Source organism: Eumetopias jubatus, unplaced genomic scaffold (genome assembly GCF_037043125.1).
Source record: "Eumetopias jubatus isolate StellerSeaLion01/CBP00866 unplaced genomic scaffold, mEumJub1_p1.0 scaffold_5, whole genome shotgun sequence".
Taxonomy (NCBI): Eukaryota; Metazoa; Chordata; class Mammalia; order Carnivora; family Otariidae; genus Eumetopias; species Eumetopias jubatus.
The window spans coordinates 95296667-96300907 of record NW_028274811.1 but is presented as its reverse complement, the minus strand read 5'-3'; the positions used below and the strand labels follow the sequence as shown (position 1 = coordinate 96300907).

Here is a 1004241-nt window from a genome sequence, read left to right as displayed (position 1 = left end):
TCCTCTCCACCGGTCTCCAGGCCTGGGGGCGGTTTTTCTCTTGCGGGCACCATCACTCTTTTGCTCATCGGATTTAAAACCACTGCCCAGCTGGAGCTGTTGCAGACAATGGGGAATCAGCCTTTAACTATAATTTTTCATCCCAAAGCTATCTGTAGCCATGGTGCACATTTCTGGGATCAATCCCACAGAGAAAAGCAGATGTAAGTGGGGAAATTAGGGGTAGACCTGGGGTTTGAATCTTCCATCCTCTCCCTAGTTGTAGTCTGTCTGGTGAACCAGGACAAGAGAGCTGGTAAAGGGCACCTGGGTGGCTCAGTCGGTTAAGCATCTGCCTTCAGCTCAGGTCATGATCTCAGGGTCCTGGGATCGAGCCCCACGATGGGCTCCCTGCTCAGTGGGGAGTCTGCTTCTCCCTGTGCCTCTGCCACTCCCCCTGCTTGTGCCTCTCTCTGTGTGTGTCTCAAATAAATAAAATCTTTTTTTTAAAGAGAGCTAATAAAAAGGTGAAAGTCATGCAGTAGGATTTTTTCACTCAGTCACACCTTCATCCGTGGTCAGCTCTCCCAGCAAGGCTCAGCCCCTCACAAACCCACAGCATCAGCTTTTGTGAAGCAGAGCTCCTAACACCCTCCTTGTGTGTGGGAAAGGCTGTGTGGAGCAAATCCTCCTACCTGAGCAGTATGTCTCAGTGTTGCTTCAGCTGATAGAGCATTTGCAGGTGGCCTTCTGTCCGCCATAGCATTGAATTCTAAATAGTTCACTGGCACACCAGCAATACATCCTGTCGTTTGCCTCGCGAGAAATTGAAGAATAGATAAAGAAATTTCACTCGGAATCATGCACACGTGTTCTCCAGAATCTTCAGGAAACACAGTTTCAGCAATGTGGAAAGGTCTCTCAGATAACAAATGGCCAGAGCTAGGACACAAATGCTATCGCCTCCAAGGTGTTTTCTGTGTTTCAGCTCTGGTTTCTGTTTCATGGCACTGTGGTCACATGTGGGCCCTACTCAAAGGGAATTTGAGGGGCGCCTGGGTGGCTCCTTTGGTTGGGTGTCTGCCTTCAGCTTGGGTCATGATCCTGGAGTGCCGCATGGAGAACCGCGTCGGGCTCCCTGCTCAGCGGGGAGTCGGCTTCGCCCTCCCCCTCTGCCATCCCCCCTGCTCCTTCTCTCTCTCTCTTGCTCACTCTAGCTCTCTCAAGTAAATAAATAAAATCTAAAAAGAAACGGGAGGGGGATGATTTGAACATTTGGTTTTGAAGAGTGAGGTCATGAAATCCTGTGGCTTCTCTGCAGAGGGTAAGAGAAAGGTGGCATGACTAGGACACTAGCCTGAGGAAAGACCGACCGGCTCTGACCCATTCACAAAACCAGGGGTTGCCTTTGACCGCAAAGCCTTTTGCCATGTACACGTTGGCGATCTTTGTGCTTCCCGCCTCCAAGAAAGCTAATAAGATTTGTCCAGTTAACTGTCTCCCTGCTAATCAGACTCCAGCCACCTTAACCTTTCTTTTCTGTATCCTGTGTTTACAGTTCTGGTCCCTTCTGCCCAGTCCACTCTTCCTTCATGTCTTCACCCTGTCTTCATACAGCTCTCGGATTATCAGTATTCGGATCCCAGTTCAAGCCTCGCCCATCAGGAGACCTCTCCCCCTGACCCTGGGCCACCCTATCCAACTTACCCTCCCACATGTCCCTCTCTGACACAAGGACCCACTTTGCTCAGAACACTGTTCCTCTGCAGTCATCTTACTACATCCCCTCCTCTGTCTCTTCCCTCTAAAATGGAAGATCGTAAAGTAGGGACCTTGTTTGCCATGCTTTCTGTCGAGTCTGAGGCAGAGTGGGTCCTTGATAAATATTTGTGGAACAAATAAATGAGATCAAATGTCTTCCCCAGAGCTATGTTCACTCCCTTCTTCGTCATTCCTGACCAGGGTAAAGGAAGATTCTGGGTGGAACAAGAGTACTGAAGGCTGAGGCGCCTGGGTGGCTCAGTTGGTTAAGCAACTGCCTTCGGCTCGGGTCATGATCCCAGGGTCCTGGGAGCGAGCCCCACGTCGGGCTCCCTGCTCAGCGGAGAGTCTGATTCTCCCTCTCCCTCTGCCTGCCGCTCTGCCTACTTGTGCTCTCTCTCTGTGTCAAATAAATAAAATCTCTAAAAAAAAAAAAAAAGTACTGAAGGCTATTCTTTGGGGTGTAGGGTTGTGGACCCCCCTCTGATCCAGCTCAGTGCATACCCCACCAAATATGCACAGGCCACCCTACAGAGTAAAGAAGCAGAAGTGATTGGGATGGCTAACACCCATAAACAACGTTTACATTCTTTGAGGGAAAAGTCAGGTTATTTACCCTGAAATCATTCCTCTCCTGTAACAATTAGTCATGTTACGTTAATAGCTAATACTTCGATACCAGACAAAATCCAAAGGGTACACAAGAGTCTCAGTAGCACATCCTTCCACTCACTGTAGGCCTAGGCACTGTTCTAAACGTTTACTTATTTTTAACTCATCCTCATTACAACCCCATGAGGTAGGTACTATCATGATCATTCCAATTTTACCATTGAGGACTCGGCTCAGAGGAGTTACTTGCCCAACATCATACAGATGGTAAGTGGTAGAACTGGTATTGAACATGGTGTGCGCTCTCAAGATACCTCACTACAGTCACCAGGGACCCTTACATGTATATCCTTTTTTCCACCTCAAAATGCCTACCAAATGTACCGTCCTGTACCTTGCCATTTCTCAATAAGGTATCTGTAAACAACTTCATTCTTTTTTTTTTTTTAAGATTTTATTTATTTATTTGAGCGAGAGAAAGAGAACAGGAGCAGCAGGAGGGGCAGAGGGAGAAGCAGACGCCCTGCTGAGCAGGGAGCTGGATGTGGGGCTCGATTCTGGGACTCCAGGATCATGACCTGAGCCCCCCAGGCACCCCCAAACAACTTCATTCTTTTTAGCAACAATGTAGTATTCCACTGAACGGTGTACCATAAATTAATTGGGGGACAATGATGATGTTGTAGCCAATCTCTTGCTTTTACAGTGTCTAATTGGTCTTTGTACATCCATTCTTTCACACACATGTGAGCATATCTGTAGATTAAGTACCGCCTACAGTTTTGAAATGCACGATCAGAGCTCCACATGAAACTGTAAATTGCCTCTCAGACATTTCTTCTCGGCATGTTTGCTACCTTCACTAAGTGGCATGAAGATCCGTGACGATAATACACGTTAGGTACTGAACACATAGATGTAAGTTGTTAATGAACGGTAGGGAAGTTGTTATGTTCTATCAAGGGAGTATATTCTAGTTATATTTTAGATGCTTCTGGGAGTAAGTACATTAATTTTTTAAAAGATTTTATTTATTCATTTGAGAGAGAGCACGAGCAGAGAGAGAGGGAGAAGCAGACTCCCCGCTGAGCAGGGACCCTGACATGGGGCTCAATGCCAGGACCCTGGGATCATGACCCGAGCTGAAGGCAGACGCTTAACTGACTGAGCCACCCAGGTACGCTTTTTTTTCTTTAAAGCTTTTTCTTTTTTTTTTTTTTAAGATCCTATTTGGGAATAAGTAAATTTAAAAGTTTGTCCTACACCATTTTTTTTTTTTTTTTTAGATTTTATTTATTTATTTGAGAGATAGAGAACACGAGAGGGAAGAGGGTCAGAGGGAGAAGCAGACTCCCTGCTGGGCAGGGAGCCCGATGTGGGACTCGATCCTGGGACTCCAGGATCATGACCTGAGCCGAAGGCAGTCGCTTAACCAACTGAGCCACCCAGGCGCCCTGTCCTACACCATTAGTAAGACTTCTCCCAGGGCACTTGGGACTAAATAAATTTATTTAGGAGACAATGGTAAGTCATAAGTTTACAAGCAAAATATATGCGAAGCCAATCAGACATAAGCTTGACAGTTCTTTTTACCACTTACATTTACCTATTAGATTGTTTTGGTTTTGGCTGTCTGCTCATGAGGATGTTGGAGACATAAGGGCAGGCATCATTTGTGTCTTGTTCGCTGTTTAAATCCCCAGGGCCAGAGCAGCCCCTGACAGATGGCACACCCTCAAACAATTGTTTGGTGAATAAATTAGGCTAAGACCAAAGTTCTAATTCTAGTCCTACTAAGTAACATAAACCTGGGTGGATATTTCCCAGTGGTTTTTGACCCTCTCAGGAGGCTGTCTTGATAAAAATGACTTAATGCAGTGTTTCCCAAAGGGAAGCATCAAATAAAATGATAGATGGTACCTAGCTGAATTTTTTAAAATAATTTTAACATGCATATCAAACCCATGAATTCAAAGATATTACGACTTCGGATGAGGGTAAGTATTTAAGTTAAAGTGAATCAGTACAGGGGCGCCTGGGTGGCTCAGTCGGTTGGGTGGCTGCCTTCCACTCAGGTCATGATCCCAGGGTCCTGGGATTGAGCTCCGAGTTGTTGGGCTCCCTGCTCAGCAGGGAATCTGCTTCTCCCTCTCCCTCTGCCCCTCCCCTGTGCTTGTGCTCTCTCTCTCTCTCAAATAAATAAATAAAATCTTAAAAAAAATAGTGAATCAATTTAAAGAAAAAGATCACATAATTAATATAGTGGCACAAAGAAATGGCAAAAAATACTGATGCTGAAAACACATTTGGGAAAGACTGAGTTAATGTATCTGGAATAGGTCTAAAGGGTCACCTCGCACGATCTCCCATTTCACAGATAAGGAAAGCAGGCCCGGAAGCCGTGGCTTACCAGCAATAAACTGAGCTCTTGGTAACTCTGCCCATTTTAAAAAGCTTGTGTCTGCTTTAATTTGTGTTATTAAAACAATGGTGCCCCACCCAATATAAGATCACCATAAGGAAATATGCTTTTTTCTAATACATCGGCCTCATCCAGAAATTCTAAACCCTTCCCGCATCCATTCTGTTAAGAATTACTGATCTAGTAGGGGAAGAATGAAGGGGAGTTAAGTCGGAGGGGGAGACGAACCATGAGAGACTATGGACTCTGAGAAACAAACTGAGGGTTCTAGAGGGAGGGGGGTGGGGGGGCTGGGTTAGCCTGGTGATGGGTATTAAAGAGGGCACGTTCTGCGTGGAGCACTGGGTGTTATGCACAGACAATGAATCATGGAACAGTACATCAAGAACTAATGATGTAATGTATGGTGATTAACATAACAATAAAAAATTTAAAAAAAAAAGAATTACTGATCTAGTTAAACATGCAAGAGGCAGCCAAAAGCAGCCACACGGCTGCAATATCCCCTCCTCCTCATTCAAGGCCCGACATCCGTGTTCGTGCCGGCCCCCACGTCTGGGCCATCTCCCATTACTGACAGGAGAGAGAGAACACAGATGACTGACTGTTCTAGTTCTGTCACAGGGCTCCAGAAATGGTGACAGGAACCCTGCCACCACCACCCCCAGAACCCATCCCTCTTCCCCTCCAAGTACAGACCCAGAAGGCTAGAGGGAACATTGACCCCTGAGTTCTATCCTTCAGCTTGGCCTTGGGGGTAAGGTGCCACCTGCCTCTCTCCACCAGCAATGCTCTTTCCACTGGAATGTACTTCCTCATCCCATACCCAGCCCAAATTTCACCTCTAGAAACCCTTCCTCCTTATCACCTATCACCCAGGCCAACCCGCAACACCGTCAACAACCCACACGCATCTTCCTTTTCTTAAAGATGTGAGAGGCACCAGGGTGGCTCAGTTGGTTGGGCAGCCGACTCTTCATTTCAGCTCAGGTCATGATCTCAGGGTCCTGGGATCAAGCCCCGTGTCATGCTCCGTGCTCAGCAGGGAGTCTGCTTGAGATTCTTTCTCTCTCCCCCTGCCCCTCCCCCCACTCGCTCTCTCTCCCTCTAAAATAAGTAAATAAATAAATCTTTTTTAAAAAATATTTTTTTGATGTGAGTTCTCTCCCAATATACTAGATTGTCAGCTCCTTGTGAGTACAGACTGTAATTCATCTGTGTCCCCAGTGCCCAGTTCTGAGCCATAGGGGCTGGTGATGTAAGGAGACAGGAAGATATCTCTCAAAGCTCAGAGTGTCTCTCCGTGGGGTTAGTACAGGAAGCTTTTATTCAGTGTATTAGGGGTCGGGGGCACCTAGGTGCATAAGCACCCTAGTTCAATTGCACATGCCTAGCATGACAACACACTAGTACATACATTGTATGTCCAAGAAATGGCAGAACACTCTGCGCATAGGTGGAGATCTTAGCATTATAATGAACTAAAGTAACTTCAGGTCAGCTCAGGGAAGCTTCTGTGCAGGTCCTCAGCTCCGATCCAGCTCAAACTGGCTCACGTAAGGGGCTATCAGGATAGTGAAACAGGGCATCTCCCTGGCTGGAACTGTTGGTTCTGCCAAACAGAACACATTCCTTCCTGCTTTGTCCCTTTCCTCCCTTCTGCTGATAGTCCTCAGCCCTCTTATTTGAGTAGTTTCCCGTAGCATCCCAGTTAACAGTGACTGTTGAACAAGTAAGTGGGTGAAGGAAGGAAGCAACATGGTGGGGGGCAGGATGGGGGGATGTCTGGGGCTGAGGTGTGCCCACCTCTGCCCTTTAACCCTCCGAGTCCCAAGGGTGCTTTTCCAAGCTGGAGGAGGTTATGGGGAAACTGCCACTGTCCAAGCCTCCCAAACTTACTCTGTCTTCCTCCTACGTGCGTGTAAAAGTTGGTGTTGAGTAAGGAAAGGGTTAAGGTACAGGCAGGGAGAGATAGGAGGCCCCTGACCCCCCTGACTAGGATCGCTCGCAGGGGCTAGAAATCCCAAATGTGGAGAAACGCTAAGGTGTACAAAACCAGAGATGAGGGGACAAACCAGACCACCTGGCCCTGGATGTCAGGGAGTATTTTTTTTTTTTTTTTGGCAGCTACATTGTAATCACAGAAAATGACCAGACCTCAAAGAAGTAAGCCATTAAGGATGTTAGGTAATCCACACTCAAACCAAGACGGCCCAAGAAGCTCAAGGCCACAAGCTTCCTGGTCAGTTCTCAATACAAGACTGCCAGCAAAAGCCCTCAGTGGCCACCCATTCAGGACCCCTCTCCCTCTAGAGAGCTTTTATCTTTCCTTTCTGCGCTCACCTTCACTTACTAAACTTTCATGTCGCTTCACCCTTTTGTGTCCGTGAGATTCATTCTGACTCGTGAGACAAGAACGCTGTGATCCTGTGAACAGTGTGACACTGGCCCAGACACAGGACGGCTCAGCGGGGAGGAGAGGCAGGGACTGTCTCTCCAATCGCAGGGAGGGGACACGGAGGCTGTCAGATGGGTTGGGGAGGGACGGGCCTCCTACTAGGTCAGGGCCTCGCCTCCGTCCCATCCCCTGTCTGTAGAAGTCACTCTGTGTGCCCGAGTTTTCATGACCACCAGGGTAAAAAAGGAGGACTGCTCTCACCTAGAGCCTCAGGATGGGAGCTTGGTGCCCACTTTTCTTTAACTTAGAATTTGTTTTCTATTATTATATAAGTAAGGAATACACATGGTAAAAAAAAAAAACAAAAACTCGGTACCACAGGACATAAGATATAAAAGTCACCCTCTGGAATCTACAATTAATACTAGCTAATCTAGTAGTTTCTACTTTAAATAATTGACCTCGTTAAGCAAAATGCAACCACCTAAATCTGAGGATCTAATTGGCTTATTACGTGATTCATGAATCCATGGCATCCCATCTAGCAAGTACCAGGTACTCTGAGGAGTTGTACAAGATGGAAGGTTTTTGTGGGAAGGAGGGTGGGGCAAGAAATTACGGACAAAAGAAAAGCGTTGTTTCAGGCAGGATCACCTTTCCCTTGGGGAAGGCAGGGAGTCTTACGGTGTCGATTATCTCCTACTCCTTTGGGGGAGAGAGGCTCATGTGGCAGATTACCTCATTGATGCTGGCCAAAAAATTCCTGACCTACCCGTTAAGACTACATTTCTGCGGGAGGTTGAAACTGCAACCAGGTTAGGTATTAAGTCTAGACTTGGTGACTTGGCTTACGTGATACCATTTAGGGTCTGTGGTTTTCTTTTTTTCCCCCCTTTTGATTAGACTCTCAGCCTGAGAGATGCGCTCAAAATTTAAGGCATTAGCACTACTGTCTGCTACCACCCTGAAGTTCTTGCCATTTCTCTTCTCCCTTTGTGTGGTATCCACTGGTCACGACATTTTTTGCTTAACCCTGTGATACTCTCAGATCACAACTGCAGGCTTATAATCCAAATCAGTCATTCCCGTTGCTTCTCCAATGCTCCAGTCCCAGGGATATTGAGCCCCGCCTCCGGCTCTGCGCTGGCTGGGCGTGGAGCCTGCTTAAGTTCCTCTCCAACCTTCCTATCCCAAGTGCATGCACTCTCTCTCTTTAAAAGGAAAGCTTTTGAGAGACTATAAAGCACCAGGAAGATTATAAGAAGCATAGTTCCTAACATTTGGAGTGTACTTTGGAACCATGGTCCCCAAGACCCAAACCAATCAAAGACCCCATTGCAGGAGTCAGCCTTGTAAGCCAAGTGGCATGCTCAGTGATCTTGAGTAACTGAGTTTCAGCTTCCCCAGAAGTGTTAACCCAGATACAGCAAGTGGTGGTTAAGTACAGCACAGACATCTCCTTGCTCAGCTAAAAGGTAACCAAGAGCTATCCTATCAAAAACAACTCTGGCCAGGGCGCCTGGGTGGCTCAGATGGTTAAGCATCTGCCTTCGGCTCAGGTCATGATCCCAGGGTCCTGGGATCGAGTCCCGCATCGGGCTCCCTCCCTGCTCAGCGGGAGCCTGCTTCTCCCTCTGCCTCTGTCTCTCATGAATAAATAAATAAAATCTTTAAAACAACAACAACAACAACTCTGGCCAGAGAGGCCAAGAATCTTTGTCGGGCAGCTACTGCTTTATTAGCAGATTCTGCAGTGGTTTCAAGAATTGAGTTTTGAGGGCGCCTGGGTGGCTCAGTCGGTTAAGCGACTGCCTTTGGCTCAGGTCATGATCCTGGAGTCCCGGGATCAAGTCCCACATCGGGCTCCCTGCTCGGCAGGGAGTCTGCTTCTCCCTCTGACCCTCTTCCCTCTCGTGCTCTCTATCTCTCATTCTCTCTCTCAAATAAATAAATAAAATCTTTAAAAGAAAAAAAAGAACTGAGTTTTGAATGAAAGCCTCATTTTCTTTATCCCTAACCGGGGAAATAGGGACCTGCCAAAAGGAGTGAATCCTGACTCCCGAAAGCCTCCTGCCAGGTCCTTTCTAACTCCACAGTGTAAATTCAGGGGGGCCGACCAATGAGCTCTCTTCCTTTGCTTGTGAAAAATTAGGGGCAGTTAGATTTTCTTCTAGCCTGCAATGAAAGGTTGTTCTAAATTCCAGGTTATCCACCCTCCGCCCCCGCCCCCGCCCTTAGCAATGTCCTGGGAAATACAGATGAGAGCGTTATTTTCCTAAGAGAATGTTGAGTAAAGGAAAGGAAAAGGAGAAGGGGTTCATGGTCACTTAGTATGAACTGGATGTGGTCTATCTCCTTGTCAGCTACTTCTCTTTCTCGTCAAGTTGATGCGGAGGTCTCCAGTAATGTCAGTGGTCCAGAGCACTTGGTAAGGTACCTTCCAACGGCTCCAGGACCATCTTCCTCTTATACATTTCCAGAATATCTAGCCACCAGGCTTAGGACTGGGACTGCAGCTGGGGCACAGGGGTGCAAGAGCACCTGGCTCTAGGGGCCCCAAACAGAACATATCCAGCCACTTGCCGCTGACAAAATCTAAAGGCAAGAGACAAAGTAGTGGTGAAACAAGAAAGGAATTTATTTCAGTGTGGCCACCACAGGAAGACGGTGGGCTAGTGTTCAAAGGCTGTCTCCAAAGTGCTGACAATACTTCCAGGTTTATATAAAAAATAGAACAGGGGCACCTGGGTGGCTCAGTCGTTATGCGTCTGCCTTCAGCTCAGGTCATGGGCCCAGGGTCTTGGGATCGAGCCCCGCATCGGGCTTCTCGCTTGGTGGGAAGCCTGCTTCTCCCTCTCCCACTCCCCCTGCTTGTGTTCCCTCTCTTGCTGTCTCTCTCTGTCAAATAAAATCTTTAAAAAAAAAAAAAAAAACAAAGGTTGGTGGGTGTGTGCAGGTGGGCAGTGAAGGTCAAGTCCATCACAGGCAGAGTCTTGCTGGCTCAGGGCAGTCCTTATTGCTTGAGGGGTAGTTTTGGTTCCCATCCCAGGATGCTTTGCCTGTAGGGTCTTTTGCCTGAGTTAACAAGCTGGAGGGGCGCCTGGGTGGCTCAGTCGTTAAGCGTCTGCCTTCGGCTCAGGTTATGAGGGATCTAGCCCCGCATCAGGTGCTCTGCTCAGCAGGGAGCCTGCTTCTCCCTCTCCCACTCCCCCTGCTTGTGTTCCCTCTCTTGCTGTCAAATAAATAAATAAAATCTATGACAGAAAAAAACAAGTAAGCTGGAAAGAACGTAATCAATTAGAAATTTTGAGGTCAAAAGTAATTGCACTACTGGGTATTTACCCCAAAGATACAAATGTAGTGATCCGAAGGGGCACCTGCACCCCAATATTTATAGCAGCAATATCCACAATAGCCAAACTATGGAAAGAGCCCAGTTGTCCATCGACAGATGACAATGTGGTATATATATATATATATACTATGGAATATTACTCAGCCATCAAAAAAATGAAATCTTGCCATTTGCAACAACATGGATGGAACTAAAGGGTATTATGCTAAGCGAAATGAGTCAATCTGAGAAAGACAATTATCATATGATTGCACTGATATGTGGAATATAATAAATAAAACAGGATCATAAGGGAGGGGACAAAAAAATTAAACAAGACAAAATCAGAGAGGGAGACAAACCATAAGAGACTCTCAATTATTGGCAATAAACTGAGGGGTACTGGAGGGGAGGAGGGTAGAGGGATGGGGTAACGGGGTGATGGACATTGGGGAGGGCATGATGTAATCAGCACTGGGTAGTCTATAAGACTGATGAATCACAGGGGTGCCTGGGTGGCTCAGTCGTTAAGCGTCTGCCTTCGGCGCAGGTCATGATCCCAGGGTTCTGGAATCGAGCCCCACATCAGGCTCTCTGCTCTGCAGGAAACCTGCCTCTCCCTCTCCCACACTCCCCCTGCTTGTGTTCCCTCTCTCGCTGTCTCTCTCTCTGTCAAATAAATAAAATCTTAAAAAAAAAAAAGACTGATGAATCACAGACCTCTGAAACCTATAATATATGTTAATTAATTGAAGTTAAATTTTTAAAAATTAGTTTTTCGTAAGTGGAAAAAAAAAGTGTGATGTCAAAGTGGAGATAAGGTCCTCTCTCATGACCAACAGGATCCTTTGAATTGGGATCCAAGAAGTCTTCTTAAATCTGTTGATGATAGGCTTTGAGCGTAAGACATTAGAGACTCCATAGATGGTCATACTAGCATGAGATAACAAGAGATCAGCAGAAGGTTGTATGCCAACAGACACTGGTCTGCCATGCAGCATGAGTTTATGTTTCCAGAATGGGGAACTTCAAACAGTCGGCAAGACCAACGGCAATACCTTGAGTCAGGAAAGTCCAGTAGCTTTGGCAAGTTCAGAAGTTTTAAGTTTGAGGATCCCATTGTCAGTGAGTCCTCTTGCTCAACCATGGACCACAATAGTTATTCCATATCGCACTTTCTTGAGGCCTTGACAATGACTGCAACATTCCAATCACCAGAGCAGAAAAGCCCTGATAGCAATGGAATGCCCCGAAGACCACATCCTGCCCATGGTCACAGGCTGAACACAGACGGACCCCCACCCATGATCACGTGCTCCCCACCCGCTCTCTTGCATTTACCCCCTAAGCATCTTCCTATAAAACTGTAGGTATCCATCTTGTCAAGAGAGAGGTCGGTTCTTAAGGCTTGAACTTGCTACCTCCCCCGGCTGCCAGCACCCGAAATAAATTTCTCCCTTTCTCTTTTATAAACCCTTGTCTCCTGAGTTATTGGCTTCTCTTGCAATGAGTTTATCTGAGCTTGTTCAGCAACAGTGTTGGCAAACCCAGCCAGGAGCTGTGCTCTTGATTGTCCAGCCCCCTCGGGGTTCCCTGTTCATTTCCTGAGTCAGTGGCTGTGATGGTTTCGTATACCACTAGTTCTCCCAACCTTGCCCGATGATGGAAGATGATAAAACAGTGTTAATTCCAAGATGTTTGCAAGATTTTCATTAAGGCTCGTATGATTAGTCCAGTAAAGTGGGTGCCTCGGTCACTGGAGATTACAGAGGGTTTACCCCAAGTGGGAAACACATTCTCTCACAGTTTCTTTGCCACTGTAAAGGTTCCAGCCCATTCTGAAAACATCCATGCAAGAACATACTGATAGCCCATACTAAGTGACAGCTGAATGAAGTCCAGCTGCAGATGTTCAAAGGGTCCAGAGGGAGGAGGTCTGAGGCCCCTGGGAATAAAAATAGTTTCTCCAGGATTATGGGCCTGACAGATCAGACATTGCGGGTTCTCTGTTTTTGCGGTTTTATAGAAGTCTCCCTGCCAAGGTCTATTTATAATTCAAGTCATCTTAAGTGTACTGTGGTGGGTAAAGGAATGCAAACACTGAAAAATGGGGTTTGTCAGGTAGCAGGGAAGAACCATCCTGGATTCCCTAGGGCCCCAACTGTTTAATATACAGCCACTGTTTATCCATCTTAATTTCTCTGATTCAGGAGCAGACTGTTGCCACGGTACAAGGACCTCAGGTGGCAAAAGTCTGTTTTTGTCTTTTTTTAATTTTTATTTTTTAAAGAAGCCTTTCTCTTTTTCTTTTTTAATTTTTTTTTTAAGATTTTATTTATTTATTTGACAGAGAGACACAGCAAGAGAGGAAGCCAAGCAGGGAGAATGGGAGAGGGAGAAGCAGACTTCTCGCTGAGCAGGGAGCCTGATGCGGGACTTGATCCCAGGACACTGGGATCGTGACCTGAGCCGAAGGCAGACACTTAATGACTGAGCCACCCAGGCACCCTGTTTTTGTTTTTTTTTTTTAAGATTTTATTTTTATTTATTTGTCAGAGAAGGAGAGAGAGAGAGAGAGAGAGAGAGAGTACAAGCAGGGGGAGCGGCAGAGGCAGAGGGAGAAGCAGGTTCCCGGCCGAGCAAGCAACCCGATGTGGGACTCAATCCCAGGACCCTGGCTGGGATCATGACCTGAGCCAAAGGCAGCCGCTTAACCGACTGAGCCACCCAGGTACCCTGCAAAAGTCCGTTTTTTAAATTACTGCCATAAAATAGATACGATAATACAAAACTTACCAGTTATAAACTGAATTTAAGCTTGTTTACTGGCAGATGGAATAGATTAAGTTTACCTGTCTAGATGGCTAAAATTTTGTGAAGTATTTGTGTAAAAGACACTTAAAGGTTTGTATTTGTCCCTGACAGGTCAACTTCTAAATGACCTCCTCCTCACCCCCCTCTCCCGCTTTTCTTTTGTTTTGATAGGATTTACCGCCCCCCTGAAGTTTGCATATCCAAGAGATGGTTTAGATAAAAAGTTCTGGAAAAGACTCTGGGTACCCTATTTACATCTCAAAAGCATGGGTGGGGGTTGGGGAAAAAGCAAGCTCCTCCTAGCACTTTTGTTCACTTAAGGCCAGAGTTTTTACAATACTTAGAAGTCTTTTGAGATAAATAGGGGAAATTTGGGGATTAGTAAAAAGGAGTGGTAAGCTTGGAATTGTTTCTGGAACCACACCTCTGGTCCTGCAAAAACTAAACTTGTAAAATAAGGACAGCTGTTTGTAATTCCTCAAAGAATTGGGTTGCCACCCAAATGATATCAAGGACTGACACCCCCACTCACCTCAATTATGATGCTTTCCTTTCTCTCTGGGTACATTTAGCTTAGGCCTGAATGCCTAAGGAAATTCCTAGCAGGCTCCGGAATCACCTTCCAATCTGGCAAGATTTCTGATCAGAGTCATAAAGTTCTTCCAAATATCTTGTCAGGATTCAGCCAGGACAAACAGTAAATATTTCTGGCAGTATTAAATGACTTCATGGACCCAAGAGGTGTCCTCAAAGAGGGTGCAAGAGATACTTCTTCACAAGATCTAGAGTCACTCCCAAATATAGCCAGAGAAAGGACCTACAACCTACATGTCCCAGGCAGGCAGAAAGCCAAGTCAAGTCCTTAGGATGTGAAATGAGATAAGCAAGAAGGCAATAGCTATCCCTGAGCGAGAAAGGATCAATAACCAATTAGTTTGGATTTGAAAAGGAAGGGACAACATGAAATTTTATTTTCCTCTCTCTCTCTTTCTCTACTGGGCTCAGGAGGTAATCTATTTACAAAAACTTTTGAGGATCCTCCCTGGATTTAAGAAATTCTTTTGGCCGTGACCAAGGAGTGAAAGAAAGATACCTGAAAAGGATTGTATGTTGCCTCAGGTCGTCTTACTTCAAAAGGTAACCGTTTTAATAAGTCTCTTCCAAGTAGAAAGGCAATTCAGACAGAGGATTACTAGAATGAGCACTCAGGTAAAGGAAGGTAAAGGGGGAGGAAGAGGAGTTATGTCAGTCTTATACATCAGTCTCACAGTCTTCGGTTGTAGGTAACTTTCCTCTCCTTAACTCTTCATTCCTTTTGCAAGGAATCTCTCAATAAAACTATTTTGGAGATCTGGAGCTTTCTGGAGGCTTCTGTATGCAATTAGTTCCCATTGTGTTTAGTTTGGGAACTCTTGCTTTCAAGTGCACAGATGATCTTATTTAATTGGACCATTCCCCATAATGGCCATTATAATTCTGGGTTGATTTTAGTAAGATTTTGTCATCTCACTAGATATTTGCAACTTCTGTAACTATAGTTCTTAGAAAAGAAGGTTTGGAGGTGCTGGGTGTGTCAGTTGGTTAAGTGTCTGCCTTTGGCTCAGGTCATGATCTCAGGATCCTGGGATAAAGCCCCTTGCTGGGCTTCCTGCGCAGCAGGGGGTTTGCTTCTCCATCTTTCCCTCTTCCTCCCCATGCTTGTGCTCAAACTCTCTCTCAAATAACATCTTTAAAAAAAAAGAAGAAAAGGTATGCCAGAACTTGGCAGGCTCACTTTCCTGGATTTGAAGAACCCCACTTCTTTTAGCTAGGCCTTTTGTTTGCCCAGAGCCACACTCATCATCGGAGGAGTATGGAAAGAACCACATGTGCAGGCCCAAAGAATGGACTGAGGAATGATTCCAAACAAATGGAGAACTTCCACCAGCGATTTCCAACTTGGAATCTGGGAATCTGGAGATGAAACCAAAGGGCTGGGGTTTCTTTTTTAGCTCTTGGCCAAGACACCATTTAGCTCTAGCCTTTGTTAGACAAGACAAGGCACACAAACTCTACACCTTATCAGCAGCCGAGAGATGTTACTGCATCCTGGCCACAGAAAGATGCTGTAGGCACTGTCACCAATTCCCAAGGAAGCTTGCATTGCGGAAAGCCTCGTGTATCAGTTTGCTAGGGCTGCCATAACAAAGTGGCACAGACTGGGAGCTACACAGAAATTTATTTTCTTATAGTTCTGGAGGCTGGAAGACTGAGATGGATGTGTCGACAAGCAAGGTTGGTTATTTCTGAGCCCTTTCTCCTTAGCTTGTAAATGGCATTACTCTTCCTGTGTCTTCACCTGGTGTGTAGGGTATGTGTGTCCTAATCTCCTTTTATAAGGACATGGATCGGATTGGATTAGGCCCCACCTTCATGACCTTATTTTAACTTAATTACCTCTTTAAAAAAAAAGATTCTTATTATTTATTTGACAGAGAGAGCCAGAGAGCACAAGTTGGGGGATGGGGAGGGGGGCGGGGGGGGCAGCAGAGGGAGAGGGAGAAGCAGGCTCCCCGCTGAGCAGGGAGCCCAGCGCGGGGCTCCCAGGACCCTGAGATCATGACCTGAGCCGAAGGCAGACGCTTAACCACTAAGCCACCCAGGTGCCCCTAACTTAATTACCTCTTTAAGGACCCTCTGTCCAAACACAGTTGTCAGCTAGCCCTCTTGCTCAACTACAGACCCCCAACAGTTAAAACCAGAAATAGACTAGACTGCTTAACTCATGCTCTAAAACCCATCGTGCTTATTTCTCATCGCACTTTCTTGAGGCATTGACCAAGATGTTTTACAACGACTGGAACATTCCAACCGCCAGGCAGAAAAGCCCTGATAGCAACGGAATGCCTAAAAGACCACATTCCATCCCTTTCCCTGACCAGGATCAGGCACTGAACACATGCCAACCCCACCCATGATCATGTGCTTCCTACCTGCTCTCTTGCATATACCCCCTCGGAACCCCTCCCTACCAGACTCTAGGTGTCCATCTTGCAGGTGGAGAGGTTGGTTGTCAAGCTTGAGCCTGCCACCACTTCCGGCTGCTGGCACCCAAATAAATTTCTCCCTTTCTCTTTTCCAAACCCTCATCTCTTGAGTTACTGGCTTCTCTTGCAATGAGTTTATCTGAGTTTTGTTTGGCAACAAGTTGGCCCAACCAGGAACTGAACGGGCTTTGATTTGTCCAGCTCCCTTGAGAGTCTCTAGGACAGAGGAATTTGCCAAGGCAGCACACCAGGGCCTCCCCCTTTTTGTTTACCGAGTTAGTGGCTATGATAGATCAATAGGTAACTAACTGTAGAGGCCACTTTTAGACAACAGGCTTGAGCAATGGAAACTTGATCAAGGCAAAAGCCCCCACAGTGACCACCTGGCTGAATACAGGCAGGCCCATCAGGCCAACCCACCTCAAAATATCCATAGGCCCTAACAGAGCAATGGGCTATTTACAACCAGGAACAGTTACCAAAACAGGGAAAATTCCATATATCCCCATACCTCCTCATCTCCCCCCTTTAAAAACAACCCCTACCCACTGACTCTGCTTTGTTGTAGACAGTCTCTTCTTTGCTGTCTGGCCTGCAGCTCCCGTGCAGTATGTTCAATAAACTTCTATCTCCTTTGTTCTGCCTTTGGTGAATCCTTTCTCTGCCTGCACCACCAGTCCCTACCCAATCGTTGCCCCACATTTGGGGGCCCCCATCTGATGGGGAGAGACACCACAGTAATGCAGTCACATTTTGAAGTACTACGGGTTAGGACTTTGACATGAATTTGGGGGGAATACAATTAATCCCAAAGCACCTCTTTGGGAAAACAAAAAATTATCTTCCACTACCCCATCCAAACCCTCTAATGGCTCCCATTGTGCTTAGAATAAAATTAAAAACCTCTGCTCTGCTTTATAAATTCCTATATGCTTCACTTTTGCCAATTTCCCCGCTTGGGTCATATCCAATCCCCCTCTTTTCTATTTTCAAATAAATTTAGCTCCTGCCTCGGGTCATTTGCTTTGGATACCTCTCTGCTTAGAACCCTCCTATTCATTCAGTTAGGAAGCAGTTTTTGAGCAATGTCCTGTGACCAGCACCACTCCAGGTAAAGGGTCTTCCAAACTGGGCTAGAAGCGCCTTGAGGTATAGGAAGACATTCCTAGAGGTATGTGGATCTGGATACATTAGGGAAATCCATCCGCAGATAATGAATTTTTGTATCCTCTTTCCTAAAATTGATTTGCCTGCAAATGCAGTTATCCAACTTTCTTTTTACACTCCTCCATTCACAAGAAAAGGCATAACACCTCTCCCATTGGCCTCGGTGTAAAATAACAGGAGCTGAACAAGATACACTCCAAGAATGAATTTCTCCTGAAGGCAAATCCTTGAGCACCAAGCAAAAGATCCTTTGTAAAAAGATGGCCCTTACTTCCTGCTTTATCTTGAAGGTGGAGATGTGTCCATTGATTTGTCCATCCACCAACTCATCCCTCCTTCTCTACATCTCTTTTTCTCTTAGAATTTAGAAATAAGAAGGTGTCATATACATATATTCACTTTTACTTGGCTTAAAATATAAAAATAAAGGTAAACTTTTAAGTTAAAAAATAAGTAAATATGATTTGAATTATTTGACAAAGAGACCTGGCTTTGCCAATTAATTAATGTGGTAGCATTCCAGATAGGCTAAATATGCAGTTCTACAGGTTTTTGTTTGTTTGTTGCAGCTCTACAGTTGTGATGAAAATACACTGAGAGCACTTAACAAGAAACATCGAGCCAGGGACACCTGGGTGGCTCAGTCAGTTAAGCGTCTGCCTATGGCTCAGGTCATGATCCCAGGGTCCTGGGATCAAGTTCCACATCGGGCTCCTTGCTCAGCGTGGAGCCTGCTTCTTCCTCTGCCTGCTACTCCCCCTGCTTGTGTTCTCTCTCTCTCTGTCTCTCTGACAAATAAATAAAATCTTAAAAAAAAGAAACATCAAGCCAGAAAATAGGCCATTGCCACTATTTAAAATTGTGGCAGGAGTGCCTGGCTGGCTTAGTCGGTAGAGCATACGACTCTCGATCTCAGGATTGTGAGTTTGAGCCCCATGTTGGGTGTAAAGGTTACTTAAAAAATAAAATCTTAGGGGCGCCTGGGTGGCTCAGTCAGTTAAGCATCTGCCTTCGGCTCGGGTCATGATCCCAGGGTCCTGGGGTCAAGCTTCACGTCATTGGGTTCCCTGTTCAGCGGGGAGCCTGCTTCTTCCTCTCCCTCTGCCTGCCACTCTGCCTGCTTGTGCCCTCTTTCTCTGTCAAATAAATAAATAAATAAAATCTTAAAAGAAATGGGGTGCCTGGGTGGCTCAGTTGTTAAATGTCTGCCTTCAGCTCAGGTCATGATCCCAGGGTCCTGGGATTGAGCCCCGCATCGGGCTCCCTGCTCCGCAGGAAGCCTGCTTCTCTCTCTCCCACTCCCCCTGCTTGTGTTCCTGTTCTTGCTGTGTCTCTGTCAAATAAATAAATAAATAATCCTTAAAAATAATAATAATAAAATCTTAAAAAAATAAAAAGTTGTGACAAGAGTTTTGCGGTGTCAACTTCAAAAAAATCTTTGTTGGACTATAAATTTTTTGAATTCTTTTATAAGACACAGAAGCAAAAAAGTTTAGAGACTGCTGCTCTAAGTACTGGGGCCATAGGGAAGTGTGAAAAAAGACCATTCATGTCCCTGTCCTCTCAGAATTTAAATCCCAGGGTAGCTGTTTAAAATTTTAACTCAGATGAGAGTTCTTCCCTGACTCAAATCACTCTACCACATTATTTTTGTTAAGAAGAAAACCATAGGGCCCAAACGGCGTCACTTAGGACAAATCACCAAACCCGGCTTAACACCTAACCTAATTGCACTTTCAGCCTCTCCCAGAAATGCAGTCTTAATTGGGCAGTTAGAAATTTTCTGGTCAGGGATGCCTAGCTGGCTCTGCCAGTGGAACTGGTGACTCTTGATCTCAGGATTGTGAGTTCAGGCCCCACATTGGATGTAGGGATTACTTAAAAATAAAATCTTTTTTTTTAAAACAAAGATTTTATTTATTCATGAGAGACAGAGAGAGAGAGAGAGGCCGAGGGAGAAGCACGCTCCCATGGAGCAGAGAGCCTGATGCGGAACTCGATCCCAGGATCATGACCGCAGCCGAAGGCAGACGCTTAACCATCTGAGCCACCCAGGCGCCCTTAAAAATAAAATTTTGTCTGATCAGAACCAATAAGGTAATCAATCTGTCACTTGGGCCCTCTCTGTCCCCCGAAAGGCAGATGATGTAATCCACCTAAGATCCTTTTGTCTCCAAAGAAAGGCGGCCACACCGTAAATAATCCTTTTTTGTTTATGACTTCTTCGTCTTATCTTTAAAACCTTTCTTTTTTGTAGCCCTCTGGATCTTCCCTCCAACTGCAAGGTGGGATGCTGCCTCATTCACGAATTAAAGCCATTTAGATCTTCAGATTTACTTGATTTTTGTCTTTTAACACTTTCCTGGCAATTAAAACTACCTGAGAGTATTTGCTTTTTTTGTGTAGCATATCTCTTGGGGACCTTGTCTGTCTCATTTCCAGCTTGTGTTCTAGTGCCTAGAATAGCGTCCGCCATGTTAATGCGCACAATAAATGCCTGTTGAACAAATGAATGGATTTTGTTAATTATGTGACCATTTCACAAAAGGGCAAACTGAAGCCCTTGAGAGACAGAGGCCTTAAGTAAACGTCTTTGTCCAAGTTAGTCCAAGTACAGAGCAGCTGTTGTCCAATTCCCCTCAATTTCTCTGCCCCTGCCCCACCATTAAAGTCCAAAGGCAGCAGCCGACATTTCCCGGGGGTGCGGTTCTCCCCGCAGTGTCGCCGGGATCCCGCCAGGTGGCAGCAGAGGTGGCGGCACACAGTCGACAAGAGCGGGCGGTGCGAGAAGGAGGATTTCCGCTTCCGGGAGGGGCTGGTCGTTTCCGCTTCCGGACACTTGAAATGTTAGTTGCTGACGGGAGGATGGAAGGTCTGGTGGCTCAGTGCTCCGCAAGGCTGTTGCAGCAGGTAGGACCACATGGGACCCGTGAAGAGGCTGGGAGGGGAAGGGCTAGGATCTGCCCCGCTCCACGAGCAGCATCGGGACACCCCCCCAGGCGCGGGCAGCCTTGTCCCAAGATCCGGGTCTGTGCTACCTCGGAAGCGAACACCGTCCCAGGGATGGCCCTGCGGAGTGGGAGAGGAAAAACCCATCCTAACAAGGCCCATGTGACAATGATCTTCAGCCTTCCAAACCAGCATCCCCGGCGTAGAGGTCCTTGTCCTCTCCTAGAGCCCCCAAACCAGCGTCTTGGCGGCGCTGCAGCTTGGCGTGTCCAGTGCAGGCTTTCCCCACTGTGCCCCTCCCTCCCCGCACACACGTGCTCTCTCAGGATGCGGGGGGGTCAGGCAGAGAGGGAAGTGGGATAAGAGCGGGGGGCCTTGGGTCCTGGTTCGCAGCTCAGCCGTTCTCTCCATTGATACTGAGCAAGAGGAATCTAAAAAAACCCACACAGTGGTTCATTTGCCCTCCACTGTCAGTATTCCTGGGGGAAGAACAGTCACAGCTTATAAAAGTGAAAGTGGGACACTTCCATTACCTTTATGCTCAGGTGGGGAGGGGTAATAAAGTGATTCAAGTACTTACATCAAGGGAACTGCTGTGTACCAAATCAGCAATCACAGAATACAAGTTGGTCAAGTAAAATGGCAAGTTCTTTCTTGCTTTGAGCCATATATTCTTTGTCAATGTGGGAGTGTTAAGTACCTTACCATTGGATTGTGATAAAGAACTATAGAGATGATTTCTGGAGAATGTTTAGCTCTGTGCGTGGAACATAATATATGCTCATTTATGGCAACCTGTTCATGCTGTAGCTACCTCCTGGTAAACATTCTCAAATTTCAGGTGAGGAATCTCCCCTTTAGTAATTCTCTTAAGCTGGAAGCTTTATTGTCTTCTGAATTGGCATGTTTTTAGTTTTAGGTATTAGAGAAAAAACTTGGTTTAGGACCTGAGACAATGGAAACTAAGGGAAAAATTGGAAAGTCATTTTGTCTAAAAAAGGGCAAAAGGCACTTGAAGTATATTAAATGTGGCAAAAGGCATTTCCTTTTTAAAAGAGTCCCAAGTCCTAAGATGTGGTAGTTAAGTCAGGTTGGTCACTCTTGAACTTAACTGATGCTCTCATTAAATCAGAGTGGTTTACTAAGACCAAAGAAACAGGAAAAAAGCTTATCCCATTATGTGCTTGACACCCCTGTTCCTCTCCTCCAACATACACACTTAATTCTTTCACACAAAAGGATAATATGCTGGGGCGCCTGGGTGGCTCAGTTGGTTAAGCATCTACCTTTAGCTCAGGTCATGATTCCAGGGTCCTGGGATCCAGGTCCATATAGGGCTCCTTGCTTAATGGGGAGTCTGCTTCTCCTGCCTGCCCTCCCCGTTTGTGCTCTCTCTCTCTGACAAATGAACGAATAAAACCTTTTACAAAAAAGCAAAAACAAAAGGATAATATGCTGATGTAATCAGCCTCGAGGGAAAATCACAGCTTATCAAAGGGAAGTCCCTTCAATCCCATCACCTCTGCCATGCCCCGTTGGAGAGGAAAAGAATAAGTTTGTGGTACAGTTTATCACATTAGGGAAGTCGAAAATCATAAGTGGACTGGACTGAACAAAGTGCCTTTTCCTTAGGAAAAAGAGATTAAGTCTCTGACTGCTGAAATTGATCGGTTAAAAAACTGCAGCTCTTTAGAAGCTTCTCCAAATTTGGAGCAGTTGCGAGAAGAAAATTTAAAATTAAAGTATCGACTGAATATCCTTCGAAAGGTAAGTACTGCAGATTGTTTTTCATTCTGTAATTTGAATTATTGTATCTTTTAAAAAACTTTTGTTATCAAAGATTCAGAAAGTATACCCTGAGGAATATGGAGACCTGAGGAAAGATACCCTATCTTTTCCCCTGCCTTAGACTAGTTAGGACTAAGTTGTTGGTGCAAGTAATGGAGAAGTTAGTGTAGCTTTGTCCTTCCAGGGCCCCTTGAAATGTTTGATCGTACTAAATATTTGACCAGCTTGAAGTAAAAAATAAGGTTGAGACGTTTCTTTATAATAGTTTATGCCAGTCCCTTTTTAAAAAAAAATGTTTTTTTGAATTTTAAATAATTTCCTCTATCAAAAGAAAATATTAGAATATACCCACAGTCCTTCTCTGCCCTAAGCTGGTTATTTTACAATTTTATATTTCATAGTGTCATATTTCAGTTTTTTCCACTTAATATTTCAGAACTTTTTTTTTCCACGAAGCTTGTGCTGTATTTGTTATTTAATAACCTTATAATCTAACAGTGTTTATCAGTTTTGTCAAAAACTGAGCTTGTTTTAGTGGAGGTTTTAATTTCTTGGCCTGCCTTTCAAGTCTGCGGATGACACATCCTGGAGGATGACCTCACCCCGATAATTGTTCTCCAGTATGTGGGTACTACAGCCAGGCTGTACTGGCATTATATTCTTTTTTCCAAAGCTGACTCCATTTATTTATCTTAGACTCTGCCCACCCCACTCCCATGAAGTCTTTTTAATCACCTACTTGGGATCTATTTTGCTTGAAATAACTTTTTCTTTGAGTCTTCTAAAATAACATTTCTTTTCCTTGGAGTCTTCCTCCAAATACCTCACTTTTCTGATTACCTCATTTATTCTGCACTTATTTATCTTCATTTCTGTATTTATTTTAATTCAGAAGTATTATTAGATGTCTGTGTGGTAGAGGGTATGAGGAAAAACACACAAAAGAAGAACAGTTTATTATCATTTTTTTTTTTAAGATTTTAAGTAATCTCTACACCCAGCGTAGGGCTCGAACTTACAACCCTAAGATCAAGAGTCCCATGGTCTACCGACTGAGCCAGTTAGGCACCCCAAAGTACAGTGTATTCTAATACACGTTTCCATAATGCATATTAGTTCTAATGTGTAAATGACAGAATGCTGTCAGTGTAATGGGGGGGCCCATTGGTTCTTTGACAAATACTTTGCCCTACTGAGAAACAGTAGCTAAACACAAGGTACTCAAACAACAGAAAACAACAAGTCATAGATGAACAAAATACTGTGTGGGAACCCATTCATTCACCCTAACTTCTTTTCCCTGGTCACTTTGGTCACATGCTCTGACTGAGAACCACTTACTGGATGGTTGTCCTAATATGTTTCTCAGCATTTCCCAGATATGAGAGCATTGCGCAATGTATGTTACCTTTTGGTGTGTTACCTTCTCAGGACATTTGAAGGTTTCTCAAAATATTTGGGAATATTTCGTATGGGATAATTTAATATTTTGTTGACATTTTCATTCTTTTCTCAGAGTCTTCAAGCAGAAAGAACCAGACCAACTAAAACTATGATTAACATCAATAGCCAACTGCAAGATGTCTTTGGTTGTGCCATTAAGGCTGCATATCCAGATTTGGAAAATCCTCCTCTGGTAGTGACACCAAGTCAGCAGCCCAAGTTTGGGGACTATCAGTGTAATAGTGCTATGGGTATCTCTCAGGTGATTGTATTATTATAAAGCACTCTTGGTGATTTGCTTTTCTTAAGCATTAATCATCATCGTTACTTCTTACATAAATAGTAGCAAATTGTATTCTCAATGAAAAGAACATTTTCCACAGTTCTGAAAAACTTGAGAAAAGAGGAAGTATGTTTTTAATTTTAAAACACAAGTTTGAATATTCAAATTTTATATGTATATTTTACATGTATTTTCAGTATTTAAGGGTGGTAGTTGATACTCTTGGTACTTCCCTCCTGTTATGTCCAGGATTGCTGTGTGCTATTGATGAGTATTGGAAGGTGAGAGATTACAAGTTAGCCATTTACCAGCCAGTGTCCCCATTACATATGTGATGCAGCTGTGGTATCTCTGAGGTGGGCTTATGTATTTCATTTTCAGTTAGAGGGATCCCCCCCTTTTTTTTAATAGCCATTTTGAGTTAGTTTTTTTAATTTATTTTTTATTTTTTAAATTTATATATAAGGTGAGCAAGCATGAGCAGGGGGGAGGGGTGGAGGGAGAAGCAGACTCCCCTGCTGAGTAGGGAGCCCGATGAGGGGCTCGATCCCAGGATCCTGGGATCATAACCTGAGCAGAAGATAGACGCTTAATGGCTGAGCCACCCAGGTGCCCACATTTTTTAATTTTTATTTAATTACTCAAGAGAGGGAGCGGGGAAGGGAAGAGCAGAGGGAGAGGGACAAGCAGACTCCATGATCAGTGAGCAGGGAGCCCGATGCTCAACCAACTGAGCTACCCAGTTGCCCCAGAATTCCCCAGTTTAAATTGTATAATTTGTGGTTAAGGTTATAAAGGTACTATTTTTATTACGCAACCCTGAATATTGCACACTTTCATGATTGGAAAATCCCAAATGTGAATGTCCTGGAAACCAGCATCATAACTAAAGATTTAATTTAATTAATTTATTTTTTTAAGATTTTATTTTTTCATTTGAGAGAGAGAGAGAGGCAGAGGGAGAAGGAGAAGCAGACTCCTTGCTGAGCTGGGAGCCTGACGTGGGTTTCGATCCCAGGACCTGGAGATCATGACCTGAGCTGAAGGCAGATACTTAACCATCTGAGCCACCCAGTCGCCCCATAACTAAAGATTTTAAATCTTTATAAAAGTTAATAGATAATGTGTGGCAGCACATTTTGAAATGGAGATCATGTGGCTTGGGCACTTTTGTATTCCTCTTGGCACTGTTGGTGCTTGATGCTTTAATTTGTCCATCTACAAGATCATTGGACTTCTTTGCTTCTGCCTGTTGATGGGTCTTAATGTCACATGCATCTCATGCTTTATCAGTTGTGTATTTCTGAGTAACTTGCTGAACTCTGTTGTGTAATGAATCATTTTACATTGTGTTATAGATCTTCAAAACCAAGGAACAGAAAGTTAATCCAAGAGAAATTGCCGAAAACATTACCAAACACCTCCCAGACAATGAATGTGTTGAAAAAGTTGAAATCGCCGGCCCTGGTATGACAGTGTTACCCTTCTTAAGTAGTTGTATTGATGTTGGGTCCTTTTTGAAATAAAAGGAACCATATAACATACAAATGTAGGTTTAAACTGGTATACTGAACAAGGTGGTGAAACACCTTGGATTGAGAGTTAGGAAACTGAGGTTTTAGTCTAGACTGAGGTACCTGATCTTGGATGAGTTATTTCACCTCCCTGTGACTCAGTTTTTCATTAGCAAAAAGGAGATGGATAATGGCAGATAAATCTGTGATAAAAGGTCCACCAACAAATCATATACTGAGAGTGAAGGGGGGCCCAGGATTAAGTAGGAAGCTTCAAGAGAGTGGTAATGTTTGAAATAGATACTGGAAGAGGGAGTTAACTAGAGGGCCTCAGGTGGTGTTGGAGTCTTTTAAGTTTTGCCAGAGCCTTATCAGCATTCTAGAGCCAGCATAATTGAAATTGAGAAAGTCTTTGGAAGTGAGCAATCAGAATTCTAAGATAGGAAGCTATCTGATTTTTTTTCTCTCTTACTGTTCATTAGGTTTTATTAATGTCCACTTAAGAAAGGACTTTGTATCACAACAGTTGACCAATCTCCTGGTGAATGGTGTTAAACTGCCTGCCCTTGGAGAGAATAAAAAGGTATATGCACAATTTGCAATGATATATTAACACCTTACAGCTGTATGACAAGGGCTGGGAGGGAACTGGCAGTCACTTTTTATATTGAGATGTAATCATTAATATTCAGGGTTATGAACATAACTGAAATAGCCTTTTGCCTGGATTTTGCAACGTGGTTTTTCTTTTCACTTTATTCCACAAGACATTTGAAGTAGCCAGCTGATATTTATGAGGTTTGGCTGAAATAGAGGATAGATTATTTGTATAAACAAATTTGATCCAATTAATCATGGACAAGTAGATCCACCAGAAATCTAACAGAGTTGAATTACAACCTAAGCTGTTATTTAAGTCTGAGTTTATTTTTAAATGTTATTAATGAATGTTAGCAGAATAAAATGTCTGTATCCCTTTAAAAAATTGTTTTAATTGAAGGTATTGACATACCATGCAAATTTAAAATTTAAGATGTACACGGTGTTACTTCGTAGATTTATATATTGTAACATAATTGCCTTTGTACCTATACTTATCACTTTAAATAATTAAAGTATACTGTCTAAAAAAACTTTTTTTTTTCCCCTCTTTCTATCTCAGGTTGTAGTTGACTTCTCCTCTCCCAACATAGCTAAGGAAATGCATGTAGGCCATCTCAGATCAACTATCATAGGAGAGAGCATGTGCCGCCTCTTTGAATTTGCAGGATATGATGTGCTAAGGTATATGTGCTCTTCCCTTTAGAAATTTCTATAGAAAATAGGAAATGTTGCTTGAGAAAGAGTCTTTGAATCAGTGATTGATAAGTATGGTTCTGCTTCTAATCACCCAGTGGGCTTTTTAAATAAATTATGTCCTGGGCTTCTCTAAACTGGGATCATGCTAATTGTAAAGGCGTATTGAGATACCTTTTAGACTGGGGATGGAGCCAAGGAAAAACTCCCCCATTCATTCCACAAGTATTTCTTCAGTACTTCCTGTATCCATGGAGTTATATTTTACTAGGGGGAAGGGTAGGCAAGAAAGATTATGCTGGGCCTGTAGGCCATGGTAGGAAATTGGGATTTTATTCTTAAGTGTGATGGGAAGCTATTGGAGAATTTTAATTAGGAGGAGCAATGTAATCTAATTAAGGATTAGTCTGGCATCCGGGAAGAAACTAGGCAAAGAAGGCAGAACTGTAAGTTAGAAGACTATTGTAATAATCTAGTTAAGAGATGATCTGGTGGTTTGAGATTAGTTAAAAACAGTAAGGGGTGTAAAGTGGTTGGATTGACACATTTTGAAGAATTTTGTCCACTGACATTGGTTCTCAAATCACACTAAGATAATTGGTTGAAAAGTTAAATTTCCATAAAATTGTAATGATTGACGTTGGCTCACCTGTCTTAGACATTGGCCTAAATCACACTAAGATAATTGGATGAAAAGTTAAATTTTCATAAAGTAATGATCAACATCGGTTCACCTGTCTGTCTCAGTTAACTACACAATAAACAAATCATAGTCCATTGATAGGAACTTCATTGACCACAAATCCTGGAGGCTGGTTATGTGCAGACTCTGTCAGTGGGTATACATTTTAAATATTTTTTTTTGTAAAGATTTTGTTTGTTTATTTGAGAGAGAGTGAATGAGAGAGAGAGACCACAAGTTGGGGGAGGGCCAGAGAAAGAAGCAGAGTGCTGGCTGACATCGGACTCAGTCCCAGGACTCTGGGATTATGACCTGAGCTGAAGGTAGACGCTTAATTGACTGAGCCACCTGCGTGCCCCAGTGGGTAAACATTTCTAAATGTACAGACATTGTCCTTGCCTCTCCTGGAGCTTGCAGACCAGTTGGAGACAACTGAGTAAACAAGATGTTACTAAATGTGATGTCTGTGTTTGTCATTTTTAAATGATTGTCTTCTGATTGGCGTTAGATTAAACCATGTAGGAGACTGGGGGACCCAGTTTGGCATGCTCATCGCTCACCTGCAAGATAAATTTCCAGATTACCTAACAGTTTCACCTCCTATTGGGGATCTTCAGGCCTTTTACAAGGTTAGATACCATTTATTGTTACAATATTTGTGTGTTTACCATTCGTAATAATTATTAGTTTTCTTTAGGGAGTTCGAAATGGTATTTGAAGCTACTGGGGTTAAAACAACTCTCTGCCCCTGAACACAGCATCTTTGCATTTTTTTTTTTTTAAAGATTTTATTTACTCATTTTAGACACAGATAGAGAGCATGAGCAGGGGAGAAGCAGAGGGAGAGAGAGAAGCAGGCTCCCTGCTGAGCCAGGAGCCCAATGTGGGGCTCGATCCCAGGACCCTGGGATCATGACCTGAGCCGAAGGCAGACGTTTAACCATCTGAGCCACCCAGGCGCCCCATCATCTTTGCATTTTTAATTGGTGTATGTTAAAAGTTGAACTCTACCATATTACCCATTATTAAGTGAATTTAGAAGTTTGTTGATCAAAAGACATTTTAGTATTTAAAAATTTTTTTGATCTCAATTTTATATAAGTTGACAATGTTATAGTATATGTAAGAATAGTTTTTAAAAGACAAATGTACTGTAAACCATAATTTTAAACTAATCACTGGTCAACTTTCACTTGTGACATCCATATACAAATCCTTATTACATCATTTGTGATGATAATATAATTGTGTTTAACATTTCATTATCAACTTTCATGTTACTATATGGTTTGGCTGCACATTGTTTTGTTGGGTTGATGTACTGAAGTTTATATTAATCCCTATTGGGTTATTTTCCTCCCTGCATTTTTGGAATGCTTTTATCCATTCAGTAAACAACTTTGAGACAACTTGTACATATAATTTAAAATTATTTCCTTTTTTTTAAAGATTTTATTTTATTTTTTAAAGATTTTATTTATTTGAGAGAGAGCACATGAGGGGGGGAGGGTCAGAGGGAGAAGCAGACTTCCTGCTGAGCACGGAGCCCAATGTGGGACTCGATCCTGGGACTCCAGGATCATGACCTGAGCCGAAGGCAGTCGCTTAACCAACTGAGCCACCCAGGCACCCAAAGATTTTATTTATTTATTTGAGAGAGAGAGAATGAGAGATAGCACGAAAGGGAAGAGGGTGAGAGGGAGAAGCAGACTCCCTGCCGAGCAGGGAGCCCGATGTGGGACTGGATCCCGGGACTCCAGGATCATGACCTGAGCCGAAGGCAGTCGCTTAGCCAACTGAGCCACCCAGGCGCCCCATAAAATTATTTCCTTTTTTTCCCCCTCAAATTTTTTGTTATGTTAATCACCATACATTACATCATTAGTTTTTGATGTAGTGTTCCATGATTCATTGTTTGTGCATAACACCCAGTGCTCCACGCAGAATGTGCCCTCCCTAATACCCATCACCAGGCCGACCCATCCCCCCACACCCCTCCCCTCTAGAACCCTCAGTTTGTTTTTCAGAGTCCATAGTCTCTCATGGTTCATCTCCCCCCCTGGTTTACTCCCCTTCATTCTTCCCCTCCTGCTATCTTCTTCCTTTTTTTTTCCTTAACATATATTGCATTATTTGTTTCAGAGACAACTTTCCAAGAATAGGATTACAGCATTAAAAAGTAAACATTTGTGTGGTTTTTTCTTGTTGTTACTGTTTTTTGGGGTTTGTCTTGGTAAGTATTTTCTAATGAAAAAATTGAAAACAGTATGTTACTGATGTGAGACTGGTCAATTATATAACTAATGTTATAAAACACAGTAAAAGAAAAACTGTATATTCCAGTTTTTGTTAAAACACATGGGTATGTATTTGCAAAGAAATGTCTAGAATTAATGCAGCAAAACGTTATCCCTGGTTAGGTTGGGGTAGAATTAACAATATATATTTTTTTCCTTTTTTGCAGTAAGCATGTGTTACTTTCAGAATAGATAGAAACAATGAAAGCAATATTATTTTTAAGTACAAAAAATGAGTTATTCATCCAGGACCATATCCAGAATAGAAGATGAAGCACAGAAAATTCAGCTCTACCTGTTATTCTTTATTACTCTTAAATCATTGGGGTGAAGAAGGTTTTTGTGAATGGAAAAGTGAAGGTAGCACTGTGATGAGAATTCGGTATTCTCAAGAAAAATGATTTCAAAAGAAGTAATAGCATTCTTTGGCACATTCATTTTAACTATTTTTGACTGTTGAGATAGAGCACCTGTTCTGTTTTTTGTACTGGTGGTGTAAATTTTCACTTTCCTCACCTTTTTTGTTTGTTTGTGTGTTTGCTTTTTGTTTTAGAAATAAAAGGCTGGCTTTTTACAAACATTACTTTTTTTTTTCCTCTTAAAAATAGGAATCCAAGAAGAGATTTGATACTGAGGAGGAATTTAAGAAGCGGGCATACCAGTGTGTAGTTTTGCTCCAAAGTAAAAATCCAGATATTACAAAAGCTTGGAAACTTATCTGTGATGTTTCCCGCCAAGGTGAGTTTTTGGGCTTCGTTGATTCATTCATCCAAGAAATATCATTGCGTGTAGTTTCCTTGGGTCTTTACTCAAACTGACCTTTAATGACATGTTAAACTTTAAAAGACTGGCAAGTAGATTTTTTTTTAATATTTTCTGACACTGAAACAACTATTAAGAAAGTTTATTAAGATAATCAAGAGCAAATTTTAACTTTCTTAGAAACCAAAAAAAATTAATTAGGAAAAAAATTCAATTCCAAGAACATTTTTTTTTTATTAGGAAAGAAAAGAGGGAAAATCCTATTCATAGTAGCAACCAAAGCTATAAAACACATTGGAATAAATTTATTTAGAAATGTGTCAGACCAAAGTGAAGAGAAATAAATAACAGGATATAAGACAATTTCAGTTTTCAAACATAATTTTAAAGGTCAGTTTGAAGAATAAATGGGTAAGAATAGCCAATAAATTTTTGGAAAAGAAGGCTAACAATGGCTATTTTGCACTACTAGTTTGTTAAAATGTTTTATAATGCTACCATAGGTAGTATTGCATGACTGATGCATGACTAGGCAGGTAAATGATACAATTTAGAAAAAATTATAAGAAAATTTTTAATTTGATCTCAAATAAGAAAGTCCTGTTCATTTTTTCTTTTCATTTACATTTTTTAAGGATAACATTTCTAAAGTTACACAAGAAGCACCTGCTGCTTGTAGAAAACAGATGTGGACAGGGAAAAAGAAAAAAAATACAGTCTCACTATTAATATTTTGACGGGTGTCTTACATTTTCAAAATGGCAGTATGTATATAATGTTCTTTATCATATTTTTAAGTGGGGAGCTTATTTAATAAATAAAATGTTGCAGGTTTTTTTTATGATTTTATTCATTTATTTGACAGCACAAGCAGGGGGAGCTGCAGAGGGAGGGGGAGAAGCAGGCTCCCCTCTGAGCAGGAAGCCCGATGTGGGGCTCCATCCCAGGACTCTGGGATCGTGACCTGAGCCGAAGGCAGACGCTTAACCGTCTGAGCCACCTAGGCGCCACTAAAATGTTGCAGTTAAATAATAAATTTCTCTTAATGTAAGATGTATGTCTCCTATTTGTTTAAATTCTTAAAAAATTTTTTAAATTTGGTGACTTTTTTCCCTAGAGTTTAATAAAATCTATGACGCATTGGACATCTCTTTAATAGAGAGAGGGGAATCCTTCTATCAAGACAGGATGAATGGCATTGTAAAGGAATTTGAAGATAAAGGTAGGCATTCTAAATTTTTTTTTAAGTTTTTCATTTTGGGAATTTTCAGACATAGGCAAAAGTGGAGAGAATATTACAATCTTTTTTAATCATTAGGGTTTTTTTTTCAGTCTGTACGTTTAATATACATCTTAAAAATTATGTAAATCCATAGGGTCCCTCCCCACTCCCTGCTTTTTCTTTCGTTATTGAAGAAACTGGGCCATTTGTCTTAGAGAATTTCCCACATGGTATTATTTAACATTTCCTCATATCTGTATCTTCTGAAGAGGCTTGATTTAAATTATGGTTTGTGTTTTCTTTCTTTGTCTTTTGTTTATTTGCAATCAGTCCAACAATGTCTGATTCTCTTTCTTTGTGTTAAGGTGGGTTAGTAGGTTCAGGTGTCAGGCTGATCTAGCCACACATTTTCCTATTAGACCTTCCCCTATTGTTTTTAGCAGCTGTTGATGATCATGACTTTGATCCATTATCATTAAAGGTTGGAAAATGATAGTGTTTTGTTGTTCCTTCTTTATTACATCTTGAATTCTCCTGTGCCAAACATTACCACAAAATTTTGGGTTACCCTGAAGTACAGTTCACAAAAGACAAGCAGTATAAATTCATCAATTTCAGGATAGTAAGTTAGTTTCTTAGCGTCTTCAGATTCAGCTGAGTTGTTTTTAGCATTATTAAAAAGATCCATTCATCACCAAATATTTTATATTTTTTAATCATTTACCTTTTATTACACTTCTTAATTTTTTAAAAGATTTTATTTACTTATTTGAGAGAGAGCATGAGAGGGGGTAGATTCAGAGGGAGCAGCAGACTCCCTGCTGAGCAGGGAGGCCGATGCGGAACTCAACGTGGGACTCCGGGATCGTGACCTGAGCCAAAGGCAGTCACTTAACCGACTGAGCCACTCAGGCGCCCCACACTTTTTATTTCTCACTGTCCCATTTTTGGCTAAAGGTGGCCTCCTCAAACTGGATGTCTTGTTTTTTCTTTTTCTTGACCTCTATAGTCTTTGATAGTTTACTTTCAGGTACACAACATTCTAAGATTATTTTGTATGTTTCCTGCCTCAGATCTAGAATCAGCTAACCTGTCTCCCCCAAGAAAGCCTGGTTCCTTGAATGGGAATTGGTATTTATTAATCACAGTCTGTGGCCTAGGGATTATACTTTTAAGGTAATAAAATTTTAGGGACTTTTTTAATGATGAGAAGGAAGCACAGAGAAATTAGTTACTTGCCAAGGTCATAAAGCTAATAACAAGTCTGAGAATCAAACCTAGGCAGTCTAGCCTCAGCTTTTTTTTTTTTTTGGTAGTTAACACAGTACAGTATTGGTTTCTGGAGTACAGTTCAGTGATTGATCACTTACATACAACACCCAGTGCTCATCATTAAGTGCCCTCCTCAATACCCATCACCTGTCTAGCCCATTCACCCCCTACCTACCTCCATCAATCCTCTGTTTTCTATTGTTAAGAGTCTCTTATGGCTTGTTTCCCTCTCCTTTTTTTCTTGCCCCTTCCCATATGTTCGTTTGTTTTGTTTCTTAAATTCCACATATGAGCGAGATCATATGGTATTTGTCTTTCTCTGACTTATTTCACTTAGCATAATATCCTCTAGTTCCATCCGCGTCATTGCAAATGACAAGATTTCATTCTTTTTGATGGCTGAGGAATATCCCATTCTATTTATATGCCACATCATTATCCATTCATCACTCGATGGACATTTAGGCTCTCCATAGTTTGGCTATTGTTGATAATGCTGCTGTAAGCATCTGGCTGCATGTTTCCCTTGGAATCTGTATTTTTTTATTCTTTGGGTTAAGACCTAGTAATGCAATTGCTGGATCGCAGGATCGTTCTATTCTTAACATTTTGAGGACCCTCCGTACTGCTCTCCGGTGTGGTTGTACTCGTTTACATTCCTGCCAGCAGTGCAAGAGGGTTCCCCTTTCTTCACATTCAGGACTTGTTTTTAACTACCATTTTATACTGCCTTTGCCTTACCAGGCCTCAGATTCCTAAACTGTAAGAAACCAGTACTAAGTATATTTGCTGCATAGCAGACTTAATGAAATTTCGTACGTAGTAGCAATCAAGTGATAGCTTTGTTATTGTCATGTTCTTTCTTGTCCCTTATTGCATCAAAGAGTTTTGCCTTTTTCAACAGGAATATAAGAACATGATTTTATGTTTTCTTTCCACTAGTTATTCCAAATGCTAAACCCTACCATGTTTGTTTCCTGGATCCTGGTACAGTTTTCACTTCCTTTCAGTACAGTTCAGGAGGCAGTGATATTTCCCCAGAGGAAGTATATGGTTCTAACTTGAAAACAGAGCATGGATTTCCGTTTTCTGTGTCTTTGAGTAGGTGGGCTCCAGTAAGGTTTTTTTTTTTTAATGTTTTATTTATTTATTCATGAGAATCCGAGAGAGAGAGGCAGAGGCAGAGGGAGAAGCAGGCTCCCCGCCTAGCAGGGAGCCCAATGCGGGACTCAATCCCAGGACCCTGGGATCATGACCTGAGCTGAAGGCAGACGCTTAACCATCTGAACCACCCAGGCGCCCTCCAGTAAGGTGTTTAAGATTTTATTTTTATTTATGAGAGAGAGGGAGAGTGCGGGGGGAGGACCAGAGGGAGAGGGACAAGCAGACTCCGTGCTGAGCGCAGAACCTAATGCAGGGCTCAATGCTAGGACCCAGAGACCATAACCTGAGCTGAAACCAAGAGTCAGATAACTGACTGAGACACCCAGGCACCCTGTGAGGTGTTTTTTTGGTTTTTTTTGTGAGGTGTTTTATAAATAGTTTGGGAGCCAAGTGTAGTGTGAATCCAGAAAACTGCCAGGCTAGTTCACCTATGCCCTGAGAACATCATGGGTACCCAGACAGTAGCCATTTTCCAAGACTCATAGTAGGTCATAGTGCCATAGAGCGGGGGGAAAAATGTAATTTCTTGAGCTCTCTAGTAAATATAATAACTCATCTTTTATATTCCTTCAGGGTTTTTTTTTTAAAGATTTTATTTATTTATTTGAGAGAGAGAGAGAGAGCACGAGAGGGGGGAGGGTCAGAGGGAGAAGCAGACTCCCTGCTGAGCAGGGAGCCCAATGCAGGACTCGATCCCGGGACTCCAGGATCATGACCCGAGCCGAAGGCAGTCGCTTAACCAACTGAGCCACCCAGGCGCCCTCCTTCAGGATTCTTTTAACATTATTAATAAAGATTTCTTTCCTAGGATTTGTGCAAGTGGATGACGGCAGAAAGATTGTGTTTGTCCCAGGATGTTCTATACCATTAACCATAGTAAAATCAGATGGAGGTTATACCTATGATACATCTGACCTGGCTGCTCTTAAGCAAAGACTATTTGAGGAAAAAGCAGATATGATTATCTATGTGGTGGACAGTGGACAAGTGAGTTTGTAGATTTGTTTGTGTTCTTAAATTATCTGTTTGGAGCTGAGACAGTATGGTGGGGTTTGTGGCATTTGGCACTGGAAGACTATAAGTCTTCCCAAAGACTAAAATTCAAAACTGCAGTGTAACATAGGAAAAACGGTTTGGATTTGGTCACACTCCCCAGCTTTTCAGATTATTTCCATAAACATCAGTGACCCTTCCTATTTGAAAGGGTGGTTGTGGACCTAAAATTTCACTGAGATTATTACACATGAAGCTACCCTTAATTCAGCCACTTTAAAAACTTTCGGACATAGAAAGTAAAACAGTTCTGCTCTTACCGTTTCATATATTGGGTATAAAGAAGAGTTTTTATAATTATGCTTGCCTTCTAAGATTTGTGAGTAAAGTTTACAAATCTTTATTCCTAAGCACAGAGTTTTAAGTCACAAAACAAAAAAGTTTGTTACTAGAAAGCTTAGCAAGTAACTTGCTATTTGTTTCTTTGTAGTCTGTGCACTTCCAGACCGTATTTGGTGCTGCTCAAATGGCTGGTTGGTATGACCCTAAAGTAACTCGAGTGTCTCATGCTGGATTTGGTGTGGTGCTGGGGGAAGACAAGTAAGTCTGGAAAGTCTTGAGTGTTAATAACGTACCTGACCCCCAGATTTCTTTGGAAGAGGCTACATTTCATTTGATACCATATTAGAATTAAAATGCTCAATTTTCTTTAGTCTGTATATGTGGTAATGGTGAATCCAACTGAGGCTTTTTGTACCTGTATCTTATCACTGCTAGAGAATGTGGCCTTTTAGAGATTTGGACAAAGGTGAATGAAATAGACTTAACAGATTTATAAAGAGTAAATTGTAAAGTCTGGCATAGTACCTTCTCAGATTTCAAACAGAATACTTAACAGTGTATTTCAAACATTTTGTAAATGTCTTTTTTTTCCTTCACAATTGAACACCTGGTCAACAGATACACATTTATTGAGATTCCAATTGAGTTTTTAAAATTCACAGCTTTTATTTTTATGTTTATCTCAAAAATACTAAGTTTGAGACATACATGTTTGTTTTTTAAACATTTTTATTTATTTGAGAGAGAGAAAGAATGGTGGGGAGGGGCAGAGGGAGAGAAGCAGACTCCCTGCTGAGCAGGAAGCCCGATGCAGGGCTTGATCCCAGGACCCTGAGATCATGACCTGAGCCAAAGATAGATGTCTAGCTTAACTGACTGAGCCATCCAGGTGCCGAGACCTACATGTTAATATATTTCCAATTTTTCTATTTTCCAGTCATTTCCCCACATTCTGTTCAGTGTTTACAAAATAAAAGGTAAATACAAGCAAATATATATATAGACAGTGTTCATCAATTCAAAGGCACAAAATTTTTAGTATCTTGCATTTAATAGTGTCTTAGGATCACTTAACCATTTAATTATCATATCTCTTAAAATCTGTGGCATTTTAGATTTAGTGATACAGCCCAAATATCACACAAAGGTGGTAATGGTTTTAAAAACCACATGAAGTTGCTCAGGATGCTTGGTTAGCTATTGTTACAGAAGCCTTAATTAAGCATTGTAAAAGGCTATGTGTGTCAAGGTATTATTTTAGATACAGATTATATGGAGATCACAGACTTGTTGGAATCAACATCAAACTTCTATATATAATGTAGAACTCTTCTCTAGAGCTGCACTTTTTGGAATCAAGACACTAGGTCCTTATTTGGTGTCCATGGTTGTCCTAAGAAAGTGCTTGAAAACTAACCAATGAGTTGAGTATTGCCAATATTTTCTTAGTTTCTAAACTGTTCATTTTTTGGACTGATGTTTAGATGATGATTCTTACAGTTGGGTGAAATTATCAAATTTACTTTTATATCTACATTTATCACCAATATTCTTATCTTGGCATTGAACTTGTTGATCATGTAATGCTAAGGGATTTTTTCCCCTTGATTACTTGTTGTTTCATATTTCTGCATTCAGCATCATGTAATTATGGCATCGTAGGCCACTAAAGAAAAATAATTTTAATAGTTAACCAGTGGCAGCTTACCGTATTTTAAAGTATATACATTAAAATGCTCAGATTCTGCTGTTTCTCAGTCAAATTTTCTTTTTTTATTTATTTATTTTTAAAGATTTATCTATTAGAGCACACAAGTGGGGGGAGGGGCAGAGGGAGAGGGAGAGAATCTCAAGCAGACTCCCTGCTGAGTGTGGAATCTGACATAGAGCTCAATCCCATAACCCTGAGATCATGACCTGAGCTAAAATCAAGAATCAGACACTTAACTGAGCCACCCAGGTGCCCTGAAATTTTCTGTTTTAAAGTTTTTTAATAGTAAATAGTTTATCCTTTAGTCATCTTCCTCTTCTTCCTTGGACCCCTATTTATTGAGCACCTGTGCATGGCATTGGCTGGGTGCTCCAGTGTATACACAAAGATAATAGAACATGACCTTTTCCTTGAAGGAGCCTGTCTTATGAGCAGTTTCCTGGGGGAGCCTGTTAAACTATACATGCCAGGCCCCACCAAGGGAGTTATTGACATATTAGGTGCTAAAGTAGTATTAGGTATTTTTTAGAAAAACTTCTGATATTCAGATACGGATCTTCATATCAGAACCATTGGTCTGAGGAATAAGCCAACACCAAAAAAATGCACAAAAATTCAAGGCAGGTGCAGATAAGGACTAACAGAAAAGACCAGTTATTATAGAGACAACATTAGGGGAAGGCCTCCCTTACCATTTTGTCTAGCTTTATGATGGGTAACATTTTATCAGGCAGAAGATTTGAAGGTTGCTGAACACTACTACTTAGGGGATGTCATAAGAAAAGCCACAGAAGTATTTAATGTATTCAGAGCATGGGTAATAAAGGAGTTTTAATTCTGTGATAAATGGCAAGATTCTTTCTAAGGTAACTCTGAAAACACAACGTTAATAGGAAGTATTTTGATTATTTTGGTGGGCTTTGTGTTGGATAGAAAAGCATGCTTCATTTGTACCATTATTGCTTTGAAAATTCTTTTAAGATTTTATTAAGATTTTATCTTTAAGTAATTTCTGTACCCAGTGTGGGGCTTGAACTTACAACCCTGAGATCAAGAGTCATACATTCTACTGACTGAGCCAGCGAGGCACCCCAAAGAATTTTTTTATAATATTTATTTATTTGAGAGAGAGAATGAGATAGAGCATGAGAGGGGGGAGGGTCAGAGAGAGAGAAGCCGACGGAGCCTGATGTGGGACTCGATCCTGGGACTCCAGGATCGTGACCTGAGCCGAAGGCAGTTGCTTAACCAACCGAGCCACCCAGGCACCCACCCCAAAGAATTTTTAATGTTAAAAAAAAAAAATTTAAACTCAGTGTTGTGCAAACTTCTGTTTAATAGGTAAAATCCAATTTTTAAAAAGTAATCTCTATGCCCACCATAGGGCTTGAAGTCATGACCCCGAGATCAAGAATCTCATGCTCAGGGCGCCTGGGTGGCTCAGTGGGTTAAGCCTCTGCCTTCAGCTCGGGTCCATGATTCCTTGCTCAGCAGGGAGCCTGCTTCTCTCTCTCTCTCTGCTGCTCCTCCTGCTTGTGCTCTCTCTCCCCTGTCAAATAAATAAAATCTTAAAAAATAAGAAAGAACTCTTTAAATAAAAAGGAAAAAAGAGTCACATGCTCTACCAATTGAGCCAGCCAGGTGCCCCAGTAGAATCCAATTTTTGTGAAATGCCTTTTTTTTTTTTTTTTTAAGATTTTATCTATTTGAGATAGAGAGATGGCTAGAGAGGGAGCAGGAACAGGGAGGAGGGAGAAGCAGGCTCCCCGCAGAGCTGGGAGCCCGTTGCAGGACTTGATCCCAGGACCCTGGCGTCATGACCTGAGCTGAAGGCAGACGCTTAACTGACTGAGCCACCTAGGCGCCCCTGTGAATTGCTTTTAATGGTAATGTTGCCCAGGATAGTGCTCCTCAGTGCTTTTGTCCCATCCTCAGAGATGGATTTCAGTGGGTCTGAATGGAGCCCTGGCAGCCTGCTTTTCTTAAGCTCTTCAGCTGATTTCTGTTGTGCATCCAGAGTTGGTTACCCTCAGCAGGTGGGATTATTATCTAGAGAAATGCAAATGAGATTCCAGTTAGGAATTTGCTTAGTTCCCAAACTGTTCTAGGAGCAAACATGTATTTTATTTTTCTAAGAAGCCAGAATAAGCCAAACTTTGTGTTCATGAAAACAAATTAACAAATGTCTTTGTTTTCCTTTTAGGGAGTGTATTATAGGTCCACATGAAGAGAATGCTTTTAGGAGCCTAAAGCATAGAAAGCTTTCAGTTGAGGACTATAGATGAAAGATAATTAAGAGTACCACTCTTTCTTTTGGCATCTTCCCTTCTTGCCAACTGGAATAAAGCAGTGTCAAACCTTCATTTTCAAAGATGTTCTAAGAGAGAAGTTCTGCTTCAAAATCTACTTAATTGAGGGGCGCCTAGATGGCTCAGTCGTTAAGCGTCTGCCTTCAGTTCAGATCATGATCCCAGGGTCCTGGGATCGAGCCCCACGTCGGGCTCCCTGCTCGGCACACCCCCTGCTTGTGTTTCCTCTCTTGCTATCTCTCTGTCAAAAAATAATAAAAATCTTTAAAAAAATCTACTTAATTGAGACTCAAATTTTTTTAGGAAGAAGTTTAAAACACGTTCAGGTGAAACAGTGCGCCTCATAGACCTTCTGGAAGAAGGACTAAAACGATCCATGGACAAATTGAAGGAAAAAGAAAGAGACAAGGTAATCCTAAGCCTTGTTTGCAGATTGTCATGTAACGTATGTTGTGTTGTGATTTTTTCATTTTTGTTTTTATTTTTTTAAGATTATTTGAGAGGAGAGCATGAGAGGGGGGAGGGGCAGGGGGAGAAGTAGACTCCCTGCCGAGCAGGGAGCCCGATGTGGGACTCGATCCTGGAACTCCAGGATCCTGACCTGAGCTGAAGGCAGTTGCTTAACCAACTGAGCCACCCAGGTGCCCTGCATTTTTGTTTTTATCAAGAGAACTGGGGAGCATTATGAGGAGCAAATCCACTTAGGACGAGGTTCTATTACTCAGATTTTATTGCACAGTAAGTTTGTTTCCTTACTGAGCATTTAGTTTGGAAAATACAGTTCCTGGCTATTAAAAAGGCTATGTTTCTTCCTGTGTTAATAGTGGCATAGTATCTCTGCTGCTTGTTGGCATTCTCCTGTCACTACTTTGAACCAATGATTCAAAGCTATTTCAGATTAAGAGGTTAGACTCTCCAGCCTACGGTAGGATCTACATCTGCTGAGTTCCTTTTTTGGGGAGCACTTGGGAGAGTAGTAGTCATAGCAGTCAGCACCTACCACCCAAGGCCATTTGTCAGCTGTCAGAGTAGGCAACAACATAAAGGGCTTTCATAGCACCCTTAAAAAGGACTGTGGTTAGATTTGTGTGGAATTTGAGTAATTAAAGCAAAATAAAGAAAACTTGACAAGAAAGGAGTAAAAGACACAAGAAAAACATTTTTTAAGATAGGAAGGTCAAGAATTGAGATTCAAACAATAGTGATGTTTTGGAATGAGCGTAACTACTATAAACAGTATAATTACTGAAAGAGACATAGAGTAGGATGAAATATAGACATGAAAGAGCCAAACACAAAAGAAGGTCCTTTGAGGGAGGGAAAGCCCTTTCATTTGGTTCGGATAGATCACTGACAATCCAGAGAGCATGAAGGCAGGCCATGAGACTACATTGTTCCCACCTGCTCCCTTTCCATTGCCAACAAAATGAAATGTAAAATAGCTTTTCTCTCTGCTTCTGCTAGGTGGTTGCCAAGTCTCCACAGCTGGTATCTCCAAAGTAGTTTTTCCTTTTAGTTCTGGCTTAGGCACATCTAGCACAATCAGATGAAAGGTGGAAAATTTGGTCATCTAACCAATTTGTTTACTCTGCATGATGATAAAAACTGCTTTGGCTCTTTTATTTGGCCAATTTGCATACAGTAAAATGTGAAACATGATGATCTCTTACACATATGTATGCCTGGTAACTCCAGCCATCACCCCAGAAAATTTCCTGTCACCATGGGTCACTTTCATTTATTCTAGGACTTCATAAAATATGGTGTTGTTTTCTAGGTGTATCAGTAGTTCATTTCTTTTTATTGCTAAAGAATAGTGTTCTTTTGGGGCGCCTGGGTGGCTCAGTCGTTATGAGTCTGCCTTCAGCTCTGGTCATAATCCCAGGGTCCTGGGATCGAGCCCCGCATCGGGCTCCCTGCTCAGTGGGAAGCCTGCTTCTCCCTCTCCCACTCCCCCTGCTTGTGTTCCCTCTCTCGCTGTGTCTCTCTCTGTCAAATAAATAAAATCTTAAAAAAAGGAATAGTGTTCTGTTGTATGAATATACCAGATTTTGTTCATTCATTCTGTTGATGGGCATTAGGGTTGTTTCCATTCGTTGGTTGTTATGAATAAAATGTTAATTTCAATACTGTTAAAGCCCTTTTATTGGATACATGCACTTTTACTTTGGGATATATATCTAGGAATATCATTGCTGGGTTTAGGGCTAGAGTTGGCTTATGCTTAACTTCATTAAAAATTGCCAAGGAGAGTATTGTAACCATTATGCACTCCCATCATGAATGATGATTGCTCCAGTTGCCCCGATCTACCAACACTGGATTTGTCAGTCTTCTGGTGAAGGCAGTGGCATCTTACTGTGATTAAAATTTGCATTTCTTGGGGCATCTAGGTGGCTCAGTTAAGCCTCTGACTCTTGAGTTTGGCTCAGGTCATGATCTCAGGATCGTTGAGATCGGGCTCTGAGCAGAGCTTGGAGCCTGCTTAAGATTCTCCCTCTGCCCCCACCCCCCACCCCCCATGCACACATGCATGCTTGCTCTTTTGCTCCCTCTCAAAAACAAAATTCTGTCTCCCTGGTGAGTCATGTTGATTGCCTTTTTAAATGCTTATTGGCCATTTATATATCTTTTATGAAGGGTCTTTTCAAGTCTTTTAACCATTATTTGTTGCAAACCATCAATATTCATTTACATTTATATATTTACCCTTTCCTATGCACTTCATTCCTTCCTGAAGTGTTTTTGCTTCCATCAGGGATTATTTTCCTTCAGTCTGAAGATCTCCTTTTAGTATTTTTTTTGTAGTGCGGGTCTGCTGGTGATAAATTCTGTTGACATTTGTTTGTCTGAAAACATCTTTGTATTGCCTTTAGTTTTGAACTGTATTTTTAGCGGGCATAGGATTCTGGCCCGGCAGCTGTTCTTTGAGTATTTTATTTTATTTTATTTTAAAGATTTTATTTATTTATTTGACAGAGACACAGCGAGAGGGAACACAAGCAGGGGGAGTGGGAGAGGGAGAAGCAGGCTTCCCACGGAGCAGGGAACCCGATGTGGGGCTCCATCCCAGGACCCTGGGATCATGACCTGAGCCGAAGATAGATGCTTAATAACTGAGCCACCTAAGCACCCCTGTTCTTTGAGCATTTTAAAGGTGGTATTCCATTGTCTTCCAGCTTCTATAGTTTCTTGGAATATCAGTTGTCTCATTGTTGCTCCTTTAAAGATAATGTGACTTTTGGGTGCCTGGGTGGCTCAGTTGGTTAAGCGACTGCCTTCGGCTCAGGTCATGATCCTAGAGTCCTGGGATCGAGTCGCACATCGGGCTCCCTGCTTAGCAGAGAGTCTGCTTCTCCCTCTGGCCCTCCCCACTCTTGTGCTCTCTCTCTCTCTCTCTCTCTCATTCTCTCTCAAATAAATAAAATCTTTTAAAAAAAAGATAATGTGACTTAGACTACTTTTACTATTTTTCTTAGACTTTGTTTTAGTACTTTGACTAAGAAAGGCCGAAGTGTGGTTTGAGGGTTTTTGCGGGTGGGGGGGTGGTGGGGGTGTACTCATCCTGTTTGGGAAGTAGCTGAGCTTCCTTAATCTGTAGGTTGTATTCTTTCATCAGTTTAGGAAAATTCTCAGCCATAGCTCTTAAATTATTGCATCTTTGCCCTATTCTGTTCTTTTCAAAATTCGGAGTACTGTGTTAGAATTTTTGACTGTGTATCCTACATGTCTCTCACACTCTGCTTTTTTTTTTTAAGATTTTTTTTGAGAGGGGCGCCTGGGTGGCTCAGTCGATTAACTGTCTGTCTTCGGCTCAGGTCATGATCCTGGAGTCCTGGGATCGAGCCCTGCATCGGATTCCCCAGGCTTCCCCCTCTGCCCTTCACCCTGCTTATGCTCTCTCTCGCTCGCTCACTCTCAAATAAATAAAATCTTTATTAAAAAAAAAATTTTTTTATTTGAGAGAGAGAGCCAGGAGCAGGGAGGAATGAGAAGCAGACTCCCCGCTGAGGAGGGAGCCTAATGGCAGGGCTTGATCCCAGGTGGCTTGAGCCGAAGGCAGACGCTTAACCAACTGAGCCACCCAGGCGCCCCTCTGCTTTTTTTTTTTCCATATTTTTTTCCTCCCTCTGCTTCCTTTTGAGTATTTTCTACAGTTCTGCCCCTTTCCTCCAATTTTTTTTTAAGATTTTATTTATTCATTTGAGAGAGCACAAGTGGGGGGGGAGGAGCCCAGGGAAAAGGAAGACTCCCCACTGAGCAGGTAGCCAGATGCAGGGCTCAATGCTGGGGCTCAATCCCAGGACTCCAGGATCATGATCTGAGCTGAACGAAGGCAGATGCTTAACTGACTGAGCCACCCAGGCCCCCCTCTAATTTTTCAAACACCTTAATTATAGTTTTCTTTGAGCTTTTCATTTTGAAATAATTTTAGACATACAAAACATTACAAAATAGTACAAGGAATTACTGTTGTAGCTTCCCCAAATATCAATATCTTGTGTATGCATAGTATAATTACAGAATTAGCATATTAAAATTAATGTAGGACTAGTAACTAGTCCACAGATCTTATTCAGGTTTTACCATTTGTCTCATGAATATTCCTTTTCTAGTCCAGGACCTAAGCCAGGATTACCTGTTGATGTTAGTTGTCATGTCTCCTTAATGTTTCTAAATCTGGGTTGTTCCCTGCTCTTTGACTTGTGATCTTGACACTTTTGAAGGGTACTGGTCAGCTTTTTGTAGACTGTCTCTCAGCTGGACTTGCTGTTTCCTCATGATTAATTCAAGTTATGCAACCTTGTCAAGACATGAGTTCTAGAATCCTTCATTTCAGGAGGCACATGATGTTGATAAGTGTAACGATTGTTCATTAATTTTGATCACTTTGTTAAGGTGATACAGTTTTCTCCAGTGTAAAATTAATATTTTCCCCCTTTGTAATTAGTATTTTTCAATATCTTTATTTAAAGCAATTCCAGATTTAAAGTTGCTTTTGTTATTTTTGTTTCTCTTTTCTTTTTCATCTTCCTCCCATCCAGCCCCCTCTTGATTTTCAGTTACATCTATTGGCTTTATTAGGCTGGGTTGTTGTTTTTTGTTTGTTTTAACTGGATGCTGGGTGTTGTGAATGCAAAATTATAAAAGTTCTGTATAATGTCATCTTCCTCCAACAATCTTTTTAAGTTTCTATTTATTTATTTGACAGAGAGAGACACAGCGAGAGAGGGAACACAAGCAGGGGGAGTGGGAGAGGGAGAAGCAGGCTTCCTGCGGAGCAGGGAGCCCGATGCGGGGCTTCATCCCAGGACTCTGGGATCCCAGATGCTTAACGACTGAGCCACCCAGGCGCCCCTCCAACAATCATTTAAATCTTCCTCTGGCAGATAGCATACCAGCTGATTATCTTAATTCTGTCAGTCTTAGTCTTAGGCTTTGTTAGGGCTGAATGAAGCATTTCAGTTTTACTCTTAGGGTGAGGTTCTTATTGGTGAAATATGGCCCTTCGAGTTTCACCAGGGTATTCACTAGTGCCCTTCCCCCTTGCTCCTGCTGGGATGCCCTAGCCTCACACAGCTGCTGAAATCTGCTCAGTTCAGCCACCCACTTGCTCTTTCCAGCTGGATTTTTGGGGAATCCTGCCTTGTTAATGCCAGCCACTGGGTGATTTTAAAGAAATGCGTTCACAGAGTTTTTCACTCCTCTTTGGTTCCCTCTTGGTGATTTTTGTCTATTTTGGCAGCCCCAAACTCAACTCTGTCTTCTTACCCCAGTAAGAACACTTCTTTCTGCTTGGCTTTTGTTCCCTATTTGTCCACCACATAGTGATTTGGACAGTGTCCTAGGGGTAAAGGTCAGGTAAATGTGGAACTCAGTCAACTTCTGTGTTTCCCTTCTCCCAAAGATTATATATAGCCCCTCAAACTTTGCTTGTGTTAATGTTCTCTGGTGACTTCATATAGTTGTTTCATATGATTTACCCAACTTTTAAATAGCTGCTTTTGGTAGAAGGGTTGGTATATGTTGGTATATTACAGGCTACTCCATGTCCAGAACAGAACCTTAATCACTTGTGGCCTGATAGTGCTTCAGAATACATGGCCAAATATTAACAAAACAATGCATGAGTTCTTTCTCCTACTCCTGACACCGTGTTTTGTTTTTTAAATTCCAATGTAATTAATATAGAGTGTTATTAGTTTCAGGTGTATAGTGTAGTGATTGAACAATTCTGTACATACTCGGTGCTCATCAAGATTAAGTGTAGACTTAATTCCCTTCACCTATTTCACCCATCCCTCCCATCCACCTCCCTTCTGGTAACCACCAGTTTGTTTTCTGTTTTTTTTAATCTGTTCATTTGTTTTGTTTCTTAAGTCCCACATGAGCAAATTCATATGGTATCTGTCTTTCTCTAATGGTGCTTTCTATTTCATATCTACTGAATATTTTGTGGGGAAAGTACAAGCTGACACTTCATATTTTACAGATCATGGTTCTCATAGAAACACTTTTTGTTATGCAGAGCTGATGAGTTCTATTTCATTATTCTTTTATTTGTAGATTAGCCCATGTTCCCTCAGTGTTGATATTTATTAAAATTAACTGATAAAGGAAAATCATTAGATGCTTCTGATTCCTATCTTGAGCCTGAGACACCAGGACAAAGGCAGTGGTCAGTAAACTGTGAAGTATTTTTTTTTTTTCTCCAAAAGGTCTTAACCGCAGCAGAATTAAAGGCTGCTCAGACATCTGTTGCTTATGGTTGTATCAAATATGCTGATCTTTGTCATAACCGGTTGAATGACTACATCTTCTCCTTTGACAAAATGCTGGATGACAGAGGAAACACGGCTGCTTACTTGTTGTATGCCTTCACTAGAATCAGGTAATTGTAGTGGTGTTTTATTTTCAGTCAGTTGATAGGATTTCCAGTTTATATCAGTCATTTCTTACTATGTTATCTCTTAAGTGGAGAAGAATGTGCCTAACCATAGAAAATGATGAATGATGGCTATTGTCTGATTTCTTAGGTCTATTGCACGTCTGGCCAATATTGATGAAGAGATGCTCCAGAAAGCTGCTCAAGAGACCAAGATCATTTTGGACCATGAGAAGGAATGGAAACTAGGCCGGTGCATTTTACGGTTTCCTGAGATTCTCCAGAAGATTTTAGATGACTTATTTCTCCACACTCTCTGTGATTATATCTACGAGCTGGCAACTACTTTCACAGAATTCTATGATAGCTGCTATTGTGTGGAGAAAGATCGACAAACTGGTCAGTGTCTCTTTCAGTGGTCATATTGGGGGGTAGGGCACCAGCAAGGCATTTATTTGAATTGGGTGTAGATGGTTTTCAACTTGTTTTGTTACTGGAACACCTCCCTCCCCCTTTTCCCCCAAACAGTTATGTACTGGTCCATATCATATATAATAGACAAAACTCAGCTAGATCTCATAAAAGCATAAATGGAATTCTCATTCCCAAGGTCGTTTCCCCACCCTCGGGCACATGGCATGGAGCCATAGAAAAACAACTGGAAGAGGACTAGGGGTAGGACATGCCAACAAAAGCAGGGTTCCAGAATGAGTCTTTGGGGGTTCTTGGTAATGGAAACTGCCCTTGGGAGAAAACTGGTATCTTTTCTTACCTAGGCTTTAAGGTTACATAGTTACTGAAGTAGACTGAAGTAATTGGTTATAGGGCAAGTGGGTGTTTTTGAGGGTCATCCTTCAGAACTGAAACTTTATTAGAAAAAATAATCTCACCATTATCCTGGAATTAAAGTTTATAGTTATTTCAAACCATGACACCTAAGATAAAACTCTTGAAGAGTTTAAAAAGAAAGATAAATCATTACAGAACTTGTTTCACCTTATCAGTTAGAAACAGATTTCTTGAACAGAAACACCTTTCTTTCTTGGATTATCTTTATTTTGTAATGTGGAGGTAATTCTAGTTAAAGCTCTAAAACATGATGGGGTAGGCTGTTCATCTTTCAGTAAAATACGGAAGTAAAAAAAGATTCTTCAGTAATGATTTTTAAAAAACAAATCAATCTTTTTTTATTTTCTCAGGACAAGTGTTGAAGGTAAACATGTGGCGTATGCTGCTTTGTGAAGCAGTAGCTGCTGTTATGGCCAAGGCGTTTGATATCCTGGGAATAAAACCTGTTCAAAGAATGTAATCCTTCTTAGGTTTGAACACTGTGTTTTTACCAAAAATAGCCATTTAACACTATCTGCTTTTTTACAATCATGTGGATACAAAAATAAGTAAAGGAAATTTGTCAGCTATCTACGTAACGTGTTTTTTTTCCCCCCTAACAACCGGGTCTCTGAAAAGAAAAACATTATTTTCCCAAAATTACTCAGTGGGGTCATGGAGTAAGAAGGTTTGTTGTGTACTTTAGTGAGAGTGTTTATTGGGTTGGCTGAATGTGTTTTCATTCATTTTAACTTGATAGGGAGTCCCATTTATTGAGCTCTGCTATAGACCCCAGAAACTTCACATGCCTTCATTGTCCCATACAGTCCTCATTCCATTCTTTTGTAACACTTACCCTGTTTGGCAGGTAACAAAACTGAGGGTTCACAGAAGTAAGGATCTTGCCCTGGATTGCTCACAAAGAAAACCAAGATTCATATCTATGTGTGTCTGACTCCTCAGTTTGACCTCTTTCTTTTTTAGCAAAAGGTGATTTGGGGAATATAACAAACCTGGATTCAGGGGAAGGTCAAGAAAATTAACAGACTGGAACTTTTTCAGAAGCTGCAGGTTAACTCTTCACATCTCATTGGTCATGTGCCAATTTTGTTGCAAGGGAAGCTGGAAAAACTTGAATAAGCAAAGAACAGAATTGTCATGATTAGCTTACATCAGTCAAGATTCATCTCCTAGGCATGTTGAATTATTTCACTCCAAGAAATTGGAGTCATAGAAAGACAAGGTGGAGATTTCTGGTGACAGTGAAGGTAGTCACGGAAGTGGGGGTGGTGATTGTTGGATCAGTAGTTAATGTAATTTGCCAACACAATGATTAGATTAGAATTCATGTAAAGACATAATACTTGGGAAAACAAGTGCTTAATGAACATGAACTGTGTTCTACCATGCTGTTTCCAAGGGTCTCCAAGCCCAAAGGAACTTAAGAGATGATCTTTTTTTTTTTTTTTAAGATTTTATTTATTTGACAGAGAGCGAGAGCAGGAACACAAGTAGGGGTAGTGGGTGAGGGAGAAGCAGGCTCCTCATGGAGCAGGGAGCCCGATGCGGGACTCGATCCCAGGACCCTGGGATCATGACCTGAGCCAAAGGCAGATGCTTAATAACTGAGCCACCCAGGCGCCCTAAGAGATGATCTTAATGAATTTAACAATAGCTACAATTTACAAACAAATGGGTATGTAAAAGGTTGAAGTGTTCACACTAGATCATTACTCTCTAGCAAACATAGAATCTAAACAATTTCCTTTTGCCTGGTAACTGCAAAGAGAGTACTATTGAGTCCATTGGTCAGGAGATCCAGGAGTTTTATGGGTAAAAAACAGGATTCAGTGAGGTATAGGAGGACCTAATGAAGGACTGGAGTGTGTATGTTACATTAACCAAATGTCATGATTAGTTCATATACTGACAAGTCAGTCTTCTTCCTGAGAAAATGACTTTGTGGTTATTTCATCTTAAAACATTGTCTTATCAGAAATTATAAATATCATTAGGTAATAGATAATACCAGAAACTTTTCCTTAGGAAATAGTAGGGCTCTAGGGCTCTGATTAGCTTATTTTTTAAGATTTTATTTATTTATTCATAAGAGAAAGAGGCAGAGGGAGAAGCAGGCTCCCCAAGGAGCAGGGAGCCCGACGTAGGACTCGATCCCAGGACCCCAGGATCATGGCCTGAGCCGAAGGTAGACACTCAACCATCTGAGCCACCCAGGCACCCTGATCAGCCTATTTTTAAGGTGCTACTCTTTGGGAGGAAATGGAAAACTGTCAGGAAACAAAGCTAGAATTCCCAGTGGGGGTACAAGATTGTGGAGGGGGAAAGTGAATACTGGCAGCCCAGACCTCTGGATGAAGGAAGGTTTGAAGCAGCCCTGTGTCAGAGCATTGGGTTGAGAGTCATGGGATATAGAACTATTTCAACCAACAGTTCTGTGTGACCTTTTTTGGTTTTCTGTCTCCTATAAAAGTGAAGGGGAGGGGAGGGGCCAAACCAGAACCTTTCTAATGTTCCCGCATTTCAACCCTGACATCTGATGGTCTGACATGCATGTGACCAGAGCTCCAGAAAACCATGTTGTCATGTTCTCTATAACCATCTTTAGTAATTGGCTGGCTGCTAGATTCTAATTGTCTTTTTGTCATTGAGTTCTCTTTTAATCCCATTATTGTTGGAAAACACGTTTCTTTTCTAAAATGCATTGTTTCAATTCTTTGAAATTTGTTGAGACCTGTTTATAACCCAGGAGTTGTTCAGTTCTTAAAAATGTTCCACATATACTTGAATATGATGTCTGCGGTTTATTGAATACACTGTCCTATATAGTTCTTTAAATCTTTTATATCCAGACTTCTGCAAAAATGGATTAAGGAACTTCAGAAGTCTGCATTCCATAAAAGGAATGAAAAGCTGGCAAAAATTGTCACAGTCAACTTCTGTAGAACTGGAAACTAACTAAAAGCTTACAGACCAGGGCAACATAATCAAGAAGAAACACCTACTCTTGGTAAGAACAGACAGCTTTGTGGCATTTTAACTTAACCCTGGTCTCATCCCCCTACCCCTAGCTTAGCAGTGGCTATCTTGAAGATAACAGCCACATTCCCTGTGAGTGTACCAGTACCACAGTGAGTATAATGGAACTAATTTACAAAAAAATTGTGCTTGTTTCTTTTGAACTGTCTGGTGGCTTCTTCGAGTACAATTTCAAAGGGTTTGCCTTTGAACTAACTCAGAACTCTCTGGTACTGAGATAGTTACCTAGAGGGCATTTGTCAGAAACACAGGCAAATGTATTAGTTGCTGCTGACGGGGGCAATGGATAACAGTTGGAGGGAAAAAACAGAATAACCGAAGATCTAGGGAGGAGGCTGGGGAATGAGATGCTTTGGTGAATAAGGACTTAGAAAAGCTCTGACATATTACTGGATATCTAGAAAGCCATGCTCATATCGAGGGCTTGCACCTACTCAGCAAAAACTTCAAAAGGTTCACCTCCAGCTGATTTAAGACTCTGCAAGCAAGAAGTCAATACTAAGGCAGAGCTGTGAACTTCCTGGTTGAGTGTTGAAGGTTGTACCGGCATGCACAGAGCAATTGAGTTAACAATGACAGCAAACATCACTAACAAACCCGGGGGTGGGGGGGGATAGTACCTGATTTATAAAGTTGACACATTAAAATATTCAAAATGTCCAGTATTCAACAACAAAAACATTACAGGGGCATGTAAAGAAACAAAATATGGCCCATACCTAAGGAAAGAATAGAAATTGTCCCCCAAGAAACCCTGACATTGGACATGCAGGACAATGACTTAATCAGCTATTTGAAAAATATTTGAGGAGCTAAAGGAAACCATAAGAAATCGTACCAAATACAGAATAGGAATGAAGAGAGAGAAATAAAAAGTCAAATAGAATTGAGGAGCTGAAAAGCATAACTGGAATGAAAGATTCACTGGGGGGCCTAACAGCAGATTTGAACAGATAGAAGGAAGAATCAGTGAACTTGAAGATAAACCAACTGAAATTATCCAGTCTAAGTAACAAAAAAAAAATTTTAAATAATGAACAGAACCTAAGAGATGTGTAGGACACCATTAAAAGACCAGCATGTGTGTAATGGGAGTCCCAGATGAAAGAAAGAGGCAGAAAGTATTTGAAGAAATAATAGCTAAAAACTTCCTAAAAAATTTTTTTAAGATTTTATTTGTGAGAGAGAGCACAAGCAGGGGGAGCAGCGGGCAGAGGGAGAAGCAGGCTTCCCACTGAGCAGAGAGCCCAACGTGGGACTCGATCTCAGGACCCCGGGATCACGACCTGAACCAAAGGCAGATGCTTAACCAACTGAGCCACCCAGGCATCCCTAAACTTCCTAAATTTGATGAAAACACAAATCTACACATCCAAGAAGCTCAATGAACTCTAAGTAGGATAAACTCAGATCCAATCTTAGACACATGATCAAACTTTGAAAGACAAAGAGAATCTTGAAAACAAGAGAAGCTACTCATCATGTGCAAGTGATTCTCAGGATAACAGCTAAGACACCATGGGGACCAGAAGACAATGGAATGATATATTCAAGGAGGTGAAAGAAAAAAAACCTGTTAACTATGACTTCAATGCCTGGAAAAACTACTTGAGAAATGAAGATATACAGTGGAATATTATTTAGCCATTAAAAGTGAAATCTTGCCATTTACAACAACATGGAACTAGAGAGTATAATGTTAAGCAAAATAAGTCTAAGAAAGACAAATACCATATGATTTCACTCAATGGGCATTTGAGAAACAAAACATACAAAGGAGAGGGGAAAAAAGACAAACCAAGAAAGAGAACTGTAGAGAACAAACTGATGGTTACCAGAGGGGAGGTAGGTGGGGGGATGGGTTAAATAGGTGATAGGGTTAAGGAGTGCACTTGTCCTGATGAGCACTGGGTGGTGTATGGAATTGTTGAATCACTACATTGTACACCTGAAACATACTATGTTAACTATACTGGAATTAAAATTTCTGCAAATAAATAGCGCCCCCCCACGAAGACAAAACACATTCTCAATGAGCAGAAAGTGAGTTTGTCACAAGTAGACCTTCCCTACAAGAAATGCTAAACACTAAAATGTAAGGACACTAGATAGGTATTGCAAATCCACACAAAGAAATAATGCCAGTAAAAGTAACTATAATAGGGGTAAAAGGCAGTATTAATGTATTTTTTTGCCTGTAACTTTTTTCCTAATTTAAGACAGCTGCCTAAAACAATAACTGTAAATCTGTGTTTATGGGCACACAATAAATAAAGATGTAATTTGTGACAAAAGCAACAAAATGAGGAGCAGACATAGCAAAGATTTTGTATGCTATTGATATTAAATTGTTACATTAATTCAATCATAAAGAATGAAATCTTGGCCATTTGCAACAACCAGGATGTACCTCAGGGGCATTATGCTAAGTGAAATGAGTCAGAGAAAGACAAATACCATATGATCTCCCTTACATGTGGTATAAAAAAAATAAAACAAAAAAACTCATACAGAGAACAGATTAGTGATTGCCAGACAGGGTGAAGGGTGGGAGAAATGGGTGAAGGGAAGTCAAAAGTTAAATAGAAAATAAATATGGTGCATTACTTAACAACACCAGCAAATAGCTTACTATTATCTAGTAATTTGTGACCAAAAACAAAGAAAATTCAAGAAAAACAAACTCAAATTGGATGTAAACTGTATACGTACTGAAACCTAACAGTGGCAACAAAAGCCATACGTCAAATTCTGAAGGTTATATACAATTTATACCTAGATGAAGTACTCCATAATTCAGCAAGTATTACCTATAACCCTAAATATGACAATTTAGAAGGTGGGGAAAAAACCTATTCCCATTAAAAATGTTTTTAATCTTTTAACGGCAGATTCACAAATACGAATCCATGAATAAGGAGGACTGTATCTTGCTGGTGTCGTGGTTTTCTGTCATTTTGTTATGTCCCTCTGGACTATATTACCTTCAGTGAACCTGTGCAGCCCTAAAATTCCTAAACACACACACACTGCTTATAAAAAGGGAATTGGGAATGCTGCTGGGTCACCAGCTCATAGTTTCTGCCCCATGGAGCAAACATTCCTTTTATGGTGGTTAGGCCCCCTTATCCTAATGTGTTATTTTCCAATCACTGTTGTAATAAATTACCACTAACTGGGTGGCTTGAAATCATAGAAATTTATTCTTTCATAATTATGGAGAACAGAAGTCCAAAATCAGTATCACTGGGACAAAAATCAAGGTATTGTCAGGGCCACACTTCCTCCAGAAGCTCTGGGGGGGAAATTCATTCTTTGCCTCTTCCAGCTTCTGGTGGCTTCCAGCTTTTCTTGACTTGTGGCCACATCATTCCAGTCTCTGCCTCTGTCACTTCACCTTTCCTTCTGTTAGTGAAAACTCCCGTTGCCTTTCTCTTATGAAGTAACGTGACTGCCTTTAGAGCCTACCCAGATAATTCAGGGCAATCTCCCCATCTCAAGATCCTTAATTATATGTGCAGAGATCCTTTGTCCATACATGGTAACATTTACAGGTTCCAGGGATTAGGACTTGATATGTTTTAGGGACATTTTTCAGCCTACCACACCTAATTTTGTCTATCTGTGGGCTCTGTGGGCAAGAAACCTATACTCAGTCCCATCAAACTTCCAAGCTTGCTCCCTGACAGTTCACAATCCAGCTGAGCCTGGGAAGGATGCATCCATTTCTGAGGCAGGGTAACACACTTTAGAGGCCAGAGCAGGGACCAGGAGCCAAGAAACTGGTCTATTTTCAGCTCTACTGTGTGCATCGGACAATGGGCCCAAGCTCACAAAGCCTTGATTTTCTTATTTCTGAAATGGGTGCAGTGTTATCTGCTCTTCTTCACCAGGAGATCCCAGAGCTCCTGCAAATGGACTTGTTAATTGCAATCCCCTCCTTAGTGAAAGGCAGTAAGGGAAGTGATTTTGCCTCACATAACTGCTTTGAATGATTCTACTCAAGCATGGCAAACAAACATCAACAGGACACATACCCCACCCATACCAGGTTCCCAGCTGTGCCCCAGGAAAACACTATCTCATACATTAAGGAGCTTCCAGCTGAAATGGGGGCAGCGTGCCATGAGTAAAGGGTACCAGAAAGCCCCAGAGTGGGAAACCTCAGTTATATCTCAAATATTCACATCTGCTTGTTACATTTATAAGGAATGTTTTCAAACTTCTGTAAATGCTTTCAAGAACCAGATTAGATATGAATAAATAGATTAGTGAATTATTTGAAAAGGTCTAAGTCTACGGTCATGAGGTTTAGGGTGTGGCTGAAGGACTTCCTCCCAACCCACTTTCTTCAAAATGGATCAAAACAAGAATGCTTCACTTTAGAAAGGAGTAAAAAGCCTCCAGCATGGTGGTATGAGGCAGGACAGAGCAGAAGGGGGTTGCAGGAAGGGGTTGCATCTTTGGAGACTAGAGGCTTGAAGAGAGATATATAGGACACCGTCTATACAGTTAACCGGGTAGGGAGCAAACAGTAACCAGAGACAAATATTTCCATAATTTTCAGAAAATTTGAGTTGTTTCTACTTTGGCAAGGAAAGGAGGTTTGGGACCTAACGAAGTCCATCCAGGATTGTTCCCTGGATTCTGTAAGGGAAAGGGAAGGACAGGCCCCATCCTCAGGTAATTCTTAACTGAACATAGAGTTTAGATGCACAGTAGGGACCTCAGAGGACTGAGAGGCTACGATGCCACAAAAGATGCCAGGCTGGGCCTCCTGTGTTGGTGTGTGACACAGGAGGAGTCCAGAAATCCCATGTAAGTATCTTTTGCAGACTGGTGTAGAGGGAGTAGAGCCTGTGCTAGACCACCCTTTGGGAGACCCCTGCTTTGTTAGGATCACACCTTTGCCACCTTCCTTAGGTAAGAAGGAATGGTGACAATGATGCAATCTTCCTTCAATCCCAGTTGGCTCTTTCAACACTGTTTCACCCTCCCCAGTAAGCACTAGATGTAATTATGAAACTGATTTTAATAAAATTAATTCTTTAAGGAAAATAAATTGTGTCTGACAAAACCCATAGAATGTATAACACCAAGAGTAAGCCCTGATATAAACTATGGACTTTGGTTGATAATGAGGTATCAATGTAGGTTCACTGATAGGAATAATGTACTACTCTGCCACACTATGTTGATCGTGGGGGAGCCTGTGCATGTGTAGGGTTAGAATTATATGGGAATTACGTATTTTGTACTCAAATTTGCTGTGAACCTAAAACTGCTCTAAAAAACAGTCTATTTAAATAAAAGGGTGGGGTGTCTATGTAAGGGCTCTCTGCTAACTTTGACCTTCTTGAGCTTCTAGACCAACATACTTTCCTTGCTTTGTCTTATATAAAGAATTTGCCAAATATCAAGGGCAAATTCAGTAGAAAGTTTGAGTCAACTATTCAAGAAGCTCCTAATTTTAAAAAGTGTTTTTTTTTTCAAAATAAATATTGGCTTATGGTTAGAAAAGCAGGGTCTGCGCATTGTATGATGAAAAGAAAAGAAGAACATAAGTTACCAATAATCCTATTACATTTATAAACAGTGTTTTGTTCTTTGTTGTGTGCAAACATATGCATGTGTTTACATTTATAATGGAAAAGAGTCATATTTTAACCAGTCTTTTTTTAGTTAATATGTCATCGGCATTGTTCCATGGCTTTGCATATTCTCCTAAAACATCAATATTAGGTGAATTTTATTCCATTTTATGGATATACTACAATTTATATTAGTTATTTATTGTTGAGCACAGAGCTTATTTCTTTTTTTTTTAAGATTTTATTTATTTATTTGACAGAGAGAGACATAGTGAGAGCAGGAACACAAGCAGGGGGAGTGGGAGAGGGAGAAGCAGGCTTCCCGCGGAACAGGGAGCCTGATGTGGGACTCGATCCCAGGACCCTGGGACCATGAACTGAGCGGAAGGCAGACGCTTAACGACTGAGCCACCCAGGCGCCCCCTGCAGTGAAGATTCTTGAAGCTAAATTTTTGCACATATCCATGCTCATCTTCTAATAAATAGCAAAGAAGTGGAATTGTTGAGTCAAAGGGTACACTCATATTACAGGATTCAGCACACATTACCAAATGACTCCCGGAGAGAGGGTGCCATGTCACAGTCTCAGCAAAAATGCATGAGAACTCTATGTCCTTGTACCCTCATCAATACTGGACATTGAATTCAACAGGTTTGGTAAGGCAAGGTTAGTACTGGAAAAATTAATCAGCCTAAAATTGTACCCTAATTCTGTGTAAAATACAAGAGAAGTACATGTCCTTGCCCTGAAGAAATTCACAGAATACAGGCTGGATTTTTACACAGTTCAAACACTTACTTCCCTGTTGTTTGGCTCTGGAAGAGTTACTTAATCTCTCTTCACCTTAACCTTGCCTACCAACTCTGAGGATGGTGAGTTTATGGACTGAATTGTGTTCCCTCCCCCCCCAACCCTTTCATATGTTGAAGCCTAACCCTCAAAGTGATTGTACTTGGAGATATGGGCCTTTAAGGAGGTAATTAAGGTTAAATGAGGTCATAAGAATGGGGCCCTACTTTGACAGGACTGGTGTCCTTATAAGAAGAGGAAGAGACACCAGAGATATCTCTCCTCCCCCCTTACACAGGCACAGAAGAAAGGCCTTAGGAAGACACAGTAAGAAGGCAGCCACCTATAAGCCAAGGATAGAGTTCTCACCAGAAACCCACCCTTCTGGCATCTCGATCTCAGACTTTTCAGTCTGTAGAATGGTGAGAGAAGAAATTTCTATTTTTTAAGCCACACAGTCCGTGGTACTTTGTTATGGCAGTTCAAGTAGACTAATACAGCAGGGATGTGGCCAGGTAGCACTGCAGTTAAGGGTGGAATGTGTAAGGTTGGATATGGTTTTAACCCCTTGCTCTACCAGTTAGCAGCTGTCTGACTCTGGACATGTTAATTTCTTTGTGTGTCTAGTTGAAAAAGATAAATGAGTGTGTGTGTGTGTGTATACGTGTGTGTGTTCTTTTTTTTTTAAGATTTTATTTATTTGAGAGAGAGAATGAGAGATAGAGAGCACGAGAGGGAAGAGGGTCAGAGGGAGAAGCAGACTCCCTGCTGAGCAGGAAGCCCGATGTGGGACTCGATCCCAGGACCCCGGGACTCCAGGATCATGACCTGAGCCGAAGGCAGTCACTTAACCAACTGAGCCACCCAGGCGCCCCGTGTGTGTGTTCTTAATTTAGTCTTTTTAACCAGACAGAATTACAGAGTTATATATCATCTATATAATAGCTAACAGACATATATATAGTTAATATATGCACAGTGTTCAAAAATTATAATCACTGCCATGCTGCTACTATTACCAGTAATAATAATTGAGATAGCTCTGGGCAGATACTCATCAAATGTTAGTTACCACTTATAAGTTATATACCTTGGCTGTTCAGTGGAAGTAATAATACCTTCTCCCCAAAGTTCCTGTGAGGATTATAGGAGATGAAACAGCTCAGTACCAGGAACACCGATGGAACTTTTCTTCCCTTAGGAATGTTTTAAAAATTGATGTCAGAAAAATAATGTTTAAGGGCGTGTGTGGCTGGCTCGGACAGAAGAGTGTGCGACTCTCGATCTCAGGGTCATGGGTTCGAGCCCCATGTTGGGTGTAGAGATTACTTAAAAATAAGTAAATAAACATTTTTAAAAAAAGCATTTAGAGAAATAGTGTACAATGCCTGACAAATTAGCAACCCAAAGAGTTTCTTCTCTGAGGAACTCTAAGATAAGGGCTGAATCAGTGAGACTTGGTCAACTTAAGTCTTTATCCTTGTCAAGAGTCTTTCCCGTTTCTCTTGGAAAAATGATCCTTTCAATTCCTTTAGGTTGATATTCAGCTGTCTGTCACTGGGTTTCCCTGACTGAATACAAAAATCATAAGAAGCCTGAGGCACCAATTGAGGAGACTGAAATAAGAATAGGGATTGGATAGGAAAGGAAGAAATTCTTTCTTCTTATGATTTTGCTTAGTAAATACCTATTTGCTTAAGAGATTTCAAGCAGAGTTAAACAAAGATGTGTCAATATCTAGCAGCAAAAGAACTCTGCCAACATCATAAGCTCCTCTGTAACTGCTCTGGCTTAATAGCTTTGGTAAGAACTACTCATTTGAACACTTATTGTAAGACTCTATAATCCTTTTAACAACCTCATTATTCCATTGAAGACACAGCTAACAATTCAATGAGCCAGGACTGGGACCCATGTCCGTTTGCCTTGAAGTGTATGTTTTTCTTTCTTCACTTTCTCTTTTTCTCCTCTTTCCTCTACTACTTTTCAGAGTCCTTCCTTTTCCTTGTAGTCTATCCAAATTTCAGGCCTACCTTTGCACCTGTACCAGGGGTATGGCCTATCCCTGTGGCTTCCAGATCATCTGTTCCCAGGACCTCGCATTTGGTGGACTAAGAGGGACTTTACTGGGCACAGAGCCCTCAGTGGCATACCAAGATGCACAGGGGCCTGGGAGCTGAGGACTCGCAGAGGAATCTGAGTCTCGGAGTCACTGAAGACAATGCAGATATTTCAGTGAAAATGTCTCAGTCTTTCCAGGATAAAGAAAGAATATATTGAAGGTGCTGGTTTTAAAAATAGCATGTTTGGAGAACTTGAATATTTTTGGCCAAAACAATTTCATGTTGTGACCAAGGGAAATGAATAAAAGTTCAGTTACAGTACTATGTGGAGGTAGAATCATTGCATCGCAACAGACTTGTGTTTTCTGAGGTTTTTTTTTTTTTAAGATTTTATTCATTTCTTTTAGAGAGAGAGAGAGAGGGACAGGAGCACAGAGGGAGAGTGAGAGGGAGAAGCAGACTCCCCCCTGAGCAGGGAGCCCGATGTGGGGCTCGATCCCAGGATCCCGAGATCATGACCTGAGCCAAAGGCAGACGCTTAACCAACTGAACCACCCAGGCTCCCCTAAATGTGTTGTTTTAATTTTTATGGCTATATTTGTGGTTTCCCTACTGGCTATGAACTTCTTAGAAAGCAGAACAAACTAATGGTACAAATGGGGTCATAGAGAAATTCTTAAAATATTGGGGCAAATGATGAGTCATCTGGCAGCCTTGATTTTTTTTCTCCAAGAACAATTAATTCTTACAGAGAATTTAAACTAAGGCATGATGTAATCTTATGTAATTTTTTGTTATTTTTTCCTGCCAGTCTTTGACTTTCCTTGTTAGCCAGTATCAGCTCAAGTGGCCAGCATTAACTGTCTTAGGAAATTAGTTAAATAATATTCAGTTGGGTTATAGAAGTTTTATCAAAGTTAGAGAAAGTACATAGGGTCGGTTGAGGTAAAAAAATTTTTATTTTTTGTTGTTTGGTGTTTTGCATTTCCAATTGGCCAACGGTTTCATGACATAGGTATAAACAATGCTTGTAAAAGGTAAAATGTAATGAACTGATGAAAGCCCAGTTAGACCCACTGTATTTTTTTTAAAAGATGTTTATTTATTTATTTGACAGAGACACAGTGAGAGAGGGAACACAAGCAGGGGGAGTGGTGGGGGAGAAGCGGGCTTCTCGTGGAGCAGGGAGCCCAATGTGGGGCTCGATCCCAGGACCCTGGGATCATGACCTGAGCTGAAGGCGTCTGCTTAACAACTGAGCCACCCAGAAGCCCCTAAACCCACTGTATTTTTGTGGGGATTTTAGGTAATTTGTTTGTAGGGATTTGTAGATTATAGGATTTGTAGTATGGATAAGCCAGCCACCTTCTGAATCTCAATTTCCTAGTCTGTAAAAAAAAGGAATTACTGATGATTTCTAAGGTTTCTTCTAGAAAGAAGATCTTTGGAAAAGTAGCTTATTTATTTATTTTTTTTAAAGATTTTTATTTATTTATTTATTTGAGACAGAATGAGAGAGAGAGAGCACATGAGAGGGGGGAGGGTCAGAGGGAGAAGCAGACTCTCCACCAAGCAGGGAGCCCGATGCGGGACTCGATCCAGGGACTCCTGGATCATGACCCGAGCCAAAGGCAGTCGCCCAACCAACTGAGCCACCCAGGCACCCGAAAAGTAGCTTATTTATAGACTGAATTGTGTCTCCCCAAAATTCATATGTTGAAGCCCTCAATGTCTGTATTTGGAATAAGAAGTAAATTAGGTCAATTGATGAAGAGACACCAGAGAGTTCACTCTCTCTCTTTCTCCCCATCAGGTGAGGGCACAGTAAGAAGGCAACCTTATACAGGCCAGAAAGAGAGAGCTTTCACCCGAAACCAACCATGCTGGCATTCTAAGCTTGGACTTCCAGCTTCCAGAGCTGTGAGAAAATAAATTTTCGTTTCTCTGGAGAACCCTGACTAATACACCCTTCAGAGCTTCCTAAGCATTAACAGAGTCCCAGTCACTAAATTTGCAGAGAGCAATAGAGGGAGAGTCTGAGCCACACTAAATATAAAGTGCCACACCCAGCAAGGGAATAGCCAAATATTAATGGAATCCCAATTAAGGAACTTGAGTTATTCTCTAAGGCACAGAGACTAGGAAAGGAGAGACATTTTCTCTTTTTTCTACTTTATTTAACAAGCTCTATTAGATACGTGGTTCGGATTTGATTATGACTCTGGGTTTTAGTCCTGTGTTAGTAAAAATGTACTATATTTTGCCTTGATTAGTAAATTTAAATATATGCACATTGAACAGTAAATTTCATTTGTGATGTTTGTCTTGGGTACACTGATCAAGGTGTGCCATCCTGGCATTATGCAAGGATGAGAGAGAGATTACAAGGAAATTATTTATACAGTAGTAGAGACTGGTGAGTTCAAAATCTGCAGAGCCAGTGTTGCAGTTTAAGTCTGTAGCCAGACAGGCTGCTATAGAACCAGGAAGTCAATGTGCCAGTTCAAAGGCTGTCAGGCAGGAGAATTCTTACTCTTAGAAAGATCAGCCCTTTGTTCTATTTAGGCCTCCAACGGATTGAATAAGGCCCGTCCACATTATCAGGGGCAGATTGTTTTATGTAGTCTACTTGGTTCAATGTTAATTTCATCCCAAAACACACTCACAGACACACCAGGATAAGTTTGGCCAAACAACCACGCACTCCATGGTCCAGTCAAGTTGATCCATAAAATTAACAATTACAGGGTCTGATCTGGGGGAAATCCAAACCAAGGCACCAAGGGTAGTTCATCATTTTGGAGAACACTCCTCAATTTGTAATGAGAGCAGAAATGTTTTTTAAAGATTTTATTTATTTATTTGACAGAGAGAGACAGAGCGAGAGAGGGAACACAAGCAGGGGGAGTGGGAGAGGAAGAAGCAGGCTTCCTGCTGAGCAGGGAGCCCGATTCCTGGCTCAATCCCAGGACCCTGAGATCATGACCTGAACCGAAGGCAGATGCTTAATGACTGAGCCACCCAGGTGCCCCGAGAGCAGAAATTTCTAAGGAGAATGTTTTATAACAATCATCCACCTCAGGAATTGTACATTGCACTTTTTAACTGCTTGTCCACATTCCAACACATAAGCTTATGGCCCCTATTAAGGAGGCATTTTGGCCCTCTGAGAAAACCACAACTGGTGTTGCTGTCTGTGAATTTGAAACAGGAAGAGTTCTGGTCCAGGATGAAATAAAAGCTTTGGCGGGTGCACATTCAGTACACCCTGCCTGACATTTGCCCTGCTCTTCAGGTACATTTTGTCTTTCTCTGGAGCAGGCACTTTGTTCCACTAATAAGGAGGTTCACAGGTTGCTTATATCACTTACAGACACCACCTTCCCCCGCTCGTGAGCGGGTCTCAAGCCAGTCACAGTAGCTAAAACGTTCCATTTGGTGTCGCTGTCCAAGGTGCTGACTGAATGCCCAAGCCTCCAGTTATAACCGTTTTTCCGTCCTTTTGTGCTGCCCAGTTGTTTTGTTTTGTTTTGTTTTGTTTTGTTTTAATGCTCAAAAGATGCTGCAGACTGAAAGAGCAGGGTTTTTGAAACATAGACTAGAATTCAGGAATAAACATGAGATTTTGGCTCCTCCTGAGGTGTGTTACAGGATTTAGGGCTCGAGCCCATGTGTCCCCATTTACACTGAAGAATCAACAATTTCTTGCTGTTACATATTCCCAGAACAAATTCTGGGATTTAGCACACTTGATGGAAGAAAGCAGAGCTAAGTAGAGAACAACCAGGGCTGCACCTTGTAGAGTATTAACCAAAAAAGTGAGGCACGGGGGTGCCTGGGTGGCTCAGTCAGTTAAGCATCTACCTTTGGCTCCGGTCATGATCCTGGGGTCCTGGAATTGAACCCTGTGTCAGGATCCCTGCTCATCAGGGAGTCTGCTTCTCCTTGTCCCTCTGCCCATCCCCTCCCCGCTTGTGCACTTGCTCGCACGCTCTCTCAAACAAACAAACAATTTTTTTTTTTTTAAGGGAGGCACTATACTTTGGCAGTCTCTGGCTTGGAATTTTCCTTTTTCTGACTTCCTACATCCAGTTCATCAGAAAGCACTATGACTTCTATCTTCTAAATATTTCCCTTGGATTGGTTGGTCTACGTCATCTCACCTCTGCCACTTCTCTGACAATGATCATTATCACTACCATCGTCACCACTCCTGTTCTAGCAGTTCTAATTATCAACATTGGTGGGACTCCTCTGTGGCTGAGTGAGTTAAGCGTCTGCCTTCGGCTCAGGACATGATCCCAGGGTCCTGGGATCGAGTCCCACATCAGGCTCCCTGCTCAGTGGGGAGTCCGCTTCTCCCTCTGCCTGCCGTTCCCCCTGCTGTGCTCTCTCTCTGACAAATAAGTAAATAAAATCCAAAAAACAAAACAAAACTAATTACCATCGTTGGTAATCACAGGGATCATCCCTTTAGGATAACATTTTCAAAGCAGAATAAGTCAAAGTATAGGTATATTGTTTAAGTGTTTTGTCAGAATATGTGTACTGGGGCACCTGGGTGGCTCAGTTGTTAAGCGTCTGCCTTCGGCTCAGGTCATGGTCCCAGGGTCCTGGGATCGAGCCCTGCATTGGGCTCCCTGCTCCACGGGAAGCCTGCTTCTCCCTCTCCTACTCCCCCTGCTTGTGTTCCCTCTCTCGCTCTGTCTCTCTCTGTCAAATAAATAAATGCAATCTTTTAAAAAAAGGAATATGTGTACCAATTTGCATTCTCATCAACATTGTATAAGGGTGCAAGAGCCACTCTTGCACGAGTGGCAAAAGTTCTAAGAGGCAATACATTTACTTAAACAAAAATTGGTGCATTTTATTGTGTGTGAACTATATCTCAACAAAAAGACCAAAAGAAATACATTTGTTTAAAAAAAAACTAACACAGTAATTATCATGCGCCATGGCTGGGATAAGTGTAGCGCTTTAAAACAAACTTCTGAGGTAGGTTCTGTTTTACAGATGGGTTGTTGAGACTCAGTTCAAAAAACTTGCCCAAGTTGAAACAAGAATTTCAGAGAGGGTCAGGAAACTTCCTAAGACCACACAGCGAACAAGTGGCACAGCAAGGACTAAAACCTTTGCTCTCATCCTCATCTGCAGCGGAGACGCTTCCTTCTCTGCGCCCCAGGAGAAGTGCAAAGGGTCCCTAAGAAAGCAGGAGGTGAGGAAGGGGAAGAGTTAAAAGGAAGCAGGTTGCGTCCGCTCGCGGGTTAGAAGGGGGGCTTCCGGGGCTGCAGGGTCCCGAAGCGGGTGTGATGTAATCACGCAGGTCTCTGCGTCAAAGGGCGGCTCCAGGGCTGCCGGCACTGCTGTAAAGCTGTTCCCGACCGCCGCACACCTTGTCCCGGTCTCCTGCTGTGGCTGACCAGGCCAGCAGCATCCGCCGTCGCCATTGTTCCACGCCAGGACTGCCATCCAGAACCACCTGTGACTCCTGACAACTCCAAGGCACTGGTACCCCCTGACAGCCACCACCAGTTATCTGCGACACCTTTACAATCACCGCTAACCACCCACCCGGGTGCCCAGGGCGCGCCATGAAGTCTGCCTCAAGCTCGCGCGGGGGTGGGTCGGGTGGCCGTGGGGGTGGCAGCTGGGGCGGCAGCTGGGGCGGGGGGCGGGGGGGCGGAGGCAAGGGAGGAGGAGGCGATGGCGGCCCTGGGGGCAAGGGCGGCTTTGGGGCGCGGGCGCGTGGCTTCGGCGGTAGCCGGGGCCGGGGGCGCGGAGGGGGCGACAGTAGGGACCGTGGTGGCAGCGGGCAGCGGCGCGGTGGTGTGGGCAAAAACAAAAACCGCCGCAGGAAGGGCGCCAATGCTGTGTCGGTGGAGCCACACAGGCATGAGGGTGTCTTCATCTACCGTGGAGCGGAAGACGCGCTGGTAACGCTGAATATGGTGCCGGGCCACTCGGTGTATGGCGAGCGGCGGGTCACTGTGACTGAGGGCGGAGTGAAACAAGAGTACCGCACCTGGAACCCCTTCCGCTCCAAGCTGGCAGCGGCCATCCTGGGCGGGGTCGACCAGATCCACATCAAGCCCAAGTCCAAAGTGCTGTACCTGGGCGCTGCCTCAGGGACCACTGTCTCTCATGTCTCCGACATCATCGGCCCGGACGGCCTGGTCTACGCTGTTGAATTCTCCCACCGCGCTGGCCGTGATCTGGTTAACGTGGCCAAGAAGCGAACCAACATCATCCCGGTTCTCGAAGATGCCCGGCACCCACTCAAGTACCGCATGCTTATAGGGATGGTGGATGTGATCTTTGCCGATGTGGCCCAGCCTGACCAGTCCCGGATAGTGGCTCTGAATGCCCACACCTTCCTGCGCAACGGGGGCCACTTTCTCATTTCCATCAAGGCCAACTGCATCGACTCCACTGCATCTGCTGAGGCGGTGTTTGCTTCCGAGGTGAGGAAGTTGCAGCAGGAGAACTTAAAGCCTCAAGAGCAACTGACCCTGGAGCCCTATGAGAGGGACCACGCTGTGGTCGTGGGGGTCTACCGGCCCCTTCCCAAGAGCGGCAGCAAGTAGCACCCAGCAAGGGCTGTCGTCCCTGGGCTCTCCCCAAGACTGTGCTGTGTTCAGTATAACTGTGTTTGTGTTTTCTTTGTGTGTTGTTTTTCTTTTGTCTATTAAATGGCATAAAGAAACAGTACCCAGGTGTATCAGTGAGGCCAGACAGTTTTCCTGCAATAACAGTCAATCCCTCAATCTCCAAATCTTCAAATCCCTAAAAAAGCTAAAACAGCTGGTGATAGGAACCCATCAAGGAACAGCATGGGAGTTGCGCTTACTCTAATGACTTAGGGCCCTAATGTCCCAGGGCTCCTCCTCACACAAGCTTTCTCATCACAGGAGCAGGGGGAAGAGAGCTCGCGCATTGCTAATGAGCCTAGAAAGTCCCCCTTGGAACTGAGGGAGCACTTGGGTTACATTGGCTAAGTCACATGACCGAGCCTGACTCCAGGGAGTGGCACTGGGTATTGATGGACAATAGCGTAGTGTAACACCCCTGATCTGTCTGACTCTAAGCCCGAGTTCTGGTATTTAATACTTTATTCTTCACCTAAGCCCTTTTGCATCCCCTAGTACTTACTCACCACACCCGCTGGGATGGCTTTGTTAACCATTTCCCTTTTACATGCAAAGCAACAGGGCTTCTGAAGGTGAACTGGTTGCCCAAGTATGCATAACCAGTTAGGAGATGGAATTTAAATCCCAATCTTTTGGGCTCTAAATCCACAGCTATTTCCTCTACACCAGTGGAATCATACCTCTCCCCTACATGGCCCACACTGGACAGACTGCAAGTCCCCACATGTGGACACTCACAAAACAGAGTTCTGTGGTTTCATTGTGTTCTTTCTTTCACCTCCCTTAGATTTCAAAATAACAAAATAAGGCAGGGGGGTAGGATGCGGGTCTACTTTGCAACGTGTCCCCATTGCCAGGCATAACATACCCAAGATGGTATCACCAAGTGAGAAACAACCAGAAAAATGACTTCAGAAAGTATCTGTTTCTGGGCGCCTGGGTGGCTCAGTTGGTTGAGCGACTGCCTTCGGCTCAGGTCATGATCCTGGAGTCCCTGGATCGAGTCCCGTATCGGGCTCCCTGCTCGGCGGGGAGTCTGCTTCTCCCTCTGACCCTCCCCCCCCCATGTGCTTTCTCTCTCTCTCATTCTCTCTCTCTCAAAAATAAATAAATAAATAAATCTTAAAAAAAAAAAAAGAAAGTATCTGTTTCTGAACGGCATTTCCTGCAGACCCTGAGTTGTGGGACTCATTACATTCAATCCTGACTCTCTAAACCAGCCCAAAGGGAGTGGGAGAGTAAGCAATCCCAGGAGCTGAGAATGTTCCAAAACCAGGCCTTTAAGGAGACATTTATTCATTCACTCACACATTAAAAAAAAAAAAAATCCCCATTGCCAAGGTCATTGATATTGAGCCTGAGGATGATTGTTCCCTAATGCATTATTTGGAGAATTGTTCTGCCTTCCTAAAGATGTGCTGGGGCAGAGACTGCAGTTAGTCTGCATTTTCTGAGAGGATATTTCCTGAACAAAATACGATAAATCAGATTTTTTAAAAGGCATCCATCCCTCCACGCCTCCCCTCATTCCCCACCACAGCACACAAACGCTATATGCAAGGTGAGAACTACCGTTCAGGTTTGTTGGCCAGACGGACTCAGGAAGAATAGGGTGAATGGAATAAATGCCTATAAAAATCCAAACCAGTCATTTCCAAAAAGAATGTGAAATCTTCATTACAGTCCTGCAAAGCAAGGTTCATTATTTCCATTTAACAGATGAGAAAACTGCAGTTCAGAAAGATGATATAACTTGCTTATGATCCTCCAGTAGGGCTCACAGCTGGAGATCAAACCCATAGGAATCTGACTTCAAAATCTGTGGCCCTTTCATGGTGATCTATACTGGCTCCTTTGCTTTGAAAACCCTCTCTTCAATCCTAGGCTTATTAACTTGATGCTGGGATGAATCCCTGAGGCTGGGGATGAACTCCCAGGAAATTTCCAGAATGTGACAGGATCCAGCCCTTCTCAGAGTCAGCTCAGCCTCAAAAAGGAGCACTTGGTTCTTTACAGGGAAAACTCAGTCTCTTTCCTTGGCATGAGAACTCCCACATATGCCCGCAGGGACAATTTATAGTCCATGTCTGAAGCTGCTTGAAGTGGGAACGTTAATGGAGAAATGACACAAAACAACCTCTTAAAGAATATCTCTGAGTAGTAGATGGGTTCCTGGGCCAATGGAAGAACACGGTAAGTACCAAAAGAAATATGGGAATAAGACTGAGGGGATAAAGGAAGGAAGCTGGAACCTGATTGGAGAATAAAGGCAGGAAAAGGGTGGGACTGTATCTCCAGTGGGCAGCGAGGCCCAGGAAGTGAGCAGTAGTGACACGGGGCACCTGACATGCTCAGAGCCAAGAATGCTTGGGTTCCTAGAAGGTATTACATTGTGATTTCTAGGTGTCTCAGGTTGCTTGGGCCATCATCACAAAACACCACAGTCTGGGTTGCTTAAGCAATAGATATTTTCTCACAGTTTTGGTGGCTGGAAGGAAGTCCCAGGTCAAGGTGCCAGCAGGATTGGTTTCTGGTGAAGCCTCTCTCCTTTGCTTGTTGATGGCTGTCTTCTCCCTGGGTCCTTGCATGGCCTTTTCTCTTTGTGTTTGGTGGGGAGCGGAGGTGATAGGGAGAGCTAGCTTTGGTATCTCTTCCTCTTCGTATAGGACATCAGTCCTATCAAATTAGGGCCTCACCTTTATGACCTCATTTAACTTTAATTACCTCTTAAAGGCCCCATCTCTAAATACAGTCACACTGAGGGTTAGGGCTTCAACACTCGACTTTGGGGGAAACAGATTCAACCCATAACACTAGGGTGGGACAGGAATCTTCAGCTAAAATGCCTATCTTACTGGCTTGTGAGAACTGACTGAGGAAACCAACGTGCAATGTGAAATACCTCTACCGAGCTCTGTGTACTGTTTCTCCCTCCCATCTTTCCTCTCATTGTCAATATAAGATCACAAGGCAGCTGAGAATTCAGGAGTAGCATAAAGGCCTGGGGTTACACTGGAGTTGGGGGAAACTTAGCAGGGCTTTCAAAGGGGCCTGATGTTCAAGCTGAAAGATGGATGGAAGTTGCTGCTGAGTTTCAGAGAATCAGCAGCCTGACAAGAGCCACAGAGGAGCCTGACCCAAGCATCAGTGTGTGACCAGCTGTAGGCACCTCTGCAGCAGGTGCGAGGAGGTAAGAGGCTGATACTCAAAAATCAGGAGTGGTGAACTCTGCCAGAGCAAGTCAGCAGAAGCGGGGGTGGGGAGGGGCGGCGGATAACACACAGATCCAATCTCACCTACCCTCACCATCACTGTAATGTCTGTTAGCCTCCTCCTGCCCAGATGCCTCCAAGGATGCAGGGAGAAGACCCAAGAGAATGGACCTTTATCCAAAAGGGACTGGTTTAAACTGGAAGAAACTAACTTCCTTTAAATTGGCAGTCTCCTTCCTAGCTGCAATCCTGCTAAGAAGCGAGATGCTCATCTGAGCTGCGGTGAGTATGTTTGGGTTCTGCGTCACTCATTTTTCAAGCACTTATGAGGTCTCAGGCTGGGAGCTAAGCACCGTTTGATATTTTTTTTTAAAGATTTTATTTATTTATTTATTTATTTGACACAGAGAGAGAGCACAAGCAGGGGGAGCAGCAGACAGAGGGAGAGGGAGAAGCAGACTCCCCACTGTGCAAGGAGCCCGATGCGATCGAACAGGGAGCAGGATCCCAGGGTCCTGGGATCATGACCTGAGCCAAAGGCAGACGCCTAACCAACTGAGCCACTCAGGTGACATTTTAAAAAATATTATTTTAAATTTAATAATGAGAACAAACATACCAGAAAAATACTAAAACGTAATGGAGTGCTATAAAATGAACACTGGTGTTGGAGCTACTTCTAACATTTGTGTAGTCTGGAGCAAGAGAACGCATGCAAGCCCCTAGCCTGTAGCCTGCCCCTTCCCTTCCCACCCCTGGTCTGCCTACACCCTGAAAGGCCTCATGCACATGACTGTAGAATTCCAGCCTTCAAGTCCAAGGTCTGTCTCCACGCCCTTTAATAAATAGCCTCCTTTAAGGCACCCCATGGGGCTAGAGTGGCAAACTGGAAGTGTGGTCCCCTGTCAGGAGGACTGGATTGGAGAATACAAAAGAAGCAGACCCAGGCGGCTCAGGCTGGTTTCTGGTGCGTGACCCATGAACTAGAAGATGGGGACATGGGCTCTTGGGGGGGATGGCACTTGTTCCTTATGGCCTCCTTGCCCTGGGGGGCAAGGTGCAGACAGAGGAAAGCCAGGGCAAAGTCCTGTAAAGTCAGGGCCCAGGGCAGGGCTCCTGATTGCTTATGTCTTAGAGTGGCCCCTTCGCCTCTCCACCCACCCAAGTGTCGACATTCCTTCTTAAGGAGGCAAATACAACTCTTCAAAGCAGTCTTCCAGGCCTTTGGACTCACAGGAAATCTCTCTTCCAAAAGCTCTTGATTCACATTCCAATTGAGATAACATTTACTAGGCTTCCAGACACCTTGCTTAACTTAACCACCCCCTGGGAGGCAAGTGTTATCACCCCCACACCATAGATAAGGAAACGGAGGCCCCGGAAAGTGATGTGAATCACCCAGTGTGGCTCAGTTAGAAAGTGGGAGAACAGGGGCACGTGGGTGGCTCAGTCAGTTGAGCGTCCCACTCTCGGTTTCAGCTCCGGTAGCGATCTCATGGGTCGTGAGATGGAGGCCACATGGGGCTCCGCGCTTGGTGGGGGGGGTCTGCTTGAGCATTCTCTCCCTCTTCTCCCCTCCACCTTCAAATAAATCTTTAAAAAAAATAGAAAGTGGAAGAGCAGGATTGTGTTGCTTCTTTAAGTTAATGAAATGAAAATCAGATGCTCTAGGGAAAGACGTGGCTTCAGTGTGTTTCATCCATCCCGCAGGTGGTTCTAATGTGCCCCCAGGGCTGACAGCCACTATTTACAGTCTCATACCACTCTTGTCATTGATCGGGAAAGGCAGATTTAGTACAGTATTTTGGATAACTGGAAGAAAATAGCTGAGCTTTTCTTTGGTGCCTGTGGCTACTTGGGGCCTCTGTGACAGCCCAGGGTACTCCCCAAGATTCCAAAGAGGAGGAGAGGTGAAGTCTGTGCATGAAAACAAAGTTATTAATGTTTCTGGGCATTTGGCCCCTGAGAGCTGCATGCAGATCATGTATGTCAGGAGTTCAGCTGAGCTGGGAGAGCACTGAGTTGCCAGGTGTCAGAGTTAAGTCTTTAATTACTGCCACGGAATAAGCAAAAGGCTAGAACTAGAGAAAGTGCCGACTCCCCCTGTTTCATTTCCCCCAGTGCAATGGCCCTGATTGAAGGTCAGGGGGCTGAGAGCTACTGGGGTGTGGGGGTCATCTTGCTGTTTCCAGCACCTGGAACAAAAGGCTTCAGCAGTTTTATGGACCCTGAGGTGGGCAATGGGGGGATGAGCAGGAAGGCCAGGAGTGGAGACGTTTCGAGTTCTGAGTCAGAGAGGGGAAGAGCATTTTTGTCTTCCTCTGTTGCCTCCAACAGGTGGCAGAGCTGCCCGCAGGAGACCTCTAAGGCCTCAGATAAGAAGACCTAGAAAGGGAGGAGACCGTAGAAATGTGAATTTACCTGTGGGGGGCCCTGAGTCCTTCTGAGACTGCAGGGTGCAGGCTGTGCTCCAAGTCCGGCATGGGGAGGCACCTTCTCCCTTCCCCCGCACCAGGTCTGCCAAGTGGAGCCTTTTCGATCACCTCTGATCAGACATGAGAGACCGCACACTGATATTTAATCAGTAGCCAGATTCTGCCACATTTATCTCCTCATCCAGACTCTAAGAGTTCTCAATACATAAGTTGTTTTGAATGGGCTTTTCTGTCTCTTGAGCAAAAACATTTATAGATTTCCTCCCAAAATGTTGCCTTTTTTCTCATGCTTGCCATTTCCATTCCCTGGTGGCCATCCAGCATCCCATCCAATATGGCTCCATGCCCACTGTCCATTAGACACTTCACCTACTGCTTCCAGCCAAGCCTCTTCCTGGAGGACTTGTGCCTGAAAACATCACCCAGGAATTCTGGGGCTCCTCTGATTCATAGCCAGTCAGAAACACAGGTAACAACCCGGGCTTGTTGTTGGCGTCTAAGTTGGGAGGGTGAGCATCTTGTGGGACTGAGCCCTCACTCAGCCTGTGGGATCTGAAGCTCTCTCCAGGTGGAGCATGTCAGAATTGAGTTGCATTGTAGGACAGCCAGCTGGTGTTAGAGAATTGGTGGTGTGATGGAGAACAGGCCCCGTTTTCACATGGTGCAGTGGGGCACAGAACCAACACAGGAAGTGATTAGGTCATGAGGGCAGAGCCCTGTCGAATGGGATTAGTGCCTTATAAGAGAAATGCCCAAAAGATCTCCTCCCCTTCCGCCATGTGAGGGCATAGCAAAAAGCTGCCATTCTGCAAGCTGGAAGAGGACCTGCACCAGCGCCCAACCGTGTTGGCGCCCTGATCTCAGACTTCCAGCCTCCAGCACTGGGAGAAATAGGAATCTACCCTGTCTCTGTCATTTTGTTAAGTTGCCTGAGGGACTAAAACAGCATGGCATTCAAAGCCCTCCAAAGGCCAACTTCTGACTACTTCTTCAATCTTGTTTCACATCACTCTGTTTCAGTAATTCAGAATTGCTGTCTCCTCTTGTGTTTCAGACGCGTGGGCCTTGCTCATGATTATTTCTTCCTACAGTACTTTCTTCTCCACATCACCTGTTTGACTTACTCCTTCCCCATGCTTTCAGACTTAGCTCAGACATGTCCTATAGATGGTTTTCCCTGCCTCCTGTTTTGTTCATCCATCCCTCCTGTGCTTAGGTGAGAATAAATGCCTCTCCTCCCTATTCCTCTTGTTCTGCCTCTCATTTGGTTAGGGAATTTAAATCTTATTAAAGTTGTTTACGGTAAAAAAGAAAAAAAATCTGGCTACATCCAGTAGCCATTGTGTGTGGCAGAGTGTTCCATGTCTGCCACACAGGATGGCTTCCAGAAACGCTGGACAAGAAGAGCTGAGGAAGAAACCGGAAGTTGTTTTTATGGAGAACCATGTCTTTCTTTTTTTTTTTTAAGATTTTATTTATTTATTTGAGAGAGAGAATGAGATAGAGAGAGAGAGCATGAGAGGGGGGAGGGTCAGAGGGAGAAGCAGACTCCCCGCTGAGCAGGGAGCCCGATGCAGGACTCGATCCCGGGACTCCAGGATCATGACCTGAGCCGAAGGCAGTTGCTTAACCAACTGAGCCACCCAGGCGCCCGAGAACCATGTCTTTCTAATCTCCTCCTGTGATTCTAATATTCTCTCATCCAAACATCCTTCCTTCCCACTTATTTGTCCACCTCACTGCCTTTAGGAATGGTAGATCCAGCAATCATTCAACCCCCAAGGGCCCCCAACACTCTGATCCACCATCTTTTTACCACTCCTTCAACTCTCTGCTTCCTGTCCCCAGGTTCTTCCTTCCTTACCTGGCTAAGATCTTCTGGTCCGTTATAGTTATTTCCTGGCTGAATTCCTTGTCCAATTCTTTTCTGAACCCACCTGTTTCTTGGAGCACATAATCAAATGGAAATAAAGCTGCCAGTATATGCTACTAACACTCTTTTTCAACTTCTCCTAAGGTCCCAAGTTCACTGGCACATTACCTACCTTCCACGTTATTAGGTGACTAAAGCTTCACTTCCTCATAACATGAATCACCACCCTTCCATCCTCACCTAGCTGCCAGCCCTTAATCCAATGCCACGTATTTTAGGTTTTTGGTATTCAGTGGCATCCATTTCTCATCCAACTTCTGTATCAGTTGGGATAGGTATATCAGATGGATTATGCTGTGAGCCAAGCCTCAAAGTCTGTGCCTAAATGAACAGTTTATTTTCTCCCTCACACTGCAGCACCTTCATTATTTGGTGGGTGAGTGAGGAGATAGGGCCACTGTTAATTTTAGTCACTTAGTGTCTGCCCTGTTAGCTTGATCTCTATCTTGAATAATGCTGGTTGTTACACTAGAGGGAAAAGGTGGCTCTGGAAGGTCTCAAACAGGTGATTAAGTGATTTAGCTGAGAAGTAGTGCGCATCATTTCCAATCACAATTCACTCACTAGTTGGCCAGAACCAGTCATATGAACCGAACCACAAGGAAGCCAGGAAGTGCAATCCTACTGTGTGTCTGAGAGGCGGAATACTGAAAATTTCTTCTGAACAACATTAATGATGACCACAGGAAGGTAGAATTATTAACCCCCTCCTGCATGTGGTGAGGCACATGGAGTTAAGAAATTTGCCTGATATCGTGTGCCTGTAAGTCAGAGCAGGATTGATTGATCGATTGATTTAAAGATTTTATTTATTTGCCACAGAGAGAGAGAGACAGCTAGAGAGGGAACACAAGCAGGGGGAACGGGAGAGGGAGAAACAGGCTCCTGGCCGAGCATGGAGCCCTACGTGGGGCTCGATCCCAGGACCCTGGGATCATGACCTGAGCTGAAGGCAGATGCTTAACGACTGAGCCACCCAGGCGCCCTGAGAGCAGGATTTAAATCTATGCTCCAGAATAGTTGCTTTTAACCACTTTTAACCACTGCTCTACACTTTCTCTCAAGCCATCAGCAAATATGTAGCTTCTGTTATTATCGTGTAATTTAATTGTGATGTGCTCAGAGAATGTAGTCTTATTTTTTTGAAATTTATCTGTGGTCTTGTACATGATCAGTTTTTGTAACGAATATGTACTCTCCTGTTGGCTGATAATTCAATGGTGTGACCTTTAGGTCAAGCTTGACTGCAGTGTTCAAACTTATATTTTGCTGACTTTTTGTTTACCTGAACTGTCAATAATTGAAGTGTTGAAATAATCCCCCTGTGATGGCAGTTTCATGACTTAACATTTCATCAATTTTAGCTTTATTTTTATGGATATTTTATTACTTGCATTTATATTTTAAATTATTATGTCTTATTTTAACTTCTTATGGTCCTATAATGGCCCTATTCCTAATGATGGCCTTTGTCTTCACGTTTATTTTCTTGCCTTAATATAACTACATAGGCTTTCTGTTAATGTTTGCCTGATCGTTTTTTTATTTATTTATCTCAAAATTGAAGTATAGTTGACATACAATATTATATTAATTTCAGGTGTGCAGCGTAGTGACTATCTATATAACAAAATGCTCACTATGATAAGTGTAGTTACTATTTGTCACCATACAAATTTATTACAATATTATTGACTGTATTCCCTCTGCCATACTTTACATTACTATGACATTTATTTTATAACTGGAATTTTATACTTCTTTTTTAAAAAATATTTATTTGAGAGAGAGTGAGAGGGTGAGAGAGAGAGAGAGAACACAATCACATACAGAGGGAGGGGGAGAAGCAGGCTTCCTGCCGAGCAAGGAGTCTGATGCAGGGCTGGATCCCAGGACCCTGGGATCATGACCTGAGCTGAAGGCAGATGCTTAACTGACCTAGTCACCCAGGTGCCCTGGAATTTTATACTTCTAAGTCCTCTTTTATTTTGCCCACTTTCCCATTCATCTCCCCTCTGACAACTACCAGTTTGTTCTCTGTATTTATGAGTCTATTTCTGTTTTGTTCGGTCATTTGTTTTGATTTTTAGATTCCACATATAAGTGAAACCATTCGGCATTTGTCTTTGAGTTATTTCACTTAGCATAATACTGTCTAGGTCCATCCATGTCATTGCAAATGGCAAGATTTCATTCTTTTTGATGGCTAAATAATACTCCATTGTGTGTGTGCATGCACAGACCACATCTTCTTCATCCATCAATCGATGGACACTTGGGCTGCTTCCATATCTTGGCCATTGTAAATAACACTGCTAAAAACACAGGGGTGCATATATCCCTTTGAATTAGTGTTCTTGTATTCTTTGGGTAAATACCCAGTAGTGAGATTGCTGGATCATAAAGTAATTCTATTTTTTAACTTTTTGAGGAACCTCCATACTCTTTTCCACAGTGGCTGCGCCAGTTTGCATTCCCGTCAATAGTGCACAAAGTTTCCTTTTTCTCCACATCCTCACCAATATCTGTTGTTTCTTCTGTTGTTGATTTTAGCCGTTCTGAGAGGTGTGAGGTAGTATCTCATTATAGTTTTGATTTGCATTTCCCTGATGATGGAGAGATGTTGAGCATCTTTTCATGTGTCTGTTAGCCATCTCTGTCTTTGGAGAAATGTCTGTTCATGTCTTCTGCCCATTTTTACATTGGATTATTTGCTTTTTGGTGTTGAGTTGTGTAAGATATTTATATATTTTGGATACTAACCCTTTATCAGTTATGTCATTTGCAAATATCTTCTCCAATTCAGTAGGTTGCCTTTTTTTTTTTTAAAGATTTATTTATTTTTAGAGAGAGAGACAGAAAGCTGGAGGAGGGGCAGAGAGAGAGGGAATGGGAGAGAAGCAGACTCCCTGCTAAGAGCAGAGCCTGACATGGGGCTGATCCTACAACCCTGAGATCATGACTGAGCCAGTATCAAGAGCTGGAGGCTCAACCAACTGAGCCACCTAGGCACCCCTCAGTAGGCTGCCTTTTAGTTTTGTTGATTGCTTCCTTCATTGTACAGAAGCTTTTTATTTTGATGTAGTCCCAATAGTTCATTTTTGCTTTTGTTTCCCTCAACTCAGGAGACCTACCTAGAAAGATTTTGCTATGGCTGATGTCAAAGAGGTTACTGCCTATGTTCTCTTCTACGATTTTTATGGTTTCAGGTATCACATTTAGTTCTTTAATCTATTTTGAATTTATTTTTGTGTATGGTGTAAGAAAGTGGTTCAGTTACATTCGTTTGCAAGTTGCCGTCCAGATTTCCCAACACCATTTGTTGAAGATACATTCTTTTTCCCATTGGATATTCTTTCCTGTTTTGTCAAAGATTCATTGACCATATAATTGTAGGTTTATTTCTGGATTTTCTATTCTGTTCCATTGATCTATGTGTCTGTTTTTGTGCCAGTACCATACTGCTTTAATTACTACAGCTTTGTAATTAGCTTGAAGTCTGGAATTGTGATGCCTCCAGCTTTGCTTTTCTTTTTCAAGATGGCTTTGGCTATTAGTTAGGGGTCTTTTGTGGCTCCATACAAATTTTAGTATTGTTCTAGTTCTGTGAAAAATGCTGGTGGTATTTTGATAGAGATCACATTAAATGTGTAGATTGTTTTGGGTAGTATAGACTTTTTAAAAAAGATTTTATTTATTTATTTGACAGAGAGAGACACAGTGAAAGAGGGAACACAAACAAGGGGAGTGGGAGAGGGAGAAGCAGGCTTCCTGTGGAGCAGGGAGCCCAATGCGGGGCTCGATCCCAGGACCCTGGGATCATGACCTGAGCCGTAGGCAGACGCTTAATGACTGAGCCACCCAGGCGCCCCCTTCCTTACCAATTTGGATGCCTTTTATTTCTTTTTGTTGTCTGATTGCTGTGGTTAGGACTTCCAGTTCTATGTTGAATAAAAGTGGTACAAGTGTGCATCCTTTTCTTGTTTCTGATCTTAGAGGAAAAGATTTCAGTTTTTCATCGTTGAATATGGCATTATCTGCGGGCTTGTCATTTATGGCCTTTATTATGTTGAGGTGTATTCCTTCTATACCCACTTTATTGAGAGTTTTTATCATGAATGGAAGTTGAATTTTGTCAAATGCTTTTCGTGTCTATTGAGATGACTCTATGATTTTCATCTTTCATTTTGTTAATGTGGTATATCATGATTGATTTGTGGATATTGAACCATTTTTGCATCCCTGGAATAAATCCCACCTGCTCGTGATGAGCAGGAGGCACTTTTAGATGTTTATAGGCAATAGCCCTTAGCCACTGCAGTTGGATGTAGTAGGGCCATTTGACAAAATGGGTGAGGTCCCTTTTGGGTTGGATGTCCTGATTGATGCCAAAATTCTTGGGCCTTTTCTCAAACAGGGGATTGGCCACAGTCTTGGCCTCCTGCTTCTCCACAACAGCTGGAGCTGGGGACGTCTCCCCTAAGGCTTCTTTCCTTTCAGCATCTTGGATGGCTGGAGGAGAGAGCTTAAAGTAAGTATTGATAGGTATTTATTTGTTACCATTTTGTTAATTGGTTTCTGGTTGTTCTTGTAATTCTCTGTTCCTTTCTTCTTTTGCTCTCTTCCCTTGTGATTTGTTGACTTTCTCTGGTGTTATGCTGGGATTTATTTTTATTTTTTGTGCTTCTGTTTTAGGTTTTTGTTTTGTGGTTACAATGAGGTTCATATATAACATCCCAAGTGTATGGGACTACTTACACAGTAGTCTGTTTAAGTTGATAATCACTTTGGTTTTTGTTTTTTTTTTTTTTAGATTTTATTTATTTATTTGAGAGAGAGAGCACACAAGCACAAGCAGGGGGAACAGCAGGCAGAGGGAGAGGGAGAAGCAGGCTTGCTGCTGAGCAAGGAGCCTGATGTGGGGCTGTATTTTCTATCTCTTTGTTGAAGTTCTCACTGAGTTTTACTCTTCTCCTAAATTCACTGACCATTTTTATGACCATTACTTTGAGTTGCTTATCAGGTAGATTGTTTATCTTCATTGTTTAGTTCTTTTTATGAGGTTTTGTCTTGTTGTTTCACTTGGGACATATTCCTCTGTTTCCTCATTTTGTCTGGTTCTCTGTTTTTCTATGTATTAGTAGATCAACTTCCTCTCCTGGTCTTGAAGGTAGTGGTATTCTGTGTGCCCAGAAGCACATTTCCCTCTAGTTACCAGAACCAGATGCTCCTGTGGATGTATCCTGTTTGTGGGCTTTGTGCACACTCCTGTTATGACTGGGAGGTGACTATTGTGGGGCTGTTGGTAGGTGGGCCTGGCCCCCAGCACTGCTGGCTGAGGGGCCTGACAGCAACAATTATGTGCCGGCTGGTGGACAGGGCTGCCTCCCTTCCTACCCAGGGCAGGCATTGTTTGGAGGGGTGCTGGTCCCAGTAGAGGCTGTCTATTGGTGAAGCAGAGCAGGAACTGCTTTGGAGGGACATCTGTCTGGATTAGTGGATTGAGTATGGTAGGTCCACAGGGGGATACCAGGAACTGCTTTGGAGGGACATCTGTCTGGATTAGTGGATTGAGTATGGTAGGTCCATTAGTGGATTGAGTATGGTAGGTCCACAGGGGATGAATGGTGCTAGCAATGTAGTTGGAGAGTGTCAGAACTTTGCCTGCCAACATTGGGCCAGCTAGGCTGAAAAAGGTCAAGAAAAATGGTGCCCAGCAGCACTTCTGTTCCCAGAGAAAGTTCTTACAAATCTCTGCCCCTCTGGCATGCACCCTAAAATTAGTCAATAGATCTATATGTATGGCCCAGGTGCTTTTCAAACTGCTCTCTTGTAGATCTCAGAGTGAGTGAGATTGTGCATGGGCCCTTTAAGAGCAGAGTTTTAGTAACCTATAGCCCTCTGGCTCTCCCGGAGTTAAACCGCACTGATACTCAAAGCCCCTGGAGTTAAGCCCTACCAAGTTTCAAAGCCAGCTCTTTCCAGGGCAGATCTCCAGGCAGGAGAAACCCAGTTTGGGTCTTGAATCCCTCACTCCTGAGGAAGAGCCTTGGTGCCTGTGGTAGTCCTTATGTTTGGGGGTTGCTGCTAGCCATTTTTCCAACTTTTTTTTTCTTTTTCTTTTCTTTCTTTCTTTCTTTTTTTTTTTTTTTTTTTGCTGAGTCTTGGGGTTAGTGAGACTCAATATGAACCGTCCAGGAGATGAACCTGTTTCCAGAGCACTTTGGGATACCTGGACATCAGCTCAGCCCTGTTGGTTTTCTTTTCTTTTTTTTTTTTTTTTTAATGATTTCATTTTTAAGTAATCTCTACACCCAATGTGGGGCTCGAATTTAACAATCCCAAGATCAAGAGTCACATGTTCTACGGAGTGTGCCAGGCAGGTGCCCCCCCACCTTTTAATTATTATTTTTTTCTGTTAGCTTTCTAAGCCAGATGTTCTGGGGGCTTGTCTCTCTGGTACAGATCCTAGGGGCTGGGGTACCTGATGTGGGGCCCCAGATTGGGTACCTCTTGCCCTGGAGATCTGCCCTGTGAAGAATGCTCATCGATATGCTTTTTCACTTCTAGAGAAGTATCTATCTGGTGAGATCCTTCCTTAATGTATTGCACTGGGTATTGGGTTGTTTTTGCTTTATTTTTGTAAAATGGTTACTCTGTAAAATGGTTATTCTGCCTCTCCCACCTTTTACTTTAGTTAACATTCTATATTATAAAAGCATATAGATGTTTTTCTCCTTTTAAACCCAGACTACCCCTGTAATTGGCAAATTCAGTACACTTATATTTATTGTGTTTATGAAGATACTTTTTCTTTGGTTTTTCTTTTGTACTCTAGTTGTTCTGATTTTTCTATATTGATTGTTCTATCTTTCTTGGATGGTCTAACCTAATTCTTTTTAATTTGAATAACATTCTGTTCCTATATGCTACTTGCCCAACAGGGAGAGGGTTAAAAAAAAAAAAAAAGAAAAAGTAAAACAACACTGAATGGGTTGAGAAAAGCTAGAGTTGAATTTCAGTCCTGTTAATAACCTGCTGTGTGACCTGGGACAGTACAATTGACTTCTCTGAGCTTTATAACTCCCTGTAAAATCCTGGGTTTGAATCAGCAGTCTGTGAGATTCTAACTCATGGATTCTCTATGCCCAAACTTGGCTGGTAACTGGCTACTGGTGTGTGAGAGATACTAGGTCATCTATAATTTGAAGTTTACTCTTAGATGAAGAGTATTTATTTATTTTATTTAAATTTAAATTTTATTTTAATATAAATATTTATATTTATTTTAACTTTTTGCCCAGTTTCATTGAGGTAAGACTCTTGAATTCAAGAGAGCCTTCCTTTCTTTACAGCATTGGGAAGATTTCAGACTAAAGTAGCATTATGGAAAGGAACCCAAGAAAAAACCAGAATGTTAGTAATACAGTTTTCTTACATGTCTAGAATTGGTTGAACCATAAATTTCATAATCAGAATAAGGAGGAAAAAAAAAAGGATCAGGAGAAAGAACTGGGTGCGTTGACACAAATGTGAACAGTTATTCTGTGTCTTTTTTTTTTTTAAGATTTTATTTATTTATTTGAGAGAGAGAGAGAATGAGAGATAGAAAGCACGAGAGGGAAGAGGGTCAGAGGGAGAAGCAGACTCCCTGCCGAGCAGGGAGCCCGATGCGGGACTCGATCCCGGGACTCCAGGATCATGACCCGAGCCGAAGGCAGTCGCTTAACCAACTGAGCCACCCAGGCGCCCATTCTGTGTCTTTTTAAAAAAGGCTTTATTGGGGTATAATCTATGTACAATAAACCACAAATTTAAAATAAACAATATGATGAGCTTTGACGTAGGTACACACCTGTGGAACCATCATCACAATGACAATAATGAACATATCCATCACTCCCACAGTTTTCCTCCTGATGCTTTGTAATTGCTATCTCCCTCCAATCCCAGGACTCACACAATCACAAAACAAGTCTTTTTGACACATGATGCTGACACAACTAGATACCCATATGCTTAAGACCCCCAAAGACACACCCCTTCAACCCTTACCTCATGGATCCATAGATCTAAATATAAAAACTCACAAAATGCCTAGAATAAACCAGCAGAAAATATTCAAGACGTTGGGTAGGCCAAGATTTCTTAGGACCTAGGAGTGGGAACCATAAAGGAAAAAAAATGAGAAATGGATCAACAAAATAAAGAACTCTACTTTTCAAAATAATCTAAGAAAATAAAAAGACAAGCCACAAACTTGGAGAAAATATCCAAGCATATATCCAACAAAGTGCTTCTAACTGGACTAAAGAACTCTTGTGGGTGCCTGGGTGGCTCAGTTGGTTAAGCAACTGCCTTCGGCTCGGGTCATGAACCTGGAGTCCCAGGATCTAGTCCCACATCGGGCTCCCTGCTGAGCAGGGAGTCTGCTTCTCCCTCTGACCCTCCCCCATCATGTGCTCTCTCTCAAATAAATAAATAAAATCTTAAAAAAAAAAAAAAGAACTTGTAACTCAGTAAGACAATTAAGAAAGGGTAAGATTTGGTCAGTCTTTACAAAAACATAAAGACCAGTGAGCTTCAGAAAAGATGCTCATTGTTATCAGTAATTAAGGATGTGCAAATTAAAATCATAGTAGATACCAGGACATACAGAAGAATGGCGAAAATTAAAAAACCAACACTTAGTATTGACAAAGATGCAGAGTAAGTGGAACTCTCATATTGCTAGTGGGAATATAAAAATGGAAATTTTGGAAAATTTTCCAGTTTCTTATAGAAATAAACATAGTTACACAAGCAATTCCACTCCTATTTAACCCAAAGAAAAAATATGTCCATCCAAAGGCTTGTACATAACTGTACAAGTGAATGGAGAAATTGTGGTATATCCATCCAATGAAATATTACTCAGCAGTAAAAAGGAATGAACTACTGATACAACATACATTAATTTCAAAAAACATGCTGAGGAAAGCAGTCAGATATGAGTACATATTATAGGTAAATCTGTAGACAGAAAGCAGATCACAACCCTAGAAAGCCTGAAGTAGGAAGGGATGGGGTATTAGGAGGTGAAAAAAAGGGTTAATATCATATGAGCCCACTTATCCGAAAACTCTAGAAAAGATAAATTGAATCTCCTATCATAGAGCATGTATCAGTTGCCATGGGATGAGGATGGGAAGGGACTAAGATGGGATGCCAAGGGAACTGCTTGGAATGATGGAAGTATCTTGAGAGTGGTAGTCACGTGAGTGCATAAATTTATCAAGCTTACTTAAATATACAATTAACTACTGTACTAGAACTATACTTCAATAAGTGGATTTTATTTATTTTTTAAAGATTTTATTTATTTGACAGAGAGAGACAGCGAGAGAGGGAACACAAGCAGGGGGAGTGGGAGAGGGAGAAGCAGGCCTCCCGCCGAGCAGGGAGCCCGATGCGGGGCTTGATCCCAGGACCCTGGGGATCATGACCTGAGCCGAAGGCAGATGCTTAATGACTGAGCCACCACCCAGGTGCCCCAGTAAGTGGATTTTATTTTATTTTTTATTTTATTTTTTTTTAAGATTTTATTTATTTGAGAGAGAGAGAATGAGAGATAGAGAGCAGGAGAGGGAAGAGGGTCAGGAGGAGAAGCAGACTCCCTGCTGAGCAGGGAGCCCGATGTGGTACTTGATCCTGGGACTCCAGGATCATGACCTGAGCCAAAGGCAGTTGCTTAACCAACTGAGCCACCCAGGCGCCCCCAATAAGTGGATTTTAAAAAAACAGGTCTCAGGGGCACTCAGTGGTTCAGTTGGTTAAGTGTCTGACTCTTGATCTCATATCAGGTCTTGATCTCCTGGTCATGAGTTCAAGCCCTGCATTGGGTTCTATGCTGGGCATGGAGCCTACTTTAAAAAAAAAAAAAAGTCCCAAACCAAAACCAAAAATAAACAAAAGCCAATATAGTAGTTACAAATGTACTGAAATCACTTTTTGAAGTATTAGTTGTCCTGAAAACCTGAAGAAATGTTCTGGAAATCTGAAAACGTAAGGTATCGGGATTTTTAAATTTCAACTCTTAGGATATTTAAAAACAACAGAAACAAAACAAGTCAAATCCTACATTATATTCACTTAATTTTTTTCAAGTTGAGAGCCTTGAGTTTTCTGAATGATGTAGTTAACATTTCTTCCCCCCCCCTCCGCCGCAAGAAATCAGGGGTAGCTGACTCCAAACTCTTGCTAGAGAAAAATGAGCAAATTGGGCTCTTCACTCCAAAAGAACATGCCATCACGGTTTCCATAATCTTTATTACTATTTCCAGAATAAAAAGACCAGTTTTTTATGTAGAAGAGGTAGAGCCCCAGAGATGAGTTAGGTTTTCCAAGTTTTAGAGAAGAGTCTAAAGCAGAACTTTTTAAAAAAACCCTCAAGGATGGGGCGCCTGAGTGGCTCAGTCGTTAAGCATCTGCCTTTGGCTCAGGTCATGATCCTGGGGTCCTGGGATCGAGCCCCGCATCGGGCTCCCTGCTCAGCAGGGAGCCTGCTTCTCCCTCTGCCACTCCCCATACTTGTGTTCCTGCTCTCTCGCCGTGTCTCTGTCCAAAAAAAAAGAAAAAAAAAATCTTAAAACAGAAAAACCCCTCAGGGGCTCCTGGGTAGCTCAATCATTAAGCATCTGCCTTCAGCTTAGGTCATAATCCCAGGGTGCTGGGATCAAGCCCCACATTGGGGTTCTTGCTCAGGGGGAAGCCTGCTTCTCCCTCTCACACTCCCCCTGCTTGTGTCCCCTGTCAAATAAAATCTTAAAAATACCCCAAAAAACCTCAAAACCCAGGAGCGTAGGAATATCTTAACATAGAAATAAACAAAGCTTTTATAATAGGAAGTATCTGGCTGGCTGGGTCGGTAGAATGTGATTCTTGGTCTTGGTCTTGGGTTTGTGAGCTTGAGCCCCATGTTGGGTGTAGGGGTTACTTAAAAATAGTTTGAAAATCTTAAAAAAAAAATAGGAAGTGATCAACACTTTGGATGCAGAAACATTGCTCAATACACAATACCCTTGAGGAACATGTCAACAAAAAAGCATCTTGCTTTCAAAATGTGTAAGCTCTGTGTATAGAATCCAATATGAACTCTTTCCCGAATAAGTGAATTTTGAATGAAGCACTTACTTATGTGTGTAGCCTTGAACTACTTTTGCTCTTCAGTGGCTTATTTCCAATTGCTTGTGGTACTTCTATCCTTGGAGCTAAACTACACCTCAAATCTGTATTTCCACACCAAACTCATCTTCCCCCCCTAGTCACCATCTCACACTTTTTTCATCCTAGTTTCTATTTACTGGATTTTTCTCTTTTAAAGGTTTAATTATTTCAGAGAGAGAGAGAAGGGCGGGGAGGGACAGGGAGAGAGAATCTCAAATAGACTCAGTGCTCAATGAGGAGCCCAATGCAGGGATTGATCTTACAACCCTGAGCTGAAACCAAGAGTCTGACACTTAACCACTTAAATGACTGCACCACCCAGGCATCCCAGCGGACTTTTTTTCCCCCTTAAACGGAAAGGCTATGTACTTCCCGGAGTCATATTGGTAGTCTTCATGTTGTCAACCATTCCTATATGCCTGGAATCAACAATCATTCAATTTGAAAATAGAGACAAACTTTCCAAATTAATTCCTTACATATTAAGATCATCTTTTCCTTTTTCTTTAAACAAAGCTAACAGTCATTGTCTATTAAAAATAAGTAAATGAAGTTTTGGTATAGAGGAAATATGTATGAAGTAACACGTCCAAAGTACCACAAAGTTCTGGCATCTCCTGTGGAGCATATCCAAGAGTTTGGAAAAACCCCTCTGTTGACATTGATTCCTGGTGTAGGGTAACATGGCCTCATTTTGAGAAAAAGTTAAGTTTAAACATTTTAATAAAGTCCTACCAGAATATGCTTTCTAGTGATGGGAAGAGGAAGGTGGGGAAAAACTAATTCTATCTTATAGAGGCAGACTAGATAAGGACACTTTCTCTACAATGAATTCACTCAGCAAGTATTTATTTACTGAATGCCTTCTCTGTGCCAACTACTGGGGATAGAGGTAAGACTGTGCCATGTCCTTGCTCTCAGAGTTTACATTCTATTATAGGTAATTTCAATTACAACTTTAATCAGAGTGAAAATGTGGGAGTACAATATATAAAATGAAATAATAAAAAGATACACATATTAAACAACTTAGAGAATTTATTTGGAAAGTAGGAAATAAAAAGAATGATTTTAACATTTGTTTAGAATATGAATAAAACTAGAAAAAGTTAAACTACAGGAAAGAAGGCAGAGAGTACCGAAGGTGGCTTAATGGCCATCCAATATAAACAAGCAAAACCTAAGTTTCTTTCATGCAAATAAGCATTAAGAAGAGCACAGGAATGTTTATAGAACAGGCCACAACAAGTGTTTTAAAAATTTACATAAGAAAATACATAAATCAAAAAATAAACTGGACAATTTACAAGAAATGTTTTATAGGTTACAATAGGCTATAAGTTAATTATGAATAAAATTTGTAGTACATCATACATTTTTACATCACAGATTCAGTGTTAAAAGAATTCCAACATGACAAAGCTTAGACGTGACAAGAACAATGCAATAGATAGAATAAGGCAACAAACCGAAATGGCTCGGATAAGTAAAATTAAAACATACAAACATCTAGATATGATTTGGTCAATAACTGGGCAGATTAAGACAAATGCCATTCAACTTCAGTCAAAAATTCAGTCTCAATGTAGTTCAAATAAAAAGGGAAAGCATACAATATATAAAAATACAATAAAACCATCTTAATAGGACTTACATCCTAATTCCATTAATTATATACGGGACAAAGAGACTTAAGATATTGATGTTAGGTGTATAAAGTTACCTTTTGTTTCTAAACATTGCAAACTAAAAAGGGCATCTCAGAAAAAAATTATAAATTTAAAAATGGCTTAGTATCTGCAATTACTGGTTACGCCAGGTATGATGTCCATGATTCAGAGATACAACGTATAGCTAAAATAATTTCAAACTATTTGCATTACTTATGTATACTTTACAAATTAATGTAAAAGCTCCAATGTTTTCTTTGAAAGCTACTGAAACTGTAAGCAATGCAATGAATGCAAGATGTTAATAGCAAAAAAGTCAGCAATATCTTAGAAATTCAGTTGCATATTAACTTCATTTACTCCTTTGAAAAATATATTCCTCATTAGTTCTTTTAAACACAAAATTAGTGGCAGCTGCAGCAAAATGACTGAAAATTTAAAAGAAAAATAATCTCTTAACAACTCCAAGAGCCAGACTATAAAGATTTCTAAATTTTTTTTCTTACGGAAAAAAAATTATTTCCCCTCACACACATCATTCGGCACAACTATTTAGTACTTGGAAGTCCCAGTATCAACTCACTGCTATATTTATTTTAAATAATAAGCTGGGAATGTCAGAACCATGTACAGTCTGATTATTCTCAGACAATTTTAAGGATAAAAGCATTCTGGGTCTTCGTATTTGATGTAAATGGCTAGAACACATGATATTTCAACTCACTTGGAGGTAATTAAAATTGTTTTACAAATTTCGCTATAAAATGTGTTTGACAAAAGCAGTAAGTAATTCCTAGAGGGGGTTTATCCCGCATCTGTTCCTACTCATAATGACCAGAAAGAAACAGCTTAAAGAAAAGGGCCACTAAAAATCCCAAATATATCTAATATTCAAACATTCATGAATCTAGCGGGAGGTTTCTTTTTGTACAATGGAAAAGCTGTAATAATGTCCACATAATTTAAAGTTAACACAATAAAAATTCCAGATACTCCCACAGATTAAAGTGTGCAACAATGCGTGCACACATACACCCACTTTAATAATATATATAAAACCCCTCATAATACTTTATCTACTAGACTATTACAGACAAGAACATAATCTTATGAGAGAGTAACTAATACCACTCTACTGGCTTGGTGAGAATCCAGAATCTAGTGCCTCTAACAACATATACAAATCAAATTAACTCCAAAACAGGACACAACATAACTGAACAAATCATTTCAGTCTTTCCAAATGCTGCCATGAATGGAGCAACTAACTTTTTTTCAGGATCCTGATGATAACTGAGTTTTTTCCCATTGTAACAAATCAATTCCCTCATTTTACAATGAAATAACATTCAAAGAATTTAGACCAGTGGCTGGCACTATTTCTAATATAATATCAAGTTACGATCCCACATCCACTGAATACACAAGCGTAACAAAGCAATAGAGACTGTTTTGAGAAGACTTTTAAGTGGCAATTACTCAGAATTTTAGATATGGTCAAAAAGCTGGGGTGATTTACTTTTTATACCACCATCATTTTTATTAGGCTATTAAAAATACCTTAAAGGAAGAAAAAAATTACTTTTGGTCTTAATTACTAGGCTCAGTAGAAAATATAAGACCACTACTGTCTCAAATATGGAAAACAGACAGTAATACAGATAAAGCGCATTATTTTCTGAGGTTATCTGATGACAAAGTTAGCTGAATTCCTTCAGTATTAGAATAAAACCCACATTTAATAAACTCATTAGGAAAATAGGACATCAGTGACATTTCCTGGCAAATCATCTTAAATAAGGTCAGAGTATTACAAAAAGGCAATATATTTCTAATATTTTGCTTATATATACCACAAAACAGTGAGTTAAATGCAAAATAATGCACACTCATTTTTTCTGGTTATTATCCTTTAAACGGTTTTTACATGGCTTTAAATAAGAAAGGATTTCTGAACTATATTTTCTCAAATGCAAGACTAAAAAGCGTAAAGTGCTCAACAAAAAAAAAATATACACTATACAAATATGAACATTTTTGCATATAACAAGCAGAGTGGTTATAAAGGGTATCTGGAAACTACTGCCTTGCTAAGCTTTCCACCCAAGAATGCAACCTTAGAAATCAAGGCAAGAGTTCCATAGGACATGAGGAAAACCTTTCCCTTTAGCTGCATCATTTTTCTTATAGAAATGGGACTTTCAGGAACTGGTACCTACAATACAGTAATCACATCTGCATGCAAAGGTAAACTCAGGAATCTTTACAGAGTCTATTTGGCCAAGAATCTGAACCTCTTGAAAGACTGTCAATGGCCATGTATATTACTGGCAATGGCACTGACTTAACCCAAATGAAGAGCCCACCTATTTAGAGTCGCTGAGCAAGGAAGGCCCCCGTTGACAGGCAAGCAAGTCTAATACTATGTCTTTGGAGAAACAGGGTATAGAACTGAAGGCCATTACTTCTAAACATCTCTAGTTAAAAGGCAATCTTTTTTGTGTTCTTCATCAAGCCCCAAAACAACCTGACAGTGCTCTTTGTATTTGAAAATATTTTACCAGTTTTTAAGAATGGAAATTAAATTCAAAAGTCATAAAGAACTTGTGTGTACAGAACTCAAGAATTAAAAGGGTCTCTTTTTAGTCCTTTAAAATTGTCTTCTCAAAGTTTAATTACATAAGGTTGGGGGGATTTAAGTCACTGGAATCATCAAATTTGCTTCAGTGAAGGAAACTGACATTTTGGAGATCGTTGAGGCCAGTCAGGATGGGTCTTGGGCAACTTACCAGAATCACTAGAAAAATGATAATACAGTATGATGAAATGGCAGGATCCAATTTAAGATGTTTTTGGATTGGTCAGAAATACAGCTAGTCTGTAAAATATACTAACCCAAATGAGCTACTTTCTTAACCTCCTTCTGTATTTAAAAAAAAAAAAAGTTCCCATATTTTTTTCCATAAAAAAGTATTTCCCATATCCTCTCTCAAACATTCTTTAAAAAGCCTTTATTCATAAAGTTTTAATGGATACATGATAGTGTTATTTTTTTAAGAGCTAGTTTTGGAACTGCACTGTTTAGTACAGAAGCCACTATCCAAATGTGGCTTGAGAACTTGGAATGTGGTTAGCCTACACTGAAGTGTGCCCTAAGTATAAATATATACTGGTTTTAAAGACAAAGTTAAAAAATAATACATTATCTCCTAAATAACATTTTATAGTGATTATATGTTGAAATGGTGACATACCAGGTATACTGGGTTAAATAGAAATGATTTTCACTGGTTTCTTTTTACTTTTTAAATATGCCTACTAGAAAATGTAAAATTATGTATGGCTTACACTTCATGTTCTTAAATTGTACAGTCTAATAGAAATAGAGCTTTGAGGCATTATGCTGATCGGGCTAAGAGCTAAACCTATTTACCACTGTATGCTTATAAAGAATTTTGTAAGATTGTAATAAAAAACTAGAATCTTGGCAGTCTTTATCACAACTTTGTGTTCATGCTTATTGCTCCAGTAATTCTTGATTATACATGAGAATAGCCAAGAGCAACAGTGGTGAAATGGTTGTTTACTGTATATGCATTTTTTTTTGTATTTGGTAACTTCAGTTTCAAAGGACAAAAAGTATGAATCACAGTCCCAAATTAACCAAAACACTGATCAAATTAATTTACATGGACTCTGACCATTCCATTTCTTTCTTAAAGACAGCCCCAGATCTATAGCTAATAGTTTGCCATAAACTTGAAATTATCATTTAAGAACTTTTTGTACAGATGTCCAAATCACAAAATTTCTAAAATAAATTGGACACGTGGCTTTTTGTAGTGACAGAAATATCTTGCCATAACAATGGAAACATAAAGAAACATTTAGTCATTGTAGGTTTTCAAAGTGACTTACTGACTCAAAGTTCCAAATATTCTAAATTCTAAAAAATTACCTTACATGCTTTTCCCTCTGAATATTCACTCCTATTTTTCGTATGTTCATGTCTTTAAGATTAAGTAAAACTGAATTTTAAATATTTGAGCACAAAACTTGAGAACTGTAAGGAGAAATGTCTTTATCAAGCATCCCTACTGCAAATTGTTCCTTATGGAGCAAAATTATGTTCCGTAAAAACATATTAATACTTCTTTCTTCCTATAATGTAAACAGTTTTTAAGCTCTTCAAAGTATATCTACATTTACTGGTAATTTAAGGAAGTGAATATTTTCCCCTAGTCTATTTCTTAAACCAATTAATTAACAGGCTTGAACAACTTTGCTGAACTACTGGACCTCCAAAAATGTTACTGCCAAAATAAGTATCTGAAAAAATAACATTATAAAAAATGACTTCAAAATAGAGAACAAATTCCAAGGGAAAAGGATTTACAAATTTGGAACTATAATGTCTTTATTACCAGAATGTACAAAATACTGATCCTTTTCTAAATTCTGCAATACTGCCTCAGACCCCTACAGTTTCAAAACTCATCTTTTAGATTTCCATGACATCTCTTTAGAATAAATGTGATTTTGTTGCTGTTCATAATAGATTAGTCTCTAGCTTTGAAGCTGCAGACCTAATTAAACAAATGACTATATTCAGGCCGGAGATAAACGTGGTATAGAAAGAGCACAGGTCTCTATCAATGCACACAAACCATATTCTATTAGTGTAGTCCTGGGACCTCATTAAATGGATTTTCAAGTAAGTAATTAAGTCTCTATAAAATACAAAACATTTTTTTAAATATAATGATTAACATAAAATACAGAAAGTGCAATTATCACCAATTATGTGATTTTCTAGGATTCATCTTAAAAATTCAGGCTAGTATTTAACAATAGTATTTCAATTATGGCATTTGAAAAAGCTTGTAATTCTGGGAAAAAAATCACATAAACATGCTTTTTTGGTGGGAGAAATGTTGAAAAAACTATAATCACGAATAATTCATATTGCCTTAACATTTATAAAATCACGTCAAAACGATCATCTTTGATAGCCATTTCAGTAAGTTTGATACAGGGTATGTTACTGCCCACTTAACTAGTAACCAAGACACACAGAACGCACTTGCAACAAATATCCAGATCCAATTATCTTCAGGAGCTAAACATTTCAGAGACTTTAAGATTTGTGTTTGAGCATACAGTACTGCAATAGTTGGCTACATAAAATAAATAGAAAATCTTCTGAGAGGAAGCTCAATAATCAGAGGCTGTATTGCATTTTAAGGATTTAACACTGGATATATACAGAAGGGAAAGCATTTCAATTGGAAATACTTCACATGTTACCGAGCTCCCTCTTTTAATATGGCAACTTTTAGCAGCTTACCACTGTGACATTTAAAAATCAACAGGAATAGTGCTACTCTGTTATCCTTTGGTTCCCAGTGACAATAATGCAGTAATAATGCCTCTGGTTTTCAGTTCCTCATGGATGACATTTATTAGCAGAGAAAAACCTGATGCTTTTTAGCTGAAATTTGGCAGCCCAAGAAGTGCACCAACTGCTCCAAAGTATCCCTGTATAATTTTAAAACAATTATTAATGCAGTTCAACTTCTAAATTAGCAAACAACATTAACAACTATTAGGAACAGATACTTGTGTATAATCTATTTAAGAACTTTTATTCAGAAACCTACCAATTTGTGTTGTCAGCTAATATTTGAAAAATATGAAACACATTTATTTTTTTAAAGATTTTATTTGAGAGAGAATGAGAGAAAGAGAGAGAGAGAAAGAGAGAGAATGAGGGGGGAGGGTCAGAGGGAGAAGCAGACTCCCCGTCGAGCAGGGAGCCTGACGGGGACTCGATCCCGGGACTCCAGGATCATGACCTGAGCCGAAGGCAGTCGCTTAACCAACTGAGCCACCCAGGTGCTCTGAAATACGCATTTTTTAAAGTGCGGCTTGTAGACACTGAAAAGCTTCTAGGGCTATTACTACAATTCTGAGCCCCTCTCCTCTTTCCTCAATACAAGTCCTTTTGTTCCACCTGCCACTCTCCCCGCACACAGCACACCATGTGGAGCCTGCATAGCAGCATAGCACAGTGAGAGCAGTGACAGTGAAACATCAACACAAGAGAATACTCTGAATCTGTGTTATTAAATTATTAATACGTCCATTTGACTAGAAACAAAACAATTCAAGGTAAATTTACTTAATCCAAAACATTATATGAACTGATAATTTCACATCAGAGTAACTGGATGTAGTGAATGAACAGGAAAAAAATCTTGACGAATCTCCAAAATTTTAACAGTGGTCCCTGTGGAGGTGGGGGGTGAGGCTGTGGTGGGAGGATTTAAGAGTTTTCATTGCTAAATTATTTATTTTTGTGCTGTTCACATTTAATATTATCTCAGGGGAGAAAAAAAGGAAAAACAAAAGAACACAATTTAAGTACACAAGCAGCCCCAATATTTAAGGAGCTCACAAGACCTAATATCCCTCTCTCTCTTGGTCAGAGGAAGTGGGAAACTCCATCTTAATGGGGTGCCTACCAGGTTATAGTAACAGCTATCCCCCAGCTCAACTGAAATGGCGGACTCAATTTACTATTCAGGTAAACCATAGTTTTATACTTAAGAGTACATAGTAAGAAGCAATGTATGAAACCTGTATATAAAAGCATGCTATTAAAATTTGCAAAGCATTACTTTCCTATCATACCTCATGCTCTAGAAACAATGCTTTCAGTTGACCTTTTGACCAATAATCCAGTGCATATGCCAAAAGTTTCATTGAGAGAGTATTGACACGTAAAAAGTTCCCAACAAAGACAACTCGGTTTATTTTCTAAAAGAAAAGAACAAAGAAAATGAGTTGAAGTAAGAATTATCACGAAGAATTTATAATACAGTAGGGTTTAGAAAATCTCTACTTAAAAATGTAAAACTACTACCCTATTTTTTAGTGTCTATTACATTCCTAGTACATATATCCCTACAATCCTGAATATTTAAAATTTAGTTCAGGATATGACACTACACATTTGTCAAAACCCAAAGAAGGTACACCAAGAGTGAGCCCAAATTTAACTATGGGCTTTAGGTGATAGTGATGTGTCACTCCAAGTTCAGTGACTAACAATGTACCAATCTGGTTCTGGATGTTGACAGTGGGGGAAGCTGTGTAGTTGTGGGGTTCAAGGGTATATATGGGAACTCTGTATTTTCTATTCAATTTTGCTGTGAACCTAAAACTTTACTCTCTAAAAAATATAGTCTATTTTTAAAAAAAAAGTTCTGGAAAAACTTTAGTGAATGATTTTAGATGCGACTTGTTTTTGAAAATGGCCAGTAAATAATCTATTAAAAGAGTAATTTGGAGAAACAGTATTAAAATTAAAGGAGACAAACCAAGGAGAGTATTTTAAATGGGTTTAGGATTAAAACACTGTGAACTTGAGGCTTCCAGCATCTCTGGCCCCAGCCTACCCTATCAAGTCACTCTCCGCTAAGATTCTACTCACTAATTTGGTTCCATAGATACCTTGAAGGAAGTCTTATTCAGTCTCCAGAAAACCTTTCTACTCTCATACTGAACTTCTGAGTATACATTTGTGCACACTGAGTTTGGGTACTGTAAACTATGGCCTTAATTACTGTTAAGTCAAGTGACCAGTGAAAATCTAGATCTACAGGGCTAAGAAAAAAGGTCCCAGATTATTGTCAGCCCCCCAGTGTGAAGTATTCCCTAAACCTGAGTTAAAACATGTTAGTGGCTCTCTCAACCAACTTACTACGCTGTTCAGAAACTTAGAATTCTGGATTTAAACAGAATAATTCAAATAATTAATTTGGGTCTTTTCACAGTTGTTCTCTGCTGGAGCTTCTCTTTCCCCAAATATCCGCATGCTGATTATCTCACCTCCTTTCAATATTTATCCAAGGGTTACATTTTCAATAAAGTCGTGCTTGCTTCAGCAGCACATATACATTTTCAATAGTCTTCTTTCAACAATCCAATTACTTAACAATTTTTTACTCAATTCTCACCTTGATTTTCTTTTTTAAAAAATGGCATTTATCACCAAATACATACTAAAAATTTATTAAATCACTAGAATGGATGAAGTTGCATGAAGTCAGGGATCTTTGTTTTTTTTTTTTTTGCTAATGTATCCCAATGCCTAAAACAATGGCTGGCGCATGGTACTCTGCAAATACTTCATGAATAAATGAATTAACAAATGAAGGATTCCCTCAAAAAGAAATTCCCACCTCATTCAAAGTATTTGATATTTACAAAAATTAAGTGGGAAATACATCTATTACATGAAGGGAGAATTGTATATATAATCTCCTTCAAATAAAAATAACCCAACAATGAGAGTAAATATAGGAGTACATGCTTTTTGTAAGTATACATCATTCAAAGTTCAGGTGAAGAACAAGTCTCAATGCCTTCATAGCCCTGTACAATGCTGCTTGATCCATATGCAACAAGGCAGCACTGTAAAGAAGCCGAAGGCAGTAAGAAAACTTCTAAGCACCTCACTAATCAAATGCAACATTAACAGCAAAAAATACCCCTTTCAATAATTAGTTACTTCAAAAACATCCTATGTTTGGAAAAGAATCTTCTATCTTCAAGAAATTTAGGTTGTGTATTTCTGAAAAAGTTTCTAGATAAATTTGAAATGTAAGTATCTCTTTGTTCTATTTCCAACTTGAATTATCTGCTACTTTCCTTAAAGGTAACATAACAATTAGGTAAACATGGCATATACAGCTAATGAGCCTTGGGATTTAAGGGAGGAGATCTCAATCCTACCGGTCTCTAAGGAACACAAAAAAGCCCTGCTACATGTACATAAAGCTCCAATCCACATTTTTCAAATAGTTAATTTTTTTTACCTCATTAACAGCACACATTCGTGCCACAGAACCAATGTTATTGGTGATAGTAACTAAAGTAGCTCTTGCTAGATCTTCTTTACTAACAGATTCTCGTTTCTCCTTATAAATCATATTCCCAAAACTGCAGAGAAATGAAAAATAAAATTCTGTTGATAATAAGCAACACTTCATACATTTTTGGAATTTATCCTACAGATAAATTTACACGAGTACAAAATAAGGTATGTAGTAGCAAGGTTACTGACTGACCCGTTGAACTATACATAGCAAAATACCGGAAACCACCATCAAACTCTGATAAATCCACACAATAAAATACCAAGAGGCTGTTAATAAGGGAGGGAGGTTAAGAGGGGGGAAGGTAAAAGAAGAGAAGGGGGAGAGAAGAAGGGGGGAGAAAGAGAGAAAGAAAGGGAGGGAGGGAGGGAGGCCAGCACACAGACTAGGATAGATTGCCTACTGAAGAGTACATATAGTAGTATGCTGTATAATAGTATATTAATGTTACCTTCTGAAAGTTACCTTCTGTATAAGGGGGGGGTAAGGATATGTATTTATATTTGCATGAAGAAATACTGAAAGGATATTCAAGAATTAATAAAAATGGTTTCCTATGGGGTACACCAGGGGAGACTTCCCAACGTATATCTTTATATACATTAAGAATAGCAAAAGCGTGGGGCGCCTGGGTGGCTCAGTTGTTAAGTGTCTGCCTTCAGCTCAGGTCATGATCCCAGGGTCCTGGGATTGAGCCCCGCATCGGGCTCCCTGCTCAGTGGGAAGCCTGCTTCTCCCTCTGTCACTCCCCCTGCTTGTGTTCCCTCTCTCGCTGTACCTCTCTCTGTCAAATAAACAAAATCTTAAAAAAAGAAAAAAAAAAAAAGAATAGCAAAAGCGAGAGAGATCACAGGAGGAGAGGGAGAAGCAGATTCACCGGTGATGGGAGAGCCCAATGAGGAGCTTGATCCCAAGACCCTGAGATCATGATCTGAGTTGAAGGCAGATGCTTAACTGACTGAGACACCCAGGTGCCCCCTTAATGTGTATCTTATTTTTAAACTACATGCATGTTCAAAACTTGGAACCTAAAGTGGGTAACAGTAAGCCCCCTAACAACTTCCTGATATGTTGCTTTCTAAAAACTAAATAAGCAACTTTAATTATAATATAAATATTAAACTTACCTAGATGCTACAGCCCAACCTGGCAGACCAAATCTTTCATAATCTCCTCCGTAAATATCACGGACCAGCTTGTCAGCTTGGGTGCTGTCACCCTTGGATGCCATTTCAAGAGCCTCTTCAAAACTTTCACAGCCAGTCAATAAACAGCATAAACCCAGAAAGGTACCCCCTCCAAGGCTAAAAAAAAATGAAGAAAGAAAACTGGGTAAGTTACATTTACACACTATTCTTTCTCCAGAGTAAAAAGATGGAATATCCATGTAATTAATAAACACAAAGAAAGAACACATTGCTAATGCCAAGTGCTGAAATATCAACATAAGAAAAATGCCAAACTAAACTTGTCAGATGAAAGAATAAACCAAAGGGGGAAAAATCAGTTGGTGATAGCAGCATGAAGGCAGGAAGAGATGTTTAATATCTTCTAATATCTTTACCCAATTCCTTACATTTTTAATTGCTAAAAATAAATGCTTTTACATGGGGGGGAAGCAGTTAAGTGTTAAAAATTAGTACCATATGAATTAAAAAGAGAAAGCTTGCAACTCCAAATGGTTTCCAGGAAATGATTTAGTGAAAGGCCTATTTACTTGGTCTGACAAGGCTGAATCAATTCAATGTGACACGTTAGCATTTAAAATGACCCAGAAATGAATATGGTGAGAAAATTTATGTCAGCCTGGTCAGTATGTTAATGATAAAAATTTACTTGGTTCTATTATTTTTTTGGATATACTGATAAAATGAAATCATGCCTAATCCCTAAAATCAAAACCTTTGCTCCCCAGTCTCACCTAAAATTTCTAACAGACTCCATGTATCCCGGAATTTAGTTAACAGACTGAATTTCTTTTAGAATGAAATAGGTAATATTTCCCTGTAAGTCTTTGGCATAGAGTCACAATGGAGGTAGATTTTTAGCCACCAAAGAGATAAAATACTAATTAAATTTAAGTATCACTTAGAGGTGCCTGGCCAGCTGAGTCTGTAGAGCACGTGACTCTTGATCTCAGGGTCTTGAATCTGAGCCCCACATGGGGGTGGAGTTTACTTGCAACAAAAAATTTTAAGTACTACTTTAGTAATAAGAATATTACTTTAAAATGGAAATGAGTTCTTTTTCATAAACCCCCAAATCTTTCTTCCTCAAATAATTAGGAGCTTCTATCCTTAAAAGCAGATGAAGTTAAGGATCGGAATCGTAAGAACAATTTTTAAAAATTTCATTTCACAATATTTCAGGCATCACAGAAAATCTTATGGGATATTTAGATCAATGTTATCCCATAATGAACTCATGTTAAATTCATCTTATAAGAATTATTACAGGGGCACCTGGGTGGCTCAGTTGGCTGAGCATCTGATTCTTGATTTTGGCTCAGGTAATGATCTCAGGCTCATGAGATTAAGCCCTGCATGGGGTTCCGTGCTCAACTGAGAGTCTGAGATTCTCTCTCTCCCTCTGACCCTCCCCCCCAAATAAATAAAATAAATCTTAAAGAAAAAGATTACAATGTTGCCCAATACGACACTTAAAATGTGAATCTAATCCAACCAGCATGCAAGCTGACCAGCGGCAAACTTCAGGCTTAAACAGATCTATACAACAGTGGAAAAACAAGGAGAGGAATGCTTTGGAAAATAAAAGTTATGGGACACAATGAATCATGAACACTACCAAAAAACTAATGATGTACTATATGGTACTAACATAATTAAAAAAAAGAAGTTACTGCAATCAGTCCAGATAAAAATTCCCTTTTACAATTATGGAAATTTTGATGCCAATTGATGTTAAGCAAATATAAATATTTATTTTAGTTTGAGTCTTTATACACATACCTTATAAAACAGTATCATTTGCAACACTTTAACTTATACTTGCACATCTAAATTTTTTTGCTACTGCACAAATGCATGTTAGAGGCTAGCATTAAGATGATTTCACAACTTCTGTGTATAAAACAACATGAACGCTGCAATAGGAACAGAAAGGTCACTACCTTGTCCCGGTTACTCGTTTATAGTTGTCTTTGGAATGGACTGCTAAAATACTGACTCCTGAACCAATGTTCACTATCAGCAGTGGATAGGGATCATCCAGGTTAAAAGGCATCTTTTGGCATCGCTCAGGTTCTGAGGCATTAGCAAAATAATAGCACTCTGCTTGTCCATTGAAACTGACAGAATCTATATACAGCAAGCCCTTTACAAGGCAGTCAAGTTCATCCAGTTTGTGCAGGTGGAGGTTTCCAATCTATAAAAAACACCACAGAAGTTTTATAAAGTGAACAAGGGACAGTATTCAAAATATTTGACTCAACTGCACTGTATAATTTTCATGAGCTTTCTAAAACTTCAAAATCATCTATGACCCATACATTTTCACTTTTGTTTCGTGTCAGAATCTTAGTCCGTATTACCTCTGGATGCATTCTGAAAATTTTTAGGGATATTTCAGTTTTCACAAAGATGGAGTGGAGGAGAGAACTAAACTAACATTTAGTGGGCAGGGACTTGGGATGCCGGGTATCTGCAATGGGTACAGCAGTTGTGCAAAAACAAAGTTATTATCCCATTCCTGTCTTATCTTTGAGCCTTCTGACATTTTTTTAGGGAGCAGTAAGAAAATTTGTAAGGGCGCCTGGGTGGCTCAGTTGGTTAAGTGTCTGCCTTCAGCTCAGGTCATGATCCCAGGGTCCTGGGATCCAGTCCCACATTGGGCTTCCCGCTCAGTGGGGAGCCTGCTTCTCCCTCTGCCCGTTCCCCTGCTTGTGCTCTGTCTCAAATAAATAAATAAATAAAAATTTCTTTGTAATTATCTGAGCCTATGGAAGCACGAAGTATTCTTTATATGGCTTTTATATATGCTAAATTTGCTAGGAATGCAACCACCATATAAACTGAGGAAATATTGAACTTTTTTATTGTTTAGAGTTTTCCCAAGTTTTATTTAGCATCTTAAGAATGTTATGTCATGAACAGCAACACCATTTATGGTACAAGATTCTCCAATAAAACATACCGTATCAATCTACTAGCATTTGGGCCTTTAAAATTCATGGTGAATTTATGTTGAAGTGCCAGCATCTAATTCTGTCATTATGCCCTCTCATGTGATCATACCAGAGAATCCACCAATATATAAATACTTTCATTTCTCTATATTATAGTTTGGGTACTAGTCTGAAATTATTAAATTCATTTTAGGTTAGTAAAGAATGTCTTTATAAACTATTTGTAAAAAAGATCTCAGCTTAGAGATCACTTCCTCTGGGAACCTTTTATTCTCCCGAACTTGTTAGGTAATACTACTCTGGGTTTCCGTGGCACTGCTTTTCATATCAATACTTGAGGCACTGTACTTATAACTCACTTATCTGTGTGGTCTAGAATACTGCACTCTTTCAAGGCTAAGACTGTGTCTTATTCCCAGCTGAGTTCTGTGTCTAGCATAATACCTGACACATATTAAGCTCAAATATTAAGCTTAATGATTTGAGCATCAACATAAAGTTATTACAGAACTTCATCACTAGAAAATATTGATACTTCTGGGTCGCCTGGGTGGCTCAGTCAGTTAAGCGTTGGCCTTGAGCTAGGGTCATGATCCCAGGGTCCTGGGATTGAGCCCCATGGGGCTCCTGCTCAGTGGGGAGTCTGCTTCACCCTCTGCCCCCTCCCCCAGTTCATGCTCTCTAATATATGAATAAAAAAATCTTAAAAAAGAAAATATTGATACTTCAATGGTGAGGTGAAAGCTGGCTTCAAGGATACTGCTTCCGGTAAGAATTCTGGCAAACAATATCACATGCTCAAGCAAACTAGTCTCAAATCTATGAAATTTATGTTCAAATTACTCAACAAATTGAATACAAATCAGTATTATCTATCAAAAGAAAAAAATTAGTAACAATTCAGACTTTTACACTATCCCAAAGTTTAAGGGGCTCACTTATGTGAGCTATAAGCGATAACTTATCTTCTATTAACAGACTTTTCTTATATGAATTTAAGAAATTAAATGGTTCACATGCATATTTTCAAAGAAAACAAATTTCAGTACTTCCAAATGCCAACTTTCTAATCTTATTCTACAGGAAAGGACCAGAAGCTTGGCAAACCCCCACTAGCACTTAAATCAGCGTTTACTAAATAGTCCTCTTGCTATATCCAAATGACCCCCTTTAAGATAGGAACATGGTAAAGTTGGTGGATAAAACCAGAAAAAAGGGGGGGGCGCCTGGGTGGCTCAGGTCGTGATCCCAGAGTCCTGGGATCGAGTCCCACATCGGGCTCCCTCCTTGGCGGGGAGGCCTGCTTCTCCCTCTTCCACTCCCCCTGCTTGTGTTCCTGCTCTAGCTGTCTCTAATAAATAAATAAATCTAAACAAAAACAAAAACAAAAACCCAGAAAAAAGGGCTAAGGTGACTCTCATTCAGATGTCTACTTAATCAAAAGACGCAGGCTTCAGCTGTTTTTTTTTGGGGGGGGGCAAGGAAAGAGATGGCCCTGGGAGAGAGGACTGTCTGAATAATACATAAAAGCAATGCAAACATAGGACAGTAACAGCGAAAATAATTCAAACGCCACTTATATTTAGCTTTGTATACTGCCAAATTCATTGAAATCCCCTTTTATTGTAGCTTTAGAGCAGTCCCTAAACTTAGCAGGTTTTACCAAATATTATGTACAATAAGCTCAAATCTGGGCAAATTTTTTACACAGCCTATAAAAGGTATTTAAGTGCCCCAAATGAAAAGCTGATCATGAATACATACTTCCTCCATATCCAGCATGTGGAACTAATCTAGGAAGCAGCCTCGTATTTTAAAAATTAAAGAGGGAGTGCCTGGGTAGCTCAGTGGGTCGAGTGTCTGACTCTTGGTTTTGGCTCAGGCCACGATCTCAACGTTCTGAGATTGAGCTCCATAACCGGCTCTGTGCTCAGTGCGGAGCCTGCTAGTCCCTCTCTCCCTCTGCTCCTTGCCACCACCGCTGCCCCCCACCCCCGCCGCCTCCTGCTCCCACACACTCTCTCATAAATAAATCTTTAAAAAAAAGAGAGAGAATAGGTATCAATTTTTGGTTTTGAGTAAGATACCTACTGTGCGAAAATCTTCTTCAAACTTGTAAGCACCACCTCCTGTAGCACATAGCACCGTGTGTAATGTTGAGAAGTTTTTATCTCTTCCCATTTGAATAAAAGTAGGCAGGTCGTGGGTTGGAAATCTGATAAAGTGCAAGTTCCCTCTTCGCCCAAAAAGTGTTAAATCCTTCAGTTCAAGGTGTACATCCCGAATACCAGTGGATCCATATGCTACATTAGAAGTCAAATATTTCCGGATACTTTTTAAGCTCTCAACTTCTTCTTGTTCTTCCTCTGCTGTGATATCAATAGGTTCAAAATATGAGAGCTTTACTAGAGTCCCCCCAATGTCCATGCCAAACCATGGGAAAGCTGTGGATAAAAAAAAAAATACATATATATCAACTTCAGAAATTCAAATTAGGAGCTAATTAGCCACAAACTTCATATACCCTGCATCACGCAGTCAGTATTTTTGGGGTAAGATGCTTCTTTGTGCAACTCAACTTTTTCCCTTCAAAGTATTACTTTATACATTTTCTAAAAACCTGTAACATAGGATGCTTACAGCTGGCCCAGGGCCTTTTAATTCCTGGTCAGGTAGATATTCCTTTTCATTTATTAAATACTTGTCATATGCCCCAGGGGATCAGGAAAAATTTGGACCAATTCTGTTTTAATAAATAGGTCATCACCTATGGCTTGATAATGTTTCTAATAAGATTTTAACGCAATAAAATTGGCCTATAATTACTTCAAGTAACCTAAGGGAAAAAGTACCTCCTTAAAAAGAAATCTTATTCTTTGCTCATCAAACAACGTATCTCTTTGGTACATCTGGTTAATAAAATTAGCTGTTAATGTTGAAGATAAAGTCTACTTGGGCACATTTGGGCAGGCAGTTGTATCATTTGGGTTTGGGACTTGGTGCTCTCTAACTGGACTTATATGACTTTGGAAAGGCCATTAACTTCTCTGAATCTTAGTTTATTTAACATCTGTTTCTATTCTCTGGGATCTTAAAATGATAGAGACTGAAGAATAATTTAATACTTAAGAGATACACATTACAGAATGCTACAGAATGCTTCAGAATAAATTGTATTTAACAGTTTATATGTAAGTTGTCAACGAAAACTAGTTCCCTCCAAAATCTGTTTCTTAAATATTATTTTATTTGATATATTTGACTATTAGAAACCAGGTACATACAATTCAACAAGAAAGGATTCTATACATTTCTCCATTTCAGAATTTACGTTTACTGAAATTAGTAAGTAATATTAAATGAGGAAGGAGTAATTCTCATTATCTTCTCCGAGAAATAGTTCACTTGTCTTTTTTTTTTTTTTTAGCTCACCTGTTTTTGTATTTGAAACCCAAGTTCCAGATACAGATCTACACTAAAGACAGTGTTAAAAAAGAAACTTCTTAAAAAAAAAAAAAAAGTGAAATGACTTAAGACCATAACCTGGGGGGCAGTAAGACCCCAAACAGGCACAACACTTTTGTGTCACCTATAGATTTTTATAAGTAACTAAAATGTAAAAGAAACAAGACTAAATTTTCTCAATTTTTAAATCCCTAGTAGCAAGCCCCAATACTAAGTTACAGAGGGGAAATTCATAGCAACTGTTTGCTTGGACAACACACCGAAAGAAAAAACAATATGGAGTAGCTCTACTGATCCAATAAATTAGAGATAACTTCAGAATTTCCCCAATCTGTTAAACAGGTATGTAATTAGGACACTTTTCAATGGACATTAGATAAAACATAGGAATGCTTCTGATATTATATAACTAAAATGATTTTTAAGGGGCGCCTGGATGGCTCAGTCAAGCGTCTGCCTTTGGCTCAGGTCATGATCTCAGGATTCTGGGATCAAGTTGGCATAGCATTGAGCTCCTTGCTCAGCCGGGAGGCTGCTTCTCCCTTGCTTGCTCTGCCTGCCGCTCCCCGTCCTTGTGCCCTCTCTCTCTGATAAATAAATAAATAAAATCTTAAAAAAAAAAAAGGCTTTTGTTGATATATTTGCATCAAACCAAACTTGTCCTATCTGAAAAAGAAAACTCCACACAGAAAGTAAAAAGAATTTGTAAACAAAACTATGTTTTATTATTACAGTATATCAAATCCCTCATTTATTTTAAATTACATTAATTACTAAAGAATATTTTAAGATATGTATGACATGTAACAAATAACAACCACCACCAGGGGTGCCTGGGTGGCTCAGTCAGTTAACTGACTTTTGGTTTCAGCTTAGGTTGTGCGCTTAAGCCCCTCACTGGACTCTGCGCTCCATGGGGAATCCGCTTGAAGATTCTCACAAATAAATAAATCTTAAAAAAAAAGAAAAAAGAAAAAGAACCACCAAACAACCACAAACTCATGAAACAATTATTACCATTCAATTTTAAATCTTTGTGTGACCCACTTTTGTACACTGGACGAGAGAAACAGAAGGTTCTATGAAAAAACTGCAGATTAAATTGGAAAATTGTATGATTTCTTTAATGGTTATTGCCTACAGAGGTAGGTTTTTAAAATTAAGAATGCAAAAAGCCCAAGACTCATCTCACATCTAGCCTATGAGATACATCTGTTCTTTTACTGCTACTTGTTCTTAAGGGAAGGGTAACTAGAGATGCTATATTGTAAATGATGAATTTCTCAGTAATCATGTGCAAATGAGAACATTACATGTCCTTTCCATTTCTTAGTAAATCTCAATTATGACAGTTTTCTTAAAATCAGGAAGGTAGGGACTGAAAGAACTCAGCCTTGCCAGTGACTCAAGAGAAAAAAAGCCGGTAACAGCCACCTTTGGCATAGTGAGCCTTTTAACTCAGCAAGAGTTCTGGATTTCCTTTCCTTATGCTGGAGGGGGGAGAAAAAAAAAAATCACATTAGAAAAGTATGGGGGCCTCTGCCGCGGAAGTCATGGAGGAGCAGCAGCCTCTCTGTGTTACCCTATGACCCTGGGCCTCAACACAGGCCACAAGGTCACTTAGAACGTAGGCAAGCTGAGGCAGAGCTGCCGCCAGGGGCGCCTCACCAAGCACACGAAGTTTGTGTGGGATATGATCCCAGAGGTGTACCACTTCCCCACACGAGCAGCGTGCACAAGGTCTCCAAGGACAAGTGCGCCCTCAAATTCATCAAGAAAAGGGTGGGGACACACATCCATGCCGAGAGGAAATGAGCAACGTCCTGGCAGCCAGGGGAAAAAGCAGCAGCCAAGAAGGACTGAACCCCCTACCCTCTGTATGTAATAAAGCCTCTTTGGAACTTGAAAAAAGAAAAAAATAATTTTTTTTAAATTTTATTTTTAGGTAATCTCTACACCCAACGTGGGGCTCGAACTCACAACCCTGAGATCAAGAATCCCATGCTCTACCGACTGAGCCAGCAAGGTGCGTCCCACAGAAAACACAAATTCTTAATTATGATCCACTCCTATCATTTAGTAAGTGGTCTGATTACTGATCTTTACATTTTCCAGCACATTATAAAAAAAAAATACGTTATTTTGTCACTGACTATAACAGGAGGGGGAAAGGGACATGGAGCTCTAACTTTATTTGCAATTCTAAGTATGAGGCAAATAAATATAAGCTTATTAAGTACAACCACAGGTCCACTAATAGCTCGTGAGTTAAGAAAAATGTTTCCTAAAAAATCAGGCAAGTATCTATTCCTGTAGCTTTGTTGCTTCTGGCCAAGAGACAGGTTAAAAGTCGGTCACCAGTGCATGAGCAGGCTACTTACTGCATGTAACCTCAACATTTTTTATTCTTTGATAATAAAACTCTCCTCTGCCAAGGTGAAAATAATGAACCAAAACACATTTAAAAAATAAAACGCACATTCCATAACTACAAATGAGTACTTTGATGATGGGAGAAGGCAGTGCGTCTTTCCTAGAATCTCTTCGGCCTTCAAAAAAATAACTCCTATTCTGTTTCTCAGCTGAGCCTAACAGAGCTGTCATTAGCTCCCCATCAGTAACAAAAATATCCAGAACTAGCATAAGCATAAAGTGTTACCAAGAATTATCTTTCTTACCAGGTAGATTGTGTATGAAGAAACCGGCCAAGTCCAACCCCCTTGATCTAGCAGAAGATATCTTGCCACAGGGCAAACTGTTGATTTCTAACAAAAGGTGTTCTAAGAGTTTGGCGTCTTGCTAGGTGTTGTAAAGGGGTGGGGGGGGGAAACATTAAAGAACTGTTTAATTGCCATCGGCTCCATGCAGATTTCAGCCCAAAGGGAATCTATGCCGAATTAGGATTTAATTGTTCTTTAGCAGAAAGAGGGACCAAATGTTGAAAATGTTTAAAACATTAGTGGATTATTTTAAGAAACAAAATTCTAAAATGGGCATGTGCACTGGTAAATTCCAGGTATGCTTCAAGTTCTTGGATAAAAGAAGACATTCATTTTGCTCTTCCCAATAATCATTCCAAATAAAAATGTTGGTGTTTTGAAATAGACTAGGAAAATAACCACCTTCACACCTTTAGTATCATAATTCCTTAGAAGAGTGTTAAGTAAATATTTTTTTCCCTTTGGTATATTCACTGTACCTAAAGGAGTATTAGAAACTATCATATTCAATTGTACCTTATTATCTATTGGTAGGGATTTTTTTTTTTAAAGTAGGCTCCACACCCAGCATGGAGCCCAACATGGGGCTTGAACTCACAATCCTGAGATCGAGACCTGAGCTGAGATCAAGAGTCAGATGTTTAACCAACTGAGCCACCCAGGCACCCATGGAAGGGATAATTCTTAAGTAATGATTCAATTTACAAACAGGCCAATCCAATTATATAGAAGCAAACTATACACGTGTCATATACTTCTCTCTTTTTTTAAAGATTTTATTTGAGAGAGTGAGAATGAGAGAGAGAGAGAGAGAGAGCGCGCGCGCGCGCACATGAGAGGGGGGAGGGTCAGAGGGAGAAGCAGACTCCCCGCTGAGCAGGGAGCCCGATGCGGGGTCGATCCCAGGACTCCAGGATCATGACCTGAGCCAAAGGCAGTTGCTTAACCAACTGAGCCACCCAGGCGCCCTACTTCTCTCTGCTCTTGACAAAAACTTCAGGTAACAGCTTGGGTTAGCAGAGACTCAAAAACCTTTATCTTATCAAATTAAAAATAAAAAATGTATCTTTTACTATCATTTTGTTAATTAGGCTACATGCCACAAAGGTAAGCAAAACAAAGGTTGAGGGGTGCCTGGGTGGCTCAGTCGGTTAAGCGTCTGCCTTTGGCTCAGGTCATGATCCCAGGTCCTGGGATCGACCCCACATCGGGCTCTGAACTCAGCGGGGAGCCTGCTTCTCCCTCTCCCTCTGCCTGCCTGCCTACCTGTGATCTCTGTCAAATAAACAAATAATCAAAACAAAAACAAAGGTTGAACATACCTTAAAACATCCTGTCAGTCGAGGTACAAACGAACCCATGATTGTCTGTCTTTTTAATCTAATATTTAAGCAGTGTGAATTATTTAAGTTAAAGCAAACAAACACTGCCATTTTTCAGGTTTCCATATTTTCACTAGCAAAAATTTTTCATTAGGTTAATGTTTGACTTCATCCTTTCTTTGCAGTTGAGTTAACACATACTTCAAATTCTAACCTTTTACTCATACAATCCAGCAAATGAAACTAATTCCTTTTCTTATTTTCTGGTTAAATACACGCATTTGACTTATAATCTTCTAATGTATTAGTGATGTATCTAAAAGCAATGTTTTCTAATACTCAGGTGTGCCAAATCTAACAAATCAAATCACTACCATGGCAAAAAGAAAATACCGTTAAGAGTCTGCATGAGCTTGTCACAGTTAAACTTATTTTACTAAATGGAAGTTCTAAGACAAGCAGGGAAAATGTATGTTAAGGGAAGATGTCCCAAGTGTTTTACATTACTGCATCTGTTCAAGATTAGTTTAATTTAGCAAATATAAAAAAATTAGAAATGGTTCTATAGTACTGTCACTTAAGCCTTCACATCACTGTTTTACAGACTCCTTTAACAAGAACTCTTTGGTTACAAGAAATCATCATTAAAGTATTTTTTTCTTCAGCAGGCAGATAAAACCACCAGATCAGAAAGGTTTCTCTAAGCATTTCAACTAAACTATACCCCTATGGATGCAGAAAAGAGAACCCTGCACTACGAGTCAGTCGACTTAGGGGAACCTCATTAGCACAGAGATGGTTGGTACAATCTTGGAAAAGTTACTCTGGGGCTAAATAAATTCAATTTCCTCATCTGTAAAATTAAGACCAAATTATCTCACATTTAAATAGCCATTAGTCGTTTTCAGAGTGCTTTGGTATGTTGCCTTTCGGGTGAGGTTAAGAGAACCCTGACGGGCCAGAAAGGAAGGTGTCAATGCTCCCTTTTATAGATTTCTTAGAACTCTAAGATCACGAGACACTAAAAACTGTTAAATACCAATACAATTCTAAGATAAGCACGCTTCCCCACATTCCTAGTTTCCCTGGGAGAATGTACTTACAAAGTATGAAAATCATGAATGATTAAACTATTTATAGGAGTAAAAGGTTTTTAAAAGGCTAAAAATAAAAAGGAAATGAAAGTTGATCTGGTCTCTTAAAACATGTAAAGAATGTTTTATTAAAAAGTACGTACATATGTAGTCGTAGAAAAATCTCTAATAGGAGCATTCACCAAAATATTAAAAGCGGTTAGCTCTGATTAGCAGGAATACCCATGATTTTATCTTTTTTTTTTTTTTAAGCAAACACGACCTGGTTGTTATTCTAAACAAAAACAAGCCAAGGCAATTACCCACTGGTAAGTTACAGGCGTGTTTAATTGTAACAGCAGTGATAACTCCCAGGAACACACCGGTATTTCAAGGTCACAAGCGGGAAGCACAGAAATTGGTGGAAAAAAAAGAAAAAAGGGGGGGAAAAAAGGGTGGCAAATGCCCCCACGCAAACGACACCCTTTTCAACCCGACTTCAGAGGAAGCTGGGGGAGTGGACTGGTAGCTCTAGTCTTGCCTAGCAAAAACCGAATCAAAAATTCCTCCAAGCGCGTCCCAGATCTCGAGGAGGAAGTGGGAGGAAAGGGCCAGGGGGCGGCAGGCGTTCGTCACGCGCGCACAAGAGGATGGAGAGGGAGCCTCCATCCCGATACTGAAATGGTCCTTGCGCCCCCATGCCGTGCTAGGCGCCGGCGAGGAGCGACAGGCCAGGAACGAGGCCGCTCCGCTAAGGCGCTTCCACACGCGGCGCCCAAAGGGCTCTCCCAACCCGACGGGCTCAAGCCCCCATCTTACAGGGTTTCTTGGCATCCTTGATCTTCATGGCGTCTGCGGAAGGAACCAGGGGCAGCTGCGGGTCCGGACCACGCAAGGTAGTGGCTGCGACTCCGGAGGTGCCTGGGCCGCGCGGGAAGGCCCAGCCGGTTCCTCCCCTCAGGCCGGGCGGGGCGGGCCTAGGGCGGGGCGGCGGCGCCTGAGGCGAGGCCCGGCCCAGGGGGCGGCCTCCCCACCCCCGCGAGGGTGTGCCGGGACCGAGCGAGCTGGGGAAGGCCGCCGGCCTCGCCGCTCCGGGGCCGCCCCCCGCAGCCGCTCCAAACAAAAGGCCCCGGTCCCCCGAGCCGACGCCGCCGCCGCCGCACTGAGAAATAGCCCGCCCAGGCCGAGAGCCCACGTGACGCGAGCTCCGCCTCTCTCCGCTCGCCGCCGGCTGCTGGGGATTGTAGTCCTCCGGGTCCTGACGCCCCGATCTTTGGCTTCAGCTGTAGGGCCGGACTACAAAGCCCAGGATGCGTCGCGGTCCCTCCTTTGAGGCCCCTCCGCTTCCGGAGATCGCCTCAGCGTGGTCCCAGAGAGAAGGGGGAAGGGCCTTAATCACGCCAGCTACGAGGCGACCAATGGTGGCTGAGGTGGGCGGGCTGTGGAAGTCGGGCTCAGGCCTCACCCGGCCGCTGAAAGATAAGGGGAAGGGTACTCTCTGCAGGCACTGTTGTGGCTGTTCTGTAAGTCGCGGACTTTCCCCGGAGGGAGAAAACCTGGTCATTGTACCATGGAAAGCGCTAAATGAAGGGCTGTAGACCCGTTGTTTAGGCAGACCATTGAGTGCATTTGTAAATTCAAGTCATTCACATCGGGACCCCCTGGCTTAATAGAGACATCCCGAGTGTTGTTGGGTTTGGAATTATAGAAATAATGGCAGTAAAAATAATAACTAACATTTAATTGAATGCTTACCATGTCCTAGGCACTCTGCTAAGCACATTTTGTGGAATTACTTAGTTCAGTTAAGCAACCTTGTAAACTGCCTTACAATCATTATCGGTAACTCATTTTGAAGATGGGGTGGAATCTGAGAAGTTAAGTAACTTGCGGGACACGTGCTCTTTGCCACAGTTCCGTGGTCCCCTCAGGGGCCGTGCAGCCCAGCTCCGTCCTTACAAAGGGGAAAATTTCCAGAGAAGAAAATTAGATGCTCCAGTTCTCACAGCAAAGCCAGAGACCCCTTTCCCTATGCCTCCTAGATTCTGAGTTTTCTAGCTGGAACAGGAAGGAAGGCATTGAGGATCTTCTCCTGGCCTCCCCTCCACCCCTCCACATCTGTCCCCCAGTAAGTTGACCAGGAATTCAGTAACTTTGGCCACCGTTCGGATGGTTTGAGAGTTGGCCACGGACGATTGAGCCTTACTGTCCCTCCCTTGTGAAGGATGAGACAAGGATTGCGAATATAGACAGGAAGGCACACAAACTACCAGGGAGCATGTCCTGGGAGCTGGCACTATGCAAGGTGCTTTCCTTACTTTTAAAATGTTAATTTAGATTTAATCCTCACAACCACCCTTTGAAATATAATGATTAAGAACTCCAAATTTGAATTTACATCTTGGTCCTATAACTTGGCAATACATTTGCGCAAATTACTTCGTCTCTCTGATTCTATCTAAATGATGATGTCTACATTCCATGGCATTGGGATGGGGATTACAAGAAAGAAGGGATATAAAGTGATTAACTCATTGCCTGTCATATGGGTAATGATCAGTAAGTGATGACCATGTCTGTTATTGCTATTGTTACCCTCATTGTAAATATGAAGAATGGTTATCTATGCTGTTTGGCTAAGGTAATTATTTAGGACTGGACCTCAGGTCTAATTGGTACTTTGAGTTATCTTATTTTTTGTTACTTTGACCCCAGGTTCCACATTTGTTGTTTAGAAATAAGTTTTTATTTATATTTTTTATAGAAATATTCTTTTGAGTTCTCAGATATGTAACCAGATAACTCTGAACCATGACTGGTAGACTTAACCTTCTTTTCCTCTTTTTTTCCCTCTTGCCATTCTATCCCATACAGAACTGTAGATGTTCTCAAATGGTCCTGTTTGCCCATAGTTTTATTGGATGAAAGTCATGATTTCTGATCGGACATGGCTTCAAAGAGTGTTCAGCATCTAATATGGATTCACCTGCTGTTTTTGTAAGTATCGTGTACACACTCTGTTCTCCACCAGCATATATCTTTTGGTTACTTCCTGCCTCTTTCTGATAGCATCAACTTGGAAATCAAAGGGGAAGTGATATGTGTGTCTTGTGATAGGCTGACCATGGACTGAGAGGAAGGAGAGCTAGAAATGAGAAGTCATAAGAATTTGTGTGAGTTTTGGACACAGGCACTTGCTAGTTTCTGTGGCCACAGAAATGACTTAGCTTAATTTAGCTTAAGAGTTAGGCTTACACTGGTGAGGTTATGTGCCAGAAAAACACTAAATTTTTTTTAAAGATTTTATTTATTTATTTGAGAGAAACAGAATGAGAGAGAGAGCACATGAGAGGGGGGAGCGTCAGAGGGAGAAGCCGACTCGGCGCTGAGCAGGGAGCCCGATGTGGGACTTGATCCTGGGACTCCGGGATCATGACCCTAGCCGAAGGCAGTCACTTAACCAACTGAGCCACCCAGGCGCCCCTGGAATTTTGAATAATGAGAATTCTAGTCTTAGATCAGCCACAGAATTTCTGCGTGATCCTGAGAAAGTCCTTTCTTCTCTCTGGGTTTCAGATTACCCATCTTTAAAATGAAACAATTGAGGTTTCTTCCCTTTCTGATTTTTGAGGTTCACTAAAATGTCTCTTTTTCAGGAACATTATGAGATGTATTCAACTGTGCTTTCCTTTAGGTTTTTCCCAGTGTTATTGAAACTGATAGGTTATCCTGCTTCAGTTTTTGACCAGAAAGTTTCTTCTGTAGCCCCTGTTGGCTGTCTGCCCAATCCCTCCCTCCAGTACTGTCTGGGTAACTGCATTTTTCTCTCCTCTCTAGCATGTCCTAAAAACCCCTCCCAGCAGAACCAGTGTGGGAGCTGGGGAAAAATATCTGAAGGGGCCAAGAGACTGTCTTCCTGTCTCAATATTTATAGTTTACAATAAATTCATCCTGTCTTGCAAAGGAATAGAGGAGAACTGCCACATCCTCATTTTGCTTTTACCAAGTGGGTATCCATGGAGGCAGGTGGTATATTGTACCTAATGATGATTATGAGGTCTCCTGGCATGAAGTAAAGACACACACACACACACACACACACACACACACACACACACACACACACACACCCTAGCTTCAAAGCGCAAACCAAGCTTGTGACAATGGATTCTGTCTCTAATTAGATGGTTGAAAATATGTTCCAATCAGTCCTTGGATCCACAAATGCAAACCAGCATCTCACTGTGGGAGAGCATCATTTGTATGAGCATCATCAGCATCACCATCATAATAGTGGAAGCACAATTGTGTCCAGAAATGTTAATTGAGCTATAACTATGTTCTGGGCACTGGAATACATGCTAGGAGGAGAGAGGGGTGAAAAAGAGAGAAATAATAATCAAGTCAACATATCAGCAAACAAGAATAGGCTGTGATAAGTGATGTGAAAGAAGTAATCAGGTTGATGTGCTAGGGCAGAGAAGGAAGGCTCTATTTTAGTTTGGATAGTCAGAGAAGGCCTCTCTGAGAAGATAGTATAGGAGCTAGAATCCTTGCAAATTGCTGGGGAAGACAGAGGTGTGACTGGCACTGGAGGTATATTTGGCTTTAGGAACAGAGCAAAGCATGGGCAGTTGAGAATAAAGTGTGTCAAAGTAAAGGAAGTGAAGTTGGAGAAGTGGGCACGCTGGGCCTTGAGGACCCCCGGAAAACTTTAAGCAGGGCATTGACATGGTCTATGATTTTAGAAAGCCACTCTGGCTGCTCTGTGGAGATTGGGTGGACTGGAGAGGTGCCATGACTTGGAAATGGAAAGGCTAGTCACCCCAAGCTTCTCCCTCACCCTCCTGGCCCCCATGCAAGCAGGGGAGGCTCCAGGAGCACTCTGGGAACTGTGTGGGAACTTGAATCAGTGTGGTGGCAGCAGAGATGGAGAGAAGTGCTGGGATGAGAACTTCATTTAACAACGGCTTACTGAGCTCCTACAGTGTGGCAGGCACTGTTCTAGGTATTTGGGGTGTGGTGAAGAAGAAGACAAAGTCCCACTCTCCTGGAGTTTACATTTCAAGGGGGGACATAGAGAGTAAACAAGTAGACAGCATCCACACACTTGCCCAACACAGAAAGCTGGGAGTCATCCTGGACTCCTCTCGCCCTGTCCTAGCCCACATCTGACCAGTCACTAAGTCCTCTTGCTGCTGTCCTTCTGTCTCTTCCTTCCTGTCCAACCTCACTGCTTTCATCCAAGCACCAGCCTCCACATCTCCCATGTATACTCTTAAAGTCCCTTCCTGCCTCTTGACTGGCTTTTTCCCATCTACCCTCCTTACTGATACCAGAGAGAGTTTTTTCAAAAGCAAACTGGACAGTATCATTTCCAGGGTTTAGAACCATGTCTCTCCCCTCATGTCATCTTCGGGATAAAATCCCAGCCCCTTAGCCTAGGATTGAAGACCCATTATGACTGGGTGGTCTAAACTTCTTTAGCTGCATCCCTTGCATCCATGCACCCTCATTATATGCTGTGATAAGACAAAAACTGCTTATAGCAAATGGAGTACATGCTATTGCCTGATGCTTTTATCCCTTTTGCATTTGTAACGCTCTCTTCTTGACTTCCCATTGAACACCTGTTCATACTTTAAAGCCCAACCCAGAAATCCCCTCCTCTGGAAAGACTTCCTTTCCTCCATGCTACTTCTGGTCTCTGCACAAGCTTCTCTTTGCCTCTCTTTGCATAGTAATATAGTGATCCTTCACTTGCCTGTCTTCTTCAATATCAGATGAATTCTTTGAATGCTAGGATTGTGACATACTCTGCTTGGTATCCCCAAGCTTAGCATGGGGTCTGACACAGAACGGTGGCTCACAAATAAATAAATTGGATGGTTTGGGTCCAAGTCCTTCAAATATAACCTGGAAACTCTGAGCCTTCTAGAAACTTCCAACAACCAGTAATTATTGACAACAAAGGCAGCTTAGTAGGAGTGAATCATTGTACTTTATGGGGTTAATATTGAAGAGAGTATGGTCTGGGAGCCATCACAGGCTTCCTAACATTGTGTGTAATCAGGGGCACCTCTTATTACAGCTAGGCCTCTTGCTGGGCCTGAGATTCCTACAGGAGTGTGTTTATCAAGGCCTTGAACAGGTTGGAGTAGAGTTCCGTGGTAAAAGCTAGGCATCAAATTAGGCAGGATTAGGTTTTGATCTTTCATTGGTTGTGCAACTTTGGAGTGGTAATTTATCTATGTCTTGGCCTCCTCATCTGTAGAAGGAGGATAAAAAAGGCTCCCACGTGGGCGCCTGGGTGGCTCAGATGGTTGAGCATCTGCCTTCGGCTCGGGTCATGATCCCGAGGTCCTGGGATCGAGTCCCACATCGGGCTCCCTGCTCCTTGGGAGCCTGCTTCTCCCTCTGCTTCTCTCTCTCTCTCTCTCTCTCTTCCCCCCCTCTGTCTCTCATGAATAAATAAATAAAATCTTTAAAAAAAAAAAAAGGCTCCCACGCCATTCATCCTTTGTAAAAATAAATGACTGCCTGCATCTAAAGTGCTCAACAAAGTAGCTGACATATGGGAGCAAAAGGGTGGCCTTGTTGGTGACTATTAGAAAGACAAAGCATTCTTGCTGATATTTGAGCCTCAGTGTAAAGGTCCCTTTTTCCCTTGCTAGTGCACGCAAGCTGACTAGATTAGGGTGTCTGTTTGACTTTCTTGTAAAACTTGAATACTTTGTTCATAAGCTTTCATCATGAGACTATTGGTGTCACATTTAGTCTGACTTCCTCACTCAGCTCAGAAAGCTCCCAGAGGGCAAAGACTCTGTTCTTTAACTCTCAACTCTTCTTCTTCTTTTTTTTCTTTATGAAGAATTTATTTATTTGAGAGAGAGAAAGAGAGAATGAGCAGGGGGAGAGGGAGAAGCAGACTCCCCGCTGAGTGTGGAGCCTGATGTGGGGCTCGATCCCAGGACCCTGAAATCATGACTTGAGTCAAAACCAAGAGTCGGATGCTTAACCAACTATACCACCCAGGTGCCCCTATTCCTCAATTCTTAACAAAGTTCCTGGCCCATAGAAAGCTCTCACTGACTATTGAATGAGTGAAGAAGCCTTTCCTACTGGCATGCTATGTTGACATGGGGTGTTTGTGTGTGTGTGTGTGTGTGTGTGCGTGTGCGTGTGTGTGTGTGTGTAGGGGGGCTGTTTGGTGGGATTAGAAGTAAAAGCACTGGTAGAAAGTCCATGGTAATGGCGAATGGTTAGGGACCTCTGCACCAATGAGACAAGAGACTAAGAGCACATGAGGACAGGCCCCTGCAGCATAGGATTTTTGAGGCTATCACTGCCTTAGGCTGTGAGGCCCGTGTGTAGGATAAGAATAGTTTGCACAGTTCTACTTTGTAAATCAGGGCTTTGACAGAGCTTAGCCAATTACCCAGTAAGAATAGCTAGTTTTCTGGAGCTTAGAGCCTTTTGAAAATTCCAAAACTGGGAAATAATCCAAAAAAAAATTTTTTTTTACTTATTTTGAAAAGCAGGATTAAAAAAACCCTACCCACCTTTTCAATATTCTCTTTATCTACAATATAAATTATCAGACACTTCCTGTGCACAAACCCACAGATGAGAGGAAGGAAGGAGCCAGGAATAAACCAAGTGCTTCACATGAAGTCATCAAATGAGGGCTAAGGAAGAGTAAAGAGTATAGTGTGGTGGCCCGACTAGAGGAATGCTAGGCAAAGTGTGGCACACAGGTGGGTGCTGACCCCAGACTGTCATTAGTTCCCAGTGGGATATGGAACTTGCAGCAGAATGTGTATCAACTGCTTCACTGAGCACACTGTTTTTAGTTCAGCTGATAGTCTTTCCATAGTGAGATGTACTCCATGAAGGTAGCCCTTCTTTATTTTACATTTTGGCCCTATCTGTCACTGCCTTAGGCTTGGACCAGTAACAAATAGTTTACTGACCAGCTACTTTAGCAATATAGGTCTAGAGGATGGACTTTGAAATCAGTCAGACTTGATTGTACTACTTAAGCTTTGGATTCCAAATCTGGAAAATGGCAATTCATTCTTACCCACCAATGTTTTGAGCACATACTATATTTTAAGTACTGTTCTATGAGTTGAGGATATTGCAGTGACCTTGGCTGTTAGGATTCTTGCTTTCAAGGGGCCTACTGACAAAGAAGTGAGATAATTACAGTTTACAATACATGTTGTTAAGAAAGTCAACTAATGGGGCACCTGGGTGGCTCAGTCCTTTAAGCGTCTATCTTCAGTTCAGGTCATGATCTTAGGGTCCTGGGATGGAGCCCCGCGTGGGGCTCCCTGCTCAGCGGGGATTCTGCTTCTTCCTCTCCCTCTTCCCCTACTCCCTGCTTGTGCTCTCTCTCTCTCTCTTTTTTTAAAAGATTTTATTTATTTATTTGACAGAGAGAGAGAGAGGGAACACAAGCAGGGGGAGTGAGAGGGGGAGAAGCAGGCTTCCTGCTGAGCAGGGAGCCCGATGCGGGGCTCCATCCCAGGACCCCGGGATCATGACCTGAGCCGAAGGCAGACGCTTAATGACTGAGCCACCCAGGCGCCCCTGCTTGTGCTCTCTTGCTCTCTCTTTCTCAAATAAATAAATAAAATCTTAAAAAAAAAAGAATAAAAAAAGTCAACTAATTTTGATGTGTAAGTAGCTGATTGATTAGGGAATGGTTGACTTAAGAAGTTTACTAAGCAACCAGTTAGGCAAAAAACTCGAGGATGAGGTTCCAGGCAGAGGGAAGAGCTTGTACCAAGACTCTGAGGCATTTTGGGGAAACAAGGTGACCAGTGTGTCTGGAGTGGAGTGAAGGAGGGAGGTAGAGGGTGGGGAGATGAGGTCAGAGAGGATCCAGTTCATGCAGGCCTAGTAGAACACAGAGAAAGGGTTTGGATTCCAATCTTTTTTTTTTTTTAAGATTTTATTTATTTGACAGAGAGAGACACAGCGAGAGCAGGAACACAAGCAGGGGGAGTGGGAGAGGGAGAAGCAGGCTTCCCACTGAGCAGGGAGCCCGATGCGGGACTCGATCCTAGGACACTGGGATCCTGACCTGAGCTGAAGGCAGACGCTTAACAACTGAGCCACCCAGGTGCCCCTGGATTCCAATCTTAAAGCAATGGAAAACCCTTGGAGGGTTTTAAACCAGGTCATAAAATTTCTTGGAAACCATGCTAAAGAGTTTGGATTCACTCCAGAGAACAGCAGAGACCAATCAAGGCAGGGGAATGTCAGGATTAGTACCAGGTTTTAGAAAGTTTACTTTGGCTGTGGTAAAGGTAACAGCTTAGATGGGGCTCAGGCAGAGACCAGCTAGGGAAAGACATTCTGTTGTGGAATGAGTGAATAAGTATAAGAGTGATTGAGTTAACATCATTAACTAGACCACAAGCTTCCTTATGTTGTGAGCCTCACCAACTCTTGCTTTGGATGTTTTACAACACAAACATTAGGTCTTTGTGAAAGTCAATGTTTAATTCATATCCAGCCAGTTGAATTGACTAGCTAACAGAAAGTCAACCTAGCTTCTCCATCTCCTCTGCAGAAGCTGAGTCATTGCGCCAGAGCACTGATCTTACCATGATGTAGATGTCTGTCTCCTTTACCTTGTTCACTTCTTTTTTTTTTTTAAAGATTTTATTTATTTACTTGACAGAGAGAGAGACAGCGAGAGCAGGAACACAAGCAAGGGGAGAGGGAGAGGGAGAAACAGGCTTCCCGTGGAACAGGGAGCCCGATTTGGGGCTCAATCCCAGGACCCTGGGATCATGACCTGAGCCAGACGCTTAATGACTGAGCCACCCAGGCGCCCCTACCTTGTTCACTTCTTACCTGTTTACACTGACACCCAATGATGCTCAAGGCCACAGGTGAGTCAGTTTCCAGCAGCAAGTGAACTGGAGCAATTAACATCTGGAACCAAATAAATGCCTAAGCTCTGTTTGGAATGTCTGCTTCTAGAGTCATCCAGCCACAGAGTCTGTTGCACAAGGTAAACTGGCACTTGGCCTGCTTAATAGAATTGTCAGTGCTTCTACATGAGAGAAGACCTATTCATTACCAGAGGCTTTGCTAGCCAGCATTGGCTCAATCAATATCAAGTAACAAGGATGAGTAATGTTTATTGAGCAGCTACTGTGTACCAGGCGCTGGGCTAAGGATTTACATTTTTTTCTCTCATTTTAAACCTCACAACAATCTTATACAATAGGCATTCTTAACTAACTCCATTTTATTTATTTATTTAATTTTACATGTGTGAGGGTTTTTTTTTTTAAGATCTTATTTTTAAGTAATCTCTACACCCAACATGGGGCTTGAACTTACAACCCTGAGATCAAGAGTCACATGCTCTACCAACTGAGCCAGCCAGGCACCTCTTAAACACCATTTTAAAGAGAAAGAGATTGAGAATCAGAGAGACTGAGTAACTTATCTAATGTCATATAAGTAATAGGATGCTGACCAGGATTTATACCTAGTTCTCTTTGATTCCAAAACCTTGTGTCATTTTAATAGTAATTTTTAATTTATTTTATTTTTTATTTATTTATGTATTTATTTATTTATTAAGTTTTTTTTAAAATTTATTTATTTGACAGAAGGATAGAGAGCACAAGTAGGCAGAGCGGCAGGCAGAGGGAAAGGGAGAAGCAGGCTCTCCGTTGAGCAGGAAGCCCGATGCGGGGCTCCATCCCAGGACCCTGGGATCATAACCTGAGCTGAAGGCAGCTGCTTAACTGACTGAGCCACCCAGGCGCCCCTAATTTATTTTATATGTTAGTGACTCTTTATAATTATTAAGGTCATATATGCATATTGTCATAACTCAGGCAATTTAAGATTATATAAAGTAATTATGGGAACTGTTCTGGTTATCTATTGCTGTGTAAAAAATCACTCCAATGCTTAGTGACTTTAAAAAAAATGGCAATGATTTAGGGGATGCTGCGGGCCACGGCTGCTGAGTAGCACATGGCCCCAGGGGCGAGGTGTGAGGTGGTTGTGGGGACGTGGGGCTGGCCTGGAGGCCATGGGGAGAAGGCAGGCTGGGGCTGGAGTCCGGGGCTGGCAGCACTTGAGCTTGGAGCCGGGGCCCCGGGCCACGCACTACCAGCTTGTCTACGCTTGCAAAATCTGTTGGACACGGTCCTCCAAGCACATCTCCAAGCTGGCCTATCACCAGGGTGTGGTCATTGTGACATGCCCCAGCTGCCAGAAGCACTACATCGTCATAGACAACCTGGGCTGGTTCTTGGACCTGGATAGGAAGAGGAATATTAAAGAAATCCTGGTGGTCAGAGGGGAGAAGTTGTGCTGAGTGGCTGGTGACGGGGCAGTAGAGCTGGTTTTAGAGGCTGCAGGGAACCCCAAATCCACCACTGTTCCAGAAGGGGGTGAGGACTAGGATCCCACTCATCCTGGCAAGATGGAGCCCAGCTGACCCTACCTTTTGCCTTTGAGAAGATGCTTTGGCCCCAGGCCCTTCTAGACTTGCCTGTTTTCTGTCAATAAACAGATAATATTTGGAAAAGGAAAGCAATAATTTAATTCTCTCTCATGGTTCTGGGGCCTGCCTGGGTTCATCTAGTCCTATCTCACTCATTGTCTCCTATGTGGTTATAGTTGGATATTGGTTGGGGCTAGAATCTTAAAGTTTTCTTATTCCTATGCTGACTATAGACTGGGACCTTAGTGGGGCTGTCTACTGGAACACAATCCCTTGGCCTCTCCCTGTGGCCTGGGCTTTCCTCATAGCATGGTGGGTGGGATCCAAAAGTGAGAATCCCAAGATTCTCAAGAATCCCAAGAGGAAATAGAAGCTGCTCATTTCTTAAGGCCTGGGCCAGAAACTGACATAGTACCACTTCTGCTGTTTTCTATTGATCAAGCAGTTGCAGAGCCAAGGTTGAAGGGAAGGAGACAGATCCCACTCTTACATAGTAGGAATGTCAAAAAATTGGGAGGTCAGATTTTAAAACTGCCATAGTCTGCATCTGACCACAAATTATGTTCTTCCTTCACTCAAAATGCAGTTGTCCTATCCAAAGACTCTCCCAAACATCTTGTGCCATCAGGGACAGACATGAAGTCCAGGACCTTGTCTTCTATATTACTTCTAGGTGTAGATGAGGTGCCTTGAGTATGGATCTTTAGTTAAAGCTCTTCAAGAATGATACTTCCTGATCTGAGTATCTGTGAACAAAAAGACAGATTATTGGGACGCCCAGGTGGCTCAGTTGGTTAAGCATCTGACTCTTGATTTCAGCTCAGGTCATGATCTCAGGGTTGTGAGATTGAGTCTGGCATCTGGCCCCGCCCTGGGTGTGGAGCCTGCTTAAGATTCTCTCTCTCCCTCTCCCTCAGTCCCTCCCCCCGGTCCTTAAAAATATATATTTATGTATATAGATATATAGATATATAATATAAACAAAATAAAAAAACAGGCTGTCTTCTACACCCAACATACAATGGTGGGATAGGCATCGGAAAACTGCAATATAGTTTCCTTGCTTAGGACCCAATTCTATTCATTTATTCTCTCTACAGCTCTGCCTCCTGAGCTCTTGGTTCTACCTTCTGGATTTAGTCTTCCTTTTCCATGAAATGTAAACTGTGTTTGCCCTGAATGGTTTCTGAGGTTTCTGAGCCTGCTTCCTGCTCATAGAAGTTCTGGAATCCAAAGCCCTTTCTTTCACCTTGCACTATTTCCTTCTCTTTTAGTTCAAGCTGATTCTAAAAAATGTTGAGTTTTTAAATGATTCTTCCTGGAGTTCCTTCTGTTGGGGAAAAAGCCATGACCACAAATCTCTTTGGCTCACGTAAGTACTTTCTACTTTGGGTACTTCTTCAGGGACATCCTGTTTAAGACAGACAAGCCCAGTCTGAAGTTTGTTAGGAGGATTGTCTGTTTGAAAGGGTTAATGAAGTAGTGAGCAGGACCCCTTTGCTGAAGGTCATTTCAATTTGAGAATAGTTTGCCCTCTGGAGAGGCTGGGCATGAGAAGTCATTTTATTTTCAAACCCAGAAAACCCTGACACTTTTTTTTTTTTTTTAAGATTTTATTTATTTATTTGACAGAGAGAGACACAGCGAGAGAGGGAACACAAGCAGGGGGAGCAGGAAAGGGAGAAGCAGGCTTCCCGCGGAGCAAGGAGCCCGACATGGGGCTCGATCCCAGGACCCTAGGATCACGACCTGAGCCGAAGGCAGACGCTTAAAGACTGAGCCACCCAGGCGCCCAACCCTGACACTTTTACATACCCTCTAAATTTTGCTCTAAAACCAAAAAATTTCTTTTTTTAGCTGTTCTCTCTCCTTTGCGTTTTATTTTAGGCAGGTTGGCCAGGTCATCATATTATGGAACATTTCCTTTTCCACATTACAGCAGACAACAGTGTCACCGAACCTTCCACCACCCACAGAGGTCCCCTTTCCTCCAGCTTCCAGTGGCATTTTCCTCTCCTTTAAGTCATCATCAAGACCCTTTAGACTTTCACTATCATGCTCTTCGAGGCCCTTCTAGCTTTTGCCTGCTGGTCAAACACAAGGATAATTATAATATTGTGATTTATAGTAAGAAATATATATTTGGTCTTGGGACTTTGGAATTGGGAGCAGAATTATAATTTGACACACGTGTAAATTTTTGTTACAGCAGCAACCCACTTTCCATACCAAAATCTGTTTCTGGTTCCTGCTGTGTAATAAATCAACCAAAACATAATTGCTAAAAACAACAATCATTTCTATGGCTCATGGTCCTCAGGCTTGATGGGGCTCATTTAGCCAGTTCTCACGCAGGGTGTCTCATGAAGTTGCAATTGTCTGGCTGGGGCCAGAGTCATCTTGAAGGTTAGCCCAGGCTATACCGATCTCAACCCTCCTCGGAGAATGTATAATAACTGGGATATGGATAGACTAAGCTAGTTAACTAAGGAGAGCCAAGCTGAGAGGCCATGGGGACTTTCAGAGTCAAAATGTTGCTGAGGCTGGTATATTGGGTCATATGTAAGATGGTTAAACAAAGCAAGTCATCTGTTGGAAAAGAAAACCAAGATGTAAAGATGACAGAGAGCACTGGGCACTCTGATTCCTGGTGGCTTTCCAAGCCCATAAGTCCTGGCTGTGCTTTGTTTCCATTATACCTCTGCATTCTTAACATAAACTTCCATTTTTGCTGTGTTGGCCTAGGGAGATTTCTGTTTCTGACATGCAACGTATTGACCTGACCAGACCCCTGGAGGGTTGTTGTGAGGATCTCAAGGAGAGGTGGGAAGAAATGAGTATGTACTTCAAGGAGTGGTGGGAAGAAATGAGTATGTACTTCAGGGCCATTGATTGAGATATTCATGTTATTACCCATTATTAATGCAAGGAAGTCTCCAATTGTACTTTCTTTAAGTACCAAATTCTGCTAGGAACTGGATATGTGGAGGTAAACAAGGTTGGCAAGGTCCCTGTCCTCATGGAGCTCACAGTCTAGTGAGAATCACCCAGAGCCAAGTTCAAATTCCTCCTGTGTCAGGTACTAGCTGGATGAAGTCCCCGCTTTTCACTTGGGAAATGGGCAGCACTTTGTGGACCTGGTGTGAGGATTAAATGACATCTGTATATTTGCATGGAGATGTGGAGACCATATGGCACATGAAAGGCCCTTAAATATTTGGGTTTATTTTTCCTTGTGTTGTTTTCTTAAACTGGGGGCTGGATAATACTTTGTTGTAGAAGGCTGCCCTCTGATCTGCAAGATGTTGAGCAGCATCCCTGGCCTCTACCCACAAGATGGTGATAGCACTCCTTCTGACCCCAAGTTGTGATAACCAAAAATGTTTCCACATATTGCCAGATGGGCCAAGGGGTAGAGATTGGGTGGGCAAAATGGCTCCCTGTTGCAAACCATTACATCAGATAAAAGGCAGACATTTATGCCTAAAGCTACAGACTCTAACATCCACCTCTGAGTTTGACTTCCCAATCTGCCCAACTCCTCTTCACGGTTTTGTCTTGTTTTTTTGTTTCTTTGTTTTTGCTTCCAAAACTAAATGGCATCAGGAGGAAAGTAGATACTAATGCCAATTTTGTAGTACTAACACTGAAGAAAGGAAAATCTACATAGCCCCCTCCCTCCTTCCTTTTTTGAGGCCAAGCCCAGTTTTGCCTGTTTAATTACCTCCAGTGATTTCAACATTAACCAGGTCTGTTGATCCACCCTGGCATGAGAAATGACAGAGTTGGCCAGATCTGATAGTGCAGAGAAATTGGAGCCTTTCCCTAGCACTGTTTACACAGGCCTCATCTGGGGTTGAGGGTCATAGCTTTGGTGGCTTATAGCTGGAACACACTTGTCATTACCTGAGGGAGAGGAAAAGGGTTCTGTTTTGAGTGGTAAGCACAGAATTTCACAGTAGGGGGGGCATGAGCCTAGCAGTCTGATTTGTATAGAAACTAAATTTGCATGGCAAGAATATGAATTATCCATAGATTCTGTTTAAAAGAACTATACAAGTATCTTAGTTTTCTAAAAGGCCTTTATTTACACTCTACATAAGTTTGGGGAAGAAGTCAGTTCATTTTAAATATTATAGTGCTATGATAACAGTTTTGTTTGGGGTGGGGTTTTCTTTTGGCACGGTTCTGTTAGAGCCTATGGGGTAAGACTGGCGTGGCTCTCTGACTCTCTGTCTTGCCACTTTCTCTCTTGTTCATTTACTCGCTTTCTGCTGTTTCTGAACACCAAGTTCCCTTAAGGCCTTTGTACTTGATGTTTCCTTTTCTTAGAACTTGCCCTGTCTTAGCTGGTGTGGGCTGCCATAATAAAATGACAGGCTGGGTGGCTTAAACAACAGAAACTTATTTCTCACAGTGTTGGAGGCGAGGAAGTTCAAAGTCAAGGTAGTTTCATTCTGAAGCCTCCTCTCTTGGCTCACTGGTGGCCTCCATCTCTGTGTGCTCACACGGTCTTTCTTATGTGCATGTGCACAGACAGGTGAGAAGAGGACACTAAGGACACTGTTGGATCAGAGCCCCAACCTTATGACTTCATGCAACCTTAATTTCTTCCTTAGTGGCCCCGTCTCCAAACACAGCCACACTGAGGGTTAGGGCTTTACTGTATGAATTTGAAGGGAGGGAAGACACAAACATTCAGTCCATAACACTCCCTATTAGGTCTAAATTGGTTTAGTTCTTGGCTATCTACAGCACATCTTCCCTCCCCTTTTTTTCTGTCACTCACTGTCCTTTTCTGCTTTGTTTTTCTTCCTGCACTTAATACAACCTAAAATTATTTTACATTAAACGAGTGGTGTTTATTTTCTGTTCCTAAGTCTTAGATGAGTTAATGATTAAATGAGCTTGCTTAAATAAATTATTCATTCCACAAATTTTTATTTTGTGCCTACAATGTGCAAGGCACTGGACTCCATTCTAGGGTTGCAGTGATGAAGAAAAGTATGCATATTCCCTGCCCTCATATTGCTTACAGTGTTGTAGGAGCATTTATTGAATACTTACTAGGTACTAGGTATGGTGCTGAGAATTTAACTTAGATTATCTCATTTGATCTTTATAAAAATCCTATGATGTAGGTCCTATTGTTTCATTAATTTTATGAAAGGGACCATTAGGCCCCACATGGATAAGCTACTTTTTCAAAGTCATTCAACTAGTTGGAGCTGGGTCCTACAGTCTGGGGCCATAGCTGATGCTCTTGACCACTATCCTAAACTGCATATGGAAGGCACAGTAGAGTACAGAGCACATTTGAGGGGATGAACAAAATCACGTATGGCTGTAACCTCAATATCAAAAAGTATTCAATACTCATTATTCCCATTAACCAGCAGTTATATATCCAAAACAAGTTTGGGTATAAAAACCTACATGCACAAGATTGATATTCTGAGGCATTATTAAGAATGTTATATAAAAAAAATCACTGCCCATGGGATTCCTTTTCTTTAGAGTGTGTGATAGAAAACCCAGTGGGGCCTTTGGAGGCAGGCAGGGGGATTTGGGAGCAGACTTGGATTCATATCTTTGCTCTGTCACTTACTGCCCTTGGAACCTTGAGCAGGTTCTGAGACTCAGTTTTCTTAGCTGTGAAATGGGGATTATAATATCCACTTCATAAAGTGTTAAAATATCCCTGCAAATAGAGGATACTTAATGAATGGTAGTTGGCTTTTACTATATTATTTTCACAGTGCATTTAAACTATAATTTGAGGGGCGCCTGGGTAGCTCAGTCAGTTAAGTATCTGTTTTGGCTCAGGTCATGATCCCGGGGTGCTGGGATGGAGCCCCACGTTGGGCTCCCTGCTCAGTGGGGAGTCTGCTTCTTGCTCTGCCCCTCCCCCTGCTCATGCTTTCTCTCTTTCTCTCTCAAATAAATAAATAAAATCTTTTAAAAAAATAAACCATAATTTGATTTTTAAACAATTAACCTGTACAGAATCATGTGTGTTACATAAAGTGAGGCTAACCTGGAAGACTTGAGTTGTGTAACCTGATCACTTGGAAGCAGCTATTTCTCCATCAGTTTCCCTGAATGCCTCAAGATAATTTCATCAGTCCTAGATTCCCTTTCCCCTGGAAGGAGTATCTTTGGGACTGGCAGTCTTCTGAGGTTCTGGGAGGTCAAAGGAATCCAGGTCCCTTGGCATGTGTCTTTCTCTCTGTCTCTAGATTCAACAGGAAAAAGTCTGGGTCAGTGTTAGTGGGTTGGATAAGGAAGAAGCGAGAGGAGGAAAAAGAAAAAAAATCGAACATGGGTCCAAGTTATACCCAGTTCCCAATGGAGCCCCAGAAACTATCTCTTTCCCTTGGGCAGGACAGAAAGAATTAGAATCTTGCCATCACTGGCTTGTCAGACCACGTGATATCCTGCTTTTGGCTGTGGGTGTTTAGAAGGCTGTGGGTTGTGCCTGCTGAATATTCATTCTCACTTCTTATAAAAATAACTTGACTGTTTTTTCTTTGGGAAACTAATCTTCTCCCACTCTTAGTCCCTGTTCCAGGTCCAGGTAAGTCTGTAGCCAGGCCTACCAATTAGTGTGTTCCATTCCTCTTTCCATAGTGATTGGTTCCAGGATGGCAGTATAATCCAAAGCTGGGCCACTGAGGCTCAATTTCTATGCTTTTATTGGCCTTCTTTCCCCTCAGGCATGCTAAAATCTCGGCATGTAATCCTGCTTCTTCTGCCTCAACCCTCTGGAGAGAGTTTAGCTCAGAGTGGAGGCAATGAGGCAAGAGACCTCACAATATCATTCCAGTTCCTCTATCTTATCAGGCTTCCATTTTCAGTGACTTGAACGAATAAACCCCGTTCCTCCATTTTTTCTTTTTTTAAATCAAGTTGATTTTGGTTTTTGACACTTGGAGTCAAGAGAGTCCAAGAGAGTAATACATCTGACTTTGTGGAACTGGAATGAGCAGACGAGGCAGCCAAGATGTGAGGGGGCATGGGAAACCATGTCCTATAGAAATCACAGGGAGACCAGCAGTGTTCACCTCTGTCTGAGGGGCTGCTGCTGGTTGGGGCTGTTGTTTATCTTACCTTTGTGCTCTTGGGAGTAGAACTAGACCAAAGACAGGTGGTTAAGAAAGAACAGATGGTAAGTATGTCATTTCCAATAGTGATTACTGAAGAAAATAGATGGAAATTTCTAGTGGGGGAGTGAGTGCCCCATCACTAGAGCTGTCTGATTCCAGGAAGCTGGACTGACCCTGCTGGGAATGTTAAGCATGGCTGGTGGAGGGGAGACATATTTAGACTGACTTTGAGCCCCATTTCTATTTTGGGAGTTTCTGGTTAGATGCAAATTGTTTGAATATATTATTTAGCTTGGAACATGTATAAATAAGCCAATATTTCACTAACAAGATGTGCTCTTGTGAGGACTGTGTCTTGCTTACCTCTCTAGCTTAGGGCAGATAGAGGGCAGGTAACTTGGTGATGAAAATCAAATGCCCTGCAGTCTAATCCTGAGTCTGTCACTTGTTTGATGAGTGACCTTGGGCAAGCGACTCCATACCAGTAAGGTTGTGTCCTATCTGTAACATGAGGATCCTATTATACCTACTGCTTAGGGTTGGCCTGTGGGTTGGCCATAAGGCATTGTAAGCACTTGTCTGACAGCTGTTATTACTAATTGCTCAGACCCTGCCTGTGGAGTGAATGGACAAAGGTGCTGGGAGAACCCCAGAGAAAACCCTGCCAACTGGTTTTAGAGAGGAACTCAGGGTGAATTTGGGAGGAAGAAAAGGTGTGACAGTCAAGGAGGGCTCAGTTCTGCTCTTGTTGATGGGACACAATGCCTGAATTCTAGTTTCTTCTTTCCTGGATAAATTGGCATATGTCTTATGTCAGGTTCTCTAGAAGCTGAGTGGGAGGAGGATAGAGACACTGTTCACATGATTTATGAGGGACAGTGCTCTCAGGAGACAGAGAGTGAGCAGGACTGGCCACAGAAATTTTTGGGTCCAGAGCAAAATGAAAATGGGGAGCCCCATTTTCAGAAGAACAGGGAAAAAGTGTTATTAAAGATACTAACATATAAAACCTTTTTCTTTCTTCTACCATTTTTCTTTCAACTTGCCATGGTATTTTTTATTTGCTATTTAGTATGGTTCTAAGTAAAGGAAAAATAAAAATTTAAATTATTAGCATGAATTTTACCATTTATCTTCACTTTGTGCAATGCCAATTTTAATTGCAAATATCACCAAAATTATATTAATTTGTATTTTTGTGGTTCATCCCCAGAAGGTGCCTCTAGCTAGTCAGAAGACACAAACACAAGCCAGACCCAGGAAGGTTGGAAGGGAGGGTGTGCAAGGCAGAAAGATACACCAGCACCTGACATGCTGCGTCCTGGCTGAGGAATTTGAGCCAGGAATGTCCCCTTCCCATAGGTCACCCATTCTGACCCACAGTGGAAGGAGACCCTAAGCTTATTTCAGCCTCTGTCCCTTCACTGGGGGTAGGTGAGAGGCTTGTTCTTGCCACAATGCTTGCCAAATGTGCCGTGGCATTGCTGGCCAGAGGCAGGGACAGCCACCACCTTGCCCAGCCCTACCTTTCCTTGTGTCTGCACTCAGGCCCTTGCTGGGGGCAGAGGGCTGCTGCTGTCACGGGAGAGGGCAGGGAGGGAGAGGTGGGGCAGAAGGAAGGGTGTTGGGGGTAGAGGAGGTGGGAAGGTGCTGGGAGGTGGCACTGTCTGTGAGCCAAGGCTCCAAGTCCCTGGTCATCCTTATTAATTTCATAGGACATCCCCTACAAAACATATTTAAAGATAAACTTTTTAAGAATTTCAAGATGGCAGGTGCAGAGCAGTAAACTCCAAGCAAGGTGAGCGTTGGACCCTATGTGACCGCCTTGGTCTTAGGCTTGAGAATATCTCTGACCTCATTCTTTGGCTCATCAATTCTTGATCTCTTTTCATTGTGTATATTAAGCAGTACCCTAGTTGGATGTCCTAATTTGCTCCCAAGATTACTATGTTCAATGAGCCATCTATCTAGATCCCTGAAGGTCAGGGCCCCTGGCCACCATTCCACCCTTGTTGCCCTTTATGGTAATTGCACCCATCTTGTTTCTCATAGTTGAGTGCTTCTGTTGGTCTTTGCTATTCTGGAATTTTATTATCCGGTTTTTTTCTAGGGAGCCCAGTTCTGTTACAGCAATTCCTATAGGAGACAGCCACTATGGAGCTTCGTGAGGAACTGTTGCCAGCCTTACCAATACTTTTTTTTTTTAAGATTTTATTTATTTATTTGAGAGAGCGAGCAAGTGCGAGCTGGGGGAAAGGCAGAGGGAGAGGGAGAAGCAGGCTCCCTGCTGATCCAAGAACATGAAATCCCAGGACCCTGAGATTATGACCTGAGCTGGAGGCAGATACTTAACCGACTGTGCCACTCAGGTGCCCCTCACCAATACTTTCTTATCTCCCTGGTCAAGGGAGAGTCCTCCAGGCCGTCTCAAGGAACATGGTCGGCTGGTGGGTTTTCCTGTCTTATATGATAGGCCCATTCTAGCATGCCTACTACTCTGAGCCTGCAAAACCTTCCCTCCAGTTTGCAATGGCAGTTTTCTGACATCTCTGCATTGTTGTTTGGCTCATTGCTTTTTCCAGTCTTTCAAGAGCCTCCCTTCAGCTTATCGGAAACGTCCCCTGGGGTCATCCTGTGACACTGGAGAGAGGGCCCCTCTTTATCAACAAACTCTACATTATCCAGCTAATATCTCACCTTCCTTGATCCATCACCCTTGGAATCCTCCACAGACATTCTACCCTCCCCCAGTTGGGGCTTGTGCATGTTGGCCGGGTCTGATATATAATCCCTTTCTTTCCTCAGTAGGCCTAGCCCTTTCTGAGTTGGTCCATGCTAAGGTTTTACCCTGATGATCAGTCTGATGGCCAGGAGTGGAGGTGGGGCAAGTCTCTAGAAGGGCAAACATTGTTTTATAAAGCACCTGACTCATTTTTCAGCAAGGTAGAGTGGAGGTGAGGGCTTATCTTCCAGCAAGGGAACAGGGACACTTTGGTGGGCCCAGAGGGTTCAGGTGTATCTGGGTTTATCTCTTCAGATAGCCCCTCCCAAGAATCTGCATCCCCTCTTTCCCTGTCAGGGCCTTGTCTTTGTTGTAAAAGGATGTTCCTAGCAGAGAACTGGGCACCTGCTGCAACAGGCATTTGGTTTCCTAGGACACTTTCCGGTATCAACTGTTTTGGGTTGGTTTCCCTAGAAGCAGAACCTGAGATAGGGTTCATTGTTTAAATGATTTTTTTGAGGGTGCAAAAATAGGAGGGGAATGAAGAAGCAAGACAAGGTGGCAAAAAGCTAAGCAAGAATGTGGTGTCAACAGGAGTCTAGTTGTAGCCTGATTTCCCTGGGGCACTCTGGAGCCCTCATGGGATCAGAGAGTTGTCCCCAGCCTGGCAACCTGCCTTTCACATCCTCCCCTACCCATCAGTCATTGGCCTCCCCAATCAAGGAGCACACTCTGCTGTTCTCTCCTCCTTCTCAGAAACCTGTCTCAGCGGAAAGCAGATCCTTAGACTCAGGGGAGTGAAGATCGAAGAAGTTCTCTGGCCTTTGGCCCAGTTTTTCTCGAAAATGATTTCAGGATTGAAGACATTTTAATTCATTGTAGTGCATGTCACTGATGCTGTCTCTACTGGGATGGCTTTTGGCCCGGGGACAATGAGGAGGCCTGGCAAAATGTGGCGTGCAGCTAGGTTTGCTTTCTGGGATCCCAAAGCTGGACAGTTACAGACACCACATAGATCATGTTGGAAAGGACTTTGTCTTTGTTTCCCTTTGGTTTTGGGATGTTCACTACATGTTTACTAATTACCGACCGAGTTGGAGAATCAATATGAAACCTGAAGAACGTAGAGTATAAGAATTGATTTTCTGAGGGGCCTGGGCGGCTCAGTCAGTTAAGCATCTGCCTTCGGCTCAGGTCATGATCCCAGGGTCCTGGGATGGAGCCCTGTGTCCGGCTCCCTGCTCAGTGGGGAACCTGCTTCTCCCTCTACCTCTGCCGCTCCCCTGCTTGTGCTTTCTCTTTCTAATAAGTGAATAAAATCTTACAAAAAAAAAAAAAGAATCGATTTTCTGTTTTTCAACCAAATATTTTAAGTGGGCATGAGAGGCAGGGATGACAATGAAGGAGGAGGGTGTGATGGTTCAGAGACTGGTCCCCGGATTCACATGGACCTGAGCTGGAATCCCAGCAGTGACTTGTCATAGCAGCATGACCTTGAGCATGTGGCTTCAGTTCTCTGAGTCTTACTCAGACTCATCCCCTCTTGGGGATGACACCCGTTTTTACTTCATAGAGCTGATAAAAGGCTTAAATGGGATCCTGCATGAAATAGATTGAGCACTGGGCATCTAGCGACTGCCTAGTGAACACCAACTATTATTTTTTTTTTTAAAGATTTTATTCATTTGTCAGAGAGAGAGAGAGAGAGAGAGCACAAGCAGGGGCAGCGGCAGGCAGAGAGAGAAGCAGGCTCCCCGCTGAGCAAGGAGCCGGATGCAGGACTGGATCCCAGGACCATGGGATCATGACCTGAGCCGAAGGTAGACGCTTAACGACTGAGCCACCCAGGTGCCCCGAATACCAACTATTATTTATAGCAGAGTGTTATCTGAACCTTTTTGGGCAGTGCATATTCTGGAGGCAGCATGATAATGTGGAAGAAGTCAGGTCTTTGAAATCTGAAAGAATTCACTTCCATTTCTGACTCTGCCACTGCTTAGCTCTGTGACTGTGGGCAATTTACTTTCCCTCTCTGATCTGCCGAGAAGGAGGAAAAGAACAGCATTGCAGAGTTTTGGTGGAGAAAGCATCCAGCCCAGATTATGGCTCACTCAGAACTTACTCAGTTCTCTTTCTTCTTCTCATTTTACAACAACAGAATGTTTAGCTCATGCCTTTATTTCCTCACATGTGACTTGGGGCCAAAGTTGGCAATTAGATTTTTTAAAGTTTCTCAAGGTAGGGCACAGAATGGGTGAGACCATTAATTAAACTCTGGCTTTGGAAGACAAAATACTATTGCATTCCAAAAGGAAACTAACTATTAATTGGAACAGAAATATTCAGGCTCAAATAAGCAAAGACAACAAGCTCTGAGATGCCATTTTAACAGCAGGAGATGTAACCGATCTTTAGAAGTGTCTGCTTGCCTTAACCCTTAATTAGGATGATGGTGGAAGGGAGCAGGATGATGGCAGTGGTATTCATTGGGTCCTTATTCTTTCCTAGGTGTGGTACTAAGCACTTGACATGTCATATTTCTTTCAATCTTTTTAATAACCTTATGAGGGAATACTGTTATCCCCATTTTACAGATAAGGAAAGTTGAGTCTCAGAGGAGGAAACTTCCAAGGTCATTGGCTGGTAAGAGGCACACTAGTATTAGAATCAAAGTCTGAGGGGTGCCTGGGTGGCGGATTGGGTAAGTGTCCAACTTTTGGTTTTGGCCGAGGTCATGATCTCAGGGTCATGAGATCAAGCCCCATGACAGGCTCCACACTCAGCGAGGAGTCTGCTTGGGATTCTCTCTCTCTCCCTCTCCCTCTGCCCCTCCTGCTTGTGCTCTCCCCCTCTCTCTCTCTCTGCCCCTCTCTCTCCAAATAAATAAATAAATCTTAAAAAAAAAATCAAAGTCTGAGTATGGAGTCCCAGGTGTAGAGCCATACACCAGTATATCACATGGACTTCCCACAGGCCAGCACTCTGAGGAAATGCTCTGTGAGTGCTTCTCTGAGAAACACAGAATCCCTTACCACTTTTATAAAAAGGGGTTTTCCTAGCAGCTAAAATTCTCCTCTAAGGGGAATAAGTTTAAAACAATCTTTCATATTGCTCATAAGGTTTATTTAGAGAAATGCTTATTTCCTATGGTTAATAAACTAGACATGAAATTATATTTACAATTGTAAAATCTCAGTGGTGAGAAGAAAAAAGTCACTTCGAAAAAAGAAAATGCTAATAGTGTTACCTCTGGTTATTTGGAAGGGTTACTTCTTTACATTATTTTAACTTCTTTTTCTTCTTCCAAAATTTCCATTATCTTTACTTATTATGTTGGTGATCAGAAGCAACAAGATTAAGGATAATTGGGAAAAATGATCTTGTGTGTTGTTAGTGATCAGAGATCTATGATTGCATAGAAAATAAACACTTGTAGAACCCAGATCGGGGGGCCAGAATCCATCAGAAACTTCTTTTGTTTGTTAACACAGCCTAAATTCATGAATAAGTGTGCCTTTGGAACAACATATTAGCCCCATAGTTTCAGATCCAGTGAATTAGTCTAATAGGTGCATCTTGAGAGCAGCGTGACTTCCAGCTGTGAATATCCAGGGCCGGGACACCAAGATGGGAGACTGATGTGCAGGACAGTCTGTGAGAATGTTTTTATGTAGATGAGATGCCTGGGAGAATGGCAGACCACTTCTCGCTTGCATTCTTTATGGCCCCAGATATTCTCACATAAGAGATCTTAAAAAAAAAAAAAAAAAAGCAGCTCTGTTAGCTTTTATTGAAAATTTTGAGCTCAAATACTATCATTAAAAAAACAAAACAAAACAGGGCACCTGTGTGGCTTAGTCATTAAGTGTCTGCCTTCGGCTCAGGCCATGATCCCAGAGTCCTGGGATGGAGTACCACATGAGGCTCCCTGCTTGGCAGGAAGCCTGTTTCTCCCTCTCCCACTTCCCCTGCTTGTGTTCCTGCTCTCGCTATCTCTCTCTCTGTCAAATAAATAAATAAAAATCTTTAAAAAAAAAATAACAACAACAAAAAAACAGTAAATCGGACATTTTCAATGTGCCAAACACTGCTCTAAATACTAGGATATAGCAGTGAATAGGGTGAGGCTTCAGTTCTTTTTTCTTTCTTTTTTTTTTTTTAAGATTTTATTTTTAAGTAATCTCTGTACCCAATGTGGGACTCAGAAAACCCCAAGATCAAGAGTTGCATGCTCCACTGGCTGAGCCAGCCAGGCAGCCCCAGTTTCAGTTCTCATAAAGCTTCCGTTCTAGTTCTACATCATTTTTAAAAGTCAATAGAGTTTGTATTATTCTGTATAAATATTGTTCTTTGTTCAGCGAAAAATTATGCTATGATACTTTGTTTTTTTGTTTTTTTCTGTACAACTGCCGTTTTTTTCTGATTGGTGAGGTGCTTCAGTATATATCATTTGCTTAGTTTCTAAGGTATTTATTGCTTTTTATTCCCGTTGCTGCTAAAATCTGTCAAATGCCTATCAATAATATTTCTAAATGTTCAAAGACATCAGGTAATCAATTCCATGCTTTGTTTTCCCCGACTCCCCAACCAGAGACCTCTCTCCTGCTTCCCTATATCTTCCCTCTCTAATCTGGACAGCTGTTACTTGGCCACACTTGTGGGTTGGACCCCCCGTTTCCTGGCTCCTGAGTCTTCCCTTGTGTTATTGTGCTGCTTGTATATTCTTCACTACCTCTGTAGAAAGATCGCTTGGGAGATTTTGCATAGCTGAGTATGTCACTGGGCTTTCCTCATACTTGGTTCATGGTTTGTCTTTGTGTAAAGGTCTCGATTGAAAATAATTTTCCGGGGGGTGGGGGGATGGTTTAGCCTGGTGATAGGTATTAAAGAGGGCACATTCTGCGTAGAGCACTGGGTGTTATGCACAAACAATGAATCATGGAACACTACATCAAAAACTAATGATGTAATGTATGGTGATTAACATAACAATAAAAAATTTAAAGAAAAAATAAATATATATTGAATGCTTAGCATAAAAAAAATAACTTTCCATCAGAATTTTGAAGCCTGTTGAAAAATCTGATGCAATTATGACTTTCTTTGCTATATATGTGAATATTGTTTTTTTCCCCCCTCTGGGTTCTTTTAGGATTTTCTCTTTATCCCAGCAGAGTGATATTTCTCAATGATAGATTAAATTTATTTTGCTGGGTGCTTGGTGAAATTTTTCAATGTAAAAACTTGTGTCCCTCAATTTTGGGAAATTTAATTTCCAGCAAAAGTTCTGTTGACTGACTTTCTACTTAACTACCTTGCTAGATTAACCCACACCCTCCCTTTTGTCTGAAAAATATATTGACAATTGCTCACAGCATTCTAAGTGCCCATGGATAGGAATACCCATAGCTTTTATTTCTATTAATTGAGTTGTATGCTTATCAATATCAGTCAGTTGCATTTGTTCCCAAGCTTATCCCAGTTGCACCTGTTATTGGAATTATACAAATTAGTTAAAAATTGTATCTACCAATGAATTTGAGTGTGAAAAGAGAATTGTTTCCATTGAAACCAAATTGAAAACTTTGGGGGAAAAGTGGATAAAGTCAGTTTGCTTATGGGAAAATACAAACTAGAATAATTCAGCACTCAGATTGCTTTGAAAGTGGCTTTCAGTTCTTGGTCTCTAAAGAAATTGAAATTGAACGTTTTAAACAATGCATTCTAGGAAATGCATTGGAAAGGGCTTAAAGAGCCAGTTAGCAGACCGATTCTCAAAGAAAAAGCTTTGGCCTGAATGAAAAATTGGTGAATGAGTGCATATTTATGTTTAAAGCAAAAATAAAATGGCTAAATACTAACCTTAAAGTGCAGAAACCTGGCAGTTGCCACTTAACCAAATGATAAAGTTGACATCACCAGTACTGGATCAAACCATATCTCTTGATGGGATGCACTGAGAAGGGTACCATGTCACTGCAGTGCTATTTCTGCCAAAAATGTAAAATGTCAATTTACTCATAAGGAAACATGAGATAAACCCAACTTGGGGGGGGGGCGGGTTACAAAATAATTGGCCTGAACAATTCAAACACGTCAAAGTCAAAAAAAACAACAAAAGGTTGAGTAAAGGTGACCAAAGAGACATAGCAAATAGATTGGTTCTGGATTGGGTCCCAGACTGGCAAAACTCAAATATCTCTTAAAGATGTTTTTAGGACAACTGATAAAATTTGAAAATGGACCGTGGATTACATAATAGTATCTTATCAATGTCAAATTTCCTGATTTTGATAATTGTACATGATTGTGTGAGAGAATGTCCTTGTTAGAAAATACACTCTGAGATATTTAGGGATAAGGGGGCATGATGTCTCCAACATTCTTTTTTTTTTTTTAAAGATTTTATTTATTTATTTGACAGAGAAATAGAGAGAGCACAAGTAGGCAGAGTGGCAGGCAGAAGCAGAGGGAGAAGCAGACTTCCCGCTGAGCAGGGAGCCTGGCACCGGACTCGATCCCAGGACCCTGGGATCATGTCCTGAGCCGAAGGCAGATGCTTAACCGACTGAGCCACCCAAGCACCCCTCCAGCATACTTTAAAATAGTTCAGAAAAAGTGACGTGAAAAAAATACAGAGGGAATTATGAAGACAAATGGGGCTAAATATAAAAATTGCTAAATCTGGGTATTGTATTCCTCATGCAAATTTTCTATAAGATTGCAATGATATAAAAATGCATACAATAAAAATGTAGATTTATTTTTATAATCTAATTATTTTGATAATCAAATTTCCTTTTAATTGGTCAACCCTGGAGCTTCCAGGGCAAGAGTAGAGAGAACGGTGCCACCAGGTTGGTGTTTCAGGATCATGGGTTGAGTGTGGAAGAGCAGAAAGCAGTGAGGCTGGAGAGAGGCAGGAGCCAGATGCTGAAGATGCTATTCCCAACTTAATGGACCTGAACTTTGGGAAGCTGCTGAAAGCTTGTTAAGGAAAGAGGAGTTCTGTGAACCCATTTATATTTTAGAATGGTCACTCTAGCAGCTGGTGTGCAGTGTAAATAGGAGGGGGATGGGGAAGATGCAGGACTGAGGCTACTGGAGTCATTTAAAAGGGGAGTAACTGGATCTTGCACCACATTTGTAGCAGTGAGGATGGACAGAAGTGAAGGAATTCAAGACCACTATAGACACTAGAAGTGGAATCATCAGATGGGGGAACCCACTGAGGAGTGACAGTGAGGGCATGGGAACAGTACAAGTTGTCTCAAGTTACCTTCTTAGGTGACTGAGTAGGTGGTGTATACCATTAACCTGGCAGGAACTTCAGTGCAAGAAACGGAGTAGGGGTGGAGTGAGAGGGTAGGGCAAGATGATGAGTTAAATTAGATCATGATGAATTTAAGCCCCAGTGGGAATCAGTTGGATGGACATACAGTTCTTGGCAATCACCACTCCCTCAATTCATAGACACAAAACACATGTATCTTAGAACTGATCAAGTACCAAAGTCCTGCTGGACTGCTTTCCAGTTTAGCTGTTCTGATATTCTCTCCCATCAGCAGTGCAAAAGGATTGCTTGGTGTTTTCCCATATCTCTGCCAACACTTAGTATTTCCTGACTTTTTCATTTGTGCTAATCCAATGACAGTTTGCAATTCATTTTTTACCAGTAAGTTTAGGCTTTTTCTTTTCTTCTCTTTTTTTTGCTGGTTAGCCACTCAAGATTCCTCCTCTGTAAATTCCAGTGTATATCATCTGCTCATTTTTCTATTTTTTTTAAAGATTTTATTTATTTGAGAGAGAGAATGAGAGAGAGAGAGAGAGAGCAGGAGAGGGGGGAAGGTCAGAGGGAGAAGCACACTCCCCGCTGAGCAGAGAGCCTGATGCGGGACTCGATCCTGGGACTCCAGGATCATGACCTGAGCCGAAGGCAGTCACTTAATGAACTGAGCCACCCAGGCACCCTCATCTCCTCATTTTTCTATTGGGTTTCCTCTTCTTTTCTTGTTGATTTTGAAGGAGTTTTTGAGTGTTGTCGATATTGATCTCTTACCATCTTTAAATATTGCAACTATCTTTTCCCAGTTTGTCATCTGTATTTTATCTATGAAATGTGTAATTTTGGTCTAGTCAAATGTAATATTTTCCTCTGTGTGATGTCTGCTTTTAGAGTTTTAACATGTCCTTCCTCACAGGTCACACAGATAGGAGTTTCTATTAACTTTATAATTTTACCTTTATATTTATACCTTTAATTTTTCTGTGATTCACCCTTGCATATGGTCTGAAGTAGAGATCCAACTTTATTTTTCATCATGGTAAACTAGCTATCCCAACATAATCTCCAAGAAAATCCACCCATGTCCATTTATTATTACCTAACAAATTGCCATGTATACCTAGGTCTATTTCTGAGTGCTCAATTCTGATCCATTGGTTAATTGCTCCTTAATATCAATGCACTGGATTTGTTATTGTGGTTTAAAATATGCCTTAATGTCTAATAACATGGGTACTCTTTCTTGGCTCCTTTTTTTTTTTTTCCAAAATTTACTTAGCTGTTTGTAGACATAAATTCTACCAGTCACTTATAAGAAATACATTTGATAAATCTTTCAAAAATAATATCTAATAGTCTGCCTTTTGAGTAGTGAGTTAACTTTTGTTGAAACTAAGGTTCATATAATATATGAATTTATTTTTATTGTATTTTATGTTTACTAAACTTTATATTTTATTCCTTTTTTCTCTTTCTGCCTTCCTTTAAATTGAATTTTGTTCTGTTGGCTTGAAATATACGTGCTCTATTTTTAAGGAATTAAGACAAATATTTGTAGTTATCTTCCCTAATAATTTCTTAAATGTATTACTATTACTATTTTTCTTCTGAACAAGACAAACATATTAGCATGCTTTTACTTCCCTTATTTTTTCTCTTTTGTCCCTGCTGATCCCCTTCCACACCCTCTTACTTATGGTGATGTTGTCTAGAATTTTTGTTTTGAATTGTTAGGGATTGTTATGGTTAATTTTATGTGTCAACTTACCCAGACCACAGTACCCAGATATTTGGTCAAAAGCCAGTCTAAATGTTTCTGTGAAGGCATTTTTTTTAGATAAGATTAGCATTTAGGGCGCCTGGGTGGCTCAGTTGGTTGGGCGACTGCCTTCGGCTCGGGTCATGATCCTGGAGTCCCGGGATCGAGTCCCACATCGGGCTTCCTGCTCGGCGGGGAGTCTGCTTCTCCCTCTGACCCTCTTCCCTCTCGTGCTTTCTATCTCTCATTCTCTCTCTCTCTCAAATAAATAAATAAAAATAAAAAAAATCTTTAAAAAAATAGATAAGATTAGCATTTAAATAATAGGCTTGGGGCACCAGGGTGGCTCAGTTGGTTGAGTGGTTGAGCATCTGACCCTTGATCTCAGTTCAGGTCTTGGTCTTGGGATTGTGAGTTCAAGCTCCACATTGGGCATGGAGCCTACTTAAATAAACAAACAAACAAACAAACAAATAGGCTTTGAGTAAAGCAGATTATACTACATAATGTGGGTGTGCCTCATCCAATCAGTTGAAGGCCTTAGGAGAAAAAAACGTCAGAGGTCCTCTGAGGGAGAGGGAATTCGGCCTCCAGACTGCCTTCTAAAACATCAGCTCCTTCCTCAGCCTCCAGCATGCTGGTCTTTCCTGCAGAGTTTGGACTTGGCAACCCCAACTTCAATTGCATGAGCCAATTTCTTAAAAAAAAAAAAAACAAAACTCTCTACCTCTTTCACTCTCTGTCTATGCACATCCTTGTGTTCTATTTTTCACAGAACCCTGACTAAGCTAGGGATATACTTAGATCTTTTTCCTCAGCTGTTCTAGAGAATGGTGTAACCCTGATTCTAGAATTGAGATTTAGGATTCATTCTCTTAAGTATGACTGGCTGAGTTTGAATCCTGCCTCAGTCACTTAACTGCATGATGTTTTAAATTAATTGGGGCTACTGGGTGGCTCAGATGGTTAAGCGTCTGCCTTTGGCTCAGGTCATGATCCTGGAGTCTCGAGATCGAGTCCCGCATCGGGCTCCCTGCTCAGCGAGGAGCCTGCTTCTCCCTCTAACCCTCTCCCTTCTCATGTACTCTGTCTCTCTCTCTCTCATTCTCACTCTTTCAAAAAAAAAAATAAATAAATCTTTAAAAAAAATAAATGAAAATTTTAACTGATGTTATATGCATATAGAAATGCAAACATATAGTAATGTACAGCTCAATGAATTTTCAGAAGATGAACACACCAATGTAACTAGCAAAATAAAAAAAACAAAATGTTACTAACACTCAAAATTTCCCTTATGCCTATCACTACTCACACTGTCGCTAAGGTAAATCACAATTCTGACTTCTAAAAGAGTAAACATTTTTTTATTGCTGTGTATTGTTTTGTCAGTTTTTGCATTTTATATACAAGGAATCATCAGTATGTATTCTTTTGTATCTAGTGCTCAACCTTTTTTTGGTATGCTTAATTTAGGTGGTTGTGTGTCATTGTAGTTTTTTCCCCCCAATAAAAATTTATTTTTTAAAATTTAAATTCAATTAATTAACATATAATGTATTATTAGTTTCAGAGGTACCGGTCTGTGATTCATCAGTCTTTTTTTTTTCCCCAAAGACTTTATTTATTTATTTGACAGGGACACAGCAAGAGAGGGAACAACAAGCAGGGGGAGGGGGAGAGGGAGAAGCAGGCTTTCCACAGAGTAGGGAACCCGATGCCAGGCTTGATACCAGGACCGTGGGATCACGACCCAAGTAGAAGGCAGATGCTTAACAACTGAGCCACCCAGGTGCCCCCATCAGTCTTATGTGATACCCAGTGCTCATTACATCACATGCCCTCCTTAATGTCTATCACCCAGTTACCCCCTCCCTCCACCCCCCCTCCACTCCCGTCCAGCAACCCTCAGTTTGTTTCCTATGATTGAGAGTCTCTTATGGTATGTCTCCCTCTCTGATTTTGTCTTATTTAATTTTTTCCTCTCTTCCCCTATGATCCTCTGTTTTATTTCTTGAATTCCACATATGAGTGAGATCATAGGATAATTGTCTTTCTCTGACTTATTTTGCTTAGCATAATACCCTCTAGTTCCATCCACGTCGTTGCAAATGGCAAGATTTCATTTTTTGATGGCTGCATAATATTCCATTTATATATATACGACATCTTTATCCATTCATTTGTTGATGGACATAGATTTGCTCTTTCCATAGTTTGGCTATTGTGGACTTTGCTGCTATAAACATTGGGGTGTATGTGCCCCTTCAGATTACTCCATCTGTATCTTTGGGATAAAATACCTAGTAGTATAATTGCTGGGCTGTAGGGTAACTCTATTTTCAACTTTTTGAGGAACCTCCATGCTGTTTTCCAGAGTGGCTGCACTAGTTTGCATTCCCACCAACAGTGTAGGAGGTTCCCCTTTCTCCATATCCTTTCCAACATCTGTCGTTTCCTGACTTGTTAATTTTAGCCATTCTGACTGGTGTGAGGTGGTATCTCATTGTGGTTTTGATTTGTATTTCCTTGATGCCAAGTGATGTTGAGTATTTTTTCATGTGTCTGTTGGCCATTTGGATGTCTTCTTTCGAGAAATGTCTCTTCATATCTTCTGCCCATTTCTTGATTGGGTTTTTTGTTCTTTGGGTGTTGAGTTAGATAAATTCTTTATAGATCTTGGATACTAGCCTTTTATCTGATAAGACATTTGCAAATGTCTTCTTGCATTCTGTCTGTTGTCTTTTGGTTTTGTTGACTGTTTCCTTTGTTGTGCAGAAGCTTTTTATCTTGAAGTCCCAATAGTTCATTTTTGCTTTTGTTTTTCTTGTCTTTGCAGACTTATAGGCAGAAGTTGCTGCGGCCAAAGTGAAAGAGGATGCTGCCTATGTTCTTCTCTAGGATTTCTATGGATTCATGTCTCACGTTTAGGTCTTTCATCCATTTTGAGTCTATTTTTGTGTATGGTGTAAGGAAATGGTCCAGTTTAATTCTTCTGCATGTGGTTGTGCAATTTTCCCAACACCATTTGTTGAAGCGACAGTCTTTTTTCCATTGGATGTTCTTTTCTGCTTTGTCGAAGATTAGTTGACCATAGAGTTGAGGGTTCTTTATTCTGTTCCGTTGATCTATGTGTCTGTTTTTGTGCCAGTACCGTATTGTCTTGATGATTATAGCTTTGTCATACAGCTTGAGGTCCAGGATTGTGATACCATTAGCTTTGGTTTTCTTTTTCAAGATTGCTTTGGCTATTTGGGGTCTTTTCTGGTTCCATACAAATTTTAGGATCGTTTTTTCCAGCTCCATGAAAAAAGTTGATGGTATTTTGATAGGGATTGCATTGAATGTATAGATTGCTTTAGTTGTCATAGACAATTTACAATATTTGTTCTTCTAATCCATGAGCATGGAATGTTTTACCATTTCTTTGTGTCTTTCTCAATTTCTTTCATGAATGTTCTATAGTTTCTTGAGTACAGATCCTTTGCCTCTTTGGTTAGGTTTATTCCTAGGTATCTTATGGTTTTTGGTGCAATTGTAAATGGGATCGGTTCCTTGATTTCTCTTTCCTCTGCCTCACTACTAGTGTATAGAAATACAACTGATTTGTTTTTGTTTTTGTTTTTTTAAGATTTTATTTATTCATTTGAGAGAGAAAGGGAGAGTATGAGTTGGAGGGCACAGGCAGAGGGAGAGGGATAATAGACTCCCCACTGAGCAGGGAGCCCTATTTGGGGGTCAATCCCAGGACTCTGGGATCATGACCTGAGCTGAAGGCAGATGTTTAACTGACTGAGCCACCCGTGCACCCCAAAATGCAACTGATTTCTGTGCATTGATTTTATATCCTGCCACTTTACAGAATTCCTGTATGAGTTCTAGCAATTTTGGGGTGGAGTCTTTTGGGTTTCCCACATAGAGGATCATGTGAGTGTGGACTTTATTTTTTTAAAGATTTTATTTATTTTTATTTGACACAGAGACAGAGATAGTGAGAGAGAGAGCATAAGCAGGGGGAGTGGCAGGCAGGCAGAAGGAGAGGGAGAAGCAGGCTTCCCGCGGAGTAGGGAGCCCGATGCGGGGCTCGATCCCAGGACCGTGGGATCATGACCTGAGCCGAAGGCAGCCGCTTAACGACTGAGCCACCCAGGCGCCCCGTGAGTGTGGACTTTCTTGATAACCATGTGAACTTGGGCTAGTTATTTAAGTTTGCACATCTGTGAAATATGGCTGATAATGGCACCTGCTTCAGAGGGTTGTTGTGGGGCATAGTATCAGTTAATCATCATTATTGTTTTTATGTTATTATGACAGGGTGTGGGCAGGAATCAGTGGGGAGCCAAGGCTGGTGGTTGGTGTTGTGGATTTGAATGTCACATCCCTATGGGAGTGAATAGAGTAAGGAATGAAGGTGGTGTAGGGAGTGGTCTTGGCATTTAAGGATTAGTGGACAAAGAAAGAAAAGGAGATGGAGAGGGATGGTGTATCCTAGGAAAAGGTAGGGCCACAGAGGCCAGGAGAAAGTTGAGTCTCAAGAGAAGGAAGGGGGGGGCGCCTGGGTGGCTCAGTTGTTTAAGCGACTGCCTTTGGCTCAGGTCATGATCCTGGAGTCCCGGGATCGAGTCCCATGTCGGGCTCCCTGCTCGGCAGGGAGTCTGCTTCTCCCTCTGACCCTCTTCCCTCTCGTGCTATCTCTCATTCTCTCTCTCTCAAATAAATAAAATCTTTAAAAAAAAAAAAAAGAGAAGGAAGGGGGTCATCCTCAGAACCATAGGCTCTGGAGAAACCATCTTTTTTTTTTTTTGGTCAATTGGATTTTGTACTTAGATGCTCCCTGGTGAACTTAGATCAGTTTCAGTGGAGAGGAGGGGACAGAAGCCAGATTATAGCCAGTTGAGAAATAAGTAGGAAGTGAAGAAGTAGAGACAAGTATGGACCTTTCTCCCAAAATGTTTGGCTGTGAAAAGGAGAGAGATTAAGGCAATGGCTGGAGGAAGTGTCCAGTCAGAAGAAACACAAGTGCGTTTGTTTCTTATGAGGAAAGAGCCAGTTATATCTTTCTCATCTCTTCCTCCTTCCTTCTTCCCTTTTCCTTCACCCCTTCCTTCCTACCTTCTTCTAGTTCTCTAAACCTAACTTTGTATCCTGGAAATGAAGCAGGTGACTTAGGAAGCTCTAGGAGAGAGAGAGAGAGAGAGAGAGAGATTGAAGCTACTTGAGGAGGGTGGGATAAGCCATGAAGGGCACTTGCACTGAGGAGGTAGAGCAATGGGGGTCCCAAGTCCAGGTGGGCCTTGCATCCTTGCCCAGTGTTGCAGGAGGGGAGGAGTAGTATCAGTGGGTATCAATGTAGGGTAGGTTTGCAACAGGGGGGAATGGGGCAGGGGAGGAAAGTAATCAGGGTTTCTTCCATTGTATTTAGTTGGCTTATTAAGAGCATCAGTAGGCTTGAAATGGGCATCTTCATCTTTCCCAGAGATGGGTAATATTCTCTTCTCACAGAGCTCTGCCCAAGACTGGGATAAAGTGAGGTGGTATATGAAGGGCGCTGTGAACTGAGAGCCATGAATTGATGGCAGGGGAAAGACATTCACTGAAAATATGTAATTTTGCCTGGTTATTTGCTCAGATGATGCCAGGACTCAGTGACACAGGATCAGATCTAGTGATGACCCCAGGGGGGACCCAGGCACAGGGATCATGGCCTGACACTTCCTTTTTGGAATGATTTTATTGTAAGTATTAGGGGACTATTATGAAGTTCCCCTGATTGCTTAGAAATGAGGGAGTCAGATGGCCTCCCACAGTCTCATACTGAAATGATCAAATCAAAGTGCAACTGGAGGGGGGCTGAGTATATCCTAGCCTCAAAACTTCACCTATACACAGGCCAAATGTCTCCACAGGTTGACACATGACAGGTATTTTGGGCTTAGATGATATTTGTGGAGATACTGCCTCAACCACTAGACTCCATTTTCAACTACTTGTTGTAATTGTATGTGTATGGAAAATGCATGTGTGTTTGGATGCATGTGTGCAGATATGCACATGTGTTTGGGGGTCTGGAATTCATTCACTAAATTCAGAAGTGCAAAAAAGAAAGGTAGATGAGGGGTGTACAACATGCTTGATTTTTTTAAAAAGATTTATTTATTTGAGAGAGAGAGAGAGAGAGAGAGAGAGAGAGAGTGTGTGTGTGTGTGTGTGTGTGTGTGCGCGTGCGCACGCACGCGCGCGCACGCACCCTTGAGCAAGTGGGGGGAGGGGCAGAGGGAGAGAGGCTGAGCATGGTGCTCACAACCTGAGCCAAAATTAAGAGTCAGACACTTAACTGACTAAGCCTCCCAGGTGCCCCAGCTTTCTTGATTTTCTAATATTATGCTTATCTTGTTCAAAAATACCCATAAAGCTGAGAACAAAAGGTGTTAATAACCTCTAATTTTTAAGGGGGGAGCTAGACCAGCTATGCAGAACTTGCTAAATGGGGATCAAAAATTCTGGTCCCATTGATGCTTTGGGAGTATAAAGAGGCATGTGGATGATGGAGAGAGATTGATCAAAAGCAGGGTTCCTTGCCCACGTGTACCTGAAGTGAAGGGTGGGGGCTCCCTGAGAACCACTGAAAGACAGTGACAAGTATGCCTGGAGTTTAGAGGGCCATCTGGAAAAGATACCTATTCCTTCCTAAAACTGAAGGCAAGAAGTTGGCTAGAGCCTGCCTAAGGAGTCAAGGCTACCACGGGAGTGGCATGGGCTTCCACCAAGGCAGCTGGCAAAGAAACCCAAAGGATACTGTCTAGGACAGAGACGGTAGCGATGGGGTTGGTTGGTGTGTGTGTGTGTGTGTGCGTGTGCGTGGATATGAATGTGCATACACATGCATGCCCGTGTGTGAACTGGAAGTTTATTCTCTGTGGGCACAGCAACAAGGGCTGTTGGGAGATACTCATTATACTGAGTTTCTCCTTCGGAGAGCTCCAGCTTACGTGGCCTCAACACTTCCAACTAAAATCATCTTCTGCCTCCAGAATTCTCTGGAGGTGACTAGAAGGAAACATGTGCCTCAGAGCCAAGGCATTTCAGCAGCTTCTCCATACCTTGTGATACTCATGTAGAAATAGAGGCACATTGTTGGGCCAGTCTGGGCCTGGTAGCCAGGGACATGGCCCTTCCTGACCTCCACTATCCTCGAACCTCCAGACATCCTGCTGTTCATCACCAGTTTTCTGGCCTGTTATCCCCGGCCAGAGAGATGATGTAACAGAGCCATTGCCAGTGCTGCCCAGTGCTGGATTACAAGCCCTGTTAGATCAGCTACTGGCAGAACTGCCTGCCCAGCTGAAACAAGGATTAAAGATTGGGAAAAGTCATAGTTGACCACACTTGAGACATAGAGTGTGAAATCTCAGTACCATGCAGAGAGCAGACTGCTTTGTGGAGGTTTCTCCACCCTCACTGGAAACTTTCACAGAGCCCAGGGGCACTGGTATGTGTGATGACTCAGGCTCCCCTTCTGTCGCCAGCATCTCAAGTCAAGATGGGACCCACTCACATTATTAGGCCTTTGGTTCGAAAAGGATTGCACCTTCTGTCAGCCTACACGATTCTAAGCCTGGCTTTATCACTTAACAGCTGCGTGACCCTGTGTGTGTGTGTGTGTCACTTCCCCTCTGAGCCTCACTTTCTTCATCCTTGGAGATGATCAGGTCTATTCTAAAGGGTTATTGTAGGAATGAAATGAGATAACACACATAAAGTGACTTGCACGGTGTCTGGAAAAAAACAGGACACACAAACTGCTTTCTTTCCTCGTCAGCTTTACCTAGAACCTGGCTCCTAATAGTACGTGTGGGGTGAGCACAGCTTGCTGGAAAGAGGGAGGACATCCTCTGTCCTACGCCCTTGTGTGCTTGCTGTGATGGTGGGTGGTGGGGAGAATGGGCCTGCTCCTCTGAGCCAGCCTCTCCCAGGCGGATGCCACTCACTGCCTGCAGAATGGGGCATCAGTTCTGCAGGCACTGGGGGCCAGGTGTGATGCAGGGTGAGAGGTCTGTGCAGAGTGCAGACAAAAACTCACAACGTGAAAGAAAGACCCAGCTCAAGACCCTCTCCTCTGGCACCCATCCTCAGACCTACTGGGCCCTCACCTGGCCTCCCACTTCCAGTCTCACACCTGGAGCCTATCTTCCATGCTGTCCCAGAGGGCGCTTTTTGAAACGACAGCCCGTTCGCATCCCTCCTCTTCTGGAAACCCTCAGTGGCTCCTTAGTGCTTAAAGCTGTGCTTTTCAAATAATGGACTATGACCTTTAGTGGGTTATGAAATCAGTTTAGTGAATTGCAATCAGCATTTAAAAAACTGAATAGATTAAATGTCAGCCTCAGTCACATGTAAGTATTGTTTTGCAAAACACTTATTTCAGATTATTTTAAATGTAAGCATGTAATTTTGTATTGAGGTTTTGTGGGTTCACAACTCTGTTGGGAGCTTCCTGAGTGTAATCTGAACTGCCCCCCCCCCCCCCCACTTGAAGGGCAGGTTGCTCCAGGTTGGTAGGTGGCAGTTTTAATAAGCAAAGGGAACTTACATACAAGGCTTGTCTTGGGCAGCTGCAAGATGAATGGACTCCCGAAACCATCCCTCAAATCTTAAAAGCTTATAAAGAGGACTTAACTAGGCTCAGTCACGTTTACCGTGCAGGTGTTCTTAACACCACATCACCATCTCAAGGCTATGTCCTTGGAGCAGCCTCTGGGAGTGGGAAAGGCAAGCGGAACCCACATTCCCAGGACAGGGGAGGGGGTGAGAAGTCCTCCAAGTGCCCAGGTCATGCTTATAGGTCAACTGGCGGTTACATCTTTTTAATGACATTTCCCAACAGGTATAACATATTCAGTAAAGTGCCCAAGTATTAAGTGTGCAGCTTGATGGGTTTTTTATACGTGTACACTGTCATTTAGCTACCACCTAGACCAAGACATGAAACATATCTGGTACCCCGGAAGGCTCGCTCATGCCCCTTCCCAGTCAAAACTGTCCCACCCTGCCTGCAAGATAATTACTATTCTGATTGCTCTAATCATCAATTAGGGGTGGTTTTTTTGGCCTGTTCTTGAACTAAATAGGGTTTTGGGTATTGGCTTCTTTAACTCAACATTTGTGACATTTCATGTAGCTGTAGTTAGTCTGTTTTCATTATTGTATTCTATTGTGTGACTGCACCACAATTTCCTTATCCACTTCTGTTGATGGACATTTGAGTTGTTTCCACTTTTTGGCTATTATGAACAAAGCTCCTGTGAATATTCTTACATATGTCTTTTCATTTCTACTAATTTCTTTTGGCCATACTAATAGGAGTAAAATCTCTGGGTCACGGGGTAGATGTATGATAACTATTAAAACTACCAGTTTTCCAGAGTAGTTACATTTGAGATTTATATGTGCATATGTTCACATACATGTATGATGTATGTATATATATACCTATGGTCTAGGTTGTCACATAAAATGATTTTATTATTGTGGGTCTTGGTTAAAAACAAAACAAAACAAAAACCCACACACAAGGAAAGCTACTCATTAGAAGAGAAAGTCAAATTCTTTAGCATGGCTCACAAAGCAGGGCATGGCATGCTTCTGTCTCTACTATCTCAACTCCCACCAGCTCTCCCAGTGTCTTCTCTTGGCTTGCGTGAAAAATCTTTTTCCTCTCTTTTGTTTGTGGACTTCTACTTTTCCCTGAATATTCATTTCAAATGAATAGCTTTTCCAAGAAGTCTTCCCTGATCACCCCTTTCTCCTCTCCCTTTTTGCCCCTTTATAACCCATGCATCCCTCTATCATCATGCTTAGTGTCTTGTATTCTGTCTCCTATACCAAATTGTTTCCTTATGTACAAGGTCCTTGAGGGAAAACTGTGACCCACCTTTAGCATCTACGGTGAACATTTGTTCTTTACCTTCCCACTTCCATCATCCCCACTTTTAGTAACAGTCCCTAGGATTAATCTAGGGAGCTACCTTTCCTGCACTGTCCGTCCAGGTAGCTCAGGTGTGGTCCCATTCACCTGATATCATAGAGGTGCTCATGATCACAGTCTGGGTGCCTCAGCATATCAGTATCCTTGGCCATGGAGCTTGGTTGCCTAGCTAGTTGGAAAGGGCTTTGAGAGGCCTGGACCCCACTGTCTATATCTTTTCCATTCCCTGTCCACCCTGTGGCCTATAGCTCATTATCTGCTAGGCATTGTGGTAAGTGCTTTAGATTTACAATTGCATTTAGTTTTCACAACAGCTCTCGGAGCTGAAGGTACTATTATCATCCCATTTACATATGAGAACTCTGGGTCAGATAGGTGAGATAGCACATAGCTAGTGTACTGCCAGAGCTGGGCCTTAGACTAAAGACTGCCTTTGTATCAATGATAAAACATTAAACTTTAACTCTCTTAAGAGCAGATGCTTAAAGAAAATAATTTTCATGTGTGAGTAGGTTTTTCACAGGTGTTGCAGAGGTGGTCCCCCTTTCTCTAAGCATTTTAAAGATGTCACACCATTGTCTTCTAGCCTCCATTGTTTCTGAAAAGTAGTAATCTGTAATTATATTTGTTCTTCTGTTTATGTCATGTGTCTTTTTTTTTTCCTTCTGGATATATTAAAGATTTTCTCTTTGTCTTTAGTTACTAGTAACTTGATTATGATGTGCTTAGGCATGGTTTTGCGTGGGGGTATGTGTGTATTTGTCACGTTTGGGGTTTTCTGAATTTCTTGAATCTGTAGATTGCAATTTTTCCTATTGAATTGGCAAAATTTTCAGCCATTATTTCTTCATATATTTGCTTTCTGCCTAGTTTTCTCTTTCCTTTTCTTCTGGGATTCCTATGACACAAATGTCAGATTACCTAATGTTTCCCATTGAGGCTTTGTTCATGTTTGAAAAACATTTCTTCCTCTGTGGTTCCGTTTGGATAATTTCTGACGTATCTTTACTTTCACTTCTATTTTTAGAGTATGCAGTATGCTGTTATCTTAGGGAATTTTTTTATTTCAAATATTGTACTTTTGGTTTTTGAGTTGACATTTGGCTTACTTTTCAGAATTTTCTTATCTATCTTGAAATTCACCAGCTCTCCAGCTATTACATTCATCTTTTCCTAAAAAATATTTTAAACATGTCTATTATGTTTAATTTCAAGATCCTTGTCTGCTAATTCCAATATCTGATTCACCTTCTGGGTTCTTTATATGCCAGGTAATTTTTATTGTGTGCTTATTGTATGTAATCTACTCCAGAGTCTCTTGATTCTGTTATCTTTCTCTGAAAAGTATTGGGTTTTATCCCAGTGGCTGGTGCATTTGCTGACAGATCACCTTTACCCCATGGAAGTGCAGTTTCAGCCTTTATTAGAGTTGTCTCTTCCAGTTCTATCCTAGTCCTGGGGTGTAGACCTTAGTCCCGGGATGTGGTCCTTACTCCTAACATGGTTCTGAAAGAGTGACAGTGGAAATGTCACCGTGTTTACTAAGCTTCTCTAACGCGGTAGAACTTGATCGCTCAGCTTTTTAATCTTCCTGCATTTGCTTTCCTCTGGGTAATTTAGTCTTACCCTGTATATGAACTGTGAGCAGTCAGCCAAGTATTGAGGAGAATTGGCACACAGATTTTAAAAGGAAGCCTCTTTCGTGCTTGTATCATTTGCTGGATTTCATTCCTCAATTTCCAGTCACTCCAGATTCGTCCATTGCCTGAAATTTTTTTAGATACTCATTTTTGTATAAACGCCTGTGTCTTTTTTCAGGTTACCTCCTCCATGAGGGTTTCCTATAGGGAACAGAGAACCTTGAAGAAGTGAACATGGGGGATGGTGGGTGCAAACGCGGGGGCACATTTGATGAAGGATAATTGGAAGGCAGGCAGTCAGGGACAAGCGCGACCCCCCCCACCCCACCCTGAAACTCCCCTTAAAAGGACTTTACACCACCCTGAAAGGAGGCCTCCACCCTTTCCCATGTGATAGATAGGTGACAAAAACCTGATTGGATGACAGGCTTACGGTGGGTTAATCGGATTAAAATGACCTATTAACAAGCCCATAAACACCCCTAAACTTAGAAACTCCTGTGGCAACCCTCTCATGTCCACTCCTTCCTCATGAGCTTTGTACTATCACTTTACGTAATTTTTCAATAAACCGTGCTTTGCTACCCACCACTCTGTCTGGTCTACCTCTTCATTCTTCGAAGCAGCATGACCAAGAACCATGGGTACAGACAGAAAAAAATCCTCTAACACATTGACACACTTCTGTTTATGTACCGCATTTACAGTGCTCTTGAGACTCTTCTGTTGGAGTATCTATTTCACTTTTTCCACCTGAAAGTCCCCTCATCTCAACTGTAGTCAAAAGATTGATGTCCTTCTAAGGCACCCAATTAAATGTAACAAGGTAATGTACGGGAGGAAGGAAGTACCTATGTTTTAGTCAGATTGGATTTGAATCCCACCTCAGAGACTGCATATAGGTTTGGGGAATTCCAGAGTAGAGGAGACCTGTGTCCACTTTTGCAAGCAGAACCTAGGAATGGGGTGTATCCCAACAGATATTACATATGCCATAACATGGCGTGAAAGGAGTAGAAAGAGCTGCTGGATACGACTGAATCAGCCTTGAAGAGTTCCCAAAGCCCTGTGCGGTGGGGGAGCAATTAAATGACTTTTCTGTGTGTCTCAGAGTAGCAAGCAAGTGGGTGAACAGACTTAGCTCCACCTCATTTCTTCTCTTTTTTTTAAGATTTTATTTATTTATTTGACAGAGAGTACAAGCAGGGGGAGCGGCAGGCAGAGGGAGAAGCAGGGTCCCGCTGAGCAAGGAGCCTGATGCGGGTCTTGATGCCAGGACCCTGGTGATGAGGGAATAGAATATATATCCCCCGCCCTGGGATATATGTGACATTCCTCAAGCACTCCTGGCTGCCCTAAAGGAAAAACAAATAGTTAATGTGTAGAGACCACAATCCTGCAAGACCTGAGCCTCCCTCAGTTTACTTACAAAAGCCTTAGCAATAGCTTCCAGAAGGGAATGTAAATACAATTAAATGTCTTTGTAACCTGCAGCCCATCGACAGATACTTGAAGTGGGCAGAGTGAAATGTTCCTCCAGGAAGTTCCCATCTATCTTAATGTTAATGCCTTACTAGAGGGGTAAACAACCTTAACTTGACAATGGCAAGGCCTCTGGTGTCCTGTGAGTCTTCTTTAGCATATGAAAGTTCTTTAGAGGGTGCCTGGGTGGCTCAGTTGGTTAAGCGACTGTCTTTGCCTCAGGTCATGAAGTCCTGGGATCGAGTCCCACATCAGGCTCCCTGCTCAGCAGAGAGTCTGCTTCTCCCTCTGACCCTCTTCCCTCTCGTGCTCTCTCTCATTCTCTCTCTCAAATAAATAAATAAAATTAAAAAAAAAAAAAAGAAAGTTTTTTGGAGACCTCCCTTTTTCCTTACCTCCCCCAACCCCATTGTATATAATCAACCACCCCTCACAACCCTGATGCAGCAGCACTTTCTGCCCCAGTGTCTTGTCCTCGTGCTTTAATAAACCACCAGTTTGCACCAAAGACGTCTCAAGAATTCTTTCTTGGTTGTCGGCTCCAGACTCCACCCCACTGAACCTCACTTATATTCCAAAACCACATCACTGGGATCATGCCCTAAGCCAAAGGCGGATGCTTAACCAACCAATTGAGCTACCCAGGTGCTCTTCCACCTCATTTCTTATCATGGCATGGCCCCAGCATGGCATAGGGGCACCAGGTGTTCCCAGACATTCTTGGAGAAGAGCAAAGTGGTATAGAGAACCTGCAAACTTAGAGAAGACCTGCCAGATTGATAGAGCAAAAGTAGACAGGACAGATGTCCAGAGGTCCAGAGTATGGGCACGTTTTGGCAGCTCCCAGGAATACATGGAAACAGCAAGGGGCAGAAACCTTCAGAGATTACCTTGAGATACCTAGAACTCAGGTGAGAGCCCAGAGAAACGGAGTGGCAGATACTGAACTGAGATTAAGATTTTGCCTAGTGCTACAAGATGGGGGCTCAAAACAGGAATTCGGTTTAGAACAGGCAGTGTACATTTTAAGCACTTTGAGTAGGTAAGCAGAGAGTCCTAACTTAAACTTCTTTTCCCCACTGTACGTCAGTGGGTACATTCCACTTTTTTTTTTTTTTTTTAAGATTTTTCATTTTAAGCTCCTGAAATAGGGCCTCGCCTCTCTCTCAGAGCCCATGATTGAGTTGATGCACTGAAGAGGCAGAACTTTGTAGCTTTAGGGGGTGGACCAGCTGGCTCAGTTTCTCAACTGAAGTTCCTAGGGAAACTGGCTGCAGGCACTCAGCCAGCCGCTCTGCGCTGGAAGGGGAGGGGTTAGCTTACACTTGGTCTGGGCTGTTCTGGAGGCTGGCTGTTCTCAGCTGTAGGGCTTCCTTCCTCATCCTCCTCCCACCCTCGTTCCCTTCCATTTTGAATGTTTTTGTTATTTGAGAGAGAGAGAAAAAGAGAACATGAGCGGGGGTAGGGGGTGGGGGGAAGAGCAGAGGGAGAGAGACAAGCAAACCCCCGTGGAGCCCAATGCGGGGCTTGATCCCATGACCCTGAGATTATGACTTGAGCCGAAACCAAAAGTCTGATGCGTAACCGACTGAGCCACTGAGGCACCCCGAATGTTTTTTAAATTGAGGTGAAATTCACAGAACAGAGAAGTAACCACTTGGAAGTAAACAACTCAGTGTCCTTTTTCACACTGTTGTACCATAACGTCTCTCCACTTCCAAAATATTTTCATCATTCTCAAAAGGGACTCCCCAACTTAGTCACTCCCAAAAGACCCTGGCCACCACCAATCTGCTTCCTTTCTCTGTGGATTTACCTATTCCACACATTCCATACAAATGAAATCGCACAATTTGTGACCTTTTGTGTCTGGCTTCTTTCCTCATCCATCTTGTACCTTTCAGTCCTATCTCTTCTCCCTGAAGCTTTGGGGCCCACCCAAGAAATCCCCCAGGCATTTCCAAACTCCATTTTCCAGGACTTACGCCAGAGAAAGCAAAGGTCAGAGGATGGGACTTGGGGGTAGGGGAAAATTAAATTAGGTTAGAAAAAAATGCCAACAATTTCTGATCAGGTCCCGGTCGCCGAATTTGGTTTAGAGGCCAATTATCTCGGGGCACTGGGGTTTAAGTACAGTGGCTGCGGCTTCTGAGCCATGCCACGGGTGAGACAGGCTTGCCCTGGCCTCCTGACTTGAAACAGATGCTCAGTGCCCTTGAAGGAAAAGTTGGGTTTTGGAAAAAATGCAGCCCTACTGAGAGTGGTGCAGCTAGAGTTTCATAAAGCTGTTGTTTATCATCAGACAGAAAACCAGGGGGAGGGTGCCTGTGTGGCTCAATTGGTTGGGCGACTGCCTTCGGCTCGGGTCATGATCCTGGCGTCCTGGAATCGAGTCTCACGTTGGGCTCCCTGCTCGGTGGGGAGTCTGCTTCTCCCTCTGACCCTCTCCCCTCTCATGCTCTCTCTCTCTCAAATAAATAAATAAATCTTTAAAAAAAAAAAAGAAAACCAGGGGGAAACAGCAAAAGGGTCAAGTTGCCCCTTCCATCCCCAGTGGCCACACCTGGCCCTAAGAACTGGGGATGCTACGGAGAAGCACATCATAAACTTGTGGCCCAGGGCCGCCACTTCTCTAATATTATGGCAGAGTTTTGAAACTCTTAAGTGGAGGAAATTGTAGGGGGAGGAAATCGGAGGTGATGGCTTCTCTGTGTCTGGTAAAGGAGCGGGCTTGTGACACATTGCTGGCCCTGCGGTTTTTCTCTCTGGCTTCAGTGGTTTTTCTGTGGAGTGAAATGCCTCCCTGTCTTTCCTGGGAGGGGGAAATAGGGGTTGAAATTATAGAACATGTTTTGAGCAGACTCCCTCTGGTTGTCTTTATTAAGGATGGGCTTATTTATCTTGACCTATGAAGGCCTGTGCACTGATGAAAATCCCAGTGTCCATGCTTCTCCTCCCTCCAACATTGGCTATACATGTCAAGCCGTATAACCTTGGGATAGTCATTTCCTTTATAAAACTTTAGCTTTCTCAGCTCTAAGTGAAGAAATTAGATTGTATAGTGGGTTGAATAGTGTCTCCCCCAAAGTTCATGTCCACCCAGAACCTCACAATGTGACTTTATTTGGGGTTGGAGGCTTCGCAGATGTTAACTAAGGCAAGGATTGAGATGAGATCCTACTGGATTAGGATGGGCCCTAAATCCAAAGGAGAATGCCTTTACAATGTAGTTGGAGCACAGGGGTGGAAAAACACCTGGCTCCAGGGGTCCCAAACAGACCAGGCTCAGCCACTTGCCACTAACAAAATCCAAAGGAGAGAGATGAGTGGTAGCCAAACAAGAATTTATTTTAGTGAGGCCCAACCGGAAAGACAGTGAACTAATGGCTCAAAGACTGTCTCCAAAGTGCTGAAATGCTTCTAGGTTTACATAAGGAGAATGTGGGACAAAGGTTGGTGGGTACATGTGGGTGGGCAGTAAAGGGCAGGTCAGTCACTATCATGGGGTCAATCACTGGCAGGATCTTGCTGGCTCAGGGCAGTCCTTATTGCATGATGGGGTAGTTTTGGTTCCTAGTTCCTGTCACAATATGCTTTGCCTGCAGGGTCTTTTGCCTGACTTAAGAGATAAGCTGCAAAGAACTTAATCAGAAAGTTTGAGGTCAAGGGTGCCTGGGTGGCTCAGATGGTTGAGCGAACCCTGCTGTTCGGCTCGGGTCATGATCCCAGTATCCTGGGATCGAGTCCCGCATCGGGCTCCCTGTTGGGAGCCTGCTTCTCCCTCTGCTTCCTCTCTCTCTCTCTCTCCCTCTCTCTCTCCCAATGTCTCTCATGAATAAATAAATAAAATCTTTAAAAAAAAAAAGTTTGAGGTCAAAATGGAGGGGTCTTTCAATAGGAGACCGAAAAGGGAACACAGACACACAGGGAAGAAGAGGAGGTAGGCAGAGATTGGAGGGATATGTCTACAAACCAAGAAATGCCAAAGGTTGTGGGCAAACAGCAGAAGTTAGGGGAGAGGCAGGGAGCTTCTCTCAGCCTCCAATAGGAATCAGTTTTGCGGACACTTTTATTTCGCACTTCTGGCCTCTTGAACTGTGGAGAGAATAGAATTCTCTGTTTTAAGCCAGTTTGAGGTGCTTTGTTATGATAGCACTAGGAAATTGATACAGATTAGATACTATTTCTAGGATTAATCCATATCTTCATGGTGCTTGTAGTTTTTACAAAGTGTATTCACATAATTTATTTCTCGTGGTAAATTCTTGCCAGGTGTGATACTGTGGTTTATAATAAGAATTATATATTTAATCTTCCTTCTAGTTCGTAGCACAGAGCTCCTAAAACCTTTGAAATTCTCTGTGATGAGGGCCATAAAGGTGTCTTTTGTTATGTTAATGGGGTGACTTTTGAAAAGCAGAAGGATGGGGGCTGGTTGCCGGTTGAATCAACCAAGTGATTAGAAGGTTGGAACTTTCAGACAAATCACCTGACCCTCCAGGGAGGGGAGAGGGGCTGGAGATTGAGTTCAATCACCAACGGCCAATGACTTAATCAATCACACCTATGTAATGAGGCCACTGTAAAATACCCAAAAGGCCTGGGTTTGGAGAGCTTCTGGGTTGATGAATGCATGATGTGGAGAGAGCCGTGTACTCGGAGGGAGCCTGGGAGCTCTGTCCTTTCTCCACACCTTGCCCTCAACATCTCTTTCATCCGGTTGTTCCTGAGTTACATCCTTATATAGTAAACCGGTAATCTAGTAAGTAAGAGGTATTTGAGTTCTGTGAGACACTCTAGCACATTTATTGAACCCAAGGAGGGAGTCGTTAGAACCTGCAGTCTGCAGCCTGTTGCTAACAACCTGGACTTAAAGAGTAGCTTCTGAAATGTGTTTGTGTGGGGGGGGTGGGGTGGGGGGTTGACAGTCTTTAAAGACTGAACCCTTAACTCGTGGAATCTGATGCTGTATCAGGGTCGTGTCAAAACTGAGTTAAAGTGTAAGACATCCAGCTGGTGCCTGAGAATTTTTGGTGGTATGTGGGGGATAACACCTTGCCCCCGGCCTCATTGGAAATTGGGTTAATGCAGAATCTTTTAACCAGGTAACATTTCTGGGCTTCAGGTAGATTTTACCAACCCATTCCTTTTTTTTGCAGTTGCTCAGAGAGACGACTTATTTACTGAAGTGACGTAGCAAGTCAGGGGCAGCCCTCGGCCTCCAGTTTGTATGCTTTCTCTAGTGCAGTGGTTCCCATGAACTGAAAAGGGTGTTTTTGTTTTTGTTTTTTTTTAGGATCTTATTTATTTGAGAGAGTGAATGAGTGAGAGAGGGGAGGGTCAGAGGGAGAAGCAGACTCCCTGCTGAGCAGGGAGCCCGATGTGGGACTCGATCCCGGGACTCCAGGATCATGACCTGAGCCAAAGGCAGTTGCCCAACCAACTGAGCCACCCAGGCGTCCCCGAGCTGAAAAGTTCTGATCCACGAGGATGTATGGAAAAGGACTCTCCTAGGCATAAGGTGAAGGCTCTTTGGAGGAAGGGCCAGCCCCCCCAGCTGCACCTGGGTAACCGTGGCTGAGGCCTGCTAGTGAGACTCTGGTCTCAGTTTCTAGGGACTCATAGCCTCCTATCTTTAGAAACACTTCCTGCACTCCCGCCCCCCACCCATGGTAAATAGAGATCATTGTTCTTGAGGCCAAAGGTGGGATAGCATGGTGGAGTGAAAAAGCATAGCAGGCCTAGGTTTGAATCCCAGCTCTGCAGTTTACTAGCTGTGGAATCCCTGGGTAATGACCTCACTTCTCCAAGATTCAGGTTCTTCAGCTATAATATGGAGATAACAATCCCAACCATGCAGAATCTTTGTGAGGAGTGGGGATAAATGTGTAAAACCTCTGGCCCACAGCCACCACTCTATAAAAGCTGTTCCCATTATTTCCCCCTAATAGTTGCATTGGCTTGACTCCAATGCTTACACAAGGTCTGGTTTCAGTCTTGGACTAATTAGCTCGGCAGCTTTTCTTAATCCCATGAGCTCCGGTATCTTGCACAAGACCCCCTGTATGTGGGAAGGCATCCAACAAGAGACATTTACCAAGGGCTTGTGCAAAGTATGGTGCAATAGTGGAAAGGACACGGGCGTTGTTTTCCATCAAACCTGGTTCAAATCACCCCTCTCCCATTTCCTACCTGTGCGATTCCAGTCTTTCTCACTCACTGGTGAAGTGGGGAGAACAGAACCTGAAAGCAGCATTGCTTTGGTCTTAACACAAACCGGATTTGTGATAAAGAGCATGTGCGTCACGAATGTCGGTTTTGTCACCTCATTCTGTGAATCCAACCTTCTCTCTTGTGACTAGGCAATCATCCACTTCTCCAAATACTGCTCTGACGTCCTATTAGCCACCGTCAAAAGGAGATGGAAGATGAGGTCATTTTCAAAACAAGGTCACTGGCGAAGTGGTCAGCCTGAGAATCTGTCCTCAGCTCATTCTGTTTTATTCTAGGACTCCTTGAAGGGGTTCATGGCTATTGTCACCCCCACCTCCACTCCAATGTAGGGAAAGATGCATTTTTATTTTATTTTTTTTAAGTAGTTTCCACACTCAGCATGGAGCCCATTGTGCAGCTTGAACCTATCACCTGAGACCAAGACCTGAGCTGAAATCAAGAGTTGGACGCCCAACCAACTAAGCTACCCAGGGGCCCCTAGGCTGCATTTTTTAAATTTAAATTTTAATGCCACACGAAAATAGCATCTTGAATCCAATGATGAAACTTCTAGACATTCAAAAATGTTAATAAGAAACTTTGTGTTAGGGGCAGCTGGGTGGCTCAGTCGGTTAAGCGTCTGCCTTCGGCTCAGGTCATGATCCCAGAGTCTTGGGATGGAGCCCCGCATCAGGCTTCCTGCTCAGTGGGGAACCTGCTTCTCCCTCTCCCTCCATAGCTCCCCCTGCTTGTGCTTTGGAGCATGCTCTCTCTGTCAAATGGAGAGAGAAAATCTTTAAAAAAAAAAGAAAGGGAAGGAAAGAAACTTCATGTTATTTTTTAGCTGCCAAATGTTGGCCTCTGTCATATATTTACAGATACTTGGTGAGCCGGAATCCACTTTGTAAATTCCTAGTCTTAGCTTATCATACCCATATTGTGTCAAAGTTGTTTTTATTGAGATAATTGACATAACATTACCTAAGTTTCAGATGTGTAACATAGTGATTTGGTATTTGTACATTGTGAGACGATCACCATGATAAGTCTAGTTAACCTCCATCACCATACATGGTTAACACACTTATAATTTTTAAGATTAAGCAACTTGCACATATCCAGTACAGTATTATTTTCAACTTCAGATCTACAATGCAGTCCTGTAGTTACCATGCTGTGCATTACATTCCCAGGACTGACTGACATAACGAAATTTGTAACTTTTGACCATCTTCTCCCTTTTCACCCACCCCCCACCTCTGCAGCCTAAAAATGTATCTTTTCCTACATTGGAGGAGGGTGGTGGTGACAGAAGAGCTGCGAATCCTTGCTCTGAACCACCAGTCTGTTCTCTAGTTCAATTTATATCTTTAGATTCTACATGTATGATCATATGTTATTTGTCTTTTCTGTCTTATTTTTAGTTAGCCTAATGCCCACAAGGTGTATCTAGGTTGTTGCAAGTGGTGAGATTGCCTTATTTTTTATGGCTAAATAATATTACATTATGTGTATACATATATACACACTATATATACATAAATATACACAGTAGAATATTAGATTTATAAATTTAATAGCTAATTATATATATTAATGATCATTTCTCTTTCACATATTCTTTATCCATTCATCCATCAGTGGACACTTAGGTTATTTCCATGTCTCGGCTATAATATGTAATGCTGCAGTGAACATGGGGTAGTGCATATATCTCTTTGATATAGTGTTCTCATTTCCTTTTGATACATACCTGGAAGCAGAATTGCTGGGTCATAGGATAGTTTAATTTTTTGAGGAATCTCCATTCTGTTTTCCATAATGGTTGCACCAATTTACATTCCCACCAATGGTGCACAAGGGTCTCTTTTTTTTTTCCCCACATCTTTACCAACACTTGTTATTTCTTGCCTTTTTTTATAGCCATCCTGACTGGTGTGAGGTGATACCTTGTGGTTTTAATCTGCATTTCCCTGATGATTAGTGATGTTGAGCATCTTTTTATGAACCTGTTGGCCATCTGTATGTTGTCTTTGGAAAAATGCTTATTCAAATTCTCTGCCCATTTTTTAATTGTTTTATTGCTACTAAGTTGTCATATGAGTCTTTTTTTTTTTTAAGATTTTATTTATTTATTTGATAGAGACAGAACGAGAGAGGGAACACAAGCAGTGGGAGTGGGAGAGGGGGAAGCAGGCTTCCCGCTGAGCAGGAAGCCCAATGTGGGACTCAATCCCAGGACGCCAGGATCATGACCTGAGCTGAAGGCAGATGCTTAACGACTGAGCCACCCAGGCGTCCCTGTCATATGAGTTCTTTATATATTTTGGATAATAAACCCTATATATATGATTTGCAAATATTTTCTCTCAGTAGTTTGCCTTTTCAGAAAACTTTGATCATGATTTCCTTTGCTGTGCAGAAGCATTTTAGTTTGATGTAGTCTCACTGTTTTTTTTGTTTGTTGTTTTTGTTTTTTCTTTGGTTGCTTTTGACTTTGGTGTCAAATCCAAAATATGATTGTCAAAACCAACATCAAGGCATTTATCACCTGTTTCCTTCTAGTTTTATGGTTTCAGGTCTTACATTTAAGTCTTTAATCCATTTTGAGATAAGTTTTGTGTATGGTACAGGATAGCAACCTAGTTTCATGCTTTTGCATGTGGTTGTCCAGTTTTCCCAACACCATTTATTAAAAGAGATTGTACTTTCCCCATCATATACTTTTAGTTCCTTTTCCTAAAATAACCATATATGCATGCATTTATTTCTGGGTTCTCAATTCTTTTCCATTGATCTGTGTCTGTTTTTATGCCAATACCATAGTTCTGATTACTATAACTTCATAATATAGTTTGAAATCAATAAGTATGATGCATCCAGCTTATTCTTCTTAAGATTGCTTTGGCTATTTGGGGTCTTTTGTGGTTTATGCAAATTTCAGGATTGTTCTATTTCTCTGAGAAATGCCATTGGAATTTGGATAGAGATTGCATTGAATGTGTAGATTGCTTTGGGCAGTATGGACATTTTAAGAATATTCTTTTTTTTTTTTTTAAAGATTTATTTATTTGAGAGAGCGAGAAGGAGAGAGAGAGAGAGTACATGAGACGGGGGGAGGGTCAGAGGGAGAAGCAGGCTCCTCGCTGAGCAGGGAGCCCGATGTGGGACTCGATCCCGGGACTCCGGGACCATGACCTGAGCCGAAGGCAGTCGCTTAACCAACTGAGCCACCCAGGCGCCCTCTTTTTTTTTTTTTTTAAAGATTTTATTTATTTATTTGACAGAGAGAGACACAGCGAGAGAGGGAACACAAGCAGGGGGAGTGGGAGAGGGAGAAGCAGGCTTCCCGCGGAGCAGGGAGCCCGATGTGGGGCTCGATCCCAGGACCCTGGGATCATGACCTGAGCCGAAGGCAGACACTTAACAACTGAGCCACCCAGGCGCCCCAAGAATATTCTTTTTGTTTTTTAAAGATTTTATTTATTTATTTGAGAGAGAGAGAATGAGTGATAGCATGAGAGGGAAGAGGGTCAGAGGGAGAAGCAGACTCCCCGCCGAGCAGGGAGCCCGATGTGGGACTCGATCCCGGGACTCCAGGATCATGACCTGAGCCGAAGGCAGTTGCTTAACCAACTGAGCCACCCAGACGCCCCCCAAGAATATTCTTTTAAGAATTTCTTCCAGGGGCGCCTGGGTGGCTCAGTTGGTTAAGGGTCCAATTCTTGATTTCCTCTTGGGTCATGTCCTCAAGGTAATGAGATCCAGCCCCATGTCAGGTTCTGAGCTTGGAGTGGAATCTGCTTGAATTCTTTCTCCCTTTCCCTCTGCGCCTCCTCTGGCTGCTTGTGTGCTCATGTGCACACTCTCTCTCTCTCTCTGTCTCTCCCTCTCTCAAGCAATCAATAAAATCTTTATTTTTTAAATAAAATCTTTAAAAAAATATTCTTCCAACTCATAAGTGGGAATACTTTCCATTCACTGGGGTCTTCAGTTTCTTTAATAGGGGTCTTAGAGTTTGCAGTGTATAGGTCTTTCACTTCCTTAGTTAAATTTATTCCTAGGTATTCTTTCTGATGGAATTGTAAATAAGATTATCTTCTTAATTTCTCTGATAGCTCATTTTCAGTGTATACAAACAAGATTTTTATATGTTCATTTTGTATCCTGCAACTTTACTGAATTCATTGATCTAATTTTTTTTTTTTTTTTGTGGAGTCTTAGGGTTTTCTACATGTAATATGTCATCTGCAAATAGTTACAGTTTTACTTCTCTTTTCCAATTTGGAGGCCTTTTTTTGTTGTTGTTGCTTAATTGCTCTAGCTAAGATTTCCGATACTATGCTGAAATAAAATTGAGAGTAAGCATCTTTGTTTTGTTCCGATCTTGAGGAAAAGCTTTCAGCTTTTCAGCATTGAGTATGATGTTAGTTGTAGGTATGTTGTATGTGGCCTTTATTATGTTGAAGTATGTTACCTTTGTACCCACTTTATTGGGAGTTTTTATCACAAATGGATGTTAAATGTTGTCAAATGCTTTTTCTGCATCTATTGAGATAGGATTTTTATCCTTCATTTAGTTAATATGGAAGGTCGCATCAATTGATAAAGTTGAACCATTCATGCATCTTTGGAATAAATCCCGCTTGATTATGGTGATCCTATTTTTTTTTTTTTAAAGGTTTTTATTTATTTGTCAGAGAGAGAGAGAGAGCACAAGCAGGGGGAGTGGCAGGCAGAGGGAGAAGCAGGCTCTCTGCTGAGCAGGGAGCCCGAGGCGGGGTTTGATCCCAGGACCCTGGGATCATGACCTGAGCCGAAGGCAGACTCTTAACCCAGGTGTCCTTTTTTTTTTAATTGAGATATGATTAATATAGAGCATTGTGTAACTTGACAGCATATAGCACAATGATTCGACTTAGATATATTATGAAATGATCATCACAGAAGGTTTAGTTAACATCATTATCATAAAAATGAAAAAAAATCCTTGTTATGAGAACTCTTAGGGTTTATTCTCTTTTGTAAATACCATACAGCAGTGTTAACTATAATTATCATGCTGTACATTATGTCGCTAATACTGATTTATCTTAGAATGGAGTTTGTACCTTTGTATCCAGTCCTCCCTCCCCCTACCTCCTGCCTCTGGTAAGCACAAATATAATCTTTTTCTGTGAGTTTGGCTTTTGTTTTCAGTATGAAACAGTGTTCATTCACTTAAAATGACAATGAAAGATACCAAAGACAAATACATCAGGTCAAATAGCTGTAAGCCAATTTAGCTTTGTAGAATATTGAGTTTTTTTTTTTAAGGTCAATCAAAGATCTGCTAAACATAGGTAATCTGTCAAAACACAGAATTCTTGTTTTGTAGGCAGTTAATTTTAAAGATAAAAGTATTTACAATGTCTTATTAAGAGCAGATCAATAGTTTAAGAAAACTTAAAATTTTTAAATTCTAGTTTAGTTAATATACAGTGTTTCAGGTGTACAATATAGTGATTCAACAATTCCATCTATTATTCAGCGCTCATTGTGATAAGGGTGCTCTTAATCCCCTTCACCTAGTTCACCCATCCCCTTCCCCACCCCCACCTCCCTTCTGGTAATCATCTTTTCTCTATAGTTAAGAGTCTGGATTTTTTTTTTTTTTTTTTTTGTCTTTTCCCCCTTTGTTTCTTAAATTCCACATGTGAGTGAAATCATGGTATTTGTCTTCCTCTGACTGGCTTATTTCCTTTAGCATTATACTCTCTAGGTCCATCCATGTTGTTGCAAATGGCAGGATTTCATTCTTTTTTTTATGGCTGAATAATACTCTATTGCATATGTATAGCACATCTTCTTTATCCATTCATCTGTCTGTGGATACTTGGGCTGCTTCCATATCTTGGCTATTGTAGGTAATGCTGCAGTAAATATAGGGGTGTATGTATCCCTTCAAATTGGTGTTTTCAAATTCTTTGGGTAAATATCCAATAGTGCAATACGGGAATTCTATTTTAAATTAATTATTTTTTAAAAAATTTAAAAAAATATTTATTTATTTGACAGACAGACAGAGAGGGAACACAAAAATATTTATTTATTTGACAGACAGACAGAGAGGGAACACAAGTGGCAGAGGGAGAAGCAGGCTTCCTGCTGAGCAGGGAGCCCATGCGGGGCTCAATCCCAGGACCCTGGAATCATGACCTGAGCTGAGGGCAGATGCTTAACGACTGGACCACCCAGGCACCCCTCTATTTTTAATTTTTTGAGGAACGTCTGTACTGTCTTCTATGGTTTGCATTCCCACCAGTAGTATACAAGGGTTCCTTTTTCTACACATCATCGCCAACACTTGTTTCTTGTGTTTTTGGTTTTAGCCATTCTGACAGGTGTAAGATGGTATCGCATTGTGATTTTGATTAGCATTTTCCTGATGATGAGTGATGTTGAATATCTTTTCATGTGCCTGTTGGCCATCTATATGTTTTTGGAGAAATGTCTATTCATGTTTTCTGCCCATTTTTTGTTTTTTGGGTGTTGAGTTTTGTAAGTTCTTTATATATTTTGGATACTAACCCTTAATTGGGTATGTCATTAGCAATTAGCTCCTCTCATTCAGTAGGTTGTCTTTTGGTTTTGTTGATTGATTCCTTTTCTGTGCAGAAGCCTTTTATTTTGATATAGTCCCAATATTGTATTTTTGCTTTTGTTTCCTTGCCTCAGGAGACCTATCTAGAAAGATGTTGCTATGGCTGATGTCAGAGAAATTACTGCCTGTGCTCTTAGGATTTTTATGGTTTCAGGTCTCACGTTAGGTCTTTAATCTATTTTGAGTTTTTGTCTATGGTGTAACAAAGTAGTTCACGTTCATTCTTTTGTGTGTAGCTGTTCAGTTTTCCCAACATCATTTTTTTAAAAAGATTTTATTTATTTATTTGACAGAGAGCGAGATTACAAGTAGGCAGTGCGGCAGGTAGAGGGAGAGGGAGAAGCAGGTTCCCTGCTGGGCAGAGAGACTGATGCGGACTCGATCCTGGGACCCGGGGATCATGACCTGAGCCAAAGGCAGCTGCTTAACCAACTGAGCCACCCAGGTGCCCCGCCAACAGCATTTGTTGTAGAGACATTTTCCCATTGGATATTCTTTCCTGCTTTGTCGAAGATAATTGACCATATAATTGTGGGTTTATTTCTGGTCTTTCTATTCTGTTCCATTGATCTGTATGTCTATTTTGGTGCCAGTACCATCTGTTTTGATTACTACAGCTATGTAATATAACTTGAAATCTGGAATTATGATACTTCCAGCTTCGTTTTTTTTTTTTCAAGATTGTTGTGGCTGTTTGGGATCTTTTGTGGTTCCATACAAATTTTAGGATTTGTTCTAGTTCTGTGAAAAATACTGGTGGTATTTTGATAGGGATTATATTAAATGTATAGATTGTTTTGGGTAGTATGGACATTTTAGCAATATTCTTCCAATCCATGAGCGTGGAATGTCTTTCCATTTCTTTATGTCATCTTCAATTTCTTTCACCAGTGTTTTTTTTTTTTTTAAAGATTTTATTTATTTATTTGACAGAGAGAGACACAGACCAGAGAGGGAACACAAGCAGGGGGAGTAGAAGAGGGATCTGCTTCCTGCAGAGCAGGGAGCCTGATGCAGGGCTTGATCCCAGGACTCTGGGATCATGACCTGAGCCTAAGGCAGATGCTTAACGACCGAGCCACCCAGGCGCCCCTCACCAGTGTTTTATAATTTACATAGTACATGTCTTTCACTTACTTGGTTAAGTTTATTCCTAGGTATTGTATTATTTTTGATGGAATTTAAGTGGATTTTTTTTCTTAGTTTCTCTTTCTGCTGCTTCATTATTAGTGTATAGAAGAAATGCCCCAGATTTCTGTACATTGATTTTGTATCCTGTGGCTTTACTGAATTCAGTAATCCTTTCTAGCAGTTTTTTTGGTGGGAGTCTTTTGGATTTTCTATATATAGTCTCATGTCATCTGCAAAGAGTGAACAATTTACTTCTTCCTGATTTGGATGTCTTTTATTTCTTTTTGTTGTACTATTCCTGTGGCTCAGATTTTGAGTACTATTTTGAGTAAAAGTGTTGAGAGTGGACATCCTTGTCTTATTCCTGACAGGGAAATAGCCCTCAGTTTTCCCCATTGAGTATGCTGTTATCTGTGGGTTTTTCATATATGTCCTTTATTATGTTGAGGTATGTTCCCTCTAAACCCACTTTGCGGATTTTTCTCATGAATGGATTTTGTATTTCATCAAATGCTTTATCTGCATCTTTTGAAATGGTCATATGGTGTTTATCCTTTCTTTATTGGTATGATGTATCATGTTGATTTGTGAATACTGAACCACCTTTGCATCCTGGGAATAAATCCCACTTGATTGTGGTGAATGATTTCTTTTTAATATATTGTTGGAGTCCATTTGCTAACATTTTGTTGAGGATTTTCGCAACTCTGTTCATCAGATATATTGGCCTGTAGTTCCCTCTTTCTCTCTCTCTCTTTTTTTTTTTTTTTTTTTTGGTGGTATCTTTATCTGGTTTTGTTATCCGGGTAATGCTGGCCGCACAGAATGAATTTGGAAGTTTTCCTTCTATTTTTTTGGAAAGTTTGAGAAGAATAGGTATTAACTCTTGTTTTAAGTGTTTGGTAGAGGGGTGCCTGGGTGGCTCAGTCATTAAGTGTCTGCCTTCGGCTCAGGTCGTGGTCCCAGGGTCCTGGGATCAAGCCCCAAATAGGGCTCCCTGCTCTGCATGCAGGAAGCCTACTTCTCCCTCTCCTACTCCCCCTGCTTGTGTTCCCTCTCTAGCTGTCTTTCTCTGTCAAATAAATAAATAGAATCTTAAAAAAAAAAATGTTTGGTAGAAGTTACATGTGAAACCATCTGGTCCTGGACTTTTTTTTGGTGGTGGGGGGGGAGTGTTTTATTACTGACTCAATTTCTTTGTTGGCTATCAGTCTGTTCAAATTTTCTATTTCTTCCTGTTTCAGTTTTGGTACATTATGTATTTCTAGGAATTTATCCATTTCTTCTAGGTGTCCAGTTAGTTGCCATATAATTTTTTATAGTATTCTTGGAATCCTTTGTATTTCTATGATGACAGCTGTTATTTCTCCTCCTGCATTTGTGATTTTATTTAGGTCTTGTTCTGATGAATCAGGGTAGAGGCTCATAAGTTTTGTTTATCTTTTCACAGAACCAGCCCCTGGTTTCATTGATCTGTGCTTTGTTTTATTTATTTATTTTTTTAAGATTTTATTCATTTAGAGAGAGACACAGTGAGAGAAGGAACACAAGCAGGGGGAGTGGGAGAGGGAGAGAGAGAAGCAGAAGCAGAAGCAGGCTTCCCGTAGAGCAGGGAGCCCGATGTGGGGCTCGATTCCAGAACTCTGTGATCATGACCTGAGCCCAAGGCAGACGCTTAACGACTGAGCCACCCAGGCACCCCGTGTTTTAGTTTCTATATCCTTTATTTCTGCTCTGATGTTTATTATTATCCTTCCTTCTGCTGGTTTTGGGATTTATTTATTTAAACTTTTGTTTATTTGACAGAGAGAGAGAGAGCAAACGAGAGCTGTGCAAAGAAGCAGGGGGAGCGGCAGGAAGAGGGAGAAACGGGCTCCCTGCTGAGCAAGGAGCCCGATGCGGGACTCCATTCATGACCTGAGCTGAAGGCAGACGCTTAACCCACGGAGCCACCCAGGCGTCCCTGGCTTTGGGATTTATTTGTTCTCTTTCTAGCTCCTTTAGGTGTACTGTTAGATTATTTATCTGAAATCTTGAGGTTGGCTTGTATTGCTTATAAACTTCCCTCTTAGAACCACTTTTGCTGCATTCCAAAGATTTTGGACCATTGTGTTTTTATTTTTGTCTCCATATATTTTTTGATTTCTTTTTTATTTCCTGGTTGACTTATTCATTGTTTAGTACCATGTTGTTTAACCTCCATGTATTTGTGCTCTTTCCAGATTTTTTTTTCCTGTGATTTATCTCTGGCCTTATTGTATTGTGGTCAGAAAAGATGCATTGTATGATTTTTATTATTATTTTTTTGAATTTGTTGAGACCTGTTTTGTGGCTTACTATGTGATCTATTCTGGAGAGAGTTTGTATGAACTTAAAGAATGTGTATTCTGTTGTTTTAGTGTGGAATGTTCTGAATATATCTATTAAATCCACCAGGTCCAATGTGTCATTGAAAGCTACATTTTCCTTGTGGATTTCTGTTTAGGTGATTCGTGCATTGATGTCAGCTGGGTGTGAAAGTCCTCTACTATTATTGTATTACTATCAAATACTTTTATGTTTGTTATTAACTGCTTTATGTATTTGGGTGGGTCCCATGCTGGGTCCATAAATATTTACAATTATTATTTCTTGTTGGATTGTCCTCTTAATTATTATATAGTGTCCTTCTTTGTCTCATGTTACATTCTTTGTTTTAAAGTCTATTTTGTGTGATATAAGTATTGTTACCCTGGCGCTCTCTTCACATCCATTTGCATTGTAAATGTTTCTCCATCCCCTCACTTTGAATCTGCACATGTCTTTACGTCTGAAATGAGTCTCTTGTAGGCAGCATTTGGATGGGTCTGGGTTTTTTTTTTTTTTTTTTTTTAATCCCTTCTGTCACCCTGTGTCTTTTGATTGGAGCATTTACTCTATTTACATTCAAAGTAATTCTTGAGGCCACAGCAACTTCTTTCAAGACATGTCTCCACAGGCAAAGGAAACAAAACCAAAAATGAACTTTTGGGACTTCATCAAGTTAAAAAGCTCCTGCACAGCAAAGGAAACAGTTAACAAAACTAAGAGGCCATCCATCTTGCAAATGGCAAGATTTCTTTTCCTTTTTTCCTTTTTTTTTTGACCGCTGAGTAGTATCCGTGTGTGTGTGTGTGTGTGTGTATGTGTGTGTGTGTGTGTGTGTGTGTGTACACCACATCTTCTTTATCCATTCATCCATTGAAGGACATCGTGGCTCCTTCCACGTTTGGTTATTGTGGACATTGCTGCTATAAACATTGGGGTGCATGTGCCCCTTCTTTTCACTGCATTGGGGTAAATACCTAGTAGTGCAATTGCTGGGTCATAGGGTAGCTCTATTTTCAACTTTTTGAGGAACCTCCATACTGTTTTCCAGAGTGGCTGTACCAGCTTGCATTCCCACCAACAGTGTAAGAGGTACACCGTTCTCTGCATCCTCGCCAACATCTTTCATTTCCTGAGTGGTTAATTTTAGCCATTCTGACTGATCTCATTGTGATTTTGATTTGTGTTTCCCTGATGCCAAGTGAGGAGCATATTTTCATGTGTCTGTTGGCCATTTGGATGTCTTCTTCGAAGAAATGTCTGTTCATGTCTTCTGCCCATTTCTTGACGTACTTGTTTTTTGGGTGTTGAGTTAGATAAGTTCTTTATAGATCTTGGGATACTAGCCTGTATCTGATAAGACATTTGCAGATATCTTCTCACATTCCTTAGGTTGCCTTTTAGTTTTATTGACTGTTTCCATTAAGGTGCAAAAGCTTTTTATCTCGATGAAGTCCCAGTAGTTCATTTTGCTTCTGTTTTTCTTGCCTTTAGGCAGAAGTTCCTGCAGCCAAAGTGAAAGAGCTTGCTGCCCTCGGTCTTCTCTAGGATTTTGATGGATTCATGTCTCAAGTTTAGGTCTTTCATCCATTTTGAGTCTATTTTTGTGTATAGTGTAAGAAATCGGTCCATTTTCATTCTTCTACATATAGCTGTCCAATTTTCCCAACACCATTTGTTGAAGTGACTGTCTTTTTTCCATTGGATGTTCTTTCTTGCTCTGTCGGAGATTAGTTGACCATAGAGTTGAAGGTCCATTTCTGGGTTGTTCATTCTGTTCCATTGATCTGTGTGTCTGTTTTTATGCCAGTACTGTATTGTCTTGATGATTATAGCTTTGTCATAGAGTTTGAAGTCCAGGATTGTGATGCCACTAGCTTTGGTTTTCTTTTTCAAGATTGCTTTGGCTATTTGGGGTCTTTTCTGGTTCCATACAAATTTTAGGATCATTTTTTCCAGCTCTGTGAAAAAATTGATGGTATTTTGGTCGGAATTGCATTGAATCTATAGATTGCTCTGGGTGTAGCATAGACATCTTAACAATATTTGTTCTTCTAATCCACGAGCATGGAATGGTTTTCCATTTCTTTGTGTTTTCCTCAATTTCTTTCATAAGTGTTCTATAGTTTTCAGAGTACAGATCCTTTACCTCTTTGGTTAGGTTTATTCCTAGGTTTTTGGTGCAGTTGTAAATGGGATCGATTCCTTGAGTTCTCTTTCTTCTGCCTCATTGTTAGTGTATAGAAATGCAACTGACTTCTGTGCACCGAGGGTCTGTTTCTTTCCTTTCTCTGTGCCAGTTGCTCCCTCCCTCCAGTGGACAGACTTGAGAGTCCATTTAGCACCGTAATGTGTCCCCACCCTTCCTACCCTCTTCAGTGTGGCCTCTTTTCTGCATTTAGCCATGGAGTTCTCCCAGTTTTCAGGTCATTTACCCTGATGTGTTATCCAGTTGTATTTGTGGGACATGAGGTGAGCTTAGGACATTTTAACAATTTTCTTCCAAATTCATGAGCACAAAGAATTCTTTCCATTTACTTATGTTGTCTTTGATTTGTCATTAATGTCTTGTAGTTCTCAGAGTAGAGATCTTTCACCTCTTTGGTTAGGTTTGTACCAAAGTATTTTATTGTTGATGCTATTATAAATGGGATAATTTTCTTTATTTCTTTTTCATGTAATTCATTGTTAATGTATAGAAATACTATGGCAACACTGGTTGAGCATCCGGCTCTTGGTTTTGGCTCAGTTCATGATCTCTTGGGTTGTGAAATCGAGCCCAGGCTTGGGCTCCATGCTCAGTGGGGAGTCTTCTTGAGATCCTGCCCCTCTGTCCCTTCCCCCACTCGTGTGCATGTGCTCTCTCTCTCTTTCTCTCTCTATATAAATCCTAAAAAATGCTATTGTTTTCCGTGTTAGTTTTGTAATCCTGTAACTTTACTGAATTTTTTTTATTAGATCTAACCTTTTTTTTTGGTGGAGTTTTAAAGATTTTCTATGCATAAAATCATGTCATCTGCAAATAGAGACAATTCTAGTTTTTCCTTTCCAGTTCTGACCTGAGCCGAAGGCAGACGCTTAATCATCTCAGCCATCCAGGCGCCCTGGGATATTTTAAATTATTGATTCAGTCTCCTTACCAGAAATTGGTCTGTTCAGTGTTTTAGTTTTTTTGTTTTTTTAAATCATGATTCAAAAATTTTTTTTAAGATTTATTTATTTGACAGAGAGAGAGAGAGAGAGAGAGAGCTAGAGAGGGAACACAAGCAAGGGAGTGGGAGAGGGAGAAGCAGGCTCCTGGCTGAGCAGGGAGCCTGATGCGGGGCTTGATCCCAGGACCCTGGGATCATGACCTGAGCCGAAGGCAGACGCTTAACGACCAAGCCACCCAGGCACCCCAATCCTGATTCAGTTTTGGTCCATGTTTTTAAGAATTTTTTTATTCTAGCTTTTCCAGTTTGTTGGCGTATATTATTATTCACAGTAGTCTCTTATGATCAGTTGTAATGTCTTCTTTTTCATTTTGAATTTTGTTGGTTTGGGTCCTCCCCGCCCCCCCCCCTTTTTTTTGGTTAGTCTATCTAAAGTTTTCCCAATTTGTTTCAAAAAACCTATCCTTAGTTTGATTTAATTTTTTCTATTGCCTTCCTCTTTATTTCACTTATTTCTGCTATAATCTTTATTACTTCCTTCCAACTGTTGGGTTCATTTTATTTTTGTTCTGGTTCCTTAGGGCAGAGTTAGGTTGCCCATTTGAGGTCTTTCTTTTTTCTTAATGTAGATGTTTATTCCTATGGGCTTCCCTCTTAGATTTGCTTTTGCTGCATCCCATACATTTTGGTGTAGTGTTTCCATTTTTGTTTATCTCAAGATACTTTTATTTCCTCCCTTTTATTTTCCTCCCTTTTTTAGTTTCCATGTATTTGTGATTTCTTTTTTTTCTAGTTTCCTTCTTGTTATTGATTTGTAGTTTCATACGAAGGTAGTCAGAGAAGATTCTTGGTATGATTTCGGACTTCTTGAATTTGTTTTGCGGCCTAACACATAGTCCTAGAAAATGTTCTGTGTGTGTGAGAGTAATGGGTACTCTGTAACGGGTATTCTGTTGTTTTTGATAGAATATTCGGTATGTGGCTGTTAGGTTCATTGAGTCTATGATGTTCAAATCCACTGTTTCTATTGGATGATCTATTCATAATTGGGAGACGGGTGTACAATACTATTACTGTGCTCCTGTTCGTTTCTCCTTTTAGCTGTGTTAGCTCTTGCTTTATACGTTTGGGTGCTCTGATGTTGGGTATGTAAATATTTACAATTGTTCTACCATCTTGGTGTATTGAGCCTTTTATCATTATATAATGACCTTCATTGTCTCTTTTTTTACCCTTTTTTGGTTTAATGTCTATTTTGTCCATTACAAGTATAGCTGTCCCTGTTTTGTTGTTGTTGTTGTTGTTACTGTTTGAAATATCTTTTTAAGTGCCTTCACTCTCAATATATGTGTGTCTAAAAGGCTAAAATAAGTCTTTTGTAGGTAGCATACCATTGTATCTTTTTAAAAAATCCATTCAGCCATTCTGTGACTTTTGGAGAATTTAAACCATTTGTATTTAAAGTAATTATTGAGAGGTATGAAATTACTGTTACCATTTTATTTTCTGGCTGGCTTGTAGATCCATTGTGACTTTTATCCCCCCTGCTGTATTGTTTCTGCTTTTGATGTCTTGTGTTATCAGTATACTTTGACTTTATCATGTTCTTTTGAGTAATTACCATAGGTTTTTCCACTGTGGTTACCATTAGGCTTACATAAAATATCTTAAAATTGTAAAACCTTATTTTAAACTGCTAACAATTTACCTTCAATAGAATTCCAAGACTACATTTTTATTTATCCTCTCACATTTTAGGTTTGATGTTGGAATTTACATATTTTTTATATTGTGTAACCAATAAAGGTTAAGGTAGATATGGATGTTTAACTTTTCAACTAGACTTGTAAGTTATGCACCACCAGTATTATATTACAGAATCTAACTCTGAATATATATTTACCTTTACTAGTGAATTTTACACTCCATTCTTAGGGTTTAAGCTTTTACTTCTAGTCAGAGAACTCCTCTTAGCACTTCTTGTAAAGCAGGTCTCATTGTCCTAAATTCCCTCAGCTTTTGTTTGTTTGGGAAAGTCTTTTTCTCTCCTTTATCTCTGAAGGACAGCTTTGCTTGGTATAGAATTCTTGGTTCAGAATTATTTTCTTTCAATATTTTCAGTATATCATTCCATTCTTTCCTGGCCTGAAACATTTTTGTTGAGAAATCTGCTGATATGGCGTTCCCTTTTATCTAATTTCTCTTTTCTCTTTTCTCTTGCTGCTTTTAAAATTTTCTTTGTCTTTAACTTTTTACTGATTTTGATCAATTATAATCTTGGGGGGTTGCCTGGGTGGCTCATTCGTTAAACGTCTGCCTTTGGCGCAGGTCATGATCCCAGGGTTCTCGGGTCGAGCCCAGCATTGAGCTCCCTGCTCTGTGGGGAGTCTACTTCTCCCTCCCCCACTCCCCCTAATTGTGTTCCCTTTCTCACTGTGTCTCTCTCTGTCAAATAAATAAAATCTTTAAAAAAAGAAATTGGGGCGGCTGGGTGGCTCAGTTGGTTAAGTGACTGCTTTCGGCTCAGGTCATGATCCTGGAGTCCCGGGATCGAGTCCTGCATCGGGCTCCCTGCTCAGCAAGGAGCCTGCTTCTCCCTCTAGCCCTCCCCCCCTCATGTACTCTCTCTCTCTCTTTCCCGCTCTCTCAAATAAATAAATAAATCTTAAAAAAAAAGTTTTTAAAAAAATAATCTTGGTTTAGCCCTAATTGGATTCAACCTATTTGGGATGTTTTGGGGCCTCATGGAACTGGATGTCCATCTCTCCCGTCAGGTTTGAGCAATTTTCAGTCATTATCGCTTTAAATATACATTCTGTCCTTTCTTTCTCTTCTGGAATTCTCATAATATGGATATTATTTATTTTGATTGTGTCCCATAAGACCCATAGGCTTTCATCACTTTTTTTCATTCTTTTTTTAAAAGATTTTATTTATTTGATATTTATTTGAGAGAGAGAGAGAGAGGGAGCAAGAGCGAGAGTGTGCGTGTGTGAGCACGAGCAGGGGGAGCGGCAGGCAGAGGGAGAAGCAGGCTCCCCGAGGAGCAGGGAGCCTGATGTGGGACTCGATCCCAGGACCCTGGGATCATGACCTGAGCTGAGGCAGCCGCTTAACCGACTGAGCCACCCAGGCGCCCTCTTTTTTCTTTTTTTACTCCACTGACTGGATAATTTCAAATGTCCTGTCTTCTAAATCAAGGATTCTTCTGTGTGGTCAAGTGTGCTTTTGAAGCTTTCTATTGAATTATTAATTTTAGTCTTTGTATTTTTCAGCTTTAGGATTTGTCTTTGGTTCTTTTATTTTTTATTTCTTGAACTACTCATTTTATTCACATGCAGTTTTTGTTATTTCATTTGTTTGTGTTTTTGTAGTTTACTAGACTTTCAGTAGACTTAAAAGAAATAATTTGAATTTTTTAAAAGATTTATTTTAGGGGGGAGAGAGAGAATGCATGAGTGGGAGGGGCAGAGGGAGAGGGAGAGAGAATCTCAAGCAGACTCCACGCTGAATGTGGAGCCCAATGTGGGGCTTGATCCCACGACCCTGAGATCCTGACCTGAGCTGAAACCAAGAGTCAGATGCTTACTTGACTGTCCCCCCAGGTGCCCCAAACTATTTTGAATTATTATTTGTTGATTCATATATCTTTTTTTTTTAAGATTTTATTTATTTATTTGACAGAGAGAGACAATGAGAATACAAACAGGGGGGGTGGGAGAGAGAGAAGCAGGCTTCCCGCCGAGCAGGGAGCCCGATGCAGGGCTCGATCCCAGGAGCCTGGGATCATGACCCGAGCCGAAGGCAGATGCTTAACGACTGAGCCACCCAGGCGCCCGATTCATATATCTCTATTCCTTTAGTGTCAGTGATTGGAGCATTATTGTTTTCCTTTGGTGGCTTCATGTTTACCAGAGTTTTCTATGACCTTTGTTTGATATATTGGTATGTGCACATTTGAGTAAGTGGTCTCCTCATCAAGATTTGCTTTGGCAGAGACATTTCTTCACCATTCTGATCTGTTTGGGTTTCTGGGTGTGTCTGACTGTAATGTCTTTGGATAGGTGAGGCTTTCAGTCATGGTCTGTTTTTGGACAAGGCCACTGCCCAAGCTCAAAGGTTGGGGTGTGTGTGTTCTTGGCTGAGAACTGTTGGCTAGTACTGCTGGCTGTTTCCCTGCCTAAGTGAGGCTAGAGGATGTTATCTGGGTTCTCCACTCAGGCTGACTAGGTGGTTGGGATTGGGTAATATACTCAGCAGTGGGTGGGGCTATGAATTAGCTCTGCATCGCTCGGGAAGTAAGATGGGTCTGAGGGCCAGCATAGTTTGTTTTTTGGGGATCCAAATCAGACAAGACTGCACTGAATTTGCTGACCAGGCAGGCAGAGCCCCTGGTTTTGCTCAGCAGACAGCAAAGTCCATGTTGTGTGCTTAAGGCCTCTGTAAAGAGTGCTGTTTGACGGGCTGTGTAGCTTCCTGTGTAGTCTGCTTAGGTTCTCTGTTTAGGTGGGTTGAAGGCTGTATTCAGCAAATGGCCGAGCTACAGATTAGTTTCCCTGCCCAGGTAAGCAAGAAAACTAGTTCTAAGGCTGGAAAGACTCTTTGTGGTCTTGACTCTAGACATGCAGCACCCTAATTTCCCTGGCCTAGTGGGGCCCCTGGCTTTGCTCTGGAGACCATGAGCCCTGCCTGCTGGACTCTCTGCTTTAGCGTTGCTGGGCTACATAGCTTTGCCTGTGTTCTGGCCAGGGTTTCTGTTTGGGTGGGTCTGGAAGCTTCATTCATTTGTGGACAGGGCTATGATTAGCTCTTCACAGGATGGGAGGGCCAGATCCAAGCAGTTTTCAAGAATTTCCAAGTATGAGGCTTTGTGGTTGGGAGGGATCAGGAGCTATACTCAAATAGTGGGCAAGGTTATGAATTAGCTCGTCTATCGGATCCGAGCAGAGTAGCTGGCTTCAAGGCCAGTGAGGCTCTTCCTGCTTGAGCAGGGCCAGGAGCTACACTTAGTAGGGGTGAGGATAAGACTTCACTCCTCTGCCTGCAGGGGCTGTGGGTGTGGTGGAATGGTGGGGTCAGCATACAGGCTTCATGGCTCTTGATTTAAGGTGCCAAATCAGGCAGACTTGTGCTCCTGTTTTGGCTTTGCAGTGTGGAGCCCTGGTCAGACTTTTCTCCTGTTTTGGCTCTGCAGATCAGCAGAGGTGCTGGTTGGGACATCTGTTTGGGTACTGTAGGAAATTGGTCCGCCAAGACTTGAGTGCTGCTTGTTGCAAGCCCCTTCCCCTTTCTTCTTCACAGTTAGATTACCAGTGCTTGCAAATTCTCTTGAAATCCTTGTGGTATGAGACCAGAGTGGGGGTTCCCAAGAAGGAGCCCACAGTGCTGGGGAGGCTAGATCTTCGTGCTCGGTTCTCTTTTCCTACTAGAGGAACTGTAGGCTCTGGGGAGACCTCTTGATGTGTGTTTCAGTGGTCTGGGGAAGGGACAGTGCAGTCAGCATGTAACCACTTTTCTTACTCTTCTAATGTTGTCCATCTTGGTCTCAGGTACAGGAGGACGCTTTAGCCTCACCCCCACTTTCTAGGTGGGGTCTCATCCATGAATTGTTGTTAGTTTTCCTTGTGATGAGGAGCAAAGGCAGGAATGGCCTGTCTCCATGTTGGTGATGTCACTCTTGTACGATCCTTTTTTTTGTTTGTTTTTTGTTTAAAGGTTTTGTCAGAGAGAGCGAGCGAGTGAGAGAGCGCACAAGCTGGGGGAGCAGTAGGCAGAGGGAGAAGCAGGCTCCTTGCTGAGCAAGGAGCTGGATGCAGGATTCAATCCCAGGACCCTGGGATCATGACCTGAGCCGAAGGCAGACGCTTAACTGACTGAGCCACCCAGGCCTCCCTTGTATGATCCTTCTAATGTATTTTTGAATTTGGTTTGCTAATATCTTGTTGAGGAATTTTGTATTTTCATCTGAGATATTGATGCATAATTTTCTTGCATTCTTGTCTGGTTTCAGTATCAGGGTAATGCTGGCCTTGTAAAATGAGTTTGGAAGTGTTCCATCCTCTTCTATTTTTTGGAAGAGTTTGAGGAAGATTGCTGCTACTTTTAAGTGTTTGGTAGAATTTACCAGTGAAATTATTTTGGCCTGGACCTTTGTCTGTTGGGAGGTTTTTGATTACTGATTCAGTCTCTTTACTAGTAGTTCATGGTCTGTTCAAATTTTCTATTCTTCATACAGTCCTTGTAGGTTGTATGTTCTAGGAATTGAACCGTTTCTTTTAGGTTGTTCAATTTGTTGGCTTATAATTGTTTGTAATAGCCTCTTATAAACCTTTGTATTTCTGTGGTATCAGTTGTAATGTCCCCTCTTTCATTTCTCGTTTTGAGTCCATGCTCTTTCTTTTAGTGAGCCTATTTTGTTTATCTTTTCAAAAAACCGGCTCTTAGTTTAATTGATACATTACATTGGTTTTTTGTTTGTTTGTATATCATTTATTTCTGCTCTGGTCTTTATTTTTTTCTACTAATGTCGGGTTTGATTTTTTTTTTTCTTAGTTCCTTCCGGTGTAAAGTTTATTTGACATCTTTCTTTCTTTCTTTTTTTTTTTTTTTTTTAAGATTTTTATTTATTTATCAGAGAGAGAGAGACAGAGGCAGGCAGAGGGAGAAGCGGGCTCCCTGCTCAGCAAGGAGCCCAATGCGGGACTCAATCCCAGGACCCCGGGATCATGACCTGAGCCGAAGGCAGACGCCCAACCGACTGAGCCACCCAGGCATCCCTTGACATCTTTCTTATTAATGTAGGCATTTATTGCTGTGAACTTCCCTCTTAGAACTGCTTTCACTGTATCTTTGAGTCTTGGCATGTTATATTTCCAATTTCATATGTTTGAAGGTATTTTTTTGATTTCTCTGAATTCTAATGTGGTCTGTTGGTTGTTCAGTAGCATGTTTAGTTTCCACTTTTGGGAATTTTCTAATTTTCTTCTTGTAATTGATTTCTAGTTTCATAGCATACGATTTCAGTCTTTTGAAATTTATTAAGACTTGTTTTGTGGCCTAACCTGTAACCTGTTCTGAAGAATGTTTCATGTGTTTTTTTTTTAAATTTTTTTTTATTCATTTATTTGACAGCAAGAGTGAGAGAGGGAACACAAGCAGGGGGAGTGGGAGAGGGCAAAGCAGGCTCCCCGCTGAGCAGGGAGCCCGATGCAGGGCTTGATCCCAGGACCCTGGGATCATGACCTGAGCTGAAGGCAGACGCTTAACCGCTGAGCCACCCAGGCGCCCCTGTTTCATGTGTTCTTTAGTAGAATGTCTATTCTGTTGCTTTTGGATGGAATATTCTGTATATGTCTGTTAAGTCCATTTGGTCTAATGTGTCATTTAAGGCCAATGTTTTCTGATTGATTTTTCTCTCTGGATGATCTATCCATTAATGAAAGTGAGGTATTAAAGTCCCCAGTCATTAATGTATTGCTGACTTTTTCTCCCTCCAGGTCTGTTAATATTTGCTTTATATGTTTAGATGCTCTGGTGTTTTGTGTAGAAATATTTACAAATGTTATATCTTCTTGTTTGATATACCCCCTTTTCATTATATAATGATCTTTTGTCTCTTATTAGCCTTTGTCTTAAAGTTTAATTTGTCTAATATAAGTATAGCTACTCTAGCTTTCTTTTTGTTTTCGTTAGCTTGGAATATCTTTTTCTATTCCTGCACTGTGTGTGTGTGTTCTTACATCTGTAGTGAGTTTCTTGTGGACACTGTATAGATGGGATTTTTTTTTTTTAATTCATTCCGCCATTCTGTCTTTTGGTCAGAGAATTTAATCCATTTATATGTAAAGTAATTATTGATACCTGCTGGTATTTTTTTAATTGTTTTCTGGCTTTCTTTTTCTCTTGCTCTCTTCCTTTGTGATTTGATGATTTTCTGTAGTGTTATGCTTAGATTCCTTTATCTTTTTTTCTGTCTACTGTAGGTTTTTGCTCTGAGGTTTACATAAAATGATTTATAGTTTAAGTTAAAAATAACAAGTTTGGGGGCCCCTGGGTGGCTCAGTCAGTTAAGTGTCTGCCTTTGGCTCAAGTCATGATCCCAGGGTCCCTTCTCGGTGGGGAGTCTGCTTCTCCCTCTGACCCTCCCCTCTCTCATGCTCTCTCTCAAATAAATAAAATCTTAAAAAAAATTAAAAAATAAAATGTTTGAATACATTCTAAAGCTATAATATTTACTCCCTGCTGCCCCCATGTTTTATGGCTTTGATGTCACAGTTTACATTTTTTTTAAAAATATTTTATTTATTTGTTTGACAGAGACAGCTAGAGAGGGAATACAAGCAGGGGGAGTGAGAGAGGGAGAAGCAGGCTTCCCACTGAGCAGGGAGCCCGATGAGGGGCTCAATCCCAGGACCCTGGGATCATGACCTGAGCCGAAGGCAGACGCTTAACAACTGAGCCACCCAGGCACCCCGCTGCTTAAGCCTTTTTTTTTTTTTTAAAGATTTTATTTATTTATTTGAGAGAGAGAGAATGAGAGATAGAGAGCATGAGAGGGAAGAGGGTCAGAGGGACAAGCAGACTCCCCGCTGAGCAGGGAGCCCAGGATCATGACCTGAGCCAAAGGCAGTCGCTTAACCAACTGAGCCACCCAGGCGCCCTGCTTAAGCCTTTTGACCTATACTTTATTCACTCACCTTTGACATTCTACAGACACATCCACAGTCCTCCTGTCTTGATTTGATAACTTTCTCACTGTTCTTTCTGCTGGGCCCTACCTGAGGGATAGAGTTCCAGGAAATAGAAACAACATTTTTATTAATCCTATTACTTATTTTTCTGCCAGTAGCAGGTCCAAAGATGAATGCCCCCTGCTCCACCATATTTTATATGTGTCACCTAAGCATAGTAAGTGCATAATCCATTGTTCTGCACCCATTTGCCATGACTGGGTAGTAAGGGCAGAGTAGCAAAGGAAGGATGATGGTGGCACCTCATTGTCATTAATGTCTTGGTCCATTTCCCATCAATAATTGTGTTCTAAATACACGTATAGACTGCCACCCTGCCATGTATTCTCACCAAGGGAGCCAGCTCCCCTGAGGAGGCCATTATTTGTTACCTATTGAGCACTTTCACCCCCTTCTTCCTTTGTAAATGATTCCATTCAGGTCTTATAGGAAGGATCTGATTAGTCCCAGATAGGATTTCTCAATCTTAAGACTACTGATCCCTTGGCGGGATAGTTCTTTGTTGTGGAGGCTGTCCTGTGCATTGTTGGGTGTTTAGCAGTGTCCCTGGCCTCCTACTAGATGCCAGGAGCTCCCCCTGCCCTAGTCATACAATCAGAAGTGTCTTTAGACATTGCCAAATGCCTCCTTTGGTGGCAAAGTCTCTCCCAGTTGAGGAGCTCTGCAACTGACGAAAAAGGGAATTTGACAGGGATCAACAGAACTATAGGTCCCAAACCTGGGAGGAGGGGCTACTTGGTCTAAGCTTGGAAAGTGGAGACTGTTGGTTCCTGGCCAGCAGCTTCTCCTGGCAGGGATGCCCAGGCAGCCTGGTATAGGATGTGTCAGCACAAAATCTATTCCCTCTTCCATTTCAGATTCTTTCATGCTCACAGCTTTGAAGCTAATATTAAGGGCATCTTGATGGAGACTCAGTGCCCCCGGCCTATGTGGCCCTGTCTTGCTCAGGAAATACCAGGGGGAGAAGGAATGACAGGCTGGGCCCTTTTCCAACACTTGGTGCATCTACTGCCCACCATTATCTTGCTCCCAGTGGTGCTCTTCATTGAGATATAGGGCTATCTGCTAGGGAAGCAAAAAAATGACCTTCAGTCATATGGTGGTGGCCTCCAGACCTATGGCATTCTTCATTTAGAAAGGCCATGAGCTCCTAAGGATGCCTTAGGGGCTGGGAAGCTGAGGGGTGAGTTCTGTCCTCACCCTCGCTGTAAGCCCACTCATCGTGCTCGCTTGCCCATGTCATCCCTTCTGGACTTCTAAGATGCTTGGGCTCTCTACCTCTCTCAGATGCCACCTGCGTGGGGCAGTTATCTAGTGAGTGCTGTGGGGTCAGGCTTCCTCCTTCCCATTTCTTGGTACTTCACTGCCCCCGTGTCCCAGTTCTTCAGAGAAACTTTCCTTGACTTCACCATGGAAAGTACCCACCAGCTATTCGGTCATGTCATCTCTCTTTTTTTTTTTTTTTTTAATTGACTCAAAAGTTAAGTTCCAGGAGAACAAGGACTTTGTCTTGATCATCTTTGTGTTGTCCTCAATGCCTAGACCAGGACCTGGCACATAGTAAATGTTCAATAAATGCTTGGGAAGGAATGAATAAAAGATGGGGTTTAATTAACCAGGACCAATCTTCCTCCACATCTTACTAAGTGTTCTCTACCGCGAGTGGCTTCTTCCCCCATGATCCCTGGCACCCAGTCTGTGACCATACAAGTCACACACCCTGCAGACCTCAAGCCTTGTGTTGGGCCTTCTCTCCTATGTCTCTCGGGAACTCTGGATCCTTTTTGTCCCTCTCACTTCACGTTTCAAGAAACCAATTGTTTTCACTGACTCCACACCAGACTTGTCCAAACCCCATGAATGGAGTAATCTTTGCCCCAGGGAGTGAAAGTCAGGAATAAAAATAAAACACACACCAGGGAGTAGGGCTGAGTTTATGGTATTCACAAGAACATCTGATAGCTCTCCTGTGACTCATCCATTTATTTTAATGATATCAGATAATGACAGTGTGTTGAATCAAAAAATGCACATTATTTATCCCATAATGGTGAAGTGGCACTGTAACACTGTTTTAAAAACCATCTTAGAAGTTTTTTCTTAGAACCTTTTGTTGAGTTAGAGAAATAAGCTTTGCCAAATGCCCAATTCTGTCTTTCTTGTTCTGGCTAGCTGGCATCTTGCACCCACTTTCCCCAGGCGTTTCCTTTGGCACGGTCTGATCCTGACTAGAACATAAGGGTAAGTGCCACCAAACCAGGCACTGCCCCAGCTTCCCAGCCGTCCAACTGCCCTGTGGGGGAAGGGGGGAGGATACTTTTCTGGCCACCTAGAAGGTATCAATGGGGTCTGTCTCAACTTTCACTCTTCCTGGATGCTCACAGTGGAGTAGCAGGAAGAAAGATGGCCTGGGTAGACTTCTGGGTCTGTTCCTGCCTCTGGTGTTAATTTGTTGGATGACCTTGGTCTCTGGTTAGATACTCCCTTTCTCTGATTCTCAGGTTTATCCCTCACCAGGGATTCTCTCAGGTTCCTTCAGCTCTGATACCTGAGGCCCTGTGAGTTTTGAGGGGCAGGTCCACTAAAGCTAGGGGCTTCTCCTCCCAGCAAAGGCGACAGGTGGCTGCTCGACCATAGGGTTCAATCTGATGGTAGCTTTGTACCTGGTGGAAGGCGAGGTTAGCTCCATCCCCCTCCTGGCTGCTCCTGGGTTCCGAAAGGTCATTCTGGGGGATTTCCCCTCTTTCTCTGGCCCTAGGAAATCTCCCTCTCTTTCCTTGCCCCTCTTTTCCTTGTCCTGTCCTCCTTCTGAAGCGTCAGACTCAGCTTTCCTTCTGAAATTGAAAAGGCGAAGCCATCTTCTACACGGGCCTGTTGGTACATCAGTGACGGCAACAGCAATAGTAGTAACAGCTGACATCGAAGGTTGTTAGCTTACACTTTACAAAGAGCTTTTAAATACATCATCTCATCGGCCATTTTAGGGTCCCTTGGTTGAGTCAAAGGGATTCTCCCTTCCCCTGAATCCTGCTCAGAGGGAACCGAGCCCAAGCCCCCTTTCACATATGCCGGTCCCCACACACAAACACGGACCCATACTTTGAAGCATGCAAGTTACCTGACTGAACTCTTCCTGCCCTGGGGGACTTTGTTTCTAGAATTTGGCTGTTGAAATAAGAGCGTTTTAATCTGCGTTTGTTAGAGAAACTTCCTTTTGGGGAGAATTTTCTCGATCTTGCATTAGGCATTTCATAAAGTCAGGGCTTCCACAATTGAGGGGAAGGCTCAAAATCACCCTGAAGCCACATTAAGGACCTGGTCCTTCTGGCTGTGCCGGCTGACTGCAGCTGGGTCCGGGAGTGGGTGCGGGGCGTGGTTGGCAGAGGCAGGCCTTGGATTCTGTGGGGGAGGCCAAAGGAAAGCTGGTAGCCTGGCAAGTCTTCCCCGAGGTCCGTGACCCTGGTTGCGCGGCTCTCAAGCTGGTAGGCCGAGTGGGCTTCACGTTATGTGGAGTGGCTAGCTGGGAGTGTTGGCAGTAGAATAAGCCTAGGGTTTATCTACGTGGGTGAGGTGGGCTGACGGCACGAGGGATGGGACAGATCTCAGGAAGACTCCTTTCAGGAGAGAACTTTGGAGCTACCACAAAGACTTTTGGGACCTATCTGGACATTGGCATTGTTTAGCTACAACAAACTCAAGTGAACAACTGGGAAGCCCCCAGAGCCATTTTGGGTGGCAGAGTACACTCTCCTCTTCCAAGCCTGTCTCATCTTTGCCACCAATTCTCTTCCTAAATCAGAGCTTGTCTTGCTATTCCCCTACTTAAAAACCCTGCAGGGTCCCTGTGTTCTAGCCTGCTGTACATGGCTCTTACTGGTTGAACCCTTGCCTTCATGTCTACCCCCTTGATTCTACTCCCCAATGTGCATCCCACACTCCTGCCACCCTGGACCTCTGACTGTTCCCCATACTGGGTCTTTTCCCTGTTTCACTGCTTTTTAACAGGCCATTCCCTGGAAAGTTCAACTCCCTTTCTTACCCCTGCCCCGGCAAACTCCTATTCATCCCTGAAGACCCAGGAGTGGAGATTTCCTAGTCTGGACAGTGACTTCTCTTGTTTATACTGCCATGAGGGAACTCCTATAATAAAGCTGTTGTCCCATGATTGTTTTTGCCCTGGACTGTAGGATCCTCAAAGGCAGATGTTTCCTTCCCATGAGGAGTAACTTCCGGAGTTAGGCAAACTGGGCCCAAGTCCTGGCTCTGTAATTTATTAGGCATCTGTTCTTGTGCAAGTTCCTTAACTCCTCTGTGCCTCAACTTTCTCAACTGTAAAATGTGTTACTAATGTCTTTACTACAGGGTGGTTTTGAGAATTAAATATGTGTGTGTGTGTATATATATATATATAAATTAGAATGGTATCTGATGTATAATGTAATAAGTACTAAGTGAATCTATCTGTTAATATTAGAAACACATCCACCATACATACACTAAGTACCTGGAATATAATGTATATTAGTACACACATTTTTAAGTAAATTCTTCCATTTTATTTCTCCCTCCTTTTCCCTCCTTCCTTCTCTTCGTCCCGCTCTTCCTTATGTTCTTCCTTCCCTATCCCTTCTTTCCCTTCCTCCTTTCCTCCTTTTTTCCCCTTGCCTTGTGCTCTTCCATCTTCCTTTTCTGCCTCCTTCTTGATTCTTGGAATCTTTAGCCCACTGTTGGTCCTCACAGAACCACTAGGCTCCTCTGGGGAACCTCCATGCTGGAAGGTCCTCTGAGCCCCACATTTTCCTGCCTGACACTTCCACAGGGGAGGCTCCCAGGGGAAAGGAGGGATGAGTGAGAGACGAGGAGTTGGTGTGAGCAGCTGAGCCCCTGAGCCATCGGTACTAGGCTGAGGGGAGCTGAGAGCCAGGGGCAAGTCTCCCTCATATCACATTCCCTGATATGTAACTCTGTCTAGAAGCTGTCTGGATCCTGGGGGACAGAACAAGACTTGAACACAAGCAGGAAAATCAGTAAAGACATCTACTTTCTTCCGATGAATAACCTGAATCTCTTGTGTTTCCGCTCTTTAGAAAAGGCATCTAGAGCTTTGCGTCTGGCTCTTCTACTTAGAGATGTGGCTTAAGGCAAGATACAGAGTTTGGGCGCCTGGGTGGCTCAGTTGGTTGAGCGACTGCCTTTGGCTCAGGTCATGATCCTGGAGTCCCGGGATCAAGTCCCACATCGGGCTCCCTGCTCAGCAGGGAGTCTGCTTCTCCCTCTGACCCTCTTCCCTCTCGTGCTCTCTCTCATTCTCTCTCTCTCAAATAAATAAATAAAATCTTAAAAAAAAAAAAAGATACAGAGTTTGAGAGAGGCGTGTTTCCTTGTCTGTGAAATGGGGCCATCTGGCTTTACCCTTCTTATGGGAGCAGGGATTGCACGGAGCAGGGATTACACGGATAAAATCAGGTACAGTACAGATATGCGTTGGAAAGTGTTGCAGATGAGCAAGGCGTTGTGATGACCACTTATGAGGGTGGCCTGGAGGATCGGGTGGCAGAGGCTTGTTTGTCCTATAGCAAGATCCTCCCAGAATTTTCCAGGGTTGGACTTCTACCAGGGCTATGGGCAGGCTGGGTTCCTGGCCTTGCTCATCCCTGCAGCCCTGGCTGCCTGCTCTCCTATACCGCATTCCAGTGTGAAATAGGCTGGAGGAAAGAGGATGGGTCAGAACTTTCAGAGGAAGTGCCAGCGGTGGGGGCCTGAGGAGGCAGCCTTGACCCTTCTTCCCTTGACTCACCTGGAGAGGGGCAGAAAAAGAGGTGTTTTAAAATGTGGCAAAGCAGGCTCAGATGAAGCCTGTGGCAGAGTTTCGAACAGCCCTGTAGTGGCAGGCAGGGCCAGCCAGGAGGGAGAAGAGGGGTCTGCAGTAGGTTCAGAGGTTCAGACCCTGCTGGCAGCCTAGGGCAGGCGACGGTGGCGACTGTGAGGCGGAGGCGGCCAGGGTGCAGCGGCTTTTCCTGGAAGGACAGGCTTCAGCAACCAGGACTTAAAAGCTGGGTGCTTTTAGGGAAGAAAAAAAGAGTCATTAAAAATAAGAAGAAACAAAGAAAAATCTTTTCCTTCTCTTCCTCTTATCATTCATTTTCCTGAGCTCAGTAAGCAGGTCTTGGTTTCTGCTGACACGATACTGTTTCATCAACATAAAAACTTCCTTCTTCCTCTTCGGACAGGCTATCACGTCTTTATTCTTATCCTTTTGTTTTAAAACACTTTTATTAGTCTTTTTTCTTAAAATTTTTAACAGCTGTTTATAAAAACGCGACAAATACACAAGACTTGGTAAAAATAACTCACTATATGGTACATATACTCAGACGGTGTGATATATTTATATAATAAAAGATGAAAATAGTCACTTTCCATAATAAAAATAAGTTCTATTTTTTGTTTATTTTACAATATACTTAATATTCTCTTCTTCTGCTTCCTCTCCAGCTTCTACTTCTTCACCTCGAATCTCGAGGGGGTCCCACATGGCTGTCCCAGTCCCACGAAGCTGGAGTCTGAGAGGTGGGGGGCAGGCGGGCCGACGGCCTTAGGAACACTGGAGGCAGCCACACTCTAGGTGTCTTTCCACCTCTTCCACGAACGAGGAGCCGTCGGTGCACTGGAAGACGTATTTCCGCCGCTTGCTGCGGGTGGGCTGGCAGCACTGGGGCCCACAGCCCCCACGACATTCCATGATGGGCACTCTGGAGGCCGTGGCACATGAGGCATAACCTTTCTGGCGGCGGATCACCTCTCGGACTACCTCCCCCCGGCACGGGTTCTCTGCAGAGGGCGGAAGAGGTAAGGTCAGGGCATGGGTGGTACAGATGATCGGCCAGGGTCCGTTCCTGGGCAGGCTGTTGGGATACATTTGTGTGGTGTGAAGACCCTTTGTACTTCTTTCATGCGTCTCTCCATCTGCCCGCCCACTAACCCATCCAGCTGTCCCACAAATACGGAGTGCCTTTTCTGGGCCACCCTCGCTGCTAGATTTATAACTAAGTCCTGAGCGTTGCATGGTGACAAAAGCGGGCCCCGTCCTTTCCTTCAAGGAACTCAAACAGCACACTAGATGTGGCCAAGTACTAGGCTGTGGGCTAAATCCTGTCCCCAAATCTTGATTGTGCCACCTATACTTAGAAACCAAATTAAATGTCACCATTAAAAACCCCAGGTGATAAATACTGGGATTCCTGGCTTTGCTGAAAACCAGGAAGTGTCCAGTTTGGCCCAGTCCCCACTGGTATAGAGTTGAGATACTAATTCTATAATCCCCAAAGTGAATGTGTGTGTAAGGATAAACGGAGGTCGGAGCTACACAGAACAGAACAGGGCCAGGCGCCTGATGCAGCCCAGGGGGTGTGTCTCTGGGACATGCTGCCTGAGAGGAGAGCTGAATGAGGAATTAATGAACCCTGATAGCTGCTTGAATCTTCCACTCCCGCCATACTGTCCCTGTGACATTGGGAAGAAGGGAGCAAGGCCCTGAGGAGAATGACGAACTTAGATCCCCAGCCCTGCAGCCTGAAGGAAGACATTGGCCATCCTTGAGCCGGTTTCCTTGTCTGGAAAATGGTGACCCATTTCCCTGTTCTTCCTACTGCTTCACAGGGTTACGAGCCTCAGAGGAGACTGAATGAGAAAGGGCTGTATGCATTTTAATGAATTATGGTAAGCATGATGTACTTTCTTTAGATTATGAGATTGTACACACAGGTACTCACTATCTATCTTGTAACAATGTGGGGCGGGGGACGAGAGCCAATGTGGCAACATGGTCATTGGGCAATCTGGTGAAGGGAATGTGAGTGCTCTTTATCTTCTGACCAGTTTTCTGTTAAATCTCAAATTATTTCAAAATATGTTACTTAATAAAAATTTTTAAAACCTGGTCAGTTTGGATTGAGAACAGTATTTCAACGACGTATAAATGTGAAAGTCCTTTAGAGACCAACAGGGTGGTCTGCCTAGGAATCTGGGTGCAGGGAGGAAGACTTCTCCGTTTCCACGCAGGGGAAAAAAAACCTCCAAGGGGAGGTAGATTTGAATTTTGATATAGTTCAGTTTTTATCTTCCTGTATTTGAGCCTATTTCAAAATGAACACACTACATGGGTCAAGGTCATGGAGGGGAGGAGGGGGGAGGAAGGAGGGCCTTGATGCGCTGTGGTGCGGGGCTAATTAGTTACATAGCAGTGCACAACTGCTTCAGAGAGGGAGGGTGTTGCCCCCATTTTCAAGGTGAAGGGACTGAAGCTTAGAAAGCGACGTCACAAGATCCTGCAGCCCACCTCTGCCCCCGTGGCCCTCTCCGGCCCCCTCCCCTGTGCACAGTGGACCCACCTTGCTCGCAGTGCTCCCCACTGAAGCCGGGCTGGCACAGGCAGTAGGGCTCCCCTCGATCTGAGAAATGGCACTGCCCCTGGTGACACTTGAAGGCAGAGCAGGCGCTGGAGTCATTCTTGCGGTCACACGTGGCCCCGCCGTAGCCTTCTGCACACTTGCACACATACGAGGTCCCGGTTGCTACACATTTCCCATGGTTGCAGCTGTTGGCAGAGGACAGGATGAGAAGGGGGAGGGCAGAGAGCGTGCCGCGGAGGCTTTCTCTGTGCACTGCAGCCGGGGCCCAGGCTCAGAGCAGGGCACCCAGAGCTGTGGAACCTTAGGTCTTCTCCATCCCACGGTCTGCCCCCTGCTAGCCCAGGGGCCCAGCATCAGCTTCCAACCTGCTGGAGGCTCGGATCACCCAAAGTCAGCTGCTAGCTGGGGCCACGAGGCTGGCTGGCTTGCCATTTTACAGGCATTAGAAGTCACCTATCCAAGTGGCAGGTCCCTGCTCTGAAGCAGCGAAGCATTCTCTAAACGTTTTTCTCTAGCTCTGGCATCTGAATTGATAACAATGTCACTATCACCGTCACCACCCGCGGCAGTGCCAGGCATTGGGCTAAGTGCTTTACACCGGACATCATTCTTAGCCTTCTACAATCCCCCTCTCCTCTGCTGCTTCAATGCCGCAGGTAGTCTTAGGCACATCTCTGAGATGGAGAAACGGATGCTGAAATTCACCGTCCTTCTGCTTGACCGAGACAGGTATTCTCAGCAAGGTGCTCACACACAGTGTCTCTAAGGGGGAGCTGCTGTTGACTGGGTGAGCTCCTGCCCGCTTGAGCAGTCACACTGACACAGGTTCTGGGTATGGTCTGACTACACTCCCTCCAGCTTTCCTCAGTGCGGCTTCTCGGGTGGGGATGGGCTAGAGGCAGGGATTGAGTGCATGCGGGGAGCCTGGGCTCGCAGGACACTGACCTGTGGCCCAGACAGGGGTCCCGGGCCTCCTGGTCGCACAGCGGGCCGGTCCAGCCTGGGTGGCACTCACACATCACGCTGTCCTTCTCCACGGAGTGGCACAGGCCGTGCTTGCACACGGTGCAGGACTTGCAGCCCGGTGACACTCCCAGGGACTGTGGCGGGAGGGCCTTGAAGTCTTGCAGCTCGTTGTTGATGCGCACCTCGTGGATGCAGCCATGGAAGCCACCCAGGGGCCGGTCCGTGCCCTGGCGCAGGGCCGAGAGGCCCGTGGAGGTGGGGATGCCTGGGGGAGGGGTGCCAGGACAGCCGCCTGAAGACCCTTCCCTGCCCACCAGCCCAGACCTCTCCTCAGAGCGCCAAGGAGGTCTCCATGTGCTCACAGTTAAGTGCTCCCAGCTCTGGGGCTCTGCTGTTCAGGTAGAGGGAAGGGACTAAAACCTGGGACTTTGTCCACACAAGGGCTCCTATCCTTTACCTTGCACTTTGACTTTTTAAAAAAATGTGAATTTGTTGCCAACATTTTAAATATAGAAAACTTTCCACAAAAACCCTTATTTTAAGCTTCTCTAGAAAACAAGAGAAGATCTGGCTTAGCCACAGGGCCACAGTGGCTGGACAGAGGAGGACCACCCCCTCTAGGCAGGGAACAGAGAGTGTATCCCATTCCTCTGCTGTCCCCACCAGGCCTCCCCTGCCCCTTGTCACAGCCCTGCAGAGCACAGGGTGGGAGAGCTAGAGTTTGGGAGAGAACAGGTGTGGGGGAGCAGCCTTGATCTGTGGAACTTTGGGGATCTTCAGTGGGGGAGAAACTGTGTCCCTTCTGGGACTGCCTTTTTTTTTTTTTTTAAAGATTTTATTTGAGAGAGATGAGAGAGAGAGGGAGAGCACATGAGAGGGGGGAGGGTCAGAGGGAGAAGCAGATTCCCTGCTGACCAGGGAGCCCGATGCGGGACTCAATCCCAGGACTCCAGGATCATGACCTGAGCTGGAAGGCAGTAGCTTAACCAGCTGAGCCACCCAGGCGCCCCCTGGGACTGTTCTTGACTGAAGGCTTTCCCTGGGCCCTTGGCACCTGGACCAGCTGTTAACAATGCAGATTCCTGGGCCTTCCAGAGGGGGCACTCCTTGGCAGGGAGGTTTTGGGAATCTCTTTGTTGAACAAGCTGCTCTGGTGACGTTTGTTTGTTTGTTTTGCACATAACTCTTTGAGTACAGGCCCTGGGCTGCATTTCAGGCCCAGGCTCTGCCAGCCAGGTGGCTACTTCCTTTTTGGCCTTCAACTCAAACACGTACTACATGTGTCACCTGAGCCTCACAGTGTCTGACATGGTGGCAGAGCAGAGGGAATGTGACCTGAAGTCTGCAGATGGTGGGGCCTGGACTTGACCTCCGTCTCCTCCCTCCCCATTCCATCTTCACCTCTTCCCACCATTCCCACCATCTTCATCTCCTGAACCACTTGTACTTCCCCAGAAGGAGCCTGTCTTCTCTCCTTTCTCCTCCTCCTTCTCATGATCTGACTGTTTACCCTTTAGGGATCAGCTTGGTTGTCACTTCCTCCAGGAAGCCTTCCCTGATAGGCTTTGGCAGTGGATGCTGAGATCAGGGGAACCCCAACCAGTAGGCCGGGGTGGGTGCCCAAACACAGAGGGTGGGTGGGAGGTGGAGGTGGAGGAGGTGGAAATGGGAGGGGAGAAGGGCCTTACCTCCGAGGTAGAGGGGACTATTGATGCCTACTGCCGGCTGCTTCTGGAGCTTTCCCAGGCTCTTGGGGGCTCCTTTATCCACCACCAGGTTCAGGGTCTGGTTTAGCATCACCAGCTCCACGCTGTGAAACTGCCCATCATTCACTGTCTCCACACTGGGCAGGAGAGAAGGGGCGAGAATGAGAGGGTTTGCTGGGTGCCTCCCACAGCCAGGCACTGGGCCATGAACTTGGCCAGCATTACTTGCATTTTGTTTTATTTTTCATTTGGAGATTACTTCAAATTTAAGTAAGTTGCAAAAGTAGAAACAGTACAGAGAGTACTTGTTATACCCATAGATTCTCCTATCAGCCCCATTTGCTTCATCATTTATTTTGTCTCTGTATCCATCTATGTCCACACACATGCATACACAAATGTGTATATATGTATATACACGTACTTGGTTTTTCTGAATTCTTTAGAAGTTACATACCTTACCCTTATCCCCAGATGCCTCAGTGTGCATTTCTTTCCTAAGGACAGGGATAATCTCCTACATAAGTACACTGCAATTTTCAACTTTGGAACATTGGTACCACACTTGTATCTAATCAGGCTGAATTTTAATTTTTCAGTGGATCCAAAAATATCTTTATAGCATTTGTCCCCTTCCAGTACAAGATCCAGCCTAGGGCCAGGTTGTGCATTCGGTTATATTATTCGCATTTCTTTCTAGAATTTTACAGAGTTAAAGCAAATGCCTTCCTCAGACCGCCTTCTAAATTTTTACTCTACGGCGTGCCACTAGGACCATTATTAACATGTTTTTCTTCAGTTGCTCCATTTCCTCTTGAACATCAGTAAGAATATAAGCTAGCATTGTTCTAAAGATTACTGTCCATGTCTGAAAAACAAACTGAGGGTTCTAGAGGGGAGGAGGGTGGGGGGATGGGTTAGCCTGGTGATGGGTATTAAAGAGGGCACGTTCTGCGTGGAGCACTGGGTGTTGTGCACAAACAATGAATCATGGAACACTACATCCAAAACTAATGATGTAATGTATGGTGATTAACATAACAATAAAATTAAATTAAAAAAATACTGTCCATGAAAAGAATATTTCAGGGTTATTTATATTTTTCCTAGTACATAAGGAAAAAAAAGGATTTCAAAGTGTCAATAGTTTGTCCCATCTAAATTCATCTCCTGTACCTCCAGCAGTATGCTTACCATATGTGGATTACTAATACCATACAACACTGCTTTGCATGTTAACAGCATTATAGAAATGAGGAAGCGGGCACCTGGGGGGCTCAGTTGGTTAAGGTCATGATCCCAGGGTCCTGGGATCGAGTCCCACGTTGGGCTCCTTGCTCAGCACAGAGTCTGCTTCTCCCTCTCCCCCCACCCCGCCCCCACTGGTACTGTCTCTCTCTCTCAAATAAACAAATAAATAAATAAAATCTTAAAAAAAGACGAGGAAACAGAAGCTCAGGGAGGTCAGCTAATGCTCCTAAGTCTCCACAACTAATGAGTCCTAGAGCAGGATTGTACACTGAGGTACGTCTAGCTTCAAAGCCCACATGTATGCCCCTTTCCCATGTTGCCTCCCTCAGTCCCAGCAGGCCCTCAGCGGGGGCTGATGAGGCACAAGAGCCGGGCATCGTGCTGAATGGCTCTCTCCTATTACCGGACCCTCACCATCATTCTATAAAGTGGTGTCAGATACCCCATTTCACAGATAAGATGACTGACGCCCAGAGAGGTGAAAGGATTTGTCTGAGGTCACCCAGCTAGTATGTTACAGAGATAGAATGCCTAGGCAAAACTCTGGACTCCCAAAGTTCTGCTATTTCCACAATTCGATCCTCGGCTGGGGCTGGGAGGGAGCAGTGAGTGCAGGTAATAGGCATTTGGAAGTATGGTACTCCTCTCTGAAAAGGGCCCTCTGAGGAGGCGGCTGAACTCTGCCTTATCCATTCAAATGTGGGTGGTGAATACGGAGGCTCCGTGTCCACCTGAGACCTCCCTGACGAATCCCCTAGTAAACTGGCTCCAACAAGAGGATCCCGTGCCAGATACCTGGCAGGCAGGAGCAGCCTCAGTGACTGAAGTGAATTTCAGCAAAGAGGTGAGGAAAATACTTGGGGGAAGAGAGGCTAAACTGGGGTGGAGCAGAGAAAGCATAGTCTGTCCTCGCCCCTTGGCGGGACCGTGACCACTCAGAAACAGAACCCATCTGGTCTCAGTCTATAAAAGGGGGAGAACAACTTGACTGAATTACTGTGATGACTGAATCAGAGGAGGTACTTGAAAGTGCTTTGTAGACTGTAAACTACTGGGAAAATGTGAGCCATTATCAGTAGTGTTGGAGTATTAACAACCATAAGAACCTACCATTGCCTGCAAACCTAGTGACTCCTGCTCTGGGAGAAAGTGGTGGTCGAGGGGGACATGCAGGAGCTCAGGACCCTCCCAAACCCATCATGAACTTTCTCTTCTCTCCCATTCATCCATCCTCCATCCACCACCTACCTTTCCAATCCTCCATTTCCCATCCATCCATCCACCCACCGACCCACCCACTGAATGTCTGCTATGAACCGCATTGTCCTAGGTGCTAGGAATCGGTGGCAAATAGGATACTCACGAAGCTCACATTTCCTTAGCCTTTCCTCTAAACCAAACGACCAACATATTAGTGTAAGGTCAGGTCAAGAAATAGGGCAGTGGGAGGTGGAGTGGTAGCTTAGGAGTCCACTGGAGGATCTCATTTGTGATGGGGAGCCAAGAAGTCACACGAAGGTAGAGCTGTTCTATTTCAGTAGCTTCTGACTAGTGAGCTGAGGATAAGGCAGAGACCTGTGTTCCCACAGACAAGTCGATGGTGGGTGGGGGAATGAGGGCTGGTGTGCAGAGACTACAAGCTTCTGACTTGGAGTCCTAACACCGTTTTTAAACATACATGCAAGAACATGCAGCTGTATCCCCAAACCATTTGGTAAACTGATGCTGTCCTGAATGAGCTCCCCATCCCCTGAGCCGTGTACCTAACGCTGGGCAGCCACCTGTCAGGGAGTCGTAGAGAGGCTGAGGCTCTGGGTGGGTGGTCTTGGCATTCCCTTCCAACATTAAAATTCAGGGAGTCTGAGGCAGCTGCTTTTCCATTATAAACACACACAGACACAGCAAACAAACACCACTAACCCCTTCCTGGCCACGGGCTCCAAGCCCATTGCTGCTTTTCTTCCTGTGCTCCCTGTGCTGGCCCAGGCCCTGGTATACCTCCACTGTGGGCCCCAGCCTGGAGACAGTGGTTTGGTAGGAGCTGCAGGAGCAGAGTGGATGTGAGCACACCTCCCTGCCCCCCATTAAGTGCTAGGCTCCCCAGTGCCCCAGCCGCTTGGGTCTGTGGAGGGTCTCCTCTGATTCCCACAAGGGAGAGTCCTAGGCAGGCCCCTTCCTCCAGCTATGCTCTTCTGCTAGTTCATGCTCAGGAGTGGAGAGATCTGGTCTCACATGGGTCTTACAACTGAGGGACATGGGCAAGTCCCATCACTCCGTAAACCTGAGTTTCCACTTAACACACTACAGCGATGGTGCGGATGTCGACCTTGCCATGTTCTGATGGACAACACATGGTCCCTGAAACCTAGCAAGCGCTCAAAGGTGGAATGATGATCTCCTCCACCCTGACCCTGGGCTTGCAGGAGCTGGGTGTGGCAGGAGGGACCGAGCCGGGGGGCAGGTTCGTGGACCCTGGAAGAGCTCTTCTACTGACTCTCAACCTTCCAGCTGCCCAGGGCTTTGGGTCCCTGTCTGCTTCCACTGGCTCATAACCATCTCAGGAAGGCACTCATGAGCCCCATTTTGCAGGGAGGGAATCTAAATAACTTGACCAAGGACACATTGCTAGGAAGTGGTGGAATTGAGGTTCAAAGTCAGGACTGGCTCCAAATCCAAACCTCCCATAACCTGTGCCAGTAGGTGCTCATGGGTTAATAGGGTCCTGAAAGTGATGCCTAAAGCCAGTGGTTTTCAGACTGTAGGTCCCTGGAGGTTTGGGGTAGGTAGTGCTGCAGTCCCTGATTTTTCACCATTATCTCACAAATCAGGATGGCTCCGTTTCTTCTTACTTTTTTTTTCCTTTTAAAATCTTGACTTTGAAGTAAATAATGGGAAAAATGGCTCTACTGCTCAAGAAAAAAAGATTGGGGTAAAAAACAAAAACAAAAACAAAACCCAAACTATCTGCTAACTCTAAAAGAAAGTATCCTACTGTGGTTCCAAGCCCCATAATTAGTCTCCTGGAGAGAGATGTAGGGATTACAGGGGAGACAACTGGGCTCTGAGAGCCAGCCAGCCTGCCTGCCTGCCTGCCTTCCTTCCTTCTTTTTTTTTTTTTTTTTAAGTAGGCTCCTTGCCCAGGTGGAGCCCAACACAGGGCTTGAACTCACAACCCTGAGATCAAGACCTGAGCTGAGATCAGAGTCAGACCCTTAACCGACTGGGCCACCCAGATGCCCCTCTCTTCTGCTTTTAATATCAACAGTGGGCATGTGTTGAGTGCTTTACAGGGTTCGGCACTGTGCTACTCTGTGCTAGGCACTTGACCTGCCTTCTCTCATTTAACCCTAACAACCCCCACATGGGAGGTACAATTTTTTTCTCCATTTTAGAGATAAGAGGCCTAAGGCTCAGGAACTTAAGGTGTCCAGCTCACAGTCTTAAAGTGGAAGTGGTGCAGGCAAGACTGAAACCCAAGCTCTGAAGCCACAGGACTCTACTCCACTGTGGGATGAACAGTCATTCCTCCAGGTACTGGGCATGTTCACCTGGATGCCGAGGTGTGGCCACTAGGTGGCGATAGAGCCTCACAGGACCAAATAGTCCCTTGGATTTCAGTTAAGCGGTAGCCTGACACCTCAAGACCACACTGCAGCAACACCCGCCCCCCACCCCGCCCCCAACTCCTGGACCCTGGCTGCATGGTCCCACTCTCTCTTGCCCTGGCCTTCATGCCTCAGCATGGTGGGAAAGTGGGTTCTGGTGGGAGCTTGACCTGGGTTTGAATCTCAGCTCTGCCACTTTACTGGCTTCTGTGCTTTGGGGCCAAAGACTTCATCTGAGCATCATGTTTCTCATCCCTAAAATAGGAGTGATGACGCTTGCCTGGGGCTTGTGGTGAGGGGCAAGCGAGACAAAGACCTTGGCAGTGGATGAGATTGTGGTAATTTAGACTCAGGGAGCATGCAGTGTGGGCTAGATAGAGCTCTCTTGTGGCCCACATTTAAACACTGAGCTATTTCACATAGAAACCCCGAGTTTCTAGCTTCTCTTGATGATCTGCATTCTCACATGGCAGGATCTGCTGGAGCTGAGGTCAACAGTCCCTTCGGACAAAGCCTATGCTCTCCAGGCTACCACTCTCCACTTGCCCCAAGTCTGTTACCTCACTTGGCCTCTTGGCCTCGCCATAATGCCTGAAGTCCCTCTGACAAGTCTTGGAACTCAGGAATAGTGCAGCTTGTTCCCATGCTGGGGCAGGTAGAGGCTGAGAGAGGCTTTTCTGGGTGTTTGCCCTAGGGCCTGGAGTAGGACCTTGAAGCACCAGCACCCCCACTTGTGACTGCAGGGGCAGATGAAAAATATCAGGCACCCCATAAAGGTGGCCTAAGAGTCCAGCTGCCGCAGGCCTGTAAATCCCTGCTGGGGTGCTGACTGCTCATTCTCACTCGGGGGCGCTGTCCGGGGACCCTCAGTGGGCAGAATTTTGCAAGCTGCCACCTCCCCTGAGTAAATCAGCTTTGGTTTGACACCCTGGCCCTGAGGCTGAGGAGGCCTTCCTAGATGGCCAAAGGTCACCACAGCGACTCTGTGCCCTCCATTAACCCCAGTCCCGCACAGCATGGCTTCTGTGCATACTGATGGGGTCTCCCCCTGTCCAGGGCCTTCTCACTTCACTACCTGTGGAAATGCTTGTCAGCCCTGGCCCCAGCCTCAGCTCAAATGTTACCTCTTCCTCCAGGGAGCCTTTCCTGATCGTCAGAGCAGAAATGTCTGCTTCTTCGATGTCCCATAGCATGTACCAGTGTCTTCTGGGAGACCTATTTTATTCTGCCCGTGTGACTATTGCTTGTTTATACACCTGCCTTCTCCCCTGGACTGTGTTTTGTTTAACTCTGTGTCCCCCATCCGTCGCCCAGGACCCGGCCCGCACAAGGCACCTGGGAGATGTTTACTGAGTGAGTGGAAGAGCACACTGCTGGGGCACAGCGGGTGCTGCCACTGAGAAGTCTAGAAACAAGCCCATTTTAAATGCAGGATTTCTGGAGCCTTGGGCCCTTTAGGACTGTGGGCTGCAGGACACTAAGGGTCTGTCACTGGGCTTGGCATGCGGCCCTAGGCATGGGCATCCTTTACTGGGTTCGTCCCATGGGTAAGAGAAAGCCTGGGGTCTCCCCAGGGCTCCGCGCTAACCCTCAGCCCCCTGGCTCCCTGACAAGGGCTGGAGGAGAGAGCAATTCCCTAGGTTCCCATTTCATTCCTCACATCCCAAGGCAGGTGTCAGCAAAGGGTTCCAGCATTCTCACTGACATCACCCCTTTACCGAACCACTCCCCAGTAGCTAACATCAGTGCGGGCTCCCAGCTCTGGACAGAGCCCAGCCTCTCTCGAAGCCTGGCTGTCACCTTCTGTCTTCGACATGCCCACGTCAAAGCTCAGTTTGCCAAGCATTTTCTTACCCCCCAGCCCTCAACAACACCCCCCTGAAATGCATCCTGCGATTATGCACAGTGCACAGGGGAGGAAAATAACGTTTCCAGAGTGCATGAAAGAGCGCACTACTGGGACACCACCAGTCCTGCCACCGAGAAGACTGTTTGGAAACAAATCCATTTTAAATACGGGATTTCAGGTGTGTCTGACACCACAGGCCCATGACCATGACCAGTGCTCCAGAAACACAGATGTTGGGACTCCAGGGAACTCTGAGGCCCCTGAGGTGAGCTCCTTCTCCTGGTGTCCATGGTACCCAACTGTCCTAACCTGGCTGGTGTTCCCTCCACCCACCATCTGCTGTGCACCTCTGTTCTGGTCCACCCTTTTGTATTGTCCCTTAGGTTTGTCATTGCTGTTCTCCCAGCCCGCGTGCCCACCTGTTCTCCCTGCTCATGTAAACTCCACCCTCTCTTCAAAACCCATCACAAATGGCTTTCTCAGGCTTGGGCATTCTGTGTAAGCTGGCACTTCTCAGACTTGGGCATCGAATCACCTGGAGGCTCCTTAAAACAGATGGCTGGGCCCTACCCCAGAGCTTCTGTCGGTAGGCCTGGGGTGAGGTCTGAAGAAGTGCATGTGTGACAAGTTCCTGACTGGGGCTGTTGCTCTGGGACCCCACTTTAAGAACCACTGGTTTAAACCGATGGTTTTCAGCTGGGCTTGTTGGAGTTGTTTTGGGGGCCTTCATGAGAGTAAGTGTGAGGGAAGAAACTTTGCTCCCTCTCAGCCCTGTGGGACAGTTTTGCTTCTGTGTATTTAGTATTTTGATTTCAGTATAAAGTTGTGATTGACTAAATGACTTAGTTCCTGGGAAAAAAAGTCTGAAAACTGCTACCCTTCACCAATCCCGGTCAAATGTGCTTCTGCTTCCGGAGGGGACGGCGGGCCTCTGGATGTGGGTCTCTCTCGTGGATGTGCTTCCCCCCGCCCAAGAAATGGCTTTCCTGCCACAGGCAGGTTTATGTGATTTGAGGTGTAACACAAATATTTCTCATTTTAATGGTGATTTTTATAATTATTACAAAAATATAACTAACATACTTTATTAGTTTAGTATTTATTTTACTGAGGGGTAGAAGAAAAAATCTAGCATATCTGTGATTTCACCGATGATATTACTTAAGATGAAGCTACATGTAAAGATTGCACAGATTTAAAAGCTGATGTAAGGTAGCCCGCTATGTAACAGTACGGCTGACATACCATATTTTTACAGTTTTACATAAAAATCAGGGTGACTGTTGGAAAGACTGAAGTTTAGGGGAAAACCATCCTTCAGGACAGTTTGAAAGTCACTTAAGGAATAGCCCTGCTCCCTCGGGCTCTGGGATTTTTTCCCCTTGAGTTGCATGCTAATCTCCCCCTGTTTTCTCTCTTAAACTAATAAAAGATTAGGATGACATTTTGAAAAGGGCACCTCATTAAGCGGCCTCACCCCCACTGGCGCCCGCGCTCCTGCACAGTAGCCAGCTGGCCATTTATCTTACGGTAACGAGCTCCTGCCTCTTCCTCCAGCACGGCCCCCGGCTCCCCCACCCCCAACCGCAGCTCTGAGCGACGGACAGTGTGTGAGTGTGGAGGGGGCAGGGAGAAGAGGCTTCGGAGCGGCCCCGGGCATCCCATCTGGGCGCGGAGGGCAGGCAGGCAGGAGGGGCTGGGCTCGTACCTGTACACCGTGGTCGGTGGGGAGCTCAGACTGTCATAGACGAGCCTCACGTGGCCCTGGTACAGCTCCAGCGCCAGGGGGTCGTTGTCCCCCTTGTAGAGAAGGATGCCATTGTCCTTGTCCGTGGCCACCTGGAGAGAGGCAGGTGGGTTAGGGCTCCCCTGAGGCCCAGCCTCCCCAACCCCACCTCCCCACAGAGACCTCTTGCAGGTGGCATCTTCTGGATGAACCCCAGATCTGAACCCATGTCCCTGTTTCCTCCTCTGTCTAGTCTGGGAATTTCCAGGAGGGCATATACTTATGCTCCAGCAAATGCTGATCGAGCAGTTCAATTCAGTAAATATTTACTGAGGACCCACTATGTGCTACTTTGTTTATGTATATAAATATTAGATTATTACATATAACATGTATATTATTTTATTGTGTGGGGGGGTGGGTGGGGCCAGGAGCCTTGAGTTCTAATCGCCTCTCCCACCAGCATACAATGTGACCCCACCCAAATCCTTGCCCCTCCCAGGGCCTCAGTCTCTCTGTATATGATAATAATTATGAACAAAATGCTAACAATGACCATTGCATTCAGTGTTTACTATGAACTAGGCACTATGTTAAGAGTCATCTGGGGAATTTTTAAAAACACCTGTGTCTAGGCTTTACCCCAAACCAACTCCAGATGAACCTCTGGGGGGTGGGGCCCCGGCAAAGATAATTTTAGGAGTTCTCCAGGTGATTCTCATGTGGTGCCAAGGCCGAGAGCCCCTGGTTTCAGAAGTTGCCACCCAGAGGGCACCGTACTTCAGGGATGGGATCCTCTGACTAGGCTGTCAGCGCCCACCACCCAGCACAGGCGTAGCCTGAAGGCCTGGAAATGGGGCAGACGGTCTGATGGGACCTCTGGATGTGTGCGGCACATATGCTGCTCTGGTTAGCTGGGACCCAACATTCGGGTGCCTGGGTTGGTGGGACACAGAGAGGAAGGCATTTGGATTACCCAGAGATGCATTTTGGAATAAATGTGCTCAGGTCCACAGGTAAGGAACCTGAAAGAAGTTAGTTAGAAAAGAATTTGGTTCATACTGAATGGTTTTTCATTCCCTGAAAAATGCCCTGCCTGTTTGTGCCTCTGGGCCTTTGTACATGCTGATCTCTCAGGCTAGACGACATCCCCTCACCCTTCTATACTTCTCCAGGCAAACTCCTACTCATCCTTCAGATCTCAGTTTAGTTATCACTGCCTCCGGGGAGCCTTCCTTCTTCTTCCCAGCAGGTGAGGAGCTCTGTCCCACCCATGTGCTCCCACAACACCCAGGGTTGGCACTGGCCCTCTGCTTGTCATCTTGCCCTAGACAAGGGGCGCTGTCTGTTTTGTCCACCATCGAATCCCCAGGGCCAGCACAGTTTCTGACATAAAACATCTGAGTATTTTCTAGGTAAATGAACAGGAGTGGGGGCTGCCATCTGCAGTGAGAGCCAGTCAGGAGTTGGCAGAACAGCGGCTGTTCTCAGAACAGTCGGAGCTTGGGGGCATGTTGGAGTGAGGCGCACCTGCAGGGAGATGTTGGCCTGGGGCCGGACCTTGGCAGAGGCTAGTTCCACGTAGGAGTCTTTGCCCACAAAGTTGACGGTGATGAGCTTCTCGCACCTTGGGCCGGCGAAGCCAGGGGGGCAGCGACAGGTCGGCTCCTGCTGCACCACGATGCACTGGGCCCCATTCTGACACTCATACTGGTCACAGGGACTGGTCTGAAGCAGGACCATGGGTGGGGGCTGCTCACAGAGGAGCCCGCTGGGAGGAGGGGAGAGAAGATGGGGGAGGGGTGAGAGGAAGGAGGACAGTGAGAGGAGACAGTCATAGTTACTTGGGCCGAAGAGCCACTAGCAGAGAGAGGGAAGAAAGATGGGCACTGGGATTTGTTCCAGCCCTCCCACCACTGGGGGCAAGGCCTTTTCCTTCTCTAAGCCCCCACTTCCCCATTTTTACAATAATGGGGTTGGATGAGTGCTGGTCCCCACATTTCAGTGCCATCAGAATCATGTGGGATAAATTTGTTGAAAGCACAGATTTTCATCCATCCACAGATGAATGGACAAACAAAATGTGGCATAGACATACAATGGAATATTATTCAGCCTTAAAAAATGACATTCTGACACCTGTTACAAGGTGGATGAACCTTGAGGACCTTATGCTAAGTGAACTAAAGCAGTCACAAAAATGCAAATACTGTATGGTTCCACTTATATGAGGTACTTAAGAGTGGTCAAGTTTATGGGGTCAGAAAGTAGAACGGTGGTTACCAGGGACCGTAGGGAGGGGGAATGGGAAGTTAGTGTTTAATGGGTACAGAGTTTCAGTTTTGCAAGATTAAAAAAGTTCTGGAGATGGATGGTGGTGTTGGCTGTACTTAATGCTATAGAGACGTACACTTAACATGGTTAGATGGTAAATTTTACATTATATATATCTTACCACAATTTAAAAACATTAAAAGAAAGTGCAGATTCCTAGCCCCTCTCCCCCCAACCCCATTCTAATTGAGTAGCTCTGGGGTGGGACTCAGGAATGTATATTTTCATAAGCCTCATGTAGACGGTCTCAGGCTTTGGAAAAACTGGGCTTCTTCATGATTCCTTCTCAAGAGTCTGTGACCAAGGGTCATTTGCATAGTTGGGTTTATGCCATGCAGTGAGTACTAATGTACACGGAACTGTCCCCAATCCGACCCCCACCCCCCACATTCAGTCTGGTCCCCGCCTCCCCTCCAGCGCCCCCTGCACCTTTCCCTTCCAGTCAGTGTGGGCGCTAGGGCTGGAACCCAGCCTCTCCTTCCACATAACCCACAGACCTCTCCTGACCACTTGGCCAGTGCCTCCCATTTCCTCTTTCTCTTCCGGCTTCACTGATTCCAGTGATTAACCCCAAGCTCTCCCGTTTACCTCCATTTTTCTACCATTCGGGCACAATAATGTTTTTGTTCCCCAGCCTAAAAAGAAGATCCCTGCCAGGGTGGCCATGTGGCTACCCTCACCTTGTAAGCTGAGCTCCAAGACGGTAGCATCTTCCGTTGGAAGGAATCATGCCCAAGCTTGACATCATGTGAGCTGGATCCTAAGTCCAACTCCCGCCCAGTTGCCCTGCATGGCTCTTCTCTCCGTCTATCACATGGGCTTCACAACATCTGCTCTCGGACACGGAAGGGCTGACCTTCCAAGGAAGCCGCGGAGGCCAGGGGCTGGCGCTGCCTAGGAGTGGGTGTCTCCCCTGCCTGCTTTAGCCCGCTGGTCCCCCAGCCTGCAGGCCCCATCCTGAGGGGCCCCTCCACCATACCTGAAGCCCTGGGGGCAGACGCACGTGTAGCCGTTGACCGCATCCACGCACTGGGCCCCGTGGCGGCAGCTGTGGGCCACGCAATCGTCGTTGTCCACCTCACAGAGCTTCCCGCCATAGCCGGGGAGACATTCGCACCTGGAACGCAGCGGAGCAAGGCTGTTCTGTGGGCCAGGCTGGCTTCCAGGGGGCCTGTCTTCTCTGTGCACCCACAGTCCTAAGTCCCTCTCACTTCTCGAGGGCTCCCTGGAGCCTGGCCCACGGTCGGCTTCACCAGCCATCCGTGGGCTCTGGGTCCCCCCGCAGGTTGATGTCTGCTTGCATCATGTGGGGGCTCCTGTATTGGGAGCCAGCAGCAGCCCTCAGTGAGAAGGGTGGGCACTGCAACCCCCCACCACCTGCTGGCTCAGGTGCACCCAGGTGCACCCACAGCCCAGCAAGAAAGAGACATGAAAGCACTGCATTACTCACAGGGGCGGAGGCACACACAGGCACACACGAACACCCACACTTCCTGGCACTTCTGCTGGCCACAGGCCTGGAGCCCGTGTACCCCTTTGGGCCCGGCAGCTGAATTCTACTGGGCAGGATATAGACAATAACCACAGCCTACCCAGGTCAGAGGAGGAAGGTGGGACAGGTGGCCATGGCGGAGAGGGAAGCCAGACCTCTGAATACAATGGGATGGAGGAGCCTGGCCCGAGAAGCATCAGGACAAAGGGATGGTCCTCCCTGCGCCCTCTCCTTGCTCCTCCCCCTGTAGGAGTAGACAGAGTAGAATCACAAGTGGACCCTGGCATTGTTGGGGTTGTGGGCAGAGCATGGTGTGTGCTGTGGATTCATGGCTAGCTAAGACGCTTGGGGCATGGGGGGCCGCCAGAGGAGGACAAGTTCTAGAATCTGAGGATCCACTGAGCCTGCATTCAGAAACTGAAATCGGCTAAGATCTGACCTGTTCACCTTTACTTATTTGAAGGGTAAATTTGAAGTGTGTGATCTACTGCTGCCCCAGAAAGTGCAAACTTTCATGTCATAGCCCACACACTCCACCCCAGTTTTTAAAGAGACCGATTGGGCAAGCCTCTTGTGGGGGCATATGCTCAGTATACCCTGTTAGTGTTAAGGCTGGCTCCTGGAGGCATTTGTCTTTGTGTCTCCTGAATTCTAAGAAGTACCTGCAGAGCAACTCAAGCCGCATGAGCCTCTCTGAGGCAACAGTCGCCACTCAGTCCTTGCAGGGTAAGATCCAGCCTGTTAGGCATGGAGTCAAGATGGCGGAAGAGGTCTCCATGAGGGGATGCCATGCTCCCTTGCAGACAGCATGCAGATCTGGAGGTGAATGTGCTCCCGTCCTTCTTCCTGACAACGCTACAGCCCTCTCCACAGACCTGTGCTTCTCCAACAAAGCCCCCTGGGGATCCTGTTAAAGTGCCGCTTCTGAGCAGGGAGTCTGGGTGGCGCCTGGGAATCCGCACTCCCCACAAGCTCCCCTGGGATGCGGCTGCCGCTGGGTCCTGCACCTCGCTTCCCTTAGCAAGGATCTAGCCACAATTTCTTCGTCTGCTGAAGAGAAGCATCTGGGGGTATCACCTGCATTTCCTAATGTTCTCAAATGTTTTCCCCTTGCCTTTCTTCTAAAGTGTAAGGCTTAGATGGTTTTGTGGTGTATAGGACTTTGATTCTGAACAAGGGGGCATAACCAAGTGACATCCTTGGTCCCAGGACATCAGGAGTCTCCGGATTTAGCTAATAAATCAGTCAAGCCTGGATTGACTTGCAGCCCCAGCTGTTTCTGCGTGTGAGTGCACGGGTGGCTTGCTTCACCTCACGGCACCTCAGCCCCCGCCTAGCAAGCGGATAGTTGTTTTTACAGCCTAAGACTGTGGAGTGTGACGGGAGATAGGCCACTGTGCCTGACGGACAGTAAGTCCTCGGCGCGCGGTAATCATCGTGATCTGTGTTTCTGTCATTATGACTCCCAGTGTTCATGGGCAGTCTGCTTCATTATTTTCTGGGTTTTGGTACATTATGATTTCAGTGTTTTAAATCACAGATAGTTATATAGTTTTATCTGTTCTGTTGAATCCTCGTTAGAACATCATACAAGGAAATCTTCAAGGATAAGCATCTTCAAACTTGGGCAAAGTTTGCATTGGCTGCACGTCTCTTGCAGCCTGCCTTGGGATATGGGTGAGGGGAGGGGAGGGGAGGGGAGGGGAGAGGAAGGAAGGGAGGGGAGGGGAGGGGAGGGGGGTTACGATTAGGAGATGTTGCCCTGGCAGAAGGAGTTTTTGATTTAAATGCATTTTAATAAAATTCACATTATTGAGCTGGCCCGTAGACCTCTTCAAGATGCTAGGATACACTGTGCATAACTATATCATCTCAAGATTTTGAAAGCTAGACTGGTTTCCTTCTATATTCCATATTCTTCTATTCTGTATTCTATATTCCCCTAGAACTCAAGGGGCCTTGGCTACAGTAGAGTGAGGTTTCTAGGGACAAGTACCAGAGGATCATGATCTCTGGCCCTACTTATGTCTCTGGTCCCAAGTCCCGAGCACCCCAACTCCAGACCTATACCCTGGATGGACCAATTCGGACCAGTTCTCATGCCCACTGTGCTCTGTCAAGCCAGCATCCTCTGAGCTCGAGGAATGCCACTGACCTGCTTTCCAGCTATGGATCTTCTACTATCCTTCACAGCTCAGATGCCGTTGCCCCTCATAGGCACCCCCAGAGCACTCTGCTTGTCGGTCCAGCCTGCTCTGCTTTGGGTTCAAGTCTGTTTTATGCATCTCTGCCTCCCCTTGGCCTCTTCCTTCAGTTAAAGAGCAGCCCTGAGTTGAAGCCAAATCAAATCCAGGAGTAGGAAAAGTGGGGCTGGGGGGTTGGGAGGCATCCCTCACCCCTACTTACACTCCAGCAGCTCAACTACCTAAGAGCCCATGTGGCACCTCTCAGAGGGGAGCAGAGGTAGATTTGAATGAGGGTACGGGCATGGAAGGACTGAAGCTTCCTTTGCTGTCAGCAAAACCAGAGGCCCTAACAGGCCTCTAGCATTTTCCCTGGTGATGCTGTAGGTGATGCTCTCAAGCTCTAGGCTTGAGATGTCAAAACAGGAAAGGAAAACACCGGATAAGACATGCTCATGTCACTCTCTCACCTTTACTTATTCTAGACCCTTCTCCTGCGGGTGGCCGCCCCCCCCCCCCAGCTCATTCAAATCCTACCCATCTCAGCTCACCTCCTAAAGTGTGTGGGGACTTCCCTTTGCTTTAGCAGGTTCTTCTCTCCCCTCAGCTCCCCAGCAACACTCAGAGCCAGAATCGAGGGCCCCAGAAATGCCTTCTTTCTACGCATTTGTTTTGTGTCAAATTTTCCTCCCTCAGGTCCATGGCAAGGGCCTCAAGAGGGAGGGAATCAGAAACCTCTTGCAATACCCACAGCACTTACCACAGCGAGAATCTGAGGACTGAAGTTTCAGCTCACTGAGGGACAACAACTAGAACCCGTAATTCTTAGATTCTAGGATCATTAAGATTTCTCTAGTTCTTAGGTCTTGGAGATTTATGAATCAAAGAGTCCACAGTTCCTAAGTCCCTAAGATTCTGCAATTTTATGATGTCATTAGCCTCAGGATTTCTATTTTTTTTAAAGAATTTTATTTATTTATTTGAGAGAGAGAGAATGAGAGATAGAGAGCACGAGAGGGAAGAGGGTCAGAGGGAGAAGCAGACTCCCTGCTGAGCAGGGAGCCCGATGTGGGACTCGATCCCGGGACTCCAGGATCATGGCCTGAGCCGAAGGCAGTCGCTCAACCAACTGAGCCACCCAGGCGCCCAGCCTCAGGATTTCTAAAATCCTGGGTTTCCATGAAGTGCTAAGCTTTGCAGCATAGCATCATAGTCTCAAAAACCCTCCCCCGAGTCTGGGAACTCTCTGCCTTATTATAGCGGGACAGACTCAGATTGATGACAGATCTAGAGCCATCTAGACCCAGAGCATGAGCTTTGTGCTCCAGAGGCTGGAGATGCTACTGGATGAAAGCCTGGTCAGGATTCTTTTTAAAGACTTGTCAGCATAGGCATATGGAGCTCCAGACCCATATCCCCCATCTTTAGGGGTGACTCTGTAGAGTCACCTCAGATACCTTTGCTGAAGGCTCATCTGGGTGCCCGCAGCTGCTCTGGTCTTTGCATGCTCCCCCAGATTCTCTGGTGCTAGAGGCTCCCATGCCCCCCTTCAGTGTTGGACAGAGCCTGTTGGGGACAAGGGGAGACAACTGTGTGTGCAAGGCAGCTTTGGGAGAGTGTTTAGGGGAGACTATTCTTGGCCCTAGGGTTCTGGGATGTCCCTACTGATGTCAGACAACCCCAGACTCAAGGATCTCAGGGTTTTCTCCAGAAGAGGCAACGGTACATGTTTTCATGAAGGAGGGGTGGGGGAGGAAGTAGGGACAGAGCCCAGGAGTGATTTCCCAGGGGTGTCATTTGATTCTCAGGCTCTGGAACTGGTGCTTTCTCCTGAGGCAGACTCTCCTTCCACCCTTAGAATTGCTCCTGTGCTCCCTGAGCTCCTGTGGGCTCTGCTGCTCACCAAGGAGACAGCTCCACCAGTGGCCGTGGCTGCTGAACCCAGTCAGTACTCCCTCTCCCCTCCCTGGCCCCCCAACATACACAGGTGCATAAGCTGGCAAACTCGCTGGAGCCACAGAGGGCAGAACAGCTGTGAAGGATGCACACAAGGAAGGTGACCAAATACCCTTCAGACTCAGTTTCTTCAGTGGGATTGTTCTACTATACTAGCTCTGGAAAGGAAAGCTATGCTGGGGTTGGAGGGGGTGGGGTGGGGAGACAAGGAAGGAGGGGGAGTAGGAGGGGAAGGAGAGGTGAAAGGGGAAAAGGGGTGTCTTTATCTCCATCCATCTGTCTGTCTATAGACACACAGAGAGAAAGAGGCAGACTTACAAAGAAAGAGAACCACCACAAGGAGACAGAGACAGAGGCACGTGCATAGGGAAACAAAGTGAGACTGAAAGAATTAGACCATGGCCAGTCAGAGACAGAGAAGCACATGGTAATGAGCAAGCAACAGGCAGAGAGAGATCGGGAGAGGGAGAGAATGGAGAGGGCCCCACTGGAGGCAGAGACCTCAGGACCCTATGCTGCTGGGGACACAAAGCTGAGCCTCACCTGAATCCTTTGTCCAGGGAGATGCACTTGGCCTCATGCTGACAGAGGTTCATCCCAGGCAGGCAGTGGTCAATCACCTCGTCGCACAGCTCACCTGTGGGGGTGGGTAGAAAGGTCAGGCGCCCGGGAGACCCTGGCTAGAAGGTCAGATCCATCGCGCCCTGCCATCCAGGAGGTTATGGACCTCAGGCATCCTGCACTCGCTCTCTCGACGTGTCCTTTCTCCTGTACCTCTGCCTCGGTCTCCCTAGCAGCGACACTGGGAAGACTCTAGCATTTCCCCGATGCACTGTCCTAGCACCATCCTTTGGTTGTTTCACTTGATTGGTCAGGGGCTGCTGCAGCTGAAACCATAGGACGCTAGCCCCTGACCTTGGGCTATGCTTGTTTTTTTTTTTTTTTTTCATTCCACATCCTTGTGTGGTAGACACCATGACAGGTACTAGGGACACAACAGTGACCCGGTCTTGTCCTCCCCATGGCCTAGGGGGGCAGATCTACAAATCAGTAGGTGATTGTAACACAGAGAAGGAAGTGTGACCACAGAGGTAAACTCCGTGGAAACCCAGAGACTTCCTGGAAGAGTAGACATGGCTTAGCATAGTCCACCTGCTGTAGATAAGTAAGCCCCCTGGATTTTCTCAGAGAAGAAACTATGAAAGGAATTTTGGAGTTTAAGTCTCTGGATACACTCCCTTTGAAATTCATCGTGCCAAGGAATGCCTAATGGGTCATAAATACCCAGGGATGGCACTTGCATAATAAGCTCCCAAGGCTCACACCGTCTGAGATGTATTCTGGGAATGTGGAGCTGAGTGAGACAGGACATCAGGGGGGAGGGCAGTGGCAGAAGCACCCCTGAGCTTTGGGTTCCCTTAAATTCCACGTGGTCAAGCCAGGTGGAGAGTGATCTAAGAGAGGAAAACTTCACCCATGGAATTTCTCTCAGAGGTGGGGGTGGGAACACAGACAGAGAAGGCTGCTGGGACAGGGCAGAGGAAGGTCCTGAGGGTGGCTGGGGAGGAAACGGATGACATACACAGCCCCAGAGTCTGTTCTGTGCTGTGAAGGGGCAAGCTGACCCCTACCCTATCCTCATTTTGCCGGCCACTCAAGACCACAGAGGGCACTGTGTTCTTTATAAGCCGTTTCCTCTTCCTCACTTCCTGGAGAGACCCAGAGAGGCAGACAAGCTTCTGTGTGGGACTAGCATTTTCTGGGACAGAGAAAACCATGACATCCCAACCGCAGGCAGAGATGCACTTCAGTTAACTGCAGACACAGGCCATGCTATTCAACTGGGGCAGGAAGCCACCTCAGTGTCTCCTCAGCCCCCGTTCCACTGCCCATTTGCCTACCATAAATTCAGTTCACGCCCTTACTTTGTCCCAAAGCCTATTTTGAGTCCTTTTGCCTTCTTTTTTTAACTGCTGGGATTTTTACTGTCCCTCTTCTGGTACTGAGCAGATTTTTCTGGACCAACGATTTAACCCTATATGATGACTCCTCTCATCTAGGTAGACCAGATGCCCCTTGAGAGCATACTTTTAGACTTTCTGATAGACTTTTTGGTATCCCTAGTAGCTAATTCAGTGGTCTGTATACAGTAGATGCATAATAAGTCCTGCCTCTTGCTAACTTAACTCTTGGCTACAACTCCTCTCTGGGAAGGTGGAAAATGTAGAGGAGTAGACCATCAGACCATCCCTGTGTTTTGCTCTAGCATAAAGCCTTCCCTGGGACTCCGGGAGGCTGAGGACTAGCAGGTGGTTTTCTCATTGGGCCTTGGCATACTCTACCACAGTCCCAAGAGTGTGCTTGGGGAATACCTGGCTAACGGGCCAGAGGTCTGCATAAGGCACAGGGTCCTGAGGGGCAATGGGGGCTATTTGGCTTCCTTCTCTACAGGCCTCAGGACTGCCTCTAATCATCGTCTGTGTATTCCCATCTCCTACCTCATTCCTGATGTCAAGTCAGGTGCCAATAGGGTAGAGCATAGCAGTCCCTGGGGTGCCTGGTCCTTGTTTTCATCCTTGCCTTAGGTTGCTATCTCCTAGAATGTGTTTCTTGCAACACACAATGTCTGCATCGGGAAGGAGTTCTGGGGTAGGGTAGGAGGGAAGTTCTGACTTCAAATAAATTTGGGACTTTCTGGGTTAAACAAAGGTAAATAGCATTCTTTCAAGCAAGAACTGTCAGAACCTCTAACAGGCTGCTTTGTATCACATGGAAGGGAGCTATTATTACATACAGCGCTGCTCCAACTTTGTGTTCCTGGAGGCTTTTCCTCAAAGAACTCATGGAATTTACGGAACCCCTTCTGGGGTATGCCACTTCGGGTTGGCCCTGTGCCCATACCACTGGGTGGCATTTTGCTTCATCATCTAGTCTACTTAACTATTCTCATCAGGGGCTGTTAATATAGGAAATAACGGTGCTGCATTTTGGGGGTGGGTAGGTAGGATGATTATCCTGAGGAACAACCTGTGGGGAGCCTTCCTTGATTCTCTGGCTGGGTTAGGTTCTTCCTCTGTGATCCCATGACCCCCTGGGGCTTACAGGTGTTATATTCTCTTTCTACTGAATACTGTCCCTCTCTACTTGACGATGAGCTTCTTAGGAGAGGGAACTTTGTCTTGGTCATTTTTGTATCCTCAGCAACTAGCAGAGTGTCGAGAAAGTGCAAGTTTCCAGAGAAAGCAGACTAGACCTGAACAAAGCGGAAATGTAATGCAAACACCTCTCGCTGGCCTCAACCACCACTGGGTCTCCGGGGTTCCCAAAGGAGGGGATGGCCATCAGCTAGTGGAGCAGACAGCTGCGAGTGCCCTGGGAACCTGTTTCAAAGCAGGGAGGAGCTGGTGATGTGCAGGGGGGAATAGGAGGGGCTGACAAGCAGAGAGGGCCTCTGGGAAGCCCCTCCTGGCACAGCACCGGGTTTTGGGGATTCACGTCTCTGTCTACAGGGGGAGAGGGCGGGGGCCCTGAAAGAAGCTAAGAAAAGAGTAATCTTTAGCGCGTACCTGGCCCGCCACCGTGCACAGGTGCCAGGGGACCTTACCCGTGTAGTTAGGAGGGCAGATGCACACGTAGTTGTTGATCCCATCCACACAGGTGGCATTGTTCTCACAGTCATTGTCCTCGCAGTCATCGGGATTGATCTCACAGCGCTGGCCCTCAAAGCCCAGAGGGCAGGAGCAGCTTTGGGGAGACCGTGTAGGGTGGGGACGAGGGGAGCCAGGGGTCAGGGAGTGGGGTGGGGTTGGAGTGGTAGAAAAGAAGGTTGGGGGGCATGTAATTAGTCCGGTTTCTCTCTGGATGGAGGTCTGAGGCAGCACTATGTACACGTGAAGCCTTGGGGGCCAGTGCAGGAAGACCCTTAGGGGCCCGAGAGGTCATTTCATCTAGCCCGCTGTCTCCGGGCAATACTCCATCTCCCCTGGCCCTGGATGGCTGCCTGCCCCCGCACCGTTCCCCCCAGCTGGAAGTGGTTTCCTGGAGAGAGCTTAAATGCCTCCAGCTGTCTTCCTTTGGCTCTTCTGTGGGTAGTGGTTTATAGACAAAGAGACAAACAGCGTAACAAACATCCCCCTTTGAGTGACTTTCTACTCAAGGGCAGGCTTTCTACCTTGAGCCCAAATAGGACATGGTGGCCAAGATCAGGATCTGCAGCCGAGTATGGGGAATGAATTCTGGGTCTGCTACTCCCTGGCTATTAGACCTTAGGCAAATTAATTAAATTCTGTGTCTCAGTTTCCACATCTAGTGACTGGGGGAGTCCTACTTCCCCCCCGTGGTGGTTGTGGGGAGTAAGAAGATGATACAAGTAAAAGGCTCAGGGGCACTTGGGTGGCTCAGTCGTTAAGCATCTGCCTTCGGCTCTGGTAGTGATCCCAGGGTCCTGGGATCGAGCCCCGCATCGGGCTCCCTGCTCCACGGGAGGCCTGCTTCTCCCTCTCCCACTCCCCCTGCTTGTGTTCCCTCTCTCGCTGTGTCTCTCTCTGTCAAATAAATAAATAAATAAAATCTTCATAAAAAAAAAAAACAAGTAAAAGGCTCAGGAGGGGATCTACCACATAGAAAATGCTCAGACCATGTTAGCTGGCTTCAGTTCTGGATACTTCCATACCTGGCCTCCTTACTCCTTCTCAGGGATGCCATTGTCCCCTGCATGTACTCCTACTTCTGAGACCCCTCCAGCTTCTGGGGGATAAGTGGATGCGGCAGGAGGATGCCAGCGCGGAGGCTCTCTGGTGAACTTGGCTTAAAACACTGGATCGCATGATGCAGTCCCTTAACTTGTCTCTGGAGTGCTACATCTCTTGGATGAAAACCTCAAACCTCTGGCTGTCCTCAGCCCAACCTGCAAACTAAGCCTGGACAGAGAAGCTGAGCAGATGAGAAGGGGCATGGGTGGGAGGCGAGTATCTGATTAAATGAGCTGCAGGGAGTTACTCCCTCTGCAGCCCAGCCCCTCTGTCAGGAATCTACACCCCATTCATGAACGTCTGTTCCAGCTTCAGACCCAGGATTCCAGGCCTTTCTCTGTTTTAGAGACTGCTCCGATTTGGGAGCAGAAACTGCTTAGAAAACTAAACTGATAGGAAGTGGATTTCTAGAATCCTACTTAACCTCCTTTCCTCTACAACCTGAAATTTGTGTCACATTTTCTACAGAAGGCCAGAGGGGGTTCTTCAGTCTGAGCTCTTGAGGTGGAGCAAAATGATGCATTCCTTTTTTCCGTGAGGGACTCTGGGCATTTGTGAAAAGCCATTTCCTCAGAGCCGGATGGAGAGTAGGTTTTCAAAGGTCTGAAACCATAGTGTTGCCTATTTTCCTGAAATGAGTTACCCTGGCTGTCCCCAGAGCTGTAGAATTGCATGACAGTGGGAGACGGATGGCTGGTGAGGGAACGGGTTGCTCGTGCAGCGGACAGAAGGTGGGAAGGAGACTAAAGTCCCCTCTGCCCAAACTGGAAACCTTGGCAGGGGGTTGTCAAGGAGACTCCAAGAGCACCCAGTTAGCTGTGGGGTTGTAGGACGGGTCCCATCTCCCGTCTTGGTCTCCTGCCTGGCCAGCTCTGCTAGTCTTTGCTCTTTTTATGAGCAGATAATGCATCAAGACTGGAGAAGCATCTGAGGAAGAGGCGCGTGATACTTCTAGAATTCTGACGTGCAAGAGGTGTTATGGGTTGAACTGCATCCCCTCAAAAAGATATGTTAACCCCCAGCACCTCAGAAGGTGACCTTATTTGGAAATAGGGTCATTGCAGATGTAACTTAAGATGCAGTTATACTGGGGGAGGGTGGGCCCCTGGTCCAATATGACTGCCGTCCTTACAAAAACACAGGCAGGAGGAGACAGACACAGCGTGAATGCCACTTGATGATGAAGACAGAGACCGCAGTGGGGCGGCTGCAAGCCAAGGGAGGCCCCAAATCGCCAGGCACCAGCAGAAGCTAGGATGGGGCAAGGAAGGATCCTTGCCCTTCCCCTACAGGTTTCAGGGTGGGCATGGCCCTGCTGACACCTTGAGTTTGGACTTCTGGCTTCTAGGAATGTGAGAATACATTTGTGTTGCTCCGAGCCACCCCTGTGTGGTACTCTGTTACAGCAGTCCTAGCAAACAGACACAGGACGGCAAAAGGGAGCAGAGCTTCCCTGACAGGTGTCCCTCACTTTGCCAACCTTTGGTTGGTACTCACCTAGTGAGGGAGAGTGTTGCTGCTCCTTGGGAGGTCCACACAAACTATGCTATCCCCAGTATGTGGGCCTCATTGCCTTAATACTCCACTCCATTTCGCTAATGCTGTAGGTCTGGGCCCTTTTCCTTGAACATGAAATTCTAGAAATATTTCTAGTTTATTTGAATCCCCTCAGCAACTGAGGGTGAAAACAGGATCCTTCTGCTCACCTGCAGCTCCAGAGATGGAGAGAGATACCCACAAAGAGGGGGGAGGGGTGCAATGCATAGGGAACCAGAGAGGGGAGAGACAGTCGCCTGCAGGGGGCACTCCTCCCTCTTGCAGACCTCCATCCCTTGGCTGGAAGGGCAGAGCCAGGCTCGGACCCTGGAGATGTGTTTCCTGGCTGGGGCCACATCGCCACCTCCGTGAGATTTCTGTGTGGTTTCTCCTCGCCCCTGCTCCCAGTGAGAAGGTCGGAGTGGGTGGTTTGGCCGACTTCAGGCAGGAAAACAAAACTTGCCTTGAATTTCACTTTTCACTGGCTTGGCAGGTAGACACAGGGATAGGCTGGGTTCCCCGGGGAGGGTAACTGGGAGCCCAGCACCTGATTTCTTTCGCAGACCACACAGCCTCAGTGCCTCCAATAGTTGTTTGCAATCTGAGCTCTAACACATCCACACACAGCTTGGCACCGGGCACCCCTCCTCTCCTGCCTGACCCGCTCCCTCACTAGGGGTGCTAAAGGAACCACTTCCCATTGGTCTGCTTTTGCCAGGGCCAGGGGCTGGGAAAACTGGGCATCTGAAAGCAGCTGAGAAGGGTGGGAAGTAGGAAGGGGGTCTGGGGTTTGGCAGAGGCCGTGAAAGCCCGCTTTTAGAACAGGGATGGGAAAAACATAAGTGGTTTCTATCCTCTTTTCTTCCTGAGCTCTTCAGGAGGAACGAGGTTGGGTGGGAAGACCTAGGAATGAGCATCAGGAGAGGTGACCCAGAGCAAATCCACCTCTGTGTCTCAGTTTCCTCGTCTGTTAAATGGGGCTAGCCCCAACCTGTAGTGGGTAGGGTCACTGTGAGCGTTTAAATGAGATACTACACGACTAGCTCGTGCCTGGCTCATAATGAACATGTAGTCACCTGTTATCACTGTTTTTATCACATAGAAGAGCGGTGGAATTGCCATGCTGGTGGGGCTCTGAGTCGTCAGGCCATCCTTCTCTGACTCTGCCAGCAGCTGTGGCCTCCCTTGGTGCCCTCCTGGCTCTGGAGACAGACTCCCCGAATCCCCTGTACCAACGCTTACTAACCGCGTCACCGCAGGCAAAGGATTGCTCCTGTGGGTGCCCAACCTTCTTATTTGTATTGTAGGGATCACAGTAGCTCCCTCATAGGGTGGAAGAGCCTTGAGATCATCCACACGATGGGCTTGGCACAGTGTGGCCACACAGTAGGCCCTCAGTGAGCAGCTATGCTTCTTCAGCCTGCCCCAGGGGTCTGCCCAGAAAGCCCTCTGGGGGTGGGGAGCGGAAAGGCCCACAGGTGAGCTGTTACCTGAACCCATCCTTGTGGCTCTCGCTCAGGTGGCAGGTGCCTCCGTGCTGACAGGGGTTCTGGATGCAGGTGTTGATGGGCACGGTGCAGTCTTTGCCCTGAGGAGCAGAAGAGGGAGAAGCGCCGGGTTAGGGAGGCTGTCAACGGCAGCCTGGACCAGGACGCCCCTTGGAGCCCCCAGCATCCTCCAGGATGAGGCCGGGCAGATGGCCACAAGGAGGCCCCGGGACCAGTCTGCTGTGTGGCTTGGAGGAAGCCAAAGGGGGCTCTGGAAGCAAGTGAGAACTCAGGAGTTTGGGCCGCAGCTTCACTAGTTCCCAGAATTCACATCCTTTTCTCTATCCTGAACTGCAGGGCAAGAGCACGGGCTTTGAATACAGGAAAACCTGGTTTCACAGTCCAGCTTCATCTCTTTCTGGTTGGCTGACCATGACCTTGTATAAGCCTTTTAACCTCTCGCAGCCTACCTCTCAGAGCTGTTGGAGAATTAAATGCAGCCTTTCATATAAGGAAGTACCTAAAGTATATGACACATCTAGCACACAGTAGGCACTCTATACATGTTCGCCGATGACTGTATTCTTAGCCACACGGAGGCTTCCATGTAATCCACAACTTGAGACTACGGCTGAGGTGTGGAGAGCAGACCTTGCCCCTATAAAGTGACAACCCCCCAGACACCCATCTTTGATTGGTATGGAAGTGGGCCTGGGCGTTGGTATTGAAAGTTCTGATTCTAATCGCCAGGCCACACTGAGGACTCTGCGACAGACAGTTGTGGGTGGAGGGGCGCTCCTCTGGAGCAGGGCCCTTGGAAGGGGACGTTTGAGCTGAGGAGGAGCCAACTGTGCGGTAGGTGGGGAGGACTGTGCCAGGCAGAAGGACAGTGAGGGTGAAGGCACTGAGGAGGGAGGCCAAGGCGGACACTGTGGACCTTAAGACCCCGCGTCCTAGGGAGCAGCCCAATGCTTGGCCCTCTGGCTCCGGCTTCTCCCCTGGGACTGATGCCCCAGTGCTGCATCTAAGTCTTGACAAGCAGTCCCCTGGAGGACCTGCGGGGTCTGTGGAGGCATCCGCGGCATTTGTTTCTGGGTTGTGGGCTTGGGGTGGGCACTGTGCCCGGTGGGGGCGATCACGGGAGCCCTCCCACCGCCACGCCACCTGCTCACCATCTGCCTGAGAAAAATCCCCTTCCCACCTCTGCTGCTGCCAGTGCCTGTGACGGAGTGGGGCTGGGCTCCCCGGCCCCAAGGTCACTGCCAAGTGGGCCTCCGACCCTCCTCCTGTCTCCAGCCCTGAAGCCACAGGTGCAGTCCCCAGCAGCCGGGAGGCACGGCCACGTGCTCCTGGCCCTCACTCACCGCTAAGGGCCAGGCCGGGGTTTCTTGAGGGGGAGAAGGAGAACGCAGTTTCGGGTGGGATCTGGGCTTATCCTAAACCAGAGCGACGCGGGATCCCTTTCGGAGAGTCATTGTGTGCAGTGGAAACTGCAATACTCATTCTCAATTTATTGAGCGCATTTCCCATTCCAGGCCTCACACTAAGGGTTTCGTATTCACGATCACATGTAACGTTCACAACAAGCCTGTGAGATCGGTATGATTGTTACTACTGCCATTTTCAGATCGCAAAGGCAGACTGGGAGAGTGAGCTAACATGTCCCAGACTGCCCTGCAGCAAGTGGGGTGGGGCGGCATCTGCAGCCGGACACCCAGTCAGTGGGAAGCCAGCGCCAGGGACCTCTCTGATAATAACCTCCCCTATGGAATGAACGATTAGGAATCACACATGCATATAACAAGCACCTGGCATGCGATGGTAGCTCCAGAAGTAAGAGCTCTTCAGATGGGGATGACGTCAGGAGTCTGAGGCAGGGCTGGAGGGGGGTGATCCAAAGACTTTTTCAGGCCTTTGGTTGGTATGGAATTGTTCAGGAGTGTGAGTGTGTGTTAGACGGATGAGCAGCACAAGAGAACCTGGATCAAGGTCAAGGCAGGGCCTTCCTTGCCCCTGCCTGGGCCAGCCTCTCTGCTCTGGGGAACTCTCAAGTATCAGGGACTCCAGGTGGGATCTTCCCTTGGGGGTGGGATGGGTGTGATGTGGAGTTGGTGATGGTTCCTCCAGTCCCTTACGCTGAGCTCAGAAATCTAGGAGGCCGACCCTAGCTCTTGATGATGTGCTAATTGGGCCTGGAGGTGGGGATTTCGGTCACTTACATGTCCTTGAGAAATAATCACCATTGTCAATGCGTGGCTAATTAGCTCAGTTCAACTCTCTTCAGCCTCACTTTGCTCAGATCTACTAGATTTATGATGCTCCTTGGTCTCCCACCGCTGTGTGTGTGTGTGTGTGAGAGAGAGAGAGAGAGAGAGAAAGAGAGAGAGAGAGAAAGAGAGCGAGAGAGAATAGACATCATGGCTGGGGCTTCTGGCTTCTTTTAAAGGAGTTTGGGAATAGCTGTCCCCATTGGAAACCTCTTTCTGAGATGGGGTCAGGAGGGCGGCTCCAGGACCTCGCTACTCAAACTATGGTCCTTGGGCTAGTAGCACTGGCATTCCCTGAGATCTTGTTCAAAATGCACAAACTTGGGCCTGACCTCAGATCTAATGGGTCAGAACCTGCATTTAATAAGATCTCTAGGCGGAGTACGCATTACAGTGTGAGGAGCGCTGTGTTTGGGACATTGAACAGAGGCACAGGAAGCTAAACGGCTGAAACAGAATGAGCCCAAACATACATTTTATTTCCTCCAGTGTTAGAATAGCTGTAAACCAGTTCTCTCTGTGAAGTGTCTACTGAATCCTGGCTCTGAGGCAGGCCAAGTGCATACATGACCCCATCAATCCTTGTAGGAGCTCTGCCTCCCATGTGCAGGTGGGGGAGGGGATGTGAGGCTCAGATGGAACTAGTTACTCGTGGGGGGCTGAGTGGATAGACTTTCCTGCAAGGGAGAGGTGGGCTCTGGGTTTAGCTCACGTGCTTCCTAGGTGTGGGAGCTTGGGTAAGTTATTTGATCCTTTTGAACCTCAGTTTCTACAACTACCAAAAGAGGATAACAAAACTTACTTCAGAGGATAAAAGAGAGTATGATGTGCTTAAATTGCTTCACAAAGGCCTGCATTATAGATGAACAGTAGCTGTTACTAAACATTACGCAGTGGGGGGCCATGCTTTTTTGGGTAATATTGCAGCTTCCCATGTTTACTTAGATAGTTCAATGGAAAAATTGAGCATGGTTTTGTGGGTATCTGCTGATTGTTGTCAACTTAGCAACTCACCCAGGACTACTACTTCAGTCACTGCTCGGGTGGGCTCCGACCCCAGAAGAAGGGAGAGCAGGGGGAACAAACACAGGGCAGGGGGTGGGATGCAACCCATAGTGAAGAGACCCCTTTGGTTCTACCTGCTGCATTTTGAGGTCAAGGAACCAGAGGTGGGAAGGAGCGTAGGAGCTGTTCCAGGTCACACAGTCAGGTAGGTAGGGACAAGCTCCGGGGGTCCTACTTGGTGTTCCTTCCACCAGCACACCCTACTTTTCCCTGTTCTGGAGACTCTGACAGGTCCCAAATGGCCAGGGACTTATGGTGCTTGACAGTGGGCCATGAATGCAGTGGTCAAGAGCATGGGTTCTGGAATCAGTTGGTTCTGAGCCCTGATTCCCAACTGTCTCACCTACTTTCCCAGTTTCCTAAACTGGAAAATGGACCTCCTAGGCCTTTGAGGAGGGGTATGCAAGATAATGCCTGTACCTTGTTTAGTATGCTGTCAGTATGCAGTAGGCACTCACTAAATGCTGGCTGCTCGGATTCCTGGTGTTGTGATAGTCCTCACCATCATCACCATCATGTACCGTCCCACCACTAGCCTCCTCCCCCATGTACCCCAGATCTATGTGAGCCCCGCGGGTTCCTAAAGGTCCAAATCTCTGCTCAGATTCTTCCACAAGACATTCAGACTCTTACAAGTGAAGTCCAAACAAGTGGCATTACCCTGTAAGAGCCCTGTGGTTGCCCTCTTTGCTCTGAGACACACGGCCAGGCCAGTTTCACAAGTGTAGCAGGAAGTGTGGCAGGAAGCAGCCGGGCCTTCAAACCCAGCTCCAGTACTTTCAGACTCAGGCTGATTTGATAGAGAAGGGAGCGAGACTCAGACTGTGAAGTGGTCTTATCTTTCAAAGAGGGACGATACCGTCCACCTCAAAGGCGATTATAAAACTTAGAGGAGGGAATAAATACAAACGTCCAGCTGGGTGTCTGGCACACAGTCAGTGCATAACAAGCTAACTACACAGGTATGGAGCTGGGCATGTCATAAATGTACATGTCCCCTTTCTAGGAGAGCAACCGATGGTCTCTGACCATTCAGTGTCACGGACCGAGAACCCGGGTGAAACCAGCCAGTAAGGGGGAAGTAAAAGGCATCAACGTGCCGGCTTACTGAATGCACACTGAAGGACTCTTCTAGGTGCACTGCTGATGTTACTGTCCCTGTGATGGTCACCTGTGAGATGGGCCCTGGGTTGTCAATGGAAGGCGGAGGTGAGGCCACTGGCTGTCACCACACAGCAAAGCTGGAGTTCACACTTGCCCTCTGTGTAATTCCACAGCCTGTTTTCTCCACTGAATTAATACAAGGGAGTGTGAGGCCCGAGGCCCGAGTATGTCATCTTAATTTCTCTACTTCCCTGCAATGTCTGCACATATGCACTCATGGGGCAAGCCTAGCTGGCTGGCTGCCTGGCTACCAAGAGACTCCTCTGGCTCTCCTTGGCCAGGCCCATAGGTGGCACTCTGACACTGTCTGCTGGAGGCACAGCTAGTGTGGAAAAGCCACCAGGGCGCCCTGTTCCCCAGAGCCGAGTCTGCCCCTCAAGCTGGTCACTATACATACAAATGCTCCAGGGGACAGGAGACCCAGCGATGACAGCTCCCTCCCAGTCCGCCACACACTAGGCATGGGTGTTAGATGGGCTTTGGGGTGGTCTTGGAACTCCTGGCTTGCCCACTCCATTTGGATGGGCGCCCCGGGGAGGTGGGAAGCTGAGAAGGTCCTGGGGAAGGGGATTCAGCCACAGCTTTGCTGACCCCAGTGAGACACAGTGAGGGGCTCGGCTATCCAGGGGAAAAACCAGGAACTTTGGAATCATATAGCACTAGGTCCTGTCCCAACCCTACTGCTTATGAGCTTTGGGACATTGAGTCAAGCCCTTTCACCAACCGAGGTGCAGTTTCCACATCTGTAGGTGGGAAATAATGAGCCTTCCTCATAGGGCATGTCTAAAAAGAAAAGGTGGCTAAAATGCTAAGCAGACTGCTGGCCATGTAGTCCACACTCTATATAGATGTTAGTAGGGAGGCAGGATAACATGATCTAGATAGTGCTGGGTGAGAAGAAAGGAGGAAAAGTTGTTCTGGAATTAGCCTGGATTTCTGGGAAGGACGCCCGGGGGAAATGGCATCTCCATCCCCTTAGGGGCTGACCCGAGCCTTTCAACAGTGTGCTGGCTTGGCAGCCCCCAGGTCTTTCAATTCGCCATCCCCGTATCCTTCTCGAACTGGAGCCGGCGCTTCCAGCCCTGGCCAGCCTAAGCTGGGGAGGTGGAGGGGAGGGTCTGGAAATGCTCTTGAAGGGAAGCCAGGATAGTGAGTTCCACGGACGCCTCTGCTTGGAAGCATGTGAACTCTCTGAGACTTAACTTCCCCATGTTTAGCAAGGACCATACAAATATTACATTTCCTCCTTATCTCTGAGTGTCACCGTGGAGACTGTAGGGGTTCTCTGTGTTTTGCACGACTGGGAAGCAGTAGAATAGGAGTGTTACTGGCAAAGACCTCTCTGGAGTGACCTGCGAAATGGAGTTCTCCAGGCCGCCCTTGGAGAAGGGAGGGTCAGCAGGGCACAGGGCCCCTCCTGGGGCCATGAATGGTGGGGACAAGGCATCCTGTCTTACCTTGTAGCCATAGGGGCAGGTGCAGCGGTAGAGCTCCACGGGATCCTGGCTGCAAGTCCCGTTGTTCTTGCACGGGCTGGAGAGGCAGGCGTTGCACTTGGCCACAAGGTTGATGTCCACTGGCCCTGGGCAGCAAAACCAGATTGTTGGTAGCAGGTCGTGGTCACTGCTTCTTCCCTTCCCCTCCGCTCTGGCCCCATCCTCAGCCAGCCGCCAGCTCCTCTCCATCTCCACACACACAGGGCAGTTGGCCCTCCCCAGCCAGCACCATCCAGTCTAGCTAGAGTCCCATTAATGCAGTCGTTGTCCAGTGAGGGAAAAAAAATCACAGTGGGACATCATTCAGAAGCACTTCTGCAGTCAAATCAATTACTACAATTAGCCTGATCCGATTTTGGAGCTAATCTACAAACAAGGCATCATAATTAGAAGCCCCTTGTGTATCTTTTTATGTTCTGGGAGCTCTGGGCCCAGGCTCCATTTGGACCTCCCATTCCTCTGCCCCCAAACACCCCTCCCCATGGAATAGTTCAGGCTAGGCTAAGGAGGGCATGGTGCCTGGGCCAAAGGAAGTCCTCCTCGTGGAACACTTGAATTGGCAGGAGGAAGGAAGACGTGATGCCGAAAGACACAGCAATGAGGTCAGTGATGGATGGCAAACTGTGCTCAGGCACACGTTGCATCTATGACAGTTGCAACTGTGTCCTGTTCTCGTCAGCTGTAAAGGCTGGAGGGGTGGACGTCATGGTCCCTGCACAGAGCTTTAGAGATTGGGTTGAGATTAACCCCCGGGGGAGTCTGGCCATTTGTGGGTAGGGGGAACAGAAAGAACGGCCTGATTGAGAGTCTCTACTAGCTGGCTCAACCCCCAGCTTCACATTAGAAAAGGGACACTATCTGTCCTGGATTGCCAGGATTCCCAGGATGCAGAACTTCCAGTGCAAAAACCAGGAAGGTCCCAGCCAAACCGGGATGAATTGGTCACCTCATGGTAGAACTAGCCAAGGTGCTTTTTAAATAACCCTAGCACACCCAGGCTGTACCCCACACCGATTTAATCTAAAACCTAGAGTGTGGGGCCCAGGCACCAGTAAAAAGCTCCTCAAGTGATTCCAAAATTACAGCTAAGATTGAGAACCACTGCTTTAGAGTGAGCTGGGCCTCTTTAGCATCAATCAAGGCAGATGTTTTGGAAGCAGGAGGAGGAAAATGAAAAATTAGCTTAAAACCAGTGGAATGTTTTCCTGCTTTAAGCAAAACTGTGAGACACATGAAGTTTATAGGGTAATCAAACTATATATGTAAATCAAACTCAAAGCTCTAAGAGATGAGCAAAGGACATTAACAGACAAATACATAATACAAATTGAAAGTACACTTTTGAAAAAAAAAATCAGTTCCCCCAATAATCAAAGAAAAGACAATAGGAGATACAATTTTTTTAAGCCTTTCCAATTAGTGATGAGATGATATGAGATAAAATAATGCAAAAGTCTGATGAAAAATGCACTCAAAGGGTGCTATTTGGGGCATAAAGTGGTTTACAACCCTTTTTGGAAACCAGTTGGCAATATGTGTGAAGACCTTAAAGATGATCACATACTTTGGCTCAGGAGTTTCTGTTCTTTGAATCTTATCTGAGGATATAATTTAATTTTTTTTAGAGTAGGGAGAAAGGGGGGGGGCAAAGGGAGAGGGAAAGAATCCCAAACAGACTCTGTGTGGAGTGCAGATCCCGATGCAGGGCTCGATCTCACGACCCTGAGCTGAAATCAAGAGTTGGACACTGAACCCACTGAGCCACCCAGGTGCCCCTAAGGATATAATTTTAAATAGAGAAAGAACTTTTATGCATCAGTGGTAGAACACAATTGGAAATACCCAGTGAATACTAAAGGTTCAGAACCAGGAACTGGTTAAAGAAGTTATGGCCAAATATGATAGCCTGGTGGGCAAGAGTGTACTCTGGAATCAGAAAGACCTGGGAGCCTCCTAAGAGAAGTCTTGAGAAGTCACTTAACCTTGGTAAGCCTCAGCTTTCTTGTTTTTTAAAAAATAAGGGTAATACTGAAGTCTGCTGAGAGTGTCAGGGAATTAAATTAATACTTGGAAAGTGAGAATTAAATGAAATAACACACAAAAAAGTGCTTAACACCATGCCCAGCACAGAAGAACGCAGTAGCAGTTTGTTTATCATAATGATGTAGTCGATTAAAATCTCATGTACAAAAAGCTGGCTGTAGTAAAAATGGGGAAATGCGTATGCTTTAAGAATGTTGGGTAAAGGGGGCGCCTGGGTGGCTCAGTCGTTAAGCATCTGCCTTCGGCTCAGGTCATGATCCCAGGCTCCTGGGATAGAGCCCCGCATTGGGCTCCCTGCTCGGCAGGAAGCCTGCTTCTCCCCCTCCCACTCCCCCTGCTTGTGTTCCCTCTCTCACTGTGTCTCTCTCTGTCAAATAAATAAATAAAATCTTAAAAAAAAAAAAAAAAGAACGTTGGGTAAAGAAACACAGGCCAAAGATTTTTCTCTATGCAAAACTACGTAGAGAAAGAAGTCAGGGAGGAACACATTAGAGATGCCATCAGAGGGACTTTGAGGAGAGAAGACAAAGCATCTGAGTCTCTCCGTGTGGCCCACAGAAGAGACGGGGCAATGGTTGCAAACGTCACATCTGTTGAGATGCCCAGCTCCGACGGGCTGTCAGAGACAGAGCAGACCCCTGGAGGTGCAGGGCAGGGTCAGCAGGTACCTTTGCACTGGAATCGGTGGGTGGGGGTGGTGAGCAGGAGTCTGTCGGCCATGGGCTCGGGGCTACTGCAGCGGGCGATGCCAGGCTCCTTGTAACCTGCCTTCACCCACTCCGACAGCCAGCGCAGACTGCAGTCACAGTGGAGTGGATTGGTTCCCAGCGCCCTAGAAGGCAGAGCAGGAAGTCAGGGCCCCCTGCTCAGCTTGGCCCAGAGGCTCCATGGAAAAATAGAATCTTCAGACTCTGGCTAGATTAGGGGTGTCTGACTGGAGGCCCAATGGAGAAGTAGTTTCCACTGGGCTAGTTTCCACCAGACTCCAAATAGTACTTCCAATCCCTCCAGATGTTTCTACCCCACCTAAGGCCCTCCTACCGCCAAGGTTTTGCTCGCACCTACCCTGCTAAGATTCAGTCCTCAACTCAACCCCAATCCTAGCCCTTCCAGGATGCTTCGGAACCCTTGGCCATCTGACTATCTGGCTCCGTTGCCCTACTGAAGGGTCCACTGAAGGATGTACTCTGCAGAGAAGGTGTTGATACATGGCAACCTAGGGAGAAGCTTCCAACCATGGAAAGGGCTCAGAGCATGACACCCCTAGATATGCTGTGTTGGCATCTTGATGATTTTGAGCTACAGGTACTTGAAAAATGGCAGATGCAGAAGGGGCTCTCTGACCTCCCTCTGTCTACCTAAAAGCAAGTCATAAAGTTTCCCGTGAGAAAGATGCCTTCCCTGAACCAAAATGAGAAGATTCTTATCACTAGAGACTGGGAGTTAATGCCAAAATGGACCCGTACAAACAAATCTGATGTTCCAACAATCCCTCCGCATATTTCCTAGCCACTGCCCCACAACGGACTGCCCCAGCCCAAGGCCCTTTGTCTTGTCCCATCCCCACAATTTCTCATTCCTTGTTTAAAAAGGTATATACGTTTTTAGGCCCAATGGCTTCTTCAGGTCTTCATTTTCCATTTGAAGACTCCCATGTACACATAAAAATACCCAATACATTTGTATGCTTTTCTCCGGTTGCTCTGTCTTATGTCCGTCTAATTCTTAGACCAGCGACAGGACCTAAGCGGGTAGAAGCTGACTACACCAGTCAGCTTAAAAATGCACAGGACGGGGGATGGCACAGGCTGGTACAGACCTCTGCACAGGGGTGTCCAGACAGAAAATACAAGAACTCTGGCTTATTTTAAAAATCATATCCTTTAGCATTTCTATTTCTTGAATATTTTATAAGGTGCATACATAATGTATCAGTATCACAGTATATGCATGCAATATGAAAACAATTAAATACGCAAAGAGTTGGTACACAGACTCAAAAATGGTCACTGGCAGAGGTATGTAACAGCTAATATGTATAAACCTCGGCTTCCCCTGCGTAAAATGGGGAGGGAATACCTCATGCAGAGTGGTAGCGAATATGTGCTTCAGAGTCAAGGGGAACCTGGATTTTCACCAAGGTTCTGCAGCTTACTTGCTGTGCAGCCCTTGGACAAAGTCTTTAGTTCTTCTCAATTTAAGTTTCACTGTGTATAATAAGGGGATAAAAATGCTTTATTGCTGTAAGAAGTAAATGAGATAATTCATCTAAAGTGTTTATCACATAGTAAGAGTTTTATGTCAGTTCTTATTAAACATTTACATTGTTTACATAATTGATGATGCCTCTGAAGGCATCTGAAGCAGAGAACACATGAGGTGCACCATGTGGGTACGTTTTTATAGAACGTGTTCTATGCGTACAGAAAGAACATACACTGAAATGGGAACAGGGATGGCATGATCCCTGGCACAATCACGATATTGAGTGGATCCACACCAAGGAGAACTATGGCTACTTACAGATGGGAAAGAGATGTCAGGTCGCTGAAGGAGCCTTCGGGAACGCTGGAAATGTCATTGCCGTGGAGGGTCCTGAAAGTGGAAGCACAGGGCGGAGGTTAACCTCCAGTTACGGTTCTGAGCTCAGCACACTCTTGGGGTCCCAGGCTGGCCCCAACGCCCCTCATTTGTGCTCAGAGCCCCACTGCTCCTAGCAGGAGGTGCCTCCTCCTCCGAGGCAGGTGCCTGCCTATTTCCATGCCCAGCTCAGCAGCGCGGATGTTGGGAGTAGAGGGTTTGGGAAAGAAGAGGATGGAGTTCTGAATCTGACAGGCCCGGGAGAGAATGAGAAACCAGTCCTTTTTAGCTGTGGAACACTGGGTACGTTAACTTCGCTCTTCTGAGCCTCTGTTTTTGCACCTGAAACATGGAGAGGGATGGCTGGAGGCGCTGGAGAGATACCGTGAACAACTGTGGCCGAGACTAAGTTTTAGAGCCCGGCTGCTTGCCTTCAAATCCTGACTCTGCCACTTACCAGCTGTGTGACTCTGGCCAAAGCTATTTACCTCTCTGTGCCTCGGTTTCCTATTGTAAAGTGGGAATGAAAGTAAACAGATTTGTCACAGAAGGTGGTTGTGGGTGCATTAATCCATAAAAAGTCAAGCATTTTCTGTGTGCTAAATGACCACCCATTATTCAGAGTTGTGAAAGGGTCTTGAAGAATGGCTGGTAGAGATCAATAAAGTAGTTCCCTTCATATTCACCTAGAGATTTTGAGCAGATTGAGAAATGTTTTTAATCCCAGCTCAGGTGATAGAGAGAGGGGGGCGCTCAGGTCCTGGGGCGATTCCATGGAGCCGGACACTCATCTGCATGGGGAAGGGTTTGGTGTCAGCCATGACGTATTTTTATCTGGTGCTCGCGTGCCTCCGGGTGTGTTTTCTGACAGCCTGTCCAAGGGGCCAGGCGACCTGCTTGGTATTAATCATACCTCTCTCCACCTTGTGGTGTAGGAGCTGGGAGCCATTCTTACTTGCGGAGTGGTGGCACATACCACACTTTTAATCAATGCCTGCAGAATAGGTCCATGAGAAAAACCAAATGCACACGGCTCCGGTGCTCAAGTAACAACACTAGTAAATCCACAATTCATGGATTATACCCTCCTTTGAAGGACTAATCATCAACCGCATACAAAAAGTCCCCACACCGATGACTCACTTCGGGTCTGGCCTGTGAAATGCGCAGACACTCAGAGGCTCCGTTAATGACTGCTGCGCGCGGTCCCCTGTGCTGTGACGGAGCCGGAGCCAAACAAAGGGTGATGAGAGTTGACTGGGGAAGTGTAAACAGGATCATAACTAATGAATATGCCCTTTTGTTTTTCTTTTAGCTGATGTTAGCCTGCCCTGGGTTTTGAGCTGAAATAAAGAGAGGAGCTTACTTACACTTAATACAGAACAGAGGCGTCTGACTGAGCGCTAGAGCTAACACACCGGCAGATTTCCAAGATCCATTCTCAGGGGCTCCGATTCCGTGGGTCTGGGGTGGGGGGGCGAGAGAGGCTGCATTTCTAACCAGCTCCCAGGTGATGCTCATGCTCTTGGTCCTCCGAGCCACATTGCGCTGCCCTAGGTTGTCACCTTCATCACCTCAAGCTCCTTCCCTTTCCCTCTCCCCGGGACAGCAGGAAGAAGCTAACCAGTTGTCCAAAGACTGTTGGAAGTAGCTTCTCACCTCCCGGGATAAGAAGGGGCTAGAAGCACTTCCTAACACTTATCAGTATCATTTAGTTTCGAACGCATGTGGTTATTTATGAATCACACCGGCTCCTGCCTGCTATTAGCTTGAATGACTTCATGGCTGCTTGCTGTTCGGCAAATGTGCCCAGCCCTGTTGTTAATCATTTCCGAATGAGGCCTGGGCCCCTGGAGAGGCACGAAGCCCTAATTTAAAAAACACCAAACGACCCAAAGGCAGCTTTCGCGCTGCAACTCCTGCAAGTCACACTCCCATTTATTATGAGCTGAGCTGCTGAGGTCTCCATAAACTGCAGAGTAACGGGGCTGTAATTTACTGGGACAGCGCTAAAGAAATCTGCCTACACCGCAGGTTCTTGCTCCCGGTTTGGCCCCCCAAAGAAAGACTCTTGCCTGTCCAGCCACCATCCTCAGGGTTGCCAGGGAAGTGGGACAAGTGTTTCTTCCCGGGAAGCACGATCCACCACCCCACCCCCTGCTTTTCCTCCCCTTTCCCTGACACCTCCTGGGGGCTGCAACTCTGAACTCAGAATGACTCTTCTTCAAGTGCCCAGACTCCTTTTTCCCTGCTGGCTCTTCGGAGGGGTTATGGTAAACTTGGGCATTTTGGGGTGCGGATGAGGGCATCACTTGGAGTAACACAAAAGCAGAACAATCTCGTGTCAGTTCTGGGTTGCCTGAACCTCGGGTCTCTAGACCCCCAGGTGCTCCTGGTATGTGTACGTGATACAGGTGCTCATGGTTCATGTCAAAGATGGCAGGGACGACCGTCATCCCGTATGTGGATGGGGGTGGGTGGGTGAATTCTCTTCTGAGCAGGCTGGGTCACTCTCAGGTGACCTGGGGGTTAAGGCCTGGATCAGACTGCCTGGGTGTGAGTCCCTATTCTGATCATCGCTGGCTGTGTGATTATCTGATTCAACGGACTTAATCTTTCTGTGCTTCTGTTTATCTCTAAAATGGAGGAATTCTTAGGATCCACTTGTAGTAGATATCTTTTTAGGGGCGTGGGTTGATTGGCATCAATCTCTTTTCGGTAACACTTCCTCCCTTTTCCATGGAGGAGTCACCCTTCTCCACCTCTTAGTCCAGCTGGTTTGGCCTCATGGGCAGAACTATGGCCCAGGTCAGCATCAGCCCAGAGTCACTGAGAGTGGTTTGAGGCTGAGTATGTGACCTAAGTGGACCAATGTGAGACACTTCTGGGGCTTTCTCTGGAACTATTAGGACATTAGGAGACCGTTTCACTCTGAGGAGCAGAAAGAAGCACATTTCTGACAGTACCATCGGAGCACCTGCATCCAGCTCTAGAACGTAACACCTACTACTGCCTTTTTCAGTTACCTGCACTGATAAATTCTCTTCCTGCTTACGGTGGTTTGAACTGATCTTCTCCTCCTTTAGCCAGGAAGGGATCTAACATACTGTTTCCTAAGCTAGTTGCAAAGATTGAAAGATACAATGCAAGCGGTTCAGATGGCGCAGGACTCGGTGCAGGGCCTGCCCGTGAGGCTGCAGTTATGGCTCCCATCGTCATGACTCCTTCCCCTCGAGGCTCCGGGATGTGTTTTGGGGTCAGTCCTCTCAAAACGTTCCCCTCCCACAGAGGAAGCCTGAAGCTATGCAGCCTATACGGTGCAAAGGCAGTAACGAGTCCCGTGACAGATTCCCAGGCAGGAGAAGAGACACACAGGATTTTGGCAGAGTGACCCTGGGCCCATCACCTTCTGGCCTGTGTCTCCTTCCACTACACTCTTTAGTTCTCATCAGAGGACTCGCTGGGCCGTGTCCCTCCAGTCCTCAAGGGAAGTCTGAAATGGGTGGCAAGGAAGAGAGAGAACCTCTGGCTGGGAAGGATGGACTGTGGTGGAAAGAGCACTGGGCTGGGAGCTGGGGCCCGGGTTCGCGCCCCGCTTCTGCTCCTGCCTTGTGGCTCGTCTGCAGCACTGCTTCCTGCTCTTGTGCCCAGAAGTCACACTCCCCCACATCTGTCGCTCCTCGGGGGTCCCCACGCACACGCCCTTCTTTCCGGGACTGTCTAGGGAATTTATGTTCTCCCTGCCTAGAATGTTCTCCACTCCCCTCACACGTAGGTAACTCCCACTGGCTTCTCAGACTCAGCCCTGGGAGTAGGGATTCAGAGAGCAAATGGTCTCGGGTTCAAATCCTAACTTTATTCTCTACTGGTTGTGTCGTTTTGGCAAAGTGACTCAACCTTGCTGAGCGTCTGTTTCCTGGTCTGGGGGATGGGGATGATAGTGGTACATTCTTCAGAGGGGTGGTATGAACAGTGGATACGATAATTAACTAAAGCACGTAGCCCAGTGTGTAGTACACAGACGAGGTTTGATAACTGCCAGTGGCGATTACGATTTTCCTCTCAAAAAGCCTTTTCAATGGATGGCCAAAACTGGGTCACGTGCCTCTCCCGTGTATTCCTGTGGCTCTCTCCCAGGTACCGCCATGTGTGGCAGGAGCTCATCTACTTGTCTGTTTCCTCTTCTAGACCGTGAGCTGAGGACAGGAACTGTGTTTCGTTATTTTCCTCTCTGGTGTTTAGCACAGCATTTAATACATAGTAGGTTATTTAGAAAAGGATGAATAAATAAATGTGGGCAAGTCACTAAGCCTTTCTGAATCTGTCTCCTTTATAAATGAGAGGTTTGGATAAGATAATTTATTTTTTTTATTTTTTTATTTTTTTTTATTTTTTTTTAAAGATTTATTTATTTATTTTGAGAAACTGAGAATGAGAGAGAGAGAGAGAGAGAGAGAGAGAGAGAGAGCGAGCGAGCACATGAGAGGGGGGAGGGTCAGAGGGAGAAGCAGACTCCCTGCCAAGCAGGGAGCCCGATGCGGGAACTCGATCCCGGGACTCCAGGATCATGACCTGAGCCAAAGGCAGTCGCTTAACCGACTGAGCCACCCAGGCACCCAATTTATTCTTTTTAAAGATTTTATTTATTTGAGGAGGGGGGAGAGAGAGAGAAAGTGAGCAGGGGGAAGGGCAGAGGGACAAGCAGACTCCCTGCTAGACTCCCTGCTGAGTGGGAGCCCGATGTGAGGCTCGATCCCAGGACCCTGAAATCATGACCCGAGCTTAAGTTGGACACTTAACCAACTGAGCCTCAGAATAATTTCTGAGACTCACTTCCCATTTCTAAAATTCAAAATTAGTTTTATTTTTTGGTAACACCAAAGGGCCACACCAGGACCAGGGTTTGGAGGTCATAAGGAATCACCTTTTGGCTCACCAGAATTGTCAAATGTTCAGTAGCCAGTCAAAAATGGAGTGGGGTTGGGGCACCTGGGTGGTTCAGTTGGTTAAGCATCTGCCTTGGGCTCAGGTCATGATCTCAGGGTCCTGGGATCGAGCCCTGAGTTGGGCTCCATGCTCTTTGGGGGAGCATGCTTCTCCCACTCCCTCTGTCTCTCCCCTGGCTCATGCTCTCTCACTCTCTCTCTCAAATAAATAAAGACAATCTTAAAAAAAAATGCAATGGGGTTGGCGCGCCTGGGTGGCACAGTCAGTTAAGCGTCTGACTCTTGATTTCGGCTCAGGTCATGATCTCAGGGTCTTGAGATCAAGCCCCGCATTGGGCTCTGCGCTGGGTGTGGAGTCTGCTTAAGATTCTCTCTTTCCCTGTGCCCCTCCCCCTGCTCTAAATAATAATAAATAAATAAATTAATTAATTTAATGGAGTGGGGTTATCTGGGAAGGGAGCAAGCTCCTGGTCTCTAAAGGTAATCAAGCAAAGGGCAATGGAGCCCTTTGCAGAGACGCTATAGGGAGGACCCATGCAATTGGTAGAGCAGGGATGAACAGCCCCGTGTGCATAAATAGCAAGCACCATCTTCCTCCAGGGACAAGGGGCTAAAAATACTGAGGATGATGAATGATAATCCCACTCCCTCCCTCATGAGCACACACTGAAACAGCCCTCCCAGAGCTAACTGATTCCAGGTGGCCCTCCTGCAGCTGGGGAGTGACAGTTGGGACCACACACACACACACACACACACACAAGGCATGTGGCTCAGTGTGGGGCAAAGATCAGGGAACATGCAGATCCCTGAAGAAGAACTAGAATGTCCATGAGAATGTTCTCTTTTAGTTATTTTTAGATTAGGAGCAAACTAGGAAAAGCAAATTTTCACCCCGTGTTTTGTACTCAGGGTTCCCTGACAACTCTGCTGTCTCAGGAATGTATTCATATCCACACACACACACACACACACACACACACACACACACACACACACTCACTCACTCTTAAATTGTCAGGTCTTTCTAGAATACTTTGTGGACTTCGTCTTGGCTAAACCCGATGCTTATTCTTTCCCCCACCCCAAACTGCCAGCAGCCACGGATCTGTTGTCATGTCTGAAATTCTCATCAAAGTAAGGAAAACTTTTGGAAATGAGAAAAGAAGACACAAATGCTCAAATGCAATTGTAGGTATTACAGCTCCTGACTTCACAAAAACCTACCTTTCCCCCCTAACCGTCTAAATTGTGAATATCCTACTATATTCATTCATCTTTAACTCTGCCTTCTTTTATGACAGGAACAACTTCACATTAGCAGTTAGCGATCAATGATTTTTTTTTTCATTTGTCTACGTTCCCTCAAAGTCCTTCTTTAGAGTTATAAATGTATGCAAGTTATAATTGTGACATTTATACCAATTAGGTTTACTTTTCCACATAAGGCTATGTGGTAAACACTTCCCCACACTGCTACCTCGTTTTCATCTTTACCTCTTTTAATAATTGCCCTTCATTGACTGCCTGTGTTATGCTTTTCCTTAAACATTTCCCCACTGTGGCGCTTGTAGGTACTATTTAAAATGTAGGTTAAAAATAACAGAGCAACCAAGATCCTAATGCAGAGAACCTTTCCCTCATATTGGATTATTCTTTAGCATAAATTCCTAGCTGTGCAATTACTGGGGAAAAGGATACAAATATCATAAAAGAAACGTCATCCATAAACATTTTTATTTTTCCTGAATTGGCCTTTATGCGGAAAATGGTTGCTCCCCACTGAGGTGGATGGTTGCAACGAGGGCCTCTAAGACCACTTATTATCTATGAGATCCCATGATTCTAAAACGATGATGCCATAAGCCTACTAATTCTTAATTCAAGATGCAAGCCGAAGCATGTGGTATGTTGCTATGCGTTCCCAATGAATGAATGAGAGCAGTCTGCAGTGGGACGGACGAGGTGCCTGGGGAGCAGGAAACCCCGATGATGTTCTTGCTGCCACCCTGGGAGACCAGACAAATGGACAGGCAAGCATTCTCAGTCTCCCTCCCTTTCCTTTGCTGGGTTGCCCCACCGGAACCACTCAAATTATAAACGTAGGCACATGGGTCCCATGAAAATTGGCAGGCCCCAGCTCCTGGCAGCAAACCCATGCGGAGAACTGGAAGACCAGGATGCGAGACAATCGGTTGGGATTGAGGGGGGATGGTGGGAAGTGGGAGGGGGCAGCAGGACCAGCCCTGGCCCCAGCCAATGAGAGGAGCCCGTCTCCCGCTGCGTTCAACTGGAAACAGGGAAATGGTTCTGCTGATGTTTCCATTCTCATACTCCCCCGAGAAGGTGGATAATAAATAAGGGACAATAACAGATTGCACACTGTCAGCGCGGGCACTTCTTTGCCCCGAGAGAATTGATTTTTAATAAGAGCACAGATGACATGTGGCGGGAGTTGTTGCTGACACCAGTGTTTTGTGGGCTTCAATAAATCACATCAACCTGGAGGCTCTGGAATGGACGGGCTCATTGGGTGCTGTTTGCTGATTGCTACTGGGTCCTGAGAAGGGTCCCAGGGCTCTGAGTCAGGAGGCTGGATGCTGCAGCCTTCTGACTGCTGGATTTGGGGCCAGTTACAACCTGGACCTTGGTTTTCCCATCTTTACAATGGGCACAATCCCCTCAATCTCATAGCGCTGTTGCAAAGGGTTATAGAGGGCAGTGGCCATGAAAAGTGGCATTTCTGTCCTCATGGGAATATCATTCAAAGGATCCTCCTTTGCCAACAAAATATGCAAGATGACAAGGCACAAAGATCAAGTGATAGATAATAGGGCCTAGGGATGGGGGTGGCCCAGAGAGGTGCCATTCCTGCTCTTGTAAGGTAATAACAAATGCCGGTAGTAGCAAGTGAATATTTATAAAGTGTTTGCCATGGGCCAGAGCTATGCTAAAGGCTGTCTGTACATCATCTCATTTAATCATCATAAAACCCTGTGAGGTAATTACCACCTGGATTTTACGGAAGACACACGGCTAGGGAGGGGCAGAGCCACGCTTGGAAAGTAGGTAGACTCATAGACTCTGTGGCCATCTTGTCCTTGCTAGGAACTCACCTGCCTCAGTGGGCTGCCCTCTACCCTGAGTAGGACAGGGCGAGGCAGGTGTCATATGGTGACAAGGTGGGGGGCAGGTATGGAGGCTGCAGAACCCCGTCTAAAGGGGCAGGTCTGCTCAGCTTTGCAAGAATATAGACGGGAGCCCTGGAATGGCCACATCTCTCCATTTTTTTTTTTTTTTAAGATTTTATTTATTTATTTGACAGAGAGAGAGAGAGACAGCGAGAGCAGGAACACAAGCAGGGGGAGAGGGAGAGGGAGAAGCAGGCTTCCCGCCGAGCTGGGAGCCCGAGGCGGGACTCGATCCCAGGACCCTGGGATCATGACCCGAGCCGAAGGCAGACGCTTAATGACTGAGCCCCCCAGGCGCCCCATCTCTCCATTTTCTAAGATTAGAAATTAGGATTTGTATGAGAAGCCTCCTGATGTTTAACTGTTAGCAACTTATCAAAACTTTGTTGTTTTGAAAAGATACTCTGTGAGCCAACTGACTCTACAGTGGCTAACTCATAGCTGTCTGTGAGCTGAACCAGGCGTCTGGGCTTCTAGTTTGTGACCTCTGATACACCCTGCAGAGGTTCACAGCGTTCACGCTGCCCCTCTAAAGCCAGAGGGACCAATAGCGGAGTGGTCCTCAGCACTGTGGCCACAAACCACACATTTGTGCTCTACTAGGGCGCAGAATACAACTGCCTATGCTAATCCTCACTAGGGAGGTGCTAGTGACCTCACTGTGCACAAGAAGCAGCAGGAGCTCAAGAGTGGCTTGTGATTTGTGCTGGCCCGCGGGAGCACCAGGCTGGGGAGGTATGGGGGTGGATAGGAGCACTCAGCACTGCATGCTGGACTTGGTTAAGCACAAGAGGGCTTCGGGGCTCTGGGGCACTCACAGCACTCGGAGAGACCGCAGCCCGTCGAAGGCGTGGACAGGGATGCACCGCAGCTGGTTGTAGCTCAGGATCCTGTGGAAGAAGACACAGGTGCGCTCTTGGCCATTCCTAGTCTCAGCTACTTACGGCCGTACTGTCCACTCTGCGGACCAGTCAAAGCAAATGGTTTCTTTATCTTCCTAATTTTAAGATATTGACAAAAAAACCCATCCCAACAATAAAGGGAAGAGAAACACCTTCCACCGCTCCAGAAAGTTCACTGGCTTTGTTTCCCCAGCTTCCTCTCGTGTTCCACGGCAGGCTGGCCTCCTAACCAGCTTTGCCATCACCTCTCTCTATTGTCAAATGGTCAGTGCTCACAGTGTGCCAAGCTGATGGGAAATAAATGGATCTGAGCAAAATATAATTGTGTAGGGAAACCCTCCACTGGGAAAGAAAATTCACAAATCACAGAAGGTATTCCAAAGAGGGCCTTCTTCAGAAGTAATTAGGTGTTAGTTCCTCTCTAACTGCCCAGACAGTAGAGTTCTGCCCTACTTTATTTGCCTTCTGATGATTAAGGTCTGCTCTACGTGGGGGCAGCCATAGCCCCGAGGATCACTAGAGCAGAGAACATAGGCCTGAAGGGGCAGGGAGAGAGGGTGGCCACATGCCACTGACAGCCAGACCCATGTTACACGCAGCACCCCACTGTACTCACAGGGTGGAGAGGTGAGACATGTTACTGAAGGTGTAGTTGGTCAGCACGCCAATGCTGTTGTTGCTCAGGTCACTAGGAAAAGTAAAATAGAAGGGCATACTTTACTGTTAGTTGCATCTGTAGGGGGTCATTCCCAACTTTCACACACTCGTGTATGCCTGCTGTCTGTCCGTCCGTCCATCCATCCATCCACTCACCTATCCACCCATTCATCCAATATTTTCATTCAAGATTTATTCAATCCCTCATTCAAGCGTTTGTTGTTCATCCATCCAACCATTCACCTAGTCAACCATTCAGTTACAAGTCTATCCTTCCATCTCATCCTCCCGGCAACACAGAACACATGAGATCTCTCCTTATTCTAGCGTCATTTCCCCCAGGTCAATCCTTTCTTCCACTGTTCCTCTTTCACTTCTGGCATTCATTTGTCCCATCTGATGAGAATCTCTCTTAGGAGGAATGACGTTGGTGGGGGTGTAGTGCTCTGCCAAATACAACCTCCAGCTTCTCTTCAGGGACAACTATCCCAAGCACTGGTGTTCAATAGTAGCTGCACATTAGAATCCCCTGGAGAGTGTTTATACCCTCCAAGGCCTGGGTCCCATGTCCAGATATTCTGGTTTATAAATCAGATATTCTGATTTAATTGCTTGAGGATGGTTTGGAGCATCAGTATTAAACAAACAAATTAATCAGCTGAGGGTGAGAACCATTGCTCTAGAGCAGTGGTTCTCGACTCAGGGCACATTTGCTTCCCCAGTGACATGTGGTAATGTCGGGAGACATTTTTGGTTGTCACTACTTGGGGAGGGACGCTACTGGCGTCTCATGGGTAGAGGCCCTGAGATGCTGCTGAACATCCCACAGTGTCCAGCACAGCCCCACAACCCAGAATGACCTGGCCCCAAATGCACACAGGGCTGAGGTGGAGAAATCTCACCTAGAGGCTGGTTTGGGGGATAGGTAGGAAGCCAGGCTGAATGAGGTGACAGGTGGCTTTCTTCCACCCTTCTTCAGTAGCCCCACTTTCCCAAGGGCAACAGTGATTCATTCTGAAAGAACTCTCCTTCTCCCCCTGTGGACTGGCTCCCTGCTCCCTGAGCAGCCAGGGTGATCTTCCAATGACCAGTCGCCCAAGGAATTATTTTGTACCCTTATGGTTCCCCTCCTGGCAAGGCAGTGAGGCTGTCAGGGGCAAAGCTCATGGACCATCTGGCTTCCTGGGCCCCACCCATGCCCCGCAGCCCTGCTCCTCATTTGGGAGTTTTTCCTGGATCTTGGCCGACTTGGAGCCGGTAGGAGCTACCACCTGAAGGAACCTCAATTTGAACCATCTACTTGGAACATTTTCTAGCCAACTAGAGGAGGAAGAAGAAATGCTCATTTAAGCTTCTGGCAAACCTCAGTGTGGCCACAGCTTACAAGAAACTGGAGACTGGGGAGTCTCAGGGTTTAATTGGGGCCCCAGAAAGTCAGAGGCTCCCCCACCTGTCCCTAAGCCAAGAAGTAAGGTGATGTGGATGGTCAGTGATGACAGGCTCTGGGTATTTCTGTGTGTAGTTCTCACTGGTAGGGCCTGGCACATCAGAATGGCTCACGCCTCCCAGCTGCCTCTCTGCTCCACCCTGGGAGAAAGCGCAGGAACACCATGGAGCCCACAGACCGTCCTCCCTTACCCTCCACATAGTTTCCTGAGCTCCCCCAGGAGAGAACATTACAAGCCCCCCACCCCCGCCCCCCGCCCTGCCCGGCTCCTTACATAAGTGTCAGGTGTCGGAGGGCGGACAGCTCCCTGGGCACGGCTGTTAAGTGGTTTCCTTCCAGGTACCTGAAACAGAAGTGCAGAGTGACGCCTGGTCAAGAGACACTGCATACGTGGTCATTTCTCAGAGACCTCTCCTCCAACTTTCTGGGCTAGGTAGGGCCTCTGTTTTGCTCTCTCAAAGCTCCTTTTCTCCCCTGCCCCCACCTCAAAGCACATACTACATTTGTCATTTAATATTGATTTGTGTGATTATTCAACGAATGACGCTTTTCCCCACTGGACCACTATCCTCCATGATGGCAGGGCTGTGCCTGAAACTGTCCAGTGTTGGACCCCCCAGAGTGTGTACAGAGCTGTCACACAGTAGGTGTCCCGTAAACATTTCCTGAATACATAAAGCACTCACTCTGTGCTCAGCCCTCACAGTACTCTCACATGGCAAGGATTCACACCTGAGGAAACAATTTCAGAGATGTTCAAACACTTGCCCAAGGTCATACAGCGAGTGGGTGTCTGAGCTAGGATTCGAACCCAGGTCCCTCTGACTACAGTCTTACCACAGTTCCTATGGCCTCTACTTAGCTACTGGAGGGCACAGGAGAGCTGAGCCACGATTCCTGTTAAGAACCCTAATTCAGGCTTGCGTATGTCCGATGTGCACCGGAAGCTGAGGAAAAAGGGCATGTTCCTGGAGCACTGTGCTGTGGTTCCCAGCAGGATGACTGCCTGTGGGTGGGGGGATGTACCAACAAATGGAGACTCCTGCTGGACAGGCAAAGGTTGAGCCTAGACCTGACTGGACTTCAAGGTCCTGCACTGACCTGCTCACCTAGGATGAGGCCACCTCCTCCAACACTCGAGTGTGCTTGAGGACAAGAGAAGGAAGTCTTGTTTTGATCATGAATTACAAAAGTGACGACTGCCCTCAAGAGGTGACATGGGCCAATTCATTCACTGCCATCCTTGCTGTAAACTCCTTCCCCCTGGGCTTCCTGTTGCTCTTGGGACAAAATGACAAAACCTTGAAGATGGCTTACAATGCCTGCTCTGGTCTCCTGGGCGAATCTCCCTTGACATAAGGCCCCTAGAGCTTCCTCTCGGAATGGTGTTGATGCCCACAGGTGCAGAGCCTGCCTTAAGCTCCAAGAGGGCAGACCCTCCATCTTTATCTGTAGCCCAGTGCTTCTCAAACTTTAACATAAGTCCACATCACCTGGGATCTTGCTAAAAGGCAGATTCTAATCTGGTAGGTCTGTGTTGGGTTGGAGAGTCTGCATTTCTAACAGGCTGTTGGGTGAGGGTGGGAAGTGCTGGTCTGCAGGCTGCGTTTAGAGTCCCAAGGTACTGGGACACCACCTGGCATCCAGCAGACCCACCACCGAATGGTTGAATGGGATGACATGGGTTAAAACAGGATAGGAGTGAGTTTGTCAATGACCAAATCAGGCTTAGCTTTAAGGACAAGTTGGAATGGGTGTTTCCTTAAATTAGGGCCAAGTGACTTTATTTCCAGGGCTGGCCTCTGGGAATCCTCATGGCTCAGAGCACTGGGCAGGACCCCATATGGTCTGAGGTTGTCATGGCATGTTGGATTGCTGTCCCTTTGGTCCAGAATCTTTTGTGGCCTACCTATTATGTGTCAAGAGCTATGCTACCCGAGAGGGGTAGATACAAAGATGAACCGGAGTCCCTTTCTGCCTTCAGGGAGCTTGATCATCTGGCCTAAAATTCAGCCACATACACTTAGAGCATGCCCTCAGGCAGAGGAGCTAAGAGAAATGTATTCACTGATGCATTCATTTGTTCAGGCAGAAATGTTTACTGGGCAACTGCAGTGTGCCAGGTAGTGTATATCCTGGTGAAGACAGGCGTGATGCCTACCTGCTGGCATTTAAAAATCTAATGTGAAGAGGAAGGGGGAGGGAGAGGGGAGGAGGAGAAGTTGGCGGGGGGAGAGAGAGAGAGGACATACACAGAAAGCGACATAAATTACAAACTGTGATGCGTGCTCTGAAGGAAAGGAACAAAGTTCTGGGATGGAGTCACAGCTGGGGCGGGGATGCTTGGGGTGGCAGGAGCAGGGGGGGAGGGACAGTCGGGCAAGAGTGAGACCTGTGGAGGGCCCTGAGCCTGGGTGTTGTTGAGGCAGAGAAAGAAGGCCGGGGAGGCCGGTCTGGTGGGCTAAGGGAGATGGGCAGATCACCCTGAAGCCTTGGAGGTGGGTTTATTCCAAGTGCAGTGAGTGACCACAGATGGGTGCAGGGGGCTGGTGTCGCAGGAGAACTTACCCTGCGTTCACCCTTCTGCTCTGCCCTGAAGGACCGGTGGCAGGGCATTCACATTTTGTGTGGACACTGGCCCTGTGGCTCAACAGTGGTGGCAAGGAGCAGGCGTGTGAAGAGCTTCCAGCCTTCTCTGCTGGGCAGGGAGGTTCTGTGCGCCTGGCGGGATTCTGGGGTCATGCTGGGCCACCTGCCCTCAGGGAGTGTTTTGGGGACAGTGTGGCATGGAGGGAGGGAGGGAGGGAGGGAGCTGGATGAATGAGCAGGGCTGGTGCGGAGGCACCGGGCCAGGGAGCGTCTCTGCTGGAGGGAGGCTAATTAACCACGAGGGAGCCACTTGAAGGGGTCTAGCCTCGGGCTGGCAGAGACGGCTCACCCTCTTCCATGCTGCTCATTCTCTCACTCTCGTTTGTTTACTACAACTACTTAGCAAACTTGAGGCATCTAAGATGAAACCCAGAATAAGATACCACAACCCCAAGTCTCCCTGCTGGGATGTTTACAGAAGGGCCCATGACAAGCACATCTGAAGCAAGTTACTTAACCTCACAGACAAGGAGACATAGTGACAAGGAAAATAACAACACAGAAACAACAGGTGCATAGTCTAGTACTATGGGATCCAGAGACTCTGGTCTGTTATCCAATCCTCTCGAGAGGATCTTGCTGGCTGTTTGGTCCATTTTGTTGACAAGAACACTGAGGCTCAGTGAGGGAGGAGTGAGTCCAGGAGCCAGGATCTAAACTCAGGTCTGCTGGGCTGCAAGGCCCAAGAAGTCAACCCCATGCTATTTCAGCTCTCCACCTACAGCTCCTTATTTTCGCCTTTGGCCATCTCTGTCCTGAGAGGATTCACTCTACCACAGAACTTACTCTCTCACCTCCCCTAGAACAGAAGCTGCATGCAGTAGGGATCTGGGCCACTTCTGTTTCCTGTTGCATCCCCAGAGCACAGTATAGGGCGTAGCGCACAGACGGACCTCAAATATTTGCTGAATGAATGAATGAACGAATGAAGAGAAGGGCTGTTTATAGGGCCCTGGATTAAAGAAATAAAACAAAACCAAACAGTGGTTTCAAAGAATGCCCTGTGCCTTGCCCATGTCCATCCCTAAGGCAGGCCATACTCTACAGATGATTGTAGATGATACAGATTTGCTGAACAGTTGAATGAACACATAAAATGACCACTGGAATTCAGGGAGGCCGACAGCATGCTCATCTGACACAGGGAGCTTCCGGGGGTGGGGGTGGGGCTGGAGGATGGGCAACGTGACACAGATGCTTCTGGAACCTCTGGGCCTGCCGTGACAGTTCCCCAGGTTCCAACCTGGCTTTGATCGGTGCTCTGCCGATGCTGACTGGACTGGCCTTGCTCCCTGCTTAAAATCCTTCCTTGGCTTCCACTGCTTGCTAGAGAAGGACTACCTGAATCCTGCCCAAATCCTTCCAAGCTGTCTGTAGCCCATCCTAGATCAGTCAGGGTTCTCTAGAGAAACAGACCAATTGGAGAGAGAGACATGCATGCACACATATAAATACATATATACAGAGGAAGAGAGAATTTGTTTTTTAAAATTTTTTAAAAAGATTTGAGAGAAAGAGAGAGAGAGGGAGCACACATGCATGCAGAGAGGGGCAGAGGGAGAGCATTCTCAAGCAGACTCCCCGCTGAATGTGGATACTGACATGGGGCTCAATCCCAGGACCCTGAGATCATGACTGGAGCCGAAACCGAGAGCTGGCTGCCCAACCGACTGAGCCACCCAGGCGCCCCAAGAGAGAATTTACTTTAAGGAAGGGACAGCAGATTGGAAACTCAAGTAGGACTTCTGTTAAGATCTTAAGGCAGAATTCCCCACTTCTACAGAAAACTCTAGTTTTTTTGTTTTTAAGGCCTTCTACTGATTATATGAGGCCTACATCCTCATTATTCTGAGTAATCTCCTTTACTTAACTGCATCCACAAAATACCTTCTGGGCAACACGTGGGCACCACAGCCCGGTCAAGTTGACCCATGAGATTCACCGTCCCAGGCCCTGCCTGCCTTTCCTGTTTACCCCACAGCAAACCTTCCCTTGGCCTCAGCCCCGCCCCCTGAATGCTCCATGCTCCTTTTGGGGGGCAGGTCTGGGAGCACGTGTGTCCCCCCTCCCTCCTCGCTAGTTCACTCCAACGGCTGCTCAGAGCTCAGCTGGAACACTGCCTCCCCAACATCATCCCCCACACCCACTGCGGACATGACAGGCTACTCAGTCCAAGCTCTCGGTGCAATTTCTTCCCAGGATCTCACCCCCCATGACGTCCACGTGTGAGTCTGTGATTAGTGGGGTGGAGCCGTGGCTGCTTCCTGCAGCATCCCAGGATGCTGGCTGGCAGCAGATGCTCAGGAAACGCCATCCGTGTGATGCAAACCCCAGTAGTCCCCAGGGAGAGCTGCGTGCAGCCTGGCAGGGCTGAGGGGGGCCTGTGTGGGAGCCGCTCTAAGGGCACTGTGTCCCTGGCAACCTGGTGTTGTGGCACAGAAGATGCGGAATCAAAAGGCTTCACTTCACAAATACAGAGGTGGCTGTGTGGGAAAGCTCTCTTTGTGCAAAGCCCTTCATGAAGACTCTGAACTCCAAAATTCCCTGTAGCCTGCAGCCCCGGACCCAGAGGGATGCTTTCAGGAGAGGGCATTCGTGTCCTGCCATCCTCAGAAGGATCAGAGCTTCTCCAGCGGGTAAACCTTTGTGTTGATCGGCATTTAAATGCTCTGTTTTAGCCCCAGCTCGCAGGAGGACCCGGCTGCCTCACATGAAAATCCACAAAGAGCTCTGTTGAAGGGATAACCCCCACTTCTGTTGGGAGCTTTGTGGCGCAGATAAGTGCCACATGCAGAGCTCTCGGACCCGCTGAATGGAGAAGGAGAAGGGCAGTTGCCTTCAGGAGCCCCCACTCATGGCCAGGGTTTCCAGCAGGGGCCTAGGATGATGTGGCTCTCGCTCAGGAGTCAGGCAGCCCAGGCTCACATCCTGGCTCCACGAGCTAATAGCTGTGTGACCTTGGGCAACTTACTTCACCTCTCTGAGCTTGCATTTCACTTGCAAAAGGGGGCTTATCATGATCACCATCTGGAAGTGATTATGAGGATTAAATGAGTCTCTGTGAAAGCCCCTGGAGCAGTGCTCAGCACAGTGGTTTTCAGTGTGTTTTGAATACACACACACACACACACACACACACACACTCACTCACTCTCTCTCCATCCAATAATACACATGAATATTGGAAAACAGATAATGATCCCCTTGCTGTCTATTCTCTATTCTTCTTCCAGAATAATATTTCTAAAATAAGAATCGCATCATGTCACTTTCCTGTTTAAAATTCTTCCTTGGCTCCCGCATTTCTCCTGGGATAAGGAGTCAGCCCTCACCATGGCCTACAGGAACTGCAGATCCTTCTTGAGTTTTCAGTACACACCAGTCTCTTTTCCATTCTATTTGCTCCATTACTGGTCTTCTGGTCTTCTAACTTTAAGATCTTTCCACATTTGGGTCTTCACAAAACATTTTCTTTCTTTCTACTGCTTTGCACGTCCTGCCCCCGCCCCCTTTTCCTGGGAAACACTATTCTCTGTCCTATCTGAAATGCCTGATTTCCTGATTAGCCTTCTTACATCCTAAGTTTCTGACATCAGGGGTCTTATCTGTCACATTTGCTGCTGTGTTCCCAGCTCCTGGGACATTATCTGGCACGATGAACTCAGTGAACACCTGAATGCGTGAGGAGGGCTTCTCTCCGCTTGTGGCCTGTGCTCCGGCCTCCCTCAGTCCCTCCCACAGATGGCCGTCACTGCCCGATAGCCTCGAAGTGTCCTTTACTGAAGCCATCTGCCGAGGGCTTCTCTGGGCCAAGGCCTGTGCCAGGACTCCTAAGTGCTGCTCTGCTCAGAGCCAGCTGCCCTCCAGCTGGCTGCAGGCAATTTCTGTCCCTTCCCCGGGCCAGAGAAAAGCAAGAATATAGTCAGCGCTAGGCACTTGCGCTCTAAAGTGCTCTGGGGAACCTGCCGAGCAGGGGTGGGGTGGGGAGGTGCCAATATGCAAAGAAAGCAGCAGCTGGTATTGCCAGACAGGGCACGGCTGTCAGGACGGGCCCAGCCGGAACCAGTGACAGGTCCCTCTAGCATCATGGCAGGGGCGCCAGGTTTGCCTTGTCCCCGCTGAAATGCAGGTGGCAGGTACCAAGGAGACGCGTGACGGTCTCCTGCAAATCAACGAGCCAGGCCACTGGGCAGAGCACACGGGGGACCCAGGCCTCTGCCAAAGGGAGTATTGAGTGGCTAAAGGATGGAGCTTGGGGTCAGACAGCCCTGGGCTCGAGTTGATGTTCTGCTGCTTCTTGGCAGTGTGATCTCAAGAAATTCTTCAACCTTCCCGAGCCCTCAGTTACCTTCTCTGCAAAATGGGAGTAACAGTACCTGCCTTGTAGGATTCCTGGGAAGATTAAGTCAGATCATGTATGGAAATCATCGACCACAGCGCCTGGCACATGGTACATGCTCGGATTGCTGGCTGTGGTGGATCGCAGCCGCCCAGACACATCTTCCCTTGGTTTCCTAAAGCCTGGGGTGGGCAGAACTGCCTGTGCTCCTCCCTGTCCCAGAGCACATCCTGTCCCTGCCACTCCTCTGTGCTTGTCACTTCCTACGTTGCTCTGCCCCTTCTCTAGCATGCACCTCTGTCGCCCTAGATTTGAGCTGCTTGCTGTACCCCAGACCCCATCTTCAGGCCCCCTCGAGTAAACCAGTGCCAGGCCAGGTCCTACCCCCTCCTTCATGCAGGGCATTCTTCTCATTAGCTCCTGCTGTACTCAGTCTCACAGAGCTTTGTCTCAGCCTGTGCCCTGGTGGTTAAGCCCCAAACCCTTTCAAGCCTCCTATCAGTGCTGTGGATGTGTGCATCCATGTGTCCACATGGATGGATGTACACGGTACCGTGTGTACCGTGAGCCTGCGTCCCAGGATGTCCACAGACTCCACACCCCAGCAGAAATCCCCTCTTCCAACAGTGGTGCCTGGGGGAGATATGTCATCCTTCCCTTTTCCTCTCCTCGGGATGTCAGTGGTGGGACAACAAATCCATGCTCACAGTCCTCACACGGAAATTAGTTTCAAAATTTCCTGGATATTAAGGAGTGGACTGCAGGAGATGCTGGGGGGGGGGGCGCATTGTTTGCTGGCACTAGATTCTCATTCTCCTCTCTAGCCCTCAGGAAGATGTGGATTTACAGAGTTTGCTTCTAGAATCAGGAAGGTCTGATGTTAATAAAAATCCCCTTAAATGCAAGCAAAGAGAGTTTTTAGGTCTCACTTCTTCCGGAATGGCAAGCCTGAGTCTACGAGGCTCATGGCCCAGCAAAAACAGAACTTTTCTGAAGCTGATGAGGGCCTACCTTTGCAGACTGAATTTGTGTCACCTACCTTGGGGGCTGATATGTCTGCTTCTGCCCTGCTGTCAGTAAGCTTTTGTAGGCTTGCTTCTAAATCAGGACCCTGGTGTTGACTTCTACCAGGGGTCCGGATTGTTTGCCTGCTAGTGTGTAATTACCTGAGTGGTTCTTAAAGTGTGGTCCACGGGCCACTGGGGCTCCTCTAGACTTTTTCAGGGCTTTGTGAGACTGGAACTACTTCTTTGATAACATTAAAACATTGTTTTCCATTTATACTGTGTGAGGAAAATTGCTGGCACCTCAGTATGAATCAAGGCTGTGACACCACATGATAACAGTGGTCACTATATTCTTCCCCTTTAAGTACATGCAGGTAAAAAAAAAAAAGCCAGTTGCACTTCAGAATGCCCTCCGTGAAGCAGTGAAAAATTATTAATTGCATTAAACATCAACCCTTGAACACACATCTTTTTAATATTCTGCGTGGCAAAACAGGAAACACGCATAAAGCATTTTGGCTTTGGTTTTCCAGAGAAAAAGCTCTGGTGTCACTGAGTTACAAGCTGAACTAGCCGTTTTTTAAAATTTTCTTCCATAAAACACCATTTCTGCTTAAAAGAATGACTAGCAAACAGGTTATTCTGGGATGGGTATTTAGTAGACAATGTCTCAAAAGTTAAAAAAAAAAAAAAGCCTGTCACTTCCAGGAAAACAACTACTAGTACTTACTGGCAGTGATAAAATTCAAGCTTGCTTCCAAGTGAAAATTAAAAGTTTAGAAAACTTGTAACTACTACACTGAGCAGTATCCCTTCACTGGGAGACTCTTCTGAGGGGATCTGTGGTGATGTTACTGGCTAGGACATTTTTGATACTGTGTAATGCAAGGTGCCAACTTCAGGAAGATCTGCATAACTCAGTGAACCAGTCAGTATCTTCCCAATGACCAGTGCACACTGTTACAAGATCCTTCATGCGGGAAAGCTCCATTCAAGAACATAGAAAGTCCATTGATGTGGTTTTGGGTTCCACACAACAACTGGCCTTTAAGAAACTTCCACCATGTGATTTTGGTGTATCATCAAAGAAGAATATCCACAATTATTTGGGAGGGCTATTAAAATTCTCCTCCCTTTTCCAACTATATGTCTATGTGAAGCCAGATTTTCTTCTTGTACTTGACCTAAAACGTCATACCACGACAGAGGGAATACCGAAGTGGTCATGAAAATCCAGTTGCCTTCTACCACATTTGTAAAAATGTCACTCTTCTCAATTAAATTTCTTTTGGTTTGTTTTTCATAGAAGTTTGCTGTTTATATAAACATGTAATGAGTAAATTATTTCTAAATGGATTAATAAACATTTAAAAAAATTTCTCAGTAGTACTTTCCAATATGGTAAATATCAATAGCTATAACCACATAAACAAAAGCAGAGTCCTCATTGCTTTTGAAAAACCTAAAGGGGTCTTGAGACCCCAAATTTAAGTACTTCTGGGGTAGGGGCAAGAGCATGGGATCTGGGGTCAGACCAAGCTGCCTTCTGATTCTGATTGGCTGCTTTACTGGAGATGAGGTTTGGGGAGCGGCTCTTAGTTCTCAGCACTGAGAGAGAGCCAGGGGGACTGCATGCCTACCTCAGTGACTGCTTGAACCAGCAAGGGTGAGAGCCGCAAAAGTCCCAGGTGGCCCTCACTCAAGAAGAGAGCAGGCGGGGGTGGGGTGGAGGGTGGGGGTGGGGGTGGGTTGCAGAGGGCTGACAGAGGAAAACACTTCCCGCCTGTACTATACCGCTGTGCTCGCTCGTGCCTGCAGGAGGCTCCCTCACCCTCCCTTTGGAGAAATGCTATGTTACTTTGTTGTTGCTTTTTTTCCCTTCTCAGTAAATTAAACTTAATTTTGTTTTGTACATTGGCAGCTCTGCCCGAGACCACTAATGATGCCTGTGGGAGCTGGAAAGCCAGCCCTGGATCCAAACACTGATTCTGGTCCTTGAACCTGAGGCCTCCAAACTACTGCTTTCTGGGCCGGTTGACTTTCACTTTCTCTGGCATCAATTTCCCTGCTCCCCCCTTACCCGGACCCCTCCCCTGATACTCCTCCTCCACTCCCTCCGGGAGAAGGTCTGGGCTCAGGGCTGCCATCCTGGGTGTGCTTTGGAAACCAGTCTGGCCGCGGGGGGGTGCCATCATTTCCAAAGCGGGAAATCGGGTCTCCCCAAGCTCTGGCATTTACTTTATCATTACAGCCACTTATCTTTGTTATTTCAATCTCTATTTCATGAGCTTTGGGGAAAAGCATCCACAGGCCTGTTTTCATGGCATTTTCTTCTCTTTCGCATGTGTCACTTGGCACTCAGTTGGTCCAGGAAGGAGGCGAGTACCTGGGTTATTTCTGCAGCCCCCAGCCCACACCACCGGGGGAGGGAAGGGCCTGGGGCTGGGGGCGCCACATGGCAGTGCTCATGCAGACCTCCAGCAGGACAGTCAAAGCCCAGACGCAGGGCTGTCGTGGGCCTTTTAGTGACTACCAAGTCCGTCTGTCAGTCGGTCCTTCCTTCCTTCCTTCCTTCCTTCCTTCCTTCCTTCCTTCCTTCCTTCCTTCCTTCCTCCCGCCCGCCCGCCCACCCTCCCTTCCTTCCTTCCTTTCCTGGCATGGGCGGCCCGATTCCAGCCTCCTTGAGTGTCGGGGAGATGCTGGGAGCCACAACACACACCCCGGCACTGACCGGCTATTCTAAGTCAGTGTCCTACTCAGGTCCCCCCACCCCCACCCCAAAGCACTGGCAGAGCCAGTCCCACTCGGAGGAACAGTCCCTGCTGGTGTCTCAGTCAATTCCGTCACTTGTGTCCGAGGGCAGGGTGCATGCTAAGCTGACCCAGAGGAAGGGGCGTTCCCGGGGCCCGGGGACACAGTGCAAGCTTGCAATGTGGCTGGGGAGTGGCATGCGAGTGCGTCTTCCCGCGCTGGCACTCTGGGTCCCAGTCACACCGCACCCGGCTCTGCCCGACCCGCAGTAGCTGCTGCCCCTCCTGCCTCCCCCGCCCTGGGTCTGCTCCTCACCCTTCCAGCTTCATCTCCACAGAGAAGCTTTCTCTGATCTCCACACCAAGGGGAGCCTCTCTGCTCTACGGTGTCACAGCAACCTTGCCCTCTCTTCTGTGGCACTGCCATAGTTGTCACCTTGCACATGCTGCTGAGACGGTGGAGCATACATCTCCCTTCCCAGTGACCGGGGGCCCCACACGGGTGGGGGTCTCCCCAGTGCGAGCAGAGGAACCCGACACACCAGGCGCACAACAGACAGGTGCTGAGTGAGTGGGGGACCGAGTGGAAGCAGGAACATGGTGTGTGCGGGCTGTGCTTCAGGCCGTTCCAGGGACGACTCCCTGCCCATGGACTGGCTGAGCTTTCCAGGGGGCGGGAAGACAGTTTCCTCCACAGCATGAAGAGTGCCTCAGGAAGGGAATGAGACCTCTTTTGTTAAGTGGGAGCCTCTGGGGCAGGAGCAGCCCTGAGGAGTTGGTGTGGGGAGCTCGGCCGCGGAGTCAGATGGCTCCTGGGTGGAGCACAAGCAGGACTCAGGACTAAGATTTCACCTGTAACATGGGTAGCTGTAAGGGGGAGCAGGTTGGCAGAAGTGCTCCGGAAGCCACAGTGCCTGCTGGGCATCGTTTTTACAACGATCTGGGCTGTTTCTGGTGTCAGACTGAGAGACTGCTAGGGAATCTGGAAGGTGGAGTACAGAGCAGGGGGCTTGAGGGGGGGGAAGGATCTAGAAAACAAGGTGGTAACCCTCCCGCTTGTATTCCGGAGGGCCAGGCAGTCGTCACCGGCCAGGCAGAGGCACTGGGGAGGAGTGCTTCCTGTCCCCGTGCCGAAGCTGCTGCCCGACCCCTTGGCTGAGGCTCTGCTGCCACGGTGCCGGGGTCCACTCAAGGAAGGGCGCCCCAGGCAGTCATGCTGGGGACACTGGAGATAAAGCATGGCGGATGCTGGCGGAGGTGGGGTTAGAGGGTGGGAGTACTTACAGTTCGGTCACGTCCTTGGGAATGCCTTTGGGGAGGGCGTGCAGCCCCCTGTTGCTGCACCGGACCACTGTCTCCACGCAGGTGCACTGCTCCGGGCAGTGTGGGCCCACCTGGCAGCTACTCTCGTCATTGCCTGTGGAGGGTCCCAAAGTGAGCATGGGGGGACACTAGCTTCTCTGGGGGCGCGGGGGGTGGCAGGGCAGGTGAGCAAGGCTGGGTGCCAGGGTCTAAGCCGTCTTCAGGAAAGGGAAGCCCTCCACTCTGAGCCCGAACCAGAAATGAGCCTGCGGGTCTCCTCCATGGGTAAAGGGGAAAGAATGTGTGTCTGGATCGGGGAAAAGGGCCACCCCTCTGCTACCATGTTCAACATAAATTGAAGACTTTAAAAACTTGATTAACCAGAGTATTAGATAGGGGAGATGACTGTGAACTGAGTCCAGAATAAGCCAAACTGACAGAAGGAGTGCTCCAGAGTAGGCGGAGAGCCCTGTCTACTCCCTTTCTCCTACCTTTCTCCACTCCTTCCACCAACACAATCCGTCTGGGGTGGTAAATGTGTCCCCAGCCCATTATACCGTAACCTCAGTTAATCTACAAATCAGTTAATTTGTCTTTAGATAAGCTATAGCTGACCAAGTAAAAAATGTGCTGGCTGAATTTATGTAAATATGTCCTTTGGAATCCTGACACTCAAAGCCTTGGACCTCCAGGTATTAAAAACCCCCCAGCCAGTGACAGAAATTTCCCAGGAGCTCATCTTGAAGTCTGTTTCTCAGGATACACTGAGCCTCATGACACAGATAGGAAAACTGAGGGCCAGGGCTCTCATGCACAGTTATGTAGGTTGCGTACTGCACAAGGGTGCCTCACCATCTAATGGGCACCTATCTCACTGTGGATGATAGATTAGGACATTTAGTACAACAGTATTCTCATAGACAGCCATAAAGTGTCTTGTTTAAAAAATCAGTATATTATGACACATTTCTGATAGAAGTAAAATGTGTTTAGGAAGAGGCCCCTTTTCTTAATTTGCATAAGGGAGCCATATGGTTAGCGGCAGACCTACAGAGCCCTTCAGAGCCACAGCTGCACGCCAGAGGGCAGAGTAGTGTCAGATCTCAGGGGGTCCTGATCATGAGTTACCTGCTGCCCCTCTCCTCTCTTGTATCTTTCTTGCCTTCCCAGGTACTGCCCCTCTGCCCCGCCCCCAGCCTCCTCACCTTCACAGGTAAAGTCCTGGATGGCCACATCCTGGATGGGGATCTCTTTGAGGAAGAATGGCTTTTGGCACCGGGGGTTCCCGCTCACGATCCGCCTCTTCCTCAACCACTTGCCGAGCCAGGCCAGGTGGCAGTTGCAGTTGAAGGGGTTGGACAGGAGGTTTCTGGGAGGAAAGAAGGGCCCTCTCTGAGTGGTTAGCACCTACCCCTCTACTGTGGAAGCTGGCCTTGGGACCCAGGGCTGCAACCCTGGGGCCCGGCTCCCCAGGGAGGGTTCCGGGGGAGGGGAGAGGAGGTCCGGGAAAGGAAATGCAGACTCTCTTCTAGAACCCAAAGGCAGTCTTTGTGAGGGTCTCATTCCGGACCTCTGCGGACGGATGGGACCTTGGTCTCCTGCTGCGTCCTCCCTTCTCCGCTGAGCTCCAGCCGTGGACTGTCTTCAATCCCTCAACACTATTTTCTTACACTTAGTGCCTCCACCGGCGCTGGTGCCCAGCCTGGCATGACTCTACTGTCTGCCTGGCCGCCTCCTCCTCCTTCAGTCCTGGCTTAGACGGCCCCCCCCCCCCCCACAGGGAAACTAGAAGCTGCATCTGTCCCAGTCTTCTCCCTCATTCGCCCACGTGGCCTGCACAGCACCCATACTGGCTGTGCACTGTGTGCCTCCCTCCTTAGACTCTCGGCTCCCCCAGGGTGGGCATCAGACCTGTCTGTCCTGTGTCTCTGGGGTCCTGCACGGCATCAGCACCGCCAGTGTGTGTGTGTGTGTGTGTGTGTGTGTGTGTGTGTATCTGGGGAATGCAATGACTGGGTTGGTGGAGGGATGGGGGGAGAGCAGCTGTGGGTCTGCATGTTGCCTAGAGGACTGGAACCAGGCTCAGCACTTCATAAGCCCGAGGACGGAGGGGACATTATTCTCATCTCACACAGGAGGAAAGTAAAGCTTAAGGAGGATACACAAGAGGCCAGGCAGCCCTGAGTTGCTGTGGTATGATAGGACAAATTAAGAGCTTGGGAGTCAGACATCCCAGGTTTGAATCCTGACGCTGATGTTCAGCAGCTGTGCCAAGTCAGGCGAGTTTCTTCTCGCGTCAAAGCTGGTTCCCCTAATGAGTTGTGACTCTGCCTCTCTGGGCATCTTGTATGTCTCTGGATTCTCAGTGTGGAGACACACGGGAGGGGCAGAAAGTGAGCTAAAGTAAACCAACCTGCTGGTGCTAGTTCCTGGCCCCCAGCCCCCCGCCGTGCTGCCACTCATTCATTCCATTCATGCCTTGATTCACCGGGTATATAATGGGCCCTTACTTAGTGCCAGGCACTGACACAGGCATCGTGGACACAGTGGTACACAGAAGAGCTGCACATCCCTGTCCTTCTGGAACTTCCATTCCAGCTGATGGGAGGCAGACAGCATGGAATCAACAACCCAAACGTCGGTTGTATGGTCTATCAGGAAACGGTCTGTGCTAGGGAAATGGGCAGGAGAGCTGGGCTGAGGAGCTGGGGGGATGGCACGGGGGCAGAGCGGGGTGAGGCAACCCACACTTGAGCAAAGAATGGAAGCAGGGGAGGGAGGCCGGGAAAGGCTGTTGCAGGTAGTGGGAGTGGGTCTAGGGTGTGGGGGGCAGTGAGGAGGCTGGGGGGGTGCTGGCCTGGAGGTAGGTTAGGAGGGACCGGATGGTGTGGGCCCTTTAGGACATCTATAATTTGGCTTTTAGTCCCTTGGAGGTGGGTATATGGGAACAATAGGCAGCAACAGGAGATGCAACCAAAAGCCTTTCTCTTCTGTCTTTCAGAGAGTCATTAGGGAAGGAAAGAGAGAGAAGAATGGACCAGCAACTAAGGGTAACGGAGCCACGTGGAAATACTACACACAACCAGAAAGGCTAACGTGTGTTGAGTACTTTCTATATTTCAGGCCCTTCCTGGGCATTTTACAAATATTAACGGATTCAATTTTCATAACAATCCTATGAGATGGATTATACAGAAGGAACAATTCAAACACAGAGAGATGAAGTAACTTTTCTAAGGTCACACAGCTAATAAGAGGTAAAGCCAGGATTGGAACCCAGGAAATTTGCTCTAGAGCCCATCACTTTACTATTCTAAAGCCTCCTTTACCAATACCGTGAATTATCTGGGCAGGAGCACTCATTTAGGTGTCCAGAAGGCTAGATTCTAATTCTGGTTCTGATACACATTTAAGCGGCCAGTGACATCATTTAAAACCCACTGTCAGATCATGTCACTGGCCTGCTTAAAACCTTCAGTGGCTTTGGATGAAGACCAAAATAGTCCATGGCAGGCCTGTCGCCTGGCCCTGGCCTGGCCTCCCTTCTGCCTTGCTTTATACCTCATCCTCCCTTACTCTGTGCTAAGACCATGTTGGACTGTGCTCAGTCTCATGCATCTGCTCTGCGATAACCCACCACAGGGCCTTTGCCCATGTTCTTTTCTTTTTTTTAAAAGATTTTATTTATTTATTTGAGAGAGAGAAAATGAGAGATAGAGAGCACGAGAAGGAAGAGGGTCAGAGGGAGAAGCAGACTCCCTGCTGAGCAGGGAGCCCGATGTGGGACTCGATCCCGGGACTCCAGGATCATGACCTGAGCCAAAGGCAGTTGCTTAACCAACTGAGCCACCCAGGCGCCCTGCACATGTTCTTCTGATAGAAGGAAATGCACTTCCCACTTTCTTGAACAAGCTAACTCCCACTCACCTTCCAGAACCCAGCTCCAGTGTTCTTTGACAAAGCCTGTGTTGGGTTTTCATATCACCGTGGACCTCCCTTCTGTGGTAATTCACTATGCTGTGAGCTCCAGAAAGGAGGGACCATGTCTGTGAATTCTTAGCACCTCGATGGTGCCTGGCACATGGAGGGAGCCCAGCAAGTGGTTATTAAGTTGACAGATGGGTAGGTGACCGTGGCCAAACATGGTAGTGAGATGCCAGGGGAGAGGTGTGCAGGAGAGGAGCCCAGAGTCAGTGTGCAGTGGTCCAGGAAGACTTACATGGTAGACAGGGAAACAAGTGTGGTGAAGGCTCCAGGGGTGATGGTGGTGATCCGATTGTCATAGAGGGACAGCAGCCTCACTGAACTCAGGCCAGCAAACGTGTCATTGCTCACACAGTTGATCAGGTTACTCCTCAGCATCCTGCAAGGAGAGGGGTAGGGATGAGGGGGTGCACAGGCATTATCTTCTCTCCACCACGAAGCCACAGGGTGTGTGTGTGTGCGTGTGTGTGCGTGTGTGTGATGCTTTTGCCAACTCCAGGCCAGACCAGTCATGTTGCTGAGGTTTGTTCTGTGATAGGGTGTGGGTCCCCACCGTGGCTACCTGTGAATGTGTGCGTACATTCTTGTCTGTGCATGCTTCATGTAAATATGGGTGTCATGAGTGTCTGTGTGTACACATGTATGTTGTATGGTGGTCAGTGTCTGCATGTGTATTTCTGGGAGGAGAAAGGAGAATCAAGATGTGGCTGTAGGCCATCAGCTTGTGTGTGTGTGTGCTTGTGTGTACATGCTTGTTCGTATATGTGCTTATCTGCATGCTGCCTGTGTGTCATTTTTATGTATATGTGTCTATATCTAAGTGGGTAAGTGTGTGTGTGCCTCTCTCAGCGCATTTTCAGCATGACTTTATCTACTTGTACACCTTAGGGCAAGTATCTTTCAGGGTGTGTGTGCTGGGGGTGCTGAGAATGCTAAGCTGTTTCCCCTCGAGGGCTGGGAAATGTCTAGTGCCTCTCTGGCTCCAGGAAGGAAGGGACTCAACTTGTCAGGACAGGGCCCAGGGGCTGCCTGCCAGCCTTCGTAATCCCCCTCCGATGCCCCCGCCCTCCTGTCTCCTTGCAGGCCTTGGCCCAGGACCCAGGCACTCACAGGGTCTTGAGGCTGCTGAGGCCCCGGAACATGCGTCCATGCAGCGTTTCCAGCTGGTTCCCGGTGAGCATCAGCTCCTGCACACTGGCCGCTCCGTCGAAGGCACCCTCTCTCACCTCCTTGATCTTATTGTTACTCAGGTTTCTAGAAGGAAGGGACAGAGTGGCTCAGGATGCAGGGCGGGAATCACAAGCCCTCAGTCAGGGAGGACCCTCAGGTGCCCCTGGACCAAGGACGGGATGGTGGGGGCCCCCTGATGCTTGGTCTTCAGCACCCGTGGCTGTGGAGCAAGGACCCTAGTCCTGCACGGTTGGGGCTACCCTGTGAAACAGGACGCATGCAGCCTGAAGTCTTTTCAGGGTGATCCTTTTTTCTAAGCCCCAGGTATGAGCACATTTAAAATGGCGATTCTCAAACTGATTTTTCTCCCTTCATCAGAAACTCTCGCCTAGCAGTGCTTCTCACGTGGAAGGCCAGAAAAAAATATAAAATGTGCCCTCTGTGGGGGTGGGATGTTTGTAGAGCTTCTAGCTCTACAGTTGAGATCCTTGATATAAATGGACACTTTCTAGTTACTACTTTCTGAGCACTTATCATGCATTAGGTTCCATGTGAGAGGTGTGGCTCACAGAATCACATCAAATCCTTGAAACAACACCTATCAGAAGAGTATTACATGTATTATCATTGTCTCATTTTATGGATGAGGTGACTGAGGTTCAGAGAGTTTAAGTAACTTGCCCAGAATCATACAGCTGATAGAACTGGGATTGAGGCCAGGCTTTCTGGTGCATCAAAAGTCCTCCATGAGCTGCCTCTTTCCTAAGTGAATGTTCCTTTGGTGCTGTGGACACTCACACCCTTCTGTTACTGTTTTGCAAAATTCAGGGCTTGGGATATTGTATGTTCCAACGGCTTGGTCCTACCAAGGCTTGGAGCCACCCTTTCCAATTCTGCTCGAGCTCCGAGAAGGCCTTTCCCTCTGATGCCTGATCACCACAGGCCAGGCCTCTCAAGAGCTCCTGCAGGGCCACCGGGGCTGCGAGTCCCCCAGGGCGCTCCTTGGCAGGGAGCCTCCGTGGACCACCCAGTCAGGCCTGAAATGCATCCCAGACAGGATGGATGGAGTGGAGAGTGATGGTGTTTACACAAACTGGGGGAAAAAATCCAGTCTCCGGGGCAAAGAGCCTGTCTGTGCCTTGCACAGGGAATGGTGTTCTGCGAACGGCAAAATCTGCAGGTGTAGGTGGAGCCTGCTAACCCTCTAAGCACACTGAGGACGTTAGGACCCACAGTTGAGTCCCTGGTGCTTTTGCTTCTCTCATGCACCCGTGCGCAGCTCTAGGCTGACCCATGGCAACCCCAGGAGGTGAAGCTTCCCTGGGCAACTGCCTCAGAGCTAGCGATGGAACTGGGCACCCATGGGCTGGACGCCACTTTGTTGCCTCCTTCCCAGGTAGGGCCTGGGCCTGCAGGGCAGGGCAGTGCCCACGCCTGTGTGCAGGTGCGGAGGAGACAGCTGGGGCCTTGTCGGCACCCTCAGTGCTCCTGTCATGGCCCTGCTCTCCTGCCCCTTCTGTCCTGCCAAGGAAACAGGAGAAATACTCCTCAGCATTCTCCCCCCAAAGGTCTGAGAGAGTTGGGAGACTCTCTCTGGATTTCTGCCCCCCTCCCCGCCCCACCCTTGTTGGCTCTCCTTAAACTCAGCCGGTTTTTGTTTGTTGTTTGTTTGTTTTTGGGTTTTTGTTTTTAATAAATCCTGGTAGTCCTGGTCTGGGATAACCCAGGAATGAAGGTAATGCACAGGGGAGACTGCAAATTACCCCCAAATTAGACATGGGAGGAGAGATAAAGGCTCTCTCAGTAGCTATAACTCATAGGAATGCTGGAGGAGCAGGATTTTGCTCCAGAGAGTTAGGCTCTGTGGGGAATTAAAGTACACAGGACGGGCAATGAAGATGAGTTAAAGCAGCCATGAAGGGGGAGGGCTCCCATTTCCCGACATCTGTTTCTTTAAATGAGCAAAATTAACATCACATTACTGTAAGGTTTGTGAATTGGATTTCCTCAGGCTGGGAGAATGGAAAACATAAGGAGAGAAAAAAAGGAGGGGACAGAAGTTTCCAGAAGACCAGGCTGTGGTTGTCTCTCCATTCATCAAAGCGCTGCTCAAAACTACAGGCAGCTTGGGGCAAGCACTCCACACACAAAACGAGAGCATCAGGCTTTTGTAGGAACTCTGTCTTACTCTCAGAGTGCGATCTTCCTGAAGACGCCCCAGATCCCAGGGACCCCAAATGTGAAGCCAGGACCACTCAGCAGGCCTTGGTCCATTTTTGTCTCTACAGACGCACCCGAAGGAATATGGCTTCATCCTGGCTTTGGCTCTGATGAGGATGGGATCTTACACAAGGGCCCAGCTGTGGAAACTCCCATGCAGCCTGGAGTGGGGGTGGGGGTGGGGGGCGGGGGAGGGCAGTTCAGAGGGGCAGCACCAGGAGAAACCCAGTGTGTGTCCCCGCTGCCTCTGCTGGCTGCCGGCTGTCCCAAGAAACAACGAGGCCCTGCAGGCTGGGGATTTGTCTGGCTTCCCCTGGAAACCTGGTCTGAGGGGGCAAACCCAGGCTTCTTCTAGCCCATGGCTTGTAAGACCGCCCAAGCACCCTGGCAACAGGGAGGCATCTGTGATCCTGTTTAAAGCCCAGTCTCAGATGAAAATGTAGTGGGGAGAGAGCTAAGTGGATTTTGTTCTAGAAACTAAGGATACTGGGTCATCACGGAGCAAGCACTCTGGCACGCTGTCAGGTCAGGGAGGTCCTGTCTACCCTTTTTATGAACCTCTCCCTCCCTGAGGTGGAAATTCTATTTCCAGCTTGGCTTGCAAGCTCAAATGTCCACAGGGTCCAGGCTGGTGACTTAAGGCAGGAAGCAGGTCCAAAGGGATAGCACAGTCCACAAGCCCAGTGACCAGAAAAGCACATGCCCGATTTAGGGGGAGAGCTGCTTCTCACTTCAACTCAACTGCAGCCGTTTGGCCCCGTTTTGCCAGATCTGATTTTCCAAAAGATGCCAGAAATTTGGATCTTTTTTTTCCATGAACACTCCTGATTTTTAGAAGTGGGCAACTAATTCTTACTAAAAACACAACTATGGTCAACAAATTTGCCCGTGTGTAACCTGATTTTGGCTAGAGGGCTGCCAGGTTTCAGCCTGTGGCTGAGATTCTCCTTCAGCGTAGGAACTGACCTAAAAGTCTGCCTGAGAGATGCCATGACCACAGTCTGAATGTGACGTCATTTGAAGAGTTGCCTGGAGTTACCACGGTACCAATAATCCTTTTGGGGAATGGCTTATACATTTTTTTTTGGGGGGGGGGAAGGCATCCCTTAGTACATGTGATACTCTTGGAGATCTCATTATTCCCACAGGACAGGTAAAGGCACAGTAGAGTTTCAACACCTGGCTTTATGCTCCCCCCTCTCGGCCCCCTGTGCCCGGTCAGGGTAAAGTCAAGAGCATAACCTTAGGGCCCTGACTTCCCAGTCCTTGCGGAAGCTTAGCAGACTTGGACACAGGCACAGCTGGCTTTAACCTGACCCTGATCCCGTTGGCCCACTACTTCTGTGGGGATGTTGGGACGGTGATGGGTCCCAGTAGACCCTTTACTTAACAAAAAGAGCTGCCATCGAGTTATTTTAAATAAGTGGTTGCAGCTGGTGGCCTTTGGGACCAGATCTGTTCCTTCGGCATTTGCTCGGTTGGCTAGTACTACGAGTATGAATTTGTGCACACACATGTAATTACTGCCTTCAGATAGGGCACGCATTCCCCAACTGATCTGCACTGTTACCCCTCCTGGCTCTGCTGCTTGATTTTTAAACTTGGATAAGTTACTTCACTTTCTGTGTTTCAGCTTCCTTATTTGTAAAATGTAACAATCTCAAAGCTTTTTGGTTTTTCTTGGTGAGATTTACATGAATTAATGTCAGTACAGTCTGGCACAGAGTGAAGTGTCTAGTAACCGTTAGTGGCTAGCTGCTATTAGGATTATTACTATTATTAATTATTGCCATGCACCAAGTTCCTTTCCACATCTGTGCTACTCTCTGGATCTTGAAAATATCTGAACTTGCAACTCCTGTTTTAAGTATATAGCTAGCGACCCTGGTCCTCAACCCAGATGTGCTCTTCCGTCTTCCTGCTACTTTCCATCCCGGGCCCATGTTCAGTGGCGTGTCTTTCACTGACCTCTTCATACTTTTTTTTTTTTTATGGGATTTTATTTTATTTTATTTTTTAAAGATTTTTATTTATTTTGACACAGAGAGAGACACAGCGAGAGAGGGAACACAAGCAGGGGGAGTGGCAGAGGGAGAAGCAGGCTTCCCGCCGAGCAGGGAGCCCGATGCGGGGCTCGATCCCAGGACCCTGGGATCATGACCAGAGCCGAAGGCAGACGCTCAACGACTGAGCCACCCAGGCGCCCCTCTTCACACTTATTTCTGATCCTCATCATAACTTATAAGGAAAGTAGATTTCCTTCTACCATGCGAATAATGTAACTAGGGCTCAGCAAGGCTAAGGACAATCCTAGGGTGACACAGCAGGAGGGGGACAGAGCTGAACTGAGAACAAACGCAGGTCTGTTCTTCGCTGTGCTTGGATTTCTGGCTGCTACAGGGAAGGTTTGGCAGCTGGGACCCTCATTCCAGCACAGCAAACACTGGGACAAACCCAGTGACCTTTGACCCTTTTAGCAAGAACTGGCTTTGTGTTTTGTCACAGTCCCCACCACTCTCTTGTGGCTTGGATGCTGAGGCTGGGAGTCGGTGGTCACTTACCATTGTGTTTGTGTGCTTGTTTTTCTTGGTGCACAGAAACGGTTCTCTATTCTCCCTTCCCTGTTGCAAGGGAGAAGATGAGAGAGGGACTCAAAGCGTGTGAGCTTCACCTCACACGGGAGGGTAATGTCTCTCTATGGAAGCAAAGATTACTTCTTCCTGTTTACTATGCAGATATGTACTTGGCCAGCCTTACTCATTTAAGTACCTGCCTTCTCTCCATACACATGGAAGTTGCTGTTTTGAGGTTTAAAACAGTATGCGTTTCTCAGGTTTGAATTAAACAGGACGTTTCCTTGCAGGTGATGGGTGATGTCTGTGCTTGGTTTCCGAAGCCTGACCACACAGACAGCCATAGTCCTCTCCAGGACCCACGTGTGTCCCTCTCTCCTCTGTGCCTTCAGAGTGCTCTCTCCTGCCCTCAGTTACAGAGCAGTCACTGAGGATGTGGGCAAGGTGGTGGCTGTGGTCAGGGAGGGAGGGAGGTGCAGCCCAGGGCAGGGGAAGGTCTGTCTTCTTCTTGTCTGCAGGGAACTGATGGGTGGAAGAGTGGAGAACGTGACAAAAAATGAAGGTTTACAGTCAGTTCTCATTATTCACGGTAGTTACAGTCTACAAAGTCATGGGGAAAACTGAATTAGGGAATGCTGAACCACAGCTCCCAGGGGAAACACAAGGTTAGGTTCCTGTGAGCCTCTGGTCACAACACTGTCATCAGCTGATCAGTACATAACCTTGTCTGATGTGTGTTTCTGTTTAAAGACATCTTATTTAATGTATGTGGTGGATTTACTTACATGGCACTCACAGCCTATAGCACCATTACTCGAGTCTGATCAAAGCCATGTAACGTACGTATTTTCTCCACGAGGCGCATCGTAGCTTTCTTGTGCTTTGGAAGGCTAGACAGCCCAGCAGCACTATGTAGCGGGGCCATTTAAAAGGCAAAATCACCAACAAAATGCATAAACATGCAAAAAGATGTGGCACCAAATATACTGTGACAAGGACACTTGTTTACAGTCCGAGAGCTGAAACAAAGAACCAGAGCACAGCCTTTCGGATGTCAGCTGAGTACAGGCACGCAGGACAACTCAAAAATTTTCAAGAAATTTTCTGCTGTTTTGTCCATGTCTACAAATGAGCATGAAAGCACCGTGAGTATTGATTTTGAGATTACAAATAAGTTTCAGCGAGTAAGTGAATTAGCAAACATGGGATTTGTGAATAAGGAGGCTTGACTATATTTCCTCTGAGCCCAACTCTGGGGCCAGGAGGTGTGGAGTCTGGGATGGGCGCAGGGAGAGGGGCCGAGGAGAAGGGCATCAGAGGGTAGAGAGCCCCTGTCTGTGCCGGTACCTCTGTGAGGGCCCTGGGAAGGGAAGATGAGCGGAAGCAAGCCTAACTGCACACTGGTGTGATTACGGCTGAACCCCAGTCTGAGTACCAGCTCCGACACTGATCAGCTGTGTGGTCTCAGAGAAGCCTTGCCAGCTTCCTCACCCACATGAAGAGGAATATGAGGCCACCACCAGGCAGGTGTACAAGGACTACATGAGCTGATGTGCACGAGGCAGGGAATGTGGCCTCTGGCCCAGGACAAACGCTCCCTTAGCTCAGCCACATTATTCTTGTTTGGCCCAAACTTGGAGGCAGGGAGGGGGTATGAGGACAGGCAGCCCTGGCACTGGAGAAGCCAATGTGAGCATGTGGGCCCTTTGCCTAAGGTCAGGCTCTGGTCAGACCCAGGGACACCTAGACTGAAGCCCAGTGTGCAAGACATCTAGCGTTTCTGCTCCAATGTGCCTCACCGACGCAGAAGCCTGTAGAGGCCATCTAAGAACAGAACTTTTAATTGTCACCTCGTAAAAAGTCCTGAGTGACATACATGTACCCTAGACTCCCGTGTCCCATTGCTGGTCCTTACCTCAGTTCCTCTTGCCACCCCTTGGGGTAGACGCTGGGTGTGGAGGATCAGGAGGAGCAGAGGGCACCTGGAGTGAGGATTAGGGATGGTGCCAAATGCATGCTCTGCACCATACTTAGCAATTTAAAAGCAGTGAAGTTTTGGGGCGCCTGGGTGGCTTAGTCGGTTAAGCATCTGCCTTCATCACTCAGGTCAGGATCTCAGGGTCCTGGGGCTGAGCCCCGAATCGGGCTCCCTGCTCAGCAGGGAGTCTGCTTCTCCCTCTCCCTCCGCCCCTCCCCCCTCCCACCGCTCATGCTCACTCTTGCTCTCTCTCAAATGAATAAAATCTTTATTAAAAAAAAAAAAAAAAAACAACCCAAAACAGTGAAGTTTCATTTTGGTCTGTCTCTGCATGGCTGTGCCTTACTGTCCTGCTTCAAAGATACATGCCGTAGTGGGGGCAAGAGGAGGCTGGGAGGGTCTGGGCCAGAGGGTGAGGGAGCCCCCGGTACCCTGGCCTTCTGCTCTAGTCTGCAGCACGGACCCTGGCCAGGCCTGCAGGCTGCTGCCAAGTGCCCGGGGGGCTGACTTACATTTTCCGCAGGTTGGGCAACTTCTTGAAGATACCAGTGGCCTCGAGAACAGATAGCTCATTGTCGTTCAGTCGCCTATATGGGAAACAAGAGGTAGGGTGGTGGGTTAGCCGGGGATGGGGGCGCCTCCTCCTCCGCCCTCCATGGAATCCTCCCCAGCTCCCCCACAGCTTGAACTGAGTTGCCACCTGGCCCTCACATTCAGCCAAGTTCAGTGGAGCCAGGGAAAACTCAGGGAAGGCACGAGGGCCCAGAGGGCTGTGCCTGGCCATGTGTTACTGTGATGTGTAAGTCAAAGAGAACACTAGCACGAACGCCACTAAGACCACCATTGTTCATGCGGAGCTCACTCCTTGCATGAGTCAAGATGAATTCCGTGCTTGCATTCTCTTGCTTCATCTTCTTAAACCCCTACGAGGTACATGCCATCCCCTCCATTTTACAGCTAGAAATCGGACCCTGAGGTCTGAGAAGCAACTTGCCCAACGAGAGGAAAGTCAAGATGACCAGAGTCACACGTAGGTCTGTCCATCCCGCACATGTCACGCCCTCACCCCTACCATGCTGTAGCTCTCTAGCTCTTCCATTTCCAGACAAACCAGTGTACCCTTTCATTAGCATGTATAACTGGAGGCTCAGATATAGCTCATCATTCCAGTGTTTTCTCGACTTTGACAACCATTTACTAACCATCTTTCTGTTATGTAGTAAGCTTCATAAGGAGCTGGAAGGACTGTCTGCTTTGTGCATTGTGGAAGCTGGTGGGCCTAGCACCGTGCCTGGCTCACAGTGGGTGTTCAAAAATATTTGTTGAATGAACTAGTGGTTTTTATTTTTGAGGAAGCTGTTCCTGATGGTGGTGGGTGGGTGGGTGGGGTGCCTGGGTGTCTATCCTCTGCTGAGGATGCAGAGAATGGCCAAGGAGTATCCATGTGACTGAGCCGGGACGGGGGCTGCCTCCCAGAGACCCTGCTCTGGCTGGCTCAGGGTGACGGGGTGCTAGGGGCCGTGTAGGGAGTTCCAGCCCAGGTAGTACTTACAGATCAGTGACGTATTCAGGGAGGTGGCTTGGGATGCGGGCCAGCTTCTGGTTGGAGCAGTCCACGATGGTACCCTCGCAGCGGCACTTCTCGGGGCATACAAGGTCCATGAAGCACTCACTGCTGAACCTGCTGCGGTAATCCTCTGAGCCTGGGTGGGGCCAAAGAGGGCAGTCAGGATCACCGGGGCTCCCAGCCTGGGCTGAGGTTGTGGGTAGTGGGATGGGGAGACATGTGAGGGGGGGTTTCCCAGGGACAGACACAGCGTTGCTTTCATTTGTGGCCACCTTGCTGGTGCCCTCCCCACCCCAGCCTCCCACTTTCCATTTGGTCTTTATCATTCATCATTTGAGTCCTCTGGGAAACCAGGCTCAAGCTCTGTGGGCTCTTAAGCTTTTGTGGGTCATGGACCTTTCCGAGAAGCTGATGCAAAGTTGTGTTCTCCTCAGAGAAACGCTCATAGGTGCATGTGTACGGAATTTGGGCTACAATTTGGGGTGAAGAGTACTTAGTCCATGATGCCCATCATCTGTGGACCCTCTGAATATTCATGAAAATCCCAATGAAGAGATTTCGATGGCGTTTTGATGCGGGCTGTGTCAGGGTGGGGAGGAAGTCAGGGAAGGGGGTTAAAACTCAGTTCTCTTCAAGCAGGTAACGAAACAACAAAGGAGACCCAGCATATGGTGGTCAATGACCACTGACTCCAGGCCTCAGCATCGGGAAGACAATAATGAGGGTTGGGGACCTGGGAAATTGGAGCCCAGGCCCTAAAGCCTTGGGAATTTGGCTCAGGGTTGCCTGATGGTCCTCTTTAAAACCAATAATAGCGATAAATTAACATTTAAAAACTGTCAAGACAAGCACAACCCTTGTGAAGATCCAAGTGATTTGCCCCGTCTTTGAGAATAAGCTCCATTTAACTATGGTGAAAGGCCAGTTCTGATGAGCTAAAAGTGGTTGGAACTAAGATTTATTTTTTTGACATCGAGTCTCTCCTGAGGTCACACAGTAACAGCAAGAGTTTCAAAAAGTAACATCTCAGGAGAGGCCCTGGGTGCTGCTTTACTGATTAGAAATGATCCCTTGGCACCCGGGCAAACCTTGTGAGAACAGCAATCCCAGTGGCGGTCACTGGGGAAGCCCTGGTTCTCCCCAGCTAGTTGACAGGGGTCAACATTTCACTAGCGCTGTGCTAGGTGTGAAACACAGGCTCGGTCCACGTTTGTCCAGTGCGTAAGCAGGGTGCTGCTAGCACATCAGCTGTCCCGTATGTGAGTGTTCCTGAAGCGTTTCAGAGAACGTGACCATCCCAGGGTTGCTTAACGGCTTGAGGCAGACCTTGGTGGTCTGATCCGCTACAGGGCCAGTGTGGAGCACTACCAGTATAGAAGCGTCAGCAGTCGTGGGTTTGTGCAGGCCCTGGCACTTACTAGCCTCAGTCCTTCCACATGGACAAATGGGGGTCTAGGACTTGCCCCGTCTCATGGGGATGGTTGTGCAAATGCAAGGAGAGCAAAGCAGTGGAGAGGCTCTGGGGAAGGGAAAAGAACCATATGGATATTTGTGATCCTACTACTGTCATTTTCCAGAACCTAGTAGAACATCTGGCATATCAGAGGCCACTGAAACATCCGTGTAGCTAGTGATAATAGCTGACTTTTACGGAGCATGGACCACAAGCCAGGCACTATTCTTCAAACTTCAGATGGGGGAAGCCCATTTAATCCTTGCAACTCTCTGAGATTATCATGACTCCATTTTATAGATGAGAAGACTGAGGTCATCGGATCAGTTGGTACACGACAGAGGGATGAACCCAGGCAGGCGGATGCCAGGGCCCATGTGACTAATACTATGCTTTTCTGCAGATGTGTATTTTGACAAAACATTTATGCCAGTCTTTGTAGGACTGATCATAGAGTCCAGCTTGGCGGAGGTAGACTGAATGGCGCTTTCCTGCAGGGGCTATGGGAGGCAGGAAGCAGCTATCTTCTACGCTTGTGGTTTCTTACCCCTCACCTTATCAACCTACGCTAATCCTTGATTGCGGATGAACTTGGTGGTCTCTGATTCTGAAGGGAGACCTTCTCCTGAAGACAGGGGATCAGAGGCCTGGACCTGTCTCCTTTCCCTCTCTGCTCCCTCCCCGCCTCCCTCCTTCATCCCACCTTCCACCCCCAGGCTTGTGTGAGCAAAATCTGTGCACGTGTCCCCGCAGTTATTTGGGCTGCTTCCTAATCCAATGCATTATGCAAATCTCTTGCCCTTGGCTTGCCAGGATCCGTCCCACTGAATAACTCTGACCTGGGCCATCTTCCTCCAGACACATCGGCATGCTGAGTCCTGGGTGAATTTCATTTTGCAAACCCTGCTAAATGACAATCCTCTCTTGTCCCCTGCCAGTGGTTCTCCATGCTGATGGCGTGAAGGGATGCTTCGTACACGCGCATATATTTTTCCTTCAGAAGGCGTCTACGGTGGAATCCTTGCAAAGTGGAGGAACCCCGAGCACTGATCAAATGCCTTTGAAAGACAGGAGGGAGCACGGTTTGCTCTTCAACACAATGAGCCTGAAGATGTACACCGGCTGGGCTGTGGCCGGGGACTGCCACCGATTAAATGCGTTTTCGTTTTAATCAAGGTGAGAGCGTCTGTAGTTAGCAGGAATCGCTCTCTGTAGTATAGTTAGATTATAACTGGTGGACCTCTGCGATGGAACCGCTGACCCATTTTAATGAAATGATTTTGCAATTAGATTCGATGGACTAATATGTCCTTTCCAGCATTCCCCCCTGCTGTTCTTGTTATTGCCCTGGTTTGTAACAACGAGGGGGTCAGAGTGTGATATTTTATAGGAGTGGGAGCCAGAAATGTTAATAACGGTATTTGCCCAGAACCCAAAGGTTTCCTTCCCCAGTCAGAGCCAGCCTGAAATGCCACCCCCAGCACTTCATATTTCATTACCGAAACTACCCAGGGTTTCTCGGAGCCATTTGTTATGCCTAATGCTCATAACTACCCAAAAGTATTTTTAACTTTTCCAGAGCTTTAAAAGTCCATTTCAATCTCAATGCATATTTGTCACTGCCAGAAATACTTAGTAGGAGGGGAGTAACTGAATAGGCCGCTACTTCGTCTGTTTGGGGTGAGTTCAGACAGCAGAGATCTCAGAGGACTTGAAGAAGAGCCATAAAACAAAACGACGGCTGAAGCGGGTCATGGGAGAGCTGATGTCATCTGGCGTCTTGCCTGCTCCTGCCCCTGTAAGCCCTCCTCCCTTTTTGCAGGCAGCTCAGAACAACGACACTTGGTACATGATCACAGAGAAGCTTTAATAGACTGGGGGGTGGAAATCCACAGCAATACGATTTTATTACGAATCCTTGCCCTGTGGCCACTTCCCAGGAGAGACTGTCTTTGACATTTGGATGGTCATGGGATTGGGGCAGGTAGGGAGCCACAGCTCCCATTTTTTGGATGGCCTTGGCTGCAGAGGCCAGTACCGGGCCCAGGATGGCTCCTGTCATTAGCTGTCCGGATTTGCGTCATTCTTTAGGCAACCCGTTTGTTGAATGAAAGTCATAGATTCATTGTTATCTGATGACCATGGCCCTGCCAACACATGTGTCCAGAACTCTCCTCTTCTACCTCCAGTATCCCTAACATGGGTGGGATGGAAGGAGAAAAGGAGCAGAAAGAGGTACTGGGGGTGCGGGGGAGTTCATCAGCTTGAAGAGAGAGTCACGTGGACAAGCAAAGGGTCATAAGTAATGAATGGAATCAAGAGAGCATTGCTAGGCACACAGTCATCCGCTCATAGGCAAAGGCTGGGGGATTAGACACCAGTGGCTGGAAAATGTCAACTGTTTTACCAGGAGTTTGGTGATCAGTTGGGCAGACCAGCTGTCCTTGTAAGCTGTCCCCATCAGAGTCTATTATGAATGCAGCCATCTGCCTGAAAGCAGAGGGAAAGGCCCAAGGCCTGTGGCTGGGCACTGCCCGGTCATAAGCCTGCTGCTGCAGAACCGGGGAGGTGCCCAGGAAAGTGCCATCGTGGACCCACTCCAGAGGCCCGGCCCCCCTGTTCAGGACAAGGAATTGCTCCAGGCTCGAGGATTTGTTCTGTACCAAACAGATCTTGGTCTGTCCATGCTGGAGGGAGGAGCCATTTAAACTGTGCTGCTTGCTCACTTGCTTACTCAAGTTTTTCTCTATCAACAGAAGCAAGCTTGAAAGGGTGTGGTAAAATTTTTTTCCCACTCCCTGTCAATTCAAGTCAATCCTGTCATTCTTCCCCATTTTATAATTCAAGGCAATGGATTTATCCATAGCTGGGAAGGCTGAGTGTTACAGCTAGAGACAGCAGCCATCTGACCCTGGGCAAGTTAGTTAACCTCTCTGACTTGATGTGCTTATCTGTGAAATGGGCCTTATAAGGTTGTTATAAAAATTCAAGAAGGTAATGATGGAAACAGTTCGATGCCTGACCTATAGTAAGCACTCAGTATATGGTGAAAGCATCCAGAGAGGCAGACGACTCTTTGTTACTCAGCAACGGCTGGGCCCTGGCTCTGAGGGGTGACCTGAGGGAGAGGAGACAGTGAGAGTCACACATCACCGTGGGAGGCCAGAGTCGGCTCCCAGGCCTAAGCCAGGGTTTGGTTCCCACCCTGGCTCTCTCTTATCTGGGACGAAACACACAGACTCCATGGCATGAACCAAAAACAATCTTCTAGTTACACTGGGCCTAGGGATTTACCAAGAAACAAACAGAATGGGAGGTGCCAAGATCCCTCTCTTTATTATCAGAGACAGTTGATTTCTGCACAGCCCTTATGTGGCATTGAACGAGCACCATGTGAGGAGTCCAGCACCTAGGCCACCGTGTTAACTGTTCTTGGAAGGTGAAGGACACAGACTGGACTTTAGGCTGCACGGGGGGGAGGGGTGGACCAGGGCCAATGTACTCATGAGGAGTGGGGGTCGGGTTCAGAAGGAGCCACAGGTTAAATCCAAAGTCTCAGACTCATGCCACTTTCACCCATTCTCATGCCCACATCCATCCCCAATGCTTCCGGTAAAGATGGCGGGTAAGGAGTGGATCACAAGCAGTATGACCTTTGGGTTAGCTACCACTTGGGAAAACGACCTTGCGCTGGGACCCTGCCATGAAACCATGGGGCATATTTCATCGGTGTACCTGTTCTCTCTGAATAGAAGGAAAACAGTGGTTTCTGAGCTATGACCTAGCTCCTTTACCCCTCGGCTGGCATCCGGTGTAGATTTGGGGGATGACGACTCCATCTGGGGTAGGAGATGTGGATATAGATCTTAGCGTGTCCCCCGTGTGCTTCTCCATACCCATTTCAGCTCATATCTGCTACCTGGAGGTGGAGGTGCTCTGGGAATCCTTCAAGACTCCCTCCCCCCCGCAACCCCCGCCCCCAGCCCTTTGTGAGGCTAGACCGGGACAGGTGGGTCTGGCAGGTGCTGGGCTGCGGTGCTCCAGAGCAGAGAAGAGGTGTCCAGCGGTGGTGGCGGTGGCGGGCCATGCTGCAGGAGAGCGCGGTGCTTTCCGCGGTGCTTGACAGAACCATGTTCCGTTTCCATCGTTCCACCACATGGTTAGATCAAGCACAAAGGAAAGCCCCGCGGCGACTGGTCAGAGTCAAGGTCAGGAAGCAGCGTCAGAGAGAGGACAGGAGCGCTCAGAGGAAGCAGCGTGGAGAAGCGGAAGCCGGAGCAGGCCCCCACTGAGCGTGATTAGTACCAGGAGCAGGGTTCCACAGGAACACTTCTGAAGACAGGAGCCCCACCGCCCTTGCAGCCCATTCCCAGGGGAGATACATGGGAAGGGGAGAAGAACAGGTGGGAGACTGTTAGATACCCCTACGCAGAAGTATCAGGGCGCAATGGAGCCCTCCCAAGGGAATTATGACCGCAGATGTCTCTGGTCATCTCACAGGCCTGCACTGATCTCTAAATCCCACTCAATCATACCATCAATCTGCCAAGACATCAGTCTTAGCAGAAGCATCTTCCACATGCTCTGCAACCTGTCTGTCCCCATAGCAGAATGGATCCGCAGCAGTCTGATCTCCCAGCCTCTTAAATGAAGAGACAAGCCACAACTTCCAGTGGGCTAACAAAGCTGCAATGCTCTTCTTTAGGAAAAGCGCCTTTGCTATTCCACACCTCAGGAGTCTCCCCAGTACCCTTCCAGGTGCCCAGAAACCCTCTGGCTGACAGACATTCATCCAGGATGATTCGAAGTATCATGGAGGGGGAGTATGGCATCAAAAGAAAATACGTGACCTTAGCCAGGGAGAGAGATGGGGAAGCCGATGGGGCCCCGGGTTTGGGACTGGGAAACCTACAATCACAACGGTCTGTGAACACCGACTTTCACAGAGGAGCTGACCGATTCCCATCACGATGAGTGGCCTCTTTCAGACTAAGAGAAGGAAGGAAAGGGGGAAGACACCGGATTCTAGGGTCCTTCCTGATTTCCAGATTTCCTCCACGGTTGTGAATCATGGCAGTGGGTAGAGGGACCAACAACCAACTCTTTCTGGGTACTGTGGGCCTAAGTGAGGGCGCCTAGTCCCTAGATCCCTATCTGCAATAGATCCGGGCAGTTTTTGCGAACTTCCTCCCAAGCCACTAGGAGGAGATATGTACATCTTGACGAGGTCAGAGTCAGGGCCAGGGGACTGGGCACCTCCCTACTCTTGCCCTCTGATAGGAGGGACCGAGTCGCTGTTCCTCTACAGTGTGTTTTTGGGACAAGATGGTCACAGCATCTCGCCAGTGCATACAAAGGTTGTCTGCAATGGTTGACCAGTTAGTCAAGGTTACGTCATAGTCCCAGATCTGACCTCTTTCAAAGCCCTCCCATCTGACCGGCTAGAGGTGCTCACTGCAATCTGGTCTCAACCCTGCTTCGACCCCCAGACATGCAGGGCTCTATAACACTGTGGTTTGGGGATTTCACATTCCAGTTTGATCAGAGCAGGGAAAAAATCCATCCCTTTCATGCCCCTGCTCCCAAGCCTTGAAACCTTCTCTTTGATTTTCCTCAACAAAAATAAATGGAGGGACAAGGGAGAAAATTTTCACAGTACGTCGGAAGTCCAGGGTTTCAGATCTCGTCTTGAAAATACTACTCTCTAACCTCAGACAACACTTCTCTGCTGGGTAGGCCTCGATTTCATCATCTCTAGCAGGGACTGGGCGATGTCTGAGGTCTCTAAGCCTCTGATGCCCTGAGCAGTGTCTTGCGGTTTGCCATCCTTGTGCATACCGTGTCACCACCTTCTGTACTTTTCCCCGTGAATTTCTTCTTGCCGACAGATCTCTACACGCCAAGGGAGGGGGTGTGATGGAAGACAGGCAGCATCTTCCAACTGCCAAGTGCTCCCTTGGGGATGCGCCTGGAGTCCCAGGCAGCCAGACGGTGCCTTTTCAGGGGGACTTAATCTGATGGTCAGATGACGCCGGCTGGCAGCGTTCACCTCTAACCTGACACTGCTGCCCAGGGCGGCGGATGCAGCTGATAGAGGTAGACACAGGGCAGCTGGCAGCCAGATGCCCTGCCTATGGAGGGGCTCTATGTGTTGCAGGAGCAGCCCTCAGATTGGCTTCTAATTACATCAGCTGTCTTTGCAATGGGGGTGCTTTTAGGGGAAAGTAAAACACGGAGTTATTATCTGTCAACTCCAGTATGTGTCACCCGCCCCTCCTTCTTCTGGAGCTTCCTGGAAACACAGAGCTTTAGACCTATGGCTTCTGTATCCCCTAAAGCCAAGACAGGTCTGGGCCCCAGTGTCTGTCAAAGCCAAGGCCTTTGATGCTCACCAGTAGCTCTCTCTACCTCTCTTCTCTGCAGCTACATGAAGTAATAGCACATAGAATGCTCGATGTCAGGCATCAGCTCTGACGTCCTCTACCTTTATAGGAATAATCTGCTTAGTATTGATTAAAAAAAAATCTTTTAGACAGGGTCAGTCCAAGAACCCTGAACTTCTGTTTCTTTTTACAATTTCCAACCACTCCTACCCTCCATAGGAAAAGCAGCCAGGATCCCACCCATGCACAAGTGGGGAGGTAGGGGCAGAGCAAGAGAATGAGAGGTTACTGTGTCCTAGGTCAGCTTACTATTTTTTTTTCTCTACTTAGTTCTGCCTGCACCCCCACCCTGCCACCCCTAGTCCCAGCCTACAGTCGTTCCTAGGCACTGGTCCAGATTCGGTCCCTGGAAGATGCCGGTCCTCGGACCCTGGGCTGATTCCACTCCTGCTCTGCCCCCAGGGTCTTGGCGTCAATCTGGAGCCTTGAGATCACGATGGAAGACCAAGGGGTTGGGGTCAGTAGGTGGCACCCCCTCCTCCTCTGTGTCTTACTGCCCCTCTTCTGGGGCACAACTCCTTGACAGAGCTAATGACCTCAGCCCTGGACAGACTTGGAGAGGAACAGAGAGGGCAGAGGGAGTAAGAGGTGCGTGTTATCAGAAAGGCCCCGGGCGGGATGGTTGTGCTTCAGGTGACACCTCCGGGCTGGGAGAAGGTTTTCCTCCCTGAGATGCTGCCGGCCCCAAGAAGGAACTTAAGGAAAGAGTTGCAGGGAGTGGGGGGTGGGCCATGAGACTGCATGCGAAAGAGAGTCACCCAAGCAGTGGGACTGCCTTCCCAAATGTTCCTTCTCTCCTACATGCTGTGCGGAGTCGAGGAGTGAACCAGACTTGGGGCCTGGTCTTGCCTCTACCATTTGCTTGCTGTGACCATGGGGGTGCCCTTTTACCTCTAGGCCCCTGGCTCCCTCAGCTGCAGAATGGGAACCCCTCCTGCTGAGCTCAGAGGACTAGTGGAAGAACCAAATCAAACTGGAGGCACTCAGCACAGAGTTCATCACTGGCCAGAAACTGCTCTTGTAATTGACATTGTTATTCTGCGGAAGGTAAGTTGGGAGCAATGCCTCATTTTGCCACCGAGTACCTGTGATGTCTCCAAGCTCTCTTGAGGTATTAGTTTCTATGGAAAAAGCAAATAGCTAACGTTTACCCCTCTGGAGACATGGACTAAAGGATCTGACTTAGAGGCCAAGAACAACATGAAAGAGGCAGAAGTCTGTCTGCTGGTCTTCTCCTGGCGACCAGGGCCCACGCTGTCATTCTCCCTGGGAGAACTCGCTTACATAAGACGCTCTTGGGCAGGGGAGAAGAAGGGTTCTCGCTGACACACAGATTGTGAGGGTTGGTGCCAACCCATCTCAGCACGTCATACTATCCATCTCTCACCATTGCGAGCACAATGCAGTGTGGTGATTTTTTTCCAGCAGCAACTGACACAGATGATCGCCATTTTAAACTGCCTGCTCATCTAGCTATTGGGTCAAGGACGGCTATTTCTCTTTCCAGGATGAACCGAGAACTCCCCTGCTGCCATTCACCCCTGGTCTCTTTCCCGGATGCAATAGGGAGGAAGGTTTCCAGAGAGAGCTTGGAAACTGGAGGGCAAGGCTTTGCTTTCCTACTGAGCACAGCTCTTTGCTGTTCTCTCCATAAGCAGAATGCATCAGTCTGGGGTGGAGGAGTCGGCTAGTGAGAATGTCTGAAATCTGTAACAAACTCTGGTCTAAGGGCTGTACCAAAGGCCATCTTAGAGGGAATGGGAGGCCCCCAACATTACATGCTGCCTGCAGCCTGGCCTGGGCGATATTTATTTCCCTATCTGCCACTTGGGGGGCACACTTTGGGAACTAAAAGAAAATAAATCGTGGCCTCTAAAAGGCACGTGGGTAAAGGCTGTACCTCCCCTAGCTTCCACCTAGCCCTGGAGATAGGCTGCCACCTGGGTTTTGTCTCTCCTGAAATTGTGCACCCCCCACCATGCTTTTATTGTGCGCGTGTGTGTTTTATTTTAAATCCATAAGGTAATTGGTTTTCTGCAGGACTAACTGAATTTCCCCAATTTAATTTGCAGAGATGCTCCCGAGGAGCCATTACAGTGCTTGCTGTCCTCTAGATTGGATTACCGGCCTCTCTGGGGCTGCTGTGCTCTGAGTCGGGAGGTGGGGCCCAGTCCCGTAACCTGATTACCTGAGCAGCGGAACTTCTTGCTCTTGATCTGGCCGATGCGCTTGTTGGCCAGCCGGCGTGGGCTGCTGCAGCGGGCCCCGCTCGTCTCGATGGGGTTGTCCTGCAGGTAGTCGGCCAGCCACTTCAAGTGGCAGTCACACACAAATGGGTTTTGAGCTAAGTGGCTGCGAGAAGGAGGAGAATTGATCAGGAGTGACCTGTGGTGCCACGCTGCACCACCACCTTGCCTGGAGCTTGGGTCCCTCCTCCTCAGGCAGGGTGCAGGGGTGGGGGGAGGGTGGAGCTGAGGTCAGAGAAGGTCACAGCTGCAGCTGGCAGCCGGCGGGGGATGGGGGGGCCGTCTCCCTGCTCTCCTGACTTGGGGCAGGACCCACCATTGATCTCGACCCTGACCCACACCGGTTCTGATGGGCCAAGCAAGCGGCAGGCTCAGGGTCTGTGCTTACAGCAGCCCAGACTTGATTTCTCCAAGCCTGGTAATGCCAGGCACGTAAGCAGCAGGCGTGCCAACTGGCCACGGTGGGTGTCCCATATACAGCAGTGGGCATTGCTGCTCTCCTCTTTGTCACCAGGCCAGCACCGTGGGTCTGGCTTCCCCTGGCTCACGGGAAAACTCTTCACAGCGCCAACATGGGGGTGCTCAGCACGCGGTCGTTGTTCAACATACAGCGGCTCTTCCTAACTCTTTATCGGCACCCGCCTCTGGCTACAGGGGCAGTTAAGTGCCAGGTGACTTAGAAGGCGTCCAGAAGCCCCAGTTTCATGGTCGGGCCTGGGCTGGGTGGAGATCTGTTCTCAGGTGTCATGTATCTAATGGAGTTACTTATGAACATCTGCAGTGCTCGGGAGTGAGGAAATGCTCCCTGAAGACGGGAGGTGAAAAATTCTGAGTGCCCGTATCAGAGGTTTTTGGTTTTGCAGGCTGGTGGGGATGTGGGTGGGCAGGACTGGGTTATCAGCAGAGACGGAGCCAGCTCAGACTACCCTGGCAACAGTGGTTAACAGAGCAGGTGAGCTGCAACTCCGCCTGTTCAAATACTAGCCGGGCAACCTTGAGTAAGTTACTTAACCTCTCTGTGCCCTGGTTTCCTCACAGAGAAATGAGGGCTCATAACAGCACCTACCTCACAGGATTGCTGTGAGGCCTAAAGGTCTGAATATAGGGAAAGTCCTCAGCGAGGTGTGGAGCAGCGCAGGAGGCGTTCAATAGAGGTGAGCTAGAACTACCGTTATTAGTCCGTCCTCACTGCAGGCTCTAGACCTCCTCCTGGATGTGCTCACTTTGCCTTCCTTTGGGGTGTTCTCTGTGTCTGGGTGTTTGGGGTCACTTGCTGTCTGGGCACGTGCTGCCACTTGAGGGGGCGTACTCACAGGGTCTGGATGGCCTGCAGAGGGGCAAAGAGTCCCTTGCTGATGGTCTGCAGCTTGTTGTCATACAGGGAGAGCAGGTTGAGGTTCTGCAGGTCCTGAAACGTGTTCACTCGCAGGCAGTTGATCTTGTTGGCATTGAGGAGGCTGCAAGCAGGAGAGAGGCCAGTGACTCACTAATCCTGCTAGTGCCCTGAGGAGCAAGGGCTACGCCTGCAGGGGACAGGCTGCAGAGCCCCGCGCTCTTCTTGCAGCCATGGCTCCTGCTGCTGAGGGTGTGCGTGTGTGTGTGGCTCTTGCGTCCCTGTGGCCTCTGAAACTCTACACATGTCTGGGCACTTGTACGCCCAGGTAGCATGGGCCCTGTGCCACAGGCTGAGATCACCTGGAGCCCTCCCTGTGCCCGTGCCCTCCGGGGAAGCCTGGAAATGCACCACCATGCTTTACTTTCTGCTTCAGAATGCAGAACTTCCCGGAATTGCAAAAAAATCATTGGGCACAATTGTGCTAATGCTTGTGTTGATTGACTAAGGGCAATTTTGACTCCGAAAACTCCTTAGAGTTCTTTTGAACCACGGGTCCCATTAGGTTACAGGCCATGCGATCTCCCAGAAAATTCACCCATGGGTAAGCACGTGTGCACCCACAGGTGTGTTCTCTGACGTGCACGCGTGCGCGCACACACACGCACGCGTGCACGTGCATGGATGGAACCTCATGTGACCTGACCTCTCCCCCTTTCCCTCTCACCCATGTATCCCCACTCACGACACTTCTGTTCCTCAGACACCCCCATAAGTGTTTTGGCCCAGGTCCTTTGAGCACGTTCTTTACCCCCTTTCACCAGGTGGTTCCTTCCCCTCCTCTGTCACCTCTTCAGAAAGGCCTGCCTCGATCCCCTCATCTACACCAAGGCCCCCAGGCCCCCCACTACTGTCTCCCATAGCCCCGGTTTCTTGTCTTCGTAGCACTTCTCTCAATTTGTGATTCCAGAATGTTCGTTGCTGTTCATCATTTGCCTCCCACCTATGATGACCGTAAGCTCTGATGGTATAAATTACGTCTCTTTTATTCCCTTTCTTCTTAGTGCTCAGCACGAGCATTTACTAAGGAATATACCCAGCCCCATACACAGCTCCAGAGGACCACACTCCTGTGAGGTGGCACCCATCTGCCCTGGTTTTAGATCCTCAGACCCCTCCCTCCACTAAAAAAAAAACAAAAAACAAAACAAAACAAAAACAACCAAAAACCAAAAAACCCCAGCACCAAAGGAAGTTGCGTTTCCAGGAAAACTCTGGTCCAGCACAGGGGATGCCAGGAGGGTTATAGGAGAGTTCTCCAGAATGGGGCTGGCAAGTCAAGCAAATCTGAGTCCTAAGAATTTCCTTTATGATGCTAGACCGACAGGTTGTGCCCTCTTAACTAGTGTAAAATCAGTTCTTTTTAATTAAAGGGGGGGGTGGGGAGAACTAAACTAACCAGTAAAAATGTTAACTTTTTTAAAATTCCTATTTTCAAGGCTGGCTCAGAGCTTCTCCCGCGGGGGGATGGCCCAGGAGACTCGTCATGGGCTGGCTTGCCTCTGGAGGCTCTGACGCCAGGGTCCGGGGGGACTCGAGTTGGTGCCGGTGAGGCTGCCCCCAGGGGCTCTGTCATCTGTGCCACCTCTCCCTTGCTGCAGCCTGTGTGTAGTCAGGCAGCTGTGGCAGTGACAAGTGGAAGAAGTGCCTGTTTAATCTGGCTAATAATGGGCAGGGTCCCAAGGGTTCACACAGATGTCCTCCTGGAGGAAAGCTCCCATTGCTAGAATACTTGGCTTGTTTTCCAAAGTGCTTTCCTGGCACTCCCATCGTTCCCACAGTAACCTGCGCAGATGGGCAGGGCCAGCTTCCCACGTTTAGGTGAGAAAACGGAGGCTGAGAGTGTGGTGGCTTGGTCAAGGTCACACGTGTTTCCAGGAAGCATGCTGGAGGTAGTCACAAGAATTGAGGTCTCTGGAGGGTGCACTTTCTTCTTTATGAATGCCTTATACACCCCGCCCATCTGTCTATCCCCTCTGTGGCATTCCCCAAAGAGTTTCCTGGGCTTTGTCTATTACATTTTAGTCAAGGTCACTCTCCAAGGAGGACACTGTGGAGAAAAGCTGAAAGGACCCAGCGGGACCAAGCACCCACAGGGCGGGAATGGACCCGTCACATATGTGTGTTTGGTTTGCTTGTTTACAAAGAAAAATAAAGTACATGGCGAATGATTTGTTCCAAACCCTGATCTCCAGGGCCTTCTAAGGGCAGCACTTTGCTAGGAAACATTGAACAATTCAGGAAAGAGACCAAGTCAGAGGTCTGATGGCCTGAGAATAGAATCCTCCCTACAAGATATTGCAACATCCCAAATGCAAATCTATTCACCCTCCCAGGGTTATAAATCAGGAAATCTCTGTCTCGCTCATACACACACCAGATTTCTATTTCTTCTTGAAAAAAAAAATTCAGAAGTTCTAGCAATGCTGCATCGACTGGAGGCGGCTACGGAGTGGGTGTCCCCTTTAGATAGGACCTATGCTCCCTTTTGCCACAGTCCTATTTAATCACGCATCTCTCCTGAGTGCGCACTCATTTTTGAGACCCTAGTGCAGATTAACAAGGCCAGTTGCCGCTCTGGAGAACGCTGGACACTGGGCAAAGAGGAGGCCCACAGGGAGAGAGCCGTGGTGACTCTGACCTGCCTTGAAAGGGCATCTGAACTGCCTGCTACTCTGGCAGCCCTCCTCACTCACGGAAACTACTGAGGCTTCTGGTTCTGATCCAGATGCTGTCTTGTCCCGTACCGCTTCTAGATGTCTTAGCATGGGATGTTATCGCAAAACAAGCCAGGCTGGCGGAATTACTAGGCAGAGACAACATGAGGCGCGACGGAAACGCAGAAGGGCATAGTCTCCTGGTCGCTTATTCTCTCCCAGGATGCTTGGCCCCCTAAGGCAAGACATGTAGGTGCAGGGAGAGATAAAATTAAGCTGCTTATCCAGATTCAGACGCCGAGGACAGCCTCGCTGATCCCTAGCACCAGCAAGATCTAACAGCCTGTCCTGTCCTCTCGCCTTTGGGAGGAAGGTTGGCGGCTACTCAACCCCATCTGCCTTTCACGGAAGGACCTCCGAGCTGCTGGTACATGGACAAGAGTTGGAGGGGAATTAAAAAAACATACTGTGATAGAGCAAACAGAGAGGAAGCAGCTATTTAGAATGGGGTTCAGCACTTCCCTAAGAAGTCCTGAAGACAGGCCTCCTCCGTATTTCACTTGAGGGATTGATTCTCCCTCTTTCTCTTTCAAAGCTGCCCCACCTGCCCTGCCCCATGTCAACTTCCCCCTCTGAGGAGCAGCCGTGTGGCTGCTGTGTGAAGTGATACTAATAATGCAGTGTCATCTCCAGAGACCACAGCTCTGGGCGGCCCCGGGCCCAGCATTTTCTGAACCACTTTCCATGCAGCATTTTATTTCACCGGCAGAGCGGCGCTAAGATTGTCCTCATTTTGCCGGTGAGGAGACTGAGGGTCAGAGTGGTGACGGATTTGACCAAGGTCCTCCAGTGATAAGTGAAGGGCCAGCCTGACTTCAGACCTCAACTCTTTCCAACACATAAAATCCGTACTCTCTTTTCGGTGCCCAATGGGGGGCGTTCCTCGTCTCTGGGAGTGGCTATTTCTGCTAGCTTTGAAGTGCACCTGGGCATGGAATGCACCTGGTGGACAGAGGTCTGGTTGGGCCTGGAAGACTGCTTGCCTCTTGGTTGTGTAGAGGTATCGGGAATCCTGCCAACTCTAAGCAAGGACACGGCACCAAGCTGTGAGAGATTGGGATGCTCACCAAACTGCCATTGGCACAAAGTGGAAGGTTCTTCACTGAGGGGCTCACACAGGTACAAAGCAGGGTTTCCACCTTCAGTGATCATTGACCACATGCTGATTTGGGAGCTGGTATGCATGGCTCCCCTGAATTCTCACTCCACCCTGGGCAGATCAGGGGACAGTGATGAAGCAGGGACAACAGCATCCTTCATGCAAAATGAGATGCTCCAGCTTGTCTCATTCAAGAGGCTGCCCAGTATTCAAACTCATATCTTTGACATCCTAACTACATCCCAGCTTGGTCTGCTGGATCCAGGAACTCAAGGGCTGGGGGCATACTGTGCTCATAAATATTTCCCCAAAAGCATATCCAACCATCTTTTGGGGCCACCTCCTCCCAGGCCTACCTGCTCCCAGACCCACCTCCCAAATGCCTCAGAAGTCTTACAAGCAAAAGAAAAGAGGGGCTGAGATGGTCAGGCCAGATGAACAGCAGGGCCACATGACCTAACAGGTAACAAGCATGATGTATGGCCAGGTCCCCACCAAGCCCCTTACAAACACTAACTCATTAATCTCCCCACAGCCCTGCAGGATGAGTGCCATCTCCGTATGACAGACGACACCACTGGGACAGAGAAGGCTTAAGTACCAGTGACCAGACTTGCACAGATGGTAGGTTGAGAAGTGGGTCTAAGCTATCTAAGCCCAAAGATTTTGCTCCCACCTATGATGCCACCCTGATGCCCACTAAGGGACCTGGGGAGTCACCTGATGCTTATGGGAGGAGGTAGCAGTGTGTTCTCTGTAGCCACTCCCACAAACTTAGCGATGATTCTACAATAAAACAAAACAAAAAGAGCCATCCTCCCTTCAGAGGAGATTAAGGAGAGTGGCGCATCCGGGAGTGGGAGTGCATGGACATCACCTTCTAAATTTGTTTCCGAGTGTGAGCCCTACGAGGCACTCTGCCACCGCCCTTCTCGGAGCACGTTTGGCTTCCACATATGTTCCGTGTCAAGAGGTATTAGCACTCAGCCCACTGACCAACCAACATGACGATGCTGCTAAAAGATAATCCTTTCCAGAGCTGTTGCCTTCAGAAAAGGCAAGGCAGGAAACATGCCACCGAGAACCACAGAGCTGGAGTGCACGCGTGTGTGCGTGCGTGCGTGTGTGTGTTGGGGGTGTGTGTGTGTGTGAAATACCCTGAGTCTGCACTCAGGAGGGCCCTCGTGACTCGAGTCCTTCTGCTAGGGTACCCGGCCTGGCCTCATCATAGAAGTCCCAGCTGCTCTCAACGCAGGGGGCAGCCGGCAGCTTCATCCCTTCCAGGTCCGGGTAACCCAAGGAGAAGAACCATGGGAGGGAGATGAGGTCCGCCCTGATCGCTGAAGAGGACCCACCACACCCAGTTCTCCTAAAGAGGTCAGTGGGACAGAAGGCCGCTGAGACCCCATTTTTAGCTACTGTCCTTGCCCACATCTCCTCAGTGAAGAGTCCCATGGAGCTCACAGGCCTTTGCTGCAAGGTTTGGAAAACACAAACATCTGGAGTCGGGTTTAATGATAAATTGCATTAAAATCACCTTGGCAACTCTGGCAGTTCACGTGTTGATTCAGTGGCCCAGAGCTCACATTCTGGGTGGTATTTATAGTCCTCACACCTGCCCACGGGTCTCTGGAAGACAGCAGTTACGTTACCCCTCCTATCTCGGTGGTGTTTGTCGGGAAATGCCACAAGCATGTTCCAGACTCCACAGTACAAGGTTTTCTCAGAAAACTGGTGCCAAGAAAGAGTACAGTGACCCCCTTCCTGGAAATAAGCGAAGCCCTTGCAGGAAAGACCACGGGACAGGAAGATGGCCCAGGCTCCTGCCACGGGGGTGGGGGGAGGGGGGCTTTGTGGAGCCTCCTTTTCCCAACGCAAGGCTGGGGAGTCAGTTTCTGTTTCGTAAACACTCAGATGCAGATACACGGGAGGAGAAGGATGGTACCAACAACTTTCTATGGCTCCTCCTTCCAAGAGTTCTCTCCCTGAAAGTATTAACCACCATTACACAGTGGCATAAACTATTAGGGAGGACACCAATTTAGGGAGATATTTTGGACCCCTGATTAAGCTGTAGGGTATAGTCAAACCTCCCTCATTAATCTCTTCCTCTTTTTTTTTTTAATTTCTCTAGAATTAACCTTCTATCATCCTGAATTTCTTTATCCACTAATTGTAATAAGGACTACTATCTCGCCTTAGAACAAATATAATGCTCTCACCCTTACCATATGATGTGGGGGGGATTTACTTTGACCTTCAGGAGTCTACTGCAGCCAGACCTGAAGAGGAGCCTGGTGGTGCCTGGTGGACTCTAACCCTGCCCAGTCTTGCTCTGGGCCATGTCAGGTTAAACGCTTATGTGAAGAAGCAGAAGGAGCACCGCCCCCCCCCCCCCCGCCCCCACCACCAGGCCCAACTAAGGACAACGGGGACTTCCCTTTTCTCCTGATAATGGCTGCATTCCTGGTCACCAGCTGTGGGTTGTCCTGGTGATTCCTGATGCAAGGGAAGCTGCAATGTAGCAATGCCATCAGGTGGCCTGAGAAACAGGACCTCCTTGGAGTCCACAGATACAGGAGGACTGTAGGAACAGGGTGCAAGCAGAGGGAAGCGGAGACTCTGACGGACCAGACAGGAAAGCCATCACCTGCTCTCAGGAGGTCAAAGGCCTCACCTAGTGGGACCGGGCTTGCTCCTCTCCCTTAACAGCTACGAGGGTGGTCATTTACCTCTTGCCTCCTGCTTGTTAATCTGTCCCTTAAGAGGGGTGAGTCATTCACTCAATGACCAAGCACGGGATAACCCCAGACTTTAAGTCTCCCTGAAGGCCTTCCTTGGGAAGCCCCAGGCACACAAGAAAGGGAGGAAGTCCTCTCTCAAGAGTGCATCACAAAGCAGGTTTGCTTCTGCTGCGGGGGAGAGTTCTCAATCATCTCGCCTCGACGCAGTCTTTAAAGACAAGCAGCTCCTTCATGCCCTCTCACAGGGGTTAGCGGGATGCCAAGGAACCAGAGGAAGTCCCAGGGAGACGGCAGCCCGTGACTGATACTGAGGCATAGCCAAAGGAACTGGAGATAGTTCAGCAGCACCTCCTCCTCGGCATGAGCCGGTGAGGAATGTTCCATGGACCTCCAAACTAGCTCTGCAGATCTGCCTGGGACCAGGGCGAAGCAGAAGTCTCTGGCATGGACTCCAGAATTAGACTGCCACTTCCATGCTGAGTGACAGTGGCCATGCTACTTAACCCTTCAGTGCCTCAGTCTCCTCATCTGTAAAATGGGCCTTTCAACAATACCTTCCTCTTAGCATCCTTGTAAGGATTAGAGAAGCATATGAGCATATCAGATTGCTTTAGCATGGGCTCTGGAGCATATTAAGTAGTCAGTAAATGTTAGCGGCTACTATTAGCAGCAGTAATATTACTTGTGAAACAGCTGCTGAGGGAAAGTGAGCTACAGGAGTGAAGTTTTGCTTACTGCCCTATAATTGGCATGTTGCTTGGCAAACTCCAAGATTCTCAAAGGGTCTTGTCTGCCTTCCAAGAAAATCAAACAACAAGTGCCTGGGTTGTCTTAACTTATTCCAGCCCAAAGACAGTCTGGTTTGGTTTAAGACCTCCTGGGGCCGGCTTAACATCGATCACAGCCAGCATTTACAAGCAAGCTTCTGCCTCAAATGACCGCCCGCCCCACTCAGGTGACTTTCCTGGGCATGCCGTGCAATCAGTGAGCACAAAAATGAAAGCTTTTTCTTTCCTGGGGGAGCTGAAACAGCACAACTTGCAGCTGCCCATCCGAAGAGAAAGTGATGGTTCTAGAGACATGCTGATGGCTTTTCTTGCTTTGGGAGAGGTTGACCTCTGAGCTAAACAGGAGGGATCTAGGGGCACTTGGCTGGCTGATGTCCCAGGAACCCAGGAGCCTGGGCGGGCAGGGGAATGGACAGGAACAGGAGCACCCTAAGCACTGACTCGAAGTTTCTGGTGAGGAGGGGGACGGGTGGAGCACGGGAGAAGAGAACAGGTCACCTCTCTGGTCGTCCAGCTGCACCCATCCCTGGAGCTGGGAGCATGTGCACAGTGGCATATCCTGTCCTAACCGTGGATTCTGAGATGTCTTCATGTGGGATATTTCAGTTCTCAGTGGTTTAGGAGGATGTCTCTAAACATATTTCTGGTCCAAATGGGCACTGGACTTGCTCCCCAGCAGTCTATTTCAAGGAGCGAAGCTGACAGACCACCACACGCTCCCCAAAGATAAATAAGGGCTGTTACTAATAACCAACGAATGTGTGTTTACACACTGAGTGTCTGCAGGAACTGAACCTGTTTGGGATTAATTAGAGGGAGACATACTAGTTATTTTGAAACATTTGAAGACTTTGGAGAATAGCCTTTTCTGAGTTTACCAGAAGCCATTACTGAGGTTTAGTATAAGAAAGAACTTTCTAACCTTCTCAGTACACAGTGATGACTTACTGCAAACACCCTCAGTAAGAATAGATCGAATTTGTCATAGAGGGCATGGGAGGGGTTTCTGCACCAACCGGGTAGGAGACTGTGCTTGGAGCCCCGAAGTTCCTTTAACCTCTCAGATTCTGGGACTTAAACTAAAGGAGGTGACTCTTTCGAGGCTCACACCCAGAGGACTGGGCGTCGGGTTTAGGGGGTCCCTCCCAGGACTGTTGAAGCTTTTTCCACGTAGACCCATTTGTGGCAGCCTCTGAGAAACTCTGAAGCCTGAGATATTCTACTTCTAGTGTTGGCCATCTGCTGGAACAAACCTATCAAGAAAATGACCCAGGAGGATGACCCAGGGACTGGGCAAATTTGGTGGGATGGCTGAAAAATGTGGAGAAATGGGACACGGGAGGGCAGGCAGGACAACTCAATGTACCCACTTCGCTACGGGCAGCTTCATGACAAGAAAGGAAATAGCCACGCTCACTTCACGTGGCAGAGATAGCTTGGCTTTGCGCCGCACCAGTAATTGAAGAAACGGAGAGAGAAAAATAAACACAAACCTCTTGCAAAAAGCCTTTAAGTCAAAGGAGAGGAAATTACCCAGACTACCAGGGTATTCTAATCAGAGCTTTCTTATCAGAGTGTCTCCAGTCTAACAAGGAGTAATCCAATCTACAGTGGGCTGGACGCTAAATTAGATCTAATCAGGACATGCTTTTCCAACTGCTCAGCAGCAGGTCAAAGCCCAATGCTGGGCTGTGGTTGCTGCTGCCTTCTGGAAAGTGAGCCTGCCTAAGTTGTGTCAACTCTTGGTCCCGTGTGAGGAGGGATGCTTTGTCTTTATTCCCAGCAACTCCATTCCATCTGCTAAAATTTTTTCATGAGGTTGAACTAGAGCTGCCTTCCCTGCCCGTGCAAAGTCCTGTGAGTTCTATTAATATCGTCACTGCTGTCAGCCTGGGAGACATGTCCTTTTTTTAAAAAACATGCACACCGCCCCCCCCCAACCCCGCCCGCTGAACCCATGCATGTATGGATCTTTGCAACATGCCATGCCCTGTGCTAGGCACTTTGATGCATGCTAGATTTCTCCTTAATGTATGCAAGGGCATTTTCCCGTCCACACCAGACACGCAGATTGTAAAGGGATATTGACCCCAGCCCAGTGGAACACAACACCCCCAAATCTACCTCAAGGCCCATGCTGTTGTTACGCTTCCTTCCAGGGATTAATAGCTACAGTGGGTTGCCTTCTGGTGGTGGTTATAACTTACAGTTTCTTTGCTACAAGCAAAGAACACCGTCTGTGAAACACCCAGCTCCCTGCAGAGCCCTGGTGTGTCATTGTAACAAACAGCCTGAAGGGCTCACCTGAGGGCTGGGACCCTTGAAACCAATATGGCTACACAGAGACTCTCAGAGTGAGACAGACCTAGAGACAAAGCTGAGGGGAGACACAGAGAAAAAGACACGGAATCTTCTTTCTCTTGCTTTCAGCTTCACTGAAACAAACCTGACTACTGCTTGTGGATGGACATGCTGCCTGGAAAGCCGCTGGGCATGACACACCTGACCGCACTGTCCTAGGTGCATGCCTGAGGCTTACAGGACACGGGAAGGGTAGGGGAATAGAGATGTGGAAAGGGAAGGGCTGACGAAGAGTCTCACTTGCTCTTCCTTGCAGAATCCTTGGGCATCACCCTGAGAAAGCATTGCCCACCTTCCTCTCTGTTCTTGCACCTGGCCTCCCTCCCAGACGGAGACCCAGCTTGGCTCCCTGGTCTGCAAACTCCTACTGCAGCTTTGCTTAACTGCACATGGGGAGGAGGGGGGGGGGTGGCCCTTTCTCACCGCCTGGGACTTGGAGATAGTTTTACAAAGACACACGGACACACTTGTTCACTCATCTGCACTCCAGATGCACACCTCTACTGAAAGGGCTGAACGCCTTCTCCAGTCAGCTCTTCTCCAGTCTCCACACAGGCTTCGCTGTGTGACGGAGGACAAGTCATTTTCCTCTCTGAGACCTGGTCTTCACTGCTCCCAGGATACTCAAGATCAACTCCTCATACTCACAGGAATTGTGATGGTCACCGAGCGGGCAAGGATGTGTACGCACACACGGATACTCCCGTTCCCAGAGCACAGGCACATAGATGCCACGGCTACCTAATCGCAAACCAGAGATAACTCACCCCCATCATAAAATCTTAAAACACAATGTTCTTCTCCTTGCATCTCCATATCAGAGTTCAATTATCCTCTTCAAACATTTAAGCTCAAATGACCAGAATGAAATAAATGCAAATAAATAATCCCAGAGCTTAAAATTCGAGGCAACAAATCTTCCTTTAAATTAAATAAACACATCCCCCCTCAGCCACATCTTACCCAGATAGAGTCACACTGGTGACTGATTATGTGCTTCTGTATAATTATTTCACCAACCCACCCCCACCCTTCTTCAAGGTCACATGCCTGCCAGCAGCTCTGTTTCAGCTTTCTCGCAGCCTGGTGTGCCAATGTTTGAGTTTCCTACATTCCCAACACATTCCTGCAAGGTGCTTCCCCTTGTAGGATTCAACTCAGGCTTAATTCCTAGCCCCCAGATCTACGGTCAGTGACTCATGCCCAGGCCGGGCTCCTGAGCTGTAGCGTTTAGATTTGTTCACATTGACCTTGGCCTCCCTCTGCCAACTCCCTGGCTTTCTTTCCACCAAAAAGAGGTGATGGAGGTGTGGGGTAGACAGCTCAGAATTTTTTTTTTTTCCTTTTGGTGTGTGTAAAATCAAAAGAACTGTACAGAGCGTGGCTCAAAGTTTGCAGGGCAGAACCTACAAAGAGTCCCCGAGACATACACAGTGACAAGGGGCCTACTCACAGCAGCTGTAGGGACACCAGCCCATCAAATAGTCCCTTGGCAAGCTCGGTGATCTTGTTCCCATAGAGCACCCTGCGAAAGAGCAGAGAAGAGAGTGGTCACTGTGGAGGCCAGGCCCCTGGAACCCACTCGCGTAGAGGCTGTCGCCTCGGCCAACTTCAGTGCATGGGTGGGTGGGGTTTCTCAGACCATCTCCTTCCCTGGCTGGCCCCACCCCTCCTCCTTACCAGTGGGACAGCAGGTGAGTGCCACCAGGGGCTGGAGAGGCAGGCTGTGTGGGAGTCAAGGAGGAATGGGCTCCAACCTGTTTCACTCCTGGGCAGCCCAGTTCAATAAATAATCCACAACAGGGAGCAGCAGTCCCTTTGTAGTGTCTCCCTGAGCGGCTAATATGACTCACACCTCGGCAATAAATAAGATGTGTAGGAAGATGGCCGGCCCTGTGTCTTCTTGTCTTCAATGGGTATTGATCAGGCTGAGCCCAGCCTATAGAACGTTTCCTGTTAATATCCCATTGCATCCTAGCAATTCCTGAGCTGAGTTCTTTAATCGTCCATTCAGACAGGGCTTTGGCTATCTGGGGTCCTATCCAGATGGCACAGGGACTGCTGAGCCAAGGACTGGCTCTCAGGAAACACTGGAGAGCAAGGAACTGTGACCTCGGAGTGATGGCGCCTGCACTCCAGCGCCTTCTTGACCCTCCCGGAACCAAGAAACTCTGAACTCTTTTATGCCTTTCTCTTTCAGACCTAAAGGGTCCCTCACACCATGTCTCCTATTCATGGGCTGGCCTTTGGAAATTTGGGTGGGAGCTTGGGGGAAGAATTCTATGGTCGGCCCCTCCAGCCCAGCACCCGGGGGGTCCGGTTGGCCCCCACCATAGGCGCCGAGGACCCTGCTGGCCTCCCGTGCTTTCATCCGTGGCACAGAATGCTTCTCTTGGGTCCAGCCTCCTCTGACATGGAAGAAACTGAGCTAAGGAGGCCTTCTTTTTTCTTTTTTTTTTTTCCTTTCAATTCCCTCTTGGGCCCTGAACTACACTGCACGAATGCAATATTCAATCCCCACTCAGACTGCAAATCCAGGCTGTTACACGTCTTTGAGGAGACAAAATATTAGGATGAGGCAATAGTAAATGGGAGAGATAAACCAAACCCCCTATTTTCCAGATGCCACCAGGAAAAAGAGTGTCTCATTCAGCTGGTGGGTGTGTTTCATTAATATTTCAACAAATTAATGAGTAAATAAAAGTCAGCATGATGGCTCAGGCTCACATTTGTAATTCATATTAATGTTGCTCCGCTCACTGGGCCAAACGCCATAGTGTCACTGTCTGCTCGTCTCGGCTGATGTCAGAGTTTTTGGTGAAGCAGCAGCTGGTGGGGTGGTGGGACCAGGGACTTGGGCAGCGGGTCCTCATATGACCCATCATACCTCCGTATGGGACAGCTCTAACCTACTGGGTCAAAACCACTCTCCAGCAGCCTGAAGAGGGCTGTGGGTCTACCTTGGAGCAATCTGGGCGTAGACCCACCTGGCTTTGCCCTCAAATCTTTCCTTGACTGCCTTCTTCCCACCTTTCAGGTCTTGAGTTCACACAGCTCTTCCCTGGGAAGCTTCTCCTTGAATATTTTAATGTTTTTCACCGCTTGTCACCCTGTTTTTATTTCATCACTTCATGATGTCATGTTCTATTACTTATGTATTCATTTATTTAAACATTTTTCTGTGCCTCTACCTCTCAGCTCCCTTGAATGTCGGCCCCATGTGTGCGGTGACATTATGTGGCTTGCTCATGGCTGGGTCCCTAGAGCTGAGAGCTGACAGGGTCTAGCACAGTATTTGTCGAAAGAATAAATGAGTGAGTAAGGGCAAGGCTTTCCTGCCTTTCCGCGTGGCCACTTCTGAGTTTGGGTTGGGTATGTTTGTGTCCCAAGCTCCGTGAGGCCAAGGGTCTTGGTCCATCCAGTTCACTGCCACATTCTCTGTGCCTAGTAGGTGGCACTGAATGGATGAATGCATAAATTAGAGGTGAGGGGGCGCTTCCCTTATGGCCCCAGCGTATTTCACAACTGGCCAGGGGGATGCCAATGCCATGTCTGGCAACCAGATTTTGGAATTTTTTTTTTTCTTTCCCTGCAGGACCAGAAGCATCTCACAGTCCTCAGACTGTGCCCAAGTCCCAGCAGATACAGGAAATGGGACAGTGGGGATGGGAACAGGACCCTGGCAGCGCACAGCCGCTCCTCTGCTCCACTGTGATCTTCAGGACAGTAAGCAGGCCCTAATCTCACATACGATCCTGTCTTTGATAACCCAGCCAGATGTTCTATTCGATAAATGAAACTAATTTACTCTGTAAGCAGCAGGCAACAGCTGAGTCAAGAGGCTTCCCTGTCCTCAGCCCCCTCCCAGTGGGATGGGGCCAGGTGGGGGAAAATGTGTATCTTGTTACCCACCCACTCATAAATTAAGCAAACAGGTTACAGAGAGAAGCAAAGCACAGACAGCTTGCTCACCCCTACTCAGTGGGCGGGTCATCAAGTGACATAAATGATATCAGCTGATGATACCTCTCGAGTCTTAGTGTATATTTTCCCCATTATTTGGAGTGGAGAGGCAGCATCACGTGGGGTTGAGAGCATGGGTTCTGGAGTCGCACTGCTTGGGTTCAAATCCTGCCTTCCCCGTTGTGGACTTGGGATAATTATACTTATTTACGGCAAGCTTTATTTTTGTGCAATTACTGTGTGCCAGATACTGTTTCAGGTGCCAGAGATTCAGCCAGGATCAAAACAGATAAAAACTCCTGTCTGTGCGGCGCTTAGATCACCCCGATTCCTTCTACTGTAAAAGACAGATGAGGATAAGAGTCTGTATTTTAGGTTGTTCTGAGGATTAAACCTGCAAGACTCCTGGCACATCCTAAGTGCTTTATAGGTACTGCCAATTATTTTAATCATGGTCGCCACTGAAGGTGCGTTAGGCAGGAAAGATAGAGCTCTCCCCATTCTGTCTGGGGAGGGGGGAAATAGACAGTAGACTCAAGTGGCATCCTCTGGGCCACGTGGTGAGTCACTGACAGAATCAGGACAAAGCTCCATGCCTTCCTGCCCCTGTGGGTCTCTGAGTCCCTGGTGGGTGAGGCTGTGGTTCCACCCCCAGCAGGCTGCCCCAGGGTAGTGAAATCCAAGAAAAGAAGGTCTTACAGGAGGGGGTGGATGCTTATTCAAGAAAAGCCTGAAAATCAGGGGAGGAAAATTAGCTTCTCCCTTGACAAGGTCACAGAGATGGGCGAAATGGGCACATTGGTAATAAACATATGTTACCATTCCGTCCCTCCAGCTCCCTAGAGAGCACTGCTGAGGCACGCGGGTGGGAGGGGAAATGTGGGTAGAGCAGAAGATGCATTTGAATTAGAAGCCAATAACTGGGAAGGCTGCCAGGCACTTAATCAATAAAAATAATGCATTTGGGTTGTAGAAATATTCCCCAAGATCAATTTCCCCTGAAGAAATATTTGTTTCTTTTACCAGGTTGCCAAAAGTGTGTAAGGGAACATAAAGCCTTGATAAACACCTCCTGAAAAATATGGACACATCCCTCCTCCATTGCCAACCCCCCCCCCCCGGCCCCACGCGACTCTGCTCCCCACTTACAGTGATGTGAGTGATTTCAGACCCTGGAAGGCATCTGGAGCAATGTCCGATATCTGATTCTTGCTGATGTCTCTAAAAAACATTGATGGGAGAGCCTGAGAACACAGCTCCAAGGTGTGATATGGTCATTCCTAGGTGTGAATCGAGCACTTCAGATATTTAAAGCGGTGAGAATTAATCAGTTTATTTATTCACAGTACAAGAGAAAGGGCTTAAAGACCATTCAGTTCAACTGTCTCTTGATGAAATATACTACATTTGTTTCACTCTTCTTGGCTTTCAAAGAATGCTCACCCACAGCATCTTGACTTTGACATATGGCTTTGCACATGTGAGCCCTCCCTTTATAGGGAAGGCTGCACCCAGGCACACTGGGGCCTTGTTGCGTTACCTAGCAATTATAGCATAAACGAAGCAGAAGCCGGCCTCACCCAAACACAGGCCAGGGTTCGGGCATGCATTATCTTCTTGTCACATGCCTCAGCCAATGCTGATTTTCTTCCCCATGTTGTCCTGAGTCATTTCACCTCCCCAGTGACCTTTCCTTCCTGACCTGAAAAGAGGTTTTGAGCAGTGACTAAAGTGTCTGTCTGGTTCGGTGCATCCTCCAGGTCATGTGATGCAAGCACCTCATGAGATTCTCATGGGATGGCTCTGAGATGTGGATTTGTCACTGGCAGTGTTCCTCAGATGGGCGTGAGCCCGGGGTGGGGGGTGATGCCCAGGGCTGGGGGGTCCCGTGGAGGAGCGGGAGGCTACGTGACAGAAGGCAGCCACCCTGGCTGTGCCGGTGCAGAGGAATCTTCCTGACCTGGCTCCTCCTCAGGGCCCAGAGGCTGCCCCTTTCCCGCATCCCAGTGACAGAATTCTGAGCATCCAGCCTCTAGTTCTTGCTAATGGCACTTCACTGAGGCGGAAGACTTTCTCTGAGTCCTTAGCTCGAGGGGCGGCCTCTGGGCTCCTGTCATTGGAAGGTGAGCTGCCCCAGTTTCCAGAGACAGCGCACCTCTCCAGTTCTTTTCCTTTAACAGAAGACATCAATGGGTCTTTGCTTTTGTGTAGGAGAGAGTGAGCTGGGGTCTTGGGGGGTCAACAAGGAGGAGCCGAGGGACTATGGAGAAGAAAGCACATCTAAGCTGATTCTTAAGCAACTGCCTCCGGTGAGGCCAAACCCCCAGCCCCCAGCCTCTGAAGCACGCTCCCCGGGTCTGTTTCTCCGCTCCTTCTGATAGCTTTCAAAGGGCTGCGTGGCTACCTTTCCTAGGCTTCTGCTCCCTCCATCCCTGGTTCCAAAGCCAGGAAGTTGAAAGGTATTTCACAGGTTAAGGCTTCTTAGGCACAGCTGTCGAGCTTATCCCTTTAGCTGGCAAGATCGCCTCTCACAAATCCACAGACTGTGCTCACAAACTCGTCAGTTTACGCCAGGCTTTTCTCCGGCGCTCCACTCCTGTATGAGGGTCTTACCGAGCAAATGCCCTGGATTACCCTAATCTTGCTCGCCCTCCGCCTGCCTGCCTCGGTAGGCATGTCAGGCCAGCACGCTGGCTCTGTGCTCAGATCAGGCTGCTGGGCGAGCCTGGGTTTTTGTTTTGTTTTGTTTTCGGGGTTCTATTTTGCTTTCCTGATCATGGGATGTCTCTTCAAGCTACTTAGATCTCTAGCGTGCAGGAAGAAGTTCTGGAACTCAGAGGTAGCAGGGGGAGCCCTCTGCTTTAGCCTCGTCAGGGCAAAGTGGTGGTCAGGCCACAGCTAGACTTTCAGACGCACTCTTCCGTGTAGCACGGGAGGGCTATCTTGTGGTCTTGGAGATGATGGGGAGCAGAAGTGGACAAGTGATAGTTTAGCTGGGAATTGCCCCTGGGGGTCACTTCATCTTAGTTCTTAATTCTGCAGGAAGCAAATGGCAGCCTGAAAAGGTGAAGGACCTAGAGCCACAAGTGACTTGCCACAGCTATGTATTTGGCATCTCAGGTTTCCCCTCACTTCACAATGACGGATGCACAAGGCAGCGGCGCTGCACAGAAGGCAGGCTGGGGAAGGCATCTCCCGCTCCCTGACCTCCATGCCTGACTCCTCCCGATCCACAGCAGGTGGCCCTGAGCTGACTCCAGGTTCTGGGTCACTCTTGCTCAGCGGTTCTCAAACATCACTAGGGTGTTTACTAAAGCACATCCCCCGGGGAGTCTGCTTTCACGAGCAGGGGCAGGGGGCTAGAAACCTGTATGTATAGCCCATCTCCAGTGATTCCTGTGCATGTGGTGCCGGGGCCATCCTTTAGGCCACAGTGTTTTCCCATCAGGTCGGGCTTAGACATACCCCAGTGCCCCAGGGCTTAGAAACTGGATGGCCGAGAGGCAGTGGACTTTCCAGACGGTTCAGAGCCAAGGTGGCAGATACCTGTGGAATCCTACTCTACCTAAGACCGGAAGCGGAAGCAGAAGAACATGCCTTTCTGGCCAAGTCGCACAGCTGTGGCCCCCATTTGCCTGTGCCGCCAGTTAACCAGCCCTGTAAGACCAGGGCCTTCTCTCTAGTGCCTATTGCGCTCCTCATAAATGGCTTCTCTACCTTGATACAGTTTTTACCTGGAAGTATTTTTTATACTAAGCTGGCCACGAGAAATAGGGACAAAGTCATTCATTCCGGGAGAATCCTTTGTTGTTGCTGTTGTTGTTATCAGAGATAAGAGGAGGGTGTAGTTCCTGCATAGTTGAGGGGAAACTTCTTTCTGTTAGAGAGACTAGTCACATACACCTAGGAGGAATTCACACTTAGGGTTTTAAAATGCATTCTCACCAGGGGCCCTACTTCTCCCAAGCCATCATACTTCAGTCTTCGTTTGTGAAGTTCTGTTAATCGGAAAAATTTTTAAGTGATCTCTCTTCCCTACCATCATCTCCTTGGGGAAAAAAAGGGCATCATAATAAATATCAGTAGCATCAGAGGTGATCAAAAATTAAATTCCCCTCGCAGGTCATGATGGAGAAGGTCTTATGAATTTTGAATTGCACAGATCATGGCAACTCCAATGGGATGAAGAAAGGACAGTAAAACATAGCCAAGCTCTAAATTACCTGGACTTCACAAAAAATTAGAGCAGTAACTTAAATCATGCAAGAGATATAGGTTGGGGCAGTGACTGAACTTGTCATTTTTCACTGAAATTACTATCTGGCTGCATAATCAAGCTAGGCTTTAAAAATGAATTGGGGGGGTATGGAGTGAGCTGGGGAAGCAGGGAGACCAGGAGATTAATGGCCCAAGGTTTTAAATATTAAGGCCTATATTTATACAGCTCCTCCAGCAAGGATGCTGCCAAGGGGAGAGAAAAAAGTACGTGCTGAGGACTGGGCTCATTATGTTGGTTTCTACTTCTGGAATTGTACCAGGAGAAGATCTTGTTTGGTTTGGATTTCCAGGAAGATGGGAAGTTGCCTTCACAAGATCCGAGGGTAAAGCCTACCAATGCCGCTGTTTCTTGGGGATGTTTATTTTTAACATAAAAGGAGTCAGCAGACACATAACCTCTTTAATGGAGGCCCTCCTACTCAAGGGAAACCGATGAATCAGCCTTCAGCAGAAGGGCGCAAGATCAAGTCGGTACATATTTCTACCTGCTTTCTCTTCCTCTGTGGGGGCCAGAGAGGGTAAGTAACTGGGATCAGAACAGCATTTTGATTACTGGACTATGATAAATGATTTCTCAGTCCAGAAAAGGGAAAGGTGTCTCCTTCCCCGATTCTTAATATCTATGCTGGCAGTGGCTGGGCCATTTCTGAATCCTACTAGCCTCCCTTGCGAGTGCCCTGGTCTGAGTGACTCACAGAGCGGGGCTCAGGGCAGTCGTGGCTTGAGGAAGGGTGGTGATGATGTTGCCCCCATGGCGGGGATAAAGGGCCATGATGCATGATGCTGTCAGTGGTGCCGTGATAGGGAAGGAACAGCAGTGTTGGTGTCCCCCCAGGTATTGATGGGATACAGTGGTGGCAGTGATCCTGAATGCAGGGGTAATGGGGATGGTGGGGATAATCACAGGCAAGACATATGTGGTTGGAGGATAAGGAAGGGCCCAAGGCTTCTTATCTCACTGAGAAAGAACAGAAAGTCCTCACCATGGTCTAAAGGACCCACAGAATCTGGCGCTATGTACCTACCTCTTCCAACACAATCCCCACCACTCTTTCCCTCACCCTCCCGTCCTCCTTGCTACTCTGCAAACCATCTGCGGATGCTCCCCAGGGCTCTTCACTTGCTCTCTCCTGAGAGCTCCTTATTCCCACCCTTCATTTGGGTCACCTGCACAGAGAGGCTCCGGTGGGCCCTTCCTTTGTTTTACTTTCTAGTACTTACCAATTTCTGGTATTTGTTTCTTTGCTGTGTTCTCCCACTCAAGTATGTAAGCTCCACGGGAGCAGACTTTGTTTTAGTGCACACTCTGTCCACAGACCCTGCAGTTCCTGCACGTGGTAGACGCTCACTCTTTGTTAGATGTGTGTGTGCATGGCTGCAGGCATGTTGGCTAGGGTGCTGTGGACTGATACAAGGCCACTGTCCCAGCTTCATTGACACTCCTATTTCAGGTCCACATCATGAAAGCGAGGACAGTCAAAATGGTGGTATAGGTTTTTTTAGCCAACTCAGCTCTACCTCTGACTCAGATAATTTCACTTTGCTCTAGTTGGAGAGACCCCTAGCTCTGAGGTGTCTAAATCCATATACCTCACCACCTGAAAGCAACACTCCTGACCCACACCTCCCAATCTTAGAGAGCATTCCAGGTCCAACACTAAACTCTCCAGGAAGGATGCAAGGCAGGCAGTCATCTGGGCAGGTTGCCCACGACACAGGACACCCATTACCCCCCTGCATGAAAACATTGGCCTCATCCCTTCCCTGGGGAAACTCACATTCGCTTCAGTTTCTTGTACTGGGTGAAGGCTCCGGCAGGGATGGATTTGATGGAGTTCTGTTCCAGGCGTCTGGGAAACAGAGCAGAGAAGAGTCAGTTAACCATCCACCTGTCAAGAGGTGGTGGCTGAGGGCCTCGAAGACAGGATGGTCCCTCTCATCACATGGTACCCACTATTGGTTACAGGACACCGGGCAAACACTGTGTGAAAGCTAGAGACCCATGTTCTAGTGGATGGAGCACCCATCCCAGGATCTAATGGCCGTTGGAAAAATGAGAGCAGATGACATCTCCTTGAGGATTCTGGCTCTTGCTTATTATAAGCCGTCTTTGAAGGCAGAGAGGTCTTCTTCAAAAAATCTGTAGCACCAGAGTGCTGAAAAAGTCAAAGGGATAAAGAGAAGAAGAAGAGATGGCCTCTGGGCCAGCAATACCTGCCTACCAGAGGAGCATGTCACCTTTCAGTAAACACTCAACCCCTCCCTGCCACAGGGGTACCGAACAGGCAGGAATAACAATGGCTGACTTCATTTCCGGTTTTTTTTTTTTTTATTAAGGTATAGCTGACTTATTATTTCAGGAGTACAACATACAATAAACAACAACATTTGATAGTTGTTTCTGGGTTTTTCAATGGGCTTCTAAAGTACTGGAGAAACGGCCTTCAAGTCTTTAGGCTTCCAGCCTGACACCCATCAAACTGGCTTCCTGACACCCCGAGGGCCCTAGAGGCCCCAGTCGAACCATTCCCCGGGGGCTGCTGCTAGAATCCCTGGCTTTACCACTGCATGGACTTCCCTGAAGTGCTTCCTCTCCAGCCTTCCTGGGACTGCGGAATGACCAGAAGTGCTACAGGCCCAGGGCCCAGAACTTCCTTGAAGAGAAGGGGCCATGGGGAGTGAGCAAGCATCTCAATGCTTTATTCTCACGCCTCTCAGATGACTTCCTGTCAAGAACAGGTGTGGAGGGCCACAGGCCTGAGTGGGAGGTAGAGCCCTCTGTTAGAGGTGATGAGTGAATGCCCTGGCCTTGGCCAAGGACTCAGCCTCTCCTTCTCGCCCATCTCCCTTTTCTCCAGGGCATGGATATTTTCATCACCTCCTCATTTGACATGGATGTTCCCCAAACCCTCAGCTGGGAAGACACAGAAAAAGGCGTGTGAAGGGAGGGATCGAGGGAGCAGAAGGGACAGACGGGCAGAAGCAGCTCCCTTGGAGGCTACATCTAGTGGATGCATTTCTGGCGGGGATGGGCCCATTCATCTTGAAGAGTAATCCCCGCTGCAGAGTCGGGGAGACAGTCATATTAATTTGTGCCTCTGCAATCTCATCTTCATGGGGGGAAGAGAGTATTTGTTACTGGAACCGCTAATGGAGCAGTTTGCCAGCAATTTTCCCATTTCAAACAACATCTCAGCTGCTAATGTGGAATGGTTTGTCAGGCCTACCCATAACACAGACAAATCACTCTCCAGGCCAAAGGGAGGGTGGGGGGTGGGTGGAGAAAAAGAGGAAGGGCGGGTGGGAGGAGAGAGAGAGCATTAGGACAGATCATTCTTGGAGGCTGGATGGAGAGTCTACAAAGGAGACCGACTGCCACGGTCTATTAAGAAAGCCTTTGTGGGCTGCCGGAGGGGGTGGGGAGCATGCTCTGTGGGCACACGGGCACGGGCTGGCTGGCTGGGGGCCGGGCTGGCTCATGGGAAGGCACAAGAGCAAGCCACCAGGTCTCAGAGTCTGTGAGCTACTGGATCCAGCCACCCACGGAGGCAGCGGACTCGGGGCAGGCTGCCTTGACTGAGATGTTCCAAGGACATTCTTGTTTTCCAGCTGAGCAGAGTTCAGTAGGGATTTCTCAGCCAAGGCAGCGGCCCTATGGGTCTCTGGGGCTGCCAGTCAGGTGGAAAATGCTCTCCAGGAATCCTGTGATTCACCTGACACTTTGGCAAGGGATTGTGGCTGGATGATGCCTCTGGGGAGAGCCACTGTCGGTAACGATGGCAACGCCCTCAGTTTTTGCAAGAGGATCCACCGCTCCCAGCTGCAGGCCAAGAGCCCATGCAAGTCAGGTCAGCACTGCGTGGGAGGTCAGCCGGCTGTGTGTGCAATTCATAATCAATTAACCTCTGCTGTAGTGACGGGTGTAAGAGCCAAGGGAGGAATGAACCAATGAGCAATACATGGTACCTGTCCCCAAGGAGTTTAATAATCTGGGGACAGCAACAGCCCAAGATGGTCCATCACAGAACCAAATTCTATGGCTCACATAACAAACAGGAAGAGCTATCACTTATGAGGCCAAGTTGATTTATGTCTGTTATCTCTTTTAATCATTACATTTATGAAGCAAACTGTGTTGGCCTCATTTTGTGGATGCTGAAAATAAAACCTAGAGGGGCCAAATAGCCTCTCCAGAGTGACAGAGCAAGTAAGTGGCAGAACTGATATCTGTTTGTACCCATTGGACATACTGCCTCTCTTTCTGAAAACAGAGAAAGTGAGGCCTAGAGACTAAAGTGACTTCCCCAAAGTCACAGAAAGGTTCGGGAGGTTAAGACCCCAGGCAGCCTCTGCAGAAGTCGGTATTTTGTAAAAAGGCTGAAGGAGTTGAGGGAGACGCAGTAGAGATGCGAATGTATATAAATATGCAAATAGAGTGCAAAGGTGTGGTTTTGAACAAAGAACTCCAATCTCTGCAGGGACGGCTCTGTGCATCCTGTACTCATCAGACTTGCACACTCTAGGGATGGTATTTGTCTCTGCAGCCTCTCTGCTGCTTATGCTGCTGTGGGTCCTGGCTGGACACCGGACCCCTTACGGAGTGCCAAGGTCATGGCAAGTGCCACGATGTGGGTTAACCTTGCCCCAAGGGGCATCAGAGTTTATCTGGGGGGTGTGGTTGTGAATAGTCATTGTTCTTCAAATGCAAAGTAAAGGTGAGGGTAGGGATAATGACAATAGTAAGAGCTAATAGCTATCAGGCGCTTGTAAGTCGGGCATTAGGCTAAGAGTTTTACCTGGTTTATCTTAATATTTACACCTCTCTGAGGCAAATCCTATTCATTATTACCATCCCCACTTGAAACGTGAGAAAATGGAGGCTCAGAGATGCTAAGTCACTTGTCCAGATTCACATAGCCAGGAAGAGCCACAGCTGGGATGAAACTCAAGTTCGTCCCATTCAAAAATCTGAACTCTCTGTCACCGAGCTTTGCCAAATCCCATTTGGAGCGGAGGCATCTCCATTTTTAGTCATTGCCAGCTCATCCTCAGGGAAACGGCCCCATCGTCAAGGGATTAAGCCCACAGCGCGTGTGCACATGCGGAGTTTCTCTGCAGCAGATAGTCCCCGGTGGGTTTCATACAGCCTGAAACAAGCATGCAAAGATCCATATTCCCAGTGACAAAAATTTGGTGTGAAGGATGAGAAGAAGCAGTAGCATCAGCAAAAACTGTCACATTTAGAGAGGTGTCTGAAGCCAACAGCTGTTTTAGGTCTCTCTTAAATGGCACACGGGTCTTTGTCTGGCAAACATTCTTCAGGCTGCAAACTGATTTAATAGAACTAGCATAAAAACAAACATACAAATCAAACATCTGAACATCTTCCGGCACCAGTAAACACAATGGGAACATCTGATGGGGATTTCAGCCATTTGCGCTCTGTATTGATTTGCCCTAGTTTCTCGGTGCTTCCTTAATGATCTGTCATTTGCAAACATGCGACTGAACACAATATATTTCTAGCAGTGCATAAGTCAACATGATGCTAGAGAGACTGGCAGGGGCACGGCAGCGCAAGGGCATGGCTATGAGTCACCTGATAGAGCGGTTCTGGAGCTGGGTTCGAGTGTTGGTGGCAGTAATGGCTGAGGTGGCAAGAAGGACAAACATCTACCATTTACTGAGGGCCGTTTATATGTTAGACACTGGGCTCCTTGCCCGTTGGCTTTTATTCCTTCAACAATCCTACAAAGCAAGTATTATTATTAGTATAATAACAACAGAGATGAGGGCTGCAGGCATAGGTGACACGAGTCATTTGTAACCTGCTCTGCACAATACCTGGCATTTGCCAACAGAAAACAGAGGAGCAGGCACGGAGCCAGATTCGCTCTTCTGATTATATGCATGTGCCCAGATGCCTCTCCCAGAGAATTTTTTTTTTTTTAATCATCTCAGGAAAAAAGTAAAAGAAAAATAGTATGGGAACTTGAGACTAAACCATTCTATCATGTTGCACATGTGACCCCGTGCATAGGTTTTTCTTTTTAGGTTCCATTCAGTGTCTTCCAAACATTGTGCTAATTTTCTGCACAGTTGTGCTACTTAATCTTCATAGAAAATCTCTAGTAGGTCTGATGAGCCCCATTTTGCAAAGGGGGGAGCGGACTGAAGCAGGAGATGTTAAGAAAGGTGCCCTAGGTAAGAGGCAAAACTCGGAATTCAACCCTGGACTACTTATCTCAAGGCTCGGTTCTTAATTACTCTGCGCTGCATCGGCTTCCCTTTTATTCCACGGCCCTGGCCCACCCCATCTCCCCTCCTTCCATGTGACAGTCCCTCAGAAACCTGGTGCTCTCAGAACATTGAAGAATCCTGGATGGTGATGGCTTCCAGAACCCTCCAGCCCTTTTGTTCTGTTGTGTGTTTTTTTCTTTTCCTTTCCCATTCTCTCTTTTTAAAATCCCCTGGTGACCAGTGTCATGGGAGAATATGTGCTTTTGTTAAGCAGATAAGCCACTATTTATCTCCTCACCCCAGACAAACAATGGGATTGAGGTGAAATGATGGCTACCTTTCCCCCAGATGCTTTCACTTATGACTCGACAGGAAGCCCATCCACAGCCTTTCTCCATCAACTAAATTGAGCTGCTAGGGCAGAGGGCATGAGACGCACTGGATGGCGCTGTGTGTGTTTGGGGGGGGGGGGCGCAGAGCAAACTGGAAGATGGGACAGAGATTAAGATGAAGCTCTGGCTACAGATGGTCCTCTTGAGCCTTGAGGACTCTGGAGGGAAGACAGAAGACCACAGAAGAGAAGAAGGTGTGAGCCTCAGGCTCTTCCCAGAATCTATCCCTGGTAGAGGCTGGAGCTGGTTCAGAGAAACGACAGAGAGCAGCAAGAACGGTGCCGTTGGTGGGAGCTCAGTTTCGAGGAAAATCTGCAGGGAGCTGTCTCACTGTGGGTTCTCTGGAAGAAAGCTATTTTTAGAGGAATTGGCTCTGCTATGCGGGGAGACCAGCACACAGTCCTCTGAGCTGATTTGGCTTTGCAAAAAAATTCTAAAAGAGTTTGCCAGATTGCTTTGCATGAGAGATAGCCCTTCCTCCCCCCAAATGTTGGGGAGTGCAGAACCCCTCCCGAGGTGTTAGAGAATCACTACCGGCTGAGGATTGCACACAGGGCCTGGAGAGCCTGATAGGGTGCCAAGCATCCCTAAAGAGAGAGGGGAAATCTGCAATGTATGGGTGCCATGGACACAAGGCAGAACTCCTGACAGTAAAAAGTCACAGATGTCTGTGGGATGATAAATCAGACACTTCCTATTCATCCTGGGGTGAGTACTGCAGTTTCAACTCTCTACTCTCTATCTCATCTTTCAACCTCCCCCATCTGCTGGTCTTCTCTCCCTGCTACGAGGATGCGTTTCAGCTGTTTTCAAGACTTCAGGGCCAACACACGGGTCCCCAGGCAAGGGCTTTGTTACCTTGAAGAATGAGCAGGTTTCTTCCTCGAAGGTCTCTCGTACATGTCACCTCTCCCCATCCCCTCCTAACCATAGAATCTTGTCTCATCTGCTTTAATGTCTCAGTTTCATTTCATCACAGAAGGAGAAATCCTGAGCAATCTGTCTGGTGGGCCGTGGGTGCTCAGCAAGCAGGGGCAGTCTTATTTCCACGTCTGCATACATTTGCATGAAGATGAGCTACTGCCAGGCTCCATTCCTAATGCAAGGGGCTAGCCTGATTCTTGAACCTCTTCTCTCATCCATAACCCTCAAGAACCTGACCTAGCGTTGTGGAAGGTTCGTGTATGCGGGTAGCTCCAGCTCCCATGATATGGTCCAACCCTTCTCACTGAGCCTAATAAAAGTGGAAGTGGTAGTAGTTAAATAAGAAGTGGTAGGAGCACTAGTACTAGCGGTGGTAAAATATCAACAGTCCTGGCTGACAGAGTCTATCCTATGTGTCAGACACAACGCTAAGCGTTTGACAGCACACATTCATTTTGCTTTCGCAAGACCTGCTTTCGCAAGACCTGTTAAGAAGGTACCACTGGCCTCCGCATGTTTCGGTTGAGGAAAACAAGACTCAGAAAAGTTATTTACCAAGAGCTAAAAGGCAGGGCCAGAGCTAGTATGTGGATCTAGCTCCCTGAATTCAAGGTCTACACTCTTAAGAATCTGGTTGCTGTTTGTGGCTGTTTGTTTTTAGAAGCACTCCAGCTAGGTTTGTCATTCCCAGACTTTTAGATTTCACAGGCTAGGTGGTTCCAGACCTTTTATTTTGCCAATTTAGGTGCCCTGTGTGCATGTGTTATATAATACATGTTTATAGAGAGACATACATTTATAATTACATAACCATTACACATGTAATTAAACATACATTTATCACATACATGTGCATGCACACACAAGCATATATATTCTGCCTTCAGCAACCATCATTTCATAAGATAGCGGGCATTTTTAAAAACAACAATAACAGAATAAGGGAGCCCAGGAATTTAAAATAAATTTGAAATTAAAGGAGAGCCTTTTAAATTGAATAGTTTTGCTCAACAGAAAAACATCACATTGTTCTTGTTTTTCTCACTTTACCTCACATCAGGAAAAAGATATCAGTAATCCGACAGCCTTTCAGAAATCACTACTCTAGTTTGTTAATATCCCTTTATTTTATTATTTTTTAAGATTTTATTTATTCATTTGAGACACAGAGATACAGAGAGAGCGAGAGAGAGAGAGAGAGAGAGCATGAGCAGGGAGAGAGAGAAGCAGGCTCCTCGCTGAGCCAGGAGCCCGATGTGGGGCTCAATCCCAGGACCCTGGGATCATGACCTGAGCGGAAGGCAGACGCTTAACCATCTGAGCCACCCAGGCGCCCTGTTAATATCCCTTTAAAAACTTGATGTCCAGGTATGAGCCCAACAGTCCAGGTATGGCTTGGTCTGCATGGGTCTCACCTCTGATGTGGACATCTGCAATTTCTCTCTCCCAGACACTTGAGCTGTGTGCCTGTGAGGCCCCAGTTGGAGGTATAAAGATGTGGAGCAGAGGAGGGTGGATCAGGGGTTGGCGGGGGGCAAGTTACAGCCTGACTATTATACTGGCCTCTTTCATCAGGCTGTGGTTTGAGGAAAGATCTATGGCTGCCAAAGAGGGAAGATAAACCTGGCAGATGGAGGGAGAAAGGAACGAAGTGAGGCAGAGAAAGAAAGCAAAGATATTTGGGAATCTGAAATGAGATGGATATGGGAAAGAATTCTGTCTTGAACATCTGACTTGGGAGGGCCAGAGTCCTACCCTGGCATGGATGGAGAGGGAAGGTGGGCAGCTTTTATGACAAGGAGCAAAGCATTAACTGGGTGAAGAGAGAGATGGGGCTGGGAAGTGAGGTGGGGAGATCATGGGTGGGGAGAGGGAGAGAAGGGGGGAAATGAATCAGGGGAGGAAGATAAAGACAAGGGGAAAGAGTACGGAATGGGGAAAAGAGTAAGGCCAGGAACGAAAGGAATTCGGAGAAGAGGAGAAGGGGATGAGCAGGAGCGGCACAGGGTCTAAGTGAGCTCCTTCCATGGAAGGGATCTCCGAAGCGAGAGCAATACACCATGAGGAGCGAAGGGAAACAGCAAAATGTGAAGGGAATTAATTGTTGATTCTTGCCAAAAGGAAGACTGAAGGTTGAGCAAAGGCCACAGAAGGTGTGAGTGTCAGGCCAAAAGGACGCTTTACTGACTCGTTCCTGCCTACAGGAAGAGGTGCAGGCATGAGCTGTGTCTCCTAGGGCTAGGGGAAGGGAGTTTTAAAGGGAATTAGGGAAAAGCTGGTAAAACCAATGAAAAAAGAAGAAACTGACTCTCCACTGTGGTAAATCATGTTTCTTCTCATCTCAATCAGGATGAAAGAAGAGTCTTTAAAATGTCCCTCTGGTCTGGCTCCTCATTGCCTCTCTGATCGCATCCTCTAACACTCTCCCTTAGGTTACTTCACTCCAGCGACCCTGGCCTTCTGGTATAGCGGGCAGACTCCCACCTCTGGGCCTTTGCATGTGCTGTGCCCTCTACCTGCAACACTCTTCCTCCACATTAGCCACATGTTTTGTCCCCCCTAGTTACTTTGAATCTTTTCCTTGTTTTATTTTTCTCCACAGAAGCCATTGCCTTCCATCCTATCATATAATTTGTTTTGCTTTGTTTATTGTTTATTACCTCCTCCCTCCCCCGACTAGAATGCAAGCATCATAAAGGCAGAAATTTTATCTCTCTTATTCACTGATGCTCCTCAAGCACAGAACTATGATTGGAACATAGCGGGCTAACAACAGACGTTTGTTGAGTGGATGTGTGAATGGCTCAAAGAGTTAATGGGCCATCTATCGGAATAGAAGGGCGTGCACAGGAGGAGGAAGGTGGGGAGAAGAGCAACAGAGAGCCTAGGGGAATGTGTGTCTTATTTGGAGGATTTTATCTGATGATATTTGGAGTAGGAGGGTTCTATCTCACCATGTTTTTAATAAAGCCACCTAAAAGGGAAGGTAGAACATGAAAACACTTGTGGTCATTTAAAGAGTGATCTTGAGGTCGGTGTTGACTGACCCCCTACTCAATCCAGAATGAGAAACTGGCCATTGTCTAATGCGCGGGGGAAGAGTAGACAAGTTTGAGCTATACGGTCAACCGACTTTTAGTGGAACTTTGAACATCCGTGCACACACGTGGACACGCACAATCTTGTCTGTGTACCTACAGACCAAGTCCAGAGGACAAGAATCTGATTTGAAATGATGAACAGTTCAGTCTCTCGCTCAGATAATGGCAGCTATGAAATGAGTTTGTCACTCATGTATTTCCTGCCCACACTACCACTGCTGCACAGAGCACTTACCCACGTGCCAAGGACTATATACAGCCAAGGGCTGACGTGCAGTATTTCATTCTGTTTTCACAGTCACCCATGGACAATACTATAATCATCACATTGTTATAGATGAGAGAACTAGAGATGAAAGAGAGCAATTATTTTGCTCAAAGTCACACAGCTAGTAGATGGTAGAGCTAGAACATCACCCCAGGGCGACTCCAGGGAAGGGCCTGGCAAACACTGTAAAGGGCCAGAGAGCACCTGTATCAGGCTTGGTGGGCCGTAAGTCACAACTCCTCAAGCCCGCCTTACGAGGACAGCCATAGACAATACATACACAATAGGTGTGGGTGTGTTCCAATAAAACTTTATTTACGGAAATAAGTGGTAGGCAGATTTGGACCACCAGGCCTAGTTTGCTGACTGTGCTCTGGAAGCTACCACGCCTGGGAGAGCCTGGAAGGATGGCAAAGAGATTCCTGAGTGTTTTCATAGTTAGCTCTAACACACCGGGGGATGGGTTGAGACAGAGAGGTGAACTAGCCAGGGACAGAGGGTGGCAGATGGGGCACTTACATTTCGACGATGCCCTCTGGCAAGTTGGCAGGGATCTCAGTCAAGCCCTTCCCTCGACAATCCACGATGTTATTGCTGCAAGTGCAGGCCGAGGGGCAGGAGAGGGAGTTGGCATTGCAGGATGGAGGTTCGGAGTGGGGGCCTGTGGGGCAGGAACACAGCGGTCAATCATGGCAGCGTCAGAAGTCACCTGGCCTTCTGTGCCCCTTTGCCACTTCCCAGCATCACCGCCTAGAAAGCTACCTGAAACATTTTCACCAGCTGACATGTCCCCTCATCTGGGAGACACAGCTGCCACTGGCTAAATATTGAGCCAAGAGGAGAAATTCTGACCTTGACCTGTTTCTGGATTGTTCCACCTGCTCTGTCATCCCATCCTCCTCGTCTTTCAGAGAAAGGGCTCCTCGCGGAGTCAATCCCATGTGAAAATATGCCACTGGAATGCACAACGCGTACACGGGGACTACATTCTCAGCCCAATGTTTGAATGAACACCCACATTTTTTGGCTTTTATCCGGGGATTGGATGCTGAGTATAGACACATTTTCATTCTTTACTCTAGAGGCTAGAACTCACTCCTAAAACCAAGTGGGAGGAAAAAAGGCGTCAGAATTTCATTATTTGGGGCATTGATGTTGTCCAAGTGTCATGAGCAGTGACATCATCCAAGGCATTTTCAAATAGCTTGTACGTCCAGAGAACATGCAAATAAAAGCTACTTCATTAGAAAAAAAGGCAAATAAGTTACCACATATTTTGGAGTCAGCTTTTAATTTTGAGGTGAGAACCGGTGTGAATTTAAAGCAAAGTAGTGAAAAACCCAGGTAAATGGCATCTAAGGAGCTTATTTAGAAAGTCAAACATAGAGAAATACATATATTAGCAAACTAAGAATTCAAAGGGTCACAAGAAGTAAATTCAAGGGGCGCCTGAGTGGCTCAGTCGTTAAGTGTCTGCCTTTGGCTCAGGTCATGATCCCGGGTCCTGGGATCAAGTCCCGCATCGGGCTCCCTGCTCTGAGGGAAATCTGCTTCTCCCTCTCCCACTCCCCCTGCTTGTGTTCCCTCTCTCGCTGTGTCTCTCTCTGTCAAATAAATAAATAAAATCTTTAAAAAAAAAAAGAAGTAAATTCAAATGTTTTCAAGACATAAAAGTCTTCATACTATCACGACTTCTTCAAAGTGAGGTAAGAATCTCAAACCTGTTGTGAGTTTTCCAAATATGGACATTGTGGCCCAAAACCTCCTCGGGACCTTATCCCATGCCTGCTAGATCTAGTTCGCAGGGATTATGTCAATGTCTTTCCAGACCCCCACCCCCAGAGCAGAGGGCCACGGGCTAAGACCAAGCTCACACCAACTCTGCAGATCTGCTTGCTGCTCGGACGTGGGAATTCTGGATGGGAGCCCTTGGGTAGACATTAAACATGAAACACAAAAATGTCTGCAGGAAAAAACCAATTTTGGTTTGGCCTCTGTTCACTGGAGAAGCTGAGTCTGGGAAGCCAGAGAGGGTCCAGCTACAGTGGTTGTATCAGATGAGGAGGGGGCCTGCAGCAAATGCCTGTTTGGACACTGAGACTCAAAGCGGAAGTTTCCCTCTCCACACTCGACAGTCCCCGTGCCTGGGGCAGGTCCTTCTGCAAAGGCTCAAAGGGATGCCAGTGGCTTGATCTGGAACATTTACCTTGCTGGAAAGTGCTAACCCAGTGATCAAAGATTCTTATTTCCCTTGGCCTCACCTCCTCTCCCTCTCTCTCTCTCTCTGCCCCGCCCCCACACACACATCAAATATTTAAAAATATCCTCCTAGCTGGGACATTTGAGAAAATATTCTTGTTTAGGGCACAAGGACTTCAAACTCTCCAGTGTTGCACCAGCATATCTCATGGAGACCATGAAAAATGCCAGAGAGATGATGACTTACACCAAAGTCCCCAACTGGAACCTTCTCTGAGAGAAGGGATACCCACTTTGTTCCAAACTGGGAAAGTTTTCCATTTCTGAGGAAATGGCAATCCCAGCCTACGAATCAGCCTATGAAAGCCGCAGATCAGGAATGAGAGTCCTGCGGCTGTGGAGTCCCATTGCCTCAATTTGAATCCTGGTTCTGTTATTTCATCCTTATAGCCCCATGCCTCAGTTTTCCCCATCTGTGAAATGGGGGACGATGACAATACTTATTTCATAGCATGGTTTTGTTGTGAAGGCAAAGGAAGTGAATGCATGCCAAGTATTTAGAAGAATGCATGGCGCAAAGTCAGAGCTTAGAAATGTTAGTTGTTGTTATCACTACTATTAACGAGTCTGGCTCTGCCACTAATACTCCTCTGAGCTATTTTGCTACCATCTCAGTGAATAAGGAGTTTGGACTGCATCACTTCTGAAGTCCTTTCTGGATGGAAAGGTTCATGACTCCTGGTCTTCAGAGGAAGGGAGGCAGAAGGAGTAAGACACCCAACTGTCTGTCCTCCGCTCCACCTTGCTGCAGGCGGTCAAGAGGATCTACTGTGGGAAGAGCTCCCCACCCCCCCACCCCCGCCCCCGACACGCAAGAGAGGCTGGGAGTGGCAGGGCTTCAGATATCAGGGCTTTTGAAGTGCAGATCATGCTCCCCAGAGAAAAATGCCAGGCCTGGCCCTTCACATCCGGGGGCAAAGGGCACCTAACAAAGTCAGGGCGAATTGTCACACCCTGGGCACCTTCCTGGAGTTTGGGCAATGTCAGGGGCTACATGGAAGGCTGAAGCCTTGCTCCTGTATTTCCATCCACTAAGACAGAGGGTATCCGACTGCTGTCCTTTAAATCTGTCAAAATATTACTCAGTTGGGGTGTGCCAGAAAGGGAAGTGGGGGAGAAAAACATTACAGTCAAGGGCTCATGTGGGCAGTAAGAAGTTCTGCAATGGAGTTTTTCCCAAAATGCCCCTTTTGACATCTATGCTGAAATTAAATCAGTTTAAACCAGACCCAAGTTGTAGTCTTGAATCCCTCTGGGGTTGAGCTGGGTCTTTCAGAGGGTGGCTCTCGGTCTGTAAGCAGCATGTGCTACATTTCAAGGGATGTTATCTAGATAAAAAAAGCCTTTGAGAAAGATTCCGTAACCAGGTCACTAACAACACCTTTAATTACGCAGAGAGAAACAAAGGTAATTATAGCCTCTGTCAGCATCCTGGGCTGGCGGCTCCCCAGCCAGGCATTCACACATGGTGAGGGTGTTATCCTCTTGCTGAAACAAAACACTTCAGGTTTAAGATGCAGTTGAAAGATGGGTTCATTTTCCCTGGAAACGTTCCCCTCCGATCAATGCCCGATGGACTGAGCCCACTTCCCTTTGAGCCTGTGAGTGCTGTGATGGCAGAAGTCCCTCTCCTTGGCTTTTTGTCTTTGGACAGACTGTGACTAGCATGTAAATTCTACAAGGGCAGTGACCTGTTCTGTCTTATGTCCTGTTACATCCCCAGTGCCGAAAATAGGGCTGAAACACAAAACATGAACACAGTAAATATATCTTGGGTGAGTGAAAGGATGAATACATGAATGAAATTGTTCTAGAAGCCTGGCAGAGTGGGGGCTGAATGTGACCAAGCTATGGGGGGGAGGGGCAATCCTTCTAGAAGGGCCCTGAGGGGAGCCCCCCTGAGTTCTGAGGGCCCTGGGCTCTGGTTGATAGGATCAGCCATAGTGTGGAGGGACGGTGTGGCTACTGGGCGGATGGGACTTTCATGCCTGAAGCTCAGGTCTTTCTGCCAACAGCTCAATGCCAGCAAAGGCCATCCACCCAGTCCCCTGGGGCTCTCTCTGAGCCTCGCTCACCTGCACAGGTAAGGGTGACCTAGGCACTCCGCTTAGCTCTGTCAGCAAATCCCTCCCTCCCAGCCTTTCCTGTCCACGTATATTGAGAGTGATGGGGGTGGTGCAGGTGACAGTGGATTTCCAAGGGGGACAGAGGGAGGAAACACCCACCTTTCTACCCAGGAAATTCTAGGAGTACTGTACAAGCTTGAGAAGCAGGGAGGAATGGGAACAGAGTGTTTTGATCGGGGTGGAAAGAGTCTCCACCCATCTTTGAAGGGAGGAGACGATCTGGGCCCTGTGTCTGCCTACGGGCATGTGTGTGCTCCTGTTGTAGGAACATGTGCCCATGGGGCCCATGAATGTTCACTATCCCCAAGCAAGCCTGCCTGCCGCTACCACCTCCTCCTCTTCTTGGCAAAGAAAGCAGCTTCAGTCAGAGTGTAGTGATTCACTAGCACACAGAACCCCTGTAATCCCTGTTCGGAGAGGTGTCGTGATGAACTTGGAGTGCATGGGGACTCGCTCTTTGTTTTTAAATGGGTGCCCAAGCTATCCGCCCTGGGAATTCTTTCAGCGGGACGAAAATGTTGCTGCCCTGAGGTGAAAGGAAGTTATCATCCAAAACAGGGAGACGGGGATGTGGGCCAAGTACTTGTCTGCCCTCGGGGCCTGTCTCCCCTTTTTGAATCACTACTTCAGCTCAAGAATTTCTATTTGGAACCAGAGCCACCTCTGTGCCACACAAGGGAGCAGAGATGTCCCACCTTGTGGTTCTCCTGACTCCTCGGACTGTGGCCTGATGTCTTGAGGGAGGGCAGGGCAGAACGTGGGGCAACCAAGGTGCTGGCCCTTCCCTGATCCTCCCTGGGCATCAGGGTGCTGATTTCCAGCCAGAGCAGTGGCCCGCAATGAGCACGAGGGCAGGAATGCGTCCCCAGCTAGCCCTGTCATGGGGAAGTGCCTGTGATGGCTGGCACAGACAGAGATCACGTCATTCTTTCTCTGCTGACTGCACCACACCCCCTCCAGTCTGAGAGAGGAGGAGGAGGGATGACTGGGGAGACTGGCTCCTGCCCGGCTCCCTCCTCAACTTTTTTCTTCTATTCGGCATCATGCCAAAAGTGGACAGTCCTAACTCGTGTGCCCAAATGAATGGGGCAAAGGTCATCAAACTTCAGACCTAAAAAGGGTCATGGAGATGGTGAGAAAACCATCCCTTGGAGGGAGAGTACTTGCCCAGGGACACAGTGGTGGCCAAACTGAGAATGATGTCATTCTCATAACAGCAGCTAACGCTTATGGAATATTTCCTATGTGCCCAATACTGCATCAAGTGCTTTGCATGCATAATCTCACTTGGTTCTCACAAAACCCTGTGACGTAGGTTCTATTATTATTATTATTTCCATTATACCGATGAGGAAAGGGAAGAATAGGGAGGTCAAGCAAAGGGTTCAAGATCACGGAGCTAGTGAACAACAAAGTTCTAAAATTTGGTCCAGCGCTCTTTGTACCATCTCCTCTACCAAAAAGACACCCCAAATGCCTCTCTTTATTGCTGTGACATTGAAAACCACCAGGGCCTGGGAATCTGAGGAGGCTCAGGGGCCAAGGCACAGACTGTATAAGCTACGCTGGAGATGGGGGGACACTCTTGTTAGAGCTGTGTTTATTTCTTTCCGTCTTTAAAGGGACTTCCACCCAGCAGAGTACACAGAATTGAAAAATCCAATGGTCTTATGAGAATGTGGAAATAAATTAATTCCAGCATTCAAATTAAGCATCCCTGTTGGCCTCTGGCCTTTCAAAAGCCAACAACAGACTGCCATGACAATGGGGCTTGAGCAATTATGATGAGAATATAAATGAACGTGATTTAAATACCAGAGGCATGATAATTTTAGGAATGGCTAAATAAACCTAATAATCTCATTCTTGCAATGTCCAATTATGGTGTTTTAATTAAAACCTCCTAAGGAGATGGGCGGCTAGTCATGGCTTACCTTAATTATCTTTATACTCAGTAACTAGTCCCAAATTAAAAAAAAAAAAAGAACAAGAAGGGGAAAGTTTCTTGTTTCCAGGGAGATATGCCTATTTCATTTTTAATAATAAATGAGGAAGGGTTTCTTGAGAGGCTTTTAGGAGCAACTATTGTTCTAGGCATTGGGGCACCTGAAAAATGTCTGACATGAGCCCTTCATACTAGAAGACAAGATTGATCTTCAGGAAAGAGTATCTCACGCTAAAAGGCTATGGGCAGGTAGGTATGAAATAGGTGGACAAACCAATGAATACAAAGATGTTTAAAGGAAAGAGATAATTGACTCAAGAGGTCAAATATTTAAATAATACCCTTGAATTACAAATTATTGACTAATAGAAACTTTTTCAGATTAAGGCACCAGAAAATTGATGCATGGAAGGTAAATCCTAGAGCTTAAACCCCAACATAAACCCTTTACGTAAGGATGGGGAAAAGAAACAAAACTTGCAACTCATATGAGTCGAGTAACGGCCATAATAGAACCTTTGCCCTGGTCTGTTACCATGAGCTCAATTAAGTCCCAGTCCGGTTCAGGCAACAAGCGGCAGGGACCACAGACTCTTCTAGTCCGAGGGCCCTGACCCTCCTCTTAAAAACAAGAAAGGTTCACAGAGGAATCCTCACAGCAGTAGCTGAAGGAAACCAAGCATTCCAGTTGTATACCGTAAAAAAACGTTAATAAAAAATAAAATATAGTCTCCCACCCTTCAAAAAATTCCCTGGTGTCTCCTTAGAGGAAGAAAATAAATACCTTCGATTGAAAGGGTAAGTTGACAGAGGAGAGGAACTTTGTCAAAGTACGCCGCTAGCAAATTTCTGGGTTAGCTGGAGTGATCAGGCGCCCACAGCCAGGGCTTCTGGGGAGAAGAGGCCTGGCTCCAGTCAGCTGGATTTAATTCACAGGGAGATAGCAGAGACCTGAACAGGCAGGGCCCTCCCAGGCTGAGTGAGATAAAGCTCTTTCCTGTCTCTGGAGTCATTTGTTTAGTGAATTTTTTGATATGGTTTAAGGGCCCAGGGAGGTTTTCTGATGCTTCCCTGCCAGGGGCCACTGGTGATGAAGCTACACGCAGGGACGGCTTAATTGATACCCCATGTCTTTTTTTCTCCTGAGCAGATGACCTCTATCTTTACAGATATGTTCTTATTCCTGCCTTTCTCGACGGAAGTCCTCCTCTGGTGAGTTACTGGCGGAAGAGCTTGAACAAGGAACACTGATGGTTTTGCAGTTTACAACCAATGGGATCAGATTCATACCAAACTGCCTCACGCAGATGCCTTGTGGGTTCTGCCATGGGTGGAGCCTGTACCCTGCATGGTAGGGTGCTGGGGGGGTGGGGTGGGAAATGGTCAGTGCGTTAAAAGAGCCCTCCTCGTTGACTTCCTGAGAGTGCACACGCAGAGTCTTGCTCCACACTGCTTCCTGTGGCATCCCTTTAACACAGCCTCACGAACTGCCTTTAACAGTTATTAAAGAGGTCGAACCTTCTGGAGGGGGTGCTCCTCCTGCACCCCACTAAGATGGTGGTGCTTCCTTCATCAGGGATATTCAATTCAGACAACCATTATATCTGACTTAGACTTTTGCAGAAGGCAAGTCCCTGCAGTGTTCTGTTTTTAACCCATGAAAGCCTGGACAGCATCAAAGAATCCCTTCTGCAGAGGGGTTCCCATATGCCACTCTCTTAAATTTCTACTACTTGGTGTGTGGGCGCAGATTAATAGCACATTCATGTCCGGAGTCTGTGGGCCAGATTCCTATGTCCTCAGAAAACACCTGGCTTCATATTACAAAGCATGAGGGATCACCGCAAGCCCTGGGCTTAATTGATTTAAACAGGGGAGGTGAGAGGGATGCTCCTCTCCTGTTTAACTGATAACCCGCCTGCTAGATCTAGCCTTTTCAAAGCAGGGAGATTTGGGGCACGAGCACGTCCAAGACCTAGGAGGGTCAGCCTCACTCCCTGGGGTTTGGATCCTGACTGGGACTGGGTAAGCAAGTTGCTGCTCCTTTGACGGGAAGGTGCTTTCCTGACGAAGTGGTATGTGTGTTCGCGCAGAGCATTAAGCCTGGCACCCACCTATAATGATGTGTTTTAACATTCTCTCTAATTAGTTTTTCTCACTAGCTCTTGGATGACTCCTGCACTCTATAATTATTTCTTTCACTGGCACTTATGCCGATATTGTACTCTTTGCCTAATAATTACTGTAATTATAGTCAGTATATGTGTGTTGGGTGCCTGTGTGATAAACGGTTTTATTATATGTGTTTGACGGGAAGTGATTTCTAAGTGGGCGTCTATATGAAATTATTAAGGTACTGCTCTGAGACATGTTAAAATGTTTTTGGATAATAAATAACTTGATGAAGTAGTAACATGACAAGAGAGGGGGCAGGGAGTGAGATGAAGTTGAATTAAAAAAAAAAAATCTTCCATATTGCCAATGCTGCCTAAGAGCAGAAGAGGGCTGGTTTGCCCTGATGGCTGGGTTGGGGCCCTGCAGCACACGTGCGGGCTCAGGCTGCCTTCAATTCTGCAAACAGCAATGGTCAAGAAATGTGAGGCGTGCATCCCTCCCCACCCACCCCAGGGCTGAGCTCCCTATCCTTCCTCCTTCCAGCAGGCCGACCCCCTAAGATCAGCCTTGAGAGGCCACTGGGCCCCTGTTCTGGGACTGGGTTCCTGGAAATCAGGGATGCTTCTGTGAGAAACTCCACAACTGAAAACTTTCTGTTTTTGAGGAAATTCAGGGATTAGCTCTACTTTGCCACCAGAAGGAGGGAGTTGGTGGGAGTAGAGGGTGTCAATGAAAAGTAAAAACAAATAAGCACACTTGGAACTGAGGACTCGGTTTAAAAGCCACTACATCCTCTGGGAGAATCTTCTCGGGTCCCTCAGCCACTCCCATCCCTGGAGGTCTGCGTTGCCTTCCGTTCTGTGCACAGTTCTGTTTTCTGTTACTACATGGACAATCTGTGCTTCTATTACACTTTAATTACCCACAGATCAAACTCTTATGTTTGCTCAGCACATTTTGTGGGCCCACTAAACTATAATAATTAAGCTCCACTTATTAGCTCTTATCAAGTGCTGTGTATTATGCTAAGTGCTTTCTATGCATTATTTCATTTAAACCTCCCACCCATCCCTAGGGTTATGTACTATGATTTTTCCGTTTTGCAGACATGTGGTAACTTGCCAAAGTCACACACTGCTAAGGGGCACAGTGAGGGTTTCCAGCCAAGCAGGCTGACCCCACCACCTCCATTAACTTGTCTCTCAACTTCTATGAGCAATTAGACAATAGGCATGTGTGTAGGAAGTGCTAAACAATGTACTTAACACACGTTAAGTTTCTTAGCATCAATGGATGATGAAGCTTAACAGAAAGGGATTCATTACTTCCTTGAGCAGTTTCCTTTGCTAGATGACAAGAGCTTCTTTCTCAGAAACCCTTCGGGGCACCCCAGAGTCCAAGTGACTATGGAGTGCTGGGGAACGTAGGAGATTCCATGCCCAGCTCTGGGCTGAGTGATGTCGGGGAGGGTTCGGCGGTGGGTGAGTCACAGTACAGACGAGAGAGGGGCCGGGCAGGCTCACCTGGGCATACGTACTCCTTCTTCTGCACATCCGCCACGTTGAAGCCCCTCAGGTGCACAGGAGCCATGCAGAGTGTGAACTGGCCAATAGTCCGCCGCTGTCGTAGCCAATCTGACAGCCAGGCCAGGTGGCAGTCACAGTACAGGTGGTTGGAGTGCAGGCGCCTGGGAGAGCGAGGGACAGAGGTAAGATGCTGTCATAGCATGGAGTGAACAGAGCAGGCCAAACCTCTGTGCCCCTTTGCCCAACGTGATAATCCTCAGGAGCCCAGGGAAGCATTTCCCTCTGTATTCGTGAGTTACCACGGGAGCCTCAGCCCTTTTATTGCCAAACCACAAACGACTGTTATCTTCACATGCAGGGCACATTCGACGGATGCCTCCGGCGTTCTGAGCAAGTCCCCATTTCTTAATAGTAATGCCACTCTTTTTTTTTTCCCCACTCAAGAAAGCCTCAGCATGTAGGAGGAGGAGAGTGACATCATTAAAGCGATGGTTCGGACGTGAGTCAAACTTCCAAAGAGGTGACTTGGTTGCAAATTTCAGTACTATAGTAAACGTGGGCTCCAGATGGCTTGAAACAGCTCCTCAATCTCAATGCCTCAGTCTACAGTGGCACTGTGGCCAAGACCTGCCATTGCCTTCACTCTTTCTCCTTCATTTCCTCCCTACAGTGAATGAACCCCTACAGGGAATGCAGGGGAGCTTGTATGCACTAGCCCAGGGAGCAGGGCATGCGGGGAAGGTTCCCTTTTGAAGGATGCATCTTTTCTCCACCCACCCCCCTTTAAATAAGGAGCTGCCCGTTCCAGACTCCTGGAGCTCACGGCAATGTCTCCACAGCCCTTCTCTTCTTCCCACGTTAAATTCCACCAGGTGTATTTACTATTTTGGTTCAGGTGCCCCTGGAAAGACCCCTAACCAGTTCCGGGACTCTTCGGCCTTTCCCCTCCAGTAGCTGTGATTCCAGATCAGTTTCTTGCCTCTGAGTGATTAAGAGTTGCTAGAGGGATCTGCATGTTCTACTTCTGAAAGGACTCCCATCTGGTTAAATGACTAGAATTTACTTTCCATTAATTGAGGGGCAAACTAAGGATACTTTCCATTAATGGGGGGCGGGGGGGCAACCTAAGGATATCTAGGGGCTTCTACAGGTTCTTCCCCAAGGTTTCTTTATCAGGGGCTTCCACATTCCCCACAACCCTAGCTCATTGGAAGTGGTGGTTGATAAGTTGTAGTCACATCAGCTTATCACAGACTTGGGTTTCTGATGCAAATTTCAAATGCCCAATCGTGGACATGCTAATCAGTCAGCGGTATCTTGGGACTTTCAAGGACTTGGTGTCAAGTTGGTTAATGTGGAGTGGGGGCCTGAAGCAGTGGCTTGGGCTACCTCCATGCCTGAAAGGGAGAGCGTTGAAGGGCTCCTGACCACACTCCACTGAGTATAAAGTCAGCATTGCTCAGCATCGGCCACGAGCAGCTAACTTGAGGGGCGTGCCGGCAGAGCCTTCCTGCCATGGCGTGGGTGCAAAGCTTGGGCAGGCCAGGGCCACTGGGGGCCTCGATAGCCTCAGGGGGTCCCAGATCCAATCATATCTGACCAACTAAATGAGCCCACACCCATGTAGGAGGTAATTTTTTTTCTGCTAAAAAAAGTTTGAGATTTTTATGATTTTGTTTCCAAATGATTAATTTTGATGTTGTGATGTTCTTTTGGATTTCAGAGTCAATACTTTAAAGTTGAACACATTTTCATAGGCTCCTAGGCCCAAGATACTGTGCCTGTAATGGGCCCCAAGCAATTCTCCCCTTTGAGTTTCAAAGCTCAGACTCGTATGCTGCTTCCTCTTCATCTGGCACTTCAGAAAGAGGTGCTGCAGGCAGGAAAGCGTAGGGGGGCACGCTCCTAGATTAGAGGAAGGACGTGAAGGAGATGAGGGAATTCCTTTTCTATCCTGGGCCTTCTTGGGAAATTTCAGCATGAGTGAAAATGATCTGTTTCCTGACCTATCAGTGAGCTGGAGAGAAAGAGACAGACAGACAGACAGGAGGAAGAGAGAAGGTGGAGGGAGAGAAAGAGAGGAAGGGGAGGGAGGGAGAGAGAGAGAGAAGGATGGGGTGTTGGTTCTGTGGCCAGGAATAGACCCCTGGGTGTAAAGGCTGCCTAGGAAAATGGCGACAGTGACAAGCGACAGTCTTTGTGACAAGGTGCAGAGGCAGGTTGCAGTGGCAACACAGGCTGAGGTGCTGGGGTACTTCTGTGTGCCAGGAGGGTCAGAGCCTTCTAATGAGAGTCTGGCTTCGATGAGGAAAGGTGGCTGCCTTCTCTGGCAGTGACGTATGGAAGCTGAGTAAACAGGGATTCCTATGAAGCGCTGAGCATGTGCCCACAAGGTAGATCAATGTCGACAAATTCCCATCCGTTCCAATCAGGGGTCAGAGATCAGTGGAATGACAAAAGTGAGGTTTAGGTAAGTCAGATCCTTATTAAGTGGATTAATTTCTGGGAGAATGAAACTGTTGGAGGTTTTCCTTTTGGAAGATTACATTAGGTTGGTTCTTTCTCAATCTCTGCCAGCCAGCCCCAAGCTACCTTTCTTCCTTACCTTCCTATGGATGGTTCCTAACCTTTTGTCTGCCTTTGTGGGGGATTTCTCTCCTTCCAAGTGGGACCATGGGAAAGAGGTGACCAAAACTGACTTGGAAGCCACCTGAAGGCTCTTGTCAAAAGCCCAGGGCAGTGGATGGGCTCAGATCCTCCTACCCGCGCCCCCCCTCCCTTGGAATTTTAGCCACCAGAAGTGCTGGCAGAGTTGAGCTGGGCAGACTCTTCCAAGCACCAGCCTTTCATATCATGTTTGGGAGATCAAACTGAGCAGTATCGTCCCAAATACTAATAATGAAAGGAAAATAATCACATTGATCAGAAAATGTGAGCCTGGGCACTGCCAGGAGTATTCCTAATCTCTGTGAGTGAGAAGAAAAATTACTATTATTATTTTTTATGTTAGTCCCCATACCATATATCATTAGTTTTTGATGTAGTGTTCCATGATTCATTGTTTGTGTATAGGTGTTTCTATGCAAAGAAAAATTATTTTATTTACTTTTCATAATTTTGGTGAATTGGGATGGCAATGATCTGGGTGAAGGTGGCCTCCAGTGGCCCTTCAGCCATGCGGCTGCTCTGATTTCCCCTTCCTCGGCTCTTCTGCTTTTGTTTCTGCTGAATGGAAGGAGCTCAGGCTCTGATGTCAAATTGCGCAAATCTGACTTTGGCTCTGTGCTTTTCTGACTCTGACTTTGGGCAGTGATTTAACTCGGGGCCTCAGTGTTATGATCTATAAAATGGGGACTATTAATGGAGCCCCCTTCCCAGGGCTGTTGTGGGGACTGAAACGATTCTTGAGAAGTGCTTAGCACAAGGCCCTGCACACTATTAGCCATCAAAGTAATATCTCTGCTTATTACTGTCGCAAGGAGAATAGCCCCACGCTTCTGTCTCCTCCCAACCCACAGCCCTCCCTGTACAAGGGTACCGCTTCTTACTTAGACACCAAGGCATCAAGGTGCCTAGGTGGTTCCTGCATGTATTTCCGCAATCTTTCGCTGATGTAAACACCATATTCCATGTTGGCAAAACCACCTTCACAGAAGATAAGGTGAATGAATACAAATGCCAATTTGTAGAAGGTGCCTTTTAGCCACAGGCGCTAAATTAAATTTCCAGCAAATCCTTTTAGAGAGGGTCAGTGTTCATTTTCTATAAAATGTGGCTTTCTGAATTAAATATAAAAGCTTTCCTTTAGAAATCCCATTTATGACTTCCTTCCTCTCTCCTCTTCCCCCCTTCCCCACCACCCGTCTCCCCCACCCCCACTTTAATTACAGCGAAGGGGGATTAGTCAGTGCAAGTCTCTGGGGAGTTCTGTACAGAGCCGTCTCTGAAATTAAGCTAAAGAGAAAGTGGCAGCAGGACGGAGCAAAGAGAACAGACAAGATTGACTGATTGATCCGAGCTCATCGGCTGAGTGTTCGGGACCACAGGGAAGGATGACAACGGAAACGAGAAGAAACTCTTCCACCCTCCCTTCTCACCCGAGGCAGCCAAACAAGGCACCTGAGAGCCAGACCCCGCTCTCCCCCGGGGCCCCATCCCATGGACCCAGCCCAGCTTCTGTTATTGCAGCTCCTAGATGGAGAACAGCAAGAGGGGAAGCCGGAATCACAGAGCGGCAGCCACAGGAACTGGACTGCGGGTTTCTGCAGGTGAGGGTCATTTTTCTTCTATTCAACCAGCCCGTCTGGGGAGATGCAGGCCCTGCCCTAGGAGGCTCGCTTTCAGCTTTCCTGGCCAGAAGCCCTGGGCATGCTTCTCTGCAGCTCATTTGTGGCTTGCCGTGGGCTTTGAAGAGGTCTTTGAAGACCCCATGGTTTCTTCTTAAAACTCCATTACTGCACCATCCCATTTCAAAGGGGGAAGGCAAAGGATAGATTTTCTTGGTGGAAAATCATGCTATCACATGAGGGATCGAAGGGAGAAATGGGGAGCAACGATGAACCCTGGACTCAGATTCTTCTTCATAGTAACTAGTATTTGTTGAGTGCACCCCACGACAGTACTGTTAGCCTACCTCAGTCTCACAGCTGTGAGACAAGCATTTATGAATTCACTGTCCTTGCAGGGCAGACAGATGAAGAAACTTGCCCAGAGTAAGTGGCAGTCAGAGCTAGCCTTTACACTCAGGTCGGCTCAGGGAGCTCCATGCTGTTTCCTTATACAGTGCCTCACTGCTCTTTGCTTCATTCCTTGCCCCCAAGGTAAGGTCACTTTCTCACTCATGCAGGGGTTCTCAAACGTTATGAGCATCAGAATCCCCCTGGGAGGCTTGTTACAACCCGAAGGCTGGCACCACCCCCAAAGATTTGGATTCTGTGGGTCTAATCTCATTCCATGATGCTGATGCTGCTGGTCCAGGGACCCAACTTTGAGAACCACTGCTCTAAGGCCTTTTAAATCTCTGTGGATTCCATGTTGCTCAGGGTCCACTGATTAGCTGGTTGCTTGGAACTTGCAGTCCAGATTTCTGGATAGAGTGATGATAATAGTAACAGTATCATTTGTCATCTGCTCTGTGCTAGGCCCTCCACGTATCTCGTCTCATCCAGTCGTCCCCAGCACCCCCATTTACAGAGGAGGGAACAGAGGTCCCAGAGCTAACAAAGGGCACAGCAGGCATTCCGTCCCTTTGCCTTGGCCCTACGTGTGTTTAGCTGAAAGCTCTTGGGGACTGGCTCTCCACTTCTACTGTAATGCAAAACCAATGAAGTTCCACCAACACAAGAAAACCATCCCTATGAACCCCTTTGGGAAGCCCAACAGAGTCCATTTGCAGAGAAACTTACAAAAGGCTTTCTGGTTGAGAGGAGAGGGGAACTCCCCAGGTAATAAAGGCACTGGGACTGCTCTTGGTATGGGGTGTTGCGGGGAGATTTGCTTTCTGAGTACACAGAAAAGGAAGGCTGGAGCCTACCCCAGAATTAAAGGTCAAGAACAAGTTCCTGCATTTTATCAGAATATCATCAAGGGAGCAGGGGACTGTGTTGGGTGTGGGCCGGGAAGATGGAGAGAAGGCGGGACTAAGGCTCCCACTCCGCCACGGGACACAGAGAGGAAAACATGACCATGGCACCATGATAGAACTGCCAGTGGCAGGTGACATCAGCTCAGGAAATAGTGAGTCATTATGTCTCAGCTGTCCATGCTCCGTGACAATGTACCACTAATAAACTTTTCCATCAAGGTGGAACACACAAAGACGAATTCCCCCATCCCAGGCTAAAGAGAAATGAGTCTGTCCGCTGTGGAATGGGGGTTGAGAACCGTGGATGGCCCTGTGAAGCTTCTCCCCATATGTGGCTCACCAGCACCTCAGTCAGTGGTGGAAGGAGGCAGGGTTTGCTCTAGGACCCACGTGCAGAGCCAGCACAACAGGTTTCACAAGCAGGTCAGAGCGTGGCACACGGGCCTGAGCGTGGCAGAGAGCAGGTGGGGCAGAAGCAGGGACCTTTACTCACAGAGTTCGAATCTTCGGCATGTGGTTGAAGCTCGTGACCAGGATACGGCTAATGTTGTTGTTGTTGAGGGTGCTGCGAAGGTAGAGGGAAAAGGGAAATGGTTAACAAGGAAGTAGCATGGGGGGGTGGGGCAGCACCAAGATGTTTCTGGAAGGAGGGGAGGGATAGGTGTGACTGCCAAAAGGATCATAAATCAATAGCTATGGGGCAGCTGGAGACAAGGGGGCAGATCTCCAGATGGTAGGAGAATCCCTGATTCCTTTTCTTCAGGCAGCTCTTTCATCCCCTCTGCTGCCTTCTCAGTACTCATGGACCCACCTGCAGTAATGATATCACTTCCTGGAGTCCTACTTTGTGCTGGGCGCCTCATTATGACATCTCTAATTCTCACAACTACCACAGTGTCAGTTATATATTACCGTCCTCATTTTTTGAGAGAAGAAAACAGATACGGGTCATTTTGGTTAGTAACACACGTCCCTGCTAGGTAGGCATTATCCTCGTGCTACAGATGGGGAAGTGGAGCTCCGGAGAGGGGACAGAATTCTCCCAGGGACCCCTAGCTGCTGAGCTTGGGAGACAGGATTTGAATCTAGCACTATCTTGTTCCAATTTCCCTGCTCTGCCCATTGCCCATACTGCCTAACACAGGGTGCTACATGGACAATTTATTCTGGAAGTATGTTCTCTCTAGCTCACCCCCTCTTACCCTCCCATGGGCCCCCACTGGCCAAGGAAGAAGCCTTTCTTTGGAAGCCTTCACTGGTTAAGCAGACTTCTTTTGTCCTTGGCTCTTGGTAAACACATTACCTTTCTCTTAAAATGCCCTCCAACATTTTCTATCCTGTGCATTACTACAGCCCCATGACCTGGTCCATATATGATTCAAACTGAGTCTTATATACCCTATTTGTTTGATCTTGGGCAAATTATCAGCATCTCTCAACCACAGGTTCTTCATTGGCAGGAGGCGGCAGGTAATGGTACCTACCTCACAGGCTGGTAAAAGGCTTAGCGTGCAGTATATACTCAGTAACGGAGCCTACCATGTTACTGACACTGGTGGAGTCCTCTCCTGGTCATTCCTGTTTCCCCCAACCCCAACTCCATAAAAGTGGAAATCCAGCTTCATCCAGCACAGTGGCCCCCATACCCACTGCACCCAAGGGGCCTGCACAGATTCTCCACAACAGGAGGAGTCCAGTGCCTACACCTCTCCCTTGCCCTAGGCTATCCCTGCAATTCCCCAGGGCCTACTTAGCATTTGTTTGGCTAATAAGCCCAGAAGGAAATCTGTTTACCTAAAGACATAGAACCTAATAACTTGTCCCTCCCTCCTTCCATATTTACCACCCGTCCAACCATTTTAGGCACAGGGGATGGTAAAGAGGAATGCGCAGACCATATCTGTGTGGACTGCTTCTGCCTCCTCCGTACTTTACCAATGTTCCCGTGCAGACACTTGGCATTTTATGAAGTTGAAGCCACGTAGCTGTTCTGTGTCATATGGCTTATCTTTTCTAAGAAGTGTGTGTTAACCCATCCTATCTCCCCACACCCAGGTAGCCTTCAGAATATCTCATCCGACAAGGCTGAAGAATCTGCCCCTTCACTTCCTTGGCACGAAGCTTCCTGGGTGTGGGGACTATGCACCCCCAGTCGTCCATCGGATGAGGAATGCCTCTGGGGCCAAAACGATGCCTTCGTTTCCCTATCTGTCCCAGAGTTCTAGGCTCCACACTTTGGGGATACCTTGCTAGGGTCATTGCCTCACTACCAGACAACAATCTGACCATCTTCCTCTCTCAAAGGCAAAGAGCAAGAAGCCTTTGCAGAGAAGAGGCTTCCTTCCAAGCATGCCTGGCCAGTCACATCAGGTTGAGTTCACAGCCAGCCCTAATTGAGCTGAATACACAGTGCAGTTATATGCAGGGCTCGGCCATAACTGCATCCGGCAGGAGTCCGGCAGCAATGACTTATTCATGTATTACTACACTGATATTTAAATGTGAGCTGTAATGAGGGCTTTGAAACATTTACGATAATAGCAATTATTCCAGAACCAAAATGACTAAACATGGTATTCAGACTTTCCTGATTTGCTGTGTAGGGCTGGCCAGCCCAGGGATGACAGAGGGCTGGTGACCTCTTGGATGCCAATCTCCATGGCAGCTACAGGTTTTGTTTCCCTGATAAACCCTGATTTATTTGCGTTCCAGTCTCAGTGGCTTGTGCCCATGCATGGAGTACGGTGCTCTATCTGGTGCTTGCACCCCTCAGTAGTCGGCTTTCAGTGGAGGTGGTGGTGTCATAACCCCCCCACGGTGGAGCAGCGCTGGGGAGCATGTGCCTAGAAGGCAGAGACCGGGTTCAGATTCTGGCTCTGCCGCTTATAGCCCATGCAACCGTGAGTAAATTATTTTAATCTCTTTAGGTTTCCTCCCTTCAACATGGAGATCATATTGGCACCAATCTCAGAGCTTTAGTGGCGATTTAATACGATGATACGAATAACTGCCACATTAGCTGAGAGCTTACTGTGTGCCAGGCAGGCACTGGGGCTGAGGGTTCTACTTGTACCATCTCATTTAATTGCTGCAAACACCCTATGACACAGGCACTTTTGTGATCACCTCCATTTCATGGAAGAAGCAAGCCCGACTCCAGGAATGACACCCGGATTGGTTGTCTCCTGCTACGATAACAGATTACTAAAAATTTTGTGGCTTCAAGCAACACACAGTCTGGAGGTCAGAAGTCTAACGTGGGTTCATGGGACCGTGTCTCTTCTGGCGGCATCAGGAGAATGTTTCATTGTCCTTTGCTGCTGGAGCCTGTGGTCCCTTCCTGCAGTACTCCGACCTCCCGCTTCTGTGGTCACATCTCCCACTGTTCACTGTGACCCACCTCCCTGTAATGAGGGGCCTCATGAGGACATTTAGAGCCTAAATCCAGGATAACCTGCCCATCTCAGGATCTTTATCTTGGTCACATCTACCAAGTCCCTTTTGTCATAAAAGGTAATATTCCTAAGTTCCTGGGATGAGGATGTGGACATTGTTTTTTGGAGAGAGGGGCCTTATCCAATCAACCACCATGCCCTGAAACAAAGCACACTTGTGAGCACACAGCCTGGCTCGCATGCAACACGCAGGAGGACTTAGCTGTTATTTTAGCTTGTGTTTCTTTAGTCTTTTATGGTTTACAACATGCTTTCGCATTCACCTCATCTGATATTTGTAGAACTCTGAGGTGGGGATTCTTACCCCCATCTTACAGACGAGCGCTATGAGGCTATGACGCCCAGGGTAGCTCATGAGCTCCTGGAGGATTCAGGAATCACCGTTCTTTCTTTACACCACAGTTTCTACCAGCTTACCCACTGCCTCCTGTTTTCAGGGCCAGTTTGTTACCCCAGCATGGATGTTCTCTGTCATGTCCACCCTGGCACCCAAAGCTAGAAAGAACTGCACAAGTGTCTCTTGTTCTATAAACTTCCTTGAAAATTAACCAACAGGAAAATAAACGGTTGGGTCTGACGATGACCCGCCACTGGATGGCTGGTCCAGACTAAGCCGTGGGGAACTCATCAGCTTGTTTTATTTACCTCCTGGAGGGGTTCTGCCAGTTCCACAATCTAGCTTCAACCTCACTGCTCTGCTCCTCTGGAGATACTTTGAGAAAATACACTTTACCCCAAGTCACCCAGGCTGGAGGTTTTTCCCCAAATAAATACTCCCAATTCAACATTTTCCATCAGGTATCAAGATCAAGCTCAGGGTCAAATTAATTCTATAAGACTTCAGAACTATTCTGCCCCCCCCCACACACACACTTTTGCACCATTAGAAGCAACCACATGGGCATTTCAGTATAAAACAGAAATAAAGCCATCCCCCCTCCATGAGATTTAAAGACAGTCTGCCTACCTCCCATTTCTCTTTTGTAAAACTCTTAACCTGTTATACTGTATTTATATGGAGACAAAGGGTGACCTATATACTGTGCAATCACTCTTCTGTTTTGTCATAATCAGAACATAAATGTTTAATGAAAAAGGATCATTTTCCATATTAAAATGATCCATGTGGATAATGCTACTTCTACCAATGGATCCCATTCTCTCTCAATTGTGAGCACTAGAAGGAGGGCATTAACCTTTTTTCCCCAGGGCACTGAGGGATTAGTGGACTTATTGCTACTAGGGAGCACAGATAGAACCTTGGTACCCTGAAAAAATGTGCTTGTGTTCCTCAGCTAAATACCGTGCTACTATGGCAAGACCAGGGCTCCCTGGTACTGAAGAACGCACGGGGAAGCTGTGCACATATGGGTCCATTCCAGGGGACGACAGACTACTGCCCACAAGTCAAATCCCATCCAGTACAGCCTGTTTTTGTAAATAAGGTCATACCCACCCGTTTATGTATTGTCCATGGCCCCTGCTTCTCGGTTACAACAGCTGAGTAGACATGACAGAGACCACAGGGCCAGCCTAGCCTAAAATAGTGACATCTGCCTTTTTATAGAAAATGTTTGCCGATCCTGCTTGCTCTAGAACTGGGAAGCTTCAGTCTTGCCTTTGTCAGTAATGATCTGTGATGTGCTGGGCAAGCAGATGAGGGGATTAGGTCAGAAGCTCTCAAAACACGGGTAGGAAAGCCCAAGTAGCCACTGGTAGGGCTGGGACTCAAAAGCAAGGGGTCTAACTCTAGAATCCACACTGCTGGCCCGCATCACAGGCCCACTTGGAAGATGGGCCCCACTGCTTCCAGAACCTACAATGCTGTGATGAGATCAGAGCCAAGGAGAAGGCCCTGTTCAAGGGACAGGGCAGGTGAGTCCACCCTGTGTTGGGTGTGGAATGAACTTGGGTAGTGGTTCTCTAAGTGTGGTCCCCAGACCTGCATCATCACTTGGGAACTTGCTAGACATGTGTATCTTCAAGGCCCCACCCAGACTTACTGAATCAGAAGCTCTGGGCGGGGGGTGGGGTGGGGTGGGGGTGGTGTCCCATCCTTGTGTGTTTTAACGGACCCTCCATAGTATTCTCATGCGAACTCAAGTTTGAAAACCACTGAGCTAGAGAAAAAGCTGAGAGTAGAGCCTTTACCTAAGTGTAGAGGACAGTATATAGGCTACCTTCTTCCTGACTCTGGGACCGAAAGCATCTTCTGTGGAGGACATGGGGTTTTCCTACTTAGAAAGAGGCCCAGGCTCTGAAATAGTACACAGCCCTCAATGAAGATAGCTGTAATCACCCTTGGAAAGCTCCAGCTTGGCATCTGCCCCTGGCTCCCCGCTGTTCTCTGCTGAGTGCTGAAGTGTGGCTCTTCCTCACATCCCTCAAGATAGCCATCTTCAGTCTGGAGGAGCTAAGTCCAGCTGCAGCCACGCCACCCTGGCAACCTTAATAAGGCTGACATTTCCCTCTGTCTCCTCCGATTAGGCCATCGCTTTATCACTCTGTGCTTTCTTGGCTCTGGGTGTAATCTGCGTGTTGTGTGTCCATAACACTATGTAATTGGCTCTAATGCAGCAGTATTATCTGTGAGCATGTATCACATAATTGCAAAACCAGGCATCCACAGTAAGTACCACTGCAGACTCCCAGCGTGCTGGCCTTCCTGGGAGACCCCTCGAGGCGCACCCCCTTTTCCCCTCCACACAGGTGGGAATCCAGACTCCGTGGGTCAGATAAACCCTCTTGGAAGATGGGCCTGTTCATCCCTTGTCTCAAGGCAGGTCGATCGTTCCTTAAGTCTTGGTAAATAAGGTGGTTCCCTCCTTAACAATCCCCAGGGAGGAGACTCCTTAGTGAGTCATCGTCAGCCATGCAGTGAAATGTCTTTTTCGAGTGAGCTTGGAGGTGCCCTGACTTGTACTTACAAATACCTGTGCCCCCTGGCCAGCCCTCTAAGCCCTGAAGGTGGAACCCCCCAACAGGGCCTGTATTGAATTCCCAGGGGCAGACACACACCAAAGTAGGTGGCAGCATTTTATGGAGCGCGGCTGAGTGCAAATACTGTGGCCGGACCCTGAAGAAAGGATGGAAACTGCTGGCCTGGGGAATGAGAAGCACAGGGGGATTCTGGCAGCGTGTGGGCCTCAAAGGGAGGGGTGGAGGGCTCACTGCTGCGTCTCCCTCTTGCTGGCTCGGGCAGGGAGAGAGGAATGAGACTGAGGATGCTTTAGGTGCCTGCTCTCTTCTCTGGCCTATCTGTCAAAGCAAGGCTGCCTTGTCTTGGATCTTGCTTGGTGGCTACTGACTGACAGTCACCATGGCCCCAAGAATCAAGGCCTATTGCTGATGACCAGGCCCTTCCACCTGCTCCTAGGTCCTGGGAATGTGAATGCTGTTGGCTGGCTCAGTCCATTATAATGTGTGTAAGTGTTCTCTTTGTGGACTTGGCTGCAGAAGACCACACACCGAATGCCCACTGAGGTTAAGGGAGGCATCCCCAAGCCTTTCCCCCAGCCCAGAATCTCTCCCCAATTCAATGACTCAGTCATTTCTGGAGGAAGCTCTCCTGAACGTTTCCCTCCTATCACCCAGCGGCACATCGTTCTGCTTTGGCTGGAGGCTCTAAGAAACTCCAGAAATCGGGAAGAATGTACGATGATGCATCCTTTGAGAAAATGTAAACTGAATGTTATAGGTTCTGCCATGAACTCTCTGCCTTCTAATCAATGAGACTAGTAAAGAATATTGCTTTGAGGTGAGCTTGCCAAGATCTTCCAGGAAAGATGTCAGTAAGAGCAATAATAACACTGATACTAATTATTAAGTATTTGCTATGTGCTGGCACCGGGCTGAGCACTTTTCACACATTATCTCATTTAATTCTCCCAACAATCCTGAGGTAGGCCTTTCCATTTTGGAGCCTCGAAATATCTGCTCTGATCACAGCTATAAAGTTGCAGAGACAGTCTTCAAATATAGGGAAGTGGGATACCAGGGCCTGTATTTTTTGCCATTCCACAAAACTGCCTCTTACAGGACTGTCTGACAGATGCTGGCTGTCCCATTTCCATGTCTTTTCCAAGGCTGAGACGAGTCCTAGAGGCCAGTGGGGCTCTCAGCCCTCATGGACTTCCATGTGGCGGGGACTGTGGTGTTTGCCTCACTTCCAAGGCTGCTCAAAGGCAGCGGCATGACCTGACCCTTCTCTTGTCTGCAGAACACAGAGCTCAGCACAGAGCGCGAGGGCAGTGGGAGAGGCCACAGGAGAGCGGGCAATTCGGAAGGTTTGGCTAAAGGGGGCTAAGTGTTGCCAGAAACCACATTGGATCAGTTGGTTGGAATTTTAAAGCATACCCCACAGAATCTGCTTCTTAAGTAAAGCTCATCTTTGGGCTGTTTGGAGCAGGTAGTGAGTCTCTGAGGGCAGATGGGACAGGAGGAATGAGAGGGACAGAGGGAGAGAGGAGAAAGGATGGTGGGAAGCCACCTCTCGCACATTACCTCCTTTCCGGGACTATCCTGGGTGCCGCCTATTACTGATTTCCTTGATCTCCCTGCGGACCGTTTAAATTAAAGCTCATAACCATTGTGTGGGCATATAATGAAACCAACTGATGCTGCACTGATTAGTCCATTACTCTCAACTGTTAGAAAACATAATGATCTCACAAGGGGCCTTATTCACTGACGTATAGCAAGCGAGCTCTCATTTGACACCTCAAATTAGCAGCCAAAGCAATAACAGCTGGGGTTTTTGTCTCAATATTTGTACCCGACTCTAAAGTGATTTGGCACCGGGTGAGCGTTATTTTTAAACACAGCGCTCTCACCGCCAAGTAACATTTTAAATGGTCTCCAGGTGTCATGTAAAACCTACAGAAATAAATAAAAACAATCAGCTGCCAATTTGAGTCTTTGATGATACGGATTCCTTAACAAAAGGGCTCATCTTTGGTTCTCCTTTCATTATATATTCATATTGTGACAGCCAGAAACTCATCTCCTTCTACCCAGCAGAACCTCGGTGTTAAAATGGGGGGGGGGGGGGAGATGACTCCAAAATAAATGTAAAAAGTGGAAGATCAAAAAGAGAAAGATGAAACTTCAAATCCTGCCATTGCTCAGTCAGATGCCCTGTAGTGGAGGTATTCCTGAGGCTCCAGTGTTTTAGGTCCCTTGATTCTGAAGAACTCCTTACTCATTTTTTGAGATCGTCACAGACACTGCCTGGTGGTGATTTAGAATGATTCAACTGCCTCCCAATGACCAATTTAATTGTAAAATGTACCTTCAACGACAACATGAATGAGTGGCCTCTCCCGATTCTGTTTCGTCATCCATAGGCTGGGAACCTGGACCATCAATCTTGTCTACTACATTATTTAGAAATCAGGAAGTTGCCAGTGTGCCAAGATGTCTGCAGTGGGCTGAGGATGGAAGAATGACCTCCAACTTACATAACTGAACAGGTGAGTGTGCAGTCAAGGCGGTGGTCGGGGGTGGGGGGGGCGGGGGGCAATGGACGATTTCCCCCTCAGCTGCACTTCAGCCCTTAAGAGAGGAAGAAGGGAGAAGTTTTTCAATGCCCACTAACGTGTACACTATGAGAGAACAGAGGACATGCCAGTTTTGCGCCCTGTGGTATAGGCAGGGTCTTGCCCAGTGTTTGGCACATAGAACAACTCAATAAATATTTACTGCGTGGATGGATGAGTTTCAAAATGTGAAGGGTCATGCTTTTGGCATCTTTTCATAAAAATAAATTTCCACTCTGAACGGCTGCCTGGGCTGATCCAGGAGTACAAACTCAGTTGCCTGCAGGAGCCAGGTTTTACATCTGAGCAAGTGGGTTGTGTGGGGTCTGCAGTAAACCCAGCTCTGCCACCCGGGATCATCATTTCTCGTTTCAAAGGCTTGTTGCTATGCTGGAATGTGGGTGCACCTGCTGCTGGCTGTTCCCTTTTTTTTTTTTTTAAGAGAAAGCCTGACATCTAGAATTTTTACGTGAAGTCTCCTGGTTTTTTAGTATTGGTGATTAAATCATCTTAAGGAACAAAAGTTACAAATGAAAAATAACTTGGATTTGGCTTTGCAGATACCAGTTTTTAGTCTCTGAACCAAAAAGATCAATTTAACAATTTGAATCATCTATATCACATATGTATCACATATATATCAAATATGTATCTCAACACATATCACATATATAACACACTTTGAGATATGTATATATAAAAATTGAGATATGTATATATATATAAATTGAGATATATATATATGTGTGTATGTGTGTGTGTATGTATAAAATCCAAGTATGTTAATGGTGAAACGTAGTTGACACCTTCCTTCTATACTGCAACTCCGGGAGGGCAGCCACCAGGAATCTACCATTCAAATGAACTATCTTAAATGACAGAAAATTATTCAAGTTCTCCCCCCCACCCTCCCCAACTATCATTACCTGCAGACAAAGAGTTTTGAGAAACTTTCTGTTTATAAGGGTAAGGCTGGGTCCCAACAGGTAGGCGTGCTCTTCCCAGCTTTCCACACACTGTGAATCAGTCCTGTGGCTAAACCTGTAAGTTATTTCTTATGTACGGTTCGGAACTCAGCCACACGGTGCATGAGGCTCTGTTTCTGGGCTGAGATGCTGACAAGGTCCGGGTCTACCCTCTGATCTTTGCCAGGGAGGGACTCTCTCAGGGAGCTAGACACAGTTCACTTGGGCTGCTTGGGCTCAAAGAGAGCTCTCTTCCTCGTCTGGCCTCTGGTCACCACTGGTAGCCAGGATTCATGATGTAGAATTCAATCTCTTCCCAGACTGCCTTCCTAACAGACAGCAACGTGTTGGCTACTGAGGTGGTCATCTCCCAAGCCATGGCTGCAGAACTAGAAGGCCCTAGAAAGGGAGGGTGTTGGTCCCCATACTGAACATATGCTGTTCTCTCTGGAATAATGCTCGATTCAGAGATGATGGGATGGGCAGGGCATAGAGGCTGGCTTCCCTATTCTTTGTTCCCCTTCTGCTAATACAGGGGAAAGGTAGACGGCAATACAGAGCACCGGATAAAGAGTCCATGGACCTGTTTTCTGGCTTGGTTCTTCTGTGAAATTCTTCTATGGCTATGTGTGAGTCACTCAACCTTCTGGGGGAATTCCTTTCTCTTCAAACGAAGTGGTGGGACTAGTTGACCTCCAGGGTCTTTCCAGGCTACAGTTCCACTCTCCGATTCACATTGGGCTGGTGCTGGCTCTAAAATGGCAATTCTGGAATGGGAATCGTTTTCCAGACAGCAGTGGAAGGGGTGGTGGATGTCTAGATTTGTATAAAGATAGGACATCTGACCAGACTCTGAAAATCACAACTAACCCCCACTGCATTTGAAAAGTTTTGCAGGGTTAGCTCATTTTGTTTTTCTCTTTATGAAAATAAAGCTTCAGCTTCTGTGGGGTTAATGGGCTTGCCTCCCTAACCAGCTGTTGCATCTCTAGCTTATATATGGAGAAGGGACAGGTCCAGACATGGGAGAGATTTTCCTACCCAGTTGACTTTGTGGAATTGATTTGCAAGGCTGAAAGAAGTGAATAATTGGGATCAGGAAACTAATTCTCGCAGAGACAGGGTTTCACGCAGATGGGAGACAGTTTTAATAATCATACTCCTGGGTTTTAATAAAAATGGGTCTTTCGCAGGTACAAGATCCAAATGGTTAAATTCAGAAAGCGAAAGGGCAGAGTGGAGGGTGAGGGGAGTGGCAGATACCTCAAAGTATTTAACTTCGGAAGATACACTGTTTAAATGTGCCTCTTAATGAAGGTGAACCGGCCCCCAGTGGTTTGGAACAAAGCAAGCAGGAAAACAGGCCTGGAGGGAGCTGTGGAGATTTGCAGAGGGCCATTCCTGTTCAAATGGGGTACTCGCCACTCAGCTCTAAGCCTGCGATGTCCAATAAGGTAGCCACGAGCGAAAGGTGGTGATTTCAATTTAGATCAATTAAAATTAAATACAAGTTCAGTTCCTCGGTTGTATGAGCCACACTTCAAGTGCTCAAGAGTCACATCGTGGTTAGTGCCTATCACATTGGAAGCACAGATAAGAAGCATTTCCTGCATCACACAAAGTCCGACGAGACAGCGCCGCTCTAGACAATCAGAGCCACACGTGTGCCCAGGATTGCCACAGCTTCCAGATATTCCGGGGAAGTTGAAATTATATACTTTTAAGTAAAATTACCTGAGTTTTAAACATTGGCAACTAATTCTAATTTTTTTTAAACACTGTAAAGACTAAAACAATTAAAAAAAATCAAACTCCATATCCGAAGTTTTCAATGAACTATGGGCCAATAGTTGGGGTCCTCTGATTTAGTTGTAAGTCAAATGGGAATGGGCACTCTAGAGCTTCTATGAGTCCAAATACGACGTTGGAGAAACAGAATCAGATTCCCTCCATCCTTCCTCCTCACCATCCCTTGCTTCTAAGCACCTTCACAGAAAGGAAATGGAAGCTGAGAAAGGTAGAGATGATGCTCTGATTCTCCCCAGCACTGCATCTCCATGTCTTCCCCATGCCATCCTCCCCTCCGGAGAGCCAACTAGCAAGAAGGGGTCAATTTCCTGCTTGAGTTCCGAGGACCTTGACTTTCAGGACACATTTCTGCAGAGTAATGGACTCTTGGCCACAGGTGAGCTGAGCCAGCCAATATTCTGCATCCTGGATGGAAGTGGAGGTTGAGCAAGGGGCGGGTTCCACTCTTCAAGGAGTCATGGCCCCCTGGCCTGGAGACCCTTGAGAGCCATGAGATGAGAGCTGAACAAGAGCAAGATACTCCCTGAATGTGCTCACATACTGGTCACTGAAGCCATTGCTGGCTGCTGGAAGATAGAGAAAAGATAGAGGCTGACCATCGGCATAGGAATGCATTTGCAAATCGGTGTAGAAGCTCCATTTTGGGAGTGAACTGACCGCTATGTGCATTTGGTAGCTCTGTGCTGTTTCCCCACTGGCCTCCTCATCTTGCCCCCAAGAGGAAATTCTCTGGAATCTTTTTTTCAAAGATTCAGTTATTTTTCCAGTTTGTTTTAGGTGGGACAAAGCAAACCTAGTTTGTCAAGCCAGAATTTCAGCCCAGAGACCTGGTGGCTGGAGTCCGTGGCCCCTTTGAACAGTAAGACTTCCATTACCTGATTCCACCTAAGTGCTGCTCACAGGAGAAGTTGATAATGGGAGTCCTACCGATTCACAGAGATTCTGTGCTCAAGAATAGTTCAACGACCTTCACCATATCCCCTGAAGTCAGGAATGTACACCAATGTTATTTTCAATTCAGAGACTAAACAGGACTTTAGTTAACAAGAAAGTGCCATCAAATGGAAACTATTAGAATACCCTCCCCTACCCCAATTCTAGCTACTTGAACTGTTAAGGTACTGCTTATTTAAATGGAAAAAATTATCCTTTATTTCAAAGGAAATTTCACTTTTTCCTTAAGCTGACGTTCTCAAAACCAAGCTAGCCATTTTAAGAACATGGCTATGACTGAGCCTTGTGCCTGGGTGACTATGAAGGAGGGGCATGTGTTGTGTGGCCCATGTGAGCATTTATAGAAAACCTAGTTCCTAGGATCCTGGGGGCTGAATGGAAGTTACTGGTGCCTTCCACAAAGTGCAGTTTTAATTCTGATTGCGTGAACAAATCACAATTTGTAGCACAGTACCAAAAAAAAATCATATTCTGGAAATATTTTAAGACTTTCATTAGGCAGTGACAGTTCTATATTCAAAGCTATGTCGTGACTAAATACCCTGATTCCAAATTCTGTTGAAACAAATGTTTTCAGCTCCCAGAGAAACTCAGGTGAAACACCTTGTAAATAAACGAAAATGAGTCTTGTCTGTTAGGAAACACCACTTTTCACAATGGCTCTAATTTTGTTCATAGATAATAAAAAAAAATATATCGCCATTTAGCTGGAGGAATAAAAAAAACAAAGGTAACCTGAGAAATGCACTGTTTCAGTAAAATACTACATCATTATTTAAAATAATTTTGGGACAATCACAACCTTAAGTTCTGTTCAGGATGGAAATGTAACAGAGAATATGGAAACTGGGTGGAGTAGGCTTCCATTCAGTTAGTTAATTTCAACGGAATTTGGTTCCATGTACTTTATTTATTTTTTAAAGAGAGTTTATTTAGTTGAGAGAGAGTGAGTCTGAGCGGTGGGGAGGGGCAGAGGGAGAGGGACAAGCAGCCTGCTTGCTGAGCGGAGAGACTGACCTGGGGCTTGATCCCAAGATTGTGAGATCATGACCGGAGCCGAAGGCAGACGCTTAACTCATTGAGCCACCCAGGCACCCCAGTTCCATGTACTTTAAATGACTACCTACTTTGTTTCAAGTTTGTGTGAGGTTCTGGTAATAAGGCAGTGAAACAGTACAGGCAAGTCCTTCAACTTTAGTTGCGGCGAGTGTCCTGGTTGGGTGTCTTCTATTTGCTAGACCTACACCTATGGTACCTCCTTTAACCCACATACTAGCCTAAGGGGTTGGTAGGTATTATTGCTTCTATTTTTCAATGAGGAAACAAGCCCCAGACCACCCAGTTTGGTGAAGCTGGACCGGCAGCCAGTCCTATGGGAGGACTCTAACACCCTCAAGGTCAACCTTGGCCTTATACCTCCAGGTTTGGTGTGGTTCTGTGGAATTGGATGTAATGCTGATTAAGCTGAGGTCATAAGTTTAGATCTGAGCGCCCTGTGGGTCAACTTTTCAAAAAGAAAAACTATTATTCCTGAATCATTGTGGGCATTTACAATAGCCTGTAATCTTATTAATGCATATAATTATTTCTTTGGTAGGTACGCTCCAGAATGCATTTTTTAATTTTAATTTTAATTTTTTGCAGCAGAGCAGTGAAGGGAAGGGCCTCAAATACCAGGCAGAGCTGGATTTGCTACTTGAAGGGCAGGCCCAGGGACTTGCCAGGGGCACTCTGGGCAAGTCATTAGCTTCTCTGAGCCTCAGTTTCCTCATTAGAAAAATGAGATTAAGAGGTTCTACTTTGTAAGGTTGTGGTGAGGATTTACATAAAATGCTGGATTCTAGTATCTTGTCATAGTCCCTGGAAGATAGCAGACACTAAGAAATGGAGGCTGTAACAGTAATTATAATATCTATAGTGATTATATTAATAATTATTATAATATCATTGTATTTTATGTTGTTAATTACTATTTGTATCTAATTCCACATTCGGAGAAAGCTCAGTTGAAGTGGAGGATAGACCTCCACTTGTATCAAGCTCTGGGTTTTCTGTACTGGGCCGACAAGCTCTATGAAAGTCCTTACACCCAAAGCCCAGCACCCTTCAACCAGGACAACAACCCCATGCTAGAGGAGTGAGCACACCCTGATCTGGGTGTCAGGACTATTGTTAATTTCCTGTCACTGCCTTCTTCTTACACCAGGAAAGGACTTTCTTCTCCATTTTTCAGTGTCTACAAGTGGGGCTTGGCATCAGGCCATGTTGTACCTGCCTGGATGTGGCTGAATATCTACCCTAAAAGTCTGGTCAATTCCCACCCACCACTGCTTTAACTCTTGGATCGCTGTTCTCTAAATGTGAGCTAAGAAGGAGCTCAGTACATGGGATGATGAAGGGGTCCAGGGAACAAGAAACTGGGTGGGGGGTGTTTATCTCATTTCTCATCAATTGCATAGACCCAATGACAAGTGCTTTAAAATAAAAAGGGAATTTGGAGGCTAGTTCAACTCTTGAGAAGAACTTTCCAGAAGATGGGGCACAAGAGATTCCTGCTTGCTTCTGTGGTGTCCTCGCTCAGCTTGGGAGTCCTGGACTCCATGTCACTTGGTTCTGCTTATATATGTCCCTTCAACAATTCTGGTAAGCTCTGGCCTCTAGAGTTTGATCCACCAGAGAACCTGCTCCTCTAAGGCTTTACTGTCTCTGGTACCTGGCACCATGCTGGCACACAGTGTTTCCTTGCTTCTTGGATGGATGACAGCGGGGGCCACCTGGGCTGGCAGGTAGCTGAAATGAATGGAGGTCAGTGGGAAAGTAGAGTCTACTCATCCCTTCTGAGGAGGGAATGTGCTCTTTAGCCACAGCTGACGGTCACAATGCAGAAATGCGGCCCAGGGTTGCCATTGCTTCTGGTGTACCAGAAACCCAAAGCTGGGCATCTGTACTTTTAAGAAAAATTTTATAATTTTAAAATATGAGATTCTAATTTCAATTAAAAAATACTCGACAGGATTGAAAAAAACTCATCTGTGGGTGCAACATAGTCTGTGGTCTATCTAGTTTCCAATGTCTGATTTCAAGAGAGCAGAAAGCAGGATCATTCCTTGATTCTGTCATGTATTCAAGTTTGCCCTCCTCCCCAAATCTCCTAAATAAAACAATTAATAATGGCTTTGAAAGGACAACTGTGCTTGGGATCCCTAATCCTACCAAGCGTTCCCCCCCCCGGACAGCCTAGTTGCATGAAGGTGTCCAATGTGGGCAAAGAACATGGGATCAGGGGTCTGCGGACCCAGCTTCTAGTCCCCTTGCTGCCACCAACCTGCTGTTTCCCTTGGCAAATCTCTTAGCCAGAGCCTGGATAAGGGTGAGGGACGTGGGGTACCCGGGTGCAAAATGTTATTTGGCTTGGGCTTCACTCTTACCTGTTCTCAATCTCTCTGTGCCTTATCTCAAAGTAGGAGGTCATCCCGGAAACTAAGGTCCTTACAGGTCCAGCCGATAATAATGTCACTGAATTTCCAAAATTGGCAAGTGACATAAATGGAGGTAGACCTTCAAAACAACACATGCTGGTTATCTGCAGATGTGTTGGACCTGCATGCAATTTAGCTGGTACCAGTGATTTATCAAGGGCAGGCTCCTCACTGGGATATGTGAGCATTTTCAGGCTATGCTCCTGACATCTTTCGTTGGGCATTTTTGGCAGCATTATCTACTGAACTTCTGATTTGCTACATGTTGTCAGGAGACAGTGTCTGAAAATCTATTTTCCTCTCCCACAGTACTACTGAAAAAAAACCTTATTTTATTAGTTAGGTTTTCTCATTTTTGTTTCATTTGTCCACACTCTTTTTTTTTTTCATTAAACATATTTCTGACCCAGAACAGCATGTTGGGCAGGGAGGTGCCTGGTATAACTGGCAAAATGCCTGGCTGTCCTCAACCTCACTGGCCAGGAAACCAGCTCGGAGCACCGCGACGAATGATTCCTGACCACACAGGGTCAGAATTGCAGTCTTGGCATATTCGACTGCAGTATAAGCCCCACTTGGAGGAAACCGAGTATACTGAATCACCAAATGTATAGAACAGGTGGAAATGAAAGGCCAGTGATTTGGGCAACAGAAGGCCGTCTGAGTCATAGCAACTCTCAGTTAAGAACCTTAAGGCCATACAGAAAGCTGGGGCTGGATCGTGGGAAGGTCTGAAGAACGAAGCCCCCAAACCACTGAGTGACAAAGTCAACTGGTGATGTCCAGAAGCGAGAATTAAATCGTCTCTGGGACTAAAAATGTAACTCAATGAAAAAGCAGGACTATTTTCTTTCCCCGGCAAGTCTGATTTACCTTCAACTTTGCGGGGACCCACTAACTGGGTAAAGGAAATGACAATTTCAGAAGCATGTGGGAGGCTCCAACATGATCCTGGGCAGGACTGTGAATCACCACTAGCTTGCCTAGCCCAGCTCTCGGGGGCCGGTTCACACCACTCTGTGGCACACGTTGGCCATGCTTCCAGGGAGCCAACGCCACGAGAGCCTTGGCAATTACAGATCGGGAAAGCAGCTTGGTAGAATGGTTAATCACACAGGCTCTGCTGCTTACTAGTTAAGCAGCTACTTGGCTTCTTTGAGATGGGTCTTGTGCAGAAGGAGGGCTGTGAGAATGCAGAGGGAGAAGTTATGTAGGAGCACCATTTTCACTGTTAGGCAGTGACTATGAAGAGGCTACAAAGGCTGTATCCTCTGCGCCATGATTCTTCCCCTATGGTGGCACTGGGGCCTTGAGAAGTTTTACCCGCACTATGCTTTTTTTCTTAGTCCCTTTTCTGGTTACCTGGGAAGGGGAGGAGGGTGGTGCCTCTTTTCCTTTGTTCACCATATTCTGTGCTAGACATACCCCACTGGGTAGGAGCCAAAAATGAGGATGAAGTGAGCAGATGTCATAGCCTTTTCCAGCCCGGTACCCATTCCTCTCTCTTTACCCCTTCCTGGTTCTCGCAGGCTCCCCTCCTCAATTCCCATTGTGTGTCCTGTGGGACCAACCTCAGCCTGGATGGGAACAAGTCTTACAGCAGTTCCAGCCACAGAAAAAAATGGAACAACAGGGGGCTCCCATGTGAAATATTTCCACTAGTAGTTGACGCCCACAAACTTTCCTTAAGTTAATTTTGAGAGAACCTTCCATTGGGGGTAATTGTGAGTCTTTCCTTGTTTTTTATCTCATCTGCCTAATGTCAGAGAGAAAACACACCTGTAATACTCTATTTTGTCTTCTTAAGACTTTTAAAGCTTTAGATACTCAAAGATGACCTTTCTGGGGATAGTGTGTTTTGAACCTCTCTCTCTCAGGAACTTAAGTTAATATATAATGCCTTCACTTAGTTCTTATTTATTATTTCGTTGTCAAGATTCTTTACGGTGCCTAAGTTGTGATTACAGAGAATTGTGATAAAATGTCAATGTGCAGATGAGATTTGGGAGGTCTGGGGGTGGGGAGGGGAGATTCTTTAAATGGAGATGTCAGCTCCAGCCAATTTCAGAATGGCTCACCATTAAGATAGATGGTTCCAAAGCCGTGTGCCTCTGCTGGAAATTAAAAACCATGGAATAAATGATTATGATTAATTTTAAGTACTTAGCCATGTGAAGCCAAATGAGAGTGTCTTTAAAACAAAGCTATTGATCTGGCTTTGCTTGGAATTGAGAAGATAAACTAATCAGATCCTGTGGTCTCTTCGTAATAATAGGGAATGAGAACTACTTTCTTCCCCTACCCACCACCATAGGCTTTTAAGCTTCAAGTTTCAGAAACTTGGTATGCTATATAACATACCAACATTTTAAAATTAGCAAACACTGGGGTAGAGAAGAGCAGTCCAGTTCTGTCCCGACAGGGGTTTGATGGGGATGAGGGCATGATGGGGAGAAAGTTAGGGGAATGGAAGGGACAGAAGCCAGCTCTTCTTAAAGTTGAGGGAACAGACTCAGAGAGGTTGCATTGCTTGGCCAAAGTCCCACTGTGCCCAGGTGTGTCTGACTGTTCAGCCCCATCCCCTCCCTCAGACAGCCTTCCTGGTGAGGCGAGGCACCACCACTCCTAGTACAGAGAGCTAACATGCGGGCTGTCTGGTTGTCACAGCTGTTTTGTGGCAGCTGGTGATTTCCATTTCCTGGTCTCTTCCCAAGGAATTTTCTCATCCTCCTGAAGAAAAGGGTGACATGCTCCCAGCAGCCCTTCTCCAGAAAGGCTTTTTTGCAGGCCGGGAAAATTGCGCCTACCCTTCTCAGCCCCAGTCTCCTGATCAGGGAAGTCCTAGGTCACTAAATTGGGCTGGTATCCTCTCCCTAGCAGACGTGCATTTGTTGACGGTTCTGGGGTCAGAGGCTGGGTGAAGAGCCACCATCCATCTTAGGACTGACAGCCTGACCTCCCTGGCTGTGGGTCCTGTCGCTTCTGTCCTGGGAATTCGCGGCTTTTATCAGATTTCCGGCACCTTGCAGCATCAGCATCCCCTTTTATTTCCCGTGATTCCTCTTGGAATCACCTTCCTCTCATACAACGTGGAGAGGCTTTCTCCAACCCGTGCCCACTGGCTGCAGGGCCAGGTGAAAAGGAAGGTGGGAGGAGGACCTTCCTTCATGTAGAAAGGGACATTTTTATATATTCATTCATTCATTGCTGCAACATTTATTCATTCCTTTGGAAGTCAGAGGTATGTAACCTGGTGACTAGGTAGGTTTTTTTTTTTATTTTTGAATTTTTTTTTTTTTATTTTCAGGGGTATGCTCAACAAATACTACCCTATCATTCACTGGGTAGAACTGTACCATCAGAATTATTTTTAGAATCAAGCAATTACAGAATTTGGAAAGGGGAAGCCAGCCCCAAGGTATAGTAACAAACCCTTCATTTTCCAAATGGGAAAACTGAGACTCTAAGTGCGGAAGGGACTTGCCCAAGGTCACACAGTCAATTAGGGGCTAAGTCGGGACTGAACCACACATCTCCTGACACAAGTTCTACTAGGCTTTATTGCTTTCCTTTCTCGGTTTCACCAAATCAGGGACAGCTGGAAGTGTCGCTTTGGGTGACATTCAATCAAAATGTTTTCTTACACAATTCAACTTTAGTTTGAATGACGCCAAGATGATTCCTAGCTGAATTCCACCCCCCAATCCACACCTGGAAAACTGGAAATCAGGTTAGACCCCTGGGAAAATCCAGAACACAGAAAAGCAGATCCACAAGGTATAAGGGGTGGGATTCCACCTCCTCTCGTCTCTCCCCCACCCTGCCACTTTAAGGTTACTGCTTAAAGTTTGCATTTAAACCCGAGGTGAGATCCCAGGAGCAATGGCAATGACTAGACTTTACTAGGCTGTTTGGCAGTGCACCCCCTCCCCCCCGCCCTGTGCAAGGTCCCTTTGTGATTCTGGGTGATATCAACTGACCCCTTGGTGCTATCCCCTCTCTCATCTCCCAGACCCGTAACCTGTCTCTTCCCATGCCCACACTCAAACAGACTCTCCCTGAGCGCTCTGCCCAGCACTGGGGGGCTATTCCAGCCCATCTGTTCCACCCAGCAACAAATACCACGGGAGCACCGGGGGAGAAAGGACTCAATTGAGACTTAATTAGCAGGAACCCCAGTTTGTGGGAGGTGAGAAATCACACTTTGCTGCCTGCAAACACTTTGGCCAAGGTGAGCCAGAGGGATCTCCCGGTTCCCAATTTTAATAGCACTGCAGCAGAAGACACAGAAATGCAATCCACACGGACCCCCCTGCACACACACTCCCCTTTCTCTCCTCCTCACACGGACACACACACACATGCACACAAGGCAGCGGTCGCAAAATCAACTCACAGGATCTCCAAATCGCGCAGCGCTCGGAAGGCTCCATCTTCAATGCAGCTGATGTGGTTGTTGTCCAGTTGCCTGTGGAAAAGCAAGGGGAGGGCATGAAGGCTGAGTGGGGGCAGCGCCGAGGAGCCGGGCGGCCCGGGCCACCCAAGCGCCTGTCCCTCCACCCCTGGCAGGCTCTGCTCGTCCCCGCCAGGAGCTCGCGCAGAGCCAGCCTGTCTGCCACGCTGCTCCGTCCCTGCTCTCTGTCTGGGAGAGCTACACAGACGAGCGCACCAAAGGCTGTCAGGTCTCAGTAAATATTAATTGCGCATTTTTTTTTTTTTTTTTTTTTTAGGCAGAAGGGAGTAATTTCATTACATTAGGGCATCCAATCCATTACGAGCTCTTACCGTCATGTCACTGAAACAATTTCATTAAGCTAAAGGCCTGTAAATCATTGGAGGTCACTGCTCTGCCCTCCGCGACCTCCCAGAATGCTTTTTTCCCTCTCTCCCTCTCCCTTGTCTCCCTTTACTGGAAGTTGCAGTCTTCTGCTCTGACACAGTGCTAAATCTCAAGGCTTTATCTGCCCAAGAGCAGCGAGGGTGCATGGGGAATATACCAATTCCAAATTAGACTCAACTAATCTAATTTTATAGTCTTTTTATTATTCTAAGCACCAAATGTCTGTGGTGGTTTGATGCCTCCGTGCTTTGTTATGGGGCCCATCTGGTAGGTCATTCTATCAAAGCATTTTCTGACTAACTACAGAGCCCCTCAAACTGCACCAACCACCATCAACATTAAAGAAATCCATTGATGGAAGCGTTCCTGATGGGGGAAGAAAAGGAATATTGTTATTGCCTTAAAGATGTACCACTTAAATTTAAATTGGGGAGAATTAAATGCACCTATTTCAGGACTCCTTTTTTATTTCCCTTTCCATCTTATGAGCATGAAAATAATGTCTTTTAAAAGGATGCCTTGACTAATATACATTCTAGTTGGGGATTGAGGTATTTTAGTTGAAGGATAATAAATATATACCATTATTCCTAAATCAAAATAGGTCTGATGTGTAAGTCACGACCACACTCCAACTCAAATCTCACATTATGTATCAGTCATTTGATTTCTAAAATAAAAGATGGTATACAGAAAATGTTTATTAGCACCAGATTGTCTATTGTATTTTGTGTGCAGAACACACCACGGTCTTTGGGGCAAATGGCCGAAAGAAGTATGGTTGTACTGAAAAACTCCCTTACTGACTTTTTTTTTTTTCTTTTGTCTCAGAAAAAAATCAGCCCCTCTCAGGTGAAGGGATTTTCTGATGCTGGAATTTTCATGTGACTTGTACTAATCTATCCCAACAACTCTGTGCAAAAGATGTGTCGATGATATGTTCGGTAACCCTCATGGAGGGTTTTATATTCTGCTGCAGGAAGGCAGAATTAAAATTAAAATCATCGAGAAACCAGATAGAAGATTTCTGTAAACGCAGATGAGTGAGACACGTACAATTAGACTGATGTCGTGTGTCACAACCTATGGGCTCTGCCACGATATTACGGGGAAATGAATCATCTCAATAAATGTTCCTGATACAAGATTTAGACATTTAGGGTTTTAAAAAAGTGGCAAATGGGTATCTCAAGAAGCAGAAGGACTCTTTAGGTCGACAACTTCTACATCTAGCGTTCAGAGTTCTTGCTGATGCCCACTCTGGTGAAATCTCCGCGTTCTCGCTACCCGGAATACTTCTGGAGTCTTTCTTAACATGAGTTTGCTGAACGTCCTTTCCCAAGATTTCCTGTAAGTACTGGGGCCGCTGATTCCCCGCAAAGGTTCTATTAAGGCAGCCTAGTCCTCCTGTCCAGTTTCTAGATTTATCATCAGTTTAAGGGCCGATGAATCAACAACCCCTGCCCCACACCAAGGCCACCAAACCTTACCAAGCAGAAATGCAGTGGAGTTGGCTTTTGGCTCCAAGAAATTGTTCAATAAATATGCTGAATTCGGCAAAAATGGCCCCATCCACCTAAGTAGAAAAGTATCTAAATCATCAGATTGAGAAGGGGGGTAGTGTGTAGCGATGGCAGTTTGTGGTGCATCTGCTTTTGGGCAGACATTTCAGAGAAGTCCTTGCTATTAGAATATTATTTATTTGCTGGATTTTGTGAGATGCTTTCTGTTCCTTTTCTTTTTAAGCACGAGAAACCAAACAGGACACTCTAAATGTACAGAACGTTATATGGAAAGAATGCAGTTTGCAGGGGAGAAGAGAAATTCACAGAACGGTAAGAATGAAGTGGTAGAAGAGATTAAAAGGGTGGGGGAAAGGAGATGTGCAAAAGGTGAAAAACCAAGTCCACTGTTCAACGTTCCATCGGAGTCCTGCCTGGGGATACTGGAGCAGTGGGACAGAGTCTTAGGGAGGGACGTGGTCACTATAAGGCTAAAAGCAGGGAGGTCTCCTACATGATCAGTTCCGTGATGTTTAAACAGGCTCACTGGGCGGCACAAGCTGACACCTACTTGTTTATTAGTCATGGGGAACACTGAGCTGTAATAGAAGCATCTCTGTGGGTGTATTTTTATAGACTCTTTTAGAATGTATGAAATGTATCAAAATTTCAAATAATTATGCAGAAGTGTGCTATACATTTATTATACCCCAGATTGTCTCCTTTTACTCTACCCACAGATAAACAGTACCCCAGCCTTTGTCGTCAGCATTTCCCATGCGCATTGTTCATCAGGGAAGTCTTCGGGGGGTACGGGCCTAGGAGGATCGTGTCAAGCAAATGAAAACCTGAGAATTACTTCACTGCCCAGCTATTAATATCTTTATGGCACTGGGCATCAGAGTGTTCGTAAAAGGTCATTAATTGTCTGCAATCAATCCTGATATTTCATGCAAATAAGCCAGGCCCCTAAAGCAAAGTAAATACATACTTGCCTCACACAAGGTTTCTTTTTCTTTCAAAATTACAGCTCAGATACACAAAAGTTAGTCCCCAGGCACGGGGTGGGGGATGTGAAATACATGCCAGCCCAGCATTCCTTTGCAGGTGTTAGGAGTGGAGCACTACTAAACACACAGAGAACCTTCTGGAGCTAAGGCCAAAGCCTCTGACTTAGCAGTTTGCTTCTGGGGGCTGATGGAGGCCGCTGAACTGTGTTCTAAGCTCTCGAGTCAAAGGTCCATTTTGCAGCTTTGAAAAGGACTCTTTCAAAGACCCTCTCAAAAACAAATCAAAAAGCCTATTGCTCACTCCACACTCCATTACTCAGGAGGCATGTATGTGCAAAAGGAACTTTGGATATGGGAGCACAAAGAACTCAGCAGTCTTAGAATGCCTGATCTTTCTAGTTGTCCATGGCAGTGAGAGGTGTATTTCACACTGCTACTGAGTCCATTTTTACCACACAAATGACCTGCCCTGGTGCCTCGCACTGTGCCAGGGACTTCCTAGCTGGCCACGCATGGTTACAGAGCGAGTCCTACTGAAGCGCTGGCAGCGCTGGGTTCAAATTACCCAGCAGAATGCTCTGCCTTGAGCTATGCCATGAACTATGCTGTCCCGGCCGTGGCCCTGTGTGATGGAGCATTCCCTGTCTGACTACATGGGGAGCTTTCTGCCACACAGACCTCCACTGGGGGAGTATTTGGAGAGGATGTCTAGAATAACGTGAGATTTCTGTGGTGAAGATGAGGGGCGGGAAGGCAGTGAATGGAAGGAAGTTTGGCTGGTTTTTGGAGGCAACTTTCACTGTCATCAACTTTATACAGAAAACTCAATTTGATTTACACTCTCCTGCCTGTGACTAAGCCTGGAAGCCCCAAAACATTCATGATATTAAATTAACTGCTCTAATTTCCCTGGGCAGCTCAGATTTCACCAAACAACGTGCGCTAAAATGATACCAGAGTCTATTTAGAAAGGACTCCTCCGACAAGAACTAAATGCAGACTCCCTGAGAGGAGCTCCCTGACTACTGTATTTTTATACTCTGAGAATATAAACAAGTCAGAAAGGAAAGCCAGCGTGAGTGAGGACTTAAAATAATCTTCACCAAAAGCAGACAGGGAGATAGTGCTTTTGTAAGAATTCCCATCCGTAAGCATGATATTATCGCAATTCATCTCCTTCAATCACAATTTCAAATTTCGTAATTGAAGCAGGAAATACTTTTGCAGTTCAGAAACTTAAAGAAGCATATCTAAACCCTTTTCAAAGAGCTAAAAAAACCTGATTACAATATTAAGAGCGACCCACCTATTTCCTAACCACCGCCCCCCCCCCCACAACAACAACAAAGGAAGAAAGAAAATGTCATGATTTCCACCATGCTTTTGAGTCCCCATGAGGAGAAAATACCTGAAAGATAGAAATCTCTAGAAACAGGTTCCTGGAAGAAAAGCAGAATTCCCAAGTAGTCATCTAGATGCAGGGTCTACATACCGAGGCACATCCACCCAGATGTGTATTTCTCATGCAGATGTTCTGGGGGACCCCAGCATCTCCGCCCTTGGTTGGTGAAACTTAGCCTAAGGGCACTGTCGCTCCAGGCCCCAAATCCAGCCCAGCATGGGCTCCAACGCCGCTAGAGGTACTGTAGTCCTCATGCTAAGTGGGAGAAGGAGCTAAGGCTCAGCACTCTTTGGAATTAAACAGTTTGCTAATTTCTGAGCAAAACTATCTACACAAAATGCGCACAATAAAGAGAAGGACTTCTGCATGAAATCCACAAGAGAAGCCCTAGCAGAAATTCAAGGCAAGCCTATGGTCTTGGAATCCAACAATAAATTAACCCGTAAGAGCAACTGAGGGTTAGTAGATGTTCACACATTAGGCACCTAGGGTACAGAATGAAGTATAAGACATCCTTTGAAATTTTTTGGAAGAAGCTAGCACCTGTGGTTTTTACATTTCAATTATCTTAAGAGGTATACGAGAGGGGTGCCTGGGTGGCTTAAGCGTCTGCCTTCGGCTCAGGTCAAGATCCCAGGGTCCTGGGATCGAGCCCCACATTGCGCTCCCTGCTCCGCTGGAAGCTGAAATAGATTCTCCCTCTCCCACTCCCCCTGCTTGTGTTCACTCTCGCTGTGTCTCTCTGTCAAATAAATAAATAAAATCTTAAAAAAAAAGAGGTATATGAGAATTCTAAAAACTAAAGTAATTTAACTTTGTTTTTGATGAAATATGTATGTCCCTATATATACACACTCGAAGTGTACTCCTTTTTCCATACCGAGGAGAAAGAGAATGTTGAAACCATTAAAAAAAAAAAAGAAAAGAAAAACTTGGGAATCCCTGCTTTTTTAAAACAAGCCCAAAAACAAAACATGAAGTAGCCCAGACATGCTGTTTCTTTTCTTCCCATTATTAAATTGTCCTTTAAGCAGATAACAGGGAATCTAGTAGCGCTTCTGAAGTTTGTTTTTTTTTATGACAGTTTAACAGTCTAAAAACTCATTATTGAAGAACAAATTATAGAAGTATTTGTCTGCTCCTGGCTGGCGTCTTCAAAAAAAAAAAAAAAAAAAAAAGCTCAAGGTTATTTGAACTGGCAAAGGGGAAAAAAAATATGTTCAAAAGAAATGCATACACTCCATATAATTGAGTACTGGCCACCCTTTGTAGGCAAATCAAACACTTGATCTAAGCCACAGTCTGCTAATGAATTGTCACTACTCCTCATCATTAAGGAGCTACTGTAATTCCACATTAAAACGACATCTCAAATGAACAAAAAGAGGTGAATCTATTATTTTGCACATTTGGTACACTTGTCCACCAGACCCAAGAATACATGCACATTGATATGTTTACCGATCCATGAATTATTTATGTATCCACAAAGATTCCTGTCTATAGAACTGACAACTTTATGCCTATTTTTCCTACATAATTACATGTAATATCTCCCTATTGTATGCATGTAAATGCAAATGAATATTATAAAATAGTTACAGTGATTGCTGACCTCTGAAATTTTATGTGCCCGTATCTAGTCCTATTTGCAGATATATTTAGACAATTAAATGATTGTTAGTATTCCAGAGACTTCAACCAACCCAACCTACTTTGTAAAGGACAGAATCCTAGGTTAATTAAGCTCTCTGATCAGAACACCCCGCTCAGAACTTAGTTAAAAATTGAAGCATGAATCTATTTCAGCAAGCATCCTTATGCATACTTTGCCACATGGCTAGCATAATACCTTTTATCAAGTATGTATCATATTGCTGTTCAACATATGCAACTTCTCAGCAGGAGCATAACTGCATCCACTCCAGTAGATGCTCCTGAAACCAAGCTCTACAATAATGCAAACACAGATGATGGATTAGCACCAAAGAGGCGCGCCAGACCTTGGAGAATAAAGGGGTGTTTTACACATCACTGGGAAATATCAATAACTACACTTCTGTGTTTACATAGTTTCCGGTTTGTTGGGGATTTGGCAAATGAAAAATGCAGGGGGGGAAATCCCTGCAAACCAATTTAGCATGAAGGATAGTTGCTAGGAAGAAGCTGAGCTCTCATTTAATTTGGAGGAGTATCAATTTGAAACTAATTTCTAGCATTTCCAGATAAATAAAACAACAAAAAAACACCAACCAACCAAACAAAAAGCAAATCAAATGAATACATTTTCTATTCACCGATGAGAGAGTTTTGAGTTTTGTTCGTTTCACAGCAACTTTTAGAACAGGGGACCAAGGACAATAGGTTTTTTTTTTTTTTTTTTTTTTTTTTACAGATTTTATTTATTTTTTTGACAGAGAGAGACAGCGAGAGAGGGAACACAAGCAGGGGGAGTGGGAGAGGGAGAAGCAGGCTTCCTGCCAAGCAGGGAGTCCGATGCAGAGCTCGATCCCAGGACCCTGGAATCATGACCTGAGCCGAAGGCAGACGCTTAACTGACTGAGCCACCCAGGCGCCCCAGGACATTAGGTTCTTGTTGCAGAATGTGCTCTCATGTTTTGAGGCTTGTCTCAAATCCATCCTTTCTTGTGTCAACCTAATATTAGGGACCAAAGGGCTTCATACCTAGGACGTCCAACTTGCCAGGGTTTGTCTGGAACGTTCCCATTTTAGCACTGAAACTTCTGTGACCCATCCTGGCGAACTCATCAGTCTTGGCAAACTGCAGGGGCTGGCTATTACCCCATTATACCCCTGGGGCTGACTCTCCTGGAAACAGATTTATTCTCTGCACATCATTTCTTCACCAGTGTTCCTAAACCGTAAAATGTGTGTTGATTCGCAAGCTCAGCCTTCAGTTATATCAGCTCTAAGAGGCTCCTCACTGTGTCTCCTGTAAAATGGGCTGTCTTTCTACAAACACACCTACAGCCGGGCTGGGGGGGAGCCCTGAAAGTTGCTGAGATGTCCTAACGTGCATTCTCAACTTTCCTCATTGTGAATTAAAATGTCTTTGTAAGAAGCACCCGGCATTTTACGTGTTTTACTGGCCTTCTTACTGAGGTCATGAATACTCAGAGGCCAAACAAATAAAAGACTGTCTCTATAGTGATTGGGGCAGGTTTGTGGTTTCCCTAGTTGCACTCTTGAGTGATAACCATCTGGGGTTCCTCCCCGGGGGAGGGGAGAGGGAGTGAGAAACCAGAAGATGAAATCTGCTTTTGTTAACGGGCCTGAAAGTTATCTTCCACATCTGTATTTTTTATTTGTTTTTAGGTCAATCAGCATACACTGTTGAGAGTTTTAAAATTTTTTCACTCCCCCTCCCCCCAAGGGTTTCAGAAATTTTCCCGTTGGACTCTAGAGAAACTATTCCAGCCACATGAATATGAGCAACAAGCCTCAGGCAGAGAAGAGTATTTCTTCCCGGACGGAGACGGCTGTAGGCATCAGAGCCCAGGCGGGTTGCTGGATGTAAGCAGCTCCACTCTGCGTTGGTCAGGGATCTCTCCCTGACCGTCCATCGAGGCCGCATCAAGGGAGGACAGGGATGGCCTCCTAAGACCTCGAAAGATCTTTGTCTCCCTTTAAGAGAGTCACATGGTTCTCTCATGGAGAAATTTAAGACCTTCTGAATTTACTCAAATTTCCAACCCATACTAAGTAACCTTTTGGAGGCTTTCAACATTGGCTACCCATTTTTTATAAAACAGAAGACTAGGGCTCCTGTAAATTTCTAGCTGATAAATGAAGTGACTCATATCTGTCTCAGTGTGCCCGGAAGGCAGGACCTCCACCCCAGTGGACCCTGAAGGCAGAACACACAGCCTAAGATTATTCTCTAATCTTAAGGTTTTGGGTTTGCTCGGGACCTGCCTGTCACTCCTTTCCTCTTTGCTATTTCTCCCTTTTGGAATGGGAATGTCGGTCCTATGCCTGTCCCACCACTGCATTTTGGAAGGACATTTTTGATTTCACAGGTTCATAGCTAGAGAGCAATTTGGCTCAGGATGAGTCATACCTGCAGCCTTAATTAGGTAGTTAATTAATTAAAAGATTTATTTATTTTGAGAGAGAGAGAGAGACTGCACACAGGGGGAGGGGCAGAGGGAGTGAATCTTCAAGCAGACTCCCTGCTGAGCATGGAGCCTGACACGCAGCTCAATCTCAGGACCCATGAGATCATAGCCTGAGCTGAAACCAAGAGTCCCGAGGCTTAACGGACTGAGCCACTCAGGGGCCCCTCTTCAAGCTCAATTTGGATGAGACTTTGGACTTTAGATTTTTAGGTTGATGCTGGAATGAGTTTGAGTCTATTGAGATGGAATGAAACATATTTTGCATATGAGAAGTATATGAAATTTGGGGGGGCCAGGGGCAGAACACTATAGACTGAATGTGTCCCCCTACCCCCAATTCATATGTTGAAACCTCTCCTCTAAGGTGATTGTATTAGAAAGTGGGGCCTTTGGGGAGGTGATTAGGTGGTGAAAGCTGAGCCCTCCTAGTGTCCTTATAAAAGGGAATCCAAAGAGGGATTCCTCACCCCCTCCACCAGGTGATGTTACAGCACAAAGAAAGCTGACCCTCTAGGAAGCAGGCCCTAGCTGACACAGAATCGCTGGCCCCCTGGTCTTGGACATCCCAGGCTCCAGTCTGCGAGAAACAACTTTCTGCTGTTTATAAACCACCCAGTTTATGGATAGCATCCATGCCCCCAAGTCTGTTTCTTCATTTGTAAAATGGAATAACATTTAACCCAAAAGGAAGTTTTGAGTATGAAAGTAATGAAATGTATGCGCTCTGAAAATGTATTTGTGGCATTTTCTTTCCTTTGAAGTAAGTAATAGTAAACACAGGAATTCATCTTCTATAATCTCTAAAGTCTCCTTCTGATCTGAAGTTACGTGGCCTGAGGTCAATTTCTTATGAGATTCTTAAGAAAGAGTTCCTGTTCATCTTACTCAGATCCTTCTGTGCTTTGAGCCTATCCCTTTACCCCCTCTTCTTCCGTCCCAGGCCGAAGAATCTATTATTTGAGATATTCAATATATTTTTTTCTGGACTGAGGGCAGTAGTTCAGATTACATGCTTTTTGTACTTCTCCAGCTGATAGGAGATTGAAATAGGAGAAGCCATCAAAAACCATGACGAAAAACACAAATTTTTCTCTTACTGGGAGAATGAGGTCAATATGGGCCCATATTTATAGTTCCCATAGGTGAGAAGCTTTAGAGAGAGTGACTACAAAATTGAACCCCATTCCTTGGTGACCTTTTTCAATTTATAACCAACCAAGTTATGTGTAGAGCACCTTAAATAGTCAATTGCCACACTATTGTCTATGGTGTGTAATTCCCCTCTTTTTGTTGTTGTTGTTGTTTTAAGATTTTATTTTTAAGCAATCTCTACACCCAATGTGGGGCTTGAACTCACAACCCCGAGATCAAGAGTTGCATGTTCCACCGACTGAGCCAGCCGGGTGCCCTAGTGGTGTATAATTTCTTAATCTTAACATTCCTTAATCGGGACACAAGCCTTTAATGACTCCCCGTGGCCTACACTACAAATGATCACAACAGCACAGTCACCATTTATTAGGCATCAGGTACTGAGCTGGGCATCTTCAATGTCTTATCCCAGTTGGGTCTCAAAACACCACGATTCCTGTTTTCCAGAAAAAGCAAGCGAGACCTGGAGAGTTCAGTCTCTAAGCTTGACCTTGAACCCAGTTCTGTCCCTGCTCATAATGACAACAGGTGGTGCTGCTTCTCTGTAGACAGCCTGGAAGCCTCAGCATGGCACTGCCCCACCAGCTCTGCAGTACGTGAGTGTACCAAACGCTTGCATGGTTCCTCATCACGCGGGTCCTTCCCGCCTTCTCTGCTTGGGGAATTCCTTCTTGTCCATCAGGGCCCGCCTCAGAAGCCACATCCTCCAGCAAACCTTCCTGTGCAAACTCAGCAAAATGAACTGCTCTCTCCAAACGCTCCTGACCCTTTGGTCATCCTTCCATTAGAGCACTTACATCACAGCAGTAGGGCTAATTGTAAACACATGAGGAAACCAAGGTTCAGAGACGTTCCGTAACATCTTCAAGGGAACTCAGCTCATACATCAGAGAGTCAGGATCAAACCTGTCTTCCTGATCCGGAAGCTTCAGGGCTTACCCTCCGTTGCTACCTTCCCTCTCTCTGATTTCCAAAGTGCAAAGAGAGGGACCCTATGTTAGGACCGTGTGGACTTAATTCCGTTATATTCAGTTGGGAAGAGGAGAAAAGTCAAGGTTTGGTCTTTGCAGTGGTCACCGGAACCCAGTTGCTTTCACTGGCCTGCAAGCTTTTTGACCCTGAGGATGGTAGGTGAGGTGTCCTCTCGCTGTCCCCTGTGTGTCTCTTAATGAGATTCCCTGGAAGTCCCGGGCCATTTAACTTTTAGGATGACTGGGGGAAGCAGGCACCTACTCCTTAAGGAGATGCTACAATTTCCAGCTGACTACTGGGACCTGGCAGGTGGCCTCTGACCAGCCTGGGACAGCTTAGTGCTTTCTTGAGCAAGGCTGAGGCACATTCAAGGAAATGGCTCTCTGTGCTCTGGGTAACTGGCAAACAGCACAGATTTTCATCAATCTTTTCCAGGCACGGCCTCCCCCATTGGCGACACAGGCATGTCTTCTAAAGTTGTACAACCTGAAACAACTGGGCAGTGCTAACCAGGTCATGTACTGGGATGTGCAGGGGCAGTGGCCATTAGTGAGGTGTCACTCAAAGGTGTATTTGTGGCAGCAGAAGCCAATTAAAATATGTCTCATAAGCTCACTGTAAGGGAATATCAAGGTCCCTGTAATTCATTGCTGAAAAAAGGGGCATCAAAACTCAGCAACATGGGCAATGCTGATAACTACATTCAATCCAGCTAACGCACAGAACTGAAATCCTCTAGGAAAAGGCCGGCTTCTCTTTCATTACCACTATTCTTAATAAAGAATGAAGAAGGCCTAGACTCATCGGCAATGGGAAAGCAGGGGCAGGATCTGTCTGGTTCACAACTGCACCTGCCCCATAGTGTCTCGCACACAGGAAGTGCTTGGTCCACACCCCTGGGGGGGTCGCAACAAGCTATCCCTTTATACCTGCGAGGATGGCTACAGTCAAAAAGATGGAAAGTGATGTGGAGAAACAGGGACCCTCCCACAGTGCTGGTGGGAGCGTAACATGGTGCAGCTGTTCTGGAAAAGAGTTTGGTGGTCCCTCAAAAGTTAATCATAGAGTTGCCTGATGGCCCAGCAATTCCACTTCTAGGGATATACCCCAAAGAATTGAAAACAGGTGTTCAAACAAAAACTTGTACACAAATGTTCATAGCAGTATTCTTTGCAATAGCTAACAGGTAGAAACAGCCCAAGTGTTCATCAGCAGATGAATGGGTCGACAAACTGTGATAGATTCATATGATAGAATATTATGCAGTCATAAAAAAGGAATGAGATCCTGACACGAGCTACAACATGGGCGAACCATGAAAACATTGTACTAAGTGAAAGGGCCAGACGTACATGATTCTGTTATGTGAAATGTTCAGAACAGGTAATCTACAGAAACAGAAAACAGATTAGCACTTGCCAGGGACTGGTGATATGGGGGGTATGGGGAGTAACCGCTTAATGGATATGGGGTTTCCTTTTGGGGGGACGAAAATGGTTTAGATAAAACTTATGATTGCACAACATCATGAATGCACAAAATGCCACTGAATTGTGTATACTTTAAAATGATGAATTCTGTTATGTGAATTCCAGCTCCCCCCCCACCCAAAAGAGGGGCTTGCTTTTTCTGTGGCAGGGAGGAGTCTTACGAGAACATCACACCGTTTTCCTGTGGCATCATCACAAATGCAAGGAAGCCCAGGGCCAGATCTTATACAAGGCACCATCAGGCAGCAAAGCCAATTCCAACTGACGTGAAAAGAAATATCTTGGCACCTGAAGAACAAAGAGAATGAAGGAGAGGAAAATGGGGGAGGGGGGAGTTAATCCACCTACTTTTGGGGATTATTTGTAGCAAATTTACAAATTCTCCTAGTTGGCTTTGGGGATGCTAGCAGTCACTTGGTACTCAGCAAAAAAGAAAACCAGTTTAAGTAAAGAGAATGAGGCTGGTAAACTTGATGGAAGTGGGGAAGAGGGGGTGTAAATCATCGGCTCACTTCCCAAGTCAAATGTACAGTGTTGTGGGATTAGCTACTATGTTGTATTTTCCACACCACTGCTCCCTCTTCCCCATCGGAAGCCAGCACAGATAATTTAGCAGATTGTATGGCGTTTCCTTCTTGCCTTTCCTCAGATGGGTTCTTTGGCTCCCCTGCTGAGAAGACTAGCAAGAAGGCCAGGCTCTTCCCCTCGGCTTCGAGAGAGAAGCGTCTCTGACCAGAAACTCTTCCCTGCCTGGGTCTCTGGGAGCCCCCTGGGCAAGGCTCCTGGGGAAAGCCATGCGGGTGAAGGCTGGGTCGAGTGCTTAGTTTTTTCCCCTACTCTTCCGTCTTCAAATTCTCAGGATTCTGGGGTGGCCACAAGGTCTCACGGAGCTGAACGAATCCAAACAAGTTGGAATGGGAGGAAGAGGCCAGAAAAACAAAGGACAGAAAGTGCTGGAAGCCACAGGGGCCCCATTGAGACAGTTCCCACCTGGGTGCAAGGTGAGGGCCAGTTCTACTGACGAGCTTCCAGGTCCCGAGGGAAGGTTTCCGGCTTTCCACTGAGGCTACTGCTACTTAGTCGGTCATGTCAAGCCTGAAACCAGCTTCTAATTCCTCCCCCGATTCCAGGAAAGGGAAATGAGAACATGGCTTATGCTTCGGAACTGAGAATAAGCAGCACCATGCTGGGGGAGAAAGGAAAAAGAATGATTTTCCTTTTCTCATTTGCCAGCAGTAGAGTTTCATCTAAGATAGTGTGGTTTAGTGGAAAAAAATGAAGTTTGCTTGGGAATCAAATGACAAAGTTCTTTGACCTTGCTGGGTCATGGCCTAACTTCTCTGGTCTAAAATTTCCCTATCAGTAAAACAAACCTGTGAGAAAGAAGATTTCTGTGCATCCCTCCAGAGCTGATATTCAGAGGCTGCGGAATTTTAATCCAGCCCCTGAAGTCCTCACATGAGAATTTTCTCATTTTGTGGTTACAGGTACTATTGGAGGAGTCAGACTTTATTTCTAATGCAGTATGTTGAGAATGCAAATATGAGTTTCCTCCTGCCTGGAATGTTTAGGATGGGGACGCTGGAGGTCTGAACAGGTTAGGAAAAACGGAAAAACAAAAAAACAAAAAAACAAGAATGAATGAAATGTGGTATCAACTTCTGCCAAAATGCTCCACAGAAACCCACTGCGCTCAGCAGCCCGCAACAGTGACTAATGCGTAGAGATTGACGTAGCGTTTCTTAGGTAAGATAAGACCAGCTCTCTCAAGCTTTTGGATGTTTATGGGGTTGGAAATAAGAAGTCAGGCTGCTGTGGTTCCTTCTACCTCATCTCCTTGAAATGTCTCCTCTTCCTGGTCAGAAATGGCATCTTTCTCCATCCCATCAGTCACAGAGATGACTTTTGAAAATCATTCAATAATTTTTACAGTGATCCCAGAAAGCTAAGGCTAGCATCCCCCATCAAACGGGGGGACAGACAAAATGAGAGTATAGATGTGGGAACACAGTCTCTGGAGGCAGAAGAGGAGAAGGCCATCCCAATGATACCCTCGAGTTGAGTGTTTCACCAAGAAGTCTCTAGGAGGTACCATGCCAGGCAGAGAAAGCCTTGTAGGACTTTGCCGAATTTGCTCCTAAAGTACATGAGAAATGGGACCCCTCTCCCCTCCAGAAACGATCTTTGGACGCACACTGCTCTTCCTGGCAAGTTTACCCTATTTTTACATCCCAGCTAAAGGCTAGTTTTCTCACAACCCTTGGTTTGGGAAAAGTTAGGCCCCTTTGAAGCTGGACCTGAAAGGGAAAATGCTCATTTCCAGCTCAAAAGGGCTGTTTCTCCAACTCCACCTAGATAGGGTCCTGGCTTTTGTCCACAAAATGCCCTGAAGCAGCCTCCCTTACTTATAGGGCGTCCAGCAGCCTTCGTGGTTCCCTCAGCCATTGCTGGCCTTCTGCAGCTTGTGCCTGATGGATACAAATACATAAGTTTGTGTCTTCATATACTTCCTCGAGCTCTCAAATTCTGTTTTTTCCCTTAAAAAATTCCTTTTCAAATTCACCACCCAAGATTCTAATGTTCCATGCTAGGGTCCTCACTCACTCTTTGGGCACTCACACTCTGGGACTAACCTTATATTTACAACACATTTACAACCCAATACACTCCGGTACCCTTGCCCCTGGCCAGCCTGGGTGCAGGGGGTTCGCATGTGAAATGTGGAAGGGGGTGACCAATGCCTCAGGTCTTCTCTGAACAGAGGGTGGGGTGAACAGTCCTGCCCCAGCGAGCGATGCCATCTCACAGGACTTCAAAACGGAAAGGTCAGAACCCATCCGATCAGAGGAGAGGGTTGGATAGTCAGAGCTAACATTTCCTTTGTCTGTGATAGATAGCCACTTTGGAACTATTTCCCGTCCTGATTTTTCCTTTGGTCAGCACCACAGTGGAAGCGAAGGGTGGAGGGATGGGGTCTGTTTCGGTCACGATGTTCTATATGAACCCCTCCAAGAAGAGTGCAGCACCAGAATTGTGTCTGTACAAAAGGTTTGCATTAACTGTAATGAAGCAAATGACAAAATCAATAAAGCGGGAATCGCGTGGCTATCATAAAGATGATGTAAATCCAGGGTTCACGATGGTTATGAAGCTATTTAGAATTGTAATTAAAACCAGCACCATTTTTTTCAAGATAAAAGCCCCTTTGACAACCATAAATGCAAGCTACAGGAAATTTTCAACAAATATATTCAAAATTAATGTATGGCACAAAGATGGCATAAATTAACTGAGGATAATCCATAAGCCCAGCTTCAGAATCTAAGGGCACTGAGTAAAGAGATTTCGATTTTGCGTTTGGTTTTCAAGCAGTGTGGTTTTCAATTTTAATCAAGTTAAAGCTTGACAGAGCACTTAGAGACTCTGAATGAATGGCATATTTCTGACAACTACTTTTCAATGAGACTGAAAATGCTGTCTCTGTATTTGCCCAACTGGAGATCTGACGGCATTTGCTATTTTATGCATCCCACATATTTCAGAAAAGAATCGGTGTGTGTGTAGGAGAAGATGACCTTTTTGTTTTATTCGCAAGTGGGAACAGGAGGACGCAGGGGAGGAAGGGGGGGTGGGACAGCCAAGTCCTTCAGTCCTAATGAGCTCTCTGCCATGGACTTATTTTCTGAGCCCTGATTGCAAACCGTAACACTGCGATTTCTTGGGAAATATCCACCTGCCTACCGTTCCATTCACCTAACTTCAGAGCATCACTGTTTGTTTCTAGGTCATTAACAGTATCACTTACTATAGTCCTCTGCCCTGTTGAAGGAGATTCCAGCCCTCTGGGGGATAACTGTAGAGTCGCAGAATTTCAGTGTTGGAATCAATATTAGCGACCATCCGGTCCAAGTCCATCATTTTTAACAGAAGAGGAAAGAGGGGATCAGAGAGGGGAATAATACTTAAAATCCTAAGATAACACTTGGCAGGATAGTCAGGGCTTGATCACAAGCCCCTTAGGTCACACTACTTGGGAAGGGAAGAGTGACGTACGATACAGCAATAAAAAAAAAAAATAAGTCGGTGAATTATGATTAAATTGTATTGTCAAGTCTGAATGCCGCTAGAATCCAGGGATGCTTGATCCTTTCAATCCAAGGCCCTTTCAATCCAGGGCTTGGAGTGTGGTGAGGAGGTGGGGGGGCTAAAAAGGAATTGAGTCCAGGGATTTAGGGGTATATCCATTATATTTTTCATTTTCTGTATTTTATGATTGCTTGACATCCTGGGCGGGGTGGGGGGTGGGGGTCTTGCTGACTGAGGAAAGACTGCCTCTCCCAGGGCTAGTTAATTCCCGGAGATAGTAAACAACTTGTCAGGAAGCCTGTCTTTCCTATGCAAACCACCTGATCCTATGTCCATACCTGCAACCACACCTTTCTCTCTCTCACCCACACCAGGCCAATCCCCCCTTCTAAATCACTCAGGGCCAAACAGCAGAGCACTAGGGACAGCCCCCATACCCCAAGGCCCACTGGAATGATTCAAACTAGCCAATCCCCAGCTGTTTACCCTGCCCTGTCTTGCCTTTCCTAGGCAAACCTCAATAAAGGCTGTGGTCTATGGTCTATGCTTTCCCTTTGCTTCTGCCTCCTGACTCTGGTGCTTCCCTATGTGGCCCTCCCCACATGGCATGGTGTGCCTCTCGTTTCTAGGATGCCTCTGGGTAACAATGACCATATTTTTCCAATGGCATGGACCTCCCTGTGTAATCACTCAGTCATCTTCATAAACCAAGACCCAGGCACAGGTCAGAGGGACCCAGGTTTTGGTCACAATTCCTGCCCGCTGTCTGAATGATTCTGGACAAGTTAAATCGCCACCTCTTAAAAAAAAGGAGAGGTGTGCACTGTATTTTCAAGTCCTTTCTGGCTGGGTTAAGTCTAGGACTCTAAGTAGAACAACCTGAATTGCAGGTCCTCAAGTCAAACCGGTGGAGGCTGGCTGCAGGGGAGGAATCGCTTGCTAGGCAAACCACTTATTATAAAAGCACGGCTCATACTTGTCTCAGTAGTAAAATGGGCAAAGAAAGGAATTCATTTTAGGAAATCTAAATGCATTAAGGAGCTGATTCCAGAAAAGGCATTTGGATTAATAGTCTCCTGAGAAGGCGCGTCTTCTGTGATGAACAATCTGGCAGAGAAAATTTGCACATTCACAACTCAATTACACTGGTTGACGGCAGGTTCCCCAAACTGCACATGGGCCATCTTAATTGCTAGGAAGGTGCAAATGCTATGAAGCAATTTCACAACAGACCCAAAAGGAAGTTGTGTGCCAGTCCTCACTTTAAAGTGGCCTGAGACATATGAAGAGGACCCAGAAAGGCTTGATGTAAGCCACTCAACCTCCGAGACATGCAATAAGGAAGCCCCTCAAAATTCAAAGCAGAAATCCCTCGCTTGGGGGGCCCTTGGGATTTTTGTGCCTTGGGCAGAAAAGAGCCCCTTTTAAACAGCAGCTTGTCATTGGCAGTGAGAGTATCACTTAATGGTCTAGTAGAGACTGGCCGCCTTTTTGGAGAACACAATGAGGCCCTTTTTAAGGCAGAGTTCAAGTTTAGAATCTTGGCTACGTGGTACGTATATTTTCCCTGTAGCTGGAAAACATACCGAAGGCTGATTTGGGACCAAAGGAATCCCTTGGGCTATTTAAAATAAGGCATGGGCAGTAAAAGGCAGATAAAAGGGAATAGGGGCAGGGATAATCTGCTTAAGGAAATGTTTCAACCCCAGTGAAATGTCTTAAAGCATGAGCCACAGAAGACTCTGGAAACTGGTGAATCGTTAATTGAGGTTTTACCTGGCGGTGTCCTCTTACTCTATGGTTCTGGGTTGAATCTCCATTGCTCAGCCATCTCCTCTTCCCCATTCATTTCTCTCTTGTCTATAACTCCTAAAGATCACCTAAGTTGGGTTTTGTCTTTTTCATTGTGTGGTTTAGATAACAGCATAGGCTGGGAAGGACGAAGGAGGAAAATGCTGTGCAGGAGACCCCCCAGGCCATGAAGCCAGAAGTTTTCACAAACCCAAATTAAATGCAGTCTGTTCACAACACCACACAGTTTGATTTGCCTGACAGCTGAATAATGACTCAATATTTTTATCTTCCCAATGAATCGATGCACTGGTTTCTTTCTGTGACCACTTAGAGCCAGAAGCACACTTTGAACTTGGGTGTGGAGTCTTTTTTTGGAAAGAATCAAGCAAACATTTGCGGGTTTGTGAGCTGAATATGCTTAAGTAGACAAAAGCGATATTCAGCCAGTGATCTAATTGACATTTTACTTGGGCAAGAGAACTGGGGCCAGCCCAATGGCAGGCAAATTCATTTTCCAAAGGTCATGGGGTTGGCTGCTGGTGATTCGTTGTTGAAAGATATCTCAGGGCTGGTCAAGGCCACAATCAGAGATGCCTATGGAATACAAATAATTCCCCTCATTCAAAACTGGCAGGCAGAACTGTGGGTCAATGTAGTTGTACTTATGCAAATGGGAATGATCATAGTTTCCAGTTACGGAGGGTCAACTGTGACAGAGACAGGTGGGCATGGGGCATGGCTGGCTCAGAGTCTTGTGAGTTCTTGCTCCGAAAAGCACTCTCTGTTATCTATGTTATACCAGGGAATCAAATGAAACAGGAGAGCTCCCGTTCTTTGGGCTGAGATCAGATGGATTTAACCCACAATTTTTTTAATATGTAAATATATGCACATTATGAAGAAAAGTTCAAGGAGCATCAAAAACTCTAGAGTGAAATGCAATACCCCTCCTGCCCCAGTCCTCCAGTTTTGCAACTTAGCTTCCCCAGCAGTAACTATTAGAGTTTCCCAGAAATATGTCCACCAATACCTCACATATATAAAAGCATATGAGAACAAATACAAGCATACTATTTTAAAGGCACAAATGGTAAAAAACAACAACAACGAAACCCCCACCAAAACTGTACCAACCTTCCTGCACCTCGTTTTCTCATTCATCAGCTCTGGATGCTGTTCTGTATCACAGACAACGATTAGACTCATTGTTCGTTAACTACTCTCTAGAAGTCCAGTGAATGACATACCATGACTCCCACAACGAGTGGCCTACCGATGGGATTTTAGGTGGCTCCCAAGACATCTTTGCTACAAATGAGCTTACCTATACATGCCTTTTGGGAACTTGTATAAATTTATGTAGAAAACAGATACATCAAAGATACATGGCTGGATTGAGCGGTATGCGTATTTTCATGTTTGATAGCGGTTGCCAGATTCCCTGTTAAGGGGGTTATACTGGTGACCCTCCGTCAGTGTAAAATACTGCTCCACATCCTTGCCAGTTCAGTGCCCCATGGATTCTTAGCAAGCACTCAAGAAAAGAAGCTCTCTAATCACATCCAAATCTCATGGGGAGCAGTTGGACACACTACCCTGGAATCAAGACAGCCATAGCCAAAATATAGTAAAGTCTTCTTTCCCAACTTACATCAGCTTTCGGAAACGGTGGGATATGGGATATATCCTGCTCTAGTATTTGTTCTGATTGCTGTTAAGTAATGTATGTTCACTGAAGAAATATCGGGAAAGACACAAAATAAAACATAAAATAAAATAAACTCATTCTGAAGTATTTACCCAAGAGAAATGAAAATGTAAGTGAAACTTCATAGCAGTTTTATTCATAATAACCACAACCTGGAAACAACCCAAATGCCCATCAACAGGAGAGTGGATAAACATAGTGTAGTCGATCCACACCGCGGAGTACTATTCAGCAACCAAAAAGAACAGATTACCATTGACGATACAACAAAAGATGAATTTCAAAATATTATACTAAGTAAGAGAAGCTAGTTACACAAGACAACACTTTGTATGAGTCTGTTTATATGAACTAGTTCCTCAGGCAAAATGGTAGTCCCTGAAAGCCAGCTGGTGGCTGCTGGGGGTCAAGGCATGGGTAAAGGGGAGTGGGGGCTGACTGTATACAGATACAAAGCACATTTTTGGGTGGTGGTTACAGGCCAATATCCTTGTCAAAATGCATTGAACTGTATAGTTAAAATGGATGCATTTTACTGTAGGTTAATTATACTTCAATAAAACTGATTTAAAAATTAAAATCACCTGGGAGGTGGGGGATGGGTTAGTCTGGTGATGGGTATTAAAGAGGGCACATTCTGCGTGGAGCACTGGGTGTTATGCACAAACAATGAATCATGGAACACTACATCAAAAACTAATGATGTAATGTATGGTGATTAACATAACAATAAAAAATTTAAAAAAAAATTAAAATCACCTGAATTCCTACCCTTTATAGTTAACCACTATTAGCATTTTGGTTTATATCCTCCAGACTTTATTTCCCGTGTAAACATACACAACCATATTCACACTTTTAAATGTACCTTTCATTGTAGTTTTAAAAGATAAACGAGAACATATGGTTTGGTAATCTGATTTTTAAAGACATCTTAATGACATATTGGCTAGATTCTTTAATAGTTTAATCTCTTATCTCAAACTGTTTTCTTGTTCCTAACAGAAACAGTAGTGGGCTTCACCTGCCCGCCCACCCCAACATAGGTAAAAAAAATTCATACTCGTGGAGTAACAGAGTTTGAGGAAGCATGATGAGTTTTGACATCTCTTTTTTTAGATGCCTTTTTCCTTCTCCCTATAAGATATGTGGATTACACTGGCCTCGGGCAGATGGCAAGCAACCCTCTTGCCACCCAGCTAGGGTCATGGTTCCCCTGTGTAGCAGAGTTGGCATAAACTTAAAGCGGGACCAGGCTCATTCCCCAGCTTAAAAGGCCAGAAACCTCCAAAGAAAACCAGAGGTCTTCCCCTCTACACTGTTTGGGGGAGACAAAGGCCTCAACGTAACTGAAAGGGAGGCTCTATTCTCTGGTTTCGCTCCAGATGAGGCCCTTCCACGTTCTCCGATCCACTGTCGGACATGGGACCTCCTCCACTGACAGCATTCCAAGGGGTTGTTGGACAAATCAAGAGCCACAAAGGCCAGAGCATTAGACACAAAAGAGTCAGTGTGAGCCACGACCACAGCCTCTCATCCCCAAAGGCACACAGGGAAAGCCCAACACAGACGATGGACTCTTGCCTCACAAGCCGAGGCCCCGTCCCCCTACCCCTCATCCTCCAGGCCTCCTCCCTCTCATTTCAAGTCTGGATTGATTTTCCACTATTGTTTTAAGAACAGTTAACAGTTTGGGTCAGATTGATGTAGGTTCGAATTTCAGCTCTGCTGTGTGATCTCTGCAAACTACCAACCTTGCTGAGTCCAAACTTCATCTTGAAAAGAGGGACAATGCCACCTACCTCACGGGGTTGTTATAACAACTCAATGAGATGAGAACTCACGTTTGAAGCGCTCGCTAGGGATCAGTTCTAACTACTTTACAAATATTCTCTGATTTAGGTACTATCTTTAGTCTCCATGAGAAAAAAAAAAACACAACAACAGCAAGCTCAGCAAAGTTGGCAACTTGCTCAAGATCAGTGAGGAGGGTTGGGACTCGGACCCAGATTTCTCTCACTTCAATGCCAACTCCTTACCCAGCAGGCAAGTCATTGTCAAACGTCATAGAATCAAGCCTGAGTGGGCTAACATGCAGATTCCCGGGGCCCGGCCAGAAATCAAGATTCATTTAGTCATCAACAGGGCGCAGAAATTTGCATTCTTACTAAGGTCCAGATCTGGAAGCAGGGCATCATCAAGCCACATTTTGGAAACATTACACATGGCTATAATGAAGAAATGCACTCATTACTTCACAATTATTACTTTAAAAACCCAATGGAGAGAAATTATAGGGGGGGCCAGGGAGAGAGGACGGAAGGGGACTACAGGACTCCACTGGCAAGCTCTGAAAGGCCAGGCAATCAGTGATGGTGTCGAGATGGTGCTGGGGCCAGTGGAGGCACAGAGATGGATCTGCCTGTACTGAGCAAACAGTCCAGCCAAATAAATAACCCCGAGTCAAGCTAAAGAATGTGTCAGGCCCTCGGGGGTTGGCGGCCTTGGGATGCTTCAGGGAAGATGACCACTGGGGTGTAATTTCGAAAAAAGCATGGCGAAGTCACTCACTTCAGGGATGGACCAAGGCCATACTCTGAGGCAGCGGGACCCAGTTCCTGGCAGGGTATTTGGCCTCAAAACACTACAGGATGCGGTCAGAAGGGAAGTTCAAGTCCAGGGTCAGTGCTCTGCTTAGGACAGCCAGCAGTGATCTGCGTGACGTGGTTACGGGAGTACTGTTCTTAAAGTCATCCTCTCCAGCCATCCCGACTGCCACCTTTTAGAGTCACTCTTTCAGGGCCTTTGGAAACTGGTGGATTTTAACTGGTTTAAGGAATTAGGGCACTACAGCCTGCCTCACAAGCCGAGGATTAGCAAGGATCAAGTTACTGACACATGGGGCTTTGGGACAAACCACCAGAACCTTCCATTCACTTCCACTCCGGCAGCAGGTGCTCCCCAGGGAGTGGGAGGCACCATCTAAGTCAGACCCCTGTGGCTGAATTTGACCCACAGATGGTGTTATTTAGCCTGCACAGTGAGGATACTCAGTGCTTAAAAGAGCTTTTGCGTTAGGTGCCAGCATCTCGAAATCAGATGATTTTACAGAGAAATCTCAATAGCTTGCTTCTTTCAGGAAAGTGAAAAAAAAAAACAGTTGTTAAAGGTGAGGCTATATACACCTGCTGGAGCCGACTCACGGCAATGTTTAGATGGAACCATCGTTCTCTAGCTAGCCAGAGTGTCTACTACTTCCTATTACTGCCTCAGTAGTATCAGGCCCTGTCCGATCGTCATTTGTCCACTTATGGTATGTGAGCTTACAATCCCCTATTGAAGGACTTGTCTTCAAGATGCTGGAACAGAGAGAATGCCCAAGACAACCAAACCGAGTCCCCAAACCCTCCCTCTCCTCCAACCCTTCACGCCAATAGGCCGACTGTGGGGTTCTCTCTCCTCGCGTCAGTGAAGGGGAAGGAGGAAGAATGTGGGGGGATGGGGTACAGAAAATTAATATTTATTGAGCATCTACTCTGTGCCAAGCTCTATCTTCAGGTCTTTCCACTTGTCATCTCATTTAACTTTAACATGAAAACTTATGGCTTGGTTAAAGGCTAATAATCATCTTCATTTTTTTTAAAGGTAACGACGGCTCAGGGAAGAGAAGCAGTGTGCCTAAGTAGCAAAGTGACCATTGCAGACTGGGGACCGCTCTAGGGAAGAAGTACGTTGGTAACTCTTCCTTTGAGATGACTCTCCACAACAATAGGGTTCTTGAGAAGCCTGTAGGACCAGGGAAGCCGGACTGCTGGGGACAGGAGAGCATACTGTTTCTAAGAGAGAAGCTGCAACTCAGCCTCAGGCTACTGTTTGCTATGCAGGCTTGAGCGTCCAGTGTTACCATGTCTGAGTTTTCCAGCAAAGCTGGATATCCAGATTTCTCAGGCAAGATTTACTGATCTTTGAAACCCCACAACAAAGAAGAAATAAAACCTGTCTGGAGGTGGGATTTTGTCCATTGGTGTTGGTTTTCATTAAATGCTTTTCTAAGTATAGGCAGCATTGCATAGAGGTTACAGGTGCTAGATTTAAACTCTCTGGGTTCAAGTCCCAGCTCTGCCACTTATTAGCATATGACCCTGGGATTTATCATTCACTCCTCCGTGTCTCAGTTTTATCATCTGTAAACTGGCAATAACAATCACAAGGTTGTCATGGGGATTAAGTGAGAGGATAGGTAGAAATTAGTAAGATTAGTTAAGGGCTCTATAAGAACTTATTACTTACTAAGAAGAATGAGTGTCTGTTTTGAAGCTACTACTCTTCTTGAAGCAGCCTCTGTTTATTCTGTGAGGGAGTGGGGGAGGAGACAGGAGCATTTCAGGTTAAATTATGGGCTTTAGAGAGACACATACCCCATCCTTGAGCCCAAGAAATGGTGTTGCTTCTAAGAGCAGAAAAAGAAGCGCAACTTCCCGAATGAAATGCTAATTAGTTATAAAATCTCAGAACTGCTGCTAGGCCATGTGCTGTGTAAACCAAATCTTATCTACTGGGTACTTATTTGTCCAGCTAGGTTTTCCTGGCAGACACAGTACCTGAGAACGGATCATTGGCATTTAGAAGTAATTTAGCTTTGGGAACGTGTGCCTGGAGCCTGGTTACAGAGAGAGCTTTAAAGGAGAGTGTTAACAATGGCAAATAAGGGCTGTCTGTCGTTCTAAATGGACACATTGTGACACACTGTCCATTTAGAGAGTTGAGCACGTGGCCGGCACAGAAGTGCTGCACTCACTGTGCATACGGATTTGTCAGTGCTGTTACAAGACGCTCCGAAACACAAGGTCCTATAACACACCCATACCCGTCATGAGCAGTGTTGGGGCTGACATCTCAGGCGCTGGAAACCACCATCTCAGCCCCGGCATGGAGGACTTATTTATTCATCTGGCAAATATTTCTTGAGTGCTGTGGCTGACCAAGTCTTCCCTCCCCGAAGTCCTTAAAGAACCCTCTCTTTCCTGAAGCAGCCATTTCCCTGAGACGCAAACCAGTCGATCTGGTGAGGCAACCAGGAAGGGAAACTGTGCAGGAAAGCTGGTTGAACTCAGACATGCTGCAGAAATCTGTAACCAGTCCCAAGGACGTCCCAAAGATTTTGGATGTCTTCAGCCCCATTCCAGAAAATGTCTCCCAGTCAACATCCAACTTTCTCTTTGTCTTTCCCTTCTCTCTGAAGGTAAGCCCAGCCCAGACCCTCAACCCGGGTAACCAATATATAAGGTGTTAGTCTGATCTTCTTCTCTGCTGGTCCCCTACCAGATCCTGGCTCTTTGATTCTGCTGCCGAGTTTTCTCTCAATGACACAAGCTAGCTCCTCCCTGATGGATGACGTTCTCAAAGAATCATCACCCTTTACAGTTTGAACCTACCTGAAAGATTGTGTAGTCCAGTTTTTTTAAAATAGGACTCTAGGTTATTCAAAATCTCATGTTGAACATCAATGTCTAAAAGAGAGAACTTAAAACTTTATCATTAAAAGTAACTTTTTAGTTGTAGGCTCTTGAAGCACTAGAGCTTCTCAGAATACACACTGAAATCCACTGATCACAACATGTCAATTCCTTATTTGAACAGAGAGGAAGCACACACCAAGAGGTTAAGTGGCAGCCGGAGGGCAGTATTGGTATTGGTTTCCTATTGCTGTCATAACAAATTATCACAGACTTAGAGGCTTAAAATATGAATATATTTTCTCAGCATTTGGAGGTCAGAAGTTCTAGATCAGTTTCACTTGAGCTCACATCAAAGTGCAAGCAGGGCCATGTTCCTTCTGGAGGCTCTAGGGGAGAATTTGTTTCCTCGCCTTCTCCAGGTAAGTTCTGTCCTCATTTGCTGCATCACATGGTCTTTCTCCCTCTCTGCTTCCAGCACTTGTCCTCTTTCTTATAAAGACCCTTCTGATTATATTAGGTGCACTTAAATAATTCAGGATAGTCTATCCATCTCAGGATCCTTCATTTAATCACATCTGCAAAGTCCCGTTTGCCATCCATGTAGGGTACATTGTAATATAGTCCGGGGCTTAGACTGTGACTGTCCCTGGGGGGCCATTATTCAGCCCATCACAGGTAGGCAGCAGTTAATAGGAGAGCTGTGACGGAGCCCACAACTCCTGGGCTCTTTTGGTACTTTCGGTGTCTTGATGGGGACAGGGAGACGGATCAGAGTGGGGAAGATACACTTCTTTTTCTCTGAGCTGTTTTGTACCTTGCCTATTACAATCCATAAACCAGAACACGGCAGCCCCACTGGAAGAAAGAAGACAAGGTGTGATGAAGTTAAGTAATTTTAAGAGTCTGAAGCGGAACACTGTAAATATAACCTTTTTCTCTGGGCATGTATTTTGTCTTGGAAGGGATGATAGTCCATGAGATGTGATAGTCTGATTCAAATAGATTCTCAGGGATGAGATAAAGGAGCAATAATTATTATTCATCTTCATAACAACACCACTACGAGGGTAGTATTTCCACTTACCATATGGGGAAACTGAGGCCAGGAACGTGACCTATTTTGCTGCATATTACATAGGTGGTAAGAGCCAGGGTTCATGTGACTCCATGCAGGCTGACCTGGGAACCTGAGATTGCAACCATTATTTAAACACCCTCAGAGTTTATGCAGAGTCTGTACACAACACCAGGCCTGGGCAGGTGCTTTGAATTACAGGTCTTCTCTGAAGGAGCTGTGTCAGGAAGAAATTCTAATGCTCACACCTCAGGCTATGGCTGAGAAAGTTGGGACTGCTCCTGGCTTTCCTTCTGCTGTGCTCTATGGCACTTCAACTTGCAGGGTGTCACTCACCCTCTCTCGAAGCAAAAAGACGACATGGGTTGTTCGAGTCTGAACAATGGAATTTTTTTTTTTTAAGATTTTATCTATTTATTTGACGGAGAGAGAGGGAGACACAGCGAGAGAGGGAACACAAGCAGAGAGTGGGAGAGGGAGAAGCAGGCTTCCCGCTGAGCAGGGAGCCCGATGCGGGGCTCGATCCCAGGACCTCGGGATCATGACCTGAGCCAGAGGCAGACGCTTAACGACTGTGCCACCCAGGTGCCCCTGAACAATGGAATATTTATTAATTAATTACAATAAATAAGCTATTGTGAAGGTCTGTGAAACACGAAGGGATTTCCCTCTCCATCTAAAAGCTCACACTTCAGGGCTTAGGAGAATGGAGGGAGGGATGAATGGGGGAGCACGGGGAATTTTTAGGGCAGTGAAACTATTCTGCGTGTTACTACAAAGGTGGATACGTGTCATTATGCATTTGCCACAACCCACAGAAGGTACAACAGCAGGAGCAAACCCTACCAGAAACTAGAGATCTTAGTTAAATGTGTTAGTATTGGCTTAGCAATTGTAACAAACGCACCACAGTAGTGCAAGATTTAATGGGAGAAACTATGTGTGTGGGCAGAGGGTATATGGGACTATGTACCTTCTGCTTAATTCTTCTGTAAACCTAAAACTGCTCTTGAAAAAATGAAGTCTATTAATTAAAAAAAGAACTCACACTTTAAGTCACTCCTGCTCGTCTTCTCAGAAATTCTTTCCCACATGGTGACCATCACAGCTTATTCTTGCCTAGGGACTTGGCTGGCGCTGGGTGCCAGAAATGCTTTCCCAACATTCCCCACTGATCTGTACTTGCTGCTTCCTACAAGACATCATTCATGCTCACCAAATCTCAGAGCTCTCCCTAGCTAGCCACTCAGAAAAGCACTGACACATCCTGGGATCCTGCCTCAGCCTTGCCACTGACCAGCTCTGTTGCTTTGGGAGAGTTCCTGTATTTCTTTGAGCTTCAACTTCCTCATCCATATCTAGAGGCTAATAAACTTTTCCCTAATGATCTGGCAGGGCTGTTGTGGTAATTAAACGAGATAATACCTATGGGGCGCCTGGGTGGCTCAGTTGTTGAGCATCTGCCTTTGGCTCAGGTCATGGTCCCAGGGTCCTGGGATTGAGTTCCCCATTGGGCTCCCTGCTCAGTGAGGGGTCTGCTTCTCCCTCTGCCCCTCCCCCCATTCGTGTGCGTGCACGCGCTCTCTCTCAAATAAATAAAAATTTTTAAAAAAAGATAATACCTATGAAGGCTTTGGGCAAACCATAAAGCATTATTATTCACACATGTAAGGCACATACTTTCCTGTTTAACTCCTCACTAGCATTTTCCCCATTTTATAGATTAGGGGACTGAGGATCAGAAAGGTTAAGTAACTTGCCCTAAGCCACACAGGTCATAATCGCAAAGCTGGAATTAAAAAAAAAAAAATCAAGTCTGACTCCAAAACTCATACTTTACATTTACACTCTTCAAAACTATACTACGTTGTCTCCAATGAGACAAAGAATCAGAAGATCAATAGTTACTAGAGTCTCAAAGTGTAATCCCCACTGTAACACTCATCTTTCCTCCTCTGAAGGAGGAGGAAATTTTAAAGATTTTATTTATTTGACAGAGAGAGAGAGAAAGAGAGAGAGAGAGAGCACAAGCAGGGGGAGAAGCAGACTCTCCACTGAGCAGGGAGCCCAATGTGGGACTTGATCCCGGGACCCTGGGATCATGACCCGAGGCGAAGGCATACACTTAACCTACTGAGTCACCCAGGTGCCCCTCATTTCTTTTCAGAGCTAAAAATCTCCAGGCAAAAAGCTCAGCCCAGTGGTGAATTTCTCAAGACCACTAAGCCCCACTCTGAGGAGCCCAGAATCACTGTGCCTTCTTGCCAGGGTGCAGAAAAGATGGAATTCTATTTTACATGCTTGTTTAAACCCCTCATTTTCTGTGGATTTAATGCTCACAGGGGTCAAATATCTGTGATGAGTTAAAAAAGCATTTTGTCCACAAATAAAAATATCCCAAATAGTAAATTTCGGTGCTGGACTCAGAATAGTGGTCTCCATTATCCTGAAAAAACATGAGGGATTCTCTGGGTTGGTTCTTGTGGCTTTCCTTTAATTTTTCTTTGTTCCCAGATGTAATCGTGCTCTTTCATTCAGGGTTTTAGTGATTCTCTAAGCGCTGGAGTCTTTTTGTTCTGAAAGTCATCGACTTATTAATTTTCGTTGTTTGAGCACCTATCATATGTGCCAGGCATAGACCCACTCTTGCAAACAAGCAGACAGTGAACAAGACAGACTCGACCTCTCCATCTACACAGCTTCAGGCCCTTGGAGGAGAAAGACAACTGAGCAGATGGTTATAACTTAGAGTGAGCATAAGAAATATCCAAAGCCCAATAGAGGACCCCTAACACAGACTACAAAACTCCGTGATCTGGCCAGGAAGGGATTCCATTTGTCACTTACACGGCTGCAATTCTAGGCACAACGTCTGGGATGGGGCACTTACCACTACCACCTCCTCGCCTTTGGATAACACAGTAACGTATCTTTTCCAGACTAATGGGGTCTAATTCACTGGTGTCTTCTACTATTTTTCTCATTTCAGTGGATTTACTTTAATAAATCAACTGCTGTTTATGGAGCACTTGCATTGTTGGCCATGGGGCAGATAAAGAAGACGCTCTAGGGATATATTTATCATATTATATATGCTCTGTGTGAATCTGTTTGCCTCCCTCTGCAGATGAAATTTCTCAAGAACAGGGACTATGTCTTACTCACCTCTTTCCAGGACCGGCTTGGGGTCTGGTAAGGGTAGGGGCTCAATCACAATGTATGGAAGGAAGAATGGAAAGACAGCAGAAAGAAGGGAGGAAGGGAGGGAGGGGAGGAGGAAAAGGCAGGCAGGGAGGCGGGTTGACACGATCCCTCTTTCAGGATCGCTTACTTGGGTAGCACTTAGCAGACGGGGGTCCAGTCCGACTTCCTGCAGCAGCACTTCTGAACCTGACATAGCCAGAGCCACAAATGCAGAGGGACGAAAGACTGGAAACTCTGCCGCCCCTCGGGCAGGTGATCGAGTAGCGTCTGCTTGCCTCCTGGGAGATTTCCCGAACCCCCTTCCAAGAGGCAGCTCGGCTTTCCTCATGAGAGGCAGGCACCACTCTTGGGTCCGAGTCGGCAGAGATGCCTGGTGTTGAAAGCTGACTCTGCCTCTGGCCTGCGAGGCCCTGGTGACGGGCGCTCGGTTCACCCGCCCAGTCCACCCCCACAGGTGTCTGCAGTTTGCCGCTGCCTCTTTAGGTCCATTGAGCCTGCCCCTTTGGGGCCCTGTCATCTCTCAACAACTGCACAAGTACCCCCATCGGCCACCTGGACTTGAGTCTCCCCTCGGCCAGCCATCCTCCCCACTGTCACTGGCATGGCCTTTCTTAAATGAACATCTGATCACACCACGCCCCTATTAAAGCCCTTCAGTGGATCTCGAGGTGACATTCAAAGTCCTCCCTCCCCGCCGGCCCCAACTCCCCGCCTCACCAAGCTCATCTGTCTTCAGCGCCTCTCTTGCTTGCTGTGTTCCAACCATCAACTCTTCCAAGCATCGACTCTTTCACATACCTCTGTGCCTTTGCATGGGTGGGTGATTTTTCACATGCTATTCCTTCTGCCTGGAAAGCCCTTCCCCTAGACGAACTCCTACTCATCCTTCAAGACCCTCATGTCACTTCTTGAGTGAAGCCAGAACCAGGCATGTCTGGGGTCTTTCCTGCCCCTTGGTCCTTACCTCCAACCGAGTCTTGGTACATGGCCTGTACCTGCTCATTTACTAGTCTGTCCTCTCATTAGACTGAGGTCTCTGAGTACAAGGACGGTATCTTGTTATTTCTATGTTTTTCATATTCAACATTTTAATGATCGTACATGATTTCCTATACATAACAGGTCAACTGCAAATACTCAAGGAATGGATGAACAAACATTCATTTGATGCATTTTTAGTTGGCCTATACTCTCTGCCATGAACCATCTGGGTACTGGGGATTCCACAGTGACAGAGGCAGGCAGGGGCCTTGAGTACCCATGTCCATTCTGTGTGACAGATGGAGACAGGGTGACAAATAAATGAACAAGATAATTTCAGAGGGCAATAAGTGCTCTGAAGAGATATAACTGGGTAGTGGGATAGAGAGGAGGGACAGTGGGGCCTGGGGGAGCTGCTTTGGATGGGTCAGGGAAGGCCACCCTGAGGAGGTGAGGTTGGAGCTGAGAAGGGATCTGAAGGAGTTGACCATGCCGAAGTGTGAGGGCTTAGCATCCCATGCAAAGGGAGTGGTGAGTGCAAAGTCCCACAGGCAGGAAGAAGCTTGGGGTGTTTCGACAGATGAGATGGAGCATGGGAAGCACGATGTGGGTGAGGGAGGGCCCAGCCATATAGCGTCTTGCAGGGCATGACCAGGAGCGTGAACTCTGTTCCAGGCACAATGACAGAATGAATGGCTGCCAAGATTAGCAGACACGGATGCTCCCAACGAATGGGTGCTTCGTGTCCCTCCGCACACCTCCCTCACCCTCACATAAGATTGCTGGCTGCTCACGGAGCGGGCGGAGACAGCCCTCATTAATCTCAGGAAGCGGGAGGGCAGACTCGGGCAGTGCGGCAACACAGAGTAACTAGAGAACACAAAGGCCGCCTGCCCAGCTTTGTTTTGAAACCGTCAATTCCAAATTCCGCTAGCTGGCAGAGACAGGGGTTATTGATTTTCCCTTCTGGAATGCATGTCCTACAGAGTCCTCGCAAACAGAAACTGAAAAACAGAGGAAAACACAAGTGCTGAGAAAGATAGGGCAAGGGGACTTAAAAAAAAAAATCCATACTGGATTTTGTCTTTTTCTTCTTATGCTTTGGTGGATTGTGGCTTGTCATCTCTGTTTTTTCCCAATTCACTTCTTTTTCCCTATCTCTGTGCCTTCCTGATTCCCTCCCTCTCTCCTCCCCGCTACCCTCTGGTCCAGTACCTGGTGCGCCGTTTGCATACAGCAGGCAGTTGATGCTGCGGTGCTGAATGTTGCTTTCTCTAGCGGTCAGTCTCTCTGCGCGTTCTTTCTCCGGATCAGTTTGTCCAGCTCACAGCTACCGCCTTCTTAGTTACTTCTCCTTTCTTCCTGTTGCTAGCATGGCTGAGTGGAGAGGAATCTGGGTACACAGAAGTGTCTAAAACGTGGTTGGGTGTGTTACTAAGGATAGGTATGTGGGGAGGCCTAGGCCTAACTGTGTCTGCTGACTTTTACCAAATTAAACACACTGATCGAAACTTAACTTTATCATCTGGAAAATGGGTGTATCATAGTCTCTTCTTTCTTGAAGGGGAATGTCAGGACAAGCAAAGAAAAATCCACGTCAAAACTACAAAATTATAAAAAAAAAATAGTCCTTGACCGTCTCCTCCTAATGAAATATATGGTATTGTGGAGAGGCCCAACTGTTGTCATTTCATAGCCTGGTACTCCAATAATTTATCTTCTACTCCTATTTTATCTAAGAAATAAAACAGTGTTATATTCTCTGAACTCACACAAGGTGGTAGAGAAGGCTGGGGTGAGGGGGAATGGGAGGTGGTTCTCGAACAAACTGATGAGTGGGATGTACATTCCCGAGATTTAAAATTTGTAACAAGAGAGACAATCTGCATGCAGGTAATTGAGGTCTGGTAGGAGGGGTGTTTCCTTAACAGGTTTTAAACAAACTTAATTTCTGCAAAGCATCTTCTATTTTACATGTACTGACACATATTTAAATGTATAACTTCAATTATCACCTCGACGCAGATGCTTCCCCTCCTTGAACTTGCCCTCAGTCAGCTCCTATTTCTCCAGTTATCCGCATGATATTTTCTCTGAAGTCTGTAAGATTATTTCCTCTACCTTCCTCTTATTTAAACCATGGAAGCCGAGGCTCCTAGACACAGCCGTGGCCCAGAGACCAAAGTCATTTACCCAGCAGTAACAAGAGGATGGGATGTCAGACTCAGCACTTTCCAAACACACAGAAGATGCTCCATCCATGATGCCTGTGGAAGACTTTACATCACTTCACACCCAACTTATGATCATCAAGTCTGGCTCTTTTCCTCCTGACCTTTCAGTCTTTGTGGAGTGGAAGCTCTAAGAAGGCAAAACTCACAGATCTACAGATCTTACTTTCTATGGCTTCCCCCAGAGCTGGCATTTAGTAGGTTCAAAGCCATTTTGATGGCTGCAAGGATGAAAGACTATGGAAATTTGCCATCATTCCTTGTATCATCTGAGCTTGGAAACTCATCATTTTCTAGCCCCACCGCCCCCCACCCGCTGGCCACTAATACCTCATTGATTGCCAATTTCTGTTGACTTGGCCCCTAGTGGTATCTTTGGATTCTCCTTCACTTCTGATTGCTCTCTTTCCCAAGTGTGAGCCCTGACCCTTTACACTGGACTCAGCCTCATCTCCTGTCCCCTGCCTTTCCTTTTTCCTCCTCCTCCTGCCCTAGGCTCCTCTTCCACAATAAATGATTTCATCGTGATTTTTCCCATGTTGCAAGCCATCTACATTCTCAATACCTACCTCTAAAGTCCATACACCTTGCAGGCAAGGCTCACCGCCACCTGGCCTCCACCTCTCTTCCTAATGTTATCACCTGTTGTTCTGCCTCATAATCCCCCACCCCCATGAGATGGCTCTGCCTGTGTCCCTTGAAACACACCTTATACATGTTTGCCTCTATATTTGCACACACTAGTTGCCTCATTTACTTTGGGAATTCCAATCACCATTCAGGCCCCAGGTAAAGTCTTTACAGTTATAGCAACAACAAAGGAATACAGCAGTAACAGTAGCTAGAACTTTCTAAATACCTTCCCTGTACCAAGCATAGTACTAAGTTATCCATACTCATTATTTTATCAACCTTCACAAAAAGCCTAGGAGGTTAAGTACATTTTTTTTTTTTTTAAGATTTTATTTATTTGACAGAGACACAGCGAGAGAGGGAACACAAGCAGGAGCAGTGGGAGGGGGAGAAGCAGACTTCCCGCAGAGCAGGGAGCCAGCCGATGTGGGGCTCGATCCCAGAACCCTGGGATCATGACCTGAGCCGAAGGCAGGCACTTAATGACTGAGCCACCCAGGTTCCCCGGTTAAGTACAATTCTTATCCTCATCTTACAGTGGAGGAAATCTAGGCTCAGAAGTGTCCAGTAAGGTGCCTAAGGTCACAGACTCCGTGTGCACAACAGCTGAAAATCAGACCTAGATCCATCAGGTGGCCAAAGCCGTGTTTCTAACCTTTTAGGCTATGCTCCCTGAAGCCATTTTTCTTCTCTGAACTCTGATAGCCTTTTAAAGCATGGCCACTCATTTGCCAATTTTCATGTGGATTGTTTTTTGTTTTTAAAGATTTTATTTATTTATTTGACAGAGAGAGACACAGTGAGAGAGGGAACACAAGCAGGGGGAGAGGGAGAGGGAGAAGCAGGCTTCCGGCGGAGCAGGGAGCCCGACTCGGGGCTCAATCCCACGACCCTGGGATCATGACCCGAGCCGAAGGCAGATGCTTAACGACTGAGCCACCCAGGCACCCCTTCACGTGGATTGTTAAATCACTAAACATTCTCCTGTACGCATGTGTTTCTTGTCCCTAGTTTTACTGTAAGCCAGCAGAGAATGCGAATAATACCTCTGGGCCTCATAGGTTCTGCCCAACAAACGCATGCTGAAGGAACTGATTCAAAGTGTAAAGTAATCAACCCCCCCTTAAGTTCTGTTGGCTAATTCGTCCTTTGAGCAGAGGGTTTACTTCCCTCTCCTCTCGCCCCAGGACCACATGCTGACACTGGGTATGAAAAACAAAAGAGAAGATCCTCCCTGAGTTCAGGCCTTTGAGTCACACCTATTTGCAAGACCTGGAGGAGGAAGGCCTGACAGTTATTCCTGAGTGACTCAGGAGTCTGTGCTTGCAGAATCTTGAATCTTTGAGCTCCGGAGGCCTTTGTGAAGTTAGAGGTATTACAGGAAAACAACCCCCACCCCAATTCAGCAACTACTGTGGACCACTGTGAGATTTAATCACTTTCTTGAGAACCAAAACTGCAGTTGGTAATTACACAGCCCTGCTTATACATCACAGCAGTGTTTTGTTGTTGTTGTTAACTGGCCCATTTAAAATTAGAGCCATGAGATAGGACAGATAAACCACTTTATATATGTAAAATGTTAATCTGGGGATCAGCCAGATTAAGAAACTGGTTGACCTTGAGTTAGTCACTGCCCTTCTCTGGTCCTCAATTTTCTCACTATTGACCGGTGTGGGGGTTTTAGAGGATCTCTTAAGTACCCCCCTTGCCTTGCCTTTCTGGGATGCTAATTAACACAGCCTCTTAGTTTTGGCTTATACGCACAATCTTGAGTCACATTCTCCATGGCTTTGTCTGCTTCAGCCTGCCCTCTCCTGCTTCTGAGCTAACACACCCAGACGAAGCAGTGGGCAGCTTCCTGTGTGGGATCCCCTTGCAAAGTCCTCTCTGCCCTAGGCTCCCTTCGCTCAAGATGCCTCTGCCCTCTTGTGTGCTTTGCATGTTAAACAGCAAAAGCTTCCCGCTAAGTTCTCAGCACCAGGGGAAGCAGACAGCCTGTATCTGGAAGCCATCATCAGCTTCCCAGGACAGTCCTTATAAGGAAAACCAATAGCTAAAGTAATTTTAAAGAAACCTCCTTCAAGACTTCTCAGGTTGAGCGTGAGCCTGTGGAGGAGGCCAGTGGACAGAAATGCCTGCCCAGGCAAACCAGACTCTCTTCTGTGCCCTTCTCCCAACACACGCTCTGAATACATGGACACAGTGGCAGGGGAGAGAATTCAGAAGGCACAGTCCTTGTGAAAGTAAGGGCCCAGGAGTCACTGCTAAACAGCAAATAGTGGAGGCCAGGTTAACAACGACAAAGGTTATTTGGCAAGTTAAGAAACATAGTGATGGACTACTTCTGCATTGATCATATCAATGGGCAGAGGAATCTGCATGGGATAAAATTACACAGAACCACACGGGCAGGCACACACACACACACAAATGAGGGTGTGTAATTATCTGAAATCTGAAGAATAACATCCGTGGATTGCACCCATGGCAGTTTTGATACTGTACTAATTATGTAACATGTTACCACTGGGAGGAAACTAGGGCACATGGATGTACCTACTATTTTTGAAACTTCCTGTGTATCAATAATTACTTCAAAATAAAACTAAACACACCTCCAAAACCAAGCAGTGGGTGGATGTGGCTACGTCCCTCTGCAATTCTGGAATGACCAGTGGCCAGGCCCTCTCACAAGATCCTATTAATAACAGTGACGCCTTCGCCATCATGATCATCACCCCCATCATCAAGGCTCCCATTTATTGAACACTTACTACGTACGAGGCACGCGTCCTCATTTCCGTCAACACCCCACCAGTCCATCATGCCCGTTTTATAGAAAATAACGACCCTGGGAGTAGCTGAGTCAAGCCCCAGGCCACAGAGCTACTGTGGGGCCAGGCTGTGGCCCAGGTCTGGGACTCTAAATGCTCCCACTTGGGGCCAAAACACCAGACAGCAACAGGACTCCATGGAGCTGTCATGGCTTCCGACGTGTGCTCCCTGGAAACCACTCAGGCACACCCCTCACTCTGTCTCAAAGGCGCCTGCACCGAGGCAGCAAACAGCATGGCGATACCACCTTCTGGGCCCATCTCTCACCCCTGTTCTGGCCAGAAAGCCACATCTGCAGAGAAGCCAAAAAGAAGAAACGACAACAACAACGACACTTACAAGTTCTTCACGTTGGCGATGCCACGGAACGCCTTCCTCGGGATCCCCAGGACCTGGTTTTCGCTCAGATCTCTAAACAGGAAGAGAAGAGGCACACGCATTAAGGACCAAGGCCCGGCTTTATCTGCATCTCATTATGACAACAAAACCCCTCGCAGGCTGCGTCTGCGGTCAGGAGTGTTGGAGGGACTCTTCAGTCTCAGGCCCCAGGCTGCTACAAGCCTTTACATTGTTCCTCCAGTGATGGCCTTTGCTGGAATGGTTACCAGGCGGGAGCAGCTCGCCTCCAGGGCGGGCTCTGTGGGTGGTCTCGCACCTCCAGGCCACGAGCCAAGACGCTGGGTTATTTGTTGTGCACACCGCACCCAATTCTCTGTTTTGCCATCTCCCAGAGAGACCCCTTGCCCCCCTCCCCGCTTGCCGTCCCTCCCCCACTGCAGGGTCAACAGCACTCAGTCTCCCACTCTCAGGGACTTGCGCCTTTGTCATCTGGGATTGGAAGGGAGCCTAGCCATCCTGATTTTCTGATGGGGGGTGCCCATCTCCGTTTATTCCAGAGCCCCAGACACCCCCGGGGGCCTCCTGGATCGGGCTCAGTGACAGGCATGATAACTTCAAATTGCATCTCTACAAACCCGCCCAAAATGGGGGTCCCACTGGCACCTCATCTAGCATTAAGCAGTGCTAACGTGTTGTTTTGAGGAAGAAAGGTAAGGGACAAAGTGTCAGGTGCTGAAGCCGGCTCAAACCCAGGTCTTGTGCTAGGTCCTCTTTAACAATCCCCAAAGCCTCAGTTTCCTTTCCTAAGACCCATGTGTTTTGTTTGTTTGTTTGTTTGTTTGTTTCCTTCCCATCCCCCCACTCAAACCAAACACATGCACTTGTTTACATTCATACCTCAAGCTTGCTTGGAATCTCAGTGAGTAATCAATCACACCTGCGTGTGTCTACACACACACAATCAATTGTATGTATATACATCTATAGATAGATATATATCTCAATTATTGTGAAAATAACACAAAAACCATTAGATATTAAGGTAAAAAATTACCTACCCAGACCATAACCACTGTTACAAATTAGGAACAATATGTATAAATTTCACCAATATGATCTCATAGTATATAGTCACTCATAAACCCTTTTTTCCACTTATTATATTGAGAACATCTGTTCATGTCATTAACAGTACATGTATGGCAATAGTTTTAATCACTGTATATCATCCAATTGTATACAGGGCTATAGGATCCTGCACTGTGGGGTATTTGTCATTTAAGGAAACACCAGGATGAGGTTTCCTCCCTACGCATTTAAATTGTTGAGCTGCTTCCTTGGTATAAAGTCCTATAAGGAGAACATGCTGGGTCATGGGGTAAACGTCCTTAACTGCCAAGTTGTCCCAGAGGCAGACTGTACTAATGGATACTCTCCCACACTGATTTTCCACAGGAACCTAATCAAAGGCTAAAGAGGACTCCAAATATATTTGCGAAGAGAGGTCAGACAATCATCCTCCACGAAAACTTAGGCTGTCTAAATTAACCTTGTGTGAAGGAGCAGGAGGAAAAACAGAAAGCAGAAGAGAGGCGTCCCTTTCCTGTTCTCACCTGCGGAGACGAGTTAGCCACACTCCGAGCAGCTGGTTGGAACTTTAGACCCTTGGGGATTGTCTGGGGCCACGGTTAAGCCCCAAGGCAAGGCTCGGAGTTGGGGTAGGGTGTAGACACGATGACCGGTGGCTTCTGGGGCTGAATAACATGGTGTTCCCCATCTCAAATCCAGTTTCCTCTGTCTGCAATGGGTGTAAATAAATTTAGATGTACAAGGAGCCCCGTAGCAGGCTCCCCCGGCTGGGCCTGATTCAATGAGCAGGGCTCCAGCCTGGAGTCGGGGCACTGAACAAAGCCCACGGTGACAGTAGAAGTCAGGCAGGGTCACCAAGGTCACTCCTCTGCTCTCCATCAGACTGCAGGAGAAGAGGGAGCAGGTCCTGTCATCTGACTAATGCAATTTCCACCAGGCATCTGGGCTGTACCCAAGGCTCCAGCCACCACAATGGGCCTAGTCTTTTCTGCTAAGCAAAGGCTGATCTCCAGGACAGCAAGCCCCTACCCACTACCTTCCCAGGCTTGGCTGCTATCTTTGGCCACTCTGGGAAACAGGTCAGGTCACACTTCTGGCCAACGGCTGGTGATCAGAATCAGGGGCAAGGGAGCAAACAGGAGAGAGGTTTGGACGAGTCAGCTATAACCATGCCTGGGAGCCAGGAGAAGGGGCACGTCCTCTAGTAGTGTGTTAACCCTTGGAGTTTAAGGTACCTCAAACATACTGAAGAAATAACCATCGTATGACAGTTCTGGCTTGTAATATGGTGGGATGAGAGGAGAGTAGCATTTTAGCAGAAAAATCCGGCCCAGCTGCTGGGAAACGTCTCACAGAAGCAATCACACGGGAAAAACCCCGCAATGGCACGGGGCAGCCACTTGGGTTTCTGGTCACTATTTTGTTGCTGGAAGTAGACCCAGTCTTGCTCCTAGTTGAAGGGACCCAGTTTAAAGCACAGCTTTCTTTCCGCCTCCCTGCCATGGCTTTGCTTCTGCCGCAACTGAGCAAAACAGTGGATTGTAGGGAATTTATCTGTTCCCCATGACAATCCGCTTGTAAATTTTATTAATTTTATTTTCCATTGAGACTCTGTTCTCCAGCTAACAATACCACTGCCATCCATCTGCAGGATTGTATATTGATTTCATAAATACCTCCAGTGGGCTGACAAACTGACAGCTTTAATGGTGTTACTGATGGGGCGTGGAGGAGGGTTCAGGGCTGGGTGCTTCATTTTCGGTAACTGTCCCTTCACAATTATCTCGAGGCCTTTGTGAAGGCTCCTAATAGCGTGTTTATCTCAGCGTGATGCCAGAGCATGGAGCTAGTGCTAAGCACTACCCTTGAGAGAGACAAGAGCCACCATTTTCAGCTGACATTTAAATAAAAATAACAAAATCTAGCCGTAGTGCCCAAGAGCCTAGTTTCGGCCAGTTGCTTGCTGGGGTTTTAGTGCCTTGCCCCTCCCGAGGGAAAATGCTCAGAAGGAACCAGGGAAAGGACAAGGCTGGAGCATGGGAGAGGACAAGGGGCATGCTGAGATTTTCTGGGGGACGTAAAGGAAGATGGCTGCTGGGAAACGCTTTCTTGGTTGGGAAGTAGGGCTACGGATTGGGATGCCTTTTTAAATAATTAGGACTCTGAAAGAAAGGAGAACTGCATTAGCTAAAGTGCATTTTCCTGCTTCCGGAAAATGATTAACTGACGGATTATTCCATCCAAAAACACAAGACCAAAGAGGACTTATTAAGGAGACAGTAAGTCAAATAGGAGTTGGCAAGAACCAATATATCCCCCTTCCAGCCAGCACCCCCCCTTTTTAATTTACTAAAATGCTTTGGACACAGATTAACTTTCTTCACAAATTTATTATTGCTTCATCTACCTTGAAATGGGAACTGCAGACACTTTGATAAATGGATTGAAAGGTTGTCTAGTTCCAGTGGAGCTTTGAAATGCTTCTTGGGGCTCTCCCTGCAATGTCAGGCATGCTTTGTTCTCAGCACAACAGTGAATGACAGTCCCCACCTTCACCCCCACCCCTGCCCACCCCATGTTTACCAGGGAAGATGGCAAGGCAAGAAGCAGGAAAACAGTCTCTTTTTTGCTCTCGTAGGGGCAATGCCCTTGTCTCGGGTCATATTCATGCTCCCAGGAAGTCTGGTCTGTGTTAAATGGCAGTTTGTGGGGGGAATTTGCTCCTAGTTGTCAATCTTCAACTATTCCAAAGGTACAAGATGCGGCTTGGAAGCTCCCCCAACCTTGGGGAATTCGTGTTTCTGAGGTGGGGCGAGCCAGTTAGCTGTATGATCATGCAAACTACTGAAATGCTCTATGCCTCAGTTTCCCCATCTTTACAATGGGTGCTTGACTGACCTCGGTTAATCACGGGAATGAAAGGAGTTGATATATGAGTGCCTTGCACAGCACCTGGAACCCTGCAGGCATTCACTGGATGGCTGCATTTATTTCTTGTATTTTCTGCCCATTTAGTCCTGCATTTTACATTGCTGAAAATACCCTTTATGACCCTCTTCAGGACATATGTCTACAGCTGTGCAAAGAATAGAACACATAAATGTTGCTAATATTCTTTCTGTAAAATCTCAGGGAGGGGTCAAAATTTCCCTCCTCTATCATCTAAATGGGAGTATCCATATTTGATTCTAGGGTCTTTTGAATTCAGGAGAAAAGGTCTGTCTCAAATTGGGCTCTCAAAGAAGCTGACACTCAGCCAAGTGATGTATTCATAAAGTGCTCCTGGGAGAGACCAGTAAGGGATGCAGGAAGCAGAATCAAGAAGGGAAATAAAGGTCAGTTAGGAAAAGTCCTAGCCTTAGCCCCATAGCCTGGGAGCTCCTGTTTCTAACCAAGGGATCTGGGCCTTTAGAGCCCTGCATCAGACAGTCTTTGGTTAGAGACCACCCAAGAAAAACACAAATTGCCCGGCTCTGCCTGTTCTCCAAAAGGCTGAACAAGGTGCTCCAACAACTCAAGGACAGATTGCTGAAGAGGCTCCCGGTCATGATCTTTATCCTCAAAGTCTGAAGCAGGAGATGGAAGCCAGTGTCAGTAAAGAGACCCAAGGAAGCCAACCCAAAGCATTCATAAAAAGGCTTCAAGGAAAATTCTCCTGATTCAGGAAGTTCTCAGAAGATTAAAAAAAAATTACTCATGAAAGAAGACATATCCAGTGACCAAAGGAAATTGGAACAACCCAGTCGGATACCTTCTTTGTCTACCTCCCTGGACCACTGGCACTGAGACCAATCAGGTACCTTTTTAGTAACAGAAAAAAAAAAAAAAACCCACAAAACTATCACCTCTTGATAAGCCAAGAAGGGATGATCTAAAAGCATTTCTAGGGGCGCCTGGGTGGCTCAGTTAAGTATGTGCCTTCAGCTCATGTCATGATCTCAGGGTCCTGGGATCAAGCCCCACATCAGGCTCTCTGCTCAGCGGGGAGTCTGCTTCTTCCTCTCCATCTGTGCTTTCTCTCTCTCTCTCTCAAATAAATAAAATCTTAACAAAAAAAAAGCATTTCTGGGCGCCTGGGTGGCTCAGTCGGTGGGCGTCTGCCTTCAGCTCAGGTCACGATACTGGGGTCCTGGGATCGAGTCCCGCATTGGGCTCCCTGTTCTTCAGGGAGCCTGCTTCTCCCTCTCCCACTCCCCTTGCTTGTGTTCCCGCTCTTGCTGTCAAATAAATAAAATCTTTAAAAAAAAATTACTTTTCCAGTCACTGCCTAGTAGGAGGAAACCTGCCCATTGGTGCAGTAGGTATCAATCAAAACTCATTTAGGGATTTAAAAAATTTCTGATGGATAATAAATGAATCTAAAAATTCTTGTACTCTCACTGCTGCCATGTTATACAAAGCTGAACCCTGCTCCCCTTAACCCCAACTCCTAATGTATAGTAACTGTGACATTATCACTCCGCTCCAGGAGCCCAAGAGAAAGATGGTCTTGCTTACCTTAGTTTATACAGTGGGAGGGACATGCAGGAAAAATTATTCCCTGGGGATTTTACAATGTGGACTTCGGGGAGGATTTATCTGAGCAGGTAAATCTCTTCTGCAGGCAATTTACCTTAATAAGCAAGATTATATGTTTGCAGTTGGGTCACTGTTAAAACCAAGTGAGCCCCAAGCATATGTCCCAGCTAAGAAGCCCTGGTACCTCTAGCTGGGTGCCTTTGGCATCCTTTGTCCAAGGGAGATTATATTGGAATAACTGAATCACTTCCTGAAAGAACTGCCATATATGTCAGAGACCCAGAGAATCAAAGTATCAATGCGGGACAAACAAAACAAAACAAAACATAACAACAACAACAGAAAAACCAACCCAATTATTTTCCACTGCTCCCGTTGGCTTCTGAATATTTCATTGCACCAATTCACATGCTTGCTCCCCTGATGCTAAACATTTACTGAATGAAAGAGATCAGGAAAAGCTCCTTTCATTCTGCCTCCCCTGGCAAGCTCATTAGAAAAGTCTTAGGCATACCACTCAAATGTTTAATACTGGCAGATTAAGTGTCAGCTCAGATTCTTCACGCAACAAAAAATAAGTTTAGCACCTACTATGTGCTATTCTGTGTCACATGCTGAGACACAAAGGGAACAGAACTGAGTTCCTGACCTCCTGGAGCTTGCATTCTCTTTGACCCACGATATAAACAAGCAGAACGCTTTCCACATTTAATTGCAAAATAAACATCTACAGGTCCCCAGAAGTAAGAGCTGCAGTTTCACGGTTTTTTCCTTTTCAACAAGAAGAAACTCTGTACCTGAAGTCACATTGTAGACTGTTCCTAACCAGCAAGGAAAATAATTCACAGCTTTGTTTCACTTGAGGCTCAGTATCTTTTTTGTTTTTAGGGGCGGGGGGGGGGGGCGCGGGGAAGGGAAAGATGCCGATCTGAATCACTGGGACTTGCAGTCTTGTTTCATCAAGTACTTTGGTTTTGTCTTTCAAAGTGGACAGTCTGATAAAAATCAGGCCCTTTTGAAGATGTTATTAAGAGTTGGCGTGGTACGGGACAACTGTTCTTGCTGCAGGGCTCATGGTCTACCTCCTCAGAATTTACCCATGATGCCTCAAAAAAATACAGATCCTTGGCTTCTAAAATAATTTAGATAGGATAATGGTATTGTGGGCTATGTTTCCCTTCATTTAGGTCTTTATCTTTGAGAGATACATACTGAAGTAATTAAGGATTAAATGATGATGTCTGGGTTTTATTTCAAAATGATGTAGAAGAGGAGGGGAGTGGGTGGAAGTGGAGAAGGAGTTAAGATCGGCCATGAATGGGTACTTGTTGGCACTGAGGGCTAGGTGCAAGGGAGGTTCATTTATAATTTGTGCTTGACTTTTACATATGTGTGAAATTTTCCAGGATAAAAAAAAAAGTAATGCAGATGTCCGGGACCTGTCCCAGACCTGAGTCAGAAACCCTGGGGATGGGCTCTGGAGTATGAACTTTGAACAAATCTGAAAGCATGGGGAGGATGATTTGTGCATGCGATTAGGTGCTGAGTTCCCACCCCAGCTGTGCTACTTCATGGGCTGTGTGTCTGTAAGAACATCAATTCAGTTCTGAGCCTCAACTGGTGCTTCTGCGAAATCAGGACAAGGATTGAGAGTAATGAAAAAATCAAGTGCTTTCTATACGCTAAAGCAAGCTCTAAATGCAAATCACTATCTTTGTTTTATTAGCATGAAGCTAACAAATACAGCATCCTACTACCTTAAGTGTCTAGGGAAAATTTGGGGTCCAACATGCAAAGGCCTCCCGTGTCTCAGGTGTGAGCCTGCTGGTGTTGGACAAAATGCTTATGGGATAGATAGTGTCACAGAAGGCCGCCGGGACAGAGTGACAATATCTAATCCATACCTGACAAAGCCCCCCAGGGGCCCAGTTTGGAGGCCGACCTGGAAGGGGTAAGAGTCCATGGATGGTTACACCCTTCCCTGGGATCCCAGCCATTCAGCAAGAGGAAGCCAAGCACTTTGCCCCTGAACACTTCTAAACCTACAGGGGAGCCTCTGGTGACTGGGATTAGAGCATTCCGGGTGGGGCCTCACAGACAAGTGTTTTCCCAGGTTTCTAGGAGGACTGCCTTGAGGGGAAAAAACACTGGAGGAGCCAGGCCCTGAGGCAGATCTCGAGCTGTGACCATTCAAGAGCAGGTGAAGGCCTGGTATCTGAGCACCACAGAGTTAAGGATCCCTTAGATGGAGAGACTGAGGGCTGCAAGTAAGGTTAGTGTTACTGGTTTGCTCTATGATTAGTCACTAACATACACACCTTCTGTCTCCTTATGGGCAGATGTTCTAGAAATCACAAATTCAAATGCATTAGGATCACACAGGTTAAAGAAAATGAGCAAAGCAGGCTGACTGTGGACACAAAAGTAGGGAGCGGTGAGCTGGGGGACACAGGGCCCGTCTCAATGAATTCCCCCAATTAAGAACAAAAAACCTCCATGCTGGTCAACAGGACACTTCAGCCTTGGGCTGAAGGGTACAGAGGCCAACACCCCTCCAGAGGGGATCTGCTAATTCTAGGACAGCCTTGTCCCATAGAAATATAACATGAGACACCCATGCAATTTAATTTGTTCCATTAGCTGCATTAAAAACAATAAAAAGAAATAGCTGAAATGAATCTTAACAAAGTATTTTACTTAACCCAATATATCCAAAATATTTTAACATGTAATCAATATAAAAATATATTAATGAGATACTTTATATTCTTTTTTATACCAAGTCTTCAGAATCTGGTATGTATTTTACATACATCTCAAGTCAGACCCGCCACATTTCAAGTGCTCAGTAACCACACATGGCTAGCGCCTGTCATATTGGACAGTGCACTTCTAGAAGAAGGCTAGGAGCTTGACGCCATAGTTCTGTGCCCACTCATTGTCAAAAGAGGGAAAAGAGTATTAGTTAGATATTGGAACCAATCTAAAGGAGCCCAAAATGGGACTCTTCAAAGGCCGGGGGTGGGGAGTTGGGGGGTGGGTAAACAGTAGGAAATATGAAAGGGAGCCATTCAAGATAGAAACTTTTGGATTTAAGGAAGCAAGCCAGGGCTTGAAATACCCTAGTCATTCAGCCATTCCTCCTACGAGCAGAGAACCTCCTTCCAGCCAAAGGATTTAATTTGTGTCTTTCTGAATGAACTTTCCAGGGCTGGCAGGGTTAACCAATGCTTCCAGTCCAAACAGAAGCTTTCCTCATTGAATTATCACATGAAACGCCGACTAAGGCTCTTTGTGTTCATGAAACAGCATTATAATTGACTGATCATCTCTAGCAAATGGTACAGAGGCTGAGCTTCTCAACAACTAATTCCTAGAATTATCACAATTTAGCCACAAGGTAGTTCCATTAGACGGGATTGGGGAGCTCTTGTTATCAATCCAATTGTGCTTTCTGTTCTGGTCCAGACTTCTCTGCTTCACTAAGTGGCCTAAGAAACATCACCAGGATTCCCACTACCAGCATCTGACTCGAGTCTGTGCGTCTACTGTCATGTACCCTTCAGGGGGTGTAACTGAGATTATGGTGTTCTTACATTGTGGGCAGAAATCTGATGCTGAAAATCATCTGATCCTAAGGATCTAATTATGTGCCTGAGATAGTCCTTTGCCAATTTTAGCCCCAATGAAATGTTTTGGTGTGATTGTGTGTGTGTGGGGGGGTATCCACCCAGTTCAAAAGGATGGGGACCAGGGTTTTCTTTTTTTCCTTTGTTTAAAACTATGTGTCTGCCCAATACGGTTGGGGAAAGGAAGCCCATTTCTGTGCAGTCCATTCTCGTTCCAGGCTGACACACTGTTCCTACCCTCTCCTTTCCCTCCGTCCCTCTCCCTTGGCAGCCCTCTGAGGTTTTCATCCCTAATTTGATTGTCGTAGCTGACACTGTCAATCCGAAATCCAGTAGCACATCTAACGCTGGCTGGACAAGAGGAATGCATGAGGAGTAGAGGGGGAGGCAAATTCATCTTGAGAATAGCTTTATGTAAATCGATCCTCTGGCGAAAGCTGGAGCCAAGCATTTGCTGATTAATTGGAGAAGCGCCCTTGTTCCCGTGTCTTCTTTAGAGAGATGGCCCAAATTGAGTCCTCTCTTCTTCACAAAGACATTCCCATGCCAAAAAGCTTTTGCAATTAGGAGATGAAACCTTGCGAGCAGGGAGGTGGAGGTAGCAGGGGTTGGAGGGAGTGTTTATGGAATTGTTCTGAAATGAAGTACGTGCATTTGGGCTGCTTCATGATTTATTGCTGACCTGGGAACCTTCATTTGCCTCCCAAATGGTGGCCTGATAGCCTAGGTTCTGAGGCAGAATATCTCATAGGTGAAGATCCGCTTGTACAATTAGCAAAAAATCAAGGGGGTAGAAAGTGTACCTTCTAACGTTTTTCTGGTAGATTCCAAATTTGTATTTTCAGTGACCACTTGGGCCCATTTCTACTGGCATCAGGAAGGACAGAGTGTCTGTGATTGACACAATCCCTTTTCTCTTCTTACCCTCTGAAAAAGAAAGCTCCAGCAGAATGCCAGATCATCCATCAAAGTGGTCCTTTAACCCAGGGTGCTGTTAAATCTGACCTTACCCAAAAGCTCAAGGCAAATTAAGGACTTAGGCACATGTAGAAGTGAGTTTGGATCTAGAGTGATCGCTTGTTTGCTAATCCTTGCGCTGACTGAAGGTCAAGCTTATATGGAAACATGGTCATTTCCATAGGTTCCTTCATTAAATTATTAGTTTCACGTGGTTAGAAACTTATGCTGAGCACAAGCCCTGACACACTGCTTAAAAAATATTTGTTGAATGGATTAAAAATAAGCGAAAATGATTTCATGTCATTGCCTGCGTTCATGGATGATCGAGGATAAATCTCAAGCTATGGAGATTTTCCCCCCAAGTCCAGTTTGTCCCTTTGAAGAGCTCTGCCCCTGTTCCCCCACCCTTCTATCTCTGCCTCGCTGGTGCAGTACGGTGACTGAGAACTAATGTCACTAGAACAGGCTTGTGTTCTAAGGAGCTACTGATAAAGTCTCTAACTGAGAAGGGTTTAGTGAGCTACACTGAAGCGTGGAAATAAGCAGGTACCTGGGAAGGGAGCCTAAGCAAATAATTTGGTTTTTTGGAATAGAGTTTAAACCTGGTCTGAGAGGACACAAAAATTTTGGAAAATGAATTCGGTCCAGAAAAGGGCTGTGTGCTGACAAAGACACAGCTCCAAGAACATCCCCCCGGCCTCTCCTCATTTCTAAATTCTGGCACCCACTGGGACTAGAGTAATAGAGATAATCAAACTCCGGGGACAGAAGGAGACACTTTTAGCATCAAGCTATATAAGGAGATATCAGAAGGGGATGATTGGCAGTGAGAAAGTTTTGATTATCGTTGTGATAATTTGCTCTGTGATCACTCGCCTTTGTGCCAAAGTGTCTAAGAGATGTGGAAACCCGCACGGAGCCTGAGGATTAAGAAGTCCAACTGGGGAAGGTGGGAAGTAGAGAGGCAGGCCGATGGGCTGAGGCGCTGTCATTTAGGAGTAGGTGAAGCCATTTCCTGATTTCTATCCCCGTAATGTTCAACGTTCAACTTGGTCATGAAGAAAGGATCCTTTCAATACTTCTCTGGGTACCCTGTGTGCGCCTGACCCTAGAGTAACGTTTTATGGACTGAGCGACTCCTCCTTCCTCCCCTGGAGGATATTCCACTGGGCGTTCTCCTCTGCCGTCTGTTCATTCTCACCGAAGAATCACGAGCACCTAGGGGCACGGGGCGGGGGGGGGGGGGGGGCGGTGCGTGGGGAGGGTTACACCTCGGGCTTCGGCTGCCCAGAGGCTGGAGTCTGGAACGCAGCATGCAGCTCAAGGAAATGGGGCTTGTATATGCCTGTTCTTTCTTGTAACTCTTCAGAACCCCATTAAATAAGTGAAACCTCAGGGATGAAGGTGAGATGCTATCCTGGGGCCATCCGCTGATAAAATCAACGAGGCCTCAGAAAGGCTCAAAATTATCTTCTACCCAAGCAGGAAAGCAATTCAGCAAGAACTCAGCACCCTGAGCTGCAAGGCCAGCTTCTTGAAGCCCAGTGTTGGATGAAGCATATAGCAACTAAAGCCATTAAGCTATGTTAATACCGTAGCACGACATTTCTCCCCATGACCCCCTGTACTATTTATTGTTCCATTCAAAACAATTACAGCTACTGCTAATAACTCACACCTGTGGATGTCCTGGTATCGACTCGGGCGGAACAGATGCTGTTCTCTTGCTTATTTATGTAAAAATGGATGCACTTCAATAGGCTGACACCAAGTTTGAAGTTAACACTGAGGTTTAATCCCAGACCTGCTTCTGGCCATTTAGCTTGAAAGACAGGCGACGAGGGGTGTGCGCTGGGAGAACGCAGTGAACTGCAGAGAGGCAAGGAAGCAGTGATGAATGTGGGGCTGCTTCAACGGGTCTGATGCCCAATACAACAAACTCCCCTGTCCAGGGCAAAGAAGGTAGGACCTCCACGGCAGGAGGTGGGGGCAGAGAGGAGGGATGGAGGGGTGACTCCTTCTGAAACGCCTCCCTTGCCTCTCTGTCCATTAACTACAGCCTGAGCCATACTCTGCCTGGTAATTCAACTCCCTTCCTTTCATAACTGACCCCAGAGGTCCTGCCTATGGTCAGGATTCCAGGAGACAGTGAGGCACACCATTGGAAGCATGGCTCAGGAGCCCAGAGAACCTTGGTGTGAATTCAGATTTGGCCTCTTGCTAGCTATGTGGCTTTGTATGAGTAGATCACCCTGTCTGAGCCTCAGTTTCCTCATCTGTAAAACAGGGACAATGAAAATACTCACATCAGGGAATTATTATCAAATGGCTAATCAACTTAGAGCTGTAGGTTACCTGGCTGATAATAAGCACTTAATAAATACCCGTTATTATGAGTGCTGTATCTGTGCAAGTCTGCATTCAAACACTGAGTAGATGACAAGAAAATCCCCACACATTCCTTGTCCTAGAGAATATTACATCGGAGCTCAAACTGTAAAGCAGCAACTCCCAAATTTAATACCAAAGAGAGCGATACTTGGATTCTACTCAGCTTGCTGTGCCTCAAAGCTTCCCTGGGTCCTGCAGGGAGACCTGACCTCATGGATTCTCCCAGGCTCGCCCTGGGATGGCTGGTCAAGATGGATGGTCACAGAGTTAAAGCCCCACAGCTCTCTGTACATCCCCTCGGAAGCTGGCTGGAGCCTGCGGATTCCACAGCCACTGCTGTGCGGAGAAGTCAGCAGGGGGTGCAGCGAAGAGGACGGATGAGGAGGAGGGCTAGAGGCAGCTGGTGGGACCACTGGTAGGAGAGCTGGAGGATCCAGTCGGGCAGGGTTTGGGGGGGAGGGGCCTCAACCCTAATGCGGGCTCTGGGCTGAGGGCAGGATGGTGACCAGCTGCCTCCGCACAGACTCAGGACAAGTCAAAATAGCCCTCCACTTTTCGAAGGAAGCTGGGGAACGTGAGCTTGCTGGGGGTCCAGAGCCACGCAGGAAACAGCCACAAGAGGAGAGGCTGAGATCACTCAAAATGGGAAGGTGAGTTGAATTTGCTACTAAAGCAAATTCCCTGGCTGTCCTTCCTACCCTGTTAGAACTGTCTTGTGGCTTACATTTCAAAGCAAGGTCATCATTAATAAGGTAACTATAGTGCACCCATGGAGTTAGGTGCTATGGGTCAAAGCGAAGAAAATGAGAAGACAGAGTCTGTGGGAGAGGACAAAAGGGGACAGCAAGTATGACATCACCTCTTAGGAAATGAAAGTCACCTCTGCAGACAGACCCAGCTGTTCAAGGCAAGATATACTTACTGGGCCTCTGTCCTCTCTCATGTCCCCAGACCCACCCTGAAGGCTGCTCCAGGAGGGAGGGGAAGGAATCAGAAAGTCAGCCTCTGAGTGTGGAAGGGCTGAGTCTGGGGTCTTCCTTAAGGTCAGCCGTGGATGGGTGGGAGAACCCAGGCAGAGAGGGACAGAGATACATAGAGAAATAGATGAGACTGAAAGATAAGAGATGGAGATAGAGAACAACAGAGAAAGGGGGGAAAGACAGGCAGCGACACAAAAACAAAGAGGAAGGGAGGCCGACAGTGAGACAGAACGGAGAAAACAAAAGGAAAAACAGAAGAGAGAAACACACATGCGCAGAAACAGTGATTTTCCCCGAAGAGATCATGAAAGGCAGAGATGCACAGAGAAAGAGAGAAGCACAGATGTGAGACAAGGGACACGGGGTGGAGACCGGTGCAAACACCCAGAAAGAGCCAGGCTGGGAGAATGCGGGGCGGAGGTCAGCAAGAGGCAAGGGATCAGGTGGACGTTCTGCAAACTCCTCTCCACAGATCCTCAGCGTCTGGGCTTTCTCAGGTAAGGGGACCAAGAAAGGGAGGGGACCCAAGGTCTCTCTTACATCGGACACGGGAGGCCGCGCTGGAGAGAAGGAAGTGTCGTCCTCACTGCCTGGACCCTGCACTGAACTCAGGCCTCCGCTCCCGCCGGAGCCTTGTCCACAGAGAGCAGCGCCCCCCCCCCCCCCCCCCGCCCCAAGGAGGAGAAGGTGCTAGGACCTAGGGGAAGGTCCCTTGGGCCTTCACCCAAGCTCCCATCTCTAAGGAATGGCTCCAGTCCCTGCCTCCCTCAGCTCCAGAAGGCAGGTACAAGAGGTTTTGGCAGAGGAAACTTGTGGAGGTTTCAAACTTTTCCTATTATGGAGTTTTTAAAAGCTCCATAAAATTTCAAGGCACATACTTAATGTTCAAATGGCAGAATATATCGATCCCTGCCCATCCTCTAGTATCTTAAGTTTACCCAGAGGACCATTTTATTTAATTAACTTGGTGCTTTATTAATATAAATATTCTCCTATTGATCCTAAGAGGGCCTGACAGGCTCTCAGGCTGGGGATACATCACCGTCCCTCTGAGCAGCGCCACTTAGAGGAGTAGCTGGTTCAGAATCAAGAGAGTGGCTGGAAGTGGTCCCCTGGGATGTCAGGCACTGATGAATCTATAGCAGTATTTATGGAGGGAGACTCTTTTTTTTTTTTTTTTTAAGTTCCAGCTCCTCGATTCTTTTAAAGCAGAAAGCATATGGAAATGAGATATGAAAATGGTCTTGGCTTACATGTATCAATTAAGCATGTCAATACTTTAATTAAATCACTCGACCTAATGAGATTTATACCAATGAATATGTTTTATAGTTATAATAGCTTTTCTGGCCACTGTTCAAAACGTCAAATAAATTGTAAAAGGAGGATTAAAAAAAGACATAATTGACGTTCTGAACTGAGGCCAGTTTTTTTTTTCCCCTTCCTTTCTTTCCCCTTTATTCATGAGATTTTGGACAATATGTATAAAGTAATGGACCCTAAAATGGATTGGTTTTTTTTAAGAGTCTTTTTCATTTTTCAATTCTAATCCTTCTTATCAACTTTTCTAAGCCTCAGCTCACTGAACCTGCGAACGCCCTCACTTTCTTCTGGTCCTTTGGAGCTTGCTTTTTCAGTCATCTGCAGCTGGAACTCCCCGGCACACCCACAGAGAGGGTGCATGCTCTCCGCCCTGACAAAGAGAACCCCAAAGAGGGCAAAGGTTAAAGGCATCATGACTGAGAAGGCCGTTACCAGAACATCAAAATATCTGGGTAAACCTATTCTAAACCTCTTATGTAAAAGCCAGGCTAAAAGCCTATCTTCGCTAACTAAATAATGTGGCAAAGGAGGTCAAGATTCTCGCTGCTCTCTTCTTAAGCTCTTTTGGTCTCAGCTTTTCTAATCAGTTTATTTCTGTATGTAACTGTAGTCCTGTAGTCTCTGTCCCTAAAGATAGAAAACGAAGAGAAGGCCTTCTAGACAAGTACAAACGTACACAAAATGTGAAGGTGAGCCAGTTAAGCGATAGGGAACATCTGTCATGCTGTAGTGGGGTCCTCCCAGTACGTCCCAGGCAGAATGAGCAAAGCTGGGAGTACTACGATGTAGGTTTGGAGTTACTATCTGAAACTGGGATTGCAAGAAAGAAAAGAAATAGAAATGATTCTGGGGGCACTGATCTGAAATACACAAGTCCTGAAACCTCAGCCAGGCCACTGGGTTGAACGCTGCCCTAAATAAAGCAGAATGACAAGAAGCAGGAAGTGGGTGTCCCTCAAATATTTGTGCTCTCTGGTTCCCCTGAGGCTCTGGCGTATGGGGGCTGTATCCGCGCCCCCCCCCCCATTCACAGCCGACCCCCTGCCAGTTCCTGGGGAAGGGTGGCACCAAACAGAGGCTCCAGAGAGAAGCAAGAACAAGCTAGTCCCCCCAGTTCGCTTTCCTTTGCTGACATGATCTGGCCAACATTAGGGAAAAGGACCAAACACCCCAACCATCATCGGATATCATTCAGAATGAAGCATCGTGGCACAGAATCTGTGATCTGCAACAACTTTTAGAGCTAGAAAATTGAACCTTCTGGGTTTACAGATGGCAAACTGAAGCCCCAAGAAAGGACCTGCCCAACATCATACAGCCTGGGGCCAGAATGCAGGACCCTGATTCTGTGGAGAAGACTTCTGCCCTCCACATGTATTGTTTCTGTTTTATGTAAAAAGGGTGGGATGTCAGGGAGGTCTGGGTGCAGTAGTTATCATTTCCCTGGTTGCTGGGGAGCACCTGGCTGATCTGGCTAACTGGGCAGGTACACTCTTTCCTCTGTTATTTCTTGGCAACATGTGAACAGCCCTCCTGATGCTCTGCCTGCATTTAAAATGGGTAGTCTTTCTAGATTCATGCACCCATCAAACGTTTACTGAGCATCTACTACATGTAGTCACAGGGGATAGGTGATGGCCAGGATCTTTGTTCATGGAATTTATAGAATTATAGGGAAGATAAACATAAGCAAACAACTGTACAGATGAGCATTTATAATTCAGGTAGATGCCTGCATGATAGGAACATGTATAATAGGAGAGCTCAGCCCATGCCAGGCAGCCGGGGGAAGAGTGAGGCTCGAATGGATGAGTAGGAATCATACTAGGGAAACGGTGGGGTTGGTGCACTGGTTCTCAAAGTGCAGTCTCTGGACCAGCAGCATTAGTATCAGCTGGAAACCTATTAGAAATGCAGATTCTCAGATGCAACCTTAGACAGTCTAAATTGAAATCTCTGGGGGTATGAAAAATCCACTTGGGTGTTTCTTTCCCTGAGGAAATAAATGTTATTTTTTGGTACAAATTTAAGAATGGACACAAAAGTAGAGAGAATAGTATAATAAACATCAACCTGAGCAAGTATCAATATTGTGCTAATTTCATTTCATCCAGCCCCACTCCTTCCTTTCACATACACACTTTTTTTTTTTTTTCTTTCTGGAGTAGTTTAAAAGCAAATCTCAGACATCATCTCATTTTATACACACACATATATATGTGTGTGTGTGTATATATTCCAGTATGCCATTATAATCAATAAAGACTTAAAATTTAACCATTGGGCATTATTACACCTAATAAAATGAACAGTAAGTCTGTAGTCAAGTTTTAAACACTGCCTCTGGGCCACCTGAGTTTTAAAGAAGGCTTCGGGTGATGCTGACATCACCAGAACCACTGGTGTAGAGTGTGCCCGGGTGGCGGATGGCGGGGACAGTGTGGTTTGAGGAGCAGACCAAGGTTGAGAGTGGCCAGAATGGGGCGAGGGGAGAGTGTGGCCGAGCGGAAGCTGGTGGGGGAAGAGAGGAGGTGATGGCGGACGGGATCAGGTCTGGACATGATCTCAGGACAAGAAGAGCCACTGGAGGTACTAAGCAGGGGAAGGGAAGTTCTTTACTGAATGTTGATGAGACTCTTGAAACAAAACCAGCAGACCAACAGGAATAGGTCTTCCTTATGATCTTTTATTAAAAAATAACTGATATTTTAATGCATTCACATTTACATGTGGATTTTCATATAAAAAGCCACAGAGGGTCACTGTGTCACCCTAAACCTCCTCCTCATTCAGCTCCGCAGTGAGGAACAAGCCCTAGTCTGCACACTCTGAAGCGGGGTGGGGGTGGGGGGATGGCAGCAGATGGGCGGGGAAAGAACTCAAAAGCAGCTGGGTTCCCTGGGGGTGTGAACCTGGTGCCCCAGAAACCCGGAGTTCTGGCTTCAGCAGGTTTACCCTGCTAGGGCCTTACTTGTTTTTGCATTTTCTGATGGGTTATAAACCTATCTCACCTCAGCACTTCACTGGGGCGGGGGGCGGGAGGGGGGGCGGCGTCTGGATCCTGTTCTCTAGACCAGAGGGGCTGAGGCTTCTCCCCATAATCCCAATGTCACAGAAAGCTAGGGTGGCACCCTCGGATCCCTTGCTCTTTGTTCTAGCCGCCCAGGCAAAAAGGCGGCCCTTGGCGGGGGGGCATGGAATGAATGACTTGCGGGTCCCAGAGCACTTGGGTCATCCCTGCTGTGCTGTGAGGGCTGGAGCACAGTACCCTCTGGCTGGTCCTCCTTAAGGTCCCCACCCACCCCCTCCCCTTTCCACCTCTTGTCATTGCCCCTGACCCCCACCTCTACTATCTATCCCTCCCTACTCCCTGTAAATGTCAGAGAGTCACTGTGGTGCCCTCCAGCATGTTTTAAACTAGTTCAGTGGGTTTTAGACCGCTATTTACATGCAGAATTATTTTGTCCAGTGGGTGTTTCCAATAGAATCCTGATGTACAAAACAGATCACACTGGAGCTTCTCTCGCCAAGGTGGTGAGGTGACAGGGGAACCAGGCTTTGTCACGCCCCAGTAACCTAGGGTGCTTTGACAGATTTTGAGCACTACCAACTGCTTCCGAGGAAGCTGAGGCACAAAGGTCAATGTTTTGTCTGAGCACTCAGCAGAGAAGGCTAAAACCTCATGCCTGCTGTACCTGCTTCCAGCACTCTGTCCCTCTCGTGCCATTTCCAGAAGCTTACGAACGTTCAGAGTCAGGGAGAGCATACTCCATGAAGACTCACAGTTTGACCTCATCTGAACTTGTTTATAGTTAACAGACTTGGGGACCACACATTCTAGATAAGAAAAAAACACATTTCACTTCCCCCCAGGCCTTGTCCTGCTAGACTTACCTGGGGTAGGAGACTAGCTGAAAAGTAGAATGGTGAGGGGAAAAACTCCAAATAGCCTGATGCTCCATTCCTGCTAATCAGTCTCTGTGTATTCACAGCAGTGAATCAGAGCTCCCCTCAGAGAGGAAACTATGAAACTTTACTGACTCTTATTTCCCCTGTGGGGCTAATCCAGAAAACTTTACTTTAGAAATAATAATAGTGATAAAAATACCTTGCACATGCTTAACTAGCCCTTATCATGTTGCTGGGATTCTTCTAAGCATTTTGGCATAGGTTTCAAATTTCTCTTTCCTAACAGGAGAACATAGGAAAAACTCCCAGACATCACAGCAAAATGCTAATTCCAGCTTTGGGGGCAGGCATAATGGCAGGAGGGTGAATTGCTATGGAGATAATACATGCTGATGGACACATGTGCATAATTAGAGGCGCCCATAACGAAACGGGTCATATCACTGGTCTCCGGGGGAGGGCAGTTCCTCTGTGCCATAACGTTGGCAGCACAAAGGTGCCCTGGGCTGGCACAGAAGTTCTATATAATCCTGGGGTTCCTCAGTGTTACAATCTCACAACCTTCTTTAAAGAGAGATTTCCAAACTCTGCCCTCCAACAGGGATGTGGCCATAAAGCACCACGAGATACTAGGAGTTCTAGCTTAAGTCTGCACTTACATGCAGAGAGACCAACACTTGATGAGGACCTACTATGTGTCCACTTCCACTTTAAAAACAATGCTGAGGTGGGCCCCTGGGTGGTTTAGTTGGTTACGCGACTGCCTTCGGCTCAGGTCATGATCCCGGGGTCCTAGGATCGAGCCCCGCATCGGGCTCCCCTTGCTCTGCAGGGAGCCTGCTTCTCCCTCTCCCTCTGCCTGCCACTCCCCCTGCTTCTGTGTGCTTGCTCTGTGAAAGAAAGAAGAAAAAAGAAAGAAGAGAAAGAAGAGAAAGAAGAGAAAGAAGAGAAAGAAGAGAAAGAAGAGAAAGAAGAGAAAGAAGAGAAAGAAGAGAAAGAAAGAAAGAAAGAAAGAAAGAAAGAAAGAAAGAAAGAAAGAAAGAAAGAAAGAAAGAAAGACATGGATCAGAATTTATTAAAAAAAAAAAAAAACAACGCTGGGGCAATTACCACTGTTGTAATTTTACACGTAAGGAGACCATAGGGCAAATACTACCATAGTACAATACTACTCCAGAGCCATGTCCTGCCTTTGCAAAACCCCAATGGTTACTTGGAGGAGCTCGGTTCATCACATAGATCCTGTACCCCCACTTCTCCTTGATATCACCCAGTTAGAGTGGAGGACAGACTTCAGTACCCATGCACACAGAGATGAGTCTAGACTTTTGACTTGGAAAGAAGATGGTATTTTCCTGGTTTAATATTGTCAAATATTCAGGAGTTAAATACTATTTTATTTCAACATCTTTCATTTATTGGGGTCACACTAAAGCTTTAGCATTAATGAGGGGATGGGGCTATGACAGAATTTGAAGAGGCAGTCTCTTTTGAGAAGAGTTTAATGGACAGTCCACATCATGTAGATAAACTCGTGCATGGAAGCTGGTTTCTGAGTAAGTTCTGGATTCTGGGTTGAGGTTTGAGTATTAGGCAGCAAAGCATTAAGAGGGGATGAGAAGTAAAGAAATACAAGGTCCTGTGAGGACTCAGTGGGCGTGCTGGAAACAGCAAGCCTGGAACCCTAATTATTTATCAGCAAGTCCTAAATTCTGCCCCACATCGCTCAGAGTCTGCAGAAATGAGGTTAGCAATGTCTTTTCTCGTAAGGAAAATATCACATTCCCCTCCCCACCTCCCCTCTATATTTTAATGTTCAAGAAAGAAAATAATGAAAAAAATATCTTAACACACTATACCATGCTATTACACTTAAAAATACAGAAAGGATTAAAACTGCCAGACCACATTAAAACTAACGACTGGTTTGGTGCGACCCCCCTTGTTGCCTTGGCGTTGTCCATTGTCTGCAGAAATAAAGAAACAGCACAGGCAATTTATTGGGAGTTATTCTCAAATGAATTGCATTTGCTGAGAAGAGCACATTTAGCATTTGGTGATTCATATGTGGGAAACATTATTGCTCTGGAAAAGAGTTTTAGAATAAGTGAGATTTAGAGCTCACGGGGATAAAAAACCCCTGGAGGGTTTAAGTTTAATTAAAAAAAAAGCATGCATTTGTATCTGTGCATGAGTATGGGTTTGGATGCAAGTGCATCAGAAAAGTTCTGCTTAGATCCCAAATGGTGCTCTCTCTAGTGAGGAGTGGGATTGGGAGATAAGGGTTAAGGAGAATAATCTCTATCTTTTTCAATAAAAAATAAAATAGAGGAGAAGAAAAATATATGACCCAAACCATATACTTTATACTTTTTGATATTTCTGTACTGTAATTTTTATAAGTAAAGCATTCATAGGCTATTTGTGTGTACTTGAAAGTTAAAAGGAAAGTGAGTGATTATACTTTCAGAGGCCCCTCTTACTGTCCCTGGGAACAAGGGAGGGATTTTTTTTTTTTTTTATACTTTCTCACCAAGTATTTTAAACCTCTGTGCTCCAAGCGGCTGAAGCCAGGCCTTCTGCTCCACCGAGCCCCGTGTCCTCGCAGAACTACGGTGTGAGGATGCAGCCTGGTGCTGGGATCTCACACTGAAAGGGGGAAATCATTGGAACACAACTGCCCACTGTCCTTTTCCTCATCTCTGTTGCTGGTTTATCTAGGTGCAAATTTATCTGCAGCTTCCCACTTAGAAGACCTGTTCTTCTTTCCTACAAACCTGTAACCCGGCACGCACAGTATTCTTCCTTTGAATCACTCTTCTCTTGGATAGGTAACAGAAAAGATATCCTGACTATTTTGTTAATCAGAAGGCCAGTTACGCAGCAATGTTCAAGTATGATCACGTATATGGCAAAGGCTGGGAAGACAGTGTGCAAAAATATTAAGTACCATCGATTGTGAGTTCTGGGTTGCAACAAAATGAGTGACCTTCCTTCCTACCTATCTACCTTCCTTCCTTCCAATTGGTCATGTCCAATTTTTCTCTACTGCTTTCAATGATGGTATTATATGTAAAATAAAGAAACTTACTATTTCCTTAGAGTAACATGCAAAAACATTTTTGAAAATATAGGAAGGTAGAAGCAATTACCTATAATACTTCTACTCAACCACGGAAAACATTTCTTTTTTTTTTTTTTTTGAAGATTTTATTTATTTATTTGACAGAGAGAGACACAGCGAGAGCAGGAACACAAGCAGGGGGAGTGGGAGAGGGAGAAGCAGGCTTCCCGTCGAGCAGGGAGCCCGATGAGGGGCCCGATCCCAGGACCCTGGGATCAAGACCTGAGCAGAAGACAGACACTTAACGACTGAGGCACCCAGGCGCCCCAAACATTTTCTTTCTTTCAGTCTCCTATAGATACATTTGTGTGTACACATATGCTTGTAAATAAATATATAAATAAATATACATATTTTTAGAGTGAGAGAGAGAGGGAGAAAGGTTTGGCTTTAGGCTTTTATTTCTTCACTTAATATCACAACTTGGGTGGCCATATGCAAGGGTGGGAGCAAAACTTTTCATTGTATGCCTTTTGAATCTTTCGAATTTTGAACCATTTGAATTGCCTATTTTGAAGTAGATTAAAATATAATTTCTTATTGTAGTAAGCATTTCCTGTGCTATTGCATTTATATGTTCATCTTTTTGAGTGGCTGTGTTATATTCCTTGCAAACATGCTGGAAGAGATAGATGGTGACCAGGTCAGTCACATCGGTGACAGTCAAGTCACCTCTTCCCCCCAACCTTCTCACCCTTGCCCAAACTCTTCCCCTAATCTGCCTGAGTAGTATGCAGCCCACGGCTGGCCTGCAGAGGACTAAGGGCAGGTTTCCAGCAGAGCTGATGTCACTCTATGGGAATGAATCATGATGTCAAGCAGCATGAGTGGTGGAGAGGGCAGGAGATTGTGAAGAGTCTGAATTAATAGCATCTCCAATTCCCAGACTTTTCATGGACCACACTGCTAAGCCAGGAAGGGACACAGTGCTATGGATGGATTGTTCCTAAGGTGGCTCCAGAGACTTCTTCCTCTTAGGACAAGTATAACCCTTCCTTTTAGAACACATATAATCAGGGTAACAAACTGCACAAGGAAACAAAGGATCTGCACTTAAAAAAAAAAAAGTAATCGTGAAGACCAGCAAACATGGCTTATTACAGATTTTCCTTGGCCTGAAATAACATAAAAAAGCAGACCGGATAATAAAGTTCACTGCAATTCTTCCAAACCTGATTACCTTATTTCATAAAGAACGATAAAGGTATTCAAGCTCTATTTCAACTAAAAATGCTTCCCATGTAAAACCTATGGAGGAGCTGCAATCATTTCTTACTTATACAGAGGCACACACTCCACGAACCCTGTTTAAGAGGCTCCCTGGCGACGCTTGTAACATCCACCTAACCCTGACCTTGACTTGCAGCTCCCTTACAGATAGGGAGGTGATGTGGAAATCACATCCGGGTACCCGCCCAGTGCTTGCATTTTCTCCCAACATGGCTCAAGGGCTTTTCTATGCAAACTCAGACACACAGATGTCTGTCCTCCAGTCACAATCCATCCTGCCCATGTGTAGATGTGAATAAGCAGCACCTAAGACAGCAAGGGATAATCCCCGAGCTGTTTTCCCACAGAGGACCAATATTTAGGGCACAGTTTTAGTTCTTGTGGAGTCCTCCTTTGTCTACAGATGGTGCAAATTGGTGTTTGATTTGGCTTATAAACTCTTAAAAAAAAACTGAGCCAACATTTTAAAAATGGGAAATTTATATAAACAACGGAATTTGTGGCTACTCTTGAAAACGCCAAGTATTCATCGATTTAGGCTCTCTCTTCCGTGGCATAAGGCTCGGCGGTAGCTGCCCTCTGTGGTAGATGCAGGCAATTTTTATCTTGAGGTCAGTTTTGTCCACAGAAATCCCTGTTGCCTCCTAACATTAGGTCCCTGTGTCCACTGCCATTTGTCATTGGGCTTGCATTGTTGTTTTTCTCATCATAGAAAAATAATTTTATTATGCCTGCCTGCTTCACTCAATTACTTCACTTGAAGGCATTTGAGTTGTAATCCCTGGCCTGGAGTTCTGAGAATACGGCCTGAAGATGTATTTAGGCATTACAGAAAGAGACACAAAAAACAAAGCAATGCCTTCCTCTGCACTGTGGCAGTCCCCCTAACTCAGCTCCTCCTTGCATCAAAAACGGGTTTTTGGTCTGAGCACGTTCTAAGGCATTGTAGCTCACGGTCCACTGAGCCAAGACTCTGGACCTGTCTACCTAGACTTGGCCATACTCTCCGGTTGTCTCCCAAAAGAAGCCCCGCCTCCCCCCTTTGCGCTATGTGCTTTAAATCCATCAACTTAATTTGTTACAAATGTGCGGCATTCCCTTTCTTGTTAAACATGGACAGATAGGTACATGATTTCAAAGCTGAGAGAAGCACATAATCAAATGATTTTGTGCAGAACCAGACCATCTGGGATGAAGACAAGCTTCTTAAAATAATTGTTTTCTCCCCTTGATAGTGGATCACAGAATATTTAGCTCTTTGACTGATCTGGTCTAGCTACACAGATGAAGTCTGTTTACTTACATAGTAATGAAACTAAAGATTCAAAATCAACTTCAAGACTAAAACATTTAAATGAGCAGAATTTTCATTACATTAGCTTGCTCCAATTGTTTCAAGAAATTTTTTTATCCACAAAGACACACACACACATTTATATAATCACCTATGCACATCTGTATGTTTGCCTACATACATACATATTTGGCCACGCATCAGTGACGGTTTAAACCATCCCATGACACTTGCAAAGTCAGATGGTAATAACAAGTGGGTCTGTACACTTGATCACAATGACCTCTGCAAATAGGACCTCTTACAAAACACGGTTTATGCTTTGTCTTCGCTGGAGCCTTTCCTAGGAGACTGTGAGGGAAGTCACAGCCCCCATCCGTCTACTGTAAAGAAAACACCAATGAAAATCCTAGACTCTGGGAAACAGAGAGTATAGCCTAATGTTTTGCACCAGGTACAAAAGCAAAAAAAGGGTGGCTTTAAAATCAAACAGCTTCTCCATTGGTTTGATGAAAGCCAGCCTTTCTCTGCCCTAACTCCCATCTCAGGCTGCTTTCCCAAGACAAATAGTGCATGGTAATTAAATGTCAAATGATTAAAAACACTTGTGAGGGAATAATTATTATGTATGTAGCAGATCTACGTATTAGACTGCAGCACGTAGGTTTTGAATAATTTATGGGGTATCTGACCTGTAGTAGCTGTCCTGTTATGGTCCCCCTTTTCTGTACAATCTCCAAATGCTGTTATAACTAGTGCACGTGGGAGAATAGCCGCCTTGTGGGTTTAAACTTATTTTCTCTCACTTACCATTAGCTCCCAATGAGTATGCTTTTAATGAAGAGTCTGATTAAAAATGGGGTTTTGCAAAATGTAAATTAAATGCATGGCTTAGGAAATTCTTGAAGCATTCTCACCTCACCTAAGTCCTGTTAGCATAATGAAAACATGTACGTGCACTCCGGCAATAAGAAGTGGCCATCGTTTAACGGTCCTCTGATTACCTTTCTAAATAACTCCAGCCTGATTTCAGGATAAGGGAGATCTCCGTTAGGTGGCACATTTGTCATCAGAATTACAGCGGGCAAAGCGGCAGTTTAGAGCGTTAGCAGATTCAGATTCACGTCTGGGCCGCAGTGCTTTTTGGAGAAACCTTTTCTTCATTGCATCTTAGCTCCTCTTGCCTCACTTAGACGGTCTTTGGAGTTGCTATAGTAACGTTTGGAAACCTCCGGGAACCTAGCCTGTGTAAATGAGCGCTGGCTGTGCCAGATCACCCTCAGCTTTCTGAACTGACCTGCACTTGTATGTCACTCCCCTTCACCAAGTGCTTAGGATACCCCAGGGTTTTTCACTTTCTCCCCATTTAACCAACAGGAAAACCGGGGATCTGAGAGGTCAGGGAAGCCACCCACTGCACAGCCAGGAAGTAAAGTAGGAATTAGAGCCAGACCCTTTGGCTTGGAGCCATCTTTACCACGTGTTCGCTATATGTCCCCTCTCGTGGGTCCCTCGCTTCTCCTCCATGTCCACATGCCCAGGCAGGAATTGGGGTGTGCGTCCCACATGGACTGACCACTGAATGTGCATCAGACCCTTCTATCCCTCTCACGACTCTAGGATAGAGTTTACACACCTTACAGATGAGGGAACTGGGATGTACATACTTGCCGATGGCTCCTCGACAAGTGGCCAAGTTGGGCTGCAGACCCATTTCCCACCAAACCAAAGCCCTTGAACTTTCTGCACGTCTCCCCTAACACGCAGTCATCCTCAGCTCCGTTGCTCTTGTCACATCTCCTCTGACCCCAGACTTCCCTCCCCACTCTCTGTGCCTATCCAGCCTGGATGCATCTATTACTATGCATTTGGCTTTGGGATTTTACCCGAGCCTGCTGGTCTCCTGATAAGAGATTCTCTTCTGTATCCTGAAGCACCCATAGTCCAGAAGCCAGGATGAGCATTTAATTCCAGACTGGCTGTTCTTGTTTGAATCATTTTAGGTCTATCGGTCTTTTCTCCCTAATTTGACAGCAAGCTCCTTACCACTTGCCAGTACCTTCCCTGCTGCACCTTGCTCTGTAGATGGTTGCCGCTGGTTTGAGAAACACGATTGCCCTTCTGACCAGAAGACCAGATTTAAGCAACTGTACCCATTAATTTTCCCCCAACCCAGCTGCTTTATTTGAATGCTCAAACTTGTTTATAAATTTAATATTTAAAAAATTAATACATGTCCATAAAAAATCCATAGGGATATTAAAATAGAAAGTAAAACCATTATTTTTTCCCTCAGTCTGACCTCTAGTCTCTACGTCTAAAGATTTTAATATTTTGTGTATCTTTCTTGAAAATGTTTATATATATATTGGCATTTATATATATTATTTAAAATAAGCATAAATAACATACACACTATTCTACATTTTTCTTTTTTAACTTAATGGTACCTTTTAAACCTCACTGTACATCATCCATATCTGCACATGCAGCTCTTGCTCTTTTAAATGACCACGTCCTATTCCTGCATATATGGATGTGCCATAAACTATTAACTGGTCCCCTGATGAAGGCTGCTTCCAGCTCTGTGAGGACAGTGAACTTCAAGGCACATATGTCTTGGAAAATTTTGTGAATGTATCTGTTAGGAAAATTCCTAGCAGTGCAATTGCTGGGTCTTAAAGCGTCTATGCACTTAAAATTTTGATAAATATTGCCCAAGGGGTCTCCAAAGGGGTTGTACTAATCCTATTTGAGTAGTTCACATAGACTCTGTAGGTCATGGTCCCCAAGGAGGGCCCCGAAGTAGGGCTAATGCTGTGGGCAGCGTCAGGGTTTGGGAAAGATTTAATCACAGTCAGAGAGAAGCACAGTGGCAGTAGTACTAAGCTGTTATTTGCATGCAGAAAATGCAGAGCACACACCAAATGGGCGCCTGCTGTGTTGTTACTAAGACTTTCTGGGAACAGCCTCCTGGTTCAAAGGATGAGCACAGTGGTCCTCCTGGGAGGGAGAAATCCTAGCTTCTAGTCCCAACTCTGCCCCTCACGGGGCTGTTTCACCCTCAGCCAGGCCCCTCTCTCTGTTCTTTAATTTCTTTATTCCTGACATGAGGTGGACTCAGGGTCACGCACTGAAATACAGGGAGGAGGCAGAGAACCTAACTCTGGCTGGATGCAGACGGCCTCCAACAGGGGAGCAGACATCCTGTGTAAGGACCGAGCCAAACTCTCCTCCAGAGGACTCTGGGGCGGTGGGTGGTGAACATGTCAGCCTACTGTTGCTCGAGCCCCCAGGTTCCCATGGGAATCCAGAAATACGGATTTTTATGCAAAATTTCTCGATTTCTTTTTCTAGATTTTTAAATGCTGGGAACTAAAAGTTCAAAATTCTACTTGATATTTAATATACAAAAATCCATAAGTTCACAGTAATACTCAAAGAGAAAGTAAAAAAAAAAAAATCCTTTATCACCACTCTACAGCTCTTTATTCTGAAAACTGGTTAGTTACAGAGAAGGAATCAAGCATTTATCTGGTCTTTCCTATAGGAACTGTGTTTCAGGGCAACCAACTGGTCTAGATTTCTGAGCTTTTCTTTACATAGAAATTGTAATTAATAGATCTAAATAGAATGGTAGAAAAAAATCATTTTGCCACTTAACCTCCAATGAAATAATTAATTTGGGCAACAGTCATCAATGAATGTTAAATCATTAAGTTAAAGACTGATTCAGGGTGCTAAATACTTGGTCATAGATTATTGCTGGTTATGAGGGTGGAAAAACACCTTTTTAAAAAAGATTTATTTATTTGAGAGAGAGAGAGAGTGTGAGCAAGGGAGCAGGGAGAGGGGCAGAGGGAGAGAGAGAGAGAGGGACAGAGGGAGAATCCTCAGATTCCCCGCTGAGCACAGAGTCCAAGCAGGGCTTTATTGCAGAACCCGAGATCATGACCTGAGCCGAAATCAAGTGTCAGACGCTTAACCAACTGAGCCACCGAGGTGCCCCCAAAAACACCTTTAAAGAGAGGGATCAGATAGTAACCACCTGAATTCATTGATTAATCTTAGCATGAGAGCAAGAAGACAAAGGTTAGGTGCATCCTGATGTGGTACTCTGAAATACAGTGTCACTCATGGAGGCTTCTTGTGGAAGAAAAACTTAAACCTGAATCTGAGCCAGCCTAATTAACCAGCTGTTATAAATACAGGTATAGAGGCACAAGTTAAACTGTAGCTTAGAGGAACCATCAGAAAAATCCAGAAAGTGGGACATACCTCAGGACCTGGTTTCTTCAATAAGGGCAAGAGAAAAACAGAGGAAGGAACTCTTCCAGATTAAAAGCAGAGGGTAATGTTTTTCACCAGTGCCATTCAAGAGAAATAGAATACGAGTCACAAATGCCAGCTCCTACAGAATCTCAAATTTTCTAGTAGCCTCATTAAAAAAGTAAAAAGAAACACATTAAACATATTTAATATATTTTATTATATCCGTGATATCCAAAATATTATAATCTCAAGATACAATTGATATAAGATTAATGAGCTATTTTACATTTGTTTTTGGTACTGTCCTTGAAGTCTGGGGTGCATTTTACACTTAGAGCACATCTTAATTTCGACTAGCCACATTTCAAGGCCTTGTAGCCACATGCGGCCAGAGGCTATTGCTAAAAGAGCAGTAACAACTAAATGCAACGTTTACACGGTGTTTGGTTTGTAATGTGAAAAACCAGTTGTTAAAAAAATATTTTTAGAAAAATGGGGGACTTGTAATACGGACTGGATATCGGATGATACTAAGGAATTACTCATTTTTTTTTAAACGGTGATAGCGGTGTTGTAGTTTTGGAAGAACATATTTTTACTTTTTAATGAGGCATACTGAAATATTTAGGGATAAAGTGTCACAATGTCTATAATTTACTTTAAAATACTTTGGCAAAATGACACCAGCAACACCACCAATAGCAGAATATTCACAACTGTTATCTTTGTTTCAGATGGAAAATTTCAGCCGGCTAGCTGCATATCTGCATTTGAATTCCACTGCTCTGGGAAAGGAGAAGCATGTACAGCAAACAATAAACTCACTCTAAGAGGACTTTTCTCCTCTCCCCTGGAAGGCAGGCCCAAGAGAATCTGCAGCCAGGGGAGGCTGTCCCCCGAGAGACCTGCTCGGCAGAGCAGAGCCTGGCTGACGTAGCCGGACCCAGTGAAGTCAGATCCCAGCTGAATGCAGAGCCAGAGGAGGGGGGTTCCTCCAGGCATCAAGCCCATCACTTACCGGACTCCAGGCAGGACGCGTCCAGCACTGTCCTTCATTAGCGCTAATGGAATTTCAAGGTCAATGACCAGTCATAAACATCAGCCCTAAATTAAGTGTATCTGAGGCTCCTTGCCCAGAGGATTTTTTTTTTTCTTAAAAGCCAAGTTGCTTGGGAGATAGGGGAGTGTCAAAAATACAGTTAACCTTTCAAGATGAAAACATTATCAATTCTATTGATTTAGATCATAACTCACTTCCACTTAACTCATCAAAAAGGATTACCAATTTTAGAAATAATGTATTTCTCAGTCTTAGGGACTTTTTCTTACCTCCCCATCCCCCTCCCCCTCTCTCTTTCTCCAGGCAACTTTTCTCTCAAGTCTCCCAGGGACACCTCATACAGGAGATTGACTGGGGTCTGGCTAGATTGCTGACAACACCAAAATGCTGTACACCTCGCCCGTGGTGCTTTGTATTATTGATAGTGTCTTCTCTGCCTGTCATTTCTCCCCCTCTCCTTCCAAACATCTGGGAATAGCCCTGCGATCCTTGTCATACAACATGACTAATATGTTCAGCTTCAGAGGTCCAAAGAAGACAGAAATAAATGAAGGGATCGCTAAATAGGAGTTTTTCTATCCCTCCAGTGGGATGATGTGTAACTAGGAACAACGGCCCCAAGCATCATTGCATAATCATCATCAGGTTGAGGGCCTGAAAGACTCTAAAAACAATCTGGAATCAACACCTATCTAAGGTCAAGTGGATAGTGAGCTTAGGTTCCAGGGCCAGAGTCAACAGCAACTTCTAGCTAAGTCCTAGTGTTAATCACACCTTGAGATTTACAAACCAGATTTTAGCAGCTCCAAACCCCGTCCTGCTCAGCTCTGTCTGGGGGTTGTGCCTTGGCTCTCTACATCAGCTCGCTTCCTCCCCTACTTCCAAATCTGTGTGTGGCACTGCAGGAAGGGAAAGAACTGGTCCCCTGACAAAAATCACAGTCAAGTTCCCTATTTGTTTTTTATTGATACTCCATGCTGAAGAATTCCAACCAGAACTCCAAACAAGGCACCTCTTGCTGCAGACATTAACGACAGTTTTTTTACAAAATTCTGTCTGTATTGAAGAAAGATGGACATAGCCCTTCCACCGTGCCCCCTGTGGCTCCTTGCCAGCCTTCTCACTAAATCCCAGGGTCTGTTGTAATGTCTCCTGCTTCCCATCAAAAAGAGAAAAATCTGGTGTTGCTTTTATGTCCGTATTATCTCTAGAAGCATACATACCCTCCAATATGGAAGGTTTTGGTGTTTGAATATCTAATTCCTCTTTAGAGAAGCCAAGAAAACCTGTGTGGTGTTATTGTGTAATTCTTTTCTCCCCAGGCTGAAAGGGTTAGCTTTATCACGCTAATACAATCTTCTCTCCCAAGACAGACTAACTGACTTTAAACAATCTGTGAATAAATAGCTCAGCCTTCCCCCAAGTCTCTTTCCATTCATTTCAGCTGAGGAATGAGGGAATATGGATTATCATTTTGATTACAAATATATTTCTATCTAGAGGAAGATCTACAAAGGGCTAAAGTCACCTCTATAAATTTAAACAGTCTCCAGTTAGCCCTGAAGAGTTAACCCACCCTTTTTTTTAAACATCCTGGTCCTTCAAAGATGTTATATTAGATAGATGTCACATTGATATAATAAACAGCAATGCTAAATCTACTGAATTAAAGGAAAAGAGAACCACATGCTGAGATTTTCAGATGAAATCAGGTAATGACAGGGAAGAAAAATGAAGCCGCATTTAAAAACGGCTTGAGAGTCCAAAATTCAAGGTGTGGAGAGACTCATAGCAGGAGAAATCTCAACTGTGCACTGCATTCATCTTACATATATATGCATTTCTGCCTGGTGTTCCGACTTGGATAAAAGAAAAAGAAAATGAGATTTAGAGGGTCCCTGGGGCTAGTAATACTTGGGTAAAGGAAGTTCGTATATCAGTTGTCATTGAGGCCCCAGCCACGTTGTCAACGGCTGCACTAAGGTGAGGGTTTTTAGAAGATATTTTATAAGAGGTTTGTGAACCCGATTTGTGTTTCCAACAACTTCCTTGCACTTGCCATTAATTATAGTCAGGTGGAAGAATCCAGCTTTCAGCAGTTTGGATCCACGGACAGACGTGTGTGGCTCGGTTACGGCCAGCCCAAGCAACGATGCGATGCAGCCGTGCAGCATCGGGGCCTGGATGGGGGATTGTTCTTCCTAAAGTGCTTTAGAAAAGATGACGTCACAGCCTCATTGATGCATTCAAGGTGATACAGGGATGGCAAAGCTCTACTTTTTGTCCAGCTCAAAGAACCCTGGCTTTAATTTGTGCCCATTTCTTCTTAAAAATGTTCTGCCCCAGCCATTCCACTTCTAGAGATTTATCCCATAAATATCCTCAGAGTCACGTACAGAGATAGACACAGAAGGATCTTTACTACAACACGGTCTTAGAGATGCTAGAAACAGCTTAAATCTCTATCGATGGTTGCCCGGTTAATGTTAAACTACATTCTAGCGCATCTAGACAAGAGAATACTAAGAAGTTTATTCAAAGAGAATTATGTTCAGACATGGAAACATTGCCACGGTATGTTGTTAAGTGAAATAGTAAACTTCAAACTAATATGTAGTCTGATTCCATTTGATTAGGCATAGAAACTTTCTGGAAAGATACCCAAGCTTTTAATAATGGCTATGTCTGTAGAGAGGGACTTTTAGATTGTAATATTAGGTAGTACTTGATTTTTATAAAAATAATAATGTTCTGTTTTTTACACTTTAAAAGTCCCTTATTTAATAAAGATAAACTGAATCACATGCTAGGCTTTTCTTTTCCAGATTAAGTACCACCGAGTGCTTTAATTTTTCAACAATACATATTTTAGACACATATTGTTTAAAGTCACTTCCTCATTGATAAAAAGTGGGAACATAAAAGCCAAGAACTGTTTTCCATGCCCTGTTTTGGGGATCTACACTCAATTTGATATTACTTAATATGCTTTCTTCTATTCAAGGATTTCGCTTTGAGAAGTCAATGTCCATAGTCAGTAGTACACACTCAGCGATCTAGAACGGATAAAATCAAACAGGGGCTTTGGCTTTTCCTACATGGAAATGACAGTCATTTCTTTCTAGCAGGAATCTATGGAACCCAGTTTCTGGAACAGCAAACTCTGTAACAATGGCCTTGATTCTGGAAGAAATGACTTTGGGCTGTCTGGTCCCATTTGGACAGAATTCTAGAAGACAATAAAAGGCTACAGAGGAAGGAAGTCAGCCCAGCCTTCAGGGAAGATCAGCATGCTGATTGGATTCATGTGGCTGTATTTTGGGAGTCTGAAGATTTCAGCAAGCTGGAGCCCGTGGCCCTTCACACAGCCCCCACGTAGGGAGATCCTGCATCTCCGAACCTCCCCTGTCCAGGACGCTCTGCATCCTGAGCCAGCACAACAGCTCATACACTCAGCGGATTCTGTGGAGAGCAAGCACAACAACTCAACTAGAGGCTAGGACGATCATCTCAGAATGAATTATTCACCAGTGAGACAACTGCAGCTGCAGGCAGGAATACAGATGCCCGCCCCCCCCCCTCCCCCCGCCGTGGGGCTACATCTCACCCACTTCCTTATTCAGGTTTAGTGCAATTTCCAGTCCTGGTGAATGCAGTGTGCGGGCAGTCAGGGGCTTTCCACGTTGCTTCCCAAACCGCTGCCTTCTTTATCTTCCAGGGCAAGCTTACTTCTGTGAGTGTGGGGGGAAGTCTCTTCTCTTAAAACCTTTTTTTTTTTTTTTTTAGTCAGTTTCTCAGTCTCTTTCTTCCTGGCTTAAACTTTCTCTCCGAAGTTTTTTTTTTTTTTTTTTTAAATAGGAGTCACAGACACCATCCATTCAGTCTTCCATGCTGCACTCACTGATAAACTAGGCACATGGCATCGCATCAATACCCACGAGGAATCGCTCACTCATTCATTTATAGTTTATGGAATCACTGCAATCTCCTCACATGACCCCTTGCGATGCTCCGCCAGTGGGGGAATAGTTAGCATGATGACTGAAGGCAGAGGCTCTGGAGCTGGATGGCTGGAGTTTAATCCCAGGTCTCAGATTTAAAGTCCTCATCTCTTCCCTCCAAATCTGTGTATTTAGACATCATCTGTCACAAGACATGTAGAAGGGAAAATGATGGAGAACCTCAAAGAGGTTATTTCCCTGCACATGATTATGCACAGAAAACAGCTTTCCTTTTTCTTCTCTTCTCAGTCTTGAAAGCGCTCGCAATTTCACACTCCTCAGGTTCCCAAACACCCTATTTCCTCCATTGCCTCCACCCAGAGGTACATACTGGGGCTCATCTATTCACCTCACGTGCAAGATGAAGAGGGCAATTTTATGTAGTAAAGATATATGGGACAAGCCAACCTCAAGTTCACATCCGTTAAAGCATTTCTCTGTTGGCAACATTTTTACAAGCCTCTCACAGCTATATGCTTAATTAAAATAAAAGGGTGATATACATCATTGCACCAAGTCCTTGCTGATGTAGAGGAAGGGAGGGGGGAAAATGAGTGCATTAGTTTTCCTTTATTAAAAGAGTTATTTCAGCATGACATCTCAAATAAAGACTAGCCATTAGCAAAATTAAAAATTAGGTGAAGTTGATTTTGGGAAATGCACACCATTAGTGCCCTCATCCTGCCTCTGGCTGCATCTTCCCCTCTTCCAGCTCCAAGCTGCTGCCCCGCCCTGCGTTCTTGATCTGCAAGTCCCCCAAACTGATTATCATAATAATGGAATGACAAGCAGAGGGACAAGAGTTTATACACTCTGCTTGATATTTACACTAAGAAAAAAAAAAAGGTCAACCTTTACTGAGCACATACTATGTGCCAGACAGTATTCTAAGTACTTTACCCATAAATGCTTAATTATTTAAACCACTCTTGGCGGGGGTGGGGGGGGGTTGCCTGGGTGCCTCAGCTGGTTGAATATCTGACTTGGTTTCAGCTCAGGTCATGATCTCAGGGTTGTGAGATCAAGCCCTGTGTTGGACCCCGTGCTGGGCATTAAGAGCCTGCTTAAGATTCTCTCCCTCCCTCTCCTCCCTTTCCCCCTACTCTCTCCCTTTCTAATAAAAGTAAAAAAAAAATAAAAAAAATAAACCACTCTTAGGGAGTGTGGGAGAAGGAACGCAATATTAACTGAACACCTGCAACATTCTAAATGCATTCTGTAAGTTAATACTCATAGCACTATGTTACTACTCCTATTAATAAAATGAACCCCATTTTACAGATGAGCAAACTGAGGTTTTGAGAAGTAATTGGCCCCATCCTATAGTGTAACTGTGTCAAGGAGCAAGTTTCAAAGGGAGGCCTTTGTCTTTGCAAACAAGATCAATCCTACAGACATAGTAAGTACAGAGTGGGAACCAATATGAAGAAAAATCTACAGAGGTGGGAATGTGTATGGTGCATTTGAGAAGGGATTGATCAAGACCAAGAGGTTCTGAAAGGGGAGAGAGAGACCAAGGTCATAGACAGGGGGTGGCTGTAACTGCAGATGGTAGAGCTGAGTGGACAGATCACGTATTTAATTAGGAAAAAGCAGGACTCGTAGGAAAAAAAGGAGTCAAGGATGATTCCAGCCTGGAGTCTTGATGATTGGGACACAGAGAGAGGGCCCATGAACAGACAAAAAAGGCCTGGATTGAAAATGTTTTGGGGAAAGGGTTTAACAAATCATTAGATGGAAGAAAAAAGGAAGGGTAAACAAGCTGATGCCCAGGACATTCTATAGGCCAGAGGCCTGGGTATGGGTCTTGATATTTCCCTCTCCTTAATTCTTGTACCCATCCCATCACCAGGTTCTAACATTTACATTTCCAAGTATATGTGCAATCCACTCTTCTATGTCCACTGGCAACGTTCTCCCTGAGCCACCACCACCTCTTCCTGGGCCGTTCCAAACCCTCCACTCCCCGTAATCAGCTCTCCACCCTGGAGTCAGAGGGCTCTTTTACAAACATAAACATGACTGGGTAACTGCCTTATATCTTTTAAAGCCTTCTCAGTGTCCTTAGACTAGACCAGGCATCAGCAAACTATGGCCTATGGGCCAAATGCAGCCTGCTGCCTGAAATAAAGTTTATTGGAACTCAGCCTCTTGTTCATCGATGTATTTATTGTCTGGGGCTGCTTCCATGCCACAACAGCAGAGTTGAATAGTTATGACAGAGACTGCCGGGCCCCTTGCAGAAAATGTTGGGCAACTGCTGGACAAGGAGTCCTTAAAATAGCTCTCGAGACCCCACCTGATTGGACCCCCATCTCCTTCTCCAGTCTCTCTTCATGCCTCTGATCCCCTTGCTCTTGGCACTTCAGTCATTCTGGCCAACTTCCCGCTGCTCACAGGGGCCACAGAAATGGGATTCAGTGGCCATGGACTGGCATGGCCTGTAGAGCATCCTAACTCCACATGTTTCTGGGAGACAGACCTTTTGGATGGAAGACACTCCTAGCTCCAGTCTTTGGCTTCCCTTCCTGGGTTCTGCTTCTTTCTTTCCTGTAGACAGGGGTCTAGTATCCTCCATCTCTCTCTCTCCTTCCTCCTTAAGTCCCCCTTTTAGTACAGGAGCCCAAATCAACCACTGTACCTCATTTCAACTCAAGCCAGTGCAATGAATATAAGAACATTTGAGTTTTGAGTCTTTCTGCTAAATGAAAGTCTTTTCCCTTAAAAAAACAAAAAACAAAAAACAAACCTTCCAGAGTTCCGTAAGCAGGTGGGAGGACTTGAGAGAGCAGGAGGGAAAAGGTAGAGAAATCCCTTCTTCATACCCCTGAGATTCCATCATAGAGGAAAGCAGTGGTCTCTTCCACCAAGGAGAAGAGTCCCAATTTTAGTCAGAGTCAACCGGTATCGATTGAACATCTTCCAGGAGTCAGAGTGCTAGGAATCTTTATATTTTGTGCTGTCTTCCTACACCATGTAAATGAGCCTAGGATCCATTACAGGTTAACAGGAGCTCCTCCAGAGAATTTAAGCAAAAATACCAACAATTTTGTAAACATCTATCAATTTTGTAGCAAATGAGATGAAATGCTTACTAACTTGTTGGATGGGCTCCAGGGTATGCCTCTGGGAGTAGCTCCCAGGAACAATACCACAGAACTGGCCAGCCAAGGGAGCTGCTACAATGCATGAGCTGGGGAAGCAGGAAGCAATTGCCCCAACTGCTGGTTCCAGAATCAGACCATCTAACTGCCACGTGGGGTTTTTAAAAGCGATATATCCAGAGCAGTTGGCTCCATAGACACACCAAGTCTGCAAGAGCCAGACCAGCAAGAGGGATCCCTGGCAAGCCTCCTCTCTTCCCAACGAACTCAGTTCTGGATTCCCCAGTCTTGTAGAAGTGTATCAGATGGCAGATATTCAATCACCACCAGAGCTTCAGGGGAGTCTGGGGACTGCCATGTTTAGCTTTCTCATCTCTGCATTATAGGCAAGTACACAAGGAGGATGTTGGAGTGAACATGGAATGAGGCAATATATAGTCTGTATCTTGTAAAAATAAAAGGGGAGGGGTGCCGTTTCCCTGATTTTATAGAAGGAGAAACCAAATTTCTGAGGATGATGTGCTCAGTTTCAAAGCCAAGTCCAGGTTTGTCAACTCTAAACCGCATTGCTTGTTCTAATACAAAGAAAGAGAATGTTATTTGTTATATTTAAAGGCAGCAACCAAGTGAGTCTTGGTCTTCTTACTGTCCTAAATGACACATTTCAGAGCTCAGCTAGCTGCTGGAAAACCGATTAGAAGTCAGCTGACAAGGGTCAGCTGTGAACCCAGATGGGTAGAATCTGGGATCTCTATCAGCTTCTCCAGCAACTCACCATTCAGAAAATGATTTGCACAGGCTGTGTTCCATCCACCAGGTCACTCAATGACAATAGTGCTTTTCTCCGGGGGCAGTAACTCAGAAATCAGGAGCATCATAAAATGACAACCTGTGGCTCCCCAAACACGGGAAGGCTAAGTCTATCCACCCACCCAACTCAGCGTATGAGGTCCTGAGGAGAAGCTCATCTCTCTAGGAGAGAACATAGATCTCCGATTTGGGGATGCAGTTTTCAGGAGTAGACACGAGTCGTTATTCAGTTGGTCATTACCACCTCATCATTTCAACACTGGGTCATCACAGCGCCCAACCCTGGGAGCCCTGCTTTGTGCTTCTACCCTCCAATTCATCTTTCCTACTGCCAGACGTGTATTTACAATCCAATCTATGTTAATGCCCTGCTCAAGAACCCCTTAGCCTGTCATTGCTATGTCATAAAGTCCACTTAACAACAAAAAATGCCAATTAAAAAAACAGACAAAGGACTTGAATAGACTTTTCTCCAAAAAAAGACATACTAATGGCTGACAGGCACATGAAAAGATGCTCAGCATCACTAATCAATGGGGAAATGAAAGGCAAAACCACAATGAGATACCACACTTATAGGCTTTAGGATGACTACTATTTTTAAAAAGGATTAAGTCCTAATAATACATTTTAGAGAGAATGTAGAGAAACTGGAACACTTGTGCACTGTTGGTGGGAATGTAAAATGATGTAGCTGCTGTGGGAAATGGTATGACAATTCCTCAAAAAGTTAAAAATGGAATTATCATATGATCTAAAAATTGTACTTCTGGGTATATACCTGAAAGAACTGACATCAGGGTCATGATGACATGTTTGTACACCCAAGGTCACAGCAGCATTATTCACAATAGGCAAGGGGTGAAAGGAACCTGAGTGTTCACTGACTGATGAATGGATAAACAAAATGTGGTACATACATAAAATGGACTGTTATTTGGCCCTAAAAAGGAACAAACTTCTGACACATGCTACAACATCAATGAACCCTGAGGCTATTCTGCTAAGTGAAATAAGCCAGTCACACACAAAACCCCCCCAATACTGTATAATTCCGCTTACGTGAAGTACCCAGAGTAGTGGAATCCAGAGAGGCAGAAATCAGAGTGGTGGTTGCCGGGGTCTAAGGGTGATGGCAGCATGTTACCTAACAGGTATAGAGTTTCAGTTTTGCAAGATGAAAAGAGTTCTGGAAATGGCTTGCACAGCAGTGTAAATGTCCTCAACACTACTGAACTACATATTTAAAAATGGCTAAGATGGCAATTTTGTTATGTGCATTATGCCACAATTTAAAGCCCTTAAAGAGAGATATAAAGTCCAAGGTGCCGTTGTGGCATTCCATGCCTTAGACCACAATCTTTTCTAGCTTTACGCCCTTGCCTCTTCCTATAGTTAACTATACCGGCCATTCCTAAAGCTTGTACGCCCTTTCACATCTCTGGCCTTTGCTCTAACTGTCCCCTGGGCCCGGTGTCCATTTCCCCAAATGTGTGCATGGTAGCTCCCCTATCCCTACTCATTCTTGACTTCTGAGTTTAGAATCAAATCCAAACTCTACTCTGGCCCATGAGGCCCTTTGAGACTCTGCCAATGGACCACTTGCCCTCTTGTTCCCTGATCTGCAGTCACACTGGCCTTCTTTCTGTTCCTAGAACACCCTAAAGTTCTTTCTGGCCTCAAAGCCGGAGCTTGCATCTTCTCTACTTGGAACACTCTCGTGCCACCCTTCCAATGGCTGGTGGCTTCTAATCATTTGTGCTTCAGCTTTACCTTTGAGAGAGGCCTTCCCTGACTGCTCCTGCACAGAAGGGACCCATCCTTATTCCGTAGCTCATTTCCTTTCTGGCACTTATCAAACTTGCATTTGCCTGGCGTATTTCCTTGACTGTTAGGATGGAGTCTATCTTGCCTGCAAGCGTGTAAGCTCTCTGGCCATGGGGACACTGTTCAGTGCAGTATTGTTCACCTACCATTAACTGGAGGACTGAGCACGTTCGGCACGCAGTGAGATGTCAGTCTTGTCTGAAAGCCCTTCTCGTTTGCCGAGTGGAATGGGTCCCTCCTTTATCTGGTTTGCTTTGCGCTTTCTTCCACTGCTAGCACATCACCAATCACATCGTGTTCTAGTTAGCGTGGATGCGGCTATTTCTTATACTAGATGGCGAGCTTCAAGCCGGGGATGATACGTTATTAGCTGTGACATTACCAGCAGCCTGTAGAGTACGTGGCAAGTTACAGGTACTCGAGAAAGATGTGTTTAATATAGCATTTCCCGAACTTGTGTCATTTTTTTTTCCACCTTCAAGATTTTTGTCATGTTTACTTACACTTCCTTTTAAACTGGCTCACATTTAAACAATTATTTAAAGAGGAAAAACTGTAATATCGGTAAAATCAAGAATTTAATGGGTGAGTGGTAGTTTTCTCTATTACACATTAGCAATACATTTTTAAAAGCTTTCCCATGTACCCCTAAATTGTGTTGACTAACATTCTTTGAGAAACACGTGTGTAAAGACTGGGCCCCTTGCTTCCCTGCCACTCTGGTGTCCCCCCAGATGTCTGGATTTGGGGCCATGCCCAGGAAAAGACGGGCAAGAGGCCGCTGTGTATGTCACATCTGCCGTCCACTGATCCTCCCTCTGTTTGGAAACCTGGCTCGGGGGCCACTTCTTGCCCCTCTGTGGCTGCTCGAGTCTTTTACAAGGAGGAAATGCCAAACAGAATTTTAAAATCTCTAGCGTGTGACATTACATTCTCCTTTAGAGGATTTATTTATTTATTTATTTTAACATTTAAACAGCCAGGAGTGAATCTAAGTAATATTTTAGGTACTACTTTACTTAAAATAGAACTTTTAGAGACAAAACACTTTCACACTTGTTCCCCCACATTCTCTTCATACTATCTTTGGAAGGGAAATGGGCAATATTTTATACAGAGAGAGTAACCCTGGCTAAGGTCATCAAAATACCTCTGCCCAAAGTCCCTGGGCTGGTCACACATGCCTTCGACTCTTAGCACGACTCTTTCCATCGGGTTATAGGTTGTTGACCTGGACCCAATAATAAATAATAAATTATTCATTAAAAATACTGAGTAATAATAATGATAATACAATAGCTACTATTTGGTGAGTGCTTATTATTGCCAGGCGTTGTTCTAAGAACTTATTCAATCTTCACAACAACCCAGTGAGTTCGGGACTCTTATTGTGTCCACTTTGTAGATATGGAAACCAAAGCTAACAGAGGTGAGGTTATCTGCTCAAGATTATACCAGCAAGTGATTCCCAACCCCACCCAATGTCCCACAATCATAGTAAGCTTTGTAACTGTTGCTGTTATAATGGCAATAGCTAACATTCACTGAGGGCTTACTATGTGCCCAACACTGTGTTAAACATTTTATGAGATTTAAATCATTTAATCATCACAGCAAGCCTGGAGCAGTGCTATCAGGGCCTTCACTTTACAAATGGGGAAACTGAGGCACGGAGCGGTTAACCCACCTACCCGAAGCTGTGTGGGCAAGCAGAGAGTGGAAGAGGCAGGACCAAAGGCAGGCCTGCTCTGGAGCCAGGGTGGGTGTAGCTCAGAGAGGAGCTGAGGGAGGGGTCTGACCGACAGGAAGTAAGACTTCCTGGGGTTCCAGCTCCCTCAGCTATCTGGAGGGATAGCAGTATCTCCTGACTGGCAGATTATTTAGCTGAAGCCTACCAGAGGAGTTTTGTGCACGCAGACAAACAAAGCCTGACTCCCTGGGGGAGGGAAATGCCCAGAGAGCCGGTCTGATGGCTCACAGGGGCGCCTGGGCGGGAGAATAGCGACCACTGGGAAGTGGCTGAGGGGGGCGGGTAGGTGGAGGCCTCCTCACCCTCAGGCTCTGGCCTGCTTTATTCCATAGGGTTCCCTCCATGAGGACTCTCGCCACCTTTGGGCCTGGAACCTACACATAAGGCAGGGGGGCTAGGAGGAGACATGGTGAGTCCAGGCACCGGCAGCATGAGTCACCCTCAGGAGACAGAAACGAGGTCCCAGTCAGTGTGAGGCAGGGCAAAGCCACCCAGCCCCAACTCTGGGCAGAAGTGAAAGCACGGATTCCTGGGCACACCCCTGGATGCAACAGCACCCGCGGGGGTGACGACTGGGGATTTGTGTGTTCACTCTCAGCTTCGAGAACCCTAAAGATGGCTCCCGAGTGGGGAGGACCAGCCATTGTACGCAGGGCCACCTGTGTGGAGATGACACCCTTTCAGTCTTCCCCACACAGGCCTGCCGGGGAGAAAGGCCTATATTTAGGCAAACAATAAAACAGGCAGGCATGCCTGGAGGCCACAGGGTTTATCCTTTGGGGCTCTGAGGTTGGGCAGTGTGGTCTCCAATATGTGCTCTGCTACTCCTTGCCAGGCGACTTTTGGACCTCCCACAGCCTCCACTTCCAGGCTCCTCCCCGGCTCAGCTCTTGTCTAGAAACAGGACCCTGGGGAGGGATCCACAGGCGACACCTGCAGCTTAGGTCATATAAATAGCAGAGCAACGGTTCTGGAAATTCTCACACCAGGAGTTTCCCCTGCAGGCCTGATCCATCCAGTACAGAGCTTCTTGTCCCGTTTCACGCTGCCAGGGGCCATGGTCAGTAACTTGTGTGCTTTTGGGCCCGTGGAAAACCTAACAGCCTATTTCTGAGGATAAATGCCGCAGAGCCGCTGCCTCCCTCTGCAAATACGGTGTCCTGCCCCGACCGCTGACAGCCAGCCCAGGCTCACGGCCCTCCATGCCCCTGTCCCAGAAAGCCCGGGAGTCCCTCGCAGGTAGTCTTAGTATCATCCACGATTTGGCAGGAAGGAAACCTGGGCCCAGAACAAACTCCCCAGGCAAGTCAGAGCAGTAGTCCCCAGAAAGGCGCCCCCGAAAGAGAAAGACCACATTTCATTTCACCTCATAGGTTATGTGTATGGAGTTTAGACTGCCCGTTACCTGGTAATTGCTGTTCAGGAGAAAAAAGAAAATCGGATGGCATCGAAATAGCAAACGATTGACTGATGGACGGACTCATTCATCCACCCCACAGATATTACCGTACATCTGTTATGTGCCGAACATTGCATTAGGAGCTGAGGATACAGGGATGAGCAAAATAAAGACATGGTCCCCGGCATCACTGAGCCTGAGGCTGAAGTGAGAGAGAGACCTTGACCTCATCTGCCTCTCCACAAGAACCCAAGTCCTACGCTGAAGAGTTTTGGTAGCAGTTCTCTGGGAAGGAAAGACATCGTGTGTCTGAGTGCACGTAATAAGGGACAGGAGCTGGGCTGGGTGAGACGGGGTGGCACTGGGTGGCCAAGGCTTCAGCGGCCCTGCCTCTGCATTGCACTGAGTGTCGGTGAACAAAGCAGTGATCTGTGGCCAGAAGGTTCCGTGGCACGAGTGTCTGTCCGCACGCGCTTCTGCACAGGGAGAATAGCCAGAACATGCTGGCGTGAGAGGATTGCTGGAGGTTCCCCTCTCAAAGCCTGCCTTAACAGCTTCCTGGGGATGTTTTCACCACGTACCCAGGCCCTGGAGTCAGACTTTAAAAGGGTCCTTGACACTTCTACTCTGAGTCACAGACCTGCGGGGGGGTGGGCAGAATCCGACCTTTTTAGGGACTCTGCCTGTTGGCTGGCCTGTGGCCATCACAGTGTTCCCAGTGGGACGGTGGGGATTTCAAATATGGTGGAATTGGGACTCCACTCTCTCAGAGAGAACCACAGGTGACAGAGAGAGGGGATGCTGCCTGCTTCACGGGAGCCTGGCTGCCATATGCCTGCAGCTCCCTGGTAGGTGGCAGGACCTGTCGGGACCATTTCTCCCAATTCAGCCCCACATCCCAACTCCCTACTCTACTCCTGACACTTTTCTTTTTCGTAGAAGGTGCCCTAAGTTTTCAAGTTATTCTTCTGGATTAGATATGAAGGGCAGGAAGGGCATGAGGGAAAAAAAAATATATACATCTGGGTTTCTTCTCTATAAGTCCTCTCTCTTCCTGGGCCCCTATCTTACAAGGAGGCAGAAAGAACAGTAGTTCCTGCCCGCCCCCCCCCCCCCTTTTGGCAAAATTTTCCTCCTGTTTGCAGACAAAGCCCTGGTGCATTCATCTCAATCAATCAAAATGTGGCCCAGGGACACCCTGTGGGACATCACAAGTCAGTCACCAATGAACCTGGACGGAAACAGAGCTGGGGTCAGATCCCAGCCCCTCCACATCCCAGCTGTGTGACGGGCCAGTTCGTACCCTCAGTCTGTTTCCATATCTGTAAAATGGGGAAGCATGCCTCCTGTTCGTAAGTGAGGTCATGCACTTCTAAACCAGCCCCACATACATAAAAACTTTGGCAGCATGGACCATGATTTGAGTAGCGCCCCCTAGAGTTGAACTAACTCTGTGCAACACGCATAACCTCCTGAGGTAGCGCCCCGTAGCAAGAACTCAGGCAATAGCATCTATTGTCAAAAGATCCTAGCCTTTGGAAGCTGACACTATAACTGAGTCTTCTGCATGAGTATTACCACCAAGCATACCAGCGAAGTGGGAAGATTGCCAGCTTATAGAGACGACAACACTATCAATGGATACAGAGAATGTCACAGGGTAGGAGAGAAAAAGACCATAAGCAAGGACTCCAAGATATGCAAGGGGTGTTAACACAACAGCTGGGCTGAAGTGGAAGATACTTAATAATCACTAGCACATTAGAAAGGACTTTGCAGTCTGCCAAGTGTTTCTGACCAGCATCTCTGCTAAGTCTTAAAATTGGTAGAGGAGGCAAAAATTGGGGTTCCCTTTTTCAGGATGAGGACACTGAAGCTCTAAGGAGTGGTGTCCCTTTCCCTAGCGAGCACCATTAGTAAGTGATGGAGGCAGGACTTGGGTTCAGGACCTCTGGCTCCAAAACAGAGATGTGGGTAAAGGCTCAGAGAGAAAACGGATGAGGATCCTCTGGGGCCAGACCCAGGCCAACAAAGGCCCCAACAGGAGAGTTTGGATTTTATGGAGTAAGGAATGGGGAGGGAAGGAAGGTCTTTCAGCAGAAGAGGGACATGAGAACAGAGATGTTTTAAGAAGATGAACCTGGCTGGGATGAGCTAAGTGGCATATGAAATAGTGAGAGACAAGGAGGAAGTCATCATCTATTCAACCCATATTTACTGAGCCTGGTGCTGAGAAGGTGCCGCCCACTCCATCTTCCCCCTTTCTAACCGGGAGCTTGCATACTGCTCTACCAGGCAGCAGGGGCTCTGGATCTGACAAACATGAAACCTGCAAGTACTCTGAGGGCACCATGGGCTCGACTTGCCTCCCAGAAGCCCACCAGGACTTCAGCTCAGTCATCCTCTAAAGAGATCCATTTGCCAAGGTGGGCAAAACCCCTGGCAGATGGCACAGTGATCATCACTCACCAGGAGCTCCCAAAGGAGTAATTAACCTATCGGAAGCTCCTGCTTAAGGAAAAAGCCTCAAGAGCTGACAGACTATTGATTTCAAGCCACCCAAGCCTGCTCTCCCTTCCTGCTTGTTGGGATTCAACTTAAATAGCCAGTCTCTAGATGATCCACTTCCAGATTCACGGTTTTCTTTGAACAGAGCAAAATCACAGGAAAGAAGGAGCTCATTCGCTCACTCATTCATTCAACTAGTAATTACTGAACGTATTGTGGGAAGAAACAGAGGTCAGTATGACACTGTCTGCCTTTGGCAGAGGTCAGGCTGATGGGAGGAGTCAGGCTGATACTACGTTGTGATAACAAGAAAGGCATAAGGCTCCGGAAGCCACACAGGATGAGGGGGAGGCTTCCTGCTGGAACTGACATTCAAGTTCAGTCCTGAAAGAGGGCAGCCTTTGAGACAGGGGAAGAGTGGTTTGGGGGGGATGGGCAGAGAGCCAGTGCGAAGGTAGAGGCAAGAAAGCCTGTTTTGGGAACTAAAACAATAATAAATCACTATTCTTGCACCCTTATTGTGGGCCAGACACTATGCTAAATGCTTTATGTACATTTTCTCATAGATCTTTAAATACAAAACAACAAGAATAACCCTATAAAGTAGGCATTGCCCTCATTTTGCAGATGAAAAGCTAACTTAGAGAGGGTAGCTAATTTGTCCAACATCACCTGTTAAAATATAATAAAGTCAGGATTCAGTTGCAGGTCATCTTCATCCTGAAATCAGAGCCGCCTTGCTGTGCATCCAGGGCCTTTCTGGCCACACCTCCTCCAGGAAGCCTTTCCTGACTTCATCAGTCTACAAAGACAGTTGTTCCTTCTCTGGCTATCACTGGATCCCCTCATCTCCACAACCAGAGAGTACCTTCCCCAAGGCAGGGGGAGTGCAGCCTCCACTCTGCTGTTTTGGTGTGTTTGTTTGTCCCTTTGTTCTAATTCTCCCACAGCACCTTCAGAAGTATTTGATGATTGGCCATTCTTTTGCCCCTGTGCCATACTGATAAAATGATCTTCTTAAATGGAAAAGCCTGTTAGGTCTACACATGTCTCTAACTTCTGGCCAAAAGGGAAGTCTGAGTGCATTTCAGCTTTCACGGTGTTTTCATAAATACAGATGTATAGGGTTACGATGAATACCAAGGAAAGAGCTTCAGCACAAATCACGATGTTCTGTTCTGAGCTCCCAGGGCCCTGGAGAAAGTCCGAGAAATCCTGTTACAGCACTCACAGACCCTGTGGTGTGGTTTCTTTGAGAAGCAGCCTTTGTATTTGTGTCTGATTTTTGTTTAAAGAATATTATTTCCAAGATGGCAAACATTAAGGAAGAAAGTCTGTTTATATTTGGCAACTAAAAAAAAGTATCAGACTGAACACAAATTTCAAACAATGAAATGAACCTGGCCTAGCAAATGAAGGCTCTGGAATCCCCTAGTTATAATTAGTTTTCCCTACACAATTAGGGATGCTTAGCCTAGGGAGGACCACATGGATGTGAAGTTAGTGAAACGGAACAAAGAGATTCTAACAAAAGCTGCCCCTTGGCACTAAGGTATTTGGATCCTATTACTTGTGGATGGGAAATCAACAATCATTAGGCCAAAACCAAAGAGGGGACCAGCTCCTTCACATGCCTCTCCTGGCCCACAGCTTTTCCACTCAAAGCAAGTGGTCAGAGACTCCCAAGCCACAGTCTCCACTCTGAAAGAATAAATGTCCCCATAAGGGAGGAAATTAACTCAATGAGCAGCTCAGATCATGCTAGAATAACAAGCATACAGCTTTCCATGTCACTTGACTTCCTTTAATGCCCTGTTCCCAGGCTGGGTGATATGTGGACACTGATCCTCATTGGATGCAAGGTGGTGGTCAGCAAAAGGAGGGGGCTTTGGAATCATTAGGTCATATAGTCAGTCAACATATATTTATTGAGCACCTACTAGGTGCTTGTTCTGTGCTAGGAACTGGGGCTATAAGTGGTGAAGATTTAAATATAATCCCTATTCTCCTGGAGCATCCCCTTTGGAGGTGGTACCTAGAAATTAAACAATTAACTAATAAGTAACTCTTTAATTATAACTGGGCTTAGTGCTGTGGAAGCGAGTTTATCATACACAGAGGTATGGGTTTGTGTGTATATATATATAATGTATGTATATAACATAGATATAATGTGTGTGTGTGTGTGTATACGTATATATATATAGGCAAGGATGCAGTCAGAGAAGCCTTCCTGGAGGAAGGGTAACCTGAGCTGTGGTTTGAAGGAGGAGTAGGACTAAACCAGGTGGAGTTGGATGCGGCCTTGGGGTAGGAAGGAGTCCAGCACACTGGAGGGACAGGGAGAAGGCCAGTGTGTCTGGAACACAGGGGCCGGGGGAGTGAGTGTGGTGATGACACTGGGTGAAATCCTGCAGGGTCCCTATAGGTCATGTGGGAGGATTTTCATTTCTACCCTAAGAGAATGGTAAAAACCATTAAAGGGTTTTAAGCAGGTCAGTGAGGGGATCCAATGTGCATTTTGGAAGGGACATCCATTTCATGGAGAATGAGTTGGATGGGGAGAAACGTGCATAAGGAGAGACCATTTAGGAGACAGGAGTCCCCACAGTGGCTGTCTGGCCTTGGGTGGTAGCAGTGGGAAAAGGTGAAGTGGATCGATTACATGTTTCAGAGGTAAAATGAACTAGACTGATGAGGTGGAGCCTGGATAGCTGGATGGGAGGTTCTGGCGTTCTCTGAGCCTGGGACACTGGAAGCCACTGGAAGCCACTGGAGTTGGGGAAGAAGATCACGACATGGGTGAGGACCCTGGACTGGCCACTCCATAGCTGTGGGACCCCTAGGTGAGTCATGTGGCCTCTATACACCTTAGTTCTCTTTTCTGATTAATAGTGGTCAACAGCAACCTTGTCTTTTTTTCAAGAAGTTGAATAAAGTGTGGTGTCTAACACAGTGCCCAGTATATAAAAGACTAATAAATGATAGTAGTTATAATCATTAGTATTTTTTCCCAGTGCAAGCTATCAGATCCACACTAAAGCTCCTGGAACACCTTAGCTGGAACTTCTGACTTCCAGAAGGCAAGAACACAATATGGTCATCATCCTAGGGGGTGCATTCCACACGGTAGACACTGTACATCTGTATAGTTATTACGTTTTCCTCCCCAGAATATTGCTGTAAAATCCTGTTCTAACAAACCAATACATCATAACAATTTTCTGACACATAGGAGTAAACTACTTGGAGGAGGGGTGAACCTCTTCTAATTCTTACAGTTTGCTGCAGTCCAGTCCATATTAGAGAACATGAAGTATATTGTGGCTTAACACTAGACAAAAAAGCACCCAAAAAATCCTGTTGGCATTTAACTATTAGTATGGATGGATTTTAGCACCTAACTTTTATAGAGAATGATTAGTTCTAATCCAAGATATTAACGTGTGGGAGAAAGGGACATTTAAACAGCAAATAGGTGAGAGATGCATATAAGTGCTAAGCATATTGCCTAGGACCTAGTGACAAATACATGGTGGCATGACTGTGCCGCTGCTACTGAAGATATTGCCGTTCTAGAACAAACCTCAACATCTGAGCATTAAACTTTATAAGAACCCTTTCAGGTCACTCATTAAGTATCTTAAATGCCAGGGCTTTAAATTTGATGACTTAATAAATTTAACTTTTAGTCCCCTCTATCCTGGTTTATCCTCTTTTTTACATAATAATTGTGGCAGAGACCAAGCTGCCTCCATTGGGAAGACAGAATACTTGTTCAAAATGGAACATGATACACCTTCAGATCTCTTGCAGGCCAATGACATGAAAAAAGGTCCTTGCTGGGTATAGGAAACCCTGCAGACAACACAGGGACAAATAGCCAGGGGGAGGCATGCAAAGAACCAGAAATACAGAATAAAGGGGAAGCCAAGACAGACAAAGCAGCAGCAAGCCAGATTGAGGCACCTGGGCATAAAAGAGTTCCGAGCGGTGGCAGGTGAAGGCTGGGGCTGATGAGTGGGGACCTTCAGGTGCTACTGCTGTGTGTGGGCACATTTTGCCATGGGAGCCCAATGTCACCTGTCCCCTGATTTACTATGTTAAAATAGGCAAGAGGCAAGAGCACGGATATGTACCTGGCTCGGAATTCCAGCTAGAACTGCCGTCTGATGAATATAGTATATCCTAGGAATATACACTTGATCTTAGCCAAAAGGCCGAGAAGTGATGTATATCCTAGGAATATAATAAAACTTACAGATTTGCATACTTCCAAAATTTGGAGTTTTTGCTAATTCAAAAAGGCTTGAGATGATCCGTGGATATTCTATGGAGGAAGGCTTGGCTAAACAATTTACAGATGCAGACAAGACAGAGGGAGACTTATGTTGGCAGAAAAACCCAACATTCAAAGCACACCGGATAGTTTTAAGTGTTCTCTTTTAAGTAAGTTGCCTTAAGCAGCTCTACTCTATTTTGTGTTAGGATATATATAACCTATTTTTTAAAAATTTAGTGAGATGGATCTCTTCTCGTAGGTGTTCTATAATCAAGAGTTTTTATGGAGGCACATTACCTACTTTTATGTAAGGCACTCTGGTACAGAAAACGGAAAGTAACACTTAAGACCATGTTTTAATGCTATTAGTATTACTGCACCTATATTAATCATAATAACAGCTACCATTTTATTAAGCACTTTCCATGGTTGGCACCCTGTTAGAGAGGTTTTGTACATTACTTAATTTAATCCTGTTATCCTATTTTTTGCAAAGGAGCAAACTGAGTTTAGGGGCTAAGTTAAACAGCCATGGTTACCCAGGTAGTAAGTAGTGGAGATGGGGTATACACTGGATTGGACTAACTCTGGGGCCCATGTTCTCACAGCAGATGGTAATACAGTGGGGGAGGATAAAAGCTAAATAAAACTGTCATGCAATAAATGATAAGTGTCAAATGAGATGCGGGTGATAAATGCTAACAGAGGGTAATGGCCCTTGGTAAGTGCCATCGGCTGGTTTGGTAATAACAGGTTTGTTCTGTTCTAGTCTTCATCTTGAAAAAGTATCCTGTTGCCCAGGGCTTAAGAACAAGAAGACTTAAATGATGGAATGTTTCTGGATGGTGCTTCTACAGGTTTGTCATCTTGAATGCCAGATGTCACCAGTCCTGCATGTAGAGTGGTAATTCCAGAGAAAGTGATTTCCCACTGCTGTAAATCAACAGTTAAGAAGGACCACATCCTTGAATATATTTACAACTCTTTATATTCAAACAACATCACTGATAGCAAAGAAGGAAAAAAAAAAAACTAGAATCTGCCAGACACATAAAGTTATATTTTTATCATCTATGTTTAAAAAAAAAAAAAGGAAGCAACTGGAGTCTTCAGATTTTTACAGCCTGGTCTATTTTGCAAACACCAACCATCATATTAAGGGTATCAACAAGACGAGGGTGATTTAGTTCCAACTTGGAGATGTGAAATAAACTAGGAGGCAGGTTGCATTAAATCAATCCTGAAATGAATCAAATCTGGGCTTTTTAGGACAGTTTTATTTGCTAATAAGCCTAATAAATTGAAAGCTGCCAGCGTTGTCATGAGACATGTACCTTGAAAAGTATAAATGATGTGAAAATGCAGGTTTTGCAGCAAACAGACCAGGCAAAGGATGGGATTGTGAAGAAGGAGCATATATGCTGTTTCGGTGGAGCTCCGGCTGGTCCTTCCTTATCTCCAGATGGAACCACTCAGGATCCCCTAGGGACTGTTGTCATTCCTGAGTGAGTTATAGGAGCAAGGCAAACACAAGACTCTCCTCTAGAAAGCAAACAAGCCCACAGGGCTCGGACAATTAAAACCTAGTCAATTTTAACTTTTGGAAATCTTTGAAAGATGATAATCTTGTTTTGGCCTGTAGCTGGCCTGCTTATTTCTCATTATTTTGGTTTGAGGCCTTTTGAATCACCAGGAATTCATCTACAATCTAATTTTCTTCCATTTTTTCCTGCCCACCACCCCCCCCCATTTAGGATTGATGCCTGTCTCATCTCCCATCTCTACCCAGTTTTCTAATGAATTCTAATCAGTCAGTGACTGAAATCAAAGACATTGGGCTCATTCATTTCTTGATAGGAGAACAGAGTCGGAGCAGAGTTCAAAATGTGGCTCCACATACTACCCAGGTTAGGTCATTTCAGCCTTCCCAGCCTTGCTCTTCTTAGCTGTCTAATAGGAGTAAGAAGTGCTAGTCCATTGGGTTGCTCTTATCATTACACTGAATAATCTTTACAAAGTGCTTACATGTCTGGCACATAATAAGTGCTCAATAAACCATAGCTGATATTATTTCTACAATGTACCCAAGTGCTGATGAACAGTGGAGGATGCAGTTCTTCTTAGTGTAAATTTGGGGTTTGAGGCTTGTTCCTAAGTGGAGAAATTGAAATCCAGTCTCCGATTTGCCTCTTTCAGGTAAAGGAGTGAGGATTTTCAAATTTTAACCTTCTCACCTGTCCAGAAACAGGGATTATAGAAATGCAATAGAATTTGGCATCGGATAAATCAAAATTAAAGTGCCAGGTCTACCAGAGTGCGTTACAGAACCCTTCTGAACATAACTTTCGTCATCTGTACAAAGGTAATAATAAAAATATCTACCTTGTGTTTGTCAGGGTCAAATAAGATTATTCATATGAAAAGAGCCTACAAACTGCTAAGCTTTGGACCTATTGGTCAAGGCTTCTTTTAGCATCTAGCACTGAGCCTGGTACAGAGCAAGCAGTCAACGAAGTTTTCCCTGCAGTCACCATATCTCTATCATTTTCAGTGTAAGTAGTTGGTGTGTGTGTGTATGTGTGTGTGTGTTTTACGGGTGGAGAAGGGAGCGGGGCTAGTCTCCAGAGGCTCCACATGACTCAGACCTGGCCCAATGCGAATAGTATGTGTCCTGGCAGCAGTGATTGGCTCAGTGATGCACCCATGACCAAGCCAGACCCAATCAGAATAAGTTCCAGAACTTTTACAGGAACTATTGGGGAAAGAAAACAAAACAAAAAATGCTTCTTTTTCTGCCAAACTCCACACCGAAGAGATAAGCGTGGAAATGCTGGGAGCCATCACATGGAAAAAAAGTCCCAATGACATTAGTGAACTACCAGGTCCAGCCTTGTCTGAAGCCCTTAAATCCTAAGTTTTATGAGCCAATAAGTTTCTTTCTTTCTTTTTTTTTTTTTTTTTAAGAGTCATTTTGAATTTGGGTTCTATTATTTGCAAATGAGAATCCTGGCCATACTTCAACAGTCTATATTGGTTTTGCTTATTTGCTTGTTTTTTAACCTTGGTCTCTAGGCTAGATGTGCTTAGAGAGTAAACATTTGTACAACATACCATATCTATGTGTATTTCCTTTTGGGGAGGAGGGGGTACAGAGAACTGGTCTGAAGCAATCTAGATTTCTGCTTATGCACAAACTTTCTTTTCTGGCACACTAACTTCTGCCCTAATTTTTACTATAATTGTATTCTGAATATATTTACTACCTAATGTAAAGGCTTTTGATCCCTTCACATTCTCCTTGACCTTCCCTGGGTGTCTCCAATTGCTGATCATGAAATGAAGCCCTAAAGATTGTATCAGACATAAAGGGACTGACTGGCCAGTTGGCTGGTGTCTCTCAAGGCCTCTGGAGTTTTGTGGGGTCATTAAAGTCCTGGATTGGGATGGTAAATAGATGCCACCCTGCTAGCCAACTCCTGACTTTGGAGATGTGTTGGAAGAACAAGCCCCGGCTAAGTAAAGTGTGTGATAATCCACTGGCGGTGTCCACAGTGGGCTTAGGAGGAGGAAGGGCAACAACTGCTAATTCTGAACAAAGGCTGGGGTCTCCTATTTACCTACTTAGAGTTTTAAATCTCATCAGTTCACCCAGAGGGTTTTGCGGCCCTCAAAAACTGAGTGAATTATAAGAGATTGGCTGGTAATTTACATCTTTCCACTAACCCTAACATTCATGTATCAAATCTCAGGGTCTTCAGAAGGGGCTTGGGCATTTATTCTAGGATGATGAAGTGATGACCAATTTCCCTAAAGGAGGACAGACTCTAGAAGAAGTGTTTGGGGTGACCCCCAAAAAACAGTGCCATGCTGATCTCAACCAACTTGGCTAATCCAAATATTCAACTGCCATGAGCTGAACACATACTTTTGTGTTTAAAATACGTATATAACATGTATTTGTAGAATGCTAGGTTAGCAACAGCAGATTGGAGTAGTAACCTTAGTTCTGGACTATCTTGCTGGGTGGCCACAGGTTAACCTCTCAGAGCCTCAGTTTCATTATCTGTAAAATCATTATAATAATGCCTATTTATCCCAAAGCATTGCTGTGTGGGTCAAATGAGAAATGTGCAAGTGCTCTGTACCACTCTGAAGCATTATGCAAATGCAAGGTATCATCCGTGCATGCACTCTCCATGTGCATATATACACATAGCTTATGAATAATATATAAGCTCCGTGGGGCTCAGACCCATTTTGATCAATAATCTCACCTCCATGCTCACATAGAACATTAGCGACAAACATCTTGGGTTAGTGCTTTGACAATAACTATAATGGCATTGAAGAAGAGTGTTGAAAAAAGGAAAACAAACAGGAAACTGCCGACCGTCTTTGCTTTAAGCCACAAACTCTATCTGAACAAAACTCCTTGGCAAATCCCTAAACAGTAATTCAATAAACAAAGCCATTCACTCGGTTTTACCCCCAAAGTCCTTGGTGGCCCAGCAGCATGCATTCTGAAGGTTCACTTTGTTATGCACAGTCCCCATCCCAGGACTAATCTTTTTATAATGAACTTAATCCAGTTAGAACTCCCTAGAATGGCCACATGTCAAAGTAATTGGATAAGAGCCTGAGATTTTATAATTATTCCTACTCTGCAAGCAGAGCTGGTTTAAGTCTGCCCACCCCTCCTATCACCGACAACTCTTCCCAGTGATAAAGCGGATGCCAAGGGGGAAAGAGTTGTCTGAGCTCTGCCTTGGGGGGCAATGGTGTTAGCAGGAGAGAAGTGGGAGAGAGAGGGAAAGCCAAGAGGGGCAGAGAGTCGGCTTCGGGTGGTAGACTGTCTCTCCTTAATAGGCTGCTCCTTGCAGTAAAGAAACGCAGACCTCGAAAGGCCTAGGTGTCTCTGCACCACGGGGAAGAACGATTAACCCAGTTGAGAAAATGGTTTTGAACAATTTTGTAGCTGCTCGGGCACGGCTTCCCTCCTCATTTTCCAATTTACCTTCCCCACTGAAGCATGCCATACTTGTCTCTGTTCTCTCCATTACCCTTCAGACACAAAGACACAAATCTCCTTTTGGGACACGAGGCCCAAAATGCTCTGAAAGAGGAACCACAGGTTGAGTCAGTGATTGTGAAATGAGGATGTTGAAAGTGTTCCCTAAAAACAGAAAATTCAAACGCACAAAAGGGTGTCCTCTATCTCCCAGTTTGTTCTTTGTCTACGGATAGAAGTTGTTAGCAAGTCTGGACTCGCCATTCTCCAAGAGCTTTCGTATGTGCAAATGATGGTCCTTTCATATCAAATGGGTCTCTCACTTGTATCCCTAATTTACCTGGAGTTTTGAGTGGTGGTCTCAATCAGCCCATTTCAATACTTAGAGAGGTCTGTATCTCCAAAGATCGAATTGATGCTGAGGAAACAGGAGGGTCAGAACCCCAGTTGGGAAGACCTGTGCTACTAGAGGGAAGGAGGGGGAAGGGGGAAAGAAATGGCCCTCTCCAGCTCAGGTCCTCAACACTGAAGCTTAACTTGTGCAAAGGGAATGGGACCCTGGTGACACTGGCAACTTACATAAATGGAGACCACAGCAGTAAAACTAGCCCATGCCACCCAAAGCCACACCATGCAGATTCGTATTAGGGCATTGTTTCAGTACTTTACAGTGTGAAAACTCATTCCCAGGAAGAAAATCAGCATTTCAGGGCCTAGAGAGAGAGAGAGAGAGAGAGAGAGAGAGAGAGAGAGAGAGAGAGAGAGAGAGAGGGAAGGGGCTCTGTTTCCCGACTGGACTGCATTATTAGGACTGGGGAGAGGCGGACACATTCTGGCCTGGCCTCACCTCAGAGGGTCAATGCCTCTTCTTGTCATCACTATGGGAGACCCTGCCTGGAGCTTTCTGTACAGCCTTTAACTGTTAATATGTCCTAAGTCTGTTTCCAGTTATTCCAAATACATCAACACTGAGATAGAAAAAAGGTCCTTTGACTGCTTCAGGGGTAAACTTGGGTGCTTTCTCTCAACACATTGATCAAAACACATGCATATGTGGCTCTGTGAAGCGGCTGCCAGGGTTTTAGGGCAACTCAAAACCAAGTAAAGAAAAAAGAGGGCACTTGCTCTATGAGGCCTGAGCCACATCTCTTGGTTTGTTCTACTCCCGGAGCTAGTGCTAATGTTCATGACTGCGTCAGGCACAAGACTGTCCTCCCAGGCCGGCTAAGGCCTCAGAAGGTTCTTTGTGAACTTTCTCTTGCCCCTGCTGAGCAGCTGTACTATCTGCAGAGGCGCTGTGTGCAGTATTCCCGTCTACTTCTCACAATGATGCTGCAACGGAGTCCAGGCCCATTTAATGCCCGTGATGAAACAGAGGCTCTGAGATAGGAAACAATTTCCCCCCATTCACTGGCCTGTTGATAGTGAGGATGGGATCTGGACTCACGTCCCTGCTCTCAAGCCCCACCCACACTGGCCCGGAACCCGTTCTCACAGCTTCTGACTTGGTGACCGAGGGCCTGGGAGCCTTGGTGGGGCTGGGGCGCAGCTGACCCCACTTCTCTCAGCCATCGGGGCCTCTCTGTACTGAAGAATCTATCCATCCCCCCCAGGATCCGCGGAGCCAGAGAGCCTTGGAGTCTCCCACTGTTGCTATCACGGGCAGCACCGTTCAGCTGGGGGTATGGGGGACACTGAACCCCAATCTCCCAAAAGCCTGCAAATAGGCCTGGCCCTGCCTTTTCCGACTGGGCCTTCCCAGCCCCAAGGGGCAGCCACTGCCAGGGAGGGTTTTCCATGGTCCCAGAAGTGCTCCCCAGTGTTGCTTACACAGCACAACAGTGACATCCAGGGGAGAGGCTGGGTGATGGCAGGGACTGCCCGTCCACAGGTTTCAGGCTGACTTCCAGGCACACAGACTCTGAATCATCAGAGGCTGGTCATCTCCTCAGTCATTGAACCCCCTGAAGCTTGCCGGGGTCCTATACCGACTGCATGGGCTCCCCTTAGCCTGCCTCGCCCCCACACTCCCCCAGCCTTTGGCTCAGTTACCCCAGCATTTAGGGAAGGTGGCTCTTGCTTGACCTAATTGAATACACAGCAGCTTTCCTCACTCCCTAAACACATTTCCATTCATGAAATCTTGTTAGCACCACCTGATGATAGAGCAGCTGTTTCTAGAACTAAAAATGAACTCAGCCCTTCCCTCAAAGAGAAAGGTTTCACAAGCAAACGGAAAATGTGATGGGTGTCATATTATTACTATTATGTCTCTCACTACCATCCTATTCATATTCATTGGGCTGTTGCCCTTGTTTTGATCCGCATTATGAGGAGGAAAGGTTGTCTATGGCTGCAAAGAACATATACTGCACATAGAATTAGACTCTAAACACACACACACACACACACACACTCATACACACACAGAAATATGCAAGCATCTCAACATGTAAACAGACACCAGGGGCAAGAGAAGCTAAAAGGCTTAAAGAAATGCAACAAGAAAGAAAACAGATCCTTGCCTCTGCCAGGACCCTTTTCTGGGGGAGCCTTTGGGCGGGTGTCTGCCCATCACCTGTCCATGGCCTGTGTGGGTGCTGTCTCGGCAGCCTGCACTCCAGGATGCTCCTTGGATCCCTCAGGAGCCGCGGGAGAGCTGCTGCCTGCAGCCTCCGCAGCAGGACTTCGCTCCCACAGGCCCCTGCTCGCTACTTATATTGGCCAGGAGGTGGCAGGGCAGAGATGCTGTGCAGGACTGAAGCCCAAAAGGATGGCAAAAAAGGAAAACCAGATTGGGATGCCCTGATCATCCCTGATCATCCGTGCCCTGCATCTCTGCCCACTGTCTGTCCAGGCTGAGCAAAACTTCAGGGCTGCCAGCATAGCCATGGGGGGCCAGTTCCTCTGCCCAGTTTGTGGGGTTTGGTGAAATTCTTCTTGAAGCATGTGCCCTATATCCAGGGCTTGAGGGATGGTGAGGACCCAAGGCCTGAGCAATAGATAAGGAGCCTGAAAGGCAGTTTGCATTGTCTTGGAAGTAAAGTAGGAGAGGCAGTGCCCTGGGAGCTGCTGCCCATGGAAGGGTGGTGAGGGCCACATTCCTCCCTTTGTCTCCTCCCTAGACGGTGTGCCTGAACATTATGCCTGTCTTGTCCAGAGCCTTACACAGTGCCTGGCACACTGAAGGTGCTCCACCACTATTTGACTTGCAGTCACGAGCACAGGAGGCAATGGGTTGCTCAGGGGAGCTGTTTTCTGGGCCTAGAGGAGAGAGAGAGTGGGAAGGGGCTCAGTTTGGAGTAGGCAGGATTTAGGTACAAATCACATTCAGATCTATATCTGTGGGAACTGCAGATGGACACCCGGTCCATCTTCTTCTCTGCTTCTGAGAGAAGTGATCATGAGGGCTGGGAATACTTTGCAGGTTTAGGTGGTAAAGTCTCCCCTGAGATTTTTCAGAAAAGGAGATTCTAGTAGAAAAGTTAGATGGATTTGCTGCAAGATACAGAGCTGAGATTTTCCTTTTTTGCCCCCATTAGCAGATGCTTTCTTCCTGCCTGTTCTTGCTCTAGAAACAAAATCTAAGGAGAGCCTAATATATAAAACATGCATGTGAAGGGAGTCTGGTTGAACACGGACAAGGCCAGAACCCTGCTCTTTGGACCAGCCCCTGGTTGTCATTCTGTTCCCAGGGCAGCCTCAAAGGCATCTTTGTGAAAACCCCAGGGCTCTGCTAAAGTGGGTTGGGAGACCACTGGTAGGGACAGATTATCAAGGCCCCCAGAATTTGGTCCTGGCTGGTCATCTGGTGGGCCATGTTTGGGTTCATCTTCCTGAGCTCTCAAAGGAGGTATGGGGACTAGATTAGCAGCTCCCACACCTGGCTGTTCTTCGGACTCCTTGGTGGGGTTTGTTAACACAGAGGCCTACCCCCCATGCCACATCCCTGAGATCAGCACTTCCTGGGGCAAGAGCTGAGCATCTGTATTTTTCATAAGCATTTCTGGAGAGTCTGATGATTGGGACTGGAAGCCCCTGGATAGCAAGCTGACCTGTGAGAGTCTTTTCACCTGCGGGAGTTCCAAGGCTCTGCAGCCTTGCTTTGAACCCGCAACAAACCGGACTGGGCTTGGAAAATCCAAGCTTCCTTCCCAATAATGTGTCCCCAGAGCACAGGCCACAGCAAATCTAGGCAGTCATGGGGATCATTCAGCATCTGCAAACATTTTAAGAGAGATGTCACCATGAGAAAGCATCGGGCCATCAGTGGAGGCTCCTATCTGTAGTACGTCCCCCACATGTGGCTCCATGAAACCCTGGTCCTTGAAACACATCACAGGGATGTTCTTGCTCTTGTTACATTCAGCCCATCCTCCAGGGAAGGCTTCCTTTGAGAACCCTCCAAAAGTAAGTGCCGTGACTATACACACACAAGTCCAAAAATAGCTGGCTGGATTGGGTTAAAAAATAAAACCAAAAACCAACAACAAAGTGCCCACAGTAGAGGGGAATCTTTGCTGGAGGGACAAACAGAAGTCAGTGTGTAAGGCAAAGGCATAGCTAGTTAAAATGGCCCTTGAAAAGCCCTTAAATCACCCATAAAATACCACATAGGACGGCTTGGAGTACACAGCTCTGCACAGTAATATGTAATTGTTGAAAACTTCTTTAAAGGGCCAGATGGTCAATATCTTAGGCTTTGTTGGTCATACAGTTTCTGTCACAACTATACAACAGTTTTGCTGTTGTAGCAAAAAAAGCAGCCAAAGACATAAATAAGTGAGTGTGGCTGTGTTCCAATAAAACTTTATTTACAAAAATAGGCAGTGGGCCAGACTTGGCCCTCTATTCCATTTCCCAGGCCATGCTTTGTCACCTTTAGTTATAGAAAACGACGGAAGGAAGGACCTATTTTACAAAAACTAGGTCTTAGAATAAAATAACACATGGAAACCCAGATCTCCACAAAGGAATGAAGAACACTGAAAAAGTTCCTTCCTGTATCATGAAGAGCTTCCCATTCACACATACGTATACTCTAGGCTGTTCATCCAAGCTCAGTCTACAGTGTAGTCTCTACAACCAACAATTCCCTTTTAAACAACCCTCTGGAATTAGGGGTAGGCCTACATGGGTGGTCGGACCTATGGAAGACTGACTGGCTGTCAAGAGTTTAACTAAACTATTGTATTATATTGCTGCCTCAGCATCCAGCTTGTAAGCTAAGTGGCTTGCAGGGCCCTTGAACCGATACTAGCCCCTTTGTCAAGTGCATGCCATTTATGACAGCCTACATAGTAACAGGTGTAAGTTTCTGATAGGACTTCCCCAACGCTGCTGCTAATGGACAGACCCCTCTGCCTCCCAACTCCTTCCCCTGTGCACCCCTGAGATAAGACCACCATAGAGCTTACCAAAACCTCCCATTTTTGGTTTGAATTGACCAATCCAGCCTTAGCCTGGGAACCCCAAAAGCACTCTACCCACAGATCCTAACAAAGGCATGTGCCTTGTGCCCCAAGTCCTGCTGCTTGCTCTCTGCCCACACCCTGCCCTGACCTCCCCATGTGGCCACTCAAGGCATGCTGTATACTTCCTCCAGAACTATGAGTAATAAACTCTATTTCACTTTCAAAAAAAAAAAAGTTAGGTCTCAAAACACTACCACAAGAGGATGTGGGGTGGGCAATGAGTAACAGATTCATGTTTTCTATCTCGGCGTCTCCCTGGGCATACATTGACCAGGATGGCAGGTGAAACTGCCCAAAATTTAAACGATTTATCTGCCTCTTACTGCTCAGCACAGAGTTGAATTCCGTAAGTTGACTATTACCCTTTACAGCCCAATATGTAAATATAAAAAACACTAAGCCTGTTTATCTTTTTCCTAATTTCATTGATTTATGCTGCATCCTATAGGTTGAGACTGTGGCATATCTAAACCATGGTGGGGCAGGAAGGCAAAATATTAGAAAAGTTTGGTTTTATCCCTTTAACTCAGGAGATGGCCATCACCAAGAGAAAAAAATCAGCGCTAGAATAGAGGATTAGGTAGGGACAGCTGTTGGTGTGGAAGGGGAGAGCCCCGGGTTTTCCAAAAGTCAAGATTCAGCAAGAGACTTTTTTTTTTTAAATAATGGTCAAAGTATAAAAGTATACCTTACAGACACCTGGCCTAGTGTCCCAGGTAGAGTGACTTAATGCCCACACTGGTCAAAGGAATGGATTACTAGCTATAAACAATGCTTACTGTTAAGAAAAAGATCACTCCAGGCATTTGGAAGGAATCTGATAGCAAAATCCAAGAAATGCGGTCCTTGTTTACTCCTTATAGAAGGAAGCCTTCTTTATAGTAAAGGTTCCTGCTGACCAACAGGCTGACCCCTGACCTGGTCTGATGGGTCACTCATTCTGTTGACCCCTACAGAACCATCTCTTGGAGAGACACCTCTGCTAAGGAAAGATGAAGAGGCAGGGGTAAACAGACCTATGATGAAGAGCTGAGGTGCACACGGCTTTTATGGATGTGGGAAATCTACCCCAGCGCCCTGAGAAACCCAGCTGGAAGATCACAGTATCTCTCCCTCATCCCAGCCTTCCTCCTTCAACTCGGGGAGATCCACCTTGCCCCACTGCTCAAACTGGTCTTGAATTTCCTGGTGTTTCTTGGAGGTGGAGGCAGCTCTGAAGAGTTGGGAAATAGATTTAATGAGAAATATTCCCCCAAATTTCCCAAGTGCTATGGGTTATAAATGAGGCCATGAATCACGGGGCTGCCTGCAATATTTTATAAGTGGTGTTGGAAAACCGCCTCTAATAAACTTGGGGGGAAGATGGATCACCTTTCTGCAAAAGCAAAAAGGGATGGTGGAGGCATAAATATATGCAAAGACCAGATTTGGATCCATCTCTGGTTAAGGAGCAAGGCCCCCTTTCCCCCTCCTTCTGGCATTGCCAGCCCTCCAGCTGTAAGGGCTTTTTTCCCGGAGCTTGGCGCACGTTTACATTTCAGGCTGACTGTTGGCACCAAGAGCACATCTGGGACTACTTCCCTCACGTGGCTGCAGGCTCCCCTGGCTCCCCCAGCCCCCGAAGTTCTTGCGAACATTCCCCTGCAGTCTCGGGGTCTGAGGGTAACTCTGTGGGGAGCAGGAGGAAGACAGGGGAGGAGGGAGGAGGAGGAGGAGGGAGAGGAAGGAGAGGAGAGGAGAAAGAGGGGGAGAAAAAGGGGAGGAAGGAGCGCGAGAGGGGAGATGGGGGTGGAAATGCCAAAAACAGGAAAGAATGGAAGAGTAGAACAAAAAAGGAGGCCAAAAGGAAAACGGAAAGATTATGAAGAAGGAAGACAAAGAAGGGGAAAGGATAGTAAGAAAGGAAAAAGGAGAGAGGGTCAAGAGAGCAGGGAGGCCAATCCACCGGAGAACGCTAGTCCTTCCCTAACAAGCTGATCCCATTGGAGGATTCTTTGCTCTGAAAGCTCCTCCACAGAGATTTAGGAATCATGCACAGGGAGGTTTCTCCTCCCACCACCTGGGGTGTGAGCAGATCGGTACAACTTCATTCAACCATCTAGCATGCCGCTCGGAGGATTCACAGCAATTACAAGTGCTTAGAGGGGCTGCTCCTGCGAAGGGCCCAAGAGCGTCTGAGCAACTGTTACCATCCCTGCTACTCTCCAATGAGTCCACACTTTAGTGTGAAAGGGAAGAAAAAAAGATGATCTTTTCTTCCTGGGCCCGTGTCGACACGCAACAGGCCAGAAACAACCTCAGCTGGTTCTCATCTATAAAACGAAGGGTTGCGGCAATTAAATGAGAGAATTAGTGCGAAGCACTAGGCAAGTCTCCAGGCACATGCAAGCACTTCACAGCCTGTTTCCGCGGACTCAGGGCACAGTGCCTGCACAGAGATGTTCACTCTAGCCTCGTGGAAGGGATATAGGTGCTGAATGCATATTTACTTCCACGGTCTCTTCTGGGCTCCATAATTGACTCTCAGCCCAGGGAACTGGGGCAACAGAATCAAACATTTACTGTGCACAAAGAGCCCTCAGACATAAATATTTATTTGCCCTTCAAAATGTTTTTCCTGCCACCAGCGCCTGAGAACTGAAGAACGGCTGTATTTAAGCATCCGAGTAGACGGCTTCTAGAATGCAGCCATAATGGGCCCCCAGATAGGTTTTTCTTGTGGAGCTGGGAGCTGAGAAAATTTGACTTCGAAGGTGTCATTTCTGCTCTGGGCAAACAGGTGTCACTCCAGAGCCTAGCAATTCACTGAAAATTGTCTTATTCTAGGTGATCAAGGGCAGGAAGGAAGGAGGCAGTGGTAATGGTAGGAGGCTTTGGGGAAGGCCTCTCCGAAGGCAGTAGCTTTGGGTGGGTGATTCAGCCTCTCGGGCCCTACCTGCTCCTTGATCAGCCGGGAAGCCTTGTCCCAGCTTTGCCAGGTGTGATAATGGACACAAAGTGAGAGAAGTGTGTCTCGCACAGACAAGGCTCTCTGTAAATGTTGTAATTGGTTAGTAGAAATGCTGGCCATTTGGGTTGGGGGCCGGGGAGGGAAAATGCCCCCAAAGAGTAGAAGAAGCTCCATTACAGTAAAGGCATTAGTTTCAAAGATCTTACAGTTTTAAGCTGCTTGACACTTAGAGAAAGAAGTAGGTTCCCACAGATAATTATTCTATTGGTTAATTGACATAGTACTACTAGGTGGGCTTCTTTCCCTCCATTTTATAGATGAGAAAAAAAAAATTCAAGGTTTGCAGGTAGGATGGGACCTTTCCAAGGTCATTTGAAGCCAAGGCCCTCTATCTCCAAAGCTTAGGAACTCAAGAGTTGAAACACACAGCAGTGAGGACCAGGCGGGTAAGGCCGAAGAGCGAAGAGGCGGGAAGGAAAGCGGTTGTTTGGTAAGATGGAGGGTAAACCACTGCGGTGAAGGAATGTGGCCCAGGGTGGCCAGGTCTTCTGATTTTCAAGCAAAACAAAAACTGTGGATTTTTAATGGTGACAAAAAGAAGACAAAAGCACCTGTGATGAGGGAGAAGGCTCACTGAGGACAAAGCACAAATGGATAGCCCGCAACCTCCCCCCCCCACCCAGGTGGGATCTGTGTGACATTCCTCCAGGAAACTTCCAACTATCTTAATGTTAATACTTTGCTAGATGGAAAAACAACCTTAGCTTGACAATAGCAAGGCCTCCAGTATCCTGAGAGTCTTCTTTAGCATATGAAAGTCCTTTTGGACACCTCCCTTTTTCCTTACGTCCCCCAACTCCCAAGGATGTAATCAGCCACCCCTCACAACCCTGGGGCAGCGGCTCTTTCCGCCCTCGGTCCTGTCGCCTGGGCTTTCATAAAACCACCATCTTGCACCAAAGACGTCTCAAGAATTCTTTCTTGGTTGTGGGCTCCGGATCTCACCCCACCAAACCTCACTTATATTCCCAAACTATATCACCCACACCGGTGTGTCAGATCTGACTCAAAGTCCAAAGTCCTCCGTGTTCAGGCCTCCATCCCCACCCCCTCCCAAAGATGTCAGAATATCTCTGGGTGTTCTAGAGGGGGGCCTGTTCCTTGGCCAAGCTCCTATGGCCACCTAGTGGCACTCCTGGCTTTCCCTGGGGTGGGGGCTGGGGAGCAGCTCGCCAGGTGTTTCCTATTTAATTTTGATGTGCAGGTTTTAACAAGAGCAATTTAGAAGTTTGACATTGTCAGTGGTGGTCTGAATGGCTTCTCCGGCTAATACAAAGGCTGCCAGAACCCATTAGCAAATCACTTGGGTAGTGTGGCGTTTTGAAAAGAAAATTATTTTTCTATTTTTGCGGGTTAGACAGCAGTGCTCCCTGGAGGCTCCCCCAAGAGGGACTCTGTGTGGCTGCTTTCTCAGAGTTGCGAATACTAATAACGGTCAGGACTAAACTCCTTCTTGCTCTCCCTCCCGCACCTCCCCCTTCTAGCCAACGGATTCCAGCCTGTTCATTAGTTCAGGCTGCAGGTCTAGTGAGCTCCTGCTCTGGGTCAGGCTGTTTGAAGAGCAAGAGATGGGAAGGCGGGAGCTCAAACTCCATGGTTCTGACTACACCCGGGGAGACACGCTCCAGTATCGGCCACGTGGCCAGGTGACCTGGCGCGTGCAAAGAAAGGGAAGGCTTGGGAGACATGTCACCTTCGGGCCCACTTCCAAACCTCTGGGCACATGCTGGAAGGTTCAGGGTAAGAGCGGGGATTTTAAGGACTCCGTGGTGCGGTGAGGGAGGGGGACGAGACCCAAACCAGTACCAGCAGGGAAGAGAGCCCTAATAATGAGTGTAAGTTTTGTTTTGTGACATGTGATGGAACCTTCCCTCCAACCCCCTCTACCCCATCACCCCACCCACCCCAACAAATTCTGCAGGACCATCTCCATACTAAGATTGCCGGTTTGGGGACGTGATCCCCACTGAGTTTGGCCTTACCTTGCTCAAGAAACAAGAGCAGCAAACAAAACATTTGGGTTTATTTATATCCATGCCAGCAAAATAGCAGGGGCAACGATCTGCTGCTCTAGTTCAACACAAACTCTGGACCCACAGCAGGCACGAGGGAAACTTATTTTGTAATTTAAAGGGGAGGACCCCACGCAAATGGTGTAACACTAGAAATCAAACAATATGCTTTCCTAGAGATTCCTCGCCACCTCATTTCAGATGTAAAGGTTGGTCATCATGCACTCCACAATACCCACTATTCGAAGTCACCTCGGAACAAGACTCTTAAGAAACAAGCCACGATACTCCAAAGGACATAAAAAGACCCTAATGGCCTTATGAGAAATCAGAGTATAAGAAAGTGAAGATGTTCTCTGTGAGATAAGGACAACTTGGAGAAACTGGTCTATGTTTATGTAGGCAATAGTAAGACGGATGCCAAGACATTTGAAGAAACATTAAGGTTCACTAAAAAACGTCAAATTACCTTTCACCTGCAGTTAGAAGTTTAAGTCAGCTGAACCACGAAGAAACAGAGGAGGCGCGTCTTTGAGGTAGCTGGGTGTTGAAAATATTGCTGATACCTACAAGGCTAAAGGCTTACTTTGACTTCATCCCAGGTCTGTATATTCTCTTCGGTGCAAGGCAGATATCTGTGGTAATTTCGCCGCCTTTTAAAGCGCACTGCTGATGGCACTGGCCGCCGGCCTTGTGGCTGAGCGTCTTACTGACCTGGCGGCTCCGAGCCGCCCCAAGGCACGCACACCTGGGATACTTGGTAGAAGCAGATTCTGATTCAGGACGTCTGGACTGGAGGCTGGGCTCCTCTGCAGTTCTTAAAAGCTCCCAGGTGATGCCAATGCTACTGGTCCGGTCCCACTTTGAGTGGCCAGGGCCTAGCAGCGGTTGACCGACCTGACTGAGCCTCAGAATCCCTGGGCAACTGGTGTAGTCGTACCCGTTTCTGGGCCCCACCTCACAGGCGCTGAGTACCTGGTCCTGAGGTGTGTATTTTTTTTTATTTGATAAATGGTAATTTCCTTCCTTCCTTCCTTCCTTCATTTTATTTATTTATTTGAGAGAGAGCGCACAGCAGGGGGAGCGGGAGAGGGAGAAGCAGCCTCTCCGCTGAGCAGGGAGCCCGATGTGGGACTGGATCCCAGGACCCTGGGATCATGAACTGAGCCGAAGGCAGACGCTGAACCGCTGAACCGACTGAGCCACCCAGGCGCCCCCTGAGGTGTGTATTTTTAACAAGCTTCTCAGGTGATTCTCTTGCACCCTCTACTGTGTACCAGTGGAAGTGGGGAGGGACCAAGGTGCCACGGATTCTAGTTCTGGTTCTGCTACTTATTCACTGTGTGACCTTATACAACTCCTTTAACCACTCTGAATCTCAAGTTCTTCAAAGCAAACACTGGGGTGGGGGTTTGATAGAAACTGCCCAGTTTGGTTACCTAAACATTGTTAATTCCTTTCTATTTTTAGTAAAAATACTAAACCGTCTTTTTCTCTCCCTCCCCCTGCCCCTGCTCCCCCAACTGCCTTTCTAAAACTTTTTTGAGGGGCTGTTGAGAATTGGTGCCTTCAGTCCTGTCACCCAGACAACTCCAGTACATTGTGTGGATGGAGTATTCTGATCATTGAAGCATCCTAATTAACCACATACAATCACTCTAAGCCATTGATTTGTATTTCAAGATATGAGGATATAATTTACCAAGCACAATGAGTTTTCTAAAACTCTCACTGTTGATTCAGAAAACCCAGTAGTGATAGGGCTCTGAGGGGCCTCACTATGCATGGGTATCTTATCCAACCGGAAGAATGAGTAGTTCACAGCTCAAGGGAACTCTGCACGGCACTTCATATTTTCTTTTTTTTTAATTAAGTTTTTATCTTAATTCAAGCATAGTTAACACAGTGTAATATTAGTTTCAGGTGTATGATATAGTGATTCAACACTTCCACACATTACCTGGTGCTCATCATGACAAGTGCACTCCTTAGTCCCCATCACCTATTTCCCCCATACCCCCTACCAACCTCCCCTCTGGTAACCATCAGTTTGTTCTATAGAGTTAAGAGTCTCTTTCTTTCTTTCTTTCTTTCTTTCAAGATTTATTTATTTGAGGAAGAGAGAGTGTGCAAGTGAGGGAGGGATAGAGGGAGAGGAGAGAATCCCAAGCAGACTCCCCACTGAGTGCAGAGTGCTATGCAGGGCTTGATCTTATGATCATGATCTGAGCTGAAATCAAGAGTCAGATGATGCTTAACCGACTAAGCCACCCAGGCACCCTGAGAGTCTGTTTCTTGATTTGTCTCTCTCTCTTAATTTTTTCCCTTTGCTTGTTTGTTTTGTTTCTTAAATTCCACATGAGTGAAATCATATCTATCTTTCTCTGACTTTTTTTGCTTAGCATTACACTCTCTAGCTCCATCTATGTCATTGCAAATGGCAAGATTTCATTCTTTTTTATGGCTGAGTAATATTCCATTATATATATGTGTGTGTATGTATATATATCACTTCTTTATCCTTTCATCAATCAATGGACATTTGGGCTGCTTCCATATCTTGACTATTGTAAATAATGCTACTATAAAAATTGGGGTGCATGTGTCCCTTCGAATTAGTGTTCTTGTATTCTTTGGGTAGATACTCAGTAGTGCGATGGCTGGATCATAGGGTAGTTCTATTTTTAGCTTTTTGAGGACCCTCAATAGTTTTCCACAGTGGCGGTATCAGTTTGCATTCCCACCAACTGTGCAAGAAGGTTCCCCTTTCTCTGCATCCTCACTAACATCTGTTTCTCGTGTTGTTGATTGTAGCCATTCTGACAGGTGTGAGGTGATACCTCATTGTGGTTTTGATTTGCATTTCCCTGATGATAATTGATGATGAGCATCTTCTCACATGTCTGTTGGCCATCTGTATGTCTTCTTTGGAGAAATATCTGTTTATATCTTCTGCCCATTTTTAAATTGGATTATTTGTGTTTTGGGTATTGAGCTTCATGTATTTTGGATATTAACCCACTATTGGACATGTCATTTGCAAATACCTTCTTTCATTCCATAGGTTGTCTTTTAGTTTTGTTGATTGTTTCCTTCTCTGGGCAGAAGCTTTTTATTTTGATGAAGTCCCAATAGTGTATTTTTGCTTTTGTTTCCCTGGTCTCGGGAGAAATATCTGGAAAGAAGTTGTTACAGCCCTGGAATTTTGTATTTTCAAGATACATTCATGTTCAGCTGCCATTTTATTGTAGGAGAGTTTATTATATGCTAGGAACTGTCCTTAGGATTTTACATGCTTTCTCTCTTTTAGTCCTTACAATCCCCCTGTGGGACCAGCAGGCATTATCATCCCCATGTTACGGAGAAGGAAATTGAGGCCCCCAGGTGCTCAGTGTAAACCACCGATTGAGTGGAAAGCTGGGATTTAAGACCAGAATTCTCTGTCCACACAGTTGGTGACTATAACCACCACGTACGCTCCCGCCTTTCTCATCTAACCCATGACAATTCCTTGACATAGACTGGGAAGATTTTTACCTTGCAAAAGAGAGAAGGAGGGGCTGGAGTGGAGGGGGGGGTTAAAGGGTTGCCTGCAGGGGGCATCTGGAGTGAGAGAGAGAGAGAGAGAGAGAGAGAGAGAGAGAGAGAGAGTGTGTGTGTGTGTGTGTGTGTGTGTGTGTGTGTGTGTGTGTGTTGCCAGGAGAGACGCAGTGGTGTACTGACATTGTCTCTTCCATATTCTCCAAGCCCACTCCAAGTTAACACCTCAGATTCTCCTTCCTGCCTGTGGCCTGGATTGAAGTTCCACCACCAGCAGTACCTCTTTTGGCTTACACCAGGCCAACAATAATGAATGTGTGCAATACATGGCCCCACACGGCTGACCGTGGCAGACATTGCTCATTGATCACAACTCTTTTCTTCAGGAGACTGAACGTGGCTTCATCACCTTCCCTTACAGAGTACTCCAGGGAGGCACAGCCAATTGATTCTGGTTGAGATTTGAAAAGAAAGTGGTTGCCTTTCAGCATTAAGCCTCACTGGAGCTACCGAAAAGCAGAAATAACCCTTGTCAGGGATTATTGGAAGACTGAGTTCTAACCCTGGCTCTTGCACTGACCTGCTGGTGACCTCCTGCAGGTTATGTTTCACCCTAGGCCTTGGTTTACCCATCCATAAAAGAAGAAGTTGGCCTATGCCCTAGAGAATCTGAAATCTCTCCCAAAAATAACATCTTAGGTTCTGATAGGTACTGAAAGCCAGGTGGAGCCCATCAGGGGGAAGAAAGCCTCTGTGTTAATATGACTGCATGATCAGATATGTACGAGAACATCCCCTCTGCACATGTGAAAACCACCCTGGAGAGGCCACTATGCCATGTTGTCTGTGACTGTGGGATAAAGTGTCTGTAAATAGAAGAAAAAGCAAACACAATATCGTTTGTTCAAATGAGGAGTGACAACCTGGCAGAGGCCTCGCCTCCCAGGCTGTCTGGAGCAAGTGATCTCTCTGCAAAGGAACACAAGATGGGGGCCAAGAATCCATCCTAGTGATGTGGGCAGAAGGATTTGGAGCCTTGAGGACGTGGCTGTTTGGTTCTGCACCCCCAGGCCCCCAGATCTGTCTTCCCAGTGCCTGGGAGTCAGCTTGGAGATGCTGCTTCTCTGTTCAGCTCAGACATGCAGGACCACTGTTGTGGCTTTCCAGTGAAAATCAAGCTATGCAGCATTAGTGAGAACCATGCCACCCCAGATAATAACAAGGGATGTTACTGAGTGTCCTTTCTGTGCCAGGCACTGTTATATATGCTTGCACCCTCGCACCAGTCTTATGAGGCAGGAACTATTATTATCCTCATGTTAGAGATAGGGAACTAAGGCCCGGGGAGGTTCAGCGACTTGCCTGCGGTGACCCACTAGTAGGAGGCCAACCCAGGACTCAGTTCTGAGCGATGGGACCCAGAGTCCTTCATTTTATTTTATTTTATTTTTTTAAAAGATTTTATTTATTTATTTGAGAGAGAGAGAATGCGAGAGAGCACGAGAGGGAAGAGGGTCAGAGGGAGAAGCAGACTCCCTGCCGAGCAGGGAGCCCGATGTGGGACTCGATCCCAGGACTCCAGGATCATGACCTGAGTCGAAGGCAGTCGCTTAACCAACAGAGCCACCCAGGCGCCCCAGAGCCCTTCATTTTAGCCACATATTGTATCAATTCCCTAACATGGCTTCTGGCTCTAGAGAGTATCAGGGACTCTGTTGCGTATTTTCTACACACTTGTTTAAATGACTATCTTCCTTGCTGGATAACAAATGCTAGGAGGTCAGGAGCCTTGCCTTATTTATTCATTATTGTACCTATGGCGTCTAGCAAATCCGTGCACATTGTAGGTGCTCGCTGATCTCTGATCAGTGCTTGCATAAATAGATGAGTACAATCCAGCAGAGAAGAGTTAAGCAGCAATGCCTCTTCCCTAGAATTATAAGCTTTCTGAAAAGAAATTAAACATTTGTTAAATTCCCACCATATGGCAGATACTGTGCTAAATGTTTTACATGAATGGTTTCTTTAATTATCATAAAAACCAAATGAAGTACAATTTCATACTTTCTTTACATATGGGGTAAACTGAGGCTCTGGATGCTTAAGTTAATTGTCCATTTAAATGGCAGAGCTGGGATTCAAGCTCAGGGCCAACTGGCCTCAAAGTACCATGATCATTCCATGATAGTGTGTCCTGGTCAAAGATAGCTTCTTGGCCTGGATGGTTTAGTTTGGGATAAAAAAAGAGACACACCATGGTAAAATGTAGATAAAATTGAGTGTCAGAAATTGTGGATTTTAGATTTGGCACCCTTATTAATTTAGTTATGTAGTCATAGGCAAGGTTCTCCCACGTCTGGGACCTCTTTCCACCATCTGCAAAATGAGGAGGCTCAAGCAAATAGTTGTTCCCAATTCTTTTTTTTTTTTTAAAGATTGTATTTATTTGAGAGAGACAGACAGCGAGAGAAGGAGCACAAGCAGGGGGAGTGGGAGAGGGAGAAGCAGGCTTCCCGCGGAGCAGGGAGCCCGATGCAGGGCTCGATCCCAGGACCCTGGGATCACGACCTGAGCCGAAGGCAGACACTTAACGACTGAGCCACCCGGGCGCCCCGATTGTTCCCAATTCTGATGGTCTGTGACTCAGTGGAAGAGACAGAGCCCAGAAGGGGGCCAGGAGATATAGCAGTGGTCTTGCTGGAGCTGGGAGAAGGTGCTCTCCCTTGGCCAGCCGGAGGTGGTGGTGAAGAGGACTGCAATGAATAGATAGGTATGATACCCTTAGATGTTTTTTCTAATTTTTCCCATCCTACCTGAACCTTGTGAAACTTCAGAACTCTTAAGTCATCCAGACACTCATTAGCTTAGTGACAGGAACTCAAGACTACTTCTTCAGTGTTCCGGAGAATGTTAAGATTCAAAGACAGAGCTGGCAACACAAAGCCAGGTTACGACTATTGGAAAGAAAATACAGGGGGTCTAGCAAGGATTTGTAGTCACAGAAACAGAATATTAAAGTTAGACCCCTACATGGGCGCCTGGGCGGCTCAGTTGGTTTAGCATCTGCCTTCAGCTCAGGTCATGATCCCAGGGTCTTGGGATCGAGTCCCACATCGGGCTCCCTGCTCGGTGGGGAGTCTCCCTCTCCCTCTGCGCCTGCCACAGGTCCTGCTCTCTCTTTCTCTGTCTCATGTGCATGCACTCTCTCTCTAGTAATAAATAAAATCTTTTAAGAGTTTTATTTGTTTAACACAGCACAAGTAGGCAGAGTGGCAGGCAGAGGGAGAGGGAGAAGCAGGCTCCCCGCTGAGCAGGGAGCCCAATGTGGGGCTCGATCTCAGGACCCCGGGATCATGACCTGAGCCGAAGGCAGCCACTTAACCGGCTGAGCCACCCAGGCACCCCAATAAATAAATAAAATCTTTAAAAAAATAAAGTTAGACCCCTAGAGAAGTAGGAAGTGTGGACTGGGAGTCCATAGAGATGTTTATTTGGCCCACATGGTACTTTAATAATGTAATTTAAGCTAAAAATCCAAATTTACACATTTTCTTCGGAAAGAAAAAGAAGATCTGAAAAAACTGTGGTTCTGTATTCTCACATGGTAAATACTGGATGGCGTTAAATTGAGTAAGAATCTTCTTACAAGTAAAAAAACAAAACAAAAGAAAACTCAAACCAAATGCCTGAAAAACCTGGAAATAGATTAGAAATAGAGCTCAATAAGGTCATGGAGGACCCAATTTATTTCTGCTTCCTCCATTCCTCCCTGACTTCATCGTAAGGCTGGCTTCCCTCATGGGGACAAAATGGTGGTTGTGATCCTAGACATTACAACTTCATTTTATACCACTGGTAGGCAACTAGCCTTTATGTGCCTCAGAATGTCCAGCAACGACCTGAGCTTTGGGCTAATTGAATCACCTTGAACTGATACTTATGGCTTTAGGAGTACCATGCTGTGGTTGGGGTGGGTCCCAGCCTAAGCCCATGGCTTCTACCCAGTGGGAGAGGGGCAGGACAGAGGTTGGAGGGACAGTCTCATTATCTACCAGATCCTGCCATCCTGTTCCCCTTGGTGGGCACATGCCCAATGCACCATGCTCTCTACCACTCTCCATTGTCTGACACCTGGCTTATTTTAGCCATGCCTCCCAGGTATGAGATAATGAACCCAAGTCATGCCTCCCTCTCCCCAGTTAAGTGACAGAACATGCATGCATCTAGAAACATACAGAGGCAGTTGTTGAGTCGGAATCATTTTACAGATGGGGAAGTTAAGGCCTGGGACATATTCCACACTTGCAAATCAGGCAGGGAGACTTAGCTCCAGCTAACATGGCTGAGCCAGTGATAGAGCCCAGGGTATTTTACACTGTCCACATGGGCCTGAATGATCTATAGTCCACTTAGATGGGACACACCCCACTCAAGATTTCACTTTCAGTCCATGGAGAGATGGAAAGTGATAGAAAAACCAAGTCAATTCAGTTTTGATGAGCAGTAGAGGTCTTTAACATACACCTGGCTGGGGTAATTCCTGGGAGAATCTACTGCTTTTTCTGCTGAGACAGGGCTGACCGAACCCAAGTGGGGTATACTCCCATGCTGGTTTATAACAGTGTCCCAAGCTCCTGCTGCTTCACAGCTCCAAGAGGTTCTGGTTTGAAAGTGGGTGTGCTGCATATAAACCCATGAACAGAGCTAGGTGGTTTGTTTGACAGTTGAGTCAGCAAAGTTACAAATCAATGTATCAAACATATAGAACAGGTAAGTTGTAAGGATGATGTTAGATCGGGAAAGGTGGGCATAGGAGGCACCCTCTAGAAGATGCTAGGCACCCTTGCAGTGGAAAGGGTCATTGGGCCTACTGGGGATGGACACTGAGATTGGAGAGAGAGAACCCAGGAGGGAAGGAGAAGAGATGCTGGAGCTTTATTAGTTTGGTTAATCTTGCTTTAAGAAAAAAAAAAAAAGGGCAATGAACTCAGGAAAGATCACGCACTATGACTGAGGGCAGGCAGCAAGGTTTTATGGAAGAATTGGTGTCTGAAGTACTGACAATTTAGGCTGTAAATATGGCTGGTGATGTAATGAGCCCTGACCTTGAAAAACTATCTCCTCACCTGTATAATGAAGAGTCAGTAGATAATCTCTACAATCACCTTTTGCTCAGAAAATCTTCTTTCCAGAAAGGATTGTCATTATTCACCAGCCCCCCACCCTTCCCTTTCACTGCTGAAATACGCAGTCAGGGACCAGCACATCTTTGATTAGATAAAAGCCCCAGCAGAGGGGAACCCCCAAGATATAAGTACTAGAGATTATTCAGGCACCCACCGTAGGAAGAAGCAGCCAGGAAATTCACTCATTCATTAAAAAAAAGTCTTTAGTTTCAGCCATGTACCAGACACTGTTTTATGTACCAGACATGGTACAATGATAATACAAACAGAACAAAACAAAAAATAGAATTGACACAACCAAAACCTATATACAGACCCTGCCCTGTTTCTTGTCCCAGGATTGACGAGGAGGGTGAGGGTGGGAGGTAAGAACCGAGATTAATCAAAGATTAATCAACATTAGTCAAATAATACAAGTAAATGTAAATCCATAGTAGTAATGAGGGCTTTGAAAGAGAAATACAGGGTGTTTTAGGAGTTTAGAGAAGGGAAAATGGACCTGAGTAGGAGGCCAGGTGTTGGGAGTTGAGAACAAAATGAAGAGGTAACAGGGAATAAAGTTTTCCATGCATGTGCAAAGGCTCTGTGGCAGGAGGAAGTAGGATGGATTGGTGGAATTGATAAAAAGTTTAACGTGGTCGGAGAATAGCACAAGATGAGTTCAGAAAAGAAAAAACCCAAGGACTTAACTATAGGGATATTTTATGTCTAAATGTTAGAAACTTTTTTCTTTATCTTAAGAGCAATAGGACACCATTTAAGGTATGTACACCTATGTGTATGTGCATGTATATATATGTGTGTGTGAGAGAGAAAGAAAGAGACAGAGGCACATAGAGGGAGACAAGACGGAGGGAGAGAAATAGTTGTTCAGAGCTGTGCTTTGTAAAGATCACTCTGGGTATTGTGTGGAGCATGGATGGGGAAGGCCAGGGATGTGTGATGAGGGCACAGAGCCCCATGATTCTGCTGACACCTCCACTGCACAGGATTGTATTGTTCCCACATCTTCTGCTGGGTAGAACTATGGATTCTGATGCTCTAGAACCCCTGGCTGCCCACCTGCTTGACTCCTGCCCCCAGCAGGGATCTCTGGCCAGTTGCAGCACCCAGAAGGAGTTTCACTATTTCCCAGGGTTCGGGGCTTCTCTCTAGTGGCTGGCCACACTGAGACCCAGCTTCCAGATGTAGAAAGCACAAGCATGCTGCTCTCCAGACAGGACCAGACAATGAAATCTGCCTTGGAAATCAAACAACATCCCTCCCACCCCCCACCCATTACACACACACACACACACACACACACACACACACACACACACACACACTGGTGCCCTGCATATCTGTCAGAAACCTTCTCCCTGGACAAATGATGATTTATGTGAGGCTGCTCTATTTCCCGCCTCTCTCTTGCTCTATTTTAGGAGAATATATCCAGACCATGTGTTTTTGCTTAGCCTGACACATTCCAAGCAAGCTTTCTGTATTCCGTGTGCTGGTGAAATGTCCTCCCTTAAGAAGTAGAAGGGCAAGAAGAAAAAGCAAAAGTGAGCCCAACCCCCATCTTCCCTGGGTGGCTAGGAGAGGTCATTACCCACACACTGAAAGTGCTGGGGAGTCCTGCGGGGCAACTTGGGCCATCCCTTTCATGGCCAGATTCTGGGGCATGCCAACAGACTCCTCATGTTTCACAGGAGCGCCCCATGTCAAGCATAGAGGAAGTGGGGAGGGGTGAAAGGTGGCCTCCAGGCTCTTCAGCTCCTCAGATTTGCCATGCACTTTCCCTCCTAGCAGCCTTTGGACAGGCAGTTCTCACTGCCTGAAACTCCCTACTTCACAATGCAGGTCGTTCACCTCCTTCAGGATGCTGCTTACAGGACACCTTGGCGAAGCCACGTCTCCTTCTCAGACGACCCCATCCAACGTGAGTCCCCCCAACACTGTGTATCTCAGCACCCTGCTTCTATCTTTTACGGATGTGACTGCACGTGGCAGCTATATTCAGTTCCTTGCTAACTTTCACTTCTTTCTTTCATTTGGCTAGGGGTCGGCCAACTATGGTTCATGAGCCAAACCCCATCCACTGTTTTTGTAAGTGAAGTTGTGTTGGGACACAGTTCCTCCTGCTCATTTCTTCACAGACCGCCTGAGGCTGCTTTGCCACACACAGCAGAGTCGAGTCGTGACAGAGACCATATGGGCCTCTAAGCCTGAGACCGTTACTCTCCGGCCCATTACAGAAAAAGCTTAGTGACCTCTGTATTGGATAGTAAACTCCACGATGGCAGAGACTAGGCCCGTCTTGTTTATCAGGTTATTACTGGTTTATTGCCTGGAGTCTCATAATAGGCACTTGATAAGCATTTGTGAAAAGAATGACCCTCAGAAATGCTAGGTTGGGATTTTGCTGGGTCAGTGGCCAAGAGGGTAAATTTCATCTTTAAACCTCAGGCTTTGTTGTTGTTGTTTTGCTCTGTTTAAGGCTTGCCTTACACTCAGTTTGGGGTTAAAAACCAGAAGATACTTTCGTTCCACAACACAGTACCTTTAAAAAAGAACAAAAGGTAAAGTTTTAAGAGAGGGGGGGGGAAAAAAACCCCAAATCCTCAAACTGGATTTTAAAAGACCAACAAAGCTATAAATATTAACAATTCTGATTTATGAGGCCACAGAGGATTGTCCCTAGTTACAATAGCAAGCTCAAAGAAGGCAGCCTGAATGGAGAGAAAGGCAAGAGGCTGGGAAAAAAGAAAAAAAAAAAAAAAAGAAAGAAGAAAAAAATTTATTAGCTTGATTTTTCCCCAAGTGGGCAAAGACTTCCTGCTGGTAAAAGGTGAGCATTTGTGCAAATCCTAATTTAATAAAGCATTTGGGAAAACACTTTTGTAGCACAATCAAGATTTTTAAAGTCACCCAGGCTGGGGAAAACACTAGGAACAATTTAACTGGACTCTCATGGAATACTTCGAAAATTATAATTTGATCAGAGACATCAATGAGGGTTTATGTAAGGGAGACTTTAGTACCTAACCTTTTATAAAAAAGTTTCTTGGATAAATTACTACCCTGGGAGATAAGAAAGAGGCAGGTATTGACATGCATTTACAGAAAGCCTGGGGCACAGTTTCACATATTATTGGCCAACAAGACATATGCAGGGAGATTAGGAGACTGCAGAATACATAATGCCAAAAAAACCTCATTTCATTTTTCAAGCTGAACAAAAGGTAAGAAGCCAGGTGAACTGAGTGAACTTTACTATTTATAAACAAAGCAAAGGCTGAAAAATATATAATCTAGTTGAAGACACTCAACCTTTGAGACTTCTGGTCACCTAGTGGTATTTATTTCAAAGTTTTGGCCCAAGTGTGGTAATGGAGGCAAAGACACAGCACAAACTGGGCTGGGCGTTGAAGAAATTGAGGTCAATCTGTGTTAGCAGCTGAGCCACCTGCAGATCAGCAAAGAGGGACCCCTGTACCATAACGTGTATCTGCTCTTTATTATTTGCACACATCACAAAGTACATTTTCTGACATCTAGTGGAGTCCTTAATACATTTCTAGTGAAGAAGGCTCTAAAAGCTAGATACCACTGACGTGTCCAAAAAAACACCTGGAGATCATAACCAGGCCCAGAGCCAGGTCCTGGTGAGGCTAGTGGAGGTACCCAGGACACCATTTGAGGAGGTGGCCAGACAAAGGGGTGACTCTGCACGTACACATTTCTGAGAGTGAGTCCCTCCTTAAATGGTGCCCCCTAAGCATCCTGCTTGTCTCATCCCAGTCTAGGCTCTAACAAGGACTTTTTATTCTTCTCAGAACAATCAAGCCTGAAAGGATCACTCTCAAAGAGGAGAAATGATGGTTTCCTCCATTTGGAGTTTGGTGAGAGAGAAAACATTTTAAGATGACAAAGTATCTATTGAAGCCAAAATGGGAAGAACAAAATTAGGGCATGAGCATATTCTCAAACATTTAGGAGATAAGAAACACCTTAATTAGGTGTGAGAATTTGCTTACTTCAACGAGGAAAGAAACTAAAGCTTCAAGTAAAGCTGGACCAGGAAGATGAAGTTTGTGACCATCATAGCTCAGAAGCCAACTTTACTAGAGCCTTTTCTCTTGTTACTTTCTAATATGATTTTTGAGAGAGCTGTAAGATACTAGGTTACTTGGTCCATTCTCGTCAGTCCCAAAATATATAATTGTGACTTTCAGGGCATTTTGACCCATATTAAATTAGTTCAGGGAAATATGACAAGTTCTGCCTATTCAAGCATGGGTCCCTTATGGCCCATCTCTTGTTGGTCATCCAAAATGAGCTTCATACCAAGAGCACTTTGACACACCAGTGTTACAAATTGATATTATACGGCTACTCTAAGTACAGACGGAATTCCTCTCTTATCACTCTTCAGCAATTACACCTAAAAGTTCACTGTCTTTCTGAAGGCGAACCTTTCACTGGATTCTGAGGTGGTGCTTATGGGTTCTAGGCAAAGAGCTTAATAACCCCAAATGAAATGTGTGGTGATGGGTCTACCTTCCCAACTGTGAACTTGTCCACTCACTCACTCTCCCTCACCGTACCCTGTTTCGTTGAGGAAACAAGATCTGCCTTCGAAGTCCCCCAGTGATAACATCTTTGAACGGAGCATCTCCACAAAGAAAAATCAGCAATAGCATCTGGTTCTCCTATCTGAGGCAGGCCAGGGCTGAGGTGCTCATAACGTGCAGAAGTGCCTGAAGAGATGCTATATTGATTGTGAGATACAATTGTGAATTTTATTACCTTCTGGGAAAAAATAGGAAACATAAAAGCAAGAGTTTTGTGCCAGATGTAAGAACTAAATGCTACGGTTATCTGATTAGCATTAGAGACATGTGCTTTGAATGTGAAACACGTGTAAGTTTCCCCAGGTGAGCTCTCGATCTTATCTGTGCTGTTTATGTCCGACTTTTATATGCCTACTCTTCTCAAATGGGACCCAGATGAAATCCAATCTTTTGCCTAGAAGAGTCTGAGGAGTGCGCTGGATTTCTTTATTTTAAAGCCAGAGTGATTTTTATAACAGAGTCAAAATGTTGGGGCGTTGCTTGGAATCACCAGGAGGAGGAGTAAGGGAAGGCAGCGTGGTGCGACCATGTTTTCCCTGCTACCAGCGTCAACTCCTCTTTTAAGTGTCAGTTTGGATGGCAGAAGCTGTCTCTTGAGTCTACATATTAAAGCTGACAGAGAACCTCCCAGTCACCGCCATTGTCCATACGTTAAGTGCATTCTCCTATATGTGGTTTGCTTTCCCCAGTTCCATCTCTGAGGGCTCTAAATACCCACACTGCCTGAACCTTTTCCACCTGAGGAGTGCCGTGAGTGGTTCAAGGCGGAGTTAGGTCATGGTGCTCCCTCCAGCCTCACAAGCTTTAACAGCATTAACATTTTTTTTTTTTTCCTAAATAACGCCTTGTGACAATGAGGAGGGGGAGAGACAGATGCTCTCACTCACTTCTGGAAGGAACGTACGCTGGTAATGCCTTTCGGTTGGGCAACTTGGCAATACATCCCGATTACTCTTCCTGTGTGTATAACCTGTTGTTTAGCAACTCTCCTTGCAAGGAAATAGTCTGACAAAGGCATAGAAAATGATTGGACAGGACTGGAGCATGTCTGATGATGGAAAAAACTGGAAAACACCTAAACTTCCCAGCCTTAGGAGCTGAATATCATGGCCCTGACATTACAGCAGAAGACCAATAACCATTTAAAAGGAAGAAGAGTGTTGATAAACTTAGACAAATGCTCTACGTATTTTAAGTGAAAAGGGAGGTTTCCAAAGAGCATATGTGGTGTAATCCAATGCTATAAATAGAAATGTGTGCATGTGTGCACGTGTGTGTGTGTTTGTGTGCATATGTAAGGGGGAAGAAGATCTGGGGAGAAATTGCACCAAAATATGAATAGTGATTTTTTTTCGAGATGAGGGATTATGAGTAAATTTTTATTTTTTTTGGCTTCTCTGCATCATGTAATTTTCCCACAGTGACTATAAAACACTCGTGTGACAATTTCTTTTTAAAACCGGCACATTCCTCTGGCACCCCTGTCTCCGTCTTTGAGGGGTTTTCATTACCTTCATGGCACTTGTCCCTCGCACAGCTCTCCACCCACGATACTGGAGGTGGTCAGCCTGCCTCTGCAGAAAGGACAGCATGTGGTTTCCCACTTTCCTCCCTGCCGTGGCAAAGCTGGCAGAAAAGATGAGGTCTGCGCTCTCAGACACTCTCACCCCTTCTGCCTGCATCGCCGGCTTGCACCGGATTCCTCTTCCCAAGCCCTGCTCACCTGCTCTGGCAGGCGCTTAAATTCCTTCCTCACTGCACTCCCTGGGCCTTGGAAAAGAGAGTGGGTTTTTAAGATTCCTCACCACACTCCTCCCTGAACATAAAGATAAAGAATTATTTATTTCTGCCCTCTTGTTAAACATGGCATTCTTGTCTCAGAGCTGATCTCCTCCTCTGCTTGCTCAGGTCAGCGGAGCTGGGGATATTGCTCATCACCACCGTTATCCGCAAGCCTACCCATTCTCAGCTCCCCCCTCCCCCCCATGCCCTCCTCAACTGTTACTCTTCCTGTGTCTCCAAGCACAACATGTAAATCTTGGCCTCTCCCTGCTCTCCTGCTCTCTTCAAACTCTTCTCTTCCCAGATATGGCTGGGATGGGGGCTCCGGTCTCCACATGTCTCCACGGCAGAACCCCCCCTGCCGTCACCCTGGCAGATGCCATCCTCCACTGCCATAATTGTCAATGGCATCACTGTAACTTCGTCTCTGTAGCTGGCTGTGTTGGGGGCATTATGAAAGGAATCCTTCTGCAGACCTAATTGTATGCCCTTTTGAAAGTGTTTGTCTTTAAGGAGCAAAAACTCTCGTTGGGGAGATAGGACATAAACCTTAACTTGCTCATCCATAGAAATCTGGTTCCCACTTCACCTGTCAACCAAAAGTACTCTTCTTAAGTTAGAGTCAGTTCTCTTCTTTACCAAATCTATCTCCTACTTCATAATGTCTTGGCTACCTACCTTTTTAGGTCTTTGCCCTACTGATCGTAATCTCCTACATGAAGCTCAGGGAAATTTCGAGACTCTGACTCAGTGTCATAGCTCTCTTTCTAGCTCTGTGACCTCAGGCAAGGCACTTTACATCTCTGATCTTCATCTATAAAATGATGGCAACAATGTCTACTGTGCACTGATGTTTTCAGAAGCAAGAGATGAGATCGGGCAGGAGAAAACCCAGTCGGAGTAGGATTGAAGCATTGCATTCTTGGTCTACAGAAACTTGCTCAAGATTTCTATGCCCAGTGCATTTTTTTTAATGAGATGCCAAACTTAAAATAATCATAATAATTCATCATTTCGAGGCAGAGTCATTTTCGTCTTAACCAGCAGAGAGGAACAAAGCCATTTGAGAAGTAAAATAAAAGAACTGTTGTTGCTGTTTTGTGTTTTGGTTTATCTTACCCCCTGAGCTGACTTCTGTTTTCTCTTTAAACAGACACAGTGGAAGCAGTTAAATAGGCTCAACCTGAATGCAGACAGGCAGGGAGTCAATTTGAGGTTGTGAAGAATAAATGACACAGAGGGTTTTGGCTTTGATTTTTCTCCTCAGTTGGCATGTACCTGGAGTGGCCAAGTGCCCCGGCCCCAGCACCAGCGTGCAACTGGACAGACGCGGCCGGTCTGGGTGGCCCCAGCCACCGGCCCTTCTGCAGCTGGCATCTCTATTACCCCAAATTGTGGGGCTCCCATTGTTTGTTTTTGATTTTCTCCTGTTCAGGGAAACGGCAGCAGGAAGAGGCTCCCTCCCTCTCTCAGGTCATTCTGAACACAGCCATCAAGCTATCAGCAAGAAAAGCAGCCAGGTGGGACTGCTCTGCTCAATCTGGCTGATAAACTCGAGCGCATCTAGATGGTTTGCTGACAGGTGAGGGGTTGACAGCTTGATAAATGGGAACGAGACACCCTAAATCTGTCTGTGACAGGTGCAGTTTTGTGCACTTGCTTCTCTTCCCTGCGGCTGCCCTGGCTCCCGGGGACGGACAAGGGATGCTCGTCTCAGGTTCTCCTTGGGGTCCTTAAAGCAATATTTCTCATAGTGATGTGACATTAGTTAACATCCTAATTCCTCCTCGCCATCCTTTCCTTTGGAACCAAGACCAAACAAAAACAAACAAACAAAAACCCATACTCTTCTAAAATTAACGGTGTAAGAAGACCCGGAAACAGAATCTCTGCGGGAGCTCAGCACTTGAGCTGCTGTCTGCCCACAGATTACATCACGTGAAGCTGTCATGGCAATTTATAGCATTTGTGTGTGTGGGGGGGTGGTGGCTGCGTCTCAACTCACTCTCATACCCTCACCTGTTCTTTTCTCTTTGCATTTGCCTACTCCCATCCCCCCCGCTTTGTTTTCTAATACTTAAGAACCTAGATTCTCACCACTTCACCACTTCCTTGCCAGGTGCCCATGGGCAGGTCACATAATCTCTCTAGACCTCAGTCTCCTTATCTGCGAAATACGGAGTTGCTTATTTAGCAACTATTAATTAAGTGTTTATTGTGTGCCAGGCATTTTCCAGGCATCACATCTGTGGAGGAGAACCATAGCCAAACAAGCCCTTTGCCTGCTGGTGGATAATTATAGGACCCACATGCTTTATTCGTTCACCCAACAAATAATTACTCAACATTTTCTACAGGCCAGACACTACTCTAGAGGCTGGTGATCAATGGTTAAAAAGGCAACGTTCCTGGCCTGATGGGATTTAAGTCTGTATCAAAATCACATGGGGACTACAAGAGATTAAAGCAAGGAAGGTGTGCTCTATAGGGTGGCCTCTGCTATCATCATCATCTTCATTATTATCACGTGTAAACCACCCGAGGCAACAGCTTAGTTATCCCAAGTGTGGTCTAGACACAGGGCTCTCCTGCTCCGAGCCTGCATTAGCCACCCGTGCGGCAGGGTGAGTCTCGCGTGGGAGAAGTCCGAGCTGGCCAGGCCAGCCGGTGGAGGTTCTGCTGCAGCGCTGCAGAGACCACAGAGTCATTTCCTCCGTCCTCGTTCACTCAATGCGGTCGTACCTCACGTGTGCTAAAACAGATTGGAGCTTTCCTCTTCCTTGCCAGTCCTGCCCTTTCCCACACCTAACCCGGGAACACAGACTTCAGAACTGAACCTCATGGTCAAATTCAAACTTTAGCAACCGTATTTCCTGCCTCCTGGGATATCTGGGATATCTGCTTTTAATCACTGAGAAGCAGATTTTATTTTTTATTACAAGTATTCAATAAGTATCTGTAGAAACAAAGGCACGGGAAAGGTGTGCAGATGTTCATGGCAATTAAGCAGTAAACCAGGGTATCCCAGAGCCCTCTGCTGCATAGAAAAGTCCACTCTGGGGCTCTTTTCTCTGTGGGGTACCTCCAGAGGGCACCCTTTCATTTCCCATTCACACTCTGTATCTCTGGAGCACCTTCCAAGCACAAGGCACTGTTCTAGGTGCCAGGACTATGCTGGGGAATGAGAGAGTTGTATCCCTCTCCTGGACTTACATTGTAGCTAGGGACATAGGAAACAAATAAGACCACTTGTAAATCAAGCTGCAAAAACAACTGCAGATTTAGGTAAGGGTTACATGGGAAATAATCATAGGAATGGGACAGAAAGTATTTAGAAGAGGCCACATTAGATGGGTCACCAGCAGTTCTCTTGGAAGAGGAGGCAACTTCTGAGCTGAGATCTGGAGAATGAGAAGGAGCCAGTGGTGAAAAAGACCTGGATGGGCAATCCAGGTAGAGGGAGGCACGGCTGCCTTGCAGTGGACTGGGGGAAGAGTGAGCGAGAGGCAGAGAATGGTGCAGGAGATGAGGTTGGACAGGGAAGGCGGAGCCAGGCTGGGCATCACCTGGAGGGACCAGGGGAGGAGTGTGATCCAACCTGGCTTGCTGATGGACTGGCTGGGAAGCAAAGTGGGAAAAGAAATCGGAGAGTAAAGAATGACTCCTAGATTTCTGGCTGAAGTGACGGTGTGGATTATGGTGGACCCATTTCCCAGGCCTGCTTTGGGACAATATTGGTAAAGACGCCCAAGATCTGATGCTTGAATCTCAGTTTCCCTACTTGTTCACTGAGTACCTTCTGACAAGGTAGTCTCTGAGCCCCTCTCTGAGCCTCTCCTTAGCTGTAAAAGTGGTGTACTGACACGTGCTTCTAGTGATGTTGTGGGGGGTAAGTGAGAGGCCCTGGAGTGGCCACTCGTCGTGAGGGTTCCGTGACTGCTGGCTCCCTTCTCTTGCCTTTGTTGCCTTCTATACGCTCTGCCTGTTTCAACTCAGCATTTGCTTCTGCCTCTCATTGAGTGTGAGCAGCGTGCAACATCTCACCCACACTTCGGGACAGCCGTTGTCACTCCGCTCTCCCCTTCCATCCACGGGATCAAATGCATTCTTTCCCAAGTCCTTCCCCCGTGACCCGCCCCGTGGCAAGCTGTGCCACAAATACCCACACATGGATTTTTAGGTTCCCTTCTCCTCTCTAGGTGTAATTTCCTGGTACAAGCAGAGATAAGAAGTGTTTGGCTGAGCCAAAATGCTGGCAGTGACTGGGGCCGGTTTTCCTGAGATGACCTTTGAAATTCTTTCCAGCTGAAGGATGCTAAGCTTCAGCTTAACACGGACTCCGGGTATTGCCTTTGCAGATCCCAAAGGAATAAGGGGACACAGACAGGTTCCTTCTGTCGTGTTTCCATGTCTGTCATGAATATAATGACAGAGTTGTCACTGTTGGCTTCTGACTCATGGTCAGAATAGAAATCATCTGGAAGTAACTTTTTTTTCTTCCTGTTCATTAAAAATGTCTAAACAGCTTTGGTGAGACATAATTCAGGTACTTTGTAATTTATCCATTTAAAGCAAACACTATGGTTTTTAATATATTCACAGATATGCTCAACTGTCACCATAGTCAATGTATACAGTTTTCATCAGCTCAAAACAAAATTCCATATCCTTTAGCTATCACCCCATCCCCCATCCCCCATCTCTGCCCTACCCCCAGCCCTAGGCACCCACTAATCTACTTTTTGCCTCTATAGAGATCCCCATTCTGGGTTTCCATATGAAATGAATCATATAATATGTGGTATTTTCTGCATGTTTTAAGATGCATCAGTGGGAGCATATACCCGTACTTCATCACATTTTATGGCTAATAGTCCGTTGCATGGATATACCCTATTTTGTTTATCCATTTTCTATGATGGACACTTGGGTTCTTTCCACTTTTTGGCTATTATGAATGCTCCTATGAACATTTGTGTATAACAAGTGTGGACCTGTCTTCATTTCTCTTTAGAAATAACTTTTTAAAACTTTTCTTTGAATAAATTTTCCCTCTAATAGTATGGTAATAACCATGATTATAACAACATATACTGTGTTGTTAGTCGGTATCAGGAACTATGGTGAGTTTATCTCATTGACTCCTCACACAACTGGCCCGAGATGGTACTATTATTACCCCTAGTTTACAGATGAGGAATCGGAGGCTTACAGAATCTGAATAACATAAAAGGAAAGAGAAACTCCTAGAAGGAGTAAGAAGAGAGAACCGAACATGAAAGATACTGTTAGACTGAGCCTGAAAATTTTTTCTTCCAAAGGGTCATATTTCTGGTGACACTAGGCACCCCCTTCCAGTTTTATATTCATTATTCCAGAAAGAAGTGAAATTCACCTTCATAGTTTCACACCCCAAACACCTCCCTGTCCTCTAATGACTTCAATATAGAAAAATAATGCTGCAAAGACTACATAAACATACCCATTAAGAGACATGGGTTTTAGGTTTGTCCCATAATCCTGATAAAATGAAGGTCCCTGTGGTCCAATTTCTACATAGAGTTATGTGTAAAGAAACAGGCCACCACAGATGGTTAAAAAGGAATTTCAATATTTATTTGAATCTCTTAAATGACACTCATCTGGAGGCAGACTTTTCACAGACACCCCTTCTTCCTGATCTCCATGTGTCATGTGCATACCTCATGGATGCTCTGTAAACTCCTTGCTAACACGCCCCCAGCCCTCAATCAATCCTGCCATTTTACCACCTCTCAGGCCTTGTCTCTTTATCTGTTTTCCAGATTTTACATCACAAAATAGCCAGGAACTAGACTGGTAAAGACAACACTCTCTTTTGGAGGGGTGGGAGTCAGGGGAGGCACCAGGGAAGGGTGGGGCAGAGAAAAATAGGAGTGAGGATGAGAAGGAGGGAACTGTTACATATAATTACATCTTTTTATAATGCATGCAGTTTTTCACTTTGTTTTTTCATCAGTAGGAGAAGATTTTGACTTGTTCAAGGAGTCCCACTTAGATCATTTAACGAACAGTTTACCAAAGTAAATAGATACATAAAATGTACTGGGCATATGAACAGCAGAATAGTAGAATGAATAACTTCTCTAGCTTTGACTAGAATGCAAACGGCCGGCATTACATAAATAGCAGATCCTCATTATTTGCAGATTCCATCTTTGCAAATTCGCTTACTTGCTAAAATTTATTTATAACCCCAAAATCAATACTCACAGTGCTTTTGCAGTCATTTGTGGACATGCGCAGAGAGTTAAAAATTTTGAGTTGCCTGATAAACAGGTTCCTAGCTGAGGTCAGACAAGGTGATGCTCTGCCTTCTTGTGTCAGGTGTCACACAGAGATGGCCCGGGGTGGACACAGCCTGGGAGCTAGGCAGTGTGGTGCAAGAAGATGCAGCTCTCAGGCCAGTTGGATGGGGTTTAATTCCAACTCTGCCACCAGTTAGTGGCGTGGCCTCAGGCAAGCTTTTAACAATTCTGAACCTTTTTATTTCATAAAATGGAGAAAACAGAATCTATCAGAATGAGTTGTTTTTATGATTTAAAATGATAATCATGTGAGGGGTGTGTGTGTGTGTGTGTGTGTACATATTTCTCCCAGGAGCAATGATTCAGTATTCACTAATTCGGTGTTCGAGGTGACTTTATAGACTATAACTACTATGAATAATGAGAATCCACTGCATATTGGTTTCATGGCCCTTGGGTGACTTGGATGATGGGAAGGAATTGACACCCCTTCTTGGAAACTGGAAGAGGGCTGGGTATTCTGCTCAGGACTCCTCTCCCCAGGACTCATCAACTCAGATTTTTGTCTGTTTATCAAAACCTCACAAAAACGTAGACACGAGAGACCTAAGACTTTAGATCATCTACCTCTTTTCTTCCTGTCACCATGATGAACCCTTTCTTTGAATGAAATCTGACATGAAAACTGTAATATATAAATCAGATCAAAGTAAAGCCATATCCTTGAAAGAAGGGGCCCAGGGAAACCTGGTGTCTCGACAGTGAGAATGTTCCTCATGTCCTTTCTCTCTACCCTACTCCTAAGAGGGCCGGTGAGGCATATCTAGAGAATCAAGGCATGTGAAGGCCATTGATTTTGCCCAACATCCCCACAGTTTGTGTGAGTAAATTCAGACTCTGAGACGTAAATTTCCCAACAGTGCAGATCAACAAAGTCCTAAATAGGAAGGCCCTCCAAATTCTGTAAAATATTATAATTCCTCCAAAGTTGTCTACCTGAGATACTGAACAGTCAACCAAGACTTTCCTCAAATTTATCTTCTTTATCCCCAACATACATGGTATCTAGAACACAGTGAGGAAGGATTTTTCTTAATTAACAAGGAGGACATCACAAACATTAGCTGATTTCAATTCTAAAATGGGGTATATTCAATAACTATACAGATTCTAGCTACTTGTAATCCATTTAAACAATATCAAGGGGGAAGTTTGGATTTAGAACTCATAGGGCTTTATGAAAAATACAGATAACCATAAAACCATGATTATAAAAACATCCCCTGCTCCTCTTGTTTAGAACACTTTAAATTATATACATATTTTTGAAGCTGGGATCTATCTACCTACCTACCAACCTATCTAATTTTTTTCACTGAGTTTGTTTTAAAATTTGGAAAATCAATATCCAGAGAGGTCAAGTGTCTTGTTCAAAGTCCCACAACTAGTTTGCAGTGGAGCTAAACCTCAAACTGAAGTCTTTTGTCTGTTGGTTCACTGCCTTCTCCACTTTTAACACTATTTGCTTAAGTCCTATGGGGAAGGGCACCTGACTTCTGACTCATGAAACAGAGCTGTATTGCTCAGCAAAAAGAAAAATCCTCTGTTGACCCCATCCTCTTTCCAGTTTGAACTAGATCTCGGCCTCTACTACTCGGTGGGAGGTCAGATCCCAAAAGAAAACAGAATTTAAAAACGAAGTTCCTTTTTGGCTTTTGAGTTTTGAAGGGACCAGGTTCTGGAGACTGAAGGGTAATTTAAGGGATTTTCAAGGGTACCTTTGGCTGTACAGATTTTTATATCACCGTTCACTTTAGAACCAAATGCTTACATTAATTGTACTATATTGCACTTCCCTCTAAAAATAGTTCCACTTAGAAGAGACAATAGGCTCTGAAATTATCTTGAGAGAAGAGGGGAGGTGCCTCTTTAAAAACAACAACAACAACAACAACAACAACAACCCCCAAAACAACAACCAGTTCAGAACGCATTTGCCTCTGTCTTTAGGCAGGGGCTCTCACCGACCTACTCTCTACCCTGGCCCCTGTCTTCTCCCTGCAAACACAACTCTGGCCTCTCCTCTGAGGATGGGGAAAGGACTGAGAGTATCCCTTCTAGAAACACTGCTCATTTACTGAGTCTTCCTCCTTGGCCTCAGGAGGCTGGCCTTCCACCATTCTCTTTCTCAGCGTTGGCCACACATCCCCATGGCCTTTTCAGACCTGTATCCAGTTAGGTAGAAAAGTCACCACAAGGGACAAGCAGACCCTACTTTCAGCAGAAATGCAGGTAAACACAGGAAGGGACTTCCTGGAAAAAGGACTTCTGCATACCTGGCAGGTAACATCCAGCCAGACCCGCAAATACACAGACCCCCACAGCATTGGTAGAGTATGCACACTAATATGAAGATTGAGGGGATGGAGGGAGGTTTAAAATTGAATTTGAAGCATCTCTGTTCTTAAAAATTTTAGCCACCTTTCTCTGCAAAGCTCCACCTCCTGCATTCTTCCCTGGATTCTCTCCTTTGCTTCCCTCTCTTGAAAGAGTCCTCTGGAAACCTGATCTTCACCCCACGCCCTCCCATTTTATCAGGCAGGACAAATTTAACTCTGCCAAGTACCCCGCTTCAGGCAGAAGTCCTACTTTTGCAATGCATCCAGACCAATCAGCGGGCCCCTGCTTGGGCTCTCTCTCATCTTCACTCTCGGAGGCAGAAGGCAACAGGGCACAGATAAACTTCTAAATGGTGCTACTTCTTTAAGTGCCAAAGTGGCTAGGGTTGATTTTTATTTCAAGCAACAATAAATCTCTCTCCATAACCCACAAACTTCCTTACCCCGTTCTAGTGCCCCGTGACCAACCACCAAGAGCGATGTCAAACATTGTGGGTATCAGGTGCCAGCCATAATTCTAAGGACTTTTCAATCAAACTCATTCACTCCTCATGTGCCTTATGAGGTAGGTGCTAGCTGCCTTAACAGGGAGGGAAACTGAGGCTCAGAGAGATTATGTAACTTGCCCAAGGTTATAGGTCTGAGGCTTTCTCTCAGAGCTTGTCTTCCTGACTCTTCTGTTACGCTCTTTTTGCTAACTGATGCTGTTGTCCTCAATATGGCTGCAGAACCGAACTTCCTGGGACATTGAGGACCCAGAATTTCCAGGTTAGTGAAGAGGAGGTAATGGGGCCACATATGCTGTGCACACCACTGCCTAGTTATTGCTAGAGAGCTTTTTCAACCTCAGAGAATGTGGCATTCCATGCTAACCAATCATTTTAAATTCCTGCAATAAATGAAAAAATAAACACACAGCTGAGGATATAATTCAGCTAACCTCGCTCCCAAATGAGGCTGATTCCAGATAGAAAGCAGATTTTCATATTTACTGTATGTGACAGCTGTAGGAATTAAATGAATCATCTGTCTATCTCTATCACCTTGTTCCTCCTGTGCTGTATGTATCTATCCCTAGGGTTGTCTGTCTTCCCATTGCAGGAAGACAGATCAGTATAGTTTCAATTATTAATTCCATGTTTGGATCACAGTAACACCAGTTCCAGTTCAGTGACCTGCAGTTCCTATTGATTTAAGTGATGAATTATCTACACTGCAATGTATTATTAACTTTATTTTGTCTCTTATTCCTTCCGCATTCATGCATCAAAATAATAAAGCACCGTTCACGGACTAAAAGGACCTATTTCCCTTCTCACATTTCCCATAAGGCAAAGCCAAGGCACACCAGGGAGGTAATTACACAGAGCTGGGGATGGGGGCTGGATATTTATTTTGCCTACAAATTATTTATCTCAGCTGTGAATTTGGGGAAGGGGGGTGGGACGGGGATCTTGAGTAGTGGCAGGGATCTGAATGGGGAACAAAGGGGCCCAGGAGGAAAGTTAATGAAGACAAGTGAAGATTGGAACCCTGGAGATGCAAACGAAATAAAATAACCTCGACTCAAAAGGTCAAGTTCTAGGAGTCTCTCTACCCTTTGTGATGCTGGCATGAGGGTGGGTGTGGATGTGGGTGTGTGATGGTGGTCCAGTGAAGGGAAGGGGGCAAGAGACAAGAGCATCACCAGTGTTTCTTATGAGGCCTTTCATACTGCTCTGCTCTGTGTACTTCCATGGCAAGACCTACGAAGCGAGGTCATATCCTAGTGAGACATGGAATTGCAGATGTATGGCTGAAATTGGTTAGTTTTGGCTGCCCATCATTGCCTTCATCTTCTTTGGATAAAGAAGAGACACACTCTCTAATAATTACCTGTTGAGGCATTGCCTTTCCCTGCTACAATCTGGTAGGGCTGTTAATCAAGATGCCCTACCTTTCCCGGGCCAAATGCATGACCCACGCAGGGCCAATGAGATTCTCTCCCCATCAAATGGTATTTGAATTACAGGCAAAGGAACCAAAAAAACCTGAATTTAATTGGCATGTGTTCATCCGCACTGGTGCCTGGGTATGACTATCAGGCAACCACTGCTCTCATGACCCTCTGAAGATGATCAGTGCCTGTCTTTGCAAGCTCTGTTTTTCAACTTTTCTTTGATTTGAGATGTCCCACCCCATATGGTTTCAGAAATCCCTTTTTATTTGGATTTGGTTGTTTTTTACTTTCAACCAGGGAACTTGGGCTGAGCTGTCCAGGGACTTGGCTGCATCTGGAATGTCACTGAGCCCTGAGCAATGGGAAAGGTGTAGAGGGAAGTAACAGATATCTTGTCCACATCTCTAGCCCCAACCAAGCAGCAGTCACACAAATGGGGAGAGCAGGGCAGCAGGGAAAGTGAAAGCATTCCTCTGTTCAGTTTCTCCCATTTCTTGTTCCAACTGAACCCAACCTCCCAGCCTCCAGGATTCCTGTTGGAGGGACTCCCAACCACAGAGAGCCTGAAGAGACACCCCATCTGGCTACCCCACCCGAAGGGAAGACCTCAGTATGGGGTGCCTGGCATCAAGCCCCCACCTATGAACCAAACCCAGGGAGAAAGGAGAGGCACCCACAGACCTCCCAGCTTGAAAGGGAAGAGGAGCATGCTAAATGTGTAAAAGCTTCCATGTGTAGACAATTGTAGGATTACCTGGGTCTCATTTGTAATTCTAGTCAACCCAAAGGCTTTGTGGGAGGACACCTGCCTCACCTAAGGCCGCTCCTGGTTTGTGACTCACAGCGAGAGAGGCAGTCTTGGTCTGAAGGAGATGTCAGGACTGTTGTACTGCAGGTTCTACCTGCCACCGTCACTCATCTGACTCAGACACGAGCCTTGGCCTTCCTTTCTTTTCTTCTTCCCTTCTCCCCACCTGCCCCCATTTGAAGAGCACGGAGCCAAGTATCTTACAGGTAGAGTCTGATTCTACCAGTCAGCCCAGCCCCTGACAAGAAGTAGAGAATGGCCAGTGATACCAGAGAAGCGAGTTCTTTCTCTTTCCCGTCCTTGACCAAATAAGGCGAAGAGGAGCCGAAAACCACTGTGATTAGATTATATGGAAGAGGGTCAAAGATTAAAAATCCACTGCCTCTCATTATTAGAGGAGGGATGACAGATTCAGACCAGAGCACAAAAGAAAATACATTATTTCAAAACAGGATATGAAACCCAGTCCCAGGCGATTAGTCTCTGTTAAGTAAATTTACTATCTAATCTTTTAACTGTCTCCCGAAATTGCCCGTCCAAAGTTCTCTCCCTCCTCAGTTGGGGAAGCTCAACCTTGGGCAGTGCCGTCAACCGCTGGGACTCCATCAGCATGCTAATGGAACTGGCACTCATCCCCGGGGTGTGTGTGTGTCTGTGTTGGGGGGGGACATGGCGGGAGTGGAGGGGGCTGGAAGCAAAATGCACCTCATAATAAAAACAGGATGTGAGCACCACAGACCAGCCCAAATGGAGGAAGGACAGGGATGTCAGGCAGGGGAAATTGTTCCGGCTTTGGTTTCAGAGCCAGGCCCATCATCCTGGAGGCTGTTCTTGAACATCACTTTGGGCTCATCCCGGGGAAACTAGACTTTGCTTTTTCCACTTAGCCCCAAGAGGCCCACATGCCAAGGAATCCCATGCTCCCAGATTGTTCTCAAACCAGACCAACCTTCAAAGCTTTGATTTTAAATGAATGCTGCATTGCAGGCCAAATACCACAGGCCTGTTTGGGGGCCCGGGGAGGACAAGATGTGCACTTGGAGGCCAGACAGGCTCACAGCACCATCCAAGCAAAGAGAAAACAAAGAGAAAACAGGACATAGTGAAAGAGAGGGCCTGTTTCTCAATAGCTTTCCTGGCTTGGGGGCCACTGTCAACGTGGAGCATATCAATCAGAGAGGTGGAGAACATTAAACCAGAAGCAACTCCTTCCTTTTTCTATTTACCAAAAGGAACTCTCTCTCGTTCTCTCTCTTTTTCTATGCTTCACTATTTTCTCATCATCTGTTTAGTCTAAAAGGCTGAACTGCTGCACAAAGAAAGTTCTCTCCAAGAATGAGTTTTCCAGAAAAAAGCTCTTCAGACAAGGGTGGTGTGTGCAGCACTCTGCACAGCCTGGAGAATGGGGCATGTGTTTAGCAGGAGGGGGCTGGAGCAGAGCTGGACTCCCTGAAGGATTCTCAAGGTGCTCTGTTTGTGTGATTTATCCCTTCTGGAAAATCCAAACATACAAATGTGCCTGCTGTAAAAGCAAGGGCAGACATGGGACTCAAGTCCCAAACAAAGCAAACTGCATACCACTCACCTTCCCTGGGGGCTTTCTCAGTTTTAACCTTTGTAGGTTTCAACCAAAACACATCAAAGGGAAGTGCATGCATTTCTGCTGGGGATCAGTGGGTGTCATTTCTCTTTCTCTCTCTCTCTCTCCTTAGCCCTTAGCAAGCTTCACAAAGAACCCTGGGAGAGTAGGACCTGGGCAAAAACGGCCTGCTCTCAGCCCCTGGGATTTCAGAACCTGACATCACTGTCTTGCTCATCAGGTGAGCAAAACCACACAACTCTGAGGCCCCCCGCTTCTAGAGAATGGGACGCAACCCTCGGAAGATGCAAACCCCAAACTCTTTTTATCTAGTAACCATTTGTTCACAGGAGGTTTGATTCACATTCTAGAAGAGGTAGACCAGTTCTGCATACCTGTCAAATTCCAGCCCGTACACCCCTTATCTCTGCCTAAAATGTACTATGGAGCCATGCCCAAGTTTGCGCCTTGTGTAAAAACTGATGGAGATGGCAGACAGAGTTAAAAATGTGTCCTCCCTTGAACATCATCTGTCCAAGGGGAAGGCCACTTCCTAGGCCGGGAACTGTGCTCAGGGCTTGAAATGCATGAGTTTGTCTAAGCTTCAAAACAGTCCTGTGAAGTCAATGCTTTTACTTCCATCCCTGTATCATACTGAGGCAACTGAAGCTCAGAGAATGTCAGTTCCTAACAAAGGTCACCCAGCTTGGTAAGTGGCAGAGTGAGAATTAGGACCAAAGCCTTTCCCCACAGTTGAAGATCCTGTCTTTCCATATTGACTTGCATAATATGGCAAGGCTTCAGGAAGGTCCCATGCCCTTTGATCCAGTGCTTATGAGGCTATGGATTTCATCTACAGAAATAATGATGAAGGCAGACAAAGATATAGGTTCAGTGACACTATTGATAGCAGAAATTTGGGAGAAAAAATATGGCATTGGCTAAAGAAAATATCATATCCATATAAGAGAATACTATGTAGTCATTAAATGACAGGGATAGGATAGTCTTCTAGTGACATGGGAATGTTTACAATGTAATGTTAAATGAAAAAAAAAGAATGTGTCACCAAATGTCCATGGATAAACAAATGGATACATCCATTCTGGTATAGGCTTGCAAAGGGATACTGTCATTCTATGGAAAAGAATGAGTTCTGTACAAGTACTGACTGAGAAGGATTTCTTCTTTTTGCTCTAATTCGTATTTTTCCCTTAAAACATATTATTTTTTTTAAATAAGGAAAGAAGTATTAAAAACAATTTTCAACACTCAGGTATAGGCATTGGTTTTAGAAACTGTCTCAATAATATGGTTTTGTCATTATATGTGTGATGATGATCCTCTGCATGAACAAGTTGCTTTTGTTTATCAATGCATATACAGTTTGAATCACACACTGGTTTATTCATCAGTGCGTGCTTGGCGAGCTGTGGGGGTCATGCTAACAGGGATTTGACTGTATGACAGGTCAGATTTTGGTAATGGGGAGATCCGAGGGAGGTTGGAGTCAGATCTGAATAGGACAGGGGAGAAGACAAAAAATGGATGAGGCTTGGAAGCATTGAGGAAAGAGGTGGGAGGATTATTCCCTTCTCATAAACAACTGTGCCAATGCCTATGGTGGGTGTTCCAGACATAGCCCCTGGCCCATGCCCATCCAGATAAAATAAAGCCTTAGGTGATTGGGCCAGCAGAGGCAAGAGCAGACCGAATCAGCTGGCACTGTGGCCAGCCAACACTGCCTGATTTTAATTATTGCAGATGGAGTTGAAAGGTTACCTATTGCCCCAGGGCACTGCTGCCTCTGCTTCACCCAGCCATTACTATAATAATCGTATGTCTTCATTTCTTCCCTGATCAATAACTCTATGCCTGGATTCTAAAGATACATCAGCTGCTCCCATAGTCCTCTGATAAACGGTTTGAATCAGTATCAGAAGCATTATTCCTAGAGCCCTGGATTATTGTGTCAAAGGCATTGGGTTTCCGAAGAAGCTTCTAGGACCCTGGATACTCACGGGCATGGAAGGCTGGAGCTGAGACTGGAGTGTCTTTAACTCTCAAATGATCACTGCTAGGCTATGAACTGTTGACGACTGGTCCCTGAAGACATAAATATAGAAGCTGAAAGTAATCTAGAAACTTTTATAACAATTTGACATTGCCACACCCTAGTATGTGATATCAATCACCTATATTCACCTTTTTCATGACCACTGTGCAGTGTTATAATTATTTCCCAGTTTTCTGATTATATGTTTCCTGATTATATTTTTTGAAGTGTCATTCTATGCCTGTTTCATCTAAAAATTAAATATTTGGACCTCTATTTTCTACATATTTTTATGTCATTTTTCTAAAGGCAATTTTTATTGTTTTACAAATATATTCCTTGGAGTTTTTTTTTTTTTCTAAAGTGAAAAAAATTCACCTTCACAAATAATTTCAGAAGTAACTAAGCAGGTTTGAGCTCAGTCTTCTCAGGTTTTGTTTTTGTTTTTGTTTTTAAATTAATGGAGAAATCAAGAATTGAATAGAGAGACGCCTGGGTGGCTCAGTCAGTTAAGCGTCTGCTTTAGGCTCAGGTCGTGATCTCATGGGATCGAACCCCACATTGGGGTCCCTACTCAGAGGGGAGCCTGCTTCTCCCTCTCCCCCTGCTTGTGTGCTCTATCTCCCCTCCCCGCCGCCCCCCCATCAAATAAATAAAGAATTGAATAGAGTTGGCATTTGGCATATAACTTTGTCTTTGATTAGAACCCCAGCTGGATGGCACTTGGAAGGATCATCAGGGCCTTCTAAGACTCTTTTTGGTCTAAGCTGATGAGCAGGTCAACGGGATGAGACAATTCTGGAGCCTAATATCCTTATTTTGTTCTGAGGGACTTCCATTGTTAATCTCCTTATTTCATACATAGTCACTGCACCCTGCTTTCTTGAAATTTCACTCAAACTTTTTGGTCTGCACAGCTGTGCCCAACAACATTAAATTTTTATTTAAAATAGCCTTGGCTACAAGAAAATGTATATAAAAGTCTGGGGGAGGATAAGATATTGCCCTCAGCTTTAACTTGTTTGCTTGGTTTCCTTCGAGGAAGAATAATCATGCATTTTAAGCCATGCTGGGTAAGCCAGCGAACAATCCAAACTGGAAGGTGAGAAGTGGTTATACTGCTGTCCTGAATGCCTGGGTCAACTGATGCCTCAGTCTTAAGTGACATTTCCATTCTCACTCGAGATGGATTTGAACGTCAAAAGGCTAAGTCAGACTTCCTGGTAGCTACTGGCTCCAGAAAACTCAGTGATCAAAACATCACTCTCTGTACAATAAAATGCTCCTCTCTTTGTAGAGATCTCTCCAGCCTCATCCCCCAGGTAAACTCCCCAGGAATACCTAAAGCCAGGGATTTCCCTGTCTGGTGCCAATTTATCTTTTCACATAAATCAATAGTAGGTTAGTACTCAGATTTTCTCCACCTAAGCCCTGCAATCCCTTTCCCAGGATAGGAGCAAATATCTTCTTCATCAGAAATATTTTAAATCCTAAGTGGGGTTTTGATGTTGCCTCATTTCTCTGAGGCCAGAATTCTTTTTGGAAGGCGGCACAGGGTGGTGGAGAAGGGCCAAGACCTGAGGTCTGTTCCCTGCTCTACCACCTTTCAGCTGTGGGCCTTGAGGGAAATCACATCATTTCCCTTGAGGGAAATTCTCTGTGCCTCAGTTTCTTCATCTGCAAAATGGGGGGACCCGAGTCCTAGACTTATTACGAAAATTAAGTTACAAGTACTTAGAACAGTGCTTGGCACATAGTAAATATTAGCTGGTATCATTGTTTACTTTTTAAGAGGGTATAAGCTATTTCCAAAAGATTTTTTGAGGTATATGATATAGACAGAGAAATCACAGAACATTTTTCCTTTCCTAAAAGAACGAGACCCCTCAAATTTGAGTCTTGGATGGAAGATATGTTAGGATATCATTACCATATTAAAAAGAGGCCAAGGAAGAAAGGAAAAGGAAAATAAGAAAAGAGACATGGAGAGTCTGATATGAAAAAAAATGGATAAAAGGAGGGCAAGCATTGTCAAATACGCTGGTGACAAACCAGAGTATCATTCGACTTTGAAACTCACTACCATAAAATTAAAAAGCCTAACGATAGAACTTAGAAAATTCCCTGGGGAAGAGGAAAACAGACAAATACTAAGTGAATTTAAAATGCCAGTGAACACGAGCAGGAGCAAGGACTCAGTGTCGGGACTGGGCGGCTGGGTTGTCTGTGCCTGATGCAGAACTCCTCAAATTGCGTCTCCCCCTTTAACAAGGGAACTGGTTATTCAATCTGAATTTCCTAAATGAGAACCGGCTATCCCATCTGAATTGCCCAAATTCAATTAAGTCACCTGGCATGCTTCCTGTCAATACTCTGTCTCTCAGCTGGCTTCGTCATTAACTGTTCTGGCTTCTGATCCTCATGAAGCTAGGGCAGACACACTGTCTATATGAGGCCACCAACAGAAGAACACTCCTTCCGGTCCCCGTGGAATACCAAGGTGAGACTGCAAGGGCCCCACTGACCTCTTGAGAAAATGTCAGGGTAACTCAAAATCTCTTGCATGCCCTACTTTTTTCCAAGAGGAGGGGCCCCATTTACAAAGTTTTCTACTCCTTAATGGACTACTTCTGGAATTCAGAAGAAAATCCCTGGAATATGAGGCTGTTTTCAGTGAAGAGCAGATAAAATGTGAGTTACAGGTGAAATTTACAAAGGATAGAAGAACATCTCAAACCTCAGTGGACTTAGCAACCCAGGGTGCTTATTAAACAGGCAGATTCCTGTTCTCCCCACCTGACCGACTCCCCCATTCGGAATCATGAGGTCTCTAACAGGACCAGTTCTGTACTTTCAAGCACCCAGATGATTCTAATGATAAATTTTAAGAAATGATCTAGAAACATCACACAGGGGAGAAACGATAGGAGGAATGCTACAGGAAGCTGTAAAGGAGTCAGCTAAAATTTTCAGGTCATTTCATAGAATTACAGGGACTTGACCCTCAAGTGCCTTCCCTACCAGATGAGATTTCTTCTTACGGCCAGGGAGTTTCAGTGCTGGACCTGCGGCCATCTGGGCTCTGCACCCTGCAGGACTTCAATTCCTGGATGTGGAACCAAACTGCAGCCTAAGTACACCTGAGTTCTTTCAATAGAGGTCAGGACCCAATTCCCTCTATGGCTGCCATAGGAGCTGAGCCAGGAATATGCCATCCTGGCTCCAAGGTCACTCTGCCCATTTTTCTGGATTTTGCAAAGTCTTAGGAGGTAGAGATTAAGCTTCAGCAATCTCTGCTTTACTGTTCATCAGCAAGTCATCAGAAGAACAAAGTAGCAGCTTTTGTGCTGCAGAGGGAGTCTGTATCCCAAACTGAAGGGCAAAGCAATGATGGGGGACATGTGTTGATTGATGCCGTATCTCCCCAGCATTTCTCTCCCTGCTTGTTATTGCAACAGCCTCCATCTTTGTTTGCAGAGCCAGCACCCCCCCCCCCTTTCAGTTCCTGTGCTTGGGTGGACAGAGCATGTGGCCCTGGGCTGAGCCAGAGGGTCTCATTCCTCTGTCCCCAGCTGAAACCAATGGGACGGGGTGTGTTTGAAGAAATGCTGGAACAGAGACAAAGGCAGGTATTATTCTCCACTCAACTTGAGCCTGGAAGATGTGAGGTCTGGAGCTGTGGTGGCCCCCTTGCCACAGCGAGGGGGGCACCTGTCTGCAAATGAAGGCAATGTGGAGAAAACTAGCCCAGAGAGAAAGAGAGAGAGGGAATTGGGTGTGGTGGTTGTATTCAGACCCCTGATTAAATCATCCTAGGGGTGCTTTTCAGACCCATGCAGCAATCACCTTTTTTTTTTAAGGTAAACTTGGGTTGGCTTTTCCTAAAACTTTGTAACTGAAAGACACCTAACCAATGTAGTAAGGCTTTTTAAATGAACTGTCCAGACTCACAAAGAAGATCCTACTTTCACATTCTTCATACAGTGTGCTGACACTGAGTCTTCCATAGGCACATACATTCAGTTTCAGAAATTAGAATACATCACACTTCCCCAAGGTCCTTTCGCATCCCTTCTTACAGTTAATTCTCACAGTTTCCCCTCCCGTGGTGTTAGATGCTAGCTAGGTAAATACCATGATGGAGGGCAAAAACAGTGATCCCCATATCATGCGTGAGAAGACTGAGGCTCAGAGGGGTGAATTCACTTGCTCGAGGTCGAAGTGCAGGTGTCATCCCCCCTCCCCCCCGCACTTCCCAGTGGTGTGAATAAGGCGAAGTCAACCTGGGACTGTGGGGTCCTCCTCTCCCCTAGGCCGTGCAGAGGCAGCTCTCCACCCGCATGGGCAGCTGGAGGGAGAGGGCTCTCAATACATTCATCAGCCAGAACGTTGCCGGCCAGGCCCCTGCTCCAGTTCCTAGACCCTCGCCCGTCTGCCCTGGGCAAACCCTTCTTTACTGCTGCCTGACTTCGACTCTCGCATGCTGGGAGTGTTGCCCTCCATGTCTGCACCAGTTTTGTTTTCCTCCACCAGTAACACGGGGAGGTTTTAGCACAGGCTTCGAGTCAGAGGACCTGGGTTCAAACTGTGACTCTCATACACCATCCATATGACTATGGGTAAGTGACAACCTCTCTGAGGCTCAATTTTCTCACCTAGGAGATGGGGGTCTTAATGCTACAGATCTCACAGAGTTGTTGAAAATTAATGAAATATGTTTGAAACCGTTAGCATGGGGTTAACTCATGCTGGTAAATATTGGTCATAGACACTAACAATCATTGTGCCCAGACTCTGTCAGCACATCATTTAATGGTCGCTAAGTGGGGGCTCGCTGTGTTTATCTGATTCCCACCTGTCTTTCCATGGCTACTCCATCCTGCCTTCTGTCTAACCCGTAATGCCCACAACTCTAGTTCTCTCCCTCTACTCTAGATGCCACGGCATTTGACAGCAGAGCCACCCCCTGCCTTGCATCCATCCTTCACATCCACCAGGCGAGTGTCTCCCATATATTCAGGATGGCCCATCTCTCCCATCCAGACTCTGCGCTGTCCTTTCTGTTCAAGCTAGTCTCACCTCCAGTCCAGCCAAGTGGTCGAGGCCATGAGCTTTAGGGCCAAACTCTCCTGCTTTCAAGCTCTCGCCCTTTGTTTTGTCACCTTAAGAAAGTGACAACCTCCTAGGCTCAGTTCCCTCACCTGTGAAATGGTGATGGTAATACCTACCTCTCGGGTTGTTGGGAGCCCGCTAAGCGTGTTTGTTTATCATACGCACAGCAAGCTCTACCCTTGTTAATCTCATTACAGCCTTAGCTGCACAGCACTTAGCTTGCCGCCCCATAGGAGGTGGGAGCTGAATTGATTTTGACCCAGGGGCGTTTCTTGCTCTGCGGTTATCTGCACTCGCCCACATTCTCCTATGGCCACAAGGTGGCAGCCTATCCATTGCAGAGGAAGCTTCCATTCCCAGAACAGGGAGAAGATGAAATGATTTCTTATGGAATATAGAGAGGACTTTTCTTTTTCCTTTTTGGTGGTGGTGAGGGGGCATGGGTGAACTGAGAATCCTCATAAGCTCCTGCTTCCACTGTCTGTGAGTTTGTTTCGGTACACAGCAGCCCAAAGTGGCACCGCTGAAGCAGATGAAACAAGTTGCTGGTACTTGAAGGTGTTTCTCTTTCGGCATCCTTTTGGATTAGCACACATCCCCCTCATTCCATCAGCCAGGCTCCATCAGAAAGCCCTTTGGGTTTAGAAATCCCTTCTAGGCTGGGCTTCCCCAACCTGTATTACCTTAAGGTGTCAGGGAGGCTGATGTGGGGCAACTAAGTGCACCCGGGGTGACCATTTTGTCCAGAACTTCTCTGGTTTTAAAGCTGAAAGTCCTGTATCCTGGGAAGTCCCTTGGTTCCAGGAAAACTGGGATGGCTGGCCACTCTAGGGCAGCTCTCTGCCACATTGCTCCTCTCACTCAACCATGTGGTTTTCCTTCCTTTCTCAATGACATGGGCACACAATTTGCCAAGACCCTAGAATTCTATAATTGCATATTTGGAAGGGATCACAGACAACATCCAGTTTCCCCAGGATGGGAATCACAGCTCTTTCCATGGGCTTCCGTCCACTTGGAGCCACAGGAACAGAAGGAGGGGTGTCTGGCTTCCTGGCCACTCTCTCAGAATAGCTTCTGGAAAATAGCAACCCAGGGCAGGATGCACCCAGGGAGACTAGAAGATCTAACTTAAGGCAAACTTCATACCAGATGCTTAGGGATGTAATTCATGTGCTCCTCAACTGGCACATATTATCCAAGGGTAAGGGCTGGGATTTAAATTTAACCTGGACGGCACGGCTTTCCAGACCTCACTTTGGTACGGTGGGGGTAGGTTGGAGGAGCATTAACTAGGAGATTCCCCCAGTGACTGGCAGGGCATGAACTGAGCCGGGGAAGCCTGCCTGGATTTCACCTCCAGAGAAAAGAATGCACCAGCATTCTCCTGGAATCTCTTTGGCACTCCCCATCTCAGTGGTGCCAGCCACCTGCCCTCCTTGTTCACTTCAGAAAGCAACATTTTCTGAAATGTTATTTTGTTATTTTCATTAACAAATCCTGCTGAAGCAAACTCCTGCCCTCAATGTTATCAGACATTAACATCTCCACAGTCTCAGCCCTGGCACTAAATTGATTTGCTCAGAGATACACCACTGAATTCAAGTGTTTTATTAGAAAACTGAACCGAATACGGGGAAGCTTTGCAAAAACAGGATAGAAAGAATCCTTCTTTTACAAAGCCAGGCAAACCAAGCGAGCCCATTAATGATTGACTATGGTAAGTATACATCTTTAAGAAGGGACTTTTTTGTTGGTGGTGATTAACATAACATAATAAAAAAATTCTCACAACACAGAATTCTGAAAACTTTCAGAAATTGGTTTTCCAAAACAAACTTTGCAGGGAATGGAAGTATCTGCTTGCAGAAGGAACACACCCAAGTGATTCTTCCAGGAAAGAGGGCTCAAACTCGGGTTTGGCTACTTGAAAAGAATCTGCTAAGAACACAGTAGACGCTGCTGGTAAATCTCCTGTGGGATTTGCCACATTTGTCTCCTCAGGGTTTGCAAGAAGGACAGCCCAACTAGGGGAAGGCTGGGGGACAGGTCACAGCTAACTATTCTGCACCTAATGTAATTCCAAAAATTCTCTGTGCAAGCTAGCTGAATCATAAAAGAGCTAAGCAAATTGGAGTTGTAATCGACACCCGCAAGAATGGGAAAGGCAGACACACACTAATGCGGAACAGTGTGGGCAAAAGCCCTGGAAAAGGAAGCCGTAGTCGCTGCCCCCACAGCTCTGCTGAAATGGGAGCACCGGAGAGGGCGAGCTGAGAAACAGACCATCATCTGAGAGATCTGGGGTTTACTCCCAGGGCGGCCAGAAGCCAGTGGTGGGGCCCACAACAAGTTATTCACCTGTCCACGGTTCAATTTCCTTCTATAAAGTGATAGGGTCAGGTCGAATGTCCTCTGAGCTGCCTTTATTTCTAACAGTTCTGTGGATAGATACGTAGCTGGCACGTAACAGTGAAGAGGTTAAGCTGAGGAGACAAGAAAGTGCAGACTCACTCCATAAAAATTTCACAGCAGCCTCTTCTGCTCTTTATTTGGGTTCAGAACAGGGTCTTGAGCTCCTGTTCTCAGACCAAGCTGGCAGATCCTAAGCAACTTTCCCCAAAAGTTGTGAAGGGGATGAGCTCTGAGGACAGCCCGACTAAGACAAGATCTCTTCCGTGTGGGGCCTTCGGGATTTCGGTGGGATGCCCATCTTCTGCCCTTGGTAACTGCACCCCTCAGGGGGGTGGGGGGTGGGATAGGCAGAGGAAGTCCTACCCCAGCTTCCAAACGCTCAGGGGAAACCTTTGCTCTCATGCCACATGTTTTTAGTTTTGTTTTCTTTCTTTCTTTCTTTTTTTTTTTTTTAAGTGATTCAGATCCTGTAAAGTCCTGTTAATTCTACTTCACTTTCATAGCTAGGACTTTATCTTTCACCATCCCCTCACTGTCTTAAAGAGCATTATCTTTATTAAATTTGATAAGAATCAAAGCATTGAAAACAATTATGTCCCTGTGCCAGCCAAGAGCCAGGAACAGCCTGGCTCCCAGAAGAGACTCAAGGGGACCGTGATGCAGGGCCCGTAGGGAGGCTGTCTCTCTTGGGTGGATCAGTACTTATGTCCCTCACCTGATGGCTGGTTCAGCTTGGGGAACACACTCTAAGGAGGTTTTAGGGGGGAAGAAAAAGCAAACACTTAAGTTCTCCTTAGAGAGGATACCATATGTGAGAGCTAGCAGTAATATTTGAAGTCTATCACTATTCACTGTTTGGTAAGCGCCAGGCCTCGTGCTGAGCACTTACTTGCATCACCTCCTTTCATTCGCCCCTGCTGCCTTGGGAGATGGGCATTATCATCTTCATCTTGCAAAAAGGGAAGGCGAAACTCAAGAGAGGTCAAGGAATTTATCCAAAATCACGCAGGAAGCAACTGACACAGCTGAGACTGGCATTGAGATCTTTTTTTTATTGCAAAACATACACTTATTAGATACTATATTAAAGTGCTTGCTTCCCAACAAGCAGGACTAAATTAATAACAGCTAACACGTGAGTGGTTACTATTGGCCAAGGATTGAGCTGGGGTTTCCATAAAGACTGTCTTCTCTCCTCCTTCCACAAGCCTTACAAAGCAGGTCTATTCTTGTGCCCATATTAGAGATGAAGAAACTGAGGCTAAGAGGGCTCACAAGGAGGAAGGCGCCAGCTGGGATGTGAATTACTCATGGTTCCTGCTCCCACCAGCAAGTGCACGGCCTTGCCCTTCCACCTGCCTGGCAGTGAAGAGAGCAGGGCCCCGAAGCCCCTGTCTCAGGAAGGACACTGCTGCCCCAGGTGCAGAGGTGGATTAAGGGCATCCAAACCTCACTGTGCATCTTGGCTTTTTTTCTCCAGCAGCAACCCTGTAGCCAGGCCTGCGGGAATGCTGGCCTGGGAAAACAGTGCTACCGTGGTCTGTCAGGAGAGCCTTCTCTCCCTTTTTTGCCTTGTGAAGATCCCTTTTAGTCTTTCTAGCAGGCAAATTGTTTTCAAGTGCCGGCCCCTGAAACCTGAGAGGAGAAAGCCCCTTTCTCAGAGTGGCCACCCCTGATTTTCCTTTACAGTATGTACAAAGCCAGCCCAGACTCCCCAGCCTGCCTCTTCCCCCACATCCCCCTCTAGATGCTGGTTTGCAATTCCCATCCGCCTCTGACCCAGGAGCCTGGGGGTGGGGGTGGGGGCAAGGCTGTGCAGACCCTTTCAGGGCCTGAGGGGCCCCCTGGCTGGCAGGCACTCATTTTTTATTTAAAAGCAAAGCAAACAGCAATATAAAAGGGCCCATATAAGAACTCAGTGTGCAAGGAGGACTTGCCTCAGGCAAATTTTTCTAATTTTCCTGAAAACGTGCGTTTTACTTTTTGGCCCAAAGCCATTGCATTTGCCTCTGGACTCGTCCCTCCCCCACCCCCCTCTCGGGGCCACCATTCAGTGGTTGAAAAGTTGCCCCTTGCAGAAAAGAGTGTGACGCCCTGAGTTTTCATCAGACGCCTTATGGGGGCTGGTGAAGATTTTTCGAGTTTGCTCACTCTCCGGCTAGAGTCCATGGAAGTTGCTCATGGGACAGGGCAAGGCAACCTCATGAGTGAGGAGCAGGGGGGCTTGATGACCCATGTGAGGACCCTCAGCTACATCCAGAAGATTATGTCGGCTCTGAATCCTGTAGAACTCTGCTGAAGTTTACTTTCACTTTATGCAAGGGCTAATTAAGCAGAATTTGTCAATGGTTTTTATTTATCTTTTTCCTATGGATACAATTATAGCTTGAATCCTGTGAACAGAACCTCTAAATCAGCCAGTGGTCTTCAAACTCTCTTTAAAAGCAGAGGGACCTTCTGTCTGTGGAGCAGTCCCCAGAACCATGACATAAAGGACAGATGAAAGCAGAAGTTCTGGAGGAGGAAGGCCCGGAGCCTTGCCCAGTGGGCTTCCCAGTTCCCTCCCCTTCCCTCCTGAGCCCTGACCTCTGCCTCGCTCTGAGACAGATGCCATGGAACCTCAGGGTTCCGAAGGATGCCGTTTGAGAAACAAGGCTCCCTCTGGCTGACTACTCCTTAGGACATCTTTTCTAGTTGTGGCCTCCCAGGATTACTGAACATAGACGGGAACTGCAGTCTCATATGCCAGTGTCAGCAGCATTTCCGTTTCGTGGGGGTTGATACAGTGCCCCCCTTGTACTGGAAAGTGTCAGTGGGTATTAGTAAAAGCTCTTTACATGCAGAATAATGACCACCAGAGCTTGGAGTGAGCTTCAAAGAGTTCTCTTTGTTGGAAAGGGTGACAAGGGTGCAGGATTTACCCTTGATCCTCTCAAGGAGGGTCAGCCTCTGGGACTTCAGTAGGTGGGTGTTTGGAGGCCAGGAAACCCACGCAGCTCTGTCAGGCCCCAAATGAAAACGGCCCTTATGTACTCGCTCTAAGCCTCAGGTCTGACATTTAGAAATTTATCTTCCTTCTCAAACTGAAAAATACACATTTCCTCTCCATCTCCGAAGGGACTAAGGAAACCCGAGATGTCAGCCAAGTGCAGAATGGCTGGGTCCTCGGGAAGCCACTGATAAGTTGTTCTGATGGAGGACTCAGGGCGCTGTGCTCTGGTGCCGGCTCCTGGGGTTGGGGAGAGAGCTCTGATACGTTAGTCTTCACTTACACAGGCCCTGTGTCCCACCTGCAAGATCCTGCCCTTGCTTTCTCAGAGACCCCTCCTGTACGCTGTCTGAAGCAGGCAGGACAGACAGTAGCCCATTGTACAGATATGGAGAGTGAGGCAGTGTCAGGTGAAGGTCAAAGAATCCCCCAGGTGGGCACCCTCTCCCTTAGCTCAACACGCCCTCAGGCTCTGCTCTGAAGGTGCTTTAGTCAGGCAAGTGTTTTCTGTTTTAAGCGACAACATGCTTTCTCTCATCTCACCAAGATTCAAAGAAAGGGTTTTTATTTTCTCGTATACTTTTTCAGCAATGAGGAAAAAAAAATCCTGACTACATGATGAAAGGCAGAAAATAAAAACAAGAAGAAACGGTGACTGGCATGGGAAGCCACCACCTTGCTCCACCCTCTCTGCTGTACCCTGCCTTTTCCCCATTCTAGCAAAGCCCTTGGATTCCTCTTGATGTTCTATGACAATACAAATAAAACAGAAGCAAAATATAACATTTACAAAATGTAGGCTTCTAGCAGCTGCTGACTGAAGGCTTCTAGAATCAGCTGGGATTATAGGGCATCTGGGGATGTCGATGAGAAATCAGAGGCTGGGGTTCTTGTTCTGACTTTGCCCCAACAGGCTAGCTGTGTAGCTTTGCGAAGAGATGAAAGCGAAGGAAATGACTTTACCAGGCTGTCTGAAGACACCCTTGTGCCAGAGGCACTGGAGTGGGAAGGTTTGTGGGATCTTTGGAAGGCTCCAGAACTCCATGGAATGAAGAACAAATAGGAAATGGGACCCTTGGTGCTGGAAAGGGTGTGAAGCTGGGCTGCTGTGGCTGGTGAAGACTCTCTCTCAGGGCTTTCTGGGACACAAATCAAGAGATATCTTCTGGATTCATATAGAAAAATAGCCCTAACTTTTACATGGTTCTCGACTTTTATTTTCCATACTTTCTCACCTGGGACTTGCTTATAATCCAAGAATTGTGACAGGCACATCCCAGGATTCAGTTATCCATCCCTCTGGATGTGCTTCCATGCCCAGCCAAATTATTTACCTCTATGACCACATAAATCCTACCTCTCCTCCCAGATTAACAGCCCTTCCACCCCCTGGTCAAAATGGAGATGCACAGAGTGATAATATCTAGGGCTATAAAGATCCACCATACATCAGGCTTTCTACTTTGCATGAATCATCTTATTTAATGCTCATAACAAGCCTACAAAGTTAGGAGCTATCACTACCCGCATTTTTACATGAAGGAACTCAGGTACAGAAGAATCTGGCATCCTGCCGAAAATTACATAGCTGGCAGGGGATAGAGGCAAGATTCAAACCAATCTCACTTAAGAGCCCATCTTTTAAGTATGCCCCTCAACTGCAGCATGGACACTACACCTCAGGATATCCAACGGAGTGTGTGAATATGCGACCAAGCAGACTGACACAGCGTGAGAGCACACAGGGCTTTCCTGCACACACGGCAGAAAAATGGTCACGAATGAGCTGTTTAGGGCTGGGCTACAAATGGGGGCATGTGGACAGAGCAAGGGCCAATTAGCTACTTGGATCATCCAACAGGATGGATGCTCAAAGTCACTTATTCTGCTATCAAATTAATTACACAATTTCCAAATATGCTTCCCCCATTCTTAATTATGATACCTTAGTCATGGTTTGCCCAGGCTAATACTACCCTTAGTTTGTATTCCTTGGGTCCTCAATGACAAAGTGATGAAAGAAAATTACTGGAATTGTGTTAGGGGATAAAGAAGAAAAAAAAACCTTAGCTAATCTATTGTCAGAAAATTGAGAATCATCAGTGTCAAGAAGGTGCTTCCCCTGAGAGGACCCACTTGACACATTTCCAAATAGATGATTCTCATTAGTCAGATGGAAATGGTTCCAATAGATTGGGAACTTGTGGTCTCCAATGGTGGCTTCCCTTGCTACCCCCACTTCCTGCCCCTTTTGTGGCATAATTGTTTGCGTGGCAAACCGACATCAAGCCGGCACCTGCCAACTCTGCACACAGCCCAAATCCCAGATAGCAAAGCCAAAACACACTGGACATCTGAGCCTGCATTCTTGTACACAGCTTGAGGACTATGGTTGATTTCCCAGAGCAAGATCTCTTTTGAATCCAATCTCCCCCAGCACTGTCCTTTCTGGCTCCTCCTGACCAACCACGAGCACGCCTCCAACCCTCACACCCCCAAACGTTCAGCTGGTGACTGCCACGATCATTAGTGTACAAGAAAGCACTTAAACACAGCTCCAGGCACAGAGCGGGTGTGCCACAAGGCTCAGGGTGGCTGGGGGCTGCTGGGAGAAGAGGGGCTGACTAGACTCCTACCGTGGGGAAGCTCTTCCCTTCAAGAGAGGCCTCTGCCCTTTCAGACGGAGGAACAGACACAGAGGCTCTCGGTCTGCAAACAGAGCCCTTCCAGAGCCGGGCCTGCGGTCCTCTTCCCTGGGCTGAAGTCAACATGGGGACATTTGAGCTACAAATATCTTTTCCCATTTCACACCAGAGTGACATAAAATGGTTCCATTCTAAGTGGATGGGAGGTGGGAAGAGGGAGGACTGGGGCTAAAGCTTCGTTTTAATTTTTTTAATTTTTTAATTTTTTAAAAGATTTTTATTTATTTATTTGACACAGAGATACAGCTACAGAGGGAACACAAGCAGCAGGAGTTGGGGAGGAAGAAGCAGGCCTCCCGCGGAGCAGGGAGCCCGATGTGGGACTTGATCTCAGGACCCCGGGATCATGACCTGAGCCGAAGGCAGACGCTTAATGACTGAGACACCCAGGTGCCCCTAAAGCTTCATTTTTAATGAACGCCAATAAAATATTCTCTCTTAGGTAATTATCCTCCCAAAGCTTATGCAAGAGAAATCATCTCTAACGTCTAATGACCGCAGGCTTGCTTAGCTATACTTGGGGGCTTCAGCTATAACGTCAAACCCCTTCACGATGCCACTGTGTGGTTTCTTAAAAACAGTGAATTCAGAAACTCATAAGGAACTCTGTCGACTCTGACCCTCAACAACTCTTGGCTTGTGGCAATTTACCTGATGAAAGTTAATGGCAGCAGATTTTTCAACGGCCCTTCCTCTATGGGCTGCTCAGTGATTTGGCATCAGGCCAGTCCATCCAGTCCCCAGGCTGGGTGACAGGAAGCAGTGCTCCTGACAGTGAGGGGCCCCAGCTACATATGTCTTTCTGGCCTCCACTGGCAAGCAGAATGAGACTTAGGCTGGCCTCATGAGGGGGTGGCCCGAGCTGGGGAGGAGCTGATGAAGAGTTGAATCTGGCTCCCGGTCTGAGCAGGTTTAAGAGCCTTTCACTGTTGCAGGACAATCAGGTGACTTCTGCAGGTTTGCTGTGTCAATAGGTCACTCTTATAGCTGTGAGGCAAGGTAAGAGCATCAACCCCCCCCCCCGCCCCCGCACTCCAGGAAATTATGGTAGGAGGCAGGGACTCACTGCCTCATACAAAGATTCCTCAATTTCTTTGTGTTCTCTATTTCTATCCTAGTGAGACTCCGCTTTCTGCCCCATACGTGTGGGGATATGACAATACCAGCCCCTTCCCTAAGAGTGACATCTGCAAGGACCAGGACACAGGGCCTGGAAGCGACTCCCCTGAGAGTTCACATCTGTGTCTAGCAAAACCTGAGCTCGGTGACTCTGGGGTTCTTCTCCTTGAGAGTGTGGAGGGCTGGGGAGGGTACACCCTTCCACCGAGAACCCTGGCTTGAATCTAAGGTGGGTCACATTGTTTTAGGATCAAATCTGAGCTCTGCTCATTTTCTGACCCCTTCTCCCATTCTAGGAGGATAGAATGAAATTACTTTTCTGCACCTCCTGGAAAGAGTTGAGTATTATGGGCTCTGGGTTTAGTGGGCATCAAGTCCTACTGAGGAAGAATGCAACTGAAGGGAGAGTGGCCTCAAAAAGAGGTAGGAAGTGGCTTCTTTCTCAAAAACTAGAAAGGGATTAGAGACAGAAAGATACTCAGGGGGCCCAAAATTTTGGGAGAGGCTCTACTCCTTGCTGTGCTCCAGGGAGGAGGAAAGACCCCAGGAATCATACCTGTTGGCCTGCCTGGAAGCCAAAATTACCCCAGATTCCCTTTCCTAGCAGAAATTTTTCTAAGTAGGGCTGCTGTGTTCCAAGGGTCCTCGGTGGGCCTGAGCAACAGTGGGGGGAGCCATCTTTGGTTTCCAAGCACTTGCCAACTCCTAACTGTGCTGGGAGGGATGTGTGAGGAGAGAAGGGGGGGGGGGTGGACATAAATAGTGACTGACATGGCATTTCCAACCAGCCTGGTAAGATGGGGACTTAAAGGTCAAAATCAGGTTCATGGGAATGGTATTTCTGGTACATCCGAGTTTCTCCTGGGCACTTGAAAACCCACTTAGAACCCTTGTTTGGCCTTCTCTTTGGTGTCTATTAAAGAACCAGAGGATCTGTTCTTCATGTAATCACTTTTCCCTGAATTTGGGACTAATTTCCAATCTCTCTGTCTCTCTCTCTTGACTGTTCATGTTCAAAACCAGGTGGAAGCTCTCAGTAATAAATTCTAGGAATCTCCCAGGACATAGGGATGGTTCCTGGCTTCACAGTTACAAGAAGGAAAGTCATCCAGATTACCTCTAGAATAAAATGTCACCAGAAAATGTATTTTAACAATAAAATACTCTGTCACGGCTTAAAGTGACACATCCCTTCATCCTTTCCTTGATTCATTTTAGCTTGAGAAAGTACAACAAATTCTAAAATGTTTTCAGACAGATCCGTCTTCTATGCAAGATCATAGATATCTCAGTTAATAATTCAAATAAGCTGAGTTTCCCGGTTCTAATGTTTCACACCAAGATTTTATACCACCTCATGTACCAGCAGACTCTGAAGCCTGGAACTAAGAAACAGCCACTGGACAGTACGTGGTTGGGGATACAGCAGTGCTCCCACAGTGGGGTCCCTGGACAAGTGCCAGCTGGGAACTTGCTAGAAATCCAGATCCTTGGGCTCCACCCCAGACCCATGGAATCAGAAACTCTGAGAAGGGGCCTAGTAACCTGTGTTTTCATGAGCCCTCTGGGGGATCCTGGGTAGACCTCCGAGTATGAGAACCTGTGGTGAGGGGCTCAAGACTCTGAGCTCTGGAGTCAAACAGATGTGGGTTTGAATCCAGATCTTCAGGTACCAGGCTGTTCACCTTGTGCTGCTTCTCTCAGTCTGGTTCTCTGATCTGATCAACACACTGATAATCCCCATTTCCAAGGATTGTCAGATCAAGTGAAACACTACACAGTGCCTGGTGTGGGTATTTGGGGGTACTTGTGAAAACTAATCACAACCCCATCCCTTCCAAGTTCAAGACCAATGTGAATCAAACAGAGAATGTTGGCTTTATTGCTCTTAAAGGTCGTCTGATCAAAGATGTGACACCACTGACCACTAGACCTCCTAGTGTTGCCTCCCAGAACTTTGGACAATGTGCCTGGCAGGGGGCTGGGGGGTGGAGAATGCAGAAGAGGCATGTTTAATCTGAATCCCTGGCTCATGCTGACAAACCCCAGGAGTATGGACAGAGGGTGTGTCCAGAGGCCTCACAAAGGCAATCCTGGCTCCACCCCAAGGGCAGGCTCTGTGGTGGCAGGCACAGAGCTGATGCCACCTGTGAGCTGGCAGATCTATATAACGAGGAGCCTGCTGGGCTCTAATGGCGCTCTTAACCTCAAAGGTTTTGTAGCTTAGGGTTTTGGAGTAGGGAGAAGCGAGGGAAGGAGAGGGAAAACAGCCTGAAGGCCCTTCATAATTTTTCCTCTTGGGGCCTGGATGTTCCTGCCCTTCTAAGGAAATAGAAGAAGTGGGGGTCAAGCATTTCCCACCATTTGCAAAAATCAGTGCTCATGAATGCTGTGATCATTACTAAGAAGTTATACAGTATTTCTAGATTGCTACATGGAAAAAAAAAAGGTAGCACTGAATGCTTTCTGTCAGGTAGGTATAGCAACAGTCAACACAGAGAGAAATGAGTATGGGCCAGGCATGTATTAATCAATATATTAACTCATTCATTCTTATCCTCTGTGGGGTAGATGTACTATTATTCACTTCCATTCTACACATGAGGACACTGAGGCACAAGATGATCTGCCAGTAGCCAAGGGTGACACACGTGAGTAGGGGTCCGAGTTCAAATCCAGATAGTCTGCCTGCAGGGCCTGTGCCCCTAGCCACTGTGCTGGGCCAGCCAGGGCAAGGCCGGGAATTCTGAAACACATGTGTGCCTTGCCTTAAAAAAATTAGTTAAGAACACACAGACTTGTAAACGTTATTAACCCAACCCTTCCCAGAACTGGAAAGTTCTTTCAGCTACATTAAAGCTGAAATCTACAATTCAGAATTATACAAAGAGAAAACACAGAAAATGCTCAACAGCCTAAAAATAATAACAAAAAAACCTTTACGTAAGAATGAATAACAGAAACTTTATGGTATTAGAAGTCAGAGCATGAGATGAATCATAGAATACAGAGTTGAACATTATAGGCTGGTTCGACCTCACTAAAGGATCACCAGAAATTACCTTTATAGAAACATGGTCACAAAAAGAAAGACACACACCTGCCGGTTATAAAAACCCTGAGCATTCAGTAAACATCTATCTGATAAATACGAATGAATCCACTGTTCAATAATAACAGTCCTGAGAAACGATTTTTTAAGTCAGTCTTTATTTTATCCTAGATGCTCACGACTGGAGGTTTTAGTTCTAAACCTCTCTTGAACTATTTCTGCTAATCTGTCATTTGAGTCATTTCAGAAACCATTTTTAGTGAATTCTGCAGGGAGCAAGTTGCCCATAAGAAGTCTATTACTTTGTCAACTTATGTATTAGTAAAGTTGTGATGTGTCAGAGGGGTATAAAGAATCCCATTCAAATGAAAAAAGGCTTTTCTGCAAATACATCCTTCTCTTCACATCTCAAACCACTTTCACATTTACCCAAATGCTTTGTTATTTTTTAATGAATGTCTGATGGGGATGCAATGAAAACATGTCAGCCAACACTTCTAGAAGTTGCTCACATCCAGTGCCTCTCCATCCCTCATTTTGTGAACCTGTATCTTCTCTAACCCTGAGAAAACAAAAAGTTCTCAAACTACCCCCATACAGCAATTTGCAGTCACTCTCCCTGACTAGATCACTTCAAATTCACCTTCTGCTTGGAATGGCGGAGGAGGCCCTCCACCTTTTGAGTTTGGCCTTCACGATAAAAAAATGTAGATAAAAAATGCAAAATAACTCTAAGAAGTACATGCACATTCACTGCTCACGCCTCTGTTTTTTTTTTTTCTCCTCAAGTGTTTATAATGGAGCATTTCAATTTGTTATAAGAGCGGGAATCAGAGAGTGAAATAGACTGGAAACAGACCAATTTCATCTTTCTGTCAGCGTCTCATGACAGGCCGAAGATAAACCTCATAAACTGTGAAAAATGAACAATTCTTGGTTTTGATAACCTATGCTGGGACGAGGACCAAGGAGTTAATATCTCTGGAACCCAGAAGTTTATCTCACTTGTTTTTCAAAGATTAATCCCAAACTTATCCCATTTCGTCAACAAGTTCAACAAGCCAAAAGGGAAGTTTTAGACTCCTGGCCGAAGCTCCTCTCCGCGTCTAGGCTTACTGGTGCCAAACGAAGTGGTAATTAACCAAAAGTCTCCCTTTTTTTCTGACATGCAGAATGGCAAGGCAGCGATATTCCAGAGAAGGGAAACACTGGTGGGAACCGCAGATTTTTGCGGGGAGGGGTGGCTCAAGAGAAAAACAAGAGGCACAGGATATGGAGGTAATTACATGGCAAAAGCAACAGGGTGGAAATAAATATGGAGTTGGAGAGGACAGTGAAAAGAATGGTCTGGCAGGAGAAGAGTTTCCAAAGCAGGAGATAGTGGGGCTAACATCAGGTAGCAGGCTGGACTTGAAAACCCAGTTAGAAGATCTGGGACATAATGTGATGGCCACAGGGAACTATTGTGTGTTCTGGAGCAGGAGAGCCTTATGATCTGAGTGTATGATAGAATGCACAGTGGTGTGCAGGCAGCTGGTGCGAGAGACTAAAATCGGGAGTCTAATTGAGAAATGTCTCCATAATTGGGACAAGAGATTGTGAGGGCTGGAATCGTCCATGTTTTTCTTCCTTAATCAAAGTATTTCCCAATTCACCATAAGCGAATTTTACCACAGATACATAGAACTGTACTGCTATTTACTTATTTTATCCTTACCCACTAATAACTTGACTGTTATGTTTACTTAACATATTCTATTATATCTGCAAAATCGTAAATGTGATATATTAGTTATTATATATATATCTTTAACCCACCTGAAAACAAGTACAAAGATGGTAAAATAAGTTTGTGTGACTTGTACTTAAAATCATCTCAGACCATCAGTGAAAGTTGCCTTAGTTCATAGGTTCTTAAGCTTGCTGGGGTCAGAGACCCCTCTATTTACCCACTAAAATCTATAGAGTCTTTTCCCAGAAAACCAAGTGTATGTCTGTGTACACACACAACTTCGTATGTTCTTTCAAGTCACTGTCCCCTGGGTTAAACCCTTTGGGTTAAAACCCTTTGACTTATATGAAGCTTGCAAAATGTGAACCTTAGCTTCTTAGCAGGCCAGGTCACTTGACAAATCTTCCTGAAACTCAATGTGGCTTTGGAGAAGTCTTTTCAAGAGCCTGCAACTCCTCTGGGGAAGTCTGACCCCATTCAGTTTCTAGAATGTTCTGTGGTGAAAGCCATTCCTAGTGGCTCCCCAGATACCCTTGCTCTTTTCAGAAGCTCCCACTGAACAAGGGCCATGAGGACACTCTTTCTATGGTACCGGTCTGCATGGTGCAGCGTAGGTGAGAGCATGCACGGATCCACGTGGATGTGGCTGGACTAGCCCCATGGAGGGAAGTTGTGAAGTCTCGTCCGTTCTTCCAGACTGTTGCTGAGAGAGGCGTTTGGTCTCACCCATGGCCTATGATTGCTCTGTCAAATCAATTCAAGAGACTATAAAGATGTAAGAGCTGAACAGCACCAGCAGGGGACTCTTTTTTTTTTTTTTTTCTTTCAAGGCTCCCTGCCAGATAAAACAAGAATAAATATGAAATGGCTTCATATTCCAAGCATGAACTAATGTTGGGGTTGCGGCTGATATGTAAAGAACAGCTAAACAGGCTTTGACACCGTGACTCTGGAGAGGGCAACGTTCTCACTGGAAGTGGGGGTGTGGGGATTTATCAGGGTTGTTGGGGAGTAAGCTGTCTGGAAGAGGTTCCTCCCTCATAAAAAACTCAGGCCCCTGCTGACTGATTCTCACATTAGGAAAACATTGGTAAATCATCAGCATAATCCAAGAATTATTCCCTTCCTCTGCTCTGAGCACGGAGGCCCTTCTCTTCTTATCTGTTTCTAATTTTCTTCATGGGTGCTATTCCTAGTCCATTAATTGAAAGGATTTTTGGCTAGAAGCCCATGACCTGCCTGGGGAAAAAAAAAAAACCCACGAAATCGGAGGGGCTAATACTCTGTGCACCTAAGGGAAATACAAGTGGATGGGAATGGTTCCTTTGAAGTCCCTGTTGGGTTAGGTTCAGAGCCCTGAGGCAGAGTAGGGAGAGCTGGTGGCCTAGACATCTTCCCCTAGCCAGGGAGCATGGTAAATCACTGGCTTTCACAATGTCCTCCAGAGAAAATAAGATCATTACAAGACTTTTAAGATCAAGCATAATAGACTCCCTACAATTTGTTTTTCTTCTGCTGCTCTTACTAACCCCTCTGGGCCTTCTTCCAATGCTGAGTCTGATATTGCTCAGCAAGACAGGGAGGTAAAGAGGAGGGGCTCTGGGGTTGGTCAAGAGCCCTGAGATAAAACACTGCCTCTACACCTTCCTAACTCAGTGGCTTTGGACATGTGGGTTAACCTACTCTGAGCTACGGTTACTGGGAAAGAGAACTCGAGTAACCGCACTATAGAATAGCTCTGAAAATTCAATGAGACGACCCATGTAAAATGTGTAAGAGAGTTCCTGGCACACAGCAGGCTCTCAGTTAATGGTCGGCATCACCACCACCACAGTCTTCCCTGATGACCTGTTGAACGAGAACAGAGGCCTTAAGTTCAATTCAACTCAATGCCATTTAGAATGGATTTGCAAATGCTGCCAGTGACAGTACCAGTATGTACATCCCCAGTTACACTTTTCAGCCAGACAACCAGGATATAGGACAAAATGCTGCTGTAACATCCATTCATTCACGCATTCATTCGTTCATTCATTCAATAAACATTTATTGTACCCACGACGTTCCAGACATTTTTCTAGAGTGGCAGCTATAATTTAGCAGGGAAGACACAGTCCCTATCTTTCCGGAGGGCACAGTCACCTCAGCTGTGTGTGTGGGGGGGAGATGAAACACAACCTCAGCAAACACAGTGCAAGATGCCTCCCGGGCCATCTGCACTATTACCTAAGGCTCATGCTGCAACCCAATGGCGGCATACAGAACTCATCAGGACCACAGGAACTTAGGGGCTATACTTTCCCCAAAGGCCCACAGAAAATCCACCAGGTAATTACTGATATCTCCTCAGTACCAGGCACTGTGCTGGGCTGAGGGACGCCATGGGATTAGGGTTCATAATCTGAGTGAAGGAGAAGACAGATAAGTAAACAATCATTTTAGCTGACGGCAATGCCTGAGCCCCAAGGCACCCACGACCTCACTGTACTTCGGGGCTTTACACAGCTTAACCACCCACCAGCCAGGGCATTTTCTGAAGCAGGGCATATGCTAAACCTTAAACCAACTTCACATGCCCTAATCATCTATTTCACTTACGGGATAATCTTAAAAATAAGGAAAGCAAAGATTCCCTTCCTCACCTAAGAGATGGTAGAGAATTGGTAGATCGGGATTGTATTCCACTGTCCATATGGTTGGTTCCCCTATCCCTTAACAGCACAACTCCCCATGGGATCCATTAGGAATCTGCCCCTCCCCTCCTCCTTTCTTCACTAGCCCCTAACCTCCCACATTAGCACATAAGTTGTGGTCTGGGACTAAGAGGGTTTTGTTTTTTAAACAGTTAAATCTTTCATTGCAGACCAATTAAAATTTAAAGACTCTCTCCCCCACCCTTCTCCCCCTGCTCTCTCTCTCTCTCTTTCTCTCTCTCTCTCTCTCTCTCACACACACACACACACACACACACACACACACTCCCACTTCTCTGAGCACAAAGAGCCGATGACAGCCTGGTGTTTACTATTAGAAACAGGATCTGAAAACGCAATGAGAGAAAGCCAGCCCTACACCTCCACTTGTTTTTTCCTGCCCAAAGTTTCCTAAATAAGATGGTTTCTACCAGAAACCATGAGTGCCTCCCACCCAAGCCAACCAGAGAGTAAGACCAAGCCCCTTGGCCTTCTCAGCTGTCATTCCCTGGCAAAGGATGAGGAGACACACGTGGTGCCCAGGAAGCAGCCTGGGTATTGGGTGAGCCCTGGCCCTCCTGTCACACAGCTCTGCCTACCTCATTCTGCAGCTGCCACCTGCAGGCCTGCATGTCTCTCACGTTCTATCATCGCGGCTCCTTGGCAAACTCAGGGGACCTGCCCTGACCACCAAGGATGAAGGGCCAGGACATGAGGTTACTCTTCTAGCTCCAACATCATTCTACATTCTTTGATTCAGAAGTAATAGACTTTAAAATGAGATTAGGTAGAGAGGGCCCGGGAGTCTCTAGGTAGGTGCGTAAATGTGTTTACATCATACATGTGCATGTGTGTGTGTGCACTTGAAAGTGTGTATTTGGGGTGCACAGCCTGTGTATCTTTGCCTACATATAATGCAGTCTGCCTGCTTGACTGAATACATATCTACTTGCTTTTCTACCATTCTGACTATCTTGGCTTACTCAGAGGAAAAAGCTCCTCTCAACAGCTTTCCTTCCTCAGATTTATCAGAGCTGAAGACGGCCTCTTCCTAATTCAGTTACGCTGTACACACAGAGGTACATGCCCACACTTTGCCTTTAGAGACCTTGGGTTTTCCGGGACTTCTCCAGGTGGAACACTCAGAGACAATGCAATCATCTCTGGGTGTTAATTTGGACGTTAATCCTCCCCATTAACCTCCCTTTTCCCTGTCGCCTTAATGGGGTATCAAAGAGTGACCCTTGCAAAGCAGCCAGCCAGACAGGGGGTTCTGGTGCTGGGTTTCATGGAGCCCAGTTTGAGGAGAACTGCCACTTTCCTGAGATATTACCGGCTGAAAGAGGTCATCCTGCTGCCATGTTGGGCATATGCCCCCCGCTCTATATAGTCCTTGGTGAAGTGATAACTTTATCCTCCTGAGTGAATCCATACAGGAAAAGATAGAGATTAAGAAGCAAAAAAGATTGGGGCGCCTGGGTGGCTCAGTGGGTTAAGCATCTGCCTTTGGCTCAGGTCATGATCTCAAGGTCCTAGGATCAAGCTCCGCATCAGGCTCCCTGCTCAGTGGGGAGCCTGCTTCTCCTTCTCCCTCTGCCTGCTGCTCCCCCTGCTTGGGCTCTCTCTCGCTCTCTGTCAGATAAATAAATAAAATCTTTAAAAAAAAAAAGAAGAAAAAAAAAATCAATTCACTGTGATGGAAAGAAACCATCTCTGGCAGGATGTGAGGTAGAAAAACCTCTGGGTCCCATGGAGAGACGGTCTCCAAACTCCTACAAAACAAGGCAAACGATTTCTGTGATGACTCATCTTTGGGCCAGCACGCAGTCTGTGGCAATGGAGCTATGAGGCTGGGAGAGGCAGCACCGTAGAGGATGGGGCCCGCTTTCCCAGGCCATGCAGAGGAATACGGGGCCTCGGAGGAGAGGCCACGGTCAGAACTAGAGCTGGCATCTGGAAGGAGCCAGAGAAACGCAGAGGATTTGTGGTCCTAGCCAGGTCCATTTCTTCACGGGGGAAAAGGGGCTCCCAGCCCTTGCAGTCTGGACAAGCCACTTGAACCCACCATCCCCTTTTTAAAGGGAGATCTTCCAGCTCTCACTTCGCCTCAGAGATAAATTATTCCAAAAGAAATAAGAACAAACATTCACCATGCCCTTATTATCTGTCAAGTACTGAAGCAAGCATTTTCACGCATTTTTGCACGTGACCCTTGCACCACCTCAGGGTGAATGTCTATATGTGCTATTATTCTCATTTCACCAATAAGGAAACTGAAGTTCAGAGATGAGCTAACTTGTTTGAGGTCACACCACTAGTAAGTTAGTGAGCTGGGATTTGAGCGAAGGCAGCTTGAGCTTTCTGCACCCAAGGTCACGTTTCAATATGAGCAAAAATTATTGCTCTTTTTAGAAGAAACAAGGAATTGTCAATCAGGAGAGAGGGATCACCTTGGAACACAAAGCCGAAGGACCCCAAAAGGTATCAAACCAAAAAATCATCTTCTTCCTCTTGAAACTTCCATTCTGCCTCATGGACTCCCCTGCAACTTTAGAAACCCGCAGCCTACTAATTCACTTTCCAGATCCCATGTAGCTGTGTCTCTGGATGATCATAACTTGACTGAGTCAGCTGACAAGGTCTGCAAGACTCTCCGAAAGACATCATTAATTTGAAATGATGCCAAGTGTCACATGGGTAGTCCATTTGCAAACATTCTCCTCCTCCTTTTGCCAAAGAGCAAGCATTCTACACAGTTACCAGCAGCCTTCCACATCACCTCTCTGTGCCAGGCTCCTCCAAGCCCACTCAGCTATCTATCTATGCTGATGAAGAACAAACCAACAGTAATCCACAGAGGTAATATTTGGTCTGCTGCTGTCATCCCGAGCAGCCAGCTTTCCTGGAGGGTGCTTAGCATCCTGATGGCATGGCCCAACATCACACAAAGTAGCTATAAGCCACCAAGCCAGTTCAACAGACATTCACTGAGCTCTCACTTCAGATGAGGTAGCAGACATGCTAAAGTAGAGTGCCCGTCGTAGTGCAGGAAAAGACCAGTGGAGAAATGCTCCAACCCAGGGTGTAATTAAGTACATGCTAAAATGAGCACCATTTTAATTATGGCTGGGACATAATTTGAACTATTAATTTGTATCTATTTTTCATCCATTTTCTCCTCCCCTGCCTTCTCTTCTCAAGCGCATAGCCAATCAGCCTTGCCTTCATTGCCTCAGAGATGGTACAAAGCAGAGAGAAAGAAGTCCCTCGCAAGACTCTCTGGCTTTGATGGTCTGAAAGCTGATGTCAAGAGTTGAACCAACAGGACTTGTGGAGAATGGAGGGGGCAAAAGAGGAACTGGATGGAGGAAGAGGCAAAGGGAACTGGAGAAAACCAAGGTAGAGAGAGGCTTTCTTCCAGAACAGAAAGTAACACCACTGGGCTGCGGGCAGAGGCAGGAGGAGAATGAGAGCATGAGACACAGAGAGAGACAGACAGAGAGATGGAGAGAGACTGGGCCTGGGACTGCTGTGTGCTCAGGCAAAGAGGACTCAACCTCATGATTCTCGCCTCAACAAGACCCTCCACCCCTCAAAGGCAGCAGCTGTGTCGTATGTCCAGGCAAACACAGGGCCAGAGATAATTGTGCAAAACAATTCTCAGCTCCCCAGTGTGACCACAGAGAGCAGCTAGCCCTAGCTGCCAGATGGACGGGGTCAGGGGCACCACAGAGGTAACTTGCTTGGTTTTTGCCTTAGACACTGTGCAAGGCCCTAGAACAGTGGCCCAGACTGAGAGTGGAACCCAAGCTGTGCCTACCATGGTTTCTTGGCAGCCTGGAGCGGTAGGGCCATAGGTGCCAGAGATAATCTAGGATGTCCTGTAGTGGGTGGGTGTCCTGTACTTTTATTTGCTGAGTCTGGCAACCCTGGATTGGTCTTTTTTTTTTTTTAAGATTTTTATTTATTTATTTGTCAGAGAGAGAGAGAGAGCACAAGCAGGGGAGTAGCAGAGGGAGAGGGAGAAGCAGGTTCCTCACTAAGTAAGGAGCCCGATGTGGGACTCGATCCCAGGACCCTGGGATCATGACCTGAGCCGAAGGCAGACACTTAACCACTGAGCCACCCAGCCGTCCCAGCCCTGGATTGGTCTTGAAAGAGAAATTAAGTTGACAAAAATTCATATCTGAGATTCATACAAAAATTCATTTGTAGAACTGAAATGGTATTCTCTAATTTATACTCATTCACATATAACACCTTTTATTTTTAGAGAGCTTTACCGTACATGAAGTTCCTTCACATATACTGTATCATTTGACCCTCCCAATAACCTGGTGAGATGAGAAATGTGGGTCTAATTTTTTCCAGAAGATGATTCAGGACTCAGGGAAGCTAAGCCTGCTGAAGATGCTAAGTCCAGGTGGGCCAAGCTATAACCCAAACTGGCTTCAGCTCCCAGACTGCTCTGCTCTGGGACCCTGCACTGCCTCTGAGTCCCAGCCTGGCCCAGGCTCAAGCATTCTGGACACGACACCACTGACTTCAGTTCCATGTGCCTCTCACGAGCTTTTGGGAAGCATGAAGTTTTAGAGGTGTCTGGTTCCAGATGGCCTCTCTTGGGTTTGCAGAAGAGCCAGAGCTAGAAAATGCCTTTGCTTGATGAGGGTCTCCATCACCGGTGGGCTCCGGGATGACAAGACTTTGGATGATAATCCTTTGAGTTCATCATAGTCCGGGTTAGGTGACAGCCACCTACAAATAAGATGGCTTGATTCCCCTGCTACTCAGTGAGGATGGTGTGCATGGTGATTTCTGGAGAAGGAGACCAGACTTTGGGATGCTTTGCAGAGCCCTGAGGAGGGCAGCCGGAGGAACGTTCTGTCCAGCACACTCAAGACAGCCACTGCCTCGGGGGAAGGGGCCCGATCTGTCAGAGCTCAGGGTTTTACACATCCTAAAATCTTTACTTATCGATGTCAGGTCAAAGGGAAGGGAAAAAAAGCTCAACCAGACTTGAAAAGTTACCTGGTTCTGCTGTCAGCAAATGGGCTGCAGCTGTTTTTGCCATTACAAAAGCTGGTGCTTTTTTTTTTTTTTTTTTAATGTATGTTGTAGGAAATAAAGAATATGATCCTGGGAAACCCTATGTATACCACTGCCTGCTTTGATAAAAATTTCATTTTTCACTCTATACAGAGGATTTCAACGGCAGGAAAATGTTCTTTTTTTGTTTGTTTTTTTGAAGTGCTAGAAGACAGGAACCAGTTTTATTGTCATGTTTTATTCTTTATACTTTGATACACTATAAATATTATTTATTGCCCACTAAATAGTTAACACTAACAACGATAACTCCTCATTGTTGGTTGAAGTCAGTTTTGAGGTGTGAGAAAGGGCATCTTATAGATTGGGAAATGAGACAAGGATTTCAATGATCGCCAAAACATTCATTACCGACATCTATTTTGTAATGTGTCCAAAGCACCATAACGCGAAGCTCGGTAGGCGTGTGTTAAGTGTCTCCGAGAATTTCTTTCAAACATCTCATCAACTGGCAGCCACTAACTTGGGGCAAGTCCTCCCAGGAGCCGGGGCCATTCCAGTGCCAGCGTCAGGACTCTTGGTCGATGCATCTGGGCAGGAGTGATGCCCTCAGAGCACGGTGCTCTTTCCGACCAGTCTGGCTCACCTGAATGGACCATAGGTCAGCAGGACTAAGCTCTGCGCCAGAATTCCAAGTTCCCTTCCTCTGCCCCAGGCTAGTGACTTGTAAACGCAGAGGCTCCGCTAAGCACTGGGATTTCATTAAGGGCCTTGTTAAAATTTACTAGAGTCAAATAAAGAAAAGATCCAGCCTTGGAAATCATTCTCCACTCATGTCTCTCCTTCCCCTGCTTCCCACCCCAACCTCTGATCCCACTTATTCATCTATTAAACAACTAACTACTGAGCGAGTTCTGGAAAGTTGCCCATATCACATCTCTTTAGAAATCATCTCAGGAAACACCTTTAGGAAGGTAGGTCACCTCTTTCCATTTGTCTTACTCTGGCAGGTCTAGTGCCTAAGCAAACAGGCAGTGAAGCACAACCGTGAAGAATCCAGAGAATCCAGATTCTTAAGTCGGGCCCAAGATAAGTTCTGGCCATTGCATATGACCTGGATGACCTTGGGCAAGTTCTTTCACTTCTGTCTCACTTTGGGACTAGTACTGTGACCTACTGTGTCACATATTGTGAGGGTTAAGGAAAATAATGCATGTCTATTGTCTACCCCAGTGTCTAGCACATAGCAGATGCCAAAAAGTGAGCTATCAATAGGGGGTCTTTTGCAGACACTGCCTATCTTTCTGCTGCATTGCTTCATCTTGTGTTTAACAGAATTTTTGCTGGCTACGTGGAAACTGAGGAGAGAAAAAGCCATATTCATGCTCCTGGACTCAGAAGTTGGCCCATCCTTCTGTGATGTCATAATTCGAGCAGCCCACAAATCTGAACGCTAACAATCTGCAACCAGTCCCCACCTCCCACATACTTTTCATCACCCACTCATACCCAACATCTGGGTCCTCTGCTTCCACCCTACCATCTCGTGAGCCCGCCACCGAGGTTGCATGTCCAACATTACTCAGAGAGCCAGGATCTACAGGAAGTAAGCACATCAGGGCCTCCAAGATCCAAGGCAGGAAACCCCTCTTCCAGGGGAAGCTGAAATTTTGCAAAATGGGATATAGGCAGGGGCATCTCTTTGGTTTCATGATTAAAATTAAAACTTGACTGCTCTGCTCTGGGGGACCTGACCACAGGTTTCATTTTTCAAAGGACCGGATGCTTATTAAGGGCGAGCTCACCCCCAAGATTGGGTTACTCTGCTTTCAGTGGCTGCTTGACCTCTCCTCAAGTCCATTCTGAGGCGAAGCCCCACATGGGAGTAAACCTGTGCTACACAAGGGCCTGAGGCAGCTCCTTGGGTGACAAATATTTTTTGAGCAAGCCTGGCTCCTCCTACTCACTCGGGTCTCTGACCAGGTGTCCACCCCTCAGAGAGTCCTTCCCGGACCTCTGCATATAAAGTCCCACGTCTCCTGTCTCCTCTGCACATCCACCTTTCCTATGGTCTCCTGTCACTTAGCCCAAAGCCTTTCATGTCTCTGTTTGCTCACTTGCGCTTGCCTGCTGCCCCCTAGACTGTCAGATCCCTGAGAAGAGAAGTTCTACCGATCTTGTTCAGGCTATGGGCCCGGCACATGCTAGTTTTTGTACTGAGGAGAAGAGAGAAAGGAGTAAAAGATTTATAAAGTAACACACAAAAATCTAGAGTCCTGTCTGCCATTGGGGCTTGGAGTATAGAGAATGCTGAAGGAAGGAAGGAAGGAAGGAAGGAAGGAAGGAAGGAAGGAAGGAAGGAAGGAAGGAAGGAAGGAAGGAAGGAGGGAGGGAGGGAGGGAGGGAGGGAGGGAGGGAGGGAGGGAGGAAAGGAAAGGAAGGAAGGAAGGAAGGAAGGAAGGAAGGAAGGAAGGAAGGAAGGAAAGAAGGGAGGGAGGGAGGGAGGGAGGGAGGGAGGGAGGGAGGGAGGGAGGGAGGAAAGGAAAGGAAAGGAAGGAAGGAAGGAAGGAAGGAAGGAAGGAAGGAAGGAAGGAAGGAAGGAAGGGAGGGACAGGCCAAGACTCAGGTCAAGCTAGTTTCCCTCACCTGGCTGTGAATGCTTTCCTTTGTTGCTCTGAGCTGGGCAACAGTGTTCTCTGTACACGGGGCTGCAGGGAAGGAGGGAAGCAGGGCAGAAAAGGGGTCGCTGTGTTTGCAGGAGAACTAAGAAGCAACCTTAGAAGGCTGTAATGACTTTGTAGGCTACGGGACAAAACTTCCAAAAGGGCAAAAAGCAAAACCTGGTCATTGAGGAGGGCTAGACATCCATGCAAAAACAAACTGCAAACCAACCAACCAAATGAAGACAAAGCAACACCCTCAACAAGTAGATACATTTGGCCCAGTGTGGAGTTTCTGTCTATTATGAAAGAACAAAACAGGAGTAGCTCTGGCCACCCTCCTGTCATGGCAACTACCACGACCTGCCCCTTCCTGGGCAGTTGTCATGGCAACTACCACGACCTGCCCCTATGCTCAGGATGGAATGCTCCTGCTAGGGCAGGTTTAGGGCATGTTTCCTAGTGACCCTGAAGACAGTGGTGGGAGAGCTCCTGCAGGTGTGCATTTAATGGCTGTGGGCACATCTGCAAAGGGATGCTGGAATTCTGAGTGTCAGGAGCCAGTGAGCAGTGGGGTTCCAGAAGCCAGAGTTTGGCAACATGCATGCATGCACACACATGTGGACAGGCAAAAACAGTTTCTCCTGGGATTGTCCAAAAGCGATACATAACCAGTAGCTGTGGAACTTTGTATAATAACCTGTCTAGACTGTTCTAACCTCATTGGTAAAATTAAGACATGGGAATAGGTACTCCCTAAGGGTCTTCCAGTTTAAAAATTCTGTACTTTTAGCAGGAGGGGAAGAATGAAGGGGGGGGGAATCAGAGAGGGAGACAAACCATGAGAGACTATGGACTCTGAGACACAAACTGAGGGTTCTAGAGGGGAGGAGGGTGGGGGGATGGGTTAGCCTGGTGATGGGTATTAAAGAGGGCACGTTCTGCGTGGAGCACTGGTGTTATACGCAAATAATGAATCATGGAACACTACATCAAAAACTAATGATGTAATGCATGGTGATTAACATAACATTAATAATAAAAAAAAAGATATAGCCTCAAGGAAAAGACCTAATTCAGAGGTTACCATTAAAAATTACCTCAGGATAAAAAAAAATAAAAATTCTATACTTTTATGTAAACATTACTTTCTCTCTATGCTCTTTTAATTTTCTCTCCCTTGCTCTTTCTGTCTCATTTTCTGCCTTTCTTCTTTCCTTCCTCTTGGCCAAGTCCTCTTCATCTGCATCAAAGCGGTCGGTGACCCCCCAGCAGCTGACCAGGAAAGCCAGCAAATCAGCAGGTGTTTTCACAAGGTTTGGAGTAGCTGATGTCCCACAATTATGATTCAACCATCTAGTTCCTAGGTTCTAAGACGAATTCCCAAGTCTCTTGTTGAGCATTAAATAAGACCTACCAGCCAGTCAGCAAAAGAGTCTCCTGATTGAGTCGTGACAGTACAGAGCAATACATATAGTCACTGCATCAAGAAGTTTAGTCAAATACAGAAACAGGTGCATCCCAAATTGCAACATTTCTGCTGCAGAAATCAAGACAGAGCTAAAGGGGGAAATCTAGCAACTAAGGTATCAGCTGATTATGGGAGGAGTGAATTTTAGGGATCTGGAAAGCCTCCCTAGGAGAGGGCATGATAACGGATAATGGGCAAGTTTAGCAAAACATAATTATCATCATTCTTCATTAAGTGCATCTATTCCTATAAATTGCGAAATCACTTCATTTGGGATGGACCCATCCATTAAGCATATATAATACATGTAGTTATCATTTGCTGAGCACTGTACGCTATGAACTGTGCTAAGCTCCTCATATACACCTCATTCAGTCCTCAAAATAAAAGAGGAGGTTGATGTCAGCACTGTGTTAAGAGCATGTTACTAGTCACACAGATTCTGCCCTTCTCTCTGCGCCTCAACTTTTTCATCTGTGAAATGGGACAAATAACAGTATTTGTCCTTACAGGATTGGTGTGTTTTTTTTTCAATTAAAAATTATATAAAGCACTTAACACAATGTTAAGATGTAGTAAATGCTCCATAAACATTATTTATTATTGGTGGCATCATTTTTCCACACATGGCTACTAATGCCTGGAGAGTAAGTAGCCTCTCTGAGGTTACATGGCTAGTATGTGGTTTGAACGCAACTTGGTCTGTGCCCACACTCTCTCGTCCTTTGTGATGTAAACTTTCACTGCTTGATGGCAACTTCTTTACATTTTTCTGCTAAACTTGGCATCGACTGTGGACTTGTCCTGCGATCTACCTTTAAAAGTCATTGTGGATCTGCAGTTCTATTAATCTTACCTTGGCAAAATCACGCAAATGTGTGGCACATACAGTAGGACTTTCCTTAGAGTTAGAGATGCCTGCAGTCTTTACTTTGAGGGAGGTAGATCAGGCTGCTTCAATCATCATCTGTGATTCCTCTTTGCCCATCCCTATTTCTGGACTCTTCTGGGACATTCCCTTCTGCTCTTTCCTAATGACCCAGCTCACACCAGGCCCTGGGGGTGCCCAACCCAGAAAAGTCAAGCAGTGAGCCAAGAAGAACCTTGGCATGAAATGGGGCTGGAAAGGCACAGGCCCGGCAATGCGCTGGAGGCTCTCACCAAAAAAGGTTTTAAGGAAAGGAAAGCAGCCACCTTGGGGGACATTCATAATGCTTATGCCAACCCTTGCTTGCAGCAGGGCTGGAAAGGGCAGGCCAAATTGCACACCATCTGCAGCCAGCTCCTCAAAGTCAGCCGAATGTTTCCCATGAACCTCTGTAGAGCAACGGGGCCAAATTTCCCGTAGAAATGGCTGACCTCAAAGGCGTGTGCTACAGCAGTAACTAGGAAGGGTGGCGAAATGGCATGGATAATCAGTCCTAAGAGGGAGTTCTAGAGGGATTTTGTCTAGAAGGAAAAGAAGAAAGGGACTAAGAGAAAGAAAAGACTAAGGAATGCCTAGGTGTCTTGAAACAGCTCTGAAGTTTTATTTGGTTTATTTGCTTATATGGGGAGAAGTCAGAGAAGTAATCTGGAACCAATGAGGATCAAAGAAAGGAAAAGGGGCTTAAGCTGGAGAAACATTCCAGTTGGACAAAACAAAGCCCTTTTTGAATGCAAAGCTGATATGATCGCTAGGTTTTACTACCAAGTGAGGTTGTGGTTCTACCTGTAAAGCTTTAAAAATCAATTCTAAACAGCCCCCCTCTCCCCCCAGTCCTGTATATTTCTCACTTATACCACTTGTCTCAGAATTACCAGCATCATTTATACCATTTGTATTGGAATTACCTAGAAAGCTTATATAAATGCAAGTTCTCAGACTTCACCTCTGACACTACTGAGTCAGAATCCCCGGGAAGTGGGCGCTCCATAACCCACCATTTTACAAGCTCCCAAGGGGATTCCTATCTACACGGAAATAGCTGAGCGGTCCCCCGTCTGCATGAGGGGAGTGAACAAAGATAAGGTGTCTTCCACCTTGAATTTTCTGAATGTATGCATTTTATCAAACTCATCAGAGTTTGATGAGCTGCAAAGGGCACTGAATAAAATTAAATGAAAACTGCCTTTTCTAGGGAGTTGGGCTGCTCAGTGCTGGAGTGGCACCCTGACCCCAGGGCACAGCCAAGCTGCTGAACTGAAGAAAAGGGTTGGCTTTGGCAGCCCTTGTTTATAGACAGACAGCTGAGAGGAGGCTGCTGGGTCTCACCCTGGAGGGCCAGACCCGGGAGAAACCTCAGTTCAGGGCAAATGCCTGTGCCCAGAAATCAGATCTGAGTGCAGCACTGCCATCCTCTACTAGAGAAAGAAATCTTAAGAATAATTTATCTTTCTCCCTCCACCGATCTCTGAGTCGGGTGCTTGACTATGGAAACACACTTACTGATCTGAACTTCACTCCTCAGTGCTTTGTGGTCTCCTTACCAAGGGACTGAAAACGTCTGCACCCATTTGGAGGTGGGTGACTGCTGGTCCTAGAGGAAAGGAGAGGGCTCCGAGGCAGTTTTCTTTCTTTAGGGTTTTTTGGGCCTGCAGTTTTTTGGTTTGTTTGTTTTTAACTTGTCTTTTTTTTTTTTTTTTTTAAGGATAATTAACATGCAGTGTTATAGAGGCAGTTGTCTTTTTCCTTCTACTGCAACAACATTTTTGGAACATGAACACATGGGCTGGCATAAGGGACTCCCTTCCTTGGGCACTCCTGCCCTGACTTTCTCAAGGTCATGTAGAAAGTGACCTCTGCGTCTCTCTGCTGGGGTGCCCATTAGCACCCAGCATTGACACCAGGTCGGCTGCTGCACTGCGGATTCTCCCAGGCTGATTTGCCTCCTCCCACTCGGGGATGCACTGCGGTGGCCAGGGTTGTTTCACACAACTTTGAGCTGCAGTGGTGGAGAGCGGAAGGAAAATGACACAGTGTTAGGAATCAGAATCATCCAACTGTGTCAACTCATTCCCTATGGCTGTGACTCTCTTGCCAGTGCAAACACTATCCCTTCTCAGATCTGGGAGTTGCCATTTTTCAGAGGGGAAGCAAGTGGTGGAATGCCTAGAAGAAACAAAACTGCCTGCCAATCACAGCCTCATTGGAAGTCTTGATTCTATTCCTTGCTTCACAATCAGTTGTGAGTTGCGCCATATGCAATTTGTTACTAATTAAGAGTCCCAAGCTAATTCAGTTAGAAGAAATAAATTGGAAAGATCTATACGATCACTCCTGCTCCCATACATTCTGATAGCTTCCTTGAAGGAAAAAGAAAATTAGGTTTACCTAGATTAGTGAATTTGTACCTTGCATCTTATTTCCTATGAACTCAGAAGGCCCATAATTATATCATAACTGTTACATCCATGAGTGTCACAAAAACTAACGGCTTTGCAGTATTTAGCAAATTGTGATCACTGCGCCTCTACCATTTGCTTAAAACCAGCTGGGAAGCATGCCAAAAATGCAGATTCCTGGGCCCTGTCCCAAAATACTGAGGGTAGAATTCTGAAATCTACATTTTTAATAAACGTTCTCTTCATAGCTATTGGCTTTCCCTCGAAGCACAGCTGAAAACATTTCTCTTTTATAAAGGACTAATTAAATAAGTCCTTCGACTCCTTCTATATTCTCTGAAACCATTTTCTTTGGCTGCCTCCAGCAGCCAGAGAAAATGCACATACTTTTTTTCAGTTCTTTGCAAATAGTCTAAAATGTTCCTGTTCTGTGTGTTCCCAGGTCTAGAAAAGAGATTGGCAAACTACAGTCCTCAGGCTAAATCTGGCCTGCTGCCTGTTTGTGTAATAAAGTTTTATTGGAATGCAGTCATGTCATTTTGTTCACATATTGTCTACGGCTACTTTTATATTGCAAGGCACAAGTGAGTATTTGCGACAGAGCCCATATGGCCTGCGAAGCTGAAAATATTTCCTATTTGGCTTTTTGCATAAAAAGTTTGCCGAGGGGCTCCTGGGTTGGTTAATCGTCTGCCTTCAGCTCAGGTCATGATCCCAGGGCCCTGGGATCAAGCCCTGTGTCGGGCTCCCTGCTCAGCAGGGAGCCTGCTTCTCCCTCTCCCTCTGCCACTCCCCCTGCTTGTGCTCTCTCTCTTCCTCTCTCAAATAAATAAATAAAATCTTTAAAAAATATCTTAAAAAGTTAGAGTTACGGAGTGAGGTCCTTAGGATCTTCAAAAGCAGGATGGGCAATGAGGGGTTGCTGCTTGTTTAAGGGGCAAGAGAAGGGTGGAGGAGAATCAGGGCAGTGGTTACAGGAACCGTTTTCCTGAGGGCTCTCCTCACATCCTGCAATGCCAGCATGATGAGTTATTCCCCCCACTGATGACTGGTAGATGCTCTGCCACACACTGTGCTAGAGGAGGATACTTGCTCTTTTCCCCAGGAAATAATTATTTCCAGGGGATACGGAACAGTCTAGCATCAAGGCTAGAATCTTAGAGAACACCATGAAGTACAGGGGAAAGAAAGAGTTCTGATAAGGTGTGGCAGACTTGGCTCTCAGATCCTTGCTGCAAAAATTAGCTATGTACCTTAAGGCAAGTCACCACCCCTTCGAAGGCATGACTTCCTCATCAAAACAAGTCTACATCTTGAAAATGTCAGAACCAGAATGGATTTTAGATATAACTAGCTCAGTGGTTTCCAAAGCAAGTTCCAAGAATCCCTGTGATTCTTCAGAGATACCTCAGTATCTTCTGTAATGTTTAAGGGATGGGCAATGGGCAGATACTGGCTTTCCCACTGATTGAACCAGTACAGCATGACTTTTTATTTATTTATGGTGGGAGAGTATTTTGAAGTGATAACTGATATGTTCCATGTCGCACCCACCAATACTCATACACTTTCTCATATCCAAGCACACAGGATATAGTCCACCTTTGCCTCAGGGTGGATTGTCCTATACAATATAGAGAACAAAGACATTAACTCTTGGCTTTTAAGTTTGAAAAATCTAGACCTGTGCTGTCCAACGTGTGGCTATCTGAATTTATGTCAATTAAAATTAAACAATCAGTTCATCGGTCATACCAGTCACATGTAGCTGTGACTATGTCCATAATGAACATGTCCATCATAGAAAATTCTGCTGGACTGTGCTGATCTAAGCCCTAAGTGTACTTGGGGTATCCTGGATTAGTCAGAATTAGTAACCTCCCTCCTCCAAAGATTTTTCCTGCTGGGGAAAATATTTAAAGGATCATGAAGGGAATTGAGACACAGATAGGCATGGGGTAGAGACTCCTTTCTTAACCTCTCTCTCCCAAGTACCAGGACTGGACATGGATGGGATGAAGAGGCATGAGAGAAGCTGAGGTCTGAAGAGACATAACTCTGCCAGGTAGAGCCAAGTGAGGTGGCCAGGTCTCTCAGAATTCCCTTTACTCCATCCTGGTGCAGGAGCATTAGAGAATAACGGATTCATGGTGGCAATTAGCAACCTTGCAGGAAAGATAGTCTTTGAGAGTTTCCCAGAATCTCTGAGGAGCAAGGAAGTAGAAGGATAATTTCCTGCACTGGGCAGAATTGTAGGGAAGAAGGGAGTTGGATGAAGAGAGGTGGCTGTCTTATTGGATGCCAAGGTAGACAGACTTAAGTGTCATGAACTAGATGCTCATCACCCCCTTCTGTATGTGGGCACCATTTAAATACTCTGGAGCTTGGACACAGCCCCGGGAAAGAGGGGGCAGGGGGATGCAGAAGAGCCCAACATTTAGTTTTTGTGGAAAGTGGGCATTTGTGAGAAATTGTTACATATACTGATGTTTGCAGACTGAGTTTATATCCACTATGTATTTCTTATGTTTGCCTTGTACAAAAATAATCCTGCTGCTGAAAATGATGAAAGGTTGTATGTGAGCCAGAGACCAATGTTTCTTGCATCTAAGGGTATCCTGTTGGACAAAATGTGTCTGGGGTAACAGGTAGATGTAGGAAGTGGTTTCAGACTCCTCACTGTTTTAGATGAAACATAGGGTGTGTAAAGGTGACAGAATTCTCTGGCACTTGCCCTAACTCCCCTCCTGAGGAGAACAAGAGGCACGACAAGTAGACAATAGAGTAAGTGCTCTATGCTTAAACACAGAAGCACACCAAGAGGGAACTCACCCCACTCAAGCTTAAAGCCCTGCTTGGCTCCACAAGAAAATGAGCAAAAGGTGAACAGGTACTAAGCAAAAATGCATCACCTTCTTTGTGAAAGCACTGTAGCCTTTGTATTTCCAGTGATGCTCACTCGAAAATGATGTTCTCTGCCTATACGAAGATGCCTAAGGAAACGGAAGCTCTAACTTCCATGATCTGAGCAGTTTCTTTCTGTGTGTTCCTGAAAATTTCTTAAGTTACTTATGGTCACACCAGCCACATTTTGATCACTCTGGATGCTCATCTTTTGGTGCGGAGCTGCACAAATGTCCAGATGCACACAGGCATGGATAATGTCAGCACGCCTCTAAGAAGGTCCTGAGAACCAGGGCTTTGGGGTGAGTTCTTCCATGAGGCCCACATGCTGGTATCTGGGCAGGCAGTACCTCGGCAAAGATGGCTTTGGGGTTTCACTCACTCCATTACAATAAAAAATGGTTTGTTCTTTGTAAAAAAAGAAAAAAAAAGGTCGTGTTATGTTAGGGCTCTATTTAAAATGGGGGGGTGCAATTTTCATTTAAAGAAGAATGATTATAGGATCTTGGAGCAAGATGGCGGAGTAGGAGACCTGGATTTCGTCTGGTCTCAGGAATTCAGCTGAATAGGGATCAAACCATTCTGAACACCTACGAACTCAACAGGAGACGGAAGAAGAGAGTAGCAACAACTCTGAACAGAAAAGCGACCACTTTCTGGAAGGTAGGACGTGTGGAGAACTGAATCCAAGGCGATATTCGGGAGGATAGACGGCGCGGGAGGGGGCCTCCGTCGGCCGCTTCTGGCACGTGATAGAGCCGCGGAGCACAAAATCGGAACTTGTAGAAGTCAGCTCCGCTGAGGGACGTCGCTCCAGTGGCTAAGCGGGGGGTGGAACCCTCATAGGACAGTGTGGTCTCAGGACCCTCGGGGTCACAGAAAGACCGGGGGTGCCTGAGTGCAGCAGAGCTCCCAGGTATTGGAGCGGGGAAGCTGGCTGCAGAGACGGAGCCAAGGCGCGGGCTCTCAGCTCGGGGTTGCCATAAACTGCGATCCGCGGCCCAGTCGGGCCACTGCTCCTCCAGCAGGGACCCAACAAGCGGCAGATCCGGGGAGACTCCTCTTCCTCCCCGGGGAGGAGCGGCGCGGGAGCGCACCGCAGGGATCTGCTGGGTTTGGAGACTCCACACGGGGTTGGGTGCCAGAGATAGAAACGCTTGGTCACAGGCCGGGTGAGCACGGAGTGCGGCAGGAGACCGGGGAGACGGGAGTGACTGCTTTTCTCTGGGGGCACACCGAGGAGCAAGGCCCCGAGTTCTCAGCAACTCCGGGCGGAGATTGGGAGGCCACCATTTTCACCCTGGTCCTCCAAAGCTGTACCGGAGCTTGCAGGGAACAAAAGCTCCTGAGAGCAAACCCAAGCAGCTTGCTTAGCCCGGACCGACAAGGGCGGGGCAATTCCGCCTCCGGCAAAGACATTTGGGAACCACGGCAACAGGCCCCTCCCCCAGAAGATCAGCACCAACAGCCAGCAAGCCAAGACCAAGTTTACCGATCAAGGAGAACGGGAGAACTCCAGCGCTAGGGGAATACTCCACATAGAATTCATGGCTTTTTTTTTTTTTTTTTACCATGATTCATTACTTTTTCAAAGTTAATTTTTTAACTGTTTTTTTTTAAGCTTTCTTTTTCCCTTTTTCAACCAACATCTTATCAATCTCTTTTTTAAAAAAACATTTTTTTATTTTTCATTTTTAGAGTCATTTTATCCCTTCATAGTAGTTACCCTTATTTTTGGCATATATATATAAGTTGTTCTCTCTTTAAAATTTTGAGATACAGTTTCTTCTAACAGATCAAAATATACCCTAAATCACTAGTGTATGGCTTTGTTCTAGTCTCCTGCCTGATCACATTCTCTCCTTTTTTTTTTTTAAATCTTCTTCTTTCTTTTTTCAAACAACTTCTTATCAATTCTGTTTATAAAATCTTTTATAATTTTCATCTTTACAGTCATCTTCCATCCCTTCATTATATCAACCCTTATTTTGTACATATATAAGTCTTTCTTCCTTTAAAACTTTAGGAGGCACTTTTTTCTAACAGACCAAAATACGCCCAAAATCTAATGTGTGGCACTGATCTATGCACTAGCCTGATCATATTTGATCATATTCTGTTTTTTTTTGTATTGTTCTGTTTTTGTTTTTATCTTTTTCTTTTTTTTTTCCCCTTTCTTTCTTTTCTCTTTCTTTTTTCTTTCTTTCCCTTTCTTTTCCCCTGGATTCAGGTCTTTTCTGATTTGTATAGAGTATATTTGCTGGAGACGTTGTTAACCTGTAAGCATTTTGTTCTCTCATTCATCTTTTCTCCTATGGACAAAATGACAAGACGAAAAAAATCACCTCAGCAAAAATAACAAGAGGTAGTACCATCAGCCAGGGACCTACTCAATATGGACATTAGTACGATGTCAGACCTAGAGTTCAGAATCATGACTTTAAAGATACTAGCTGGGCTTGAAAAAAGCGTGGAAGTTATTAGAGAAACCCTTTCTGGAGAAATAAAAGAACTAAAATCTAACCAAGTCGAAATCAGAAAGGCTATTAATGAGGTGCAATCAAAAATGGGGGCACTAACTGCTAGGATAAATGAGGCAGAAGAGAGAATCAGCGATATAGAAGACCAAATGATGGAAAATAAAGAGGCTGAGAAAAAGAGAGAGAAACAACTACAGGATCACGAGGGCAGAATTCGAGAGATAAGTGATACGATAAGACGAAACAACTTTAGAATAACTGGGATCCCAGAAGAAGAAGAAAGAGAGAGAGGGGCAGAAGGTATATTGGAGCAAATAATAGCAGAGAACTTCCCTAATGTGAGGAAGGAAACAGGCATCAAAATCCAGGAGGCACAGAGAACCCCTCTCAAAATCCATAAAAATAGGTCAACACCCCGACATCTAATAGTAAAACTTATGAGTCTCAGAGACAAAGAGAAAATCCTGAAAGCAGCTCGGGAGAAGAGATATGTAACCTACAATGGTAGAAACATTAGATTGGCAACAGACCTATCCACAGAGACCTGGCAGGCCAGAAAGGACCGGCGTGATATCTTCAGAGCACTAAATGAGAAAAATATGCAGCCAAGAATACTATATCCAGCTAGGCTCTCATTGAAAATTGAAGGAGAGATAAAAAGCTTCCAAGACAAACAAAAACTAAAGGAATTTCCAAACACGAAACCAGCCCTACAAGAAATATTGAAAGGGGTCCTCTAAGCAGAGAGAGAGCCTAAAAGCAGCACAGGTCAGAAAGGAACACAGACAATATACAGTCACAGTCACCTTACAGGCAATACAATGGCACTAAATTCATACCTTTCAATAGTTACCCTGAATGTAAATGGGCTAAATGCCCCAATTAAAAGACACAGGCTATCAGACTGGATTAAAAAACAAGACCCATCCATATGCTGTCTGCAGGAGACTCATTTTAGACCCAAAGACACCCCCAGATTCAAAGTAAGGGGGTGGAAAACCACTTACCATGCTAATGGACACCAAAAGAAAGCTGGGCTGGCAATCCTTATATCAGACAAATTAGATTTTAAAACAAAGACTGTAATAAGAGATGAAGAAGGACACTATATCCTACTTAAAGGGTCTACCCAACAAGAAGATCTAACACTTTTAAATATCTATGCCCCTAACATGGGAGCAGCCAATTATATAAGGCAATTAATAACAAAAGCAAAGAAACACATTGACAACAATACAATAATAGTGGGGGACTTTAACTACCCCCTGACTGAAATGGACAGATCATCTAAGCAAAAGATCAACAAGGAAATAAAGACTTTAAATGACACACTGGACCAAATGGACTTCACAGACATATTCGGAACATTCCATCCCAAAGCAACGGAATACACATTCTTCTCTAGTGCCCATGGAACATTCTCCAGAATTGATCACATCCTAGGTCACAAATCAGGTCTCAATTGCTACCAAAAGATTGGGGATTATTCCCTGCATATTTTCAGACCACAATGCTTTGAAACTAGAACTCAATCACCAGAGGAAGGTCGGAAAGAACCCAAATACATGGAGGCTAAAGAGCATCCTACTGAAGAATGAATGGGTCAACCAGGAAATTAAAGAAGAATTAAAAAAATTCATGGAAACCAATGAAAATGAAAACACAACTGTCCAAAATCTTTGGGATACAGCAAAGGCAGTCCTGAGAGGAAAGTATATAGCAATACAAGCCTTTCTCAAGAAACAAGAAAGGTCTCAAATACACAACCTAACCCTACACCTAAAGGAGCTGGAGAAAGAACAGCAAATAAAGCCTAAACCCAGCAGGAGAAGAGAAATAATAAAGATCAGAGCAGAAATCAATGAAATAGAAACCAAAAGAACAGTAGAACAGATCAACGATACTAGGAGCTGGTTCTTTGAAAGAATTAACAAGATTGATAAATCCCTGGCCAGACTTATCCAAAAGAAAAGAGAAATGACCCAAATCAACAAAATCATGAATGAAAGAGGAGAGATCACAACCAACACCAAAGAAATACAAACAATTATAAGAACATATTATGAGCAGCTCTATGCCAGCAAATTAGATAACCTGGAAGAAATGGGTGCATTCCTAGAGATGTATCAACTACCAAAATTGAACCAGGAAGACATAGAAAATCTGAACAGACCTATAACCACTAAGGAAATTGAAGCAGTCATCAAAAATCTCCCAACAAAAGCCCAGGGCCAGATGGCTTCCCAGGGGAATTCTATCAGACATTTAAAGAAGAATTAATACCTATTCTCCTGAAACTGTTCCAAAAAATAGAAATGGAAGGAAAACTTCCAAACTCATTTTATGAGGCCACCATTACCTTGATTCCAAAACCAGACAAAGACCCCATCAAAAAAGAGAATTACAGACCAATATCCTTGATGAACATGGATGCAAAAATTCTCACCAAAATACTAGGCAATAGGATCCAACAGTACATTAAAAGGATTATTCACCATGACCAAGTGGGATTTATCCCTTGGCTGCAAGGCTGGTTCAACATCCACAAATCAATCAACGTGATACAATACATTAACAAAAGAAAGAACAAGAATCATATGATCCTCTCAATAGATGCAGAAAAAGCATTTGACAAAGTACAGCATCCTTTCTTGATCAAAACTCTTCAGAGTCTAGGGATAGAGGGTACATACCTCAATATCATAAAAGCCATCTATGAAAAACCTACAGCGAATATCATTCTCAATGGGGAAAAGCTAAGAGCTTTTCCCCTAAGGTCAGACGTGCGGCAGGGATGTCCACTCTCACCACTGCTATTCAACATAGTATTAGAAGTCCTAGCCACAGCAATCAGACAACAAAAAGAAATCAAAGGCATCCAAATCGGCAAAGAGGAAGTCAAACTCTCACTCTTTGCAGATGATCTGATACTGTATGTGGAAAACCCAAAAGACTCCACCCCAAAACTGCTAGAACTCATACAGGAATTCAGTAAAGTAGCAGGATATAAAATCAATTGCACAAAAATCAGTGGCATTCCTATACACCAACAACAAGACAGAAGAGAGACAAATCAAGGAGTCGATCCCATTTACAATTGCACCGAAAACCATAAGATACCTACGAATAAATTTAACCAAAGAGGTAAAGGATCTGTACTCAGAAAACTATAAAATACTCATGAAAGGAACTGAGGAAGACACAAAGAAATGGAAAAACGTTCCATGCTCATGGATTGGAAGAACAAACATTGTGAAGATGTCAATGCCACCTAGAGCAATCTACACATTCAATCCCCACTAAAATACCATCCACTTTTTTCAAAGAAATGGAACAAATAATCCTAAAATTTGTATGGAACCAGAAGAGACCCCGAATAGCCAGAGGAATACTGAAAAAGAAAAGCAAAGCTGGCGGCATCACAATTCCGGACTTCCAGCTCTATTACAAAGCTGTCATCATCAAGACAGTATGGTACTGGCACAAAAACAGACACATAGATCAATGGAACAGAATAGAGAGCCCAGAAATGGACCCTCAACTCTATGGTCAACTTATCTTTGACAAAGCAGGAAAGAATGTCTAATGGAAAAAAGGCAGTCTCCTCAAGAAATGGTGTTGGGAAAATTGGACAGCCACATGCAGAAGAATGAAACTGGACCATTTCCTTATACCACACACAAAAATAGACTCCAAATGGTTGAAAGACCTAAACGTGAGACAGGAGTCCATCCAAATCCTAAAGGAGAACACAGGCAGCAACCTCTACAACCTCAGCCACAGCAACTTCTTCCTAGAAACATCGCCAAAGGCGAGGGAAGCAAGGGCAAAAATGAACTATTGGGATCTCATCAAGATAAAAAGCTTTTGCATAGCAAAAGAAACAATCCACAAAACCAAAAGACAACCGACAGAATGGGAGAAAATATTTGCAAATGACCTATCAGATAAAGGGCTAGGATCCAAAATATATAAAGAACTTCTCAAACTCAACACCCAAAGAACAAATAATCCAATCAAGAAATGGGCAAATCCAATCAGACATGAACAGACATTTTTCCAAAAAAGACATCCAAATGGCCAACAGACACATGAAAAAGTGCTCAACATCGCTCGGCATCAGGGAAATCCAAATCAAAACCTCAATGAGATGCCACCTCACACCCGTCAGAATGGCTAAAATTAACAAGTCAGGAAATGACAGATGTTGGCGGGGATGCAGAGAAAGGGGAACCCTCCTACACTGTTGGGAATGCAAGCTGGTGCAACCACTCTGGAAAACAGTATGGAGGTTCCTCAAACAGTTGAAAATAGAGCTACCATAGGACCCAGCAATTGCACTACTGGGTATTTACCACAAAGATACAAATGTAGGGATCCGAAGGGGTACGTGCACCCCAATGTTTATAGCAGCAACGTCCACAATAGCCAAACTGTGGAAAGAGCCAAGATGTGCATCGACAGATGAATGGATAAAGAAGATGTGGTATATATACACAATGGAATATTATGCAGCCATCAAAAGGAATGAGATCTTGCCATTTGCAATGACCTGGATGGAACTGGAGGGTGTTATGCTGAGTGAAATAAGTCAATCAAAGAAAGACATGTATCATATGACCTCACTGATATGAGGAATTCTTAATCTCAGGAATCAAACTGAGTGTTGCTGGAGTGGTGGGGGGTGGGAGGGATGGGGTGGCTGGGTGATAGACATTGGGGAGGGTATGTGCTATGGTGAGTGCTGTGAATTGTGCAAGACTGTTGAATCACAGATCTGTACTTTTGAAACAAATAATACAACATATGTTAAGAAAAAAGAAAAAGAAGAAGATGGCAGGAGGGGAAGAATGAAGGGGAGTAAGTCAGAGGGGGAGACGAACCATGAGAGACGATGGACTCTGAAAAACAAACTGAGGGTTCTAGAGGGGAGGGGGTAGGGGGATGGGTTAGCCTGGTGATGGGTATTAAAGAGGGCACATTCTGCGTGGAGCACTGGGTGTTATGCACAAACAATGAATCATGGAACACTACATCAAAAACTAATGATGTAATGTATGGTGATTAACATAACAATAAGAAAATTAAAAAAAAAGAAGACTGATTATAAAACTAAAGATTTTCATAGGCCCTAATGTTCTTTATCGATAACTCTGGACTTTTGGGTTAGAGGCTGGAGGCACTGTGAAGAAATTATGGTTAACTTTTCCCAAAGGCTTCTAGGAACCTAGGGGACTTCTAAGTTCATTGGGAAGTCTTCTCTCTCTCTCTCTCCCCTCCTCATTCCCACCCTCGGTTTTCTTTCCTTCCCACGCCTAGCTACCTTCTCTCATGGTTGTCTACTATAATCTTCATCCTACCTCTTGTGCCACAAACTCTTAGGCTCTCCCACCATACTAAAGGCCACGTCTGCAAGGCGCTAGTAGAGATAGAAAAGCTTGGGTGGGTGCGTCAGTGTGTGAGTAAGGGAGCCAGAGGCTGGGATTCCCACCCATGCTTCACCCATCTCTTCAGACAGAGGGGAGCAGGTATCCTAAGGGCAGGTGCATTTTCAGAAAGAGATGAAGGACTGAATGCAGGGAAAGGGAAAGGACTGTTTTCTCTCCCCAGTGGAAACATTTATATCCTGAAGGTGGAGAATTGGATTCTCCCAGAGTGTCACATTGGGTGTGTCTTGAGCTATGGGCCTCATACATGCTCTTTTATTTATCCTCAAAACCAGCTTTGAGGTAGGCCTAATTATCCTCCGTTTATGAATAACCCATGGGAGGATCAGAAAGGCGAAGAACCCGACCAATCACCCAGCTGGTAAGCCTCTGAGCCGGGAGCTTCATCCTGAGAGCTGAGTACTGAATGTGAATACAGCACTGAGGTCTAGCAACTGGGAGACTCCAGAATGGCCCGTCCCACCCTGGGAGGAACAGAGGTATTCTAAGGAGCTGTGATAACAGCTCGTGCTTATTGTGCCTTATCTTGTGAGCAGCAGGGCTGGGATTCGGTTGAGATTCTCGAGTTTGAGACCTCTTTTAATAAACTACACTCCCTCAAACTGAGCTGTGGGCAGACACACCTTCTCTAACTTTAGGAGGCAAACTTTCCCAGTGGGGTGAGAAAGCTGTTAGTCACAAACCTCTCACTGGGCAGTGGGAGTGGATACGCTTTTCCTGCCAGAAGTTGCCAGAAGGGCTGTGAGACTTTAAGGTTGACTAAGCCATAATTCTACTCTAGATCGTGCTGATGCTTCCGTTTCCAGAGCAACAGCATGGAATTGGGAGAACATACGTGTTATCAGATTTGGACAGGGAGGCGAGCAGCAGTGTTTGTCACTGGGAATGGAGTGGGACACAAACAGCCTGGGCTCCATGCCTTGCCCAAGCTGTCACACATACCTCATCCTCCAGAAGCAAACTGATAGCAACCCAGAATAAACTACCCCCTGCTTGTCTTTAAAGAAGAGTAGCAGAGGAATGGGGTGGCGGGGGGGGGGGAGAGGGGGAGGAGATAAAATGAAGAGAAGACATGAACCCAAAACACAGGTGCAGTTTCAAGCAGTTCCTACCTAGGCATATAGAATTCTCATAGGGCCAAGGGACTGGAGGCCAGCTGTGACTCCTGAAGTCTCCAGACACATCTGAATCTCACCGAAGTAGAAGACAATCGGTACAATGAAATTACTTCTCATTAGGACATGGCTCTTCATTAATGGGGCCGGTGCTTTTTCAGGGAAGAGGTGTGAGTCAGGGCAAAAAATGTTGGAAGTTTCAGAATGCAATCTGTCCTCCTTTGCTGGCCCCAAATCAGAGAAGGATGTTAAGAAGGGACTTCTCTGGATACAGTTCTGAAATCAGTCACAGAGAGTTAAGAGGATTTTAAAAAATTATCTTGGATCCATCTGGAATCTTAAAGAAACGGTCACTCAAAGAAGAATAGGAGTGAATTCAGATAGTTCCAGCTCAGTAACAGAAGCAGCAACTTGCGTTCCTAAGTGCCTGGATCATTCTGGAAGGTTATACATCCTGCATGTCTCTTCCAGCACCTCTGGTCTGTGGTGGATTCTGTAGATGTGATGTGCAAGAGACCAAACCAAGTGGGTCCAGAGACAAGTAGAGAGACTCAAATTTCCCTGGAACAGATGGTAAATTCTTCACTCGTTTCTTGTCTTTGATTTTATTTTCTCACAAGCTCCTTCTGCAGGATGCACTGTGGGGAATCCAGAAATGTCATCCCTACCTGGTAGAGCCCAGAGATGTAGGAACCTGGAACTCTCTGTGGCAAAGACCCCAAGGGATGGCTTTCCTCTTGATAGAGAGGGAACATAGAGCTCTGGGGGTCTCTTAGAGTCACCATATGCAAATAATTCAACAAATGGTCTAACAGCAATGTTGTCAGAAAAAGAATTTCCAATTCTATCACCATGGTGACAGCTCATCAAAAAAAAAAATCTAAATCTAAAAATTGCCTTCTTTTGGCTGATGAAAAATAATAAATAAGGTTTCTGGGGCTTGTATTTGTATTAGCTCTCACTGCCACCCCCCAATGCTCCCCCAGCTCCACCCTCATACCTGGCTGGGTCCTCACACAGCTTCAGCCACCTGTGATTCCCCAGGATGCACTTGAGCCCGGGAAATTAAAACAGGAGTGGTTCATCCCCCAAACTCCCAGATCCCCAGTCTGCCCCCTCTCCCCATATTCTTGCTAGCATTCATTAACCCTTGACCCCGGGTTGATCAGTTGTCCATAGCAATTTCACAGACAGGGCATTTCTGGAAATAGCTACGAGCCCCAGGTTGTGGCGACTCCAGGGATGGAATGCTCACAGGAGAAGAGACAAGAGTGTCCTGAGGAACTGAGGCAGAAATGGGCACCTGTGACTTCCTTCTGTTTTAAGGGCAATGCCACAGCCCGATTTTCGTATTAAAAACTGGATTGTCTAAGTCTCCAAGGCCTCCTGCAACAGACAACGTATATATTTTGCCATTTCTAGAACTGTAATCCAAGCAACTGCTGAGGGAGTGGAGTTTCCAAAAAGCAAGGCCAAGAGCAGGGACTGAAATACAGGAGCAGCAAGTTGTCGGCATAGACGTGCATCTTGGAGGGACGGGCACATACCGGGGAGCGCCCAGCTCCTCAAGTGCAGATGAGCGGATGCTGCCATGGCCACACAGGGGAATGCTGCAAGATCAGGACATACAAACGACTGATGATCTACGGTTACCGATGCGGAGAGACGCCCACGATATGTCATTAGCAAAAAATCAGGCTACGAAACAACATACATAGTGTAATCCTCTTTAAGCTATATATTTATGTGCATACACACATAAAGAAAAGAGTAGAAGGCTATATTCCAGAGTGTTAATGACTGTTACCTCTGGGGGTTTCTTCTTTTTATCTTTATAAAATTTTGGTGCCTAAAGCAATAGTTTATGTGCTGAATTTGTATTAATATTATAATCAGGGGAAAAAAATCCACAAAACCCTAAAGTGACTTTATTTTTTTTATTTTTTTTAAAGATTTTATTTATTTTTTTGACAGAGAGAGACACAGCGAGAGAGGGAACACAAGCAGGGGGAGTGGGAGAGGGAGAAGCAGGCTTCCTGCGGAGCAGGGAGCCCGAAGCGGGGCTTGATCCCACTGGGACCATGACCTGAGCCGAAGGCAGACGCTTAACGACTGAGCCACCCAGGTGCCCCCCTAAAGTGACTTTAAGAGGGACTTTTCAAGAATAAGAGATGGGGATCAGGGGTCTACTCTACCAGGCACTGTGATAGGAGGCAAAATGAAAGGACCACATGGTCTGTGCCCTCAAGGGGCTTGGTGTCTAAATGAGGGGATACAAGAAATAATCACTAGGTCCTAGATCTTTAGGAGTAAATGAGCTAAACATTCGATGATGGTGGATCATGTTCGCACAGGTGGACAGACATAGTTTGGTGGTGAAGAGGGAGAGATCATCTAGATTCCTATCCCAGATGGATGTGACATTGATCAAGTTGCTTATCTGCCTGGAGGCCTAGTTTCCCCGTCTGAAAGTGGGGTTAATAACAGCAGAGGGTCCACCTTAAAGGACTGCTGTGAGGTTTCAATGGGGTTAAGACAGAACACAGTGCTGGCAGGGGGACATTCAGGAAATGCCAGTTATTACGATGACTTCGCCAAGGGCTCTGGGAAAGCAGGTGTGGGCGCAGTGCAGACACAGGAAAGCCCTTTGGCGTCACGTCTCCTGATGCCAACGGTCATCTACCTTCTGAACAAGACCCTTCCTTTAGCTTAAGTGCTGAGAGAAGTTGTAAATGAAGTAGCACTCATTTTCCTGGGAACACCGGAAGCCTGGCTCACACTGCCCTGGCAGAGTGTGGTATTTATCGTAGGGCTTTATCTATGGGTGACCTAATCTGTTGATGAAGCCAATCACTGGCTCCCCTGACCTCAAGCAAATGCCTTGCTCCCCTCCAATCAAAAAGCACCTTTCGTCTGATTCCTTTTCACTCAACTCCACCATGACCCACATGTCATTTCATTCCTTCTTTCCTCTCCTGCAAGTAATCAGCCTGGTCCAATTTGCTTATATAAACAGGAGGCCTAGGCAGGGGGATGTCACTTGGCCATGGCAGTTCTGCTTTTTATACATCCCCCCGCCTTGTTTCCTGAGACCTTTCAATAGAGCCAGACTTGGAGGAGAGTTATATTAAACAGTTTGACTCCAAACCTAAACAGCCCCTGAAGCATTAGTGGTTCAAAGATCTCCTGGTGCATTTATGAAAAGCCATTGATCTGGGAAGAGGTGTTATGGAACTTGAAATGCACTAAGAAAACTCCTTTGCTGGCAGGAGGCAGAGTGGTTTTCATTAAGGATCTGCCCTTTATCTTGTCACATCACTGACCTGCCCAAGCCGAGACGGATATTTCCCCTTGCCTTGGGAGGAGGTTGCTGCCTCTGGTTAGAAGCTGTGATAAGAAAGTGTTCATTTTTAAGACAGACACAAAGGACAGAAGTGACTTGCTTTTCTGAGTCTGAACCCCAAATCGCCTTTAAATTATAACTTTTGTGATCACCTCTGATGCACAAAAGCCTTGAGAACACCATGGATCATTTCCCCAATGTTTGCTTCTCAGGACTTAGAAAAAAAAAAATGCAAATCCTGGGACATCAGAACTTCAGGAACTTGAAATATCACCTAGAACAGGGTCCCTTCCTTAACCCAGAGGACCGTTTACCAGCTTCAGAACAGTGTACTACTGCCTTAAATCCCCCTTCGGCTGCTTACTACTGGGTGACCTGAGATGCATTCCTTCCGGTCTCTGCCATGATCTTCTCAAGTAGAAACTGGGTCTGATGACCTCAGAGGGTTGTTGCAAGGATTAAATATGGTTTAGATGTAAAGTGCTTTGCACAGAGCCTGGCATAAAGTTGACACTTGATAAATGTCAGCTATTATTACTGCTTGCTATTACTATACTATTATTTACACAGTCTAAAAATTATAAGCAACATTTTGCATGTCATGAACATGTGCATTTTCCTGGGAAGAGGTCTATATACTTAATTTTCATTTTCCCCTAAAGGGGAAGAACTGCTCATCTAGCTAGACTTTCTCCTTTAATTGATGAGTAAAATCATGCCCGGAGGTTTAGAGTGTTCTTTCAATAGTTACATGGTAAGACAGATGCAAGGCCAGAACTAAAACCCTAAATCTGTGGATTCACTGTCCACAGTTACGTTGCTTTGCAACGTTGTGGAAGCATTAGCAAAAGTATCCCAAGCCTTACCCAGTGTTGCAGAGAAGAAGTGATCTATAAATACGTGAGGAACAGGACTGGAAACATATTGGTGGGGCTAAGGCGGAGGGAAAGTTCAGGGGTCTGGAGGTGTGATGCCTGTGCAGCTGCCAAAAAGCTGCTTGACAGTAATAATCGACAGAGAGGAGGTGCCTGAACCAGAGTGAAGGAGGAATGAGTGGGGGCCACCAGCAAGAACCTGCCCCACTTCCAGACTCCTTTGCATTTCCCATGTATAGCAAGGCACATTTACCCCATAAGCTTTATAAAATCCAAGAGAATATGCACATTTGACCTGGGAAATAAATAATTTTGAAGCTCTGAGTCATTGTACCTCCATTTCCCAGAAGATGCAGCCCCAGGATTTTGAGGTTTGCATTCTTTTTTCTTTGACCAGGTTCTTTAAAATACTTTGACTTTCCCAGGGTCAGTGGTTCTTGAAGTGTATCTTGGGACCGCCACCATCAGTGTTACTGGGAAACTTGCTGCAAATGCAAGTTTGGGGGACCTCCTTAAGCCCACTGAATCAGAGAGCCTGGGGCAGGGCCTAGGAATGTGCTTTTGGAGGGTCTCCGGGTGACTCTGAAGCACGCTCAACTCTGAGAACCACTTATTTTTAGGCCACTAGTGTGGCAGAGAGACCCAGTAAGGAAAGAGAGCTCAGAAACATCTTCCAGAAATTTGAATTCCTGGAATACATTTTTTTTTTTTTGGTATGAAATAAACTGAAACTAGACTAGTAACCTAGTTCCTCTTATATTTTGCAAACAAGAGATCTTGGAGGGAAGTGGAAAATAAATTTCAAGGCCTTTCATCTCAGTTACAATGACTTGTTCATTTAGCATTGTGTGGGGAGGCAAGGAGGGAGGGAAGGAGGGGCAGCGGTTAGGCTTGTAGAGGAGAATACACAATTCCAATGGAATCCACTGTAATTTAGAGGCAATTAGCGTCTGCACATTCTCCATCCATGAGGCTCCATTAATCCAGTTAATCCTTATCTTCCAATCGAAAACAAACACCCTTGAGTGTACTTGGGATCCTTTTAACACGTTCTGCCCACCTGGATGCAGTCCTCTGCCTTGTAATCCAGAGCTTTTAGGAGCCACTTCAGCTCCTGGGAAGGGGGGATGACCCACTGTCTTGGCTGGGTCCCGCCAGCCCCTTGGAAATAAGCCCTGTCTCAGGCTGCACCCTCGCCTGAAGCACGCGTTCTCTGGCGAGACCTGCTCTCTCCCTGTCATTACTCAAGTCATTCTTGGTACTCCCTTGCTATTGTGGGCAGCCTTCCCTGACAACTTCTTGACTTCCCCTTGCCTAAGTAATACAAGCACCTGGATAATACTAAGGCCTTGCATTGCTAATGCAATTTGCTCTTTCCAGAGACCTTTCTTATTTGTGTCACATGATCCTCCAAACTACCACAGTATCATTGCCTTTCTCTACTTCCCCACCCACTCTCTCACCCTCTGCAATTTACAGATGGGGGCCATTGAAGCTTCCCAGAGTTACACAACCGAGCAGATTCCCAGAGTTAGTAACTTGATGACAAGGTAGGTTCAAACTCAAGTCTCCTGATTCGCAGGCGAAAATCTTCCTGCCACAGAACACTGTCTCTTTCTGACGACCCACCTAAATCCATAACAGTAATGAATAACGCATTTGTTCTTTCACTGTGTTTATGTCTTTGGGACGCCTTTGTATCTATGAAAATCAGTGTGTCTTCCTTCATTTAAAAGCCCGTAAGGAGAAGAAATCCTATCAGGCTCAAATAATAAAGTGCTTCTACCTATTCAAAATATTTTCATTTTATCTTATTTTATCTACAAAACAATTCAATGAGTTAAGTAGGATAAGCAGTATTGTACTTATTTTAATACTAAGGAAGCTAAAATTTGGCCAGTAAAAGCAACTTAACTGGCTCAGAAAGTAGAAAGTGGTATAAATTGGGAATAAAATACAGATTTCTAACTTCCAGTGCTGTATTTATCTACCAGATGTTTGGTTTTAACACTGTGTTCTGAGAGCTGCAGGGTTCTTATATGCTGCTTCAGAACTTCTGGGGGAGCCATGGAAAGGTGGGGCTGGCAGGGCTCTGGGTATCCTACCCTGGGTTTAATTAGAATGTTCCTGCCCTTAAAAAGCAGCTTGGAAGCCATTGGTAGGTTGGTAGACCTGTTCTGCTGCATGAAAATAATGGGCGGGGGGGTGAGGGGAGGGCAGGGTCAGGGTCCCATCCACTTAGGAGGTCAGGGAATTCCACTCCTTGGAGAAAACACTGAAATAAGGTCTTCTTGGCAGGGCTGAGAGGGAGAGGGAGAGCATTCCCATTGCATGGAACAGCACTATCTAGATATGGAGCAACAAGAGTGTGGCCTGTTTGAGGGATGTCCAGGAGATGAGCTGGACCAGAGTGCCAGGTGAGGCAGGGCTCAGAATTTCTGCAAAGCAAAATGGACAGCCATTGCAGAGATTTAAGTAAGGAGTGTCATGATGGATTGACACTTTTCAAAGATGATTCTGGCTACTGTCCAGATTAAAAAAAAAAAATGGGGTTGGTCAGGAGTATAAAGTGAAGAGACGTTTGAGGAGTCTTACCAAGTTGGTTTTGTACATATATGTCCTAACTGGCCCAATTAATTTCTAATAGTGGAAGTAACCCTGAATGCTCTTGAGTGTGGAGCAAGTTATCAGAAAGGAAATCCAGGCACACAGTGAGAGGAGCCCTTGAGAGATTTTATAACTTCATGTGGAAGAGCTTAGAAGAACAAGAGTGGTAAAACAGAAAGTTCTACTTTAGATTTAGATGACAAGTTCTCAGTCCTGCCCTACCACATGTTATCCGTCTAACGTGCGACAGGCCATCTAACTAACCCCTTAGGCCTCATTTTCCCCAGTTGGAGAAGGGGCTCCTAACCCAACCACAGCAAGTTACCAGGCCTGATTACACAATGTAAGTGCAAGTGCTTTGTAAATGGTTAGGCATTCTTAAAATACAGGATGCCATTATCATTAACCATGTCGGTATATACAAAGTAATTATAATTAGAGTTTGGAGTAAATAAGGAGTAACATTTTTATCTCCAATTGCATCCCAAAAGTAAGTTACTAGACACCAAGGAGTTTGTGTTCTTAGATGGGTTAGAAGTTTCACCATATTCCACCATAAATCTACCTTTATTTTTTTCAAATGATACAAATTATAGAATTACTCAACAATTTTATTCTTTAATATACTCATAATTATGATTACAATCATATTTGCTTCATACTATATTTCCCAAACCTTAGTCGTTTATGTTCCAAAGTCATACTTTTAAATCCTTAAATGTGTAAATATTAACTTGATATTTTATTTAAATTGAAGTTATATATATTCCCTTCCACTTTCAGTTTTAATGAATTTAAACCTAAAGAATATCACTTCAAAATATTTTTTTCCTAATTCACATTACAATAGTTGGAAGACTGTTAACATACAATCTAAACTATCTACCAGGATCTCACATAACACCAGCAGTAACCACCATATCTGGGAAGTAATAACTTATAATCCCATTCATATTTCAGGAACTTTGTTCAATATCCAAATTAATAGGGCCTTTCCCTAGCTCAGGGGTTCTTAACATTAGAATCATCTGGAGAGCTTTTAAAACTCTTGATGCCCAGCTGGACTGCAGATCAATTAAATAAAAATTTCCAGGCATGGGACCCTCATTATTGTTCAAAGTTCCCTGGGATGATTCTCATGTGAACCCAGGTTGAGAACCACTGACCTAGATTCTTGGGTGCCTTCCAGGACTGCCTGGACCTGCTAGGATTGGCCAGATATTGAGGACAGACTACATGGGGGCACTATATGGCAGTAGGGGACTCAATCGCTGTTTTTGTCTCATTCAGAAGGCAATGGCCATCTGGATAAAAACAATAGCAGTGCTACTAGTAATAGGCGATATGAATTGAGGGCTAACTTTAGGTCAGTTACTCCTCCAAGTAGTTTATAAGAGTTATTTTATTAGTATTCACAGCAACACTGCAAAAGGAGCACTATAACAATCTGTTTCTGAGATGGGGTATCCGAAGCCCAGACAGGTGGAATGTCTTGGCCAAGGTCACACAGTAAGTAGTAAGTGATAGAGCTGGAATGGAGGCTCCTTGAAAGCAACTCCAAGTTTCCATCCTTTCATATGGCTTTCTACTTAAAACAGATCCCTCAGGGCCTAGAATCCTATTATACAGACCAAAATCTCCTTTCCCTGTGCCTTTTTATTAGACTTCTCTCCCGATCCCTAATTTTGCAGATGAGTACATTTTATTGATATGGAAAATGAAGACCTGTAAAAGTTGCATTACTTCCCAGGTCATATAACCAACTCCACGTGTGGTCTTGGGCGAGTCCCCTAACTTCTCCTGGACATGCTTTTTCTCATTTGAGTTGCAACAATAAACGCTTCTGCCTCCTAACTATTAATGTTAGAAGAAGAGGCATCCAAAGTGCTGGGTCCCCACTGCTCCTTGCCCTGGAGAAAACTCCATGGGGAGGGAACGATGGTCTCCAGCAGCCCAGAAGTCACTTTTCTCCTTTGTAGGATCCAGTTACACCCAACAGACTTCAGTCTGAATAAACAAAACTAGATTAACACACCTAGGGGACCTTTGAGTCTAGTCTCAGGTTTTAGCATCCAGCTACAGGGAGGTGAGAAGAGCCTGTTGTTTTCTAGAAGCGAGATGAAGAAACTACCCTCCAATTATGCAGCAGATTCGGCTTCACAGTTGAATAAAGAGGATGAAATCGGATGTTTTTCAAGCTCAGAATAAAGCAGTGGAAAATCCACCTCCTTTCGCCCTCCATAAAGAACATCTAACACACTGCGTTTAATTTCCGAATAGGGCAATGTTCTTTTTAGGGGAAATGTTAAGCAGGGATTAAAGACACGATGGGCTGTGTAACTCTATCCTCAGCCCTTTCATTGTTAATAGTATTTTTTTGGCGGCATCTGTGCAAAGATGTGGGAAAAACCGAAGTCTTATGTAAATGAGAATTGACACACTGATAAACCAAGCGCCAGACCTGAGGTCTTAATTACACAGGAGTCTAGATGTCAAAGTGAATGCAGCTTATTGACGCTCAGAGATTTCACTCAGTATTAAGTTGGACGACCTTCTTCTGGGAGCAGAGAGCAAAGCGCAGGTTTCTCATTACTCAGGGCCATGTTCACAAACGGCAAAGGGCTATGTTCATGCCTGGGCGCTTTTCTGGATGGAATACGTCCCTGAGCTCTGACACCCTCGCCTGCCTGCAGTGGCACAAGCAAAGCAAGGTGTTTGCAGGTGTTTCCCGTTGTGGAGTAAAGGGCTGCTAATTGACAACAGTTCTTAAAAGCAAAGGTCTCTACTGGCATCTTCCCCCCTCCGCTCCCCTCTACACGGCCTTCCCTGCCCATTTGTCATCATTTGTGGCCTCTGCAGCTCTATCAGGCATTATCTCATTTCAAAACCTAATACTCCGATGAGATATACGAAAGCATTAGTAGCTACTTTTTAAGTCTGGGAAGTCTGCAAGGTCAGTAATTAACAAGCATTTATGTTGCTGAAGATGACACTTGGGGGGTGTCTCTAGCTCACACAAGGTGTTGCCGGCGGACTGGAGTCTAGTGAGGTTTGTACCTCCTGGCCCATGGCTCTTTTCATTAGCTTGACACTATGGCCATTATCCTAGGGGGTACAGGCTGTGTTTTTAAAAGGGGCTTGGGCAGAACCTAACAGTTCTCAGTGGGTGTCAGGGTCTTTGACTTGAAACAGAAAAATAATACATCCTTTCCTTCCACCCGTACTAATTAAAGTGTTAGGATGGAGCCCCAACACTGAAATGACACATGACATGACGTCCTGTGTAATCTGACGTGTCTTGCGCTGACATCAAAGCCCCGTCAAGGAAAATGGAGCAGGATATTTAGTGTGTGCCCGTTGCAGTCTGACATATAACTCCATCCAGCTTCATTCACAGGCCCTCGCTCACCAGGAGATTAACCCGTCAGGCTGCCGAGTGAGAAGGGACAGAGCAGACCCCAACAGGAGGCCCGGGATGCAGGGGAAATCAAAACAAATACACCTGCTCAGGGAAGACTCTCCCAACACCTCGTCCTCCTGCAGACATTTGTGGCAAGTGCTATGGCAGCCACTAATGTGGCACTGGGTCATTTATGACTGCCTTGTGACATTATTTCTCACTGTTGTCTTTGCATTGTTGTTCAACAACTTTGTGTAATTGTCTCTCCTCACCCCAAATAAACCTCAGCACCTGGGAGGCAAGGAGTAGCTTCGATATGTGTCTGTCCTAGCAAACGTCTCCAGTGATTCTGTGAAGGGCTAGCTAGCTCTTTCTGTTTTTGTGTTAATTTTCAATCTCTCATGCACCCAGTACTTCTGTAGAATACAATAAAAATGAAGTATTGCAAGGATGAACATGGGTCTGGATGTCTTAGCAGTGTCAGACAATGATGTGTCTAGATTTTTATTTATTTATTTATTTGAGAGAGAGAGAGAGAGAGAGAGAGAGACAGAGAGAGAGCACATGAGAGGGGGCAGGGTCAGAGGGAGAAGCAGACTCCCTGCTGAGCAGGGAGCCCGATGCGGGACTCGATCCTGGGACTCCAGGATCATGACCTGAGCCTAAGGCAGTCACTTAACCAACTGAGCCACCCAGGTGCCCGACAATGATGTGTCTAAATGGTTACTCTCAATTTCTGCACTTATCTGCCCCAGACCAGGAACATACAGCTTGCCAACTGACATGAAGTTGTGGACCACAATTTGAGTAGCACTAAACCAGAGCCCTGAGATGCCTGCAACAGTGTGGAACATAAGGGGGCTCCTTGATATGTAACTGTTGATTGAATAGATATGTAATGTATAGATAACATATATATATATATATATACACACATTATCTCTATGATACATTCATGTCAAATATAGCTATATGCACATACATCCAATTAAATTATACTTTACACCGTACATGTAATTAGAAGATAGGATCACAAAACGGACACCTATAACTAGGAGGCACGGGTGCATGTTAGCTAGCAAGTTGGCACTAAGACCCACTCAGTGAAAAGGCACACGTGGAAAGGGAGTTATGACTGAGCTGTGCCTACCCAGTACTCTGTGTGCCATCATGGTGGGTCATACTCCTATTTTACCCAAGGGGCAGTGGAGCTCACTGAGGGTAAGTGATTCACAGCTATTTAGTGATGAGAATGAGATTCAGATGCAGCTCTGACTCCACATAGCCCATATTCCTTCTGCTGCACCACGTGAATTCGGTGACGTCACGGGTAGCTATGTCTTACAGGATGGGTGTGTTCCTCCCACCACTTCTAAGCAAAGGTGGCTGTAAAGTAATCACTAGTGTAAAGGTAGGCGGAGGTAGGTTTCAAGTGAGAGCAATTCTACTAATGAGCTTCTAGGAAGTTTACTCCTTAAGAGAAAAGCCTAGAGAAGAGATGACCCCTTCCTTTGCTGGAAACTGAAATATCAGGATGTGATAGCTGGTATGTCCTACAGCCATCTAAAACTCAGTTAGAGAATGGTGTCAATGCACTGGGGGAGGTAGAGCACCAAGAGAGCCCCAGAGTAGCAGGGCAGGAGCCTTAATATCCTGCATCTAGGGTGTCCCCCACCTAAAGACTTCTATTGGGTGAAATACAGATTTTCCCTGCTACACAAAAGTAGAGAATTCCTATGAAGCCTTTTGTAAGCTGAAGTGGCATAAAGCAAAGAAGCAGTTACCATTTTGTAAAAGCAAAAATCCTCTTTGGGTTTCCTGCAGTTAGCAAAAACAGGTACTATGGTAGGTCTTTCTTAAAAGTGAAGTGCATCAAGCGAACTTTCAGAGAGCAGGGAAACCTGTACACATTCCCTTATGAAAACTGATTTGAGCGGAGATTGTTCTGTTACTTGCAGCCAACGACACCCTGCCTAATACAACCTCCTCACCTAATAGGACACTGAACTCCATTGTCCCTTTTCATTAAAACCAATGTTTGATTCATCATGTCAGACCAAAATGTGAAGGAGACGATCATCTAATGTATGGCAGCAACACGCATTTTTCAAATCACCCTTTGAAATGAAATTTAGATGCCTTGAAAGGGCCATAAGATTTGAACTTGGAAATAAAAAAAGAAAAAAAACAAATGAAAGAAAACCCACAGTACGCAATATAATTCCTACTGACTACATGCAGGGTTTAGTTCAACTTTCGGGACACAGTACCTTGAGGCATGTGCAATCACAGCCCGTCAGCTCTGTTTAGGAATTCCCCTGCTCCTTCTTGCGTGTTTACACAACTTTAATACTTTTCTATATTGGCTCAGTAAAGCATTTTTCTATTGAGATGGCATTGTTCATCTGTATTTATCCCACAGTGAGGAGCCTGAGCTATCTTAACAGTCTATTTTGGTAACTGTAAAGCTGATAAATTGTGTATAAACAGCTCAGATATTTCTCAGAAAATAAAACTGGAAAGAAGAGGATTTTGCTTCAACCATCGAAGACAGTCTTGCATATTTAGAGATTAAGGCTGAGGTGTGGGTTTCTTCTTTCAGCTAAACCCTCATCCCCCCTGCCCTTGACAACTTAATTTCCTGTCCTCTTTGGGAGACAGACGGATGAATATTTAGTGTAGAACATGATTGTGATTAAGCTTCCAAATGTATCTTCATCTGGATTCCAGCTGGTATGGCATCTCAATTACTCCTCTATCCCCCTACGGAACAGTATTATTGATGTAGTAAGCTTTGCATGATGGCACTGGATTAAAAATCTCCCAGGACTCTCCAAAACTTCTGACCTCAATCAATTATCCTTTAATAAAGGGGGGGGAAGAGGTCTTTTGTATACATTATGACCTGAAGAATCCGACCAATAGGCATCCTACCATTGCCGCTTAGCTACTAGCTTCAGAGAACGGAAATCTTTCTTACAGCCGGCTCCTTTCTCCTACTCCCCACCTCTGCAAATGATGATGCATTACGTGAGGCTCATAAACTAATAGAGGTGGTGATTAAAAGATGTACTGTCAATACAACATGAAGAAGGCTGCAAAACGTTCAGGTGCCCACAATTTCATTACTGGCCCCAACATTCCCTGTCACTCTTCCCGCGATTCCTGGTACCATTATGCCCAAACGAAATTACAGAAGTACAGTGCCGTTCTCTGAATCAATTCTAAATATCTTGGATATGCACACATTATTTTTCAGTATCATTTCTTTGGAGAAGAAGCCCCAACTAATTTACATGGCTCTTTCATTCATGAACTCCTTTATTCATTCATTCAACATGTATTGAGCGGTGTGTAGGCTGTGTGCTAAGCACTGGGCACGGGTCTGCAAATAAGACAGACACAGAACAAGTTCCTTGTTCTCAGGGAACATAGTATAGTGGGGGTGACAGACATGCACACGGCTAATAACAACTGAGCATGAACAATGCTGGAAGGAGCCAAGTCCCAGATACTGTGGGGAATGCCCAGGAGTGGCATCTACCTCAGACTCAGGAGGATGAGCAGTGAAGGCTTTTGAGAGCTTTTTTTTTTTTTTCCATTTCCCTAATCCATTACATTTGCAGTGGCCTCAGCACTTCGATTAAGTTTTCTAAACTATCGAACAACCATGGGCCTGCCCTCCCTCCCTTTCTTCCTTTGTTCCTTCCTTCCTATAAAAGTAAATGTCAGGCATGCTTCAATTCTTGCGCTTACAAGCTTGTGAAATATGACATATTTATAAAATGTTGGGAAAGGCAGACGAAAAGATAGTTTCTACTTTTTTCCTGCCATGAATATATATTACTTGATAAATGGCTATGGATGATTAAATACTACACCCAATGTTGCAGACAGTATAGTTCCTATAGGAATTCAGAGAGTGGGGGCAATCTGTGTGGAGTAGAGTTTTTGGAAAATACTTCCGAAAATGAGGAGGCTGAGTTTGTTCTCCAAGATAGGCTAACAGTAAAGTAGGTACTTTCTATTTCCATTAGACAAGACCCTCATTTCCAGCAACCCTACTTATGAGGCTAGAATCTCTTAGGAACCCAAGTAGGCTGGTAGAAAGCCTTAAGAATCCTTCTTGGGATAAAAAGGAAAAAATAAGCAATGGATTTCATCCCTCATTCAAATCTTATAGTTCTAAAGAAGGCACTTCTCTCCAAGAGGGAAGCTTGCCTCCCCCACTTGCCTTCTTGATTCAATGGCTGTGTGTACATTGCTGGTACATGGCATATGCAAGGAAAATGGAAGATGGAGGAAGAATATTTGGTAGCAAAGTGAGATAGGCCAGTTTATAGGGCTGATTGGAGAATTTTCAAACTCTCTAGAATCGCTCTTTCAGACAGTGACCAAAGAGAAAATAGAGCTCCTCAAATACCTTCAAATGGAGATGCTTAAAACAAATCATCCTAAAAAAAAAAAATCATCCTACATATTAAAAAAAAAAAAAAATCCCCAGAAAGAAGGAGAAGCTGGAATGGTAGCCTGAAGCACTATGAACTCCTGAAAAATTAATTCAATCCTCAAAGTCAGCACCAGTAAGGACTGTTCTACATAACAAAAAGTTCTCAGTTGCATCATTAAAAACACTGCTTTGGAGTGACCAATTAATTTCAAAGGCGCCAGTCTCTGCGTTAGAAGTTATCAAAGACAGATGTGCTAAAACGGTCCTCCCTATCAAATCCGGTGCCCATCTGCTCTCCCAGTGTTATAATTGAGATCCTTATTATGGTTTGAGCGCTTTGCTTTCATTTTAACCAAAACATCTTTGTGAGATTTCCCTTAAAAGCCCAATGGAGAACAAGATTAGTGAAACTGCTCTTTTTCTCCCAGAAGCTGGTACCTCCTTCAATCCATAGACCCTGGGCTCTCACACACAGTCCACTCATATCAAGGTTGGTGGTGGTGGGGGCGGGGAGTGTTTGTTTGCCACACCAGCATTTGCCAACATGAGAATCAAACCGTGATATTTTTCAGAAACAGGAGATGGGGCCTTAGGATTTTGGATAGGTGTGTCCCATTTTAAGAAATCCTGGTATTAAAAAATGAAATATATATAAACCTAATAAAACTCTACGCGATTCATCCATTTACAAAAGAGGACTCACCATGGGGTTCCTTAAAAATCAGTTTCCTAATCTAGTTAATATGTTTCATTATCCACAAGACAAACCTAAAAAAAGTGTTTACTTGTACCATTTCTGGAGCACACCTATTATTTAAATGTACTACTACTAATGGTTTCCCTTTATTGAACGCATGGTATTTATGTGACCATCCCTGTGTTGACACTTTATATAGAAGTAATCTCATTTACTTCTCATAACAGCCCTGAAACCTACATATCAGAATCTCATACTAGGGAAAAGTGACTTGCCCAGGGTCATATAGCCAGAGCAGAGCTGGAATTCAAACCAAAGCCTGCTTTGCTTTGCAATTCACTATTCTGGTCTTGTCAGAAATCAGACTGAATTAAAACCTCATTTATATGGGCTGGTTGAGACACATGACCATTTAAATTTACTAGAAAAGTTTGAGTTACAAAATATTTACAGATTACCCACAAGTATACACAATGAGTTGATGATTTCACTGGCTGCTGGAGATTCTTCAGGACTTAATGGTAAGAACAATTTTTAAGTCATAACCCCAATGCATAGAAGTAATAGGAACACACAACTAAAATACATGAAAACACTCCGTTCCCTGAAGTTGGTTTAATATAACTTAATAATGTGCATATTAAATTCTCCTTTGAAGACACTTTACACTAGCTATATTCAAGCTGGTGCTATGTTCAAGCACAAATTCTTGAATAGTAAGTCCTGATGTGATTATGCTTTGCTTTTAATTTCTTCCAAACAAAGTTGTATATTTCATTAACCCCTTGGTATGGAAATAAAGAGAAGCATGTGAAAATAATGAGCTCCTTCTCTCCTCTCTCCAGTTGCCCAGGGAAGGAAAGGCGGTAGATTTAGGAGGGAGTAGCTATCTCTGGTTTCTCAAATTCAGGTCTTTAAAATTAGCAAAGAACAGGAATAAGAGGGAGCTTGGTCTTTGGAAGGCACGTGAATTGGGAGCTCAATATTGGAATTATGCAGATTCTGGCTGGATTAACATTAAGAAGGATGTAACTATTAGAGATACAAAATAGGAAAAATTGTCCATCATTTTTCTTTTTGTTCTAGGAAAAATTCTGGACCTCGATGGGATAGCTATGGGTGGAGAGAAGTAGAAAATGCCTATAACAGCCAAATTAGTATGCATAAGAAAGGGCACCACTTCACATCCAGTAGGCACTAGAATGGCTACACTTAAGAAAAAGGACAATAACAAGTATTGGCAAGGACGTGGGGGCACTGGAAGTCTCTATATTGCTGGAACCATTATACATTGTATGCACACAAATGGTAAAGCCACTTAGTGGAAAACACTTTCGAAGTTCTTCAAAAAGTTAAACATAGAATTAACATATGACCTAGTAATCCCACTCCTAAGTATATACCCATGACAAGTGAAAACACATATCCACACAAAAATTTACACATCAATTTCCTTCAGCAGCATTATCATAATAGCCAAAAGGTAGAAACAAGGCAAATGCCCATCAGCTGATGGCTAGATAAACAAAATGTGCTCTATTCATATGATGGAGTATTACTCAGCCATAAAAAGGAAAGGCAGTACTCTTATATACTTACAGCATGAATGAATCTTGGAGAAATTATACTAAGTGAAAGAAGTTAGACATAAAAGGGTACACATCAGTGATTCCATTTATACGAAATGCCCAGAAAAGGCAAATCTATAGAGCCAAAAAGTAGATTAGTGGTTGTCAGGGCTGTAGGGAGGGAGGGGGGGAGAGGGGGAGGGGGAGGGAGGGAGAGGGAGAGGGAGAGAGAGAGGGAGAGAGAGAGAGAGAGAGAGAGAGAGAGAGAGAGACTGCTAATGGGTAGCAGGTTGCTTTTTGGGGTGATGGAAATGCTATGGGATTTGACAGTGGTCATGGTTGTACAATATAGTGAATACACTAAAAATTGAACTATATAATTTAAGATGGTGAATATTGTGTTATTTGAATTATACCTCAAGCAAAAAAGGGGCTAAGGTTTGCTGGAAAGGGAATGACCCCAAACAATGGTACTTTATCATCTTTCAATTCCGTGTGGCTGAAGAACCCAGCTCTGTGTTCTGGACCCAGAAAAGGAGATTAGTTACTGCTGCATTTTTGGAACATCACAATGGCAGTAAGCATCGGCTTCCTTAGCTCTGTACTATGTAGGTTTATCTTCTCTAGAGAGGCAACCCCTGTCCATCACAGCAGGGGGAGGACTCTCCCATGGTTCAGAGCTGCTCTAGGGCAATGCAGCCCCAGAGACGCTGGGTCATGCTCAGGTCTCGGTGGCAGCACTGGCTTGCAGTCTCCTCCTCCTCTGTGTGAGGGGGTCTGAAGCAGCTGCAGCTGAACACGTCAATAAGATGGCCAGGAAGAGCCCCTGGGAGCAGTGCATTTTATTTCCAAGAATTTCAAGTATTCAGACGCAAGTGGGTGTTGGTAAAACTTCAAGGCACCCAACAGACCTACATTTGAGATGGGGGTTGGGAGCAAGGTGGTCTCAGGAGAGGGTGACTGCTGTAGGCTGGGGTCAGTGGGAGCCAACTGGAGCTGTAGAAGAGTTGAAAACCTGAAATGTGCAAGCTGGACAGAGCTATACCTGCTACTTTCTCCCTGCCCAGGCTCTCCCTCAACCCTAGCAAAGGCCTCTTGATTGCAGCTTCGACAGGCAGCAAAAGAAACTTCTATTAATATCACTTCTAAGACTTTCTCCAAATATAGTCCATGCAGAATAAAATGGGCTGAGAGGAAGTAATTTACTTTCTAGAAGAACTGGTTTTCCAAGACCTGGGCACACCTCTTCACACCTTCAAGAACATTGCCTAGCACATGGTCAGTACTCCAAGGGCACTGACTGAATGAAGGAGTCAATGAATGAATGAAGGGTACTTATTAATAAGCATTTACTATGTGCTAGATACTTTACTAAGTTTTAAATTCATTATCACGTTGTAAAGGCACAGAGGTGTTAAGTGATTTGCCCAGAGTAATACAACTTGTAAATAGTGGACCCAGGATCCAGGATCCAGACCATAGCAAGCCAGCTCTTACTTCCTATAGGAGGCCTTCTCTGCCTCACCCCGGTGAGGAGCCCACTTCCTGTGTTCCCACAGCACCCTGCAATTATCCCCACCTTAGCATCTACATACCAGGCTTCCGTTTATGCTGACTTTTCTGTCATCTCCCCCACTATACTATGAGCTCCTGGACACAGGGATTGACTCTTTGTTCGTGGCTGTATCCCTAGGACACAACAGGCACAATACTCAGGATGCCACTCAATAGAGACATATCGAATTAAAATGAACACAACTTGTTGAGAGGGAGCTGTACAGCCTGAACAGAGAAGGCAGAGTATGGGAAGAGTTTGATGGGCAAAAGCAAAGAAGTAGAAGGCAGTGTGTGGAGGAGACCCCTTCCCCCCAAGGTGTCCTGTTTGTGTGCCCAGCTGCAGGTAAACGTATTGCCTAGAGGGACTGTAACTAGTGGGGGATCGCAGAGCAAATTAGGGGGCACCGGGGTCTCGCAGTGGAACATCTGTACGGCACATTGTGAGCACAGGATGAAAGGCATGCATAGAAAAGCAAAGATCACAGCACCATTTTTGCAGAAATGAAACATTCCTAAATTAACACAAGAAGGGAGGTGAGGCTCCTAGAATCCAATACACTGCAGCAGATACCGGTGCCCTTTGACATTGCTTTAAAGTAAGTAGGTATGTAAGTAAATGTAAGGCACAAGAGAGAGTAATAATCTCTTGTGTATATCTGAAACTTCTCCAGACCCACAATCTCCTGGGTACACTCTGGGCAGAGCAGGGCTGAGAGGTGGGCTGTACATTTAGGAAGGCATGAAGAAAGCCACGGAAGCTAGGAGAGGGTTGGGAATCACTCTCTTCTTGACCGTCACCAAAAATCCATTCTGTGAGCACCAAAAATCTGTCCAGTGGAAAGCAACAGTGCCCCCCAGCCTCTCAGTACCGGAGGCTCACTCTTATCTCTCCATCTCTCACCATCGCTAAGCCCTGTTCTTGCAAGTATTATGAGCCCCATGTGTGTAAAATTAAAAACCCAAAAGTGATTTCTTCTTAGAGATAATTCGTCTGCCCACCCCCAGCCTTCCTCAACCCTCTGGCCCCCTCTCCAGGCCTAAACCTCTACTTAGCAGCTGGGTGCCTGTCTCCAACTGCTAAAAAACACCATTTGTTTTCTATGTTCTGGGCTTTGCCACAGGGGGCCTACTCCAGCCACAGTCAAGACACACTAATGCTGACATTATTTTTACTGGCAACTTCACTTCTTGAAGGAGGATTCAGGTTCTATTTGTAGACTGTGAAAAAACAAAAACAAAAACACAAAACACAATGCATAGCCGCAAAAATATACTTTTCCACCTGGATGTCCTGCAGGCATCTCAAAGGCAACATGTCTCAACCTGCACTTGGGATGACTCCCCGGCCACCCCCTCAAGCCACATCTTCATGCTCAGCTCGGTTGACAACGCCCCACATCCACCTTATTGCTTTAGCTGAAACCCTCAGATTCATTTGCCCCCATTTCCCCCTCCCTCCCTCCCCCTGTTCCAATCTGTCTCTAAGCCCTGTGGATTTTACAATTGAAATGTCTTCTGAATCCAAGCCTTTACCTCATCTCTGATATCTTCTGTCCTAGCACAGGCTCTGGTACCCATCTTTGTTGGGGTCTCTGCCTCCAGCATCCTCTAAAGGTCTCCACAGCAAGGCTCGAAATGACCTTTCCACTTAGTCTTATGACCAGCATGTTCCATGACAGCTCCTTCAGTCCATTTGGTCTGACCAAACTCCCCCGGATGTGTTGTCTCTCCCTGACTATGTTGTGTGCCTTCCTGCCTCCAGGGCTTCCCACATGCCCTTGTCTCTTTCTTTGCTGGGACACCTCCGACGCCTCCTTCCCTGGCTTCTCTCTCCCCTGTTGCTACCAGACATGGGGCGTGGTTCCACAAAGCCCCTCAGCCCGCTGTGCTGCAAGGATGCACTGTGTTATCACCCGCTTTTCTAGGTGACCAGCGACTTGAGAGCAGGACCAGGCTATAGTCAGCTTAGCACAATGTCTAGTAAGTGGTGGTGTAAGGAAGAAAGGAAAGAAGGAAACAAAATGGAGCCAAATGTCAATTTCACTGCTCTCAAGATCCGCTTATTGCCCCCAAAACTCACTTTGTCTCTTTCAATGTCCCTTGAATGAAATTCAAGCCAGAAAGGAGAAACTGAGGGGACGCAGAGCAGACTTTGCAGCAGACAAGGTTCGAATAGCCACATTCTGTCCATGGTGGTCTCTCAGACAGCTCACTTAACCTCTCACTTAAGCCTCAGTTTCCTTATTCTTTTTTTTTTTTTAAGATCTATTTATTTATTGAGAGAGTGGGGGAGAGAACACAAGCTGGGGGAGGGGCAGAGGGAGAGGGAAAGGGAGAATCTCAAGTAGACTCCATGCTGAGCACAGAGCCTGACGTGGGGCTCGATTTCACAACCCTGAGATCATCACCTGAGCCTAAAGCAAGAGTCAGACACTGAGCCATCCAGGTGCCCCCTCAGTTTCCTTATTCTTAAACACAGCATCATTAGCTTGTTTACAGAGTTGCCTTTACCTCTGATCAATGTGATAAGGTGTAAAGCATTCTGATAACAGAACCAGGCATTTGGTAAGCATTCAACGAATAACAATTTTTATTATTATTTCTTATTACTGTCCTTAGTGATCTTTTACTGAATACAGCTCCTCAAACTGTAAGACACTCCCTGCCCTGGTGAAGCTGGTAGTTGAGTTGGGGTGACAGATGAGCTGGGACAATAATAAGAGAGGGATTTTCTTAACCAGACTTAATCAGATCTCAAGCATCACACTGACATGGTCGTTTGAAACAAGAGTTATTTAGTTTGCCTACAGATTTCCTCCAGTGTTGCTGCCAAGGACTCAGAATTGTTTGTACTTGTGAGCTCTGAGTATAAAAAGCAAAGTCATATCCAAGTTCCAAGTTCCAGAACTGAGTAACAATAATGCACATTAAATGCCATAGTATTTTTGCTTCAGATAATAATAGCCACATTAAGTTGTTATAGTGACCGCCTCTGTCTCATCTCTGCAGGTGGCATGGGATTCCTCTGGAAGGAATCCCAATCTGGAAAGGGGAACCCAGCTCCCTTGCCCCATTGGTTCAGCGGTTCAGAAAAATCCCCCACTTAGTTAAGATACTGTTCTTGAAACGTAGAGCTTCAGATTACACTGAGCAAAGAACAGGCCAGAGCTTGGGGTCCTTGGGAGTCGAGCAACACCGTGACCAGCATTGTGCTGGACCTTCTTCAGTGGACGACTGAAGACCCAGCTTGAACAGAGAGGACAATCAGGCAGGTGTCTTAGGAAGCCAACAGCCTGCCAGGGGCACTGGGACTGCCATAGCGGGTGAGGCCATGTCACATGTTTGTCAACACCCAAGGCACAGGAGCCTTCTCGGGGCACAGGCAAATATCTGTAGCTGGAAAAAAAAATATTGGCTCCAATATACAAAAAAGTATGAAATCAAAATTATTAAGAAGCAAAATGAAAAAAACTGCTTTAAAGGGAAACATCAGAAGTACTCGCTTCCCTCCAGGAAGTCAGGTTGAGAGCTCTGGACTCCTTGCAGGAAGCTAGGAAGTTTCTAATTGTGTGAAGATTTATTGTAGTGGTAAGAGGAAGTGATATTAAGACACAGAAACTGGGATTTGGGGTTGACAAATGACAGCCAATACATTTTAATCTGTTAGACACAAACCTACATTCAGAAATGGGTGAAAGAGAAACAAAATAAAAGTGTTCTGTAGTTCCCAGGGTGGGTTTGTGGTATTGTTTTTATTTGTTGTTGTTGGTTCCATTTTGGTCGAGAAATGCTGCCACAATTGTTCGATCTGCCCCAGGGAGGTGGCAGCCTTGCAAAGCCAGACTGGGACACTAGTTTCCCAGCATAGTCGAGCCATTTATTCTTTCTTGGCTGTCTCCCTTCCTCCCCATTTCTCCTTCGAGTAAATGGCGTGGCTCCAGAATGAGAGAAAAAAGAAGAGGTGCGTCAGGAGAGTGAAATTAACATACCAGCTGACCCTGGATTTGCTGGACCATACTGCTTGCTGTCAAGGGCCTTTCCACCATTCTTCTCACTTATTTCCCAACCCAACTAAAGGAGGGTCACTCAACAGTTAGGGATGCAGTGCTAGATCTCCTTATGTACAAATACTCAGTCTGCAAACTCTTGAGTATAAACACTGAGCTTTATCAGTTATCCTATGTTGTTTGTCCAAAATCAAAACCTCATCTCATCTCTTCTAATCTCACCTTATCCAGTCCACCCATCCGTCTGCCGTCCCTTCATCCAATAATCATTCTCTCTACCCAGCTTTCTGAGCGTAAAGTTGGCCCACATTTCTTTGAAATTATTGGGTCTGTGCCCAGAGAATTCATTCATTCAACAAATCTCCATTCAGTATTTGTGACATGCCAAGCACTGTGCTAGGTTATTGGAACGTGGTGATCAGCCAGACCAACACTGTCTCTGCTCTAATGAAATTTATAGTCAAATAAAATGCCAATCAGTGTGAGGATTTGCCTAACCACTGCCCCCTTTGAACTGGATACTCTGAAGCCTATAATAGTACTTTTTTTTTTTTTTTTTTGCAACCACATAACACTTGTTCATATTGAGCTTGCTGCCAACTGTAACACTTAGATTTCCTTTCTGACAAAACGGAATACACATGGAGGAAGGGGGATGCCATTGGTATTACTGCCAGATCACATCCAACCTTCTAGAAGTTTCCATGTACCTGGCACATAATAGGCAGAAATATATGTTGGATGAATTTGTTGGCTCTATTTGTTTTATGTTTCATATTTAGGTTCAGCAACATTCCAGCCCTTTGCTATCTTTATAGAGCCTGATTTGTTATCTGACATAACCTCCCTCTTATTTGCTGTTTGTTTTTAATCGGAAAAGATCAAGAAAACCATCAAGATCTGCATCCAAAAGATGGAAAACTGAAATTTGGCTGTACCAGAAAGTTCATGTCAACTTCTGAACTTGTCAGAAGTAATCAAGAGTAGATTTTGTGGGTCCTTCAGAACTGGAAAGGAAAAGGAAATCAAACACTCAAGGGATCAATTTAGATTCATAAAAAATAGAAAAGAAGGAAAAGGAAAGCCAACAGAATTAACACTAGTTTGATTCAAAAATAAATTGCCATTTTTAAAAAAATTTCTAGCCTTTTTTTTTTTTTTCCCTGCACAAGACACTGTGGGACTGTATATAAAAGAGTAAATCAGAGCTGTGGGTGCCGAATCTCAATTCTCTATTTAAGTTTCCTCCTGCCCAGGAGTGACTCCAAGAAGGAAATGAATTCTCAGTGGGGGACCCTGTAGTTGATTAGCTTTTACCTTCCAGAGGAGATGTCAATCATGTTAATTGGAATCAATAGACAGCTGTTCAGGGGCCCAGGATAATTAAGCAAGTCATAAAGGGTAGAATTAGAGTTCCCTTTAAAAATTAAAAGGGATCCCACTGTTTGCTAACATTTTAAGCCACTTGGCTACCTAAGACCTATTCTGATTTAAACTCACTGATCAAAGAGAGGCCAACTTTTGTGTGGGGGAAGGAGAGCATATGCTTATCCTGTGGGAAAGAGGCAAATCCAGACTTCAGAAGTGAACTTCCACTGCATTCCAAGGGGAATCTAAATTTGTTGGTTTTGAGCTGATGAGCCAAAATCTACAGAAATAGAGAAAGAGAATGAGTGAGCGTGCACACTTAGCCCTCTGGACTCTTGACCATGTCATGCTTGCACACTCTGGTGTCCCCTGAACAACCTATAGAATCCATCATCTGTGAGCCAGGACTTCTCAGAGGGTAGCATAGAGAAAACTTCACAGGAGTAGAAGGAAAGAAGACATACTGACAGCAAGTTACAATAACCGGACATCCCCATCCCCCCTTCAAAAAGATGCTCCCCCTGCCAGAGAACTTCTTCACAGAAATGCATGTGCATTTTTATGCCCCCTTTAAAACTTGAAAGGGAGCTCACATACCACCATCAACCTCCCCCCTCTCTCCCCACATACACATTTGCTTAAAGACGGAGAGGGCTCCTTCACCCACATGGCAACATGAAAAGAAAATGAAATTCTGTCCCAGGGCTTGTGATTTTTTTTTTCTTCCTTTTCCTGAGTCAATGAATGCCAGATGTTCTCACAAAACGTCTTCATATCTTCAGGACAGCCTGAAGAATACTACTTATTATTGCTCAGAGGTCAAGAGGCCATAATAGATTTATAAGAAGGCTGTGGTCACTCTTTGTGTCTCTTATACTTAGGTGATATATGTGGCAAGAGTCACAGGCAGCTCCTCTTTCTACATAATTTACTTCTTCAGGGCCAATTAACTGGGTCAGATTAAGAGCAGAGGTGGTTTCCCGGCCTTAGGCAACAGAAAGCTTGTCAAGGCCAGCTAAGCCATACAAGACTTTCCAACCGTCAGAAGAACAAGAGGGAGGGAAAATGTCCAGAAGAATACAGAGTGTGAAGGCCAGTAAGCCCGTCTGTCAACAATCTGTAAAATGTGGTAAGTCATAGCCTCTTTGGCCTTGACCCGGCAACGTCTCAGTCCCAATAAGCCATCACGCTGTTGAGGTCTTCCGAGGTGGAACTGGGCTTTAAGTAGAAGGAAGGTATATTTCATTCCACACCATCCAAGCTTCCTCTCAGACCACTGCTGAAACACCACATCATCACCTCTGCCTTGTGCCTACAAATTCAATCAGCCTTTTCACAGGGATCATCCACGTTCCTCTGCCTCACTCTGTTTCAAAGCACGGGCAGATGTTGCAGAGAACCACCGCCTCCAGGTACCCATGCGAAAAGGCACCGATGCCCATGGAAAAGCAGGTCGTGTCTGGTCTGGACATCAAAGAGGCTCGGCAATAGGCACCGGTTGAACCATGTCAGAACCAGACCCTGCGTGCTGGGGTCTCAGCAGAGGGTGCTTTACCTGTACAGTCTGCTGTTTCCTGTGCTTGTGAATGCTCTTCTCAAGTAAGCTCTGGTCTACGCGGTGGCTTCCCTTTCCTAAGGTTTTCCAACCAAACAAGACACTATTGATTTCAGCTTGGCTCCCGAATGAATGAAGGGTCAATAGATTAGGCTGGGAAAACAGGCTTCTTCCTTTTCCTCCACAAGGAAAACTCAGGTTGTGTCTGTGGCTCTAGTTTTTAAGAAATCAATTGAATTCAGTAATTTGATTTCCATTTTGGCTTCTGGTCTGAATTTTGAGGAAGGTAACATTCCCTATTTACTCATATGTTACCTTTTTTTTCTTTTTCCACTTCTTCCTCTCTAAGGAAGTTCTTTAGGATACTAAGATTTCTTTGGATGATGGGCTAAGCATTTGAAGAAGAGAAACAGGGATCTTGTGTTCTACATCCTACATGATATACTCTGTATTTTAGTGAATGGCTCCACCCTCCACCTGATCACATAAACAAAAAACGTGAGAATCTTTCTAGGTTACCACCTCTCCTTCAGACTTTCACATCTGCTTAGCTTCTAAGACTTATTGAATCCATTTTTATTTGACTCTGGAATTTCCCCCTTCTTTCCCTTTACTCTCTGTTATGGGTTAAATTATGTCCCCCCAAAAGATGTATTGAAATCTAAACCCCTGTGCTATGGATCAAATATTTGTGCTCCCCCACAAAAATCACATGTTGAAACCTAATGCCCAATGTGATGGTATCAGGAAGTGGTCGGGGCGGGGGGGGGCTTTAGGAGGTGCTTAGGCCATAAGGGTGGAGCCCACATGAATGGGATTAGTGCTCTCATAAAAGAGGCCCCATGGACCTCCCTAGCCCTCTTTCCACCATGTGAGGATACAATGAAAAGTCAGCAGTCCAAATTCTGGAGGAGGGTTCGCACCAGACACTGAATCTGCCAGTGCTTTGATCTTGGATTTCTCAGCCTTTAGAACTGTTAGAAATAAATTTCTGTTGTTCATAAGCCACCTAGTTTGTGGTATTTTTTATAGCAGCCTGAAAGGACTAAGACACCCCAGTGCACCTGTGAATGTGCCCTTGTTTCAAAATGGGGTCTTTGTAGATATCATCAAGATGAGGTCATTAGCGCGGACATTAGTCCAACATGAGCAGTGTTGGTATTAAGAGGAGGGAAACACCATACGCAGACAAGGACACACAAGGAGAAGACAGCCATGTGAGGACAGGGGCACAGACTGGAGTGATGCAGCCACCAGCCAAAGCACACTTGGGGCCACGAGAAGTTGGGAGACGCAAGGAAGGATCCTCTCCTAGAGACTTCAGAGGGAATATGACCTACCCATACCTTGACTTCAGACCTCTGTCCTCCAGAACTGTGAGACAATAAATTTCTGTTTTAAGCCGCCCAGTTTGGGGTAATCTGTTACAGCAGCCTTAGGAAACTATTACACTCCCTTAATCCGGGCCCACAGGGTCTCTTAAGACTAATATTTTCCTCCTCTGACAGACACATCCTCTCCACTGGGACCAAAGTGATTTTCTTAAAAGTTTAAGTTGTTTCAAGATGAAGTCCAAACTCTTTAATGTTATAAAGGTCCTTCTTAATCTGGCCCTATCTGCCTCTCTAGTTCCTGCTTCTCCTTCATGAGAATCATTTACTCCAGCCATATGGAGGGGCATCTGATATTTGCTTGCGCTGTTTAGAATACTTCAGCCCCTTGCTTGCCTAACTCCCATATATGCTCCAAGTCACGGCTCCTTTGAAATCCCTTCCTTGAAAGCCCTGACGTAGGGGTCCATTTGCTGAGTAGATGATGCACACCTTTGTTATATTTGTCATCATGTTGAACATATCATGGTGTTTTCTAGATCTTGATTTCTTCAAGGTCGCAGACTACTCTGTGGCCCCAATGCCTGGGGTACTGACTGGCAAATAGGGAGTTGGTGAATGTTTGTTGAGCAAATAAATTTGAAAAAATGAGTGACTGATTCTCTGGTAAATTTTCGTATGTTGTTTCTTCAGGTAGAGGGAGAAAGGCATCAGTCTAGTCAGTCCAGATTCCCAGGGATGCCAACCATAAGCCAAATAGCACTCTAGGTATTGGAAAGAAAAATGCCTTGCTTTCTGGAATCTTCCATCGTAGGGAGATGAATAATTGACTCAAATAAGTAAATTTCAGATAAAAATACGTGCTAAAAGAAATAAAACAGTATAACCTGTTTCCGCCTCAAAGAGGAAGTAACATTTTGAATTAGACTTGAATAATGTGCTAAGTTGAAAGCCAGTTATTCGGGCAGAGGTTGAACAAAGGCCCAAAGGACATCCTGACTTGTTCAAGTAAGATCAAGAAGGCCAGAAGAGGCTGCAGCTTAGGGAGAGTGCTGGGCATAAGTATGAGAAGAAGTCAGAGAGGTAGGTAGTAGTCAAAACACGTAGGGCTTTATCAGCCATGATAAAAAAAAAATGGGATTTTATTCTAGATACAATGGGCCATCAGTGGAAGTGGGCTCAGGCAAGACAGGATCTGACCTTAGTTCTCAAAAGACTGTTCTCGCTTCTCCATAGATATGGATTGTAGAGGGCAGAAGAGAGTCAAGGAAGCTGGTTAGACAGCTTCCGTACAATTCCAGGTGGGAGCTGAAGGGGGCTTGGAGAGGGGATGTCCCATTTTTTCTTCTTGCATAAGACTATTGTGCAGAACGGGGCCTGAGTACGCTCTGAAACCTTTGTTGTGGGCAGTGGGAGCCTCCCTTCCTCCTAAGCCCACTGGATAAGGAGGGGGCTCCTACTTGATTCAGGGGCCTTGTGGATTTTTGGCTGGGCAGGTTTCCCAGCCAGGAGAAGGGGAGTCCAAAAGATTCCTCAATTATTATGCCAGTTTTTATTCCTTCTGCACTCCATTAAATATATATGTTTATACATACTTACATATCCATGTGCTGCCTTCCCAAGCCACCTTTGGAGAGACCCAGGGATAACTGATTTTTCTTTTCAATGTGCGTTGTTAAGTTGAGTGATTTCGACATCACATTGCCATCAATAGAGGGGTTTGACTTACAAATTATTAAGTGCTTACAGCAGATCGTCGGCCACCTCCCAGACATTCATAGCTGGCAACCTCTTAAAAAAAAAAAAGATTAAATGAAGCTCACAGTGACTTCAGCATTAACTGCTGGCTTCCAGGATTCGTGCCTATTTGAGGCAGAATTCCTGCCATTCTTGCAGCTGCTGATTTCATGGTTTCCACTTTATAATCACTTAAAGGGACAGGGGAGCAGATTGGTGGAGCTGATGGTGGCCCGTGGCTGACTTCAGAGCCTCGTGGAGGAGAAGGGTGCCCGAGCTGGGGAAGTGGTACAGTGTCACAGAAGGTGCGCTCAACCCAGAGTCAAAACAGCCACATGCTCTTCCCAGCTGTGCCACCAACAAGCTGTGTGACCCTGGAAGGTCTCTTAACCTCTCTGAGCCTCAGTTTTCTCAACTGGAAAATAGGAATCTGTTAGCTACCATACCTGTCTTATGACAAAAGCAAGCACGGTATAAGTGAAACGGTGTTAATATTTAAAAAAATATTTCCCGATATAGTTCCCCTTTTCTGGTAAACAAGATCCTTTCTCTCTATCCCATCTATCATTAAGGCCACATAGAGGTTTAATGTTCCAGGAAAGAAAAGAGCAGCTATGACCTGTAACCCAGGGAAGGTGAGAGGAGGATATGGTAGAGTGGTGAGTTTCCTTCCATCAGGAAAAGAAAAGAATGCTCTTTGGACAATATGGGAGAAATTTAGAGGGGCCAAGCCTTGGGGGTACTTGGCAAAGATAACCCTGAGCTGAGGCCTGGAGAACAGGTCAAGGAGAGTTGGACTGGGGAGAAGCTGAGTACATTGGGGCCCTACCCTGTCTTCCCTACGTTGCCAAGTGCCTGGCACCAGGTTGGGCGGCTAGGGAAGCCTGGAAGTGACGATATGGTGGGCTTAGCCAGAGAATCCCGAAGTAGAGTTTTGAGAATGGAAAAGTGAAGAGTGCCCATGAACTCCCTGGGGGTGGGGGATGTGGAAGGTGGCTAAGGGAGCCAGGGGCCCATCATGAGGTTAACATGTGGGGGATAAACGGATTGTTTAGTGGAAGCAGAGGAAGGAATACACCAGGGGGCTGGAGGGAAAACATGTCTGAGCCACAGAGAAACTGCAGAAGGTAGGTGGGGCCCAGGCTCAGAGGGTGGGTGGGTTGGGTCATCAGGACTCCCCACTGGGTGCAGAGAAGAGACCACAAGTTTCATCAGTCATGGACTCCAGCAAAGGATGCCAGATGACCAGGATGGAGCAGCACATGGACCTAAGGATCTTATGTCTACCCCTGCCATTAGAAGTACAAAAGTTTCCCCTCTATGCCCACAAGAAATTATATATTTTTAAGATATATTTATTTATTTTAGAGAGAGAGAGAGAGCTCTAGCCAGGGCGGGGGGAGGCGGGGTGGGGGGGAGATGGGCCAGAGGGAGAGGGAGAGAGAGAAGCAGACTCCCTGCTGAGTCTGACCCTGAGATCATGACCTGAGCCGATACCAAGAGTCGAAGCTCAACCAACTGAACCACCCAGGTGCCCCCCCAACAAGAAACTATTTAAGCAAAAAGAGATGGCTTCTCTTTTCATTGGAAAGGTTGGGGATTTCCCCCTCCCCTTGAGATCAAGACGAGATTGGCTATAGAACATAAGTTACCTGGTTGCTTGCTCCTCTGTGTAGTGAATCAAAAGATCAACCCTATTCCATGAGGTATAAAGAGTGGAATTTCCTTCGATGTCAAATGAGATGAGTATTATTGCAGATGTAGGGACTGCCCTGTTCGTACATGGAAAGTCTCCTCCTCACACTGCTTCTCAAACACTCTGCCTGTCAAGAGAACAGTCTCTGGAATGGCTTCTCCCTGAGCCTGTGACATCCACTCTATGAATGTGATGGGGCAGAATGTGAGTGCATATGTACTCAGAGCCTTCCTCCCCAGCAGCATTCCCGTGAAGACTTTTTGTTGCCTGCTTGCTTTTACTGCCACTGCTTGGAGTTCTGGAAGTGAGGGGTGCAGACCAGGGAGGGGTGCCTGCTCCCCTGAGTCACATGGGAAGGCAGAGTTAGGAAGAAACTAGATCTGAAAGGTAAGAGCAGGTCAAGGAGACCAGAACAGCTCAGGCTACATTTGGAAGAACATTTGGGGGAAACTGGGGAGCCGGCAGCAGCTGCCTGATCAGTGAGATATGGAGAGAATTCACAGAAATTTTGTTGTGTGATGTGAATGTAATTCTGTGCTGTACCATTTGAAAAACTGTTTTAAGATTGAGATCCTGGGGCATTCTTTTTGAATGCTGGTCTGTGGCTCCATATGAATGATTCGCTGTGCTGGGACAGGCTGTGGAGCAACTTGGCTTTCTATGGATTGCAACAATTTATGATTCTGTTTCTTACTCTGGCGACACCCTACCTCTGACGTGGGTGAGCGAGCCCTCCCCTGTGTCTCACTCCTTTTATGAGATTCAGACAGGAGGCTGAGCCCAGAGGAAAGAGCAGGATGGCCTCAGATGTAGAAAGGGCACCCCCACCCCCACCGGGGAAAGGACTCTCTGCTGCTCCAGAGGGTGGCAAGGAAGAGCATCCAGAATATGCCATACCAGGAAGCTGCCATCTCAGGTCCCTCTGCAACTGACCAAACATAGTGAGGATGCTGCCATGTGCAGTGAGGAGCACAGGTGCTGGGGAGTTTGCCACAAGGACTGGTGAGAAATCCTGAACAAGAGCGTTCTCTTTAAAGCACAAGCTCCAAGAGCACTCGCTTTTGTCCTGACTGATCACAAGCTCATGGCATCCTTTACTTCTTAGTAGAGAAGAACTCGCTATCAAAATCTTCCTGGCAAAGAGAAAGCTGCCATTTCTTCAGCTCTAGAGGACCACAGAGATCCTTCAAAGGACATGCTACAATACAAGCACCTCTCCTGCCTCCTAGGAGCAAAGTCAGGCAGCTCCCGCTTCACACCTACTTGACAACAGGGATAACAATAGCAACATTCCTTAAGCAATTACTACCTGACAGGCACTGGACCTGGCATTTCAAAAGCCAGGCATTTCATTATCCATTTAATCTTACAGCAAGCCTGCAAGGGGGCATTAGGATACCCACTGAGATGTCAAGTCATTTATCTAAGTTGCTCTGTTAGGAAGCGGCAGGGTAGGGATTTGAACCCAGTGCAGTCTGTCCCAAAGCCCTATACTCTTATCCCCTACTATACTGCAGAAATCTCAAAGGGGCTGTCCCTGGGCTTCCTTTGGCCCAGAGACATACTTGGTATGCACAGCACAACGTTAAAAACAATTTTTAAAATCGGCTGCTAATATTTTAAAGATGGGGGATTAGATCTTTAAAAATCCAAATTTCTAGCTTGACTTAAAACACAATTAAGAGACCTGAGTACAACAGCCCTACATTATTCCGGGGCCCAACAGGTGAAAGCTGGCAGGATTTGGCTGGCTTCTGTCCCAGCCCCGCAGGTATGTGAATTCTCTAGTATTGTGTATGGCCTCATGTCACCACCACCTTGGGTATAATCGCAGCATGAGCATCTTGGATCAGGACTGTGTGTCTCCTGCTCTCTACTATACCAAAGGATGCAGCTCTGTCCCCTGTTCCTTGGTGAGATTCTAGTCTGAGGTTGACCAGAGAAGCCCAGCTGCAGGCAGAGAAGAACTTACAAAGACAGGATAAAAGCAGTGCTCACCAGGCTGTGTGAGGCACTGATCCCAGTCAGGTCTGATCCACGGGGCCTGGGCTAGAAGTCTGGACAGCTCTCGAGTGCCGCTGGGACCCCCCTCCACCTGCCTCCTTATGACGAACTACTTGTCTGTCTTAAATGGGAACTGCAGTGGTGCCCACATGGACTGTGGGGTCCTAGACACCTGGGCTGAAGTCCTGCATAGTCACTTCCTAAGCTATGTCCTTGAGCAACTTTGTAACCTCTCTATACCCCAGTTTTCTTCATTTGCAAATGGGGTAGTAACAGAATCTACCTCATTGGGATGCTGTGAGTATTCAATGAGGTAATTCACTAGCACAGTATCTAGAATAAATATTCAATAAACAGAAGCAACTCTTATTTTCCCATTACTGTTTCCTTCCTGGACAATTTAGAGGCATTTTCAATTTAGTCCAGGGAGGAGAATGCTCCTTTACAATGGGGTGGATGCTGTGTGTGGCTTCAGTGGTGTCTTTGTAGGGCTCTTTCAGCAGTTTGGTCCGTGGGGCCAAAGAGAAAGGCTCCGAACTGATGCTTCCCATATGCTGTACATGTGATTGGATGTTGACTGGTGACACATGTTGGACTGGAACCCTGGGCTTCTTGGCTTAGGTCTCTACCTCTTCTGTGTGATTCTCCCCTCACCCATAACTTAGAGGCCCACTTACCTACCACTAGGTTCCCTACCGTCCACCGTAGAGTCCTGACTGCACAGAACGTCCTGTTAACCACACATATGAGAGTGGATGGAGAGACATTCTCATGCAGGACAGGAGTCCCCTGCCTGTGGTCTCCACCTGACCTCACTACAGAGCTCTAATAGAGTCCCAGACAGGAGCTGGGAAGGCCAAGGCTGGCTTCGTTTCTGTCATATCAGTCATTGACAATGTAGCACAAAGAACCTTGAGTGGCTTGGACTAGGAAGACTTGAAAACAAGCACAATGAGATGATGCCAGACCTTCCTGGGAAAATGCTGGAACATCATTCATCTAAGGTCATGACTTAGGCCCCAAGAAACATCCTCCCTTCCCTGCAGCTGCAGACCAGCGTCATGATGATAGAATCACTCCCCACCCCCACCCTCTGCCCTCTGGGGTCAGGGAGGCTGAGTCTATCCCTCTCCTCTGGGGATAGTTAGAGTCTAGATCACCGCAGAAAACACTGCAGAGTTCTCTTGACAGATACTTGCCAGTCATCCTTCTTTGCAGAATCCTTACTGCTGGAAGATAAGCCCGCCCAATATGTTCAGTGCTCACTAAAGCTTGACGGACCACCGAGTCTACACAGCTGTTTAGGAAAGGCTTTGGTGACTGCCTCCTCCTTTTCCTTACCTTCGTGGTGTAGACAAGGGCTCACATCTTTGAGTCCCCACCTTGACCCTATCCATCTGGCTCTTCTCTCTCTGGTTTTACCCTCGTCCCCTCCCCCTCCCCCACTCACTGGGTTCTCACCGCCTTTCGGCCCCTTGAACTTGTCACGTCCAGGCCCTTCTTCTTGCCCTTGTCACCAGTCCCAATTACACCATTCTATTGTGTTTTCTTATAATTTTATACTTTGGGAAATTATTTCATTTATTCATGTGTTTGGTTCTTACGGTCTGTCTCTCCCCAAATTCCATGACAGCAGAGGCCCTGTCTATGAGTTTTTGTCACCTGTTGAGTCCTCCTGACAGGGAGTTGGGCCCAGGAAGGTGCTACAGTTGCAATCATTTCCGCATTAATGTGCCCTCCCTGCCTTACCTAGCTGGAGAAGTGCTCAACATTGCCAGGGGTGGGGAGAGAAAGACCTTTACCTATGAATGAGAGGAAGGGCCAGGGAGAGGAACAAGGCCATCACAGAGAAACTCTGTGTGTGCGCGCGCACATAGAAACCTCTTCCACTCAAGCCTTTGCCAAGCTGTTCCCCTACGTTTCAGAATGGAAACACTACTTGTATGAACATTACTTGTATGAACTGTTTTTAAAAAATGCATGTATTGGTTATCTGCCAAGCTTAAATATGATGCTTGGGACCAGTTAGCACCCTAGCTGCTGCAGATGCCCAGAGGAGGGAGGTTTGGAATCCTAAGTGTCAGCGGAGCCCCAGAACCTGCTGTGCACAGAGGGCCACAACTTGCCATGGCACGCCAGACCTTGACAGGCAGTTTTGTATTCTCCAAGGTCACTTAGTTAAATCTCCTTTAGCTGGCTTGCTCCCCAGCATCCCATGAGAGCCGCGTCTGGAAGGATGGGCTGTGGATTTCTTTCCTACCAGGGGCAGGTGATACCCTTCAGAATTTCTTCTCCTCTAGGTCTCTGCTCCTTCATCCCCCTCACGTTCTCTTAATTCTTTTGTAGCTATTGGAAGGAGTTGAGACAGACTTTCCAGAACCAGGCGCCCAAACACTGCCACATTCCAGCTGGCTTCTGGATGCTCTCGCCTGGTCTTTACACCCTGCTGGTGACAACTAGCTCCACAATCCATCCCACCTGCAGCCACACTTGATGTCCTCCCATGTGTGCGAAAGAGGGAGATCTGAGTGAAAGTTTTATGTGTGTGATGCGGACACCATAAATCAGGACCCTGGCAGTATTTAAATCTGTGAAATGCAAAGGGAATTTAAATAACAAGCCAGCTACGCAGGCAGGTGGCCCCTGAAGCTCCGGAATGTTCATCTCACACTAACGGCTTGCACATTTATATTGCGGCACCAGAAGCAGGGAGCAGGAGTGGAAGGTGTTAACAGCTACTGCAAAATATTTCTTTAAGGATACATTTCCTCCATTTCCTCTCAACATAAATTCTGACAACACAAATGCAGCATTTATCCATGAAATCATGTATCTGGGAGGACTGCTTTTAATTTATGGAATGATTTGAAAAAGCAGTCTTTTAATCTATACCGGGAGTAGTTGGTTAATGTGATGTAATTAGCAGGGTAAATTATTTTCATAAGGAAAGGGTTTAAGGCATGAAACCAGCCCATTACACAGGAACACCTTCCCATTCTGCTTGGTGTCAAAAAAGTGGATTCTGTTGCTCCCCTCTAAAAAGATAAGCAGATGCACTTTCTTGGATTATTAAAGGTCAAACTTAACTCTTGCCATTCACCTGTGACTTCCTGGAAGGACCCTAATTGAAGTGGGACGGGAAGGCAGGGGGACAGAACACACATCTTTGCCTGCTGGAACACTTCTTGGCTCTGGGCCACTGCCTCTGGATTCTTTGGGTGGTTGAAATAGAAACTTGTCTTCTCTGTTTTAGTCCAATAATAGCAATGGTGGTCACATTAGTGAATGCCCACTATGTGTGAGGCCCTATAATATGCAAGTATTTTTAGACACATGACCTTTTTTGCCACTCATAAAAACCCAGATGTATTATGTTTTTTTTTTTTCTTTTACAGAGATGGAAACTGAGGCCAGAGAACATCTCTAGTTACACAGCTAGAAAGTGACAAAGTCAAGATTTGAACCCAGGTGTTCTGCTACCAAATTTAATGTACTTTTTACACAATGCTGCCTGTATGCTGAGCATTAATGCTGCTCATGCCTGAATGCAGCTATAAGGAGGGGCAGTCTCTTCCCTCTGTGAACATCTGTCCTGTGAAGCTGGATTTCCTTCCATATTGACTCAGTTCTAGGAGCACTGTCTATGTTTTAGGGACCGGCTGTGGTTGAATCCTTTTGGACATTTCATATAGACTCCCAGGATGGTATAGGTATTAGGGACCAAGTTCAAACTTCTCATTTTACAGATGGTGACATAAAAGCCTCGGAGGGCTTTTCCTGGTAGTTTTGAAACTAGAGCCCAGACTAATTGCTCATCTTGACACTATGAGTTTTGACCTTTCACTCCTACTATTTAATTTTATCCTCAAAACTTCTTCTTTGAAGAAGGTGTGGAAATTATTACTACTGTCCTTGAAGAAATGGAAGCCCAGAGGGGCAAAGTTCATATGGTTACAAGTTGTATATGATACTGGTGGAGAGGTTCAAAGCGGGAATTATTGATACTACCTACAATTCTCAAAGAGGATCCGTTAGAGAGTCTTAGATGTTCATAAGAAGTAAGATTAATGCCTCTCTCAAAACAGTTTCAAATGCAGTCAAATCTTCCCTCCAACTACCAGATAAACATTCAGCATCCACCTTTACAACCGGTACTGTTTATAGGGTATCATAAAGGGTGCTAGAATCAAAAACGACAGAACAAATTCTCCCTACTCCATCCCAAATGAGTAATGTGGAAGCCATCACGCAGAGCAGGGCCCAAGGTTCATGTCAGAGTCCTCATAAATCCATTTCCCTCCACTTGGGTGGCTCCTCCAAAGTGTTTGTAAAGTTAAGCCAATGTCCCGGTATCCCCAGAAGTTCCAAGCCTATGTCCCTTGGGAACAAACTGGAGAAGCCTGACCACCAAAGCCATCCTCTTTTTGACTTGACCTTTGACTTGACCACATCAGGCATCCCACTCATTGCTGGGGCATTTGGAGGTCAAGTCATCCCCCAACACCCAAGGTGTCCTCGGGTCCTGGGAGTGCTTCTACTCCCATGGTATCGTGGGTCAGGATGAAGGTGGGATATCTGCAAATCCCCCAAGAGGGCCCATTCCATGGGAGCTAGAGGACTTCTTTCTAGCAGAGCGTGCACCTCTCCCGGCTTGTCCTATCAACAAAGAGGGAGGGGGAGAGGGTGAGGGCAGCCTCAACAGCTACATCAAAACTACTTATTAAAAATTAAAAAAAAAACTATTCAAAAGAGACATGTTTCGACAGAAAATTGGACATCATTCTGCACCGTCACTTAAATGATAATAATAGTGTCTTTCGTGATTGCCATCTTTGTGCCAGGCACTGTGTTTTATAAGCATTAGCACATTTGCTACTAAAGAAAATCGTGAGATAAATGTCATCATCTCATTTGACAGATGAGAAAACCGAGGCTCGGAGGAGTGAAGTGACTTGGCCTAAGTTCACAAAGCAAGTAAATGGCAGAGCCAGAACTAAGACATGGTCTAACTATAATAACACAAATATCACCTGGCAAAGACATTTAAAAATAGCTTTGGGTAGTTAGTCTGTAATTTGTTGTATATACTTTGCTGGACTCGACTGCAATGGTATATTTTCCCAATCCTGAACCCAGAGTTGATCCTATCCTCCCCTTAAGCAGGAAGCTACACAGCCAGTAAGTTATGTTTTTTTGGTAAAGTAGGACACCCTGAGCCCCTCAAAGGGTAGTTATACCAAAATTAACATCATAACACAGAATGGGCAAAGGACAGGAGAGGCAACCCCCAAAATCAGAAATTCAAATAGCCAACACATGCATGAAAAAAAGTTCAATCTGACTTGTATGGAAAGAAAAAAACTTAAATAAAATCAACTACCATTCTCTGTGCCTTGAAACCTAGAAAAGAATATTAACCATAAAAATGATAATTCTCAGAGTTGGAGAACATAAGCAAAAACATTAATATTCTCTACTCCCTTTGATCAGCATCTAAAATATTTATCCAGTGAAATAATTATGGTAGTGTTCAACTATATTTCTAAAAGGATATTAATTGCAATGTTGCTTATAATATGTCTTAAAAATAGTTCAAATGTCCAACAATAGGCATAGATTAATAAATTACGATACATCTATGTAATGACATACTTTACAGACCTTAAACAATGATTTTGTATAAGATGACTTAATGACATGGGAAAATGGTCATGAAATATTGCTAAGGCAACAATATGATGTCATTTCTGAAAAAAAATGTGGAGGTAAATATACGCCTAGAAAAAGACAAGAACAAACATGGAATATTAATAGTACAACAAATTGTGATCATTATTTTGTTCCTTCTAGGAATTTTAAAAATTTCCACAATGACCACATCTTTGTGGTCAAATGACCACATATGTATATGAAGAATGAAGACTAATTACTCCACATAGATCATGGGGCTCCCTACGTCACATACAGGGACAATTCAGTCACATCTACACCTGTCAGGTGAAAGAGCTGACAGGCAGGGGGAGGAGGCTGAGAGTTTCAATTCTCAGCCTGATGCTGGGAAATGGTGGCTGAGCCTTCGCATCAGCCATTTGCAAGCTCACACACACACCTCTAGTTGGTTGGGCCTCCCAACTTACATCCTAACTAGAGACCTAGATACACCTGCGGACGTATTCCAGGTGGGTTCAGCTTGTGAGGGGCCTCTGGTGTCAGAGGAATGCAGTGGAGGGTGTTTTGTACAGCACTCCATAAAACACAAAGACGTTGCTCTGAGAGACAGCGCTCTATGTCCCCTGCACGTTCCTGTGTTTGCAGGCTTCCTGCCTCCAACACAAAACAGTGCCTCTGTTGTGCATGCAAAGAAAAAGAAATAGGCTGAGGCCAGCTATACTGCGAACACACAGGGCAGTAAACCGGAACACTTGAGGAAAATTATTTAGTTATGATCATTATTAGCCACTTTTAATCACAATAATGAACTAATACAGCAGTACTTATGCTTGGGAAAGTCAAAGAGGATCCATTAAAAATCTAATTAAAAGCCAGTCCTTAAGAAGAATCATGGCTTATTTATCTCTCTATTAGGTAATATAAACTAGTGAACTGTGAAGCTTGGAAATTTTCCACCAGTCAAGCTGGTAAGGACTATTCCCTGTTCGGCTGTAAAAGTATAATAAATCCTACTTTAAGGGAACTCTTGCTATGTTTTAAGAAGAGAGACAATGAGGGAGGAAAAAAGTGAGGGAGAGAGGAAAAAAAAGTCAATAACAAGGTTTCTTCATTTATATCTTGCCATTTTCCAAAAAAGTCCCATATTTATATTTCCATAGAAAAAAGTATGAAGAGTAGTCTTTAGGTAATAGACTTTAGGATCTAGACTGTGGTTAATAATTCTTTACTATGGGCGAACCACTGAGCTAGGTGCCGAAATAAAGAGCTTAAAGTAAAAGGAAACTAAGGTAGGGCACTAAGATGAAGCCTGGGGTAAAGTCAGAAGACAACACTGATCATCAGAGGAACCTGTTTAAGGAGGGCTGTAAACTATACTCTGAGCTTCCCAGTGGCCAAAGTAAAGAGAGATGTAAAAGTTCAAAATGTAGCAATCCCTCTATAGAAATAAAGTCCTTTCTGGCAACCAAAAACTCGAAGGAATTTCTTCCATGAGTTCCAAACAAACAAACAAACAAACAAACAAAAAAACAAACCAAATGTCCCCAACAATACCCTTTGAGAGGCCATGTCCTGGCAAGTTTCCATACTGTTTCTTAGGATGCTCCTTGTCCAGCAAGTCTCCAAGGGCCTAAAGCAATGAGGTCCAGGTAGCTAGGTGTCTGATCAGACAGAGAGGTGAGGAGACTGCCTGTGGCGGAGCACACCTGGGCGTGTGCACGCATACACAACACATTCACAGCCCACCCAGCAGGAGAAGCTTTGCCATAGTGCTTCAACTCTTATTATAGGGAACCTCCTATTAAACATGTAAATTTTAAAAGCCTCAAAAAGAGTGCAGAATCTTTTTCTTATGATCCCATAGGAAAAGGTTACTTTCTAACATCCAGCAGCTCAGGGGCTATTCAATTTCAATTAATAAGTTTGTTGGGTTTGTTTTTAGCCTCTATGACATACAGAAGAAATAAGCAGACAGCATAAACTCCGCTACAATGGAGAAGGCACAGATAGGAAATAATATGGACAGCTGTGACTCCTTTACTGACTAGCCGGACACAGGCGACATGCTCCGTGGAATTCTCGTAATAACCCGTAGAGAGAGTTACAACCACCAGCTCTGACTGACAGAAGAGGCACGTATGAAGAGGCACAGAAATCCTCAAAGTCAGACACTGGAATTGAATGCAGGACCACCTATCACGGAAGGGACTGACTTCTAGATGCTCTCATACAATGAGCAGAAGAGACACATGTGGCTGGCAGGTGAGGCATGTGAAAAGGAACTTCCGTGGGGGGCCCCAGAAAGCTCGAGGCAGGAGATCTGCAATCAGAGTCACTTTAGGATCAGAGTCAGCAGACTGAGCAGCAGCACCGAGGGCGCGTTTGGTCCTCATCTGTTTCCCTGGCGGCTTTCCTAGTTGACCATGTCCTGGGTCCTGCGCAATTCGCTGTGGAGTGAGGGCGCCTGCCCTGGGTCCCTAAGGAACTCAGACTTGTAGAAGTGGTCCCGGAGGGCTTGGGAGCCTGGGAGAAAGGTGTTTAACTTCCACTGGGGGCTTCGCATACTCTGCGAGTAGTAAGACGATTACAGGTAGAGGCAATGTAACATGCAAATGTGGAAGAGAGCATGTGCCATTTGGGGTTTGGTGAGAGTCAAGAGAGGTTGACAGAATGAAAGGAAAACAAGAGAGTGTGAAGAGTGTGGGACACATGAGGACAGGCAAGCAAGCAGGGGCTTTATTCTGAGAGCAGTGGGGAACTGTGAAGGATTTTAAGCAGGATTAAGTCAAGGTCAGAGGGAGGTTTAGAAAGGTCACCCCACCGTATGGAGGAGGCACAGGAAGGTGGGATGAAGACAGGGTAGCCACGACAGGCTGGGCAGAAGGTTATGGGATGTGGAGGAGGGCAGCAGCAGTGGGAATGGAAAAGGAAGGGGAAAGAGATGTGGGTATGATGAAAGTTGAAGCAGATTCCACCCTGAAGGTGGCAGGTGATGCAGAAGGGACCAGGAGCTTTCAGGGGCTAAACACAGTGATACTGTGGGGCTGGCAGGATTCAGATGCTAGGTGCAGGAGGGCACTGGATGTTTCTGGCATTCAGGGAGTATCCCAGGGACGAGATTCCCCTCACAGAAGCTGCTGCCTGTTGCCGTGCTGCTGTCTGAACGTTTAACTCCGCTTCTGGCCCAGATGAAGAGAAAATTTTCTGATCACCGCACATCCTGTATGAGGTACAATCTCAGGCTGTCTCCTGTCACTGACCATATGTTGCGAAGAGGACTAAAATTTGAGGTTTCGGCTAAAAGTCTCGCCAGGGAAAAGCAAAAGGCAAACTTGAACTAATTGCTCCGCTGGTTGAGATGACCTTTAGAAAACAAGTCTGAACTTTTGTCAGCGTATTATCGGTATTTTCATCAGGAAGTATTTCAACCAGCTAATGTTTTGCCAACTGGGAGGACCAAGTGTTCGGTTCAGCATCAGGGTTTCTGTGCTAATCTGACCTTCTGAGGTATTTAAAGATGCAAAGGCCAGATTCATCACTTGAGTTCCCGATCCCATCGCCTGAATGCCATTGTGCTATGTTCACTGACACGTGCCTAGACTTTCTCCATACCTTTTCCTCCAAAAAAGAGCCTGATGCCCCAACTTTCAAACAGATCTTACAAACGTTTTAGACTCCCATGCTGCTGAGCCACTTTAATCATCATCAACCCTCTTCCTTAGATTGTGGAGCAATTAGGCACTTGGGCTTTGGAGACAGCATACTGGGTTGGCTGTGTGTGGCTTCCACAACTAGTAAGTGAGTGGCTTCCTCACTTGCTAGTTGTGTGTCCGTGGGCAAGCCATTTAACCTCCATCAGCCTCACTTCCCCATCTGTGAAGTGCTACTTCTAAGAGAACTCTCCTTCCAGGTAAGGTAGTTTCCGAGCCTGATATGAGATGGGTCTTGAGATGGTGCTCATTACCGGCGGTGGCACCTGGGTTGTTCTCGATCTATGTGGCCATGATGGTCAAAAGTCTTTGGTACACTTAATCTCGCAGAGGGTGCTAGCTTCAGCACCTGATGGGAGCCTAGTAGCTGACACAAAACCAGGATTGTGCTTGTCTTTCTTCTTCTTTATAAGCAGAAGCAACAGATAAAATCATTCCTGCACAATCCAATACCTCCAGCTGTATTTCACTGCTCTGTGAAGTAGCAGCAGGAGGAACCCAGAGCTAAATTCAATTCTTGTTTTGTGTAACATAAGGGAGGAGAAGGAGCTTTGCGGGAAAGGTAGTTTGTAAGTCACTGATTCCTGGGGGGAGGGCATGCAGAGTGACAAATGGCTATCCTAGAAAAGGGCGCCACAGGAGGTCTTTTTCTCACTCCAGATGTTTTCTGTAGGTTGCCATCCCTCTGATGAGGCCTCATCCCTTTAGAACACTCTGTGCTCTCCATTTCCCCCTAACAACATGAGCCTCTGCATTGGGGGGGCGGTTTCTGCAGTACCCCTTTGACTCGGGGTCATTGCTGGGGGTCAGCCTAGAATCCAGGGGTGTGACCGGAATGGAAACTCTGCCTGCCTGTCTCTTTCCACCACACAGGCCTTGTGTTCTTGAGTTACCGCTATGACTGACTTGGCCTCTTGTTCAGGAAATAGCCGTTCTTGCCTTCTCCATTCCTCGTGTGAGCTGTTGGGACAGTGGGCAGGGCAGGCAGAGGAGGGGTATTGGGGCACTGCGGTTAGAGGAGAAAGGGGGAAATGACAGGTGCAGGGCTCTCAGAATGTTACAGGGAAACGCTAGAAGGTAACAAAATCTCCCTTTGATGTTTCTTAGATCTAAGTTGGCTTGAGTTGGGACTAGAACAATAGCTCACTTTTGATCCCCAAAGAGCCAAAGAGTCGTTTATTAACAGGTATGAGAATTGCTACCTCCAGGTTCCAGAAACCAGTGAGAGGGAGAGGAAGATGGTCCCCACAGAGAAGTACTGGATCAAGAGAGAAGGGACTTCTTGGCAGTATGGAGGTGTGCAGACAGTTGGGAGTGTCCCAGAGAACAGCAGAGAATAATGATGAACATGAAGAATAAGAACATTATAACATTATTGAGTGCTGTCATTTGGCTGCTCCATGCTAAATCTTCCATGTGTAGTATCTTATTTAACCCTTACAGCAACCTGGGAGGTCTGAGTCCAGTCCCAAGGACCGGTGTTCTCCTACCTCCTGCACTGATGTGTCTCCACACAAGGAGAGCAACAGTTGCATTGGACTGGGAGACTGAAGACCCGAGATGAGCACTCTCCTTATTGCTGTGTGACCTTGGAGAAGTCACATAAGCTTCCCAAACTCCAGGTGTGTCCCTCCTCTATCCCACGAGGTTTGTAAATATCTGCTGACCCTTCCTCAAGGGATTGAGAGGAGCAAGTGATTTAAGGTATGAATGTCTCTGTATAAAATCAACTCTTCCATTATTCACATCAGGTCTCTCCAGCTCCAAGGGGACTATGACAAAAGGTGAGTACAAATGAAGAGGTGACTTATTATTCAAAGCTGAAGACTCTAAGGTGGATCAATCAAGCCACCATGCTAGGTCTAGCCTGTCTGTAGAGGTTTTATGATCCTGACATAGCCCCCCAGGGAGAGGGTTAGGGATGTTTCTAGACTCCAGCTGGACAGGGGTCAGCACAGGGCAGTGGGAACCTCACCAGGAAAGATAAAACACACACCAGATCACCTACGAGTCTGGGTCACTGGCCAGTGTAATCTCTTGAGCAGCATTACCCCCAAGCCTGGTCTGAGTGTCTGGATGCTCTTCCTGTTGCCTCTGGCCATTCTCAGCCTCCAACGGTCTCCCTCGGTCTCCCTCTTGCTTATCAGCGCTGCACCCTGCAGCAGCTCAGACTGCCAGTGAAGGGCACCTGCCTCTTGCTGAAACACTGCCGGCCTCCACAGCAGCCCCCAGCCTACTTCCAACACAGTAGTAGCTTCAGGTGGCCAGAGAGCTCATCCAGTAATTACAGCACATTCATTTAATATTTATTGGTAAATGCTCACGCAGTGTAGGTTGCATGTAAGTACTGGAAACTTATCCTTCAGACCCGATCCTTCCCATTCTATCAGGCTTTTATTTTAAAGCTCCTTTCCTTACACCACACTCTCCCCTCCCCCATCCCTCAGGTTCCTTGCTTTCTCCTTAGGGGTGAGACGGGCTGAATCCCCTAGTTTTCCTATACTTGGAGAAGCACCGGTACATTAAAAGGTCGGGGTGGGGGGATGAGGCTTGTATACACGATGGTCACCACCACGCCCAAGCCCACCCTTCTTCCAACACTTGAGGAATTCTCCATATTTTGAGTCTGGCTGGGAGGCAAAGCGCCCTTCTACAATAGAACCAGACAATGCCAGATATTTGTTTCTTAGATTCCCTTGCAGTATGCTAGGGACATGCTATTGAGGCTCCTCCAATCAGAGCAGATCCACAGGTGAATGAGGAGCGTGTTCCCTGAGGAAGTGGGGATTTGGAATAATCTTTTTCAGAGGCTGGGCAAGATAGAGTTCTGGGGCAGTGGTGGCTGGAGTGGACAGTGGAGTGTACCACACCATCTCCGTGGCTGGGTGCGGAGAGCAGTGTTGCCCTCCAGGGCAAGTCTGCAGGGTGATTTGGGGTGTTGTTCCTGGCTGGGTGGTTTCCAGGTCTAACTTCCCAACTCTGAGAAATTCTGTAGGGCACCCAATATCATTTTTAGTGCATTCTTTTTCTGCTCAAATCAGTGAAGTCTGATTTTGTACCTTGAAACTAGGAATTCCGAGTAATACACCAAATGACACAAAAAATAATAATAGTAATACCGATAGTAACAGCTAGCATCTATTGAGTATTTCCACATTCCAGGCATTGTCTCAAAGTTTTTTATATAATAACTAATTTACTCCTAAAACACACACTCAAAAGTAATTACAATCAGTAATCCGATTTTACAGCTGCGGAAGCAGAAGGTTGGAGAGGTAAGTAACTTTGCTGAGGTCTTAAGGGTCACCCTTTCCTTCGACCACCTCCTAAGGAGACAGGCTGAAGTATGGGATTCTGAATTAAAGTCATCATGCTTGGGGCTACTAACTCTGGCTCCTCTGGGTTCAGAACTGAGGTGAGCCTTCCATTTAAGGGGGAACATTTATGCCTTCAAGTATTCTCTGCGGTGAGGCTGAAACTTCTTCCAGGGGGACCAAACTATGGCCTTTTCCCAGGGTCAGCCTTGCTACAAACAATGGCAGTGAGGGTCCAGGTAGGACCAGGCCGCAGAGCTCTCTGGGTCCACAGACACGGTGGGGACAAGCTTGCTGCTGCTAAGACAGAGGGTGTTCTCTGGGAATGCCACTGTTGACTTCTTAATCACCATCCTGTGATTGGATTCATTAGGCCGTGAGCTTGGCAGATTGAGCTGTTCTCACCCAGGGAGCCATTTCACAATGCAGGAAACCCATCCCAGAAGGCCAACCATCAAGAAGGAGAGTCAGATAGAAACGTAACGCATGACCGAGAGGCCCCGCTTATGGCCGGGTCATAATTCATCACCTGAGAGTGATTGATTGTCTTGTTTTTGTTCTAATTTTGGACTAGACACTTTGGGATGACGGTTGGGTTTAACATTTTAGTTGTCTTTTCTCATTCCATGAGGAAGTCTAAAGTAACCGTGACTCTGGTAGGAGAGGGAGGGAGGAGGGGATCGGCTGATGCCAGGATTTTTATGTTATTTTTCTTGAACCAACTGCCATAAGCGCATATTTGAGGAATAAAGTCTCTCTGCATCAGGGGTGAGTGAGGACCTGGAATTTTCTCTCTTGGTGTGTTTTTGGTGCTGCTTGTGTACATGTGTCTAAATCCTGGGAAATAATGAAAGCTGTGTCCTAAAATTTTGTGAGATTGAAAGCATTTTGTTAAGAAATTCTTCGTCCCCAAACTCCAGGGTGAGGAAAGTTGTTCGCCCGATTTTTAGCTATGTGGAGTGGGCTATATGAATGCTTTCTTTGCAGGCCCTCCCACCCCAAATCTGTGAGGGGCTGCTTGAGCTTAGTTCCTGCCCAGAATAGTCTAGGCAGAAGCATAGGACAGACTTGGCTTCTTATATACAGACAGAACAATTGAGGGAAACATTATTGACAGCACTCTATTCAGAGTTCCTATTGCCCTTCACGCAAAGCCCTATAGGATCTTGGCTCTTTCTTGCCTCTTAGATCTCATCTAGCACTTTCCCCAGCCATGCTAGTCTGCTTTTTTTTTTTTTCTCATTAAACTTTTATTTTAATGGGTCTCAAAATTCTGTGACAGATTTTTGGTCAAGTTGTTTCCATTAAAAAGTACTGATTTTAAAAACTAATAACTTAAAACTGCCACACACACACAAAAACATGGTCCACAAAACATTCTCCTTTCCTTCTGAAGGTTTTACGATGCATTGTTATCATTAACCAGTCTTTTACTATTAAACTTAAATGGCCAATTGACACAAACAGTTCTGAGACCGTTCTTCCACCACTGATTAAGACTGGGGTGGCAGGTGTTGGGGATAATATTCATTTGGCCTTCTGAGCTTTCTGGGCAGACTTGGTGACCTTGCCAGCTCCAGCCGCCTTCTTGTCCACTCATGCTAGTCTGCTTTTTGTGCTTCTAACAAGCCACGCTAGTCCTCGTCTGTCTTTCCAATGGTTTGTTTCCTGCCTGCAGCACTCATTCCACAAGCAGGTCTACAGCAATGCCTTGGGTGAGGCAGACTCTTCCCTCACTGGCATTTAGAACCTTGCTACTCCAAGTCTGGTCCAGGCACCAGCAGCATCGGTATCACTTAGGAGGCTGTCAGAAACGCCACCTCTCAGGCCCCACACAGGCCTTCTGAATCAGAATCTGCATTTTTAACAAGATCCCCACTGGATTCTAACCATGTGAAGGTATGAGAAGCCCTGAGTTAGAACTCGGTTTGAATGTCACCACCTCCCTGTCCTCTGGGAGGCCTTCCCTGAGCACTGCAGCTTCCTGACCAGAGATCCCCCCAGGGCTAAGCACCACTACTCTCTTGCCTTGTCCCACCTGGCTCTCTGCATAGTGCTGATTACAACATGACATTTCCATTTTACTTTCAGTTTGTCTGGATGTTTGCACGGAACTTGTCTTGTTGATTTACCTGACTGCCCTCAGGGCCTAGACCAATGTCTGATGCATAACTGGAGTAGACACTCCACAAATATCTTTTTCTTCCAAATTATTTTATTTTTCTCAGCTTTGTTGAGGTAAAATGGACAAATAAAACTGTCAGATATTTACAGTGTACAATGTGATGATTTGATAAACATACACCTTGAGAAAGGATTCCCCCGTTCAGTTAATCAACACACCCATTCCCTCACATATTTATCTTTTTTTTTCCCCCCAATAAACATGTCTTGAGTGAGTGAAAGAATCAACTGGTCAATTACTACAAGATGCAACCTTCCCTCCCTCCTCTCTGTTGATGGATCCATTGCTCTATCTGTCTAGTCTGTCTCTGTGGGCTTTCCTACAACACATTCCCACCGAGGGGCAAAGGAAAAGGCACTGGCATCCTGGGGTGGGGAGATGACTCACCCTGCTCTTTGAGAATCTGCAGTGTGGAGAGAGGCGTCCCGGGAAGCTTCCTGTGCAAAGTGGAGTCCCCTTGTGCTCTGGGTGAGAGCTTCCTGCACAAGGCCCACCAACAAGGGCAGGACCCTCCTTAGGGGAGGTTTCATTCAGGAGAGAACGGACCTGGCCCTAGGTTGGTCTGACCTTGGCCATAGGGAGTTGCAAAGGGATTACAGGAGAGAAGATAAATTGAGTTTCTCCAATAGTTTATGAAGAATGTTATTCAATGGTCAAGGGGATTGGGGGTCTTTTTCAGACTCAGAGAGATCAAAGAGAGCCAGGGTTTGTTCAGGAGGCTGTGATTATCACACAAGGCTGGCACATGATGGACATGCAGTAAGTATCAGCAGGACGAAGGGCTATGGCAGGTCCCACAGCAGAGGACTCCCTCTCATCCCTCCACCTGTCTTCTTCCACTGTCTTTGCCTTTTCTCTCCCCTTCCTTCCCTATGTTTGCCTTTTGTTCCTACTTCTCTCTCCAGCTTGCTAAAACATTTTTTTGTGGAATACATCCTGAAAAACAATAGTCAAAACTGGTTTTTTTTCCTGCTCTCATACTTAACTCTAAGAGAAGAGAGAGGGCAAAACAAAATGTGTTTTGAGAGCCTAAGAGAGATAGGGGACATGTTATTACTCAATCTCTGGAAATTCTAGTCTCTGGAAATTCTAGAACAAATTGTAGAATATTGCAATTAACAACATCTCCCAAGAATATTCTTTTTAATTTCAGACTTGAGAAAAGCTAATCAGAATCTGGTTCAGGACTTCATATAGAGTCAAAGAAATATTATTTAACTGATGGGTCTTGGGAAAACTAAGTACTTAGAGGATAATAAAAATATACCCCAATTTTACACACCCTCACCCAAAAGAAAGGTACGCATGTACACACACAGGCAGGAATATATAGCACAAAGTAAGTGGTGGATTATCTCTTGGGAAGCTTAGGTATTCTTTTCTACATTTTCTAAAATTTTCAGAATGAGTATCTACAACTTCCTTAATTATTAAAAATGAAAATGCTGTTGTTAAAATATTAAAAGTTATTTAAAAAAATAACAGTACTTCGCAGGTGCCCTTTCCTCAGGCTGTGTCTCTTTGCACACACAGCCAGTTTGTTGCCTGGCTTGCTGGGCCAACCGACAGTCACGTGTCCAGCCCACAGAGGCTCAAGACCGCTATCTGTTGCAGAATCCCAGGAAACCTCATTCAACTTTCTAGGAGCATGTCTGGGGTCCTCCCTTCACTTTGCTTCCCCCATAGGGACTGTATCCTGTGCATATATTACCCACTCCTGACCCCAGCCACCCACTGCTTTGATCGAATCACATCAGGTTACAAAATACAGGGTTCAGCAATGAAGTGGTGTCCAAGTGCAAGGACTTCTCAGGCTCAAGCCCAGCCCATCTGGGCCAGAAGCAGTAGGAAACGGCTGTATTTTGAAGCAGAAACTCCAAACCTCTCCCTTTGCTTCCCTTGCTTTAAATCTTCCTTCTTTCTATTGTCTTTGCTTCTCTTTTCCTCTCCACCTTCAGATTTCATACTATTTCCTATCTAATGCGCACCAGGAGCTCCAGGGGCTGTCTCCACAAATATATTTCTCCTTAGATACACAGCACCAGTAAAATGAATGTTTTTGCCCCCATCTTATAGATGAGGAGCCTAAGACTCAGAGCAGTTTCAAATGGCCAAGCGGAAATCAGAGACCTAGTGTATGATAAAAGGCCGGCCTCCTCCCAACCTGGAGCCCTTCCTGCTTCAGCCTGCTATCTACTTTTCCTTGCTTCCTTACTCCCTTCCTACCACTTTCCTTTCTTTACCCTTCATCCTTCTCCTAAGAGCATGTCTAAGATGAGAAAAGGAAAAGTAAACATACAGTGAAAATAAGGGGGCTGAGGACTTTCACACACAGTCTCTCAACAGATAATCCAACAGCTCAGTAAGGTTAAGTGGCTCACATTCCCTCAGGCGCGTACTGCATGCTAATGGTCTGGCAGCTACTGCCCTAGATGCTCGGAGTGAAAGCAATTAAAAACAAAACAACAAACCCATTTCTTGTCCTCAAGTTGCTTATGGTCTAATGGATGCTCCCATTACCATTTGTTTTCATTTTTTTAAAAGCTATTTATTTATTTATTTGACATAGAGAGACACAGGGAGACAGGGAACACAAGCAGGGGGAGTGGGAGAGGGAGAAGCAGGCTTCCTGACGCAGGGTTCGATCCCAGGACCCTGGAACCATGACCTGAGCCGAAGGCAGACACTTAACGACCGAGCCACCCAGGCGCCCCTGCTTTCAAAAGATAAAGATACTGAGGCTTGGAAGAATTAATTAGCCTCCTCAATGTCATGGTCCAAACCCAGAATCTTCCTTCTTAAGACACTCCAGATTTCAGACTTCTTAATGGCACAGAATTTTGGGGAACATCAGAAAAAGCAGAGCTTCCCCGAATCAGCCTTCACCTTTGGCTTTCTAAATAGGAAAGAAAAGAGAAGGAGAGAGGGATTGGGTGAAGGGTGGGGAGAGAAAAGCAGATCCTTGTCCCTCATCCTGCTGATACTGGCAATGACTCATCGATGCATTCCCTTCTTTTCCACGTGGGAGAGCACATGCTTCCAGGGGTCCAAGGCTGTCAGCGCAGGGTTTGCCCAGGTGGACGTGTAAACCAGAGAATCGAAGGCTGAGGCCTGTAGCGTGCACCTGACTCCTTTCAGCTTCTTGGTGTTCAGTGTTCACAGCCTCTAGCTAAACGAGGAAGTTTTGCTTCTCATCCCTGGTCTCTGACAGAGAGAATTTCAATTCTTGCAACTGAAAAAAAAGACTCCAGCTGGCCAGGTAGAGGAGGGTGGGAGGCAGGATCCCAAGCTTTGAGGGTCCTAGGTGAAGGTGGTGATTAAGATGTTGGTGATGATGGGGACAGCACAGAATGTCTGCTAAACGTTTATGTGCCAAGCACCATACTAAGTGCTTTAACGTAATATCTCATTTAACCTACAATAAAATAGTTCTGCGACACGGGCACCATCACCATGATCATTGTAAAGACAAAGAGTCTCAGTCCGGGAGACATGACTTCCCCAAGACCCCCTTTAAGTCTCAGTCCGGGAGACATGACTTCCCCAAGACCCCCTAAGTAGGGCACAGGGCTAGGAGCTGATCCCAGGCAGTTGTGTTATTCTGCCTTCCCGGCGAAAACTATAAAGCACATACATGGTTCGTCCTCAGTAAATATCAGTTTCCTCTTCTTTTTTTAAAACTCTCCTGGGGAAGTTGTTTTTAACAAACCTCCCAGTTCTCTGACCCATCGGCGACTTTCCTGTGTGCCATACAGCCAACTCTGTGGTCGGGTGGGGAGACCTTGTTAGTGTCTAACTCCCACCCCTCATGCTGCCCATGAACCCTCAGAGTCAGTCCTCGGCTGGCTGCCACCAAATGTCACCTTCCTGCTGGAGGCTTTCCCTGGAAAGCCCAGATTCCCTGGTGATTTGCAAGCACATTAACATTTAAGAATGCTAGAGAGCATTTGTGTTTGGCTTCTCCGTGCAACCATTTATCATATTTCACAGGTTTAAAGAAAAAAAGCAAAAACAGAAAAAGCCAGGCACACTGGAGAAGCTGACAGGATAACCTCTGACCTGTGGCTTAGGATGGGAGCAAAGGCAGAGCCAGCTCCCTGGTTGTGGCTGCTCCCCACAACCCCCATGGCTCCCCTCCCTCCTGGCTTTGTAGCCTTGTAAATGGCCTGGGGGCTGGGGGGAGAGAGGGAAGAAGGGAGAGGGCTCAACACATGTCACAACCCCCCCCCCCCCTCCAGCCAGGCCAGGTGCCTGCCACTTACAAGAAGAAATTTTCTCAGGTCTGAACTCTCCCTCTTGCTCTGGAGACCTCCAGGAGGGGTTGGTGCCTTTCTTTTTCATTAAGCAAGGGTAGGGGGTGCACAGCAGGGTGGGAAGGGGCCCGGGAGGGGAGGAGAGGAAGAGGGTTTCAGGCGGTGCCGGCAGGGGGCCAGCTGGGCTTCCGCCTCCTAGCCTGGGCCAAATAAAGCCAGAAAGACCCACAGGTTCATAATTCATCTTAATGAAGGGCCTCTGTAAACCTGCCATGCCCTCAGGTTTCGGCAGGAAGCTCCTGGCCATTCTGCTGACGTGGGTCTCCAATTGTGCAGGTGCTAACGGGCTCTTTCCTCCCGGGGTTTCTGTGGCATGTTTTCGAGTGACTGGATGCTTCAGAATCTTCTTCCTTCAGGACCTCCAAGGAGAGGGGATGCTGAACTGAGAGATCTGCTCTGGGAAGGTCCCAGAAAGTCACTGGGAGCTCCTCCACTTAGCACCACCCATCCCTCTTCAGCAGATAACTAGTGGGAGGTGTGAGTAGTGGGCAGTGGTGGTAGTAAGAGGCTGACTAGAATGAATTATATTTAAAGCAGCTAGTAACATCCCAGACTTGTAAAAAATTCATTCTCAGCCAGACCCTGCACTGTGCTCTTTTGCACACAGTGTCTCACTCCTCACAGTGACATGCGTTATCGGCCCAGGTGTTCAGTTGAGAGAACAGAGAGCTGGAGAGTTGCACAGCCAGCATTTGAACCCAGGTCAGTCTGTCTCCAGACCCCACACTGGAAGGTTCAGTGAGGACCGTACAAGGTAAGGCATATCCGTTTTCCCTTTTAACATGAACAACTCTCTGTAAGGTCCTTATTATGAACACTTTTTGCAGATGACAAAGACAGAACTCAGAGAGGTGTAGGGATTTGCACAGAGTAACACATTAAATGTCCTTAGCTAGAACTTTCCAGCCTGTGGCTATTCCAGCAAACGGGTCCATGAGTGGGAAACCATGCTAAACAAACCACTGCTTTTTCTGGATGGTTGAAAACCCTCCATCTTTTCTAGCTTTTTCCTGACTTCCTGCTTACACTCCCAAGGAAGCTCACAGACACCAAAGATATAAGGCTCATATTTTATACTCTGAATTTTTTTTAATCTACAGAACTACTGGTTTGAGTTTTTGGCAAAGATATAGTTAAGATATAATGCTGGAGTAATTATTTTTTTCATACGGTCTGCCTTGCCTATTTCCAAAAGAGTAATGAGACTTTTTTTTTTATTAAAAAAAGTAACACAGAAGCCTCCTCCACCCCAAGGAAGATTCCTTAAGGTTGGACGTTTGTCTACTGCTTGTCTACACTCTGCTCTTCCCACCCCAGTGCCCAGAGTTTTGGAAAGTATCTGTGCGCTTATGTGTGTGTAAAATCATGTGGCAGAATGGGAGAAATGACTGAACCAGGACTAAGGGTTACCACGACTGGCCATTTAATCAGTCCAGAGGTTCCTGCAAAAAAGTGGAGAAATGACAGAAATGTTCAGAGTTTAATTAGATGTGATGTTATTTAACCCTTTCTTTCCCATGAGACATACTGTCTACCTTTGCCGCTGGTACCTTTATCAGAAACCATATGCAACTTCACGCTCTGTTCAGCTACATTTATCCCTGCCCCCTCCCTTGCCTCAACAACACGACTTACACGACTTACACGACTTACACAGTCATTGCTAAGTGTGTTCCCAGCAGTCCAGTACAGGGTAAATCCACAATTTCAACGTATCCATTCTTCTTACAGCTTTAAAGCAAACGAAGTAATCTCGGAATCAGATAATCTGATCTTTTATTGAATGACTACCATACATGACATAACTCATCCAAGATAAGAATTTGGTTCTCTTGGTTGCCTGTGAGATGCAACTAGTCACCCCACAGGGAGAACAGGACAGGTAAAGGCTCCAAACCAAACTAACCTAATCGTTGACTCAATTTCCATATATATTATGCATATCTGCATTTACCTATCAAATGCATATGGTCATCTGGATACATGTGTGAAGGGACATATATGAACAGAAGGACATCTATCTGTTCCTTTAATAGAACAGAGTTCTGTGAAAAGACTCGGGGTTAACTGGGCCATTAAAGCTTGACTGGCCTACCTCCCCACCCCCTCCAAAGCACACATACCTGAAAATGAAACGGGAGAAGAAAAGAGATCATCACCCATCCACGATGAGAACTTTCGCAAATGGGACATGGTGTTGAGTGCTGTCACATGCCTTAGTTAAATTTAGCACAATCCCAAACTGATGAGTTCTGGGGTTGCAAACTGGCAAACAGGAAATTGTCCTTACGATTTCCTGCTCTTCAAAGGTGGGGAGGCTCTCCAGTGTGTTTGGCAGTTCAGAGTTTAATTAGCCATCTCTATGCGCTCAATCTGGGCTCAGCAGGGAAGACCAAATACTGTCAGGGCCGGAGTTGGCCATCACAGGCCTCTGGGAAGCACAGAGTATTGCCCAGAGCTCTGGCTACCACCGAGCCAGCCACTCTCCAGAATTCCTCCTTCTCCTTCCCAACTTTTAATGCCCGGGGGTGGGGGTGGGGGGACCTGGAATTCTTCTAGTCTGCCCCACAATTAAGGATGCAAAGCTCATTATGGGCTACTGAAAATATCCACGTGGAGCAGAAATGTCCCTCCTGGTTTACTCTACTTGCCTCACTTCACACACCCCTGCTCTTAAGAGTCCTGCATTCAGTCCCTTAGGATTTTACTCTCTTTAAGAGCCGTCCCACCTTACCCGTCGGAACATGCTCAAGCTTGGCGTTTGCTCTTTTCCAGATGTGTGCTCATTTGGGTATAAGAATCAAAGAAAAGAATCCCAGGATCTTCAACTCTTTTGTTTCAGGTGTGTGTGTGCAGGAGTAGAGAGTGTGTATTAGTAATTCCTTTACGGTACAGTTCCAGAGCCTGCGAGCCGCAGCCCAGTCCACCCCTCACACATGCCTTGTTGGTACACTCTAACACTCCTCAGAGGAAGCAAAAAATTGAAGCGGTGGCTTACGTTTTAAACTTGGGATATTTCACACACAAGAGATTTCCAGTTTATTCTGAAACAAGCAAGCGATAAAACAAAGCAGACACAGCTGGCAAGCTGGGTTCCTCAACCCTGCCTGATACACATTGTCTTGAGCTGGGCGGGGCACCCCTCTCAGGTGGGAGAGCCACTGCATTTGGTTGTGTTTGCTGAGGGGGCCCAAACAGGCTGAAATCAAAGCTGGCCTCGCTGGCTTCCATGGGGAAGCCCCTTTCCCTAGTTCACACAAAGCCTTGCTATGGGCCAGAGGCGCATAGTTCCCTAGCTCCTTCCACTGGCCACCTGACCAACATCACCCGTTCATGTTACCTACTTCTCCCAGTAGGAGCGGCTAATCCCTGCAACAGACAACAAGAACTTACAGCTATGAACTTTTGACAAGTTCAACAGCACCAACACATAGATTAGACTTCTACCCAGCTTTCAGAGAAAATTCTTACCGGGTTGCTATCCAAGTCCAGTCTTTCTAGACCTCAGCTTTCTTGCTTTCTTCAATTCAGCCCTCCCCACCCCCCTCTGCTCAGGCTTACTTGCTTCCCTGGGCCCTGGAAAAACAGAAAACCTGACTCTCCAAGCCAGAGCGGGTCGGCTGGAAACACAGGCAGCTTATTATACCACCGAGTCATAAAGAATGAGAACGGCCGGTCCACTTTTCTTGTGGAGCGGCCTGCTGTCTCGGAGGTTGTCAGCAGCCTTGGACTTCTGCTCTTAAGACATCTTCTGACCCAATGAGCAGACCTGGGCAGTAAAATGCAAATCATTCCCGGCAGTCAGTCAATCCCACTGAAATTGCTTCAACTAACCCAGCAGTATAAAGGGGGAAAAAGAGTTTTCCTCGCCGGTCTTTCTCTACTCAGAGATAACCTGCAAAACTTAAAAGAACTGTTAATTGTCCAGATCCACCCCAATTTCCCAAATCCAGGCCACATGCATGGCTGTTTACGCCTTAATGAAAATTAATGAAACGGAAACAAGAAGGAGGTTACTGCTGTGAATCAGAATGGCCTGGTGTCAATACTCAAACCAAACACAGCCTGCCCCAGCTCAGCAAGACAGACCAGTCTTAAAGGGACCAGCAAGTGGTAGGCAATGCTCACCCTAGTTCTAACACTGATCTATCCTCTCCCTAGTCTCTGGAATAATGACAGGTCTGATGAAAATTCCTTCTGTGATTTTCACGGCTGGACAGAGAGCGAGGCCAAGCCCCGGGCAGAAATGCCTTGGGTGTTGGCCAGGCAGCACCATCTAGCCCTCTTTCAAAGCTGGTCCAATGTTGGCACCTTGATCTGCAGCTCACTCGGCCACAGCACATGAGCCTGAAGCCCAGGGAGTAAGCACCAACCTTTATTCCACACGGGTGCTCCAGAAATCATTTTTCAGAGGCCTTGATTTGAGGTAGTCAGCTTCCTGAGCAAAAATGTCAACGCTCCTCTAAAGCCAATGGCGTTTCCACTCACAGCCACGGGGCGTCCTTCAGAAGCTCTAGCAGCCTGTAAATCGATTTTTATTTTCCTGTGAGAATGGTCAAGGTCAAGGAGCACAAACATCTTTTTTTTTTTTAAGAGCTTAGAGGTTACAGGTCAGCCACCCCATTTTACACATGAACGAAACATAAATGACTTGCAGGAGGGTAAAGGGCTAGGATTCGGACCTGGGAATCCCGAGTCACTATTCTGAGTTCTCCAAGTGTGTTGGTGTTGCCCCAGTCCCTGCCTTGTCCTCTTTATTCTCCTGCCACTGTTTTCCCCAAACCACCCACAAAAGGGGACTTTCCTGGTTTCTAAGAAGGTGGGGGGCAATGGAGGCAAGAGGGCAGGGAGCACCCCCAGACACTGATGTCAGGGCTCCTCTACATTTGCAGATGGTCCCTACTGCTGTTTTCTAGGCTGATTGCTCCCCAGGTTCTCTACAGTAGGAAATAAAGGACAACAGCTTTAGATAAGGTGGGAACTAAGCAACTCCACCTCCTACAGTTGGGGGCAGGCCAGGGGAGCTGTCTGTCTGGCACTGGTGAGTGAGAAAAACCTGTCCTCCTTCTTAAGAGGCTCTCATCTTAGCTAGGTGGTATAGGGTGCTTCAGAAGTTTCAGAAGACACAACATGTGTTACAGAAGGTCTAGTAGGGTGTTTGCAAAATGCTGAGGTCCACAGGCCTCCTATTCCCCTGCCGAAGTTTTTCTTATATGAAGCTGTTGCCACCATCACAATAGCCACATTAATAACAACAGAAGCAACGGACATTGGTACAGCCAACCCAGAAAGAATCCCAGCATAAAACCAGCATTTCTGAGCCAGGGATTTACAACCAGCCTGGGAGTGAGCAAGACCAGAGAGAGGGATGTAGCATGGAGGTAGCAAGAATTACACCACCAACAAGACATGGGCAGGGGTCCATTGAAGAATCAGACTGAGCACTAGCTGATGAACCTGGCTATGCCTAAAAATCCTGGTGGGGGGGGCACCCGGGTGGCTCAGTTGGTTAAGCGGCAGTCAACTCTTGATTTTGGCTCAGGTCCTGATCTCAGGGTAGTGAGATGGAGCCTGGTGTCAGGCTCTGTGCTGGGCATGAAGCCTATTTAAGATATGCTCTCTCCCTTTCCCTCTGCCCCTCCTCCACTGTTTGCATGTGAGCATACACATGCATTTTCTCCTCTCTCTCTCAAAACAAACAAACAAACAAACAAACAAACAAAACTCCAGGGGGCTTTGACAAATACAGATTCAGGCCCTTCTTTGGAAATATTGCATGTGAGGCTTCAGGGGTGGGACCAAGGAAACTGTTTTGAGAAAATGTGCCCAGGACCCTGATACGACCAGCTCGGGACTCCCGACCAGCACATAAATGCTCAGGAGCCTTAAGGACCCTTTTCCAGTCACAGCTGCAGTCTTCTCTATCCTTCATTCTGGCTATCCATCAAGTTCAAGGGTTTGAGGACGTCAGGCCCCTCTGTAGTTGTAAACTTATAGAAACTTCTTCCTGCTGTCTGGATCCTGCAGTTCTCTCACATGGTTCTGTGCATTATGTGCTACCTCATTTCTTGAAAAGTAAACTGGTTGCTCAAATCCCACGGCAGGGTTGCGGGGGGGTAGCATCTGTCCCTGATCTCCTGTGGCCCAGCTGAGGCCTTCCTTAGGTGGCTGCTAGCCCTAGACTATGTTCCCTTCTGTTCCAAGAAAACCATACCACTCGACTGCCTTTCCCAAACCCCAACCTCAAAAGGCCCTGCACCAGCTGCCTCCTGCCCATCTCTTCTGCCCCTTCTGATGAAGCCCTTTACTGTTGGTGCTCTAGTCGCACTGACCTTCTTTCAGAACCTTGAGAGCTCCCTCCTACATCAGCATATGACTCATCCCGTCTTTGGGCTGCATCGGCTGGGCTATCTCTCTTAGTTCAGGTCTCAATGCTCAGCTCAAACGTCACTCCTCAGGGAGCCCTAATGACCCTTTATGCTGGATTGGATGTCCCATCACTGTGTTTTCCTTTCCTTTTTTTTTTTTTTTAAGATTTTATTTAATTATTTGAGACAGAGAGAGAAAGCATGAGCAGGGGGCGGGGGGATGGCAGAGGGAGAGGGAGAAGCAGGCTCCCCACTGAGCAGGGAGCCCGATGAGGACTTGATCCCAGGACCTCGAGATCATGACCTGAGCCGGAGGCGGACGGTTACCGACTGAGCCACCCAGGCGCCCCGGCCATCACTGTGCTTTTCTAAAGCTATCCTACTTCCCCTTCATACACTGACCATTGTTTATAATCATATAGTTATCTGGGTGACGAACTGATTGATGTCCATCTTTTCCATCTGACTGAGGGTCTGCCTGCCTGGCTCACCATTAGTCCTTGGCACAACAGTCCTTCTCCACCCTCTCCTAAACTATTTGTCCTTCAGATCTGAGCTTGGACCTGGCATTGGTCGAGGGCCTACTAGGAGAACTGAAACCACTGTATGTCCTACAGAGGCAGTTTAATGCAGGGGAGCTGGTTGTGCAGGTGAGAGCAGAGCCGATGGCCCAACAGAGGACACTGAGCTCTCCCGCAGACAGGCAACAATAAGAAGCTGTTCCCACTCCAGTGCTAGAGGAACAGGGCTGAGCAGGTGGTGTTACCCGGGCGCAGGGACCCAAATGGCAGGAGATGCAAGCACAGAGACACAGCGACTCCCAGAGGAGCCAGGGAAAGAAGAAGGAAAGGAATCTCGTGGCGTCTCCCTCTATCTGTCCCCATATCTCCTGTGAATGACCTTGCTTGGTAGGACTAGACGGGAGCCAGCTGACATGGGAGCTCGGGGACTTACAGCCTGCAGGGGTTGGCCCCCCCTGACACAGGGAGCAGGGCAGGGGGAGGGCGGGGCCCAAGACCTCTAGGAACCTTTCCTTGTCCCCATCCCAAGCTGAAAAATGGTCCCCTGAAGATATATTCACTTCCTAGTCCCCAGAACCTCTGAATCTTATCTTAGTCTTACTTTATGTCCCGGAAGATATGATTAAGTTAAGGATCTTGACAGAGGGAGCGTATCTCGGATTTTTCTGGGCAGGCCCAGAGAGCCTTCACAAGTATCCTTATAAGGGAGAGGCAGTGGGACCCGGGCACACAGAGGAAAGGCGATGTGAAGACAAGGTGCAGGCAGAGACCGGAGCGGTGCGGCTGCAAGCCGAGGACTGCCCGCAGCCAGCAGGAGCCCGGAGAGGCACGGAGTCAATTCTCTCCCGGAGCCTCCAGAGGGAGGGCAGCCCTGCTGATACCCTGATTTCCAACCTCTGGCCTCCAGAATTCTCTCCTGGAGCCTCCAGAGGGAGGGCAGCCCTGCTGATACCCTGATTTCTGACCTCTGGCCTCCAGGACTGTGAGAGAATACATTTCTGTTGTTTTAGACTACCAATTCAGGGCAGTTTGTTACAGCAGCTATGGGAAACAATACCATGGCCTCTATTAGTTCCCATGGGCATCCATGCTCACCTCCATGGTCCGTTGTTCCTCTGCATCCACGTAGCCTCATCCACTGTCTGATAGGTCTAGAGAGACTGACCTCCTAGAGGGCATGACTGTGTCTTGGGTACTTATGTCCCCAGTGCTCAGCAGAGTTACTGGCATGTCATGGATGACAACTAAATGTTGGTCAACTGAATTTAGGTTTTAAGCCACACCTGATCTTTGACCTCTTCCTTGGGAACAATATTGCCCAAATGAAGAGGTTAATATTCTGATATTTCTAGCCATCTAGCCAGACTCTGCCCTGCAGGTCTATCTGTTCTGTAATCCAGCCTCCCCAGCTTGAGGCCCTGCAAGGGACCCTCTGCTTTAGGTGGCAGAAAACCAAGTCTCCCAATGGCAGTTGTGGTCCCAGGCACCCTTCCTATCTCCAACATGGTGCCTGAAAGTGACAGTGAGCCTTGGGGGAAACAAGCACCTCCTCTGTCCAGCTTTTCTCTTGAGTCATCCACCTCCCAGCCACGGGCCAGGTCAAAGTTTCTCTGGAGTCCCCTGTGCTAACAAGCTGGAAGCCAAACAGCAGAGTGTCGTACAGCATTTTTCTGAGTAGTTAATTAATGAGGCGATAAGCTACCTTGACGATCACTGAAGCAAGCATCCTCACTGTGCAGTCGTCAAGAGGGATGGGATTAGTTTCCAGGGAGACAACAGGGAAATGACAAGGAGGGCAGGCTTGCTGGGACCTGCGACTTTCCTCAGTGCTGCTCCTTGCCCGACTCCCCTTCTGCCCACAATGCAGAGCAGACGCGTGTAGAGCCTCATGGCAGGGCTGGACTGGCCTGATAATTAGTTATCACTCAGTGCTGTGGGCGGATTTAGAGGCGGCTCACAGATGGCGTGAGCTGGGCTGAGGGCCTTCTGGAAATCACACGGTCCAAGACTGACAGCCTGGGGAGGTAACACGTCCTGGTGAAATCACTGAGTGGCCCAGAAAAATGCCTCAGAGGTAGGCAGCATTGATCAGGTTATGGGTTCTGGTTGACCCACAGGGGCAAGGGGAGGAGCTGTGGCAGTTGCTAGAGGCTGAGGATGGTGAGCAGATCCCCATGGAGAGTGGCAGAATTTCTGGGGAAGATGAACTATATATGCCCTTTTATTTTATTTACTCCTATTCACTCCACTCTATTCCATTTCTGTTTTTTGTTACCCAGCGTCTGTAGTGTGCCTTCCACTCTAGAAGTCAGAATAGCTAGATGACCTTGCCAGCTTCCTTCGCGGCTAGGGTGCAGGAAGGTGACCTGGGCTCGGACAGTCAGATGCACCTGCCGGCCATTTTTGAATCCTGAGCTTTTGGTGTCAGTCAGCACGTAGAATTCTTGCAGGGGGCCAGCACAGGCCATTTCTGGGGCGGAAACACCAGAGAGGACTGTCTCTAGCCAGGATTAGCGCCCAGTCTTGGTGGTAACAGTAGCCTCTTCATCCTGGGCCTTTGTGGTTCTGGTGCCCCCTTGTTCGCACCCCCATCCTGAGCACAGTTCTTCAGATCTCTAGCAATTTCTATAAATTTAGTTGCTGTTTATCTCAGCCAGTGTGGACTTCTATTCCTTTGGACTCTTAAACTGGTCCAATCCAGAGTGTTGACTGGCTTATTTCTAAGTAGTTGGAGGAAGTAAGGCAAGTTTGCCCTGTTTTATCCGGAGGAGAGTTCTGGAAAATGATTTTCAATTTTTTTTGTTCTGTCATAGCATAATAGCTTGGATATATTTGTCAGGCCTCTATGAGGTACAAGTGACAGAAACTGATTTAAGAACAATGGGGATTTATTTATAACTGTAAAGTATGGGGGTTAACAGGATCCAGGTACAGCTGGATCTGGTGAGATAAGTCATGTCAAGAATTTAACTCTCTTGCTTTCCTCTTTTCCAGCTTCATTCTTAGGCAGGTTCTGTTCATGTAATGGTCTTTGGCTCCTCTAGGCCTGTATCCCTTCAGCTTAGCAATGCCAGTAGGAAAAAGAAAAAGGCTTCTTTTCCCCCAAAGTCCAGCAAAATCCTGGTTCTGAGTATAATTGGGCAAATTTGGGTCACCTGTACACTCTAATCTGTGGTCAAGGTTGAGTGGGGTCGGGGCCAGAAGCTGACTAGCCCAGGTCTGGATTATGATGTGGGGTCACTCCTTTAGTTAAATGTTTTGAGATTCTGCTGTAGACCCCGACCCTGCCACCCTCCCTACTTCCCCAACTTACGGAAAGTAAAGTTTTATAATAGAGTAACTTATGTTTCTAAATTTTTTAAGTCTTTTACAACAGTTAACATATGATTAGTAGAATTTAGTTGCTTCCTCCACTGTTTATGCTGGATACAAGACAGACTGTTAATTATAAGCTGATGGTCTATTTGTTTTTTGCCCTCTCAAAAAAAGATTATTTTGCAATTCAAGTAAGAGTGACCTTATTATAAGGGTAGCCTTAAATCACATTTATTAATTTTTAAGGCAGGTAAAGATCTATTATTATGTAAAACAAAATACTTATAATAGAAGTAATTACAACCACTTAGTACCATATCTGATGTTTATTAAGAGTGCACTATGTTTCCAGCATTGTTCTAAACTCTTCCTATCTGTGAACTCAAATAATAGTCCTAACATACTATGAAGTAGGTATCACTACTAATCCCATTTTTCAAATGATGAAACTGAGGAATGGAAATAAAAAGAACCTGGCCCCAAATCACAGGGCTAATAAATGCTGGGGCCAGGGTTTGAGTCCAGTAAATCTGCATTCCATATTCTTAAATACTATGTTATCCTGCCTCCATTCAGTAATCAAACTTACTATTCAAAAGAGCCCAGTGATGTAGGCATTATTTCTGTTTTACAGATGAAGATACTAAGGCTCATGAGGTTACACCATTTGTCCAAGGTCACAGAGGTAATAAGGCCTTTGGGCCAGAATTCAAAGCCCCTGCTCTTAACCACCCCACAACATACTGCAAATCCCCTGGGGACAGAATATAGTGTTGATGCCCCAAGGTGTGAAATCACTGCTTTAGAATGGAGGCTGGCGAACTCCGGCTCATGGGCCAAATCCAGTCTGATGCTAGGTTTATAAATAAAGTTTTATTAGGACAGAGTCATCTGTATTCATCTATGTACTGTCTATAGCTACTTTTGTGTCACGACAGCAGAACTGAGTAGTTGTGACAGAGACCACCTGTCCTGCAAATCCTAAAATATTTACTATTTGACTCTTTACAGAAACAGCTTGCCAACCAGCCCCAGCCGGGAAAGGACCCAAGATGGCTCATGTCTCACTAGTTCCACCTTATGCCACAGGGACCACTGAGGAGTGAAGAGGGACAGCAAAGGATGACTGGTTCCCTAATATCTAATTGCAGAGCTGAAGTTTGACATTCATTTCTGTAGCTTTGAAATTTTCTTTCCTTGCCCTACTTCCTGTTTCTGCCAAGGGCTTATAGCCAGGGCCCACCTTTGTTTCAAACAAGAGCCCCAGATCTGGCCGCTTACTCTGTTTCTTCTCGTTTATTGTATAACTGCTGCTCATCCCAGGAAGCACATTTACGTTCTCCTCCAACAGGGTGGATTTCCTAATGTTAAAAATATCAATGCAGAGTCATCTTGCCCCAAGCCACATCTGACTGGCACTTTTACATGTTACAGCAGCTGTTTTAGAAACAGGCATTTTTTTTTTTTTCTCCTAACGCTAAAAACCCAATCTAATTGTTCAGTTGTTTTATGAAGCTCCGAGGAGCAGAGCGAATTCTGTTTTCCTTCCCCCAGAACATAATCTGAGGAAATTTAAAAAAATTAGAGGGGGTAAGACTTGAGAAGAGTAAGCCCCCACCCCCTTGTCTGGCAGGCTGACGGACCCCAGGGTTCTGTCCAGCCTCACTGTAAGTACCCACGACCTGCCCACCTGCTGCCTCTAGGGAGTGGCCCACTGTGGCATTAGATGTAATGCCTTAATTCCCCTTTCTGACCTTTACTGTGATAAATGACTCCCCTAATGCTAATTGTCTGCGTCCCCTCTCTAGTCCTCACCTTCTCCTGCCATTCAGCAACCTGCCACACTGGTCACTGTCCTCACTGCCCAGTGACATCAGTGCCTCCCCGTCCCCCATCATTTTGTTCTTGTGGTCCTTCTGCTTGGCGACGTGTTCTTCCCTCATCATTCCACCTATCAGAATCGCACCCACATCTCGGTGTTTTGCCCAAGTGTCTTTCATTTTATATACAATGCCTTTTCAATCCATTTTAATTAAACAAGAAATACATGAATGCATTCTCCTAGTCACAATGTAAAAGCATTACGGAGAGGCTTAAAGCCTCTGTTGACAGCAACCCCCAAACTCCATTCCTCCTCAAAGGCAAGCATTATTATCTATTTGTTGCATATTTTTCCAGAGTTCTTTCTAAGCACTTGCATAGTTACATATGAACTAGTAGAAAATACATAATATGTTTGGCATGTTTTACACAAATGGTAACATCCTTGCTTTTTTTACTCAACAATCCCTACTGGAGACTTTTCCACATTACTCAATATAGATAGAATGCATTCTTTTTATCTGCCACAGTATGAGTACAGCATTCTTCTTCTGATTGACATTTAGATTGTTTTTAGCTATCTAAGAGTAAAATAATGATGTTATAAAGACATCCTTGTCTATGCCTCCTTGTGTACTTGTTTCTCCAGAGTAGATTACTGCTTTCTGACTGTTTAGAGCAGGGCTTGGCAAATGTTTTTCTGTAAAGGACCAGGTAGTAAGTATTTTAGGCTCTGCAGGCCTTACAGTTCCTATTATAACTGCTCAAGTCTGTGCTTGTGGTTTGAAAGCAGCCATAGACTATATGTAAATGAACAGGTATGGCTGTGTACTAATAAAACTTTATTTATAAAAATAACCAGTGGGCAGGATTTGGCCCACAGGCCATAGTTTGCTATCCCTTGGTATAGAGCACACCTTCAAACTAGAACACTGGTGTTTTCTGGGTATTTCTAGGCTACCATACCATAGCACCAATGATTACTAATTTATTGAGCCTCTTAGATGCACCATGCCCATTGCTACAAGCTTTGCCAGCATTTTCTCATTTAATCCGCTCAACATTCCTATGAAGTAGTAGAATCAGTGGAAGCTCAGTGATGACATTAAATAATTCTTCAAGGTTACATAGCTCGTAAGTGGTGGAGCTACCATTATACAGGTAGCATGTGTTTATTTTTTTTTAATTTTAATTTTTTTTATTATTATGTTCAGTAAGCCAACATATAGTACATGCCCTTTTAGTTTTTGATGTAGTGCTCAACAATTCTTTAGTTGTGTATAACACTACTATGCCACAATGTTTTCCTACAATTAAGCGGAGAAGAGGTAGAGTGCAGGTGGGTCAACACATAGCTAGTCAGTAATTTAAGTCCCAGATGCCTCTCACAACTGAAAATCTGGTGGTTTGGTGGACTGTCCCCCCAGGAATATCAATACACATTTTGCCTATAATTTCAGGTCATTCAGAGAGCCCCTGTCTGCCACCCATGAGCTTCAGGTTAAGATTCATTTAGGACTCAATGTGGCTGGGCATCTACCCAGTGCTGAAACTCCACCACCTGCCTGCTCTATCAGCAGCGTGCACCATACCCTGCCTACGGGGCTGACACACCTCTTCGGATAGGGATCCTTGCTTTTCCTCCTCCTTTAGTCCAGGAAGTTTGAGAAGTGACATTAAAACTGGCTTCCCACTACAGGATGAAAAGAGGATGGATGGATAAACAAGGGAATGGGAGGGAGGGAAGAAAAGAGGGAAAAGGAGGGAGGGAGGGAGGGAGGTTGAGAGAAGGGAAAAAAAGAATACTACTGTTAAATGCATATGCTCTTTTAAAATTGTATTTACCCGTGTGATTTCACCTCTTAGGGGCAGTCTGGCGACTATCAAGGGCAAACTACCAAGGAGATGTGTATTCTGCAAGAAGAGCAGTTATTGATAACGTGAGCTTAGCAGCCATGGGCAGTTCTAGCCATAGGCAGTTCTGGGGAAGTAGTTAGGTGAAGTGGCAGTACCAGGAAAGTTGTCAACTTGACACTGGTGTTCTGTAGCTTGCTCCGGAGCCCCCAAAGCTCCCCAAATGCTGCCCTTTACCTGCCCTCTGTTAGGTTCAAACCCAGCTCTAGAGGCACAACTTGGAGTATCAAGTGCATTTTCCACTCTGTCTCATACCAACTGGAAAGCCAAGACCTGCCAAGGCCCGAGTTTTAAAAATATAAGTGGGGAACCCCCAAGGGGCCCGAACCAGGGACCATTCCAAATGTTCTCCTCCTTTTTCATGTTTTAATATACTTGACAAGTGCTTATTCCCAGTTTGGGGGAAAACCTGTCAGAAGGGATGCCCAGAGCAAAGGAAAACTCTGACTCCGGGCAAGCTGCCCATGCCTTCCTGATGGTTATCACTGGGTCCAGCTTGGTTTTATTTCTTTTGGAGAGCTGGCTTCTTCTTGCACATGGGGTTTCATGGCTTGGGGACCATTACTTAGTCACAAAGTATGCCAAGAAGAAGTCCCCTTTCCAAGGAGCCAAGTGACCAAGTATCTTTCCTTCTATAAAAAGAAGCTCATCCTTTTGAATGTGGGCAGCCTCTGCCCACACCATGCCCACACAAAACACGCAACCTACACACGCAACCAATAACTAAGCACAAACTCAGGCACATTTTTGGCCTGAGTGTGAATCCATTCCTAGCAGATGCAGCCGGTTTTCTTTACTGAGCCCAGAGATTCAGGGGAGACTATTTTGATGACAGAACCCGAACAAATGCTGGTAGGCACAGAGGATCCCCTCTATCAGTAGATTCACCATCTGTGATTCCACACATCACATGAGTCCAGTCCTAGATATTTACAGCTCTGATCATTCCAGAAAGAGAGATGTTGCATATAACCTGGTAGACATGAAATAGCGCGGCAAACAATCACAACAGCAAGGGTGGATGAGGTTGATGTGTCCGCCTACAAATGCATCCAACAATGTAAGTTACATGTGGATGGCTTCTGACAAAGATGTCATCTGAAATCTTAGACTTCTGCCTCGTGGCACACGGTCATTACAATGGAGCGATTGTTGAGCCACAGAAACAGGATTCGCATTTTCCCAGCCTGTTTGTACTTTTCCCTCCCAAAGGGGCATTTCTTGAGAAGTCAGAGGAATTCTGCTGATTACATCTCCAGCATAGCCACATTCCAGGGGGTAGGAGGGTCACACACCTGGGCAGGCAGGAGGAGGCCCGAGCGCTGAGCTCCGAGGTCAGATCTCGGGTGTCTGCCCACCCCGCCCCCCAGCAGCACAACAGCTCAGGAGCTCAGGCCTGCTCCCCGTGGCCTGGGGAAGGTTTCATAAATCCATTGCCTCTGCTTGACCTTCTCCAGAGATGGCTTGAAAGCTAAGCAAGCATCCTCCCTGGCCCACCCCTTCTCCCTAGATTTTTGCCATCTTTTTGGACTGCCCTTCCTGATTTTCGGGATTCTCTGATCGGTGTGGAATAGGCCTCTCAGATTACAGTTTGTGTTTGCACAAAATAGGTGATTCATGGGCCCAGCAGCCCCCAAAGACAGTGGCCTTGACACATCAGGCTGGTAGGAAGGACCCAGGTACTACTAGAGGCCTTGTTTTTATCTTCGTGCTTGTATGTAACAGTTAATTTTGTGTCAGATTGACTGGCTGTGGGTACCCAGATTAAACATTATTTCTAGGGGTGTCTGTGAGGGTGTTTCCAGGTGAGATCAGCATTTGGATCTATGGACTCAGGGAAGTAAGATGACCCTCCCCTGGGTGAGTGGGCTTCATCCAATCTGTTAAGGGCCTGAATAGAACAAAAGGCAGAGGAGGAAGGAATATACCCCTTTCCTCCTGCCTCACAGATTGAGCTGGAACATCTCAGCCCATGTTCCCCTGCTCTTGAACCGGTATTTACACCGTTGGTTCCCTGGTTTTTAGACTTTTGGCATCCGACTGAATTACCTCTGGCTTTCTTGGGTCTCCAGTGTACAAATGGCAGATCATAGGGCTTCTCAGCCTCCATAGTTACAAAAGCTAATTCCTTATAATAAATCTCTATCCATCTATCTGTCATCTCCTTTTGGTTGTTTCTCTAATACACACATACAGCTTGTTCATCAGCCGTTCAATCATTCATCATTTCTTAATTCAATCAATTCTTCCTTCCTTCCAGGATTCCTCCCCCTTCCTCCTCTCTCCCGTTCATGTGTACTTACTAGACACTGGCGATACAACATAATAATAAAAACAGCCGACATGCTGAGTACCTACTGTGTGCCCTTCATAGTGCTCAATGCTTTCTATACATCATGCCATCTCATCCTCATAATAACATTTTGATCAGGTATGATTACTGGCTCTATTTCACAGATATGAAAACGTATCCTCTTCGTGGGTCACACAGCTATTGAGTGCTAGAGCTGGAGATTAAATCCAGGCAGTCTGATTTCATAGTCCACCCTAGTCCTAACTGTAACAGTGGCCCGCCACAGAACCCTGGTCTTGGCCTTGGCGGCTCACAGTGCAGTGGGCAAGGTGGCGAGGTAATGCAGAGATCACAATACCGTGTGCACAATACCGTGTGCCAGTGCTGCTGGAGGGCGAAGTGCCCTGGAGGGGCAACAAGTCCAGCCTGAGGGGAAGGAAGACAGGGAGGTGACATCTGAGGTGAGTCCTGAAGGCAAGTGGGACTTTTGCCAGCTGGGAGGGGAACGTCCAGGCCCACTTGCTGGGTTTGTTTGTTTGTTTATTTATAAAGATTTTATTTATTTATTCATGAGAGAGAGAGAGAGAGAGGCAGAGGGAGAAGAAGGCTCCCTGCAGAGCAGGGAGCCCGATGTGGGACTCGATCCCAGGACCCTGGGATCATGACCTGAGCCGGAGGCAGACGCTTAACCATCTGAGCCACCCAGGTGCCCTTGCTGGGTTTATTTAAACTAAGGCCAACTGACCATGAGCCAGAGAGCAGCTTCTTCCCTGGGGAGCAGATGTCAGAGAGACAACTGGCTGTGAGCTTGGAGAGCCTTGCTGTGCCTCACCTCCACTTATCTAATCACCGTATCAAGCTCTCCTCTGGTACCACGGGTGCTTGGGATTCAGTGACAACAGAGAAGTGGGGAGGAGCAAGTCTGGAGTGGAGCCAGGCAGAGTGTGGAATCCAGTTCAAACCAAGGAAAGCCAAGGAAGATTGGCACAGCGGGGCTCCCCCTGAGCCCAGGAGACAATGTTAAACACACCAGCTGGATGGGGAAGACAGCACAGCCAAACGTTCTGGATTTAACAGCTAGGTTCAGTCCTGGTAATCACATGCAAGCGTGGCGGACTTGGGCCGAGTCCTCCAAAGTAGACGAGCTTTAGTTTACCTATTTGTCAAAAACGGATGAGGATTGGAGCGCCTGGGTGGCTCAGTTGGTTAAGCGACTGCCTTCGGCTCAGGTCATGATCCTGGAGTCCCGGGATCGAGTCCCACATCGGGCTTCCTGCTCAGCAGGGAGTCTCCTTCTCCCTCTGACCCTCTTCCCTCTCGTGCTTTCTATCTCTCATTCTCTCTCTCTCTCTCAAATAAATAAAATCTTTAAAAAAAAAAAGGGATGAGGATCTGCACTTTCACAAGGTTGTTTCAGGCATGAAAGAAAGAGTGCCAAGGGGTGCCTGGGTGGCTCAGTCGTTGGACGTCTGCCTTCGGCTTGGGTCATGGTCCCAGGGTCCTGGGATCGAGCCCCGCATCGGGCTCCCTGCTGGGCGGGAAGCCTGCTTCTCCCTCTCCCACACTCCCCCTGCTTGTGTTCCCTCTCTCGCTGTCTCTCTCTCTGTCAAATAAATAAGTAAAATCTTTAAAAAAAAAAAAAAACAGTGCCAAGAAAGTGCTCTGTACAATGAAAGCAGGTAAGATGCTGTAAAATGCAAAGGCGTCAGGAAGATGGGTCCATGCTCTCACCGGGCAGAGGACGGTAATTGGCCACTCAGTACGTGATGTGTGAGGTCTCTTTCAACGCTGGGTCATTGCTGGAGACGCTGAGGGCAGGGAATACAGGGATACAAAGACACCAAGAACATGACCCACAACCTTCATGAGACCACCTGCGCCAGAGCTTCCTTTGTAAGCCTGTGGTGGGGGGCGGGGCCGGAGTAGACCCTGACTCATCCCATCTTCCAGTGTGCCTGTGGCTAATGCCAGGTGCTGCCATGTCTACCCAAGGGCCAGGGGTGCTTCAAGGCTTAGGATCAGGCTGACTCATCAGGGTTCTCTCTATGGTTACTGATGACAAGCTGACACAGGGAAACCCCATTTATCAATGAAACCTGCTGGCAAGAAAATGCTAGTTGCTGCCTCTCCAAATGTCCTCCTGATTTTTAAACAATCATCCCAGTGTGAGAGCCCGAGTGAAAGTTGACAATCGGCGTTCTCCTCCCAGGGACTCATCCTGGCTAACTGGTTTTGAGTTCTGTTTGTTTTTACTTTGTAAAAACAAAGGAAAAGTTAGTGTTGAGCATTCAGTCTCATCCCGAGTCCCATGGACAGCTGAAATTAGTGTTTTCATTTTGAGGGTCTTGGAATAAAGGAAAACTGGCTGTCATCCTCCCAGAAGAAAGCCATAAACATGAACATCAGGGGGCAAAGAGACCTCTGGTTTGCTGCTCAATGTTTAGTCCCAATGAGCAGCCCATAAACATCCCACCGAAGGTCATTACTGAGCTCCTGACTGGTTCCTCTTCACAGGATAGGACCTGGGCAAAAGCATGAGGAGGTGAGGTTTGTTTTTAATGCCCTAGTACCCTCTATACCTCCTACCACGGAAACTTGCTCTTGGAGAAAGTTCCTGTACTCATTCACAATGAAGTGTGATGGAGATTGAGATCTTATCCCTTATAGAACATAACAGGGATCCAAGCTTTAATGACTAGAATGGACATCTTAGACTTCCAGACATCATCTATGAAGACTCCATGGTCACTTTTCCTGTATCTTTCCCTCTCAATTCATTCTCCACAGTGCAGCTAGGGAGATCTTCCTAAAATGGAAATATATCAGTTATTTCTCTGCTAAAAGTCCTTAATAGTCTGGAATCATTTTCAAGAAAAATGATCCTGATGATTCTGCTGCTCCCCACCTCCTGGCCTCAATACTGAGTGCCGCCATATGCTCCAGCTACGGCAAACTGCTCTTCAAATCTAGTCTGCTTCCCTTACCACAGGGTCTTTGCACAGACCAGTCCCTCTTCTTAGAGTTATCTTTCATCTTCTTCCCTGCTTATCTAAACTTCTATGCAAACTTTAAGACTCAGCCCCAGGGTTCCTCACTTTCCAGTGGCCCTCTACAACATCTCCTACATCCCAGACTGCATAACTCCAGAGAAACTGGCCTTCTGCCTGATCTAGCATTTGCCATTCAGCCCTGCAGTTTTCTGCTTAAATGTCTGTCTTCTTCTTTGGACTATGAGCTCCTTAAGTGATGTCTTATTCACCCTGCCACCTACCAGTGAAGATTGACTATAGGAATGAATCCTGTATTCCAGAGGGCAACCAATTTCCCCAGGATCCCTCAAAATTTTTTCTCTATTCCCTATGTGGAAGTGGCTATAAAAAGGAGTATGTATGTCTGGGTCAAGGTGAGAACTGGGGATCACATGCCCTGTCTCACGGGGACAGCTGAATTCCCTTCCAGCCAATCTGAGACTACTGCTGCCATACCTTATAATTTTTCAAAGAACCTGGGTATTTGGATTATTTTTAACATGAAAACATGTAGCTAATCTTGCAGACATATGTGCGTGCGCGCACACACACACACGCACACACGCATTCCTGAGGGCCGAATGTAGCCCTTAGGTCATGTATTAGGGTTCTCCAAAGAAGCAGAACCAATAAGATATATATATATATATCCTGTTATACATGTTACATATATAATATAGTATACATTTTATATATAATATGTGTGTGCATATATACACACACATACACATAAAGATTTATTATATTGAGACTAACAAGTCCAAATCTGTGGAGCTGATGTCCCAGTTTGAGTTCAAAGGCCAGTAGGCTGCTAGAGAACCAGGAAGAGCTGATGTCCTGGTTTAGAGGCTGTCAGGCAGGAGAATGCTTTCTTATTCAGGAGAGGGTCAGCCTTTTTGTTCTAGTCAGGCCTTCAACTGATTGGATGAGGCCCACCCACATCATAAAGGGCATTTGCTTTATTCAGTCTAGTGACTCAAATGTTAATCTCATCAAGAAGCACCCTTACCAAAGCACCCAGGGTAACGTTTGACCAGATATCTGGGCATCCCATGGCCCTGTTAAGTTGACACATAAGATTTACTATCACAGGTCAAGGAATTTCAAACCTGTTTTCTCCTTCAGGAAACCCCCCTTTTTCTTCAAACGAAATCTTCCCTACAATTCTAACAGGATAATGACCACGGTGATACAAATAAGCAGTAGTAGTTGTAACATTTTTGAGTGATTATTATAGTCAGAGTGCTTTACATACATGGACTCACTGAATGTCCATAGCAATCCTGTTAAATAGCTACTCCCATCTCTCAGAGGTGGAAACTGAGGACCAAGGATAACATGGCCAGTCACAGAGCCTGCAAGTAGTGAGGACTGTGTTTGACCCCGAGGGGTAGGGTTTCTCGCCAGCATGTTAGGTAAAACAGACAAATCAAGCCTGTTTTATTGGAAGTGGACCTGTGGCCCCTTCCTCCCAGCAAAGGCCCTGGAATCATAGTGTCTGAGGAAGGCCTTGAGAAGCCCCGGCTCAGGTGATCCTCAGAGCCTGTGAGGGAACTGAAGCTGAGGATGTGTGATCCTGTGGCCCCCAGCACAAGAAACGTCAGTTCTGCCTGGCGACTTTTGAAAGCAAGAGGCTGCCAGGATCCTGAGGTGTCTCGTGGGCCAAAGCCAGTAGTGTACGTGGCGAGTGAGACCCCTTTCCCACTCTGGGCCATTCGTTTTCCATTTGTGAAAAGCAGGGATTAAATTACACACCTCAGAGCCCCTTCCTCAAGGCCCCCATGCTGTGCCTGGGAGATGGGAGGGTCTGCCCCTTTTCTGGGCCCAGATGGAATACTTGCAGCCTTTAGTCCAGGAGCCTTCTGAAAGCATGCGCTCGCACTCCCACGCAGGCCCGCACCTCTGGCTAGGACAGGCCTGCACAGCCTGGGGCCAGCCTCGCTGCCCAGGAACACGGGCTCCCAGGCCGTGTCTCTCATCAGCAGGAAGGGGTAGGGAGACCAAGGGAGGGTGAGCTGTAGCTGGCCCTGTGTCCCACCCCTGCCACCAGAGTGGACTTGCCACTTTCTGCTCTGGGTTGGGGTTTCCTCAAGACCAGTCTGTGAACTCCAGAGTCACTCGTTAGCAGGGCTGGCTACAACTTGTCAGGGATCCTGTTACTCCTGAATCCAGTTCCAAAAACAATAGAGGGCCTGATATATTAGCCCTAATTAAATTGGCCCACAACATGCTTTTCACTTAATTCACCTATTTTTCTTCTTGCCTCTCCTTCTCAGGGCTCCTCCTCTCAAAGCTCAATTTGGAAATACCCCCACATTTGATCCAAAGACGGGTTCCCTGGCCAAGAAGTGAGCCCGTGAAGCCATGCCAGCAAGAAGCCAAACGCCGTGGAATCACCTGCCTTTTGTGCATTTTTACATCTAAGTCTCAATTAGGGGACACGCCAAAGAGCAAGTGCATGAAAAATAAATGAGCCCCTGAAGAAACACCAGGACAGAGGAAGCACACGCTCGACTCAATCACATTTCCCAATTTCTCTTTGTGTATTTTTCCTGACATCTCTGCATAGGGTAATTCTAATGAAGTTTTCACCTGTCAAAATGAAAAGGCTTTTAAAGCCAACAGCTGATTTCACACAGGGGGCCCTATTTAATCTTAAATCAAAGACCCACGGAACACGATGAGCAACTCCGCATCCCCAAATGGATCCAGGGGTCAGCTTTCTCTGCAGTGACAGAGCGCGTGCATTCATGTCACCTCGGGCCACATGTGGAGCCTCATCACCTTCTCCTGGTCATGAGCCTCAGGTGAATTTTCTCAAATTTTGGAGGCGGAGGTGGGGAGCTTTAGGGAGCCATCCACCACCTCGTCCGGTCTCCTGGCAACAAGGAAGCCATCTGGGAGCCAGGCAAGGATATCACACCCTGGGGGGCAAAAATTAGCAACTCCAAGGAAACCTCCCAGGCGAGAAAAGGAAGAAAACCACAGTTTTCCCCAGTTTTCAGGAGCTGGGCTAACCTGCCCTGCATGCTGGGTCTGCCCTTCTGATGTGTGCCCTTCTTGACTGCATACGACATTTTGAAAGCAGCATGTACAACATTTTAATGTCAAGAGAAGAATTAGTGTCTCAGAAAAGCCTCAAGTATGATCACATGTAATTGTTTTATAGATGCTGGCACAGGTTCAGGGAAGAATGGGTTTTTAATACCAAATCTTTCCATTTCTCTTTGTTTCCCTGTGATTTGTGGGCTCTATGAATGGCAGGTTTCTGGCAGATCCACAATTTTGATTTCCCCTTTGTTTTCTCACGCTCATAGAGTTCAAGGTTTCTTTTCTTTCTTTTTTTTCCCCCATGCATCACAAATAGTGTTTAATGGGGTCAGGGGCGGTTTTCTCCCCCACTGGAGACACATCGTTTGGTTAAACCACACATAAATTTTACCTCTCTTCAAAGAAACCTTAACAATTCTAATGCACATATATGTACATGCTCACAGACTGAGAAGGCTTTTCTTTTTCCTTTTAAACCAGGGAAATACCCAAGATACAACTTCTTGCTCCATCTTCATCCTCATGGAGAAGGAGTTTATAGGCAGTGGGATGCATGAGGGCCATACTCCACTGCGTTGAGAATACTCTCCCCTGCCCAGCCTCCCCAAAGGCATGCTGAATGTTAGGTTTGAGGACGCCTTCTGGGTAAAGGGCAGCCTCAGGAGGCATCAGGCCTGTGAAGATAAGACTCATCTACCAGTTGATGCCCTTCAAGGTCATCCATCCTTGGATAAACCAACGTGTTCCAGAGCAGAAGGAAGTAGAAGGAACAAGATTCAGAGACCAGGGTCCGCAGCGTTGGGTTTGTATTAGGATGCGGAGGCCAAGGATCCTTTTTTAATCAGATGTGTTTTAGAAAAAAAATCTCTCTGGCTGCTGCATGGAGTGTAGACCACAGAGAGACCGGCGCTGGGACTACTGCAATAGCATGAGTGAGTGCTGATGAAAATCCAGGCCAAGGCGGTGAAAGAAAAGGAGAAATGAAAGAACTCCGGGAGAGTCTGTCAAACAGACACTTCCTCTGCACTGCCGAAGCAAAGTGGGTCATTTTGATATGATCATTTTGGCACAATCATTCCAACGTTACAAATGTTGCTTCAACATGCAAAATGCTGTTTTTAAAAATTACCAGTATTGAGTGCAACCATTGTATCCTTGACTCTTTACTATTTCTGACCTTCTCTTCATTCTTTGTCTCAGTCCTGAGCTTCCCCCATCCCTGATGCTACTGCACATGTCCCATCACCCCCTCCCTGTCTCCCTGCAGCATGCTAAAGCGTCACAATCCACACTGACAATCTAATGGCTTGATTTCTAGGTCATGTCAAAACAACCCTGTGTCAAGACAGCCAGGTCAAACTACCACCCATCCCTGTGCTGAACTTCCAAAGAGGCGAAGGTCCTTCAGTTTTTGCAGACAGACCCTCAAAAGAGAGAGCTGGAGAGAGAGTAATTCCCTGCAGAAAGCAGTCTCCAGACCTGTTAGCCAAACCCAGGTTCCCTGGGCGTTCCAAGGTCACATGCATCTTGGGATGAGCTGCAGGAGCAGGAGAGATGCTGCCAAAAGTGTCAGAGGAGGCAGCACCTGTCGGCCTCCTCATCCAGGGCTGCCCACCCTGTGCAGGAAATGGTCCCTGCTGGGTGTCCTTGTAGCCACTTCAGCCAGGCCTTAGTTTGCTTCTAATTAGTGCTGAGCAGGGCACACAGTCCCTGCCTCCTCACGACTGTCCATATGGCTGGACTCTGCTCCTTGCTGCTCAGGGACAAGACGAGTGAGTTTGTCTGTCTCCCTTTCTCTTTTTCATAAATCAGTCTTTGCATTTCACGCTCCTCCCAGCTCAAGCTTGCACTCCCAAACCCAAAGGTAGAGAAACTCGAGCTTCTCTCTCCCATTTTATAGACCTGAATGCACTTACTAGCTGTATTCAGTTTACTAAGAGCTGTAGCCTGCGTACTTCCCTGGTGCTAAGAGTTCTAACATTGGTCTTTCATTCCAAGTAGATGTGGGTTTGAGATTTCTGATTTGTGAAAAAAAATGGTTATTATTCTAAGCTGTGTGTCTTGAACATGGTAAGAGGATTGGTTGGATTTCTGTGTGGTGATAACCTCTCCCAAGGGGTGACAGCCCCAGGGAGGAGGCATGGCAAGGCTCTTCAGAATGATAAATGGGAGGCCCTGGCATGGTGGGATCACAGGGAGCCTGGGAATGAGACGGGCTTAGGGCCTTTGCACTCTCTCTGTTTGGGTCTGGCTGTCTGACTTCAGATTGAGCAAGAACAACCACCTGGCCCTCTTCTCTCCAGCCCAACTAATCTTGGTTCATTTCTCCAAACTTTCTCCCACTTCAGGGGCTTCACCCACACTATATCCTGGGCCTGGATTACTGTTCTAACTGCCCCCCCTTGTGCCCTTAGCTTAATTGACTTTTCTTCTTCCTCCTAATTTCTGGTCAAGAACCCCTCAGGCAGGGGTGCCTTTCTCGCTCTTGCTGACCAGCTCAAATGCTGCCCCGTGGGCTCTCTCATCACCTCCTTCCAGTCACTCTGAACATTTACTACAAATGGAATCACATGCCATTTTCACCTCCGTGCATTATACTTCAATCCATACCCGTCTCCCCCACTAGGCCGTAAGCTTGCTAAGGGGTGGGCACTCGGCCTGTTTCCAGCCTAGGCGACTGAGTAGGCACTCAGAGAACACCCGAGGAATAAGTGAGAGATCCAGAATTCTCCAGATGGAGGGTAAGGATCAGGTACTTTCAGTCTTAGACAGCAAGGTGCATTGGAAGAGAAGGGTCTTCAAGGTCAGGTGACCTGGGTTCAAGTCCCGGCCCTGACACTTGGATGCTGGTATTTCTACACTGAAGAACAGATTTTTGGCAGACTCAAGAGACAGCTAGCACAGCATGCTCTAAGGACCAACAGCACAACAGTGGAGGCATCTTACCACTGGTCTGAAGTCCAGAGGGATTTTTCAGAGAGATTTTCTAAGGCTAGGGAAGAAGCCAGGCTAGAGAAGTGGTAGAGGCAGAAGAAGGGCACAAGGCCGTGGAAGGTTTGGTTTAATCATTGTAAGAGTGAGCGACAGCGCTTCAACTGCTAGGAATGATTGGTGTTCAGACTCCTGACCACATGAGCTGCGAGATAGTAAATGTATGTTGTTTTTGAACCTCTAAGTTTATAGTAATTTGTTATACAACAATGGAAAAGCCTCCAGGCCTTTAATCATGCTGTCCCTCCATTTGGAAAGGTGGGACTAAGGGACACTCATGAGACTAAGTTTGAGCATCACCTCCTCCAGGAAACCTTCTCTCTTCTCACTCTGTTCCCACTCTAGAAGTCCCTCTTCTGTGCTCCCCCAGTGCTCCCTACGTTTGCTCTATCATAACTTTTGACACTATATTGTCATTTTCTGTTTGCACATTGATTGTGCTCACTAAGCCCTGAGCTCCTCAGCGGCAAGGGCCCTGACTCTCTTCCCATTTTCTTTCCTCCGTTCTCTTTACCTTTTCCAGATGGTTTTGGAGAGCTCACAGTGCGCGGGGCAGTGTGCTAGTTGCCAGGATATAAAGGCAAACAAGACCAGTAGCATAAAAATCCTCCTCTATCTCTTGGATCTAATGACAAAGAGACTCATCAATTCCAAAATCACACACACTATTCCTGGAGCATTATGGCTATGGATAAATGTCAGAGAAGTGTGATGAGCCACTAATGGGTGATGTGACCTGGTGGGTGAGACAGGGACTTTTGGGATGATCTATGAAGGATGAGCGAGAGTTGAACCGGCAGAGGCGAGGTGAACAATGGCGCAGGCAGAGGGACGGTTTATAGACAAACCCTGTCAAGGAAGGATGAACACCAGAACAGAAAGCTAGCTAGGCGGTGACAGAGAGAGAGTGCAGGCATGTGGGGTACGAGGAAGCGGCAAGGTCCCCCAGGACAGATGACGCAGCACACCACAGATGACAGTAAAGTTCAGGCTTCATGCACAGGGTGTGTCTTGGAGGGCGACAGATTCCAATGTTACTGTGAAATGACTAAGCTGAGACACGGACAGTGGCTTGTGGAATAAAGGTTCGAGAATGGAGCGGGGTGGGGTGCAGCTATGGGAGACCGGTTAGGAAGCTCTTGCCATAGTCTGGGTAGAAATAATGTAGCTTGGAGTTATGGGCTGCATTGTGTCCCCCCAAAAGTTGAAATCCTAACCAGTGCCCGTGAAGGTGACCTTATTTGGAAACAGCCTTATTTGGAAATGACCTTATTTGATCATCCACAGATGATCAAGTTAGGATAAAGTCCTTAGGATGGGCCCAAATCCAACATCTATCCAAAAGAGAAAATTTGGACATGGAGATAGACATGAATAGAGGGAAGACGATGTGAAGACACAGAAGAATGCCATCTGCAAGCCAAGATGCCTGAGGCTACCAGAAGTTAGGACAGGCATGAGCAGATTCTCCTTCGCAGCCCTCAGAAGAAACCAACCCTGCTGACACAGTGGTCTTGGACATCTAGTCTCCAGCTGTGAAACAATAAATGTCTGTTAGTTTCAGCCACCCCATGTGTGGAACTTTGTTAGGGCAGCCTTAGCAAACTAATATACTTGGTTTAGGTCAGGAATCAGCACACTTCTTTTAAGGGCTAGATATATATATATGGCTTTGGGGACCATAATGTCCCTATCACAGTTACTCAACTGAGCTGTCATAATGTGAAAGTAGCCATAGACAACAGATAAACAAAGGGTGTTTTATCTATTGTGGCACACGTGGTATGCCAATGACCCTTGATACCCTAAGACGGCCAGCAGGTAGATTTGGTCCATGGGCCATAGTTTTTGGATTCTGGGTCTGAGTGATGGTGTTGCAGATGAAAATAAGCAGATGGTATGTTGAGAGACCCAGGTCTGAGTCTTGGGTCACCCCCACATCTAGCTCACACTGGGCACTCGCCAGGTGCTCAGTAAATGTTGAACTTTTGACCTGAACTCACACTGGACAAACAGGTCATTTCAGCCCAGGCAAAATGAGGGGGTTTGATAGATGGTTTCAAGCGTATCTCTCAGCTCAACATTCTGGGGTCCGATGATAGCGGGGGAGGGACTGTGTTCTGAGTTCGTGTTTAGTGTGGCTTGTTACAAAGTAGATGCCCTGGCCTGAAGGCTTAATGGGGGCGGGAGAGGCCTAGGGTCTGTGCATAGTAGCTTCCTTAGTCCAGACACAAGGCACAATGCCGCCCCTGCTCAGCATCACAAAGCCCGATGCTGATGATAACAGCGGTGACAGTGAGTGACTGCCTGCCTCAAGGTTCTTGTAGTTGGTGGGAAGAGCTCAGCTTTGGAGTCGGAAATTCTGGATTTGCAGCTTATTAGCTGCCTGAGCTGGGAAAAGGACTGAATTAAGCTCGCTGAGTCTCTCTCTTCTCACTCACTTGAGGAGGAGCAAGCACAGTGTTAGGCACTTCACAGACCTTCATGACATCTTAGGCCTGCCCTTTCCTTCAGGAGGCTCTGCAGCCAGCAGGGTTGGGAGGGGGCCAGCAGGCTCTGCATTCACTAAGTGTGTGACCTTGGATGAGTTACTTTACTTCAGTATCCTCATCTAGGGAATGGGAGTATGGGAGCTACACCGAATCCTTTCTGGTTGCCCCTGAGGTCTATCCCTCCACCCTCCACCCATCTCTGAGCCCTGGGAAGGCTGAGTCACAGGATGCCATAACCAGCTTCCCTTGCCCTCTGATTCTGGCTGGGTACAGCCAGGGGAGTCATGGGCAGGAGGACAGGGGTCTGGGTATTTATCCACTGGTCCCTCTGTGCTCAGCTGTGGTTTGCAAGGGCTGAGTTCTTATACTTAAAGCCTCACCTCCTGTTCAGTGTCCCTTCTCCCACAGCTACTGTTCCCACCTCGTCCTGGTAACCGTTCCCTCCCTTGTTTCCCCCTCAGGTCTCTGGGTGGATGGAGCTTCCCATGGTGCTACTCCCTCTGTGCTTACCCATCACTCACTGGCACCTATAACTCATTTAAATCTTTGTAAATATCCTCTTACTTCAGCCCACCTTTAAAATTATTCTTAATTGTGGTAAAATACACGTAACATAAAATTTACCATTTAAACCATTTAAGCATACAGATTTGTAGCATGAACTAGCTTCACATTGTTCTGCTCCTGTTACTACTACCCTTCTCCAGAACACTTTTCCTCTTGCAAAACTGAAACCCTGAGCCCATCAAACCATAAGTCCTCTTTCCCCCTCTCCTCCGGCCCCTGGCAACAACCATTCTACTTTCTTTCTGTATGAATTTTTTACTCAAGACACCTCATGTAAGTGGAATCATACAGGGTTTGTCTTTTGTGACTGGCTTATTTTACTTAGCATAATTATTCTCAAGGTTCATCCATGTTGTATTATAGTACGTATTAGAATTTCCTTCCTTAAAAAAGGCTGAGTAGTATTCTGTTTATGTATACAGTACATTCTGCTTATCCATGCATCTGTCGGTGAACACTTGGGTTGCTTCTACTTTTTGGCTAATGAGAATAATGCTGCTATGGACATGGGTGTACAGATATTTTTAAATGCTCTCTAACTGGTCCTTTGGGGGTCCCATTGGGCTTCTATCAAGACCTTGGCTGATGTATAGTATCTGCATATAGTCTCATCATGTCATGTTGAGTGACTGAGTTAATATAGGTAAAGCACTTACACACGTGCTCACTTCATGCTTGCTGTTACTCGGAAGGTGTCTCTGTGTGGCAGAGACAAGGTGGAAGTGACTCTTCATTTTGAGCACCACCTAACGATCTTCTCTAGCTGAGTTAGTCTCTGAGCACGTGACTACATTCTTTCTAGAGGGTGGAATGTGACCGGGGTGAGGCACCCCCCTTCTAAGGCTGGCCCATCAAAACCTCCGATGTCCAATCCTTTATGTCTTCTCTCTGGGTGGGCTGGACATCCACCTTGCAGGAAGATCCTGGATGCCATGTGTTAAAGGAGGCAGCGCCGCCATCAGTCCTGGTCCCTTGATGTGTGGTGTGGAGATAGGTGCTAGGGCTTATCACCCACATTTCACAGATGATAAAATCAGGAGATTTGGTAACTTGCCCAGCAAGTAGCAGAGCCTAGATTGGAACTGAAGCAAGCAGTCAGGCCCCAGGCTCCACAGACCTAAACACTGCTGGACACTGTTTCTCTCTCAAACTCAGGAACAAGTTTTCTCGATTAGATTTTCTTCTTCTGGGACAACCCTTGGACGGAGTGTGAACTCAGGGTTGCTGCAGTGGGAGTCCACGGAGCTGACCACTGCACCACGGTGTGGCGCCAAGGTGCATGGGCCGCCCAGCTGATGGCTTTCCATCCCCCGCTGGTACAGACTACGGGGGGGGGGGGGAGGGGGGCCCGCGAGGGCAGGAGGGACACGGATCAGCGCTTGCAGCAGCTTCCTGGGCTACCTCTGTGCTTTCTTCCATGTCCTTTCTTTCTCGTAGAGCCCGTGGCATGCTCTAACCACTAGGGAAGTAGACTGAAGAAAGAGCGGTGCTCCTGGCTCCCGGGCAGCTACGCCGGGATTACCCACTGACATTACAGCTGACAGCCCCCGGCTGCTGGCACCCTTGCAAAGAAAGTATCATGGCAATTTTCCAGCTAAATTTTCCCAATTAGGCAGTTAGAGAAACCCTATCCACCTCAGGATAAAGCTGATGAAATGGAGGGGCAGGGTCGAGGAGGAGGGGTGCTAATCTATCTGCGCTGGCCGCCACAGCCCAGAGCACAACATCCGGGGGGTGCTCAGTGTTCACGAAGAAGCATCTGCAGGGTCTGATGAGCTGCCTGGTCGCTTACCAGAGCTGCCTGGGAGCTTACCCAGAGTCACGCACTATGGTGGGATCCAAGGCTCCACGCTCCTGACTCAGGCCAGTGCTCCGGAGCTCCATGTCAGTCCATCTCTACTTTGGACAAGACCCACCTAGCAGAGCAGGCTCAGTGGGCTCTGCAGAGAAGCAGAGGGTGTTCCCTGCACTTGGGACAGGTATTCCATAAAATGGTGAAAAATAAGTTCCCAGTGTACAAGTGTTAAAGGAGTTCTGGGAGAGGGGGAGGGAGAGAGAGGGGAGAGAGAGACTCTGGGGTTGGGGCTGTCATGATTGCTCTATGAGGAATGAGGATTTGAATGGAGCATTATTATAGGAAGTCTAGGCAAGGGATGCCATTCTGAGCAGAGGTGTGGTAAGGCAGGTTTCTGAGGGACCACGAGCTCTCTGGTCTGGTATTCACAGAAGCAACACAGGGCATGATGCCATAAACATGGCTTGAGACCACACTGTGCAGGGATTTGGATGTCATATACAAAGTTAGGATTTTACCCTCGGGAAATAGGGAGCTATTGAATGTTTGGGGCAAGGTGCCAAGATATCTCTCCAGGTTGAATGGCCTGGTTATAATTTGGATGGATTTGAGGAGGGAAAGACTAGAAGCCCAAAGACATTGATAATGGAATGAAAGGGGAATTATGAAGGCCATGGTGGCAGAACATGGTGGCTAACTGGAAAAAATATCGGCAACCAGGCCTATTATCATCACTGATAAGATGACTGTTTGTGTACATTATCTTTCTGTTAATTACATTTCCTCTGGCCACAAATACTGCTTCCCCTCAACAGAACATTGAAGTCAGAGGGAGAACCAGGCTAATCAAGACTGCATTATGAGAACAGGCTCCAACTGCTTGGCACCAGCACTGGAGGAAAGTCCTTAAGCATCAAACAGCCTACCGTCCTGATTCCCACACAATTGTGGCTGAGTTGTTTATAGGGAATCTAATAAAAAGCAAGAGATGGCTGATTTGTTGAGGTTTCCCTTGGCCGGGCTCAAAGGCCACAGAACCTTTCGGATTTACATAACCCTTCAGGAAGGGATGCCTCTTCATGTTTCCTTCATTCCCGCAACATTAGGATGAGCTGGGGGATCCTCAGCCAGGGACATATAGCAAATCAGAAGCTGCCCTGGGCCCAGAAGAAGAAACACAGTTTCCTACGAACAGCTTGGGGGGACAGTCCTTCTCGATTATTGAAGGATAGTGTGAAAGGGGAAGGCACCAACCAATGTGTGTGTGCGCCTATACTGAAATACTATACATGAAAAATAAGGAAAACGCTGCTTTACAAACTGCTAGGACACATAACTGCACAATGGACTTACGGTCTATAAAAAGCACTGCTCTGTTCCCGGCCTGAGGGAGCTGGGAGAGCCAAAACAGAAGTGAGCGAGCAGAGATCCCATGAAATTACTTCCTGGATGTAGATCCTCATCACTGGGCCATTCACAGCAATCACCCTGGATGCTCTCCCCTCCCCCACCCTCCTCTGCCCCCACACCTCTTGCCAGCCCAATTTTGCCAGTAATTTTGAAAGCCATGGATATGTTTCATTGGGACTTGGCTCAAGTCTGCCAGAAAAAGCAAATTCAGGCCAGAAATAGTGGAATTTGAACATGATGGCAGAGCCAAGCTGCTGCCAACCCGAACTTCACCTCAAGTTTGATGTAGGGAAGAGGAAGGCAGGGTTTCTAGGCACTCACGGGCAGTGTTAGCCAAAATTCTGTTTGTTTAAAACATCTTACCCAACCCACAGCCAAGGGTTCATATTCCCTGGAAATATCTGACAAATACTATTCCATGCCACCCGAAGGTCTCTATTCTCAAGAGAAGAACTCTCTTGTCTGCATATGCAAGGTGAGCTCTGAATATTGCCAGTGAAGTCAGAAATAGATTTAATAGATTTGAAAACTCTGAGTTTTCTCTCTTGGCCATTTAAATAGCATTTGAGAACCCTCCATAGTGTTTCTTAAGCGTGAGTTGGCATAATAAGGAAAAGGTGCTCTGACATGGGCCCAGAACAATGTTGTAGTTCTGTGACTCTATGATACATGCCTTCCACTTTAATATTTTGGAAACATGTGCCTTTCTGATGTGTACGTATAACAGCATCTTTATTTCCCCAGGAATTTGTGTCAGATAGGTCATGTATTGCATTCGGTGAGGTCTTAAATGAAGACATTCATGTGTTGGTGGGGAAGCCTTGGCAGATAGTGCTAAGACCATGCACTAGTCTGTGCCTGGAGCTGTTTCTGGCCTGAAGACTTCTTCCAGTCTTTGAGTGCCCCATGACCTTTGGAAAGGCAGACATGACCAAGAAGTGGGAAGAAGATTTGGAGTTAGTGGTTTCATCCTACTCTTCTTCAAACCCTAGGTAGAGCCAGGCTAAGGCCAGGCTGTTAACCCAGGAAAATGGGGTCAAGAAGCAGACCTCAGTCCATACTGTAAGCTAAAGGTGCAAGATTAGTCTCCCAAGTGGTCAGCTCTGGGTCTCTAGAGAAGAGATGACCCAGGAGTATGGATGGTATAGAGTTCTGAGGGATTTAGGACCTTGGCCATCACTAGGAGATGAAACTTAACAGTTGTTAAAAGGGCTAAGTGTGTCATTTTGCACCTGCAGGAACCTGTTTATATGCAAGCCTGCCACTCTGATGGTGACTCCAGCCATCTCTTCACCTGAATGGCATTTATGACATTCTTTGGTTTGTTTCTGCCCCTCAGGATATACTCCATGGTTTGAAAGTCCCAAAAAACAGACTGGAGTCTCCTGAAATTTTTAAAACAATTTCAGGGGTCTCAGCTTTTAAACTACCATTTATGAGCACTTACTAGGTATCAGGCACCATGTGAAAGGAATCCACATGGATGATGATATTTATTCCTGTGTTAAAGTTTTAGCAAGGTCCCATGACCAGTTAGTGCTGAAGCTCGTATTTGAACCTAAGTCTGTCTAGATCTAAAACCCGTCTACTGACCCATGATATTTGGACTGCCTCTGCAGCTATTAAAAGCAACAGAGTCAATACATATGGAAGTCAAAGACACTGGCTGACTCAGAGCAAAGGTCTTAGAGTTCCACCAGAACAAACTTCTTCAGCCTTGCCTTGCAGATGACCCCTGAAAACTATCCAAAACTAAATTTCCCACAGGCACATTCCCCTGACACAGGCACATGTGGCTCTCCCAGAGAGAGTACCCACTGTAGAATGAATTTCTGATCTTCATGCTGGTTTGATAAAGGGACCTTCCATAGGCACAAAACCTGATTCTGCTGTTAATGACTAAAAATTGTTCTCATTCTGATTAATGCTGCCATTGTTTAGAACAATGATTAACTCAGAAAGAAGGACCCAAGGGAATGAAATAGTAACTAATCAATCTCAAAGGAATTGCCAGGTGATGTTTATTTCATGAGAACTGGAGGGAATCAAAGATGCAATCATTTTTCCTTGACATTGACAGGTGGGCAGTAGCAAAGTCAGAACTTGTCTATATCCCATTTCAGGTGCACAGTCAGCAAATCCTTGTGCAGGGGCAGCAGGAAAGGGATAGGGGAGTCTGTCTCTGGCTAACCACCCAACCACGGTAGCCGCCTCTGTGGGTCTCCTGTCTTCCCTCCAATCTTAACATCTACTTTCTCAAGAGTCAGTGCTCACCTGAGTTGCTAATTAAGTAATTTCCTTGTTCATCTGCCTTGGATGGTTTCTTGCAGCACTGCCAAGTGGAAATGGCTCTTGATTATGTCAACTCATGAAACCATACCAAAGACAACCTTATCAGAATGCTCGTTTGTCATATTATTTAAAGAAAAAAATCAGCTACCTGAGGGGAGGCTAATAAAAGCCCCTTTATCAAAAGCTCTTCATCTCTGTACTACTCATCAGCTTCCAAATCCTGTCTTGGATCTGGCTATTAAAACTCTACTCCATGCACAGACCAGAACCATGAAGGATATCTTCTTAAGTAGGAATGTAAAGAGAGTCCTACCTTTCTTTCCATTTAAAATTAGACTTAAATTGATCTTTCAAGAAATACAGTTGGTCATGGATATAATGTCAGAGTGCCTGGTTTGGGGGTGATGGTATAAGACATAAGATGGAGAAGAAACAGGGACCTAGTTTTCTAGCCTTCCCCATGTTCCTCAAAGAGTTGCTCTGGGAACAGATGCTTTGGAGAAATCCTTTGAATGGGAAGTGATTTCTGGGGCACTTGGGTGGCTCAGTTGGTTAAACATCTGACTCTTGATTTTGGCTCAGGGCATGATCTCAGGGTCCTGGGATCGAGTCCCACATCAGGCTCCGTGCTCAGCGGGGAGTCTGCTTGAAGATTCTCTCTCTCTCCCTCTCCCTTTCCCTCTGCCCCCCCCCCCCCGCTCGCATTCTCTCTCTCTCAGATAAATAAATCAGTAAATCTTAAGAAAAAAAAGGTGGGGGGGGGAGTGATTTCTGTCCAGTACCATCCATCAGAGTTCCACCCCAGGGCCCAGCAGAAGAGAGAAGGTGATGTGATGATAGAAACGGAGAGTGAGGTTTAAATGCTGTGCTGCTGCTTTGAAGATGGAGGAGGGGACCATGAGCCAAGGAATACAGGTAGCCTCTAGAACCTGTAAAAGGTAAGGAAGTGGATTCTCCCCTAGAGCCTCCAGAGGGAGTGTGGCCCTGCCACCATTTTGATTTCAGCCCAGTGAAATCCATTTTGGATTTCTGACCTCCAGAACTGTAGGATAATACATTTGTGTTGCTTTATGCCACTAAATGTGTAGTACTTGTTACAGCAGCAGTAAGAAACTAATATAGCACATGATCCAAGACTTCTGCTACCTTGCACACTTACCTGCTCTGTGTCCACCCTCATTGTTGCATCTAGCTGTACTTAGCTTCTGTTTTTTTTTTATTTACCACAGTCGTGGTTTACCTGCCTCTGACCCAACACCCACATGCCAGCAGCCAGCTAGCTGCCTTCTCCCTGTTTTAGTGCTGCTGGGTAGTGGTTTTTTTTTTTTTTTTTAATTGAAGTATAATTGGCATACGGTATCCTATTAGCTTCAGGTGGACATCATAGTAATTTGATATTTTTATACATTACAAAATGATCCCCATAATGAGTGTAGTTACCATACAAAGTTATTACAAAATTATTGACTATATTCCCAATGCTGTATATTACATCCTCAAAGCCTGTTTTAGAAAGAGTTGAGAGGAATGAAGGGGTACAAACTTCACAGTTTTAAAATAAGTTAGCCATGATCCTAGTGTTTTTGTCTCAGGATTGATTAATAGGATCCTCTCTTGTAATCCTAGCTTCCATTCCTTGGGAGTTTACCATGAGAGCTCTTACTTCTCGTATTTACTATATAGAAATACTATATTCCCCCCATTTAGCAACAAGGAGGCTAAAGTTAGACAACTATTAACATAGCTACTAATTGCTAAGGTCAGGATTGCAGTCCAGATGCCAAACTCCAAATCTGTGTTCTCAAGGACTCTTCAGCATGTCCATTCTTAACCCCCTATGGGAAACCCCAGGGGCTGTGGCCCAGGGCCTTATCTCTGAAGTCAATGGCTCAGCATTAACTTTGGGAATTTCAATACCTATACCTTTCTGGTGTGCACTGCAACTGACTTAATCCCCACCTAATTTCACTCAAGAGAGGGCAAAATCAAATCTAAGTTCTAGTTTTTTTTTTAAGGATTTTATTTATTTATTTGGCAGAGAGAGACACAGTGAGAGAGGGAACACAAGCAGGGGGAGTGGGAGAGGGAGAAGCAGGCTTCCCGCCGAGCAGGGAGCCCGATGCAGGGCTCTATCCCAGCACCCTGAGATCATGACCTGAGCTGAAGGCAGACGCTTAATGACTGAGCCACTCAGGCGACCCAAATCTAAGTTATAAAGTGGCATACTTTGTATAGCTTTAGATTCATCAACCACACTAATGCAGAAAAATACCCGCCCCACCCCCCCATGCCATGCACTTGTGTCTATTGTGTCTGGGCCTCAAACACCTGATTCTTCCACAGAGAGACTATTCCATGACCTCTGATGTCCTGTCTACCCCAACCACTGACTGACACCAAAGTTGTCCTATCCTGTCGATGTTCAGTGTTCAGAACTGAAAGGGCTTGGTTTTCACAGTCAACCACTGATCGAGGGATCACTCCTCTTGATATTCCTTGCAGCCTTGTATTTACTTTTGGATGCCATTCTGTGAGGTGAACACAATCTCATCATTAACATTTTTGAAGACCCCACTGTCAGTAAAAATTGGAAGCATTTATTCCACAGAGAAAGGGAAAAACAATCAACACTTCTTTCTGGTTTGAAAGCTTTTTCTCTAGTGATGTACTGGAGATAGTAACATCAAGGACAATAGTGTTCCCAGGATCTGCTGTAATTCCAGTTCTGTGCATTTTCCTTTACCTCACGTTACCCAATACCCCAATTCTAGCAATTTCTCAGAGAATTCTAGAGCTGCTCATAAGCCACCCTGGAGCAATCCCTCTGCTATCAAATGGTAGCTCCTTTTATCAACCCCAAAATGTCGGCGGTGACTTTTTGTTTCTTTTCACTGAGTGGGGAGTTGACCAACTTGGCTCCAGAATGCCCTGAGATAATGCTGCTTCTAAATTCTGCCCCACTAGGGCCTATGTTTAGGTGCTTCCAGTTAGGAGGCGGTTCCAAAACAGAAATCAAAGTGAAGGCTGTCACAGGATCATTGGGAGCACAATCAGACGTTATTACACACTTAGACTACACAAGCCAAGGTCTCAGACCACACTCTCAAGAGAAGAACCCAGAATAACTATTTGGTTGTTCATAAAACTATCATTATTCCAACCCTTAAATTAAAACAAAGCCTCCCCAGTCTCTGGGGTCAGAGATACTATTTCTGGAGTGAGCCTGCCTTTTGCATGTGCATCAGAGCCCTGGGCTCTGGTACCCAGAGTCCTCGCAGCTCATGACACTTTTCTCTGACTAGAGGAAAGGACTCTGGGAGCCATTATTTCATAATTTCTGGATATCTCATGCTAACTGTATGTTCTCTTTGTTAAGCTAGTTCAGTTTCCTCAACATCACAAAGTTGAGACTACACAGAGAGATATAATTGGAAAGATGATGAAACTGTTTGATCATCTCCAACTCCCTGGCATAGCCACATGGTCATGGTGAACCTTGATTTTACGCTGCTGGTGACACCATCACTATCTCCTGGAACAATGAAGGCTGCCTGCATCCTACTGGACCAGGGGGTTACTTGGGCCTTTTATTGGTCCGTGTCTGTTACTGATATTTCAAAGTCACATATTCTTACTCCTCCCCCAACTCCTTCTGATTCCTAGGAAATATGGATTTAAGCACATAAAAGAGTAGTAGTGAGGTGCAAAGAAAACTGGTACTTTTGAAAAACTCTTAAACTTTATTACCTTTCCAGAAAGCCATTTCCAAACACTCAACCTGAGTATTAAGGCTCCTGCCACACTTAGTGTGGGGAATAATTAGCTTTTATAATACAATATGTTTGTTAAATGCAATGGCCAAAATGATTAACACGAACACACACATACACACACACACACACACGCAGGGCTGCAGCAAGAAATCCAGTGTTACTACATAAATTAGAAAAAGGCATCCCTTCTGCAGAGATAAATTAGAAAAATTTCTCTGGGAAGAGACAGTCCAGGGATAGTTTGGCAAATAAATCAAGAGATGGATTTCAGACCCCACTCACTCCTTCTGATCCAGTGCCTGTCTACCACCGGTACAGCAACCCTGGAGAAAAGTATAGATGGATATGGACTATGGATATAGGTAGAGGTTGCTAGAATTAGAGTGATCAGGAAAAAGTTTGGAAAACAGAAAAACCTCAAAGGAAAAATAACCACCAGAAAAAAATATCACCTTGAGAAATAATGACCATTTAAATCTTTGGTGTACTGCTTTCCATTCTTTTTTTTTCCCCAAAGACATATTGAAAAAAAAAAAAAAACAGAGAATAGAGAATACCAATATGGTAATCTAAACGTACTATACCTACTGTCTTATGGTCTTTGCCTTTTGCCTATTTTATCCTGCACATCCTAGCACAGGACCTAAAATATATCTCCAGCATCACTTGTAACAGCAATGCAGCATCCTCTTGAACTGTGATGCATTTGGCCAAGCCTACGGTTGGTACTTCAGGTTAACTAGGTCTCTCAATTCCTGTCTTAGCCACCTGCTTGCCATGAAAAGCCATCTGTCTGGAAACAGAAGCAAAGGGAACACCAAGTCTCACAGTTGGGATGGAGCCATGACTGATTAACAGCACAGGGTGGGGAAAAACCCTTCTTTGGGAGAATGTATCCAGGGCAAGCTAAGTCCCTGCAGCTTGCTCCTGACTTGCAGTGAAGGTTTACCTTGCCTCCTACTGGTCACTCTGCCTCCATCATTAGGCACATATCTGGCTTCCATATTCACTGAGCCAGATGCCATTGTTGGACTCTGTTGACAAGTGACAGCTGGCTGAAACTGAGACAGCTTGTTCTGCACCCCTCTCCCTGCACAGCGTCCCCCTCCACCATGGTTTTTTCTCCAAAGCTGAGAGAGGACGGATAAGAACATGATTTACATTTGTGCCTGGGCACCAACTAATTCCTGCCAACAAATGCATTCCTTCCATACCTGTCCATCAGCTTGAGAGGCACGAAGCCTGGGAACAGGGCTTACATTTCCTGAGCAAAGTTCTTTATCTTTCCTCAGGTAGAGATGAAACCAGCTTGCCAAGAGATGAAATATGCTTCTAGCTTTGTTGTTGGAAGAACATCAACTTGTGTCCCAGAATTCACACTCCTCAGGGACTTTGTTTTAGTTAACTTTTTAGCTCATCTCATGACAACACGTTTGCATTGGAACCCACAGAGAAAAGGAGCCGCATGGCCTCACGGCCCCATAGACCTAGGAGGACTGATCTAGCTGGATTCCAGCTCTCTGATGACATACCATGTAGGAATATCTCCCCATGCAAGATCCTGTGATAAATTTTCATTTAAAAATTTTTTTTTATTTTAAAAATCATCCACTTTGGACATCCTATTTATGTTCTGAAGTGAAAGGTACTCTGACCAATTAAAAAGCAAATGTATATAGAAAAAGAAGAGAGAGATAAGAGAATGGGAGAGAGAGAGAGGAAGAGAAACAGGGGAGAGAGAGAAAGAGAGGTGCGAGACCTCATCCAGGGAACACCAGGATGTTGCTAACGGTAAAATATTTAGAAGTATTTCAAGGTAAAGGTAAAATACCCTCAGAGCCTCTTTCCTCTTTTACTAACAATTAATGAAAAAAGCTAGCATAAGAGAAATTATGATTCAGAGCCAAGGGACTTTAGCGGTGACATCATGAAGAGCACAGCCTGGGCTGGGCTGACTCTCAAATGACACCATGGTTGACACTGGGCACTGCCTTTCACAAGCACTCCATGGCAGCTTTGCTCATAGACACAAGCTCTGCTCTCTTGACACAATGATATCAACCACTCGAGGCATCAGGGGGCATGAGGCAAACCTGGAGAGGCACAAACCTGCCTGTGTGTCTGGAGCTTTCTTGTAATGAGCCTGGGGAGGCAGGCCCTGATGAGTCAGAGTTCCTAAGTGACAGAGGGAGACAGCATTTGCCAGAGGTTGGCCACAGATGGGGACCGCCTCAAGCACTGTCCTTGGTTGCCCAGATTTTTCTCCCTAACTTAACCAAATGACCCTATGATCCATTAGTCACTCTTTACTGACATCCACTGGGAGTCATCAGGACTTCATGATCCACATAATTACAATGAAAAGTCTGCACTGACTTCAATGATTTAAGTGCTTTAGACAAAATGTTCCCCAGACAACTGACCATGGCTTCATCATGAGAGAGCAGGTCTGAGAGTTACTCCTATAGACTTGGGTCACAGGCTGCCAAGAGGCAGGTATTTGTTCCTCCAATCATTTTGGATAGTCATTTCCAGATGGCACCTCTCACACCTAGGCAAATTAAAAAAAGGAAAAAGTCAAATGAAAACTCTTTGTAGGAGGTTAAGATGACCAATGAGGAAGATCTGCAGAGTAGAGCCATAAAATCAGGGACTTTACTCACCAGTACAGAGAACAGTAAAATAGGTACTGCCTGCAAAACCACTGGAGAAACCCTCAAACTGCGCTTTCCATTTTATGAGAAATCTGAGTGTATTTCAATTGTTAAAAGGACGCAGCAGCAGCAAGGCCCCAGCATCAGCCTTTCAACCAAAATAGTTTGCCCACCATAGACAAATACTTTAGTTTTGTCTCCTGGGCTCAAATCAAATTCCCCTCAAATTGGAAATGGAAGAGCCATTTTTCTCTGAAGTCAGAACACCTCAATTAGGAAAACAGAACTGGAGGTAGATAGTGGGCATCAAGCCTCTGATGAAAAGAGATGCTTACAAAAGGGTTTATCTAACTCCCTTCTCAACCAAATCAAGGTCTTCCTGAGCCAGATGCTATTTTGGACATGAGAGCAGGAGTTCTGCTTTTGCCTAGCATCTTACCCTCAGCAGCTGACTGATGACTGAATGACTGACCGAATCAATCAGAACCTTAGTTGTTGTGGTCAAATCAAACTTTGTGTAAATCTAGAGAGCAAGCAGTGACGCAGGACAAAGTTAGAAAATGTAGCACCATACCTGGGTTCAGTAGAGCTCTCATAAGACGGGTTTGCCCTCTACTCCCAAATGGATCAAAAGCCTTAAAAATGTTTATAATCTTTGATCCAGTAGTCCCACTTCTGGGACTCTATTTTATGGAAATAACCAAAGGTATAAGGAAAGGAGAGCTCTACTTTCAAAAATACTTCTCTCAGCATCAAAATATACCAACTGTACCATAGAATGATTAAATGAATTAAAGGTTATTTAAATAAGAAATTGTTATGTATTTATTTGATAGTTACTTAAGAGAAACAAGTAAATTGCTTATGATGGTATCATAAGAAAACAAATTTTCAAGTATGTTACATAATATGTTCTGAGAACAAAAGCATAAACGTATGGACAGAAACAAGTAAAATATCAACAGTAATTATCTTTTGGGAAGTGGATCACAGATAACCATTTTTAGATTCTATTTTCTGAGAAATTTCTAAAAATTTTTCAGTGAACATCCACTTTAAAATGGGGTGAAAGTAAACAATTATATATATATGTATATATATATACACACTCATATACACATACACATATATAAATATAAAATGAGCTTAAGATAAAATAAACTTAAAATAAATATACATATTTACATATATAAATTTAAAACGGAAAATGTCCCAAACGCTGCCCTTCTAAGAAAGCAGTTGGCTTTTTAGTAGGCTCTAAAAATTGACCCTTTCTGGGCTCTTCCATCTTGAACCGACAATCTGGATATTGTTTCTAAGAGTTCTCTAATCCCTCCATGTTGCTGCCAACACGGACAGTGGGTTTGTAAAATTTAATTGTTAAATTCCTTCTGGTGACAGCATCACAGAACCCAGGCAGTGGAAGCTCACTCTCATCCCTTTGTGACCTTTGAAGAAGACCTTTTATCTGGAGTAAAGATTGCCTTTTGAGAGGTACAGATATTAAAAAAAAAAAAAAAAGGCAGAGCTGGGGGAGTTGGAATAGTGTTACATTGTAGTTACATGATACTTGGAACAGGGCACTGAGGGGCAGGAGGTTAAAATCCCTTGGTAAGCCACTGAAACCTACCATTTGCCACAGTCCGCAAGCATCTGGGCCCTGTAGCCTCCAGACACCGTGTCACTCCAACTGTGTCCCTGCATCCTTGCACCAAGGGAGTGTCAGGTAGCAGTGTCGAAAAGATGTATTGTGCAACTTCCTGAGGTGCTTGTTATTATTATTATTTTTATATTTTATTTATTTGACAGAGAGAGACACAGCGAGAGAGGGAACACAAGGAGGGGAGCAGGAGAGGGAGAAGCAGGCTTCCCGCCGAGCAGGGAGCCGGATGCGATGCAGGGCTGGATCCCAGGACCCTGGGATCATGACCTGAGCCGAAGGCAGACACTTAACGACCGAGCCACCCAGGCGCCCCCCTGAGGTGTTTATTAAAATAGCAACTTCTTTTTCCTGCCAGGACTCACCTAACTCACTCTCAGGTGAGGTGCTTATAGCTCTCTCAACCCTTGATACTGCCTTATATGGACATCATAATAAACTCAACTAAATCAATGCCTCACCTGAGTACACTGATTGTCAAGGTCACGAAAAACAAGGAAAGACTGAGAAGCTTTAAGAGACCAGAGGTTACTGGGGAGACAATGAGGACTAAATGCAGTGTGGTACCCTGGACAGGATCCCGGGACAGTGAGGACATTAATGGAAAAACTGGTGACATCCAAACAAAGTCTGGAGTTTAATTAATAGTAATATGCACATGTCAGTTTCATAGTTTTGGCAGATGTGCCACAGTAATATAAGATGTTAATAATGAGAGAAACCAGGGGCGCCTGAGCGGCTCAGTTGGTTAAGTGTCCGACTCTTGATCTCAGCTCATGTCTTGATCTCAGGGTCATGAGTTCAAGCCCGTCGTAAAAAAAAATAATAATAATGAGGAAAAATGGGCATTCTCTGTGCAGTCTTTGAGACTTTTTGGTAAATCTAATATTTCCAAATTAACAGTTTATTAAAAAAAAGGAATCAAAGCCCTCAAAGAGAATTAAGATGAGGAATGGTAATTGTTTTTAGGTTCACCAGAAATCTTGGTGAAATGTTAGAAAGAGTGTTGGAATTAGAGAGAAAAGATTTAATTCAAAACTCCCTGCTTTTTTCAGTGAGAACTTGAGTGAGTTACTTAAAGTCAGGAAACTTTAGTTTTCTCATCTATAAAATGTGAAGAGGAGTACCTGTGGGACAGACTGGCAGGCATCCTGTGAAGTAAGCGTCATGAGGGAGGGAGGGAGGGAGTTCATTACCTGCGACAGTCCCTGTGCCTAGACCAGTGCCTGGCACAAATTAGCTACCTGACAAATGTTGGTTATATGAGTGAATATATGAAAAAAATTCAAAATGGCATCCCACTTCAATTTATTGTTGCTATTAATAGCAATACTAAAACCTTACTAACCCTATTGAAAATAATTTGAAACATGGTATATGAAAATGGAACACTACCAAGCAGTTAAAATAAATAAACTAGATTGAGGGGCGCCTGGGTGGCTCAGTTAGTTGGGCAGCTGCCTTCAGCTCAGGTCATGATCCCAGAACCCTGGGGTTGAGCCCCGCATCTGGCTCCTTGCTCAGTGGGGGGCCTGCTTCTCCCTCTCCCTCCACCTGCTACTCCTCCTGCTTGTGCTCTCTCCCTGTCTCTGTCAAATAAATAAATACGAATTCTTAAAAAAATAAATAAATAAACTAGACTGAGATGTATCACGATGACCAGAGGTCAACATAACATTGAATAAAATCTGTAAGTTCTGAAACAGTACGTGGGATACGATTTATGCAAAATGTCTGAAAACACATAAAAGGTTGTCTATATACGGGGTTTCTAGATACTTACTTATATGGTGAAAAATATCAAGAAACGTGGACCAGAAAGGTTCATTAGATGTGTGGGAGTGGTTATTTTGGGGCAAGAGTGGAGTGACTGAGGATGGACCACTCTTCAACCCTTTTGAGGCATGGCCAGCTCATGCAAGCAGAAAGACTCTGGCTTCCAAACCATGTGACCACTGACAATTCCAATATGGAGGTCAGCTGGCCCGTTAACCACATTGATTATCTGCTAATATATTATTTAGTTGCTAAAGAACACATACAAAAGCACAAATTAAAATAGCATAATTTAGGAAAACCTGCTGTGGGAGCACTGGTTGTAATTGCATGCTTGCAGCTGGTTGGCACAGTGGTTCTCAAAGTGGGGTTTCTGGACCAGCAGCATCAATACAACCTGGGAACTTTATAAAAATGCAAATTCTCAGGTTCCACCCCAGACTTCCTGAATTCTGAACTCTAGGGGTAGGACCCAGCAATAGGTATTTTAACATGCCCTGTTGGTGGATTCTGAGGCTCGCTCCAGATGAGAACCACTGGATTCGCAGGGTCTGCCGAAAAGGGTTTTTGACCTGCTTAGCCAAAACTAAGCCCCTTTATCTCCTGACTTCATCTCTTAAAATATGGATCAGGTCCAAATGCTCTCTAAATTCCTTTTCAATTCTACAAGTTTCTGACCACACACCAACTTAAAGGATTATAAGGCTAACTTTTCATCAGACTTTTTCAACTTGGAGAATATAAGGCCAGAGACCAGTCCTATTCTCTCTATTGGGCTGACCGTGGCTCAGCTCTCCCTAAGGGATCCATAACTTCGCTCTCCCTTGCCTTCCTCTACCACTGAGACTGCAAAGCTAAAACACACTCTCTGCCCACTTCCTTTGCAGGGACACCCATGTGAAATAGTGCCTCCTATGAGATGTGAGAGAGAGTTGAGCTTTCTAAATATAAAACCCCAGTCTAGAGGGAAGGGGGCGCTACACGGGCATCACTGGTGTGTGGCAGCCTTCTTGCACACATGCAGGTCACATGGGAAGGCTGGAGGCCCAGGAAGACTTTGATGGCATTCTGGAACAACTGCAGCAGCTCTGCTCTGCCTTCTGCAGGACGCAAAGCCACTATTTCTTTAAGCCACGGCGTGACTTGTCTGTTCTTGCAGCTGAACACACACCTGTTTGATTTGCCCCTTCCATGCCCTGCACACATTAGGCTCTTCCGGATGCCTGAGGATGGTAACAGAGGGGAGGAAGAGGACCGAAGAAGAGAAGGCCACGTAAGGGGGAGAAGTGGAGGGAGAACCGAGGGCTAGCATAAGCCAGGTGGATTTACTGCGGACAGGATGCCTGAAAGGAGTAAATTTTGAGTAAGTTTGTAAAGTAAGAAAAGGCCTGGAAAAGAGGAAAAAGAAGGCATGCCAAACCTCTATTTATACAAGAAACTTTATTATATACATTAAAACGTGGGTTTGATGTACTGGTTACACGTATTTTAATGCACATTAAAATGAATACATAACTATTAAAAATATATATGTATCGGTCCATGTGCCACCAAAAATCATCTTGTGAACCAACAGAAGTTTGCCTGGCACTTACAAGGAGTGCTGAATTATGCAAATTCCTGGCCAGAGGGTTTGCAGCTTTAGATCTGAAATAGCAAAATATAAGCTGGAAAGATCCAAATCTAAGATTGCTTGAACTTAGCAGGAATCAGTACTTCTCGAAGAGCACATTCCATACCAAGCGGAAAGTCTTTATGTCTATTCTCTTTATTTCCCTAAGGTACACCACATTTCTTAGCTAACCCCAAGTATACAAGGAAATATAATGAACACAAAGAGGAAAGAATGGCTCCTACTCTAGCCTTGGGAAGGCTCTGTGATTTCTCAACCCTTAGGACACTTATTTTTACCCATAACAAAATTGTGTGTATATTTTAATGTACACTTGCTACATGTTGAGATTTGGAATCTGGTAGCAAGGCTCATTTTTTATACAATGCCTTATGGTGTTCTGGTAGCTTTCATTTTCAAGCCATTTCTTCTTTCTTGTTCTGTTCTCACAACTTTTTCCTCCCCTTTTCAACTACCTCCCACCAGCAAAGAGGCACAGATAGGGTTTCCTCTTTGTGGAGAGACCACTACAGACACACCAGCCGAGAGGACAGGCCAGCAGGAGGTGCTGATGTGCCTCTCTCCCACCTTCTCCTGCCCTTATCCCAGCAGAGGCTTGCATTTCTGCTGATAGGTAGGAGATTCCTGTCCTTACTCACGCCATTCCCCAGCCCCCCAAACCCCCAGGCCCATCTCTGTAGGCAGGGCCAGCACCAAGCTTGACATGGCTTTATGTTGTTCGTCAGTGGCACCCTCTGATGGGCACGCTGCAGCCTTGGTCCTACGTCTTGAGTGATGAGACCACCTTTGCCGCCTCCCTGTGAACGCAAAGCCTGGAGCCTGTCTGTCTACCACCCACAGCTGCTGAGCTGCATCATCTATGCACAGGGCCATGGGGAGTCAGCCTGCCAACAGTCTCCATGGAGAAGGGCAGAGGTCACAAGAGAAGCCACTGAGAGACATGCCAGCGTATCCGAGGATGCTCAAGGTTGACAGGGATCACTTTCCTTTCTCAAAGTGGAAGAAAACAAAATTAAGATCTTTATAGTAGGAGCTAGATCAAGGGAGGAGGGAGAGGCAGAATGGGAGGATGAGAATGAGATCTGTGTCAACTGTTTATTTTGGTGATTGTCTGCAAGTTGCAGGCAACATGGCTGAGCAAAGCTGTCATGGAAACACGATTTCGTGGCAGATGACAAGTTGGCATAAAGACAACGTAGGTGGAAAAGAGGTACGGGAAACAAAACTACCTGTCAGGCAGGTGGAGGGAGGAAGGAAATCTCTCACACACATGCCCGTAATTAAATGTCAGACGTACACAATGCAGTAAAATAATTAGCATGGCATAATTACTGTTCAGATGGAGTCCGTGTATATGCCAAACAAATTGCTGTACTAGAGCACAAGCTGTTAAAACAAATTGAGTTACTTAATTTTTACATGTAGCAGCCTGTTTTATCATTTCCTAAGATGCCAATGTTTCATTAATGGTGCGGTCTTTCTAAGTGTGCATAGCTCTGGGCTGCTACAAAGGCAGATCCAGTGGCCTCCCTCTGGAGACGATGCAGACAAAAATCAACTGATCTCCTTCTTTCCACACTTGTCCCATCTGAGCTTTTCTCCACAGAGCAGCCAAGGGAATATTTTAAAGCCATAAGTCAGATCATGTCACATACCCGATTTAAGATCTTTCAGTGCTCCTGCTGACCTCAGAATAAAGTAAATCCAAAGGACAAAAGCGTTCCTACGCCTCCTCCTGACCATCTGGGGTCTCTGTTCTGTCACCGTGCTCCGGCCACACCGGCTTTCCTTTAGTCCGGGTTCAATTCTTCTTGGACCCAAGGTCTTCATACTTGCCACTCCCCTTGTGTAAAACCCTCCTCCGCCACTCCTCCAGCTCCCACCATCTTCCATCCCTCCGTAACTGCCCGGCTCTCTTCCACGGGACTTGACTTAACTTTTGTAGCCCCAGAGAGAGCTTTCTGACCATCCTAGGAAAAGTAGTCCCTGTCCCTCCCTGACCCCAGCCAGTCTCTACTAAAGCGCCTGGCTTGCTTCTCCTGAAGCAATGATCACATTTTGTACTATAATTTTATATGTCAGCTTGTTCTTTTATTTGTTCAATGACTGCCACCCCCAAAGACTCTAAACATCTGGAGGGTAGAGATCACCCCTGTTTTGCTCACCACTATATATCCACCCATGGCTGTTCCTGACATATAGTAGCTGCTCAGTAAACCTATGTGGATTCTATGCAACGCTGGGTGTCCCTTCCCTCACATGCACCTGTTTTGTCCTCCACAAAATGAGAGTATAGACTAGATCATGACTCTCTCCACCTATCTACTGGATTCATGAGACCAATTCAGTGGTTGTCAAAGGTTAATGCTCTTGAAACTTGACATAGCACAGAGACTACCAGAAACACGGAAACAATGCTTACCCTCACCACCAGTGAAACCAGAAGGGTAAGTACTATTTCAGGAGACCCTTCTTTTGGCATCTATTTGCATGCATTTGTTCACTGGGTTGTGATGTAAAAGATACCTGTCTCTTCCTGTGGGCCACCGACAAAAAACGTCAACAGGTTTTACAACCGTGGGACGCTGGGAAAGGCCTAGACTACACAAGCTCCAAGACCTCTAAGCCGGCTCCCAGTCTTGGCCTTTGTGGACCTTTTTCCTCACTCCCCCTTTGCTACTAGGGCGGGCTGCGAAGGTCGGTCTAAACAGGAAGGAAGTACCCTTTGTTCAACCCCCAATCCCCCTGAAACTGAGAAGAGACTTCAGACTTGGTCCCTGGGCAGGCATGTCCCAGTCAGTTCTGCCTTTACCACCTTTACTTAACAAAGCGGTCTTCTGTGCCCCATGCAGGGGGGCACAGACTCTTCCCCAGGAAATTTCACCAAAGGACATGATTATTCATGAGTTTCGTGGCTTCTGGCTTTCTGATAGCTTTTCTTGTCAGGTTTGCAGATTACTCGGATGCAGGTGATGGGGCCTTTCAAAAGTACAAGAGCCTGTTTCACTTTGCCCAGCCCTATGGATGGGGTAGGAACTTAATGGGACATTTACTCATTAGATTAATTCAAATGTACATCATCCCTTCTCTCTGTCTCCCCCTCCCCCCGCCTCTCTCTCTCTTTCTCTCTCTCTCTCTCTCTCTCTCACACACACACACCCACACACAGAGAGAGAGCAAACAGCCTGCTTCAAAGCGGGAGGCAGGAGAAGGGTATCTATTTCTGGCAAGTTCCCCGAGGAGGCCTCAGGGGGGTGGTAACTCACTCCCCTCCCCTTCTCTGAGCCATCCAAGTCTCCTCTCATTAGCCCACCCTGGATCTCAGACCACCCTCTCTGCTCAGCTCTTGGCCAGGATACCCTCCTGCCAGGGGTTTTCTTGGCTTGCTACCCCTCACCCATGTCCCCCAAACAGCCTCTAGCTGAGGTGGCTGTGACTTCAGCAGCCCTGGGGAATGATAGCTCTAATTACATTTAACCTGCCTCACCTGACACCACCCAGCACCATAAACACAGACCCTCACTTCCTTACCGTGCTCCCATCCAGAAGGCTAGGCTGACTGCCAGGCTCGATTTGCCCAGGACTGAGGGGGTTTCCCAGGATGCAGGGTTTTCAGTGTCAAAACTGGGGAAGTCCTGGGCAAAGCAGGATGAGTTGGTCACACTACAGAAGCCTAAAGTCTGGTCTTGCCCCTTGGGCTTCCCTCATGACCTTAACCTTATCTCCAGGCCTCCCGAGCACGTGCCTTACTTATCTCTTGTTTACTAATTCCTACCTGGCCCTCAGCTGGAGTTAACAGGAGAGGGAATATAAGTCAGCAAGGCCAAAGGCTTGGAGACAGATGCCTGGGTTTGACTCCTGGCTCCACACAGCTATGGACTGATGACATAAACACTCTAGACCTCAGTTTACTGATATGGAAAAGCGGCCTATTAACTGTACCTACAGTAGTAGATGCTGTTGGTGCCTCACCCAGTTCCCTTTTTCCAGGTTGGTACACTCATCCCCCAGCTGGGGTTTGCAGCTAATAGCTCAAAGCTATTAGCTAATGCCCTCGGAATATGGGAGTCACTTCAGAAATGCATAGGAAGTTATGCCACACACTCTCCTGGGAGGTGTGACCTATAGCCAGTGACTGATTGACAGGAGAGAACAGAAGCCCAGCTGCCTTGCCTCAAGTGAGAACAGATCTGTGGTGCCATGCACATGGCCAGCACTCTGCGGGGTCAGGCAGAGACTGGATTTTTCCTGCAGCCACATCTTTGCTTGGCTTCCTCCCCCATCCTATACTGCTTCCCTGATTTTCTCAGCAAATCACCTGGCCAAGAATCCCTGGCTCAGGCTCTGCTCCTAGAGAGCATGAGCTGAGACACCTGCCTTCGAGAACTGCTGAAAAAGATTAAATGAGATCGTGCACATAAAATGTTTATCAGACAGTAAGTTCCCTGACTGGAGCTGCTCTGTCCTGACCCGTGGGACTTAGCCTTATCCCACGGCACTGCAGGTCTTGTCTTCCCCTGCCCCCCTCCCCCCGTGGCACCACAGTTGTTAATGTCCTTACGCATGACGCAGGTGCACAGGCATACCCGCGGTGTGCCAAATGCTGGGTACCCCAGCTGTGATGCAATCCCTGACTTGCAACTTCTATTTCAGAATGGAAATGGCCCTCTACCATTGTTATAGGGGAAACTGTTCCTGATTTTTGAAGTAACCATCTGCAAGTGCCAGCAGGATGATAAGCAGCAGGTTTCTTACGCTGCTCACCACTGAGAACGGCTGCCTACATCTAGACCTCCTGTGCCAGCTCTTCCAGGAGGCCTGGGTCCTCTCTTAACCTGTTCCCTAAAGAGGGTACGGGCAGAAGGTTCCTCCTCTCATCTTTCACTGGCAAGCCCTGTCCCAAGTCCAGGGACAAGTTTTCTCCTTGGTGCTCCTGGTTTCCCCGTGGGTGCCACTTCCCAGGGTGATGAGGGCACCAGCCTATGATAGAGGACATTCAGATTAAAGCCCCCAAATTGTAGGGAGCCTTTCCTGCGATGAGAGACAGAAGAACTAGAGAAGAAATCAAGGTTTCAGTCCTTGTCCTCCAGAAACTTAGGGCAGGCAAAAGGATCCAAAAATCGCCATTTGTTGAAAGAGAAAAACAGTGATTAACAAGATCCAACCTTTACTGAGCACTTACGATGCCCGGGGTGTTTTGCATATGTGACATTATTTAATCCTTACTGCTCTTCCGTCCTCCTCCCGACCACTTCCCAGAGGGAGATCTGAGACCATGAGAGAACAGGGAGCTCGCCCAGGGTGTGTGTCTAGACAGCGAGAGTAGGATTCATCCCAGCCAGAGTGATTCTGGCCCACGCTCACCTTTACTAAGCTCCACCCTCCTAGCACGAGCCTGACCCCGGGGGGCTTTCAGTTAGTGGTTGAAACAACTGCGAGCTTGAGGAACAGAATTCTCACAGAGGTGGAATGAGTACGATACACAGGGAAGCAGTGAATAATGGGGACAACTTAAAGCACTGACAACATCATACAGTGCCAAGTTGTGAGATCCAAGTGTTCATGAGAAAAGTAGGGGCTCCTTTTCCGTGCCTCTTGTCAGCAGCTAGGAACCCCTCCATTCCTGCCAAAAAACAAAGAATGCGACAAGAGAAGGCAATCTATCTGCCGGCATCCCAGGGACCTGCTCTGTGCCAAATACCCTCCCGAGCAAATATTGATATATTAACCGCAGCTCAAATACTGTGAGTGCAGCAAGCATGCCTCAGCAGGGAGGGGGATGCTGGCTCCCTGCCACCTCCCCCATGGCCCTTGTCAGAGCCAGAAATGGGTTCTTCTTCCTGGTGGAGGAATCTGCAAGGCTCTTGAACCAGGGCTGGCTCAGGGGCCAGAGTCCAGGGGATGCTAAGACCTCCCACCCCCATGATGGGATGGAGCCATGTCTGTTCATACAGAGCTCCAGGAACTCCCATCATTTCCTTCTGCAGCCTTCAGGGATGTGTAAATTAGGCCTGGAACAGAGACCTGGGGAACAGGGAGCTCCAGAGATGTGATAATGATGCCAACAGTCTAAGTGGAGACCCAGCACCGAGTTCTGCTCAGTCATGGATGACAGAGAACTTATTTATATTTATATATAGGGCTGATATACAGTAATAAAAACCAGAAACCTGTTGTGCTTTTTTTCCCTTGTTATTTTTCTCTATCACTGAAGACTAGAACTTAGTTTCTTCGATTTAAACGGGAAATATTTTCATTCATTAGATTAGAAAATGCCAGAGCTGGACGGGACACAAGACGCTATTTCACCCAAGCTCTCCTTTTAATGGTGAGGAAACCAAGACCCAGGGAGGTGACCTAATTTGCTCAAGGTCCCAAGTAAGTGGCAAGCCCAGAATAGGGCCTGGGCTTATGTCTTCTGCAGCATTAAGCTCTACATGCAATACTTGCCTCCCGACCTGCAAATATCAATGGCCAGTTTCTAGGAGAGGCCACTGTGTCTATAGAAAGGGTTGGGTGGGTGGAAAGATGGGGACAAGTGGAACCGGGTGTACACAGGCCTCTAGGCATGCCAGTCAGTCTTGTATGAAGGAAGTCGGGCATGCCCCAGTGGTGTTCAGTGAGGACAAGAGACATGCAGGAGCAATCCTAGAAGCCCACTCTTACTAACTGCAAATTATTGTCTGGAGCAGTGTGTCAAGAATGGTTCTGAGGCATCTTCCAGGCCCTATGAGATGGTGTTTTGTGATCTATTTGTGATGTCCGTCATGGGTACCAGGGGAGAGTCTCAACAAATATGCCCATTATTTGCCATGCCTCCCTAAATGTATGAGGATAATGATGATGCTTGAGGCTGTTTTCTTTCTTTCTCAAGAAACCCTTCTAGGCCGCTCCAAGGAGAAAATGGAGCATTCTATGCAGAATGGCAAGTATATAATAGGTGCTTAATAAATGTATGTTTTTTGGAAGAAAAAAGGAGGGAGGAAGGCTGTAGGCAGGATATCCTTCGCATCCCCTGGAGCTTTACTACCTTTACAAACTCCATCTTCGGGGCGCCTGGGTGGCTCAGTTGGTTAAGCGACTGTCTTCCGCTCAGGTCATGATCCCAGGGTCCTGGGATCAAGCCCTGCATCTGGCTCCCTGCTCGGCGGGAAGCCTGCTTCTCCCTCTCCCACTCCCCCTGCTTGTGTTCCCTCTCTCGCTGTGTCTCTCTCTGTCAAATAAATAAAATTAAAAAAAAAAAAGAGGGAAGAATCATTTCTGAGGGATGGTACCAGTTGGAAGAATCACATAAGCCAAAGGTTAATTCCAACCATGCCCCTCCGGCACTCAGAAAATCAGTGCTTCCCACTGCCCTCTCAGTCAAGGATAAAACACTTTGGGTCTGGCCACCACCCTCCAGCAGGAGACACTATCCTAGAATCCAGTCTCCCTTGTGTCATCTTCATGCCCCTGACAAATTGATCCTCATCAATATCATAAACAACCTCAACTTTTTCCCTTTACCATGAACTTGACTCATGGTTTTTTTTTTTTTTCCCCTTTCTTTCTGCTTTTTGGTCAGAATCTGATCCATTCTTCAAGATTCAGCTCAATGCCATCTGTTCCAAGAAGCCTTCACTATTCCCTGAGTTGTGCTCCCTCTCTCTCTCTCTCCCTCTCCTGCTCTCACTCCCTCTCTCTCTCTCTCTCTCTCACACACACACACACACACACACACTCAAATAGAAATAGATCTAAGTCTACCTCAATTCCATCTCCCAAATCACAGAACTGGATGTGAAGACATACTGCCTGCTATACTGTCAAATACACAAACAAAACACAAAAAGATACTAAAAAAATAATCCACTGCCACAAAGCTGATTTTAGGATCTTAAATTCCTCCACCCTAACTCTCCTCCCTTTGGAAAAGGTTTTGTTCAGGCCACAGAGAACTTTAAAAAAATTAATAAAGTTAGGTCATGAGTGTGTATAATTCTGTGGTGAATGCCCATCTACTGCATATTCACTGTGGATATAAACTAAAACTTAACCAGTTAACTTTATTTATACTCTGGATGGAGCCTCCTCTTTTAATAAAACAGAATCTGTTAAGGATTATAAACAAACAGTGTTTTATGAACTAAAACTGCAGTGCACTAGTCACTCAAGGGCAAAAACTGGGCTCTGGGAGGCTCAGCCAGCTATAAATAAAGATAAGGCCCTGCCAGGCATGGGCTTGGGCAGAGTAATTGCTGACTCCATAATCAGCTTCTCTCCTCCTCCTTCAGGCCCACAAATCACTTGGGCGTTGGGTCACTGCCCACTGGATTCAGCCCAGAGCCAGAGAGAAATGGCAAAGCAGTTCATGAGCTGTGAGACCGAGTACAAACTGGGACTCGAGGAACGTCTAGGGCCCAAGTCAACCTGCAGCACCCTCATCCTCTCAGCCCACATGACCGGACTTGGTTGGGGCAGGAGCATCAGCAGGTTGAACCTGTGCTACACTCTGGACATGGGCCCTCATCACGGTCTGTCTCGGCTCAACTGCCCCACCTTCTCTGGGACACCTTGCTCCCATCCCCCAATACCCACCCCCAATCCAGCCATGTGGGTGGGGGCTGCCAATAACCCAGCTCGGATCCCAGGGGCCGCGGTAATTGGTCCGAGTGTGAGGCACATATACTAAGCAGAGCCAGTGAGAGCCCACATGGGGGGCTGTTCACACTGGAGCTGGGAGAGGACATCCCTTTCCAGGTGGGTTACCTGATGGAAGAACATGTCTTTGGAGCTACCAGAGACCACCTTTAGTGCTACACAAAGAAAGCCAATCCACAGTGAAAATACTCTATGTTACCACAGAGACCCTGACGTTCCCCCTTCCTTCCAAGAGCAAACTTCTGCACCGAGGTCTACCTCCATCTGGGGCTGTGGCAACCACAAAAGCCAAGAGGGAGGGAAGGGATGCCTATCACTGTACATTTGTCCAAACCCACAAAATGTACACCACCAGGAGTGGACTCTAACATAAACCATGGGCTTTGGGTGATCAGGATGTATCAGTACAGGTGCATTGGTTGTAACAAACATCCCACTCTGGTGAGGGAGGCTGATCATGGGGGAGACTGTGCATGTGTAGGGGCAGGGGCTAAAGGGAAATTTCTCTACTTGCCTCTTAATTTTGCTACAAAACTAAAACTGCTCTAAAAAAATAAAGTCTGAAAAAAAGAAAGTCTTCTTGCCCCAGGGAGAATGAAACTGAGATGCAAAAAGCAGCAGAGAGGAAAAGAGACGAGTCCTAATAACCAGTAGGTCCTTGCTTTCGTGTAAGTCCTGTCCCTGCTCTTTGTCCTGAAGAACCCTGACTAGCCCTACTTTTGGTAACTGTACCACTTATTGAGCAGCCACTAGTTGTCAGACATTGTAATAAGCCACTCAGTGCTAATAACGTTACCACTATGATTACTGTTTATTGAGGGCTTACAGTTTGCTAAGGGCTTTCCATGATTGCTGCAACTAATTCAGACACCACCAGTGAACAGATGCTCTTACCTTCATTTTCTGGATGTATAAACTGAGGCTGAAAGTTAAGTACCTTTTCAAGGTTATAAGGCTAGTGATTAGTAGAGCCAGGATATAAACCCAATGACACCAGAGCCCATGCCCCCAGGCTAACCCTCATACTACCTTGCTGCAGTGTGCTTTCAATTTTATTTGCATAAACAATATATAGGCCTGTGTGCGTGTGTGTGTGTGTGTGTGTGTGTGTGTGAGAGAGAGAGAGAGAGAGAGAGACAGAGACAGAGACAGAGGGAGAGACGGGTTGGAGAGGGGGAAGGCTCACAACAGACAGCATCACATGGGTCCATGGTAAAAAATGGGGTGATAATACAGAAATACCAAAGCAGAAGGCCCTATTACCTCACATGGCTCACCTTAAGTAGTGTCATTAAGCCTCGGCCTGTGATTCCAGTCTTGACTCTCCATCTGCTTCAAAGGAGTAGACTAGTGCCTGGTAGGAGTTCGCTAAATACTACTGTACAGATAACACCTCCCATGGCTATTCTTTCCCTTTTTCCTCACAAGTGCTCTATGGTGTAGACAGAGAAGGCAATACCATTTTTATTTCATGGATGGGAAAACAGATCCACTACGCTACCTAGCTTCTTCCCTTTATCTTGTGACACTCCTTCCCCCACCTCTGTGCTGCAGTCCATTGACCTGTATTTTCTCTTCTTTCAAAGTGTCACACTCACTCTTGTCTCAGGGCCCTTGTACCTAGAATATTCTCTCCCTCCCACATGACCTGGCTAACTGAGCTCCACTCCTGATCTCAGCTCAGAAGTCCCTTTCTTGAGGTCATCTTCTGTGACCACTTTGATGCATCCAGTTTCTGCTCCCATAGGCCCCCTTTTATTGATGGCACGTTACTATGCTTCTAATGATGTATCTGGTTATTATCTCATTAACGTCCAGCTGGCCCATCTGACTCTGAACTCCTGAAGGAACATGCTTGTTGTGCTCACCATTTCATCACAAGAGTCTAGCACAGCATTTAGAATGCTCTCAACAAATGTTTGACAAATGATGAATGAAGAAATGGATGTATGTCCTGGTTGACACTGAGACACAAAGTACTCCTAACATGTAAAAATCCTAGAAAGGACTCTGGTCTCTTCGGGAAGTCAAGCCCACCACTCAAGGCCTCAGGCCACTGACTTGGGCTCAGGCCTTCTCGACAACGTTTATGGCAGGAGAAGGTCCACCGGCCAATATGCCCAAATCAAAGACCTAGAAGAGAATACGGTTCATACCCTCAAAAAGATGGGCTTGTTGTGAAATGAGAAAAGAAAAGCCAAAAAGAACAGTGTCACCTGCCTAGGACATAAGCTCCTTCTCTCCCTCCTTCTTTAATCTGCCAGGGAACACCTTTTACATCCAGTTGATTATGTTTAACCATGGGCTTTCTGTCCTCGCCTTATAATTACAACCTTTTAAAACCCAGCCGCAAAATTAATTGCCCCTTAATGAAGCAGGGTAGCAATTAGGGGCAGTGAACCTTGTGAGGAAGGAGAAACACACATTTGTTTGAGGTGTATCGTCAGGAGCCCGACGTTGGAGGCATCGTCATTATGGTTGTAAATATTTTCCAAGGCTGCCTGACACCTCCTTAGACCCAATCGCAACTGCCAGACTTGGAGAAATCCGCGTTCCTTCAGAGTTAATTGGAGTCCCCTTTGGAGCTTCCTGTCTCCTGGACTAGAAAGGAAATACAATTTATGATTGCTTGATGCCCACTAGGTCCACTGAGGACAAGAGGCCTTCCTAGGAAAGCCGCTGTGCTGCCTGTCGGCTTCTCCTGCAACAGCACTGCTTACAAGGTACAAATGTGCGGGTGCCAGGGAAGCCCAGAGCTGCAGGCAGAGCCCGCGGACCGCCACTTGGTGAGGCTCTCTGTGTAAAAAGCAGCACACCTAGGTTCCTAGCCTTGTAGTAAGGCAGCCACAAAGAAGTGTGTCATAGCCAAGTGGCCAGGCCACACTGGTTGGGCTCCCTGTCACCCTCTAGCAGAGCTAATGACCTCACAGGGCTGAGAAGCAGGGAGATGGGTAAACCTACATACTCTTAGTCTGTCCCTGCCATTCTCTGGGCTCGCGTCTCAAAGCTGAATGTGTCAACGACGACCACACCAGTACCACCACCAATGGAAATAGTAATAGCTAACACATATGGAGGACCTCCTGGGTGTCAGGCACTTTAATTCCATGACAACAATTCCACCAGGAACGTGTCACTCCATTATATAGTGCAGACAAAACTGGAGCATAGAGAAACTGAGTCACTCTTTCACGGACACATAGCGAAGTGGCAGAATCAGAACACAAACCTGGGCACTTGCTCCTAACCATAGAATGGATTCCCTCTCAAGCACAGGCCAGTGCTCTTGTCAAACAGCAACGATGCAGGGATTGGTCCATGATCCCGCTAACTGACGGCTGTTTCCATCTTTCAGGCAAGGGGACTGACTGCCCTGATGGAGCCCAGGGCCACCCCCTTTCCCCCACCAGGACTCTGCCAGCTGCAGGGCTTTAATCACCTCATTTTCCCTGGTTCTGGTTTGATGACAATGGCTTCAAGTTCAAGGCCCTCTATGAGCCAGCTGTCCCCAGCCATCCTCCTGCCCTTCACAGATCCTCCTCTGCCACCTGCTCAGACCACCCCAGGGCCTCCTGCCTCCATGGCCACCTGCAGAACTTTCTCCAACTGGGGTGTTCTCCCTGCTTCTCTGCACAGTTGTAAGTTCTTCCAAACCCAACTGGTGCAGCCCCCATGTCTTATGACACCTTTGCCAAACCCAGCTCATAGAGACCCCTTCCTCCTTGAAACCGCTGTGACCGTGAGCTTTTTCAGGCCTTACTTGGCACATAAATTCACCAAGCTGTTATACACATACATTTTAACTCATGACCCCATTATATTATCTTTTCATGTAACCGAATCCTTAAGCTGCCACTTACAAGCTGTGTGACCTTGGGCAAGTTGCTTAGCTTCTTTGTGCCTTAGTTTCCTGGACTGTTAAATGAAGATAATGATTATACCTACCACAGAGAGGTGTTTGAAATTAATGCAGGGGACGACTTGACTTCACCTAGTGCCTGGCTCATAAATGACAGTTGTTACTGTCTATCACACGGGACTATAGCTCCTTGAGCTTGGAACCGTGTCTGATGCTCATGCCCGAGTATGACTGGCAGGTATGTAGCTACCTGTGGACTAGTTTGAGTGTCTAGCTCTCCACACCTTTCTTTGGAACTGCTTTGGAGGTGTCAGACTGGGAGTGTGGACAGACCTGGAGCCTCCTTCTTCTTAGTGGTGGGTGTCTGGTCTAGCCTGCCTCAAGTCCAGTGTCCCTCAGCCTTGGATGTCTAAGACCTGGAGTCTTCTTGTTGCTGACTCACCATATACACCAGCCCAGGCAAGCAGAGCTGTTTGCCTTTCCTTCTGCCTCCATGTCCCCCCTGCCCCACACAAGGCTGGCGCCCTATAGTCCTGAAGGCAAAGGAAGCTCCTCCACCTTCTTAGAGAAAAATCCTAAGCTGATACATCCTATTTTTGCAAGTCAGAGAGAAACAGAGACATGGGTTAGCAGTTTTGGAAGCCAACCACCATACTTTCTCGCACCCAGATTCCTGTCTAAGCTCCTGCTTCCACACAGCTTCAAGCTCTGGGGACTTCCAGAGACTTGCAAGCCTTAGTCACCATTGCTACTTATGTTCAGGGTCAGAATCGTTCAGGTATGTTTTGATGTTGCTAGAAACGCCCAGTGAGTTCTGAACACTGAAGACAGCCCTAACGGCCAGTGCAGGGCCTGTATTTAACGAATTTCCCTTTGCAAAGTGCTCCAGCTACATACATGCTTGGGCTGCCGCTGCCGCTGCCGCTCAGCTTCTCTTTTTAAAAGGCCAGAGAGGAAATAAAAATGAATGATGACGCAATGTCCACATGGGTAGAAAAACAGAAGAGCCTGAAAGCTTCAGGGCAGGAACGGACACAATTTAATTAACTATTTGGAATAAACATGTTTGGTGCCACTAGCAGAGCTGTTGGTTTGCCTTCACAAAATAATGCTCTTAATAAGTCTGAGATTAAACCTTCTGGAGATTAATTAAATGCAACACCTTGACTTGAAATGTTAGGAATGGCCAGGAAAGAAAACAATATTTTCTTTGCACATTGTTCAGTGGCTGTTGTCATCTCACATAAAGAGTTCCCGGCCTGTTAGGTGTTGCATAAAAATTGTCACTAATTGTGATGTGGCACTGGTGTGCTATATAAAATACTTATTTCTTAAATAGTCTAATAAATGCTTAACAAGGAAACAGGATGGATCAAATTTAAACTGTGATGGCAGGAGAACTGACATACTTCATTATATCCTAAAAGTCATTAAGTTGCTCTCCAAGGCAGATCAGGGATGTTTGTGACTAACAGTGTCATTGAAAAAAATCAAAATACGCATAATCTGCTATTTATTAAAATAGCATTATTATAAATTATTGCATTATTATAGCATTATTATAAATCTGCTATTTATTAAAAAGCCACTATATCCCAGACCTTATACTCACTATACATCTATTATCCACAGAAGTCCTTTAAAGGAGTATCCTCAATCCCATTTTATTTTATTTTTTTAAAAGTAATTTCTATACCCAGTGTGGGGCTCGAACTTATGACCCAGAGATCAAGAGTCATATGCTCTACCAACTGAGCCAGCCAGGTGCCTCTCACGAGTCCCATTTTATAGAGGAGAAAACTGAGGCTCAGAAAGGTTACATGACCTCAAAATCTACATAGCTGGTTATGGAGGAAGCTGGGATTTGAAGCCAGATCTCTCTAACTCTGAAATCTATGGCCTTCAGCCACCTCGCCTCCTAAAACAGAAGAAACACAACCTGGGAAATTCTAATCACACACAAATTACATGACTAATTAAGAGGAAATGATACTAACAGATTTTATTTGATTGCTTATAGAAAGGCATTTTGTGCTCAATGATTGTTTGGGGGTAAAATCATTGTAAATGGTCTTGTTAGAAAAAGATATAGCCTAAACTCACAAAGGAATACAACATGGGTGTTTTTTGGTCATGTGTTAAGAATCCTTTATTAATTCTAGCTCCAACATTTTGTTCCCGTCATCTGCAGTGCAGTCTGGCTCTTCCCTATGAGGCTTTTTTTTTTCTTCAATTATTATTATTATTATTTTTAAATTTTATTTTATTATGTTATGTTAGTCACCGTATAATACATCATTAGTTTTTGATGCAGTGATCCACGATTCATTGTTTTCGAGTAACACCCAGTGCTCCATGCAGTACGTGCCCTCCTTAATACCCATCACCAGGCTAACCCATCCCCCCACCCTCGTGAGGCTTTTGTAATTACTGACTTGACTCTTCAGCCTATCAGTAGGAGGCCCAGACCCCAGAGACCCCGGGGCACCCTCTAGTGGCTATCAGTACAAATCCGCAGATTCAAGACACTGGGAGCTTCTGCAAACCAAGGGGCCCCCAATCAATATCTTTCTCTTGTGCCTGTGAAAGCAAAGAGGGGCAAATTACCAGACACCACACAACCTGAAGGATCAAGCACGTGAAAAATGTAGAATGATTTTTTAAATCTGGTTTTGCGATGATGTCGCCAACTAGGAAGGTCTAGGGGTACTCCCTTGACGGTTAAATTCCAACAGATTCTTTCTTCCCTGGTCAGGAAAAATCACTGTTAGGGGGCCCTACATCAACAGGAATCTGAGCTGTAGGCATGATGTGTACAGCTGGGCACCGGGTGGCTACAGCAAGCTGGACAGGAGTTCCTACATTTGTCGACCACCCTACATGCCAGGGATAGTGTCGAGAGCTTTCACAGTCCTCTCTTATCATGCCTGCTTCACACATGAAGAAACTGAGGCCCTGGAGGATAAAGTAGCTCACCTAGGACCCTGCAGCCAGTGGGGAGGATTCCAGCCCCGGCAGCTGCATGCCAAAACCAGCTTCCTCCCCATCATATTTTGATGTGCAACTGGATACTTTAATATTCCTTATACAAGCAACAAACAAATAATTGGTTTCTGGTTTATAAAGCCTTCTGCAAATTAGCAAGGGCTTTTCTGATTTTTCCTCCCATATCCTGCTGTATTCAAGACCTCAAAGTTAATTACTATACCAGACACTCCATAGGAGAGATAAACATCAGGGCCTCTTGTCCTGTGTGTCTGCCATTATGATCTGGCCCAGGCAAGGCCCACAAATGGCTAATGAGGTTAAATATAAAGTAAGATAAAGATAAAGCCGTGAGGCTGTGCAGGTTCTCAGGGACAAGCAGATGACACTTGGGTCTAAACAAAGGTCTAAATAAGGAAGGGAAAATGGTCTCTGTCCCAGGCTGGGAACAAGGAACAATTTCCCATCCTACTTCACACACACACACACACACACACACACACACACACCTCTCTCACTTACATGTGTAAGTGTATATACACACCAGATGCATGTACCACTTCTCTCAATCACATACCCCCCCCCCCACACCCCTGTCTCACATAGGGATGTAAGAATTTGGGGTGGAGTAGCCACTCTGGTACCTCTTTGCCTTACGGAGTCACGAGGATGGAGAGGGTGAGAGGGCTGGCCTGGGAATTAGGTGAACGTGGCTTTGGGAACAGACAATTTGAACTCATGACAGGTGCTGGAAACGTCTACTGAAATTAAGTCCCCAGCAATTTGGGCAAAGGAAAACTCAAACGTCCCTTCCTCTAGGAGAGAGGGCCACTAAGCATCCTGCAACTGGACTTCCAGACAGGAGAGGTCCGAGCAGCGGAAGAAAGGTCAGGAACACAACTGGGGACTTGAAAGCCAGGTGGCAGACCAGAACTGGGGCTGGGAGTGAGGGAGAGGGGCTCAGTGTAAGGGACACTGAGATCAACGTTTGGCACGAAAGCAGCAATCACACCTGCCTCCTATTGAGCCCAGGCTCCTGGCCTGGCTGGGGCCCTCCCGACTCAGCACAGCAGGTGGCCATTTGTTAAGTGTACCATCAGTGGACCGAGCCCACTTCCCTCTGCCCTGCATGACCCCGCTCTCCTCTTCATTGGGATCCAGCCTCCTGCCCTTCCTTTGGAGACTTCCCTGAGCTCCAGCGGGTGCCATTGGATGGAGGGGGTTCTAATGCACAGTGTGGCATTCCAAAGAGCTCACTAACTTTATTTATTTATTTAAATTTATTATTTTTTTAAAAGATTATTTGTTTATTTGAAAGAGAGAGAGCAGGAACACAAGCAGGGGGAGTGGGAGAGGGAGAAGCAGGCTTCCCGCTAGGCAGGGAGCCCAATGTGGGGCTCGATCCCAGGACTCTGGGAGCAGAGCCGAAGGCAGACGCTTGATTGAGCCACCCAGGCACCCCAAGAGCTCACTAACTTTAGAAGTTAGTCTGGAATAACAGCTTTGGCAGGAGAAAAACCAATGCGGGGATCACCCTCCTGTCAGGGACCCAAATGAGCCCCCTCCAGAGAGTATAGTGGGCAGTGTCTGAGGGACTTTGTCAGCAGGGGCAGGGGAGGGGCTGCCTGCGATTCCACTGGCCACCAGCGTCATCTTTCTTGGGGACTTTATTTAGTCAGACGACAGGGTCATTTGCTACTAACTTCCAGGTCCATGATCGAGAGCAAGCCGGAGAGCCCAGGGTAAGGTGCTCAGGCCTGCTCCTTCTGGCCTCTAGAGGGTTTGCCTTCCTAACAGGGTATGTAGGCTCAGGGCTCAGTGGTCAGGAAAAGGATGAGACAGAGGCAGAAGAGCAAAGTGATAAAGAGCAGGGACTTGGGAGATGCCTAAGTCTGGGTTCAAATCCTGCCCCTTACAAGCTGAATGACTTGGTTCAATTGTTCTGTGCCTTAGTTTCCCTATCGATAAAATGGGGATAATTGGAGCACCTATCTCAAGGTGTTGTCTGAAGAGCAAAGAAGATAAAGCTTGGACAACACTTATTGCAAGCTGAGATCTCAATACTTGTTGCCATTATTATTATTATTATTATTAATATTACTGAAAGGTTAGCGGACACAGTTCCCACAGCCAGGCAACACTGGACCAAGGGAGGCCAGATGAAGTGGCACTAAGAGCCCCAGGTTTGAGAGCTCAGGGGCCTTTGGCTGGAATGTGTGCTCCAAAACTTCCAGTACAATCCCAGCACACACACATTTCAATCAGGCCGATTCAACTACATACATTAGTGACAGAGAAGAGAGAGGAAGTCAGTGACTGGCATTGTTAGCTACCACGCCGCTCAGAAGGTAAATGCCTCCAGCGAGTGTGGACCAAGGACTCACACCTGCCCTCGCGCACAGCCTCAGCTCCTGTGTGGGTATCCCAGTAGGCTGAGCATTAAGAAACCCCCTTCCTGAAACCTGACTTCTAAATGCAAGTCAAGGAGAGCTGCGGCAGTCTACTGAAGAAACTGATCTCTGCCAACCGGAGGGCAAAGTGGCCAGGCATCGCCTTCGCAGGGCGGTCTGCGTTATTTTTCGGTAATTTTGACCCTACAGCATTTTTTGCTTTATGTGTCAAGTGTAGGGACTGAGAATCTCAAGGCAATGTCTCCTGTAGAGCTGGGTGGACATGTGTGATCCTCCAGATCCTCATCAGAAGAGTGGGGGCAAGAGGCCTGTGTATCGAGTGGCGTCACGGTTAGAAAATCTGCCCATGTGCTCTGTAGACTACATTCACAAATACAGGGAATAATTATTTCCTTCCCTGACACTGCTGGTGTCCCAGTCTCAGGCTAAAGAGAGGGCGTGGGGCGGCTATGATGACAGCCAACCCCTGCATGTCACATTCCCAGAGCATAACAACAGCGCCTCCACCCCAACCCAGGGGAGCAGCCCAGCGCTGCCCCCAAATTAAGTATTAGCCTGGTTTAGCTATGAGCCATTCTCAGCTTCGTGGTCTCCAGAAGGGTAGCATTTTCCCTTTTTCAGGTTAAAAGCATTCTAAAAATACCTTCAGAAGGCGCTGAGGTCCCCACAGCCTTCCCTGCTCTGATTTCAATCCAGTTCACATCTCCTATGGCGTGTGTCTGGGTAAGACATCACTTGTGCTGATGTGGGCCAGGTTTCAGAACTCACAGCTGCATACTGACAAGCTGCTGCAAACCAAGTTCCAGGGCCCACCGCTCCGTTTGGGCCCAGGAGGAGGGCAGGAGGAGCTGCAACCCCTCTTTGACTCAGAGCAGGTTTCCAGTATTTGGCACACGGACAATGATTTTTCTCTCCCCGAACAACCCAAGTCTAAAACTTCATTTCCAACTTCCAGACTTTACAAAGCAATGGAAATTATATTGGGCAGTTTACAGGTCCCTTTGTAGAATTCCCATTCTCTCAACAAATATTATATCCTGTAAACTGTGGCAGCAGACAGGATTTTATTTGCGTGAGCGGCTAGGTGGTATTGCAACACCCAAGTCTGCTGTTTTCCTATCTCCACTAACAGACTGTCAGACAATATTCAGATACTTGGCATTTTTTTTGGAAACGCCCAGTCCTGGGTTTTCTCTTTGGCTCCAGGACAGGCCGTGTGTCAGGCAGAGCTTGCTTGCCTTCTGCCTGGGGGGTCTGTCTTGAATTAAAACTAGGAGTTAATGATCACTTGGGCAGAGAGGATCTGGGGATCTCTGCCTCCCATGCTGGGACTCTCCATCATCAACGTAGCTTTAGCTCTCGTTCTAACCCTGACCTTTCAAATCAAATTTTGTCTTCAGTCTCCACTTTGAACTCTGGTTCTGATTATTGGTTCCAGATATTTTCCTCTGGCCTGACCCCATCAAAAGGAACTATGTGGCACCCGAGTCCTTGTGGGTCCTGAACCCTACGTACCCAGCGGAGACCTTGAAAAACTACCCTGATGCTTGGTGCCAGCCCTTCTAGATCTCTGGGTAACACAGACTCCTGACTTCATCCTTTACTCTGGTCCCATTACTCCTAATTGTACCTCCCCATGCTGACAGCTCCTTGGCATGACCTGAAGCCACACTCTCCACTTCCTGGGTTCTTCCTGTTGTCATCACCTACACTATGCCCCTTCTGTTTATTCCTTGAGTTCTAGGTCCAGCCTCCGCCTGTCTGTCTCATCTCAATGCCAGGAATGGGGCTGTGCCCAGGTCTGTCCTGAAAGAAGATGCCTAGTCTATGGGGTTAGACTACTGGCTTCAAATTCCAGCTCTAGAGCTTTGCAACCATGAACAGGTTCCTCAATCACTCTGTTGCCTCAGTTTCCTCACTGTAAAGTTAAAATAGCCTCGTGGAGTTGCTGAGGGAATTAAATCTGATAATGAATAAAAAGGAGAGCATGGTACTTGGTACCTTTTAAGTGCACAATAAATATTAGTTATTATACTAATTATGTGGTGTTGACATTTGGGAATTCTAAAATTTATTACAAAATCTGTAGCAAACTGAGAATGAGAATCAGAGAAAATAAACATGTCTAGTTAGAATGTTTCTTTTGAATGTATAAGCTCATCAAGGCTTTTCCAAATTAACCTTCAAAACCATCTCAGACCAAGCCATTTTGGGGGCCTATCTCAAGGCAAAAAGAATGCTTTACTTAGGAATATTAAAAGAGGAAGCCATCTAAAAATCTCTAAGGATCAAGTAGGATGAGAAAGTTAAAGACATTTTAGCCTACTAGCTTCAACTAAGACCTGGTTAAAGTAACTACAATATACACACACGGTTGCAGTTTTTGGTAACCTAGTGTTGGTGGCTGGTGCTTGAGCCTTTGAACCCTGTGTCTGTGAGCCAGATAAGAACTAATTTACAAAACACATCCACATATTTGCCTCGACAAAAGGACAATTCACTCAAGTCTTCCCTATCAGTGCCGTCAGTTTTCGGAGGTTGCATTCCTACTCAGACAAAGCAAGACTGTTCCAACCGCTGTCAACACCTCAGTGTCTGCAACTGATAGCAATCAGAGCCTTTCTCCTGGCCCGAGTCACGTTTACATAATGCAACATCATGAACAATTTGGATCTGAAATTAACTTATTGAAAACCCCATTGCCCCACAAGCTGCTAAGGTAGAAACCTTTTGTCTTAGGTTAAAATCAAATCACTGAAGCAAATCGTCCCTCAATGAGCAGAATTTTCAATTCTAACATGGATACAGGGCTGCAAATAAGAAGGAAGGAGGAAGATATGAAGCTTGGTCTTCCCATCAGTAGGATGAGCCTGTACCCCTGTGTAACTCGGGAGACTCGATTCTTTGTGGGAAACCCATGGCAGAGTCTTGGGACTTTTCCTTTCCTTTAAAATAAGCATTTGCAGAAGACATGGATGGATCTAGGGACATCAGTAGCTAGTTCCCCAAGTGACAGATGCAAATCGGTGTTGCCCCTTCTGGAGCAACAGAAGTGGGCATGGGTGGGGAGAGAGTTTGGCTGTGCACCTTGGTTATTAGAAGGGCCATCATGACTCCTTCTTTTCAAAATTGTGAAAAACTTGTCTATGGCAGCATATTTCCTATGAGATTTCTCCCTAGGACACCAGCATCCATCAACACCCTGTAACAAAATGGATCCATGACTGAGTAAATTTGGGAAACACTGCAGATTTTATAATGTGTATCAGCACATTTAAGGTTCTCAGAAGTTTCACAATAAAGAAATGTATTTAACTTATTTTAACCTTGGGTTTCTCCAACGTTTCTGACCACAGACCTTTGTAATTTACTAGCCCACAGAAGCTTCAGGAAACACTTCAGGAAATGTCAAGCTTATTATAAGCCACCTAGTTCATTCTTCTGACTGCTAAAGGGAACACCAACAATTCTCATCCCAGCTCATTCCATACTGATGAAGTAAGAAATCACTATAATGGTAAAGGGAACACTCTGAAAACATGGTTTCCTTTAAGACAGATACCTTGCAGAAAGCCACAACACATGTGCGTGCACGTGCACACGCACACACACACATACACACACACGGCCAAGCAACATCCCATTTAATGGCCCTTATGACCTGAACTAAGGATACCCTGATTGATTCCCACCCTCAGTGCCTACTATAACAAATGTCCTGCTTAGCCTGTCAAGTCTTCCTGCTCCAGTAGTGTGGTCCTGGTATCAGCAGGAGGAGAAGAATCTCTAGGCTGTGGAGGTGGGAAGGCCCATCTCTACCCCTTCTTTGTCCTTCTTTTCCCTGTCTTGGCCTTTTTTCTCCTATTGAGAGCAGCTTTTCATCAAGAGTTAAGTAGAAAGCATGTTCCATCTCATTTCTGATGGGCACAAAGCAGAATCTTAAAAAAAAAAAAAAACACAGGGGATTTAAAGGTAGATTTATATATGAACAAACCATGGTACAAATCATCAATGGTCTGCTCTGTCAGAACCACTGAGATACTTGATAAAATGCTTAAAAAGCCCATTTTACAGGACTTCCCCTTCTGGGAAACTGGAGTAGGTGGAGATGCTTTTCCTTATTCTTCCCACTGAGTTTAAGTTAAAGACATGATATAAAACAAGTATCAGAAGACTCTAAAAGATGGATAGAAGAAGGCAGTCTGGCTAGGGACTTGGAACCCAAGAAAAGGGATGGTGGTGTGTCCTCTGGATTTTTTTTCTGCCTCATGTATCCCAGACCTGGTGCTGGTGAAGCCAGCAACCCAAATATGCCAATGGGCACAGACAAATAAAGCCTCCTCTCCTAGTCTAAGGAGAACAGAGGCAGCCTAGCAAACAGAAAACTTCCAGCCACTCACAACTTTACTCTAGCCAAACACTACAGAAAAAGCTATAGCCCCATCTCCTCCAGCAATGGCTGAGTGGGGAAGTTAGACTTCCACTCTCATGAGCCTCACTACAACCCCAAGCCCTTGTTGGGTGGCATCAGATAAAGGCATGTTATCCTTGCTGAGTGGCAATGAAATTCTTCCCCATGGTATCAGTGGAGACCATGTGGGGAGCCTGGTCTTCTAGATTTACCTGGTGGTAGGGAACAAGGTGGCTCTTCCCAGTGACCTAACCATTGGAGTGGCGTCAGAGGAGTCCCAAGGAAGGTCAGTACTTTTACCATCACCCAGTGGTAATGAGACCACCTCCACAACCCCTACCCTTGTGGTGTTGGTGAGGTCATGTGGGAAGTAGTAATATGGTATTCTTGCCCTTCCGGCTAGATAGCATCAGCAGAAGTTTAGCAGGGAGCTGAAATTCCCATTCCCACCCAGCTGTAATAGGGAGTCCTCTCTTCCAGGTATCAGTAGAGTCCAAGCGGGGAATAAGGATTCCTACCCCCACCTGGCAGTAATAAGGCAGTGCCAGCCCCTCCCCCTACCAGAGCAATGTCAGGAGCCAGTGGAAGCAAAAGATTTAAATAAGACCCAGAGTCTCATTACATAATACCCAAAGTATTCAATTTTAATTGAAAATCATCCGTCATACCACGATCAAGGAAAATCACAACTTAAATGAGAAAAGACAATAAAAAAATGTCAACATTGGCATGGATTTTAAAGTAGCTGTCATGGAGTGCCTGGGTGGCTCAGTCATTAAGCCTCTGCCTTCAGCTCAGGTCATGATCCCAGGATCCTGGGATCGAGCCCCGCATTGGGCTCCCTGCTCCGCAGGAAGCCTGCTTCTCCCTCTCCCACTCCCCCTGCTTGTGTTCCCTCTCTCAATGTGTCTCTCTCTGTCAAATAAATAAATAAAATCTTTAAAAAAATAAAGTAGCTATCATAAAAATGCTTTCATGAGCAAGAAAGTACTTGGTACAAATGAAAAGCTAGAAATTCTCAGCAAAGAAATTGAAGATAAAAGAAGACCCAAATGGAAATTTCAGAACTGAAAAATAAATTGATCAAAATGAAAAATTCAGTGGATGGGTTCCACAGCAGAATGGAGGGGACAGAGGAAAGAATTGATAAGCTTGAAGATAAAACAACAGAAATGACTCAGTCTCAACAACAGAGAGAAAACAGACTGAAAAGAAATGGACAGAGCCTTAAAGATCTAACATGTCACTGGAGACCCAGAAGGAAAGGAAGGTGGCATGGCTGAAAGAGTACTTGAAGAAATAATGGCTGAAAATTTCCCAAATTAGGAAAAAGACATAAATCAAAAGGTGAGCAGACTCAAACAGAGTATACAAAAAAAATCCATGCCAAGACACATATCAAACTTCTGAAAACTAAAGACAAAAGAAAAAATCTTGAAAGCAGTGAAAGAGAAATACCACCATGTCTACAGGGGAAGAAACAATTCAAACAACAGCAAATTTCTCATCAGAAACCATGAAGTCCAGAAAGAAGTGGCAAAAGTTTTTTCAAGAGCTAAAACAAAACAAAACAAAAAAAACAAAGACAAAAAAAAAACAACTGTCAACCAGAATTCTATACAGCAAAAACATCCTTCAGAATGAATTCTCCAATGAAATAAAACTAAGAGAATTTCTCACTAGCAGATATAGCCTACAAAGAAAGAAAGGTTAAAGGAAATTCTCTAAACAAAAAGGAAGAACATCAGAAAAAAAGAGAAAGAACAGTGAGAAGAGTAAAAATATGGGTAACTTTATTTCCTTTTCCTTTAAGTTCTCTAAGTTATGTTTGGTGGTTGGAAGCAAAAATTATATTGCTAGTGTCCTCAGTGTATTTAGAGGAAGTATTTAAGATGATTATTATAAACTGGGGATGGTGAAGGGACATAAATGGAGATTACAAAGATTTCTACACTTCACTCAAACTGGTAAATTGTCAACACCAGTAGAATGTGATTAGTTAAGTATGTATAATGTAATACCTAGAGGAACCACTATGCTATACAAAAAAGAGACATTCAAGACCACTACAGATGAATCAAAATGGAATTCTAAAAAAAAGTTCACGTAACTCAGTATAAGATGGGAAAAAGCAGAGGAAAAAGAAAAAAGAAAAACAGAAAAGAGAAAATAAAATGGCAGACTTAACAGGCCAATAATTGCAATAAATTTCATTAAATGTAAATGGCCTAAATATACCAATTTAAAGGCAGAGATTTAAGGTTTAAAAAAAAAAAAAAGCATGATCCAAGTATATGCTAATATGATGTAAGCAAAACTATTACTTGGCTAGTTCCCTTAAAAGGCAACCGGCACATGTTCTTTCTTCTTGAGTCTTCCTCCATTCTGTCTCTTAGAAGATGTAGGTGATGGCTGCCATCCAACTTAGATTATTAGGGTATGGCTACAACGTAGAGATAATGGAACTAAAAGCTAGAGCAACCTGGCTCTTGGAGTACTTGTTAGAGCAAAGCTGCTACACTAACTCTGGACTTCTCCATAGATTCTTAGTTCAGAGATAAATAAATCTCTATGTTGTTTAAAACCTGTTACTGTGGGATTTTTCTATTCCTTGCAGTTAAAGCCAATCCTCACTAATACCAAAGAATTATACTTACTGAAAGCTACTATGGGTCTATCACTGTCTACCAAGGTCTACCAAGCCCTTCAAAGAGATTATTTTAATGAACTGAAAAGGAAGAAATACTATTTTTCTCATTTTATAATGGTGAGGAAACTACTGTTCAGGGAAGTTAAGTGACTTGCCCAGGGCGACACATCTCATCTGCCTGGTGAAAATGTGAGAAGTCTAACTGCAGGGCCTGACCTGTTAATCTAAACAATGTACTGTGAAACCCAGTGAAATCCCTTTAAAAAAGATTCTTGTCTCACTTCCTCTAGGCTGACTGAAAGTTTTCCTTCCACAGTCACACAGGACCGTGATGAGCCCAGAGAAAGCTTTTATCTATCAGACCCTTCTATTGGACACAAACAATCAATTAATCAATCAGTCCCCTCATTAATTCAAAAAGCATTTATAAAGGCTTCATGGTACTGGGCCTTGAGATAAGCTAGAAGAATGAATCAGGTGACCTGATCCTGTTCCCACAGGGGTCCCCATTTATAGGCTGGGCACTGAGCTAATTTACTCTGAAAGTGGATTTTTCCACATCTCATTGCTCAGCTCCAAGCCCAACATGTCAACCGAGCAGACTGTGGGGGTTCACTGGTATCGTCTGTTTTCCCAGAAGCCCTGCTATCCCAACCCCTCTATGCTTTGAGGCATCTAGGTCAATATCCCCTTTTATGTCTCTAACATGGCAATGGGAGTCTTCGATGACTCACCTTGCTGAGAGAAGAAGAAAGGGCAGAAATGCTTCAGAGAGGGTGGCCAAAAAGCTTTGAGATTACGCCAAGCCCCAGCAGCGTGGCTTGGTCTTTCCTCTATGTTCCCTGGAAGTAAAAGTGGATTTTTCTAGCTTCCCTTTTACTCCCACGTCCCCACCCAGCTCTCAGCTCCTGGCAGTGCCAGCACTCACATCCAGGGATAACAGTCAAAATCGCCTCCTTCTCTGACAATAAAATCCAGCAACCATTTGGCATCTCAGTGTGCCCCAGTCTCCTGACCCCTGGCTGGGTCCCAGAGGATTTGTGGTCGGCTGTTAATCAGAGCCCTGGCTATAGCCATTTCCCATGACATAGCTGGAATTCTCCCACTGCCTGCCCTCTCGGCGTCAGCTACCCGGCCAGGCTGAAACTATGTGCTCCCCTCCCACCCTGTCCATCACTGCCCCTGCCTTAGGCCGTGCCTCTGCACCCGCCTGCTGGCCAGAATCCTGAGGCCCTCAGCAGGGGAGCTGCAAACCTCTCTCTGCTTTTATTACTGACCCGCAACCCACCTCCTACACTCCTTCAGTCCACAAGGCTTCTTTTAAGCACCCTCCTCCTGAGCAATGATAAACCTTGGTGCCAGAGAAGTTTAAAGAGAAAACAGCCACTCCCTACCAACCATATTGGTATCCAGAAGGGAGGTCAAGCATGTGATTTTCAAGCTGTGGTCATAAAACATGGTCTTTTCTTCATCATTTCTGGTTAATATGCCTATGAACTAGAAAACCAGTCTCTCTCCCCTTTTGGAGGGCCTGTTCTTAGCCTACCTGGGGACAGGAAAGAATGTGTGCCAACGATGGGCCAGGTATTGTGCACTGTGTAGCACTGAGCAGGTGGACTCTGAAGCCAAGCTGCCTGGGTTGTGACCCAGCTCCACAGATTTAGCTAGGTGACCTTGGGCAAGTCACAGAACCTCTCTGGGCCTCAGTCATCTCTCTGAACAATGAAGAAAATAAGAGGACCACCTCCTAAGCTCATTATAGGTATTACCTGAGTTCATATTTATAAAGGATAGCAAGAGCTGTGCCCACATTTGGTAAAGAAATACTACATATGTATATATGAATGATATTCAGTTCATTTTCACAACAGCTTGATAAAGTTATTAGAGAAACCCTTTAGAGAAAACTCTACTGTATCTCAGAGTTGTAGAAACTTGCCTGTGGTGAGACAGCAAGTGGCAGCGCTGGGATTGGAACTAGGGTTATACTTCCCATTATGACAGTGATTCTCAAAGTGAGGTCCCAGACCACCTAGGGACTTGGTAAAAATGCGAATTACCCAGCCCCATCCAGACTTACTGACTCAGGAACTCTGGGGGTGGGTCCAGTGATATTTTAATCGGATCCTTGTGAGGGCGTGATGCCCAAAGGTTGAGATGCACTATCACCACCTTCCCCTCATAGCAAGAGAAGCTCCCTTTCTTCCTGTCTCCTGCTAATTGATACAACGTGGGCATAATACCTACCTTTCAAACAACACACAGAAACACAGGTCTTCTGGGTGCAATGTGCTGTGCTAGACACCATGGGGACACAAAGAAATGTGAGCTTCCTGCCTGCAGAGAGTATTCCCTGATTATCAAGCCCAGACAAGCATATGCACAAAGTCATCCAACAGCACAGACCACACTAGGAGTCAAAAAGCATCAGCGTTCAGAGGTTGGGGGGGGTCCCATTTTCAGGAACTGCAACTTTAATGAAGTCATGTGACCTCAATGTGGTCTGGCTTCTCTCCCCAACTCCTGGGGCTGCTCTAAGGATGAAATGACATCAGGGCAACCACCTTATATGGAGGCTGGTCCATGGTACACGGCTTAGTTACTAAATGGCTGGGACCATCAAGATTTTTCACCAGAAGCTACTACAGGTTTCATGCCCAATCATGATAGAAAGGTAAGCTGGGGGTGGGGGGATGGCACTGAGGGAGGAAAGCTTACAGAGAATGGGGACTTGAACTGGATTTCAATTCGGGGTGCAAATCTCAGCAGATGAACACGAGGGAAAGAAGAAAATGGTACAACTGATTAGGAAAGAGTGAGTTAAAAGGCATGCCAGGCTAACAGTTAGTTGGCCAAAAGCAGTCTGATCTACGTGACTTTCACCTTGAGAATGTTGACTCAAGATCTCAGAGTATCTTAGACCCGGACACAGGCCCTCCAAGCTACCCCCTGTTTATTCATCAGGGGTTTAGGAAGAGGGCTATGAATATTCTTATAGCTATTCCTTTTTTTCTGGATATTCTTTGGAGGAACATCCAAAATAAACTCATGGGCTGGGGAAAAAAAAAATTGAAAAAAAATTTAAGTTGTGATTGTCTCACATTTATTTCCTGTCGATTCTGGAGGCCTAAAACTTACCGAAGTGACTAGACAGCCAGCATGAGCTATTAGCCCAGAGCAAGGGCAAACGATCTGGAAACTTTGGTTTACCTTTGCCTGGGGCAAATCAGGAAGTAAAGATGTCCAGGAACAGTCTCCAGGACAATGGAAGGAAGTGACACGATCACTCCTGTCCCCTTCCAATCTTATGACTTTCAGGCTAGTTTTCCTGTGAAACTTACCAAGACAAATTTCTCAGACTTTTGCCCTGTTAGTTCCTTCTGGGCCTGGGCAGAAGTGGTGCTTGCTGGCCCAGCAGAGAGCCGTTCTGGGGTGGAGGAGAACGTGCAACTGGAAGATCATGGGAGACAGGCCATTGGCCCATCTCACAGTGAGCTCTGACAGCACCCAGTGATTTATGTTCTGGAAGGATTTTAGCAAGTCAAGATGTTTTGGCTGCTCCTTCTCCAAGCCAGGGTAAAGTAACCCAAGACATCTCAACATGACCGCATATTTGAAAGTCTAGCCTATTGTTTTAGAATTTCCCTTGAAGGCCCTCTAAATACCACCCTTAGACTCCCCACCAAGACCAGTAAATACAAGTCAATGGGAGGGAAAATGTGATGTGAAATATTTCTGGCTAATTCAATTCCCTTGGAGGAAAGTTCACTTCCAAAGGTTCCACTCTAGAAAGCAGGGGTGGGGCGGGGGGCTCAGGACTGCAGCATCTTTTCCTGAAGAAGCAAAGGAGTCTGTGGTTCCATTTTGCTTTATTGTTTTAGTAAAAATTATCTCTGTGGCTTCAGGGTGTGCTTCCATTCTGGGTGGGATGGTAAAGGGAGTGATTTGTCTGCCACATTACTCAGCCCCAAAGTATATGCCACTGGGGGCAAACTTGGCTTCTGCATTTTCCCATTCTCTCTGGGCTGTTCTCTCCTCCCTTGTGAGTCAGCCTTTTCCTGGGTTGGACCCAGCCAAACCCTCCAGGCTCTGGCTCTGCTGGATAAAGAGCAGTTGTTTGGGTTGGGGGGCAGTGACCATGCCCCTTCCTGCTGGTATGTGGACCTATTGTTCTCTGGGCCCATGGTTGTTTTTAACTCTGACATTCCTACAATCAGGATTAGCAGATCTGTGCCTGTCTTGCTAGGTTGTTTTCCACTTTACTTCAACTGCAAGCCTCCCACAGGCCCTGCCCCTGGATTCCCATGCATGGCTGGCCATCCTGAGGTGGCACCCCAAGGCTACACACAGGGACAAAGATGGGGGCAGGCTCATTATGCGAGCCGTACAAGACATTGTACCACAGGATGCCAGGGGATCCCCAGCTGGCCACTACTGCTGTGTCTCTCTGAGCCAGCCACAGCCCTCGCCCCACTTGGTTTTCTCACCTCTCAAACAGCAGTGATAACTCATGTCCTACTGGACTTGGGGGAGGGTTAAGAGTGTGGACACATAAGCGTGAAGTAACTGCAGAGACCAGGCTCTGAGAGTAGCTGCTCAGGAAAGGCTAGATCCCTTTGCCCTTCCTAATGGAGGTGGGCAGCTGGGGGGGGGCACCTGCCTTACCTACCCCATGGGGCTGTTGGAATAAACGAGTGATGCAGGCTATGCAAAAGTATGAACAAGCTCCAAAGGGCTGCATGCACAAGGAAACATTATCATGATCCTTGAATGTGTGATGAGTCTTAACTTGTGCCCAGGCCAACCTGAAAGAGAGGTGGTGTTGTACACTGCCAAGAGAATCAGAAAACGTTTCTTCAGCCTTCCGTTCTGGCTCGCTTGAAAATGACTTTTACTTTTCAGAAAGCTGGAAGCAGAGGGTGCAGCAGCAACTTCACCGATTAATCTGATAACAAGCTCACATTTATTGAGCACATACTCTACAGTAGGTACTGTTTAAGAGCTTTACATTTCTGACGATCATATTTCATTCAAACAACCCCATGCAGGCATACATGCATTCATTAATAGCGCTCTTTCCCCAGACATCCACATAGCTCTTTGTCTCACCTTCTGCAAGTCACTGTTCAAATGTCACCTTCAGACTGTGGGCTTCTCTGGCTATCTTACCTAAAATTCTCCTAGCCACCTATCATCTCTGTGTAACTGTTCTTAGCATGTACCACTATCCAACATACCAGTTGTTTTATGTACTAACCTTGTTTATGATGTGCATTTCCTACTGGAACAAGAGCCCCCTGGGGACAGGCATTTTGCGGTATTTCATTCCCAGCTGTGTCCCTAGCACCTGGAACAGAAGGGTATCTGAGTGTTTAGCTCAGCGTGGCTGCTCAACAGACATTTGTTGACTGAATGAAACTGATGGGGTCAGTAATATTAGCATCATTACGCTTGTCTTGCAGATGAAGAAACTGAGGCACAGGAAGGTTAAGTAACTCACCCATGGTCCCATAGTAGAGATCAAAGCCAGGATTCAAATTCAGAAACCACACACTATATTCTTTCCCCTTTCTGTCTAAGGTCAGCGTCTGCACTAATACTACCAGTTTTTGTTTTGTTTGTTTGTTTTTTCCTTCTCCTTCTTCTCCTCTTCTTCTGGGATCACTGCTTTTGTTTCTGGCCTTCTTTTCCATGGAGACCAATGACCCCCCCAAAGGACTCATTCATGCCGAGATACAGACTCATTTGCTAACACGTGTTCTTAATGAGAAAACTGCTGCCTGGTAAATGATTCACTCAGCGTGTTCATGCTCAGATGCTTCATTTAGCAGCGGACACATCAAGGTACACGATAACGGTATTATTGTTGGCAGGGCTATGGGGATCTTCTTGAGCAACAGGGAAGTAGCAGAGGTGGTGGAAACAGTCTGGTTCCCAGAGCCACAATGTCATTCTGATTCCTGCTGAGACCTTATTATAAGAGAACTGTGAGATCTTGGTCAAGTCAGTTCACCTCTCCTGGCACCCATCTCCTTACTGATAGAGAAATGCCCTCCTGGGTTGTGGTTAGGCTAATCCAGGAAGCACTGATAGAGGGCTGGGGAATTGGTAGGTGCCCCCTCTCCCTCCCACCCCCTGCCAATATCACCTTCCCTAATGCTACAGGTCTCATCTTTTCCAGTTTCTGGTTTACTTCAGTAATAGCACTGAAAGTACAGGTAAGAGAAACTCAGGAAAGGTAGAAATGAGGAGAATGATCCTTCCTATCTAGAAAAGTCCATGTATGTTCCCATATCACTTGGAGAACCTGGGATACTCCCCAAAGAGACTTTCCCACCTCCCTTCCCCCACCCTTATGTTAGTAACAATAATGTTGGCCAACATGAACTGAATGCTTACTGGGTTCCAAGTCCTGTTCGATGTGCTTACGTGCATTAACTCATTTCAGCCCACAGCAATTCTGTGAGCTAGGTACTGTTATCATACCCATTTCACAGATGACAAAACTGAGACCCTGAGAGATTAAATAATCTGCCTGAGGTAAGGAGAGGAGGATTCAAGTCCAGGTAGGCTGACTTCAGGCACTGGTCCTTCTGCTCACCCCAATTGCCTTCTCACACCCCCCTTCACTGATCCTCTGGTAGCACCAACTACAGATGAGTGCTGAGGAGGAGGGTCAGGGGGTGAGTGAACTCTGGAAAGTGCTTTGACCTGGGGGAAGGGGAGCACACAGCTCCTCTGGAGCATTACTGGAGAACTTCCTAACTTCTCCACAGTGAGGATCTGGATTTTAATGTTCTGTTGAGGTTTCTGGCAATGAAGACGGGCATGAATGAGGGAATGTCCTGTGGGAGCACCTCTTCATCTCTTCAAGCATTTCTCCTGTACCATAGGTCAACAGAACCCAAATCCCTCACATCCTCCTGGGTCATTCATTCTGAGCATGGGTCAGCCCCTTTCTACAACCTCATGGTAATGAAAATAGTTTCCAGAGAGTAGGCTATATGTCTTGCAAAACTGTAAGTAAGTACTTATTTCCAAAATTGTTCACTCAAGTCATTTTTAATTAGGTGAAAAATAACTTTAGAAAATAATAAATATTCTGCCATCTTGTTTTCTATTGTTCCAAGACTGTGGAGTCCCAGAGCCCTGGGACTGCTCAATGATCAGGTAAATTCTTCACCTTGGAGCCTTTTGACAGGGAAAATGTCTCCACGGCATCAGATGGTAAAAATAGCATACATTCACTGAAACAGTGTTAATTAAATGCTGTACACTGTGCTAGAAGCTTTACATGCATCATCTCATTTAATTTTTACAACTGCTCAATGAGGTAGGTGTTAGTATCACTACTTCAAAACAAAATAAAATAAAATGGAATCTCTGGGAAATGAAGTAACTTGGCAAGGACCCCAAAGTGGTGAAGCCAGGATTCAAACCCAGGTCTGTCTGGATTTCATAGTCTTAAATCACTCAGTTATACAGAATCCCCATTCAAGCTCTCAACTCTCACGCATGTTTCTAATGACTGACAGCTGATGGCTGATCTGCCTGCATCCTTCAGGAGGGACAACAGGAAATGGTGACAGGAGGCAAACTGGAGAAGCTCCTTGACCCCTGGGATGTGGCCACTGGCCAGAGACCCTGCTGGGATAGCTCTATGCCTCTCCTCCCTCCACCTTGGTATTGGGAATTTTTCTTAGAAGTCATTCAATTTAAGACATACCCCAAATCCATGACCCTGCAGCACTGTCAGCCCAGGAAGGGTCTCCTTTTCTAACTCACGTTGGGGTGTTGTAAAGGTTAGCAGCACCCCAGTTGCCTCCAGTTTGTGGGCACGAGCTCCTCACTTGTAGAATGGGGAGCCTGAACCTTCTCAGGGGGACCTGTACCCAGGCAATGGGCTGCCACTCCGGGTGCTGACTCCATGGCATCCAGGTGTAATGTATCCGATGCTGCCTTCTTGAGTTTGGATGGGCCTCAGAATCCTTTTCAACATATTACCCTGGGTGCCATTTATCTAATCACAGTTGGCGTTTAAGATGTAATCTATTTGCCATGCCTAAACGAGACGATCTCAAAGGACCGTTCCAGATTAATATATCATTTTATGGTATGTCTACACACGAAGTGTATGAAAACACACATTTTTCTGGGATAAATAATGGAACCAGCTTTCGATGACATAACTTGGGAAAATAAATTAGCTGGCTTCTCCCAAACCTTTCCATGTAAAAGCGTCTTGAGCCCAGGAACTTTGAGATGTCAAATGAGAGAGAATGGAAGTTTTCACGGTGCAGAAAATTAGAGAGGGGATCCACGGCAAGGGAAGTCTCTCTTACCACAGAGAATTGCAGCTGGGTTCAGGCAGTAATTAGCACACCCCAAATCACTTGCCGGCAACAACATAAGTAAGACCTGGAGACAGAGAGGCCTGAACTTTAGAGAGAAGCCGTGTTACCACAAAATCAGGGCCCTGACCCACGGACTCTGAGATGAAGTGAAGTAACCGTCTCAATTAGAAACAGACCTACCCATTCCTCTAAATTCCCTATTTGCAAAGCCTTACCAGGCAGAGGAGCTACAAGGCCTGATCTTGACCATGTGATGCTGCTGGGACCGAGTCCAGCGAGCCACAGAGACCAAGTCCAGCCTTCCTCCCGGGCGGAAGGCCTGTACCGTGAGGCAGGCAGCTCAGGGGTGCCTTTCTTGGGACAGAGTATGGTGTGTCCAGGAGCAGGACTTGCTGGGGGATGCCGAGGTGGGATTCTCCCCATGCCTCCCTGACTGCACCCGAAGGAGGGGATTTGGTCTTGTTGGACTGGAGGTATCAGATTACTCAGACACCCACACTTGAAAGGCTTGTGTTGTCTCCCCCCACTGGCCTTCAGAGTCCCCAGAGGAGCATTGAGGACCTCGACTTTGCTGGGCACCCTACTGTATGGGCTAGAGATCATGAGGTTGGCCCTGCCTCCTTCTCAGAAGTGAAAGGACTGTGGAAACCATCAGAGAAAGGTCCAGCAGGGTCTTCAACAATTTCCAAATACGGCAAAGGAAAAGGGAACCCTGCTAGGGGCCTGCTCTTCGTTTAAGGGAATGAAGAAGCAGCCTGATGGTCATCTCCCCCTCAATGACCTCCACCATCACTGCCTGATCAGTGGCCCTGGCTTTGTGGGCCTCAGTTACCTCTTCTGTGCCATGCTGCTAGGGAATGAAGAAGGTCTTATCCCCAAATGTGAAAGGCTACAAGGGTCATGAAAATAAATGAACAAGGCCCATGTGGGGCAGTGAGAGTGATGGGAATTTTAGCAAAATGGAGAAAGCATGCTCCTCAAAAGGGGCTCCCAAGACTTGGCTCTGAGGACTGCTGCCAAATGGGAATCAGGGCCTCTATGCCTGCCGGAGCTCCTGATTTGGGGGAGGAACAAACAGTCTGGATTTTTCGATGAACGCTCTCAATTTTTAAATATAGTCAACTCTTTTTTTTTAATTATGCAGGCCAAACACAATATATCTGTGGGCAGGATTCCATCTGTGGGATCACCATTTTGCAAGCTCCTTAAATGAAAGGGTGGCTGCAAGAAGAACAAGGGTGATTTTTCTAAATCTTTGATTTTAGCCAATCAGGCAGCTGAATTAAACAGACCAGTAAATCAACAAGCCTGTGTGTGTAGTGGACCCCGGCCGACAACATGACTGTCAATCATGTAGGCGGGAGAAAAAGAAACAGACGGAGTACCCAGTTTAATAACACTGAAGATGACCAGCAGTCCGTTAAAATAATGCAAACAGTATCATCAGAAGTGTGATCAAGGTGGTTCTGGAGATCACAGTGAAGAATTTGGGGGACCCATGTGGGATGAGATTGCCACAAGGTCTTCATTGAATGGGGAGGGTTTAGATAAAAGCAAATGACATTTACTGAACACCAGGCAGTGTGCTAAATGCTTTATAAGGAATACCTCATTTAATGTTTGCAATAATCTCCCAACTTAGAACCCTCACTCCTTTTTTTTAAAGATTTATTTGTTTATTTGTCAGAATGAGAGAGAGAGAGAGACAGAGAGAGAGAGGCAGGCAGAGGACCCTGGGATCATGACCTGAGCTGAAGGCCAACGCTTAACCGACTGAGCCACCCAGGCATCCCGAACCCTCACTCTTAAGAACCACACGACACCTTCTCTAGACTTGGATAGGCCTTGGAAGAGAAGGCAGGGCATCCCAGGCAGTAGAAATCGGCACGAGCAAAAACATGGGGGTAGTAATGGGTCAAACAAATGAGTAGGCAGATGGGGGGCGGTTAGAGTGTGTGTTGAAGGTTTCCTTTGTGCTTATGTGCTCTGTGCAAGTGTCTGACACCAAGATTCCAGAGGTGACAGCAGCCCTGAGATGGTGTAGCACTCCCTCGATCTGAAGCCTCAGGAAAGAGAAAAAGTATCTGAGAGCAATTCAGTACTTCCTTTGGGAGAACCATGGTAATCAATCCAGGTTGGAGATTCTGAGGCCCCATTTAATTGCTGTTCTCCCCACAGGAGGTACATGGATCAGACCAGAGTCCTGAGGGACAGGGTGGCAGAGCAGGAAAGGTCCCTAGGCTAGAATGCAGCCCACCCTGTGAATGCATAAATATTCTTTGCTTTGGGGGAGCTGCTATTTGCAGGCATCCAACTCTTAGGATTCAGCGGGGAAGAATTCACTCCACCTCTGGAGGGAAACTGGGTGGGGCTGGGATGAGAATATTGGATTCAAGCAGGGATCTGAGTTCCCACAACCCGCTCAGAATGCCTCCTTAGTCGACAGCTACTCTCTGCCCTTGAGGCCAGAGGAATTCCCCAAAGATAGAGTCAAAGAGGAAATGTTAAGGGGGGTGGGCCTGGAGAGGGAAAGAGAGGACCACCATCTTCAGACAACTGGTGTGGAGGGAAAATGACACCTTTCTTCTAGCAAATCAGGGGAAGCTTTGAGAAAGAGGTGGGGTGTTACGAAAGCCTCTGAAATGCTTCTGGACCTTAGTGGAGGGAAGTGCCTGGAGGGAGACCTTGGCCTTGTGTCAGAACCAACAATGAGAAGGCTCTTGAAGGCCAAATTGAGATGGCAATTAAATGGCACCTCAGAATCACCAACCTGGATTTATTACTATGGCATTCCCAGAGGAAATACTGAATTGCCCTCAGTATTTTTTTTCAGGCTCTTTTTATGGCTCTTTCACCCATGGATTAACCTAATTTTTAAAAAGTTCTAACCTCATGGGGCACCTGGGTGGCTCAGTCAGTTAAGCGTCTGCCTTTGGCTCAGGTCCTTATCCCAGGGTCCTAGGATCGAAACCCATGTCAGGCTCCCTGCTCAGTGGAGAGTCTACTTCTCCCTCTCCCCCTGCTTGTGCGTGCTCTCTCTCTGTCAAATAAATAAAAATCTTTTTAAAAAAGTTCTAACCTCATATTTTCTTTTTTTTTTAAGATTTTATTTATTTTTCAACAGAGAGAGAGAGAGAGAGAGACAGTGAGAGAGGGAACACAAGCAGGGGGAATGGGAGAGGGAGAAGCAGGCTTCCCACTGAGCAGGGAGCCCGATGTGGGACTCGATCCCAGGACCCTGGGATCATGACCTGAGCTGAAGGCAGACGCTTAACGACTGAGCCACCCAGGCGACCCTAACCTCATATATTCTTAATACGAGTATGCTATAAATCTCAAGTCCCACCCAATGCACCATGAACACAGATTCCACAGTCAAAAAATGTTTGGGAACTAGTTGCATGCTTCTTTGCACCTCCTGGAAATTCACAATGCATCTTAACAAAGTAAAGGCGTGAAGAAGTCCTGCAGTCAGGAAGTCTTCCATATCTCCTTTAGAACAAACTTATCTGACCAGGATATTTTTTTTCTTTTTCTTTTTGCTGAACATCTATTAAAACAGAACACATTTGGGAAATGAATATCTAGACATTTAAGGCTGATGTTCATATCCTCCACCTTGAAGTCCTCTGAGGTAATGAGTTCTACAAAATCAACATTGGTTCTGTGGCACTACTCCCATTTGTTATGAACTGAATGTTTGTATCCCACCAAGAGTCAGATGGTGAAGTCCTAATCTCTAGTGTGATTGTATTTGGAGGTGAGGCCTTTGGAAAGTAACTAGGTTTAGATGAGGTCATGAAGGTAGAGTCTTCATGTTGGGATTAGTGCCTTTATAAGAAGAGACAAGAGAGTTCTCTCTCCCTCCCTCCCCCAACCCCTTCCATGTAAGGATACCACAGAAAGGTGGCCATCTGCAAGCCAGGAAAAGAGTTCTCACCCAAACCCAACCATACTGGCACCGCGATCTCAGACTTCCAGTCTCCAGAACTGTGAGAAATAAATGTCTGTTGTTTAAGCCACCCAGTGTAAGGTATTTTGTTATAGCAGCCTGAGTTAAGATATCACTTACTCAGTTTTTCCATCAAAAATATTTTAGCACTGTTCTAAACTCTGCTAATAAAAAAATAGAAACACAATATTCCATTCACAAGTAGTTTACAGTCTGGTAGAAAGGCAGGCAAAGCATCAGTCTCAAGAGTGGGTATGGTCGATGCTCAGATAAATAGTTCACCCAGGAAGCTAGGGCCAGAGGAAGTCTTTCTAATACATAAAACCAGTGTCATCAGGGAGGACTTCCTGGAGGAGAGATGAGGGCTGAGTTTTAAAGAGTGACATTTAGTTAGACAATAGGATGTGAGAAGAGCCTTCTAGGTATGAATAAGAAGGCATAAAGATGCAGAAAAAAATAAAACCTGGTGAATTTCTGAACTGCAAAGACAGTTTTGAAATGATAGGAGTAAAAGAAGTGAGCATGGACATGGCAGGAATGAAAGCTGGAGAGGGAGGCAGAGGAGAGATCTAGACTTCCATCAGGTCTCCTCTGTTCTCCTGAAGTCCTGCCAACCTTCAAGGATGCTGCCTCTTAGCTCTGGAAACAAGAGGCATTGGCTTCCCGAGTTTGCATCCCTCCTTCCCATTATTTCCCAGCTTTACAAATTCAATGTTACTGCTGCTCTTCTAGCAGCCTTGATGTCTCGCCAATCCTATTTTTTTTTTTTTTTTTTTTTTTAGCTCCTGTGGTTGAGTCCTGGGAAGAGCTGCAGATGTGTTTTCCCTATTTTATGAAGGACCAGGAAGGAAAATGGCAAGACATGGCTGTTGGCTTGAAGAGGTGTAGTGTTCCAGACATAAGGTGACTGTGACCTTTGGCATCATAGTCAGAGCTCCACCTGGTTGAGGCATGTTTGCTCTCAGCTCTGTATGCCTAGATTCTACCTAGTTTCCTTTCAGCAATAGCAGGTGGGCATGTGATCCAGACTGGGTTGATCATAGGCCCAGGTTCTGGCCTCAGGGACTGCTCCAGGGACCAAAGGTCTAAGGATATGGTGTCAGCCTGCCAGGGCTACATCACAGGGTGACACCTGACGGAATGGTGCTCCCAGGTAGAGAGATGCAGAGATGCGATTCAGAGAGTCACAAAGACCCAGTGGGCTCCAGGCCTAGGACCCTGTGAGCTGTAACATCAATTCTCTCTTGTGGCTTCTTGTCATTGTTGACGCTTGTTTGTTTTTCCTTATTCTACTCTGCTTCAGGTTTCTGTCAGTGGTAATCTTGAGAGTCCTAAAAGGCCCAGTCCCTCTTAGCTGGAAGTGGTCAGACCTCAAGAAGCTATACACAGACCCTGGAATTCCTAGAAATTCTTTGGAGACAGTTGGGATGTCATGAGAAACATGGAGGGCATGAAGAGAGTACCTATCCTCAGAGTGAAGACATCACCTGATGTGTAGGGGATAATGAGCTCCAGAGTTGGGAAGGCATGGGTTCTAGTCTTGTTTTCATCTCTCCCTAACTCTGAGACCAGATGTTCTTTAAATTTCTTTCCTCGATGTCAAATGGACATAAGACTAATACCCACCTTACAGGGTTGGAAGGAAAAATGCCAGAGAAAGAACTTGTGCAGCATGTAGTACAACACAAAACAATGTTAATTCTCTGTGTATCAAGTTCTCCTATTGAAGCCGAACTCATCAGTACATCACAAACCTTGTCAGTTCCAGGGGAGGAGATGACTGAACCAAGAGCCTTTGCAGCTCAATCAAAAGACAGGTGACAGCCAGCCCTCACCTGTCCCATCTGCACACTTGCAAAATTCTCTTTGCTTTCTACCTCCCAGAGCAGGAGCTCAGCAAAGATGAATGAATTATAAAAACGTCTTCCTCTAAAATGCAACTTCCCTTGACATGCATGTGATACAAATACCTCTTGCTCCATTCACATCTGGTGGGATGTTCTCTCCCCCTGCCATGGTCCATAAATGCATATCCATTTATACATGGATAAATATATGTCCATCTCAGGTGGAAAACCCCTTAAAGGGAGAGGCTGGGTCTGTGTATCTCACTCCCTGCAGAACTCAGCAGAGTATCATGGACAATGATGGTAGTGATGGAAAAGCCTGGATTTGTGTTTTATCAAACACAGGATGAGGGAAAAATGGAGAGGGGCCTGCTGAGCTCTTACTATGAATCAGACAGACAATAGGCTTAGGCTGACAATATACCATCACCTTTGACTGTCTCCACAACCCTGGCTGTTATATCCCTTCAAACATTAGACACCGAGACTCAGAAAAGAAAAATTATGTACCCACACGGCAAAGCTACTTCGTGACACTTTGCTCTATGTCTGTGGCTTTCCCACCTCTCATGGTTAGGGTATGTGGAATGGTTAGGGTCTCAGGCAGATTGGGTTCTCAGCTCCACCGTTTACACATTAGCTTGAGCAAATTTTTTACCATCTCTGAGCTTCATTTCCTCTTCGATAAAATGGAATAATTACACCCACCTCACAGGATGGTCATGAAGATTAAATGAGATCATGAAGATTATGGGGTTTAGAACAATGGCCGGTGCTTTGTAAGCACTGAACAAACTGTAGCTGCTGTTACATGGTTGTGTTATTTACCATCATCTCCCCTGTGCCCTCTTGTCTTCCTAGATTCAGAGCCCAAAGGCTCTTTTGCAAGAGGTGCTTTTGGTCCTGTTTTCAACCGGAGATGTCTACACCTGCAGCAGGCACGCCGGTGATGCCTGCAGGCCTGGGGACACACCACCTTTCTCACACCTACTGCACCAGTTCAGGGCATCTGAGCTTGACTCCAGCCTGCCCCAAAGCCTAGCAAACTGCTTTCAGTGGGTGCAACAGCCAAGGCTAGCTTTCAGCCCTGGCTGCAGCCCAGCTGGTGGCATCCGTGTCCCCCATAAAGAAGCCATATGGACCAGGCTCTTTCTCCAGCAATCGGCATTGCACGGGCAACATGGGCCATGAAATGAGCTTTTATCATCCAGGCCTTCTTTTTGTTGGTTTTCTGTTGCTGCCTGACAAACAACTGTTATGCTTCCCAGCATGACAAAGTATCTAGGGTTTGCTCCACCATCTACCTCACAGTGAGGGTGGACTGAAGAAAGCAAGACCTGCCTCCCTTCTCCTCTGGCTTTTGTGTTCCTTGTGACTTGCCTGCTCACATGACCCCTTTCCACAGCCCTTCTGCAGAAAAAGGAAAAGCCTAGATACATCCTCTCCCACAGCCGAGGCCTCTCTCCTTTACGCTGGGAAGCAGTGAGGTTGAGCTGAAAGGAGACAAAATTTGAAGTCAGACAGGCAAGGTATGAATCCCGGTTCTGCAATCTCCTCAACTGAAGGACATTGGGCAAAACACTTGCCCTTTCGGAGTCTCAGTTTTCTCTTCTGTCAAATGGGCTCATGATCCCTACGAAACCACATACCTGTTGAGAGAAGCCAATGAATGGTTTCAAAAGCCCTACATAGTAAGATAAACATTCAAGTTCCCTTCAAATTTCCTTGCCATGGGGTTGAATTTGTCTGGAGGAAAGTTAAGGGGAGTCATCCAAATTAATCTATCTCCATATAAAATATTTGAAGGTTCTTATGGTAGAACAAGGATCAGCAAACTTTTTCTGTAAAGAGCCATATTATAAATATTTTTGGCTTTGGGGGCCATAAGATCTCTGCCACAACTATGCAACTCTGCCACTGTAGCCCAGATAGGGTCACAGGTAGTATGTAAATGAGTGGGTGTGGTTATGTTCCAATACAACTTTATTTACTACAGCAGGTGGCAGTGGGCTGGACAGGCTGGAAGGCTGTAGTCTGCCCACTCCAGCCTTAGATGTTTAGCGAGTTTGCAGCTGAGGAAGAGCATCCCCTTGTCAAGCAAATCAGAGGGCCAGCATCTTCTTTCTGCCAACATCCCTTCAGAAACCCACTCATCAGAAAGGCGGAACCCCCTGCCAGCTGCCAAAATTCTCCCTCTGCCTTTGAGAAACTGGAAGTTTAGATTTATGCACATGGCAATTTGTTTCACATAATTCTGTCAGTAATTACACCGACTTCCACTAGCAGCCATTAGGTAAATGATTTGGCCCTTTCCCCTGAGTAATATTTTCCCCCACTGAAATAAATGGAGGGTGCACTTCTTTCCCATAAGTTAAGCATATTATTTGCCTCATCACACAAGGCAAATGCGGTAGCTCCGAGCTATTAGTCTATCACTGCAGCGATCAGACGGCCAGGAGCCAGAAGTAATTTACAACAGGGAAGTAAACAGGGCCCCAGATAAATAAATAAGAGGCCTGGGCTGGTCTGGGGCCTGAAAAGATTAAGTAATGAGACTATCTAGCGAGAGATTTAGTGCTAAGTGAGCTAGGACCAGAGCAGCCTCCCATGGAGGAATCAAATTATATCATTGGAAAGAGATATTATTGAAGTCCCTCATGCTGAGCTGGGAAATCAGCGCTTCTTGGGAGGGAAGGGCTGACATCATTAGCATAGCAATCTGGGACTCCACACTGAAGTCTGGCTAATTAGCTACAGGTAAATGGGTTATTTATGACAGGTAAGCAGGGTACAGGGCCCCTGCCCACCAGGAAAACCTGGTGAGTTCCTCAGTGTCTGCCGGGTTATAAGTAACAGGCTAGGGTCTTTTTTTCTTAAATGCACAGGCTCCTTATAAAGAACGTGTCCTTAGAGAAGTAACTCACTAGGCTGGGAAAGAAAATCCTGTTCAGGCTGATCCCAAAGCTGACTTTAGCTTTTTAATTTCTAAAATTCCTAGAAGGTGGAAATACAAATATCCCAGGGCTTGTTGTCCTTGGGAGCAGTCTCCATCACCCTACTTCAAGAGACTTCCTCCTCTCTTCCTTTTGTTCGTACCGCCATTCTTCCAACACCAGGCTGAAAGCCTCAGGGAGTCAGCCTCCACTCATTCCTTTTGATTACTTATTTTGTTGATTCTTTCCTTGGAATGGCTCTCATGTGGGGTTTGACCTTTCAATTCCCTTCCTCAGATATGTCATGACATCACTACCAGGAGGCAGTCATAATGCTTCCATAGAACCTCCAACAACCCTATCATAGATAATAATCACTCATCCTTACTTCCCCAGCAAATCTATTACCAGGATTACATCTTTCAAAGGAATATCCTTTAAGATAACTGCTACCCAGCCAGCCTGACCCCTCAGACATCGATACTTGATCCCTTATAAGCCAATGATCCTTCTTCCATGGCTTCTCGTCTCTGTCACTTAATGAAAAATCATGGCCAAGGTAAGAATGAATCTTTGGGCTGTGCCCACAGTACCAGACCAAGAATCTGAGGGCTGGGGTTTGTGAGTTCCCTACTGCTGTGTGCCTCAGGTTCTCCAGCTCTAAAATGAGGACACTGGTCTAGAAGTTCCAGAAGGTGCCATTTGGCTCTGATAATCTATGAAGATGATGCTTCTTTCCTCCTGAGGGGTTACTGTACAGATAAGAGCTCACACAGAGCTTGGCACAGAATGAAGAGGCACACATGTAATCAAAAATTGTTCCATTTGCCTTGGAAGGAACCAGAAAAAGACAAAAACAAACAAATACATTTACCGCCCCCCCGGCATATTCAAATATTCCTATTCTCTTGCTTTCTGTTCCTTTGTCCTCCACTGAGTCTTTATCTTTACCACCTCTGCCTCATATTTACTTTTTGTTGGTGGTGGTCCTTCTTCCCTCTCTTCCTTATTCCAGGTTTCCTTCCTTTCATTACATCCTATCTTCCCTTTTTTCCCCATTCACCTAATAAGTATGCCCTCACTGAAAAGACACTCCTCTTTTCCCCATGACGTGGAATTAAAAGTGGTGAGCAGGTCAAGAGATGGTGGGCCCATCACTGAAGGCTGGTATGTGCGCAGAAGGGAGAAGTGGTGGATAAGGGCAGGAGGCACGACAGGAGTGAAGGAGAATAAACAGTCGGTTGGTGTTGCAGCTTTATACAACACCAGCCAGAGACTTGGACAGAGTTGGCTTGGAAAACATTAATAATTTGCTGTTCCAGGGGTGCCTGGGTGGCTCAGATGGTTAAGTGTCTGCCTTCGGCTCAGGTCATGATCCCAGGGTCCTGGGATCGAGCCCCACATCTGGCTCCTGGCTTAGCGGGGAGCCTGCTTCTCCCTCTGCCTCTCCCCCTGCTCGTGCTCTCTCTCTCTCTCTCTCTCTATCTCTGTGTCTCGAATGAATAAATAAAATCTTTAAAAATAATAATTTGATGTTCCAGTATGGCTCTGGTTCAACTGATTTAGAAGATAGGGTTCACTTCAGGTTTGGACTAATTTACCAGATGTCTTTTGAACAATCTCTAGTTTAGATCTCAGATCAAGAGAAGAATAATTTGGAGGTTTAGGTCAGTGTTCAGTAAATTAATATAATTATTTTTTTTCCAGATTGAGGTTTGGTTTTTGTTTGATTCCCCACTAGTCTTCTTTTTCCTTCTTTATAAAGCCTTCACTGAGCTGAGGCTCCCAATAGCTACACAATCCCTTTCAATGCCCATTAGAAGTAAAAAAAAAAAAAAAAAAAAAAAAAAAAAAAAATCAATGAGGCTGGGAGATGAAGCAAACGCAGTTTATCTTTTCGTTTCATTGTAACAGCAAATATTATTCTCAGGTCTTTGAAATAAGCATCAGAAAATAACACTCCCTCCCCAGCTCTTGGTCTCAGGCACTGGCTCACATCTGCCGCAGGGGATCTTGGATGGGCTCTTTTTCTCTTTGGTGGGAGTATGAGATCCTACCCTACTGGCTCTTAAAGTCAGTTCACCTCCATACTGCACGGCCCACCTGTGTGTGGATGGGCTCATCCCATGCACGCATTCTCAAAGCTCCAGGGCAGGATCCTTCTACTTTTTCAACCCAAGTAATTTTTCTTGCAAAAAGTGAAATGGAGGCCAGAAACGGAGGAAGGGAATGTGGTGTGTTAGTTTCATCCTCACTTTTGTGTGTATCCTTGATGAGTGTGCGTATGTATGTGTTTGTATGCATATATGTGCACATATGCTATTAAAGAGTCACTTGGGGCTTTTTCAGGGCAATGATTCAGAACAGAAGGTGACTTTGACTATATATTGAGAAAAAAAGCAGATTTTAGAGGTACCAAATTCCTTCTCTCAGTTACTCATACACAGAATATTTATTGAATGCCCAAGACGTGCTAGATAAAATATTAGGCAATTATAGAGTCAACAGGACAGACAAAATCCCTGTTCTCAAGAAGCTTGCATCCTAATGGGGGAATGGGAGAGCAGAAAATAAACAACCAAACATACAAATGAGCAAAAGAATTTCAGGGAGTGGTAAGTGCCATGAAGAAAAGAAAAGAGGGTCATGTTACAGACAACGGCCAGCAAGGAAAAAACAGCACTGTAGGTAGGGTTATTAGAAAAGGGCTCTCTGAGCAAGTCATGTTTGAACCAGGATCTACATTTCAAGAAGGGCCTACCCAGGCCAAATTCTGGAGTCAGAATGTCCCAGGCACAAGTAAGAGCAAGGCCAAGGTCCTGAGCTGAGAAAGATGTGGGAGTGTTGGAACAATAGGAGGAAGGCCTGTTAAGGCTGCTGTGGTGGAAGTGGAGAGAGTGGCCTTGGATGGCACCAGGAAGAGTGACAGAGGCTAGACTGTGTAAGGTAGGAGCTGGGGTTATTTCTTAGAACAACAGGAAGTCACTGGAAGATTTAATTGTGGAATGAGGAGATCTGATTTGTCTCAGGATGATCCTGGCATCTGTTGGATGGACCTTGGATGATGAAGGAACACAAGCAGGAGTAGGAAGATTTAGTGCGGAGGTCCTTGAAGTCATCTAATCAGGAAAGGATGGTGGGTTGTATAAAGGTGAACAGAGCAGAGACAGAAGGTGGTGGACAAACTGGTAAAGGCAGAGCTGACAAATTCTACCCAATCTTCTCACCCTCCTGTCAATGACTCCACATGTGGGGAGAGGCTTGTGAGTAGAGTACTCTCTGGGCAACCTGTCTTCCCTCGTTACTGCTTTTCTGGCCTCATTAGGCCTAATGATCTCCCATCTTTCACTCTCATTTAAAATAAAGGAAGTGCCATGCACAGGGGAACAGGATCTGCAGAGAATGCCATTAGTGATGGAAGCCATAACAATTATTCCCTAAGAAAATTTTGTTCAATGGCTGAGCCCTTGGGAACTGGTGGTTGACAATGCTCTGCTCTGTGTTGTAAAATGGAATCAAAGTCCCGGAAGTTCTCGGGTAGAAGCCTGACCATGCACATCTCTTCCAGGGAAGACAGAAGCTCTCTCTGGAGACTGGAAAACATTTACACTAATAATTTACTGTCTCTGACACAGATCTGCCACTAACCATCTTTATGCACCTAAAAAACACCAATTATGAGTCAAGGAGATAAAGCACCTTCACCCTCCACCACTGCTGCCGCCTTCCTGACCCCTGATATCTTCTCACAGTGTTGCTCAATAATTTGAGCTAATTTAAAAGTCGGTATCTTGTGCTAAAGTGAAATTATATCTGTGCTTAGATTCAGCCGCCTGGAAGGGATCTTCATTTATCTGTTTGGGATTCTTCTATAGAGAGAAGGTTTTATGTGCATGTGTGGGTGAAATGTTATGTGTATGTGGCATGTGCTTTTGGAAGGAGGAAGGGCAGAGTAGGAAATGTGGAGACACAGGAAGGAGATGATTAAGACCATGATATTAATAAAATTGATGATCCAGCATTTCTTTGTATACCACTATCAGCAATTTCCATTAAAAATATACTTTTTTAAATTATTGAAGTCAGGTCTCTCTGAGCATCTTGATACACAGCTTAGGATCTCATAAATCTCAAACTAAATGAAATTGAGATGGAGGGGAGTATTCCTCAGTTACCCTTTAACCCTCTTAGAAATGCAGTTTTTTTCCCTTAGAGCATTCTGACCTCCAAAAGTCAGGATGCTTTCTTCACTAGGAGAAATGTTGGCATGACTCTAAGTATATTTTGATCAAAAGCTGACTCATTGATGAGAAATTCTAGTCCAGAGCCCTAGACACACCAATGAGAGGCCAAACCATCAGTTTAATAGCTAAATACTCCATTTAGCCAACCATGGAAAGTTCTTGGCTACACAACAGGCAACACCAATCAAGATGAGGCCAGACTTCCAAACAGGCTTCATCACCATAAGCAGAGTGGGGAGAATTAGAGAAGGAATCATGGGAAGAAAGAAACATCATGAATAAAACATTAAAATATTTTTCTAAACCATGAACCAAAAACTCTGGCCCAGCACACCACATTTAGGCAAGGAGTGTAAAATTTATGCAAACTTCTCCACTTCTTTTATTTTTTTTTTAACTTAAAACCTTATATTTATTTACTATTTAAAAAAAATTTTTTTATTATGTTTTGTTAGTCACCATACAGTATATCATTAGTTTTTGATGTAGTGTTCCATGATTCATTGTTTGCGTATAACACCCCATGCTCCATGCAATACATGCTCTCCTTAATACCCACCACCAGGTTCACCCATCCCCCTTGGCCCCCCCCTCAAAACCCTCAGTTTGATTCCCGGAGTCCATAGTCTCTCATGGTTCATCTCCCCCTCTGATTCCCCCACCCCTTCATTTTTCCCTTCCACAGAGGACATTAGGAGAAGGAAGGGAAAAATATTTACTATTTTTTTAATGAGGTGTAATTGACACATAATATTACACTAGTTTCAGGTGTACAACATGATTTGATATTTGTATACAACACAAAATGATCACCACAGTGAGTCTAGCTTCTTCCCATATAAAGTTATATAATATGCAATACAATATTGTTGACTATGGTCACCACATTATACATTACATCCCCATGACTTATTTATTTTATGACAGGAACTCTGTACTCCTGGACCCCCTTCTCCCTTTTCCCCAAATCCCAATCCCCCCTCCCCTCTGACAACCACCAATCTGTTTTCTGCTTCTACATGTTGGTTTTGTTTGTTCATTTATTTTGCTTTTTACATTCCGCATATAAGTGAGATCATATGGTATTTGTTTTTCTCTGTCTTATTTCACTAAGCATAATACCCTCAAGGTCCATCCATGTTGTCATAAATGGCAAGATTTCGTTCTCTTTTTTAATGGTTCAGTAGTATTCCAGTGTATACAAACACCACATCTTCTTTATCCATTCATCCATCAATGGATACTTTGATTGTTTCCATATCAAAGCTACTGTGACTAATGCTGCAATGAACACAGGGTGCATATGTTTTCAAACTAGTGTTTTGTTTTTTTCAATAAATACCCAGAAGTGGAATTGCTAGATCATATGGTAGTTCTATTTTTCCATAGTGGCTGCATCAATTTACATTCCCACCAGCATGAGGCTTCCCTTTTCTCCACATCCTCACCAACACTTGTTTTTTCTTATCTTTATGATAATGGCCATTCTCACATTATGAGATGATATCTCATTGTTTTTTTTATTTTTATTTTTTATTTAAATTCAGTCTAGTTAACATAGTGTATTATTAGTTTTAGGGGCAAAATTTAGTGATTCATCAGTTGCATGTAACACCCAGTGCTCATTACATCAAGTGCCTTCCTTCATGCCCGTCACCCAATTATCCCTCCCCCCCCACCCACCTCCCCTCCAGCAATGCTGTTTGTTCTTTAGAGTTAAGAGTCTCTTATGGTTTGCCTCCCTGTTTTTTATCTTATTTTTTTCCCTTTCCTTCCCCTATGTTCATCTGTTTTGTTTCTTAAATTCACGTATGAGTGAAATTATATGGTATTTGTCTTTCTCCGACTGATTAATTCACTTAATTTAATACTCTCTAGTTCCATCCATGCCATTGCAAATGGCAAGATTTCATTCTTTCTGATGGCTGAGTAATATTCCATAATATATACCACAACTTCTTTATCCATTCATCTTTTGGTGGGCATCTGAGCTCTTTCCATATTTTGGCTATTGTGGACATTGCTGCTATAAACATTGTGGTACACAGCTTTGCTCTGCGTTTCCCTGGTGATTAGTGATATTGAGCATCTTTCTGTGTGCCTATTGGCCATCTGTAATGTCTTCTTTGAAAGAAAAATGTCTATTCATATCCTCTGCCCATTTTTTAACAGACTGTTTTTTGTTATTGAGTTGTATGACTTTTTAAAATATATTTTAGATATTAACCCCAATCAGATATATGATTTGCAAATATTTTCTCCCATTTATTAGATTGGTTTTTTAAAAATTTTTGTTGATAGTTTCCTTCATTGTGAAGGTTTTTAGTTTGATGTAGCCCCATTTGTTTGTTTTTGTTTTCATTGCCATTATCCTTAGAGTCAAATCCAAAAACATATTTCTAAGAGTGATGTCAAAAAGCTTACCACGTATGTTTTCTTCTAGGAGTTTTATGGTGTCTGGTCTTATATTTAAGTCTTTAATCCATTGTGAATTAATTTTTGTATATAGTGTAAGATAGTGGTCCAGTTTCATTCTTTTGCATATGGCTCTTCAATTTTCCCACTACCATTTATTGAAGACACTGTCCTTTCTCCATTGTATATTCTTGCCTCTTTTGTCATGAATTAATTGACCATATATGAAAAGCTTTCTCGGTTCTCTATTCTGTTTCATTGATCTATGTGTCTGTTTTTGTGCCAATACCGTACAGTTTTCATTATTATAACTTTGTTATATAGTTTGAAATCAGGGCACACAGGAATACCTCCAGCTTTGTTATTCTTTCTCAAGATTGCTCTGGCTATTCATAATATTTTGTGGTTCCATACAAATTTTAAGATTGTTTGTTCTGTTTCTGTGAAAAATGCCGTTGGGATTTTGATAGGGATTGCACTGAATCTGGAAATTGCTTTGGGTGATATGGACATTTTAATAATATTAATTCTTCCACTCCATAAGCATGGAATATCTTTCCATTTATTTGTGTTCGCCTCAATTTTTTTCATCAATATCTTGTAGTTTTCAGTGTACAGGTCTTTTACCTCCTTGATTAAATTTATTCCTGGGTATTTTATTCTTTTATTTTTTTTAAGATTTTATTTACTTATTTGTCAGAGAGAGAGAAAACAAGCAGGGGGAGTGGCAGGAAGAGCAGGGAGAGGGAGAAGCGGGCTCCCCGCTGAGCAAGGAGTCGATATGGGACTCATCCCAGGACCCTGGCATCATAACCTGAGCCAAAGGCAGGAACTTAACCTACTGAGCCACCCAGATGTCCCTATTTTATTCTTTTTAAATGCAATTGTAAATGGGACTGTTTTCTTAATTTCTCCTTCTGATGGTTTGTTAGTGTATAAAAAAAAAAAGCAACATATTTTTGTATATTGACTTTGTATCCAGCAACTTTACTGAATTTATTAGTTCTAACAATTTTTGGTGAGTTTTTAGGGTTTTCTATATATAATACCATGTTATCCACAAATAATGTCATTTTTACGTCTTCCTTTCTGTTTTGATGACTCTTACTTCATTTCCTTCCTAATTGCTCTGGCTAGGACTTCCAAAACTACATTGAATAAAAGTGGCAAGAGCAGGTATCCTTGTCTTATTCTTGATCTTTCAGCTTTTCACCACTGAGTATGATGTTAGCTGGGTGTATCATAAATGACTTTTATTATGTTGAGGTACATTCCCTATATACCTGCTTTGTTAAGAGTTTTTATTATAAACACGTTACATTTTGTCAAGTGTTTTTTCTACATCTATTGAGATGATCATATGATTGTTATCCTTTATTTTGTGGATGTGGTGTATCACGTTAATTAACTTGTGGATGTTAACCATCCTCGCATCCTTGGAATAAATCTCACTTGATCATGGTATATGATCCTGTCAATATATTGCTGAATTTGGTTTGCTAGTATTTTACTGAGGATTTTTGCATCTATGTCCATCAGGGATATTGTCCTATAATTTTCCTCTTTCGTGGTTTCCTTGTCTGGTCTTGGTATCAGGGTAATGCTGGCTTTGTATAATAAGTCTGAAAGCATTCCCTCCTCTTCAATTTTTTGGAGGAATTTGAGAAGGATAGATATAAAATCTTTGTATGGTAGAATTTACCAGTAAAGCCCGCTGGTCCTAGACTTTTGTTTGTTGGGAGGTTTTTGATTACTGATTCAATCTCCTTGCTAATTATCAATTAGCTACCACTCACATTCTTCTTTAAATGACTGATAGAATTCCCCTGGGAAGCCATCTGGCCCTGGGCTTTTGTTTGTTGGGAGATTTTTGATGACTGCTTCAATTTCCTTACTGGTTATAGGTTTGTTCAGGTTTTCTATTTCTTCTTGGTTCAGTTCTGGTAGTTGATACATCTCTAGGAATGCATCCATTTCTTCCAGATTATCTAATTTGCTGGCATTGAGTTGCTCATAATGTTCTTATAATTGTTTGTATTTCTTTGGTGTTGGTTGTGATCTCTCCTCTTTCATTCATGATTTTGTTGATTTGGGTCATTTCTCTTTCTTTTGGATAAATCTGGTCAGGGGTTTATCAATCTTGTTAATTCTTTCATAGAACCAGCTCCTAGTTTCATTGATCTGTTTTGCTGTTCTTTTGGTTTCTATTTCATTGATTTCTGCTCTGATCTTTATTAGTTCTCTTCTCCTGCTGGGTTTAGGCTTTATTTGCGGTTGTTTCTCCAGCTCCTTTAGGGGTAGGTTGTGTATTTGAGACCTTTCTTGTTTCTTGAGAAAGGCTCGTATTGCTATATACTTTCCTCTTAGGATTGCCTTTGCTGCATCCCAAAGATTTGGAACAGTTGTGTTTTCATTTCTTTCCATGAATTTTAATTCTTTAATTTCCTGGTTGACCCATTCATTCTTTAGTAGGATGCTCTTTAGCCTCCAGGTATCTGAGTTCTTTTCGACTTTCCTCTTGTGATTGAGTTCTAGTTTCAAAGCATTGTGGTCTGACAATATGCAGGGAATGATCCCAGTCTTTTGGTACTGGTTGAGACCTGATTTGTGACCTAGGATGTGATCTATTCTGGAGAATGTTTCATAGGCACTAGAGAAGAATGTGTATTCTGTTGCTTTGGGATGGAATGTTCTGAATATATCTGTGAAGTCCATTTCGTCCAGTGTATCATTTAAAGTCTTTATTTTCTTGTTGATCTTTTGCTTAGATGATCTGTCCATTTCAGTGAGGAGGGTGTTAAAGTCCCCCACTATTACTGTATTGTTGTCGATGTGTTTCTTGGCTTTTGTTATTAATTGGCTTATATAATTGGCTGCTCCCATGTTAGGGGCATAGATATTTAAAAGTGTTAGATCTTCTTGTTGGATACACCCTATAAGTATGATATTGTGTCCTTCCTCTTCTCTTATTACAGTCTTTGGTTTCAAATCCAATTTGTCTGATATAAGGATTGCCACCCCGGCTCTCTTTTGGTGTCCATTAGCATGGTAAATGGTTTTCCACCCCCTCACTTTCAATCTGGGGGTGTCTTTGGGTCTAAAATGAGTCTCTTGCAGACAGCATATCGATGGGTCTTGCTTTTTTATCCAGTCTGATAGCCTGTGTCTTTTGATTGGGGCATTTAGCCCATTTACATTCAGGGTAACTGTTGAAAGATATGAATTTAGTGCCATTGTATTGCCTGTAAGGTGACTGACTATGTATTGTCTGTGTTCCTTTCTGGTCTATGTTACTTGTCGGCTCTCTCTTTGCTTAGAGGACTCCTTTCAGTATTTCTTGTAGGGCTGGTTTCATGTTTGGAAATTCCTTTGGTTTTTGTTTGTCCTGGAAGCTTTTTATCTCTCCTTCTATTTTCAATGACAGCCTAGCTGGATATAGTATTCTTGGCTGCATATTTTTCTCATTTAATCCTCTGAATATATCATGCCAGTCCTTTCTGGCCTGCCATGTCTCTGTGGATAGGTCTGTTGCCATTCTAATGTTTCCACCATTGTAGGTTACAGATCTCTTTTCCCGAGCTGCTTTCAGGATTTTCTCTTTGTCTCTGAGACTCATAAGTTTTACTATTAGATTTCGGGATGTTGACATATTTTTATTGATTTTGAGGGGGTTCTCTGTGTCTCCTTGGTTTTGATGCCTGTTTCCTTCCCCAAATTAGGGAAGTTCTCTGCTATAATTTGCTCCAATATACCTTCTGCCCCTCTCTCTCTTTCTTCTTCTTCTGGGATCCCAATTATTCTAATGTTGTTTCATCTTATGGTATCACTTACCTCTTGAATTCTGCCCTCGTGATCCAGTAGCTGTTTATCTCTCTTTTTCTCAGCTTCTTTATTTTCCATCATTTGGTCTTCTATATCATTAATTCTCTCTTCTGCCTCATTTATCCTAGCCGTGACAGCCTCCATTTTTGATTGTGCCTCATTAATAGCCTTTTTGATGTCGACTTGGTTAGATTTTAGTTTTACTTCTCCAGAAAGAGTTTCTCTAATATCTTCCATGCTTTTTTCAAGCCCATCTAGTATCTTTAAATTCGTCATTCTGAACTCTAGTTCTGACATCTTACTAATGTCCGTATTAATTAGGTCCCTGGCAGTCGGTACTGCCTCTTGTTCTTTTTTTTGAGGTGATTTTTTCCATATTGTCATTTTGTCCAGAGGAGAATAGATGAATGAGAGAACAAAATGCTAACAGAGTAACAACAGCCCCAGAAAAACATACACTAAACAAATCAGAACAGACCTGAAACCAGGGGAAAAGAAAGGGAAAGAAAGAAGAAAGAAAAAGGAAAGAAAAAGAAAAAGATTAAAAAAAAAAAGAATATGATCGAATATGATCAAATATGATCAGGCTGGTGCACAGATCAGTGCCACACACTAGATTTTGGGTGTATTTTTGGTCTGTTAGAAGAAAGTGCCTCCCAAAATTTTAAAGAAGAAAAACTTACATATGTACAAAAATAAGGGTAAATATGATAAAGGGATGGAATATGACTGTACAGATGAAAATTATAAAAGATTTTATAAAAGGAATTGATAAGAAGTTGGTTGAAAAAAGAAAGAAGATGAATTGAAAAAGAAAAGGGGGGAGAGAATGTGATCAGGCAGGAGACTAGAACAAAGCCATACACTAGAGATTTAGGGTATATCTTGGTCTGTTAGAAGAAACTGTATCCCAAAATTTTAAAGAGAACAACATATATAGATATATATACCCAAAATAATGTTAACTACTATGAAGGAATAGAATATGACTCTAAAAATGAAAAATAAAAAAGATTTTTTAAAAAAGGGATTGATAAGATGTTGGTTGAGAAAGGGAAAAAGAAAAATTCAAAAAAAAAAAAAAAGAAAAAGAAAAAGAAAAAAAGAAAATTAAAAGAATTAACTTTGAAAGACTAAAGAATCACGGTAAAAAAGCCATGAATTCTATGTGCTGTATTCCCCTAGCGCTGGAGTTCCGCCGTTCTCATTGATCAGTAAACTTGGTCTTGGCTGACTGTTCTTGCTGAATTTCTGGGGGAGGGGCCCGTTGCTGTGGTTCCCAAATGTTTTTGCGGGAGGCAGAATTGCCCCGCCCTTGCCGGTCCGGGCTAAGTAATCTGCTCGCATTTGCTCTCGGGAGCTTTTGTTCCCTGCAAGCTTTCCCCACAGCTTTGGAGGACAAGAGTGAAAATGGTGGCCTCCCAATCTCCGCCCCGGAGAAGCCGAGAACCTGGGGCCCTGCTCCTCAGTGAGCCCCCAGAGAAAAGCAGTCAGTCACTCCCGTCTTCTCGGTCTCCGGCCGCACTCCGTGCTCACCTGGCCTGTGACCGAGCGTTTCTATCTCTGGCTCACGACTCCGTGTGGAGTCTCCAAACCCAGCAGATCCCTGCGGTGCGCTTGAGCACCGCTCCTCCCGGGGGGGGGGGGAGTCTCCCCAGATCTGCCACTTGTTGGGTCCCTGCTGGAAGAGCAGTGGCACGACTATTCCGCGGATCACGGTTTACGGCAATCCCGAGCTAAGAGCCCACTCTTCGGCTCCGTCTCTGCAGCCAGCTTCCCTGCTCTGATACCTGGGAGCTCTGCCGCACTCAGGCACCCCTGGTCTTCCTGTGACCCCGAGGGTCCTGAAACCACACCGTCCCAGAGAGGGTTCCACCACCCGCTTAGCCACTGGAGCAACGTCCCTCAGCGGAACAGCCTTCTACAAGTTCCCATTTTGTGCTCTGCTGTTCTATCACTTGCCGGTAGCGGCTGGTGGAGGCTCCCTTCCCCCGCTGTCTATCTTCCTGACTATTGCCTTGGATTCACTTCTCCAAACGTCCTACTTTCCAGAAAGTGGTCGCTTTTCTTTTCAGAGAGTTGCTGCTATTCCTTTCTTTGATCTCCTGTTGAGTTCGTAGGTGTTCAGAATGGTTTGATCCCTATCTGGCTGAATTCCTGCGACCAGACGAAATTTAGGTCTCCTACTCCTCTGCCATCTTCCTCCTCCCCCTAAATTTCCTTTTTCTTTTTGCTGCTCTGGGTAAGTTCCACTGCCCTGTCTTCCAGGGAAACCGATTTGTTCTTTTGCTTCATTTGGTCTGCTGTTGAACCTCTCAGTGTATTTTTTTAGTTCAGTTATTATATTCTTCAACTCTGTGACTCTGGCTTGGTACTTCCTTATATTTTCTATCTCTTCCTTAAAATTATCCCTGTGTTCATCCATTCTTGTCCCAAGATTAGTGAGTATATTTCTCTTCTCCTCTCCTCCCCTCCCCTCCCCTCTCCTCTCCTCTCTCATCTTTATGACCATACTTTGAACTCTTTATCAGGTAAATTACTTATCTCCATTTCATTAAGAATTTTTCCTAGGGTTTTATCTTACTCTTTCACATGGAACATATTCCTCTGTTTCCTTGTTTTGCTTGACTCTCTGTTTGTTTCTGTGTATTAGGCAAAGCAGCTACCTTTCCTAGTTTTGAAGGAGTGGTCACAGGAAGCCTGAGGGGGGTGTCTTTCAGTCTGATGTCTGTGCAGTGCCCTGGGTGTGGTAGCCTTCTAGGAACTGACTCTTCGATCATCTCAGTTATGTGGGGCCCAGAAATGCAAGTACACCGGCCATCAGAGCCAGGATTCAAGGGGGCATTCCCTGGGTGGAACACGCACACCTGCCAGCTTTGAGGTCATAGGAGAGTGCCAGGCTGGAATGAGCCTGCCAAGTGAGTTTTGCTGGGTGGAGGCATGGGGAAGCATTGGGCTAGGGCAAGTGGGCCCACCAGGTTTTGCAGGGCAGGGCTGTGGGGGCATGCAGGGCTGGGATAAGCACACTTACTGGGTTTGGCAGTGCTGCACGGAGTACAGGGATGGAACAAGCAACACTAGCAAGGTAGAGGGAAAGTACAAAATGGTGCTGCCCATGCCTCTGTCCCTAGAGAGAGTTTCAACAGACCCCTTACTTCTCTGGCAGTCCCTTTAAGCTTAGCCAATGAATCTCCTTCACATATAGTCTAGGCTCCTTTCAGCTTGCTGCTTTTGAGCTGGGTCCTGGGGTGAGTGAATCTGTATGTGAGCCCTTTAAGAGTGGAGCCTCAGTCTCCTAGAGCCCTTTAGGTCTCCTGGATATAAGTCCCACTGGTTTTTAAGGCCAGATATTTTGTAGGCTCATTTCTTCACTGCAGGTCCCAGTGATTGGGATACCTAATATGGGGTTTGAACCCCTTGCTCCTTAGAGATACACTCTATATTTATGGGGATCCCTCCCACTACTGGGTTGTCCCCCACTAGGGGTAGGGGTTTTGGCAAGACCACATCTCTGCCTCTACTAATCATTCTGGTGTGGCCTTTTTATCCTTTGCTGTGGAGGAGCTGTTCAGATAGTTTTCAGGTCTTTTTCATAGAGAATTGTTCTGTATATAGCTATAGATTTGGCATGCCCATGGGAAGAGGTAAGTTCAGCATCTTCCTATGCTGCCATCTTGAACTACCCCCTCAAACTTCTCCATTTCTATTTGGTTTAGACAGTACTGTTAGTATAGTTTTGCTGTTGTTAATATTGTGTGAACACTTTCATTACAATCTTCAATCTCCAGGACTTTGTAAATGGACTACAAACCTAAAAAATGAAGATGTTCAACATACAGGGTACTGAGCCCACAGGAAAGACAAAAGAAAGCCAAAGTTACAGACTTTTTTTTTAATAATTTAAAATTATGCTAGAATTTGGGACATCAAATTAAAACACTATTTGTCCCCTGGAAAGATTCCCAAATGTTGGTTGAAAATGAGAGATGATTAGGCTCTTTAGAAATGTTTCTGTTGATGCTGAATGTGGTTCAAGAACAAATAAATCAAGATTATTAGATGTGGGTACATTTGCATCATTCAGGCAATTGTAGAATGTGTGTTTGGGTTCTGCCCACCTCAAAAGGCTTATGTTTTTCTATATGTAATGTGATAATTCCCTGACATTCTCAATTCCCTTGAGAGTTTCTAACTCCAGATAAGGAGTGTGCACATAGGCTGGCCTTGGGTTCTCATTCTCAGTAATGGCCTAAGTTGCCACTGAGAACACATTCTTTATGTGAGCACCATTGGTGATGGCCACATAGCCATGCTGAGGCTAGCTGACTTTCCCACATGCCACAAGGTGTTGAGAGCAGCACACGGTGTTGTGTAGAGAGGTTCCAACTCTGCAGGTGGGTCCCAGCCAAGGAAGTCTGAGAAGGAGCCAGGTGGCAAGAAGCCCATGCTCACACCCTCTGGGCTCAGATTAGACATGTCTGCATTCTATATACTCAGCATCCCAACAACCAGCACATTTCTTTCTCTCTCCCCCCCCTTCTCCCTCCCTCACACACACACACACACACACACACACACAGTAGGTGTTCAATGAATATTTTAGTTGTCCCTGGTCACACAGTTCTCTTCCTAGGAATTGGATAGGAATGTCCCCAACAGGGAATTGACTATGTGCCAGGTATCAGCTGGGTGTTTGTTTTATTTTTCCACTTTCCCAACTCACTGTTTTCACATACAGCACAGAGAACACACCGACATATGAAGGCTTCTGGCTGTGTGTGCAAGGAGCTGAGATCTTCTTGCTGCGAGCTGTTTAATGCACCACCAGAACTAAAATTCAGGAGCTTTTCTGAAGCCCTTTACACATATAACCTTTTCTCTTTATATTTTTCCTTTTTCTGTAGCAATTCAGTTGGCCCCAGGGTTTCACCATTATCACCAGTGTCCAGTTTGGTCTGACTTCCTTCAAGGGTGGCTTTTCTCACCCTGATCCATGGCATGACTCTAGAATGGTTAACCCTTTGCACACATCTTCAGAGAGCCATCTTGGATTCCCCACCAAGTAGACCAGCAAAAACCCTTACCTTCAAACCAAAGAAAATACTAAATCCATGAAATCACTTAAGAGAGGGAGAATCAAAATGTTTTATGCAGCAACCTATAAGAAACTCATTTTGTGGGATGTTTCACATTCCAGCCCATGGTTTATTCCCCCATATATCCCTGCCAGTAATATCAACCAGATGTGGCAAAGAAGTCTGTGCAGAATTGTAAAAATTACAAGCATATTCTGTAATTCCAAAGCATTGTAAAGTCACAGCTTGGTTTTCTTTCTTAAAAAAAAAAAAAAAAAAAAAACCCACCAAAAACCTTTTCAAGCTGGCAGAATGTCCTCAGTACAAGTATTACCTGATCACTTTAGAAAGCTCTTCCGTTGGCCCAAAGGGCCAAAAAGTTTTCAAATATAAAACCCAACTCTACCTTTGATATGTAGTAGGGAATTTAGGAAGGTCTACTTGCACACATACATTTAAGTCTATAAATTTTCTTTTCTTTTTTCTTTTTTAAAAAATATCTTATTTATTTATTTGACAGAGAGAGAGAGAGAGAGAGACTGTGCACAAGTAGGGGAAGTGGCAGGCAGAGGGAGAAGCAGGCTCCCTACTGAGGAGGGAGCCCGATGCGGGGCTCGATCCCAGGACCCTGGGATCATGACCTGAGCCGAAGGCAGCTGCTTAACTCACTGAGCCACCCAGGCACCCCTAAGTCTATAAATTTTCTGTTTTAATGTTTCAAGTCTTAATACTTTAGATCTCAGGTACGAGCATGTGCTCATATATACTCATATAAGCATAAAAGCACAAAATACTGAACCTTGAAAGCTTCAGAGATCCATGATTGTTTTTTCTCTCTCTTTTGTAAGGTGTGTTTCAGCACAGGAGGCACATGATAATGTAGAAAACAATCCGTAGATTTGGGGGTCAGAAAGCCCTGGGTGTATTCCTAGTGAGTTAGTCTAACTCTTGGGCTTCAGTTTTATCATCTGTGCAGTAGGCACAAAAATATCTACCCTGCAGGAGAACTAAAGAAGATTGCATATGCAAAGGGTATCTAGTACATAATACGTGCTCAAGAGATGTCTGTTTTTTTGCCTGCTCCCATATCTATAAAGTAATAGGGTTTGTACTAGATCAGTGTTTCTCAAAGTATGCTCATGGATGACATATGCCAAAATCATGTAGGGTGCCTACTTACAAGGTCTGAACCCTAAGTCCATTCCAGATGTAATGAACTAGATGTCTGGGTTACATGGCCTGGGAATCAACATTTTAACCAGCACCTCAAGGGATTTTTTTTTCCCCAAATGCTAAGTTTGAGAAGCAGTGGAACCTAGATCCTTGCTCACCAAATGTGGTCCTGGGCCAGGGGCATCACCTGGAAGTTTGTTACAAATATAGACTCTTAGGTCCCACCCCAGACCTACAGAACCAGAATCCACATTTTAACAAGATTCCCAGGTGTTCAGATGCACAGTCAAGTTTGAAAAATTCTGGTCTATATAACTTATTCCTAAAATTTTACCATTTAAGGGTCTACAGGACAATTCAAAGTATTAGCCTATAATCAACTCTGTGTATAGACAACAGGCTTCTGTGCTTAGCCAGATAAAGCCTCAGTGGAAAAGAAAAGAAAACTTCCATGCCTTCTTTCCTGGCTCTTGCTTAAAGCACTACAGACAGAGTGCAACTCACACAAAATAGAAATCCCAAGAGTGACACGGCACCCACTGTAATCCATTATCTGTCCACATGCAGATTAAAGTTAAACCTGTCCTCAAGCACATGACGAAACTTGCAGTTGATGAAGCACGCTGTAAAGCAAAAAGAAGGCCAGAGCCTCACTGCAGTGTTCAGGGAGTGGGGGAATGAAGGAGGAGGGACGGGAGCTCCAGTTTGCAGGGATATTTTCCATGAGCTTTTGGTGGCTGTGCCCCTGGAAAAAGTGACCCCACGTCTGCGATGGTGAGGCTGGTCTGTCCCTGGACTCTGAAGGCTAGGCTAGCACAGGGGGAGCAGGTCTCCAGGATCCAGCTCCAGGCAGGAGGGCTGTTTCTGAAACCCCACCATCCTGATGGCTTGGTTTCCCCATCGTCCTATTATCATTTCACCACATCAGATAACAACTCTGCTGGAAATTGAGTAGTATGGTTTTTGTTTTCTCCACTGGTTTTTCACTTTTATAGCACTGTTTCACATCGATATTAGAGTTTTATGGAGACACATATTGCATGTAGTTATGTTTTCAAGTTTAGTGCAGAACTGAAAGATTAAGGTGGCTACAGAGGGATCTATGAACAGCAAAAGGTATTACCTAGAGGTATGGGGCCCCAGTCATTCAGCAAGCCTGGGCCCATTTAAGGCTTCAAAGGCATTAGGGCACAAACATTAACTGAGCTTCTACTAGGTGCCTGGCACTTTAAGTAGTTACTAACTTCTCATAAATACAGTAAGAAGACTGTGGTTAGGAATGTGGGCTCTGGAGTCAGGCAAGCTTGGGTTTGAATTTTGGCTCTGCCAGTCGCTGTCTTTGACCTTGGGCAAGCTGTTCAAATCTCTAGGACTCTGTTTCTTCATCTCTAAAATGGAAATGTTATAGTATCTGACCCCCTAAACCTGAGACCGAGTAGGGGGATATACACAGAAGCAGGTCATAGAGCACCTGATCCATGCAAATATGTAATACGCACTAGGGAACCCTTTAGGCTGGTGTGTCGTCCCCATCCCCCAAATTCGTATTTGAAGCCCTTGGCCTCATTACTTCAGAATGTGACTGTATTTGGAGATTAGGTCCTTACAGAGGTAATTAAGTTCAAACATACCCATTAGGGTGGGGCCTAAGCCAGGGTCACTGATGTCCTTATGAGAAGAGGAAGAGACACCGGGCCTGAGCATGAACAGAGGGACAACCGTGTGAAGAGGCACGAGGAGACCGCCCCCTCTAAGACAAGGAGAGAGTTCTCAGGAAACCAACCCTGCCAGCACCTTGATCTTAAACTTCTAGGATCCAAACTATGAGAAAATAAATCTCTGTTGTTTAAGCCATCCAACCTGAGATCCTTTGCTATGGCAGCCCAAGCAAACGAAGACAGGAGCTATGACTGTTAACCCTACTGCACAGCCAATCAACCCGAGACCGAGAAAGTTGAAGCTACTTGCCCAGGGTCACCAGAGAGTAAGATCCAAACCCAGGTTTATGCGGTTCCAAAGGCCACATTCTTTACTCTCCCACCGGGCCGACTCAAAGAGACACTAGATCACCTTGCTGAATGCAGCTTCCTGTTTGGGAGTATGGGGCACACAAGGTGATGACAAGAGCAGACAATGGTGAAGAGGAAGGAGAGGTACCAGTGAGCAGGAATGAGAGTTGGGAGGACTCCCTCATTGGAAATAAGTTCCCTGGTCACTGAGGTTTCCCAGCCTTTAACTCTGGACAGATGCTGATCTACCATAACAACAGCCCAGTGACTTGGGGCTAGTTGGTTGGCCACACTTCATAGTGTTTTCAGCTGCCTCAGGGATTAACCTTCTAAGTCTCTTGCAACTCCACAGACCCAAGTGAGGGCCAGGGGGTTTAACCCCAGTGGCATTTTTTTTAAAGCTGTCACATACCTCATAGAACTGAGTGGGGAAAATGGGGGGGGGGGGTCCCTGTCCTGCGGCTATCACACTGCTTGTTCAGCTACGGGGCTTTAGACCACTACCAAATATGGAATGGGCTCTTTGGACATGAATCCAGAACAGAGGCCAAAAGGACCCCAGCGGTCTCCTCATCCTCATATGGGGAAGTCAAACTCTTAAAAACTGCGGTTGTGAACCACTGTGTCCCTCGTCTCCTTAAAGCTGTCTAATCGGTAAAATGCAGAGGACTTTTTATTTTTTAAAAAGATGTATTTATTTATTTACTTGAGAGAGACAGAGGGAAAGAGAGAGAGTGGGGGGGGGGAGGGCCAGAGGGAGAGAGAGAGAATCTCAAGCAGACTCTGCATTGAGCACAGAGCCCGATGCAGGGCTCAATCTCACAACCATGAGATCGCGACCTGAGCCAAGACCAAGAGTCAGACCAACTGTGCCACCCAGGTGCCCTGGTAAAATGCAGAGGACTTTTAATCATGGTTTTTACCTTGTCTTCTGCTCCTTCTAATGATTTCTGCCAACATTAATACTTTAACCTCCCAATAACCAGAAATCCTTTGCTCCCTCTCCCATGTGTAGGTGAGAGAGAACGCTGGAAGGGGATACAAAAAAAGGGCGGAATTAATAACCTATAGACCATGTAGCGGACTGCGTTCCATACCATCCTGTCTAGATGAGACAACTGAAGCCCGGAGAGGGGAAGTAACATGTCTCAGGCCACAGAGCCTGTGGGTGGTGGAGCCGGTCTGAGGACAGGGATCTTCCCGCTCCAAGTGCAGTGTTCCCTCACTCTCACCTCTTTTGGAGCCCGAACTCTTTGCCAGGTGCTGAAGTGTTAACCACAGATGCCAAAGCCCTGGCATAAGCACGGCTTGCCTCAGTCAGCTAGCAAAGTCAACCGGAGACATCTTTCACTGAGCACTTGCTATGTGCTAGAGTCAAAGCTAAAGGCTGTGCATGGGTTACTTTCATTTATCCTCACAACAATGTAGAGAAGTAGGTTCTCTTGTTTATTTTATTGGCGAAGAACCTGAGACCCAGGGAGGTTAAGTGACTCATCCACAGTCTCACAGCCCCTTAACCCCTTCACTCTACTGCCACCTCCTATGCTCAGCTCTGGGTCAGGAGTGGTACGGAACTTAAGAAGACCAGAAACATGATCCTGACACTTGAGAACCTTATGATCTATGTCAAGATGGGGGCGGGGGGGCAAGCTAATACTGACTGAGTGCCCAGGGCATGACAGAAACCTTACTGGCCCTTTATCAAATGCAGCGATGTTACCTAAACCTCAGGGCACTTCCAAGCTCTAGGATGCTCTGGCTTGTACTCTATGTGCTTGAAAACAGGGCAAGAGGACAGATACACCACTAATATACATGTGGATCAATCAATCGATGGTGCTGAGTCTGAGGGTGGATGGGGGTGGAGTGACCAGCAGAGGCCTGACAGAAACACTTGGGATATATGACAGGTCCATTAACAATCCTTTTTATCATCACTTCAGGTCTCCACAATAGCTAGCTTGGCATGGTAGAAAACTGAAGGACACTAACCCCTCTAAGCTTCAGAAATAGATTTGAGAATGATTCTCTCTGCAAGATTGGTGTAAAGGTTAAATCTGAGCATTGAGGCAAAGTCCCAGGGCAGTGCTACTTCTTAGAAATGTGGGCCATATGGGCAAGTAATTCAAACTCTTGAGTTGTAGTTTCCTCTACTATAAAATGGGAGTACTGAGGCAGGGAGCTGACTGTGGTAGAGAAAAGCACAGACTCCACAGTCAGATTACCCAAATTTGAATTCTGGTTCTGTCACGAAGTAGTTGTATAATGTTGGGTGAGTTCTTAACCTCTGAGCCGAAGTTTCACATTGATCGAACAGTAATAGTCATAGCACCTACCCACAGGGCTGGTAGGAGTATCAAATGAGTTCCACAAAAAGCGCCCAGAACAGCACCTGCCAGTCAATGGGTTTGCTATTGTTATTACCCTGAAGTGTTACTGAGGATCCAAAGCACTCAATTAAAGTGCAGCAGTCTGCACAAAGTAGATGCTCAATAAACTTGCAGACATCTGTTGTTTTCAAGTTTGGCATCACTTCCCCCATCTTCCAATAACAGAATTATTATTTCTTTTGGGAAACCCATACTCTCATCCCCAAACAAGTGGGATGAACCCATGACCCAAACTTGATCAGTCAGAGGATACCACCTCACTGGCAACAGTGACGAGCTCCAACATAGACGTGTGACCAAGCTAAGCAATCTACCATTGGTTCTTTCTTTCAGGACTGTTGACTCTACCCGGAATGCCAGTTTAGTGCCCCCAAGTCTTCTGCTTTTGCCCACCATCATGGGCACTGTTACACACAATGGAGGGAGTGAGATGAAGTCCCAATGACATCACCCAAGCCCCTGGATCCAGTTGTTCCTAAAGCCATCCATAACTATTTCTAGTCTTCCCAGGCATATAAACTAATATATTTCCTCTTTGGATTAAACTAACTTTAGTCACATTTCTGTCACTCACTGGTTAGTACCGTTATTATAGTAGCAGGTTTTCAATAAGTATTATTTCCCTTTCCCATCACTCCTGAAAACATCTTATTACATGTCCATAGCCTTTCCAAAAGGTATTCTTTGGATAAACACTGAGTATTAGGCAGTTTTTGTCTATAGATCTAGTAAGAAAGGAAAAGGCGTGTCCAGAATTGCTACTTATCCCACATGGCATACTATGGAGTAGACAGCCATGCAGTACCCACATTTAGCATTCTCTGGAAAATGGCTCACTGTGTCTATTGAGATGCAATGCTCTTTTAAAACAGAGCTAGTGGCATATGTATACACACTCATGATTGCACATTTATTGATTTCTAATTTGTACCCTGCTTACTTCCAAAAAGGCCCTGGAGTGGCTGACAAAATAAGACAAAGACACAATAGGGCCATTAAGAAAAATCAAAGATCAAGCCCAGAGAGAAAAAAGGGACTGCTGATTATAGCTGAAACCTGGGTTAATATAGTTGCTTCAATAAAAAAAAATTATATTTAGCTCTCAGCTTTTTGGCAGCCATTCAGAATGTGTCATGATGAGGCACACAGAGAAGTGGGCATCCTTCATGTCTGCAGCTGAAAACCCAGCAGAAGCCAGGCACAGTAGAAGAGCTTATTGAATGAATGAATGAATGAATGAATGAATGGGGGATAAAAGAACCAGAGCCTAAGGGCACTGTTGATATACCTAGGCCTATATCCTTCACTTCTTCATCGGCCAGTTCACTGACAGCTGATGTGGTGCCGGCCTCTGTGCCTGGCTAGGGCCTGGAAGGGGACGACCACCAAATGGAGTCAAATGTCTTCCCTGCCTTCCCAGCTGCAGCTCTTCTGGCTTGAAGTAAAAGCTCAGGGTCATCCATCTCAGCACTCACAGCAACTCTCAGTTCCTTCAAGCACCCCAGAGGAAGAGATGAGAGAGTGAGGCTGAGGGGATGGGAAGTGTAGGAGTAGTCATAGTTATCTTGGTGAGGACACTCACACCGCACCGGAAACCCTAAAAAACACACGCACACTGTGATCTCGTCGGATACTCACAACTCCTCAGCGAGGAAGATGAAAGGGAGGAGGGGTGTCTGCCTTTTACTGACGAGGATATTCAGGCACAGAAGGGAAAGTGACTCCCCCAACCTCTCTCAGGTAGAAAGTGACAGGAGAGCACCCTGAGGTTTCCCATGTCCCGGGCTGTCTGCCTGGGCCTGGCCCCCAGCATCTCACTGCCTGAAATTCCTCCTCTGCTTGGGTCAAGAGCAGCCTTGAACAAAATGGGCATCACTCTGACGGCTGTGGGGAATGGCTGGGAGGCCACATTCCATGAGCAAGAACCAGCCTGTCCAACATCCTGCAACAAGTAGAACAGTCAGACCCCACCTGCTCGAAGCCTTCCAGCAGCCCCAGCCCCACAGACACCTTCTGTGTGCCTAGAAAGTGATGCTGAGATTCCCAATGAAGAGCAGATAGCCAGCATTATTTAGGAGCAGGTTGAAAAGGCACAATGTAGTGCTGGGTGGAGAGACAGCTAGTAAGTGAACACAGAGGGAAAGAACTATACAGGAAGAAGAAATTAAAAACCAGGTTGTTTCCCCTCATGCCCATTTCATCTTGCTTATCCAGCTCAGCTAGACAGCCAGGCTGCCAAATGTCACTTTATCCACCCTCACGCCCATCAAAGTGGGTTCAAAGAGGAAGGGTGGAAAGGGGGGCATATTCTTGTCCATGTTTAGCAAAGTCAGCCAGGTGGACTGAGCCAGAGAAATGCAGTACACAGCATGAGGAGACCTTGACAAGGTACAGGTGTGTCCCAGAGAAAGGCGAGTCACGCTGCTGTACCACTTAAACACCAGCCAACCCTTGTTGTTCTTGTTCCAATAAAGTACCCTTAAAATACACTTATGTATATGGTATCTTTCTTTGTGTGTACCCACACATATAGATATAGATACAGATTTCCAACTCAGAACTCGTTCTTAAATGCACTCACTGACATGTGTTTCGTATTTCCCAATGTATCCTGAAGCCTACACGCATTGTTCGAGTGCATAAATAGGTATTAAACACAGCCACCGGGAATGTGAATAGTGGCCACAAGTTTGGAGCCTCCCCAGTAATGTTAGAGTCTTCCCAGCCAGGCTGTAAATCTCACTGCTTGACTACTAAGCAGCCAGACACTGTCACTCCATTCAGAAAACCAAGGCTTGGGCCAACCCAGTTCACCCCATGACCTACAAGAGTCACGGCCAGTATGACTTGTAGGTTCAGAATCATGGAGCCAATCACCAACAGTTAATTAGCACTTGGCTATCACCCACAATATGCAAACCACAATCTCCATTCTGACATGCATCTCGAGCTCCTAAACCTCCACACTCTCATACTGAATAAATGTACAGAAGCATCTCCAATCTTCCCCCTGCATTATAACCTGGACCATTCCAGAAGATAAAGCAAAATTCAAGGTGTTTCTTCCTTTTCCCACAAAACCATAGCTCTCCAGACCCAGGATTCCCAGATGGCAGTGGTAGGAAGCAGGCAAAGGGCAGAAGGTGTACTAGTCTGCAGGGTGGTGAGGTTGAAATGATCAGTCCAATCCAGTGCCTTCTGACACCACTGATGTCTCCTGTAAATAAACCCATCTCAAATTCCATCCTCAGTGCATTTCCCTGAGGTAAGGTCAGACCCATGTTAAGTGGCAGCATGTCCTTCCTTGCAAAGAAAAGATCTACTACCACAAGTCACTAGCTCTCAGTGGCCACTTAAGCCACTGATCTCTGAAGAAAGGGAGCAAAAAGTTGGGTGTGGAGGGGCGTGTGGGGGCACGCCATGTTGAAGACCAGCTCCAAGTCCCCATGCATATGGGCTAACTGCCAAGCTCTGCATGGCACCAGGCTCCACTCATGAAGGCAATCACAATATCCATATCACCAAAGCCAGGCAGGACGCCTGGTAGAAAACACAATTCAATTCTACTCACAGTCTGGTGAGCTTTGGTGTACTCTGGAAAAGCAGTTCTGGGAGGACCTGGAGCTTGTTCTTGTTCAGGCGCCTACAGATGAAGAGAAAAATGAAAGGATGTCAGGGGACATTAAATTGGATCAAGTGTATTCACAGATACCACTTCAATCAATCAAGAGATATAAAGAGAACTTCTAGATCTTTCAACGTGGGATGCACATCATGTTAAGGAATATTCTGTCTTGAAAAGCTTGCAGTCAAGTTGAGAATATAAAGCAAAGGTCAGTCACAGGCAAGAACACAGCACGCATGCTGCCATTCCCCCATCATGAGCCTAGGACAGACATCACTCATTGATCACACGTTCTTTCCCACAGGTCCCACACAAGGCTTTTGAAACTTTCTGGCCAAGTGCTCCAGGTAGCTATTGCCAAGTGATGAAACTGATATGCAAAATGGGTCCCTAAAAAGAAGTGAAATACCAGAGAGAATATTCTATCCTAGATAATGGTGGTGGTGTGGTGGGGAAATAGCAGTTACTATGGAAGCAGAAGAGGCCACGGGTTGAGGTACCAAATGGAATCCCTACCAGCCTGGCTCTTTGGCCCAGAGCAGGGCTGCATTATAATTTTCATGGGCCCTTGGCACTTTTGCCTTTGTGTGTCCCTATCTCTATAAAAAATTAATATCATATTTTATAACTATGTTGGCATAAAATAATATTATATATAATAACATTTATGTTGACCTGAAAGGGTTTTTTTTTTCCTTATAATTTTAAAAGAAATGAAGGCATTTTCATGGGCCTCTAAAAGTATTATTGGTCCTGGACACTGTCCCCACTGTGCCTAATGGAGCAGTCGGCTCTGGGTCAAAGATCACAGTCTGGCCATGCCATGTGGCTGGAGGTAAACTCGGCCAGGAGGGAGGCCCCATGTTGGATGGCAGCAATAGAGCCAGTCAGACAGTCTCCTGAGAACTGTCAACACTAATGCCAATAGTAAAGAAGGCCATGTGTGTTTCCAAAGGACACAGGACCCTTGTTGTGGCTTCCAAGAAGGCTGCTCTCCTGGAAGTGGGAGACCAAGAGGGAGACCCTGTTTCCTGCCTGATCCCATGCCTCCCTCTCCTAGTATCTTCATGTAGCCTCATCAGTGAATGTCCAAACCAGTGTCTCCAAATCTGTCCCCAGAATGTCTTGGAGCAAAAGAACAGTTTATAGCCTGGCTGAGTTTCTTCCTTAGAGTGAACTGCCTGTTTGGTTACCTGGGACAACCATTATTATCTTATCTGAGAGTTAAGCAAACTGAAGAAAAAAGGTGAGCTGCTTCTTTGCATCTGCTCCCAAAGCCCACGCTTTCCCCATCGCATCAAGCAGACATGGTTCCCTGGGTGTGATTTTGGTATTTTCCCCCTTTCATCCCAGGTTGATGGCCAAACACTTGAGAGGGACAGGGATCTAGAAGGAGGTTAAAAAGGGCAAAGCATGTAAGAGAGGAGCATTTAAGACCACAGAATAAGGCTCCTGTAGGAAGTGTGCTGCTCAGCCCTGAGGGGCTCACAGCGTGTGTGGGCAGCTATGGACCAGTGATGCTGTTCAGGAGCCCCATGACTGCAAGGAGGCCAGACAAGAGGCTGGGAAGTTGGACGGGATAAGCTCAAATTCCCTGCCTCACCCCAACGGCAGCCCGATTCCCACACCAGTGCTCTTTTTGAAATTTTTTAATTGTGGTAAAAAAAGTTTTTTTTTCCACCTTAACCATTTTCATGTGTACAGTTCAGTAGTATTAAGTATATTCACATTGTTGTGCAGATCTCTGGATCTTTTTCATCTTGCAGAACTGAAACACTATCCCCATCAAACAACACCCCCCCACCTGCCCTGCCCTGTCCCTGATAGCCACCACTATACTTTCTGTTTCCCTGAGTTTGACCAGTGTTCTTTTGATCACTCCCAGTATCTACTCTTTGTGTTCCTGTCACTAAAATGGAGAGAGGGAGGGAGCCCGGGGGAGGGTGAAGGGTAATCTAGTTGCTTGTTTAGTTCAGTTCCATACAGTCAGCAATAGGTCGCTTTATGTCATGTGGGAGCACTGATCCCAGGGGAGGCGTGGTGGTATGACTTTGGGGCTGACCAAGGCTAGGTTCAGGTCTAACTATATCTTGATCTCTGTGTGGGGCCTTAGGGCCGTTACCTAGCCTGCTGAGCCTCAGTGTTCCATGTGGAAAATAACCCTATTCGTTGGGTTACAGTACTTCTTAATGACACAGTATATGCCAAAGGGTCTAGCACTGCAGTAAGAGTGTGGTGATAACACTACAATAACTGCATGTCGGACGCTAGGCTTCATGCTGGACGGGCAGGACTGCAGGCAGCAGAGCCCAGAGGCAGGCGTCGTTATGATCCACGTCTCACAGCCGAGGACGCTGGTGCCCAGAGGGGTTGGGCACATTCCACAAGGCCACAGCATGAGGAAGGGGTAGGGACAGCATCTGGACCCAGGCAGTCTGCCTCCAGAGCCCTGGTTCTGAACCACAAACCACTCGAAGCCTTGCAGTAACTGACAGCTCCCTTTCTCTTTCCCTTTCTTCTTCCTTTTTTTTCCCCTTTGCCTCCTTTTCTTCCACGGCTGCCACCCCCTCTGCACTAGCCCAGACAACCGTTCACCCTGAATCCACTTCCCTCACTGAACAGGACTCTCTTGGAGGTCCCCAAGGCCAGAACTGGTCTCTCGGTGGGTCTGTCTGGAATCACCCTTTATTGTCACAGCTGCGCAAAGCCGACTGAGAGTGCCATTCAGACACCCAACACTCCAGTCTAGGCAAAAATCCGAAAATCTGGCCTGCTGCGGCCTGCAGCGGGTAGGGTGTTTAGTGCGCTAAAAGCCCCAAAGCAGAGTTGAAGCTAAAAATAAAACCAGCTTGGCTCCAAGGTTCCAGGAAGGGAAGGAATCATTTTTCAGTATTTGTGGCTGGACAAAAATAAAAACACAACCAAACTGAGCCAATTGTGCTCTGCCTGCCTGATGAGCCTTCCAGGGCAGCTGGGCCGGGCTCTTCTCCCAAAGCCTCTGGGTTTTTCCGCTTTAGCGTGGGCGGGCCTCGTGCTGGTTCTCCCTATCACAAGGAGTTCGATGCTCTATTTCATTCCCAGCTCATCCCAGGATTTATTCACATTTACTTAGCTAACCAAGCCGGCTGAAAGGTCTTCCTTGAAGAGCTGATGAAGGCTCCAAGCTGCATAAGGTGCATTGCCCATGAGGCTGCTGTAGAGCAGCTCCTGAACAGGAAAATGAACGGTATGACATGTGTCACTGTCCTGGCGGAGGGGCAGGGAAGCACTGGGCTGCAGACGGGAGTACTCGCCATGAGGCCCTCGATCACTCAAGCCATCCTCTGCTCTGTCACCCTGGGCCCAGCAGTGGAAATCTCCTGTTGTGGTTCAAGCTGAAAATAGATCCATGATGCCTGGATGGAAAAAATGACTGAATGGGACCCATATGAGGGCAGACCCAAGGAGGTTGACAAATAGGCCAGAGGCCAGGTCAGTGATAAGATACAGGCCACCTGGCTATCCCCCTCCCTTTGAGATCAGTACTCTGTTTTAGCTTTCCTGCTGGAACATTGGGCAGCATCAAGGTCAAAAACCCACTGGCTGTGAGTTGCAAGGTCATACTGCTTTTCAGCCTGAACTATGAAGCTTTACAGTACTGCTGATCACCCTCCTGGAGGCAGCTGGGTGTAAAATCTGATTAGAGGTTTTGCTACTTTTTTTGTTGAATTTGTCCATTTATCTATCTTTTCAATCATCCATCCATCCATCCAACTTTCCACCCAACCACCATCCATCCATCTCTCCAGTCCTTTTTCAGTACAAACATACAAAGATGAATAAGAATATTCCTTTCCAAATATCAGATGGTAGTGGAGAAGATAGACATGAAAACAAAGGTATCATAGGAGCACCGAGTGAGGCCAGTGAACCCAGACCTGGTAAAGGAAGGCTTCCCAAAGGAAGTGGTTGGAATTTAGTTTTGAAGCATGAGTACAACTTTTCAGGGGACAGGGAGAGAGGGTCCTAGACTTGTGCATGGCCATGGAGGGCCATGAGACCCAGGAGCAGGCTGCATTGCTGAATTGTGGGGATGACACGAGAAAAAAGGGATGAAGCTACAGAGCTAGGCAGGGGTTCTATAGCAAGGACCCTTGTGCGTCATGATAAAGGATCTGGGCTCGGGTGTTTCCTGAGAGTAATGGGAAGCCACAGGAGGGGTGTGAACAAGGGAATGATCATCTGGTTTAGATTTCACAAAGTCCTCTTGAGCAGCAATAAACTTGGTTTGGCAGAGAGTGAAAAAGCAAGGAGACTAGTTAAGAGGGCTCTTATGTGATCCACTTGGCTGTGTGAGGACCTGGTTTAAGGATGAGAATGGTATTGGAGTGTAGGAGATACATGGGAGGCATCATCGACAGAGTCAGAGGGAGTTACAGGGGTGCGGGTGTTAAAACTGTCCCCAGGGGCTCCTGTTAACTGATCAGTTGAGATTACCAATCATTGCTGAAAGGAACAGAGAAGGGAGACCAGCACACAGAATGTGGCGTGTTTAGATTCCAGATTTCTATACTACTGGGGTCTCTCAAATATGTTCTGACAACTAATATCAGTAGCTAGTAATAACAGTGAGGCCATGACTCAGGCGCTGTACCAAGCACTTTACCTGCACTGTCCCACTTAATTTCCACAGAAACACGTTGAGGCTAGTACTCTCAGTAGCTATAATAAGGGAACAGAAGACTAAAGAGGTTAAAGCACTTGCCCAAAGTCAAACTTGATCAAAACGATGGTGATGGGATTTGAACCCAGACACCTGATGCTAAATCTGTGCTCTTAGCTACCATGGATAACGACAATATTTAATTAGCTCTTCATTATACGCTGTCTCAACTTACCACCTAACGTGTGAGCCTCAACTTCCCATTGAGTTCTGTAGGTCCTCAAGAGTAGAAAATGCGTCTAATGTCCTCCTGCTGTCCAACTTCAGCCCGCACAGCCCCGGGCATGCAGTGGGTGGTGATTCAGCAAGGGCCGGTTGAATTTCATGAATAAATCATAAGGGAAGAATGGCAAATTTGGGGAGCCTGAAGAGTCAACAGCCTTCCTGGGCTAGGTGACAGAAGCCATCCTGTCTGGAGGCGAACACAACTCCCAGAGGGCCCACATGTCTATCTGCATTCTCCAGAAACTCCTTGCGGATTCACCTGCCTCACTGACAGGCAAGGCAAGAATGCGGGGCTCATTCAGTAGCTCCCCCGCTGGGTGAAGGGCGGGGCAAGAGGCCTCGGGCCGGAAGCATGCATGTCAGCAGCAGGCCAGGGCAAGGCCACAGCACGGCCAAGCCTTGCTTTCCTCAGGGAGCGGTGGCATGTCCAGCTGCCCAGCTACAGTCTGAAGGAGGGGAAAAGTCAAAGTGTGCTAACTCCCAAAGGTCACTGGGATTGTTTATTTTAGTAATGAAATTAATTGGTTCCCCAGCCCCAGGCACTTTCCTAGACAGCCTAGATGTTCTCTAGGTCAACTGGTACTTTCAGAAATGTCAACATGTCTAAGCAACAAGGGCCAAAGAGTCTCTGTCGTTCAGAACAGAAGCTCTAAGCCTTCCCCAGTGGAGAGATGGAGAGGACCATGGAGCTGAGGCTCCAGCTAAGCCCAGAAGAAGGGAAGCGCCAAACTGCAGAGGTCTCAAATCCCATCTCAGAGTTGGCACCATCATCCATGAGGATACACAGGTGTCACTATACATCAGGGGAACTCTGTGAGCATAAGGGAAAAAACTTGAACTTTGGCAAGTGAAAAAAGCAGACAGCCCTGTTGTGGGGCTATTTCTACAGTTGCTCCCTGTAAACACTGATATCCTCTTATTTTCTTGGTTTCCTCACTGGTCAAATCATATTCAGGCTTTGTTCCTGCAATGCAAATTTCATAATGCAAACTGGATGTAACCTGATCAGTTCAGTAAGAAAACTGATTTGTGATGTTGTTGGTTTACATCACTGTCATGATCAGAAATACATCCCACGTGTGTAGAAAGAAAGCTTATTTGCTTCAGCACCCACGGCCACTTCCATTGGGTGACTGATTCTCCTTTGCCATTGGGATTTCCATTTTTAAAATTTATTTTTATTTTATTTTTTTTGCTAGCAATTTTCTTGAGATCTAGTGGGGGCTTCCTTTTAATAGCACTTCTGGTCCAAACCACAATTTATTTTGATGGTTCAGGAGCAAGTTGACCTGAGTCTTGTCTTCCACAGAATTCAGCATTTGCTCACTGACATTTAGCCTGGCTTATGCCGATTTCGAAAATCTGTTATTTTTAGTTTATGACTTCAAAATGTCCTTAATAGCAATTAAAACCTTTATTTTTGATATTTCTGTGAGAGAAATAACTTTGTTTCCATCATCTAAAATTCTTGCCCCTAAGAAGTTTTTTCCTCATTAAAGTTGTTTGAAAGAACCCATTTTATTTTTTATTTTTAAAAAAGATTTATTTGTTAGAGAGAGAGAGAGAACAGGGAAAGAGGCAGGGGGGGAGAGAGAGAGAGAGAGAGACTCTCAAGCAGACTCCCCCCTGAGCACAGAGCCCAATGCAGGGCTCAATCCCAGGAACCCTTAGATCATAATCTGAGCTGAAATCAAGAGTCGAATGCTTAACCAACTGAGCCACCCAGGTGCCCCAGAGAACCCATTTTAAAAATAACTTAAAGTTTATTTTAGGAACACCACATTATGTAATAGCAAAATGTGTACCTCATGAGGTCCCTGAGAGGGATGAATGGTTTAACATCTGCAAAGGTCTCTACAGGACTCCTCAAAGGCTCAATAAACGGTGACTGTTGCAGCGAATGTTCTTGTCACCATCATCATCTCTAGATGCCCCAGGAGGCCAGAAATAGATTTACTTCTCTCGTATAGACTACTGTGCTGGTCAGCAAGGCTATTAGCCTAACAAATGAGTTCCAAGATCTCCCTGGGTTAACGCAGTAAACACAGATTCTACACTCACATAAACGACTTGCTCCATCTTGGAAGATGACATAGGGAAGGCATGGCCTCCAAGGCTGCTGGGCTGGCAAAGAGAGGAAACAAGGAGCCATACCAGCTCTTAGCTTTCTTGACTGAGTAGGGACTCATGACACCTCTGCTCTCAGTCTGTTGGCTGGAACTACCGGCATGGAGCACACCTCACTGTAAAGGAGGCTGGGAAATCTACAGGGATCTTGGGTATTTGGTGAGAACTATCATAATAGCCAGCTTGTCTTAGCATCAGAGCAACAGTCATGACCTCTTTGTTCTTGTTGTTTCTTCCTTCCTCCCTTTGTTCTGTCAAGATAGGGCCCTTATGCTGTACTAAGCACTGTGTGAGATGTTTTCTATGCATTCTCTCATTTTACCCTTAAAGTGACTCTCAAAATAAACACGGTTACTGTCATTATTTTACATAAGGAAACTGAGGCATAGAGAGATTATGTAACTTGTCCAAAGTCACCCAGCTGACAAACAAGGTTTGGAAAGAGGTCTCTCTGACACCAAAGCCTGTGCTTTGAACCCCTTCACCATTCTGCTTCCTTAACACTTTGGCGCTTGGTTGGCCAGCAGGCTTCGTAACAATCCTGGGAAGGAGGTCAGTAACAGAGAGCATCTGTCTGTTTGATAGCTAGAGAAACTGAGCCAAAGTGGACTAGGAAACTGACCCTCTGCTCTCTTGGCTTTACTTTTCAAGGCCTATTTAACGATCCTGCCCCTCTGGAAGGCTCTGAGGTTCCCATAATCACTGTTCCCAGGGCAGGAGGGAAACCCAGAGCCATCTCTACAAAGCATTTATTCCTATTCACCTTTCAGACCTAAAGGATCTGTCCATTGAGAACTTCCCTGCCTGCCTTTGTAGGTGACTTTGTACTGAGAATTATGTACAGTTTTAGAGAGCCCTGGGGCTTGCCCAGGATCTCACCTTGCTGGGATTCAACTCAGGACTCTAGCATGAAAAGAAAACAAGCACAAAGACTCCCAAACAACCCCTTTTGAACTTTCCTGCACCTCACATTGGACCAATTTTCCTCCAATTACACGGTTGTTAGAAAGAAAACAGAGCACATCAGTGGCCTGAGCCTGTTTTGCCTCTGACCCATAAGCCCGAATATCCCTCCCTCCAGAACACCTTGATTTCAGGAGGAGAGAAGCGGGTGGGGAGAAAGAAGGGCAAGGGTCCTGTATATGCAGCTATAGCAAAATACTACTGACTCTGCAAAGAATAAGCCAAAGGGCACTGCGAACACTCTTGTTCCAGGGTGGCTAACCTATAAGACCTAAGTCACTTTTGCCCAGAACAATTCAGGGAACCCCAGAGGCTATGACCAATAGGCTGCTTTATCTAGGACTGAATTCAAGAGCAGGGGTCTCTGGGAATTTCCCAGTGGATTGTACATGAAACCACATTAGCACACTGAGGGCTCAGACTCCAGGAAAACATATGTAGTGTAGGAGAAAACACGCATTTATGCACGCGTGTGAAAGCACAGACACAGACACGTGCACCCAACACACTGCAGACATACTGAGTGTGCCACTTAACAGTCATGTATATCCATCAGAGCTAACCAGATCCACTTCAGACGGTCAGACCACCTGACACTGGCCAAAACTTGCATCCCCACAGTGATGTCCTTACCCTGAGAAGGCAGGCAGCCCCCCAGACTCAAGAATCATGCCTCGATCCCTTCTGGAACATTCCAGTCTTGCATCCTCTCCTGCCTCAGGGTGTTTACACGTGCTCCTCCCTTCCCTGGGAATTCTCTTTACTTGGTGCCCAGGGTGGCAGCCGTGGAGGTATTAAGATAGAAATGTTTTGAAGGTGGAGCAGACAGGATTTGCCTATGCATTAGAGGTGAGGCTTGAGAGACAGGGGAGTGAACGTGGACACTGATGTTGGGCCTGTGCATTTAAAACTGTGGAGCTGTTGTTACCAGAGGTGGGGAGGAGTGTGGGTAGAGCCGGTCTGAGGCCCAGAGTTGGACATATTAAATCTGATATGCTTATAAATATCCAAGTGGAGACACCTGATAGACAACTGGATATGCAAATCTGGGCTTTAGGACTAAGACCAAGATAGAGAGACAGATGGTATTTAAAGGCATGAACGATGGTCCCACTATGGGAGATGAAGAAAGGGGAAGAGGAGTGCGGATGAGTGGTGGGCTGCACCATCCACTGGGGAGCAGAGAGAGCAAGAAACAGCCACCAGTGTGGTAGGAGGAGAAGCAAGAGAGGGTAGAGTCGTGGAAGCCAAGTGACGGGGGAGAGTTCCCAGGTGAGGCAGGATTGCTGCTGAGAGGTAGAGAAAGATGAGGACGACATTGCACCTAGCAATGCAGAGCTCCTGGTAACCTGGAGAGAGCAGCGCGGTAGAGAGGTAGGCATGAACCAGTCACCGGAGTGGCTCCAGAAAGAGTGGCAGGAGGATTTCAAGGGGAAACAAGGATTGCGAGGGGGTGTGCTATACCGGAGGACAGAAAACAGGCTGGTAGCTAGCAGGGGCTATGGAGTCCAGCAAGGCTTTGTTGTTTTTAGTTTGTCAGATTGTAGGGGGGGATTGCAACATGCTTCTTTGCTGATGAGAGTGATCTGGTAAACAGAGAAAATCAATGACGCAGGGGATGAGGGGAAAATTGTTAGAGAGAGGCTCCCAGACAGGTGACAGGGAAAATTCCAATGCACAAGTGATGGCAATGGCCTTCGACAGGGTCAAAGGTCGTCTGTGGCAACAGCAGGGCAGGCAGAAGCGGTGACGGGAGTCTATGGAAGGTCTTCTCTGAGTACTTCTATTTTCTCACTGAAAAAGAAAGCTAGATTGTCAGCAGGGATTGAGGAGAGGAAGGGTGTGGTGGGTGACTGAGAAGAAAAGGTAAGAAGTAGTTTTCCAGAAAAGAACAGGAGCGTGAACGGACCAGGAAAGGCTAGAAGTTGGTGGGGCAGCAGCCAGTGAGGTTAGTGATCCTGAGGTGTAAGTGGGACCTGCCTACGTGAGCATGTGTTTGTTCTCCAGACACATCCAAGCTGCCTGGGTGACAGGGTGCAAACAACAGAAATTGAATTCAGCCTAGGTTAGGGTTTTTGCAGGAACTACGACAGAGGGGGAGATGGACAAGGGAGTTGAGGGAGTTATATTTCTTATGAAAACGGGCCATGATATCTATGTTGACTAAGGAAGTAAGGGTGGTTGTTATGGTCTGAATATTTGTGTTCTCCCTCACCACCACATTCATATGCTGAGATCCTAACCCCCAAGGTGATGATTTAGGAGATGGGCTTTGGGGAGCTGATTAGGATATGAGAGCAGAGCCCTCACGAATGGGATTAATACCTTTCTAAAACAGGCTCCAGAGAGATCTATTGCCCTCTCCACCAGATGAGGAATGGCAAGAAGTTAGCAGTCTGCAGCCCAGAAGAGTGCCCTCCATAGAACACAATCACGTTGGTACCCTGATCTTGGATTTCCAGCCTCCAGATTGTGAGAAATAAATCTCTGTTGCTTTATGCTACCCAGTCTGTGGTATTTTTTATAGCAGCCCAAATGGACTGAGGTCATTAGGTGGGTAGGAAACAGGCGCAAGATGACAGAACCAGTGAATTATAGGCCCCTGCAGGCTCTAAGAATTCATGGATAGGGCACAGGCCTGGGGCTTAGGGAAGCTGGGCGATGGTCCTATCTCTGCCCCCGCAAACCACAGCACCCTGGTTTTCTTCATCAACAGAATCAGTGGGTTATTGAGACGATTCCTAAGATTTCTCTATTACTCTCCTTATTCTGAGAGATGGATAGGATACCTGGATTCTACATCCCACTCTAAATGAGCTATAAGTCCTTAGGGTTTAATTTCTCTTTCTCTTGGCTTCTTCATATAAAAAATGGGAATAATGATACCTCTTAGATTATCCATCCAAATCTGAGGTGCCATGGGAAGAGGGTTTTTTTTTGGTCAATTTTGTTCACTGCAACTCAGAACTTAGAATAGGTCCTAGCAACTAGTAGGTGCTCAATATTTACTGTTTGGTTATTCTGTTGGTTGGTTGAATGAATGAATGAATGAATCCATCAATCAATCCATCAATCAATGAGTGAGTGAATACCTATTTCACCTATCCCACGAAATTACTGAGGAACAAATGAGAAAAAAAAGGTAAACTCTGCAAAAAGCGTGTAGTACTGTCAGTTGTTATGCAATGCTGCCCCAGCAGCCCTGTGCTGGCCATTTCACTTTGGCTATTAAAACCAGAGTGTCTTGTTAGGGACCTGCTGGAGTACCGCAACCAGGTTACTGGAGAGCTGCACAGATTTATACCCTTGTCATAGTGCTGGAAAGAGGGTCCTGAGAGTATGCGGCATGAGGCACATACCATTGATTTGCACAGTGGGGTGAAGGGGAAGCAAGGACAGCTCCCGAACCGAGTGAAACCAGAGGGAGGCGGAGGGGCCCTACACCACGTGGAGCATTAGAGCGAGGTCTCTATATCAGCAGAATGAGGGGTGCTAATGAGAAAAGGCAGACGCCCCCAAAGGCAAACTCTCTCTTGCCTGTGCTGCCTCAGAATGAATATGGGAGAGCTATGTTGGGGAGGGCAGGGGAAAAGGACTGAGAATTCTTCAGACATTAGCACTGCTCTGTAAAAGCACGTTCCATTAAGACATTAAGCATGCCTCAAGCAGCCTATGGTTAATGTTGAGTCATTTCTACTAGGATTTAAGAGAAAAATACTTTAGGCAGCTATGAGGATCTTCCCTCCTTAAAATCCCCAAAACAATGCAGCAAAGCTGGTTCTAAATAGGATGGCATGAGCAGAGCCTATAACAGACTTCCCATGTTCTCTCTGGCTTGTTCTCAGCCCGTCATCTGGGTCTCCAACCCCTTTGACCCACAGGTAAGAAAATGACAGATGCAAATCGAAGGAGAAATACTCTAGTTGGTGGATGTCACAGGGGGCAGGTGCAACTCAGCACAAATTTTCTGGAAGTATACTGTTTAAAATGGTCCTGTTTGAACCCATTGGCCTTTGCTTTTGTTTTAAGAAAGTTCAAAGTAAAAAAGAGAGAGAGAGAAAGAAAAAAAAGGAAAAGAGACCTGACAGCAAAGGATTCAAACATTCCTAGCTTGTGAATGACAAATTTCCCTTTCGTTTCTGTTCTAAACACTTGCACTCTGCAAGATCTGTTAATGATGGTGTGCTTCTCTGTGTGTTTATCTAGGTATCTAGATATGTCTACAAATAGAGCAACAACAACAACAAAAGATCTCTGAAGGCTTCTCAGGCATGAGCCAAGGAATGTAGAGTAATTATCTGTGACCAATTCTCATCTATAACTAATTAGAATTTTACTTTCTCATAGCATTTCCTTCCTGGTCTAGTTCCAAGGTTTTTCCTTCTTCTTTCTCTTTCTTTTTTCTTAGAAAAGGAAGATACCTGGATACATTTAGAACTATGGGGTGGGAAGGGAACAGGGGGAAAGAGGTAAGGGGGAAGAGGGCACTTTTCAGACTGCATTATTTCTTTAATCTGATAGAACCTTCTTTGGTTATTCCTGGTTGTGAATGCTTTTCCAGCCTGGGAAGGGTTTCTCCACCCTCTGGCTGTTGCATTTGAACCGAAGTCTGCAGAACAGTTTAAGAGCCCCTGCTCACCTCTCTCACTCCCACCGCAGGCGAGCAGTTCCCCATCCCAACCACGGCTTTGAGATCCCTTCCAAACTTGTTGGCGTCTCAAACTGAATCCCAGATGTTCACTTAGCAAGAAATAAATGAATGGCCCAAGCTGCGGACTGAACCAGTGATCCTCACAAATAGATTCCACGTGTGTTGGCATATGGACTGCTATCTCTCTTTCTCCATTTTACGCGCACACGCGCGTGCGTACACACACACACGATACCAGTTCCATCCTGAAAAAGAATTTGACACCATCTCCAGATGTAGAGCTGATGCAGAATGGACAGGACTAGTTACCTAACATGAATTATATCTTTTCAATCATGGACAAAGGCAAAAGGGCTCCAAACACATTCCCCTTTGCCTTCGATAATCAAAAGCATGATACATTTGATGTTCAAAATCAGGTTAGGCCTGAAAGCACTAAGAATTGCTAAACTATCTTAATTGGCATCAATTTTCATTGTCAATCTTAGCTACCTCCTCCATTTCCTATGAAACTCACCTTATTGCAAATTTAACAAGCACCCACTATTTGCCTACGCGGGACAAGCAATATAGGGAAGGAAAAAGAGAGAAGGCAAGACTTAAAGAACAGTCCTGTAGAAACAGCAAAGTTCAAGTCACTTAATCCATAAATTGATTGAGAAATTTAATGTTTACTCAGTGCCTATTTCTTTTTTTAAATTTTTACTCATTTTTGATGCTTCCCTCTTTTAATTCAAGTATACTTAACATACAGTATTATATTAGCTATAGGTGCACAATATAGCAATTCAACAATTCCATACATTTCTCAGTGCTCTCAAAATAAGTGTACTCAATCCCCTTTATCTATTTCACCCATTCCCCTCCCCTACCACCTCCCCTCTGGCAACAGTTTATTCTCTATACTTAAGAGTCTGATTTTTTTTTTTTTGTCTTTTTCTTTCTTCCTTTGTTTCTTAAATCCCACGTGAGTGGAATTATATGGTATTTGTCTTTGTCTGACGTACTGCACATAGCATCATACCCTCTAGGTCCATCCATATTGTTGCAACTGGCAAGATTTCATTCCTTTCTGTGGCTGAGTCCATTGTGTATGTATACCACATCTTCTCCGTGCCTGTTCTGTGTCATGCTCTGGGACACAAAATCCAGCAAGATCCTCTCCTTAAAGAGCTCACAGTCAGTCTAGTAGGGAAGGAAGAGAAGTACATTGATGACCACAGGCAAATGGGATGTGTCCTGATTGAGAAGGGAATAGAGGAAGCTATGGAAGAAGTCTTTATGGCTTCATGGAAGAGGCAATATTGGATTAGCATCTGCCAACAGGAAGAGGAAAGAGCTAGGGAATGAAAAACAGAGAAAGGGCAGAGAGAATACATGGTCAGAGGAACTCTGATGGGACACCTCAGGCACAGCATCTATGTTAATGTGCTGAGTGAAGGATGAGGATGCTCTGTGTGTGGATGGAGTAAGACTTGGCAGGCACTAGCCATGTGAGTCTAGGCACACTTGTGCGTCAAGTTGGTAAGATCAACAAACGTGAAGCAATGAGAGAAGATGAGCTGGACCACTGGATGATGGGCATCAGCTGTAAGTAAAGCAGGAAGGGAGAGCCAAACAGGGGCTAGGGGACTTGTGGAGGAGGCAAGTCTTCAAGGACAGGTAGAGAGAAAGAGGTAGGGTCTTCCAGGCTCAGAAGGTAGTATGAGCACAGCTAGAGTCAAATGGTTTTCTATGACAGGCGCACAGACAGTGAGGCAACCACCAAGGTCCCAGCAGTGGAAATACGTAGAGACAAAAATAAAGGCTAGATGGATGGGATGAAACTACAGGGCTTGTGGGAGGCCAGTGGGTCCCCAAATGCAGTCATCAAACCTCTAAAGTGACTTCAGAGGGTAAAGGTACAAACATGCTTATCTTAATCAGCATATGTTTTTATGTTTTTAGAAAAATGTGTAACTCTCTTGTGGTAATTATTACTTAAGATAAAGCTAAGGGGAAAAGTAAGTAGCCTTAAAGTCAAGTTAAAGAAAATATTAAATAATAATAGTACAGGTGTGACACAGGTTGACCAGAACCATGAAGGGGGTATAGAAATTGCTTGCCTTTGGGGGAAATCTGTGTTGCTAAATGGCTGGTCATTGAAGTTTCTTGACCAGGCTTGCCATGAAGAAAGGAACACTGTAGGAAGAAGACTCAGGCAGGGCATGAAGGAAGTTGTATCAGGGGGAAGAAAGAGCTGATGGGGGAGAACATGGAGGTGCCCATTATGTGAGGAAGTAGGAGTCAAAGGGGACCAGAGTTACAATCAGCAGACAAATACGAAGATGACGAGGGTAGTTAGAATAGAGAGAAAACATGGTAGATGGGTTTATTGTTCTAATTCTTCCCTCCTTCTCTGTGATAGAATCGTATATCTAAGACTTTGGCCATGTGTCCTTGTGGTATTTCCCACGAAAGAGGGCAGTGCCTATCTCCTCACCCAGCTGGTGTCAGGCTTGGACATGTACCTTGATTTGGCCAATAGAAGGTTGATGGGTGTGATGTGAGCAGGGGCTTTAAATGTGCTTCTGTGGTTTGGCTTGATCTCATCTCTTCTTCCACCTGCCTTGAGAAAAATATGCCTCTGGTAGTCACAAGCCCAAGGAGAGTAAGAAATCACATGACAGATCCTAAACCCAGTCTACAGCCTGAATCCAAGGCCTACTGAATCTAGCTGATATCAGCCAAACCCAGCCAACTTATGACCCATAAGCAAGGGAAATACTTATTTTCCATAAGACACTGAGGTTTTGAGGTTGTTTAGATAAAAGGGAAATTGACTAATATGGAGGAGGAAGAGTTGTCTTCAGATTTGCAGTAGTCTCCTGTCTGGTTCCCCTGCTTCCACCATTGCGCACCTACCGCCTCTTCTCCTCTAGTAGCTAGAACAATCCTTTCAAAATCCATATCAAGTCATTCCTTTGCTGAGGATCCTCCAATGGCCCTCATCTCACTCAGTTAAAGCTGATATTCTTGCAATGGGCCCCACGTCTCTACGTGACTTGTCCACCTCCCTCCTCCTTTGCCTCTCAAACTTCAGCTCCTTCCACTCTCCTGCAGTCTCACACTGTGCCAGCCACATTGTCTCCCTGCTTCTCCTGGGACACATCAGGACGCTCCCTTCCTCAGGCCTTCTCCTTGTTCTCCTCCTCCTAGAAAACGCTTGCTTCAGATATCTAAATAGCTAACACCTTCACCTCCAGTCTTAAAGCAGTGGAATGAATGACATGACCTGCTCTGAATCCAACTGGACATCTCCTCATGGGCATCCCATTGGCATGACTGATGTGGATACTGTCATCTCCCTCCACCCTAAACTTGCCCCTACCCACGTGGTCCCCATCTCAGGGAGTGATCCTCTCTCATGCTTCACTCCTTGTCACTTGACACTCCCCATATGCCACAAGTCACTGTGTGCTGTGAGTTTTGCCTATTAAATAGTCTCCAAACCATTCTTTTCTCCACCTCCACTGCCTCTTTCCTACTTCAGACTACCATGGTCTCCCCTTGCATTACTGAAATAGGCTCTCCCTGCCAGCCTTCTTGCTTCCAGTCTTGCTCCTCACGCTCCTACTCAACTCTTAAAGTGAGTCTACCTATTCCAGGTGAACTGATTTCCCTATAATATGGACCTAATTATATCGTTCCCCTGCTGAAAATCCCTCAATACATCCCCACTGCCCACAGAAAACATTAAAACGTCTTCATTCTGCTTGGGAAGCTTGGTGTCACCTGTCCTTTGTCCCTCTAGCTGTGATGAACTTCATTTAGCTCCTGAACATACATTGCTCTCTCTCACCTCTGGGCCTTGGCAAATGTTGTTCCCTCTATCTGGAATTCTTTTCCTTTCTCCTCTACTTCATTAACTCCTATTCAGCCTCCAGGTCTCTACTGAGAGGACATCTCTTCTAGGAAGCCCTGTCCAATCTTTCTCTCTACCCCTATGGGCTTCTGAAATTTTTTCACTATACTGAAATTTCCTATTGACTGGCTTCTTTCATTACAGAGTGAGTACTGTACTGAAAGGTGTCTCCACACCAGGGTCGGTAAATGTTCTCTGTAAAAGCCAGGTGGTAATTACTTTAGGCTTTGCAGGCTGTAGGCTATCTGTCACAACCACTCAGTTCTGCCAATGTAGCATGAAAGCAGCCATAAACAATACATACATGACTGGGCATGGCTGTGTTCCTATAAAACTTTATTTACAAAAACAGGGAGTGCACCGGATTTGGCCCATGGGCCGCATTTTGACAAAGCCTGCTCTAGATTGTCACTGTGTCCCTGGGACTAGAGGAATGCCTTCTACATCAAAGGGGCTCAATAAGGATTTCTTGAATAAAGAAGGAAAGCTCATATGAGTATATGAGTAAATGAATGGTAATTTCAAAGGCCAAGCTAACCTAGTTTAAAAAACATCTTTCTCAGAATTAAAGTCGTATTTTAGGAACTGTGTCTTTTCTTGCTCCCTCCTGTTTAAAACCCTGTCATAAAATAATAATATTTATTGAATGCTACCCTTTTAAACACTTGACAATGATTAGTCTATTTTACCCTCAAAATAACCACATGAGCTATGAACTACTTTATCTTCGGTTTGTGCAGGAGGAAACCTCAGAGAGGTTCCTCAAAGCTAGAGCTCTGCCTTGCCTTCAGCCTCCTTCCCTAGAGACCCTGGCTCAGTGCCCGTGATCCAGTCCCTCGGTTGGGCTTCTTCCCCCAGTGTCTCCATGGTCGGCCTGAACCCTTGCCTCACCCTGGCCTGCTCTACCTATGCGCCATGCACTCAGTCTGGGGTCAGCCATTCCTAATTTGGATCACCTGCCTGCCAAACCCTCTAATTCCCTTACCCACAATCTCCAGGTTTGGTACTGCTTGCCTTTTCCCCAGGGGTTTATCGCTGCTCTGGGCCCTACTGACCCTCTGAGCTCCATGCTATCGCTTTTCCCCTCTCTCACCTTTATTCTGCCCTCCAAGGAAGTTCTAATACCAGCATGACATGTTTCAAAGACCAGGGCACAAATGATTGTATCTAGAACTTGAAAAGTGTGAGAAAAATCCAAGAGATGAGAAATGCTCTGATAGAAGCAGTAGCAAGCTCAGCAGTCTTCCTACGGAGATTCGGCCAATTACCGAAAACACTTCCTTTGGCTGAAAAGCTCACCATTGAATTAGACTTGGGGAAGAATATGCTGTAATGTTAAACCCCAAAGGGCCTCTCTTTGCTCCGAGGCCCTGATTCCATCTGTAATTTCTCGATGTTTATCAGAAGTATGTTCCCCGTGAGGATTTAAGGGCTCCCAACAAAAGCAGATCCCTCATTGAGAAGCTGGAGGCGGCACTTTCAGCCTGGATTTGTCCTCTCCCCACTTTTCCAGACAGGGGTCTCTGCCTCTCACCCTGAACTCAGCAGCCCCTGGCGGCTCACGGCACTGGTTTGAATCTGAGGTATGAGCCGATGGGTATTGCCATGGCGGGATAGGAGGCTGCAATGTTAATTGCTCATTAGCCATCTGTGCATGCTGCGCCTCAGATAAAAGACAAGAGAAAGAATGTGAGCTGCTGATACCTGGGAGTCCAGCTACTGACACACGTGGAAACTATCCAGGGGGACCTCAGGTTCAATCCACAGCTTGGCCACATATTTATTTCTCACTAAAAAAACATCTGGCTTTCATTTTTTGGTGACAACTCGTTTGGACAAGACCCTGAGTAGCTTAAAAAAAATTAGACTTTCCACCCTTCCCCCAGCCTTGGGGAACTAAACTTTGTTTAAGCTCTTTTGTGAGCCAAGGGTGTGAATAAGAAATTGGTGTGGGGACTGCAAGCTGGGTTGTAAACAAGGAGTTATTTGTTTCTTCTTATTAAAAGATGATGACTGTGGAGTTCACACACTCCCCACTTGAGTGCAAGGCAGTGTTCCTGGGGAGAATATATAGCAAATTATGTACAGGTCCCAGGAGTCTACAGCTCAGTTACTAGGCAATTCGAAGGCTCAACTCTGTGTCCAAAGCCTTTGGGACCCAGAGTAGGATGGTTGGGTTTGGAGAGCATGCTTGAGTTGTGCAGCACTGAGCCAGGAGAACATGACAGAATGCCACAAACACTCTGCAGGTTCCACGAAGAGCTAGTAGCCCTGGCTGCTACAGCCTGGGATCTCTGGGGGTCCCTGCCACAATACAAGCTCTGTGAGGTCAAGGACACTATCACTTCTGCTCTTGACCACATCCTCAACACCTAGCAGAGCATCTGCTTCTAGTAAGTACTCACATGGCACACAAGGCAGCGTGATTCAGTGCTACATGGGAGCCAGGGGACGAGACGATCATGGAACAGAGCACTGTTCTTGTAGGTGAGATTGAAGGCTTAGAGGAGGAGGCGAATTTGTGTTGGGCTTTGAAGAGTAGATAGGAGTCTGACAGTGGAGAAGAAGTAGGGTATCATAAACAGCAAAAGAAAATAGCACTTGACTTAGGTAATGGAATCGGGAAAAAGCATGCCCTACCTGGGGAGGCAGAATAATTCATCTTGGGTGGCACATGGGTGTTTGGGATGAAAGTCCTGGAATGGCACGTGGAGGAATCTAAATTTCATTCACATGCAATTTCAGGTAAGATATGGTCCATCTACTATGTGCCAGTGCTAAGTGCTACAGATATGACTTCATTTGATATCTGCAGCATCCCTGTGGGGTAGGTACTCTAACGATCCCCATTTACAGATGAGAAAACTGAAGTTTATATGGGCCATACAGATTCATATGGCTTGAATGACCTGATAAAAGTCACATGGCTAACAAGCAGCAATGATGTGATTACTGAAATGAAGCTCCACACAGGTAGGAAGTACACCTATCTCATTCTCCATTGTAATTACCAGCACCTCGCATAGTGCTGGAACATCTTAGTGGTCTAATCGGTAGCTGGTGAATGAACAAGTGACCAAACTTGGGACCCCACTAGTTGGAGTGGAGGTGGATAGAAAGGAGAAAGGCAGTATTGCAGAAGGTTAGGAGTGAGAGTTGGGTTGGACTCTCTGGGTTCAGTGCTGGAGCCAAAACTTACCTTCTGGGTGACCTGGAGTGAGCGAGTCTCTTGACTCTTGTGTACACCATCAGACCCAGGGCAATAATTGAGAGTGTCTTTACTGGAGAGTGGTAAGAGCTCAATGAAGTACATAATGCACATATTGGCTATCAAATAAATAATGGCTTCTTTTATCAGGAGGTGATCAGGACCTTGTCCCTTTCTCTAGATTTTGGAGGGCAGAGGTGTCACAGATACTATGCAGGTTGAATCAGTCTGGGACTTGATAACTAAAGGAAAGCTGGGGTTAAGGAAGGAATCATATTCCTGAAAGGATTTGAGCCTGGGGGAATGAAAGGCTGAATGAGACCATGAACTGAGGTGGGGAGCACAACAAGAGAAAGAGGTTTGGGTGAAAAATCAAGGTCACGGTGGTTTCCTCTGGGTCCCAAATCCAGGAACCCAGCGGAGACTAGAAAAACAGACATAGCCAGGGGCACAGAAAGGCCCTCACTCAGTCAAGTAGGATGGATTCCTAGACCCTTTAAGAGCAGAGCAACTGCCTCATCAAGTACATACCCCAAAGATTCTAAGGGTTTATTGTGTTGCTTGCTGAGAGCTCCATGTGACATCGTCTTCACCATGAGTGCTGTCAGGGAGGTGTGTGTAAAGTCAACTGCTAGGCCCAAACAAAATAGGTAACATGCCAGGCCAAGGCTGTGTGGCTTCCTGGTTTGGTGCCATGTCACTCAAAGTATCTAGGGAGCACCAGGTGAGCATCACCTGGGAGCTTGTGAGAAATGCAGCCTCTTAGGCCATGCCTGGGATCTGCTAAACCAGCCTCAGCCTGTTAGCCGTGTCTCCAGGTGGCTCGTGTGAACATTAACATCTGAGGGTTAAGAGCTCTGTAGATAGGCTGCCTAAGCTCTGGTTTGGTACTTATTACATCCGTTACCTAGGCAAGTGATTTACTATCTCTAAGCTTCTATTTTTTCATCTAGGCGAAGGGGAAAACAATCAAGCTGACTCATCCGGTAGTTCTCAGGCTTGCCCAAGATTATGCATATGGAAGTGGTTAACACAAGCTTATAACTGGTAAATGCCCAATTAATGCCAGCAATGGTTCTTAGAAACCCAGTGTCCAAGACAAGAGGCAGAATGATGGCCCAACCGACCATTCCAGGCAACAGGATGTTCCCAAAGTAATGAAACCAGGATGAAGCTACCACCGACCCAACCACCCTCCCCAGATACATTTATTTATCACTCCAAATGATCGGAAGGTTCCACCCTGCGGAGTACTTGAACCAGATCTGGCCCGTCTTCTCGGTCTTACAGTTCAAGATTCAAGACAGACCAGCTTAGTCAGAGAGCCAACATAAACATTGGAATGGGCCCTGAATCACTCTCCTGATTAGATCAGCAAACACACCAGGGCTGCCTGAAAGACACATTCCCGGAGGGCAGAGGCAGATAGGAATCGGGTCAACCTCAGGCCCTGCCTGGCAGTGGTTTATGGCCAAAAGGAAGAGAAAGGCCGTAGGACCGGACTGACCCACCTTCATTTTAGACAGTGCCATCAGCTGACAACAGATGCAGAGTAAGGTTCCAGAGTAATAGCAGCAACACCTAATCCTTTTTGAGTGCTCAGTGTTCTAAGGGTTTTGTAGATTTTAACTAACTGAATCCTCTCAACAACCCTATAAGGTCCAGACCATTATTTATTTTATCTCATTTTACAGATGATAAAACCAAGGCTTAGAGAACTTAAGTGACTTACTCTAGGACTCATCACACCACTAGTAAGTGGCAGAACTGGGATTTTGGTCAGGTGCACAGTTCTCCTCTCACCTCATCTATGCCTTAACTGACCACGGCTCTCCAGCTGTGTGTCTAGCCTGTGTGGCCGGGACATCCTGTGTTGCCCAGGAAAGGCAAGGGTGGGCTGGCTGCAGCATGCAGCAAGGGGCTTGCCCCACCTTCGGAGGAATGGATTCCAGATCCTGCCTGGGGGAGGGCTTCTCATCTTACTCAGCCTCAGCTACAAGCAAGTGGTGACACTTTCTGGGATGCCTATTCCTATCCCAAGGAAAGGCAACATGGAAATTCAAAAGATGAAATCACAGAAGCAGTTTATCACCCTAAGTACAAAGACAGGCATCTGTCAACAAAGGCACACGATTATAGGTGAGCGTTCACTGAGTGCCTCTTCCTCTGTTGCTCTCGGAGATCTTTTGAGACCCCGAGTTGTCAAGAAGCCTCTAGTTGCAGAGACTCAATGTCTCTGTGTGTGTGGAGACAGATGCAGAGACAAGCATGGAGACTGTGATCTCTTCTCCATGCTGTCTCTTTACTACAACCCACTCGCCCATGCACCAGGTAGCCAATGCGAGTGAGTCTGGGGCTCTTGTCCTGGCCCCCAATTCTCCAGTAGTGTGTCTCCTGGCTCCCCTCCTCAGACATGGCCTCCCTCTCCCCCTCTGGTCCCACTGCACTCATGGCTTTCCCATTTGGCCCCTGCTGGTCCTTGGGACCCCACACTGCTCTGCATACCACAGTGCCCAGTGTGGCCAGTGCCCACATGAGGCCCCCACAGGCAGAGATAAGATACTAAAACCCACTTGCAAACTGGCAAACTGGCAGATGATCCTAGTCAAATGCAAGAGAGGTGTTAATTAGGAGGTTTAAAAAAAAATCTAAATCCTAAGCCCACAGAATGTACAATATAAAGAATGAAGGGTAAACTATGGACTCTGGGTGATTTCAATGTGTCAAGGTAGGTTCATCAATTGTCACAAATGTCCCACTCTGGTGGGAAATGTTGACAATAGGAGAGGCTGTGGGTATATGGGGGAAGGAGGTGTATGGCACATCTCTGTACCTTCCCCTAAAACTGCTCTAAATAGTCTTAACAATTTTTTAAAATCTAAAGAATAATTTTCAAATAGTTAAAAAAAAATATTGGATCCATGGTAGGTCATGGGCATGTGTTTTTTGGCTATTGGACTTTTTGGCTTCCTTCAACCACACCCAATAAATAATTATCTTCTCCATCTATGGATAGAGCTCTGATTGGTGTATGAAATCACACATATATACATGCGTACATATGTATATACATACATACACAGTTTTATAAGTTTGTATAAGAATAATTTCTGGAAGCATACAAAAGAAACAAGACAACAGCTATATTTAGGAAGGGGAACCAGGAATCAGATAAACCAGGAACACTTCCTTCTGTTCACTTCTAATCCTTAATAGTTTTGTACCATGAATCTGTAGTACCTGCTAATTTCAATTTCAACAAGTCAGTAACAACAATAAAAAAAATGCGGAATTGGTGAGAGAAATATGGTCCTGCCACATGTCCACTTTAAAATGGTTCTTCAAACCAACTGCTCCCCGACAGAGCACAGTACACACATGTCAACAATGAGAAACAGTGCCCTGCAAGACAGACAGACTGCATCCGCCTCAGTCCCACCACCCACAACGGCCCGTCTTCCACACCAGACCCTTCCAGTGTGTGACCCTACACGTGGCCTCCACTTCCAGCTCTGGCTCTTTGTATTAATCAACTGATCTGTCTTCTCAGGACAAAGGGCTTTGCCATGACATGCTCTCAGGTTTTCCCTTAGCGTGGGGTATCTTGTGTTGACTCCTGAGATCCCAAACCTAGAGGGGCTCCCCCCCCCCCCGCCCACCCCGCCCCTTCCATCACTGGCCAGGAGGCAGGGCTTCAGAATTCACTTTTTCTATCAGGCAAAGGGGACTTTATGCTAATTGCTGATTGCCCCGTGTAATCAAACTTGAGCTCTTTTGGAACTCCAAGTGTGCAGGTAAACTTATGTACACATCAAGTTTCAAAATCCCGGCTTATACAGAAGAAAATCTCATGCCTCACTCAGAACAAATACGGCTCAGAAAATGAGTGCTGCCCCTCCGGCTTGGGCTGTTTTGTTTACGCACTACTTCTTCCCATTCAACAGGCTGTCATTATGTGAGCGCCAATAAACCAGGCGGGATCGTGGACACAATATATCACTGTTCAGCAGTGCCAGAATGGGAACATAAAGACCACTTAACTCAGAACAAAATCAGAGAGCCCACAAATTAGTCACCGCAGAGATGCCAAGATGATGTTAGTCTATTCAATGCGCTCAACAGTATTACGCATCTGAATGGGTTTAAGGCTCCTCAGAGGGCTGTGTGGTGGGGTTTATTCACTGCTTCTGTTGCAGGGGATGGGCTGTCACTAGCCGTGGCGCATCAGACCAGCAGTCCCCACGCCTCATGACATCCTTTCCCCTCTGTCCCTCCTCTGACCTTGGACCATCTAGCTTGCAGGGCTGTGATCCCCTTTCGCCATGTCCCCAGCAACCCTCTTCCAATGCTAATGTGTGGAGTGGGATGTGCAAGATTTAATGGGAAGCTCATTTCTCTCCACCGTTTCTCCTCCACATCTAGATAGTCAAGATTGCAGGGAGTGGTCTACATCTCAATGTTACTGTTGTGTAGAAGATGGGACGTACACAAGGACGTGTGTGAGAGCAATTTCATTAAAAGTCCATCATGGCTTGGCTGTGCAGTGAGCCATGCAAGCTAATGACCAGGTATTGTCACATACTCAAAGGCCCTTGGCTTACCTCCCTGAATAATAAACTAACTTGCTTCCTTGGGGGTGAACAAAAGGAAGTGTCCCTGCTTTACCTGAGTTTAAGTACATTTAGGATAGTGGCTTTTGATATTCTAATCATTCATAAACTATCTTGCTATCACTTTTAGGTATCATCTATATTATTATTTAATATAGTTCTGTAAATTAACTCACCTTCTTTATTTTCCTTATATGCCTGCTTTACTCTCATGTGTAGCAAAATTACTAACAAGGCCATGCCTTTGAACAGCTATTTATCTAATACACATGACAAAAAATTCATAAAAATGAAAATGTTATGTCTCTCACACCTTGGCACACTTGGAAGGCAAATCATCACTCAGAAGTCAAGAAACGCCACTGTATCTTGAACTCTTTCTATCTCCCATCATTGTTAGCAAGGGATTTTGCACACAGTAAGTGACCAAAATCAATTTGCTCATTTGAGTTGATCTCAGGTGCCATTTAACCAAACTCTACTTCTTGGGATTGTGATGAAAAAAAAAAAAAAAAAGAAGAAGATATTCCAGGATCTAAGCAAATTAATTCCCTGCTTTGTAGGCCTTGAGATTTGGAAGCTACTCAGAGAACATCTTCACCCTGAACTTCTTGGTTCAGTTATGAGGGGGCTAAGGAAACTGACAAAGTGATGCCATAACTTATTCTTAGCAAAACAAGAAAGCATGCAGGAAAGCAGAGTTTGCAAAAACTGATGCAGAACCCTGCTTTAAGTGTCTTTAGGAGGAAGAATGTCTGCAGATCTGGACCTTTCATGTAGAGTTGGTATATGCATGGTAATTGACTTGGTGAGTGTAGTGCTTCAGCCACTGTCATCAGATATAAGCAGGGAGGGCCATGGTGAAATGCTCCCAGCCCATCCCTGATCAAAGCTTGTTCTTAACTAAAATGGTCAAGGCATGGACATTCACACAACATATAAGGATACAAAACTGAATGGGAAGGTCTGCTTCTCACTGGAGAAACCAGACTATGCATGGAAAATTCCATGCCACAGTTCAAAGGGGCACTGTGACCTAATAAATTTAGCTGCATGGGTTATTAAAGGCAACTATAAATTCAGCCTGGGTTTCCTCACCAACTGCCCCCCCAACCCAAGCTTTTCTCTCAGCTGAAACACATGTTAAAGTAGAGAAAGTTCCCAGGGAAGCTTGGTGCCTGTTCTGATTGCAACTGACATGCCATGTGCCAGGATGAGGGATTCCTCTGTAAGTGACTGTTGCTGAAGCTGGGACCCCAGTAACACCGGCCTAGAATCTCTGCTGAAGGCCTCAGAGTGGGGTTTCATGGACCTTTACCTCCAGGTAAAGAAGACCAACAGTAATTGTATCTGCAGCCAGCCAGAGCTGGGAACATTTCCTTTTGCTGGCTGGTTGTAACACCTAATCTCGCCAGAGAAGCTCTGTTAGAAAGTGAATAATTCATGTGTTTTTCCTCCGTGGGGTTTAGCAATGTAGGTGTCCTGACAAGTCAAACAACAGTGATAGAGATGTGTCTTTAGGGATTAGTGAAAATCGGACTCCTACCTGCTGGGATTTAGCTCTGCTCAGCCCCTATCCCGCAACCTGTGTGATCTCAGGGTCAGAAAATAAAAAGGCAGAGCCCTGGTTTAGAAAGCATCACACAGGGAGTAGCAAACATGGCCTCTCTTTTATTTTCTTCAGCTTTTTAAGACAGACCTTTGGAGAAAAAAAAAAGATTTTGAAATTCCAAAATGGATGTACAAAATGGGTCCTTGTCAAATAAATCAACCAAGAAAAATAAAACCAGCAAAGAGATTTCTTTTTTCTAAGGGCTGACTCAGAGATCTGTTTCTGTAGTGAGGCGTGTTCAGGTCTCCCAGACCATCTGCTGGGATCTGGGAGGGAAGGGAGGAGAGAACGGCGAGGCCTGAGAGAGGAGCCCCCCACCTTTGGTGCCAGCTTCAGAGCCTGTTTACAAGGCACGCAGAACAAGCAGGCTTTTGATTTGTAACCTCATCTTGTCCTCACCACGTAGGTTTTAAGAAGATTCACAGGATCAGGCAATGACAACGTCATCTGCTATGGAGGCAAGGAGAGCTGCTTTCAAATCTTGCCTCCACTTCTCACAGCATTGAGACTTCGGTGTCAAATCATTTAACCTCTCTGGACCCATTTCCTTACTGGGAAATGGGAGGCTAACAACAAGTACTCCCTAAGGGTTACGGTAAGGACTAAATAATGAATGAATGTCAGACCCATAACAGGACATCACTACAGAGATCAAATGGTGTATAGAAAATTACTAGGAGAGGACATGGCTCAACCTACCGGCCTACTATAATTACTTGACCCGGCTCCAAATGGATTACCCAGTTTTTAAATAAAATGCATATTCCAACAAGTAATTACATAATGCTCAAAATGTATATATTTTCTTTTATATAAATTATATCTCAATAAAAAATATTTGCTATGAAGAAGGAAGTTCAAAGTAACATGCGGCTGAGCATTCAACAACGTCCCCAAAGAACGCCACCTACTATGTGCTAGGTCTCCTGTCACTGCCAGGGGAGAGGTGAAGGCAGTTCTAGAAGGGGTGTTCCACAAATGGGTTCCTCACGGGCATAAGTGTAGGGCCTCACGAGGTAAAGAGTGTAACGGGCAGGTACCCTGAAGGAAGAAGTTCTGCTTGTCATTCCCATTGTGGGCACGGTGGAGGAGAGCCCAGCAGACCTATCTACATGGAGTTGGAAGGGAAGCGATGTGGGGTAACCACAGGACCCTCAGTGTGGCTACATCTCTGTGAGTGTTCTGCCTGGGTTTCCAAAGCACAAGAATCACCAGTGACACTGCTCACTCACATGACAAATGTTAACAAGGGCAGGTTCTGGGCAGGCACAACGTTAGGGGCCAGAGCTCCTGTGCTGAGCACTGACATATGGTTTTTGTCTCAGGGGGTTTACTGTCTCATGAGGGAGACCAACATCCATTGGGTATCACTAAGGAATGTATAAATACTGAGACGATCACAGGGTCAGAGGAGTGTAAGAATGTGTGAGAGAGGCACTGAACAGGCTGGAGGGGCACAGAAGGCTTCCCTGAGCAGGTGACCCTACGGCTGATTGGTGAAGGATGAATGACAGTTACTAGCTGAGGAGGGGATGAGGGAGGTCTGCCATGATGAGGGGCTGAAGTAGATTTTAAGAGCCAAAGGAAGCCTCGGAAGGATTTTGAGCACTATCTGTATTTGAGAGGCTCACTCTGGCTTGATCTAGAGTGAAGAACATTTTCCCCTGGGGCCAGAGTGGAAGCAGGTGGGTAAGAGAGATTTGTGGTCCTTCAAGCAAGAGATGATAATGCCATGGGTGAGTTCAGCAGCCATGGGGATGAAGACAAGGGGAGAAACGAGAGGCCATAGTTTTTGAGGCGGTCCCCCACTGTCTCCCTTATTGCTCTGCATTCCTCCTCCAAGTCCTGCTGGGCCCTAGGAATAGTGATGTGGATGTGAACTCCCCACCATCATGTCCACTAACCACTCACCACTGAGCAGTGGAAGCTCCTGAGGTACAGAACTGGGTAACTCTGAGAACTCTCAGTGGGTAGGGGAGGACTACAGAGTGGAGCTGAATGGTTGGGCCTCTGTGGTGGACAATCTCCCACTCGGACATGCTTTTGGGAGGCAAGAGGGACTCCTCCTCAGCCCTTGTCTTCTCCCTGCCCCTTCCCCACTCTTGGGGTGGAAAGGAAGTGGCCTTACAACCACTCCCCACCAACTTGGCCCCCAACACAAAACCAAAGGCCGGCCCATGGAGACCTGGAACACTTGGCTTTGGTCTAAGTTTAGTTCGCAGGCTCCAGTCTCTTCTTCGTGGGACTGAAAACAAGTGATTCACCTTCCCTGAGACTCAATGACCTCATCTGTAAAATGCTGACAATAACCTCTGCCTTGTGGGATGGCTCAGAGAATGCAGTCAGACAGTATCTGCAGAGTACCAAGCACTGTGTCTAAGTAGGTGTTCAGTAAACGTTAGTACATTCACTATGCTAAGGGCAAGGCTAGGACCAAAATCACTAATGCCAGTCTGTTATCCTCAGTGTCTTTTCTCACACTGTCACAATGTAGAGAGGTAGTAATGCTGGGTCTCAGGATGCTCAAAGACTCAAGATGCATCTTCAGTTTTTGCTAAGATCCAGACCTGCAATCTCTCTGACATCTTACAATGGGGATGTGGGAAGAGGCATTCCAACATTCTAAGCCCAGGGGATGCTTCCATGAGATATAGACTAAGGCTGGAGGAGTGGCAGGGAATTTACCTGAACTTGCCACACCTGTGGGACCTCCATCCTTCAGTCCTGTCACTATAGCCCTCATCCTATGGGAAGTGGGGACCAGCAGGTAAAAGGGTGGCTCCTGAGCAATATCAGGTTTACAACATCACGGGTGAATGGCAGCATGGAAACCACTGGGGAGGTGAAGGTTGCTGTGCGCATGATCAGGGCGGCCAACTTTGGATAGGCTTCAACATATACTTGAGCATTCAGGAGTGAGGGAATAGCTGAATAGTTAATCCTTGCATTTAGATCTGCTTCCATTTTTTTTTAAGATTTTATTTATTTATTTGACAGAGAGAGAGACAGTGAGAGAGGGAACACAAGCAGGGGAAGTGGGAGAGGAAGAAGCAGGCTTCCCGCCGAGCTGGGAGTCTGATATCCGGCTCTATCCCAGACCCTGGGATGATGACCTGAGCCAAAGGCAGACGCTTAATGACTGAGCCACCCAGGCACCCCTGCGTCCATTTTTGGAAGACATTTTTTTTTTTATATATATTAAATTGTCACTTATCTCTTATCATGATGATGATATAATTAATAGTTAATATGTATTAACCACTTACTTTGTTTTGTGTCAGGGGCTTTGCTAGACACAAAACATGTATTATTTCATTCGATCCTCTCAACAATTCTGGGTAGGTAATTCTACTACCCCTTTGTATAGATGAGAGATTAAGGCACTTGCCTAAGGCTACACTGCTGGCCAGTGGAGAACCTGAGATTCCCAGGAAGGTAGCCTGAGGACACAGCATGTGCTCTTAATTACTGAGCTAATCTTCAACGAAAATCAGTGTTTTAGTAGTACAATTTGGGTAGCACTTCACAATATTCTACAAAGAGCTGCAGTCCTAACTTTTTTCATGTGATCTCATAGAAACAACATCAGAGTACGTGCCCAGGTTCCCAACAGAGGGCTTGATGGCATACTTTTCTAGAAATGACCACAATTGCCCTACTTAATCAATTATAAATGGTATATTTGTACAATGTACGGTAGAAAGTTCTCTAGTGTGTGCCTATATCAAACAAATAAAGCAGTACAAGAACCAATCACATACATTTAATCACATTTTATTTACTTAGGCGCTCCTGGGAGAAGCCTAGCAGCACTGAGGGGAGGCTGGGGACTTTGAGGAAATAGGTAGAAGAATCGTGGGGAGAAGGTCTGAGTCCAGGAGCCAGAAAGAGCCCCCAAGAGAGGGGAGTTGCCATTTGAGAGAGATTTCCTAAATGACAGAAATAAGAGGACATGCTCTGAAAACACAAAAGCTGTCAGGGAGTGACATTAATGGGTGACAGGGAGTGAGGACTGCCAGACAGAAATTCTCTGAGTCATGACATGGGTGCAGCTGACAGGGGCCTCTAACATGGGAAGCACTCTAAGCAAAGATGTCCTGGATACTTTTTTTTAAGTCTCGTACTCAGAGAAAAAATGTTTTCACAACATATATTTAATATATGCTCGTTTTGTGCTGTTTGTTCTCTGGGTCCCTAAAAACAAAGCACACTCAAAACATCAATTTAAAGAGAAAAGAAATGAAAATGAAGGCATCCTGGAATACTGTTCTTCATTTTACCTCTCCAAAGCTACTAGGGATCTTCCTGGTTTGAACCTTAATTGTGGAAATTCTCATTTGTATTACATGATTTATTTAAAACCCTGTCTTTCCAAGAGAATAAAATCCAGGTTTTGAAGCACCTCTCAAAACAATTTGTTCTTCTCCACTGACTAACTGCTTTGGCCAGCAATCGTAAATTTATAGTACTTTATGCCAAAGCAAAACACTCTAATAACTTAATCAAACATTTAAAATCCAGCTCACTGCCATATAATAGACAGAAGCAGTTCTCTCAGCTCTCTCATTAAAGGTCAATCACCATTTTCATTCCAAACCTCCACATCTTGGAGAAGCCCAACACACACACACACACACACACCCACACACACACACCCACCCACCCACCCACACCCACCCAGAGACAAGAGACAACCTCCACATCTTGGAGAAGCCCAACACACACACACACACACACACACACACACACACACACACACACACACACACAGAGACAAGAGACAACCTCCACATCTTGGAGAAGCCCAACACACACACACACACACACACACACACACACACACACACACACAGAGACAAGAGTGAGAGAGAGACATAAGCATTTTGAGATTCAAAACTTGGCTGACATATTCCCAGACTTAGAGCAGTTCTACTTGTTATACATTGAAATGAGAAATATGGATCTTTCAGCTATTTCTCTACTTCTAACAAAACAGTATAAAATAAAGAGAATAAAACAAACAAACCTGACGTATTAATTCTTTTGGTCTTCAAGGCATTCGGGGGAAGAACTGGGCAGAATCTAAACCGCTATGTTGCTGTGCCCCCCACAAGGAGTACAGAAATAATCATGATAATTTGCTTTGTTTTGTCTGTTTGCCTTTTTAGAGTACATAAGCAGATACATATTTTCCGACAATGCCCTTACTCTTATCAGACAGAAAATACTATGAAGCTTGTTTTCCAAATGAAAAAACATGCTTAGGCAATTTTTGATGGGAAAACAAGAATAGGAGTTGGTATGTATTTGATGTAGGGTCTTTGGCCTAAGAGATGGAAACAAGCCAATGAATAAAAACGTAGTCCTTTGGCTCACTTGGTCAAATAAATTGCTCTTTTCCTTTATCCATCACTCTTAGCCTGTGATGATGATAAAGAAAAGGAAGAGAAGGAGAGTCTGGGAGGATGCCTCTGTATACTGAGTGATAATTGTGCCAGTCACTGTGTGAAGCCCTTCCCATGGGAAATCTCATGAGCGCCTCATGAAGTGGGTTAGTGGAATCCACATGTGCATTTAACTCACAGGCACGTATAGGCATTCAGCAAAATTTAAAAGAAAAGAAGAAAGTAAGAAATATAAGGTACAGAAGGTCCTACCAATTATTCTTCTCAATGAACCCATGCCCCCAAGTGACCTGGATGAGAGATGAAAACATGCCCTTCCCTCAATATCAGTCCTCATGTGCTGCTTACCATGAGCATTGTGTTGATGGGGATTCCAGTGGTCAATGGTGTTTTTCAGTATACAGTGGTCCCTACATGTCTTGTTTATGGGAGGTAGAACTGTCAATAATTTGAATACTTTCCATTTTTATCTTTCACACCAACTCCAGAAACAAGCCCCTATTTAAAAGGCAACTCTATGGGGTGCCTGGCTGGCTCAGTCAGTGGAGCACTTGACTCTTAATCTCAGGGCCATGAGTTTAAGCCCCACACTGGGCATGGAACCTACTTTAAAATAATAATAATAATAAATAATAAAAATTTTAAAAATAAAAATAAAAGGCAACCTACTCAATAATGATTATCCCCATTTAACAGATGGCACTTGGTAGCTACTGAGAAACTTGCCTGAGGCCTCATGGCTTGTAAGAGAAATGGAAAGATTTATCTTGGTTCAAATCCAAGTCTTTCCTAACTTTGAGTCCACGTTCTTTTTTTTTTACCGTTTTTTATTTAAAATCAATTTGATTAACATATAGTGCATTATTATTTTCAGAGGTAGAATTTAGTGATTCATCAGTTGCATATAATACCCAGTGTTCATTACCTCAAGTGCTCTCCTTAATGTCCATCACCAGTTACCCCATCCCCCCATCCACCTCCCCTCTAGCAACCCTGTTTGTTTTAGTTAAGAGTCTTTTATGGTTTGTCTCCCTTTCTGATTTCACCTTGTTTTATTTTTCCTAGCCTTTCCCTATGTTCATCTGTTTTGTTGCTTAAATTCCACATATGAGTGAAATCATATTATATTTGTCTTTCTCTGACTGACTTATTTCGCTTAGCGTAGTATCTTCTAGTTCCATCCATGGCATTGTAAATGGTAAGATTTCATTCGTTTTGATGGCTGAGTAGTATTCCATCGTATATATATATATATATATATATATATATACCACATATATATACACACCATATATATATATATACACCATATATATATATATATATATACACCACATCTTCTTTAATCATTCATCTGTCGATGGACATCTGGGCTCTTTCCATAGTTTGGCTATTGTGGACATTGCTGCTATAAACATTAGGGTGCAGGTGCCCCTTCAGATCACTACATTTCTATGTTAGAGGTAGTGCAATTGCTGGGTCATAGGGTAGCTCTATTTTTAACTCTTTGAGGAACTTCCATACTGTTTTCCAAAGTGACTGTACCAGTGTGCAGTCCCACCAACAGTGTAAGAGGGTTCCCCTTTCTCCACATTCTCACCAACATCTGTTTTTTCCTGACTTGTTAATTTTTGCCATTCTGACTGGTGTGAGGTGGTATCTCATTGTGGTTTTGATTTGTACTTCCCTGATGCCGAGTGATGTTGAGCATTTTTTCATGTGTCTGTTGGCCATTTGTATGTCTTCTTTTTGAGTCCACGTTTTTAATCTTTAAATCATTAGACTAAATATCCACCACACACTCCAACTAAACTGGCAGATCTAAGGGCCTGTGGAAACTTTTAGAGAGTGGCCCTTGCTGTTCTTACTTCCCTCCTGAATGACCCCAGATGTATTATTCTTGGCCACATGATTTGTACTCCTATTTAATCTTCAAGACTTGGTTCAAGTGATGCCTCCTGGGTAAAGCTTTCTCTGGTCTTACCAGTAGAGGTGGTCATTCCTCTGTACTCTCAAGGGTTCACTATCTGCCATGTTGAAAGGTTTGTGTTTACATGCTTTCCTTCCTAAGTAGACTGTAAGCAGCTTGAAGGCAAGGGTTCCACTGTGTTCTTCTCGAAAACTCTAGCACTGACACAATTCCTGGTGGCATAGCAGATGCTTAATAGATCTTCATTCCTGGAATTGTCTGGAGATGGGTGAGCTGCTGTGGGGTGAAGTGGGAGAGGAAGTTGCCGGAGAAAGTTTGAAAATACCTGTCTTAGATGTATCATATGACCTCACTGATATGAGGAATTCTTAATCTCAGGAAACAAACTGAGGGTTGCTGGAGTGGTGGGGGGTGGGAGGGAGGGGGTGGCTGGGTGATAGACATTGGGGAGGGTATGTGCTATGGTGAGCGCTGTGAATTGTGCAAGACTGTTGAATCACAGATTTGTACCTCTGAAACAAATAATGCAATATATGTTAAGAAAAAAAAAAAGAAGAAGATAGCAGGAGGGGAAGAATGAAGGGGGGGAAATCGGAGGGGGAGACGAACCATGAGTGATGATGGACTCTGAAAAACAAACTGAGGGTTCTAGAGGGGAGGGGGGTGGGGGGATGGGTTAGCCTGGTGATGGGTATTAAAGAGGGCACGTTCTGCGTGGAGCACTGGGTATTATGCACAAACAATGAGTCATGGAACACTATATTAAAAACTAATGATGTAATGTATGGTGATTAACATAACAATAAAAAATAAAAAAAAAGAAAATATCTGTCTTAGAGGTTCTCCAGGAACATGTAATCAATCTTTTTTTTTTCCCCAGAGACTTCAGTGAAATGCTTATGAGTATTTACTACAAACCAGATACTGTCCTAAATTCTTCTCATGTATGCTATTTAGTTTTCACGACAACCCCTATGAGGTCGATATATAGATATTTTACAGATGAGGCAGCTGAGGCTAAGAGAGGCTCATTAATTTGTCCAAGGTCACATAGCAAGTAAGTGTGGGCGAGGACACCAGAACCCACATTCCTTACTACTTCACTACACTTTCTTTCTATATATTCACTTAAATTCCTGCCATCACAAGGCTTATAATCCTGAGTCTTGTTCTGCAGGGAGATGGCCCCATCCCCCATTCTGTGAAGTTATAGTTACAGTTACAGTTGAAGTGTTTACGCTTAAGTCTCCCTACAACCTCCTCCTCATCTGCCTTGGTCCTTCAGTGCAGCCAGAGAGGAAAGGGCTTGGTGGGAGAGAATCAGGCAGGGCTGGCCAACACAGGCCTCTAGGCTCTTCACATGGTGGTGAACATTTTCTCCAGCTTTTATTTTTTTCCCCTAACATTTCCCTAGTTTTAAGGTTTCCCTTCACACTGTCTTGCAATTCTTAAGGAACCAATGGAGAATATATTCCAAGACAGAAGTTACATTTTTTTAAAAAATAAGGAATAATAACATAAACCAATCAAAAATCTGTCAACAGTGGTATTTCTGGTGTTGGCAGCTATACACCCATACAGACACTGGGGTTTTTTTCATGGACGTAGAGTAATTTAAGTGTAGACACCACAGGCGATGAATTGCACAAAGAAAACCCTGTCCATAATTCTGAGTTAATAACAATGGTCAGTGTTTGATGTTGATACAAATGAGGCCAAAGGAAGAAAAAGCCACATTCATGGGCTTTTGGAGTGTCTGGCCTCTAAATGATTGGCTCAAGGAACATAACACATTTTAGTTCTGGTAGGAAAAGCAGGGTTCTATCCTACCAAGAACAAAATAAGTCTTGCAATAATTTAAAAATATATATTTGCAATACATACGCATTTAAATATATAACCTAATTATTTACTTCACATCTAATTAAAGAGTAAGTGGGAACTCTGGCTTAGAGCTAAGAACACCATTGTGTTTTGCTCTTCGGAAAAACTGAGCTAACACCAAGGCAACTCAACTCCTTAAACATTGCATGCTACATTAACATTTCATAGAAGTCAAATTCCTCTCTGGCCTGTTTCCTTGTCTGTAAAATGGGGAAATTGGATAATACAATATCACAATCTCATTCCAGTTCCTGACGGTTATGTCTTCTTTTCCTAGCACCTGAATTCGGAATAATCCTGGATTTAAATCTCAGCATGGCAAGTTGCTTTAATTTCAGAGGTTCAGGATTTTTTTCTCTGAAAAGTACATGATAATTAAAAAAATACATTTAAAAATTTTTAATAAAAAATGTTGAAACATACAGACAATAAAAAATATATTTTAAACTTCTGTATGCTCACCACTTAGATTCAACAATTATTTTCATTTTGTTGTATTTGTTTTACTCTGTGTTCTTTATCGAACCATTTAAGGTAAAGTATGGAAATCAGGACACTTGATTCCTAAACACTTCTGCATGCATCTCAAAAAATTAAAAGGTTTTCCTATATAACTAGAGTACCATTATCACACTTAACAAAGTTAATAAACAATTCCTTGACATCAAGTTCATGATACCCAATCCACGTTCAGATTTCCCCATTTGTCTCAAAATTCTATTTTACACATTAGTTTCTTCAAACCAGGCTTCAGTTAAGAGCCAGGCACTGAATTTGGTTGTTATATCTGTTTCTAAAGTCTCCTTATAAAATAAAATTTTTTGAAGGATAACATATACATAGAAAAAAGCACAAATCTAAATTTTATGGCTAGAAGCATTTTCACCTAGTTGAACAGATCCACAAAACCTCTACCCAGATCCAGAAACAGATGATGATAACACCCCAGAAACGCTTTAGTGCTCTCTTCCATTTACAGCCCTCCAATGAGAGGGTAAACACTACCCTGACTTGTAATACCATAGATTAGTTGTGCCTGTTTGGAAGATTATATAAATGAAATCAGGTAATATATATTCTTTTATGTCTGGCTTTTGTCACTCATTCTGTTTCTGAGATTTATCATGTTGTTACATACAGCAGTTTCGTGTGTGTGTGTGTTGGGGTAATTTTTCATTTTCCATCAGGCTATTCCAACATATGAATAGACCACAAACTATTTTTGCTCATGCTGATGAGCATTTGGCCTGTTTCCACTTTGGGGCTATTACAAATAGTGCTCCTATGAACATTTTTGTGTAGGTCTTTTTATGGGATGTATATCCAGGAGTGGAACTGCTGGGTCATGGGGTATGTGTATGTTCAGCTGCAGATGATACTGCCAAAGAGTTTTGCAGATTAATTGCTTTAGTTTTCTTCCTCAGAGATTTGTATAAATGTGATAGAATGTCTTTGACTTCTGCATTTATCACTTCCTCTTAAATCCTCTTAACCTCTATATTAACTTATTGATTGAAAAAAATTACTCATTTTCCTTTTCTCTTAAAGCATTTATCTGCCCTCAAATTGCCCTCAAGATCCTATTTGATCTTCAAGACTTGGTTCAAGTGATGCCTCCTGGGTAAATCTTTCTCTGGTCTTACCAGTAGAGGTGGTCATTCCTCTGTACTCTCAAGGGTTCACTATCTGCCATGTTGAAAAGTTTGTGTTTACATGCTTTCCTTCCTAAGTAGACTGTAAGCAGCTTGAAGGCAAGGGTTCCACTGTATTCTTAAAAACTCTAGCACTGACACAATTCCATTCCACACAAATACATGTATGCATGTATTTTTGGTGTAAAACAATAACATTTATTTTGCTTATGAATCTATAATTCAAGTAGGGTTTGGCATAGTGAACTTTTCTCAAAATAAACTTTATATAGTAGAATAGATTTAAATATACATAAAAGTTGGGAAGACAGTACAGAGCACCTAGCCAATATTGATACATTATTATTAACTGACGTCAATACTTTATTCGGATTCCCTTAGTTTTTACCTGTATCTTTTTTTTTTTTCTGTTTGAGGATACCATCCAGGATGCCACATTACATTTAGTCTTCATGTCTCCTTATGTTCCTTTTGGCTCTAACAATTTCACTGACTTCTCTTGTTTTTGACGACTTTTGACAGTTTTGAGGAGAACTGTTCAGATGTTTTTAAGAATGTCCCTCCATTGGAATTTGTCTGTTGTTTTTCTCATTAGCATGTAGTTATGGGTTTTTGAGATAGAGATCACAGACGTAAAGTGCTATTTACATTACATCATACCAAAGGTACATATTATTAACATGACTTAGCACTTTGGATATTGGCCTTGATCATCTAGCTGAGGTAGTAGTGTATGTCATATTTCTCCACTGTGAAATTTCTATGCTTTGCCCTCCCCTTTTCATACAGTACTCTTTGACGGAAATCACCATGCAAAGCCTACATTTAAGGAGTGGAGAGTTATGCTCCACCTCCTTAAGGGCAGAAAATCTACATAAATCACTTAGAATTTTTCTGCATGAGAGAGTTCTCCTCTCCCCATTCATTTATTTGTCCAATCATTTATTTATGTCAGTATGGGACTCATGGATATTTTATACTTTGGTTATAATCCAATACCAATTTGTTTATTTATTGCTGAAATTATTTCAGCTTTGGCCATTAGGAGCCCTTTCAGTTTGCTCCTATGTCCTTTTAACATATCCCCTAATTGTGGGTTTTGTTTTGTTTTGAGCACTTCCTTTCTGGCACAATTATCTCATGCCCAGTCCTAGAATCATCCCATTTCTCCAAGAACCTTAGCTCCCTTTTATTGGAGAATGGTATTAGAAACCAAGATCTGGGCACCAGGTGTGCTCATTGCTATTGTGGTGTCATCACTTCTAGGCTCTTGTACTAATAAAGCAAGGAAATATGTGTGTACAAACATGTATCTTTACATGCCAATATATTTCTATGTATATATCCATCTGTATATATTAAGTGAACATATCTATATTAGGCTAAACATTTGTTTATACTGATGTCTCCAACTCTAATCCGTTGACACAAGGATTATAGTTTTCTTCACTGCCTATTTGTAACCACCCATTTCAGCAACAAGAAACCTGTCTCTACCATCCACCATCCATTGTTCAATTCCAATACACATGTATACAGTGACTTCAGAATTGTTAACTCATACTCCTATGGGAAACAACTTTGTTAACTACAGTACAGTTCTTATGTGTGATTCCTTTTGCCTTTTGTCTCATAGATTGATTTCCAAATCTACTTAGGTCAGCACCTTTCCCCCATCACCTTCAAGAGGTTGATTCATACATTCATCACAGTCTGTATTCCATCTTGGGATCCTCCAATTTTCTAAATAATTTTTAGAAATGTTCATGCAGGTGCCTGGGTGGCTCAGTTGGTTGGGTGTCTGTCTTTGGCCTAGGTCATGATCCTGGAGTCCCAGGATCGAGTCCCATGTCAGGCTCTCTGCTCGGCAGGGAGTCTGCTTCTCCCTTTGACCCTCCCCACTCTCGTGCTTTCTCTCACACTCTCTCTCTCAAATAAATAAATAAAATCTTTTTTTTTTAAAGAATGTTCATGCACTAAGGTTCACCCTGTATGCTATAAAATTCTATGGGCTTTTATCAATGCAAATGTCATATATTCACTATTTCAGTATCATACAGCATAATTTCACCATCCTAAGCCCCTCCACCCCCATTTTGCATTTTGCAAAAATTTTCTTCCAGTCTGTGACATTTCATTCTCCTAACAGTGCCCTTTGTGGAGCAGAAATTTTTAATTTCAATAAAGTTTAATTGATCAATTTTTTTTTCTTTTGTGGATCATGTTTTTGTTGTTATATTGAGAAACGCATTCCCAAAACCAAGGTCATGTAATTTTTTCTCTTGTCTCTCTTAGAAGTTTAACAGTTTTACATTTCACATTCAGGTCTATGATCCACTTTTGAGTTAAATTCTGTGTAAGATGTAAGGTTTATGCCTAGGTTCAATTTCTACATATGAACATCCAATTGTCCCAGTACCATTGTTGAAAAGACTATTCTTTCTCCATTGAATTATCTTTGCACTTTTGTCAAAAGTCAGTTAACTATCTTTGAATGGGTCTGTTTCTTTTTTTTTTTTTTTATTCTGTTCTGTTAATTCATATGTCTGTTATTTCACCAATGCCATCCTGTCTTGATTACTGTAGCTTTATAGCAGGTCTTAAAATTGGATAGTGTGATTCTTCCAAGTTCATTCTTCTTCAAAATTGACAGTATATATTTTGAAATTAGTTCTTGTATTTCAAAATTTTTCCCTGAGTTCTTCATCCCTCCTTCCACATTCTATTTTTCTCTCATCATCTAATTTCTGAATTTTTAAAATTCAAATTTATGTTGTACTTTTATAGTTTATAAGACCTTAAATTTGTGTGGCTAGTTTTGAACTATTCTGTTATAGTTTTCATCTGTTTTGCATGTTTTCATTGTTTCATCTCTCTCTTGCATGTTTTCATTGTTTCTAGAAGGGTTATTGTACCTCTTACTATTTTTTTATTTTTCTTATGAAAAAACACGTTGTATGTGCTTCAACCATAATCTTTTTGGTTGCTTATTTCTTAAATGAAAGAAATTCCTATAGTTTTATGAGGGAGGGGTGGGAAGTGATAGCTTTCTTAGCTTCAAGAGTCTAAAGTTCATCCTTGTTTTTTCTTTTGCACAAACTAATGAAAAACATGGCCTTGGATTTTCTAAGATCTAACTCTTCTGGTGTTTTCTCACTTTTCATCAAGAAGTTCTCTTTTCATTTCTACTGTTGTTCCTGTTCTGATCAACTATACTCAGGAGTTTCTTATCAATGCTAGGCCTTTCTTTGAAAAAGAGCCCTGTTTTTGTTAGTTTGAAGAATTTATAGGGCTTGGAATACTCCAAGTACTATTAGTCATTATCACATCATGGTTTTTTTGTACTTACCATGAATTGGATCTAATCCAACTCCCTTCCATTTTTGGCGGCTTTTCTCAGGTTGGCCACTGTGTTTTCCAATGAGTACATCCTGGTTATTTAAGCGATCTCCTGTTCTCAGAGTCATAAGAATTTCAGATGGCTTCCCTCTGCTTTGTCCCACACAGATGAGATAATACAACAGTCTTGTAACCATCAGTTGTTTTTTTTGCTGCATACTTAGGGGTTTACTAAGATACTTTGTCAACTACTTTTATTATGGATGTTGTATATGTCTTTGGTTTTGCTATCCTAGTTGTTCAGCATTTTTTAATTTGGGAGAGGATTTTCAAATATTAAACCAACCTGGTCTTCCTTGAATAATCCAAACTTGGTTGTAATATATCCTTTTCATGTACTACTAAATTCACTTTGCTAATATTTTGTTAGAAAATTCATATAAATATTCATGAAATATGTTGGTTTATATTTTTTTGAAATGTTCTTGTTGGATTTTGCTATGAAAATTATATTGTCCAAATGACAAATGTCTATTCTTTTTGTAGAATGAATTTATGTTAAATTGATATTATTGGCTCCTTAAAACTTTGGTAGAATTCACTAGCGAAGCCATCTGAGTCTAGATTGTTTGGTGGAATGTTTTAATTAAAGATTTAATTTCTTTAATAGATATAGGACTATACAGATTTTTCTACCCCTCCTTGCCTCAGTTTTAAATTCCACTTAATCTTTAAAATCATTGAACTAACGTTCTTCAAAATCTACTCTTATTATCACTTTAATGTGTAAAATCCATAGATATGTCCTCCTTTTTATCCTTCATATAGGCAATTTGGTCTTCTTTCTTTTTTGTTTTCTGATCAGTCCTGCTAGTTTTTGTAGTTTTATTATGTCAAGAATGAAAGTCTGGCTTTCCAGAGTTCTTAAAATATATATGTTTCTATTTCATATGCTTCTGCTCTTACTGATTTCTTTCCTTCTACTTTTTTGTTCTTTTTCTAGCTTCTTAAGATGGGTATTTTCATCAAGATTTTATCTGGGTGATGGGTATTAAGGAGAGCATGTGTGGCGATGAGCACTGGGTGTTATATGCAACTAATGAATCGTTGAATACTACATCAAAAACTAATGATGTATTATATGTTGGCTAAATGAACATAATAAAAAAAAAACTAGAAAAAAGATTTTATCCTTATTTCTTTTTAAACATATGATCACATACATATATCATAAATTGAATAATATAACTTAAAAGGCTATCCATTTTCTTCTGAGCATGGCTTTGGCTGCAATCCATACATTGTGATATACTATGTGTTTATTAACATTCAGAAAATATGTTTTCCAATTTCCCCTATGGTATGTTCTTTGACTCAGACGTTATTTTGAAGTATATTACTCAATTTCCAAATATTTTGAAATTTTCTAGTTATTGTTTTCTTATTGACTTCTTGAATATTTCTACTGTGGCCAGAGAAAATACTCCATATGATTTCAACCCTTTGATATTTTTGAGACCTGCTTTGTAGACCAGTGCTTGATAAAGGTTTCATATGTACTTGAAAAAAATGTTTATTCTACATTTTTCCGGTTGCAGTGTTTTCTAGGTATCAATTAGGTCAGGTTTGCAAACTTTGCTATATTGTTCCACATTATTATTAATAGTATTTCATATTGTTACTTATAATAGTCTAGATTGTTACAAATGATTACATCTCCTTATCCTATTAATTACAAAAACAGTATTTTAACTATGAATGTAAACTTGTCTATCCTTTTAATCCTGTCAATATTTGCTTTATGTATTGTCAGGCTATGTTTTTAGAAACATACAAATACAAATTCTTTGTATCTTTCTGGTGTATTTATTCCTTTGTCATTTTTAAATAGCCCTCTTTATCTCCAGTAATGTTATTTTTTAAAAAGTCTATTTTATGGGGGTGCCTGGGTGACTCAGGCGGTTAAGCGTCTGCCTTCAGCTCAGGTCATGATTCCAGGGTCCTGGGATCGAGCCCCGCATCAGGCTCCCTGCTCAACGGGGAGCGTGCTTCTCCCTCTCCCTCTGCTCCTCCCCCCACTCAGGTTCTCTCTCACTAGCTCTGTGTGCTCACTTGCTCTATCTCTCAAATAAATAAATAATCGTAAAAAAATAAAATAAAAATCTATTTTATGTAGTATTAATAAAGCCACACCATCCTTCTTTTGGTTAGTATTTTCATGGTATCTTTTCTATCCTTTTACTTGCAATTTTTCTCTATCTTCTTGTTTAATGTTTGTCTTTGTAAAAAGCATATAATTATTGTTTGTTTTTTATCCACTCTCTTTTAAGTGGAGGATTAATCCATTTACATATACAGTAGTTATGATATTTTTGTGTTTAAGAGCATCTTATTATTTGTTTTCTCTTTGTCTCATTTGTTCTATATTCCTTTTTCTTTCCCTTTATCCCTCATTTGAATTAACCATATTTTTCTTTGTGTCATTCTATGTCCTTTCTCCCTCTATTAGGTTATTATATTTTCTGTTCTTTTTAGAGGTTATCCTACAGGTTGCAACATGCATCCTTAGTTTAATAAGGATATAAACATTAGTGCTATTATCACTTCCTGGATAATTCAAAGATCTTAGACCATTTAAACTCCATTGACCCTCCCAACTTTTTGCTACTGTTTCTATCTTAAGCTTCTTTTAATCTACAACAGTCAACTCCCATCTCTTTCATGACATTGATTTTTGGAAGAGACCAAGGCAGTTGTCTTATAGAATGTTCCATCTTTAGGATTTACTTGTTCCTCTTGGTTTCATTTAACTTGGTCCTCTAACCTGTCTACTCTTGGGAAATCAAAAGTGAAATGTAGCTAAATTAGATGTAGGGGAGACATACTTAGCAACAATACTTTATAGCCAATGCTTTGAATTTTATATTGTCACATCATGGACACAGTAATTCTAACCTTGAAAAATTGTTGTATGGATTAAATGAGATGGCACATGTCAAGTGTCTATGATGCTATCTGATACATAGTAGGTAAAGAGCAGAGTTTCTCAACCTCAGCACTATTAACACTCTGGACCAGATAATTTTCTGTTGTGGGAGCTGTCCTATGCATTGTAGGATGTCCTGTGCATTAGCAGCATTCCTGACCTCTACCCATTATATACCAGTAGCATACTCCAGTTGTCACAACCAAAAATATCTCCAGACATTTCCAAGTGTCCTCTGGGTGGGGGGTGGGGGGAACTGGTTCCACTTCAGAACCATTAGTATAGAACAAAAACCCAAGTATTTGATAAGTATTCCACAAGTACTTACTATCATGCCTTGTGCAAAGCTTTGAGATTAAGACCTAATGAAACATGATTTCTGACTTCAACATACTCGTGGTTTTGGAGAGAGACAATAGGCAAGTAGGGAATTAACAGATGGTATGATAACTACTGTGATAAGGGCAATCAGTGTTGTATGTGAGGAGAGGCAGGCAATTCAGTCTGCAGCAGAGGCACTTTCATGGAAGAACAGAGAACTCTGATTTGACAACTGAGGGACAGAATTCTCTCCCCTTTAAGGCTCAAGAGATCAAATCAATAAAGCCCATTCATAATGAAAATCAATACTTCAAAAATGAATTATCAAAACCCATATAATTTTCAGGCTGTATTTCAGAGTATGATCAATAAAGATGAATCTACTACCAAATATAGAGACACAAGTAAGGTAAGTCAGGAGTGAGCACTGCAGATGGCACAATCAGCCATCTCTTTCTTCAGCTGTTAGCAGCAAATATGTTATATTTTCCCATTCTATAGCTCTCAGTCTGTTTGGGGACAGACTGGATAACTAACACCAGATTAACACGTCAGAATAATGTCATACACACCCTCTCTCGTTGACATTGGAAAGCCTTGACTAAGGAGGCCCATCCAACTGTGCATGCTGGTCCAGCCACCCATACTTTTCATTCTTCTTCCTGGCCAAGTACTTCTTTAGATCACTTGCAGTATAAATCAGAAACTGGTTAGCTGTTCACTAATTCTGCTTCCTCTATTTCCTGGGCACATAGCTTGATTAAGTTTCCTAGCCTCTTCTGCAGCTTACTGTGGACATGTGAACAATTTCTAATCCAAGGTATGTAATACTGGAAGTCATATGTACTCTTTCCAGGTCTGGCCCATAAAAACCTCCCATATGTAATCCTTCATGCTGTTTTCCCTTCCAGTGGCTTGATTCAGATACCCATTGGTACCTTGGTAGCCAAGGTTTAAAGATGGCAGAGCTCAGGAGTGAAAAGAACCTGTGTTCCTGAGTCTCCCCTTGGAGGAGGGAGGCCCAGCAACCAAGAATGCCCTTATTGGGTTGGATATGAATAAGAAGTAAACTTCTGTGTTAAGCCATGAGATTTGCGGGTTTATCGAGTACAGTAGCAAGCATTAGCCTCCTAATACACCAAAGTAAAGAAATAGCCAGGTTTACCCTGCAATTGTAAGCCCCTCAGTCCCGCAGACATGCACGGTACTTCTGCCCTCTAAGTGGGGCCTGTCCCCACTGTGTTCACCAAGCCAAAGAAAAGCACTTTTCGCCAGCATATTTCACCGATATTCCCTGGAGTTAGATGGGTATGTGAGAGGCCATTTGCAGGGCCATTGCTAAAGATCACACTTCATCTAATGTCCACAGCACAGAAGCATGAAAGGGCATGGGCTTTGATGTCAGACAGATGTGGCTCTGAATCTTGGCTACCCCCCCCCAACCCCTGACAATTCTTTGGCTTCATCTCCCTGGGCCTCTGTTTCTTCATCTGCAAAATGAGAGTAATAAAACCTCGTAGGGATTTAGTGGGGATAAAACAACAGATAGCATATAAAACATCGGCTTAGTTCCAAGCATGTCCAAGGTACTCAATTATCAATTAGTTCCCTCCCAACAATCATGAAATGAATAAATCAGGAGTTTATTTACCCTTCTAATCAGAAGACTAAGCAAGAGGTGGCCTTTTCACAAAGAACTATATATTTACTCTTCCATAGAAATGTTTAATACCTCATACAAAGGAACCAGGTTCAACAAATACTTTTATTTTTCCCTTGGTCTAAATAAGGAGAATTTAAGTTTCAAGAAACTTAAAAATACAAGCGTAAACAGAGGCAGCATTCATTTTTTTTAGAACTCTTTCCCCTTATAAGAAATAAATGTCATATTTTTAAACCAACAACAGAACATAGTGACCTTTGACCCAGATGGAGAGCAATAAATGAGACGGTTCACACAAAGCAGGGGGAGTACAGGGTTTTGCTGGATAATACTCGTGTCGCCCCAGATCCAATGAGTCCAAGGGAAAAGATGGCAGATCACAAAGCAAACACGTTGGTGGCAGGCCCTCCACCTGACCCAAGCCCATCTCTGTAGCTGAGATTTGGCAACAGGACAGGTAAATGGAGCAGGATCCTTCTAGGGAGGCTGGTGGAGCAGTGAGCTGTCGCAGCCCTGTGCCCCAACTGCAGGGACAAGAGGCTGAAATGTCAGGCCAACCAGGATGCGGAGGGAAACATGGAAGAGAGCCGCCCACAGGCATGACTGAGTGCTCTTGGGGACAGGCCCCACTTAGAGGGCAGGAAGCAAATATCCAGATGTTATGAGCTGCCAGGTGTGATTAACTGAGGAAAGGTGATGCTGCCCACTTAACCACCTGAGCAGCGGCCCCACCCGAGTGACCCAAGAGGTTTCTGCAGATGCATTAATCATCAAAACCAGGGGAAGCTCCATCCATCTCCATCCCCACTGCTCTTCGTCTCTCCCTCTGACAGTCAGAAGAGCAGCCTATTTTTAAACCCTAGCACCACATTCCCTCATGGAAACATGGGGGCTTCCTGACACAGGCTGATGCTCAGCGGAAATGCAGGCACCACTGAAGGGCCTGCCCACTCTCCCACCCTTCCTCTCCCTAGAGGGGCAAAGGCTGCTTGGGGACAGCGAATATCTAACACCGGCCTCCATGACAGTGAAACCGACTGCCAGCTTCCACCCTCGGCAAAAGGGAAGAGGCTTGGGCAAGAACCAGTCCCATGTACAGATATCAATAGCAACAGCTCAAGCCTGGGAAGAAGAAAAATAAACCCCAGATGCCAATTCTAGCATCTTTTAAAGTAAAAGAGTTTAAAAAACATAAAAGAAAGAAAAAGAGCTTAAAAGGATCTCAGTGTCTCTTTAACATGTATCTAACGTGCTTTAAATAAAATAGCAAACATTTCATTAAGCATCGGAGACTTTTTCTTGGCAAGGTCGCAATGAAGACAATTTACCAAAAAAAAAAAAAAAAAAAAAAAGAAGAAGAAGAAGGAGACTTTTCAAGAAAGGAGGTTGTATTGTACTTACAATCGCTCCAGCTGCTTCAGATCCTGGAAGGCGCCTCTCTCAATGACGCTGACCTGGTTGTCTTCCAGATGCCTAGAACCACAGAAACAGCAGCGGTCAAGGACAAGGGGCCTCAGGGGTCCTGGCGCTAGGCTTCAGGCCCGGCAGCCAGGGCCACTCGGCCCCTCCCACAACACTCTGCCCTGCCCCCCACCCCCCAGCCGGGATCAGTCTGGTGGGACAAGATAATTCACATGCCAGCTTGGTGTCACGGTAACCAGGGTTTCGCCGCCTGCACACTTCTACCTGACAGATTGGTTTCCATGCCTCTATTTTAAGAATGTTCTCAGCAAATGTCCCCCCAAGCACTGCAGGATGTTGCACAGAAAAGGAAGAGGTAAAAGCTGCTTCTTATAAAAACCACACATATATTCAGCATCTCTTCCCTTGGAGCTCCCTCCTCTAAGGATGCAAAAATACTTCATTAAAAAGGGCCTCCTCTGTGTACTCTGTCTCTGGGTCACCTAGTAGAAAGGGTGACCCTACTGTTGGACAACTGCCTGTACTAGGAACTCTCCTCACCCGGGGCCTGGCTGTTCCCAACGTGAGGGTGATGGTCACAAAAGCTAATCCAGTCACAGTCTCTGCTGACCTCTAAAGTCCTCCATGCAGATGATTAAAAACCTAAACACTTTGCTTAAGTGAGGTTGTTTCAAGCATGTGGCATACCCTAAGAATTGAGTATACAATGAAACATTTGTTTCCCTAACTTAAAACACACACACACACACACACACACACACGCAACGGCAGCTTAAATAGGATTAGCTAGGCTAAGGGAAACAATGGGGGAAGAGAAGCAATGAGGTTGCCCAGTTTCCATCCAGGACGAATCCTGCTGGCTGAATGAGACTTAAGGCGATGCAGTTGTGTTTGAAGGAGGTGTCCTTGGAAGTTGGAGTTTAAGAAGGGCTGCGGGTGCCCCTGGATTACAAAGGAGGAGAGGTGCCCTGAGCACCTGAAGGAAAAACAGAAGGATGGAAGGCAGCTTTAAGGAAGGTTGGCCTTCATTTCAAAATGATTCCATCCATTGCTTGCCCACCACCTCTGAGGCATTTCATAACCCCTGTACTTCTTGGGATTAACACTTGGGTCCTTGTGTTTATTTTCAAGTCCATCGTCCCCACTATGCCAAGGGACTAAGAAGGTAAGAACTTCTGTTCGTTATCATACTCCTCGCCCTACCACACTTGCCTAGCACAGGAGCCACTTAATAAAGGCTTTTGAATAATGAAAAACTAAAGATGCCTTGGGGCTACATAACATACTGACTTTCTATCAAGGAAAAGGCTAGTCTAGGACATAAGAAGTGTCTGACTCAGACAATCAGAGTGATAAGGGTATTTTGTTTGGGTTCAATGATATTTTACATTTTTTTGTGAGTTTTTCACAAACAATTAAAAATCAATATCACACACACATATCTACAAAAGAAACTCCTTTTGAAAATTCAGCTCCTGTGTTTCCAAATACCAACAATTGGTGGGAACTGAGTATGGGGTCAGGCAAGGCACACAGGCCCCTTAGTCTGCCTCAGTCCTCACCCACTCCAGTTCATACATTCATGTCCCTCTGGCCCCTTACAGGCTTCTTACTTAACAGATATGGACGTCATGGAGTAGGGAGGCTAAGAGATTCATCCAGGGAGAAATTATTTGGATAAAGTCATACAGCCAGCTAGGATAGACTCTCTAACCCCCCAGTCTGGTGTGCTTGTCAAATCTGGTATAAAAACCCCTGTTCTGCTTTCTTACCAGCAGATGGTGTGGCACTGGACTATCTGAAGTCGACCTCTCAGGGCCTCTGTTTCCTTATTTGTAAAATTTAAAAAAAAATCTCATAAGTTCTTGTGAGGATAAAAATGGAAGAGAGTGTGTAAATTATCTAGTCCAGGATCTGGAGTACAGTTAGAGGCTTAATAAATGTTCTTTTTTCCTTCCCCTGTCTTTCTATTCTGCCATATGGCAAGGAAGGCCTTGGAATGGCAACAGACTCACGCTAGCACATCTCGCTAAACAGGGAACCAGTTCAATATTAGTGACTAGGGATTTGTTGAGCTGGGTTTTTACTATCAGTCAATCCATCACAGTGTTTGTTATTGTTAAGTTCCTAATTATAACAAGGAGCAACCCTAGAGTGACTGTGATATTCTTTTTTTTTTTTTTTTTAAGATTTTATTCAATTGACAAAGAGAGTCACAGTGAGAGAGGGAACATAAGCAGGATGAGCGGGAGAGAGAGAAGCAAGCTTCCCACCAAGCAGGGAGCCCGATGCGGGGCTCGATCCCAGGACCCTGGGATCATGACCAGAGCCGAAGGCAGATGCTTAATGACTGAGCCACCCAGGCGCCCCTGAGTGTGATATTCTTGCTGGGTTTCTGAAGGAGTTTAACTCCAGTCTCCTATGATGAATTTTTTAGTTCTGTACTAATTAATCTAACACTATTACCTTCTTTCAGAAAGGGGAGTCAAAAAATGCAAATATATCTATATTAGATATCTGCCCCTTCTCTACTTTGCTCAGGCTCTGGGAGGCTAATTTTTATCACTTCAAGAAGCTTCTCTGACTCTAGTTTCCAGTTGAGTAAGCCAGTGGAAGTCACCAGCAGAAAATGAGATGGTGGGATGGAGTGATATTTGGGGATTTATTCCTACCTCCTTCCCTGCCAAGTAACTTCAGATAGACTGTGTCCCTCTACCTAAGACCCCCAGATCCTGTCAGGCAGTTCCTACCTTTGTGGGTTCAAAGAACCACTTCCTCTCACTGCTCCTTGAGGCCCAGAGAACTGTTGTGGCTCCTTGTTGCTAGTCCCAGGAAACCACACCATGTCTTCTTGGTTTCTCTTAACTTTGCCCACACCTTTGTAAATAATTCTTTTATTTAGCTCTCCTTATTTGTCCTGAGTGAGTGTCATCTCTTTCCTGCTGGAGTCCTGGCTGGTAAGGTAGCTAGGGTCCCTTTCTAGACCTATCAGAGACCAGCCTAGTACCTGACTTTTAAAGGTGCAATAAATAATCAACATCTGATGAATGAATGAATGAATGAATGAATGAATGAAGAAGCTGTGAACCTTACATCCAGACTTCTAGGCTGAGATGCAATTCAGGAGCTTGGGCTAATGCCACTGATGTCACTCTCATTTTACTGACCAGATGCAGGAGGTCAGGGATCCAGGAAAGGCTGGATGACCAGAAGGGCTGTCCATGAGTCTGTTCTGAGTTAGAGACAGACAGACTGTGTTCAGCTCTTTTGGCATTGTTATTTTTTTAGTTTTAACACTGGATCAGAATTAGAAATCACCCCATGTGATGATGGCTGGGGAGGAGTTTAACTCTTTTATTAACCCCATTTGTGATAAAGCTGGCTCCCACATTGTGGGCATAGCAGAGTTCTTGCAACAGACTACTAAGAAAGGGAATATAATTGATAACACCAGAAGAGATCTTTTGCTACTCCCATCCTGTGGGAGAAAGAATTGTTATGGGCAATTCTTATATCTTCTCCTTGAATGTACTTTATTTGGGGAAAATTGCCTTTGGATGAGACCAAAGTTCCCCAATCTCCATTTTATCTGCTTTTGCTCATTCACCTGCACCGTATTAATAGTTCTGCATGGAAATAGGTGGCAAGCTCAAATTATTCAAGACTATTGAGTCTCTTCTGGCTTCACTATAAATTGTAAATAAGAAACAGATACAGGGAATGTGCCAAGGTGTGATGAAAGCTTTTCAAAAAAGATAGTTGTCTAGGTTACTCAGCTAAAAAGAATAGAGTGGGAGAAAATATGGTTTAAATGTCTGGGTATTTTACTGGTGTGAGAAAGCATTTCAGCTACCCCACCTAGCAGATTCTTTCACAGTAATAAAGGGCCACTAGAACGGGATTGTCTTTGAGTTGATAAGGAAGATAATGAAACACAATGTATTAGAGTCTATAAAGGGGGGAAGGGGGAGTGTTTTGGTGTTGCTTATCAAAATAAGAAGAATGTGCCAATTAAAGGAAAGATAAACTGGAGTCAAAGGAATGTTTTGTAGACCATCCAGAGGATATTAATACAATCTTTTGTGATTATTTTAAACTTTCTATTTGCAGAGAGCAGATATGGAAATTGGAATTTTTATTAGCCTTTCTGATGTAATGGTAAGAAAATCAAAGGGTTTTCTTTTCTGACTTGGTTAGAAAATGAAGCATTAGGTGAAATTGGTGACTCCTATGAAAGGAAATCTCTCACAGATGCCGGGAGGGGGGTAGGGGGGTGGGGGGGTGGGGGGGTGGGGGGGTGGGGGGGGTGGGGAATGGAAACAAAGAGAGAAGTTAACTGTTTGTTTTTTAAGCTGTCACATGACCTGCAATCAGGAGTTTACCACCTCTATCTCTTCAATAAATGTTATTCTAAAACTGAGCCACGGAATGCCCTCAACCCATCCCAGTCTCAATTCTGTCCCACACATATCTCAGGAGAGCTGCCAGTCATTAGACACACACGTGACTGCTTAGGGCAGAAGACTCAGCAGAGGGTAGAGGCTCCCCCTTCTACCCCCACCACCTTCCCCCTGAGGATGGTGAGAGGAGTGTGGACATGCCACATCTGGAGAATATATCAAGGGGAAAACATCTGCTGTCTGGAGGCCCAACATTCAGATCCTAGCGTCCGCACACACTGGTGTTCAGGGAAACTCAGGTAAGCCACTTATGTGCCCATCAGGGCTGCATTTTTAAGATGGGTAGACTATTTCCTCTTGGTTTTCTAAAATTTCTATAATGCAAATGGACAGCAGCTCTGCACAGAGGTTAGAAAACACACGTTCTGGGTTCTGCCTTCTCCTTAGCATAGTTACCTGCCATGTGAAGCTGGGACAACTCAACCAACTGTGCCTGTTTCCTCTGGGCAGATAGGGGTTAATAACCACATAACACAGAGCTTGGTCTGCGACAGGTACCATATATACTTTGGTTATCATCACCATTGTCACCACTATCTACTTTTCAGTCAGAAAAGCAATGCTAGGCAAGTAATATTCCACAAGTTGCAGTGAGAATAAACAGACTTCATGAAAAATGATAAAATCATAAAGCATTATACATGCAACTGTGAGAATTAGGAGGACTTCTGACTATTTGTTATAGGTGGAATTATATCCCCCCCAAATTCCTATGTTGATGTCCTAATCCCCAGGCTATCATAATGTGACCTTATTTTGAGATATGGTCATCACTGAGGTAATTCAGTTAAAATGGGGTCATTGGGATGTGCACAAATCTAATATGACTGGTGTCCTTAGAACAAGAGAAAATGTGAACAGAGACTGCAGAGAAGGAAGACAATGTGAGAGACTCAGGGAGAAGACAACCATCTAGAAACCAGGGATTTCTGAGGCTACCAGAAGCTAAAAAAGGGGCTGGATCAGATCTTCCCTCTCAGGATCGCCCTCAAAAGGAACCAACCCTGTTGCTACCCTGACTTTGGTTTTCTGGCCTCAGAAACTGTGAGACAATAATTTTTGTTAAGCCACTCACTGTGTGGTCCTTTGTTACAGTAGCCCTACAGAACTAGTATACTATCATTCCTTAACTTAGAGATGAAAAAACTGAGGCCCAGAGAGGTATAGTGATTCACCCAAGATTCACATGCACAGTTAATTTTGATGCAGGACCAGAACCTGGTACTTCCTGTCCCTACAATAAAATTCTTTGTATTATAATGGGCTATTAGCAAAAAGAAGGAGGTGGCTTCAGATACCAAGACTTCAGCTGCTGCTTCTAGCAGTGATTTGTCAACCAAGATTCCATGACACAAGAGACACCAAGGCACTGGCCAGATTGCCCAGACGGTGCTCCAGGTGTGGAGCCACACTTAGGGGGCAAAATCAACCTCTGAGTAAAGTAGCAGAGAGGCTCCAATTGCTCCTCTCTTGTATCTCTAAATGTCTCAGACTTGCCCATGGACAAGCATTTAGGCACATCCTTATCACTCACAGACTCAGGGACGGGTGAAGGTGTTCAATATGTAGCAAGGAAACCTGATATTCCTTGCTCCCCTGTTGCATCAATACCCATCTCAAGTTTTGCTACCTGTCTGTACAGCTGTGGGTGTACAGCAGGGGCCCTGACCCTGTCTGACTCTCTCCCTCCCTTCTCCCCTCCTCTTCAGTAAGTAACAAGATAAACAGCTTTTGTTCGGATTGCTCTTTTAATGCACAGGCTGGAGAAGAAATTATAATCTCTATGGAAGAGTAGCCTGGTTAGTCAAGCTGACATTGCTGTCATCCTAGAAGCTCGGCATGTTGATTTATTCATGTAGAGCCTTCTGTTTTCCCTGTCACTGGAACTGAATTCTTCCACCGGTCCAGGCCAGCCGGCAGCATGGAGACACAGAATGAGATACCCGTGAAAACCTGGGTCTACTAATGAAGGGTTTTCTGTTGAAGAATGGTAAATTCCTGTCACCCAGTGCATAGGGGTGTAATGTCAGGCCAGCAGAACATTTTCACAAGGCCAAAGAGCTGAAAATGAAAATGCATCGAAGAGCCATGTGTTACTTACAAGACTCGGAGATTCTTGAGTCCAGCGAAGTCCATCTTGGTGATCCTGGTAATATTATTTCTGTCCAGGTCACTGCAATAGAGAGCAAATTTGGGTCAGATTTTTTTTGCAGGTTACACTTACGGTCTATTCAACCCAGACTGGCTTGAAGGAATGTTGCTTGTCAAGCAGAAGGTAATTCCAATGATTAATATCATCCCCTGAGCATGCCCAAGCAACCTTAAGGATACTGTATGGAATAAGCTACCCATTATGTATGTAGTAGAGCCCTGCTATATTTAGCTGCCTGGCTTCTGTTGCCCCTTCTTTGGGGAACAACTTTTTCTTTGGAAGTTCCCTCCCCCAACTCTCAGACCATGTCACATAAGTGAGGCTGACCCCTCTTCCCAGATCCAGACCTAACCGAGGCTAGGCTTATAATCCCTCTTCACTCCCTCTGACAACAGTACTTGTTTCAGGAAAGTATACATGACTCAAATTCCCAATAGCTCTCTCTCCCCACTGGGTTTCCAAGCTGTTCAGCATTGCCAGAAACCATCTTGCCACCATGAAGAGAGAGTTTTCCAGAGTCAAGGAGAGACTGATTCCTGGTGCTAGCCTATGAGTATGTGGATCTACCCATGCCTGAAGCCAGGTACTTCTGCATTTTGAAATTACATGAGCCAATCTATGCCATCTCCCTTATATTTTGTCTTAAAACAGTTTGAGTTGAATTTTCTATCACTTGAAACTAAAAGAATCTTGACTGACTTTGGTACCTACCTAGGTATTTGTTTATTTTCCAGCTGGTTTGCAAACTCCCTGAGGGCAAAGGTAATATCTCATTTAACTTCCATAGCTCAATCTAGAGAGTATGTACCTGGCACAGAGTAGAGGGAACTTTGCTAATTTCATACATTAGGGAAAGACAGTTACATGGATTGCTCCTGACTCAACTAGTAGGTTTATGCTCCTAAAAATGGTCCCAAAGAGAAGAATTTGCTATGGAAGAACTGAAAGCATTATGGTGGTATTTGTGTTGGGGAGAGGGGACACCATGGGTATTAGAAAACCAGGGTTAGAGAAAACCGAAGTCAAGAATGAACCTATGAACAACTGTATATATATATATATATATATATATATATATATATATATATATATTCTGTGTTCACTAACATTATCTAAGACTAGATGCAAAAAAAAAAAAAAAAAAGGACCACGAATAATATGTTACAGTTCTTAATAATGGGTGCTGAATGACTATTTCCTATCTACCATACCTTCTTGAGAACTTTTCAGGGTTCTGGCCACATTGGAGTTTCAACAAGTTACTTGTAAACTGGCTTTTCTCTTTTCCTGAACATTCAGGAACTAAGGAGGCCATTTTCTCCATGACAGATCCCCATCCACACGGTCACTACTTTTAACATTCTTAGCCAGGGTCTAAAGTTTCCATCCTGCAGTCATGTCTCAGAGGGGCTTGTGAGCTCTACAGCTGTATTAAAGGAACAGGGAAACAATCTTCAGATTCTAGCACTTTATATGAAGAGGGATTAGTCTCCTGATACTGAAAATAATACCAAAATAAGAATCAAGTGAGTCCTTTGGTAATCTCACCTGGGAACCACCTCCCTTCCTCATCCAGTTTTCCACTATCTAAAATAGCAATCAAGTTGTTTCTTAACTAGCCTGTGATGGAGAGAGGCAACATATAGACTTCTCAGCCTCAGTTGAGTGCTGGCAAAGGAAGAGCAAGAATTACACAGGGAAATAAAGAAAGGTTACCTGTCTGAGGATCAGACAGCAGCACACAGATGGGAATGTGTGCATGCTCATACTCCCTGAGTATTCTTCTCAACTCCTGTCTCAATGGGAATGATGTGTGGGGACACTGAAAACTACAGATATGACAATGCAACTAAGGGTTTAATTACCAGGACCCAGCATGGTATCTCAGCAGCTTGTGCTGGTGGCTGTGGCACCAATATTTTCAATTAATATTTATTACGTGAAGGTGCACAAAGTGTGCTGCTGAAAGGCTGAGGACTTGGCGAGGGTGGTGGGGGAACAGGTTGTGGGGTTGCCCCAGGCACACAGTCCGTGTTTGGGAGGCAGAGCCTCAGGGACAAGCAGCCCTGAGTTTGAGTCCCTGCCCTGTCGCCTGCTGAGTGACCTATGGGCAGTTCACTTCATCTCTGAGGCTCCGCTTCTCCATCCACAAATGGAGGGTGATCACCTCAAGTTCAAAGGTTTTTGTGAAGGTCAAATGAGATGACACATATACAGTGCTTCCCCGGCACTTGTTAGAGACTCAATCATGGCAGCTATTGTTACTCTCATTAGTTGAACTACAGCCTTCTTACCTGCACCTGCCACTTCCACCCTGAAATTTCAGTGCAAGAGCAGTTGCCTGCACCACCCCAAACTCTGTGCCTACAGATGAATCCTGGGATCTCCAGGAGACTATCTTCCTGTAGATGTAAAAGGGGTGCATTTTGTGACTAATAAGTAGTAAGATGGCGCCACAAGCAGCCCCCTCATGCTGCCCCTCCCTCTTACATTTCTTTTTTTTTCTTCAAAGATTTTTTATTTATTTATTTGACAGAGAGAGACACAGCGAGAGAGGGAACACAAGCAGGGGGAGTGGGAGAGGGAGAAGCAGGCACCCCATGGAGCAGGGAGCCCGATGTGGGGCTCAATCCCAGGACCCTGGGATCATGACCTGAGCCGAAGGCAGAGGCCTAATGACTGAGCCACCCAGGCACCCCGCCTCTCACATTTCTAAGACACCTATTTCCAAATCTCCCCCTGCCCTGCCAGCACACACACTGCCCGACTGCCAGGAAGGAGGTCAGGAAGCACGTTCCTGGGCTCTGAGGTGAGACAGGTCAGGGTTCAAATCTCTTCCCTACCCCTGACTCCCAGCTGTGTGAGTTTCAGTATTTTAACTTCTCTGAGCCTCCCTGCTTTATGTAAGCCTCTCCTACTTGCAACCTTGGAACGGCGAGAAGCACAAAACCTTGACTGCAAGTATGCTTGGCTGAAAATGGGACTTAATTAAATGGGCACTGTGAAGAAGCTGCACTACCTCATGTACCCATTGCTCCCCTAGCCCCCGTTGTCCCAGTCCAGGCTACTCTGGAACTTCAGCCTGATTTCTTAGCCTTTAGCTTTGGCCTTTGAGGGAATCAGGATCAGTATATCTTAGCCTCGCAGATGGTTCAGACGGTGTTCTGAACCATCTGCAAGCATGATCCCTAGATGGGGAGCCACTGCAGTTCTAGTGGTAGAGTAGGGAAGTGGGGTGGTATTAATACATGCCTGCAAGTTGTTTCGTTGACAAGCCTGCCATGGAGAGGTGGAGTCTATGTTCCTTTCCCTTGAAAGTGAGCAGGACTTATGACTGCTTAGACAAGCCTGGGGCAGGAATGATGTTGTAGAATTTCTGAGGATGGATTAGAAAAGGCAGTAAGCAACTGCCTGGCTCTGTCTTGGAGCACTTGCATGGGAGCCCTGAGCTGCCATGCTGGAAGAATGGAAGGCCTAGGGTCACCACTGGTGAGACCATGTGAGAGGACGAGAGAGAGACAGAGACAGGGAGAGACAGGGAGGTGCTGGAGGAGCCCCCGCGGTTCTACCTTGGCTGTTTGATTCTTTCCAGCGTAGAGGTCAGGCACGTAAGTGTGGACACCTTTGAGATTCCAGCTCCAGCTACCATCTGGTTATGACTTATGAGAAACTCTGAGCCAGATCACCCAGCTGAACTACTCTTGAATTCCTGCCCACAGAAACTGTGAGGGAGAATACTAAAATGAGCACTGTCTTAAGCCATTAAGTTTTGGAGTGATTTGTTTGGCAACAAAAGAGAGATGGAAAAGAAAGGAAGAGAAAGACACCTTTTCAATGTTTAACTTCCCATTAACAATGGAACCTCCTTCACATGACTCTCAAAGGCATGTCCTTTCTGTGCTTGCCTGTCACCCTTGAGATCCTCAGTCCTGTCATTATGGTCAAATATGGCTCACAGGGGCCAAAAACACCCTGTCATTCTAGGAATGAAGTGAGAACCAGCCCTTGTCTCAGGTTCTCAGGAGTAAAGACTGCATAATTAGGGTTGGCCATCTCTCCAAGTGAGCCTTAGGATACCATGAGAATCACCCTGGTGTTATATTAATAATCGCAATAGTGGGTACCATTCATTGAACATTGTGGCAGAGACCAGCAAGTTGTCCAGCAAACCATTTTCCCTCAGTCTGGTGTACACAGATAGCATACATTTCTCAGTTTCCCTGGCAGGGAGGTGCAACCATGTGACTGAGTTCTCACTATTACACGGGCAGAGGCAATATATGCTGCCTTCAGGCCTGACCGATAACACTTCCTGCCCAATCCTTCACGATCTTTTTCTTCCCTCTGCTTGGGCTGAATTCAGTAAGTCCAGAGGAGGACTCCAAGAATGGCAGACAGAAAGAGCCTGAGTCCTTGAATGATTGCATGGAATAGAGACCTTCCCTCCCCTTTCTCTCCATTTAGCTATATAAAACTCAGACACATTCAAGAAATAATTCTTAAAGCCACTGAAATTTTGGGCCTATTTGTTATAGCAGTCTATACTGACAAATGTAATATCTTTGAGTCAGGATCTTTCCATCTTTTTTTTTTTTTTCTTTCTCTTTGCAACAGTTCTGAAAGGTAGGTGTTATTATCTTCCTTAAACAGATAAAAATACTGAAGATAAGCCTTAATAAGAGCTGATGTTTGTTGGGCTCAAACTATGCACCAGGCACTGTCCTAAAAACTGTATGTTCATTTTCTCTTATCCGGACAGCAATCATATGTTGTAGATACTATTACTATCCCATTTTTCACATGAGGAAGCTGAAGCATAATTTCCCCAACCCCAATCCAGCTTAGATTTTACCAATAAAGCAACTTGCCATGACGTCACAAAACCAGTGAGTGGCAAAGGCTGGGATGTGAACTTGGGCTCTCTGAATGCAGAGGACATGTTTTTTATCACATCATGCTCCCCATCTATAGCTAGACTCTAAGCATTTTCCACTACATCAGGTTAACTACTGACTGAAAGAAAAATGAATGAATACATGAATAAATAAATAGAACAGTACAGAATAGAATTTCCCATCCCATCTTGAGGAAAGCAAAGGGCACTCCTGGTGGTTTCACTGCTTCCCACTCTAGGCAAGATGGCCCATTTCCTTTTCTGTCTCCCAGTGAGGTCTGGGCCGGTGGGGGTGCTGAGACCCTCTGCAAGCTTTCAGAGGGGTGCTTTCCTGCTGTTTTTGCCCATGTCTGGTTTCTGCCATGTTGCTCATCATCTACCAGACTGCCTATATAAACAGGCATCACCATGGTAATCTCCTACATTATTTTTCCCTATCCCAATCAGTGAATCATAAACCAATGCTGAGAGTCACAGCTTTGTGGTATTTTCACATCTGTTTGACACCTTGGGTGGGGTGGGGAGGGTGAGGAATTCAGAACAACACTGGAAAAAATGGAACAAAAAATGTTCTGGGGCAGGCCACTGTCCCTAACTTGGCACACGTATATTCACATTCTTCTTTTGATTCATTCTGTGGCATTCCAGCGAAATGTTCTTTTTGCTGTGACACATCTGGGAAGAGGGAGCACTAAGAACAGGGTAGTGTGAAAAAAGGGCTTCAACACCAAACCCAGAAGATGTAGATTGGAGACCCCTCTTCCTTCTTAGCTGGGTAACTTTGGGAACGTCACTTAAACTTGTTTAACCCCAGTTGTTCGTATTGTTGTTGAGACTTTTATAAAATATGACCAAGAACACCAGCTCTACAGGATTACCATGAGGCTCAAGAGATAAATTATGTGAGGAAGTACTTTCTAAACAGCGATTGGAGTAATTAATTTTTCACTCACAGCCAACAACTTGAAGGGAGAGGAAGCAGAGGTGGAAGTTAGGACTGGTGTCAAAACAAGATGTTTCTCTATGATGGTGCAACCTATAGAGTTAGAGACTATACCATCAGTTCAGATCAGACTTTAAGACCACCTGCCCCATACAGCAACTGTATACAGAGTGATGTCTTCTGGGTTTCAGGAAAGAAGATATCTCAGTCTACGGTAAACTTGGAAGGGCTGCTTTACAATGAAGTAATTCCCTATTACAGGGTTATATAAGCAGAGATTAGTAGTTAACTCATGCTGGACATGATGTACTTGTGATGGGTAGGAAGCTGGATGACATGACCTATAAAGTCCTGATAACTTTGAGATCTACAATTCTTGTATTTTGGGGGCCCAGAACCAAGGGGGCTTAAAAATATGGCCTCAGTTTGGAGTCTAGTTGAGGAGATAGACTGAGACTTAAAAAGCTACTTAGAGAACAATGTAAAAATATATACAATTAGATGTTAAGACATGTGGTCTAGATTCCCTGGAGAGTGAGCAATCAGAGATTTGAGTTAGCTGTGAAAACAGGAGCTCAGAAGACCTGGAGCAAATGAGAGGGAAGTACACTGTGATGCGGTGGTGACAACAGGGGCCACAGTGGGGATCCCAGAGAAGTGAAGGGTCTGAGGACAAGGAGGGCAAGCTTCTGAACGAGGACGGTGTGATGCTTTCATGTTCAAAATCTCAAAGCCTAATCTGGGGAATTTTGCCTAGGAAAGTGGTAAGGGGGGACAGAATTAAGATGTCTTGTGGTCCAGCCTGACCCCTTGTTTACTACCAGCAAAGAAGAAGTTCCAATCACATCAGAATAAATTAGTGAAGTGGCTTTAGCTTCCATTTCAGTTATTCACTCTCTACGCCAGGAAGGCTAACCTGAATGGAGCACATCACAAGGCTGGCTGCTGTGCCCTTCTGCTTCACTTTGAGTTAAGCAGGCGATGGGGGGAAAGGAACAGAGTGAGGAGAGTGTATTTATTCTCCTGGTTCCCTCCCTGTGAGGTCACTCAGGTTAGCTAGTGTCTCCACCAAAGGTCATGACTCCTCTTCATGGCTAACCACTTCCTGGTTCCAGAACAGTGCCTTCTCTAATCTCTTCTGGCTCAGGGGTAGTAACAGCTCTATTGATTCTAGTCCTGGTTCCCTGAAACACAGCCAACTACTGAAATAGTCCCTTTGTAAATCAATCTTCTTTACATAATCCTAATTTGAGTTTTTCTACCTATTTTCATTTTCTGACACCTTGGGTGGGGTGGGGAGGATGTCATTCATTCACTCATGTCATTCATTCAATAAATTGTCTTAACCACTAAGTTTCATGTACTATACTAAATGCTGGGACACAGCTGTAAACAAGCCTGGCATGGTCTCTGACATTGAGCAAGCATAGTGGGGAAGAAATAAATAAAGGGTCAACTCCCAAAGACTGTGCTAAACAGTCTACAATAAGTGTTGTTGAACTTTTTCTGTAAAGGGCCAGATAGTAAATAATTTAGGTTTTGTCAGCCACATTTTTTTATGACAACTATTCAACTCAGCTCTGTAGCACAGACAATACACAAACTAATGGGTATGCCTGTGCTCCAATAAAACTTTATTTGCAAAACAGGCTGAAGGGCAGATTTGGTCTGGGAGGTATAGTTTACAGACTCCTGTTCTATACTGTGTCAGAGCCATAAACAAAAGCTTACAGGAGAGTATACCAAATTTTAAGGGTCAGGAGAGGCTTCCAGGAAAAGGCAGTATTTTAATTGAGACTTCAAGAATGAGTTGGCCATAGCTAGGTTGGTTGGCATGGGAATATGTGAGAGAGAGAGAAAAAGGATTCTAGGTAAAAGAAGCAGCATGTATAAAAGCCCAGAGTCATTGCTTTAGGATAACTGCAAGATTTGTTTGGCTGTTAAAGCGTGTTACAGGGGAAAGCAGAACGTTCCTTCTTTCAGTCTTTCCTTCCTCCCTTCCTCCCTTCCCCTTTCCCTCCCTCCCTCCCTTCCTTCCATCCTCCCTTTTTCTCTTGCTCTCTTCATCCTTCCTTTATTCCTACAATAGGCCTTTATTATACACCTACTCTGGACCTGGTGCTGTTTATGGCTAGGGATAGCATGATGAACAACAACAAAAACTGTTCCGTTCAGGAAACTTTTATTCTCTTGGTGAGTGTGGCAGACAGACTCTAGGGTGGCTTACATGATCCCTGTCTCCTGGTATTAGCACCCTCGAGCAATCCCTTCTCCTTGAGCAAGGCAGGATCTACTGACTTGCTTCTCATTGATATAATATGGCAAAGGTGACTGGATGGCACTTCTGTGATTATATTATATACAACTATAATGCCCATCCTGCTAGGACACTCTTTCCCTTGTTACCTATGATGAGCAAGTGACCATATTAGGGAGGCCCACATGGCAAGGAACTGAGGGCAGCCCCCACAAACAACCAACGAGGAACCAAAGACAACCACCAAGAGCCTGAAGTCTTCAATCTAACAGACTGCAATTCTGCCAATACCTCAAGAGTTTAGAAGTACATCCATCCCAGCTGAGCCTTGGGTGGTCAGGAGAGACCTTTGGTCTGAGACTTGAAGGGAAAGAAGGAACCAGACAAGGAGGGGAGACATTTCCAAGTATAGGAACAGAATCACAAAGGTCCTGAGGAGATTAAGTATTGGAGGGTCTAAGCAACAGAAAGGCCAGGTGACTGGAGCAGAATATCACCAAATAGGATCACAGAGGCAGGTGGCACCCAGATTATGGAGCATCCAGGGGGGCAGCTTGGCACTCAGAACCACAGGAGAGGTCAAGCAGGGAAGTAACTGGTTTAACAGCCCTCAACCTCTTTCCCCTGACATCAAACCTGCCCCCTACAACCAGATTCATTTCCCCCAAATGCCAATGTCTTTGACAGTGCAAAGCATTGCAGCCAGGTGGCACTCATGACGGTTCTTAGCTTGCCTCATTTAATTCTTTCTTCTTTCAGTCCAAAGACCTTTACTGAGCGCCTTCCAGATTTGGGACTCTGCTAGACACTCCATTGACACTTATGTTCCTGCTACTTGCTGGCCTCTAAAGCCCTCAACATCCTTTCTCCATCCAAATCCTACCACTACATTGTGGGTTGAATTGTGTCCCCCCAAAAGATACGTAGAAGTCCTAACTGCCCGTACCTGTAAAAGTGACCTTATCTGGAAATAGGGTCTTTGCAGATGGAATTAGTTTGAAATGAGGCCATTAGGGTGGTCCTAATCCAATATGACTAGAGTCCTCATAAGACAACGAGACAGAGACACAGGGAGAATGCCAGGGGACACTAGAAGGCAGACACTGGAGTGAGGCAGCTGCAAATCAACGAATGCCAAGGATCGCCAGCCACTTCCAGAAGCTAGGAGGAGGCAAGGAAGCATCCCCCTCTGCTACAGACTCCAGAGTGAGCATGGCCATCCTGACTCCTTGATTTCAGACTTCTAGCTCCAAGAAGTGTGACAGAATGCATCTCTGTTGATTTAAGCCACCCAGTCTGTGGTACTTTGCTTTGGCTGCTTCACAAAACATAACGGCCTCTCTTCAGGCTTTGTGAAGGCCCCCCCACCCCACCAAACCTCCTCCGTGCAGCTTTCCCAGGCTCTCCATCCTGCACTGATCTCTCCCTTCTCTGAACTTCTGAACTTCTGCATCATTTAGCCTCTGCACAATCCATTTTGGCCTTTCATCACATTTCCTTCCACCTCATGTGTGCTGCCTGTTTCCTGTGTGTTTGCCTCGTCTCCCAAAGGAGTGTGAAGCTCTGTGGGAGCCAAAATCACAGATCATACTCCCCTCACTTCCTCCCAGACACCTTGGATGAAGTGAGGTCCCTTGGAGACACTGAGAGAAATGTACGCTAGTGTTCTCTGGATGCTGGGGCGAAGAGTTTTGTTATTTTTCTTAAATATTTTACATTTTGCTTCTTAGGACTGTCAATGTTTTTCCACAATAAATGTATATTACTCATGCACTCTCCCCTCTCCCCACCAAAATGTTGAAAGAAGTGGCCCAGTTGAAACAGGACTCTTCCATGGCTAAAGTGACCAGCAGAGCTGAAGCCATTTAAGACCTGGAAATCTGGCCAAAGAAGATGTTCTTTGATGGGCCCAAGGGCAGTTCATAGAAGCTGCTCAGATGGCCCTACCCATACGGGTGTCTTCCTTTCTTTGCTTTCTCTCCCCAGTCACCCATTCATCTTCCCTGATGGAGGAGAGAAAGCAGTATGTGTTCAAGAATCACCAAATCACCATCCCACTAGGTCACACGCAGCCACATTTCACCGTGGATCCCCCTCATAGAGCTTCCAGCTCATGTCTTACTGCACAACAGAGACATTACTGAATTATTCTCTGACTTTTTCACTTCATCCTCATCAGTTACATAACCACATACAAGTTTAAAAACACATACACGCATTCGGGAGAAAAATGACTGAATTTGATTTAAAAAACTGTCTTCACACTACCTCAGTTGTTTGGGAACTAAGCCTCCTGGGCTAAATTTCTGGCTTGGCAACACTCTTGCATATATAATTTTACACCTGCAAAAGTTTGCAGCCAGTGCTTTGCAGACAGCTACCTGCAGGGAGGAGAACAGCCAGACAGAGGCGCAACCTGGATGGTTGGGTGTGGAGGTGGTGAGGGCTCTGTAAGGAGGAGGGGCGAGCGTGAGTCTCCACTCTTCCTCTCCTGCTGCAGGAGGGCTCCCCACTAGCCCCTGTCTCACTCTGTTCAGTTTCATGCTTCAGCATGAAGGGCACAGAGGGGACATATCTAGCTCTTTGCTGGAGGCAGTAGAGGAGAACTTGCAAACTCGTAGCCCATGGGCCAATTCTGGCCTGCAGACATCTTTAGTCTGGTCCTCAGTATGACTTTAGCGTTTACAAACTAATTGCCAATTTGGAAGCATTTCACATACAAATCTGGAATTCTAGATTGTCTCTAAAAAATCAGGTGATCAGACTCCCTGGACTTTCATGGCCACTGGAAACTGGAGCTAAGAGGCAACTGCCCATTTTGGACAAGGTATGGACTTTGCTATTCATCAGTCCCATTCTTCAGCTTCCCTCACTTATGCCACCTGCTTGGTCCTTTACTGGCATTGGAGTTTGAGATCTCTGTTCCAGAGCATAATGCTTAAGAAAGTGGGTGCTAGAATCAGATAGCCCGGGCTCAAATTTTATCAGACAGTGGTAATGGTTTTGGGCAAATTCCTTAACTCATCCCTAAGCTTCTGTTTTCTCACCTGTAAAATGGGCATAATAACAGTACCCACTTCCTAGGATACTATGAGGGGTAAATGAGATGATAAAGTGATTTAGCACAGGGCTGGTCATGTAGTAAATACTCAATAGGTAATCATTACCATCAATTTGTTGAATATTATTCATACAAAATGTGAGAAGAGAAAGATGCAGAATAGGTTAATGGGAACTTAGTGCTTAACTAACCTTGAAGGGGCATGGAGTCTAATCCACAGCTCTTTCCCCCAGATCTTCCTAGTCCACTCAATCACATCCTTCAATCTCTCCCTTCATGACAACCCCCAGACTATTCTAGCCCTGAGTCTCAGAAAACGAAACAAAACAAAAAAAAAACACATCATTCCCAAATTCTTCCTATGATGACTTAAGACAACTTATTTCTTTCTGAGCAGTAACTTCCAGGTGACAACTATCAACCCAAAAGGGTTCAGTCTATATATGCATTTTATCATGCCCAGAAATCTCAAATCTTTCCAAATTCTTCCCAGAAGTCCCATTCTTAAAACCCTTCTCCACCCTATATATGAAAGTACCTTAAAAAAAAAAAAAAAAAAAGCTCCATAAATCCCAAAATCTCAAAAGAGATTGGGGTCAGCCTTTGAAAATGGATCAAGAAATGTTGGGCACATGATACGACAGGAACAATGTTATGGGTTCACCAAACCATTTCATTTTTCTCTTAGGTAAACAGCAAGATTAAATTTACTGGCACCCCTTGTATCTAGGTGGGACCATATGACTGATTTCTGATTAAAGAAATGTAGATGGAAGTGATATAAACCATTTCCAGGCAAGGCCATAAAACATCCTTCACATTATACTCTCTTCCCTTGTCTTCCTCGACATGTATAGAACATGTGTCAAAAATGGTGGTGTCCTACAATGGAAGGAACCTGGGTTTCTGAGAGACCATATGGATCATAGCCAGACCACCTGAACTGGACTCTGGTATAAGGAAGTAATACAATTTTATTGTTTTGCCACTGTTACATCTGGATTTATTTGTTTCTGCAGCATAGCCTTATCTGTGCTGACTGATACACACGGCAGTTTGGCCGAGTGGGAAAGAAAAGCCTAGAGGCTAAACATCCATGATTTTTCTCTATGCCCTCTTTCTAACCCATAGCATGATCTTGGAAAAGTTACCCATCCCCAATCTTTAAAAGGAGGAAAATGAACTGATTGATTCCCCCAGGGTCAGAATCTCACTGACCCTGAACTCTTACCCATGAAAATTCTCACAGGCTTTGAACTCCATTAACACACAACCTTAAATTATGTTTTTAAGAAGGCTACCTAAGTTCTAGTCAACAGAGGTAGAAAAGCTGCTGCCAGCCACATTACAGTCTAAATAAATATCTGTGGAGTAATTATTATGCAAGAACCAACGTGTGTTGGGTGTTTACCATGTGCCAAGCACTATTCGAAGTACTTCACATTCAGTGCCTCTTGTAATCCTTACAACCAGCCTGCAAGGTTGATGCTATTATTAGTCCCATTTTATGAATGAACAAATGGAGGCATAGGGAGCTTAGGACCCTTATGTATGATCACAAGCTGATAAGTACACCAGGGGCATTCTATCTAGATAGTCAGATGTCAGAGCCTGAGAACTTAGCAATCAACTTGTAAGAAATAAATACAGAGTCCTGAAGGGTGAAAGGCAAACTGATATGATCTGATTAGAGAATTTCCTTAATATACCCTAAATTTTAGCTAAACCAATAAACTGCAACTGCTTGGGAGTTGCAGCCATATACATTTGAATCCCCAGGGTCCAGCACAATGTCTGGCACATAAAAAGCACAAATAAACATTTGTTGAATGACTGAATGTTCTGAACCGAGTTTTTTATCAACACTTTTAACTGAGTTACATTTGCCTTTCATTGACAATGCCTTGAGACCCAAAGTCAATGTTAGTATTTCATTTGTACCAATAAATCTGAGCACGAGTTGGAAGTAGAGTGATCATATAATTTCTCATCCAAACTTGAATGTTTCTGTGAGTCAAAGGAGATGCCATTAATGATTATATCAGGAAAAGAGGCAGAAGTTGGGACTGTTCTGAGCAAATCAGCACAAATGGTCATCCTAGCTAGAGCCACAATAACCTACAATAGAGATGAGTGACAAAGGGAGTACTCACAAGGGGGCCTGACTGTCCACAATGTCTTTGTTCTTAAGGAATGCCCCTTCTTGTCTACTTCAAAGTCTATACTACTTGTGGGACATGTTGTGATTAAGTGTCATTCTCTGAATGGTGCACATCTCCAAACCTGACAGCCATGGAGCCCACTCACTATTAACTTTTAATATAGGTGCAGCAATCACTTTAAGAAAACAGGAAGGAGCAGCCCAAGGAATGCAATGATTGCTGCAGGAATATAAACATGGATCGCATTGGAACAGACAACATACTTTGTATAAACACTAATAAAGTGAGTTCAGGCTGAGCTGTGACTTTAAAGGAAATTCTTCCCCATAAACATGTCCTGCCATGCCCTAATAACTCTTTAATTTGATGCACATTTGGGAAGGATGATGCGAAGTAATCACAGAATAATGTTAAGGTCTGTTGCGAAGGAGGAGGGGGTGGAATGTGATGCAACTTGGAGCTAACACCATCCACCAGAGATTTGGCTCCATTGCTCATTTCACACATGGAGGGAATTTGCTGAGGGACATGCAGGAAATCAGAGACAGGTCTTTGCAGGTTCAGAACAAGAAAATTCTGGGTGTCATCTGATGGTACCATCAGGAGAAGAAGACTCCTGGCCTGTCCATTTCTGGCCTGCTTTCTCTTGCTGGAGATAGCAAGAGTGGCTTTCACTTGTATGTAGGCTCTCTACTTCCCAGAGCAAGGCTCTTCAAATCTCAACTAGAGTATATGCTCCTTGAGAGCAGAGGACACTTCATACATATCCGGACATCACCCGTGGGGCTGATGTGGCCCTGTATCTCTGCAAGGAAGCAGAATGGCACAGAGTTGATGACAACCAGACCAGGAGCTGTAGCCTCAGGGCTCACGACACAGTTCCATAAATAATTGTATAGTTGGGGCAAGTCACTCTGCTCATCTGCAAAGGGGTTAATAGCACCGACTGAACCTCAGTGGGCTTTGCAGATGATAAAATACCCAAGAGAAGGGCTTTGTAAATTAAAAGAGAGCTGTACAAATATAGGAAATTATAACTGCTGGAAAGCATAATACTAATTAATAATAATAATAGTTTGACATGTATTGAGTTCTCACTATGTAGCAGGCATTATTCATCTCCTTTACATGCTCACAGCAATTCTAAGAGGTAGGACTATTATTATCCCCATTTCACAGAAAACAGCTCCCTAGAGGTTAAGTAACTTTCCCCAGTTCACACATCTAAGTATTATCTACAAGGTAATGATTCTGGTGGGCAGGCTGGATTGTCAGGGCTCCCTGCTCTCTGCTCCTCTATGTCCCAGGGAAGTGAAGGAATTAAAGGAATTGAATCTGTCTACTTTATCATGAACAACTAGAGGGCAAGGGTTGTGTGGGACTTCCCTCCAAATGTCCAGGATCCATCAAAGAAGGGGGAAATTGAGGTTTTTGGATCAAATGACTATAGCTCCTCCCTTACCCAGACACTCCTACTTCTATACCAACTCTTGGAGTCCATGCCCAACAGCATCATCATGCTTCTCTCCTTTCAGCAAGGCAATAGGCCTCAGCCTTGTGCCCTGGCTGCCTCCAAGTATAGCACAAAGAACTCATCTATCGGGGCAGGTCCCCCACATCCACCAGGCTCATTTCAAACACCATGCTTTTGCTCAGGCAAGTCTCGCATTTGTAATGTCCTCTCCCATGGACCACAATGAATGCAGCAATCAGGAAGCTGGGTTGAGGAATAGGGACTTTTCCCAATAGTGTGCTGAAGAAGAGCTGGAAAGAAAGAGGATGCCTTTAGAGTAAGCCATTGAGATAGCGATGGACCCACCAACCCCTTTCAGGCGGGTGCCACTCTCCCCCATCTGGCACTGATAAAATGCCTAGGGATAAGAACTAGGTTGGGATAGGGAAGGACTCATCTGATTCTCCAACCAGTCCTGCATGTCCAGACCCAAAGGGGCAAATATCCCTTTCATCATTCATGAAACCATATCTTGCTCATTATGACAATTTAAAAAACTTCTCTGATTATTCCTTTGAGAATCCAATTTGTTTCCTTTGTAAAGAGGAAACAATTCTCTTCTCAGTTTGGGAGGTGGGGACATTCCATTTATCTTCGGGGGAAATCTGTTTCCTATTACAAATCACATTCTATAGGTCTATTTGCAAAGAATAAATCTCTGCACTTCATGTAGAAAAAAAATTCTCTTTTCACTGTTCTACAAAAATCCCTGAAGGGAGGCTCCTGCCCTCTTCTAGCACTTGTGACAAAGACTGGATTTCCAACCCTTGCTTTGAGAGAAGGGAACTTTGTACTCATTCTCTGAAAATCAGCAGTATCCCAGAAGCATCTAGTATACCTGAGAGAGAGACTACCATGCAGTTATTCATTCAATCAGCATTTATGGATGAAGACTGAGGGTCAGAATCAAGAGAGATCCTGGGAAGGCATGGATTTAAAATAAATACCTAACCCTCCAAATCCCCGTGCTCTAAGACAGAGGTCAGCAAGCTATGGCCCACAGGCCAAATTGAGCCCACTGCCTGTTTTTGTATGGCCCATGAGCTAAGAATTGTTTTTATATTTTTAAATGGTTGAAAAATCAAAAGAAGAATAATATTTCACGACACATAAAAATATATGAAATTCAAATTTCAGTATCCATAAATACAGCTTTTCTGGAACACAGCCACAACTCTCATCCATTTATAGATTGTCTATGGCTCCTTTCGTGCTACACGGGCAGTTGAGTAGTTGCTATTGAGACTGTATGGTCCCCAGGGCCTAAATATGTACTATGTGGTCCTTTACAGAGAATGTTTGCTGACCCCTGAACTAGGAGTTTACATATCCCAGTAAGGTTCGAAAGTAAGGAAATGTCAGTGTTATAACTCAATGTTTGTGTCCCCCCAAAATTCTTATGTTGAAGCCCTAGCCCCCAGCGTGATGATATTTGGAGGTGATGCCTTGGAAGGTAATTATGTTTAGATGTGATCATGAGGGTAGTGCTCCATGATGAGATGAGAGCCCTGTAGGAAGAGGAAGAGACATTAGAGTACTCTCTTCCGTATGTGAGAACACAGAGAGAAGGCAGCCATCTGCAAGCTGGGAAAACAGCTTCCATTAGAACTCAACCATATTGGCACCTTGACCTCAGATTTCCAGCTTCCATGACTATGAGAAATAAATGTCTATTGTTTAAGCCACCAGTCTATGGTATTTTGTTATAGCATTCCAAGCTAAGACAGGCAGCACTACAATAACAAGAAGAATAAAAACCACAAATATTAACATGGAGGGTGAGGCATAATGGTTAAGTGTGGGCACCAGGGTCGGACTGAAGGTTAATCTATGTGTGGTTTACTTAGCATCATGATTCAGGAAGTTATTTAAACTCTGTGTGCCTCCACTTCCTTATCTGTAAAATGGAGATAATCACAGTGTCTTCCTCCTTGGGTTGGGTTGAGAATTAATCTAGTTTATGAATATCAAGAGGACAAGACAATGTCTAGCTCATAAATACTTAACGTCTCTTTGCTCTTATTATCACCAGTACTGGTGCTTGCACAACTCCAGGGGACGTTGTTCAAGAGTATACAGTGAGAAGCATATAATATCACCCCTGAGGCATATAATATGCATACCGACCCAGGAGTTCAGCAGCATGGTGGCTCTGATCATAGCTAATACTACAATGATGCCTGCACGGAGTTTTGAGGAAAAAGGGGGAGCAGAAGCACCATTCCAGACAGAGTAAGTAGTTGCCATGTATTTTTATTACCATGTCATCCACTCTTCCATTATGAAAAGAGATTCAAGAAGACAATATTAAATGAGCTATGGGAGACTCCAGCGCAGACCCCCAACCCCTATGCCTGTCTTTCTCTCAGCCCATAGACCCCGCTCAGTCATCCCAGGGTGGATTTCCTATGCCCATTCCTTCGATTACACCTTGCTCCTGGTCTCCCTCACCCCCAACTCTCAGGCTGTGGGCTATTTTAAGCTCAAATTAAAGACTCCTCTTTCCTGAATGGTTGCAATTTCAGTCTGTGGTTTTTTCACTCTGACATGGCTTGGGGCCATGGTGTTGGGTGTGTGGGGCACTGCAAAGGGGTAAATTGTTTTAGGAAGGAGGCAAGGGGCTTTACAGAAACTGTTTCACTGCAACACACTCACTGTGGAAAATACAAGCACATGGATGAACAAATAAAAAGAAAACAGCAGTGGGAGTGTCCCATATATCTGGAGAATAATGCTATAAATAGCATCATGTCAGAAGCAAGTAAGCACTGGAAGCTATGCAGTGCTTCAAACCCCAGAGAAAGAGACTTGCCATTCCAAGTCCATAAGCCCAAGTCTGTGTTTCTTCATAAGCCTCTTGAAGGAAGGACTTTGAGGCTCTGACATAGGCTTCTTGATCTATAGAAACCTTGTCATTGACCCTAACATTGCAGGGTAGAGGTTAGGAAACTGAGGCCACATGCAAAGCCTCCAGTGCTTCCCCCTGGGAGATCTGAATCCACAGTCCAGTGATGGGCAAATGAGCACAGTGCTGATGAAAGCAGGCAGGTAAGAAGAGGAAGACCAGAAGGAAACTGGGTGGGAAGAGGGCAGAAGTCCACCAAGCTCTCCTAAGTCTAAGCTGGAGGAAACATGGACAAGAGTGCTCAGGATCCCATTCTGTTCTTTCCTCTGTCCCTTGCTTCTCATGTTCCTAAAGGGACAGAAAAGGAGAGATAAGCTTTCAAGTCACACTTGGAGGACAGAGTCACTATAATTTCTTCCCTATCACATCTGCAGCCTGATCAGATACTTCCACACTGACCCACCATACCAAGTGAATTCCCAATTTGGCCAGTTGCATTCTGGAAGCTTTGTCAGATGCTCAGTCAAGGTGGGCTCCCTAAGCAGCAACTGCAGATGGAGCTTGGCTCCGGAAGAGAATACCTCCAGGATCCTGAGTTCATTCTGGAATTTGGGTTTCTAGACCCTCACATACACATGAGGGAGCCTTGGTCCTTTAGCTGAGAGTTCACCCACACTAAGTCGTTATAAGTGGGGGTCACATGGGCTCACCACCCGTGAACCCCACTGTACAGACCCTGTTTTGTTTGCTTGGCAAAGAGGGTTTTTAAATAGTGACTTTTTGCTGGGCATGTGGTCCCCAGTTCACTGATGGGCCCCATCAGCCTCCATCACTCCCTATATATTCAGGGGCAGCCCAATTCACCCATTTATATTACTTGTCTGGCTCAGGTAGGCGATTGGATGTGATCCTAGACTTTATCATGACTAAATGCTTTCCCACTAGTGTAACCAAGTCTCATGAACCAGTCCTTGCTCCAGTGGCGAGCACAGTGCCTTACCCAATGCAACTTCTCAAACAGTGGGCAGATTTGAATGTATTAATGTGATCGTGTCTCTTACACACAGCTCCTGAGACCACATGAGGAGAGAGAAGAGAAGGGACAGGAATAAAGAATTACTCACCCAACCATCTCTCTGGGATACTTGATGCTACAGGTCTACTGAAACACACCCCAAATGCCCAGGATAAATTGGTGGAGATGGCTGTAGGGGAGCCAAATCTTGGCTCCAATAAAACTGAGAACAGCTGACACTCCTGAATACTCTGGTCCCTGAGGGCCTGGGCTGAGTGCACACTGGTAACCACCAGCCCTTTCCCCTTTTTCTTCTTGTCATGCTTAATTACACCAGGATTGTGCTGAGTCAAGCAACCTGCTAGGGTGGGGGCCCAGGCATGACCTTTCCCATTGCTCTCAGCCAGTTCATGGGTCTCAAGTAGCCATGTGCATTTCCAGCGAGAAACCCAAGAATAAACTCAGCCCTGATGCATGATGCCAAATACTAAGCCCCACACCTCAGCCCCTGGGAGGATGGCCCCTTCTGAACTGAGGGTGAACAAAAGGGCCTTGCAAAAGCCACACAACCTGCATTCAGCCTTGAAACAGAGCCTTCTCAGCCGTGGAATGTGGCAACCAGCGGTCAGCTGAAGGCAGCAGAGCAGGTCTGCTAATGCTCTCAAGTACCCTCTGGCTTTGCCAAGTTTTTACCTAAAGCGTGACTTCTAATTCTGCACCCTTATGCTCACTCTGTGCCACTCAAGGAGTGCAGAGTTCTGCACTTCTCTACACATGTGTGCACCCATATTCATATACGTGCACAGCCCTCTACAAATGCTCAAGAGAAATTTATGCAGCAAAATGCTCTAGATCAGTGTTCCCATTCTTGGCTGCACATTAGAATCACCCAGGGAGCTATAAAAAACTTGCTTCCCAGGCCACACTGAGAACAATGAAATTAGAATCTCTAGGGGTAGATATCAGGCATTTAAAGTCCCCCAGGTGATTCCAATGTGTAGTTAGGATTAAGAATCATTGCTACCGGTGAACTGAAAACCCTGGAAAATTCCATCCACCAAACTATGATTTGAGGATGAGCTCCCAAGCTGGAACTGGCCTCAAGATATCAGGGAAACCTGAGTTTTTTTGGCTACAAAGCCACAAAGACTAATGATACTCATTCAACGGACACTACTGAGCTCCAACTATATACTGGGTCCTCTTCTAGGTATCTACAGATTGTTTCAAGAGCTATACTCCCAGAGTTCAAGTGGTTTACAAATTGGGTCTTAGCGAGGTTGGTCTCTGAATCAACGAACCAACCAGCTAGCATTTATTTAACACCCACTGTGTTCAAGGCTGACTCTGCAAAAGGTCCTAAGAAGTGTAAGGTGAAATTCCTGACCCCCAGGAGTTTAAATCCTAAACGGCAAAGCCTAAGAATTTGTACACTGAAAAAAATACAACATGATATACAAAGGAGAAAGGAATATGCGATCAAACAATTAAAAATGACAGGGGTGCCTAGGTGGCTCAGTAGGCTACGTATCCGCCTTCGGCTCAGGTCATGATCCCAGGGTCCTGGGATCAAGCCCTATGTCAGGCTCCCTGCTCAGTGGGGAGTCTGCCTCTCCCTTTCCTTCTGCCCCTCCCCCTATGCTTGCTCGCTTTCTCTCTCTCTCTCTCTGGCTGTCTCAAATCAATAAATAAAATCTTTAAGATTGAGAGAGAGAGAGAATGAGAGATAGAGAGCACGAGAGGGAAGAGGGTCAGAGGGAGAAGCAGACTCCCTGCTGAGCAGGGAGCCCGATGTGGGACTCGATCCCGGGACTCCAGGATCATGACCTGAGCCGAAGGCAGTCGCTTAACCAACTGAGCCACCCAGGCACCCAATAAATAAAATCTTTAAAAAAATATTCAAAATGACAAATACATATCAAACAACTACTTTGTGCCAGGCACTGTGTAATGTTAGAACAACAAAGATAGTATCCCTGTCCTCGAAATGTTTGGACTAGAAGTGGTTCCCGAAGTGGGGTACCCCAGGCAGGAGCATCAGCATCATCTGGGAACTTATTAGAAATGCCCATTCTTCAGCCTCATCCCAACTGAATCAGAACCTTAGGAGTTAAGGCCCATCAATCTGTGTTTAAACAAGCCCTCCAGGTGATTCTGATGCCTCCTCAAGTTTAGGAACCACTAGTTTAGAGGTTAGTTAATGCTATAGGCATTGAGAAAGGGAAGACAGTTTCTTGGGTCAAGAGTTGATGAAAGGATTTGACTCCTAGCTCTGACATACTTCTTGGAACCTTAAGCAACTACTTTAACCACCTTATAGCTTCTGTTTTGTCAACTGTAAAGTAGTAATAAGTGGTAGTGGTAATGATGTCTATGATGTAGAGATATATTAGGAGAACCTAGGATAATGTGTAAAAGTCACCAGGACAATGCCTGGGGCCTAGTAAGTACTCAATAAATGATCTCCAGCACTAATAGTCATGGTCCAAGGGAGCTGTTGAGCAAATGAATGTTGACAGAATGGATGAAAGAATGAAAAAATTAATATATGATTGAGGGGGACTTGGATTTGGCAAGCCTGGAAAAGCAACAAAGAATAGGTACTTTCATTCAATGGGCAAATGAGGAGATTTTCAAGATAAGACATGGGCTTCTAAGACTGAGCAGTCAAAACACATGACAGATCTTGAGAGTGGCATCTTCTTGGCTCAGCTTGCAAAGCAATCCCAAGGAGGGTTTTCCTGCTCACAGCAGCCAGTGTTGCCTATGTACCTGGGCTCTGAAGTCAAACTGTCTGGGCTCAAGTACTCACTAGTTGAGTGGTCTTGGATGAGTCATTTAACCTCATTAAGCCTCAGTTTTATCTTCTGAAAAATGGGTATAATAATAGTACCAACAGTATACAGTTGTGAGAATTGAACATGATAACTTGCATAAAACAATTAGCTTGGTGCTTTAAATATAATGAGTGATCTCTACATGTTAGCTCTTTGTGTCATGGCATGCAACTGGGTGCTACTGTGACCTCTGCTAAATTATGGCTGACTTGGATTTTCAAGCAGACCAGCATTGGTACACTCTAGCGCCAGATCCAAACAACACATGGCTGCTTGGTATCTTCATAATAGCTCCCAAGTACTGGGTGGCTGCTTACTTGCAGGTTGTGTGCAGGGGCTGCTCATATATAGATGCTGTACATGTGAACCCTGAGACACAGGTATCCTTGTGCCCATTTTACAGATGAGGAAACTAAAGTTTAGTGACTCATCAAAGTTACACAACTATCAAGTGTCAAAGCCTGGATTCATGTTTAGCCCTAGTTCGAAACCCCATGGTCTTGCTACTATCATGAAATCAGCTCCAGACTTCCTCCAGAGGCTGCCTAAGGACCTTTCCCCAAATGGGGTTTACCCAGCAGCAGTGTCAGAGGGCCAGGCTCTTTCATGGTGTTGCTGTGTCCTACAACACATGAGAAGGGGATACAGCTCACAATTCTGAGTCTGAAAGAAGGAAGTCATAGATGGGCTGGGTACAGGATGGTGGACACTGCAGATCAGGCTCTTAGATTCCAAGACTGCTCCCTGCTTGCTAATAATGGTTCAATGTGTATACTGCATGTCTGTGTGTATACATACATCAAAAGGGAAAGGGTGTTGGGGGGTGGGGAGGCAATGACTCTCCTTCCCAATTCAAGAATGGTTATCTCAGTCTCTGTTCACAGAATAAGCACAATGAAATGTAACACAAGACTCGCATCAGCTTTTAGAAACCAGTTTCTTCTTCTAAAAGAAGCATTTGGCCTACGAAACAACACAGCAAGATGAATCCCTCTTCTCTCCTCCCAGGCTATCTCCTTAAATGCCAAATTGCCGTCTTTCTTCTTCCCCCTAGATAGTAGCTGTGACTCTGCTAACAGCCAAGGAGATGTGGAGACCCACAACACCTCTTCCTGAGGATTTGAACTATGTCATGAATAAATGGAGAGAAGCACGGCTGGCCTCCTGTCTGCCCTTGAGAGCTTCTACAGATTCCTGGAGTCTATTACCAACGTGAACTCCATCCTTCCACCCCCTTTGGTTCCACTGGTCCAGAAAGCTGTCTGAATGCTCTCAACCAGAACAAAGAGGACACAGCCCTTTGGAATTCTGAGTTTTTATAACAATTACTAACAATTCACTCTCCTTCAAATCTTATATTTACCTGCAATGGGCCATGTTACCTCCGACTGACCCCACCTGCCAAAAATATTACTGCGTTTTCATATTTATTGTCTTTGTGTTCCACAGTTGCCATGGTAGTAAAATTTACACTCAATAGTCTCACTGCCATTTTCAACTACAAATGGGATTAGTCTGCTCCCAGTTTGGTTCAGCAAAAAAAAAGGAATATGCATCCACTCTATACCAGGCCCTGTGCTAGGTATAAGGCCTGGGTACTGAGATGAATAAGAAAGAGACTTCTGTAAGATTTTGCTCCTTTACAAAAAAGACTTTTTGCTTCTCTCGTGATGAGATTCTTTTTATTATATTGTGGTAAAATATATATAGCATAAAATTTATAATTTTAACTATTTTTTAATTTAAATTCAATTAGCCAAGGTATAACTACATCAACAGTTTTTGATATAATGTTCAATGATTCATTAGTTGAATATAATACCCAGTGCTCATCATATCACAGGCCCTCATAAATTCCCATCACCCAGTTACCCCACCACCCCACCCACCTCCCTTTCCTCAACCCCCAGTTTGGTTACTGGAGTCAAGAGTCTCTCATGGTTTGGCTCCCTCTCTGATTTCTTCCCATTCAGTTTTCCTTCCCTTCTCCTGTGGTCCTCTGCACTATTTCTTATGTTCCACATTCAAGTGAAACTATATGATAATTGTCTTTCTCTGATTGACTTATTTCACTTAAGCATAGTATCCTCTAGTTCTATCCATGTCAATGTAAATGGTAGATATTCATCCTAATTTTAACTATTTTCAAGTACATAGTTCATTAGTATTAAGTACATTCACAATATCGTACAACCATAACCACTATCTATTTCTGGATCTTTTTCATCACCCCAAACAGAAACTCTATACCCACTAAGCATTAACTTCCTATTTCCCACCCCACCCCACTCCCAGACCCTGGTAACCTCTAATCTACTTTCTGTCTCTATAAATTTGCCTATTCTGGATATTTCATGTAAGTGACATCATGCAGTATTGGTCCTTTTGGGTCTAGCTTATTTTGCTTAACATAATATTTTCAAGGTTCATCCTTGTTGTAACATGTGTCAGAATTCTCCACTCCTTTTGAAAGCTGAATAACATTCCACTGTATGCATATATTATGTTTGCTTATTCATTCACCTGTTGATGGACACTTTGGTTCTTTCTACCTTTCGGCTACTGTAAATAATGCTGCAATAAATAGTGGCATAAATATTTGTCTGAGTTCCCCCTCTCTCAATTCTTTTCAGTGTGAACTTAGTGGAATTGCAGGATCATATAGTAAATCTATGTTTAACTTTTTGAGGGACTGCCACACTACTTTTCACGGAAATGATCTTACATTGTATTTTAATTTTTCTACATTCTCGCCAACACTTGTCACTTGCTGGGTTTTTGGTCTTTTGCTGTTTTGATTATAACCATCATAGTACGTGTGGTGTGGCTGTTTTCTGAAAGAGCAAGTTGAAGAGGTAAGAAATGGCTTGGTCACCAGAGTATCACAGGTACACGTGGGTGCACTGAGTACAGCTTTGCCAAATGAATGAATGGGCTCTCCTGTTTACAGTACTGTATATCACTCCTTTAGACCTGACATCCCATACAACTCCTTCCTGATTCTCCTGCTGACAGGATTTGAAACTTGCACAAGGAAGCACTGCTCCGCAAAAGAGACCCAGGCAGCAACTGAGATCAAAGTATCTCAGGGCTTTAATTCAGGACCATCTGCACCATCTTTCTCCATTTGTTTTCACATCTAGGAATCAGTAAAATTTACTGCTTTAGAATCAAGGAAGCCCACTTGGTAGAAGCTCAAAAATAAAGAAGACTATAAGCTATAGAGTGTGGTGGTTAAGAAACCAAAGCTATGGATCAAACAGACAGGCCTGAATTTCAGCTCTACTGTTTGTCACATGTGTGACCATGGGCAAACTATAAATCCTTTCTGTGCCTCAATTTGGCCCTAATCCTAGTCTTGTGAGGATTAAATGAAACAACAAGAAGCACTGAGCACAGTGCCTGACACAATGTGATGTTACTCTAGTATTAGTGCACAGACCCAAACTACTTCCCTGCCTCCATGTCAGTTACTTTCTCTAGTCTCCAAGAGCCCTGGGAAAGCAGAAGGGCTCTGGGATGAGGGCAGACTCATCAGCCTCCTAAAGACCTTCTAGGCTGCCTGGAAGGACTCAGAACACCCATCCAGATGGACAGCTGGGATTTAAGACGAGGACTCAGTCTTATTTCTTCATTTTGGAAAGTGTTTGGGGAGAGAGTGGGACCATTACCATGTGGCTCTCCTGCAAAGACACAAAGCCCACACCCCAAGAGGTCAGAAGGAACTTTCATAAAACCTACAGATGAGACTCAAGTTGAGTAGTTTTTCCAAAGAGAAGACGGACTGACAAAAATTCAGTAAGAACAGCAGGGCGCTTTACCATGTGGACCCAAGGGAAAACACAGAAGGAACGAGCCATGAGGCTAAGCAGGGTGGTATTTCATGCTGGCAGCACCATAATTCTTAAGTGAGTGGAAGGCAACACATTCAGCTTGGCCTGACAGGAAGTTTTATATGAAACTGAAGCATATTGAAAATATCAAAGTCCATGGAATGAAAAATAGCTCCTGAGCCTAATACTTGGCCTATAACTTAAAAGTTTTATTGGACATGGACACCTTCAAGCCAAAAGCCAAACCACTGGGGGTGAAAGAAGGACTATTCATTCCATAGCAGGACCCTGCAGGTGTGTGAGGAGCCATGGCTATAACTGGAAAAAAAAAAAAACAACGGACCCTATTTCTTGAGCACTGTGCTAGGTGCTTTACACACATGGTCTGAGTGATGTGGTATAGCAGGACCATGTGTTTGGGATATTAGCCCCATTTTTTGGAGGGAGAAACTGAGGTTCAAAGTTAGGAACTTGCTGAAGGTGAGAGAAGGAAAAATTTCTGTGACTTATATATCATTTATTAGGATGAACTCTACAAAATTACTACTATTCAACTTTTTCTATTAACAAGAATAGCAAGTCCATAGGGTTCCACCTAATACAGCACATTATCTATTAATTACTTACCTATTAATTATTTTATGTACAATAAATTGTATCACACATAAATGCCCTATTATATTGATTATAAAATGTCACCTATATATTTTATAACATATATATATGAGGCAGAATGCTTAGTGGTTAAGGTGGATTCTTGACTCAGGCTGCATGGGAAACTTGACTCTGCCACTTACCAGCTATGGGACATTGAGTAGATAAGGTATCCTCTTAGTGCCTTTGTTCTTCATCTATGTAACGAGCTAATAATAGTAGCAACCTCATAGAACTGTTGTAAAAAAGTAAGAAAACATAGCAATGTGCTAGAACAGTGCCTGGCACATATTACTTTAAGCAGTCATTGTGCATGCTGTTCACTAATTCTTTGCGACAAACCTTGGCAATGGTTAATGCTACCTTGGTTTCACAGTGGGAAGCCCGAGACTCGGAGATCTGCCCAGGATTATCCATCAGGTCTTTCTGAGTCTCAAGCCTTGCTGTTCCTTAGAAGCTGCCAGCTTCCTCTGGTGGTCTCTCTGGGCTCTCACTGCCATTTGGTGAAATAAGAGGTTGAGCCAGCTGATTCTGTGGTTCCTTCCAGCATCCTTGTGCAAGGGGGCTGTATCAAAGCAGCAACAGGAGCAGCAGAAATAACAGGATCAAATGCCTTCAGTTCCACTGAACACAGTATCCTTAGCCATGTGGCCAGAGCATTCTGTATTTAGAGTGCCAAATTTTTTTTCTTTTTCAGCTACTTCTTTCCAGAGTCCTCAGTACATTTCCTAATTAATCACTCCCACTTAATTTCCTAAAGCAATCACAGCCTCCCCGCAGGCAAGCAGCCTCATCTTAGGCAGAAGCACACACACCAGGTGGTCCCTCAGCTATGTGGGAGTGTGTGGAGCAGCCCTGGACACAGACCAAAGAGTGGCACAGACACAGGGGAAACGTAGCTTGGGAGCTACACTCAGGGGACACTGTTCCTATGCTGGTGATATGCGGTTTCCTGGTGAGCAAAAAGGACAGTGAGATTCGGTTCTCCAAAGAAACCCTAAGATGCAGAAGATATGGCTGGAGCATCCCAGGACGCAGGCAGACTCTACCAGCAGCTACTCTGTGATGGCAGAAAAGGCTATGCTGGCAAGGTAGGAGGCTCAGATTTCCCTCCCTCGCTTATTTGTTGTGTGAATTTGGACAAGAGTTTTCCTTTGGTTGAGCTTCAGTTTTCCCATCTTTAAAATGGGAACAGTAATACATACAATACAGTGTTGATATAAGGAAGGAAACCACAAATAAAACAATCTAGAGAAACCAGGTAGATGACATCAAGGAGGGAAGCTGGGCTAAGCAAAAGGAAAATAACATGATGCCAAATGGCACCTAACGTACAGTTGGAGTTACAACAAAGAATGTTGGGGACTGTGGTGCACTGGAGACATGCCTCATGAAAAAGCCAGCCAATTACTGCCATTGAGCCAAGTTGACCCCTCTATGGCCACGTTTACCAATTTTTAAAAAAGAAGCTAGAGGTAGATCTTTCTATGAATTCACCCAATCTTAAAATGTTGGCAAGAAACTGACACGAAAAAGACCAATTATATGAGCCAATACCACGTGAGCCAAGTACAACACACTGGAAAGCTTGCTTTGGCCTACTGGCCACTGTTCGTGAACTCTGTCAATGTAACTATTAATTGAGACAATGTAATATATAAAGCACTTAGCCATGCACATAACACATAATAAACACTCAATAAATGGTAGCCAGTGGTTATTATTATTACTATTAACGTTTCTGTAACTCAGAACCCCCATCTGTAACAATGGATGTACGGATTCCTGATAGCTGTCTGGCTCACCGGCATTTGAGAAAATCTGAGAGGGCACTATAGAGATTAACCACTGTGCATTCACAACATTTATGCTGCTTTTTAATTTAAACCCACTTCACTGTAACTGGGCTAGAGGAGTGATTCTCAACCAGAAAGGGTTTTGTCCCCCAAGGGACATTTGGCAATGTCTGGAGACATCTTTTGGTTGTCAGACTAGAGAGGGGCTGAGACTGGAGTCTAGTGGGTAGAGGTCAGGGATGCTGCTCAATATCTAAAGATGAACAGGACAACTCCCCACAACCAAAAAATGCCGAGCCCCAAATATCAATAGTACTTAGGTAGACAAACCCTGGGCTAAGATGGAAGTTTCCCTTTGCACCCTCTCTATAGAAAGCACTTTATAAAGATAGAGGTTTGGATAGGTTCCTACATGATAAGATACGGGAGAGGCTGTGGGGTAGAAGGAGAGGGGAGATGGCAGATGGGAGAAGTGAGATCTATAATTATCTTCTCTAAGAGGCTCAAGGCCCTGCTTTCTCTCTGCTTCCTATAGAATCTTTTCATCAGTGTCTTAACAACTGTCACATCAACATATTCCCTTGAAAAATTGTTGAAGCTGCACCCATTGGAAAATGGGCTCTGGGGAAACTGAGGACTTGAGAAATGAACTGCCTGAGCCAAGGTCACTCAGCAAGTTGCAGGACAGATCTGGCAGATCTCTTGGGTCCCGGTCCAGATCCCTCAGGAAGACATCACTCTATTTTGCTGTTGCCATGGTAATTATAAATCAATTTCATCTCTCATTAAAGCAGTTACTCCACAGAATGCTCTCACAAAGCATTGTTGAACTCGTCCTAGCTATTTCATGGATGTGATGGTAATCACGTTTTTGTATATTCTATAATTCTGGCTACATCTATGATTGGCCTTCACCTCAAATGGTATAAATGAGCAGGGTTATATTGCACTGTGCTTGTCATGCATGGCTCTGACTACTCCAAACAAAGAAAACTGTGCTAGAAGCAAAAGCAAGTGATTCTGGTTCACCTTAAAAAAGGAAAGGAAAGGAGAATGACTTTTATCAATCTCTCTATTACGCTAAGGGTTTTACATAATTTATATCATTTAATCTTCTCTATAATTTGAAGACTTTCTTTAGGTCAATTTTCTCAAAAGCTGCTGCACATTAGAAATACCTGGGAGCTTTATAAAATCACAACACCCAGGAAAGCACCCCAAAATCATTCAACAGAATCTCTGGGGATGGAACCCAGGCACTGGTAATTTTAAAATCTCCCCAGGGGATTTTAAGGCACAGCCAAGTTTGGGAATCAAGGTTTCAGGACTCATTATCCTTATTTTACAATAATGCTGACATCCTAAGAGAAAAATGAACTTGCCTAAGGGTACCCAGCTGGTGAATGGTAAAACTGTGATTCAAACCCAGGTCTGCCTTTCTCCAAATGCCAGTCACAATCTTTTTCGTTATGCCACTTTCTTCCCAGAAGTTTGTTGTCTGTGGCTTTCTCAGAGCTATCTGGTGGCAAGTTTATAAACTTGAGCAAAAGGGAATTCCCTAGAAGGCTATCAGGAATTTCTGGACTCAAAGGGATTCTTAAGAACAGGTCTGGGGAGAAGGAAATCAGGCATTTCTTGTCGTTGCATAAGTGCTTAGCTGAAATGGCAAGCCATCATGTCCAATCTTTGCCCCTTTGGTCAAGATTCCATTTCCAGGGAGGAAACACCCGATGGACCTGACTTTGGGGCATGAGCTCATCTACTGACCAGGGCAGGGCAAGGCCCCTGATGACAAACCTGCCCAACTGTACCCTGTGGGTGCAGACGATACTTGGCTAGGAAGGAAGACTGAATCCTCAGCAGCCAAACACAGCACATGTCTATCGCGATGGAGGAAGTGCAGGACTTGGAAAAGCGGGAAGACCTAAGTCTCACAAGCACACTATGATCCTCAAGTAGAACTTAGCAGAAGACCAGAAGCCCATGAAACAGTCATTCAGAAGAAATACACCACCTGGGGATGTGGCCATGCTTGGCCTCAAAATCATTTGCAAAATATTGTGAGTTTGTGTATTTTTCTAAAGGACAAGGACAATTTATTTTATCAGCTTATCTAGACTTGTTAAAAAAAAAAAAGGCTAAGGTTGGGGCTTTTGGGAGATCTTCAGGAAGAAAGGGAGGAGCTGCTCCTGGAGGAGCTGCTCCAGCCTCAGACCCCAGGAACTACCTGGAAAAAATGAAACTGGGTGTTCTGGTTGGCACCACACCCACAAAACTGGTACAGTTTAACATATTTGAACTAGGAACACGACGATTTCTTTAAAAGACCACAACAAAAACAGACACAAAGAGCTTGCATGTTGCCTGTAGTTATATGGCAGTAAAGGAGAAGATAGACCCAAAGAGAAAAGGACACACGTGGATGACTGAGCAAAATGGTTGTAACTGAAGGAAGCCAGGGGGCGTTCTGGGGTCAAGAGTCAACAGGGACAATTAAAACTCAACTTCACCTGTGTTCCGAAAGAACCCTGTCCCAAGCAGCTGGCCTGCACCCATGAGGAGCTCCTTGCCAAATGGCCAGTTCTCCATCCACGAATAGATCTTCCCAGATCTAGGCATCCACAGACCCCCAGCATGTATGGACTTGAGAAATGAGTCTATTATGAGTTATGAGTATTAAATAAATAATTGTTCAATGTATCAATTCATGGATGAGTCAATATATGAAAAAAAGACAAGCAATTTTAACTGTGGCTGTTCAATGTACAGGTGCTAGGTATTAAGCCCCGACTATGTGTTAGGGGCTAAGCTAGAAGCCTTACACAATGTATTAATCATCCTTACAATAAACCTAAAATGTATATACTATTATATCCCTTTTACCCATCAAAGAGATGAAAGGACTTCTCTGTAGTCACAGAGTAAGCGATGGGATTTGAAACCTGTCTGTCACCTTGAGCATCTGTGGGCTTGCCACAGTACCACAAGGCTTCACGATGTCCACTAGCAACAACTATGTGTTGGCCATTCTACCTATATTATCCCTAATTCTTCCAACAGTCCTTGAGATAGGTATTAGTGTCTCCATGGTGCGGGGGTGGGGGATTGGGGGATTGGGGGAGAAAGTTGAGTCTAGAAAGATGACTAATTTTCCAAAGCGCTCATTTTTGAACACAGATTTTTGAATCCAACTCTCTTTGCTTCAGGTTCCTCTAAACCTCCTGCCTACTCAAATCAATTTACTTTTAAAAAATGTGTTGACTTAGTCTTATGTTCACAAGTCTGGTACTAAGCCCCTGTAGAGAAATGTATAGCTTCTGCCCTCAAGAAGCTTTTTATCTAGTTAAGAGATTAATTACACAGTATAGAAAACAACAGAATTATATGGCTGTAGAGGCTTTAAAACACGGCCATAATGGCTGCAAATTCTTTGGGACTTCTTTTGAGAGGTGATCCTCACCCTTGAATCTGGGCTAACTTGTGCTGCTTAGAACAATAAAATACAACAGAAGGGACACTTTGCTGCTTCTAAGCCTAGTTCCTAAAATGTCATGCAACCTCTCTGTTGTTTACTGGCACACTGTTTTTGGAGCTCTGAGCTTCCATGTAAGAAGTTAGAACACTTTAAGGCCACCATGCCGCAAGCAAGCTCAGACCACATAGAGAGGTCACATGTAGGGGCTCTGGTCAACAATCCCAGCCAAGGCCAGCCTTCAAGTCAACCCAGCCTATTTCCCAGATGTGTGAGTGAACAGCCTGCAGATAATTCTAGCACCCAGCCATTCAGGTCTTCCCCCAGTCATTCCCACACTGTACAGCTGATGCCTCGGACGTTAAGAAGCCGAGACAAGCCATCCCATCTGAGTGATGTCCCAAATCCTGACTCAAAGAAGCATAGGGCAACAAGCAATGAAATGGGTGTTGCTTTACAACCCTAAGTTTTGGGGTGGTTTGTTAAGCAGCAATAAGTAATCAGAATAATGGCTTTTTGAGTGGTTATTTAGGGTTAGGCACTGTCTTCTAAGCTTGACATGTGTTACCTCATTTGAACCTGCCAGCAACCCAATGAAGCAGCTTACTATTAAAGAACATGCCCAAGATTATCTAGTTAGCTATGGCATTTGAGCCCAGGTCACGACAACTCCAGTATTGAGAACTCTACACCACTCTGCTATAGAGGAAAGGAAATTATGTCTGCGCCTGAAGTCTATAAAGCCCAAAGCCAATCAGTTTTAAGAAACACCAACTGCTATTTTTGAAACTAAACATCTTTTTCTTTCTTAATTTCAGAAGGCTAACTGTGGAGCGGAGCTAATTATTTGAGCCTTAATCAAGGACCAGCCACTCCCTGAAGCAGCTGTCCTGGCCATTCTATTGCTTCTAGAAAGTCTCTTGGGTTGGTTGGATATTGGCTCAGGTCTAAACCTCAATTCCCAGTCCCCAGAAGTGAGGCTGTATAGGGCTGAAAGGATCCTTGGAGATCATCCAGCCTATTCCCTTCATCCCCTTTAAAGATGAGGAAACTGAGGCCCAGAAAGGTCAAGTGACTTGTCCGAGGTCACATGGTATGTCAGAGGTACAGCCAGGTCTCCAAATTCCCATGCAAGCATTCTTTCCACTACACCATGCTGCAGTTGCTAAAAATTCCCCAGAGCTGCCTCCCTCGGCTCTCCTCTTGACAAAGCTGTTTCCCCCCCCACACACAACTACACACAGTCACATTTGGCAAGAGGTGCTATCAGCCCCGCTTTGCTCGTGAAATGCTGTTTTGCAATGGGGCCTCTGTTCGTTAGCAACACAGACAAAGAAAACTGTAGTGCAGTCTTCTCAGAAGGAGATGTTTCTTGTTTTAAAGACGGGAAGAGAGGTTCCTGGCTGAATATGGCTTGAATCAGCATGCAGCTCCAGTTGGGAAAGAACACAGAGGAGATTTAGGTCTTTGCAAAATTTCTAGAACATACAAGGTGGGCACATGGCAGGAGGAAGCTTATGGGAAATGTTTCAGAAAGTATTAAAATCTACGCCTAAACAGAGTAAACAGAGCAGATTGGTTACCATCTTGTGGTATGAAGTAATTAGAAGTGGGGGCACTAGACTCATTAAAAACTCCCATGAAGTAATTGGCCTTCCCATTTTGGATTCCTGCTCCAGACCTGGTTCCCAGCATTCAGTCCCTTGCAGTTTTCCTATCTGAGGTCTTCCCTTTCTAGACTCTAAACAAGCTACCTAGGTGCTTAGGGTCTTGAGGATATAACCTGCTATCCCAAGTCACCCATTCTGTACCTCTCCCCTCTGGCTCTACATTATTCCTTGTTTTTGTTTTTATTTTGTTTTGTTTTTGTTTTTTGTACTAGATTTGGTCCCTCCTCTGTCTCCCTTGCTTCCCAGATTGGCAGAGACTTCCTAAGGCTGAGAGATCTTTACTCAGGACCAATGCTATGAGCAAGGCCGAAATGAGAGGAGGCAAACTTCTCAGGAGGGCAGCTCTTACCACAAAGCTGAGGTCGCCTCCTATGATTTCTCTAAGACACTTATCTGTGCAGGTGGGTTGGATCAGTGGGGAAGGGGTAGACCAGATGATCTCCAGAGATACCCCAAAAGCCTAAATATCTCTTGGTTAGGGAAGGAAATGGGGGGGAGGGAGGGACAGAACTGAGTTCCATGGCAGAAATCCAGGACTTTTCAGCTGGCAGCAGATGGAAAGAAAAGTGCCAGCTTTTAGTAGGAGGAGATGGGGTGCACACATTTTTTAGGGCTATTACAAGCCACAGGTCTTCCATTGCAAAGGTCCAGGTGAATGCTGTCTGAGAACCAACCTCCTGTACACATACACATCACGAGGTCCCAGGCACAAGATGGGATCTCCAACAAGAAACTGGGCTAAATCAAAGTTCTCGGACCCTTCCCCTCAAAGCTGAGTCTTGCACATAGCCCACTCCACTCGCAGGCAAACACCTGCACAAAGAGCACATTTCAGTGCAAAGCCCCCTGGTTCATTTTCCCCTGGGAAAATCCCTACCTGCTTGTTAAACCCAAGAGAGAAGAAAGGGAATTAACAGTGTCCAGTGGTCCAGTTACAGCCGCAAGCACCGGGGAGGGGAAGCTGGCTGCCCCGAGGAGGCCCCGTATCTCCTCATGGCCTGAAATGCTGCTGCACTGTGTGTCAGTGTTTATGAAATGCTTCTCAAATAAGGTCAGTGTTCTACACAGAGTTGGGGCTCTAATAAAATGCAGAACTTGTGCTGTTTGCCAACTAGCATGCAGAGGCATACTTGAATGCTTTCTTGGATACAATTGTTCTCAGATTAATATTTTCCCCATGAGTTTTTTTAATTCTACTTGTACTATTTTTTTTATGACATGTGAGTTTTTCTGCATATTTGTATCCACCAAAAGGGATGAGTGGGACTTGCTTTCATCGGTGGTTCCTGAGGGCTTGGTGTCGCCTCCCTGATTGTTCTAGCATTTCCCCCGCCATCCCATCCTCTCTGAACCTAGCATGGTGGCCTTTGCCTTGTCAGTCATTTGGTGGGAAGCAACAGCCCAGACTGCATTCCATATTATTTTGAGCTATTCTAGTTATGAAGACATTTTGCTTGCTTTATTCATCGTTGTTCCTGGCACATAGTAGGCACTCAATAAATAGCTCCTTTAAACATCTCCATCCTTCATACAGCTGTACCCCTATGTGGTTCTACTTTCTTGGAAACTGCCATTTCTTAATTACTCAGGAAAAAGTCCTCTAAACTTGCCCTGGTTGGGTTGCTGACTTGGCTGGTGAGACACTTTATTTGCATTTGTAAAAGATGCACCTTAAGAAATGAAAAGGAAAACCTAGCAAGAATCTGAAGGCATGGGTGACTTTGAACTCATTGAGTTTCCTCTTCTGAAAATGCACCCTGATCATCTTTCAGATACAGGATTTAGTGGTTAAAATCAGATATCGTGGGTGGACTCATTAAAGTATTCGAAGAGCACTAAATTTAGGAGGCATCTGCAGACATTTGATCTCCTATAAAACTTGCATCAGCTCCATGGGAGAAGGGTTAGTCCTACCATTCTAAAGGTTACAGATGAGAAAACTGAGACTCAGACGATACTTGTACAAGGTCCCACAGTTAAAAGAAAAAGGGGGGGTGGTGGTGATGGAAACCAGGATTTGGCCTCGGTCTTTTTACTCATTTAAGGTTACATCAAATTGTTCTCCCCATTGGTTTCTCATTAATATCAGTTAGAAACCCCATATATATCACATGCCCTCCTTAATGCCCATCACCCAGGAGCATTGGGTGGTATATGCAACTGATGAATTACTGAACACTACACCTGAAACTAATGATGTACTATATGTTGGCTAATTGAATTTAAATTAAAAAAAGAAAAAAAAGAAATCGCATATATAAAACACTTACCTCTACCTACATTCTAGAGCTGGGCAGAGATGGGGAGGAGAATAAAGAATATCAGCAAAGTGCTAGATAGGCCAGAAACTTCTGCACCACATTTCTGAACAGGACATCTCTTCAATGAAATCATCATTGCTGAGCTTTTCGATTGCAGAAAAATCTGCTCTATTCTCTGTTTGGGTTGAAGGGTACTCAGCAGCATGTTGTAAGTAACTTATCATGCACTGAGTCCAGCCCTGCAGCATCTCTACACTTCACCCTGGGCATCATAAAAAGGCTTCAGGTAGCCATGAAAAGGAAGTCTGAGGTTGTTTCCGGGACACAACCACAAGCTGGGAGTCTCCAGGCTCCAGTGAAGGTCCAGGCCACAAAGAACCTCCTGAAATCCAATTCCAGGACCCAAGGCTTAGGTGGTGAATGTCCGAGTTCCGTGCCAAGGCTATGGAGAGCTACCTGGAGGGTAGGAGAGTGTGAGAAGGCAAGAAGCCAAGCTGGAAGTGTCAAGGCAGGGGCCAGGAGCAGCTTAAGTTCAAGGAGAGATGCACAAAATGCACAGGTCCATGGTTAAGCCCACATACCTCAGATTAGAAGAGGACCATGGACTCCACACCTTGTAGACCAGCCTGAGTCAGGGCATACACTAATTCTAGAGTCCAGGGGAGCAAGGAGTGGGTATGCCAGGTAGCAGACAGGAACTACAAGAACTAGGGAGGCCAAAAATCTCAAGAGGGAGTCAAGGTGGGTGGTTAAATGTGCTGGCTGAATTTCAGGAACCACAATCCACACCACTGCCAAAATGCTGAATGAATCAGGGGTCGAGAACCCAGACTGGCGTTTTGGACAAGAGGAGTCTAAGCCCACACAAGCAGTGATAAGGCTGTGAAAAGTGGAGTCATATTTACTCCAGCCGGGATGCATCTTATATATGTCCTGTTCTACCAGGATCCGGTGTCAGGGTCGGGGATCCCAGGAAATCATGGCTGAGGGAAGTCAAGTGGTACATCTTAACTGGAAAGAAAGGCAATCCCTGCAAAAATGTCAGCAAATGCTTGTGGGGGGGGAAATACTGGTCAAGAAGCCTTGTCAGAATTCTTCTTAGAGGGTTTATCCCTTCAAATCCAAAATAAAAATATTAGCCACATAACCATGGTGATACTTTTCCTTGACCTCATGGTTTCTTCTCTAAACACCCTTGTTAGATGAGACTTCTTCAAGTACAGTTTCTATTCATTTTAAATTGGGCTCAGGCTCTCTTTTGTTCAATGTAACCACGAACTTCTGCAGATCTGTACCACATTTCCATTACTCCCTATGGGAACCCTATTCATCCTTCAAGCTCCAATCTGAACGCTGCCTACTTCCCCAAACTGGACACGACAGCTCTACCACCAGCTGTCCAGGACACAGCACTGGCATTCCTCTCAGGATGCGTTGCATCAAACAGGTGCTCACTGTTTCAATTGGGACTCAGTTTTGTTTTTTTTTTCTCTTTCCTCCTTCTTATTTGAGAATCGGGTTTGGAAGACAAGAAGGGCAGCTGACTTGGAAGGCTTGTGGAGGAATGGCATGATCAGTGGGTGGGGCACAGGCCTGAGACCAGTCTGCCCAAATGAGCCCTGACTCTACTGCTCCAACCTGGGAAAGTTACTTCACCTCTCTTAGTTTTCTTATCTGTAAACTGAGGACAGCACGAGTTTCTGCCTTGCATGATTGTTAAGTGAGAGAACTTGTGTAAAGGAAGTGTGAGAGCAGTGCAGGCACAATGAGGGGCTTAATAAACAGCAGCTGCTGTGGCAACAGTGATTGGTGTCATCATTATCATTATTGTTTGGAAATTTGGGGAGAGCCCGTGCACTTCCATGCTTCCTTCCCTACCACATCCATTCCCAGCCCTACTCCAGCAAATGTGCTCTGGGCCAATGGGCACCCAAGACGTTAAAGGAAATCACTTTGCAAGAGTGAGGCTTCTCAGCGGAGCTCTGCTGCTGACAGAAGGGCCCAGAAGGCTACAGTACTTTACAGGAGAGGACATGCACACGCACATACACACATATATACACATCACGTCACGTTCCATCCCGTGCTGGTGGGGCTCTCGCACCAGCCTAATAGGACAAGAATGAAGCTCAAGTCACAAAGGAAAGTGCAATGAGAAACCAAGACTTTAGAAAACATTCAAAAACAGAGGAATTAAGCATTAATAGGAAATCATTCCAGAGAAAATATGAACAACAGAACCCCAGGGAAAGAAGATGCTACAGGCCAACAAGACCTCAACATTTCTATCCATCCCAGCCAGAAAGAACTGGACAATATATTCATGTCATCCACACCCCAGCCATTGAAAGACTTTAAACAAGCAGAGAGGACTCTGCTGATTATATTGACAACCTGGATAAAGATCCATAGGGCAACCTCAGGAACCCTGCAGAGGGAATGGGGGGAGGAGTGGTAACATACTAGATGAGTGAATCAAAATAGAAAATGTTGCTGAAAAGCTGATGAAATTAAACTATTTGCCAAAATTTAATTAGGATAATGCAAAGTGTTGCACTTAGACTCCAAAAAGTCAACTGCACAAATCTGGGATGGAGAAAATAGGATCAACAGCAGGGAGGGCTGGGAGACACTGGGGATGCAATGAACAGCTGGGTGGAAATGAGCCAACCCAGGGGTGTGGCTGTCAGAAGTGAAAATGCCCCGTTACGATGTTGATAGAAGTCAAGATAGCAAGGGAGTGGAAGGATTCATTCTAACTAAGACAAGCAAAGAGGACTGGAACCTATTTGGAGGAAGACAAGTAGGAATGGGAAGAGGGCCTGTCTCAGAGTCTAACACACACAGAATAGTTGAGGCAATTATAAAAATTTATGGAAGAAAGAAGAAGACTAAGATAAGTGGGTAGTGAGAAACACGACAGCAGTAACATTTTTGAAATTCTACCATTTGGAAGAAGGATTATATTTGCTCTGTGTAACAACAGTCAGGGGGAGATAAGTTCAATCCCCAGGCAAAGAAAATTTTCTTGTTAAAACTGTTTTCTAAAATGGAATAAATTGCTTTAGGAAGAACTGAGTTCCTCCTCATTAGAAGTAATGCAGCAAAGGAGAATGGCCACTCTCTCCAAAATTATGTTGGTGGAAGATCAATCTGCACATGGTTAGAACCTGAACTAGAAGAACCCTTTCAACCCTGACAATCTATATTGTTTCAATCAGGCTTTGTCTTGAGCTTGCTCCGGACGGACGGCTATAGTCAGTAAGAATTATGAAGATAACCGTACTAAGAATACTTATGGAGGATGCGCTGTGATCCAGGCAGTCCATATAAGTAAATTCAATACTCACAGCATCCTATGAAGGGGGTAGTTTTATTATTCCCATTTCACAAATGAGAACACTGAGGTCACCCAGCTGGTAAGCGGAGAAATCAGGAGCAGCCCCATCTGGCTCTGATGTCTATGCCTTTATCCAAAGGTTGTGACTTTTCCCACCTCCCTATCCACTCACAATTGAGGACGTTTAATTACACACTCCTGATGAATGTTTCCCAGGGAATGGTGTATCAAATATAGTGCTGGCCACAGAACTACAAAGACCACAGTGAGTGGGAAGGAAAGGACAGCCTTTGGCAGACCAGCAATAGCAGTACTTATAAAACACAATCCAGGTCTTCAGAAAAGAGAAGCAAAAGATTCCCACTATGAGCGCTTCCCACCTGGGCAAGGCTGATTTAAATTTAAGGCTGGAGAATGATAAATAATGGAGAACTCTGAAAACTCAACACCGTGCACGCTAGCAGGGTACCCTTTGCATCTATCCTATCTGGAAGTAGTAATGGTCCAGAAAAGTTCTCTGGAAAAGCCTCCATGCCTCGTTTTTTCCTTTTCAGCTGTTCTAAAAAGGGTTAAGACCACCTTACATAATGAGGGTGGAGCATACTAGTAAATACAGCTGTTTCAAGTAAAAGCAGTAACAGAGGCAGACACGGGAAGTCAGTAAAAGGTATTTAGGGAAAGACAGAAGGAATGAGCATTGAAAAAAAAAAGTCAGGGCCAAAAATTCCCCCATGAAAATCCAACCCCCCAAAATAAATAAATAAAATGCATTCCTTATTTAAATATACCACAAAGCAGCACGCCCATGGAAAAGATATAAACCACTTCAACCGTAATCCCCTTTTTATGGAACAGAGGCCAACCTGGGCTTAGCTGGAGAGGAGAGGGAGGGGAACAGGCACGAGCTGTGCCGAGCATAGCGTATGTGCAGGCGAGGAGCTTGCCTTGATGGGGCACATTTAGAGTGGGCATCTCACACTTTCCAGCTGGATGGGGCCTGAGATGAAGAAATAGAAGAAACAGCCATGGTCACCACTATTAATAGTTGGTGGAGACCTAAGCGCCAGGTACTGTGTTAAGCACTTCCTGTTCATTATTTTATCTGATTCTCCCCTAGAGGAACATTTATGACGCACACTTTACAGGTAAATAGTAGCTGGAGAATCAAAGTGCCAGGCACTGTGCTGAGTGCATTACATGGTTTGTCCGGGGCCACATTCACAGCATGCCCACAGGGCCAGTGTGATTATCATCCCTGTATTACAGCTGTGGAAATACAGTACAAAGGGATTAAACGGACTACAGCCCAGAGGAGTGGGGTAATTCGCCCACGGTGCAACAGCAAATTTGTAACAGAGCCAGAATTCAAACCAGAGCTGTCTATTTGCAGAGCCCACAGCCTGAACTAGTAGGCATGGGGTTCTGAAGCCTTGCCACAGCCCACCTAGTCCGTGCAAAAGATCCCATGGCTCTACCATTCTCATTTTCCGGGGAAGGAAGGACTCAGTGACAACAAACAGAACTGGAGAGAAACAAAATAACAATCAAAATGCAAAAAAATGCAGAAATATACAAGACCCAGATGATGGGCAAAAGCAAAACTTAATAATGACCCTACAAATACATCAATTAATACAAGAAGAGCAGCAATCAAAAACCACAGAGAGCACAGGATGATGCTGATGAGTTGCTGATTAGAAAGGCCTACAGTTTAAGTGCGGGGGACTTCTAGCTCTTTTCATGGGCATGTGCACAGTAGGAGTTTTGCAAGGTTGCTAAGCAATGCTTGGCAACCAGACTCCAGAGTGGATCACTCATTAGGAGTCCTTGGTAACTCTAGTAAGGCAATAATTTTGGTTCATGAAAGCCAAATTTTAGAAACCCTTAATAACTCATGTAATAGGTTACTAGTAAGTCGCCCTTGGCCATACATAAAAAAATGCAAAACCATAATTCCCCATCTTTCACTTGTAAGAACTAATAAAAAACTTGTATTTTTGAGACTTACTCATTTAGTCAACACATACCAGTTGAAAACCTACTATGTGCCAGGCACTGGGGGAGAGGACCATACAGGGAAAACTATCAGGACTACACTAGAATTCTGCTTTCAGGAAAAGGAGGCCCAGCAAGGCAAAGCAATCTGTCCAGATGCACAGCACAGTGGAGGCAGGTGCGCTTAACTGCTCATGTCCAACCCATAGCTTCCCCCAGAGAGCACTGCGCTTCTCTGAGAGGCCACATCACCGTGGGTGGCTCAGAGAGGCCTCGCCATTCACCAAACTGCCCCTCATCTGCTGGGCTGGCTCCGAAGCTAGGAGTACCAGGATGCAGGGCTTGGCCGTGGAGCATCTTGGAAAGTCTCCCACTTGACCTGGAGACCTCTGCGGTCAAGTGAGGGAAAGCCTGTGACACGGTGTCGGTTTTTATTGGACCCAACCACCGGCGAAGCTTGCCATCATCTGGAGTGATGGAGAAAATTAAGTTACCACATTCTCACGTTTCAGCCTTTCGCCCGTTTTCCTTCGCAAACAGGAAATGTTTATTTAAATACAGCAGTCTCCAGCATGTTCCAGAGCCAAGTGAAAAACCAAAGATGTCCACTCTTGCCCCACTCCGCTGTTCAGGCCACCACCTCCCCGTGGGTGAGAAGTAGGCCTCTGCCTGCCTTTAGGCAGCGTGGGGAGAAGGGGCCCCTTGTGAGAGTTCATTTTCGTCCGCTCTTTTTCCAGGCTGAGATTGTGGTTGGAGAAGAATTACATCTGTGGGCCCCTTTTGTACTCAGAAGGGTAAATGCGACATCTGTTTACTCTGTGCTCCATGGTAAATGTTTTGTTTCAGGCACCACCATTCACTTCCTCTCCTCATGTCCTCTATCTTTGCTGCATGGATAATAAATTACACTGAATTCTCCCCTGCGTTTATTTAGCTTTCTTGTGGGTATCACCTCCTCATTGAGGGAAAAAAAATTGTCAGTAGTTTATAAATGACGGAGAGTTTCTCTTTCTGTGTAATGTGCTGACATTATGGAGAAGAAGCTGGAACACAGACCCCCAACTCTGATACCAGCTTAATTATGAACAATATAACAAGCCCCATTCCGGGCCTGAAGCAAAGTCCAAATGGTGACCACATTATCCCCATGCAGATTTTCCTTAAAGGGTAGCATGAGCAGATGAGGCCTCAGAAGTCAAAAAACCCCCAGAGAAACAATGACACACATACACACATACATGCACACACACATGCACGCGCGCATGCGCGCACACCCACTCCTACAGAAAAGCCTCTCTGGGAGATCAAGTAGCAGGAATGCAAAAGGGAGAAAATGCTTCTCCTTTGTTATAAAACACAACATAAACATTAGAGATCAGGAAACTGGATTTTAGGAAGGTCCCGAGCAAGTAGTGCCAATGCCGACAGACCGTATACCCTGTGGAGAAACGAGTCCTGGGGAGTTTCAAAGCCTCACTAAAGGAAGTTTCCTTCTTCTGTCCTCTGCTTCCATTCTTTAAGTCGAATTGCTGGTTTCTTCTGTATATGCAATGATTTTATATACAGTTACTGGAATGCAGTAGAGGTTCAAGTAATGTTTGTTGAATGAATGAAGAAAGGATGAATGAGAAATTCCTCCCTAAAAAAAAATCTGTTCCATAGCTTAGAAATGCCAAACACCCCCCCAAGAGTTTGCAGAACTCAAATGTTCCATCTGAGTTGACTGACAGAGGATGAGAGGTGGTGAAGGACTGTTGGTGGGCTGCTCCTAACCCCTGCAGCACTCCTGACCAAGCTTTCTTCTAAAGGTTGTCCCCTCTCCCGGGGGAGGAAGAAGACCAGAATGAGGAGCCAGCCTTGGCAACCATGTCACCCCACGCACCCCAGCCAAAGGGGCACCAGTGACTGGAACCATGGTAGATGAGACTCAGCTATTCCAAAGTACTTCCCACTCTGCCAATGCCTGCAAAAGACCATGACAGCAGCAGGGCGCCATGGGAATGCCCGGGACTCAGTCTCCACCCAGTTTCTCCAGTTGTAGAGCAGATGGGTGGCTCCAAGCTGCCTGGGTCTCCTGGGGAAGGTGGGTGGGTGGCATATTGGCTGCAGTGCTGTGCCTGCAGCTTTTGAAGACTTCCTACATGCTAGCAGGAGAAGGGCCCACTCCCCTTGGTTTCCCAAACATGTACCATGATTTTGAGGATGGAGGAGAGGTAGTCTCAAGACTCCAACCAGGAGAGCTAATGTCATAGCAAGCTGAATGTTGGCAGGGTACACCCAAAGCAGTAGCAAGAGCAGCCTATTCCCAAGCCCAGCCAGAACCCTCCCAGGACCATCTATTTAAAGATCTTGGCCCAAACTGACCTTTGTTCCAAAGATGGCTAGCAGAGTGGTAGTTACCCAAAAATACCACTACAACAAATTTTTAACTGCTTTGTAAAATATAAGGTCTGAATTAAGCTGTGGACACCTGGATTGTGGCCCCTTTATTGCCACTAACTTGCTGCATTACCTTGGGCAAGTCTTTTCAAATGCCTGAGCCTCCTTTCTACATATGTTAATGAAGGTTCAGCTCCAGTGCTCTAGAATTGCATGACCACACAGAATAATGAATGCACTTGAAAAAAAAAATACGTTTTGAGCCACAGGAAACCTCTAGGAAAAAGGAAGGCAGTTCTATTGAGTCTCTGCCCAGGGACACATGGAATTCAAGGAAGAGATGTAGAGTGACAGGAGGTGATCAAGAGGAATAACACACTGTAAGACAATTCTCTCAGTCTCATGCCACTATCTTCCAGCTTCAAGTCAAGAGGGCAGAGTGGAAGACCCAGTGCACCCACCCCTAAGGTGCAAGGGCAAGGGAGACAGAGGGAGAGCAAGACACGAAGTGGATGACATTCACCCACTTCTGGGTTGCGTTCCCAGGCCGGTTCCAACCCCCTCCACCATTTCTCCCTCTTTCCTTACTCCCCAACTGTGGGCTGGAAAGAGCCCACCCTCGGAGTCCAAGTTTTGAATTTGGTCCGAGGATCAAAATGATAAATGTTTCCAAAACGTTGACATATGAAAAGTAAATATTTGGTTGCACAATTGGGGTTAAAACGAGGGTCAATCCACCCCACTCTCCAAACGCCTCTCCTCTCGCTGCCAAACCCAGAATCCTAGGCTGAGTGCGGTTTGTAAGATTATAGCGCTCGGTCTCATTTAAAGGGCTGTCAGCATTTCCATTCTCCGGCCCGTTTGGGGAGGCATTTATAACCGAGCCATAAAAAATTCACCCCGGCTGCAACTTGGCATCTACGAGGCTGCGCTCCAGGCAGAGCGGGTTTTGCAAGCACCCACTCAGAATTCGTTCGGTTCCTCAGAAGTTAGACCTTCACACACACTCTCAACTTCGCTCGCAAGGGCAGCCAGAAAGTGACTGGCCTTTTCTGATCTCCAAGCTGGTCACAGTCTCGGCCCTCTCGGGTTTCCGTTCCCTTACGCCCCACCACCTTTCAGCTTTCTCCTTCGCCCCCCTCCTAAATGTGCGCGGACCCCTCGCCCTTACCCTAAGACCTCACTGGCTGTAGTGTTCTTTCCTCCCCTCGCTTCCTGCCAGCCTTCTGCTGGAAGTGTCACCGGGCCCTGCGTCTGGAGCCTTCACCCCTGGAAAAGCACTGCTCTTTGCCCATCGCAGTGGTTTTCAAGACCTCTCTCCCTAGACCTACCCAACGCCAGAGACCCCCAACTCAGGGAATGAAGGATCCGACCCAGGCGAGGGTGACAGCGAGACTGCATCCAGTGCGGCCAAGGGGAAAGGAAAGATCTGGTGCCTGGGGGCCCCACTATGGACCCAGGAGGTGGCCCGGGTTGGGCGGGGCGGGGGTACTCACAGGCGCTCGGCGTTGCGGGGTATGCCCCGGGGAACCGCCCGGAGGCCCAGTCCGTGGCAGTCCACGCTGGCGGCAGAACAGGTACACTTGGTGGGGCAGGCGGCGGCTGGGGGCCCGCTCAGGACGCTCGCCAGCGCCAAGGCCAGCGCCAGGCGGGCGCGCACGGTGGCGCCGGCCCCTGTCCGCCCGGGGGCCATGGTGTGCAGGGGCCCGCGCCCAGAGGAGGCTGCCTCGGCGGCGCAAGACGCGCGGACCCCGGGGAAGCGCGCGCGGAGCCCAAGCGGCCTGGGGAGCGGGCGACGGAGTTGGCGCGGAGGAGGAGCGAGCTCGGCGCTCAGGCGCACGGGGCGCGGGCGGAGCGGGGCGCGCCGGGCGGCGGCGGCGGCGGCGGCAGCAGCAGCTCCATCCGCGGGGCTGGGGCTGCCCCGCTGCGCATCGCTCGGAGTGCCCAGGTACGGAGCGCCTCCTGGGCCCGCTGCCCCGCGGCCCGAGGCGTCGGCCAGGTCGGGGACCTGGGGGCGAGCGCAGTGGGGCACGGAGCCTAAGGAGGTCCGACTTGGGGCTGAGCTCGGGAGCGCGGCGGCGGCGGCGGCGGCTGGGGCACGGGGCGGCCGGGTGAGCTGGCCGGCGCTCGCTCTCTCCATTCACTAAGCAGGGCAGACACCGGAGACGCGGGGCCCACCCCTCCCGCCCCCCCAAAAACGCCAGCTCCGCTTCCCATTGGCTGCGCCGCACGTCATGTCGACTAAGTTGGGAACTTTGCTGGAGCGACCGAGAACCCGGAGGGGAGGAGGCAGGAGATGAGGGAGAGGGAAGGAAAGGGGCTCGGCCAACAGGGTCCCAGAATTGAGACCCATTCCCTCTTACGGAGCCAAGGATTGATCAGGCTGGTGGCACTTTTCCTTTATTATGGCACTGAGCTAGGCACTCTGCTCATAGTCTTTCCTTGGGTTCCAACACCGTCCCGTATCTGAATACCCCATTTTATAGATGAAACAAAGCTCAGAGAAGTGACTTGCCCGAGGCCACACAGCTGCTAGGTACCCCAAACCGCAGCACTCACATTCACTCATATTTTACACCACAGCCCATCGAAGCTGTGTCCTTCACTCATCTACAAAGATCCTCAAAGATCCTACCTCATCTTGGCAAAGATCCACAACTTCTTCCTACTGTATTTATACTAACGTATTTCACAGTCACACGTGTCACATAAAATGTTTGTCCATGTTGTTCAGGTCGCTGCTAGCAAACCCTACACGGAGGCCTGTCCTGCTTTGCCTAGATCCAATGCCGGCTGTGCTGCTAAAAGTAGTGATGGCGGGACTGGGACCCCTGGATTGACAGTGCTTCTGCTTCCTGACTGGGTGACTCTGGGCCAATCATGTCACCTCTGAGCCTCGGTTTCCTCAAAGCAAGGGGCCACAGCTCTGTCTGGGATCACCTCACTGGGTTGTTTGGAGCATCAAAGAAGAGAAAGTGTTTTTTGCACAACAGTCATTCGCATGTGAGACATCCCTTCTGCCCCCACAGCCTTCATTCTTCCATAGCGCTCTAAATTGGCCAGGTCTGAGCTTTTCCAGATGCCGGTGGGGAGGGGCACGTGTGTTAGAGGCTCCATAAATACTTGTAGGAATGATTTTGTTTGTTTGTTTGGAGGGAGAGGGCAGGAACTGAAGGAAGTATTGCCCAGACTTCCTTGTGGTCTGCTCACACTGGAAAAGTCTAAATGAGTCCTGAACATGCACGTGCGCACACACGTGCTCACACATATACACACACACTTGTGCACACACATGCTTATACTCAGGTTCACACACACACACCCATATACACACAATCACATACACACGTATACATGCATAGTCTCACACCACACACAATCACACATACCACAATAACAATTATGCCACTGAGAGCTCTTTCCTTTTCTTTCCTACAAATGCTATTCTAATTCCTTCTACTTCATCTTCCTTGTTTCAACGTCTTGACAATATCCTGTGAATTTATAGTAGAGGTGCAGGTTTTATTTTATTCTACTTAACATATTTTCAAAATCATAGCTCCAGGCACCCAACTGCACGCACGTGTACACATACATACACAGCCGCACACACTTCAGCCCCTCCATCATTCATAAACACGTTAGGTGTAATTTACTGCTGTTATTCTTGGGAGCAGCTTTCCATACCGATGCTGTTGTCAGCGCCCTCTGGTGGCCATAAAGGGTCTATGCTCTGGTCCATAGAGTGACTTCAGCTTTTAAGAACTCTAAACATCCTTTCCTCTGAAACTTTCCTCCAAATCTTGAACCAATTTAGTACCAGGACTGAGGCAGATGAGAGAACTGGGCAAAGACCCAAGGGCACAAAAGCGTCTCAGACTGTCTGGAGCAGAAAAGAGTAGGGTTTTCTTTGTTTTCCCAAATGCACGCTAGAGCATGTTTTGCAATCCCTCTAGACTGGGCCTGGGTCTGTGCTCTGAGCACAGTGTGAGGGTGGAGGTGGGGGCAGAGACTGTGTTTTCCATTTAAGCTGATGGGGAATTTCATGAGCCTGACTAGATCTTTAAGTGACTTCATAGGCATTCAAGTGTGCTTGCTTTTCCTTGGGAGAACACTTTAAAACAGAGCTTGAGAGTCAATCATCCCAAAGAAACAGGAGGTACACAGGACACAGGCCATACAGAATCAGGGAGCGCAGCTGGAACAACCTTGAAAATCGCCAGATCCAGCATTTCTGCAAGTGTTCTGACGACTACTAGTTCTACATGTTTCTTCAAGAAAGTGGGGAAGGGGAGTTCTTGGGCAGAAATAGGGTGAGAAATGCTCACTTTCACCACTCTTGGAGATTTGTATCACCAATGAGCATATTTAAGATTTTGAGAAGTCCTACAATGAGGAAACCGGTTTAAGGTTTGTTGAACCCGGTTTCCCAGCATGGCTGATCCTTTTACATGTAAACTTAAAATTCTTTTGAAATTTTTGGGTAATACCCAATATAATTCAGGCCCTGTATTCAATAACATGGAAACTGAGTCTCAGAGAGGGAAGGGCACAAGTACAAGGTTGTCCAGCTAATTAGTGAAAGAGCCAGAGCCAGGACACAGGGCTTCTAGTGCCTAGAACTAGGCTCCCTCCACTCTCCCCCACTGATTCTGAAGCATTACTCTTCTCAGAGAAGTATGAGTAAGTCCTTAGGAGATCAGTTTGTTGGGTAGGACTTTTTATGTCTAAGTACCAGAGATGGCTTTTACACCCTATGGTATGATTTTCAGAGTTCCGCATAAGCCTCCAGGGCCAACTTTTGGATTTTTTTCTTTAGTTTTCTCTAGGCTTCTCAAAAGCAAACTGCCCACCCATTCCCCCAAGAAACCCACCTCAATAGAAACAATAGAAACAATAGAAAATAACTAATTGAAGTAAAAAAAAAAAATACTTTTTAAGAAGGCCTTTGGGTAACATACAAAATTAAGGTGGAAGAAACTAAAGAAGGAAGCTTTTAAAAAGACACAAACCAACAGGATGATCTAGGATCAAGCTCAAGCCCAATTTCCAAATTCCCAAGACACAAAGACTGGCCTGGGTTAGGTTATGTAATCACCCTATTAACCACAGAAGACAAGAATCTACCGATAACAGTTCCATGGAAACTATACTCAGACAGGTAGGAGCAGTGCTCTCAAAGGAAGACTGGGGAGCTGTTAGCTGGAAAAGTAGGGGGATGATGAGAAGGCAAAACAGCACCAAAGCATCTTCCGTTTCACACCACAGCCATTCAGTTCCTGAGTCCCGTTAATTCTTCCTCATGATTATCACTTGCATCTGTCCCTCTTCATCTTTGGGCCTCCAGCTATTGTTCGGATCCTGGTTTCATGCATGGCCACTGCTCACACCGGTCCCCACACCAATTCTCCTTCTTTATCTTTTTGTTCCACCAATTCATCCTTGGCCGTGATGATCAAGGGATTTTTCTAAAATGCGCACAGAATAATGCAATCCTGAACTTTGAAGTAGATTTCTACCTCATCTCCTCCCAATCTCCCACACCCACTCAACAATCCTCCTGAACATTCTTCCTAGCTCTTTCCTCTCTGGCTAGCCCAGAGTCAGTTGAGCCTTTCATTCCTCCAGGAAACCTTGCTGATCCAGTCTGTTAGATTTTCAAAGTCAAGGAATCTATAGAATCTATTAATTCCAACATTTATTATAAAAATTTTCAAACATACAAAAGTGTCTAATTCATTTTTTGCATGCTTGATGCCTAGAGGTACAAATACATGTTTGATGATTGGTGAATGACTAATTAACAAGTATGTGAATGAATGATCTCTCCCATCCCCTAGCTTATTTGACATTCTCTTGCTGCAGTTTTACTTATTTTGATCAATGTTACTTGATCTTTTCGGGGAGGAGGAAGAGACTACATTCTTCTAGAAACTCTGAGTGCGTTTTTTATTTTTTGAAAACTATACACATTCCCTGCCCCACCCCCCATTCTGATATATTTGCTCCCATCCCATTGAAACTTACCATTTGTGCTGGTCATTCTCCAGTGGATTGTCCAGACTGCTCTGCCCAGTGTCACCCTGTTCTCTCCACCAGGAGGCTGACCTCTGTGGACTGTATCACCTGTGCTCTCTTGGGTCTGCCCATGTGGGGAACTAGCCCAGAGATCTGGAGGAAAGGCCAGCACTTCATCCATAAGGACAGCAAGGTGGCAGTGGCTCCTTCCTTTACTGAAAATCATCGTTCATGTCCTCCAGCTGCCATCCCCATCCCCTTATCTCTTTAGAGGGTAGGAGTAGGAACATCTTCCCACTATTGCTAAACCTTGAGCAGTCCCCATCTCTTGCTTCCTTAACCCTGCCTCACTTTTCTAAAAAGTCTCTTTACTAAACCTTCTTCAAATTACTCCTTTGTGTTGTGCTGTCTGTTTCCTACCAGGGGCCCTGAAACCGACACACAGCCTCACTGAGCCATCAAGGCATATTTCTGAGGAATATGTGAACAGGGAGGGGAGGGAGAGATGATGAAAACTCCAATTTGAGATTAAGACTGTGATTCCTATTAAATCTTCCCCGGGAGAGGGAAAACTCACATATGTGAATTTTAGGTCACTTATGGGAGCAGGATTAAGTAAAGGTACCATCCGCTGGACCTGGAAGGTCTTTTTTTTTTTTCTATGCAAATGCTTCTTTTTCTCTCCCTTGAGAAAGAAAGAATATTAAAGGTTTACTGCCAGTTACTCTATTGAGCTTCCCCAAGGGGCAAGATCTACTTTGACTAGACAAATGTTTTACGAATGAATACATAACTTTAAAATATATAACCTATCCTGGGGAATAAGATAGAGCAATAGAACCTTCCAAAATCCAGATCCACCTGTAGCAGACAACTCTTACTTGATCTTTTACTCCAACTATGTGATTATAATTTAGAACTTTCTTGTTCTTATATGATCTTGCCTCCCTCTCAAGATAGTGATTTTCTAGGGGTGAACACTGACATAAAGCCAATCAGAGTCTTCCCTGATTTTTTTTTTTGACTGGAATTGGAGAAAGAGATTCAGTCCCTCTGTGGTTGTAAAGCTGGAACATGTGAGAAACTAGAATGAGCCATATTTTCAGTTGTGTGGCCCAGGTGGTATAATAAGATGGATTTGACCCATTTTCTAGAAGTGTAAGTGGCATCTAGCTTAATTTAGCAATCGAACAGCCATTTATTGGGAACTTTATATATGCCCAGGAGAAGACACAGCCCAAGGCTGCCAACAATCCAATTAGGAATATAAGTTTAAGATATATGAAAGAAGATAAAAGACATGGTATATAATTAAATGCTAATTAATGTGAGTCAGATAGTAAGTGCTACAAAAATTCTAAAAAGGAAAAAAAATCACTTCAAGCTGGATTGGAAGTGCAGAGGAATGCCATTTGGTTTTTGGAGGATACATATTGATGAGCTCAATGGGAGGGAAAGGGTCTTCATCTTGAGGGAAGCAAAGGCAAAGGAGGCAGGAATATTAGTGTAAGGAAACGACTTTGGGAATGTGTACTATAAGAGAGTTTAGGGCAGATTTCTATTGGTCTGAGAGCAAATTTGAGAAAAAGCTTTGATGTCTGATTTGCCTTTGGACATGGCTTGGCCACCTTGCTTTAGAAGCTAGAGGGCTCTGTGCAGAGGCAATGACTCTAACCTTGAGAGATGAATGCAGATTGGAATCCCCAGAAAGGAACCAGAAATGTGTCCCAGATCAACTTTGCCCTGATCTGAAAGGAGGCCAGATGAAGTAAGGAGCTTTTATTTCTCTAAACTGGTGCATCAAGATGGTGGTGACTCAGCTAGATGTGGAGTCAGGCTCCTGGTCCTCAGCACCAGATTGCTGATCTGAGAGGCCTGGCAGACAGGTGAGTGCAATCACGGGTCTGTCCAATCTATGCAATGAAGATTTGTCTTATATTTGAGCAAAGCAAGAACTATCACTGGGGAAATGGCTCTCCAATTTGAGGAGTATTAATCACCTAATTAACCAGAACACCTGCTCATAAAACTCATCCCACCCAGGGAACCAAATTAAACAAAGCATGAGGATGTGCCACACAGACTTGGTGGTAGCATCTGCATTCTTGGCTGACTTCCTTGGGCACTGGGGCTCAAAAAACTCTCCAGCCAGCTGTTGGGCTTGACAGAAACTTTAGAATACCACCCTTGTTTAGCAAGCAGTGATTAGTGCAAAGTCAGAGAAACTCCTCTTGCAAATTACCTGGCATCATGGATGCCCCAATATGCTCAGCCTATTCTGAGTGTTTCACATATATTAACTCTCTAATCTTAATAACAATCAAATCAAGTCCCCGGTTGTGGCAGAGGCTAGCTTGATGCTCACAGTTCCAGTTTCTTCTTTCTGGGAACACAAGAAGACTATATTTACTAGCCTCCCTTCCAGCCTTCCCAGCAGTTAAGTTGGGGTCATATGCTTCATTCTGACCAAAGGAGGTTGTGCTGAAGTGATGCATACCACTTCAAGACTTGGTCTTTGAAACCTTACATCATCAGGCAAGCCTTCTCTCTTTGCCTGTTCGCTAGACAGAGGGGATCCAGTGAAGAATCACAGTGTCCTGAGAGGATGGTGGAGTCGCGAAAGGAAGTCACTGGAATCCTTGAATCACTACACAGAAGGCAATGACCATACAGTCTGAAACAGGAGAATAACCTAACCTCCCCCCAACTAAGATTTGGGGGTTGTTTATTATAGCCATTGGCATTAGTTACCTAAGCTGATAAACCAATGCAATCCTGAAATTATGTCTTCCCCAAATCACACAGGATGAATCTTAGGGAAAGCTATTATCTATGTGGTATGATTTCAGAACCAACAGGAAATTTTCCCTTTCCCAAAATGATACCTCCTGCTATTGGTTAATTAATGAAATGCTTTTAAATAGTAATCCTAATTGTCTGACTTTTATTTATTTCTTATTTATTGATTCAACATATATTTACTATGTACTTTTTGAGTGAAGGTCACATCATATATATTATAGTGAAGACAAGGTAAAACATGATTGTTACTCTTATGGAGTCTTATTTGGGCAATTGTAAAACAATCAACTAAGCAAGAAAATAAATGTATAATTAAAAATTATGAAGTGCTGAGAAGGAAATCAACAAGGTGATATGATAAAGACTAATTGAGGCTGGAAATGTCTCAAAAAAAAAAAATGGCCATGGAACAAGACTCAAAAGACCAGAAGAATCTAGCTATGATATAATAAGGTATGGAGTAGGATAGGTCACTATTCCAAGAGACAAAACAGCACATGCAAAGGCCCTATGGTATGAGTTCACTAGTTGAGGAATATAAAGAAGGGCACTGTATGGACCCTAGAATATGAGGGAGACCTTTTCTGGGAAGGTCAGAATTATTTCTTTTTCACCATTGTACTGACCCCAGGCTATGTGAAGTACTACAGTGAGTGGTATTACCCCGATCATTTGTGTGTATGAAGAGAAGCCTAAATTTTAGGACTAATCTGACTGGACACAGAATCAATTGCAATTCCAGGGATATTTGTAGATAAAGGGGCTGATAAAGGCACATTAATTAGGGGATTTGTATTAAAGTTATCTTGTATAGGTAGCATCATATTTTTTTCTACAACTTTTAAGTTTTCAATGTGGCTAGGGGATAAGGGGAGGAATTGATGTAGACCACTGGAGTAGAAGGTTAAGGACCTTCTAACCCACTCTTGGAGCCACCACGTCATTGAGTGATTATCCAGTCTTGGGTAAGGAGTGTGTATTTCTGTAAAATATTTTATTTCCCAACTTTAGCTAATGGCATCACCATCTACCCAGATAGCCAAGACAAAAACTTAAACATCATCTTTAACTTTCCCCTTTTATTCCTTTTAATTCACCCCATCCATCAGCTCACCAAGACCTCTTGATTCCTCAACTTAAAACGTTTTAAGTTCCTACCCCAAATGCTCCTTCTCTTTGGATTTGTTCTGGCCATAATGGCCTCTCACCCAGGCTCTTTAACTGGTTCCCTGCTCAATTCCTCCAGTCACATTCCAGAGCCTTAGAAGTATTTCCACTACTTATAGAGTAGTCCAAACTATGTACACGATAAAGAAAGGTCTTTGTCTCTGCCTTTATCTCTTGCTTCACTTTTTCACAAATCCTTCTTCCCACTTTAGGCTGAGCCATAGAGAATTAAAATTTCCTGAAAGTGTTGAGGTGTCTACCGTCTGTCAAGTTATCCCATTCTCTTCACACTTTTTGCAATGCCCTTGCCCACCTCCTCTGGTGAAATTGTCTTGGTCCTTTGCCATGCAGCTAAAGCATCTCCACCTCTGTGAAGTATTTTATGCTTCCCTCCATTAATACCCTCTCTATATTAGAGACTTCTTCAATTGATTTGTGGCTGTGAATCTCTATTCTGCACTCCTTACACTAATGTAATTATCTACTTATGAATATTCCTCCTGCACAACTAGATTGTGCGTCTCTTGACAGATGGAATGTAATTGATTGAACTGCTTGAGAGAGCTGTCTATCCTCACTGTATCTAATTCCTCTATTCTTTCTTCAATCCACCCCTTTCAGAATTTCTCCCCATTGCTGAAACTGTTATATTCAATGACCTCCCCATTTTTCTAGTTAAGTAAAGTCTTAGAGTCATCCTTCATTTCTCCCTTCTTTTCATACATAACATCTAAATAATCAGCAAATCACATTTATTTTTTCTTTGAGTCCAGAATTCAATCATTTTGTTTCATATCTACCATTATAACAAATGACTGTCACTTCTGGCCTGGATTCTGGCAATCATCTCCTAACTCCTTGCCTCCATCACTCCCCACCTTCTATTGCCAACCTTTAACTCAGCAGCCCCACATTGTTAAAATATACATCAGATCACATAATTCTTGTGATCCAAAGCTTCCTATAGAGACTTCTGCTTCTATCTATGATGGAATAACAGAAACTAGATTTACCTTTCCACCTTAAGCCTGTAGAAAAAAGGATACAATATATAAAAAAGATGATTTTCAAATATTGGAAAATAGGAAGTATATGACTGCTCCCTAAAATGAGAAACAAGTGAGGTGAGCTGTACAATTATGCCACTTTATTTCCTATAGATAATTTCCAGACTGCAGTATAAGGGATGAGAACTCAACATTCTAAGTTGAGGAGACAGAGATTGGAAAGACAACTGTGTCTAGAGTTGTAACACTACAACTAGAGTTGTAACCAAGAGGTGGGAGCTGAACAGAAGAGAATTCTAGGATCTACTGAGAGATTCCCTTGAGTCTTTGGTGAAGTAATTGTGAGACAAAAATACATGAGGCTGAGGAGAGAACCACCTGACAGGAATAGGCTGAATCATTCTCACAGTTCACATAAGACTAGAAGTAGTTAGTGTTTCCACCAGCCACACTGAAAGACCCTCATAATAATATAAGGCATTGAGTAGAAACCTCAGAAGAGTATTACTTTGCAGTGGAGCTGAAGACATTTTGGACCCACCCTAAGAAAAGTTTAAAAACAAGACTCAAAAGGCTCCAACCAATTCTGTGTAACTTAACTGTGATAAGAACAAAGTCCATGCTCTTTAAAGAAATACTAGAGCACCCAACAATGTAAATTTCACAATGACTGCCATCCAATCAAAAATCACCTGGAACACAAAGAAGCTTGAAAAATAGGATTTACGAAAAAAGAAAAAAAAAAAAAAGAAATTCAATACAAACAGACACAGAAATGGTGAAAGTGATATAATTAATAGACAAGGATATTAAAACAGCTATTATAAATGTAACTTGCATATTTAGGAAGCAGGAAAAAAAGGAAGCTATAAAAAGAAGTAAATGGAACTTCTAGAGATGTAAAATATAATATCTAACATGCAAATGCACTGGATGGTATTGGCAGCAGGTAAAATTCACCAAAATCTTGTACCTGGAATTTATTTTAAAAAACTAAAACTCTTACAGCTCCATAATTAAAAGACAAATAGCCAAATTAAAAATAAACCTAAGGCTTGAAGAGACATTTCATCAAAGAAGGTAGATGAAGAGATATAAATAACAAGTAGACACATGGAAAAATGCTCCTAATCAGTCATAAGGGAAATGTAAATTAAAATCACAATGAAATACCACTATACAGCCATTAAAATAGCTAGCATCAAAAAGACTGAAATTACTAAGCAATGAAGAGGATATATAGAAACCGGAGCCCCCATTCAGTGCTAGTAGGAATAAAAATGGTACAACCATTTTGGATAACGGCTTGGCAGTTTCTTGAAAGTTAAACATATACTTATCATATGACCCAGTAATTTCACGCCTAAATGCCTACCAAGGAAAAAGGGAAATATATGTCTACACAAAGTCTTGTATACCAATATTATTCATAATGGCTCAAAATTGGAAACGATCCATATGTCTATCAAATGATGACTGGATAAAAAAACCAAAACTAAAAATGATATATCCATACAATGGAGTATTACTCTCCAATTAAAGGGAACAAACTCCTGATACATACCATGATATGGATGCAGCCTCAGAATCATAATGCTAATTGTAATAATCCAGATACAAATACAAGACTACATATTGTATGAATCCATTTACATTAAATATAAAGAAAAGGAAAGCTATAGATACAGAAAGCAAATCAGTGGTTTCCTGGAGCTGGGGATAGGGTGGGGTGGGCAGTAGAAATTAACTAACAGGTATAAGGGAAATTTTTGGGGTGATGGAATTGTTATAAGAGTAGATTGTGGTGATAGTCACTCAACTATAAATTTACTAAAACTCAAAAGTCAACTGGACTTAAAAATGTTTACTGTATTTAATGCACCTCAATAAAGCTGCTAAAAAAGGTAATTGTTTAAACTAAAATGACAACAGTGTACCAAGGAGTTCATAATATATGCAAAAATAAAGGATATGAAAATAATAGCACAAAGGACAGGAGGAAGGTAATGGGAGTATACTGTGTAAGGTTACTACACTATAGGAAAAGTGGTATAATATTACTGGAGAATAGAAGATAAACTATGAAAATTTATAATATGTGTTATAAACAATATTTTAAGGAAACCATCAAAAAATAAAGCAAAGACATATAACTAAAAGCCAGTAGAAGAAATAAAATGAATTGATAAAAATTTCTCACTATATCTAAAATAAGAAAATAGGAATAAAGGCAAGAAAGAGCAGATGGGACGAATATTAAACAAATAGCAAGATGGTAGACTTAAACCCATATGGCCATAATTACATTAGATATAAATGGTCTAAACAATCCAATTTAAAGCCAGGGACTTGTGGGACTGAATTAAACAAAGCAAGACCCAACTGAATGATATCTATAATAAATCCTCTTTAAGTATAAAGACACAAAGAAGGTAACAATAAAAGGATGGAAAAGAATGCAGCATAAAAACACTAGTCAAAGAAACCTAGAGTAGCTATATTATTATTAGAGAAAGTAGAATTTAAAATAAGCATTATTTCAAGTCAATCAGAGAAAGACAATTATCATACGATTTTACTTATATGTGGAATTTAAGAAACAAAATAGATGCTTATAGGGGGAGGGAGGGAAAAATAAAATCAGATGAAATCAGAGAGGGAGACAAACCATAAGACACTCTTAACTACAGGAAACAAATTGAGGGTTGCTGGAGGGAAAGTAGGTAGGGGGATGGGGTAGCTGGGTGATGGGCATTAAAGGAGGGCATGTGATGTATGAGCACTGGGTGTCATATGCAACCGATGAATCACTGAACTACCGCTGAAACTAACAGTACACTATGTTAATTATTTGAAACCAAATAAAGTTTTTTAAAAAGAAAAAAATAAAAATAAAAAATAACAGAAACATTATTTCCCTAGGTAAAGAGAAGATGTTTCATAATGATAAAGGGGCCAATTCACCAAGAGAACATAACAATCCTAAATGTGGATATACCAAACAACAGAGCTTCAAAATACATGAAAACAAAATTCAGTAGCGTTAAAAAAAAAAAAAAAAGACCAACCCACAATTATGCTGTGGGTATCAACATTTTTATCTCAGTAATTGCTACAACTAGACAAGAAATCACTAAAGATATATGAAACTTAAAAAACAAAACAAAACAAAACACTAGTAACCAAATAAGACTAACTGGCATTTAGAGAATTCTCCACCCAACAGTAGCAGAGTACACATTATTTTCAAATCTACTTGGAATATTCACTAAGATAAACCATAGTCTGGATCATAAAGTACAATAATTTTAAAAGGATTCAAATTGTATAAAAATATTCTCCGACCATAACGGAGAATTAAATTAGAAATCAAAGACACAAAGATATATGGAAAATCATTTAAAATACTGAAAATTAAACATCACTCTTCTAAATAAACCATGGTCAAAGAAGAAATCACAAGAGAAATTAGAAAATATTTTGAATTCAATGAAAATGAAAACACCATATGCGAACATTTGTGGAATGAAGCTAAAGCAGTGTTTAAAGGGAATATTTTGGCATTAAATGCTTTTATTAGATAAGAAAGAAGGATGAAAATCAATAACCTAAGTTTCCACTTTAAGAAACTAGCTAAAGAAGAGCTTGTCAAACCCAAATTAAACAGGAGGACAGAAATAATGGAGAGCAGAAATCACTAAAACTGAAACAGGAATGCCATGGAGAAAACCAATGAAATCAAAATTTTTTCTTTGAAATGATAAAGTTGAAAATCTCTAGAATAATAATCATGGAAAAAAAAAAAAGAGAGAAAAGACGTAAGTGATCAATACCAGGGATTAAACAGGAGACAGCTCTTTAAAGCCAACTAAAATTAAAGGAAGAGGGCGCCTGGGTGGCTCAGTCATTAAGCATCTGCCTTCAGCTCAGGTCATGATCCCAGGGTCCTGGGATCGAGCCCCGCATCGGGCTCCCTGCTCAGCGGGAAGCCTGCTTCTCCCTCTCCCACTCCCCCTGCTTGTGTTCCCTCTCTCGCTGTGTCTCTCTCTGTCAAATAAATAAATAAAATCTTTAAAAAAATAAATAAAATTAAAGGAAGAATAATAGAATATTATGAAAAGCTTTATGCCAAACATTTGATAATTTAGATGGAATGGACAAATTCCTTGAAAAACACAAACTACAAAAGCTCACTCAAGAAGAAATAACCTAATTAGCCCTACATCTATTAAAATTTGAATTCATAGTTTAAAAACCTCCCCACAAAGAGAATCCAGGTTACATAGTTTCCCTGGCAAATATAACCAACTTCACACAAACTTTTCAAGAAAATGGAAAGGAAGAGAATAGTTTCCAACTCATTAATGTGGTTAGAATTATCATGATATCAAAAACAGAAAAAGACATAATTGAACATAATTAAAAAAATAAAATAAACTTTGCTTTAGTCAATCAGAGAAAGACATGTATCACATGACCTCACTGATATGAGGAATTCTTAATCTCAGGAAAGAAACTGAGTGTTACTGGAGTGGTTGGGGGTGGGAGGGATGGGGTGGCTGGGTGATAGACATTGGGGAGGGTATGTGCTACGGTGAGCGCTGTGAATTGGGCAAGACTGTTGAATCACAGTTCTGTACTTCTGAAACAAATAACGCAACATATTTTAAGAAAAAAGAAAAAGAAGAAGATAACAGGAGAGGAAGAAAAGGGGAGTATGTCAGAGGGGGAGACGAACCATGAGAGATGATGGACTCTGAAAAACAAACTGAGGGTTCTAGAGGGGAGGGGGGTAGGGGGATGGGTTAGCTTGGTGATGGGTATTGAGGAGGGCACGTTCTGCATGGAGCACTGGGTGTTATGAACAAACAATGAATCATGGAACACTGCACCAAAAACTAATGATGTAATGTATGGTGATTAACATAACAATAAAAAAAGTAAAGGAAATAAGAAACTAGATGTCGCTAAATCCCCGTATTCAAAATTAACACATTAGTTTTCTATTACTGTGTAACAAATTGGCATAAATATAACAGCTTTAAACCAAAAAAAAAAAAATAAATAAACTTTGCTTTGCTGTCCACCAAAAAAAGACATTATAAAAAACAAAAATTACATACCAGGGCGCCTGGGTGGCTCAGACGTTAAGCGTCTGCCTTCAGCTCAGGTCATGATCCCGGGGTCCTGGGACTGAGCCCTGCATCGGGCTCCCTGCTGGGGGGGGGGGGGGTGGAACCTGCTTCTCCCTCTCCCACTCCCCCTGCTTGTGTTCCCTCTCTCCCTGTCTCTCTGTCAAATAAATAAATAAAATCTTTAAAAAACTTTAAAAAAATAAAAATTATATACAATATCCCTCATAAATATTAAAAATCTTAACAAAATATTAGAAAATGGAATTAAGTAATAAAAAAGGTAAAACATCATGACCAACTAAAGTTTACCCTACATATGAAAAGTTGGTTCAATGCTTGAAAATTAATCAGTGTTGTTTAACTGAGTGTAAAAAAGTTGTGTAAAAAAGAAAAAGAGTGCAAAACATTAACAGAATGTAAAAAAGAAAAAGCATATGATCATCTAGAGAGATGGAGAAAGAAGAGTTAACAAAATTTCACATCTATTCACAATAGAAATTTTCAGAAAATGGGAAAGATGAAACTTCCTTAGCCTAATAAAGGACATCTACAAAAAACTCTACATTTAGCTAAGATGAAAAAATGAATGCTTTCTTCCTAAGATCAGGAACAAGGCAAGGATGTTTGATTCATCACTTATTTCCAACACTATGCTGGAGGTCCTAACCAATGTTGTAATATGAGAAAAATTAAAAAGTCATGCAGATTTGAAAGGAAGACATTTACAGACAACGTGATTGTCTACATAAGAAATTCTAAAGAAGCTACTTATAAATGAGTTTAGTAAGGTTCACGATATAAGGTCAATATATGAAAATCAATTGTTTTCTCAGATACTGGGAATGAGTAACTGGAAATTGAAATTACAAAAACAGTACCATTTGCAATAGAATTTAAAAACATGAAATACTTGGAGGAAAACTATGTACAGGATTTAAAAGCTGAAAATGACAAAAGACTGATTAGAGAAATCAAGAGGGCCTAATAAATGGATAGCTATACCTGTATTCATGGATTAGAAAATCCAATATTGTTAAGCTGTCAATTCTCCTCAAATTGATCCATACATTCAATGCAATCCCAATCAAAATCCCAGCGTGAATTTTTTTCTTGTAGAAATTTACAGGTTAATTCTAAAATTTATATAGCAAAGCAAAGGAACTAAAATAGCTAAAGTAGGTAATTTTGGACAAGAAGAACAAAGTTGAAGATTTCAAATAACCTGATTTGGAGACTTACTATAAGGATATAATAATCAAGACAGTGTGGTATTAGCTAAAAGAGAAACACACAAATCAAGGGAATAGAATCTGGAGTTCAGAAATAGACCCATGTATATATATATATATAGCCATTGATCTTCAACCATTCATCTGCTTCACAGAGCAAAGTGCTAAGGTAATTCAACAGACAAAAGATAATCTTTTCAGCAATGGGTGCTGGAACACTTGGCTATCTATATGCTAAATAAATAACCTTGACCTTTTCCTGCATCGTATACAAAATTAACTTGAAATGGCCGATATTTAAATATCCGTGTCAAATGTATAAAAACTTCTAGAAGACTACGACATAGGAGAAAATCCTTTTGCACTTGAATTAGGCAAAGATTCCTTAGATAATATATGTAAAGCACAGACCACAAAAGAAAGTAAATTAAGTTGAACTGAATCAAAATTAAAAACATCTGTTCTTTGCAAATATTGTGACATAAAGAGGTAAGTGACACATATCTGATAATGGGTTCATGTCCAGAATATATAAAGAAGTCTCAAAATTCAGTAAGACAAGAAACCAAATAAAAACGAGACAAAAGCTTTACCAAAGAAGACATATATATGGCAAATTAACTCATGAAAAGAAACTACACATCATCAGTTACTGAGGAAATGAAAGTTAAAATCATAATGAGATATCACTACATACCCATTAGAATAGCTAAAACTGAAAAGTGCTGCTGAGGACATAGGGCATCTGGAAGCCTCATACACATTAATTATGGGAATACAAAATGGTAAAGTGTTTGGCACTTGGTAAAGTTATGCATTCACCAGCTATGTGACCCAGAAACCCCACTCCTAATACTCAACCAAGAAAACTGAAAACCTATGTCCACAAGAGATCTGTATGCAAATGCTTATGGAAACTTTATTTATAATAAGCAAAGAATAGAAGCAACTCAGATGCTCATCAGCTGCTAAATGGGTAACCAATTTGTGGTACATTAATATAACAGAACACAATTTAGCAATAAAAAATAAAGCATCAATACAGGCAAAAATAGGTGAATTTCAAAAGCACTATGCCACTACATCATTGAAATAAAGATAAAATATATTTATGACTAAAGTTACATACTTTATGATTACATTCATATGACATTTTTGAAAAGGCAAAAAGCAGACCAGAAACCACATCACTGATTGCTAGGGACTGGGGGTGAGGGGAGATAATTGACTACAAATAGACACAAAGAAACTTTCTACAGTAATAGAAATGTTCTCTTAGTTATGGTTTTGGTTACAGGACTATACACGTTTATTAAAACTTACTGCACTATACTCTTAAAAAGGGAATATATTATTGTCTATAAGTATCTCAATAAACCTGATTCCCCAAAATTTCATCTAAGTCTCAGTTTCTTCATCTATACAATTGTAGACACTGTTACGATTTTTTTTTAAATGATCCTTTTCCATGGAAATATCATTCTGGCCCTGATTTCTAAGTCATTGCTCTGATTACTATTTGCCATTTTGTGTCATTGAAATAAATATAAAATATATTTATGACAAGCGTCTTTTATTATGCTCCGTATGTACTGGTAACTTGTTCAATACTTAAATGAGTATGACATTTAATAAAAGAGGAAGACAGAGTCAATCTTTTCAGGGTCCAAGCGGATACGCTGGAATCCAGACTGTAGTGAGTACATTTTGCTTTTTGAATTCACACCCTGACCTCTTTTCTTAGTTTGCATTGAAATGTTGACTGGGTTGAAGGAAGAATTCTCGAAAATGTTTCTATTTATTTCTCATGGCCTAGGAAGTACCAGAGTTCTGACATGTAACAGTACAACATGTAAATGCATTTTCTTAGCTGACATAATTACACTTAGAGTAACTGAATCCATTTTGTTTTTCTTCTGTTTTCTCTGGAGGTGGGGTTACTCCTTCATTTGGTCTCAGAACTCAGCCTGTGCCTAGGTCCCATTACAACTCTAACAGTAATTCTTGTTGTTTGACCTTTGTGTCTACTGCCTTCACAGATTTTTTTTCCCCAACTGTCCTGATGTATCACATCCTATGGGCCCAATTTCTAGTCATTTATTTTAACTGGAGACAAACTCCTTAAACCTACCCATAGCTAAATTTTCTATACCAGACCTATCTGCAAACTGCACCACCATGATCATTATTTTGCTTTTTGATAATAATTGTAACAACAATTATAATAATATCATAATATGGCAATAATTAGCATTCATTGGTAATTGGGGTCAGGATGATACTAATTATTTAGAACTAATCCTCACAACTATCATGTGACATAGGTATGGTTCCTATTTTACAATGAGGAATTAAGGCACAGAGCATCTCAATGGCTTTGCGTGGGCATATACCCTGTGAATCACAGATCTGGGCTCTAGCACCTATGTTTGTTGTCCTAAACCTATATTCTTCCTCGGCTAAGAAGGAGCAAGAGCTCACTCTGCCTATCACCAAGGACATGTTGGCCCAGGAATTAATTTAGGCCAAAGTTTTGAAAAGAGAGAAAATAATGAGACTTAAAAAAAAAAAAAAACTTGGCAAAACTTTCCTTTTAAACCACTGACAACCTTTAGCATCTCTTCTTTTATTGTAACAGGGTCAATCTCCAGAGAGCTGAATTCCTGATCTTCCCTCTAAAACTTTGTTGTCTTCCCCATCTCAGTGAATGGCAACCTTATCCTTCCAGTCTCTCAGCCCAAAAACTTTGTAATTATCCCTGACTCCTTCCCTTTTCTCACCTTTACATCTAATATATCAGGAAATCCTGTCAGTTTCATTTTCAAAATACATTCAGATTCTGGTTAATTCTCACCACTTCTGTTACCGTTCTCTAAACTGTGATGACATTTTTCTTTGATTACTGCAATAGTCCCTTAATTGGGTTGTTTCTATCATTGCTGCCTGCAATATTCCAATGACTTCCCATTTCACTCAAAGCCAAAGTCCTTATAATGTCTTAAACTCCACATGGTCCAACACACACCTCCATTACCTTTGACCTCCTTCCTTCTTATTCCCCCCTTTGTGTACTCCACTCCAGCCCCACTGACTTCCTTCCTGTTCATTGAATATACCAGGCACCCTTATGTCTTGCTTTGCTCCCGACTTTCCCTAAGCCTAGAGAAAACATCCCCTAAATGCCCCCTTGTCTCACCCTCTCCTCTTTCAAGTCTTTGCTCATTTCTGACTATTCAATGAGTCCCATGCTGACCATGTTATTTAATATAGCAATCTACCTCCATTCCCCCACCTATTCTCCTGACTCCTCCTTGCCCTATTTTTTTTCTTTTTTGCCAGTTACTATTTTTTGTACAATAAGTCACGTATTTTTCATGTGTATTTTTTATTGATTATCTCCTGTGCTAGAATATGAGCTTCCTGAGGGAAGGACCCTCTATTTTGATTAGTAATATAACCCAGTGCTAAGAACAGAGCCTGGCATGTAATAGGTATTCAAAACAGTGTCATTGAATGAATAAACCAAGAAGCAGATTGCTTAATTTCACATGGTAGGTTATAGAGCTGGGTCTGTCTGACTCCAAAACCCAAGCTTTTCCATTCATCCCATGCTAATATAAGTTATTCATATGCTTGGAGAAAACCATATTGAAATAAAATTTTGAAAAGAATAATAGGCATGTTATATTTCAAAGATCCTTAGAAATCTCTGTTCTTCTCTCAAATGTGCTTTGAGGAAGTCTCTTCCCATCTTTAACTCTGGGTTTAGGCTTCATGATTCTGAAGATAGGTTTTTTTTTTTTTAAACATTTTATTTATTTTTTGACAGAGAGAGACACAGCGAGAGAGGGAACACAAGCAGGGGGAGTGGGAGAGGGAGAAGCAGGCTCCCCGCTGAGCGGAGAGCCCGATATGGGGCTCGATCCCAGGACCCTGGGATCATGACCTGAGCCGAAGGCAGACGCTTAACGACTGAGCCACCCAGGCGCCCCTGAAGATAGATCTTTGTAGCTACATCATGCGTGTAGGAAGGAACTTATTATACTATTACTGCCCATTAATCTCTAAACCTAAGTATATGAGAATGGTTGTCCATGAAGTGGGGTATAGGCCATAAAATATCTTATGGTAACTGGGATGAGAGATCGGAAAGATCTTAGACCCATGAGACACTAAACCTTAGTGAGAAGAGCCTTGAAATCAGGAAAGCAAGCAGGACAGGCCCTCATGGTGCAGCTTTGGAATCAATCAGACTCAGATTAGAGACCAAGCCTTTCCATTTGCTAGGGAAAATGACTTAATAAACAAGAGTTTCATTTTCCTTATCTATGAAAAAGGATTCTGGTGGTACTTATTACATTGGCAAGCTATAAAACATTAATTCTAGGGGTGCCTGCATGGCTTAGTTGGTTAAGTGTCCGACTCTTGATTTTGGCTCAGGTCATGATCGCAGGGTCATGAGATCGAGTCCCATGTCTGGATCCGTGCTTGGTGTGGAGTCTGCTTGGGAGTCTCTCTCCTTTTTCCTATACCCCTCCCTCCACTCACACACACTCTCTCTAAATAAATAAATAAAATCTTTAAAAAAATAATTCTATGGTTCAAATAGCTTAGTACGATATCATTTAATAGATGTTGGGGTGCTGGTTTATACTGTTATTATTGGTCATTTGTCAGAAGTGTGATATTAGTTGTAGAGTTTTGTAGATGTATTGTTACTAAAAGACTGAATGCTTTCTCAAAAATAAAGTGAGGATATGTATTCTCATGAATTGTATTCAATATCATATTAGAGGTACTATCCAGTGCTAGAAGGCATGAAACAAAAGCTTTTACATTAAAGAAGAAGAAATAAAATTGTCTATATTCACAGATAACATGATTGCTATTTAAAAAATCTCAAAGAATCTCCAAAAATCTACTAGCAGTAACATGTTACAGGATAAAGGATTAAAAAATCAACTGTTTTTCTATATACTAGCAATGAAAAACTAGAATTTTAAATAACAGTGTAATTTATAATATCACCCCAAATCATGAAGTAAATAGGTATACATCTAACAAAATTTGTGCAAGATCTGTATGCTACAATTACAAGATATTGAAGAAACAATTTTAAAGGCTTAAAATAGATGCATCAGAATTATAGACTGATAGACACATTATTCTACAGATGTAAATCCTTCCCCAAATTGATACATAGATTTAACATAATCTTAACCAACATTCTGGTAGAAATTGACAAATTTCATCTAAAACCTATTTAAAAAAAACTAGAATAGTCAAAACTAGAATAGTCAAAACAATTTAAAAAAGAACAAAAAAGCTGGAGAACTTAAACCACTTGATTTTAAGACTTAATGTCAAGCTATTGTATTTAAGACAGTGTGGTATTGGTGAAAAAGTAGACATATGAATTAGTAGAATAGTATCTAGAAAAAGACCCATACATACATATATAGACAATAGATTTCAACAAAAAAGGTAATTCAGTAGAGAAGGATGGTCTTCTCAACAATTTGTGATAGAATAATTGGATATCCACATGAATAAAACAAAATCAAAAATGAAAGTCCTCCACCCATACCTCATACCACAGACAACAATGGATTTAAAATAGTAGACCTAAAGGTAAATCCTAAAACTATAAAATTCCTAGAAAAAAAGTACAGGAAAAAATTTTTTGTAATCTTAGATTAGGCAAATATTTCTTAGATAGGACATCAAGAGCATCATATATAAAAAATTTACAAATTAGGCTTCATTTAAATTAAAAACTCTGTTCTTCAAAATATAGTTAAAACAATTACAAGAGAAAACTAACAACCCAACTAAAACGGGCAAAGATTTGAATACTTAACCAAAGAAGTGTATCAGTGATAAATGAGCACATGCAAGGATAAAAATTAAAATAGCAATGAAGTATCTCTACACACAGATTAGAAGAAAAATGGATACTACAAAGTGCTGGGGAGGATGCAGAGAAACGAAAACTCTCATATATTACTGGTAGGAATGCAAAATGGTACAGACACTTACAGAATGGTACAGAAACCATTAGTTTCCTTATATAGTTGAATATACACTTGTCATATATGACCCAGCAATCCCATCTCTAGGTTATTTACCCAAAAGAATGGAAACATGTTTACACAAAACTTTGTATGCATATAGTTGTAGTAATTTTTTCATAAATTTTGTTGACTGGAAACAACCCAAATGCCTTTCTACTTGGTGAATAGGTAAATAAACAGCATTACATGTATTCAGTGGAATACTACTCAGCAATAAAAAATGAACTCTGGATACACACAACAGCTTAGATGACTCTCAAATGCATTATATTGAGTGAAATTAGTCTTTCTGAAAAGACCACATTCTGTATGATTCCATTTATATGATGTTCTGGAAAATGAAAATTACAGGGACAGAATATAGATCAGTGATTGCCATGGCTGGGTGGGAGGAGGGGTTGATCACAAAGGCTCAAGAGGGAATTTTTGTGTGTGTGATGGAACCATTCTATATCTTGACTCTAATAGAGAGTTTGCATGACTATATGCATTTGTCAAATCTCATAGAATTATACATTAAAAAAAGTTTGCCTTATAGAAAAACTATATTTAATACACCTAAGTTAAAAAAAAAATCTAGGCTCTGTTTCTGCCTCAGAACTTTGAACTTATTATTCCACTGCTTTCTATTCTCTGTTGTTGTTGATAATGGTATTTCTGGGCTTAACTACAATATATCAAGGGACGTATTTATTTTCATTTTTTTAACCCTGCTTTCTAAATCTGAAGACTCCTATCTTTTATTAGGTTTGGAAAATCTTCAGCGTTATCTCTTTGAATGTTGCCTCTTCTATTCTCTCTACTCTCTCTTTATGTAATATCTATTATAGATAAATTCAATCTTTCTCATTCTTACACTCCTTTCTATATTTTCCATCTTTTTATCCTCTAGTTGCATTCTGGAGAATTTCTTCAGATTTATTTCTCAATTTTCAATTTTCACCCCTGTTGTGTCTGATCTGTTTTTTAAACAATCTATTGCCTTTTTAAAAAGTTAAACTAGTTATTGAAATGAAGAATACATACACAAATATGCATAAATCATAAATGTCAACTCATTTTCCACAAACCAAACACTGAGACCACCACCCAGATCCAGAAATTGAATGTTGCCATCACCGAGTAGGCCCCCTTTACACGCTTTTTCAGTCACCAGACACCTGCCAAGGCCACCACAATTCTGATTATAACATCATAGGTTAGTTATACTAAGTCTTGAGCTTAATATAAGTGAAATTTTCAACTTGAACTCTTTTGGCTTCTTTTATTCAATATTATGTTTGTGAAAGCCATCTTACCATTGTGTGTAGCATTCATTTCTCACTGTGGTTTAGTATTCTACTGTATTAAGATATTACACATGGTCCATTTTGCATTTATGTAAACGTGAGTAGTTTCTCATTTGAGTAATTATGAATAAAACCATATGAACCGTCTTGCACATGTCTTTTTTTGTATATATATCTCTACATTCCTATGGATATATATATCTAGGAGTAGAATTACTGGGTCATAGGATAGATTCATTTTGATGTTGTGACAAACTGCCACAAACAAAGTGATCTAAGGCAACAAAAATTTAATAACTTACAGTCTGTAGATCAGAAGTCCAACATGAATCTCACTGGGCTAAGATCAAGGTGTTAGAGGGTCTGCCTTTCTTTCTGGAGATTCTAGAAGATAATCCATTTCCTTGCCTTTTCCAGCTTCTAGAACCCACCAGCTTTCCTTGGCTTGCACCTGCCTTCCTCTAGTAACTTCGATATGGATCCTTCTTGTTTCATCCGTTCTCTCTTCTGATGCCTTCTTCCACTTTTAAGGACTCACGTGATTACAATGGGCACATTCCAGTAATCTCCCTATTTTAAGGTCAGGTGATTTGCAAACTTAATTCCTCTTTGCCACGTAACCTAACACAAGTTCTGGAGATTAGGACATGGATATCTTGGGGGATCCATTATTCTGTCTACCACACAGAATATGCATATGTTCAGTTTTATTTTACTATGTAATAGTTTTCCAAAGTGTCTCTACCAATTTACACTCCTATAGCAGTAGAGGGAAGTTCCATTGCTTGATATCTTTGCCAACATTTATTTTATTTTTTCCTTTATTCATTTTGGTGGTGTTGGATTTATATCTTACTGATGCTTTGTTTCTTTTAAAGATGTATTTATCTATTTATAGTGGGGCAGGGGCAGAGAGAGAGGGAGAGAGAAAAATCCTCAAGCAGACTCCCCACTGAGCTTGAAGCCCAATGTGGGGCTTGATTCCAAGATCTTGAGATCATGACCTGAGCCAACATCTAGATTCGGCTCCTCAACCAACTGAGCCACCCAGGCACCCCACTGATGTTTTAATTTGTATTTCTCTAATTACTAGAAATATTGAATATCTTTTTCAGTGCTAACTGGCTTTTGGAAAGCTTTCTTTCTGAAATGCTTAATTGAGTCTTGCCCATTCTTTACTGAGTTTATGTCTTTATTATTAATCAGTGGTAGTTCCTTTGATATTATGGATAGCAATCTTTTGTCAGATATATGTACTGTAAATACCTTCTCCCACTCTATGGCTTGCCTTTTCACTTTCATACTGGCATCGTTAGGCAAACAGAAGTTCTTATTTCTAACACAGTCCAACTTGTCTTTCATTGTTAATATTTTATGGTTATTCTACTTAAGAAATCTTTGCTTCAAAATATTTTCCATGTTTTCGCGTAGAAACTTTATTGTTATATTTAGATCTGCAATATACCTGGAATTTTTTTTTATAATGTGAGGTACAAATCAAAATTCAGTTTTCTCATATGGGTATCGAAATGATGAAAAATTAAGTTATTGAAAAGAAGCCCCACTTCCTACTACATTTCAGTTTCACCTCTGTCATAAAATGAGTAAACATATGTGTGTGTAGATTAAAAAGCAGAAACATTTACTACTCACCAAATACTCATGTGTTCCCCTAAAATTTTCAGGCCACTTGCAGTTAGGACCATGTGACTATTTCTTTTTTTTATTTAAATATTTTATTTATTTATTTATTTATTTGTCAGAGAGAGAGAGAGCATAAACAGGGGGAGCGGCAGGCAGAGGGAGAAGCAGGCTCCCCACCGAGCAAGGGCCCGATGTGGGACTTGATCCCAGGACCCTGGGATCGTGACCTGAGCCGAAAGCAGATGCTTAACTGACTGAGCCAACAAAGTGTCCCACCATGTGAATATTCCTAAGCAGTACATTGAAGTGGAAGTAACATGGGTTACTTCTGGACTGAAGCATAGAAGAGAAGGAATGAGATCTCCTGCCCTTCCTTTTCATTCCTCAGTGACAGTGGCAGCTCCATCTTTAGATAGTTTAGTCACTAGACGGAAGCAGATGGATTGCCAGATTACTGCTTGGAAGGAGCTGCAGACTTTCCATGAGAGAAAAATAAACTTTCATGTGTTAAGCCAAAAATCGTATTGCGTGTGACTCTTATACACAAATGCACACACACACACACACACACACACACACACTAATTGAAAAGAACATCCCATACAAAAATTAAAACTACCATGGAAGGCCATCCACTGTGAGGAGAACAGCAGATACAGCAAAAGGGGAATTAATGCTCCAAAAGTCTGAAATATTGGAACTATATGATAGAGACTATATTAAAAATTACATTTTGGATATTTGAAGTACCATTTACAGAGATACCAGGTACTATTGGGAAATTTTTTAAAAATCTATTTGAAAACAAAATTAACAGATCTTTTAAAAAGGAAAAACATTGCGTTTCAAATTGAAAAGTCAATAGAGTCTACACACACATATGTTTACTCATTTTCTGACAGAGGTGAAACTGAAATGTAGTAGGAAGTGGGGCTTCTTTTCAATAACTTAATTTTTCATCATTTCGATACCCATATGAGAAAACTGAATTTTTAATCACTGAATACTCTTTTGCCCCCTTCTTCCCAGTTGTAGAACACATTCAAGCCATCCCCTCCCCCAAGGGAAGCTACCCAAAGTCCATCCAGTCATTTCATATCAGTTTAAATTCCATCAGATTTGGACATGGTTCCTCTTTGCCTTGAGGTCTATGAACCAAAAAGATAAATATCTGCCCCTCTCCTCAAAACAGCAATAGAACACAAGCAAGACAATTTCAGTGAACATATCCATTTAGAAAGGGGGAAAAGGGAGATGCATATTGTGATGGCCCACTTCAATAGGGATAGGAACTTTTTGATTATTATTTAGTTTCTTTAGGAATGTTCTATAATGTCTTCTGCCCATTTTTTGACTTGATTATTTGTTTTTTGGGTGTTGAGTTTGAGAAGTTCTTTATAGATCTTGGATACCAGCCCTTAATCTTTAGTGTCGTTTGCAAATATCTTCTCCCATTCTGTGGGTTGCTCTTTGTATTGTTCACTGTTTCCTTTGCTGTGCAGAAGCTTTTTATCTTGATGAAGTCCCAAAAGTTCATTTTTGCTTTTGTTTCACTAGCGTTTGGAGATGTACCTTGAAAGAAGTTGCTGTGGCTGATGTCAAAGAGGTTATTGCCTGTGTTCTCCTCTAGGATTTTGATGGATTTCTGTCTCACATTGAGGTCTTTCCTCCATTTTGAGTTTATCTTTGTGTATGGTGTTAGAGAATGGTCAAGTTGCATTCTTCTGCATGTGGCTGTCCAATTTTCCCAGCACCATTTATTGAAGAGACTTTTTTCCATTGCATATTTTTTCCTGCTTTGTTGAAGCAGGAAAAGCATTTGACCATAGAGTTGAGGGTCCATATCTGGGTTTTCTTTTCTGTTCCATTGGTTTATATGTCTGTTTTTGTGCCAGTACCATGCTGTCTTGGTGACCACTGCTTTGTAATATAGTTTGAAATTGGGAAACATGATGCCCCCAGCTTTGTTTTTCTTTTTCAACATTTCCTTGGCGATTCAGGGTCTTTTCTGATTCCATATAAATTTTAGGATTGTTTGTTCCAGCACTTTGAAAAATGTCATTGGAATTTTGATCGGGATGGCATTGAAGGTATAGATTGCTCTGGGTAGCATAGACATTTTAACAATGTTTATTCTTCTGATCCATGAGCATGAAATATTTTTCCAGCTTTTTGTGTCTTCTTCAATTTCTTTCATGAGTGTTCTGTAGTTCTAGAGTATAGATCCTTTACCTCTTTGGTTAGGTTTATTCCGAGGTATCTTATGGTTTTTGGTACTATTGTAAATGGAATCATTTCTCTAATTTCTCTTTCTACAGTTGCACTGTTAGTGTATAAGAAAGCAACTGATTTCTGTGCATTGATTTTGTATCCTGCCACATTCTGAATAGCTGTATGAGTTCTAGTAATTTGGGGGTGGAGTCTTTGGGTTTTCCACATAAAGTATCATGTCATCTGTGAAAAGAGAGTTTGACTTTTTCTCTGCCAATTTGAATACCTTTATTTCTTTTTGTTGTCTGAGTGCTGAGGCTAGGACTTCTAGTACTATGTTGAACAAGAGTGGCAAGAGTGGGCATCCTTGATGTGTTCCTAATCTTAAGGGAAATGCTCTCAGCTTTTCCCCATTGAGGATGATATTCACTGTGGGTTTTTCATAGATGGATTTTATGAACTTGAGGAATTTTCCCTCTATCCCTATGCTCTGAAGAGTTTTAATCAGGAAAGGATGCTGTATTTTGTCAAATGCTTTTTCTGCATCAATTGAGAGGACCATATGGTTCTTCTCTCTCCTCTTATTAATGTGTTCTATCACATTGATTGATTTGTAAATGTTGAACCACCCTTGCATCCTGGGGATAAATCCCACTTGGTCGTGGTGGAACTCAACACCCAAAAAACAAATAATCGAGTCAAAGAATAGGCAGAAGACATGAACAGACACTTCTCAAAAGAAGACATACAAATGGCTAACAGACACATGAAAAAATGTTCATCTTCATTAGCCATCAGGGAAATTCAAATCAAAACCACATTGAGATACCACCTTACACCACTTAGAATGGCAAAAATTGACAAGGCAAGAAACAACAAATGTTAGAGAGGTTGTGGACAAAGGGGAAGCCTCTTACACTGTTGGTGGGAATGCAAGTTGGTACAGCCACTTTGGAAAACAGTGTGGAGGTTCCTCAAAAAATTAAAAATAGAGCTACCCTATGACCCAGCAATTTCACTACTTTGGGGTATTTACCCCAAAGACACGATGTAGTGAAAAGAAGGGCCATATGCACCCCAATGTTCATAGCAGCAATGTCCACAATAGCCAAACTGTGGAAAGAGCCGAGATGTTCAACAGATGAATGGATAAAGAAGATGTGGTCCATATATACAATGGAATATCACTCAGCCATTAGAAAGGATGAATACCCAACTTTTACATGAACATGGATGGCACTGGAGGAGATTATGCTAGTGAAATAAGTCAATTATCAGATGGTTTCACTAATTTGTGGTACATAAGGAATAGCATAGAGGACATTAGGAGAAGGAAGGGAAAAATGAAGGGGAGGAAACAGAGGGGGAGATGAACCATGAGAAACTATGGGCTCTGAGAAACAAACAGGGTTTTAGAGGGGAGGGTGGTGGTGGAATTGGTTAGCCCAGTGATGGGTATTAAGGAGGTCATGTACTGCATGGAGCACTGGGTGTTATACAAAAACAATGAATTGTGGATCACCACAGCAAAAACTAATGATGTATTGTATGGTGACTAACATAACATAATAAAATAAAATTAAAAAAAAAAAGGAGTGTTATATATATCAGCTTCTTGGAAGGCACATCTTCAGTTAGTGGTGTCTGCTGACTCTCCTTCATGATGTACTACTTTCTACTTTGTGTATTTTGTAATTTTTGTTTGTGAGCCGATTATTGGTAGGGATTTAGGTGTGCATGAGTGTGGTAGTCAATCATGTGTACCCCAAGTTGTGAAAGTGTTTTCACCTTGTGCTTTAGGGATTTATCAGTCCAAGACTGCTTTATTTATTTATTTATTTATTTATTTATTTATTTATATTTATTTATTTTTTAAATTTTTTAAAAGATTTTATTTATTTATTTGAGAGAGAGTGAGAGAGAGAGAGAGCACATGAGAGGGGGGAGGGTCAGAGGGAGAAGCAGACCCCCTACTGAGCAGGGAGCCCGATGCGGGACTCGATCGAGGGACTCCAGGATCATGACCTGAGCCGAAGGCAGTCACTTAACCAACTGAGCCACCCAGGTGCCCCAAGACTGCTTTTTTAAACATCAGTTTCTCAGGTGGAGATTTTTATGACATCCAAATAGTGTAAATTTATACTCATATTCAAGACGAAGGGAGGGAAAGCTGAATGGGAAGAAATCAGAGAGGGAGACAAATCATGGGAGACTCTGGACTCCGGGAAAAAAACTGAGGGTACAGAGGGGAGGGGTTGGGGGATGGGGTAATCACATGATGGTATTAAGGAAGGCACATGTTGTCATGAACACTGGGTGTTATACACAACTGATGAATTGTTGAACACTACATCAAAAACTAATGATGTACTATATGTTGGTTAATTGAAAATAAAAAAAATAGACTCATATTCATCTAAGCAACGAGCTTGGGGAAATGATTTCTCAGCCACAGAACATTTAGTTAAATCTTTTCTTATCCTCTTTCCAACTCTCTCCCCAGAGGTGATTCATATTCTGAAGATGGCTTGAATCTTTCCCATTCATGTATTTATACTTTGACTGAGGGCCTAAAGCTACTATATAGTACTGATCTGTGGTTTAAAATTTATACAAATTCACATCATATTGAGGTTATTCACCACAGCTTGTTTTCTTGCCAGTAAACATATTTTCAAGATTTAGATATGTTCATAAATACAGATCAAGTCCATTCATTTTGATTGCTATATTCTACTATTAAAAAAAAACCCTTAAAAACTCAACATTTTTCCTTTTATTAATGGAAATTTAGGTTGTTTCCAATTCTTCACTATTATAAATTACTGCTGTATGAATATTCTTTGTACACATTTGTGGAAGTGTATTTGGGCTATATACTTATTGGGTCATAGGATTTGGACATTTTTAACTTTATTAAGTATTGACAAACTACTATGCTAAGTGGTTGTGCTAATTTATAGTCATAAGAATTTTGATAGAGAATATAATCTTGACTTTTCAATATCCAAGTCAAAACTTGGTTTTGTTAGACCTTTTACCTTTTTTCCATCTAATATAAAATGTTCTCTCATTATGGTTTTAATTTGCAGTTACAAGATTACTATGAGATTGAACTTTTTTTTCCATGATTATGGCTTTTCAGGTTTCTTCTGTGAATTATCCATTTTTCTATTGTGATTTAGTCTTTCCTTTATTTGATTTATGAGGAAGTTTTATAGTTTCTGGATGTAATTCTTTGTCAGCTATGAAATTTAAGTATTTTCTTCCTGTTTGTGGTTTGGAAACCTTCCTTAGGGTCTGAAGAAAACCTTACCTGATTGAGATTTCTGTAGTTTGTTTGCTAAAATGTATTGTTTATGCTTTTCCACCTTGCTACAGTGTGGTGTGGACACCATAGGAGTAGGTGACATTTCCGTATTCCTCTAGGACCCATGTAGACACTGCTCTTGAAGCTAGACTGATTTTCCTTACTGACTTGTGTCTTTCTGCCAATGGGATCCAAGGTGCATGGATCACCCTAGACCTCTTGAACCACTTCACCTGACACCATCAGAATGAGAGCTAAAAAGACTGGAGACCTACCTAGGAATTCAGCTAGATAGGTATCAAACCATTCTGAACACCTATGAACTCAGCAGGAGATTGAAGAAAAGAATAGCAGCAACTCTTTGAACAGAAAAGCGACCACTTTCTGTAAGTTTCAGGTCTCTTCTGATTTGTTTAGTGTATATTTTTCTGGGGTCATTGTTACCCTGTTAGCATTTTGTTCTCTCATTCATCTATTCTCCTCTGGACAAAATGACAAGACAAAAAAAAAAAAAAACTCACTACAAAAAAAAAGAAGAGGCATTACCAACTGCCAGGGACCTAATCAATACCGACATTAGTAAGATGTCAGAATGAGAGTTCAGAATGACGATTATAAAGATACTAGCTGGGCTTCAAAAAAGCTTGGAGGATACTGGAGAAACCCTTTCCAGAGAAATAAAAAAACTAAAATCTAATGAAGTTGAAATAAAAAAGGCTATTAATGAGGTGCAATCATAAATGGAGGTTCTAAATGCTAGGATAAATGAGGCAGAAGAAAGAATTGGTGATATAGAAGACCAGATGATGGAGAATAAAGAAGCTGAGAAAAAGAGAGATAAACGACTACTGGATCACGAGGGCAGAATTTGAGATAAGTGATACGATAAGATGAAATAATATGAGAATAATTGGGATCCTAGAAGAAGAAGAAAGAGAGAGGGGCAGAAGGTATACTGGAGCAAATAATAGCACAGAACTTCCTTAATTTGGGGAAGGAAACAGGCATCAAAATCCAGAAGGCACAGAGAACCCCCCTGAAAATAAATAAACATAAGTCAACACCCTGACATCTAGTAGTAAAACTTGCAAGTCTCAGAGACAAAGGGAATATCCTGAAAGGAGCTCAGGACAAGAGGTCTGAAACATTAGATTGGCAACAGACCTATCCACAGAGACCTGGCAGGCCAGAAGGGACTGGCATGATATATTTAGAGCACTAAATGAGAAAAATATGCAGCCAAGAATACTATATCCAGCTAGGCTGTCATTGAAAATAGAAGGAGAGATAAAAAGCTTCCAGGACAAACAAAAACTAAAAGAATTTGCAAACATGAAACCAGCCCTACAAGAAATATTGAAAGGGGTCCTCCAAGCAAAGAGAGAGCCTGAAAGTAACATAGACCAGAAAGGAACACAGACAATACACAGTAACAGTCACCTTACAGGCAATACAATGGCACTAAATTCATATCTTTCAATAGTTACCCTGAATGTAAATGGGCTAAATACACCAATCAAAAGACGCAGGCTATCAGATTGGATAAAAAAACAAGACCCATCGATATACTATCTGCAACAGACTCATTTTAGATCCAAAGACATTCCCAGATTGAAAGTGAGGGTGTGGAAAAACATTTACCATGCTAATGGACACCAAAAGAAAGCTGGGCTGGCAATCCTTATATCAGACAAATTAGATTTTAAACCAAAGACTATAAGAGAAGAGGAAGGACACTATATCCTACATAAAGGGTCTATCCACCAAGAAGATCTAACAATTGTAAATATCTATGCCCCTAACATGGGAGCAGCCAATTATATAAGCGAGTTAATAACAAAAGCCACGAAACACATCAACAACAATACAATAATAGTAGGGGACTTTAACACCCACCTCACTGAAGTGGACAGATCATCTAAGCAAAAGATCAACAAGAAAATAAAGACTTTAAATGACACACTGGACCAAATGGAATTCACAGATATATTCAGAACATTCCATCCCAAAGCAATGGAATACACATTCTTCTCTAGTGCCCATAGAACATTCTCCGGAATAGATCATATCCTAGGTCACAAATCAGGTCTCAACCGGTACCAAAAGATTGGGATTATTCCCTGCATATTTTCAGACCACAATGCTTTGAAACTAGAACTCAATCACAAGAGGAAAGTCGGAAAGAACTCAAATACATGGAGGCTAAAGAGCATCCTACTAAAGAATGAATGGGTCAACCAGGAAATTAAAGAAGAATTTTAAAAATTCATGGAAACCAATGAAAATGAAAACACAACTGTTCAAAATCTTTGGGATGCAGCAAAGGCAGTCCTAAGAGGAAAGTATATAGCAATACAAGCCTTTCTCAAGAAACAAGAAAGGTCTCAAATACACAACTTAACCCTACCCCTAAAGGAGCTGGAGAAAGAAGAGCAAATAAAGCCTAAACCCAGCAGGAGAAGAGAAATAATAAAGATCAGAGCAGAAATCAATGAAATAGAAACCAAAAGAACAGTAGAACAGATCAACGAAACTAGGAGCTGGTTCTTTGAAAGAATTAACAAGATTGATAAACCCCTGGACAGACTTATCAAAAAGAAAAGAGAAAGGACCCAAATAAATAAATGCACGAATGAAAGAGGAGAGATCACAACCAACACCAAAGAAATACAAACAATTATAAGAACATATTAGGAGCAACTGTATGCCAGCAAATTAGATAATCTGGAAGAAATGGATGCATTCCTAGAGATGTATCAAGTACCAAAACTGAACCAGGAAGAAATAGAAAACATGAACAGACTTATAACCACTAAGGAAATTGAAGCAGTCATCAAAAATCTCCCAACAAACAAAATCCCAGGGCCAGATGGCTTCCCAGGGGAATTCTATCAAACATTTCAAGAAGAATGAAAACCTATTCTTCTGAAACTGTTCCAAAAAAAAGGAATGGAAGAAAAACTTCCAAACTCGTTTTATGAGGCCACCATTACCTTGATCCCCAAACCAGACAAAGACCCCATCCAAAGGGAGAATTATAGACCAATATCCTTGCTGAACATGGATGCAAAAATTCTCACCAAGATACTAGCCAAAGGATCGAACAGTACATTAAAAAGATTATTGACCACGACCAAGTGGGATTTATTCTTGGGCTGCAAGGTTGGTTCAACATCCACAAATCAATCAATGTGATACAATACATTAATAAAAGAAAGAACAAGAACCATATGATCCTCTCAGTAGATGCAGAAAAAGCATTTGACAAAGTACAGCATCCTTTCTTGATTAAAACTCTTCAGAGTGTAGGGATAGAGGGTACATACCTCAATATTCTAAAAGCCATCTATGAAAAACCAACAGCGAATATCATTGTCAATGGGGGAAAACAGAGCTTTCCCTGTAAGGTCAGGAACACGGCAGGGATGTCCACTATCACCACTGCTATTCAACATAGTACTAGAAGTCCTACCACAGCAATCAGACAACAAAAAGAAATAAAAGGCAACCGAATCGGCAAAGAAGAAGTCAAACTCTCACTCTTTGCAGGTGATATGATACTTTATGTGGAAAACCCAAAAGACTCCACCCCAAAACTGCTAGAACTCATACAGGAATTCAGTAAAGTGGCAGGATATAAAATCAATTTCTATACACCAACAACAAGACAGAAGAAAGAGAAATTAAGGAGTCGATCCCATTTACAATTGCACCCAAAACCATAAGATACCTAGGAATAAATCTAACCAAAGAGGCAAAAAGTCTGTACTCAGTAAAGTATAAAATACTCATGAAAGAAATTGAGGAAGACACAAAGAAATGGAAAAACGTTCCATGCTCATGGATTGGAAGAACAAACATTGTGAAGATGTCAATGCTACCTAGAGCAATCTACACATTTAATGTAACCCCTATCAAAATACCATCAATTTTAGGATTAGTTGTTAATCCTAAAATAATCCTAAATAATCCTAAACATTATTTAGGATTAATATCCTAAATCATCCTAAAATTTGTATGGAACTACAAAAGATAGCCAAAGGAATGTTGAAAAAGAAAAGCAAAGCTGGCGGCATCACAATTCTGGACTTCAAGCTCTATTACAAAGCTGTAATTATCAAGACGGTATGGTACTGGCAAAAAAACAGAGACATCGATCAATGGAACAGAATAGACAGCCCAGAAATGGACCCTCAACTCTATGGCCAACTCATCTTTGACAAAGCAGGAAAGAATGTCCAATGGCAAAAAGACCGTCTCTTCAACAAGTGGTGTTGGGAAAATTGGACAGCCACATACAGAAGAATGAAACTGGACCATTTCCTTACACCACACACAAAAATAGACTCCAAATGGTTGAAAGACCTAAACATGAGACAGGAGTCCATCAAAATCCTAAAGGATAACACAGGTAGAAACCTCTTCGACCTCGGCCGCAGCAACTTCTTCCTAGAAACATTGCCAAAGGCAAGGGAAGCAAGGGCAAAAATGTACTCTTGGGACTTCATCAAGATGAAACGCTTTTGCACAGCAAAAGAAACAGTCGACAAAACCAAAAGACAACCGACAGAATGGGAGAAGATATTTGCAAATGACTTATCAGATAAAGGGCTAGTATCCAAAATCTATAAAGAACTTATCAAACTCAACACCCAAAGAACAAATGATCCGATCAAGAAATGAGCAGAAGACATGAACAGACATTTTTCCAAAGAAGACATCCAAATGGCCAACAGGCACATGAAAAAGTGCTCAACATCGCTCGGCATCAGGGAAATTCAAATCAAAACTTCAATGAGATACCACCTCACACCAGTCAGAATGGCTAAAATTAACAAGTCAGGAAACAACAGATGTTGGCGAGGATGAGGAGAAAGGGGAACCCTCCTACACTGTTGGTGGGAATATAAGCTGGTGCAGCTACTCTGGAAAACAGTATGGAGGTTCCTCAAAAAGTTGAAAATAGATCTACCATATGACCTAGCGATTTCATTACTAGGTATTTACCCCAAAGATACAAAGGTAGTGATCCGAAGGGGTATGTGCACCCCAATATTTATAGCAGCAATGTCCACAATAATCAACCTATGGAAAGAGCCAAGATGTCCATGAACAGATGAATGGATAAAGAAGATGTGGTATATATATATATGTATATATATGTGTATATATACATATATATATACACAATGAATATTATGCAGCCACCAAAAAACCCGAAATCTTGCCATTTGCACCAACGTGGATGGAACTGGAGGGTATTATGCTAAGTGAAATAAGTCAATCAGAGAAAGACAAGTATCATATTATCTCACTGATATGAGGAATTCTTAATCTCAGGAAACAAACTGAAGGTTGCCGGAGGGGTGGGGGCTGGGAGGGATGGGGTGGCTGGGTGATAGACATTGGGAAGGTTATGTGCTATGGTGAGTGCTGTGAATTGTGTAAGACTGATGAATCACAGACCTGTACCTCTGAAACAAATAATACGTTATATGTTAAAAAAAAAAAAAAGAAGATAGTAGGAAGGGAAAAATGAAGTAGGGGAAATCAGAGGGCAAGTCAAACCGTGAGAGACTATGGACTCTGAGAAACAAACTGAGGGTTCTAGATGGGAGGAGTGTGGGGCGGATAGGTTAGCCTGGTGATGGGTATTAAAGAGGGCACATATTGAATGGAGCACTGGGTGTTACACGCAAACAATGAATCATGGAACACTACATCAAAAACTAATGATGATGGTGATTAACGTGACATAATAAAATAAAATAAAAAAAAAATAGACTGGAGACCTAAAATGTCACCATTCGAGCAACAACTGACAAGCAGCCAGGGAAAGATTTCCTACATGCCTTTCACAGACTGAAAATGGTGCCTAGATTCAGAATACCTGAATAGGAAGCTTTATATTTCACATGGAAAATTTACAAGCTATTCAAACCATTGCACAAGGTTTCTATCACAACTTGTAAGTTTAATTTTGAGAGAGCATCTCAGAAGCAGGGAAACAAATTATATTAGAGCCACCCCACATAGGAGCTATCTCTTGGTTGTTATTTAAAAAGCACTAGAGAGGGGCGCCTGGGTGGCTCAGTCATTAAGCGTCTGCCTTCGGCTCAGGTCATGATCCCAGGGTCCTGGGATCGAGCCCCGCATCGGGCTCCCTGCTCCGCAGGAAGCCTGCTTCTCCCTCTCCCACTCCCCCTGTTTGTGTTCCCTCTCTCGCTGTCTCTCTCTCTGTCAAATAAATAAATAAAATCTTTAAAAAAAATAAAAAAAATAAAAAGCACTGGAGAGCCTTAGCTGTGTATCCCCAGGCAATAACTGCTTTCTTTTGAAACCTTGTTTTCTCTATATGCAAAATCAGGAAAAGGGATTTGGTATCTAAAATTTTACCATTCTTTTTTCCTCTTACCCATGCAATTTCTATTACTAGAAACAATTCTCCGGTTTAGTTGTAAATCTCAAACTTTGACTACCAAGTACTCTAATGAAGAGTTTCCATAAGATCTGTGGCATAGCTCTTAGAAGCCTACTAACATGCAAAGCATTCATAAATTCTCATTCTTTATCCTAAAATTTCATGTGAATTTTTTAGTCTACTGCACATTACATCTGGATTTGTTTTAATGAAAACATGATGCATTTGAAATTAAATTTTCAAGTAAGTTGAAGCTCTGGGAAGGGATACTATGTTTATCCTGTGACTTTGAATAGTCCAAGTTCATATGTAGAAACACCCATAGGGCTATGGTTCCTGGAGCAAAGGCTTCCTATAGCCATATGTTTCACTACTGGCCAAATATATGCAGGACAATTCAGTCATATGGTCTATTTGTTGTCCTTTGAACTTACTATTCTATTTCTTACCTAAAGATTTTTATTGATGTTATTTTCCTATCCAGAGTACTTCTCCTCCTACTAATTTTTCTGAGAACTTAAAGACCCTGCTTCACTAATAAGATTTCTCAAGCTTATGGAGCTCATTCTTTCTGTGCTCAAAGTATTTGCTCTTTTCGCTGTGAACTCAGAGCTCATTGTCTTATATTGTTTGTTCCTGCATTGCACACATTTATCACTAACTGAACTACAAGCTCCTCAAGGTCAGGTCCATGTCTCAGATCTCCTTATTTTTCTTGGACCTCATCAGGACAATCCTTTCTAGTAGAAAACATCTACTTAAAAAAAAAAAAATTCTGTGAGTATTCATAGGCCAAAATGAGATTACCCTTATAAAAAAGAAGAAAAAGAAGGAAAGGGAGAGAATTAATATTTTAGCCCACTTGGCTGCTGTAACAAAAAACACAGAATGGGTAGATTATAATTAGAAATTTATTTCTCACAGTTCTGGAGACTAGGAAGCCCAAGATCAAGCAAGGCACCTGCATGCTCACACTCTTGTGAGGGCTCTGTGGTTCATAGCTGTCACCTTCTCACTGTGTCCTCACATGTTGGAAGGGATAAGGGAGCTCTGTGGAGTCTCTTTTATTTATTTTCTTATTTATGTATATTTAAAGATTTATTTATTTGAGAGGTGGGGGAGGGGCAGAAGGAGAGACTCCTCAAGCAGACTCCCCACTGAGTGGAGAGCCGATACTACTTGATCCCATGATTCATGAGATCATGACCTGAGCCAAAACCAAGAACCAAGGGCTAGATGTTCAACCAACTGAGCCACCCAGGCACCCCTGTGGAGTCTCTTATAACAGCATTAACCCCATTCATGAGGGCTCTACCCTCAGGACCCTATCACCTCCCAAAGGCCCCACCTCCAAATACCATTACAATGGCCATTAGGATTTGAAAAATTGAATTTTGAAGGGACACAAACATCCAGACTATAGCAAGAAGCTAACACTGATTGAATGCTAACTCTGTGCATGCACTGTGCAAACAACATTAACATGCTGTACACATCACACTCAGTCTTTACAACAACCCTGGGGGGTAAGTATCATTGTTATCCACATTTTACAGATCAGAATACTGAGACTCAAGAGGCTAAATAACTCCCTAGAGATCATACCCCTGTGAGTGAGCTGGAATGCTGGCCCCTAACTCCCTGGTGCTGGATCTTAAGTTTTTAGTTATTAAGAGGAAAGAGAAATGGGAGCGTAGGTCAGATAAATTTAACGTAGGTGGGGGGACTGGTGCAACACAAAATATTACCCGTGATTAGGGGGTGGGAGGTTGTGCTCTTTCTTGTAGATGGAACTACTATTTTCTAGCAGAAAGTAGATGCTTTCTAGTAAAAAGTTTGTCTTACTGAGGTCTAGGAGAGACAGAGTTCTGAGGCGTGGACCTGACCTTGAAGAACATGCAGTCTAGTTAGGAATATGTGTGTACAATATAGGAACCAATGATATAAGATGGTGTTCTGGGCTCAAATGGGCATCACTGAACAGCAAGAAGGCCCAAGGCACCGGTGAGAGGGCCAGAAGAAAGGGCAGTGAGAACACAATTTCCCCAGAACCTACTTCCTTTCTTCCAGCTGACCCCTCATAAAAACCAAACTCTCACTCAGCCTGTCAGTCTGATATCATGCCTGACCACAGCAATTGTCCCTGCTCAGCATTCCCACAGATGGATATTATTTTCCATAATGGAGTGCAGAAAATGATATTTTTCTTCTGCCATGATAACATCCCCACAATTAGGGGGAAAAATACCCAAGAACTGATATTTTACAAGGTCATGATTCATTTTCCCTGGCTTGATGCAGCCCAGGGAGGAGAGTTTAGTTTCTAAGAAGCCAGTAGAAACTCTGGGGGCTCAGTATCTAGTAGAGTCTGTGCCCTCAGAATTTGATGGGTCGTCTGCAGAGTCTCCTTAAGTGGGAGAATATAAAATTGTACAGAGAAATGGTTTAACATGCAGCCAGTCAGTGAAGTTTTGTCAGATCAATAAAGGCCAAACTCTGAGCATTCCCTGCTGGGCTTCCTAACGCCTTGGGACACTCAGCTGAACTATCTATTAAGACTATTTTCCCAAGTCATTTGTGTTAGATTTATAGGCTATAAACTGCTTATTGTTGCCTGTCCGCCATAAATATAAAGCAATCATTTTTAATGCAAGCAGCTGTTGGGCTGGCTTCTCCAAGATGCTTTGCCCAGGGACTCACGTGCTGCTGTTTTCTCCTTCATCAAGTGCATTTCTGATTGTTTTTCTGCTCTGCTGCATACCACACACGTGGTGGTGGTGGGGGTATAAATTTTCCTTGCAGTGCTTTGTTTGGACACATGGTTTCTAAAAATATCCAAAAGGAATTGAAGGTGCAGAGGGGCAATTTAAGTTGTAGGAAATCTGGTGACTCAAGTCCTCAACACGGCATCTAATTTCTTAAAATGACCTTGCAAGTACCAACTCATTTTTTCTAACCTCCTGTGATAAGATCTGGGATTTTGGATTATATGCATTGATTTAAAAAAATTCTAAATGTGCTAGGGTACCATGCTAGATGTTGAGGATATAAAAGTGAGCCAAAATTGACAAGGTATCTATTCCCTGCCTCTCCCCACCCCCAGCTTTACTGAGGTATAATTGACAAATAAAATTGTAAGATATCTAAAGTGTACAATGTGATGATGTTATAAACACACGTTGTGAAAGGATTCCCCCCAGTGAGTTAATTACATATCCATCACCTCATGTATTTATCCCTCCTCTCCCCCTTTTTTGTGTGAGAACATTCAAATTCTACTCTTAGCAAATTTCAATTATGTAACATAGTGTTATCAACTAGAGCAACTGTTACATGTTCCATCTTCAGACCTTATTCATCTTATACCTCAGATTTGTACCCTTTTTTTTTTTTAGATTTTATTTATTTATTTGACAGAGAGAGACACAGCGAGAGAGGGAACACAAGCAGGGGGAGTGGGAGAGGGAGAAGCAGGCTTCCTGCTGAGCAGGGAGCCCGATGTGGGGCTCGATCCCAGGACCCCGGGATCATGACCTGAGCCGAAGGCAGACGCTTAACAACTGAGCCACCCAGGCACCCCATGATTTGTACCCTTTTACTAGCTCTCCCTATTTCCTCCACTTCCCAGCCCCTGGCAACTACTTTTCTATTTTCTGTTTCTATGAGTTCAATCCCCTGCCCCTTATAGTCTAGTAGGAGAGACAGACTGATCAAACAAATGCAAAAATTGTGATATAAGTGTGAAGGAAATTTAAAGAACAAGCGAAATGCCCAATCTAGTGAATTATGGAGATTTTCCTAAGAAAGCAGCATTTGAGCTGAGGGTAAGTTGAGCGAACTCTGCAAGGGAAGAGGGATAATGAGAAGAGGATTTCCAGGAAGGCGTAAAGGCACATTCAAAGTCTGAGAGGTGGGAGTGAGCACTGTAAGGACTGACTTAAGGGCAGGGCACCAGGCACGGAGAAGGAGACAAACAGCCCAGTGGGGCTGGAGAGGAAGGCAGGGTCTAGATCTAGCAGGGCTATGGGGGGCCTTGTGGAGAGGAGCTTGGGCTCCACCCTGACACCAGCAGGAAATCATTGGTGGATGTAGCCCTTAGGACCTCAGGGAGTAACTGCTGGTTTCCTTGAATCATACTTCAGTGAAATGTTGAGATAATTTACAGAAGAAACTCTTTTCCTGGGCATAGGTGGAGTTAAAGGGACCAAGCAAAGATGCTGAGGCACCCAGGCAAAGCAACAATGAGGAGCCCTTTTTTACCTCTAGGCCTGAAAAGGCAAGGGGAGGAAGCAGTGAGAGCTGGAGCCAGGGAAGTGAGCTGCCCTGCAGAAGCTGTGGTCATGGAATATCACAGATAATGACAGAACTGCAGCATTCCAGTGGGAATAAATATTTCAAACTCTCTTGCCTTGTGCCCTCTAGTCTCCTGCTGGATCCTTCATTGACTGAACCTAAACAGAAGCCAGAAAGCCAAAGGAATCCATTGAGATAAGCATCCTCCCCCATGCCCCAAACAGGTACAAAGAAGGAAGGTATGTATATATTAACACCCGTTTACAAATGAGCCAAATGAGACTGACAGGTTAGACAAACTGCCCAAGATCCACAGATGGTAGGTGGAAAACCCCAGACTCAAACCCAGGTCTCCCTGCCTCTAAATATCTATGGTCTTGACCACTACTCCATACTGGTTCTCACCTACTTGGCACAGCATTATGCTGGGCCCTCTTGTTTGGGGTATTGGGGTTGGGAGGGAGAGTTTGAAACATCAAAGAGTAGGAAGTGGTAAACAGTCAAAGATGACAACAATCAATCCTTCCCCTCCCTGTATGTGCATGCTACTCTTTGCATCAAATGAAGTTGTTTAATTTCCCTCTTCTTGAATCTGCCTCAGTGACTTTATTCTAACCATCTGAAATCTGAGATTTCTGAGGCTAGGTCACAAAAAGATTTGCAGCTTGCTCTTCCATATGCCCCCTCTTAGAAGACAGCTGCCATGCTGTAAGAAGCCTGAGCCACATGGAGAGGCCACATGTAGACATTCCAGGTGCAACCTCAGTTGAGTTCAAAGCCGAGAGCCAAAAATAAATGCAACCCATATTAGTGAGCTGTCTTGGACATCCAGGTCAGTCGAACCTTCAGATGACTGTAGCCTCAACCACCATCTGACTATAACCACATGTGAGATGTCCAAGCAAGAACTACCTGGATGAGCCCAGCCAACTCAAGAACTGTGAGAGATACTAATAAATTGCTTTAAGCTGCTAATTTAGGGGTGGTTTGTGGTGCATTTATGGATAGTAAGAACATAGGGTAAGGTTTCTGACTTCATGGAAATAATATTTAGATAAATAGGACATAAGCATACCACACACATTCCCTCTCCCACAGAAGTGTTAATAAGGAACCTCTTTCCTGGAAACTCTCCCTTCTCTGCACAAATCTGGACCTCACTAATTCTTGACCCCAGTCTCCTTGTTAGTCTGTAAGGCCTCCCCCTCCTGTGAATGCCTCAGGGTACAAATGAAAGGCCCAGCCAAGGAAGATGGGGAGTACTTTACATCAAAGCTCTCTGCCTCTCCCTCCCAGCTTCTGGCCATGCACGCTCTCCACCAGTATGGAGTGAAGGTGTGGAACAGACTCTAGATGCTACAGGACTCAGACAAGAAGGTAAATCAAGGTTGAAGCAAAGGAAGATGTGGACTTTGTGGGAAAGCTTTTATCCTAGATATGAAATAAAACACCTGTAAGTTATCCTAGCACAGGACTAGAGCTAAGCCTGGGTCTAGCAGGGTTTCTCAGACTCAGCACTATTGATATTTTGGACCAGATAATTCTTTGTTGTGGGGGCTCTTCCATGCATTATAGGATGTTTAGCAGCATCTCTGGCCTCTACCCCCTAGATGCCAATAGCACTTAGCCACCAGTTGTGACAACCCCAAAAAAGTCTCCAGACTTTGCTAAATGTTCTTGGGGGTGAGAGGAATGGTAAAACTGAAAACCACTACCCCCTCCCTTCTTTCTCTGAAGACATTCCCTCTCAGATGGTGAGAAAAATCTGTGACTTCCTGCCACAGTTTTCCTTCACCCTTCCAGGTGCATGACCAGCACCAAATCCTTTCGTCTATCTCCACCAGGTTCCCCTCTCCCCAGTCTTCCTCTGGCCAGACAGCACTCAGGCTCTCCAGGGGTCATTTCATAGACATGACATGGTGTTTCAGGCTGAGTCTATTCTATATCCCAGGCTAAGGATGATACAGGCCAGATTAATGGGTGAGCTACCAGGCAGCTGTCCAGAGCACCAGTCAATAGGGGCTACCAAAATGTTACTGGCATAAAACTAGAGTAGGGATCCAGTTAACTCAGGTCTCCACACATGACTGCTAACAAAACTGATGAGGCATAAACTGGTTTGGCTGCAATTAAACACTCCCTATTGCTGCCAACCTCTCTCTGTTGATATTTTTTTGTGACAGTACATGTTGTGTATAAGGCCTCAACACTAACTTTGAGACCGGCCCTCTGAGAGTTCCCTGTAACCAACCAGCCTGCTGAAATTCTGAAACTGAAAAATTCATGATGCTGTATGTGCTCTTTTCTGGGGATGATTTATTAGAATGTCTACATTTAAAGAGTTTAATATGCCTCTCAAGAAATTGTCTAGTTCAGAAAATCATGTTTAGTATGTACATGGAAAATATATCTTTATTTTGAACATAAAAAAGTGTTTACTTTTTTTATTTTTTCCATTCCTATTAAATGCTGACCAGATATATAAGGAATAGACAACATTATGTAAAAAGGACCCAAGTTACTCACCTGACATGTCCAATGTCTCAGTCTGACGCGGATGCATGCATAGTGTTGCTGGGAGGTGAAGGGACAGAAACTCACAAAAATTACACTGAATTTGTATTTCCCTGAAGGCAAGTGATGCGGAGCATTTTTTCATGTGTCTGTTGGCCATTTGTATGTCTTCTTTGGAGAAGTGTCTGTTCATGTCTTCTGCCCATTTCTTGACTGGATTATTTATTTTTTGGGTGTTGAGTTTGATAAGTTCTTTATAGATCTTGGATACCAGCCCTTTATCTGTACTGTCATTTGCAAATATCTTCTCCTATTCTGTAGGTGGCCTTTTAGTTTTGTTGACTGTTTCCTTTGCTCTGCAGAAGGTTTTCATCTTGATGAAGTCCAAAAAGTTCATTTTTGCTTTTGTTTCCCTTGCTTTTAGACATGTGTCTTGCAAGAAGTTGCTGTGGCCGATATTAAAGAGGTTATTGCCTGTATTCTCCTCTAGGATTTTGATGGATTCCTGTCTCACATCGAGGTCTTTCATCCATTTTGAGTTTATCTTTGTGTATGGTGTAAGAGAGTGGTCCAGTTTCATTCTTCTGTATGTGGCTGTCCAATTTTCCCAGCACCATTTATTGAAGAGACTGTCTTTTTTCTATTGGATATACTTTCCTGCTTTGTGGAAGATTAGTTGACCATAGAGTTGAGGGTCCATTTCTGGGCTCTCTGTTCTGTTCCACTCATCTATGTGTCTGTTTTTATGCCAGTACCATGCTGTCTTGATGATCACAGCTTTGTAATATAGCTTGAAGTCAGGCATTGTGATGCCCCCAGCTTTGGTATTCTTCTTCAACATTCCCTTGGCAATTTGGAATCTTTTCTGATTCCATATAAATTTTAGGATTGTTTGTTCCAGCTCTGTAAAAAATGTCAATGGTATTTTGATAGGGATTGTACTGAACGTGTAGGTTTCTCTAGGCAGGATAGACATTTTAACAATGTTTATTCTTCCAATCCATGAGCATGGAATGTTTTTCCATCTTTTTGTGTCTTCCTCAATTTCTTTCATAAGTGTTCTGTAGTTTCTAGAGTATAGATCCTTTACCTCTTTGGTTAGGTTTATTCCTAGGTATCTTATGGTTTTTGGTACAATTGAGATACCACCTTACACTAGTTAGAATGGCTAAAATTAACAAGACAGGAAACAACAAATATTGGTGAGGATGTGGAAAAAGGGATCCCTCTTACACTGTTGGTGGGAATGCAAGCTGGTACAGCCACTCTGGAAAACAGTATGGAGGGTCCTCAAGAAGTTAAAAATAGAGCTACCCTATGACCCAACAATTGCACTACTGGGTGTTTACCTCAAAGATACAGATGTAGTGAAAAGAAGGGGCACATGCACCCCAGTGTTCATAGCAGCAATGTCCACAATAGCCAAACTGTGGAAGGAGCCGAGATGTCTCTCAACAGATGAATGGATAAAGAAGATGTGGTTCATATATACAATGGAATATTACTCAGCCATTAGAAAGGATGAATACCAACCATTCACATTGGCATAGATGGAACTGGGAGGTGTTATGCTAAGTGAAATAAGTCAAGGAGAGAAAGACAATTATCATATGGTTTCACTTATATGTGGAATGTAGAAATAGTGCAAAATTTCATAGGGGAAGCGAGGGAAAACTGAATGGGAAGAAATCAGAGAGGGAGCCAAACCATGAGAGATTCTTGGCTCCGGGAAACAAACTAAGGGCTGCAGAAAGGGAGGTGGGTAGGGTGGTGGGGTAACTGGGTGATGGGCATTAAGGAGGGCATGTGAACGTGATGAGCACTGGGTGTTATATGCAACTAATGAATCACTGAACATTATAACAAAACTAATGATGTGCTATATGTTAGCTAATTGAATTTAAATAAAAAAATTGCACTGGAAACCTTTTCTTTCTACTCCCACATATTTCCATATAAAATCAGATCAAAATGAATCTTCAAAGTAATTCTAAAGTATAAATCAAGTAAAAATAAGAAACAGTCTGAAATATAAGTCAGGAAATAGGGAAGAGCAGATCCTCTATTTGACCTTAGGGTTTTGAGGAAGACTGGGTGCTAACTGCATGTATAAGAGTTTCAGATCTTTTTCAGCTCCATTAGGTAAGTCCAACTCCTCTTGTTTCAATTAATACTTCCTTAATGCACTGGCCAACCACTCTCTCCTGTACCCCAAGCAAGAAAATGCTCATCAGTTATTGGGGTTGAAGAAGTCTCCCTGCTGCATGCTTCCTGTGTGCAATCTCAAGGTCACAATTGTGTTACTCCTGGTCCTGCAAGAAACAGAGGCCAAGACAGAATTAGATATGCAAGAGATCCACTGGAGGGGCGTCTGGGTGGCTCAGTCGTTAAGCGTCTGCCTTCGGCTCAGGTCATGATCCCAGGGTCCTGGAATCGAGCCCCGCATCAGGTTCTCTGCTCTGTGGGAAGCCTGCTTCTCCCTCTCTCTCTCCCCCTGCTTGTGTTCCCTCTCTCACTGTGTCTCTCTCTGTCAAATAAATAAATAAAATCTTTAAAAAAATAAAAAGAGATCCACTGGAAAATGTCTGTAAGAGAAGCAGAGGAGGAGTTTGAGAAGGTAAGAAGAGCTGTCTGACCACAGTGCAGGGCTGACCCTGTGTAGGCCAGAGGGAAGGAAGGACAGGCAGCTGGGATGGCAGAGTCTCAGACTGCAGCATAGTGCTAGGAAATTTTTGGCCAAGCTGAAGGAGAGTCCTAGAGCCAATGTATGTAGCACCTCACAGGTATGGGCCTGCCTTAGTAACCTTCTTGTGCTCAATCATCAGCTGAGAGTAGCCCAAGGGAAGCAAAGCCTCAGAGCAGATGGCATGGTTGATTTGGAGCACAGTATCTGGGGCTGTTAATCAATTATAGTCACAATGACACAGCAGGAATTTTGAGTGGTACATCTTCAAGGTCACCATGGCTATGGAAGCCTTAGTGCAGCAGAAGGCCATGGGTGAAAAGGACAGGAGAGAAAGGAAGAGGGATATCAGCAATTAAAGGAGGCCAAGACTGATTTGACCCAATTCTGCCCAGAACCCAACTTGCACCTCAAATGAGGGTTGGGACTACTTAGAGGCTTCTGACTCCTGAGTCCCAGGTGAGCACCAATATCCACCAAATCAGCTAGTGAGAATAGCTTGGAAAGCAAGCACCACCGACCATATTTTACCTAAAAGAAAATGTAATTCAGGTTTCAAATAACCAATTTTCAATTTGATTTTGGGGTTGCAGGCATAGCAACACAGGGGACTGTCAAGAAGAGAGTATTTTCACTCTTACAATGATATAGCCGTTATCAGAGACTATCCAAGAGTAGGATAAGATATCTAACTTTACACAACTGATACTGTTATGTAGCTGAGAAAATGCAATTAATTCTGTTAGAAATATTGATTAAGTGCCTTATGTGTTGTCAGGAATTGTCCCAGATGTTTAGAAACATAGAGAGACATATTTGGAGTTATTCAAGAATGAAGAACTAAAAAATGCAGGTAGAAGTCATACGGAGATAGATTTAGATTTGAAATACCAAAAAATATCTTAAAGTTTTTCAATAATTCTGTTACACATCATCTTCCATTGTGCTTCCCAGCTTTTTGCTCATACAGTTGTTGTCCCATTGATTGCACTGTATTCCGGTTAGTTATTTATGGATTTCTTTTCCCCTGAGAGTTTCCAAAATCCCCAAGGAACACATTTATTAATTCACTAATTACATAAATAACTCATTGCTCATATGTTTATTCGACAAAAGTTTTTTTGAGTGCTTTGTGCCTGCTGTTGGTATCTGGGGAGGCCAAGATAAATAAGACACAAAACCTTTCCTCCAGGAGCTCACAGTAAATTAGGGAGAAAGATGATGAGACATCAATATAGTTCCGAATAGTGTATGCTATAGTGGAGGTATTTACTGAGAAAAGCAGGAGCATCAGGAGGGAATACCTAACTCTGCTGAGTGGGTGTCAGTGAAGGAAATTCATCATGAAATTGATGACTCTTCAGCTGCATCATGAAGGACAAGTAGAAGTTATCCAGGATTTTATCCCTAGTTTCCAGCACAAAACAAGTCTTCAATTCATCTCTGCAAAATGAATGAATGAATGATAGATAAATAGAGTGTAACTATATTTTTTTCCTGATCAGCATCTATTGCCCTGCATCCTGGTAATAGCACCTCACCCCTGGCTCCAGAAGTGGGCCCATGACCCAGGCCTTGGCAATGAAATAATGAACAGCTCTGGCCAGTGACTGGTTCAGGAGACTGGACATGGTTGAACTTGGTAGAGTGAGACTCATTTCAGGACCTGCTTGAGCAATCGGAGGATAGAATCTCTCTTTTTGCTGACTGGGAGCTGTAAAGTTGTCAGTCTGGGGCATCTGGGGGCATCTCAGTTGAGAGGTCTGCTGAGGATGAAGTTCCATAGAGGAAGCAGGACTGAGAGGTAGTGAGAGAGAAATTGGGTCCTGGTAACGTTGTTTTAGCTTTTGGATCCAGCAGTAAAAGAAGTAGGTCTACTCCTTAACTGTTCTTTGGGTGATCATTAAATTACCTTTTTTGGGTGTGTGTGTGTTTGTGTGTGTGTGTGTGTGTGTGAGGTGGGGTTTAAGTCAGTTTTAATTGGCTCTTCTATTAATTGTGACCAAACATGTGTTGACTAATAGAGATAAATAGCTATCTACAGTATAAATTGCTTCACAAATTATTGAGTTCCCCATTTCCAGAATGGTTCATGTAAAATCAAGTCTATCAGAAAAGGAAATGCTGCATTACTGGAGAACCCTAAGTCCTTTTCAGCCTTGCTGATTGAGGCCAGGTTTCTCTCTGTTACCTGAGGAAGAGAGTGCTTGTGAAAGAGAGAGACAGAGATAAAGAGAGAGAGAGATAAAGAGAGAGAGAGAGAAAGACAAGAGAGACTATGCACCATAACATCACCAGATTGCCCAGCATCATTTCAGAATTACTATTTACTTCTTGTGAGTGACAAAATATACCCAAGCCAGAAAGAACTGACACACTAAAATTTTTATTAAAAAGAATTAACAAATGTGCAGGTTGGCTGAGAAAAAGAGATGTGGCCACTGAGGCACAGTGGCTGAAAAAGATATTTTTCTTTTTCTTCTTTCCCCTAAGTGCACCATCTAAAGGAGGAATTACTGTCAAACACAAACATCCTCACCACAGTGACAACCTTGGCAGGGACCAGAGGAGAAAGTACCCACTGGCCCTGTTCCCAGGGGTTTGAGTCAAGAGGCCAGGAATCTGTGTAGCACATCTGGGGCAGGAGAGCAGACGTCTAATGGGGCAAAGCCTAGAACGAGAGAAGGTACATTTTATGAAACGGAAATACAAATAAATAGCTGACACCAGAAGACAGAGCGTCTCCTGACTATTTAGAAGCCACTGGACTCTGGTTCTATTTATAAAGACGACATGTTCCACAGATCCAGTTTTCCCTGTTACTAATCGAGGCCAAAGCATCAACATATTCCAGGCACATGTGGGAAGGGATGAGATGTGGGTTCAGGGCTCTGACCTCTTTAATGAATTCACTCTGCATCTGGGTCAGGACACAAGCAGAGTGTTTTGTACTTTTTACTTTCAGTAACTAGGAGAGACATAGATGCATAGTCTTCCTCTAGATTTCTAGCCCTTCTCACCTTCCTGTAAGTTTCATCTTTCTTCTTTTTGGCTTGTCTGCCACCCCTACCTCCTTTTCATTCTCTCCCAGCAGAAAGAACATGCCTGGCTGCTTAAGGGACATGGATTCTGGTCCAGAACTGGCTATTCAACTTCAGGCATCTTATTTAATCTCTCTGGACTCCAGTTTTCTCATCTGCAAAATAGGCTTAGATAAGTGTTTACTCAAGTCATGATTCCCAAAATATGAAGAACTGGGCTGCATGCATGGATATTGAAGACCCGAGACATATTTCAGTAAAGAATCATATTCAACTTTGTTTTGTCAAGCATGGCTCAAATTCATCTGAGAACAAAATCTCTTAAAAAAAAAACATGGGGACACCTGGGTGGTGCAGTCAATTGAGCGTCCAACTCTTGGTTTTGGCTCAGGTCGTGATCTCAGGGTCCTGGGTTTGAGCCCCATGTTGGGCTCCACACTCACTGAGGAGTCTGATTGAAATTCTCATTCCTTCTTCCTCTGCCCCTCCTCCTGTGCATGTGCTATCTCTCTCTCTCTCAAATAAGTAAATCTTTAAAAAAAATAACATGTAGCTACATTTCACTATTCTATGGTATACAGGTTGAAAACTGCTGGTTTTGGCCAATACTTGGATTGGTTCTCTAAACTTTTTTTTTTACCATCCTTCTATTTAGAGTGGTTAGGAACAAAAACTATATTTCTCAGACTTCCTGCAGCTAGGGTTTTGCATCTGGATTACAATGAACTCATGTGAGATGGGGAAGACATTTTCATTTCTTGCCCAATCCTGACGGATACACTAACCTAGATGATCTCTAAAAGTCTAGTTCAACTCAGTGGGATTTTTATGTTTTCTCTCTTGGCCATACCTTTTCTTAGGCTAAAAGCTCATTTATCTATCATGAATCTAGTTCATTTATTTTTTTTTCTGAGTTGTAATACATCCCAAGAAATAGACCCAGGTCAAATCAGGAAAGAGTAGATGCTAGCTGGGGGTCATCGTGCTCTGAAATTTCCATCATCTTCTACATTTCATTTCTGATTCAGTGGGACATAGGTCATCTTGGGGTCTTGTAGCAATTCTAAAAAGAGAGAGACCTGCTAAAAAGTTGGAACTACAACCATGATGCCCCATAGATCCTCTGGCCACCATTATGAGGCTGGATTGAGCTGGGTACACAGACTGTTTCCTCTCAGCAACCCCTGTTAATTTTATGGGGATGATTGTATTTCTCATCACATTCCAGGAGCATCTTAAATGCTGCTCCACTTAAAGAAGACAGCTAGCTCTAGGATGGCAGGGCCTAGCTCTGGCTCCCTGATGACTTAGTAAGCAATCTTGGTCAGGACAAATAACTACTGTGTCCCTTAGATTATCTGGGTCTAAAATCAATGAAGCAGCATCTTCCCTAGCTGCAGTACTTTAGATAAATAGGAGATCCTGTATGTAGTGCAGTGAGTTTTAAAATTTAGCTTTTCAGGTGGGTGTCAGATACTACCAAACTCACTCCTGACCTTGATTCCATGAAGGTTAAACATTGGAAGCTGGACTCATCAAAACATGGGATAAAGGGAATTTCTGGGTGGATGGTCCTTTGACAAAATGTAAACTGGTTAAAATTTGTCTTTTTCTCCTTCCAAGTGACAAAAGTTCAGTTTTCCAACTTTTTGCACTAGAAAGCTTTCCCTATTCTCCTCTGCCCCCTAGAATTGTGCAGTGTTTTAACTCTGTCCTTCTCAGAGCAAGGAAAAATAGTAAGCTCATTTATCCTGAGGCTGTTGTTTTAACCCTGGCATCCTATCAGTCCTGGATAGTTGCAGAGAGCATAAATGCCAGGGTCCCACAGCTAGAAACCCAACAGTTGGTCTTGGATGGGGCCCAGGTATACTAACTATTCCAAAGCTCCCATGGGTTGAGAACCACTAGGGTACTGTTACCTAAACATGCCTCTTGAAAGAGAATCATGGAAAAGTTTCCAGGGATCAACTAATCTTGTCCCACTCCTACTCAGATTTTCAGTAAAACAGATTATTGCCATTCACTTTTATTTGCAAGCTTCAAGGTAACCATACTAGAAGTACAGCTCTTTCCATAAATAAGAAGCTCATAAAATCTTGAAATAATGCCAAGGTTAGTTCAATATGAAGCTTCTATCTAGTAGCTGGTACCTTGTTCTGGAAATTCTGTGCCCATTCTGCCTCCTGGCTTGATTATGCTCGATTATCCCACCCTTGAATACCCACAGAACCTGGTTTTCATCCTCTGCCTGGTGTCCTGTTCCTCACCTAACTCTCCAATACTTAACCTGATGACAAACACATGGACTTTGAGTTAGATCTTGTTCAAGTCTTGACCCCACCACTCTGTAACTCAGGATTCCTTGAGAAAATTATTTGGAGCCTTGGTTTCTTCATCTGAAGAGTAGGGATGATACTTCTTATTCTATCAGTCCAGAGTTTTACACATAGTAAATATCCAACAATTGTGAGGTCTCTTTCCCCTCAAATCTCACTGTTTATTTTGCACTTATTTCTACCTATTGTTTATATGACCATAGCCCAAAGGGTTTTTAAAGGTAGGTTTTAGAGTATCAGTAGGAAGATGTTTTAGGCACAGCAAGACCTTTGTGTTACAATTGAAATTACAGCCTACTGGTCCCCACTAGCCTTCTCTTAGCTCCCACCATAAAGGGTCTGACCAAGGCATTCAGGACAGTGATGGGATGGATGCAGTGGGAGGAGTGATTTGAAGAAACCCTTGGTAGTCACCAGTGGGAAGCTAAAAAATAAACCCAGAAAAGACCTGGGAAGGGCAGACCACCAGATATCCAACTAGGAAGCAGAAATCCTGGCTGGAGTCTGTTTCAAACCACAGAATCTGAATTTAGGGAAGAAAGCATTAAAAACAATAAATTACCCAAAATGGCAAATTTAAGATTCAGCTGCCTCAAACTGTTACAACTTAGGCACTTATAGAAGAGAAATATTCCAGATGGCAAAGTGGAAGGATGAATTATAGAGAAGGAAGTAGCTAATATCCTGTGCAAGACTTTGAAGAAATACAAAGAGAGCTTTCCTGGCAGGAGCAGGCTGGGGAGCCTGGTGTTTCTGGAGACAGAAATGGGGTGCCATTTGATCAGGGTCAGCTGGCCCCACTGGCCAGTCCTAGGTGCTCAGGGCTCAGGTTTGGTTTCAAATTGCCTTCTGTCTTCTAAGACATTCTGGAACAAATGGCCCTGGTGCCTTAGGAGGGGCATCTAGAGTGACTACTTAACATGTATATGATTTTGATTTGACATGGGCCATCTGGCCTTACTATTTAATTCAGGATCCCGTGGGCCTAGGTATGATTTCAAATTATATCTGATCCCTTTTCATCTTCTACTTCCCTTTATATCCAGGTCACTCCAGCTCTGGAACCAAGGGGATTGAATCTGAACAGGTAAACTGGAGAAAGGTGAAGGAATCTAACTGCATCCTGCTCAAAGGGGTCTTAGTTCTGGCTTCTTAAAATGTAGTCCTCAGACTGCATGATCTGACTATATGATGCCTTAGCATCACCTGTGAGATTACTGGAAATGCAACACCCTGGCTGGTCTGTGGCAAGCTGCAGACACCAGTTTTGTTCTGCAGGACGGGGTTTGTTAAAAGTTGTCAAGAATAAGGCTTATTTCAAGAGATACCAAGTGAAATTTAGAAAATGATAAGAGGGTAAAACTGATTACTATACTCAGAAATGCTTGGTAATTCAGGATATAAATAAGCACAACACACCTAAATACAGGATGATAGTTCATGTAACCAATGGAGATATCATTTGTCAGATTGCTTATGCCTATACAGAAGATGTGATAGTTTGTGCAGCTTATGCTTATGAACTCCCAAATTACGATATGAAAGTTGGCCTAACAAATTATGATGCAGCATATTTTATTGGCATGGTGCTGGTCTGCTGGCTTCTCAACAGGTTTGGCATGGACAAGATCTATGAAGGCCAACTGGAGGTGACCAGAGATGAATACAATATGGAAAGCATTGATGGTCAACCTGTTGCCTTCACCCTCTATTTGGATGCAAGTCTTGCCAGAACTGCTACTGGAAATAGAGTTTTTGTGGCCCTCAAGGGAGCTGTGGATGGAGGCTTGTCTACCCCTCATAGTACCAAATTATTCCCTGGTTATGATTGAGAAAGCAAGGAATTCAATGCAGAAGTACATCAGAAGCACATCATGGGTCAGAATGTTGCAGATTACATGTGTTACCTAATGGAAGAAGACGAAGATGCTTGTAAGAAACAATTCTCTCAATACATAAACAATGTAATTCCAGACATGGTGGATGACATGTTTAAGAAAGCTCATACTGTTATATGAGAGAATCTAGTCTATGAGAAGAAGCCTAAGAAAGAAGTAAAAAAGAAAAGGTGGAGCCGTCCCAAAATGTCTCTTGCCCAGAAGAAAGACTGGGTAGCTCAGAAGAAGGCAAGCTTCCTTAGCACTCAGGAGCAGGCTGCTGAGAGCTAATAAACCAAACCACATTTTTCTATGAAGATTTTTCAGATAAAGATAATAAACTTATTCAACAAGCAGCTAAAAAAAGGGAAATGCGGCACCCCAAATTTACCAAATTAACATGATCCTCAGGTGTTTCATATGTATGTTAAGGTTTGAGAAATAACATACTCATAGATTTTATATGCAAAGGAAGAATATAGGCCCAGAAGGATCCCTGTTTGCATCAGAAAGGACATTGCCCATGTCTAATTGTTTCAACAGCAGTGAATGTCATGGAGTCTACAAGTTCCTAATAGCACTGCCAAGGCCTTGATCCCTAACAATAAAGGTCTTTTGGTCTGAAATTGGGTTCATAAGCAAAGGGCCACCCAGTGCTCCATCTCAGCCTCAGTTATTCCATTCTATTGTTTCTCCTCCTTTCAATGGGCATTCCGTGCCAAGTGGAGGAAAGTCATAACATGAAAGAAAGTTGTAGAAAACTGGTTTGCTATCACATTCAGAATAGTTCAGATTCCTTATTGTGGTCTCATAGGGGCCCTTCATTCTCTGGCACCTGACTACTTCTTAAAATTTATTTCTTGCCCTCTGTAATGCTTCTCCAGCCATTCTGGCCCTTTTCTTTCTGGAACACACCAAGTTCATTCTCAGCTCCAAGCATTTCCTATTTCTTCTACGGGAATGCTCTTTCTTTCCTCATGTCTTAGCATTGTTGAGTCCTCATGGCTTATGTCTCAGCACAAACAATGCTTTCCTAGAAAGACCAACCCTGCTACTTTGTCTGAAACTCCACCCCGCCTATTCTCTCTCTATCAGATTATCTTGTGGGATTTTCTTCATTGAATTTAATGTTACCTGGTATTCTCATGTTTATATTTACTGATTTACTTCTCCTTCCCTACCACATATAAGTTTTAGAAGAGCAGGGAACAGATTCCTCTTCCTGACTGCTATATCCCAAGTGCTTAGAACAATGCCTGACAAAGTATTTTTTCAAAAAAATGTTTACTGAATTTGAGTGAATGATAGCACTGGGGGGAAACTACTGGCTTTTCAATCATCTGTGCATTCCTGTTTTCTCTGCTCTAATCACTGCACTCATGCCCACCAATAACTCTGAAGGGCTTAGATGGCAGAGCCTGAGTCAATGATGTTTTAGGTCTGGCCCACAAGATTGAGATAGGTCACAGTGTGGTCACTTCAGGGCTGTGTAGTATTCCAATTCAATACAGTTTTGTAAACCTTATTGACTGCCTGTCTATGTACAAGGTACTGTGAAATACAAAGGCAAAATATAAATATAAAGCCAAAGGCATTCCAGGAAGACAAAATGGCATTTACAAAGGTATAGAAGCAAGAAAGTGGGGTTGGGAGAACTGCAAAGTTTGGTGATACCAAATGCAAAGTACACAGTTTGGGCAGACAGAAGGAAACAAGTCTGGGGAAGGAAACAGAATGCTTGTAATAATACATATCCTTGAGGTGAGGGACCTACTTTATGTTTGAGGTCAGATGCAAATATCTCAAATTCTTTTTAGTCAAAAAGAGCCAGCAGTGAGTTTAGCTGAGAGCATGTTGCAACTTCTAGCCCTCCTCTGTGCTCCCTTTGGGCACCAGGAGCACTATACCCAGCAATCTCAAAAGCCCTCACATGCTGGACCTATTAGGCACTGCATACTCCACTGTCTGAGTCATTTCCCCTCTGCCAATAGTGACAAACCCAGAGGAACTCTCCACTAATTGAATCTGAGATGACTCACTCTAAACCAGGGACTTGAAACTTGAAAATCTCAGCAGCAATGCCTTGGCAGTAAGACTCTTGGTTTAAGTTGTCCAGCTTATTGTCTGGGGAGCCAGTGGGCATGAGAAGATAGAGTAGAGGGTATCTGGGAGGAGGGCTTTGGAGCAGGAATTTTGGGTTTTCTCAGAGAGCTGGAAAGGCAATAGCACCCACTGTATGTCATGGCTTGAGCTCCCCAGCTGGCTGCCAAGTGCTAAAAAATGATACTCAAACAGGTTTTGTTTGGCACACCTAGTTTTGTTTATAATTTATTTAAAAATAAAGAGCTTTCACATTAAATTCTCAAATTTCTGGATTCTCTCAAAGATTTAAAAGACCTGGCAATAACCCACTACAACTAAAGAGTGGGTGCCCTTTATATAGGCTGTATGCTCCCCAGGTTTCCATGGTCTACACCTCAACTTTTACATTCCTAGTGTTCCTGCACTTATACCTAGAATGCTTCATTGGTTTATTATCCCTTTTGGCTCCTGTAGGATTTCAGTTTGCAACCCCTATTCTGACACTATCACTAAGAGGACAAACTCTGATGACATTTTCAGTAATAGGAATGGACCTCAAAATATTATCACTTTGGAAAATTTCACCAGCTCAGTGCTGAGAAATTTGTTAGAAAATAGTATAGTAAAAGGGCATGAAAATGATCAATCTCTACCCTGCACTTCTTCTCTCCTAGAAAAATACATAGTACTTCCATTTGAGGCCAGGGTTGTATTTTCTTTACTGTCTTACGTTCCTCATCATAATTACATCATGGTGGCTATTTAACTGATGCCCAATAAATAGGTAAGGAATGAAATGGCATTGCTGGTCTAAGTCTTATGCATCTGGTATCCTCCCCCAGGAGACCTGATACCCAGAGTATGACATATTTTGTTCTTTTTTTTTTTTTCAACCATTCGTATTTTAATGGTCTGCTTCCTCCCCTATGTACTCATCTGCCTAGTCTTCTAAGAAGTGTTCCGTGACTTCCCCAAGTTGGAAGTATTAGCTTTCTCTGCTCTATTTAAAATTGGTACTTACTTGTTTTTATTATGTAACTTCCTGAGTTTTTATTTCCCTCATGGGAAAAGCAGTATCTACTTCATAAGATCATTATGAACATTATGTCTGGATGTGGTGAAATAACCATTGAAAACACTTATGTATCACTTACTGTATGCTAGGAACTCTTCCAAGTGCTTTGTATATGTTGAATTATTTAATCTTTACAACATTGTTGTAAGGTAGGTACTGCTATTATAATCCCCATTTTACAGATGAAGAAGCTGAGGCAATAAAAGGTTAAGTAACTTGCTCAAAGTCACCAGTCAAAAAGTGCTGGAGATAGGCTTCAAACCCCAGAAGCTGGACCCAGTATGTATGGTGCTAGCTACTAAATAATACTGCCTCTCTTCTGAAGTGAGGTCTACAATACATGGCCATATTCTTTGTGATTACGATAGAAAATTGTCTTTCATTATCCAATTTTACTAGTGCTGTTTTGCATTGTTAGTTATATACAGCCAGATTGAATCCTACTTGCTTTTAAAGATTGATTTGACTAGATTAAGAGAAAGGTGGGGAGAGAAGTGTCAAATAACATAAATAAAACTAAGGTGGGAACCACAGTCTTTCCTTCTTTTGCCTTATTTAGGCAGGAAATTCTTCAGGCAGAGAACATTTTTCAAAAACACCTTTATCAGCAGATCCCTCCTGGGAGCCCTTTGTCATCCAGAAGTACCACACACCCAGCCTAGATGCAGAACATCCCTGAGGCCAAGCAAAGACTTGGAACTAAAAGAATGCAAATGGCATTGGTTTTCCATTTCATTTTCAGATATGGATCTATTTCCCAATCTTACCTGTACAATTTGGTACAGACTCTCTTATATTTGTCCTTAGTTTCTTCATTTGTGAAATGGAAGATTGGAAAAGGCCAGGAATGGCAAACAGATTTGCTTTTGTAGGCCACATCCAATTGATTAGTCGTATGTGCCTCAGAGAACTGCAAGCCATAAGCTTGCAGTATATGAACTATAGAAGTATCTATCAGCATATTTTCCAAGAATTTGCCTCCCTGGGTTAGATGACTCCCCAGGCTCCTACCCAATTTTATGCTCATGTGAAAATAGCTACAAGAGGTAAAGGGAATAACAAAGCAGGAGATAGGAATAAAAATTTTACAAAAGGACTATAAGGAAAAAAGAGTATGTCTATAGAATTACCATTTATACTGGAAGCAGTGAAGAGCAGGATTGATATTGCAGAAAATCCAATCAGTAATGTGGTAGAACAATATGAAAGTAATGTAGAGAAAAAGAGCAAAGTGAGGACTGGGGCAAGAAGGAGTTGGGTGTGATTATAAAAAGGCAACATCAGGGACATTTGTGGTGATGGAACTCTTCTGTGTCTTGACTGTGGAGGTGGAAAATGGACCAACGCATGTAATAAAATTATATATAACTAAGTACGCATACACACACAAATGAGTACAAGTAAAACTGGGGAAATCTGAATAAGATTGGTAAATTGTAGAAAAGTCAATGTCCTATCTGTAATGCTGTATTATAATTTTGCAAGATATTACCACAGGAGAAAACTGAACAATAGGTGTATGGGATCTCTCTGTATTATTTCTTATACCTGCATGTGAATCTACAATGATCTCAAAGTAAAAGTTAACTCACCAAAAAAGAACAAAACTATAAGGACATTTAGAGAATTAGAGATAAGAGAATAGATATCCAATACACAGACAAATAGTACTATAAAACAGAACTAAAAGCAATGATCAAAGGTAAAAAAGAGATTAAAATGTTTCTATGCTGAAAAAATGCTAATATTCATGGATTTAAAAGACTCATCAAAATTTAGGGATAATGAGAGAAAAGAAATTCATTCTTAAACACAGTGTCAAATTTTGTATATTAGGAGGCTTGTAGCCAAAAATGATAGTCAGATAAAGTAGCTAGGAGCCAAGAGCTTGTGAATAGCCCTGGGGGCCATGGTGGAAATTCATAAACCAATGGCATTAATAAGCCCCGCCCCATGATTTGATTTGGGGATTCCTTTCCCCACTTAAACCATGGACTGGTGACAAATCTGAAAATGCTGCTGAATCACAGATGCTGCATGAGGAACACTCGCACTGAGAGAGAGATGGGATAAAGTTTCCTACCATTCTGAAAGATTCCCTACCATTCATAAATGATTTCTTGAAAAGCATAAAAGTGACTTTTACAGTTATTATTTAGATGTAGATCTAGACACAAAGCAAATTCAGTCATTCCTGTACTTGCCCCAGAAACATTTCTTTAACCTCAATCCCATGCATTCAGTTAATGGGCGTTTATGGACATGTGGCAGGCAGAAGGTACTACAAATGTACAAAAGTACCGATTTAGGCATGACCCTTACCTCCAAACAGCCTCTTAGAGATAAGCATGTAATACCAACAACAAAGGCTGTGATTTATTAAGCGTTATCTGCATTCCAGATACTGCACAGGTGTTTTATATATTATTTAATTTAATGATCTCAATAATTCCATTGAAGGCAGAATTGGGATTTTACTTCATGTTTATGTGACCCAATGACTGTGATATTATTTATGCTCACTGCCCATCATTTTCCAAGATGAAAGTCAAATCATATAGCCACCATGACATCTTCTACGAACAAGTACAGATTCATCATTCATTCATTCAAAAACAAATATTTATTGGCATCATCTATGTACCAGGCTTTATGCTAGGTCCTGGGACATAATGGCCAGGAATCCATCCTCAAGGAGCTTCAAGTCTAATAGAAGAAACTGGTATTACTCAAATGATCAAATTAATGTATAACAATATGTATCCATAGCAAGGGCTATGAAGAAAAAGATAAATGTTGCTTTGAGAGCATATAAGGAACTAATCTGACCTATTCAGGGAATTAGAGGTTTTTCCAAAGAAGTGACTCTTTTAAAGAAATCAGAAGAAGGATTAAGAGTTATCTGGTTGAAGAATGTAAGGAAAGCACTCCAAGAAGAGGAAACAGCATTGGAAAATTCCTGTGGTGGGAAGAAAGGGGCATGGAAATATGATGGACTGAAAAAAAAAAGAGGACTGCCGTGGAGAAAGTGAAGTTTGGTGCAAGATGAGGATGGGAACTTAGGAAGTGCCGGGGCATACCCAGCCCTGTGGTCCATGTAAGGAGTTTAGGAGTTTGCCTTTATCCTAAGAGCAAGAAGAAGACATTGGAAGGGTTTAGAAAGGGAGTGGTAGGGATGATGGTTTTGCATTTTCAATCAATAATTCTTCCTCCTCTTCTACTACCTCCTCCTTCTTCTTCTTAATATTTTTGCCTTCTATAGCCAAAGTTGTTAGTGCAAACTTCTCAATTATATTCTGTCTTAATAATGCTTATTATGACATCAAATAACAAAATATTATCTTCCTAATTAGAGGAGAGATACCTGGAAGGTTGGGGTTATTTCTTAAATTATATTTTATTGGATTTAAGACACCCAATAAGATGTGTGTTTACTGTAGTATTCCACTAAAAAAAAGAAAATGTTTCCAATTAGACTCACCATCGATTATAAATAGCATCCCTATTCCAAAGACTTAAAAATGTTTAATAATGCACATCTTTAACTCAATGGAATATTATACTCCCTTTGACTCTTTTACAGTGCCGGATATAATACTGAACTGGTCAAAAGCGGAATAGAAAGAGTGCTGCCTTTCAAATAGGGACACTGAGTTTGTAACTAGTTCTGCCATGCACCTGAACAAGAGTGACTTTTTGTGTCCCAGTCCACTCTTCTATTGTATGACCACATGACCCCTGAGGTTTCTCCCAGATCTACATTTTCTCTGTGCAACAGTTGCCTGTCAACAGCTCTAGGAAGAGGACTTTGAGGCTTTTCTCTGCTAGACAGAGTGACTTGCAGAGAGGTACGGGGACCCCCCCGCCATACTTCTCCAAGTGGAAGGCAGTAAGGAATGTGCCTGGAAGCCATACAGCTCTGAATTAGAGACAGAACACTGAAGACACAAGAAAATGAGTAACCAAGGAAAGTTTGTATAGGCCTCATGTTAGCCAGAGATGAGAGCAAAGCAAGGGCTATATTATGGGTTGAACTGTGTTCCCTTCCAAAAGGTAATAATGTCCTAATTCTTAGTAACTGTGGATATGACCTTATTTGGAAATAGGGTCTCTGCAAATGATCAAATTAAGATAAGGTCATTTGGGTGGGCCTTAATCCAATATGACTGTGTCCTTATGAAAAGGGGAAATTTGGACATGGAGACAGACACATACAGAAGGACATAACATGAAGTCACAGGGAGAACACCATCTGCAAGCCAAGGAATGCCTGAGGCCAACAGAAGCTAGGAGAGGCATGAAACAGATTCTCCCTCACTGCCCTCAGAAGGTACCAACCCTGCTAACCTAGCCTCCGAATTTTGTTTCACCAGTCCCAGAAAATTACTATGGCTGTTTCCTGAGAGAATTGTATTACTACAGTGATTCAGAGTCTTTTACTTAGCATTCTCCTCTGCTTCTGAGAGAGTAGCAGATTATTACAGACCAGGGTTTGGAAATACATAAAATTGTTAAGAGAGTACAGTTTGTCCTCAACACTCTCCCCCATCTGCTTTCAATACCTGGCAATTACTTCTCATGTCTCTGGCCTCAGGTACCAGCACCCCACTCTGCTTTCCCATAGCCAAGAATACCTTCCAGTGCCCTCCTCAGGGGGCACTGCATTACTCTCTCAACCTTAAGTCCACTCTGCATCCTCCCCTCTCATTGGCCTTCATCTCATGTGTATTTTAAAAATCAGTATTTGGCACTGGAAAGGGATGGGGAATTTTGTAGCACAGGAGATAAATCTTGTGGGTGTCTGACACAGAGCTTTCCAGTGGGTGAAACACCTGTCATTATGCAAGATGGATTACTTTCAGGAGCCATTCTGGTGAATTGGAGGACATTTAACATTTGGTTTGATGGTTAAGACAATGTGGCATTTCCTCCATCCCAAATCTTCTCTCTCCTAAATTGGCTTTTATTTTCACTCTGAATTAATAATAGTCTATTTGTAGGTGGAAAGCCTCTGGAGTAGCCCAACCCCAGTCACATCCATTAATAGGACTCCACCCATTAATGCTTCATAAGTTGCTGTCTCTCAAGGCCAAGACTCTACCCCAACATGGCCCCTTTCTCCAGATCCACAAGGATGGAGGGTTGACCTAGAAGGTAATTAAGGTCCCCGCCAGCTCTAAGACAGAATGATCCTAGGATTTCATTCTTGTCATATAATCTCTGCTCACAGCCCCATGTCCTCTATAGTCACTTTCTCTTCTAATTTCCAAAACTTTCTCATTCATACCTGCCTTTGAGGTATGCCCGGAAATGGGGCAATATTGAAATTCAAATTTTGTGCAATATCCAGTGTGTAAAAAAATACTCATAATTATAAATATAGCTTTCATTTACTGAGAGCTCAGTGTGTGCCTGAATTAATGTTAAGTGCTCTATAACCACTTTTTTTTTTAACCCTTGCTATAAGCCTAAGATGTAGGTATGAATAGGAATCCAATTTTATAATAAAGACTGAGGCCCACAAATTTAAAAACTTTTCTAAGATCAGATAGGAGGAGGTGGAAATGGGATTCAAACCTACATAGAGCAAGGAGCCCATGCTCTTAATCATTTTGCTATACTGACTTCTCGTGTCTGGAAATTAGAATGAGCTTCTTTATGGTTTAGGAAAATCTCCTTCTATGAGGGAACTTGAATCAGTTCTGAAAATCAGGGAAGAATTATCCAAAAGCAGAGTTTTAACCTTAGAGAACATCTGAGAGATGTTTTTCTCCTCACTTTACAACTGAAGAATCTAAGGACTTCATAGGCAAAACACTTGCCAGTGGATAAACGTCTAGAGACAGAACTTTGTACTAAAAATGCACATCTCTAGTCTCCTAGGCCATGATACAAGAGAAGAGGAAGTTGCCCTAATCCTCGTATTACTGGTTCCCAAACTAGAACTAGCATCAGAGTTGCCTTGTAGGGTGGTTAAAACACAGATTCAGGGTCTTAATAGAGACCTGACAATTTTAATTCACTTCCATTTCAATATTCATGCAATGCCTCTGGGAACCACTTTCTGAAAAATCGCTGTCTTTAAACCAGATGACACTGTACTATTAGGTGAGTAGGCCTCTTACTCCAATAACTGAGTAAGAACTGGGCCTTAATATAGTGGTTTTTAGCCTTAATTGCATATTGAAATCACCTGGGGAGATTTAAAAACCCACCACAGAGTCTGATTTAATTGGTCTGAGATATGGACTGATCATTAGGTGTTTTACAAGCTACTGACATGATTCTCATGTGCAATCAGTGTTGACAACCCCTGTCTTAACACTTCCAACCCACCTGATTGTGAGTAAGTTACATAAACTCTTAGTGCTTTAGTTCTCTCATTATATAATGAGAATAATAATAATGGTACTTATGATTTTTGTGGTACTTACGATTTTTGGAGTATTAAATGACTCAATGAGTTGAAAATATTTAGAAATAGGCCCAGCATTTAGTAAATGTTGTATAAATGTTGGCTGTTATTGTCCTCATCACTGTAGTTGTAATTAGTGTCCTTTTCCTCTTTCATTTCCTCTGTGTGTTCTGATTTTCATGGACTCTTTTACGTATGGACAAGACCTTACTTTTTTTCTAATGAGATATATATTAAAGCCATCAAAATTAAGTAGGGCTAACGGGCCCACATTTCCCTCTTCCTTGGTAAAAAGATGTTTTTCTTTTCTCTCAGTCATCACTGTTTAGTGGAAAGAGCACTTTCCATTCTTGAAAGTGAAAGTTTTATTTCAGGACTTTTGGTTCTATTCCATTCAGCTATATATCTATCCTTATGCTAGTATATACTGTTTTGATTAGTGTAGATTTGTACTAAGTTTTAAAATCAGAAAGTGTGAGTCCTCTAACATTGTATTTTTCAAGATTGTTTTGGCCATTCTTATTCCCTTGCACTTCCGTATGTATTTTAGAATTGGCTTGTTAATTTCTGAAAAGATGCAGGCTGGATCTGAATAGTGATTGCATTGAATCTGTCAATCATTTGGGGGCAAATTATCGTAACAAAATTAAGCCTTCTGATTAATGAACATGACATTTCTTTCCATTTATTTAGGTCTTTAGTTTCTTTCATCAATGTTTTATGGTTTTCAGATTATAAATTTTGTTAATTCTTAAGTGTTTTATTTTTGTGTTCTATTTATTCTTTTTGATCCTAATATAATGCAATTGTTTTCTTAATTTCATTTTCAGATTGTTCATTGCTAATGTATAGAAATGCAATTGATTTTTGTATATTGATCTTATGTCTTGAAGACTACTGAACTCATTTATTATTCTAATTGTTTTTTAGTGGATTTTTAGGATTTCCTATATACAAGTTCATATCATCTACAAATAGAGATTGTTTTACTTCTCCCTTTAAAACTTAAATGTCTTTTATTTAATTTTCTTGCCTAATTGTGCTGGCTAGAACTTCTGGCAGAATATTGTCTGGCAGACATAACAAAAGCAGGCATCCTGGTTCTTAAAGGAAAAGCATTGAGTCTTTCACAATTAAGTATCTCATTTACTGTTGGATTTTTTTTTTTTTGTAGACGACCTTTATCAGGTTGAGAAAGTCCCTTTCTATTTCTAGTTTGACAAATGTCAAATGTATTTTCTGCATCTATTGAAATGATCATGTGGGTTTTATCCTTTATTGACATGGTATATTACATTGATATTCAGATGCCATTTCCTGGGTATGTCAAGCTGTTATTAAAAACAACCAACTTGTTATAATGGAAAATTCTAAACACATAAAAAGTAGAGAGAATAATATAATAAACCCTCAGCTTCAATTATTATCAACTCCAGGGCCAATTTAGTTCATCTATATTCCTTGCTTTGTTCTGCCACATTCTAATAATTTTGAAGGAAATCCCAGAAATTATATTTTTCATCTGTTACTACTTATGTATATATCTCAAAGGGTAAAAGACTGTTTTAAAAAATAGTCATAGTATCATTATCATATTTAAAAGCAATAATTCCTTAATATCATAAAATGTCCAGGAACACATTTCTTTAATTATCTCATACCTTTTTTTATTATTATTATGTTATGTTAATCACCATATAGTACATCATTAGTTTTTGATGTAGTGTTCCATGATTCATTGTTTGCGTATAACATACCTTTTAACAAATTTGACTCAAGGTCAAAATAAGGTCTAAATGTTAAAATTGATTCATGTGTCCCTTAACTCTCATTTAACTTTTTGAAACACCCTCCAACCTCCTCCCATCTCTTTTATTGCATGAAAAAAATAAAGTAATTTGTCTGGTAATGCTTATCACAGTCTGGATATCACTGATTTTATCCCCATGGTAAAATTTAACATGCTCTTCTGGAACCTGTGTTTCCTATAAACTGTTATTTAGATTTAGAGACTTGATCAGACCCATGTTTGATTTTCTGGCAGTGATTCACCATAGGTGATATTGTCCAACTCCACCTAGGAGACACGTAATAATTGATTGCTTAGTTTTTGTTTTGTTAGCAGCTATTATTACTTACTGCCTGGATTCATATTTTTATTAAGGCTTTCAAAGTAGTTATATCCTAATTCTCCCTCTGTTTGTAAGTAATATTTTCATTCCATACAAGATTAAAGGAAAAAAAATGGGATGTTTGAGGGGAAGGATTGGGATTTATTGGAAGAATTGTGGGGAAGTATTTCCCAAAGAACGAAGGCTTTGTGAAAGGCTGTCAGTCTCAAAAACTATTAGGCAATTTGGAGCTTTTCTCTCTTCTCTCCCCAGGTTTGCCTCCATTCCTCCCAACTTAATTTGTTTAGCTTTTTCATAGCCAAATATGGTTGCCCCATACTTCCTGAATTTACATTTCCACAGCCAAACAACTTACAGAGATATTATGCAAGGACGTTTCAATATCAGATCCCCTAGTTGATATATTCTGATTAGTCCAGTATGAACCAACTAGCTATGACAATTAGGACAGTATGGCAAAGTCACACCATTCAAATATGTCTACCTGTGGATCAGGTGAGGGAGAGTTCTTAGAGAAAAAGTAAATGTTTTGGACAGACCTTCCAAAATAATTGTTATTGGTATCTCCTCCTACCATGTCAGTCCATGGTTTCAAACCACCATTTTTATACATTGATGAATGTCTCTCTCTTCCCTTCTTTCAAATGAGTTTCAGACTCATATAAAACCGCCAACTAAAATATTCCCTTAGAAATCCTGTAGACCTGAAACTTAATATTTTTTTAAATTTTATTTTATTTTATTATGTTATGTTAGTCATCATACAGTATATCATTAGTTTTTTTTAAATTTTTTATTGTTATGTTAATCACCATATATTACATCATTAGTTTTTGGTGCAGTGTTCCATGATTCATTGTTTGTTCATAACACCCAGTGCTCCATGCAGAACGTGCCCTCCTTAATATCAATCACCAGGCTAACCCATTCCCCCACACCCCTCCCCTCTAAAACCATCAGTTGGTTTCTCAGAGTCCATAGTCTCTCATGGTTGATCTCCCCCTCCGATTTCCCCCCCTTCATTTTTCCCTTCCTTTTCCTAATGTCCTCTATGCTATTCCTTATGTTCCACAAATAAGAGAAACCATATGATAATTGACTTTCTCTGCTTGACTTATTTCACTTAGCATAATCTCCTCCAGTCCCATCCATGTTCATGTAAAAGTTGGGTATTCATCCTTCCTGATGGCTGAGTAATATTTCATTGTATATATGGACCACATCTTCTTTATCCATTCATCTGTTGAAGGGCATCTCGGCTCTTTCCACAGTTTGGCTATTGTGGACATTGCTGCTATGAACATTGGGGTGCATATGGCCCTTCTTTTCACTACATCTGTGTCTTTGGGGTAAATACCCAGTAGTGAAATTGCTGGGTCATAGGGTAGCTCTATTTTTAATTTTTTGAGGAACCTCCACACTGTTTTCCAAAGTGGCTGTACCAACTTGCATTCCCACCAACAGTGTAGGAGGCTTCCCCTTTGTCCACAACCTCTCTAACATTTGTTGTTTCTTGCCTTGTCAATTTTTGCCATTCTAAGTGGTGTAAGGTGGTATCTCAATGTGGTTTTGATTTGAATTTCCCTGATGGCTAATGAAGATGAACATTTTTTCATGTGTCTGTTAGCCATTTGTATGTCTTCTTTGGAGAAGTGTCTCTTCATGTCTTCTGTCCATTTTTTGACTGGATTATTCGGTTTTTGGGTGTTGAGTTTGAGAAGTTCATTGTAGATCTTGGATATCAGCCCTTTGTCTGTAGTGTCATTTGCAAATATCTTCTCCCATTCCGTGGGTTGCCTCTTTGTTTTGTTGACTATTTCCTTTGCTGTGCAGAAGCTTTTTATCTTGATGAAGTCCCAAAAGTTCACTTTCGTTTTTGTTTCACTTGCCTTTGGAGATGTATCTGGAAAGAAGTTGCTGTGGCCAATGTTGAAGAGGTTACTGTCTATGTTCTCCTCTAGGATTTTGATGGATTCCTGTCTCACACTGAGGTATTTCATACATTTTGAGTTTATCTTTTTGTATGGTGTTAGAGAATGGTCGAGTTGCATTCTTCTGTATATAGCTGCCCAATTTTCCTAGCACCATTTATTGAAGAGACTGTCTTTTTTCCATTGCATATTTTTTCCTGCTTTGTCGAAGATTATTTGACCATAGAGTTGAGGGTCCATATCTGGGCTCTCTATTCTGTTCCATTGGTCTATATGTCTGTTTTTGTGCCAGTATCATGCTGTCTCGGTGATCATGGCTTTGTAATATAGCTTGAAATCAGGCAACATGATGCTCCCAGCTTTGTTTTCTTTTTCAACATTTCCTTGGCAATTCAGGGCCTTTTCTGATTCCATACAGATTTCAGGACGGTTTGTTCCAGCACTTTGAAAAATGTCACTGGAATTTTGATCGGGATGATGTTGAAGGTACAGATTGCTCTGGGCAGCATAGACATTTTAACGTTTATTCTTCTGATCCACGAGCATGGAATATTTTTCCATCTTTGTGTCTTCAATTTCTTCATCACTGTTCTATAGTTCCTAGAGTATAGATCCTTTACCTCTTTGGTTAGATTTATTCCGAGGTATCTTATGGTTTTTGGTGGTATTGTAAATGGAATCAATTCTCTAATTTCTCTTTCTACAGTTGCATTGTTAGTGTATAAGAAAGCAACTGATTTCTGTGCATTGATTTTGTATCCTGCCACATTACTGAATTGCTGTATGAGTTCTACTAATTTGGGGGTGGAGTCTTTTGGATTTTCCACATAAAGTATCATGTCATCTGCGAAGAGAGAGAATTTGACTTCTTCTTTGCCGATTCGGATGCCTTTTATTTCTTTTTGTCTGACTGCTGTTGCTAGGCCTTCTAGTACTATGTTGAACAACAGTGGCGAGAATGGGCATCCTTGTCACGTTCCTGATCTTAAGGAAAAGGCTCTCAGCTTTTCCCAATTGAGGGTGATACTCGATGTGGGTTTTTCATAGACGGATTTTATGAAATTGAGGAATGTTCCCTCTATCCATATGCTCTGAAGAGTTTTAATCAGGAAAGGATGCTGTATTTTGTCAAATGCTTTTTCTGCATCAATTGAGAGGACCATATGGTTCTTCTCTCTCCACTTATTAATGTATTCTATCACATTGATTGATTTGATTTGTGAATGTTGAATCACCCTTGCATCCTGGGGATAAATCCCACTTGGTGGTGGTGGAGGATTCTTTTAATATATTTTTGGAACCTATTAGCTAGGATTTTGTTGAGGATTTTGGAATCCATATTCATCAGGGATATCAGTCTGAAATTCTCCTTTTTGATGGGGTGGGGATTAAGGTAATGCTGGCCTCATAGAATGAGTCTGGAAGCTTTCCTTCTGTTTCTATTTTTTTGAAACAGCTTTAGGAGAATAGGTATTATTTCTTCTTTGAATATTTGGTAGAATTCCCCAGGGAATCCATCAGGCCCTGGACTCTTGGTTTTTGATCACGGCTTCAATCTCGTTACTGGTTATTGGCCTATTCAGGTTGTCAATTTCTTCCTGTTTCAGTCTTGGTAGTTTATAGGTTTCCAGAAGGCATCCATATCTTCCAGGTTGCTTAATTTATTGGCATATAGTTGTTGATAATAATTTCTAATAATTGTTTCTGTATCCTTGGTATTAGTTGTGATCTCTCCACTTTCATTCATAATTTTAATTTGGGTCCTTTCTCTTTTCTTTTGGATAAGTCTGGCCAGTGGTTTATCGATCTTATTCATTCTTTTAAAGAACGAGCTTCTAGTTTTGTTGATCTGATCTACTGTGTTTCTGGTTTCTAATTCATTGATCTCTGCTCTAATCTTAATTTATTTCTCTTCTAATGCGTGGCTTAGGCATCATTTGTTGCTTTTTCTCTAGTTCTTTAAGGTGTAGAATTAGTTGGTGAATTCAGGATTTTTCTATTTTTTTGAGTGAGGCTTGGATGGCTATGTATTTCCCCCTTAGGACCGCCTTTGCAGAATCCCACAGGTTTTGGACCGATATGTTTTCATTCTCATTGGTTTCCATGAATTGTTTAAGTTCTTCTTTGATTTCCTGGTTGACCCAAACATTCTTAAGCAGAGTGGTCTTTAGCTTCCAAGTGTTTGAATTTCTTCCAAATTTTTTCTTGTGATTGAGTTCCAGTTTTAAAGCATTATGGTCTGAGAATATGCAGAGAATAATCTCAGTCTTTTGGTATCGGTTGTGACCTGATTTGTGACCCAGTATGTGGTCTATTCTGGAGAAAGTTCCATGTGTGCTCAAGGGGAATGGGTATTCTGTTGTTTTAGGGTAGAATGTTCTGTATATATTTATGAGGTCCATCTGGTCTGGTGTGTCATTCAAAGCTCCTGTTTCTTTGTTGATTTTCTGCTTAGATGGTCTGTCTATTGCTGAGAATGGAGTATTGAGGTCTCCTACAATTAACGTATTATTATCAATATGACTCTTAATTTTGGTTAACAGTTGGCTTATGTAGTTGGCTGCTCCCACGTTGGGGGCATAGATATTTACAATTGTTAGATCTTCTGGTTGGATAGACCGTTTAAGAATGATATTGTGTCCTTCTGTGTCTCTAACTACAGTCTTTAGCTTAAAATCTAATTTGCCTGATATAAGAATTGCTATCCCAGCTTTCTTTTGAGGTCCATTGGCATGGAAGATGGAACTCCATCCCTGCACTTTCAGTCTGGATGTATCTTTAGGTTCAAAACGAGTCTCTTGTAGACAGGATATGGATGGGTCCTGTCTTTTTATCCAATCTGCAACCTTGTGCCATTTTATGGGAGCATTTAGGCCGTTCACATTGAGACTGATTATTGAAAGATATGAACTTGTTGTCATCATGTTGCCTGTGAAGTCCTTGTTTCTGTAGATTGTCTCTGTAAATTTCTGTTCTATATCACTCTTGGGGTCTTTCTCCTTTTACAGAACCCCCCTTAATATTTCTTGCAGGGCTGGCTTAGTGGTCACATATTCTTTCAGTTTCTGCTGGTCTTCGAAGCTTTGCATTTCTCCATCCATTCTAAATGACAGCCTTGCTGGATAAAGTATTCTTGGCTGCATGTTCTTCTCATTTAGTACCCTGAATATGTCTTGCTAGCCCTTTCTGGCTTGCCACGTCTCTATGGATAGGTCTGACGTTATCCTGATGTTCCTCCCTCTGTAAGTAAGGAACCTCTCCCCCTTAACTGCCCTTAAGATGGTTTCCTTGGTTCTAAGATTTGTGAGTTTTACTATTACATGCCGGGGCATTGCTATGTTTTCCTTGATCATGTGAGGGTTCCTCTCTGCCTCTAGGACACGAATGTTTATTTCATTCCCCTGATTAGGTAAGTTCTCAGCTATGATTTGCTCAAATATATCTTCTAGTCCTCTCTCTCTCTCCACCCCCTCAGGGATCCCAGTAATTCTGACATTGGAAAGTTTCATGGCGTCACTTATGTCTCTAATTCTGTTTTTATGGATTTTAAGGTGTTTCTCCCAGGCCTCCCCTTTTCCCTTCTCTTCTACCAGTTTGTCTTCTAGATCACTAATTCGTTCTTCTTCCTCATTTATTCTAGTTGTTAGAGTATCTGGATTAGAGTGGATCTCATTGATAGCATTTTTAAGTTCTGCCAGTTCAGCTTTCATTTCTGCCCTTAGAGACTCTATGTTGCCATTAATCAATTTCTCCATTCTAGCTATCGTCTTCATAACTGTTACCCTGAAGTCCATTTCCCACATCTTGGTTATATCTGTACCCATTTGTAAATCTGTGGCAGAAGTCAAAGTCTCTGAGTCTTTCCTATTTTGGGGGTTCCTCCTCCTAGTTATTCTGTTGAGGGGTGGTTGAGGGAATGTACAGAGTCCAAATTATTGACTACAACCCAAGCAAGATGCATCTGTTTAATAGGGACCTTAGGGTTGCCGGCCTCTTGTTCTCCCAGCCGGTATTCTATGGGAGAGGCCTGCCAAGCTGTTACTCAGGCAACCCTGTTCAGGCAGAGTTGCCCTACCCCTGTGTGTGTGGGGGGAATGGGCTCAGTGAAAACCGTTTTTTGGGGGCTTTTGTTCTCTGGCGGCTTTCTGCATCTCTTTCGAGAGTCAGAGCAGAAGAGACCGTTTCCAACCCTCTGCCTCAGAACAGAGAGATCGTTTCTGTCTGTACTGCTAAAAACTGCAGTGTCCTGGGTTGTGTGCCCCTCAGCAACACTCTCAGTCCTCGCCTCCAGGTTGGGGCACGTCTCTTCCCTTTGTGCTTCTAAAACCACCAGCTGCCCCCAGTTCACATGTACAGCCCCACCGCTCCAGGTTTCAGCCCAGGGGGCTGCCTTAAAGTCTATTCCCCATTGCTACTGGTCTGTGAGTCTGTACCCGTTCCCAGCACAGGAGGCTTTCATGCTCTGGCAGTGCAGAATCCTGAAGGCTCCCTCCCCTTTCCGTTTATCTTCTGATATCTGCCCGTGGAATCACAGCTCCCTGCTTCTTACCTCGAAGCCAATCGCCTGTGATATTCTGTTTGTAGAGATCCAGATATATCTTCTTACATCTCAGGCTGATTTCGTGGGTGTTGAGTGGTCTAGTAGATATCCAGCTCAATTCTGGGGACTGTTTAGAATAGGGTCCCCTACTCCTCTGCCATCTTTTCCTCCCTCCCCAAACATTAATATGTCAAAGACTGAACTCATCATCTTACCACCCAAAAATTGATCTTCCCACTTCATGCCCCACCTCAATGAAAGGAACCATAAGCAATACAATGAGCCATATAAGAAATGTGAGCATTGCCCTAGACTCTTAACTATTACCCCTTTCTTCCCATGTCATTCTTCTTGTCACAGAGGACTTGAATTCTACTTCCTTTAATATCATTTGCATTTGTTCCCTCTATTTGATTCCCATTAATGGTCACTGCTCTAGTCAGTAGCCATTGCTTCTAACCTGATTACTGCCACAGCCTCCTAACTGGACTCTCTGGGTTTCAGAATGGTTCTTTTCCCATTTACTCTATACACCTCTAATAAAAGCCATCTTTTTAAAGCACTGGGTGTTAGGGTGGCTGGGTGGCTCAGTTGGTTAAGCGACTGCCTTCGGCTCAGGTCACAATCCTGGAGTCCCGGGATCGAGTCCCGCATCGGGCTCCCCACTCAGCAGGGAGTCTGCTTCTCCCTCTGACCCTCTTCCCTCTCATGCTCTCTATCTCTCATTCTCTCTCTCTCAAATAAATAAATAAAATCTTAAAACAAAAAACAAAAATAAAGCACTGGGTGTTATATGCAAACAATGAATCATAGAACACTACATAAAAAATTAATGATGTACTGTATGGTGACTAACATAACATAATAAAAAAATAAAGCATAGTTATAGTCATTTCATTCTGCCTATTAAATTCCTTCAGTGGGCCACCACAACTTCCAGGATAAGAGTTCAAACTCCCTATCTTAGCAACCAAAATTCTTCACCATCTGGCTCCTGACCACTCCTCTATCTTTGCCCCCATCACTCCCTCACAGTCAATGTACTGTCTAATCACCTAAAAGCATTTTTAGTTTCCCAAATTTGACAGGTTTTTCATGCTTCTCTGCTTGCTTTCCCTTACCTGTTTCCACTCTCTGGTATACCTTACCTCTGTTCACATTTTCATCCAACTAATAGCAGATGGTTCCTCAAAATTCAACTAAAAAGTTGAGTTTTCATCTTCTATGAGAAACTTCCTAGAGGACATGTTGAGTTTGACTTTTTATCTCCAACATTTAGCCCAGCGCCCAATATTGAGTAAGTGTTGAATACATGTTTGTAATATAAATAAATTAAAAACCTACAGACTTTGGGCCAAAGTGCCAGGACTTTTTGTAGCTCCATTTTTTTTTTTTTTCAGGAATTCTGGGCAATAACTACTCCACGTGCTTTTAGTCAACACAGGTTTCCCCCCAGGCTCTTCTGATGATTCTCTCAGCAAAGTGTATTTGAATTCATGGATCAGAGGTCAACAGAAGTGAACTAGTTAGCTCTGACAGTTGGCACTGCTACTTGATACCAGTGCAGATAGAAGGAGCCCAAGTAAGCATAGGAAAGTGAAAACAGATTCCTGGAATCTTCAAGGAACACAATCAGTGCTTCCTTGCTTGATTATGGAAAATTCAAAAATCAAGTACTGATCCTTTGGAGTCTAGAATTACAGTCCTTACCATGAGGTCTTTGCTGATACCTGTAGCTCATATTTGATCACTTTCTTGACCATCTAGGACAATTCTTGATTTCTGTCATTCATTTTAATACCTGACTATATTTTGTGTAACTCTTTACCTATTGTCTAGTTTCTCAGTTATATGTAAGCATTTTGTAGGCAAAAACAAAAAAAAACCCACACAAAATAACATGGCATATTTCTCAATGTGAGAAGTACCAGAAACCTGGAGAAGGATAAATATTTAGAGCTTTTCTAAGAAAGAAGGGATGATTCTAGAATTTATAAACCTATTGTACTAAAGTAAAAAAAAAGAAAGAAAGAAAAGAAAAACTAGCAAAAAGATTATTGAAAGGTGATTTGTGAGTATATAAAAAGGAGAATTTGTAATCACCAGAGGCCACTTGCATTCACGGAGGACAAATTATGCTAAATGAACCTAATTGTCTTTTCTAACTGGTAAACTAAATTATCACAATTCATATCAATCTGGGATTTTATAACAGAAAGCACTTTATACAGATAATTCTCAGTGAGGCTGCATAACATTGTGGAAAGATAATGTATTTTTAAGCAAAACAGATGTGAGTTTGAATCTTGGTGCTACTTTACTTCTCTGAGCCTCTTTTCTTCATCTGTATGTTTAAAACATATACAAAGATAATCTGTGTTCCAGTCCAGTTACTGAAATAAGCAATATCTACATTTTATGGAGGATTTATTCTAATTATCACCATTCTTAATATTCTCAGTAAACAGTGAGGAATGTAATAGTGTTGTCTTTTTTGCATATGGGAAAATCAAGGGTAAGTTTAAGTAATTTTCCACATGACACCCAATAAGTGTGTTAAAGAACAAAGATTTGAATCAGTGTTCTCAGCTATATGCTTTCCCCTGGGCCATAGAGAAGGGAGATCACTTCATTTCATCATTTTGTAAGCATGGAGTATGTAAAATGGTAAAGAACTAAAAGCTGGATGGTATTACAATACAGAAAGTTCATAGGCACTTAACTGACCAGACCTTCATAATGTTGATCAAAATCCACCTGGATGGGGGTGGAGTGTGCTCTCTTTCACCATACAGAGCTCTGACTTGGCCTATCTTCTTCAACAATTTAATTAAATTAAATAAAGGACATTCTGATTAAATATGTTAGCAGAGAATGCAACAAGTAGGCAATATGCTGGATGTCAAAATCTGGATTTATTTTAAAAGAAATAGGTAAGAAGAATGAGTCAAAATAATGAAACCAGTTTTATCAGAGATCAAGAAAAAATCCTATATTTATGATTAAAAAAATTAAACATACTCACTTCAACAGCACATATACTGATACTGGAATGATAGAGAGAAGGTTAGCCCAACTCCTGTGCAAGAATGACACACAAAGTTGTGAGGTGTTTCATGTTTTTTCTTTCTTAAATTAAACTTCATGAGTATGGAATAGGAAAGACATGTTTTAACAGCAGTTAAATACTATGACTTAAGTTGACTACAAGCTCAATATGAATTAATAATATGGCAAGTCTACCACTTAATCTTGGGTCCCACTCGAAGAAATTCAGCATCATACACAATGAAGATGATGGTTTCAAACTGTTCCGGGCTGGTCAATCTTCACCTGGAATTTCACATTTAATTCTGAACATCATATTTTGAAAAGAACCTTGACAAACTAGAGGTCATCTGGGAAACATTCCCAGGATGGTAAAAAGCTCAAACATTATGCAAGAAATGCTTTGAAGATACTGGATAAGTATACACCAGAGGAAAGAAAACACACGGGAAACATTATAATGAAGGATCCAACTGGAAGAAAGATTTGACTTAGTCTGTGTAGATCTAAATAGTGGACAAAAGACCATGCAAGGGAGACATTTCTCAGGACAAATGGATGGAAGTGAATGCTAATTAAGTCTACTGTTTACCAAGCACAGAATTAAAATGTATCTTATATACTCTATTTCTCACAAAACCCCTTTAGGTAGCAAGCACTGCTACCTCTATTTACAGATAAAAAAAAAAAAATTCTAGCTTAAAAGATTAAAATAACTTGCCCAATGTCCTAAAACTAGTAAGTTCCTAATGAGGGATGCATCCTGACAACCCCTAAGTTGTAGATACTATTTCAGTTACAAAAGGATCTGAATTAACAAATTTGCTAAAGGTCAAAGGTGACTACATGATGGAACTGGCTTAATAAGCACTTAACTTGTGCCAGGACTTGGGCAATATATTTCACAAATATAGTTTATTTTAACACAACAACAGCGTGTGATGGGTATTGTTATTCCCTTCTTACAGATAAGGACACAGGCATAGATAGATAAAGCAACTTGCTCAAGATCATTAAGTGACTGAGATGGGATTAAAACCCAGGTTTATGTGCCTTAACCACTGTGCTATGCTGCCTCTCCTAGAGAAGCAGAAAGAATTTTCTACCAACTAAAGCTCGCTAAAAATGCTTGAAGAGGCAGCCAGGTCTTCATCACTGAAGTGGTCCAAGTACAGGCTGGTGGGCCCTGTGGGAGAGTAGAGCTATGATGAGAAACCTAGAAACTCTAAGCCTCTATGATTCTGTCAAATTTGTTTTTCAGATTCATTTTTCACAGGGTGTGCTCAGTATCAAATAGGTGCTTGGTAAGTAGCTGTTGACTTGAAAGGAATAGAAGTTCTCTCTCTAGAAGGGAACCCCCAAGGGCATTGCTGTGGGCTTTGCAAGTGAACTTTCTAGCTATTTGTGTCAAGGCTGAATTAGAGGGAGGCGGGCTTCCCAGCACAGCTAGCAATTAGAATCCAGCCCACAAATTCATACACTGGACTGGCTGCTTGCGTGGGAAGGAGAGGGAAGGAGGCACTTTCAAGGGATAAAGTAGAGGCAGCAGCCCTGTGAGCTGTGGCCACAAGACAGCCTGGACAGCTGGCGTCAGTCTTGATTTGGATTAAGATGTTTATTCTGCTTTGCCTCCCAGGCCTCTCCCTTCCTGCCCCAAGGGCTGTCCACTCGAGTGTCTGAAGAGGTGATTAATTAGATACAGACTCTCAGAACCTGCCAAGAAATGTTCTTGGACTAAGATTCACATTGGGGGTGAAAGATACCCTCCCAATGGTACTATATAGAAATCCCCTCCCTTTGCTGACTCCTATAGTTGAAAGGTCATGATCCATGAAAAAATCTGAATTAAATGCATGCCATGCTGAGCTTTTGCCTGAGCAAAGATTTAACTGGCACTGTGAAATGGTAATGTAGGGAGAGCATGCAACCCGAAGTCTTGATTGGGGATTTCCTGGGAACAAGCTGTCTCAGAGGAATATGCATAGATTGTACATTTGGTTTTTAAAGAGAGGATAAAAAGTCCTCTTGCTCAATGCCCAGTCCACTGGTTTATCAGAAATACTCAAATTATCACTTCCTTGCATTAAAGCAATGGTTCACAAACATTTTGGTCTCAAATCTCATTTATACTCTTAAAAAAATAATGGAGGATCCCAAAGAGCTTTTGTTTGTGTGAGTTATACCTCTCAATATTTACCATATTGGAAATTAAAACTGAGAAATTTTTAAAACTTCAGTTCATTAATTTCTTTTAAAATAACAATACACCGGGGCGCCTGGGTGGCTCAGTCGTTAAGCGTCTGCCTTCGGCTCAGGTCATGATCCCAGAGTCCTGGGATCGAGCCCCGCATCGGGCTCCCTGCTCTGCCAGAAGCCTGCTTCTCTCTCTCCCACTGCCCCTGCTTGTGTTGCTGCTCTCACTGTGTCTCTCTCTGTCAAATAAATAAATAAATAAATAAATCTTTAAAAAAAAAATAACAATACACCATCATATATTAACATAATATTTTTCTGAAAAATAAATATATTTTCTAAAACAAATATATTTGGTTGAGAAGACTTGTCGCTGTTTTACATTTTCGAAAATCTCTTTAATGTCTGGCTTAATAGAAGGCAGCTGGATTCTAAGATCTGCTTCTGCTTTCAATCTGTTGTGATATGTTATTTGGGTTGAAGGTTATGAAGAAAATCCCACCTCACACAGTATGTAATTAGGCAAGGGAGGAGTACTTCAATAGACTTTTTAGATAACTGTGGTGATTTTTTTTTAGTACACCAAAACAGGTTAGTTGTAGTATGGCACCTGACCCCATATCAATGAACTTTTCATACTCTATTACATTAAAATCCATTGATCTGTCCTGCACTTTGAATGGATCTTTTACCCATGCATGGTTCTGTAATATCATATATTAATCATTTGGGAAATATTGATTCACTGAGTTATGCAGATCTTTCAATTTTTTTTTAAACATTTTATTTATTTAACAGAGGGAGACACAGTGAGAGAGGGAACACAAGCAGGGGGAGTGGGAGAGAGAGAAGGAGGCTTCCCGCTGAGCAGAGAGCCCAATGTGGGGCTCGATCCCAGGACCCTGGGATCATGACCTGAGCTGAAGGCAGACACTTAACGACTGAGCCACCTAGGCGCCCCTTCCAAATGTTGATACATTTCATTATACAATATAAAAAAACTCACATCTATTAATATCACCACTGATCTTATCAGAGAAGTCTTTAAGTATTGGAAACTTGTCAAACTCATGGTGGCAGGTAAAATTTTTTAAAATTCTAATTTTCACCAAAAGCTCAAATTTTATCATTGAAATCAGATAGTGTCAGCGGTTTACCTTAAAATGACAGACTCACTTTGTTCATTTTTGAGAAAATGTCTGCCAGATACTCAAGTCTGAATAACCAGTTTGTCTGTCTGTCAATTTTTCAAGAAAAGATGGTGTTCCATGGCAAAAGTGGCTGGTTTAGTTCACAGCTCAAAAAAAATCTCACAAGGGCTTTTTCTTGAGAATTTGGTGTGCCTCAAATGTGTTTTATGTGTGCTTCCCATTTTGTCACAGAAAGTACTAAAAACATGTGTATTTAGGGTACCTGGGTGGCACAGTTGGTTAAGCATCCGACTCTTGGTTTCAGCTCAGGTGGTGATCTCAGGGTCATGGGATTGAGCCCTGTGTTGGGCTGTGCACTCAGCATGGAATCTGCTGACGTTTCTCTCTCTCCCTCTCCCTCTGCCTTCCCTTTGTGTGCTCTCTCTCTCTCTCAAATAAATAAATTTTTAAAAAAAATATGTGTGTACTCAGGGTTGGGATTTTAACAAAACTAATAATATAGCTTCATCATAGATAATCTCAAGAAAACTGCCTTTTTATTTTTCCTCTGAGTGTGTGGTGTTGAAGTATGCAATGATAGTTGGGTATCCTGCCTTGATTTGTTCTAAAGTGGCAGCAGTTATGTCTACAGTTGCTTCTGCATCATCAGTGCAAATGTTAACTCAGTGAGAATGGCAGATGACATCTTAGTATTATTATGAAAATAGTTGTGACTTTGAAGACCTCCTAAAAGTTTCTTAAGGACTCCAGAGGCCCATGGACTTCACTTTGAGAATTGTTGGGCTAAAGTGTTGAAAGACCTTATTAAAATTCAAGTGTCTTCTGGGAGGGTTGAGTAAAAAAATAAACTCTTGGCAGTCACTGTCAGCTTTGTGTGGAGGCAGGAGAGTTCAGCAAGTACGGCCTTCAACTTCAGGAGTCAGATAAATCTGGGATAGGATGCCAGACCCCACACTTTCTAGTTGTGTAATTCATGTAATTTTTAAGGTTTTGGTTTTTTCATCTGTAAATGGAAATAATAATCCTAAACCTTTACATTGCTATAAGGATTTAATATGATAAGTACCTAATGCATAGTATATAATTAATAAATGTTAACTGGTTTTATAGTTTATGTTCTTATAAACTAGAAAGAATGGGATAAAAGATGGCTCAGTTCTTAATGGGAACAGGGAACAGGAAGCTGCCCGAGAGCAACAGGGTAGGAAATTGCTAAGTATCAACTAAGATTAGCCATCTAGGGGGTGCATGGAAAAGAGGTGAAGAAGAGACTAAAGACAGTCTTCACTTTCTCATTCATTTATTCAAAAAATATATGATGATAATCTACTGCATGCCAGGCTCCAATTCTGCACTAAGAAAAGCCACAAAGAAATGTGGGCTGTATATACAACTGGTATAATGGGCAGGATGTGGGATTCATGTCAGGAGACCCAGCTTTTGGGTCCAGTTTTGTAATAGCTATGTCTCCTACAGCATGCCCTTTAAATCCTCTCAAATTTGATTTTCCTATTTAAAAAATGGGAAAGATAATGAATGCTTCACTGTGATGTTTCAAGAATAAATGTTAAAATGTGGTTAAAGCAGTCTTTAATTCTTTTGGTGCCTGTGGTTCTTGAAGTGATTCACGTTTTAAGGTCTTGAAAATCAACATCATGTAAATGAAGGAATCCCTCTATCCTAGATTTCTTTGACTCTAAATAAGAATAATAACACCTGCTTACTTTTGAGGGGTCTTAGTATATACAGTGTCAATATAGTTTGTGTGTGGTACATGGTAAGGTGCTCAGTAAATGGCAGTTATTATTTATGATTTCACAGGGAGATAGATATACCTCACATGAAATTCGACACATAACAATCCAAGAAAATAAATGGCAGAGAAAAAATTTTATAATGATGCTGAATTAAAAAAGATACGCCAGCAAGCAATTAATAGTGATAGAATCAAAGGTCTGATTATTATGTAGAGACTCATTCTGTGACCAAACCATGGTGAGAGCATCTTCTTGCCTTCCTACGTCCATTCTCAAGAGCTAACCTCCAACCTTTAAACAGTGTTGGAAGCAAGAGACATGAATAAATGATAAATTATGCCAGCCTAAGCAGATGATTAAGCAGACCCCTAGTGGAGGCTAAGGAGTGGAGTTTGGGGGAAACAAAGGAATTGAAAGGATTAAGAAAGCATGGAAACAGATGAAATAGTGCCCCAGAATGGATGTTATGGGTCTCTCCTGGCATTAGTGATGCTACATTGGGTACCCCAGAAGCCCATAGCTAATAACCCAGGCTTTTTGATGAGCTGAAAGATGATAAGAATATCATAGAGAAGTCTTCTCTACTCTCTACCTCATATTAAAATGTATATAAGATAGGGAATACCACCAAACTCAAAGACTGAACGTTCTCCTAGATTTTTCATGGAAGGTTGACAAACTTGCAGTCAATCCACTTGGTTGTGGGCTGTATTTTATAATATTTTAAGATAAATATTTATATAGTATTTACTAAGTGCCAGGAACTATTGTAAGTACTCACACATATTGATTATTTTAATCCACATAAATTAGAGTTCCCATTTTATAGACAGAGAAACTGAGGCAAAGTAAATTTCCTAAAATATTCCATCGGTAAGAAGCAGATTCTCAGAATCTAAGGAACCTAATCTGCTAAAGAATCAAGCTCCAGAGTTCAGGTTTTTAATCATATAGCTCTAGCATTATAAAGGGAGTAAACTTAGACTCCAATTATTTTGATGCTGTTAACAATACTCAGGGATGATGTGATAACAAAGAGGAGGAAGTTGCCCATTGTTGAGGTAATCTTTGCACTACAGGATAAGATTTGCAGACTGTAAACAATGGGACTAGTATTCCTCCTTAAAATGAAAAGTAGTATATTTTAACTCCCAGTTTAATCTGCTGATGGATCATCTCAAGTCTGTACGAAGGCAGTTCAGTGGAATAGGAAAGTGAGAGAGTTTATTAATGTCTCCTTCTACCCAAGTCTTATCCTTAATTCCTCATCCTTCCCCCAAACTCCCTGCAGATCTTAACCAAACTTTCAAAGTTGCCCCAGGGATGAATAGAGCCTCAACCTTCAGGAGTCATTCATCTACTTGAAAAGAAATTGCTGGAGGATGGTAGGAATTGATTACATTTCCTCAGAAGCTGCTCAGCATGAAGTGAATTTTTAGAAGAGATCTGAAACTATTGTTCAAATAATTCTGTGTAACCAAATAGTCTCTAGAAACCCCCTTTATCATATTTGCCTCTCAAAATATTCCCTTGTCCAAGTGTACCATCTAGGAAGTGATATAGGCTCTCCATCAGACTCTAGTTAACCAGGTGCTGAGGCTGCCTGCTCACGTGGCCAGGCCAGCGGGCTTAAAAAGGGAGAAACAGCCCATGAGGATCATCTCAACTTGAACCAGGCTCCTTCCAACCAAACGAAAACAGCTTCTCAATTCTGGATACAAGTTAGAATCACTTGGAGCACATTTAAAAAATGTATCTGGAGCCCAGGTTCCACAATAGTCCAATTCAATCAGACTCCCTGAAGAGAGGGCCTACATATCATTATTTTATGAAAGTTCTCCATGAGCTTATGATGCCAGGGTTGACTATCACTAATAGAGACATTTAAAATTTCTTCTGTGCGGCCAGCATGATTCTTGTGGCTTCCTGGTCTCCATGGAAGACTTCTTAGTAGAAGAGGAAGAGTTATCACAGTAGCATTAAAAGAGCCCAGGCTTTGGAGTTCTGGGTTCAAATTCTGGTTCAATTAGTTACTGATTCTGGGGGTACCTGGGTGACTCAGATGGTTAAGCATCTGCCTTCAGCTCAGGTCATGATCCCAAGAGTCCTGGGATCGAGCCCCGCGTCAGGCTCCCTGCTCAGTGCAGAGCCTGCTTCTCCCCCTCCCTCTGCCATTCCCTCCGCTTGTGCTCTCTGGCTCTATCTCTCTGTCAAATAAATAAATAAATCTAAAAAAAAAAAAACCCAAATAGTTACTGATTCTGAGGCAGCATATTTGTTTGGCATTAAGCAGCACACAGAGATAAATTAGATATAGGGTGACAGAGGCCTAGGGTTGAGTCCAGGTTCTTCCAGTCAACAGCTAAGTGACATCACATCTATATTTCTTCATCTGTAGAATGGGTATATTAATGCCTTCCTTGCAGGGGAGTGTGGTTTGAGATTATAAATTCTGTAAGTAAACCACTTAGTACAGAGTTGGGCTTATAGTAGCTATTATTATAAGGACTTTAGAATCTCTCACATATACACCCCCACTGCAACCTACTATCAAGCCAAACCAGACCTGTAAGGGCTGAGATTTCTAAGAAGTGGCTGGGGTTAGGCCGAGCCATATCTGAGAGGCCTTGTAGGACATTGTAATTATTGTGACCATTACGCTAATTTATGCAGAATAGGGATAGTCCAATCTATACTTTGAGAAGGCCACTCTGGCTGCTGTGTGAAGAACCGGTTGGAGATGGATAAGAATGGAAGCAAGGAGACTAGTTAGGAGGCTATTGTAATAGCCCTGGTAAAAGATACTAGATATTTAGAGTAGTGAAGTGGCAAGAGAGATGAAGAGACATAATCTATTGAGGTTAGCTTTGAAAGGAGCAGGGAGAAGACTTGTGTATCCATTGGATGGAGGGTAAAAAAGGAGAGAAAGTTCAGCATGTCTCTCAGGTTTCTGATTTGAAGTAAGGTAGATTATGGGCCCATTTATCAAGATGGTAGAAGGTTGGAGAAGGATTTTGGAGGATAACTGAAAGTTGAGTTTTGGTCATATGACTGTTAAGATTCATAGGAGTCATTTAAGTTGAGAAAACATAGAGATGGTTAAGTATATGGGTGTGAAGTTCAAAGAGAAGACTGGATGGGTGATATATATTTGAGAATCATTTTCATTAAAATGGTGTGATTTCATGAGAATGGCCAAGATCACCCAGATGAGAATATAAAGTGAAAACAGAAGTAAAAGAAAAGGAATACAGAAAGGATCCCTACAGAACACTAAAAGAAGCCTCCTGTGTTTCATACTAGAGTATACATTCCTTGAGACCAGGAATATGCCTAAACTCCTGGGTTCCTAGTACCTGATACATATTAGCCCCTTACTAAATATTGAATGAATCAATCAGCAAATCAATGAAGCAGGTGATGTCCCAAGAAGTATCTCTGATTCTGATATTCCAGACTGTGAGTAACCTCATGTACATGTTTTCTGTGAAGTAGGAATTGTAAGTTCTAGAAAGCGATCTCAGCACCAGAGGAAACATGACTCTTAATCATCCAGAGAATTCTTACTATTGTAAATCTATGGCTCCCACTGTCTTTTGCCTGAGGAAGCTATTTGATGTTCAGGCCTCCACACAAACAGGTACTTAAGGCATTAAGAACAAAAATGGTTTAGCTTAATTACATGCTTTCAACCCATTGGTTCTATTTAATAAGGTTCATCTCCTGAGACACTTTAATAAAGATGCAAAATAATCCTCTCTGAAAGGGACTGACATTTCCACAGAGACCAGAGATAAGACCAGTTCATCTGATAGCTGTCACCCCTGCATCTCCCTGGTACCTCTTCATGCCTGCTCTGAACTATTGCTTCTTTCCTCTTTAAAATTCAGTGAACTCTCCCATTACTTCTTGTGCAGCTCCATCTCCCAAAAGGGAAAGACAAAGAAGCAATTCCTCTTCCAGGCTCCTTTAAAAAATCGACCAGCCACTTGGTTTAGATTTGCCAATAATGGTATGTCAAAGACCCAAAAGGAGGCTGCTGAGGCACCCTGCAAAAAAATTAAAATTAAGAAGAGAAATGTTCTACCTGGTCTCTTTTTCTCCCATTTCTCAGGGTGGGAGGAGTGGGAGAAGAGTCCAGGGGTTAAGAACACTGCTTTTTAAGCTAGGCTGAGTTGGCAACTCACTCTCCTGCTCCTTAGCTGTGTCTCCTTCAGCATACTGTTTTACCTCTCTATACCTTAGTCTCCTCATCTGCATAATGGGGAGAATAAAGTTACCTATAGTCTAGGGCATTAGGGAGGAAGAAATAAGATAACAGATATAATGCATTTAGCACAGTACCTGGCCCAAAGTAAGTACTTAGGAAATATGCACAATTATACCTGAAAGAATCCCAGGCTTCTCTGTCCTTTAAGCCATCAATTATGAATGCAATTTCAACTTAGAATTCTAGGGAACTCCAAAACTGTCTACAGAAATGATGACTGGTGGACCAAAATTGGGGCTTTCCCAAGTTGTTATTATCATTCTGGATCTCTCTGATTGCTTTCTTATGCTTTAAGAAGTCCAAGTCACATCTTGACATCCATAAGCAATCAAATGTAGATTTAAAAGTATGCATGTGACATTAATATAACTTTCCCCAGATACATAGAGAGAAGAAAACATGTCCATCATTCAGAATGGGAGTCATGTGCCCAGGGTGTCTGCATCCCATCCGTGGTGCAGAATATTTGCTGGAGTAACAACGAAGGATTCTACTAGTGTATGCATATGTAAATTAAATCTCTAGCTGGCTGGAACACCTTGAGGGAGAAGAAATAACAGGCACCACGTTATTCATATCTGGCATTTATATTACAGGTAGGCCCTATCTAGGCACCATTGTGGAACTCTATCAGGTGCAGTTTTTATATAATAAAGGTATTTTCTCAGACCTCACATGTCCCATCTGGGAGCTCTATTCCAGGAGAGATATCAAATCTTTATGAGCACATCTAGGAGACAGAAGAAGGGGTATAAAGGGGCCCTTTTAGGAAGATTATTTTGTTGTTTAGGAAAATATTTTGATAAATAGCTTTGGTGTGGAAGACCCTGTGGGCATAGCTTGGAAAGAGAGAGCTCTGCATAAATAATGAGCAGAAATCTGAATATTGTTAGAAAAAAAAGAATAGGAAATGAGTAGAGTAATGAAGAGAGGAGGGCTAGGGCAATATGTTAGAAGAATTAATCTAAGGAAAAAGGGGACAAATAATAAATTCTCAGTGGCATAATGGATAAGAAATTTATAAAGAACTGTATTATCAAATATTTACTTTCAAATCATGTTTAACAGTGGAAATTGCCTCTATCATCACCATAAGTAAACTCTGTCCTGCACCTAGATACCACATGTATGTGGTTTTAAGGGTTCAAGAAGATGAGCTTATGTCAAGATCATGGTTGGGTAGAGAGTTGAGAAAATCCAAGAAAAAGAAACATGAGTAAGACAGAGTTCTGTAGAGCTAGAAACTCAAAGCCAGAGGTTACCTTAAGAACATAAATTCCCAGGAATTCACAGAAACCTTGGGTTGGGCCCTGGATTTCCCACAGGATGTGGGATAGAAGACTCTAGCCAATTTTATTTAAATCTCAAGGGACAGACTGTCCTGAATTGACTCTGATTTATATGAGGAATAAAGGAAGTTACTGGACATATCTGGCCTGGAATGGAAGATACCAAGGGGATCTATGAACTGTAGTACAGTGTCTGAAGGAAGACTCAGGCAAAATAAGATAAAATTTGAAAGAAACAAACTTATTCCATATACTTCCAGAAGGCAGAATCAGAGCTAATGCCCTAAATTTACAAATCATTTGCCTTAACATAAAAAAAAGAATTTTCTAAGAATAAGGATTTATCAACAACAGAGTGATTGGCTAATGAAAATGGTGAATTAGTTGCCTTTTCTCTTTGGAGGTTTCCTAATAGAGGATTTCTTTAATAAGTCAGATTGGATTAGATCACTTCTAAAGTCCTTCTCTAACTGTAGTATTTACATGCTTACATTTTCACAACTACTTATTGGGTACCAATACTGTACCTGATATTGTGATAGGCACTTAGATACTATAATGATCAAAATAACCCACCTAAGGGAAAAAAATAGTTCATTGGATTCTATCATTCTACGACATGTTTCTGCCAATGTTTCTAACAATAATGGGTGCCTACACAAGCCAGGTATATTATATAATTACCTTATCCAATCATCCCATCAAGACTAATTACTATTTACCATTTGAGAAGTGGAAAGTATAAAGTCTGAAAGGTTAGTAAGAACTTATTCAATATGGGACTTTGGATGATTAATTAAACTTTCTTTTCTTCTGTTTCTTCATGAGTATAATAATAACATTCAATGCTTAGAGCTCTTGTGATGATCATAGTGAGTTAAAACATGTAAAGTGCTTAGTAGTTCATTCAGTGATTATAATAGTTTTATAACTGTCATTATTGCATAGCATTCAATAATGGGTCTGAAAGTGGAACACAGGTCTGCCATTTTCAGGAGGTCTTGGCCTCACATAAATGGGCCAAGATAGAACAGTGAAGGGAGCTCAGTGTCCTTTTATTTCTCTTGACCAAGAAACCAAAAGCCATCAGAGCCCCTGGATAAGGAAGGACAGGCATCTGAATCTCCAAACTGAAATCATCTCATTTCAACTGTTACTAAACTCAGCAGTTACTCCTGCCAATCAGGAACTTTTAGCACAAATATATCAGAGGATGAAATTAAATTACCCAATAGGCTTCATGATCTTTTGTTTATTCCATATTTTGAGAAATTAATGCACTTTGTTGTCTCTCCTACCTACCATGTAATCTTACAGAGGGTTAAGTAGATGTAGACTAGAAAGGCCAATGAAGCGTATTTTCCAGCAAGATATTGAATAAAATTTTTTTATTGTTATTTTTATCTTATCTATCCCTTCCATAATGAATGGATAATTTATTGAAATGTTTAAGAAACATGAGTGGATTCTAACCATTCTTTACTGATTTCTTTCAAACTTTCTGATTATTTTAGTTACAAGGTAAGCCTGGAATGGAAAAATATTTTCTTTCCATTTACATACTTTGAAATTCTCAATAACTTGCTAATTCTATGACTATTTTCTCTCATGCCAGAGAGATTTAATAGTTGTTGCATTGGTGTAACAATTAGTAAGACATTGTCTTTGCCAATGACACAATGATAATAATAGCTATTTAAAATTGAGACTTCATTATATGCCAAATACTTTGCTTAATATTTTATTAATGTATCATTTGGGTCTTATGACAAAACCATAAGATCAATATTTATGGACTCTATTTTACAGATGAAGAAATCAAGTCTTGAGCAATGGTGGATTAGGTGGTTTGCAGGAATATCTGCTGAAGACAATTTTAAAAAATTCTAGAAAAAATATGAAAACATCTTCCTCTAAAAGCATTAGAGAGCAAGCAAATTAGAGTGGAATTATTAGGCAAAGACCTGGGGGAAAACAAACATTCAGAAAAGAGAGGCTACATTTAGTTCCACTTTAACCCAGAGGATATTTACCAATATTACTAATGCCTGTATTAATGCAGAGGAAGTAGATAAGAGGCTAAGCAACACTTTTCACAGCATCATACAGGTTTAGGGAGATAAAAGTTGAAATCTGGGCCTTGCCAAACTTAGGGGTCCTAAGAAAACATGCTACATTAAGGACTAGAACCTGGAAGAACTAGATTCTAGAAATGATAAAGAAATCACATTCATATGAAATAGTTTTAATTTATCTGGGTGACCAAGAAAAATTTCAAGCCCTGAAATTTGATTCAGATGATCCTATGTTGCTAATCACACCAGGTATCTAGAAAAAGCAAATGAGAACCCTTTATTGACAAAGATAAGAGCATGATAGCCATCAAATTATTTTTAAAAATTAATTTTCATATATAATCACCAGTACAGAATCAATGATAACCAGGCTAACAGGAGATAAGACAATAGAAAAGAAAACCAGTAAAAATAACTTAAATAGACAAGTGCTCCAAATAGTGGGAAATCTAGACATAAGTTATGAAAACAATTAGCTTACTATTCTCACAAATACAAAAGTTGAACTTAATATTTTTATCAAAGAAGTAGAGATTATTAAACCTAGGTTTGCAGATTTAGAGAATAACCAGAAATTCTAGAATTAAAGGGAACTCATTGGTTGGATTCAATAGTTTATTAAATAGACCTGAAGAAAGAATAAGTAAACTAGAAGAGAGATCAGAAGAAACTATTCAGGAAATATCATATGGAGAAAAATGTATATAAAACAGAGTAGGTCAGGTAGGATCCCAGAGGATACAATGAAGAGCTCTAACATACCTGTAACTGGAGAACTGGAAGGAGAAAAGAGAAAATGGAAGAAGGGATGATGACTGAGAATGGTTCAAAATTGATAAAAATATTGACCTATTGATATGAGATAACCTAATAAATCCCAAGCATAAAATGAAAATAAATCCACACCTAAAAACATCATATTGAAATTTTTAAAAATTTTTTATTCTTATGTTAATCACCACACATTACATCCTTAGTTTTTGATGCAGTGTTCCATGATTCATTGTGCATAAAACCCAGTGCTCCACGCAGAACGTGCCCTCTTTAATACCCATCAACAGGCTAACCCATCCCCCCACCCCCTCCTCTCTAGAACCCTCAGTTTGTTTTTCAGAGTCCATCGTCTTTCATGGTTCATCTCCCCCTCCGATTTACTCCCCTTCATTCTTGCCCTCCTGCTATCTTCTTCTTCTTCTTTTTTTTTCTTAACATATATTGCATTATTTGTTTCAGAGGTACATATCTGTGACTCAACAGCCTTGCACAATTCACAGCACTCACCATAGCACATACCCTCCCCAATGTCTATCACCCAGCCACCCCATCCCTCCCACACTCCCACCACTCCAGCAACCCTCAGTTTGTTTCCTGAGATTAAGAATTCCTCATATCAGTGAGGTCATATGATACGTGTCTTTCTCTGATTGACTTATTTCACTCAGCATAACACCCTCCACTTCCATCCACGTCGTTGCAAATGGCAAGATCTCATTCCTTTTGATGGCTGCATAATATTCCATTGTGTATATATACCACTTCTTCTTTATCCATTCATCTGTCGATGGACATCTTGGCTCTTTCCACAGTTTGGCCATTGTGGATATTGCTGCTATAAACATTGGGGTGCACATACCCCTTCGGATCCCTACATTTGTATCTTTGGGGTAAATACCTAGTAGTGCAATTGCTGGGTCCTATGGTAGATCTATTTACAACTGTTTGAGGAACCGTCATACTGTTTTCCAGAGTGGTTGCACCAGCTTGCATTCCCACCAACAGTGTAGGAGGGTTCCCCTTTCTCCGCATCCTCACCAACATCTGTCGTGTCCTGACTTGTTAATTTTACCCATTCTGACTGGTGTGAGGTGGTATCTCATTGAGGTTTTGATTTGGATTTCCCTGATGCCAAGCGAAGTTGAGCACTTTTTCACGTGTCTGTTGGCCATTTGGATGTCTTCTTTGGAAAAATGTCTGTTCATGTCGTCTGCCCATTTCTTGATTGCAGTATTTGTTCTTTGGGTGTTGAGTTTGATAAGTTCATTATAGATTTTGGATACTAGCCCTTTATCTGATAAGTAATTTGCAAATATTTTCTCCCATTCTGTCGGTTGTCTTTTGGTTTTGTGGATTGTTTCTTTTGCTGTGCAAAAGCTTTTTATCTTGATGAAATCCCAATAGTTCATCTTTGCCCTTGCTTCCCCTGCCTTTGGCGATGTTTCTAGGAAGAAGTTGCTGTGGCCGAGGTCGCAGAGGTTGCTGCCTGTGTTCTCCTTTAGGATTTTGATGGACTCCTGTCTCACGTTTAGGTCTTTCAACCATTTGGAGTCTATTTTTGTGTGTGGTGTAAGGAAATGGTCCAGTTTCATTCTTCTGCATGTGGCTGTCCAATTTTCCCAACACCATTTGTTGAAGAGACTGTCTTTTTTCCATTGCACATTCTTTCCTGCTTTGTCAAAGATGAGTTGGCCATAGACTTGAGGGTCCATTTCTGGGCTGTCTATTCTGTTCCATTGATCGATGTCTCTGTTTTTGTGCCAGTACCATACCATCTTGATGACGACAGCTTTGTAATAGAGCTGGAAGTCCGGAATTGTGATGCCACCAGCTTTGCTGGCTATTCAGGGTCTCTTCTAGTTCCATACAAATTTTAGGATTATTCCATTTCTTTGAAAAAAGCGGTTGGTATTTTGATGGGGATTGCATTGAATGTGTAGATTGCTCTAGGTAGCATTGACATCTTCACAATGTTTGTTCTTCCAATCCATGAGCATGGAACGTTTTTCCATTTCTTTGTGTCTTCCTCAATTTCTTTCATGAGTATTTTATAGTTTTGTGAGTACAGATCCTTTGCCTCTTTGGTTAAATTTATTCCTAGGTATCTTATGGTTTTGGGTGCAATTGTAAATGGGATCGACTCCTTGATTTGTCTCTCTTCTGTCTTGTTGTTGGTGTATAGGAATGCCACTGATTTCTGTGCATTGATTTTATATCCTACCACTTTCCTGAATTCCTGTATGAGTTCTAGCAGTTTTGGGGTGGAGTCTTTTGGGTTTTCCACATAAAGTATCATATCATCTGCAAAGAGTGAGAGTTTGACTTCCTCTTTGCCGATTTGGATGCCTTTGATTTCTTTTTGTTGTCTGATTGCTGTGGCTAGGACTTCTAATACTGTTGAATAGCATTGGTGATAGTGGACATCCCTGCTGCGTTCCTGACCTTAGGGGGAAAGCTCTCAGCTTTTCCCCATTAAGAATGATACTTGCTGTAGGTTTTTCATAGATGCCTTTTATGATATTGAGGTATGTACCCTCTATCCCTATACTCTGAAAAGTTTTGATCAAGAAAGGATGCTGTACTTTGTCAAATGGTTTTTCTGCATCTATTGAGAGGATCATATGATTCTTGTTCTTTCTTTTGTTAATGTATTGTATCATGTTGATTGATTTGCGGATGTTGAACCAACCTTGCAGCCCAGGGATAAATCCCACTTGGTCATGGTGAATAATCCTTTTAATGTACTGTTGGATCCTATTGGCTAGTATTTTGGTGAGAATTTTTGCATCCATGTTCAGCAAGGATATTGGTCTGTAATTCTCCTTTTGGATGGGGTCTTTGTCTCCTTTTGGGATCAAGGTAATGCTGTCCTCATAAAATGAGTCTGGAAGTTTTCCTTCCATTTCTATTTTTTGGAACAGTTTCAGGAGAATAGGTATTAATTCTTCTTTAAATGTTTGGTAGAATTCCCCTGGGAAGCCATCTGGCTCCGGGCTTTAGTTTGTTGGGAGATATTTGATGACTGCTTCAATTTCCTTAGTGGCTATAGGTCTGTTCAGGTTTTCTATTTCTTCCTGGTTCAATTTTGGTAGTTGATACATCTCTAGGAATGCACCCATTTCTTCCAGGTTATCTAATTTGCTGGCATAGAGTTGCTCATAATATGCTCTTATAATTGTTTGTATTTCTTTGGTGTTGGTTGTGATCTCTCCTCTTTCATTCATGATTTTGTTGATTTGGGTCATTTCTCCTTGCTTTTGGATAAGTCTGGCCAGGGGTTTATCAATCTTGTTAATTCTTTCAAAGAACCAGCTCCTAGTTTCGTTGATCTGTTCTACTGTTCTTTTGGTTTCTATTTCATTGATTTCTGCTCTGATCTTTATGATTTCTCTTCTCCTGCTGGGTTTAGGCTTTATTTGCTGTTTTTTCTCCAGCTCCTTTAGGGGTAGGGTTAGGTTGTGTGTTTGAGACCTTTCTTGTTTCCTGAGAAAGGCTTGTATTGCTATATACTTTCCTCTCAGGACTGCCTTTGCTGTATCCCAAAGATTTTGAACAGCTGTGTTTTCATTTTCATTGGTTTCCATGAATTTTTTTAAATTCTTCTTTAATTTCCTGGTTGACCCATTCATTCTTTAGTAGGATGCTCTTTAGCCTCCATGTATTTGAGATCTTTCTGACTTTCCTCTTGTGATTGAGTTCTAGTTTCAAAGCATTGTGTTCTGAAAATATGCAGGGAATGATCCCAATCTCTTGGTACCAGTTGAAACCTGATTTGTGACCTAGGATGTGATCTGTTCTGGAGAATGTTCCATGGACACTAGAGAAGAATGTGTATTCTGTTGCTTTGGGATGGAATGTTCTGAATATGTCTGTGAAGTCCATTTGGTCCAGTGTGTCATTTAAAGTCTTTATTTGCTTGTTGATCTTTTGCTTAGATGATCTGTCCATTTCAGCCAGGGTGGTGTTAACATCCCCCACTATTATTGTATTGTTGTCAATGTATCTCTTTGCTTTTGTTATTAATTGCCTTCTAAATTTGGCTGCTCCCATATAGGGGCATAGATATTTACAATTGTTAGATCTTCTTGGTGGATAGACCCTTTAAGTAGGATATAGTGTCCTTCCTCATCTCTTATTACAGTCTTTGTTTTAAAATCTAATTTGTCTAATATAAGGATTGCCACCCCAGCTTTCTTTTGGTGTCCATTAGCATGGTAAGTGGTTTTCCACCCCCTCACTTTCAATCTGGGGGTGTCTTTGGGTCTAAAATGAGTCTCTTGCAGACAATGTATTTATGGGTCTTGTTTTTTAATCCAATCTGATAGCCCGTGTCTTTTGATTGGGGCATTTAGCCCCTTTACATTCAGGGTAACTATTGAAAGATATGAATTTAGTGCCATTGTATTGCCTGTAAGGTGACTGTTACTGTACATTGTCTGTGTTTCTTTCTGGTCTATGCTGCTTTTAGGCTCTCTCTTTGCTTAGAGGACCCCTTTCAATATTTCTTGTAGGGCTGGTTTCGTGTTTGCAAATTCCTTTAGTTTTTGTTTGTCCTGGAAGCTTTTTATCTCTCCTTCTATTTTCAATGAGAGCCTAGCTGGATATAGTATTCTTGGCTGCGTATTTTTCTCATTTAGTGCTCTGAAGATATCATACCAGTCCTTTCTGGCCTGCCAGGTCTCTGTGGATAGGTCTGTTGCCAATCTAATGTCTCTACCTTTATAGGTTACATATCTCTTCTCCCGAGCTGCCTTCAAGATTTTCTCTTTGTCTCTGAGACTCCTACATTTTGCTATTAGATGTCAGGGTGTTGACCTATTTTTATTGATTTTGAGGGGGGTTCTCTGTGCCTCCTGGATTTTGATGCCTGTTTCCTTCCCCACATTAGGGAAGTTCTCTGCTATTATTTGCTCCAATATACCTTCTGCCCCTCTCTTTCTTCTTCTTCTGGGATCCCAATTATTCTAATGTTGTTTCGTCTTATCGTATCACTTATCTCTCGACTTCTGCCCTTGTGATCTAGTGGTTGTTTTTCTCTCTTTTTCTCAGCTTCTTTATTTTCCATCATTTGGTCTTCTATATCGCTGATTCTCTCTTCTGCTTCATTTATCCTAGCAGTTGGTGCCCCCATTTTTGATTGCACCTCATTAATAGCCTTTTTGATTTTGATTTGGTTAGATTTTAGTTCTTTTATTTCTCCAGGAAGGGTGTCTCTATTAACTTCCATGCTTTTTTCAAGTCCAGCTAGTATCTTTAAAATCATGATTCTGAACTCTAGGTCCAACAGCATACTAATGTCCGTATTGAGTAGGTCCCTGGCAGATGGTACTACCTCTTTTTCTTTTTGCTGAGGTGATTTCTTTCGTCTTGTCATTTTGTCCAGAGGAGAATAGATGAATGAGAGAACAAAATGCTAACAGGTTAACAACGTCCCCAGCAAATATACTGTATACAAATCAGAAAAGACCTGAAACCAGGGGAAAAGAAAGGGAAAGAAAGAAAAAAGAAAGAGGAAAAAAAAAGATAAAGGAAAAGATAAAAACAAACAAAAACAGAACAAAACAAAACAAAAAAACAGAATATGATCAAATATGATCAGGCTAGTGCATAGATCAGTGCCACACACTAGATTTTAGGTGTATTTTGGTCTGTTAGAAGATAGTGCCTCCTAAAATTGTAAAGAAAGAAAGACTTATATATGTACAAAATAAGGATTGATATAATGAAGGGATGGAAGATGACTGTAAAGATGAAAATTATAAAAGATTTTGTAAAAGGAATTGATAAGTTGTTTGAAAACAGAAAGAAGAAGATTTAAAAAAAAAGGAGAGAATGTGATCAGGCAGGAGACTAGAACAAAGTCATACACTAGAGATTTAGGGTATATTTTGATCTGTTAGAAGAAACTGTATCTCAAAACTTTAAAGAGTGAACAACTTATATATATATGCCAAAAATAAGGGTAACTACCATGAAGGGATAGAATATGACTCTAAAAATGAAAAATAAAAATGTTTTTTTTAGAAGGGATTGATAAGATGTTGTTTGAAAAAGGGAAAAAGAAAAATTAAAAAAAAAACTTAAAAAAATTAACTTTGAAAAACTAATGAATCATGGAAAAAAAGCCATGAATTCTATGTACAGTATTCCCCTGGCGCTGGAGTTCTCCCGTTCTCCTTGATCGGTAAACTTGTTCTTTGCTGGCTGTTCATGCCGATCTTCTTGGGGAGGGGCCTGTTGCCGTGGTTCCCAAATGTCTTTCCCAGAGGTGGAATTGCCCTGCCCTTGTGAGTCCGGGTTAAGCAATCTACTCGGGTTTGCTCTTGGGAGCTTTTGTTCCCTGCAAGCTCTCGGTACAGCTTTGGACGATGAGAGTGAAAATGGTGGCCTCCCAATCTCCACCCAGAGGAGCCGAAGAACTCGGGACCCCGCTACTCAGTGCACCCCCAGAGAAAAGCAATCACTCCCATCTCCCCGGTCTCTGGTCGCACTCCATGCTTACCCGGCCTTTGACCAAGCATTTCTATCTATGGCACCCAACCCCGTGTGGAGTCTCCAAACCCAGTAGATCCCTGTGGTGCGCTCCCGTGCCTCCCCTCCCAGGGGAGGAAGGGGAGTCTCCCCGGCTCTGTTGCTTGTTGGGTCCCTGCTGGAGGAGCAGTGGCCTGACTAGGCCACGGATCACAGTTTATGGCCACCCCCCAAGCTGAGAGCCTGCACCTTGGCCCCGTCTCTGCAGCCGGCTTCCCCGTTCCAATACCTGGGAGCTCTGCCGCACTCAGGCACCCCCGGTCTTTCTGTGACCCCGAGGGTCCTGAGACCACACTGTCCCGTGAGGTTTCCACCTCCCGCTTAGCCACTGGAGTGACGTCCCTCAGCGGAGCCGACTTCTAAAAGTTCTGATTTTGTGCTCCACAGCTCTATCACTTGCCAGAAGCGGCGGAGGCCCCCTCCCCCGCCATCTATCCTCCCGAATATCACCTCGGATTCACTTCTCTGCACGTCCTACCTTCCAGTAAGTGTCACTTCTCTGTTCAGAGAGTTGTTGCTACTCTCTTCTTCGACTCCTGTTGAGTTCGTAGGTGATCAGAATGGTTTGATCCCCATTCAGCTGAATTCCTGAGACCAGATGAAATCCAGGTCTCCTACTCCTCCGCCATCTCGCTCCACCTCTCCCATATTGAATTTTTTAAAAGGAAATATTCTTAAAGTAGCTAAATGAAGGTTCACAGCAGCAATTACCTGTCATGGTCCCAAACTGGGAATAACCCAACTGTCCATCACAAGTAACATGGCTATATAAACTGTGGTATATTCATGCAATGGGACACTGAAGAATAACAAACATGAGTGAATTACAGCTACATACAACGAAGTGGCTGAACCACCGAAATATAACATTGAAGAAAAGAAGCCATGCACAAAGAATACATACTACAGATTTCCATTTAAACAACATTCAAACCAGGAAAAAAAAAAAAAAACTACAGTATTTAGGAGTATTTATATGGTGAAACTGAAGAAATGCAAATAAGTTATCACTACATAATTCAAATTACAGTTATATTTAGGTGGGGGGGGACGAAGTGTGATGGGAAAAAGGCACAGAGAGGGCCTATAAGGTCTTGATAAAGTTCTATATCGTGCCCAGATTGGTATGACCTGGGTGCATACATTTCATAAGAATTCATTAAACCGTATATTTATGGTTTATATATTTTCTCTGTTTTTAAAAGAGGTTTTAAATGAAGATAGAAAACCAAGGCTCAACAATTTTAATTGAGTTTTCCACGATGAGATACCCATCAACTTAAGACAGCCCTGGTATCTCTGATCCCAAAACCTGTGTTTTCAAGCACTATCTATAAGTTAGTTATTATCTAGTGGAGCACATCAGTTATACCTATAATACAAGAAATAAATAAACAGTGATATAAGAGAGGTAGAAAGAGAATCAAACCAAGGAAGCGATCATGTTCAGCTATTGGAGCAAGCTTCACAGATGTGATGTAACCTGTAATAAATCCAAAAGACCATGGTTTTGAGATTCTAAAATCTTCCAGGTCTAGATAGATGTGGTCATCCTGACCTAGAAAGACAGATATGGTGCCAATGCTGTTTCTGGTAATCAGGACACACAGGCTCTCCAGCCATCTCTGGAATGGAGAGGTCTCATTTCTAGAACAAGAGGCCTAAGGAACACCCATCTCAGACCTGAGTGCCCAAGTTCTTCACAGACAGGAAATCATAGCTGCTAGGAATCAACTCTGAGGGATGCACAGTCACAAACTTGTTCTCATTAAACAATAGCTTAATAAGCTTAATGAATGAATCCATAAGGATTAAATTTCTCCTGCAATGTGCAGATGGACTCAAAGAGCAAGAAAGAAAACACATGCAAATAACCATCTCTAGAGAATTGATCAAACCGTGTGGGACTAGAAGGAGGAGACCGGGAGCTTGATTCCATCTAAAAACAAATCTGCATGTCCCCGTCCCAGCTTCCTTTCCACCCTCCACTCTCAGCCTGATCCCCCACCTTAAACCTCACGCTTCTTCACAGGAGCCCAAGCTTCTGCATCTTCCATCTGGCATACAGAGAAGTGACTCATAGCAATAAATATCAAAAAAAGGAGCCTTCATGAATAAAAGGGAAGGAGTGGGACTGGCATGAAGCACTCAACTCGCCTTCCTACAAAGTAAATAAATAAAGAATGCCAACAACTGAAAAGTGATGTGCCTCCATTCCACACTCCTCGTCACATGCCCTGGTGTCTTCATTGCATCTGACAGCATGACAAGGCAGAGTCATTCACTAGTTCCTGTCTCTCTGGGAAGGCAGAGACTTGGTGTAACTTTTAGAAACTTCCTCGATGTGCCCCCAAACTGGCACAGTTGGCCTAGTTCCTGGGAAAAGAAACACTGTCTGGAAGTTGCACAATGCAGCTGAGGTGGAGGGTTCCATCTTGATTTTCCTCTAGTCATTAGATCTCTGTGTACTTCTGGTCAGCTTATAACTTGAGTAACCTCTGCAATTCTTTTCAAATTATAGAACCTTTAAGAAGGGACAGTTCTAGCAGATTTTGTGACAGGTCTTGCAGACATGATCTAGACCCAGGGCCCACTCAGGAAGCAGTCTAGCAGGAGAGATGGCCACATTAATACATGAATGCCATTTAGAGGAATCAGTATTACAATGCAGGGAGATTAAAAAGTACGAGGGGGATGAATAAATTCTACCTGGGAGAAAAGGGGAGGTATTCTAGAAGAGATGTCATCTGAAGTGGATTTTGAGGGATGATTTGGTATCTACGAAGAAAACTGGGGAAGGGCCACTCAGAGGCATAGAATATGTGAAGACAAGAGATACTAATACTAATCCTAATTCTAATCCCAATTCCAACTGGTATTGTTAATCCTAATATTCCATTTATTGAGGATTACCCTGAGTGAGGTACTGTAACAAGTTCTTCAACTGTTTCATTTAAATCCTATAAAAACTTTACAAAGTAGAAATTATAATTACCATCCCCATTTACAGATAATGGTCTGTGATTGAAGAATTAATAATGCTGGTACTTGAGGGAACCTAGATAGTGAAGCACATGTTTGGCCACTAAGTTACCCTGTCCTTTGGGATGAAGCATGGAGTTAAAATTCATAAGAAAGATAACTCAAAATTGTAATCTTTCTCCTTGTCATAGGACACCAAAGATATTAGAAGAGAGATATGTGAATGGCTCTTTAAATGGGCATCTGTACTCATGAAGAAATTCTTCTTTATAGGGAAGAACCAAAGACAGGTGTTAAAAAACCATACTGGCCATGGAAAGAGCAAACAGAGATAGGTATACAAAATCCTAGAAAACTAGACCTCACAGGGTCAGATCAGTGGCAGCTGAAATGCTACTTTACAAAGCAGACAGGAATCTTCTTTAGCTTTTGAATATAACTACAAATAACTCCAAAAATGATTTAGGTAAACTCCTAGGTAAAAAGCAGTATGTTTGGGATATAGAGCTCGCATCAAGAACACCCATTTCTACATGGGCCCTAGGTAGCCTGGTCCCTACCTACCTGTCATATGGCCATGAAAAAATGAGACTGGGGAAGGCAGGCTTCAGGGGATTCCAGAGGATAAGGCTGTGCCTTCAATTTAGGATACTTATGCACAATCACTTGTTAATACTTAATAGCTATAACAATAACAGTAATAATATTTGCCATCAGTTATTGGGAGCCGACAATATACTAAGCACAGCCTGCCTTGCTCACTGAACCTCCCACCAATCCTATCGGGTTGTTTTTCATGGTGCCCCAGTCAACATAAGTGGAGAAAAGGGGGCTCAAGCCCTGGACTCCAGCACTCTGAATCCTACTCTATTCACCTCTGTGTTACAGCAAAGTGTGAGAACAAAAAGTGTGTCCTGGAGATAATCAACAGCCTTGGCCTGCAGGGATTCCAAAAAGCTGAGTTGGGAGCAAACAGAGACCTTACACAGATGCTAACCACATATGTCACTTTGTGGGTGTCAGCACAGAGAGCTTTACTCTGCAGCACAGAGAGATTTACTCTGCAGTCCATGGGGGAATGTGAATGGAATTCCTCATAGGATTCCCAACCTGTCTCCAAAGCATCTTGGAACAATAAGAGACTCTCCAGAGTGCTCTGCATGTCCAAGATCTTACAAGGGTATAAGCTGATTTAATCACACAAAGGTCACAGTTGACTGTAGCCGAGGGATGCTCAGAAGTTTGTCATTAGGCAGGAAGCAGCCAGATTTGCTCATGAAACTCTGTTCTTTGTAACAAAGGCTGGCAAAGAGAGGACCCATTTCTGGATTCCTAACAGAGAGATATTTACTTAACCCCTGGGGATGTTTTGAAAGGAGAGCTTGGTTCCTCTGGCCCAGTCCCTGGGCCTATCTCCAGAAGGGAAAGATGTGAAGACAAAGCCGAACAGATCCCAGAGGAGATTCTAACTCCCCTAGACCTTGCATTAGGATGAATGGAAAGCTCTCCTCTCCATGGTAATCTCCTCTTGCCCCCAAAGATCGTGGAAACAAGTTGTGACCCCTGAAGTCCCCTGAAAGAATCTCTTGAACCTCTGTGGTCCTGATTAGGGCCCGTTTCTCTGCATACCGAGTTACCCATGCTTATCTCTATCTGTATCAATCAGCAGCTCAGGCCATTAGTCGAATTACTTAGATTCAAATCCCAACTCTGCCATTTACTGTTATTTTGTACAAGTTGTTTTATAAATCTGTGCCTCAGGTGCCTCATCTGTAAAACAGGGACGATAAAAGCATGCGCCTTATAGGGCTGTTATGAGGATTAAATTATATAATGCATATAAAGTGCTTATTACATCAATATCTGACACATTCAACACTCACTAAATATGAGCTACCATTATTTCTTATCACTTGTTACTGTCACCTTATATTTACACACCTTTCTTTACCACCCAACTGTGACCATCTTCAAGATAGGGTTCCTGTCTTTTATTCCTGTATCACCATCTAGTATAGAACTTAACACATGACAGGCACTCAACAAAGTTCCTTGAATTAAAGAGCACTTCATTCATTCATTCTTAGTGAAAGATAATATTAAATTTATTCAAAAAGTGCCCAAGGAATAGAAATATGAAAATATGATAGCAATCCAGGGCAGGATACAATCCCCTTCTCTCCCCCATTATATGGGGACCAGACTAGGGAGGAAGCTTTCATTTTAAAAAATATCAAGAAAGTCACAACATTGCCAACCTATGGTCAAGCCAGATGAAGGTTTTGATTTTAGAAGACTGTTTTTATATAGAAGTACTCCCAGTACTCTTACCTTATTACATAAAATAGAAACTTCTCATTTTTCCATAATACTTGAAAGACAAGAGGTTCCCTTCCTTTTAAGTCCCTCTCTGCCCCTTGCCGAGGATGAAGGAATGGTTTGACTCATGAAATGGAAAACAGAGCAAAACCTGCAGGGCTCAGCCCCATCTGAGTTGGCTCCCTAGGACCTGTCCACATAGCATGAGTGTTCTCTGCATTTCCTGCAGTCCCAAGGAATGCAAACTCCCCGGAGCAGGGCTTCTCCTCCATACATATGGTTGGGCACATAAGTTAAATTTCAGGTGGAAAGGGGGAAATGCATTCTCATAAAGCAACAACGTTGAAATCTTGATTCCTTTCTGCCTTCTACATTTATTTCCCCAAGTGGCTCCAAAGTCAAGTGGTGGGGAGACTGAAAACTGGCTTCTCTAAAACAACTTACCCACCCTAGGAGATAATACCTCCACCATTCAGTAATCCAAGGATAATGGTCGAGAAAATGGTGAGAAATTCTGAAGCTACTAAATGTTAAGAAAAGTGAAATTTCAAGATAGATCTCCTTTGAACAGTAATTAGTGATATACAAAATTAATCTTCTAACACTGAAATCTATACAAGGGCTATTCTATTAGTTAGGACCCCAGGGATACACTCATTGAGAAAGGTTTATTTACAAAAAAAACTAACTGCAAAGCTGTGGGTGGAATGTAGAAGAGTTCTTCCAAGCCACCTTGTTCTTATGTTTCACTCCTTCTTTCCCACAACATGTAACATACCTGATAGATGATGCTAGAAAATGTGGCTTTGTCTACTTCCTTGTTCAATAGATACAGCTAGGTCTGCAGGGCAGACCCATTATTTATTAATCCCACAATCTGTGTGGCCAAGAATGACCAGCCTGCCTGAAAAGAGCAAGGCCCTCTGTGAGTAGCATAAGGAGTCAGAAAGAGAAGGAAAATCATACCTGGGGCCTGATGCAGCTAACTCACCCACTAGCATCAGGTGGCCCAGTGAATGTTCTTTATTCAATCAATTGAGTTAGCAGCACTTCCTTGGGAAGGATAGAGAATGTATGTGGAGATGGGGAGAAGGATGAAGTTTCTTCCCTTCTAGACTTAGGGAGAATTGTGGAGGGAGAGAAGATAAAGTTCCCTTCCCCATACAAAGGCCTTTTCTTAATTTAGGCTGCCCCAAACAAGCCTATTCCATTTGCAAATGACCTAACTGACCTAATCTGGAAAAGATCATTCACTGAAGTTAAAACTGACGCTGAGTTGTATATATAGATGAGGGCGGATGTGTCTACACATAAGTGCACCTACTCTGTTGATGAACATAGCTTGAGAGAGAGAGCCCTGATGGAGAGAGCCAAGTCCTCATTTCCTATATTCACAGGAACACATAATAGGGACCATGAAGAAGACAGAAAAAAGAATTCTGAGCCCTACCTATCATTACAATGGAATACAGCTCAGCAATACTCCCCTGCCCACTTAAGAGAAAGTTATTCTACCCATCCCAGACACGTGTCACTTCATCTGAACCTAAAAGATCTCTAGGGAAATAACATCACAGTTGCACTTGAAAACTCTTCAAGGTCCTGATAGAAAGTTGTTCCAGTTGTTCTATCTTTCTCCCACTCCCACTGCAACGGGAATTCATTTTCTTGCTACAGGTCATAGGACAGACTTTATTAAGTCATTCCTTAACTTTGATTTCTGTCACTAGGTAACCATAATCCAGTGGGATTTCTTCATATCCTGCCCGTCAATAATTAATCAACCTCTCTTGAGAGCTCTAAAGATCTCTGATAAGGTTAAGTTATAATATCCAGAGTCAATCTTGTCTAATCATCAGGTCTAATGCCTGCCTAACCTCCTTCACATGATGAAAAGTTGTTCCTGCTTAAGTGTGTACATATGAACTAATTTTCACATTTTAAAAAATCAAGAAATCCATTTTATATGATTAGTTTAGCTATCTTACCTGTGACCTACTTCTTTGTTGGCCCATTCAAGATTCTCACTATGCTGAGACTTTCAGTCTCATGACTAATTGGGAGAGATGTTCAGGACACTTAGAGGGAGCCTTGTGGCATTTGGTTTTTGCAAGCATACTGAATCACAGCCACACATTCAGGCATCAGCATCACAATTTGAAAATGACAATTTTAACAATCCTTAATTTCTGATTCAGTATGTCAGTTTTGGGTTTATCTCTAAATTCTCACCCCATCCCATCCTAGACAAATAGTTAATTTTATGGATAACAACAACAATAAAAACCCAAATTTTAAGGAACTAGTGATGGTCTCTAAGAGATTACTTTAGTAAAGGAACTCTTTAGTCATTAAGGGATGAAAATAGAAATCTATTACAGTAATTCCTATACTTTTGGATTTTATTAGGTTGTGAAATGGCCCAAAGTTAAAAATAGAATTACTATATGATCCAGTAGCTCCACTACTAGGTATTTACCCAGAGAAAATGGGAACACTAATTCAAAAAGAAATATTCATCCCTGTGTTTATTGCAGCATTATTTACAATAGCCAAGACGTGGAAGCAACCCAAGTGTCTACTGATAGATGGATAAAGAAGACGTGGTATATATACACAGTGGAATATTATTCAGCCATAAAAAGAATGGGATCTTGCCATTTGCAACAACATGGATGGATCTAAAGGGTATAATGCTACATGAAATAAGTCAGTCAGAGAAAGAAATATACCACATGATTTCACTCATATGTGGGATTTAAGAAGGAAAACAAACGAGGAAAAAAAGAGACAAATAAAAAAACAGACTCTTAAATATAGAGAACTGGTGATTGCCAAAGGAGAGGTGGGGGGGCAGGTGAAATAGGTGAAGGAGATTAAGAATACATTTGTCATCCTGAGTACTGAGTAATGTATAGAATTGTTAATATTGTACACCTGAAAATAATATAAAATTATATGTAAATTATACTGGAATTTAAAAAGTAAATAAATATAAATTTAAAACAAAATGGCCCAAAGTATTTTAGGAATTGACAGGAGTGTTAAAACTTTAGTTTGCCAAGTTAGGACATTTAAAAAATTTTTTAAATAAATGCCACTTTTTAAGATTTATTTATTTATTTATTTGTCAGAGAGAGAGAGAGCGCACAAGCAGGGGGGAGCGGCAGGCAGAGGAGGCAGAGGGAGAAGCAGGCTCCCCACCGAGCAAGGAGTCTGATGAGGGACTCGATCCCAGGACCCTGGGATCATGATCTGAGCCGAAGGCAGGATGCTTAACCGACCGAGCCACCCAGGAGTCCCAATAAATACCATTTAGAATCACCATTACTTCATTATAGGAGGGACATCTGAACACCAAAATGCAAAAAAGCCATAATCCCACAAAAAATTAAGAAATAACAGTTGGCAGTAGTATACTGATTTTTAAATAGATTTTTTTTTTACTTCAAATTTTACTTATGTATTTATTTTTTTTAAGTATGATTAACATACAGTGTTATATGAGACTTGGGTGTACAATATAATGATTCTTGGGACACTTGGGTGGCTCAGTTGATTAAGTGTCTGCCTTCAGCTCAGGTCATGATCCCAGGGTCCTGGGATAGAGTCCAGAATAGGGCTCCTTGCTCAGCAGGGAGCCTGCCTCTCCCCCTGCTTGTGCTCTCTCTCTGTCTCTCTCTCTCTTACAAATAAATAAATAAATAAAATCTTTAAAAAAAAACAGTATAATGATTCTTTAAAAACCTTTTAAATGTTGAAGAACTGCAGGATACATTTTAAATTTGTGGTGTTATTTTGCATGTAATTCATTTTGGTACAAGTTAGGTCAAGTTAGGAAAATACATTCACCAGCAGAACATAATTTAGAGCTCAAACATTCATTTTTTTAAATTTATCATGGACTTTATTTAAAATCCAGGTTGACACAGGCATGTGGACACAAATGGCAATATAATTATTAATACTGTTTGTTTTTTTTTCAGTAAAGACTGTGGTAGATTGAATTGTGTCACCCAAAGAAATATGTTGAAGTCCCAACTCCTGGTACAGATGAATATGACTTTATTTGGAAAAAGTTTTACAGATGTAATCAAGTAATGATGAGATCATAATGGCTTAGGGTGGACTCTAGTACGCTGATTGGTACCTTGAATGGAAGGAGAGCAGTACAGAGACAGAGACAAGCATAGAGGAAGATGGCCATGAGAAGATGGAAGCAGACCAAGAAATGCCAAGGACTGCCAGGAACCACCAGAGACTAGGAAGAGGCAAGGAAGGATTTGCCCCCAGAGACTTCAAAGGGAGCTTGGCCCTGTCAACAGCTTAATTTGGGACTTTCAGCCTCCAGAACTGTGAGACAATAAATTTCTGTTGTTTTAAATTACACAGTTTGTGGTACTTTGTTACAGCAACCTTAGGAAACTAATAGAGACTATTCTGGGTGAACTGAAAGAAGCCAAGGAAAAATATCTCCTCTTCTCCTAGTTTTTGGCTCTGCTGTCTTACTACATGGCCAAAGAGAGAGCAGGGGAGGTGACAGAGGATCTGGACATCGGAGGCTGTAGGAGAGTGTGCCCCATTCAGCAGTTGCTCATTTGAGGGCAGTGGTTCTCAGGGTCACTCAAGAAATAGTCAAAGATTTATATAAAAGTATTGCCACACATTTTGTCTCAGATCAGCTTTGGTCATCAGAGTTTTACCAATTGATTAAAAAAATTAAAAAGCAACCATGAAAAAGTAGCAAGAACCTTGGGCATTTGTACCTTCTCATTTTCATATAATAGGTGTTCCTGGAGCAAGGTTAAACCATGAGCTGAAGCACCCATTGCCCAGAAAGGCTCTTGTGGAAGCTGAAGTCCAAATGGCCAAGCCTGAGGAGAAAACTCTGGGGCCTTTAGCCTTCTGAGTGAAGAATTATCTTCCTCTGCCTTCCAGGCTCTTTGGCTAAGTCCATTAACCCTGAGTTTCCTGCAGGGCCCAGCTGTCCCCAGTGGAGATGGGGCAATGGTCTCTAGGGGAACAACTGTCTGGGCCACTCAAAGCACTTAAACAAACCAATAAGAGCAGCTCTTAAACCAAACACAAGAGTCCCCATCTGTGTTTGCCCTCCTCCACTCTTGTTTGCAAGCCTAGGGAGGGCAGCGTCTTTCCAATGGCTCCTGGGTTATAGAATGTATTTAAATGCCTGGTTCAAAATCCTCATCCACCCCTCTCAAATTTGACAATTGTTTAAGGATTATTGCTTGAATGGATGCAGATGTTCAGCTCATCTCTTGTTGGGAGGAGTGTTTCTTTAGAAGAAAAGGGGAAATTGGCTTTTTTCTTCTTTTTCTTTTTTTTTTTCCAGACACATATTTTATCTTTATGTTTGTATCAAGGACTGCCAAGAGATGCATCTGGTCCCCAAATCAAGAATCTCACACTCCTCCTCCCAACTCACAGCTTTCCAAGCGCCTTTCTTTGTGATCTCTGCCCAAACAAGCTGTAGGCAGAGCTCACTGGACAGATGACCCACACCTCATGGGAAAAAAAAAATCACTTTCTCATCAATGCCAGGAAGAATGGCACCTATGGCATTTTCCATGTTACCCCTCACCCCCATCTTTTACTTTTTTTGTGCAAAACTCATTTTCTGATTAATATTTTCAGCAGCTAGAGCAAATGTCAGTTTAATTAAATTTCCACACCATCCCCCCCTTTATCCAATTAGTGGGTTCACTGGCTCCTCAACAACCTTCAGCATCTGCGTTTTCAGTGAATGCTCAGTTGCTTCTGGCCTCGCCAAAAAAATCTGTTACATATTAAGTTATAATAAGATAGAGGCAATTATAGTAGCAGCAGGACAAATAGATTTGTATGGTTCATTACAAGGGATTTCTGGAACATACGTATTGTAAATAGCCAGTTTCTGGGACAAAGCATATTTTCAAGGGAAAAAAAAAAGGCAGGCGGGTGGGGAGGAGGCCATTATCAGTTACTATAAGAAAATTCTGGATAAAAGGAAATCCTATAAGTCCGGTAGTTCTCTGTTATTTAGATGAGCAATGTTTCAATATGTAAACCACGAACAGAAGTGAAAGAAAAAAGGACTTTCTCCAGAAAATTGGTGGGACCTGTTTTTCATTTTCGGAAAGGAAGAGAGTAATACCATTGTCATGGCATTGGAACAGACTCAATAAGCCAGGGGAATAAACTAACACCAGAGGAGCATCTGACATGTGACTGGCCATGTGCTACACATTTTGTGTACATTATCTCATTTAAAACTCATGACAACCCTGAGAAATATCAGGTACTAACCTGGCAGGTCAGGGGATACTAACCTGACAATTTCACAGAGTTCACCCTAATAGCTATTGTTTTACAAAGGAGAAAACTGAGGCTTAAGAATGAATGACAGCTCAAACTCACTCAAGGTCTGCCTGGCTATTTCCATGATACCATACCAGGCAAAGAGTTCCGGGGTTAATGCATAAATAAGGTGGAAGAAGACACTTTCCACCTGTCATAATTTTGGAAATCCCAGAGAAATCCCTCTCTTAAGTTAATTGATATATTAGATGATGATCACCACTCAATATACACTAGGTTATGCTTAATATTTAGCAGGTTTTGATAACATAGTAAAGGAGTGGAATTCCACTGGAAGAGGGGAGAAAAGGATTTCCATGATGGGAGTGAAAATGTGCCTAAAAGAAAGGTTTTATAGCAGATTAGTTGAATCCACAGTTTTGTCTAAGTAGACCCTAAAGTTGACTGACTCTAATGCCACAGCTCTGCCTCGAGGACTTAAAAATATATCAAATTGAGAAATGCAGTATCTTCCTCTTCTTTACTTTATTTAAGAAAAATACTACTTCCTAAGAGCTACACCTGGAAAGAATCTTGACAAACTTGCTCCTCCTGTCACCCAGTTTATCCCTAAACTTATAAACATTGTTGTTTTTATCTTAAAAATCTTCAAGGAAGGTTGTTCTCCAGCACTTTTCTGTGTTCCATATGGAGAATTGTTTTTTAACCAATACCGCTCTGCAGAATCCATTTTATGATTCCCAGGATAAATTCAAGGCATTTTGCCTAATTCTTCAGCCCAGAGTGGAAAGTGGGGTTGAAAAATCCCATATAAGTAAATACTCCATGAGTTTATACAGGCTGAAGTTACTGAGCCCAGAATATTATCAAAATCCCCAGAGAGCCTATAGCAGCACGTGAAAATGGCTTTACAGAGATGTGCCAAGATGCTGACCTCTTTCTCTTTGAGAAGCAGGGATGGGGATGGGAGATTCAGAGCCAGTGCTGGTCACTGGGATGAGTTGAGCTAAGCAAAACTTGCATACTGACTTGTAGTGAGGGTCATTTGGACCTGCAAATGCCAGCAGCCAACCAAGGAGTAGAAGCCTGGTTGTGAGAAGGTGAATAGTATTTTCTGTCTGAATGGTTGCTTGATGGTATCAACACAGGCCCCACCTGCTATCATTTTTGTTCTATGTATCTACTTTTGCTGGTTCCTGAGTTACTTGTTCCTCCTAGGGAAACATCAGGGTACACTGGGGAGGCTGGTTTTGGAGTCTTGGGAAATGAGTTTGGTCTGTTTCTGCCTTTATGTTCTTAGGGAATTTATAATCAATATGCTTCTGAAGTCACTATTTCCTCATCTCTAAAATGAGGGGCCCACACGTTTTATTCAAGCACTAAGACACTGAAGTGTATTCTCTGATTCATGGACAAAAAAGGCCAAGGTTAAATGCCAGGATTTGTAGATGTTATCCTAATAGAATTATGTGGCAGAATTTAAGAGCCGCAAACTGTATGTCAGACATGAGACAGAGGCTCTGGAACTGACCTCTCTGGACTCTTGGTCTCTTTATAGTTATAGAAGTTAATTATCAAATCCTATGAGCAAAGGAAAAGCAAAAACAATTTGTATAAGACATGTCTTCTAGAGTGATTATCCCACTCATAACCCTAATGAGAAGGCAAATCTGGGTTGTTATGTTAGTGCCACTGGGCCCCACACAAAGCTGGCTATAATTGATAGGGCAGGAATTGAACAAGCAATCCATAGGTTGTCCAGGGAAACTATGGAGAGAGTGCCCCATCAAGAACTTGCAATTGTCAATATAGCAAATCATCAGCGAAATGAAAATAAAGACAACGAGGTACCACCTCACACCAATAAGAATGGCTAGAATCAAAAGGACAAGAAGTAACAAGTGTTGGTGAGGATGTGGAGAAAAGGGAACCCTCACGGACTGTTGGTGGGAATGTAAAGTGGTGCAATTACTATGGAAAACAGTATGGAGGTTCTTCAGAAAACTAAAAATAGAAATACCGTATGATCCAGTAATTGCACTACTGGTTACTTACACAAAGAAAAAGAAAGCTAATTCAAAAAGATATATGCATCCTTATGTTTACAGTAGCATTATTTATAATAGCCAAGTTATGGAAACTACGTAAGTTTCCACTGATAGATGAATGGATAAAGAAGATGTGGTAAATATATGTGTGGGATATGGGGTGTGTGGGATGCCAGAAACAAGTGAAGGGATTAAGAGGTACAAAGTTCCAGTTATAAAATAAATAAGTCATGAGAATGCAATGTAAAACATAGGGAATACAGTCAATAATATTATAATAATGTTGCACGGTGACAGATGGTGACTATACTTATTGTGGTGGGCACTGAGTGATGTTTATAACTGTCAAATCACTGTTGTACACCTGAAACTTAAATAACATTGTACGTCAACTATTATCCAATAATTTAAATAAAAAAGTAATATAAAAAATGTGTTGTAACTATAAAGCAAAATACAAAACCATTATAAAAAATTTGGAATTTGTGAACTAGGTGATTAAGCCAGTGAGAGTAAGGATGGGAACTTGAAAGAATTTCATAGAAAAAGTCTAGAGAGGCCAGGGGCAACAGTTGGGAGGGATTACATGCAAACTAAAGTTATGAGGGAGCGGAAACTGTGCATAAGCAAATAAATGGTCCTATGGTAACCGGTCTCCAAAAATGGCCCTCCCAGTCAACCCCAATATCAACTTGGTATTCATGTTTCATTGTAGTCTTTTCCTTTTGAATCTGGCCTGACCCTATAACCAGTCACATATGGTGAAAGTGAGAGAGTGTAGTTTCCAAGGATAGGCCACAAGAAGCCTTGCAGCTTCCACCTAGGTCTCTTGGAATGCTGGCTCTTGAAATGGTGTCTCTTAGAAACCCAGATGCCATGCAAAGAGAAATCCAAGACACATGGGGAGGCCACATGTAGTTCCTCCAGGCAACAGCCTCAGCTGAACTGCCAGCAGCAGCCAGAATCAAGTGCCAGCCATCTGAGAGAGACGTTTTAGAAGTCCAGCCCAATTGAGCCTTTAGATCATTTTATCTCCAGCGGCCATCTGATTGCAACTACATGAAACACCTCAGGTGAGAACTATAGAGTGTAGTCAATTCACAGAACTATGAAAAATAATGATGAGTGTTAAGTCACTAAGTTTCAGAGTGGCTTGGGCAGCAATAGATAACCAGAGCGGGTCCAAAGAAAAGGAAGGAGATGGACAGAGAGAAGTATAGTTTCCAAGAGAAGTGTCAGTTCCCAGGATTGCTGTGGTGTCCAAGATTTCTAGCCCTTAATAGAACCATTCTATCTTCAAAATACCATTCTTTTATTTGAAGCAACTTGAAGAGATCTCTTTTCCTTAAAATCTAATCAATCAAACAAATTAAATCCAACTAGAAGGAGACTGAAATATATATGTGGTGATAGTGTAGGTCAGAGATCTCCAGAAGCTAGTCCATGGATAAATACTTGCACTAATAGGGTTCTCACCACTCTGCAATGTAATGAGAAATATAAAGACAATGTAGGAATTTTTGTTCATGAACCTAAATTTATTCAAGTTAATGAAGGCAAATAGATGTACTCAGAGTCTGAAATGTGAAGCAGGATAGAATCAAATCCCCACTTCCCAAGCGTTCATCATCAAATTCTTGGTTCTTAAGAAACGGCAACAGAGGCGCCTGGGTGGCTCAGTCGTTAAAACGTCTGCCTCAGCTCAGGTCGTGATCCTAGGGTCCTGGGATCGAGCCCCGCATCGGGTTCCTTGCTCATTGGGGAGCCTGCTTCTCCCTCTCCCACTCCCCCTGCTTGTGTTCCCTCTCTCGCTGTCTCTCTCTGTCAAATAAATAAATAAAATCTTAAAAAAAAAAAAAAAGAAATGGCAATGTTGATGACTCTCCTTGATCCCTCTCCCTCTATCTCTCTGCTTATCCTCACAAGCCCCAGGACTGAAAAGGTTAGGAATTGCTTTTACCTCCCTTTCCTGTTCAACCTGCACTTCCCTTAGGGAAAGGTGGTTCTAGACCTCCCACTCCCTCTTTGTCATGTCCTTCTGCCTCCCTACCCCAGACTTATGGCTAAGCATCAATGCAGATAGTATGAAAGGGACCATCAGAAGTACAAACATTTGGGAAATGGGGAGGATACATAGCTTTTATCAGCCTCAATAAAGCAGCCCCCAGTTAAGACAGGCGGGAATAGATTATTTCCCAATGCCCTTGGTCTTGTTCTAAACTCAGCTTCTTAACCTATATTTGAGTAAAAATATGTAAATAAGTAAAATCTTTTCAACAAGATGCCCTTTCCTCTCTAGCCCCTCCTGTGCCTCATATGGTGTAAATGATCATAACTCAGTTTAATGACACCTGCTATGAGCCATGTTACTCTTTTACAGGATGAAAGGAAAGCCCTTCCACAGGCTCTACCTTCCCCAAGGTTACAGTGGGTGAGAAGGGACCAGGGCACATGGCATTGCCTACTAGCCTTCTCCTTAGGTAGGAGATCACAGACTGGGCAGAGAGCCCAGTGATCCTAATTTGCATTGTGAAAGTCACCTGTCCAACTCTGCTCCAGACGCAAAGAGATCAAAGTTGGGAGGGTAGCTGGGGGCAGGGAGGAAATAAAATATTGATTTAATGAGATGCATGATACTTCTCCTCCATCCACCTTTTCAGTAATGCAAGTGGGGCCAGGAAGTGACAGTTATTCATGCTCCTTCCCTGAGCTCACATTATGGCTTCCATTTGCCCTGCCAGATGGGTCCCATACAGCTTTGCCCAGAAAAGGAAAAACAGGAGGGAAAGGAAGACTGAGAAATATGGTACAATCAGACAGTTTCCCAAGAACCCCGACCACCTCTGCAGAGATGTTCTGTAAGGAGGTAGGTTTTGAATTCTTTTAGTTCCAGCTCAAAAATAATTATATGCAGAAGCTCAAAATCTAAAACAGATAAAAGAGCATCGGCTGTCCTTAAAAAGAGGTGAGGAGAGAAGGTTTACTCTGGTGCTCCATCCCTCTCCCTAGTCACTGAAAAAGCCACAGAGGACAAATGGAAAATGACTGTTCCAACTTTGGGCATTTTTATTGCTGAAATGCTCTGAAGTTCACCATACTTGAGCTGGGTTTTGATGAAATGGGGTGGGGGCGGGGGACATATGAGAGTAAGAAAGGATGTCAAGCTTGGTGGCAAGCTGAGATATTAGAGCGGCATATAAAACTCAGGGAATGAACATATTTTCTGTCTGGGAAGGCAAAAGGGGCAGGAGACATATTGATTGTAAGGTCCTTGAGGAATTCTCCATCTGAAACTCCTGCTGAAGATGACGTCATTAACCCTCATCAGAGGCCAGGCCCCAGGGAGCTGTGGCTCACCACAGAAGCAGCTCCAGTTTCTGGGTAAGAGAAGCCAAGGCCTCTTTGGCCCTAGCTGCAAGAGTGTGGGCGGGCGAGGGAAGATTTAAGGATTAAGTGGTGAAAATGTTAAGTGAACATGGACTCTTTATTCATTGTCTGGATCTTAAAATCTTTCAGCTTATTTACTGCAATACCCAAGAAGAACAACTTATGTATTTGTTCCTCATTTTTCTAAAAGTATAATAAAAAAGAAAGCTGACCCTTCTCCCCATGACAGATACCCTTGGTGCAATTTGCAATCTAGTCTCCCTACTTGCCTCAGTATCCTACCCTTTTACATTTTTGTCTTGCACATGCTCATTGCATCTCTTCCCAGATGGTCTTTCCATCTTTTCTATGGCAAATACAGACACCAATAGCAATCAATTTTGGAGTTTTGGGTTTAAATTCTGACTCTTCTACTTATTGTTTATGCGACCTTGGACAAGTCATTGAAACTTGCTGAGTCTCAGCTTCTCTATTTATGAAATAGGGTAAAGATGAAAAGTGATAACAGATATGCAACTAGCTTTCTGCTAAGCACATAGCATGTGCTTGTGGAGGGTTATTATGCCCCTGGCAAACTACAACTGCATTCCTCAATATGTAGCTCTGAGGAAACAAGCCCTGAGAACCTCCAGTGACTGGGATTCATTTCTTCCCTAGCAAGGCTCTGAATTGTTGACAGAAGGTTGCTACTATATTGCATCAAAACTTATTTCCACCAGCACATGAGTACCCCCCACTTCAAGTCAAGGAAAATGCTTTGCGTGGGTCATTGAGGATTCACTGCTCCAATGTGCCTGAGTCCCCTGCTGATGGAGTCACAGCAGAGCAGAAATTCACATGGATCCAAGCAGAGGAAGAGAGAGTCTCCTCTGTCCCTGTCTCTGGCTCCCACAAATCCTATCTCCACTAATGCAGCAGCCAGTGATTTTCAAGCCCAGTTATTCTTAACACCTTTCATCTGGGTTCAAATGTCCTTTCTTTGCCAAGAACCCACCCAAAGCATCTGGAGCTCTGAATGTAAAGCAGTTTCCTTGGATGGTAGAGTCTCACTAAGTAGGGTGGGAAGAAAGAGCTCTTGAAAGACAATAAAAATTGTCTGTAATCCAGACATGCTGTGGTCTTATACATTCAGGGGCCTCAGGATGACTGGGTAGAATAGTCTAGTGAGCAGGAAAGGGAAGGTAAGGAAAGTGAAATCTGCAACATTCAGAGCATCTGTCCCCAAACTCAAGTTCAGCAAGGAGAAGAGTTGGAACCTCCATGGTATGAAGTCAGGCAAAGAAAGAGATTTAGTATGAGATGACTCTGCACGTATTTCTCAATCAAAGGAATTTTCTTGACTACTGCTGCTACAGAGAGCCTCCTACCATCAAAACACCTGGTCCATACAAAGACACCATTCATTCATTCACATATATATACTGCAAGTCTAGAATCCTCTAGGCATTTTTCCAAGTCCTGGAGATACAGTTAAGAAAACAGATGACAGGGGCACCTGGCTCAGTTGGTTAAGTGTCCAACTCTTGATTTCAGCTGTGGTCATGATCTCAGGTTGTGAGATCTAGGTCAGCGGGGAGCCTCTTAAGATTCTCTCCCTCCCTCTGTCCCTCCTCCAGCCCACCTCCCCTCTTCTCCGCCACCTGCATGCTCTTTCTCTAAAAGAAAACAGACAAGTCCTGCCTCTGGGAACTTACATTATAGTGAAGCATTCTTTGCACAATACCACAATGAGATTCAAGGTCAGGATTAAATCCAATGACTCTAGAGGCTGGATGGATAGCAGCCATGAACAGAGTGATGTAGTTATAAGACAATAGGGAGTGGTGGGGACTGTGGAGACCAGAGATCTCATACTCCACGTAAAGGAGAAAGCTCCTACTTGGTTTCAGACAATTGTTTCCACACAACAATTCAGGTTCATTGCTTTCAGATCTGTTTGTCAGTAGAAGGCAGAGACATAGATTTCTATGAAATTTTCCAATTTTTAAAACCAGAAGAATAACACTAAATTTATCTGATGGCTAGATCCTGTCTGAAAGACATCTGCTTGTGACTCCTGCTCTTGATGTCCAGTGCAGACAGTTGGGAATGGAGGAGTGGAGTTAATCAACTCTAAAACCTGGAGTCAGGAAGACATGGTTTCAAACTAGCTTCATCATTTGCCACTAATGTAGTAAGGTTACTTTTTAAAAGCAGATTTGTTTTAGAATATCTCCCACCGATATTAGATGCAAATCATGTTCAAAAGCTGTGTGAGAAAGTTTAAAGTGCTAAGCAGATTCCATCAGTGTTCAAAATTCAATGAAAATCATTAGCAAGAAAAAAGAAAATTTGAAGAATGTTATAAATTAGCTTCACCACAGTAAAGTCTTTGAAATACTAAAACTTTCTATAATAATATTTACAGTGTTGGTAAAAGGAACAAACATTGAAAAAGTGCCATGAGAAATTAACATTATCTACTGTGCAATTAAGCAGAGCATTTTTCATGGTGAACAAAGGCTGTAACCAGATTGTGAGCAGTGCATGTCACTGCAGTTCTGCTGGCTGCAAACCATGTATCTACCATAGTAAGACAAGTACTTAGAAAATTTACACATCTAAGCAATAAATCATTATCAATATAGTTTCAACTATGCCACAAAAAATAAAAATAAAAATAAAAAATAAATAAGTAAAAGCAGATTACTTAAGCTCCTTGAGTTTCAGTTTCACCATCCATAAAACAGGGAAATACAAATCAAAACCACAATGAGATACCAGGTTACACCAGTTAGAATGGCTAAAATTAACAAGGCAGGAAACAACAAATGTTGGCAAGGATGTGGAGAAAGGGGAAACCTCTTACACTGTTGGTGGGAATGCAAGCTGGTATAGCCATTCTCTGGAAAACAGTATGGAGGGTCCTCAAGAAGTTAAATAGAGATACCCTATGACCCAGAAATTGCACTACTATGTATTTACCCCAAAGATACTGATGCAGTGAGAAGAAGGGGCACATGCACCCCAATGTTCATAGCAGCAGTGTCCACAATAGCCAAACTGTGGAAGGAGCTGAGATGTTCTTCAACAGATGAATGGATAAATAGTGGTTCATACATACATTGGAATATTACTCAGCCATCAGAAAGGAAGAATACCTACCATTTACACTGGCATGGATGGAACTGGAGGGGATTATGCTAAGTGAAATAAGTCAAGCAGAGAAAGACAATTATCATATGGTTTCACTCATATGTGTAACATAAGGAATAGCACAGAGGACCATTGGGGAAGGAAGGGAAAACTGAAGAGGAGGAAATCAGAGAGGGAGAAAAACCACGAGAGACTCCTGACTCTGGGAAACAAACTGAGGGTTTCAGAAGGGGGGAGTGGAGGGATAGGGTAGCTGGGTGATGGGTATTAAGGAGGGCACATGTTGTGATGAGCACTGGGTGTTATACGCAACTAATGAATGGTTGAACACTACATCAGAAACTACTGATGTACTATATGTTGGCTAACTGAACATAATTAAAAAAAAGAAAATACCATAAAAAATAAAATTTTTATATGTAACTTTAGATATGCTCAAATAATGTATGTGAGCATAGGACAGTGCACACTAGTGAGTGCACCACCTAGTGTGAGAAATAGAGCATCATTACATGACCCCACTTTGGAATTCTTTTTTTTTTAATTTAATTTTATTATGTTATGTTAGTCACCATACAATACATCATTAGTTTTTTTAATTTTATTTTATTATGTTATGTTAATTACCATACATTACATCATTAGTTTTTGATGTAATGTTCCATGATTCATTGTTTGTGTGTAATACCCAGTGCTCCATGCAGAACGTGCCCTCTTTAATACCCATCACCAGGCTAACACATCCCCCCATGCCCCTCCCCTCTAGAACCCCCAGTTTGTTTCTGAGTCCATAGTCTCTCATGGTTCGTCTCCCCCTCTGATTTCCCCCCTTCATTTTTCCTTTCCTACTATTTTTTTTTAACATATAATGTATTATTTGTTTCAGAAGTACGGGTCTGTGATTCAACATCATTAGTTTTTGATGTAGTGATCCACGATTCATTGTTTTCATATAACACCCAGTGCTCCATCCAGTATGTGCCCTCTTTAATACCCATCACCAGGCTAACCCATCCCCCCACCCCCTCCCCTCTAGAACCCTCAGTTTGTTTCTCAAGAGTCCACAGTCTCTCATGGTTCGTCTCTCCCTCTGATTTCCCCCCCTTCATTTTTCTTCTCCTAATGGAATATTACTCAGCCATCAGAAAGGATAAATACCCAACTTTTACATCAACATGGGTGGGACTGGAGGAGATGATGCTAAGTGAAATAAGTCAAGCAGAGAAAGTCAATTATCATATGGTTTCACTTATTTGTGGAACATAAGGAATAGCATGGAGGACATTAGCAGAAGGAATGGAATTCTTTTTGATAACAGAAGAAGGTAGCAAAGTCTTATTGTATAAAAAGAGAAGTGTTAGTTACTGGGTCTTCCCTTGCTTCTCTCTTTTAGGTTTATCACATGTTGCTTCAAAAATAAATTATACAAATCATGAAAAAAAACCCCTACGTTTTAGTGCTTTTTAAAAACAAAGGTTTATTTCTCATTCATGCCAAGAATCCAAAGAGGGCTGGTTGGGATTTTGCTCTGCATCTCCTCCCTCAGAAACTCAGGCAGATAGTGTCTCCACTATCCAGAATGTTTCTGGTTGCTGTGATAGGGGAAAAACAGTGATTCTCACACTGTCTCATAAATTTCCACCTAAAGATGACACATGTCAATTCCACTTGCCTTCCGGTGACAAGCAAGTCACACAGCCACTTCTAACTTTAAGGCAGTAGAGAAGTATAATTGGACATTATGCCTGGAAGGTGAAAAGGAAAATATTTGTAACCAGCCCTAGTAGCTACCATACAATGTTAGCAAGAGTGAGGTGAGATGGACATTCACTGGCATCTTGGTAGCAGTGCAAATTAGCACAGATTCTCTAGAAAGCAAGTTGAAAATGTGTATTAAAGGTCTAAAGGGAAGTTCATTCTCCTCTTCAAGTAACCTTCCCTTAGTAGAAGTAGAAATCCAGACAAAGATTATGAACAAATGTGTATGCTGAAATACTACATATAGAAACAAAAGAACCAAAAAACCAGAATGTCCAATAGCAAGGCAATAGTTAAATAAATCAAAGTATAGCCATATGATGGAAAATTCTCTAGCATTCTAAAATGTTGCTTTTGGAGTGTTTAGTGACATAGGAAAATGCTCACAAGTAAAGTTAAGTAAAGGATAAAAAATTGTACCATGCAAATTAATATAAAAATAAAGTACCAAGAAGAAAGACAAAGGAACTAAATATTAATGATGGATATCTCTAAATAAATGTTATTGTCTTCTTTGTTTTTATGTATTTCTTTAATTCTCTATACAGTTGAGTTAGTATTTTTTTCATAATCAGGAAAAAATATTATTAAGAACGTATGTAAGGATATTCATTACAGCAATTTTTATAATCGCAGAAATTGAAAACATCTAAACTCCATCAACAGAAAGTTGGTTAAATGAATTATAGTTCAGTTAAATAATAGATTATGATGAAGCACTTAAAAGTTAATATCTATTTTATCTGCTATGGAACATTTGTTATGATATATTAAGAAGAAAAGCAAGGTGCATAAAAGGTATAGCATACTTCCATTTGTATAAACATGCACATACAAACACACATTTCTGAAAAGAATGTACAAAAAAATGGTAAGCATGGCTGCCATTGGGTGGGGAAAGCTAGGAGAGTAGAGACCTGATATATAGCCATGGGGGGTGTGGAGGGAAACTTTCAACTCTTAGTCCTTTACCTTACTTGATTTTTAAAAAAAATTGTGTGTGTGCCTTATCTTGAGTTATAGTTTACAAACAAATAATAAACAAATGAATAAATCAGATCCTGGCTCTGGCAGACACATCATTAACTACTGGTCACACCTTCTCTTCCCTTTTGCTGTCTTTAGAACATTTCACTAAATGCCTCAGTCCTAGGCTGGGCCAAAACTATGGTTTAACAAGGCTTAGGACTAAGAATGGATTTCATTGATCTGTCTGCCATTCTGAGCATGAATAACAGAGGTTTCCCCAAGGGCGCTGGACTCAGGCACAGGGAACATGAGTCATCCCTTCACTGGGGCTACAGGCATCTTGCACCCTTCCCAGGGACCACCTGCTAAAAACACAAAGACCTCCACTTGTCTGATATTGAACACTTCCTACCAACAGTTGACATCTTGAGCCCAGGGCTTTGTTTCTGCTTAGGGCCATTTAAGTAACTCTTAGGAGTTACTTATATCTATGGATATTGAGCTGGACCAATCATTTTAAATAATCTCAGGGTCAACTTTTCTGAAGAAAGAGGCTCCAATGCTGATGCAGCAAACTTACTCTCAGCTTCCCAGAGCAAGGCATTTCTAATTCCTTGTCCCAGGACAAGATTGGTAAGACAACAGTCAAATGCAGAAGAGAGTTTGCTCCTAAACATTATTCTGAAATTGGGCTCTACTGTTCTCCAAGTTTCTGCCACACAGGCCTTCTCTCAGTACCTCCAGTAGCATATGTTCTGTCTTTCCCATCTTTGCTGGAAATGGTCTGTGACAAATGTTCTTATTCATGAGGTAAATCTCTTATCTAGGCGCTAGGGAGAGAGTAGTGAACAGACCTGAAGAACCATCGCTACTCTTGTGGAGTTTACATTCAGGTAGACACACTCATGCAATAAATAAAATTGAGAAAGGAAAATAAACAGTATGACACAAATGCTATGGAGTTAAATAAAGCAAGATGTGGATAGGGAGTTCCAGAGAGAGGCCTCACTCCAAAGGTGAAGGTTGAGTGAAGATCTGAAGGCAACACAGGACGGAGCCATGTGAATATCAGGGGAAACATGCCTCATGGGAATTGGCTGAGTTCTACGCCTAGGTCAGAAGGTAAAGGTAGACAGTCAACCAAGATGCAGAAATAATATTTTAAAATTTCTACAATGAAATGCTTTAAAATTTATTTCTAAGATCTGAACAGTTATAAGAGATAATTAAATGTCCAACAGTAAGACCATGAAAGGGATTATGGTCTAGTCCTTAACAACTACAGATTTGGAAGAATATTTAGTAAGGTGGGAAAACACACTCAAACTAACATGTCCAGTGAAAAAAGTAGAAGGCGAAATTATATTCGTTTGTCTTGACTTATGATAAACTAGCTTACCACTCCAAACAGTGCTTGGTATATGGTAGATACATAATAAACACTAGCAAATGCCTATTGATTAAGTTAACTGTTGAATTTAACAATGGTGGGGAAAAAACTAGAAGATACATCAAATCATTAATGGTGGTTGGCCCTCAGTGATGGAATTCTTCATGATTTTCCGTGGTTTCCAAAGTTTCTACATTGAGAAAAAGTATTACTTACTTTTTAAAAGGATTTGAACACATAGTATTGCATCTGAACCCCTCTGCCATGGACACATTTGGCTGCACTTGCCCTGATATCAATGGCTACAAAAAACCAAAGATTTCTTCATCTAGCCTGAAGTTTCTACCATCAGGAACCTTCTTAGAGAAGGTTATTATTATCTAAGAACTTCCATTCATCAGATGCATATTTTGGGGCCAGAAAATGTGCTATTCTTTTTATATTAGGTGTTCTCAGCTTTGGCTGCACATTGGTATTACCTAGAAGCTGCACTGCAAACAAATTAAGTTATATTTTTGGAGGTGAGGTCAAGGCATCAGTATTTTTTAAAGCTCTGCAGATGATTCCAATATGCAGCCGGAGTTGAAAACAACTGTTTTATGTACGTCTTATTTTATTTTCTAAGTATTTCAATCCCCAATGTATAGAGGAGGAACTGAGGTTCAAAGAGGTGAAGGTAAGTTTGTCCAAGGGCATATGTTAGGAAGAGGGAAAGCAGGTGACTTAACTGCAGAGTTGATGGAAATCACTGGCCTGATATTTTTACTTGAGGTAGCTGATATGCAGAGAGGGAACTGGAAGGACTTACCCCAAGGCAAAGGCAGGTTCCTTGTGAGTCAGTACCAAAACAGAGGTTTCTATACCCTGCTTGGGACTCTTCCCAACTACTCCTTGCTGCTGAGACAGGGAGGGTAACAGTAGCACACACATTCACACACACACACACACACACACACACACACACACACACCTGTGACTGTGAGTTTCACCTCTGCCTAAGTAAGGTTCCATAAGAATTTCAGGTCTAGTTCTATCTAGTCCTACCAGCATGGGACAGGGGCTTCCTTCTCATGCCAAGGCATGACCTCTAGGAGTGCAGAGTCCTTTCAAGGATGTTCAGAATCCTGGGCCATTAAACAAGGGCTATCTGCATGGGGTGGTTGGATGGGGGCAGAGCTAAGTCTTAAGCCCAGACAATTGTTGATTGTTGGGAACGAGCTGGCCGATGGTTGGTCATCCTCACTGGTTGACAGTGACAAAGAGAAATGGGTGCTATCTTAGCTGCCACTTGGCTCTGTGATAAATGGAGTCTGCTGTGTTCATCAGTCTCACATTGTTGACGCCCCTTCCTTTCTTCTCAACCCAACTGCCTTTTTTCCAGTTATAAGGTGGGACAACTATCTTGCAGGTATCCATTGGAATTCTTCTGTCTCACATTTTGGAAATTGATAGTATGAGTTGTGGACTTTGTATCTTGGTTCTATAGTGGATGACTCATGTCTTGTATCAAGGACAGAGTGGAGTGGGGACAGGCCTTCTTCAGGGTCATACTTATCCTATTGAGTCAAGGTACAAAGCAAGCATGGAGAGGAAACCAAGATGACTGATAAAGCAATGCCTTCCTGTGACAAGGACAACAGGCTGAGCACCTCAATGTAGGCTTTAAAATGCTTCTTTTACCCCGGGTCAATGTATGTGAAAGTGAACTAAGTATTATTAATATTACTGAAGCTATTACCTCGGCTTTAGGCTACATATATTAAAGCTTAAAAGAAATCTCCTGGCCAGAGCCTGGCCTTCTAACAATTGGTTTCCTTTTCGGCAGGCCAAAAAATTCCCTTGGAGGGCTGCATAAACCACCAAGCACTCTGAGCCGGATGGAACACACTGGCACAAATATAAAAGGTCACCTGGGATTCGGCCAACCTGATGAATGCCAATGAGCTGGAGCTCCCTGGAACCTCAGCTTATGCATATCTGGCAACTAACTTCACCATTGGGCCCAGGCTTCTGCCTCTGCAGCCCTTGCTGACCTGAGTACAAAGGGTTTGCCCCACTGAGGGACCTCTTCAGGACTGCTCACACAGGAACTTATTTTTTCAGGGTTCGCAACCTGCTTAAAGCTCTGGCCAGGACCTTTTGCAAGCTAGGGTGTTTTTTTTCTTTTTTTCTGCATATAACCATTTACAGATTGGGTTTTCCCCTCCCTAACATGAGGAAACACAATAACAGGGAGTCTTATGAAATTGCAGAATCATGTAACACAGTTCCCTGTGCTCTTTCTATAGGCACACCCTCTCAGCTCTATGCAGGAGCCCAATTCCTCATTGTTCCACAGGTGTTTTGCCCAAAAGTGAGATTCAAAGAAATTGGAACATAAAGATTCACACATCAACAGGTCTATAAAATACCGTGAGCATCTCATTGGAATGGGAGGCCCAACACCCCCTAAATATTAACTTCTCTATCCCAATCCCATTGCATTGGTCTATGTCAGTTGAGAATTCAGTCTTCTACTAAAACATACCTTCCTGGGAAAGTTTCTGCTCCTGGTTACATATCAGCCTCTCTTTAGGAATCTGTAGCGTGCACAGGGACTTCCTGCACTCAAATCCAGGTTCCAGCACTTACTAATTAGGTGAACTTGGGCTGTTCTTGAATTTCCCCAGGCCTTGGTGTACCCATCAGTAAAATGGAAGTTATAATAGTATATATATTGGGTTTCTGTGGATTAATCAGGTCAATCTATGTAAAGTGCTTAGAATAGTGCCTGCCACATAAGTCAGTGTTCAATAAATGCACTTATTTTATTCCCTAAAAGTAGGGTTTGATCAAGAAAGGCACGTGGGCAGAACTTGACCTTTCTGGGGAAAAGGGATCACAAAGAGGGTGGAAAAGGACATGGAAAAAGAAAAGCTGTGGATACCGAAATAGAAATACCATCTTGAAATTATGTTCTTGGTATCTCTTGCAGACATGTGCACAGACCCAGGTAGAGATGGAAACATAGAGATTGGGGCCCCAGCATGAGTGGGATACAGCTAAGGGATGTGTGAGTAGCAAAAAAAAAAAAAACACTTTGCAGTTTTGAGGGGTTAAATTTGCATTAAAATTACAAACATAATGAATGATTCTGTAGAAAATTTAAAAGAATACAAAGGAAAAAATTTTAATTAATATTTCTACTATCCACTGACCATTTTGATATATTTCATTCCAATCTTTTTCCCCATGCAGAACTTATGTAACTAATATACATTTGTCCTACTCTATATCCAATTTTAACAATATTGGGATCATATTTTAAACTACTTTTTCCCTACTTACTACAGCTTGAGCACATTCCTCTCATTAAATATGGCTTTTAATGTCTACATTATATTCCATCATATGGATTCATTTATCCAATTCACTATAAATATTTACGCTATTTCTGTTTTTTTAATATTATAAATCATAGAGCAATGAGCATCCATGCACATAAATCTTTATGTGCATGTTTAGTAACTTCCTCAGGATAAATTCCTAGAAGTGAAGTTAACAGACGAAGAGTTATACTCATTTTGAAGTACCTTGATACATACTGCCCTCTTTCTTGCTATGAATGTACACACACAGGAATGGCACAGTTATAATTCAAGCATACTTTCTTCCTCCCTCTACTTTCTTCCTTTGGCTAAATATCTCTCATCTTCCCATACTCAATCCAAGCATCACCTTTCCCAGGAAGCCTTTCCCAACCTTTCCAGACTGGTTTAGATGCCCCTTTTCTATACTTTGATAGCCCTAGCTCTTCACTCTAATATAGTATTTAGTATACTAGACTGTACTTGCTGATTTACCTCTATGCCTACCTGGCTAGACTAGAAACACCTATGGGTAAAATAATTTCTGTAATCCTGGCACCTGGCACATAATAGATTGATAGGAGTCAATGCAAAGCAAGCACCTGAGTAGGCTGGGGCTCTGCAGGGGTATATGTGGTGCATTTCTCTGCTCACAAAGTCCTCGTCCATCATCACCTCTTTAGGTAATATGCTCCAGGTAATGTGTTCTATTGACCTCCAAGCCAATGAAAATGCTGACCAAGGGACTACTACTATACCTCCCATGAAAGGCTGATTTACACACAAGATCTAGGGAAAATAACCTACAAGCCTTATCTAATAGAAGCCAAGACTCTTACCAATCATGATTTTCGGTCAGAGGTATTGGGACAAAAGGTCCCTGAAAAGCCCACAGAAGGTAATTAATAAGATCACAGATTCTTAAGCTTGAAAGGAAACTATGAGACTACCTTGGATTACAGTTCAATGTATCAAGGCCTAGAGAAGTATGGATAATAAGACTTACGTGGCACATTGTTCGAAGGACTAAAAGAACAACAAATGTTAAGTCCTAGTAACTGGCATGTCATATTTCCGCAACAAATGGGATTCATTCATTCATTCATTTATCCAGCTAATATTTACTGAATGCCTCTTATATGCTGTTATGATTGAATTGTGTCCTCCCAAAATCTACATTAGTTGAAGCCCTAGCCCCCCCACCTTTGGAAATAGAGCCATTCAGGAGGTAATAAGGTTAAATGAGGTCATAAGGGTGGAGAACTAATCTGATAGGACTTGTGTCCTTGTAAGAAGAGGAAAAGACACCAAAGCACTCTCTCTCTCTCTCTCTCTCTGCACACACAAAGGAAAGGCCCTGTGAGGACGCAGCAAGAAGGCAGCCATCTACAAGCCAAGAAGAGAGGCCTCACTAGAAATCAACCCTGATAACACCTTTGTCTTGGACTTCGAGCCTCCAGAACTTGAGAAAATTAATTCTGTTTAAGCCACCCAGTCTATGGTATCTTGTTATGGCAGTCCAAGCTGACTAATAAATGTGCCTGGGTGGCTCAGTTGGTTAAGCAGCTGCCTTTGGCTCAGGTCATGATCCTGGAGTCCCAGGATCGAGTCCCGCATCGGGCTCCCTGCTCAGCGGGGAGTCTGCTTCTCCCTCTGACCCTCTCTCCTCTCATGCTCTCTCTCTATCTCATTCTCTCTCTCAAATAAATAAATAAAATCTTTAAAAAAAATGTGCCATGGTCCAACAGTTAATATGTGGTAGTGCTCACCTGCAGTGTAACTTGTGCTGGGAAACTAAAAAGACACCTGGGATAAAATGCAACATTATCCTATTGATCAGTAAAGGGTCTTGTTTTCTCATTATTCAAGGATGCTTCCCTGCTCCCAGTTAGAAAGCCATCTAATCATTACATTCTATAAGTTGTCACCTCTTCAAGACCACTACTCAGTTCTATGACCTGCACAGAAATGTTAGAAAAGGCAGCTTGCTGTCTCAGAAAGAGTGAGCAACTTCTGAGTCACACAGAGCCAAGTCTGAATCTCAAATCTGTCACTTACTAGATCTGAGACTGTGGAAAAGTCACTTCACCTCTTTGAGTTTTAGTTTCTTCATCTGTAGAATGGGTTACTTCGTGGTAAACAGAATAGCAGCCTCCCAGATGTGTCCGCACTCTAATCCCCAGAACTTGTGAATATGTTACCCTATATGGCAAAAGGGACTTTGCAAATGTCATTAAGAATAAGGACCTTGGACTCTGAGAAACAAACTGAGGGTTCTAGAGGACAGGGGGATGGGGGGATGGGTTAGCCTGGTGATGGGTATTAAAGAGGCCACATACTGATTGGAGCACTGGGTGTTATACACAAACAATGAATCATGGAACACTACATCAAAAACTAATGATGTAATGTATGGTGATTAACAACAACAACAACAACAACAACAACATAATAATAATAAAAAGTGGAGAACATTTCCTGGTTGTTGTTTGACACAGTGTAGCAATGGAAGTATGCCCGAGATATAGCAGCATGAGAGGGATTTGACTTACTGTTGCTGGCTTTGAAGATGCAGGAAGGTGCCACAAGCCAAGAAATGCAGGTCATCCCTAGAAACTGGAAAAGGCAAGGAAACAGATTCTCCCCTAGAGCTTCCAAAACGTAATGTATCTCTGCTGACACTTTGATTTTAGCCCAGTGAGACCGTTGTACTTCTGACCTATAGAACTTAATTGTATTGTTTTAGCTACTAAGTATGTGGTACTTTGTTATAGCCACTGTAGGAAATTCATACAACTTTATACAATTGTTAAAACTTTTAAAAGAGAATATCTATTTGTCACCTAGGAGACCCACTAAATAGGCTCATTCACAGTCCTTTAAAGGAGGACAGATCATTATTGAAAAGAAATGCTGTTTATATTTAAAAATGTCTCATAATAAGGGAAGCAAAGGAATCAACAAACAAGAGGCCCTTAATTACAACTGATCAATGTATGCTTGCATCTATTCTCCACCCATCTTTTCTCAGCATTTGACTGAATCAGCAGCAGCTAGCTGACACAAGCTCATCTCCCAGTGGCCAACCAAGGAAGGGCCTGGCTGACAGTCAGTCCCAAATAGCCTCCACAGCTTGTCTGGTAACACATTTTCTCTCTCTACCCTATGGAAGGCAGGCTCTATAATGGACTTTTTATGCCTTATGCTGAGGTATACACATGGACCACTCACACCCTGGAGTTCAAATTTTGTTGCTGCCATTTCCTAGTTGTGTGACTTTAGGCAAGTATCACACCTCTTTGAGTCCTAGATTTCTCCTTTGATAATTAAGGGTAACTTTTACTTTATATGGTTGGCCAGAGCAGGAAAAGAAAGTTTTCAAATTGCTTAATATAGTGCCTGTCACATAGATGTTGCCAATAAATGAGCTAATTTATCCAAAAATATAAAAGGAGCACTCAAAAATAAATAGATATGTATGTATATAAATGCATCAGAAATGTATATTACTTGCATAAATAGAAATATATTGTTATACATAACTATACACACACACACACACACACACACACACACCAAATAAGACCTAGGGCTTGTCCACAAATCTTCCACCGTTCAGTGGGGACAAAGGTAAAACAGGTAATGATAAGATAATGTAATCAGTGCTAAAACAGGAGGTAATACCTGGTACTATGGGTTCAAAGGGGAGAGGCAACTAATCCAGTTTATGTGATCAAGGAAAGCTTCTGGGTGAAGTCACTTCTAAAAAGAATCCTGGGGTGCCTGGGTTGCTCAGTCAGTTAAGCATCCGACTCTTGATTTCAGCTCAGATCATGATCTCAAGGTCATGAGGTCAAGCCCTGTGTTGGGCTCCAAACTCAGTGCTTAAGATTCTCTCTCTCCCTCTCCTTCACCCCTCCCAAAATATAAAATAAAATAAGATAAAATAAAATAAAATGAATCCTTCAGTCTTAACATGAATTGGGTAGGTAAAAGATAGAGGAAGTGAATATTATATGCAAGTTGATAGCAAGTACAAACCTAATGCAAAGAAGAACACACAAAAAAATCAAGAAATGAACATAATTTAATATAACAGAGTTGGAAAGGAGAGGAAGCGTAGAGAAATGGCTTATTGATGTAATCATCATGTATGGGTGTGTTAGACAAGAGGTATCTTTGCATTAGTACCCAGCCTATTTCTCTCCCCAGCCTACTAAGGAAAATTCTAATTGCCACTCAACCCTGTCCTGAAACTTAATGGGAAGACTGGGGTGATCAATGAAGTAGAGAAGGGCTTAGATAGGGAGAGAATAATTTACCAGAAGAGATGAGAACCTAAGGGGAGAGAAAGATTGGTGATAAGGGGTGGGAGTCTTCCAGCTTTTGTGTTTTCTTAAAGCAGCTGTAGTAAAGATTTAAATTAGTTTCAATTTTTCCAACTATTAGTTATTTGAATTTGATTCTATGCCAAAAGTGGACTTCCTGGGATCTAGTTTTATATAGTTTATACATATATGGATACATCTGAACCTTTTCCAGACAGACTATTTTATTTATTGTTCCTTCAAAATACTTCTCTCTCACCCTTTACTTATGCCATTTGCCCTGCCTGGAATGCTTTCTGTACTTCTCGAAATCCCTCCTATTCTTTAAGGCTGGGCTTATACTCCACATGCTTCCTCAAAGCTGTCTCAGCACAAAGAAATGCCCCTTCAATTACTTTAATGTATTTGTTGTCTGAATTGTAGACATTAGTGCTTAGTCCAGAAAATCTTCACAAAAACATCAAAGAAAAATATAGAAAAAATACATCACCCTTTAAGACCATTGTCCTAAAGGAAAAAGTACTTACATGCAATCCCTTCCAGTCATTAATTATGGGTATAGATGACCTATAATATTACAGTCATGCTAGGAATTTTGATTTTATCAATTTTTTGAAGTATGCCTGTATTTATTTTTTTAAGTTTTTAACTCTAGTTAGATAATATACAATGTTATCTGGTATCAGATATACAATATAGTAATTCAGCACTTCCATACTCACAACAACAAATGCACTCCTTAATTCCCATCACCTATTTGACCCATTCCCCCCACCCACCTCATCTCTAGTAACTCAGTTCTTTATAATTAAGAATCTGTTTCTTGACCTCTCTCTTTTTCCTTTTGCCCATTTACTTTGTTTCTTAAATTTCACACGAGTGAAATTATATGGTATTTGTCTTCCTCTTACTGACTTATTTCACTTAGCAGAATACACGCTAGCTCCATCCATGTTGTTGCAAATGGCAAGATTTCATTCTTTTTTATGGCTGAATAATATTCCATTATTTATTAACAATTCCATTATTATTCCAAACTCCATACTGTTTTCAACAATGGCTGCTCCAGTTTGCATTCTGACCAATAATGAAGCAGCAGAAAGAATCCCGTTTATAAAAAAAATAATCTCATTTATAACTGCACCCAAAATAATAAGATACCTAGGAATAGGGACGCCTGGGTGGTTCAGTTGGTTAAGCAGCTGCCTTCAGCTCAGGTCATGATCCCAGGGTCCTGGGATCGAGTCCCGCATCGGGCTCCTTGCTCAGCAGAGAGCCTGCTTCTCCCTCTGCCTGCAGCTCCCCCTGCTTGTACTCTTGCTCACCCTCTCTCACCTATGCTCTCTCTCTCTAACAAATAAATAAATAAAATCTTAAAAAAAAAGATACCTAAGAATAAACCTAACCAAAGAGGTGAAAGACTTGTACTCTGAAAACTATAAAACACTGATGAAATAAACTGAAGATAACACAAATAAATAAAGACAAAACAGTCTGGAGTTTCCTTAAAAAGTTAAAAATAGAACTAGCTATGGTCCAGCAATCATACTACTAGGTATTTACCCAAAAAATACAAAAATACTAATTCGGAGAGACATATTATGCACCTTTATATTTATAACAGCATTATCTACAATAGCCAAATTATGGGAACAGCCCAATTGTCCATCAACTGATGAATGGATAAAGAAGATATGGTGTGTGTGTGTGTGTGTGTGTGTGTGTGTATGTGTGTGTGTGTGTGTATAGTGGAATATTATTCCGCCATAAAAAAGAATGAAATATTCCCATTTGCAACAATATGGATGGAGCTAGAGAGTATTATGCTAAGCAAAATAAGTCTGTCAGATAAAGACAAATACCATATAATTTCACTCATGTGTGGAATTTAAGAAACAAAACAAATGAGCAAACAGAAAAAATAAGAGAAAGAGAGAGGCAAACCAAGAAACAGACTCTTAACTATAGAGAACAAACTGATGGTCACCAGAAGGGAGGTGTGTGGAGAGATAGGCTAAATAGGTGATGGGGATTAAGGAGTGCACTTGCTGTGATGAGCACAGGGTGACTGATGTATAGAAGTCTTGAATTACTATATTGTACACGTGAAACTAATATTACACTGTATGTTAACTAACTGGAATTTTAAATAAAAACTTAAAAGAAAAAAAAGAAATAGACATTCCATGCTCATAAATTGGAAGAACAAATATTGTTAAAACGTCTATACTACCCAAAGCAATCTACATATTTAATGCAATCCCTGTCATAATACCAACAACATTTTTCACAGAACTAGAACAAAGAATCCTAAAATTTGTATGGACCCCTAAAAGACCCCGAATAGACAAAGCAATCTTGAAAAAGAAAAGCAAAGCTGGACTTTAAGTTATATTACAAAGCTACAGTGATCAAAACAGTATGATACTGCCACAAGAACAGACACAGAGATCAATGGAACAGAATAGAAAATCCAGAAATAAACCCACAACTGTATGGTCAATTAATCTTCAGCAAAGCAGGCAAGAATACCAATGGGAAAAAGAATGTCTCTTCAACAAATGGTGTTGGGAAAACTGGGCAGCAACATGCAAAAGAAAGAAACTAGACCACTTTCTTACACTGTACACAAAATAAATTCTAAATTCTAAATACAAGACCTGAAACCATAAAAATCCTTGAAGAGAACACAGGCAGTAACTTCTTTGACATCAGTAGTAGCAACTTCTTTCTAGATATATCTCCTGAGGCAAAGAAAACAAAAGCAAAAATAAATTATTGGGACTACATCAAAATAAAAAGTCCCTCACAGCAAAAGGAAAAATCAACAAAACTAAAAAGCAACCTATAGAATAGAAGGAGACATTTGCAAATGGCATATCTGATAAAGGGTTAGTATCCAAAATATATAAAAAACTTATAGAACTCAACACTCAACAAACAAATAATTCAGTTAAGAAATGGGCAGAAAACATGAACAGGCATTTCTCCAAAGAAGACATCCAGATGGCCAACAGACACATGAAAAGATGCTCATCATCACTTATCATCAGGGAAATGCAAATCAAAACTACAATGAGATATCACCTCACACCTGTCAGAATGGCTAAAATCAACAACAGAAGAAACAATAGGTGTTGGTAAAGATGTGGAGAAAAAGGAACATTCATGCACTGTTGGTGGGAATGCAAATTGATTTCATCTTTTAACTTTCTACTTTACAATGTTAGTGACCTTTTTATGTTTAGAGTGCACATCCCCTCTACTTTTCTCACTTTTATATAACATGGCATATTATAAGGTTGTAATCTTAAGTTTGTAGTAGAGAGCAGTGTCTCAAATAGAGAAGATACTCAATAAATGTTAATTCCTCCCTTGAACAGCTCCAAGTTCCCTAGAGAAGGGATGTATCATTTTTTTTTTTTGATCTTTAAAATCTCAACAACTTAACAAAGGCCACAAACTCAAATATATCTAGGAGCCAAGCAGATTTTCTAAATTAATAAAACAGGCTTGGGTAGGATGACAGGGACAGGTTCAGTACATTGCAGTGGTTTTACCAGCTTGTAAGAGCCAATTGTTACACTGCGAAGACTTTTTTTTTTAAAGATATTATTTATTTCACAGAGAGAGACACAGCGAGAGAGGGAACACAAGCGGGGGAGTGGGAGAGGGATAAGCAGGCTTCCCGCTGAGCAGGGAGCCCGATGCAGGGCTCGATCCCAGGAGCCTGGGACCATGACCTGAGCTGAAGGCAGATGCTTAATGAGTCAGCCACCCAGGTGCCCCACTGTGAAGACTTTTGTGAGCCAGTTTAAACAAAGCTTTTATTAACTTAACCACTACACAAATTATATTAAAAAACAAAGGTAGGGGCGCCTCTCAGGTCATGATCCCAGGGTCCTGGGATCAAGCCCCACATCAGGCTCCCTGCTTGGCAGGAAGCCTGCTTCTCCCTCTCCCACTCCCCCTGCTTGTGTTCCCTCTCTCGCTGTGTCTCTCTCTGTCGAATAAATAAATAAAATCTTTTTAAAAAAGGTAATAAATACTCAAAATTCATCACTTCCTATTTATTTTAATAAGAGTTGCTTTATCTATTTTTTTAAAAAAATGTTTATTTATTTTGGAGAGAGGGAGAGCATGCAAGCAGGAGAGAGGGGCAAGAGGGTGAGGCAGAGAAAGAATCTCATGCAGACTCTCCACTGAGTGTGGAACCTTACTTGGGGCTCAATCCCACAACCTTGAGATCATGACCTGAGACAAAATCAAGAATCAGATACTTAACTGACTGAGTTACCCAGGTGCCCCATCTATGTTTTTGAGGTTGTGTCTATTGTATTTGTACGATGGAAATGCTATACTGTGTTCCTGTGCATCTCTTTCCAAATGCTCGCCCAGTGATATCAAGTTAGATGGGTGAAAATGGCTATGATGGGAGTTTACACATCACAGAAATTGGCTAATGCTACAAAACAGGGTTTGGCTTATTGTTTTGATGATTTGATGGGCTGAAGAGAGTGATGGCAAAAATGTCATTAATGATGATAAAAGTCCAAACTGTGTTATGTTTACAGACATTACATGATGAATAGCATAAAAATTGAGGAAATAGTCTTCTAGTATTCAAAACTAGTATGTGATTCAGCAAAGAAGTCATTTGTTTTATTGAAGAACATTGAAGTTCTTTAATGCTAGGTAAAATACAGGATGTCCAGTTGAATTTATTTGCTTACTTTTTTTTTTAGTAATCTCTACACCCAACGTGGGGCTTGAACTCACAACCGAAATCAAGAGTCACATGGTCTTCTGACTGAGCCAGCCAGGGGCACCAGTTAAATTTAAATTTAAATCAGTAAGAATATTTTTAGCATAAGTATATCTCAACTATTGTTCAAATCATACTTATACTAAAATTTTATTTGTCATTTATTGGAAATTCAAATTTAACTGAGCCTTCTTTATTTTTGTTGCCAAATCTGGCAACCCTAGACATATATCTTCATTGTTTCAGCTTACATGTTTACATAGATAAAAATATCAACAAACATTCATGTTGGTACTGTACTTGTTTGACAGCTGCAACTATAGGTTGGCTATGGATAATATAGTTCAGGGAAAATCAATGAAATAATCCTATGAGAATCAACTGGTTATATGAAATTTATAAAAAAGAATACTGTATAACTTATAATTTACAAATTTTAGGCTATACATCCTTTACAACAGTAAAATTTATAAACACACATATCTACACACACACACACTTTGTTAATTTTTGGAGAACTGGTCATTAAATATTCATCAACAAACCACTGAGACATTGAGATGGTAACAAACTATCCCTTGAGAATGCATACAAATTCATTTTACAAACACCGCCCTTCTAAATAAAAGATCATCCTACCCTCCCCCAACTGCCATTTTGCTATGTCAAACCTAAGACAAGTCAAGGTCAGGGCCCACTTGAACAATAACATGAGAGTTTACATTTTTCAGAAGTCAATCATCTCCAAAGCAAATAAACAAAAGCAACTGGAATAATTTCATGCCCTGTGTAAGGCTAAGTTTAAAAAAGAATGAAAGAAAATAAAGAAGCTGAGAAAAAGAGAGATAAACAACTACTGGATCACGAGGGCAGAATTCGAGAAATAAGTGATATCATAAGATGAAACACTATTAGAATAATTGGGATCCCAGAAGAAGAAGAGAGAGAGGGGCAGAAGGTATACTGGAGCAAATTATAGAAGAGAACGTCCCTAATTTGGGGATGGAAACAGGCATCAAAATTCAGGAGGCACAGAGAACCCCCCTCAAAATCAATAAAAATAGGTCAACACCCCGACATCTAATAGTAAAACTTATGAGTCTCAGAGATAAAGAGAAAATCCTGAAAGCAGCTCGGGAGAAGAGATATGTAACCTACATTGGTAGAAACATTAGATTGGCAGGAGACCTATCCACAGAGACCTGGCAGGCCAGAAAGGACTGGCATGATATCTTCAGAGCACTAAACGAGAAAAATATGCAGGCAAGAATACTATATCCAGCTAGGCTGTCATTGAAAATAGAAGGAGAGATAAAAAGCTTCCAGGACAAACAAAAACTAAAGGAATTTGCAAACACGAAACCAGCACTCCAAGAAATATTGAAAGGGGTCCTCTAAGCAAAGAGAGAGCCTAAAAGTAACATAGACCAGAAAGGAACACAGACAATACATAGTAACAGTCACCTTACAGGCAATACAGTGACACTAAATTCATATCTTTCAATAGTTACCCTGAATGTAAATGGGCTAAATGCCCCAATCAAAAGATGCAGGCTATCAGATTGGATAAAAAAACAAGACCCATTGATATGCTATCTGCAAGAGACTCATTATAGACCCAAAGACATTCCCAGATTGAAAATGAGGGGGTGGAAAAACATTTACCATGCTAATGGACACCAAAAGAAAGCTGGGGTGGCAATCCTTATATCAGACAAATTAGATTTTAAACCAAAGACTGTAATAAGAGATGAGGAAGGACACTATATCCTACTTAAAGGGTCTATCCAACAAGAAGATCTAACAATTGTAAATATATATGCCTCTAACATGGGAGCAGCCAATTTTATAAGCCAGTTAATAACAAAAGCCAAGAAACACATTGACAACAATACAATAATAGTCGCAGATTTTAACATCCACCTCACTGAAATGGACAGATCATCTAAACAAAAGATCAACAAGGAAATAAAGACTTTAAATGACACACTGGACAAATGGACTTCACAGATATATAAGAACATTCCATCCCAAAGCAACAGAATATACATTCTTCTCTAGTGCCCATGGAACATTCTCCAGAATAGATCACATTCTATGTCACAAATCAGGTCTCAACCGGTACCAAGAGATTGGGATCATTCCCTGCATATTTTCAGACCACAATGCTTTGAAACTAGAACTCAGTCACAAGAGGAAAGTTGGAAAGAACTCAAATACATGGAGGCTAAAGAGCATCCCACTAAAGAATGAATGGGTCAACCAGGAAATTAAAGAAGAATTTAAAAAATTCATGGAAACCAATGAAAATGAAAACACAACTGTTCAAAATCTTTGGGATACAGCAAAGGCAGTCCTGAGAGGAAAGTATATAGCAATACAAGCCTTTCTCAAGAAACAAGAAAGGTCTCAAATACACAACCTAACCCTACACCTAAAGCAGCTGGGGAAAGAACAGCAAATAAAGCCTAAACCCAGCAGGAGAAGAGAAATCATAAAGATCAGAGCAGCAACCAATGAACTAGAAACCAAAAGAACAGTAGAACAGATCAACGAAACTAGGAGCTGGTTCTTTGAAAGAATTAATAAGATTGATAAACCCCTGGCCAGACTTACCAAAAAGAAAAGAGAAAGGACCCAAATAAATAAAAGCATGAATGAAAGAGGAGAGATCACAACCAACACCAAAGAAATACAAACAATAAGAAGAATATATTATGAGCAACTCTATGCCAGCAAATTAGATAACCTGGAAGAAATGGATGCATTCCTAGAGATGTATCAACTACCAAAACTGAACCAGGAAGAAATAGAAAACCTGAACAGACCTATAACCACTAAGGAAATTGAAGCAGTCATCAAAAATCTCCCAACAAATAAAAGCCCAGGGCCAGATGGCTTCCCAGGGGAATTCTACCAAACATTTCAAGAAGAATTAATACCTATTCTCCTGAAACTGTTCCAAAAAATAGAAATGGAAGGAAAACTTCCAAACTCGTTTTATGAGACCACCATTATCTTGATCCCCAAACCAGACAAAGACCCCATCCAAAAGGAGAATTACAGACCAATATCCTTGATGAACATGGATGCAAAAATCCTCACCAAAATACTAGCCAATAGGATCCAACAGTATATTAAAAGGATTATTCACCACGACCAAGTGGGATTTAACCCTGGGCTGCAAGGTTGGTTCAACATCTGCAAATCAATCAGTGTGATACAATACATTAATAAAAGAAAGAGCAAGAATCATATGATCCTCTCAATAGATGCAGAAAAAGCATTTGACAAAGTACGGCATCCTTTCTTGATCAAAACTCTTCAGAGAATAGGGATAGAGGACACATACCTCAATATCCTAAAAGCCATCTATGAAAAACACACAGCGAATATCATTCTCAATGGGGAAAGACTGAGAGCTTTCCCCCTAAGGTCAGGACCACGGCAGGGATGTCCACTATCACCACTGCTATTCAACATAGTACTAGAAGTCCTAGCCATAGCAATCAGACAACAAAAAGAAATCAAAGGCATCCAAATCGGCAAAGAAGAAGTCAAACTCTCACTCTTTGCAGATGATAGGATACTTTATGTGGAAAACCCCAAAACTGCTAGAACTCATACAGGAATTCAGTAAAGTGGCAGGATATAAAATCAATGCACAGAAATCAGTGGCATTCCTATACACCAACAACAAGACAGAAGAAAGAGAAATTAAGGAGTCAATCCCATTTACAATTGCACCCAAAACCATAAGATACCTAGGAATAAATCTAACCAAAGAGGCAAAGAATCTGTACTCAGAAAACTATAAAATACTCATGAAAGAAATTGAGGAAGACACAAAGAAATGGAAAAAAGTTCCATGCTCATGGATTGGAAGAATATTGTGAAGATGCTACCTAGAGCGATCTACACATTTAATGCAATCTTTATCAAAATACCATCCACTTTTTTCAAAGAAATGGAACAAATAATCCTAAAATTTGTTTGGAACCAGAAAAGACTCTGAATAGCCAGAGGAATGTTGAAAAAGCAAAGCAAAGCTGGTGGCATCACAATTCCAGACTTCAAGCTCTATTATAAAGCTGTCATCATCAAGACGGTATGGTACTGGCACAAAAACAAACACATAGATCAATGGAACAGAATAGAGAGCCCAGAAATGGACCCTCAACTCTATGGTCAACAATTCTTTGACAAAGCAGGAAAGAATGTCCAATGGAAAAAAGACGGTCTCCTCAAGAAATGGTGTTGGGAAAATTGGACAGCCACATGCAGAAGAATGAAATTGGACCATTTTCTTATACCACACACAAAAATAGACTCAAAACGGTTGAAAGACCTAAATGTGAGATAGGAGTCCATCAAAATCCTAGAGGAGAACACAGGCAGCAACCTCCTTGACCTCAGCCGCAGCAACTTCTTCCTAGAAACATCGCCAAAGGCAAGGGAAGCAAGGGCAAAAATGAACTACTGGGACTTCATCAAGATAAAAAGCTTTTGCACAGCAAAAGAAACAGTCAACAAAACCAAAAGACAACGGACAGAATGGGAGAAGGTATTTGCAAATGACATATCAGATAAAGGGCTAGTATCCAAAATCTATAAAGAACTTCTTTAACTCAACATCCAAAGAACAAATGATCCGATCAAGAAATGGGCAGAAGACATGAACAGACATTTTTCCAAAGAAGACATCCAAATGGCCAACAGACACATGAAAAAGTGCTCAACATCGCTCAGCGTCAGGGAAATCCAAATCAAAACCTCAATGAGATGCCACCTCACACCAGTCAGAATGGCTAAAATTAACCAGTCAGGAAATTACAGATGTTGGAGGGGATGCAAAGAAAGGGGAACCCTCCCACACTGTTGGTGGGAATGCAGGCTGGTGCAGCCACTCTGGAAAACAGTATGACGGTTCCTCAAAAAGTTGGAAATAGAGCTACCATATGGCCCAGCAATTGACTACTGGGTATTTACTCCAAAGATACAAATGTAGGGATCTGAAGGGGTACATGCACCCCAATGCTTATAGCAGCAATATCCACAATAGCCAAACTATGGAAAAAGCCAAGATGTCCATCGACAGATGAATGGATAAAGAGGATGTGGTACACACACACACACACACACACACACACACACACACACACACAATGGAATATTATGCAGCCATCAAAAGGAATGAACTCTTGCCATTTGCAACGATGTGGATGGAACTGGAGGGTGTTATGCTGAGCGAAATAAGTCAATCAGAAAAAGACATGTATCATATGATCTCACTGATATGAGGAATTCTTAATCTTAGGAAACAAACTGAGGGTTGCTGGAGTGGTGGGGGGTGGGAGGGATGGGGTGGCTGGGTGATAGACATTGGGGAGGGTATGTGCTATGGTGAGCGCTGTGAATTGTGTAAGACTGTTGAATCAGAGACCTGTACCTCTGAAACAAATAATACATTATATGTTAAAATAAAAAAAAAAAGAAAATAGCAGGAAGGGAAAAATGAAGGGGGGGACATCAGAGGGGTAGACGACTGGACTATGAAACTATGGACTCTGAGAAACAAACTGAGAGTTCTGGGGGGAGGTGGGTGGGCCGATGGGTTAGCCTGGTGATGGGTATTAAAGAGAGCATGTATTGAATGGAGCACTGGGTGTTATATGCAAACAATGAATCATGGAACACTACATCAAAAACTAATGATGTAATGTATGGTGATTAACATAACATAACATATATAACATAATGTTATTAACATAACAACATAACAAATTAAAAAAAAAATAAGAATGAAGAAGGAAGATCATTCCTCCCTAACCCTCCACCCTTAATGTGAGCCCCATGCAATCATCTGAACTATTGCACACCATGCCCATCTTCACCTGACTACCCACTTAACCTATGGAGACATCTCTCGGTGCCATCAGGCTCTGACATATGGGACTCATAACCACAAGCCCATAGCATTTCCTTTCTTGCCAGAGTGATGTTCATATTGGGAATTGATGCAGTTGGCAAGCCTGCCTAGTTATTCTTCTGCTGCTATGCTCTCTAACCAGAGGCCATCCGGATCTTGCTTAGGGCAGTCTTGGGGCCGAAGAGGCCTCTGGAATGTAGAATCCCTCTAAATCAACACAGTTAAACATAAAGAGCAGGAAGCATGTCCATGAGGAGATATCTTTAGACTCTCTCATTCCCAGAGAGGCAAATTGGCGAGGGCAGAAAGGAAGACAAACTGGGCTTCCAATCCAGATGCCTGGAAAGAGTCAGGGGCTCCAGAGAGACCAGATTTTTACATCCCAGGGCTTAGCTCAGCTCCTGCTTGGTTCTCTTGCCATACACTTGCTTTGTGTTAGTAATAAGAACAACAAACTTCAGAGTAATGAATACTCTGTTGCTTATTTTATGGGTGGTAGTCTGTCTGTCTTTCTCTCCAGAATGAGCAAAGGCAAAATAGAAAAAACAAACGAACAAAAAAATCTCCGGGGGTATTTAATACTACAGTTACCCCCATCGATATATTCCCAACTCTAAATTTATGCCCCAGGCCAGTATTTCCCATACTGGGCTTACTCAGATGTTTAGGTATAATTTATGGGAAAATGGGGGAAGAGTTCCATGGTCAAATAAGTTTGTGATATTGCAGGTTTAATGTTTTAATTTTTTTTTCCTGCTGGACTTCTCAGAGCCTTTAATATGCTCATGTACTTTGGGAATCTATTCACTGGTAAAGTTCAATATGTTTTCCAAATTTATTTGAGTCAAGAACCCCCTTTTCATGGAGTATCTTAAAGAATCAGTGTTCTGTAGAGGAGACTTTACAAAACTCCCACAATTTTCAACAGCTTCTCATTAATCAACAATACAATAGACTTCACATTTCCATGACTGTTTATCTACTCTCTTCTCTCATCCTCAACTGTTAAAGGATTTCTCTTTCTTCAAGGCCTGGTGTTCTCAGAGCCTCTATCAATAATTCCCTTCTCTCCTCTCTTTGCTCAAACAAGACTTGCTCGATACCAATGTCATCACCATTACCATAAGCTCCTGGAAGGCAGTGGGGCTTGGTGGGGAGGGCCTGGACTAGAAGCCACATGGCCTGCAGTCAGGATATAGCTCCAATGACCTTAATCAGGGTACTTTACCTTTTAGAGGCTCAGTTACCTTTTATGTAAAATGGGAATAATATTTTTGTCACTAACTCATTATGACAATCTCTTGAAAGGGTTTCATGAAAGCACTTTGTCATCATAAAATGAAACTCAAAAACTATTAACCCCATTTTTTCTAAAGTCCTCTGATCATAAGAATCACCTAGGATATTTATTAAAATGAGAGATTTGTCTGAAAATCTGTTTCTGTGGGTGGGATCTAGAATCTGATTTTAACAAACATCCCAGGTAATTTTTACCATCAGAAGAATTTAGAAGGTTCTGAATTATCTGAAAGAACTGAGGAATAAATGGTGAATTTAACAGCAAGAGCTATAGACAACTGAGAGATATGTGGTTGGGGGCAAGGCCAAGGAAGCAAAACACTAGGGGTCCTCCTATTTATTACACCAGGTAGGCATGTGTATATCCCTTCACTGGTCAATGATGCTGGGTATTTTACTTTTGTACAGTACTTCTGGAGTACACACTCCAAAAAATATATTATTAAATACCTCACTGGTCAAATTTATCTTGGTCACTTCTTTATTTGAATCTTGACTCTTTTTTTAAAAAAATCAATTATGACCTTGTGGATAATCATAATAGAGATCTTCATTTAAGAAATCAATCTCACATTTCTAATCAAGGACTTGCTTGAGCACAAGAGAGGAAATACATGCGTGTGTGCATATATGCTAATACACACACACACATACACACCTGCCACATTTGCCATTTATAACTCTTTATATACTTGTTGAAGTGCTCATGAATTACAAAAAAAAAAATGAGCCCATCTCTGAAATGATCTCTTTGTGTATATTCTTTATGCTGCCTGCATATAGGAGCTGGGATTACTTAGAGACTTTATTTCTTGTGGAGAAGCAAGGGAATAAAAACAGTATTTGCTTTATTAAAAATAAAATAAATACCCTAAACAAAAACTCATTATTTCTAGAAAGTCCCCTCTCATGTCCAACCACCAAGGGAGACTCTACTGCAACTGATTTCTTGGAAAAGTCCAAATCAAAGCCGGGAATATCTTGTATCCATTAGAGTGCAATCTCTATGAATCACCAATTTGTTTTTCATGACTTTTTCTGCATTCCTTCTCTACTCTGTAGTTTATTTTGTTCAGTGTTTTCAGCAACCACTTTGCCAAGCCTCAGTGTAGAAGTCATCTAAGTGGGGAGTATGTTTCCCACTCTACGATCTTCTTGTCTAAGGAACAAAGCAGGCATCTGACTTCTCTCTCATCCCATTCTTTCCCTGTATGGTTACAGCACAGGAAGAAAACAACCAGACCTAAATACTCATGGAATAAGGCCTTAAACAGTCGAGGATGCCATGAGCAAATTCTGAGATACAGAATGCCTTCTTTCCTATTACTCAGAGTGTATCTTACAGAGACTGAGGCCTTTAAGAAAAAGAAGCAACTGCAGTTGTGACCAGTTGGCAGTGGCCACTTTGTGGCTTAGTGCAATAAATAATTTACTTTAATTTAGCTCCGTCTTACAGAGTCTCTCGCTTCTCTACCCCTATATACAAACAATTCGCTTCTCATTTACAAATATTACACATCTGCCTGTGTGACCACACTCTCTCGTTAAATATTTATTTCTCTTTCTGCCCAACATGGGGAACTCGTTTTGAAGTAAGTTAACCAGATCAGCCTCTTTCACTGTACTAAGTAGACGGACGGGTATTTCTGGATCAATATTGGTGGTGACAGCAGGGTGGTTATCTAATTTATTAATTTAGCCATCCATTTATTATCCATTCATCCATTTATTTATTGAGTAAGTATTATCGTCTATTCTGTGGTATACAGGTATTGGGGTAGGCACTGGTATTGTGAGTACAATAGTCAATTAAATACATGGAGACTGTGCTCTGATGGAAATGTATTGTCTAATGGAAGAGATAAACATTAAACAAATGATTACACATATTTTAAATTTTTAATTTTAATAAGGGCTGCAAGAAGAAGTAAAGGGAGCTATGAAAGTTAATGAAAAGGGAACTAAGAACCACATATTGTATCATTCCATTTATAAGCAATGTCCAGAATAGGCAAATCTGGAGAGAAAAAGTACCTTAGTGGTTGCCTAGACTGGAGGGAGTGCTTGGAGCATTTGAGGATGATGGCTAAGAGAAATGCGCTTTCTTTCCTAGGTTATAAAAATGTTCTAAAATTGATTGTGGTTATGGATACACAACTCTGCATATATATTCAAAGACTTGAATCCCTCTTTTTCCACTCACTGATACTTTCTTTGGGGCTAGATTCATTTTCAGGGATTATGTCCAACTTCAGCTATTGGGTGTTTATTCTATCAGCCTAGCACACCAAGGACAGTGAGGACATTTATCTTATAGCTCCAGTTAACGTGGTAGGGAAGGCTTAAGTTGTCTGACTTGGTAACAGGTACATCCTTGCATCATTCATTGGTTTGGGGGAACATGATGCCAAGGTGGGTACATGCCTAGGCCAGGAGGTGGAGTCAGTTCTACCAGAACTTCGTGCTCTGAGGGTGAGGAAAAGATGGTCCTGTTACCAGATACAGAGAGGCTGGTAGGCAAAAGCAGCAGTGGCCCACTTGGGATGATCAGTTGCCTCATGCAACCTTGGAATAAAGGTTTTGTTTTGAGGAACCACAGCTCTTCAGGATACAGACTCACTACATTTCAACTGCTGCATATAGCTTGAAATTGCTAAATCATTCAAAGTGTCACACAGAGAACCTATAAAATTTGCAACTCTTAATGGATTCTATCACTTATTTAAATAAGTAAATACTATACACTAGCTACAGGATAAGATTAAAAAACAGTTAATAAATTTGTAAAGTGGATTATGTAGATATTTAATTCATATTAATAATTCTAATTTTCATTGCGGGTTTGGGTGTTTTTTTGTGTGGGGGTGATGAGGTTGGGATTTTCATTTGGTTTGGTTCTTATGAATTTATATCAGCTTCTGGGCATCCTGAAGTTCCAAGTGATATGTAATAAAAAGTAGTCAAGTAACATACATCTTGGGATATTTCCACCAATGAATGTAGAGGAATTATAGGCAACACATTTATCTACTAATTACCGTCATATGAAATTTGCTTTGCTAGCAGGAAAATGTAATCACACAATGATGGCAGATGCATGGCCAGCAAGTCTCATTGCCCTCTCACACACAAACATCATGAATTGATCCTGGAGCTCTTTTCCATTGTTATATAATGTGACCTCAGAATCCTCCTCAACACAATGTTTCAAGGAAACACTACCAATCAAATGTAGCTAGAAACCAGGATGAGCTGTGTGAGCTTAGAAGAGTTATTTGATCTTACCAAGCTTTAGTTAGCGTGCTTATATTTATAAAATGTACTTGTGCTTGATAAAATGTAGTTACAATGATGATGAAAATGATGACTGCCTTTAGATTATATCTAAAGAGAGCTGCTTCCAAAGTTTTTCTCCATAGGTTTTCTTCATAGTGGTGAGGAGAACAGCATAAGTGATTCCGGTTTTGGATTTATTTCAGACTCTCTCAGCGCATCAGAAAGGGGATTCCTAGTTATTTGAATTTTTATTTTCATAAATGGTCACAATGAGAACATCCAGATGATAAACTGCACATTATATAAGAAGCCATGGAGGGAGATATTGTCCATTCTGTCCCACAGTGACTCGTGTGATAAATGCCTAAGTTTGGTTCCAGGAAAAAGTTTGTTTTTACAGAAAAATGTGTGTGCTTTCCACCTTCAGAAAACCAAAACTAAATAATCCAACATGATTCCATTTTGCCTTCACTGTCAGGAAGCTTGTGCCAAAAATGTATTACCCCAAGTTTTATAATTACCCCAAATCAGGTATCTAAAGACATCAACTCCTTTTGAGTCCTTCAGATATTCCTAGTTTTCTTTTACCCTTAAATTGTTTATTTTATACTGAAAGAATCTGCAAGCTTTTTTAATCCCACTGGAAGAAGTGGATCACCTGACCTTTTAAGGTCTCTTCCAACTATAAAGTTCCATGAAATCCTTAATAAAATTCAGTCATTAGAACAAAAATGACTAGTTCTTAATAGGACCTATGGCCTCTTGCATCCAAATAAATGGGAAAGAGATGAATTAAAATGTATTAGGAACACATGGTTGGTTAGGCATTCTACATCTATAACAGGTGTTTTAGATGGTCTCACCAGCCTGGGGACACAAATGTGGCCATGTTCCCATGTATAGCTACATTTGCACCTCAGTGCTCCCCACCATCCCCTGCATGGCAGCAGGGCTTCAGAGTTCCCCCAAATGATTTTTGGAACTCACTGCTAGTGTCTCATGAATATTCCATGCTCTCAGGATCCTGCTGTCATGAATACAGGGTTTTAGCATTGTTGGACAACTGAGCATGTCCCCATTCCAGCCTATCCCAACTGCTCCTCTGACAGGCTCTAACCTACTTAGGGAAATGTCTTCTGGAAAAAATCCAAACCTGAAAACCACTTGGGTGCCAATATGCTACTATATATTCCCCTCCTCTTGTTCTGTTCCATGAAGTAATGGGAAACCATCTTCTTATCCTTTCTAGTGGAATGAAAATAAATATAATATGCATGAAATCATCAGGAGAAAAGTGTCAAGGGAGAAGACAATTGCTTTTAGATCCAAAAGTTGAAGAGCTTAGTTCAACTCAAGCTAGCCTAGAGGAAAGAAAAGGAGACTGAGAAGAAGGAGCCAGAAAGGTAGCAATGAAATGCAAGAAGGGATGGTGTTACAGATCCCCAGGAAAAGAACATGTTTCACAAAGGAGGACCAACACCTGCTACAAGTGTTATCAAACCTGCATAGCCTCTTGAGGCAGACATTATCATTCCTATCTTACCAGTGAAGAATCTAAGCTCATACAGATTAATTTTATTTGCCCAAGTTCACAAAGCTAGTTAGTGTCAGAGCTAGAACTCAATGCCAACTCTGCTGTGCTCTTTCCATGACACACCTGTGTGAAACAGATTGCAGAACATGCCTTTCCTGTTCCTTTAATTTTGCTAATATCTATTTCCCAAACCTACAACAGAATATCTCAATTTTTCATCCTAACAAATGCCAAGGATAGCAACTGGTGGCTTAAAAATGGGACTGCCATCCTTTTATCTGAGCTCCTGGGTATGTGCCTGGAGGAGTCCTAGCCAGGCTGGGTGCTCCAGCCTTTCCTGATCCATCATGAGGAGACATGTACTGAGGCATCTCAAGCTGCCAGGAAACTTTATTTCCCTGGAATCACAGAATTTTAGAGGCTGAAAACACCCTGAAGACCTAACCAGTGTTTTTAATATTTATTTTTAAAATATGGAATACTTTGTGTATATATACAAATATAACAAGTTGAAAAAATATTATCCTGACATTTGACATCTTAATCCTTTTTAGGGAGGAAACTATCATTGTTTGGAAAACACCTTGGTAAACATACTTGGGATATGACATCAGTAGGAGCTAAGACCTCAGAGGAGAAAGAAGACAAACTATTCTGGGTGAAAATAGAGAAGGGTCATGGGCAAATTTTGGTTTTTGTTTCTGAATGGGAAAAATAGAGGTAAGTGAGGAGAGAAAAGAATGGAGAAGGGAGAGGAACTGGAAATTAATAATAGCTTGATTTTATATATAGAATCAAACAATGTAATATGATAGAGATATTTATCTATCTATCATCATCATCATATCTGGCCTTGTTCTAATCATTTTACTTATATTAATTCATTTCCTCTTCATACCAATCCTGTGAGTAGATATTGTTGTAGTCCCCATTTTAAAAATGACACTGAGGAACAGAAAGGCTAAACAACTTGACCAGATCATACAAGTAGAAAACATGGAGCAGGCTGCCCCAACTGCAGCCTATCACCACATGGACCATCAGACTCCGCAGGTATAGGACTTTTCTCTTACTGATGAACAAACTGAGAACATCATGCCCTGGATTTTAATTTTGTCCTGACCAGTGTTTTTAAAAACTAAATCATGAATATTTAAAATGAGGGAATTTTATATTTTAAAGGTCAAGATTTCCTTCTTGTCTTGAAAATATGGAAACCTGTGCCATCTTCAAGCACAACACTTAGCCAGAAGTGGGTCTCATCACCTGCTGTGCATGGGGCATGAAATTTCCAGAGTGGACATGGTCACCACCCTGACTGCTTCATTCACTTGCTACCTGATCAAGCACTGAATTTGAAACTCCTGATATAGCACTAAGACAACAGATTTAGTGTTAATGCAGACCTGAACCTACACTTGTGGCTTTCCCCCTTTTCAGAGCTTTACTGTATCATAGAGATCAGATTCCAGCACCCATGTTTTTCTTGCCAATGCACTCTGGTGTCTAGTACAGTGTTTGGCATATCAGAAGAACTTAACACCTATTTCTCAACTCATGGATAGATGCATGGATGGATGAAAGCTCATAGTGGCCAATGAGCAGAAGGAAGTATATCCCCATATCTCTTCCTACCACTACCACTATCACCAAATAGCTTCACAGACATGGCAAATGTCCCTTTTGACTTTGCCCCATTAGAAACAACTTACCCGATGAAACTATTTTATCCGGGCCTGAAACTGCCCACCTAGGGAAGAAATGCACCATCTCTTCTTCTTCTTCTTTTTTTTTTTAAAGATTTTATTTATTTATTTGAGAGAGAGAATGAGAGATAGAGAGCATGAGAGGGAAGAGGGTCAGAGGGAGAAGCAGACTCCCTGCTGAGCAGGGAGCCCGATGTGGGACTCGATCCCGGGACTCCAGGATCATGACCTGAGCTGAAGGCAGTTGCTTAACCAACTGAGCCACCCAGGCGCCCAATGCACCATCTCTTCTTAAGTCTCAATTGTTCCAGTTTCCAGGGGTCATGCTTCTCAGACGGGGGACATGAAGAAGACAAGACAACTCAAACCAAAAGCAGGGGCGTGGACATCTCAGAGGGTCTTCGAAAAATGGGAGGGGACCAAGGAATCAGACAGTGAGTCATCATGATAAACCCCAGAACCCAAGGCACAGTCCTGTACTTCTTTGCTGATGGCTCGATGGCATTTTAAGCCTTATTATTCTGTTTTATACTTGCAGCCTCAGAGCCTTGCTATTAAAGTGCTTTCAAATGTTTGGGAAGTCAGTTGTGTTCAAGTTTATCCTCTTACTGTTTGGTTGACAGGAACTATTTGTAAACGGAGTACCCTGCCAGTTACCAGCATTTATTTGCAGTTATATCACAAATGTTCTTGAAACTTGTGTTTATCTATAATTTGACACATCAAGAGGACTTTTGCTCTTGGCCTGAGCTCCTGCCAAAGCAAATGGTTATGTGTTAAAGTTGCTTTCATCAGGCCTTCACAGACCTAATGGCTGACTCTCACATCTCCCTCATATGAGGGTTACCCAAACTGATGTTAAGAAAGCAATTGAATACATATGTGACAAGTTGGAGGGCCCAAGTAAGAGGGAAGGGAGTGGGGTTGGGGGCTCGCTCCACTTGGAGTAGTGTTTTAAATAAAGGGCTGTTTTCAGAGAAGCTGGTTCTGACATCCACAAAGGCAATTTGGCAGGGGACCTAGTTACTCTCTCATCCACCTCTTTACTGATTATGATGATTGCTCTTTGCTCTGTTGCTAAACTCAGAGAAAGATGTGCCGGCACCCAGAGGCATCTGTTTCACTCAGCTTGCTTACCCACCATTTCAGTTAAGCCCTGAGAAATCCTATCTTGGCTGATTTGTGGAGAAAACCTCTCTGTTGGAAAGATGAATGCTTTCGGTGATGGATTTTGAAAATCATAGTACTTCGTAGCTGGAAGGAGACCCACAGAGATGATCTAGTCCAAACCCCAGCTTATCTAATTCATGTATTCATTCAACAAATACTTGCCAAGCTCCTTCCACATGCCAGATACCATTCAACATGATGGAGAAATACTGGGAACAAAGCAGACAAGTCTCCTCTTTCATGGAGCAAGTAAACAAAAAGCATGATTTCAGGGACTGTTAGTTTCTATGAAGAAGACAAAAATGAGATAATGTGATAAAGAAGTGGTTCTTTGATAAAGAAGTAGTTCTTTTGAGAGAAAGACCCTGAGAGGAGGCAATAATATTGGAACTGAGGCTCAGTGATAAGAAACTAGTTAAGCAAACATCTTTGGGAAGGCAGACAGAAGAAAGAGTGACTGCAAAGACTCTCAGATAGGACAAGTCTTGCATATTGGAGTACAGAAACCTGGCCATGAAACTGAGCTTACAGGGTGAGGTTGGAGAGGAGCAGGGACCAAGTCACACAGGGCCAACAACTGAGGCACTAGTTGACTTAATGGCTGTGATACAGCATATGTAAGCACAGGTCTCTCCATCCCTATTCAGAACTTTTTTACCCAGCACATGTTGTCCCTAAAACAAAGCCACCATACTTTCTCTCATTATAGTTCCCACCAGTTTTGTGCTCTGGGAGGCACAAGATATGGGAAAATATATCTTGGCACAAGACAAAGAGATTAATCCAGGAATATGTCACTCTTATAATGAAAATCACTCTTGATTAAAATGATGTCTCAGCCTGAGTTGTTTTGTATGATTGTTCCTCCATGTGCTTTTCAATATTTTTCTTCCCCTAAGATCCAGGTTACCAGAAGAAGAATATATCTAACACTTCCCAAAATTCAACCATTTGTGAATCACCTTCAGAGTTTATGCCATACCTGTGTCCCACCTACTATTTTTATTTAATACTTTTGTTTAAACTTATCTATTATCTTATACTTCTTTCTACCTGCCCCAATTGATATCATTCACATAACTGTGAGTTTGATATGCTAGTTTTTATTTTATTACACACAAAATGAATATAATATTAAAGCTCTAACTTTTATACCACCTAAAATCATATCCTATGGGTAATTTTTTTTAGGGGAAAAAAACCCCACTGTCTATGTGCAATAGGGGCATGCTGTCTCAGAAGGTTAGCAGTATAAACATTCTCTTTGGGTTTCTCTCTTTTATTTTTGTTTCTGACATAAACATTTATGTCAACTTTCAATTGCTGCTCTTATCTCAATGATAGAATATGCAGAACCTTCAGAATGCCTTATTTTTGAAAAGGTTACAATTCCTAAATGAAAATAATTAATACAACCATCAATTCTTTTCACCTCCCTTTGAAAATATCACCTATAAGTGGCTTCTGTAGGGGAATAAGAGAGAAGAGAAGACAGAGATCCCCTCTGGAAAGCCACCATCAAGTACCCATGCCATGGACCAGAACAACAAAACATATCTGTATGTAATATTTGTTAAAATCAAGCACATTTAAAAAATCTTTAAGATATTTATTGAATCTTAATTTTTAAAATATTTACATAAGTAAAGAGAACAATATAATAAACACCCATGCACTCATCACCTACTTTCAAGAATTACTAACTCATGGCCAATCTTGTTTCCTCTATGCTCACACCCATTTCTCCCTCCCCAGTGGATTATTATGAGGCAAGTCACAGATGTTGCTTCATTTCATCTGTAAATATTTCAGTATGTGTCTTTAAGAGAAGTTTGATTTTGACTATAATCACAATACCAGTTTCACACTTAAAAAATTAATAATTCTTTAATATCATAAAATAGCTAGCCTTCAATCTTCCAAATATATTTTTTTTTACAGTCATTTTGTTCAAATCAGGATCTAATCAAGATCCACAAATCCATTTGATGGGTATATTTCACAAGTCATTTTAAATTGATTACACAGCCCCCCCCTTTTTTTTATTTGTGAGAGAAACCAGATCATTGTCCTAAAAGGTTTCCCACATTCCAGATCTTTTCTGATTACATCTTTGGGGTGTGTGTAACATATCCCTCTGTTATCTAATTGTTCTACAAATTGGTGTTTAATTCTAGAGCTGTTCTATCCAAAACAGCAGCCATTAGCCATGTGTTTTTTGAGCACTTAAAATGGGGCTAGTCTGGATGAGATGTTCTGTAAGTATAAAATACACACCAGGTTTCAAAGATTTGGTATAAAAAAAGTAAAATATCTCCTTAATAATGTGTATCTTGGTTATACGTTGAAATAATAGCACTTTGTTTATACTGGGTTGAATAAAATATGCAGTTGATTCTTGAATAACGCAGGGATTAGGTGTGCTGACCCGCCACACAGTCAAAAATCCATGTATAATTTTGACTCCTCAAAAACTTAACTATTAAGAGCATAATGTTGACCAGAATCCTTACCAACAATATAAGTCATTGATTAACACATATTTTCTAGTTGTAGGTATTATATATTGTGTTCTTAAATAAAGTAAGCTAGAGAAAAGAAAATGTTAAGAAAATCATAAGGAAGAGAAAATATATTTCAAGAACTGTACTGTAAAAATCTGTGTATAAGTGGACCCACACAGTTCAAACCTGTGTTGTTCAAGAGTCAACTGTGTCATTAAAATTAATTTTTACTTGTTTCTCCCTATTTTTTATCAGGGCTTCTAGAAAATTTAAAATTACATATGTGGCTCACAGATTTCACATAGCCAGTGCTGTACTAGAATTTTGGTCAGGTTCAGATTTGATGTTTTGGTGAGAATACTTCATATACTACATGAGAGGACATAGAACAACTGGTTATCTCTCTCTTTTTTTTTTTTTTCTGGTAAGACTGATCAGTATTATCAGCCTGATCCATCCATTCTAAAATTACCTAGCAGCCTCTCACCTAACAGTTTTAGCAACAATTAATAATTATTCTCATAGAGTTTCTCAGCCTCAGCACTATTGGCATTTTGGACAGGATAGTTCTTTGTTGTGGGAGCTGTCAAGTGCATTGTAGGATGTTTAGCAGCATCCCTAGTCTCTACCTATTAGATTCCAATAACCCCCCCGGCGCCTCCAGTTGTGACAATAAAAATGTCTCTAGACATTGCCACATATGCCCTGCAGGGCAAAACCAGCTCCCCTACCACCCCCACCCCCAATTTGAGAATCACTGGTCATAAACTTAACCCCTTCAGTGAAGTCTTCCCTAATGCCACATTCCTACAACTAAGAATTTACACCTTCAACTTTGTATTTCCCTAGTGCCCTGTGGCTCTCTATTAGCATTTATTGCATTATTTCACAACTGTTTGGGTATGTTTCCCTCCCTAGAATGTGGGCTCCTCAAGGGCAGCCTCCACACCTTTTTACATTCCTACAGCCTGGAAGAATACCTGAATGCAGGGCTCAATGGATGATATACCAAATAAGGGCAAGAGGCAAGAACTTCTGGGTTCCCTGATGCCATTAAGAGGAAAAACATAACCACCCATCTGGTTCCCCAGGGACCATTTCTACAGTCTGTCTATTAGAGGGCCCTTGTGTAGAATGTACTGTCTGTGAGAAGTTTGGAGTCAGATCTGTCACTCGTTATATTTGAGCATTTATTTATCTGTTCTAGAAATATACATTTAGCGTTAACTGTTGGACAAACACGTTTCTCAAAATTACATATACAGTGAAGAAGGTCCTCTCTGAAGAAGCTATATCCTATGGTAGCCGCATAAGGCTGGAGGGTTAATAAGCAAAAATACAAATAAACACATAAATAAACAAGATTTGGGATTATAAGTATATAAGAAAAATTTAAAATATGATGTGATAAAATGTATGGAAGGAGAAGCAATTACTTTAGACACAGAAAGAACAAAATACAGAAAGCCATGGGCAAAGCAGAAGGACATTCCAGATAGAAGGAAAAGCAAAAGCCAGAATTCTGCAATATAGTATTGTATTCTACAGGAGCTGGATAGTGTAGACCATAGCCAAACTTTGGACTTTACTGTAAGAATGAGGAGAAGCTACTGAATAGCTTAAAAATGTATTTGGAATAATATAACTTGCATTTAAAAAATAATAGCCTTATTGAACTATAATCCACAATTTAGTAGTTTTAGTATGATCACAGAGTTGTACAACCATTACCATTGCTTAATTTTAGAACATCTTAGTTATTTCAGAAAGAAACTCCCATTTATAGTCACTCCCCATTTTCTCCTAGTCCCAGACCCTAGCAACTACCCATTTACTTTCTCTGTAGATTTGCTATTTGGATATTTGCTATGGATATTTCATACAAATGGAGTCATCTGATATAGGGCCTATGTGTCTGGTTTCTTTCACTTAGCATAGTTCTCAGAGTTTATCCATGGTGTGGTATGTAACAGTACTTCATTCCTTCTATGACTGAATAATATTGCATTGTATAAATATACTGCTTTCATTTGTCCATTCATCTGTTGATAGACATATCAGTTGTTTCTACATTTTGGCTATTAAGAAATATGCTCCTATAATCATTTGTATAAAAGTTGGTGTGGAGCAGGGGAGGAACAAGATGGTGGAGAAGTAGGAGACCTAAATTTCACCTGGTTCTAGGAATTCAGCTAGATAGGGAGCAAACCATTCAGAATACCTACAAACTCAACAGGAGATCGAAGAAAAGAATAGCAGCAACTCTCTGAACAGAAAAGCGACCACTTTCTGGAAGGTAGGACATACGGAGAAATGAATCTGAGGCAATATTTGGTAAGACAGACTGCAGGGAAAAGGAGCCTCCTCAGCCAGCAACTGGCAAGTGATAGAGCAGTGGAACACAAAATTGGAACTTTAAGAAGTTGGCTCTGCTGAGGGACATCGCTCCAGTGGCTAAATGGGGGGTGGAACCCTTGCTAGGACAGTGTGATCTCAGGAACCTAGGGGTCACAGAAAGACGGGAGGTGCCTGAGTGTGGCAGAGGTCCCAGGTATCGGAACGGGGAAGCCAGCTACAAAGACGGAGCCGAGGAGTGGGGCTTTCAGCTTGGGGTTGCCATAAACTGTGATCATGGCAGAGTCAGGTCACTGCTCTTCAAGCAGGGATGCAAAAAGTGGCAGATGCAGAGAGACTCCCTTTCCTCCCTAGGAGGAAGGGCGTGGGAGCCTGCCATAAGAATCTGCTGGGTTTAGAGACTCCACACAGGGTCGTGTGCCAAAGATAGAAACACTCGGTCACAAGACAGGTGAGCACAGAGTGCAGCTGGAGACCAGGGAGACAGGAGTGATTGGCTGCTTTTCTCTGAGGGTGCACTGAGGAGTGGGGCCTCGAGCTATTGGCTCCTGTGGGACCAGAGATTGGGAGGCCGCCATTTTGATTCTCGTCCTCCAAAGCTGTACGGAAAGCTTTCAGGGAACAAAAGCTCCTGAGAGCAAACCCGAGGAGATTGGCCCGGACCCAGCAGGGACAGGGCAATTCCGCCTCTGGCAAAGACATTTGAGAATCACTGCAACAGGCCCCTCCCCAGAATATCAGCAAGAACCTCCAGCCAAGAGCAAGGTTACAGATCAATCAATGAGAAGGGCAAAACCCCAGTGCTAGGGGAATACAACACATAGAATTCATGGCTTTTTTCCCATGACTGTTTAGTCTTTGAAAGTTAATTTTTAAAAATTTCTTTATTTTTCTTTTTCTATCTTTTTATTTGAATTTTTCTCTTTCCTTTTTCAACCATCACTTATCAATTCCTTTTTAAAAATCTTTTCTAATTTTTCATTTTTACATTCATATCTCTTCATTGTATTTAACCTTATTTTTTTGTATGTATATATAAGTTACTCTTTCTTTAAAAATTTGGGATACAGTTTCTAACAGACAAAAATACACCCTAAATCTAGTCTATGACGTCCTAGTCTCCCACCTAATCACGTTCTCTCTTTTTTTAATTTTTCATACTTTTTTCAAACAACTTCTTATCTTATCAATTCCTTTTCTGAAATCCTCTTTAATTTTCATCTTTAGAGACGTAGTCCATCCCTTAACCATATTTACCCTTATTTTTGTATATATATAAGTTTTTCTTTCTTTAAAATTTTGGAAGGCAGTTTCTTCTAACAGACCAAAATACGCCCAAAATCTAGTGTGTGGCTCTGATCTATTAACCAGCCTGATCATATTCTTCTTTTTTTCTTTTTCTTTCCATTTTTCCTCCCCACCTACCCCTGGTTTCAGGTCTCTTCTGATTTGTTTAGTGTATATTTTTCTAGGGTTGTTGTTACCCTGTTAGCATTTTGTTCTCTCATTCATCTATTCTCCTCTGGATGAAATGACAAGACGGAAAAACTCACCTCAAAAATAAAAGAACAAGAGGCAGTACCGACTGCCAGGAACCTAATCAATACGACATTAGGAAGATGTCAGAACTAGAGTTCAGAATGATGATTATAAAGATACTAGCTGGCTTGAAAAAAGCATGGAAGATACTAGAGAATCCCTTCCTGGAGAAATAAAAGAACTAAAATCTAACCAAGTCGAAATCAAAAAGGCTATTAATGAGGTGCAATAAAAAATAGAGGCTCTAACCGTTAGGATAAATGAGGCAGAAGAGAGATTTAGTGATATAGAAGACCAAATAATGGAAAATAAAGAAGCTGAGAAAAAGAGAGAGAAACAACTACTGGATCACAAGGGCAGAATTTGAGAGATAAGTGATACCATAAGACGAAACAATATTAGAATAATTGGGACCCCAGAAGAAGAAGAAACAGCGAGGGGGGCAGAAGGTATATTGGAGAAAATTATAGCAGAGAACTTCCCTAATTTGGGGAAGGAAACAGGCATCAAAATCAAGGAGACACAGAGAACCCCCTCAAAATCAATAAAAATAGGTCAACACCCTGACATCTAATAGCAAAACTTACGAGTCTCAGAGATAAAGAGAAAATCCTGAAAGAAGCTCGGGACAAGAGATCTGTAGCCAACAATGGTAGAAACATTGGATTGGCAGCAGACCTATCCACAGGGACCTGGCAGGCCAGAAAGGACTGCATGATATCTTCAGAGTACTAAATGAGAAAAATATGCAGCCAAGAATACTATATCCAGCTAGGTTGTCACTGAAAATAGGAGAGATAGAAAGCTTCCAGGACAAACAAAAACTAAAGGAATTTGCAAACACGAAACCAACCCTACAAGAAATATTGAGAGGGGTCCTCTAAGCAAAGAGAGAGCCTAAAAGTAACACAGAACAGAAAGGAACACAGACAATACATAGTAACAGTCACCTTTCAGACAATACAGTGGCACTAAATTCATATCTTTCAATAGTTACCCTGAATGTATATGAGCTAAATGCCCCAATCAAAAGGCACAGGCTATCAGATTGGATAATAAAAACAAGACCCATCGATATGCTGTCTGCAAGAGACTCATTTTAGCCCCAAGGCATTCCCAGATTGAAAGTGAGCGGGTGGAAAAACATTTACCATGCTAATGGACACCAAAAGAAAGCTGGGCTGGCAATCCTTATATCAGACAAATTAGATTATAAACCAAAGACTATAATAAGAGATGAGGAAGGAAACTATATCCTACTAAAAGGGTCTATCCACCAAGAAGATCTAACAATTGTAAATATCTATGCCCCTAACATGGGAGCAGCCAATTAATAACAAAAGCCAAGAAACACATCGACAACAATACAATAATACTGGGGGACTTTAACACCCAACTCACTGAAATGGACAGATCATCTAAGCAAAAGATAAACAAGTAAATAAAGACTTTAAATGACACACTGGACAAATGGACTTCACAGATATATAAGAACATTCCATCCCAAAGCAACAGAATATACATTCTTCTCTAATGCCCATGGAACATTCCCCAGAATAGATCACATCCTAGGTCACAAATCAGGTCTCAACCAGTACCAAAAGATTGGGATTATTCCCTGCATATTTTCAGACCACAATGCTTTGAAACTAGAACTCAATCACAAGAGGAAAGTCGGAAAGAACTCAAATACATGGAGGCTAAAGAGTATCCCACTAAAGAATGAATGGGTCAACCAGGAAATTAAAGAAGAATTCAAAATATTCATTGAAAACACAACTATTCAAAATCTTTGGGATGCAGAAAAGTTGATCCTAAGCAGAAAGTATATAGCAATACAAGCCTTTCTCAAGAAACAAGAAAGGTCTCAAATACACAACCTAACCCTACACCTAAAGGAGCTGGAAAAGGAACAGCAATATAGCCTAAACCCAGCAGAGAAGAGAAATAATAAAGATCAGAGCAGAAATCAATGAAATAGAAACCAAAAGAACAGTAGAACAGATCAACGAAACTAAGAGCTGGTTCTTTGAAAGAATTAACAAGATTGATAAACCCCTGGCCAGACCTATCAAAAAGAAAAGAGAAATGACGCAAAGAAATAAAATCATGAATGAAAGAGGAGAGATCACAACCAACACCAAAAAAATACAAACAATAAGAAGAATATATTATGAGCAACTCTATGCCAGCAAATTAGATAACCTGGAAGAAATGGATGCATTCCTAGAGATGTATCAACTACCAAAACTGAACCAGGAAGAAACAGAAAACCTGAACAGACCTATGACCACTAAGGAAATTGAAGCAGTCATCAAAAATCTCCCAACAAATAAAAGCCCAGGGCCAGATGGCTTCCCAGGGGAATTCTACCAAACATTTCAAGAAGAATTAATACCTATTCTCCTGAAACTGTTCCAAAAAATAGAAATGGAAGGAAAACTTCCAAATTCGTTTTATGAGGCCACCATTACCTTGATCCCCAAACCAAAGACCCCATCCAAAAGGAGAATTACAGACCAATATCCTTGATGAACATGGATGCAAAAATTCTCACCAAAATACTAGCCAAAGGATCCAACAGTACATTAAAAAGATTATTCACCATGACCAAGTAGGATTTAACCCTGAGCTGCAAAGTTGGTTTAACATCTGCAAATCAATCAATGTGATACAATACATTAATAAAAGAAAGAACAAGAACCATATGATCCTCTCAATAGATGCAGAAAAAACATTTGACAAATACAGCATCCTTTCTTGATCCAAACTCTTCAGAGTATAGGGATAGAGGGTACATACCTCAATATCCTAAAAGCCATCTATGAAAAACACACAGCAAATATCATTCTCAAAGGGGAAAACCTGAGAGCTTTCCCCCTAAGGTCAGGAACGCAGCAAGGATGTCCACTTTCACCACTGCTATTCAATATAGTACTAGAAGTCCTAGCCACAGCAGTCAGACACAAAAAGAAATAAAAGGCATCTGAATCGGCAAAGAAGAAGTCAAACTCCCACTCTTCGCAGATGACATACTTTGTGTGGAAAGTCTAAAAGACTCCACCGCAAAACTGCTAGACCTCATACAGGAATTCAGTAAAGTGGCAGGATATAAAATCAATGCACAGAAATCAGTGGTATTCCTATACAACAACAATAAGACAGAAGAAAGAGAAATTAAGGAGTCGATCCCATTTATAATTGCACCCAAAACCGTAAGATACCTAGGAATAAATCTAACCAAAGAGGCAAAGAATCTGTACTCAGGAAACTATAAAATACTCATGAAAGAAATTGAGGAAGACAAAAAGAAATGGAAAAACGTTCCATGCTCATGGACTGGAAGAACAAATATTGTAAAGATGTAAATGCTACCTAGAGCAATCTACACATTTAATGCAATCCCTAGCAAATACCATCAACTGGGGCACCTGGGTGGCTCAGTCATTAAGCGTCTGCCTTCAGCTCAGGTCATGATCCTAGGGTCCTGGGATCGAGCCCCGCATCGGGCTCCCTGATCAACGGGAAGCCTGCTTCTCCTTCTCCCAGTCCCCCTGCTTGTGTTCCTGCTCTTGTTATCACTCTCTCTTTGTCAAATAAATAAATAAAATCTTTAAAAAAAATACCATCAACTTTTTCAAATAAATGGACCTAATAATCCTAAAATTTGTTTGGAACCAGAAAAGACCCTGAATAGCCAGAGGAATTTTGAAAAAGAAAAACAAAGCTGGTGACATCACAATTCTGGACTTCAAGCTCTATTACAAAGCTGTCATCATCAAGACGGTATGGTATTGGCACAAAAACAGACACATAGATCAATGGAGCAGAATAGAGAGCCCAGAAATAGACCCTCAACTCTACGGTCAACTAATTTTTGACAAAGCAGGAAAGAACGTCCAATGGAAAAAAGACCGTCTCTTCAACAAATGGTGTTGGGAAAATTGGACAGCCACATGCAGAAGAATGAAACTGGACCATTTTCTTACACCACACACAAAAATAGACTCAAAACGGTTGAAAGACCTAAATGTGAGATAGGAGTCCAACAAAATTTTAAAGGAGAACACAGGCAGCAACGTCTTCAACCTCGGCCACAGCAACTTCTTCCTAGAAACATTGCCAAAGGCAAGGGAAGCAAGGGCAAAAATGAACTATTGGGACTTCATCAATATAAAAAGCTTTTGCACAGCAAAGGAAAGTCAACAAAACCAAAAGACAACAGACAAAATGGGAGAAGATATTTGCAAATGACATATCAGATAAAGGGCTAGTATCCAAAATCTATAAAGAACTTATCAAACTCAACACCCAAAGAACAAATGACCCAATCAAGAAATGGGCAGAAGACATGAACACTTTTCCAAAGAAGACATCCAAATGGCCAACCGACACGTGAAAAAGTGGTCAACATCGCTCAGCATCACGGAAATCCAAATCAAAACCTCAATGAGATGCCACCTCACACCAGTCAGAATGGCTAAAATTAACAAGTCAGGAAATGACAGATGTTGGCGAGGATGCAGAGAAAGGGAAACCCTCCTACACTGTTGGTGGGAATGCAGGCTGGTGCAGCCACTCTGGAAAACAGTATGGAGGTTCCTCAAAAATTTGAAAATAGAGCTACCGTACGACCCAGGGATTGTACTACTGGGTATTTACCCCAAAGATACAAATGTAGGGATCCGAAGGGGTACGTGCACCCCAGTGTTTATAGCAGCAATGTCCACAATAGCCAAACTATGGAAAAAGCCAAGATGTCCATCGACAGATGAATGGATAAAGAAGATGTGGTATATATATACACAACAGAATATTATGCAATCACCAAAAAAAAAACCCCCAAAATCTCTCCATTTGCAATGACGTGGATGGAACTGGAGAGTATTATGCTGAGCGAAATAAGTCAATCAGAGAAAGACATGTATCATATGATTTCACTGATATGAGGAATTTTTAATCTCAGGAAACAAACTGAGGGTTGCTGGAGTTGTGGGGGTGGGAGGGATGGGGTGGCTGTGTGATAGACATTGGAGAGGGTATGTGCTATGGTGAGCACTGTGAATTGTGTAAGACTGTGAGTCAGAGACCTGTACCTCTGAAACAAATAATACATTATATGTTAAAAAAGAAGAAGAAGAAGAAGAAGAAGAAGAAGAAGAACAACAACAACAACAACAACAACAACAACAACATAGTAGGAAGGGAAAAATGAAGTAGGGGAAGTCAGAGGGGGAGAAAAACCATGAGAGACTGTGGACTATGGAACAAACTGAGGGTTCTAAAGGGGAGGCGGGTAGGGGGATGGGTTAGTCTGGTGATGCGTAATAAAGAGGGCACATATTGAATGGAGCACTGGGTGTTATACGGAAACAATGAATCATGGAATACTACATCAAAGGTAATGATATAATGCATGGTGATTAACATAAGATAATAAAATAAAATAAGAACAAAAAAATCGCAAATCAATCAATGTGATAGAACACATTAATTAATAAGAGGAGAGAAAAGAACCATATGGTACTCTCAATTGTTGCAGAAAAAGCATTTGACAAAATACAGCATCCTTTCCTAATTAAAACTCTTCAGAGTATAGGGATAGAGGGAACATTCCTCAATTTCATAAAATCCATCTATGAAAAACCCACAGCAAATACTATCCTCAATGGGGAAAAGCTGAAAGACTTTCCCTTAAGGTCAACATGACAAGGATGCCCACTCTGGCCACTACTGTTCAACATAGTAGTAGAAGTCCTAGCAACAGCAATCAGACAACAAAAAGAAATAAAAGGTATTCAAACTGGCAAAGAAGAAGTCAAACTCTCTTCACAGATGACATGATACTTTATGTGGAAAACCCAAAAGACTCCACCCCCAAATTACTAGAACTCATACAGCAATTCAGTAATGTGGCAGGATACAAAATCAATGCACAGAAATCAGTTGCTTTCTTATATACTAACAATGCAACTGTAGAAAGAGAAATTAGAGAATTGATTCCATTTACAATAGCACCAAAAACCGTAAGATACCTTGGAATAAACCTAACCAAAGAGGTAAATGATTTATACTCTAGGAACAACAGAACACTCATGAAAGAAATTTAAGAAGACACAAAAAGATGGAAAAACATTCCATGCTCACGGATTGGAAGAATAAACATTGTTCAAATGTCTATGCTGCCCAGAGCAGTCTATACTTTCAATGCCATCGGCATTTTTCAAAATGCTGGAACAAAATATCCTAAAATTTGTATGGAATCAGAAAAGACCCTGAATTGCCAAGGAAATTTTGGAAAAGAAAAACAAAGCTGGGGTCATCACGTTGCTTGATTACAAGCTATATTACAAAGCTGCGATCAGCAAGACAGAATGGTACTGGCATAAAAACAGACACATAGACCAATGGAACAAAATAGAGAGCCCCAATATGGACCCTCGACTCAGTGGTCAAATAATCTTTGACAATGCAAGAAAAAATATGCAGTGGAAAAAAGACAGTTTCTTCAATAAATGGTGCTGGGAAAATTGGACAACTACATGCAGAAGAATGAAACTCAACCAATTTCTTACACCATAAACTCAAAATGGATGAAAGACCTCAATGTGAGAGAGGACTCCATCAAAATCCTATAGAAGAACATAGGCAGTAACCTCTTCGACATCGGCCACAGCAACTTTTATCAAGACACGTTTCCTGGGGCACCTGGGTGGCTCAGTGGTTAAGCGTCTGCCTTCAGCTCAGGTCATGATCCCAGGGTCCTGGGATCGAGCCCCACATCGGGCTCCCTACTCCATGGGAAGCCTGCTTCTCCCTCTCCCACTCCCCTTGCTTTTGTTCTCTCTCTCGCTGTCTTTCTCTGTCAAATAAATAAATAAAAACTTAAAAAAAAAAAAAGAAGACACATCTCCAAAGGCAAGGGAAACAAAAGCAAAAATGAACTTTTGGGACTTCATCAAGATAAAAAGCTTCTGTACAGCAAAGGAAACAGTGAACAAAAGAAAAAGGCAACCCACAGAATGGGAGAAGATATTTGCAAAGGACACTACGGACAAGGGGCTGATATCCAAGATCTATAAAGAACTTCTCAAACTCAACACCCAAATACCAAATAATCCAGTCAAAAAATGGACAGAAGACATGAATAGACATTCTCAAAAGAAGACATACAAATGGCTAACAGACATGAAAAAGTGTTCATCATCATTAGCCATCAGGGAAATTCAAATCAAAACCACACTGAAATACTACCTCACACCAGTTAGAATGGCAAAAATTGACATGGCAAGAAACAGCAAATGTTGGAGAGTTTGTGGATAAAGGGGAAGGCTCTTACACTGTTGGTGGGAACGCAAGTTGGTACAGCCACTTTGGAAAACAGTGTGGAGTTCTTCAAAAAACTAAAAATACTGTAGTTCTGAAACAAATAATGCAATATATGTTAAGAAAAAAAAAGAAGAAGAAGATAGCAGGAGGGGAAGAATGAAGGGGAGTAAGTTGGAGGGGGAGACGAACCATGAGAGACGATGGACTCTGAAAAACAAACTGAGGGTTCTAGAGGGGAGGGGGGTGGGGGGATGGGTCTAGCCTCTCTAGAGGAGAACAGAGGCAGTAACCTTCGACATTGGCCACAGCAACTTCTTGCAAGACACGTCTCCAAAGGTAAGGGAAACAAAAGCAAAAATAAACTTTTGGCACTTCATCAACATGAAAAGCTTCTGCACAGCAAAGGAAACAGTCAATAAAACTGCAACCTACAAAATGGGAGAAGATATTTGCAAATGACGGTATAGATAAAGGGCTGGTATCCAAGATCTATAAAGAACTTATCAAAGTTAACACCCAAAAAACAAAAAATCCAATCAAGAAATGGGCAGAAGACATGAACAGACATTTCTCCAAAGAAGACATACAAATGGCCAACAGACACATGAAAAAATGCTCCACATCACTAGTCATCAGGGAAATACAAATCAAAACCACAATGAGATACCACCTTACACCAGTTAGAATGGCTAAAACTGACAAAGCAAGAAACAACAAATGTTGGCAAGGATGTGGAGAAAGGGGAAACCTCTTACACTGTTGGTGGGAATGCAAGCTGGTATAGCCACTCTGGAAAACAGTATGGAGGGTCCTCAAGAAGTTAAAAATAGTGCTACCTTATGACCCAGAAATTGCACTACTGGGTATTAACCCCAAAGATACAGATGTACTGAAAAGAAGGGGCACATGCACCCCAATGTCCACAGCAGCAATGTACACAATAGCCAAACTGTGGAAGGAGCCGAGATGTTCTTCAACAGATGAATGGATAAATAGTGGTTCATACATACATTGGAATATTACTCAGCCATCAGAAAGTATGAATACCTACCATTTACATTGGCATCGATGGAACTGGAGGGTATTATGCTAAGTGAAATAAGTCAAGCAGAGAAAGACAATTATCATATGGTTTCACTCATATGTGGAATATAAGAAATAGCACAGAATTTCATAGGGGAAAGAAGGAACAACTGAATGGGAACAAATCAGAGGGAGCCAAACCATGAGCCAAACCCAGACTCTTGACTCTGGGAAACAAACTAAAGGCTGTGGAAAGAGAAGTTGGTGGGGGGGGTGGGGTAACTGGTTGATGGGTATTAAGGAGGGCATGTGATGTGATGAGCACTGGGTGTTATACGCAACTAATGAATCATTGAATACTACACCAAAAATTAATGATGTACTATATGTTGGCTAATTGAATTTAAATTTAAAAAAAAGCAAGGCAAAAACAAATAAATTTTGCCAATCTCTGCCTCTTAATTAGAGTATTTAGTCCATTACACTTAATATAATTTTGACAAGGTAGGATTTACATCTGCCATTTTGCTATTTGTTTTTTTTTTTTTTAATTTTTTATTGTTATGTTAATCACCATATATTACATCATTAGTTTTTGGTGCAGTGTTCCATGATTCATTGTTTGTTCATAACACCCAGTGCTCCATGCAGAACGTGCCCTCTTCAATACCCATCACCAGGTTAACCCATCCCCCTACCCCCCTCCCCTCTAGAACCCTCAGTTTGTTTTTCAGAGTCCATCATCTCTCATGGTTCATCTCCCCCTCTGACATACTCCCCTTTTCTTCCTCTCCTGTTATCTTCTTCTTTTTCTTTTTTCTTAAAATATGTTGCGTTATTTGTTTCAGAAGTACAGATCTGTGATTCAACAGTCTTGCACAATTCACAGCGCTCACCGTAGCACATACCCTCCCCAATGTCTATCACCCAGCCACCCCATCCCTCCCACCCCCAACCACTCCAGCAACACTCAGTTTCTTTCCTGAGATTAAGAATTCCTCATATCACTGAGGTCATGTGATACATGTCTTTCTCTGATTGACTTATTTCACTCAGCATAACACCCTCCAGTTCCATCCACGTCGTTGCAAATGGCAAGATCTCATTCCTTTTGATGGCTGCATAATATTCCATTGTGTATATATACCACATCTTCTTTATCCATTCATCTGTCGATGGGCATCTTGGCTCTTTCCACAGTTTGGCTATGGTGGACATTGCTGCTATAAACATTGGGGTACACGTACCCCTTCGGGTCCCTACATTTGTATCTTTGGGGTAAATACCCAGTAGTGCAATTGCTGGATCGAACGGAAGCTCTAATTTCAACTGTTTGAGGAACCTCCATACTGTTTTCCAGAGTGGTTGCACCAGCTTGCATTCCCACCAACAGTGTAGGAGGGTTCCTCTTTCTCCACATCCCCGCCAACATCTGTCGTTCCCTGACTTGTTAATTTTAGCCATTCTGACGGGTGTGAGGTGGTATCTCATTGAGGTTTTGATTTGGATTTCCCTGATGCCTAGCGATGTTGAGCACTTTTTCATGTGCCTGTTGGCCATTTGGATGTCTTCTTTGGAGAAATGTCTGTTCATGTCTTCTGCCCATTTCTTGATTGGATTATTTGTTCTTTGGGTGTTGAGTTTGATAAGTTCTTTATAGATTTTGGATACTAGCCCTTTATCTGATATGTCATTTGCAAATATTTTCTCCCATTCTGTCCGTTGTCTTTTGGTTTTGTGGACTGTTTCTTTTGCTGTGCAAAAGCTTTTTATCTTGATGAAATTCCAATAGTTCATTTTTGCCCTGGCTTCCCGTGCCTTTGGCGATGTTTCTAGGAAGAAGTTGCTGTGGCTAAGGTCGAAAAGGTTGCTACCTGTGTTCTCCTTTAGGATTTTGATGGACTCCTGTCTCACGTTTAGGTCTTTCAACCATTTGGAGTCTATTTTTGTGTGTGGTGTAAGGAAATGGTCCAGTTTCATTCTTCTGCATGTGGCTGTCCAATTTTCCCAACACCATTTGTTGAAGAGACTGTCTCTTTTCCATTGGACATTCTAAGATAAGTTGACCATAGAGTTGAGGGTCCATTTCTGGGCTGTCTATTCTGTTCCATTGATCGATGTCTCTGTTTTTGTGCCAGTACCATACCGTCTTGATGATGACAGCTTTGTAATAGAGCTGGAAGTCCGGAATTGTGATGCCGCCAGCTTTGCTTTTCTTTTTCAGTATTCCTCTGGCTATTCTGGGTCTCTTCTGGTTCCATACAAATTTTAGGATTATTTGTTCCATTTCTTTGAAAAAAGTGGATGGTATTTTGATGGGGATTGCATTGAATGTGTAGATTGCTCTAGGTAGCATTGACATCTTCACAATGTTGATTCTCCCAATCCATGAGCATGGAACGTTTTTCCATTTCTTTGTGTCTTTTTCAATTTCTTTCATGAGTATTTTATAGTTTTCTGAGTACAGATCCTTTGCCTCTTTGGTTAGATTTATTCCTAGGTATCTAATGGTTTTGGGTGCAATTGTAAATGGGATCGACTCCTTGATTTGTCTCTCTTCTGTCTTGTTGTTGGTGTATAGGAATGCCACTGATTTCTGTGCATTGATTTTATATCCTGCTACTTTACTGAATTCCTGTATGAGTTCTAGCAGTTTTGGGGTGGAGTCTTTTGGGTTTTCCACATACAGTATCATATCATCTGCAAAGAGTGAGAGTTTGACTTCCTCTTTGCCGATTTGGATGCCTTTGATTTCTTTTTGTTGTCTAATTGCTGTGGCTAGGACTTCTAATACTATGTTGAATAGCAGTGGTGAGAGTGGACATCCCTGCCGCGTTCCTGACCTTAGGGGAAAAGCTCTCAGCCTTTCCCCATTGAGAATGATATTCGCTGTAGGTTTTTCATAGATGGCTTTTATGATATTGAGGTATGTACCCTCTATCCCTATACTCTGAAGAGTTTTGATCAAGAAAGGATGCTGTACTTTGTCAAATGCTTTTTCTGCATCTATTGAGAGGATCATATGATTCTTGTTCTTTCTTTTGTTAATGTATTGTATCACATTGATTGATTTGCGGATGTTGAACCAGCCTTGCAGCCCAGGGATAAATCCCACTTGGTCGTGGTGAATAATCCTTTTAATGTACTGTTGGATCCTATTGGCTAGTATTTTGGTGAGAATTTTTGCATCCATGTTCATCAAGGATATTGGTCTGTAATTCTCTTTTTTGATGGGGTCTTTGTCTGGTTTTGGGATCAAGGTAATGCTGGCCTCATAAAATGAGTTTGGAAGTTTCCCTTCCATTTCTATTTTTTGGAACAGTTTCAGGAGAATAGGTATTAATTCTTCTTGAAATGTCTGATAGAATTCCCCTGGGAAGCCATCTGGCCCTGGGCTTTTGTTTCTTGGGAGATTTTTGATGACTGTTTCAATTTCCTTAGTGGTTATAGGTCTGTTCAGGTTTTCTATTTCTTCCTGGTTCAATTTTGGTAGTTGATACATCTCTAGGAATGCACCCATTTCTTCCAGGTTATCTAATTTGCTGGCATAGAGTTGCTCATAATATGCTCTTATAATTGTTTGTATTTCTTTGGTGTTGGTTGTGATCTCTCCTCTTTCATTCATGATTTTGTTGATTTGGGTCATTTCTCTTTTCTTTTTGATCAGTCTGGCCAGGGGTTTATCAATCTTGTTAATTCTTTCAAAGAACCAGCTCCTAGTTTCGTTGATCTGTTCTACTGTTCTTTTGGTTTCTAGTTCATTGATTTCTGCTCTGATCTTTATGATTTCTCTTCTCCTGCTGGGTTTAGGCTTTATTTGCTGTTCTTTCTCCAGCTCCTTTAGGTGTAGGGTTAGGTTGTGTATTTGAGACCTTTCTTGTTTCTTGAGAAAGGCTTGTATTGCTATATACTTTCCTCTCAGGACTGCCTTTGCTGCATCCCAAAGATTTTGAACAGTTGTGTTTTCATTTTCATTGGTTTCCATGAATTTTTTAAATTCTTCTTTAATTTCTTGGTTAACCCATTCATTCTTTAGTAGGATGCTCTTTAGCCTCCATGTATTTGAGTTCTTTCTGACTTTCCTCTTGTGGTTGAGTTCTAGTTTCAAAGCATTGTGGTCTGAAAATATGCAGGGAATGATACCAATCTTTTGGTACCGACTGAGACCTGATTTGTGACCTAGGATGTGATCAATTCTGGAGAATGTTCCATGGGCACTAGAGAAGAATGTGTATTCCTTTGCTTTGGGATGGAATGTTCTGAATATGTCTGTGAAGTCCATTTGGTCCAGTGTGTCATTTAAAGTCTTTATTTCCTTGTTGATCTTTTGCTTAGAGGATCTGTCCATTTCAGTCAGAGGGGTGTTAAAGTCCCCCACTATTATTGTATTGTTGTCAATGTGTTTCTTTGCTTTTGTTATTAATTGCCTTATATAATTGGCTGCTCCCATGTTCGGGGCATAGATATTTACAATTGTTAGATCTTCTTGTTGGATAGACCCTTTAAGTAGGATATAGTGTCCTTCCTCATCTCTTATTACAGTCTTTGTTTTAAAATCTAGTTTGTCTGATATAAGGATTGCCACCCCAGCTTTCTTTTGGTGTCCATTAGCATGGTAAATGGTTTTCCACCCCCTCACTTTCAATCTGGGGGTGTCTTTGGGTCTAAAATGAGTCTCTTGCAGACAGCATATTGATGGGTCTTGTTTTTTAATCCAATCTGATAGCCTGTGTCTTTTGATTGGGGCATTTAGCCCATTTACATTCAGGGTAACTATTGAAAGGGATGAATTTAGTGCCATTGTATTACCTGTAAGGTGACTGTTAACTGTCTGTTGTCTGTGTTCGTTTCTGCTCTTTGCTGCTTTTAGGTTCTCTCTTTGCTTAGAGGACCCCTCTCAATATTTCTTGGAGGGCTGGTTTCGTGTTTGCAAATTCCTTTAGTTTTTGTTTGTTCTGGAAGCTTTTTATCGCTCCTTCTATTTTCAATGATAGCCTAGCTGGATATAGTATTCTTGGCTGCATATTTTTCTCGTTTAGTGCTCTGAAGATATCTTGCCAGTCCTTTCTGGCCTGCCAGGTCTCTGTGGATAGGTCTGTTGCCAATCTAATATTTCTACCATTGTAGGTTACATATCTCTTCTCCCGAGCTGCTTTCAGGATTTTCTCTTTGTCTCTGAGACTCGTAAGTTTTACTATTAGATGTCGGGGTGTTGACCTATTATTATTGATTTTGAGAGGGGTTCTCTGTGCCTCCTGGATTTTAATGCCTGTTTCCTTTCTCACATTAGGGAAGTTCTCTGCTATAATTTGCTCCAATATACCTTCTGCCCCTCTCTCTCTCTCTTCTTCTTCTGGGATCCCAATTATTCTAATGTTGTTTTGTCTTATCATATCACTTATCTCTCGAATTCTGCCCTCGTGATCCTGTAGTTGTTTCTCTCTCTTTTTCTCAGCCTCTTTATTTTCCATCATTTGGTCTTCTATATCGCTGATTCTCTCTTCTGCCTCATTTATCCTAGCATTTAGTGCCCCCATTTTTGATTGCACCTCATCAATAGCCTTTTTGATTTCGATTTGGTTAGATTTTAGTTCTTTTATTTCTCCAGAAAGGGTTTCTCTAATAACTTCCACGCTTTTTTCAAGCCCAGCTAGTATCTTTAAAGTCATGATTCTGAACTCTAGGTCCAACATCGTACTAATGTCCGTATTGAGTAGGTCCCTGGCTGACGGTACTACCTCTTGTTCTTTTTGCTGAGGTGATTTCTTTCGTCTTGTCATTTTGTCCAGAGGAGAATAGATGAATGAGAGAACAAAATGCTAACTGGTTTACAACGTCCCCAGCAAATATACTGTATACAAATCAGAAAAGACCTGAAACCAGGGGAAAAGAAAGGGAAAGAAAGAAAAAAGAAAGAGAAAAAGAAAAAAAAAGATAAAAACCAAAACAAAACAATACAAAAAAGGCAGAATATGATCAAATATGATCAGGCTAGTGCATAGATCAGTGCCACACACTAGATTTTGGGCGTATTTTGGTCTGTTAGAAAAAAGTGCCTCCTAAAATTTTAAAGGAAGAAAGACATATATGTACAAAATAAGGGTTGATACAATGAAGGGATGGAAGATGATTGTAAAGATGAAAATTATAAAAGATTTTATAAAAGGACTTGGTAAGATAAGTTGTTTGAAAAAAGAAAGAAGATTTAAGAAAAAAAAAAAGGAAAAAGGGAGAGAATGTGATCAGGCAGGAGACTAGGACAAAGCCATACACTAGTGATTTAGGGTATATTTTGATCTGTTAGAAGAAACTGTACCTCAAAATTTTAAAGAGAGAACAACTTATATATATATGCCAAAAATAAGGGTAACTACTATGAAGGGATAAAATATGACTCTAAAAATGAAAAATAAAAAATGTTTTTTTTTTTTAAAAGGGATTTATAAGATGTTGGTTGAAAAAGGGAAAAAGAAAAATAAAAAAAAACAGTCAACAAAAATTAACTTTGATGAAATAATGAATCATGGTAAAAAAAAAAAAAAAAAAAAAGCCTTGAATCTATGTGCAGTATTCCCCTAGCGCTGGAGTTCTCCTATTCTCCTTGATCGATCAACTTGGTCTTGGCTTGCTGGCTGTTTGTGCTGATCTTCTGGGGGAGGGGCCTGTTGCTGTGGTTTCCAAATGTCTTTGCCGGAGGCGGAATTGCCCCGCCCTTGTCGGTCCGGGCTAAGGAAGCTGCTCCGGTTTGCTCTCAGGAGCTTTTGTTCCCCGCAAGCTCTCGGTACAGCTTTGGAGGACCAGGGCAGAAATGGTGGCCTCCCAATCTCCACTCGGAGGAGCTGAGAACTCGGGGCCCCGCTCCTCAGTGTGCCCCCAGGGAAAAGCAGTCACTTCTGTGTCCCCGGTCTCCGGCCGCACTCCGTGCTCACCCGGCCTGTGATCGAGCGTTTCTATCTCTGGCACCCGACCCCGCGCGGAGTCTCCAAACCCAGCAGATCCCTGCAGTGCGTTCCCGCACCGCTCCTCCCCGGGGAGGAAGGGGAGTCTCCCCGGATCTGCTGCTTGTTGGGTCCCTGCTGGGGGAGCCGTGCCCCGACTGGGCCGCAGATCACAGTTTATGGCCACCCCGAGCTGAGAGCCCGCGACTCTGCTCCGTATCTGCAGCCGGCTTCCCTGCTCTGATACCTGGGAGCTCTGGTGCACTCAGGCACCCCTGGTCTCTCTGTGACCCCAAGGGTCCTGAGACCACACTGTCCCGGGAGGATTTCACCCCCCGCTTAGCCCCAGCAGCGACGTCCCTCCGCCGAGCCAACTTCTAAAAGGTCTGATTTTGTGCTCTGCGGCTCTATCACTTGCCAGAAGCGGCCGGCGGAGGCCCCTCCCCCGCCGTCTATCCTCCCGAATATCGCCTCGGATTCACTTCTCCGCACGCCCTACCTTCCAGTAAGTGGTCGCTTCTCTGTTCAGAGAGTTGTTGCTACTCTCCTGTTCGATCTCCTGTTGAGTTCGTAGGTGTTCAGAATGGTTTGATCCCTATTCAGCTGAATTCCTGAGACCAGACGAAATCTAGGTCTCCTACTCCTCCGCCATCTTGCTCCGCCTCTTGCTATTTGTTTTCTATATGTTTTATGTCCTTTTTGTTCCTCTAGTCCTCCATTATTGCCTTCTTTTGTGTTAAATACATATTTGCTCATATATCATTTTATTTTTTTGTTATATATATAAACATACTATTATATATATTTATTATTATGATACAATATATTATATATATATACATATATATTTTTTAATTTAAGTTAGTCTCAGTGGTTGCCTTGGCATCTTAACCTAAAACAAACTAGATCAGATTAATACCAACTTATTTTCAATACTATACAAAAAATTTTGCTCCAATAAGCTTCATTTCTTTCCCTTTCTTCGTGTTTTTATTGTCAGGCAAATTACATGTTTATACATTATAAGCCCATCAAAAGTTTTATAATTACTGCTTTATGCAGTGTTTTTAAAATCAGATAGGAGAAAAAAGAATTATAAACAGAAATATATTTATATTTTCTTTTATATTTACCTATATAAATGGTAACTACACAATTACCATTACTGGTGATCTTTATAGCTTCATGTGAATTCAAGTTATTGTCTACTGTCCTTTTATTTCAGCCTGAAAGACTTTTTTTAAAGAATTTCTTGTAGGTCATATCTGCTAGTAACAAATTCTCAGTTTTTAATTATCTGAAAATTAACTAATTTCTCTTTATTGAAGAATAATTTTCTGGTTATAGAATTCCTAGTTGATAGTCTTTTCTTTTGACATGTTGAATATGTCATCCCACTGCTTTCTGGCTTCCATAGGAGAGTCTAAACAGAAATCAGTTTTAATTATTACTGAAGATCCTTTGTACATGGTGAATTGTTTTTCTCTTGCTTCTTTCAAGATTTTCTCTTTTTCTTTCAATAGTTTGATTATTATGTTTTCAGATATATATCTCTTAGAGTTTTGTTCTACTTGGATTTATTGAGCATCTTGAATGTGTAGATTAATGTTTTTCAACGAATTTGAGGAATTTTTGGCAAATGTCTCTTCAAATTTCTTTCTTCCTCTTTCTCTTTTTCCTCTCCTTCTAGGATTCCCATTATGTGTATGTTTATAGGCTTGATATTACCCAGTTTTCTGAAGTTCTGTTCTTTTTTCTTCATTCTTTTTCCTTTCTGTTCCTCTAAGTAGTTAATCTCACAATCGATCTATCTTCAGTTTTGCTGATTCTTTCTTCTCCTATCTCAAGTGTGCTCTTGAACTCCTCTAGTGGATTTTTCATTTAGGCTACTGTTACTTTCAACTCCAGAATTTTTATTTTTTAAAATAATTTCTATCGCTATATTGATATTCTCCATTTAGAAAATATCATTTTCAGGACACCTAGGTGGCTCAGTCGTTAAGCGTCTGCCTTCAGCTCAGGCCATGATCCCAGGGTCCTGGGATCAAGCCCCACATCGGGCTCCCTGCTCCGTGGGAAGCCTGCTTCTCCCTCTCCCATGCCCCCTGCTTGTGTTCCCTCTCTGGCTGTGTCTGTTTGTCAAATAAATAAATAAAATCTTAAAAAAAAAAAGAAAATATCATTTTCACCCCTTACTTTTTATATGGCTTCCTTTATTTCTCTGAACTTATTTATAGTAGCTGATTTAAAATATTTAACCAGTTAGCCCAGTGTCTGAGATTCCTCAGGGACAGTTTGTATTGACTTCTTTTTTTTCTTGTGTTTGGGCCATACTTTCTCATTTCTTGGCATTTATTATTTCTTCTGTTGAAAAATGAACATTTTCTATAATATATGTAACAACTCTAAAAATCAGATCCTTCCCCTTCCCAGAGGTTATCATTTGATGTTTGTTTAGTAACTTTATTCTTTATTTTGTATAGCTACTAAAGTCTCTGCTTGGTTAACTTACTGTTCAACTAATGACTGGACAGATATTTACTTAAGTGCCCTGAATCAATGTATCTCTCAGCCTTTACCAAGAGGCTGTCTGTGTTTGTTGGGGGCATAATTTCAACACTCCAACAGGTAGTTGACAACTCTGACTTAATTTTCACATTCTGATTGTACTTATCCTCAAGATAAGCCAGAGGTGTGTTTAGGGTCTCCTCAGAGGTGTGATTAGGGTCTTCTCATGTCTTTTCTGTGCAGGTGCACTGCCCTGCATATATGTAAGGCCTTCTAGAATCCCAGGAATATATCATAGGTTTTCAAATTCCCCTATGGGCATCTCATTCCCAAATTTTTCCTTTAAAGTTTTTTGGCTAAAAGTTTCTTGTTGGCCTCAACTGATATTGCTACCACAGGCAACTCTGATGTTAAACATTTGCCACTGATTGTTTTTGACAAGTTTCCTAGGGACAGGGCTATTCACAGATAGCAGAGCTCTGCATCAGCCAAATAAAGACAAATCCTAAGATTGGAGCTTTTTATATTTTTGACATTTTTGACATTTTGACACAGTTTATTGTGGCTTACACACAATGAAACTGACCTTTTTAAGTATTTAGATTGATGAATTTTGGCAAAGCCTACACTCATATAACCAATGTCACAATCAAGATATAGAACATTTCTATCACCCCCCAAAAGTTTCCATTTTCCCCTTTGCAGTTAATTCCCTCCCTAAACACTGGAAAATACTGTTTCCTTTCCTTTCTTTCTAGTTTTGCCTTTTTTATAACATCATATACAGAGAATCATACAGTAGGTAGCCTTTTGTTGGATGTACATTTTTAAAAGTACATCCCTGCTGCCTTGTGGAAAATGAATTGGAGAGAGTGAAGATAGGCATCAGTAGGAATCATTAGAAAGCTATTTCCTAGTGCAGGTGCAAGATAGTGGGAACTGAGAAACATTGGTAATAGTGGAGATAGAAAATGGACTCAAAGTAATAGGAGATGAGGGACATGGAATCCCCAAAGATGACTCATAATTATCTGTGTGATTGTGACCTTTCCTGAGTTGGGGATACTTGTAGAGAAAAATATGAAGAGTTCTAATATAATCACACTGGAAACCTTTTAGGTTAAGAAAAAGTCACGCTTCCTATAGCAAACTAACAAAACTTAACAGACTTTAAAATGTAAATGCATTCACCCTTTCTCATGGTGCTCAGAGTTCCCCACACAAAAACCCATTTTTACAGGCACTCAAGAAAATGCCACTATCAGGCAGCCCTACCATGAGCTGTATATCTGTGGGCAGAGTCCTAAGTAGAGCTTTCATCTTCTCCCCTTGTACTGACAAACTGAACAGGAAACTCTTTGCCTTGCCAGTCTTCCACTTAAAACAACCTAATTAGATTGTCTTCTGGCTTTGATCAGAGAGGGTCTTGGGAAAGTTTAATAGGTCAGAACGGACTCAATTGCCAGACAAAAACCAGCATGCCAAAAATAAAGCATTAACCAAAGCCAAGAAAACTGTTGGCTAAGCCACGGGTTGGTATGGGGCTCTAGGTATTTCAAACAGCCGGGTTTGATGGAAGCAATTAGGAACAGCAGTAATTGCCTGTCAGGCAACATTGCCATTTGCTGAGGACAGAGTTGATACATTTAGACACAAAGGCTGCTGGGCCTGTGTTGTAGCCTTTCACTTTTGTAGACTGTCTTCTGGTTTCCATTACAATGAAGCTCAAGCTGCCTACCTCATTAAAATGTCAAGGTGGGAGGGAAAGGAGGTTTTGAAATAAGTCTTTCAAGGCTATTGCCATGGTTGGTTTTATTTATGGAGTAAGGTTCCTGTACACACTTATTTTACCTTTTCTTACCATTAAGTGATGAAATAACAAGTCTGTTAGCCCCATCACCAGAGAGCTAAGTCAACTTTTGTTCTCTCCATGGCAGGGCTATAGTCAGGCCATGCTCTACCATCTGCTATTCTTCCTCATACCTGGAAGAATAAGTTCAGGTGCTCCAGAAGGATTTTTCTGCACAAGTCCCTTGACCAGTGACTCTCAGCCCTTCATAAGGGCTTTAAATACTTCCATAACTAGAAGTGTGGCAATTTGGAATTCCCCTTTCTCTCTTTTCATTCAGAAATACCCCATCACAAGCAGCTGTTCTTGAATCAGATTATTTGATCCCAAATTCAGGGTAAAGGAAAAAAAAAGTGCCCATCATCAGGGCTAGAGAGGATTTTTTTAAAGATTTTTATTTATTTATTTGAGAGAGAAAGAGAGAGAGAGAGAGAGACTGAGAGGAGGAAGGGTCAGAGGGAGAAGGAAACTCTCTGCTGAGCAGGGAGCCCGATGCGGAACTCAATCCTGGCACTGCGGAACTTGATCTTGGGACTCCAGGATCATGACCTGAGCCGAAGGAAGTCGCTTAACCAACTGAGCCACCCAGGCGCCCCAGGGCTAGGGAGGATTGTAATAATACATGTAATGTGTCTATAGGGAAATATAGGTTCACTAGTAAGGAGATAGGTTCTTGAGCTCCCTAGAGAAAAGCAAAACAATCCAGGCACATTCACAAGCAGTAAAAGCACTGCCTCCTTACTTTAGAGGATATGATGAAAACAGAAATGCTGATCTGGAAGCCCAGAGATCTGGGTGTTATCATATTATTTGTCTTTAACAAGCTGTATTACTCTAGAGCATGATTTACACTTTGTTTTATTTAGAGTTGTATGCATAGGGCCTAGAAGAGTACCTGGCACACAATAGGCTCTTGACAAAAAATTGCTGATTAAACTTTTTGAAACTCAGAATACTGGTCAGAAATATGGGGATTGTATTAGTTTCCTAAGGTTTTCATAACAAAGTACCACAAACTAGGTGGTCTAAAACAACAGAAATTTATTCTGTCACATTTGTGGAGTATAGAAATCCAGTATAAGGGAATCAACCCTCTGAAATTCATAGGTGAGAATCCCTCCTTGTCTCTTCCCTTCTGGTGGTGGCTGTCAATCTTTGGCATTCCTTGGCTTACAGCTTCATGACTCTAATCTCCGCCTCTGTTGTCACATGGTGTTCTCTCTGTGGGTTTCTTTCTCCTTTTCTTATTAGTATACCAATCCTACTGGGTTAAGTGTCCACCTATTCGAGTATGATCTCATCTTAACTACATCTGCATCACGCTATATCTAAATAGGTTCACATTCTGAGGTAATGGGGGCTAGGACTTCAACATATCTTTTTGGGGGACACAATTCAACTCATAACAGGGATAATGCGACCTGTCTAATCCAGCTCATCATTTTTTATGAGGACTCAGTAGGATAATGTCTTTAGACATAATGTCTTTATGGAAAAAGTCTTTAGAAATGACATATTCACATGCCTGGAAGAGTTTCTCACCCTTGCCATTTACTATGAGGATTTGGTAACATTTCATAATACTTGAATTGTCAACATTAATGCTTACTAGGACTTTATAATTTATTAATCCAAATTACATACATTACCCACTTTAGCCTGTGAGATGGACAGGCAAGTGCTATCATCCCCAATCTAGAGGTGAAAAAACAGAGAGTGAAATATTAAATTAAATGACACAATCAAAGGCACACAGTCTAACAATGGAATATCTGGTACTAAATTTCAGGATGTCACACTCCTGGTTGTGATGCTTTCTAGTTCACCATGATGCTAAGATGACGATTTCTCCTTGGAGCTTTCATCTTCTCATCATCAGGTGGCATGTTGCAGAGACCAGAGTTCATCTCCTGATCCACTGAGACTTGCTAGTGCTATGAAACCTCTGTTCAATTGGATTTAACTCCCTGTATTGTGGTGCTGGAAATACAAGGCAGGATAAAAGAGAAGGGGGCAGTAAAAATGGATGAGGGTACGGAGTAATTATAATGAGTAGGTGAACTCACAACTCAGCCAACAAGGCATAAATTAAGTGTGGAGTACAGGATAATTAGCAGTCATTTAGTACAAGAAAATTATTACCAGCTGTTCAAAACTCAAGACTGAGGGGCTGATCTGTAAATGGTTATCTGAATAAGCAGGCAAACAGATTCAAAATGAAGCTGTGCCCTAGAGCCTAAAGGCTATGTTTTATTGTCCAGAGATGGCATTGCCTTGAGACGAACCCATTATGCCCATTAACTGCTGTTACACAAATTTCTTGAGTTTACCAAAAGCTCCTAGAGAACACTGGGTCATGGATCAGTGGATAATCAGACCTACAAAGAGGTAAATAGGAACGCCAGAGTTCTAAAACCCTAAGACTGCTCCCAATGTGGATCTCCCACTTTCTGTGGCTCAGTCAGCAAACAGTCTTATCCATTAGAAATGCCCATTTCCTCATTAAATCCCCCTACCCACCTCTAAATATACTAGCTTAAGCACTACTCCAAAAAGTCTGATATATTTTTTTTCAATTTAGCACCCAAAGACAGCAGAGTTACCCTAAACCTTCAGAACAACAATAACAACAACAACAAGAAAACATAGGCAGAAAATGTACAAGATGACCCTGGAATGTCTTACCACACCTGAAAGCAGGAACACTGTCAAAGACTATAGGAGTTTAATCAGAAGGTCAAGAATTAGCTCAAAAAGGCTTCCACTGACTAAAATGGGGCAATTCAAGCACTTACATGAATATCATGCCAAGGAAGTAAAAAAACTTCCAATATATTAAAATCCATGAGTTCATAAGGTATGAAAAACAATACTCAATGTCCTCTTTGGAGCTTGCTGAGGAACCACATTACTCTGGAAACCGGTAAATAAATGAAAGAATCAAGTCATTAGCCTGATTTTCTGTAGGACCTATTCCTTAGATAAGGGTTGATGAGGAAAAGTTTTTTCTTTATAGAAGGGTCCCCAGGAATAAATGAAGGAAAAATGCTATTATCCTTTTGTAAACCCCCAACTAAATAATGGATCTAGGTCAAGATGAATGATGACAACTTAACACAAAAAGACAGACAATGAAATGTTAATGTTCCTCCTGATAAAAGTACATATCACTACCTATAAAGGATCCTTGTAAAAAGTCATGTCAGATGAAGCCACTAGATCTAACTACCAATTTACAGGAAATGCAGAAAACTAAGAAACATGTCATTTGATACTATGGATATGCAGTCAGAAAAATCCAGAATGTGGGAAATTCCATAGGACAAAGTATTTAGTTTCTTCAACAAATAAATTATAGGGAGAAAAAAAATGAAGGAAGGGGAACTGTGATTGACTGAACTGTTGGCCTCCATTATTCACCCTTTTCTACATCTACATCCATGGCATGGCTCCACTGTGTAAGAAGTGTATTTCCCTGCCATTGACTCTGGGCTTGGCAATGAAAGTTGCTTGAAAAATAGAATGTAGCAGAACTGACAGTGCAGAGCTCTGAGCTAAAGCCTTAAGAGGCCTCTTGGGTTTTCACTCACCCTCTTGTACTCCTGCTTTTGTCTTGGGAAGAACTTTCTTTGGGAAACTGTTGATTCTTCAGCCTAAACAGTAAGGATATCAATAGCAATAACAATGGGTTGAAGACAGGAAGCTACAACCTGATATTCTAGACAAGATGTACAACCTCAAGAAAGGGACAGCATCCTCCCCACCCAATCACCCCCCGTGATCTGCCACCACCACCACCACCACAATCATGACTACATAAAAATTTCCTGACTTCTCTGCAGGTAGAGTGAAACCAGAGGAAGTTGATTTAAGAACAGGAAATAAAGAGTGACGTATCTAATTCAAATCCATTATAAATTAATTTTAGTTCCCAATCTTTAGTAGCTTGAGTACCAAAAACAGAAAAATACATCAACTGGCCACTGTGACAGAAGCCTTTACTCTTGTGGCAGAAAGAAAGAATGTGTCATCACCATCACCATGTTAAAATATATACGTGGGATGTTTCTGGGTAGAGAACTGAGCATGTAAATGAACAGAGATGAATGCTTCTTACAAGCAGATGTCCGGCAAGAAGAATGACTGCTTTTCTAACTTGGTCCCTAATTCAGATTCCCAGTCTGGACTCCTTCCCTGTAGGAAGTCCCAAGGAAGCATGCTGGTCCATGTCATCAAGTTGGTAGGACCTTGGTATCCAAATGTTGGGATTTGGGGTATGGGGATTAAATATGCTTTCACCAAAAAAAGTCAGAAGATTTGCTTAACTGAATCTTTTAACTTTAAAGGGCAGAATTTACTGTGGAAGATTTGCAGCCTGGAGCAATGCAAGAAACATGTGAAAAGATTTTCTGCTGTAGGTCTTCACTTGCCAGAAAAAAACAACCGGAGAAACTCTAAAGAACAAGGCCGTACTCAGCCCTCAGCATAGTTCATAAACTCAAATCATCAACCTAAGAAGTCCCAGAACCACTTCAATTAGGAGTCATTCCCAAAGTTGCAAGTATGTGATGATCTCTACCATCCCAGGAACTTTAGAGCTTATAAACTATGAAAGATCATAATTTCCAGAAATGGCTACAGCAGTATTTCTGGTCCCACATGCTCTTTCAGAAGCTTGTGGAATCTATTTTCCCTTCCCTTGAAACTGGGTAATACTTTGTAACGAATTTGATGAACACAGTGCAGAAGTGATATTCTGTGACTTCTGAGGCTAAATTATAAAAGGCTATCTTTCTCAAGATGTTTTTGCATGGAATCAGTTGCCAGGCTGCAAGGAAGCCCAATCAAACCTGTGTGGAGGTCTACAAGGAGAGTAACTGAGGCCACAAGCCAACCCAGTACCAACCACTGAACGTGAAGTAAATAAGCCTTCAGATGATTGATTCTAGCCCTATAAGGCTTCCAGCTGAGACCCTGGAATTCCTGGAGCAGAGCAAATTATCCCTTTTCTGCCCTTTTTGAACTCCTAATCCACTGAATCTACAAAAAAGCAGAGTTAGTAAGGAAACTCAGCCTCTGAATCTCAAGAATCTCAAGGGCCAAAGCCCCAGTGTTCTGGTACCCCTCTGCTTGTTTCCCCTTCATAGTCATTTTGGCCTCAGCAATGTGTGATTAAAATAACCAGAGGAGTTAGCCTTGGTTGAAAAAAGACTGGTTGATTTTTCAAGGATTTTGAGGTCACGCTTTGGTGAGTGAGATGTTGCCTCTTTAGAAGAAAGTACTTAAGGGGACATAAACTGGGATAGTCGACTACAATGGCAGCAGGAAATCAGGGCCACACAGCATAGGAAGAGCCTCCTTAAAAAAAGGATACACAACAGTGGAATGAAAGACAATTACCATATGGTGTCACTCATGTGGAACATATGGAATAGCACGGAGGACCACAGGGGAAGGAAGGGAAAACTGAATGGGGAGAAATCAGAGAGGGGGACAAACCATGAGAGACTCTGGACTCCGGGAAACAAACCAAGGGTTACAAAAGGGAGGGTGGGTAGGGGGATGGGGTAACTGGGTGATGGGTATTAAGGAGGGCACGTGTGGTGATGAGCACTGCGTGTTATACGCAACTAATGAATCAGTTGAACACTACATCAAAAACTACTGATGTACTATCTGTTGGCTAAATGAACATAATAAAAAATAAAATAAAAAAATGAAATCACATTTTGAAAATCTAAAAAAAATAAATGGTAGAATTAAAAAATAAATAAATAAATAAATAACAGTCACAAGAGTAAAAAAAAAAAAAAAGTAAGAAAGAAAGAAAAGAAAGAGAATAGAGTAAAAAGAACCAGACATCCACTTGAGAAATGTCCGTAAGTAATCTAATAAAGTGTTTAAAATTCTAAACACTATAGGTTTGGATCCCCAAGAAGAATAAAGCAACTCAAAAATAAGTTGTTTTTCTTAAGAACTATTGTGTGCCATAAACTTCCTCTTATATTAAGTCAGTTTAACTTTGCAAAAACTCTGTGATGTATTTACCTTTTGTGTCACCTTTTTCTCTTTTTATTTCTTACTATTATAAAAGACTTAGTTTCTTTTTTATTATTTAAATTCAATTAGCTATCATATAGTACATAATTAGTCTCAGGTGTAGAGTTCAGTAATTCATCAGTTGCATAGAACACCCAGTGCTCATCACATCACATGCCCCCTGGTTCTTAGGGCTTCAAATTCAAACTGGAATTACACCACTGGCTTTCTGGGTCTCCAGCTTGCAGATGGCAGACTGTGGGACTTCTTAACCTCTGTAATTGTGTGAGCCAAATCTTCATAATCTTTCTCTGTCTCTCTATCTCTCTCTGTCTCTGTCTCTCTAGAGATAAATGTAGGGAGATAAATATAGATATATAGAGATGGATATCCTATTTGTTCTGTTCCCTGGAGAAGCTTGATTAATGCAAACATCTATTAGGCAATTACTATATGTCAGTCAATGCTCTAAGCATGCTAGTGAATGATCTCATTTAATCTCACACCAACTCTGAGATAGTAACTATTCCTTTTTTCACATTTTACAGATGAGAAAACTGAGGAGCAAAGATTAAGTTATTTTCCCAAGTTCATATAGCTAGTTAGTTCAGACAGATGGCCCAGCTGCCATGCTCCCCAGAACTTATCTAGGTGACCTTTTAGATCTCAAATCAGATACTATCATCTTCGAAAACAAAACAAACAGCTCTTCTTGTGTTACAAAGACAGTTTTAAATTAAACTTTTTTCATGTAAGTATATTTGAATTTTCTCCATATATGTTCTTTATTGCACCTTGGCTTAATTAATCATCTTTTTGGGTTTCCCATTATTCTTCATGGCAGCTGCAAATGCCTCTCTAGGAAGAAAACCTTCAAATCTTGCCCTAAGAGGAAGGCTGGGGAGAGAAGGAAGATTCTTGTTCCTGTTTGAATCAAGTGTTTACTTAAACCTGTGGCTGAATTATAAACAGATATTTTTTTAAAGACTAAAGAGAGAATGAAATTGATTCAATAAATGACTTAGAAGGGAGAGGGCCGAACTCTGAGCAGGGTGGCTCAGACGTTAAGCGTCTGCCTTCGACTCAGGTCATGATCCCAGGGTCCTGGGATCGAGTCCCGCATCGGGCTCCCTGCTCCATGGGAAGCCTGCTTCTCCCTCTCCCACTCCCACTGCTGTGTTCCCTCTCTCACTGTCTCTCTCTCTCTCTGTCAAATAAATAAATAAATCTTAAAAAAAAAACTCCATAGTGAAACAGAGAAGAAAATTAAAAAAAAATAAATGTGCAGGAATGCATCCATCTTTTTTGCATATGTTTGAGTTATTCTTTCATACTGTGTTAAAAGTAGCAAGGAAGAGGAAGAAAAAAGCAGAGGTAGAAGAAGAGATAGAGATGAAGGAGGGGAGGGGGTGAAAGTGAAGGAGGAGGAAGAAGAGGAAAAAGCAGCTTCAGGCATATTGCCCTACTCTTTGAAGATATTAAAGATAAGGTTCATGTTTTTTATGTCCAGGTAAAAAGCAAATCTGGTACTCATCTGGTAGTCTCAGCTAATGCAGTACTAAAAAAATAGTTACACACTGAAAATGTTAACTTGCAAACTGGCTAGTGAATATCCATTGCTTCCAGCCTCCTGAATGTTCTACCATCATAACAGGTGTTTGGTCCAGCTCCTATGACCAATACTTCCATACTATCCAGCAACCAAAGGAGTGTCTCCTAATACTGCAGGAGTCTCCCCAAACTTGCTCCATTACCAGGGTGACATTGCCCAATCTTCCTGTCATTAAATATTTTACTATCATCCCTGGGAAGAAATCTCTACCCCGCAGCCTGGTAATGAGGTTGCCATTATCCCAAGCCCTCCATGTTGATGGAGTTCAGGGGCAGGCTGTCCCCAAATATGCCACTTTGGCATATTGATAACCTAGAAATTAAAGTTACTTAAGAAACAGTCAGTTCAAAAAAGGACACTCTGACCCTCCTTTGACCCTCCACCCTGAAAACAGGAAATAAATCTCCTGTATGAAAGATACCCTCCCTATACCAGGAGGTAAAGAGACATCGTTATCGCAGAGACATGGAATTCAGAACCAAGAAAGCTTTTTTTTTAAAGATTTTATTTATTTATTTGACAGGGAGAGACACAGCGAGAGAGGGAACACAAGCAGGGGGAGTGGGAGAGGGAGAAGCAGGCTTCCTGGAGCAGGGAGCCCAATGCGGGGCTCGATCCCAGGACCCCGGGATCATGACCTGAGCCGAAGGCAGATGCTTAACGACTGAGCCACCCAGGTGCCCAAGAAAGCTTTTTTTTTTTTTTTTAACATTTTATTTATTTTTGACAGAGAGAGAGAGTGTACAAGCAGGGGAAGCAGCAGGCAGAGGGAGAGGGAGAAGCAGGCTCCCCGCTCAGCAGGGAGCCCAATGTGGGCCTCGATCCCAGGACCCTGGGATCATGACCCGAGCTGAAGGCAGATGCCTAACCATCCGAGCCACCCAGGTGCCCCAGAACCAAGAAAGCTTAAACCTTGTTACTTCTTCACTAACTATCTCAAGCCCAGACTTCTTAGGTCTTGTCAATTCTTCACAAATTCGTTGTTTGTTTGTTATTTTGTCTAAAGGTATAAAAGCTGCCAGCTTTAGTCACTTCTTTGAGTGTCATATTTTTATGAGCTCCTGTATAGGCAAAATTAAATTTGTTTTTCTCCTGCTAATCTGTCTTATCTCAGTTTAATTATTAGGCTAGCCAAGGAACCTAGAAGGAAAGAAAGGAAAAGTTTTCCTCCTTCTCCACACTGCTTTGTTCACCCCTGACTGTCCCTGGTTGAGCACACCAGCCACCAGGCCAGTTTGGATGTTACCATCAACTTGCCTTTGACCACCCACTCAAGACAAACCAAACTAGTGAGATGGTGTCTGAACTGGGAAGGGAAAGATGGAAAGGCTGAGAGAATAGGGAATGGGGCAGGGTCTGTAAAGTTCTCAGGGTGAGAATAAAAACCAGAAGCCTTGCTCACATAAGAGAAATGCCTAGGATGACTCCGTTTGGGTTCTGTATAGTTTACATGATGTCATGCAGTTTGTAGAACTCTTTCATATATATGATCTCATCTGATCCTCATGACAAATATTTTAGTAGTCAGGGCAGGGGTAATAATTCCAGTTTCACAGAAAAGAAAATGTAAGTCCAAAGAAGAGATGTGACTTGCCAAGGTCCTGAAGCTAAAATTTGAACTGTGGCATATAGATGCCAAGTCTAGCCCTCCGTGGTGCCTTGTTATTAACAAGGAAGGACCGTCAGAAGTTCCCAAGAAGAGTGATCAAGTTGGATATATCAATTAAAATCCCTGCATTCTTATAGCATTTTATTCTTTGAATTTATTTTGTTGTCATTCTTTCATGTGTCCCTCACAATAATCATGTGAGAACATCAGAGGATATATCACTGCCTACATTTTAAAATGAGGAAAGGGGGTCCCAATAGTGTTCAGTGATTGACAAGGTCACACACACAGTGGGTGACAGTAGAACTGGGCTGGGACACCAATGTTCTGAATGCCTGTCCAATGCCTGTCACTACCCTGTACCATCTACTGCTGCACACATATCTCATGTCTTTCTAAGGAAGGAAAGAGATAGTTTGGGTTAGAAGATGCTGAGTCATCAGCTGTTGATTCTCCATCATCATGAGGAGAATGGAAATGCAGATGATCTACAATATGAAATAAACCAAAAAGAATGAGAGCATATTCTTAGGTAGGAAATTTACATCTTCCATAATGTTTCATTCTGCTTGCAATTAAAAGAAAGGAGGCTGAAAAGAAATGAATATTTACTACTTCTATGACATTATCTCATTTAGCCATCATAACAACTGTTATGCAAGAATACCATACAAACGAGGAAACAGGTTCTAAGGCATTACATAATCTGCTCAGTCTTAAAGGCAGGAATTAGCTTTCCTACATGCTCATGAACTTTGTAAGGAGGTGCCCCTTTAACAAGATGCAGCTTTTCTATTCGGAGGGAATAGTAAGAATTCTGGTTCCATCTTTCAGAATCTGTGTGATCCAGGGCCAATTATTAATTTATTCTCTGACACTCAGTTTCCTCATTTCCATAGTGTAATATACCCCCATCTCAAGAAGGATATGAGGATTAATATCAATAGCTAACATTTGTTGAGTGTTTACTCTTCTGCACCCTTTTATCTATTATCTCACTGCTCCAAACATCTCTGTGGGACAGGGTACTACTTTTTAGCCCCATTCTCCAGGTGACAAATTTAAAGCTGATAGCATTTAAGTGATATATCCAAATTAGTAGCTGGAAGGGCCAGTATCTGAAGTCTGACTTCACAGTCCACGTGCATAATTGGAGCTCAATAAAAAGAGCCTATTTCATCACCATAGGGCAGCAAGTGAAGAGAACCTGGGATGGGCAAGTCACTGGGATCAACCCACAAGCAGGTTAAATTACCCACCTAAGGTATACAGATGGGGGAGAGGCAATGAGTCTTCCATAGACATGGAGGTAACGTAAGCACTGGCAAGCTTTAAATGGTGTAATGGAGGCCTCAGCGAGAAAGAGGCCACCCATTCCATCTTCTAGACCACACAGACCTAGACCATCTGTGGGAGGTTTGGGGCTCCCAGGCCATTAGTCTCTTCTCTAAGCTTGGATGGGAGAATGACATTTGTACACACACACATACACACAATTTTCACAATTTTTCTTCTATCACTCTTTCATATGCTTTGCAAACATTCTCTTCAGCATCTGGCAAACTGTTTGTCAGCTGAATGCCAGTTGTCCCACCATCCCAACCCAGCCTCTCATAATGGTTTCTGTTTCCAAGAGACAGCTTGACTCAAAATGTCATCTAGTCCTATGCCAGGGAGAGGACTAGGACTTGTCTAGCTGGGAGGGACAGAAAAGATGACGGCCAGAACCATCCTCACAGGAGAACTCTAGGAATGTGAGCATCTCAAAGATGTTTCTGCCGAGAAGTGGACCTGTGATTTCTGAAAATTACCAGCCTATCAGGGACTATGTCACGGGGCAAGCAGGGTCTTCACTATTAGCCTCTGGCCTCAACCTGCCTTAAAAGTTAAACATATGAAACAGATCATGTATTCCATGTTACATGTCTGCATATTGTTTTTCTTCACTTAATGATGTATCATAAGTACTTCATTTTGTCCTAAATTTTACTCATATTTTAGCAAGAAAACCCAGAGACCCAAGAGGGGCACATTTCAAATCTGAATGTTTTCTGACTTACCTTTCTTTGAATCAGTCTCTTATTGACTGTCACGTTTGCCTGTAATGTATTTGCAATAATCCTCTGGAAATGTCTGTGCAATGACTCTATCATCTGGGAAAAGACCATGACCCCAACCACAGCCACTGAGGTAGACTGGTACCTGGGATGGACCAATCATAGCTTCTCATCACCTGTGAACTTGATCCAAGCCAGCCAATAAGAAAGCTTTCCCTGGATTTTCTGAACCAAAACTGGGATTGAGAAGGGCTCCTTCTTTGATTGCTGTACTTTGAGGACATGAGCTAAGCTCTGCCTGGCACAGTTCCAGTCCACTGAAGAGAGCTTCTCAGAGAAAACGGAAAGATAATAAAGCTAAGAGGACAACTTCTGTGGTGTTTCCTGATTCTCTACTTCCTGGTTTCATGAGCGATTTTTTTTTTTTTTTGTATAAGCCAGACTGTTACTGTCTTTTGACTAAAATTATTGCCAGAGTTTGAAATGTGGTGGGAGAAAGGGAAGGAGCTGATAAGCCATCTAACCTCCTAAACCCTGTAATAAATAGTTAATAGCCAAAGATTAACAGACTTTAAGAGTTTATATCTCAGGATGATATGTTGCTAAGTTACTAAAAAAAAAAAAAAGCTCAAAATGGCTAAAAAAAAGGGGGGGGGGAATTTATTGACCTATGCAGCTGAAAAGTTCAGAAGTGGCTCTCAGATACACATAGCCAAGCTCAATCCAACAGCTCAACCACTGTCCCCAACAGCTCAGACCCTCTGCATCTCTCTTTTTTGCCTTAGGTTCAGTCATATCCTGGGCTCCATTCAGAAACCAAGAAAGTCCTCATAAGGCAGGCTGATTCCTGCCTTAATTGTATCATGTGCTGCCATATTTAGTTGTAAAATCAATCTAAAAAATTCAAATATGATGCAGATGGGAATTGTGCTTCCATTTTTATAAAATAATTTCAAAGTCATCTCTCTGTGTGTATGTAAAGAAAGCATGAAAATGCATGAAAGGGTACATAACGGTCATTAAAACTGTTTATGTGGGGTGGGGAAGTAGAGACCAGGAAAGCAGGTAGAAGGACTTAGGGGGAAAAGTGTTCTTCATAATAATACTATTTACAGCATGTATTAGTTTTATATGCCTTTTCAGCTTCAAGAAGCCACCCACATTCCTTGGCTGGTGGCTCCTTTTTCCATCTTCAAAACCAGCAATGATCAATTGAATGTTTCTCATATCATATCACTTTGACATTATTAATTCTTGTTTCCCTGACTTCCACATTGAAAAATCCTTCTGACCCATATTGGGCCCAACTGAATAATTCAGCATAATCTCCTCATTTTAAGGTCAGCTGATTAGCAACCTTAGTTCCACCTGCCACCTTCATCCCCTTGGCCATGTAATGTAACAGACTGGTTCTGAGGATTAAGGCATGAACTGTGGGAGCTCTGCCTACCACAAATTATATCTCATTCATGCAAATGTGGATGCATATATGTGTGTGTGTGTGTGTGTGTGTATACATATATATTATACTATAAATATGCATATATACATACATATATATTATAAATATGCATTTCTATATATAATGACAAATGGAAGATGGTCATCAAAATGATAGTGGTTATCACAGGCAGTAAAATTTAATTCTCTACCATTTTCCTCAAAATTTTACATAAGTTTTATCTTTTTGAGTATTTGTAAATCTACGTACAGAAAAAAAGCAACAAAGCTGGTCTCATTAGTGAATATGATCAATTTTACTGGGATGTGTGACCTGAATTCCCTCAAATATTAGAAGTACTGGGCCCTGGATGGGGAGTCCAGCCTCAGAGGAACTTTGCACCTACTGAACCCCACCTGCATCAAACCTTTTTCCATACACAATGGGAGATATTGATCCAAGGCATGAGAAAGAATTCCATCTACTAAAAATCTAATAGAGAGATTCAAAGCCAAGCAGAATATGCAGACTGATGGATATGCAGAAAAGTACTTTGCAGTGAGTCTGCATGGAGCTGGGAAGGGTGGGGAGAGAATGAAGGTGACTCTGAAGGTCTTGGAATATACATCCCAAAGGAAGCCACTTGCCTCTTTCCCCAACAGCCCACTCCAAAATGTCTACTCATTTTCATGACCCTCCAAGCTGTCCCTTTCCATATCTTGGTCTCTTTCATGCACATTCCTTTCAACTTCTCCATTTCCTGGTTCCAGAGGGTCAGCACACCAGCCACCCAAGGGCATCCTCCCCCAGTTAATTCCTGCCATCTAGAAGACAATCTGTGACATCAGCATTCCCCGAATCATGAGGTATTTATAAGGTGTTTAGGGAAACATATGATGCTGTGGTCAAAACTTGAGAAGACAGAGAAAAAACAAAATTATATTCTTTTTTTTTCCTGCAGGACACCCCCAAGCATTTAATATGCTGAAGTGCACTGCAATGCACTGCAATACTCCAGGAGGTGGCTATAGCAGCAGTAAATCTACCTGAATGTAGAATCATGATATCAAAGGATAAGTGGTGAAATTAGTCCTCCATATAAACAAAAACTAATGATGTAATATATGGTGATTAACATAACAAAATTAAAAAAACAACAAAACAAAACAAAACAAAACAAAAAAACAAACAAAAAAACCTCTGTATGATCATAGGATATGCTAAAAAACCTAATCTTGGTGCCCGAAAGAACCTTAGAGACCATCTTGTCCCACTTTATTTTAAAACTGAATAAAGGAACACAGAGGGCAAGTCACTTGCCTAAAGATACACAGCTAGTTAATGGCAAAGACAGGAACCTCTTTGCAGTGCCCACCTCCTGCTCCCTATTTTATACCATCTCAAGTTTCTCTATCACACATAGAAAGGAAGCACACCCCATGTGGCAGATCTATAGGAGATTACAAATTATCCCTGGATACTTTAAACCTTATCTAAGTTGGTATATTGGCTTTGTTATCCCTTGAAGGCATTTCAGCTACCATGGTAAAAATGACTTGGGTTGTTTGGGTTTATGACCGCAGTGAGGCAGCGGGACATGTAGAAGTGTAATGCCCCTGAAAGTTTTCTTCATTTAACATTCCACCAAGAAAATCAATTTCATCTATGTCAATACAGAAAAATGATTATAGGATTTTTAAAAGCTGCTTTATTAGGATCAACTGATATACAATAAACTATACATAATAAACTACATATTTACAATTTGATAAGTTTTGATGTATGAGTTTCACCCATAAAACTTATCACAATTAAAAGAGTAAGCATATCCATCACCCCCCCACCCCATATTTCCTCATGCCCCACAGTAATCCTGCCTTCTTGCCCTCCTGACTCCACAACCCCAGCAACCATTGATCTGCTTTCAATCATTATGGGTTGGTTTGCATTTTCAGGGGTTTTATATAAATGGAAACATATAAACTATTTTGGTTTTGGTCTGGCTTCACCATCATCATTCTGAAATCTATCCATATTGTTTCCAGCATCAATAGCTTATTCCCCTTTATTGCTAAGTAGTATTCCTTTGTATGTATATACCATAATTTGTTTATTCATTCACCTGCTGATAGACTTTTGGGTTATTTCCAGTTTTTAGCTATTACAAATAAAGCTACTATGAACATTCATGTACAGGATTTTATATGAGCATATGCTTTCTGCTCTCTTGAGTAAAAACCTAGGAATTTAATGGTTGGATAATATGCTAGGTGCATGTTTAATCTTTTAAGAATATGCAAAGCTTTTTTTCTTAAGTGATTGTATCATTTCATATTCCCAACAGGAGTGTATGAGAGTTCCTGTACCTCCACACCCTCACCAACACTTGGTAAGTGTTAGTAATTAATTTCAGAAATTCTAATAGGTATTTAGTGGTATATAATTTTGAGTTTAATTCACATCTCTTCAGTGACTAATAATATTAAGCATTTTTTTATGCTTATTTACCATTTGGATATCTTCTTTGATGAAATGCTGTATCAAATCTTCACCTATTTTTAAATTGGGATGTTTTATTACTATTGAGTTATGAGAGCTGTTTATATATTCTGAATATGAGTAGTTTATCAAATTTATGTTTTGCAAATATTTTCTACTAGTTGTGCATTGTCTTTTCATTCTCTTAGCAGTGTCTTTCAAAATACAGAAGTTTTTGATGTTGGTGACATATTTATCAAGTTGTATTTTTCTTTTCTTATAATGTCTTTGTCTTACTTTGGAATCAGGGTAATATTGGCACCAAATAATGAGTAGGAAAGTATTTCCCTCTCTTTGCTTTTTTTAAAAGAGTTTATGTAGAATTGGGTGTTATTTCTTCCTGAAATGTTAGGTAGAATTCACCAGTGAAGCCATCTGTGTCTGAATAGCTCTTGTGAGAAGATTTTTAATTACAAATTTAGTTTCTTAAGTAGGATATTTGGGTAATCTATTTATTCTTGAATGAGCTTTCATAGTTTGTGTTTTTTCAAGGAAATTTATCCAATTTATCTGTTATTCAATTTATAGGTATAAAGCTGTTCATAATATCCCCCTTATTCTTTTAATATCTATAGATTCTGCAGCGGTGTTACTTCAATTGTTCCTGATATTGCACTTTTTAACTCAGCAATTTGGCTATACTTGATCAATTTTAATGATCTCAAAGTACCAACTTATATTTGATTGATTTTCTCCATTGTTTTGTGTTTTATATTTCATTGATTTCTGCTTTCATCTTTATTATTTCCTTCCTATTCTGAGTTTGGTTTTTGTTCTTCTTTTTCATTTGTTATGGAAGAAACTGAATGCATTGACTAATTCCATTTTTTCCTTCTTTTCTAATACAGTCATTTGTTGTTATAATTTTTCTCCTAAGTACTGCCTTAGCAGTATCCCACAAATGCTGATATGCTGTGGTTTCATTTTCATTCAGTTCAAAATACTTTCTAATTTCTCTTTTTATGTCTTCTTTGTCTCATTGGTTATTTAGAAGAGTATTAGTTTCTAAATATTTGGGGGTTTTCTGTATTTTTCCGTGATTGATTTCTAATTTAATCACTGTGGTCAGAGAACATACTGTTATGACTTGAATCCATTATAATTTTTTGAAACTTGTTTTATGGCCTAGAATATGGTCTATCTTGATACATGTTCTATGTACACTTGAAAGGAATGCACATTTTGCTGTTGTCGGAAGGAGTGTTCTATAAATGTCAGTTAGAACAAGTTGGTTGACAGGATTGTTCAAGTCTACCACATTCTTGTTGGCCTTCTGTTTGCTTGTTCTATCAATACTGAGGAGTTATTTGTCTCAGTATAATGGGATGTTTTTCTATTTCTCTTTGTAGTTCTATTGGGTTTGCCTCATGTATTTTAAAGCTCTGCTACTAGGGGCGTATACATTTAGGATGTTATGTCCTCCAATAAACGGAACACTTTATCATCATGCAATGACTTTTTGATCTCTGGTAAAATTATTTGCTCTAACTGATACTTTGTCTGAAATTAATATAATAATTCAGGCTTCCTTTATCTTTCCCATCTTTTTACCATTAATATATTTTTTGTCGTTATCCAGTGTGTTTCTTGTAGACGACATCAAGGTTTTTTTGTTTTGTTTTGTTTTGTTTTTTACTGAATCTGAAAATTTCTGATTTTTAAATGGGGTTTTTAAACATTTTACATTTAATGTGATTATTGATATGATTAGGCTAAGTCTATAATCTTGCTAGTTGTTTTATATATCTCCTTTGTTCTTAGTTCTCTTTTCCCTCTTTTACTGAGTGACTTTGAATTAAATATTTTTTATTATTTCATTCTATCTTCTTTGTTGGCTTATTAGCTATAACTTTTTTTATTTTATTTGTTCTTTAGGGTTGTAATATACAGCTGTAACATTAAAATCTAGCTTCAACTGATATTATAACAATTTATATATAAGACCTTACAATACTATACTTCATTTATACCCTTCTAGGCTTTTTGCTATTTTTATCATACATTTCACCGATACCTATGTAACAAATCCCTGAATATATTGATATTGTCATTGTTTAAACAATCAATTTTCTTTTAGAGCAGTTACTTAATAAGAAAAAACTGTGTTCATGTATCCATATAGTTACCACATCTGGGACTCTCCATGCCCTTGTGTAGAAATTTTTATCTGTTATCATTTTATTTATTTTTTTAAAGATTTTATTTATTTATTCAACAGAGAAATAGTGAGAGCAGGAACACAAGCAGGAGTGGGAGAGGGAGAAGCAGGCTTCCTGCGGAGCAGGGAGCCAATGCGGGGCTCGATCCCAGAACCCTGGGACCATGACCTGAGCTGAAGGCAGATGCTTAACGACTGAGCCACCCAGGTGCCCCTATCTGTTATCATTTAAATTTTGTCTAAAGGATTTCATGTCTTTAACATTTCTTGTAGTGCAGTCATTGTGATGCTTTTGCATGTCTGAAAATACCTTTATTTCGTCTTTAGTTTGAAAGTTATTTTCACTGGGTATATAACTTTAAAAGACTTTTTCTTTTAGTACTTAGAGATTTTCTACCATCTTCATGCTTAAATTGTTTCTAATTAGCAATCTGCTATCATCCATGTCTTTGCTTTTTTGTATAGAGTGTGCTTTTCATTTTTAAGCTATTTTTAGTATTTTATCATTAGTTTTGAACAATTTCATTATGATGTGCCATGATGTGGTTTTCTGCATTTGTGTGTGTATGTGTGTGTATGTGTGCCCATGTGCTTAGGGTTCATTAAGGTTCATGATCTGTGAGTTTATGGTTTTCATCAAAACTGGAAATTTTTCTGCTATTAATTCCTCCACAAAATGTCCCCCCCATCATCTTTTAGGGACTAAAAGTATACATGTATGTTAATGTTAGGCTGCTTATACTTCTACTATAGCTCACTGACACTCTATTTTTAAAAATTCTTTTGTTGTTGTTTGTTTGATTTTTGGTGTATTTCATTTTGGATCATTTCTCTTGCTATGTATTCAAGTTCACCAGTATTCTGCAATGTCGAATCTGATGTTAATCCCATCAAGGGTATTTTTATCCCAGACACTGTACTTTCATCTCTAAAAGTTTGAGTTGGCTCTTCTTAGTATCTTCCATGACTCTGATTAATATATTCAATCTTACCTCTAGATTTTTGAATATAGAGGATACAATTATAACAATGTTTTAATATCTTTGTCTACTATTGTTATCATGTTTTATTTATTTTTAAGTTATGTTTTTAATTGAAGTATAGTTGACACACTATATTAGTTTCAGGTGTACAACATGGTGATTCAACAATTCTTTACATTATGCAATACTCATTCACCTGTTTTACTTCTGGGAAGCAGTTTCTTTTTTTTTAAGATTTTATTTATTTATTTGACAGAGAGAGAGCACAAGCAGGGTGAGAGGCAGGGGGAGAAGCAGACTCCCCACTGAGCAGGGAGCCTGATGCAGGACACGATCCCAGGACCCTGGGACCCTGGGATCATGAACTGAGCCGAAGGCAGACGCCTAACTGGCTAAGCCACCCAGGTGCCCCTCTGAAGCAGTTTCAATTGATTAACTGGTAACTTTGGTTGAATACAAGACATTGTGAATTTTACATTGTTGGCTGTTGAATATTTTTGTATTCCTATAAATATTCTTGAGCTTTGTTCTGTAACACTGTTAAGTTACTTGGAGCGAGCTTGATCCTTTTGGTCTTGGTTTTAAGTTTTGTTAGGTGAATTTACTCTAGGGCTAATTTTACCTACCATACTATTAAAGTAAAACCTTTTGGGTACTTTCCCTTATATCTAATTAAGATATCAAAATTTTCCACTCTAGCTGGTAAGAACAAATACTAATCCTGGTCTTGTTTATATGAACCCCAGAGTGTCCCTTTATTCACTTCAGGTGATTGCTTCCTTGGTTTTGGGTAGTTTCCACATATGCATATACTAGTCAGTATTCATCTGAATATTAGAGAAGCATCATCTTCAGATCTCTGAAGTTCTATTTCTGTGCAGATTTCTCCCTCCTGTATTCTGTCCTGTGAACCCTAGCTGCTTTGGCCTCCCCAAACTCTCTACTACCTCTCTTCAACTCATGGAGTCTACCAGGCACTATCAGGGTTCCCTCTGTGCTGCAGCCTGGAAACTCAAGGCAGTAAGCTGGGGCAATTTTAGGGCTTACCTCATTTTTTCCCATCTCATATGGATCACTATCCTTTGTTGCTCAATGTCCAGTATTTTGAAAACTCTTGTTGTATATTTCTCTGTTTTGTTGTTGTTGGTGGTGTTCCGTTTTGTTTGTTTTTTTCAGGTGGGAGGGTAGATCTGATCACTTTTACTCTACATTAAGTGAACTTGGAAGTCCCTGGTTTTAACATTTTGATAAGGCTGTGCTTCCTTAGTTTTTCATGCTCTCTAGTTCCGTTCACTCTTTAAAGCTTGGTATTTTTCAATTCAATTGTTCTTCACCTTCATCACTCTCTCCCTGGGTGATCTCATCCCAAAGTTTCAAGTAAACCCATGTGTTGATGAATCCCAAATTTCCATCATTATCTCAGTCCATTGTCTCATTTCTAGATCTATCTAGCCAACAATTTACTATTCATTTTTTGCTAGATGACCCATAAGCTATTAGAACTCAACATATACAAAGTAAACAGCCCCCTTCTACATGTTCCCACCAATCCTTTTTTAAATCTCCCTGTAGGGGTTGCCTGGGTGGCTCAGTCGGTTAAGCAGCTGCCTTCGGCTCAGGTCATGATCCCAGGGTCCTGGGATCGAGCCCCATGTCGGGCTCCCTGCTCACTGGGGAGCCTGCTTCTCCCTCTCCCCCTGCAGCTCTCCCTGCTTGTTCTCTCTCTGTGTCAAATGAATAAATAAAACCTTTTAAAGAAATAAATAAAAATAAATAAAAAATAAATAAATCTCCCTGTAGTATTCATCACACTATTTATAACTAGTTGTTTGTGTTTCTCTCTCTCTCCATAAGTTGTCAGTAGAGATTATGTTTTTGTCATTGTTGTTTTTCCAACACTTAGCACAGTTCCTGACACTAGAGGGCCTCTCAATAAGTATGTTGAATTAAATTGAATTTCACATATAAGGGGATCTTCAGAGACAGGGGAGAGTAACAGTTTAAGCTAAACAAGACATGGTCATTCTCTCTGAAAGATGGATTAAGGAAACAGAGCCAGTCTGGAGCACTTGCTGACTTTCCATCTCAGGCCACTGTGAGGGAGATACTGGGGATAAGCAAGGATGGAAAATCAAGTGGAAAGAGTGGAAGGGAGCCAAATTTCTGGGCTCTTAAATGCTAAACACTGCCTCTTAGAACTGGGTCCAAATTAACTACTCCTATTGCTCCTTTCCGTGCTGAATGTGCTTATACTAAATTCATTATGCATTGCTTTTTGAAGTGTTCTTGAGTCATTTTATGTGAAGACATTTCATTTCATCAACTATATTATAAATTCCAACTAGACATAACACTACCTATTTTCTCAGTAGGTTTGGGAGAGTTTAAGAGCAAGGACCATGTCTCTTTATCAGATTAGGTGCATCCCAAGGATAGGGACCATGCCTTTTTTGTTCCCAGAAAAGGGGTAATACATGAAAATATTGACTACCAATATAAGCAATAGAGATACAAGGCTGGCTTGGGGTCTCAGCCTGCTCTGCTTCTGTTCAAACTGGCTGGTTGGAGTTAGAGTCAACAGGGAATTTGGAGAGCAGGCCAGGCAGGTGTGAAAGTCTCTTCCAGCAAATCAAACATTAGAAGGCTTTTCAATCATCTTCTGGTGCCAAGGTCTGATTCCGTTCAGAGAGGGAGCTGGGATGGCTCAGCCCTCTAAATTCCAAAACCCAGTGTTATAGAGAATGTGAAGTAATTAGACCTGCCTTAGAAGACTACTGTTATAAAGAACAGTCCAACTTCTCAGCAACCACACTGTACTTACAACCTGTTCTAATAAAGTTTAATAAAACTTTCCATACTGGAGATGGAAGCCCAAAAGAAACTTAAAATAAAGATTAAAAAATGATGTTTAATAAGTTTAAACAATCATTATTCACACAATTTGATAATTTTTTTCCCTTTTATTCAACTTTTTTTACTGTCATGTTAATCACCATACATTACATCATTAGTTTTTGATGAGGTGTTCCATGATTCATTGTTTGTGCATAACACCCAGAATGTGACCTCTTTAATACCCATCACCAGGCTAACCCATCCCCCCACCCTCCTCCCCTCTAGAACCCTCAGTTTGTTTTTCAGAGTCCATCGTCTCTCATGGTTCGTCTCCCCCTCCGACTTACTCCCCTTCATTCTTCCCCTCCTGCTATCTTCTTTTTCTTTTTTCTTAACATATGTTGCATTATATGTTTCAGAAGTACAGATCTGTGATTCAACAGTCTTACACAATTCACAGTGCTCACCATAGCACATACCCTCCCCAATGTCTATCACCCAGCCACCCCATTCCTCCCACCCCCCACCACTCCAGCAACACTCAGTTTGTTTCCTGAGATTAAGAATTCCTCATATCAGTGAGGTCATATGATACATGTCTTTCTCTGATTGACTTATTTCCCTCAGCATAACACCCTCCACTTCCATCCACGTTGTGGCAAATGGCAAGATCTCATTCCTTTTTATGGCTGCATAATATTCCATTGTGTATATATACCACATCTTCTTTATCCATTCATCTATCGATGCACATCTTGGCTCTTTCCGCAGTTTGGCTATTGTGGACATTGCTGCTATAAACATTGGGGTGCACATACCCCTTCGAATCCCTACATTTGTATCTTTGTGGTAAATACCCAGTAGTGCAATTGCTGGGTCCTATGGTAGCTCTATTTTCAACTTTTTGAGGAACCTCCATACTGTTTTCCAGAGTAGTTGCACCAGCTTGCATTCCCACCAACAGTGTAGGAGGGTTCCCCTTTCTCCGCATCCCCGCCAACATCTGTTGTTTCCTGACTTGGAAACATGGCTTAATTTTAGCCATTCTGACTGGTGTGAGGTGGCATCTCATTGAGGTTTTGATTTGTATCTCCCTGATGCCAAGCGATGTTGAGCACTTTTTCATGTGTCTGTTGGCCATTTGGATGTCTTCTTTGGAAAAATGTCTCTTCATGTCGTCTGCCCATTTCTTGATTGCATTATTTGTTCTTTGGGTGTTGAGTTTGATAAGTTCTTTATAGATTTTGGATACTAGCTCTTTATCTGATATGTCATTTGCAAATATTTTCTCCCATTCTGTCCGTTGTCTTTTGGTTTTGTTGACTGTTTCTTTTGCTGTGCAAAAGCTTTTCATCTTGATGAAATCCCAACAGTTCATTTTTTGCCCTTGCTTCCCTTGCCTTTGGCGATGTTTCTAGGCAGAAGTTGCTGTGGCTGAGGTTGAAGAGGTTGCTGCCTGTGTTCTCCTTTAGGATTTTGATGGACTCCTGTCTCACATTTAGGTCTTTTAACCCATTTGGACTTTATTTTTGTGTGTGGTGTAAGGAAATGGTCCAGTTTCATTCTTCTGCATGTGGCTGTCCAATTTTCCCAACACCATTTGTTGAAGAGACTGTCTCTTTTCCATTGGACATTCTTTCCTGCTTTGTCAAAGATAAGTTGACCATAGAGTTGAGGGTCCATTTCTGGGCTCTCGATTCTGTTCCATTGATCGATGTCTCTGTTTTTGTGCCAGTACCATACCGTCTTGATGATGACAGCTTTGTAATAGAGCTGGAAGTTCGGAATTGTGATGCCGCCAGCTTTGCTTTTCTTTTTCAAGATTCCTCTGGCTATTTGGGGGTCTCTTCTGGTTCCATACAAATTTTAGGATTATTTGTTCCATTTCTTTGAAAAAAGTGGATGGTATTTTGATGGGGATTGCATTGAGTATGTAGATTGCTCTAGGTAGCACTGACATCTTCACAATGTTTGTTCTTTCAATCCATGAGCATGGAATGTTTTTCCATTTCTTTGTGTCTTCCTCAATTTCTTTCATGAGTATTTTATAGTTTTCTGAGTACAGATTCTTTGCCTCCTTGGTTAAATTTATTCCTAGGTATCTTATGGTTTTGGGTGCAATTGTAAATGGGATCGACTCCTTGATTTGTCTCTCTTCTGTCTTGTTGTTGGTGTATAGAAATGCCACTGATTTCTGTGCATTGATTTTATATCCTGCCACTTTACTGAATTCCTGTATGAGTTCTAGCAGTTTTGGGGTGGAGTCTTTTGGGTTTTCCACATAAAGTATCATATCATCTGCAAAGAGTGAGAGTTTGACTTCCTCTTTGCCGATTTGGATGCCTTTGATTTCTTTTTGTTGTCTGATTGCTGTGGCTAGGACTTCTAATACTATGTTGAATAGCAGTGGTAATAGTGGACAACCCTGCCACATTCCTGACCTTAGGGGAAAAGCTGAGAGGAAAAGCTCTCAGCTTTTCCCCATTGAGAATGATATTCGCTGTAGGTTTTTCATAGATGGCTTTTATGATATTGAGGTATGTACCCTCTATCCCTAGACTCTGAAGAGTTTTGATCAAGAAAGGATGCCGTACTTTGTCAAATGCTTTTTCTGCATCTATTGAGAGGATCATATGATTCTTGTTCTTTCTTTTGTTAATGTATTGTATCCCATTGATTGATTTGCAGACGTTGAACCAACCTTGCAGCCCAGGGATAAATCCCACTTGATCATGGTGAATAATCCTTTTAATGTACTGTTGGATCCTATTGGCTAGTATTTTGGTGAGAATTTTTGCATCCATGTTCAGCAAAGATATTGGTCTGTAATTCTCCTTTCGGATGGGGTCTTTGTCTGGTTTGGGGATCAAGGTAATGGTGGCCTCATAAAACGAGTTTGGAAGTTTTCCTTTCATTTCTATATTTTGGAACAGTTTTAGGAGAATAGGTGTTAATTCTTCTTTAAATGTCTGATAGAATTCCCCTGGGAAGCCATCTGGCCCTGGGCTCTTGTTTGTTGGGAGAGTTTTGATGACTGCTTCAATTTCCTTAGTGGTTATAGGTCTGTTTAGGTTTTCTATTTCTTCTTGGTTCAATTTTGGTAGTTGATACATCTCTAGGAATGCACCCATTTCTTCCAGGTTATCTAATTTGCTGGTATAGAGTTGCTCATAATATATTCTTATAATTGTTTGTATTTCTTTGGTGTTGGTTGTGATCTCTCCTCTTTCATTCATGATTTTGTTGATTTGGGTCATTTCTCTTTGCTTTTGGATAAGTCTGGCCAGGCGTTTATCAATCTTGTTAATTCATTCAAAGAACCAGCTCCTAGTTTCGTTGATCTGTTCTACTGTTCTTTTGGTTTCTATTTCATTGATTTCTGCTCTGATCTTTATTATTTCTCTTCTCCTGCTGGGTTTAGGCTTTTGCGGTTGTTTCTCCAGCTCCTTTAGGGGTAGGTTGTGTATTTGAGACCTTTCTTGTTTCTTGAGAAAGGCTTATATTGCTATATACTTTCCTCTTAGGATCGCCTTTGCTGCATCCCAAAGATTTTGAACAGTTGTGTTTTCATTTCTTTCCATGAATTTTTTTTAATTCTTTAATTTCCTGGTTGACCCATTAATTCTTTAGTAGGATGCTCTTTAGCCTCCAGGTATCTGAGTTCTTTTCGACTTTCCTCTTGTGATTGAGTTCTAGTTTCAAAGCATTGTCGTCTGACAATATGCAGGGAATGATCCCAATCTTTTGGTACTGGTTGAGACCTGATTTGTGACCTAGGATGTGATCAGTTCTGGAGAATGTTCCATGGGCACTAGAGAAGAATGTGTATTCCATTGCTTTGGGATGGAATGTTCTGAATATGTCTGTGAAGTCCATTTGGTCCAGTGTGTCATTGAAAGTCTTATTTCCTTGTTGATATTTTGCTTAGATAATCTGTCCATTTCAGTCGGGGGGAGTTAAAGTCCCCCACTATTATTGTATTGTTGTCAATGTATTTCTTCACTTTCGTTATTAATTGCCTTCTAAATTTGGCTGCTCCCATGTTAGAAGCATAGATATTTACAATTGTTAGATCTTCTTGTTGGATAGACCCTTTAAGTAAGATATAGTGTCCTTCTTCATCTCTTATTACAGTCTTTGTTTTAAAATCTAATTTGTCTGATATAAGGATTGCCACCCCAGCTTTCTTTTGGTGTCCATTAGCATTGTAAATGGTTTTCCACCCCCTCACTTTCAATCTAGGGGTGTCTTTGGGTCTAAAATGAGTCTCCTGCAGACAGCATATTGATGGGTCTTGTTTTTTAATCCAATCTGATAGCCTGTGTCTTTTGATTGGGGCATTTAGCCCATTTACATTCAGGGTAACTATTGAAAGGTATGAATTCAGTGCATTTGTATTGCCTGTAGATTACTGTTACTGTATATTTTCTGTGTTCCTTTCTGATCTATGCTGGTTTTAGGCTCTCTCTTTGCTTAGAGGACCCCTTTCAATATTTCTTGGAGGGCTGGTTTCGTGTTTGCAAATTCCTTTAGTTTTTATTTGTCCTGAAAGCTTTTTATCTCTCCTTCTATTTTCAATGACAGCTAGCTGGATATAGTATTCTTGGCTGCATATTTTTCTCATTTAGTGCTCTGAAGATATCATGCCAGTCCTTTCTGGCCTGCCAGGTCTCTGTGGATAGGTCTGTTGCCAATCTAATATTTCTACCATTGTAGGTTACATATCTCTTCTCCTGAGCTGCTTTCAGGATTTTCTCTTTGTCTCTGAGACTCGTAAGTTTTACTATTAGATGTCAGGGTGTTGACCTATTTTTATTGATTTTGAGAGGGGTTCTCTGTGCCTCCTGGATTTTGATGCCTGTTTCCTTCCTCACATTAGGGAAGTTCTCTCCTATTAATTGCTCCAATATACCTTTTGCCCCTCTCTCTCTTTCTTCTTCTTCTGGGATCCCAATTATTCCAATGTTGTTTCGTCTTATCATATCACTTATCTCTCGAATTCTGCCCTCGTGATCCTGTAGTTGTTTCTCTCTCTTTTTCTCAGCCTCTTTATTTTCCATCATTTGGTCTTCTATATCGCTGATTCCCTCTTCTGCCTCATTTATCCTAGCCATTAGTGCCCCCATTTTTGATTGCACCTCATTAATAGCCTTTTTGATTTCAACTTGGTTAGATTTTAGTTCTTTTATTTCTCCAGAAAGGGTTTCTCTAATAACGTCCACGCTTTTTTCAAGCCCAGCTAGTATCTTTAAAGTCATGATCCTGAACTCTAGGTCTGACATCGTACTAACGTCCATATTGAGTAGGTCCCTGGCTGATGGTACTACCTCTTGTTCTTTTTGCTGAGGTGATATTTTTCGTCTTGTCATTTTGTCCAGAGGAGACTAGATGAATGAGAGAACAAAATGCTAACAGGTTAACAACATCCCCAGCAAATATACTCTATACAAATCAGAAAAGACCTGAAACCAGGGGAAAGAAAGGGAAAGAAAGAAAAAAGAAAGAAAAAGAAAAAAAAAACAAAAAAGATAAAAACAAAAACAGAACAAAACAAAACAAAAAAACAGAATATGATCAAATATGATCAGGCTAGTGCATAGATCAGTGCCACACACTAGATTTTGGGCGTATTTTGGTCTGTTAGAAGAAAGTGCCTCCTAAAATTTTAAAGGAAGAAAGACTTATATATGTACAAAATAAGGGTTGATACAATGAAGGGATGGAAGATGACTGTCAAGATGAAAATTATAGAAGATTTTATAAAAGGAATTGATGATAAGTTGTTTGAAAAAAGAAAGAAGAAGATTTAAAAAAAAAAGAAAAAGAAAGGGAGAGAATGTGATCAGGCAGAAGACTAGAACAAAGCCATACACTAGTGATTTAGGGTATATTTTGATCTGTTAGAAGAAACTGTATCTTAAAATTTTAAAGAGAGAACAACTTATATATATATGCCAAAAATAAGGGTAACTACTATGAAAGGATAAAATATGACTCTAAAAATGAAAAATGAAAAATAAAAAATGTTTTTTTAAAAAAGGGATTGATAAGATGTTGGTTGAAAAAGGGAAAAGGAAAAATTAAAAAAAAAGTTAAAAAATTAACTTTGAAAAACTAATGAATCATTGTAAAAAAAGCCATGAATTCTATTGCAGTATTCCCCTAGCGCTGGAGTTCTCCCATTCTCCTTGATCGGTAAACTTGGTCTTTCCTTGCTGGCTGTTCATGCTGATCTTCTGGGGGAGGGGCCTGTTGCCGTGGTTCCCAAATGTCTTTGCCAGAGGCAGAATTGCCCCGCCCTTGTCGGTCTGGGCTAAGCAAGCTGCTTGGGTTTGCTCTCAGGAGCTTTTGTTCCCTGCAAGCTCTCGGTACAGCTTTGGAGGACCAGAGTGAAAATGGTGGCCTCCCAATCTCCACCCGGAGGAGCTGAGAATTCGGGGTCCCGCTCCTCAGTGTGCCCCCAGAGAAAAGCAGTCACTCCCGTCTCCCTGGTCTCCTGCCGCACTCCGTGCTCACCTGGCCTGTGACCGAGCATTTCTATTTCTGGCACCCGACCCCGTGTGGAGTCTCCAAACCCAGCAGATCCCTGCAGTGAGCTCCTGCGCCGCTCCTCCCCGGGGAGGAAGGGGAGTTTCCCCGGCTCTGCCACTTGTTGGGTCCCTGCTGGAGGAGCAGTGGCCCGACTGGGCCGCGGATCACAGTTTATGGCAACCCCGAGCTGAGAGCCCGCGCCTCGGCTCCGTCTCTGCAGCTGGCTTCCCTGCTCCAATACCTGAGAGCTCTGCTGCACTCAGGCACCCCCGGTCTTTCTGTGACCCCAAGGGCCCCGAGACCACACTGTCCCGCGAGGGTTCCACCTCCCGCTTAGCCACTGGAGCGACGTCCCTCAGCGGAGCCGACTTCTACAAGTTCTGATTTTGTGCTCCGCGGCTCTATCACTTGTCAGAAGCGGCTGACTGAGGCCCCCACCCCCGCCATCTATCCTCCCGAATATCGCCTCGGATTCACCTCTCCGCATGTCCTTCCAGTAAGTGGTCGCTTCTCTGTTCAGAGTTGTTGCTACTTTCTTCTTCAATCTCCTGTTGAATTCATAGGTGTTCAGAATGGTTTGATCCCTATTCAGCTGAATTCCTGAGACCAGATGAAATCCAGATCTCCTACTCCTCCGCCATCTTGCTCCGCCCCCAGAAATTGATAATTTATTTAACTGAAAATATCCCGTGTTGGCAAGGATGTGAAGAAATGGTAATTCTCATATACTCTTGGTGGAAGTATAAATTGAGACACCATTTTAAGGGCATTTGGGAATTATATGTCAAAATTTACTGTGACTATGCTTTTCAACTCAACAATTCCAGTTCTAACTTGAGAACTACATTCACATGTACACAAAGATACACACTAGGGGATGCTCAATTCAGCACTGTTTTTAATGTCAAAAAGTTATAAGCAATCTAAATCTCTTTTAATAAGTTATTCCATATAACCACATTATGAAATATTATACCACAACTCAAAAGAATAAAGGAGCCTTTGGTATTATAACAATCCCTGAGAGATATTGTTAAATGACGAAAGCATTATAAAACAATATGGATAGGTGATCAAGGTCATGAAAAAATAAAAGAACGTTGGAACTCGATGTCTATTTATGAAATACACTTCTATAAGACAGCATATCAAACCATTTATAGGAGTTAATGCTGGAACTTCGGGAAAGTGAGTGGATAGGGAATGGTGAGAAAAAGGAATGTAAAGAGAGAGTTTTAAATTTAATTCTAAGCTTGTTTTGAAAAATTAATAAAAGGAAACAACATCAAGAAAAACCCCATCCCATGTGATATTCTTGAAGAGTTGGGAGTTCAGGTCTTTCTCAGAAGACGTACTTTTCAATTCTGGCTATAAGGTAGTGGGGAATTGGAAAAAAAAAAAAAAAGATCTGAATTCAAGTTCTGTAGAAAGCAGAGCCTGAAGAAAGGATTAAAATGTTTGACACTTTATTTTTGTGGTGCAAGCGCAGGACAGTGAAAGTGAAGAGATAAAGAGAAGTGGGCAAAGAAAGATGCAAAGTAGTATGATGCAGTCTTACTTTGATGGCCAACACTTCACCAAAAGTATGAAGAGACAGAGCAGTTGCTCATCAGGACCTCTCCAGAAATGCAAGGAACAGTCTCACATCAGAGCAGTCCACAGAAGAGAGAAAGAGGGGAGAAATTTATCTGCCCAGTTCCCTCTTATCTCCTATTTCTCATTGTCAAGTTTCACCTTACAGCAAGCTACTTCCTGGGTATCATTTAGCCAATGGCTACTCTCAGAAAATCAAATCCTATGCCCTGGGGTGTAGCATTTTATCTAAATCTACAGAAAAAGAGAGATGACTTTAAGTAGCTAAAACTCAACATTTGGTTCTTGAGATTCTTGCTACTTGGAGGCTGAGCTCCAGCTACCTCAGAAGTGGGAATTGAAGAGGTGGTATATGTGTGGTGTGGGGGGTGGCTAAACAAGGGTCTAGCAAAGGAGAAGCAGTGGAAAATGGTCAAAGAGGCAAGAAGATCCTTTAGAAAGATGGAAGAGATGAAGGAAAGCTAGCAAGGTGCACAAAGCATGTGCCCCTTGTAATTCTGACCCTAACTTACTCCTGACTAATTACATAATAATGTCTGTGAACTTGCATTATTTTTAAGGCTCCCAGATTATTTGAATGTTCAGCCAGCATTGAGAGTCACTGCTTAAAATATCCATCGAAACAAAACTCTTGGAGCAAATTTCATATCATGGTACCCTATTTTTCCCTTTCAATTAAAAAATGGCAAAGCTACCTGGAAGGACAGTTTAGAAAGCTCAGAAGCTTAAGTTTTTTCAGAGTACATTCTGGAAGATGGAAACACCTCATGACCTTGACTTCCTGTTAGACAAAAGGGCACAGAAATTCTTGACGTAAAACAATGAAATTTTCCATTAGGTTACATTTAAACAGCAATTTTGCAAAAGGTAGAAAGAAACAGCAGGTTCCTCAGTCAGACTAAATAGGTTTTGTTTGAAAAAGAAATAATCAGTTCACTGCCTTGGATTTGAAGGGCACATCTTTCCTCAAAATGAACAATGTCATGTTTTATTTTCTCCACATAAATTGTGTTCTAACCATGTGTATCCAGATAAAACCAAAACATGAATAAAATGATTTCTTGGGCTTTCCCTAGATATGTATTTCCTGGTACAAACCTCAAGTTTTTACATTTGTACTCTATTGCATGCTGCTTTATATATAGATAAAGAGCAAGAAATTGCTCTCAAAGAAGTGAAATATAGCCATAAATGTGACTTTCTTAGATGGTCTAATTTTTTTTACAATTAATTTATTTATTTTAGAGAGAGAGAAAGAGAGTGCATGAGTGGGGGAAGGGGCAGAGGGAGAGGGAGAGAGAGAATCTTGAGCAGATTCCCCACTGAGTGTGGAGCCCAATGTGGGGCTCAATCCCAGGACCCTGAAACCATGACCTGAGCCAAAATCAAGAGTTGGACACCTAACGAACTGAGCCACCCAGGTGCCGTGGCCTAATGTTATTTGAATGCCTTTGCCCCTCACTCCATTTCCCTACTATAAGTTACTGCCCCTTTGTCGTTCAGAAATTAGAGTAAAAAATATCAGAAGTGAGGATGAAATTGGAGTCTACCAAGAATAAGATATATAAGCAGTACCCTCTGAGATATAGCACTTAGGTATATCACTTCTATCTGGTCAGTTTCCCCACCAAAATGAGGTATTAAGCCTTGGTAATGTCTTCAGTCCTTCTGACTGAGATTTTACATTTCTAAAATCTTGAACAATTTCCCATGTATTTGTCAATGTATACACTTAGCTGTCAATTCTGCCTACAAAATTTCTAAAGACTTAATGGTCAAGACAAATAATCTCAAAATAAAATAACCAAAATTCCTATTTAAAACAGGCTTGGGGGCTCCTGGGTGGCTCAGTCGTTAAGTGTCTACCTTTGGCTCAGGTCATGATCCTGGAGTCCTGGGATCAAGTCCCACATTGGGCTCCCTGCTCAGCAGGGAGTCTGCTTCTCCCTCTAACCCTCACCCCACTGTGCTCTCTCTCTCTCTCTCTCTCAAATAAATAAATAAAATCTTTTAAAAAATAAAACAGGCTTGGTGCAATATATGCTGCAAGACAATGTAGAAAGATGTAGAACCCTCCTCTGGGAACTTACAAATCCTCCTCTGTTTGTCAGCAGAGATAGAGAAAAAAGTGATAATGACAACAGAACCTGCATGTTGAGAAAATATATGCCAAGTAAATTTTTTATAGTATGCTATGGTTTGTGGATTTTTTTTTAAAGATTTTATTTATTTATTTGACAGAGAGTGACAGAGCACAAGCAGGGGAAGCAGCAGGCAGAGGGAGAGGGAGAAGCAGGCTCCCCGCTGAACAGAGAGCCCAATGTGAGGCTCAATCCCAGGACCCTGGGATCATGACCTCGGCTGAAGGCAACCGCTTAACCAACTGAGCCACCCAGGTGCCCAGGTTTGGGGATTTTGAAGATCATATTTGATGATGATAATCATGAACTAAATATGAATGAATTTTTTAAATGACAAATAATAATGAGGACCCAATTCTTTATGTGTAAAAGATCTCCTTCAGTTTCTGTCCATACATATCAGTCAAAGAGCTTGTATATATGTGCAACTCAGATTCATGGAATCCTAGGGAGACTTTTTACAGAATATGTGTATTCCCACAATTCCTATTTCACATTCTCACCAGACCCTGTGCTTCTAATTTTTAGTAATTAAAAAAATTACTTATAAAGTTATTTAATGTCTATCATTCCCAGTGGGTTATGAGAATGATGTGGATGAAGGCAGAGGTTCTTATTTACCTCTGAGTTCTCTACAAATAGCACAGATAGCCCAAAAATATCTGTTCATGGTTGTGTGAATAAATCAATGAATGGATAGTATCTACTTCCTAGCAAAGATTTGAGGTGACTCACCATATAGTATATGCAGACCATTTTTTTAAAAGATTTTATGTATTTATTTGACAGAGACATACAGCTAGAGAGGAAACACAAGCCGCCCAAGTGGGAGAGGGAGAAGCAGGCTTCCCGCTGAGCAGGGAGCCTGATGTGGGGCTCAATCCCAGGACCCCGGGATCATGACCTGAGCCAAAGGCAGACACTTAATGACTGAGCCACCCAGGCACCCCTATGCAGACCATTTTAGGAAGGGCATTGGATGAAGAACCATGAAATGGTGGAGAAGGGAAATTTAATCTGACCGGAACAATTACCTAAAGCTACTTAACACTATTAAACACAAAATTTTACCTCTGGGATTTCTGGCAATTAAGACATAAAAAGTAAACATCATCATGAGAATATAAAAGAAACATGCTGTTCTCTGCCTAAAGAGAAGAACATGACATTAGGATTCTTTCTATAAGTATCTTGAGGAATATTGACCAACACATCTCCTCCACTCATGTTACCTGAACTCAGAACATACCAGTTACTTGGGTATCTGACAACAAACCTGCCTCGGCACATGTTTTTTTCAGGTGAGTTGTGTTTGGCAAGCATTTCTTTAGCCTCTTTAAGGCTCTGTTCAATGCAAATTGTTCTGATCCACTGCATTTTGGTTGGGAATAGTCTCAGGGACACTGAAATCAAATAAGTACTTTTCTGATACAGTGAAACAAGATGATTTTAAGGCTTTTGTGTCAAGTCAGGGGAAAATTTCATCATTTCTCTCAGCACATCATTGAAAACCAAATGCCCATTTCCAAATGTTTCACAAATGGCAATAACTACGAAGAGGCTCATCTATAACTGATATCACTCCTATTCTTAAGTGCCCTAATGTCAAGATCTTCAGTCAGGGTAGTTTAAACATCTGTGAGTAAAATGGGACTCTGCTTTGATGAAATGTTTAATACCATTTTAAGTAGATTCATGGATGGGAGAAAAACATGTCTGTGTTTTAGGATAGTGACTGATGGTATATAGGAAAACCTCAATATTATTACTACATATATAATTTTTTAAATCTTCTCAGTAACCATGGGACATGAAGATTATTTGTTTCCATTTTACAGATAAAGGAACTCAGACACATACAGATTAAGCAAATTGTCCAGGGTCACAGAACCAGTAAGTGGCACATTAGGTACTTAAGCCCAACTATTAAGAGAATACCAATTCTAGGCTCTTTTCACTATAATATTACTGTCTCTACTGCCTCCAAGAAATACAGTCTATTGCTTTTGAAACCCCAGAGTATGTGCCATGAATTACTTGGAAGATGAAAAATACCACCCTTGACTATGAAGCATAGTTAACTCTTTTAACAAATAATAATTTCTCAAGTACATTTAGTAGCGCTGGAAACAACAGAAGCATCTGGTGATGCTAACCATGCCTTCACTCAAAGAATCTATTGATATGTATCAGTAAGGATGATTTTTGTTGCAAGTAACATAAGTCCCAACTAAATATCTTCAATAATGAGGATACGTATTATCTCACAAAATAAGATGCCCAATTGTAGGTAACTACAGAGTTGGGAGTTAGATACTTTAGCTTCTTAGCAATATCATTATGTTGGGGCCCTGCCATCTATCAGCATGGCTGATAAAAGGCACCTCACATTCATATATTGAATGCCTATATGTTTTAGGCAGTTCTAAATATTTTATAAGCATTTTAACATAGTTGGTCTTCTTGACACTCCTATGAGAGATACTATTATACTGAGATAGACAAAGACCCTTCATGGACATAAGATAACTGCAACAGGCCAAATATCAAAGCAGATAAAAGCATAGTCAGTAATAAATAGAGGGGGTATTATCTCTCATGTTACCTCTTCCCAAAAGCCACTGAGAAGACTTTCTCTAAGGTTCAATGCTCAAACTAGTCACTAGCAAGAGGAATGGAAATCATCGCAATTGTCTTAAGCATATCATGATTCACACAAGCTCCTCCAGAGTGGAGGCCCCCCATTTCTTCAAACAGATGGCCACAAACACCAGAACCAAAGCTCTGATGCTATACCTAACTTCTTCATCTCCAGTTATAAAAGGAACATCTTTAGACACGTTCAAGATTGATGGGTTTCTCAAAAAACCAAGGTGGGCAGGCTGGAGATATTTAAAAGACTTGCCAATTCCCTTTATAGATAGTAGAGGTGTCCTACTTGAGCAATTGTGGAAACACTAAAGAAAACCAGGAACTGAGTTGAAATAAACAAGCAAAAAAGCATTGGCTCTTGCAGGAGACAAAGTCAAGGTCGGAGTTTCACAAGTACAGCATGGTTTAAAGTAATACCATTTGGAGTTTACAGACATGGGGAAAGAATCCCCAGTGTGATTGTAAAGAGTGCTGCAAAACAGAAAACATTCCTGGTGGGCTACATCATGCAGTATTCAGTAGAATTTACTGCATATCCCCCACTACCATGCCTCCAGCAATGGCAGAAATCCTTCAAACTTTACTAAAACGCATGTGTGTTTTTGTGTAGCAGCTAAAAACATGTGTGTCTTCAGATGTAGGGTGTGTGTGCGTTATATGTGCCTGTGTGCGGAAATTTGCCCAAACTGTAGATACCTTACTGTTATAAACTGAATTGTATCCCCTGAAAATTTATATGTTCAAGTCCTAACCCCCAATACCTCAGAATGTGACTGTATCTGAAAATAGGCCTTTAAAGAGGTAATCAAGGTAAAATGAGGTCATATGAGTGGGCCTTCATCCAAGAGGATTGGTGTCCTTCTGAGAAGATTAGGACATATACACAGAAACTGAGGAAAGACCATGTGAAGAAAAGGAAGACATCTATCTATAAGCCAAGGAGAGAAACCTCATGATGAAATCAACCTGCTGACACCATGATTTCAGACTAGCCTCCAGAACTGTGAGAAAATAAATTTCCATTGCATTATGAAATATTTCTTATAGGAAAACTTGGCCTTTTACAAAGGGCTGGATCTTCCTCAATTCCTTCCTCCTGAATGTGTTGCAGAATGAAAGATAATGTGGTTGAGCACTGCCTATTGGCCAGTTAGCCATCTTGACTGAATCAGATGAAATCTGCAGCTAATTGGGTCCACTGTGCAAAAACTAATCATTTAGATAGTCCCATAATGTGACCCAGACAACTGTTTTCTCCCTTAACTCTGGCTCTTGAATCCATGAAAGAATTTTGGTCATTAACATGAACGTATAATTTGCTTCTTCTTCCTCCAAAAAAACTTAGATTTCATAGGAGAAATGAGGGGTGAGGTGAGAGTAGTTTATACAAATTATCCTACAGAGAAAATCTTAAAACTGGTCTTTAGCCTTTTTTATACTCCCTCAAATATTTTCCTTAGAATTGACAACTTTGGAAGTCCTCTCTTTTCTCTTTCTCCAACAGCATTCACCCAAATGCTCACCCTCTCTAGATGCCCCCAGGAAAGCCAAATCCCAAATTCCCTCTCCTCTATCTAGCAGCAAAACCTCTCTCCTCCTTTCAAAACCTGGATGCCAGATGACAATTACCTAGGGCCTGAACCCCTCAAGTGAATTTATTAGTGCATTTTTTCAACAAAAGCCAAATTTTCATTATAAGAAGTTCTGATGCCAGCTGTGGAGAGAATAAAATTATTTTCTTATTTGTACAAGAAAGATAAAAAGAAAGCAAATAAAAGAAAAACTGGTTGAATACAAGAATCTTACATCTTCCAATTTTCTTTTGTCCTAGAAGAGAGGCCAGTGTTTTGTGCCCTAACTAACTGGACAAGCTTACCAGGCTAGAAAGACTAGAATATGAAAAGTCACATATCTCTGCCTGAGTGAGGGTCAGCTAATCCCATTCCTAGAGAAAAACATTGCTGTTTTCCTTTTGAATTAACATTAACTTGCATCACACACACACACACACACACACACACACACACACACATTATATTTAGAAATGTTTTAGCCCTGACTTCTCAGTAGAAGTAAGTGCCTCAATTTCCTGCAAATCATTGTCAAGTGTCTAGACAGGAGAAGTGGAAGCAAAGATAAGAGATCCTGAATTTCAGCAGAGGGGCCATCAAGCTAAATCCAACTCAGCTGTGCTTTTTCACTTGGCAACAAGCGATAACCCTCTGACAGCCACATATCTTTCACGTTGCCTTTGACTTCTGATAAAGGAAGAGGAAAGTGGGAAACAAATGATGAGCCTTGATGATAAACACCCCTGGCTGTGCTTTTGCCTTGGTCTTTTTAAGTTAACTGAGCCCCAGAGGAATCCCAAGTCCTACAGGCCTATCTAATATCTGGAGAGGTTTATGAGCATTTGAAGCTATAGATTAAGATGAACAATATACTTTAAAGGGTTTGTGACTTGTTTAGCACCCTAATTTTAAATACACATCTAAGTCAATCAAACATGCTTTGTAGAAATTCCTAGTTTCAATACTCTTTTTGAGAGTTTTATAGTCTCTTAATCTTTAAGAACTGGATGGTACCTCAGAGAGGTCCCTTCAACAACAGCTTATACACACACACTAAATCTATCATGGGAATACCTGGGATCTGTAGCAAAGTTTCTTTCCTTACAAACATTCAGAGAATACCTTCCCTGAGAAGCTAATCTCTTACTGTGGAACAAGACTTGGACATGTCACACCTGATCCATTCCTCATTCCCTCACGCATCCATCAACCCTTCTTTGAGTCCCCTGTTGAATGGGATAGGGATTAAGTGGGTAGGTAGGGGAGTCAGGCTGCCTAGTTTAGAACTCTGACTCTACTACTCACTAGTTGCATAAATATGAGCAAGTTATTTAACCTCTTGTGCCTCATATTCCCTAAAATGGGAATAATGACAAGACTTACCTCTCAGGATTGCTGTGGGAGTTAGAGCTACAAATGCAAAACAAGGGTTTGACATATAGCAAGTGTTTAATGAATTTCAAATGTCACTATTAAGTGTCAAGCACTAGTCTTTAGTCAGAAGAGGAAAAGATAGATGAGAAGAATGTTTTAGAAATGAGGGTGAAGAAGGGAAACCCATCAACTTTTTAAGAATTACGAAATCAGAAAAAGACAGATGCCATACAATTTCACTTATATGTGGAATATAAAAAAATGAAAACGAAAACAATACAAAACAAAACCAAAAAAACAAGCTCATAGTTACAGAGAACAGATTGGTGGTTCCCAGAGGTGGGGGGGGGAGGGTAGGAGAAATGGGTGAAGAAGGTCAAAAGGTATAAACTTCCAGTTACAAAATAAAGTCATGGGGATGTAATGTACATGGTGACTATAGCTAATAATACTGAATTGTATATTTGAAAGTTGTTAAGAAAAAAAGTTTTCATTACAAGAAAAAAATTTTTGTAACTATGTAAGGTGACAGGTGTTACCTACACTTACTGTGGTGATCATTTTGCAAATATATATAAATATGGAATGTTATGTTATATACCTGAAGCAAATATCATGTTATATCTCAATTATACCTGAATTTAAAATATATATACATTTAATTTATTTTTTGAAAAGAATTAAAAAACCAGACAACACAGTGGTACATAGTTGGTTCCTAGCACTTTTCTACACATAATTATGAGTTAGACAGTGCTAACTTAGATTAACTCAGAACAAACAATTAAACAGTTTGACTTAAAGGACTGTAGGAGTTCAAAGAAGAAATAGATCACTGTGGACTGAAGGGGACAGAGAAGACTTCATGAAGGAGGCATGGCTCTGTCTTGGGCTGCACTGAACAAGTAGGCTATAGATGCATCTTCTGATGGATAAGGAGGTTACTGAGGGAAAAGCTTCAAAAGCAGAGAGATGGAGACTACCGGGACACAGCCTGCACTGAACATCTGGATTAATTTTCAGTGGTCAGCCCAGGAAGCAGGCTTGCCATCACCCTTATTTTCTGCCTTACAGTTAAAAGGTAGACCTCCACACAAGCCTCAGGCTGCCTCTGTGTCCATCCCTTCCAGTAGATCTTATACCACTGGACCTTATACCAGTGGATCTTATACCCCCTCCACCAGTTCAGCTTTCTTTCAACACTATTGCCCTCTTGTCTCTACGCTGCTCCCAAGCTTTCAGTATCTGCCCCCTCCTTAAGCCCATCCCATTGCTTTCAGGGTAAAACCAAGCTCCTTAGCCTAATACGCAATGTTCTTCACGATCTGAAAATGAACATGTCCCAGTATAACTTTCTCCTCTTCTTCCTCACAGTTCCTCCAGCTAGGCTTTTTGTTCCTGCTTCAATCAGTCTAAACTTTAATACAGAATTACCTCCATTCTCCCCTTGGCCATCTAATTCATCACTGTATCTGTGGACAATATATTTGTGAACTTTCTGGCTCTTTTCCAATTTTCTAATTCTTTTATTGTTTGCTAACTTTCCAATCTCTTTGCTAACTTTTCTAACCCACCATATTTTCTCTCTTTGAGCTCAAATAACAAGTCTGTTCCACTCAAAGCAAGTAAATTTGTAGTATTGCTTAGCTAGATTTTCATATTGTCATTTTACTTGGAGGTAGGTTAACTATTTTTTTTAATAGAGATCTTAGTTTTCAATCTGAATTACAAATTTTTCAAGACCAAGACTTGTATTTGATTCTTCTTCTTGCAAGCACAATAGTTGATTAATTATGAGGATAGACAGGAAGCAGGCACATCAATTTACAAAACTAATGTAAACTACCCACATGGGGACAAGCATAAAAAAAAAGCTGATTTCAAGGTCAGTATGTTATAGATCAGGCTCCTTGTAAAACAGACCATGATAACTCTAAGGGTTTTATCATGATTTTGTTTACACTTTTTAAAAATTTTTTATTGTTATGTTAATCACAATATATTACATTAGTTTTTGATGTAGTGTTCCATGATTCAGTGGTTGTGCATAACACTCAGTGCTCCCTGCAGAACGTGCCCTCTTTAATACCCATCACCAGGCTAACCCATCCTCCCACCCCCCTCCCTGCAGAACCCTCCGTTTTTCAGAATCCATCATCTTTCATGGTTCATCTCCCCCTGTGATTCCCCCCCTTCATTCTTCCCCTCCTGCTATCTTCTTCTTCTTCTTCTTTTTTTAACATATAATGTATTATTTGTTTCAGAGGTACAGGTCTATGATTCAACAGTCTTGCACAATTCACAGCACTCACCATAGCACATACCCTCCCCAGTGTCTGTCACCCAGCCATCCCATCCCTCCCACCCCCCACCACTCCAGCAAACCTGTTTGTTTCCTGAGATTAAGAATTCCTCATATCAGTGAGGTCATATGATACATGTCTTTCTCTGATTGACTTATTTTGCTCAGTATAACACTCTCCAGTTCCATCCACGTTGTTGCAAATGGCAAGAGTTCATTCCTTTTGATGGCTGCATAATATTCCATTGAATATATATACCACAACTTCTTTATCTATTCATCTGTTGATGGACATCTTGGCTCTTTCCATAGTTTGGCTATTGTGGACATTGCTGCCATCAACATCGGGGTGCACGTACCCCTTTGGATCCTAACCTTTGTATCTTGGGGGTAAATACCCAGTAGCGCGATTGCTGGATCGTATGGTAGCTCTATTTTCAACTTTTTTTTTTTCAAAGATTTTATTTATTTGACAGAGAGAGCACAAGGAGAGGAGAGAGAGGGAGAAGCAGGCTCCCTGCTGAGCAAGGAGCCTGGTGTGGGACTCGATCCCAGGAACCTGGGATCATGACCCGGGCCGAAGGCAGCTGCTTAACCGACTGAGCTACCAGGCGTTCCTCTATTTTCAACTTTTTGAGGAACCTCCATACTGTTTTCCAGATTGGCTGCACCCGCTTGAATTCCCACCAACAGTGTGGGAGGGTTCCCCTTTCTCCACATCCCCGCCAATATCTGTCATTTCCTGACTTGTTAATTTTAGCCATTCTGACTGGTGTGAGGTGATATCTCATTGAGGTTTGTTTTTTCTTTAAATTTTTTATTGTTATGTTAACCACCATACATTACATCATTAGTTTTTGATGTAGTGTTCCATGATTCATTGTTTGTGCATAACACCCAGTGCTCCACGCAGAACATGCCCTCTTTAATACCCATCACCAAGCTAACCCATCCCCCACCCCCTCCCCTCTAGAACCCTCAGTTTGTTTTTCAGAGTCCATCGTTTCTCATAGTTCGTCTCCCCCTCCGACTTACTCCCCTTCATTCTTCCCCTCCTGCTATCTTCTTCTTCTTTTTTTCTTAACATATATTGCATTATTTGTTTCAGAGGTACAGATCTGTTATTCAACAGTCTTACACAATTCACAGCACTCACCATAGCACATACCCTCCCCAATGTCTATCACCCAGTCACCCCAGCCCTCCCACCCCCTCACCACTCCAGCAACCTTCAGTTTGTTTCCTGAGATTAAGAATTCCTCATATCAGTGAGGTCATATGATACATGTCTATCTCTGATTGACTTATTTCACTCAGCATAATACCCTCCAGTTCCATCCACGTTGCAAATGGCAAGATCTCATTCCTTTTGATGGCTGCATAATATTCCATTGTATGTATATACCACATCTTCTCTATCCATTCATCTGTTGATGGACATATTGGCTCTTTCCACAGTTTGGCTATTGTGGACATTGCTGCAATAAACACTGGGGTTCACGTACCCCTTTGGATCCCTACATTTGTATCTTTGTGGTAAATACCCAGTAGTGCAATTGCTGGATCATACGGCCGAAGGCAGCTGCTTAACCGACTGAGCTACCAGGCGTCCCTCTATTTTCAACTTTTTGAGGAACCTCCATACTGTTTTCCAGAGTGGCTGCACCAGCCTGCATTCCCACCAACAGTGTAGGAGGGTTCCCCTTTCTCCGCATCCCCTCCAACATTTGTTGTCTGACTTGTTAATTTTAGCCATTCTGACTGGTGTGAGGTAATATCTCGTTGAGGTTTTGATTTGGATTTCCCTGATGCCAAGCGATGTTGAGCACTTTTTCATGTGTCTGTTGGCCATCTGGATGTCTTCTTTGGAAAAATGTCTGTTCATGTCTTCTGCCCGTTTCTTGATCGGATCATTTGTTCTTTGGGTGTTGAGTTTAAGAAGTTCTTTATAAATTTTGGATACTAGCTCTTTATCTGATATGTCATTTGCAAATATCTTCTCCCATTCTGTCCGTTGTCTTTTGGTTTTGTTGACTGTTTCCTTGCTATGCAGAAGCTTTTTATCTTGATGAAATCCCAATAGTTCATCTTTGCCCTTGCTTCCCTTGCCTTTGGTGATGTTTCTAGGAAGAAGTTGCTGCGGCTGAGGTCGAAGAGGTTGCTGCCTGTGTTGTCCTCGAGGATTTTGATGGATTCCTGTCTCACGTTTAGGTCTTTCAACCATTTGGAGTCTATTTTTGTGTGTGGTGTAAGGAAATGGTCCAGTTTCATTCTTCTGCATGTGGCTGTCCAATTTTCCCAACACCATTTGTTGAAGAGACGGTCTTTTTTCCATTGGACATTCTTTCCTGCTTTGTCAAAGATGAGTTGACCATAGAGTTGAAGGTCCATTTCTGGGCTCTCTATTCTGTTCCATTGATCGATGTCTCTCTTTTTCTGCCAGTACCATACCGTCTTGATGATGACAGCTTTGTAATAGAGCTGGAAGTCCAGAATTGCGATGCCACCAGCTTTGTTTTTCTTTTTCAACATTCCTCTCGCTATTCGGGGTCTTTTCTGATTCCATGCATATTTTAGGATTATTTGTTCCATTTCTTTGAAAAAAGTGGATGATATTTTGATGGGGATTGCATTGAATGTGTAGATTGCTCTAGGTAGCATTGACATCTTCACAGTATTTGTTATTCCAATCCATGAGCATGGAACGTTTTTCCATTTCTTTGTGTCTTCCTCAATTTCTTTCATGAGTATTTTATAGTTTTCTGAGTACAGATTCTTTGCCTCTTTGGTTAGATTTATTCCTAGGTATCTTATGGTTTTGGGTGCAATTGTAAATGGGATCGACTCCTTAATTTCCTTTTCTTCTGTCTTGTTCTTGGTGTATGGGAATGCCACTGATTTCTGTGCACTGATTTTATATCCTGCCACTTTGCTGAATTCCTGTATGAGTTCTAGCAGTTTTAGGGTGGAGTCTTTTGGGTTTTCCACATAAAGTATCCCATCATCTGCAAAGAGTGAGAGTTTCACTTCTTTGCCGATTCAGATTCCTTTGATTTCTTTTTGTGTCTGATTGCTGTGGCTAGGACTTCTAACACTATGTTGAATAGCAGTGGTGATAGTGGACATCCCTGCCACGTTCCTGATCTTAGGGGAAAGCTCTCAGTCTTTCCCCATTGAGAATAATATTCGCTGTGGGTTTTTCATAGATGACTTTTAGGATACTGAGGCACGTACCCTCTATCCCTATACTCTGAAGAGTTTTGATCAAGAAAGGATGCTGTATTTGTCAAATGTTTTTTCTGCATCTATTGAGAGGATCATATGGTTCTTGTTCTTTCTTTTATTAATGTATTGTATCACATTGATTGATTTGCAGATGTTGAACCAACTTTGCAGCTCAGGGTTAAATCCTACTTGGTCATGGTGAATAATCTTTTTAATGTACTCTTGGATCCTATTGGCTAGTATTTTGGTGAGAATTTTTGCATCCATGTTCATCAAGGATATTGGTCTGTAATTCTCCTTTTGGATGGGGTCTTTGTCTGGTTTGGGGATCAAGGTAATGGTGGCCTCATAAAACGAGTTTGGAAATTTTCCTTCCATTTCTATTTTTTGGAACAGTTCCAGAAGAAAAGGTATTGATTCTTCTTGAAATGTTTGGTAGAATTCCCCTGGGAAGCCATCTGGCCCTGGGCTCTTGTTTGTTGGGAGATTTTTGATGACTGCTTCAATTTCCTTAGTGGTTATAGGTCTGTTTAGGTTTTCTATTTCTTCCCGATTCAGTTTTTGTAGTTGATGCATCTCTAGGAATGCATCCATTTCTTCCAGATTATCTAGTTTGCTGGCATATGGTTGCTCATAATATGTTCCTATTATTGTTTGTATTTCATTAGTGTTGGTTGTGATCTCTCCTCTTTCATTCATGATTTTGTTGATTTGGGTCATTTCTCTTTTCTTTTGGATAAGTCTGGCCAGGGGTTTATCAATCTTGTTAATTCTTTCAAGGAACAAGCTCCTAGTTTCATTGATCTGTTTTACTGTTTTTTTGGTTTCCATTTTATTGATTTCTGCTCTGATCTTTAGTATTTCTCTTCTCCTGCTGGGTTTAGGCTTTATTTGCTCTTCTTTCTCCAGCTCCTTTAGGGGTAGGGTTAGGTTGTGTATTTGAGACCTTTCTTGTTTCTTGAGAAAGGCTTGTACTGCTACATACTTTCCGCTTAGGATCAACTTTGCTGCATCCCAAAGATTTTGAACAGTTGTGTTTTCATTTTCATTGGTTTCCATGAATTTTTTAAATTCTTCTTTAATTTTCTGGTTGACCCATTCATTCTTTAGTAGGATGCTCTTTAGCCTCCATATATTTGAGTTCTTTCTGACTTTCCTCTTGTGATTGAGTTCTAGTTTCAAAGCACTGTGGTCTGAAAATATGCAGGGAATGATCCCAAACTTTTGGTACCAGTTGAGACCTGATTTGTGACCTAGGATGTGATCTATTCTGGGGAATGTTCCATGGGCATTAGAGAAGAATGTATATTCTGTTGCTTTGGGATGGAATGTTCTGAATATATCTGTGAAGTCCATTTGGTCCAGTGTGTCATTGAAACTATTTCCTTGTTGATCTTTTGTAGTGATCTGTCCATTTCAGTGAGGGGGGCTGTTAAATTCCCCCACTATTATTGTATTGTTGTGGATGTGTTTCTTTGCTTTTTTCATTAATTGCCTTAGATAATTGGCTGCTCCCATGTTAGAGGCATAGATATATACAACTGTTAGATCTTCTTGTTGGATAGACCCTTTAAGTAGGATATAGTGTCCTTCCTCATTTCTTATTACAGTCTTTGGTTTAAAATCTTATTTGTCTGATATAAGGATTGCCACCTCAGCTTTCTTTTGGTGTCCATTAGCATGGTGAATAGGTTTTCCACCCCCTCACTTTTAATTTGGGGGTGTCTTTGGGTCTAAAACGAGTCTCTTGTAGACAGCATATCAATGGGTCTTGTTTTTTTTTTATCCAATCTGATAGCCTGTGTCTTTTGATTGGGGCATTTAGCCCATTTACATTCAGGGTAACTATTGAAAGATATGAATTTAGTGCCATTGTACTGCCTGTAAGACGACTGTTATGGTATATTGTCTGTTCCTTTCTGGTCTATGTTGCTTTTAGGCTCTCTTTTTGCTTAGAGGACCCCTTTCAATATTTCTTGTAGGGCTGGTTTCGTGTTTGCAAATTCCTTTAGTTTTTGTTTGTCCTGGAAGCTTTTATCTCTCCTTCTATTTTTTAATGACAGCGTATCTGGATATAGTATTCTTGGCTGCATATTTTTCTCATTTAGTGCTCTGAATATATCATGCAGTCCTTTCTTCCTGGCCAGGTCTCTGTGGATAGTTCTGTTGCCAGTCTAATGTTTCTACCATTGTAGGTTACAAATCTCTTGTCCCGAGCAGCTTTCAGGATTTTTCTCTTTTTCTCTGAGACTCGTAAGTTTTACTATTAGATGTCAGAATGTTTACCTACTTTTGTTGATTTTGAGAGGGGTTCTCTGTGCCTCCTGGATTTTGATGCCTGTTTCCTTCCCCACGTTAGGGAAGTTCTCTGCTATAATTTGCTCCAATATACCTTCTGCCCCTCTCTCTCTTTCTTCTTCTTCTGGGATCCCAATTATTCTAATGTTGTTTCATCTTATGGTATTACTTATCTCTCGAATTCTATCATCGTGATCCAGTAGTTGTTTATCTCTCTTTTTCTCAGCTTCTTTATTTTCCATCATTTGGTCTTCTGTATCACTAATTCTCTCTTCTGCCTCATTTATCCTGGCAGTTAGTGTCTCCATTTTTTATTGCACCTCATTAATAGCCTTTTTGATTTCGACTTGGTTAGATTTTAGTTCTTTTATTTCTCCAGAAAGGGCTTCTCTAATATCTTCCATGCTTTTTTCAAGCCTAGCTAGTATCTTTAAAATCATCATTGCGAACTCTAGTTCCGACATCGTACTAATGTCTGTATTGAGTAGGTCCCTGGCAGTCGGTACTGCCTCTTATTCTTTTTGTTGAGGTGATTCTTTCCATTGTGTCATTTTGTCCAGAGGAGAACAGATGAATGAGAGAACAAAATGCTAACAGGGTAACAACGTCCTCAGAAAATATACTCTAAACAAATCAGAAAAGACCTGAAACCGGGGGAAAAGAAAGGGAAAGAAAGAAAAAAGAAGAAAAGGAAAAGATAACAACAAAAACAGAACAAAAGAAAACAAAAAAACAGAATATGATCAAATATGATCAGGCTGGTGCATAGATCAGTGCCACACACTAGATTTTGGGTGTATTTTGGTCTGTTAAAAGAAAGTGCCTCCCACAATTTTAAAGAAAGAAAAACTTATATATGTACAAAAATAAGGGTTAATACGATGAAGGGATGGAATATGACTGTAAAGATGAAAATTATAAAAAATTTTATAAAAGGAATTGATAAGGTAAGTTGTTTGAAAAAATAAGAGGATTTAAAAAAAAAGAAAAAAATGGAGAGAATGTGATCAGGCAGGATACTAGAACAAAGCCATACACTAGAGATTTAGGGTATATTTTGATCTGTTAGAAGTAACTGTATCTCAAAATTTTAAGAGAGAACAACTTATAGTTATATGCCAAAAATAAGGGTAATTACTATGAAAGGATAGAATATGACCTGAAAAATGAAAAATAAAAATGTGTTTTAAAAAGGATTCATAAAATGTTGGTTGAAAAGGGGAAAAAAATTTAAAAAAAAGTTAAAAAATTAACTTTGAAAGACTAAAGAATCATGGTAAAAAAGCCATGAATTCTATGCGCAGTATTCCCCTAGTGCTGGAGTTCTGCACTTCTCATTGATTGGTAAACTTCGTCTTGGCTGGCTGTTCTTGCCGATCTTCCGGGGGAGGGGCCTGTTGCCGTGGTTCCCAAATGTCTTTGCGGGAGGCGGAATTGCCGCCCCCGCCCCCCGCCCCTTGCTGGGTCCTGGCTAAGTAATCCTGACTTTCTTGACAGCTCAAAAATGTCTTTTTTTTTTTTCAATTTCTAGCAGAGATTGACCAGGCCTCCAGAGAAGAATTCCCACTGTATCTTTGTTCTTTGCCCCTCTGCCTCAGCCCTGACAAATACCAGGTGCTAGTTTCTAGAATTCCCATTGTTTTCTGAGTTGTTTCTGCCAAAGATTTCATTCCTGGCCAGATGTAAGGAACAGATCAAGGAAGTGACAAATATGGACAAAATGAATAGAGTTCACTGAGCCTCAAAATAAAAACTGGAGCTACTTCTGGAAATTCATCCCAAGAAAATAATTTTCAAAGGGAAAAAAATGAAGATTTTTATTATAGAACTATTTTTTAATGGGGAAAAATAAGAAATAACCAAAATGGTCAATAATGGGGAGTCCTTATACAAATCATGGTATATCAACTCAATAAAATATTAATTCTTTTACAATGATGATTCTAAAAACTCTGTATTAGATGGGAATATATAAAATTCCTCTATCTGGCTCAAAACAGATGAATATGAGCAATTTCACCTAATCCAAACTTAAGAGAAACAGAAGGAAACAAATGATCGTATGTTAGATGAAAAATGCAAGAAGCAAAATTACATTTACTGTATGTGAAGGTATATCTGCATTTGGACAAGAACTTAAAGAAAGTACAGCAAAATTAAAAACAGTTATATTAAAGAAGGAGAGTGGGGGAGAACTAAAGCTTATCAAATATACACATCCAGCACCTTATAAACATTATTGCTTTAATACACATACACACACACACACACACAGCTTTTTTTTATTGCCACTTATAGATGAAGTAGTTACAATTCAAAGTGATTAAGCTTTTTTTAGTGTCATAATCAACAGAGTGGCAGAGCTAGAATTTGCATCCAGTCCTCTTTGATTTCAAAGCCTGCACTCCATTCATGTCCTTCTCCGTTGAGATGAAAATGCCATCTTTTCTTTATAGCTCTCATTATATTGCTTGTATAATAAACAGAAATTCAAATTAAAAATTTCTCAAGAAGGAGAGTATAAGGAAGATGGGTTACTAAACACCTATTCCTGTTCCCTTCTGGTCGAGAGTGACAGGGCACCTACTAGAATGGCTCTTTGATTTTTCAAGCTTGCCCTTAGGGTTCTTGGTGTAGAACAAAAGACTGCTGGGAAGAGGGTGACAGTCAACAGACAGACACAGTTGGATTGGGAATGGGATGAGCCATGTACTGCCTAAGGCCACTTAATCAAAGCTCTTGAACAAAAGGAATTTAGCTATTGTATGATGCTTTTGAGAGTCAGTTGAAACTGTGGGTGTTGTGGATGTTCTCAGGGAGAAGCCTCTAAGTTCCAGCCTGAATCAATGAACAGAGGAGCACTGGGAGGGGAGTCAGGACTTCTGGGTTCCTTGGTTCAGTTCCTAAGCAGATGTGTATCCTTGGGCAAATCACTGAAGTTCTCAGTTTTCTGCCTGCAACATGAAAGAGATTGCCTCTTCCAGTACTAAGTGTTTTTCTGGCTCTTTTTTCTACCTAGAAAGAAGAGTTCTACAGTCTGCTAACTGGAGAAATCATGTTTCAGATGTCTGAATACTGAAGGAAGTCTTTACTCTTCTTACCTTTACTCTTTCAGAAAAGGGGGTACTTCCACCAACACTTCTACTCTTCTCTCCACCCACTAATATGATCACTACCTTCCTGCCCAGTACATTCTCAGGAAGGCCAAATCCTGGATCTGGTACATGGAGATATTCTGCCACAAAAGTGGGAAACAGGCTCTGTCCACTCTCACTTCATCCCACCTGCCAGCAAAGGGGCCAAATTGTACTTTGTGTTCCTGCTCTTAGGCAGAAAGCATGCCAGGTCAGTCTGTGGATCTGTCTCCAAGGAAAGACCTAGAAACTCCGTCCCCTCTTCAGTTCTCTATCCTGCCAGTTACCAGCTACAGCCCTTAACGTAACTGGTTAGCTGTCAGCTGTGCAGACCCCAGAGAGGGTACCAAAGTTTAAACTTGGGGAATGGGAAGAGGAAGTCATTGGAAGATCCATTATTACTTCAAGGTCAATCTATATTCCAGCACAGAGTGCCAGCAGCCCTAAATCTGGGGATTCACAAAGCGGATCCTGGAATTTGGTTTTCCCCAAACTCCTTATATCTGTCTGCCACTGGTGAAAAGAAAAGAAAAGAAAGGGAAAGAAAGAAAGAAAAGAGAGGGAAGGAAGGGAAGGAAAAGGAAGGAAGGGAGGGAAGGAAGGGAAGGGAAAGGAGGGAAGGGAGGGAAGGAAGGGAAGGGAGGAAGGAAGGAAGGAAGGAAGGAGAAAGAAGGAAGGAAGGAAGGAAGGAAGGAAGGAAGGAAGGAAGGAAGGAAGGAAGGAAGGAAGAAAGAAAAGAAAGAAAGAAAGAAAGAAAGAAAGAAAGAAAGAAAGAAAGAAAGAAAGAAAGAAAGAAAGAAAGAAAGAAAGAAAGAAAGAAAAAATGAATTGGTAATTGGCATCCCCAAACCTCAAATACAGAACCAAAATCTGGAAGAAATACCAATCCATAATCAGATATAACCTCCTTATCAAACTGTTACTATGAGAATGAGAGAACAAAGGGGTCAGAAGACACATTTAATAAAGTAGATTGTAGAACTGAAATAACATTCTGCAATTGAGCTTTCTGAGAGACAGAGGTAAGTTAAACAACAATGCTGAATTCTGGACTCAAGGATCTAAGGGGAGAGTGAGATGTTGGTGAGTAAGCCAAAGTCTAGTCAGGGATGTGTCCTGGTTGCCAGGGCACCAACACACATGTAAACAGAGCAGAAGTAAGATATATAACTGTTTACAGGACTGCACTGGGAAATCTGAGAACAGATGAATAGGTGTACTGTCTTCCACCCTAAAGTGCCTGAAATCAAATGCTACCATCTTTAGGATATATGGCCATAGGCAAAGATAAACCATGCATAACCTCAATTTTCTTAACTGCAGAACAGGTATCATAATAGTCCCTCAACAGAGTTGTTGGGAGTATTTCATGAGATAAATCATGTAAAGTACTAGCACATCCAGTGTTCTGAAAAACACTGGGCTTCCCTCCTAACACATAGGCTCTGAAAGGGGAGAGACCGTGCTACATTTGCTACTGGTGGATCTCTAATGCCTAAAACAGTGTCTCAGAAAACATTTATTATTGTTATTGACATTGTGGTATTGGAGAAGAGACTGAAGAAACAACATTTTTACCCTCTTCATTCTCCCTACACTAGCTTCTCTCTCATTTGAAGCCAGATAACTACATTGCTGAGGATGAGCCTATGTCTTTCCCATCTAAAGATTCCTTTTTCTCCTGCAGCTTCAGCAACTATCGCTGCATGGAACGATGGAAACTAAATAACTTCAACCAACCCAGCTGGATTCTTGGTCTGATTCTTGCTCCCTAAGACAGATCCAACAAGGCAGCAGCATGCCTTGATTGGATTGATATGATTTAATTAACTTGATTTCATGTGATTGATTTTCAAATTCCTTTCTTATTTTCACTCTGCGTTCCCCAAAATTCAAGAGGGAGAGAACAACCAGGTAGTAGGAGATAATCTCTAATGTCAGAATAAGTGTCTTTCCCTAACTTGGTTGGTAGTGACTGGAGGGGAAGGGACCTCTGTTGGAGTAAAGACTAAAGAAAGAGATGCTTTTTCCAATTCACTTTTTTTTTTTTTAAGATTTTACTTATTTATTTGACAGAGACACAGCGAGAGGGGGAACACAAGCAGAGGGAGAGGGAGAGGCAGAGGGAGAAGCAGGCTTCCTGCTGAGCAGGGAGCCCGACGTGGGGCTCGATCCCAGGACCCCGGGATCATGACCTGAGCTGAAGGCAGACTCTTAATGACTAAACCACCCAGGCACCCCTCAAATTAACTTATTTTTTGAGAATAAAATTTATACACTTTTTATAGCCAGACTAAACAGTTGGCAATGAGGGTTTTTGGGGCCTGGAGTCCTGCCAATTAGGAGGAAAACTGAATTTTATTCATAGTAGACCAAAGCTAGTAGCCTAATCAAGTTCCTAATATCATTTAGGGTTTGGATTCTACGTAGACTAGATAGATTCTTACCCATTCACTAATTCACTATCTTGTAGCCCCTGAGTTGCCACAATCAGACATCTTTGCTGGCCAGGTGGTCAAATTGATGTAGCATCAGGAGCATCTTAGAAGATTAACAGATGTTCAGTTAAGTTTAAATATTGAGGTTGTCTGTCTAGACAGCTAGTCAAACCTCTTCACATCTCCCATGAGCCCTGCCCTGATTCACCCTCTCTCCAGCTGTGGATATGACTGACATATAGTTTCTAAACATGGATTCTTGAAGAGAAAATAAAACTGAATAGGGACCATAGGACGCCACTCAGGAGAGTTCACAAATGAAGAATCTTGTTCAAAAAAACCCCTCACAGTCTGTGGCAGAACAAGAACTTGAGCTCAAGTCTTTGGACTCCAAGACCAGTGTTGTTTCCACTAGATGATCTAGATATTGAGAAATATCTTCCCTTTTTCTCCACACTTAATAGAGTACTGATTGTCTGTGAAAAACGATTTACTAAGCTATCTTCTGTACCTGCTGTTGGGCATTACAGGCACTTGGAAGTTCCCATCCTTTTGAAGCCCACACTTTTGAGATTTCAACAATCGTCCAGGAGGCAATTGGTCACAAGCGTATGAAAATAAACTCTGTATTAGTTTGTTAGGGCTACCAAAATGAATTAAATCGTATGGCTTAAAAATAGATATTTATTGTCTCATAGTTCTGGAGGCTAGCAGTTCAAAATTAAGCTGTGAGCAGGGAACGGTTCATTCTTTCTGAGCGCTATGAGGGAAAAATCTGTTCTAGGTCTTTTTGCTTGGTTTATAGATAGCTGTCTTCTCTCTATGTCTTTTCACACTGTCTTTCCTATATGCATGCTTTGTGTCCAAATTTCCCCATTTTATAAAGACACCAGCCATATTGGATTAGGGCTCACACTTAGTAAAAGAACCTAACTCCAAATAAGGTCACATTCTGAGGTACTAGGAGTTAGGACTTCAATATACTAATTTGGGGGTACACAACTGAACCCATACAAAACTTAAAATCAGTGTTTCCCAAATTTCAGCTCTTTGTGTATGTATCATCATCATACCTTTGCTACAGTCATATACTATCTATATGATTACCCCCTTACTATTTAAAAATCATCTTGTACTGACATAGATTTACTATAAAAGGTAATTTTATCTCTTGTATAAATAATAAACCAGTTTTTCTAATATATATTAACATTAATATTAAAATTAAAAAGTCCACATACCACATAACATTATCTCATGTACAACCACTGATATGAATATTATCATTTGAGAAACACAAATCCAAATGACTCGTAAATATACAGGTATGCACGTATACCATGTGATATGGGGTTTTATGGGTTTTTATTGAATGAGGCAAATCCCATTTAAGAGGTAGTAGTTCTTGCAATTCCAAGTGCTCCAAAACAATTTTCTGCATTCTTCCAGCCTCATAGAAATAGCCCACCTAACTTTCTATATAGTAGGGTCACAAAAAGATTCTAAAATGGGGAGGGATCTATTCCTCACTTTTGTTCTCTTTAGGAATTTATTCAACTGCCGCAAGTGACACATATTATGGAATGATTTTGAAGAGACAAATTAAAGTGGGGTCAGATACCTTCAATCCTGCAGCTCATTGGCTAAATGATTTCTGAGTTATTAAACCTTCTGCTATAGAAGGTGTGGAGTGGAATGTTTATTTTAAGGGTAATAGTGAGAACTACATCATCCTCACAGTCTTTCCAGCTCACCTCTTAGATGTCAGGCCACTGGAAAAATCCTATAGAACAGGAGGGACAATTCTGACCCAGGAGCCCTTTCTACTCCCACAGCAGGCACAACCCATTTTCCACGGACCTTTTAAGTAGTGGGCCTTTTTAAGGACCTAAAACACAACACTCCAGTAAGCCACTACCAACTTATCAGCATTGCATACAGAGAGAAAACCAACAGGTAGCTCCTGTCTGGTGACAGAGGCTGCTTTCTCTGGCCTCTATAAAGTGCCAATCCTATAAGTAGCCTAGGAAAAGCTCTCCCCCCCTTTTTCTCTACTCTCTTCTCACTCCTGACTTCTTATCCTCTGGAACTCAGCTAAAACACACCTCTCCAAAGAGACTTTCCCATAGAGACCTTAGCTCTCTAAATAAATGCCTAAATGCTTCCCATTATTCTCTATCTCAGACTTTTGTTTCATTCCTTCCTATCATTTGCCATGACTTACTATTTGTTTAGGTACTTATTTTTTCAATAGTCTTGCCCACTTGAATATAAGCTTCTTGAAAATAAGGGTTACATTGGTCTTGGTCATCATTCTATGACTAGCATACACTAGGCACTCAATAAATATTTGTTGAAAGGAAAATATAAAGAAAAAGGGAAGAAAAAAAAACAAAACAAAAGAAGGAAAGAGGAAAGAAAAGAAAAAAAGGGGAGTGCAGAAAACGGAGGAGAGGGGAATGGAGGCAGGGAGGGGAAGGGAGGAGAGGTGAGAGAGAGAGGCTTTCCCCTAGGCCACCAACAACTGGTCACAATATGGAGATGCATAGTGATTGGTACTGTGTGTTATATAATAGAGCATTTTTCCTCTGCCCAAGATCTTGTCTCCGAAATAGGAATGTCCCCTTCTTAGAAGCATCAGGGGCGGTGGAGAAGTGGGAGACTGCTGCCCTTCTCTACCTCTTTCTGGCTCTCCTCTATGACGAAGAGTGACTTCTCTGCTTGGTGAAGGGATCAGACTCTGGCATCTACTGTCTGCCAGTCTCTATGGGCAGCGTAATGATTTGAAGGCACTATTTTCCTGGGGCCCAATCTCTGTGTCTCTCTTTCAGGACTCGGGCCTCGGCAGGGTATGAGGCCAGCCATGTCCGTTCATGTGGCTGGCTGGAGGGGAGACTGCTATGCATACCCACTTTCTCCATGTTCATTCCAAGATCTAGACTTAGAGGTAAAGAACAGGATGATCACTAGGCCCTGTCAAGTCACATTCTTCTACCAGCTTTGCCAATTATGTTATAGATATTTTGAGCTCCATCTGACTTGGGTGTCTATTTCTTAAAAGGCTTAGAACTCAAAGGGGTGAAGGATGAGTTTAATTATGCCCTCACAAAACCCAATAGGTAAGGAGAAAGAAAGATACTACATGATATGCATGATACCAGCTCTACTTTGCAGTACTAGAAACCCAGCTAGTAGAATATGCAGACCTTTTCGGCAGGCCAAAAAATGTTCAAGGCCATTCTTTTGGCATTATGCTTCCTCCTCAGGCTCTTCCTGAGCTTGTGATGAGAGCCCTAGGACACCTTGTAGATCAGAAACATTACAATAGACATAGAGAGGAAAGGCCTGGGGATCTGGGTAAGGTAATTTCAGAGAAAGCCTGGCTCACCATAGGACAGCTTTATGGATGAGTATCATCAAGATGGATGTCAGGCCCTCTTGCAAGATATCCCCATCAGATATTGAGAATATTAACATGGAAGTGGAATATTCTCAGAGTGACTTACTGCATCACTTTATGGGATGTGGGAGTATTGTTTATGGTTGTTAGGAATTTGCAAATGCTTTTAGATATGGAGGCTGCCAGCATCTGCAAGGATGCACTTCGTGTTGTTTGTATGTCAGAATTTGCTTTTATGGTTTGAGATGTGAGATGCTTTTCTAGAAACATAAGTGAGAGGGACTAAGGACACTTCATAGAGAGAAGAAAATGATTTGCAAAAAAACAGAGGGGAAGATATATTATTTTTAAAGGTCTACATTAATTTGTGGCATTAGGTGGCCATGATAAAGGAAAT

The 1004241-nt window shown here is 43.8% G+C and overlaps 4 protein-coding genes, 1 long non-coding RNA gene, 1 other non-coding gene and 2 pseudogenes across 10 annotated transcripts; 6 read left to right on the top strand and 2 right to left on the bottom strand.

Annotated features, from left to right (window-relative positions):
* Positions 1-20342: 20342 nt before the first annotated feature.
* On the top strand, positions 20343-47848 carry RARS1 (arginyl-tRNA synthetase 1). 2 transcript variants are annotated; one of them, XM_028102779.1, is made up of 15 exons: positions 20343-20423; positions 22095-22229; positions 23767-23955; positions 25335-25443; positions 25973-26073; positions 26653-26774; positions 27977-28097; positions 30374-30503; positions 31645-31749; positions 34994-35172; positions 35669-35778; positions 39844-39949; positions 46260-46432; positions 46578-46825; positions 47626-47848. In XM_028102779.1, the coding sequence occupies exons 1-15, from the start codon at positions 20358-20360 to the stop codon at positions 47733-47735; spliced, it is 2004 nt and encodes a 667-aa protein (XP_027958580.1). In that variant the 5' UTR covers positions 20343-20357; the 3' UTR covers positions 47736-47848. The 2 variants fall into 2 exon arrangements, with proteins under 2 accessions (XP_027958580.1, XP_027958581.2); XM_028102780.2 differs by lacking the exons at positions 20343-20423; positions 22095-22229; positions 23767-23955 and adding an exon at positions 24120-24257.
* Positions 47849-64106: 16258 nt separating this feature from the next.
* On the top strand, positions 64107-65403 carry FBLL1 (fibrillarin like rRNA 2'-O-methyltransferase 1). Its single transcript, XM_028102785.2, has one exon. The coding sequence runs from the start codon at positions 64347-64349 to the stop codon at positions 65337-65339; it is 993 nt and encodes a 330-aa protein (XP_027958586.1). The 5' UTR covers positions 64107-64346; the 3' UTR covers positions 65340-65403.
* Positions 65404-80735: 15332 nt separating this feature from the next.
* On the bottom strand, positions 80736-108671 carry PANK3 (pantothenate kinase 3). Of its 3 annotated transcripts, none has more exons than XM_088023476.1 (7): positions 108343-108671; positions 101035-101387; positions 97930-98183; positions 95927-96103; positions 94740-94863; positions 92551-92676; positions 80736-83578 (listed from the first exon to the last, which is right to left on the bottom strand). In XM_088023476.1, the coding sequence occupies exons 1-7, from the start codon at positions 108368-108370 to the stop codon at positions 83465-83467; spliced, it is 1176 nt and encodes a 391-aa protein (XP_087879602.1). In that variant the 5' UTR covers positions 108371-108671; the 3' UTR covers positions 80736-83464. The 3 variants fall into 3 exon arrangements, with proteins under 3 accessions (XP_087879602.1, XP_027958515.1, XP_027958516.1); XM_028102714.2 differs by having other exon boundaries at positions 80736-81137; XM_028102715.2 differs by lacking the exon at positions 80736-83578 and adding an exon at positions 85208-91395.
* A 299-nt stretch (positions 108672-108970) lies between these two features.
* LOC148164386 (uncharacterized) lies at positions 108971-187094 on the top strand. The gene is made up of 4 exons (XR_015768257.1): positions 108971-109046; positions 110398-110520; positions 185721-186074; positions 186885-187094. It is a non-coding gene; the product is annotated as an uncharacterized LOC148164386 (long non-coding RNA).
* Positions 115404-119005, top strand: LOC114208588 (DNL-type zinc finger protein pseudogene; annotated as a pseudogene).
* On the bottom strand, positions 185787-777590 carry SLIT3 (slit guidance ligand 3). 2 transcript variants are annotated; one of them, XM_028102736.2, is made up of 36 exons: positions 777394-777590; positions 732920-732991; positions 726338-726409; positions 679701-679772; positions 374795-374866; positions 338336-338407; positions 318234-318305; positions 312154-312317; positions 302705-302846; positions 293039-293110; positions 288132-288203; positions 284473-284544; positions 273231-273374; positions 271860-272023; positions 261761-261911; positions 260721-260795; positions 253378-253521; positions 252503-252646; positions 249489-249652; positions 248266-248398; positions 236511-236579; positions 234749-234820; positions 234049-234120; positions 225037-225108; positions 223182-223345; positions 220432-220556; positions 214482-214579; positions 210309-210448; positions 207248-207341; positions 202053-202190; positions 200270-200510; positions 198722-198852; positions 190291-190445; positions 188582-188867; positions 187616-187821; positions 185787-186056 (listed from the first exon to the last, which is right to left on the bottom strand). In XM_028102736.2, exons 1-36 carry the CDS (start codon positions 777588-777590, stop codon positions 185821-185823), a joined length of 4569 nt encoding a protein of 1522 aa, XP_027958537.1. In that variant the 3' UTR covers positions 185787-185820. The 2 variants fall into 2 exon arrangements, with proteins under 2 accessions (XP_027958537.1, XP_027958536.1); XM_028102735.2 differs by having other exon boundaries at positions 220432-220579; positions 223184-223345.
* Positions 777591-830294: 52704 nt separating this feature from the next.
* LOC114208589 (large ribosomal subunit protein uL18 pseudogene) lies at positions 830295-831239 on the top strand (annotated as a pseudogene).
* Positions 831240-852140: 20901 nt separating this feature from the next.
* On the top strand, positions 852141-852247 carry LOC114208763 (U6 spliceosomal RNA). The gene has a single exon (XR_003609129.1). It is a non-coding gene; the product is annotated as a U6 spliceosomal RNA (small nuclear RNA).
* The last annotated feature ends 151994 nt before the right edge of the window (positions 852248-1004241 follow it).

Excerpts from the sequence above, each read along its gene's own strand:
- RARS1 (XM_028102779.1), top strand. The coding sequence starts at position 20,358 with ATGTTAGTTGCTGACGGGAGGATGGAAGGTCTGGTGGCTCAGTGCTCC. Across the intron at positions 22,230-23,766 it reads GACTGAATATCCTTCGAAAG|AGTCTTCAAGCAGAAAGAAC; the intron begins GTAAGTACTGCA and ends TTCTTTTCTCAG. Across the intron at positions 26,775-27,976 it reads GCAGGATATGATGTGCTAAG|ATTAAACCATGTAGGAGACT; the intron begins GTATATGTGCTC and ends GATTGGCGTTAG.
- FBLL1 (XM_028102785.2), top strand. The coding sequence starts at position 64,347 with ATGAAGTCTGCCTCAAGCTCGCGCGGGGGTGGGTCGGGTGGCCGTGGG.
- PANK3 (XM_088023476.1), bottom strand. The coding sequence starts at position 108,370 with ATGAAGATCAAGGATGCCAAGAAACCCT. Across the intron at positions 98,184-101,034 it reads TTGAAGAAGATTTTCGCACA|ATTGGAAACCTCCACCTGCA; the intron begins GTAGGTATCTTA and ends TGTTTTTTATAG. Across the intron at positions 92,677-94,739 it reads GAATGTGTGCTGTTAATGAG|AAAATAAACCGAGTTGTCTT; the intron begins GTAAAAAAAATT and ends CTTTTCTTTTAG.
- SLIT3 (XM_028102735.2), bottom strand. The coding sequence starts at position 777,590 with ATGGCCCCCGGGCGGACAGGGGCCGGCGCCACCGTGCGCGCCCGCCTG. Across the intron at positions 202,191-207,247 it reads TCCCTGGACAAAGGATTCAG|GTGCGAATGTCTCCCCGGCT; the intron begins GTGAGGCTCAGC and ends GCTGCGTTCCAG. Across the intron at positions 188,868-190,290 it reads TAGTCCCCTCTACCTCGGAG|GCATCCCCACCTCCACGGGC; the intron begins GTAAGGCCCTTC and ends CCCCTCCCCCAG.